General features: G+C 39.8%; 9 protein-coding genes, 1 long non-coding RNA gene, 5 other non-coding genes and 6 pseudogenes across 65 annotated transcripts; 12 read left to right on the forward strand and 9 right to left on the reverse strand.

Moving 5' to 3' along the window:
* Positions 1–9,187: 9,187 nt before the first annotated feature.
* On the reverse strand, positions 9,188–72,007 carry LOC109675434 (large ribosomal subunit protein uL16-like; annotated as a pseudogene).
* A 33,009-nt stretch (positions 72,008–105,016) lies between these two features.
* On the forward strand, positions 105,017–206,884 carry Rps6ka3 (ribosomal protein S6 kinase A3). Of its 13 annotated transcripts, none has more exons than XM_074062779.1 (26): positions 105,017–105,369; positions 123,699–123,792; positions 124,402–124,443; positions 124,699–124,799; positions 129,812–129,855; positions 130,906–130,962; positions 152,775–152,891; positions 158,384–158,465; positions 166,231–166,311; positions 167,280–167,359; positions 168,052–168,158; positions 172,995–173,032; positions 173,225–173,367; positions 173,969–174,039; positions 182,708–182,796; positions 182,957–183,021; positions 183,193–183,295; positions 183,913–184,037; positions 186,201–186,326; positions 189,487–189,576; positions 191,338–191,496; positions 193,348–193,509; positions 194,534–194,610; positions 194,960–195,077; positions 200,728–200,868; positions 201,659–206,884. In XM_074062779.1, the coding sequence occupies exons 5-26, from the start codon at positions 129,853–129,855 to the stop codon at positions 201,779–201,781; spliced, it is 2,157 nt and encodes a 718-aa protein (XP_073918880.1). In that variant the 5' UTR covers positions 105,017–105,369; positions 123,699–123,792; positions 124,402–124,443; positions 124,699–124,799; positions 129,812–129,852; the 3' UTR covers positions 201,782–206,884. The 13 variants fall into 13 exon arrangements, with proteins under 13 accessions (XP_073918880.1, XP_073918887.1, XP_073918881.1 ...); XM_074062786.1 differs by lacking the exon at positions 129,812–129,855 and adding an exon at positions 130,214–130,234; XM_074062780.1 differs by having other exon boundaries at positions 124,763–124,799.
* Positions 206,885–210,867: 3,983 nt separating this feature from the next.
* Eif1ax (eukaryotic translation initiation factor 1A X-linked) lies at positions 210,868–228,352 on the forward strand. 3 transcript variants are annotated; one of them, XM_020167888.2, is made up of 7 exons: positions 210,876–211,250; positions 215,790–215,873; positions 218,315–218,418; positions 219,651–219,701; positions 222,342–222,423; positions 223,650–223,741; positions 227,979–228,352. In XM_020167888.2, exons 1-7 carry the CDS (start codon positions 211,235–211,237, stop codon positions 227,982–227,984), a joined length of 435 nt encoding a protein of 144 aa, XP_020023477.1. In that variant the 5' UTR covers positions 210,876–211,234; the 3' UTR covers positions 227,985–228,352. The 3 variants fall into 3 exon arrangements, with proteins under 3 accessions (XP_020023478.1, XP_020023479.1, XP_020023477.1); XM_020167889.2 differs by lacking the exon at positions 219,651–219,701 and having other exon boundaries at positions 210,868–211,250; XM_020167890.2 differs by lacking the exon at positions 215,790–215,873 and having other exon boundaries at positions 210,870–211,250.
* An 11,285-nt stretch (positions 228,353–239,637) lies between these two features.
* Positions 239,638–366,622, forward strand: Map7d2 (MAP7 domain containing 2). Of its 10 annotated transcripts, none has more exons than XM_074064463.1 (18): positions 239,638–239,835; positions 300,558–300,635; positions 301,713–301,876; positions 307,590–307,701; positions 308,496–308,594; positions 310,805–310,915; positions 312,757–312,879; positions 318,097–318,257; positions 320,070–320,197; positions 348,438–348,973; positions 349,577–349,709; positions 356,583–356,790; positions 357,664–357,768; positions 359,228–359,284; positions 359,658–359,736; positions 360,198–360,384; positions 362,954–363,229; positions 365,098–366,622. In XM_074064463.1, the coding sequence occupies exons 1-17, from the start codon at positions 239,709–239,711 to the stop codon at positions 363,201–363,203; spliced, it is 2,658 nt and encodes an 885-aa protein (XP_073920564.1). In that variant the 5' UTR covers positions 239,638–239,708; the 3' UTR covers positions 363,204–363,229; positions 365,098–366,622. The 10 variants fall into 10 exon arrangements, with proteins under 10 accessions (XP_073920564.1, XP_073920566.1, XP_073920571.1 ...); XM_074064462.1 differs by lacking the exon at positions 239,638–239,835 and adding an exon at positions 256,605–256,701; XM_074064465.1 differs by lacking the exon at positions 308,496–308,594.
* Positions 242,312–242,424, reverse strand: LOC141420097 (U6 spliceosomal RNA; annotated as a pseudogene).
* Positions 280,006–280,098, reverse strand: LOC141420073 (U6 spliceosomal RNA; annotated as a pseudogene).
* Positions 290,922–292,024, reverse strand: LOC109675771 (calmodulin-1-like). The gene has a single exon (XM_074063974.1). The coding sequence runs from the start codon at positions 291,960–291,962 to the stop codon at positions 291,516–291,518; it is 447 nt and encodes a 148-aa protein (XP_073920075.1). The 5' UTR covers positions 291,963–292,024; the 3' UTR covers positions 290,922–291,515.
* Positions 366,623–376,294: 9,672 nt separating the features above from the next.
* Bclaf3 (BCLAF1 and THRAP3 family member 3) lies at positions 376,295–445,234 on the forward strand. 8 transcript variants are annotated; one of them, XM_074064282.1, is made up of 13 exons: positions 376,295–376,431; positions 393,873–393,947; positions 397,431–398,000; positions 398,373–399,032; positions 406,318–406,493; positions 409,011–409,125; positions 409,855–409,918; positions 413,278–413,393; positions 423,321–423,435; positions 425,071–425,166; positions 430,222–430,377; positions 442,041–442,068; positions 442,796–445,233. In XM_074064282.1, the coding sequence occupies exons 2-12, from the start codon at positions 393,907–393,909 to the stop codon at positions 442,044–442,046; spliced, it is 2,115 nt and encodes a 704-aa protein (XP_073920383.1). In that variant the 5' UTR covers positions 376,295–376,431; positions 393,873–393,906; the 3' UTR covers positions 442,047–442,068; positions 442,796–445,233. The 8 variants fall into 8 exon arrangements, 7 of the variants coding, with proteins under 7 accessions (XP_073920383.1, XP_073920382.1, XP_073920381.1 ...); XM_074064281.1 differs by lacking the exon at positions 442,041–442,068 and having other exon boundaries at positions 442,796–445,231; XM_074064280.1 differs by lacking the exons at positions 442,041–442,068; positions 442,796–445,233 and adding an exon at positions 431,887–442,033.
* Positions 445,235–456,506: 11,272 nt separating this feature from the next.
* Positions 456,507–456,612, reverse strand: LOC141420015 (U6 spliceosomal RNA). Its single transcript, XR_012444722.1, has one exon. It is a non-coding gene; the product is annotated as a U6 spliceosomal RNA (small nuclear RNA).
* A 1,784-nt stretch (positions 456,613–458,396) lies between these two features.
* LOC109683817 (CDKN2A-interacting protein pseudogene) lies at positions 458,397–460,991 on the reverse strand (annotated as a pseudogene).
* Positions 460,992–474,420: 13,429 nt separating this feature from the next.
* Positions 474,421–803,087, forward strand: Sh3kbp1 (SH3 domain containing kinase binding protein 1). 20 transcript variants are annotated; one of them, XM_074063105.1, is made up of 20 exons: positions 474,423–474,816; positions 529,298–529,455; positions 597,869–597,992; positions 634,400–634,503; positions 644,832–644,961; positions 645,491–645,547; positions 653,826–653,900; positions 657,404–657,609; positions 702,116–702,191; positions 713,509–713,603; positions 732,591–732,698; positions 749,125–749,176; positions 752,565–752,645; positions 755,299–755,458; positions 769,467–769,552; positions 787,528–787,637; positions 791,210–791,338; positions 795,902–796,167; positions 799,818–799,881; positions 801,516–803,087. In XM_074063105.1, exons 1-20 carry the CDS (start codon positions 474,813–474,815, stop codon positions 801,555–801,557), a joined length of 2,127 nt encoding a protein of 708 aa, XP_073919206.1. In that variant the 5' UTR covers positions 474,423–474,812; the 3' UTR covers positions 801,558–803,087. The 20 variants fall into 20 exon arrangements, with proteins under 20 accessions (XP_073919212.1, XP_073919215.1, XP_073919206.1 ...); XM_074063111.1 differs by lacking the exon at positions 791,210–791,338 and having other exon boundaries at positions 474,421–474,816; XM_074063107.1 differs by lacking the exon at positions 645,491–645,547.
* On the forward strand, positions 651,894–652,461 carry LOC109689720 (protein S100-A10). Its single transcript, XM_074063123.1, has one exon. The coding sequence runs from the start codon at positions 651,974–651,976 to the stop codon at positions 652,265–652,267; it is 294 nt and encodes a 97-aa protein (XP_073919224.1). The 5' UTR covers positions 651,894–651,973; the 3' UTR covers positions 652,268–652,461.
* Trnaa-agc (transfer RNA alanine (anticodon AGC)) lies at positions 679,476–679,546 on the reverse strand. Its single transcript has one exon. It is a non-coding gene; the product is annotated as a tRNA-Ala (tRNA).
* Positions 712,131–712,275, reverse strand: LOC141420133 (small nucleolar RNA SNORA2/SNORA34 family; annotated as a pseudogene).
* Positions 717,584–717,733, forward strand: LOC141420115 (small nucleolar RNA SNORA57). Its single transcript, XR_012444804.1, has one exon. It is a non-coding gene; the product is annotated as a small nucleolar RNA SNORA57 (small nucleolar RNA).
* Positions 803,088–816,468: 13,381 nt separating the features above from the next.
* On the forward strand, positions 816,469–953,055 carry Map3k15 (mitogen-activated protein kinase kinase kinase 15). Of its 2 annotated transcripts, XM_074063413.1 has the most exons (29): positions 816,469–817,009; positions 842,867–843,006; positions 845,302–845,325; positions 866,161–866,354; positions 869,353–869,521; positions 871,740–871,846; positions 894,595–894,765; positions 900,437–900,549; positions 900,769–900,928; positions 906,010–906,160; positions 907,645–907,752; positions 911,520–911,569; positions 913,497–913,592; positions 920,103–920,190; positions 922,330–922,463; positions 924,985–925,112; positions 925,942–926,072; positions 926,267–926,372; positions 938,563–938,720; positions 941,788–941,971; positions 942,721–942,886; positions 943,297–943,471; positions 944,226–944,411; positions 944,959–945,064; positions 946,503–946,719; positions 949,121–949,233; positions 951,196–951,296; positions 951,370–951,446; positions 952,257–953,055. In XM_074063413.1, exons 1-29 carry the CDS (start codon positions 816,634–816,636, stop codon positions 952,336–952,338), a joined length of 4,011 nt encoding a protein of 1,336 aa, XP_073919514.1. In that variant the 5' UTR covers positions 816,469–816,633; the 3' UTR covers positions 952,339–953,055. The 2 variants fall into 2 exon arrangements, with proteins under 2 accessions (XP_073919514.1, XP_073919513.1); XM_074063412.1 differs by lacking the exons at positions 816,469–817,009; positions 952,257–953,055 and adding an exon at positions 835,303–836,069 and having other exon boundaries at positions 951,196–951,524.
* LOC141420120 (small nucleolar RNA SNORD74) lies at positions 830,090–830,169 on the forward strand. The gene has a single exon (XR_012444809.1). It is a non-coding gene; the product is annotated as a small nucleolar RNA SNORD74 (small nucleolar RNA).
* LOC141420174 (small nucleolar RNA SNORA40) lies at positions 877,757–877,884 on the forward strand. Its single transcript, XR_012444847.1, has one exon. It is a non-coding gene; the product is annotated as a small nucleolar RNA SNORA40 (small nucleolar RNA).
* LOC141419774 (heterogeneous nuclear ribonucleoproteins C1/C2 pseudogene) lies at positions 900,934–905,559 on the forward strand (annotated as a pseudogene).
* Pdha1 (pyruvate dehydrogenase E1 subunit alpha 1) lies at positions 951,054–964,624 on the reverse strand. The gene is made up of 11 exons (XM_074063414.1): positions 964,454–964,624; positions 962,017–962,076; positions 961,304–961,477; positions 960,373–960,499; positions 959,522–959,613; positions 958,698–958,790; positions 957,749–957,904; positions 957,173–957,244; positions 955,228–955,295; positions 953,893–954,001; positions 951,054–953,263 (listed from the first exon to the last, which is right to left on the reverse strand). Exons 1-11 carry the CDS (start codon positions 964,508–964,510, stop codon positions 953,099–953,101), a joined length of 1,173 nt encoding a protein of 390 aa, XP_073919515.1. The 5' UTR covers positions 964,511–964,624; the 3' UTR covers positions 951,054–953,098.
* A 140-nt stretch (positions 964,625–964,764) lies between these two features.
* On the forward strand, positions 964,765–968,123 carry LOC141419775 (uncharacterized). Its single transcript, XR_012444467.1, has 3 exons — positions 964,765–965,013; positions 965,949–966,022; positions 966,565–968,123. It is a non-coding gene; the product is annotated as an uncharacterized lncRNA (long non-coding RNA).
* The last annotated feature ends 70,780 nt before the right edge of the window (positions 968,124–1,038,903 follow it).

Consider the following 1,038,903-nt stretch of genomic DNA (forward strand, 5'->3'; position numbering starts at 1 on the left):
AGTCATACACACAGAATAGAGTCATACTAAATGTTTTGGGTGAATGTTAAATGATTGTTAAAATTGATATTTTCCTGAAACTGAATCTCACAATCACAAAATGAATTTCTGAAACACAATAATAAATCAGAACATTTACCCAAATTTAACTGCAATAAAATTTTTATTATAAAAATTATAGTGGTCAAAAATTTAAAGTCACCATTATGGTATAGTGACAGTCACTAGGGATATTCAAGCAATGCCAACTTTCAGCTGAGGTTGATGAAGGAGATATTTCATGTAACTCATTTTTTTTCTAATAAAATTTCCTCTTATCTTCATGTTCTTTGTACTTTCATTATGTAAGGATTGAGGATGACACATCACATGAGTTTGCAGTATTTTCTTATATTTTTATTTCAGATTTTTAAACTTTTATTGACTAAAAAAAGATATACTGACATCCCTAAAGTTATTGTATTAACACACTCTCTTTTTTGTTCATTAGTAGCATATAATAATTGTACAGGAGGGGTACCTTGTGACATTTACATATGTGCTTACAATATATCTTAATTAAATTCACTCCCTCCATCATTTTCCCTTCCTCTTCTTAGAAAAATTTCAACAGATTTCATTATTCTATTTTCACACACAAATACAAAATACATACACCATATTCACTCTCCTTCACTCCTTATGCCCTCCCCCTCCCACCGGCCTCCACCCCTGGAAAGGACTTGTTTTACCTTTCTGTCCTTCATTTTTTTAAGTGCATATTGAAAGTGCAAGAGGGTTTCTTCTTGGTATTTCAGACAAGTATATATCATGCTTTAATCAGATTGACCCCCCCCATTACTTACTCTTTCTCTATCGCCCGAATCCCCTAGTATTCAACAGCCTAAGTGCATTGTGTCATATTATCTTCATACACAGATGCAATGCTAACAGTCTCTTAATAATCCTACCATCTGTAATTCATTTCTTCATCTACTTTAGAGTACTTAATAATTATAGTACTTAAAGTTAATATATCTTACAACCTTACAATAACAAGTATACATTTATACTTTCCCAGGTGAGTAAACTTTCAATACAAAATACATGCACAAAATGTTCACTTCAAGTTATATCTAGAATGCTTAACCACATTTGAAAGAAAACAATCAAATAATAGTCAAATAAAAACATGATTAATGTTCCATCTTCTTATTTCTGATATAGTTGGATCTTGCTTTTTTTTTTTTTTGAGACAGGGTCTCACTAGGTAGCCCAGGCTGGCCTCAAATTCACAATCCTTGACTCAGCCTCCCAAGTCCTGGATTACAGGCATGGGCCACCACACCTGGTTAGGGTCATAGTTTTCTTTTTTTAATCTAATCTGAAAATGTCTGCATTTCAATTGGAGGTATTTAGACCATTTACATATAATCTTATTATTGATACAGATATATAAATCTACCCTCTCAATATTTGTTTTCTATTTATCTCATCTGCTTTTTTTCCTCTTTTATTCTCCTCTTTTGGATTGATTTTCTAATGATTCCCTTTTACCTCTTTTGTTCAGCTTATTAGCTGAAACTATTTTTGTTATTCTAGTGTTTGCTTTAGGGTTTGATAGTACACCTTCAGATAACACTGTATTTCCATTTCCCCTCTCCTAGCCTTTGGGTCTCAGAATCTATAAGAATTCATATATGCCTTCTGACTGCTTATTTCTTCATTCTTTCTTTATTTTTCACTCAACTTCACCCACCCCAGTTTTCCTACTCTGACCTCATAAGACTAAAAAAAAAAAAATTACCCATGGTAAGCTGACTAATGAACCCTAAACATGTCCACATCCTAATTCCCAGAACCTGGAAATGTTACCTTATATAGCAAAGAGATCTTTGCGGATGTAGCTAAATTAAGGATCTTGAAATGGTGAGATTATTTTGGATTATCCTAAATGTAATCACAAGGGTCCTTTAGGAAGAAGGCAAGAAAGTTAAAGGAAACAGTAGGAACTCTGACAACAAAAACAAGAGGTTGAAGCAACAGGAAGAGATTAGAGTGATGTAAGAAGGGACCTTGAGCCAAGGAATTCAGATGACCTCTAGATTTGAAGGAGGCAAGGAAACAGATCTCCTGAGAAGCATCCAGAAGGAATGCAATCCTGCCAACATCTTGACTAGACCAGTGAGACTGATTCTAGATTTCTGGCCTCTACAGTGGTAAGAAAATTAGTCCTGTTTTACACTACTAAATTTGTGGTTATTTGCTACAACATCAATTAGAAACTAATGCACTCATTAAATTGTAATTTTGAAACATCTACATATCCCTTTGCTCGACCATGCAGAAGCAGAAACTGTCAAGTTAGGAAAAGAGATTAATTCTAGAGCCACTTACGAGTCCCAAAGTTCACTCAGCAAGTCTAGTTCAGCTCCATTTTCTCTCAGCACCACTTTGGAGAGACAGGTCTAGATAAGTTTTTTTGTTTGTTTCTTTTTTGAATTTTTAAAATTGTTGTTCTGTGTAAGGGTACATTGTGGCATTTACAAAAGTTCTTACAATATATCAAATATATCATACCTGAATTTACCCCCTCCACCACTCTCCTTTATCCCTCCCCGACACACACACATACCATTACTGGAATAGTTTCAATAGATTTCATTTTTCCATTACATACATGTGTACACAGTACTTGCACCATATCCACCCTCCCATGCCCTTTCTCACAATCCTCCCCCTTCGCACAGGTACCACCCACCCCCCAGACAGGACCTGTTCTACCCTCCTGTTCCAGATTTTGTAAAAGAAAAGAAAAATGACATTTTTGTTTGTTTAAGACAGCTACAGAGGGAGTTTCCTTGTGACATTTCCAGTATATATGTATTACAACCCAAATTGGTTCACCTCTTTTTTCTTTTTTCTACCTTAGTCCCCTTCTTATGGTTTGAACAGATTTAAAATTTCTATATGCATTCTTGTATAGAGAGTACATCAAGCATAGTTACCTTCTTAACTTCATTTTTTACCCTTCCCCTCTTGTATGTGACAGGTCTTAGCATGACCTGTTTTTCAAATTGCTGTATTTGTATTAGGTCTATATTCCACGTATGACAGAAAACCTTCTAAACCTAGCTAACTTCACGTAAGATGATGTTCTCCAGTTCCATCCATTTACCTGCAAATGACAAAATTTTATTCTTCTTTGTGGTTGAATAAAATTCCATTGTGTATAAATACATTTTCTTAATCAGTAGTGGGACATTTTGGCTGATTCCATAGTTTGGCTATTGTAAATAGTGCTGCAATAAACATAAGTGTGCAGGTGCCTTGTATCCTGATTTACATTCCTTCAGGTACATCCCTAGGAGTGGTATTGCTGGATCATATAGCAGATCTATTTTTGATTTTTTGAGGAATCTCCATTTTGTTTTCTATAGTGGTTATGCATTCCCACCAGCAGTGTACAAGCGTTCCTTTTTCCCCACATCTTCTCCAACATTTGCTGTTGTTTGTGTTCTTGATGACAGACATTGCAACAGGAGTGAGGTGGAATCTTAATATGGTTTTGATTTGCATTTCCTTTATGGCCAGGGATGGTGAGCATTTCTTCATGTTTTTTAGCCATTTGGACTTCTTCCTTTGAAAAAGCTCTATTCAGTTCATTTGCCCATTTCTTCTTTGGGTCATTGATTTTGGAGGAGTTTAGTTTTTTGAGCTCCCTGTATATTCTGGTTATTAATCCCTTGTCAGATAATTCAAGAATCCATAGTAGCCGGGCGCTGGTGGCTCACACCTTTAATCCTAGCTACCAGGAGGAGGCAGAGCTCAGGACAATCACTGTTCAAAGCCAGCCCGGGTAAACAGATTGTGACACCCTATCTCAAAAGTATCTAACAGAAAAAAGGGCTGGCAAAGTGGCTGAAGTGGTAGATCACCTGTCTAGTAAACATGAAGCTCTGCGTTCAAACCTCAGTACCACAAAAAAAAAAAAAAGAATCCATTATGGAGGCTCTTTCTGCATTCTTCTGTTTCAGTTCTCAAGAAAGATAATTAAGTTAAACCAAACCAGTTTATAACTGGTTGCCCTGAAACTTGGGTTCATTCCCAGCCCAATCAGCTGAGGCCAAGGGTTAATTACACAATATAAACATGGCTGCCTGAGCCCTCCCCTTCAGGAAGGGCAATTTCAAAGAAGAATGAGTTTAGTTGCCATCTCTGGGTGGGTCTGACACATATGTGTGAATAAATACAGTATGTAAGAGCAAGACTATACGCCTCTTTCAATAACTTTTCAACAGGTGACTGAGTCTCTGAGGCTTGGGAAAGGATTAATATTTGCAAGGCACCCCTTAGAAGCCAAGAAATTGGGGCAATGACAAGCAACTCTTACCGTAATTACTCACCTTAACTAACCTATAAAGCAGCCTGAAGGTAGAGTGCCAAAAATTATGGGGAGAAATGAGATATAAGCAGAGAAAAATAGAAAATGAAAGAGTAAAGGAGCAACTATTTCTTGAACACCCACTGAAAGCCAAAAAATACACCGGGCACTTATACAGGTTTTCTGGTATGTTTGCTTGACAAGGACAAGAGGGGAGAAGGAAAACCAAGGAGAAAATAAGAAAGGTAATACCAATTTACTCTCCCCAATGGTAAAAGGTGCTGCCCGTTTTCCTCCAGTGTGGATTTATTTGAAAAGAACTCACTATCTTGATATTATCTTTAGAGCGATCTCAGTTATCAGGAAACCTTAGGTGATAAGCAAGTTCTTCCAGTTCTCATCACAAAACTTTTTTTTTAATTTTAATCAGTTCACATGGATGAGTCTCAAGCACTATGCTTAGTGAAAGAAGCCAGACTTAAAGGGCAACAGGCTGTGCTTACACAATCTACATGCCTCTCGTAACGCATAAAACTATATGCATGAAAGGGTGAGTTGTACTGCAAGTTATGCCTCAAAAAACATGTCTTAAATTTTTTTTCCATCAGTTCAGGTTGAAACCTTTTTGTGTGTGTGGTAGTGGGATTTTGGACCCAGGTTTTCATGCTTGTGAGCCAGGCGTTCTGTCACTTGAGCCATGCCCTCAACCTTTTTACTCTGGTTACTTTAGAGATAAGGTCTTGCTTTTTCCCCTGGCTGGCCTGGGCTGTGATCCTCCCACTTATGCTTCCCGCCAGTAGTTGGGATAACAGGTGCATGCCAGCTTTTGCTTTTGAGATGGGATCTGGTGAACATTTTGTCTGGGGTTGGTCTGGAACTGTGAGTCTCCCAATCTCAGCTTCTGGCATAGCTGGAATGATAGGTGTGCACTACCATGCCCAGATATTGATTGAGATGGAATCTCACAAACTTGCCAGGCTGGCCTCGAACCACAATCCTCCCAGTCTCTGCCTCCCAAGTAGCTAGGATTATAGGCGTGAGCCACCAGTGCCCAGCCAGATTGAAAGAAATTTTATTATATACTACCTTGAATCATCTACATGTAAACATAGTCTTACGTTTGTTGATTTGGAATTTGAAAAGACCATGAGTTCTAAAAATTATTCTCTTCTGCACAGAACCGATGCATTCGCCCATACATAAAATGGTCCAAGATCACTGGGCTTTTGTAGTTTTTGTGTCTGCTTCATCATTTTCCCTTCACCTCCCTCCCTCCTATAAGCTGTCAGCAGTGACTCCCTTGTGAATATACTTTGGCAAAAGGACACTTATAACTAACTGGCTGCTTCTAATCTTTTGTAAACTGTTGGGGGTAGGAGTGGGGGCAGATAACCAACCATGTCGATAAGAATCCTGTGTTGTTAAGTACAAATAAATAAGCTCTGAATAAGAGTCTAGCAAGCATTCCTATAATAAAATACATCTGCTTTTGTATAAAAATTAAGTGATATCTAGTTTGGCCACTCAGAGTTCTGTTTTACTTATTTATTAGTCTTCCACTAGGTTCCCAAAAGGTCAGGTGGCTACATCACTGCATTCACTTGAGATGAGTGTTATTATAATATTTTTTCATGCACACAGTTATCCATATATATCTACGCACCAAAACAAAAACCCTGCTTAAGCAACAAGGATAAAAGAAGGGGCCAAAAGAAACCTTCCATTCTGAATAATTCAGGGTAAGTACAGTACAGAATATTATAGAATTTAATAGTCTAGTGACCTTAAAGGGGGAACACACACACACACACACACACACACACACACACACACATACTTCTTAAGTTAGTCTGAGAGGATTTGGGTTCACTGCCTACAGGATAAGGTCATATTTGAGTCAACCAACTGATAATGCCAAGAAAGCATTTTAAGGAAACACAAACAGAAAGGGCTATTTTCTATTTCTTTATTAAACAAGGTGTTTGATTAACCTTTTTTCTAAGATAAGAGAATCAATTACATGAATATCTTGTCATATGTGTATCTGCTCACACTATAACCATTTAAAAACTTCATAAAAACAAGATGATTTCTATACTCACAAGTCTAGATGAAATTTTGTTAATTCATTTGCAGAGGCCATAGTAATAAATGAAATATTTAAAGTAATAGGAAATGGTAGTGAAGCTTCAGAGTTCCAGCACTAAATGGCATTATGACTAGAATATGGAATTTGGAGTCTTGGCTCTCTGCTAAAATCTGTGTGATTGAGTTTGTAGATGACATTAGTTACATTCGTCAGATGTCCTCATTCTGCATCGCTCTCTGCCTGGTAATTGCTGTCATTTTCAGAAAGGCTTTGTAAAAAGGAAGGTATTCATTGCAGATTTATTTTCTTCTATTTTTGAGTTTCTATTTTGTGTCAGGCACTGTTGAAGCATTTTTAATCTTCAAAAGGTTAGGTACTAATATTTTCACCATTTTAAAACTGCAAAAACTAAGGCTCAAAAGGTTTCAGGAGATTTCCCAAATATACAACCCTAGTAAACTGGGAGGTAGTAAATGTGGAGTTAGGGCTTCCCACTAAAGCCCTTGAGCTTACCAACATTACTTTTACTAAATAAAAAGTAGAGTCCTCAATTTCCTTTTAATTATTATAGCAGAGAGTCCACTAAGTCTTTATCCTTGTATATGTTTTAATTAATTCTCCCTCTTATGTCTCTGCTCAACTAAATTATTATTCTCTCATCATTTGATTTTGGCCAACAACGTATTTTTAGTAAACAAGGGCCACAAACCACTGTTTCTAGGAATTTGTAATTCTCTCTATAACGTGCCAAGCTCTTCAGAACTTTCTTTCCATCATGAAAATGTCAGTTTTACCCTTTCCAAGTATAAAGATGGCCACCTCAAGCTTCTCGACTTTGTAAGTCATGCCAAAAGAAAATTGACTCATGCCTCCTACACACACACACACACACACACACACACACACACACACACATCAGTCAAAATAATTATCAAATCTTTTTTTCCCTGTGGTGCTAGAACCCAGGGTCTTGCATATGCCTAGTTGAGATAGGGTCTCACTATGTAGCTCAGGCTAGCCTTGAACTCTTGATCCTCCTGCCTCTGCCTTCTGAGTGCTGGGATCACAGGGGTGCACTGTCATGCTCAACTGTATAAAATCTTAATACGAAAATAAATTTGGCTGTTTTATATGAATAAAAAAACCAAAGTAATAGGAACATTTAATACAATCCCTTTGCTTCATCCTTTTATCCTTTTATCCTTTTTATATCATTTCTTTAAAAAGAGATGCGTGCCTCTTTTTCCAAGTGACCACAGAAAGGTGGAGTTTTAAGGAACCTTTACAGACCAAGAAACAGGCCCAGAGGCTGGCCTCAGCCTCCTCAGTGGATGGGAAAGTGAGCTTCCCCTCCAGTCCTCTTGCTCATGCTACATGCGGCCATGGGCTGGCCTCATTCCCATTTGTTTTCTCCTTATACGTGACTTTCTTCTGTCTCCCTGTCTAACTGCTCAAAGAGAAAACTATGTCTACCACTTCTCTAGCAGAAACATCTTCCAAAGTTCTAAGAGGTTCCCATTTGCTTCTCCTTTATGATACCTAAGCACCGCCCTGCTGGTGTTGACTTTCTGGATCATCAGATAACAAATTGAGTCACTTCTATGTTCATATGACTGGGATATCCAGTTGCTGACTAATGAGAAATTCTATGAAAGCCAGGGAGCAATTCAGGGAGCCAGGGAGCAAGTCAGAGGAGTAGATATTGATTCTTTCGGTACAATTCTGCTTATACCTATCAAGTCAAGACTTCCCACCCACTGCAAAACCTTAGTAGGAAAAGACAGGTAAGAATTGGCTATAGCTCTCATTAGTATTCTTTTGACTGGTACATCTTTTTAAAGTTATATACTGAAATGAAAGAGGGAATGAGAGCAAGGAGAGAAGAGTGAGTAACTTAAGGTAAAAGAGGAAGTTCAAAGTGGAACATCCAGTTCAATTTTTCAACCCTCCCTGATAAAGAATTGGCTCTGTTCCTCTGTCTAAAGCAGTCACAGGGCTCCAAGTAGTTGGCCACCTGTGAACTATTGCCCCATGCTGGGTTTTCATCAGGAAAAATAAACACAGCCAAGTTTCCTCATGTGTAAAATGTAAAACACAATACTACCTCTGAGTGCTGTCAGCATTGTGTGATAGAATAAATGTAAGCATGCCCCAGCCCAGGCCTGGTACACGGAGTGTGCTTCTGGAATGTTAGGGCATGTGGTGGACACAGAGCTCACCACCCAAGCCCCTTTCAGTGTAAAGTTCATTGTCCCAACTTCTGGAGTGCTGTCAGCCCCTCCAGGATACCCTCAGCTCAGAGAGACTCCTGGGCTCCAAAGCACATCCATTCCAGGACCACCCACACCATGGAAAGGCAGGGCTACAAAGCGTAACCATTTATTTAGGCTCAACACAGGACAATTTTTTTGGTTAGATTTACCCCCTCCATCATTTCTCTTTCCCCTATCCCTTCTTAGAAAAATTTCAATGGGTTTCATGGTTCTATTTTCATATATGGATACGAAATACATCACCATATTCACCCTCATTCCCCCTTTCCTTGTGCCCGCCCCCTCCCACTGGTGCCCCCCCTGGAAAAGATTTATTTTTCCTTCCTGCCCTGCATTTTTAAAAAATTAAATGTATATTGATAGTCCAAGGGGGTTTCACCTTGGCACTTCATATCAACAAGGGACAATTTTAATGGGTCATTTTAATCCAATAGCTCCCTGTGAGGTTGGCCTAAACTTTCACTAGCCCCCCTTTTCAGGGGCCACTCCTGCTACCGTCTCCTCCCTTCCACAGGTGTTGGCCCCAAGGGCACACTTAATAAACATCCTGCTCTCTAAACTTTGTCTCTGAGCCTGCTTCTCAGGGAATCCAACCTGCAAAAGGAGAATGTGGAAACAAATAAATAGCTGCAATTTGAGGTTTAAAATCATTTGTAGCTCTAGCTGGAATTAATACAACTCATTCAAACCTATCACTAAAAACTTTATAAGGCACCAGAAATTTAGAGAAACTTTCAAAAACTAACTCAAGTTAGTACTACTTGGAAAATGAAATTAAGAAATTAGATGTTGGGAAAACTGGTTGTTTGGAACAAAAAAAAATCCAGATATAAGCTTTACTTCCTATATCTACCAATTAATTTTCAGATATATTTGAGAGTTAAATGCATCCTTTTTAAATATGGGGAAAGTAAGAAGGAAATAAGGGCATTTAGCTAATTTCTGCCATGTGAGATTTTTAAAATAATTTTCATATAGGTGTTAAATCTCAATTTTTGATATTTTTGAAAAGATTTTAAATTATGAAAATACAAAGAAAAACAAACTCTTCTAACCGCATCAACCCAGAATTAGCCACTTCAATATTAACAAAATTAATGTTTTATAATATTTGCTTCTAGCCATTTGTTAAAATTCACATGCATGATATTTTACCAGCTTGAGTACTTGCATGCAAGTAAGCAGAAGAAGGATTTATGGGTTATTGGATCATTAGCATTTAAAATGAAAGTCTGGAGATGGTCTCATAAGACAGGCAAGTGCAAGGGCAGCTGGAAAACAGGAAACATTCCCAAGTTAAAACACAGGAACAATCTTATTGGGTGCCACCACTGATCCAAAATCCCCTGTACCTTAGACACTCCCAACTCTGGGCTCTCTACACGATGTTTTAGCCATGAGTAATTTTTCAACTCTTCCTGAATCTTGATATCACTCTCTCAAGATTCAAAGTCCATTCAAACAGCCTAAGTAACACTCAAGCTGCCAAGCCTAGTGAGAGGGGATAGCTTATTCTCTTGTAGAAACAATACACTGCCTCCCGCAAAAGACTTACAAAATAGGGGAATGCCCAATATGAAACTCTTTTTCCTCAACCTCAAGTCAAGTCTCCTATATACCACTTTGTGATGCTGAAGCTGAGACTGTAAACCACATTCCTCCTTTACCAACTGGTCCTTGTATTAACTCTGCCAATAGAAGATTCTAGAAGCAAACTGGTAGTCTGGGGAAGAAAGGTCAATTCTTCTATTTACTTTTGTGTTTGGCAGCATTACTTTAGTAATACTTCTTCACTCCAGTACTGGTGATTCACGCCAGTAGTAACAGTAAATTCCAAACTGCAACCTTTCCAATACTCTTAGAACCAGCTCATCATGCTCTCTTTGAGCTCAAAGACACCAGTACCACCAGTCAGCCCTTTCCTTCCTCAGAGGTTCAAGTCCATGACCCATGACACCTCTCTCCCAAGCATTTAACTTTTAAAAATTCCAACCTTTTCCCTTTGTTTTTCCATCCATAGGGGCGGTTGTCCTTAGTGCATCTTTTTGTTTTCAGTTCTCTAGTAACTGACAGTCTTTTTTTGCAGTACCAGGATTTGAACTCAGGGCCTACACCTTGAGCCACTCCACCAGCCCTTTTTTGTGACAGGTTTTTCAAGATAGGGTCTCATGAACTATTTGCCCAAGCTGGCTTTGAACTGTGATCCTCCTGATCTCAGCCTCCTGAGTAGCTAGGATTACAAGTGTGAGCCTAACAATCTTTAAGTTAAATCTCTCAAAATTGTTTGTGTGCTTTCTGTTCCTTGGCTATTTAGTGATTCCCCTAAAAATAGAAACAGCATTTGGAAGCTGAGTTCCCCCCCAAAAAAGATCCCCACAAATGATTAGTGTTACAGCTATTAATCCTGTTTCTTTCATTATACATTGAATATTTGAAATCTATCCATATTGACATATATATAGTGTTTGATTATTTTAACTGCTGCATACTATTTCATTGCATGAACATAATTTGGTTATTGTGGTACGTTTATATAGTTTCACCGTTAAAAGCAATACTGCAATTAAGAGATGAAGGAGAAAACGTTTATGTTAATCTCAATAGTTGCAGAAAATGCATTTGACAAAATTCAATAGCCACTAATGATAAAAATCTCTTAGCAATATAGGCATAGAAAGGAACTTCCCTAACCAAATAAAGGCGATCTCTAAAAAACCCACAGTTCCTGTCATGCTTAGTAGGATTTGGAGTGAGACGAGGACACCTATTCTCACCTCTTCCACTCAACATTGTACTGAAGGCTGTAGCCAGAGAAATAAAGAAAGAAAACACAAACAGATTAGCAAGAAAAAAATCAAAGCTATCTTCATTTACAGATGACATGATCACAGGTATGGAAAATCCTAAGGAATCCGCAGAAAAAGCTGTTAGAGCGAATAAATTAGTTTAAATAAGTTCATAGACTACATGGACAATATACAAAAATTAATTATACTTCTATATGCTAGCAATGAATAATTGGAAATTTAAATTAAAAATCATTATTACCATTTACAATATCCTAAGAGTATGAAATGCTTAAGAATAAATTTAACAAACTCGTGCAATGGATGCACATTGAAAACTATAAAACACTGATGACTAAAATTAAAGATGACCTATATAAATGTGAAAATATACCATACTCATGGATTGGAAGACTCGGTATTGTTAAGATGCAATTCTCCCCATATCAGTCTATGTAATCAATGCAATTTCAGGCAAAATCCTAGCAAGCTTCTTCTTAGAAATTGGCAAGCTGATTCTAAACTTCATGTGGAAATGAAAAAAGGCAGTACAGCTAAACAATCTTGCAAAAGAAGAACTTGTACTACCTAATTTCAGAACTTAATAGAAAGCTATAGCAATCAAGACATAATGGTATTAGGAAAAGGATAGAAACATAAATCGATGTAACAGAATAAAGAATTCAGAAATAGACCACTTGAGTTTTGAAATGAAATGAAAACTGTTACAATCACTTTGGGTTACAGTTTTGCAGTTTCTTGAAGAGTTTGAACATACACTATTCATAACCTAGAAATTTCACTCCTGGGTATTTCCCAAAGAAGATTACCTATAGATGTCCATATCAAGACTTGTACACCAATGTTCATAGCATCATTATTCATAGCAGCCAAAATTTAGAAACAATTTTTTTTCATTTTTCTTTTATTATTCATATGTGCATACAAGGCTTGGTTCATTTCTCCCCCCTGCCCCCACCCCCTCCCTTACCACCCACTCCGCCCCCTCCCTCTCCCCCCACCTCAATACCCAGCAGAAACTATTTTGCCCTTATTTCTAATTTTGTTGTAGAGAGAGTATAAGCAATAATAGGAAGGAACAAGGGTTTTTGCTGGTTGAGATAAGGATAGCTATACAGGGCATTGACTCACATTGATTTCCTGTGCGTGGGTGTTACCTTCTAGGTTAATTCTTTTTGATCTAACCTTTTCTCTAGTACCTGTTCCCCTTTTCCTATTGGCCTCAGTTGCTTTTAAGGTATCTGCTTTAGTTTCTCTGCGTTAAGGGCAACAAATGCTAGCTAGTTTTTTAGGTGTCTTACCTATCCTCACCCCTCCCTTGTGTGCTCTCGCTTTTATCATGTGCTCATAGTCCAATCCCCTTGTTGTGTTTGCCCTTGATCTAATGTCCACCTATGAGGGAGAACATACGATTTTTGGTTTTTTGGTATCTCACTGTTTTAATTTGTACCTTCCTGATAAGTAATGCCATTAAATATCTTTTCACATGTTTATTTGCCATTTAGATTCCTCCTCTGTGATTTGCCTAGCCACATATTTTATTCAATAATATTGTATTATTTATATCTTTCTTATTGATTTGTAAGAGTTGTTTGTTGTAGATATTAATTTTTAATGACTTTTCTTTTGGTGGTGCTGGGGTTTAAACTCAGGGCCTCATGCTTACTAGGCAGGTGCTCTACCAGTTGAGCCATACTACTTGAGCCACTCTGCCAGCCCAAGGTATAATCTTTGTCAGTTATATACATTTTTTGTAGTCCTGAGTTTGAACTCAAGGCCTTGCACTGGCTAGACAGGCACTCTACCACTTAAGCCACGCCTTCAACCTCAATATTCTGAATGCTTTCCACTCATCATATGACTTTCAACATTTTTGTGATATTGTTTGTCAAAAAGACATTTCATATTTTGATACATAAACTTCTCAATTTTCCTTTATGGTTTGAGGTTTTTATATCTTATTGAAAGAAAGAGAGGGAGGAGAGAGAGAAAAAAAAAGAGAAACAATAAAAACAAAGAAAGAAGGGAGGGGGAAGAGAAGGAGGCAGGAAGGAAACCCAAGATCATTCATCCATTTATTCATTGAACAGATGTTCATTGTTTACTGTATTCTTTGTTCTACTATTACTTATAATACTAAAAAAGGCAGACAAAGCTCTAGCCCTGATGGAACTTACACAAATATACAATTTACTTTCAGGGAGTGAAGGTGCTATGAAGAAAAGTAAGCAAGAGTTAGCCGATAGAGAGAGACAAGACAGATACTTTATCTAGGGTAGTCAGATGTTACTCTGAACAGAGTCAAGGACAGAGTCAGGGAGTAAGCCTTGCACATATTAGGGGCAAGAACATTCCAGGTGGAGGGGCAAGCCAGGGAAGAGGCCCTGAGTTAGCAAAAGATAAAAATAAAATGTCTAACATGTTTGAGGAATAACCAGCAAGGAGGCCGGTGGAACTGAAGTCAGTGAGCAGGAGCAAGTAGTAGGCAGCCAAGTGAGAGAGGTAGGCAGGGCAGGAGACTTCTGTGAGCCACTGCAGAAAAGCAGAAAAAGACATCTTATCCTACTTAAAATTTAGAAGGCTCAGTGTGTTTTGCAGGGCATGAGAGGAAACAGGAGCCAGTTGGCAAGGTGACTGTGGTGGCCAGAGAAAAAACAATAGCTGCATGTACTAGATCACCATTGTATATTTCCTTCTTTTTCAGAGAATTGTTTCATTATTGCTACTGATGTTGTTTTAATGTTTAAGACTTCAGCAGAACTTATTTGGAGGTATGATGCAAGGATCTAATCTTTAACTTTTTTTTCCTTATGGAAAGTCACTTGTCCCAACACTACTTATATAGCAGAGTTAGTCTTTTCCTATTGATTTGTGAAACAAGCCATGTTATGTATCAATGGCTCTTCTGGGTGGAGGGACTCTTTATTCTGTTTAATGAATTCATTTGTGTCAATACCATTCTTTTCAAACTGCTGTAATTTTGTAATGTGTCTTGATATCTTAGAACATTAAATCTTCCTAAGTGTTATCGGAGCAAGCTTTCTATTCATCAAATCCCTCCATAAAGTTTAAATTTTTCTCCAAATGGTCCTTCCATGGGTTGTATATTAATTACAATGGATGATGTTGGTGACAATGGATGGTATTCTTAATGTCCAAATATTTTTTTTAAACTCTTATTGAGCATTAAAAAGGCAAAAGAAATTTTTTAAGTGGACAAAGGATATGAACAGACAGTTTTCAGGAGAAACACAAATAACTAATTAGCATATTGAAGTTTTTAGTCTAATTAGCAATCAAAAAATGCAAACAACTCTAAAATAATCATTTTACACCTGCCAGAGAAGAAAAGCTTGTTTAAAATTCTTGTTCTTACTTTGTTTTGAGAATAATACCATATCCCTTGATGAAAGTGTAATTGGTACAACTTGGAGGCAAAGGAATGTAAGAAAAATATTAGTAATTTAGAGAACTGTTCATGACCTGTCTTAAGGTTAACTAAGAAAAAAGTCAAAAGTTGTTCTAAAAAATACTCGTCAAAGAGTCATTTTGGGGGTTGGGTGGTACTGGGGTTTAAACTCAGGGCCTCACATATGCTAGGCTCTACCACTTAAGCCACTCTACCAGCCCTTTTTTCCTGTGTGTGTTGGGTATTTTTGAGACAGTCTTGCAAACTATTTGCCTGGGCTGGCTTCAAACCTTGATCCTCTTGATCTCTGCCTCCTAAGTAGCTAGGGTTACAGGCGTGAGCCACTCATGCCTGGCTAAAGAGTCATTCCTGATAGCAAATACTTGGAAGATTCTAAATGTCTGACGTGAGGGGAAGAGGTAAATAAAGTATAGTATAGCTACATAATGAAATTATATAGCCATCATCATAACCATGGTTAGAAATTCTTACATGGCTGAGAAAAGTGTTCATGGACAGATGTTAAAAGGAGGATGCAAAGCAATACAACTCACATATACAAAAATATATATTTAGACTACAGAATATACATTATAATTTAGCCACATAACCAAATTTATCTCTGGATAGTGGATTACCAGCAATTTTTATTTTTCGTTATAGTCTTCTGTATTTTCTATAAGAAGCATGTATGATCAGGACATGAAAATGTTAAATAAATAATAAATGATCTAAACTGCTATAAGAATCTATAAGTATGAAAGGATGCACCTTGAGTTCTCTGTTCGCTGTTAAATGTTTGTTTTGTTATGTGGAGGAATGGATAGACCTTGTTGCAGATGCACTGTTCTCTGATTGAAAAGTCAAAAGTGTTGGTTGTGACAATTTAGCTCCAAATGAGAAGGGCTCACTTCATTGTCTAAACATCTCTAACAAAAGCAATGTAGCAGTAAGATCTGAAAGCTGAACAACGTCAGGAACCAGGGATCTGTCCAGGTATTTTAAAATACATACGGCTTCTTTACATGGACAGTTCTTCATAGTTCTAAATTATATATGTTCATTAATCCATTCAATGAATTTTTATGTGCATATATGTTGGCACTTTAAGAAAGATGAGTCTGTCGTGATTTGGGCAAAAATAAATGCACTGTTTCTCAGGTTTATGTTGTCACTTGGTCTGGTGTCCAAGCCTAGCATACCCGCGAATATAATCACACCCACAACCTTGCTGGGTACTGTAATTCACTCCTCTCACCCTTGCAGCCAGGAGAGATTTCAGAGTATCCTTTTACACGTATGTGTAACTGCCTACCAAGATATTTTTATCGTATCCTCAAACCCACTCATCTCCTTTTCATTTGCCTTTTCTACTTGCAGTAACTTTGACTCTCTCCTCTTTGTGAAAACAAGGAAGTTCCTTTGATATTTATGTATTTATTTTGCTAGGAAACAAATTGGAATTAAGCCCACATTTCTACGCAGTGTCAATAGAGCTCATAAGGAGACCAGTTTGCCCCTCAGTTTAGGCCTCTTGGTCAAATTTACTCAGCTTGGAAGTCAGCAATCCATCCCACTCACAAGCCCTGGGTTTCTCCAGAGAATAAATAACCTAGGCCTGAGCTCTGTGACTAATCATGTTTGCCTAGCCCTCCCCATTCCCTCATTAAACAGCTTTTAGAATTCAGCTTCCTCTGTCTACCAGTGAGTAAGTGAAATACAGAGACACTCCGTCCCAAACACCAGGCTAATATGGTAGCTTCCTCTTCACTCGCTCCCTGGCAGCACGCACGTGGGTGTGCAGATTGTTAATGTGCTGTGTGTGTCAGCAGATCAGAGTTTGCCCAGCTGAACAGACACCCTGGTATCTGTCTCCATCAGTGGCGTCTACATCTGAATGCAAGTCCTCAGCCAGCAAGTACATAACAAACAAAGCTACGAAGGATTTTTATGCTCACAAAAAAAAATGATAAGGCCACATACACCTAAAGTAACCAAATTCATGAAAATAGGGCTGGGGGTGTGGCTCAGTGGTAGAGCATGTGTCTAACAGGCAGAAGGCCCTGGGTTCAATCTCCAGAGCCAAAAAAAAAAAGACTAGCAGAATAAGACTAGCAGAATAGCTCAATGATAGAACACCTGCCTAGCAAGTATGAAGCCCTGAGTTCAAACCCCAGTACCACACACATACAAAAAAAAAATCCTAAGGACAGAAAATAGAAGGGTGATTGCCAGGAGCTGGGGGAAGGGGGATGGGGAACTGGTGTATGATGGGTACACAGTTTCTGTTTGGGAAGATAAAAAGTTCTCGAGATGGATGGTGGTGATGGTCACGCATCAATGTGAGTGTATTTAACGCCACTGAATGTACAATTATAAATGGTTAAAATGGTAAATTTTGTGTCATGTATACTTTATAACAATTTTTTTTAAAAACCAAGTCGACAGAAGGGGGTAAGTGATGAGGAAAAAGCAGCCGTGTTTCTGTCATGTAATCCAACCCCTGTTATCTAGATGCTGCCCTCTTAACATTCCAGATGGGTGAGCTCTTAGATTTTCAGAGTTCTGCACCAGGTCAACTGGTGAAAGGAAGCTGGAAAGAACAGGACAGAAAAAAGAGTTGGATGTACGGTGTCCAGACAGCCTGCAGAGGAACTGCATTCAAAGGCCACTGAGCTCTAAATTTGTTGCAGGCTCATTTTCTTAGCACTGGCTTCAGAAGTCCTCACAAGACACTCTTTTCTGGACTTCCCCTTGTTTAGGGGTGAGCAACCCCCTGCCCAAGTGAAACCAAATTAATCCGGGTTATTTTCCCAGCAGCTCCACACACTGCCCACCCTTGGTAAAATGTAGCCTTCCCCACTCCCCAACCCTGTCCAGCCCCTTGGACCACCCAGCTGTGCCTACACCTAACCCAAATCTCAGGGAAGAGGGACAGAACGAGTCAATAGCAGGCAGCAGCCAACTCTGCATTTTTCTGAGCTTTTCCCCCACTTCCTAAGTAAAATTCCTAAAGTAAAAACGGAATTTTTGCTGGAACAATTTTCAAGCCGAGCAAATCTGCCACATTCCTTAAACGACAGCTGCGGTAAGTGCAGCTACCGTGCTGTTGTGCAACATTTCGCCAATATTGGCACAACCGAACACATGGATAAAACATGACATGCTTTCTCTGTTTTCCATGTTTTGCCACAAAATTCTGCTCATAAAAGTCTGTGACTCTTCAATGTCTGTCATTTCTGTGGGCTCATCTGAAATTTGGAAAAGGCTCTTTTGGTTAAAATTCCTCCTCTTGTAAGGACCTGAGATACCCTTAGATATTAGACAGCACCTTCCTTTCTTACCTGAACTAATGTTTACCTGTGTATACTGAAGTAGCAACAGCTACTATTTTTATTTTGGATTTTCAGGGGATAATATATCAGGCTGAGGATTTTTTAGATCCCAATTTCTGAGGTAGCTGAAAACCCACCAATCTATAAAAAAAAAAATTCCCTTCAATTAACATTTTACAACTTCCCTGCTCTGTAGAAACAGTACTGGTAACACTTCTCTGAATTTGCAGTCTGTTTAGGTGTAACATCAGTAGAAATTAACAGCAAAGTGTTACTTTAAGTGAACAAAAACAACAAATTTTGAACCTGAATTTGTAATTTATGCAAGATAGGTCTGATACATCAAAAAGGGAAAGCAGTATTCACAAAACCACTCAATATTACAACAATGTCTCTAATTTAATTGGGCTATCTTCAGCCATAGGAAAAACACATTTTCATTTCCATGAAATTGTTTTTTAAATATTCAGAACACCTCTTTGGAGAAAATATTGCTCTTTTAATTAAAGGATTCTAGCAAAGAGAAAACTATGAAGGGAGTCGAAAAGGTTTGTTCAGATTAAAAGCAAATTATCTACAATACCAAGCCAAAATATTTTCCAAAACCAGGTTCTAAGAAGTGAATTACATATTTCAAGGCTCTAAAGGATTATTTCTGATTAAATTCTGTACAAAATAAGTGCCATTTTCATAAAAATGTTTATTCAACAATAAGATTGCCAAACACCAACCAATGTCCATTTACTATAACAAAATTTCAGCACAACAATATTACTGCTTAAATGAGCCTTGCAAAACCCATCTGTAGTATGTGATAACTACAAAACAATGTGAGAGCAGCTTGCTTGGATACAATAGATGTGTTCTTGCAAACGTGAAGGTAATTTAGATTTTTGTAAGATTAAATCATAGCAACTACCCTCACACACACCGCCAAAGGAGCACTCTGGCAAACTCATCAAATGAAGCATCACCGCCTAATTTGTGTGCTTTTTTATTTATCATTTCAGACATCAGGTTTTCCTTGTACTAAACCCCTCAGACCTCTAACATTACCACCTATGAAAAAATTAATGCCCCCTCCAAACACCTGACCACTAAAAATGTGAGACATCCACCTTGGGAAAAAAATCACACTGATATAGACAACTTTATGTAGTCCAATAATTATCAAAAGTTATATTCAAGCTAAATGGCTTGAATGACAATAATCTAAATGGCCATAAATAAGAGACTTGTTACAAAATCTGTGATCTCTTCCTACAATGGGAGCTGTAGAAAAATGAATAAAGATGCTTTTTTCTGTGTACATGTATGGAAAGTCTTCAAATATAGTGGGGGGGAGATGCAGAACACTGGGTATAGAAATCTATTATTTGTATACAGGGAATAGGAGAATGAATATATAAATCTGTATCTACTTGTATATGCATTTCTGGGGAGTACTGGGGTTTCAACTCGGGGCTTTGCACATGTGAAACAGGTGCTCTACCACCTGAGCTACACCCAAACCCTTTGTATATGCATTTTTAAAACTCATACAATTAACAACTGCAGTGACCCATGAAGAGAGGGAAATGGATAGAGAAGGGAGGGAGAAAGGATAGACAGTGGCAGGGTGGGTAGACATGCTAAATGCACGATAGATTGCATGCATGGAAATACTGAATCACATTAACACATGTCATTTTATGCTTTTTTATTTTTTGGACCATATAAGTGTATTAATATTTGAAAAATATATAAATTGTTAAAACTCAGGTCAGATCGAGTGATCCTAAGGCGTATATTTTCAATATATCTGTTCCATCCTTAGCAGTCTTTTTTTCAGCTTCCTGTTGTAGAGCCGTCTCCTTTGCCCAAAAACAGAGCCTGAGAGAGGGACTTGGATGCTCATGACTGACAGAAGGAATGCTCTCAGGAGAAACCCATTCTGGTGTTATGGAGTGGAAGGAGCAGGATGAGGCAGGAAGTTGGGCAAGAATGTGATCTCAGGAAAGTACAGCCTTGGGCTCGGGAGCATACATCATACCACATACGGGTACACGATGGAATAATACTTTTTAAAAAGAATAAAATCCGTAATTTTAAGCAAAGTGAATGTAACTAAAGATATAACTTAGAATGTAACTTAGATAAAGATAACTAATGTTATCTTGAGTGAAACAAGCCAGACACAGAAAGACAAATGCCCATGTTCTCACTAATTTAAGGAAACCTATAAGTCAACCTTGCAGAAGTATGAAAGGGAACAGTGGTCACTAGAGACAGAAAAGGGCAAGGGAGGGAGTAGAAAGAAATTGAGACTTTTAGGGACTGGCAAGGATGCTGGGGTGAGGGGAAGGAGAAGGGGTAGAGAGTAGAAGAGTGAATAGACATGATTAATGGATGGTGTACGCCTGTATGGAAATAGCAGCGAATCCCATTAATTTGTAAAATCAATATGTGTCATAATTATAATTTTTTAAAATTTTAAAGAGTAAAGGGCCAACTGCCTATCACCTCTTAGACAATATTAGTTCTTGTTCAACCAAGGTCAAGTCTCCAGATGAGGGGCAGCTGTGAGCAGTTAGAAACTATGATTAATTTTATGTGTTAATTTGACTGAGCCAGAAAGGCCCAGATAGATAGCTGGTTAAACATTATTTCTGGGTGTGTCTATGAGGGTGTTTCCAGAAGAGATTAGTATTTCAATCAGTGGACTGAGCAAAGCAGATGGCCTTGTCATCCGGGCATCATTCAATCCATCGAGGACCTGAATAGAAGGAAATGTGGGCAAAGGTTGAATTCATTCTCTACCCAACTGTTTGAGCTGGGACATCAATCTTCTGCCTTCAGGATTCCTGGTTCCTCAAACCTTTTGACTCAGACGAGAATCTTAGGCCTTTGAACAATACTGTCTTTCCTGGGTCTCCAGCTTGCAGAAGGCAGCCCTCAGCCAGTTCCTTATACTAAATCTAACTCTGTGTGTGTGAACGGGGTGTGTGTGTATCTGTTTGTCTGTAGAACCCTGAATTATATAGCAGCTGGGCTGGGGGAAGAATGCACAACCTTGAGTGTACATCAGAATCACATGGAGTGCTTCTTATGCAGGATCACTGTGCCCCAGTCCCAGTTTCTGGGTCAGTAAGTGGTTGAGAAATACAATAACTTGTATTTCTAATTAGCTTTCATGTAACGTTAGGCTGCTGGTCCCAGGACCACACTTCGAGAGTCACTTCCCTACAGTTGTGCCTCTCCTCTTCCTCTGCAGTCAATCTCAGTACCCTTCCCCTCCCTTTTTGGTGGTGGTTCTGGGGATTGAACTCAGGGTCTCAAGCTTGCCGGCCAAGCACTTGAGCCACACCTCCAGCTAATTCCAGTACCCTCTTAACTTCCTCGAATTCTCTCCTCAATGTACTACTTCCTTTCTGTTCCTATTTCTAACACTCCAGTTCAGGTCATTATTCCATGAGACCTCAATTAAAAAGAGCAGGACCATTTGTGAATTGCCTTTATTGGCTGTGTACATTGATTAAAACCACACAGCAGGAACTAGGAATGTAGCTCAGTAATAGAGTGCTTGGGTTCTATCCCCAGCATCACACACACACACACACACACACACACACAAGACAGGGTAGTTGTTCAACTCACTTTAATTGTCTGAAATTGCTTCGTGGAGGGCTTGACACATGGTAAAACAGTAAAAGAAATGCTGCTGGTCTAGCCAATGATCCGAATACTAACTTTATCCCTTTCTAGAACTCGTAGAGATCACCTTGCTCAGTAACTCTCATGGGGTACAGAACCCAGCGAGGGTGAATCACTGATGTCCTCCAAGCCTTGCATTTTATAGGTGAGGAGACTGAATGAGGCCTTACCACAGGCATAAGCCATAGAGTAAGGCACAGCCTTCCTTGTCCTGGGAGTGTCCTGGCATGAGATCCAGAATGAAGACCTCAGATTTGGGCTTTTCATAGCCCCAGAGCATCGCAGTGGGCAGTTCACCAACTCTAGCTTTCTAGGCTCCTTGCCCCCAAGAAATGAAGAAACTGATGTTTATTGAACCATGAGTATGTTCAAGATAATGTATCGTGATCTTTTAGTTACATAGCTTGGTGGAACTAGTTTGCTTAGGGACAAAGCTCACATTCAACACTTTTTTCCTTTTTTTCTTTTTCTTTCTTTTCTTTTCTTGGTGGTACTGGGGTTTGAACTCAGGGCTTCGTGCTGGCTAAGCAAGTGCTCTACCACTTGAGCCATGCCTCCAGACCTTTTTGCTCTGGTTATTTTGGAAAAAGGATCTCATTTTATGCCCAGGCCAGCCTGGACTGGGCACCATGCCCAACTTTTCTCCTTTGAGATGGGGTCTTGCAAACTTTTTTGCCTACAGAAAAGTAGGAAGAGCCAGCCACCCTTGTCAGACATGCTTATGGAAACACATGTCCACTTTGGGCAGAGCAAGGGTTCATTTCAGTATCATTAAGCTGCGTAATACATTGAGACAGCTCCTCAGAACTCCTGGACTAGAGACTGGAGGTGCTGTCACGGAGCAGGGAACAACCTCTGAAATTTGGATATCTTTAACAATAATGTTTGCAACAGAAAATGGCACAGTGAGAAGCTCCAAGGTTCAGTCTCTCCATTAAACTCAGGGTGGGGGTGGGGTATCAGAAAACAATTTGAGGACTCTGGAAAGTGATCAGACACAGTAACCAGAGGAGCACTTGATGAAGGGAGACACTGCTGAAGTTCGACAGCTAATAAAATTTGTCAGGTCACAGACTGACCAAAGACAAGGAACAGGAAATTTCAGTGACTAGACCCAAGAAGGACGCCAGATCAAGTCCACTTGTTAAATAATGTAAAATTCATCATGAGTGTGGTTCTCAAAGGCGAGTCCAGGGATCACTAAAGGTCCCAAGACCCTTTTGAGCAGGTTCTGTGAGGTCAAAACTATTGTTTTTATTTATATAACCCACAAAATAATGGCTCTCTGGGGTCATCCATTTTTAAGAGTGTACCGGCGTTGTGAGATAAGAAGCTGTCAACACTGCTGAGCTGTTGCTAGTGTTAATGTTATCGTTGATTGTCTTTGTTTTTATTCTTGTTTTTGACATACAGCCATAACTAGCTAAGAAAGACTAGCCCCAGCCCCGATTCTCCTGTTGTTTCCGGTTTTTGTCCTGCAACATTAAATGAGTCGCACAGCTCAAGTCCCTGTAGAATGAAACTGGCATGAATAGGAGATTAGGAGTTCCATTGTCTCATTTATAAAATTAGCAAAATGAGCCTCTTTCCAGGAAGCAGAGAAGCAGGCAATGAGAGTGAATGAACAGCAAGAATGTCCCTCCCACCCCCTGGTCCTACTCTATCCCAATTCACCCCTGTCCTCTGTTCCTAAGACAGAAACTGAAGAAAAGTCCAAAGTTGAGAGAGAACAAAAGCCAAACCCAAGTGTGACTGGAGTGAGCAAGGTTTGTTCCATCAGTGCCTGCTAATTGGTATTGAAATAAACCATTAAGAAATAAATGAAGGAGTTACACGTTTTAGGGGTTAGTTCTTACCTCCTGCGAACAACAGGTCTAAAGAGCTTTCCAAGTTGTTCAAGCCTAGCAGGATCTACTTTTTTGCTGAAGAATCAGCATTGCACAGGAGGAAGCCATGTGTACATATATCTGAAACTGCTTGGTGCCAGTGAGTTTTGGAAATCAGAAATGGAGAAAAGGTAAGGCCTCTTTTAAAAACAGTTGACATCTGAACAGATTATACACCTGAAGAGCAGAACGAAGTTATGAATATTAATAAAGGGAAACCTAGGACCCAGAACCTAGCATGCTGATCCGAGGGAGATTGGCCAAGGTTGAATAAATTTATTTTTCTTTCTTTCTTTCCTTCCTTTCCTTTCTTTCTTTTTTTCCTTCCTTCCTTCCTTCCTTCCTTTCGAGTCTGGGTTTCTCTATTTTGCCTGAGCTGACCCCAAACTCTGGGTTCAAGCATCCTCCTGCCTTAGCCTTCCAATATGGGATCACAGGTGACTGTCACTAAGCCTCATTTTAATTTTAAACTCTTTTCTGCCTGGTTTCTGTTTTGTATGAGAGGAAGAAAATGAACAAAGGGGAGCTGGGAGGTGAGAGAGCCTCTCCCAGAAAAGAAGGTTCTCTGAAGCCTCAACTATGCTTCTGCTCTCCCTTCCTTCATCTCTGCACCCTCTCTCACCCTCTCAAATAAAGATGCAGCAGTAGTAACAACACTAGCTCCCGTGTACTGGGGCCTTACAGCGCGCATGGCATTGTTCTAAACTCTTTAGATGTAGCGAGTCGTATAATCACCACAAGCCCAAGAGGTGCCACCCTTATCCTCACTCTATAAATAAGGCAACCAAAATACACAAAGGTAATTGTCTAAGGTCTGCGTTTCCAAGCCTAAGAGTTCTAAGGCATGGAAAAAAACACATAGGTTAGGCAGGGTAGATAATACTGGCAGTTTACTACAAGAAAAACTGTGCCACTTGAGCCTAATGCTTTGTGTTTCTTTTTAAATTATTCTTAGTATATTTTAAAATAATTACTATTTCATGTTTTAATAGAAAAGGCCCAAATAAAAAAGGAAATGGTATTTGTCATTTTGCTTTGTGCCACATGTAAAAAGAGCCTAACTGCTGATTGCTCAGTTGCCTCTTCCATAAAATGGGGACAAAAATACCAGTTTCTCAAGGCCACAAAGGATTCAAGGACAAAAACAGAAACAAGCCAGGCACCGGTGGCTCACGCCCGTAATTCTAGCTAATTGAGAGGCAGAGATCAGGAGGATCGTGATTCGAGACCCTATCTTGAAAATATCCAACACACAAAAAAGGGCTGGCAGAGTGGATCAGGTGGTAAGAGTGCCAGCCTAGAAAGCACAGGCTCTGAGTTCAAACCCCAGTACTGCTGAAAAAAAAGTAGAAACAGTGCCTAACACTGCCTAGCACATAATAGGTGCTAATAAATAGCAGTTGCAGTAAGGATTCTCCACCCCTACTTCTCTGTTGTGGTTTAATATGAAGCGTCCCCCCAAAAGTCTCATGTGTTGAAGGGCTTGGTCCCTGGTGCAGCAGTGTTCCGAGGCCGGGCCTTGAAAAGCGACTGGGTCCTGAGGGTACTAACATCATTGGATGGGTTAAAACTCACTGATGAGTTCCTGGCTAAACGGATCGTTAGAAGGTGGGGCCGAAGGGAGGGGGTGGGGGGAAGGGGGAGAAATGACCCAAACATTGTATGCACATATGAATAAGGGAAATTTAAAAGAAAGAATCATAAGCCATATAGAAAAAAGAAGGTGGGGCCTGGTGGAGGAAGTAGGTCACTGAGGGTGTACCTTTGAAGTGTGTCTTGTCCTCAGATCCTCCTCTCTTCCTCTCTGCTTCCCAGCCCACATGAGGTGAGTTCTCTGCTCCACCACACCACACCTTCCACCATAACATTTCAGCCTCGAGCCAGGCCCACAGCAGTGGAGCCAGCAGACCATGAACTGAAGCCTCTGAAACCACCAGCTCAAATGAGTCTCCCCTCCCTTAAGTTCCTTGTCTTAGGTGTTTTGTCACAATGACAAAAAAAAAAAAACCTAACAAATGCACCTTCTGCATGCTTTACTTCCTCTGGGTTGCTTCCATTCCAAGGCAGACAGACAGGTTCCCCTCTGTGGTGGCAAGATGGCTACAGGCAGATTCAAATTTCCACCCATCTCTGAAACTTCAGCAGATAGGCGATTAAGAGTGACAGTCAAAGTGTCAAGTGACATTTGCCACTGTTTCATGAGTGCTAGTAGAAGACATGAGACACGTAGGTCATGTTTTGACTTTTTTTTGTGGCACTGGGGCTTGAACTCAGGGCCTCACACTTGCTAGGCAGGCGCTCTACCACTTGAGCCACTCTGCCAGCCCTTCCTAGGTCATGTTTTTGACACTCTCTTACTCTTGGCAATAGCAATAGCTGGAGTGTTTGCTAATCAGGATTGTGTAAGTACCCCAAACCCAGCTCCCATAGGAAAATACAGAGAGGAACAGGTGACACCTGTACACACAATGGATAACATTCAGGAAAGGAAGCCTGAGCTTAATGAACCTGAATCTTTTATAACAGGCAGAAAGCATGCCTGCCTGTTGGCCCAGAGAGAGATGCTATCTTTATCACACTGGACAGTAAGCAGGCCTATCTTTTACTCTGAAGGAAGACAGGTTATCCTTTCAAGGTTGTGGAATATATAAGCCTTCTTGAAAGGTTAGTTCAGAACAACAGGCATTCAGCTACTTATTTGTATGACATGCAGAAATGCCAAAGACCATGAGGAACTGTGTCCTAATAGAGAATTCCAGAATCCAGTTCCATTGGCTTACCTCTCCCATGCTAACCCCTGAGTCATGTGGTTAGGCCAGGCCTAAGCCATATCCCAGAAACAGAGAGAAGGGCTGGCCTCAGGGCACAAACAGCACATTAACACCTTCCATTTCCAAATGTAAAGAGAGAGGTGAATATCACTCTATGGATACAAATCTGTGAAAACTTTCCCCAATTCAGATGGCAAGCTTCTGTTTTGGCATATGAACCACAAGATTGATACGTAGTGACCAAAACTGAGAACAGCAATACCCAGGAAAAGTTAAAACCAGTGAAGGTGGGACAACACCTTGAAGGCAGTGCCCAATAATTGAGAATTTCTCTAGACAGTCTACTAACTTTTGACTGTAAGATAGTTTGACAAAAGTTATATTGATAAACTGCTAACTTTATGTTTTGACTTGTCAGATTATTCCTTTGTAACTTAATACTTTAGGTCAGTTTGATCTTCGAAGGTCCCAATGGAACAATGACAGTCACTGTGTTGCTCACCCCATATCAAGCTCTTTATTTTTTTAATGCTGTCTTTGACTTTGCCAAGGTAACCATCAAACAAAGCCTGGGTGACTGTATGTCTAGCAAGGATGTTTTGAATGGGATAGAGGCCATGATGGGTGAATTACCCCAAACTTCACAGAAACCTTATCTCATTATGTCAACAGATTTTGTAAAACCAAAAAAAAAAAAAAGGAAAAAAAATCAAAAGACAGGTTTCATACTTAAATTTAAGAAGTATGCTACAAAGGTAAAGAAGTTCCTTCTATTCCAGAAATGGAAGAAAGGGGGATAAAGGAGAATGATGGGGGGGATGAATTCAACTATGACATATTGTAAGAACTTTCTTAAATGTCACAATGTACCCCCAGTATAACAATAATATAATAAAAAAAGAGGAGAGTTTCTTTACTGCAGTACTTTTCAGTGCCTTTAAAACATTAACATACATTATGAATACCTGAGAGATATACAGAATGTGGCATTCTGCTTACTTCCTTGACCTCAGAACCACCCTTTTTTCAAAGAATACCTATTAATAATTCAACAAAACACAATAAACTGAACATTAACAGTCCTTACCAAATCAAGATTTCTCCGCTGAAGACCTAAGGGAAATCTAACCAGAGATGTTTCACTTTGTTATAATTGACAATGCGTACAAGACTAAATTTTTCATCGATTATATAATTCCTAATCCAATTACTAAAATTTTAGTTCAACTCTGAGTTATTTTACTGTGACAGAGAATTTAGGGTTTCAAAATATCTAACTAACTGTGTCAAAATTAAACATGATTACTAGGGACCAAAAGAGACAAAATAAAGTCAAAGCTAGCTAAACACTGGCATTTTCTTCAGGCTAAAATATACTTTTTACATAGTGTGAAGCCGTAAAGCTAGCATTTATGTCAAGCTAGGATTAGTATTATCATACTGCAGATACACCGAAGTGCTTTTAGCAATTTTCAAGGCAGTTTCATATTCCCAACTATAATAGAGTGCCTGAGAGATCACACCCACTTTGCTAAAACCAGAATAATTACGAGAGTAAAAACAACTAAATATCTTTGACGTAGCCCTTTGGCCATCTTGAAATACTATGACATTAAGTTAATACAGTCTGTTGCTCTGAAGAAATGTGGATTCTGTCCTTTTAGCCTGAAACAAAAATTGGTAGCATAAAATTGAGAAGTAAATGAGCCAAGAAAGATGTCCATATTTTTCGTAATAGCCTTGCCCTGGAGAATAAATCCCCCACTGAAAATGTACTTAGCTACAGAAAATGAGCAAATCACAGACTTAGAGATCATTTGGTATTATGCAGACCAAGTTGTGTAATTTATTTTTGAGACTGAGAAGTTTGGCAATTGGAGAAAGATGCCCCAAGGTGGATAATGTCTTATTATACTTAGTGTTTCACATTTCTTGCCAGTCTGAAGCTACTCCAACAGTTGCATGTACTCTTCCCAGACCGGAATTCGGAGCTCACAAAACAGAGGAACACGTAGAAGGGAGGCTCCATCTTCATGTTGGCAACAGCATTGTAGCAATGACAGCCACATGGGATTCCAGGGCAAAGGTGGCCATACCCACTGCCCAATTCCACTGATGTGATGGCACAAGCTTGGGGCGTCCAGTGTTCACTAGTAGCAGGAGTGTCACAGTGAGGTATGACTTTTAGTGAAGTTTTGTCTGAGCTAGGTTCCAACCATCCTGGAGACACTGTGAGCTACATAAAGTTGTCCTTAAACTCTTTCCCACTTAAGGTCATCCAGGGTTCAGTTCACCCTTCAGAGAAAGGGGGTTTGTGAGATGGTCCTATGGGTGATCTCTTTGAGGTGTACTGAACTGATGAGTCCACGGCAGGTATCCGTTCTTGACACAAGCCCCCTCATTAGATTTTAACAATACTTTTGACTTTCTGGGTTGCTTTAGAAATATCACCAAATTTGGTGAGGTATAGTGGCTTACACCTGTAATCCCACCTATCTCGGAGGTGGCTATAAGAGGATCATGGTTGGATGACAGCCTGGGAAAACAGTACTGAGACCCTCAATCCTAAAACAAGCCAGACATGGTGGTGTATGCTTGTCATCCCAGCTACACAGGAGGCAGAGGTAGGAGAATTGTGGTCCAAGGATGGCCCAGGGGAAAGTGTGAGAGCCTGTCTGGAAAACAAACTAAAGCAAAAAGGATGAGGGCATGGCTCAAGTGGTACGGTGCTTGTCTTGCAAGCACGGCCCCTTAGTTGAAACCCAGTATTTCCCCCACCAAAAGGAGCATGACCAAATACTGACTGGTAGAGTGGCTCAGGTGGTAGAAAGACTGCCTAGCAAGCATGAGGCTTTGAGTTCAAGCCCCAGTGCCGCCAAAAAAAAAAAAAAAGACAAATGACCAAATTCTAGAAACACCCTGCTGCACTTTCATATTCTGTCCACAAGAGAGAACGCTAGAAAGGTCTGTGCGGCCAGGCCTGAGAGGACTTTGGGTGTCAGGCATGGGCTTTGAAAGGTTTTGAGGATAGTATGATGACAATTGTGTTTTGGTCACCTAATGAGGTGTAGAATTAACAGAAAGTTGGAGGAATCCTCTCAGTCCGCCTGGAATTACACTTCAGTTGTGTGGACAGCTACCACGGTACTACAAGCACCCCAGTGTCGTACCTCATGACCTTCCATGTCTTTCTGCTTTTTTGCCTCAGGACTTGTTCCAAGGCTTATACCTCAGGCTGTTGACTCATGTAGACCCATCAAGAAGCACAGATGGGGTGAGAGACATAGTAACCATCTCAGAGAAAACACTCAACAAATAGATAATGAAAATGCAGCTATGCACACCATACGGGAGAGACATTTCTGAGGTGCATCCTACATAGCTCCTCAAAGGGTCCCAGAGAAAGCAAATATTACACAGAATCATTATTCAGGTAACAGAAAGGCATTGAGCAGTGCCAGGCAGTACAGCCACAATTTGATGCTACAGTGAGTAAGACATGAGGCAATAAAATATTTAGACCTCCACTGGGTGGGGCTGGGCATGGTGGTACATACCTGCAATCCCAGATACTCAAGAAGTGGAAATCAGGAGGACTGCAATTCAAGACCAGTCCAGGCAAAAAGTTAGTGAGGCCCCATCTCAACCAACAAGCCAGGCATGATGGCACCTGTCTGAAATTCCAGATACAGGGATAAAAGTAGGAGGATCATAGTCCAAAGCTGGTCCACAGTCAAAAACACAAGACCCTATCCTAAAAAACAAATAAATCAAAGAAGGACTGAGGGCATGGCTAAGTGGTAAAGCTCCCGCCTAGCAAGCACAAGGCCCTGAGTTCAAACCTCAGTATCACCAAAAGAAATTTTAAGCGGTTAGACCTCCACTGGAACAATTCAGAGGTATTACTTGGGTGTTGTTCCTAGTCATATAGCCTCCAAGCCAGATTCTCTAGCTTTTATAATGTTTTCTGAGCCATCAACTGCTCTATAATAAACTATCATAGGCCTAAACTACCCCTTATGACAGAGTAGATCTTGACTAGTTACTCCTCAAACCTCTTCTTCCTGGCAGAGGCTGAACTACATTTCCCAGCCTCCCTTGCAGCTGATTATCACCATGTATGCTGAGTTTGGGCAATTACACAAAAGTGGAAGTGATGCACCACTTCCAAATCCAGCCCATAAAAACCTGCCACGCAAAATCCTATAGCCTCTTTCACCTTTGCCTGCTAAATGCAGACACACAGCCTCAAGAGAAAAGGAATGTGGGTCCCAAACATCCAATTTGAGCTTTGTTTTGGTATGAATGTGTCCACAGAATTCGTGTGTTGAAAATTCAATCTCCAATTTGACGGGGTTGGGAGGTGGGGCCTTTGGGGAGGTGCCTAGGTTATGAGGTACCTCATAAATGGAAGAGCTTGCACAGTGGGTTCACTCTGTTCTGCTCTTCCATGTGACATCCAGCTGCAAGGGAGGTCGGGAAATGTAGTTCAGCCTCTGCCAGGAAGAAGTAACTAGCCAAGCTCTACTTTGTCACAAGGAGTAATTTAGGCCCATGATAATTTATTATAGAGCAGTTGATGGCTCAGAAAACATTCAGAAAGTAGCCCCTTGGGCTCGTGGAGTGGCTCAAGCAAGCATGAGGCCCTGAGTTCAAGTCCCAGTACCGCCAAAAAAAAAATTCAGAAAGCAACCCCTCGCCAGATGCTGGTGACTTGATCTTTGGCTTCCCAGCCTCTATATCTGTGAGAAAATAACTTTCTCTTCTTTATAACTTATCCATTCTCCAGTGTTCTGTTATAGCAGCACAGAGTAAGGCAGGCTTCATGGGGGTAAGATATAAGTTTGTACTATGTTTAAGCCATGGAGACATTGGTGTTTTATGTGTAATAGCAGTTAGATGTACCCTAACTGATACAAGTGGATTCTCATACTTACAACAGGACCAATGCAGATGCTGCATGGCAAATTCAGGACACTGAAGATATTTCAGTAAGCTGGAGAATACAGGGCAAATGGGACTGTAGCATTAGATCAGGCTGGAGAGGGACGCAGCGGTCAGATGAAGAAACAAAGCCTCATGGAGTTTTAGTGACTACAAATTCCAGCATCAAACCTCCAGAAAATGTACCCATGAGGTACATAATATTCACATTGCTTTCTCCTAAACTTCTGATTATATTGCTTGGCCAAATAAATTAATAACAGGGTCTTGGAGAAGTTGATATATTTTTAAAAGGAAGACTTAGAAATTTTTTCAAAAAATAGATAAGATCTTTGGAGAAAGAATAAGTTATTTAATGCAAAGGAAAAGAAACCTCCAAGGAAAGTTCTCTGGTGTTGTGAGGCAATGACTAAGCTAGCAGTTATAAAAGGATGTCATGGGGTTCCTTCTCGTGTTTATAGAAGACTAAGAGGCACTAAGTTTGTTTGCTACACCAGGCATTCCAATAGGTACCCAATTGTGAAAGTTGACAGGAACTCAGGAAATCTATGTAAATCGACACAGTCTTATTTCTCCGTGCTCTGGGAGACACATAGGCAGTGCTAAAGAACAGAAAAGGCTGGGTTTGAGCCAAATAAAATCGTGTTGTTTGGAAGCTCTTATCTCTCATAAGCTCAGCATAGATGCCCAGAGTTCCGGTTTTTGATTACAGTGAGTTACTGCATCATCGTTTGGCAAACTCCAGTACCTTCTTCTTGTCTGTTTGAACATAAGCCAAGTTGTCAATGGGAATTTAACAATTGGGAATGAAATGGAGGAAACTAGTAAACTGTAGAAAAATAATAGGCAAGTAGAAAGGAAGACGTACAGAACTTTTGCATAAGGCAAGGGAAGGTTCTGCCACAGTGGAGGAAATTCTATTTAAAGAAATAATTTGAAAAAAAGAAAGGAAGGAAGGAAGGGAGGGAGGGAGGAAGGAAGGAAGGAAAGAAGGAAAGAAGGAAGCAAGGAAGGAAGGAAGGAAGAAGAAATTATTTATAAAAAATTATTTGTATGCAGTAATATTATTGGACATGGGTCACACGCTAAGGGGAGAGCACATACAGGAGGAATAGGGAAAGGTAGGAAACCCAAAACTTGAAAATGTTTGATGTGCTCACTGTAGAGGAACTAATAAAGTAATCTTAAACTGACAAAGGCCACTATGGGAAGGGGAGTAGGAAGTAGTGAAGAGGTCTGGTAGAGATGAACCAATGTGGGTTGCAATACACAAGTGCATGGAAGAAATGCTAGGAATCTGTCTGTATAGCTATCCTTATCTCAAACTAGCAAAAACGCTATGACTTTCTTATTACTATTTATGTCTTCTTTTCAACAAAATTGGAGAAGAGGGCAGAACAGGTTCTGCCTGGAAGCGGGGTGGAGGGTCAGGGGCCCAAACAATGTATACACATATGAATAAATGAATAAATAAACCAAAAAATTATTTGTAAAACAAAAAAAGAAAGTATTTGTAAACTCCTAGCTCTGCCCTTCCTCTTCCCATGAGGGTCTTCCCAGATGGACCCACTGTAATATTTTATCTTACTTGAGTAATAAAGCTGCCATTGCCTTCTCTCTGTTATCACAGGCATCTTCCCCTCTCAGTTCATTCACTGGCTTTCTTAATTGTACTATGACAACACATTTGGAAAATCTCAGCATATGGGTTGAACCAGCAAGTCAAGCCTTTTTATTCTGTGAAACCCTCACAAAACGCCTCCCATTAAACAGTGCTCGCTGAAAATTATACCATTACTAGGATCCCCTTGAGGCAAAGGATATTAGATGTCCTGATGAAAATGGCAGCCATCTTCAAGCTGCTGAGACAACCCTATTATTTTCCCTTTGTGACAGTTCACACTTGCACCAGGATCAATTAAATCCCAAGAGCCACTTCAAGGATTATTTCATGTGGAAGTGTGACTGATTAACCCTACCCTCATATTTTGTCTTGGCAGCCAAAAGTCTGACCTATAGTTCATGGAAAAGCTCATATCTAGTTGATGCCTTGTTTAAGAAATGTAATTAGGATGATTAATTTGGAGAATTTAAGTGAAAAGTATTCATGGGTGGATTGTAGTCACTGCTTTTAAGGTTCAAATCTGCATTTTTTAAAAATCTGAAATCCTTAACTCCCATTTCACTCTAGCTCCCTTCCCTAGGTGTTTTACACGAAGGGCATTGCTGGTCTCGGTGACAGCACCAACTACCCCATGCTTTCCTGCCAAAAGCAGTTTCTGGGTCCTGTCCACACACTCTCTACTCCAATCAGGTGTTTACAACTCAGTGTTCACCTGACATTGGTATTTGCCTTCCTAAAAGTTCTCTGAAGCCCCCTAGCTGGACACAAAAAAGTCAATTACTTTATTTTATTTTATTTATTTTATTGATGGTACTGGGGTTTGAACTCAGGACTTTGTGCTTGCTAGGCCAGCACTTTGCCACTTGAGCTACACCTCCAGCCTCAGAAAAATCATTTTAGAATTCAACTTTGTCCTAATTTGTTCCTCATCATCTCATTCTTTTTGACAATTCTATGGTGTTACAGAGGTTCTAAGAAAATTCTATAAATTGTTTCATTTGCTTCTCTCTATGATCTTTAAGCAGGTGAAGCAAATGTTATTTCCATTTTACTTGTGAGGAAACATATGGAGAGGTCCAGTAATTTGGACAGGGACACATGAATAGGTAATAGAGAAGGAATTACTACTCAGAACTCTTATCACCTAACCCAGTGCTCTGACAAATATTCCCATGTTGGCTTGGCTGTGATATTCTATATGAAAAGTACCCTTGTGACTCCTGATCATTTGAGATTGATGTCTCCTTGGTTCTACCTGTATCACTTCTGATCACCATGTATAAGTATGCAGTGGACGCTATCAGAGCCTTACCTATGTCCCCCTTAGAACTTACTAGTCCTGTACCTGAAGGCCCAATGACTCTCAACTATAAGCTTCTATGACAGTTTGTTTGGGGTTTTCTTTGACTGCTAGTGTCATCTCAATGTGTTTATAGCTAGCTAACTCCTCTTTCCCCAGACACAGCCCTCAAGCAATGATCAATGGAAGCTGGGGAATTCACTCCCCAGCTCCCTTACCTCTTTGGCAGACTGTGAGGCATATTCTATACTGTCTCCCATTGTTCTCCAGATGGATTGAGCCCCAGTTGCCCAAAGCAGTGTTTTGCTCTATAACGGTGCCTCTGTTATCTTCCATTCCTTCTGTGTATTACCTCCTACTTCCCTATCATTGCTTCCTGGTCATCTTTCACATAAACTATTCCCCAACTAAGACACTATGCATATGTTGTACCCTCCTCCCAATTTGACTTCTAGGTTGGCCTCAAACAACTGCTTCTGCTTTGACCACTTTGTCTACTAACTTCTAGATCAATCTTAAACATTCCTAATATCATACATACAGATGCTCTTTTCCCTGCACCCTCAGCCAACAGTGTCTCACACTTCCATCACCAATATCATAGTCCCATAAAGTAATTGGAATTTGTCTGTGTAAATGAATGCTGCCAATCCATATGTAGATGATATGAGCTCCCAGCTTCAGTGTCCAGTACTGACCAACTAAGGTCTCTTGTATCTCAGTTCAGATTCCCCAAAGGATAGTCAGGTTGGTCAGTTCCTGGTCCTGTGACGCAGAAGTTACTCCTGTGGCACTAACATGAAAGTTAGAAGCACCTATCAGCAGGAATTGAGGTTGGAGATGATGGGGTGGCTCTCAAAGACAGGGCTTCTGTTGGCTACCCGTGTTGGAGAACTGCTCTAAACTATTCAAAATTAGGACTTTGGTGTTGATGCTGTGGCCAACAATGAGGAAACTTTATTCCATCCAGTTTTCTCACCACTTTCAGAATTGTAGAATGAAATAAGCGTTTCCCAGAAGTCAGAGAAACCTCAAAATAGTTCTCCTTCTACCCATAATCTTCAACAAGTTTCTGCCCTTGTAAAATGGAAAAAGAAATGCAGGCTTCAGTTCCCTGAAGCAGAGTCTGTTTCAGAATTCCAAATTTCATAGATTCTAGGAAGGTGCCATGTTGTACATACAGTCTCTACACACCCTTGAGAGAGTCTGGTCAGCACCCAATAATCAAACACCACAATGTTTCTGTCACAAACATGAATATTCACACTATGTAAATCCAAAATGAATGTCATAATAGTCCACAGTAGGTTTTGGTATCAAATGATTTTTGTCACAAGTTTCAGGGGAAAAAAACTGTTTTAGAATATTTTCAATCCTGGAATTATAGCTAAGGCGTTATGTTGCCTAGGTGCTTTGACCTGCCTATATCCAAGGTTGCTATGAAGAGACAAAGATATACATTCCAGTAATCTCTGTTGCCGTGTAATTTGTACAATGTATTATGCTGAGCTCTGGTGGATCAGAGATAATAAAATACAACCCTTGTAATACAGGAGCTCACAGTCTGGAGCACTCAGTAGGGAAAACTAGTGAATACAGTTGGTATAACAAGTACTATAACAGACCAGCATGGGAGTTACATTAGCAAACAAAGGAGGATCTCAGAAGAAGAGTAGGTCACTGGATTTTAACTAATGTAGACAGATCTCAACCAGTGTAGACAGATGTTAATTGGTGTAGACAGATCTCAACCTCCTTATTCAATGGCAGCTTCTTACTGCTATCAACTCTAATCCTTGCTGGGGTGTAGCTCAGTGGTAGAACACTTGCACACACAAGGCCCTGGTTCAGTCCCCAGGATCACCAAGGGAAAAAAAAGTATGCATCTCTGATTCTCTATCTCGACCTACACATGGGCCAGAAAAGCCAGAGAACCGATGCCCCAGAAACAATCTTCACCCAAGATAAGGGGAAATGTCCATGGGACAAGGCCAGTTCTACATAGTCCCCATAGGTCCTCAGCAGGCCTGCATCCCAGTTGCACACAATGACAACCTGCTTACTAAACACCCTGTAATGGTCTCATTTTCCCACTCCCCAACTAATACTTTCTGGAACCCCTTCCCAAATAAACTATTTGTACTCAAATCTTTGTCTCAAGGTATTATGGTTAGCTAATGCTGAGTAAAAAATCACCCCAAATCTAGTGGTTCACAGCCATTTAAAGTATTATGGGAGGAGCAAAGAAGTGGATGTAGGTATATTTGAAGGATAACCATGAATTAATGACTATTAAGCTGAATGAGGGGTACATAAGGATTCATTATGCTATGCCCTACCTTTGTGTATGGTTGACATTCTCCAAAAATAAAACATTTTAAATCGAAAGGACAGTTATTATATTGCTTATGATTCTGGGTGTCAGGAATTTGGATAGGGTTCAGTTGAGACTCTCATAACAAATTACCATAGATTTAGTATCTTACACCACAAACACCTATTTTTTGCAGTTTTGGAAGTTGAATATCTGAGATCAGGGTGCCAGCAGTGTCAGGTTCTTGGTGTGGCCCTCTTTTGTGTTTATTTGATGTTCTCACACCATGGAAAGAGCTAGTAAGCTCTGTGGTAGCCTCTGATAAGGGCACTAATGCCGTTCATGAGGGTATGACCTAACACCTCCCCAAAGCTCCATAACCTAACACTATCATATTAGGGGTTATGACTTCAACATATGAATGTAGAGGAATACAAATGCTCAGACCATAACAGACAGTTTGTCGCTGCTTCAAATGATGTCAGCTGAGGTGTCCTACCTGGAGCTGGGGGATCCAAGTTGGCTTCACGGGTGTCTCTGAGGCCTTGGCACTGACTGTTGACTGGGGCATCTCAGTTCTCTTCCATGTCATCTTTCTCTACTCTATGTGACCTCTCTCTCTAGCAAGATAGCCTGGACTTCTTTGGCATTTGGGTTTGGAGCAAAAACAGAACGTGCAAGGCTTTTGTTGTTGTTGTTGTTGTTGTTTGTGGATCTGGGGTTTGAATTCAGGGCTTCATGCTTGCAAAGCAGGTGCTCCATCACTTGAGCCACACCTGAAGTTCATTTTTCTCTGGATCTTTTGAAGATGGGGTCTTTGGGAGGGCCAGTCTCCTGATATCAGGCTCCTGAGTAGCTAGGATTACAACCATGAGCCACCAGAGTCCATTTTTGTGTGTCTGTTTTGTTTTGGTTTGGTTTTTGGTTTTTATTTTGTTTTTTGAGACAGTGTGTCACTATGTAAGCCAGGCTAGCCTCAAACTTGCCATCCCTCCCTAGTGCTGGGATTACAGGTGTATGCCACCACACCCGGCTGCCAGGACTCTTAATATCTAGGTTTTGCAGGACCAGAATACAATTTCCATCACATTCTAAGGTCAAAGCAGTTCTAAGGCTATCCCAGATTTAAGGGATGCAGAAATAGGTTCCACCTCTTGGTGGAAAGATTGGCAAAGTCATATTGCAAAGGGCCATGGGCACAGGGAGGTATGACTGATCACAGATCACTTTTAACAACCTACCCACAGACAGCTTGCTTGTGAGAGAACCCAATTTAAGAAAGCCAGCAAATGACTTCATGAGAGGGTAACCCTTTAGCTAATGCCTAAGGATGGACAGGAACCATAAAGTAGATAGATGAGGTGACTTCTAGGCAGAGGGAGCAACAGGACAGTAGGCAGAGATGCATTGGTGAGTGTGGCACTGGCAGGTAGTCTGTAAGTCTAGAGGGGTCTGTGTATCTAAGGAGAAGAGAGGGAAGGTGATGACAAAGAAGAGGAGAGGAGAGATTACATCTCGAAAGGCACACCCTTAAAGAAGATTAAATTTTATCCTGAAGACAGCTGGTCTACCCTAAAAGATTATATTCATATTAAGAAAAATCACTCTGAAGGCTCTGAAGAGAACAGACTAAAGTAGAATCTTACCTTAAATCAAATAGAGGATGTGAAGGCTCTAAACTTCACAAGTGAAGTATTTTAAGTCGTGACATAAATTATCCTAAAAGTTGTTATTTTTACAATTTAGTGCCCTCCCCTAGTCTCTCCTCCAGCCCAGTCTGGAACCGTTGATGGCAGCAGTGGAATTTGTTTCATTCAGGTACTGGGATTGTGTTGGGCATGAATTGTACATTCATTATGCAGTTTCTGGAACCACTGCCCCTGGAGCCACCCACATGTCCTACCACAGGCCTAAGTGCAGGATTTTGGAGTAGCCATTTCAAGGCTCTGATTACACTATACCCACTGATGGAAACGTTGGTATGAGACCAAGAGGGAGGTGGAAGATGGGGCCACTACTACATTGGGAGAATATACTCGATTCTGACAAGTGAGAAGAAATGGAGAAAGGAAAAACAGAGGAAGAGGTATGGCTGAATGGAGGTCTACTGCACACCCACAAGCACGCCACACATCTTGTCTTATTTGATTCATACAACCACCATGATAATGAAGTAGTGTGATCTTAGGCATAAAGCACACATAAAGGAAGTAGCAGAGCTGAGATTTGAACCCAGAATAGTCTACCACGAAGTGCATGCTGTTAACCACTATAGCTAATGAGAGATTCAGACAGGGCTCTGAAGCTGGAAGGGAAGTAGCAGACATGAATGTATGAAGAAAGAATGGCTGATGGGAAAAGCTGAGGCAGTAGGGATCTTGGAAAAGTTGACTCCAGAGAAGAAGCCTGGGGTCATGCACTGTCATAGACTACCTTTTGCATGAAGATGACAACATACTCAGATATGAATTATTCAACTGTCGTCCTGCAAAACACCAATATTCCTAAGACCCAACACACAGCACTGGTTCCTATTAGTTCTTGCTGAAAGCATTACTGTTCCTTCAATTTTCAATTACTTCCTAGATGATTAATTCTATATTTCCTAATAACTTTTTGAAAAGTGGACACATACAAATGATTTTTCTGTGGTTTTACCTTAACAATACTTGAGGTTTTTAAGCATTACAAACAAAATTTTTTATTACACTGTGCTTCCCTTTTTCTTCTAAAATAAAACATAATGCAGCTGAACCTAAATGAGATCTATTTTAAATTCAGTGGCAATTTTACCTGTATGAATAATAGCTAAATGATGCATTGCCTTGAATGAAACAAGAGCATTTGCTAACTTTAATAATATAAAAAATAATTTTTCGTGTTGATGATATGAATTCTCTAAATAAAACACAGTGTTTTGCATTGTAATATTCTGTGTAAGAGCTGCTTTATAGCTAACATCAATTCTCTAAATATGACTAAACACACAATAGCTTTGCATTTCACTGTTCTTGGGAATGGTTGGTTTATGTCAATGAGAATAAAGGTTATTATTTGATGCAATCTCTGCCTTATCTTTTTACATACTGTTTTTTATTAAATGTTCCCTTCCAGTATCAGAACTGACCTTTTACAGAAATCTTTACTCCAGAGTAGAAATTGTCCTCATAAAGCAAAAGGGATATTAAAAAACACAACTCTTCAGGGTGGATTATTGCATCCAGGTGTCACATTTTGCTGCTTTGGCTAACTTTTTTGCTAATTGATGCTCAAATGTGAACTCATTAAGACAACTGATAGGAAACACAAGTCAGCTAGGTCAATGGAAACCTAGACACATGTCAACAAGCATGGCACACTAATCATAAATTTTCAAAAACAAAACTCAACAAGACAGAGCTTCAAACTCAATCTTTGGCCATATACTCTGAATTTCCTTCCTACCCTCACCCTAAAATGGGTTTACTTGGGGCTAGGAATACATAGCTGAATGGTAGAGTCCTTGCCTGGCACACACAAGGGCCTGGGTTCAATCCCCAGCACTGCAAAGTTAGAATAATAATAAAATAAATGAAATGGGTTTGCTTAGAAATAGAAATGGAGAATGAATGGATTTGTGTTTGTGTTGATTCTATATACTTTTCTCCTCCATCAATCTTCACAAGCCTTCTCTTCTGGTGTGTTTCCATCAGCTTTAGAATGCTCCCAAGTCCTATTCAGCCCTTCTTGCTCTTGGGAAGTAATGAGGTATACTGGCTCATTTTAGAAGAGATAAGAAGACGCTTCTGCACAATGTAAGAAGTGAAAATATTTACAACATTTCTGAAGAAAGAAATCTGGAAAACCAGACTTAGATATTACATTGTAAATATGTTTAGCTAAAAAGAAAGAATAACAGAGTCTGTCCATAGGGGCAAAAAAAGACAGAACTGTCTTGGTAAAAGTTTCTTTCTTTAACTTTCTCAAAATGCAGCTTATGACAATGGTATTAGCGATAAAGAAACTGCAGTGTTTGTAGCAGTGTTGATGACATGTCTATGTGGGGTTTTCCCACCACTGAGTCACCATGTAAATAGCGAATTTCTGCCATGCTTCTTTTTCCATCTTTATCATGAGAGTTAAGCCCTATGTTGACCATCTATGAAATAGCAATGTTTTGATTCTTCAAATGTGCCCAGTCATCTTTGAATCCTCAAACAACTGGAGTCAGAAAGTAATTAAATCTTGGTTTGAACTGTAAATAAAGTACCCTTTCCCAAGCCCACCTAAATATGAGTTATATTTTATAGTGCTTTCAATAGTCTTTGTCTATACAGGCTATGTCTAGTCTTAAAAACGAGACATGTCAGGATCAGTTTATGGGTTGCTAAGCATCTTTCAGTTAATGGTAGTCTCAGCAGCTCTGAAGGGTGATATGGAATTTCACTACTTAAAGTGGTCCACGGACCACAGGTACCAGTATCCCCTGGGAGCTTATTAAAAATGCAGACTCTCTGTTCCGTTCTCAGACCAACTGGATCAGAATCTGCATTTTAACAATATCCCCGGGAGGTTCAATGCATAATAAAGTCTGAAATACTCTGATTTTAAAAAAAGAGAGAGAGCAACTGAGGAAAAAGTTCCCACAAAGACACCGGTGCAATGGGGTCTTTCTGGAGGGGATTCAGTAGCTCAAAAAAGTCCCCAAAAAATGCTCATTTGTAGGCAAATACCTCACATCTCTCAATAGGACTAATAACATTCCACTCCACAATCAGAGATAAGTTTTAAGAAAAAAAGGCTCCTGAGAGAAGAAGGGCACTGACACAGTTCTCAGCCGAATTTTCCTGCTCTCACCCCACGCTTGGATTTTCCCACCACCTCGCCTTGGCTTCCCTTAGAAGGTAAGAATGACTTATGCTGGGTAGAGGAGCAAAGAGCAATGCTCCTCTGTGGCTGCGTATCACTCCGCCCATCCACAACCCTTCTCTGTTGAATTGCAAACCCAAAAGAAGTGGCCTACTGTGGAAGAAATAACATTCCACTTCCTAGGCTTTTTTGTTTCATTGGGCTTTTTTGTGGGAGGGAGTTGTTTTGGTGGGGCTGGGGTTTGAACCCAGGACTTTGTGCTAGCAAAGCAGTCACTCTACCACTTGAGTCACGCCTCCAGCCCATTTTACTCTGGTTATTTTGGAGATGGAGTCTCATGAAGTATTTGCTGGGGCTGGTCTCGAACCTCAGTTCTCTCGTTCTCAATCTCCCAAGTAGCTAGGATTATAGGTATGAGCCACCAGGGCCCTGCTACTTCCTAGTTTTTATAGCCAGATTTTGAATCTCTTCGCCAACATAGAAGGACTGAACATGCTGGCTAAGAGGACAAGTTCTGAGTTCAAGTCCCAGATCCATTACTTACTGTGTGGCCTGAGATAAATACCTTAATTGCTCACTTTCCTCATCTTGTAGACTGCCCATAATCATAGTTCCTGCCTCATGAAGGAATAGCAAGGGAAATATAAAGTATTTCTAGCAATGCTGGCATATAAGTAAGAACTCAAGTAACAGCTGCAATTACAATCATTAGCACTGCTATTATTATTATTAATTTCTGGTTTAACAATAAACTAGCACTCTTTGGGAAGGGTGATTCAACCATTCCATATGCACATCCCCCACCGTTTACCTCCAGTCTGTAATTCTCCATATTATCAGGCAGTGGATCTTTATAAAGACACGGTGACAAACCAAACTTAAATCGAGTTGTAGAATCTTGATGCCAGAACACGCCTCTAATTTGCCAGGACACTAACTCTATTCACGTGGAAATGGTACTCACCCAGCATGACTTAGTGCCTCCACATTGCACAGCCAAACCCTCTTCCCTTTCTAAGTACCCATAAACCACTCAATTTAATAATTCATTCTAGAATTTTGAGTGAATTCAATTTCCAGTTTGAGGTTAGAGTTTTGGGGAAAATTAGGACATTTTCCCTTTCCAGCCTTTGAGCTCTCCTCTTCCCCACAGTTTCTCAGAATTACCAGCAGTGGCTTAGCAATTTTATCTGCATTTGTCTAAATTCTCTCAGCTTGTCATTTCTCTGTGTCATAAAATGTAAATCCATTCATAGCAACTTGTGACTCTCTTATGACGACCTCACCTACCTCTAAGTTCAATTCCTCTTAGCAAAATGCATTCTGACCTTTCTGTACTGTCTCTACTGCCTACTGACAGGACACTATTGGAACCAAGCAGTCAGGCTAATCCCAGCCTTATTTGAGGGGAGCAAAGGATAAATTGAAAAACCTACCTCCAAAAAAGTTAGTTTTGTTTTGCTTTGATTTTTTTTTTTGGTCAAACCTTAATTCATTTTAGATTAAAGTAGCTCTGATGATAGTTTTACAGGTTTTCATTTGTTCTTTTATAAATTGGAGATGTTAAATAGGACTTTGGGCCTAAAGTTGAGAACGGAGCTGTCCAAAGACAGCTATGATCAACTGGAACCAGATACCCCACAAAATGGACCCACTTCTGTCACTGCTCACGCTCAGGGAAAGGGGGGAGCAGGATTCCCTCCAATCCCTATAAACTGAATTCTGGGGAAGGAGGCGCAGAAGTCACAGGGAAGAGCACAGTAAGAGGAGTGGGAGACTCCATCCCCTCCTCATGAAAAAAGGATGATTGCGCCTCCCCTTCCATACCCTTGGCACAGTGAAGCAGCAGTATATAAGGGCTCCACACAGTGTGACTAAGGTCAGGAAGACAAACTAATACACATGTTGGTGAGAATGTGAAGAAATTGGAGCCCTTCCACACTGTTGGTAGAAAATCAAATGGAAAACAGTCCACAGCTCCTCAAAAGGTTAAACAGAAAGTTACCATGTGGTTCAGCAAGTCTACTCCTAGGCATATACCCAAGAGAATTAAAAACATATATTTACACAAAAACATGCACACTACATTCATAATAGCAAAAATGTAGAAGCAAAGGCTTGCGGGACATAGCTCAGTGGTCAAGTGCTTGCCTAGCATGCTCAAGGTCCTGGATTCAATCATGCAAAAAAAAAAAAAAAAACCAGGAACAACTCAAATGTTCATTAGCAGACAAATGAATAGATAAAATGTGTTCTACCCATACAATGGAATATGATCCAGCCACAAAAAGGAATGAAGTAAGATGAATCTTAAAAACATTATGCTAAGTGAAACAAGCCAAGCGTACATGATTTTATTTAGACAAACTATCCAAAATAGGCAAATCCATTGAGACAAAAGGTTAGATTAGCGGTTGTCTAGGGCTGGGTGGAGTAGAAGGTGGAGGACAATGGCTTTTTTGTTGCTTTGTGTTGTGCTTTTTAATTTTTTGAGACAGAGTCTTGCTATGTAGTTCAGGCTAGACTCCAACTCATGACCCTCCTGCCTCAGGCTCCTGAGTGCCAGGATTATAAGCATAGGCCATGTCAGGGTTTCATCACTCTAAAAGTGATGAAAATGTTACTAGAAGTGATTGTGGTGATAGTTACAAAAATCCATAAATGGATTAAAAACCAGTGAATTAAAAGCCACTTTAAACAGGTGAACTGTGTGGTGTGTTACTTATGTCTCAATAAACTCGTCGCAAAATAAGAAGAGGAGAAGTGGGGAAGGACGAGGGAGAAAAAGAAAAAGGGAAATAAGGAAAACTAACATGGCCCCCTTCTCCAGCTGGCTGCTCACTGAGGGTCAGGATCTACAGGCCTGTCCCAGTGCAAATATTAGAGCCTATGAGCAAGTTCTAGGCACTTTGGAGGTTTATGTAACCAGGAAGCCAGTGTCTGCTTCTAGCCTAGAGGTATAGAGCAGGGCAGGGCAAGATATGCTGCAACAGCCCACCGTGGCATGACAGTGAAGAGGGGTGACAGGGGCATGCTTGCACACCACAGTTTGGCAAGGTAACAGTGGACATATTTCCTACAGACCAAGGAGACACTGAAGAAGAAGGTCTCTGGGCTTGAGCAAGCATGGTGACACCTCACTCGAGAGGGTTGCCCACTAGACAAAGGAACATTGTTTTACATTTTACAAACCTCTGACTGTATTCAATCTGTTGCAATATATTGGCTTTATCAAAGAATGTGAAGAATAGCAGATCTCATGCAGATAAGTAGTTGCAAAAAGGAGGAGTATTTTGATAACCTTTTCTTTTAATTTGTAAAGATTCTTCTTTGATACACCAAAACTTGAGATAATTTTGTTAAAGGCTAATTGTTCATGTGGAATCTGAAACCATAACAGTGAACTTTTCATGCTCTCTTACATTAAAATCATTTGGTTGGTCCTGCACCTTGAATGAATCTTTTAAATGGTTTTGTAACCTTGGTAATTTAAAAATATGAGTTCACTGAGTTATGCAGATGCTCCACATGTTGACACATTTCATTATACAATTTCAAAAAAGTCCCATTTGTTAATACCACATTGATCTCACCAGTCAGCTCCCCTGAAAAGTTGCTAAGTTCTGCAAAGCTGCTAAGCTCAGGGTGGAGACCAGTCTCCCCAAAGGTTAGTGTTTGCTTGAAAGCTCAAATTTTAACATTAACAACAAGTATTGTCAACTGTTTTTCTTGAAGTGATAGGCCTTACTTCACTCATTTGCAAGAAAATGGTTGCCAATCACCCTGGAAAAAAATTTGGAGGCTACTTAAAAATCTAAACATTGATCTACCATTTGATCCAGCAATACCACTCTTGGGGATATACCCAAAAGACTGTGACACAGGTTACTCCAGAGGCACCTGCACACCCATGTTTATTGCGGCACTATTCACAATAGCCAAATTATGGAAACAGCCAAGATGCCCCAGCACTGACGAATGGATTAAGAAAATGTGGTATCTATACACAATGGAATTTTATGCAGCCATGAAGAAGACCGAAATGTTATCATTTGCTGGTAAATGGATGGAACTGGAGAACATCATTCTGAGTGAGGTTATCCTGGCCCAAAAGACCAAAAATCGTATGTTCTCCCTCATATGCGGACCAAGGGCAAACACAACAAGGGGATTGGACTTTGAGCACATGATAAAAGCAAGAGCACACAAGGGAGGTGTGAGGATAGGTAAGACACCTAAAAAATTAGCTAGCATTTGTTGCCCTCAACGCAGAGAAACTAAAGCAGATACCTTAAAAGCAACTGAGGCCAATAGGAGAAGGGGACCAGGAACTAGAGAAAAGGTTAGATCAAGAAGAATTAACCTAGAAGGTAACACACATGCACAGGAAATTAATGTGAGTCAACTCCCTGTATAGCTATCCTTATCTCAACTAGCAAAAAGCCTTAGTCCTTCCTATTATTGCTTTTACTATCTCTTCAACAAAATTAGAAATAAGGGCAAAATAGTTTCTGCCGGGTATGGAGGGGGTTGGGAGGAGAGGAAGGAGTTGGAGTGGGTGGTAAGGGAGGGGGTGGGGGCAGGGGGGAGAAATGACCCAAGCATTGTATGCACATATGAATAATAAAAAAAGAAAATGGTTGCCAAATACCCAAGTCTAAATAACCAGAGTTTTTAAATCAAGCATTATGACGTTCCATGAAAATAAGTGGTCAGTTCAGCTCTCAACTCAATCATACACACCATCTTTTGCAAGATGCCCATTATACTTTGGTATGCAGCAGAAGTACTTTATTCATTCTTCTCATTTTTTTCACAAAAAGTAAAAAAGGCATATTCTCAAAGGTTGAGATTTAATACAATTAGTAATTTTTGCTGTTTCATCAAAAACATTCTTAATCAGAATTGGAGTCTGTTGTGGTTTGATTTGTTGCTGAGAGTGCACAGCAATGAAGAACATCATAACTGTACTGGTATATAGTTTGGTGCCACTGCCTTATTTGTGCTAAGACACCAACAGTTTATCCTTCAGTGCCTTTGCACCATCACTACAAATAAGCTAAATGACATTTTAGTATTAACATAAAAGGAGTTTTGATCTCACAGACCAAAGACAAGGGTTCTGAAAACCACTGCCTTAAGGAACTTGCTATGTGCCCCACAAGAAAGCCCACATTTGGAAGGCTGCCACCAGAGGGCACAGAGGCCCATCAGTGTGCAACAAAGAAACCACAATCACTAAGGGAAAGAGTGACAACAGCAGTCCATCAAATGCAGAGACACTTATCCCGTTTCTTCTCTCACTTCCCCACAGCCATCATGCTTACTGAGCCAGATCCTGGCAGAGCAGTTGGATATCCTTTAGAGCTAGACCAAGCCACTCCAACCAAGCTCAACCTTGAGCTTGGGCAAGGAGAGGAAATGAGATTGAGATCAAAGTTAAGATTGAAATTTTTTAAGTGAACTGGACTTCTAATAACCACAAGTGACCAAAAAGTTATAAAATCTACCCAAAATGTTATTAAGAAAACAGGGAGAGTAATAAGAGCACAGTTGGAAGCAGGATTAAAGCTAAATAAAACACTTTCATGTTTGTATTCCCACTGAGTTGAGACTCTTCATTAAACAGTTATGTCTAGGCCCCTTTCCATTTATAATGCATACATATCTGAGCTAATTGAAAAGCTCCCTATGTGACATGCCATGTTTCTTTCCTTCCTTGTCAACATCATATCATTCCCCTATTCAACAAAGTTTGATTGAATGCCTACTGCGCCAGGGACTCTTCAAAGGTCATGGGAAACACCAATGGAAAATACATGGAGATAAATTGGTAGAGCTTATATTTGTAATTGTTACTTTCTAAAGCTTTTTTCTCAGTTAGCCATACAAGCTCGGCTGTAAAGTATACTGGGATCTTGGAGCAACACAGTATAGTTCAGTGGGGCTTAGATAACACTATGAGTGGTCCATAGGCTAGTCCCAAAAAACACAACTAGTAACCCATGTCACAATGTTCCAGGACCTGTCCAGCTGGCTCCAACAGTCAAAGTTATCTGATAATCTACTGGGCAGTTGTCCAAGAGCAGAAGGCTCAGGGCAAGAGCAATAAGAATGGCAGCAAGGGATAGTCCAGATCCTTCAAAGAGGAGGCCTGGGAGGACCTTAGTCACATGAGTTGGTGTTCATTTAGGAACTTTATTAACAGAAATAAAAATCAGCTCACAGGCTGGAATGGACACTCCAGATTGGATTCAAGACAAAGGATAGTTTGATGGGTAGGTGGCTGCTGCCTGCTGAGCATTTTGAGGGTGTGTTCCAGGGCCAGATTAGGACTACGTCAGGCTCTAAACCCTGAAAAGACAAGTAATAAAGAATAAAAATAACACTAAACCAGAAAAATAACTCTAAGAATGTCCCGCACTATTCTGTTTTCCCACGAGGTCTTCTTCAAAATTGTCTCTTAATATCCAGCTCTTTCAATTTAGGGGTGTGTGTGCACACATACGAATACACTATACTGTGTGTGTGCCATTATCTCATTTAGTCTGTTTTAAGGGTTCTCTATACTGGTCTACCCTCAGCCCAGAGAAGAACATCAAAAACGCACAGAGTGACCACTGGTATTCAACTGATTAATCCTGAACAGGCCTTCAATCTTACTATATTCTCAGTCCATTCCTTTGCCTTTTTGCCTCTTTATTTTGGCTCAGCACTTCGAGTTTGTGACCCAAACACCCTACAGCTTAAACACTTGTCAGTCCTATTTCATTCCTGGACTTTTCTTTCTTCTCCCACAGTACTTCTTTGAAGCAGCTCTTTCAGAGATGGTTCCCTTCAATTTTTCTACCTGTCCCCTTCATATACTCTGACTTCCTGGGAAGACCTAGCTGGGCAGGATCTGGTTTTGTACCCCATCCCAACTTGGACACTGTAAAAAATAGCTGGAGTACTTAAATGAAATCCAAATGTACTAGAAAAATGATAAACCAATAAAAAGAATGCTAATATTCTTATAAAAGTCTCAGAGCACAGCTTCTCAAAAATGTCATGTTAGGTGTATTGAATCATCCTAGGGGTTTGTTAAAAGTGCTAATTACTGGGTTCAGCCTCAGACCAATTGTCTAAGTTTGGGATCCTCCAGAAACGGACAAGGATTTGATTGCAGAACGTTGATATAAGAGATAGTCCCAGAAAATGAGACAGGAAAGAGAAACCAGCCAATAGAAGGTGCACTCTCAAGCCAGTTAGGGTAAATTAAGTCGTGTCCCACTGGAAACTTTGAAAACAATATAGTACACACATCTCAGAATCGTGCCACTGAAGAGGAGAGGGATACCAGTTCTTAGATTGGCTTGGATAGCACTTCTCAGTTATTGGTTGAAGTTGCACTGGATGGCATTAATTCCCTGACACTTCTGGCCTGCAAAATAAGAACCTCAGGGGAAAAAAAAAATCAGGTACTGGAAGTTGGAGATGAGGCTGGGATAAGGGCTGTAGAAATGGGAGGGGGGCACATATCATCTACTATACCAACTAAATCAACATGTCAGAGTGGAACTGAAATCTACATTTGAACAAACTTTTCACACTACAGCTAGAGAGCATATAATATTGAGAAAATGAATTATAAGTAGGTTGGATTTCTAATTTCCTAAGGGCTTCTGTGACTAAGAAGGCACCTCCACCCTATCATCCCTCTCCCACCCCCCAAAAAATCTAATTTTGGTAAAGCCTCTTTTTTTATGATGAAAATATAAAACTTGAATCTACCACTCAACTAACTCACCATTATAATCCCTGGGCTTTATTTCCATTTTGTACCAAGGGAGCTATTTTAGACAAACCCTGTGAACTTAAATAGGGAAAGTGACTCATTGGCATGTAAGGTGTTTCATGTTGATGTCGGGATGGAGAAATCAGATGGTGCTAAATGTTCTCTCAGGTCAATACTTGATGACTTCATAGCTTTTGCCAGTGTTCTTAATGGTTCAACATTTAGCACTCAAGTCCGGGAGCTTTTTGCCAGCTCTTTGTGAAGGGGGAAGCCAGGGGAGACGCTATTGAAAGGTTCTTTCAAAAGGTTAGTTAATGTACTAGGGCATGGATTTCATGACACGATCATATAACACTGAGTAGCAGAACGTATAGTGGGTGATCTAAAAATAATCCCTGCTCAGATGGCGATTAACCAAAAGTTGGCCATGAGCTGGGCTTCGGAATGTAAAGCCACCGTCTGAGAGCACAGGTTCCTGGGACCCTGAGTTTCAATAAGGCTGCAGGTTGGAAAGGAATAAAATCAAATTCATGCTATTGCAGTTCTCACTCACTTTCCCTTCCTAGTCTCCATAACCATCCCATGCCCTCTGCCAAAAAATGCTGCCAAGGGCTATGAAAAGGCTGCTCTCATCCTTCTTTGCTACAGTCAAGAGCCATATCAACATTGATGCTAATGAATGCTTATCCATGGTGGATGCCGTGCTCTTTCTGCAATACTACCCAGCCTAGGGACTGAACAGAGACCAAGAGAAAGAAGAGAAGCTAATCCAGGACGTGGAATTGGAGCTTCTCCTAGGAGAACCGGTCAGACATGCTTGGAGAAAACAGAGAAGGTGCATACCTAGAACTGAGTCAGGCAGCCTGAGCTCCGCCCTCTGCCAACATTTTTTTTTATCTCTTTTCTTGCTTGTCTCTCCTCCCTTCCATTGCCTCCCAAGGATGCCTCGATGACACAGGCTAGGTTTTGCTCACTCTTCACTCTTAAATTCTCTCTACCTGGTATACAGTACCAGTGCATTTGAGTTGAGTAAATAAATTAATAATTTTATTTTTTAAAAGAGACTTATAGTGTAGGAAAGTGCTCAACACACACACACACATGATACACACATGTCAAAATGCACAAGAGCCAGCTGGGGGAGCTCACAGTGGCCAATGGGGGAACAGTTTGAGCAGCAATATAATTAAAGTAGGATTGGATTATAACTCACACTATAAAATAAATATCAATGGGTCAATACTGGTATAAACAAACAATAAAATAAATTACAAACCAGGAAGAAGAAACAAATCTCCCATGTGAAGAATTCCAAATAAATCTTGTAGCTACTCCATTCTAAAGGAGGTGGACCATAACTCCCTACTCCTTAAATATGGGCCACACATAGTGATCTCCAAAGAATACAGAATGGAAAGGGATAAAAGAAAGTAGCTTCACGGTGGAGAAAACTGACAAGCTCTGCCTCAGCCAAGTGCTCAAGGTTAACATCTAAAGTCATAAATCATCTTGACAGTGTGTGCCCTTGATGTGTTGTGGTGAAAATAGCGCTTTGGTTCTGTGGTCTTCTTCCCCCAAACTTATAACCTTAATCCAGTCATGAACAAAACATCAGACTAATTCCAGTTGAGGAGTACATGACTAGTACTCCTCAAACCTGTCAAGGTCATCGAAACTAAGAAAAATGTGAGAAACTGTCACAGCTAAATGGAGCCTAAGGAGACACGATAAGTAAATGTAACAATGTATCCTAGATGGGATCCTGAAATACAAAAAAAGACAGAGGAAAAACAAAGGAAATCTTCACAAACTAATCATATGTCAAAATAGGTTCATTAATTGTAACAAATGTGCCATACTAATGTAAGACCATAATAATAGGGGAAGTTGTGTGCTGGGTGGGGAGTAGTGAATGAGGGATATGGAAACTATATGTACTTTTGGCTCAATTTTTCTATAGTATGAATCAATTCTGTAAGTATGAATCAATTCTGAAAAATAAAGTCTATTTCAAAACGGAAGGAAGGAGGGAGGGAGGGAAGGAGGAAAAGGAAACATAGGGTTAACTCTATGCCATAGGTCATGGCTAGGCCTGCTATGGAATACCTATAAGAAAACATTAATGGAAAATTCTTAAGGCCCACTGTCCGGGCACAGATAGGAAGCAATTTCCCCATGATGTCCTAGCAAAAATTTCATTGACCAGATCTGGGCTTTAGCCCTGAGTGAAAGGATGAGTTGTGTTGCAGACCACTGCCTTATTTGGTTGTTATGAGTTGTTTCTGGAGTTTAAAAGGCAATGGGAATTGAAAATTGTGGTACATACCCATAATCTCAGCATTCCAGAGGCTGAGGCAGAAGGATCATGAATTCTAGGCCAGCCTGAACTACATAGTATAGTAAGACCCTGTCTCAAGACAAAAAAAAGGCAATGGGCCCATGACTGTGGGTTCCTCTTTTCTAGGGAATATCTCACTGTCTTCAGGCTGCCAAGATCACTAAGAAAAGTGAGACAGGTGATAGATGCTGCATCTGTCTACATCCCTGAATTTTTATCTGTATCATCTGCATGCCTTATTAGCCACTTTGGGAGAAAACAAAAATAAAAGTAACCTTACTGAGAGTTGAACAGTTGATCCCACCCATCATTACCTCCAGACTAGAACCTGGCCTGGTCTCTCTCTAACAAAGAGCTAGTTTGGGCCTGGGCTTGCCTTGCCTTGCTATCTTCCCATGTCCAGTGAACTAACATCTGTTGAGGGTCTTCTGGATGCTAGCATGCTTTGTGTTAGAGCTACTATTTATGCAGGTGGATTATCTTTCCACTTGGAGTAGGAGTTGAGGTCATACCATTAAGAGCAGATTTGTCCCCATTATAGGCAGAGTAGAGCAAACCCCAAATGATCAAAGCAAATCCCAGGTACCTGGTGGTCTCACAAATTCTCTAATCCACAGTTGTACTTCCTCCTTCCTACCTACATCTACTGCTGACCCATGATTACCAATCTGTTGGAAGGTAAATGCCAGGCCAGTGAAATCCTCACACAGTGGTTAGCATAACTATGGCTGAGAGACAGAAACCCTCAGTTTTGTTCCAGTTCTATCTCTGACTAATTAAAAAACTCTTTAGTGTTCATACTGAAAGACACTCCATAGCTGTAACAGCATAGAAAATGCTGATGGATTGTACATATATTTATAAAAACTAGCATTTATATTGCAGTTTGCAGTGTTCACACAAACCTTATCTCACTGATTTTCAAAAGAAGTCTCCGAAATAACCAGAAGAGTTGTTATTATCTCTGATTTACAGAGGAGGAGGCTAAGGCTCAGAGAAATTAAGCAACTTGTAACTAACAGAGCAAGAAAGGCAGTAGGGGACAGGGAATTTAGCAATTGTCTTCTGACACCTTTAGGAAGCAGAAGAATAAAATTCAATTAATGGTGTTTTTCAGGGTGCCCTTTCTGCTCCTCTTATAAATTCCATCAGTTGGATTGTTTTTTATCTCAAATTCTGACAAATCTACAAAGTGAAGTCATCATTTAAACAGCAAATTTCTTTCTTCTTTTTCTTTATTGGCAGTACTCAGGTTTGAACTCAGGGCCTTGTGCTTGCCAAGCAGGCACTCTACCACTTGAGCCATGCCCCCAACCCTGGAGTCATTATTTAAAAGAATGAAGAAACAGATTCAAAGTTACTTGCCTGATACCATATGGCTAGTATGATTTCAGCAAGCAATAATCCAGATCTAATACAACAACAGAATTTATGTTCTTCCCCTTGTCACCATCCGTTCTAGAGTTACACTGTCCCTGGGTGCCATTGTTCACACCTACAACATGTTAACCATTAGATCTGTCTCTAGCCCAGACTTCTTTCCTGAATACCAGAACATATGCATAACTGCCTTGTTATGCAAGGAAATCTGCACTTGGGTGTCCCATACATACCTCACGACCAACATAGTCTGCACTGACTGAACTCATTACCCATTCTCCAAACCAACTTCCCCTTGGGCACTCCCAATTGTAGTAAATAGCAAGGCAAATTCCTTGTTATTTTAGTAAATAACAAGGAATTCCTGTGACAATCCCCTGTCCAGCCCACGGCCAAATGTTGAGCTTTCTCTTGTCTTTCTACTAAACAGTCTCCAATCCCTCTGTTGCTTCTGTCCCCCAATGACTCACAATCCTTTATCTTCTGCAATAGAGTCCCCATTGAACTCTTTCCTACAAGTGTCAGTCCCATCTTTTCTGCCCAGGCACAAATTCCTTTCTTCCTGACAAAGTGATCCTCCTAGAGTTGGCCCCTGCCTAGCTATCATTCCAGCCTCATTACCCTCAGTTTATCTCTAACACATTGTGTTCCAGCAAATCCAAAGTATGTACAGTCCACAGCCACCTGAATGCCCTGTCCCCACTTCAAGTCTCAGTTCAACAACCACTGTCCCTTCCTCTATGAACCATTCTACTCCCCCACGGAAAGTTGCTTACTGTCTACTTTGCAAGACCCTTATACTTGAACTTGCCCGTTATCACCTTGAATTACAATTCTTTACTCACATGCCTGTCCCCCAGCAACATGCTTAGAGATCCTTGAGAACAAAGATTAGGCTCTACCAATAATTAGATCTGCAGCACATAGCCCAGTGTTCATAAACGTACGTTCAGTGTTCATAAATGTATGTGGATGTATACTGGAATTCATTACCAATGAATATTAGACTTGCTGAAGGAAACAGAGCAAATCTAGTCCACCTAAACCCTAATTTTACAGATAATAATACTGAGGCTCAAGGATGATGTGATTTGCTGAAACTACACAATAACTTGGCAGCGATGATAATAAATAGATCCAAATCTCCTTGTAGATTCAATCCTTTATCAGTTCTCGTTCCATGATTTCTCATTGCCTCTCGAACTCAAAGTATAAAAGCCATTGAGCTTCTCAGTATCTCTGTTTCTACTCATAGACAACGGAAATTACCAATGCCTTCCCTTTCTACAGCATAGGGATTTTATTTAACTACGGTTGAATGCTGTCTGTAAAAATGCTTTGACTTCAAGAGATACACCACAGCTGAGACTCAGCAGCCCACCACTTTGATTTCAACTTCTCAGTTTACTCTCTCACTTCCTCTATTGACTTTTCCTCCCCTGCAGCCTGCAACCCAGCAGAAGCTGGAGGAGAAAGAGATTTGTGATTTCCTTTTCTACTCCAGCTCCACTTAACTGAGAAAGGTATTGTGAATAAAAACAAAGGTTCCTGTACAGCAGCATTAAAAATAAAATGGTCATTGATGGTTGCAAGTTTAGAAAGAGAATAAAAGGAGGTTAAATTTGGAGTCTTGCACTGGAAATAATTATGACACTACTCAGAAACTCCACATATATAAAATAGCCTGCCAACTTTTAAGTCTGACATTCTTTAAAAGGGAGGGCATTGAGGGTTAAAATGAAAGACAACAATGTCATAAAAGACAAAGAAAGGCTGTGGAAATATTCCAGATTTAAGGAGGCTGACATTCAAATGCAATAACTGACCCAGTCTTGGATCTGACATTGGAGAGAAAAGATGCCTAAAAGACATTATTAGGTAGATCGACAAAATTGGAATGAGAACAAAAGACTAAACAAATGTGTGCTAGCAATATTAAGTTGTTCGAAGTTAATAATTCTATTGTGATTAGGTAAGAAACTATCCTTATTCTTAGGAAATGTATTCTGAAGTATTTCAGGATACAGGCCCATAATGTAAGTGTTTATCCTTCAAATGACTCAGCAAAGCACTAATAATACATGGGCATAGAGAAGATAGATAGATAGATGATAGATAGATAGACAGAGAGATAGAAATGAAATAAAATGTTTGCAATAAGTGAATCTAGGTAAAATGTATACAGCTGTTATTTGCACTACTTTTATTCTTACAACCTTTCTGAAAGTTTTAATGTATTTCCAAATGAAAGTATGTTTAAAGCACATCTGAACAAGACTTTACATCTGTGATATTTAACAAGTTAAATTGCTATGTCTCTATCTATCTTCTAGTTCTACCTTAAATAATCATGTCCCTGACACTATACTGAAATCTAAAGGGACTAAAAAGACAAATAGGCATAGGGGGGTTTTGGGGTTTTTTTTTTTTGTCTAAATAGTCTATAGTTAGTTCAGAAGAGAGGACACAAGCACATAAAAAGACAGAAAAAATGATAAATGCTGAATGTCATACAAGAAGTAGTAGCAAAAGAGAAGGCAAAATGGAGTTTCAGGGTTTCACAGAAGAGGCAGAATTTGATTGAGCCCTTTAGTCTAAAAGAAGCAGAAGAGAGGAAAGGGCACTACAAGCAAAGGGCACAGTGAGAGCCAAGTGGCAAGGTGGGAAGGCACACCCTGTGGCGAGCAGTATGATTCCAGAGGTTTCATGGGGGTAGGGTGTCAAAGTTCAGAGTAGGAATGTTGGTTGGGGTCAACGGGAGACACCCGGAAATGTGAAATTAAGGAGCTGGAGGGGAAAAGGAGTTTGGACTTTATTCTAAATGCCAGAGGTCGGCAACCTCTTGGAAGTGTTGATCCCTCTTTCTTCTGCTTCTAGACAACACAGATAAAGCTGGAATAAGTTGTGTCAATGATTATGCGAGAGCAAGAAGTCTCCAATGTTTGACAATCTCTCCTTTCATAGATGTCGCCATTCAGGAATCCATTTGAAAACAGAACTATCTTTTAGAAGCTAATTCGGTACTTATTGCTCACAATTTAGAGCACCTTAGTCAGTTAATCATATGCCTTGCCTTTAACACATAGCCATTTTCAGCTATGTTATCTATCAGCCACACTGAGCAAATAAAAGCTGTCTTTAAAAAAAAAATGAAGATCAAACTCACCCCTTCTATCCTTCCCATTCATCTCCCCTCCTCCCTTCTTAAAGCAATTTCAACAAGTTTCATTGTTCTATTTTCATACATGTGTATAAAATATTTCAACCATATTTGTTCCCCCTTCACTCTCTCCTTTCACCCTTCCACTGGTACCAATGCCAAACAGAACCTGTTTAACGTTCCTGTCATTCGTTTTTAACCATTAGATTGCGTGTGAGAAAAAACCCACTGTATCTCTCTTTCTCAGACTGGCGCATGTCGATTAAAGTGATGATCCTACATTTCATCAATTTTCCTGCAAACAATATAGTTTCATTCTTTTTTATGGATGAATAATGCTACATTGTATCTATATGTACCACAATGTCTTTATCCATTCATCAATTGATGGACATCACAATGAAACAACTAATATATTCATATAACTAATACATACAAATAAAATGTTTTTTTAAAAAAGGATGGAGAGCCCTAACTTGGGGGAGTTGGAAGAGGGACGACAAAGAGGTGAAGTGAAATAGTCAAGGTAATTAATACTGGCTATTGTAATAAAAAAATTCAATGATTTAACTTAGTAAAGGTTTATTTCTTATTCATTCAAGTCACAATCTGGTACAGAAGGAGCAGCTCTCCTGAGTAGGTCTGTTCCAATTAGCAACTTCTATGTCCTGATGTTACTATTAAATGCATGGCATTTGAAATCACCATAGAATAGAAAGATTGAGAGGTGATCACACCAGGAGTTTTGTGACCAGATTCAGAGGTGACATTTATCACTTCTACCAAAGTGTCACAGCCCAGTCACATGGGCTCAACCAGACTTCAAGAGGTACTGGACTAGATAATTGTTCTGTGTGCCCAGAAAGAAAGAATGGAATTGTAAGTATCATGGCTTCTGGGTTCCTCCAAGAACCAACTTGAAACAAGGATATGAATACTAATACCTTAGGTGAGCCATGATCTCAGGGAATACTAAGAGAGCAAGAAAATGAGACAGAGAAGGGAGCAAAGCCAATAGAGAGTGCATTAGTGAGTGTACATTGGGCATCTCATACTCAACCCTAGAGGGAACTTCTGGGATTCTATATAAAACAAGCCTTAAGTTATTCCCCCTGAAAAATGAAGAAACTGAGCTATCTGTCTACGAACTTCTGTCCTTCATTGGCTGAGGGCTGATCCCCAGGAAATTCACTCTCTGACATTTCTGACAAGCAGGTCAAGCATGCTCTGGTGGCCAGAGAAAGTCCTCAGGTAGAGTCACATGTGCTTCCAGGTAAAGCAAGTGGTATGTACCAAATGGTAAGTGCTAAAGGTCTGTGAAAGAGACATCAGCAGCATCTGCTATCGTAAGCACCTACCAGTAGCTTCTAGCCTCTCTCAGCCTTGCAGATAACCCTGATCAAAATGCTCCTTGCAAGCCAGAATGCAGCCTGAGGTCTTAGCTCTGGGGTATGTCCTGGAAGCTCCCCAGATGGATTCAAGGCAGCTTATAGATGAGAATTTGGAAATACCACCCCTTCTTTACTCAAACCACCATCATTTCACTTCAAAACCATTCTAAGGAAACCTTTCTCCAGAAGGCTTCCAAGTTCAGATCTCATGAACTTCCCAAATTCTCAGCTCAGTCATTTGCCAAATATTATATTTCCTTCTTGAAATACTCTTCTTCCTTCTAGGATCCCCTTCTCTCTTTGTACTTTCCCTGATTTCTTGGGTGCTCTTTCTGTGCCTATAACCATGAAGCTCACTCTTTCTTGGAGGCCCACAATTGTTCCTGGGCACCACACCTAGATTTTGTGAAGAAACCAGAAATGGATAGCTACCTGAAGTCATGCATTGAGAAGGATTCAGAGGCTGTATGGTCAATTAGACATGTCTGCCATGGATATTGGCATACAGTGGTATGATGGTTAATATTGATTGTCAACTTGATTGGATCAAGAAACACCTAGGAGATTAGTAAAGCACAGCTCTGGGTATTTTGAGGGCATTTCCAGAGATAATTAGATCATGAGGTTCTCTGACTTAACCAATGGGTTAATCCCTTGATGGATTCTTAATCTGATGGCATTATTGGGAGGTGGTTAAAGGTAGGAAGTGGGGCCTAATTGGAGGATATAGGTCAGCAAGGGTGTGTCCTTTGGGTGCTATATTTTGCCCTGGCCCCTTCCTGTGCCCTCTTCTCTACTTCCAGTCCCCAATGAGGTGAAGAAGCTCCTCTGCCACATTCTCCCACTGCCATAATGTTCTGCCCAAGCAGAACGGGGCTAAGCAACCATGGACTGAAACATCCGAAACCATGAGTCAAAATAAATCCTTCCTCCCTTAAATTGTTTATGCCAGGTATTTTGGCCATGAGTGAGTAAAAGTAACTAATGCAGGTAGGCCGGGTTCAGACATTAATCAGCTCCACCAAGCCTTTTTTTTTTTTTTGATGGATTTTTTTTTAATTTTTATTGTTTATTCATTTATTCATATGTGCATGCATTGTTTGGGCCATCTCTTTCCCCCACACATACACTCCCCTTGCTTCCAGGCAGAACCTGTTCTGCCCTCTTCTCCAATTTTGTTGAAGAAAAAACATAAGAAATAATAAGACATAGTGTTTTTGCTAGCTTGAGTTAAAGATAGCTATACAAAGAGATTCCTATCATTGCTTCCATGCACATGTGTATTACAACCCGAATTGATTCACATCTACCTGACCTCTTCACTACTTCCCAGTCACCTTCCCATAGTGGCTTCTCTCAGCTTAAGATTACTTTATTCACTCCTCTACAGTGGGCACATTAAACACTTTCAAATTTTGGGTTTCCTACCTTTCCCTATTTCTCCCATGTACATTCTCCCCTTAGCGTGTAACCCATGTCCAATGATATTACTGCATTTGTTTTAGGTCTAAAGTCCGCATATGAGGGAGAACATGCGATTTTTGGCCTTCTGAGCCTGGCTGACTTAGCTTAAGATGATGTTCTCCAGTTCCATCCATTTACTTGTGAATGACAAAATTTCATTCTTCTTTATGGCTAAGTAAAATTCCATTGTGTATAGATACCACATTTTCTTGATCCATTCGTCAGTAGTGGGACATCTTGGCTGTTTCCATAACTTGGCTATTGTGAATAGTGCTGCAATAAACAAGGGTGTGCAAGTGCCTCTGGAGTAACCTGTGTTGCATTCCTTTGGGTATATCCCCAAGAGTGGGATTGCTGGATCATATGGCAGATCTATGTTTAGATTTTTAAGAAGCCTCCATATTGTTTTCCAAAGTGGTTGTACCAACTTGCATTCCCACCAGCAGTGGATGAGCATTCCTTTTTCCCCACATCCTCACCAACACCTGTTGGTGGTGGTGTTTTTGATGATGGCTATTCTAATAGGAGTGAGGTGGAATCTTAGTGTGGTTTTGATTTGCATTTCCTTTATGGCCACCACCAACCCTTTTTTGTATTGGGTATTTGCAAGATAGGATCTAGCTAACTGTTTGCCCAGACTGGCTTCGAACGGATATCCTCCTCATCTCTGCCTCCTGAGTACCTAGGATTACAAGCAAAAGCTATGGGCGCCCAGCCTCTGATGTACATCTTACTCATTTCCATCTTCCATGATTTCCTTTGACCATCTCATCCACTCCAAAGGAGTTAACTATCATCTCTGTATAGATAACACCTAAATATATACTTCTATTCAAGACCTTTCTCAGGTGTTCCAAACCCATTTTTTCTGACCCTTTGGGGGGCATGTTAACCTTGATATTTATTTTCTAATTGTACTCTTTCAGAGCATTCTCCATGTCACATGATAGCTTTAGCATCTTTGGAGTGATACCCCAGCTTAAGGTCTTGGCATTATATTCACTTCAATTAATATCTTCTCATCACTTCTCCCTATCACTTGTCATAGAACTTAGCAAATTGTATTAGAATTAGTTGTTCTCTCCTTTGCCCTAAAATAATGTGGATTCTTTGAATAAAAGAACCAGATATAATTCATCTTGCATCTTCAGCTACTAGAACTGTTTCTGGCACAAAGTTAGACTCTGTTTAAACGCCTGAGGAGATATTGACACATATGTAATTTAATGTATAAATTGTATGTGTATTTTGTTCCTCTCTTAAAACTCTGCCATTCTTCCCATCTCTCTCTCTCTCTCTCTCTCTCTCTCTCTCTCTCTCTCTCTCTCTCTCTCTCTCATTTTCTCTGAATGTGTGTGCACCTATATATCCAGAAAAGCCCATAGAGACATAAAGTAGATTGATGACCAGGTTGTTGGGGAAGTGGATGGAGAGTGACTGCTAATGGGTATGGAGTTTCTTTTGGAGATGACAAATGTGTTCTGGAATTGGTGGTGAGGATTATACAGCCTTGTGAATATACTAAAACCCACTGAATTGTAAATCCTAAAATGGTAAATCTGAGAATATGTGAATCACTATCTCAGAATTGACATGAAAGTAATAGCAGTGATTCTATCAGGTCTGTATCCTTTATGTATACTGACTTTCAGATTTTTCTGTGAATGAACATATTTTTATATTAATTTAGGAGGGATAAAAATTCTCCCAAACTACTCTTCTTTAAAAGTTCACCCCTATTCATGGAGTGAAAGCCAAACCCCTCGCCAAGTTACCCAGGCCCTTTCTGAGCAGGCCTCAACCTGCTTTGACAAACACTCACTTTTCGCTTCTCCATTATCCCTGACTTCAGCCACTTCAGAATTCTCCATTTCCTGAATGTGCCCGGGGCTTCCTGTTTCAGAGGATTTGTTCTCTGCCACTCACAGCCTCTCTTTGTGTCTCTCCTATCCAACCTTACCTACAGAAATATATCTAGGGCCACACCAAATCTCACTTCCCCAAAGCTGAACTTGAAATGTCTCTATCTCTTTCTAGCTCTGCTAACACTTTGTTTCGCATGTTTTTACAGCATTAACGCAATATTTATATTGTCAGTTGTGTTTTTCTTATTGGGCTGATTCACCTTTGATTCCTCAAAAATGTATGGCACATGGAATAGATATTCTATAAAACTTTAATTTTGGGGTTAAATTTTTTAAGAATAAAATGCAAATCCACATTTCTTCATTGACTCAGTTGACAAGAACTATGATGTCATACTGTGTGTCGGACAAAGTCCAAGTCAGAAGATTTCCTTGGCTGTCATGGACTTCCTGCTTTTTTTTTTTTAATTCATGTAGGACCTACAAAGAGTGAGCACAATACTTCTCTGTCCCGCAATGACTTTTTACATATGTATATACCCATGTAACGACCAACCACATCAAGACATAGAATATATCCAGCCTCACATGTCTCCCCCCAGTCAATATCCCCCTGCCCAGAGGTAACCACTATTCCAACTCATACCACCATAGATTAGCTTTGCCTGTTTTCCAGTGCCATATAAATGGAATCATATGAATGATATATTCTTTTATTCATCATGATTTCTGTGGTTGTATATAGCAGCAGTTTGTTCTTTTATTTCTATTTAGTATTCTATTGTAGAATATACTGACCAATATTCCACAGTTTACGTATCCATTCTCATTGATGGCCAGCCCAGTTTTTTGACTATTATGAATAAAGCTGCAATAAACATTCATGCATGGCTCTTTTTATCTTTTTTGCAACACTGGAGGTTGAACCCAGAGCCTCACACTTGCTAAACAAGCACTCTACCACCTGAGTTATGCCCCAAGCCCTTTTGTTTTTATTTTGTTTTTGAGATAGGGTCTCACTTATTCAAGTCCTAGGATGACCCTAAATTTGCAATTCTTCTGCTTGCCTACCAAGTAGCTGGGATTACAGGTATGCACCACAACACCCAGCTTTATGCATGACTCTTGACATATATAAGCACTCATTCTTGTATATATATATATATATATATATATACCTTTGGAATGGAATTGCTGGGTCATAAGTGTATTTAGTAGATATTGCCCAAAAACCTACCCAGAAGGGTGGTGACGATTTATACTCTCACCAACAATATATGAAAACAAGCACATAAGAAAAATATCTGATAATAAAAAAATGTGGTATAGAAAATGAAGGTGAGATGATAAGCTACTTTACATTTAGTAGTCAGGCAATCTTCTCTAACAAGGTGAAATTTAAGCTGAGACTTGAATGACAAGAAGCTGGCCATACACTTGTCAGAAGAAGAGCATCTCAGGCCGTTAGTGAAACCACAAAGGCTCTTGGGCAGGAAGTACCTCACCTTGTTTAAGGAACAGAAAGAAGTCTAGTGGCCTTGGAGTAAGTGGAAATGAAGATAGCAAAGAGAAAGTATATTACTGAGCCAGGCGCTATTATAGGTGACTGGAGCTAAATTCCGTAGGAAAATTGTGGGAAGGTATAAGATCCATACTTTCCAATTATTCCACCCAAGAGCTGAGAAATCTGGGGTATTTATGTTCCAACAATCAAAGTCATTGGTTTAAAATTGCTGCTGGTAGATTGGGGGTGGGGATGTTGATTTCCTAGCATTTCTGCGTCTAATAATGTAAGTATTTTCTTCTATCACTAAAATTCAATATCTTCCTCTTTATAGAGACTTTCAACTTCATTCTGTTTTCATTGGTAGTCTTCTTGACCTTCAGCTCCACAACCAACTCCTTGAATTCACCCTTCTCTACCGTCCTAAATACCATCAGCCATTTGACTCACTTTCATTCCCATGGCCAACCTCTCTAGATTAGGGTCACCATTTGTTTTGGCTTTTCTTGAGCTCCTATTCACTAGGCATTCTACCTTGCACAGTGTCTTGCCACTAACAGACTCAGTACATGCATGCAGAAATGACTGTTAGTAAAGGATCCATAACCATGTTGATTTGGAAAGACTTCAGAATGCTTTTAAATTACAATTTGATTCTTACTACTTCCTGAAATCCTCCCAATCTTTAGCTACTTCCTGGATGTTTTGCTGACAACTGAAGTTTCACTTTATATATCTTACTAGTTGTCACATAATTTTGTGTAATAAGACACCACAAGACTCAATGCCTTTAAATGATAAGCATTTATTTAGTTCATAAGTCTGTGGTTTGGCAACTTAGGTTGGTTTCAGATGGGCAGTGCTTCTGATTGCAACTGTACTCACTCATAGGCCTTAGGGTCAGCTGCAGCTCAGCTGATTTAGGATAATCTCAGCTGCATTGACCAGGGTGACTCAACTCTACTCCTTGGGTCGCATCTTCCAGAAGGTTCTCAGCAAAACACAGAAGACAAGCAAGTGAAAACGCTCAAGGCTCTTTGATGCCTACACTAAGAACTAACCCACCATATTCTATTGCCCCAAACAAGTCACAAGGCCAGGCCAGATTCAAGGGGAGGAAAAAGAGACTCTGCCAATTTAGTGACTGAAATTCCAAGGTCACGTGGTAAAGGATGTAGATACAAAAAAAAGTGCACGAAGGTCATTAATGCAATCTATCATACTTTAATATTTGTCTTTTAACTTAGAAGGTTGAGTGTATTTCACATATTATCCCTCAACATAGTGGTTTAAAAAAGAAAGAAAGAAAAGAAGATTGAGTGTATGTTCCCTTCCCCTTTCAGTTTAAAGTTTCTGAACTTTAAAATACCCTAGTATATATTATAAGAAGTACTGCTTTTTTGTCTTAATTATTAGATATTGCTTTGGTTCTCCATTTCTATATATGTAGACTGTAAAGAAATGACTGTAGAAAAGTAGAGTATCACTCATAAATATACCCTGCAGACTTTAAAAATATGATTGCCAGTCACCATCTCAAGACCCATCTTGAACACAAGTTAGATAACATCAACCACAATCTTAAAGTGTATTTACTTTATTTTACATTGAAGAGAAGAATGTTCTTCCTATTATCTGATGTCTTCATTGGAAGAGTAACAGTGCATCATTTATGAAAGGAAACAAAGGGGCCACCACCATTACCACCGTTGCCGTGGTCATGTCATATTAAATTAGGATCGAGTTGGTTATTGAAGCAGCTCTTCAAACAGGGTGTCTCCTCATAAGAAATCTCTGCCAGTTACATCAATAGGAACATTAGGTACAGAATGTCCACTGGAGAAAATGTACAAAATATTCAAGCTGATGAAGAGTCTATGAATCAAATGTCCTGCTGTGCCCTGTTCAACACTATTTCTGTCTTACGTGAGGTGTGTGATCTGAATTTGATTCACTAGCTTTAACACCATTCACCCACCGTGTGGTGCGTGGATGCACCAAGTGGCTTCAATTAGGAACTGAAAATCCACTACAATGCAATGGAAGCAGAACGATTTCAAACAGATAGAACTCATGTGGAGAGGAAGAAGGATGGGAAGGCAATGTGTTCCTAATTTCCTGCTAAGGGAGAAAGAGCAACACAGAATGGTAGTTAAAAAGCCAGGTTACCCAAGAATGGGGACATGACTCAAATGGTAGAGTGACTGCCTAGCAAGTTCAAGGCCCTGAGTACCACAAAAAACCAGACAAACAAAAGAAAGCCAAGTTATCCAAACAGTCTCAGGTTTGACTCTAGGCTATGTGATGTCAGGCAGGTTTCCTCTGTAAACCTCAGTTTCTTTATCTAAAAAATGGGACTACTGTTGAAACAACTTCAATAATTTAATAAGCACTTTGAAGTTAAGCACTCAATGTGAACTATAATTTTTTTTAAACTGTAAAGGAGATAGGATATCATCCAATGCAATCCTCTCATTTAGAAGAAGGGAAACAAAGCAGCAAAGAAGGCTAAAATGTACCCCTGTTTACCCAGCTAGTGGCCGAGTTAGGGCTGAAACCCAAAACTCTCTGATTCCTGTGCCTCTCTGTGCCTCCACCAACACACCCCACCCACCTACCCTCTTCCACAAAGTAGAGCTTCAGTAAATAGCCAGGGGCTTTCCCTTTTCCCCTGGATAATCACATCTCAGGCACTAGGGAAACTGAAAGGTATGGAATTTTCTAATGAGGCACTTGGTGCCTGCTCACTTTAATCCACTGCAAGTGTCTCTGGGAAATAAAATATTGGCAGGTTTGTCCAACAGCTGCTCAGCCTAGAGACCACAGCTTATTTTGGTCCATTTATGTTAACTCATCTGTCTTAAGCTCTTTGTTAGTGACTCACCGCACACTGCTACCAAAAATATACACCAAAACCCAAGAATCATTCATATGAAGGGCAAACCTCTTCCTTAAAATATCACATTTCTTGTCTTGTTTTTATGAAGTTTTTCCTTCCTCCCGCCTCCACATCACATTTTCTTCTCTCCTTTTTTCCTTCTCCATTTTTGACCACCATTGGTGGCACAGAAGGTGCATGGTGTGATCAGAATTCTAGACTGGTCATCAGAAGATGTGGTTCTGGTACTGGGCTGGGATTCTATAGTTGTAAAAACCTAGCAAGTCACAACTGGTGTGCCACTCATATGGCTCCCACCACAGCAATGTGGAGCACTTCCTCATCGCTTTCCCTATAAGGATTCCAAGCTTTAAAGGATTTTCATTTGCCACATAAATTGCCTTTTAAAATTAAAAATTAACACTCATTTTCTATTAATTGCAGGTGGAAGCAATCTAATTAATGTACATTAAATTAATAAACAACAATAAGCAGGAAATGAAAATGCTTAAAGGATTAGATTTATTTACCAAGATGACTGCTGTTTCAAATACCGTGCCCAGACTTATCACAGGAAAATATGCCATCTTTGTTAGACTTAGTGAAATATTGAAATGGTTCATATACCATGCTGCAGATTTAAAAATAGACAGACGTGGGAAGCATACACACCAACTTCAGAATGATGCAAACTTCCAGGAAGGGGAAAAGGAAGGAGATGGGGGAGACATTCTCCAAGTGTATCTGTAATATTTCACTTACTAAGGTCTGGCACAAACACAGGAAATTGTTAGCATGTAAATTCTGAGTGGTTGATATGTGGATGTCAGTTATTAATATTACCCTTTCTTTTTATAGTTAAAATATTTCAAAATTAAATAAATTTAAAACAAGCTTATGAACTGAAACTCTTATATATTGTTGATGGGAGTGTAAAAAGACATAACCACTTTGGAAAAGTTTGAAAGTTTTTTGAAAAGTCAAACCTACACCTCCCATATGACCTAGCAATTCTCTTCTTAGGTACAGACCCAAGACAAATGAATGCCTGAATTCACAAAAAAAGACATGCACCGCATGGAACTACCACAGTGAAACTTCTTTGTAAAATTAATGTACACTAATAAAAAAGAGAAAAAAGATGTGTATAAGAATGTTTATATCAGTTTTATTCATAATAACCACAAATAGGAAAAAACCCAATCAATAGGTGAAGGGATAAAAAAATATGATATTTTTGTACAACAGAACATGACAGCCATAAAAGGGAAAGGATCCCTTTTATCAAACAATATGGATAAATCTTTAAAAAAAAAAGAGAGAGAGAGAACTCCATGCTAAGCCAAAGAAGCCAGTTACAAAAGAATATATACTGTGTGATTCTATTTACATTAAGCTATAAACCAGGCAAAACAAATCCATAGTGATATAAACCAGAACAGCGGCTGCCTGTTGTGGGGTCAGAGTGGAAAGAGGCCAGGGAAATTTCTGGAGTGAGCGACTTATGTTGAGGAAATATCTTGATCAGGATGGCTGGTTACACAGGTGTTTATATTTGTAAAAAAACAGTCTTCAAAATGCATGATTTAGATTTGTGCATTCCATAGTGTCTAGATTTTATCTCATGTAGTATCTTCATGGATTCTCGAGAGATCTGGGGATCTCAGGACAGGAATCCTGCAGTCCTTTTCATCTCTTAACAGCGTAGGAGTTTACTCTGTGCATTGCTTTTCACTCTCATTACAAATGAAGTCTTTCTTTGAGGGTAACTTTCAAAGGCACTGTGATGTAATAGAAAGAATATGGGCTTTAGAAATAGCTAAGGTCCTGGGTTTGAGCTGCTGCTCCCGGGATCACTGGCTGTGTGACTCTGGGCAAGGAAGTGACCTTCTCGAGTTTATTTTCTTAACCTTACACAGGAAAGTACAAGCCTACTTCCCAGGGTTATTTGGAAGATTAAATTAGATCACACAAGCAAAAGTGTGTTTCACACAGCCGGGCTCAGCGCAGATGCTCCATACATTCTGGTTTCCTTTTCTTCCTTCCTTTACTTTTTATAGACCCGCCACAGAACGGAAGCTTGGTATCTCTTCCATCATCACAGTTCAAATCCTGAAGATATAGGAATAGCCTATAGCCTCCTCCTCAAACATAACAAGGAAAAGTGCCACCCTTAGGTCCCTGCAAAGGCACTACTGCTCTGAGCCCTATGATTTCAAGGATCCCTGCTCTGTCCTCCCTCCAGTCACACCCTTCCCCACAGGACAGGAGTCAATGCATCAAGGGCTGTGCCCATCCAGAATCTGTGCCTCAATTAGACTATATGCATTACCCAAATGACCAGCCCTTCCAGGGCCAGCCAGGGCTCCTTGCCATTCATCTTTCCAAGAGCAGACTGTGTCGTGAGCATGTCCATCCCTAGTCCCATAAGGTCATCGAAGAGCAAGTGTACGGATCTATGGTGGACAGAGCCTGGAAAGGCAGACAGAGTGTCCATCCACACTGTGCAAGACCCCTCATGGTAGTGTGAGAATCCTGGGGTGAAAAGAGAAAGGAAGATTGATCTCAGACTAAGCCTAGGAGCCAGGGGCTGGTTTATCCTGTGCCTCCAGATTCGGTACAGTCAGGACCCTAAGGAGGCCAAGAATTCTAAATCTGCACCTGGCTTTCCAGGCTGATATTGAAGTATTTTAGTTAAAGTAGGATACAGAATACGTTTTATAAATTCTAACATTCAAATATAGTGTACCCACTAGAGTATAAATTGCGAACTATCAGAAAATTTTCTGCCTTGTTTACTGGTATAGTCTCAGCATCCAAAATAGTGTCTGCTATATGGGAGGTGCTAAGTATATTATTTCTTCAATTAATGCATGAATGATTTAATGAATTTCAATTCCCATGCCTTCTCTGTTCTGGTCCTAATGCTTCACAACATGAAAAAAAAATTTTCAGACTTTTTAAATAAGCCAACTCACTTGCATTTCACATTTTATTTCACTTTTAGTAAACCTGCTGAAAACAACCCTCCATTCTTCTATTTCTCTTGCTCTATTTTTACCACCATGTCAGTTCTTATTGTGGAAAACTCCACCCCTTTGACATCCCCTACTTCATCTTCATCTATCAACCTTGACCTGCTTCCATCTCCTTCCCTCTTTGGCCTAAAACCACAAGGCCCATAACTTCAACCATTCTTTTGTCAGTCCCCTCACCTTGCTCTTTCACCTAGTGAACCTCCAATTCTGGATCAAGGAATGCTTCCATTTCTACACTTGAGCTACATCACAGGATAATAGATTAACAGAGGTAGCTAAATGATCTAAAAATATAGTCATTTCTTTCCTGGCCAAAACTCTTGCCTACCAACTATTGCACATTCTTTACATGGCTAAAATTAAATATGCAAGTCTTCCATGGCATTTAATTAGCAATCTGGCAGAAAGAAAATGCTGCTCTACTTTCATTCACAAATTTTAGTTTAATTACATGCCATACCCTTTTCCAAGCCAAGATGGTTGGGTTCAAATGTCTGGTTAAGAAAATCTAAGGTAAGTGTTACATCACTTTTGAAAACCCTGAAACTCACATTAACATCTCTCTCTCTCTCTCTCTCTCTCTCTCTCTCTCTCTCTCTCTCTCTCTCTCTCTCTCTCTCCCTCTCCAGTGATGTAGCCTCCTTAGTTCCATTTTGTAATTTCTTTATAGAAATTCCAAATCTCTTTTCAAAAACAGAGCTGGCAATAAAAAGCAGAATACAAATTTCAGTTAGATAAGAGGAGTAAGTTCAAGAGCTCTATTGCACAGCATGGTGAATATAGTTAACACTACATTACATTCTTGAAAAATGCTGAGAATAGATTTAGATATTCTCACCACAAAAATGGTGAGGCAATACTTGTTCAATTATCTCAATTTACCCATTCAACAATGTACATATTTCAAAACATCATATTATGCATGACAAATGTATACAATTTTATTTACACATTTTAAAATTAGAACAAAGCATTAAAAACCTTACCCCAATAGGTAGTAAGTTATAGTTAGGTAGGAGCAAGACATCTCAAGTGTGCTACTGCACAGTAGGGTCATTATAGATAATGAAAATATGCTGTCCTCTTCAAAAACTAGAAGAAGGGGTTCTAAATGTTTGCACCAAAAGGAAATAATAAACCTTTAAGAAAGACATGTTTGCCCTCATCCAGACATTACATAATTTATGCCTGCATCAAACATTACATGGTACCTCACAGATATGTACAATTTTTATGCTTTTATGTACCAGTTAAAAATAAATTTAAACTAAAAAGAATACAATATTGTATATATACTATGATTGCTACTATGTTTAAAAATATTAATGTGTATGGGCAAAGAATAGGAGGCAACAAACAGAAAAGATAGTAGGGGTATTAGGAATTTTATTTCCTTTCACTAACACTCTTAGGTGTTATAGTGTTGTATTTTACAATCAAAAGTGAGGTCAGGACAGGGGAGAGGGAGAGAAGAAAGCCAAATTTACTGCAGAAAGGATGTGATGTCCTTTCAAAGTTCAAATCAGCATTCATTCCATTAACACCTTGTAGCAGCATCTCTCTGACCTTTAACAAATGTCCTAAATAAGTCAAAGGGGTCACAGTAGCTGCACCCTACTCATTACAAATGCCTTATCAACCTCTTTTTTAAATCTCAGAGCATAGAGAATTTGAACCATTTTTGCATGAATCTCAAGAGTCTGAATCACAACACGAGGGAAAAATCACTATAAACTCATGAAAATACAATATTTTAAAGATTATAAATAATAAATGGATTGCTAAAATTATCCCATAATACATACATATTGCTTTTCCAAGGATAAAAACGGAAGCACAGAGCCCAGAGGCTCAATTCTTGTGGGGAGGAAAAGATCTCTGCAAAACTGATATTAAATCTCCTCACATAGAGAAATATCATTTCCTTTAGGTGCAGGTCCATAAAGATCCCAGAGCTTCAGCAAACAAATGAGATAAATAATCCATTTGTGATAGCATTGATTTCATGAGGTTACTTCCTAATCAAGACAAAAATAAACTCTAGACATAAATGCATCTTGCTAGTACTTCTCCACAAATAAAACTACAAACCAATAATTATGTTCATTTCCTTAGCAATGCCTTAATTATTACTCCACATTCTTGCATAGAAAAAAGAGTAAAAAAATAAACAAACAAAATTAAATCAAGAATATTCCACCACCCCAGTAGATCTTTCTTAACGAGTCTACTACTGTCACTTAACCTTTATTTTATTTTGGTACTGAAGATTGTTGAAACCACTGAACTAGCTAGCCACTCCCCCACCAGCCGCTTTTACTGCTATTTAAATTTTGTTTTCAAACTTACATGGTTATTTATCTTAAGGAATTCTTTGAAGGGCAGGAGGACTAAATTGGTACAGTTAAACATCCTGAGCTTTCTAATAAGGATTAATTCAACATTAGTTGAATTATTGATAGGAACCCATCTATGCTAGCATTCGATTTTCTCCAAGAGCAAATTTCCTTTATGTATGCATTCCTTTATTTGTTACCAAAATTTGTTTACAGAAATAACAAAAGGGGATTGAAATAAAAAATGAAGTGCAGCTGGTGCTGGTGGCCACACCTGTAATCCTAGCTATTCAGGAGGCAGAGATCAGGAGGACCATGGTTCGAAACCAACCTGGGCAAATAGTGCTCAAGACCCTATCTGGAAAAAAACCCAGCACAAAGAAAGAGCTGGTGGAGTGGCTCAAGGTGTAGGCCCAGAGTTCAAACCCCAGTACCACAAAAAAATAAAGTGCGTAGATTGCACAGAAACATTTGTAGCAGCAACAAGTGAAAATGACAACCTCTTTGGCAAGATACAGTAATCATTTTCCTTTTAAGTGGACAGGATGATTTACTGTTGCGTGTGATTAAGGAGGGGACAGCACAGTGGGGAGCCCTCAAGTGCAGGGGACCATGATTAGGGATCTATTTAGCCCCACAGCCATCAGGGATGAGCTGCTTCTCAGCTACCCTATCTTCAAATTCATCTGCATTAAACTTGGTAAAGCCCTACTTCTTTGAGATGTGGATCTTCTGGCGGCCAGGGAACTTGAACTTGGTCCTGGGTGGGACCTCAATAACATGTTCCTTATTCTACAGCTTGGTGCAGATGGACACGATTACCTGACCAATGCGAACCCTGGCCACTGTGCCCTGGGGCTTCCCGAAGGCACCCCACATACCTGTCTGGAGCTTGTCAGCCCCGGCACCGGGCAACATCTTGTTGATGCGAATGACGTGGAAAGGGTGCAGTCGAACTCGAATATGAAAGCCATCTTTGTCACAGCTTCTGCCATGTACTTGTTGGAACTAATACGGGCAGCCTCCAGGGCTTCCTAGAAGAGCTGCTGATCTTCATCAGACACCATGTGGCCACAAAGTGGGAGTTCGTCCACTTTCGCCTTTTTCTGCCCCACGTCAAAAATGTGGATCTTGGCATCAGGTACACCTGGGCAAAAGCAAAATTTTGGGTATGGCTTGTTCTTACAATACCGGTGACATGGGGCGGGGCGGCGACTCATGGCGACACCAGGATCTTCCTTGCGGAAGGAAAAGAGGCTGCAATCATTTCATAGGTGGCCTGCCTACACTCCCTGTAAGGCTGCATTATTCCATAATACAGCATGAGCAGAGTGGAGGATGATGTAATCACTCACACTTACACTTTGCGTTGTTTGAGTTCAAGTCAAGGAACTCTATACTATTAACTGTGTTTTATTAAGTAACAATAAAAAGTCCTGGGAGATTCCTTTGTAATTCCCATTTTTAAATAAGAGCCAAAGAAAAAGAATCATTTCTAACAATGCAGGAATTCACTGGCACTTTTACATATACATAACTTTCAAATAAAAGGTAGCTCACACTCCAGGGAGAGAAGCTAGTTCTGGAGGGATAATGACAGTGATTCCTCTATATTTGTGGTGAATTCCTGAGGGCACCAGTGCTCAGTGTGGGCTGAAGGGTAGCTTTTGGGTTCTTGATACTTTAAGGTTTCTGTATTTGGCAGGGTGGGGGATGTTTAAAGGAGAATAACCTAAAGTGCTTTTTCAGAGTTCATCTGAATTATTGAAGACAATGTGTGGAATCTCACAATGAAAGATAAGTCAAGAAAGAAAAAAAGGTTGAGTAATGGGCTATGCCATATTCTATCATGGAGCATCTCCATACGGTATTGGCTTATCACAGAATATTAGCTTTCTGTGATTTTAGATATTATTCTGTATTCCAGGGATTTCCATATCTTGAATAATTTTAAGTTGCTTCTTCCATTTGAGGTCCCTCTGTGTTTTTTTCAATTTGTTGATGTGAGTTGATAAAATAGGCTTAAATCAATGTTGCTCTAAAAGTAAGAAACACTTTGGGTAGCAAGTAATGTCACCAAAATATTTCTATGTTTTTTCTTTTCTATTATCATACGTTAATAGTAGAAGGGGGTTTCATTGTGTCACCACAATATTTCTGTGGGGTTTTTTTTCCCAGTCATGATGGTGAAAAAGAATGAATGGGCAAGAGAGTGAGGAAGAATGAGAAGGATTTTTTTTTAATTCCTTTTACATTTCTCACCAAGTTTTGCTCTTCTGAGATTTGTACTACAATAAGGAAGATGGAGACTAGTCAATGGTTTTCAGATGTGATATACTGAGAACAGATTATCCCTACTTTTTACTGCCTCTTCTGAAAATATTCCACTGTCATCATCCAATGATAGTTCTCCTTAATGATATAATAGATATACTTTCAACTTGGCATTCATTGGACATGGGGATTTACTGTCTCCTAGTAGCCTGCTGAATTCTTTGTTGCTGTTGTTGTTTGTTTGGGCAATATGTTTAGCTGGGATTTTAACTCAGGGCTTTGAGCTTGTCAGGCAGCAGGTGTGCTACCATTTGGGCAACACTGCCAATCCAATTTTTGGGTTTTTTGAGACAGGATCTTGCTATGTAACTCAGGCTAGCCTCAAAGTCGTGATCCTCCTGCCTCAGCCTGACACTGCCATGCCTGCCACTAACTAGCCTGATGAATTCTATGGTAAAGTATCCTAAGGGAAAAATTAGAAGTTGATTGAAATCATAATTTTATATTTTTTTGGCAGTACTTGGGTTTGAACTTAGGACTTCAGGCTTGCTAGGCAGCTGCTCAACTGGATAGGTGCACTATTGTTTGAGTCATGCCTCCATCCCTTTTTGCTTTGGTTATTTTTGAGATAGGTTCTCACTTTTTGTCTAGACTGGCTTGGACTGTGATCATCCTCCTATTTTATGCTTCTGGCTTGTCATGAGGATGACAGGCACACTCCACCATGCTCAACTTTTACTATTGAGATGCGGTCTCTTGAACTTTTTCCCGGAGTGGCTTGGAACCGTAATCTTCCCAATCCCAGCCTCCTGTGCAGCTGGGATGATAGGCGCACACCACTGCACCCAGCTATTGGTTTAGGTGGGGTCTCATGAACTTTTTGCCCAAGCTGACCTTGGACCTTATCCTTCTGATCTCAGCCTTCCAAGTAGATAGGGTTATGAATATGAGCCATTGGTGCCTGGCTGAAATCATAAGTTTAATTGGACTCTTATTCCAAATATACTGAACTGGTTTTCTAATTCATCTTTAAGGTTTCATTAAGTCATTCTTAAGACTTTTGTTTGGTGGGCTGGATGTGTGACTCAGTGATAGAGCACTTGCCTAGCATACATACGGCCCTGGAATCCATCCCCAGCGCCAAAAAAGAAGAAGAAGAAGGAGAGAGAGAGAGAACCTCTTTAGCTGGGCTTGATGGTGTACATCTGTAGTCCCAGCTTGTGGGTAGACTGAGGCAGGAGAATCACTTGAGCCCCACAAGTTGAAAACCAGCCCAGATAACGTAACAAGACCTGGCCTCAAATTATTTTTTTCTGATTGGGTAGAATAATAGTAGAATGGAAGCTTGGAAATCATTAGTCCTACTCTTCTTTATACAGAGGATTAAACAAGCCCAGAGTGAAGAAATGATTTACCAAAGTCATAGAACTAAATAGTAGCAAGAAATCCAGAAACCAGGTACACTCCTATACATGTAGAGTACATACATGTGAACATACAAACTTTAGGCAAGATTGTTATACCATATCTTCTGAACCTCATCTCCTGTGCTCATCTTTTCTTTTCTCCTTAAGAAAAACTAAGGTTTTTCTTCCCATATTTTCCTTCTCAACCCCTTCAGAGTTTACTTGGCCTGGGTCCTAAACTCAGGACATGCTCTTCTGTATTTGGGGTAGCATCTAGTAATATCCTTAAGTCATGTGATAGTGAGTGCTAAGTGGCTTCACACTAAACTTTTCAAACATAAATTATTATAAGTATAAGGCCAAGTTCCATGGGTTAATTTAGGCCATGGATTAAATACTATGATTCATCTTCATCAACCATTAAATTTCCTCAAGAAATTGGTGGTTGTTGTTGTTGTTGTTGTTTTTGTTTTTTGGTGGAACTAGAGTTTGAACTCAGGGCTTCACTCTTACAAAACAGGTGTTCTATAATTTGAGCCAAGAAGTTGGTTGAAGAGTGGTAAGCATCTTTATCCTTTCAGATCCACTCTCTACCCCACTGTCCCTGGTTCTGGGCTCCTGCTGACCTGTATCAACTGCATCAATGGGTTCCCTTGTCTTCTGGCTTCCAGTTGGGTTCCAGGAATGAGGGACAGAAACAGGAGGTCTGACAGCAGAAGGAACATGAGGTTGGAGTAGTGCTTGCTGCAGTTCTATCTCTATAGGCTCTCTGCAGGTTGGCTGAGTCCCTTGGTAGAAGGCCACAGCTACTGGCAGACAACACTCTCCAGGCGGCTTGGGTCCCCAAAGCACTCCCTCTCATTGCCCTTTCAGGCAATGGTTACTATTCCCAGTTTCCCTAATCCCTTCTAATGCTTTTGTAGGTGCTCTCTCTATCAAACCCTCCCAGCTACTCAGTCTGAATGTGCCATCTGTTTCTAACTGACCCTAACTGACATAAATAGGACATTAAATAATATGACTAATTGATTTAAATATGTTTATTTTATCATAAACATGGTTATATTAAAGAGTAGAATACAAAATATGTGTTGTTCTCTGCTAAAGGGCATCTCTGTGGAAAATTTCAGAGCCCATTGGCAAATGTAATTCTCTTTCCTTAGGGAAGATTTATGATCACCATAACTCAATCTGAACTTCTGCATTACTACTTTTTCTGGTCTTTGGCTTGTAGTAAAAGAGAAAAGGGTAAGAAGAAAATATGAAAAGAATTTCATGGCAGGAATTCACCTTATAAAAATGTTTTCAAATTATGCCCTGGGCACAGAATACTCAGTTTCCTTTTTAAAAAAAAATCTGGTGTTCACATCTAATTTTTTTCCTTTTTACATTTCTGCTCACACATACAACTTTATAAAAATGCATAAATGTGATCATATAGTACACATTTGGATTTTTGGTACAGTCTTTTGTTCTTTTCCTGTTCAGTTTGGCTTCCCTCTCCCTATCTCTTGCTTCCGTCTCCCACATATATCCTCCTTCCAAATAACCCATGATAGCAATTTAGTCCTTTATTCATACATATTGTTCTCCAAGCCCAAAGAATTTTATATATACACATATCTGCACATACATACAGAAGGGGTTATTTTGGTCATTGTTTTGGAAAGATGAGATGGTATTATATGTGTTTTCCACATCTTGCTTTTCTCATTCAAAAATACCACCTGGAAGCCAGATGCTAATGGCTCACACCTGTAATTCTCACTACATGGGAGACTGAGATGGGGAGAGTCACAGTTCCAGGCCATCCCGGGCCAAAAAACGTTTGTAAGACCCCTTAAAAACTCAATCGAAAAAGCTGAGCGTGGTGATGTGCACCTGTTATCCCAGCTATGACAGGAAGCATAAAATAGGAAGACTGTAGTCCAGGCCCACCTGGACAAAATGTAAGACTCTATCATCTCAAAACAGAGCAAAAAGGGCTGGCAGAGTGGCTCAAGCTATGGAGAATCTGCCTAGCAAGTGTAGGCCCTGAGTTCTTATATATGTATATATATCATCTGGAAGTTTTCAAGTGCACATTTGTAGCTGACTAAACAATATTTCACTTGGCAAATGTATCATACTTTATTCAGACATTCCATCCTCTACTTATGGGTGTTTTTGGTAATCAGCTCCTACCAATACAAGCAGTGTGTGTGTGTATATGTGTGTGTGTGTTCACAACTGTTAATTAAAAGGGATGACTGTCAAGTGGCATGGATATTTTTAGTTTTAATAGATGCTGCCAAATTGTCTTGCAAAGAGCCATATAGATCAAATTTCCTGCAGCAATGAGTGAGAGTGCCCTTTTTCCTGCGTCCAACCAGCGATAAGTGTTATAGATCCTTTTCAATTTTGTACCTATTTCATGACCAATATCTTTTTCTATTTTGCATCTCTTTTTGCTAAGAGTATCTTTTCCTGTGTTGTCTAGCGTCTGGATTTGCCCTTTGGACCATTTTTCTGTTTGCAGAGAAACTGTGTGTATAAAATAGAAATGTTGAAGGCCCAGGATATATAATTGCAATGCTTTTTACATTTATCTTTCAATTACCTGTTCTACAAAGAACATTACTGAAACATACAAAATGTAAGCTGATCTAGATTTTTAAATGTTTTTCATTTATCTCATAAAAACATGTGTCCTTTGGAAAAAATCAAGTTAATAAATTATTTTCAAGAGTGAATTGTGAAATAATCGCCTCTTTATCTCATTGCCATTTTCATATTGAATTAAAAGTTATTTTAAAAAATATTATGTTTGTCTGCTGTTGCTAATGTTTTTCAAAATATATTGCTTCTCCATTAAGTTTGTGGACTTTTTATATTTTTGGTAAATAAATATACGTCAGCCCAGTTTTGGTTAAGAATGTCTAAACTTCCCTGGCTTCTACATGTAGCTTCCTAACAGAATATTTTGTTTTTGTTTTTTATATTTAAGCATTTAAACTGTCTTAAATTTATTTATTGTCTACAATGGATAAGGTCTGATGTTTTTCTCTTTGTGTCATTAGGTTTGAACTCGGGGCCTTGTGCTTGCTAGTCAAGCACTCTACCACTTGAGTCAAGCCCCCAATCCTTTTCTTTTTAGTTTGTCTTTCAGATAGTGCTTTGAGCTAACTTTACCCTGGCTGGTACTGAACCACAATCCTTCCTACCTCCGTCTCCTGATTAGCTGAGACCACAGACGTGAGCCACCACATCCAGCTTGTTTTTGAGATAGGGTCTTGCTAACTTTTGCCCAGGCTGGCCTCAAACACTGAAACTCCTGTCTCTGCCTCGTGAGTAGCTGGGATTACAGGTGTGAGCCACCATGCGATGCTCTTGTTTTATCTTTTTTTCCCCTGAGGTGATAGTTTTGGAAGGTTTTAATTCCCACATGATAAATACATATCAAAGGAACTCAGTGTGCTCTTTCCATACATGTGTACAGTGTGTGTCAGTCACATCCACCACCCTTCTTCTACCCTCATTCCCACTTACCCCTGGCATCCTTCTCAATCCCTAGTCATCATTCTACTTTCAGGTTGCTTTATTTTATTTTATTTTTTTTAGTTTCCACATGAGAGAGAACATGCAATACTTGTTTTCCTGTGTCTGGCTTAGTTCATTTCATGACGATTCTCAGTTCCATCCATTTTCCTGCAAATGACATGATTTTATTCTTCTTTATGGCTGAATGAATGCTCCTTTGTGAAATATACCATTCATCTGTTTTTGTTTGTTTGTTATGGTACTGGGGTTTGAACTCAGGGCTTCCACCTTGAGCCACTCCACCAGCCCTATTTTTGTGATGAGTTTTTTTGAGATAGGGTCTCACAAACTATTTGCCCAGGCTGGCTTCAAACTGCGATCCCCCTGATCGCTGCCTTCTGAGTAGCTAGGATTATAGGCGTGAGCCACTGGCGCCCAGCTCCATTCATCTGTTTATCCATTCATCTTTGATGGGCACCTAGACTGATTCCATAGCTTAGCTATTGGGAATAGTGCTGCAATGAACATGGGTGTGCAAGTATCTCTAGTGTATGCTGACTTACATTCTTTCAAGTATGTACCCAAGTGGTGCAATTGGATCATGAGCAGTTCTATGTTTAGTTTTTTGAGGCGCCTCCCTACTGTTTTCCATAGTAGCTATACTAATTTACATTCCCACCAACAGTGGATGATTTCTGGTTTTCTCCAGCATTTGTTCTCTTGCTTTTTTGGCAATAGCTAGTCTAACTGGGGTAATGTGGTATCTCATTGTAGTTTTCCTTTGCATTTACCTGATGGCTAATGACATTGAGGTCTTTTCATACATTCATCGGCAGTCTGTATTTCTTCTTTTGAAAAATGCCTATTCAGATCATTTGCCCATTTTTAATTGGATGATTTGATTTTTATTGATAAGTTTTTGAGTTTTATACATATATAATATATATATATATTATATATATATTCTGGATATTAACTCTGTCAAATGAATAGCTAACAGATTTTTCTCCCATTCAATAGGTTACCTCTTCACTCTGTTGATTGTTTCTTTTGCTGTGCAGCAAATTTTATCTTATTGCAGATGCACATGCCACTAAAGCCTGCCCCATGTATATCATAGTCCATCTTCCTTCCACACTTCTATCTTCTCTTTTATAGTGCTTACATTTTCCTCTTAATTCCTTGTCTCTCTCACAATTCTCTATTTTCTCCCCTAATTCCTTATTTCTTCCTCAATTCCTACAGTTCCTTTTCACTCAAGTAGTTCCTTTTCTGTCCCACAATTTTCCTACAATATCTTACCATTCCCACAATTTTCCATGCTCATCCACAATTAGCTGTCTCCAACAATTGTCCATCTTCTTCCATAATCCTTTGTCTTTCCCACAATTCTTCATTTTCTTTCACAATTTTGTGTCTTTCCCATAATGCCCTATCTTCCCATAGTTCTACAGTTTCTCCGAGAATTCCTTGTCTCTAGAACCATTCCTTGTCTGTCCCCCTGACTCTCCCATAATTCTTCATTTTCTCCCACAATCCTTCATCTCACCCACAATTTGCTATTTTTTCACAATTGTTTTCCTACAATTCTCTGAACTCTATCATTAGTCCTCTCACACACAATTTTATCTTGCTCACAATTTTCTGTTGCCAAAATTCTCTATTGTCTTCTACAGTTCTCCACTCTGCACCACAAGTCTCCATTTTCTCCTACAATTCCCTCTGACCCCTACAATTCTCTCTCATACAATTCTCCATTTTATCCAATTCCATATCTTCTCTACAATTCACCACTCTCTTCCACAATTTTTGTTTCCTCCCACCATTTTTTCTCTCTCACACAATTCCATTGTTTCCTAAAATTCCCTGTATCTCCCACAATTTCCTGTCTCTCTCATAATTCTCTTTTCTCAAAATTCACTTTCTCTCACATAATTACTTGTTTTTCCTCCAATTCTGTTCTCTTCCACAATTTTCCATTCCTTCCCACACTTCCCTGTCTCTCCCACAATTGCTTGTCATGTATTAAATTCTTATATATGGTAGAAACTTTTTCCAGACTCTATTTTGTTATGTTGAACTATTTGTCTACTCTTATTTAATCATCATAATGATTGGGCCTTATAATATGTTCACTAATTTCACAAAACACATTGTCCCTTCTAAATCAGAGATTACACATGCCTGTAATCCTAGCACTCAGAAGGCTGAGGTTGAAGGATTGAGAATTCAAGGCCAGCCCAGGCAACATAGTGAGTTCCAGGCCAGCCAGGGCTATGTATCCAAACCCTGCCTCAAAATGAAACACACACACACACACACACATTGTCTCTGCTGTCCTAATATTTTAAAAAAGAAACATTGACTCTTCTCAGACATTCTTTCACCCAAGAAAAAAGAATATTTTATTCAGTTGGTCAAAAAAGACATATCCCCAAAATATCACCTATTAATATTCTAACTAAAATTGATTGAATTAATATAGTAATTTAGAAGGAATCAACTTTTAATTGTGTCCTTCAAGAGTTGTAGAGCCTTTCCATTTGGTCATATCTTGTTTTATGACCTTCAAATCAAATATGAAGCCTTTTCATGAATGTTCTTAACTTTCCTTGCTGTCTTCTGTTAAGTATCTCATGGTTTATTTGTTTTTCCAATATTATCACCATGGCTAGAGGCAGCGGGCAATAGGAACAGTGATAGAAAATGCAGCCTGAGAAGTAGGCTTGGGAAAGATTATATAGTGCCTCACAGGCCTTATCAGTTATATATGGATACATATTACGTCAAAAATAACTTAAAAGATCAATAAACACTTATCTCACAGTCTCTGGATTAAAAATTTTTTATTAGTTTAGTTGAGAAGTTCTGCCTCATTTTTCTCTTGAGATTGCTGTCAAGATGTTAATCAGAGCTGAAGTCATATGAAGGCTTGACTGGGGCTGGAAGACCCACTTCTAAGAATTGCCTATTCACCAGAAACTGCTGTAAATATCTGTGACTTCACACATCCAATGCCAATTCCTACTTTCTGCCTGAAAGAAAACCCTGAAGTGCGTGCATAGCCACTTTTTTCTGACTATATTTCTTTGGCTTCTATGCTAATTTGAAAGACATGTTTTGAACATGAACCCATCTAAATGTCAAAACTTGGCAACAAATGTCACAACCCATGTCCATTTCTAAAGCCTATAAGTACTCTCTTTGGGAAACACAATAGCATAAGATCAAGAGGATGATAAGAAAAGAAACATAAAATTTTAAAGCAGGAAATATGGGGAACCTCCAGATTTTGAGGGGATTTCTTTGAAGAAATACTGTCTGTAGTTCATATTCTATTGCAAATAGAATATTGTAATAGCTCTCATTATGGAGATTTTATTACATATACCTATTTATAAATGGGGAGTCCTCATGGAAATGAAATGGGAAAACACTGGCTGGGGAGAATTACTCCATCCTCCAAGAGCTCAGTCTCTCCTTTCAAAGTTGGGTTACAAGCCTCTTCTCAGGCTGTGACCCTACAATTTCCATACATTATTGTTCCAACTTTTTCTTTTGCCTTTATTACATTTATTGTTATTATAGGAAGTGAAGTGGTCAGCTTCCCATGGACCTTCTCTTGGTCAAACTTACTAGATCTGAGTAATACTTCTGAGCTACAAGCCCGGAGGTAAAGGCAGAAGCCAGAAAGTAGGTGAATAGTGAATGAGGCAAAAGTCAGAAAGGAGGCAATATCTTTGGTGAAAATTAATAAAATTCAAGAAAATCAAAGATCCATCTGGCAGAAAAACTGTCAAGAAAAAAATGGTCAGTTCTATGAGAAGAATATCTACAACCTTCCCACTGCCTACAATTTCATTTTTGAGAAGAATAGTTTGTTGGGATCTACCAAAGCCTGGATACTATATCACTTGTCCATCATCCCATTTCTTCTCTGTGTAATTCCATCCTTATCAGCATACTCTTCTCATCAATAAGAGAGTTTCTGGTATACCAGGAAGGAAGTACCTTGGAGAGAAGACTTTATTGTTTAAGTCACTAGAAAAGTCTGCACCCCACTATAAATAAATAAAAGTTTCATTTTGCTTCACAAACTGGACATCTATAAATTTTATTTTATTGTTTTCTGGGACCTGATTGCTTCCCAGAGCAGGAGGAAATAAACTAGTTCGCTATTGTTTCTTTTCGCTCTCATTTTATATTCAAAAGGAAAATCAATACTCTAATGTTAAATAAAAGCACTTAAAACTTTTTTAAAAATCGTAGCTGAGAGTGGTGGCTCATGCCTAAAATCCCAGCTACTCGGGAATCAGAAATCAGGAGATCACAGTTCAAGCCACCCCAGGCAAAAAATTAACAAAACTTCCATCTCAAGGACAAAGTTGGTTGTGGTGGTGCAAGCTTGGCATCCCAGCTATTTAAGAAGCTTAAGTAGGAGAGTAGGAGGGTCATGGTCCAGGCCAGCCTGGAAAAACATCAGACACTACCTAAAAATTAACTAAACCAAAATAGGGCTGGGGGTGTGGCTCAAGTGGTAGAGAACCTGCCTAGCAAGTAGAAGGCCCTGACTTCAAACCACAGTACTTCAAAAAACAAATAGCAAACAAAAAACCTTTTTAAAAATCTTGACAAATATGATGGGAAAGTCTGAATTGTAGAACACTGCTAATGAAAAGTTCGTTTAATACAACTATGCAATGATTCAAACTGATAGCAGACTTTTATAAATAGGGAACCTGTTGAATTTATTTCATTTAATGGACAATTCATGTCTAATTAGTAAAACTCCATTTGATCATGAGTAATTACACTAATACACTGAGGAGTTCTAGGCCACTAGTGAATCCCCTTGATATTGCAAGGGCAATTTCCAATATACCTGTGTAATTTCAGTAGTATCTTTTCTGTTACAAGTAAAAAACACTGGAATCAATCTTGTTAAAGCAGAAAAAGGAAAATGAGGATTACTCAAAAAAAATCAGATATGTAACTGGTAGAGCCATAAAAACTATTAGAATATCTGAGTGCAGTGGCTTATACCTTCTGCCCCAACTACTCAGGAGACTGAGGCAGGAGGATCACTTAAGCTCATGAGTTCAAGACAAGTCCGAGCAATATAGCAAGACCCTGTCTTAAGAAAAAAAATACTGAATAAGAGTTAATACATTTGGTGGCTTCTCTCATACTTCTTTCTGCTCACTGGCTTTATTCTTCTTTGCTGCAAATTGACTCCCTTCATGTGATGAAAAACATGGATAATGATGGCATTCAGGATACACTACTCCAATGTATAGTACCTTGGCATTTGAGAAAACCACAGAAGCAGGAAGGACACTCTCTGACCTTCTTCTGCCCCTCTCCCCTTAAGCAGGTCATAAAACCTAGAAAGAAATCTCTGGCCTCCCCCATGAAGCAAGTCATAAAAACTTCATTCAAGAGGTGCCCTCCTTATAGGAACTCTATCTCTAAAGACACAGGAACACAGAGAAGACTGGGAACACACGCCTTGCTAAGTCTCGCTTTCCAATTTATTATCATTAGGTCATACTTTTTATCCGATCATATTTCTCCATGACAATCCACTTCTCCATCAAACCTAGCATTAAAATATAAAGGTTGACCTGTTTCTTTGGGGTTTTATTTATTTCCTTATGAATTTTTCCATGTCACATAAAACTTACAAAACTTACATTAACATTTTTCCTATGCTTTTCTCTTGTCAATCTGTCTTTTGTTATAGGAGCCTCAGTCATGAACCTAGCAATGGGTAAGGGAAAGATATTTTTGGTCCCCTATAATAACAACTGCTTCTGAGCTTTTTTTTTTTTTTGCAGTACTGGGATTTGAACTCAGGGCCTACAACTTGAGCCACTCCACCAGCTCTTTTTTGTGATGGGCTTTTTCGACATAGGGTCTTGAGAACTATTTGCCCAGGTTGGCTTCGAACCATGATCCTCCTGATCTCTGCCTACTGAGTAGCTAGAATTACAGGCGTGAGCCACCAGCACCTGGCTGAGTTTTATACCTTACTTTTTCAAGCATTTGAAGGGAGAATGGCCATTTTTCTTCTTTCCAGTTCTAAAAGGTCTTAAGCACAGACTCTGATTGGTTTGGCTTTGGTCAAGTGGTCATCGGATGACCAATCAGTTGCAGCCAGGTATGGCTCATGTTACACCAATATTGTGGTTCCTATGATAACCAAGTCGATGGAAAGGCAGTTTCCAGAATGGAAATACTAAGTAGATAATCCCAATATATGTATGCTGTCTTGTTTATAGGTATTTTCTTGGGATAGATCCATAAATTCCATCAAATTCCCATGGAATCTTGAATTCAAAATACTTAGGAATTACTGCCTTAGTGCAGTTTATGTCCTTAAACATTCTCCTACCCCAGATCAGATAAGATATAGTCTCCTCAATATTTCTTTTTTGTTGTTGGAGCACTGGGGTTTGAATTCAGGGCCTCATGCTTGCTAGGCAGGCACTCTACTTGAGCCACTCTTCAATATTTCTATTCTTAAATTTTCTTAAGGATTGTACAAGATACATACAAGTAATTATTAGAATCCAAACTAACAACTTTATCATTTCAGACACTTTCCATAGTCAGTCTCTCAGCAATGTATAATTGGTAGCATTCAGTTTACTATAATGGGAGTCACCAAATAATGTCTTTGGTTAGAAAAGAATAATCATTACCTGTGTGATCTGTGATGAATGCCTGACAATGATGGTTCCAGGATTTATACCAGTAAGAAATGGAGCATAACATAGTAAGTTCGAGGCTAACCTAGACCCTGCCTAAAAAAACAACCAGAAAAAAAGAAAAAGAAATGGAGTCTAAACTATTTCAGACTGAGAAAGAAAACTCACAAGAGAATTACCTATCCCTATCCATGATTGCTGTCAATATATTTCATCATTAAGGATTTCTCCTAATACCCTCTCCTAAACTTCTTCATAAGGTAATTACTTCTAGAAACTCTCAAGACCTCCTTATCCAGCCCTTATTATGCAGGCTATGCAGGCTATGAAAAGGTATTTGTGAGTAATGAACTTGGCATATAGACTTAATAGGAAGAAGCTATTTTTGTTTACATCGACCTATACTTATGCTTAAAAAATGTTCAAGTTGAGATAGGTCATTTTTTATATGGCTATGCTATATTGACCCGATTTAAAGTTCTCATAAACACAAATTCTTAGCTTTTCAAACATGTAGTTAAGGAATCAGCAAGTATGGAAGAAACAACTCCCTTTTCACCAAATATTTAAGTCAACTCACTAAAAGATTATCTACTTGTAACTGGTGATTTCTGTAATATTATAAGCAATGTCAATGGAAAAATAGGAATCAGATTATGAACTGTTTTAATGGGTATATCATTAAACAGGCAACCAGAGTAGGAAAGAAGAGATCTGAAGTGAACTGAATTTTAGACTTGACTTTACCCTATTCTATTTTTGTGACCTTAGTATGTGACCTTTCTGGTCACCTGCTGTCAAATGAGAGCAGTAAGCTAACTACATAAGCTCCAACTGAACTATCTTCCAGCTCTAACACCCTAAAATCTTATTTCTATCAGTTAGAATTAGATTGGGTAGCAAATAACATGGACTCAAATTATCTGTGGCTTAAACAAGATAAAAACTTATTTCTTTCTCACATAAAAATTGCGAAGTAAGCAATCCAGGGCTAGCCCTGCTTCCCTAAGTCCTCAAGAACCTAAGCCCCTTATATCCTTACAGAATAGCCTTCATCCTCACATTCTAAAATGATGACTAGAGAACCATTCATCACATCTATGCTTTAGGCAACATGATGGAAAAATGCAAAATAAGACAAGAGGCAAAAGGCACACACTAGCTGTCTTTTAAAGATGATTCCTGGAAATTGCTAAGCATCATGTCTGCCAATATCCCCTAGACCTGCAGAGCTGCAGTGGAAACTGGGAAATGTAGTTTTCATTTTGAGTGGCCATGTTCCCAACTAACGATGGAATTAATGGCTATTAGGAGCATCTTGATGTGTGTGCCTATTAAACAATGATATATACACAATCTAAAAGAATCAACACTTCTAACAGGGTGCCGGGAAATCTCATTCAATATTTAGCAGTGAAGATTGGGGGTGTGGCTCAAGTGATAGAGTGCTTGCAAACAAACAAAAATAGCAGTGGAATTACCTTAGTCATAAGGAGTTAAGACCATTTTCATTTCAATTCACTTCAACAAATATTTGATTATTTCCCTTTGCCAATCACTGAACCAGGCTCTGGGGACACAAAAATAAGACAAGCTTAGTCCCTTTTCTCATGACGCTTACATTAGTCCCATGAGAAATGGGAAAGATCAGAAAAAAGTAATAATAAGTGTGATGAAATTGTTGCAAAAGAAAAATAACAGGTTACTCATATCTATGACAATGTATTTGCCAATTCCTTTAGATTCTATGGATTGAAGAACATGAAATCTATTACCCATATTTTATCACAAGAATCAAAAGGACTTTTTTTAGTACATCAATCAGCTCCTTTCCTCTTGTCTTCCTTCCTCCTATTTCTAGCAATTCTGGGAAGTGCTCTGAGTTCACAAATTTCCTGTGGAACTCAAATAAGTTCCACAGCAACTTATAAGTTTTTAGCCTATGCTCATATGAATATCTAAGAATTAGTGTGAAATAGTACCAGAGGAGTTTCTGAATGTGTTTCCTCAAGTTTATAGTCATAGAAGGGAATCAAGCCTGGGAAAAGATTGAATTCAGAACTTTATAATTGAATTCAGAATTTATAATTGATTGAACACTGGGAAAATATATTTTGAGTTCTTCTTTGTTAAATACTATCTGATCAGGAGTTGCTGTTTCTGTTTTTTGCTTTCTTTCATTGTAAATTTTTTGGCAGTACTGGAATTTGAACTCAAGGCATCTCACTTGCTAGGCAGGCTTTCTACCACTTAAGCCATACCTACTGCCCCTCACGATAGTTTTTTGAGACCTCATAAAATGTATATTTTCCATTATTCATTCACTATAAAGCAAGTTGTTTTCCACTTAGAGTATTCACGCAGTGTCACATAAATGTATACATATGTGTACACGAGCATTATGTAGAGTTTCGCAATATCTTCAAAAACAAAACAGGTTTCACAGAATTGTATGTATTGGAAAGTGTATATATACTGGAAAGTGTTAAATACTTATGTATGGGATTTTAATTTTTTGCATGGTGCTGAGGCTCAAACACAGATCCTTGTGCATGCAAGGCAAGACTTTTAACAACCAAGCTAAACCCTTAGCCTGAAATGTAATGTTTTAATAATGAAAGAAGTTTGTTACAATGTTCCTATTACTTCTTTCAGATGGCAATTGGGTTTACTTTAACTCTTTCTTCCTGATGAAGTTGTCAAGGGTCACATAGGTCTAGAAAGCAATAAACCCCAAATAGTGCTAAATAGTATTCCCCCAAAGTTTATACTTGCTTTCCCAGCCTCCCTTGCAGCTAATGTATGGACATATAACCCAGTCCTGGCCAATGGGACATGAGGGGAAATATGTAGGTTGTGAGGCTTGTAAGAGGAATTTTTCTACTGAATTAAGAAAAAATAGACCTATGAGGAGAAATGCTACTCAAGCTACTACTTAAGGTAGCTGAATTATTGTGCATGTTTTGCAACCATGAGAGGATAGCAAGGAGGGCCAAAGAAATTCTCTGAGAATGTCAGGACAGAAAATATAGAATGATCCTGGGCTCCCAGTGACATTGTCAAACCACTGAATTAACTGACCTTGCCATTATCCTATCCCTAGTCCTCTTGCTATATAAAAAAAAGTGCCCTTATTTCTTAAGTTGCTTTTAGTTGGGCATTCGGTTCTTTGCAGTCAAAAATATTCCAATGGAGAAGTCTTTTCCCTGGTACAAAAGGATGATACTTTAGCTCATTTCACATTAGCCTTTGTGCATGACTCTAAAAGCTTAACCGCCAAGATAAAAAAGATGAATAGAATTGAAACTTTGTATGAGAAAGGGAAACTCTTTATATGAAATAACTTGAAGAGAGAAAAAGTTATTCATCTTTGGTCAAATGTACTGTGCAGATAACAATGACATCAATGGTCTTGAATTATTTAATACTTTGTTCCACACTGTCATTTATGAGCAATGTCTTTTGCAGGTCAAGATTAGAAGCATCTTAGCTTTGCATTTAATTTACCTTGGTCACATACTTTTTGATCATATATTTTTCCATGTTGGCTGTGCTTCAATTTCTCTTTTCAGTTTATTGAAATCTTCTGACTTGAACCTGGGCAAAGCACAATAGAATACATGCAAAATGCAAAAAGCAGAGAAAATGGAAATAGGTAAGCAGTCATCCCACATAATCTGCAATTTAAAACATCAACCTAGCGATATAAAGAGTTAATAAAGCTATGTGAAAGAACTAAAAATGACCAGCAAACTATATTCTGTTACACAGAAAAAAAAGTATTTAAAAAAAGTATTTAAAGAGTATTTCTCTCCGAGGTGAAGTGGTTGTAACATTAATGGGCTTGGTGAGTGAGTTTAGATACCGAGTAGAAGCTTGAAATAGTACCAGAAAAAAAAGCACTGTTCATCAGCAAGGACTGAAAAATTAGAAAGAATAAATAAAATGGAGCCAACGAGGAAGAAGAGCTCATAAAAAGCAGTCTATTTAAGGTCCAGGTCTGATATTTGTGTAATTAAAGTGAAACTTTTCCATTTAAAGGGCTGGAATTGTGTTTAAATGGATTTTGATAAAATTCACCATTCAAACTTTATAAGTATGAGCACATAATTGCTACCTATCCATTATACAGAATAAATCCGTAGCAACTCAAGGAAGGAGGGAAAGGAAAAGAGAATAATACAGCATCAAAAATATCATAAAACAACAACTGTGAAGGTAGAGGATATAACGATATGTATTGAAAGCTGTTGAAAAATGGGGGGTGGGAGGTCAAGAGGTAAGGGAGAACAATGGAAGGGGTTGAACAAATCAAAGTAAAATATACTCACAGCAGGGATACATTGAGAAACCCCTTTGGACATTGACTTTGGAATTAAAAATGAAAGGCAGAACTGTAAAATAGGTATGGGGGGGCACAGGTGGTGGGGTGAATGGAGATTAAGGTGAGGGTATATTGCTGATGGACTTCATATACTTACATGAACTAGAAATAAGAAACCTCTTGTAATTGCTTTAAGTGGGGTGGGGAGGGGGTCAAGAGGAAGAGACCTGGGGGTGATCTAACCAACGTATAATATAAGCTTATTTGTAATTGTCACCATGAATCCCCCCATACAGTAAATATATTCTAAAAAAATTTTTTGTAAACAACAGCACAAATAAATAAAGAAATAAAATTTTAAAAAACAAAGAACAGTCAAGAACCCCTTACAATGATGTTGGAAACTGTATTCGCAAAGCTTTTTTAATGACTGATCGTTTTTTTAAAGGCAATGGAACGCTTTTAATGAACTATAATGTAAGAAATCAATCATAATAAAAAATATATATCTCTGGAATTCTGCTGGCTGAATTAGTCGTGACTCACTGGTATGTTTCCAATAACATTTCGGTATATTAGTTGCATGAACATTCAGGCAGTGTTACTTAAATTTACCTCAATTGGAATACTTCAGTAGTTTCTAGCACTTCTAATTAAACAATAAACATTAAGAACCAGGTAAAGAACATTTCATAACATAAATTTAAGTGAGTCAAAGGAATGCAACACAGGCTACTCCAAAGGCACCTGCACACCTATGTTTATTGCAGCGCTACTCACAATAGCCAAGTTATGGAAACAGCCAAGATGCTCCACTACTGACGAATGGATTAAGAAAATGTGGTATCTATACACAATGGAATTTTACTCAGCCATGAAGAAGAATGAAATCTTATCATTTGCAAGTAAATGGATGGAACTGGAGAACATCATTCTGAGTGAGATTAGCTAGGCTCAGAAGACCAAAAATCGTATGTTGTCCCTCATATGCAGACATTAGATCTAGGGCAAATACAGCAATGTTGTTGGACTTGGGTCACATGACAAGGGGAGAACACATACGGGAGGTATGGGGATAGGTAGAAAATCCAAAACATGAAAGCATTTGATGTCCCCACTGCAGAGGAACTAATACAGAAACCTTAAAGTGGGAAGGGGATCAGGAACCAACATAAAGATCAGTCAGAGATGAATCAACTTGGGTTGTAACACATTTGTACATGGAAGCAATGCTAAGAATCTCTCTGTATAGCTATCCTTAACTCAACTAGCAAAAACACTTTGTCTTCCTTATTATGCTTATGTCTTCTCTTAAACAAAATTAGAGATAAGGGCGGAACAGGTTCTGCCTGGAAGCGAGGGGGGGTGGGGGTGGGGGTGATGGGGGTGGGGAGGAGGGAGAAATGACCCAAACAATGTATGCACATGTGAATAAATGAATAAAAATAAATAAATAAATAAATAAATTTAAGTGAGTGAAATATGTTGCATTAATTCCAAAAGAATTTAGCAATAACTTAACAAAGACCATTGTTGGCACTGTTTTTTTATTATTATATAATCTTTTGATTATTATATTATTAGCATATCATAACTGTACGGGGGTACATTGTGACATTTACATACATGCTTTCAATATATTTTTGATTGGCACATGACAATGTAGTTTCAGTACATCATTTTTTTGCCAATTTAAATTTTTTATGATTTTATAGTTCTACAGAGGGTTACATTGTGATATTTATGTATGTACTTAAAAATGTATCTTAGTTTGGCACTGTTTTAATGATAATAATACTCCCCTTTGATAGAAACAAATATTCACTTGGTTACTTATTCATTCACTCAACATCTATATCAGCATTGTTCTGTGCAGAGCCCTATAGTAGGCCATGTAGGAAATACTCAAATGAATCAGGCAGGGACTCTGCCCATTTCTGATTTCATAGTCAATTTTGGAGGATAAAACACACACAAATGACTAAAACATGAGATAAAAAGTGGTAAATGCTAAAAAAGACATGATCATAAAATTCAAGGAGAGTGAGAGTCTACTTCCATCACAGAGATATAGTGAAGGTTTGAATTCATTCCTTCTTTTAAGGAAAATGTCTTGGAAATATCCTTGCCCTCAAAGAAATTACAGCCCAACAGAGAAGAAAGACAATAAGCAAATAAAGATTTGAGAGTGAAATATTCCAGAAAGAGGGAAACAGAAATAAGGCCAACGTGTGAAGACTTTATGGAGAAAAGGAGAGAATGATAGGAGATGAAGTCAAAGGGACAGTAGGGCTCAAATCACGTAAGACCACATGGGACATTGGAAGGAGTTTGGATTTTATACTAAGTGCTTTGGAAAGTACTAAAGAAGAAGGATAACATTACCTGGTCTGCATTTTCAAAAGGTCACTGTGGCTGCTGAATGGAGAATAGAATGTAGGGAAGTAAGAATGGGAGCAGAATCACCTCTTAGGAAACTTCTGAAAGACTCTAGTAACTACTGAAAGATCATAGTGACTTAAATTCCAATGATAGCCAAGGGTCTAGGAAAAAGTGGATAGAGACTAGACTTATTATTGTGAAGCTGGAGCCAAAAGGACTTCCCGATGGATAGTCTGTGAGGTGTAAGGAAAGTACAGAATTAAGATGACTCCTAGATTTTGGTTACACATGTTGGTGACATTTGTTGAAATTGAAAAGGCCTGCAAAGAGAATGGAGTTGAGGGGAGAGATAAACAAGAATTCTAATTTAGCCATCTTAAATTTGAGATGCCTACTAGATACCAAGTGGAGTATCAAGTTGATAAATACACAAATCTGTAGTTCAATGCAGGTATAAGGGCTGGGATATAGATTTGTGAATCATTGATATATACATAGTATTTAAAGCCATGGAGCTGGGGGAGATCAATAGGTAGAAATAGTTGTGTAGAACAAGAGACCTAAAGCCAAGCCCTGGGGCACTTGAAAGATGGATAATATTTTGATAGGCAAAGATGGAAAGGGCATCTACTGGGAAAGAACTGTGTGAGAAAATGCTAGTTAAGGAGAATCATGGAAGGTTTTTAATTTGTGGAATGGTTCTGCCTCTAATAATGTCTTAGGAGCTCCCATGTGTGACCACCCTTCTCTATATAACAACTATAAACATTAGATCCATTTTTTAAAATTCTACCTAAAGGCACTGGAGAATACACAAAACCAGGCAGATGCTGAAGAGGTCAGTGCTTGAAGGAAAACACCAGCTGTTTGTGAGGTTCCCATATTTATTAACTTTTTGGCCTAAAGACAAGTTCCAGTCTTCTCCAAGTAGGGTAGCTAAAAAACAGCAGTCTTACTGGATTGAAGAACCAGAAGGCAAAGTTTAGGAAGGAAAGGAGAAGTCTCTGAAAGGAGAGAGCAAGATATAGGGTACTTTAAATTCTGTGTTTAAACTTTGCCTAAATCTCTGACTGATCCTGGAAACCTATGTACAGGGCTGACTCTGAGAAATCCAGCTAAGGCTAAAAAAAAATCAGGCTAAGACTTCAGCTGCTACCCATCACAAAGGGGACAGAGTTTGGAATTTGAGTCCAGTCAAGTTTATTGCCTGAAAAAACAAACAAAAAGACCAAAACTACTTTGGAGAAACATAACAGAATCCAGAATCCCTGACACATGTCATTTGCAATATCCAGGATATAATCCAAAATTATTGGACATATGAAGAAATAGGAAAACATGCCCCATGCTCAGGAGAAAAGGTAATCAATGGAAAGAATCAATGGAGATGACCCAGATGCAGAATATGCACACAAAAGGAAAGCAATGAATAAAGTTGAGATGTAAACTCATTATTCCATATTTTAGAAGAATGAATCTTAAATCTGTAAATGAGATTAACTTGAGGATGTAAAGGCCAGAGAACAGTAAGGAAGCTATTAATAGGTCAATGGTTCTATAGGTATAAAAAGGAAAGTTGGCAAAAAAGATTCTTTGAAAGATACCATCTGACATGGGTTTTGAGCATGGTTGAGTAAAACAATGGTAGTGCCACCTGTAGAAATAGAAACATCAATGGGGGACATAATGCGTGGATATAGGATGACAAATTCATATTTGGAAACAATGAATTTGAATTGTTAACCTGATATCCAGATGGAGTTCCAAATTAAAGATGGAACTGGGTGAAAGTTCAGAGTCAAGGCTGAAGAGAGTAATTTGGAGTCACTCAATAGAAATCATTGTCCCTGTGAAATTACATTAGATTTCTAAAGGAGAATATGTAAATTTAAAAGATAAGTATGTATTAATTATCTATTGCTGTGTAGCAAATCACAAATGCTTAAAGCAGCAACCACTTATTTGGCTTATAGTCATATGAATTGGAAAATTGGGCTGGATTCAGCTGGCTATTTGCATTGGTCTTCTGTGGGCTCACTCCATGCCTCTGCAGTTAGCTGTCAGGTCAGCTTTGCTGATTTTGGCTGGGTACTCTCAGTTCTTTCAGGTTTCATCTAAGATGGTCCATTGCCATTTCATATGCTCTTTTATCCTTGAATAGTTCTAACCTGGGCATGTTCACTTGGGTTTTAAGAGATCAAGCAGAAGTGTGCAAGACCTATCTAGACTAAACTTGAACCCAGTACCACACTGCTCCCATGACATTCTGTTGGCCAAAGCCAGTCATCAGGCCATCTCAGGTTCAAGGTAATAGGAAAATAAACTCTGTACTTTGATGGGAGAAACTGCAGAGTCACATTGCAAAGGGGTGTGACTACAGGAAAGAAAATGATTTGTGACCATTTTTCAATTTATCATATAACCACGGATGGAACTGTGGATTTGCACACCCATGTTCATAGCAGTATTATTCACAATAACCAAAAGGGGAATCAACCCAATTGTCCATTGACAAATGAATGAATCAACAAAATGTCATTTACATACCCTGCTTATTAGAAAGAATATCGTAAAGGATACAAAAGAATAGCCAGATAAAGAGGCCCATAGAAAATGTCCAGAAGGTTACTGAGTGTAGGAGCTTCTGTCTTTGTGGAGTTGGGGTGCACCATCCTCCAGACACATGGATATGTTCACCAACCTGGAAGCTCTCCAAACCTGATAGCTTAGAAAATTTTAATGGAGGCCTCATCATGCTCAATTATTAACTGAATCTCCAGTCCCTGTCTCTTCCATGGAGGGTGGCAGTCAACTGAAAGCTCCAAGCTTCTAATCATGCTCAGTTTTTCTGGTGACCAGCTCCCTCCAGGAGCCCACCAAGAGTCAACTCGTTAGAACAAATGACACTCCTATCACTCAGGGAATTACAAGGGTTTTAGGAACTGTGTCAGGAACTGAAGGCAGAGACCAGATATATATTTTTATGTTACAACATGCAATGGAATATTATTCAGCCTTAAAAAGGAAGGAAATCCTGTCACATGCTACAATATGGATGAACCTTCAGGACATTAGGTAAGTGAAACAAACCAATAATGAAAAGACAAATAATGTATGATTCTACTTATATGAGGCATCTAAAGTAGACAAATTCATAGAGACAGGAAGTGGGATGGTGGTTACCAGAGGCTGAGACAAGGGGAAAATGAGGAGTTGTTGTTTAATGGGTGCAGAGTTTCAGTTTTGCAAGATGAAAAAGTTCTGGAGATTGATTGCCAACGATGTGAATTACTTACCACTACTAAACTGTGTACTTAAAAATGAATAAGATGGTAAATTTTATATGATGCATTTGTTGCCACAGAAATAAAATATTTAAAAAGACAAAACTTTAGACATGACCTATATTTTGGGGAGATAAGAAAAAGAACCTAAGGAAACAAATTTTGCCAAGTCTGGAACTAATGGAAACCAATTTAGCAAGTGAAATTTGAAAATGGTTCCCTACATTTCTGACTTTGAGGATCACTGTCAAAGGGTTCCAAAAATTTAGTCTTTCCTCAGAGGAAGAAACCAGAGAGCCATCAGCTCATCTGGTTCTCATTTCTCCAAGATTCTAGGGTTCACACCATTTATCTTATTTTCCAGACTTATAATATCCTGGAGGAAATTCCAGCCCCAGACCCACGTTCTTATCTCATTTTCACCAGCCCCATCAATGCAAAGATGCTAAGAGTTTTATTCTGGTTTATGAAAAACCGTCATGGGTTTTAAGCAAGGGATGAACAAGATAAAATTGTCATTTTAGAACACACCCTTTGGCCATAGTGTGGAGAATGGTGAAAGTCAAAAAGACTCCAAAGGACAGGTCTGAGATGGTGCAGGCCTAACTTCAGGCAGGAGTGATAGAGTAGGAGAGAGTTTGACAGAATTCACATTAGAAAATAGAATAGACTTAATCTAGTTGTCAAATAATGTGGACAGTGAGAGGAGAGGAGAGGGAGGAGAGTCGGATGATATGAATAACACTACATTTCTTTCCTGTCTTTGTTTTTTGTTTTGGGGGTTTTTTGGTGCTAGGGATTGAACCCAGGACACTGCACAAGCTAAGTGTACATGCTACTATTGAGATTACCCCCTCCAAGCTCCTGAACCCTGCATTTCTAATTTGGTAAACTAGGTAGGTGCTGATAACATAAACCCCCATGAAAAATTCAGGGAGAGAAATAGAGAAGAGTTGATTTCTAAACTAAAAAGTAAACCTGCCCAAATACAGACCTCCCTCTCAGACAGAAGGAAAGACTTCACAAGCTATAGTATATTTTTTTCACTTCAATCTAATACTGACAGTACTATACCATATGAGGAGAAAGTTTCTCATATAGAGTGGTTTGATTCCAGAGCGCTAAAAGAAGAAACAGGGATTATTTTGTTGACATTAATTGTTTAACCTGAAGAAATTAAATCTAGGCTCTATTCCTAATCCATTTTTAAACATATTACAAATTCTTCTCTATTGTTATTTTCCCTATTGCTTACAGAAATATACCTACTATTTTAGAAAATCCTTAATAGTAGGTGTAGTACATTTAAGAAGTGAAAAATCCGCTAAGATTCCACCTCACCCCTGTTAGAATAGCCATCATCAGCAACACCACCAACAACACGTGTTGGCGAGGATGCGGGGGAAAAGGAACCCTCTTACACTGTTGGTGGGAATGTAGACTAGTACAACCACTCTGGAAAAAAATTTGGAGGCTACTTAAAAAGCTGGACATCGATCTACCATTTGATCCAGCAATACCACTCTTGGGGAGATACCCAAAAGACTGTTACTCCAGAGGCACCTGCACACCCATGTTTATTGCGGCACTATTCACAATAGCCAAGTTATGGAAACAGCCAAGATGCCCCAGCACTGACGAATGGATTAAGAAAATGTGGTATCTATACACAATGGAATTTTATGCAGCCATGAAGAAGAACGAAATGTTATCATTCGCTGGTAATGGATGGAATTGGAGAACATCATTCTGAGTGAGGTTAGCCTGGCTCAAAAAACCAAAAATCGTATGTTCTCCCTCATATGTGGACATTAGATCAAGGGCAAACACAACAAGGGGATTGGACTATGAGCACATGATAAAAGCGAGAGCACACAAGGGAGGGGTGAGGATAGGTAAGACACCTAAAAAACTAGCTAGCATTTGTTGCCCTTAACGCAGAGAAACTAAAGCAGATACCTTAAAGCAACTGAGGCCAATAGGAAAAGGGGAACAGGTACTAGAGAAAAGGTTAGATCAAAAAGAATTAACCTAGAAGGTAACACCCACGCACAGGAAATCAATGTGAGTCAATGCCCTGTATAGCTATCCTTATCTCAACCAGCAAAAACCCTTGTTCCTTCCTATTATTGCTTATACTCTCTCTACAACAAAATTAGAAATAAGGGCAAAATAGTTTCTGCTGGGTATTGAGGGGGGGGAGAGGGAGGGGGCGGAGTGGGTGGTAAGGGAGGGGGTGGAGGCAGGGGGGAGAAATGACCCAAGCTTTGTATGCACATATGAATAATAAAAGAAAAATGAAAAAAAAAAAGATTTTTATGGGGGCTGGGGTGTAGCTCGGTGGTAGAAAGCTTGCCTAGCATTGTGAGGCCAGGTTCTATCCCCAGCAAACCGCCCCCCCACAAACAGATTTTCATGTAATTAGGTTCTATCAACAATAATGATCAAAAGGATTGAAAATAAAATTTAATTTTATTAAAAAAAAAAAGAAGTGAAAAATGCTTTGCAAGTGCATAAGAAAAAAATTGTCACCGTGGTTTTACTAATCTGCTAGGATTGCCATTACAAAGTACCACATACTAGATGGCTTAAAACAACAGAACTTTGCCAGGTGTGGCAGCACATGTGTATAATCTCAGCACTCAAGAGACTGAGGCAGGAGAACAGTGAGTTAGAGGACAGCCTGGGCTACATAGCAAGACCCTATTTCAAATTTTTAAATCCCAGAAATGTATTGTCTCAGTTCTAGAGGCTATAAGTACGAAATCAAGGCAGCAGCAGAACTATGCTGGGGTGTGGGGAGGGGAGGTGGCCCAAATAATATATACACGTAAGTAAATGTAAAAGAGATAAAATAAAATAAAAAGAAGAACTATGCTCCCTCTGAAACCTGTAGGAAATTCTTCCTTGCCTCTTCCTAGTTCCCCTATACTTTTTAGCATCTGGTGGTTTGTTAGCAATCTTTGGCATCCCTTGGCTGGTAGATGATCACTCTAACTTTCCATCATTGCATAGCATTCTCCCTTGTCTCTGTTACATGGCCATCTTCTTATAAGGACACCAGTGATACTGGACTAGGGGCCCACCCTATTCAAGTATTACCTCATTTTAACTAATTGCATCTGCAAAGACACTATTTCCCAGTAAGATCAAATTCTAAAGTACTAGGGATTAGGACTTCAATATGTCTTTCTGGAGGGGGACATAACTCAACCCATACTGTTAAGTAAAGACCTATGATAATCAGGTTTGGTGGTTCATGCCTATAACCCCAGCTACTTAGGAAGCAGAGGTAGGAGGATCACAAGTTCAAGGGCAGTCCAGGTAAAATTAACAAGACCCTATCTCAGAAACAAAATACGAAAGTGCTAGGGGCATGGCAAGAGTGATAAAGCACTTTCTTAGCATGCAGAGTCCCTGGGTTCAATCCCTAGTACCAGAAGAAAAACAAAGACCTAGGTTAAACTATGGAAAAGAAGATTTTCATCAGCATCCTTTCCAAAACTTTTTGTGATTTTGGGGATTGAACCCAGGGCCTTGTGTATATCAGGCAAGCACTCTACCACTGAGTTAAATCTCCAGCCCTCAAAAGCCTTATATTAGCTGAGCACTGGTGACTCACACCTGCAATCCTAGCTACTTGGGAGGCTGAGATGAGGAGGATCACAGTTGGAGGCCAGCCACAGCCAAATATAGTGAGACCCTGTTTTAAAAATAACCACAGAAAAATGGCTAGAGGCATGGCTCAAACATAGAACATCTGCCTAGCAAGTGCAAAGCCCTGAGTTCAAACCCCAGTACCACAAACAAACAAACAAAAAAACCCTATACTTCACTTTGGAAAAAGTGAAATTTATTTTCAATTTTTTTTTCAAAATGACATTTCATTTTTCATTTCACCAGAGTGAAATAAAATAAAGAATGAGAGTGATATGGCATGCAGATATACTTAAGAAATATATTCTTTTAAATATTTGATTTTATTTTAAAATACATTTTTCCATGAATTTTCCTGACTTTTTTGAAAGAATTAATAACAATGAAAATACATTCTTTATCAAATGATACAGTAACTTTTGCTAGCAGTACCTAGTAACATGTAACTATTTAACAGTTTGTACTCAATAGTTCTTACCTGGAGTAATATGTTATTCTTAAGATTACAATGATGACAGAAGAGATTAATACCTGTGCAGCACTTATGATAGTGTCTGACACATAGTAAGTACTCAATAAATGTCTGCTACTATCATCACCACTATAAAAAAGTGGTAAAGTGTCCAAAACTGCCAATGCTACTTCCAATTGGCTTATTCTTACTTAAACATAAACTCACTATTTGTATATGGTTTTATTAAGGTGGAGTTTCTTAAATTTTCAAATAAAGCCATTTAATTTATAGAATTCAACCCTTATTTTGTAGGTTAAAATTAGATATTTTAAAAAGAAAATCTTTAATGTTTGTGCCCCTTAGGATCATGACTTAAAAATGAGCTACTGAAATCATAATCAATGTGTTGTTTAATGAAAATGCACTCTACCTTTATCTATCTATTTTTATCTATCTATCTTTATCTATCTCTATCTATCTATCTATCCATCTAGCATAATCACCAGTTTCTCCAGCAACAGACCTGATCTGACACTTTACTGCTTCACTTACACAGTTTTTGTGTAAAGCTGCAGATTTCCCAAGCATAGATAGAGATTTGGGATTTGGTTAGTGGCCATGAAACAGAGTTCCATTTAATTTACTAAGTGTCACTTTCATTTGAGGTCTAGTTATGGGATGGTCTTAAATTCAAGTCACTTAAAAAGTCAGAATTTTTCTCAAAGTCTCTTTTCTAGCTGCAGACTCAAATCTGCACTCAAACGCGCAAAACACACAACAGCCATGTTCTGAAGCACTAGTTTCATAAAATATTTTTTTCATGGTGACTGGTGGTCTTTGAATTTTTGCTTCAAAATGGTTTGTGGACTGAAAAAAAAATGAGAACCACTGTTCTAACCAACCAAAGCAAATTGATACTTACAAAATAGGAATGTTTATCCTCTGAGGGAATACTTTATACTGCCATTTTTGCTTAATGTTAAAGCAGGCGCTTTTAATATCAGTGTGAACATGAAATTTTAATGTATTATCTCCCTCTTATGAATTAGTGTTTATAAACAAGAACATTGAGAGGGACTTTTCTGTTGTAGTAAAATGAAAACTGAAGGGAAACAGTCGCTTATTAAAACTCTAAGAATGGCTTCTCCGTTCCTCATCAAGTCTCAGAGTCCCATAATTCTTTCCCTTCAAAGGACTCTGAAATAAAATGACACCTCTAAGGATTAAACATTTTGGAAACTAATAAAAGAAGAAAACATTAAAGTATGTCTGACAAAGGCTCCATATTTCCCTCTTCCTCCCATGTTCCCTACATAAGTATGAGTCAGGTAATGTTAACTTTGAATCAGACATTTGTTAGTTTCTTTTGAGCATTATATAAACAAGGTTTTGATCATAGCCTATGAGGCAAATGACCTGTAATCATTTGCATTTCAACACATGTAGCTTGAAAAACAGAACAGTCAGTTACCCTACATGCTCTTTTAATTTGAATTCCACAGAAGTTACTCACAGTATCTTTTGGATGATATAAGAGTGCCCTAAAGAAATAGATAATACTACAATAAAGTGCTCCCATAACAAATGAAAGAGGTAACTTTCAAGAGTAATGTATTTCAATTATGTTTGTGTGAATCCTCCCCTTCTGACGCTGACAAAAATAATTCAGTTATTGAATGCTTTCTATGTGGCAGACCCTATGTTTAATGTTTTACAGATGTTATCTTCATTTAATTTTCCCAACAATCCTATGAGGTGCAATTATCCCTATTTTCAGATGAGGAAAACAAAACCTATTTTATAAATTATTTGTTGGATGCCTACTATATGCAAGTTCCTGTTCTAGGCAAAGTTGAAGCTCAGAGAAATAAAATAACCTAGAACTTTAACACAGGCCTGTTTCTGCTCTTATCACAACCCTCTCCTACCTTAATGGGAAGAATATTAAAGAAACCATTTCATGTATTTGTATCACAAAATGTCTTCACCTTAGTTCCTTATAGATTTTATTATTGTCTTTCATTATATGAAACACTAAAATAATTGAACCTTATATATCTGGAAGGGACCCTAGAAAAGACCCTTACATTTTCAAAATTTTGAATTTTCTCAAATAAAATTTTCAAGTAGATCTTTCATGTTTTTCCTTAAGACACATGTCAATCAGAATGCATGTGTGTACATGAGTGTGTGTGTGTGTGTAAGATCAAAGCCAGGGCCTCACACATGGATGAGGCTACCTGCTAGGCTGGGCTACATCTCAGCCCAGGAAAAATATTCTCACTTTTAAAAATTATCACATTATTGTTGTACTGGGGGTACTTTGTGATATTTAAAAAGTTCTTACAATATATCATAGTTGAATTCACCTCCTCCACCATTCTTCTTTCTCCCCTCTCCACCCATTCCTGGAATAGTTTCAACAGGTCTCATTTTTCCATTTTCATACATAAGAGTCATTTCAAAGAAAAATAATTCACATGCATGAAATGTTAAACTATTGTCTTACATGAGATAAAATAATCCTTAATCTTATCTTTCTTTCTGAAAAGAAACAGTTAAATAGCCTCTAGTGATTACTTTTCTTTTTATGAAAAATCTACTTAAAATGTAAAAGGAAAAGCCTTTTCCTGGAGGTGATGATGATTGTGCTTCATGGGTTTTCTATAGCAGTGACAAATCTGTATGTATAGAGCTGTGAATTTTGAATGTATCTGAGGTAGAGATTGTACCATGAGCCATAGTTAGTCATCTTGCAACTTTTCCAGACTGAGGTAACTCCATTTTTGAACAAATGTAATTTTGTTAAATAAATGCCCATTTAAACTGGAATACAAAAGTTATAATTATAGCAGGAAATTGTTGGGGGGCAGAGGAGGTTAAATCTAGTTGTTCTGTCATACATTAGGAATGATTTCTTGGAAACCCAGCTCAGATTTTCTATTGAGGTTTGCTGTTTCCTCCGCTGTAGTTTCAAGTAATAACTTTTCAATATTTTGGTTCTGGAGACTTGGGATAGGGAGATCAGGAGATGACAAAATCAGCTCTTTCTGCTGATTTTGCACTGAGGCCAAAAAAGGGTAGGAATCTGAAGAGGTCATTTAAAACTTATAGGATTTGTAGGCCTACATAAAAGAATGTCAAAAGATAAGTTCTAGAGCAGGGATGTCTTGGAACTATAGTGTGAATCTTAACAAGTGAGCCACATATGTAAGAATACATTTATAGAAGCTACACGAAAAAGGTTTCCAAAAAGTGATATTGGAGGCCAGATGTGGTGGTGCACATTGGTAATTCCAGAACTGGAGGCAGAGGCAGGAGGATACCAAGTTCAAGGCCATCCTAGGCAACATAGCAAGCCCCTCCTCCCAAAACCAAACAAAAAAAATGAAATTAATTTTAATGAAATATTTTATTTAACCCAACTGATTCAAAATATCATTTCAACATGTAGTGAATATAAAAATTATTAATAAGATACTTTACATTCCTTTTTTTACTGATTCCTTTTTTAACTAAGTCTTTGAGATCTAGTATGTATTAACTTTACACTTAGAGCACGCATCAGTTTCACCCCTCAACCTCATCTTAATGCTCAGTAGCCACATAAGACCTTCCCTGCAGGACGTGATAGAAGGCAACTATCCTTTGAATAGCTACACTTAAAGAGTTCTTTGCTAGGGAACAGAAGTAATCTGCTTATCACTACTATGTTTAAAAATCTTCCAGTCTCATTTGATTTTTCTCACATTCCCCAAGCAAAGAGAGTGGTTGTGCCACTCTTGTACTTAATAGAAGAAATAAAAGAAAAAAAGCCTTTTATCACCCCTTCCCAAAATCACTTTCTTTCCTTTTGGGACAAAAGGAAGACTATTGTTTCTGTAAATCAGTTCAGAAACTGTTGATCCTATATGCAAGACATCTGATACTTTAACAGATTACTGACAGTCTATTTAAGGCTTGATTCCAATTGTGACTTAGTTAACTTTGTTTTTAAAGTTATTCCTTTTGGTTCTCAAGGTAAACAGAAACGAATAAAAGTTAACACTGAAAATTTCATACAATATGCCTTATTTTAAAAAGGTTATTTCATGCTTTTTGTGGAGTAATTAGCGCTGGAGAGTATTAGACACAATAAACGTCTCTTCAAACTATGTATGTTTTTACTAAAGCAAGAATGTTAACTGGAGTAATTGATCACTGGGGAGCTAATTTACTTTAAACCAACCAAACCGACAAACTCCTTTTCGCCACAAGGAGTGGTAAGGTGGCTTGGAAATGTAAGTGAAAGAGAAATCAGAAGTTCTGTGCATAAGTGGAAAACATACACAACTCCTTATCTTCAAACTTCTGCAAGCTCGTTTTATCTTCGGGAATTAAACAGAGAAGGTGCTGCCAAATTAGTTGAGTTTGGGCCCAGGTTGGATTTGCAGCACCTGAATCAAGTATGTTGAGGGAAGTGACAATAGTATGAGCCAAGTGGCCCCATTTGCCCTGCTGCCCCACACCACGCTGAGCCTGCCTAGTTACTGCCCAACCTGAGCTGCCCCCGAGTCCAAGGCTGAGGGCGAGGGCCCGCAGCAAGGATTTCCTTCTGCCATCTAGGTAAACAGTCGCATCCTCCACGGATGGCCACGGGGTTTTCAGGCCTGGAGCGCACTGAGAAAGGCAGCTAAAGAGCCCTACACCTGCCTCTCCAGGCCTGTCAGCACAGACCTGGCCGGCTGGGTGTGGGTCTCTAATCGCATTCTCACACCTGCGTTAGGGAGGCAGGCGAGGGCTCTCCAGGTGTCTGGGTCCCGGTGTGATGAAAGGAAATTGTTAAAAGGCGTGCACAGGGAGCACAGCGGGGGGACGCGCTGTGATAGCCAGGCGTGGGAGGCTCGGGATGCCTCTGCCGAGGCCTCGGGGACTGAGAAGACAGGCTGGCCAGGAGACTTCCCTTTGCAGGGCGATTAGCCAGGGGCTCCAGTAGCTTTCCACTCAGCCCGGCGACTTTTACACATTTCTGCCCAGGCGCGCACAACGCGCCAGGATACCTGGCTCGATGAACGCGGGGGTCGAACCTTTCCAGGATCGACTCCGGACGCCCGGGCCTCTATCTCCAAGCTCTCCTAGTATTCTGAGGCTCGGTCGCCTTCTGAGGATTGGATTTCCTTAACCCAGGGCTTCCCCATCTTGGGCAGGAGGAGGAGTCACAACCCTTCCCTTCCCTTTCTCCTCCGCCCACTATCAGGCCCATTTAAAAAAAAAAAAAACCTTTTATTTAAAGTCAACAGAGGAGGAGGAACCCCGTGCTCCTGCCTACAAGATATCTTTTGCTAACTTCCCCAGTCTCTGCCGAGAAGGGTAACCTTAAGGAACCTCCCGGTTTTCTCCTTCTTGAAGATTTAAGTAGCACGTGTGAGGGGGAACTGGAAGTCTGGGCTGAAACTCGAGGGCTCTACGCACTTGAGGAGGGGTACTGGAGCAGGGTGGGATGCGACTGACAGGAAAAAAAAATCCCAGTATCAAAAATTTAACACAAGAGGATAAACTTGGAGAGCCTTGAATCAAACCGGGATCACAACCTTCACAGGGCTCCCTTGCACGAAGCCTCCGGAGTCCCGGTCGGAGTAGGGGGTGGGAGATCAGGCGAATGATCAGTCTGTGACCGTGGAGAGGGAGAGTCTTGTGTCCCACAGACCAAGCGCGCAAACACGCACCCCTGCAGGAGAAAAGGGCACTTCACGCCTCCGCCCTGGGTCACAGGCATGGGACTGCGTCCCCAGCGCCTTGCCTGTCTTCCTCCCTAGCTGGGCGGGACCACTGTTCTCATTCCCAAGGAGCCTCCGACCTGCTTGGACTCTTGGCAGCTAAAAGGAGCCCACCTCCTCGCCCCTCCTGCGTTTCCCATTTCTTTCCCCCATCTTCAACCGACGCCCCCAGATCTCTTGGGCTCGCCCTTCCTGAAAGTAGGCGAGGCCGCGAAGCTGAGACGAGCAAGGAAGGGGGTGGGAAAAGGGAGGAGCGGAGCGTGGCGGCCCGGGGCGTGTCTTCCGCTAGCCCCGCCCCCGGGTGCGCGCGGCGGTGGCGGCGGCGGCCCAGCCTCGCTCTGAGAGACAGGTATCGCTTAGGCGCCATGTTGTGAGCGGAAGTAGGGGAGCGCGCGGCGGCGGTGGCTGTTCTGCTGGGAGAGGGCGCGGGAACCGGCGCGGGAGGGGGGAGGTGGAGGGAGGCGGAGCTGTAGTCCCGGCGGCGGAAGGAAGAGAGGAAGAAAGGGGCGAGCCCGGGCAGCCGGCGGCGGCGCGAGGCTCTCGCTCGGTGCGCGAGCGTCTGTGTCCAGGCGCTTGGTTTTCGGGCGATCAGGGTCGGCGTCGAGCTCTCTCTGGGGCCGCTGCCGCTGCTGCTGTTCTGCTGGTGCTTGTGCCGCTGCCGTGGGTCTCGGGCGGCGACAGAGCGGGGCCGGCCGCGGGGCGGGCGGGGAGGGAGGAGGTGGTGAAGGCGGCGGGCCGGGGGGGAAGATGCCGCTGGCGCAGCTGGCGGACCCGTGGCAGAAGATGGCTGTGGAGAGCCCGTCCGACAGCACTGAGGTGAGTGCAGCCGGGTGGCTAGGGCCGGCGCGCCCCCTCCCTGCGTCCCTGCCGGCTCGCTCTCCCGGAGGAGCTGCCCATTCCGCCCCTTCTCCTCTGCTCGGGTCTTTCCCCCCCGGTTCAGGATTCCGGTTTGGGTTGTTGGGGTTGGTCTGTTTACCCGTCTATCTATTCCTCCCACTCACACCCTCACCTCCTTCCCTCGCTTTGGGGTCTGCCGGTGTGGTGGCGCGTGGGGTTTGGAGTGGGCGCTGAGGCTTTGCAAGAAGCCGATTTTAATCAAGTTGCGTGGGGGAAGCAGGAGGCTGAGCGGGGGCCGGCAAGGAGTTGGGAAGTTTAGCCCTGCCGGGTCGGGGGCTTCCAGGACCTTGGAGACTTTGGGGGATGAGAGCGGGATATGGGTTAGGGGTTCAACCTGGAGCTGAGACTCCAGTGCGGCCGAGGGAGGAGGTTGCCGAAGTGAGACGCGCGCGCGGGGGCAGGGATAGGGGTGGAGACCCATGGGGGTTTCGAGTACGGGGTGCAGGACTGCCGAGGGTCCCCCACACACACACCAGTAGTCTGCCACAGCGCTTTCTGCTGCTGCAAAGGAAAAAGTGGAAGCCTCAGGTTCTCCACTCCCTACTCCCCATTTCTGAGGTCGCTGAATCCGAGAACCCCGTCCCTGCGAGTTTAACTTGAGTTTCCTGTCCGTGGAGGTGAGCGGGTGATCTTTCAAGGAGATCAGCGGCCGCTGTAAAGGGCTTTCTGGTTTTCCTCGCCCGGGATCTGGTGACCGTCCCCAAGACACCCACCCGAGTGTCAAAAACTCAAACAGTATACCCAAAAGGGACAAAACAGAATTTCCCCGGACACATCACAGCATTGCGCTTTTCGCAGCCGCCCCTGTCCCAGAACCAACTTGGGGTCTGCGAAAATAATCCAGGGTATCGGCGCTCCTCTCCGGAGTGAAAATCAATTCCTGATGGTGGCAAGTCTGTGATTCTTCCTTGTCGACTTTTTGCTGCCTTCTATCCTCACAGCGGACTTCGGGGGATTACAGGCTGATAGGCTGCGTGTGTGTAATAGTTACGGAGTTAGTGACCCCATTTCTGGAAAGCATGACTGAAACGCGGGGGTGGAATGGGGCAGGCTCTGCCCTGCCGGCCTCCAGCCTCCGCAGTGTGAGAGGTGGATAGGGTTACTGGTTACGTCAGTAAAACCAAAGCTCACTTTGCCCTGAGATGCGGGACACTTGCGTTCTCGGGTATGATGGAGGGGGAGGGGGATCAGTTCAAATCGCTTTTTCAGTTTCTCCGAGTCACCTCTACTGCTATATAAAAATATTAACTTGTTCTTCTTAAGGCAGGCAGAGTTGGAATAGTGCTTAGGATTGATTGGTGCTTGATATTTTGCTACTTGGATAATGCTTTTTTAAAACCTAAACTAAATGGTGTTCTTCAATAAGAAAGATATTGATGTGCTACTTTTGAAAAAGGAAAAGCAGGAAAAAAAATCGTATTTTTAAAGACTGGCAGAATTATAAGAATTTCATTTAAAATTGTTAGCTAATACTAATACTGTAAATCTATAAGACTACAAGAAAGTCAAATTTAGAATGTTTAATTATCCATTGAACAGCATGAAAAACGGTGTGCCAGTGGCCTCTCTTCATTTTTTCCTTTAGAAGAATTTTTACATCGAAAATACAGCTTTTTACGATTAATAAAATGTTCTCGAGGTGCTAAACTTGTGAAAGAAATTGAATTAGCTTTGAGCCTGATTTTTAGATACAGACATTAACAATTGCAACTCAAAAGTAGTTCACATTTCTGCTTGGCGTGTATCAATGTGTAGGGGGAAGCCATTTAAATTTCCACTTTATCTTTTTTCTATACAACATGCATTTGAATAAGGAAGGTGCAAAACTATTACTTATTCAGCATCTACTATATGCCAGATAACAGTGCTACTCATGCTATTTGATTTTATCCTTCCTATGATCCCCGTTGTTACAGATTAGGAAACCCAATTTAGTAGTTAAGGGCACAAACATTATAAATAATTAAAGGCAAAGCCATAATTCAAAGCCAGATGAATACAACTCATGTGGTTTTACTTTATGTTAAGGTAGCTGCTTCAAATCTTCTGTGGATAAATTCAGGGTATAAATATACCAGTAGTTAGAAGTCATGTATTTTTCAGAAACAAAGTATTATAAGTGATCACATTTGGTAAAGCCATGCTGTTTGAGTAGCTCATGTTTTCCAAAACCATGCAGATAGGATTCCACAATTTGCCATTTCAAAGAATTTCCTTGCTATTCTGTCATAAGGTTTGTCAAACAGAGCCAGCCCTTTGCCTAAATTTATTAAAATTAAGACTTAACAAATCGCCTTTAGATGTTTTAGTTCCTTTGGTTGTTCAGCTGTTTCAAGTTACTTCTGATACAAGTTGGAAGTATTGAAGCCAGGGAGGGAGGGGTTGAGAGTTTTCACTCATAGGTCCACACTGATAACCATTATTATGCCATCTCCTCCCCCAGTAGATTCAGATCAGGGAACAACTGTGTATTACCAGAGTGAGATCCTGGGTTTTTTAATGGGCATTTCCTTAAGCAAATATGCCAAACTTTTTCTCTCCATACTAAAAGAGTTCAGGGTTGATCTATATAGGCATTTACATTTATGATTTCATCCTTAGTAGACTGTGAACTTTTGAAAGCAGAGATTTTTTTTTCTCTCTCCAAATCTGCAGCATTTAACACAATGCCTGGCACAAACGCATTATGGACTCAATAAATGTCTGCTGAATGAATCACGAAGGTTAGGAATAGGGTGAATACGAATCTTATCTCTGTTCTTATCGTTATAGTCATAGATTGAAATATGAACAATTTTAAAGACCTGAGTGTCTCACTAAAAACACAGGCAGTATCTTCATTCTTTTACACCACTAGCCTTCCTGCGTTAAGACCTCACACAAGTTTCAGGGTGTTCAAAAGAAAAAGAAACAACAACAACAAAAAACCCTTGTGGTTGAACTGAAACATGGGTCAGAACATGATGGGCTAGAACTAGGCCAAATGTTTAAAGAAGCAAATTTAGGATAATAAAGGAAGTACTATGTAAGCAAAGTAAGGGTTGATGCAAGATAAAAAACAAAATCACTTCCTACATGGTCTAGGTAAATTCAGAACGCTCTAATGAATTGTTTAAAGATGCAAGTACATTTTTTGAATAGTTGACTGTTTAGGTGCTGGGTATCAAGGAATTGTGCCTCTTTTTGTTCTACAAATTCCTTGCCACTGTTTTCAGGGACAACATTTACTAGATCATAAGCCTGACAGAGAGTAATACTTTTTCTCAGTTGCAGTGGAATGGGTATAAATGATAGTAAATCTAAACAGTCTTCAAAAATAATAAATTTAAGGAGGTTATTTTTGCTCTATAGAAATATGTTAAATAAAAATAGTCACAATACAATGTATTTACATAATGTAAACTATGTATTTTATACAATGTGTTGCATAAAAATAATCACCTTGACTTCCAATAACAAGTATCTAAAAGGCATTAAAAACTATTAACTCTATAAATAAAAAACTACATAAGTAAAAAATGAGACCCTTGTATTGGAAATCATTTTGAGTGAGTATGCAGCCATTTTTAGTCTCAAAAGATTACATAGTATTCTTTAGTATAATATATAATACAGTACAGAAATTCTGTAATGTTTCTACTGCATCAATATTATATAGGTTTCTTATATTTTATAGGGAAAATGTTCTATTAAACTATAATTATTGATTTCGAAAAAATGTTTTATTAAGTTCCTTTTCCTGTTTCATTTTTACCACTTTTCAGGTTTTTTTCTTTCCCCCAAGTGAAGATCTGAGGAGAGGACAGGTATTGTTACATGTCAACTGTGACACATTGCTGAACACTTCATTGTTTTCAGTGATTGTGATATGGCAGGGTTTTTGCTTTTTTTTTTTTTTTTTAAATCTAGGAAAGTGCATTATTTTGGCAGCTTGATCCTGTACTACTGGGGTAAACCAAAATGTTAAACTTCCTGTTCTCATTTAAATTTTAAGAAAAAGATAAAAATTTTTATCTCAAGTATAACCAGACCTCTTTTTTCTTTAGTACGTTTCTGGAAATCACGTTAAGTATATTTTATTTCATATAAGAAGAATGGCATAATAAAGATGTGCACTCCTGACGAAGGACTTGACATTTGATTAATTATGAAAAGAGTAAAAAAATACATACCAAATCATTTACCCAGAGGTCTGAATTGTAGAATTAAGATTTTTTTTTAATTTTATCATCCACTAAAATAAATCATACCTTTGTCACAGTTAACAAGATTTGCTCTATACTTCCATGGTTAGGGGCATGTGATCTGTCAGGCTGCAAATGATAGGTGAGATCAGAGTGATTCAGTTCACCCAGTGCAGATTAAATGGTTTAGACCCAGTAGTTCAGATTATAATGAAGGTTAGTGGTCTCCCTAAGTAATGCATAAGTATAATAAGTGCTCAGCTGTTTGTGTATTTTGGTGGATAACAAGTTTTAAAGCATTGCAATAGAGTTGTGTACACACAGGCACACACTCACCATTTCCCTAATTCACATAATAGAAAAAAAATGAGTGACTGCATTTTTTTTTTGGCAGTACTGGGGTTTGAACTCAGGGCTTCCTATCATTTGAGCCATACACTCAGCCCAAGTAATTATATTTCAATACCTAGCATTAGATGTCCTCCTCTTTCCACCCATAACTAAGTTTCCACAGGTAACTTAGTTACCTGTGTCATTTATCTGGAACAAATAATAGACCACAGATACTCTGATTTATCTGTTTAATACTAAAAAACATTAAATGCAAAGGAAAAGCAAACCATAACTCTTACTCATTAAGTAAAATGTGCCAATATTTGACAAAAGAAACAAATATATACATATTAGAAAACAAGTTCGGAAGAAAATAAACCCCTATAATCATTTATTGCATTTGGCCTATTTTAAGTGAATATAGTAGTTATTTTTAAGTATTTCAGTTTTACTTATCTCCTTAACATTAGAAAGAACTTTGTAGGATAATTTGGATTAATGTCAAAGTATTAAAGAACTATAAGCTTTGAAGCCATAAAGACCTGTGTTTGAGTTCTGGCTGTTCACTTAACTTTGTAACCTTATGCAAGTTATTTCTTGTCTCTTTAAAATAGAGATGAAATAATATCTATTTCATAGAGTTGTGAGAATTAAGTGAAACAATAATGTACATAGAACACTTGTACACATGATCTAAATGTTGAATAAATAAGTCTTACAATGAATCACTTCTTTTAAAGAACTATCTAAGAAAGTTCTTTGTTTTTTCTCTAGGATATTTTTTTCCAGAATCAAGCAGAGTGATTAAAATGATTTATTTGGTTGATCTGTTTAATCAGAATCATTGTAGAATCTGAATATACTTGCAAGGGTAAGGTGAACAGAAGTTTCTTGATCTACCCTTTATATGTTGTTCCTTTCCCAATACTGTCATTAAAAGGGGAAAAATAAATATTCCTTGTGAAGAATATTTAAGGAAGAAGGAGAAGTGTGTTCACATTTTAACATTGCTCAAATTGGAAGATGTCTTGCAATCTGTGGCATGTCATAGTTTAATTAGCACTGTTTTTTTCCTTAGTGATATTTTACACATGATGGTGTCTTAAATCAATGAAATATGGTACACCCTGTATATCAACCTGTGTCTGTGAAGATATGGCTAAAGTTAATATACAGCACCAATAGGTAGAATTTTCATTTTTTCTAAAAAACAAAAATCAAAACAAAATATGCACACCTTTATATGTTAGGGGCAGTCAGTTCTGTTTATTTCATTTTTAAGGAAATAAACTAATATAACTCCCTGTTGCTATAAATACGTATTTATTTTGGTTATTTGAATATGCCACGAATAACTGGGGTTATCGGTCTAGAAATGTGATAATTTTGATTTTGTCTGTTGGTATTGGTACTTAAGAAACATTAAATACTACATAATATTTTTCAAATAGAGAAGTCTCTGGAGATGTGATATTAAAAGATGTATCTGTGCCCTGACAATTACTTCCCCTCCAAAAAAACCAAGAGAGCATGACATAATCAAATAAGTTTGGGAAATATGGAGTTAAACAAGATTTAAGTAATGTCCTTACTGCATATCTTCTTAGTACTTTTAAGATGATACTGTACACAGCAAATCTGCAAAATGGAGCCCACAGCATTTGAGACTTCTGTGTCAGAACCCCTTCTTCATGAACCATTTACTGACAATCTCAAAAGGACATAAGTACTTTACAGAATACAACTTTGAGAACTCCAATAACTATAATAATAGATAACTTGATCTATTACCTGGAAATGAGCTATTATGTTTAATTGACTATGTTGATGCTTCTTGCTTTAACCACCAAGAGTTTTCATTTCATTTTGAAGTGGAATCTTTCTAAATACGATTGTACAATACTTTCCAACTTAATTAGTGAACTAAAAATTTAAATATAATTTAAGAATTTTAAATAATTTAAACTTTTTAATTTAGTTTTCTGATATTTATTGGCCATATTCTTTAATAACAAGCTAATTACTTCTAAATGGCCCCTACATTGACTTGCTGTGTTATGTCTAATATTCATAGTTTTAAAAAAATTCTCTTATACCATTTTATTCTGTCAGTCTGCCTACCTCTTACCATTCTCTTTTTTTTTAAATTAATTGTTTATTACTTAACAGGTACTAGAGAACAGATAGCTAGGACTTAATAATAATTTGATACAGCCATTTTTATCTTCTGAATATTTGGCCTCATGTTTAAAAAAATTTCACCAAATAATATAAAATAGTGTCTTAACCCTTTTATTAGTCTCTGCTCATCATGTATACACACCTCTGGGGCCAGGAGTATTTATTGGGCACATCACCTAACAATTGGTGATTTTATATTTTGACAGATGATAAAAGAATGGCTCAATTACTGGCATTAGCTGCTCTGCATATATACCTTCCTCTCTTGAATATGACCTAGAAAGTGAATGTGAATTAACTAAAGAACAGGGAGCTGCAAGATGGAATTCTAGCCTACTGCCCCACCTGGAGTTAGTTTTCTACATTGTGACTTGGTTTTTTGTTGTTGTTGTTGCTCTCATGAAATAGTGCTAGTTTCCTCAATTATTAGGTATCCTATGTGTGGATATAAATCCAAAAGCACCTTTAGATTTCTTGTCATTCTATAGTATAAATAGAATCAAAGCCATAGTACATTAAATGGAATTTCCCCACTTGAACTAACATACCCATACTCTCTTACACACTTTAAAAACTAGTTATGTTTTGTCCACCATATACATTGATTTTTATATCATCTTACATATGATTTATCTTTAAATCTGACCTGGTCATCTGGATTTATGTGAGCTTAGCTCTAATCCTTTGGTCTACAAAGCTTGTTATAGAAAACTTAGTTCAGTCATTTGATATGTGTTAGAAGCAGATGTCAAATGATAGCCTGAAGCAAAAGATCATTTTGACATTAACAGATTGAACTGCATCTCGTGTGCAGTAGTTGGAGAGAAATCTTCTAGAAATCTTGTAAAACCTATAGTAAAATCCTCAGCTACCTAAAATGTTATTTCAGTTCTTTACATTTAGGAGGAGAGGCAGCTACCTGAAAACAATATAAAATAATAATTTACTTTTAAAAGCTGGATGAGTGATGTTTAGTACAATATTAATTAGTAGTAGATTCTTGAGCATTTGAAATGTGGCCAGTGTGACTGAAGAACTGAAATTTTTTTCATTCTGGGCGTGGAATCCAGGACCTCAAGTATGCTAGGCAAGTACTTTACCACTCAACCAAGTTCCCAGCCCTGAAATTTTAGTTTAAGTTGAATTTAAATAGTCACCAGTGGCTATTTGATGTCATATTGAATAGGGTAATCCTAGATTGTAGAATTTGTATAAGTTGAAAGCCCCCCCGCTTTTTTTTTTTTAACCTATACTGGTGTTTTTTCAATTCTACTTTACATTTGTATTTTGAAATGAATAGGCTAAAGCTTGATACACTTTTTCAAATGTGTCTTATCTCTTTCCTACCCTGAAGTTTTTGATAAACCCTTTTAGATGGTGGTACACACCCCACAAATAACCATCCTGTTCTTTCTGCTTTACTGGTTTTCCAGTGGTATGTCTTATTCAATTGATGACCCTGAAGCATAGGGGGAATTTAGTTATCAAAAACTGTTGCAAGTATAGGGTCAGGCATAGTGGCTCATGCCTGTAATACCAGCTACTTGAGAGATGGAGATCAGGAAGATCACAGTTTGAGGCCAGCCAGGACAAAAAGTTATGGAGACTCCATCTCAACACACAAGCCAGGTATAGTGTTTCACATCCATGATCTCAGCTATGTAGGAGACATAGCTAGGGGGATCGTGTTTCAAGTCTGGCCTCAAACAGCATAAGACTTTATCTGAAAAATAAAAAACAAAAAGAGCTGGGGGTTTGATTCAAGTGGTATGGTGCTTAGATCCCGTGAGTTCAAACCCCCGTATCCCCAAAACATTTTTAAATTTGCAATTATAAGCTTCCTTTTGTGGTCTAAGCTTGTGAATAGAGATCTAAAGTAACAAGAATAATGTCTCAGGGTAGAAAAATACATAATTTTCTTCTATGTTATTGGATTAAAAAATTACTGCAAGATAATTTTTTTAAATGTTGCATTCTGTTCACTAATATGCTAATTAAAAACTGTAAAAGTAGGTTTATATATCTTAGAATATGAAAGTGTTTAAAAATTTTTTTAGCATACAGTTTTAGAACCAAGAACAATTTAGCCCTATTTATTTATTTATTTATTTATTTATTTATTTATTGTGTTGGTGGTGTTAGATTTGAACTTAGGGTCTTGCACTTGCTAGGCAGACACTCCTTCACTTGAGCTATGCCCTCAGCCCATGGTTGGTTGGTTTTGAAACAGGGTCTTTTTTTTTTTTTGAACAGGGTCTTGTTAATGTAGCTCAGGATATCCTTGAGCTTGCTGTGTAGCCAGGGCTGCCCTTGAACTCACAATCCTCCTGCCTCAGTCTCTGAAGTGTTGGGATGACAGAAAATTTAGTAAAATCAGTATTACTCTCCAAATACAGTGTGTCTTGAGAAAATCCATTTGACATTATATAGAGAAATGCTCTGCTATTGCTAAACAGCTGTCTTAAAAGTGAAACAAAATGTCTTATTTTAAGAAAAAAGGAGAGGCTGCATAGACATTACTTAACAGTGCTCCTTGCACAAGCTCTTAGGTGTATGTTTAAGTAAATGTGCTCTGTTATTTGCACCTTATTAAAATATTTCCTGTTTGTACTTGCATCCCCTTTTCACAAAAATCTATTTGAAGCTGGGTATGGTGGCTCACACCTATAATCCTAGCTATTAGGGAGGCAGAAATCACGAGGATTGTGGTTTGAGGCCAACCTGGGCAAAAAGTTAGCCCCCATCTCAATCAATATTTGGAGTGGTGTAGCGTGCCTGTAATCCCAGCTGTGTGGGAAACATAAATAGAAGGATCACAGTCCAGGCAAAAGTGTGAGCCCTTATCTCAAAAGCAAACCAAAAAGGGCTGAGGGGGCTGGCAGAGTGACTCAAGTGGTAGAGTGGTTCCCTAGCAAGTGTGAGGTCCTGAGTTCAAACCTCAGTACCACAAAAAGTGGGGGGGAGCTGTGGGTGTGATTCAAGTGGTAGAGCACCCGCCTACCAAGCTCGAAACCCTGAGTTCAAATGCCGGTACCACCAAAAGTAAAATTTATCTGATATACTCCTTCAAAGTGCCAGAAAACAGGATCTAGCTCATCTCAAAAACAATTGTCTTGCTATAGTAAAAGAAAAGGAAATTTAAAAGTTACATAGTCATTGGATTTTTTTCTTTAGACTTTTAAGCTGTTAGGTCAAATAGCTCTAATTTTTAAGTTGAAATATAATTTATATACTATAAAATTCACCCTTATAAAGTGTACAATTCATTGGTATTTAATATATTCAGAGAATTGTGCAACCATCACCGCTATCTAATTCTAGGACATTTCCATTACCCCAAGAAGAAATGCTGTACTTTTTAGCAGTCACTCCCTGTTTCCCCCTTCTCCCAGTCTCTGGCAACCACTAATCTTCTTTCTACCTCTGTAGATTTGCGTATTCTGGACATTTCATACTAATGGAATCCTGCAATATGTGGCCTTTGTCTCTGGTGTCTTTTGCCATGATGTATTTAAGGCTCTTCTGTGCTATCAACATGTATTAATGCTTAATTCTTTTTATAGCTAATAATACATTCTATGGATATGCTGCATTTTTGTTTATCCTTTTCTTGGTTGATTGATTTTGAGTTGTTTCTATTTTTTTACTATTATGAATAATGCTAACATGAACATTTGAGTACAAGTTTTTGTATGTTCATGTTTTCAATTCTTTCTTGTACCTAGGAATGGAATTGCTTAGTTATGTTTAATATTTTGAGAAACTGCCATATTTTTCCAACTTAACTGTAGCATTTTCCATTCCTACTAGCAGTGTATGCGAGTCCCAGTTTTTCCACCTCATCCCCAACATGTGTTGCTTTTTCTTTTTACTGTAGTCATTCTAGTGGGTATGAAGTGGTATCTCGTTGTTTTGATTTGCATTTCCCTAATGACTGTGATGTTAAGAATCTTTTCATGTGTTTACTGTCCATTCGTATACATAATTCTTGTATTTAATTTGTTAGTGATTTGGGAACTTAGATGGAGTTTTCTTCTAATAGTGATATTAGAAATTCCTTTATATGTGTATTTCTTCTCAGAAAACTTAAGTTTGATATGTATTTTTAAAGATTTTTTCATTTTTAGATGTGATACAGAGCTTTTCCTAGAACAGTGGTCTTTCAGCAGGTACATAGAGCCCTGGGTTCTATGAATGTGCCTTAGAATGCCTCATCACGAGGGGTACCTCTTCTCTCAGCCAGAGTAGTGTTCCCAGAGGAAAATATAGAGTTAAAGATTAGTTATAGGCAGGAAGCAAAGATGGAGGTAGTAATGGAGTCTCCTCAGCCTTGTTATTATTATTCTGTAGTTTATTAAATAAAAAAATAGTAATTTATTGAAAATCGAAACAACAGATCTAAAGTCTGTGAAATTAAATGTAAATCAATGTAATTGAATTATTTTTAAGAATCCATCTCAAAGTGGGATAGATAAACAGGTGTTTTGTTTGAAGAAGTAAGTGTGCAAACAAGATTCCACTTGCCTTCTTTCCTTCAAGTTCCTGGTGGCTACTGGTAAAACTCAAGAGGAATAACTCACAATGGATTTTGATATCAATGAAGGACATTGCTTAAAGAGAGAAATGTCATAAGCAAGTTAAAAGTAAGATTTGCCTTGAATTAATAAAGAGGAACTTACAAATTAGTTTTAAAATGATCTTTCTCCTCCTGGCCCTTTTGAGTATGTAGAGTACTAGGCAATAATTAGTAGAATTATTTCCTTTGGAATATTATAATCTGAAAATACCAGGTTGTCCAGACAGAGAGCCAAATAACATGAAACAAGGTAAATTAGGAATAATAAAAAACATATAATTGAATTTTGAGAGGGAAATGATCTATAATGTTGCAAATTTTTCATAGTGCATTTTAACTACAATGTGGAAAACAAGAATGTAAGTGTCATTTTCAATTTAAAAATCACAACTTCAGGTCTGCCAAGATGGAGGAACCCTATTCCTCTAGATCCTCCCTCTCACCTTAAAAGACTCAGACATAATAGAACAGATAAGCACAGGCACTTAACCATGAAGAAGAGGGGAGACTGCCTGTGGACCTTGGGACTCAAGAAATAACACAAGTATTGAGTTCCCTGGGTTCTCTTGTTGCTTCCTATACATACTAGACAGGGTGCTATAAAAACAACAGGAACAGAAAGAGCTCCAAGAAATTCCCATTCATTTTAGTCAAATAACTGGGGAAAGAATATTCACCCTACTCTAGCCAAACACCCACTCTACCCCATTCAATAAGTTAGTGCTCTGACTCCCCAACCCAATGGTGTTGGCGGCTGGAGAAAGGAACCTAATCATTCATTCCCTGCCTAGCAAAATCTGGCAGCTCTTTGGTTCCCCCTGCTGGTTTTGGCTGACTGGGCAAGGAGCTGATGATCTCTTAATACTCTGACCCCTGTCAAAAGAGGTTGTGCTCTCCCCAGGGTACTGTTGCAGAATCCAGCAGCAAGTTGAGCCTCCAAGCCAACCCCCACACTAATGAGACTTAATGAGGTGGTATGAAGCAGGGATACTCCATACTAAGCCTCTACCCTCACCCAACATCAAGTTGGAGGTAGGATACTAATCACTGCTTCCTACCTTCACTGAAGTCAGTGGGGCCCAGGGGACAGCTGAGCCTCCACCCCCATCTGTCAGGAGATGGAACTAGTTGGCACTTCACTCCCCCTTCTCTCCTTCCCTTTGTTAGTCCCCCAAAATCAGGGCCCTTTGGGAAGCCCGGCTTTTGATTCTGTCGTGCACCAACAAAGAAGTATGAGTCATTCATCTTTCTCCTTCCCTGTCATGAGTAGGGCCCAGGGGGAGCAGAACTTGCATCCTACTCAGAAAGAACTAGGGAATACAGGTTGGCGCTCCACTCTCTGGGACCAGGAGTAGTGCTGAGCTTCTGTCTCACCCTACAACAAAGCATTTGAGTCATTGTGCCCCTTTTACCTGGATGGTCTTAATGGAACCCAAAGAGGTACTGAACATACACACTCACTCTGTCCTCATACTGCACCTCAACAGGAGGATACCCTGCCAAAAAAGATTAATGGACATAAGTCACTTATACCAAAAACCAGGAAAATAGGAGAGAGAAAAGACAGTTAGCAGACACCAACACTGATAATTCAAATGTTGAAATTATCTGACCAGGATTTTAAAGCAGCAATTGTTAAAAAAAAAAAAAAACCTTAAGTGAACCATCATAAACACACTTAAAACAAATGAAATGTGTCTCAGAAAAGTAGAAGAAACAAATGGACATTTAGAACTGAAAATAAAATGACTGAAATAAGCTGAGTCGATAGAAGAACGGAGATGACTGAAAACTGTATAATGTTGAAGATAGAGCGATAGAAAATATCTGACCCAAACAACAGAAAAAAATACATTGAGGGAAAAAGTGAACAGAACTTTAAGGGGTCTGGGGTTAACAAAATGCTTAGATTTCATGTCATCATAAGTCTCAAAGAAGAAAATGGACCTAAAGAAATTTAATGACTAAAATGTCCCCAAATGTGGCAAAAGACACAATCCTACAGATTACAGAAGCTAAATGAACTCCAAACATGATAATTCCAAAGTAATCCACTCCCAGACTCAACAAAATCAAATTTCTAGGATTTGGTATTGTTTAGTGGGTATAGGATTTCAGTTTTGTATGATTGGTTGCACAACAGTGTGAATATACTTAATGTTAAGCTGTACACTTAAAATTATTAGGATGATAAATTTATATATTACAATTTAAGTTTTTAATCAAATTTTTGAAAATTAAAGATGATCTTTAAAGCAGCTAGTGAGAAATGAGCAGCTACCTATAGGGAGTGACTTACATGACAACAGATTTCCCATATGAATCTCTGGAAGCACACCTTTTATAAGCTCTCCCCCAAAAAAGAACTGTTAACCCAGAATTCTATACCCAGTGAAAATATCCTTCAGGCATGAGGGTGAAATCAAAGCAGTCTCATGAAAACTAAGAATTTGTCAGTAGCAGACCCTGAAAGAATGGCTAAAGGTAGTTCTTCAGACTGAAAGGAAATGATAAAGGGAAGCTTAAAACACCAAGAACAAAGAATGACATGAATTTACAATTTCTCCCAGAAGATAGAAGGGGAGGGAGACTACTTCACAATTATGAGATCAGTTAAATGCCAAAACCCAAAGACAGTGCAGAAAGTATAGAACAGCATCCCTCAAGAACATAAGTACAGAATCCCCAACAAAATATTAGCCAAAAAAAAAAGAAAAGCTGCAGCAACATACATATAAGAATTATATACCACAATCAAGCAAGTTTTATTCCAAAGTGAGACAGTATTCAAGAATCATTCAGGGTAGTGCAGCATAATAAAAGGTTGAAGAAGAAAAATCATATATTAGTGTAGAAATGCATTTGGCTAAATTAAACATTTGAAAAACTCAGCAAACTAGAAAGAGGAACTTTTGCAACTTGGTAAGAATGACAAAAACAGCTGGTGGGATGGCTCACGTGGTAGAGTGCCTGCCTTGCAAGCATGAGGTCCTGATTTCAAACCCCAGTGCTGCCAAAAAAAAATGTAAGAGTGACAAAAATCCCACAGATATCATAGTGGTGAAAAACAATGCTTATCTCTTAAGAGCAGGAATAAGGTAAAGATGTCCACTCTCACAGCTGCTATTCAGCGTAGGCCTGGAAGTTCTTACCAGCATAATAGGCAAGAAAAGGGAATAAAAGGTATGCATTTTTTTCTATTAGGATATATTAGTTGTACAAAGGGGTTTTAGTTTATGACATTTCTGTACATGCATACAGTGTACTTTGATTTGCCCCAATTGCTCTTTTCTTGTCTCCCTTTCACCCCTTTTAGCCAATTATAATAGATTTCACTATTCTGTCTTCATACATGCATACAAAGTACTTCGATCATAATCCCCCCATAGCCTTTCTTTTTGCCGCCCCCCCATACTGGTGGTTCTCTCCAACTAGTCTTTTTATGGATAAAGAAACCACAACTCAAAGAGGCTTAGGGGCTTGCCCACAGTCTTCAAATCTACGCTGGCTAAGGTTCTATAGAACTCATGGATTATAAATACCAGAAAAACGTGACTTTTCCAGGGTCATACCAGTTTCTAGAAATTTAGTAGCAAAACATGTTTACTTTTTTGAGGAGTTGATGTGATTCAAAATGTATACAATCAGTGATATGTGAGAAAAATAAACTATAACTTTCAGAACATGTTGTATTAAAGAAAAACTGGTTTTCCCCACTTCTGTTATGAAATTTTATGAAGAGATAAATGAGCATAGGTAGATCCCTGCATGTCAACTCTAATGATGATGTAACAGCATTTCTAAGTACAAATAGTAGGAACGCTGGATTTGGACTTTGGTTCAGTTATTTTTTTTTCTGCAAACTAAATAGCTCAGTGATCTTGGATAAATGGTTAACGCTTAACTTTTTTTTTTTATCTCTGCCATGCATAACTATACACCTCATGATTTATTAGTAATTATTTAGGATTAAAAGAATATGTGTATCATGGCTCACACTATAATTTGAAAAATAGTAAATAAATGACAATTGTTACTGATTTCCTTGACCCAGTAATTATTTAGAAGAATATTAATTTCTTAGTGAGTGCTTTGTTTCCTTACTGAATTTTTTTTATCATGACCAGAAAATAAGTGTTATTTCTGCTTTTAAGAATTTTAGATTTACTTTATAGCTGGTCAGGTTTTATAACTTTTTCATAGATGCCTGAAAAGAACCCATAGTCTTAACATTATAAAATTCAATATTTGCCTATAAATATAAATTATTTAAAGTGATTTGTCCTTATTTTGTTCATTATGCAAGTTGATATTGGTATGCTAAAATTTTCACATCCACTTTGTTTCCATTTATTTCATGTTATAGCCCTAAAGCATCTGCTTTTGTGTTTTGAGGTTTGTTTAGTCTGTGACCAAATGTTTGGTACTATTATATATAAGCATTTGCTATTTTTGATGACTTCTATGTTTAAAATACAACATATGCTAATTGTAAAAGATCTAAAAAACTATGAAGCATTATTATTAAAAGATTTTATATGATCAAAAGTAGGGATTTTAGATTTAGATTTGAGTTTAAATGTGGACTGTACTTGTTAGCCTCGGGCAGAATATTAGACTTTTCCATGTAGTCAATAACTATTGAGCACCTACTTTATGCCAGGCATTTTGCCAGGGGCTGGGAATGAACTACTTAAAACTATTGATATACCCATCTTGGCTTAATTTCCTCATTTATAAACTGGTGATAATACCTCACAAAGTTGTTAAAAGCATCAAAGATAATTAATAGTGCTTAGTATTTGCCTGGTGAGTAAAAATTCAATAAATGATACCAATTTTATTGCTGTGCATATTAAATACTAATTATAACTTTAAAGAAAATGACCTTTTTGATCAGCTTAAGGTTTTTTCCTTTTTTTTTGGCATTAATGTTGCAAACGCTTTCTTTTTTAAAATTAGTGTATACTAATTATACAAAACAATGAGTTTTATATTTTCTTTTTACTGTTCTATACTTACCCCTTTTGTTGGGATTTTTTTTTAGGTGGTACGGGGGTTTGAACTCAAGACCTTGCACTTGCTAGGCAAGCACTCTGCCACTTGACCCACATCTCTAGCCCTTTTTGCTTCGGAAATCTATTTTCGAGATAGAGTCTCATGTTTTTGCCTGGAACAGGCTTGGGCCACAATCCTTCTTACCTACATCCTCTCACATAGCTGGGACCACAGGCATGCCAAGATGCCCAGTTTATATGTTGAGATCAGGTCTCCTTACAACTACCATCCTTCTGATCGTCACCTCTGACAGTAGTGGGGATTATAGGTGTGAGTCATCACACACGCACACACACACACACCCCGCCTAGGTTTCTTTTTATAGCAGTAAATAATTGCTTTTTATACTTTTTAAAAATAAAACCCAATTTTTAAAGTTTTTATTGTGAAACATTTCAAATACATACTAGAGCAGTAAGAATGTGTAATGAACTACTATGTTCCTATAACCCAATTTCAAGGGTTATGAACAACTAACCATTTTATCCCTATTTCCTCTTCCCTTCCCACCCACTCCCTTTTTCTCCCCAGCTCCAGCAGGTTATCTTGAAGTTAATCGTAGATACATAAGTCCAGATGTAAATATTTACATTTGTATTTCTTAAAAGAGAAAGACCTTTTAGAATACATTAACTGTCATTCATAAAAACAATTCTGTAATGGTATCAACTACCTTGTAAATTATTCTTAGATACTTTAAACTTCACTTTTATTTATTTATTTATTTGCAGCACTAAGGTTTGAACTCAGGGCCTCATGCTTGCTAGGTAGGCACTCTACCACTCGAGCCACTCCGCCAGCCCTTTACTTTTTTTTTTGATTCTCCTACCGCTGCCTCCCTTGAAACTGGGATTGCAGGCATGTACCACCACACCCAACTTGTTCTTTGAGACAGGGTCTTGTTAACTTTTTGTAGCTGGTATTACAGATATAAGCCACTTTACCCAGCTGAACTTTACATTCCTTACTTTATTACTTTTAGTGTGGTTTCTGTCGTTTTATGTATTCTTTCCTTGTGGGTTTTTTTCTCCTGTTGTATGGATTATTTTGTTTGAGGAGGTTGTGAAATATAGAAGAAAGAATTATGGAGCTGGAAAGACCTGGGTTTGAATTCTGCTTATGATGGTCACTAACTTTGCTGAGCCTTGGTTTCCTCCACTGTAAAGGGTAATTGTCCTTACTTCATGTTCTTAGGGTTGAATATGATGCCTGCATAAAGTACTATCAATAGTATCAGCAATTTAATATCTTTAGTGATTTGGACTGTAATAAACATCTATTCTTGATTATTATATGGTTTTCAAAATATTCCAAAATTTATTAGATAATCACTAAAAATAGTGGTTGCTAAATAACCTTTTAGGAAAGATAGAGAATTTAGAATCTTTCCTTCTCCTACCACCTCTTTTGTTTTGAGTCCATATTTAGCCTTGAGGTTACAAATCTTACCTTTGTAAAGTGCCTCTTCTTTTACATTGTTTAAATGCTTATATTGATTATTCTTCATTATTGACCCTTTTCCTTTAGTGGGATATCTTATTCAATTATTTCTAGATACTAAGTAGGCGTCAGTATACTCCCAGTTCTTTCCTACTTCAATATTCTTGAGCTTTTTAAATTCTCTTCTGATGGTCTAGAATGTACCTTTGGACAATTCATTTTTAAAAGATACACTATCAGGATGGTGATATTTCATAAGACTTTGCAGATCTAAGAGTAATTTCCTGTGACCTTTGTATATGAAAAACTAGGGTGAGGTATAAAATTCTTAGATCTTAACTTTTTCCCTTTCGACTCTCTGTAGGTCATTACTTCATTGTCTTCTGGCATTTTATTATTGTAGAGGAGAAATCTGAGGTCAAATCTGGTTTAGTTCCTTTGAAATAACCTATTTTTTTCTGCTTGTATGCTTGTAGGATTATATCTTTATCCTTGAAATTTAAAAACATTTGCCAGGACATGTCTTGGTGTTGATGATCTCTGTTGAACCTTCTCAGTCTACAGTCTCAGGTATTTTTTTTTCAGAACTGGAAAGTTTTCTTATGCTTTTGATTGATTAAACTGCTCTATTTTTTTTCTTTAGGAACATTTGTTATTCATAGATTATTTCTGTGTGTGTCTTCCATAGTTTATTTTTAATCTTTTTTTTTCATTTACTCAAGTTTGTCCTCTGTGGCATGGATTCTGTTTTCTTCAGTGTTTGTTCTAATACTTGCTATTCACAATACAGACTTAATTTTGGCTACTGTGTTTTCATTTATTCTTATCTCAACATTTCTTGTTTCATAAACAGAAATCCCCTTAGAGGTACACGTCAAAAAAAACAGGAGGTGGGTTCAGGCCAAAAATTTATTTTCTGAGGCCACCACAACAGGACCAGAAAAAAAAAAAACTGAAGTTTCAGAAAGGGTCCTTATAACTTTAAAAATATAGATAGAACCAGAGATCATTCCTACCCTAGTCTAGAAAATAGAACAGTCTTGGGTACTATTAGGTCTTTAGTAACTAGAGAGTTAACAAAGCAGGCATAAGGGCACTGTAACTAGAAATAAGCTGATTTTTCTAATTCCGTTTATTGTTTTTTTCTCTTTATAAAAATAATATATAACAAATGCATAGATTTTGGAAAGAGAGTACAAAGAAGAAAATCCTATGGCTCAGGTAACTACTGATAAGATTTTATATGTTTTGCCAGTTACATGCACCCATGTTGGGAGGGAGGGTGCAAAATTGGGGTCATACTTACAGTTTTATATCCTTTTTAATTTATTATATTGGAAGCATTTTAGCATCATTAATTTTTTTGTTGAGGCCCTGATTTTAACCATTGCATAGTATTCCTACATATGAATAGATGTATTATGATTTATTTAACCAGTCCCCTGTTGGTCATTTAGATTGTTTTCTATTTTTCAGTATAATGAGTATGATGAATATCACTGTACATAAGTCTTTATGCACATCTCTGATATTTCCTTAGGATAAATGAGGAGCTGATTCTTAATCCTGTCACATTGGTAAGGATTATATACATTCCTTATTAAGAATATAAAATGCTTGTTTCTTACTGTTTCAATGTGATTGCATAGAAGATTTTTTGGATTCTAAACAAGACAATGGTATCTTAACCAAAGTTAGAGAGAGGTTTCTAATGCCTCATACTCAGCACCTTCATGATGGAACTCCCATTGGCATATACTTAGGCAGGAAAACCATATATCAGGGAGTTTGGAAGGCAGATATGCTTGTGGAAACTTGAGGGCGTTTTAAAAGAAGTGTGATCCTTGCTCATTCCTACAACCTGGGTCTCCATATTAACACACTATGGCTCTGGACCCTTTCTTTTCCTTCTCCCTTCCTGTTATTTCAGACTGTTATTCTCTGTGAGGAATCCTTTTATCCCAATGTTCATATGTACATTTCATTTCTAGATAACAGAATGTCAGTACTTGGTATGTCCTATAAAGGTAAACATCAGATTTTATCAATCACAGATCATTTCTTAGCCCTAATATACTTGCACATATGATCTCCTGTTGGACTCAAAGAATTTTTAACTTATTTTTTATTTTTTCAGAGGTATCAGACAACAGCTTGGGAATCTGCATTGTAACATGCCTTTATAAACAAAGCAGTCTGCATAATAGGGTTGCTTTAAATGAACTTTTTAATTAAGAAAATATTCTTATTTGAAACATGTCAGCATTTCCCTTAACACACTTGGGAATGTCCTCAGATCGTAATTACTGATTGAATTGTTCTTCTCTAAACTTAGAAGTTTAAGTGATAATTTTATACAACATTGAAAGTTATTTTGAAAACAATTCCTGCTGGAACCAAGTGAACAGTCTCGTTTATCTGATTTTTCTGATGAGACTCATATTGTAGGTTATTCCAGTTTGTAACTTTTTATACATTTCAGACTAACAAAACAAAGCATGATTAGTGTTTCCTAACCTTTTCCAGTATTTCACATCATATTTGCTTATGTACAGTCTGCCAAGCTCAACATGTTTTCTGGCTGATGGCATAAGATGAGAGAAGATTAATGCATTTACCTCACCTTTTAACAATTTTTTGTCCATATTCATTCTTTAGCCAAATTGTATAGAAATGTAGAACACATATGATTGAATTCTTTTACCCTGCTTGGCAGGAAACTGACTGCAGTAAGATAAAACGGACATCTTTCTAATACTTCTTTGTTGCATTACATCTTTAGAATTTATCTATAAAAATGTAAACATTACACAGTCAATTGAAGCAAAAGAGGAGCATTTACTGTCCCTTGTAGATACTTCTAATTACAACATTTCTGTAAGATAATAATTTTACACGTTATGAATGGAGAACCTGAGGCTTAAAATGTTAAATAACTTACCCAAATTCAGATAACTTTACCAGTAAGTGACAAAGCTGGAGTTTAAACCTAGTACTGGCCAGCTTCAGAATACATGGGTTTTTTTTTTTCTGTTTTTTCCTTAAAATTAGAGAAATAGATTTTCTAGTTTAATAGGTACTATTCCTTGAACTTCATGAACCATAGAAAGTACATACAGAGTCAAACTGCTGATCCTTTTAACCTGATCTCTAGTGAAAAAACCAGGGGTCATTCTCAAAAGGAAAATTTAAACTTCTTAACTGTAGAAATAACTTTATGCTCATTCATTCCTAATAGATAACTTTTGATTCCTTGTTTTGGTGAAATAATAAAAAAGGTTCACATTGAAATAAAGGTCCTTTTTGACAAGAAAAGTTTTTAAGTTTCTCTGGTACGTAGTATAACATTGGATTTCATATTTTTCTACTTTACAAATTAAGTTCAAGATTTTAAATCTTTGCTAAACACAGGAAGTAGAAATTTTTTAAACAATAGAGAATAAAATACCTTTGAGATCATGTTTTATTTAATCTCTTTCTTATATTACTTTATTTATGTAAGCTATTAGCTGAATAGATCAGAAAAGAAAACAAATACTGTAAAATTTGTGGATGGCATGAAGCTGAAAATAGAGAACAGACTGACAGATGCCAACATCCAATCTATAGACACTAGCAATGGATCAGAGCTGGGAAAAGATGAGTCAAAAATTTGTAATAAGACTTTATTCATGGGACTAAGATTAACAGCAGCTACAAGATAGAGAATGCAGGGCTTAGTTGTAGTGTAAGTACAGAAGACAAGGATGAAATCAACAGAAAATTTTAGAGTCAACAGTGTATTGTGGGCATACCAAAATAATGCATTGATATAAGTTTATTATTTAGGACAAGGGAAATGAAATGCCCTTTACTTTGTACTGGTCATACAAGGGTTGGAATGTTTAATTGCCTGCAATTCCATATACCACTCTTTAAGATGAATCAGAGTGTGCTCAGAAAAAAGATTGATGAGACTCATCTGTCTTAAACATTTGAAGAAATTTGAGTTATCTAAAAAAGATGAGACTCAGGGTGATTTAAAGTTATAGATGTAGATTTACTTTCTATGACTTTGTAGATAGCTAACAGGCAAGTTAGTTTTCATTTATTAGTAATCCTCTCAAAGGGAATTTGTGGCTGAGGAAAGTTACTATGTAATGAAGAATTTTATCTAGCAGCAGTGCTTTTTCTGTAATACTAGTAGGCTAGGACTAGTGAGTCCAAACTGTTGTCCTGATGGTATTCTAGTATAGGTAAGGACAGGGTAGAAAAATTGAAACACATGATGTGTAGTTGGAACAGAAGACTTTTGAGATCCCCTACTGATCCTAATTTTTTTTTTCTAATTCTAAGAACAAAAGAACTTTATAGAATATCATCTTAATAATAGTAATTTGCATTGTTACAGCTCTTTACAGTTTCTAAAATGCTTTCTTATGCGTTATCCCAGTCTTAAGCCAAATAACAGCTGTTTGACTAAACAGGGAAAATATCCCCACTTAGAACATGTAGAGCATTAGGCTAAGAGAAAGTCTGAATTGCCCCAAATTATAAAGCTAAGTGGCAGGCCTATGGCTCCATCTCTGGTCTACCAGTTCCAAGTTCAGTGCTATTTCTTCCGTACCAGTTTGCTTTAAAAGTAAATTATAAATTGTGATGCTTGTTTTACATACATTGAAAATTGCAAGGAGCAGCTAGTCCTCAATTTCAATTCCCATGGAAAATGTACATGTAGCTCAAGTCAGACTGGCACTTCTGAAAACCATATAATGTTGAGCCACTAAGCAGATCTGTGTGTATAACTGCATGTAATTAAGGAGAAAATCTAATTTAAACTAGTAGATGAATGATGGTGCCATTCACTAAGATAGAAAATACAGGAGAGGTAGCAGGTTGGGCCACAGGTGAAGTGATTGAATTTTGGACATAAAAATAATTAATATCGATCATTTACTAAGTGTCAAGTATTGCACTTAGGGTTTTATATCATTTATCTTATTTTGTCTTCACAACAACCCTCTGAAAATAAGACTTTTTAAATCTTTAGTCTCCATATAAAGAAACTAAAAATGTAGTTTAAACAACCTGAGTCTCCATAATTCGTAGTGTAAGAACAGGATTTTAAGGAAGGAAGGAAGGAAGGAAGGAAGAGAAAGGAAGGAAGGAAGGAAGGAAGAGAAAGGAAGGAAGGAAGAGAAAGGAAGGAAGGAAGGAAGGAAGAGAAAGGAAGGAAGGAAGGAAGAGAAAGGAAGGAAGGAAGGAAGGAAGGAAGGAAGGAAGGAAGGAAGGAAGGAAGGAAGGAAGGAAGGAAGGCCATTTAAAACCCTGGCCACAAGCCTGCAGCAGAAATCTTAGAATTTGGGTAAAGAAATGACCTTAGACTGTTTCATTCTGTTGTAAATAAAATCTGGGATTTAATCTTCTCTTATAATACATGGGTCTATCAACAACTGGGCTTTCTATAAATTTTTTTATACAAAAAAATAGTTTTAAGGTTGCTTGCTTTCTGTTTTTTATGCAAATATAAGGCTTTAAGTTAAAAGGTCTTATGAGTTATTTTCAACAAGTAACAAAGAAATATAAAGGTAAAAAAAAAATCTATCTGTTTGACTGCAAAGTCAGTGTTTCTAAGAGCTACTTTAAGGTATCTTTGGGGTGTTTGGATAAAAACAATCAGTAGTCAGTTGAATAAATGGTTGTAGCTTTTAGGAGAAAGGTAGTTTGGATGTCCTTACCATAGAGTGGGCAATATTGTAGCCCCTGAAAGTGTCTTAGGAAAATAAAGATTTAACCTGCCCCCCCCCATATCCTGCATTTGGCACCATTTCTGTGCTTTGTGGTATTGTATAGACAGTCCCTAACCTAGGAACATCTTCTATGAGTGGGTGAAAATGGAAGGTGTCCATTGTTATCGTTCAGTAGACCTGCAAAGATAAAAGGACCATGTTTTATTTGCTTAATGTGGTGATGAAGGGGCTGCCTTCTACTTCCAGTTTATAATGTTCCAAAGATGGTTAGCTTGGATCCTTGTATACTTGTTGCAATAACAAGTTATTAGAGGGATACTCATTTTTTACAATGAGGGAATGAGAGAAGACCCTATGTGTTCCTATGTTTTTGTTTTTGTGTTTTTTGAGATAGGGCCTTGCTGTGTAGCCCAGGATGGCCTTGAACATGCAGTCCTTTTGTCTCAGCTTTCCATCTGCTACAATTACAGGTGTGCACTGCCATGCCTGACATTTTTTAGTTATATAAATGGATTGTAAATATTATAGACACATCATAAAATTCAAATAAGCAATAAGCAAAAAAAGACAAAATTTAAGTTGTGTAAAATTCTACCACTCATAGAGAGCTGCTGTTAACATTTTGCTGTATATCCTTCCAAAGTTTTTCCCATACAAATATATACATTAATACATGTATATATTTGTTTAAAATGGGATCATTACAATTCACATTGTTTTGTAAACTGCTTTTTCACTTACTACACGTAACTGTCTTTCCATGTCAATAAATTTACATCTTTATCATCATTTTTAATGACCACATAGTATTCCATCATATGGATGTACCATAATATATTTAACTAGTTCTCTATTGTTAGGAATTTAGGTTTCCGATTTGGAGTTCTTTTGGGAAAAAATTATGGTGAGCATTCTTGTATATACATCTTTGTATGCTTGTCCATTTTAAAAACAGAAGTAGAATTGATGGGACATTTCAAAATTTTATGTGTTGTGGTGGGGGTTTTTTTGGGGGGAGGGGGTTGGAAATACAGACTCAGGTTGTCTTCCTGAAAGGTTGTGCTGATTTGTACTTTCTCCAGCAGTAAATCTAGGGTGCTCTTTTTTCCCCATGCCCATGTTATCACTTAATGTTAACAATTACTTTATTTTTGTAAACCATTATCAACTTGAAAGGCAAAAGGTATCTTTAGGTTAAATGCATTTCTGTGATTGGTACTAAGGCTGAACTCTTTTTTCCCTTATTGCTCATTTCTGTTGAGGTTCATCGTTTTTTCTTACAGGTTTGTAAAACAAAGCTCTATATGTATCAAGGATACCAACCCTTTGTCATATGTTGCTTTATTTTTTTTTGTAATCAGTTTGTCTTTTATATTTTTTATGTCTGGCAGAAGAAGTTTTAAACTTTTATGGATTCAAATGTCATTTATTGTCTATGATTTTACCCTCCTTCATGATTATTAGTCACTAATATTCTAATATTTATATAATTTTATTTTGACATCTAAATGTTTATTCCATCTGGAATTTATTTTGACATAGTGATTAAGCTTAATTTTCCTTGAAATAATTAATCAGTTCCCCCCCCCGATTAATTATTAATGGAGTTGCCTTTTAGAATGTGTTTTGCACTACATAGTGGTGTTTGGTGAGGCTTAACTAAAACCATTTGTAATGCATTTAACTATTAAAATAAACTTGAGCTCACCTGGAAAGATAATCATTTATTATTTCCCTGGAAAAGTGTTTTAGTAGTTTCAAATAATGAACTTGCATATGAACTTTTGAAGCACAACCTGTTGCAAATACGCAACTGTATTCTTAGATGGTGGTTATACTTCTCTAGAGCCCTTTAAGGGTGAAAATATTCCTGAATGACTTTTTTGTCTGCCTTCATGTAATTTTTAATATGAAAGCTGTTTTGGTAACTTTCTACTTGCTGTGCTTTTCACAGAATGGACAGCAAATTATGGATGAACCTATGGGAGAGGAGGAGATTAATCCACAAACTGTAAGTAAAATACTGTATCACAGAGGATGGAGACAAATCAGATACCATTAAATTACCCTATTTTTAAATCAAGCAAAGTAGTGATTTTATAATATTAGAAACTTGTTGCCATACATGGTGGTTCACACCTGTAATCCTAGCTATGAGGAAGGCAGAGCTCAGGATCATTGCAGTTCGAAGCTAGCCCAGGCAAAAAAAAAGGTTAGCATGACCCACATCTCAACAAACAAGCTAGGAATGGTGGTTCATGTTTGTTATTCCAGCTATGAGAGAGGCATAGGTAGGGGAGATCATGGCCCAAGGCCGGCCCCAGATCAAAAAGTATGGGACACTATCCAAAAAATAACTAAAGCAAAAATGGCTGGAGGTAGGGCTTAAGTGGTAGAGCATCTACCTAGCAAGTGTGAAGCCCTGAGTTCAAACTCCAGTAACATCAAAAAAAAAACTTGTTAATTCTTTCACATTAATTTTACCAAAATGTATTCTTAAATATCCTGTGACCTTTCTGAAAACTGTTTGCTAAGATTGACTTTAAAAGAATGACACAGCTAGTCATGGTGGCACATGCCTATACCCTGTCTCAAAAAATTGTGTGTGTGTGTGTGTGTGTGTGTGTGCGTGCACACACATACATGTATATATTTAAAGGTCATACTTTCCAGAAATATTTAACATAGAAAGGGGACATTAACCATTTCCTAATCTGTTTTTTGTTCACTCCTGAATCCCCAGTGCCTAGAACCTGGTATACCATAGATGCTCATCAAATATTACATAAATAAATTAGTAAATTTTTTCAGTTCTCCCAGGATAGCCATCGTCAGCAGCTCAGTTATAATTTTGTTATTCTATATGTATACATGACAATTATTTATGTTTACAAACTACATATGTTCTACAACTCGTTACTTTCACGAACTATAGAAATGATCCCTGAAAGTATAGTCTTTCGTTACTTTCACTAATGTGAGCATCTTTTCTTTAACAATTTGTATAGATCTAACTTTTTTAAATGGTTACACAGTATTCTATTTTAGGCATATCTTACATTTAATGTAATTTTCCCCTATTTTTGTGAACTTATGTTCTAGTAGAATATAAACTTGCAATATGAACTTGGAAAAAAGGGCAGTTACCAATTTGCCCTCCAAAGAGATTATAAAAATTTCAGCTTATGAGAGTATCTGTTTGACCATTCCCTATTCAACACTGGATATTATCAGAGAACATGTTTTTATTTGAACCACTGTAAACAAATAATACTTTGTCATTTTAATTTACATGTCATTTGATTAGTAGTAAAGTTAAGTATCCACATATTATTGGCCTTTTTATTTTATGTATTGCTCAATTTTTAGTTACTTCTTGTTTCCTTATTGATCTGTACAATTTCTGAATATATTCTGGATAATAACTTCATGTCTCTTTATCTTGGAAATATTTTATCCCATTTTTAAGACATTGATTTTATATCTTGCATTACATATTTATGCAGAAGTTTTCATTTTAAATGCTCACATCTGGCTTCTGGGTTGCATCAGCCTCCTGAGTAGCTGAAACTATTGGTGCACAGTGTCTCACCCTTATTTAGACAACAAGAGAAATGGAGGGGAAAAAAGTAGGAAAGAAATGCCATAAGATACACACTTTCCCATATTTTAATATCAGGTGCTTGTTATTGTCTGTGGTGTGATACATTTTGACAGTATTTTTTCTTTCATAATCATGATCTTAGATTAATTAGGTAGAATAGTGTACCAAAATTTTTTCCCAAATGAGGATGAATCTCTGGATTAAAACATTCCTCTGAAAGCCTATTCATTGGAGAATCAAGCAAAGCTTTAGTCTCAAGAAGGTTCAATTTTATGAAATATCAAAACACTAGGACTAAAGGGAAATACTAAAAGTTTTTTTTTCCAAATGGAATCTCTCTATGTTGTCTAACCAGGCGGACGTAAAACTCATTATTCTCCTACCTTAGCTTCCAGAGTAGCTAGGATTACAGCTATGGATCACTAGGATGGGCTTCTAAAAGTCTTTTTAGAGATTTTAAAAATCATATTACAGGATTGAATATGAGAATAGTATCGAATTTTTCAACATTGGAAGTTACAAGACAAAGATCAGTGCCTTTAAAATGCTTAGTGAAATGATTTTCAACCAAGATATTTTCAGACATTACCTATTTTAGGAAGTTGCTGGAAAATAAGCTCTGTTAATACTAGAATTGTTAAGTAAGGAAAGAGTCATGGTATTCAGGAAACAAGGGATCCAGCACTACAAGCCTGATGAAGAAAATTCCTTCCCATTATGACAATAAAGGAAGCCTCAGACTAGTTCATTCAGTAGGCTTAAAGAGTACTTAATCCAGACTGAAGCAGGCAGATAGATGGTTCCAAAAATGCTGTCTCCAGAGAAGGAAGGGAGTCTGGTGGCAGAAGTAATGAATTGTCCAGTATTTTGAGTATTGAAAATTCACTTGAAAGGCTAGTGCAGGATGGAAAGAATTTGAAATCAGTACATGGAAAACAAATTTTAAAACAAAGCAACTGTAATGTAAACTTAAGGAAAAAAAGTTGTGCCCAAGAAATGTAGCTAGAGTACTAAGCAATGAATATTGAATGTTTGCATAGTCAAAATAGTTGTAAAGACTCTTACTTAGCACTTGGAGATAGAAGTGCTAAGTAAGAGAATGCCTAAAGGTAGTATCTGATGAGAAAGTAATATCGGGTTACTATTTAATATCACAGGGAATGATGGAAATTGCTGAAAGGGTACTGTCTTGACTCTTGACATCCTTAGTCATCAAAGAATAAAAGCAGTTTCATGTTTAGTAGGGAAATAATTCTCTTAATAGTTCTTGCAATACCATCAAAAGATCCTTCTGAGGAGTAAGAATCAAAGGAAATAAATAAGTACCTAGCACAAAGTAAGAGTCTAGTAAGTGTTAATTTTCCTGTCCTTTTCCTTCCAGAGAGGCTGGTCCTACTTTCTCAGACTATACACCAGAGATAAAGTATACCTCTTAGGAATTAGGGTGGTAACCAGTAATTTTTTGACTGATAATAGGCCTGACCTCAGGCAAAATTGTAAAATGAGTTGACATCTATCATTTATTCATTGATTTATCTATTCAGTCATTCATTTATATAAGAGGCAGCGTCTAACACATTCCCCATGCTAGCCTGGGATTCCTGGACTCAAGCAATTCTCATGTCTCAGCCTCCTGATTATCTGGGACTGTAGGTACACATGACTGTCATTTATTTCTAATGACCATGCATATATGAATTGCTCATAACATCAACTTTGTAAAAATCATATTACTACAAAACAATTATCAACCCAGTCTTCATAACTTATAGTCATGTGCATAATTGTTGAGAATTAGAAAAAGCCTATTAAAAGTAGTTAGTGTAGGTTGAGCATCTCTAATTTGAAAATTCAAAATCCAAAATGCTCCAAAATCTGAAACTGCTTTAATGGCTGACATGATGCCATAGTAGAATATTCCAAGCTGGGCACTTGTGGCTCATGTCCATGATCCTAACTACTAGCTACTTGGGAGGCTGGCTCGGGAGGATTGAGACTTGGGGTAAGCCAGGACAAATAGTTCTTGAGACACCATCTCCAAAGTAACCAGAGAAAAATGAACTGGAGCTGTGGCTCAAGTGGTAGAGTGCCTGCTTTGCAAGCACAAAACCCAAAGTCAAACCCAGTCCCACCAAAAAAAAAAATGACAAGTAGAAAATTCCACACCTGATCTGATGTGACAGATTGCAGTCAAAATACAGGCTTACAGCCCCGCATGGTGGTGAGCTCCGGTAATCCCAGCTGTGGAGAGGTGTAGGTAAGAGGATCCCTATCTGAGGCTGACCATGGGCAAAAATCTTGAGACCCTATCTGAAAAAATGACTAAAGTAAGTTGTATGTTGTTGTATATGTCTATAATCCCAGCTACTCAGTAGGTGTAGGCACGAGGATCACAAGTTCAAGGCCAGCCTGAGCAAAGGTAGTGGTGAGACCCTGTCTCAAAAACAAAATAGGAATGGGCACTGTGGCTCAGGCCTGTAATCCTAGCTACTCAAGAGGATCACAGTTCAAGGCAAGCCTGGGTAAAAAGTTCACAAGACCTAGCTCAATCAATAAAAGCTGGGTGTAGTGACACACATCTATCATCCTAGCTACTCTGGAAGCATAAATAGGAGAATCATAGTCCAAGCTAACTACTTGAAAAATAGAGCAAAAAGGGCTTAGGGGTATGGCTCATGTGGAGAGCCTAACAAGTTCAAAGCCCTGAGTTCAAACCCTAGTACTCTCCCTCCCCCAAAATGTGCAGGCTTACTAAAAATACTGTATAAAATTACCTTCACACTATGTGTATAAGGTGTATATGAAACATAAATGAATTTCACGTTTAGATGTGGGTCCCATCCCCAAGATACTGCATTATGCATTTGAAATTTCTTCACTATTTTTTTTATCCAAAATCTGAAACACTTAAGGTCCCAAGCATTTTGGATAAGTGATATTCAACTTGTATTGATAAAAATGGTTTAAAAGATAAAGTGAAAATTAATTGTAGATGACCTTAAACACCAGGTTGAGAAACGATACCTATGTGACGGGCACAAGTAGGAGTGAGTGCCCTGTTCTTTTCAAGTCCTCTGAAGTCATGTTGAGGGCATTAGCAGTAGTTTCTTCTATCTTCCGCTCATATCATTATTCTTGCTACTCTTCATTCAGTAACCATGAGACTTCAGTGATGTGTATGATAGCCTTCATAATATTCAGGGAATTTTACCTGCTGGTTTTTATTCCATTCACTTAAAGGTTCCCTCAGGCTGCTTCAAAACTTGCATTTGCATATCCAAAATAATGTTCATAACCATGAATTAGTTCAGGACACACTTGCACACCTTTGGTAATTGTGGTTCAAACAGAAATAAACTACAAAAAAGAGAAGCCCTACAAACACAACAAGGGGATTGGACTTTGATCACATGATAAAAGTGAGAGCACACAAGGAAGGTATGAGGATAGGTAAGACACCTAAAAAATTAGCTAGCATTTGTTGCCCTTAACGCAGAGAAACTAAAGCAGATACCTTAAAAGCAACTGAGGCCAATAGGAAAAGGGGACCAGGAACTAGAGAAAAGGTTAGTTCAAGAAGAATTAACCTAGAAGGTAACACACATGCACAGGAAATCAATGCGAGTCAACTCCCTGTATAGCCATCCTTATCTCAACTAGCAAAAACCCTTGTTCCTTCCTATTATTGCTTATACTCTCTCTTCAACAAAACTAGAGATAAGGACAAAATAGTTTCTGCCGGGTATCGAGGGAGTGGGGGGAGAGGGAGGGGGCAGGGGGAGGTAAGGGAGGGGGTGGGAAAAGGGAAAAATGACCCAAGCCTTGTATGTACATATGAATTAAAAAATAAATAACAAAAAAAAGAAGCCCTAGCAGAGTAAACAATAGGCACTGAATTACCCACTCAACATAGGAAAATACAGTAACATGCTCATTGACAAGAAAAATACATGGTGTGGTTCATTAATAACAATTGTTCTAATTCTCATTGGCTGAAAATGTATTTTAGCACTCAACTTGGGGAATATAATCTAATAGATTTAAATATATATCACACAGGAAAATATTTCTGATGCAGAGCATTATAATTAACATTGCATGGGGGCATTTAATAGGATAAGTGCATACCAGGCAAAATTTCTAAACACTTCAGGCTCCCCTATGCTAATTTTTTACTTTCTTTCAAGGCTGTTTTTTCACTTCCTACTGTTTCTTTCCTCCACCCATAAGAACTTGCCTCTCTTATATGACATCTCTGATCCAAAATCACTTCTCTTTTGTTCTAGTTTCATCACAATACTCATTCCTGTATTTTGAGTGATGTCATCCATATTTAAGGAAAGCAAAGTGACTTAATTATGTTCAAGTATGAATGGTTAGCTGAGTCAACCTGAAATACTGACATAAAGTTGCAATCCATTTACCTAAATGAATATTTTAACTATTTTAGACAAGCATGACTAAGTAAAAAGAACTTCAGACTAAGCAGGAAGAAAATGTGTGGACAGGGAAAGAAGAGATACTCTGCAACCTACTAAAAGATTCCAACCCAGGGCAATGCTACTGCTGCCTTCACCCTTTCTTTATGCTCATGGGAAAGCCTGAGAGTGAAACATAGTATGCTTCCCATCAACACAGGGCCTTAGAAGCAAGCCCTCTCAGTGCTTGAGGAAGCCATTACTATTTGGTTCAAATCATCTTCATGAAACTCATTTACTATTCCTGATTTAAAACCTTAGCCCCTTAGCACTTTATGGCATTAGCTATTGATACACATGTGCTAGAAAATAACTCTTGTACTTGGAAATCCTTAGATATTGAACTCTTTAGTGTCCAAAAAATTTGGGTGATCCATAATAAAAAAGTTATAATCAAAGGAATCAGTTAAGAACATACTAATTTTTTTTTAAAAATTTTGGCGGTACTGGACCTCGAACTCAGGATCTCACACTTGCTGGGTAGGCGCTCTACCACTTAAGCCATTCCACCAGCCCCAAGAACATGTTGGTTTTAAGTTTTTATCATAAGGAGTTGATTTTTTTCCCAGAAGGATTCAACTATCATAGGATCATGAAGATGATTGATAATTGGAGTTGACTGTTTAGAGTTCTGATGAAAAGTATAGAAAGTTTTTTGAAATTCTGCCATGGACCCTCTCCTGAGCCCTCTTTCTTCCAGGTGCTACAAAAAGTTTCACTCCTAATTCTTTTTTTCACCTCTTGGTCAGCCACTGGCCATTCTCACGCCCCCTTCTTCCCTAGATTGAATTGCATGATTATGCTTGCATCAGTATCCCACCACTTCCAGTTTCAAACCTTAGTTTCTTCATGTGTTAAGCACTGTGCTTAGAATATAATAGTATTTTAAATATTATTGTTAGTTATACCTGAAAGTAAACTTTATTGACAAATGAGAGAATTCAAAGAAAGCAACTAAAGGTTCAGTGAAAGAAGAAAAAAACCTAAAAAAAAGCAAGAGGAAGGAATTCAATATAAATTCAAAATTAGTGAATTAGAAAATGGGAAAAATGAAAGCAAATGCACATTAGGAAAGCAAAACAGAATATAGCCATAGATAGGAAAGAAATTACAACATAGCAACTGAAATATTTACAGATGAAATGATATAATGTCTGGGGTTTACAGGAGTAGGGGGAAATTGAATATATGAAACAGGATTGATCATGATTTAAAAATTATTAAAGCTGATGGCCACATGAGAGTTTGCTGTACTAGTCTAGCTGTTTCTGAGTATGGTAGAAATTTTCCTTAAGTTTAATTTCAAAAACTTAATAGAATACTGTGTAATGGTATACTAATATGATAGTCTTGCTGAAATAACATGGTTTTAAAGGAAAATGTTAATTACATCATTTGAGAATGGAGAGAAAACTCAGCATATTAATAGCCATGGTAGAAATTTCAGTCATTAGCAAATGAGCACTACCACTCCTCCCCCACCTTAACTGCAGTGCAGGCCCCAATGATTTAAAGTTAGCATAACCTTGAAAATGAAAGTTGGTACAGTGCTAATTTAACTTATGAATATAAATGCAAAAATCCTAAAGAAAAATTTATATATCAAGTGCAGAATTTTATTAAAATGATGGATTTTTTCCCAGAAATACAAGCATAGGAAATGTATTCATCCAAGTTATCGAATCAGTAGGTCAAAGGAGGAAAAAACTTGGTGACCATATTAATAATGAAAACTTCTTTTAGTAAGGAGAAAATACTCTGCCCTTAACATAGTATGTCTTTAACCAAATATTTTTATCTGAGTGCTTTAGTGAGTCTATACCCCAAGTCAGGATCAAAGTAGCATTTGTTAGGGCTTTCTTTAAGCTCCACAGACTGAGGAGTTTGGGTTTTATTTTGTGTTTTTCTTCTTTTTGGAGAGATGGTCTTGCTATACAGCCCAGACTGGCCTAGAACCCCTGATCCTCCTGGCTCTGCCTCCCAAGTGCTGAGACTTGCAGATGTGAGCTGCCATGCCTGGTTCTGATTTCTGTTTTAGGATTATTCAGTATGCTGCAAAGAGAAAGGACCACACAGGGAAATTTGAAGCAGGAAAACCATATTTTTGACAATGCAATCTTTTAGAAAAAGAATTGATGGACTGGGGTTTGAACTCAGGGCTTCATGCTTAGTAGGCAGGCCTGCTAGTGTTTGAGCCACGCTTCCAACCCCTTTTGCTCTGGTTTTGGAGATAGGGTCTTGCATTTTACCCAGGCCAGCCTGGACTATGAGCCTCCTATTTTAGGCTTCCCGTAGTCACTGGGATGACAGGCATGCACCACTGTAACCCAGCTATTTGTTGAGATGGGGGGGGGTCTCACAAACTTTTTGCCTAAGCTTGCCTCCAACCATGATCCTCCCTATCTCAGCCTCCCAAGTAGCTGGGATTTATAGGCATGAGCCATCAGCTCCCATCTGGAAATTATTTCTACGTAAGTTTGAATGCACACAAAAGACGGGGCATCACAGTGGTATAGAAGATCAAATTAGTATAGTAGAATTTTCAGAAGTCATTAATAATACATTGAACATTATTTAATAATAGATTAGGGATCAGCAAACTACACCCACCTGCACCTGTTTTTGTAAACAAAGTTTTATTGAAACACATTCTCACCTGTTTTTTTTCCTACTGCATTGGCGAGTTGACAGAAACCATATGTCCTATAAAACTGAAAAGACTTATTATCTGGCTCTTTACAGATAAAGTGATACTATGAGTAGTTTGGTCCCAGTGTGTACATGTATGTATAGAAAAAACTTGAGAGAAAATCTCCAAATAGTGATTTTTTTTTTGGCAGTGCTGGGGCTCGAACCCAAGGACTGTGCATACTAGTCAAGCACTCTTCCTCTGAGGTGCATCCCCATCTCCCAAATAGTGATTTTATCCTTTCTGTTTATCTCTGTTATCTAAGCTTTCTATAATGGACAAGCATTATTTTTATGTTACTTTTTAAATAAGAAGGTAAATGATAAACCAGTAAGGTAAAAATGAAGAAAAATTAGCTGAAAATAAAATAAATTTTAAGAAATTTAAATTAGAGGTGGAATAAAGTGTGAACAAGAATATCTGGTTTCATGTCACAACCACACAAAGTAGCATCCATTTCAGATTTCAGCATATGATACTTATTCAGGCAGCCATTATTTGAATTCTTAGTATTTGCTTTGGTGATACTAAGGTAAGTATAAGGCCCATTCTCTAGATTGATCTGGTTGGGACAAACGCCATATGCCATAAGGGATGCGCCAAAGCACATTAAGAACTCATGGTTAGGAGGTAATCACCTCAATAAGCAATTGCTCAGTGACGTGTAATGTAATTATAAGTAATTCCAGTCACATGAGCTAGTCTTGTAACTTTGACTTTGTTCTTGGTGCCTTTTGATATAAAGAAATTTTGTCTTAGTTTTTTTGGTGGTGCTGGGGTTTGAACTAAGGGCCTAGTACTTGCCTAGGCAGGAACTCTACCATGTCAGCCATGCTGCCAGCCCTTTTTACTTTAGCTATTTTTTGGGTAGGGTGTTGCTATTATTCCCTGGACCGGCCTAGACAGCTATCCTCCTGTTAACACTTCCTGCATAACTGGCATGTCAGGTGTGTACCACCACAGTGGGGGCCTCACTGTTTGCCTGGGCTAGCCTTAAACCACCATCCTCCTGTTCAGCTAGGATTATAAGAGTGAGCCACCATGCCCAGCATAACGAAGATTTTTGTTGTTGGGGGTTTTTTTTGGCAGGGGGACTGTTAATGGGGTTTAAATTCAGGACCTTGTGATTAGTAGGCAGATGCTTTAACATTTGAGCCAGACCCCCAGACCAAGTTTTTTAATGTTACAATCAAATCTACATCACTATTTTCCTGTATGGCCTCTACATTTTCCAAACAGGTAGGAATATGTCCTGAAGTCACTCTGTGATATAAAGTGCTGCATTTTCTTTTCTTTTGTTTTTGTCTTTGATGTAGCAGTACCACACTGTTTGAATTAAGGTATCATTTCAACTCAGGAAGACTTATTTCAGATTATGTTGTCTGAAATAATGCTTTCATTTTCTTAGTGCTAATATTAAAAATCACAGACAGCAAATGAGAATTATTAACCTGAAGACTAGGAGTAATTCAATCCAATTTCAACTAATTCTTTAAGAAAGGTTATTTAGTTATTCCTATTCAAAAGTATTACTTGAATAAAGTTGATGACTGCTCTGTATAGAAGCACTCCTCCTTTAATCAGTTATGCATTAAAGATGTTTGCTTCTGCTTAACATAATCTGAAGAACCACCTCATGTTCAGATTGCAGTTCTATGTTAGGTAGTTGTCCTAACCTTGTTGCCCTTTTGGAGTACTGTAAGTAGGCCTGAGTTAATTCATTTTGGGAGATTGGAAAGTTCTGTTCTGGTGAAAAACTTTCTAAGTGTTTTCATTGTTGAAAAGTTGAGGTATACAGGGTAGGGTTCCAGTGGCTCACTCTTGTAATCCTAGCTACTAAAGGAGGCAGAGATCAGGAGGATCACAGTTCATGGCCAGCTGGGTCAAAAAGTGAAGATCTCAAATACCCAACACAAACAGAGGGCTGGCAGAGTGGCTCAAGTGGTAGAGCACCTGCCTAGCAAGCTTGAGGCCCTGAGATCAAACCCTAGTATCTCCAAAAAACAAAAAAAAAAGAAAGAAAAATTGAGGCATACATTTTTAATTGAAAGAAGTATGCAATTGTCAGAGTTCTATCTTATATTTTTAAGTTGATTTTAATATACTTGCATAGGATAATTTTTAATTAAAGAGTTTTTTAGTCATTCACTTCCCTGAGGTCACTGACTTTAAAAAATGGATATATCAAGAAGAGCCCTGGCTTTTCATATAGTATCCATAGCATATAATGGACGCACTACTGTTTGATCAATTGATGACTGCTGAACTGAGCTCTGTCACCAAATATGTGTCCACCTAACCACAGTTTCTTCTTCCAGAAAATGAATTTATTGTTCTTAGTGTTTCTGTTCCCCTTTCCTTTTCCTTTCTTTGTGCTGAAGATTGAAGCCAGGGCCTCACACATGCTAAATGTGCACTTTACCACTGAGCTACACTCTCAGCCTCATGTTCTTGTTGTTTTCTAATCTCTTCGAATTTCACAGTTTCAGTGATTTTATTAAACTGTTAACTTCTTATAGGCTATGTAGATTAACACTTGAGGTTTTTGTTGGTTCTACATAGATTAAGTCTACATTAAGTAGAGCATTTTCTCACAGCTCTTAAAGCTGCTGCTCCTTTGAATATTTTGCTTAAGTGCCACTATTATGATGATCACGTTCAGAGTTTTGGAAGGTCTATGTTCATAGACCTATCTTATTACCCCGCCACACCACTCTTGGTGCATATATTGGAAGGAGTGTAAATCAATATACAAGAGAGATACCTGCATGCCCATGTTTATTGTGGCTTTGTTCACAATAGTCAAACAGCTGAAGTACCCAACAACCAATGGATAGATGAAGAAAATGTGTGTGTGTGTGTGTGTGTCACACACATATATACCTATATACCATATATATACACACACACACACATACACATATGCATATACATACCATGGTATATTACTCAGCCATAAGGAAAAGTGAAATTATGTCATTTGCAAGAGAATGGATGGAACCAAAGATCATCATGTTGAGTGAGATAAACCAAGCTCAAAGAGCCAAAAATTGCTTGTTTTCCCTCATTTGTATAATCTAGACCTAAGATGATGATGATGATGATGATGATGATGATGATGATGGGGCATGAATGTAAAAGAAGGGCCATCTGGGGAGATCAGAAGACGGAGGAAGGAAACGATACTGAGGGGTGAAGAGGATGGAAGTACTTTACACATATACATGTGAAGACAACATAATGAAACCCACCAAACACTTTGAAAAGTGGGGGAGGAGGGAGGAAGAGGAAAGGAAATATAAGGGAGAGGGTGATTTTCTTCAAAGTACACTGTACCCATTTATGGACTTATCACAACGAAACCCCTCGTACTATCAATGTATGCTAATTAAAAAGTAAATTTTTTAATATAGGGATAAAATAGAAGCTTTATACTTTTATAGGAAATAGAAAATAATTATTAACAGTGAATCCCCTCATATTACTATATGGTAATTCAAAATAAAATAAAAAACATATTTTCCAAAGCAAAAGTGCCTTAAAAGAACTGAGGGAAGGGGACATGGCTCAAGTTTTGAGTTCAAAACTGCTGAGAGAGGGTGGGGGAAAGGGAGAGAACTTCTGTAAGTTATTAGTGGGATATGAATGGGATAAGAAACTATGTTAGTTTGACCCCTTTTTGAGGTTGGCTTCTAATTTAGATTATATCAACTAAGAATTGAGTTTTAGCTATGGGCCTTGAAGTCTTCAACTTGGTTGATAATGGATATTTATAACCAATATAAATTTAAATATAATTTACTTTAAGATGGAAAGAATTTGTCCTTAAATCACAATTTAAAAGGCTTTTTGCATGTGGTCTTTATTTTCCATCCATGATTAAGAACCACTTCCCTGTAGACAGAGAACACTCAAGGCATGTCTATATAACCCTTAAATTGTCTTAAGGCCATGTCTTGAGTATGTACATAAATATTACAAGGGGTAAAATTCCATATGTGCATCAGCAACTTTTATTATTTTAATAGTGGTGACTAGTTTCAGTTGCCTTAAAGTGTCATATAGTTAAGAAATACTGGCATTTCTCAGGATTCTAAAATAATTACAGTCATTTTACTGGTTGTGAAAATTGTCTGGACTTCTGGGAACCAGGAGAAAAGAACCTTTTAACAGGATTTGGTTATCAGCAAATCTGTTTTGGTTTCCTGTTCTGGCTTCCCTACCTATCAGTTACACTACTGCCACTGTCGGCAGGTTTCTCCTTTCTTTTACCACAGGAAAACTGTCAGGCCTCTTTTCCTAGCATTCTCAGGACCCGCCTGACAGGAAATTTTCTAATTGCCGGAACAGCTGGTAGGAGAAAACTTTTCGGGGGCTTGGTCTTCCCTTTCTGACTTAAGTTTTACTGTCAGAGATTCGTTTATCATCAACATGGTTTCGTAACCATGCTTAAATTTTTGTCTTTTCGTGTTCGCTCTATACAGGTAAGCTTTGTTCAACTTCTTTTAAAGAATATATTTTAGTTGAAGCTAACTATAATTATCCTAATTAAATAGTTTCATTTTATAGATTGTTTTAAGAAAGTTTTCTTCAAAATTCAAAACCAGTTTTGATAGAACTTTCAAAAAATATTTTTGCTAAAAAGTGAGCTACTTAGGTATATTATATATTTAAACTCTGCTATTTTGCTAACATATTTAGATCTTTGTGCTAGTGTTTATAATTTTATATAATAAAACAAATTACTGAGTATTAAACTAGGAATGGACAGAATCACAAACTTGCTAACATTTTGAAGATTATTACATAAGAAATACTTTGGCAGGTGGGAGAGTGTTACTTTAAGCAGGCAAGAACTTAAAATCAGATTTTTGTTGAAATTAGTTCCTGTAAAAACTTGAAAGTTTTCAAGCAGGTCTACATTTAAGTAACCTTGAGCAATCAATTTTAGGCACAATTTTCAAAGAATCATTTGGTCAAAATGGACTTTAGCAAATAATATTTTGCATTTTATTTAATCTGCCAAAGTCAACCTGAGAATTGTGCTATCTGCTCTTTAGAGAGAATTAAATTTGCTGATTGGGATTCTCAAATTGGGACAAAATTACCCTGCAGAGTGTTTGAAAATGTTAGCCTAGAGAACCAGCAGTGCTGTTTTCTTAAACATGTAAGAACAGGCTTATGACATTCTCTTAAAGAATTTGGGTAAATGTAAAGTGCTGAGCATATTTATCATTCCATTAGCAAATGAAGTAAATTGAATTTAACCAAATTGTAGTCTAGAATAAATGAAAATGTAGTTTCTCAACATGGCATGAATAACCAGCCTAATTTTGTCACAACAAAGTTATTTTTGTGGATCTTGACCATGTAAAAAAATGAAAACTCTATATTTTTCAGATTAGAAACTGTCTATTAAAGAACTACAGGTATCCATGTAGAAAGTAATACTTTAATTAGTTAACAGTTTCTTTCTTTTTCTTTCTTTCTTTTTTTTTTGTAGTTCTGGGGCTACACCTTGAGCCACTCCATCAACCTTTTTTTTTGTAATGGGATTTTACCTGGGCTGGCTTCAAACCCCGATCTTTCTGATCTCTGAGAAGCTAGGTGTGAGACATTGGCGCTCTGCTGTAAGGTCTTCTTTATGTTAGCCCAAAAAATGGTTATATATCCATGAGTAGAAAATGTTTTTTATTGACTTTACCAAGAAACATTTAAATATTTTACTTCAAGCTTAAATAATGTTTTCTGGCATTTAAAACAATTTAGAAAATACAAATGCCTCAAGAACATACTTCCTGACTCAAGGGAGGGGAGGAAAAGGAAATTATGTATACAAGGCAGGGCATGATGCCAAATGTTGAATCATTCTTTAAAATTAGTTAATATCACCCAGTTTGTTTTCTTAATGTTAGCATATTACACTATTAAGTTTTTTATAACTCAAGCAGACACATTACTTTCAGTTCCTTTTTTAATCCTTTTTACAGTTTAGGATCAAAGTTATATTTTCCCATCGCAACTTGTAATAAGACCTTTGCTTATCAAATAAGCATAGGCTTTGTAAAAAGAACAGTATTGAATTGGTAACTATGTTTTAAATGCATTAAGTAAGGTTTTTTGTTTTGGTTTGGTTTTTTGGCAGCTCTGGTTTTTTCAGTGAGATTGGAGTTTCAGCTCTACTGCTTGAGCCACACCTCCAGTCCATTTTGCTGTGGTTATTTTGGAGATAGTATTTCATGAACTCTTTGCCTGGGCTGGTCTTGAAATGTAATCCTCCCGATCTCAGTCTCCCTAGTAGCTAGGATTACAAGCATGAGCCACTGAATAGACAGGTATCCATGTATCCCTTAAAATACAGTTGTGCCAAAAAATGTAAAGATAGATATGTGAGCTTCATAAAGCAATTATGATGTATATAGCTGTCCTCAATTATATTGACAATTTTTTCATAAAATTACAGCTGCTTCATCATGTATTTACATGCAAAACACTTTTACCAACTGTCAAATTGTAGTTTTGTGTAACAGATTTATTTCAGTAACAGATGATTAGTGACATAAAATGTTTGTCACATGCACATGTCTGTTCTTGGTTTACTGGTGTCTCAGAAATTTGATAATCCTCTCTGTATCCATCTTACTGGATTCCAGATGGTGAGCTAGAAGAACACATTGTTTCTTTTCTACCTGTTGGCTCATGATTCACCCCAGCATTAGTATTCTGTCCTAGTTGAACCATAGATCATAGATCACTTCATAACCTCATAACTTGGTGGCCTTAAGCACAATCTAGGCATTGAGATACCAACCAGGAATATTCTACCTGTATTCATTAATTCATATTCTCTCTCTCTCTCTCTCTCTCTCTCTCTCTCTCTCTCTCTCTCTCTCTCTCTCACACACACACACACACACACACACACCTTTGCGTATATATAAAGTAGATAAGAGTTATGAAAACTCTTAAAAAGTACACTAAGAAAAGAGAACTTGAAAGTTGTTTTAAAATAAGATTTACCAAAATAAAAAGTTCAGTATGAGGGTGGGCAGAGACAAAATAGGAGGAAAAAGATAAGTGGCATAAAGGATTCAGTTTTAGACATACAATATCCAACTAACAGAGAAGTTGCAAAAAGAGAATGAAAAAATTCATGGAAGGAAATTATCCAAGAAATGTTATAATTCCCCACAGAGATTGAAGAATTCAAGTCTTCAGATGATAAAAGTTCACCAAGCATCTAGCATTCTGATGTAAAGAAGACCCTTATTTATCTGCTTAGTGTGGAGTTTCAGAATAAACAATAACAATAACAAGCTTAAAAAAATAGTTGTCTACCAAAAAAGTGTGATCAGGCTAGCATCGCCAATCTTATGGGCAACACTATATGCTAGAGGGCAATAAACCAATGCCATCAAAGTTATGAAGCAAGATTATTTTTATTCTAAAATTTGATACCAACCCAAACTATAATGTGAAAACAAAGGCATTTATAGATATGCAACATTCAGAAAGTTTTCTTTAATATCACCTTTCTTGGGAAGTTATAAAGGGGTAATCTAAAACAGAAAAATAGGAAATGGAAAATAATAGATTTAGTCAGAGAAGCACTAAAAATCTATCTCAAGATAATAGCTGTGCAGCAAGCCCAGAGAACCACCAATCCTGATGGAAGGGTAGAAAAGGGCTCTCAGAAGCATGAGAAATACGGTTTAAGGGCTAAAAAGATTAAGAATAGTGGTCACTTATCTTTCCCCCTCAAAAATGGTGGAGGGCTGTCAGAAACAAGAAAAATAGAAAACCGCATATAAGAAGTTCATAGTCCAAGGCTGGAGGTATGGCTCAAGCAGTAGATCCCCTGCCTTGCAGGTACAAAGTCCTGAGTTCAAATCTCAGTACTGCCAAGAAAGAAAAGATGGTCCAAATAGGAATCAAAATTTTTTGTGAATTTAAGCATTGCATAGGGTGGTGTTTTTTAATGTGCCCTAGGATTGGCCTGGGAATCATTGCTGTGGCCCATACAAAAGGAAATTTAGTATATCACCTACCCTGCATTCGAACAATGCATTGTCCTGGTAATGTGAATTCTGTTGTATAGGCATTCATCTTTGAGATCAGGCTATGAAGAGAGCATGGAGGACTTGGTTGAGGTTGAAGGACAGAACATGATTTTTCTTTTTGTTGTTGCTGAGACAAGGTCTCACTATACAGTTCAGGCTGGTCTCTAACCTCCCAAGTATTAGACTTACCAGCCTGTGTCACCTCACCTGGCTCAGAGCATTAGTTTCTTTAATTGCCTTAACATTAATAAAAATATAAAATGTAGCTAGCAGCAGTTGGGGGGAAATTTGAGAAAAAATGTATGAGTACTATTAGCCTCCTTGTTCAAAGTGAGGAGTTAGGATTTTGTTCAAAAACTAGGAGAAAAGATAAGGGGTTTATGTGAAAGTAATACAATTATCAAACAGTGGGGAGGAAAGTAAGCCCTTCATATTTCTTACTTTTAAGTTAGTAGACTTTGTTTTAAAGTTAATAAGTTATCAAAGTAAATGCAAAACTAATTCCTTTAAAAATCTAGGCAATGGCAGGGCGCTCGCTGGTGGCTCATGCCTGTAATCCTAGCTACTTAGGAGGCAGAGATCAGGAAGATTCTGGTTCGAAGCCAGCCCTGGGCAAAACAGTTTGAGAGACTCCTATCTAGGTAAAACCCATCACAAAAAAAGGGCTGGCAAGCCAGGCACTGGTGACTTATGCCTGTAATCCTAGCTACTCAGGAGGCAGAGATCAGGAGGATGGCGATTTGAAGCCAGCCTAGGGAAATAGTTCCACGAGACCCTATTCGAAAAACCCTTCACCAAAATAGGGCTGGTGGAATGGCTCAAGGTGAAGGTCCTGAGTTCAAGCCCCACTACTGCAAAAGGGTGGGGGGGGCTGGCAGAACAGTAGAGCACTTGCCTAGCAAGCATGAGGCCCTGAATTCAAACCCTAGTGCCACCAAAAAAAATTTAGGCAATGGATAAAAAGAGACTTGCTTTTCAGTATAAGCTATTCTGCCACTCTTTGTTACCCATGTCTGTGTGTTACTTTAACTTTAAAAACAGAAAGTTTAGAGAACAAGAAGTAACCCAGGCTGAAAAAAGGTCATGGGTAAGGAATGTTGGAAGACAATAACCTGAGAAGTAGGTTGAGACTGTATTGTAGAGGGCCTCAAATGGCAATATGAAGCAGTGTGTTTGGAGGTAAGCTTTTTTTTGGTGGTACTGGGGTTTGAACTCAGTGCCTCACACTTAGCTAGCTAAGTGCTCTACCACACCTAGCTCCACAGCCTGAAGCAGCATGTTTAATTTGGGAAAATTTGGAGGAGTTTTTGAACTGGTTAAATGAGTGGAGATGTATACTTTTAGAAAATTAATTTGTTGAGAAGATGAACTGGAGTAGACACAGGCAGTAAGTGGTATGAGGAACTAGTTTCAGTTTGTACACAAAAGGTAATGAAGGCTTATAGCTGAGTGATACCATTGGAAACAGAAAAAGAATGAAAGGTATTCCCAGTACCGTGCTTGATACATCATTGGTGTTTTTAGTATGTGCTTATTGAATGAAGGGATCAAAGGGAGAGTGCATTTTTTTAGTAACTTAATTGACATGGGAGGAAAAGAAGGGTAGTCATCAAAATTGACAATAGTCACTGTTATTTATTTTGAGATCTATGGCCTAATTGTACCTTGCACTGTGTAAGAGTAGGACTTGATCCTGTATGCCTGATACATTGTACAAAATGTTTATAATTCAGGGGCTGGTCTTCGTTGCTTATGTTTCATCTATTTGTGACAGATGATTGTAGGAGGTATTTACTATGAAATATAAGGTGAAAAATATCGTAACCTGAGAAATCATATCCTACTTACCCAAGAAAGAAAAATTTTAAAACATAAAACATAACAGAGTATAGTTCTCTATGGCCTCATGATTTAAGGGCACAAATGGCTGCTAGATTTCGGTTAAGCTTTTGAACAGTTAGTTTTTTCCCATAGGAAGGAAGCATATGCTAGAATCTAACCCATAAACTTGGCCCCATGAGTCAAGTCTATAATCCATTAGTGCAATGTGATGACACTTTGGGTATAGAACAGAAAGAGGAGAACTTCTTTATATGTATATAATGTATAAAACACTAAGTATACAAACATTAGGTATATGCTAAATTGGGGAGGAGTGCATACTGGACCTTGAACTCAGAGCCTTGCACTTGCTAGGCAGATGTTCTACCACTTGAGCCACAACCCCCAGCCCTTTTTGCTTTATTTATTTTTCATATAGGGTCTCTCACTTTCTACCCATGCTGACCTGGACTGTAATCCTCTTATTTCTGCCTCCTAAGTAGCTGGAATTACAGACATGAAGCCACTGTGCCCACTAGGTTAATTATTATTATTATTTTTACTGTTAAGGATTTGCCATCAAAAGTTCAAGCACCACTGCTCTAATCAACCGAGCTAACTAAACTAAGAGATAAAAGACTAGTTACAAAAACCTGGGGCATGAGTATATAGATTCCTCTCATTGATCTTGATAGGAAACCACCAAGAGTCTCCAATAGCCTTAGAGTGGTATAATGGGCCTTGTTTTAGAAGTCAGAGGAATGGAATTGAGGCCCAAGTCTGCCAAGTTCTGACTTTTGATCTTTAGCCTTCACTTAATCTCTTTAAGGTTCAGGCTGTACTATTCAAATCATTTTGCCTTTAAAGATCTGTCAGATTCATAGTGGTAAATATGCAGAGTACATAAGAATTCTGAAATGTTTTTGCCTGCCCTGGGATCTGCTCCTTCGTTTTACCATCAGCTTTCATAAACATTAGTCTGAGGTCAAAGTTTTGTTGTGAAAAAGCACCTAACACAGGCTTGGTATGATGGAGGTACTTAAGTATTTGCTGGATTTTAATCTAAATCCTTCCTAATTCCACATATACTTTGTTCTTTGAAAGGTTTTTAAAATACTGTTTGGTAATTTACTTCCTGCCTTTCCTACTGGAGATGCTAATAGGTATTACTTAAACCCTTGATCTCATTTAAACAGAAGGGTATAGAAGGGGTTAGCATTTTAGAATCAGATAATGCTTAGTTCTACTTTAATACTTGCTATGCAGGGTTGTTGTGAGAATTAAAGAGGATAATGCATGTGAAATTACAAAATAAAGGAATAAAGGACCAGTATTATGAGATTGTTTTGTTATTGTTGCCTAAGTTCCAAGAAAGTCTGAAATGATTAAGCTGTGTAAGTAGTAGGATAACCTACAAACTATGATCTTTGTCTTAGAAAATAAAATGGTGGATTAATATTCCTTTTTATCCTCTTAAGGAGCTTTTTCCTTTTGCTACTCATTTTCAGATGCTGCCACATTAGACTATCCTGGTATATCTTTTTGAGAAATATTTGTAATTCTTTGTATTGTCAATACTTAGGGCCTCGTGCTTGCTAGGCAGGCTCTCTACCACTCAAGTCATTCCACAAGCCCTGTATTGCCAATATTTTAAGGGTATCTGAGAAAATGTTCATTGAGCTTGAGCATTTGTGTGGAATACTATAGTAATAAAACTAATGAGGATGGGCATGGTGGTACAGATCTGTAATCCCAGCACTCAGGAGGCTGAGGCAGGAGGATCACAAGTCTGAGGACAGCCTGAGCTGCATAGTGAGTTCAAGGACAGCCTGAGCCATATATAGCAAGACCCCATCTCAAAAAAAGAATTATTTATGTTTGTATAACACATTTAGATTTTTCTAATAGTACCTAGAAAAAAATAACATTATAGTCCACAAAGCAGAAATGGTCTTTGGTGTGCATATGTTTCTGATTTTGTTATGTTTTGTTTTATGTGTCATTTGGGGCTATAATATACAGTATTGTCTTGATCAAACCAGATATCCTCAATTTGTTGATCTCAACACAAATAAGTAGTCTAAATCCTATATATATATTTATATATATTTTCTCCTCTTCTGACACCTTCCCTCAGATATACTGAAGTGTTCGCTGTCTTTAAAAATCCTTCCTTAGAAGGAAGACTTTTCACTCTTTCATTATGCAAGGTAGTCATTTTTCCCAGGTCTAATCTCTATCCAAATGCTAACCTTTCTGAATTTGTGATTTAGAGTTGTTTCTTTTCTTTCCTCTCAGATCCCAGGTTATTCTAGAAACAGAAAGTAACTGAGGTATTTCAAACAAAAAACTTGAGTATTTTTTTTTTGTGGTCCTGGAGTTTGAACTCAGGACCTAGCATTTGCTGGGAAAGCACTGTACCACTTTAACCCTGTCCCCAGCCCTTTTTGCTTTAGCTTGTTTTTCAAATAGAGTTACATGCTTTTGCACAAGCCAGTCTCGGTCAGCAGTCCTACTTCTGCCAGCTGGGATTGCATACCCAGCCTTTCTTTTTTTTTTTTTTCGAGATAAGGTCTCACTAACTTTTGCCCGGTCCTCTATCTGTTCCTCACAGTTTTTCATCTTCCATGTAGCTGGGATTACAGATATGATCGATCCACCACAGCTGGCCAAAATTTGCATACTTTCTTAAATAGCTGTATTAGGGCAGAACTCTGCATGTTTACCATAGAATATTTTTCAACCCTTCTTCTCAATAATAAAAAAGGGTTTTGTATATAGCATTTGTTCCATCTAATGTAGCCACATGCCCAGAGGTACAGTATGTCACTGTGGTGTTCTTTTTTTCAGACTTCATCACACCCTCTGTCTCCCCCCTTGAAACTATTCTAATTATCTCCAATACAGAAAATGAAGACATGGAAATGCTTAGCTAATATATAGAAGCTAATATGGTCTACCTAGTGGGCTGGTATAATCTTGTCTGTAATATTTAACTTGAAAGTGTAGTTGTTTGGCATCTGTTTTCTATTCACTTGGGAGGTCAGTAAAGGGTAGTTTTTGTATGTTAATTTGAGGGTTTCTAATATCTTACACCAAATTAAGATTACTTGATTTCTATTGGAAGAAAGTAGCTCTAACTGTTTTCTCCCCTTACATTTACTTCCACAGGAAGAAGGCAGCATCAAAGAAATTGCAATCACACATCATGTAAAGGAAGGACATGAAAAGGCTGATCCTTCCCAGTTTGAACTTTTAAAAGTATTAGGGCAAGGATCATTTGGAAAGGTAAATCATGATTTTTGCTTTTGAAAAAGTTCATAGATGTTTCATAGAAGTAGAAAGTAAGATAGTAGTCACTAAAGGCTAAGAAGGGTAAGGAGGGAAGGATACAAGGAGGTTGAATAATGGGTACCAAATACAATATAGTATAAATAAGATCTAATATAATTGTTTTTGAAGACATTGTCTCACTATGTGACCCAGGGTGGCCCCAAACGCACACTCTTTCTACCTCAGCCTCCAGAGTGCTGGGATTACAGGCATGTACTGCCACACCAAGCTATAAGTATTTAAGGAGAAGGAAATGCTAATTATTGCAATTCCATTGTTAAACGTTGTATATATGTATCTTTTTTCACACTGCACACCATAAAGATGTAGAATTATAATGTATCAATTAAACTAAGAAGAGGTAGGATGTAAGGTTTAGGTTACAAAGGTATAAGGAATGAAAATTTAAAAGATCGTGTAATGAAAAAAATTGATTTTTGGAATTTATGTATATTTCATCACATGGCAAAACAGAAATATTCTATGAGATGCTACCAGTCTCCCTACCAGCAGTGTTTTCTGTGGTTTTTACATTTCTCACTATCACTAAGTGTGGAAAAATGAATTAAGTTATTCAAAAGTACATCGGAAACTGTAGTAAATTGGCAGTATTTACTTCATACTCATTTTATCTTTACACAAGACCTTTACAGTCATGCTTCTTAAATTATTAAAATTCAAAAAATATTTCCTTCATATACTGACATCTTTTTCAGTCTGTGTGGCTTGGAAAGTGATACATTTTAAAACTAAAGGAGGCCAGATGCTGGTGGCTCACACCTGTAATCCTAGACACTCAGGAGGCAGAGATCAGGAGGATTAGTTTGAGACCAGCCCAGGCAAATAGTTCACTAGTCCCTATCTCCAAACTATTGAACACAGGACTGGTGGAATGGTCAGGTTGTAGAGTGCTTGAGGAGCATGCATGAGGCTGAATTCAAACCCTAGTACTGCCAAAAAATAAAAATAAAAACTAATGCAAAGTTTGCATTCTATTCCATAACACCCATGGGTTTTGGTTTTCTTGTTTTAGATGCGTGCGTTCATTTGTTTGTCTTACTGTGTAGCCCAGACTGGCCTGAAACTTGTGATCCTCTTGCTTCAGCCTCCTGAATGCTGGTGTTACAAGTGTGTGCCGCTATACCTAGCTATCTGTGTTTGTCTTTTAATATCAAAAATGTTTCCTAAAGCCACCAAGTAATTGCTCCAGAAGATGAAAAATCTTCATGACTTTTCTTCAAATAGCCCTTGTCCCCATCAGGGGCACTTTTTATACTTCATTTTGAGACATATAATATAATTACTACAACTTGGTCTTTCTAGACCTGTTCTTAGCAAGAGGAAAATTCTGAGATTGCAATTGACTTTATAGTAATTTCTTAGTGCTTCTCCGTAAGGAAACATTTGAAAATGTCATGCTTTGCAAGCTTCAAAAAGCACCAATTTAGTTCTCTTGTGTATTTTAGAGGGACTATTTAGCAATTCTTGGCTAACATAGGTAATTTGTTATACTCATTAACCTATTTAAAACTCAAAGCATGCTTTTAATCCAAATATAGACTAAGTAGCCAACAGAGTATAATGGTTGCAAGTTTAAGCTCTAGGTCAGCCAGACTTGAATTCACTTTTTTTTCTTCTACTTACTGTGTGTTCTTGAACAAGTTACTTAACCCCTTGAAGCCCCATTTTCCTTTTCTAACCAGTGATTAAATATTGAAGTTCCTTCAGGTTTGATCCTAAGCTGCTATCTCCTTATACCCCCTAATAATTGACTTTTTCTGTGCTCTATCTTAATTGTAATGCATATAACAGATCCCATTTAAATTGTTTCTCTAATCTCTGAATTTATTTATGTACAGCTGGTTACTTTTTTCCATTTGTATGTCTCAAAGGTACTTAAAACTTACTTATGCCTAAGACCAAATTCATGATCTTCTCCTACTCCTAAACTTACCCTGTTTCATTTTTCTGTGTCACTATGAATGGCATCCAGTTAAGTAAGCCAAAAACTTGAAAGGCATTCTTAACATTTCTTGAAGCCCCTCTGCATGCACATGCGGGCGCACGCACACACACATGCACACACTCACACGCACACATACACACACTGTGGCTAATTTGGTCTGTCACCAAGTCCTGTTGATTTAGTAAAGATTTCTCAAATCATGCCAATCCTCTCCTCTACTACCATCTCTCCAGAATACGCTACCACAGTCTCTCCCTGGCGTGTTGAAGGAGTCTCCTAACTAGGTCTTCCTAAGTTTATTCTTGCCTCAATGTATTATTTACATGTCAGCCAGCATGAACTAATCTTAAACTGTATCCCCTTAACCCTTCAGTAGCTTCCCTTTGCTTTTACAATAAGGACAAATTCTTAAAATAGCTGAGGGGCCCCTAAATCTCACACCCAGCTACCTTTGAAATATCAGTTTTATGTACTTTTCACTGTCTGTGTTCTGGCCACATTAGCCTGTTTTGGACCTTCAATATACCACATTCCATCCCACTAGAAAGTCTTTCCTCCTCCTGTTCTCTGCCTAAAATATACTGCCCAGCTCCACCCTTTCCTCAGTTGGTTAGCTCCTCTTGTGCCTGTGATCTCAAAGAAGGCTTCCCTGCTATCCTGCCTAGGTCATAGTCCCCTGATACACTCTCTCAACATTATATATTATATATATTATATATTATATTATAATTATATTATATATTATATTATAATTATATTATATATTATATGCCTCAGCTTCATGGCACTTACCACAATTCCCATGAAGAAAATTGCAGTTTTTCATCTGTAACATTATTTATTGTTGCTCCCCCACTAGACTATATATTCCATTAGTGCGGGGGTCATGATAATTCTGAAAAGAATTAATGAGTGAATAATATCCCAACCTCATTGGGTAGTGGTGAGAATTAAATTATATTAAGGCCAAATGCATAACAACTGGCATTAAATTGTATTATTATGCCAGTCGGTAAACCCAAAAAGATTTTTACACATTAGATTTCAGGGAACAGAATATTTAAGTTCCTAGGAATTAGCATGCTTGTCTCTTTATTTCTTTAAAATTAATTTAAATACCTTACTATAAATAGCAAACATTAAAAATAGGGTGTCTCCTTTCTTACTCATCCTTAAAGGCCAATGTAAGCCACGGAAACAGGGATGACCTGTCAGAGCCTAGAATAGCTTCATGGGGGAGTGAGAAAGGTCAGAAATGCTGTGGTGGTGGAAGGTCAGATGGCAGCTGGGACTCCTGCTGTTCCCACTGAGCATTAGTTCCCAAAGTAAGCAATTAAAGAGCACCATGAACAAAAGCCCAGGACTAGATGGTTGACCCAGATCTTGTCCCAATACCTCCATTGTGACACCAGGAAAATTGTTCTAACTTCTCTAAGCCCTAATTTGAGCAGCTATAAAATAGCATTGTTTAGTAGATCTGCCTCCCGAAATTGTCTTGATGCTGTATTACAGATGCTTGTGAAAGTATTGTGTCAGCTAAGAAGTGCTGCAAAGTATTTATGAAGGTGCTTTCAAAGAACTACTGAAGAAAGTTTGAAATCCACAAGAATTTTTCTCATGGAATGGAACAAAGAAGCTTGATTGGGGAATCTTAAAGGATGAATCAATATCAGATAAATCCTAGTTATCTCCACCTGTTAAAGTTTATTTCTCTTCAAAAATATTAATAATCTATGATTACTTTTAATATTTGAACAGAAATCTACCTTAGAACCATCAAATTCAGAATACTTTTCTCTCCCTAGGTTATAGCTCCCCATAACTGGCTGAAAGTAGCTAAAGGGTGAGGCTTGGTAAAGGTGGGGAGGACAAAATAGGAGAGCAATACATGCTGCCTCAACATTTCTGTTTGAGTTTTGGTGCTTTTCACTTGATCTATCACCTTGGCACCACTTCTTAAAACAAGGGAATTCTTTCTTGCCCTAGAATCAATTCAGTAAATCATACTGTGATTTTATGCTAATAGCCTGTTGTGGTAAGTCAGATAAATGAGAACTGACTCTAAAAATAATTCTTGATTATAATTGAGTCTCTTCCCACCTGTGGCAGCTCAGGTAGGGAAGGTGAGTTGAAATTGAGGTCCATTTAACGGGTCTGTTTAAAGGTTTGATGGAAAAGATTGTGAATGTAATAGCCAAAATGAGTAGAAGGATTTATTGGTAGTTTTATGTTAGCCATGTTATAGTATGACTATGAATTATTTATAGCAGGCTTTTGTGTGTGTGTGTGTGTAAGTCCCACACTGTGTTTTGAAAGCAGCCCAAAATATTTGACAAATAAAGATGTTCAATAATAAACCTAGGAATAGTGTTCTTCGTATTTAGGTATATGTGATGATTTGGTTGTAAAAAGGTAGGGAGGTGGAGTCACATTAAATATTTGTGACTTGGGTTTTCCAATATAAGTGGGTTTGTTTTGTTTCAGGTTTTGACATTACTGGAGATTGAGCTCAGGACCTTTTGCTTGCTAGGCAAATGCTCTACCATTTGCGCCACAGCCCTTTTTGCTTTAGGTATTTTTCTTCATAGCATATCACTTATGATTTGGGCAGCCTGGATGGCAATCCCCCTATTTATGCTTCCTTGTAGTTGGGACAAAAGGCACATACCACTGCATCTAGCTTTTTTTTTTTTTTTTTTGCCCCAGGCTGACCTTAAACCATGATCCTCCTGACCTTCACCTCCCATGTAGCTAGGATTACATACTTCAGCCACCACACCTGGCAAGTGTTTTAAATTATTGTGCCCAGCAATGAGACTTATGTGCGGTTCTCATGTACAGAAAAGTCCCTTCATCAGTGAATAATTGTGTCAGCATAAAATTGTCAAGTAGAATCCCAATACGAATTTTGATGTGGAAGGCTGGGGGCATGACTCATGTGGTAGAGCACCTGCCTAGCAAAGTTTCAAGGCCCTGAGTTTGCATCCCAGTACCATAAGAAGAAAATAAGAATTTTGATGTGGGCCAAGGCTATTGCTCAGTGGTAGAGCAGTTGCCTACCTTGAGTGAGGCCTTAGGTTCCATTCCCAGCACAGAAAAAAATGATGGATGCAGTAGAATTTTTGTTATGTTAAAAGCAGAGCTATCACCACCTATGATGTCATTTGAACATGTAGGGCTTTGTTCTAACTACTATACACATAATTTAAAGCCTTTTCTTTCTTACTGTATTATATGCTCCTTGGAAACTGACAACAAAATGAAACAGTATTTGCTTACATTAGCACCCCAAGTTATAACTACTGTGTATAACTACTCTTTCTGATGGAAACATTTTAGATAAAATTGATCTACAGCATATGAGGATATACTGTATATATACATGTAACAATAAACTTCGTTATGACAGGGGTCTTATTTTAACAAAAGAATACAGTTTGTGATGCTTTGTAACATTTATTTTTCTCTTATTTAAATACAGGTTTTCTTAGTTAAAAAAATCTCAGGCTCTGATGCTAGGCAGCTTTACGCCATGAAGGTATTGAAAAAGGCCACGCTGAAAGGTAAGTCTGCTGCTATTGGTAATGGTCACATACTTTAAAAAAGCTGAGAGGTCTCTATAGAGTTTATGTGACTCTGAGGGCACTTACTTACATTCTGAATTGGTTCCTGTTACAGGTTTTTAATTTAGGCTGATTTTTAGGGAATTTTTCCTACTGCATCAAGAATCATATGACTAGTGAGATCAATAATTGCCACATTACCAAGAAGTACAAATCCATCTTGGACTTTAGGCAAGTAGAAGTTGAGAAGATTAAAGCTGGATTTGATTAATGTCAAATCTACATTAATTTCAAACCAAAATTTAAACTAATTTAAAGTCAAATTGATTTTGAATTAATATAATTATTTTAGCGTTTTGAAATTTTTACTGATGCAAGGTAGCTTTTATCCTAAAGGATTTTATTATGAGTCTGCAATTTTGAAAACTCTAATACACAATTTGGCTCTTATAGGCAAAAAGTCATTTAGAAGATATTATACATAAGTTTTAAAATACTTAAATTTTCCTTTTATTTAGTAGTATTGATTGTTTTGCCACATAATCCCTAGATGTTTTATATATTGATTCCTAGTATCATTTTTAATCTTTAATTTTCATGTTGTTTATAAAGCTTTAAAATATTCATAAAGGAATATTTGTAAGAATTATTTACTCAGGGCCTCACACTTGCTAGGCAGGCACTCTACCAGTTGAGCCTCTCCACCAGCCCTTTTTGTGTTGGATATTTTTGAGATAGGGTCTTACTTTCATTTTGCCCAGGCTGGCTCTGAACCGTGATCCTCCTGATCTCTGACTCCTGAGTAGCTAGGATTACAGGCATGAGCCACCAGCACCTGGTAAAAAGGAGGTATTTTTAGATTGTGAATCAATCCAGTACTTGTAATTTTACAACCCATTAAATCTATGAACCTATGAGTTAATCCAATGAATTGCTGAGGAAGAAGGAAAAGCTCTTCCTTACAGCAGAATTCCAACAAATAAACGTGAAAAGAATAATGGAGTTAGTTGATAAGAAATACCATTACAACCTCCATGTAAAGGACTTCAGTGTAAAGTTTACACAAGGAGGCAGACAAAATAATCTTTAAGAAATGTTTGATTTTGCTGAAAATCAAATGTGTATTACAATAATGAGTTATCACTTCATATGGTGGCAGCATAAATTAGCAGTTTTGCAATAAGCACAAAAAGCCATTTTTTTTCTTTTATTATTCATATGTGCATACAAGGCTTGGGTCATTTCTCCCCCCTGCCCCCACCCCCTCCCTTACCACCCACTCCACCCCCTCCCTCTCCCCCCCACCCCCTCAATACCCAGCAGAAACTATTTTGCCCTTATTTCTAATTTTGTTGTAGAGAGAGTATAAGCAATAATAGGAAGGAACAAGGGTTTTTTCTGGTTGAGATAAGGATAGCTATACAGGGAGTTGACTCACATTGATTTCCTTCTAGGTTAATTCTTTTTGATCTAACCTTTTCTCTAGTTCCTGTTCCCCTTTTCCTATTGGCCTCAGTTGCTTTTAAGGTATCTGACAAAAAGCCATTATTAATGCTACTAATTTTAAGCCTGAGGAAACAACCTCAAAAAAAATTCATATGATTGAAAATTCTCATTGCAACATTATTTACAATAGTAAAAATGTACAGATCACATATACGCTTTAAAAATCGAAGAATGTTTAGAAAATTATGGTGTGCCACTTAATAGGATATTATTAAATGAAGTATTTTAAATATAATTTTAAAATTACCTCAATGAAAATATGTAGCTGAAAAATTAAATTTGGCTACTACAAGTAGGTAAAATTATAAATATAAGCTCTGAAAATATGAATGGGAAGATAAACTATAAAACATATATTTGACTTACTGAAATTGTAGGCTATTAGATAATTTTGAATGTGGGTGTTTTGAGACAAGGTCTTGATATATAGTGCAGGCTGGCCTCTTAACTTGCTGCAATCCTCCCTAGCGCTGGGATCACAGGCATGTGACAACACACCCAGCTATGAGTGTGTTCTTAAATGCAGTTTTTATTTTTAGCAAAGTAACATTTGTACAGAGCCTTATCATGTAAGACATCAGTGCTTTACCCACCTTTCTGCCTATCCTAGTCTGGACCCCACAGAGACAATGACTTTCATGTGTTTAAATGTTGCTTCTGCAGTTTACCTTCATATTCCACACTCCTGTATTGCAGTTCTTTGATGGTTTTCATTTGGAGACAGTCTGCTGACTTCCTAACACAGAAGGTTGGGATTTAGTTCTTTCATACTGCCACTCACCCGCAGTTTCCCTTTTCACATTTTCTCCATAATGTTTTCATTATTATTGCTTAATAAAAATTGTTCCTAGCTGAACAAAATAGTATACTGGAGCCACATTTCCTTCATATCTTTGCTATATTCTCTTTTCCTGAGTTCTTTACCCTTTTTTCAGTTTACTTTTTAGTTTTAGTCAAAGACATCTTTTAGTAGCTACCTCAAAAAAGGGCAAATACATGGGTCAAATTTTTGTGGCCTCGCATGTCTGAAAATGTCTTTATTCTACCTCCTCACCTAATTTGTAGTTTGGCCAGGCTTATAATGCTAGATCACAAATAATTTTCCCTCATATATTTGAAGACATTGTTTCCATTGTCTTCTAGTTTACTTTGGTGCAATGAAGTTTATTGGCCATTCTGTTTACCAGTCCTTTGTCTGTACATGGATTTTCTACCTTGGAAGTCTTTAGAATCTATTATTTATCTCTGGTGTCCTGAAATTTATATGCTAGGATTCTTTAGTATGCATTGTAAAAGTTCATCACACCAAATATGGGGAGCTCTCTTTTAATATAGAAACTCATTTCTTCAGTTTTGTGAAGATTTTTGTCATTCTCCATTCTGTGCCTGCTACTCTTTATATATGTTGTACCTCCTGCATTATTCCTTAATTCTTTTTAGTTTGTTCCTCTTCTATTTTTCCATATTTGTGTTTCTTTTCTATTTTCCAGGAAATTTCATCAACTTTCTTTTTTTTAATTTTTTTATTGTTTTATTATTCATATGTGCATACAAGGCTTGGGTCATTTCTCCCCCCTGCCCCCACCCCCTCCCTTTCCACCCACCCTGCCCCCTCCCTCTCCCCACCACCCCCTCGATACCCGGCAGAAACTATTTTGCCCTTATCTCTAATTTTGTTGAAGAGAGAGTATAAGCAATAATAGGAAGGAACAAGGTTTTTGCTAGTTGAGATAAGGATAGCTATACAGGGAGTTGACTCACATTACTTTCCTGTGCATGTGTGTTACCTTCTAGGTTAATTCTTTTTGATCTAACCTTTTCTCTAGTTCCTGGTCCCCTTCTCCTATTGGCCTCAGTTGCTTTTAAGGTATCTGCTTTAGTTTCTCTGCGTTAAGGGCATCAAATGCTAGCTAATTTTTTAGGTGTCTTACCTATCCTCACTCCTCCCTTGTGTGCTCACGCTTTTATCATGTGCTCAAAGTCCAATCCCCTTGTTCATCAACTATCTTTCAACTCTTCTATTGAGCTTTTTTTTCTCCTTTTTTTGGGGGTGGGTGGGGGGCACAGTTTTAGGACTGGGTTTTGAACTCAGGGTTCTGTGCTTGCATAGCAGACACTCTACCACTTGAGCCATACCTCCAGTCCTATTTCTATCATTTTTAATTTCCTCAATTTTCCTTGCTCTCTGATTATTCTATTTTTTACAGCTTTTCATTATGAAACTGTCAATAATAACAAAATATAGTGAACCCTCATATGCCCTTATCTCTGATTCCACATTTGTCAACTCATGGTTGATCTTTTTCATGTATGTTCTCCCCTTCTCTTGATATTTTGAATCAAATTCCAGACATTGTATAATTTCTTCTATAAATATTTTAGCATATATCTCTAAAAGATAATACCCCCTTAAAGAAATGATACAGCTCTGTTATTATACCTAATAAATTAACATATCTAATGTCAATTTTCTAGTTGTTCCTACTCGTATAATTCATTTTATTTTAAGCAATTTGTTATAATCAGGATCCATTCATATAAGGTCTATACTTTGCAATCGATTGATATCTCTAAGGTTTTTCACCTGTGAGCTCTGCCTCCATTTCTTATTTTTTCCTTGTAGTTTATTTGTTGAAAATACTTGTTTCTTCTCCCTTCCATTCCCTTTTAAAGATTTTCTTTTGGAGCATATGGGACTTGAACTCAGGACTTCATACTTGCTAGGCAGGCGCTGTACTGCTTGAGCCATGCTTCCAGCCTTTTTGCTCTGGTTATTTTGAAGATAGGGACTCTTTTTTTTGTGTGTGCAGGCCATCCTGGACCAGAATTACCCTGTTTTATGCCTTTTTCTCTTGTTTCATGGATGTCAAATCATCCTCACTAGTTTTGAACTGTTGTTTATTGTCTCTGTTTCCTTTTAGTTTTTTCCATTTCTTTTGTTGTTTCATGTTTATAGCCTTCCCTCTAATGCTTGGGGATCCTTTGCTAGCTTTTCCTTGCTTAAGAGTGATGTACTGCCAGGTGCCTGTGGCTCACTTGTGTAATCCTGGCTACTCAGGAGACAGAGATCAGAAGGGTCTCAGTTCGAAGCCAGCCTGGGCAAATAGTTCTCAAGATCCTATCGAAAAAAAAAAATTTACAAAAAAGGGCTGGTGGAGTGACTCAAGGTGTACACCCTGAGCTCAAGCCTCAGTACCGCAAAAAAAAAAAAAAAAAAAAACAAAAAAAAGTGATACACTAAAAGCTGATTGGAAAGGGTACCAGGCTTAAAATCTAAACCTATCCTTCCTTTCTCTAATCTGCTGTGCTAATTAGCATTTACCCATCTTCTGCTATTGTTTTCTCTTCTGTTCTTTGTCCTTCTTGTGAGTTTATGCATATAGTAATCCCCCCTTATCCAGATTTGCTTTTCACAGTTTAGTCATTTATAGTCAGTAATTCCCTGAAAATACTAAATAGAAAATTCCAGAAATAAACAATTGTAAAGTTTTAAATTGCGCATCATTCTAGGTAGTATCATGAAATCTTACTTTATCCCACCTAGACATGAACCATCTCTTTGTCCAACATACCCATATACAGTACCCACTGCCCATTAGTCAGTTGTAGCCACCTTGGATAATAGATGGTTACTGCAGCAATTGTGTTCACGCAACCATTATTTTACTTAATAATGACTCCAAAGCACAAAATTAATAGTTCTATTAATTCAGACATGTCAAACAGAAGTCATAAAGTGCTTCCTTTAAGTAAAAGAAGGTATTGAGAGAAAGACCCTGAGAACATGTTCACATAACTTTGATCACAGCATATTGTTATAATTGTTCTATTTTAATATTTTTGTTAATCACTTTGCCTAATTTATAAATTAAACTTTGTGATAGGTATGTAAGTATAGAAAGAACCATGGTAAATATAGGGTTTGGTATTATTCATGGTTTCAGGCATCTAGCGGGTTCTTAGAACATATCCCTTGGAGATAAAATGGTACTGCTATAATTTTTTCCTGTTAATGTCTTTTCAATGAGATTTTAAAAGAAGAAAGAGTAAGATGTCCATGTTTACCCAGAAATATTTTTTAATTTTAAAGTTCCTATTACTGTGTAAGTGGGGTCAAATAGAAGTCAATGGCATTTAGTCAAGTTAGTGGGTAATTTTGTCCTATTAAACTGGTCTGTCAGCCTAAAAAAAATTTGTAAACCATTTGCTTAAAACAGCTGGAAACATAAACAGCCTATCAAGTCAAGGAGGGCTTAAATCTAATAACTATGTCAAAGGAATCTAGTTGTGTTGCCAGCTTGAATAAGCATTAACAAATTCCATTTCAGTGTTTAGAAGTTGACTGCTAAAACATGCCTTCTGGGGACTATTTGGGAAGGGGAAGGGGACCAGCAGGAGGGGGGAGGGAGACAAGAGAGAGTAATAGAGCATGAATTCATTAACATACTTTTGTATACATGTGTGGAAATGTCATAACACATTATTTTGTACAATTAATATACACTAAGAAAAAATATAACATGCCTTCTTCTGAGCTAGTGTATATTAATCAAAATTCCTGATTGTAGGATGATTCATATTTATTACTAACTAGGTTTTTACATAAGAAAAAAGAAACTTGATTAGAGTTATTATATAGTCCTATTTCACACAAAATAAAGGAATTCTTTAATGAGCACTCATTGATTTCAGCTAAACATTTCTTATCCAAGTTACTTTTAAGGAAATATGGTGATGAATTTCTTTCATCTGCTAGATATAATAAGGAAGACACCAAAGTTGTGATAGGGCAAAATAATAAAATAAAATAGTAATACTGAATTTGCTATACTAGCTGGAAAATTCAATCAGACATCAGCAATTGATTTGTATTCCTGACTTCCCTATTTTCAGTGAATTGGCACCAAAATCTAGTTGGGGATAAGAATCTGGTAGAGTAGGGAACATAGTATACTTTTTCAGCTTGTTTATTTTCCCCAGAGGCCTTATTTCTATATTGAAGATAAAACCAACTCATCTGTTCTTTTTCCCCACTCCCCCCAAAAATTCTTTCTCTTTCTGTCCTCACCACTAACACAACCAGAGTATTTTTTCAGAATGTTTTCTAATAATTGTCTCATTCCCACTAGATTATGAACCTCTTGAATATTATTTGTATTTGTATTGATAGTGCCTAGCAGGTAGACTCTGCTGGTAGAGAACTTTGCCCACAAGGTCAAACATAAATTCATCCAGGCATTCCAACTTGTCAAGAATCTGGATCCTCCATACTTCACCTCTCCAGTAGTAAACCTCAGTTTCCACCTGATTTGGCTCCTTCCTGTTCATTACTTATGCTTCTTTACTTGTCTTTACTTGTGTTTATTCTCCATACGTTGGTATCTTCTAGGCCCTCTCTTTCCGATCCTAAATTCTACTGGAAAATTCACACAGCTTGGACCCTAACTTTGCCTCTTTACATTAGCCTTCCTATGCAGGTAAAACCAGCCTTGACCTTCTCTGAATTCCGGCACTATTCATTGCTGGTAATAAGTTGCTTTACCCCTTAATCATATTCATAGTAGTACTTTTGGATATAATAATGACAGCTAATGTTTAGTTGAATATTTCCATACCAGGCTCTAGTTACACCCTTATGTCAACTCTTCAAAGATATAATGGTATTACCCTCATCTTATAACTGAGGTTCAGAGTTTAAATAAGTAACTTACTTAAAATTGCACAGAGCTGAATCCAAATCTTTCTGTCTAGCTCCAAAAATCTTTGCTCTTTCAGCTGTACTGCAGTGTTTCTTTTCTCCCCCTCCTTCTCTCAAAATAGACCTTTTGGGAATATATCCATCCTTCACTGTGCTGCCACATTTTAATGTATGTATGTTGAATTGAGGTGATAGTAGAACTATTGAAACCTATTCCAGTTTTTGTGTTTTAATATTTCATTGTGATACCTTGTTTTTTATGGTATTTTTGCCATTTTCCACAACTTTGTTTAAAGTATTTGTAAATTTGACACTAAAGCCAATACCTAATTTGTTTTCTGTATTTAATTTTTACTTTAAGCACAGATTTTATAAATAGGCACAATTTCTTTTGATTATATGATACAGTAAAATGTTATAAATTTTGTGAATTTAAGAGTAATAAAATTAATGTTTTTATAATACATAAGCAAAATTTTATTTAAAGAAGGCACTAAAAATAATTTTTAACATTATCTTTGAGAGATAATTGCAATGTAGCATATGTGCAATCTTTTATAGTTCGAGACCGTGTCCGGACAAAAATGGAACGTGATATCTTGGTAGAAGTTAATCATCCTTTTATTGTAAAATTGCATTATGGTAAGTTTTAAACCATTTCCCACCTTATCCCCTTACCTCGATCCTCCATCACCTGAATATATTCACCTGTATTAATGTATATGAACACATTTTTATATATTTGTATGTGTTTATAGGTACATATAGTAAAGTCAAGGAAATTAAAGTTACTTCCTAAATGTTAGAAGCTTTTGTTTTGTTTAAATGTTATAAAGTTAGTTTCTGAGTAGTAGCCATGAAAATAGGTTAATTTTTGCTTTTATTATAGTAACGTACAAGCACTTTAGAGTCCATATGTGTTAGTCCAACCTGAAGTCAAAAAGATTCCTAAAACTTTTACCACTTCAGAGCCATGTGCTTTTTCTCAGTGGGTAAAGACATAATGATTCTTACTACGTATAATTAAATGTAACCAACCCACCCACATGGCATGGTTTTTTGTATTTTATCTCATGGTTAAATATGGCTTTTTCTGTTGCGGGTTTTTCTTAAAACATATTAGAACTACCGTTTTCCTAAAAGATCCTTGCCCATATAAAATCCACTGCTTCTATAATAAGAAACACTGCATTTGACATTTCCACATGGAAACTAAGAGAAATCAGTGTTTTCTTCTAAGTTAAAATAACTTCTAGCTGGGCACTGGTGCCTCACGCCTGTAATCCCAGCTACTTGGGAGGCTGAGATCAGGACGATCGAGGTTTGAGGTCAGTCCGGGCAAATAGTTCACGAGACCCCCATCTCTAAAACAACCAGAGTAAACATGAGCTGGAGGTATGGCTCAAGTGGTAGAACACCTGTTTTGCAAGTGCAAAGCCTGAGTTCAAACCCCAGTCCCACCAAAAAAAAAAAATAACTGAATAAGTTTAGATCATGGTATAATTGTTAATTTTCTAAAAGTAGTATTCATTTGTGAATGAAATAAACTAATCTAAACCTAAAAAATAAACTATAGTGGATTAAATAGGAATTTTCATTTCTTCATTCAGCTTTTCAAACTGAAGGGAAGTTGTATCTTATTTTGGATTTTCTCAGGGGAGGAGATTTGTTTACACGCTTATCCAAAGAGGTATGTAACTAATGTCTATTTTTAATCTATTTATACTTATCTTGTTAAACTAAAGCTTTGTTATATTTTAAAATTATGCTTATCATACTTTATCTAATGGCACAAGATTCTTAACATTGAAAAACTGAGCCAACGTTTTCTTTTTCTGCCTTTTGAATTTACAGTGAAAGCAGAGAGCTGGCTGATGGAGTGACTCACATGCTAGAGTACCTACCTAGCAAGTGTGAGGCCCTGAGTCCAAACTTTAGTGCCACCAAAAAGAAAAAAAAAATACCAAAAAACTGAAAGCAGGACTTTCAATTGACAAAGTATCTTTGTCTTAAGATAACTTTGTTTTTTTATAGTTTTATAAGTTTTTATAGTTTCTTTTCAGAGGCAATAATAAATTAAAAAGGTATCCTTAATCAATTATTAGTGGCAATTTAGCATGTTTTTTAAAAGATCACTTTTCATTTCTAAAATGGTGCTGTGGTAGAACAAAAATGGTACAACCTGAATATAGTTATTACTTAAAATATATGTGATTGTGCTTGACTGATTAGATTATTTTGCAAATTTCTTTCATGAGTAAGTTGTGAATAAAGCTAATTAGCAGACTTAAAATTCTTTAAATATTTAAAGTCTTAAGTGAGACCTAAAAATCGTATATACAATAAGAAAATAAATACAGAAAACTTTTTTTTTTCTTTTAGGTGATGTTCACAGAAGAAGATGTCAAATTCTACTTGGCTGAACTTGCACTTGCTTTAGACCATCTACATAGCCTGGGAATAATCTATAGAGACTTAAAACCAGAAAAGTAAGGAATAATGCTACTAAGTTAAATATGATATAATTATTAAGGTGGTCATAAAAAATAAAGTGACCTTATAGAACTCCCAAGCATTACATTAGAGTACTTGTGCTTCACATCTCTGCTAATACTGTATATTACTTTTTATTTTTTAATTTTTTTGGGGGGGTATGGGGCAGCCCTAGGATTTTAAGTCAGGGCCTCATGCTTGCTAGGCAGGCACTCTTACCGCCTGAGTTGCTCTACCAGTGCTTTTTTGTGATGGTTTTTTTTTGAGATAGGGTCTTGTGTACTCTTTGCCCAGGACTGGCTTTGAACCTGGATCTTCCTGTTCTCTCTCTGCCTCCTGAGTAGCTAGGATTGCAGGTGTGAGCCATGGACACCCAACCTGTGTATACTTTTTAAATCTTGGTTAATCAATATTGTCTTGTTCTTCTTTGCATTCTTTAATTTTTTTAGCATTGTAAGAACTTTATTTTATTTTTTAATCGTTTTTACATTTACTTACATATGTATACATTGTTTGTGACACCTCCACCCAACCCCCCCACCCCCACTTCCAGGCAGAACCTGTTGCATTGTTTTATTTTTTAATAAGGGTTGAAGTCTGTTTGTTAATTGATAATTTGTTTTTTTTGTGTGAGTATTCTGTTCATGACTTTGTTCATTTTTCTTTTAGAATGTCATTTTTCCCATTGATTTATAGGAGAACTTTACAAATTAAGAATTTTTACCCTTTATCCAGGTGCAATTTCATGTGCCAATGCTCCTATCTACTTGAGAGGCCAAGGCAAGATGATCACTTAAGCTCAAGTTCAAGACCAACCTTGGCAATATAGCAAGACCCTCTCTCAAAAAGAAAAAGAGAGGGCTGATAGAATGGCTCAAACAGTAAGAGCACCTGCATAGCAAGCATGGGGCCCTGAGTTCAAACCCCAGTGCAGCCAAAAAAAAAAAAAGAATCTTAACCACTAGACATGTTACAAATATGTTTTTTGACCCTATCTTTTAATTTAAATTTTATTTATGTTTTTTGGGGCAGTCGTTGATACTGTGGTTTGAACTCAGGGTCTTGTACTTGCTATGCAGGTGCTCTACCACTTAAGCCATGCCTCTAACCCCTATTTCTGTTATTTTAATGTACACACATTTTTCTCAGATCAACCAATCTTTTATGAAATCTTGACTTACTCCTTTTTTTTGGACTGGGTTTGAACTTAGGACTTCCTGCTTGCAAAGCAGGTACTCTACTCCTTGAGCCACACCTCAAGTCCATTTCGCTCTGGTTATTTTGGACATAGGGTCTCGAGAACTATTTGCCTGAGGTTGGTCTCAAACCACAATCCTTCTGATCTCAGCCTCCCACATAGCTAGGATTACAGGTTTAGTAAACAACCAGTGCCCAGCCCTATTCTTAGAAAAGATTTTCCCCAATCCCATTAACAGCTATTTTTCCTAAAATTTTATAGTTTCTTTCTTTACTTAGAACTCTATCTAGAAATTTTTTCTTTATGAGGAATAGTATAGAGCTAACCTTTTCTCCCAAACACCATTTCTTGAAAGTTTTGTTCTTATAATTTCACATTTCAAATGTGAGTTGACCACATTTTTCATAGCTCTTACAGTAGCAATCATCAACAAGCTGATATTACTTAAATAATGCATAGTTTTGTGTTTTAATTTGTCCATGTTTACCATCTACCACTGTGTAAGGAAGGGTTTTTGTTTTTTCCAAGGGTATAAGCAAAAATCTTATTCTATCAAGAATATTTTGGGACAGTTTTATTGAGTTATAATTCACATACCATAGTTTAAATCTATTCATTTAAACTATACAGTTCAGCCAGGCACAGTGGTACACACCTGTAGCCCCAGCATCCAGGATGCTGAAGCAGGAGAATCACTTGAACCCTAGAATTTGAAAGTAGCCTGGGTAGCATAGCACGACCCTGTCTCAAAAAAAAAAAAAAAAGTATACGATTCATTGGTTTTTAATTTGTTAACAGAATTGTGCAACCATTATCTTTATCAAGTATATTGAGTGTTAAGTTACTTTAAAATGGTATGTGCAAGGACTGAGGATATAAGTCAGTGATAGAGTGCTTACACCCAGCATGTACAAAGCTTTGGATTCAGTCTTCAGCACCACATAACGAAACAAGAGTTATGTGCAAAATGTAAATGTTTATGTTGTGACAGAAAATAGAGGAAATCCTCCTTTAGAACCCTTTTAAGTGATCATTTAGAAATTATTATGCTTTTATATTTTACTTTTTTCATATCATTTGGTTTTGAGCCATATGAAATCATATGGTTCTATTTCTAAAATAAATTACTGAGTTTTGTCATTTTCCCAACTTCTAACTACTGTAACACAAAATATAGTTACTTAGGAATAAATATTCAAGTGTATAGTCTATCAACATAAGATTATACAGTCATAGAAGTTAGTGTTTTTTACTATTCAGTTGGATATATTTATTATAGACCATTATATTAGCATTGGTCTTATAATTACATAGGCCCTGTTTCAAGGTTTGAATAAGATCAAATGTACATAAAATTGCTTATAGTGAGATCTTTCACATAGGTGTCTAGATGTTGCAACTGAATTGAAATAACACTTAATTGCTAAGGTTTCCAAGTAAAATAACATCATAAAGAACTTGTGAGAAATTCAGATTTTTGAACCAAATGTTTTATGAGCTGATGGAGGCTGTCTAGATTGTTTTAAACTAGAACTCTATTATAATAATATGTTTAAAATAATTAGGACTGGACATGTGGTACAAGCAGTAGAAACCAAAGCTTTGTGAGACCACAAAGCCCTGAGTCAAAGCCCCATATTTTCTTTTTTGTTTTACTAAGATGACTGGAGGTTTGAGATTTGTTTTTAGAACTGTCTTTCTTATATATTAGAAGCCAGGATGATTTCCACCACCCCGTTATTGTTTTATTCCCTAAATGTGTTAGTGGTCTGCTTCATAATCAAGATTAACTTTTTCATAACAAGTATCTTGTTATGAAAGAGACTTGAAAAATATGTCCCCCACTAAGTTACTCGCAGTGGTGAAGGTTGTTTGAATTGATATATAAGAAGGTTGGTGATATTTTGTCATAGTAAAATTTTAATGCATAATTAACTTGCATGCTTTCAGTTAGAATTAAGAGTAAAGTAATGCCTATATTGTGGGATAGCTTTAAATATAAGCGAAACTACTTATTACTTGACCTTTCTAGTCAGCATACTAAAATGCCTATCCAGAAATAGTTAGGGGCTTATAGCTTGGTATGTAGTTCTTTCTGTAGCCCCATACCTAATGGTATTACTCTCCACTGAAGTACCTTCTCAAGCCAGAAACCTAAGTGTCATTTTCCAATTCTTCTTTGTTTTTACCCAAAGAGCTCATCAAATGCCCTTCATTTTCTCTGAATTTTTTCCCCAAATCATGGTCTTGTTATCTCCACTATCTCTACTCTCTGTGGTGTATACCTTTTATGTTTTCCATTGTCCTTGTGAAGAAGCACAAACTATTTGAAATGCCTTGTAGGCCTTTTGTAGACTTGTCTCATCATTCAAGTAACGTTTCTTATTTGTCTTTGCTCGGCAGACAGTGAGCAACAAAAATGAATAAGGTCAAAACCTCTAGGGGCTCCCAGAAAAAGCACTCGAGAATGTGTACAGTGAAGGGATAGGTCAGTGAAAAACAAGGAAATGTACAGAAAGTAGTGGGTTCAAAAGAGGATTGTGTAGGTTGTGTCAGGAAAAAAAAACTAACTCAAAGAATGTTTGAGTTAGATACCTTAAAATTACCAAAAAGATGACTTTTAACTAAAATATGTAGACCCTCTGTCTATTATGCAAGCACTGGGAGATTTAGTCAGGCCAAACTGGAACAGAGTAACTTGGAAAAATATAGCTTGCTTGTTTACTGCTTTTTTTGGCAGTGGGGGAGACTTGGATTTGCATTCAGGGCTTCCCACTTGCAAAGCAGGCACTCTACTGCTTGAGCCATACCTCCGGCCTGTTTTGGTCTGGTTATTTTGGAGATGGAGTCTCAAGAACTATTTGCCTGGGCTAGCCGCAAATTGTGATCCTCCTGCTCTCAGCCTCCCAAGTGGCTAAGATAACAGACATGAGCCACTGGTGCCCAAGGTGCTTGTTTGATTCTTTTCCTAATAATTTTCAGTTTTCTTTAGGTCTTCTGTACAAGTTGATGGCTTTGCCTTTGGGATCTTTTATAAATTTTATTAAAATATAATTTTTCCTCTTTACCTTTACCTTCTTATTCACAGTCTAAAGAAACACTTTAGAATAAATGTATCATTCTGATGCTTAAGAAAGTAATTTTAGGAGGCCAGCCATAGTGGTGCACGACTGTAATCCCAGCCACTCAGGAGACAGAGATTGGGAGTATAATGTTTCAAGGCCAGTCAGGGCAGAAAATTAACAAGACTCCCATCTTTATAAACAAGCTGGGCATGGTGGACTGTCTCTGTAATCCCAGCTATGCAGGAGACATAGGTACAAGGATCGCTGTCCAAGGCTAACTCTGGTCAAAAACACAAGACCATATTTGAAAAATAGCTCTGGGGACATGATTCAAGTGGTAGAGTGCCTGCCTAGCAAGCACTGAGGCCCTGAGTTCAAAATCCAGTACCGCCAAAAACAAAGCAAAACAAAAAACAGCTAAAACCAAAAGGGACTAGGATGTGGCTCAAGTGGGAAGTCCTGAGTTCAAACTCCAGTTACCTCCCCCCACCACAAAGTAATTTCAGTTGTATCTTTTGTAAATCTCTATTTAGTGGTTTAAAAGATTTTCTGACTTTACTTTCTTTCAGCATACTTCTTGATGAAGAAGGTCATATCAAGTTGACAGGTAAAAATCTTCATTTTCTTAAAATATTCTCTCCTCTGTAGATTTCCTTTAAGGTTGATTATGCTGCAAATAATGAGTAACACGTTATGTTAAAATTTGGGTTAGAATTTCTAATGTAAAATTGGAATTCAAAGTTTACAATTTGTGCAAATTATTATGGGATATTTAGGAAATCCATACTTATTTTGGCAGATTTTGGCCTGAGTAAAGAGTCTATTGACCATGAAAAGAAGGCATATTCTTTTTGTGGAACTGTGGAATATATGGCTCCAGAAGTAGTTAATCGTAGAGGACATACTCAGAGTGCTGACTGGTGGTCTTTTGGTGTGTTAATGGTAAGGTTTGGATTTTTGTTTTTATAGGGGGGTAGGAGTTGTTATTTTGCTTATTAAATGAGAATTAGAAACTAGTGTTTTTTATCGTCTGTATTTCATAATATACGTAATAAATAGGCAAGAAAAATGATTGCCTCCAGTATGGCAGGACTGTGGAACCCATTAGTTGCTTCCATCTCATCCTAATTTTAAAAGGCAGAAATTTATTTCCTTAGATTTCATGTTAATACTAACAATCTAAAGCATTAATGACTTTTATTCTTTGTGAAAACCTGGTCCACAAATCTATTATTAAGTGGCCCTTTAAAAAAAAAGGTTCACTTAGAGCTGGAGGCATGGCTCAAATGGTAGAGCCTAGCAAACACAATCCCCAGTACTGCCAAAAAAAAGAAAGAAAAGAAAAATAAATAAAATTAATGTTATTAATTTCTGCAGAATTATTATATAACTCAATTATTTTTATAAGAATTGAGGGATAACTTTTTATAGGTAGCAGCTTTAGAAGATCTGGTTGTAATTAAGATGATGCTTATTTTTACCTTCTGGCCTTGAGATTTTCTACTTACTAGCTAATACCTATGGTTATTTTACCTTTCTGTAGTTTGAAATGCTCACTGGTACACTACCTTTCCAAGGAAAAGATCGAAAAGAAACAATGACTATGATTCTTAAGTAAGTACTTCCCAATGAAGATGCCTTGGTAAAATTTTAAAATAAATACTTCAAACTAATAAATGAGGTTTTAGAGTACCAGATAAAAGAAATATCTGAGAAATTCATCAATATTACATGGTTTAACTATAAATAAATTACACAGATTTAGAATGCTCATATCATCTTCATGTGATTGGTACAAGATCAAAAGCTATAACTTTGAGATTTGAGATATGACAAGTATGCCAATTATTCCACTTCTGTCTGCATTGGTAAATCAACCAAACAAAGTTAGGTATACAGCTTAAAAAAGAAGAAATAAAGTAGCCATTTCTTAGATAAAATGTGTCAGTAGTAAATATAGTCTGCATATAAATTCTTAGAGTTAAGACATCAGGAAAGTTGCTGGTCACAAGGTCAATAAATACAGATCTGTTTCATGTAAATCTATTTCGTACTGTATACTAACAACAGAAAGTGAAAATTTGAAAAGTGAATACTGTTCACAATAATATAAAAATTATCAAATTCCTAGGGATAAATCTAGCAAAAGTTATGCAAGACCTTTATGCGGAAAACTAGAAATTTTATTTAAAGAAAAATTTTAAAAGCTAAAATAACTTGAAAGGATAAACAATTTCCACATTATGACCGACCCACTGTTGTAAAGATATGGTTCTATAAACCAGCGTTATCCAATAGAATATAATGTGAGCCATATACATAATTTTATGTTTTCTAGTATGTACATTTGAAAAAGCAAAAAGAAATAATTAGTTACAATAATACATTTTATTTAAGTCAGTGTCCAAGATGTTAACATTTCAAAAGGTAACTATCATTTAAAAATAATGAAGATACTGTAAATTATTTTTTTCAGATTCATTTGGAATTCAGCATGTGTTTTTAAGTGCTTAGTGGCCATACATATCCAGATTGTATCAAGAACTCCATTCAGAGCCGGGGTGGGGGCGGGGGCAGTAACTTGCACCTATAATCCTAGCTACTCAGAAGACAGAGATCAGGAGGCTCAAGGTTCAGTGCCATTCCCAGGCAAACAGTTCCTAAGACCCTAGGGCTAAAAGATTGGTTCAAGCAGTAAGAGCACCTGCCTACAAAGTGTGAGGCCTTGAGTTCAAACCCCAGTGCCACCAAAAACAAAAAACTCCATTCAGGCTGGGTGCGGTGGCTCACACCTGTAATCTCGTAGCTATTTGTGAGGCTGAAATAGGAGTATCACAGTTCGAGGCCAGCCCAGGCAAATAGTTTGCAAAAATCTCGTCTCCAAAATAAGCAGAACAAAGTGGAATGTAGATGTGGCTCAAGCGATAAAGCACCTGCTGTGCAAGTGCAAAGACCTAAGTTCAAACCTGTCCCACCAAAAAAAAAAAAAGATCAGGAGACTTAGGAAACTCACAAAAGAAGATATTCAATGGCCAATAAATTTACTGCAAACATACTCAACCCCATTACTCAAAAAATGAAAATTGCCTGGTGAGGTGGTACACACCTGTACTCCCACCTACTTGGAAGGCTGAGGCAAGAAGATCCCTTGAGCCTAGAAGTTGGGGTCAGTCTGGACAACATAGTGAGATTCCATCTCTTAAAAAAACAAAAATACAAATTAAAAATCCAATTAACTACTACTGCATACCTACTAGAATAGCCAAAGTAGAGAAAAAAAAGTGAACATTTAGGAGACACTGCTTGTAAAGATGATAATCACTGTGCTTTTGGCAGATTTTGTACTCAGCTTAGTCTGCCCCTCAGGCAGACTACAGGCTCTGACACAAATGGTGTGGGGGTCTCTCATGTAAAGATTAATTCATCACAAATTTACCAGCTGAAGAGTTGAAGATAAAGTGTTTCGGCCTTCACCTGCAGGTCCTGATAAATATAGTGAAGATCTTCAGCATCCTCAAACTGCACATTGTTGCCTGAAGAGAAAGTACGAAAAAAAGTCCACATTGAGTGCAAGACACAATAAAGATGCTTAGATTTAAAAAGAAAAACATATACCTCTCAAATTCACAAAAGTATTCCTGCAGTGAATGCGTAATTGAAAGGGGTTAAATATTTAATAAGAATCAAGCCTCTGAAGTTGCTGCAAGGACTTCCAACAGTGAACATGTCTGACATGCCTCACAAGTACTAGGAAATTAACAGTGGCATTGACAACATGTGGAGCAGGAAGCAGTTAAGTCCTAATGCACAGCAGCTTCAGATAAGAAAATACAAGGCCAGACTCTGGTGGCTCACAGCTGTAATTCTAGCTACTTAGGAGGCAGAGATCAGGAGGATAACGGTTCAAAACCAGCCCAAGCAGATAGTTCGAGAAGACCATGTCTCAAAAATACCCAATACAAAAAAAGGGTTGGAGACATGGACAAGTGGTAGAGCGCCTGCCTAGTAAGCATGAGGCCCTGAGTTCAAACCCCAGTACTGAAAAAAATGCAAATTGTTTTTATTTCAAATTGGTGAGAATATATTTTAAATCTCATTCCAAAAAATAAAGACATCTAAAAATACAAATTTTGCTGGTGGGATATGTACCAGAACAGCTTTCCTACTATAAATACTTACACAACCACTTCAGAAGGTAGTTTTTGTCCTTATTGTCTAATGACAAATACATGTTTACTTTCATACATTTATCCTATGCATGTGCTTAGTTTATATGTATCAAGATACTCCCATCAAGAAAAAAACTACAAAGCCATTCATAATAGCATTATTGATAGCAATAAAAGCTGGATTATTAGAATATATTAATTACTTATGGTATATTAATAAAGACGAATACAGTACAAATTGTATTTATAACCTATAAATATTTTAGGTTTTGCAGGCCACACTATAAAATCATAAAATCTCATTATTGTTTTTTTAAGACAGGATCTCACTATGTAGCCCAAGCTAGCCTCGAAGTTACAGTCCTCCTGCGTTAACCTCTCAAGTGCTAGAATTACATGCATGTACCTTGATGCCCATCTAAAACAGTTCTTAACAGCCATATAAAAACAGATCCGAGGCTTTGGCCCATGGAAATAGTGTGCCATAGAGCAAAGAAAATAAACAAACCACAATTACATGCAACAACTTGGGTAATCTTGAAAGAAGTTGAGCAAAGAAAGTTCAGGCACAAAAGAATAAATATTATATGATTCTATTTATAAAGTTTACAAAACAGGCAAAACTAAAGCATATTTTTAGGGCACATATTTAGATGGTGAAAACCAGAGGCAAAATAAGGAAAGTGATTACATTGGCTGAAGGGCTCTAGGAATGTTGTATTTCATGGCCAGGCAACTATTCACTTTCTGGTGAATCACTGAGCTGTGTACTTTGGGTGATTATTTTGTTTTGAAGTTAAAGAATGTGTACTACATAAAAGTTTAAATGTTCACTGAAATTTCAGCAATGACCCTTGGCTGCTTTGTCCTTCTTTAAACTAAGATACTCTAGTGTTGGGAAAAAAAAAACTTTCTTTAATTTGGCCTGCCTTCCTTTCCAGTTACTGCCCCTTACTGCATCCTTTCAATACAACACCTTTAAAGAGTAGTCTATACTTTCTCTTACTTTTTTTTTTTGCTTCTTTGATTCCACATTTATCCCCACCACTCTACTGAAACTGCTTTCACTATTGTTGTCATTGGTCTTATGGCTAAAACCTATGGCAGGTTGTCAGAAAGGTGACACTGCCATTCATTCACACAGTTCATTCAACAGGTAATTATATTTTTACTAAGAAGAATGAGGATGCAGTGTAAACAAGACTAAGAACATCTTTAGTGACCTCACAGAACTTGCATTCTAGTGGAGAAATGAGGAATTAATTTTTAAACAAATAAATATAATAATTTCAGGTAGTGAAGCTATAGGGATAATAGCCCAGGATACTCTACTTTGATAATGACCCCTTAATGTGTGAAAAAAGGAGGCCGGAACCATTTCAGAAGAGGCAGCTAAGGATGGTCTCTATAAGGAATGTTTGACACAGGTGGTTGCTCCCCACCACACACGCCACTCAATTTTCCTAATTTCACTTGCTTCTCCTACCTCTCTAACCATTCCTCTTCTGTTCTGTTTGTTTTGAATCAGGGTCTCAGTATAGCCCAGGCTGGCCTCCACTGAAAATCCTCCTGCCTCAACTTCCCAAGTGTTAAGATTACAGGTACATGCCCACCATGGTCTCTTTTGCTTGCTCATTGCTCTTCTGCCTGTTTTTCTTTTTTAATTATAAAAATTTTCAAATATAAAATCTTTTTCATTTATTTATTTTGGCAGTACTGGGGATTTATCTCACTCAGGCATTCTACCACTTGAGCCATGCCCCCAGCCCTCTTTTTTTCTTAAATGAAACATTTTAAACATGTCAGACATGTCATTTCTTACCTACTTAATTCAGTTTGCCTTGCCAAAAATATGGATATTTTCTTATATCAAACAAAACTAATAATAATACCTAGGTATTATCTAATACCAATCCTTAACTAAATTTTTCAGATTTTCTCTGTCTTTACAATTGGATTCAAACAAGTCTGCACATTCCACTTGGTTGTATTTCTTAAGACTTTATTAATCTTACAGTCTACCTCTATTTTTCTCCTGCCATTTACTTGTTAGAAAACAAGTTAATTGTTAATTCTGCTTTCTGAATTCAACTCGTGGAAGAAACTGCCTGTCAGTATCTGAAATAAAGAGCATAAGTCAGTGCAGTGGCTCATGGCTGTGATCCTAGCTACATGGGAGGCTGAGATTGAGAGGATCATGGTTCAAAGCCGCCCTGGGCAAATAGTTCAAGGAGAACTCATCTCCAAAATAACCAGAGCAAAAATGGACTGGAGGTGTGGTTCAAATGGTGAAGAGCCTGCTTTGCAAGTGCAAAGCCCTGAATTCAAACCCCAATCCCAAACACAAAAAAAAAATATGAAGGATTATATTGATATAATTATATTGCATAAAGGAGAGTGATGCTGGTCTGATAGAGTCTCTACAGAGTAGAACACTGGCTGCCGTTTAGTTGGTTTTTGATTTCTTTTGGAGTACTAGCATTTTAGCTCAGGGCTTCACACTGCTAGGCAGGTGCTTTGCTGCTGAATCCACATCTCCAGCCCTCTTTGGTTTTTTGAAACAGGATCTTGCCCTGTGACTCAAGCTAGTCTTGAACATTCAATCCTCCTGCCTCAGCCTCCTAAGTGGTGAGATTATAGTTGTATACCACCTCATCCGGCTACACTGATGTTATATAGGTTTTGAAGAAATGGTGGAATTCAAGAAGCAGATTTTTAGATCCATTAGTGGGTTGATATCATTTGCAAGAGTACAATCACTTGGGTGGACAGTTGATAAGTTGGTACTCAGGTGTGTTTATTTGAGTAAGGCTATTCCTGTTTGGCTGATTTTCAGAGACAAAGAACATCTAATGATCAGTTGGCTTGGAAGTATTCACCAGGGAAGTCATCATTGATAATTAAATGGATTTAAAACCTACTGAAAGGATTTAAAACTAGTTCTGTGGTTTTTCTTGTTACTATAATTATATAACAATTAGTCTTTTCCTAGGACTCTGCAAACTTTTATTTTCCTTGTGATATTAACTTGTTCTTCTGTCCTGTTTTTGTTGAAATTTTTTTTGTTTGGGACTTGGGTTTGAATCAGGACTTTGAGCGTGCAAAGCAGGTACTCTGCCGCTTGAGCCACACCTTCAGTCCTGTTTAAACTTTTTTGACAAGATTATTTCATAGGTCATACTGTGTGTTCTCTGTTGTGTTAAGTCTGGTAACTTAATGATACCTGGTTGCTGCCATGGTAAAGTTCCCTGTCAGGCTTTGTCTGATGGGTTAATCCATTGATAATCATTACTTGAAAGAATAGTCTTTTTTTTTCTTGATGTTGGGGATTGAGCTCAAGGCATTTTTTTCATGCTAACCATGAATTCTGCCACTGAGCTATACTCCCCAACCCCATATTCATTATTTATAATGCCCAAATTGTTCTTTCTCCGACCACCTTTTAAATGCTCTTCTCCCCCTAGTGTTCCATCACTGATGTGGTTTTTTCTCCCCTCTGTACTCACTTCCCTGACTGACCTTGGTTTTTCCTATAACAACTGTCTCAACATTTACTTACTTACTTACTTACTTACTTACTTACTTATTTATTTTGGCGGGACTGGGGTTCAAACTCAGGGCTTCACACTTGCAAAGCAGACACTCCACTGCTTAAGCCATACCTCCAGTCCATGACTCTCAACATTTTAATTATCCCCAAATCATTCATTCTTACATCAATTTACCAGGCATCAGACCTGTATTTCCATTTACTTACCTGCATGATTTTCCCAAAACATGTAGTACACATGACTTCATTTCTTTAAACTGTTTGTTCTTTTTTCCTGTTCTTGTATTCTCAATTCCCATTTCCATGCATCCTCTTTCCCATGCCTGAACCCCGGATGCCTTCTTCCCTTTTACATATCTTGGCATTCTCCTAATTTTATGTCAGAACTACTTCATTTTCCAGCTCTTCCTCTACATCACATTGCTTACAGTGCTCAGGCCATAAGGGCATCTTACTGACACTAACCGACACTAATGGCCCACACTCCTAAGTAAAATGCGTACAATCTATCGCTCTTTCTACCCCAGATTGTTCTGTTACTCCCCTTGGAGTTATCATCTTGAAAATGAGTCTTATTATGCTAATCCACCATTTCAGTATCTACCTCTGCTACATCCCTGTTACCGAATACGTCAGTGCTTTCCCAGTTTTCTTCAACAGAGCCCTAATTTTACAACATGGTAATAGGTATTCTTTGGGGCTGGAGGATTGCCTCAAGTGGTATATCTGAATAACAAGTGCAAGATCCTGAGTTTAAACCCCAGTACCACAAAAAAAGGTATTCTCTGAAAAAAGAGATGCTAGAAACATGTTTAGTAAACATTTCTTTGTATTTCTAAGTCTTTTATATGCAGTGTATTTTATTCTGTATCTCAAACAGGAGGATGTTAATTAATAATATTCTATAAACTCACTGCATCATGTAGTCTTTATTGTTACTACTATGTATCTAGTGGGATTTAACGTTATTCAATAGCATTTTGAGAGCCACTGGCCAAATGAGTCAGTTTAATCCAAATTCAGCCTTAAGATTGCTTTCAAGGCCTTTCACATTGTCCCATATTAAATTTGATACCCACTACTGTTCCCTTAACACTCTTTCCAAATGTCCTTCTGGATTTGTCTCAATGTATTAGGGTTATCTATATCCATCTTCCCCCTGACCACGGGGGTTATCTATAGCTCTACACCCACCACACTAAGCAGTGTCTAGCACATAATAACTCAGCAGCAACTCACTAAATAATAAGTGGATCTATTTCTGAAATAAGAATTTCTCTGCTAGCCATTTTCTCCAGCTCTATTATTATTGTCATGCTTACAGGATCATTGGTTTCTTTAATTTGTAGGTTAGAAAAAAGAATAAAATTATACACTATAGTTGAAGTAGACCTTAAGTTTATCCAGACCAGTGGATTTCAGACTATGTGCAACAGAGACCTTGGTGTTCTACAAACCTCTTTCCCATAAGTTTTCCTTCCCTGCAGAGGCCATTAGAGGGATTGAGAAGGAGGAAAGTGGCATATGAAGCACAAACTGTCTTAATAAATTTTAATATTGGGCTTCTTACATTTCCTTTGAAAAGGAATTCTAACCCACGCACAGGAAATCAATGTGAGTCAATGCCCTGTATAGCTATCCTTATCTCAACCAGCAAAAACCCTTGTCCCTTCCTGTTATTGCTTATAATCTCTCTACAACAAAATTAGAAATAAGGGCAAAATAGTTTCTGCTGGGTATTGAGGGAGGGGGCAGAGGGGGTGGGGGCAGGGGGGAGAAATGAACCAAGCCTTGTATGCACATATGAATAATAAAAGAAAAATGAAAAAAAAAAACAAAGGGAATGAAGAAGAAATGACCCAAGCCTTATATGCACATATGAATAATAAAACAATAAAAAAAAAAAAAGAAAAGGAATTCTAAGACTACAGTTTGGGAGCCACTGGTCTAGAATCTAGTCCATTCACTTGTAAAGAAGTAGTAACAGGCAGAAAGGGGTTGATTTTTTTTCCAGGTTCACAGAGTTCTTAGTAATGGCCAGAATTAACACTCAGATTATATTATTCTCAAGTAGTGCTCTTTGTAAAATTATGAAAAATGGGAAAGCCCTTTAGAAGATTATGGACTAACATTCTATTATGTGTTCACATGAAAATTTGTTCATGTCATTCATAGCAGCCTTATTTATAATAACCCAAATTGGACACAATCCACATGTTCTTCAGGAAGTAAGTAAACTGGCATATCCATACAGGAGCTTATTTACGCACATGATAGAACTGAAAACACACAGACATATAAGTCCAAGTAAAACTGGAGCCACTGGATGAGATCAGTGGATTATTTCAAAGCCAGTATCCCAGTTGTGATATTATACTATTGTTCTATAAGGTGTTATCATTAGGGAATTTGGGTAAAGAATACAGGGGTCTATGTGTTGATATCATACTATAATTCTATAAGATTCTACAAGTACTTCAAAATAAAAGGGTTAGCTTTTTAAAAATTCAAAATAAAGATGCCTTCAAAAAATAAAATGTTATTATGTGCATTTATTGCTTAGAGCCAAACTTGGGATGCCACAGTTTTTGAGTCCTGAAGCCCAGAGTCTTTTACGAATGCTTTTCAAACGAAATCCTGCGAACAGATTAGGTAAAGATTTTAATTTATTTCTTTATTTATTTATTTGTTGGAGTTTGGAGGGGGAGGTTTATATCTGTTTTTATGGTGGGTTTTGGACACATTAATTAAAGGCAAAGACGGAACAATATTATTTATTCTTGAAATAAAACTACCAATAAATTTTTGATAGGTGCAGGACCAGATGGAGTTGAAGAAATTAAAAGACATTTATTTTTCTCAACAATAGACTGGAATGTAAGTATAGATTTAAAACTTGCTTGAGGGCTAGGGTTGTAGCTTAGTAGTAGAGCATTTGCCTAGCATGTATAAAGTCCTGGGTTCTAGTTCCAGCAACACAAAAAAGAATTTGCTTAATAGCTATGGATATAGATATATAGTAATTAATACATTTCTGTTTTCTTACAGAAACTGTATAGAAGAGAAATTCACCCACCTTTTAAACCTGCAACAGGCAGGCCTGAAGATACATTTTATTTTGATCCTGAGTTTACTGCAAAAACTCCCAAAGGTAAAGAAAAAAATATGGCAGCTGAAATATAAGACAGTAGAAAATACTTTTTCTTGTTCAATCAGAAAGTCTTTTCCAGAGTAACTCGTTATACTAACCTTGAATCTCCTAAATTTGCTATATATCAACCTTGTATCTCTTCTCTAATTAGTAGGTAAAGCATTGGTAGGCCTTCATGTAGAGCTGCACCATATGGTAACCAGTAGCCACATGTGGCTAAATTCAAATTAATTGAAATTTAGTTTCTCAGTCACACCAGGCACATTTCAGATGCTCAGTAGCTACATGTGGCTCCTGGCTACCATTGGACATCACAGGTAAAGAAAATTTCCACCATTCCTGGAAGGTCAATGGGTTGGCACTAATTTCAAATGCCATTAATTCAGTAATTCACTTACTGACTATATGCTGCAAATTAGCTGTTTTCTAGGCTTTGAGAAAGTAGGTTCTTAGGGTGGTGATAGTGAAAAAGTAAGTGATCAAGACAGATCTGATACCGTGCCTCACTGAGGTATCCTGGACAGTAAGATGTGCATACTGGGTGCCTGAGAAGAGCTCCACTTTTCCCCCTAATAACCTTTAAAGGAATCTTCTTAGTATTTCTTTATTCTTTTCAGATTCACCCGGCATTCCACCTAGTGCTAATGCACATCAGCTTTTTCGGGGGTTTAGTTTTGTTGCTATTACCTCAGATGATGAGAGCCAAGCTATGCAGACAGTTGGTGTGCATTCAATTGTTCAGGTGAGTGGATGTCTCAAAAACTTCAACTTTGAAATGTTATTAGATATATCTCATGAATAATAAAATTTGATTTTATGTGCTGACTTTAAGCAAGCAGGTTAGTATACATTTTATATCATCAACATTACTCTTAGAAATTCCTTTCAGATGTCATTGAAAAGGTTGCATGAACCAAAATCTTAGATATCTATGTGACTTGAAAGCAGAATTCTAAGAAACTGAGACAAATATAACCATCTTGTCTGTCCCCTCTCCAAGGACTGTCTCAAAATATTTGTTAAGCCTAGTGTGTTCTTCCATACCCTGCCTTTGTCAGATCAGCTCTGATGGACTGAGGTCTCCTGGTTCCTTAATGCTTTAGAACAGGGGTCAGCAGACTTTCTCTGTAAAGGGTCAGAAAAAAAATGTTTGAGGCTTTATGCACTATATGTTTTGTCCTGTGACTATTTGTCTGTGCTATCATGGTACAAAAGCAGCTATTATGCTGAGCATGGTAGTATACATCTGTAATTCCAGCACTTGGGATGTGGAGGCAGGAAAATTGTGAGTTTTTGGCCAGCCTGAGCTATGTAGCAAGATCCTGTTTGAAAAAAAAATTTTTAAAGAAGGGCTGGAGGTATGGCTCAAGTGGTAGAGCACTTGTTTAGCAAGACGAGGGGCCTGTAGGCTAAATGTTGCTAAAAGGAACACAACTAGTACAAACCATTAGATTTCTTTCTTCCAAACCTAGATAGATAAATTTATTTCACTCTGATGTGACCACTGCACATTGTATACATGTGTCGAAATGTCACATTGTACATCATAAATATAGACAATTACTATGTGTCAGTTAAAAATATTTTAGGGCCTGGTGGTATAGCTCAGTGGTGGTAACTTAAGTGCTAGTGCCCTTGCCTAGCATGCATGAGATCCTGGGTTTGATCTCCAGAACTGCAAAAAATGAAAGAAATGTACAAAATTACTTTTTTAAAAAAATCATCGAGGGGACTAGATCTATCTTCTAAAGAATTAGATTGTTTTTAGGGTATCATTAATGCTTGAATTTGCTTGATGATGAGCTGCTTTTTTGGTAAAGTATTTTTTGTTTCTATTTGTTTGTTGTTTTTGTTCTTGCAGTGCTGGGGATCAAACCCAGGTCTAAGTCCTCAGGAATGCTAATCAAGCTCTCTACCACTGATCTATACCCCCAGCCCTGCTGTAAAGTTTTTGCATGAGTCAGTCATCTTATTTTCTGTTTTCTAGAAAACCAGTTTAAACACTAGTTTTTAAATAAAGGTTATGTTGGCAATAGTCTATCCTGTTTACCATGCAAACACATGAATTTATGACAAGTTTTAAATTTTAACTTCTGTACCTAACATAGAAACCACAAACATATATTTTATAGCATTCATGTTTTGCCCTTTACAAAGGTTATATAGGCATAGTCTCATATCAGTATAGCCAAGGGCAGCACAAAGTTACCTCTGCCTATTTATGCAAATAGTAATTTGCTGTTCATCATCTATCATATGTTATTAGTCCCTAACTCATAAACAGCTTTAGCAGAAGTTGTATAAAGTTACAACTTCAGGGTGAAGAAAGAAAGACGTGGCTACTAAAAGACCAAGATGATAACAGGTGTCACTTGTAAATACATTGTTTTTATTTAATCCTCATCATTACCCATTGAGAAAACATAGGTTCAAGGTTACATGGTCCTTAAGTGGTACATCAGATGTTCTATTTCTTTTTTTTTATTATTATTTTATTATTCATATGTGCATACAAGGCTGATGTTCTATTTCTGAATCCTCCTAAATCTTCTGTACCAGACATTTCAAATCTCTTCATTTGCAGAGGTGCTTCTAACGCCTATAGCTGGCTGACAAAAATATAGTCTCCTTATTGAGTAGCTCTGCTTTTTCTTTTATACATATTCAGTTTTTCCTTATTAACATAAGCTTTTTTAAAAGACATCTTGCTATACATATCCACTTGTAGAATAGGTGCTGTTAAGAATCATTATTTTAGTTTTGCTGATAGCCATTACATTGATAATTAACATCAGCAGTGCATGCTGAGTAATATCTTCCCATATTATGAAATGCACTAAAGGTCTTAGAGAACTCTTTATCATGTTATATTTTTTAATATTTTTATCAATTTATAACTTTGTAGCAGTTGCACAGAAACAGTATTCAGTTTACTGATGGATATGAAGTAAAAGAAGATATTGGCGTTGGCTCGTACTCTGTTTGCAAGAGATGTATACATAAAGCCACAAACATGGAGTTTGCAGTGAAGGTAATTATTTTTAGATTTAAAATGCAACCCTAACAGTTTTATTCATATATGTCAGTTTTAGTTAAAAATTACTCTCTTCTAAACCGGGTGCATGTGCAATGGTATGTGCCTGTAATCCCAGCTACTTGGGAGACTGAGACAGGAGGATCATGAGTTCGAGGATGGCATCGGCAATATGCTGATACCCTATCTCAAGAAAAAAAGATACACTTTTCTCTTTGGCAAAATTTCCTTTTGTTATAAAAATTAAGATAAATTTAAATATCTGGGCTAGTGATCTTCAGTTATCTTAATTGGGAACCATGGATACCCCAAGGTGAAAGGTAAGGTGGTCATTCATCCAGTTTGCCCAGGGAGTACCAGTTTATACCTCACATGATTTTGAATAGCACTCTTTTTACTCTCAAAACTCTCCATTTTTGTGGTCAGGTTGTCAGGGAATTCCTCAGAATTGTTCCAAGTTTTATGTATTTACATTTTTCTGACAAAAATGTCTACATCGTTCTTTACATCTAAAGAGATCTGTGAACAAATAAAAGAATAAGAACCATGATCATGAAAGTTATTAGTAATTTTAATTTCACCAGGTGTCTTAAAACAGAATTTTCTAAGCCTTTTTTCTGTGATCAATTTTGAATTTCAAACTCTTATCTCTAGATGATTAAACACTATACTCAAAGTCTCTGCCTTCTTTATTGTATTTGTTGTTGTTTGTCAATACTGGAGTTTTGAACTCAGGATCTCACACTTGCTAGGCAGGTACTCTACCACTTGAGCCATGCCCCCAGCCCTTTTTTGCTTTAGTTATTTCTCAGGTAGGGTCTCACATATTTGTCCAGGCTGAACTCAGACCTTAGTCCTCCTATTTACACCTCCCAAATAGCTGGGATTATAAGCATGTGCTATCATACCTGAGGTGGGGGGTCTCACTAATTTTTTGTCTAGATTGCTCTCAAACTACACTCCTCCTGATCTCCACCTCCTGAGTAGCTGGTGTTACAGGTATGAGCCACGAGCCACTGCTCCCAGCTAATTCTTTGCCTTTTCACCACTTAGAATAATAATCTCTGCTGTCCCACCTCAAGAAATTCAAGTAATGTCTACAGCTTCCAATTTGTCTCAAAACTTGGTACTTATTTGTAAGTATGGGTACTTTTTAGTTAGCCAGAGATCAACATTATTATTATTACTAGTCATAACTTAGATCCCTTAAAGAGTTGTCAGGGGGTTAGGGTATAGCTCAGTGGCAGAGTGCTTGCCTAGCCTGTATGAGGTCCTGGTTTTCATCACTAGCACTGCCACCCCTCACAAAAAAACGTTTTACCTAAGCATGGTTGTACATGCCTGTAATCTTAGCTCTCAGGAGGCTGAAGTAGGAAGATCGTGAGTTTGAGGCCAGCCTGGGCTACATACCAAAACCCTACCTCAACACCAAAAAAATCAGTGTCTAGAAGGCTTTCTGTCGGATATAAGGATGGATGGCTCGTAGAAATACATTTAACTTCCTAGTCTCCTGTTCGTTGCTGTTACTGAAATCTGGAGTATATAGACATTTCTAAATTGAACATAAGAGAAGAAGAATAATATACTTGTTAAGCGGTTTTAAGGATGTATTTTGTTTGCCTCTTAACACGTTAGAAAATGCAGAAATGTCCGGGCGTCAGAGGCTCACTCCTGTAATCCCAGCTGCTCGGGAAACAGAGACCAGGATGATTGTAGTTTGAAGCCAGCCCAGGCAAATAGTTCAAGAGGCTCTATTTTAAAAATACCCAACACAAAACAGAGCTGGCAGAGTGGCTCAAGTGGTAAAGCACCTGCCTAGCTAGTGTGAGGCCCTGAGTTCAAACTCCAGTACATTAAAAAAAAAAACACGTAGAAATGTCCTGAGGCCCCCTTTGAATTACAGAAACGAGGAACAGTATGCCCAGAGCCTTGAGAATGTCTCCTAGCTATTTGTGACTTAAATTAGATTAATAAACTCAATTCTAACACATCTGTATTCTTTTGAAATCTGAGGTGCACAAATACAGATACAATGTAAGTTGGGCTCAGAAGAACAGAGAATGTTGCTAAAATAACATCTCTTAGCTTGTTCTGGTTTTCATGAAACTAGTACCATGTCATCTCTCTTGAACAAGTATCCCTTTCTATACACCTTTCTTTTTAATAATCCATTTGCCCAGTTCCACACTATCATTTGCAGTTGATTACATTGAGTATCTATAATCTCTGTCTTCTCTGTTCTCCAAATACAGAACTGTTTTACAACTAAATCCATTTCAGAAAGAAAATTGGATTCCTACTGAGTGTTAAGCTCTTTCTTAGGTTGTTGGAGTAATTGGATTTTTATTTCATGTATTAAGTACTAACCTGTTTTAAAATTTAAAATATACAAAGAATACAAAGGCCATAAAATTTGTTTCAGACTTTGAGTGAATTGAAAGTCAAATTTATATTTTTTTAAATATATTACTTTAACAGATTAAAACATTAAGAGAAATATTTTTAGGAAGCAAATGACTTTAATAAAAGGGTTAGAAAGCTATGTTAATACTTTAAAAGGCTTTATTGTAATAATACTTAATGAAGTAAAATTCTAGGTATTGTTTTTTATGTAGCTTTCTGGTTAATTTCAAAAATATACTTGTTTTACTTAATTAATTCGTTTTTATAAGTAGCTTACAACTAATGGGATATTCCATTAAAGTACTTTTAAGTAAAGTTAATTCAATAAATAGATGCTAGTAGTGGTGTTACAGGGACATTTCGCTCTTAACAGTCTGTATTGATAGGGGAAATGATGCTATGATGCTGATTTGAGTTCCCAGATGTTTAAGGTGTTCAAGAATGGAAGAAAAGATGTGTTAACTGTGTTCTTAGTTATCTTTTCTAAGTCCTACACTTGCTGCAAACTTACATTGGAGAGACCTGGTGGGAACGTGACTCATAGTTTAGAATTTTCAGGCTTGCCATCTACATCAAGACTAGCTTTCTAATTAAGCAGTCTGACCAAGGAGTTGAATAAATGTGATTGGTATATGGCATACATACACACACATATGTATATGTATGCACGTATTAGATAATACCTAAAGTCTGTGACTATAAACATTTAAAGTTGACGTTCATGAGATTTTTGTGATAAATACTTGCCTTTTAGATTATTGATAAAAGCAAGCGAGACCCAACAGAAGAAATTGAAATTCTTCTTCGTTACGGACAGCATCCAAATATTATTACTCTAAAAGATGTAAGTAAATTCTTTAACAAGGCTCATTTGAATAGGTTGTCTAACTCACATTTGGGATATTTTCAAATATGTAATAGACAAAGATCATCAGTAATAGTAAGTTTAGAAAGTAGATTTGTGAATGATGTTTATGGCATCATTCCATTTATAAAGAAAAATATATTAGTTTTCACTTTTGTTTAAAAGTATTTTAACATTATTGCTTTTAATATCTCAATTTACTTGAACGTACACACAAATGTCCAGCATTAATACTATTATTAATTAATACTCAAATTTGATCAGTCCCTCTGCAAGCTCATCAAACTATCTTCCAGAGAGAAGATAGTTACTACCAGAGACAGCTAATGCTCATAACTAGCCATGTTACTTCCCTGCCTACAGTTAAAACTCCCTAACCCCTTAAACCCCTGCCGCCCTCTGTAGCAGTTTTCACACTTCCTCACACACCCTATGCACTAGCCATGCTGTAGTATGTACAATTTTTTGAGCACACCTCATTTTCTTATATTGCCTTGTCTTTGAATTTATGGTTCCCTCAGTTGGGAACACCATTTCCCTTATTCTTTACCTGGCTAAGTACCACACATTTAAGACTTTGTTAAGGGACTGCTTTCTCCAGGAAGTCTACCAACCCTGCCCATCACCACTTCCAGGACAAGGGGTCATCCCTTTACCTGGGCTGTCAGATACTCTGCTACTTATGTTTTCCGTGGCTTTATCAGTGCTCATTGTTAGATGAAGAATATTAACATAGTCACATTATGTGAATTCTCATAACGTGAAGCTGTTCAACTTAAGTGACTTTCATTAATATAATCTCCAAGAATCCATCTAGGAAAATTAAAAAGGAAATCTAGAAAACACTTTCTCTCAGCCTAGCCTTGGACGCTTTCTAAACTGCCATTATATAAATACATATATACATATGTATATATATTTAATATACATCTTTGCTCCTTCCTTCCTTTCAAATTCCAAAGTCTCTGAAATTTTTCTCAAATTTGTATTATAGCATCTCCAAAACTTCTTTCACTTTTATGTATATATCTGTCTGTACTAAAGTAAAAAATTTAAGAGTAGGTACTTCATTTTCTCTATATTTGGGGCCCTAGCACCTATATAGTACCTTGTATCTCTTGTGAAACTAAATAAAGGTTTCCAGTTACTCTATGGTAAAGTTTAATAAAGGGGTTATTTCAGTTAGGGATTTCCTGAGCTTTCTGTTTTTACATTAGGAGTTTGCTGGTATGTTTCTCTGTGGTTGTATGGAATTTATCTTTACTACTTAGTCTTCCTATGTAATTCTTGGCTACAACTTCTCTTTCCATTCAGTCAAAATCAGAATATTTCATTTGTTCTGTATATATAAAAGCAAAAGTTCTGCCTCTGCAGAAATTCTTGGAAAACCACTGGAGTGTGTCGTACTATTCTTAGCTGTCATCAGTAGATGAGAGATCCAGAAGAGAAGCCCTAACAACATAACTTCAACATCCCTTCATATATGATGCTCGTAGTTGTTTTAATTTTCATGAATGAAATTACAGGATGCTTTTTTGACATTCAGTCCTAACAATTCCTGTTTTAATATTCTTAGATGTATAAGATTGTTTGCAAATTTTTACCCTCCATTGGTTGTGACAAGGAACTTTTCTTGAATATACAGTGACTTTTAAATTCTCTTTAATATGTTAAACTTTGTTTAGGAGCACAGATAAAGCTTCAGATAATATTTTTATGTTTTGATGTTGAATTTTGTAGGTGTATGATGATGGAAAATATGTGTATGTAGTAACAGAACTTATGAAAGGAGGTGAATTGCTGGATAAAATTCTTAGACAGAAATTTTTCTCTGAACGAGAAGCCAGTGCTGTCCTGTTTACTATAACCAAAACTGTTGAATATCTTCATGCACAAGGGGTAAGTCTTTTTAAGAGTATTTATATGTGCATGCACACACATACACACCTTTTTTCTTTCTTGAGCTAAAAGTGCAAATATGGAATTTACTTCTACATGTAATAGACAATAACTACAAATAGCTTTCTTTTCCTGTGGGTCTTCCTCTACATAAACTTCCCATTGAGTTTGAAGTGTTGCTTTGAAATACTAGCTTATATTACGTTCTTTTGCTTTCTAAGAAAAAGTGAGTGTGATCTTCTGACTTGGAAAGCAGTACTATTTCTGCTGTGTAACTCTGTATCATTGAAAAACAGGCTCACTTCAAGTTAGAAGCAGAACCAGGAAATCCTAGTTTATATTCACATATAAAAGAAAATCCTTAAAACTGGTGAGGCCAAGTAGTCACCTGACTTCTGGCTGTATACAGAGTTTTAGTAAATGGCAAGGGAAAAGGGAGAAAGTAAGGGGAGCAGGGATAAAAGGAGAACAGCAGAGGAGTGAAGAAGGATAGACAGCACGGAAAAGGAGTCTTTGCTCCCATTTCCTGCATGGGGAAAGGAAATGTTTCTCTCTTTTCCCCCTCCCATACTTTATCCTGTTATACTAAAATAAATCTTTGCTAAAATTAAAAAAAAAAAAAAAGGAGAAACCATCGCTTTTTTTTTTTACATTTTTAGTTGACAAAAAATGGTATATATTTATGGTATGTGACATATTTTGGTGTATGTACACAAAAGATAACTACTTTTTTGAGATAAGGTCTTTCTATATATTGTAAGCTGGCCTTTTATCTTATTGTCCTCCTGCCTCTACCTCCCAAGTGCTGGGATTACAGGAATGCACCACCATGACTGGCTAAAAGACTACTTCTTAAGGAGTTCATTTTCAATGCATTCTACTTAATTTTGTCTGTCTTTGCCCTTAAACTAACAAGTGGAACATATTAATTTGAGAGCTTCTTAACTGTTATTTTGTCAAGATTTCCCTAGTATTGTACATTGAATTTAGTAGAACTCAATATTTTCCCTGAAGAATTTGACTTTGCAGTCATCTAGGTATTCCATGTTCTTTTCCTAGTGTCTTATTGGTAATTATTTAGTAAAATAGTAAAAAGAAGTAATGTTCTAGATGTTAGAAACTAAAAATTGGTTCATTAATTCAAATATAGACTCAGAATTTGGTAATGGAAGAAACAACTTAAGTCTAAAAAGGCATGTCAGAGAAGTGTATGATAAAAGTATCCAAGTAGGTTGTTAAAGAAGGAAAATAATACAAAATTCTCAAGAAAAGGTGTTTTTGCATACTTGATATCTTTACTTGTATATCAAAGACAATACTTAAAATTGGGTTTGGGATTTTTTTTCCCTTGTACGTCTGAAGGCCATACAAGTTCCATTTTATTTGTCAACATGTATTTGTCTCGTACACATTATTCCCTCTGTTTTAGGATGATGTTTTCCCATTGTTTTTATGGCATGGTTATTCTGTTCTGCAAGTCTTAGGTCAGATGTCATCCTCTTTAGAGTCCCTATTTAAGTAACCTCTGCAGCTATGCCCCATCTGTGAGATCTGTTCTCTGCCTTTCCCACTACCATAGAGGTTCAGGATCTCATGATCCTCCACATTTTTTGCAGCCCCTTACAGAATGCCATGGTACATGGTAGACACTCAGTAAATACTTTTCCTTCTTGTCCTTGCCCCAGGTCTAAGTTAGAGAGTTATGCTTACATTATCAGCATTTTATAATGTTGGGATAATTTAAAGGTCAGTAATCACCTTGTTACGTGCATTGTTTGACAGTTGTGAATAAAGAACTTTCAGTAAGGAAATGTATTGTTAATGTAACTCTTTAATTTGTATTTCAATTAGGTGGTACACAGAGACTTGAAACCTAGCAACATTCTTTATGTCGATGAATCTGGTAATCCAGAGTCTATTCGAATTTGCGATTTTGGCTTTGCAAAACAGCTGAGAGCAGAAAACGGTCTTCTCATGACGCCTTGTTATACTGCAAATTTTGTTGCACCAGAGGTAATTGCAAGAGGGTTCACTTGCAGTATTTTGATATATATAAGAACTTACTTGCTGTGTTTACTATGGAATAGTTAATAATTGTTTAATTGAAGACTTACTGAATAAACAATTAAGATAAAAATGCCAGTCCTTTATTTCCGTGTTTAATGCTTCAGTAGCATCTGATTGCTTGTGGGAGAAAAATCTAAATTCTTAATAAGATATTATAAAAGCTCTTCACTCTCTAATATTGCCTACCTGAAGTTCTGACTGTTTTAAACTCTTTGCCTATCACTAAGGCTGCTCTGCCTGCTTATTTCTATGCTCTGCCCTCCCCCCTACCTCTTCTCTTTGCCTATTGAATTCTATAGAAGCAATCTGCCCTCTAACCTTTTCTGTCTTCCCATATCAAGAATAAATTGGAGGGCTGGGGTGTGGCTCAAATGATAGAGCACTTGCCTAGCAAATTCGAAGCCCTGAGTTCAAACCCCCCCACACAAACAGAAAAAAAGAAAGAATAAATTGGCACTGAGGGGTATAGCTTAGTGGTGGAATAATTGCCTGGCTAGCAGGAAACCCTGGGTTTGATCCCCAGTTCCACAAAAATGAATAAATTGCTTCCTCAACTTTATACGCATATCACTTCAGACATGACTTTGGTATAATATTTATCATGTTGAATTGTTAACAATTTATATGTTTATTTCCCCTGTCAGATTTGATATTTTTAATGAAATAGATCTTTTGTATTTGTTGTAGCTTGTGCCCAATAACAGTTGGTGAATATTAAATGCTTGAGTAAATCAAATTTTATATATGTAGTGTTTTGCACTATTTCATTTGTATATCTTCAGTTTGTTCTATATTCTTCTATGTATATGCTTTAAATATTCATTCAAATACCAAACATAAATTTATATATATGAATTATTAATAGTAGAATGTTCTAAAATAAGATTAAAATATTGCCTTAAGTTCACAAAGCATCTTCATACATATAAAAAACAGTAGTGTGATAATACTGATCTTTAAATTTTTTTAGGTTTTAAAACGACAAGGCTATGATGCTGCTTGTGATATATGGAGTCTTGGTGTCCTCCTCTATACAATGCTTACTGGGTGAGTATGTGCCATATGTTAGAAGCATTTATTAATCAGTATTTTTGCTTAAATTAATGTGGGTTTCCATACCATTTTTATACTCTTATTATGTCATAAGCAAACACTATTTTTAGTATTTTATTCTAAAATGTGTCATAGCTTAAGATATTTATAATATAGTAAATCTAATATTTTATAGTCTATACTTTGGCCTATGGAGCTTCATTTTATTGATTTTTATTTCATTTTGGTAGATTTCAGTAAAGTATTAATTACTCAGTATTTTGGAAACTGCAACTAAATATAAAGATTACTAACCAAAAAACGAAATTTTATTCAATAATATTTTAATTTTATTATAAATTAGTTACACTCCCTTTGCAAATGGTCCTGATGATACACCTGAGGAAATATTGGCACGAATAGGTAGCGGAAAATTTTCACTCAGCGGTGGTTACTGGAATTCTGTTTCAGATACAGCAAAGGTAAGTGTAGCTTCCTATTATAAGCTGTTTTTATTTTGTTTTGTATTTAGTGCTGGGGATTGATCCAGGGCTTGGAGCATGCTAAGCCTGCTCTCTACCACAGAGCTACATCCCCAGCCCTATTATAAGCTTTTGTTTATTTTTGTTTTCTCGTAGTGCTGGGGATTGAACCCAGGGCCTTTCACATGCTAGGCAAGCACTTTACCCAGCCCCTATTACAAACTTGTGAGAAAATAATTTATTATAATCCATAGCGAGAAGATATACCATTATTTAGAAACTTTTGCTTACAAAGTAGTGTGTTGAAGTGATGTTACCAAATAACTTGAACTGCAAAATGGTTTCTTTTTCTTTCTTTCTTTCTTTTTGGAGGTCCTAGGGGTTGAACTCAGGGCCTCACACTTGTTGAACTGCAAAATGGACTATTTATTTTGTTTCTTTCCCAGAAGATATTGATTTTTTCCCAGAAGATATTGATTTGTTTTTTGTTGTTGTGGGACTGGGGTTTGAACTCAGGGCTTCACACTTGCAAAGCAGGTGCTCTACCACTTGAGCTACACATCCAGTCTATTTTGCTTTGGTTATTTTGGAGATGGAGTGTTGAGAACTATTTGCCTGGGCCTGGCCTTGAGCCTCCCGAGTAGCTAGGATTACAGGTGTGAGCCACTGGTGCTCAACTTGATTTGGCCTTATTATCTGTACATCTAAAACTTGGGATATGATGAATAATAATGGTGGTGGTCCATGATTTGTTTGTCTACTATATGCATCACTCAGCATTTTACCTAAATTATCTCATGTAATCCTCATAACAACTCGTACAGTGGTATCTGCAATTTACAGAAGGAAACCAAGAACTAGAGTTTTAGTGTGAAGTTGTCTATGGTTACACACCAGGTACATGAGGTCACTTTCAGCTGTCTCATTACATATGCCTTATTTCCTAGAATAATTACACCATGTTCTAGTTTTGTTTCATGTTATGAAGAAATAGATCTCATCTTTTGCACAATAAACAGTGGCACAGTTTTCTAGCCTCTGCTTGAAATTGTTGGAAAAAGCACCCCCTAGATCTGTCATCCCTAGAATAGCACTGACTTGCTTTCTAACTTTCTCTTCTTTGACTTAATTCATAGAAAATTCATATTTAAAAAAATGCTTTTCCACTTCAAAATAAGAAAAACAGAGTAGATGAAGAAATGTTGTCAAAGGTGCTCACTGATTTTTCCGAGAAATGGAAGCTTGAGTTAGATGATGATTTGTATAAGTAAATAGAGCACATCAAAAATTTATGTAAGTTCTTTTGGTGTAGAGCATGAAGCCTCGGTTAACTAGTTTAATGTCAGTATAGATAATATTTGGTTTTTTTAACTGCATTTAAAATAAAATGTTAGGTTGAGGGTATACTTCAGTGACAGAGCATGTACTTAATATGCATGAGACCAGTCCCCAGTACCAAAAAACATTCGCGAGACCCTTATCTCCAAAATAACCAGAATAAAGTAGACTGGAGGTATGACTCAACCAATAGAGTGCCTGCTTTGCAAACGCAAAGCTCTGAGTTCAAACCCCAGTCCCACCAAAAAAAAAAAAAGTTAATCTTTACCTTTTTTTCCTGACAGTTTCTTGGAACAGGTACTTCATTTTTCAGGGTACCTATTTCCTTTCTGATTCCCTTAATTGAGCACCTACAATATATTTAATAAACAAAAGCCCTGGAGATAGAATTCCTGACTTCAAGGAACTTACAATCTAAGAGACAGCCAAAAATGCACAGTACCATGTCATTTGTGCTGCCACAGTGGTTCACTTTTTGTGCTAAAAGAAGTTTACAGAAGCCAAGCACTGGTGACTCATGCTTATAATCATAGCAGCTTGGGAGGCCGAGATCCTGAGGATTGCAGTTCAAGGCCAGCCCATCTCCAAAATAACCAGAGTAAAAATGGACTGGAGGTGTGACTCAAGCAGTAAGTAGAGCCCCTGCTTTGTAAGTGCAAAGCCCTGAGTTCAATCTCCAGTCCCACAAAAAAAAATTCACAGATGATGATGCTTGATTAGAAGAATTGCCACCAGTCTCATCATTTGATATTACTACTACAGTGTACACAAGAGAGGGTATAGGCTGGAGTTCAAACCCCACTATATGTGAGAGAGAGAAAGAGAGAGAGGCTGATGAATTCAGATTGTGAAAAGCTTTGTAGCTCATGCTCAGGATCATGGGTTTACTATGGGTATTATGAAAATGTTAAAAAATGTTAATCAGTACAATGATCAGATTTTCCTTTTAGCGCTACATTGAGCAGTAGTTCTTATCCATGGAGTCTGCCACAATATCAAGTAACACTACCAATAATGAAGTATCAGAACTTAAACATTACTTGCCTTTTTTTGAGCTAGTTGAGATTATCTCTGTAATTTTGTCCTCATTCAGTTTCACACAAATAGAACACAAAAAATTACATCCAACTAACATCCTATCTTATAAATTCCATACTATTACCAGTAATTTTTGCTGAAGTGCACAGTTAAGACTTGCCATTGCAAGCACGATTACCCACAAAATGAAAGGAAGAGCTCTATCAATTTGGATGTGTCTCTTCAAGAGCAAGTTGCATATGTGAATATTGTCTGTCTTTTGGGCCATACATGTCCTATGTGGACTTGAGAAGAACAGAAACCTAGCATTTCTTTACTGAGTTTACATTCAAAGGACTGTGTTACCATCTTACGTTGTTTCATTCAGTCTTTTGTTGTTGTTGTTGTTCTCTTTTTTTGGCAGTAGTGGGGTTTGAACTCAGCTTCGTACTTGCTAGACACTTGAGCCACACCTTTAGCCCTTCCTTCAGTCTTGACCTACATTGTTACAGTCAGTCCTCACTGACCTAATATCAGGGACATCACTTAAAAGGTTTCGCATATTTCAGTTCATGAATGATGAGGGCCTAAACTTGAGCTGTTGTAGTAGAATTTGAGCCAAATGGAAGAGAAATTTAAGAGACAGACAGAGTTAGTAGTTTATTGGACATAAATGAGGGAGAAGCAAGTATCAAGCATGAAGTTCACATTTTTACCGTGGGTGAATGTAGGAGAGTCTCCAAGGTAATACCAAGATTTGGGACACCTAAGAAGCTTTGAGAGGAGCAACTGCTACAGATTTGGACATAATGAATTTGAAGTGCTTATGTAATAAAGAAATGTATGACAATTAGCAGCTGGCCATATTTGTGGTGTAAGTCTTGGAAAGAAGTCTGTGGTGGAGCATAAGTGAAGAGTTGGCATCATTTGAAGTAGCTAAAGCAGTGACTGAATGAGATTATCTGTGCAGAGTGGTAAGAAAGTCAAGGAAAGACTTCTAGGAAAGTGCCACCATTTAAAGAGAAAGCTGAAACCGGAAAGTATAGATTAGTGGTAGAATGCTTGCCAAGCATGCATAAGGCCCTGGATTCTAACCCCAGCACCACAAAACAGGGAAGGAGGGAGGGAGAGAGGGAAGGAAGAAAAAGGCCAGCTGAAGAGAGAAGTAGTCATTGAAGGAGTAGGAGGAGGAAAAAAAGAAGTTTGAAATGACTTGACCAAAAATCATATACACAGATTTGATTAAAATTATAAAAGAAAAAAAAATCGAAAAACCAAATAACATAAAAAGAATAAAAAACAGTTTTTGTTTGTTCCTGGCAGTTTTGCAATTTTATTTATTTTAAGTACTTTGACTCACTTTCAGAATTTGATAGGGGAGGTCCTTTATTCTTTCTTCACTTTTTATTTTTTCCCATCTCTTTTTTTCTTTTTAATTATTTAAATTTTTTTGGCATTAATGGGAATTGAACTCAGGGTCTCGTTCATAGTAGGCAGGTACTCTACAATTTGAGCCATACCTCCAGCACTTGTTATGTTGGTTTGTTTTTTGTTTTTTTTGTGGAACTGGGGTTTGAACTCAGAGCTTCACACTTACAAAGCAGTCACTCTACTGCTTGAGCCATACCTCCTGTCCATTTTGCTCTGGTTACTTTGGAGATGGGGTCTCCTGAACTAGAACTATTTGCCTGAGATAGCCTCAAACCACAATCCTCTAATCTCAGCCTCCCTAGTAGCTAGGATTACGGCAGTGAGCCACTGGTGCCCAACCATGTTGGTTATTTTTGAGATAGGGTCTTGTTTTATGCCCAAATGGGCCTGGACCATGTTTCTCCTATTTATGCTTTCCCCGCATAGCTGGGAATAACAAGCTCGTGCCATTGCACCCAGCCATTAGCTGAGATGGAGGGTCTTTCATACTTTTTGCCCAGGCTGTCCTCGAACCATGATCCCCTCAATCTCCACCCCCTGAATAGCTAAGATTATAGGCTTGGGCCACTGCACCCAGTTTGTTTATTTATTTATTTAGAGACAGAGTTTCACTATGTTGCCTAGACTGGTCTTGAATGCCTGGCCTCAAGCAATCCTCCATGTGTACTGGAACCCATGTACACAGCACAGTGTCTGACTCACTTTTTTCTTTTTTTTGCATTTCTGGGGTTCAAACTCAGGGCCTCATGCTTACTAGAAAGGTGCTCTACCACTTGAGCCACTCCACCAGCCCTCCAGTTAGTTTCTTAACTGTGATGTGTTCTCTTTTACCTGAGGCCTTTCCTCTAAATGCACTCCTTTCTGTCTACCTGAAATGTTCTTTTTCTCCCTTCCCTTCTCTAATCCAGCTCCCGCTTATTCTTCTGGTCTCACCTCCTCTTAGGAAGTCACTTCTGTGCTGGGAGATTGGCTCAGGATGTAGAGCTCCTGCCTTGCAAGTGTGAGGCCCTGAGTTCAAACCCCAGTTCCACAAAAAAAAAATTTTAAGTCACTTCTAAGCCATCCTGCCCAGTGTAAGTCAGGTGTCTTCTTTATGTTCCTCTAGCTACACTTTGTACTTGTCCATCTCAACAAAGACCTTATTTGCTTTGTAATTGATTCTTTATTTTTCCTCCCTTACTCAATTTAAGCTTCATGAGACAAGAGTTCTTCTCTGGGTTTATAAATGACAATTAAATTATCATTTTAAAGGTGTAAAACCACGTAGCTATGATAGGAATCTATCCCTGTCTTTATGTTTTTATTTTATTCATTCATTCATGATATAACTGGAGTTTGAACTCAAGGCCCCACACATGCTAGCCAAGCTCTACCACTTGAGCCTCACCTCCAGCCCTATGAAACAAATCTATATTCTATACATAGGAAGCTATTTAGATAGACAGTGATAACAATGACTACCTTTGGAAGAGTAGGATTGTGTGCATTTTTCATATTTTCATTTTTCTGTATTTCCTGATTTACCTATAATGCCCATGAGTTGCTTTTTTTTTTTTTAGAAAGGAGAAATTGGAGTATATTTTTCCCCAAATTATTATATTAAATTGCTTTGAGCCCAAAGGGGTACTGTCAGGAAAGAATAGTGGCATAAAAGCTAAGGAAGAGTTAGAGATGTGACTCAAGCAGTATAATACCTGCCTCACAAGCACAAAGTCCTGAGCTCAAACCCCAGTACTCCCAATGGATAAGTAAATGTTTTTTAAAAAAAAAAAAGCTAAGGAAGAACACCTACCAATATCAAGTGCCATAGAAATAAAAGCCAAAAAACAAGGATTAAACTCATTTATTCTTCTTCACCTGACAGGACCTGGTGTCAAAGATGCTTCATGTAGACCCTCATCAGAGACTGACTGCTGCTCTTGTGCTCAGACATCCTTGGATTGTCCATTGGGACCAACTGCCACAGTATCAACTAAACAGACAGGATGCACCACATCTAGTAAAGGTGAGCACTTTATGGTCTCTGTTTTCTATGTCTTCCAGTTGACACTCCGAGAACCCCTGTCCATGCCCCCAGCGCCTTTCCCTTTCAGTCTGCATCCAGTTCTAGTATGGAATTCTCTTATATGGGTGACATAGAAAAGAAAAAAAGTCAAGCATACCAAAATGTCTGTAATGAAATTAATTTAGGGAAATTTTTTAATTTATGTCTGTCTACATAAGTAGTTATTCATCAGCAAGGCATGGCTCAAACAGTAGAGTGCCTGCCTAGCAGGCTCAAAACCCTGATCAACCCGCACTACCACCAAAAAAAACTAAAAACCTGCTCATTCACTACCAGTAAGGACAGATAAGCTTGTGGATTTTCTAACTGAAAGAACATGTCTTGCAGCCTCTCATAGTTTAATCCTTTAGGATTGCAAAGACAAATACCCTAAGAAAAGTGAGGACGGCTTGTTTTGAGCCCATCCCTGTCCTCTCTTGTACATAATTTCAATGTACTACATTGGCTTCAGTTTGTTTTTTTTGTGGTACTGTGGTTTGAACTCAGGGCCTCACACTTGCTAGGCAGGCACTCTGCCCCTTGAGCCACTCCACCAGTAGCTTCAGTTTTAGTTAAATGTGAGGATTTGACCAGTATGGTCATTTTCATTATGAACCTAATAAAATCTGTATACATTTGCATATGAAAAACTATGTGCAAAACCCCATATCACCAAAAAATTATGTAAAAACACCTTTATTTTGTAATCCATGTACATGTGATTTTTGTTACCTTTCTTTCCATTTTTTAGGGTGCCATGGCAGCTACATACTCTGCTTTAAACCGTAATCAGTCACCAGTTTTGGAACCAGTAGGCCGCTCTACTCTTGCTCAGCGGAGAGGTATTAAAAAAATCACCTCAACAGCCCTGTGAAGTGACCTCAGTGAGATATTTGGTACCATGATGTAAGCTGATAGCACAAGTTCTGGCGACAGGTAGCACATATCTGAGAGACACCTGCAAGCACACACTGTCCCAGCTGGTACCCATAATGCTGCTGCTCCTGCTGCTGCTCCTGCTTTCCGTCTCTTCTCGCTTTAAATGATTGTTAGCAAGGTAGATTTTTCCTGGAGCTCCAGATGAAATGAAAATGGAAACATGACGAAGATATATTCACTGAATCAACAAGAAAAATAATGAACATACAAATACCACCTAAAAATACACTGAATAAAGTACTCTACACCACATAGCATTATTTTTATAGGAAATATTTCATGTCCCTTAAATATTCTTTGTTAGTTATAGGGATGGACAGTTTATGTTAAGCACTTAGCTTAAACAATCCGTTTATATTAGCACTGTACCCCTTGTGCCATCCAACATTTTGTATGTTTTTGTAAACAGTTCATATACAGTACATTTCTGTACTGCTTTCTTTAATGTATACATGCCTTGTTTAACTTGGAATCTATTATTAAACAATTGACTATTAAATCTGGTTAAATAGTTCACCTGGATTAACAGTATTGTTGGACAGCCATAAAAATGGCCAGATTGTGGAACAGCTATTGAATGTAGTACTTTCAAAATGTACATACCTTTCCCTGTTTCTGTTTCACTGGTTTGTTTCTTAAAGTCAGGTGCTCTGTCAGACTAACCTAGAGAGCTGTTATGGTAGAGAAAGTTGTCTTGTGTGGCATGAAATCAAGAATACGCCTATGAAGTTAGTCCATATACTTTGCAACTCCTTAAGGCTCTTTTATCCTTAATTAAGGAAGTAGTCCTTGCACTTTTAATCCTACATAGTATCCATACTTATTATTTGGCACATCGTTTGGGATTTTCCAAGATACATCAAAGGTCTTTAAGAGTCATGGGTGAAGGAAAATTTAGCAACCAGTAATTGAAGTCCTATTGGATATTTCATGTTTAAATAGATATTCTATACCAGACACTAATTTGAATGTAATAAAGGCCACGGGCCTCTATATGAAACTGGATTTAAACTTTCTTATTCTAGGGAATAAAACATTCTTGATCAAACAGTATCTGTTCTAAACTGAAAACATTGCTAAGGTAGGCATTGAGTGTTTTCTGAATCTCTCCTGATGATTTATAGCCATGTTTCCTTTAAATTCAGAAATGATTAGTTTTCATAATAGCCCTTGGCTATACTTGCTGTATTCATGATTTACATCTAATTTACTATTTTCCACAATTTTATTTGACAAAAGAAACATTGGTACACATCATTACCTGTAAATTTGCCAGGCTACCTAGCATACATCAATATGTATTGTGAAAAATGAGCAAAGAAAAGTGATTTAACATTACTTCATAATGTCCCCAAATAGATCTAAGTCATGTACTAAGCCATTTTATATCAGAAATCTCTGCCAGAATATTTAAATCTTCCCCTAAGAATACTAAGCCAAGCCAAGAGAGTGTGCTTTGTCCAAATGTCATAGAAATCACTTGTCATTCTTTAATTTCCTCTCTGTGCTATTAAAGAGAAAAATCTATAACATCCCTTTTCCCAAGTAATAAAAATTGCATAAAAATCAAATGTAAATTTATCTTCTAAGTGAAAAGTATATAGAAGGAGGGGTATCAGAAGATGTAGATAAGGTTTTTTTTTAAACGCTTTAGTATATGGATACTATTAAAAGCTGCTTTCCATTGACTGGAAAGCTTGCTGTTTTTCTGCTCCTCAATATTTCAAACCATGGTCTTCCCAAATTCTTGTCACTTTTTTAAATGTTAATGTAACTCTTGAGCAGAAAATGGATATATTTTCAGGTTTTTGACAACAATGCTATTCCGTAATTGCTGTATTGTCCATCACAGTCTCTTAGAACTTATAGTTCTAAGTTAAGTAAACATATGACTCCTTATAAATTACCAAGTCAAATTTTTGTATATTGTACGTAAAGAACCTGAGACCCAAATCAAAGACTAGAATCCCTAAATTCTGTTTAGTTCCTTTTTCCTCATAACACCAGGCTGCCTTTTTCCTTCATATCACACCTGACCAGTAGCAGAATTCAAAAACCATATATTCGTAAGGGTCAGTCCTCTACTATCAAATGATGCCAAGTTTATTTCTTTCAAGGATAATTGCCTTCTTTATCTAGTCAAACTGCCAGTTTTATTGGAAAAAAGCAAGTTATATATTCACAAAACTGAAGACTTTCTGCCTAAAAAATTAAAAGCAGTTTATGAACATAAATTATTTCATCTGTGGTTCTGGTGTTCCCATTGCCTTTGGGCAGTCTTGACTACCAATGTGGTCTAAATGTAATGGTTGTGCTGGGTGAGCCTTTCCATCAACTTCTCAAAGTCCAATTATTCCAGGCCTCTATAGTTGTGGTACCAGGTCCCTGAAGTCTTCTGCCCTTCACCAGTTGCTGCCAATTGCTGGGTCTTCTTCCACAAATAGTCCAGTCTTTCACAGTGAAAGAAGGAACTAAAGTATCAGGACTCCTTGCATACTTTCTCTTAGTTTATAATATAAAATAATACCCAAAGTAATAGAATTACCTTTAAACAATTGCAAGTACATACTTGAAAGTATGAATATACTACCATGTGCTTTTGTATCTTCCCTTTCAAGTGATGATATTGAATTAAGGTAAGTTTTTTTTGTCCTTGCTCTTTATGAATCATTTCAGTTCCTCGTTTATAGATATATCTCTAAGTACATTGGCCCCTTGACTTAGGGCTGGAGGAGTGGCTCAAGTGTTAGAGCACCTGCCTAACAAGCGTGAGGCCCTAAGTGTAAACCCCATTGCTGCCAAAAAAAAATATGAGATGGACCCTTGACTTTTAACAGATTTGATATGGATGAATTTATTCACAAGAAACTCCAGAAGTCTAAAGATGTAATAATTTTTTGGCAAGGCCCAAAGTGGAGATGATGTGAGGCGGGTGTGTGGGAAGTCACTTTGAATGTTTGGAGGGAGGATGTGGTGTGTACATGATAAAGTTTGCACATGTCACTGTCCACTTAACTGTGCCCTGAACTCTCAACATTGAAAAGATTGAACAGGAGGTTAGTTAGTGCAAAAGCTTCAAGAGAAGGCAAAATGTGTTTGGTAGGAAAGAAACTAGGGTAGGCCCAGCCTAGGACAAGAGATGGCAGAAAAGCATTCAAGATGTGGGGGCTTAATCACCATGGAGTCCAGCAGTACACATCCCAATATGACTTTTAGTCTCTACTCTCTGCCCTTTAGATATGACCTAAATTTTTTCAGCTTGCTTCATTTTGTAGAATAAAATTATCTTACGGTGGTATTAAGCATTTGAGACTTACAAGGGTTTTAGGACTGATAGCTCAGGAATGTAAGGTCAAAAAAAGTCTTTTCTATGATTCACAAATATGATGGATTTCATGGCTGATCTTGGTGCTTAATCCAGGAGGCTCCAGTCTAGTGCTAGAGATCTGTCCCTCTGAAAAGTCCAACTCCCTATGACTAAACTGGATATATGCTTTGAGCCTTATTTAATTCACAGATAAGTTGACTTAACTTAGTATTTTTATTTCAATTAATGAAAGCAGTCCTCTTTTCAACCCCAGGTTGCTTACATTTTGCTGGTCTCCCCCAAGTGACCATTGGTGGAGACCAAATAATGAAGGAATGAATTCACTTTCTTGAGACTGTTATTCTACAGAGCCACACTTAACCACTTTTTCCAGTGAAGAAACTACACAGTGATAATACCCAAGTATGGATGGCCAAGAAGAGTTTGTATCTACAGTGTGTTTTGTGTATTTTTGACACTGCTGTATTCTGTGTGATCAAGTGATTTGTAACTGGTTCCAATGTGACTGAGTGTTCTCAATTATAGTAACTAAGTCAACTTAATTTTCTTAAGCCTGGTATTACTACTATTGGTCTCACATTTACCACTTTGATTCCAGTCTTTTAACTGTTCATAACAGGGCATACCAAGGGTTGGGATGAGAGCTTACTTCCTACCTCTTGAGGCACTTTCCTCATTATTTTGCCATATAACCTTGAACTGCATGATAAGCTGTTTAAATGTCCATGACTTATCCCAGAACAACTAGCAAAGTATGTGATATTTTGAATAGAGATTAGTGGAAAGGAATATTTAGAGACTTAAGTTAAGAGGTATAAACCTCAAGAAAATGTCTTTAGAGCACATGCCATTCGAGTACAGTATATGTAAATGTACATGAGAGGTCACTATAATAGTTATCTCTAAGTAGCTTAGTTCAATATCTAATGGAAGTGAACACCTTTACTCCTATTATCACTATAGTACTGAATGAACTGTATACTGGGGTTTTCAAACAAGTATTTAAAATAGAACTTTTAAATTCAAAGCAAGGGCATAAGGATAAAGATTTTGGTTTGTGTTTCTGTAAGTGTAGTATACCATCTAAAGCTTTGGGTTTTTTAATTTAAAAAAGGCTTCAAGGTATTGCCATTTGTTAGTATTCTTAATGATTATTGGTGATGACTTTGTAACACTTAAAATTATATACATGTATTAGTTTATCTTAATTCTTGCCCTAAATAAAAGGGAAGGTAGACACCTAAGGGATGTAATTATTTTGCATTTTGGCCATGAGTGGGAATGGGGTGGGTATCTACTTAAAGCAGTTTTTTTTTTAAAAATCACAAATATTTTTCTACTATTATATATGATCTTACTTTATATTAGTTTCTCTAATAAGGCATGCCAGAAGCCCAAGGTACCATATCACGAGTTCTTATGTATTGTACCTTTTATTGGTGGTTAAATCGCATCAGATGCTTGGCACTGCCGCCACAATTATGAAAATGCTTGTAAAGGATCAAATTATCACTGAATACTTTAAATTGTTTTACTTAAGAGTCTAATCTGGGAAGTTTGCAAATCATACTATTAATGTGTAATCTAAGCTCTTTCAGATGTATCCATGAATAATCCTGGAACAATATTGCTTGTATTCCTGTCATAGAACAGGTTTTGTAATCTTTAAAAGAAATGAAAATTTATATAATAAAGTTTCAAATAAACGCATATGCGTCCCTTTCATTAGATTATTTTGATCTGTGATGATTCTATCCAAAGCATATTTGTGGAAATCATACTGATAGGATTTAAAACAGGAATATTTCTGACTTAATATGAAATGTAAGATATTTTTCTGTGTATCTTGCAGAAAGGATTTGTCTAATCAGACTCACATAAGTTATACAATCTTACCCAGTTTCAAACTTGTTTAATAATTGAAAATTTACAAGTTGATCACCAGACACAGATGGAACATTCTTTTCTTGGAGAAGTCTGAAACTACCAGACTCATCTACCAAAATGCCCCCTTCTCCCTCATTACAGTGTATTTTGGATTCCAAATTAAAGGGCAAGTTTCCTTCTGAGGTGTTATGTATGCAGAGATATTGTTCAAATAAAGAGGGTCATTTGGTTTTGCATCTTCCCCCTTTTATTATTTATTAGTTACACAATTTAAATGATGAGCTCTATTCTCCAGCAGCTATGCTGGAAATTTAAGGTCATTGATTGCTAGTCATTGTTAGAGAAGGAATATATTATAGGATTGAAGTTAGCCCTCCTCAAACGTGGATCCTCCTAATCCCTGTTTCCTGAGTAGCTGGAATTATATGCACCACCATGCCCATCTGGCTCACCGTAAAGACCTTACCTTCAAATACTGGCATTACCCAACTGGAGGTCAGGACTTCAACATAGGAGTTTAGGAAAGACAATACAGGCAATAAGAGCTGGTTTGGAGACTGTCTACTTGGATTAGTTGGTGTGTTCTGAATACAATGGTGAGGACCTATGGAGTGGCTCAAGTGGTACAGCACCTTCCTAGCAAATGTGAGGCCCTGAATTCAAATTCCAGTGGCACAAAAGAAAAAACAATGAGGAAAGCCCAGCACAATAGCTTACATCTGTAATCTCAGCTACTTAGAAGTTGGAAATGGAAGGATCATGGTTCCAGGTCAACCCAGGCAAAAAGTTAGCAGGCAGGATCCTATCTCAATAAAAAGCTGAGTGCAGTGGTACATACCTGTGGTCCCCAGCTACATGGGAGGCTGGAGGTTGAAGGACCATGGTCTTGTTACCAGGCTAAGTGGTCTAAAAAGACGCTAACCTAAAAGATCCCAAGGTCTTGTGTCACCTGAACAGAAAACTGAAGAGAGACACAAATTGCAAAACCTTATTGAAAGAAAGAGTAAGAGAAAACACCACAGAAGAAAAAGTGGCGGGCCCTCGCCAGGTGGCACAGAAGCATTGATTTTTTTAAGCCCAATTTACAAATTGTAAAGTGGGAAAAATCTGAGCAGAGCTTAGGGAGGGGCTGGGGTGGCTAGCAGGTTTACTTAACACAGCCTTATCACATAACAAAGAGTATTCTGCACATGTGCTTATGCTAATTTTTAGGTCTTTAATTGTATGTATGAGATGTGGCCAATATTCATGAGGTCTTAAGTAAGAGGACTTGGCCTGGGAAGCTCAATTAGGGTCAAGCCTTTTTTAACAAGCAAGGAAGACTCAAAGGCACCTCTTCTGGACACTATCTTGCAATGATACTTAACAACCACCAGGATATTTTCAACTTAAAGAGGATTTATTGTTCTAGAGATGGTTCGGGGCTGTGCTGGGTGCCTGTTAGCTTTGTTTGCTTAAGAGAAGAGAGCCCCTGGTAAATTATTTTCCCTGCCTGCTAACCTACCTCAGTATGAGGCTAGCCCAATGCAAAAACGTGAGACCCTACCTGAAAAATGCTATAAAGAAAAAAGTGCTGGTGGAGTGGCTCAAGTGGGAGACTACCTGCCTAGCAAGTGTGAGGCCTTGAGTTCAAGACCTAGTACCATCAAAAGGAAAAAAAGAATAGGATGGCAAGTGTTGAGGTCTTCTTGGCATTATACTGAAACAATGTAAGAATGTATTTGTTTTATATCATCTTTGTAACAAAATTACTTTAAATTTCCTGGCTTAAAACATTGAAAACTTAGTACTGCATGCCTGTAGTCCCAGCATTCAGCAGGCCAAGGCAGGAGGATCACGAGTTTTTGGCTAGCCTGGGCTACATCGCAAGACCCTGTCAAAGGGAGGAACAGAGGACGGGAAGGATGGAGGTTAGAAGTCTTTCTTGCCTTTTCCAGTTTTCTAGAGTAATTGACTCACAGCCCCTTTCCTCCATCTTCAAAAGTAATAATAAGGCTGGGGATGTAGCTCAGTGGTAGAGCAATTCACTAGCATGCAGGAGGTGCTGGGTTTAATCCCCAGTATTACAAGAATAAAATGAAAAACAAAACAGCCACAGTGATCTAGTCCTCCTCATGTATCTCTGACCCCTCTCTTTTGTCTCTTCCGCTTCTTTAAGGACTCTCATGATGAGATTTGGTCTACCCAGGCTATCCCATTTTTTTAAATACTCTTACTGAGATATAATTCACATACCATAAACTCCATCTATTTAAAGTCTATAGTGCACTGCTTTTCATACATGTACAGTTGTGATCATTATCATAATCTAATTTTAAAACATAATCATCTCCAAAAGAAACCTTGTATCCTATTCCAAGCCACCATTGTCTTTTGCTTAGACAATTGTAATCAACTGGTGATCTCTGTGTCTACCTTTGCTCACTACAGTCTATTAACATACAAGTCAAAATGATCTGTTTAAAACCTACCAAGGAGCTGGGTGCTGGTAGCTCATGCCTGTAATCCTATCTACTCAGAAAGCAGAGATTCCAAGCCAGCATAGTGAAACTCTGTCTTAAAAAAAAAAAGTATAATCTGCAAATTATCGCAGATGGAAAGAGAAACCCAGAACTTTGAGTCCCCATCACCTTTCTATTGCCTTCTGAGAAGTGCATCTGTTGTTAAAGTTTCTCAGACTCAGCTCTATTGAAATTGGGGGGGGGGCAGAGATAATCCTTTGCTGGGGTCTAGGTTGTATTGTGGTCTGTAGGATTTTAACAGCACCTCTGGCCTCTACCCATGAGATGCAAGCATCACTGCCTTCCTCTCCAACTTGTGACAACCAGAAATGTCTCCAGGCATTCCCTCATACCCCCAATAGAGAACAACTGTGTTAGGTGATTATACTTTTATTTCTCCGTCATTTATGTCCATTTCCGTAGGGAGACAATGTTAAACATCTAATGTTTACGAAATGTAACATTTCAAATAAGTTTATCTTGTAGCAAAGGTATTTTTTCCACCACAGCCAGCTGGATTTTTTTTGGTAGTTCATCCCACGGACTGGGTGGCTTAAATAACTTTCTGTCAGCTCTGAAGGCCAGAAATCTGAGCTCAAGGTGTGGGCTGAGTTATTTTCTTCTTTGGCCTCTCTCTGTGGCTTGAAGATGACCAAGTTCCTGCTCACATGGTGTTCTCCCTTTATGTCTGTGTCCTAATACCTTTTTTTTATAAGGACACCAGTCAGACTGGGTTAGAGCCCGGCATAAGGACCCCATTTCAAAAATCACGGTCCAAATACGGTCATAAGCTGAGTTACTGAGGGTTAGAACTTCAACTTAAGACTTTTAGGAGGACACAATTCAGGCCCTAACACCGAACTTTTTTCTGCCCTTCCTTTTTCTTTTTTTTTTTTTTTGGTTGTATGTATTGACCACCTATTATGTGCCAGACATTCTGCTAAGTGCTGGTAGAAGCAACAGATGTACTCTCTGCCTGCTAAGATTTACAGTGAGGTAGGGAAGACAGATTGTTTTTTAAAGTATCGTCTAAATATTCAGCTTTGGTAATGGATGACAGGAAGACCTTCCCCTTCCTACAGGCCCCCAGCCTGGCTGGGCGGGTGAAAAGGCCACGTTTAAACTCAGCTAACTCCGGGGTTAATGAGTCAGCAACTTGTGAAACCGGGAGCCTCACGGATTGGCTACTGAGCAGCTGACACTGCCCTCCGCCCTCCGCTCTCCGCTCCTCCGCCGTCCACTGTGACGCGGAACTCCGCCCACTTCCCTCCGCGACTCCTCCTCCCAGCTCTGGGCTCTCGGCCCCGCCCTCTGGGCGCTTTCCCGCGACCTGGAACGCCCGCCCTCTCCTCCCTGCTCCTCTCCCTCGGCTCTAACAATAAGGTTCCATCACGCCGCAGGGCCGGAGGAGGGCGGACCCAGCCCGCGGTGAGAGGAGGAGAAAAGCAAGGCAAGCAGCAGCGACGCCATTTGCTGCTGTGGAGCGTGGGCGCGGGCGGATCTCGGAAGAACCGGGTCGCGAGATAATCGTGCACGCTGCTCGGCCTCGACGCTCTCTTCAGCTCGCGTGCCCCATAGTGTCGCCCCTGTAGTCCCTCAGAGGAATCATCTCCCCCCACGCCGCAGCCACCCGGGAAGAAGTCGGAGACACCGCAAGGCCGCCGTCACCACCATGCCCAAGAATAAAGGTAGTACTGCCCGGACCTCCGGACCAAGCCTTTGCTTGCCCGGTTTCCCATGCTCCACCAGCGGCTTCTGGGTCACCCAGGCCACAGTGACTTTCCTGCCTTCTATCCCCGCCTGCCTGTGGCGGGAGGCGGGTAGCGGGGGGTTCAGCATGCGGGTCTGAGCTCGGGAGAGGTACAAGGAAGTTACTCCGGTTTTCCCGTTTGGTCACGTTGGGGTGGAGCCGACGCCATTTTTGTGGGGCCTCCTGTGGGAGAATGTGAATTTTTGCTACTGCTTCGCGCCACACTGACCGCGGTGTGGTAGGGACAGATGGAGAGACCTCCCTCGGGGCCTAGTGGCCCCTTTGGCCTTTCCTAGCCTGGGGAGTTAAACCATGGGAGCGACTCTGAAGTTCAAAAGCAAAGCTTGATTGATGCCTGCTTTCGTGCCCATCTGGCACTCCCTCATGGGGTTCTTCTTGGACAGTTGTTGGGTATTGTTTAGACTACTCTCTCTCCCTTAAAAGCAGCGGGTGATACCTTGATGGATTTCATCTCTAGAGATTCACTTTGCTCCATCTCTTTACAGGGTTTAATTTATTTTTTTTTCTCAGAAGACTTGATCCTTATTTAGCCAAGTTCGATACTTTTTCTTGAGATCATGTCTGTATTGTGATGGGAATAGAGACCTTTATGTTCTCTTAATTGTAGGGCTAAACGTTCACAAATTATCAAACTTGAGGGTAAGTTTATTTAGGATTTCCAAAATGGAAGGTATAATGTAAGTAAAAGAACACACCCAAGGAAATTTTTTTTTATAGACTTCGTGTTTCTGTGATTTTTATTAGCCTTAGAATTTCTCAAAGTTGGGTAAGTAGAAATCGGGTGAACTCTGTATTTTTTGTACAGGAGAGAGGAGCATATTACACACCTATAAGAAATCTCCTTTGATTATTCATCCTTAAGGCATTCTCCCAGACCCAGACTTACTACTGTTCTCTTTACTACTTGATATTCGGCTGTATTTACTCGTTGTAGCTGTCGCTACTCACAGGGTATTTGGTACCAGGGTACACAATTTGGTGAAGTCCTCCCAGGGCACTCCACTTTACTGCCCTCAGAAACGAAGCTTGCAAGGATTTTTGCTAATTTTGGGAAAGGTGGGCCATAGTATTTTAACAGTCTTAAATTTTTTTTTAGCTGTAGAATCCTTTATTCTGAGATGGAGCTGGATCACTTCAATAAGTATCTTGTTCTTACCTTTATTTCTAGTTATGAGATTTCCAATCCCCTGACTGGGCTGTAAACTCTGAAGGACAGGAATAGTATCTGTCTTAATCACAATGGATTGCTAGCACTTGGCACTTAAAAGATGCTCAATAAATATCTGTTGGCCTAAGTCACCTCCCTTCTCTTGACTCCACTCCTAGGTGAATAATAGGTTCCCCTGTGGTTCTAAGGATACAGCACTTCTGCACTAAATCCTATCTAGTTCACTAGTCTTGTTAAGAAAGAGCCAGTCTGAAAAATTTCTCCCAAACACCTCTCTTTGGTTTAAAGAAGGTATTTGAGAATTTTGATTTGGTTTAGAGACTGGCTATTCTTTCAGAAAGAAAAGGGGGTTAAAAAGTTACTATGTTTATTCTACTTTGTCCTACACTTAGGCCTGATCTCATTCTGTTTAAAGAGAATTTTGAAAGGACATTTTGTAGCAATAAAATAGAAAAGGGAATAATCAAGGTATGGTTAATTTTGCCAAGTTGACAAGAATTGAATCTTTTTTTATAAATAACGTGAGGCATACAAAAAATATATGTGATAGTGGCATGTGTAATGATAGAGGTACTTTTCTGTCTAGGAAATTAACTTTCTTATGCTGTAAGAATGCGTCAAATACTAAGGACTCAGGTGGATCAGGAAATTTTACAGAGGCCCACCTAACAGCAGCAGAGCAAAGTGAGACAGCCCCAGGAGAGTAAGTGAACTGATTCAAGAAGTTGGCTGATGGAGTGGCTCAAGCAGTAGAGTGTCTGCCTATCAGGCATGAGGTCCTGAGTTCAAACTCCAGTGCTGCCAAAAACAAAGAGTCTGTCGTTGCAGGGAGTGATTCCATTTGAATTGTGAACTTTTTGTTACTTGTAAGTTCTTCCCATGAGTTTCTTAGCATCACTACCACTTGAGACTTTCTCCTACCTTTTGGCTGCCAATGTGGTTAGGTTTTGGAATGGGAAGAAAATGCTGTGGTTAAGTAATCTAATGTGGGAGCTAGTATTAAGTATGACTGTGGACGCCCCTGCTCACTGATTATGATCTTAGGTGAGTTCTCTGAGCTTCAGTGAATTTATTAGTAAACTGGAAGTGAGTGCTTGTTACCTACTTCATAAGATAATTGTAACATGTAAATTTGTGGCATTATTGCACAGTGAGTTAAGAGTATGGTTACTAAAGTCATATAACAAACAAGGATGCTAAGGACCAGTTTTTTGTAAAAGCAGGTAAATTGACTTTTAAATAAAATTGAGCTTGATGACATGCTCATTCACTGGAGACGTTGAGCCATTAGAAATATGAGACCAATACTAAGTGAAATCATGCAGGAAGATGTAAAATTACTAACATGGAAGTGATAGGAAAAAAATTAACACAAAATGGTGAGCAGAAAGTGGGTTAAAGTATGAAGAACAAAGGCGGGGGGCAGGGAGAGAAATACAGATTTAAAGGACACCAATGAGAAAGAATTCTAGGGACTGGAGTGTGTGACTCAAAAGTGGTAAAGCACTTATCTAGTGAGAGGCCCTCTCAGTTCAAACCTCAGTGCAGCCCAAATGGCAGAAATAGAGGTATTTGGATCTTCTGTTCTTACACCCTCATTTTAGAGGCTAGAACTGATAATCCAGGTGGGCTTGTAGGAAAAACCCAGGCATCCTTCTACTCTTCCTCTTCACATCTGTCAAATTCTCTTGTTTTCCTCTTACTAGTCTCTTGTTCATGTGCTCTTGGCTAGGCATGCTTTGTTCCACCTGCAGTAAAGACCGTCCATGTTAACAGTTTTTCCATTCAGAGAATTATGTCACATCTCTGCCTTTTTTAAAAGAAGAATATTTATCTAATATTTGGTGGTACTGGAGTTTGAACTTGGGGCATTGAGCTTACTAGGCAAGTGCCCTACCTCTTGAGCCAGACCCTTAGCCTTTAAAGAAATTTTTCTCATTTATTTAGGTAGTAGTGGGGCTTGAACTCAGGACCCCACATTTGCTAGGCAGGCACTCTACCACTTGAGCTGTTCCACCAGCCCACTTTTGTGGTGAGTATTATCAAGATTGGGTCTTGCTGGCTTTGAACTGCAATCCTCCTGAGCTCTGCCTCCTGAGTAGCTGAGATTACAGGTGTGAGCCACCAAAACTTTGGGTAATAAATATATCCATCTGAATCAAACTTAAGAGTATAAGAGGTGAAATCTTAGTTCTTCTCACAAGTGGGCACTGTTAATCTTTTGTAACTGTCCTCCTGAGATAATGTACATAGTAACAAAAACCAATACTTCCTTTTTTATACCTCTGGTAGTTGATTTTTTTGGTTTGGGTCTTTTTTTTTTTTTTTTGGTGGGATTAGGGTTTGAACTCAGCTTCATGCTTGTGAAGGAGAGTGCTGCTGCTTTGATTATTTTGGAGAAGGGGGTCTCTGGCTGGCCTCGAACCTCAATCTTAGGATTTCAGCCTCCAAAGTATGTTAGGATTATGGATGTGAGCCAGCCTTGCTTTTTTAACTTCAAACATGTAGTGTATATATAAATTTCAGACTCTTGTGTTGCTAGAATTGTGCTTCCCTATACTACCACAAAATCCATACTCCGTTCCTCAGTAGTTATAACTTCCCTCTGTCCCCCTACCATCTCCTACTTGCACTCCTTTCATGAGGGGTCAGGTGTAAGAGGCCATTTTTAGAAAACTCATCAAGACCCAGTGTAGTTTACATTCTGGAATGGGAACAAAATGCTCAGGACAGGTACTCAATGTGGAAACTAGAAGCAAAAAAGGATTAAGGGTGAATCTGGGTACCCTCACTCATTGAATACAATCTTACATGAGTCAAATTATTAAACTTTTCTGAGCTTTAGTGAACTTATTGATAAACTGGGAATAAATGGATAGTACTGTTGCATAGTAAAGAGCACAATCATTGTAGTCATAGAACAGAAATAAGGATGTCAGTTAAGGACCAGTTTTGTAAAAGAAAGTAAATTGAGGGATTTTTTTTTTTTTGTATTTCACTTTATTTAAAGTTTAGAAAGAGTTGTCTAGCATATGCAGAATTGATCCCTAAGAAAGTAAATTGAGTTTTGGATAGAGAATCAAAATATCTACTATTAGAAAAATCCTCCAAGGAAATTCCAGGCAATGTGAGGAGGGTGGTATGGTAATATGATTAACTAAATTAGATGATTTTTTTAATTTCAGTGATTTTTTTTTTAAAATAGCTTCATAAGCTTTAGTTTAGTGTAGTTTCTTCATGTAGTGTTTTGCAGATAACTGAAGTCTTTCTTTTTTAAAAAACCATTAGGTAAAGGAGGTAAAAATAGACGTAGAGGTAAGAATGAAAATGAATCTGAGAAAAGAGAGCTGGTGTTCAAGGAGGATGGGCAAGGTAAGCCATTTTATAAGTTGGGGTATTTAGTAATTTGGTTGTTGTTTGTTACTGGGGATGGAACGCAGGGCTTTGTGTATGCTAAGCAAGCACAGACAGCGCTGAACTACTTCACAAGCACTTGTGATTTTTTTGAGGCAGGTTGTCACTGTAGTTCATGCTTGTTTTGAATTCTTGGTAGCCCAGGTTTCCTCTGCCACCCAAGTACTTTACAGCTTTCTTTTCAGTGTATTTCCTGAACTATGCAGTCTGCATTGAGGATCCAAGACATTTCTGTAAACATACAGGCTTGCTTTCGTATGAATGCTTGTGTTGTCACTAAGAATGTAAGCGAAAGCTATGGTTGACAATTCATGATTTAATGGGCCTTTTTGACAGTAAATGGTGCTACATAGTATGTTCAGTAGACCATGGATATTTGAAAGATGAACCCTAGACTATTACAGGTTTTTTCATTCACTAGTACCATTAGCATATGATTTCATAGAACGCATAAAATAAAACTGAACTGAGCAATTGACTGACCTTTCTAGACCTAAACAATTTTTAATGCCAGACCAAGATACATAACACTAATAAAACAAATTCTGACTGAATCACTTGCTTTTTTTCCCCATTTATTTGGCAGTACTGGGATTTCAACTCAGGGCCTCATGCTTTCTAGGCAAGTGCTCTACCACTTGAGCCACTCCACTAGCCCTTTTTGGTGTTGGGTATATTCGAGATAGATTCTTGCAAACTATTTGCTTGGGCTGGCCTCAAACCTTAATCCTCCTGACCTCTGCCTCCTGAGTAGATATTTTCCCCTTTTTTTTGAGACAGGGTTCTACTGTGTAGCTCAGGGTGGCCTTGAACTTGCCATCCTACCTCATGATGCCTCCAGGGTACTAGAATTATAGGTAGGTGCCACCCTGCCCAGCTTCCCATATTTTTATTTTGAGTAATTTCAAACATACAGAAAAGTTGCAGTGTGATAATTCCTTCATGCACACACACGTGTGTATAGAAACCTGATTTTTCTGAACCATTTGAAATTTAGTTGAAGACACGCTGTTGTCTAGCAGATAGTCTATATTCAAATTTCTCTAGTTGTCCCAATAGTTTCTAGCACTTTTTTTGTGATTTTTTTTTTTTTGAGATATTTGCCCAAGCTGGCTTCGAACTGAGATCCTTCTGATCTCTGCCTCCTAAGTAACTAGGGTTACTGGTGTGAGCCACTGGCACCCAGCTATCTAGCACTTTTGACAAAGAACTATTTTCTTTTTAATGGTACTGGGGATTGATCTCAGGGCCTTGAGCTTGCTAAGAAAGTGCTCTACCACTTGAGTCATGCCCCAGTCATTTTTGATTCTCTTTTTATAGAACTTTTGGTGAATATATTCATGTGAGGAACAATTTTGCTTTTTCTTCCCCCTTTATCATTTTGCCATGCTAGGGATCAAACCCAAGGTCTCATGCATGCTAGGTAAGCATCTCCAGCCCTTATGCAAATATGTAAGCTGCTAAAAATGAAACGTGTCTTTCTACATGTGAACTGTGCAGTTAAGCCTTTCAAAAATACGTCTGTGTGTTTACAAGTTATGGAGATCCTCTTTGGGGGTCATTCTTATAAGTAAACTAAAGGGTCTAAGTGATGTATGTGCCCCTGAGTACTGCTTTCACCCTCAGGTCTCAAAATCTCCTTCTCAGAGTATTGGCAGTGAAATTGGGTAGCTTCCTCCCTGCCATTTTTAAAAAGTCATGCCTGCAATCCTAGCAACTCAGGAGGCAGAGATCAGGAGGATGGCGGTTCAAAGCCAGCCCAGGCAAATAGTTCCGGGAGACCCTATCTCATAAAAAACCCATTAAAAAAAGGTCCGGTGTTGTGGCTCAAGGTGTAGAATCCAAACTCAAGTCCCAGTTCCACAAAAAAAAATTGACATTTTACTTGGGAACATCTTTCTGGCTTTCTAAGAACTCTAGAATATCAGGATATTCTAACTTAACAAAGACATCATTAACATTTAAATTACTTGTACTAAAAATTCCACAAGATTTGCCTTTAAGTTCTGAGGGAGAGGAGAGCAAAATTTGGTAAGGATTTGAACTTGAGAGATTGATGAGGTATAGTGTACATTTTGGAACAAGCCACCTTTGATCTCCAAAAATGGAGCAGATAGTCATGAAGACAGTAATCAGTCTGCTTACTCAAAATGAGTACATAATTAAAGCATGTTTAATAGCAGACACAGGTTGTTATAGAAATGGCATTACAGAGTCTTGGTTCTGCCTTGACCATTAACTAGCTTGGTGTTTAATTCCCTTGTATTTATTTATACTTCATGTATTTATTCTCAGCCAGTACAACTTTGTTCTTATCAATTTTGTGTGGGCTTTTAAAGTTGCTTTTATCAAAAATTGGGCAATATTTTATACCCTCTTCTTCCCCCTCCCTCCTCCAGAATATGCTCAGGTAATCAAAATGTTGGGGAATGGCCGATTAGAAGCAATGTGTTTCGATGGTGTAAAGAGGTTATGTCACATCAGAGGGAAATTGAGAAAAAAGGTAAGTGTGGGGATTTGTATTTATTTTATTCTGTATAAAATTAGCTGGAGCTGGGAGGGCGGGTGCCTCTACAGGAGGGTGTATATGGTGCTAGGGTGAAGCTCATGGCCTCTCAGTGGTAAGCATACCATGGACTATGTCATTCCCAGCCCCCCTCCACAGGTTTTGTTTTGTTTTTTCACTGTACCTTGGTTTGAACTCAGGGCCTCACGCTTGGTAGGCAGGCACTGTACCACTTGAGCCACTCCACCAGCCCTTTTTGTGTTGGACATTTTTGAGGTAGGGTCTAGCTTTTTGCCCAGGCTGGCCTTGAACTGCCATCCTCCTGATCTCTGCCTCCTGAGTAGGTAGGATTGTAGGTGTGAGCCACTGGCACTTGGTTCCTGTGCAGTTTTTATGGGGCCAAGAATTTACCTGTGAAGTGAAGCAGCAAGACCTTAATAGTAAACTTACATAGATTTCATCAGTTATAGAATTGTTTATATTACTATATATACATGAAAATATAACATTGAAACCTGTTAAAATTGTTTTTAAAGGGGGCAGGGGGAATGAGAGGGGGTGAATTTAATTGGGGTATGTTGTATGTGTATATGTTATGGGAAATACCACAATGAAACCCCTTTGTACAACTAATATATCCTGTTTTAAGTCTTAAGGAAACTTAAAGGGGCTGGTAGGTGACCCTTGTTTGGGTTCTGGGTTGGGGATTGGAAGGATATCTATAAAGGGAAAGGTATTAAGTACATTTGAATATGAATCAAATTGGTTAAAAGTCTCAACTCTGGGGCTGGAGGTATAGCTCTATGACAGAGCCTATTTAGCATGTCCATAAATGAATAAGTAAATAAACAAGCAGACAAATAAAATGTCCCAACTCTGATTTTATAATGCCTTTTTAAATTCTGTAATGTTAATCCTTCTGTTCTCAAAATAAAGGGGTCTTTGAAGCCGTGTATATGTGAGTGAGTACAAAACAGGAAGAGAGAGGAGATACAGCCATAATTTTCTATTCCTGTATAATAACCACATAGAGTGGTTTGCCATCTCTATCTCTTAATTTCTACATTACTTATTTTTTTTATTTTGGCAGTACTTGAACTCAGATACCACCTAAACCAAGTCCTCAGCCCTCAAATCTCTTAGTTTCTACACAAATCATTATTTCTCTGGAATTTCTTGATTCTTCATTTTTATTTTAAATACAATATGCAGTGGCTTTTGTTTTGTAGGTTTGGATAAATACATCTGATATCATATTGGTTGGTCTCCGAGACTATCAGGTAAAAATTGCATGGGAATTTTTTGTTATTTACTTGCTTAAATTTGATGAGCCTGTTTTTTGGCAGTTGAAAAAGTCAGTACTGTTCTGGAAGCTTGAGGCTCTGGAGGTCTTAGCAGGGCAGGTCTGCCCCTCTTCACCACCACTGGCTTTTAGCTGCTCACAGGATGGTGCTGGCTCTGCAGATGGCAGTCATGCGCAGATCTAGGTGATACTTGTCCTTGCGGATCTTGTGCATGATGCTGCTGATGGTGGCCCGAGCATTGTGGTGGTCTGCATGTAGGAGGTGGCTGGCTTTGGTTGGCTGGATCTCTGCTTCATGACCACCATGACACCTTTGCCGGTGGCGGGCTGCACACCCACGTTCTTGTGGTCAGCCATTTGTAGTGGAAGGAGTTGCAGAACAGGTTATTGACTTGCTTATTCTTCTTGATGAGGAAGCTAGAGCAATTCCGCATGACCATCCATTGTATATGCGTGGACGTGGCGGCGTGATGAGCCATTTCTTAAGAGACAGTTTTAGGCATTGTGCTAGGTATTGAAGGGATTATGGTTTCCAGATGCCAGTCCATGTAGTCAGCATGTAAAGTTTTTCTAAAGCAAAATGACCCCTCTTTAAGTATTTTCAAAGTCCTACCTTTTTTCGAATGAGAGATATTATATAATGATTTTACTCTTTTTTTAGCTGGCAAAAGAAAAATATAGCCTTATATTAGACCCCTTCTCCCCCTTTTTTTAAATTTATGGGTCTTTAAAAGTCTGGGAACCATTATTGTAAGAGATAAAGCTGAATGAGTCAAGCTTCCATCCCACAAATGGCATATAGCCTGGTATGGAAGACAGTAATATGGGCATAGGAGCTATTATGAGATGTACACGCTGTGACAGAAGTATGTGCTCTAAATTTAGATGATCACATGGGAAACAGAATGGGAGTTGCCCTTCGTGATCACAGCCTTGACTATATACCCATCAAGGGTCTAGGGGACCCATTTGATTTCTAACTATTGGAACCCATCCCCATTTGCTAATGTCTCTTTTTGTAGCTTTGATTATATTTTGATTTTTTAAAAATAGTAATGCAGAATAAAAAGTTAAAATCTTCAATTTTTTTTGGTGGTGCTTTAGTTTGAACTTGAGGGCTCATGCTTGCTAGGCAGGTGCTATAACACTTGAGCCATACTGCCAGCCCTTTTTTGTGTTGGGTATTTTCAAGGCAGGGTCTCTTGAGTTATTTGCCTAGGCTGGCTTTGAATCTCAATCCTCTTGATCTCTGCCTCCCAAAATTTTAACTTACAATCATTAGGTTCTCAGCCATGGTAGTCTTGCTTTATCGGGGGCAATGGCAGTGTCTGGAAACTTGTCACAACTGGGGATTGGGCTTGCTGGCATGTAGAGTAGGTGGAGGCCACCAGTGATGCATACCACAACAAACTATCTGACTGAAGCCAGGTGCCAGTGGCTCATGCCTGTAATCCTAGTTACTTGAGAAACTGAGGGTCACAGTTTGAGGACAGCTAGGGCAAATAGTTGGCAAGACTCCATCTCCAAAATAACCAGAGTAAAATGGACTGGAGGTGTGGCTCAAGCGGTAGAGCACTTGATTTGTAAACATATAGTCCTGAGTTCAAACTTTGGTCCCACCAAAAAAAAAAATACGTGTGTGTGTGTGTGTGTGTGTGTGTGTGTGTGTATCCAACTGAAAATAATCATTAGTGCTTTTGTTGAAAAAACCTGCTTTAAATTCACAAACCATTTTTATATCCATTTTCTCCTTTTGATCTTAATAGTGTCCCCAGGAGTAGGAAAAATAATTAATTCCCTATTAAACAGAAAGGACACTAGGGTTCCAAAAGAAGTAACATTCTGACTGTAATCTCCCATGATCCTTCTTCTATCCATCTGCCACCTACAGGGTGGTGCAGAGATCAGTAGCATCAGTTTTCTGGGAGCATGGTAGAAATCCAGGTTCTTGAACCCTGCCTCAGACCTACTCAATCTGTTATGCATCTTAAGGTCCCCATGGGTTTCTGAAACTGAAAAGTGCTGGTTTGAATGACAATGCTCTCGCTCTCTTAACTGAGTCCAGTTCTATTCATATGGGAAAGTGTAAATATTTTAAGGCAGTATTTCTCCCAGACACTACATCAGAAGCATCAAAAATTCTTTTAGACATACAAATTGATGGACTTCACAGCTATGAATCCCTCTCTTCAAGAAATGGAAAACTCTAGGAGACTGATTGATACATGCCCTAAGTAGCACAGATATAAGAAAAGGTATATTTAATTTCCTTGGGTCTTGAATCGCAGTGTTTGATCACTCTGCAAATTTTGGTCCATGGGAACTTGTGTCTTTAAAAAGACTTCTTACTGAAGGGTGATAGTAAATAATCTAAAAGATTCTGTTCTTATTAAAGTAAAATCTGTACAGTTGTTTCCTAAACTTGTTAACCCTTATTCAATCATGCGTGTAAGCCTTTTCCTTCTGGGTTAAACTCAGGTATGTTTTTCCCAGGGTAGGAGAAAAGTTTAAAATTTAAAGTGAGATTTAATATTTTCATTCAATTTGAAAGTTATTTGTGAAATAAAAGTATTTTGATATAATCATTTCTAAAAGCTACTACTTGTTTCTATTTCAGGATAACAAAGCTGATGTAATTTTAAAATACAATGCAGATGAAGCGAGAAGTCTAAAGGCGTATGGCGAGCTTCCAGAACATGGTAATGACTGAGTTATACTGTCTTACGGTGTTTAGGTTATCTGTTGGTGTTTAGGTAGAGGAACTTTTGTAGAATTTTGTGGATTTTTCCTGTTCACTTTTGTGTTTACATGATTAGATTTAAGTATGCCTGCCTATATTTCGTAATACTACATATTATAAGAAAGAATTTGCTGGAATTCTGCTCTTGATAAATTAAGCTTTCAGGGAGGAGTTACACTTTAGTAGTCCTGTCAAAGGAATGATTTTATTTATTGTAGAATTTCTTTTTAAAATAAAAAGAGAGTGTTCAATATTAGAACACTTGCCTAACATGCCTAAGGCCCTGGGTTCCATCCCCAGCACTCCAGAAAGTGTTCATCTGATAAGTATGAAGTAAGGACAATAATTAGGTACTGTTGATTTTTATTAAAACATCAGTTTTTAATCCATTCTATCCTTGTATCTATCCTTGTATCAGTGTCCTGTAGAATTTTTTAAAGCCAGTATTTGTTGTCTCCCTCCCCAATACAAATGCAGATGACTTAAAAACTAAATCTTTCATAACCTAATCAAAAGAGAAAGTATGCTTTATATGCTGTTTTGTAAGCCAACATTTTTCACTAGGCAGTTATTTTTATTTTGGCTTCATTATATTTGATTATGATATCATGACATGTAATTATGAAAATCCTGCTAAAATTATTTACTTGACATTTGTGCTCCAGGAAATGCTGATTTAGCTGTAAATAGGATAGAGTGTCCAGGTTCATTTTCATTGTTTAAGGATAAACATGATTTACCAAATCTTTCTGATTGATAAGTCTATCTGATAGTTAACCACCTGTTCTTATTTCAAGAAAATAAAGTCCTTAGTGTATGCTGTGCTCAAACCTCCTTTGAACTGTACCTGGAAATTATAAAAAACTTAAGAATTAATGAATTAGAATATGCCTTGCTAAAAATACCCTTGTGAACAAAAGAAAATTATAACAAGTACTCTTACCTTAACAAAGCAGTGACCTTGCAGGGAATTTTGTATAATCTTTTGCTCTGTATAGCAGGGTTGATAGGTGGATGTTTGGAAGGCTTATAATGAAAACATTGATTTAATTAAATTTCAAGGTTGGCTTGTGAGAGTCTCCTTTCATACTTCAAAGTTTTATATCAGACCCACTTTAGTGGGCCCTTACTTCTTTTACTAACATTTTCACTACATCAAGAGTGTATTTGTTATTGTGTCTTTAGCTAAAATCAATGAAACAGATACATTTGGTCCTGGAGATGATGATGAAATTCAGTTTGATGACATTGGAGATGATGATGAAGACATTGATGATGTAAGTAGATGCATCCTTGCATTTTCTGATTGCTGTTTGAGTTACAGAGAAGCCAGTCCTTTGTCCTAAGTTCCTTTAATGCTAGGGATGTGGAACACTTAAGGGTATTTTAGGGGCTCAAGTGGTAGATCGCCTGCCTAGCAAGTAGGAGGCCCTGAGCTCAAATTCAAGTACCACAAAAATATTTTTGGAGGGGGGAAAAAAGAAAATGGGTAACTTTTTGGAAAGAGGATCAGGGAGAGGTGGGAGGGGGAATAAGAGCGGAGTAGATCAAGTGATAGAGCTGCCTGCCTAGGAAGCATGAGGCTGTGCGCTCAAACTCCAGTACCAACAAATAAAAGAGAGAGAAAGGATAATAGGTGAATGAATATGAACAAAATATGTTAATCACGTATGAAATTACTGCAATGAAACCCACTATTTTGTGCAATTAAGAGTATATTTTGAGGTTTAGCCATGATTTATTTATTTTTTTATTTTTTTTTTTTTGGTGGTGCAAAATAGACTTTTATTTCTTAGAATTTCCTTTTCAGATACCATAAATCCAGTTAGAACTACAATGGATCTCACTCTGTTCTTTTTTTTTTCATTTTTCTTTTATTATTCATATGTGCATACAAGGCTTGGTTCATTTCTCCCCCCTGCCCCCACCCCCTCCCTTACCACCCACTCCACCCCCTCCCGCTCCCCCCCTCAATACCCCGCAGAAACTATTTTGCCCTTATCTCTAATTTTGTTGTAGAGAGAGTATAAGCAATAATAGGAAGGAACAAGGGGTTTTGCTGGTTGAGATAAGGATAGCTATACAGGGCATTGACTCACATTGATTTCCTGTGCGTGGGTGTTACCTTCTAGGTTGATTCTTTTTGATCTAACCTTTTCTCTAGTTCCTGGTCCCCTTTTCCTATTGGCCTCAGTTGCTTTAAGGTATCTGCTTTAGTTTCTCTGCATTAAGGGCAACAAATGCTAGCTAGTTTTTTAGGTGTCTTACCTATCCTCACCCCTCCCTTGTGTGCTCTCGCTTTTATCATGTGCTCATAGTCCAATCCCCTTGTTGTGTTTGCCCTTGATCTAATGTCCACATATGAGGGAGAACATACGATTTTTGGTCTTTTGAGCCAGGCTAACCTCACTCAGAATGATGTTCTCCAATTCCATCCATTTACCAGCGAATGATAACATTTCGTTCTTCTTCATGGCTGCATAAAATTCCATTGTGTATAGATACCACATTTTCTTAATCCATTCGTCAGTGGTGGGGCATCTTGGCTGTTTCCATAACTTGGCTATTGTGAATAGTGCTGCAATAAACATGGGTGTGCAGGTGCCTCTGGAGTAACAGTCTTTTGGGTATATCCCCAAGAGTGGTATTGCTGGATCAAATGGTAGATCGATGTCCAGCTTTTTAAGTAGCCTCCAAATTTTTTTCCAGAGTGGTTGTACTAGTCTACATTCCCACCAACAGTGTAAGAGGGTTCCTTTTTCCCCGCATCCTCGCCAACACCTGTTGTTGGTGGTGTTGCTGATGATGGCTATTCTAACAGGGGTGAGGTGGAATCTTAGTGTGGTTTTAATTTGCATTTCCTTTATTGCTAGAGATGGTGAGCATTTTTTCATGTGTTTTCTGGCCATTTGAATTTCTTCTTTTGAGAAAGTTCTGTTTAGTTCACGTGCCCATTTCTTTATTGGTTCATTAGTTTTGGGAGAATTTAGTTTTTTAAGTTCCCTGTATATTCTGGTTATCAGTCCTTTGTCTGATGTATAATTGGCAAATATTTTCTCCCACTCGTGGGTGTTCTCTTCAGTTTAGAGACCATTTCTTTTGATGAACAGAAGCTTTTTAGTTTTATGAGGTCCCATTTATCTATGCTATCTCTTAGTTTTAGCCATGATTTAGAAGACAACCAGTCAAGCTATTATTTATGCTTTGGGAATTCTTAGAATCTGCTTCACATACTGGGCAAGGGGAGATGATTTTGTGGTGTTTGTTTTGGCAGTACTGGGGATTGAATTCACACTTGCTAGGCAGGCACTCTAGGCCCAGACTGGCCTTGAGCTCAGTGATCCTCCTGCCTAACCCTCTTGAGTGCTGGAATTACAGGCATACACAATCATGCTCAACTTTATTTTGGCAATATAGATTTTAGGTACTATAATCAATAAATTGTTTAATTAGGAATATTCTAAACTGGTGGCTCACTCTTATAATCCTGTCCACTTGGGAGGATCAAGGTTCAAGGCCAGCAGGAGGAAATAATTGTTTGAGAAACCCCATCTCCAAAATAACCAGAGCAAAAATGGGGTGTAGGTGTGGCTCAAACAGTAGAGTGCATGCTTTGCAAGTGTGAAGCCCTGAGTTCAAACTCCAGTCCCACCAAAAAAAAAAAGTAATGTAGGACTGACTGGCAGTGTAATTCAGTAGTAGAGTGCCTGCCTAGCATGTGCAAGGGCCCTGGGTTCCATCCTCTGCACCACAAAAAAAAAGAAAGAAATTTAGTAGAAAATGTGCCTTCTAAGTGAAGTATTGGTATGTTAAAGAATAGTTTTGTGGCTGGACATCGATGGCTTATGCCTGTAATCCTAGCTACTCAGGAGGCAGAGATCAGGAGGATCACAATTTGAGGCCAGCCCAGGCAAATAATTTGTGAAACCCTATCTCAAAAATACCAGCATTGGGGCTGGAGGTATGGCTCAAGCAGTAGAACACCTGCCTAACAAGTGTGAAGTGGCTGGCATCGTGGCTTAAGTAGGAGAGAGCCAACAGAGCAAGCATGAGGCCCGTAGTTCAAACCCCCAGTACCACCAAAAAAAACATATATATATATATATATATATATATATATATATATATTTATCATTGATTAATGGTTTTGTAATTTACTCTTATCTGGTTTGGGTTCACTTTTTCAACTATTCTTACTTAAAATGTTCAGAAAACACCTGTGTATTATAAATCCAAAAATAATAATGTTTGATTTGATTCAAAGGTATAATTTCACAATACTTACAGTACTTGTTCCTCACCAAGATTATGGAATAGAAATACCAGAGCTTTGAAGGCCAGTCTTAAGGAAATTTGATTGAGGTACCACAATTAATACCACCACTTAACACTTTTCTTGTTTTGTTTTGTTTTGGGGGGGCAGTATTGGGGTTTGAACTGAGGACCTTGTGTTTGCTCCATAAGTGCTCTGTCTCTTGAGCCATACCTCCAGCCCTTAACACTTTTTATGGTCACCTCAAGGGATTGATACAAGGCACACATGCACATACACACACACGAATATCAAAATCTGCAAATTCTCAAGTCTCATACGTACATCCTCCCATGTATTTTAAATCACATCTCAATTACTTATTAATACCTAATACAATGTAGATGTTAATTAGTTGTCATCCTATATTGTTTTAGGAACTACTAATGAGGGAAAAAGTGTGCAAGTTGAGTAAAGGCATAATTTTTAAACTATTTTGTCTGGTTGGTTGGATCTCTGGATCTGGATCCTGTGGTTACTTGATTTATCACATGTCTCTTCCTAAATTTATCCTTCAGTCCATCTTACATTTTGATGCATCTTCAAAATACTTAGAATACTCATACCATAAATCAGAGTACATGCCCAGTGTGCATGTGCATTGATGTGTTGTGTACATTTAAATGTTACATACATTTTTAAACATAGAAAATGAAAAAGGAAATGAGAAGTAAACAATTGTGTTTTTTGTTTTGTTTTGTTTTGTTTTAATATACCACCCTTTGGAGATTTTGAACCAAAAGGATTTTTTTGTTGTTGTTCTTGGTGTTTTTTCTTACTGAACTTATTACTTTGACAATATAGTTAAAAGTTATAGTCTGCAGATAAAGGTGTGATCCAAACATTTTGACAGCTGTGCTGAGGTTGGAACCTAACTGCAGAACATGCACGAATATGAAGCCACATTGTCTAGTTCTTAAAGAGATTATGCACTTTCATGCCTGCTTCCACTTCCAAAATCATTAGCACAAAAGGAAGGAAGGAGACACTATTACCAGTAGTGTTCTGCCATAGCACAGCACAAAGGAGACCAAATTTACTGACAGGCCACAACCAAGAAAAACCTGGAAGGTTGAATTTCCTCTTCAAACTGGGTTTATTTCCCAGATAGCGTAAGGCAATGAAAGTTTCCCTTAGTGTAGTAAACTGTTGTGATATAAGCATTCTTTTTTGTTTTGACCTGATGTTCTTTTGCCTTTCAGATCTAAATTGAAATCAGCATTTTACATTCCACTTTTTCTGAAGATTGTCCTACAGTTTGGATTCCGGACATAACCCTCAAAGAAGAATCAGTTCTCATTAGCATGATTGTAATTCTTAAGGCAGACTGACTTGTTATTAAGGTTGTTTCTTTAAAAACTGATAGTGCTGAATATCTCAAGTAAAATGTTGAGCCCACTTTGTTCTTTTGATGTAAAGGAGCTTATGGATAGAAGACCACACTTAATTTTTTAAAAAGAAAAAAGGCGCATTACTGCCTTTCTACTTTGACCACTTCAGTAAATAATGGATGTCTCAAATAAAACATTTGCCTCATACTCATTGTGGATTATGATTAAAGCCTGCTTTTAACTGGCCTGTTGATTATAGAGTCTTTCTGTATATTTCAGTTACTTAGATACTCGCCTAGAGATTTCGATATAATTTGAAGGAGGCAGAAATCTGTATTTGAAGTCCAACACAGTAGGTCTGTTTTTCATATTAAGTAGCATGTGGCAGTTTTATAATAATTTTGATGATGTCATTCTTTCCATGATCTTGTTTTGCCATCATAGACATGTTTGGGGAGAAAAAGACTTTTCCAAAATTCAGTTTTCAAAATGTGGGTTTTAATATCAATTTTAAATTTGTAGAATTAGTAGTTGTAGATATTGAACACTAGGTGGCACTCAGTTAGCCTGTCAGAAGTAATTGCTGAGGTTTTTTTTCCCCTCCAATGGCATGCATAGGAAATTTCCCAAACAAGAAAAGATTATTTCGATCATGTGTGTGTAGATTGTTTTTACAGAACAAAAAGATTATGTTTAAAGTGTTAGTTTGTTTTCAGAAATCATGTACATGTAAGCTACAATTTTGAGTGCTTTATAAACACTTAAAATGTATATATAAATGAAGATTTAAATTCATAATAACTTGTAAAAATTAAGCCTTTTTCAGTCTATACCTAAGCTGGGGACAGAGGAGGGAATAATAGACTTAATGAAAAGACGATCTCCTAGTTCCAAATGTAAAACCTATAGCTGAGCAATACAATAAAGTGTCATGCTGCAGAGTATATTATACCAGACCTCATATTAAGGATGTATTTTATTATGTGGACAGCTTTTTTGGAGTGGAGTGTTTTTGCTTATATTGAGAGTTTAGATTTACCCTTCCTTATTTAGTTTTTAGTTATTAACTCCTACTAAATGAAATTAGGATTGGGCTAGTCAGATGTCACTGGCCACATTGAAATCATGCAGTTTTAAAATGAAATCAATCATATAGCTATGGAACTTGTATTCTGTTGTTCTCTAGAGAACATGGCTCCAAAAAACAAAGTAGATCTTTAATCTCATTCTTAACTGAGTTCCTTTTCTAACTGTAAATTCTGAATTCAAAATCTGAGGTACTATAAAGCAATCTTAAAATAGAGTATAACATTGTGGTTCGGATTTCTTTATGGAGTTTGTACCTTCAGGTGGAAGGCATCTGAGATCAAGGACTGAGTTTTAATACCAAAAGAAGCCAGCCTTGAAGAGTTCATCTAGCCCTTGTCTTCATGAGGAATCTAAATCTAAGTTAGGCTTCTATACCTAAAAGTGTTGCTAAATTTGCACTGTGTAGAGATCCTTCCACGTTATTTTACTATGAATATTTGCACTCTGCATATGTGATACAAATCTGGTTAGGATAGTGCTACTCACAAATTAGGTTTTTTTTTCAAGTTATGCTCCTCAAACAAATGTGGTTTGTTTAAAGAGTTTCTAAAAATTACAACTGTGACCCCAATTCTTTCATGTCTGGGTAGTGACAGTCTAATCTAGCGCTAGTGTTTCCTGGAAAATCTGGAATCGTGATTAAAATAGTTCAGGTAAGGTTGTAGCACATAACACAATGTTACATGGAAGAATTCTTTGATTAACTTGTATTTGATGTGAAAATTGTAGTTTCATTAATTTGGTTATATTTCAAATAAGTGGTCTTCAAGGGAAAAAATTTTTTTGGTTATTCTCTTTGATTTCCATAATATATTGCTATAGACAATGCCCAGAAAGAAAATGTTTGGAATCTAACAGTAATGCTTCTTCCTGCTAAGATGGTGTTATAGTTATTACTAATATATTTGACAGGATCACAAAAAGCCCTAGGTTCAATCCCCAGCACCACATAAACAGAACAAACTTGATAGGATTGCATTTTTCATGCTTTTTATTCCAGTTAGAGTATAAACATTTGTGTTACTAAAGTGGGTAAATAACCAAACCAAGCATTCATTTTAAAAGATTTGCTGGACTGGAAGAGTGGCTCAAGTGGTATAGAGCCTGCCTAGCAAGTGTGAGGCCCTGAGTTTAAACCTCAGTGCCCCCGGAAAAAAAAAAAAATACTCGCCAGGGGCTGGTGGAGTGGCTCAAGTGGTAGAGCGCCTGCCTAGCAAGCATCAGACCCTGAGTTAAAACCCCAGTACCACAAAAAAAGTTGCCAATATTTAGCTTGTTGAATCTTTTTTCAAAACGCCCAGCTTTTAAAGAGACCATTTTAGGAGCTTGGAAATGCCTGATGGACATTTTTATATACATTGAACACTACTCATTGATTTGCTGATCACATCTATGGAATTGTGGCTATAAGTAGTTGCTGATGTGTAATTTAACTTAATTTTGTATAATACATAAACATTAAATTACCGTGCTAATACCTTTAATAGGTATAAACTCCTGTCGATTTTGACTGCGGGGTAACCAAGTAATCAAATAGATAAAAGCATGTTTTGAACAAAATACCTAGCTAGATTTCTACTCCATTTGTATTGTATACAGATTTAATGACTTCCAGTATTGACAGTTAAAGTAATGGGTGAGATTGAGGTTATGTTACCTGTCATAAAGATTAAAAGAATTTGTGTTGGTATGAGATGTTTAAATTTATCCTGCTTATAAGAGTAAGTTTCACTTAGACTGTTAGGATTCCCCTGAATTTTTGTGTACTACTTTTGTGGTTTGGGTTTACCTTAAGCCATCCTTCTTTCTGCCTTTGCTTTTTTCTTCCTATTCAGAAAAGAGCAAAATCTGAATTTTGTCTTAGTACAGTGTGAAAAGACAGCAGACTGAACAATTCAAAGAGTGTATAGAACATACACCACCACCCTCCTCTATGGCCAGGTTAGGAGTCAGTGTGCTAGGAAGGGGAGAGCAGGGACACTGTCCTCTACCAGGTAGCCACCCATACCTCCAGCTGTGTCAGCTTCATGCCCCTCACCTGAAAGGTGGGTATGACAACAGTACCTCTACCCAGAATTGTTGGGAGGATTAGTAATGTAGGTGTTTGTATATGTAACACATTTAGAACAGTGTCTGCCTCTTACTTTGTCCAGGACTGTGAGAAGATGCATGTCTTCTATATTCACTATTTGCCCTTTTGCTTACAGTCGTTTAAGTCCTATGATAGAACATTTATATATATATGTATATGTGTGTGTGTGTATATATACACATATATATATTTGTATTCATATATGGACACTAAAATAATTGCTACCAACCTTATTTAATTAAGCGTAAGGCTCACAGATGGAAGTCTCAAAGTTGCTTGAAGATATTTTATAGAATACCAACTGCTCTATATTTCTTTAGAGAAAGTTTATAGTTGCTAATACTGATGGGTATGGTAATATTTCATCTTAAGTCTTTAATGAATTCTTTTACTCTAGATTCATGACAACTAATTTGTACTGACTAGTTTGACGGTTTCCTTTCCCTTTGTGTGGAATAATGTAAAGAAATCAGATGCAAACTACTGCAATTAGAAAATAAAACGAGAACTGTGAACAATGTATACAAGTGATTCTTTTCAAAGAACATTTTTAACTATTTAAACTTTTGTTCATGGTGATTCTTTTTTGAAACTTTGACTTTTGGAAACTTAATTGTGACATGAGGAAAAGTGTTACACATTTCTTATTTTTGCCAGATTTTGGTTGGTTGATCTGAGTGGGCCCATTGGACCCACTCAGTTGGACTGGGGTTTGAACTCAGGGCTTAACATTTTCAAACCAGGTACTCTACCACTTAAGCCACACCTCCAGTCCATTTTACGCTGGTTATTTTGGAGATCAAAATCTCACAAACTATTTGCCTTGACTGGCATCCAACCTCCATCCTCCTAATCTCAGCCTCCCAAGTAGTTAGGATTGCAGGTGTGAGCCACTTATGCTTGCCTGAAGAAGATATTTTCTAATAATCAGTTTTTTAAGAATGATCTCAAATTGCCAAGTCATATTTAACAGACCTTTTATATTATACAAAGACCTAATTATGCCATCGCTGATGGCTCGCACCTGTAATCCTAGCTACTTGAGAGTCATTGATAAGAGGATTAAGGTTGAAAGCCAGCCCTGGCAAACAGATCACAAGACCCTATCTTGAAAATAACACAAAAAAGCGCTTGCAGCTGTGGAGTGCCTACCCTGGTATTGCCCTCCCCCCCCCCCCGCAAAAAAAAAGAAAATACCAACACAAAAAAGGGCTGGTGGAGCGGCTCAAGTGGTAGAGCATCTGCCTAGCAAGCGTGAAGCCCTGAGTTCAAACTGCCAAAAAAAAATGTTCATTTAACAGGTTCATATGTGAAGTAAATGTACTCTGGCCAACTTGCTCACTTAATTTTTTGTTCTGGAGTTTGAACTCAGCTTCCTTGCTTGATTTGTAGAGGCTCTACTACTTGAATCACATCCCCAACCCAACTTGCTTACTTTTAAAAGGCCAGTCTTTACTCTTCCAATACCCAGCCTGGAAATTTTCTGAATTTGATAGAGGGAAGAACTAAACTCACCAGGTACCGGTGGCTCAATGCCTATAATCCTAGCTACTCAGGAGGCAGAAATCAGGAGAATCACAGTTCAAAGCCAGCCTGGGCAAATAGTTCGAGAGACCCTATCTTGAAAAACTCCTTCACAAAAAAGGGATGGTGGAGTGGCTCAAGGTGTAGGCCCTGAGTGCAATCCCTAGTGCTGCAAAAAAAAAAATTTTCCCTACACAGATGTTTTAGCGATAAGCAGGCAAGCAGTTACGCAGTGGGGACCTGCTGAGAGTCAGCCAATTCCCCAAGGCTGCACCCCATCTCCTAGAGATGTGGATCTGAAGCTTCAAGTTGTTTACCTGTGCTTCTATCCTAAAGTCAGCGTCCCCACAACCCCCTGTTGGGTCGGATTATTTTGCTACAGCAGCTCCCAGAACTCAGGGAAACATGTTAGTGGTTTATTTAAAAGGCTGTTACAGAAAGGACAGGCTTCTGTGTTCTCCAGGAACCCCCTTGTGTTTGGGTATATGAAGCTCTCTGAGCCCTGTACTTTTGGGATCGTTTTGGGGACTTCATTACATAGGCACAATTGATGAAGTCATTGGCCTTTGGTGGTCAGTTTAACCATGACCCCTCTCCTCTCTCCTCTCTTCTCTCCCTAGTCCTCTTTTGGTGTTTCTAGTAACTAGTACTTATCCTGAAGCTATCTAGGAGATACCAACCATCAGTCAAATCAGCATACAAAAACACGTATCTTTGGAAGATTGTAAGGATTTTAGGATTTGCATGCTAGGAAACAGGAATGAAGGCCATTATAGATTCACAATATCACAAAGGTATTTACCAAACAAATTTTCTTTAAAGGTTTTTTTTTTTTGTTTTTTGGTGGGACTGATGTTTGAACTCAGGGCTTTGAGCTTGCAAAGCAGGCACTCTGCTGCTTGAGCCACACCTCCAGTTTTGAAAGTTTTTCTTAAAGAATGACCGAGGCCAGGCGCTCATGTCTCACCTGTAATCCTACCTACGCGGGAGGATTGTGGTTCAAGGCCAGTCGGAGCAAATAGTTCAAGAGACACTTATCTTTAAAACAAATTTTAAAAGGGCTGGTTCAACTGGTAAAGTGCCTGCTTAGCAAGCATGAAACCCTGAATTCAAGCCCCCATATTGTCCAAAAAATAAAAAAAAATCAAAAGGATGACCGTCAGTGCAATAAAAATTGACTACATTTATTTCAGATTTGGAACATTACCTTTGAGTGTACATCTTTAATATTTCATGTGATGGAGTGAGAAGGGTAGAAAGCACTTCTGCATTCTGCAGTACAGCAGTTGTCTCAAGGAAAATGAAAAGCATTTGTATGACCTAGACACTTTCTCATGAAACATCTTTTTTACTGAAAGAACTGACAAAGTAGTTATTAAAATTGGATTTGTGTTTGGCCTTTTGACAAATATGAATAAAATGAGTCAAGTCTGGAACATCAAAACAACTGTGTTGGTTTGCCTATGATAAAACTTGAGCTTTCAGCTGGGTGTTAGTGGCTCACGCCTGTAATCCTAGCTACTCAGAAAGCAGAGATCAGGAGGATGGTGGTTTGAAGCCAGCCCCAGGCAAATAGTTTTCAAGATTCTATCTCAAAACAACCCATAATGAAAAAGGGCTGGAGGAGTGACTCACGTGATAGAGTGCCTGCCTAGCAAGCATGAGAGGTCCTGAGTTCAAACCCTAGTGCTGCCAAAAAAAAGTTAAATTTGACCTTTCAAGCAAAAATTACATTTTAAAAAACTAATGTCAGCTGGTGGAATGGCTCAAGTGGTCGAACATCTGCCTAACAAGCGTGAGGCCCTGTGTTCAAATTCCAGTACCAAAAACAAAACAGAAGCTACTACCGTCAGCTTGACAGCTTCGCAGTAAAGACTTGACTGAAGAAATCAGTAATAAACTTGAGGGGGGCTGCTGTACTGGGGTGGGAACTCAGGCAACCATTCCCACTTGTGTCATGCCCCAGTCCTTTTTGCTTTAGTTTGTTTTCCAGATAGGATCTTGCACTTTTGCCCAGACTGGCAATTCTCCTACCTATACCTCCTGTGTAGCTGAGATTATATATGTGCCCCACCAAACCTGGATTGTTGGTTGAGATGGGGGTCTCACTATTTGCCTGACTGGCTTTTAACCTCTGTCTTTCCAATATCTGCCTTCTTAATAGCTGGGATTCCAGGCATGCACCACCACACCTGGCATAAATGCAAGTTTTTATTGCTATTTTTTTTTGGCAGTATTGGGGCTTGAAATCAGGGCCTCACACATGCAAGGCAGGAACTCTACTACTTGAGCCACTCTGCCATCCCTTTTTTGTGTTGGGTATTTTCGAGTTTTCAAAACTGTTTCCCCAGGCTGGCTTCAAATCACAACCTTCCTGATCTCTGCTTCCTGAGTAGCTAGGATTACAGGGTTAGCACTGGGGTTTTGACCTCTGGCCTTCACGCTTGCTAAGCAGGCACTGTACCATTTAAGCCACTCTGCCAACCCTAAATGCAAATTTTTAACATAGAATGAAGTATCAACATTTGGAAGATTTTCATAGCTCTGCTCAATATTTTTCAAATTTCCCACGTGTACAGCTTTTAAAAGTCCAAAGTTGAAGCTATGACCAATGGACTTTATTTTCCAGTGCAAAGAGGGAACCCAGGGCCTTGTACATGCTAGGCATGAGCCCTGCTACTGACCTACAACCCCAGTGCAAGTAACTTAAGAATTTACCACTTGTCAAGATTCGGTCTAGTATCAAAGAATGTACATAATTTTCTGTACTGGGAGACTGAGGCAAGAAAATCACTTGAGCCTAAGGCATTCAAGGCCAGTCTGGGCAGCATAGAACCCATCTCAAAAAAAAAAAAAAAAAAACCCAGGCTCCCGGTGGCTCACACCTGTAATCCTCTCTACTCAGGATGCAGAGATCAGGAGGATTGTAGTTTGAAGTCAGCCAGGACTAGAAGTTCACAAGACCCTGTCTTGAAAATACTATTCACAAAAGAGGCCTGGTGGAGTGGCTCAAGTGGTACAGCACCTGCCTAGCAAACATGAGGCCCTGAATTCAAACCCAAATGCTGCCCCCTCCCTCCAAAAAAACCTCTTTCTGACTACTTCCAGGGCCACATTTTCTATGTTTAACACAAAAAAAACGTATTGCAACACACTGAACACAAGCAGATAAGAGACTGTTTTCTATTAAACCTGAGAAAGGGATTTGCAAAACTTTGAAACAATGCTATCCCACAGTTTTTTTTGGTGGAACTAGGGTTTGAGCTCTGGGCGAGTGCTAGGCACATGCCCTATCACTTGAGCTACACCTCCCAACTGTCCACTTTTCATTAAAAGTATAGAATTTATGTTTATGCATTGAGTTTATTAAATTAAAAAATATAGTTTTACATTTCTAATGCAGTCAGTAGAAATAACTCACAAGCAAGCTTGCCATTTCAAGGAAAATTAAACAGTATTTGTTGTCCACAACACATTTGCACTTTCAGGTAAAATTAGAACTTGGAAACAAATCTACCACCATCAGCAGATATAAAAGCTCTTTTTTGTGATTCTCAATTCTTAAGTATAAATTAGGGATTGGGGGAGTGGCTCAAGCAGTAGAGTGTGCCTGCTTTGTAAGTATGAAGCCCTGAGTTCAAACACCAGTCCCACAAAATAAGTATAAGTTAGGACTTAGCAAACTTTCTGTAAAGGACCAGATAACAAATGTTTTAGACTTTGCAGGCCATATGGCCTCTGTTACAGCTACTCGATTATGGCATTGTAGCACAAAACAGACACAAGTAAATGTGGCTGTGCTTCAATAAAACTTTATTAACACAAATAGGTAGTGGGCTGTACTGATGCATTGGCCATAGCTTGCTGACCTCTATGAAGGGATTCTGGAACAAGAAAGTTGGAGGACTGTTATGCTAAACATAACAGATTTTAAGATGTCATTCAACTATAAGTATAGATTTTTAGGAACTTAGTGTAATGAGAAAAACTCAAGAAACTATTGAATGCCATTTTTTAAAAAACAAACATAAGTAGCTGGGCACCAGTGGCTTACGCCTGTAATCCCTAGCTACTCAGGAGGCAGAGATCAGGAGGATTGCAGTTCAAAGCCAGCCCCAGGCAAATAGTTTGAAAGACCCTATCTTGAAAATACCCAACACAAAAAAGGGCTGGTGGAGTGTCTCAAGCAGCCTGTGGTAGAGTGCCTGCCTAGCAAGCAGGGGACCCTGAGTTCAAAACCCAGTACCACCAAAAGAAAAAAGCTAGGCGCCAGTGGCTCATGCCTGTAATCCTAGCTACCCAAGAGGCAGAGAATGGACATTGCATAACATAGTGTCATACATCTATGAGTACAATCTAGGTAGGTTTCTTTTTCTTTTTTTGGCGGTATTGGGGTTTGAACTCAGGACTTCGTGGTTGCTAGGCAAGTACTGTATCACTTGAGCCACTCCACTAGCCCTGTTTTTTTGTGTTGGGTGTTTTCCAGATAGGGTCTGGTGAGCTATTTGCCTGGGGCTGGCTTCCAACTGTGATCCTCACGATCTCTGCTCCTGAGTAGCTGGGATTACAGGAGTGAGCCACTGGCACCCAGCTGTTTTGTTTTATTTTGGGTGGTAATAGGGTTTGAACAAAGCACCTTGCATTTGCCTCGTTCTACCACCTGAACCACACCTCCAACCCTTTTTTGCTTCAGTTATTTTTCAAGTCTGTTATTGTCCGGGGCTGACTTGGGACCATGATGTTCCTACCTATGCTCCTCATAGCTGGGATTCTAGGTGGAAGCCAGCACGACAGGCTTCAGCTTCATTCTTTTTTTTTTTTTTTTTTCTGGTGATTCTAGGGTTTGAACTCAGGGTCTCACACTTGCTAAGCAGGTGCTGTAACACTTGAGCCACTCCACTAGCCCTTTTTTGTGTTGGGTATTTTCGAGATAGAGTCTGAGAACTATTTGCCCCAGGCAGGCTTTGAACTGAGATCCTCCTGATCTCTGCCTCCCGAGCAGAGAGAGAAGCTGCTGGCGCCCAGCTTCAGTTTCAGCTTCATTCTTAACCACGTATTCTCTGTCTTCCCCATGATGGGAATAAAAACCTCCAGGCTGGTCACCCTCTAACAGAAAAATGTGCAGCCTGGGGCTACAAAGGGAAGGGTTATCATGTAGAGACTTGAGTAGGCATGGCAAAGATGATGTGTAGGTTCACACATGTTAGGCAAGCACTGTACCATTAAGCTATAGGTTTTGTTGTTGTTTTTTTTTTTTCTGTATTGGGATTTTGAACTCAGAGCCTCAGGCTTACTAGGCAGGTACTGATAACAATTGAGCCACTCTGCCAGCCTTTTTGTTGTGTTGAGCATTTTTAAGATAGGGTCTGGAGGTACTCTGCCTCTCTAGCTAGGATTCCAGGTGTGAGCTGGCACCTGGCCTTTTTTTTTTTTTTCAGCACTGGGATTTGAACTGAGGGCTTTGTGCTTGCTAGACAGGCATATTATGCCGGTCCTCAGCCTTTTTTGCCTTAGTTATTTTTGAGATAAGGTCTCAGGCCCACCCCCCTTTTTTTTTTGCGGTACTGGAGTTTGAACTCAGGACCTACACCTTGAACCACTCCACCAGCCCTTTTTTTGTGATGGGTTTTTTTCAAGATAGCGTCATGGAAACTATTTGCCCAGGCTGGCTTCAAATCGCGATCCTCCTGATCTCTGCCTTCTGAGTAGCTAGGATTACAGCCGTGAGCCACCGGCGCCAGACAGGGTCTCATCTTTTTTGGGCAGGGCATGGCGGATTGGATGACGATCCTCCATATCTCTGCCTCCCTCATAGCTAGGATTACAGGTGTGAGCTGACACGGCCAGCATTCAGTATGTTTCTGAAAAGATCATAAATGTGTGTGTGGCGGGGATAAAAGGATACCCAAGGGAAAAAACCTCCCAACCTTATCCTTCCCTGACTCCCATTCCCAAAGCAACACGTTTAGCATTTTGTTGTGTCTATCTTCCTAAAGCTCTTCCTCGTTTAGATTTCTGAACAGTGCGTGATTTTGCTGAGTGCTAGGGAGTAGCTGGAAGGCAAAGGTAGCGCACCCCCGCCTTTCCTTGAATGCCAACCTGTTATCCATGCGGAAGTCTTGCTCTGGATGATCACATACCTACCTGGGATGAGTGTGGAGGAGAGGTGCTCACTAAAGACTCATATTCAACAATTGCAACTTAATTGTGCTTGGAGGATGAGTTTTATGGCGTCTGCACATGTGGCACTTGCCCAAGTGGCGCCAAGGGCCCTAAGATGATACTGTATCCAGAGCTGGCGTCTATGCACGTGGCACTGGCTCAAACGGCGCCCACCTGAGGACCCAGCGAGGCATGTATTCGGAATGGCAATGCTGAGTTTGCATGCCCAGTGTGTAAAGCACGTGTGTTGTGTACCGTGTTCACACACCATGAAGACGTGTGTATACGCTGTGAGACCCTGCACACTATATATGTACCCGCATTTGTGTGCGTGCAGTGTCTAGGGAAGCCTGTTTCCGCTAGGTGTACTTGTAGCGTGTGCTTGCAGCATGTAATCACTATGAAAACCAGTGCGTGCACAGGTTCCGTGTGTGCGTGCACTGCGTATGTTCAACAGTGCGTAAAGACCCGTGTGCACGCTATGTGAAGACCTGTGCACGTTATGCACACGGCCTTGTGAACCTTTGCACACATTACACTTGCCCATCCCCCGCGTTCGCGCGCGCGCTCTGTGAGAACTGATGCGCATGCGGATGCGCGAGGGTCCTGTACTGCGCGGCGGGCTGGTGTAAGGACCGCGCGCTCGGTGTGAGGACGCGTGCGCATGCGGACGCGCGCGGGTTCAGTGCGGCGCGGCGGACTGGGCAGTGCGCCTGTGCCGGCAGTGCATCCCAATGGAACGCAGCGGCGGTGGCGGCGCGGGGTCCCGGCCTGAGTGGGCTGCACGGGGCACCTCGTCCCAAGGGAAGACAGCCGAGCCGGGTGTGGGGCGGACTTCGACACCGAACCACCGGCCTGCAGGTAGGGCGCTCGGAGTGCGCGGCTGGGCTCCGGACCCCCGGCGGAGCGGGGCGGGCCGCGCCTGGCATTGGTTATAGAGAGGTGGGGGTGGGGGCGGCGGCGCCTCCGAGCTGGGATAAATGCCCTCTCCTGGGTCTTGAGATCAACCGAGCGCTGGGTTCCGAGGCCGCGCCCCTCTGCGGGTGACTAGGTCCCTTTCCAGGGTGGCCTGAGTGAGTGGGTGCGCTTGGGGGTTGGTGTAGGGTGGGTAGCAAGTGTGTTAGAGATGGAGGTGGCGGGGCCCGTGCTTGGGGCTGAGGAGCTTCTGGCAGGTTCGGTTCCTGAGGAGAAGCGGCCGGTGTGGCGGGGAGGCGCTGAGGTGGATGGAGCTGACTCCTGGGGGTCGCCCTACCTAGCGCGTCTGCGCTCCCTTGGTTCTGGCAAACGCGCCCCCGCGGGAGCTACAGCCCGTGGCCAAGGTGGTCCAGGTCTGCGCTACTTGGCGTCGGGGGGCGGGGGGAGCAAAACCGGCGTCTCCACACGCTCGGGGGCCGGGCCGGGACCTAGAGCTCCGCCGTCCAGATGCGCTCGCTCAGGTCCACAGTTCGCTGCCTGGATGACTGAGGCTACAGCAGCTCCCTCTCGCCCGCGAGGCTGCCGCCCTGCGCCCTGGGGGGCTGGCTGCTCAAGGGGGAGATTGGGACATTAGGCAGAATTTGATAAGCAATGCTTGCTTCCTATGATGCTAACCTGGTAAGTTATTGCGAGTAGTGTGGGGGTGGAAGCAACGTGGAAACCGATTTTTTGCTGTTTTTCCTGGCAACACCTTTTTGTAAGTTAATAATATGAGCTATTTTAAAACATTTTTTACTGCAGTTTAACATGCTTACAAAAAAAAAAAACCCGCCCAAATCTTTGTACAGTTTGTGAAATTATCACATAGTGAAGGTAATGACTTTTATGGAAGGTGGACCAAGAAAAAGAAAGAAATCAAAATAATTTTTATTTTTTGGTGTGGGAGCCGTGCCTCAAGTGGTAGAGAACCCAACGCCCTGGGGTTCAAACCCCAGTACCGTGCAAAAAAAAAAAAAAAAAAAAAAAAAAAAGGCCAGGGTCACACTGTGTAGCCCAGTTTGGCCTTGAGCTTTGAACCTCCTGCCATCCCATCCAGCTTGGAAGTGTTCTTTAGAGACTTAATTGAAACATGCTTTTCATTGTGGTAGGGAGAAACTGATTTCTGATTGAATCTCCAGTTGCATCATTCACAGATGGGAGCGGTTGGGGTTTTTGTTGTGCTTTTTTTTTTTTTGGCCAATACGGGGGCTTGAACTCAGGGCCTCACACTTGCTAGGCACACACTCTACCACTTGAGCCACTCCACCCAACCCTTTTGCGTGTTGGTTCTTTCTTTCTTTTATTTATTTATTTTTGGTGGTACTGTGGTTTGAACTCAGAGCCTATTCCTTGAACCACACCACCAGACCATTTTTTATGATGGATTTTTTTTGACCAAGAGCCTTGCTAACTATTTGCCCGGGCTGGCCTTGAACATGTTCCTCTTGATCTCTGAGTGGCTAGGCATGTGAGCCACAGGTGTTTGGCTCAGCAAAACACTATTCTGCCTGTGTTACCTTAACTTTCTCATTGCTGTAAACCGGTGTTCACTGGGTGCCTCCTTGTATGCAGGACTATTTGGTGGCTATTACTGCCACCAAAGCTGAGAAGATTGAGGCCCATAATACCTGGGTGTGAATGCCAGTTTTATCCTTCTTCTGTGTCACTTCAGAAAAGTTTTTTTGTTTACATCTCTGAGCTTTTCTCACCTATAAAATGGGCTCAAGGACAAGAGTGGGAGATGGAGCAGTTAATATCTGTAAAGCAATGCATGACACAAGAAGTACTCAAGTGGATTAGCCATTATTAAGTGTGTACATCTTGTTTATTAGATCGTTGGCCTGAGGGCAATATCTGGGTCTAGGTTATAGGTGCCTTTCTCAGTGCTATTTGGTACAGAGGTTGGCTGCCAACCTACCCTTCCTCAACAGTGTTTGTGCACAGTAACCAATGTTTCCCAATTGCATTATGCTGGGAGCAGCTATGCTGGGTTGAGTGCACAGTAAATACTCACGAGTGTTAGTGGAGAAGTTTGAGATAATGGAACTACAAGTCATGTTTTCTTAGGTCTGTTGTGCTTTCCAGTGCATTCTGAAGGTAAATATTTTACTGAATTGTACTTATTTATCCATCATTCCTGGTAAGTCAAAACTTCAGCATGAGATCTCTGAAATAAAAGGATTTATTTCTCATTACAGACGCTAACCAAAAAGAAAGTTATCCCAGGGCAAGTTCCCTCAGCCATCACCAGCAAGGCTTGGTGGCAGTTGGAAAAAATGTCTTGATTGATCTAAAATACCAGATTATTTTTTTTATGGGACTGGGGTTTGAAATCCAGAACACTTTATAATGAAAATTTGGGAAAAGAATTCTTTGCTTTTTCTTTTTCTTTTTTATTTTTTATATGGAATGCTTCATCCTTGTGCAGGGGCTATGCTAATTTTCTCTACATCATTCCAATCAATTTTAGTACATGTGATGTCGAAGCTAGCATGAGGGAGGACTTTGATATGCAGAAGCTTCTTAATCTGATGCATTGCCATTTTTCAATTCTTTGTTTTATTTTTGAATTATCATACATTAACAGTGTGAGGGGATTTCATCGTGATAATCCCATACATAGGTACAGTGCCATTTGCCAGTTCTTGCTCTTATCTCCTGAGCTAATGGAGTCCTATTCAGAAAGGTATTACCTAAGCTTATCTCTTCAATTGTTCTCCCATAGTAGTTTCAAACTTTCAGGTCTTTTTATTTATTTATTTAAATTGTTTATACACTTATTCATATGTGTACACATTGTTTGTTCACATACTAGGGCCATCTGTCCCCAATCAGGTCTCACATTAAAGTTTTTGACCCATTTAGAATTCATTTTTGTACAGGGTGAGAGACCGTTCAGTTTTCTACAGTGGTTATCCACTTTTTCCAGCACCATTTGTTGAGGAGACTGTCATTTTCTCCAACATATGTTTTTGGTGCCTTTATCAAAAATCAGATGGCTCTGTAGCTGTGTAGACTTATTTCTGGGTCTCCTATTACATTAGTGTGTGTGGGTTTTTTTTGTTTTATTTTGTTTTTTGACAGTACTGGGTTTGAACTCACTGCCTTGTGCTTGCTAGATAGAGACTTTGCTGCGTGAACTACACCCCCAACCCCTTATTCCATTGGTCTATTCCACATGTCTGTTTTTGTGCCAGTACCATGCTATTTTTGTTATAATGGCTCTATAGTATAGTTTGAAGTCAGGTATCCTGATACCTCCAGAATTGCAGGCTCTCTACTATTGAGCCCTATCTCCAGTCCATTTTGCTCTGGTTATTTTGGAGATGGGGGTCTCTTGAACTATTCACTGGGGCTGATCTCAAACCCAGCTTCTTTCCTGATTTCTTCAAAGAACCACTGATCATTGAAAACTCAAAGTATTCAAAGTATATTGTTCAGCCCAGCTGCTTTTTTTTTTTTTTAGCTGTGCTGAGGCTTGAACTCAGGGCCTGTACCATGAGCCACTTCGTGATCCTACTGATCTCTGCCTCCTGAGTAGCTGGGATTACAGGCGTGAGCCACCTGCACCCAGCGTTTGTCTTGCTATTGATTTCTAATTTTATTCCACTGTTGTCTGTTAGCATACAGGAAATAGTGCTGACTTTTTTCTGTTTGTTAAGACTTTTTGGCGGTACTGGGATTTGAACTCAGGACCTCACACTTGCTAGGCAGGAGCTCTTTCTGCTTGAGCCACTCCACCAGCCAGCCAGCCCTTTTTTGTGATGGAGTTTTTCAAGATAGGGTCTTGAAAACTATTTGCCTAGGACTGGCTTTGAACTGTGATCCTCCTGATCTCTGAGGCTTATGAAGAGGTTTTTTTTGTTGTTGTTGTTTTTGGGTTTTTTTACAGTACTGGGGCTTGAACTCAGGGCCTCACGCTTACTAGGCAGGCGCTCTTACCACATGAGCCACTCCACTAGTCTGTTAAGACTTCCTTTATGGTCTAAAATGTGATCTATTTTGAAGAAAGTTCAGTGGACTGCTGAGAAGAATGTATATTTTGCTGCTCTTGAATGGAATACTCTACAAATGTCTGTTAAGTCCATTTGGTCAACAGTGCTGTTTAATTTTGGAATCAGTCTCTCTCTCTCTCTCTCTCTCTCTCTCTCTCTCTCTCTCACTCTCTTTCTCTCATTTGGTGGGACTGGGGTTTGAACTCAGGGCTTCTCATTTGCAAGGTAGGTACTCTTGTGCTTGAGCCACACCTCCAGTCCATTTTGATCTGGTTATTTTGGAGATGGGGTCTTATGAATTATTTGCCTTGGCCTCAAACAATGATCCTCCCAGTCTCAGCCTCCCAAATAGCTAGGACTAATAAGCATGAGTCACTGGCACACAGCTTAATTCTGGGATATCTTTGTTGATTTTTGGGTCTGGATGAGTGAAGTGTAAACCATTCTTTACACTGCCATGGACCTAAAAAACACATGTTTAGTTCACCTAGTGTCCCTTTGTTAGTGGGAAGGACCACTGGATGGCGGGGTGGTGGTGATGGGGTGCATAAAGACATAAACTTGCATTTGGTTTGTGGCTTTTGGATTGTTTAATGATGTCAGTATAGGACCTGGACTTAATAGGACCTGGGATTGTTTAATGATGGCAGTATAAGACCTGGACTTAATAGAACGTTCGGGCAAGACTGCTGAAAGTTTCTGACATCACCAGTTTCTTTTCTGGTGTCCAGACCCTGGTGACACAACAGGTCAAATTCTGTTGTAGGGGAGGGAAAGATAGCTTCCCCCACCCTACTAGGTTCTTTGGCTAGGATAGAATAAGGTTGACATAAAACAGATTATCAGGAGAAAAATCCTACTTAATTATGTATGCATGAAATGTGAGACTTGAAGGAGGACCAGATGATCGAAGCTTTTGTAGCATCCTGAGCTACAGAAAGGAGGAGGGGCTTGGGGTTTCTGGGGGTAGTGGTGGAGACACAAGTTATGGGAGGATGATGGGAGGAAATATACAGAAAGGAGTGTTACCGGCAAATGGCATTTTCAGAAGTTCTTGGTTTTTGCGTTCCAAATAGAAGAATCCCAGCAGGATAGGGTGAGGTAGAATAGCTTTATTGAGGGAAGGGGAGTCACCAGTTCTGCAGGTGAGGGAAGGAAAGAAGAAGGCCAGGGTCTTTTGTAGGTCGTTTTCATACCACCTTGATCTTGGAGGTGGGGAGAGAATACATCATCACCTGACTCCTCTCACCTGTGGGCTAGGGGGAGGAGCTCTTGAGTCAAGGTGAGGTGGGGAGGCAGTCCCAGACTATCCCTAACCTAGCCTGCCCCAGGAAGAGGGGCTTGGGGCTTCTGGAGGTGGTGGTAAAGACACAAGTTATGGGAGGATATGGGGAGAAAATACAGGGTGAATAAAGGTTGGCTTGTTATGCAGATAAAGTCTCTCAGGTAATAAAAATTATCTGGAGTAATCTATATTTTATTAATATAGATTTCATATAGATATAAATTTCTTTTACAAAAGAACAGCTTTCAGAGCTACTCCTGTCTTCAGTCCCTCAGCAGTTTCTCAGAATAACCAACCCAAAATATGCCAAAGAAGTCTATTTTGGAGTGGCATATTCTAGTCTCCTAAATTTATATTTTGGGAGTATGCCTGAGCCCCAACACCATTAAAATTCTGTTTCTGTTTGGGAGGAGGGGGCTGGAAGTTGAACCCAGGGCCTCCTGTATGCTAGATATATACTCTACTACTGAGCTACACCCCCACCCCAGTCATTTCTGTTTCTAACCTTTCTTTGTCTTTTTCAGGTATTCCATCTTCTACAATGGTTAGATTTTCTTTTTGGTGGTATTGGCACTGGGGTTTGGACTCAGGGCATTATGCTTGCTAGGCAGGCACTTTACCACTTGAGCCACTTGCTAGCCCTGTTTTGTGTTGGGTGTTTTCCAGATAGGGTCTTGAAAACTGTTTTGCCCAGACTGACTTCAAACCACAATCTTCCTGATTCTCTGCCTCCTGAGTAGCTAGGATTACAGGCCACCAGCGCCTGGTTAGGTGTTTTTGTTTTTTTAAAGAACATCTTCTGTAGTGATTACATTGACTAACAAAACAGAAGCATTCACAGGTCACAGGGTTGATTTGGGTAGATGAAAGATTGAGATGGATTTTTGGGAGATGTTGGTAAATATCCTAGTGGGCCTTGTTAGGAGGATTTAATGAGATATAGTGTCTGGTGCTTTGATAATGTTGCCTGCTTTTTTTGGGGGGGAGGGAAGGTAGGACATCTGTATTGTGTTAGCTTCGGGTTTGAAATTTTCCCCTCCAGCCTCTTTGGAAAAGAATTACACCAGAAGAAGGAAGAGGAAGTAATTGAGGGTAACTGTCCTTGGGGTGTTGTAGTTTAGGGAGGGATTATTTACTATCTACCACACACCTAAGGTGGCCCCCTTTCCATGTGGTATCCACCCTTTGATCATCTGAGGCCCTGGGTGAACTGGGCCTCTAAGGTCAGCACTTACCTAGTTTTCTGTTGGGAAGTATTTTTTTTCCTTCTTGCCTAGGAACTTCCCCACACACACACTTTTTTTCTTCTTGATGGCACTGTGGTTTGAACTCAGGGCCTCATGTATGCTAGACAGACTTACCACTCCACCAGGCCAGAACTTCCTGTTTTTTAAAAACCTTGTTATTAGTAAAGTTCAAGTTGTGATTTAAGCAAAACAAAACAAAAACCAGGTATGAGTGAGCAGTGTACATACAAAGTAAGGAAACAATAGTCATGCCAAATGCCTGAGATCCCTTGGAGTGTCATGGTCTGTCCCCAGGTTCATAGCTTCTGCCTAGTGCTGGATTGATTCACAATCTAAAAATACCTCCTTTTCTTCTGGGTGCCAAATAGGCTTATGCCTCATAGCTCCAGACAACCTTCGGAATGAGTATTGCTTCTTTGTCATCTCAGCCTCTTCATTTTTACCTTCCCTCTATTTCTGTAATAACAGCTTTACTGAGATAAAATTCATACATGCTTCATCCATTTAAAATGCATATTTCTGTGCTGAGCATGGTGGCACATACACTTGGGAGGCTGAGGCAGAAGGATCTTGAGTTCAAGGCCAGCCTGGGCTAAATAGCAAGACTCTCAAAAATAAATAAAATAGATAAAATGCACAATTCAGGGGTTTTTAGTGTATTCACAGAATAGTGTAGCCATCAGCACAAATCAATTTTAGAATGTTTTCATCACCCCCTCAAAGAAACATCATACTCATTAGTCCTCTTCTCAAATCCACTAATTTACTTTGTCTCTATAGTGTCCTCTAGAGGCTTCTGCCGTGACAGCTTTTGGTGCATACACATATTATGGTCACCTTGAAGTCCATGGGTGGGTTTTCATGTACCAGTGTTTTAGAAGCCATCATTCTGTGTACTTACTATCCTTCAGGTCCAAGACTTACTTTTGCTCTGAGGCCTTGCCTTTTTGTCTTCATTCCTCAGGGCCTGCAAAGCACTGAACCTGAATGCAACCTTCCACAGTAGTCTGCAGGGACATACTGCAAACATGTTAATTTTAGCTCTCCAAATAGTAATGATTGTTGAGTACTTATGTGCCAAGCACCATTACAAGCACTTACTATACATTATTTTTTTACATGATATTCGACCTTTCCCAAGTCATTTATATGATCTAATTTCTAATATTTTATGTACTTCCTTACAGCTATCCTTACTACTGTTTTTATGTTCATTTTAGAGATGTTTCAGATATCTAGTACTCTGTTACAAACCACTCTAGAGCTCACTATTTTCACAATTTTGAGGGATTGGTTGGCTCCGTTGAAAAGTTGTACTGCATTTGGATCAGCTGCCATGGCAGTTAACTGGGAGCTCAGTTGGGCTTGAAATGGCCAAGATGGCATCCATCCATCTACTTAATTTTGCAGTGCTGGGGTTTGAAGTTGGGGCCTCAAACTTGCTAAGCAGATGCTCTACCATTTGAGCCATTCTACCAGCCATTTAGTTAGTTAGTTAGTTAGTTAGTTAGTTAGTTAGTTAGTGGTACTAGGGCTTAAACTCAGGGCCTCACACTTGTTAAGCCAGTGCTATACCACTTGAGTCATGTCCCCAGTCCCTAAGATGGCCTCTTATTGTCTGGATTTCCTAACAGCATGGCAGCTGTACTTTAAGAGTGAGGAAGTGGGCTGTCAGAGTGGCTCAAGTGGTAGAGTGCCTGTCTAGGAAGAGTGAGGCCCTGGCTTCAAACCCCAGTACTCCCCTCCCCACAAAGAAAGAGTGAAGAAGACAGATGGATGCTAATGACTCATACTTGTAATCCTAGTTACTTGGGAGGCTGAGATTGGGAGGCTCATGGTTCAAGGTCAGCCTGGGCAAATAGTTTGCGAGGATCTATCTCCACAAAACTAGAGGAAAATGGACTCGAGGTATAACTCAAGAGGTAGAGTGCCTGATTTACAAGTGCAAAGCTCTGAGTGCAAATTCAGTCCCACCAAAAAAAAAAAGTGAGGAAGTTGGGCTGGAGGCATAGCTGAAGTGGTAGAGCACCTGCCTAGCAAGTGCGAGGCCCTGAATTCAAAAGCCAGTACTGCTGACAAAGAAAGGGAAAAAAAAAGTGAGGAAGTAGAAGGTCTGGGCTTAGAGGTCCCAGAATGTCACTTTTGCTACATTCAGTGGTCAAAGCAAGTCATAAGGCCAGCCCACATTCAAGGGGAGAGGAAATAGATCCCACCTCCTGATGCAAGAAATTATTACTGGTCTTTTTTGAGATTATCTACTGCTACAGGTAAATAAATGGAAATTAAGAATGACCAAGTAATTTGTCCATGGGCACACAGTAAATGGCAAACCAGGCTTTACACCCAAGTGTATTTGACTCCAGAGTTGAACTTTTTTTGAGGGGTGGTACTGGGGGCGTTGAACTGAGGCCCTCCACCACTTGAGCTACATTCCCAATCTTTTTTGCTTTAGTTATTTTTGGTATAAGGTTTTGTTGATGCCCAGGCCAGCCTAGACTCCAATCCTCCTATTTAAGCTTCCCCATGTAGCTGGGATAACAGATGTCTGTCACCACTTGTTTGAGATAGGGTCTTGTGAGCTTTTTGCCTGGTCCTGCCTTGACCCACTATCTTTCTGATCTGCCTCCCCAATAGTTGAGATTATAGGTATGAGCCGCCATACTTGGCCCAGAGTTGAATTTTCTTTCAGTACTGGGGGTTGAACTCAGGGCCTTCACCTTGAGCCACTCCACCAGCCCTTTTTTGTGATTTTTTTTTTCCGAGATAGGGTCTCACAAACTATTTGCCTGGGTTGGCTTCGAACTGTGATCCTCCTGATCTCTGCCTCCTGAGTAGTTAGGATTTACAGGCGTGAGCTCAGAGTTGAATATTTTTAACTTTCATGTCACTGTGCCTTCACAGATAGATGATAGCCCACTCTTTTTGTAAACAGGCTGTGCCTCCCACATCTTCTATACCTCTCTCAAAATCTAGCTCAGATCTATCCACATCTTATAAGGATAAGGATTTTATGTGCTTTCCCCTTAGTACAGAATTGTTTTCTCCCCAAAGATTATGAGGACCTCATCTTTTAGAATCAAAGTAAAACATTATTAACTAAAATGCTTAGAGGAAGAGAAATTCCATTTAACAGAATTTTGTGGTCTGCTTAGGAATTAACCCCCATCCTCTGTACCAGCCTTTATTGTTGACGATCTTTGAGGACAACCTTTATTGGCTTCCCTGACTTAGGAAGCTATATTGGGTGTGATGAGCATTGGAGCTCTTGCTGTACCTTTAGGATCACAGAAGGTTCTAATGCTCTAAACTAGTGTGTCTCAAACTAACTTTGGTAAAGAACTAGTTTTTGATTTTCTTTTTAATTTCCAACTTACTTGACCAATATCTTAGTAAAGCACAACAAAGAAAATTTTCTAAAAAAATGAAAAAGACTGGAGACATGGCTCAAGTGATAGAGTATCTACATCACAAGCACAAATTCTTGAGTTCAAATCCCAGTACCACAAAAAAAAGGACATGGAAAATACAAGTCCCAATTTTATTTATTTATTTATTTGCAGCATTGCAGTTTGAACTCAAGGCTTCATGTTTGCTAAGCAGGCGCTCTACCACTTGAGCCACTGCCAGGCCTCAAGAATATTGTCAGAATGAGTAAAAAGTCAAGATAAAATCAAAGAAAACAATAAATATTAGTGTAAGTCATTGCTGGCAAATACACATATGTAACCTTAAATTTTCTAGTAGGCTCATTAAAGGAGAAAAAGAAAGGAACAGGTGAATTAATATAATTGATTTGAGCTGGAAACCACATGACTCAAGTGGTAGAAACTGCCTAGCAAATGCAAGGCCCTAGGTTCAGACCCTAGTACCACAAAATATTATTTAACCCAATATATCTAAAATACTATCATTTTAACATGTAATTAATATAAGAAGTTTTTAATGCAGTATCTTAACATTCTTTACATCAAGTCTGACATCCGGTGTGTATTTTGCACTTCTACTGTGTCTCTTTTTAAACTAGTCATGCTTCAAATGCTTACTAGCAGATTGTGGCTAGTGGCTACACTTATCTAAGCAGTGACTGCTCTGATCTAAGACATCTCCATCATGGCAGAAAGTTCTATGGTGTAGATTGACCCTCATGGGCTCTAATTGTACTGTGGTATTGAGTGACTACTGTTTTGCCAAGTATGGTATAAAACTGGTGGTGAGTCCAGCTTGGATTTCTTCTGCATAAATGAGGTTCGTGGAAATGGAAAGGCACTTCAATAAAATGCTTTGCTCTATAATAAGACAGAACAGGCCTTGATCCTCAGGCTCTTGAAGGAAAAAGCTGCTTTTACTTCCCACAGCATAGGCAAGGGGAGTGTACTGGGGTATAACTAGTGGGGTTGTCACATAGATTGCTGTCTTGGGGACTGATAGAATGTGGAAATGAGTTTGACTTGATTTCATGGCAGTTGCTAAGCTGTTAATTGAGAGAGCATGGTATTTAAAAACAAAAAAATAAAAAACCTCATGGGCCAGGCACCAGTGTCTCATACCTAGCTACTCAGAAGGCAGAGATCAGGAGAATCATGGTTCTAGGCCAGCCTGGGCAAATAGTTCGAGAGACCCTATCTCAAAAACGCCCAACACAAAAAAGGGCTGGCAGAGTGGTTCAAATGATAGAGCACCTGCCTAGCAAGTGTGAGGCCCAGAGTTCAAACTGCCAAAAAAAAAATCACAATGTGATAAAATTAGAAACAAAAACAAAAAACCCCAAACTATAACCTATGACTGTGAGAAATGAGAACTGTATTAGCCAGTTCTGGATCTCCCAGGTTCTGTGTTGGAGTCTTGTTGAGGAATCCTCCCCATTGCTGGCAAGGGTCTGCTGGGTTGGGATGCCATGGGCTCTGTGAAGTTGGATCTCATCATCTACCTCCAGGGCATTTTTAGTATCTTGTTACAAAAGCCACCTGCTGATTCTGACCAGTCTGTTAAAACAGATGCCTTAATTTTGGGGACCATACTGTTGGGGAGTTCTAGAGGATTCTGGACTGGTTCTGCCTCCCTTGTGAGAGAGCTGGCATTGGGTATAGAGGGGTCTTACTGGGTAAGGCTAGTTACCCAGCATCCACTTCAAGGCCTACAGGACCCTGTCAGACCAAGTTGTCTCTGGAATAGTTAGTATTCTCCTTTGGATACTGAGTCCTTAAGACTTGACTGTTGGAAGCCAGGCACTAGTGCTCCATGTCTGTAATCCTAGCTACTTGGGAGGATGAGATCAGGAGGATCACTGTTTGAGGCCAGCGTAGACAAATAGTTTGCAAGACCCCATTTCCACAATTTCCAGAGAATGTGACAACCTTTATGTAATAAAAATTTGTTTAAAGTTAAAAAAAAATAAACAACCAGAGAAACATGGACTGGAGATGTGTCTCAAGCAGTAGAGCTCTTGCTTTGCAAGCATGAAGTCTTGAGTTCAAACCCCAGTCCCACAATAAAGACAGAAAAGAAAAAAAAAAGACTTGACTGTTGGTTTAGCCAACCAGTGTGGTATCCCAGTTGCTGTGGTAAATAAACTGAATTAACTTGCTTCTCAGCTCCATTTTTCTGTCTCTATCCTTGTTTTTCTTTTTCTCACCCTCTTTCCATGTTTATTTTTGCTGTATTTTATATCAACATAAATGAATACCTGAAATTAATAAATATAGATCGGAAAATGCCCTTGCAACTGGAGTCATTTTCTAGATACCTGAAACCCTTTTTAAAGCAGTGCTGTGTTCCTGTTTCAAAATAATACCTTAATATGTGCCATTAACTAAACCATCAGAATTTTAAACTGGCAAAATAGACTCTTCCTGCTGTGCTTATTTTAAAAACAAGCTCTGCCCCAATGGCATTCCTGGATGTTCTCTTCCTTCAGCTCCTGGGCATGCATTTTCAGTATTCCACTGACCACAGAGGGAAATAGCATTGTATATGGGGAGAGTATCACCTCTTGGCAGGTTTTGCTTTTTTCTGCCTTATTGATTGTATGTATTCAGTTTGCCTGAGCACCATTCAGGGGTGACAATTGGTTGTAAAATACTATGACAACTTTCAGTGGAAGTGTTCCTTGCACTTGGGCAATTTTCCCCCAATGGACGATATGTGTTAGGAGCAGAATTTAACAGTGCTTATTTTCACTAGCTAGATAACAAACATTATTTAAGCAGGTTTAGATACATCTTCAGACCAAAAGCTCTCTTTTAAATTTGCTAATCCTAATTATAGTTTTCTTACTGCAAAACATGTTCCTGCTCTTTTCCCCCCTCCTCACCCACTTAAATTTCCACTTCACTTGATTTTATTTTCATCAGTCACGAGTTGTTGTTTTTCTAAAGCATAATTGCTTCTTATTAATGGTCCATTACTTTCTACATATCCCTAATCTTCTGGGATGCGATTAACCCTTTTTATAGAAGAACAATTATGTGATATAAATGGACTGTTTATACCCTGTTCAGCTTTAATTTCTCTTAGTTATCTTTTAGTTTTACTCAGTTTCAACTGAGGGGCCTAAGGGGACTCAATGTATTTTTACCAAGGAGTGTTGAATGTTTTATATGTACCTAATTTTGTCTTTATTTTTTAAAAGTTAAAGGATTCTTAGCTGGATGCTGGTGGCTCATGCCTATAATCCAAGCTACATGGGAAACTGAGATTGAGAGGATCACTGTTCCAGGCCAGCACAGACAAATAGTTCGAGAGACCCCCATCTCCAAAATAACCAGAACAAAATGGACTGGAGGTGTGGTTCAAGTGGTAGAGCACCTGCTTTGCAAACATGAAGCCCTGAGTTCAAACTCGTCTCCCCAAAATAAGAAAGAAATCAGATTGACTTACAAGGCATTACCAAACCATTAGATGAAACCTTTAGAGTTTGGGTGGTGTAGGGAAAACTTCAGCAGGAAAAGTTTGGCAAGGATAATTGGCAGAGACCTGGACTACAACCACAGGCCAGAGAATCTTACGGCAGTATGTGAGGTTGGTGAAGACATTTGGGGGTAGCAGTACGTGAGGTTGGTGGACATTTGGGGATATTGGGCACCAGAACTTAGTCATGTTCCCTATTCTCTAGGATGTGCTCAGTAAAGTAGGTAAGTCTCAGTTGTAGTTCCAGCTTTCTCTTCACAAACCGCATCTTCAGTTGCTTATCTGTAAATGAAGTGCACTAAGTGATCTTATTTTCCAGCTTTGTGATGCTGTGATTCTCCATGGCCAACCCAGGAGGCAGAGAGAAAGATATGTCTAGTCTTCACTCTTCTTGTTGATGAGATCACCAGCCACATAGGCTTGGAGGCCCCCTTCCTACATTATAGCCAAATCCAGAGGTTCTGCTCCCTGTATCTCATGACACTATATCCCTGGCCAGTGGCTTGAGTCAGATCCTGTCATCTAGGTCCTGACCAGCATTGATAGAGCCTTAGGGGTCTCTGTCCTTTTGTCTAAATCACCTTCCCTGTTATGGATCCACCATATGTCTTGCTTTTAACTTGTTAGATGTCTGCTTAGCTCTTCCTAGAGAGTACAGTCTAAACTGCTGATGACAAAGTGTCCAGGCATGTTGGGACCACTGGCTATTAGTGTCTAGCACAGTTTGCACTCACTTACACCTGACTGACCATGTGCATGCTGTTCCCTTTGCTCAGAATTCCCTTCCTTTCTGTGTCTGCTGTCTTCATCCTTGTTTACCTTGTTCATCCTTCAGTATTTGGCTCACATTTCAACTCTTCTCTGAAGCCTTCCATGATCATACACACTTTTGGTATTTTTTTTCCCTTCTTTATTTTCCATTGCAGCGTTGATTATGCTAGTACGAGTAAACATGTGCCAATAGGTTAGCATTTGGAAGTCAAAGTGCACAAATCTTTTTTTTTTTTTTTTGCATTACTGCCATTTGAACTCAGGGCCTACACCTTGAGCTATTCCACCAGCCCTTTTTTGTGACGGGTTTTTTTCAGATAGGGTCTCATTAACTGTTTGCCCAAGCTGGCCTAGATCCTCTTGATCTCTGCCTCCTGAGTAGCTAGGATTTCAGGTGTGAGCCACCGGTGCCCAGCTGAACGTACACAAATCTTAAATACACAATCTGATGAATTTTTATGATACACCCATGTAACCAACACCTAGATCAAGAAATTAAACATTACCCCTCCCTAGAAGGCTCCCTTATGCCTCCTAATCAGTACCCCCTAAAGGTAATCACTGTTCTCACCTCTTTTCACTATAGATTAGTTTTGCTTGCTTTTCAACTTTATTAAAATAGATCCATATAGTATATACTTTTTTTATTATACTAAAATATATAGAACATAAAATCTACCATTTTATATGATTTTTAAGTGCACTTCAGTGGCATTAAATATGCTTATATGGATTCACTATCCATCTTCAGAACTTTTTCATCAAGTGTGTTTTTTCCCATTCAGTATTATGTATGTAAGGTAAACCTATGGTGTTATAGGCACCAGTGGTTCATTTCTTTTTATTTCTGATTAGCATTATATTGTGCGACTATATTGCAATTTGTTCTATCCATTGTCTTTCTGGTGGGAAGTTGGATTATTTTCAGTTTTTTAAATTTTTTGGCAGTGCTGGGGTTTGAACTGAGGACCTCCCAGTTGCCTAGGAGGTGCTTTACCACTTGAGCCACTCCTCTAGCCCTGTTTTGTGTTGGGTATTTTTGAGATGGGGTCTCGAAAACTATTTGCCCAGGGCTGGCTTCAAACTGTGATCCTCCTGATCTATGCCTCCTGAGTAGCTAGGATTACTGTCATGAGCCACCAGCACCTGCTGTTCTTATTCTTTTGAGTAAAACTGTTATGAATATGATGCTTGTATATATATCTTAGTTCCCATACAGACACATTCAGTTGGGTACATACCTAGGAGTGAAATTGCTGAGTCATATGATAGGCATCTATTCAGCTTCAGCAGATATTGCCAAACCATTTACAAAGTGGCTTATATTCATTTACTATGGTTGCTACAAGAAATTACCACAAACTTAGTGGCTTAAACCAGAATAAATATCTTTTAATTCTGGAGGTCAGAAATCCTAAAATGAAGGTGTCAGCAGAGCCTTTCTGAAGGCTCTAAGGGAGAATCTTTCCTGCATTCTTTGGCTCATTATCCCTTCCTTCCTCTGTTTTTCAGGCTAGTAGCATTAACATCTTTGATTCGCTCTCTTTCCGATCTGCTTCCATTTTCACATACCTTCATTCAGACTCTGCAACTCTTCTACCTCCCTTATGACTACCTTGGACCCACCCAGAATTTCCAGGATCATCTCCCAATCTCAAGAGCCTCAATTACATACGTAAAGCTCTTTTTTCACATAATGTAACATATTCACAGCTTCCTAAGATTAGAAGGTAGACATCTGGGGTGGGGGGCATCGATTTGTCATCACATGGCTGAATCATTTTGTATTTCCAAGAGAAGTCTAATTCTTCCACATCTTTGTCAGCACTGGTATTGTCAGCCTTTTTAATTGTACATTTCTTTTTTTTAATGGTATTGGGATTTGATCTCAGGGCCTCATGCTTGGTGGCCAGGCACTCTACCATTTGAGCCACTCCACCAGCCCAAGCCTTTTTAATTGTAGGTCTTTCCTGGTGGGGAAGTGAAGGCACATCCATGGCTCCCACCTCAGGCAGTGTGTCTTCATTGCTCCTGTGATTGTTTATTGCAACTTACACATTGCACTATAAATACTTGTTTTCATGCCTTTGTCTTGGACAAACTGAACACTGCTTCATGAGGCAGAGTATGTAGTAGCTGATTTAACAAATGCTCCTTGGATGCTAAGAGTGACAAGGTAGTCTTCAGCAGAACAGGGATGTAAATGAAGAGCCAATGCTTACAGTCCTGTCTCTGCTTCAGCACCTGGACCTCAGGTAGGTAGGGTTTCTCCCCAGTAAAAATAGGAGCAGAGCAAAATATATGGCTGTTAGCTTTTGCATACTTGTCTATCCCAAGATAGTTAATCTATAAGTGAGTAATGCCCTAGAGGGAGATTTGGGCCTCAACTCCTAAAGGCGTTGGTTGGAAATGACTTCACTATATATGTAAATGAGGGGAAAATGCAGTTCCGGCAGGCTTCTGGGGAGTCTGATCTTGAACCTTTTGCAGAGACACAAGTTTTCCTTTTGCCAGGACTCAGCTCATGTAGCAACACACTTCTTAGTTGCAGAAGGAAAGAGACTTGAAGGTAAGTAAGTAGTGCTTTCTGGATCTCAGGGAATGACATGTGTGTGGACTTAAACCTGAAAAAATGCTTGAGGAAGGTGAAGACAGAACAGAAGTGAATTTTAGATGACCCTGGTCACAAGGTGGTGGGTGCAGATGTCTTGACACTAGAGAGAGAAACCCAGAAGGTGGAGTTAGAAGACAAAAGGCAGATAGGATTGGGGCTTCCTTTGGGAACATCCTGATATGAGTAGCCACTTTCTGCATTCTGTTTCACTCCCTAGTTTACTTGGTGGGCACAGATCTGGTTTTATGAGGACTATAAGGTTTCAGGGCCTTAGTCTTATCTTTCCAGGTTGCTTGGGTATTGGCAATATTCCTGTGGCTTGGTGTTACTTTGACCCTCTGGGGCGTGGTGTGTGTGTGTGTGTGTGTGTGTGTGTGTGTGTGTGTGTGTGTGTGTGTGTGTGTGTTAATATTTGGAGCAAAAGGGAGTCAGTCTTTGGAGAAAAATATTATATCAGGGTAATAAAATAAGCTGGTGCCAGGTGTACTAGCTTCTGTTTAAAGACATACTGACACTATCACAGCTTTAGTGGTTTAAATAATTACATATGTGCTTCAAAGATTGATCTTAAACAAGCTGACCATGTCAGAGTGGGGGCACACGGGGGCCTTGAGACATGTGGCTGGTACCCATACCACAAGGGCTGTGACAAGCTCAACAGGGATGTGGCTGTGTGTTTATGGAGTTCACATGTCCACTCCTTTCTACTGTATCTGAGTTAGGACAATCAGGTGGCTGCATTTATGCCAAGAACAGCCTCTCTGGGATTTGGACTGGCTTCCTCTTCTCTCCCCATTATCTTAGACCAGAGAGGCTGAGAGACTGGTCTTTTGGAGTTCTGCTCTATGAAATTCAGGCCTGCAGGGGATCACAAGAGAAAATGTAGGATTAGCTGCCCCTTGAAAGAAGTTGGGTCTTTACTTTTTCTAAAACAGATATTAGACCTTAGCTGGACATTTTCTGAGGCTACAGAGGTGCCCCTCACCTCCGAATCAAGGAGTTTTTATGTTGATACATATTTCTCTCCTCTTGGAACACTCTTGTGGGCAGGTAGGACAACCACTTAGCATCTTTTTTTTTTTTTAAACCTCCCAGTCTCCGTAAACACACTGACTGAGACTTTTTGTGGGCTCTACTACTCCCAGTTCCTTATCCACCCCTCCAGTGTGACTTTTTGTTTGATATTTACCCCTGAGACATACTTATTTCTGTGATGTGGCTGTCTCCCTTCCCTAACCATTTTCACAAATGCTCATAATGTAGCCCTTTCGCCTCCTCCTTGGTTAAGAGTTTATAACTTAACACCTTAATCTGATCAGGTACTGGCTTGGCCAGTAAGGTTAGGTTCTTGCCCTATTCTAGCCTCAGTTTCTTTACCTGTAAAATGGGGATAAAATTGAAACTCTTCATGAAGTTGACATGAGTATATGAGATAACGCATGGAAAGTGTTTAGCACAGTGCCTTATACATAGATAGTGCTTCACGAAGTAAGAGATGTGCTTATCTCTGTGTCAAGTACAAGGTTCCAAATTGGATTATATGGACATAAAATAGTTCTTTTTTGATATAGTTAGTATACCTTTATATCAGTATGTTTATATTGATATATAGTCTGCCTCCCAAGTAACTGGTGACCTAGTGAAATGAGTCTGTCTCCTAATTTATCATAATCTAAATAAACACCGAAAAGTACCATAAATGGGAATATAAAAATGGACCATAAAGCTGGGTGCCAGCCTGTAATCCTAACTACTCAGGAGGCAGAGATTAGGAGGATTGCAGTTTGAGGCCACCCCAAGCAAATACTTGGTGAGACCCTCTCTCAAAAATACCCTACACAAAAAAGGGCTGGTGGAGGGGCTCAAGTGGTAGAGCACCTGCCTAGGACTCAAACTGATACTGTGTACCAGTACTGCCAAAGAAAATAAATGGACCATAAGGCCATAGATGACCAAACAGTTCATTCTAGCCGGAAGAATGGATTTTGTGCCTGTATGAGTCCCTCCAGCAGGTAATTTCTTTGGGAGTCAAAGCCATTTACACTTGATTGCTCCATGGTTAGTGGTGCAGCACTGCTGGGAACTCATCATAAGTTACTGTAGGCCCATTTCTTAGACCATGTATTTCGGTTTCTGCACAGGAATGCTATATCTTTCTCTACTACTCAGCTTAATTTATATAGTGAAATGACTAATTGGGGAGGGGCATGGGACTGTGAATTGAACCCAGGGTCTTGGTCTTACATTCTACCACTTGAGCCATGTTCCCAGACCTTTTTGCTTTAGGTTGTTTTCCATATACAATCTTGTGTTTTTGTTGGGGCCTAGCCTCTGACTACCATCCTCCTACCTATGCCTCCCTAGTATCTTGGATTACAGGTGTGCACGACACCTCACTTTTTTGTTGAGATGGAGTCTCACTAACTTTTTGGCCTGGCTGGCCTCACAGTGTGCTCTTTCCAATCTCTGCCTCCCTAGTAGTGGGGATTACAAGTGTCAGCCACCACAACTAGTCTGCAATGTTTGTTTGGGTTTTTTTTTGTGTGTGTGTGGGACTGGGGTTTGAATTCAGGGCTTTGCACTTGCAAAGCAGGCTCTCTACCACTTGAGTCACACCTCTAGTCCATTTTGCTCTGGTTATTTTGGAGACTTGGTCTCATGAACTATTTGCCCTGGCTGGCTTCAAACCAGATCACCCAATCTCAGCCTCCGAAGTAGCTAGGATCACAGGCATGAGCCACCACATTCCATAATGAACCTGAAATTCTTCTTTTTCTTCTTCTTCTTCTTTTTTTTTTTTTGTGGTACTGAGGTTTGAACTCAGGGTCTCATTCTTGTGAAGCACACACTACCAGTTAAGCCACTCTGCCAGCCCTTTTGTATGTTGGTTATTTATTTATTTAATTTTATGGTTTTTCGTGGTACTGGGGTTTGAACTCAGGGCCTTACACTTGTTAGGCAGGTGCCCTACCACTTGAGCCACCCCACCAGCCCTTCTTTGTGTTGAATATTTTGGAGATGAGGTCTTGTGAACTATTTGCCTTGGCCGGCCTCAAACCATGATTTTCCTGATCTCTGCCTCCTGAGTAGCTAGGATTACAGGCGTGAGCCACCGGCTCCTGGCTTGAAGTTTTTTTTTTTTTTTTTCTATTGTACTGGGGCTTGAACTTGGATTCATGCTTCTGAAGCAGGCACTTTACCACCTGAGCTGTTCCACCAGCCCTGAAGTTCTTAAAATATACAATTGTGTCCTGTTCAGGAAGCTGTGTAGTAAGTAGTATTCCTTTTCTTCTTCCTATAAGTATTTTGGAGTCTAGGTCCTATATCTTAGTCCTAAGTGAGCTTTTTCTTCTCATTTTGTGCAGTTAGTTTTTTTCTACAGACACTGAGGAAGAGCCTACATGACACACAGTGATAGATGCTTTGCCCCACACATTGGCCCAACGCTTAAGAGAAAAATCATATGATTCTCTGGAACTGTAGAAACTATACCTGACTTTTGGCAAAAGAAGAGAATTGTATGGCATGCTGGAATTTAGACCCTGTATTGGCCAGTATAATAACGGATGTCACATGTTTTCACTTAATTAACATTAAAAATTCAGTTTCTTGGTTGCGCTAGCTACATTTCAGTTGTTTAATAGCCCATGTGGCTAGTGGCTGCTGTATTGGACAGTGCAGATATAGAACATTCCCATCATTGCAGAAAGTTCTGTAGGACTGTGATGGTCAAGGGGATTGTTGTGCAGTGGAAGGCTACTTAACAGAAAAATGTAGGTGTGCATTCATACTGCTGTGGGTTTGATCCTTATAAACACTAAGTTGAATGTTTAACCATTGAATCTTAAAATGCTTCGGCCTCCTTACATTTGTAAAACAAGAAAAGTATTTATGCTGCTTTATTATCCTGAAACAGATATTGTAGGGAAGTTTACCTTTTTTTATACAAGAACAGTTTATTTCACTTAAAGGAGTTTCAAATTTTATCTTTTCCCTCTCAACATTTGATAATTTTAGTCCATGAAATGAACTGATAGTAGACAAACTAACAGGAGAAAAAACAAACAAAATTAATTATGTGTGTAGATAGGGAGCCATACACAAAGTACAAGGACCAGATGGTTGAAGTTTATATATTTATTATTCTGAGTTACAGGAAGGATTAGAGGCTTGGGGTTTCTGAGAAGTGGCAGCAAGTTATGGGAGGTTGAAGCGAAGAATGCAGGGTGAGCAAAGGTTGTCTTATGCAGATGAACTCTCTCAGGTAATTCTTCCTAGATGTTCCCAGGTCAGTCTTAGGCAGATGGAGAGGGGGACTCAGGAAAGAAAACCTGTGCATCTCTTGCTTAAATTGCTAATGTAGATAAAAGAAAAAAAATTTTACAAAAGGACAGATTTTTCAGAGCTGCTTCTGTCTGAAGTTTCTCTAAATAATCACTTCAAAATAAATCAAAGAAATATATTTGGGGGTACAGTATCAAATATGGATTCTTAGAGGCAAGAGCCCAATTTTTTAAAATTGCTTTTATTGTGACTATATGCAATAAACTATCATTTTACCCATTTAAGTGTACAGTTCAGGGGTATTAAGTACATTCACCATGTGTATAACCATTACTATTGTCTATTTCCAGAACTTTTTTGAGGGGAGAGGGTACTGGAGTTGAACTCAGGGCCTCATGCTTGCTAGGCAGGTGCTCTGCCACTTGAGCCACTTCCCCAGCCCTTTTTTGTGTTGGGTATTTCCAAGATAGGGTTGTGAGAACTATTTGCCCAGGGCTGGCTTTCAAATGTGATCTTCCTGATCTCTGCCTCCCGAGTAGCCAGGATTACAGGTGTGAGCCACCAGCACCTGGCTTCTTCCAAAACTTTTCATCATCCCAAACAGAAACTCAGTATCCATTAGACAGTAACTCCCCACCCCATCTCTCCCTAGTCCCTTGTAACCACTGTTGTACTTTCTGTCTCTGTGCATTTGCCTATTCTACATAACTCATATAAGTGGAGTCATTCAAAATTCACCCATTTGTGGCTGACTTATTTTACAAAGCATAATGTCTTCAAGTTCATCTATGTTGTAGCATGTGTTGGAATTTCACTCCTTTTTAAGGCTGAATAATATTTCATTGTGGGGATATAGCACGTTTTGTTTATTCATCTAACCTTGGACATTTGAGTTCCTTCTCCATTTTCGCTATCATGAACAATGCTGCTGTGAACATGGGTGTGCAGAAACTACTTGGGTTTGTGCTTTCAACTATTTGGTGTATGTACCCAAAAGTAGAATTGCTGGATCACATGGTAATTTTGTCTTTGGACCTGAATGTTAAAAATAGACTTTAGAAATATTGAGATATAACTCACATAACATAAATTTTGCTCTTGTAAAGTATTTAGTTCAGTGGTTTGTGATATATTTATGAGATTATATAATCATTCTCACTAGTCACAGATTTTTATTGGTTCTTAGGAACCAGAGAGAGAGAAGTAGAGAATCTTGAAGGTGGTTTAGATGTCAGGAGGGGAACTTTCAGGATTAGGACAAAACTCTTTTTTAAAAAAGTTATTTGTACCAAATCCTTGAAATGCCACTAGCAAGAATATGCTGCCCACTGTGAGGCTTTCAGACTTGAACTTCAGAAGGCTCCCCTGCTACCTGACATATTTTCAGCTACTCATGAGGCCTTCATTTATGGAACAGGATGTTGAAGAACCTCACAAATGGGTCAGATTCCCCAGCAGTGCTTTGAAAGCATGGCTTATGTCCTTTTTACTTTGCCACATGGCCTTCTCTGGCTTGGAACTTCTGTTTCTTCTCTGGTTCTGATCCCAAATTCTGCAGCTACTTGTATTTCCAAACAGGTTGTTACAATGGAATGTCTTAAGTATTGGATTTTAAGATTCATATTGCTCTGCTTTGAGTAAAGAAAATACTCATTTCCTTTTATTATTACTTGCTGTTCATAGATACCAGGATGCTCTGGCTTTTCCTTGTTTTTATCATGTAGTTGTGTTTTTTGTTGTTGTTGTTGTTTGTTTGTTTTTTGCGGTACTGGGGTTTGAACTCCAGGCTTCATGCTTGCTAGTCAGGCACTCTACTACTTGAGTCACTCCATCAACCCTGTTTTGTGTAGGGTATTTTTGAGATAGGGTGGGCTGTCCTCGAAACATGATCCTCCTGGTCTCTGCCTCCTGAGTAGCTAGAAATATAGGCATAAGCCACTGGCACCCGGCTATTTGGGTAGCCTATTTTGGTATTTGATAGTTGGTCAGCTTTCTTTTCTTTTTTATTTACTTTTATTTTGTGATGCTAGGGGTGGAACCCAGGCCCTTTCACTGTCACTGAGTGACATTGCCAGCCCTCTTTCTTTTTTTAATGTCACACAGTTCACCCATTTAAAATGTACAGTTCAATAGGTTTCTTTTTGTTTAGCATATTCAGATTTGTACAACCATCACACAATCAGTTCTAGAACATTTTAACACCCCCCCAAAAGGAACTCCACAGTCATTAGCAGCCACTCCCTATTTCCCCTCAATCTCTGGCCCTAGGCCACCTGACCACTAATCTACTGTTTGATAGATTTTTGGCCAGTTTTCTAACATCCTTGTTTAAATTTTTTTTTTTGGTTCAGTACTGGGGTTTGAACTTGGCCTACACCTTGAGCCACTCCACCAGCCCTTTTTTGTGATGGGCTTTTTCAAGATAGGGTATCACGTGCTATTTGTCCTGGCTGACTTTGAACCACGATCCTCCTGGTTTCTGCCTTCTGAGTAGCTAGGATTACAGGTGTGTGTTTGTTTTTTGAGGCAGGGTTTCACTGAAGCCCAGGCTGGCCTTGAACTCATAGGGATCCTCCTTGTCTCAGCCTCTCGAAAGTTGGGATCACAGGTGTGCACCACCAAGCCTACTTTTATAACTGATTTTTTTTCTCCTCTAAATTATAATATAAGCCACCACTCTTGTTTTCCTTCCTGTCCCATTCATTTTTCTCCCTGCCCACCCTTTCCCTCTATTATAGCAGGTTAACTATCAGCCTTCCTTAAATAGTTCCCAAACTGGATGTATTGGTGGGTGGGGCACAGTTGTAAGAATTCATTGCAAAAAAGCAGGAATGGACACATAGAACAGTTGAGCCCTGGAATGCCCTTGTAAGTCATGTGCTTTCATTCTGTCACTGTAGTCTGGCTTTCTTTATACTGGCTGGTCTGCAGGGACTACAGACAGAGGTAGGCCAGTAAACAGCTAGGCCAGAAGCTGCTCTGGAATTGATCTGTGACATGGTCTGGGAAGTGATAAACTGTGATTTCAGAATGTGGCTCACATGAGCAAGTGCTGGGACAGAAAACAAATGCCCACCTTCCAGATGTAACTATCTCCAGAATTATAAATTTAGGCACTTTATCCTCTGCTAACAAAAATAATAATATTAGTCAAAGTGCAGTTTCAAAATCTCCAAATACTAATACTTGGCATGAGGAGCACTGTTAGTAGCTATGAGAAAATATTGATTCATTAAAGATTTTTGCTTGCTTTTATAGCCAGATATCTTTGATTTGAGTTCTGACTCTCTGACTCTGCTACTTTTACTACTTATGTGACCTTGACCCAAGTTAATTCACCCCTGTGGAATCCTCTCTTTAGAAGGGGAGAGAAATACATCTGACCTCATAAGGTTCTTGTGAGATTGAAATGCCATGGTATAATATGTGGAAAGCATTTAATAGAGTACCTGGAAAAGAGTAAGGGCTTGATGAATGTTAGTTGTTATAAGAGGCCATATTTTATTGTATGCCTGCTGTATACAAGGCACCAAGTTAGGTTTTGTGAGGTAAACTAAAGCCTCTTAAATGGAATTTGATCTTTGCTTACATTATATAATCATTCCCGGAGCTCAGTAATATTAACAGTAGGAAACAGACTTGACAGCATCCACGTCTTCTGTGTCTCTTTAGAACTATAAGTTTACTAATTAAATCCTCATAAATACGACATTGATTATAGATATCTGCACAGGAAATATTTGGCTATGCTTAGTTTCTTGCTAGGAACTGTAGATGTTGTAATATCTCATGTATAAATTAAAACATTTATCGTGTAATATTGGCCCTGATAGCTTTAATCAAGGCAAACTATCTTGCTCAAAACAAATAGCCTTGCGACCAAAGAGGACCATTTCGGACCTACTTTATAAGTCTGCTAATTATTTTTGTGTTAAAAAGACATCAACAGTATTTGTTCCTGGTCATGATATATATCTATATCTATGTGTCTTATCTATCCATCTATTCTGTTAAATCTCTATATTGTAGGGAATGGAACATGTATCAGCTTTCCCTCTAAGCCACATGTGAGAGAAGCACAATGTACTCTTAGAACAAGATCTGGCCTACCTTTCCTTGTGTTCTAGAGTATGCTTTGGTTGGAAGAAATAGAATAAGCTGTTGTTTGGGGAGGAACTTTGGAGTTTTGTTTTCATTTTTTTGGTGGCACTAGGGTTTGAACTCAGGGCCTCACACTTACTAAGCAGGAGCTCTACTACTTGAGCCACTCCACCAGCCATTTTTTGTGATGGTTTTTTTGAGATAGGGTCTCTCTTAACTGTTTGCCCTGGTCTGGCTTTGAACTGCGATCCTCCTGATCTCTGCTTCCTGAGCAGCTCCCATTACAGGCGTGAGATGCCTGTGCCTGGCTTTCTTCCCTTCCCTTCCCTTCCTTCCCTTCCCTCCCCTCCCCCTTTATCTCTCCTCCTCCTTCCCTCACCCTCTCCCTCTCCCTCCCTCCCTCCTCTTTCTTTCTTTCTTTCTTTTCTTTTTGCAGTACTTGGGTTTGAGCTCAGGGCCCACGCCTTAAGCCACTCCACTAACCCTTTTATGTAATGGGTTTTTTGAGATAGGGTTTTGCGAACTATTTGCCTGGGCTGGCTTTGAACTGTGATCCTCCTCCTGATCTCTGCCTCCTGAGTAGCTAGGATTACAGGTGTGAGCCACTGGCACCAGGCTTTGTTTTATTTCTTAAAACAAAAAAAAAAATGGTGAGCATCTGGTGACACAAGTTCTGTGTCTATTTCAGCCAGGCATGTTCTCTAGACTGTCACAGAGCTGCCTGGTGTGGGCCACAGAAGGTCTAGAGTTGGTTGCCTTCTCAGCTGGCAGGCCTTCAGGGGCCAAGAATAGAAATCATGCCTTAGATGCCTCACAGAGTCATCTTTAGATATTGCTTCAGCCCTTCAATATTTTCTAGGGAAATTTTTTTTCTGGATCTCAGTTTTCAATCAGCAAAATGGAATTAAAACACATTACCAGGTGTGGTGGCACCTATAGTCCTGTCTTCGGAGGCTGAGTCAGGAGGATCCTTTGAGCCCAAGAGTTCAAGAATGGCCTGGATAACATAGGGAGACCCCATCTCAAAATAATGGGAAAAAATTAAAAACCTATTTTCGGGAGTTGTGATTAAGGATTAGAAAAAATATATATCGAAAGCACACAATATGCTGTCTTTCATAGGTCACACTGGTGGGTAGTCATTTTAGGCCTGGAAAAAAATCTGCTGCACTCACTTTGTGACAGCTGCAAATAAGCACAAAAACCAGGCCAGTGAGTTTCCTTTGGTTACAACATTCTCTGGGTTATTTTATCCAGGGAGAAAGAACTGTGATATAAATGATGACACTTACCTATCCCATCCACCTTGTGCCAGACTTCCATCATCAAAGTATTCTTTCCCAGTCAACCTGGAAGTGGCTACAACAGCTTGTGGAGATGATGTTCAAGGCAGTATTGCCAGGTGGTCAGATAGAGCTAGGTTGTCATCCCTGCAGGGGGGATTGTATGCATGAGGTTGCAGTGGGTAGAGATGTTCTGCCCTGTGTACCCTATCCTCCTTGCCAGTGCTTTCTGAATGTCCTGTCTAGACATAAGCTTGGCAGAATAGCAACATGGTAGCAATTGTGTTCTGCTTTTACAGTAGCTTGTTCTAATTGTTATCTGCATTTCCTTCTAGCTTCAGTTTTAGCAGTGTGTCTTCTTGTGTAAAAATTCCAAAAGGTGTGTCTATATGACCTTGACAGAGGCTAAGGGCAGATGCTTAAAAGAAGCTCCCAGTCCATTATGCAAATGTTTATTGAGTGCCTAACATGGGCTAAGCCTGTAATGTGTGATAGATCCGACACATCCCTGGCTCTCCAAGAACTCAGTCTGGTAGAGATAACAAATGGACAAACACCTTCCTTCATTTAGTTCTCCTTCCAGCTTGTGGCAAAGGCAGAACTAACCTTGTTTTACAGAGGAAAAGAGGCCAAAAGAGCTGTTTATCTTACATAGCTAGTGTGGAGCTGGCCTGTTTTTTTAGTTGCATGACAGCCTTTCATTTGAGGACACCCCTTATTGGCTGACAGTAGGACATCCACACAAAAGGATGAACGGTAAGACAGGCTATTGACTGCTTACCCAAAAAACATTCTTTCCTTTTTACAAACTGTAGGAAAGGGTTCTAGTCCCTTATCCCATAACAGTAGACCTAGACTGAGTCACTCCAAGTCTGAGTCATTCTTGGTGAGTCTATTCCCCTTTTCCATGCATTTGCTCTCCTGTTCTTCCTTGCAACCATATGACCCAATACTACCCAAGAAGACTTAAGAGGAAGACCAGTGGGAAGGAAGTCTTTCTGGGACCAAAGAGAAGCCTGAAGAGAAAGCCTTCATTCTCTCTATTTTAGCTCCTACTTTCTTCATTCTGTTTGGTGTGCTCTCTTGAGAATGTGATGCTGAAGCTGTGACAGCCATCTTGCCATCCTGAAGGGAGACAAACTGAGGATGGCCAAGTGGAAAAACAAAAAGAACTTGGGTATTTTGCCTTCCAACCATTGAACCAAGACTTTTCCTAAGTACCTCTTGATAAATGAGATCAGAAATGTCTTTGTGGTTTAAGCTGTGTAAGCCTGGGCTTCTCAAAGTGTGTTCCATGGACACGTAATATCATTACTTGGGAGCCTCTCAGAAATGCAAATTCATGGGGCCTACTCCTGCCCTTGAATTGGGATCTTTGGATGTGGAACCTAGCACTGTTTTTACAAACCCTCAAGGTGAAGCCCTGAAGGTGATTCTGATGCAAACTCAGGTTTGAGAACCATTGGTTAAGCCATTGTGGTTCAGCCAAGAACATTGCTAAACTGATCCCAATAGGATCCATAGAAAGAAGGCTGCCATTTACCAGTTAGTCCTCTATGTCAGGGTGAGGATCAATTTTATCTGTGCTGGCAGCCAAAGATGACAGTGACTGACACATAGTTCCAGTGACTCATGGGGTTTAATGATGCTCTTCCCTGGGGAAAGGGGGAGGCAGTCAAGCTGAAACCAGAATTTTGGACCCCAGGCCCAAACTCCTGGGCTTCCACATCTCAGGTTCAGCCACTCACCCCTGTATGCCAAATAAAGAGATAGTAATGGTGAAGGCAGAGAAAGGAGATTTATTACATGGCCCGGGACTTGCTATGGGAAGAGACAAAGTAAGCACTCAGCCCATCTTTAGCCATCTTTGGGGTACAAATGCAACTGAAAGGCAGTTAGGATGTAGACAGGAGGGACTGACTTAAATGGTAAAGTGCCTGCCTAGCAAGCTCAATGCCCTCAGTTCAAGCCTCAGTACCACCAAAAAAACAAAAACAAAACAACAACAACAACAAAAACCCATGATGTAGACAGGAGGATATTTAAATGATTTATTAATGTGAAATGATTTATTAATGAGCTAAAGATTTAAATAGATAAAGAATTAGAGCAGGAGACAAAAGGTACGTAGTCCCGGTCACAGGTGTGTTCTGGGATCCAGTGTTCAAGCCAGGTCTGGTTAACCATTATCTCAGTCCTTGTTCTTTGAGAATTCCAGAGGAGTTGTTATCACTGTAATCACTTGAGGGGAGCAGTCTGGTTCCCAAGATATGATTCTCCAGGGTGCAGCCTCATCATTATAGGTAATTTTCCTCATTTGGAGGGGCAGTCTGTCCTGCAAGGCTCTGTTGTTTCTTAGTGGTAGTTTCAGCCCCTTGTCATAAAGGTGTTATCGGTCATTCCTGTCCTTCCTTGATTCTGATGTGACTGCAGGAGAGAATGGCTCAGAGCAAAGAACAACAGGTACAAAATGGAACCAGAGAGGTCAAGGTTTTCTTCTGTTTTTTAGTTAATTCATGGGCCCAAGAAAGGAATCAGTGCTTATCAACAAAAGCAGTTTAAGCACCTCTTACAAAACCTGCCTGGGTAGGTATTGAATTGTTTTCCCCGAGGAAAAGAATTCTTTTATCCACTAAGTAGAGGAAGACACCAGACTGAAGGGTCTCACAAATAGGCCGAGATGTCTGAGGTCTTCTGACCTCAGAAGTATTCTTCCTGGGAGTCTTCTTTGGGTTGACGTCTTCACAGAAAGTGATAAACAAGATAAAAGGACAAAGTGGAGCTGAAGTAGCCCAGCTACAACACGGAGGAGGAGGAGGAGGAGGAGGAGGAGGAGGAGGAGGAGGAGGAGGAGGAGGAGGGACTGTGGAGGTGCTTAGAATGCCCCCTCCTGGGATACTGGAATGGAACAGGGATCACTTCCTGGAAGAAGTAGCCACTCATCCATCTGTATCCAAAATATGTGTGTACAAGGTTGAGGGTACTCCCAGTAGAAGGCACAGCTTGTGCAAAGACCTGTAGGTGAGACAGACCTGGGCCCCTTCAAGCAGAAGACAGGTGCTCCACATAGCAGGAGAGTAGTGTCTCCTGGGAAGTGGCCTTGTTCAAGCGCTCAGACCCAGGAAGGAATGCAACTGAAAGGCAGTGAGGATGTAGACAGGAGGGGCTGACTTAAATGATAAAGTGCCTGCCTAGAAGCTCGATGCCCTCAGTTCAAGCCTCAGTACCACCAAAAAATAAAAACAAAACAATAACAAAAAAAAACCCACAATGTAGACAGGAGGATATTTAAATGATTTATTAATGTGAACTGGGCTTTTACTGTCTAATATCTAATGGAAATAATTTATTCACTGCCTTTTATTATGATCTGCTAAATACTGCTTGTCCGAAACAGGCCCTTTCATAAACACTACTTTCATCCTCTGGTCCTATCCTGCCTTGTTCCCTGTATATTTTTTTGTTAAGTAAATATTGATATATACTCAATTCGGTGAGCAGGGGCACTTGTTAACAATTTATTTGGGACCTTCCCCAAGCTACCTTACCTTACGAGGCCTCCCTTTTCTGCTCCTGTGAAGTGTACTAAGAGTATTTCCCTCGTTTAAGTCTTACCTGTCTTAAGAACCCCCTGATTTCATCAGTGACCCACTGTTCATCCAAAACTATATAGTGTTCAGTTTCCATGTATTTGTACAATTGCTGTTATTTCTCTTGCTTTTAATTTCAACTTTCATTTTATCTGATATGGTGCAAGAAATTATTTCAATTTTTTTAATGTGTTAAGACTTGCTTTATGGCAAGCAACTGCGATTAGATGGAATACTCTGTAAGTTCATTTGATTCAAATCTGTTTAACTGTGTTTCTTTGTTGATTCCTTTTGGTCTAACATGATCTGTGTATTAGTGTGAGTGGAGTATTCAGGTCACCCAAATATTCTGTTGGGGCCCATCTCTCCATTTATAATCATGTAGTGTTTGTTTTATAAAACTAAGTACTTTGATGTTTTATAGTTGCAGTTGTTATTATCCTCTCTTTTTGTGTATTACTGGTGATTGAACCCAGGGCCTCCTGCATGCTAGGCAAACACTCTACCACTTTATCTATGCCCCTAGCCATTTTTTTTCTGGAACTGGGCTTAGAACTAAGGGTTTAGTGCTTGCAAAGCAGGCACACTACCACTTGAGCCATACCTCCAGTCCATTTTGCTCTTGAGTTGTTTTGGAGCTGGAGGGAGGGTTCCTGAACTTTTTCTCTGAGCTGACCTTGAACCATGATCCTCCCGACCCTCACCCTCTCAAGTAGCTAGGATTACAAGTGTGAGCCACTGGTACCTGGCTGTATTTTGGTTTTGAGTTAGGGTCTCACTAACACTGCTCATGCTGGCCTGGAAGTTGGAATCCTCCTATCTCTGCCTCCTGAGTAGGTTATCTATCTTTATTCTTTTATTCACTTTATAAATGTAAAGTGACCTACTTTGTCTCTTCTGACTTATTTTGGCTTGATGGCTGCTTTATTAGATATGAGTATGGCTACTCCTGTTTGCTTTTGGATTCCACTTCATTTTCCATCCTTTCACTTTCAGTTTGTGTATGTCTTTGCTAGTAAGGTGAGTTTCTTGCAAGCAGAAAATTATTAGGTATTGTTTTTTAACCCATTCAGCCACTCTGTGTCTTTTTTGGTTTTTTTGGCAGCACTGGGATTTAAATTCAAGGCCTCACACTTGCTAGGCAGACTGCTTATAACTTGAGTCATGAATAGAATATTATGACAAGATCCTCAAGAGAGTCTCATCAAGTTTGCAAAGCAGTGCCCTGGGTGTCATTCCTTTGAAGCATGAGCTTTCCAACTTTTGAACCATTAATATCTCCACAGTTAGAAATACATATTACAAATATCTATGTAGTTGAAGCTGTTTTTTATAAATAGCACCTATTCTTTGTGTATTTGTGCTTGCTTTTTTATTCCTTTCCTTCTCCTCTCCCCATTCTTCCTTTTCTGTACTTCCTATTATAGCTTTCCTGAGGTGTAATTTACATACTGTAGTTTACTCATTTTTAGTGAAAACAGAGTTTATATAGTCATTCAGTTACCTCCTTGGTTAAGCTTCAGAACGCTTCATTATCCCCAAACATTACCTTTTGCCCCTTTATGGCCAATCCTACACTGTTTACAATGCTGGTAGATACCTACAGTTTGCAAAGAGTCCCAGACGTGAATTGGCAGTGGCAATCTTTAGACTTGGCTAAAACTGGCTCCTTTGCTAGGGCAAGGGCCCTGTGACATGACTTTCAAATACAGGAGTGTTTTTACACGGGGAGTTACTTTTAGTATATTTCAGTTGCATAATGTTTCATATACTATGGGGTTCTAACATGTAGAAAATAGTTGTTGAATTCATAAGTTACAGATTCTTAACCCTACAAGTAAAACAAGGGAAAAGACTCTTAACCTTAAACACATAAGTACATTGTTTATTTATTTTTGAGCCTGTACTTGCTGTTTGGTTGTGACTTAGACTGTGACAGTTTGCAGAGAGGTAAAATGATTTTAAATATTTTACTCAGAAGTAGTTACATATGTCTGAAATACTGTAATTTAAAAAATAGAGAGGTCTAACTCTGGAAAAAAATTTGGAGGCTACTTAAAAAGATGGACATCGATCTACCATTTGATCCAGCAATACCACTCTTGGGGATATACCCAAAAGACTGTTACTCCAGAGGCACCTGCACATCCATGTTTATTGCGGCACTATTCACAATAGCCAAGTTATGGAAACAGCCAAGATGTCCCAGCACTGACGAATGGATTAAGAAAATGTGGTATCTATACACAATGGAATTTTATGCAGCCATGAAGAAGAACGAAATGTTATCATTCGCTGGTAAATGGATGGAATTGGAGAACATCATTCTGAGTGAGGTTAGCCTGGCTCAAAAGACCAAAAATCGTATGTTCTCCCTCATATGTGGACATTAGATCAAGGGCAAACACAACAAGGGGATTGGACTATGAGCACATGATAAAAGCGAGAGCACACAAGGGAGGGGTGAGGATAGGTAAGACACCTAAAAAACTAGCTAGCATTTGTTGCCCTTAACGCAGAGAAACTAAAGCAGATACCTTAAAGCAACTGAGGCCAATAGGAAAAGGGGACCAGGAACTAGAGAAAAGGTTAGATCAAAAAGAATTAACCTAGAAGGTAACACCCACGCACAGGAAATCAATGTGAGTCAATGCCCTGTATAGCTATCCTTATCTCAACCAGCAAAACCCCTTGTTCCTTCCTATTATTGCTTATACTCTCTCTACAACAAAATTAGAGATAAGGGCAAAATAGTTTCTGCTGGGTATTGAGGGGGGGAGCGGGAGGGGGTGGAGTGGGTGGTAAGGGAGGGGGTGGGGGGCAGGGGGGAGAAATGAACCAAGCCTTGTATGCACATATGAATAATAAAAGAAAAATGAAAAAAAAAAAAAAAAAAAATAGAGAGGTCTAGATTTGTGAAGTTCTGTTGTTTGAGACTAGTTTTAAAAGTGCTTTCCTTAAAGCAATGCGAGTCAACTCCCTGTATAGCTATCCTTATCTCAACTAGCAAAAACCCTTGTTCCTTCCTATTATTGCTTATACTCTCTCTGCAACAAAATTAGACATAAGGGCAAAATAGTTTCTGCCTAGTAGCGAGTGAGGGGGTGGGGGGGGAGGGAGGGGGAAGGGGAAAGGGGGAGAAATGACCCAAACATTGTATGCACATATGAATAAAAGAAAAAAAGTGCTTTTCTTAAATGAGAAAGTAAGAATCCCAGAGTTTAGTAGGTGTTGTAGGTTTCTGTTGTGAATACAGAATATATTTTTCTCTGCAATCCATGACTTTTAGGCAAGGTCTTGTCCTTCACCTCTAGGCAGCTCCCACACCCAGTCTCTTATTCTGGAGTCAGACTGCCTGAACTTGCATCCTTCCTCTACCATTTATCAGTTCTGTGACCTAAGGCGAGTGTCTATACCCCTCAGTTTCCCCACCTAGAAAATGGAGGTGACAATAATAGTACTTATCTCCTACATTTTTGGTAAAATAAAATGAGTTAAACATGTGAAGCATTTAAGACTGCATCTGTACTGTGCCATCTTTCCCCGGCCAGCCTGGCGGTTTGAGCCTGCCATTGAACTTTGCTCTTGGATGTGGAAAAAAAAAAAGACTGCATCTGACACAATAGATGTTAGTCATTATTATCATATTATTGTTTTTATCATCATTATTTTAACGGGCCATTGGTGAAATCTTTCAGTAAACGATTTTCCAAACAATTAAATCTAATCATCTTTTCCCCCCAAGTCTTCTGAGGCTACTTCCTTATTTCAGCAAATAGTGCCAACTACTGTTCTTCCAGATCTGAGGCCTAAAACCTCAGCTCTCCTTTGACTCTCCTGTCCATCTCTCTTCAGTCACCTGTTTGTGTAACATCTACCTCTCCATGCCAGAATTCATCCTTTGTTTTTCATTCCCATTTTCATAAGGTCTTGTCTGGTTTATTCATTCATTGTGTAGCTGAAATGGGGGCCCAGGGTTTCCATGAGGTTTTCACAGAAGGACAGGATTGGTTGCAGGGTAGACCTCAGCAGTGTGAAGGGGATAGGGCATGGAAAGGACAGTGGAGAGAGGGCTCTGTGCAGGAGTAGGCCACACTGCAGGGCCCCTGTATTTGAAATGACTTTAGCTTTTACATGTTCTCTATGGACACTTTTCTGCATAGAGTCAGGGTTTTAGAGTGAATTGAACTGAATAGTTTCTTATCGGCTTGAATGACTGACTACCTTAAATATTTTGCCCCATATCTGCTACTTATCTTTCTTACGTTTGGTGACCATTTTGGTTGTACATGGTATGTGTAGAATCATCATTCCCTATCCTTAGCAAAGCACTCCAATTTTGAAATAGTAGAAAATGGATACTGTGCTTACTGAAAGCAATTGATGAGCAAAACCTTGAGTTAACTTGGGAACATAGACATCCTTCTTGTTACTTTAAAAAGGGACATAGTAGCTACAGTTGTGAAGCAGCCTTCATTTTACCAATTCTTTGTGGTAAAAACATAATCAAATTATTTTTAATAATCTTAATCAAATACACAAGAGTTCCTTTCAGTGATGATCAAGTAAATTAAATTTTCAAGTGTTTTTATAGGAATCAAAGTTGTTTACCTCCATCTCTCTTCTCCCCTTCTTTCCCAGTGCCCATAGTAAGTAGGCAGGGTATTTGTTATAAGATACCATATGAATTGTTTTCAATTTGTACTAATGTCCTTAGGATGGGTTTTCTTTGCCAGATAGGGCCTGTGAAGGCTGATGAGTGTTTTTGACCTCCCTAGGGTAGCCTGCCGAGGGGATGGCTTCCCCAGTAAGCCTTCTCACTCCAGGTCTATTGCAGATTCCCACTATAGTTTCACTGCACTGCCACTCATGAAAGGGGAATTGGGGAAGTTTGTTCCATAATGATTAGTATAAAACCCTTACCACTATTATTAATGAATTAGCCACAGTCATTCCTAGGAGGAACAATTACAACTACTGATGCTATTGAACACCTATAACAAACTTATTGAGTCTCTACTTTTGAAAAAATGTTTTAAAAGGATGGATATTGCTACAAATTGCTCCAGTTTTTTAAAAATCTGCCCAAATCAGAATTGTGTTTATTCTGTTTATAATTTTCTAGCCCTTTTTTTGTATATTAATGAGGCATGATCCAAGGTATATACACTGTAAAGGAGATTTTTCTGTTACATCCATTATAGCTTACTATAGTAGGCTTTCTGGTTTTTTGTTTTATTTTGTTTTGTTTTTGAAGGGGCTGGGGTTTGAACTCAGGGCCTCATGCTTGCTAGGCAGGTGCTCTACCACTTGAGCCACTCCAGCCTTTTTTTGTGATTTTTTTTTGAGATAGGGGCTCACAAACTATTTGCCTGGGACAGCTTTGAACTGCGATCCTCCTGATCTCTTTGCATTCTGAGTAGCTAGAATTACAGATGTGAGCCTGTAATTAGCACCCCAGCTAATTAATTAATTAATTAATTCGAAGCACCCCAGCTTCTAATTTTGTTTTTGTTTTGCTTTTTGAGACGGGGTCTCAGTATGTTGCCCAGGCTGGTCTTAAGCGCCTGGGCCCAAATAATCCTTCTGCCTCCGCTTCCTTAGTAGCTGAGCCTTAGGCGTATGCCACTACACCTGGTTTTGAAATAGTGACGGGCTTTTGTTTTATTTGAGAGAAGGAGGTTGTGAGTTTTACTTTTCTTTTTTGAGGTGCTGGTTATCAAGCCTAGGGCCTTGTTTATACTAGGCAAGTTCGACCACTGATCTATATACTCAGCACAAACAGCAGGTTTTCTCACCTTTGGCACCACTGGCTTTTGTGGCGGGATGATTCTGTGTTGGGGCACTGATCTAGTCATTGTAGGATGTTTGCCAGCATTCCTGGCCTCTACCGCTAGATGTCCAGGTGTGACAACCCAAAACATTTCTACACATTGTCAAACTCTGAGTAAGGAGGGACAACCACCCTTGGTTGAGAATCACTGTATTAGAGTATAAGTATTGCGAAATATGCTTGTTTTAAAGGCACTGGTCATTTAAAGGACTACTTTTTAGTCAGCTGTAATAGAAATATATGTAGTAACCTTTTAGTGTGGTAGTTTGGCTAATTTTAAATAATTTGGTGAGTCCAAAACCGAATTACTGTGATGGCTCAGCATGCATAAATAACAACATTATATTGTTGTCTTTTGCTGACAGTTTTTGCAGTTGAAAGATAGCATGCAGAATTAGAAAATGCATGTATGATCAACTTGAATCTTCCTACAGTAAAAAGCAAGGAAAAAATAGTGACAGCCACAACATCAGGGCACCCATGTTTATGCATATCTGTAGTGTATAAAAGCATTTTTTTCATGTGTTGTTTTTGAATGACAGGCCTTTTCTGTGGAACAGCCAAAAGAGAGCCTGTACATGTCTGTAAACCTCACCTCTGAAAGCCTCATTGTTTTATTTTTGAGAAATCTTTCTCAGAAATGAATATTAAGGTTCACTTTTTGTTTTTCTCTTGTCAGTATCATAATCTGTAGCCTTACTATTTTCATATTAAACTTTGGTTGCCAGCAATAGTAAGTAGCACTTTAAGATTTAAGATTAACTGATTGTCTGTTTTTCCAAAGAGGAATTTAGCAAGGAAAGTATGGGGAACTGGAGTGGATTGGGTTGGAAGTAAATTTAATCAACAAGCTGTCAGGCTGTTTGGTGTTTTTATTTATTGCATACTGGGGGATTTGAACTCAGAGCTTCACACTTGCTAAGCAGGTTCTTTACCACTTGAGCCACTTCACCATCCCTACAAGGCTATTTAAAACGCCAGCCAAACTGCCCTGAATGACACTATGCTCTGCTTCTGCAGTTTAAGATAAATCTGTGTCAAGAAGCTGTTTATGCCTTGAGACTTCAAAGTGCCCTTGAAGATTTTCCTTGTTTAAGAATTATTTTGTGATTCAGCAGAGGATGCCAGGCACCTAGGTCTGTAGGCCTGGAAAGGGAGTTAATACTGCCGGGTGTGTTTTTCAGAAAGAAGTGGAACAGGTTTGCAGCTCTCAAAATCATACTGAATATGTCTTCAAATTGTTTGTACAAAGAGTGATTTTTTTCTTAGCTTCTTTTATTTCCTCTATGTATTTTGTTTTAAAACTAAGGAAGCCTCTTGGAACTAAGGCCAGCTGGTGGGCCTCAGCACCACACTGACTTGGATTGCATTTCTATAACCTGGTCAGAGGCCTCTCCCTTCACTCCATAGAATTACTGGGATCATCTCTGATGTGGGGCTGAAATTGCTATGAGCTAAGACAGAGGAGGCAGGTCCAGAGGGTAAGTGGTTCACATTAGATGGTTTGAGTTGCTCAGCAGTGGATGATATTCAGATCTCATGCCCAGAGAGAGTTTAGAAGAGGAGCAGTCTACCTGGGAACAAGAGACTATCCTCAGGGAAGGGATCTGAAGACTTCTGCCAACTCTGTAAGAATAAGAATGGAAAGACCAAAGCAACCAAGAGCATGTCAGTGTGCAGAAATGCTAGGAACAAGGATAAAATAAGAAACTTGAGGTAGGAGCTCTTTGGTTGCTCTCAGCTCATCCCACTGTTGAGACTTGGGATCTTAGGGTCATCTGGGTAAGGGGTGGCATGGAGATTGGCTGGAAGGGTTTCCAATGACCCTCTGGGATCCTTGACAATCTTTTTGTTTACATGGTCATTATACATACATGCCACCCTGAAGAGAAATCAAATGGCCATTACTAGGGATACCATAGATAATTTCTCTATCAGCTATGATCTGTAGGAGTCTACTCACAATTTTTAAAGAGGTTCTTGTGCTTTTTTTCTGGAAAAGAAGAAAAAAAAAGCAAATAGTAACAGTCATCTTTCTCTCCTATATCTGTACTCTTTCCAAAATCCCAAGGCCTTTCTGAGTCTTGGATGGTGAATTGGGGTCTGATATTTTCACATGATAACAACCCTTTTTGTGAGCAAGTAGTTTCTAGGATGTGAGCCTAGAACCAGCCTATGTCCCACTGCTGAAGAAGAATACTCAAGGGGTTAGGTTTAGAAACAATGATGCCTGGCATTTATTGAGCAGTGCTGCGTAGCAAGCGGTGTTCTGAGTAGTCATTTTTCTCTCTTCCTTTCCCTTTCTCCCTCCTTCTCTTATTTCCCTTACCTATTAATGTCCCACCCTCCTTCTCTTCACCCTCCTTCTCTCCACCCTCCTTCTCTGTGAGTGGCACGTGATCTCCATGGGATTGGAACCCAGGCCCTCTAGCTCTGGAGTCCTTGCCCCTAGACCCTGTACTGAGCTGTACTTACTGGAGCATGGAAGGATTTTTCAGTGGTCATTCTATCTGCATGATTGGAGTCCTACATCAAGTGAGACTGTAGATGCTCATACTAAAGCTCTGTGTTAGAGCTCCTTCATTTCTAAGACCTGTGACCAAATTTGGCCACCCAGCCCTATAAATTGTGCCTATGGTAGAAACCTCTACACTTGCTTTGCTGTCCATGTTCATTCTTTTATGTGGTGCTAGTCCTAGTGCCTATTTGTATGTGTAACCTCTGATGGGAGGGTTAGAGCTACAGTTTTTTTTATTGTTTTATTATTCATATGTGCATACAATGCTTGGGTCATTTCTACCCCCTGCCTCCACCCCCTCCCTTACCACCCCCTCTGCCCCCTCCCTCTCCTCCCCCTCAATACCCAGCAGAAACTATTTTACCCTTATCTCTAATTTTGTTGAAGAGAGAGTATAAGCAATAATAGGAAGGAAGAAGGGTTTTTGCTGGTTGAGATAAGGATAGCTATACAGGGAGTTGACTCACATTGACTTCCTGTGCATGTGTGTTACCTTCTAGGTTAATTCTTCTTGATCTAACCTTTTCTCTAGTTCCTGGTCCCCTTCTCCTATTGGCCTCAGTTGCTTTTAAGGTATCTGCTTTAGTTTCTCTGCGTTAAGGGCAACAAATGCTAACTAATTTTTTAGGTGTCTTACCTATCCTCACACCTCCCTTGTGTGTAGAGCCCCAATTTATTTTATTTTATTATTCATATGTGCATACAAGGCTTGGGTCATTTCTCCCCCCTGCCTCCACCCCCTCCCTTACCACCCACTCTGCCCCCTCCCTCTCCCCCCACTCCCTCAATACCCAGCAGAAACTATTTTGCCCTTATCTCTAATTTTGTTGTAGAGAGAGTATAAGCAATAATAGGAAGGAACAAGGGTTTTTGCTAGTTGAGATAAGGATAGCTATACAGGGCATTGACTCACATTAATTTCCTGTGCGTGGGTGTTACCTTCTAGGTTAATTCTTTTTGATCTCACCTTTTCTCTAGTTCCTGGTCCCCTTCTCCTATTGGCCTCAGTTGCTTTTAAGGTATCTGCTTTAGTTTCTCTGCATTAAGGACAACAAATGCTAGCTAATTTTTTAGGTGTCTTACCTATCCTCACCCCTCCCTTGTCTGCTCTCGCTTTTATCATGTGCTCAAAGTCCAATCCCATTGTTGTGTTTGCCCTTGATCTAATGTCCACATATGAGGGAGAACATACAATTTTTGGTCTTTTGGGCCGGGTTAACCTCACTCAGAATGATGTTCTCCAATTTCATCCATTTACCAGCGAATGATAACATTTCGTTCTTCTTCACGGCTGCATAAAATTCCATTGTGTATAGATACCACATTTTCTTAATCCATTCGTCAGTGGTGGGGCATCTTGGCTGTTTCCATAACTTGGCTATTGTGAATAGTGCCGCAATAAACATGGGTGTGCAGGTGCCTCTGGAGTAACCTGTGTCACAGTCTTTTGGGTATATCCCCAAGAGTGGTATTGCTGGATCAAATGGTAGATCGATGTCCAGCTTTTTAAGTAGCCTCCAAATTTTTTTCCAGAGTGGTTGTACTAGTCTACATTCCCACCAACAGTGTAAGAGGGTTCCTTTTTCCCCGCATCCTCGCCAACATCTGTTGGTGGTGGTGTTGCTAATGATGGTAGATCCCCAATTTTTAAAAAATATGGAATGCTTCATGAATTTGCGTGTCATCCTTGTGCAGGGGCCATGCTAATCTCAACTTTAGTATATGTGTTGCTGAAGCAAGCACAAGTTCAAATTTTTGTGACTGAAGAACAGACACACAGAAACAATTCTGTGATGACTAGAAGTATGTAGGGCAGGGAAGCATGGAGGTGGAGAAGAAATGATCTGTGGCCACCACGTAGGGAAGAATGCTGGGAGGGCAGATCTCTGAATGCTAGTCACTGATTTACTTGGGGAGCCTCGCTCTTAGCTGTGTATACTTCACTCAAGTAGCAAATCATGCCATGAGTAGCGTACACTGGGCATATTAGCTTCTTTAGAAATTATACATATTTGTATTTCATTTATTGTAGAAACACAGGAATCCAGGTGAATCCTGCCTCCTGAACCAGGAGGCAGAAGTTAAGCTTTCACATCAAAATGCTCAGTAGATACCTAATCAGTTGAGTTTAATGGTTTTAGCTTTTGTCACCTATAGCTACCTTTGAGTTTCTTCATTTCACCTTCTAAGTAAATTATCAACTTGGCAGATCAAGACTTAGAATGGGAACAGTGACCTCTTTAAAATTTTTTTATTATTAGCATATAATAGTTGTGTGGGGATACATTATGATATTTACATACGTGCTTACAATATATCTTAGTTAGATTTACCTCCTCCGTTGTTCTCTCTCTTCCCCCTTACCCCTGAAACTGACCTCTTAGGGAGTTGTGGAGGATTTCCTGGAGGAATTTCCTGGTGTTCTTTGGAAGACTGAAGTGATTCCATGGCCTGGGACTCAGGGCCCAGTGAGCATCTGCTACAACTTGTTTGGCCTATGGGCTGTGTTTGCCATGTATCTATCATTAGGGGAAGGGATCCAACTCCGCATGCTCCTGAGTGCCAAGCATTTTTACAATCCCCTCCCAGCTCTGGGAAGTAGATAGTATGTTCCTGTTTCATAGAACAGGAACTTGAACAATAAGACACTATGGGATTTACCCAAGGTCCTTTGACTTGAGATACAATCAATTGTGCAGGCCATGTGGATGGGGCCAAGAAGCCACTGAAGGGGCCAAGATGGGTTTTGTGTGTGTGTGTGTGTGTGTGTGTGTGTGTGTGTGTGATACTGGGATTTGAACTCAGGGCCTCAGGCCTGCTAGGCAGGTGTTCTACCACTTGAGCCACTCTTCCCCCTTGCCCCCAGTCCTGGGGCTGAGTTTTTTACTTGAATGGGAGTACAGTCCAACACTAGCAGTTTTAATGGCAACTACAGAGAGAGTCAGAGCATTGAACATTTGCAGATTGAATCTGATGTGCCATGGAGACAGAGAAAGGCAGATTAACAGTAACTCTGGGAGATAGAGGTCATCAAGGAGGGTTCTGGACTAAGGAACCAACTTTTTTTTTTTTTTGGAGTCACTGGGGTTTGCACTCAGGGTTTTGTGCTTGCAAAGCAGGTGCTCTACTACTTGAGCCACACCCCCAGCCCATTTTGCTCTGGTAATTTTTGAGATGCCATCTCACAAACTATTTTCTTGAGCTGTCCTGGAACTGCGATCCTCTTGCTCTGAGCCTCCCAAGTAGCTAGGATTATAGTTGTGAGCCATCGGGGCCAGTCAAGAACCAACTTCTCAGACCTCCCATTTCTTGAATTCCACAGTGAAGTTAGAACTTTTTTTTGCTATAGCTCCAGTAAATCCCTGAGCCTTTGCAAAGGTGACTTCTGTTCCAATGCTGGCTCTGGCAAGGGACAGATTTCTTAACCTCTCTTTTGGTGATACTGGAGGGTTGAACTTTGGGCCCTGATTTGACTAGGCAAGTGTTCTACCATTTGAGCTTTGCTCCTCAGCTCTTTCTGCTTTAGTTATTTTTCAGATAGGGTCTTGAGTTAATGGTTGGGGCCAGCTTCTGACCACAGTCTTCCAACCTCTACCTTCCACATAGCTGGGATTGCAGGTATGTATGATTATACCCAACATGTTCTTTGAGATAGGGTCTCACTAATTTTTGCCTGGACTGGTCTTGAACCATGATCCTCCTATCTCTGCCTCCCAGGTAGGTGGAATTACAAGTGTGAGCTACTGTACCCAGCCTCTCTTTGAGTCTCATTTCCTGACCTGTAAAAAGAAGCTGCCTCCCATCTCTTAGAATTACTATGAGCATTAATTAACATTTGTAGACCTTAGTGCCTGGCAAGTAGGTGTAAAATAATGATGTCTTTAGAAAAAGTCTAGTTCACGAATATGTGTACAGTTCTTGAATCTGGGCACAGTTGAATTTTATAACTTGGTTCTTTTGGTTCTGGGGGACTTATTTACCATATTGACTTGCACAGGAATTATCGGGATGGCTGATAATGTGTGTGTGAATATAATTAGGCAGTTTACTGTTGAAAGAACAGCATCATCATATACTGCCTTCATAATTAGTGTTGGTGAAATATCATCCCTCTGCTTTTTTTAGTGAGAAATTACTGCTAAAGAAAGCATCTTTCCTACTGATTTACCAGAAGGTGGGGCATGTGTTTACATGTGTGGACAAAAACAAGGAATGATTGGTAACTTTGCAGATGAGAAATCAAAAGGACATATATCTGTTCCTAATATAATTTTTATGGAGAAAAAATGATTATGGCTGGGCACAGTGGGCTCAAGCCTGTAATCCAAGCTACTCAGAAGGATCGCAGTTCAAGGCCAGCTCAGCAAAAAGTTAGCTAGATCCCATCTTAATAAACAATAACAAGCATGATGGTTCAAGCCTGTTACCCCAGCTATGCGAAAGGCATAGGTAGGAGGATCACTGTGTGACCAGCCCAAGCATAAAATGGGAGAGCCTATCTGAAAAATAGCTAAAAAGCAAAAAGGATGGGGCCATGGCTCAAGTGGTAGGCCCTGAGTTGAAACCCCAGTACCACACATACACACACAAATAATAATGTTTGCTAATAATAATGTTTGCTCTGGTTTTACACTGGCAATGTGGCAATGCATTTTACCTTATCAGGTCTACTGGGAAAGGTAGCCTGATTATTTTTCAGGCATGTGTAGAAGACGTCAGTAGTGGAAGAGGGAGAGGAACCAGAATAAACACATGCACTGGAAAAATAGCTGGATTTGTTGAGCTCCTGCTATGTGCTGGATACAGATAAGCAGAGCCCGCTTCCAGCAGTTTCTGCAGGACTTCATTGTTGTACCCTCTTCCAAGATCCCAATGCAGAGGATTCTGTGGCAGATTGGTGGTGATTGATTATATGACCAGTTTGGGGGTGACCAGTGGGATTCATTCTCATTATTTGATATTAATGTCAAAGTGCTGTGCTCTTGGCATTGTTTGGACTTCACCTAGTTCTACATTTGGGAAAAAATGCCAGTCTTTCTCTCTCTCTCTGTCTTTCTTGCTCTTGCTTGTTTTTGGCAGCACTGGAGTTTGAGCTTAGGGCCTCATACTTGCTAATTAGGCACTCTTACTGCTTCAGCCACTCCTAAGCCCTTTTTTAATGAAGGTTTTTTTCGAGATAGGGTTTTGGCCAGGGCTGAGTTTGAACTCTGATCCTTCTGATCTCTGCCTCCTGAGTAACTAGGATTACAGGCGTGAGCCACTGGTGCCTGACTTATAAACTTTTTTAAAAGATGTGTTTTGATACCTGGGTGTATACACCTTCATTGTAGTATTAAGTGGCTTTTGAACTTAAATGCTACTTCCAGGACTGTGTTACTCAAAAGTATAAATTTATGAAAGTATCATTGGAAGAAACGTTGGAAGTAATGAATTTCTCACCATCAAAGGAAACGTTTAAACCAGTTCAAGAAGATTCTAGCAGGTTAGAAATGGATTCAGATCATTCGTTCTCAAAATGCGGTTTGCAGACCAGCATGAGCATCACTTGAGAACTTATTAGAGGTGCAAATTCTCAGGCCCTCCTAACTCAGAACTACTAAGTCAGAAACTCTGGGTACGGTCCCAGCAAACTGGTTTTTACTTTGTTTACTGCTCTGGGGATCAAGCCATGGCCTTGTGTATGCTAGGCAAATAATGTACTATGGATCTACATTCCTAGTATCCTCCATTTTTTGTTTTGTTTTGACACATAGTCTCCTATGTGGTGCAGACTAACCTTGAACTCAGATGCTCCTGCCTCCAAGTGTTGGGATTACAGGCATGAACCACCACACCTGGTTTGCAATCTGTGTGGTTTTTATATTTGATTTTTGGTGGTTCTGGGGATTGAACTCAGGGCGTTATACTTACTAGGCAAGCACCCTACCAAATGAACCACATTGCCAGTCTTTTTGTTTTTTAGATAGGGTCTCAAGCTTTTGCCTAGGATAGCCTCCAACCTGGATCCTCTGGCTTCCAACTTTGATCTTCCTGTGTCTACCTCCCTAGTGCCTGGTATTACAGACTTGTACCACCACACCCAGCTTGTTTGTTGAAATAGGGTCTCACTAACTTTTGCCGAGGCTGGTGTCAAACCTTCATTCTTCTATTCCAAGTAGCTGGGATTATAGACACGCACCACCACACCTGGCCTACAATCCATTTTTAATTAGCTCTTCATGGAGTTCCGATGCATGCTAAAACTTGAGCACTTACTATATTAGAACTTGCCTCCCAAAAAATTATCAGGAGAATTATTAAGCAGTTACAAGAAATGTATCTTACTAAGATGCAAATTTCAAGTAGAAGCCACCTTTTTCTGCTCTTAGCAGAGAGAAAATTGAATAAACTGACAGGTCTTTGTAACCCTGATTTCCCAAGGTTAGTTCCTGCCTAGGCTTTTGTTTCTAAAATTACATATCCTGGGGCTGAGGGTGTAGCTCCTGGTAAATTTGATTAAAATAAATATCCCAGGTAAATACCAGAATCCCACATGATATTCAAAAAAATAGAATTCGGTAGTCAGAAGAGATTGAAAGCAATTTATATATTTTTACTGGAGTCTTAGAAAAGTGTCAGAAGTTGAGTCTGTTTTGGCATTACTGGGGTTTGAACTTGACTTCGTGCTTGCTAGACAGGTGCTCTATCACTTGAGCCACACCTCCAACCTCACAAGATGAATTCTTAACCTGCAACCCCTGGCTATTCTTCTGGTTCCCAATATGTGCATGTGCATCCATTTGTACGCACTCACACATACACCTGTACCTTCCTAGAGTCTCTTAAAACCCTTTCCTCCCTCAACTCCCAGCCAAAATTCTTCCCAGAGGTAGTCCAACATGGCTTTTGACTCTCTTGTCCCTTATCTCTCACTTCTCTCTTTTACTCTCCACCCTGACTAATATGCAACAGTCCCCCCCCACCACATTTCCAATATCCATTCATCCAAGCTGTCTTCTTGCTTGAAGACAGAGCCCTGGAACTCTTACTAGGTGCATTCCTCATCTGCATATGGAAAACCCAAGAACTGATTCACTGAAGGAGAGTAATAGAGGGGGTTAATCTGATTGTACAATGTATTCATGTGAGAATTACCTACCACTGGCAAACCCTTTTCAGAAATGAATATACTTTAGAGAATGAAGGTCAGAAATGTAAAATATGTCCCGATCAGGGGTGAGTAATAGTGGGAGAGGGGAGGGTAAACAGAGAAGGTAAAGGAGGGCAAATATGGTTGATGTATTTTATATACTTATATGAAAATAACACAATAAACTATGTTGAAGTTATTTTAAGAATGGGGGGAGGAGATGAAGGAGAATGATGGTGGGGTGAACCTAACCAAGGTACATTGTAAACATATATGGAAATATCACAATGAAACCTTCTGTACAACTGATATATGCTAATAAAATGTTTTATAATATAAAACAGAATACTCCCACTTCAAATGACATTGGGTAGGGTCACTTGACTTTTGGGGAGTCTCCATTTCCATAATCTGGAAATATAACCCTTTCACAAATAGTGGCCACTAATGGAAAGTTCTTATGCATCATTTCATGTAATCATCACAACTGTTTATCAAAGTACATTTGTCATCATCAGCAATTTTTTTCATTCCCCTCTTTTTCTTTCTTTTTTTTTTTTTTTGAGGTACTTTTTTGTAATGGGTTTTTTAGAGATAAGGTCTCGCAAACTATTTGCATGGGCTGATTTGGAACCTCAGTCCTGATCTCTGCCTCCTGATTAGCTATGATTATAGGTGTAAGCCACTGGCACCTGGCTCATTCCCCTCTTTTTTTAAACAAACAGTAACAGACTTATTTATTTTTTCATATAACTTGTTCGTGTTCATTTTTGCTCCCCAGCTTTACAAAATATAACAAAGCTCTTTACAAGATACTGTAGAAATATATGACTTTTTGCATACTCAAATGAACCACATTGATTTGCATTTGGAACCAGATATATCACCTGGATATTTGGGAAGAAAAAGAAAAACAACTCACCTGGGAAATTTGAAAGAAGGCTACAAGTAAGAGTAACTAAACTATTTTAAGCCCTGTTGTGGGGCTCTGTAAGGTTTTTAGTTTTATTTTTGCAAATTCTTATTCCAGTATAATGCACATAACATGCCATTTCCAAGTATAAACTTTAGTGGCCTTTAGTAATTTCACAGTGTTGTGCAGCCATCACCACTGTCTAGTATCAGCACATTTTCATCACTCCTAAAAGGAACTGTGAACCCATTAACAGTCCTTCACAAGGTCTCCAATTTCCATTCCTTTTTATGACAAAATGTTATACTAGAACTCTTGGGTGGTGAGGGTCCTTGCTCTGCACTTGGATAGAAATCAAACGTAGGAATGCATGCAAGATCAAAGGAATTTTATTTGCAGAAAAGCAATAGAAAAAGCTGCATGGAGAGGCTTGTAGTGGGACCTGGAATCCAGTAGTCCCTGGCGTCGGGTTGGACGTCAGGCTTTATAGGTTTTTTTGTTGCCGGTGGGAGGAGTATGTTTCAGCACAAAGATTTTGGTGTGAACAGGTGTCTCTTGGGAAGGAGATGGGGGCATTTCCTTTTCTGGCCAATCACCATTTTTGGGGAACACGTGGCTCTCTTGCAGTCTGCCCTTCAAGTCTCGCCCCCCAATGATTACCCTGACTGCCATTAGGAACATGGACAATGAGGTCTATTCGATGAGTACTCACTGCTGAAAGGGGGTAGTGAAGGGGCCCGAGGCATCAGGGCTGACCACAAGAGGGGTTATAGAGGAGACCACAGCAGTAGGTCATCTTCATTTCCATCAGCATCTGTAGTTTGATGGATTCTAGGAGAGAGGAAACAAACTTGATAGGTAAGTTTAGAATGCAAGGTGCAAACACAAGTAAGAGAATAATGGCAGCTATAGGACCCAGAAAGGGTAGGAACCATGTTGTACAAGGGAGCTGGGATTTTATTTGATCCCATACCTGTGTGGATACCTGAGTTTCAAGGGACTGTTCCCGGAGACACTTAGCTTGTTGGAGAATGTAGTTTGTATATTTCTCTATAATGCGTGAAGTATTTATATGGGTAACAGGAAGTATTGGCAGTTGTACATACTCTTCCCTGTATAGGCAAAAGAAAATCTGAGACTATGCAGTGGTCCGTGAGTCTAAGAAAAATCCATTGTTTAAGTCCAAAACTAAAAACACCATAGGACATGTCTGGAGCCAATAGAAATAGTCACTTTGTCTCTATTACAGTAGAAGGCCCTGGCCAAAAATATGAGTTTGTGCCTAGGAGAGCTTTCATGTCAGATAGCCACACTATCTGAAGTGGTTAAAGAACCACTTCTTTAACCCTCTCGGCTTTGATTAATTTTTTTGAGAGGTCTGGCACAAGTGACTTCATTTGAACTTTGATGGCATTCCCCCCTTGTCTCTAAACTGTCTCTGAGCAGTCTCATCTGAAGATTTTTCCGATTGGTCATTTTGATCCTTCCTTGTGAGGATTAGCTTTGTTTTTAAGTGTCCCACGTCAGGGGAGAAGCAACAACCAGGTCAGATGGGAGTCAGTGCCAACTAGACAGACCCCTTTAGCCAAATTTAAGCAACAAAGAGGTTTAAAAGGAGTTGCTCTTAGGCAGTGGCCTTCTAGATGATGACAATACAAAACAAAATCTAAAGCTAAGTTGGTTGAAAGACAGGTACTTGTTAGAGTCATTTTTTTACGGACTTGATTGTAAATATCCCAGAAGGATCAGAACTACAATGACAAAAACGTAAAGGAGCCATGGTTAAAATTCTGATGGACAATTTAGCAATTAAAGAACAACATAATATGTTATTACCATTAACTTTTTTGTTACAGTGTTTACCTAAATTTTATATTTTAGAAGTCCTGATATACTTGGAAGACACAAATATATTTAATATACAGGAGCCAGCAACAGCATCACAGCTGTCTAGAGGTTATACATACATATTCGTTGTTACCCTTGGAGTAAAACCTTAGCTCTCCCAATAGTTGAGGAGGCAGTGTCAGTGACCCCAAATAGCCTAATCACAGGCACATATAAGGTACTAACTGCATTAGTATCACCTATGACAACAGTTGTTTAACCACGGTTATAAGGTCATCTAGAAGATTTTACATAAACCAACTCTTTAATGAATTTAATATTTAGTTATGACTCAGTTATCTCAGTAGTCAAAACCCTGACAAAAATCAGCAGAGAACACAAGTAAATATCCATGAGGACTAAGTATAGAGTTAGGAAACCTGATGGCTGACATTAACGGGCGGCCTATGACATACAGCAGGGTTCTGCTGCCTTGTAGCCAATGAAGCCCACCATAATTAACAGGCTCAATCTGACCATCCCAGGCCAAAAATTTCCTCCACCTGACATGTTGAAGGAGTTGATAATGCATAGCCCAGTGTTTGAAGTTAATGACACACTATCCAGTTATTTTTAGAACTAACTACCTGTTTTGTTGACTCTAATAAAGACTTGAGGTGTCAAGACCTCCAGTGTAGTGCTCTTTTATACATTCTTTTTTTATCCTATCTGGAGGGTATACTTCAGCTTTGTTTTTACTTTGCTTTACATAAGTAGATTTGTACCAATGTACATGTTAGTGCAGGAGCACTCCCTGTGTTTAGCTGCCTGTCGTCTCTCTGTGTCCTAATAAACTTTTGTTTTCCTACTTGACTGTCTTGGTGAATTCTTGGAGCATCAAAGATTCTTGGCAGTTATCTTGATAGAACAAAAACCTTTTCTTTATGAAAGTTTTTTTGGTAAATATTCTCAAGAACAGAACAATATTTTTAAGACAGCCTGTTGTTATAAGCTTATAGAATTTTAGTTTAACCTTAATACATTCAATTTTGACCTTACAAAACCTTTAATGTAACTCTTAGATTTTAGTCAACTTAGTCACTTCTATAAGCATATATAAGCTCTATCTTTTTATCACAACTTACTCTGCACCCCCTGAGGGACCTTGTCCTTACCCTTTTTTTCCCATTTTGAGACAATTTTGAGGACAAACCTTTTTTTTTCAATACCCTCCTATATCCTTTTATATTTTTGTTATTTGTTGAAAATAACTCCTAAAGCCTTTTAACTTAGAGCCTTGTATTTGCCTGAAAAAACCACAACCTTAAAATTATTTTTTTGTATAAAAACAATTTATAGAAAGCCCAGTTGTTGATAGACCCATGTATTATAAGAGAGGATTAAATCCCAGGTTTTATCCACAACAGAATGAAACAGGTCAAGGTTATTTCTTTACCCAAATTCTAAGATTTCTCCTGTAGGCTTATGGCCAGGATTTAAAAACAGCACTTTTTTTTTTTTTTTTTTTTTGCTCTGAGCTAGAGTGTTAACCCCTGAATGCTTGCATCTTAGTGAGACCTGATTGAAATAAGTTTGAAAACTGGTTTTCTTAAAAGTAACAGTAGAACGGAGTAGAAATAACAACTTTTTTACATTAACTCTACAATAAGAACCATGTCAAGATGTTTACATATTTTTATGTAAAAAGCTAAAGCAGTTTACCATAGAGATCTCCAACGTAAACACTCTGGGTTTTTTGTTACCTTATAACTGCCATTTCCTCTTTCCCATTTCTTTAAGTTTTTTTCCCCAGGAGTTAAAGCCTGCAAAGTAGCTAATGACACCACATCTATATAACATTTTCTACAAAGTTTAGATTTTTTTCTCTCCTTTCTGTAGAATAAGTCTAGTTGTAAGGTGATGTTATAGTCAATGCTTTCCCCTTCTGGCCAGCACTCCTGGTCTCCCAAAGGATATTTAGGCCAAGCCTGGGTACAATAGAAAATGACAATCATTTTTCTTAGGCTCTTGGTGTTAGGAGACTGGTCATTCTAAGGAGGGTCTCATGTGACTAGGTGTCCCCAGGGCCAGAGACCTAGTTCCCCCACCAGGAACCATACTTCTTTGGGGAGAAGGCATTCCTTTCTCCTGTCTACTTCCACCATTGCCACCCGTGGCCAGGGTCATGGGGAAGACATTTGGGTCTGCCAGGATTGCAATCACCCTTACCAGCATGACCTTGACCAAGTCTTCACTTATTGATTTTATAACCTTGTATATGTAGCCATTTTCCAGTTATTAAGAGGCTCTAGTTCAACAAGATTCTATTGAAAAGGGTCCCAGGATGGCCAGGAGGGCTAGCATAGATAGGGAAAGAATTCCTTCCCTAAGGGGGAGACCACAGGAACATGTTCTGCCAAGTGCTGTATATAGTGCCCACTGTGTCACTATGTCCTTTTGCATTTCTCTTCCTCTTAGCCAGAAAGCTGGAATTTTAACTCTAAGGGAAAGAAATCCTGCTCCCCTTTGTTCCTGTGGGGAGTCATTAGTCATGCCCCTGAGGGTCCTAAAACATTTGAGTCTGCCTGAAAAGTCAAGCTGTGGGTTGGGCAGAATATTATTTTTTTTCTCCTGGAGTATGGTATTTAATCTATAGAAGATGGTGGCTTTTGTATTCTTTTTTTTTTAATTGGAATTTTTTTATTGGAAAACAAATATACAACTTGGAATGGATTTGAGGCAAATTGTGCCAGAAGCAGATTTTAAGTGGCTAAAACAAAGTTTAAAAAGCAAGTAACAATAAAAGAAAATGTTTCTGGTACAAGACCAGTATTACAAAAAAATAGTGTACAAGTACCTGGATAATATACCCATTTTGCAACAGTGCAACTTTTAAGTACATATTGTTGACTGTCCATAGCCCACACAGAGTTACAACTCCACACTTCAACAACAACATGCTGACAGTTCCTAAAAGAAAACCACTTTAAAAAAGGCATAACCCAGATGTTCCCTCATTTGACCAACTCCATCTAAGTTTATATGTGCAGAAGGGCTTAGATATATCCAGAGTAAGCCACATGCAACATGTTGCTTGATCAATTTTCTAAAATAAGGTTTCAGGACAATGACAGTAAGATAAGGGAAGAAAACATGGAGGAATGAAGTCCTAATTACTATACATGCATATTTTTTGACAGTAGGGGAAACCTTTTACAGATAAGTTACAAACAAAGAAAAGGCAAATAAATAATTTTGTACAAGAAATTTAACACATTCTGTACAATGTCTTCACTTTGCTGTCATCATTTGTACAAACTCTTCATAGTTTACTTGACCATCACCATCAGTATCTGCTTTCCTGTTCATTTCATCAACCTCTTCATCTGTTAACTTCTCTCCAAGGTTTGTCATCACATGGCAAAGCTCTGCTGCACTAATATAACCATTTCCATCCTTATCAAACACACGGAATGCTTCTCTAATTTCTTCTTCACTGTCTGTGTCTTTCATTTTTCTTGCCATCATTGTCAGAAATTCAGGGAAGTCAATTGTGCCATTCCCATCAGCATCTACTTCATTAATCATGTCCTGTAACTCTGCTTCTGTGGGATTCTGCCCAAGAGACCTCATTACAGTTCCCAATTCCTTTGTTATAGTTCCATCACCTTCCTTGTCAAATAGTGAAAAAGCTTCTTTGAATTCTGCAATCTGCTCTTCAGTCAGTTGGTCAGCCATGCTGCAAGCGCTACCAGTTTCCGAGATGCGATCACACAACCACTCAGCTCGCCCGCTCCACTTGGACTCGGCTTTTGTATTCTTGTTAGGGCCATTAAATGTGCCCCTTGCACCAAGAAGTAAAATTGAAAAATGCCTAATACTTTTTTTTTATTTCCCTCCCTTTGCAATGACATGTAAATAGAGGAGCAAGAAGAAGGAGGGTTGTGAGGGATTCTTAGGGAGTGAGCCGACACGTCCCAGCAAAGCCTCACACTCAGCACCTTTAGACTGGCAGTTTGTGCTATTTACATGTAACTGGCTGGCAGGTGCCAGCCCACTGTTGCCTGAGGCGGAAGGGACGGCCACTTATTCTGATCTACTTGGGAAAGAAAAAGGGAAGAAACCGAATGTTGAGAGAAAAGCCTCATTGCACTGAGATTTCAGCTCTGCCCAGGTAGCATTGGCAGTCCAGTATAAGCCCCCAGCCGGCCCCCAATCTCTCGGGTTGCCTGCCTAATAGCTGTAGTGGGCTCAGAGCTTTTCCCCCAGATTCCTGAGGAAGAAGCTCTCCTTAACAGAGAGAGAGAGAGAGAGAAGTTGGCCTGAGAGTTCCACCATAGCTAAGCTGTGAGGGGTTGGGGGGGGCTGTCCTGGAGGGCAGACTCCACTGGAGTGCTGAACGATCATGGCCACTTCGTAGGTAGTCCCCTAAAATTTGGCACAGCCTATACCAATCTCAGGTGAAGAAGGGTCCCTTTGTGGTTGCCAGATGATACACTGGAATTCTTGGGTGGTGAGGGTCCTTGTTCTGCACTTGGATAGAAATCAAAGGCAGGAATGCAAGTAAAGATCAAAGGAATTTTATTTGTAGAGAAGTGATAGAAAAGGCTGCATGGAGAGGGTGCAGTGGGACCGGGAGTCAGGTTGGACATCAGGCCTTATAGATTTTTTGTTGCCGGTGGGAGGAGTATGTTTCAGCATGAAGATTTTAGTGTGAACAGGTGTCTCTTGGGAAGGAGATGGGGCATTTCCTTCCCTGTCTAATCACCACTTTGGGGAACACCTGGACCTCCTGCAGTCTGCCCTTCACAAATAGTATTTCATGATATGAATATATCTGATTTTATTCATCTAGTCAACAGTTCATGACCATTTGGGTTGTTTCTACTTGTGGCTGTTATGACTGATGATATCATAAACATTCATGGTCAAGTTCCCTTCCATTTTATACATGCTAACACTTCATTGAAAGATAGGCACCCAGGGAGCTAATAGCACGGAGGAAAAGAAAGTGAACTAGAGGAGGAAAGAGAAGTTAAAAGTGGTTGTATCAATTGAACTAATCACAACCTTGCAACCAAATCAAACTGGTTCCTTAGCACAGGTCATGTCCGGAGAGGGTATGAGATGCTTGTGGTTTGCAGCAATTCACTGGTAGAAAGAAGGGCAAACAGTTCATCCTATCACTTTCCTTTCATTAGTCAAAATGCATCCTCTGGGACTTAATCCAAAAGATGATTGTTGTTGGTATTATTATGTATATATACTCTATTAGTTCATTTTCACTCCTTTAATGAGATACCTGAGGCAGGCTACTTTATAAAAGAAAAGAGGTTATTTATGGTTTATACTTTTGAAGGTACAGGACCAAGGAGCCACATCTGGTAGTGGTCTTTTTTTTTTTTTCAGTACTGGGGCTTGAACTCAGGGCCTATACCTTGAACCACTCCACTAGCCCTTTTTGTGTTAGGAATTTTCGAGATAGGGTCTTGTGAACTATTTGCTCAGGCTGGCTTCGAAACGTGATTCTCCTGATCTCTGCCTCCTGAGTAGTTAGGATTACAGACATGAGCCAGCAGTGCCCGGCTTGATAATGGCCTTCTTGTGGTCAGAGTCCCAAGGTGGCACAGAGCATCACAGGGCGGGGTAAGAGGCAGGGAGCTTGTGTATATTTTGTCTCTGTGACTCTCCTTTTTTTGTTGTTGTTCTGGGGTTTGAACTCAGGACCTCACACTTACATAGGCAGATACTCTACCACTTAAGTCACACTCCCAGTCCAATTCTTCTCTCTTCTTATAAAACCACTATAATTTAATCATGGGGATTTAACCATAATGACCTTATCTAATCCCAGTCACTTCCTAAAGGCCCTACTTCTAAACACCATAGTTGTATGTAGCACCCCCCCCCATACTTAGGGCTTCATATTTGCTACGCATATGCTCTACCTCTTGAGCCATTCCTCCAGCCCTTTGTGCTCTGGTTATTTGGGGGATAGTGTCTTCAGTTTTTGCCCAGGCCAGTCTGGGCCGTGATCTTCCTATTTTATACTTCTGCAGTTGCTGGGATGACAGGAGTGCACCACCATGCCCATTTTTTCCATTGAGATGGGGTTTTGTGAACTATTTGCCTGGGCTGCCTTGAACTGTGATCCTCCCAATCCACAGGTGTGAGCCACTAATGCCCAGCTAGTTTCTGCACTCTTTCTTAACACCTTGCATTTCAACACGTGAAACCTTGGGACACTTAAGCCATACACAAACCATAGTACACCTTTGTCCTCTGAGTTGCGTTTCGTCACTGCCATGGGGAGCCCCTGTAGGTCTGCTGGTCAGTGGCAAGGTGCTGTGGTCACTTCTTGTCAGTTGGTGTCATTTGTGGGGGCCACTTTGTTGGGCAATGTGGTGGGATCAGCTTCCAAGCTATGGTTACTGAGAAGGCAGCACGAACCATCACTAGGGTAGTTCTGGCTGAGAAGTGAGGCTTGTGACCAAGGGCCAGTGTCCATGAGCAGGTGAGACTGAGCATTCCAGGGTAGTGTGAAAACTGGCTCTCGGGTAGCAGCTCTCAGAAAGTGCTACTGATTTGCTTCCAGTTGTCAGTTGACTGACTTTCTGGTTCTGCTGTTGTGTAACAGACTACCCCAAAACTCAGTGGTGAGCGGTGCTGACTTTTTTTTAGGTTTTTTTGTGTTTCCTGGGCTTAGCTGGAGGTTCTTGCTTGGGGTCTTTCCTGGAGGATCAATGGTGCCTAGGCTGGATCAGTTGGCCATAGCTGTCTGCTCCAACTTTCCCCAGGCCTGCACTTCCCAGAAGACATGTGGCTTGGCCTTCTCACAGCATGATGACAACACAGTGATATATTTCAAGAGGGTCAGTCCCCAAAGCCAGTGTTCCAAGAAAGAGCTGCCACCCCCCTTTTAAATATAGGAAACTAAAGCTTCAAATGCTCGAATAAGGGAGTTGGGTCATATCGAGGCCACAGTGATCATCCTTGTTCTGGTGCTATCTGCCACAGGAGAGTAGGAAATAAGGTAAGGTGTCTTAAGAGCATTACTCAGCATATGTTACCATTCCACCTGTGTGACCTCAGCATTTTTTGAGCACTTACTCTGTGCGAGATACTGTGCCAGGCCCTTTAGGGGATGCAAGAAACAATAGGACACAGGGATGACATCCAGCAGTCTTCTTTTCACAAGTCCTCCAGGTGGTTCTGATGCATGATCCAGTGTGGGTAGCAGTTGGCTAAGAGAGCTCTCAGGTCTGGCTGCACACGAGAATCCTATCAGGAGCTTTTAAGCCACAAGAGTCAAGGCCATGGCTGAGAAAGGAGACCCCAGCACCAATCTGTATGTTTAAAGCTCTACAGGCAATTCCACTGTATAGACAAGATTGAGAAGCTGTGGTCTGGTCTCCATGTGTTTGAACCAGTGACTGCTTGGGTGGGAATGAGTCAGTATCCACAGGGTCACAGAGCAGAGGGTACTTGGCCACTCTTGAAGGGGTCAGGGAGGGCTTCCCAGAGGTGAGTGGTTATCATTGTGGACTTCCTCTTGGATTAGCTCTTCATTACTGGTTTTCTTTTTTTTTTTTTCATGGACATTGCAGTTATGTACATGTGAGTGTGATTGAGAAGATTATTTTAAAGTTCACACATTCAATTAAGTTTTTAAAGTCAAACACAGCTGCCTTCCCTTAAAAACTTCTATATTTCAATAATGGTTCTTACCAGTACCATGAATAATTAACTAATTTCAGCTCATTCATATTCTAGTAGAAGAGTGCTTCAGGCTAATAAAATTCCTTTTAAAATTAGTTTTTGAAAATGTGTTGCTGCAGCCCAAGGATAACAGGAAGTTATTCCAAGCAAGAGCACATCAGCGAAGTATGAGATTTTATGTTGTTCTGTTAACATAAAATAGTTGACTTGCCTACTTGGCACCCCTGTTTTTAATTTCCTATAGTGATGAATTTGCCTAGAGAAAGGCCTCCATTTCAGAGGTGCACATTTACCTGAATGTAATTGCTCTGGGAAGCTCAAGAATGGAGCAGGGATGGCTCTGACTGAGCACTTTTATCCTTCTTCTGAGTAGGGCACCTCAACTAGGCTGTGCCTTGCTTACTCTTTATGTTTGGGTCCCTCTCAGGGATTCCCCCTTGGGCTGCTTTGTTTGTTTTCTTTATAATTAAACTTTTCTATTTTGAGGTCACTGTTGACTCACATGCAGTTATGAAAAATAATTAGAGATCCTGCGTGCCCTATATCTAGTTTCCCCCAGTGCCAATACCTTGTTTAAAAAAATACCCTATAGTACAGTATTGCAATCAAGATAGAGAACTTTTAATCATCACAGAACCCCTGCTGATGCCTTTTATAGCTGCCCACTTCCTCTTATCCTTGCCCCCTCAACCCCTGGTGAGCACAGTTCTGTTCTCCATCTGTATTCATGGGGTTCCAAGATAAAACTGGCCCCCTAGTTAAAAAAGAGAAGCAATAATTGTATACATATAAGGCATATGGGATGAAGGATGTTTGGGTAGGAAAACTAAAACTTTAGGATATTTAGCTGGTAGAGTGGCTCAAGAGGTAGAGTGCCTGCCTAGCAAGCATGAGGCCCTTAGTTCAAACCCTAGTACCTGCAAAAAATGCAGAAGGATTTCAGGTAATATGAAAGGATTCCTTTTGCAGTTGAATTCAGCATTAACCTTTGAGTATGTTAGATCTTTGGAAGGTGTCTCCTAGTGTTAGTTTTCAAATTGTGTACCGTGATTCCTCTGGTTTAAATCTGGCCATGTTGTGGTATAACTGTTCAAGTGTATGACTATCTAGTTTATGCTGAACCCCTCCTTGCCTTTGGGATGAACCCAGGGGCCTCTTGTCAGCCTCTGGAAGGTGGAGGCTGGAGATGGGAGTTAATTATTTGGCTCTTTTTCAAATGGTTGTTCTTGGGACATTTGCTGAACAGTTAAATAGGAGTGATGGGTGCTGTTTGGAGGAAGGGAAGAGGCCCCATTTTAGCCTTACTCATCCAGCAAAAGTGAACCCTGGTTTAACTCAGCTCTTCCTTTTCCACATTTGCCCTAGAGTACCTATACTTGAAGGGAAAGAATTGCAGAAGTGAGCTGCCAGGTTTCTCATTCAGTACTGTATAGTATGGTAGCCACCAGCACATGTGGCTATTTTGAGTGCCTGAAATGTGCCCAGTGTGACTAAGGAACTAAATGTGTATTTTAATCTTGGTTATTTTGCATTTAAATAGCCATGTATAGTTTGTGGTTGCCAAATGGACAGCCCAGAGATTCCATGTTCCCATGTTGGGCTGTTTGAGTCAGTAGGGCAAAGCTGAATTGCTTGCCATAAGCAAGAAGAGATAGTTATCTCCTGGATCCTCTAGGCAGTCATCACATCTTTGCCCAGATGGGCTAGTGCTTGGCTCCCAGTCTTTCTTACTTCTTTAATGAGTTAGACTTGCACTTCTGCTCTCCAGATTTGCAGATTAATTCTTGGAATCAGGATAAGCCTATGTGCATCACTGGGTTACAGCACAAAAATCAAGGTGTTACATTTTCCCCTTTGAAAAAAAAATGGTTAATTGAGAGTGTGAGTGTTGGAGTCAGGTTCTTGTGTTAGAAACTGGCCTCTCCACTTCTGACAATGCAACCTGGGACAAATTAATCAACCTCTCTGTGCCTCTGTTTCTGCACCAGTAAAGATGAGGCTTATTAATAGTACTTCTGTCATCATAGGGTGGTTGGGCACAGTAAATCCAACCTGTACACTTGGACCATAGTAACTGCTTGATTGTCACTTCCTGTGATGATATTATGATAATGCTGGTAATGATGACCACAAGCATGATAACGATTTTCTGGAAATGATTTGAAAGTGTGACTCTTACATGTGTCCTCAAGGGGGCAGCCTAAGACCACACATCTCTGGAACAAGCAGCCTTTCTGTAATGCCTCCTGGTGATGTGGGCAGTTTCAACTGTGATCGGTCCTTTGTTTCAACTCTCATTTTTTTCCCATTTTGCACTGATTGAAGAACACTTTAAGAAATTCTCAGGCTTGCTTTAGATACAGGGTAGCAGGCCCATTAAAAACAAGTCTGTGGCATGGGGAGCTGCACCACACAGGGCCTAGCGCACCCAAACAGTCACTGTGCCGCGTCACTAATTTAAAGGAAAAAATGTCTGGCATGGACACAGTGCAAACCAGGGCTCAGGACCAGCTCAGGTGGGCAGTTGGTGTGGATGCTGACGGAAGCACCTCAGGCATCCTAGACTTTTTAACTTTTTACACAGAACAAATTCTTTTTTGAGGGGAGGTGGTACCTGGGTTTGAACTCAGGACCTTGTGCTTGCTGGGTAGGAGCTCTACCACTTGTGCCATGTCCTAGCTCTTTAGTTATTTTTCAAATAGGATCTCACATTTATTCCTGGGCCAGAATGGATTGCAGTCCTCCTATTTCTGCTTCCCAAGTAGCTGGCATGACAGGTGAGTGCCACCATACTTGGCTTCTGTGTTGAGATAGGGTCTCACTAACTTTTTGCCCTGGCTGGCCTCGAACCTCAGTCCTCCCAATCTCCCATCTCCCAAATAGCTAGGACTACAGGAGTGAGCCACTGTGCCTAGTTTCACTAGATTCTTACTAATGAAACTCCTGAAGTAGAGATTAGAAACTGAAAATGTTCAGAGTTTTTCCCTCTACTTCCCTGCCACTAATTTCATGCCCACCTTTGGAGCATTGTGTGTGCACCTTGGAGCCATTGGGTAAAGGGCAGAAGCTGGACCTGGGAAGACCTAGAGGTATGTCAGCCACACATGACTCTGAAGCCCTCCAGGAGAGACTGAGTTACAGGGAACTCCTGGGAAAGTAGAATGATAGTAGGACTTCACAAACTGTGAGAACACAGAGCATCTTGGATCTGGGGGTCTTGAAGGTGAGTGGGGTTTAAATATGTGATGGGATAGGAGTTGGGAGTAGAAAAAGGGGCAGAATAAGCCAGAAGGTGTGTGGGAGAAAGGACACTGCTGAAATCAAATTAGGAAGAGTTTAGAGTCACACTATGGGAGGGCCTAGGATAAGCTGAGGAATCGAGTTTTTAAATTAGTGGTGACATTGATATGTTGGTAGCCTCAATAATTAAAGATCAAATGAAAACATGGCGAATGGCACTTGCATTCCAGGATTGGCTTTTCTAGTATTTCTCTCTTGAACATTAATATCCCTGATACATAATCCAGCCTGTAAAATCAAATGCATGTGTGAAGGAATTCTGACAATCTAATGTCTGTCACATTAACCTATATCCTCATTCCCACAGCCTACCCTGAGGGCCAGAATTCTAGGCCTCTCTCCTGGACATCAAGTGGCAAGAGCCTCCCTAGAAGTAGTGCAGGTTGCTATGGCAGCAAGACATACTATGAAGTCAGTGTGATGCTCCCAGAGAAGAAGGCCCAGGCACTGGGAATGTGAATGTGCTTAAACATGTAGCTAATTCTCATGACCAACCAATTGTAACAGAGCATGTTAAATTATTTCCAATCTTAAAACAACCACGAAGATACATTTAATCTTTAATTTAGAAAGCCTTTAAGAGTGCTGCAGGGATTGGGTGGAAATGTGGAGCTCTAAGGATATTTCCTGGACCTTTTTTAGGGGGAGGGGAGAAGCTGTCGTTTGTCCCATCTTACTTGTTAAAGATATTTGAATGACAAGGACACAGAAGTATATTAAATTCTTTTCTTGTTTGTTCTGAGATACTAAGGTTGACATCAGAGCAAACTGGGCAAAACCAAAATCAAACTTGGGCATTGCATTTCACAGGCTCTCCTGAGGAACTCATATGGATCCCTTAGTGGTTGGCTCCTCTCAGAAAGCAAAATGTTCACTATTTGTCAACATATCCAAAAATCTTGTCAGTTTTGGGCTTCTCCTTTCCCTCAGGTGGTCCTGCCTCAAGCCTGGGATCCAGGCTAGAAGAAGCCTGGTTAACTTCCCTGCACACCACCAGGCCTCTCTGATACTTACTGCACTTTCTGACCCTTCCAGGGTCAGGCCTAGGGACAAAAGGTTAGAGAAGAAAGGACTCTGTCCTCCCAGGCTGGTATTGGTGCCACTATCGCACAACTTGTCAGGTACATGTAGAAGCTATGGTTATTGCCCCTTGGTTGTTGGGGCCTGTATGTGGAGTAATAGATTGTATCTTTTTCAGATGACGGTGGATGATGAGTGTGTGTGGCCAGATCCAGGGTGTGTGCCCATGTGTCTCTAGCACTCAGCAGATAGAGAAAGAGTAAAAAACTGAAAGTCATGTTTTATCTCTTGTAGGCATGGATGGATTTTTAAAATCAGATGAGAGACAAAGATTAGCTAAAGAGAGACGAGAAGAAAGAGAAAAATGTCTGGGTAAGTTGTACCTTTGGCTGCTTAAGTTCAAGGAAGTGAAGATGTGGTAGTGTGTTTTCTAAAGGTCCTTTGAAGTTTGTCAACAAATGGGAAGAGAGCTAGGACAGTTGCTTTATGAATGTGAAGAACTGAGGGTGAGCCCACATAGCAACTGACATATTCACAAATATTGCATAGTTCTCTGAACAGTTCACTAATTCACTTAGCAAACAATAAACCTCTCCTGTGTCCTAGGCACTGTACTTGGGGATATGGACATGACGGTGAAGAAAGAGAATCAGTTGCTACCCCTGACCTGAGGGAAGTCTTGATGCCTTCAGGTGTTCACTGTGTGCACTTAACTCAGTTTCTTTATTGGGCATGTAGAAGGGCCATCCTGAGAACTGAGAAAATCAGCACTTAAGTCATTTTCTATAGAACAGGGTACCCAGGTGAGAAAGGCTATCCTACCTTTTGCAAGCTATGGACTTACCACCACAGGGTGCTATGAGGTACATAGGTGGTTTGAAGTAACTGGAGGAGCTTTCACGTAATTCTTGCTTGGCCTCCTCTTGAGCAGTTCAGGTACTGCCTCCTCCAAGGAACTTTCCCCTGGTTTGGCCAGGCGAAATTAAGAGCCCCTTAGTAAATAATGACTTCGTAGGAAGGCCAGTCTTATTTTTTCAGCTCAGTGTCTGGTGCCTGGTACATGCACAATTAACTGCTTTTAAATTAACATACTCTTAGGTTTATCATGTCTCAAGTCAGTGTATGGTTTAGCCATTGTGCCTAAGTTTGTGTTAATGATAGCAGTAATAGTCATAGTTCCCATGTGTAGGGGCACTTACTGTGTTATTTACCATGCATTGTCTCATTCAGTCTTCACTATATTACAATGTAGCAAAAACGACAAGGCAGAGAGAGTACATTGTTAACATCCCCAGGGTCACCCAACTAGTGACAGAAGTGCCAGAACCCTATATCTCAATCAGTGCATACTAGGATTCCACCACATTCTTGCTTCTGTGTTCTTGATCTCTATCCAACCTGTGCAGGGCGCTCTAAGCATGAGACCTCTCTTCTGCTTTCCTTCTTCAGCTGCCCGGGAGCAGCAGATCCTGGAGAAACAACAAAGAGCCAAACTCCAGTATGAAAAGCAAATTGAGGAGCGATGGCGAAAAATGGAAGAGCAACGACAACGGGAGGACCAGAAGAGGGCTGCTGTGGAAGAGAAGAGAAAGCAGAAGCTCCGGGAAGAAGAGGTGAGGTCCCCAGAGCCTCCCACCACAGCCAGCTTGGCAGCTCACACAGAGCCTAGTGTTCAGGGCATCTGGGCATGCTTTTTCCAGCCCTAGGGTATTAGAGAGGTCTGCTCTTGAACCTTCTCCTAGTGGCTCACATTCCCTTCTTACAGCACCATGACACAGTGATCCAGTGGAAGCAGCAATAGCATAGGAACAAAGAAACTTAACCACTCAAGTCAGGTGCTCCTTTGCTGTATGACCTTGGGCAAACTTTGGCCTTGATTTATTTGCTTGTCTCTACAGTGAGTGTCTGGATTTGGTGGTCTTTTAAGGATTCTTGCAGGATAAGGGATGGGTAATAGAGATCTGAGAGGTACAGTTTGGAGTTCATGTTTCCAGGGCAGACACGAAGCCAGACCACTAGCTAAGAGGGTCAAGAATAATGTGATCCTATTACTCAGTGCTGGAAAATTAGCCTACCTTCAAATAAAAAGATGCTAGTGTTTTAAATTTTAATGTAGTTCCTTGCTTTAATCATCCTTTTTTTTCCAGTTACCTTTTCAAAAAGAAATGGAATGCAATTATTCCCTACAGAGTCCTTTATTACTAAACTTTGAAGATGTGTATTTGGTTTATAGATTTTTTAACAAGCATATTTTAAGGATGTGATCATATCCTTATATTGGGTGATGATCATTTTTTATTCATAAGGTATAATGACTCATCTTTTAGTATGAACAATATAGCAGTTTGTTAAACTCCACTATAGTATACAAAGACTTTTGTATAAATTTAGTATTTCTTAAAATCCTGAATGCTTGTTTATCACTGTATATATTTACCACTTCCTCTTTTTTAATTAAAAAAACACATATGAACATGTACACAGGCACATATAATGAGATCCATCTATACCCATGAAGCATCCATTTATGGTGATTTCTTTGTTCTTTTTAGCAAATGATGGCCTAAGCAAGGCTCCTAGCTGTTGTTGATGACTGCAGTCTGACTGCTGTGACTTTATCTGCTCTCAGTTCAAATCTCAACTTTACCACTAAGCAACTGGTAGCCAAGGGCAAGTCACAAAACCCCTCTAACTTTGTCTCCTCAACCCCAAAGATGGTTACAGGAATTAAAGAAGGTGACTTTTACAAAAATGCCCAACAAAGCACCTAGCACAGAATAATCACTTGGAAAAAAGAATAATCACTTGGAAAAGTGAGATTCCCTCCAGTTAGTTCAGCTGACCTTGGCAGAAGCCAGTTCGCATAAAAAGCCACAGTATGAGAGGCTGTTTTGGTAACTTAGGGCAGGTTTCTCCTTTTTCAACTTGTATATTTCTCACCAGTCATTGGATTCTCGTTTTTTCCTTCCCATCCTTTATTATTATTATTACTATTATTTTTGGTGGTACTAGAGTTTGAACTCAAGACCTCACACTTGCTAGGTAGGTGTTTTTCCACTTGAGCCACTCCGCCAGCCCTTTTTTTTGTTGGGTATTTTTGAGATAGGGTCTTGCCAGCTATTTGCCTGGACCAGCCTTGAACCATGATCTTCTTGATCTCTGCCTCCTGAGTAGCTAGGATTACAACGTGAGCCACCAGTGCCCGGCTCCTTCCTCCATTCTTGATGACTTAGAGCTTGTCTCCTTCCTCTCTAGCCTCTCCATTTTGATTCCTGACATTTTGCTGGATTGCTGAATCAAGAGAAAGCTTGTCATTGCTGCTTGCAGGAAGGAGCACTAGGAAGTGTCACATTAAATGCTTGTCATGCTCACTCATCGTACAGTGTCACAAGGGTCCACTTTGGAGGCAATTCCTATGTATAATTTCCCTTTATAGAATGGTATTGCTGGGTGCTTATTAAATTAAGTAGTCAGATGACTCCTCCTTACAGATGAGGGAATATCATGCAAGATGGTTGGCCCTAATACAGCTGAATCTTTAGTAGTTTCATTTCTGGTTAATTTTATTTGGTTCTGTGCATTTTTGCACCCCTAATGTGGTGGGAGCAGGGAGGATGCAGTCTGACCCTTGTCAGCACAAACACAAGTTGAGCTTGCTTTTCTCTTTTCCCTGGACACAGTATGGCACAGCAGGGCAGGGCAATGCGAGGTAGGGCGGAACTGAGAGCTGGGCTTCCCAAGGTTATGTAGCAACCCAAGGAAGCAGAATCCTTCCTCTGCCACCTGCTCCCACCCCCAGGATTCCCAGGAGACCTAGGTGTAGCATAAGGACTTGCCACATGCAGGCTGGCCAGTTAACCACATCAGTGTTGCTGCACTGCCAGTACATGACTTTGTTCACTATTTTTGTGGGTGATCTTTAGGGAAGTGGGATTAGTCTGCACTGTGGAAGACCCTCTCAAAAAGAAGTCCTCTGTAGTCATCCCCATGATTCTTGGAGAGCTCTGTGAACACTGTTTCATGCTTAGTACTTGCTTTTCTTCTTGATGAATTTAAATTCTTTTGGTCACACTGTATCTTTGTCAACTAAGAAGAAACCTCAATGGGAAGATTACTCATCCTGTGCAGGCCATTTTGCTGCCTTTTTTGGTAGGACTGGGGTTCAAACTCGGGGCTTCATGCTTTTAAAGCAGGTGCTCTACCACTTGAGCCACATCTCCAATCCATTTTGGTGTGGTTATTTTGGAGATGGGATCTTGTGAACTATTTGCCTGGGCTGACCTTGAACCATAATCCTCCCAATCTTAGCCTCCCAAGTAGTTAGGATTATAGGCATGAGCCACCAGTGCTTAACTCCATTTTTCTTCTTTAGCCTGTTGGAAAGTGTGTTGCCCAATAAGTCCTACCTGTCTGGGTCCAGTATTTAGGAGATCACAAGAGACCTGTTACCCCTCTCCCCTATGCAGCCCTGCCCTCACTTCATATTCCTATGGTTGCCATGATGTTGCTCTTAGTAAAAAGTCCTTATGTCTGTACCAAGGCAGAAGTAGATGATGTCTCAATACCCCCACACACACACCACATTAGGTATATAAGAAAGGACAGAAGCAAATTACAAAATGATCTGGAAGTGAAACCACTAAAGAGTCAACTGTATCAGGACCAACCATCTGGCATGACACTCCTTCATCTGCAAGGCAGAACCAACAGCCTGGCTTCCAGGAGTCTCAGGAATTGGTAGCGGTTAGGTTACTCAAGCCTGCCCTAGGGAACCAAGGATTCGGTTTAGTGTGTACCTGAGCACCTTACCTTGAAGTCATTCTTTCACTGGAGGCTACCTTCTCTTTAATGTGGGTTCCTATAGCAACATTTGCTTGCCACACAACTACAAAATTCAGCTTCTGGAACAAGTTCCTGTCTCCTGACTGAGTTAGTGCTGGCAATGCAGTGTGTTCACCCATTCTCCTGACTGTTGGCCCAGGAAAGTAGGATTTGAAGAAGGAGCAACTCTATATTTCTTGTGCTAAACATAAAACCAGAAAAGGCCTCTTTCAAAGAGTACCTTCATCTCTTTACATAAGTTTAACACATCTAATTGCTTATATTCTCACTTCTTGGTAGCTAAAAATACTCACCAAGCTAGGTGTCAAACAAGATAGTTCTGAACTCACCTAAACAGAAAACTTACTCAGCTGAAGGCCGGCCACTCTCAGAGGACCTTGGCTGGCAAGGTGCAATGCTCAACACCTGCTCTTCTGGGCCATGTCTGTGGAGAGAAAGGCCCCTATGGATCCCTGATAATGACCATTGAGGACTTGTCCCTGGAATGTCATCCCTGAACACATACAGTAAAAGCAGTGGAAAAGGTACAGTTACTCCCACCCCCTCAGACACACACACACACACACACACACACACACACACACACACACACACACTCTCTCTCTCTCTCTCTCTCTCTCTCTCTCTCTCTCTCTCTCTCTCTCTCTCTCTCTACTTTATGTTAAATCCATATAATGAAATACCACTCATCCCCAGTCTCGGCATCAAATGGTGAATTTCTGTTCCCTCCAAGCTAACTTTTGTCTGGCAGATCACCAGTGTTGGTCATCAGGATTTAATGGCCCAGGGGAGGTGTGACTCAAGCAGTAGTGCCTGCTTTGCAAGCCCTAAGCTCAAATCTCAGTCCCTCTAGAAAAAGAAAATCAATTTAGCCAGATGCTTGTGGCTTATGCCTGTAGTCCTAGCTACTCAGGAGGCAGAGATCAGGAGGATGGATGCTCCAAACCAGCCTGGGCAAATAGTTCGTGAGACCCTATCTGGAAAATATTCAATACAACACAGGGCTGGTGGAGTGGTTCAAGTGGTAAAGCACCTGCCCTAGCAAGTGTGAGGCCCTGAGTTCAAACCCTAATACTGCCAAGGGGAAAAAAATAATTTAATCACTCAGGCCAAGGGTTTATAAGGTTGGGATAGCCAGGAAATACACACTCATGATTGTAGAGTTCCTGGTCCCAAACTAGAGCATGATAAATTGTCAATTCAAGCCTGAGTCTTATAAGAGGTAGAGAAATAGGCCCCTGTCCTCTCACAGGTCCATGGAGAGACTTTTGGTAAAAGTTTCTTAGCAAAGTATCATTCAGAGAAAATTACGCAGAAGAAGCTGAGATGTAGGGAAGCCAAATGCTCATCTTATACCTCTGGTGTAGACAAAGGGATAAAGTCACACACCTCCTAAGTGATCTTTAACTGTATCTAGTAAGTGAAATAAGGATGTTTAAGTCATGGTTACTCAGTTTTTGCTGTCTTGAATTAATTTTGCTTACTCATTTTTATTAAGCCATGAAAAATACTATCTTTGTGTTTTGGAGTCAGATAAGATTAGCCCTGCTACCTCTATGTACTGGCCAGCCTTGCTCCAGTGGAGGCAGGGAGAGGAGCTAGTATTTGCAGTGTCATTGAGGTGGAGGAGGTTGCAGAATTAGAAAGCCTTTGATTTAGTGTCAAGGACAATTTTATGAAAGTAAAAATTTGGTTAATACAAGAGAACATTTTTGATAAATCCTCTCAGGAGAGAAGCCTGATGGTGGTTTTCCTTTTCTGGTTAAAAATTATTTAGTGCCCCCTCCCCCCAACCTACCTAACTCTGAGAATGCATGGATGCTTTATTTTGTGGCCAGAAGGTTCTGTACTCTTGTCTTTTAAATTTTAAACTATGCAATATTATCCCTAGAATATTATTAGCAGAAGAATGTTACAATGTAGAAAACAATTGTTTCTCCTTTAAGAAATTCTAAGGTGAAAATAGGGCTTTGTAAAGTAGGTCTCAAAGTCATGTATCACCCCAAAAAGCTATATTTAAGGCTACAAAAATTCAAATTATATTTTAATTTAAAGTTTCTCAAATCTGAATGTTTTGTGCTTTCAATTAAAAATGGCAAGATTAGTTCTGAACCCAAATTTCAGTTCTCTTATAAAGTGGGGCAAAATGGTGCTCGAAACAGGCCTGAAAGAGTTAATGCTTGTTGGACACTATTCTTAAACAAATCAAGGGCTGGCATAGCAGCAGCTTCTCCCTAGGGACAGGATGGGAGGGAAGAGGAGGAGACAGGACAGGACGCAGTGTTCAGTTGGAGAGCCTGAGCTAGCCTAGCCGCATTGTTTACTCTCTACCCACCCAGAACACACTGGTATGGTGGAGAAAGCACATGTGCCTGGGTTTGGGATGCTGAGCACAGAAAGCTCCATTTAGTGACTCAACTAGTGCAGTGAGGCTGGGTGATTGATCTAGTTCTCTGTTGATATTGGATGCTTTGAACTGGGCAGGAGCGGCTGGAGGCAATGATGCGCCGGTCCATGGAACGCACGCAGCAGCTGGAACTAAAGAAGAAGTGTTCGTGGGGAGGATCAATGGCCTCAGGTCCTGGAGGACGTGATGGTAAGTGCACAGCTGTCCTCGCATTGCAGGGCCCCAGTGGGAGATCATGGGTGTCTGCAGGATCTGGGGGATGCTCTGCACAACTTTACAAGGCCCTCTTTTCAGGTATGATGTTTAAAACTGCTAGCTTTCCTGTGTATACATTTCTCATGAGGGAGAGCTGTATATTATTCTTGTTAGCAAGCAGCAGTTGATGTAATAACTGGGCTTTGAGGGAGAGCAAACAAAAATGAATGCAGAGCTTGGTTAGCCAGATCTAGCAGACAGGTCCAGGAATAGTCTGGTTTTAGGGGAGGGAAATGTAGGAGGCACAGTCGTGGGTCCAGATGTGACTGGGCAAGGCACAGCAGTTACCCTCTAAAAAGGGCTAGGCTTTTTCCTTCCTCATTATGAATTTTTGTTGCTCTTCTGATTTTGTTTCAAGATGACTTATTTCATTATCCAGTTCATACTCATCTTTAAAATTTATATGTGTACTTTAGTGTATGGATTGTTACTAGTCTCAGAGTGACCTTTCCCTCTTCAGTTTCATACTACATTTCAGTGATCTCGGCATTCTATTATGCAGGACTTGTGTACTAGTATTCTGAGAGCAGATGTTGTAGTACTGTTTCTTGATTTTGCTGTATTACGCTTTTAACCTTTAGGCAGTGAATATACTTTAGCCTTTCTTTTTCTGAGAAGTCAACAACTCGTCTGTTACTTTTCTATTTCCCTAAATAGAAACTAAAATACAACAACAAATTGGGACTTGTTTCTTTTACCTCTCTTTGCTCTGGTTTTTTGCTGTGTAGGTGAATCAGAAAATACCCCACCCCCTCCTCTAGGTTTAGCAGCCAGCACCCTCCCTCCGGATGCAGGGACCACTGCCACCGCTGAGGAGTCTACCAATGGTATATCCGAGCATCACCATGCCATAGCATTTTGTGATAATTGTTCGGATCACTCTCTTACATCTCTCTCTCTCTCTCTCTCTCTCTCTCTCTCTCTCTCTCTCTCTCTTTCTCTCTCTCTCTCTCTCTCTGTGTGTGTGTGTGTGTGTGTGTGTGTGTGTGAAGCACTTTCACAGTTGATTTCTTAGTCTGACCTATTATAACTTTTTTAAAGATGTGAATGACATGCCCATATTTCTTTGTTCCTCTATCATCATGGAACTGTGCATGTCTTATAACTTGTATCCTAGAGGCATTTCATCTCAGCTCACTAACTTTTGCCTTAAAAATCTTTTTTTTTTTACATTTAGATCTTTGACAGTCTCATTAATCATCTATTTTAGGCATTAAGTAGGGAGGCATTCCTGTTGCTTCTAGTGAAAAACCAGAATGGGATACTTGGGCTTGGTATTAATGTGATGGATTCTGGGAGAAGTGTTTAAGAGGAGTGACAAGGAGTTTATCATTACTAATGCTGGGAATCCAGAGAATTCAATAACTTGGCTTTGTGCTTGATTTTTATCTCTCTCTAAAAGGCTCTTTGTTTTAGATACAGACCTGGCAAACTCTTATGATCTAGATTAAGGACAGAACTAGCAAAACTGTTCCCATTTAATAACTTTAGAAATTCAACCATCTTTGACTGGCAAAGAAAAAACAATATATAAAGGGGATGCAATATTTATCAGCAATGCAGAAGGTCATATTACCAATAGGAATAAATATCCTTGGTTTCTGGCATTCCTTTGACAAAGAACATCCTTATTGGTGGTGCTTGGTAGCACAGATTTTGCTGCATGAGTTGAGGTACTGGCCTTTCCCCACAGAGAAGTACAAGTATAGTAATCATCTACTGAGAATTAGTATGCAAGGCCAGGTCCAGGGTGAGGTGAGTGACTTAGGCACACAGTTCAAGGGAGGAAGCATAAAACTTAGTAATCAAGATAAAAATAATATTTCAATGCAGTATTTTTAAAGATCAAAATCAATACAAAACAATCCATTATAAATAAAACATTGAACTTTTTTATTTCTTTTTATCTCTCCTTCCCTCCCCCTCCTTTCCTCCCTTCCTCCCTTCCTCCTCCCTCCCCCTCCAGGGCCTACCCATGGCTAGGCAAGCACTCTACCACTGAACTACATCCCTAGCCCAAATATTAAATTTCTAAATTTCTATGCTGAGCCATATTGGAGCCTGAGGCATATGGGGAAAATATGCATCCCTATATATGTGGTTTTATATCATTTCTAATGATTATTTTCCCAGAAAATTAAAGTACTTCAAAAGTAGGAGTGTTAAAACTCAAAACATCATTGAAGTTGAAATATTGTATGTATCCCCAATCCAAATGTTTTATACTTTGACTTTAACTAAAACTATTTAAGATTGTTCAGAAATTGTCAGACATGACAATTCTTTCATTTGAAAACAAGATGAGAGGAGTTGGATTTGAAAATGTTACTGATGAGTTTCCTCATTCTACAGCAGTGGGCACACATTTTTCATTTTGGCCTCAGGCTCCAGCATAGCTTAACAGGGTACTGTCAGCACCTCTCTACTGGCCATAATCATTTAATTTAGAAATTAGTCTGAAATAATGACTGCAATATGAGAATACCAAACTTAGAGTCACATGTTAAAATCCTAACCACAGCTGTTAAAAGCATTTACGAAAGGGCCATGTGACCCCGTCTCTTAATGAGAGGAAAAAAACCAATTGCCTTAAGATCATTCTGTGTTAAATACAGCTCCTTGCATTACAAATTACATCTTTGTTCACCTTGAGCCACAGATTACCTTCAATTTCAGTATACACAGCCTCAGTTACCATAGAATGTTTTCAGGAGTGATTTTTCCTTGGGTCCAGGTTGGTTTTGTTTTTTTGTGGTATGAATGTATATAAAAATCCCTGGACCCAAGAAAATGATGTATGGAGTTAGCATGACTTTAGTTTAACATTTGAGTGAGTAACATTTGAAATTGAAGGAACATGGTGAAGAAATTGCACACCAATGGCTGCTGTAGCCTGGGCATTTCCAGATTAGGATAAGGATATACCATATAATGGAAGCAGAAGTATATGGATGAGGACAGGAAGAACACCGTGGGATATGTATTTCTCAGTCTACAGTGGTTTGAATATCATTGTCTTTAATGCATTTCTCTGCAGCATGTGACAAACTTTCAACATCAACCATGAATTTGCCAAAGCAGACGGAGCCCCCCATGAGTAAACGCCTGTCTTCATCTACCGTGGCAGTATCCTGTTCCCCAGACCGAGGCAAGTGAATGTGTAAACTTGGTCTCTCCAGTTTGCTTTTCTGGTTTGAGCATCTTACCATTGGCCTTTGTAAGAGCTGCCTCTTGAGCCTTTTGCAAATACTGCCATGTTCCTAACCTCCAGGGCCTTGCTAACAGGACTTTGGAAAGTGGTATCGCTTCTTAGGATCAGATCATTGTTGAATAGGGGCAGGAATTGATATTCTACAAGACTGTTCCACTTTCTACAGTGCATGGAGGAGTTTTAAAATTACCTACCTAGTCAGGCATAGGATACAATTGATTAGCCAGAAAGAACAGACTTAATGAGTCAGAATTACCTGGGGGACTTGATATGTGAAAAAATGGGCCTCTGCAGTTGTCCATGGTTTGTAGGCCTGCCCAGTTTCTAGATGAAAACAGAAACACAAAAGTAATAGACAGTCTCTAAAAGAAGAATAAGATAGGAGCCTTTTCCAGCATTGTTTTGAGTTGGGAGATGATATGTATAGGGTATCTGTGTTCTAACAGAGACTCAAATGAGTCATTAAAAACCTGAATTTATGCATTGCAGTGTGTAGGCTAAGAAAGGGAGTGTTCAGTTCTCTATGCATTATATGCATATCCTAGAGCACCACTGAAGGAGCATCAGTTACTAGTGGAGTATTGAACATGTCAAGTCATCATCAAGGGGTGAGCAAAAAGAGTTGTATGACTTGGAAGAGTCCTGTGGGCCTATCTGGTTGTTGTTCACTGGCATTGACCTCACCCTTTCATCCCAGAGACATGGTGTGTGTGTATGTGTGTGTGTTTGAGTGTGTGTCAGTGTTCCTGTGAGTGTCACAGTGCTGCTGATTTCTGGTGCTGTTCATGGGTAAGACCCAGGGACATGGAAGTAAGAGTTGGATGAGAAAATACTTACACACTGTTAACTCTATAGCTGTTCATTAGTGAGTGTATTCTGTATATTTTCAGTAATTCACATGGTTATAGATTGATGTTAAATTCATTTTTGCATTAACATACATTAAGCATATGTTATTATGTGTTATTGATAACTGAATTACCTGCTTATAGTTTATAAATGAAATTTTTTGTGGGACTGAGGTTTGAACTAAGGGTCTTCCGCTTGTAAAGCAGGCACTGTACCGCTTGAGCCATACCTCCAGTCCTAAATTAAAAACTTTTAATCCCCAAACCACTTATTAGTTAATAGACATCCAAAAAATACAAAGTAATTCTTTGTATCCGTGGTTGTATAACATGTTCTAAAAGCATTAAAATATTTTGGTCATTGAATTTTAGATTATGAGTCCAATTGTCTTCTGTTAAAGTTAATAATCAGTTGGCTGTTACTATTTTTGTGCCTTCTCATTTAAATTTTGGCCTTATTTACATGGAAAAAGTGTGAATGGATCGGTTTTTGTACTCTCATAGGATAATATACTTCATTTAAAAATCATATGTGATGAAATATTTCCTAAAAGAGGACCTAAAATGAGTGTTTTGTAGCCATAATCTGTTTTTCAATGTTAGGTCTACCTGGGGAGTAAATGAGTCCATATGAACATCTTGGGAGATGGGCTAAATCTCTTCAAGTGATACAGACCACTATACTGTAATAGTATATTAAATAAACTCTGACATCCCAAGAGAAGCAATGCACTTTCCCAAACTCTGATGCATCATTTGTTTTATTTTCCTGTGACAAACTCCAAAGCTATCCTTTGTTGGAATTATTTTTATTTTCCACATTTGTTCTGCCATCCAAAATTTAATTTGCCTCATGCACTGTGTTGTTTAAACATTTTTTGTTTTATTTTAATTTTGCTTTTTCAATTTTCATTTGATTCCATCCCTCAGCTCATCGCACTCACCTTAGCCCCATGGAAACCTTTCTTGTTATGCGACTGTTGACACCCACACAGGCTTCTTTAGCCAGAAGCAGAAGTGCACTCATGCTTTCTGAGCAGGCCAGTGACTCAGGTAAAAGAGGCCAAGCTGGTGACACCAAGGAAAATGCTCAAGGCAGCGTTGGTCAGCCTTGAATTTATTTCTGAAATTTTTTCTTCCCATTTACTGGCTTTGTGAAATATTTTCATTGGTTAATAACATTTTCTACCCACCAGTGTTTTGCTGTTGCTGTTTCTTTTAAATGTCACAGAGGTAAGTTAATTATTTTATGATCGAGGATGTGCATTAGGGAAAAAATGTACTCGATGAGCTATGGAATTTAGTAGACTTTTCTTAGGAGATGGTTTGGCAAGGTAGCCTGTAGACCACAGTCTCTGGAGTCCCATAACTAGCTCTACCACTTACTAGCTCTTACCATTTTGGGTAAGTTAATTAACTTTTCTAAGCCTCAGTTTGCTTATCTATAAAATTGTCATGAGAGGTGAGTGTACTAGCACATGGCTGCCATCTCAGCTATGCAGGAGGCTGAGGCAGGAGGATTGCAAGTTCAAGGGCACATAGTGAGACCCGAATCTCAAAAAAAAATTAATATTAAATTGTCATGAGAATTAAATGAGATAATGGTATAAATAAGATAGCACAGTGATTGGCATGGAATGAGCTTACCAAATGTCCAGAGCCTTACTTCTCAAAATGTGGTCCATGGACCAGAAATGGTAGCATCACCTGAGAGCTTTGTAAGAAGGCCAACTCTCTGAACCTCCCAGTCCTGCACATTAGACTGACAAATGCTCAAACAGGCCACCAGAGCCTGTCCTTTATCAGATCATCATATCAAGATTAATGAGTGCTGGCATTCTTTGTTTTCAGGTGAGCAATGTCATGTCCATATAAGTCATGTCTGGTCTCCATTTCCAAAATATAGAGTATATTCAGTGAAATAACATATGAATGACATAAAACCTCTTTAAGTATAGCATTCCCATATGACTCAGCAATTTCACTCTTGGTATAGAGGCAAGGAAATTAAAAACATACAGAAACTTGTACACAAATATTGTTAGCATCATTATTCACAGTAGCTACAAAATGAACACAACTCAGATGTCCATCAACTGGTAAGTCGATAAACAAAATGTGGTATATCTGTAAAGTAGAATATTATTTAGCTATAAAAAGAAATGGAATAGCGATAGATGCTACAAGATGGATGAACTTTGAAAACATTCAAAGTAAAACAAGGCAGTCACAAAAGGCCAAAATAACATTGTTTCAGCTTATGTGAAATGTCTGAAATAGGAAAATCCATATGGATAGAAAGTAGATTAATAGTTATCAGGGAGTAAGGGAGGGAAGAAAGGAAAGTGACTGCTTAATGGATAAAGGGTTACTTTGGGGAGTCCTGAAGATGTTTTCAAATTAGACTGTGGTTATGATTGCCCCAACTTATAAATATAATAAAAACCACTAAGTTGGACACTTTCAGAGGGGGATTTTATGGTATATTAATTCTATCTCAAACAAGAAAAAAAAAACCTAGTCCAGCACCGGTGGCTCATGCCTATAATCCTAGCTAGTTGGAATGCTGAGATGGGGAGAATCACGGTTCGAGGCCATCCTGAGAAAATAGTTTGGGAGACTCCATCTCCAAAAAACCAGCAGAACAAAATGAACTGGAGGTGTTGTTCAAGATGGTAGAGTGCCCACTTTGCAAATGCAAAGCTCTGAGTTCAAACCTCAATCCCACCAAAAAAGAAAAAAACCTTAACAAGTAAGAAGTTTCCCCACTTTGAGAATAAGGATTGTTTCGTGGGTCCCTCTAACTAACCCTGAGATCAGTGATTTGTTAGGAGGACTCTTTATGTAGGCATGTACATCTCTATTTATTATGGTAAAAGGATACACAATAAAATCAGCAAAAGGAAAAGCCACATGGGACAAAGTCCAGGGAAAGACCAGGCACAAGCTTCTAGATTACTCTCCAGTGGAGTTCCTCGGGATGTATTTCCCCCAGAAGTGAGCCCTGATGGCACCTATGGAAAGTTGCCATAAAAGGGAAGCTTGTTAGAGACTCTGTGCTTAGGGTTTTTACTGGGTATTGATCATATGCACCCCTTGCCCAGCACACACCAACATTTCACGTTCCCAGGATGAAAGCAGGTGTTCAGCATATACCATGCTGTTTTTACAAACAGTTTAGGTACAATGAAGCACCTATCAGTTAAAGGTGGGAACCTTGGCAAAGTCTAAGTTCCCAGATGGTCAGGTCTGCTGTGTTCATTCTTTTTTTGCATAGTCCACCCCACTGTCCCAGTAGGACCACACAGCAGAATGAGACCACCATGTGGTATTGATCTCATTTATGCCCTTTTTGAGTCCTGGACTTAGCAGTGAAAGCATATCCCATCCCATTAACCATGAAGGTCTGTCTAAGCAGCCAACTGGCTTCTTTCATTAGTTCCTTATGAATTTTCTTCTCCTGGTCCCAGAACAGTTCTGCCCAGTAGTTAAGGCTGACCTGAACAACTTCCAGGACCTAGTCATTGATGTGATAGTCACAAGAAGTACATTACCCAAAGGCTTATATGGTCCCCTCGAGACAAGGAGCTGCAGCTGGTAGGGTATTCAGAATAGGACATGCATTGGTCAGGTGGCCCCCAATATGGCCTCCTACCATGGTGCCTTTTGCCCAATGGTGCTCAGATGGGTGGGAGTAATTCAGTTCAGTCTGTGGTTCCAGTGGGCCTGCCTGAAGCTGTTAGTCCTAAACTGTTCTGTCAGTATCACTGGTTCATCCTGGTGAGTGTGGATGGCATCTGGGGTGTTTTGCAGGGACCATGCAAGTGCTGGGCCACCCCGCTCTGTCAGAATTGCATTGTCACATGCCACTTAGACTCAGCAGTTGGTGCTCACAGCATCTTGCAAAGGCAGTATGGGGAGTTTCCTTCTGGAAGAGATGAGCTTCCAAGAGCAGTGTGGAAAATAAAGATCACAAATGTCTTTGTGAAAATGTCCACTATGCCACCTAGATGCTGGGTTTTGTTATTTTACATCATGTTCCATTCAGCAATCAAAACTTTTAAGTTTTCTTAATTATCCACTCAAATATTTCAAAGAAAGGACAGAAGCATTTTTACAAAAAGGACATTTTATTTAACCTAATCAGAAAAAAATACATCATGTTTATGTTATTAATCAGGACAAAATCCTAATTTTTCAGAAAGAATTCAAGATAGATTTATATCCCCTCCCATCTTTTTTGTCCTGGTCATTTACCCAGAGAGCAGTCTAAAAAAGGCTGATCCCTTTCTTGAAACAGCTACATTTAACAAATTATTTTACTGAGGTATGTATAGTAGGAGATAAGTGAGGGAAGTAGACTCAGGCTCTCAGTCCATTGTTATAAACTGCAGATACTTTAGAAAATCAGACACAAGAAAACATCAGTGACACTTCTCCTAAAGGGAATGAAGTTTGATTTGTCATGGATGAAGGGATCACATTGTGAACCTTTTCCAACCTACAGCTTTTGCAGTGTCATGGGTTAGGAATGTACCTAGGCTGTGCATCAAACATACAGAGCCAAGCAGCAGTTTAATTTTTGGATGGTCCCATCAGAAAACAAACTCTGTCTTGTGGACACTTGTATGTGACCCAGATGGTACAGCAGTATTCAGGATGTTTTCACAGCTTAGAGCCCCATGAAGGGATGGTCTATATTTGTACCAGTCCCTAATCAGTGTTTAACACTCCTCAGTGTTTCTCTATCTGTAACTGCCTCTCTTTTAATGGCTCCCTTTTTCTAGAGGATCCATTAGACAAAAACTATAGCAAAAAAATTCATTAGTTATATGGACTTGTCCTGGTTCCAGTACTCATAAGTTAAGTTCCAGCCTACCCACTGATGACAAAAATAAAACAAAACAACAGGAAAATTGTTTTCCACCTGTACTTGAAGGAGAAAACTAAAATCAAAGGCATCACCTGGGTTTCACTTTTTACCTCACTTTAGATAGCATGAGCAAAAGTCAACTCTCTTAGGAGTTGGAATGATCACCTTCAAATTCTCACAATATGCCACGGCTTGGCTGCTGTTTCATACCATGGATGACTCCTTAGCCAGCCAGATGCCACAAGTTCATCATCCTTCACTCCTTTATCTTGCCTTTTCCCACATTTCAGTGAACCAGGGTCATTCCAGCAATTCCCGTTTCCTTTTTTTCCAGGTGCTCTGCTGCTTGCGCCACACCTCTAAGTCCATTTTGCTCTGGTTATTTTGGAGATGGGATCTTGCAAACTGTTCACCCAGGCTGGCCTCAAACCATGATCCTCTTGATCTCAGCCTCCTAGATAGCTAGGATTACAGACCTGAGCCTCCACACCTGGCCAATTCCCATTTCTGATGCTAATTATGTCTAGGTTCTCTGAGAATACTCCAAGGTTTGGTGATGCACCAGGAAAACTCAGAGACATTGTACATATATATGGAGATGTTAAAACAAAACCCCTTGTACACCTATTATATACTAATAAAAATGTTAAATTTTTTTAAAAAGAGGACTCATAACTCATGGTTATGAGTTATTCCAGTAGAAGGATACACAGCAAAATTAGCAAAGGAAAGGTGCATGGGGAGAAATTTAGGGTCCTCACCTAGTAGAGTTACACAAGATGTGCTTGATCTTCCCAGCAATCAGTTATGACAATACATGTGAAATGTTTCCAACTGAGGAAGCTCTCTAGAGACCTGGTGCTCAAGATTTTTATTAAGAACTGGTTGTGTGGGTATTCCCCTTCCCCCACTCCACCACTGCCCAAGCACACACCCAAATTCCAGAAACCCAGAATGTATTATTTGTATGAGCAGTTTAGGACTCACCTAACTTTACTGAAATCCAGATTCCTAGATACCAGCCAAGGACCAATGTTTCGTCAGGCCTTTCCAAGGACATCAGTCAGTTCTTCTGTGTTAACTCTTTTTGCATAAGGAAATTGAGGTTTAGAGAAGTTAAGTAACTTACCCAAGGTGATCCAGCTATTAGATGGCAATGCAAAGTCTGTCTGGCTTCAAAGTGCAGACTATTAACCTCTGAAATGAACTTGACTTGAGTCTAGGAGCCTTTCTAAGATGGGATTCATTCTGTGTACAATAGAAAAAGAATAGTATTTCAAAAATGTGGATTACCTATGTTACATTATAGTAAAAATGTTCTTCTCAACTTCTTCTCTCCCTTCTTTTTCCATCTGCACTCCCTGTCTTTTTCTGACTATTGTACTGTAACTTTCTAGTATTTCATGTTTGCCCTCGTGTAGCTCCTGCTAGCCCTCTTAAATCTTCATACAAGTCTTCTCCTACCCGAACCACTGAAAAGAAGAAGATTACATCTACATCTGCATCTGGTGTAGGAGATGCTGGGAAGGGAGCCCTGACAGGAGCTGAGACCTGTCTGGTAAGTTTAAACCCACTCACTCACCCCTTCACACTATGGTTTATCTGGTAGTATGACTGCTTCCTGCCCTTACCTGAGGTCTCTGTTCCCGTCACTTTCCAGGGGCTGCTCCAGAGATGGATTTTGTTTAAAATTTTATCCAACCTTTTAAAATTATTTAATTTTTTTCACCTTCCTGAATCTTAGTGCTTGTGGCTTATTTCCAAAGATGTTGCTGTTATGGCCCGCTCTTCAAAGGATAAGAGTCTGAAGGAGTGTTGCAAGTTTCTTCTCCGCTTCTTTAAGGATATCTAGTTCTGGGTCAGTCTTGCCTGTATAGTAACTAGAACTGAGATTCTAGGTCAGTGTTCACCCATAACTGTAGCCTTTAAATACTTTTGCTTTCATACTGACACCATCAGTAAAATAAATGTAAAGCAGTTGCCTCCAATTTGGTATGTTTTATTTAGAAATTAAATATGATTTACTTACATTATCATTTACTACATAACAAAGTACCCCAAACCTTGACAGCTTAAAACAATAAATATTTCTTATCCCATGGGCTCTTCAGGTCAGAAGTTGTCAGTTACTCAATTGAGAGCTGGGTGTTGCTAGTACAGGATCTTTCATGAGGGTGTAGTCAAGACTTTGGCTAGGAGTGCATCATCTGAAATCTTGACTGGTCCTCTTGAATATCCAAATGACTTGGCAGCTGGCTTCTCCCAGAGCAAGTGATCCAAGAAAGAGAGTACAAGAGAGCCCTTTTAATGCCAAATTGTCACTTCTACCATATGCTCTTCATTAAAAGCAAGTTAAGATCAGTCCACAATCGTGAGGAGGAGATTTAAGCTCCACCTGTTGAAGGTGGGAGTGTCAAATGTGGATTTATGCTAAAAGTACCACATTACTGCACTATTTTATTTTTATTTTACTTATTTTTTTTAGTGTGACTGGGGTTTGAACTCAGGGTTTCATGCTTAAAAAGCAGGCGCTCTACCCCTTGAACTACACCTCCAGTCTATTATATTTTTAATTTAATTTATTTATTTGTGTAGTTTGTATTTTTTTTTTAAATATTTTAGTGCTGCTAGGGATCAGACCTAGGACCTTACACATGCTGGTCAAGTATTCTACCATAGAACTTACATGATATCCCAGTCCTGTTAGGTATTTTATAATACCATATTTTCTGATCAAATTCACTGTGGCCCTGAGATTCTTTAAAAGAAAGAAGCGAATGTTTCTGACTCTTAGATTTTGCTATAGGATGGATTATTGTGGAAAGGAGGCTGATATTTGTGAATGTGGGGGCCAAGTGAAGAATTGCTATAGAAGAATGCTCTAAGGAGAAGAGGAAACTAATCCTTGTGGAACCCTTTCTGTAGGCCAGGAACTGGTGTCCATTTCCTCTGCTTTCTACCCAGAGAGGTAAAGAAAAAGATACAGGAGAATGGATGGGTTGCAGTCCCCATTACACTTTGTATGGCATTAGAGTCTATAGCTCACTGTCTTAAATGTCATAACCATATTCTTAATTACCTGTAAGTTTGATAGTAAGTGTATGTTTTTGTACTCTTTCCAGCTCCTGTATATCTAGGACCATAATATGTTTCTGTTGTTAGCTGTTGGTAAGATAACAAGGGGGAGGGGAATCTGTATGTTGAGGCTGAAAACTGTTAATGTTTCTATTGTATGACCTAACTGTGATGACCTCATGGTGCCTCTCTGCAAAGATTCCTGTCACATGAAGCATTATAGCTTTATATTTATCCCTCTTAAAGCTGTATATCACTTCGAAGTAATACCAGTCTTACTCTGTGTCTGCTACAGATGGACAAGGTGAAGAGGGGGCAGCGAGCAACAGCTTCTCTTCCCACTGGGGCCCTTGGGTCCCCACTGAGAAGATGTGAATTTTCTGGAGGCATTTCTAAAAGGTCGTCTTCTCCTGTGATATCCAAGTAAGTGTTTCTCTTCCCTTTGCCAGTCTTGACAGTTAGTGGGGCTTGACACCTTCCATTTTCCGGGCTTTTGCTTCCCCCATTAGGCATGACCAAGCAGAAGGGGTGAGCGGGAGAAATACTGACCTTTAAGGTATCTTTCTCAACTCTGTGTATCTTCTGGAAAGATGATGGGCCGTAAGAGGTTTGTTGCCTGGTAAATACAGGACTCTTATTTGCCAAAATGATACATTTAGCATTTTGCCTTTAGGCTTTGAATTTCATTCTGCTTTTCTGGCATTCCTCTTTCTCATTTGATTACATCTGGATTGAAGAGATTTCAATGTGCTTGAGCATCTGTTCTCCTCATCCTCCCCCACCTCTGCCATCTCAATGTCTATGTCTTAAACAGACAATAATTTGTCAGCTGTGATTAAAAATAAGTTATTTTTATGGTACTGGGGTTTGAACTCAGGGCCTTGCACTTGCCAAGCAGGTGCTCTACCACTTGCTCCACACCCACAGCCCATTTTGCTGTGGGCTGGCTTGCACCTCAGTCTTCCTATTTATGTTTCCTATTTGACTAGGATGACAGGTATGTGCCACTATGTTCGGAATTTTTTGCCATGACTGGCCTCAAACCATGATCCTTCCAATCTCCCATTCCCAAGTAGCTAGGATTATAGGCTTGAGCCACCACACCCAGTAAAAATACATTGGGTTTGTTTGTTTCTTTGTTTATATTTGATCTTAGCTAAAAGGTCAAGACATGATAAAAATATGTTGTGACTTTTTTTTGGGGGGTTGGGCAGTACTGGAGTTTGAACTCAGGGCCTTGTACTTGCTAGGCAGGCACTCTGCCACATGAGCCATGCCTCCAGCCCTTTTGGTTTTTAAACAAAACAAAAGTTTTTGTTAAGAATTTGTTAAACTCAACAATGAAAATATAACTAAAAAACAAATTGACAGTAACTCCTTGTGACCATTGTCTTAGGTCATCAAAATAGTAATTCACAATAACTGACAAGAATGACTCAATAAATAGTTCAATCCAGCAGTACAGTGGAAACATCCATAGCAGTACTAAAAAGAGAAGGAAGTAAGATTTAATTTGGAAAATAGAAAAGTATTTTTTGAGACAGGCTTTTGCTGTGTAGAGCAGACTGACCCTGAACTCTCAGTCCTTCTGCTTTCAGCCTCCCAAGTACTGGGATAGCAGGAGTGTGTCACCACTTCCAGCTCACAGGGAAGTTTTGGCAGTGCTGGAGATTGAACCTGTGGCTTCATGCATGAGAGACAAGTGCTCTACCACTGAGCCACATCCCCAGCCCTCACAGGGAGCTTTTTATATGCAGAGAATTATAGAAGTTTAGTGCTTCAGTTTGGTTTAGAGAACATAGGATAAAATACAAATTTAATGAATACTCTTGGGAATTTGTTTAAAAATACCTCAAGGTAACATCAGCTCATCTTTATTTTTTGGAGGGGCTGGATTTTGAGCTCAGGGCTTTGCACTTGCAAAGCTCCTGCTCTACCACCTGAGCCACACCGCCAGTCCATTTTGCTCTGGCTAATTTGGAGATGGGGGTCTCACAGACTATTTGCCCCAGCTGGCTTTGAACTGTGATCCCCTTGATCTCAGCCTCCCAAGTAGCTAGGATTCTAGGCCTGGGCTACTGGCACCCAGCACCTCTTATTTCTAAAGTGTTGATTTCTAACAATTTTCACTATTATTATTTTTTTCAGAGATCACTATAGTTTTGATAGACCACTGTGGTTTTGATACCTTCTATTGATGGGGCTGTTTCCCATAGCAAATATCCTTCCATAGTGCATCACTGAATCAGTAGCATTTTTAAATTTTTACTCATTTATTTTTTAGTTCATTGCATCCTTTCCATGCTAGTATTGCTTGTCTTTGGTTGTGGTGGTGCAGCCTCTTTAAATTTATTATGTTTTTTGTTATCTTTGTGTGTAGTCTTCATTTCCAATATTTTTTTTAAAGCACCATTATTACTCCTTAAGACATGAGCAAAGATTACCCTCTGCAGAAACTTGGAAACTATATATAGAACTTTATAGAACAAAGGCAACACTTTCACTAAAGCTGACTGCTAACCAGAGAAAGAAGATAGAGCAAGAGAAACTTCAGCTGCCATCTGGGCATTATCTCGTGGTGGTCACAGATTGTAGGCTCTGTATTTGGAAGGTGTGGGTATAGTACAGGAATTCCATTTGTCTACTTAGCTATACCCCTGGCTGAAGTGCATTTGATCAATGTCACTCAGGTTCCTGGTCAGCCAAACTCCAATAGCAAAGAGTTCCAAATTGAGGATGAAGTTTCTCTGGAAATCATTGTTATCAGTGGCAAAGTAGTAGATGTCCTGGAGGCAGTCTCCCATGTTGTCTGGAATCTCTGGGGCTTCATTTGCCAGGCCAACAGCATTCACCATGACCGCACCGGAAGTCATAATAGCACCTTCCTGTGCTATTTTTTTAAAGTTGAAAAACTTGAAGAGGATTGTATTTCTAGAACCATTTTATATTTAAAAAATTAATTAACCTGGTGTTTGAGGCTCATGTATATAATCCCAACTACTTGGGAGGCAGAGATTGAGAGGATTATGGTTTGAAGCCAGCCCTGGCAAAAAGCTAGTGAGACCCTATCTCAACAAACAAGCCAGTCATGGTGGTACATACTGTAATCCCAGTTACATGGCAAGGGTAAGTAGGAGGGTAACTGTCCAAGGCTACATCTCAAGCAAAAATCATAAGACCCTACCTGAAAAATAAGTAAAAAGCATGAAGGGCTGGGAGTGTGGCTCAAGTGTGGGTCCTACATAGCAATCATGAGGCCCTGAGTTCAAACTCTAGAACCACCAAAAAATAAAAATAAAATAATTAAAAAACACATCATCTGGGCTGGCTGAGTGTCTCAGGTGGTAGAGGCCTGCCTAGCAAGTATGAGGTCCTGAGTTCAAACCCCAGTACTGCAAAATAAATAAAAACAAAAATATCTGAGTTTTATAAACACTTTCTCTGTCCAAAGACTTGAGTAAAACCCTAGATTTTATGCAGTTCAATTTAGAGAAAAATTTTTTTCTACTCTGTCTAAAGCAGTAATAGGCACATAGTAGGTACTTTAAGTATTTACAAGATAAATAAGTACAAGTTCCTGTACTAAATGCCTCAGAGAATCCCAAAGTGAGTGAGAAGAGTGTCTATTTTAGGAAACCTCAAGAGAGGTGGAAAGGAGCCATGTCCTCAGTGGAGTATGGTACAGGCTTTAAAATGGCCACCCAACTCAGGACTCAGTTTAGTTGTCACCCTCTCCAGAACCACTCAAACTGAATTCTCTGTGCTCACATAGAATCACATGCATACCTCTATTATTCATTCCTCCCACAAATACCTACAGAGTGCCTGCTCTATACCTAGCACTGTTTTAAGGGCTGAAGATTCAGTGATGAATGTGGCAAAAGGTCCTGTCTTCATCGAACTTACATGACAATATAATATCCGGTAGTAATAAATGCTGTGAAGAAAAATAAACTGAGTCAGATGACAGTGGGTAGTGGAGGGGAGTAGCTAGATGAGGTGGTCAGGAAAGACTTTTCTGGGGAGGTGACATTTATGCAGAGCCCTGCAGGAAATGAGTAGGCCATGATCTGGGCTTCACTGCATTATGTCAGCATTTTATATTTACCTAGCAGTCTCCTGGTCTCCTATTAGACTGCCTTGAGGGTGAGGACTGTCTTGACTTCTTGTTGCACAGCAGGTGCTCAGTATGTGTGTGTCAGTCCATTCGAGTTGCTTGGGACCAGAAGTGTTTCACATTGGAGTTGTTTGGATTTGGGGATGTTTGAATAGACTACCGAGTGAGTATCTCTGATCCAAAGATCTGAAAATCTGAAACTTTTTGAGCATTGACATGATGCTCAAAAAGCTTTAGATTTTGGAGCATTTCAGATTTTCAGACTTGTATGAATAAGTTTATAGGTGTAAGGAGAAGCAAATGTTTCTTGTGTTTTTGTTTTGTTGAGACAGGGCCTCACTATGGAGCTCAGATTGGCCTCAAAGTCATGATCCTCCTCCCTCTACCTCCCAAGTGCTGAGATTACAGACTTATGCCACCATGCCCAGCTTGTTTCTTTCTTGATTTTAAAGTTTTCAGAAAGATGGTTTCCTGCTGGGTGAAAATTAGTGACAAAACTATAGTGGGTATGGACTATCCTGAGAATCATGGGAACTCATGAAAATCCAGTCGAACTATACAGTAGTGGAAAAGAATGGGTTGCAGCTGCCCACAAGCATAGAGCTGGATCTCAAAAGCATACTGTTGAGTAGATAAAACAAATTGTAGAAGAATGTCAGCAGTACGATTCCATTTATTTTGAGTTTTCAGATGTGCAAAGCTAAACAATGTGTTTTTAAGAATACAAATGTCAGGTAGTGGAGTGGTTCAAGTGGTAGAGTGCCTGCCTAGCAAGCATGAGGACTCGAGTTCAAACCCCAGTACCACCAATGAATGAATGAATAAATAAATGAGAATATAAATCTGAGCTGGGCACCTTTTATCCCTGGCTATATGGAAGCCTGATATTGGGGGGGCCAGGATTCCAGACAGCCCAAGAAAAACAAAGTTTGTGAGACTGGATCTCAATGGAAAAAAAACTGGGTGTGGTGGTGCACACCTGTCATCCCAGGAATGGCAGGAAGCATAAAATAGGAGGAACATGGTCTAGGCAAAAAATGAGACCCTATCTCAAAAAAAAAAAAAAAAAACCAGAGCGAAATGGACTGGAGATGTGGCTCAAGTGGTAGAGCACCTGCCTTGGAAGAGCAATGCCCTGAGTTCAAATCTCAGTACCACAAGAAAGAATATAAATGTGGTAAAATTTGTTTTTTAAAAAAATTCATGGTGACAATTGCCTCTTGAGAGGTATAGGGAGAGGATTGGGTCAAGGAGGGCCACAGAGGAGATGCTGGCATAATAATGTCTTTCTTTTGGAGTAGGTGGTGGGTGTGTAGGCATTTGTTATATCGCTTTTATACCTTATACATTTTATAAGTACACATTTTATAAATGTTCTTTTTGCATACTCAATATTGAAGAAAGACAAAAAGATACTTGATATTTAAAATGGTGTCATACAGCAAATAAATCCCATTTAATTATTTTTAAGAGAATGCTCAGGGATTTATTTAAAAAATGAATTGCAATTATAAACAATCTACTATTTATTTCAGAGTTAGATTTAACGTTAATAGATTATTAGCACATGTAATTGTACAAAATAATGGGTTTCACTATATCTTCATACATGTGTATAACATGTATGGTGTGATTTTAATTTTTTTTTATTATCGTATTATTGTTATATTGGGGGTACATTGTGACATTTACAAAAGTTCTTACAATTATCATAGTTGAATTCACCCCCTCCACCATTCTCCTTTGTCCCATCTCCCCCATTCCTAGAATAGTTTCAACACGTCTCATTTTTCCTTTTTCATGCATCTACCCTCCTACCTTTCCTTATATCCCCCACAACCACAGGTACCAACCCCCAGACAGGACCTGTTTTACCTTCCTGTTCTCTGTTTTTTAAAAAAGGCATTTTGTTTGTTTAAGATATCTATACAAGGAACCCATTTATTTTTGACACTCTCCATGCAGAGCAAGTAATGTGATTCTTAAAGCACACTAAAAATGATGTTTTGAAAGGAGGCTTAGTTAGCCCCTTTGAACTCCCATCCAGAAACTTAGACAAGTCATGTGATTAATGATCCATTTTCCTGTGACCTCCTGAGTGCTGGCAGTGCATTGTTGTTCTCCCTAATCTCAGATAAAGTAAGCCACAGTTGGGTGGCTGTGCATATTAATAGCATTGCTTTTTTAAGTGGTCAAGATTGTTTTCATCACATGTATTGTAGAGTGCTTGTGTGGGTTTAGAAAACTAGCTCCAGCAACACTTTGAAAAATATAGATGGAGCATAGCTTTCTTTCTGTAACCTAGAAAGAAAATATCCAGTGTGGCTAAGCCTATCTCTGTCTCTTGAGTATTGATGTTGCATGTACTTCCAGTTTTTTAGTGTGAAATATTCTCTATTATTTTTACATTCTTAGAAATATACTCTAAGTTGCTTTGGTCATTATGATGGGTAATGTGTCAGTTTCCTATTATTGCTATAATAACCCCCCCAAAAAATTAGTGGCCTAGACCAATAATTTATTAATTCTTAGTTCTGTGTCTTGACCTTACTGAGAGAGTCTCCGTCTGTGTCTTTTCTGCAGTTGTACTGTGGGTTGACTTACTCTCACTAGATGGTTCTCACCTAGGATCTTCTGTGCATTTGTGGTTCAGTGTCACCTCAGGCTGTACTTACCTAGGGCTCTGCAACTAGAGGCCCAAAATGGGCATTCAGCTGACTAGAAGTTGATGTTGACTGTTGGCTGGGGGTTCAGTTGGGACTGTCAACCAGAGTGCCTACATGTAGCTTCTCCATATGGCTTAGGCGTCTTACAACATGGTGGCTAGGTTTGAAGAATGGGTGGCTCCGAGGGTGAGCATCTCCCAAGGTACAGAATGTGGAAGCTGTCAGGCCAGTTAAGGATTATGCCCCGAATTGGCCCAGCGTTACTTCTCTGCTTTTGCTGTTGGCCAAAGCATTCTGACACCAATCCAGATTCAATGGATGGGAGAAACAAATTCATAATATTATGTGGATGGGAGATATAATTGTGGCCATCTTTGGAAAACACATCATGCCAGAAATAATCCCTTCCAGAGATAGCTCCAAGCAGGGATCCGGTTTTTCACTTTATCATACACTGGAAATAAATAGATATTCCATATGATGGGAAAAATTAGGATAAGGTGGTCCGAATGTCTCAAAATAAGTGTCTTCTACTTTACTTCAAATCACAGGCCCATGAAGCCAGCCTGGTTCCTTTGGTGACTTAGGACATTTAACTGCTCCTTACCAGGCATCATTCCTATAGGCTTCTCTGGCAGATGTGTGGTGTGCTTATCCCTCCCATGGATAAACAACTACAGTGGATCAGGGCTCCCTGTGCCGGCAATTTAACTGGTATTTTGCCACCACCATTGTTCTTAAAGGCTTATTAAAGCTTTTACATTCTTAATTGAAAATTTTCTTTAAAAGGATAATTAAAAACATTAAGTGATATGCAGTCCTTGTAGGCATACTTATGATTCACCCACTCTATAGTCTTACATTTTTTAGTGTTACCAAAGGCTCACTTGAATTTATACCAATTTTTAAGACTCTTAATTTTGACTCTTTCAGCCTTATAGAATTTCAATACTAGAGCAAAGAGTTCCTGCTTACCTTTCATGCACATTTGCTTCATGATTCCCATCTCCCCATCAGTCTCATTCACAATCTTACATTCATTCTATAGACACACACACCACCATACTACCACCATCACACACATATTTCTCCCAGAATCATTGAGAGTTAAGTTGCAGGCATCATGCCCCTTACCCCTAAAAACAAAGATACTCTTTTATAGGCCTGCAGTATAATTTTGAAAATCAGAAAATTTAACTTCGATAGGATGTTACTTAATTTATAGGCTATATGCAGTTTTTGCCAGTTGTTTCAAGAAGATCCTTATAGTGTTTTCCCCCCAATCCAGGATCCAACTTATAAAGAGTCCCACAATGCATTTGACTGTCTCATCTCTTTGGTCTTCTTTAATGTGGAACAGTTCTTCTACCTTTCTTTTTCATGATCTTGACATTTAAAGCATACAGGCCAGTCATTTTGAAGGCTGGCCTTTAATGTAGATTCCTTGTGGTTAGATTCAGGTTGTGCCTTTAGGACAGAAATCCTATGGTAGGGACATTGAGTCCTTCTCAGTGCCTCATGCCACAATGTCAGTTTGTTTCACTACTTGTGGTGCCAACTTTGGTCACTGGATTAAGGTAGTGTCTACAGGATTTTCTGGTATAAAACTGTTCTTTTTCTCTCTGAGAAGTAATAAACATGAGAATGTTGGCTGTGCTGTGCTGATGAGGCCACAAACCCTTCCCTCCCAGCCAGTGGGCAGGCTCTGCTCACTGTGCTTGCAGTGAAATGGCTTTGGAGAAAATAGAACTAGATTCTAGGATGTGGAGAAAAATAGTCCATTGGGGTTCCACTTTGCAGTCAACTCACATTCAGAAGTGTGACAACTCTCTCTGGAGAATTATTCTTGCCACTCTACTTACAGAGTATTTGTTCATATTTTCTGGCAGTCATGGAACCTTAAAAGGCTATATAATTCTGCCCTGTGGTCCAGGAAGGCCTCCTCTCACCCCAAGCAAACTTTGTGAATCCTATGTTACATATTTTTATTGAGCCTAAGAAAAAGGGGAAGAGCTAAAAAAACAAAAGAAATGAACAAATTGCTTGGATGCCAGCCCTCATACTCTCTTGTATCTCTTTGGAAAAAGTTACTTAAGCTCTCAGATCTTTGGTTTTCTTATCAAAACTGTGGTTAACAGCAATTTCCTACCTACCTCACTGGGTTATTATGGTGATCAGATAGACCTTGATTAAATAGATGAGTAGGTACTTCAAAATAAAGCTCTAAGCTGGGTGTGGTGGTACATGCCTAAATCCCAGCACTTAGTCAGCTGAGGCAGGAGGATCCTGAGTTTGAGACCAGCCTGGGTGAAGCAGCAAGACCCTGTTTGCAAAACCCATAAAAGAAAACATGCTCTACTTTTATAGGGCACCTGGTAGGGTGCTAAGTTCATATAAGCAAGTGGCAAGGCAGGATGAGCTGGAAACTCTAGATAAAATTGGAAACTTCAAAGATTGTATTCTGTGTTTTGGTTGCTTACTGTTAGAAAAAAATCTGACTGGCCTAGGCTTGCCTAATTTGAAAGTCATGTTTGTATGTGGGTGTGGGCTTGTGTGCATATGTGTTTTCTAACTTACTCTGTTTATTGGTCAGGCTGGGGTAGACGAATATAAAGACTTACTGAATTTTATCCCAAATACCCCACCCTTACTGCTCAGGTAGAAGTTATTTTTAAATGTGTGCTAATGAGTGGTTGGCCCAGTTTTACTTAGAATAAGACTTCACAGTCTTAGTGTGATGTGAACCTCCCCGTGACCATTCTGTTGAAGCAAGTTGAAGCAAGACTGTGCACAGCTGTGCAGACTTGAGCCTGTAAGAACCTCCTTCACCAGGCCAGTCAGGCCTTTTTTCCTTAGAATTGTAATCCTGTCCCCTAGTTCCATCCATTAAATGGATCTGACAGAACCATCAGTCTCCTGCCACACTCACTAAAGGTGCAACTTCATCATGCTCCTTTGCCTTCTTTTAGCCATTTAAAACAGACACAGGGGTTGTGTTGCAAATCAGATGATGGCTTTGTGGCTGCTAAGGCTGCAGCCAATTCAGGCCTCTTAACCCATTCTCTCCATTCTAGCTGTAGGAACCCTCATGGTGGGAGTAGTGTCTGCAGAAAAGCTCCTCAGCCATGTACCCATCCACAGGTGGATGTACCAGTGCACTGACCCTCCTATCCCCTGGGGTAGAGCCTACCTCTTTCAGCCCTACTTAGAAAAGTCCAGAATATGGGCTCCCTATAGGTAGGTCCCAGCAAGAGAACCAGAACAAGCAGGGCTATTCATGTTTGACATCTTTGCTCTGTCTCACCAGTGAGAAAACTCATTACCTTACTTCTTGGGGAAAAAGGGAAGGAGGACAAGGAAGAACAGATGCTTTTGTCAGTCCCTCCAGTGCTAGAAATGACTCCTTAATGAGTTAGGAGTGCTTATAGGAGGAGGGAATGTTTCTGTTCACACCATCTACCAAAAGTTAGCAGTCTTTCATATGGCTTCTCCCACCAAATCCCAAATCCATCCCTTGCCCTTACTGTTGTTGGGCCAAGGGTGCATATAGGGCCCACATAATGTTCCAGGGAGCAGATAATATGTTTTGATCTTAGGAAAAGCATTAAATGGAGTCTTTCTCAGACTCCCTTTTGGTGATGAGTAGCTGTGAGCACTGTATTCCTCAACAGGTCACTGTCAGCTTGAGAGGGTGGGGAGAGGCTTGTGGGGATAGGGGAGAGACATCATAAGATCTGCCTGCTTAAGTGTTCTTACAGCCTAGGTGACAGAATGAAAGGAAGGTGTGGCCAAGAAAAGATGTTTTGCCATATATTTGTATATATTCTTTAAATTCAAACACAGGTTTTTGCAGCCCCCTGGAAAACAGTGGAGTACTGTCAGCATGAGAGAGTGAACATGTAATGGGATGTTTTCCCTGTTTACAGTTCATCCTCTTGGTTTGTGTTCTTTTTTTTTGTGGTACTGGGGTTTGAACTCATGGTCTCATGCTTGCTAGTCAGGCACTGTACCACTTGAGCCACACCTCCAGCCCCTGGGTTATTTTTATCTGTGGGAATCATTTGAATTTTCATTTTACCATATCTTGAAATGCTACCAATATCTACTAGCCATTGAATGCTTATCTATGCCAATTTAAAAAAGAATATAATGCAGTTTTGGTAACCTCAAACTCAGGCTTAGCCACCATTGCAACACAAGGAGTAGAGCAGAGTTGTAAGGAGCAGTCAGGTAAATGTAGGCTCAAACCCCAGCTTCATTGCTCAATTAACCATTAAAGCCCTTTATCGTTTCTAAGCTGGGTTTCCTCATCTGTAAAGTGATCATAATAGTACCTGTGTGGTACTGTTTTGTGACAAGTAATACACACACATACATACACAAAAATACTCAGCAGTTACTGTGACTTGGCGTGTGGACAGAACTTAGTAAACATGGACAGTGTTACTGAATGTCTGAGATCTGGATCCAGATTATTGAAAGAGGGACTCTGGTCTGACAGTTCTGTTAGAACATATAAATATTTGTGTGCTGAATCATAGAGGCACTCATCCATTATCTCTTGAGTCAAGGCTCTCAGGAGCCCATAGATGTACCTTGGATCACTGAGGATAGACTACTACTGCTCTGACCAGAGCATCTCCACTCATATCTTGTGTGTGTGTGGAGAGAGAGAAAAAGAGATTGATTGGGAGGGAGAGAGAAAGAGAGTCAGTATCCTTTAGGACTTCTCAGCTGAGGGAAATCTTGTCCCAGAATCAACATTTGCCAATGTTTGGGAACATTTTTAGTTGTCACAATTCATAGAGGAGGCAGTCTGCTACTGGCCTTTAGTTAGGGGAGGCCAAGGATGGTGCTCAATATCCTGCCGTACACAAAATGGCACCCCATGAAACAGAGCAGTCCAGCCCCAAATGTTGGTAATGCCAGGTTGAAAAGCCTATACACATTCAGATGCAAATCATGAGACAGAGGAATTCTGTGTATACTTTTCTTTGATAAAAGAGTCTAGAGGCTGGGGATGTAGCTCGGTGGTAGAATGCTTATGTATAAGGCACTGGATTCCATCTCCAGCACTGCACCAAAAAAAAGTCTTGGGAAAAAAATAGAAAACAGGAGTTATATAGTGCATCTAGAAAGAACCACCTGGTTGCTAGGCTCTCTGAACAATTTCAGCCTTTATGAATTGTGGGAAAACCCATCTGGGGCCTGAACCAGCTGAGCTCAAGGACACAGGAGTAAAATTTCCAAAGAGTACAAGCATCATCCACATAGATGAAGTTTCTTGGGTTATGGGTGACTCTAGGTCTAATAGGGTGATGACACAGGGAATTCAGTTTGGCCAATATAAAGAAATCCTTCCTAGGATTAAGAGTTATCTGGAAACAGACTCTTAGGAGGGAAGGGATGGATGGCCTGCCATGGAAGTTTAATCTAGACTAATTTTACATCAATAAAATGTTTGCTACTAAAACAGCTGGATATTAGAAATTCACATCAGGGCTGGAGGCATGGCTCAAGTGGTAAAGTGTCTGTTTGCAAGCTTGAAGCCCTGAGTTCAAGCCTCCGTCCCACAAAAAAAAAGTATGGAAATTCAGATCATGCTCAAGTATCCATTATATCAAGTTCCCCACCACTGTGTGGTCTTCCTCCTAGCAATGATGGAGAAAAGAAGGTGCTCTCCTGGGTACCATAAGCTACCCTTTTAACATGAGAACTTCACTGGAAAACTGGCTTGCATTTTGTCCAACCCACATACCACTTGAGGGTTGTTTTCCAGCTAAAGATTAAGTTTAATACTGATCTGATCAGATTTCCCCCTTATTATTAGGATCTGATGAAGTAACTCTTTAAGCCTCTGCTGAGAAATACTAGGTCGAGTTGCCATTTATTGCTTTTTTTTTTTTTTTTTTTTTTCAGTCCTGGGGCTTAACTCAGGACCTTCACCTTGAGCCACTCCACCAGCCCTATTTTTGTGAAGGGTTTTTCAAAATAAGGTCTCGTGAACTATTTGCCCAGGCTGGTTTCAAACCACCATCCGCCTCATCTCTGCCTGCTGAGTAGCTAGGATTACAGGCATGAGCCACTGACGCCCGGCTGCCTTTTTTATAGATTAAAAACATTTGGATATTAGCAATTCCATATGTTTCAACCTGCTTCAGGATTGAAACTGACAATTTGTAATTGTGTACAGGTTACTTTTTTTTTATGGTTCTGGAGATTGAACTCAGTCAGGGCTTTATTTATACTTGCGAACCATGCACTCTAATGCTTGAGCCACTCTGCCAGCCCCCTATACAGATTACTTCATACCCTTCCTAGAAGAACTCTGTACAGATGGCTGGAAACCTGGGTAAACTCAGAATCTCAAGCTCAGCTGTTGTGCATGTCTTTGCTACCCAACACTCACCAGGAGCCAAGCCTAGGTTGACAAATGAACAGTTCTAAGACATGCTCCCACATTTTAACAAAGTGGAGTTTCCCTGCTTGGATTGTTTTCACCTTTTACATCTGCTCACTAGGAAAGGAGAGAAAGATTCGTTTAGATCTAAGAAGCTCAAAACACACACACACACACACACACACACACACACAACACACACCCTCTAACCCTACCAGGTCTTGGCTAACTTTGTTCATCAGAATTTAAAAAGCAATGAGGAACACTGAAAACATTGTGCTAAGTGAAATAAGCCAAAAGAACAAATACTGTATGCTTTCACTTAGCTGAAGTACATCAGTGAGTAGTTGCCAAGGGCTTGGGGGGAAAGCAAATGGAGAATTGCTCTCATGAAAATGAATGATGGTAATGGTTGCACAACAATATGATTTTATTTAAAGTCTTGTAAACTATTTGCCCAGGTTGGCCTCGAAACATTATCCTCCTGATTTCTGCCTTCTCAGCAGCTAGGATTATAGGTATAAGCCACTGGCTTCCGGCTATGATGGCATATGTTGTGTTACATATATTTTATCACAATTTTTAAAAAAGGAACGAGCTTCTCCATTGCCATATGCTGAAGGCAAATCCAACCCTGGTGTTTATCGAAAAAGAGTTAGTGAGAAAATGCCTACTATTCCATCTTAGTCTACTTTTTATTATTTTTAAAATTTTTATTTTATTCATATGTGCATATAATGTTTGGGTCATTTCTCCCTGCTTCCCCCACCCCCTCCCTTACCCGCCAGCCCCCTCCCCCCCCCCCGCCCCCTTGCTACCCAGCAGAAACTATTTTGCCCTTATCTCTAATTTTGTTGAAGAGAGAGTATAAGCAATAATAGGAAGGAACAAGCGTTTTTGCTAGTTAAGATAAAGATAGCTATACAGGGAGTTGATTCGCATTGATTTCCTGTGCATGTGTGTTACCTTCTAAGTTAATTATTCTTGAACTAACCTTTTCTCTAGTTCCTAGTCCACTTCTCCTATTGGCCTCAGTCGCTTTAAAGTACCTGCTTTAGTTTCTCTGCATTGAGGGCAACAAATGCTATCTAGTTTTTTAGGTGTCTTACCTATCCTCATACCTCCCTGTGTGCTCTCGCTTTATCATGTGATCGAAGTCCAATCCCCTTGTTGTGTTTGCCCTTGATCTAATGTCCACAAATGAGGGAGAACATAAGATTTTTGGTTTTTTGGGCCAGACTAACCTCACTCAGAATGATGTTCTCCAATTCTATCCATTTACCAGCAAATGATAACATTTTGTTCTTCTTCATGGCTACATAAAATTCCATTGTGTATAAATACCACATTTTCTTAATCCATTCGTCAGTAGTGCGGCATCTTGGCTGTTTCCATAACTTGGCTAAGTTTTGCAATAAACATGGGTGTGCAGGTGCCTCTGGAGTAACCTGTGTCACATTCTTTTGGGTATATCCCCAAGAGTGCTATTGTTGGATCATATGGTAGATCAATGTTTAGCTTTTTAAGTAGCCTCCAAATTTTTTTCCAGAGTGGTTGTACTAGTTTACATTACCACCAACAGTGTAAGAGGGTTCCTTATCCCCCTCCTCGCCAACACCTGTTGTTAGTGGTGTTGCTAATGATGGCTATTCTAACAGGGGTGAGGTGGAATCTTAGTGTGGTTTTAATTTGCATTTCCTTTATTGCAAGAGATGGTGAGCATTTTTTCATGTGTTTTTTGGCCATTTGAATTTCTTCTTTTGAGAAAGTTCTGTTTAGTTCACTTGCCCATTTCTTTATTGGTTCAATAATTTTGGGAGAATTTAGATATTTAAGTTCCCTATATATTCTGGTTATCCGTCCTTTGTCTGATGTGTAGCTGGCAAATATTTTTCCCACTCTGTGGGTGGTCTCTTCAGTTTAGAGACCATTTCTTTTGTTGAGCAGAAGCTTTTTAGTTTTATGAGGTCCCATTTATCTATGCTATCTCTTAGTTGTTGTACTGCTGGGGTTCCATTGAGAAAGTTCTTGCTTATACCTATTAATTTAGAGTATTTCCTACTCTTTCCTCTACCAACTTTAGAGTTTATGGTCTGATATTAAGATCCTTGATCCATTTTGAGTTAATATTGGTATAGGATGATATACATGGATCTAGTTTCAGTTTTTTGCAGACTGCTAACCAGTTTTCCCAGCAGTTTTTGTTGCAGAGGCTGCTATTTCTCCATCATATATTTTTAGCTCCTTTGTCAAAGACAAGTTGGTTATAGTTGTGTGGCTTCCTATCTGGGTCCTCTATTCTGTTCCACTGGTCTTCATGTCTGTTTTTGTGCCAGTACCATGCTGTTTTATTGCCATTGCTTTGTAATATAGTTTGAAGTCAGGTATCGTGATACCTCCAGCATTGTTCTTTTGACTGAGTATTGCCTTGGCTATTCGTGGCCTCTTGTGTTTCCATATAAATTTCACAGTAGATTTTTCAATCTCTTTAATGAATGTCATTGGAATTTTGATGGGAATTGCATTAAACATGTAGATTACTTTAGGGAGTATCGACATTTTTACTATGTTGATTCTACCAATCCATGAGCATGGGAGATCTCTCCACTTTCTATAGTCTTCCTCAATCTCTTTCTTCAGAAGTGTATAGTTTTCCTTGTAGAGGTCTTTCACATCTTTTGTTAGGTTATACCTAGGTATTTGATTTTTTTTGAGGCTATTGTAAATGGAATTGTTTTCATACATTCTTTTTCCGTTTGCTCATTGTTAGTGTATAGAAATGCTAATGATTTTTCTATGTTGATTTTATATCCTGCTACCTCGCTGTAGCTATTGATAATGTCTAGGAGCTTCTGAGTAGAGTCCTTTTATTCCTTCTTCTTGCCTTACTGCTCTGGCTAGGAATTCCAGTACTATGTTGAATAGGAGTGGAGGTAGTGGGTATCCTTGTCTAGTTCCTGATTTTGGAGGGAATGGTTTCAGTTTTTCTCTGTTAAGTATAATGCTGGCTGTAGGTTTGTCATATATAGCTTTTATAATGTTGAGGTACTTTCCTTCTATTCCTAGTTTTCTTAGAGCTTTTATCATGAAATAGTGTTGGATCTTATCAAAGGCTTTTTCTGCATCTATTGAGATGATCAAGTGTTTTTTTATTTGCTTCTGTTAATGTGGTTTATTACGTTGATTGATTTTTGTATGTTGCACCACCCCTGCATTCCTGGGATAAAGCCTACTTGTTTGTGGTGAGTGGTCTTTTTGATGTGTTGTTGAATTCAGTTTGCCATTATTTTGTTGAGGATTTTTGCATCAATGTTCATTAAGGAGATTGGCCTATAGTTCTCCTTTTTGGAGGTGTCTTTGCCTGGTTTTGGGTTAAGTGTAATACTGGCTTCATAAAATGTGTTAGGCAGTTTTCCTTCCCTTTCTATTTCGTGGAACAGTTTAAGGAGGGTTGGTATCAGTTCTTCTTTAAAGGTCTGATAGAATTCAGCAGAGAATCCATCAGGTCCTGGACTTTTCTTTTTGGGGAGACTTGATTGCTGCTTCAATTTCATTTTGTGTTATAGGTCTATTCAGGTGATTAATTTCCTCTTGGTTCAGTTTTGGATGATCATATGTATCTAGAAATCTGTCCATTTCTTTTAGATTTTCAAATTTATTTGAATATAGGTTCTCAAAGTAGTCTCTGATGATTTCCTGGACTTCCATGGTGTTTGTTGTTATCTCCCCTTTTGCATTCCTGATTCTACTAATTTGGGTTTTTTCTCTCCTCATTTTAGTCAGGTTTGCCAGGGGTCTGTCGATCTTGTTTATTTTTTCAAAGAATCAACTTTTTGTTTCATTAATTCTTTGTATGGTTTTTTTGTTTCTATTTCATTGATTTCAGCTCCTATTTTTATTATTTCTCTCCTTCTATTTGTTTTGGAATTTGCTTGTTCTTGTTTTTCTGGGAGTTTGAGATGTATCATTAGGTCATGATTTGGGATCTTCAGTCTTTTTAATATATGCACTCATGGCTATAAACTTTCCTCTCAGGACTGCCTTTGCTGTGTCCCATAGGTTCTGGTAGATTGTGTTTTCATTTTCATTGACTTCCAGGAACTTTTTAATTTCCTCTTTTATTTCATCAATGACCCATTGTTCATTAAGCAATGAGTTATTCAGTTTCCAGCTGTTTGCATGTTTTTTTGTCTTTACTTTTGTTGTTGAGTTCTAGTTTTATTGCATTGTGATCAGATAGAATGCACGGTATAATTTCTATTTTCTTTTATTTGCTGAAGCTTGCTTTGTGCCCTAGGATATGATCTATTTTGGAGAAGGTTCCATGGGCTGCTGAGAAGAATGTATATTGTGTAAAAGTTGGATGAAATGTTCTGTAGACATCAACTAGGTCCATTTGATCTATGATATATTTTAGATCTATGATTTCTTTATTGATTTTTTGTTTGGATGACCTATCTATTGATGATAATGGGGTGTTAAAGTCTCCCACGACCACTGTGTTGGAGTTAATATATGCTTTTAGGTCCTTCAGGGTATGTTTGATGAAATTGGGTGTGTTGACATCTGGTTCATATAGGTTGATAATTGTTATTCCCTTTTGGTCTATTTCCCCTTTCATTAGTATGGAATGTCCTTCTTTATCTCATTTGATCAATGTAGGTTTGAAGTCTACTTTGTCAGAGACAAGTATTGCTACTCCTGCCTGTTTTCGGGGGCCATTGGCTTGGTAAATCTTCTTCCAGCCTTTCATCCTAAGCCTATGCCTATTTCTGTCAGTGAGATGGGTCTCCTGTAAGCAACAAATTGTTGGATCTTTCTTTTTAATCCATTTCGTCAAGCGGTGCCTTTTGATGGGTGAATTAAGTCCGTTAACATTAAGTGTTAGTACTGATAGATATGTAGTGATTCCTGTCATTTAGTTGTCCTAGTTGTTTGAAGGTTTGATTGTGTGTACCTAAGTTGAGGTTACTCTCTACTTTCTTGCTTTTTCTTTTCCTGTAGTTTGGTGCTGCCTGCCCTTTCATGGTTATGTTGGGTTTCACTTTCTGTGTGCAGAATCCCTTGAAGAATCTTCTGTAGCGGTGGCTTTGTGGTCACATATTGTTTTAGTTTCTGCGTATCATGGGAGACCTTTATTGCTCCATCTATTTTGAATGATAGTTTTGGGTAGAGTATCCTGGGGTTGAAGTTATTTTCATTCAGTGCCCAGAAGATCTCACCCCAAGCTCTTCTTGCTTTTAATGTTTCTGTTGAGAATTCTGCTGTGATTTTGATGGGTTTACCTTTCTACTTTACTTGTTTTTTCTCTTTTACAGCCTTCAGTATTCTTTCTTGGGTCCCTGTATTTGTTGTTTTAATGATAATATACCATGGGTTAGTTCTGTTTTGGTCTTGTCTGTTTGGTGTTCTGGATGCCTCTTGCATCTGTATGGGAATAGATTTCTCTAGATTTGGGAAATTTTCTGTAATTATTTTGTGAATATATTAAGCATTTCCTTCGCTTGCACCTCTTCTCCTTCTTTGATGCCCATGGTTTTCAGGTTTGTTCTTTTGATGCAGTCAGTGAGTTTTTGCATTTTCTTTTCACAGGTCTTGAGTTGTTTAATAGTTTTTCGGTTTTTCCTTTAATTACCATTTCATCTTCGAGTTCTGAGATTCTTTCTTCTGTTTGTTCTGTTCTGCTGGATTGGCCTTCCATTTTGTTTTGCAGTTCTGTTTCGTTTTTTTTTCTGAGGTTTTCCATATCCTGAGTTTCTTCCTCTTTAATGTTGTCTATTTTCATCCTGAGTTCATTTATCTGTTTATTAATTGTGTTCTCTGTTTCACTTTGGTGTTTATACTGTGCTTCTATGGTTTCTTTTATTTCTTCTTGTGCTTTTTTCACATTCTCTATTTTTGTTGTCTTGGAATTTCTTGAGTGTCTCCTGTACATCTTGGTTAACCATATCCAGTATCATCCTTGTAAAATTCTCATTGATTACCTGTAGGATTTCTTCTTTTAGATTATTCTTGTGAGCTTCACTGGATTCTTTGGCATAGTTTAGCTTCGTTTTGTTGGAGTCTGGATCTGAGTATCTGTTTTCTTCATTTCCATCTGGTTCCTGTACTAATTTTTTGCTGTGGGGGAACTCGTTTCCCTGTTTTTTCTGTCTCCCCGTCATTGCCCTTGGTGTTGTTATTGTCCCTGTACTGTGTGCAATTAAGTATTTTCTAGCTTGTAATAATAACAATGGTGATATTTAGAATGGAAGGGTGAGAGGAGAGGGAAAGCAAAGAAGTTAACGAAAAAGGGAAAAACAAACAAGTAAAAATAACAAAACAAACAAACAATACTTTCAAAGATATAAACAGGGAGAGGTAGTTTACTAATCAACAGTAAGCTAAACAGGCATTAGAGAGACAGAGGATTGCAAAATTAAAATTAAAATAAAAAAAAATCTCCAAGTTCAAATGTAATAAAGTTTCAGTCTTAATAATTTTGGTATTAGTCCCTCAGCCTCCGATCCTGGAGATGGTGTCTCAGAAGTGGTTCTGTCATTGTCTCATCAAAGGGGAAGAAAACCAAGTAAAACAAAGCAATACCACAAAGTGTCCCAAGTTCAAATGCAATACAGTTTCAGTAAGTTTTCAGCATGCAGGTGTAGTTTGGTTGTTGTCTCATCAAAGGTAGGGAGAGTTAAAAAAGAGTCTGGAGACAGTTCTGTGAATGGCTATATGCGGCTGTGGCTTGCCTGCCTGCTGATGTCAGCTTGCTGTTGCTGGAGGATTTATTTATGCAGATCTCAGTGGTGAGCTTAGCACTCACTTAGTCCTGCAGGCTTTGTTTACTTAGAGTTCTCCTGGGCACGACTGCCCCTGCTGCATGCTTTCTCCTTTCCAAGCACACTGGGGGAATTGACACTGCACCAGCTTTCTCAGGCCAGCGTGTTTATTTACAGTTCACATGGGAAGTGGGCCTTCTCTCCTCTCCTGTGGCATTTTCCTCCCACCACTGCTTTTACAAGCTTTCCCGCTCCTAGTTGCTGGGTGTGTGCCGCTGCTCCTGCCTTCTCCAGCTGGCTTGTTTATTTACATTTCCGTGAGAGAGTTCCCCTCCCCACCTCCGGTACTCATTGCACCCCGCCCTCTTTGCTACGTGTCTATTTTGTTGTTATTGCTTATTATTCAGATTTTTTCTTTTTCCCTGAGTGGGGGCCGGTCTGTCCAGGAGGCTATGCTGATCTGGCCCAGGGTTGTCTTTGGGAGTACTACGTGCCGCTTAGCTCACCTTGTGGTCAAGTGGTCTGGGTCTGGCATCTGAGAGTGCAGGAGTCCTCCTGGTTTCTCCATTTAACATGAAGTGGAGATGCTATGCATGGGCTGGGGGTTTGGAGGAGTCAAAGTTTTGCCTCTTCTCGGTGGTTTTTCCTGTAAGGTGTATTTCCAGTGTCTCTCCAAGATTTTACTTTAGGAGGCATGCTTTCTGCTTCCTCCCTCTAGCTGCCATCTTGGAATCTCCTCTACTTTTTATTACAACAACAAAATACATGAGACTGGGTACTTCCTAAAGAAAAGAGGTTTGTTCTGGCTCAGTTTTGGAGGCAGGGGAATTCAAAAGCATGTTGCCAGCACCTGATGGGCTTCTGGTAAGGAACTCGTGCTGCGTCCTCTCATGGTAGAAAAGCAGAAAGGAAGTGGGCATGTGCGGAAGAGCATATATGTGAGAATGAGCAGGAAGGCTGACTATTTGTTTTTGTGCAGTTCTGGGGTATGAACTCAGGGCCTAAACCTTGAGCCTCTCCGCCAGCCTTTTTTGTGAAGGTTGTATGTGTGTATGTGTATGTGTGAAGGGTTTTTTTGAGATAGGGTCCTCTTGAACTATTCACCCAGGCTGGCTTTGAGCCACGATCCTCCTGATCTCTCCCTCCTGAGTAGCTAGGATTATAGGCGTGAGCCACCAGTGTGCAGCTGAGGCTGACTCTTATTATAACAACTTCTTCTTGTGGTAAATAATCTAGTCCCAAGAGACCTAATCCAGTCTTAGAACTAACTCAGTTTCTCGAGAAAGACATTAATCCATTCATGGAAGTGGTGTCCCCATGACCTAATCACTTCCCACTAGGTCTCACCTCTTAACCATCCCACTATGTCTTAATACATTTATATTGGGGGGCAGTCTTCTAGCACATGAACCTTTGGGAGACAAACCATATCAAAACTATATCACCATCCTTATTTTGTCAAACATAAGTGAGATTAGAATATGGCATCACCAGATGTGTTTCTTAAAATATTTCCCCTTCCACTAGGGCCATCTTATATTCCTGTTCAGGTGAGATAACCTTAGAGATTTTCGGTTGTGTGCTAAGCCCTATGTTTGTCCCTCTGGAAGGATGAAATTATTCAACTTTTTAGAACCAGGTGTCTTAGAAACAGTTCTATGGTCAAGCCCAGTAATCATCTTGTGCCTTGTTTTTTTTTTTCATTTTTCTTTTATTATTCATATGTGCATACAAGGCTTGGTTCATTTCTCCCCCCTGCCCCCACCCCCTCCCTTACCACCCACTCCACCCCCTCCCGCTCCCCCCCTCAATACCCAGCAGAAACTATTTTGCCCTTATCTCTAATTTTGTTGTAGAGAGAGTACAAGCAATAATAGGAAGGAACAAGGGGTTTTGCTGGTTGAGATAAGGATAGCTATACAGGGCATTGACTCACATTAATTTCCTGTGCGTGGGTGTTACCTTCTAGGTTAATTCTTTTTGATCTAACCTTTTCTCTAGTTCCTGGTCCCCTTTTCCTATTGGCCTCAGTTGCTTTAAGGTATCTGCTTTAGTTTCTCTGCATTAAGGGCAACAAATGCTAGCTAGTTTTTTAGGTGTCTTACCCATCCTTACCCCTCCCTTGTGTGCTCTCGCTTTTATCATGTGCTCATAGTCCAATCCCCTTGTTTTGTTTGCCCTTGATCTAATGTCCACATATGAGGGAGAACATACGATTTTTGGTCTTTTGAGCCAGGCTAACCTCACTCAGAATGATGTTCTCCAATTCCATCCATTTACCAGCGAATGATAACATTTCGTTCTTCTTCATGGCTGCATAAAATTCCATTGTGTATAGATACCACATTTTCTTAATCCATTCGTCAGTGCTGGGGCATCTTGGTTGTTTCCATAACTTGGCTATTGTGAATAGTGCCGCAATAAACATGGATGTGCAGGTGCCTCTGGAGTAACAGTCTTTTGGGTATATCCCCAAGAGTGGTATTGCTGGATCAAATGGTAGATCGATGTCCAGCTTTTTAAGTAGCCTCCAAATTTTTTTCCAGAGTGGTTGTACTAGTCTACATTCCCACCAACAGTGTAAGAGGGTTCCTTTTTCCCCGCATCCTCGCCAACACCTGTTGTTGGTGGTGTTGCTGATGATGGCTATTCTAACAGGGGTGAGGTGGAATCTTAGTGTGGTTTTAATTTGCATTTCCTTTATTGCTAGAGATGGTGAGCATTTTTTCATGTGTTTTCTGGCCATTTGAATTTCTTCTTTTGAGAAAGTTCTGTTTAGTTCACATGCCCATTTCTTTATTGGTTCATTAGTTTTGGGAGAATTTAGTTTTTTAAGTTCCCTGTATATTCTGGTTATCAGTCCTTTGTCTGATGTATAATTGGCAAATATTTTCTCCCACTCTGTGGGTGTTCTCTTCAGTTTAGAGATCATTTCTTTTGATGAACAGAAGCTTTTTAGTTTTATGAGGTCCCATTTATCTATGCTATCTCTTAGTTGCTGTGCTGCTGGGGTTTCATTGAGAAAGTTCTTACCTATACCTACTAACTCCAGAGTATTTCCTACTCTTTCTTGTATCAGCTTAAGAGTTTGTGGTCTGATATTAAGATCCTTGATCCATTTTGAGTTAATCTTGGTATAGGGTGATATACATGGATCTAGTTTCAGTTTTTTGCAGACTGCTAACCAGTTTTCCCAGCAGTTTTTGTTGAAGAGGCTGCTATTTCTCCATCGTATATTTTTAGCTCCTTTGTCAAAGATAAGTTGCTCATAGTTGTGTGGCTTCATATCTGGATCCTCTATTCTGTTCCACTGGTCTTCATGTCTGTTTTTGTGCCAGTACCATGCTGTTTTTATTGTTATTGCTTTGTAATATAGTTTGAAGTCAGGTATTGTGATACCTCCTGCATTGTTCTTTTGACTGAGTATTGCCTTGGCTATTCTTGGCCTCTTGTGTTTCCATATAAATTTCACAGTAGATTTTTCAATCTCTTTAATGAATGTCATTGGAATTTTGATGGGAATTGCATTAAACATGTAGATTACTTTAGGGAGTATCGACATTTTTACTATGTTGATTCTACCAATCCATGAGCATGGGAGATCTCTCCACTTTCTATAGTCTTCCTCAATCTCTTTCTTCAGAAGTGTATAGTTTTCCTTGTAGAGGTCTTTCACATCTTTTGTTAGGTTTACACCTAGGTATTTGATTTTTTTTGAGGCTATTGTAAATGGAATTGTTTTCATACATTCTTTTTCCGTTTGCTCATTGTTAGTGTGTAGAAATGCTAATGATTTTTCTATGTTGGTTTTATATCCTGCTACTTTGCTATAGCTATTGATGATGTCTAGAAGCTTCTGAGTAGAGTTTTTTGGGTCTTTAAGGTATAGGATCATGTCGTCTGCAAATAGGGATATTTTGACAGTTTCTTTACCTATTTGTATTCCTTTTATTCCTTCTTCTTGCCTAATTGCTCTGGCTAGGAATTCCAGTACTATGTTGAATAGGAGTGAAGATAGTGGGCATCCTTGTCTGGTTCCTGATTTTAGAGGGAATGGTTTTAATTTTTCTCCGTTAAGTATAATGCTGGCTGTAGGTTTGTCATATATAGCTTTTATAATGTTGAGGAACTTTCCTTCTATTCCTAGTTTTCTTAGAGCTTTTATCATAAAATCATGTTGGATCTTATCAAAGGCTTTTTCTGCATCTATTGAGATGATCAAGTGGTTTTTGTCTTTGCTTCTGTTAATGTGGTTTATTACGTTTATTGATTTTTGTATGTTGAACCACCCCTGCATCCCTGGGATGAAGCCTACCTGGTCGTGGTGAATAATCTTTTTGATGTGTTGCTGAATTCGATTTGCCATTATTTTGTTGAGGATTTTTGCATCAATGTTCATTAAGGAGATTGGCCTATAGTTCTCCTTTTTGTAGGTGTCTTTGCCTGGTTTTGGGATAAGTGTAATACTGGCTTCATAAAATGTGTTTGGCAGTTTTCCTTCCCTTTCTATTTCGTGGAACAGTTTAAGGAGGGTTGGTATCAGTTCTTCTTTAAAGGTCTGATAGAATTCAGCAGAGAATCCATCAGGTCCTGGACTTTTCTTTTTGGGGAGAGTCTTGATTGCTGCTTCAATTTCATTTTGTGTTATAGGTCTATTCAGGTGATTAATTTCCTCTTGGTTCAGTTTTGGATGATCATATGTATCTAGAAATCTGTCCATTTCTTTTAGATTTTCAAATTTATTTGAATATAGGTTCTCAAAGTAGTCTCTGATGATTTCCTGGACTTCCATGGTGTTTGTTGTTATCTCCCTTTTGCATTCCTGATTCTACTAATTTGGGTTTTTTCTCTCCTCATTTTATTCAGGTTTGCCAGGGGTCTGTCGATCTTGTTTATTTTTTCAAAGAACCAACTTTTTGTTTCATTAATTCTTTGTATGGTTTTTATGGTTTCTGTTTCGTTGATTTCAGCTCTTATTTTTATTATTTCTCTCCTTCTATTTGTTTTGGGATTTGCTTGTTCTTGTTTTTCTAGGAGTTTTAGATGTATCATTAAGTCATTGATTTGGGATCTTTCAATCTTTTTAATATATGCACTCATGGCTATAAACTTTCCTCTCAAGACTGCCTTAGCTGTGTCCCATAGGTTCCGGTAGGTTGTGTTTTCATTTTCATTGACTTCTAGGAACTTTTTAATTTCCTCTTTTATTGCATCGATGATCCATTCTTCATTAAGTAATGAGTTATTTAGTTTCCAGCTGTTTGCATGTTTTTTGTCTTTACTTTTGTTGGTGAGTTCTAGTTTTATTGCATTGTGGTCAGATAGTATGCATGGTATTATTTCTATTTTCTTATATTTGCTGAGGCTTGCTTTGTGCCCTAGGATATGATCTATTTTGGAGAAGGTTCCATGGGCTGCTGAGAAGAATGTATATTGTGTAGAGGTTGGATGAAATGTTCTGTAGACATCTACTAGGTCCACTTGATCTATTGCATATTTTAGATCTATGATTTCTTTATTGATTTTTTGTTTGGATGACCTATCTATTGATGATAATGGAGTATTAAAGTCTCCCACAACCACTGTGTTGGCGTTTATATATGCTTTTAGGTCTTTCAGGGTATGTTTGATGAAATTCGGTGCGTACAGATTGATGATTATTATTTCCTTTTGGTCTATTTCCCCTTTTATTAGTATGGAATGTCCTTCTTTATCTCGTTTGATCAATGTAGGTTTGAAGTCTACTTTGTCAGAGATAAGTATTGCTACTCCTGCTTGTTTTCGGGGGCCATTGGCTTGGTAAATCTTCTTCCAGCCTTTCATCCTAAGCATATGCTTATTTCTGTCGGTGAGATGAGTCTCCTGTAAGCAACAAATTGTTGGATCTTCTTTTTTAATCCATTTTGTCAAACGGTGTCTTTTGATGGGTGAATTAAGTCCATTAACATTAAGTGTTAGTACTGATAGGTATGTGGTGATTCCTGCCATTTAGTTATCTAGTTGTTTGAAGGTTTGGTTGTGTGTACCTAACTTGATGTTACTCTCTACTGTCTTGCTTTTTCTTATCCTGTGGTTTGGTGCTGCCTGCCTTTTCATGGTTAAGTTGGGTGTCACTTTCTGTGTGCAGGATCCCTTGCAGAATCTTTTGTAATGGTGGCTTTGTGGTCACATATTGTTTTAGTTTCTGCTTATCATGGAAGACTTTTATTGCTCCATCTATTTTGAATGATAGCTTTGCTGGGTAGAGTATCCTGGGGTTGAAGTTATTTTCATTCAGTGCCCGGAAGATCTCACCCCACGCTCTTCTTGCTTTTAATGTTTCTGTTGAGAAGTCTGCTGTGATTTTGATGGGTTTACCTTTGTATGTTACTTGTTTTTTCTCTCTTGCAGCCTTCAATATTCTTTCCTTAGTTTCTGAACTTGTTGTTTTAATGATGATATGTCGTGGAGTAGTTCTATTTTGATCTGGTCTGTTTGGTGTCCTGGAGGCCTCTTGCATTTGTATGGGAATATCTTTCTCTAGATTTGGGAAATTTTCCGTTATTATTTTGTTGAATATATTACGCATTCCCTTCGCTTGCACCTCTTCTTCTTCTTCGATGCCCATGATTCTCAAGTTTGGTCTTTTGATGGAGTCAGTGAGTTCTTGCATTTTCTTTTCACAGGTCTTGAGTTCTTTAATTAATAGTTCTTCAGTTTTTCCTTTAATTACCATTTCATCTTCAAGTTCTGAGATTCTGTCTTCTGTTTGTTCTATTCTGCTGGATTGGCCTTCCGTTTTGTTTTGCAGTTCTGTTTCGTTCTTTTTTCTGAGGTTTTCCATATCCTGGCTGTTTTCTTCTTTATTGTTGTCTATTTTTGTCCTGAGTTCATTTATCCATTTATTCATTGTGTTCTCTCTTTCACTTTGGTGTTTATACAGTGCTTCTATGGTTTCCTTTATTTCTTCTTTTGCTTTTTCAAATTCTCTATTTTTATTGTCTTGGAATTTCTTGAGTGTCTCCTGTACATTTTGGTTGACCCTATCCAGTATCATCTCTATAAAATTCTCATTGAGTACTTGTAGTATGTCTTCTTTTAAATTATTCTTGTGGGCTTCATTGGGTCCTTTGGCATAGTTTATCTTCATTTTGTTGGAGTCTGGATCTGAGTTGCTGTTCTCTTCATTCCCCTCTGGTTCCTGTACTAATTTTTTGCTGTGGGGAAACTGGTTTCCTTGTTTTTTCTGTCTTCCTGTCATTGTCCTTGGTGTTGTTACTGTCCCTGTACTGTGTGTAATTAAGTATTTTCTAGCTTGTAATAATAACAATGGTAATATTGAGAATGGAAGAGTGAGCTGAGATGGAAAGCAAGAAGTTAAAGAAAAGGGGAAAACAAATATACAGACAAGAGGGAGAAAGCAGAACAAGGTATCAGACTAGAAAGTTTCAAAGGTATAAACAGGGAGTGTTAGTGTACTAATCGACAGTAAGCTGAACAGACAATAGAGTGACAGAGAAAGGATTGAAAATCAAAGATAAAAAAAATAAAAAATAAGTATATGAAAGTAATATCTATTTATAAAAATGAATTAAAATAAAATGGAAAATAGAAAATTAAAAAAAAACAAAAAACCAAAAAACTTCCAAGTTTATATGCAATGCAATTTCAGTCTTAATAATTTGGATGTCCATCTCAATCTCCAGTCCTGGAGTTGGTGCCTCAGATGTTGTTCTGTAGTTGTCTCATCAAAGGGGATGCATAAAGTAGAACAAAACTACACTCACACACACACACAGAAGAAAAAAAAAAAAAAGCCCCACCAAGTGTCTCAAGTTCAAATGCAATACAGTTTCAGTAAGTTTTTCGGCTTGCAGGTGTAATTCGGTTGCTCTCTCATCAAAGGTAGGGAGAAAAAGAAAAAAAAGCGTCTGGAGGCAGTTCTGAGAGTGGTATCTGCAACTGTGGCTTGCCTGCCTGCTGCTCTCAGCCTGTAGCTGGCGGCGTTATTTATGCAGATCTCTGGGGTGAGCTAGCGCTCACCTGGTCCCACAGGCTTTGTTTGCTCAGAGTTCTCCTGTGCGGGGGCCTCTGCTACAGGCTTTCCCCTTTCCAAGCACTGGGAAAGGTGCCACTGTCCGGCGTTGTCAGGCCTGCGTGTTTATTTACAGTTCACGTGGGAAGTGGGTCTTCCCTCCTGTCACAAGCGTCCCCGCTCCTGGTTGCTGAGCGCGCCCCGCTCCCGCCAGAGCCTCTCCGGCCAGCCCGGCTCGTTCATTTACAGTCCCGGGAAGGATTCCCTTCCCCAATCTTCAGCGCTCAGGGCGCCCCACCCTCTTTCCAGCGTGTCTTAACTGTTCTTATTGCTTATTACTCAGTTTCTCTTCTTTTCCCGGGTGGAGGTCAGTCTGTCCAGGGGGCTATGCTGCTCTGGCCCAGGGTTGTCTGTGGGGGAACCGCGGTACCGCGAAGCTCACCTGGTCCGCGTCTTCCCAAGCCGTATGGGCGCCAGCCACTGGCGGCCCCGGGGGCCCTCCTCGGTTCTCCATTTAACGTGAAGTGGAGATTCTCTGCACCGGCTGGAGATGTGGAGGGGTCAAAGTTATGCCTCTTCTCGGTGATTATGCCTGCAAAGTGTGTCTCCAGCATCTCTCCAAGATTTCACTATAGGAGGGTCGCTTTCTGCTTCCTACCTCTAGCCGCCATCTTGGAATTCCCCTTGTTTTTTATTTTCCAGAACAACTTCAAAAGCATATCCTCAGTCTCCAAAGATGGCAAAGCCACCATACTTAGGATCTCCTGTGAAATACCGCTTTCCCCCCATTCCCAGTCAAGAAACACCCAAGAAGAAAGCAGAAAAAGAGAAGAGCAATAAAGAAAGGGAGGGTGCCTCTGGTCAGCGGATCACTGGCCTGGGTAAAGAGGAAATTCCAGAGAAGCACATGGCTGACAAGCAAGCCTCTGACAAGTACGTGGCTGACAAACACGCCACCGAGAAGCAAGCCACTGACAAGCATGCGGATAACAAACACATCACTGAGAAACAAGAGGCTGACAAACGCGCCACCGAGAAGCAAGAGGCTGACAAACGTGCCACCGAGAAGCAAGAGGCTGACAAACGCGCCACCGAGAAGCAAGAGGCTGACAAACGCGCCACCGAGAAGCAAGAGGCTGACAAATGCACCACCGAGAAGCAAGAGGCTGACAAGCATGCCACTGAAAAGCACTCCACCGAGAAGCACACTGGAGGAGGGAAAGCTGAGAGCAGTGCAGGTAGACCTTTGTCAATGCTGCCACTGGGCCTTAGCTTTCTCAAGATGGTTCTCCCTCTGGCCTGATTTACATGCCATTCTGTCCTGTTCAGGGGTTAGAGAGGGATTTTTTCCCTGGGAAAATTCATCTCCTTGGTACTACTTTCTCAGGCATGCTTATTGGCTCCTGAATCTTTGCCCTCGGTCTCCTGGAGGAAGATAACTAGACCCTATTCATAGCTATGGAAGCTCACTGGAGTGCTGAGTAAGAAGGCTGCAGCTAGCCAGCATCTGCACTTCCTGCAAGAGCGGCTCTTCCTTTAGTCCTTAAAGCCTCTGTGCTGCAATGAGGTCACCCAGATGGTGGCTGCATTGGGACTTGCTTGTGGCTCTGTCTATTCTCCTAAGCTGCAAAATGCCATCCACTGGGGGATGAATGTGTCCATGGTCAATGCCAGCCCATCACAGCTTCTCCTGCTCAGTGGCTAATTGTGATACTGTCCTGGTCATGCTTCCCATTACACTGGATTAGATTTTTGTATCCAAGTGGCAGCTGTTCTGTGATTGGAATCATTATGTTCATTTCCCTTGATCTTTTCCCCTTACTGCTTCTTCTGTGATACAGCCTTGGGGAAGCCCACAGCAGGCACCACTGATGCAGGAGAAGCTGCAAAGATTCTGGCTGAAAAGAGACGCCAGGCTCGACTGCAGAAGGAACAAGAAGAGCAAGAACGACTGGAAAAGAAAGAACAGGAGAGGTACGAAGTCCTTAGAATTTCAGTATGTAAAGACTGGGTTGAAAGATTAGTTTGTCTTTCCTTTTATGGTTTTGGTGTTGACAACACCAGAGCAAAAGTATAGGAACCTAGAGTGCCTGGACTATGTGGAAGGTATTTAGGAGACTACATCTTCTACTAGATATAATTAATAGTGATGAAACTTTGCTCTTTTTACTGGACCTGGAAACTCGTAGCTCCTGTATCAAAATGTTGCGGGCAACTTCATTTTCTTCTCTTGGAAATGGAGACCAGGAAGGCTTTGTAGGGCTGTCAGGGAGTTTCAGTTTTGTTTATAGAATGAGAGTCTCTCCCTTGGAAGACAGAAAGTTCTGGATATAGAAATGTTGATCTGTTTCTTAAATTGTTTTCTCTCCTCAATTTGGGGTATGCCAAAGTGAGGGAAAGAGTTGGGCAGAGTCACCTGGGTGAAAGAGAAAGGGGGAACCAATCTAATAGCCCATGAGCAATGAGATAAGGGGAAGTCCTAACTTGGAGCAAGACAAAAGATGTCATCGTAGTGATCCCTAATCATTCAGAAAACACAGTGGAAATGTCCTGGTCCGTTCCCCATCCTGTTTTTAGTAGCTCACCAAATGTTTAAAAAACACTGTGGTGATAGTACCAGGGCACTTCATTATTGAGTCCTGCTTTTTCTGATCTTTGTATTCAGAGGGTATAATAGTTAAAGGACAAGTTCAATTTTATAACTAATTTGATAAAGGTAGGTCTTAGGATAAGCACAAAATATAATCCAGTGCTATTTAGACAATGAACATGATAGGAAGCAAGCAGTGCTGTAGCACATTAAGGCCAGCACCAAATTTAAAATAATAAAAAAATACTTTTGATCATTTAGTGCTAACCTTGGCAAATCTTTGTGGTCTCTGATTACAGGTTTGCTGCTCTGTTTCCTAAAAGGGGTAGGGACATAGGTTTGTGACCCCTTCTCTTTTTTCTCACTCCAGCCTTTTGGTCAATATCAAGAGGTTTTGTTGTTGAGTGGTGAGTTCAGACTGGTTTGCGTGGGCTGTATAGGCTATGTGAAGGGACAGTAACAGGAGGTGATGAATTGTGGAACCTCAAATGGCAGGCCTTGGTAATTGCAGGCTTTGTGCATGCTCTGAACAGGTGAGTGAAATGATTGTTGCTGTGTGCTTAAGAAGAGGAAGTTCTTTACCTTCCACCTACTATGCTTTCTCTCACAATTCTTTCACAGCCAGCTTCTGAAAGAATTGATTTTACTTCCTGTCTTTATTTCCTCCTCAAACTCTTCATACCTCATACACACCATTCCTGTTAGTTGTCAGACTCCTAATTGGTTCTTGATTCACTTTGACCATGTCAAGCTTACCCTTGCTTCCCTGGCTTCTGAATGTTGTTTGTTAAATTCTTTCAAATGGTTTCTTGGACTCCCAGCTCTAAGTCCTTGACCAGCTTCTCACCTCACAAGCTCTCCCTAAACAGTGTTGCTCACTCCTGCTCTGCCATTGTCCCTGCCATACTTCCAGTTTCCTCTGGCTTCAAAAGACTTAGGGCTGGTATTTCATACAACAATTTCATATTGAGGCTTTGGTATGCTAAACAAACTCTGCTCTCAGGTCCCTTCCTGCCTTCATTTTCCCTTTGCCTGATTTTATCATATGTTTCTGAATCTAATTGTAGCTTGTTTCATAAACCTTCCATTCTTTGTGGAATATCAGTGGCACTAGATAACACATGCATACTAAAGACTTCTGCATCTGTGCCTGTGGCCTGGGCTTCGTCCATGGCTGTGCTATCTAGTACTACAGCCTCTCGACACATGTGGCTTCTAAAATGTCAGTTAAGAAAAATTCACTTCCTTAGCCATATTTCAATGCTCAGTAGCTATATGTGATTAGTAGCTATCAGAATAGACAGCATAATTCTGTAGAATGTTTTCCTCATCTCAGAAAGTTCTGTTGAATAGCACTTGTTTAGAACCCAGAGACCATGTTTTCTAACTGCCTTATGTTTTCATTTGGGTGTATATTATATACATCTCAAATTCAGCATTTCCAAAGCAGTTGGTATCTTTCACCCAAACTTTCTGTTCCTTTTATGAGCTCTATACCCGCATCTACCCCAGCACCCAAGTTAGAAATCTAGCCACTCTCAACTCTTTACTTTCCATCCTCCTCCACATCTCATCAGTTATCACTTAAGCCCTCATTTGTTGTTAGGTTAGCATCTCTGTTCTCTCCCTGCCTCTGTTCCCTGACCTAGACTGTGTGGCATCCCAACTGAGCTTTGTGCTCCAGAAGTTGTCCACTGTCCATGCTGTGTCCACAGTGACCTTTCTTAAATACTGTGATTGTCTTGATCCTGTTTTTTAACAAGCTAGTAACTCCCCTGCCCACAGGATCCACGCAAGCCCACCAACAGGCCTTCAGGGCCAGGTCTGAACTAGCCAATCCCTGCCTCTACTTTGTCTCCCTCTAGGCTCCAGCCTGCAACACCCCCTGACATTCCATGCATCTAAAGCTTTACTTTTTCTGTACCTCCACATGGACTCATACTCCTTCTTGCTAGAAATTTTTTCCTTTCTCAAGGTATGGGTCACAGTCACTCCTCTGTGGTCTTTCTGGACCTGTGCTGTGGAGAGAACTGACCTTTCCACTGTTCACCCTCTGAGCTGAGCTGTCAGCTCACCAACACAGCCTCATTTGTTTACAGGCCACTCTTCCCTAGTTAGTATCTTAAAAGGTGGGGGTATAGTCTTGGTTCACTTGCTCCTGGTGCTCATTAATGTACAAGAATGGAAGAGAAAGAGGAAGAGGCCCAATGAAGAAACCATCACAGTAGTCGGATGGGTGATACAAGAGCTAAAGTTTTATGATGAAGGCAGACAAAGGAAAGGCAATCTGTAGACTTGCACAACTCAAAAGAAAGTGTCAGATTTGAAGCTACTAAAGTTTTACTTAGGAGAATAGTATACCCAATAACAGATAATGAAAGGACAGAAGAGTCAGTTTTAAAGGATAAAAAATAGCCATTTGATTTTAGATAAACTAAGGTGCCTACAGAATATGCCAGTGATTGGAAATGGAATTGAAGCCTGAGGCCTAGGTAAAAATGAGACCAATACACTTGACCCAAAATCAATTTTCCTGTCTCTTGCCAGAATGTGAAGCTTTGCACAGTCCCACGTGCGAGGTGAGAAAGGAAAGTACCAGACAGCCTGGGGCTGGAACACAGCGGACACCTCTTGGAATAAGATCATCCTCACATCTGTTTTTTGCTTATTAGAGTTAATAGTTAAAAACCACAGAAATGTGATTGCCAGTTGAGCAAATATAGAGAAAAATAAAGATATTGAGCCAAACTGTGGAAAGCCCAATTATTGTCACCAGCTGGTGAGGGAAACATTATAATCCATGTGGGAGACTCTTCTCAGTGGAAGGGCCGACCAGGAGTTCAGACAACTAGGCCCTAAGAAGAAGAGAAAAAGCTGGTTTAAGCCCAACTATCAGTGACATCAGAGCTCTCCCCAGAAGCACAAAGAATAGGTCTATCTCCTATGTTTGGGGATGGCCCAAGATGTACAGTGGTGTTCTTGGGAGTTGGGGCAAGCAACCGTAAGACATTGGCTCCACTGTGGGGAAGGCAGCAACAGAAACTAGTAAGCAGACGTCTTACTGAGGATTCCAAACCGATTCCATGAAATCACATTAAGAAGCTGAAATAGCTGATGGGGCCCACATCAAAGAATGTTTAAGTAAGGCAGCCCCCATGAGCAGGGTCATATAGCCAGGCTGAAGCTCAGTGTGCGAGTGAGAGCCCCAGGCCTGGAACTGCAGGCAGAGGTCCCCAGGGCCTCTCGGACTTGGATTATTACTGGCTGAACCTCCAGATGGCAGGTGGTTGTGGTGCAAGCTAGTGCAGGCAGGGGTCCTCTGATGTGGGGCAGCAGAGTGGAAGTGGCAGCCAAAGCAGGATGGAGCTAGTACAGCACAGCCTCATGTGGCACAGTCTACAGAGGGCTATGTTGGAGGAAGGTTTAGTGCTGTTGGCACCTATGAGACATGTTGAGGCTAAGGAATACTACTCTTGGGGTTTAGGAGATGAACAGACATTTTGGGAGGGAAATTATTGAGAAGGGTGGAGACATGAAGCATCTAGAAAGGTGAGAGAGTAGAGGCCCTAAATATAAGGTAGTCAGCTGTTGCATGGTCAGAAGTAAAAGACAAGTGGGAGAGGACCAAGGAACGTGGTCATGTAGGCATGTAGAAGACATGTAGAAAGGACTAGCAGGAGGAACATGGAGTTGTGGAAGGGTATGGAATTCATATCACAACTGGTGGCATTTATAATCCTTTTCATCTTAATCAGAGAAAGAAACAGGAAAATTTCTCAACAGTAACGCCATAAAGGAGCAAGTCTAAGAAACTCAGATCTTAGTCCCAGTCTTCTCTGTAAAGTGGTTGAAAACTTTTAAACATATAAGAATAGAAAACAGTGAGGCCCACATACTCACCTACTAGATCAAGCAATTCAAGACTGAGTACATGTCAGTGATGTGAGCAAGTTATGACAGGGTAGGACAGAATGAGGGGATGAGATGTTAGGATTGACAATGGAATATGAAGACCTCACCAATGGCCATTGACTGGGGCAAGGAATGCATCTATTAAATGCTGAATAGTGATGATGACTGTATGGTTTTCTGGTACTTGCTACTGAGTAGGGAAGGAGGGGTGAGCTTGGGGGGATGACAAGAAGAATGGAGAGGGTGGCAGAACTGCCCACAGATCTGATAAATTCTGAAAGGAGCTTAACAACAATGGCAAAGGTGGTCAGCTGGGGGTGGCCTATGGCAAGAGGCCGGTATGGGAAGGATGAAATAATGCTCTCTCTGGTTCCTTAAGCAGGGAGAGAAAGAATGTTCATACTTGGAGATGAATGTGAAGGATCCGGTTTACACAGGGGAAGCCAGGTTTTTGTTTGTTTGTGTGTTTGTTCGTTCAGTTTTGGTGCCAGTTTTTACCTACTTTTGGGGAAGCAAGTATGGTTAAGGGAGGGAATTTTGTCAGTAAAAGGATGGGGTTTCCATGGAGGCATCTGGAAAGGGTGAGCAGAGTCTGATGTTCTGTGGGGAAGAATTAATGTTTTAAATGATAATGAGGATTAGGGAAATTTAGGATCACAAGGATATTACTACAACTACATGTATGTGTGTGTGCATCTGGGTGCCTGGAAGTCCTAAAGGTAAAAACAGAAGAACAGTGGATTTTCAGATCCTGAAGAAGATAACAAGTCCTTTGTCAAGTATCTTGTGCATTAGTTCATACACTGTATCCTTTGTGTTTTAACTTCTCGGGGATTATCACAACTGACTTTTTAAAAAGGGGATAAGAATGAAGCACTGGTCTGATAAATCTTATCAATATGTCTAGTTTCTAGAATCTATTGTACATATTTAATCTTTCATTGAGGAATCTAAGCAGAAGTTTCTTTCTGAGTAGTCCCCATAATGTTCTTCTACAGAATATCTGTTAATAATTTCAATTGTTCCACAATACTTTTAGGCACTACAGCCTCTGCTGGTATAGAGTACATTATTGTGTACTGTTACAGTGTTGAGCTAATGCCTTTAAGCATTTCTTCATCTTTTAAAATATTTTTTTGGTGAGATATAAGCTATTATTAGCCTGCCTGAAGCTGACCATAGGATGGAAGGCTGCTCTTTTTAAGTCCTTGTCTTTTTCTAACAATGTAACAGCACCTCAGTCAATGACAGATGCTTCCAAATGAAGGTAATTTCTAAAAAAAAAAAACATAACAAATTTATAGATGCACTTGAAAGGACACTAGGACTGGAGAGAAGATTCATTTTAAATTTAAAAACTGACATTTGAGAATGTCCCAAGGCCAGACATTCCCATGCGTTATTTCATTTAATTCTCACAGTAATGCCATGGAGCAGTAATATAGCTATTCCCATTTTTAAGATGGACATCAGAAATGTTGAGTGACTTGCCAGGTATCACACAGTGAATAGCACAGAATATAGTTTGGGTCTTGGCCTTATATTATGCTGCCAGTGACTAACCAAGGGAAAGTGATCCACAAGTGAGCAGTAAGAACATTAGAAATGCAAAAGCAAGCTTTTAGACTTTATAGAATTTTCCCTCATGCTTAGAACTCTCTATCATCATAGCATGAACCAGTCATCTGTGGATGAAAATGTCTAAATGCCACTTAATTTTTATATAAGAAAGACTAAAAGTTAAAATAGATTATAAGGATTGCCAAAATGAATGGAAAATAGATGCTTTAATTTCTGTATCAAATGCTAAGTTCCTGTGTAGCATTTTCTTATATTGGCTGCTTCAGAAGTCACATACCAATTAGAACCCAAAGTGAATTTTTTTGAGCTCATGGTCACTGCTCTTCATTTGCTGATGGACACATTTGTGACCATTGCAGCATTTATTGTTTTTTTTTTCTTAGCTTCAGTTGGTTTTAAATATTTATTCTGCTTTTGTTTTAAGAATTGGCATTAAATAAGAATGATGGGACTTGGCTTCCTGTGTCATCATGATCATTTATAGAGTGATGAGGGAGCATCTGTGTCTTCACTGTAGTGGGTGTCACAAATCAATATGTCACTAGTCTGTAGTACAGAATTTAAAGTCAAGCCTGGTTAATAGTTTTTGGTAAGCATATGGACTAGAATGGTTTTCTAGGAAGGAGGGGTCATGAAGTGGATACAAAATCTGATACCTATGTTTGTTAGCATGATAAGCATTGCCCACTACTATCAGCACACAATTCTTTGGTGGTTTGCCTTTTGAGTATGTTCTCTTCTAACGGTCATTATGTTCTCAAAAGGCCGGAGAGAGAGGAATTGAAAAGAAAGGCAGAGGAAGAAAGGCTGTGCCTAGAAGGAGAAGTTTACAAGCAAAAAGAAGAAAAGAAGCAGCTGGAAGAAGAAGAGAAAAGAAAAGCAGGAGAGGAGTCCATGCGAAAGGCTAAGGAGGAGTTGTTGAAAGAAAAGCAAGAAAAAGAAAAGCAAGAAAAAGCCATGATTGAAAAGCAGGTATAGTCGGAATCCTCAAATAGACTTTCCTTGTTTTTCAAGGGCCTTACTTAATATTAGGTAAAAATTCTTTAAATTTCAGTGACTCATAATATTTACTCAAAGTTTTTTCTTAAACTGATTGTGCTAGTTATTAAATATAAGTTACTTCAGACAATCAAAATGAAAGTAGTAATGTTTTCTGTCTGTGAGTTTAGATTTCCCCAAAGGCATACCCTGAGATAAGAATTTGAATGCCAGTAGTTTATTTGGGAGGTGATCAGAAAGCCAGCATAAGTGTATTGATAAACAAGATATTGTGGGCAACTCAGTGTCATTGGGAGTCTCAGAGAGAGGGGATTTTGCTTTAGAATTGTCCTTCTGAGGGATGAAGATACTGGACAGTTTACCTACCAACACTTCCCCTCATTGTGGAAGGTTACACCTTTAAGAATTAACTACTGTCTAGGTGATAAATTCTAAGTAATTTTTATACATTGTCTAGAAATTTCCTGTATTTGTAAAATGTTTCTTAATAAATGTTCCTTATCTCAGAATAAAGAAAAATATTATAGAAAAAAAAAAGAATTAACTCCTGGAAATTTAGGACTATATGTACACTCTCTGGCCAGAGCCTGCTTGCAAACATAGAGAAATCTTGGCCATGTATCGTGTATGAGAACTGTTTGCAGGTGATTTGCATAGTGGACTGAGGGTATGTGAATGAGGCCTAGCCATGTATGTTGTGTCATAAAGCAGGTTGTGTAAATCCACATTGAATATCCACTTTGGGGCACATGATAGAGGAAAGGAACGTGTGCAAAGCCCAGTGAATTACAATAGTGTTTCCTTAGCTTAATAAATCTTATGCTTTGGTTTACTTGTTTCTTTCAGAGAGAAGCAGCAGAAGCAAAGGCTCAGGAGGCAGCTAAACAGATGCGTCTAGAAAGAGAACAGATCATGCTGCAGATTGAGCAGGAGCGACTAGAGAGAAAGAAGGTAAGGGCTGAGGGATCAGGAGGACTTAAGGTGAGGCAAGAACAGAAGTGGATCCAGTTTGGTTCTGCAATGAATGCTCTTAGACTTAACAATTAAGTCAAGTTCATTGATAGTACTGTTTAAATCTTCTGTATCTTTATTAGATGTTTTTCATCTTTTTTTATCAGTTACTGAAGCAGTGTTAAAAAGCTCCATCTGTGATTATTGATTTGTTCATTCTCCTTTCAGTTTTGTTTCTTCTTTTTTAAAAAAACCATACTGAGGATTGAGCTCAGGGCCTCTCACACTTGCTAGGCAGGTGGTCTACCACTTGAGCCACATCCCTAGCCTTCCTTCTAGTTGTCAGTTCTTGTTCTGTGTGTTTTGAAGCCCTATTGTTAGTTGAATATACATTTCAGATGGTTAAACTTTCCTGTTGGATTGACCCCTTTATCATGAAATGCCCTTCTTAATGCTAGTAACAGTCCATAAAGTCTGCTTTGGCAGCCTTTTTATGATTAGTGTCTGCATGGTAAATCTTCTTACGTTGAACTTGTATGTGTCCTTGTAAGAGTATCTCTTGTAAACAGCATATAAAGTAGTAAATCAGGACTTACTATTTTAATTCAGTTTAACAACCTTTGTCTTTCTTTATCTCTCTCTTTCTCTCTGGTGGTACTGGGGTTTTGAACTCAGGGCCTCACACTTGCTAGGCAGATACTCTACCACTTGAGCTATGCCTTCAGCTCTTTTTGCTTTCATTATTTTTTGAACAGGGTCTTGATTTTATGCTTGAGTGGCCTGGACAGCAATTCTCTCATTTTTACCTCCATGTGGCTAGGATAACAGGCATGCACTAGCATGCCCAGCTTTTATTGTTTGAGATGTGCTCTCACTAACTTTTTGCCTCTGCTGGTCTGAAACTATGATTCTCCTGATCTCTCATTTTAGCTTGGATTACAGATGTGAGCCACCAAGCCCAGCAAGTCTTTGTATTCTAATTGGAGTGTTTAGTCCTTTTAAACTTAATGTACCTATGTATCAAGTTGGGTTTAAGGTGGCTGATTTTAAAGGTCTATTCTTATGGTGTCCTAGGCCCAACATAGGTCTTATATTGCTGTAGGTCTACAAACCAGGAGTCCAGCCTGTGGCCTTCCCTCCTAAGCTATACCTCAACTTAACTTTCTATAGGGTGATCCTCTCCAATGGCAGGCAGTGATCTGTTGATATATAGAGAACTTATGGAAAGGAAGGAAAAAGATGGGATATAAATTGAATGGTATTTCTAGATATATACTAGTACACTTCATCTGACCTTGTTTATAGGGCCAGATGTGAACATATGGAAAACCTTTCTATACTTGTTATCCTCTACTGATATTTATCTTTTACAAGTTTTCTGAAGAACCATGAATTTGCATTATAGACCCAACTACTTTGTTATGTTTTTCTATTACTTTATTTTTATTTTGGTTTGCAGAGAATAGATGAAATCATGAAGAGAACAAGGAAGAGTGATGTGTCTCTAGAAGTCAAGGTAATAATCCAGATGACCATTATGTGCTGAATAGAAAAGAGCAGCAGAATACATTCAGTGAAGTTGTAGATCTCAGAGAGAGAAATAGCCAGAAAAAAAATAGATTCATCCTGTTCCTGTAGATGGCTTAGCAGAGCTCTGACTATTCCCTGGTGCTCTTATTTATTTGTTTGTTTGTATGTTTTTATTTATTGATTTTATATTACTGGGATTTGAACTCAGGGCCTCACACTTGATAGGCAGGCACTCTACTGCTTGAGACACTCCACCAACCCTCCCTGGTACCAACCCTCCCTGGTGCTTTTAAAAAGCACTTGTTTTTCTATATAATATCACCCTTACCTCTTTTCATATACCTTCTATTTGTTTTCAGAAAGAAGACCCTAAAGTGGAGATTCAGCCTATCATATATGTGGAAAATAAAACAAAACCAGTTGGCCCCAACAAAATAGGTGAGTGTGAGGTCTAGTGCTTGAGTTCTTTCTTTCAGCAGTGAGAACTAGTAAAGCTTCCCACAGGGGAAAGCACACCTGGGTCCCAACAATGTGGCTGTCAGCAGTTTCACTTCCTGGGGCATCTTTGCGTCACAGAGCCTGTCAGCTCCATTTGGTAAACCACTGACTTCTTTGGTTACCCTAATAATCCATGTTCTCTGCTGGCCCAGGATGCTTTCAAGTGTTATTCAGACTTCACTCTGTTCTTCTACCAAGGCCCTATAGACACTGATAATGTGATTTGTCCTTTCTTCTCTGTATGAAGGTGATTAGATGGGGTTATTGTTGGTTCTATTCACAAAAGATAGTGCATTACTGGTGAACAGAGGATTAAGTTAACTCCCTTGCTTTGTGTTTCCCATTATTTCATTGTTTTGGATATTTTTTTATTTACTTGAGGACTTTGTGTTCTTGATTAGAAATCAATGGATTGAATACCTGCCAAGAAGTGAATGGTGTTGAACATGCTGCCCCAGAAACTTTTCCCCGAGACATTTTCTCTAATGGGCTTAAACCGGTTGGGGGACTTGTTCATCTGGATGCCCTTGATGGGAAATCAAACAGTCTGGATGATTCAACTGAAGAAGTTCAGTCTATGGATGTGAGGTATGTTAAATTTTTTGGCATTTAATCTTTGTCTCTTTTTCAAACACTGCCAGTATTTTAGTTTGTTTCCTCATCAATCAAATTACCTAAAACAGGTTTGATTGACATAGAGAAGCTGTCTGTGGTGTAACACTAGAGTTTTGGGTTGGGCATCTTAGAAGCAGAGCCTAGGACAGGGTTTCTTGCATGGGATTTATTGGGGGAGGATTGTCAGAGAAGTTTTTCTGAAAGAAGGGGAGAGAGGGAACGCACCAAGCAAGGATGTATTCTCAGACAATCCCACAAGAACTATCTGGAGGATGAATTTTCACCATAGAGTTGTCTTATTGAAATAAAGGCAGGCGGCTTTTATACCACTATATTCATTAGTCATTCCCTGTGGAATCACCCCTCCCTCCCAGAATAGGGGATGCAGGACTAATTGTGGCTGTAGAGGCTCCTATCAACTTAACAAATTTGTCCTGGAGAAAGGGTAACAACTGTGAGTCTTTAGCAGCCAGCTCCCTGAGGTTGGCAGATGGGTGTACTTGCTGGTAAAGGGGATCTGGCCCGGTCACTAACAGGGTCCCCTGTCTCTAGAGTTTCATATTTATAAGGACTGGAAGTGTGGCTTAAGCAGTAGAGCTCCTGTTTTGCAAGTGTGAAGAAGCCCTGAGTTCAGATTGCAGTTGTTCCCCTCCACACCCACACACAAAGACAAAAACTTGGGTGCAGAGCCTCATATTTAAGTAAGTTTGTCATTGGAGACTTGATAAAGGAACTAATTTGCTTCCAGATACTAAAAACCTAAGGAATTAATTAATTAGCTAATTAATTAATATGCTTGGCAAATTAATCCTAGACAAAACAACTAATTGGCATGGGATTGAGGCAGAGGCATTGAAGAGAGCACATAGTCTTGAATAGGGCAGTTGGAGTAGGGAGTGGCTCTCTGAGTCAGGATAGTATGACAGTATTTTATAATACTCTACCATAGCGCCAGCCTGCCAGAGCTTACCATTCTCTCCTTATCTATGAGTTTGCTACTTTCTCTGGGGATGCAGGTTGACGTGTGGGGTTCCTATTACACACTGATTATAAATATCCCACTCACCCACACTGCTTGAGCCAGATATGTGAAAACCCAACATCCTACAACAGCCCCATCTCCAATAGAGCAAGTCTGGTATACATTGATAGCAGGGCCACTCAGTCCTTGCCTGGGTCTCCCTTAACCCCAACAACCACCATCATGATAGCCTTCCCTAACTGGTACCGCCCTGCCACCAGCAGAAAACAACTGAAGCAGTCTTAAGGGTTAACACAATATATCCCCACCCCTATGTTAAGCCAGCTGTGCTTATTTTATGTCTTTGGGTGGGGGATGGGAGAGAATAAGACATAGCACCATTGGCCATGGTTCAAGAAAGTGAAGGGGTTTTTTTTTTTTGCACACTGAGTTCTCCCTTAGAGGAGTGATTCATGATGCACCCAAGCTTGTAGTGACATTCTCTTCCCATGCAGATGGAGCAGGGTGTTTCTGCATTTTGCCTGGGCTTCACACACAACAAGAGGTGTTAGGTCAGCAGCTGCCCCTTAACTGGGCTCAAGTGTGAGGGAGGTGGAACATCTGAGCTTCTGCAGTTCAACTGGTTTTTCTAGATTCTTCTGGATTTCCTCAAGGAAGAAAAGAAGAGCCTGGAAATAGCTTTACTCTGGTTATAAGAGACTCCTGGGGACAGTCCCTCAGTTCCAGCCTACCCTTCTTCTGTGCCTGGGTTTACACATTTTTGCTAGGCCCATAGCAGACAACAGCAGTGAAATTCCTTCCACCTCTAAGGAAAGGAGAGAAAAGGAGAAAACAAGGCTTGGTTGGGCACAGCTGGATAAGTCAGGGTGAATTGGAAACCTGGCTTTACAGAGGAGGCAGTGGGTGAGATTTGCTTTGTAGGTACCTAGGTTGGCAGTGGGGTCCTTGTTAATGATACCCTCATCCCCCAGCCTTAACTGAGCATGCACTTAGGGTGGCTCCAAATGAGCTCTTGGCAACATGGGCACATTTGTATACTCACAGGAACCCTAGGAGGAAGAAATCACTGCTCTTCCAATTTTACAGGAGAGGAAACTGAGGCCGGGGCAGGAAAAACAGCTTACCCAGGGCAGACTGCTATAAAGGCAGCCCCAACAGCCCCAGAGTTAATTAGTGCCCTTGCTGACCCGCTTTGAACTTTTAGCATTTGCTTTCTGGTTTTAATGTCCCATCCTGAAAGCTCTGGGAGGGACTTGCTTCTCTGTAGTAAAATGCTGATGCCTGCGGGTGTTTCTTTTGGGCAGTGTGAACTGGGCCTTCACAGCCCTGCCCAGTCTCCTTCCTTTGTTCTCACTACAGTGGCCTTGTGCCCACACCTTCCCTGATTTGAATTCACTTGTATTTTGTACAGTGCGTTACACACAAACTCTGTCTCTAAACCCATCTTCTCTAGAAGAGTAGTAAAAAAAATATTACAAATAGAATGAAGTACTTTAACATATTGTGCTTAGTTCTCATGTTCTTTCTCCTCTTCCTCGTTGTCTTCCTTGTCTTTTCTAGTCCTGTTTCCAAAGAAGAGCTTATCTCCATCCCAGAATTTTCACCAGTGAGTGAAATGATTCCTGGGGTATCTCTGGACCAAAATGGAACTGGTAATGCCCGAGCACTTCAAGATATCTTAGATTTCACTGGTCCCCCCACGTTCCCCAAGAGATCCAGTGAAAATCTCAGCCTAGATGACTGTAACCAAAACCTTATTGAAGGATTTAACAGTCCTGGGCAAGAAACTACTCTGAATACCTTCTGTTGACAAAAAGAACCTCCCTTTAACAAAAGGTACGGTTTTTTGATGATACTCTAAATCCATTAACTCCTTAACTGGGATGTGTAAAGATAGACTATCACTTAGACTCCTGGGTGGCCAATTTTATTTGAAAAAAAATGTAGACATAAATATATTATGGTATATACTGCAGCAGATCCAAGAATTCAGATGGATTTAAAGTAATTCCTTCATATGCAAGCCCCCAGTGCCATGCCCTCCTATGTTACCTCTGCTGTTTTGAGGTTGTGGGTGGAATGCTGACCAAGCATTGACTAAAGGTTTGACAAGTCCATCTCAAGTAGCACCATTTTTCAGAATGCTGCAAGATGGTGCTAGTAAAATGAACTTACCTTTGTTTTTCTCAGTGACATCCCACACACATTCTGTTTAGAATCATTCATATACATTGATGAGTGTTGGGCCACATGATTTTGCTGTTCTGTTGACCCATTCTGGATCATGTTTGAAAAAGTGAGGGAGATTTATGTCCTGAAGGAGGTCTTTTCCCTACTATTGACCCTTTCTTTTTACCAAAGTGCTTCTGCCTTCCTCTCCCCTTCCTTCCCTCCCTCTCCATTGGCCTTGCATACTAACCAAGGCTGAACTATACCTCCAGCCCTTGTCATTTGAGTGAGAATACCTATGAGTTATACCTATGGGTACTCTGCAGTCATGTTTGCTTACATACACATATTTCACATTTTGATTTACTTCAATTTTGGACTTGTTATTGAATAATGAAAACATAATTACAATCTGTCAACAAATCCTTTTGATAGGTTAATAATTCCTGTTGCTCCTATAATTTTAGACTCTTTAGAACATTTTTATGTTCTCAGCATTTTCTGTCACTTTACTTTTTATGATGCTGCACTCCTCTGACAGAAATTTGATGCCTAAAATGACTTAGTCTAAACTTTTTATTTCTCAAATGAGGTAATGGGATGGAGAGACCACATGGTTGAGCTTGCTGTGTTTTGTAAACTTACTTCCACCTGACCTCCAGCTCTTGCATGTAGAAGAATTTTAGAATCACTTTCTCTCAGATCTTGGGAAAGCACCTGCAGTCCTTTGACATGTGGGAAGAAATGCATAACAGGTTGCTTTTACAGTAAACTATATCCCTGGTTTGGAAAAGTAGCTGCTTTCTTGGACACTTAAAACACTAATTCACCTGAGCATTCTGTCCCTGATAGTTGCCTGGCTTAGCATTTATTAAGAGGTTACTTTTGTTGTTAGAATACCTTAACTTAATTAGCTTCCCTTTAGTTACTTACCTCATTGTCCAGTAAGGACCAGAAAAATATACAAAACTTAGAAGAATATTTATGAGCCCTCAGATTTATTGCCTACATCTTTAACAAAAAGAAGTGCAAAGCCCCTGCCCCCCAAAGTGTATATATACACACACACTAGTTCTCAAATCCTTCTCAACTAAAGGTGATAACCACCCCCACTAAGTGCATTTGATTTGGAAATGTGTTGGTGGACTTTGTTGTCACCAAGGCTGAGGATCTTCAGAAGGCAAAACTTTGAGATATTAAACATGTGTAGGTTTGGATACAAGGGCAATCTGGCTGGCTAGGAGGGCATCCCCTTCCTCTCTCACTGTTCTAGTATATGTACCTTCTGAAGCTATGTGCTCACTCTTCCCAGATAAAGAGTACCATTCTTCAGTCAAGGGTAGAAAAAAAATCTGCAGGTTTCAGAAAAGTACCACACAAGGAAAATTTGACCCACCTAGTGGAATAGTCCTGTACAAAATCTGCAATACTTCTGTTGAGAAATGCTGTATGTGGCAATAAAAATGTAATTACCAAGCACAAAATACTTGGTTTCTGTATAGGTCTCAACAGATTTTGTTTTTAAATTGACACAGGTGGTGTTTGGAGTACCCATGAAGTTGCTGGGAGTCCAATCTGAGCTGCTGGCCACCTGAAGAAGCTTCTGTAGCCCTTAACTGCTGGATTCCAAATTATTAGATTGGAATGCAACTATTCCTAGGTAGTATGTCAAAGTCTGGCTTCTTTTGATAGAAACCTTGAGACTTTGGCCTTGTTTGGCTTTAGCAAAGTTTCATTTTAAAGTTCTACATATGAGCTTCAGCTGCTGCTAAAGCACTTCCTATCCTCTATTATCATAGTGATTCTCTCAGTAACCTGAGTAATGTTGGCTTGGAAATTCACTTTATGACCACTCTCATTCCCTGAGTTGGAACACATTTGGATGTATGTCTCTTCCTGTAAAATATTTTAGATGTTTACTCAAACTCTAGCTGAACATGTCCTCAACTTGGGCTGCATATCTCCCTCTTTGTTTAGATGCAGAAGAAATTCAGCAATTTTCTCTCCCTCTAAGGTTTCTCTGGAAAGTAATATCAAGAAGCCTTTTTGTTATTAAGCTTTGCTGTCTGCAAATCCATTACCCCACATTACTCTTTGGGGTTAAAGTAGTAAGTTTGGTTGAATAATGAAGAATTAAACAATGAGTAATGATTTCTGTTTTGTTAGGCATATTCTTGTGTATATGGACAATTTAAATCTAAAGCAAGGACCCTTTTTTGTCACACCTTAAGTTTCCAAACTATAGTCACTCCATATCATCAAGTGACTTTCCAACTGCATGAATCATGTATCTCACATGCAGGTGGTTGTTTTCAAGTTATTACTATTGTTTTTCTATTCCATTTTGGGAGTTTCCTTCATTTACTCCTATGTTTGCCCAACCATGCACAAATAAAAGTCATAGTGCTGTGAAACAAAGGGGCCCCATATTGGTCCCGGTATGTCTCTTTAATAGACTTTAACATAAAAAAATCTGAATGGGGACAATGACACTAGAATGTATATTTCACACATTTTATGCCATATCATACTGTTTTTCTTAATTTCATTTCTTGTGGTAAAATGTGACTTTCAAATTAAAATGACTTTTTCTTCTTTGACACTTTTGTTTGACTTACAACTTAAAGGGTTTGGAAAGATCCATAATTATGAGAGAGATTTACAATCAGGAGCTATAAAGAAGTCTCAATAATATTCTTGTTCATGTGCTTTTATAGCCAGCTACAACTTAAGAATTTATTAGTTAAGGAAACTGTGTATGTTTGTGTATGTGTATATACTAAATAAAATACATGCGACTAATAATGCAGTGCCATTGATCTTGATGAATACCAGGAGAAAATCCCTTTTATGACAAGCACACAGAAAATGATAGCATGATCTGACTTTCAAAAAATGCCTGGCCATCTTTCTTATAGCTTTATTTTGCTAGATGAGTGTTTCATTGTGGTCTGTTACACCTCATAACACCATTGTGACTGTGGTGATGCCTCATTTGCATGATGTATACATTCTGTTTAATGTGAAATACATTTTCATTGAAGAGTCTGATGGCTTGCTAGTATTTTGTTTGTTTCTGTAGCTCAATGAAAAAATGTGCTAAAACCAAAGTAGCTTTTTTAAGCCTGTGAAACCATGTGGGGGAAAACCTCCAGTTCCTGCATGGGTGTCCTTTCCCTATGAGACTCACTAAAAATTCCTCTTTTGTCAGTGGACCAGCTGTGGATATAGGCTTAAGTGATGGCCCATCCCTTGCACATGATGATGCTCTTCTGAACACAGTTAAGTTGCTAGGCTTTCATACAAACACTGATGCCAGTGACCACAGATACACTAAGACATAGTTAGCCTTGATGTAATCTATGAGACTATTTCACATAGCAATTTGGCATTTAAACAAAATTATAGTAGGAATGTTGGCCCTTATTTTCAAGGAAGGTGAAACCCAGACCAGTTTGTTTATATCTAACTTCTGGGCTGCCATCTCTGAAGCTGAGTCAGCACAGCCCTCCCCAGCTCTGCCAACAGCCTCTGACAGAGCATTAGAAGTAGCTTATGTCATATGAGTTCTAACCATGGGGTCTACAGTAGTGGTTAGTCATTCCTAAGAATAATTGCTAGTTTGGGAACATTCTAAATCTTTTATACAGGTTTCCTATTAGTCAAGTGCTTTTATAAACTAAATTTAGAAAGCAAACAAAATCTAAAGAACAAATTGCTACATTGGGGCACAGCACAGGCTGACTTACATCCTCACTCCTCAGCATTGTTCAAGAAGCACAATTATGAAAGAAAGTGAGAACTCTTCAAAACATTAGAAACCAGAAGCCTTTACAGATATTCTTCCCCCCGCCCAGGAAATCCAAAAGAAACAACTGAAAAACTGGTGGAATAATTTCACGGTAGAGAGGCAACTACTAAAGAAAAAACAATGGTTTTCTTATACATTATCAATAAACAGGAAGTAGACCCCTAAAAACTCCATAAATTTCCTAGAAATAACAAACTATATCTAAAAATTGACTGAAGGTTGTTAGAGCAGACAGAAATAGAAAGACCTAAATATATGAAAGTGGCTAATAGTACACTCATATTTGTCCCAAACAGTGAAATTTCATTTGGGCAACTTGAAAATAGAATTGTACAGTTTTTTTTGTGTGTGTGGTACTGGAGTTTGAACTCAGGGCCTACACCTTGAGCCACTCCACCAGCCCTTTTTTGTGGTAGGTTTTTTCGAGATAAGGTCTTGTGAACTGCTTGCCCAGGCTGGCTTGGAACTTTGATCCTCCTGATCTCTGCCTCCTGAGTAGCTAGGATTACAGGTGTGAGCCACCAGCACCCGGCAGAATTGTACAGTTTGTATAAGAAAATAAACACAAAGCTAAGAAGCATGAGTTTTTAAGAAGGGAATATTTCCCCAGCAAATAATAAAATGTGTAAGACTCCTAGAATTAAAAAAGTGTAGACTGAAAGAGCAATAGAGTTTAGAATAGCAATAGAGATCAGAAATACCCAAGATACATAAGAATTTAATGTCTGATGGGGATGGAGGTTTGCTATTTGTACTTGTAGAAAAGCTTAGTGTCTCCTGAGGGCAACTGAGTTTACAATCTATGATAGGGGTGTTGAGTGAAGAATTAAAGGCACAGAAGTCACAGAGGAAATGATAAAGATAGCACAAGAATCCAAAGTGTGAGTACCAATTATGGTTTGAGGTTTAAGTTTAACAAAATTGAGATGCAAGGCTTTGAGATTGATTCTAAGGATCTTGAAGTGCTTTGTGCCCTGGGATATGCCCTGCTCTTAGGAGGTGGAGCGTGACAGAGAGTAGTGGGCCTCTGCTCACTGAGCTTCAGGCTTCTGCTGGAGTGCACCATAATGATGGGCAACATGTTCTGAGTTCCTGCTGTATGTGGAATGCTCCTAAGGCTTCTCCATGCTGTGAAATAGGTACGAGAGAGGAACTTCCCCAAGGACACAGTTGGAACTTGGCAGAGCTGGCTTTGACTCCATCCCCCTGGGGAGGTTGACAGACTATTCTGCCACTGAGAACGGCCAAAATATTTTGCTACTGCTCCTCGTGGCAAAGAGCCAGGACCCCTGTAGAGTATTCTACTTCTGAGTGTGCTTAATAAAAATTTTTAAACAATTCTGCCTTTGTGAGACCTTCAGAAAAAAAGAGCTATAATTCACATACCATAAAACTTACCCTTTTAAAGTATATATAAAGACCTTTAGAACATTCACAAAACTGTGCAGCCATTGCAACTAATTCTAGAACATTTTCATTTGCGTTCGCTTTTTCAAGGGTTTGTTAGCCAAGCACCAGAGTTTGTCTTTATCAGCCATTAGTTCAAGTTCTCAATGTACCTGGAAGCAAGAACATACATTTGAAAATAGTATCCTCTGAGGCAGTTGCTTCCTTTTCTCCTCCTTCAAATACTTCAAATTAGGGTGATATTCATGTAACTTAATGTATGTGGGCTGTTTTGTGGTATTCCACATTTGCTACATAAATAGGAGATCAAATGCTAAGTGGGCTCAATTATCAGGCACCCAGCATTGGCTTCCTACATTGATAAAAGACATGGATTAGGTGAAATTGATTTAAAATGAAGATATGCCTTTAACAGTGACAATGGCATTGAGTGTGGAGTGACCTACAATGTGATTCTACTTGCCCTTATGTTTCTTGGACAGATGGCTCATGTTAACCACCAGAAAGTGTTTCAGTGTCCTCTTCCCTCACCCCAAGGTTCAGGTCACTTGACAAACTAAAGAAATCACCTTCTGCTTAGAGCCTGAAGGCTGCCTTGCAGAAGGCAGTGGGAGCCCAAAAGGCTTCAGGTATTGCACAAGGAGAATTCACAAGATCTTCCTGCTGAGGCTTCCATGCTACAGTTAGAAAATGTCAAAATTCAGTCCTTCACCAAGGGATTGTTGATGTTAGGGGAAGTGTCTAAAGCTTCCAGCTTTCTGGACTTCCAAGAAATTATTAAGGTAAACTATCTCCATCTCACATTATCGCAGGAAATACAGAGTGCAAAGAATAGAGTCCCAAAGCATTGAAGCTGCATAAAATAACTTTTATTTTTATTATATTGTTGTACTGAGGGTACATTGCAACAATTACAAAAGTTGTTACAATATTGTTGAATTCATCCTCTCCATCATTCTCCTTTATCCTTTTCCCTGACATTAAGTAACTTCTTTATAGAACTAGAGCTAGCAGATCTTTGTTGACCATATTTGGATTTTAATCACATTCTCCTAATAATGGATTAAGCATCATCCCTAATCTGAAAATCCAAAATGCTTCAAAGATTTGAAACTTTTTGAACCCCAACATGACACCACAAATGGAGGATTCTACACCTAACCTCATGGGACGACTTGCAGTCATAATGTTGTTTGTCATCATCGTTGTTTAACAGCTGATAATAGTTGATTCTGTGTTGCTTAGTTGAACAGATGCTCAACACAGCACTTTTTCACTCTATCAATGTATGGCATATTTTTGATTGTTAAGTACTTAATATGTGAATTAAGTGTAAGAAAATGGTTACTTTTTTTTTCCGGGACTGGGGCTTGAACTCAGTGCCTACACCTTGAGCCACTCCACCAGCCCTTTTTTGTGATGGGTTTTTTTTCGAGATCGGGTCCTCACAAACCAGGGCTAGCTTTGAGCCACAATCCTCCTGATCTCTGCCATCTGAGTAGCTAGGATTACAGGTGTGAGCTACTGGCACCTGGCTAAGAAAATTGTTGCTTATTGGTAGCATATAAATTCAAAGTCAGGAATGATGATGAAGTCAAACAACTACAGATTATCCACATGGGTGACTGAGATACACCTTTGCTTTCTCATGGTTTCATGCACGCAAACTGTTTCATGCACAAAGTTATTAAAATATTGTATAAAATTACCTTCAGGCTATGCATATAAGCTGAATATGAAGCATAAGTGAGTTTCATGTTTAGATTTTGGTCCCATCCGTGAAATCAGGTAAATAAAAATACCTCCAAATAAAAAAAATTGGAAATCTGAAGCATTTCTGATCCCAAGCATTTTGAATAAGGGATACTCCACATGTAGTGTGTTCAGGCTCATCCCTGAAACAACAGGAAAGTCATCCACACAGAAGTGATAACTATGACAGAGTTCATATCATGCCCAGTAAACAGTAAATGTGCACAAAGCTTGTTGGGTTGATTTCAGTCACCACAGTAGAAATCATAAGTAATGACACAGTGAATCTACTAGTCCCTCTGGGAGGAAATAAATTCCATTTGCTCAGTGGACTTGCCTTCTTAAGGGTTCTCAGAAAACTTTTAAGCCCTGTGTGGCTGGTATGAAGTGTTCAATGTTCATTGATGTTAAGAAATTATCCAGAATGTAAGACAATGCAAAAATTAAAAGATGCTATGTTCTTACCAAGGTTCAGCCATTTGGCTGGCAGAGTGACTCAAGTAGTAGAGCACCTACATAGCAAGCCTGAGGCCGTGAGTCCAAACCCCAGTGCCGCAAAAATAAATTTTAAAAAATGCCATGTTCAGAATATAAGACAAAAAAGATAACTGCAGAACAGGATAACCGCATGCCCTCTCAAAGCCCTGCCAGCACATTGTCTTAAGGCCACCTAAGGGTCCTCTCGAGTCTGAGGATGTGGCTTGGGTGACTGACTAAATGCTGTTAGTTAGGGCCCAGTCTCTGGAGTTAGATATTCTCTTGTAGACACAAAGCTGAAGATGATTTTTTGCCCTAGAGAAAAGATAACCCAAAGGTTAGATTTATTTGTCCATGTAGGACACTAAAGAATTTGTCTCTTAAGTTTGTAATCTTATTCAAGCATTCTCTTTTTTCCACTAAATATCTGCATATATGTGTGTATACAAATACGTGTGCTTGATTCAAACCCCAGGACCACAAAAACAAAACAAACACGTGTGCTTGATAATCAGTCTCACGTTCTCTGAACCAGCTTTATCATTCTGCTCCTTGTTAAGGTAAATACGTTTTTGATATATTCTCGCTATTTACACCAGACTCATGTTTTTAACCTTTGGGAAGTTATACTTTGACAATAAGGAAGACACGTCCTCTGCAAGATTTGGGGATTTTTAAATGTGAAGATCATTCACAATCACCACTAGTATAGTAGATGTTGTGGTGTGCCACCCAGACAGTTCTCCCCTTTAGAACCTCAGGCATTTGTCTTTCCAGATGCTGGAGGTAACAATCCTGCTGGTGGAGTTTCTCTCCAGGAATTTGCTTTTGGCTAAAGAAGCTGCCTCACCAAGGTTAAACCTCCTCATGGGCCAGTACAAAGACCCTTGCCTCTAAGCAGGACAACTCAAAACGAGCTGTCCCAAATTCAGAACTCCTTGTGGGGTCACATGAGGCCTAAGTTCTTCCTCCTGCTTCCTTCATGCCCTCTAAGCACTCTGACTGGCCATAAATTATTCTTTTTTTTAATTTCTTTTATTCATATGTGCATACAATGTTTGGGTCATTTCTCCCCCCTTCCCCGCACCCCCTCCCTCTACCCCCCACCTCCTCGCTACCAGGTTTCATGCTTGCAAAGCAGCATTGTACCACTTGAGCTACACCTCCGGTCCATTTTGCTCTGGTTTTTTTGGAGGTGGTGTCTTGCAAACCCTGGCTGGTACGAGACCCTGGCTGGCCTCGTACCACAATCCTCCTGATGTCAGCCTCACAAGTATCTAGGGTTACAGGCATGAGTCATCAGTGTGGGGCTCTTCCCAGCACTCTGCACACATTTCCTGCATACTAATCGGTCACAAAGTCTTTCCTGGAGAACCCACCTTGAGTCAGCTAGGTATTGTGCTGAGGGCTTTTTATCATTATTCCTTCTTACCCTTCAGAACCACATTTAGGGATAAGCAGGTTTATTACTGTGCTCACTTCACCATCCAGAGACTAAGTTACTTGTCAAAGTATGCACAGCCAAGAAGTGTAGGCCTGTGCTCCCAAATCAAGGTTGCTTTGGAGCCTGAGCTTGCCCTGGCCCACTCCAGCTTAAAGCCTCTGCGTGGGGAAATCAAACCAACCCAAACCTGAAGGCTAGTCTACACAACTCCCAGTTACACCTGCAGATTTCCCAGTCAATCTCAACTAGATTCCCTCACCAAAAGTGTGGCCAACTGCAAATTCTTGAGAATCTTCTGCAGAGGGCATTTAATCCATCTATGTATCACTCAATTTAGCTCCATTTTGGGAGTACATAGTTGGTAATTAGATTTTTTTCCCCCTTATTCAGGAGGCAACCCATTCCATAACTGCTCATTTGTTAATTAACTAGGGATGAATACCTTCTCCATTCTGAGCATTTTGCTAGGGATGGGGATGGAGCAGAGGACAAGACTGCTTATTGTTCTACCCTCCTGAAGTTTATAGTTTTGCAGGGAAGAGAGACAGGAGACAAATTATTTAAGAAAGTATTCAATTGTGATGGCTGTGAAGGTTAAGTCTGTTGTTACTTTCAGATTATTACAGTTGGCAATGAGACATTTGTGAAATTCTTTGATTAATATCTATCTCTCTCACTGTGAGGGATATCTCAGGATAGCAGGACTGCCAGATTATACAGCTATTCAGTAAATATTTGTTACTAAAGGAAATCTATGAATTAAACTCTGTGGCCTCTGATCTTCTTATCTTTCTTCCAGACCCACATTCAATCATAAGATGAAAGTCCCAGGGACTCTGGTTTTTGTATTTGTGATTGAATCTCCAGCACCTACCATAGCACCTGTGACAGTTCTTTGTTGAAATTTATTCTTTGTTGGAATGTTTTTTTTGTTTGTTTTGTGGTACTGGGGTTTGAACTCAGGGCCTACACCTTGAGCCACTCCACAAGCCTTTTTTTTGTGAAGGGTTTTTTTGAGATAGGGTCTCGCGAACTTTTTGCCCAGGCTGGCTTCAAACCGTGATCCTCCTGATCTCTGCCTCCTAAGTAGCTAGGATTGTAGGTATGAGCCACCGGCACCCATCTAGAATGATTTTATTGACAGTAGATACACAAGTTTGGGTGGTTACAAACAGAAAGTGGTTTCAATATTAAGGATATTTATCACACATAATATATAAGCAGCTCCTAAAGCTGAATGATGTCAGGAGTCTGAGGCAGCATCTCCTTGAGCGTCTTGTCTCTGGAGAAGATTGATATGGTTCCAGCATCCCATCTTCACATCATCATAGTCAAAGGCTTGAAGAAGTTCATTGTGGGCCTGCTCCTTGTATTGCTCCCTCCTGTTGCCAAGGAGGAAGCTCATTCCAGAAACTCCCAGCAGATTTCTGGGAGGTTAATAACTGACCAAAGGGAATGAGATTACCCCCAAATATAAAAGAAGTTTTTCCTTTCTCATATGCATTCCAAAACAAATGTGCCTGGTTACAACTTTCCTGTGAGTGCTAATTCAGGGGCCAGGCTCTTTCCATCTTGTAGCACCCTCATCTTCCTATTTTATCATGTTTTCTGCATCAAGCCAACATACATTCACCAGCAAGAATTAGTCCTCTGGCCCTACTTAGGTTCACAGGATGTTGGCTGGTTTGCTTCTTACTAGAGATACTAAAATACTATGGAAAGGTGAGTACATGTAATTTCGTGCATAGTTAGTTGTCTCTGCCAGACCATGACTGACTTAGACCAGAGCTGTCAAATAAGAATATAATGTGAGTCACTTATGTTATTTTCAGTTTTCTAGTAGAGGGCCTGGGAAGGGAGAAGTGCTAAATATTTTGATTGCATTATTATAAAATTCATCATAGGGTTCATTACGTTCTCTTTACCAATCTAAGGGACAGTAGGAATTAGAGACCACAGGATACCTGATAAAGATGAGATTGAACAAAGCAAGTTCATCAGGCAAATGAACATTTTGAGAGCTTAATGACTCAAATTGGTTTTGGAGTTGTGCTAAGGCACAAAAACAGACACTGCTTATGATAAGAACAGATATGTGAACTGAAATTTATTAAGGTTTTGGGAAAAAAGCTTCTGCGAGGTGCTGAACATTTAAATAAGGGGAGCAGCAAACTTAAAAATTTGTAAGAAAATTAAGATCTAAAATAAGGTCTCCCATAAGTTGTTTGTGTCAGATATTCTGTCACTGGTGAGAAGGTTAACTAATATGGTCATATAAAAGGATAACTAAGAGGCAGCAAGGCTCTTCACTGCTATAGGTGTCCATAAATTTGTAATGACATCATTGTTTTATAGTTGTGTGGGATTTTTTCCCCACTCAGCCCTTGGAAACCCAGATGTGGTGAGAAACAATGTAGATAATGGGAATGTTGTCAGGTTGTAGTTTGATGTTAGGATGTGGCAAAAGGCAAGGCAGAGAGGGCTTTACTCACAAGACTGGTTGGAATTAAAGACCATGGTTTTAAGATGAATAGAAGGTTCATGGACCATGAGATCCCCATTGTCTTTTGAACTTTCTTTTTCTTTTTTTATTTGGCAGCACTTGGGTTTGAACTCAAGCCTTGCACTTACGAGGCAGGTGTTCTACCAGTTGAGCCACAGCTCCAGCCCCAAGATCCCCATTATCTTTGAAGAGCGAGTATATTGACACTAAGGGAGAGATAGCACAAGGATGAGGATTGTGCATCCAAATACGTGGGGTTTGAAAATGCAAGATTTTACAGATGGAGCAGTGTAAGAGCGATTAATGTGCAGATTTTCTAGTGCATAAGCCTGGAAATGGATGAACAAAGTCATCTGGGTGAGGAAGTTAAGGAAACATAGTTCAGTAATGCACGTTGGTGTCATTGGGATGATGGTAGTAAACCAGGCAAAGAGGAAAACATAGGAGTCAGTAGGTGACAGTAACAAGTGAGGGTAACAGGTGGTATTACCAGATGGTGTGATTCTGAGAAAGGTATTTTGCAAGGGGGAAAAGCATCCCAAAGTTCTCAAGTGGAGAGGACATACTACTTTTGGGGCTGGTGGATAGAGTATGGAAGGAAAGAAATCAATAGAGTACACATTTTGGGGGTGTAGCTCAGTGGTAGAGTTCTTTCTTAGCATGCGCATGGCCCTGGGTTCTGTTCTGTGCCCAGAACAGACTGGAGAGAGAGGAGAGGAGAAAAGAGAAGAGAAGAAGAGAAAGAGAGGAGAGAGAAGTTGATGTTTTTGTTAGTAAGTCCAGAGGAGAGGTTTTGTTTTCCAGGCATAAGCGTCATTTTAGGCTCTGAGGAATGCTTAAAGGCTAGGTGAATGGTTGCAGATTGAGTAGCCAAGGAGAGAGGCCACACAGGTTCAGGTGGGCTGGTTTGAAAGGGCTTTAAGCTTTAAGGGTCAAGCCAAAGGCTGGAAGGCCCAGACCCAAGTGCTAGACTACCACCTGTCCCTCCTGGTGTGTCCATCTGTACAACGCTGGAAGGCCAAGGGGACCGAGTTTCTGCCCCTGAGTGCTAACTTCCAATCCATGCTCCTCAACTCCCAGGAGTCCAGGACATTGGATGCCTTCCTGCCTTTTCTCATCCTGAGGGCCAGAACAGGCCCCGGTGCTCTAGCAAATCTGGGCGGGCAGGTGGCAAAGGGCAGCTGAGGTGGGAACGACCGGCAGGGGGCGCAGGCGCGCTGGGCGGAGCAGACTGGGCGGGGCATACTCTCCGGGAGAGTAGCTGGGTGGATGGGAGAGTAGGCTCAGGGAGCCGCCCAGACAGTGGGCAGGACCAGGGTGGGGGCGGGGCTAGAGCGTTCCGGAAGGAAGTGGTTCCGGGTCTCGCGGTCCCGCTGAGGTAGCAGCCGAGCAGTTGCTGTGGGAGGCGGCTGCAGAACGCGGGGCGAGGCCTGAGTGGCCGGCGATTGAGGCGGTGGCGGGGACTTCCCGGCCGGGTGAGCGGCCCTGGGGAGCGGGCGGGGCGAGAAGGCCCGGGCCCTCAGGGAAGGTGTGTCCGCCGTCCCTGAGGGGCGGTTCTCGGGGTGACGGGTGGGGCTGTGAGGAAGATGCGGCGTTCTGGCTCGGGTTCTCTGGGGATCGTCCCCCAGCTCCCCTCCGGTCGCTAGGCTAGCGTCTTCCTTCTGAGGCGGCGGCCCAGCTCAGGCTCCTCTGCGTCCCTCGGGCCGTTCGACCGGTGTCTTCCCTCAGTCGCCGCGACCCAGGCACTTGCGACTCCAATCTCCCCCTGTTGTCGGGCAGGCTGCGACCCGTAGGGTTCAGAACATCTGTCATAGGGGCGGAGGGGGATGAGGTGTCCGGGGACAGTGCCCTTGTTCCCAAGGCGGCCCCGGACGCGTCCCAAGGAGCCCCCGCTTTGTCCTCGTGAGACGCTCGTGCCGCGCAGTGGCCTCTTCCCCTCATAGTGTGCAGGAGGAGTAGTGAAGGCTGTTCTTTATCCTTTATCCCAAGGAAAACTTGCCTTTCTTTCTTTTTTTTTCCAAACGTGTACTGAAAATTGGCGCATCTCATGTGTTTCTCTGTGATGTATTTAGGAAACTGGACCACTGACAGGACCGCCCTGTCAGTCAGGAAGAAAAGAAATGGGAACTTGTCCTCCTAAATATTTTCCTCCTGAGGTGCTTTTCAACTACCTCCTAGGTGACCGGTTTTGTTTTCTGGAACAGATCACAAACTGCAGGTAGAAATCAGGGTCTCCCAGGTTTCTGGCTAGACAACCTTTTCAGCATTTTTTCTAAATATGAACAAGTCCAAACGAAAGACTACAATTTCAAAAGGTTTTGCTGTGGGTTCATAATAAGTGCTTTATTTTCATTGATTTTTTGACATCGAGGATCTTGCTGTGTCGCCCAATCAGGTCCCTAACTCCTGGGTTCAAGTGATCCTCTTACTGTGGCTTCCAGAGTGGTGAGATGCTAGGGGCATTGCCCCTTGTGCTTGGTGCACACCTGTAATCCCAGCTAGACACCCGATCTCTGGCCTGTCTCAACTTGGATGAGGAAGCTAGAAGTAGGAGGCCGCCCTGGGCAAAAAGGCAGAAGGTGGGACCTTACCTGAAAAATGCCTAAAGCAAAAAGGCCTAGGGGCATGGCCTAAGTGGTAGAGTGCCTACCTGGCAAGAGTGAAGCCCTGAGTTCAAACAAACTCCAGTGCTGCCAAAAAAGCACAAAGGCAACGAAATTTTCTTTTGAACCCCCCCCCCCAGTTTCACAAAGTCCCTCAAGAAGCCTTTTCTTCTTCGATTTTTTTTTTTCTGGCATGCTAAGCAGGTGCTCTACCACTTGAGCCACTCCACCAGCACTTTTTGCTTTGGTTGTTTTTCAAATAGGGTCTCACATCCATGCCTGCACTGGTATGCACCATTGCATTACTATATTTACGCTTTCCATGTAGCTGGGGTGAGGAGTGCAGGCCAGGGTGCCCAGCTTTTCATTGAGATGGGACCTCAGGAATTTTTTGCCAGAACTGGCCTCAAACCACAGATATCCTGATCTCGGCCTCCTGACTAGCGAGGTTTACAAGTGTGAGTCCCAGAGCCTGGCTTCAGGAAACCTTTAAACATCTTTTTATTTATTTTTTGGCGGTACTGGGGTTTGAACTCAGGGCCTCACAATTGCTAGGCAGGTGCTTTATAACTTGAGCCACTCCATCAGCCCAAAACATCTTATTAGAAACATTTAGTAACTCATTCACATACAAAATTTCTAAAATATACAAACTGACAATGAAAGTACACTCTTACATCATTCCAGGTAAGCACTGTGACTGTGCTTGTACACCCTCTTTTTTTTGTGCAGGGATGAATGTATGAATTTTTCTGAAGTATTTCTTTTTGGTGGCACTGAGATTTGAACTCAGGGCCTTATGCTTGCTAGGTAGGTGGTCTTACCACTTGAGCCACTCTACCAGCCCATGAATTCTCCTTTGTAATCACATTTTATCCAACTACATAGCATGCTGTTCTATGGCTTTAATAGTTTATTTACCTGATTATTCCCAGTTTTTCACTACTTTTTTTTTTTTTTTGCAATACTGGGGCTTGGACTCAGGGCCTTCACCTTGAGCCACTCCACCAGCCCTGTTTTTATGAAGAGTTTTTCGAGACAGGGTCTTGTAGAACTGTTTGCCTAGGCTGGCTTTGAAAGGCAATCCTCCTGATCTCTTCCTCCTGAGTAGCTAGGATTACAGGCATGAGCCACTGGTGCCTGGCATCCAGTTTTTCACTACTTAAACACATTGTTAAATAGATGTAAAGTCTATACATCCGTGTTTATTTCCTTAGTGTATATTCCTAGATGATGGAATTCTTGCGCAGAGTATATATGCATAAATAGTTTTTTTTTAAATGTGAATTGCTGGTTTTTTTCTAGAAAAGATATGCTATTTTGCATTCCTACCAAATATCTATGAGTGTCCATACCCACATCCTAACAAAAGGCAAAATTTAAAGGATTCCTGTGGGAACATTTTTGGCCCATTTTGTTCTCTCCATCTAAGTACAAGTATCCTTCTAATTATCATTTCTTTTCTTTGCTTCATTTATTTATTTTTTTGAGACAGAGTATCTCAAACTGGCCTAAAACTTGCTATGTAGCCCAGGCTCACTTCAAACTCGTGGTTCTCCTACCTTAGCCTGCTGAGTACCAGAATTACAGGTATGTGCCACCATACCCAGCTTTTTTTCATTTATTTATTTGTAGCTCTGGGTTTTGAACTCAGGGCCTCATGTTCGCTAGGCAGGTACTTTACTGCTTGAGCCACTCTGACAGCCCTTCCCTTATTTATTGGTAGCAGTTCAGTTTCTCATCTTTTACTCCACTTTTACTAGTTTAGTAAAGAAAGGTTAGCTAGGAATTTAAAGTCAGCACTTCTTTGAACTCTAGTATATCTTATTACCTGGAACAAACGCTTAACTTTTCTAAGGTACTGTTTCCTCAACTGTGAATGAGGGATTATAATGTGCTTGCCTCATCTTTCTTTCAGGGAGGTTTTAAGGGTCAAATTCGATATTTGTGGAAAGTACATTTAAACATACTTTGTTGCCGGGCACTGGTGGCTCATGCCTGTAATCCTAGCTACTCAGGAGGCAGAGATCAGGAGGATCACGGTTTGAGGCCAGCCCCAGGCAAATAGATCCATGAGACCCTGTCTCGAAAAAGCCCTTCACAAAAAAGGGCTGGTGGAGTGGCTCAAGGTATAGGCCCTGAGTTTAAGCCCTAGTACTGCCAAAAGAAAGAAAGAAAAAATATTTTGTCTTATTGCAATTGTGGCCATCTTGTAAAAATTTCAGAGCACAGAAGCATCTTGAGGGTCATAAATTTCTTTCTTTTCTTTTTGGTGGTATTGAAATTTGAACTCAGGGCTTCATGTTTGCCAGGCAGGAACTCTACCACTTGAGCCACTCCGCCAGCCCTTTTTTGTGTTGGGTATTTCTGAGATGGGGTCTCTCAAACTATTTGCTCGGGGCTGACTTTCAACTATGATCCTTCTGATCTCTGCCTCCTGAGTAGCTAGGATTACAGGTGTGAGCCACAGGTGCCTGGCTTCATAAATTTCTTTTGCTTTTTTTTTTTTTATCGTTTTTACATTTACTCACATGTATACATTGTTTGGGCCATCTCCTCCCTCCCCTCCTCATAAATTTCTTAAAGTGAATTTCTTACATCAAAAGCTGTTTTGAATCCCAGCACTTGGGAGACTGAGGTAGAGGACTGTAAGTTCAAGGCCAGCTTGGGCAATTTAATGAGACCCTGTCTTAAAGCAAAAAAAAGATATTCTGTGATACCTTTTGCCCCCACACTCTTACTCCTTAAGTTTGAAGTATTACACTGCTGCCCTAGATTATATTCAAAGCAGTATCACAGGGCTGGTAGTGTAGCTCAGTTTTAAGATGTGTGTTTAAGCATTCCAGAGGTTCAATCCCCAGCACTACAAAGAAGAGAGAGGAAAACTGTATTATAGTTATGAAATCAGGCAAATGAATGAATCTGCATATGTGTTAAAAGCAAATATTTAAAGATATGATAAAAAGCTAAGGGGACAGATACAAAAAGCTAAATAAAACACAATCCTTGGGTTCATGATAAATAAAACAGCATTTGTGTCCTGCAGGCTACAGACTATCCAGGCAACTAGATAGCGCAAAAGTTCCTTTCCAAACATGACAATTTTAGATGTGATACATGATGTCAGTTGAGTGTGCTAAAGACCAATTTGCTGACTGAGCATGTGAGTAAATGACCAGGCAGTCTTCACAGGGGCATTTTTCTGAAAGTAGGAATTGTAAGGTAGGGAGGAGTTATTATTGGTGTAAGAAAGATCTTGTCATTTTACTTTCAGGTCCTTCACACAAGACAGATAGTTAACTTTTCTGAGGCTTGGTAAAAGGAGTAATTCTACTTCCTCAAGTGCTTGTTGTATTAAATGAGATAGTATTGTATAAGACTTAGTAATTCAGCAAGTACCGGCACTCATATGACCATTCTTATCCACTAAAGATTTAGCTTCTCAGGGAAAGAAAATAAGTCTCTTTGACTTTGTATTCCTTGTCCCTAGCAGTCACTGGCACTTAGTAATGTTTGCTAAATTAACATAGAATGTGACCACTGATAAAAATTCATTTTGCACCAGGGAAGGAGTTAATATGTAAATATGGACTGTTGGGAGAAACTGACTATGATATTTGGAATTAATATTAAGGAATAAAAGGAAACAATTGGATATAGACTCATCTCTACTATGACTGTCATCCTACTTTAGGTCCCTAATACCAGGCAAATAGTCCCTTATCAAGAATGAACCTACCCAAGTTGCTCCCATTTCAAAACCTTCCTAGACCCCCTAACCACCCTGCTGCCACCCAGTTTTTCTCCCCTGCCCAGCCTGAGTGTTTGAAGGAGTTATTAGTACTTGGTTTTCTTAGTCTCCTGACCCACTTAGTCCTCAGGCCATACCCTAACACTTTTCATTCCTTTTATTTGGACTCTATTCAGCATTTTGCCATGGAAGTCTCTATTCTTGAAACCTCCTTTTTCTGTTTTCCAAGTGATCAGCATTAGTATTCTCTTCATTTCAGGTCAGTTGCATGAAACCTCCTTCTTTAGTTTCTAAGATTCTATGTCTTAGGGTTCCTTCTTTCCTCATACAAACTTCCTTCTCAGTTTCTCCTTTGCTAGTTCATCTTCCTCCAAAAATTGATGTTCCTGCAGGTTTGATCCTTCTTGTGCTATACCACGTCTGGGTAACTTGTAGAGCATGGAGGCTTGTCTGGTGTGTGAAGGTTTGGTAGAGTTCCCTGTGAAACCATCTGGGCCTGACACTTTTCCTGGGATATTTCCTTATCTTCCCTTTTTCTTCTCTGGAAATTGGTCTGTTAAAACTTTTGTTTTTGACAGTACTGGAGTTTGAACTCAGGGCCTTACCCTCACTAGATAGGCACTCTACTGCTTGAGCTACTCTGCCAGCCCTAAAACATTCTCATTCTAATAGGATAAAATTTGAAGATCTGTACTTTTATAGCACAGTATACCTTTTATCAGGATTTTCATGTTTGTTTGGTAGATACCTATAAATTAATCTTTCATGATTTAAAAAAAAGTATTTTTTGTGCTACTGGGGGTTGAACTCAGGGCCTATACCTTGAGCCACTCCATCAGCCCCTTTTTTTGTGTAAAGAATTTTTTCGAGATAGGGTCTTGTGGAACTGTTTGCCCAGGGCTGGCTTCGAACCATGATCCTCCTGCTCTCTGCCTCCTAAGTAGCTAGGATTACAGGTGTGAGCCACCGGTGCCCACATGATTTTAAGTGTTTTATTCTATTTCAGTGGTTATTGTCTCCATATCATTTCATATTTTGTATATTTGTGCTTTCTCCCATTTTTCTTAATCAAGAAAAATAGTTACACCAGATAAGGCCAAAAAGAAAAGTAGTATATAGTAGTTATATAGTGTATAACTACTATTTGTTGTTTTTTGAAAACTATAGGACTGGGTGTGGTGGCTCAAGCCGTGATCCTAACTACTTGGGAGGTGGAGATCAGGAGAATCATGGTTCAAGGCCGTCCCAAAAAGTTCTTGAGAGCCCATTTCAACCAATGGCTGGACACGGTGGCGTGTGCCTGTCATTCTAGCTACATGGGGAAGCACAAATAGGAGGATCATAGTCCAGGGCTGCCTAGGCATAAAGCAAAACCCTATCTCAAAAATAACCAAAGCCAAAAGGGCTGGTGGTGTGGTTCAAGTGGTAGAGTGCCTGCCTAGTAAGTACGAGGCCCTGAGTTTCATTCCCATTATTGATAGAGCCCCAAAACAAAAACCCTACAGAATTTTAAGTTAATTAGATATATTTTCAAATTTTCTTCCTCAATTCTCTTCCTCTACTTTTATCTTTATTATTTCCTTCCATGTGCGTTATTTTGGCTTACTTTATTATGTATGTATGTATGTATGTATGTATGTATCATTTTTCTACTGATATGTTTAGTGCAATGAATTTTTGACTGATTAATGCTTTGAATGCATCCCATAGAATATGATAATATAGTTTTTAATTGCCAACTATTTCCTTGAAAAATCTATAATTTCAGCTGTAGAATACCCAGAGGTTGTTTAAGATCAGTGTAACTTTCAGCATCCAAAAAGTGTGTTTCTGTGTCATAGTTAATACTTTGGGGCTTGAATTCAGCTTTGCTGATTCCAGGATTGCCACTCCTACCTCTTTTCATTTACATTTGCATGTTATATTTTGTTCATTCTATATATTTTGTTAAAATTTCTGTTTCTTTCTCTGAATGATACATGTTTTGCTCTTTTATTCGAAAAATTGGACAGGGAATAGGTATTTAGGAAGGTTTGTGTTTTTGTTCTAATGGTTTACCTTTCTACTTACCCCTTTATTAATGCCTTTACTTTTCTGTTTATCTTTGTGTATGAGAGAGAAATGTATTATATCTCATGTTATCAAAGTAGGATAATGATAAGGGACAGTGTCCACTTCCAGCTCCTCCTTACTGAAGATCTGGTGATAACACAGCCTCTGTGGCCAGGAGAAGAATCCATGCTGGCTTCCTTAGGTCTGATTTCCCCCTTTTTCTGATCTACTGGTCACCTTCTTCTTCTGTTTACTCTGATTAGGTATAGTTCTATGATTGGAGTGTAGTTTCTTTAGTTCTGTAGTTGGAGCATGGCTTCTTTGTTTCAAAACCTTTCCTGGGGAGTTTTTACTTTTGTATTTGTAAATGATGAGTTTACATTTAGTGTGGAATCACACAATTTACCTATTTAAAGTGTACTATTCAGTCATTCAGTTATTTAGTATATTCATAGAGTTGTACAATCATCACTATAGTCTAATTTTAGAAGTTTCTTCATCCAAAAATAAACCCACTACCCAATAGCCGTCACTCTCCATACCTCCTTTCCCTTCCCAAACCCAAGAAACCACCAGTCTACTTTCTCTTTCTATGGGTTGGCCTGTTCTGGATATTTCACATAAATGCAATCATACAATATTGTGGTCTTTTGTGAGTGGCTTCCTTCACTTTGTATAATGTTTTGAAGGTTCATGTATGTTGTAGCAGGTATGAGTATTTCATTCCTTCTATAGTCAAGTAATATTCCATTGTATGGGTATACCACACTTTGTTCATTCATTCATTCATCTCTCCATGTGCATTTGAGTTGTTTCTACCTTTTGCCTATTGTGAATATGCTTTTATGAAATTTTAAAGATTTTATGTAGACTCTTGGTTATATACTTGGGAGTAGAATAGTTGGGTCATATGGTAGCTCTATGTTTAACTTTTGGAGGAACTGCTAAACTGTTTTCTGAAATGGCTATACTACTTTACATTTCTATCAGCAGTATACGAGGGGTCTGTTATCTCTGCATCCTTGAAACACTTGTTATATGTCTTTTTGGTCATAGCTGTCTTTGTTAGTGTAAAGTGGAATCCATTATGGTTTTGCTTTGTATTTCCCTAATGACTAGTGATATTATATGCTTACTAGCCATTTTTATATCTTTGGAGAGAGATGTCTATTTATTCCATTTGCCCATTTTGAAACTTGGTTATTTATTGGTTTATTATTGAGTTCTAAGTATTCTTTATGTGTTCTGATAAGATTGGGAGTGTTCAGGTGGTTTGGCTGTAGACATTGTTTATGTATTCTGGATACAATCCTTTATAAGATAAATGATTTATAAAATACTCTTTCTTATTCTTTGGGTTGTCCCTTCCCTTCTCTTTCCCTTCCTTCCCTTCCCTCCCTTTCTTCCCCTCCCTTCCTTTCTTCCCCTCCCTTCCTCCCTTGCTCCTTCCATCTCTCCCTCCCTCCCTCCTTCCCTCTTTGTCTGTACTGGAATTTGAACAAGTTTTCTGCTTGTGAGGTAGGTGCTCTACCATTTGAGCCAGATCTCCAGCTCTCTTTGCTGTGGTTATTTTTGAGATAGGGTCTTGCTTTTTGCCCAGGCCATCCTGGACCATGATCCTCCTATTTTACACTTCCTGGCATTGTGGGGATGACAGACATTTGCCACCGTGCCCAGCTTTTTTCTGTTGAGTTGGTGCCTCACAAAGTTTTTTGACCTGGCCGACCTGGAACCACGATCATCCTGTTGTTCTCAGCTTCTTGCATAATTTGGGATGACAGGCATGTCCCATGAGGTATTAGGTGAAATGGGGTCTTACAAACTCCTTGCTTGGGCTGGCCTTGAACTGCAGTCCTCCTGAGTCCTCCTGATCTTAGCCTCCCAAGTAGCTAGGATTACAAGTGTCAGCCACCAGCACCTGACTTCTTTTTACCTTCTTAGTGAAATCCTTTATAGCACAAACATTGAAAATTTTTTTTTGGCAGTACTGGGGATTGAATTCAGGGCCTTGTCATGCTAGGCAAATGCTTGAGTTATTTTGGTATAATAACATTTAAGTTATTATGGTATAAGATAGGTAGGTATTATATGGTTCTATTTATTCTTTACTTGTGAATATCCAGTTGTCTCAGGACTGTGTGTTGATTTGTTTAACCTTTTTTTGTGGTACAGGGGTTTGAACTCAAGGTCTCACGCTTGCTAGGCAGGTGCTCTACCATTTCAGCTATTCCACCAACCCTTTTTTATCTTGAGTATTTTGAGATAGGGTCTTGCAAGCTATTTGCCCAGGCTGGCCTCCAACCATGATCCTCTTCATCTCTGCCTCCCTAGTAACTAGGATTACAGGAATGAGCCACCAAGTTAGTCACTCTTTTTTGCCTGAAAGTCTTGATGATTTTATCTTTATCTTTGAAATCAAATAGCTTTTACTATGCTGTTTCAGAGTTGGTAAGCTCTTAAATGTCTGGATGCAGTCATTTCAGGTATTTTTCCATTTCTGAAAGGTTTTCTTTTTTTTAAAAAGATGCTGGGGCTTGAACCCAGGGCCTTGTGCATGCTAGACAAGTGGTCTACCTCTGAGCTACATCCACAGCCCTTGGTTTTCTTGAATATTTAAAATATTAGTTCAATTTTATTGTTTGATTTTTCTGTTTCAGGACCTATAATCATACACATATTCCTTCTTTACCTTTCTTCTATTTCTGATACTTTCTCTCTGACCCTGTCTCCCTCTCCACCCTTTCCCAATGTCATTTTTTACTTTTTTGAGGTACTTTATTAAACTTTAATTTGAGTTTCTCTCTTGGATACCTCTTGAATACCTTGTAACTTATTTTTCACTTTTGAGAAAATTTAGAGTTTAGTATTTTTCTCTCATTTTCTCCATATGAGTTCAATTAACTTTTGCCTTCCTTTATTTGATTTTCCTCCTTCCTTCCTTCCTTCTTTCCCCCCTCCTTCCCTCCTTTCCCTCTTTTTTTCTAATACTAGGGACTTCCGCCACTTGAGCTATACCCCAGTACTTTTGATTTTATTTCAGTTTTGAGATTGGATCTTGCTGACTTTGCCTAGGCTGGTCTCAAACTTGTAATCCTACCTCTGCCTCCCAAGTCATTGGGATTATAGGTCTGAGGCATCCGTACCAGCTTTTGTTTCATTTTTTTGAGATGGGGTCTCATTATGTCTATCGTTGACCAGGCTGGTTGTGAACTCCTGGGCTCAAGTGATATTTCCACCTCAGCCTCCAGAGTGCTGAGACTATAGGTGTGAACTACCATGCCAGGCTTGGTCTATGTCTTCAAGGTTTTTTGGGTTTGTTTTTTTTTTTTGGCAGAACTGGGGTTAGAACTCAGGGCTTTGCACTTGCTAGGAAGGTGCTCTTCCACTTAAGCCACACCTCCAGCTCCAAGGTTGTTTTTGTTTTGGGTGATACTGGAGTTTGACCTCAGGGCCTCAATCTTGCTAGGTGGAGCTCTACCACCTGAGCCACTCTGCCAACTCTTTTGCGTGTTGGGTATTTTGGAGATAGAATTTCACGGACTATTTGCCTGGGCTGGCTTCAAACCATGATCCCCCGATCTGTGCCTCCTGAGTAGCTAGAATTATAGGCATGAGCCACCTGCACCTGGCCCAAGGTTGTCTTAAATGGTTTTTAATGTACAGTATTTAATTCCGTTTTGACTACAAACTTACAGTCTTCTGCTTCATGGTTTTTTGGAGAGGAATTTTCCACAGGTGAGAAATTCTTTTTCCATTTTCTTGTCATAGGAACCAACCAACTTTAATTTTTTTGCAAATCTCATGAGAATAAAGTAGTATCTTATTATTCTAATTTTATTTCCTAAATTATTAGTAGGGTCAAGTATCTTTTCATATTTATTGGACATTTGTGATTCCTCTTTGTTGAAAACCAGAAGGATGGCGCCACCATTTACTGAGATGGTACAGAGTATAGGAGGAGCAGATTTTGGAAGGAGGTTAGGAGTTTGTGCTTGGATGTGTTTATAGGATCCAGTAGGCTGTTGTATATTCAAGACTTGAGTATAGAGAATAGATGAGGACTAGAGATACAAATTTGGAGGTTGGTAGTTTATAGAGAGTATTTTAAAGCCATTAGACAGAATGAAAGTGCAGGCAGTGAGAAGTACAAGGACTTGAAGTCACTACAAGAAACTTGGGTTCACTATAAAGAGTCAGGGTGATGAGAGAGGGAGATAAGGTAGAATTGGCAAAAGAGACGAGGAATTCTTATGGAATACTATACCAATAAAGTGTAGTATTCTGGAATACAAATGAAGACAGTGTTTCCAGGAGGAAAGTGTATCAAATGCCACTGGGAGGAGGATGAAGAGGGGAAGGGGGAATTCACTATTGAATTTGACAACATAAATTTCATTAGTATCTTGGCTAGAGGAGCATGGTGCAGTGGCAGGGGTGGTGGTAGAAAGCCAGGTTGGTAAAGGGTCTACCAGAAACGGAAGGAGGAAAAATTGGAGTTAATGACGGTGGCATATAAGCAGCCCTTTTGAATAATTTGCTTGTCAGGTGGTAGCCCCAGGGGGATATGGTTCCAGAGAGAGGGGAATTATGCAAAGTTATATGATGATGGGAAGGCTGTAATGGAGAAGGGAGAGAGATGTTGTAGGAGAAAGGGAGTTGCTGGAGTTCAGTCCTTCAGCTGGGTGAAGGTATGTATCCAGTGCTGTCCTGGTAAGGTTGGTGTTTTCCAGCACCAGCATCCTCTTCAGCATCCTCCTGGGAGTGGATGACCCTGCTGTCTAGGCATCACCTTTTTATGTTCAAGGGCAGGTAGATTCACTCGCTGCTCCTGGTCCTTTACTGTTCACTCACAAGTAGCAATATAATAGAATTTATCTTCTGTTACTGACATCTCCTGTCACAAACCCTACTGGTTTAATGTTTTCTTTCCATCTCTCTTAAAACTCTGGTCTCTTTGATTAATTTGGCTAATAACAAGAAAGTTAGTTGAAATCAGGGGCCAGCAAACTTTTTTTTGCAAAGGGTCAGATAGTAAATAATTTATACTTTTGGGCTAAATAAAATCACTGCTGCTGCTGCTCCCTCCCCCACTGTTTTCCTTCTCCTTTCTTCCTCCTCCTCCTCTTCCTTTTAAAAATTCAAAAACCATTCTTAGTTCAGACTGTACTTTTGAATTAACCCTCCTTTCTTATCCATTAAGCTCCTGAATCAGTACTTTTTGTTTCTAGCTCATGTGTAAATGATCTAAAATTAGATTAGATATTATGGAAATAGTTGTACAACTCTGCAAAAATGCTAAAAACCATTGAATTGCACACTTTAAGCCAGGAAATTATATCTCAATAAAGCTATTTTTCAAAAGAGTTAACTTAGTAATTGCTTAGTGCACATCAGCAGGAAACAAAAAGTACTGGCTAATCTTAATATTAGTCAAAAGAAAATATTTTTAGGAATTCATTTTTTATCACATGCAGTACATCTCACTTGTAAACATTTTCTCCCAAGTGAATTCTATCCCTCCCCCAACCCACTCTACCTAGTAGTTCTATGGTTCCTGAACCAGCAGCATCCACATTACTTGGGAACTAGGGCTGGGGGTGTGGCTCAAATGGTAGAGGACTTGCCTAGCAAGCACGAGTCCCTGAGTTCAAACCCCAGTACTGCCAAAAAGAAAAAAAAGTTTATGTTGTCCACATCATCTTGGAACTTGGTAGGGGCCATAAATCTGTGTTTTAACCAGCTAACCTTCCACATAATTTTAATGCACACTAAAGTTTGAGAACCACTTACTCTAAGGTATATTTCTGTGTGCATTGCTGAGCTGTGGGATGTGGCCATGTTCAAATTTATTGGATACTACCAAACTTCTTCCAAACTGGTTATACTTGTATATAGTCACCTAGCAGTATATGAGAGTTCCTATTGTTCTATATCCTTGCTAACACTCCAAAATATACAACTTAAATTTTTTTGTCAATCTGATGGATGTGAAACAGCTAGATTTTAATTTACATTTCTCAGTTACTAATGATGTTGAACATTTCATGCATTCATAGGTTATTTGAGTTTCATGTTCTGTGATATGCTATTTTGAATCCTTTGCCTATTGAAAGAAATACACTTATATAAATGAATACAATGTGATGAAATAACTGAAAAACAAACCCAGAATTCCCAAGAAGAAATACAGGGGACAAAAAGAAAGTCAGGGGAAGAATCCCAGAGGAGATAATGATCAAACAGTCCCTAAAGAACAGGAATTTGTCAGATAGACTGAGATAAGGCCATCTGTATAGTAGGAACACCACTTACTGATCAGGGAAAGCAAGTAGTTTGATGCGATGGACTAGTAGGATGTGTGGAGGAAAAGAGACACATAGGATAGGAAAAAGATAGAAAGCAACTAGATGTATATATTTTATACATTTGTTTAATCTTTTTTGTTTTTGGTGGGACTGAGATTTAAACTCAGGTCTTTGTGCCTGCAAAGCAGGTGCTCTACCACTTGAGCCAGTCCTCCAGTCCATTTTGCTCTGAATATTTTGGAGATTGGGTCTCACAAACTATTTGCCTCAAACTGCGGCCTTCCCAATCTCAGCCTCCCAAGTAGCTAGAATTACAGGCATGAGCCACTGGTGGCTGGCTTGTTTAATCTTTTGCTGATTGTAGGGCATTTAAGTTACAACCAGTTTGGCTGTTTTTTTCCCTTTTCTATTATAAGCAAAGCTAGCTGTTAGGGCTGGCGGAGTGGCTCAAGTGGTAGAGTAACAGCCTAGCAAGTGTGAGGCCCTGAGTTCAAACCTCAGTACCACCAAAAAATGTATTAAATCATAAACAAAGCTATTAATAAACATCTTAGTATGTACATAGCTGCTTTTTTTCCTCCTTTATGTTATTTTCTTAAAATAATACATTTATCTGAAATTACTAGATTAAAGGAAGGGAGGTATGATTGTTTTCATAATTTCTTATATGTTTCAAGGTTACCCTCCATTAATCACTACAGAAATGCAAATCAAAACCACAATGAGATACCACATCACATTGGTATGTAGGGTGATACTATTGGGAGGTAGTAGAACCTTTTGGAGGTGGTGCCTATTGAGAGGGGCTTAGGTCATTGGGAGGTAAGCCCTGTCCTTTTCCTCTCTCTCTTTTGCTTTGTCACCATGAGGTGAGCAGTTTGCTCCTTCATTGCCATCCAGCATGCCCACCAGAAGCCCAAAGCAATGGGTCTGCATAATCTTGGACTGGAACCTCCAAGACTATGAGCCAAAATGAACTTTTTCTAAGTTAATTATCTCAGGTATTTTCTTACAGTGATAAAAAGTGAATTAACATGGATGGTTATAATAAAAAAGACAGGTAATAACAAATGTTGGTGAGGATGTAGAAAATTGGAACCCTCATACACTGCTGGTAAGAATGTAAAATGGCACAGCTTCTTTGGAAAAGGTTGGCATTTCCCCTAGGTTAAATATAAAGTTACCATATGATCAAACAATTCTACTTTTAGATATATACCCAAGAGAAATAAGAACATATGTCCACAGAAAATCTTATACATGAGTATTTATAGGAGCATTATTCATAATAGTGAAATGGTAGAAACACCCCAAGTATTCATCAAGAGATAAATAAATGAACAAAAGTGGTGTACCTACACAGTGGATATTAGACGACGATAAAAAGAAATGAGGTAGTGACACATGCTATAACTTGGATAAACCTTGGAAGCATCATGCTAAGTAAAAGAAGCCATTCACAAAAGACCACAATATTATGTTTTGACTTACATGAAATATCCAGAATGGACAACTCTATAGAAATGGAAAGTAGATTAGTGGTTACCAGGGGCTAAGTGGAGGAGTGGAGAGGAACTGCTAATAGGGTTTCTTTGGGGGATTAAAATGTTTTGAGATTAGACTGTGGTGATGGTTATATATTCATGTGGATATACTGAACTGTACATTTTAAATGGGTTCATTTTATGTCATGTGAATTATATCTCAATAAATTGTTTTATTTAAATAATGAAATAGTTCTTTTTACCTTCCAGAAAATTTTGCTTTTTCATCATCATCAGCAGTATCTTCTGTTTACAGCAGCCACTCCCATTTTAACTAATATCTGTATGATGACAGTTGTACTTTTTGTATCAATGGAAAAACTACATAGTAATAAGAAAGCTTTTTCCAGCATTTTATATTTTAATAATCACTATAGTATCTTCAGAAGTTTATAATATAGAAGCATATAATATATTAAACATATTCATTCTGTAGTCTATGCATGATGGTTGTATGATTATTCATAGACCCATGGCAACAATTTTGAAAAGCCACCAGGGGTTTGGAACCAGTAAATTGGAGACTATTTAATTATAGTATCAGAACTGAGAAGGACTATTAAGATGTAAATAACAGAAGATTATACCCTAATTATATATTTTAAAAATTCAGTTCCTGAAGGTATCAGTTTCTTTTCAAGACTGAAGAATACTTGAAAAGTCAAGTTTAGAAGTATCTTTTAAATTTTAATTGGTTTAGTGGTATTACTCAGTGGTAGAGCATATGCTTTGCATGCATGAGGCCCTGGGTTCAGTTCCCATAAAAAATATATGTGATATTATTTGTTTTAGTAAAAAATCGGAAACAAACTAAATGTCTGATACTGTTTGTAACTTTTGTAAAGTCTGATGGAAAGTTAGGCAGCAATTGAGTATTACAATTAGGAATTATAAGTTTTGGTGGTTCTGGGGTTTGAGCTCAAAGCCTACACCTTGAGCTATTCTACCAGTCCTTTTTTATGAAGGCATTTTTCAAGATAAGGTCTCACAAATTATTTGCCTGGGCTAGCTTCGAACCCCAGTCCTCCTGATCTCTGCCTCCTGAGTAGCTAGGATTACAGTTGTGAGCCCCTAGTGCCTGACAGGAATTATAATTCTTTTTTTTTCCATTCATCTTTTTATTATCCATGAAGATAGAAAACTGGCTAAAAGTCTGTAAGTTCTCAAATATGAGTTAGGGATAGGATTCAATGGCAAAACATTTGCCTAGCATGCTTGAGACCCTGGGCTTAATCCTCAGCACCAGAAAAAAAAAATCTTAGGAATTATAGTTCTTATAATCAAGCAATTTAAAAAATAGGATATACCATCATGTTTTCCTAAACATTTTGACACTGATGACATGAAATATTGATGTATGTGGCAAAAGATGGGAGAGTAGTAATGACTGTATTGAGATAGAGTAATTCTGGGCAATTTTTTCCTCTTTTTGGCATACTTACTTAGCAATTGGCTGTGTGCCAGACACTACAAAGTTTTTTTATGATTTAATTCAGGAGTTACCAAACTATAGTGCATTTGGCCTGTCAGGTCTATCTTTCTATGGCCCTTGAGCTAAAATGATTTAAAATTTTTATTTTTAGGCTAATTTTTGAAAATATAATATATTTAATCCAATGTACCCACAACAATTATTTTAACATGAAATCAATCTTAAAAATATATTCATAGAAGAATATTTTACATTCTTTTTTGGTACCAAACTTTAAAAATCTTACGTGTTTTTTCATACTTAGATCACATCTCAAAGTGGTCTAATCATGTTTTTACATTTTTTTTTGACAGTACTGGGGTTTTAACTAGGATTTTACCCTTATTAGGCAGGCACTTTACACTTCAGCCACTCCTCTTGCCCTCTTTGCTTTAGGTATTTTTCCTTTTTTTTTGTGGTACTGGGGTTTGAACTTAGGGCCTACACCTTGAGTCACTCTACCAGCCCTTTTTTGTGCTGGGTTTTTTCAAGATAGGGTCTCATGAACTATTTGCTTAGGCTAGCCTTCAACTGAGATCCTCCTATCTCTGACCCATGAGTAGCTAGGATTACAGGCGTGAGCCACCAGCACCAGCTGCTTTAGGTATTTTTCAATTAGAGCCTTATTTATACACAGACTGACATGAACTGTGATCCTCTGGTCTGTTTATATTTCCCGCCTAGTGGGATGACAGGAAAATACCACCACATCCAGCTTTTATTGTTTGAGGCGGGGTTTTCCCTGACTTTTTGCCTAGCTGGACTCAAACTGTAATCCTCCTGGTCTCCACCTCCCAAGTAGCTAGTATTATTACAGGCTGAGTCACCCCACCTTGCTAGACAGTTGATCTGCCACTTAAACCATACCTCTAGCCCTTTACATTTTAAGGGAGTTATTTTTTAAACAAAACAGAAGGGACAGATTTGACAAAAACCTTATATGGCCTGGAAAACCTAAAATAGTTACCATGTGGCCCTGTACAGAAAGTATTTTCTGATCTCTGATTTAATTCATTTTATCCTGATAACATTTTAGTAAGATAGATGCAATTATTAACATCCCCAGTTTACAGATTGGGAGACAGAGGCACAGAGGAAGTTAAGTTACGTTCTTTGGCTGTCATTCACCATAGTTTAGAGCACATTGTACGTTCTTTCTATAAATTTGCTAATATTGTGTTTCTTTACAGAATAAAAAGTGGATAGTGGTGCACGTGCCAAAGGATGGCCCGGTCACGATCTAGATCTCCTAGGTGGAAGCACAGGTGAGCAGTTCTTAGCTTAGCAGAGGAGTAAACTAGGATTTGGGATGTGCTATGACTTTGAACTTCACCATTTCTGGTAAAAATTCTCTTATAATAAGCTCATGGTATTTGGTTATTCACTGTTAAGTGCTTTATCATGCTAAAGGTAGTATTTCTAGATTCCAGGAGCTGATGCTTTACTTTTTCATAGCTGGCAGCTAAAAATAATTTATGATAAAAAGAAACACAGTGACCCTAGCAAGGGGGAGTAGAAACATCTTTGAGAGTTTTTTTTTTAGTACGAGGTTTAGAACTCGTATTTCATTTTGTTTTTTCATAATATACTTAAAGAATTTAAGAGAGAAAATGAGTTTTGTATTTCTTCTTCATTGCAGAATAATAGCTTTGAGTAGCTCAATTGTAGTTCAACTCTCCATTTTTTTCTGGTAGGTACTATCGATAGTATATATGATTAGATTGGAACAGTCCAACCACTTTATCATACATGTGCTACAGCCAGGTTCTGGAGCTACAAAGGGAAACATACCATCTTCTGTGGTCTCAGCAAGCACACGGATTAGCTGGGGAGATTGACCCAATAGCCAACTATGATACATGCTTTGGGACAAAGCATTCTTGGGAGGGAATAATTCTGCTTTGTGGAGAGGAAAAGAGGATACTAAGAAAGTCTTCAAAGAAGAAATGAAAATTTTCACTGCACATTTAAGAAATTAGAATTTCTAAAGTCAGAAAGAGTGAAGAAAGTGTTCTGGTTACAGTGGAGAAGAGAACAGGAACAAAGCTACAGAGGTGTAAATGCCACTAGTATCTTTTAGGACTGAAAAAAAAAAGACCGTAATTATATACACAAAAGGCAGAACAAGATTTTCTTGTTAATATAACTTGGCCACTGTGCTTATTCATTCCGATAGTGCAGTGGCTAATCAATAAGTTCTTCAGTCATTTTCATTTTATAATTCACAAGACCAAGTTGTAATGGAGAAGGAGCTTCAGAAAGAAAAGGGAATATAAACAAGCAAATGATTTTAACATTGACGGTATCTCAGAAGCCATTTTGTTTCATTCTTTGGTATTAGGCTCTGGTGAAGGGCACAAGGGACCCTGTCAAGCTTTAGGGTCTGATTTCTAGATTCCTTCTCAGGTTTCTTTGTCAAGAACTATAAAAGGTCTGATATTTTACCTTGCTTGCTAGCTAACACATTAGCCTGCTACAAGGCATTCCTAGGTCAGAGACAAAGGCCTTCATTTACCATAATATAGCACTAGAGCTTCATATTCCTGTATTCTCCCTGTTCTCTAGGTCCCCAGAGGGTCATCATTGCTCAGTGACTGGTCTGGCCGGGTGGATGATACAAAGCAGTGGGGTTATGTTATGACACAACTGAGGAACCTGAGTTCCCCATGAAGAGTTGCACCTTTACATTGGAGGAGACATTATCTTATTATCCTTTGGCAGCAAACAAATCAGTCCTCTATCCTTGAGGAGATAGAGGCTGTTTGCCTTGGAACAAAAGCTGTCAGTGCCTCCATTCACAAGACATGTAGAACTCAAGAGGCTGTGGAGAATTGTCTCCCAACAGACTCCTTCCATCTTTTTCGTCTCTTTAGGAGAACTGAAATGATAGCAACCATTCCAGAAACTTCCTCTAGAAGAAATGGTTGCTATACAATAAAACTTATTCTATAAAATATAATATCAAAAGAGTTTTTAATGTGAGATAAGGATTAAAGTTAGACCTCAAATATTTCATCCAGTCTGGGAGACCTTTGCCTCTAATTGTCAGCTTTTTTCCTTAGTAGTGAAAGAGATGAATTGTTCCAGGAAGTCCTCAGAGGCTCTAGTTGCTTCTTTTTCTGTGATAAGGTGTAGCCAGCTGGATGGCAGAATTTCTTTTTTATTTTTTGGGTTGTTTTTGTGGTACTGGAGTTTGAACTCAGGGCTTCACACTTGCTCCACCAGTACTCCACCACTTGAGCCACTCCACCAGCCCTCTTTTTTATTTTTTATTAGTGTAAATTAATTGTAGAAAGGGGTTTCATTGTGATATTCCATACATGCATACAATGTACTTTGTGGATGACAGAGTTTCTGCTTCAGCTAAATAATGCTTACTAGTATGTCTAGCTTGGTGATTCCAAGAGGCAGTATTGCCAGGTATAGAATATATGTCCCAGTAGGTATCTGAGGAAGATAGATCTGTCTCCTTTCTTGTATGGAAAACACAGATTTGCTACTAACTCCATGGCAACTTCTGAGAGGGGGTGATAAAAGAAGAACTGCAAGGATAGCTTCCTTATTGATTAGAAGACATTAACCCTCAGGGAAGAGACTGAGGAATTGGACTAGTCAGATGTGAGAAAGGTCCTCAGGTGTAAAACTAAACTTTATTGTGTTCTAGATAGTGGCACTCCTCTCTTTTATCTTTAAAGTCAGGCAACCCAGAATAGTTTCCCTTGATATAGGAGCCTTTCTCCACAGTAGGAATACAAGGTTCCATGTTGGCAGTGCTAACGTACCACCAGAGAAGGTAGATAGAGAAGGCATGTGCTGTCACTAGAGAGCTTTACGGCTGCATTAAAGCATAGTTTCACCAGTTACAAGCTCTATTTAAACAACACATCATTCAGTTGATATGCAAGATAGGAGATATGGGAAAGAAAAACAACTTACCTGTGCTAGAAGTATTTATGGAGGAACTGGGCATAAGATTCAAGTCTTATAACTTTCTCCCCTCCCCCTGCTACCTATTACATATATGTTTATTATTCCTTGATACAGCCTTAGGGAAAAGAATAGACAGTCAATTGGAGAAACTATGGAAGTAGTCTTGGGTCTGATTTACATTGTAGCATCACTGAATCTTAGAATCTAATTTAATTTCAGAGGTCATATTCAGTTTTCCTGACATTCTTCTACATGCTTATTTGTGTTAATCTCCTTCTGCTTGTTTCTTTTTGTTGTTGTTGTTTTGTTTTTTGGGTTTTTTAAAATTGTTTTTTTTGTTTGTTTTGTTTCTCTTCTTTTTTTTCGGTTTATTTTTTTCTCTTTTTTTTCTTTTTTTTTTTTTTGTGCTTGTTTCTTACTTGGCTATTGAGCCTGATGTAAGCTTTTGTTCATTGGCCCATTGAAGTTACTGCATACCCTTTTGCCAGAACTTTGCTATCAGTAGTCTTCCTGAATAGATCCTACTGTATACCTAAGTTAGTTCTCCTCTTACAGGACAGGTATATTCTGTTCAATTTGTTATGCATATGGAATACATCCATTGAAAAGGAAGGAGTATGATTGTTGCATAGGACAATACCAAAATCAGACCCCAAATGTACAATTTGAAATCCACATATAGCAACTTGATTAATTTAGTTTGAGTGGGAGAAACAGTGAGATTCTACGAAATGCAAATGTTCTACATAGGTCATATTAAGACAAACTTAGTGTATTGTTTTAAAATGGACTAAATTTTTCCATGTTTGTTTACATAGGTCTTTATCACCACTACCTAGAAATTTTGAATACTACAATCAAAGAAATTCTCATGAGCATTATGACTGTGACTATAGAAAAGATCTGAAAAGACCCATTGCTTGGAGAATGGACAATGAGAAACATGAACAGAGTAAACCAAGGATTCTCCCTCGTGGAAATCTGTATTATCGATCTTATGAACATAGATCACCTTCCCCAAACATAAGAAACTCTTTAGAAAATTTTTACACATATAAGCCTCACCGAGTATATTCACCTGGAAGAGGGGATGGTAACAGAAGATCTCAGTACATGCCCACATACTCAGAGAGTGTGCCCTACATAGATCATGAGAGAAATTGTTATCCCCACAAAATGCAAGGAGGGTATGTTCCTGATGATCACAGAGTTAGGGGAAGTGGGCGAGGAGGGAAACCACCTGAGAGGTCAGTAGCAGATTCCTTCAGATTTGAAGAAAAGTGGCATGAAGATGAGTTGAGACACCAGAGGATACAAGAAGAAAGATATTCTCAGTCACCTAGAAGAGGCTCAGAAGACTTTGACACAAGGAGCTCTTTTCAGAAGAGGTATAGGAAAACATTAAACCTGGGTAATTTGGTATAAAGCCTCAAGTGAAAAAGTCTGTTTACTTTATGGTTGAAGATACCACCTTGAAAAGCTTTTGTCTCAAAAAATTAAAAGCATTTTAATTTAGTTATGGTCTACTGGTAGTAGTGAAATATTTCTTTTTAGAATAAATCATGTTGATGGCTAGAATATTTTAAAAAGATGGCATTTTTTTTCTTTAGCTACCTTGTGGCTCTATGAATTGTCTTGAGGGATTGTAGGTTATCTTGCCACTGCACTCTAAATTTAAAGCCATGCTGTGCAACATTCTACACATATAAATTCTCACTTTCTTCTCTGTAGCAAGTGTAAACTGCTTTATGTCAACACAGGTATCCTGAGGAGCGTGATTTCAGAAAATATGGACACACATCAAAAAGACCTAACGATGTGGTGAGGTATGAAAACAGAGAGCCTGCCAGGATCCCAAAATGGAAGCCCGAGCATTCTCTTCCACCTTACCAAGAGAAGACAGATCAGTGGAACTTTGGACTTCAAACTCACCGATATGCTGAGAGGGAATACCCAGAGACCAGTTCAGCAACCAAAGTATCCTTCGATTATCGCCACAGACATCATAAGCTTTCAGATAGTGATCAAGACTTTTCTGATGGAAGAATCCAGAAGTACTCAAAAGAAGAAGATAGAAAATACAGTTCTCAAAAAGGCTCTGTAAATAGAGAGTCTGACTGTTTTAATGCTGGAAGAGGGAGAGAAACTGAAGATGAACAAGTCAAAGAACCTTTTAAGCCATCTAAGAAAGACTATGATGCTTATGCTAATTTAAATAAAAATGAATTTGATTTGAAGCCCTATAATGACAAACAGAAGAAAAACATAAAGAAAGGAGAGGATTGCAGAAAAGAGAGCAACTTTGCTGGTAACCAACTTGGTACAAGTCAAAAACCTTCTGATGTGAAACCCTCATTTGTTGATCTTAAGAAGAAATTGCTTACAATTAAAATAGATATGAAGGAAACAGACACATTCAGGTACTTGTTTTTTTCTTTATGATGGTTAATAATGTTTCTGCCACCTTTATTTTAACTTTGGAAATGGAATTTGTAGTGTTATTTATAGAGTCCATTGAGGGGTGGAAGAATCACCTGGATTTTCCCCAAAATACTAGTAATGAGGATGAATCCTGAAATTAGTATAACTTCTTGTCTGCTTGTTTCCACATGGTATATCAAGATGCTTCTTTAGTGCAGGACATTCAATGGAGTTGTTTCTCTTCAGGAACTCATCTGTTTTTATGCTGTTAGTTTTTCCTTATTCAGGGAACATCTGTGTGGAGTTCAAGACCTATTTGCAGTTTCTCAGAGTCTGTGTCCCCTGTTGCCTGACATTCATAGGGTTTTTGAGCAGGTCCTAATTTGGTAGAAGATGAAACTGAGACCCTGGAGATGAAGTAGCTTGTCCATGTCAGTGTGATTGGGGCTCAAATCATGTGTCCCCTTGTGACTCCAGGAGGCAGGTGACTTATGGTGGCTCCCTGTTGCTATCTCAAAATGACTGGACTTAACTGAATACATTCTTCCAGGTAGAGGAAATTAGGCTATATTCTGGCAAGACACTTATTCATAATACATTTGCTTTAGTTCTTTTTTTTTTTTTTTTTGGTGGTATTCGGGCTTGAACTCAGGGCCTTCGCCTTGAGCCACTCCACCAGCCCTATTTTTGTGAAGCATTTTTCCGAGATAGTGTCTTGTGAACTTTTCTTTTTGGCCCGGGCTGGCTTCGAACTGCGATCCTCCTGATCTCTGCCTCCTGAGTAGCTAGGATTATAGGCATGAGCCACTGGTGCCCAGCTTTGCTTTAGCTCTTAATTCTTTTTTTTTTTTAAACAGACTACTGTTGCAATAGGTTATAGTCTCAGCAAGCTCCCATACTTTGTTACATTATGAATATTACCTCCCATTTTGGATTCTGTAAATAATGAGGTGCTGCACTTGGATATGACAGCTAATTCTTTTCATTACCTTAATACACTACTCGTATGTGACTGAAAATGTGATAGGCCATGTTTATTTAGTGCACTCATATTTACACTTGGCTTTTAGTTGTATTTGAATCAAAACCAAGAAAACAAACTCTAAAGGGTAGAATGGGAGTTGGGGAGGGAGATTAACCTGAAGTCCTTTTTTTTTTGAAACAAAATATTTTTTGTTCCTTTTTTAAAGTTAGGCATAGCAGTCTTCTTCCCTAATACTTTCCTTACATTCATTCCACTTGCAGAAAATATTTTGAAATATACATATGTATATTTATATGTGCTTAAGAAGAATTAATAAGTTGTAACACTTTTAAATTAAGTTAGAAATAACAATTTTGAAGGGCTTTATTTTAGTAGATCCCATTCAGATACTTTACAGTTAATTTGAAAATCTGATATGAACAACGGAAGTTTGATCTTTATATGTTACAAAAATGAGCTTTCCAAAATTGAAGTTGCTGTACTTTTATTTTGAATTTATAAATTGTAATTTTGTGAAATCTCATGATCTATCAGTGAGGTTTGGCAGCATACATTTGAATACTTGAGCAGGGCCCATAGGATGGCTTGTATAATAAAGATCCCTGACTGCAAGTCCTCTCTACTCAAAGACCTAAAGACTAAATAACTAAATGAATATATGCATCTTTTCAGTATGATAATCACAGTCAACAAAACTTTCTCTCCAATTATAATTATTGATAAATAAGTTTTAGAAGAGTTTTGTGTATTGGATGTAATTATGTATAGACTGATAAAGAATCCATAAAACAAAGGTAAATTAATGCCCTCAATAGAATTATGTTTTCAACTATTAACCTTAAATTAGATTTTTTTCTTTGCTAAAAAATATTAAAATAATCATAGAGTACAGAAAGAAGTTTATTTGTTGGTTAAAATTTAGAGTTTATCCCCTTTTTTGATAGCACTGGGGTTTGACCTCAGGGCCTCATGCTTGTGAGGCAGGTGTTCTTACCACCGCTTGAGCCACTCCACCTGCCCCCCATCCCCCTTTTTCTGTTGGGTTTTTTGAGATAGGATCAAACTATTTGCCTGGGCTGGCTTAAAACCATGATCCTCCTGATCGCTGCCTTCTAAGTAGCTAGGATTACAGGTGTGAGCCACCAGTGCCTGGCTTATCTACTTTTATTTATTTTTTTGAAAGACTAAGATGGTTAGTTTTATGTATTTGTTTGCTTAGCTTTGGTCAAGTATTGATATTTGTTCTTCTACTTTTCAGTATGGTTGAAAACATAAGGCTATCACCCATTGATTTTTTTTCTAGATTCTTCTTTGTATCTAGAATAGCAGTAGATAGACACTTGAATGTTCGCTGCATAGGTAGTATTTCTGTTAACAAGGACTATCTTCTACTGATTCACTCTGTCAGAAACTTCATTATCAGAGGTACAAGTTACATTTAAGTCATAATTGTGCATATTTCAGAGTGTGAGTTGGAGAATCACAATTTGAAAACTTTCTACTAAGGTTGTTAAGTACCCAAAACATGAATTGTTGTATACATTTATCTGGAAGTCTTGAAGTACATGAGGGGAGTTACTGGTTTAATGTTGGGCTGAGTAGGTGAAAGACTGATCCTAAACTAAGCAGGAAGAGGAATGAAGGAGGAGGTCTGGGAAAGGAGGTAGTACTAGTTTTAGGAGCAGAATAAGTTGGTGCTGATGGACTCAAGTCTCCTTTGATTTCCTGAGATGCAGAAACAAGACACCTGGGATGGGAAAGATTGGCAATCAGAGTTGATGGTGGACTGAGTACATCAGCCATATTTGTATCTAGTCCTTTATTTCCCATTGAAGAGATACAAAGAGAACATCCCTACCTGTATGAGGTCTTTCTCCATTCTGAAAGGAGATGAGGTGGGTGATGGGCTCCAGAGGACATCAAAGTCCTGACACTCTGAGGAACTGGATGCTGCAAGGTAGGGAACAATGTGGAAAACAATAGCTAAGATTAAAGGAAGTTAACCCAATTACCTCAGGGTCACCTATGAAGTAGACTAAGCTGTAGATAGGGATATTTTTGATGCCAAAACCTGCTACCTTGCTGTTACGTAGCATTAAAAAAAGTAAAGCTTTTCCATTCCTAATATTTCTCATGTACATTTTTTTTCGGTGGTACTGGGGTCTGATCTCAGGGTTTCAAGCATGCTAGCCAAGTGCTCTACCACTTGAGCCATGCCCCCAGCCCTTTTTACTTTGGTTATATTTGAGGTAGGGTGTTACATACCCAGGCCAACCTGGACTTTGATCCTTCTATTTACATTTCCCATGTAGCTGGGATGGTAGGTAAGTCCCCCCATATCCAGCTTTTATTAGTTGAGATGGGACCTCACTAACTTTTTGCCTGGGGTTGCCATTGAACTCCTATCCTCCCAATCTCTGCCTCCCAAGTAGTTAGGACTGTAGTTTTGAGCCACTGTACACAGCTTGTGTCTATGTTTTGGCTGTGACCGGCCATGTAAGGTCAGGTGTGGATTTTCTGTTTGTGACATCATTTTGGTACTCAAAACATTTCGAATTTTGGAGCATTGTGGATTTTGGATTTTCTGATTAGTGATGCTGAACCTGTATTAGCTAGTAGGAGAGGCTGGAGAGCTTAGTTTTGGCTGCTAGAGGATTGCCATCTCTGAGGTGGATTAGATGGGTATTGGGGCGGGCAAGGCCCCAGTTAAAAAGGTAATAAGTTGCTAAATTAGGGGAATAGTAACCCTTTTCTCTCAACCCCAAAGTTTCTGAATTTATTCTTAGGAAGACAGAAGCAAATAATTGGGAAAGTGCTTTATGGATTGTAAGGTACTATACAAAATGTTAGTTACTAGTAGGAAGAAACAGAAAGGAAAACTTTAGGTGGGCACAGTGGTGTGCACCTATAGTCCTAGCTACTCAGGAGGCTGAGATAAGAGGATCATGTGAGCCTAGGAGTTCAAGACAGCATAGTAAGACTTCATCCAAAAAAAATTAAAGAAAAACTATATGTGCCATATAGCTTTTGTTATAAGCTTCCCAAGGACAGGGGAACCTGTTGGTTTGGGGTTTTGTCGTTGGATTTTTTTTGTTGTTGTTTTGCCATGCATTGTTTTATTTTTTGAGGAGTATTAAGTAAGTACAATAGCAAATTAAGTTTTGATGTTACTTTTTATGTTTTCTTAGTTATTACGTCCAACACTAAGGGAGAACATCAGAAAAAAAAATAGGGAAAGTGAGGAGAGGGAACAAAGGGACTTGGAAGATTTAATGGTACCATTATTAGAAATAGTATTATAATTCAGGGTTTTTGTCTGTATTTTAATTTTAAAAACTGCTTAAAATGAATTTCAAATGAGAACGTTTGGTGTTTTTCAGCTTAACTATTTGCTTTGGGGGGTATTTCTTGAAGTTATTAACTTATTAATCCATGTCGTAAGAAATAATGAAAAGCAAAAATGTAAAACAAGAGGATTAGATTTACAAATGTAAAGGCTTAGAGTATTTTTCTCAAAAATGATAATTTTAGAAATTTTAAATAAAAATGTTATAGTGAGGGAATTCTAAGATAAATTTTAACTGATGACAAGTTTAAACACTAAAATCTCAGGAGTTAAATATATCTTCAAGGTATACTACAGCACTCCTGTGGATTGAGGGTTGACATGGACTAGGGACAAGAGTTGTGCCACTAATTAGTTTGTTATAAATTATAAGTAAGTTTTAATAATTACCCAGTGAAAATTGGAAATCTTTATTAGCTGATTTCTTCCTGGGATAAATTAAGACTTCAGAACAAACTTACCAACTTATTTCTCCCTGTGGATAGATGATTTTTATAGTTCTATTTAAATATCTTAGTCTTGACCTATAAAATGTTTTTTAAAAAGCTATATTTTTTGGCATAGAACAGGCTTTTTGTAACATTAAACTCCTTTAAACAAAAGCGTATTTGTAATTTTTTGTTAGAGAGGTTGATGTGGACTGTTCTTGCTTTTATCAGTAAGTGTCTCTTAGCTAGTTAACACATACACAGTGGGAAGCTTGGAATAAATTAGGAAGAAAGAGGAAAGATGGGCCTTTTAATGAAAGTCCTCCTAATGAATCAAGAAACCATAGCAGTGGCATCAACCTGCTGCATAATCACTTTTCCATGATTCTGCCTTGGTAGTGAGTTGTCTCTGATTGTGCTGGTCTGAGAGTAGGGAGTGTGGAAAGTCAGATGGCAGCCTTTCCTCTCTGATATAAAAAGGCACTTGCAACCATTTTATTATGAGTTAAATTATTATTTTATTTTGGTGGGACTAGGGTTTGAACTTAGGGCTTTCTGCTTGCAAAGCAGGTACCGCTTGAGCCACGCCTTCAGTACATTTTGCTTTGGTTATTTTGGAGATGGGGGTCTCATGAACTATTTGCCTGAGCTGGCTTCAAACTGAGATCCTCCCGATTTCAGCCTCCCAAGTAGCTAGGATTACAGGCATGCCCAGCTGCAGGAGCTAAGTTTTTTTTTAAGGAGAATTCTAGGTATTTATTAAAAAATCATGTACATGTGGTAACAGTTTTATCTGCAGTAAGAAGTTCTGACAACTAAATTCAGTTTAATCAGCTAAGGAGTTAAATTTTTAAAATAGTATCTGTAGGCCTTCCAGAACCCTAGAATAGTTTTGAATATTTGGCTAAGTGACTTAAATAGGTAAATAAATATGTGCATGTATGTACCTATAACCCAAAACATATCTATCCAATTGCTTTTTGTTATATGATGAGGTATTTATTCCAGCAGTGCTGCTATTATTAAAAACATACTCAGGGCTCTCTTTTGGGTTTATTTTCAGAGCCTGTAACATACTCATAAAGAACTCCAACAGTTATAAATCTCATGTCTTTGGACAATGAACTTGATTTTTAGAAAGAGCCTAAAGGAACTTAGAGCCAAATACAGAGGAATAAGATGGGTGCAAGAGCCAGGCACCCATTATAGGCTCATGCCTATAATCTTAGCTATTTGGGAGACTCAAGTCAGGAGGGTCACAAAGTTCTTCAGACTGAATCTCAATTAGTAGCTGGGTTTGTTGTCATGTGCCTGTCATCCCAATTATGACAGAGGCTGAGATTGGGAGGATCATGGTTCCAGGCCAGCCCAGGCAAAAAAAAAAACAGTTTGTGAGACCCCCATCATAACCAAAAAAAAAGCTGGATGTGGTGGTGTGTGCCTGTTATCCTAGCTAAGGCAGGAAGCTTAAAATAGGATTGCGATTCAGGCTGGTCTAGGCAAAAAGTGAGACCGTATCTCCAATATAACCAGAGGACAAAAGGGCTGGAGGCATGGCTCAAACAGTAGAGCACCTGCCTAGCAAGTGCAAAGTCCTGAGATAAAACCTCAGTACTGCCAACCCCCCCCAAAAAATGGGTGCAAGCTGATCAGTACCACTTTGGGTCCAATGTGAGATATAAATATAAAATCATGAGACATTTCTTTCTGTAATACATAAGCTGCCTCCAAATGAGGAATTTAATAGTAGTTTTAAACCAAGAGCAGTATTCTTGGGATTAGAGTAGTTTTCCACTATGAAACTTGGAAGAATGATGTTCCTTTGAATATTCAGTCTTTCGAATATAAAACAAAACAACCATGACATTTATTGTCTCAGTGTCATTGCACATTCCCCATAGAGCTATTGTAAAGATTAAATGAGATGTTAGTAAACTCTTAAGTCACCATGTTTGATGGTTCATAAGTCCTCAATAATTGTTAGCTAACAACTAAGACTGTTTTCTGAGAGTCCAGTGAAACTTCGTTATTAAATTGATTTCTTAATAGAATCAGTTTTATCATACTATTCCAAGCTTCTCATAACTGATAGAGGTATAAGGACTTTTATGAAGTCAGAGAGGTTCCTATGTTTGATAGCAGCTTTTAAAGTGTGATAGTATTTCAAGATAGTATAATCTTGCTTGATTTGCCATTGGCCATTTAGAAGTAGAAAATAATCTAATTGATTATTTTTTGCATTTTAAATATCTTTAATGCCTTGTCTTTTTGGAGGTAAAAATTCTTTCACTTAGAATTTGGAGCTTTTATTAATAAAGTGGCAAATATTTACTGATCTCTGACTTAAAAGAACTTAGAACCATGCTGTTTTCTCATACTCATTACTTACATGTTTTATAGTATATAACTTAGTGCCTAATTATAAAATAAACATCTTTTAGTTTTATAACTGTCTTAATTTTAAATAAGTTCTTTCCATAGAAAAATAGTTTCAAATTTAGTTAAACATTTGCAAATTATTTTAGGGTTGCTTCTAGCCATTTCACAGAGAGACAAATGTCACATGATTTGGTTGCTGTTGGCAGGAAAATTGAGACCTTTCATCCAGTGTTTGAACATCTTGACTCAACTCAGAATGCTGAACACAAAACTATACGAGAATTTGCTCAGGAAATCATAACAATAATCCATCAAGTTAAAGGTTAGTATATTTTACACATATATTAAGGGCAACACAAAAATAATTTACTGACTGTTCTTTTTCTTTGTGGTTGGGAGGGGATGGTACTGGGATTTGAACTCCAGGCCTCACCATGTCCCTAGCCTTTTTCGTTTTAGTTATTTTTCAGATAGGGTCTTGCACTTTTTGCCCTGGGTTAGCCTTAGACTTCAGTCCTCCTACCTTTGCCTCTCACGTAGCTGGGATTACAGATGTGTACCACCACACCTGGCTTGTTCTTTGAGATGGGATCTCACTAACTTTTTGCTAGGGCTGGCCTCAAATCTCTATCCTCCTATCTCTGCTTCCTAAGTTGCTGGGATTACAGGCCTGAGCCACCATACTGAACCTATATACTGACTTTTCATGAGCTATAGGTAAATACCTGTGATATAGTTTAATAATAATTAATATTTCATTGTAGGTAAATAACGAATTAGGAAATCTGTTGGAGAGAGTATCAGGCATTCATTCAAGCCTAGTTCTTTATGTATATTTTCAATAACTTTGTGCTTCAGCTGCTATTCAATATCATAAGTTAGAAAGGGAGAGAGAGACTGCTGCATAACAGGCATAACTGAGAGAAGTGATAAACAATAACTGATAGCCTAACAGAGAAGAACAAAAACATATGAAACCCAACCAATCTTGAAGTCTAGGTCATTTTGTGATATTCTCTAAGCCTCCTGAGGGCATTACTGGGGACTTTGTAGTATACAGATGCTGCTAAGTGATTAACGAAAGATCCTAGTTTGTTTTGGCATACTTTATGACATCAAAGAGTTGCATAATAAATACTTTAAAGATTTGCATTCAATTGTTTTGGTTTTGCTTCTGGTAAGTTTGCTTTAATTGGAAAATTCAGTGGTGTAGAATAGCTTTCCCCAGTAATACTGCATAAATAAGGCAATTATGAGTATTAGAAACTGGAGGTCTTCAAGAATTTCAAATTTTTAATTTTATATTTCTTCCTACATAATTGTATTAATCTGTTTTATCTTCATAAACATATTTCAAAAATGAGGAATTTTCTCTACATCCCTCATGTAGTTCAGTGATGAAATACTTTCCCAGAATGTGTGAGGCTCTAGGTTTGATCTTCGGCACCGCAAAAATAAATAAAAAATAAAGTATGCAGTTTGTCTGAAACAATTCACCCTCTCAGCACCATCCCCTCTCACCCAAAAGAAGTATGATTATTTGCAGAACGTAAGCTACTGTTGCAGAAAACTCCAGGAGAGTATCCCAGAACAAGAATAATAAGTTTGGGAAAAAAAGAATTGCTTATGTAGCATTCTGGTAGATCAAATGTATTCTCCTTCTGTCTATCCTATTAAAAGCCTATAACATAGCTGATATCAAAATGTCTTCATGAAGGCTGGGCACCAGTGACGCCTGTAAATCCTAGCTACTCAGAAGGCAGAGATCAAGAGGATCTCAGTTCAAAGCCAGCCCAAGGCAAATAGTTCACAAGACCCTATTTCAGAAAAACCCAATAAAAACAGGGCTGGTGGAGTGGTTCAAGTGGTAGAGCACTTGCCTAACAAGCCTAGCAAGCATGATGCCCTGAGTTCAATACTAGTACCACAAAAAAAAAAATGTCTTCATGAAGGCAGAGATAGGAAGACAGCTTATCACATAGAATAACCTGGAACCAGGTGCAATGGCTCAAACCTGTAAACCCACCTACTCAGAAGGTCAAGATCTGGAGGATTATAGCTCAAGGCCAGCCTGGGCAAAAAGTTAACAAGACCCTTCCCCTCTCAATAAGCTAGGTGAGGTGGTACATGCCTGATCCCAGGTATGTGGGTGGCAGAGGTGGGTGGAGCATAGTCCAAAGTTGACTCAGGCAAAAAGTACAAGACCCTATCTGAAAAATAACTAAAGCAAAAGGGCAGGGCGGGGGGGCATGGCTTCTTGTCTTTCAAGAGGGATACTCTGAGTTCAAACCCCAGTACCGCAAAAAAAACAAAGAGTCTTCATGAACTCCAGTTAATGCTAATTAACTAAAGTGGCATAGGCAGGTCTTCTGTGCTATGTAGACATAACTTTTTTTTTTAGACATAACTTTTAACTTTTGTTTAGAATCATTTTGCTGTTTCAGGGTTGTTTGTGGAGGTAGTATTCACTGTTGTTGAACTATAGAGCTCTGCCATCTTTGCTTCCCAGATAGAGTAAGGTCTTACCTTGGAGAAGAAAAGTTCTCACTTTGAGCGTGCCACTGTCTTTTCCCCTGTACAAGTAAGCAGACATGTTAGAAAGGAAGAAAATTCTTGGATTCATAACTCAAGTGTTTTCTAACTCTTGCTTGGGTTTGGAAAAGCAAAGGTTTGGATGAACACTACGAATTAGCCTGCAAAGTTAAATTTCGGTCCCACTTATTTTTCAAGAGAAAACAAATGGGATTTTTTTAACAGTCCCCTCTTCATGTGCTTGTATATAATCTTTTAAGTGGAATCAATTTTACACTGAGATAAAACTGTTTGTTTCCTTTTTCAGCAAATTATTTTCCATCGCCTGACATCACTCTACATGAGCGTTTCTCAAAAATGCAAAAGACACATAATACAGATGTAAATGAAACTAAATTGAATTCAGATCCAGAAATTCACAGGTAAAGATTGATTAGTGTGTTCCCACTTAGCTCATGGAACTAAGCATCAGAATAGATTTGGAAAGATGCTGCTTCCTGAGTTTGCTCACCTGGGCTTGCTGTAGAATCTAGGAGTATATTTTTTACATAAAGGACCTACCCAAACAGGCACTGGGCCAATGTACATCAATGAAATAGATGAAATAGGTCACACTGAAACCATTGACTAGCACTGCTGAAATGTGTAGGACTTTGAAAATATATTTACCTACCTAAATTTGCTCCTGCTGTGTCTATAGTAGTTGCCTCCTGAAGTTATCACTGGAAGAATGAAAGACAGTTGTCAAGCCATTGAAAATCATGGGTTGCTTCATGTGGTCACCAATGGCTGTTCTGAGGGCAGGAGGATGAAAACATGTCCTTCTGCTGGCACTTGTCTGAGCAGTTGGTGCACCCTGTCTTGTGAGCTGAGTTGAATCAATGTTAGAATGCAGTATATCACCAGAACAAATTTGAGGTTACACAGACTAGTGATTTGAGAACCACTAAAACTTTACTGTAATGTGGTTCACAGGATAATAAATATACTGAGAGACTGCCATATAGATGAAAAGCCACCTGGTAGCAGGTTTCTTTTGCTTTCTCCAAGACATACCCGCTGTATTTCAAATTCTATTCTGTAGTAGTAGAATCAGGAAATCAGTGCATAGTGTAATTATTTTAATTATAATATGCCCTTTATTATTTTAGGAGAATAGATATGTCTTTGGCTGATCTTCAAAGTAAACAGACTGTGGTATATGAATCAGATCAGGTAAGTGAATACAATTTTTGATGAGAGATTATCTTATTGTTGGTATACTAATGGGAAAAGGGGTTGGTTATTGAGAGTCAAAAGAAGTGTTAAAATACATAAAGAAGAATAGTTGAGACCCTGGAATTTGAAATTTAAAAAGTTCTCCAAGTTATTCTGATTATTGGCCAGATTGGAGTGAAAATACTGATCAAAGGCAAAAATATTCCTGAAGAGGGACAATTCCTAAGGATAACAGCTTTGTAAAACTGACACAAAATTTCTGCATTTAATATTCATTCCAAAACTCCACAGTGTGAAGCTTGTGCAACAGATGTTCCTACCTATTTTCCAAAGCAATTGTGTGGGAATGTATTTTAAATTGTATGTGGAATGAATGCAAAGGAGCTAAGTCTCATTTGATATAGCCCTTCTATTTACTATAGAATGTGTGAAAGATTCTGTGGAATATGTGCTAGCAAAGTAATAGAAATACTAAATTTCTTTTTTGGGGGGGGGTTGGTACTGAGGCTTGAACTCAGGGCCTTCACCTTGAGCCACTCTACCAGTCCTATTTTCATAAAGGGTCTTTCGAGATAGGGTCTCGCAGAACTATTTGCCTGGGCTGGCTTCGAACCGTGATTCTCCTGATCTCTGCCTCCTGAGTAGCCACCATCACCTTGCAGAAATGCTAAATTTCTTTATAGCAACATTTTGTGTGTGGTTCCCATCCAACAGCTCTCTTCCCACCTACAATTTTTTTTTACTAATTAGAATATCTTGACTAGCCAAGAGGGAATAAAATTAGTTCTTTGTATTAAAATTATGTCAAATTCTAAAGTGACTGCTGATTTATTCATTGAGAATAAAATATAGAGAGGATATTTTAATATATTTCTGATAGAATAATTTTTATTTGTGAAATGATTACAAGTTTTTGGTTAGCAGTCTGCAAAAAACTGAAACTAAATCCATGTATATCACCCTATACCAAGATTAACTCAAAATGGATCAAGGATCTTAATATCAGACCCCAAACTCTTAAGTTGATACAAGAAAGAGTAGGAAATACTCTGGAGTTAGTAGGTATAGGTAAGAACTTTCTCAATGAAACCCCAGCAGCACAGCAACTAAGAGATAGCATAGATAAATGGGACCTCATAAAACTAAAAAGCTTCTGTTCATCAAAAGAAATGGTCTCTAAACTGAAGAGAACACCCACAGAGTGGGAGAAAATATTTGCCAACTATACATCAGACAAAGGACTAATAACCAGAATATACAGGGAACTTAAAAAACTAAATTCTCCCAAAACTAATGAACCAATAAAGAAATGGGCAAGTGAACTAAACAGAACTTTCTCAAAAGAAGAAATTCAAATGGCCAGAAAACACATGAAAAAATGCTCACCATCTCTAGCAATAAAGGAAATGCAAATTAAAACCACGCTAAGATTCCACCTCACCCCTGTTAGAATAGCCATCATCAGCAACACCACCAACAACAGGTGTTGGCGAGGATGCGGGGAAAAAGGAACCCTCTTACACTGTTGGTGGGAATGTAGACTAGTACAACCACTCTGGAAAAAAATTTGGAGGCTACTTAAAAAGCTGGACATCGATCTACCATTTGATCCAGCAATACCACTCTTGGGGATATACCCAAAAGACTGTGATGCAGGTTACTCCAGAGGCACCTGCACACCCATGTTTATTGCGGCACTATTCACAATAGCCAAGTTATGGAAACAGCCAAGATGCCCCACCACTGACGAATGAATTAAGAAAATGTGGTATCTATACACAATGGAATTTTATGCAGCCATGAAGAAGAACGAAATGTTATCATTCGCTGGTAAATGGATGGAATTGGAGAACATCATTCTGAGTGAGGTTAGCCTGGCTCAAAAAACCAAAAATCGTATGTTCTCCCTCATATGCAGACATTAGATCAAGGGCAAACAAAACAAGGGGATTGGACTATGAGCACATGATAAAAGCGAGAGCACACAAGGGAGGGGTGAGGATAGGTAAGACACCTAAAAAACTAGCTAGCATTTGTTGCCCTTAACGCAGAGAAACTAAAGCAGATACCTTAAAGCAACTGAGGCCAATAGGAAAAGGGGAACAGGTACTAGAGAAAAGGTTAGATCAAAAAGAATTAACCTAGAAGGTAACACCCACGCGCAGGAAATCAATGTGAGTCAATGCCCTGTATAGCTATCCTTATCTCAACCAGCAAAAACCCTTGTTCCTTCCTATTATTGCTTATACTCTCTCTACAACAAAATTAGAAATAAGGGCAAAATAGTTTCTGCTGGGTATTGGGGGGGGAGAGAGAGGGGGCGGAGTGGGTGGTAAGGGAGGGGGTGGGGGCAGGGGGGAGAAATGAACCAAGCCTTGTATGCACATATGAATAATAAAAGAAAAATGAAAAAAAAATGATTACAAGTTTTATTATACGTGTAGAGATAGGTTAGTTTATTAAGTGACATTTTCAGAAAATTTCTAACCATTAGAGTATTGCATTCAACTTACAGGAAATTTGAGGACTTTAAAAAATCATCTATAATGTAACCAGTTAATACAAAATATCATTTGATCATTTTTTTTACAGTCTTACGTGTTGTATTTTAACATAGTCACTATTGAAGTATGTGCAGTTTTGTATGCTTTTTTTCTTTTTCTTTATCCATAATAACAGTTCTTTCATGCCAAAGCTCTGAATTCCCCTGACCTTCTATGATTGAAGCTTTTTAAGTTTTTGCTGTACTGGGGTTTGAACTCAGGGCCTACACCTTGAGCCACTCCACCAGCCCTTTTTTGTGAAGGGTTTTTTGAGATAGGGTCTCACAAACTGTTTGCCTGGCTGGCTATGAATTGTGATCCTCCTGATCTCTGCCTCTTGAGTAGCTAGGATTGCAGGCGTGAGCCACCAGCACCCAGCCTTAAATTAGTTTTTTCAAAAAGTTTTTTATATTGACTTCCACATAGTATTTATTAATTTAAATGGTGTACGTTATTATTTTGAGTTATTTAACAAGATTCATTTAATCATTCTTCCCTTTCTGTTTAAATTCTTTTTGCATTTAAATTATTTCCATTTTTCATTTTTTTAAATACATTATTTTGAATATTCTCACCTAGGCAGCCTTTTCTTTGGTATAGAATCTCAAAAGTGGAATTACTGGTTCAATGTTAAGAACTTTTCTGACCGCATTGTTAATTATGTCTCAAAATATTTGTATCACTTTATACTACCATTAGCAAGATGAGTACAAAGTAATTTATTTAGGACTTTTAATTAAGGTTCTTATTAGGTATGGTCTTTGTGCAACTAACAGTAATGTGAATGGTTTGTTTTCTGTCAAAATTCCTCAGACTCTGGCCAAAATAATAGATCCAAATGACCTACGACATGACATTGAAAGAAGGAGAAAAGAACGGTTACAGAATGAAGATGAGCACATTTTTCACATAGCTAGTGCTGCAGAGAGGTAATCAATATATGAAAAACATCCTGTTATCAGAAAGCTTTGTGCTTTAGCATTTTTTTTCAATTTTTGTGTGATAATTTTAGTGTAGAGATTTGATCCTTTAAACCAATTTTATATGTTTAACTGAAATCTATTAAAATGTTTCACAGTTATTCTATGATCATTATGCAGCTTAATTTGAACAACAAAAATTATGGGGTAGGTGAATATTTGAGGTCTTCATAATTCTACAAAGGAGTGTAACAGCTTTCTGAATATTAGCAGGAACTAGGACCAGCAAGTTTATGGACTGTTTGTCTCTAGCTGATTAAAACTTACACATTTTGCCCTTTAGATTCTGAGTTAGTCTGACTAGTACAAAGTTTCCTGAGGTCAGTACAATTTCCTTTCAGGGTTCTTCATGTGTGTCTGTCCATGAAATAGACAGAGGAGTAGAGAATGCAGAGGAGACCTAAGTTTGAATCTCATCTCTTCCCATTTAAACGCTGTTTGAACTTGAACAAATTTGCTGAATCTCTAGAGATTGTCCATCTAAAGTGATGATAAAAACAAACTTACTATATGGGGTAGTTACATGTATTAAACAACTGGCATATTTGTAGTACTTATGCCATGTATGGCAAATAGATCATCATTCAGTCCTCATTTTTCTTTCCCAAACTCATATCTCTTTTTAGGGGCTCTTAGTCATCTAGATTGGCCCCAGTTATCTCTAGTTCTCTAGTGGAACTTGTGGCAACTCTGGGACCCTATGTGATTATGAAGTATAATTGAGTGGGTCAAATTTCTAGTTTGGCCAAGAGTCCTCACACTATTTGAATCTCCCAGAAAATGGAAATACGTGAACAGGAAGGGTCAGTGCTAATTGTTTTTCCATTATCCTTAGTAACAAATTGTTAAAATATTTTACTAGACTTTTGAGTCAAGTCTGCCTTACTAGGTCTTAGTTAAAATACATGGAGCTTATTTAAAACTGGGCTTGATTCTGACAATAAGTTTGGGACTGTTTAAAAGATAGTAAAACTGTGTGTTGTGGTATATGAAATGATTGCATATAAAATAGTAAAAATCTTGCTCCTTGCTGAGTGGAAACCATAGGTCTCTTAATGTGATATGGTTAATGCATGTATAACTGTGCTCTTTAATGACACAAGTTTACTATCTTGTTTTTTTTAAGAAACCAAGTGTACCATGAAACAGGACTTTTCAAATAAATTTAACCTATCGGCATATCATAAAGACTGTATAATGTTTCAGAATATACCTTTACTCTTTGAGATGATTAGAGCTTGAATTACACCTGAGTTCAGTGCTTAGCTTTTAGACTCCTAGCTATGTGACTGATTTGGAGCAAGTTACTTAGTCTCTGTTTCTTTATCTGTGAAATAGGAATAAGACATTTATCTCATATTGGTGGTTAAGATTGAGTAAAGTGATGAATGTAAAGTAGTGTGGCTAATTAGCATTAAATTTATTAATGCTAGCTGTGAGGGCAGTGTTTCAGCATGTAAAGATGTCTTCCTATAAGGTGTCTTTTGCTTGGGCTGTTGGATTTTTTATTGGTATTGAATAGTTGGTATGACATATGGAGTTATGAGTTTTAAAAAATTGCTATTTTATGCAAATTAAAACCACACTAAGATTCCACCTCACCCCTGTTAGAATAGCCATCATTAGCAACACCACTAGCAACAGGTGTTGGTGAGGATGCAGGGAAAAAGGAACCCTCATACACTGTTGGTGGGAATGTAAACTAGTACAACCACTCTGGAAAAAAATTTGGAGGCTACTTAAAAAGCTAGACATTGATCTACCATTTGATCCAGCAATACCACTCTTGGGGATATACCCAAAAGACTGTGATACAGGTTACTCCAGAGGCACCTGCACACCCATGTTTACTGCAGCACTATTCACAATAGCCAAGTTATGGAAACAGCCAAGATGCCCCAGCACTGACGAATGGATTAAGAAAATGTGGTATCTATACACAATGGAATTTTATGCAGCCATGAAGAAGAACGAAATGTTATCATTCGCTGGTAAATGGATGGAATTGGAGAGTATCATTCTGAGTGAGGTTAGCCTGGCCCAACAGACCAAAAATCGTATGTTCTCCCTCATATGCAGACATTAGATCAAGGGCAAACACAACAAGGGGATTGGACTATGAGCACATGATAAAGCGAGAGCACACAAGGGAGGGGTGAGGATAGGTAAGACACCTAAAAAATTAGCTAGCATTTGTTGCCCTTAACGCAGAGAAACTAAAGCAGATACCTTAAAAGCAACTGAGGCCAATAGGAAAAGGGGACCAGGAACTAGAGAAAAGGTTAGATCAAGAAGAATTAACCTAGAAGGCAACACACACACACAGGAAATTAATGTGAGTCAACTCCCTGTGTAGCTATCCTTATCTCAACCAGCAAAAACCCTTGCTCCTTCCTATTATTGCTTATACTCTCTCTTCAACAAAATTAGAGATAAGGGCAAAATAGTTTCTGCTGGGTAGCGAGGGGGTAGGGGGGAAGAGGGAGGGGGCGGTGGGGATAAGGGAGGGGGTGGGGGAAGGGGGGAGAAATGACCCAAACATTGTATGCACATATGAATAAAATAAAATTTTTTAAAAATTGCTATTTTAATTATCATAAAATTCATCTTTTAAAGTAAACACTTTTTAGTACATTCATAGAGTTGTATACCATCATCACTATTCCACACATTTCATCACCCCATAAGCAAACACTGTACCCATTAGCTGTACCCATTTCTCCTTCCCCTGACCCCTAGCAACCACTGTTTTACTTTGTATTCCTGGATTTGCCTATTCTTGACATTTCATATAAATGCAGTCATGTGATATGTGGCTTTCTGTGACTGGTTCTTTCATGTTGCATAATGTTTTCAACATTTATCTCTGTATCATGAAGATTTCTTTTATGGCTGAATAATATTCCATTGTATAGATAAGCCATGTGTTTATCCATTTATCAGTTGAGGAACATTTTAGTTATTTCTGTGTTTTAGCTACTGTGAATAATGTTGCTATGAACATTTGTGTGCAAGTTTTATTTTTTGGTGCGACTTGGATTTGAACAAGTTTTATTTTTTGGTGCGACTTGGATTTGAACTCAGAGCTTCAACCTTGCAAAGCAGGTAATCTACTGCTTGAGCCATGCCTCCAGTACATTTTGTTCTGGTTATTTTGGAGATAGGGTCTCACACACTATTTGTTTGGACTGTCCTCGAACCATGAGCCTCCTGATCTCAACCTCCCAAGTAGCTAGGATTACAGGTATAAGCTACCAGCACTCGGCTTATGTGCAAGTTTTTTGTGGATATGTTTTCATTTCTCTTCAGTATATACCTGCAAGTAGAATTGATGAGTTAGATGGTAACTCTGTGTTTAACTTTTTGAGGAACTGCTACTCGACTGTTTTCCAAAGTGACTGCATCATTTCACATCCCACCAGCAATGTGTGAGGGGTCCAGTTTATCTATGTCCTCACCAACACTCGTCATTGTTTGTGTTTTTTTAATGATACAGAACCTTTGATTTCTTAATTGTCCTAGTTTGATTTCCTTATTAAAATAAAAGACATAAAAAATTTAAAGCAAGGAAAAAGTAAGAAACTCATTTTATTTTATCCTTTTATCTTAGTAATTCAGTTTATCCAAATTAATCTCATTTTTATATAAACCTTTTAAATAAAGACAATGTATAAGTTCCATAGAAATGAAGCATAATGAAAATATAAATCATAATAATAGTGATTTTCCACCCATGTGGTTTCCCTTTAAAAGTTACATGCAAGCTCTGTAGGCTCTGTGTCTATTTCCTGACCATTGTTTTCTCCATACTTTGAGCTTAGTTCACATTTGTTGAGTGAATGAGTGAATGAATGAAGACTTTCCAAAGAAGCAGACAGGGCAGAGGATACTTAAATTATAATGCATCTCTATCTGGATTGCTATTCCCCCAATGCCTTAGGATCCTTCACCAGCAAGGCTAATTCTTGGGGAGTCCATCTAATCTCTAACAGCCAGCTGTTCTTTATTTGTGCCCACTTCCGATCAGTCTCTTACCCTGATGTCTCCATGTCTTCTGACACACTATTTCTCACTTTTCTAATCAGTGGTACTCAGTCCCCTACAATGTAATTGAGATGTTATGTAGGTATAGGCTGTGTGCCCTTAAGTACCTTAAAAATAGTATCAGTGGACTTTGAGAAGACATTAAATTGTCAGGACTTTCTTTTTAACTAGGAGTTTATGGTGAAGCATTATTTATTTCTTTTATTCATATGTGCATACAATGTTTGGGTCATTTCTCCCCCCTTCCCCTCACCCCCTCCCTTTCCCCCACCCCCTCCCTCTCCCCCCCACCCCCTCCCTCTTCCTCCCACCTCCTCGCTACCTGGCAGAAACTATTTTGCCCTTATCTCTAATTTTGTTGAAGAGAGAGTATATGTAATAATAGGAAAGACCAAGGGTTTTTGCTAGTTGAGCTAAGGATAGTTATACAGGGAGTTTACTCGCATTGCTTTTCTGTACATATGTGTTACATTCTAAATTAATTCTTCTCAAACTAACCTTTTCTCTAGTTCCTGGTCCCCTTCTCCTATTGGCCTCTGTCGCTTTAAAGTTTCTGCATTAATTCCTTTTCATTGAGGACATCAAATGCTATCTTGTTTTTTTGGGGAGGTTTCTTGCCTATCCTCATACCTCCCTTGTGTGCTCTCGCTTTATCAGGTGATCAAAGTCCAATCCCCTTGTTGTGTTTGCTCTTGATCTAATGTCTGCATATGAGGGAGAACATACAATGTTTGGTCTTCTGGACCTGGCTAACCTCACTGAGGATGATGTTCTCCAGTTCCATCCATTTACCTGCAAATGATAAGCTTTCATTCTTCTTCATGGCTGAGTAGTATTCCATTATGTATAAATACCACATTTTCTTAATCCATTCATTGATAGTAGGGCATCTTGGCTGTTTCCATAACTTGGCTATTGTGAATAGTGCTGCAATAAACATGGGTGTGCACGTGCCTTTGGAGTAACCTGTGTTGCATTCCTTTGGGTATATCCCCAAGAGTGGTATTGCTGGATCATATGGCAGATCTATGTTTAGATTTTTAAGAAGCCTCCAAATTTTTTTCCACAGTGGTTGTACTAGTTTGCTTTCCCACCAGCAGTGTATAAGGGTTCCTTTTACTCCACATCCTTGCCAACACCTGTTGTTGGTGGTGTTTTTGATGATGGCTATTCTAACAGGGGTGAGGTGGAATCTTAGTGTGGTTTTGATTTGCATTTCCTTAATGGCTAGAGATGGTGAGCATTTTTTCATGTGTTTTTTGGCCATTTGAATTTCTTTTGAGACAGTTCTGTTTAGTTCAGTTGCCCATTTCTTCATTGGTTCATTAATTTCTGGAGTTTAGTTTTTTAAGTTCCTTGTATATTCTGGTTATCAGTCCTTTGTCTGATGTGTAGCTGGCAAATATTTTCTCCCACTCTGTGGGTGGTTTCTTCAGGTTAGAGACCATTTCTTTTGTTGAGCAGAAGCTTTTTAGTGTTATGAAGTCCCATTTATCTATGCTATCTCTTAGTTGCTGTGCTGCTGGGGTTCCATTGAGAAAGTTCTTACCTATACCTACTAATTCCAGAGTATTTCCTACACTTTCCTGTATCAACTTTAGAGTTTGAGGTCTGATATTAAGATCCTTGATCCATTTTGAGTTAATACTGGTGTAGGGTGATATACATGGATCTAGTTTCAGGTTTTTGCAGACTGCTAACCAGTTTTCCAAGCAGTTTTTGTTGAAGAGGCTATCTTTTCTCCATTGTATACTTTTAGCACCTTTGTCAAAGATAAGTTGGTTATAGTTGTGTGGCTTCATGTCCGGATCCTCTATTCTGTTCCACTGGTCTTCATGTCTGTTTTTGTGCCAGTACCATGCTGTTTTTATTGCTATTGCTTTGTAATATGGTTTGAAGTCAGGTATTGATACCTCCAGCATTGTTCTTTTGACTGAGTATTGCCTTGGCTATTCGTGGTCTCTTGTGTTTCCAAATAAATTTAACGGTAGATTTTTCGATCTCTTTAATGAATGTTATTGGGATTTTGATGGGAATGGCATTAAACATGTAGATTGCTTTTGGGAGTATAGACATTTTTACTATGTTGATTCTACCAATCCATGAGCATGGGAGATCTCTCCACTTTCTATAGTCTTCCTCAATCTCTTTCTTCGGGAGTTTATAGTTTTCCTTGTAGAGGTCATTCACATCCTTTGTTAAGTTTACTCCTAGGTATTTGATTGTTTTTGAGGCTATTGTAAATGGAATTGTTTTCATATATTCTTTCTCAGTTTGTTCATTATTAGTGTATAGAAATGCTAATGATTTTTCTATGTTGATTTTATATCCTGCTACCTTGCTGTAGCTATTGATGGTGTCTAGGAGCTTTTGAGTAGAGTTTTTTGGGTCTTTAAGGTATAGTATCATATCGTCTGCAAATAGGGATATTTTGACAGTTTCTTTACCTATTTGTATTCCTTTTATTCCCTCTTCTTGCCTAATTGCTCTGGCTAGGAATTCCAGTACTGTGTTGAATAGGAGTGGAGATAGTGGGCATCCTTGTCTCATTCCTGATTTTAGAATGAATGGTGTCAGTTTTTTACCGTGGGAAAGCATTATTTTTTTTTATTATAACAATCTATAATTCTGTACTTTATGAAGGGTGAACTTCATAAAGGTTTTTTTCATATATATGACATATTTACATGTTAATTTCTTTGTTCTGAGGTTACTATTCTAAGTACTGAAGATACAATGAAAAACTACACAAAACTTTGTCTTCTTGGCACTTGCAACTTAATGATAGGAGAGTGAAAAATAAACAAATACATGTCAGTGGAATGATAGATGAAAATAAGGCAGAAGAGAAAATACAATAGGAAAGAGTGACATGTGCATTATGAGTTTAAATTTTAGCAGGAACACAAATTAAGTTAGTCACAGGGTTACTTTAGGGGATAGTATTTCAAAAGAGGGAATGGTAAATGCAAAGACCTTGAGGCAGGAGCATTGTTGCTCTTGTTTAAGGACTAGAAAAGGAGGCTGGTAGAGTTACAAAATAGTGGAAAAAAAAGAAAGTGATTAAATGAGACCAAATTGTGAAGGACTTTGAATGATTTAAGGACATGAAGACTATATTTTACTCTGAATAAAATTAGGAAACATTTGGAGTTCTAACCAGAGAAGAGATTCAATCTCATTTAAAATTTAAAAGGATCCCTACTGTTGCTGGATAGAGAACAGACTGTAAGATCTAGAAAAAAAAATCCTTTCTCAAGTTTAAAAAAAGATTAGAGATAAGAAATTTACATGATAAGATGGCATGGTTGGGTAGACCCATCAGGGAACCAGACTCCTTGATCTTGCTCCTCCCATATCCTCTACACGTGGTGTCTATTTCATGCTCCAGTGTGGTTGTGCTCTAGCCATCATGTCCTCATTCTAGTCTTTTCTTCAAAAGATTTCCTAAAATTTACACATGATACTTTAACACTTATTGGCCAAAATTTCATCTTATGGCCATAGGGAGGCTGACAAGTAGAATCCTTAATGTGGCTATTTATTTGCCTGGTCAAAAGTCAAGTATGAAAATATTTTTAAAAATTTTATTGTAGTAAAGTATACATAGCATTTATCATTTTAGTTGTTTTAAGTGTACAGTTCATTAGCATTAAGTATATTCATAATGTCATGTAACTATCACAATTATCCATTTCCATAACTGTTTTTCTTCACATACAATTAAACAATAACTCCCTATTCCTCCCTCCCTTACCCCCATGTTAACCTCTTTTCTTTTTATCTCTATAAATTTGCTTATTTTAGGTGCATCATATATGTAGAATCATATGTATGTATTTGTGTTTGGCTTATTTCATTTAGCATAATGTTTTCAGGGTTCATCTATGTTGTATCATATGTCAGGATTTCATTCCTTTTTAAAATTCTTCTTTTTAAGGCTGAATAATATTCTCTATATGGATTTATCACATTTTCTTTATTTTCTGTTCATGGACATTTGTGTTGTTTCTATCTTTTGCTTATTGTTAGTAGTGCTCTTATGAATATTGATGCTATCATCATTTTGATTATAGCCATTCTAGTGGGTATAAACTGCTGTCTCACTTTGGTTTCAATTTGCAATTCCCTAATGAATAATGATAGAGTATCTTTTCATATGCTTATTGGCCACTTGTCTGTCTTCTGTGGAGACATTTCTGTTCAAATCCTTTGCCCATTTTAAAAACAGATTATTGTCCTTTCATTGATGAGGTATAAGAATTCTTTAGGGGGGCAGGAGGGAGAAATGACCCAAGCATTGTATGCACATATGAATTAAAAAAAAAGACAGTTATTTAGTTTATTGAACAATTAAAAAAAAGAATTATTTATATATTCTACATAGTACAGAGGCTGAATATTCCTTATCCAAAATGGCTGGGATCCGATATGGTTCAGATTTCAAGGTTTTTGGAATACTGGAATATTTGCATATATATACTGAGATATCTTGGAGATGAGCTCAAATCTAAACATAAAACTCATTTACATTTCATATACACCTTATACATAGAGCTTGAAGATAATTTTATACAATATTTTTGTGCACCTATGATTTGACTATGTATGAATGGTCACATGAGGTCAGGTATGGAATTTTCCATTTGTGATGTCATGTTAATGTGCAAAAAGTTTCAGATTTTGGAGGATTTCAAATTTTTATATTAGGGATGCTCAACCTGTATTTCCTTATCTGATATATGCTTCATAAAAAGGATTCATAAAATCCCATTGTTTTGTTTATAAGTAGTCATGTATGCTAATAGTAATCATTTGGGATAATATAATAAAGTATAAGAATAAAATATAAGGAACTCTTAATTTCATCAGTTAGAAATGACCACTGTTAACATTTAGCACATTTTCTGTCACTTTTATAAACATATATATTTTAAAATATTTTAAATATAATTTTTATATATCATTTAAATAATTGAAATTATCCTCAATATGTAGCTTTGCACCCTGCTGGTTTGTCTTCTATCGTATCAGGAACTTTTTGACAGGACATGTTTGTTTGTTTTTTTAACATTTCAGAACTACTTCAGGTCAGGTTCCAGGATCTGAGTTGGGGTCACAATGAACCATCCTATAAAGGAATCAGCTGTTCCATTAAACACACAGTAGTATACCAGCAGTTACAAACATAGAGAGATAGGTATCAAGACCCCAAAATGCTGCAGTTGCTCATAGCAGGGGGTACCTAGTCTGCTCTAGAGGGGTTTAAGAAAGCCTTCCTTGGAAGAGATACAAATAGAGCTAAACTTTGAAGTTAATCCAAGTGGAAGGAAATGATCACAGAAGGAATTGCAGGTGCAAAGATGTGGAAGCAAAAGAGATTTTCGGATGTGCTCAGAACCACACATAGTTAAATATACCTGAAGTTTGATATGTGTGTTTAGGAGACTGAAGCAAGGACCAGAGCAAGAAGGACTCTGTAAATTATGATTAGCAGTGTGGATTTTATCCCAGTGCCAATCTTGCCTCGGAAAATACACATTTCACATATCAGTTACAGCCTCCAGGAAACCTATCCTTGGGCCTCAGATTGAGAACTCTGGTACAAGGAATATTGTTTTTCTCCTGTTGTTAAATTCCAATTTAGCTAAATAATGTTTGTTGAAAGATGAGGTTGTTAGCCCTAATAACTACCATTTGTACTTTTAGATCACTGAGGTTTTACTGTCATGCTACTTTGTCTTTGAAGGGATTTTTAATTTTTTCTTGTTTATTTGTTGGACAACAGTAAACTAATAAAAGATTCTTATTTTCTCTTTTCCATTGTATTAGGAATGATCAGTGTTCCAGTTTTTCAAAGGTGAAGAATATTCATGCTGATGGATTCCAAAAACCTCCACATTTTATAAAATCAAATTTTAGAAAATTTATTCAAAAACCTTACATAGTAAGATTAGAGTTTTGAACTTTTTTGTGTGTTCTCCTTAAGTATATCTGTATTTTTCAAAATGTTTGTAACTGTTCATTAAGTACGTGTTGAAAATTCTGTTGAGGCTTAAAGTTATTATGACAGAAGAAATGTTCATCTCATATTTGATTTGGTAGAATTTTATTGGATTTATTATAGTACTAACTTTTTAAAGGATTTTTATAATTTTAATTTTGTATTAGTTCTTTTTTTAATTGTGCTGGGGGTACATTGTGGCATTTACAAACGTTCTTAAAATGTATATAATACTTGAATTCACCCTATCCATCATTCTCTTTTATCCCTCCTCCCCTCATTCTTGGAATAGTTTCAACAGTACTAACTTTCTTACGATGTTTTGAGAACAACTTTATTAATATATAATTTCCAGCCAGGTGCTGGTGGTTCACGCCTATAATCCTAGCTACTCAGGAGGCAGTGATCAGGAGAATCACAGTTTGAAGCCGTCTTGGGCAAATAGTTTGTGAGATCCTATCTTGAAAATACCCAACACAAAAAATAAAGGTCTGGTGGAGTGGCTCAAGTGGTAGAATGTCTGCCTCTACGAGGCCCTGAGTTCAAACCCCAGTGCCAAAAAAAAAAAAAGATATAATTTCCATACTGTCAAATTCACCCGTTTTAGGGCTACAATTTAATGATTTTTTTAGTAAATTTACCAAGATATATAGGCATCACCATAATCTACTTTTAGTATATGTTTATTACCCACTAAGAGCCCTCATGCCAGTTTAAGTATTCCCTGTTCACACCCTCAGCCAACCACTAATCTATTTTCTGTTTTAAATATTTGCCTATAGGGCTCACAAAATACAGCTGACTGTTCTTCCATAATTAATGGCTAGAAAGATAGAAGCCAGAGTCTGTTTTTAGCCTAATTTCAGAAGTAAACATATTGGTATTGTAAGAAGCAAGTTAGTAGGTCTTGCTCACATTCAAAGGGAAGGATCATTGGTAAGGTTCGTTAGCAGCCATGTCAGCAGCTGCTTAATACAGTCCTTCCTCTGGTCAGACGCCACAGAAAGTGGAGTAAGAAGATTGTAAGACTGTTGATTTTAGAAATAGGAAATTCTGTAAAGAATGGATTCTCCATTTTTTTCTATTCCCACTATGGGATTCAGGTTCTTTATAGTTACTTCTCCTGCGAGTTATTTTGTGATACTTTCCATGCCATGGTAGGAGCATCATCTCAAATCAATTAATCTGAGTTAACAAAACCTGCCTCCTGCAGTGTTCAAGATTTGTGTTCTTTTTAGGCAGTAAGAACCCTTTAGCAACTCCTGATAGTAATAGGTTTCTTTCTGTTCTGGATGCCTGAATAAATAAATGTGAGATTTGAAGTTAGTTTTCTAACAGTCAATTGTTGTGCTGTACAGCAGTGTTTGTTTTTTTGTTTGTTTGTTTTTTACATTTCTCACAAACTTAGCCTGGGTCATATGAAAGAAGAAGTATGTGTATGCCTACAGCTAATCTCCCTGCTCCCTGCTTTGTGTTCTTAATCCTTTAATCCCTAAGCATGTATCTTTTTAATGGTGAAACTAGTTTTCAAAATAAGCCTTAAAGTATATTAACTCATACTAATACTCTTTTGTTCAGAATTATACTATGCAAAGAAAAGATATCATTATTCTGAAACAATTTGAACTTGAGGAAAACCATCAAAATACAAGAGACTTTAAAGGACCTTTTAAGGTATTCTAACTTTGGGCTTATGCTTTGGATATAATGTTCTAAGTATTAGTAAACTAAAAGCTGTTTTTGTGGTATTCTTTTAAATAGTGGCTATAAACTAATCTTTCTGTTTCTTATGAGTATTTCTAGTTAATTGTAATCAGTTTAATGATGTCCTATTTCCTCAGAACTTGTCTTTCAAATTTTTTAACCAGTGGAACAAATACATAAAATAAAATATTTTATATAAAAATACATTTTTATATAATAATACATATTTTATATGTATTAATACATATAATAATACATATTTTATATGTATTAATACATATAATAATACATATTTTATATGTATTAATACATATAATAATACTTTTTTTTATATAATAATACATATTTTTTATATAAAAATACATTTACAAATACATAAAACAGATACAAGTGGAGTGATTCTATGTGGGGAGGCGGGCAAGGTCCTAAGACCTCCTGTTAAGCTTGCCCCTTAGCATGTAAGGTATAAATGCAATGCTATAGTGCTTTCTCTACGACTTACAAACCCTGCCCATAGACATACAACTCTCAGAGGCCTTCTGGATCATCATTTTATCATATTCTATTTTTTTGTACATTTATATGTGATGTAAATGATAGTTTTAATCAACCAATATGCTTGCTTATCCAGAACACCTCATTATCCAAACAAATGGATGAAGTGGAAATTATAGTAAAAAGTACTATATTTTGATCTTCGGGCTCTCAAAAGTTGGGGTGCTTTTTAAATCCATTTTGACTGAATTTTTTCTTTATGGCATGTGCTGTTTTCATATTTTCCACTCTATTTTGTCTCTTTCTCCTCCACCCCCCAAAAAGAAAAGGAATAAATTTGAGCTTTTTTCATGAAGGTACTATGCAAGCTTGATAGAGTAGTTAGCTCACTAAGAGGAAGTTAGTATGGCAGAAAGGTAGTATAAACTATCTCAAAACTATAGACTAGGCAGGTAGTTGAGTGATTTTCTGTTAATACCTGGGCTGTTTTTATTTTTATTTTTATTGTTTTATTTTTATATTTTTGGTGTTATAGGCATTTGAATTTGGGACCTCACACTTGCTAGGCAGGTGCTCTACCACTTGAGCCACTCTGCTAGTCCTCTTTGTGTTGGATGTTTTTGAGATAGGGTCTCACTTTTTGCCTGGGCTGGCTTTGAACCATAATACTCCTGATTTTGGCCTCCCAAGTAGCTAGGATTAGAGGTATGAGCCACTGGTACCTGGCAATACCTGGATTGTTAACAGCCAAAATTTCTAGCTATTGAAAGATTCTTTTACTAGGAGTAAAATAATTTGTAGTAATTGCATAGATTTTTATTCAATGGTTTATATACCTAAAAACATACATGACATTAGATTTTCAATAATAGCTATGGTCATAGAATATATAAACATGTTTTATACTATTTTTTCATCTCAAGCAATGAGGCATCAGATCAACTGAAAATGTGATGTCTTTTTCACCTAGAGAACTTTCAGATCTAAGTGCTTTTACTGTGTTGCTCTTCTTACTAGTCAGATATAGTTGATTGTTGCATTTTTCTAAGTTCATCACAAGATCTATAGCCTATTACCCTTCTTAAGGTAAGATTCTTTAGCATTATCGCATAGAAATTTTAAAAAAATGCAATAATTTTTCCTCTTAACCATCAGTTAAAATTGTGTAATGTTATAGGATTTCTTAGAAGTTTTCAATTTTTATAGTAAAATAGTGTGAAGAAATAATCCTTCCTACAAAAAGGAAGTATGTTGTTAAAATTTATTTTTACATGAGTTAGACTATTTCAAAGCCAGGTAGTAATCACCTTATTAAATACATGAGAACGGATTATACCAATCTCAAGTTTAGCTCTGGTACAACAACTTTGTGCAATAATCTTAGTGAAGTTATAGTGTCTCATGATTCTCTTTACCTTAAATTTTCTGTAACTTTAAGAAAATAAGTGGAAAATAAGCTTAGCACAATGCCAGACTTTCTAAACTTAGGTGCTTCTACATGTACGACATCCCCATTTCTAAAATAAGTGTGAAAAGAATAATCTACTTGGTTCTTTTAAGTACTCTGTTGTAATATACCATGTGTACATTTGTTTTGCCAAATTGTCCATGGCCCATTTTCAGTTATTAAGTACTCTGAGGATGGAACTTATAAAGTAAAATAAGATAAACAAAAAACTAAATTTCAGAAAGATTAAAATCCATTCCTAGTGTCCAAATAGTTGAAAATTATTATAGAACCTAAACATTATAAATGTTCTGTCTAGGTATCTAAATAATAAACAGGCCATAATTTTAAAGGTGTAATTTAGTATAACACTTATCATGGCTTTCATTAACTTAGTAGCTTAATATTGGTAATGCTGCACGTCTTGTAGCCAGTTCTCCCTTTTCACAGCCTCACAAGTGTCTCTCTCCTTTTTAAAAAATAGCAGCAGTTCCAGCAATGGCAACTGACTTAACTAAACCCTTCTGGCATTGCCTTAGTTTCTGATTAATCTGAATTTTATTATCAAATGGAAACAAGTAGTGTTTGAAGAGGCCTTTTATTTAATGTAGCAATTATAGTGTTTGTGAAGAATTATATTGACTTTCCTCAAGGCTCTTTGTGTGTTTAACCTTATAATAATTTATTTGGGAGTTATTACTTGTTTAGCACTTCATGTTGAGGGACTCTTATCTCATTGATATCTGTAATGGGCTACATAGGCTTATTTAGACCTTTAACTTTATATATAGTAAATGTGTTCTTGTTTGTTTTATAATTTTAGCTTCAGTTTTAGCCTTAGTTTACAAATAGTAAACTCTTCCCTGTAGGCATTGTAAAGGGGCCCACAATTGACTTCATCCCATTCATTTGGGACCTTGGTCATGTAATAGTTGGAATGTGGCTCAGGGTGTTTTTAATTCAGAGCAAAAAAGGAATTTGATTTAAAGACAAAACCCTCTCCACATGACTTTGTCATCAAACATTTACATATAACTAGATTTCTTTTCTTTTTTGTTTTGTTTTATTTTAAGGCAGAGTCACACTATCTTGCCCAGACTGGCCTCTGACTCCTGGGCTCAAGCAATACTGCCTCAGCCTCCAAAGCAGCATCTGCCACTGTGCATATTTTCTTATTTACTGTGAGCATTTGTTTGAGAAATTGAGAATATGAAATCAAATATTAGCAGAAAATGTTTATCCTTCATAAATATTAATCTTCAAAGAATAAGTATGATTTTATTTAAAAAGAAAACATATTTGGTAATAAATTTCGTATACAGTGGCTGCTGTTTTGAAGGCATAGAGTTTGCAACTTTTATTCTGACCCAATAAATGAACACTGGTCAAGTCCTTACCTTGAATGGTAAAGAGAGATGGAAGAATAGGACTTATGTTTGTGCCAGTAAAGGTAAATCCTGTTTCATGTTCTGCAGGCTTGGAGAACCCTTTTCTTGGATCTTGGTAGGGAATCCTGTTGGCAGAAATCAGAAAGATTAGCTGCCTGTCTGTTGCTAAGACTGGCATCTTTACTAAATTGTCAGCCCCTACAGGAAAAGGGGAGGGTCTGTTTTGTCTTTCCTTTGTACATAGTATTAGGTAAGGGTTTGGTGAAGTAAGTTCAGAAGAATTTTATAGTTAACCACATCTGAGAAAGTGTGTTGGGTCACCAAAGTTCATATCTTTTCTACCATATCATCTGCTGACTTCCTGGAATTAGAATTTCCAGTATTCAGTTTGTGCTGAACTTATTCTGTTACAAGTTTAATTTTGCCTACAGTTTTACTTCATATGGTTTCACATTTTAAAATTTTTTTCCAGTCCTGAGGATTGAACTCAGAACTTCATGCATGCATGTTTCTCTGCCACAGAGCTATACCTCTAACCCTACATGTTTATTTTTCTATAAAAGATTTAGTTAAATGATTTTATGGCAAAATCTCTTTGTAATCAAGAATTTAATATAGACTGTTCCAGTGAGTTAGCAAGTAGCCAAGGTTTTAAGACTTAGTAGGGCTAGAACCCATCTGAGAATACTTGGGCCACTTTTCCCCTCTGTTTTAGATTATTCTAGGAAGATGCATGAAAATGGAGGTGGCCATCAGAAATGTATGGTAGAGGGAGTGAGGGAGGGAAGGTTTGGAGAATTATATGGAAAGGTTTGGAAAAGATTGGTTCATGACTGACAAAATTAAAGACTCTTCCCATCCATAACGTGAAATTACAGGACCAATTTCTTTTATAACCACATGGAAAACACACAAATATTCACTGTCCTCTTATGTCTACTATAATATTAGACAGTATTTAGGCCAGGAATTGGTCTTTATAATTCATATTTGCTATAATGTTTTTTTTTTTCACTACCGGGGTCTGAACTCAGGGCCTCATGCTTGCTAGGATGGTGCTCTATCACTTGAGCCACTCTGCCAACCCTTTTCGGTGTTGGGAATTTTTGCTATAGGGTCTCACTTTTTGCTCAGGCTGGTCTCGAACCACAGTCCTCCTGATCTCTGCCTCCTGAGTAGCTAGGATTGCAGGCATGAGCCACTGGTGCCTGGCACTATAATAGTTTTTTTTTTTTGTGGTAAGAAAAGAAAGATTGATTTGAAGGTATTGATAGGAGTAAAGTTAACAGTTTTCAATTCTTAGATTTTAATAATTTTATGTCTTTTCCCCCACATTAATATTTGATACAATCACTATGAATCAGAAGAATCATTTTAGCTCATTAAAGGTATTGAAAATTGTATCATTCAGCATGATGAATTTCAAGAATTCATTTCATATTCTTTTAACTAACAGTTTTTAAATTGGTTTTTATTTAAAAGAAAGAGTTTTTTAAATTACTACATAAAACAAATTAGCAGCTAGTTTGAGGGAAATATACTTTATTGTCACCATTAACCTAGTCCCTTTTAATATCTGTAGTGCCTAGAATCAAGGGCATCTCTACAGTACTAGGCATTTGTCCATCTGTTATACTAATAAGGTAGACTTGGAAACTGTAGTTTTCACATTTAATTCTTTTTTTTCTTTTACAGAGCAACTTTAGAAGTGGCAGATTCCAACCCCATTGTAAATCAGACCTGGTACAGAAAAGCTTGTACATTCAAGCTAAATATCAGCGTTTACGGTTTGCTGGTCCAAAGGGATTTATCACTAATAAATTCAGAGACAGATTACAGAGGAAAAAAAAGGTTAGTTGGGTTATGATCATTTAAAAATGTCAAGTGATTTTTGAACGCCTGAATTATGTATGTTAATTAGATAAATTGGGTTTTTCATTTTGTTTTAAGAAATAATCTGGATTTTAAAATATTCTATTCTTACTGAATAAAAACTTCAAGGAGTAATGCTTATAGAGATATGAGGCTATTTAATCTTAAAATGCTTTTAAATATTTTACCCCAAACATTTGGAATACAACAATTCTTTTAACTTTTTCTTTTTTTTGCAGTATGGTGGTTTGAACTCAAGGTTTTTCACTTGTGAGTTAGGTGCTCTACCATTTGAGCCATACCTCCAGTTCCCTTTTAACTTTTTATTTTAGTATTTTTGTTTTACATCTAATCATTTAAATGGAAATTTATGTAAAGACTTTCATACTTTTTTTTTTGGTGACACTGTGGGTTGAACTCAGGGTCTCACGCTTGCTAGGCAGGCACTCTTACTGCTTGAGCCACTCCACCAGCCCTTTTTTGTTATGAGAAGAGGTTTTTTTTTGGCAGTACTGGGGTTTGAACTCAGGGCCTCATCCTTGCATTCTACCACTTGAACCACTCTGCCAGCCCTAGGTAAAGACTTTGAATGATATATTTTAGTCTTATACAATGTAAATTGTCTGTGTACCAAAAATATCAAACTGACTTTATATAAAAGATGCATAATCACAAAATACACTAACTTGTCTTTTTCTCCCCATTCATATAGTTTTTAAATTGTGGTACAATATGTATAATGAAAAATTTTCCATTTTTAAGTATGCAATTCAGTGATATTAATTACACCCAAAAAACTAGATAGCATTTGTTGCCCTCAACACAGAGAAACTAAAGCAGATACTTTAAAGCAACTGAGGCCAATAGGAGAAGGGGACCAGGAACCAGAGAAAGGTTAGTTCGAGAAGAATTAACTTAGAAGGTAACACACATGTACAGGAAATTAATGTGAGTCAACTCCCTGTATAGCTTCCTTATCTCAACTAGCAAAAACCCTTGTTCCTTCCTATTATTGCTTATACTCTCTCTTCAACAAAATTAGAGATAAGGGCAAAATAGTTTCTGCTGGGTAGCGAGGGGGTGGGGGGAAGGGGGGAGAAATGACCCAAACATTGTATGCACATATGAATAAAATAAAAAATTTTTTAAAAATTACATTCACAAAGCTTCATTACCACTATATTCTAACTCTTTTAAAAAATTTATCTTTAGCTGACAAGTAAAATTATATATACTTATGGTATATAACATTTTATATACATATATATATACATATACACACAGAGACAACATATATTGTGGAATGGCAAAATGAATGTATTTAGCACATGCATTGCTTTACATACTTTTTGTGGTAAGAACACACATTCCTTCTAACTGATTTTTTTTGTCTACTGACAAACATCTCTCTAGTCTCCAAAATACTATTCCCACAACCCCTGGTAACCATCATTCTACTTTCTTTTTTTTTTTTTTTTTTTTTTTTAGCAGTACTGGGGTTTAAACTCATGGCGAAGCTTGCTAGGCAGGCACTCTACCACTTGAGCCACTCCGCCAGCCCCCTACTTTCTTTCTACTTCTACGAGTTCAACTTTTTTAGATTTCATATATAGGTGAGACCATACAGTATTTGTCTTTCTGTGCCTGGTTATTTCACATAACATAATGTCCTCCAGGTTCATCCACATCATTGCAAATAAAATTTTTTTTAACATCTTTCTTTTTCTATTATCATTTGTTAGTTGTATAGGGGTATTTTATTGTGACATTTATATATGTGTTTATAATGTATCTTAAATTCACCCCCTCCATCTTTCTCTTTGTATACGTAACCATATTCACTCTTCTTCCCCCTTTCCATTTGCCCTGCCCCCTCTCACTGGTACCCACCCTCCGGACCTGTTTTACTTCCCTGTACTTCATTTTTTTAGTTGTATCTTGATTGTTCAAAGGGGTTTTGCCTTGGTATTTCACACATGTATATATCATAGTTTAATCAGATTAACCCTCTCTGTTACTTACTTTTTATCACCCTGGTCTCCTATTATTCAACAGCTGTAAAACATCTTTCTTTTAAAGGGTTTACAGTGCTTCCATGCATTTCCCTTCCTTTAAAAAACCTTAAAATATCTTCCATATATGCCTCCACAGGTTAGAATAGGCATTGCTTAGGTGTTATTAGTTCCTACATTATGGACACTAAGGTACCCATGTCCTGCCCTCCCTTGTCCCAGGAAGAGGGACAGCCCTGTTGAATGATTAACCATGGGCATGGAATCAATAACATATGGGTTTTTAGTAAATTCCCAGTCACTGCCTTATTTCAGACAGATTTAAGCCACTACTTGTATTTCTCTGGGCTTTTTGTTAGTCTCTCAGGAAGTGAAGATTAAAATAGAAAAAGACATTATTGCATGGCTAGCATGATTGTCTGTTTTAGCTTGTAGTGCTGAAGAGCACCACATGTGTCTCCTCTGAGTTGTGAGGTGGGTTGCTGGTAAGGGAGTGCAAAAGAGCAAATAGCAGGATTTCATCTTTTTTTAAGGTGGGATGGTATTCCATTGTGTAAATATACGACATTTTCTTTATCCATTAATGGATACTAAAGTTGATTCCATTATGGTAACTTACAGTCCTGGATTCAAACCCAGGTCTTTACACAAGCCAGCAAGTGCTCTACCACTGGGATAAATCCCCAGCCTCTTCATTCTACTAAATCTGTTTTTGTTTTGTTTTGGTGAGGCTGGGGTTTGAACTTAGGACCTCGCACTTACAAAGCAGGAGCTCTACTGCTTGAGCTACACCTCCAGTCCATTTTCCTCTGGTTATTTTGGAGATGGGATCTCTTGAATTTTTTTTCCTAAGTGGACCTAGAACCACAATCCTCCTAATCTCAGCCTCCCAAGTAGCTAGGATTACAGGCATGAGCCACCAGTGCTCAGCTCCATCATGCTAACTCTAAATGTTAATAAAAATTTTTTTACTTGATAATTTGAATTGCGTACTCTTTAAGTTGTAGGTTGGTTTTATTTAAACTAGCCATGTTAGTATTTGAAAATACATCATAAAATGATATAAAATTAACTTCTTTTTTTGTGGTACTAGGTTTTGAACTCGGGGCCTACATCTTGAGCCACTCGCTAGCCCCCCCCCCTTTTTTTTTTTTTGTGTGTGAAGGGTTTTCAAGATAGGATCTCAGTAACTATTTGCCCAGGCTGGCTGCAAACTGCAATCCTCCTGAGTAGCTGGTATTACAGGCATGAGCCACTGGCTCCAGGCTAAAATTAACCTCTTAATAATTGTATTTTAAATGAGCATCACATCAGTTAAGTGAGGCATGTTTGTCAATTTTTAGATTCATTTTTGTGCATAATTTTTAGGCCATTTTCTTCTGAGAAATGTACTTATCTCTAGTTTTGCTATCAAATAGCCCAACTATAGTTTTATAAATTTATAATCATATATGTTTGCTTAAATATTCATGATTATAAAGCCTTTGCATTGAACTTACTTAATCTTTTTTCAGAAGATGAACCAGTAGAATGAATTTGACAATGGATTATTTTTTAAGTTTTAGAATTGTCTTTGTAACCTTTCCCACCCACGCCCCAGTTTTAATTGAGTACCTTTGAGGAGGATTCTGCTTTCACCAGGCATGTCACTCAGACTTCTAGGAAAGCCATCTCTTTCAAAAACATGAGTGAATTTGGAGTCATTTTAGCCTCTCATACACCTCCCTACTATGAGGCTTGTGTCAGAGCTTAGCTAACGATGCCTTGGGGGGCAAGTTTTTCTTTGCAGCAGATCTTCTAAACATTTGTTCCTGGCCACGGGTGATAACTGGGTGATTCTAAGGGAAGCTAGTCATTGATTGCAACTTGAGGAGTAAGGCTGAGGCAGACCTTCTTGGTTGCAGCATTCGGTTTCTGGTGCATGCTATCTGTTTCTCTTCTGTTAAATTCTATGCTGAACTTTGAGTGTTAGCCTCATTTAACTCCATTTTTATCTCTTTTAGGTGATTTGGAACTCCTGAATGCTTGCTTGACTCCTTCAACCTGTAATTTCTATATGCTTATTTTGCTCCATTTCATGATTCTTTTCTTTGCCTCAGATTGCCCAATTTCTGCTGACCACTGTATTCTACTGCCCACCATAGCAAACAGAAATCAGACTTTAGGCCTTCATCATAAGATGTAAAAAGTGACTCCCAGAAGGAGCTACAACCTGCTATGGGTCTTTAATCTTTAGGCTTAGGCTTTTCATATGATCTATAATGTAGCAGTTGTAGTTAAGGGTCCAGTGTGAATCACAGCCTTGCCTTCCTGTTGCCTTTCACTGCCATCTGAATGCTTTAGAAGTGGTCCCACAACACTGGATCTCCTTTTCAAAAAATCAGTGTACTACTTCTCCAGTGTCTAATAATCTTTTTGTTAGTCCTACTTTTCTGGATGCTACTTGATATATCTTTGTATTATAGATACTTTGACCTGGGCTCTTCCAATCTGGCTACTGTCAGTGCCCGCAAGCAAAGCCATAGCCAGACTTTTCATAGATTTATACTTATAACTCAATAAGTAAAGCACTAAATCAGTTACTCTGCTACTACCACCCTGCTTAACAGTTGGGTTCCACTTTCCTAACCTTTAGAGAAAGGAATGAAGGAAGTATTGCAACTGCTCTTTTTTTGTCAGCATTTGAACTATGGTATGTAAGACTAACTTGGATTTTAAGCTGTCCCAGTAGTATTGTGCTACTCTGAAATCCCATTCCATGTGGAAAAACTGATGACTTGGACCTGCCAGTGCATTTTTACCTGTCTTCATGCCCTAAAGAAAGGAGTGAAGGCCTGAAATCTTTGGTTTATTTTAATGTTGCTTCCCCTTTTCCTTAAATTAAGGACGCTTTTGCTCAAATGGGGTTACTCTATGTGAGGTAACATTTACATCATTTTTTTTGGCAGTGGTGGAGATCAAATTCAGGGCCTCGCTCATGCTAAATAAGCAAGCACTCTACCACTGAGCTATACTTCCAGCCTACATTAACATCACTTTTTGGTGGGTGGGGGGATGTACTGGGTCTTGAACTCAGGGCCTTCACACTTGCCAGGCAGGCACTCTACCACTTGAGCTACTCCACCAGCCCTTTTTTCTATTGGGTATTTTTGAGATAGGGTCAAGCTTTGGTATCAGAGGGAACTTTGAAGGTCCTGCCCTAGAGATACACCTTAACCTAGGTGGCATCTCTATGCATTTTGACTTTTTGCTCTGTTAGTTATTAGGCCACTACCTAGATTAATAAAGGACGAATGATTAATTAATTTATTCTAGGTGCCCTTCAATTAGATATTAACATACTTACTCCCACATACCTCAAAGTTCACCAGGAATGTATAAATTACTCTTGTCTGGATGCCTATATTGAAATGCCTGGGCTGATCATTAATGGCTTGAACATTTTGTGTTCCTCATCTGTAGTACAGTCTTGTTATTGTGCCCTCAGGCTATGTGCTTCCTGTCTCCCGTATAAAATGCCTTGGGGAATGAAGGTAGTGCATCGTAGATGTGCTCCTAATATGTTCTTCTTCTGCTTACCAGAATAATAGTGGCTTCCCTAAAACTGCATTGGCTCCCAGCAGTCTATAAAGTAGTAAGATTCCCAAGCAGGTCAGACACAATGGCTCCTAGCTACTTGGGAAATGAAGATTAAAAGGATTGTGGTTCAAGGGTAGCCTGGGCAAAAAGTTATCAAGACCCCCATCTCAATCAATAAGCTGGTGTGGTGGCTCACATCTGTCATCCCAGCTACACAGGAGGCATAAATAGGAAGATCGTGGTCTAGGCTTGCCTGGGCAAAAAAAAAAGTGAGATCCCATTCGAAAAATAACTAAAACCAAAAGGGCTGGCGGTATGACTCAAGTGGTAGGTTGCCTACTTAGTAAGCATGAGGCCCTGAGTTCAAAGACCTAAAAAAACCCAAAGAATAGCATGAGTGTAAAACAGGGGAACTGTTTGGAGATGGTAATCAGTGGGAAGGAGGAGGGGGGAAAGGAGAGAATGAAGGGGGGTAAATATGATCAAAGTTCTTCATATATGTGTGTGTGTGTACACATATATTTATATATATGTATATGTATGAAAATAGAATAATAAAACCAGTTTAAAATTATCTAGAAAGGGGGAAGGGGAGATAAAAAAGTAGTAAAGTGGATGAATTTTATTAAAGTACATTATATGCATGTATGGAACTATTACAGTGAAACCCATTTGTACAGTTAATAAACACTAATAAAAAAGAAGAAACAGAAAGTTAAAATAAAGTGGGGAAGATAATAAAGAGTAATAGAGGGCTGAATATGATCAAAGTGCATTACATATATGTACAAAAATATCACAATGAAAACCTTCACCTTGTACAGCTAATATAAGCTAATAAAAATAATTTTTAAAAATCCAAGTATGACCAAATTTAAAAAGTAAGCATTTCTACCAGGTGTGGTGGTACACACCTGTAGTACAGCACTCAGGAGGCTAAGGCAGGAGTATTGCAAGTTCAACGCCAGCTTGGGCTACAGAGTGAGTTCCAGGCCTATCTGTGTTACATTATAAGACCCTGTCTCAAAAAAATGTTAACATTTTCTAGTGTAATACTTGTTATTCTCTTTTCTTATTCCTTCTGCTTCCCTTGATTGCCCTTGCCTCTTTCCAAGATTTGTTGATGTCTTCCACCCTGACCAATCCCCATACCTCCAGCTGTTTAGCTGCCTCCCATGGCAGCTATGAACTACCCTCACATGGATATCTAAAACCACCTCAAATTCAGTATATTCAAAGTCAAACATATACTGCAACATTCTACATGCATGGATGACTCTTAAAAATGAGATACTAAGTGACAGCAGCCAGACACAAATGACCACCTATTATGTGATTCCATTTATACAAAATGTCTAGAACAGGCAAAGCCATATATAGATGGAAAGTAGATTTATGACTGCCAGAGTCTGGGGGGGTGTTAGGAGAAAAATTGGGGAGGGGGATGAGATTTTTGCTAATGGATATGGAATTCCTTATTAGAGTGAGAAAATATTCTAAAATTGATTGTCATGATTGGTGGTTACACAACTGAATATTATAAAATGTCACTGAATTATATACTTTAAATAGGTAAACTATATGGAATGTGACTGATATCTCAGTAATGCTATTAAAAATATCAAACTTGCTCTCCTCCCCAGATCACTTATTTCTCCTCGTGGGCAAGAGTTCTTAAAGCTAGCCAAGCCAACCTAAAAACTTGTACTACTAATCAGTCCTCCCAGTTCTCCTTCCAACTTTAACATTTTAAGTCCTATTTCTGTTACTCATTCATAATTTCATTCAGTTCATTCATTTTAATGGCTACATATTATTCTAGTACATTAATGTATTATTTCAATGCTTTGCAAACCTTTTTTCTTACATACTGTAAAATTGTATAAAAGTTATCTACTTTCTTGCATATTTTAGGTTATCTATTTTTTTACCTTGTTATGGTATATTATCAACACTAACAGTCTTAAATAAAGCTGTTACATCATTCTTTTAAATTTCTTCAGTGGAACCTGCAAACCACAGAAATTTGATGACTAGTATCATTCAGTTAAAAAATGCACAAATAGGGTTGGGGGTGAGGCTCAAGTGGTAGAGCACCTGCCCAGTAAGCATGAGGCCCTGAGTTAAAAGCCCAGTACTTTCAGGAAAAAAAAGACTACTAAGATCTTTTAACACTAAAAAAATTTAAGTTGTTCCTTTTTTACCTTAAATTTGGATTTCATTCTGTTTCCCCCACAGAACTTATCTTTCAAAGTATTTTATTGACTACCATATCCAATTTGGCACATAATGTCATTAGATCTCTGTGACTATTAAATATTTCTTCTAGATTGAGTTAATATTATAGTTAAATACCATAAATTTATTTTAAATTTTGGTAAATACTTACTGAACAAAAGAAATTTTATTAGAAATGCATTTCTTAAAACCAAAAAAGAAAAAAAATTATATTTCTATTTTTCAATAGTTCACATAGTCATAAATAAATATTCCTTATTGCTAGCAGAATATATAGTGTTCAAGTATCTATTCAAATTCTATTTTTTATAGCTATAAGAAACCTTGTTTATATGATAATATAGATGCGAATTAAATGACTTCTATAATTGCAATGCCACTTGGTTCTTTACACTCACTTTGAATTATAGGCCAAAAAGTATTTTGAGTGTTCTATCACTAACAGCTTTATTTTTGTCCTTCAGTTTTTGTTTAACAAAGTTAAAGAATTGGAAACCATCTGACTTAAAGTGTAAAACTATGCTTATTTATTAGGGTTGATTCACTTTCTTGACACCATACCAGTATTTCAAAGTGTCCCTTTGGCAGGGGGTGGGTCACCAGGTAGTGCAAAACAATAGTTTCAGGATAAGAAGGTGTATCTTTTTTGTATAATGTGGAAGGCAAGGAAACAGCCTTAACCAATTGTGCAGGCAGAATAATTTTAGAAAGTGAACACTGGGAAATTGAAGATCTAGAAATTAAATTCCTCAAACTATCTGTACCCACATACTCCTTGGAGATCTTTGTATACTCTTAAGGGTATGTGTACCCCAGTTCAATGATCCCTGACTTACCCAAGCCTCTGTTGGTAATTTCAGGGTAGCACATAGGTTTTCATATTTTCAGTAATACCACTTGAGCACATTGACATTGTGGTATCTTGCCATATTGCCCTTTCTACTCCTTTATATATTCTCATCTCCAGTACATGAAAGTGTTTATTTTCTTACACTTTAGTCAGTACTACATACTACCAGTTTTTATTGTTAGTTGTCAGTCTGATAGCAGAAAGTAGTTCATATTTGTCCTTTTTTATTGGTAATGACATAAGTATCTTATGTATGTGTCCACTGACCATTTGTATTTCTTCCTCCAATTTCCTTGTTTCTATACTTTGCCAGTGTTTCAGTTAGGAGATAGTACTTCTTATTGATTTGAGGGAACCCTTGATCTACTGTAGATATTAACCTGTCATACATTTTGCTGGTGTTTATGTGTGTCAGCTGATTATACTAGCTTTTACATAATAGAACTTTTAGATGGTCATGAATCTTCAAATTTCTCCCATATGGCTTCGTATCATGCTATACTTATAGATTTTGTACTGTGTTTCCTTTAAGTGGGTTATTGTTTATTTTTTTAACATATAAATATTTAATCCATTTAGAATTTATTTTATGATATAATATGAAGTTGGGTTCTAATTTTTCTCCAATAGATAGTCACCATTTATTGAATAATTTGTCCTTTTCTTGCTGACTGAAAAAGAAACTGTAAGCTGGGCAACAAGTGTAAAATAGGCCGGCCTGGGCAAAAAGCAAGACCCTATCTACAAAATAACCAGAGCATAAATGGCTGGAGGTGTGGCTCAAGCAGTAGAATGTTTGGTTAGCAAGTGTGAAGCCCTGAGTTCAAACCTAAGTACTGCAAAAAAAAAAAAAAAAAGAAAAGGAAGGAAAGAAATAAAGAAGAGGGAGGGGAGGGAAAGAGAGAGAAAGCCACTGTTACAGTATTCTAGTTCCTTACATATTCCTGGTTTGCATTTGCAAGCTTTGAAACTGTCTTATTTCCTGCCTCCTGTGATTTACTTACTCAGTCTCTTCACTACTAGCACAATTATTGTCCTGGAACACAGATTGTATCAGATCACTCATATGCAAACACTTTTCAAGGGTTCCATTGCCTACCAAAAAAGAGACCAAACTTGTTAGCCAGTTCTAGTCCTAAACTACTTTTCTAGCCACATTGCCCTATGGCTCTCTGCTCTTCAAACATAACATGTGTTTTCATGTATTTATACCTTTGTTCCTGTTGTTCCCTTGGCTAGAATTAGTCTCCATATCTCCGTTTTTTGGAGACAGGATCTTGTTATATAGCCAAGGCTGGACTTGTACTTGGAGATGATTCTGCCTTAGTCTGCTGAGTGCTGGGATTATAGGCATGGCTTGCCACATCTCCCATTCTTTTCTTATCAACTCTCCTTTCCTTTTAAGGCCTACTGTAAATCCTTACCAAGGTCCCCTCTGTATTTTTTCATTTGATCTCTTAATTATTACTGTTTACCTTCTTATTTCCCAAAATAGTTTATCAACTTCTTGAGGGTAAAGAGGGCCTTGTTAGTCCTTTATCTTCCTTTATCATCTTTCATCTAGGCAATCTTTAGAAAATGCTCATTAAATAGAATTGAATCTGATTACAAACACACACACACACACACACACATATCCATATCCTCCAAAAAGTTAGTAAATAAAAACCATTGCATTAGGCAGGGGTCCCCAGGTTTGGTGGTTTGCTAGGAGGACTAAGAGAACTCAGTATCTGGTTGCACTTGTATGAGACTAATTTATTACAATGGAAGGATACAGTAAAATCAGCCAAAGGAAAAGGTGTATGGGGCAGTCTGGAGGAAACCAGGTACAAATTTCCAAGGATCTTCTCCCAGTGGAGTCACAGGACATACTCTATTCACATGTGTTAAGACAGCACATGTGAAATGTTTCCAACCTGTGAACTTCATTGGAGACTCAGTGCCCAGGGTTTTTGCTGGGTGCTTATTATGTAGTAGCCTCTTACCAGGCACACACCAAAATTCTAGTTTTCCAAAAGCAAAGCAAATGTTCAGCATAAACCACATTATCTACATACTTTCAACATTTATCAGTTAATGACAGGAACCTTCCTGAGAGCTAAGTTTCTAGCTGCCAGCCAGAAGCCAACTTTTTAAGCAGGCCTTTCCAAGGACATCAGTCAGAACAGCTGTGTTAAACCATATTTTTGAAGAGCTTAATTTCACAGATGATCACAGCCCCAAGGGAGGAGAAGATCGATATGGTAGGGATGAGTCTGGGATCTATTCTAAGTACTTTCACTAATCGTTTCTTTACAGAGGAGGTAGGTTACAAGTTGAGGCAGGGAGAAGAACAAGACATAGAAAAGGGCTAAAGCTAAAGATTCATGCTTGGCAATATGCTGTGGGGTTAGGGAGAAATGCGAATGTGAAAATAAGAGACAGTCTCAAAATCTGGGGTAAAATATTTACAATTTGATGTGGTAGCAGTGGGATATCTTCCTAGACTGAGAAGGGAGCTTGTATATCTAGTTCAACATTCTGTATAAAATAGGCTTTCAAATTGTTGAAGAGTGGGAAGTGAATTTGAAAGGTGATATTGAAGAAACTATGTTAAGGGTAAAAGTAGTTGAAAATAAATTTCACATTTTATAAACAAGATATTTCTATTGAAATTTTCTTTAGAATTATTGTATTTATAGTTTCCTTTTAAAGTTGTTAGTAGATAACAGATACTTTGTTTGAAGACAAATTTATATGATTTTATATTGTATAATAAGAAATGAAATAGGATACAATGAAGCCTACCTCTATTTAAAGAAATTATGTTAACAAAAATATATGTGTGTGTACTTTGAACAGTTCATTAACCAAAATAAAAAGAATAAGATTTTTCTGTCACCAGTATTTTTGTTTGAATTAAACATTTCCATACTCATATAAATGCCAAAAATAAATCAAAACTTTTAAATTTCTTTCAGTTTTAGTAATGTAAGATCCTAATAAAAGGTAAGGATATGTGTATTAATAAATTTTAATTTTTAATGTCCCTAAAAAACATGTCATTCTACCATTTTTGGTTTTATTAGTTGCATGGTCTTATGTCCAGTTTGTGGTTGGTAATTAACGTTTTGCATAGTATCACAATATAAAATCCACATTCATTACCCTTTAATCAGTCTTACTGTTCTTGTGAATTCCTTTTTGTATATTTATTAAAACTTTATATTTCTTATGTTGTCATTAACTATCTGAAAGCAAGAAAGCTCTTCCCCCTCTAATAGCTTTCGCTGCAGTTATCAGTTATTAGAAGAGTCCATATAGTTTTAGAATTAGAGATACTATATGATGAAAAAGATAAAATATTAGTTTGAGGTTGTGTTTATGTTATGTTAGGCTCTGTACGAGACTAAGGTTTGAGTCTTGAGCTTATGAAAAGGATGCCCCACTGAAACTCAAGTAGCAGAATGCTATTTTCATCACTTTACTAATACCAGTGTTATGTAGTATCATGTGTTTTTTGTCCCACTGACTTATCATTAGATATCTGCTTTGATGTGTTCTGTTGTCACTTTGCATCTTTGGGATTCCACATACCCTATGGGGATCTCAAGGTGCAAGTAGTACTATATAAAGTAAACTGTTTCAAAAATTGCAGTGTGAATAAAACTCTAGCTCAGATGTTACAACTGTCTCTCTTTTTGAAACCTGTATTTCTCTTGTTTTCTCTTTGTAGGAATATGTAAATGTTGCCACAGAAACCTAGTCTGGAATTGTTGCAAATGAAAACGACACTACAAGAGGATAGTTGAGAGCATCTCTTTTTGTCAGGAGTTAGAATTGTCACTAAGGCACTAATACTGTAACTTTAAATAACTTTATTTTTCAGTAGTAGAATGCTGCAACTTTTTTACACCTAACAACTGCTTTTAAATTACATTATTCAATTTAAAAGTTGTATTAACTATAGTTTCTTTTGCAAAAAGTCTCAATAGAATCACTTGAAGGGCATTATTTGTTGATGCATTTTTCTCTGAGCATGGTTTCACTGAGAGACTTTAACCAAGTTATATCCAGACATTTATATGTTGAAAGCTTTGTTTATGTAATAAAAGTATTAGAATTGTATAGTGTCTGTACATGAAAGAACTTTAAACAGTGGCCTTATTATAGTAGCAAATTTTATACTGGGTTTTTTCTTTTTCTGATAACATTTTGGCTTATAACTTGAAGTTTTCTTAAGTTTCTGAAGATCAAGGCCTATATAATTCATACATTTCATAATACAATATAAGAAGGCTAGAGAAAAGGTGCTTCAACTTTTCCATCAGGTAGTTGTGAGTGCAGTTTTTAGTAATACGTTCATTCATTTTTTTCCACAACTATTTGCTCTTTTCCAGTTTCAAGATGCTATTGTGGAAAATATGTAACAATTTTATAATCTATATTCCATCTTATTTTTCCCTCAGGGCAAGCTTGTGCATATCATATTTTTAAAGGCTTTTAAAAATCTGACAGACAAAAATCTCATATTTGAAAATTGTACTTTACTACTACAGCATTATACATTTTGCAAGTACATCTTATAAAGTGTTTATTTTCAATTCAGTTCATATGTATTGCATACCTACTATGTGTAAGATAGAATTGATGGGTTTTAAATGCAGTTTTTAGGTCCTAGTACCTTATTTCTTCATGAATTCTGTGTTCTGCTTAATAGTACATATACATTCCCAGTTAAATTTTTTTGTGAAAAGTTTATTTGTAATAAAATAAAATATTGTTGCTCTTTCTGCTTGAAGAAGCTATTTGTCAATTTGTGAGAACATTATTTTAATTTTCTGTGAGACTTACAGCCTTGAGAAGGAGCTGCCGATGTTTAACACTGGTCAGAGCCTAAGAAGACAGAGCTTTCTAAATCAAAATATGAAGGTTGGTAACAACTTAGTTTTATAACTGTACTATGAAAAATCTAACTACAAACATTTAACTTTTTACATGTGTTGAAAGATGGGACAATCTCTCCCTTAAATGGGTCAGTGCTAAGGGGGACAAGAGCACTTGATTCATTACTAACTGGATAATAAGTTTAGGTAGGTGACCTTTCTTCTCTATAGGTTAGGTTTTTCACACATATTTAATGTTCTGCTTGTGGTAAGCAAGAAATACAAGTACATAGTAGTATGGCAACTTTATGTTGTATAGGTACTTATAAAATCTCTTATGTATTTTGAGGGGGAGCAATACTGGAGCTTAAACTCAGGGCCTGTGCTCGCTAGGCATGCACTCTATTACTTGAGCCACTCCCCCAGCCTTTTTGCTTCAGCTGTTTTTTGAATGGGGTCTTGCACTTATGTCTGGGCTAGCCTGAACCACAGTTCTCCTATTTATACTTCCAATGTAGCTGGGATGACAGGTACATGTCACCATGCCCAACTTTTCTTTATTTTTTGAGATGGGGTTTTACGAAGGTTTTTGCCTGGGCTGACCTCAAACTGTGATCCTCCTAATCTCTGCCTCCCAAGTAGCTAGGATTACAGGCAAGAGCCACTGCGCCTGACCTAATCAGTTCAATTTTAAAATAGTTGATTCCACTTGTTTCCATATTCTAGGAGACAGTTATGAGCCTTGAATATTTAATTATTTGATAGACAGCTATGTATTTCACAGATGCTAAAATTACAGCAATGAACAAGAGGACAGACACATATGGACTCTTGTCTTTATAGTAAAAACAATCCTATAGGAAAAATGGACATTGAACATAGAAATGAAACCCGGTAAACAACATTGATTCTATAGCTCTGTTTTTATGTATTGTTATACCTAAGGATAAGACAGTTGATTTAATGTTACTTATTCCACAACCAATTCCCTATTTAGGCATACTTGGATATACTTTTGGCACTGCCTCAAAATTCAAATCACATTATTTACTAAAGTATCTTTTCAGAAAACATTGTGTGTGTAAGATATAAAGCCTAAAAAGAAATTCTCTGTTTATAATTTAGAGTGTAAAATAAGGACAGGGACCATCAGTCTTGTTTACCATAATATCCCCAGCACCTAACACTGTACTTGACACTTATAGGGACTCATTCAATATTACTTGAATGATGAATGATTAGTGAGTAAAGCAGGTTTATTAGAATCTACATATCTAATTTTCATATGGAAATTGAGCAAAAGCTTATCCATGGCATTTTTAGTTGACTAAAAAGGATCCAAATCCTTTTTTTTTTTTTTGTGGTGGTACTGGGGGTTGAACTCAGGGCCTTGAGCTTATTAGGCAAGTGCTCTACTACTTGAGCCATGCCATGCCCCCAGTCCTTTTGCTTTTAGTTTATTTTTCAGATATGTTCTCATGTTAACTGCCTGAGCTGGCTTCAGAACACAATCCATCTACCTCCTCTTCCTGAGTAGCTGGGATTACAACCATGAACCACCATGCCCAGCCTAGAATCTGAATTATTGAATGCATGAGACTCGAGAGGTTTTATGAGTTTCATACCATTGCTTTCTCCCACTTTTCCCCACTGCATGCTAGCTTCACTGGCACTAGGAAGACAGATAGTGGCACTAGGAAGACAAAGATAGTGAAACCTCATGATTGCTCTGAAGAATCTCAAACTATTGCAGAAGAGATTAACAAAGACAACTGCAGCATAGAATATTAAGTACTATAACAGAAATAAACACAAGAGAATGGGAGAAAAGTTGACATTCTTGGTTGAGTATCCCCTCTTCAAATTTCTTTGCTATTGACTTCAAACCCTCATGTCACCACACCCAAAACTAAGTTGTTTACTTGTAACATATGACTTCCAAGAAATCAGAAGAAATGATAGCCAAACCCCATAAAGCAACAAGATTTCACTTACATCCTATAAGGAAAGTAACCTTGATATGACTAATATTTATGCCTTGTACCTACTTTCCTCCTCTTCTGTCAAACTCACCAACTCTGTTGAGCTCATTGCAGCTCCTTTCTGTTTTGTAGAGTGGATGCTGCCTGGTTCATGAATCATTAATAAAAGCCAATCACATCTTTGTAATTCAGCTTGTTGAAATTTTGTTCTTCAACAAAGTACATAGAATGTTAGAAAAATTCATAATCTCACTGTTCATAAATATTTGCTATAACATTTTGGTATTTTTCAATTAGTCTCTTTCAGGACTTTATATTTTGGTAGTTGACATTCTAGTTTATGTATATTCAGTCTTTGCAGGTACTCACATACCTGTTTAAAACATGTTTTAAGTTTATATGACATTCAGTTGCACCTATTGTAGAGGACAAGGAATAGAATCCCATTCCCAGAAGGCTAAAAATGTCTTATAAAATCCTGAATTATGTTAAGATTTAGCAGATATTTTTGCTGAACACATCATTTAAGATATTAAAAGCCAGATTAAACTTTACAGATAATCTTCTAAAGTAAATATTTTTTGTGGTGCTTGCTATGCAGGCTCTCTATCACTTGAGCCATTCCATGAGCCCTACGGTAAATATTTTTGAACTTAGGGTCTCATACTTGGTAGGCAGGTACTGTACCATTTGAGCCACACCCCCAGGCCTTTTTTGCTTTCGTTATTTTCCCCATAGGATCTTGTGTTTTTGCCTGGATTCAGCCTCAGACTGTGACCCTTCTACCTATGCCTCCAGCATAGCTGGGATTGCGGATATGTACCACCACACCCAGCTTATTTGTTGAGATGGGGTTCTTCCTAATTTTTGGCTTAGACTGGCCTGAAACCGCAATCCTCCATATCCCTACTTCCTGAGTAGCTATGATTACAAATATGAAGCACTGCACCAAGCTCTTGAAGTAAATTCTTACCTCAAATTCTAATCCCTTCTAATGATAGTTAAAGTAATGTTTAGTTAAAAGAAATTGACTTTAATGTTGAGAACTGCTTGTTGATAACAATTTGTGCAAGAGACTGCAGGGAACACAATGCTACTAACTTAATGGTCTCTTAACTGTTGTGAAAAAAAGTTGCCAAAATGTTCCTCAAAAAGCTAAACATAGAATTACCATATGGCCCAACAACTCCTCTCCTCGGTATAGATCCAAAAGAATTAAAAACGGAAACTCAGATACTTGTATAGCAATGTTCACTGCAATGTTATTCACAATAGCCAAAAGGTATAAATAACCCAAATGTCTGTCAGCAGATGAATGGATAAACAAAATGTGGTATACCGTACAATGGAATCTTAATTGGCCAGAAAATAAATGAAGTTCTGCTGCACATTACAAAGTTGAATCTTGAAAAATTATGCTACTGAAATAAAGCCAACCAGAAGTGAACAAATACATGATTCTACTATTGTATGAAATAATTCGAATAGTTTGGAAATCACTGTCTTTATTTTGAAAATATTTCTCCATTGCTTTTGCTCCCACTTTTTATATATGAACTGTTTTTCTCTTTTAACATCTGAAGGATTTAGTATTTTCCATTTTTCTATGATAATTTTGAAATTTATCAGTGACAGGTCCTTTGGGGTACGGGTCTTTTATTCTTTGTACTGAGTTCTTGATGGGCCACTTGCATTTGTCTCTCAATTCTCGGATCATTTCCTCCCCTCTGCCAAATCTGTCTTTTGAAGCACTGCTCACATCTCCCCATCCGTGTGGGGCAGCACTAGGCTATCTGGGCTCTGTTTCACTTGTTTACTCTTCTCATCCCTTTTACTGTTTTCTATGTGTTTTTGTATCTCATAGCTTCTCTCGGCTTCCTTACATCATCTTCTCTCCTGGTCCTCTCTCCATCTCTTCTCTCTTCTGAGGGCTTCTCGCCCATTGTTGCTGAAGTTCCTGGGAGTCCAGTCCTCTGACTCTCTTTTCTCTCACCACTTTAATGAGATGATGATTTCATTTAGATTCTCTGCCTAAGTACTATATGTTTATTAATGTTTTTAAAAAGTTCTCTCTAGCCCTAACCTTTCTCCTTGAACTCTACACACTTTTTTCCATGTTAAGTAGAAAACTCCACCTGAATGTCCTGCAGCTATCCTCAGTGTGAAACTGACTGGATCCTAAAAGTGTTCTTCCTAGAGTTAATCTTAGTTCTTCCTTTAGTTAATCTTAGTTAATGGCTGCCTAATCCACCCAGAAACGCAAAACCTGGCAGTCCTCCCAGATTTTGTTTTTTCTAGTTTTTGAAGAAATCTGTATTTCAATGACTAGCCATATAATTTTTGTAAATATCTCATGTGTACAGAGCAGGTGACGAGCAACATTATCACAACTTTGAGATTAACAAGAGCTCCTAGAGATTAAATGACTTTCTCATGTAACTAATGTGTGAATGACCTGGAAGCCCAGTCTTCAGATTCAGACTTGTCTCTTATGACTATACGAATAAAAGTGCCTGTGTATTAAGCACATACTCTGACAGACAATGCTCTTTTCCTGTAGCTTCCTGATAACTGTTGTATACCTAATCCTTAATACTCAGGTCGTTAGCTTTTCCAACCTGGTCTCACTGGGCTAGCTGACCCAGAGTACCTAAACACACCCCTGCTTAAGACTAAGCTCACTAAATAGCACTGTCTGTCTCCTCCCTTTACCTAGCTCTATACCTGGCTCATAAAACCAGCTCAAAAATTGCTTGCTGAATAACTGAGGGTCTCCACATTAGCCAAAATTTTGTAGTGGTTTCCGGTACCTACAAGGAAAAAAAGTCCAGATACTAACACCTGGCTTATGAACGGGTTTCCTACTTATCCAAGCTGATCTCCTAGTGTCTCTCCAAGGAGCCCTGTTTCATGGGTACCTGAAGATGTGGGGTGAGGCATGAAGGGAACCCCCAGACTCTACACACTCTGGACAAAGTGTTTTATGAGAAGTCTCACTGGATGTCCCCAGTGGGCTTCCTCCAGACTCCAAGCCTTGCGTTACTCATTCTCCTCCCCAGACTCTTACTGACTTGCCACAGGTCCAAGTTCTTCCTATTTTCCCAGATGGACATCTGCACCAGCATTTTGGTTCACTGTTGCCCACTATTAATTGTTAACTTTTGAAGGACATTTTGTAATTCTCCCTCACACTATCAGACTTGAAGGATACTAGCCACAGAGAAGTCCTCAGTAAATGCAATAGACACTACAAGAGGAATGAAATCTAGAGAAGTTAATTTTTTTCCTTAATAGATCAGTATTAAATGAAGGACAGGAAGGTAAAATAGGTCTTTTCAGGGGGTAGATACCAGTGGGAAGGGGGGACCGCTAAGGAAAGGGTGAATGAGGGTGAATATGGTGGGTGTATTTTATATTCGTATAGAAAAAAGAAGAATGCAATCTGTTGAAATACTTCTAAGAAGGGGAAGAGGAAGGAGGACACTGGAGGGGGTAAATATAACTAAGATATATTGAGATATAACTGTAAGCACATTTGTAAATATTACAATGTATCCCCCTGTACAACTGTTACATGCTAATAAAAAATAGATCAATAGTGGGGGGTGGGAAATAGTCCACTGTTTTTAAGAAAACACAGTATGGTTGTATGGTTCAATTATTTTTAATTTCTACTGAAGTTAGAAACAGATGACATCATATATCCCAATCTGTTCATGTATTTGAATCTTTTATTTAGAAATAGTTTCAAACATACAGAAAAGTTCCAAGAATCATACAAGGAACACCCATATACCCTCTACCCAGATACCCAGATTCATATTGAACTATTAAAATTTTCCATTTGCTCTACCTCTTGTTCTCTCTCTCTCTCTCTCTCTCTCTCTCTCTCTCTCTCTCTCTCTCTCTCACTTGTGTATGTGTGTGTCTGGGGGGGAGTGATATTAGAGACTAAGTTTTTTTAACTCAAGTAATTTTTTTATTTCATAATTTTTACATTTACTCACACATGTATACATTGCTTGGTCCACCCACACACACACTTCCAGGCAGAACCTGTTCCGCCCTCTTGTTCTCTGATTTTGTTGGAGAGAAAACATAAGAGATAATAAGAAAGACATAGTGTTTTTGCTAGTTTGAGATAAAGATAGCTATACAGAGAGATTCCTAGTGTTGCTTCCATGCAACACACATTGGTTCATCTCTACCAGACCTTATCACTACTTCCTACTCCCCTTCCCATAGTGGCCTCTGCCAGTTTAAGATTACTATATTCGCTCCTCTACAGTGAGCACATCAACTACATTCAAGTTTTAGGTTTCATCCCCTTCCCCTATTCCTCCTGTGCATGTTCTTCCCTTAGTGTGTAGCCTATGTCCACTATATTACTACATTTGTTTTAGGTCTATAATCTGCATATGAGAGAGAACGTGATTTTTGCCCTTCTGAGCCTGACTAACTTTGCTTAAGATGATGTTCTCTAGTTCCATCCATTTACTGGTGAATGACAAATTTTCATTCTTTGTGGCTGAATAAAATTCCATTGTGTATAAATACCACATTTTCTTAATCCATTTGTCAGTTGTGGGGCATCTTGACTGTTTCCATAGCTTGGCTATTGTAAATAGTGCTACAATAAACATGGGTGTGCACCTCAATGCAGAGAAACTAATGCAGATACTTTAAGGTGACAGAGGCCAATAAGAGAGGGGAACCAGGAACTAGAGAAAAGGTTAGTTTGAGAAGTATTAATTTAAAAGGTAACACACATGCACAGGAAAGCAATGCAAGTCAGCTCCCTGTATAGCTATCCTATCTCAACCAGCAAAAACCCTTGTTCCTTCCTATTATTGCTTATACTCTCTCTACAACAAAATTAGAAATAAGGGCAAAATAGTTTCTGCCTGGTAGCGAGGGGGTGGGAGGGAGGGGGGGCAGGGGGGTAGAAGGGGGGAGAAATGACCCAAACATTGTATGCATATATGAATAAAAGAAAAAAAACATGGATGTGCAGGTGCTTTTGTAATAACTTGAGTCGCATTCCTTCGGGTATATCCCTAGGAGTGGTATTGCTGGATCATATGGCAGATCTATTTTTAGTTTTTTAAGGAGCCTCCATATTGTTTTCCATAGTGGATGTACTAGCTTACATTCCCACCAGCAGTGTATGAGGGTTCCTTTTTCCCTGCATCTTCACCAGCATTTGTTGTTGGTGGTTTTCTATTCTAACAGGAGTGAGGTGGAATCTTAATGTGGTTTTGATTTCAAACACAATAATTTTATTGATTTTTATACCATTCGATCCTAGTTGTGACTGGATTCCTGTTGCTGTCCTTTTTCTTGGTTAAGGTTAGTAACCATAGTTATACCTGTGGCTCTAGATTTCATTCTCTCCATTCTGGACCTCTCTTCTTTCTCTGACATTACTTTGTAGAGACCAAGATTTAGGCTCTAGTGCCCACTGCAGCTGGAAGGTCTTTAGGCCTTTCCAGGAACCATATCTAGGAAATGTGTGCGCGCACACACACACATATACATACGTATGTATTAGAAATTATGAGGTCACATTTATACCTCCTATCCATTTTCATAGGATTCTTCCTTACCTTCTATTTTATGTTTGTATGTCTTTTCTTCCATAGTAAGAACCCTGACTTCCAACAATTCCAAATAATTTCATCATTTACTCAATCACAAAATACATCTCCAATAGTCGGCTTTTTGTCACTATAATAAGATACCTTAGATAATCAACTTTTAAAGAGAAAAGGTTCATTTTGGCTCATAGTTTTGAGGTGCCAGTCCATAATTAGTTAGCCTTATTACTTTTAGGCCTATAGTAAGGCAACACATCATGGCACGAGCATGTGGTAGAATAAAACTGCTAATTACATCATGAGCTAAAAAGCAAAGAGAAATGAAGGGGCTGAGGGTCCCATAAGCCCCTTCAAGGGCACACTCCCAATCACCTGAAGACCTCCCACTAGGCCCATTTTTTTCCCAATCTAATCTATCAAAATGATATGGCAGTGTAGTTTTAATTTACATTTCAATCAGACAATCTTTAATTAGAAATGTTAGAAAAATGCCCAGGTTCCAGGTGTAATTGTCAAGTATTGAGAAACATTTTATAGAATCTCAACTTGGTATTCTCTTGAAAACAGCTTTTTCCCTAGAAAAAAATTGGTACACACCCTACCAAGTGAATTAGGATGATTTAAGAAGTCAATTTGATCTCTTCCTGTTCCTATTTTGGCAGGTAGGGACTGTTTAAAGCTTTCTTGCCCCACCTAATGGGCAAGGAAGGGAATTAAACTGTCTTTTTCGACTGCTGCCTAGAAACCAGAGGACATGCAGCATCCAAGAAGTCATGGTTTCATAGACCTTAGAATAATTGTGAAGAGAACACAATCTGTAGATTTATGGCTTCAACATTCTTCCAGATAATGTATAATCACATTTTAGAGCATCTTTTTAAAGCATGTTAATAAGGCTAGTTAAATATTTTCTTAGCCATGCTAATTGCTACATGTGTAATCTTTGGTGACAGCTGCTGCTGCTGCTGCTGCAGTTGATTTCTAGGTTTTCAGATATTCATTTAAAATATTTATTTACTCTAAACTTCTGAAGAAAGAGATCGAGGAAGACTATAGAAAGTGGAGAGATCTCCCATGCTCATGGATTGGTAGAATCAGCATAGTAAAAATGTCTATACTCCCAAAAGCAATCTACATGTTTAATGCAATTCCCATCAAAATTCCAATGACATTCATTAAAGAGATCGAAAAATCTACCGTGAAATTTATATGGAAACACAAGAGGCCACGAATAGCCAAGGCAATACTCAGTCAAAAGAACAATGCTGGAGGTATCACGATACCCAACTTCAAACTATATTACAAAGCAATAGCAATAAAAGCATGGTACTGGCACAAAAACAGACAAGAAGACCAGTGGAACAGAATAGAGGACCCAGATAGGAAGCCACACAACTATAACCAACTTATCTTTGACAAAGGTGCTAAAAATATACGATGGAGAAAAGACAGCTTCTTCAACAAAAACTGCTGGGAAAACTGGCTAGCAGTCTGCAAAAACCTGAAACTAGATCCATGTATATCACCCTACACCAGTATTAACTCAAAATGGATCAAGGATCTTAATATCAGACCCAAAACTCTAAAGTTGGTACAGGAAAGAGTAGGAAATACTCGAACTAATAGATATAGGCAAGAACTTTCTCAATGGAACCCCAGCAGCTCAGCAGCTAAGAGATGGCATAGATAAGTGGGACTTCATAAAACTAATTTTTAGAAATGGTCTCTAAACTGAAGAGACCACCCACAGAGTGGGAGAAAATATTTGCCAGCTACACTTCAGACAAAGGACAGATAACCAGAATATATAGGGAACTCAAAAAACCAAACTCTCCCAAAATTAATGAACCAATAAAGAAATGGGCAAGTGAACTAAACAGAACTTTCTCAAAGAAGAAATTCAAATGGCCAAAAAACACATGAAAAAATGCTCACCATCTCTAGCCATTAAGGAAATGCAAATCAAAGCCACACTAAGATTCCACCTCACCCCTGTTAGAATAGCCATCATTAGCAACACCACTAACAACAGGTGTTGGTGAGGATGTGGGGATAAGGGAACCCTTTTACACTGCTGGTGGGAATGTAAACTAGTACAACCACTCTGGAAAAAAATTTGGAGGCTTCTTAAAAGTCTAAACATAGATCTATCATATGATCCAGCAATACCACTCTTGGGGATATACCCAAAAGACTGTGACACAGGTTACTCCAGAGGCACCTGCACACCCATGTTTATTGCAGCACTAGTCACAATAGCCAAGTTATGGAAACAGCCAAGATGCCCCACTACTGACAAATGGATTAAGAAAATGTGGTATTTATACACAATGGAATTTTATGCAGCCATGAAGAAGAACGAAATGTTATCATTCACAGGTAAATGGATGGAATTGGAGCACATCATTCTAAGTGAGGTTAGCCTGGCCCAAAAGACCAAAAATCGTATGTTCTCCCTCATATGCGGGCGTTAGATCAAGGGCAAACACAACAAGGGGATTGGACTTTGATCACATGATAGAGCGAGAGCACACAAGGGAGGGGTGAGGATAGGTAAGACACCCAAAAAACTAGATAGCATTTGTTGCCCTCAATGCAGAGAAACCAATGCAGATACTTTAAAGCGACTGAAGCCAATAGGAGAAGGGGACCAGGAACTAGAGAAAAGGTTAGATCAAGAAGAATTAACCTAGAAGGTAACACACACGCACAGGAAATTAATGTGAGTCAACTCCCTGTATAGCCATCCTTATCTCAACTAGCAAAAACCCTTGTTCCTTCCTATTACTGCTTATACTCTCTCTTCAACAAAATTAGAGATAAGGGCAAAATAGTTTCTGCCTGGTAGCGAGTGGGTGGGGGGGTAAGGATGGGGTGGGGGGTAAGGGAGCAAGTGGGGATAGGGGGGAGAAATGACCCAAACATTGTATGCACATATGAATAAAAGAAAAAAATAAAATAAATAAAATAAAATATTTATTTACTAATTTATTTATGCAACATGGAGATAACTCTTTTTCTGGGTATATAAGTAATGGATGCTTGATGGGAAAAAATCCTAGAAAGTATAAAGAAGAAAGTTAAAATTGCCTGTACTACTACTAATACTCAGTGGTAATCATACTCAACGATTTACTCTCAGTGCTTGAAGGCTTTGGGCACATACATACTCACTTTGCATATGCACACCCACATACATTTTTCTTTTTAAAATTTTTATTTTATTTCTATTAACACATATAAATTGTACAAGTTAATGTGATATTTCCATACATGTGTACAGTGTACATTGATCATATCTATCCACCTTTATTCTACTCTCATCACCCCTGACACCCTTCCCAATCCCTAGTAATTATTGTACTGTCAGGTCAACTTTTGCCACCCCACCCACCACACACACACACACACACACACACACACACACACACACGAGAAAACGCCCAATTGTCTTTCTGTGTCTGGCATATTTAGCTTAACATTATGCCCTCTGGTTTCAACAATTTTGCTTAAAATTATGGGATTTCATTCTTCTTTATGGTTGAGTAATACTCCGTTATGTATATGTACCACATTTTCTTTATCCACTCATCAGTTGATGGGCACCTAAGCTGATTCACTATCTTAGCTATTGATAAACATGGGTAGACAGGTGTATCTTTGGCATGCTGACTTTATTTCCTTTAGCTATATACCCAGAAGTGGTAGAGCTGGATCATATGATAGTTTTACTGTTAGATTTTTGGGGAATTTCCGCTGTTTCTCATGGTTTCTGTGCTACTTTACACTCCCACCAACAGTATATGCGAGTCCCTTTTTCTCCAGACACTCAACAACATTTTGAAAAATAAGAGTCATTCTAGTTGGAGTGAAATGGTTCCTCACTGTAGTTTTGGTTTGCGTGTCTCCGATGGCTAATGATATTAAGCATTTTTTCATCTATTTATTGGTCATTTAGATCCCTTCTTTTGAAAAGTGTATGTTCAGATCATTTGCCCATTTTTAGTGGATCACTCTTTTGCTGTTGTTAAGGTTTTTTTTAGTTCTTTATACATGCTGGATATTAATCCTCCCTCAGGTGAATAGCTGGCAAAGAATTTTTTCCATTCTGCAAATTGTCTCTTCACTCTGTTGACTGTTTCCTTTGCAATGCAATACTTTTTAGTTTGATACAATCCCATTTGTCAAGTTTTGCTTTTGTTTCTTATGTTTTTGGAATCCTATCCAGAAAATCATTGCCTATGCTGATATCTTAAAATGGTTCCTCTATGTTATTTATTTATTTATTTATTTTTGCTCTAATAGTTTCAAACGTTCAAGTCTTACCATAAGGTCTTTGATCTATTTTCAACTTTTTTTTTTCATTCACACCCAGTGCTTTATTAAAGATAAATAGTCTCATAAGAGAAGTAAATGTGTCCCCAGGCCAACAGAGAGTGCATGTATGTGTGTGAAAGATTTGTGAGGTCCCTGATCTGTGCTCTGAGGAGTGGTCAGTCAGGCGGGGCCTGGGCCAACCGGTAAGGCAGATGAGGGTCTCTGTCCTGGGGGAATCACTGCTCCTGGGTACCCCAGGAGATATAGTCTGGCCGAGTGGCTGCATGGTACTCATCAATCAATTGCTGCACAATCTCCCTGGACGTGTCCATCTCATCAAAATTGTCCTTGAAGATGTCCTCCTTGCGGAACTGCTCCATGAAGGCCTCTCGTTTCCGCAGCTTGTCAAACTGGCGACAGGTCCGCTCAAAGAGCGAGGTGATACTGGTGTGGTTGGCCATCATGAGCCCACTGACCCGGTGGGCTGAGGGCAGGTAGGGAGACTTCCTGGATAGGGCCACCTGGATGCTGGCTGGGCCCCAAGGGATGAAGTTGGCCAACTTCCGTTCCCGGATCCTCTGCAGGCTCTTGTGGACCTGGGGTACAGAGTGGTGAAGGTTGCTTCTCCTCTACCCTGTGGTCCAGGGGGTAGGGCGAAGGGGCCTAAAAATATGGAACGCTTCACGAATTTGCGTGTCATCCTTGCGCAGGGGCCATGCTAATCTTCTCTGTATCGTTCCAATTTTAGTATATGTGCTGCCGAAGCGAGACCCATAAGGTCTTTGATCTATTTTCAACTTTTTTAATACAGGGTCAGAGATAGAGGTCTAGTTTCAGTCTTCTACATGTGGATATCCAGTCTTCCCAGCACCACTTGTTGAAAAGGCTGTCTTTTCTCCAATGTATGTTTTAGCACCATGGTCAATGATCAGACAGCTAGAGCTGCCTGGGGGTTATTTTTGGGTCCTCTATTCTGTTCCATCAGTCTAGGTGTCTGTTTTTATGCCAATATCATGCCGTTTGGGTTACTATGGCTTTGTAGTATTTCTTGAAATCAGGTATTGTGATGTCTCCAGCTTTGCTCTTTTTGCTCAGGATTGTCTTGGTTATTCAGGGTCTTTTGTGCTTCCATATGAATTTTTGGATTGATTTTTTAAGTTCTGTGAAGAAAGTCATTGGTATTTTGATGGGGATTGCATTGACTCTGTAGTTCATTTTAGGTAGTATGGCCATTTTAACAATATTAATTCTTCCAATTCATGAACATGGGAGGTCTTTCCATCTTCTACTGTCTTCTTCAAGTTCTGCCTTCAGTGTTCTATAATTTTCATTGTAGAGGTTTTTCACCTCCTTAGTTAATTAAATTTATTCCTAGGTATTTTATTTTTGTGAATATTATGAATAGGATTGCATTTATGATTTCTTTCTTAGAAAATTCATTATTGGTGTATAAATAAGCTATTGATTTTTGTATGTTGATTTTGTATCCTACTTTATTGAAATTATTTATCAGTCCTAATAGTCTTTTGGTGGAGTGCAGATTTTTCTATATAAAGAATAATGTCATTAGCAAACACAGATAATTTGACTTCCTTCTTACCTATATTTATGCCTTTTGTTTCTTTCTCTTACCTAATTGCTCTTAATAAAATTTCTAGAACTATATTGACTAATAGCAATAACAGTGGGCAGCCTTATGTTATTCCTGATCTTAGAGGAAATTCTTTCATTTTTCCCTATTCAATATGATGTTGGCTATGAATAAGTCAAATATAGCCTTTATTGTGTTGAGGTATGATTGATCCTTCTGTACCTACCTCATTCGTGCTGGTATATTGGATTTTATCAAATGCTTCTTCTGCATTTATTGGCATGATCATATGATTTTTTTCTTCATTATATTTAGTGATGTATTATATTTATTGATTTGTGTATGTTAATCATCCTTGCATCACTGAAACACACACATTTTTCTTCTCTGTTTCTCTGTTCCTGTCTTTCATAAATATGGGTGTGTGTGTAATATATGTATACATGCTCTGCATATATGCATGCACAATATATAAATATCTGTACACATACATATGTTCATATATACCTAAATGCTTATATTTTTCTACACATTATACACACATTTTTGAGATTAAATATTGAATAGTTGTTAACATATTAATTTGCCTTTGTCACTTAACATATAGTGAGCGTCTTTTTCTACTCATCAAAAATATCTAGTGCTGGTTGTGGTGTAGTTCCAGCTGCTTGGGAGGCTGAAGTTGGAGAATTGTTTGAACTCCTGTGTTTGAGACCAGCCTGGGCAACAGTGAGATTTTGTCTAAAAAAAAAAGCTGTATAGAAAATGTTTAATTGCTACATAATTGCCTTTTTGTGGCTGTGCCTTAAACCTTTTTACTATGAGCATGTGGTAGTTTATGCTTTTCCTTAACAATGTCTAACAAAGATTTTTATGGACTTGACTAATCCATTAGTTAATTTCTACAGGAAGAGTTATTGGGTCATTTTTTTTATAGCTTAAAGCATTTAATATTTAAACAAATCAATCTGTTAATAGTAGTCACAAAATATGCTTAATATAGAAACCCACATTTATGTCTTTAAGAAAAAGTGTAAATTGCATTTTACCTCAAAACATAAATTAACCCGCTTAAACAATTGCCAGCGGTGAAAATCATGGTGAATTTTAAACAACTTCAGAATAAAATAACAATAAGTACTTTATACTGCTTTGTATCTAAAAAATGCTTACAACTTCTAATAAAAATAGTCTGAGGCAACTATTTTTTCTTTTATTCTTTAACAGACTTGTTCAACATTATGGGTAACATTCTTAAAACCTTAAGTTTCACAGACTTTCCAACATTCAAATACTGTGGTCCCCTTTTCTTTGATATGGTTTAATTCAGCTAGAAAAAAAAGCATGGTAGACAACTTAATACATTTTCACCAAATTCAAAGTATTACAAAAATTTTCAGACTCTACAGAACTACACATCGTACCCAATGTATCATTAAAAATAGAAGACAGTACTTTCTTCAGCAAATAAAACAGCATACTAGCATGCTGTTAGTGCATACCTTTTAATGTGTACTGTCAATCATAAATTATTTACAATTTCTACTTTTATGAAGAGAACTAGAATTAAATTTTCTGCAAAACTGGAAAAAAGCAATACAAAATCTGTGAAAGCCTGTGTTTTATAGTGTACAAAAGTAAGCCAGTTTTTTCTCTTCAAATACCAGATACTGTGTGCAGTGCTATTTTGAACATATTATAGTAATTCTTGAGGATGTTTTAATGCTGGAGGCAAGTTTACAGGTCTTGATTCTTCATCAAGGAGTACCAGATCTTCTATCTCACTGCCTCTGTATTTCCTTTTACATATTTTTACCACCACCTTTTTCTTGAGAAATAACTTCAGTGCTTCTCTTGATGCAACTGCTTTTGCATTTTCTTTGCTTTTTCCACATCCAGTGCCCAAATACACAGACTTACACCTTAATTCACAAACAATACTTTCTTGAGAGCTTTTATTTTGAGGCAGATCTGCCAGTTCTTTTAATGGGACGAAAAACACATCCAGTGTTGCTTTCAGAGCCTCGATAGCTGCATTTAGGAGCTCTCCATGATTCACATTGGGACTAAAGCCACCGACTGCTACTAATTTCCATGCCACAGTTTTATACAGTCTATTGAAGAAAGGCTGCTTCTGTTTCACATCTTCATTGGTTAACTTGCAACAAGAGAATTTGACAGAACTCTCACTTGACTGTGACGTACTTTTAGAAGGCAACTGTGAAGTGCTACTCTGAGAACTACTCTTAGCCGCTAGCTGGGACACACTTGCTAAGGAAGTGCTTTTGGAAACCAGAGATCCACTGGTCTGGGAGCTGTTTTTGGAAGCTAACAGTGATGCAGCTACCTGTGAAGTGCTTTTGGAAGTTAGCAATGATGTATTTGTTGAGCTGCTCTTGGGAGTTAGTAATGATGTGCCTGATGAGGAACTGTTTTTAGAAACCGATGATGAAACGCTTGCCTCTGAACTAGTTTTGGAAGTTAACCCACTTGAAGCTGTCTCTGAACTAGGTTTAGAAGATAATAATGGCAACTCTACTTCTGAGCTGCCAGAGGAGCCCAACAAGGGCACCTCAATCTCTGAGCTGCTCTGAGAAGCTGAGACCGAAGAACTTTCCAAAGCACTCTTTTTAGGTGATCCACTTTGCTGTCTGGAATTAGTGGATTGAGTAACATGACTATTCACACTGGATTTCAACAAGGAAGAAACAAGTGATGCTGAACCATGTTTATCTGGAGCTTCTGATTCAGCTTTTCCAGACCCTGCTGTTGTTACCTGAGAGGAAATGCTGCTGCCACTTTGGCTGGAAACAGATCGATCTCCATCACTTGTAGGGCTATTCTGACTGGAGATGCCAGAGCTCCGAGATGAGTTCCCACTACTCTCCGATTTGGTGGATGACCCCGTACATGTTGAACTGTTTTCCTGCTGAGCTGATGTCCGTTCAGTTTTAGCAGAAATTTTTCCATCTCGCTCAACTGCAGAATTGTTTTTTCCTTCTATGATTCGCTTTTTGGATGGCTCTTCTACCCCTTCTTGGCAACCAGTTCGTCTCTTGTTGTATGGATTGGAGCATCTGTCACTTTGATGCCTTCAGCCATACTAAGAATTTTATCCATAACTTTTTGAGGGTACCGGCACCCAAGGAAGACATGGTTGGCCCAGGCCATGGAGAACGACACAAGCTGCTGCAGCTGCCGGTTGCGGGTCCCGCCCTCGGCGTCCCCACCATCCTCCGTCGCGGAGGCAGCGCCGCCCGCGGGGGCCAGGTCCCCGGCATTGCGGAGCAAAAACTCCCAGCGGTGGCGCCAGTGTTTGTCAGTCTCGCCCTCGCAGCGTAGGGCCTCCACCCAGGCGGCCACCCGCGGGTTCTGGCTCAAGTACTCCGACACCTCCTGCGCCATGTTGGGCCTGCAGGACGCGGGGAGTGCGAGCGACGCTGCACCGGGAGAGGCGGGGTGCGCGGGGGCGGGCGGCCCTGTCACTGCGGCCTGCGCCGGGGGCCCTCCAGAGAACGCCCCTCGAGAGGCCCAAACAACAGCGCCCGAGCCGCTGAACCTCCCACTGGGTCATGTTTTTTAATTATTAAATAATGCAGACACATTGTAGTAAGTAGACCCTCTCCCAAGATATCCCAAGGTTCCTAATCCCTGGAACCTTACATGGCAAAGGAACTTTACAGGTGTGATTAAACTAAGCACCACAAGATGGGGCAATTATTCCTTGTCATCATAAGGGTCTTTATAAAAGATATGGTGAGTCAGAAGCTTCACAGAAGGTGATATGACCATGGAAGCAGAGTTTGGAGTGATGTTATTGCTGGCCAGAAAAATCCACGAGCCCAGCCAGATGGACAGCCTCTAGTTTCTAGAAGCTCAGAAGGCCTTTTCTTGGTCTTAGGTGAGAGGTCAGCCCTGCCATCACCTGGATTTCAGTTCAGTGAGACCCATAGTGAGACCCATTTCAGATTTCTGACTTCCCGAACTTCAAGATAATAATTTCATGGGAGGATTTTGGCCACTAAATTTGTTCTAATTGTTCCAGCAGCAATAGAATACTGATAGTTTAAACAAATAAGGCTTATCTCCCTCGGCAAGAGTCACCACTGTTTCTATTTTGTATTCTTCAGTTCTACTTCTGAGGGGGAATGTGTCTATTTCTTGATTTAAGAATTTCAGACACTATTGAGTTCCTCTTGGATATAGACAGATGACAGATAAATTAGATCAATAGATAAGAATTTAGATCGTCTACATTACTCCTTCCAACTTCCAACCCCAAAGTCTCCCAATTTATTACATTTTTGGTTAATCAATGTTAATTGCTTTACATTATACAGCCACATATATATGTGTGTGTGTATTTTGCTGAGATTTTACCCTTTTTTTTTTTAAAAAAATTTACTGTTTTTTCCCTGACTTTAATAATTGTCTTGAATTTTCTTACTTGCTTAGTTTAAGATACTCATCTGCATTTAGCAGCTCCTTTTCCTAAGACTCAGCATTTTCTTTGAAAATTATGTTTTATTTCTAAATAAATTATGTTTGATTTCATTCTGGATATTACTATGTGGCAAATGAGTCAGATACTAAGACTGATCTTTTGAAATTATCTATTATGTTTTATCCAGTTACCTTCTAAGGATATACAATTCAAAAACATCAGAGATGTTGAAACGTTAAAAAAATCCATTAGAACAATTTTAAAAGAGAAATTGGTAGTAATCTAGCTTTCTGTTCTGTAAGAGAAAGTGATTGATAAAATTTTCATATTTTTCTAGAAAAGTTTAAAAAAATGCATGTCATTTGGGAAAAATATCTCATCAGTTTCTTTTGCATATACCAGTGTCAAAAATGAAAACAGAAGGATGGCTGGGTGCTGGTGGCTTGTGCTTGTAATACCAGCTACTCAGAAGGCAGAGATCAGGAGGGTTAAGGTTCAAAGCAAGCCCAGGCAAATAATTCGCAAGACCTTATCTTGAAAAAACCCAACTCAAAAAATGGCTGGTGGAGTGGCTCAAGTGGTAGAGTGCCTGCCTAATAAGCATGAGGCTCTAAGCTCAAACCCCAGTACTGAAAAAAAAAAAAAGGTGTTTTCTAGTCTCTTTGGACAGGGTTTTGTGAAACACTATATGATATTCCAGAAAAAGCAACTGGATTTATAGATCCATTTCAAGATGCAAATTCTTTGCTGCCTTTACACTAAGGAACATATAAGTCAGCCACATATGCTGTATTTATTTTGTTGTTACACATACCTTCAGTTTACTCGGAACTTTCAATTTGCTAAAAAAAAAAAAAAGTACTATTAGCATATAGGAAAACATCCCTTTTAAAAATACATGTGTACCGTGACATATGATTTATGTCAGAAATTGACATAAGATCTTAACTAAGCAACAACATTGAATCACTTTTGTTTATTTTATTTTATTTTTAGTTTACTCATATGTGCATACAAGGCTTGGGTCATTTCTCCCCCCTGCCCCCACCCCCCCCTTACCACCCCCTCCGCCCCCTCCCTCTCCCCCCCACCCCCTCAATACCCAGCAGAAACTATTTTTGCCCTTATTTCTAATTTTGTTGTAGAGAGAGTATAAGCAATAATAGGAAGGAACAAGGGTTTTTGCTGGTTGAGACAAGGATAGCTATACAGGGCATTGACTCACATTGATTTCCTGTGCGTGTGTGTTACCTTCTAGGTTAATTCTTCTCGAACTAACCTTTTCTCTAGTTCCTAGTCCCTTTTTCCTATTGGCCTCAGTTGCTTTAAAGTATCTGCTTTAGTTTCTCTGCATTGAGGGCAACAAATGCTAGCTAATTTTTTAGGTGTCTTACCTATCCTCACCCCTCCCTTGTGTGCTCTCGCTTTTATCATGTGATCAAAGCTCAATCCCCTTGCTGTGTTTGCCCCTGATCTAATGTCCACATATGAGGGAGAACATACGATTTTTGGTCTTTTGGGCCAGGCTAGCCTCACTCAGAATGATGTTCTCCAATTCCATCCATTTACCAGCGAATGATAACATTTCATTCTTCTTCATGGCTGCATAAAATTCCATTGTGTATAGATACCACATTTTCTTAATCCATTCGTCAGTGGTGGGGCATCTTGGCTGTTTCCATAACTTGGCTATTGTGAATAGTGCCACAATAAACATGGGTTGTGCAAGTGCCTCTGGAGTATTGAATCACTTTTCAATGGACAATGTAATAAGGTCCTAGGTTGTCAGTTGTTATCAGGCTAAAAGATGTCTGTTTTAAGATCTACTTGTCACTTTCTCTTTTTGATCTAAACATATAATCTGCCCTGATAAATAACAAGTTATAGTAAGAAGAAAAAGAAAAGAATGAGAGAAAACCCGTATCACTATGTAAAGGAGGCATACTTTGTCATTAAGGAAATAGAAACAGTTCAGCATGCCTGGGGGATATTCCCTTGACGTAAATATCAATCATAATTAGTAAACAGGTATAGCAATAAAAAATTATATAATAGGTTAAAAAGGACCAGAAAAATAACTGAGTTCTGTAAAGGAGATTTTTACTTCTGCATGAAAGGAATTTTCTACTGTTTACTGTCACCCTCTTCATTTTTTTCCTTTGGAAACAGGGTCTCTCTTTGTAGCCCAGGCTGGTCTCAAACTCATGGTCCTCTTGCCTCAGCTTCCTGAATGTTGGAATTACAGGTGTGTATCACTGTGCCTGACAACTGCCACCCTATTTTAAGGGGGAAAAACTCTGATAGTGTCATTTGAGCAGCTTTTGTTGCAGGATACTGAAGGACAGGGAAACGGGACACCAAGGCAGTTCAGCAGGAAGCAATGTTTTATCATGTCAGCACAGACTCAGTGGACTCATGTCCAAAGGCTGAGCCTTGAGAACTAAGGGGTCTCACCTTATAAACCCTTGCAAGCAGGGTACAGAAGCAAGAAGCAAGGTTTAACCCATATATGGTTGCATGCAACTCTACTGGCTACTTCACCCCCTAGTGCTGTGTGACCTTCTTTACGTTTAGATTCTTTAAGTTTTATCTCCCTGCTATGCCATCCTCTCCCCCTGCTACATTATCAGAACACAGACTTGCTTTCTTCTTTTCTGGCCCTCCTCCCTGTTACACTTTTTTTATGTGTGGTGCTGGGGATCAAACCCAGGGCCTTATTCAGGCTAGGCAAGTGCTCTACCACTAGGCTACAATCCCCCAGTTCTTTGTTTGTTTTATTTTGGTGGTACTAGGATTTGAACTCAGGGCCTCTCACTTCCTAGGCAAGGACTCTACCACTTGAGCCAAGCCGTTGCCCCTTAACCCTTGGTTTTCGAGATAGGGTCTTTCTATGTAGCTCAAGCTGGCATTGAACTCAACATCCTTCTGCCTCAGCCTCTTGAAGGCTGAGATTATAGACATGTATCACCACACCTGGCCATAGCAGCCATTTTAAAACCTAAATTATTTAGATTTCTTAGTGTGGCAACAGGGTTGCATGTTTATAATTGAGGCTTGGTAGAAGAGGAACAACATGAGAGGTAGAAGGAAAACCCAACTGTATCTTCCATGGGACATGTACTCTTCCTTGGTGCTAAATCAAATGAATCAAGCCTTTATATAAGCTACTTGAAAATTTGACCTGTTTTATCCCAGGCATTTAAAATACAAATACTAGCAAGTAGTTCTTATATACTGGGATGGAAGCGGGTGAATGAACTTACTTTCCTTTTCTTTTCTTCTCTTTAAAATTTTTATTTATTTTTTGTTTTTCCTTTTCTTATGATTTTTAAAAATACACTGTTGATCTTTCAAAATGGAATAGGTTTTTAAAAAGGATTACCATGAACTTTTTTTATAAGACTTCCTATAATACTTTGTTTGAATGTTAATATTATGTGCTGTCTAAAAAAGTTGTGAACAACCTTATGAATTACTACTAGGTCATCAGGCATACATTAGAGTCTATTAGAATATAATGAAATGTCAGATTGTGGCTATTACTTTGTCTTGGGTCTTTCACAGGATCCACTCCACACTACTTTCCTTTCTGTCGCTCTCATGTATTGTTGGCTTCATTATAATACATTGTCAAGAAAGAAAGGAGAAAGAGAGAGAAAAATGAAGAGAGAAAGAGAAATAAAAAGAGAAAGAGAGAAATAAAAAGAGAAAGAAGGAAAGAAGGGAGGAAGAGAGGAAGGAAAGAAACCTTCTAAGGTTACATACCAGCTTGTACCAAGCCTGAATTAATCTATGCGCAGGCTGGTGGCTGCACTCCTGTGTCCTACTGGCTCAGAAAGTAAAAATGAAAGGTTCCCTACAGTCCCTTCAAAATGACCTTGTGACCTTAAACCTTTTGGAATATTTGCTTGCAAAGTTTTTAATGTCTTTTCTGTTCGAAGGCAATTGTAAGTGTAGGAGATATGTAATGTACAGTCTGTATCTTACCAGTTAGTGTTATCCCATGAGCATTTGATACATATCCAAATTTCACACCAAGAAAAATGCCTTCAAGGATCCATTTTGTTAAGACCATTGAATGGGAATTCTAAACCACGACAGAAAAAGCTGGGTTGTTTTGTCCAATTTCTCATAGTTCCATCATTTCTAATGGAATCAGACACAGTTCACTACATTCCCTGCCTGCCCTCTCTTGGTAAGGGACATTGATTGGACATGACATTTAGCTTCTTTGAACTTGAGTTCCCTCACTTGTTAAAATTGGGGTAAAAACATTTAACTTACACTATTTGCCTGGGCTAACTTGGAACCTCAATCCTCCTGATCTCTGCCTCCTAAGTAGCTAGGATTATAGGTGTGAGCTACCGGCACCCAGCATGGGACTGGGGTTTGAACTCAGGGCTTTGCAATTACAAAGCAGGCACTCTACTGCTTGAGCCACACCTGCAGTCCACTAGTGATTATCTTATGATATCCTTGATGCTCAGAGACACATAATCATTGTGTCAGTAGCCCACTGCCTCCGTTCCAGGGACACAATACTGTAATTTTATGTCACATAGAATCTTTTCACTCTTTTATTTAGGTGCTGAGAAAGGGTCTAGCCCCTATCTGATAGGTTAATTGTGTTGTTTATGGTTATGAGAGACCAAGGCATATATAAAACTTTTCAGAAAATTTAATTCTGAACATACATCAAAGTTTCATTTTAGGGCTGGAGGCATGGCTCAAATGGTAGAGTGCCTGCCTTGCTAGTGTGAGGCCCTGAGTTCAAACCTCACTACCACCAAAAAAGAAAAACAAGTTTCATTTTAAGATTTCTTCTTGGTGAGGATATTTTTTGGGGAAGAAAAATGGTTCAGTGATCATAGTCAGACTGGATATAAGGAACAAGAACGTCTGACCTTAGGTCAGCTGAGAGGGTGGGTGTGCCTGGAAGGAACAGTGTCCTCAAAAAAGGCTTAATCTCATTCAAGAATATCAGAGAATTGCTGAAGTGTTTTTATCAGAAATTCTAATTACTTCTCAGAATAAGGTTATGAAATACAATATTAAAGAACCATTCCAGACAGGTTTAATATTTTATAATCGAATTTCTGAGAAAAGGAAAAGGTGACTTGAAAATCCTCTAAGGAGAAGAGTGCCTCTACCTGAAGTTTCTCACTTTCCATCATTAGAGCATTACAGAGGAGTTACCAGCTCAATAATTACAATGGTAATACATAGAATAATCAAATATCTTAACATTATTACACATTTGAAAAAATGTCTGGAGGAATATCCCATCAAGAGTTAACAGTGATTATCAATTAGCTCTTCAATTATTCGTAGTAGTGAAATTATAGACTATTTCCAATTTTACACTGTGTATCTTTAATATTTTATTTCATTTTGTTTTGCATGGTACTGGGGTTTGAACTCGGCCTATACCTGGAGCCACTCCACCAGCCCTGTTTTGTGTTGGGTATTTCTGAGATAGGGTCTTGAGAACTATTTACCCAGGTTGACTTCGAACCATGATCCTCCTGATCTCTGCCTCCTGAGTAGCTCGGATTACAGGCATGAGCCACTGGCACCTAGCTGTTTTATTTTTTAAATATTGAGCAGGCATTACTTTTATAATGATAGTAAGAAAATATATCTCACAAAACATCTAGTCGGTTTTGGCAGGTCAGGGATGTGTGTCACCAGTAGCTCCTTTGAGCCTAGTTTCATTGCTAAAGAGCAACTGTTTAAGCAGATGACCCAGGCATTCATCTTGGCCCTGAGGAGCTGAGGTACAGCGGTGGTTTTCATGGTTTAGTTGCATCAGAATCCCCTGGAGGGCTGACTGAAACACAGGTCATTGTGTTCCCAGTTGGGCAGGTCTGGGGTGGGGTCTATAATGTATATTTCTAACCAGTTCCCATGTGTTGTTGATGATGCTGGTCTGGGGACACACTTGAGGAGCCTATGTGGCCACAGAAAGAATTCATCAGCAAGGGAATAGAAGCCTAATGTCAGGGTGGACAAGCAAAACAAGGAGGGTGAACTTCCGCTGACTTTCCACTTTTGCCTCTGGCTGGCATCTAGTTATTTTTGAGGAGATGAGCTGCATTTAATAAGAAGTCATGCTATATAAGAGTTGTGCCATATCTTATTAAGTTAGTCCCTGGTTCGGAGATCATTCAATTAAGTCTCATGCCCTCTGGGGCTTGAGAAACCATCTGGGGTTGACTGTGGCTTCTTACCCTTTGCTCAGGCCACCTGATTTGGTGTCTCTGAACCCTAAAATGGTGACATTGAGGGTAATAGGGTACTGGTTATTGTAATACCAATTGCCTGTTTGGGAAGCAGCATGGAGGTATTATTGGAGGAGGTAAAACCCAGGGGAAACCATCTCCATCCAGCCCCATAATCCATCAACCACAAATGTATTCATTTTTTGGTGGCAAAATAATATATAACATAAAATTTACCATTTTAACCATTTTAAGTATACTGTTCAGTAGCATTAAGTACACAGAGTATTTTGCAACCATCACCATGACCCATCTCCACAACTGTTTTATGATTCCATATTGAAACTTTATAACCATTATTACACATATATAGACACATATGTGTAATTCATGTATCACATAACTTGCACATTTTAAAGTATACAATTCAACAGTTTTTAGTATATTCAGAGTTGTGCAACCATCAACATAATCAATTTTAGATCGTTTTTATCATTCCAGAAAGAAACCATTAACTGTCTCTCCCAAATTTCACCAGCTGCTGGAGACCAGTAATCTATTTTCTGTCTTTAGGGATTTGCCTTGTTCTGGACATTTCACATAAGTGGAATCTTACAATAGGTGGCATTTTATTACTGGCTTCTCATTTAGCATCATATTTTCGAGGATCATCTGTGATATAGCTTGAACCAATACTTCATTCACCTTTGTATCCACTCTTGATAAGATTCAAATTTGAACTCACTATCTCCTCTATATCCCCACCTACCAACCAAACTTTCGTCTCCACTTAGTTGATCTCTCCATCTACCCAGCTTCCCAAGCCAGCTAACAAAATATTTCTTTAGAATCTTCCATCTTGCCTCCTTACCAAAGCAGCTGCCTTGCTAGATTCCAACAAATGTACTTTAAACATGGTTCCAGAATACAGTCTCTCCTTTGTCAGGGTAAGGCTATCACATTTCTTGTCTTTAGTATCTCTGGCCTGTTGCTAGTCTTCCACTTCTCACTGACCTGTCTGTGGGAGTCGTGCTCAGTACATAGCTCACCAGTGACGTTCCTTACATCAGTCTGCTTCCCATTGCCTGTAGGGTCTTGTTCACACAGAGACCACTTAAAATCTGAGGTCTGGATGTATGGCCACACTCCAGCTCCTTCCACTTAAGCCTCCTAGAAAACACCATCTAGTCCCCAAACTGTGAGCATTTTTCTTATTTATTTATTTATTTTGGGTGGTACTGGGGTTTCAACTCAGGGCTTCCAACTCAGGGCTTCATGCTTGCTAGGCTCTACCAATTGAGCCATTTGGAACATTTTTACTCCTTCTTCCTTCTGTGTGGAATGCTGTCATGTGTCTCTACCGTCTGGAGACCCAGTTTTAATGGAACCCAGCTTGTGATGGGGCCTTTGAGCTTAACTTCTGAAAGTTCAGGGGAAAAGAGAAGCCATTTTGCGAGTCAATTCCTATTGTTAAATCTTCCTTGCTGATAAGATCAAAAGCCCCCTATTAATTAGTTGTCACTTTAAAAATTGGACTGCTGACATGGTTAATTCCTATGTCAAGCACCAAGTATTCTCTTTAATGTTAACCTTTCTTACAATGCTTATATCACATATATGATCTTATTTGATGTGTGGCATTTTTGGAACCTTTTTTTTTTTGTAGTACTGGGGTTTGAATTCAGTGCAGGTGTTAGGCAGGTGCTCTACCACTTGATCCACACCCTGAACTCTTTTTATGCTTCAATTATCTTTCAAATAGGATGCTCCTGAATTTGTGCCGGGGCCTGCCTAGACCTCAATCCTCCTATGTACTCTTCCCACGTAGCTGGGATAACAGGTGTGCCACCACCCAGTTCTTTTTTTTTTTTTCTTTTTTTTGGTGGCACTGGAGTTTGAACTCAGGACCTCATGCTTGCTAAGCATGTGCTTTTATCACTTGAGCCACTTCACCAACCTACCACCCAGCTTTTGTTGGTTGAGATGTGATCTTGTGAACTTTCTGCCTGGGCTGGTCTTGAGACTCAGTCCTCAAAATCTCTGCCTCCTGAGTAGCTAGGATTATAGATCTGAGCTACTGTGTCCAGCATTTTTTTGTTTTGAAACAGGGTCTCACTATGTAGCTGAGGCCGACCTGGAACTCACTATGTAGCCCAGGCTGACCTTGAACCTTAGCCTCCCCAGGCTAAGACTTGTACACTCCTTGTTTGGAACTTTTTTGATTATGATTTTGATTTGATTTCATTTTAACTGTGAAAATATTTTCCTTACACATGACCCCTTGTAATTTTGGGGTAAGGGTAGTAGGATGGGCAGAAAACGGTAGAATTTGTATTCCTTACTAATCTCCTGGGATTGTTCTCCCAATTTATTATTTTCTTAGACAAAGCAGTGCTGGAGAAAAAAAATGAATAAATGTTCTTAGTAAATTATTCTACATGAGACCTCTTTGTGTACATTTTAGAAACAAGTTGCTATGACTGATTGCCTTTGAAATTGATTACTCAGACATTCTTTAGATTTTTAAACAACACCCCATTCCACACTTACAGCAGTGGGGAAGAGCACATGTCACCTTCTAGTTGCTTCCTTTGTGTTTTCCTTTGGAAAGGAAATTTCTGAAGGAAATCATGGTTTAGCTATTTTATAAATAATCTACTTGTCTGATTTGATTTGTTTCTGGCATCTACCCAGTTCTCTTGGATTTGTTGGAAAGGATTCAATTAAAGTGAAAAAGGGGAAGAAAGTGGGTTATTCTAAGGGAGGCTATCAAGTTGGGTCAGCATAATAGGGAGACATTAATTCTATGGTTTTTGGTCCAGACATATGCTACTTTTAACTCAGCAATCCTCCTATTTGCCCTTCATGAGCTGCTGGGATGACATGGTGGCACCCAGTTATTGGTTGAGATGGGGTCTCACTAACTTTTTGCTGGGGCTGGCCTTGAAATGCAACCCTCCTGATCGCCACCTCCTGAGTAGCTGGGACTATAAGTATAAACTACTGTAACGCCAGGAGACATTTGTTTTTGGGGAAATACTTTGAGGCTATGCAAATAGTGTTTCCCCTTAAATGTTCACCCACTAAGTTGAGAATTTTAGTTGGACTATGCCTACATTAACTATTATCATGGTGTCCTAATGGTGCTTTTCTTTTCATTTCTTTTTCACTTACTCATTGGAATTTCTCTCAAGGAAGACCTGACCCCTTCTCCTGGATTTCTTTCCTTATTTGTGGCTTGAATTGCTCCAGCTTTGGCCTTTGGGAATCCTTTCAGGTTGGATCCTGTGTCCTTTTGGTACATCTGATTATTTTTCTTGAGCATGTCTTTACTTTCCGGCACTGAGATTCTTACATTTTCCCATAAAGTTCATCAAAAGCACTGTGTAATGACTGTCTTTTGTAAAGCACTCAGCATGTAATTTATATTAATGTAAAGATTATATTAAAGGTTATCAAAGCAAAGTATCATTCATTACATGTAAATTACAGATGTCAAGTCCAAGTACTGGGAGAGAGCAAGTATGACAGGCTGTAAGTGCTAGAGAGGTAGAGGCTCAACCACCTTCAATTTTTATCCAAAATGTTACTACCAGTGAACAACATAGGAGTGCCTTTTAAGTCATCTGATATCATTGTCAGTGTGACAGCTCAAATACTTTGCCTTTTCCAAATGCATTATCTATTCTAATAGAAATGGGAGTTCAGTGGGACAAAGATGTGGTATTAAATACAATTGTATTTCTCTGGAAATATTCATGAGATGAATTCACATAATTTCAAATATTGCATTAGCTACTCCGTTAAAATACATTTGTGAGAGGGAGGCAGGATGGGGAATTACACATGTATTCATGTCAGCAGCTGGACTAGAATCTTGATATTAACTTTCCTTGTGTTGGTCAGCAAAAGTTTCTCAAAGGAAAATAGGAACAATTCAGAAGAACTAAACAATAAGTTAAAAAGGAAGATTCATTTGTAATTTAGAAGAACTTAAAATGAAAAAAGATCCATAATGCTTTGAATAGAATTGACACAAGTTGGTTTAGTTAAGGCATTAAAATTAGGGATAACTCAGGAATTTAAAAAAATATTAAGTCTTGCCATCAGTCTTTCTTTTGTGACAAAATGACAAATTTGTCCTTGTGGGAAGCACACCCAGATCAAGAAGGAAAAGGTAGGGTTGGCTGTAGCTCAATGGTAGGGTACTTGCCAAGCATGCACGAGGCCCTAGTTTCAAGCCCCAGCACTGCAAAAAATAAATTAAAAAGAAGCATTCTCTAAGACAGACCAAGACTCAAAACTTCAAGTGATCTTGTCTTCATCTGTGTGAGGCTGGCAAAACAATTCAATAAGAAGACTCTCTTCTCCATGTAGGACAGAGATGAGTAAGATGAAGTAGGGCGTAAGAAAAGCTGCTGATTTCCTTTTTTCTTCCCTCCCTCTCTCCCTCCCCTTCAGAGTTCTATCACCAGTCTGGTGATGTAACTGGCCTAGGCGTACTGGTCTACGAGATGTGCAGGTAAGTCCAGCTATGGTAGGTCTCATCAACAACATCCAATGACTTTTGACTCATTGCTCTGATGAGGCAGTCAGCCTAGAATCTTTAGCATAAGCCTGTCTCAGCTATTTCCATGTTGAAACATGCCCAGTCACTTCCAAGGGCCTGAATGTCTTTGAGAGAGATTAGCAAACAGAACCACATCTGGAATTGGACAAATCCCAGACAGACCAGTTCTTCTAGGTGGGTTCAGTGGGAAAATGTTCCAGTAATGGTGAGTTAAGTCAGACTCTGTTAGTTTCCACATTTATCAACTGTAAAATCGTATCATAAGGCTTCTTTGCCCTGATTAGACCATGATATGCCAAGACAGGCAATGAGTGAGGCACTAGGGTGCCTGGCACAGATATGACCGAATATTCATTCTTGCCTTCAACATGCCAGATTCAAATCTCTAGATTATTTAATCCTTCCTTAGGAGTCTGACATTGATGTCACCACTACTTCAATCTCAGCAGCTATGTGGATAGCCTTCTGTCTTTTGGTTGGTCTCCTGTTTAGATTGTTCTGACACATATCTGATCTCTTGTTGATAAAACCCTTATTCTGAGCTTTTTCTTAAGCTGGTGAGTTATAACATTTTTCTACAGAAATTGTAGGATGTGACCAATTTACACGAGTTGCCCCATCATCATAGATGTGGTATGGAGACCACCCTCCATTGGGTAGGGAGTCTATTGTCACCTTTTGGGTCCACTATCCTTCAGCCTCCTTCATTTTCAGGGGCCAATGATCTAATTTTTCTGTTGTCTTACTTTCTGTCTGCCCGAATGTCTCCCATCAATTTCACTATCTCTTCTCACCACCAGATGGTGGAAAGGGAAAAGGAAATAAAAGGTTGGTAAATGAATATGGTTGCAGGCAGACTATCAATGGCTGAAAGGTGTGGTAGGCCATGAATCCAAAAGGAGCTTGTGGGTTGCCCAGGAATTCCCTCTTTTCATTTTAGTACTCACTCAAGAGTTGGCTATCTACAGCTGGGGAGAAGGAGGGGTCAATATGACACAATGACGCCTGTTGGTGAAGGGAGCCAGTTCTTGTCTCTGGATTCCTGGAACTGTCACATCCTGAGAACATTCTTAAGCAACTGAATTCCACCTGGCCCAGGGAACACTGGTATGGGATTAGGAGGATCCTTGTGAGAGGATCCTTGTGAGAGGCGGTGAGGAGTGGTGCACCCCATGGGCTCTGCTGCTTCCTTCTCTTTCCCCTTCTCCATCCCACCACCTCCTATCTGCTGAACCTGGCCTGCCTGTGTTTCCACGCTGCACAGAAGGAACCTTTTCTCCTTCCTTCCCAACAGCCCCCTCCGTGCAGCCTTATTCTAGATTGCCTCCCCACCCCGGGTCACCTGTTATAACTCAGCAGGTGTTTGTCCCTTCAGCAGCCCATGATTTCCCCTCCCCCAGCTTGTCCTCCATCTCTCATCTCCTCCCCCTCTGGGTCCGCCCCCTTCTCGTCCTTTTCCACGTGCCCGTCAACTCCGACGCCCCCTCCCCCACGGACCCCTATCTCCTTCGGTCTCGAGGAGTCTCGCGGCATTTCCCGGGGCGTTAGCCGAGCCTCCGCGTATAAGGGGCGGCCGCTCGGAGCTGGGGACCTCGGGAGCCCGCGGTGAGGGGGTTGCCTGAGCGCCTCGGCAGCAGGTACGCGCTTGGGAGCCAGGCAGGCTCCGGCCCGAGCCCCGCCCCTCCCCGGCCCCGCCCCCGCCTCCGCCCCCGCCCCCGCCCGGGCCGTGAGTTCCCTGCAGGCGGAGCCGCAGGAGCATCGCAGCTGCGGCGGCGGCGTTGACGAGGAGGAGGGGAGCGCAGGGAGCGCGGTAGCGGCTGCGGGGCGCTTTGCTGGGCGGCGCTTTTTTTTTTTTTTCTTTTTTCGTAATTTCCACTCGCAGAGAGCAGGAAACCCGGCGCAGCCGGGCGCAGCGGGCCGCGATGCAGCAGCAGCAGCAGCAGGAGTCGCCCCGGGGCAGCAGCGACAGCAGCAGCAGAGGCAGCAGCGGGCGGCGCTGAACCCCCCACCGCCGCCACCGAGGAAGAAGCCGGCCCAGCCGCCGCCGCGTCCCGGCGCCCGCGCCCGTATTCAGGCGCCCCGAACCCCACGCCCGCCTCCGCCAACTTTCACGCTGCCTCGGCGGCCCGGCTCGGCTCGGCGCCAATGGGTGAGTAGGGGCCCGCCCGGACCCCGGCGTCCATCTCAGCCTAGGGGCGGCGCGCCCATCCCGGGACCATGGAGCCAGGGAGGGCGCCACGGAGCAGAGTCCGGGCTGGTGGCATCGCGGTGGGCGCTCTCGCGCACCCCTATTTACTCCCACTTGCTTCTGTGTCCCTGTGGAGCCCGCGCGCGCGGCGCCCACGAGAACCCTCGGGGGCCTGAGCAGAAGATCGCGGGGGCTTGCCCGGGGCGGCTGGGTCTGAGGGAGGTGGGGGGGTGTGGTTGGCTTTTTGGGTAGGCGGGGAGAGTTTTATCTTGGCCATTTTCTTACCCTAGCGCACCCTCCCCTGCGCTGCAGATGCAGGTACCTAGACCTGGTGGACTCCGGCCCTGCGCCGGCTCGCGGTGCCCGCCCGGCCCTGCCTGGAGGAAACCTGGAATTTTGGGGTCTGTGGGGTCTGGGTTGCCTTTGCTGGGGGCTGATAGGGTTGAGGGGGCACAGAAAACGCCCCAGTACTGGGCCTGGCGCGCCGTCCCAGGGTCCTGAGCTCTTGATGCGCCTTCCCTTTGCTTCCCCTCTACTACTCCCCACCCCACACACCCTGTGCTCTGGCCCTGACTCCCTCTCTGCTTGTCCTAACCCCCTCTTCACTCCGTGATGCTCAAAGGCTATTTCCCACAACCTCTTGTAAGTCTGCAGGGTGGGGAATTGCAAATGGTGATCCAGTCCTTCATTTACCGAGCAAACATCAGTTTCAAGTAGGCAGCTAACGTTAGTTCCCCTGAGTTCCATTTGGTATAGACCCTGTAGTATGGGAACCACCTTGCTGCCCAGAGGAGCTGGCACTTTATTGGGTAAAGGACTTGTGATTGCCTGGGCCATTAAACGTTTGGTCTACCCAGGTCATGTTCTTGCTGACAGCCAGCCTCTCTTTTTCATGCCTGTCGTTTATTATTTTGGGATATTTCTAGGCCGAGCATAGGAAGCCTGCACATTATAATAAATGATAATAAAGTAAGACTGCTCTGTGTTCAGGTAGGGTTTGGGTACCAGTCAGATGGTGATAGATGAGTAATCACAGGATGCTTACGAAGACCAAAGCACTGGAGGAGGAGAGGTTTAACCCAGTCAATTGTTGATAAGTTAAAATCGTCTTTTGTGGTCATTTGTCAAAATAGTTTTCCAGAGTTGTGGTGGTCTAATCGCCTCTCCGCTTAAATATCCCTTTTTTCATGGTGCCCTTCACTGATCCCTGTACTACTCCCAGTCTAAATTAGTTCCTGTTACTCTTTCTCATACACCTTTTCTTTTTTTTTTCAAAGTGGCACTACATATTATTTAACATTTCTCTCTCCTACTGGAGACTGTGCAGTTTTGGTCAGAACTGTTTCCTTTGGTGCCTGACATGGAGCAGGCCCTAAATAAATATTTGTTGAATGGATGAATAAATGAGGGGTGTGAAATCCTCCTATGCTGTCAAAGAGGTAAGAATTCACTTTTGTCTTGCTTTGGCCCCTGATAATTTACTTCATTGACAAAAGTATATACTTTAAGTCTTATATGTCACTTTAGTAATGGATTGCTTTCTCCTGAGGTAACCAGAAATGTTGTGATAATCACATTTCATTTTAGGTGGGTCACTAAGGGGGTTACACTTAAAACGAGAGAGATTCAAATGTCTTCTCCGGTGGCCAGCCTGTGCTTCCTAGATCTCAATGGGAAGTAGTCAGAGTCTCTAGAAACAGACCTGTTTATCCTTCAGATCTGAACTGTTTTCATTTTTTAGAATATCCTAAGAAAATGAGAGAGTGCTTCTGCAGCTCATAATCTTTTCAAGTTTCAGTTTTTTTTATTGTAACCATACCGAGAGGAGGGGCAGCATTTGATTTTTATTTCAGGAGTTAATGCTTAAAGGTGCTAAGATTAAAATGAATGTTATTTAATTCATGATAATGCTTATGGTGATATTTAAGTGACTTACAGTAGTTTGTAGGTAAAGATCACCTGCTCTTTTCTAAAGCATCTTCAATGGCATATTTGTGCTGTGGCACATTTAACAGCTGATTCTGTAGGTCTTCACATGGAAACACCTAGTAGAGCTAAGGTACCATGTTCATACACAGAGGCACAACCCCTTCCACTGTGATTCTCTGGTTTTCAGAAGATTTATCCTGTTTATCAATTTGATACACTTGTTTTCTTGCCTGGCCTGATAATGATTTTTCTGTTGATGAATAACACAATAAAACTGTATTGTATTAGTCTTTGATCTGAAAAATAACTAAAAACTATCAAAGCCTTGACCCCAAAATGAAGCTGGTTACTTGTGAAATGGCCTCTTACAAAAGCCCATCAGAATGTGCCCTATGAACTTGCTGGGAGAATGCCTATGGTGCCAGACAAAGGAAAAGCCTCTTATAATTAAAGCAGTACAAATATTATGACCCAAATCTGGGAGTAGTGAAGGGTTTGCAAACCCAGCAAACGACTTCTGTTTAAAGACTTCCAGAACAACAATAAAGTTTGGATGGTTTTTTGCAATGTATTGTATCAGTGGCAGACTTGCTTTATGCTAGCTAAACTAAAGCTAAACTGAATATAATGTGATGGGCTCCACAAATAAGTCTTGAGTTAGAAATGGGAGAAAAGGCTCTCACCTTTATAGTGCATGGCCTTTCCCTCCTTTCATCCATCATGGCATGCGCAAAACTTTGTCATTCTGGTTGCACAAACCTTGGTTGTTTCTTCTCTTACCACTTCAGTTCTGTTTGCATTGCTGACATTCTTTCTTCCATGCTTGGGTTTATAATTACTTTAAAGTATGTTGCAGATGTTGGTCACTGTCTGTCAATTTATCCTTCCATCCATTATCTGTTGGCCTCCTGCTGCGTGCCAGGCATTGCTTAGGAACAGGTGACAACACATGCAGACCTGCTAGCTTGGGCAGGGCTTGAGTGCAGTGGCCATGGCAATGTGTAACTAAAAGCTGTGGAAAGGTCTCATGAAAAAAAAGTGGAGAAGGGGAATCTCATGCAGGCTGGAAAATGGTAAAAATGTCTTGGAGAAGATTGTGTTTTGACAGAAATCTGAAGGTTGAGTATGAATCATTGCTGTCCTCCAGTTACCCCGTCTAGGAACACACCTGGAGTTTCTTCTTGTTGCAGGGAGATTGCGCACCATCTGAGAGGGAGGGAGGGAGGCTGACTTAGAGGATTTGCACCTGTGTCAGTTGGTTTTGGGGCGTGTTTAAGGGAGCCAGGTGATGCCCGGGATTGGATGCTGCCAAGGGTACTTCCGTAATTGGATGGTTTTACAAGTGTTCTCCAGAAGCACAAAAAACTGGAGCCAGGCTAAATCTTGGTAAAGAAGCAGCAGACACTAGAATTATCCAGGATTGGGGGCTGTCTGGTGGCATTTGTGGTTTGGATAAGGCTCATGTTTTTTTTCAGTGTTCAGACAGGATTATGGAGTGACTTTGTTTTTGTGTCTTGTTCCATTCTGGTCACAGAGCAGCCTTACCTGATGTTGGTATTCTGAGGAATTGTTTTTGTTCAACATTGCACCCAGGCTGGGCTGTGAGCACCTGGCCAGCTCCCAGACATAGTGAATAGAAGGTGGTGAGTGAGGAGAATGGCTTTCTAGGGTATATTTTGTGGCTACTTCCTTAGTATCAGTCAGCTCTAGTCTTGTACTTTTGTTCAATATGAAACAAAATGGACAAAAGGTATACCAGAAGAACAGGTACAGAGTAACAGAGCAAGCTGTTGAGACCCAGGAAGTTGGGCTCTTCATGGGAAAGATAGAGTGCAGGAAAACACAGAAATCCTTACAGTGTCAGAGGACAGTCCTAAGTCAGGGGTTTTCAGAGTATGGTTCCCCGTGGGACCCCTTGAGAGATACACATTCTCTGGCACTCTCCCAGCAGACCTGCTGAATTAGGAACTCCGGGGTTGGTGCCCAGCAATGTGTATTTTGAGACCTTTAGGCAGTTCTGATGCACAGTGACGTGTAGAACCTTCTTGCCTTACCGATGAGTGCTCCTGGCTCACAGAAGAACTCAAGACACTTTTCATAAATGAGATACTATTATAAGTGACACATAATCTTGGCGAAGAAGAAATGTGGCCCTAGTTCAAAACAAACTTCTCATGGATAGTACAGTGTTGATTTTTTTTTTTCATGAATCCATAAGCCAGACCTCCAACACCTCTGGGCATTAGTAACACTAGTCAGTTCATCTCAGTATTTATCACCTGGACTTTTATCAGAGTGTTCCACAGGCCCTTCCTAACATCTTTTTCCCTCCATCCTCTTATAGAAGGGACTTTACAAATATATTGTTAACATTATTAGTATGTTTTGATATTCATGATTTTCTATACCTGGAATCTATTAGTTTCTGATTGCTGTTGCAACAAACTACCCCAAACTTGGTACCTTGAGACATCACAAGTTTATCATCTGTCTTTGGGCTAAAGCCAAGATGTTAACTAGGGACTGGCGGAGTGGCTCAAGCAGTAGAATGCTTGCTTTGCAAGCATGAAACCCTGAGTTCAAACCCCAGTATCACAAAAAAAATGTCTGCTAGGCTGCATTCTTTCCAGAAATTCTAGGGAAGAATCCCTTCCCTTTCCTTTTCCAGCTTCCAGAGTCTGCTTACCTTCCTCGGCTCTTGACCTCTTTCTCCATCTTCAAAGCTAACAATGGTCAGTAAGGTCTCTCATCCTGATACTGACTCTTCCACCTGTCAGACTCTTGTGATGACATTGGACCACCTGGATAGCTCAGAATAGTCTCCCCACTTAGAAGTCAACTGATTAGCAACCTTAACTTCCTTTTTGCTGTGTAATGTAACAGAGTCACAAGTTATAGGCATTAGGATTTGGACATCAGATCTCCAGCCTGCCTGTCAGCACTGTCCTTTAGTGGACTTGGCTTTTCCTGGATAATTGAGCATTCATAGTCTGCCACCTTTTTCCTCTTTGAGAAGATCCCATCTTTGGTTTAAATTCAGATTGAAAAATCTTATTAATAAATTGCCTGCTGTAATTTGAATGTGCCCCCCAAAAGTTCATGTCTTGGGATTTTTTTTTTCATTTTATTATTCATATGTGCATACAGGGCTTGGGTCATTTCTCCCCCCTGCCCCCACCCCCTCCCTTACCACCCACTCTGCCCCCTCCCTCTCCCCCCCACCCCCTCAATACCCAGCAGAAACTATTTTGCCCTTATTTCTAATTTTGTTGTAGAGAGAGTATAAGCAATAACAGGAAGGAACAAGGGTTTTTGCTGGTTGAGATAAGGATAGCTATACAGGGCATTGACTCACATTGATTTCCTGTGTGCGTGTGCGTTACCTTCTAGGTTAATTCTTTTTGATCTCACTTTTTCTCTAGTTCCTGGTCCCCTTCTCCTGTTGGCCTCAGTTGCTTTTAAGGTATCTGCTTTAGTTTCTCTGCGTTAAGGGCAACAAATGCTAGCTAGTTTTTTAGGTGTCTTACCTATCCTCACCCCTCCCTTGTGTGCTAAAGCTTTTATCATATGCTCAAAGTCCAATCCCATTGTTGTGTTTGCTCTTGATCTAATGTCTGCATATGAGGGAGAACATACGATTTTTGGTCTTTTGGGCCAGGCTAACCTCACTCAGAATGATGTTCTCCAATTCCATCCATTTACCAGCGAATGATAACATTTCGTTCTTCTTCATGCCTGCATAAATTCCATTGTTTATAGATACCACATTTTCTTAATCCACTCGTCAGTAGTGGGGCATCTTGGCTGTTTCCATAACTTGGCTATTGTGAATAGTGCCGCAATAAACATGGATGTGCAGGTGCCTCTGGAGTCACCTGTGTCGCAGTTTTTTGGGTAGATCCCTAGTGTCTTGGGATCTTAATTCTCAACCTCATGTTAATGGTATTTGGATGTGGAGCCTTTGTGAGGTAAGTAGGGTTAGATGATGTCAAGAGGGTGGGGCCTCTGTGATGGCATTAGTGGTTTTATAAGAACAGGAAGAGATCCTAGCTTGCACACTGGCTCTGTCACCCATGTGATGCCCTCTACTATGTTACGAAGCAGTAGGACAACCCTCACCTGGAGCCAAGCAGATGCTGGCACTGTGTTCTTGGTCTTCCCAGCCTCCAAAGGTGTAAACCAAATAAACTCTTATTCTTTATAAGTTACCCAGACTCAGGTATTTTGTTATAGCAACAGAAAGTGGACTGAAGCTCCACCTTAAAGTTATTCTTTGTATTTATTGTTTTTTCTTTTCTTTCCTCCTCACTGCTGTTTCCCGAGGCAGCTCCTCCTCCCTCCCCCACCTTCCCCATTGGGCCTGTCCTGTTCTTCCCAAAACCAGTTCTCTGGTGCTTCCCTGATTGTGTTCATGCTGAGGTAACTCATAAACAATCAGCCCCCTAATCACAAAGCACACTGTCTCAGACAGGCCTCATTGTCTTTGACTTAACTGGCTTTTGAGACTGTGAAGACTGGAACTCTTTCTCAGCTTCAGGGATACCCTATTTACTCCCAGTTTTCTCGACTACTCCCTACTCTGTTTCTAGTTCTTCCTCCCCATCCACCTCTGGGACACTGTTAGTCCTGGTCCTCTTTCTGTGTAAAGCGTGTCCTCAAGTGATCTCAATTACATTTCTCATTCAGGTGTCCTCTACTGATGATGCCCAAATCCCCTTCCCCAGTCTTGGTCTCAGTCCCTAGCTCATTGTGAGCTCCATGAGATTGGGGTCTTCATCCATTTGGTCATTGGCTTCCTCTGCCTGGCACAAGGTAAGCCTAAAATTAATGCTGGTTGATTCTCATTCATAATCTCCTAGCCCACTCCATCCAGGTGTGTTTTAGATACCCTTCACTCGGCATATTGCAAACTAAGCTCAGCATTTCTCCTGTATGATTCCTACCCTTCTCTTTTTTAACCTTCCAGCTCATTAAGGGGTATTGCCACCTTTCCTGCGACTTCATAGGTCTCTCATGTTTGTCTTGCCTCTCGTTCCTTGCCCTCTCCCTCTCTCAGCTGCTTCCAATCTGTAGTCAAGCCCCAAGTGTCTCTGGAATGGGTCCCATCTGCGTACCCTTCTGTGAATTCTTTGGAGCCTGAGTACCTTAGTAAAGTCTTCTCTCATTCCATGCTCGTTTAGGCCTCTGAGCCTCTGCCTAAGCAGCTCCCTTATTAGGAAGTGAATGTCACTCTTCTCTGCCTTGTAGTTTTCCTGTATTGGTTTCCTATTGCTGCTGTAACAAATTACTACAAACCTAGTAGCTGAAAAAACACAAATGTGGTATAATCTTACAGTTCTGGAGGTAGAAGTTCAAAGTGGGTTTTCCTGAGTGCATAACAAGGTGAGGACAAGGCATTCCTTCTGGAGGAGTCCATTTTCTTTCTTTGTCCAGTTTCCAGAGGTTGCAGGTTTGCATTCCCTTGGCTTATGACCACATCACTCCAGCCTCTGCTTCTGTCCTCACGTCTGCTTCTATCTTACTGTGACCTTCCTGCCTCCCTTTGATAAGGATTGTTGTCATATGGCACCAACCTGAATAATCCAGGGTCCCTCTTCCTCTCAAGAGCCTTAACTTAATCATATCCTCAGATTTTCTTCTGCCATATAAGGGAATACACCAACAGATTCTAGGGATTAGGAGGTGGTCATTTTTGAGGGGGCATTGTACAGCCTTCACACCCCTCATGTATCTTGTAAAGCTTGCTCCGAAGGTTCTGTACCTTGTATGCAGTCTGTTAATCTCTGACTGGGGCTCCCCAACTGCACTGCCCCAGCTCATTGCCTGGTGTACAGTAAGTGCCATCTGTTAATGAATGAGTAACCCCATTACCCAAAGACTGTTACAACTTGCTATTCCTGAGACTGTGGGCTGCCAGCAGTTTGTGTGCAGTTCTTTAAAGTCCCCTGGGCAGAGCATGTAGACATGGTCTGTTTGCTGACAGTTCACGGTAGCTTGTGCCACAGAGGATAAGAAGGGTAACACCTCATGTGTCATATGACTTCAACAAAGAACTGCATTTTAAGATATTTTAAGATAGAAATTTTAAGATAGAAAATTCTCTCTGGCTGTGGTTCTCAGCTGGGGATGATTCTCCCCCTCTGTGGGACATTTGCTACTTTCAGGGGACACTTTTGTGACAGCTGGGGAAAGAGGTCAGTCTGCTGGCATCTAGTGGGCACAGGTCAGGGACACTGCTAAATGTCCTACAGTACACAGGAGAGTCCCCAAAGAGTTGTCTGGCCCCAAATGTCAGCCATGCTGAGGTGGAGGCAGCCTACTCTGAGGACACCGCAGAGGCTCACTAACACAGGTGCTTAGAACTCTGCTTCCTTACCTTATCACCTGACTTCATTCTTGAACATAATGTTTTCTTCTACAGCCATAGCCTTCATTTTGTGAATGAATCTAGATTTCACTGGAGAGCAGGACTCTTAGATAGTCTCTTTGACCAGTTTTTTCTTTGAGTAAAAGGTATCTTAACATAACTGCTGCCTCCTCTTCTGTCAACACCTGGGTGTTTACCTAGGGACAGGTGAGGGCTTTGGGGCACAACATTGCCAAGTTTGCTTCTTGCAGTGTTTGACTCCCCTAATGTTTTTGCCTTCTGGTGGGGTGTGCATCTGACAGGTGATTTATCAGTCCCTGGATATGAAGTGCTGAAAGAGTCCTTTATAGTCATGGCCCATGCTGTCAGATGATGGCATCATAGGGGCATAGTGGCACAATCCCTAGCAGCAGTTTTCCAGTGTGGAAGAACCAGCTCTGCCTAGCTTCTAGGTGCTCAGTGAAGGCCAGGCTCTTGTTTCCCTAAGTGAGGCTCTTATTCTAGCCTCTTCCCTCAGGAAGTTCTTTTCAGGTTTCTTTTGGCAGTGCTGGGGTTTGAACTCAGGACTTTGTGCTTGCTAGGCAGGTGTTTTGCTGCTTGAGCCATACCTCCAGCCCTTTTTGCTTTGGTTCTTTTGGAGATATGGTCTCACTTTTAGCCCAGGCCAGCCTGGACTGCGTTCCTGCTGTTGCTGGGATGACAGGCATGGTGTGCCACCACTTCCAGCTCTTTTCTGTTGAGATGAAGTCTCGCTAACTTTTTTGCCTGGCTGGCCTGGAACTGTGATCCTCCCCATCTCAGTCTCCTGCGTAGCATGGGATGACAGGTACACACCCAGCTATTGGTTGAGATGAGGGTCTCACTAACTTTTTGCTCAGGCTGGCCTCAGACTGTGATGCTCCTGATCTCAGCCTCCCAAATAGTTAAGATTATAGGCATGAGCCATGGTGCCCAGCTATTCCCTTAGTAAGTTTTAAAAAGCAGCTTTATTGAGATATCCATATACCGGGCAGTTCACCCATTTAGTGTACAGTTCAGTGATTTTTGGTATATTGCATTATTAATTTTAAAAATTGTAAATCCATATAACAAAATTTGCCACTTAACCATTTTAAGTGTACAGTTCATCAGTGTTAAGTATATTCACAATGTTCTGCCAGCCATCACCACTGTCTAGTTCCAAAACTAGTTTCTAGTGTGAAGATCCAAATTTTTGTCCCCTGGGGACTTTTGGACCTGCCAGCTAATTTGGAGAAAACTTGGAAGCCCAAGGACCCTAATTGAGATTCTAAAGGAATACAAGAAAAGAGGAAGCAAATTTTTTTTGCTGTCTTATCAATGTTTTGACCCATGTTTCCTCAGAAGCACTTCATTTTTCCCTAGTTACATACCTCTTATCCTGTGGAGGAATTTTGAGTTAACCTTGACTTCCTGTGTTAGCTCCTTGGCTATTACAGGGATTCATGAAGAATATTTGACCAGTGGGGTAGCTCAGGTGATTGATTGCTTGCCTTGCAAGCACAAGGCCCTGCGTTCAAACCTTATGCACCAAAAAAAGCACACATATATTAAATATATGGCTGCGTATGGTAGCTCAAATCTGTAATCCTAACTATTTGGGAGGTGAAGATTAGGAGAATTGCTGTTTGAGGCCAGCCTGGACAAAAAAGTTTGCAAGACCTCATCTCAGCCAATGACTGGGCGTGATGGTGCACACCTATTATCCCCAGCTATGTAAGGAACCACAAATAGGAGTGAGGCCAGACCCCAGGCAAAAGGCATGAGACCTTATTCAGAAAATAACAAAGTAAAAAAACGGCTGGAGACATGGTTCAAGTGGTAGAACTAATAAGGGTAAGACCCTGAGTTCAACATCTAGTACTACAAAAACAAAACAAAACACACACACACAAACAAAACAGTTTTGAGTCCCAGGAAAAAACACCAACACCAAATAGATCACACATAGGGTTGATAGTGTCGCCTATCTCTTCTCTTAAATTCCTTCAGGTGGCAAGGCTACACTGGCAACCTGGTTGATTATGAACAGTTGGTTTTCAACTTGATCCTTATTTTAGGAATAGATACCGTATAGCTCGTTCTATAGTTTTTTTTTTTATTAGGGGGCTCTTAAAGCAAATTGTAACTGGTGGATCTTATCTCAGTGATAAATGGTATTTATATTAGTCATAGGAAATAAGCTAATAATAAAAATCCTGTGATATTTATCCTAATGGAACAGTATTCATTTGGAAGGAAAGGTCTTCACTTATTTCCTTCCAGTGAAATGGTGGGGCCACTGCAGGAGGCTGGTCTGTTACTAGGTGTGGGGTACAGTGGCAAGATGAAGTATGATCCAATTCCTACTGCTGGGATGGAGGTGTGACTCAAGTGTAGAGTGTCTGCCTAATAAGCATGAGGCCCTGAGTTCAAACCACTGTGTTGTAAAACAAACAACTCCTCCTTCCTACTGCTGCTTTTTTTCATGACTTGGATTGAATACTAAATATTTCAGTGCTCATTAATTACTCATTTTTCATAACAAATTTAGGTCCTTAAGTACGCTAAAACAGTATGTATGGATGGGTTCGATTACTATCTCCTCACACTTCAACTTTTTACCGGTCAGCATGCAAACACCAACCCTTGTGTGTTTTGCTGTTTTTTTTTTTTTCTGGACTATTCTACATTTGAAAGACTTGGGACCATAGTTTAAGTCTAGTTCTCTGGGGCTGCACCACTTTTATCCATCATCACCTGCCACCTCCCTGTGTACCTCTATTTAGCTTAGTGTCTTGTCTAGTTATTCCAACTAGAGATAGAGGTGCTTAACCTGTGAATAAAAACTGAAAAGGTCTTCTTTACTTTGCTTTTTCTTTTCAGTGGCCAACTTCTTCATGGATCTCCATTTTTTTCAGCAGATTGTTCTGGAAGCTGTCCCCTACCTGAGCATTGTATAGACTAGTTCCTGATATCACTTGACTTGAAAGGATTCATGAATGGCTTTGCGTTTCTAGTTGGATTATTAAAACAAAACAAACAAAAACTACCAAAAACTTGGTGAAAATGGGGCAGTTTTAATCACTTAACCAGCCCCTTTTTCATAGTAAATTATGTTGCCCAGGCTGCTCTTGAACTTCAGGGCTCAAGGGATCCTCTTGCCTCGATCAAATTATTTTTAAAGCTAGTTTTTAGAACAGATTATAAATCCATGAGATTCAAAATTCAAAAGGCCAAAAAGTGCTTGCATTAAAAGCTCTTTTTCCTATTCCTGTCCTTCAGTCTGTAGCAACCTTTCTTGTAGGCTGATACTTTGCTTCTCAAGTTTTCTTTCAGGGAGATCGCATACATATCCTGGCAGGTAGGTGTTTCTGTTATTTTTTTCATCATGGTTAATTGATGTTGGACAGACTTCTCTCACTGGTGATATGCTTCAGAACTCTATGCCTGAGTCCTCCCTATCTGATTGTCTTTTTAATCTTTTTTAAAATTTTTATGCAGGCCAGCGTACTCCGCCCACTGCTATGTCCCCAGCTCCTCCATCCCATTTTAGTGGAGGCACAGGTGTCTTTTGGAAGACTTCTCTAAGAGACTGCAGAGTACCCAAGTCTCAACTGATCTGGGCTCTTAACTGATAGAAACTTTGTCCTGATTCTTAGCCAATCTAGGCCTCAGTTCTTAGTCTGAAAAAAGAGTCCACAGAGGCCTCTCTTGAAACCCAAAGGCACCTGCTGAAGAAGCTGGGTCCTAAGGAGGGCCTGCATCCAGGGGTAGGCCAGCACTGTCCCTCTGGGCCTTCCTCCTTCCTGCTCCTGTCCCCATTCTTTCTGTGCAACTTGTACATGGGGCACACCACAGTTTCAGCCACTTGATTTTTGTCCCAGTTTCAAATTCCTATTCATGAACTGTGAGCCCACTGGAGTCAGTGGCTGCTCGACGTCCACATGGGCAGGTGGAGGGTGCTTGTGGGGCCCTCTTGGGACAGGCACTGTTAAGTAAGGATGCTTACAAGCCATAAGCCAGAGTAGCTGGGAGTGCCATGTGCCATTTTTTCCCTGGATTTCTCTTGACAAATGGCCGGTTGATGTCAGGCAGTATGGCCTCTCCTGTGTTGTAGCCATCAGGGCTGCTCCTTTCACCCTGAGGCCCTTCCGTGAGGCTTCCCTGAGGAAGGAGCACTCATGTTCTGAGTCACGAGGTGGTTTTTACCCTTCCAGATCCCATATTGTGTAACTGAAGTTGGTTTCTCCTTTTGAGTTGGTAGCACTTAAGAAGCGCGCACGTGCCTTTGGGGGCACTTGGATGGGTTGGTGAGAGCACTCTGTCGGGGAGGGTACGGTTGTGACACTGTTTGGCTCTTTTAGGGAACCTGTGGGCTTTAAATGGAGGAAGAGATGAAGACATTGTGAACACAACCACAGCCTGGCAGGTTAACCCCTGAGGCTGAGTTGTGCTTAGGACTTGACCATGGCTCTCTGGTGTCCACTTTGCTTCTCCCTTCTGCCTTCTCTCTTCTTCCTCTCCTTTCTCCATCCACCCCAGCTCTCTCTCCCGCACCCTCCCCTCTCCAATCCCCCTTCCCTCAACCCTTTATCTCCCACAATCCCCCTCTCACACCTTCCATTTTATTCCTATAAACTCTCTCCCACAGAACATTGCCCTGTGCCTCAGCTTCTCAACTGGTAGGACTACCTCTTTTGCTCAGTAAAGAGTACTAGAGTCAACGAAAAGACATTTGTTCTGTGTGGTCTGAAGTCAAGTCAAGTGGCCAAGAGCTAATTTGAAGGGAGCATGCATCCTTTGCCCCTGCGGACTGGGCTCCTGCTATCCTAAAAGGGCAGAAAGAGCCAGGGACAGCACTGGTGTGAGGACGACCTCCCCTGTTCACAGCCAGCCAGTGACCCTGGGGATGGGGCGGGCAGAAAGGCTCCCTGCCACTGAGGGCACCGGGCTTGTAAGCCCTCTGAGAAGGATGTAGAGGGTTTCATCCCTGACGACGGAGTGCGTAGATTCTACGACGGTGTTTCTTATACTAGCTCCAGTATTCTTTAACTTTAAGGAATATTTGTCATAATATTTAGCGGCTTCACTACAAAATTTAGAATATAGAAAGCAGGAAAATTTAAATTGGCCACCTGTACAGTCCTTAACACAACTCCTGTGATTTTATTTTGGTGTATTTCTTGTTAGGCTTTTTACCATATACTTGTGGTTATATGTACATGTCACATATATATTTTTCTTTATTTCACTTCATAGACATCTTCAAATCTAGTGCTTTCAGTAGCTGACTATTTGAATTGTTACATGTTAATTCATGTGACCATTTCCCAGTCATTTGAGTGTTTAGGTTGCTTCCATGATCTTCCTGTAAGTAAGGATGTGATGGGCATATTTTCCCTTTTTATCCCTAGAGGAGATCAAGTGGTAAGCAGGGTGGCATTTTATATCATTTCTTGTATCTGTGGATTCCCAAATGATTTGAAGGGTCCATCATGATGAGAATGAAAATGACTTCAGTCCAGGGAATTATTACCTAGGGACTGGAAGGGGACTTGCCCTCCTGTGTTTGCTTTCAGTTTTAGTTCAAAAAACTATGCTCATATGGCTTAGTATTCCAGGGGGGAGGGGGGAGATCGAGATCCACACCTGTAAAGGAAACTGCATGAGGCTTTCATGTCTCACAGCTCTGACCCTATTTCACTGTACCATTTTGCTGTGATTATCCCTGGTCTTGCATAGTGAAAGGTGAAACCCTTAGAGGTTTGGTTCCTTTCTTCTCTTTCTTTCCCCATTGCCTCCTTTTTTTTTTCTTTCACCACCTGACTAGCATTTGAGGGAACTTCATTTCCTAGAACCAGAGAGAATTGTGTTCTGAAGTGACTTCATATTTGGGTAAAACATGGACTCTAGTTCTGTGCTGACAAAGTAAGAAAGGTCATGGCTACAACAATCCTCTGTATTTTCCAGATTAGATTCATATGATAATCGTCTACTTTCCTAAAAAAATTATGCTTAAGAGTCTGGTGTGGTAGTTTGTGCTTATAATTCCAGTACTCCTGCTGAGGCAGGAGGATCATAAGTTTGAAGCCAGACTGGTCCCCACATAGCAAATTCCAGGCCAGCCTGGGCTATGTAGTGAAATCATGTCTCAAAAAAACTAAAACCAAAAAACAACAACAAAACAACTTATGCTAAACCTCAAAGGGTACGAAGATGGGTGTGTAAAACTTCCAGGATCCAGGCTGGAAGAACTATCTCAAAGCCTTGTATTTTCATTGCATAAGTTTTGTTAATGGGACAGCATTGTGTGTAAGATTTGTTCCTTAGCCACCAAGTATTATATCAAATATCAGCTCATGTACTGGGAAAAAACTTAGTTTAATCAGGGGCAAGTTTCTGTGGAAGTTCTAAAACTTGGGGTAATAGATGTTAGAAAGTATTGGTAGCTATATTAGCTACTGTAGTCCTTCTCCTTATGTTACATCTTGAAATAGTGAACATAACCTTACTTGCATTTGTAGGGCTTGCATTTGTTTGCTCAATACTGCTGTGATTGAAATACCTAGGTGTAAACCTAACAAAAGATGTGAATGACCTCTACAAGGAAAACTATAAACTTCTGAACAAAGAGATTGAGGAAGACTATAGAAAGTGGAGAGATCTCCCATGCTCATGGATTGGTAGAATCAACATAGTAAAAATGTCAATACTCCCAAAAGTAATCTACATGTTGAATGCAATTCCCATCAAAATTCCAAAGACGTTCATTAAAGAGATTGAAAAATCTACTGTGAAATTTACATGGAAACACAAGAGGCCACGAATAGCCAAGGCAATACTCAGTCAAAAGCACAATGCAGGAGGTATCACAATACCTGACTTCAAACTATATTACAAAGCAGTAGCAATAAAAACAGCATGGTACTGGCACAAAAACAGACATGAAGACCAGTGGAACAGAATAGAGGATCCGGATATGAAGCCAAACAACTGTGACCAACTTGTCTTTGACAAAGGAGCTAAAAATATTCAATGGAGAAAAAGCAGCCTCTTCAACAAAAACTGCTGGGAAAACTGGTTAGCAGTCTGCAAAAAAACTGAAACTAGATCCATGTATATCACCCTATACCAAGATTAACTCAAAATGGATCAAGGATCTTAATATCAGACCCCAAACTCTAAAGTTGATACAGGAAAGAGTAGGAAATACTCTGGAGTTAGTAGGTATAGGTAAGAACTTTCTCAACAAAACCCCAGCAGCACAGCAACTAAGAGATAGCATAGATAAATGGGACCTCATAAAGCTAAAAAGCTTCTGTTCATCAAAAGAAATGGTCTCTAAACTGAAGAGAACACCCACAGAGTGGGAGAAAATATTTGCCAACTATACATCAGACAAAGGACTGATAACCAGAATATATAGGAAACTTAAAAAACTAAATTCTCCCAAAACTAATGAACCAATAAAGAAATGGGCAAGTGAATAAACAGAACTTTCTCAAAAGAAGAAATTCAAATGGCCAAAAAACACATGAAAAAATGCTCACCATCTCTAGCAATAAAGGAAATGCAAATTAAAACCACGCTAAGATTCCACCTCACCCCTGTTAGAGTAGCCATCATTAGCAACACCACCACCAACAGGTGTTGGCGAGGATGTGGGGAAAAAGGAACCCTCTTACACTGTTGGTGGGAATGTAGACTAGTACAACCACTCTGGAAAAAAATTTGGAGGCTACTTAAAAAGCTGGACATCGATCTACCATTTGATCCAGCAATACCACTCTTGGGGATATACCCAAAAGACTGTTACTCCAGAGGCACCTGCACATCTATGTTTATTGCGGCACTATTCACAATAGCCAAGTTATGGAAACAGCCAAGATGCCCCACCACTGACGAATGGATTAAGAAAATGTGGTATCTATACACAATGGAATTTTATGCAGCCGTGAAGAAGAACAAAATGTTATCATTTGCTGGTAAATGGATGGAATTGGAGAACATCATTCTGAGTGAGGTTAGCCTGGCCCAAAAGACCAAAAATCGTATGTTCTCCCTCATATGTGGACATTAGATCAGGGGCAAACACAGCAAGGGGATTGAGCTTTGATCACATGATAAAAGCGAGAGCACACAAGGGAGGGGTGAGGATAGGTAAGACACCTAAAAAATTAGCTAGCATTTGTTGCCCTTAACGCTGAGAAACTAAAGCAGATACCTTAAAAGCAACTGAGGCCAATAGGAAAAGGGGAACAGGTACTAGAGAAAAGGTTAGATCAAAAAGAATTAACCTAGAAGGTAACACCCACGCACAAGAAATCAATGTGAGTCAATACCCTGTATAGCTGTCCTTATCTCAACCAGCAAAAACCCTTGTCCCTTCCTGTTATTGCTTATACTCTCTCTACAACAAAATTAGAAATAAGGGCAAAATAGTTTCTGCTGGGTATTGAGGGGGTGGGGGGGAGGGGGAGGGGGAGCGGGCGGAGTGGGTGGTAAGGGAGGGGGTGGGGGCAGGGGGGAGAAATGACCCAAGCCTTGTATGCACATATGAATAATAATGAAAAAAAAGTAAATTCTCCCAAAACTAATGAATCAATAAAGAAATGGGCAAGTGAATAAACAGAACTTTCTCAAAAGAAGAAATTTAAATGGCCAAAAAACACATGAGAAAATGCTCACCATCTCTAGCAATAAAGGAAATGCAAATTAAAACCATGCTAACATTCCACCTCACCCCTGTTAGAATAGCCATCATTAGCAACACCACTAACAACAGGTGTTGGCGAGGACGAGGATGCGGGGGGGAAAAAGGAACCCTCTTACACTGCTGCTGGGAATGTAAACTAGTACAACCACTCTGGAAAAAAATATGGAGGCTACTTAAAAAGCTAAACATTGATCTACCATATGATCCAGCAATACCAGTCTTGGGGATACACCCAAAAGACTGTGACACAGGTTACTTCAGAGGCACCTGCACACCCGTGTTTATTGTGGCACTATTCACAATAGCCAAGTTATGGAAACAGCCAAGATGCCCCAGCACTGACGAATGGATTAAGAAAATGTGGTATTTATACACAATGGAATTTTATGCAGCCATGAAGAAGAACAAAATGTTATCATTCGCTGGTAAATGGATGGAATTGGAGAACATCATTCTGAGTGAGGTTAGCCTGGCCCAAAAGACCAAAAATCGTATGTTCTCCCTCATATGTGGACATTAGATCAAGGGCAAACACAACAATGGGATTGGACTTTGAGCACATGATAAAAGCAAGAGCACACAAGGGAGGTGTGAGGACAGGTAAGACACCTAAAAAATTAGCTAGCATTTGTTGCCCTCAACGCAGAGAAACTAAAGCAGATACCTTAAAAGCAACTGAGGCCAGTAGGAAAAGGGGACCAGGAACTAGAGAAAAGGTTAGATCAAAAAGAATTAACCTAGAAGGTAACACCCACGCACAGGAAATCAATGTGAGTCAACTCCCTGTATAGGTATCCTTACCTCAACCAGCAAAAACCCTTGTTCCTTCCTATTATTGCTTATACTCTCTTTTCAACAAAATTAGAGATAAGGGCAAAATAGTTTCTGCTGGGTATTGAGGGGGTGGGGGGGAGAGGGAGGGGGCGGAGTGGGTGGTAAGGGAGGGGGTGGGGGCAGGGGGGAGAAATGACCTAAGCCTTGTATGCACATATGAATAAAAAAATAATAAAAAAAAATACTGCTGTGATTGAATTTAATCCAGTTCTGCAAGTGTTTATTGAGTGTCTGTTAAGTGTAAGATCTGATAGAGGAACTCAAAGATAGCTCAAGTTTCACTCAATGATACCTGTTACTTATCTTTCATTTCCTTAATTGGGAGGAGATTGTCATGTGGTCATTTCAGGAAGCACATTATGAAATAAGTTAAACCAGAGGTCCTTTGAGCAAATTCTGTTTATGAAAGAAGGAAAGGTGTAGATTTTAGACAAACAATTCAAGTTAGAAGATAGCTTTCTGAGATACAACAAGGTCTGGTTGCTGGGATCACAGAGGTCCTTGACCCAAAAGGGCTCAAGAAAGGAATGAACAAGATAGAACATATGAAAGGACTCACTCACTCACTCAGGAAGGGAATGACAAAACACATATCGAGAGGGCCAGCAGGCTGATGGACCAACTGGCAAAATTTTATTTTTCTCAGCAAGCTTTATACAAAAGAGGAAGAGACTTAAACATCAAAACACTGACCTAGTTACAACCTTTGTGTTTTTGCCACCCTGCATTCTTACTGCCAGTGTCCTTGACTAAGCATAAACTTTTCAGTCAAGGGAAACCACTTAGTGTTCCTTCCCACCATGATAGAGACATGGTGCACCTGTAGATTCCGACATTGTTGGAATGCTGCTAAGCCACAGCGACCTTGTCAGATTGTGGCTTTTGGTTCCCAACATTTCCTCTCTTTTATATTTTTTAATTGAACGTGGTGAAGGTCAGCTTTTAATTTGAAGAGCTGGTTCATGCCAGTTTGGAAGATGACTAGAAGTAAACACAGAATAAGCAAAATCAGAAAAGCCATTCCAAGCGTAATTCAAAATGAGTGTCTTAATATGTTACAGGGTTTAAAACATTTTAAAGTGTCTTAGTAACCGGACAGCCGCATCTGAGGCTAACTGATAGGCAAATCACTGTTTTGTATGTCTAATATTTCTTGATGTAAAACAACTAAATCTAAACTCAGGTTAGTATGAGACCAGACTCCTTTTAGATGCTGCTTAATACATTCCCAGCTCCACTGAGATTCATTATAAGGTTTAGTTGTGACACAAATCCATTGGTAGGAAGAGTGACAGCGCAGGGACACATGAGTTTTTATGGTTTGTACCTCATCCCCAAGCAACACAACTACTGATTCTAAGGCATCAAGTCACGTCTCAATCTTTTTGCCAATGGCTTATTGAGATATTAATGTTAAAGCCACATTTTTACCCAAATGATTAACACAATGAGCTGTTTAGATACTTTTCAACATCAACGAAAACAACCCACAACTTATAAACTCTATTAAATGATTACTCGTAGGAAGCATTTTCACCGGATTTATTATCTCAAATAACATTTGATAAGGCTACAGTGGATGTCACAGCAGAAGCAGTAAGTGACACCAGAGCCAATACTCCAGCAATGATAAAGCCAATGACTCTTTTGTGCCTGGTTAAAGCTTTTTTAATTTCCAGTAACGCCTGTACTCCTGGATTGTCATACCAAGTACCATTTATCTGTACAGGCAATATAACAAAGGCAGGCTGCTTTACTATCAGTATCCTTTTTTGATCTAAAGTTCTTGAGTTATTAATACAATTAATTAAAATACAGTGCTCACAGGTAATGTCATAGTAAGGATAAAGGGTTCTGTTACTACGTTTAGCTATCATGACCTGTTAGTAAAAGATAAGGTGGAGAGATACAAGCAGTTATATTATAATATACAATCTGATAGTGTTGTGTTGATGACACCGTCACAGGACCCATAGCTGCTACCAACCGCCAAATTTCCTTTTGCATCACTCCACAAGACATACCAATATGGGTGAGATCTATCCTGCAGTTGTGACCCAATTCTCATGGATAGACAGACATAGGTTGTCTTTGAGGCCAGTCCCAGAGATGTTCATTTGTCCCGAACCTATCCAAGGGTCGCTTAACAGGTGTTGGGTATACACAATCCAACCAAGGAGGAGTTTCATAAAACTTCTAATCCAGATCAGGACAAGGAGGAAGGCCCCCAGGTGGCCCTTGTTGATCAAGAGAATAATGACTAGGAAAGCCCATCTTAATAATAGTATGCCAGTGTAATTCAGTAAAATCATCTTGTGAGCCCAAGGCACTGGAAATTTGAGTAGTCAGTTGAACATCCAAACATGCAATGCCATCATTCTGGGATAAACACAGAGGAGGAGAAAATGACCTTGCAGAATAATTGAAGGAGGCCCATTGATGAGGAATATGGGAAGAGTCAGAGCCCCCCAATAAGGCAGTATCAGTAGTAGAAATCTTGATGCCAGTGTCATTCCATGACACAGGATGAAGAATAGGAGGATCGGGGAAGTATGTCCAATAAGTTTCTCCAGAAGTCCCACACACCTGACGAGAGTATGGTGACCATGGCCAAAAATAAGGCCTCTGATGTCTGAGGTTGTGATGTATGTCACAGCAACACCTTGCCCTCTGTGGCCAACTTTTTGATTTGACCCCAAGTAGGCAGAGGAGAGGCATGGGTATTATGTGCCACTTTTACTGGACGAGGGGGCAATCTCTGAATTATTTTCATCCTTTTTGCTCCTTGGTTGATCTCGTCCACTGCTTTGGGCATCACCGGAGAGCTCATGATGTCTCACCAATCTTTTTGGAATCCAACGAGGAGAATCAGCATCCCTGGGGAAAATATAAAGAAAGCCTCTACCCCACATTAACACAGGGTCGGGGCCCATCCATTGATTTGTAAGTGGATCCTTCCACATGACCAGAGTATGAGTCTGTTTAGAAGGGCTCCAAAAAATCTTTCAGGCAACTTTTAGATTATAGTCAGCTTTAACTTTATCACTTTGTAACTTGTATTTTAAAACAACTTTTACAAGAATTTTAAATTTAAATAGTTTTTTTTTAATTAGCCTTATTTTTATTATATAGACCCGTATAGAAAGGCAACTTTAAATTGTTTTTATACAATAAGTAACCTATAAAGACACCATTTGTTAATAGATATAATAAATATAATTATTTATATTATTTATATTTATGATTATATATAGATATAATAAGAAAGGAATTGAATGTAAATTACTTGTGACAAAATGAAACAGACTAAGGTTACTGTCCATAAAATATTACCTATAATTTAGTTAGACCTGATTGATATGACCTTTAAAAAATTGTTTTTTCTTTTTTTTTTTCATTTTTCTTTTATTATTCATATGTGCATACAAGGCTTGGTTCATTTCTCCCCCCTGCCCCCACCCTATTTTTTCTTAAAAGTAGCAGCAGAAGAGGTGGGGGAGAGAAGAGAACAGAAGCCTTGTATTTCTTTACATTAATTTTATTATAAGAACCATCTTAAAGATGTTTAAATATGTGCATATGTAAAAAAGTTTTAAATTAGGCATGCCATAAATGTCAGTTTAAGCATGCATAGATTCAAGAGCTCAAGAACATGTAAGAATTAACTAAGTGGCCACAAGTACATTGATAAGTTATTTTTTAAAAAAAACTTTTAGGAGTAGATTGATAAGTGTCCCATTCTGTTCTTTTTAGGACTCATTTTGGGTGGATTGATAGCGGAAGTAAGAGTCAGTATTAGGAATAGTGTTGAGTCAAACCCAGTTTCTAATAAGACTGTTATCATAGCTATTAGATTTTTTGTCTCTAATAAATTAATCATATCATAGACATACACAAAACTTACATGATGAAACTCAAAACAATTATAACAATTTCGAATGTACTCTAGGACATAAGTCAAAAAACATTTAAGCTGACTTTAAGACACTTTGCAACCTCTATTACACAACATTGAACATAAAATTTCTGTCAAGCAAGCCTGCTCCTTACTTACTTGTGGGCCCATTTCTCTCTCGATGTTGCTCCGTATCATGTTTGCGTGCACCTCTGGAACCTTCCTTACCTTAAGCCTCTGTTTGGGTCCCTGTTCAGGCGCCACCTGCCGGGATCGCATTGGTCCTTGACCTGAAAGGGCTCAAGAAAAGAGTGAACAAGACAGGACGTATGAAAGGACTCATTCAGGAAGGGAATGACAAAACACATATCGAGAGGGCCAGCAACCTGATGACCAACTGGCAAAATTTTATTTTTCTCAGCAAGCTTTATACAAAAGAGGAAGAGACTTAAACATCAAAACACTCTGACCTAGTTACAACCTTTCTGTTTTTGTTTTTGAGAATATAGGTTCTCGAAGTAGTCTCTGATGATTTCCTGCACTTCCATGGTGTTTGTTGTTATCTCCCCTTTTGCATACCTAATTCTACTAATTTGGGTTTTTTTTCCTCCTCATTTTAGTCACGTTTGCCAGGGGTCTGTTGATCTTGTTTATTTTTTCAAAGAACCAACTTTTTGTTTCATTAATTCTTTGTATGGTTTTTTTGGTTTCTATTTCGTTGATTTCAGCTCTTATTTTTATTATTTCTCTCCTTCTATTTGTTTTGGGATTTGCTTGTTCTTGTTTTTCTAGGAGTTTGAGATGTATCGTTAGGTCATTGATTTGGGATCTTTCAGTCTTTTTAATATATGCACTCATGGCTATAAACTTTCCTCTCATGACTGCCTTTGCTGTGTCCCATAGGTTCTGGTAGGTTGTGTTTTCATTTTCATTGACTTCCAGGAACTTTTTAATTTCCTCTTTTATTTCATCAATGACCCATTGTTCATTAAGTAATGAGTTATTTAGTTTCCAGCTGTTTGCATGTTTTTTGTCTTTACTTTTGTTGTTTTCTACTTTTACTGCATTGTGATCAGATAGTATGCATGGTATAATTTCTATTTTCTTATATTTGCTAAGGCTTGCTTTGTGCCCTAAGACATGATCTATTTTGGAGAAGGTTCCATGGGCTACTGAGAAGAATGTATATTGTGTAGAAGTTGGATGAAATGTTCTGTAGACATCTACTAGGTCCATTTGATCTATTGTGTATTTTAGATCTTGGATTTCTTTATTGATTTTTTGTTTGGATGACCTATCTATTAATGATAATGGGGTGTTAAAGTCTCCCACAATCACTGTGTTGGAGTTAATATATGCTTTTAGATCTTTCAGGGTATGTTTGATGAAATTGGGTGCATTGACATTGGGTGCATACAGGTTGATAATTGTTATTTCCTTTTGGTCTATTTCCCCTCTTATTAGTATGGAATGTCCTTCTTTATCTCGTTTGATCAATGTAGGTTTGAAGTCTACTTTGTCAGAGATAAGTATTGCTACTCCTGCCTGTTTTCGGGGGCCATTGGCTTGGTAAATCTTCTTCCAGCTTTTCATCCTAAACCTATGCCTATTTCTGTCGGTGAGATGGGTCTCCTGTAAGCAACAAATTGTTGGATCTTCCTTTTTAATCCATTTTGTCAAACAGTGCCTTTTGATGGGTGAATGAAGTCCATTAACATTAAGTGTTAGTACTGATAGGTATGTGGTGATTCCTGTCATTTAGTTGTCTTAGTTGTTTGAAGGTTTGATTGTGTGTACTTAAGTTGAGGTTACTCTCTACTTTCTTGCTTTTTCTTTTCCTGTAGTTTGGTGCTCCCTGCCCTTTCATGGTTATGTTGGGTTTCACTTTCTGTGTGCAGAATCCCTTGAAGAATCTTCTGTTGTGGTGGCTTTGTGATCACATATTGTTTTAGTTTCTGCTTATCATGGAAGACTTTTATTGCTCCATCTATTTTGAATGATAGTTTTGCTGGGTAGAGTATCCTGGGGTTGAAGTTATTTTCATTCAGTGCCCGGAAGATCTCACCCCACGCTCTTCTTGCTTTTAATGTTTCTGTTGAGAAGTCTGCTGTGATTTTGATGGGTTTACCTTTGTATGTTATTTGTTTTTTCTCTCTTACAGCCTTCAATATTCTTTCCCTAGTTTCTGAACTTGTTGTTTTAATGATGATATGTCGTGGGGTAGTTCTATTTTGGTCTGGTCTGTTTGGTGTTCTGGAGGCCTCTTGCATCTGTATGGGAATATATTTCTCTAGATTTGGGAAATTTTCCGTTATTATTTTGTTGAATATATTACGCATTCCCTTTGCTTGCGTCTCTTCTCCTTCTTCGATGCCCATGATTCTCATGTTTGGTCTTTTGATGGAGTCGGTGAGTTCTTGCGTTTTCTTTTCACAGGTCTTGAGTTTTTTAACTAATAGTTCTTCGGTTTTTCCACCATTTCATCTTCGAGTTCTGAGATTCTGTCTTCTGTTTGTTCTATTCTGCTGGATTGGCTTTCCGTTTTGTTTTGCAGTTCTGTTTCGTTCTTTTTTCTGAGGTTTTCCATATCCTGAGTTTCTTCCTCTTTAATGTTGTGTATTTTTGGCCTGAGTTCATTTATCTCTTTATTAATCGTGTTCTCTGTTTCACTTTGGTGTTTATACTGTGCTTCTATGGTTTCTTTTATTTCTTCTTGTGCTTTTTCAAATTCTCTATTTTTATTGTCTTGGAATTTCTTGAGTGTCTCCTGTACATTTTGGTTGACCCTATCCAGTATCATCTCTATAAAATTCTCATTGAGTATCTGTAGTATGTCTTCTTTTAAATTATTCTTGTGGGCTTCATCAGGTTCTTTGGCATAGTTTATCTTCATTTTGTTGGAGTCTGGAAGTGAGTATCTGTTTTCTTCATTTCTCTCTGGTTCCTGTACTAATTTTTTGCTGTGGGGCAACCGATGTCACTGTTTTTTCTGTCTTCTCGTCATTGCCATTGGTGTTGTTATTGTCCCTGTACTGTGTGCAATTAAGTATTTTCTAGCTTGTAATAATAACAATGGTGATGTTTAGAATGGAAGGGTGAGAGGAGATGGAAAACAAAGAAATTAAAGAAAAAGGGAAAAACAAACAAGTAGAAAAAAACAAAACAAAGAGCAAAAAAAAGTTTCAAAGATATAAACAGGGAGAGATAGTGTACTAATCAACAGTAAGTTGAACAGGCATTAGAGAGACAGGATTGAAAATGAAAAATAAAAATAAAATAAAATAAAAAAATGAAAAAAAATCTCCAAGTTCAAATGCAATGAAGTTTCAGTCTTAATAATTTTGGTGTTTGTCCCTCAGACTCCAGTCCTGGAGATGGTGTCTCAGAAGTAGTTCTGTTGTTGTCTCATCGAAGGGGAAAAAAAACTAATAGAAACAAAACAAAACAAAAAAAACCCACAAAGTGTCCCAAGTTCAAATGCAATACTGTTTCGGTAAGTTTTTCAGCATGCAGGTGTAGTTCGGTTGTTGTCTCTTCAAAGGTAGGGAGAGAGAAAAAAAAAAAGTGGGTCTGGAGACAGTTCTGTGAATGGCTATCTGAGGCTGTGGCTCACCTGCCCACTGCTGTCAGCCTGCTGTTGCTGGAGGCTTTATTTATGCAGATCTCTGGGGTGAGCTTAACACTCCCCTGGCCCCTCAGGCTTTGTTTACTCAGAGTTCTCCTGTGCATGAGCCACTGCTACAAGCTTTCCCCTTTCCAAGCACACTGGGGGAGGTGACACTGCACCAGCTTTCTCAGGCCTGCGTGTTTATTTACAGTTCACTTGGGAAGTGGGCCTTCCCCCCTCTCCTGTGGAGTTTTCCTCCCACTGCCACTTTTACAAGCTTTCCCCTTCCTGGTTGCTGGGTGGGTGCTGATGCTCCTGCCTTCTCCAGCTGGCTTGTTGTGAGGGATTTCCCCTCCCCCTACTTCGGCGCTCAGGGCGCCCTGCCCTCTTTGCTACGTGTCTTTTTTGTTGTTATTGCTTATTACTCAGGTTTTTTTTTCTTTTTTCCCCGGGTGGGGGTCGGTCTGTCCAGGGGCCTATGCTGATCTGGCCCAGGGTTGTCTGTGGAAGTACCTTGTACTGCTTAGCTCACCTTGTCTGCGTCTTCCCAAGCCATCTGGGTGCTGCCGTCTGGCAGTGGCGTGGGACCCCTCTTGGTTTCTCCATTTAATGTGAAGTGGAGATGCTATGCGCAGGCTGGAGGTGTGGAGGAGTCAAAGTTTTGCCTCTTCTTGGTGGTTTTTCCTGTAAGGTGTATCTCCAGCATCTCTCCAAGATTTTACTTTAGGAGGCTCACTTTCTGCTTCCTCCCTCTAGCCGCCATCTTGGAATCCCTAAATGAATTTTTTTGTTTTATTTTTTTTGGTAGAACTGGGGTTTGAACTCAGGACTTCATGCTTGTAAAGCAGGCTCTCTAACTCTTGAGCCATGTCTCTAGTCCCTCCCATTTCTTTTTTGTGTTCCAACCTCTGGTAGAATTCTTCCTTCACACAGGTCTCTCGGAGGCCTTTTCACATGGCGCTAGGCATTAAAAACAGTTGTGAAAGCTGAGATGCTATTTGGTTTTATGTGTACAACATCAAGCATCTGTAAAACAGTGTGAATACATTCCCTAGTGTAAGAACTTAAGCAGTGTATGCTTGGGCTTTCTCCTGTCTTTCTCCCTGCTCTGGAGGAAACAACCTCAGAAGTCTGCGTGAAAATCATCTTTCTCTTTTTTTTTTTTTTTTAAGCAGTAGTTTTATCATTTCCATATGTATCTCTTAAAAACATGTTGTCTTGTTTTGCTTGGTTTTAGCTTTACTTTTATGAAACTGAGATTAAAACCATATAGGCTTATGACTTGCTTGTCTGTAATCTTGCAGTTCATTTCTGTTTCCTTTCTGGCGTTCCATTGTTTATATGCCACTGTGTATTTGGCCTTTCTCCTGCCGGTGGACTTTTGCATTGCTTCCACTTTTTTCCTACCACGAAGAGACTTCCTATCATTCTTACAGATGTCTCTGGTTCACTGTGAAATGTATTTTTTTTGGAAGTACTGTGGTTTGAACTCAAGGCCTCATGCTTGCTGGGCAGGTGCTCTACCACTTGAGCCACTCTACTTTTTTTTGTGATGGGTGTTTTCAAGATAGGGTCTCATGAACTATTTGCCTGGTCTGGCTTTGAACTGTAATCTTCCTGATCTCTGCCTCCTGAGTAGCTAGTATTAAGGTGTGAGTCACCAGTGCCTGGTTGAAATGTATTTTTTAAGGGCAAAGAGCAAGGAGTCGTTTTGCTGGGTTTCAAGTCACTAAATTTCGAAGTGTTTGTATCCAGCATATGTTCTAAACGAATGAATGAAGAAGATAACATATTCATGAAAGGAGAGAGTATATGAATATTCAGTTTTAGGAGATAATGCCTAACTGATTTTCAAAATACGTGTTCCCAGAGTGCAAATATTTCTACCACTCCTGTTCTCGATGATATTTGGTATCCTAGATAGATAGAGATAGGCTAAGTGCTGTCAAAAGATCCCAAGATGGGATAGCTGTGTACTTCCTTCTCAAGCTGTTGTCTGCTGCTCACTGAAGTGTTCAGGGTGGCCAAATCACTCTGCTTAGCAGGTCGTTGGGGACCAGGTTCCTTCTGTGTCATTGGTATGGTTGAAGTGGTCTCCCTAGCACCACGCCTACCATCCAACACATGCACCTTCCCTTCATTGTGGAAACTGATTACATCATTCCCAGCCACACCCCCATAGTAAGAAAGTAGCTACAGTCTTGTACCTAGCTACAGGAAGGTCTGTGACAAAGTAATCTCTGGCTGGGCAACCACGTGTCCAACAAAGACTGAGGGTGGGGGAGTATTTTTTTCCACTGTGGCCATAACAAATTACCACAAACTCTGGCTTAAAGAACACAAAATTATCTTACAGATCCAGAGTTTAGAAGCTCACTATAGGGTTGGGAGTGTTGAGCACCTTCTGGAGATGCTATGGGATGATCCTTTTCCTTACCTATTCCAGCTTCTAGTGGCCACCTACATGCCTTGGCTCCTGTCCTCTTCATCACATCATCATTCTGGCTCTCATTCATTACATCTCCTTTTCTGGCTCTTCTGCCTCCTCCTTCCATCATTTAAAGACCTCTGTGATTACATTGGGACCACCCTTAACTTTCAAATGTGCAGAATCCTTTTTGCCATATTAAGTAACATATTTACAGATTCTTGGAATTAGGATGTGTATGTGTATGGGGGAGGTCATTATTCTGAGGGAAGGGTTCTATTTCTGAAAAGAGAAAGGGGAAATGGGTACTAGAGATAATTACCAGTCTCTGCTCTATCATATGACTGCATTTTTGCTAGTTTCAGGGCTGTGAATGTATTTTAAAAGTATTCATAAATCAGAGCTGGCCAGTTTGCTGAAGACAGGATTCTGTTTTATGATACTTTGTGATTCACAGGGTTCAGATGTCTAAATATTTCCAAAAGTAAACCATATTTTTGAGGTCTACATTCTTTCTCACTAGTGACAGTTTCATCCGTCAGTCTTGTCTGCCACATTCCTTCGGTGAAGGGCATTTCCAGTTACTGCTCTACTCATAATTTTCTCAGGGAAGCTAAGAAGCTGCCTTGTTGCTACCATTAAATGACATTGTGTGTATTAAGATCCTGGCACACAGTAGGTATTCAAATATGTTACAAATAAACAAGAAAAACAAAAACCCACACTAACACACTGCAGCCAGAGCCCTCTTGCCTGTAAAGACCCCCTCATCAGACATTTTGTGCACATAGTAGGTTGATCATCCAAACTCCCCTTTCCTTATACCTTTTGCTCCTCCAGCTTGTGTGCTCATCTCTTTTGGGTGTGGGGATGGGCAGAGAGAGTGCATTTTTGGCATATGCTGTGGGGTAAATGTTTGTGCACCCCTAGATTCATTCAACAGTTGAAGCCCTAATGTCCAATGTGGTGTTATTCAGAGACAGTGCCCTGGGAAGTTATTACAGATCCATATTCTTCAAGGTAGCATGTTTTAGAAATCTTTACTTTTTTCTCCTGTCATTAATTGCTTCCTTCTGATAATGGGAAGCAAAGTCAACAGTTTATCAAATTCATGTGCACCCATTTTTATGTGTAAAGACAACTCTGTGGTGATGACTTAGGAGTCTACAGTAGCTAGCAAGGCTCATTTGTCCTTTGCTGGCTCCAGCAGCACCATCTTCGGCACCTTCCCAGGGCCTCCCTGGCTCTGCTGAGTCTGCCTGGTCACTTCCCTCCACGCTATCCTAAGCCCTGTCTGAGGAAATCTTGGATCTCAGCCTGCAGCTGATGAATTCTTGCTTTGGAGGTGGAAGAGAATAGCACGGTTGACTAAAATAATTATGCATGCTACAGTTGCAATTTCACTTTCTTGGGGTTTAATAGTTCCAAAAAGAAGAAATCATCAGTTGGAGCTGAGTTATTGATTTTTGAGGGGGATCAAGAGACATCTTATTTACCTTTTCTTTACTTGGACTGCTGGTAAATGAATGAATATCCAATTTGCTGTAGCCAGACATTGTCCATTTTTTTCCTCCCTACCCTTAACTCAGATGCTTCTAGAAATACATGAGAAGGGTTACTGCTTGAGGAGAAGGCTCGTGTTGGTTCGGGAAGCCCCATCAGGGACTTCAAGGATCCTATAAAATCCTGTTCTGTGAACACTAGTTCCCTTTTCCCCCTGGGCCTAGGTGAAGACCACAGCCTTGTCATCCCTGTGTGTATGCTACACCTGGCATGATGGCTCACCTAGAATGGGCAGCAAAAGAGAAATATTTGTCGAATGAGTGAGAACAACATGAGTCAGAGTCTCATTTCCCCAAACACAGAGCAGAAATTGGCATTTAGTGGTATGCCATATTCACTTATGCGCAAATGCACAGGACACACACTCAGGAGCAACTGGGAAAGTTAGCACTGTCCAAAGTTTTTGTTGGCCCTGTCATGTGGAAATATTTGGAAATACTTTTCTTTTGAAAGACTTAACGAGATAGGTAAAGTGACTAGTGACGTATTCCATAGGAGAATTTTGCCATCACAGTGCCATTTGTGTCCAGACCACTTGTATTGTACACGTGAGAATCTTCCTGTAGTCCTTTATTAGCCATTGACAGAAACTTCTTTCACATTGAACTTGCCAAAAAAAGACCACCCAGGGATTGGCCTCCTGTGAGGTGTTACTTTGTCATTAGGGCAGCTAGTGGGCTAGCTTGGTTTGCTGTCTCCTTCCAAGTTTCCCTGCCATGGCTCCACCACAGAAGAAATCTTCTACTCTTATCTTTCTTAGTTGTGGTCAGCTTGCAGGCTTGCCACACTTCCTCCTGGGTGTGTAATGAAGCCCATGTGTGTGCCCTTGCTTGTGCAGAGTAGATGTGAGATAAGGGAGCCACAGTGCTTATTTCTGTAGGGCTCTCATCCTGCATTTTAAGGAAGTGTTGCTGGCTTCCCCCCTCTGTACATCCTGTAATGAGAACTTTTTGTCTCTTTTCCTCTTGCTGTATTCTAACTTTATTCTGAATTGGTCTGTGTTGTTTGCTTCAGGATTGTTTTCTTCTCCCTAGGGCGTAATTGCTTAGAAAATGCCCTCCTTTCAAAAACCTAAAGTCTTCCATAGTATAAATTGGTAGTGGAAACTCATCCATCATCCGGCTTTAATATTCAAAGTCACTAATGGTGAGAGACTGCAGTGCGATGGCAGGTCCCTTTGGAAGCCCATTGGATTGACTGAGGTGTTGGCTGTCTGCGTTGGTCAGTGTGTGTACATTCATCTGGGGACCACCCCATGTATCACAGATAGTTCAGTCTTTGAATGTTGTCACATTTTGGAGACTTACAGGAGCCATATTCTGCTTCACAGGTAACCAAGACTTGCTAAAAATAGAGCTTAAATGGCCCCACTGTCTTAGGATGGGAAATTCATTGCTGTTTTTAGGCCAGTCTTTGTTGCTCGTACCTACTTTAAAGCACAGGGAATAAGACTCGCTGGGGAAGACCTTTGTCAGTTGGACATTGCTAGAGTTGGAACCTTCACTTCCAGTTAGTTAGAAAGAGAATCCAAATCTATTTAAATAGGAGTGCTGAGCTCCGCGGGCCCCTTCCCCCTGCCCCACTCCCCACCCTGTATTTAAGGAGGATCTGTTTCACTGTGGATTTAGGCTACTCACCACAAGAAGAATGCATAGAAAAGAGCGAATTCTGGCTTTTAGAGTTTGTGGCACCAGTGAAAGGAACAACCAGAACAGATTGCATAAAATGAATTTGAGGCTATTGAAGAACAACACTGAGGCACAGACCTGCTCATGCTGAGCTTTGGGTGGTCTGGGGTGGAAATTGACATCACCGGACTTAGTTGCAAATTGATGCATTAAAATGATAAGAATAGGTTTACCTTCCATTGCTCATTTTGTAAGTAATCTCATTTTACTATCCCTATTCTGGCCCACCTTCGGTTACAGAAATAACTCCGAGTGGGTTTTCTTTTTAAAGATCTGTGTCAAGCAGATACTCATAAAAATGATACAAAGTGTTCTATTTAGAACTTGCCCTGTGACACAAAACCACGTGTATTTTCAGTCATGGGACACTGGTTCTTTTGGAGTTAAGTGCTAAGAGAATGGAGGCCCATAGCAGCTAGCAAAGCTGGGTCTTCAGGAGATACAACCCCAAAAATGCTGCGGACTTTGCATAGACCCTTTTACTTAAGTAAGAATCACTTATTCATTAGGCTCCAGACAAGCTACTGTGGTGTTTGTTTACTAGGTGTGCATGTTTCCTGTTGCTGCCCTAACAAATTACCACAAAATTAGTGGCTCAAAACAATGCAAGTATACTGTTCCTCAGTTCTGTAGGTTAGAAAGAAGTCTGATGTAGGTCTTGCTTGGTTAATATCAAGTTGTCCACAGGGCTGCATTCCTTTCTTAAGCTCTAGGAAAAATCCCATCATGTTTTAGTTTCTAGAGACTGCCCACATTCTTTGGCTCATGGCTTCTTCCTCCATCTTCAAAGTAAGGGAGTCTATTCTGACCCTTTTCAGGGCCCCTCCCCTTACTACTATTAGGAGCCCTTTTGTTTATATTGGGTTCACCGGCATAATCCACCATGATCTCCTGTTTTAAAGTCAGCTGCTGAGCAACCTCAATTCCACTGGTTCCTGGGATTCAGTGGGGGTACATTATTCTGCCTGCCACACCAAAGGACATTGTTTTTCTAGATCTCCACATCAAGTAGGGCCAAAAGCACACTGGTTTTAGTCACAGCCTTCGTGGAGAATAGGTTCCATCTTTGCAGCATTTCAGGAAGTTGAGAAGGAGGCTTCTCTCAGACCAGTGGGCTGTGAAGTTTCTCAGATACCTTGATTCTCTGCAGGGCTGTCCTGGAGTTCTGATGGCCATCGCTGGGACTTAGGGAGGGCTACTCTCTTGGGGCTGCTGGAGCCCAGGGATGGTGTTGAAGGGGAACATGGAGTCAGGATGACTGGTCACAGCTGGGCTGACCAGCCAGAGAGGAATGAGGAAGCAGGGGGATGAGAACAGGAAATGACAGATGAGTCTGCCCCTTGGGAGAAAGAAAATAGAAGATGGGGTTGATTACATCTGGGTCTAAAGAAAATAAAAGTGAGCTTGGGTTTTGTGCTTTGTGATGGATTTCACTGTTGAGACAATGTAGAGACTCTGGGCTGAATACATTTATTTGGCCACTTTTTGGACATCTGGTACACTTTTGCCACTAAAAGCCTGAGGGCTTTAGTGTGACTGCTTGTGTCTCCTGGGGCTTATCACTGTCCAAATAGCTCTCTCCAGAGAGAGCAGCAGCCCAGCTGGTAACCTTGTCCCAGGAGGGCTGCACTCTGGGGAATGGAAACTGATCTGGCACATGTTCAAAGAGCCTATAAATGTGTTTTCAGAATCCCAAGAAATAATCTGTTGTGAACTGACATACACCGATTTCTGCTTTGATTGTCAAAATCTTCTGGGAAATCACAGTTGGGAGCTTTGTGTGCCATTTTCCCCTAGCCCCATGACTGGGAGGTAGTTATGGTGAAGGCAAGTCTCAGCCCCATTTGGCCTCTTCTCAGACACTGGTTAGCAAGCTCTGTGTGGTAGAAAGCCCCCTGCTGGAAAGACTTTCAAGGCAGATGCTAGAGGACTTCATTTAGAGAGGCAGCATTTAGCTAACCCTCAGGGGAGGGGTGGACCCTCCTTTTCTGGCCAACCAGGGGCCCTGTTGACACCGTTATGGGCCCTATTTCTGAAGGGGGTAGATTTCTGGTCTTTCTAGATGCTTCTGTGTGGTTCTTGGAAGGGTCAGGATGGCAACACAGTATTTTCACCAGTACATGGAGCAGTGAGCTGTTGCTCATTTTCATGATGCTAAGTAGTCAAGTCTGGGAAAGAGGACTCTGATTAGTCTGGCAAATGCTGCCCCACCACCCTTGGAGTGTTTGTTTCTGATGTGGGTATTTTAAGTGTGAACTGATCACCTTCAGGGTAAGGATTAAAGCTCATTAATACACAATTATGTATTACGTTGCCTATTTTTTTTTAGCTTGGATTAAATTTTAATTTTTGACCTTTTGTTTTGAACAAACTTTCTTTTTTCTTTTGGCAGTACTGGGGTTTGAACTCTAGGCCTATGCTCGCTAGGCAGGCTCTCTATCACTTGAGCCACTCCACCAGCCCTTGAACAAAGTGTAGACTTAGAAAAGACATAAAGAGTTTCCACATACCCCTCACCCAGCTCCCCTAAGGTTAGCACGTCGCAGTCGTAGTAGCACTGTTATTAGGGCCAGGAAGCCAGTGTTGGCATGGTACTGTTTTCTGTATCGAAGCCCTTCTTACTGTCGCCACTTTTTCCACTAAGGTCCTTTATTTGTTCTAGCATCCCATGTTGTATTTAGTTGTTATCTCTCCCTAGTCTCCTGCAGTCTGTGATAGTTTCTCCACCTTTCCGTGTCTTTCATGACCTTTACTTTTGAAGAATATTGGTCAGTTATTTTGTTGACTTTCCCTCAAATTGGGTTTTCTCATTGGATTGAGATTATACATTTTTAAATTTATGGTAAAATGTACATTGCATAAAGGTTACTACTTTAGCCATTTTGAAGTGGCATCAAGTACATTCACAAGACACATCACCATTTGTGCTTTTTCATCGCCCCAGGCAGCAACTGTATCCATTAAGTAGTTGCTCTCCATGTATTTACCCTCACCCCCCAGGCTCTGGTCACCATCAATCTACTTATATCACTTTTGCCTATTCTAGGTTCCTCACATAGGTAGAATGATACAGTATTTGTCCTTTTGTGTTTGGGTACTTTTACTTAGCTGTCAAGGCTTATCCATGTTTTAGCACGGGATTACAGAAATGTACCACCACACTCACCTTATTTGTTGAGGTGAGGTGTATCGAACATTTTGCACAGACTGGTCTCAAACCACAGTTCTCCAGATCTCTGCCTTCTTGAGTACCTGGGATTACGTTTGTGAGCCACCATGACCAGCCCTAGATTTTTCTTTTTCATAAGGACATAAGTCATCAGATTAAGGCCTACCCTAAAGACCTCATCCTAACTAATTATGTCTGTAATAACCCTATTTCCAAATAAGGCTACATTTGGAGGTACTGGGGGTTCAGACATAAGAATTTTGGGAGAAGACAGTTCAGCCCATAACAACATTGAACACTAATCCAACCAAGATTATGATAAAACCTCAAGCGAGGGTATGCAAGTATGTGCAGGGGGGCAGGGAGGAGATTTCATCTGCCATGTGGGGAAAGCAGAAAAAATGCCTGAGAGAAAAATATCAAGGTGAAGTCACGCCAGCATCTTGCTTGGAGACACAGAAGCAAATACCACAGTCAATTAAAACACGTACACGGTTGGGGGAGGGTGGAAGAATGTTCTTTTCCGTAACACACCTTTGCAGCTACTTGCATGTTTAAGTGGGCGTGCCTCAACTGTGCTGCCTGTACTGAACTACTCTTGCCTTCATTTGAACTGAGAAAAGGAATTGGGGTCTTTTATCGTCATTAAAGGCCACTACTGTCAGGAAGTGAACTCTTGGATTTTCTGGTACTCATTTAGTGTTTTATTCTGAGAGAACCTAATTGAGAGAACTTTTTGCCTCCTCACACAAGATCTGCTTTATCGTAATCAAAAGCAGGGATTTTTGGTGGGGAATGGTGGTGTTATAGTTCACTGCAATTTTGAATTTCTTCAGAAGATGTCTACTTTCTTCCCTGTGTTGCAGTTAACTGATTTTGAAGCGAGCTAGAGGCATATGACAGGATCTGTCACTAACCCACTCTGAAGTTAATTTTATTTCGGTTATAGGTAGTTGTTTCATGTCTGCTTCTGTGAGGAGCGATGGTGATAGATTGCCTTTTTTTTCCGAAATCTTCCCTCTTTCCTGTGCACACCTGTCTTCCTCTATGTTCTTGTGATATGATGGGGAAAATACTGAATGCCCCCCTGGCCACTTCTGTCTGCAGAAAGCCCAAGTTCCCTCTACTGATGGTAAATCTCTTGTGGAATGAGTTCACCTGTTAAGTAGCTGGTAGAATGAATGTATTAGTCCATCTATGGAAATTACTGGAGGAAAAGCTGGCAGAACAGACCAGGAAAGTTCAAAAATATGTTATGGCACACATTCCAATTAAATTGGTACTAGTTATAAATTGTTTGTACCTTCAATGTACACACTGAAATGACAAAAAGCTCGATTTGCAATATGTGGTACAACATTCAGCATAAGTGCTTTATATATATATACTTTCTCTCTCTCTCTCTCTCTCTCTTGTAAACTTAGCACTGTGCCAGGAGGTGGCTGAGAATAAATGAAAAAAAAAATATAATACCTGGTCTCTTCTTTTTTGTGTGTGATGCTGGGGTTGAACTCGGGGCCGTTTGCTTGCTGAGTAGGCACTCTACCACTTGAGTGATGTCCCCAGCCCCGGTCCCTTCTTTTAAGGAATTTGAATCTGATTTGTGGCTACAAGACGTAGAAAATAAACAGTAATAAAAGAGTTAACAATGTAAGACAGGGATTGTTGAATTATGGCCTAAAGGCCAAATCTGGGCTGTTGATTATTTTTGTAAATAAAGTTTATTGGCACACAGCCATGCTCATTTGTTTATATTTATTTTTTATAGCTGCTTATTGCTGTAATAGCAGAGTTGAGTAGCTACAACAGAACATATAGCCCACAGAGTCTAAAATATTTACTGTCTGACTTTTTAGGAAAAAATTTATGAACTCCTGGTTTAAGACAATAATTCTAAAGGCATTGTATTTGATTAGTAGAAGTGAAGTAGGACATTTAGTCACTGCCCTAGTTAATAAGTCTGACAGTGAGATGATGGGTGGCCTGATAAGTGCTTGTTGATCTCATAAAGATGGGGGACATTTTGTGATGTAAAGAATAAGGAATCAGATTTCTTGGATGGAAACATACATGGCACCCTTAAGGGAACAGTGTGGCTGGGTGTAAACACAACGTCTAACTAGCAGCAGGTTGTGGTGGTCTTTGAGTTCCAGGATCAAGATTAGGAACTTTCTGAAAATGTGGTATTACATATATATACACAGGTATTCCATACCTGGTATAGGGTTAGCCCTAGGGGGATGTTAGCATATGTGATGATATATTGCTCAACTCGTTTGCCTCATGTAGTGCTAGTTCTAGGTGTGTTGAAGAAATAGCTGTCATTCCTAGGACACATTTGACCTCAGAATCCTCCAAAGTTTGCTAATGCCAGGAGACTTGTATGGATAGCAGTCCCAGTTGTTGTATGAGAACAACAACATTCTGGAGAGTCTTTTGAGAAGTAAGTCCTGGAAAGGAATGTCACATAGATGAGAGGTGTGTGGGGAAAGGAAGGAGGAGACTCCCTTACCCATCGTTGGTCATTCATTGCGTCTACTTTTTAGGGCTTCTTGCTGTCAGCCAACTTTGTCTGCAAAGTTCCCTGCACACATCTTCACAGGGTGTGCTTCCACCTTCTGGGTCGCCTGTGTTCTGCTGTCTTGACACCCACCAAGCACTGAGCTTCCCACTCTCTCTAAGTCAGTTGCTGGAGGTCGCTGAGCACTGCTGCAAATCGGCATACACCTCTGGGACACACATGCAGTGCCTGCCTCTGGTCCTGTGTTAGGCTGGGAGGAGTGAGTGGTAAGGATATGTCACCAGGCCATTACCCATGCTGCTAGGTCCAGCTGCCTGCCTAACACACACATATACAGACAATACACAAAAGATAATTCCATAGTGCATTTTGCACTAAGTTTATATCAGATTTTTTCCTCCTCAAACCTCTCAGATTCTCTTCTCACACTTGACCCTTAGAACAGATGACCTTGATTCCTGTGCAAAAGAAGGTGTTAGCGCCTGGTATCCCTTCATCTTCATGTCTTTATATCATCATTGTAACAGTGAGCTCCTTTGATCCAGTGTCAGGAAAGGAAATATCCCTCTCTATCCTTTCGTGGCTTCTCTTCTGTGACACACCCCTGACTCGCATTCCAGTTGTCCAGTCTGATGCCCTGTCCCCTCAGACTCTCAATAAACATCTACTGGATCAAAGTGCCATTCTGTCTGAGAAAATGTCAGGGAAAAATTTACAAAGGTGTCAGGTCTGGTTTCATGTTTGAGCCTACTGCCTTTATTCGTGAGCGCACTTTGGTATCTTTATGTTTTTATCTATGCGGCCATGGCATCTGAAGTGTACATCCCAGAAAAATCTTTATTAACTGAAAATATGAGCAGAAATGGGAGTGGGAAGACAGGCACTGCGTCCAGACTAGTTTGACGGCTGGGATATCAGCTCCTCAGCCTTGGACAAGTTATCTGCTCTCTGGGAATCAGAGCCTTCACAAACTGGGACCAACAGTGGGCACCTTACAGAGAGTGTTTGAGTGACTGTTGCTATGTGACTGATCCCTCTCAAACTTAGCCATTTTATGCTCTTAGATTTTGTGGGTTAAGAATTTGGACAATCCCAGCCACTCAGTAGGCAGAACTTGGGAGCATGGAAGTTTGAGGTCATCCCAGGCAAAAAGGTAGCAAGACCCCATCTGGACCAACAAGCCAGGCATAGTGGTGTGCATTTTTGGTCCCAGCTATGAAGGAGGATATAGGAAGGAGGATCATGGTCTGGGGCCAGCCCCAGGCAAAAAGTGAGACCCTATCCAAATGATAACTAAGCAAAAATGGGCTGGGGTGCTGCTCAAGTGGTAGAGTGCTTGTCTACCAAGCTTGAGGCTCTCAGTTCAGTTCTCAGTGCTGCCAAAAAGAAATTGAATAGGACACGGTGGGATGGCTTGTCTCAACTCTACAGTGGGCCTCTGCTAGAAAGTCTCAAAGGTAGAGTGACATGACAACTAGGGGCTGGAATCATCTGAAGGCTCGGTCATCCACATGTCAGACCAAGCTAGTATGACTCAGCATGGCCCCTCAGTGTGACTTGGTGTCCTCACAGCATGGCTGCCTGGAAATGTTCCAGGAAGCGAGGAGGAGGCTGCATAATATAGCCTGGGAATGTTGTAGCCTTGTTGTCCTGCACTTGATGGGTCAGAGAGACCCCAATCATGCCCAGGTTCCAGGGCCTGGAAAGGAGGATTAGCTATTTCCTGTCCATGGCTGGGTCCCATTCTTGAAGAGCGTGAAAATACCGTGTGTCACAGAGAAATGGCACAGTTACATGACACCATGAGGGTAAAGGCACCTGGCTCCTAGATAGAAGAGTGTCTTTGTTCAGCAAATGTTTATGAAGTTCCTATGACATGCTAGGCATTAGGCCAGCACAGTATCTACAGAGGCAAATAAAGCAGCCATGCCTTGTGCCCTCCTGTAACATGCAGGCTAGTGGTGGACATAGCTGTAATGACATGGAATCTTGTTCAGTGACTTCCCCCAGTGAGTAATGGGGGTGGCGGGTGATCTTCCCAGGGCTCACGTAGAGCTCCTTGCTGCTTCCTTTTTGGTAGTAATTCTGTAGAGCTGGAGGTTGGAACCTTGAAGCCTCAGAACTCACCAGGCCACAGGTCTGAAAACACACCCTGACCCTATTTCAGATGTTGACTAATGGTCCTCCTCCTGGAAAGGGTGGAAGAGGGTGTTAGAGGTACATGGTCACCAAGGGGACCATCTTTAACCTGAGCATTCCACCATTCTGATGTGGACCAGGTGATGGGGAGAGAGCATGTCCCCAGTGACCTAAAACCTCCTAATAGGCCCCACCTCTTACAAGATTCCATTACCTCCCAATAGTGCCACATGGGACCAAGCCTTTAGCATTGAGGGACAGTCCATATTTCAGCTATAGCAGTCGGATTTCTGCCTTGTTGGAGCATGCACTTCTTAAGGATAAGGGCTCTAAGCTGAGACTGGTGATACATACCTGTAATCCTAGCACTCTGGAGCTTGAGGCAGGAGGATAATGAGTTTGAGGCTAGCTTGGGCTAAATAGTGACACCTTGCCTCAAAAAAAAAATAAGGGCTCTGTTAAAAACCATAATAATCATGGTGTCACTTTTACACCTAAACCACAGCCTTCCTTTTGCAACATACAACTCTAGAAACCCAAATTCAGAATGCTCACAGAGGTACCCTTGTCCAGGGTCACACCCATAGATGTGATATACAACACACTTGAGTGCTGGTTGCTGATTATTTTTAATATTTTTTTGCAGTACTGGGGCTTGAACTTAGGGCCTCATGCACGCTAGGTAGGTGTGCTACCACTTGAGTCACTCTGCCAGCCCTGCTTATTATTTTTTAAGTAGTTAAAAGTATTATCTTTAAAAAGTAATTAGGAAGCTGGGTGTGGTGGTAATCTCAGCACTCAGGAGGCAAGAGGAAGACAAGTTAAAGGCTAGTCTGGGCTACATAGTGAGTTCAAAGCCAACTTGAGGTACCCATTGAAACCTTGTCACAAAAACCAAGGTGTGGAGATGTAGGTCAGCACAGCATTTGTCTAGCATGTACAGGGCCCTGGGTTCCATCCCCAGTACACACACACACACATGATTAAGCATTGTCCAGCCTCCAAAGACACAGTTGAAGTCTATTAGATCTCTAGGATCTCTTCTGTAATACATCTCTTTCATGAAGGTTGTCATAATTTTAGTTAGTTGATATTTTATATTTATAATTTAGTGAAAATTTACTGTACTAAAAAGGAAGATACTTTTGGATCAATTCTTTGTTTAAAAGTATTTATAGATACCTAGTGCTCTTAATAATGAAATCAAGTATTGAAACACACATACACACTTTTAATATTGTTTTTTCTTTTTTGTGGTACTGGGGATCAAACCCAGGGCCTCATACATGCTAGGCACTTTTAATATCTTGTTGCTTTTAAAAAACTCAACTTCCTTTTCAGGTGTATTGCTGTGCATAGGATGGTTAGCTGAATCACTTGTGAAATAGTGATTACACCAGCTAGAGTTACAGCAGCATTAAGATTTTTCTCTTCATCCTTTAAGTTCCATGAACACACATGTTTAGAACACTTTAACAATCCGGAAGTGTTTCAGCATGTATTTTGTAAAGATAAGTTTTTTTCAAAACTGTAATCATAATAATTTTTAAACCTACGACAACTAATGTTTCCTTATCAGACATCCAGGCCTAAATTCAGTTTTTACACAGTTAAAATCTTTAAGAAGGCACTTAAAGCAGACTTTGGAAGGCCCATACTTTGTGGGCAGTTGGTTATCTAGGAGTCTGTTTTCATTTAGGTTTCTCATCTTACTGCTTTTTCCTTTGTGATTTTTTTTTTGTGTTTTGTGAAGAAATGAAGTCATTTGCCTGTAGCATTGACTATAATCTACATTTTGTTGACTATCCCTTGGGATGCTATTTAACATATTTCTGGGGCTCCTATATCTCTTTTTTTGATAGTGAAGAATGATTTATTAGGAACGTGGAATTATACCTCAAGGGATGTGGTGGGCAGTTTGGGTAAGGACCAGCTGCTAAACAATGACAGTGCACTTCAAGGAGTGAGGCAGGCAGTTCAGGTAAGGATTGATTGCTCAGAAGCTGTTGGGGGTTGGGGTTTTATCCAGTAGGGCGTGGTTATTAGGTGGCGTGAAACTGTGGTCTTCCCCAAATGTGCGAAGCCTGCCTGGCTTGGGTTCCTCGTTGTCATTCTCAGTTGATCCCCTTTGCACTTTCTGTTTGATCCTCTTTGCCTTTCCCGGTTCAACTTGATACAGGGAGTGGGCTCTATAAGGATGTAGGGCTATTATCTTAATCATTGGCCTGGGTGCGGGCCACCTGGAGTTTAAACTGGAATCTTGTAGCCCAGTGCATCTCCTTGTTCCTGTTCATGCCTACCCATTTGCCTATGCTAACCTTTCCCCTTCAAGAGCTCAGGACCCTGAATTCTTTCAGGGATGTGGACTGGACCCCCTGTGTCTCTTGTAAACTGCTAGTAAATGCAGAGGCTTAATCCTATTCAGTTCAGGTTCATTGGCAAGAATGTTTTGCTGCTGATGACACATACTTCTGTCACAAGGCTCTCAATGCCCACTTGATCTTAGCCAAAAGTCCAGGAAGCGATTGGTTGTCTCTCTAATTGTAATGCCAGCCTCTGTTAGTGACAGTTGTGCAGATTCTTGATTACATTAGAAGTTGCAAAGAATTGGTTGTGTATACTACTGTAGAGAGAAATATCTCCTTGTCAGCTATTTGGTAATTCTGAATCCATATAGGAAAGGCAGGGCAAATGTTTGATTTTTTTTCTCTTAATTTGTTAGCTTTCAAAGTAATTAATTGATTTACTAGCATCTTTCATAGGTGACCAATGATTTTTAAATAGTATTACTATGAAACGTATATAACATATGAGATATCAAACTTACTTGATATCCATCTTTCAACCAATTGTGGCTATTCATTGCAGTATTGTATATTGTTCCATTTGTGGTCAGTGGGAACCTCTTTGTGTTTGATTCTGAGTTCTTACATGACCCTCGTCGTCTCTGACAGCCTCCTTGTTTTCTTGGTAGACAGATGGTCCTCGTTTATTATCTTTCCTTCCCTTGACCTGAAGTGTGCCATTTTTCCAAGACTTTCTGGTAGTGAAAAATGGTATTTAGAAATTGAAATGTTATTATTTCTGGAAAAATGCATATATTGCTCTTTTTAGATCATCCCTCTAGAAGTCTTTCGGTGTGGTGCTGTTGGTTGTTTATCTATTTATTTTTATTAGCTTGTGTTTTAGTTTTGGAAATGATTTTATAAATTTTAGACTCTGTTCCAGTTTATTTAGGCCTTATTCTCTCTGTCCAACTTTAAACTATTACCTTCAAAGGAAAGAAAAATGTTGGCATTTAACCACTTCTGCTTTACGTTAGTTTTCTGATACTGTGACAGAGTATTTTCAATGTAGTTGATTAAGAAAACATGCTTGAAATGGATACTTGACTAGCCACTTTCAGCTCAAATTGTTCACATATTAAAAGCACTAACCAAATTGACTGGAAACTGGTGGTAGTTGCTATGTTGATAGATTCACAACTACTGTGTAACACCATTGGTGAGCCTTAAGATGAAACTGTCTCCCTAATGTCCTCCACGTGATGGTGCTGCAAAATGCCAGATGTTATCTCAGGATTAGATGTTAAGGACCTCAAAGTAGTTACGCTTATGACGGTTAGAAATTCTAGACTGCTTTGAAAAACCACAGTTCTGTTATCTTCTGCCATTAGCCTTGTGCATTCATCTCAGATCTTTTCTTGGATTCTCAGCTCTTCATCAAAATCATCCTTGCATTTCTCCATTCAACAGTCAGCATTTCTTGAGTGCCTGATGGGGACAAGTGCTCTGTTAAGTGTTTGAGGAGGGAGATGCATTGGGCAGTGTGCCTTTTCTTTTGGGAGGTCCATAAGCTTCAGTTTTATACCCCCCTTCTACCTTGCAGGGGCTCATGGTGGCAGAATTGTTACAGCTGGGGGGTATGAATGAAGCCTGAAGAGGGATATTAAATCTGCCCAAGGAAGGCAGCAAAGGTCCATTCAGAGTGGTTTCTTTTCACCTTACTGTCTACTTTCTCTCTGATCAGACAGTATATTTCTTGTTCATACAAAGCCATACAGTGACTCAGCCCTTATACCCACTTCCTTTGTGCCTACTGACCACATTTTTCTGTAGAATTGTTCTTAACTTCCCTTCTTTTGATCTGGACCCTGCCTCTCACAGCTGATTCAGCTTAGCTACCCTGAAGCATATCCAAATACAAAGCCAGTTCCCCATCTGTCCCATACTCTCCCCAGTAAAAGCAAGCATTGCATTCTATTACAGCGCTTAAAAAGCATCTTCTACAGCAGGGCACTATGAACTTATTTTGAGTAAAACCCTTTAGATGCATTAACCATAATCCAGTATGTTTCAACCATGTTTGTAGTCTCTGTTGAATAAAATTATTTCATGAAGTGAGAGGGTATTGGGGGGAAGAGGCAATATTTTCCATTTTATTTTGCATAATCTACTGTTAGTGTATAGTATAAGCAGATACTTGACTGTTTCTTTTTCTGTTTTAAAATTTGCATATTCAGGTTGACCCAAAACCTTTTGGATTTTTAATGGCTAATCTTTCTTTTCTTTTTTTTGCAGTACAGGGTTTGAGCTCAAGGCCTTGTACTTGCTGGGCAGGCGCTCTACCACTTGAGTCACACTGCAGCCCTAGAGAGATGTTCATTCCAATTTTTTCTTTGGTGGTACTTGGTTTGAACTCGGGGCCTCTCGCTTGCTAGGTGGGCACTCTACCACTTGAGCCATGCTCCCAGCGGTAATGGTTAATCTTGATTGTCTACTTGATTGGAGCTAGAGGCACCTAGAGATCAGTAAAACACACCTCTAGATGTGTCTGCGAGGGCATTTCCAGAGAGGATTGACTAAGAGGGAAGACCTGCCTTGAATGTGGACAGCACCATCTCAGAGGCTGGGGCCTGGGTGGAATAAAAGGGGAAAAGAAGAGATCCTAGCTCAGACATTCATACTCATTCATTCATATCCTCCTTCTCTCTCTCTCTCTCCCTCACTCTCTTCCCCCCCTTCCCCCTCTCTCCCTCCCTTCCTTCCTTCCTGCCCTAAGGTGAGCTGCTATGTTCTGTCATGCTGCCTTATGCCTTCCCTGCCATGATGGGCTGAAACTATGAGCCAAAGCAAATCCTTCCTCTCATAAGTTGTTTTGGTCAGGTGGTTTGTCACAACAAAAAACTGATTAACACGGGAGGGATCTTCCCCCTGAGAAAGATAGGAGATCACTTTCTTGTCAGGTACCTGTCTTTGGGTGTCCTTGGAGTCTGAGAACTAGGTTGTCATAAAATCAGGAAAATCTCTACTCATCCTTAAGCCATTTTGTTACTTAAAACTGTTAAATGTTTATAGAAAGCAGCATTCATATGCTTTCTTCCTCTTGAATGAAAAGATCATGTCTTCTTTAAGTGGCTAAACTGTTTTGACTAAACTGACATTTTATTAACTTGGTTTCTTTAGAGACTATTTACTTTTCCCTCTATGAGTTTTTTTTTGGGTGGGACTGGGGTTTGAACTCAGGGCTTCATGTTTGCAAAGCAGGCAGTCTACCGCTTGAGTCACCTCTAGCCCCTATCCCCCAAAATTGTTTTTATAGAACCATTTTCTATATTGGCTAAACTAACTATAACCAATTGTCTTTACTCTTTGCTTTATTTATTTATTTATTGGTAGTACTAGAGATTGAACTCAGGGCCTTGTGCTTGCTAGACAAGTGCTCTACCACTTCAGCCATACCCCCAGTCCTTTGGCTTTTAGTTTTTTTTTCCAGATAGGGTCTTATGCTTTTGCCTGTGCTTACCTCAAACCACAATCCTTCTACTTCTACGTCCTGAGTAGCTGGGATTATAGTGGGAACCACCATGCCTGGCTCTTTTCTGCAGACTCATCTGTAGCCATTTTCTCTGTTTTCCTTTTTTACTTAAACAAGTCTTTTCCTGGCCAGTTTATTCTTAGTCCATCTAATGCATCTTCTGAAAAGAGCAGTGGCTGTATTTGCAAGGGTTAATTTTAGTTGGGAAATGTTTAATAACTCATTGTTCCTGCATCCCTTGCACTTGTTTGTTCCCTGTGCTTTGGAATACAGGCTTTGAAAGACCTAAGGTCCCTAGGCCTGTGACCACTTTCCGCTTCAGACCTTGCCCATGTTCTGATCTTTGATTGGATGCCCCTCTGCTGTCATGGTAGAGGTGAGAGTGGAGTTGAGGCTGGTTACAATAGCACTTGAGAGGCTTGATTATACTTATTTTGTGACCAATTGGACATGTTGATCTTTGGCTTTCTCTAGCCTTTGGTTGACACAACAGCTCACTTCATTTCCTTGTGCTGAATGAGAAGGTACGAGTTGGGATTAATGCTGTCTCAGGACACTCCTGTTGTTATATGGTGCATCTGACCACCAACATTTAATGAGTACCTACTATGTGCCAAACACCAGGCAAGGGGTGGGATGCTCAGGTCTGCACTTTAAGGGCTCCCATTCTCTGGAGTGGGCAGGGAGCACATGTGCATGGAAGCCCTCACAGCACCGCGTGATAATGGCCTGTGAGACTAGTGGCTGCCATTGATGGAGCAACTTCTGTCTACAAGAGTTTGCAGGTAGCATCCCTCATTTCTTGCACCAGATCATCATTTCACTTTAGACACAAAGAAAATGGACTCAAGCAAGGTATCTTGCCTCATGTCACAAAGCTAGTAAATGTCTAGGCTGGAATCTACTCCCAGCCCTACCAGGCTTTCTCCTGTTCATGGTGTCCTCTGTAAAGATGCTTAGCTAGAGGTGACAGGTGGGGAGAGATGACCTGGGGTGCTGGAGTTCCTTGGGCTGTCCATCAAAGCAGTGAGTAGCTAGCGTGTCTAAGGCAGACACCTTTCTTTTCCTCTCACACAGTTGAGTTGATTTTTTTATATCTCAGTTTCTCATTTTTCCCCTTTCCTTGCTGATGTCAAGTTCTTTGAGCTGCTCCTGGGCCTGCTGCAGACCTTGCTAAACCCAGCGGGAAGCCATCCTGGCCAATGGCCCACTTCCTCTTGCCCAAGGAGAGAGTTAACACCCAGGGGCTCTTTGTCATTGGAGTTTGAATTCTGAGCCCGCCTTACTTGGAGAAGCTGATGTTCAATTTCTAACCAAGTTAGACCTTGGGAATTATATCCTTATTGGTTTGGTGCCCCTTTTTGGTGTGTTTGTGAAGATACCAAAAGGAGAATGTGGCTGGTGTAGGTTACTGTACTTGGAGATCCTCACAGCACCTGTGCCCTCTTGAGCTGGGAAATCCAGACCCCCACCCAAACCCCCAGCCCTGACACTGGATGGTGAGAACTTGGGGAGAGGTTTTTTTTTTTTTGTCTTTTCTTTTTTGGTGCTGGGATCGAACCCAGGGCCTCACGCATGCTAGGCAAGCGCTGTACCACCGAGCTACATCCCAGCCCAAGGATGGTGAGAACTTGGCCTTCTGCAGACTCATGAAGGAAAGAGTATATTTTTTTTTATAAAGTCTCTGTTAGAGTGTCTGGTTGCAAGTAACAGAAACCAGCTCTCTCTTAATTGAAGAAGGAAAATGATTTATAGGAGGGCTTTGGGGTTTATGGGGTGGAAGGAGAAGCTGAAGAATCATTTCTGGGAAGATGGCAAACAGGCAGGCCTGGGGATCTCTACCTCTTTTGAGAGCCCTAGGGCAGGGGTGGGGGTGGGAGTAGGCATCTACTCTAGCCATTTCCAGTCTTTATCTTGTTGCTATGAGTCACTTGGCTCATGTGCCCCTACATTGGCAGATTGCAGGACATGTTGACAGGCTGTCCCATTAGGCTGTATCTCATGGGGGAGGGGAAGCTCCCCCAAATCATTTTCCCTCCCTGAATATGAAGTGGTCTCTCTCTGGGACACAACCACCTTAATGACAAATGTCTATAATCACAAGTTCCTAAACATACATCATATGCAGACTTTAAATTTTATTTTTAAAAGCTAAATTTAGGTATAAAATTTCACTCATTTTAAGTTTACAATTTAATGTGTTTTTAGTAAATTTACAACCTCGTGCACCTCTTGCCACAGTTTAATATCAAAACATTTTTGTATCCCCAAAGATCCCTTGCACACATTTGCAATCAATTGTTGTTCCCACTCCTATTTTTGTCTCTTTAGATTTGAACTACTTGAGCCCTACCTCCAGTCCATTTTGCTCTGGTTGTTTTGGAGATGGAGATCTCCCAAACTATTTGCTTAGGCTGACCTTGAACTGTGATCCTTCCAATTTTAGCCTCCCAAGTAGCTAGGATTCCAGGTGTGAGCCACCAATGCCCAGCTTGAACATATGTTTTTATATGTTCCTGACTGTTGAAACTTCTGAGTGTTCTGGAAACTCTGCTGTATGGAGTGAGGGGAGAAGCCCCTCCAACGGTGTGAAGTTTGTATCTTGCTGGTCTCTGTTATTTCTTCTCTTTGCTTTAGCTTTTCCCTTCTCTCCTGAGGATTATCATTTGGGAGAGTGGAGTCCTAGTGTTGACTCTGCCATTATTTAGCTATCAGTCTCTCTAAGTCTTAAGTCATGGAACAATACAGATGTCAGTTCTTCATCTGTAAAGTTTAACAAAATGATTTTTTTTGTTGGTTCTGGGGCTTCAACTCAGGGCCTCATGCTTGCTAGGCAGGTGCTCTACCTCTTGAGCTACCCCACCAGCCCCAGAAAATGACTTGACAAGATGATATCCAACATTCTTTCAATTACCAGTAATTAGTAATCATGGTCTCTCTGTCTTTTTTTTGAAGTATTGGGGCTTGAACTCAGGGCCTACACATTGAGTCACTCCACCAGCCCTTTTTTGTGAGGGTTTTTTTCAAGATAGGGTCTTGTGAAGTGTTTGCCCAGGCTGGTTTCAAACCATGACCCTTCTGATCTCTGCCTCCTGAGTAGCTAGGATTACAGGTGTGAGCCACCTGCGTCCGGCTAATCATAGTCTCTTTTGGTGAAATCCTCTTGGGTGAAAAATTGCTTCTTGTTTTTTTTTTTTGCTCTCTCTAATCAGAGGACTGAAACAAAACATTAAAATTAAAAATTTATTTGTCAGAATGCACAAATCAAAAAAGTGTAAAGTGGTGTGTGTAACCTTTCTGCTTCTGAAACGCTTAAAGCGTCACCGAGACGTTTGCAGAAGTGTGTCTGCGTAGAGAATGGGGGAGGTTAATTGGAAACTTGCTTTCTCCTTCATCTGACTGGTTTATTCAAATATTTATTGGGTTAGATAGGGAGCTAGGTGAGGGAAATAGGATCCCGGGGAAGATGAGGGCTTTTCCCACATGGAGCTTGTGGGTTGGTTGGAGTAAGCCAATGTGAAATTGCAGCTTAGTGAGCCTGGCAAGGACAGAGGAAGTAAGTACAATGAGCAAGGCTGGAGGGGGCCTCTGAAATGCCACTGCCATTGCCACTTTGAGAAGTTGGTTGTGAGAAGCTGCCTGGCAGCTGACTTAGCCAACCGACAGTTAAAAACCACCCATTTCATCTTGGGGGAGGAGACATTCAGCAAGTTTGAAGGTGGAGAGAGGAAAGGTTGGAGGGTTTTGCATTTCTAAGCAGATTTCTTATCTCCTCCGCTGTATCTTTTCATAATAGGGGTAACTGTAGTTTTGGTGTTTGCAGACAGACTTGTGGAGGCTGGCTGGCTTTTGGTACACATGCAGCTGGAGGGTGGTATTTTTCTCATGGGCAGACATTCTTAAGTTTTGTAATTTATGCTGTCTTTAAAGATGAGATTTTTGTTTACTGTTGTCCTAATTACACCTCTGATATAGTTTACTTAACTTAATGCTTTAATTTTGTGCTTGTGCCCGGAGGTAGATTCCCAAAGAGTGCCATTTTAAGAGATCTTGGGTAATGTTTTGTCCTCGTGGTAGCTATCTGCAGCTTCCTAAAGGCAAGGAAATGGTTATTAGGGCACAGAATTTCTCATGGGCTCTCATGAATATTTTGGCCTTATTTGTACAATCTGAGGTCTTCGTTGCTTGTTTGCCAAGTATTATTTGAAACCATTGCTGTGCAATAGAAATATAATACAAGGCAAATATGTAATTTTAAATGTTCTAGCAGCCACATTAATAAAACTAAAAATGATTAAATTAATTTGCAGGTATTTATTTAGCCCAAGATATTCAAAGTATTTCATCATGCAATCAGTATAAAAATTATTAATGAACTACTTTGTTATTTTTTTCAGGTAAGTCTTTGAAACTTAGTATGCTTTTATAGCTCCTCTCAATTCAGACTAGCCACTTCAAGTACTCAGTAGCCACACAAAGCTGGTGATAGTGTATTGGACAGAAAAGTCCTAAACCTTTCAAAGGCTTGCAGAGGACATAGTAAAGTGCCCTTAGAGGGGGTAGGAGAGACATAACTCATATCTCATGTTCTAGGTAGGAGCTTTTAACAAAGCTATGCACAAGTTTCCTACCCTTAGAGAAACCTGATATGTAAAATATTCATTTTGACAGGAAAGGTAAAGCAGGAAGTGATTATTCATGTTACAAAAGATTTAACCATGGGATCTTTTAAATAGAAAACTCCCTTAGTGCACTGAAGAATATGACTCAATTTGCAAAAATGTGATCGACACTTGACATTTGAGCAACACCTTTGTTGGGCAGAGAACTATCTGAATATAAAGTGCAAGCTTTGCAATTGGATTATCAAGTCTGCATTGAGCACTAGTGCATGTCACGGATGCTCACAGGGGGCCACAATGAAACTAATGCTGAAAGGCATTTAGAAGTTCACTGGGAGGACACACATGCAGCTGCCACCTCATGGGGAGGCCTAGGGGCTAGAGAAGCCAGGAAGCTGGTAAGGAGGCAAATGGCCTAGCTGGGGCTAGAGACAGGGGAGGGTACATGTGATTACTTAAGTTTAAAGAGAGGGTTAAATTTTCTTTATGTTAGGAGCAATTTTCTTTCTACCAGGAGTTTAAAGAAAGGGTAAATCAGGAAAGACCAGCTACATAGGCTATTGGGACGAAGGCTGGACTGTCATGAGTTGTGCTCAGTTTATCTTTAAGTCTTCAAGCCCTGATCCCCAGCTTTGCTCATAGCAGGCATCCACTAAGGTGTGCCCTTGGACTCACCAAAAGACAGATTGAAGAACAACCAGGATGCACTTCTTTCTGGTTTGCCACACCAAGCGACAGCTGTTTACTTCTTCATAATCCTTTACTTGAAGCAGATTCCACTTGGCCTCCTTCAGGTTTACCTTGGAGAGGTTCACATAGAGATCAGAGAAAATAGAACTTGCTGTATAGGATGGAGGAAGCAAGGCTGTGCTTCCCAAGTCTGTCAGGTTCTGACAGACTTGAAAGTACACCAGTGAGATGGGCCCCTGCCCAGGTGCCTCCTTAGGAGATTTCCCTGTTCTCCCCTTCTTTCCTGCAAACATGCTTGTGGTAGGCTTCCCCCAACTCCACTGACCACACTCTCATGTTGCCCATTGGAAAAACTAAGCTTTCCTCTCCAGGTGCTAATGGGAAAGGCCTTGGGAAGTCTAGGTCAGTGGTCCAAGCCTTTTCTTTCTGGTTTAAGAAAGAATGCTTGGTGTTAAAACAGGTATATATTTTCAGAAATGTGTCACTAGGTGATTTCTTCATTGTGTGAACATCAGAGTATGCTTACATAACTAAGATGGTTATGACATCATTGGGTGATATAATCTTATCAGACCACTGTCATATATAGTCCATCATTGAATGAAATGTTATTATTGGGCACATGACTGTATATTACTGTGTTAATCTAAGATTGAGGTGACTCCAGAGAAGCTCTTAAACCTTTATTAGTATGTTCAGTGAGCCTTGAGAAACCTAAAATTAAATATTGTGTGGCTATAGACAATTGGGGGAAAACAAAGATTTTCTTTGTGGTTCAGGTACATAGTTTTTTAAAATCTTGCTAATCCTGATAACTCAGCATTTGTATCTCAAGCAGGATGTGAGGCAGGATAGCTAGGGCATGGTGATGAGGAAATTAGAAAATATATCAGAAGTGAAACCAGGTTCAGGAGCTGAGACAGAACCAGGAACTAAGGCTGAAAAAGTCACCAGAGCAGCCCTGTGTTCCTTCCATCTCCCTCCCTTCTTTTTAGATGTTAAATGAGATATGCATATGCTGTCCCTAGATGAGTAAGTAATTGAGTCTGAGAATAGAAAGTGCCTGGGTTTTCTAAATGTGTGACCAGGAAGAATACAAAAAAAAAAAAAAATCACAGAGAACAGACTCCTATGTCACAAGACATTTTGATTATAATACAAAAGTCAGACTCTTAGCCTTCATGCTTGTGTGATAATATCAAAACAGAATAATCTGAAAGTTGCTAGGTGATCATACATTCTGGTGACCAGTTTTGAACTGGAAACCCTGGAAATAAAATACCCCTGGGTTGAAGACCACCTTCTGAGCCTTAGCACCCACTGTCATCTTCTCTTTTTTTTGGGGGGGGGTGCCTCAGGGCTTCATGCTTGCCAGAAAGGCACTCTGCCACTTGAGCCATGCCTCTAGCCCTTTATCACTTCAGTTATTTTTCAAATAGGGTCTCATCTTTTTGTTCAGGGCTGGCCTCAGACTGAGATCCTCCTACTTACACCTTCTCTGTAGCTGAGATTATAGGCTTGAGCATAGTGTCCATCCAACAGTTTGTCAGAAGGTGCTAACTTATTCTGTTCTTTCCTTGCAACCTGGTTTGTCTTCCTATGCTAAGAAAATCTCTGCTGGCCTGCTACCTTGTGTGCCTCCTTCACGGATTACTTCAAAATTCCTGGAGTGAGTAGAGTGTTCCCCTCTTCTATTGGGGAAATCTCTTTTCTGAATACACTTCTGGTGACAGGAGAACATCCACATTACACATTGTCTTGATAATTGAGAGTTGTTTGGTCATCTTCTCATAGGATGTGATTGACTTGTCCTTGTATTTGCCTCCAAGAACTGAAGTGGCAGTTCCACGTTTTCTTGTTTGCTTGGCCTCAAATCAAACATTGTCTATAGCTTCTACTTCTTTCACATAATCTTTCAAGCTGCTAATCCATTTAGTGAGGGTGTTTTAGTAAAAAGAGGGTGAGGTCCATAGAGAGGCCTTACCAAGAGGCATCTCAGAGCTGCAGTGTGCCCTCTGGTGCTGGAGTTGGCGCTTGCTCTTGCAGGGCTCTCTGTCCAGTGCTCCTTGGTTCTGCGGTCTCTCAGGCTACTTCCTGTCCCTGGGAGGACCCCTGATTGTCTGACCTAGGGACCAGATGAAGGAGTCAGTATTCTGCAAATAGAATAGTAGGGATGTTGATTTTTCTCTTTTTAAAATTGAAATGAATAGACATTCTTTTTCTCTCATCATCTCAGCAGGTCCCTGAAGAGAGCACTGAGCTTCAGGTTCTTTGATCAGAAATGTGGGCATCATACTATTTAAGTGGAAAATGAGATAATGTAGGAAACAGTGTCTGACACATGAACAGTGGTTACTATAATCTTAGCTTCAATAGATCAATCTCTAGGTGATTTGAAGAAAGCTGGCTTTTTTTTTCCTTTGAGGTGGCAGTCTTGCTATGTTGCCCAAAGTGGTCTTGAACTCATTGACTCAAGCGATCCTCCCGCCTAAGCCTTCTGAGTAACTGGGAATACAGGCATGTACCATTGCACATGGCTGAAAGATGTTTTTCAAACTATCTCATTCCGATTGTTATGCTGGCTCATTTTAACTTTTGGAGAACAGAGGATGGTACAAAAAAATCAGAGTTTCTGCCTGTGTTCTTGTCAAGAACCAGTAGAAATGAGGAGAAAAGTTTGCCTTGTTTTGTGCTCTTACACTCTTTCTTTCCATTTAAAAGTGATAACAGTAGGTCACAACTCAACTTCATCTTGGTAGAGTGAGCCAGCTAATTTTAGAATGAAAAAATGATCTAAGAAAAGGAAATTCCACTTTGAGTTGCTTCTGAACTGGCTGGTTTAGCTGACAACACGAGTGAACAGGCCAGGTGGATAGGATATTCTGAGCAGGAAGTGCTTTATTCCTAATGGACATGCAAAGCCCATGTGGTGGGGATCCACTCACCTACTAGTCTTTTCCCTGGAAACTCAATTGACCTCAGGGTATTGAAAATTTTTACTCATTTGTGCCTTTTGTTTCTTATTTGAGAAATCTTTGCCAAAGCCAAGGTCATTAATGTTTTCTCCTATGCTTTCTTAGATCTAGAAAAGAAGAGTTCCAAGGCTATATACATAGAGCAATGACAGAGGGCAGTGCTAATTACCCTGATTGATCAAGCTCGTGCATGTGTTGAACTATCACACTGTACTCCATTAGTATGTATGGTTATTACATGTTAATAAAAAACTTACCAAAAAGAAAAAAAATTGCAGTTTGAGTTTTTACCTTTGGATCTATAATCCATTTTGAGTTACATTATATATGCTTTGCTTTTTGCAGTACTGGGGGTTGAACTCAGGGCCTCATGCTTACTAGGTAGGTACTCTACCACTTGAGCCACTCCACCAGCCCTATTTTGTGTTGAGTATTTTTGAGATAAGGTCTCTCAAAACTATTAGCCCATGGTTGGCTTCTAACCACTATCCTTTTGATCTCTGCCTGCTGGTGTCACCAGCACCTGGCAGTATATACACACAATATAGAGCTCATTTAACTTTTCTTCTTCCATTATTTTAGCATAATTCTTAAGTTAATTAGCAAATTAGCCACTTGGGGTTTCATCCAATTTTCACCATCCTTGTATTCATTCATTCATCATCCATAGAAAGTTGTAAATGAAAAAGTGAAAGTTGTTGAGATTGGTTTGTATTGAGGTGGGCATGAAGAGCCCAAAGTCTAAATGAATTGTATAATTGATCTGTGGATAGGTTAACTAATCTCTGGATTGGTTAGCTCTGCTAATGTGCATTGGTACTTTGTCAATAAGCCTATACCAAGAATGAGAGAGAATTTCTTTGTCATAGATGGAGAATTCAATATAATATGAATTTTGCTGCTGAAGAACTCATTTGTTGAGAGGGCACTTGTGGTTTTGATGTAGGCAATCTGAGACATTGATTCAACCAGACGGACTTGCTCTACCAGCCATCTTTACATTGTCACTGAGATATGGGTGGTATCTCTGCAGGGTGGGAATTATGGCCCATATTTTGCACAACTGAAGCCCAAGGAGGGTAGCATGACACAGCACTGGCTGGAGGAGGAGGGTGGGATGGACAAGGACCAAACTTAATGTCTGTTGTCTGCCATTTCTGCGCTTGACAAAATGATGCTGGACTCCTCCTGGGTGAGGTAAACATCACTAGGCCCCTGTCAAGTGTGGCTTCCCCTCTGAAGCTCCTGCTGGCCCTGAGACCTGTAGGCCACCCTGTGTCTGACCATGACCAGCACTTCGTGGTTTCTGTGCTACAGGCTTTAGGTTAACCAAAATTGGGTTACTGTGTGTGGCCCTGTTACTCTAAATATTTGTAGAGGGGAAGTCCCTTTAATATGACTTTGTTGGTCTTCCAGGGATGCTGGACCTTAGACTTCTGCAACATCTGACCTAAGTTGCTCTTTTTTCTTTGTCCCTTCCAGTGGAGGCCATAGTGGAGTTTGATTACCAGGCCCAGCACGACGATGAGCTGACAATCAGCGTGGGTGAGGTCATCACCAACATCAGGAAGGAGGATGGAGGCTGGTGGGAGGGACAGATCAACGGCAGGAGAGGTTTGTTCCCTGACAACTTTGTCAGAGTGAGTACAAAGCAAAACCTTTTTCCTGTCTCCTGTCTGGGCTCTGCTGGCCAAAGGCTGTGGGGGCACTTGAGGAGGGATTGCATGGGGCTCTGTTCACAGCTTGGCCTCTGATTGATATCAAGAATCACGTGTGTAGTTTTCCCCTCGATATCTAGGATGCCTGTTTTGAAATGGCTTGTTTAAACACTGGGATAATCTCTTCCCAAACTGTGTATCACTTCTTAGAAAAATGCTGGGAAAATATGAAACTTGTTGAATTGTTTGATTTATGTATTGCTTGCTTTAAGAGTTTAAAAGAACTTTTCCATGCAAAATGGAGGTGAAACTCAGTTTTGAACTCTTACACCAAGTAGCAATTAAATTAAATGCAGAAACTGAATTATGCTGTTTTTCACTTTTGTATTCATATTACCTTTTTTAATAGGAATGATATTAATTTCCTTTACACCTTATATCCATGAAGCATTGAACAAAACCTACTTCTCCAGTAAGGTTTTGAAAATTATGCCCTTTGTACAACTCATCTAGGGCTTAATTACAAAAACACAGCTTATTTTCTTTTAATAAATTATATGCCTGAGAATGTAAATAATTGTTTGAGTTGCTGGGTAAAAAGGGATCACCTAGAGGCTGTTCCTCATGGCATACTAACTAGGTCTGAAAGACCCAATACCACAAACTGCCTATACCACACCAGAGAAGAATGGATTGTTCTTGTATGAAGACCTGCATGCAGGTCCAGACCATACTGAGGAGTGCGTCTTGGTTGTGGGGAGCGGGTAGTTTGGTGAACCTTGGGCCTACAGAAATGGGTGGATCCCCTCAAAGGAGGAGCCCACAGGGGCTGGGTATGAGGGTTTTATTACCAGGGGTGTGTGTGAAGTGCTGTGGACTTCCTGCTCCTGGGCTCTCTACTTCTACACCATAGGAGTCCAAAATGAATAGGAGCGGTAAGGGCCACATCACAGGGAGGGAGTCTTCAGCTCCCCAGATAGGCAGTGCTGAAGGAGCCAAGAGCAGGGTCACCTTCTAGACTCTTCCTTTTTTTTTTTCTTTTTTGGTGGTACTGGGGTTTGAACTCAGGGCCTCATGCTTGCTAGGTACTCTGCTAATCCTGTTTTGTGTTGGGTATTTTTTTGAGATAGGGTCCTGTGGACTATTTGCCCAGGACTGGCTTCAAACTGCGGTCTTCCTGATCTCTGCCTCCCAGTAGAATTACAGATGCGGGCCGTTGGCACTCGGCTTCAGTCTGGTGGGCTGGTGGATGGACACCAGTCCATCCCATTGTTAAGAAGAGACTTGTGCTTTGCCAGGCTTTTAGGTTGTGACTTGTCCCAAATGGCCTTTTGGATTTGTCCTTTTTTTTTATGTACTTAGTTTTTATTGCTGTAATTGTGGATGAAGAGTCTTCAAATCCTTCTTCCCCTACCTCTTTCCCCACCTACTTCTTTTGGAATATGGGTTTTGGGCAGTACTAATAATCCTGAATTTTTAATTTTTTTGGTGGGACTGGGGTTTAAACTCAGGGCTTTGAGCTTACATAGCAGGGGTTCTAATGCTGTGAGCCACACCTCCAGTTCATTTTGCTCTGGCTATTTTGGAGATGGGGCTTTGTGAACAATTTGCCCAGACTGACTTCCAACCATAGTCCTCCCAAGTAGCTGGGATTATAGGCATCATCCGGCCATCCTGAATCTTGAGACTTTATGTAGCTGCCCTATGTGTATGACTGCTGAGGAATCTTGAAGCACAGATCTCAGTCTTCAGGATGATTTGATTAATGAGCCCAGGAATTATCAAAGACTAGTATTTTGGAGGGTTTTTCCATGCTTGGGATTGAACCCAGGGTCTTGTGCATGCTAGCCAGGCACTCTACTACTTAAACTATGCCCTCAAGCCTTTTGTTTTTGAGATAGTCTCAACTGCTCCCTTTGCTTGGGCTAGCCTCAAATTCACCATCCTCCTGTCTCCATCTTCCAGTTAGCTGAGATTACAGGCATGTACCACCATGCCCAGCTAAAGACTAATTCTTTAAAAAATGCAAATAGAGCATGTATCTAAATGTTGTTGAATTCATTTAATTAGAACTAGCAGAGTAATAAAACTGGTTTAGTGAGGGTATGAGAAATTGATTAAAATTCAGTGGAAAAAAGAATGCTCAAATAAGATTATGAAGTTAGATTCAAAATTGGTTCATGTCTTAGAGGACAATAAAACACTAACCTTTGATGTTGTCATTTCTACTAGAAAAGAAAAAAGAACAGCATACCTTGCTGTTTTTCTACATGTTATCCCTTGACTTTCATAGGATTATAAAATGCCCTAATAGTGTTAGTTACATTTCCAGAGGGGCCGATAACCCTCCTGGGAGACTTGTTAGAAAATAGATTAGCATGACATTAAAAGGTCACACAATCATCTCTTTTGCCTAATTTACAAGTTTTGGATATTTTTTCTGAATAGACCATGATAGACTATGATGTGGGGTATAAAAATAAGAAGAACTAGGGTGAAGTCTCAAAGTAATAAAAATCATAGTTGCCCTTTTGGGACTTCGAACTGCTACAAACAGAAAATAGTCACCCACCGAAAGCAGGTATGGCTCTTTCTGTGGATTTAATTACCAGTGTTTTTCTTTGAAAACCTTACTCTGGAAACCAGACTACAGTATGCAATCATTAGTCATGCAAAAGCTTGGTAAACAGCTTTTTCTGGGTTTCCCTGAAGTGGATCCAGCTGCACATTTTTAATGGCCAGTCCAGTGAATTTTGGAAAGAAAACACATCATCACCATGGCTTGGGCTGACATGAATTTGTCTTCTTTTAGAGGGAATGTTTGGTAAAGTGCAACAGGACCCAGGCCCATGGCATTTCAGAGTTCTTAAGTAGATGGTAGAAAGCAGGAAGCTGTGGTGGGTTAAAAGCATGTGCTTGTTGATCTTTAAGTTGATCTGGTAGCGTCTGTGAGGAAGCGAGCTGTTCTCTGGGCCTGTTTGTGTGTGTGGTGGGCAGAAGTGCATCGCACACCGGCCTGCCCTGTGCTGGAGGGTTGAAGCATATTTCCGTGAGTCTCACTTCTTAGGGTGCTCACAGCAGCAGCTCTCGGCTTGCTTTCCCAGTGCCTCCACTTTCCTTTGCTGGGTGTTCTATATTTCTCTTTGGCGTATTCAGAACCGCCTTTTTCATATCTATGTGAAGTGTCTGGTGAACACATTTAATAGGTGAAGCAAAAGGCCAATGCTTTGTATACTTGCACCACTCTGAGATAAAGCTCACAGTTCTATTTTCTTGATTTAGGAGAGAAAGAATCACAAATTGTCTTCAACAAGTGGCATACAATAGAGATTTCCAGTTTGCTGTCCAGTATTCAAAGACTATAACATGGATTTCTTTTCTTTTAGTCAAATTTCACTTTTCTTTACATTTTAACCTAAAGGCCATCAATTTTGTTGATTGTATGATTATTTTCCAGATACTTGTCACTCTTGGAAAGCTAGCAGGAATTTTCCTGGTGCATTTATGATGTGCAGAGCCTCTTCTTGCTCATGACCTTTTGTCACGTGCTTGGGCATTTGAGGGTCTGCTGCACTCATGGAGGAAACATTTACTGGGCGTCTGCTATGTGCTAGGCACCAAAGGATGTCCGCACAAAGGAGATACAGTGGCTGGAATAGCGTATTGTCACAAGTGCAACTTTTTGCATGGGATGAGTTTTAGTACCTGTGACCTGACCTTGGGTCATTCTGTGCTCTGGAGAGCATGTGTTAGACATTGTTCTGTGAAAATGTAGGACAAAGGTGTTCTTCATTAAAGTGCCACTTAGAAGTTTCTAAGTTGCTTCAGCAGGCAACTGTTAGAATGTGCTAAATGAACTCATGGCATTTTGGGCCCTGATTGCTGACTGACTTTATGGAATAATAATGGCTGCATTCTATTCAAGGCTTACTGGTTGCCTGGTGGTATACTTATAATCTGTGTACAATGCCCCAGATTTATCAAGCACTTGCTGTATGCCAGGCAGAAAGGAGGCTAAGTCCTTTATGAAATTTATTTTATTCAATCCTTATACCACACCCTATGACACAGGTACTGTTTTTATCAGGTTTGATTTTTCAGAAGAGGTGATGGAGGCATATCAAGGTTAAAGGACTTACCACTGTCACATAAGCTAGTGAGGAGCACACAGAGCTCTGGAATGCAGAACCTAAGTTCCAGCAGGCAGCATTTTCTGGGTGCCTGAATTGTCCTGAAGGCATTAAACTCCTCCTCCAAGTGTGTAATCAGGTAGAATCAAGATTATTAACTTGGGGCTGGTTGTGGTGGCTGATACTGTAATCCCAGCTAATTGGGAGGCAAAGATTGGGAGGCCTGTGATTTGAGACCAACCCAGGCAAAAACTTAGTGAGACCCCAATCTCAAGCAATAAGCCAGGTATGTGGTGGTGAGTGTTCCAGCTATGTAGGAGGCATAGGTAGGAGGATTGTAGTCTGAAGCCAGCCCTGGCAAAAAGTTAAGACCCTATCTGGAAAAAGATTTGAGGGGGTATGGCTCAATTGGTAGAGCACTTGCATGGCAAGTGCAAGTCCTTGAGTTCAAAATCCTAGTGCTGCCAAAAATAAAAGGTTATTTTCTGAATTTTAGAAATTCACTTCAGAAGTTCACTATTTCAACCCAAAAGGTAGTCTTTGCTTACTTTTATGAGCTTGTGCTGTTTTTCCTACAAATTCTGGAAGTAAGACAATTCGGGAAAACATTTGATTTTTTTGATGGGATTGGGGTTAGAACTCAGAGCTTCCTGCTCTACCGCTTGAGCCACACCCCCAGCCAAAGATTTGATTTTGTATTAATTTGTAAGCAAATGGGTCATTTTGCAGTGTTCAGAGTGTGCTCTTCAGTGGGAGTGTGACTATCTTTTCTGTCAGTGGCAGGTTATCCACACTTGTGACTATCCATTGTTTCCATCCATAGGACTCCTGGTGCAAGCAGTTCTAACTCAAATTATGCTTTCAGCTTTAAACATATCATTTATTTTCAGAGAAAAGTCCTAAAACTAACAACTGGAACCTGTTTGACACTGTTGTAAGAAATATTACTTCAAGTAGGGTCAGGAATAATTAAGGACAAGTGTGTGACCAGTAAGAACCCAAATCATCTGTAATATAACTGTTACAGTACAGGAAGTGTGAGGGGTGTCTTGTGACTCACAGAGTATTGTGACCTCAGTGAATTTTAGTCTCCTGACTGGGTTGATTGTGGTGATTACACATAATGGAATTTTACTTTCTTAATGACAAGATTATCAAATATTAGCTTAGAAAGGGACTTTGAGACCATGTGTTTTTACCCCAGCTTTCTAGCAGGTCAGAGTCTAAGTCATTTAGGATGTTGCTGTGGTCCTTAGTGGATATTTGAACTTGTAAAGTGTGGGGCTCCTACAGAGGACTCCAGACAGTGGATCTCTGACTTGTTTGTGCTCCAGATATGATGCATTGCCAGGATTTGGGGGGTGGGGCCAGGAGATGGGATAACAGCCTTAAAATGGTTTTAAAAACTCAGACAGTTTTGCTGTTCAGTAAAGCTCGGGCATTCATTTTACACAATGGCACTGGTAGGGCAGCGTCGTCATTTGCATCTAATATCTTTTCTCAGGAACATGGGTTAGTAGTCAGTGACCTAGATTTGAAAATATTATAATGTTATTTCTAAAGTACCCTATGCATAAAGTAGCTGGTACTAGTGAGTATCGTAATCATGCTAGAAATTGTATTAAAAAGCAACACAAAGGACACGCACGTCCAGAAGAATGAATACATTCTAATAGCAGAAACTGTGGACCACACACTAATGCTGTTCTACTCCCTTTCCAATGGTAGTGAGGTGAGCAGAATTTCTAGGAATGATCCTCAAGATTCCATTCCCAGATCCCCACAAACTATGAATATGATGAGCCATTATTCCAGTGACTGTGTTTTGGCCTATAACACAGCTGATTTAAAAAGGGAGGTTATCCAGGTGGGCCTAATTTATTATATGGCCCCTTAAGAGCAGAGAACTTTCTCTGCCTAGTAGTACTAGAGGAAGTCAGAGAGATTCAAAGCTTGAGAAGAACTTCCTGCTTTGAAGAAGGGTCACGTGAGAAGGAATACAGGCAACCTATAGGGGCAGAGAACAGACCTTGGCTGGCAGCCAGGAAAGAAATGGAGGCCTCAGATCTTCAGCCACAAGGAACCTGAATGAGCTTAGAAGTGGATTATTTTTTCAAGCTTCCAAATAAAATCCCAGGCTGGTTGACATCTTGATAGTTGGCCTTTGGAGACACTGAGTGATCAAAGAACCTGGTTGAGCATGCCAGGATTTCTGACCTACAGAACTGTGAGATAACACGCTGGTTGTGTTTTAAGCTATTTAGGTGTATGGCTTAAGATACAGATAGCAAATGGCGTGGGGGTATAGCTGTCTTTCCCTGTTGCCAGGTTGTCAATGGAGGCTGAGTGCCGAATCTGAACTTTGGTTCCTCACTCAGTGGCACCAGGCACCCCTCAGCATCTTTCCTTTCGTCTGTTGGTGACTTCCTCTATCACCCCATGAGCAGTATTAGGCAGTTTCCCCTCACCCTCCCATCGCAGAGTGGGGAAGATCTTGAAGAGGAGGGAACTGGACAAATGGATTCATTAAACCTACATAGAAGGTCCCAGTCAAACTTCTGACCCACCCCACATCAATCTGACTATAATTAACATGCTTAAAGGTTTATGAATAGAAACTTAAGTGTGGAATGCTAATCAGGTCTTCATAATAACCTCTAAGTAACGCAAATGAAACAGACCAGCGTGGCACTGCAAGGGCTCTGGATACTAAACTGTCACTGAAACTGCAACACACAAAAGTAGCCCAGGACCGACATGCTTAATCTAGATAGGATGACTGTCTGCTAAAGTTTAAATAAGCCTCAGAGGCTTTGCAACAAAAATAGCCCAAATGCCCAGAGTACAATAAAAAAAGCCACTTTTCATACCAAGAACCAAGAAAACCACAACGTGAATGAGAAATGACAATTGATGTGTACCAACACTGAGAAGACTCAGATGTTGGAATTACTTGACAAAGATTTTAAAGCACCCATCATTAAAATACTTTTACAAGCAATTACAAACACCCTTTAAACAAATGAAAAATTAGATAGAAAATACAAAAAGTGGAAATTATAGAAACAAAACCAAATTTAAAAGCTTATCAGATGAGCTCAATAATAAATTAGAGATGACATAGTAAAAAAAATCGATGAACTTGAAAATTGATCAATAAAACTTACTCATTCTGAATAAGAGACAGAAAATAGTCTAGGAAAAAATGAAGAGAGCCTCAAAGACCTGTAGGACAATAACATGAAATGTAACATTTGTGTCATTGGGTTCAAGAAGCGTATGGGAATAAAAAAGTTCAAATAAATAATGACTGGAAACTCCCCAAATTTGGCAAAAAGCATAAACTTTCAGAATCAAGAAGCTGAGCAAAATATAAACAGGATAAACTCAAATCTATGTCAGGACATACAGTAATCGGCCTTCTTAAAATTAAAGACAAAGAACAGCAAGAGCTAAATAGCACATTACTTACAGGAGAAGAATGATTTGAGTGACAGTAGATTTCTCATAGGAAATCATAGAGTCCAGAAGGAATTGCCCAACATGTTCAAGTGGTAAAAAAAAGAATGGCCAATTCCAAATTATGTATCTGGTGAAACTGTCCTTCAAGAATGAAGAGAAAATGAAATATAAACATTCTTAAATGAAGGAAAACAGAGATTTATCAATAGCAGACCTATCCTTAATTAATGGCTAAAAAAAGTTATCTAAACATGAAGGAAATGATAACAGAAGACCTGGAATTTCAGAAAGGAAACAACAGTGTATAGGTAAAAATAGGGTATATGTAATAGACTTTCTTATTGCTTTTTAAAATCATATTTGATGATTAAGGCAAAAAACTAATATCCAGTGTGTTGTTCAAAATATATAAAGCGAATATATAGGAAAGTATAGCTGGATGTGGTGGCACCCACCTGTAATCCCAGCTATTGGGGAGCCTGAGGCTAGAGGATTATGAATTTGAGCCCAGCCTAGACAACATTGAGAGACCCATCTTAAAAAAATAAAAAAGGGAAAGAAAAGAAAATGATATTTAAGAAGTGGGAAGGGAATAAAGGAACCTAAATGGAAGCAAAATTCTATACTTCACTTGAAGTGGGAAATTGCTGATACCAGTAGTCTGTGATAAGTTACATATGTATATTGTAATATATAAGAAAACTAAAAACTAATAAAAAAGCTACAAAGAGATAAGCTCTATGTATACCCACCAAAGGCCTAGAGGCAAGTTTCATCATCTTGGTGTCCTTGGGGGAGATAAAATCTAAGAAATTCAAGGAGAGTGAAGCTGAAAATATGAATGTCTCCTTGATGGTTGCCACACACGTGTACTAAGATCTCCCTCCCCCTTAATTATTTGCGGAAAGAGATAAATGAAGTCGGCCCGTTTTTGCTCATAGCTGACAACTTTGCTTGTCATGAAGGAATGAGCAGCATTTCATTTATTGTCATCACTTTCTTCTGGGACCACCAGGTTTTTTTTTTTCATGAAGACTGACAAAGAGATGATATGTATCTGGGAGTCTGGGTGCAAACACAAAGTGGGCTTTCTTGAATTTGTAAGCTGAGAAGTTGTCAACCCCAACTACATCCTGCCCTGGGGTTCTGAAGGCAGCTGGTCCCAGATGGAGAGCCTGAGCAACTGTGTGAACCCTGCTCCCCTCATAGCTCCTAAGCTGGGTTCAGTGTGTTGAGATGCCCTGGTGACAATGTCTTCTTAACACTGAACTTTTCTTCTAAGGCCACCCGACCACTGGTCACCAAGAAGGGCTATGAATCCAGTGCAGTTCCACTTGTGGCTGTGTGAGAATCAGTTGCACCACTGGTGGTGGTGCTGCAGCTCTCAGGGAAGCACTTTTCTGGCTGTAAAACAGATCTGAGATGGTGAGTGTAGGTTGCTAGTATCAGCCCAGTGGGGGCCCAGTGAAACCAAAGAGGGACTGCTTTTACATATTATGGGAGAAAATAAAGTAAGATTGTATTTTAAATATTTACCAGATGTACATTGTAGTCTTGGGCATATGAAAATATAATTAGCATTGATGAAGTATTAAAATGTGAGCATATTCTTAGCAGGGGTGTGCATATTTGGATGGTATTTCATTGTCTGCAGGGTCATGAGGTTTGCTTTCTGATCAGCTATGATTCATAGTAAAGAAATGACGGGCGAAAGATACATTACAGCTGTTTAAAACCATCGACGTTATCAGGTGATAACCGCTAAGCTTATAGTCACACTGTAATGTTGGGACCTTCACAGGCACGCTAGGAAAGGAATCAGTTTATTACTGTCACTCTGTAACTGCTGTGGAAGAGCCTGGTTTATAGTCCCCATTCAGTCTTTAACTGTTTCTCCCAGCTGTCAAGTCATGAGTGTGTGCACAATTTCTTTCTCCCCAATCTTTTTTGTTGGCTGTTAACTTTCGTTTGGTAGGTAAGTGCTTTACCACTTAACTACACCCTAACTGCTCTTGCCTGATCTTGAAATAGGAATAATTGCCATCCTGCCTAAGAGAAATACATCCGCCATATGAAAATCGTTTCAGCTATTCTGTGTTAAGTGGGTGATTATGACGTTAGGCTCTTGTGCACATAATGTGAACTTTGAAACAAATTTGGATATGGAGTACATCAGGTTCTTGTGGTTTCAATTGTTGAGAAGTCATTTTTTGTGCTTACTGATATATCTTGTAGGGATTACTCTGTTACTTGGTTCAAAATGTCACATGACAGCTGATCTCTTCGGTGCATAAAATCCAGGCAATTATACTGTGAGTTTCTGCTGTCAGTGGTGGTTAAAAATCTACATACCTCCCTCCTTTTTTAGCCTCTGATTTTTTAATTCAATTTAACTCATCCTTTTATTTTAAAACTTGAATTTGAATGGGTTCCATTGACAGATATTTTAAGGTGGCAATCAAGTCTAGGGTGCTGCCAACTCTAAGCTGAACGCAATCCCCAGCCTTCAAGCTAGATAGGAAATGTAATTTCGGGCCTGTTGCAATGCAGGGATGGAGCTGATTTGTAAACAGCCCTTGTAGCAGCATATAGCACAGTTGACAAGCTGTGGTTCTCAGGCAGGGTAGAGTGTGTTATCTGGCTGTCTAAATGGTGACCCTGATTGCAATTCCACCTGGGGTGCATCTCACAGAGCCACACAATAATTAAAGCCACGGATTCATCATTGGTGGATTCATCCCGTTTTAGTCTCATTACACACAAATGTAGGCCTGTCTTCATTCATTACAATGAGATGAGGATTCACTTTACTAAAATCTGTTTCCTTTTTTCCATTTAGTTAGACAGTACAAATGAATATCAAAGCATATAAATAATTAAAAGGCACACTCTTTGTAATGAAAATTGCCATAGGGCCATTCTTGGCCTGTGGCATGTACTTGTAGTTCTTGACGTGGTCACTCAGGTTTCTTTCAGCCTTGTAACCTCTTGCTTGTCTGTCTCCTGGCAGGGATTGATTGGTAGGTGTGATTCATGTCGACCCATCTCTTCCCAGAGTGGCCAGAATGGTCTTATGGACGTAAGAATGAACGTGTTAAGTATTCATCTGGTTTAATTGAATTTAATATACAATCCTTAAGATTAATTGGAAGTTTTAGAGTTATTAAATGGCCCACTTTGTGATAGCATATAATTTATTTGCTGTTATCTAAGTTAGTGATGTATTTAAGTTAAAAGGGAAAATTCTTTCCCTGAGGTGGATCTTACAAACTTGGTGCCACTCTCATTAACATGTGATTACTTATTGTATTGAATTAGGAATGTGGGTAAGAGGAGGAGTGGCAATCCAAAGGTTTAAGATGTCTAGCTACTAGGTGTTACATAATCCTACTCTGGGATCTGGCACTTGTTGGCTGACTGAGGGTCTGCCTGCACATGCATTCTGAATGCTCGGTTTCCATGAATATTGGCAAGGGCTGAATATCAGTTTAAAGAACAGTCAATCAATTAGCATGTGAGATTTTCACATTATTGATTTATAAACACATGCATTTTAAAATAAATTTGTTCACTTTTAGGACATTAATTTTTCTATTTCAGTTTCTTTTGCTTTTTTGACCCTGAAATATAATAGTTTATTGGGATAATTTTTTTTTTCAGAATAGGTTCTGATGTTGCCAAAAACACTGTCTTCTTTTGAAAATCCAGATAATCTCTATAAATTATAGAACAAGACCTAAGTGTCGCATCCATATTTTAGTCTATTTATATTATAGTACTGTTTTCTCCGTGGCCACCCTCACCTTGATTTTATAATATGATATGTTACTGAACTATTAAAATATAGAAAGAGTGTGAGAATATACCCCACATGTATATTCATCATCTAGTTTTATCAGATCATTTTGTCAAACTTCTAATTCTTTTAGAAATAAATAAGTAGACTTCTAGTTTCAGCTCAGAGATGTAGAGAGCTGCAAACATGTCCCTCCCACGCTTCCAAGAAAAAAATCTGGGCACACTGGAAATTAATAGAGAATTGCATTCAGAACAAATGGCCATTTCAAAATATGGAATGAAGTAGGTACCTTCTGAGACATAGGACAGGACCAGAGCATTGTACACAGGTGCAGAAACCACCAGATGCCATAGGATTAGGTGATTAGGTAGGAAAACTAAGCTAGAAAATGTGACAAATTGCTGTGCTGGCTTGAGAGTGCATTGGTTTCTGGGGGCAGCAGTTGGAGGAGGGACTTCTACCCTTTGCAGGCTGTTTTTCTAGGAGCCCCTCCTGGCTCTTATAGGGAGGATTGGGAAAATTCAGGGAAAGCTCTTGGTGCTGGCTCAGGAGCCATTGAGAAATCTCAGACCCTTTGTCCTTAAGGAGCAAAAGGCTTACCCTGCAGGTGTGAGGGCTCTTGTGAGATACCATTGCAGCTAGGTGAAGGGAACTCACCCAGCACCCACCCTTGCTCTGCTGCCCCATCTCACTTAAAAACAAGTTTTAATGTGCAGGGAGAAGGGCCTCAAGCAGTAGGTAGTCTGAGAACCCTGGTGATAAACCACTGCAGCTGGGGGGGTGGGGTAGGAGAGCTCTAGCTCTGCAGGGGAGGCAGGAACACCTGTGAAAGCTGCAGAGGCCTGTTGTGCACTCCAGGACTGAGACTTATAGTAGAGAACGGTCCCCCCGCATTTCACCCCTCAAGCATATCAGCAAGACTCACAGGGAGGGCTGCAAGAGACAGGCTGGCTTTGGGGAACAGCACCAAGGGAAGCCCGAAAGCCAACAGAGGCAACAAAAGATCACTAGAGGAACTTGGAGTTTCTGATGTCCATAGGAAGAACAAACCTCAACACAGATCAGCTTCTATTCACGTTGACACAAATGCCTACAGTAAAGGCATTATCTACTACCCCATATAAAATGTCCAGCTTGGAGCCACAAATTACAAGCCATAGAGACTGGCAGACTGGCTCAAGTGGTAGAGTGCCTGCCTAGCAATCATGAGGCCCTGAGTTCAAACCCCAGTACCAACAACAACAACAACAAAAAATCACCAAATTACAAGGCATGCCAAAAATGCAAGGAAAAGCAGTCTGAAGAGACAAAGCAATCATTAGGACCAGATGTAGATAAGATATAGCTGCTAGAGCTATCAAACCATACACACATACATTACCTAGCTCTGTCTACTGAGTACCCTTTAGGTACCAGGTGACATTTTGGGTGCCATTTTTGGAACAGGCTCAATAAGATCTGAGCTCTCAGAGGGCTTAAAGTCTAACAGAGGACAGAGAGTGTAACCACAGATGAGCAAAAAAATAATTATAGTGAAATATGCAATGAAGAAGTACAGGAGGGGGAAAGCTTAGAGTAGCTGGTAGAGTGTGGGCTATTTCAGCTGGAGTCATCTGGGAAGACTTCTAGTGGAGGTGATACTACAGCTCATGTGTAAGTGATGAAGAGGGTCCTGCCATTTTTAACAGCCATCCAAGCAGAGAAAGTAAGTGCAAGTGTCATGAGGTGGGAACAAGGTTGGATCCCCTCAGTATAACATTACTGCTTTGGAAGATACAAGTGCTGTGGGCACAAGAGCAACCTTGCAGCTGTGTCACTGTCCTGGCTAACTCAAGGAGGAAGTGATGGGTGGGTTTTCTCTTGCTTACGTTATTCTCTTTTTTAAAGCACATGTAGGATTTACTTCTCTCTTCCCCCATTTTGGGAGGCAAGGAGAATGTATTATACCTTCTTTGTAAGCACTTCGGGACCTGGCACAGGGTGAAAAGAAATGCGGATTTGCAATTGTGAGTAGATACTTATCCAGGAAAATTGTATTGCTCTTCTTTGTAATTGTAAAGAATGTCCATTAGCTCAGCTGCTACTATTACTCTCCATCTCCTACCCCATATAGTGGTTGTTCCTCTTTATAGAGGGAAAAACTGAGTCACAGAGAGGTTAAGTTAACTGACTCGATGGAGGTTACAGATGTATATGGGTCAAACTTAGTATTTGAAGTCTGGTAGCCTGACTTCCCAGGATTGCATTGTAAGCTACCTGGAAGGATAGGTATTCTTAAAAGTGGAAATAAAGAAAACGGAAAAGCAAATGTAGTTGTTAAAGCATTGTTTGGTGAAAAAGCCTAGGGAAATGGATTTAGTAAATACATGTTGAACAATCTAGCACTTGTTCATTTGTCCTGAATGCTTGAAAATAGGGGAACATGGGTAGTTTAAATAGTTGCACTATCCCAATTCCCTCAGCTGTCTTAATACTATGAATGTTATTATATGATATTAATACAGTGACAGCAATGTTCCCTGGCACTTACCTACCCAGAACATTGTGGAACTCAGTTTTTGTGACCTCAATAACTAAGTAATTGGTACCAGTCTGCTGTTTTGTAGACTGTACTTTTTACCTGCTTAAATGCTTTTCATTCTTTTCTGTAGTTAATGTTTATTTTGAGAAGAAATGAAGCATAATGTAAATAGTGATATTAAAGTCACAGTTGGAGAGGGAGAACATTACATTGGATGAAGAGGATGATAAAGGGCTGGGGTGTAGCTCAGTGGTAGAACACATTCTTAGCATGTGTGCAGCCTTGAGTTTGATCCCCAGCACCACAAAAAGAAAGGCAGAAAAATACTTTCCCCATAAGCATCTTTCTTGACACACCAAAGGCTGCTGATACCCAATAATCCTAAATCTGTTGAAGAAAATATAATCTGGGTAGAGTATTCTCCAAGCGGCAATAATAATTGAGTACCTACTGTGTGCATAATTCAGTTATCTGTACCATTCATGGGATTACATGCTAGGAGAGAAAAACAGCAAGCTATTATATAGTATTTTCCATAGACCAGAGAAGTTAAGTAACTTGCCCAGGAGAACACAGATTGTAAATGCCAGATCTGTACTTGAGTGTGTGGGCAGTTTAACTCTGGTCTGTGCCCTTTCACCCCTAATTGTACTGTGGTAGAGCATTGTCTGGGTGGCCTCAGCCATGGTTTAAAGAACACAAACCAGACAGTAATTCATTAGCATTAGGGTACCCAAATCTGTCAGGTTCTTAGAACCTGCTGGAAAACTTGGCTGAGCTCCATGATAGGGTACTTGAGATTTTTTATTTTTAAAAAATTTGCAGCCACATCTCATTTGAAACCACAGCTTCCTGTGAATGCCTTATGATGCTATTTGAAGAAGGGAAATCAGCATATGAATTTTTTAAAAGTTTCCAAGTATATTGATTTTTACAAATGGATACAATTAGTAAGTCTCATTAATTCCAAGAAGTATTTATCCCGGCATGCCTTGGTTCCATGTAGCGCTCCTTAATACTAAAAGATTTTGCAGGTTCTGCTGCCTTAACTCTCTAGGACTTGAGTGTGACTGATGACTTTAAGCACACACAGTAATGCAAATGTTGTTGCCAGCCCAAATGGAAAAACGTATTGCTTTAATTTAAAAAACAGCCCGTGTCTGGGTTTTGACTCCCTTTACGTTTAACCTGACTAGTCATATTTTCTGGGAGGGCAGTTAGGGAGGAAGAAGGATTGGGCCAGGTTGTTGAGCAGTAAGATCCCAGGGGGCTGGGGGTGTCGTTCAGTAGTGGAGTGCTTACCTAGCATGTGTGAGGCCTTGGGTTCCATCCCCAGCAATGCCAAAAAAAAAGTTATCAGAAAAAAAACCTTGCAGCATGCCTTTTGATGATGTCTTTCCACTTGTGAAGGGGAAACAACCCCTCACAAAATTCTGAAACCAGGTGGTGGTGTAGCACATTTGCCAAACTCTAACATGCCCCTTTCCAGAAGATCTTGTTAAATGCAGATTTGGATGGGGGTCTGGGCTGGGGCAGGTAGGTATGGGGACGTTGAGATGTCCCAGTCCTAAAAACTCTTCGGTGATGCTATTTTTAGTATAAAGTACCAGTGACCTTCCAGACCCGCCCTCTAGCCCCATCTGCCATCACCAGAATCACCAGGGGTGGGACTGGAGAAGGTGGATGGTGGTGTAAACACAGCTTCCCTGGGCTGCACCAGATCTCTTGAATTAGAAAGGGCAAAGGTGGGGATGAGGCTGGTAGTTATTTGTGGGGAGAAAAAAGTGACTGAGTCATTTGGTAATAAAGCTCTATCAGCTTTGTTAATTGGGACCAGGGAGGGGAGTAACAACAGCTTGGAAAACTTCACTGTAGGAATCAGATTGAGATGTTTAAAGATAAGCTTTTTGATATCCTAAGTGCTTCCTCTTTGACCTAACTACATGAGAAATCTCACCAGTCAGCCCCCTGGGAAGGGAATTGAGTTCCTTATGATTCTGTCCAGACTGGCTTAAATCAGAGAGCATGGGGAAAAAGTAGTTAATGGTTAGCTTGCTGGCCTGCCTAGCATTAGATAATGTCTGTAAAGACTGGAGGAGTGAGTCCAGGGAAGCCAGGGCCCAAATATGGAAAAGAGAAGTCATGATTATGAGGTAGAAGTTGAAGATTACCATTGTGAATATTTAAAGTGTCAGCTCTTTCCTCTGCTCTTGGGTTTGGGGCTCCATTTTTTTTTTATTATTCATATGTGCATACAAGGCTTGGTTCATTTCTCCCCCCTGCCCCCACCCCCTCCCTTACCACCCACTCCGCCCCCTCCCTCTCCCCCCCCCTCAATACCCAGCAGAAACTATTTTGCCCTTATTTCTAATTTTGTTGTAGAGAGAGTATAAGCAATAATAGGAAGGAACAAGGGTTTTTGCTGGTTGAGATAAGGATAGCTATACAGGGCATTGACTCACATTGATTTCCTGTGCATGGGTGTTACCTTCTAGGTTAATTCTTTTTGATCTAACCTTTTCTCTAGTACCTGTTCTTGGGGCTCCATTCTAGTGGTGCATAGAGAACCAGGACTGGCTGGGAGGTCTTGGGGTTGTTTTTGTTGTGAGGAAGCACAGGTTCCACAGTGGGTCACTCCTTTCACAATAGTTTTTCTTTTTCTTTTTTTTTCGCGGTACTGGGGCTTGAACTCAGGGCCTACACCTTGAGTCACTCCCAGCAGCCCTTTTTTTGTTCAAGATAGGGTCTCATGAACTGTTTGCCTGGGCTGGCTTTGAACCGCGATCCTCCCGATCTCTGCCTCCTGAGTAGCTAGGATTATAGATGTGAGCCACCAGCGCCTGGCTGACATTTCCTTTTTTTTGATAACTGAGACTCCCCAGCAAGTGGCTCTTTAGCATTTCCTAAACCTTACTATTAATCTTTTCCTGAGGTCAAACAGGAAGGTGAGACCCAAGGTGAGGATTGATCTTCCCAGCTTTTGCTCTTCCTGGAATTACCTTGTCCTTGTCTTAACTTGCAGTCTTTCTTCAAAACCAAGTGTTTGTCATTGGTGCATTTGTGATTTTTGTTAGCTCCGGATTCTTACCTTGTGTAAGAATAAGGGAGACGCTACAATCAGGAAAAAATCTTGGACCCTCCCTCTTCTCCTTTTCTGCCACTTATACAGCGTGAGACACACTGTGCATTGTCCCTGGGAACTTCGGCCCCAGGGAGGGTCTGAACAGAGAAGCAGAAGCTCTCTGGGTGATCAGCACAGGGTTTCTGCCAGGGTCCGATTTACATTGTCGTAGGTACTGCAGGATCAGGCTGTGCTCCATGCTGAGCCTGACGTCACTGTAGGACACCTGGTGTGGGCAAGATCAAGAACACCTGGAACCTGCCTCTGGCTCTAAGACTGCCGACCTTGATGACACAAGTGACATGAGAGAGAAATGGGTGGCCTTCCCAAGAGAGAAAGATCAGAACAGTCCAGTGGGCATCTATTGTGTGTCTGCTATGTCCCAGTGCTGTTCTAGGCTTCCAAAGGCAAGCCTGGGGGACGGACAACTGAAAACACAATTTTCCACCCATTGTGGTGTGGGCCCAGTGTGCTAAGGGATCCCAAAGAGAAGGTACTTAAGAGTGTGGGGCAGGCAGGATCAGGTGGAGGATGGGTGAGATCCACCAAAGAATAGGGATCAGTGTGAGCAGAGGCCTGTAGGGGAGGACCAGAGTATCTTGCCAGGGTGTAAGATGGGAAGTGGGAGGGAAGGGGGGTGAGCCAGGAGGTGAGAGGAAGCTTGCATGCCTTTGTAAGGAACTTGGATTCTAAGGGTAATGGGGAACCACTGGAGGAAGGATTTAAGTGGGGGCATGTCACCGTCAGATGTGCATGGAGGAAAAGTTCCTTCACCTGTGATCTCTCCTGACTGAGCACCTGCATCTACGCAGCCTTTTGAAATAGCTTCATGAGATCTGATTTACGCACCATAAAATCCACCCATTCAAAGTGGCCTGTTCACTGGCTTTAGTATAGAGTTGTGCAATGAGAGGGTCACCACAATCTCATTCTCAAATATTTCCATCACCCCCAAAAGATGCCTTGTGTCCATTTGCAGTCCACCATGCCCAGCCCTAGGCAATTGTTCTTCTTTGTAATTTCTCTTTTTCCTTTAACATTAAGGGGAATGTTTTCAGTGAGTGTATTATGTACTTTAAGGAGTCTCTTTGCCAAATTACAAACTCTTGCTCTTGGCACCCCGGCTACTGCCTACCCCAGCCTTGTCAGCATGCTTTAGATTTCACCTAACAAAAACCTGTCTGGGACTGCCTTAAACGCACGTTTGCTTAATTGGGAGGCTAGAGGACGGTGGAACCCAGGGGAAATGTGAGCAGCTCAATGTGACATCAGAAACCTCATTCTTGCCATCTCCTCCATGGCAATGTTCTGGCAGTAACTTCATCCCAGGGATGGCTTCCCTTGGTTGTCAGATGGTTGTAAGATGGCAGCCATATGGCAGTGGGGCCCTTTGCTTTCTGTTCACTGCCTGTATGGGGAAGAGGTCCTTTTCTGCAGGCTAATTGGGTGACCTTGGTTCTCATTGTCCACTCTGAACCAGAGATTGGCTTAGAATTGATAAGGCTGCCCTTTCAGAGCTGGGAATGGGCTCCATAGGGAATAGTGGGCACCTACGACCAGTAGTGGGTCCTGCTAGGGAAGGAGGAAGGGAACTGGCTCTGGTTGGGTCACTGAAGAACCACGTTGGATTGTTTGGCCTTCATTTTGTTTCAGCTTGGAAGCTTTTCCATGTTAAACACAGATAAGGAGGTCCTTTTACTTTGAACTTGTTATCTGTGGACAGGTAGACCCAATCCCAGTTCATCCTGGCTGGGTGATTGATAGTGGATGTGATTAGTGATCTCAATAGGCTGGAGAGTAATAATGGTATGTGAACATTTTTTGAAGCCAACTCTAGCTTCACATCTCTGAAAAGTGTCATAAATACAGATTTTACCAATTCAGGAGTTTCTCACAATGGTCAGAAAGTGAACTGAGTTTTACCTTTGGACAGTTTAATAGTTGGGCATTATTGGAGATGGCGTTAACATTAACACATGGGAAAGATAATTTAAGTCACATTAGAAAAACCTGTTTGCTTTAAGATACGCTATTCCAATAAAATATGGCTAGTAGTAAATAATATAAAATCACTCATATCTAGTTATTGGAATCTCTTCTTGTGAAAAATAAAGTCCTGCTCTGAATATGTCAGTATTCCAGTTATGAGCTTGAAATTACCAAAAATTGACTTTCTTTCAAGTATAATTCACACTTCACTAAGCCAAGTAGACACTTCTGCCCATTATTAGACCTTTATTAAATTCTGCTTTATTTGTAATAAAAATCAAGGTAGGCCTTTGTGTTACAAAGTCATTTATTCGATTATGAGCTGTATTTCAGAGACTATTTCAGGGTGAGGTTTGTCCACATGTTAAGTAATGAGCATTTGCTGGTGCAGCTCTTAATGGTGAGAACGGATGTTGAAGAAAGCAAACACCATATGCCCTTTGTTTCCCGTGCATGTCTCCTTTTGGAGGCCTGGGTGGAGTGTCTCAGCTGTCTCAAATAATCTCCATTTTGCTGTTACTGCAGACTCTGTGGTTCTCTAACTCTCTTCTCTCTGACGTTAATTATAACTTCTTCCTAATTAGGTGACTCTTCCTCCTCTTTGGTTGTAAAGGTTCCACCCTCTCAAGTGCCAGAGGTTGGATTAATTTTGAAAAATGAGTTTCACTTAATTTGCGACAGAAATAAGTGTAAAGACTTAAAAAAAAAAAAGAGCCCCACCAGTGTGAATGTAGTGGGAGGGGCAGAGGGTTGGGTACAGGACAGGATGCTTAGAATCATTCTGCCAAGTGCAGCAGAGAGACTTGCAGTTCTCGGAGAGCACGGAACTCACTCTTGCCTGGAGTTCAGCCAGCCAGCCAGAAAGCACCATTTCGTACTTTACAGAATGGAGCTGCCAGCAGCCAAAGCCCTGAGTGCCGCAGACTTGTCTGAGAGTGTAAGTAGGTCATAGGTATAGTTCGATTGTGGTTATGTCTACATTTTTTTGTAGCCTGTTGCCTGACAACTTCATAGGCCAATAGGGAGACCTGATAGGGAATTTGATTCTGGCTCAGTCCTTCTGAAATGATGACCAACACAGTTTTCCACTTGGACCCAGTTCTTGGTTTTTGTTTGTGGCAAAAGGGACTTTCTTTTTCACAAGCGACCCTCTATGACAGAAGTGACTTCTTTTGGCTGAGTTCCTTTTGTAGCAGCATGTGTAAGGATTTTGAACAGCCCTATCATCTGGTTTGGTCTTTCTTCCCTTCTGTGGCTGCTATCTACAGCCCGATGTGTTTCCCCAAGGGACACTGCACATAGACAGCCCTATCCAGCCAAACCCTGGCAGGGTCCATTTTGGGAGTAAGGAATCCCTGTGGGGGGCTGAGAGCAGGTAACATTTTGAGACAGCCACCAGATTTGAGAGTCTGGAATGAGGCCAGGTACGGAATCCAGCTTTCTTATGGTGGATGGAGGAAAGTCGGGTGGTAAGCATGAGATGGGAGGAGGGATATAAGTCAGTTTGGGGTTTGTCAGGAGCAATCTTCAGTTGCTAGATGCCAATTGAGGTATCAGGCCAGGCTCAAATCTCTACTCAGCTAACTTTATAGCCTTGGGCCACTAACAAAAATCCCTCCAAGTCTCTTTTTCATCTGAAAATCTCAACCATAGCCCTTCATAGGACTGCTGGATTGTTTGAAGTAATGAATGTGAAAGCACTTGGCACTTGGTTGCCTGATTCAACCCCTGTTCTTCTGGGACACATTCACTGTACATGCAAGTAGTGTGGTGGGCTCTGTAAGATGTCACCAGTGTTGCTGTCCTGGCTTGTTTTGGGGCAGCCTTGGAGGCTGCCAAGTTCTCCTGGTTGGTGTCATAGGCTTGATCTTGGGGTTGGCTAGGTGGCCTTGCTTAGCCCATAGCTCCAGGTGGTTGTTTTAGTTTGCAAAGTCCTGGGGAGAAGGGTTAGCGGGTCATGCTTATACTTAAAGAGATGTTGGAGTTAAAGATGCTGGGGCCTTGGGACCTGAGTCAAGATGCTGTGCGTGCAGTTGAGTCCTCGAGAGACAGTGATAATTCTGAAGAGCCATTTTTCGTCAGTTTTAAGTTTAGAAGCTATGAATACCTGTATTCAGCTGGTGAGAGGGAGAAGAAAAAGAAAAGGTAAACCCTGATGAAAACTGCTCAGCAGTCTGTTTCATTTCTGTTGTAGTGCTTTTCCATTGGCTTTTTTCAGTTACCCCTACATAAATCTTGGTGACCTCCAGGCACATTGATCAGTCCCCACTTGCCTTCCCACTAGATTGTGTGTGTGTGTATGAACGGGCACTTTCTAGAATCTGCCTTATTACTTAACTTTACTACTTGCATTGTATTTGCTAACTGTGAGTTAATTGGTAATAATAGTGTTCTCTTGCCAGTCACAAGTTCTCCTTTCTCCCATTGAATTCCTTATGTTTCACCTCATATTTAAGCTGAAGTCATTTGCCTTTAGCTGGCAAGACTCCTCGATGATTATGTATCAGTGAGCTCTAAACGGTGCTGGTTTTTATCCTTTATTTTGGAGACATCGTATCACTTGGATACTTGGTTTGCATGTGATGATTTAAGAGTGGTATTTGTCTTAACCAGCATCAAAGTGATGTATCACAGTGCACTAACCCTCGGAAGTTCTCTTGCTTTTCATTGAAATCCTTTTCCGTGATCAGCTGGACCTTGTATGGCCTGGCGTTTCCCTCCTCATCAGAGTCAACTTCCTACTTGGCCATTACTTTCCACCAAAGAGACTTCTTTCCCTCCCCAGCCCGTACCATGTCCCTCCCTGCCTCTGGGCCTAGGCACTTGTAGTTCTCTCTGCCAGGAATGCCCTTTCCTTGGTGCCTTGCTTGTCTGGCTTTTCCTCCTTTTTCTGGTGTGACTCTCAGCAGCCCTCCTGCGCCATCTTACCTAAAGGGACTTCCTCTGTCATACATTTCCTTTCTTCCTTCTCATCATATCGCCATACTTCTTACAGAGTATCTGTATCACAGCCTGTAAATATTTTGTTGGCTCATCAATTTGTTGGCACTTGCTGTCTCCTCCACTAGGAGTTTCAGCTACAGGAAGGCAGGGGCTTTTTCTCTTTGATTCCCATTGTATCCTCAGCCCCTAATCAGTTCCAGATACATAGTAGATGCTCAGTAAATATTTGTTGCATGAATAGTTGATCTTCGTAATTTAGCCAATGGTTTAAGTAGTTCGTGACTTCAAGGTCATTAAGACAGTCATGTGTTTTCTGGAGAGATCCCCGTCTCGCCAATCTGCATCCATCACAGTGTGGGCACTTTGGGAGCACTCCAGGCCCCAGAGTTCTGTTTCCCTCTCTTTGCAAGCCCCTGGCTGGTATCTGGAGTCACACTCTAACTATTTTAAGCATCATTTTTGTTCTCAAAACGAAAACCACCTGTCTTCAGAGTGATTTGCTTGAAACAAATGCTTATTTTTTTTAACCAAGGCTTGCTTCCCCTTCTGCCTTTCTCCACTTCTTGCCAAGAATAATGGGAAAAACCCTATTATCTTGGAAAGTGGTTTTCCCTCTGGTCAGAATCCAGAACCAGATGATTTATCACCAACTGTGCTGGGGCAATAGCTTTCCCCCATCCCACTGTCTTCTCTCAAATGCTAGTGTTCTCCCTGGGACTTGGATGGGGTCATGTGATGGAGGCTCCGCCTAGGTACTGCCCTTCTCTGTATGTTTCCTTGAAACTTCTTACTAGTGAGGAACCTAGCTCAGGGCACAACATAAATGGCAGCAGGGCTGGAGACAGTGTCTAAGTAGCTCTCTGTGGCAGATCGTTCACTAGCTCATTGAGACCTTCACACCAATTCTGGGGAGTAGATAATGTTGTTTTCAATGTAGAGATGGCAAAATGGAGGTTCACTGAGGTTAGGTGACTTATTCTCAGGCACATAAGTTGTAACCAGCCAGGATTAGAACCCAGGTCTGTTTGGCTTTCAATATATTATCTGTTGGTATATTCAGTGTTTCTTAGGCATTTTTGACCATGTTCTGCAGTTAAAGACAAAAACAAAAACTCTGGAACCCAGCTTGGTGGTACATTCCTATAATCCCACTGCTTGGGAGGCTGAGGAATGAGGATCAAAAGTTTGAGGCCAGCCTAGGATACATGGCAAGTTCCAGGCTAGCCTGGGCCACATAGTAAGACCCTGTCTCAAGTCCCATCCCCATTAAAAAAACCTCCAGCAACCCAGTCCACATGTCTGTGTGTAACTGAAGTAAGTTTTCTGAAACAATGGTTGTACTCAGTGTGTGTGATGCTGTCTTGCGTTTTCTATTCCATTAAAAAAAAAATGATGATCAGGACTGTCTCCTCCTCCTCCTCTTGTTACTCCTTCTCCTCCCCCTTTTTTTTGAGACAGGATCTCATAGCTTAGGCTGACCTTGAACTCTATCCTTCTGCCCCAGCCTCCCAAGTGCTGGGATGACAGGCATGCACCACCACACCCAGCTGCCAGTCAAGCCCTTCTAAACTGATTTTGTGGCCCTCTGATTGGTGGCAGCTCAACTTGACAAACACTTCTGTATTTGATGTGTGAGTTATGCTTGCTTTGTGTAGAGGTTTACATGCTGTGAGTTGCTTTAAAACAATTTTGTGGCAATACAACATACATATATAAAAATGCACAAATGCTTTTGACACACCAAGCACATCTGTGTAGCCAGCACCAGATCAAAACACATGCCACTGCTTCTTAGCCTCTTTCAGTCAAGACGGGCATGGAGCAAAACAGAAGTGGAGAGCCTGTTAATTTGTTCTGAATTATGCACATACAAGTTATTTGATAGACCCTTTCTTTGTGGAGTTCTGTATTTTGCATTTCTGTGATAGTGCCTGGCTGGAGTTTTAGATCTCACAACTGCTGAAAGAGTGGAATGTGGCCTCTCTAATGGCTGTCAGAAATTGGCACAAAAGGAAGGCTGACTGAGAATGCGCATGGTAAAATGTGAACAGGGAGGAGGGGGAGAACACAAGGCTCTTCAGTTGAGTTTGGCTGTGAGAATTTATGGCTATGGTAATGGAGACTAGCTTTATTGAAATGGAGAGGTGGGAAAGAGGAAAGGGGATTTGTGATTAGAGTCCCAAGGCCTTAAAGGTTAATGAACGTCTGTGTAAAATAAGGAACATCCTCCTCTCCTGGTGAGTGTCAAGTTTTTTGTTTTAACCTACTGAATAAAGTGCTGATTTCTTGGCAAAAGATACAGATGCATCTCAATATAAAAGCAAACCAGAGAAACTTTGCTTTCATAATGTATGGGTTCCGTAAGGCAGTCTTGGTGACCCCACTGCACGTAATTCATTGGAACGGGTTGTGCTGTACTGTAACATGTTTTTAAAAATGGATTGCTAGCTGTTCACAGTGGCTAAGTTATGGAATCAGCCTAGGTACTCATCAGCAGATGGATGGGTAAAGAAAATGTGGTATATGTATTATTCAGCCGTAAAGAAAAATGAAAGTATGTCATTTGCGGGAAGATTGCAGTGGGGATCATCACGTTAAGCAAAGTAAACCAGACTCAAAAAGACCAACATCACATTTTTTCGCTCATGTGGAATCTAGATTTTTTTAAAAAGTCATGAAAGGAGAAGGGGGACCATCTAGGAAGAGGAAGGGGACCAGGGAATCTAGATTTTTTTTAAAAAGACATGAAAGTAGAAGGGGTATCATCTGGGAAGAGGAACGGGACCAGCAGGAGGAGATAGGAGGGATAATGGGGGTGAATGTGAGCAAAATACATTATATACATGTATGAAAATATCATAATGAAATCCATTATTTTGTGCTATTAATATGCACAAATAAAAAAACCATTGAATGCTGTTACACAGTTTTATTAATTAGTGCCCTTTGTGAGATTCTTCATGTATAGCTTTTAGTCAAACTGAAATAGCCTTCTGAATTAGGGACTTGGGGATAATAATTACATCCTTTTGTCTTTGTTGAATAGGTAAGCTCTAAGTCATTGTTCATTTTTATAAAGGAGACTTTTAACTGTTACGTGTTTGGCATGAGTTTCCTGGACATTGTTGACTTGTAATGCTGGTTGGTGGGTTTGTGTTTACTCATGCATGTGTCCTGACTGTGTACTTGTAAAAAAAGTCTTGGTAATTGAACAACCACTTTGTGGAACAAAAGGAAGAAGTCCACAGTGGGCAGAGAGTGGCGGTACCTGCTTTTATTTTTTCTGTGCTTAGTGTTGTGCCTGGACACTAAGAACTTCTGAAGGAATGTGGAAGAGAAAGTCCTATAATCATAGCTGGCATCTAATGAGATTGTACTATGTGTTTTTGCCTCTTTCACCTGATTTAGTCATCACAACAGGCCTGTGAGGTGTGTACTGTAATTATCCTTTCTTAAAGAGTGACTTTATGTTTTCTGTTTGCTTGGGGACAGCTCTGGTGAACATCTGTTGTCCTGTCATTAACATTGGTAGTGCCTAGTTTCACTCTCAAATGTCCTGGTTCAGATATGTTCTAGTTTGAATAGACAGATGAGGAAACTGTGGCACAGAGAGGCCACATCACTTTCATTGGTCACCCACCTAAGAAGAGGTAGAGCTGGGGTTCTTAGGAGTCTGATTCCTGTCTTTTAATTTTTTGTCTTTGTCTCTTTGCTTTTGATTCCAGGTCTTGTCATTTAGTCATTGAATTCTGGTGCCTCATAATTTAGGCCAAGGAAGATATATTAAAATACACTTAATGGTTTTCAGGCTTGGTAAAAATCACAGTGAAGTTGGTATCCAAAGTGGGTAACAGTTCAGGGCAGTGGGACTGTGCCAGGCAAAGACACAGTGAAACCCTGAGCGTATTTTCATTGGTAAACCTAGACAGTTAGGGTCTCGGGATGGTAATGCCACTCATGTGTGCATGGTGCTTTATAGTTGACAAAACCTTTTGTCCTGTATTACTGTGCTGAAGCTCCTTGTACACACTGGGTGGTAGGTAGCATGATTCCTAACTTACAGAGGAGGGAGGGAGATCAACGGCATGGCATGCTCACCTGCCTTGCTTTGTACAGCTAGAAAAGAGGTGGGTCCAGATTCAACTCTGGGATTCTGCCTCTCTGGTGCCAGATGTTCTTAGACAGCCCTGGAATGCGCCATTCGTGGAGGACTAATGAGTCACCTGGAGGCTCATTAGCCTGACGCTGGGTCCCTTAACCTCAGCACCATTGACCTTTTAGGCCAGTTCGTTCTATTGAGGGGCCTGCCTGTGCCTTGTAGGATGGTAGCATCTTCCGGATCTCTGGTCTCTAGATACCAGGAGCCCAGACATTACCAAATGCCCCTGATTAGAAGCCACTAGCTTGACATATAGCTGCATTTAAAAGAGGGAAAGGCATCCTTGAAAATGTTAGACCTGCCACCTTTCCCCTCTCCAGTTTCTAAAACATCAAAAGAAGAACCATGAAAAGGTCAGCAAAGGGGCAGAAGAGAGAAAAAGCAACATATTTCATGTTGAATTCTCTTCTGTGGAAGAGCACAGTATCTGCCAAGGAAGGAGAAGATAGCCAGCATTTTTTAAAGCTAAAAAATCACATAGTTGAAAACATTTTTATAGAAAAGTTAAAGATCAACCAAAATATGCACATATAAAATCTCCCATAATCCTACTGTCCAGAGGTAACCACGGTTTATAGTTTAGTGTTATCTCCTAACTTTTTACAATGCATTGATAGGTGTATAACCATTGGTATAATTTTTCAAATAGGTCCACGTTAAAATGATACAGTAACCAGCTTTTTAAGCTTGAATATACCACAAATATATTTCTGTATCTATAATATAGAGTGACACAGTTTTTAATGTCTGCATAATGTTTCATTTTATGGCTGTTCAGTTTACTCACTCGGTCTTCTGTTGAGTACATCCTGGTTTGTTTCCATTTTGTTTTTGCTACTTCACACAAAGCTATGAGTATCTATGTATGTACGTGAGCCCTTCACAACTTTTTTCTCATAGAAATTATAATCATTGTCATTTTTAGCACCCCCCCCAAAGAAAGATACCTATTTCATAATGTTCTGGATGGTATTTGGATTATGTTATATACCTTTGCCTCTTAAAATTATGAAAAATGCATTGTTAAAAATTTGATTTATGCACCAGGTTTGCAGAATGGAGTGTAGAAAGTTCTCGGGTTTCTAATTAAATGATGACTAATAAGAAACCATTTAGCCTTCATACCTTGTTTGTGAAACCCACTCTTAACCATATTGTGCTACTTCCTGAGAAGGAATTAGCCTGGCGACGATTGTAGAGCTTTCCTGTAAGACTCTGCATACTGCTGAGAGAAACTTAAGGCTATATTCTCATGAATTCTCATTGTCCATGGATTTTTCTTAAGTGTTTTAAATTACAAAATTATAAACACAGAGTATAAACATTCAAATGGTACAGAAGAGCTTAAACTTCCCTACCATTCCACCCCTTGGATTTTCATTCTCTAGAATTTTCCTGCTTATATACAAAAAAATTAAAATATAAAATATTTTTTAAAATCCCTGAACTGAGCAACAATATGCAAGGTATGAGCCAACTAGACTTTTTTTTTTTTTTTTTGCTTAATGTATCTTTCTGCTTCAGCACCTTATTCTGTTTAATTGGTACCTGTTTGGGGTTTTAAGCTTTTCCTCTTGCAACAAATCACCCTCTTTGATGTAAGTCTATCCTATAGTGGAGCTGTTTTGTTAAGAGCCCGTGTCTTTAAATTTCGACCAATATTGCTAAATTGCCATTCCACCAACAGGCATTTTTCTTTCCTGACGTTTGTAAATTAGCAACACAAAGATAGAATCTCATGTACATAGTTGGTTAGGGAAGGGACCCTAATTCTCCCTATAGTGACTGTGGTAGGGAATGGAGCCTAGGGTGTGCCCAGGGGTGTGTGTATGTGCTGGTTTTCTTTTGGGATTGACCCAAAACTGGATTTTACTTTGTTTACTCATGGAATAAGAAGTACATGTACAAAGTTGAGAGACAGTACCAATTTCAGTGACATTTGATGACAAATCTCAATTGGAATTGAGATGGTTAGAAATGGACCTTCATTACTAAAGAGGTTGCAATGTTTTCTTCTTAGTGGGTCTGTGAAATAGAAGATATGTCATTGCACATTGTACATTGTCACTCTGTGTCATTGAACATTGTATCAAATGTAACATGTAAATATAATTTAATAAATGTAAATATGGTATAATCATATCATAACCATTATTATTCTCATTATCTCTTCCATAAAAACTTTTCTGCTGTTTCTCCATTCTCTAGCTTTTCTTACTCTTTTGACATTATTTACACTGTCATATAAAAATATTGTTGTTATTGGTCTTGCATTTAGGGGTCTTTTATTGTTTTGTTTCATTTTTGACCAGATTTGTCTCCATAGTCAAAATTTTTTGGTGGTACTGGGGTTTGAACTCAGGGCCTTGGACTTGCCAAGCAGGTACTCTACTACTTGAGCCACCTGCCCCTCCCCACCCAGGTCTTTCTGCTGTAGGCGTGTTTTGTAGAATCTCATGTGTTTGCCTGGGCTGTCCTGGACCACTATCCTCCTACTTATGCTTTCCATGTAGCTGGGATGACAGGTGTGTGCTACCACACCCAACTATTGGTTGAGATGGGTTCTCACAAGCTGTTCACCCGGACTGGCCTCAAACTACAATCCTCCTGATCTCTGCCTCTCAAGTAGCTCGGATTATAGGCATGAGCCACTGGCATCTGGCTGTCATTATCTGATTTTAACAAATACTTGGTTTCTAGTCCTCTCACTCTGGCACATAGGGTTTGGCACACAAGTATTTCGATTAGGTATTCTTCATAGAATTCTTACTTTATGGGGTTCTTGTCCTTGATAAAGTAAGACTCTCTCAGACATGCCTCCCCCAGAATGGCACTCATAAAGGTCTGTGTTGCCTCACTCTTCAGAGTATTGTTTTCCTGCCTAGGGAAGACTCACCAAGGTGCCATCTTTTATTAATTTGGTATTTGAAGTGGTGGAAGATGGTAGATATTTGAAGATGGTTCCTTGAACCCCAGTGGGCATAGAAGCTTCTAGAGCTCCTGCTAACAGTGTGAATGGCCTCTGTTTTGTGGGAGATTTGAGGCTTTGTGATAGACAGTGCAAATGTTTGCTGTACTCTTGGCCAGGAGTTTTTGAGTTGACCTGGAGTGAGCTACCCCAAGGCCGAGACACAAAGAGGAAGCAGGTCTCTGGGAACCTTTCCTATGTCAGTGAGTCTGAAATTGGGTCAACTCTTGGGGTACTCCCTTTTCCAATGTTCTGTAATGGGAGGAGGAGAGGGTTGGGAACCCTGCTCTACGAGGTAGAAGCTGAAACCTGTTTAAGTTTGGCCTTAGTCTGGGTGTTTTTTCTTTCTCTTCTTGCCAACTCTCTGATGGTTTATATTTGGGGTCTGCTGACAGGATGCTTCCTTTTTCTGGTTTCTTTTATTCTCAGCACTGGGATTTGAACTCAGGGCCTCACACTTGCTAGGCAGGCACTCTTCTGCTTGAGCCACTTGGGCATCCTTTGTCAGATGCTTCCTGGTAGATGGCTTAGGACCTGAAGTAAGACTCCTGAAAAATAAAACCCAGGCCAGATGTGCTGGTAATCCCAGCCTCTTGGGAAGCAGAGATAGGGAGGATAGCAGTTTGAGGTCAGCCTAGGGCAAAAAGTTACTAAGCTCCATCTCAACCAATAAGCTGGCCATGATAATGTGTGCCTATAATCTTAGCTATGCAATAGGCATAGATAGGAGAAACATGGTCCAAGGCTGACCCTGGGCAAAAATGTGTGAGACCATATCCAAGTACACTAAACAAAATGGGCTGGGGGCATGGCTCAAGTAATAGAACACCTGCCTACAAGCATGAGGCCCTGAGTTCGAACTCCAGTACCTCCAAAATAAATAAATAGATAGAAAAAGAAAAACCAGAAGTTGTTCAAGTAATGCATTTTACTCAAATGAAGAGGACATTTTAGAGTCAGACTATGTAATCCAAGGACAATGGCCTTTGGGGCCAAATGGTTCTGGGTTGGTGTATGGGCTCTGGGACTTTTCCCTTAAGGAGCTGTTAGGGCTCATTTGTGTTCCTCTGTATTTATATGTTGATGTCCTGGCTGCCAGTACCTTAGAATGTGGCTGCATTTGCAGATAGGGTTTTTAAAAAGGTGATTAAGTTAAAACCGAGTCCTTAGTGAGGACCTGACCCAATATGACTAGTGTCCTTTTGAGCAGAGGAGATTAGCACATGCAAAGGGTCAACCATGTGAGGACACAGTAAGCAGGCAGCCATCTGTGAGCCAATGAGAGAGGCCTAGGAGAAACCAAACCTGCCAGCACTCTGGTTTGGGACTTCTGGTCTCCAGAACTGTGAGGTGATAAGCTTCTGTTATTTAATCATCAGGCTGCAGCATTTTGTTCTGGCCATCTAAGCAGACTCACACAGGGGGGTTAGCTCTTCCCTAAAGAGGACAGCAACACCTGCCTTTTGGAGCCAATGTGGAGAGCAGGCAGTGCCCAGTTGGTCATAGGTGCTTGTGCACAGTCACTTGAAATCGTCATGCAGTCATCGCTCCCCTACCTCACCTAGGTTTTCTGGCTCTGGCCTGGTTTGAGGGTTTTATTTTTCTCTCATGTACTTTCCTTTAAGTTCTTTTCAAATAGAGTTGCAAAGAACTCACGTGATCAGAGAAGGTAAGTATTTCATGGGTTTAGCAAGCATTGAAATATTTTCTTTTTATCTTTTTCTTCTGTTAAAATACTGAGGTTCCAGATAAAATCTTATTTAAGACAAGGATTCTGCTGCTAAAATTGATTGAATGTGACATTTGGTGTGGCGTGAATACTTATTGTACCTAATATCCACTGTATTCGTTTTACCATACTGCTGTGACAAGTACCACAGCCTGAGTGACTTAACCAATGGAACCTTTCCATTGAAGGCTAAGATCAGGGTGAACCAGAAAGAAAGACTGGTTCTTTCTGAACTCTGTAAGGAAGAATATGTTCCTTGCTCTCCCCTAGCTTCTGGTGGTTTTTAGGGCATTCTTTGGCTTGAAGGTACAGCAGCCAGATTTCTACCTTCATCTGCACATGCCATTCTCCCCAGGTGTATGTTTCTATCCGAATTTGCCATTTGGCAAGAATACGTCATATTAAACTAGGGCTTACCTACATGATCTCATCTTAACCTGGCCATCTATAGTGACTCTGTAAGTAACATCGTATTCAAAGGCACTGGCAGTTAGGACTTGAAATCTTTTAGGGGTACAGTTTAACCCGTAACATCAGTTATACTGGGGCCTCATTTGCCATCAGCATACCTCTGCCTGTCACAGGAGGCTTCTCCTACCCAGTCTGCTGCTCCTGCTTGTCATGCAGTTTCCAGCTCAAGTCACCATCTCAAGAGGCCCTCCCTGGCCACTCTCAGTATAGACTGATTGAAGGAATGAAATAAATTGCACAGTAAAATTAAAATGTGATTGGGAATTATGCAGAGCATAATTTATTCTTAAAAGTGTGAGAGAATACCTCCCCCCATATCAGTGTAACTCGTGACTCGTGTTGTTGGCTGTGTCCCCACCACAGATGCTGTTTAAATGCCATTTTGTGCTTGGGAATGAGGTGTCGGGCACCTTCCGTATGCCATCACGTTTCCTGCTCTGTGTAAGCACATGCCCAGAGGAGTCAATTTGTTGGATTTAGATTTTTTTGGCATTGAGTCACAATTTGATTATGATTTTGTAATAATTCACAGAGCAAAACTGGCTAGGATCTTCTCTGAAGGACAATTAGGTCTAGAATCCCAGCTGTGATTCTTGAATAAGAGAGGCATCCACTACTGGTAGTTAGCTTTGTTGAGCACGTTCTTATTGCTACCACTGTGAGGCACTGTGCAGAAAACAAGTAGTAGTACAGGAAGTAGCTGTGACTTCCAGGAAGGCACAATTCACATCAGACAGCTGAAAACTCTACAAGAATACATGCACAGTTGTATGAGAATATGTAGTATAGAAGTGAAGAAGGTGTACTTGCTGTGGGCTCGACTGATCAAGCGAGGCTTTGTGGAAGAGCTTGACTTGCTGGGGCTGCACCAGAGAATCAGATTCTGGAAGAGGAGGGAGAGTATCAGAACATGGTATCATTAATCTGTGTAATAGTCCCACGATACAGTGAGCTACCTTGATTTAACAAAGTTAATTTTGTTCACAAGGTAGGTATGATACAATTTGTTACAGGAAAACATTGGAAATATCCTCTGTAATAAATTATATTACATCTACACTGTGGAATACTCTACAGTCAGAAACAAGAATCCAGATGCTTTTTGCCAAAATATATTGTTAAGTGAGAGAAACAAGGTGCACAATAGTGTGTGTGTGATATGCTAATGTGTGGCATTTGCTTAAAGAAACTGGAAGATGCCCAAGAAACTAGTGACCTAGGGATGGTAGTGATAAATTCCTGCGTGGAAGGAGAGCTAAACTCAAGCTCAACTCGTGTGTGTGTGTGTGTGTGTGTGTGTGTGTGTGTGTGTGTGTGTTTTGACTGTTGTAAATGTATCTATTCAGAAAGTCAAGGAAGGTATGAGGACAATAGTATTTGGTTATATTATAGCAACCTTTAAATTGACTTCATTGTCTTAGGTGCTCTGCTTTGCTCTGACATAATGAATGCACACTAGAATAAACAGCTATCCTGGACAGTTCAGAGATTAGCTCTTACCTTTGCCCAAAGAATGAAATTCCCTTTGTCAGCTGTCCACGTTTATTGGTTATTACTAGCAATGTTTCAAATGTACACTAAGTAGAGAAAGTAGTCAAATTGAAGCCCTTTGTTCCCATCACCCGCCTCCAGCAATTCTCTTGTCTCATTGGTTCTCTTTCTTCCTTATTTTCCCTCTACCCTGACCTCAGTTATTTGGAAGGCAGTGTCTTTCTGGTTGGATTTCAAGTTGAGCCTCCCTTATCTGAAAATCTGAAATCCATAATGCTTCAAAATCAAAAACTTTTTGAGCACTAACATGTCACAAGTGGAAGATTCAATTGATCTCATGTGACAAGTCACAGTCAAAATGCAGCCAGGAGTGGGGAGGGTGAAGGAGGGTGAATATGGTTGATGTGCTTTACATACTTGTATGAAAATAGAACAATGAAACTTGCTGAAATCATTTTAAGTAGGGGAGGAGGAGGGATGAGAGAGAATGATGGTGGGGATGAACCCAACCAAGGTATGTTGTAAGCATATATGGAAATGTCACAATGAACCCCCTGTACAACTGATATATGCTAATAAAATATTATAAAAAGAATAATTAAATTTATGTTACAAATTTTTTAAAATGCAGGTACACTAAAAAATTACCTTGAGGCTATGGGTATAAAGTAGTATATGAAACATAAATGAATTTTGTATTTAGACTTTAGGTCCCACCCCCCAAGATACTTATTTTTTTGTGAATATGCAAATCTGAAACAGTTCTACTTCCAAGCATTTCAGAGAAGGGACACACAACCCTTACTGGCCTCGTGAATCCCACCATGGCTCCAGACACGTAGGCAGATTGGATGCTCAAGGTGGTAAAAGCTTTCTTTAGTGGAACTTGCTTTGTTTTGTTAAGCTCATTTGACTTCACTTAAAAATTTTAAATTGTGGTAAAATACACATAACACAGTTTACCATTGTTACCATTTTAAGTGCACAGTTCAGCACCGTTAAGTACATTTACATTGTTGTGCCTCCAATCTCCAGAACTTTTTCATCTTGCAAAATTGAAATTCTGAGACCAGGCGTGGTGGGTCACATCTGTAATCCTAGCATTTGGGAGGCTGAGGCAGGAGGATCATGAGTTTGAGGCCAGCCTAAACTACAGAGTAAGACCCTGTCTGAATCTCCCACCCCCCAAAAGACTTCTTGAAACTATTCATTAAACAACTTGTTCCCCTTCCCCTGCTCCTAGCAACCACCATCCCACTCTTTGTCTCTGTGAACTTAGCTTCGTTAGGTACCTTATATAAATGGAATCATACAGTATTTATCTTTTTGTGACTGGCCTATTTCATTTAGCATGATGGCCTCCAGGTTCATCTATGTTGTAGCATGAAACAGGATTCCTTCATAATATTTTATTGCACGGATACACCATATCTTGTTTATCTGTTCATCAGTTGATGGACACTTGGGCCAAGTTTACTTGTTGTGCCCTTTTAGAACATACAGGGTTTTATGGTTCATGATAATTCCATGCCACAACTCATCAGAATGCATTAGCTCTAGTTAGAATAATTCTGAGCAGTTTGAGAAATTTTGTACCAAATCCTTTGAGTTGCAGAGACCAGCAAACCTTCCTTTTTACTCTTGAGACCAAGGATAACTTTTCCTTCCACAGCTCTTATATTGAATTTTGCCTCTCCCTGGACTAGATTGTGAACTTAGAAAGACTGGGACAGGGGTGTGTAGTGTCTTCATTTGCCCAGCATCTGGTACTGTGCTGGGTGTAGGGTGGATACTCAGAAAACATTTGTTGTAGGAGCAGGGTTACTTTGGACAAGACACATAACTGTATCTCTCCAATTAAGGGGAGTTGAACCAGATAAATTCTAAGGTACCCTTTGGTTCTAATACTGTTTGGATCCATTATTAAATCTGATGATAAAAATTTTAGTCTCTCTGGAAGACTGGAGAGTATTTGGGTAGACATCTTTTCAGTGCCTCTCAAATTATACCACAGAGGTGATTACCTACAAATACAATCATCTCAGAAGATAGTATTTCTTCAAATAATATTTTAGATTTAGGGCTTCCTCTTTGTGCAGACGCAACATTCTGTGAATGACAGAAACACCACCATCCAAAACTTACTGTAAGTTTACTTGTGGAACACACTTCCTAGATACACATGAATAGAAAACAGACCTCCTCTTGACACCATCATCTTCAGGAGGCATCTCATAGGCAATCTTACTGATACTCTTTCCATAACAATAAGTGAAAGCAATAAGCAACTGAGAAAAATGAAGCTTCTGGAATTAGAGATAAAAATGCTCGTAAGAAAGTATGGAGGGAGATGTGATCTGATTATTGAATCTTGTTGTTTTTCCGAACTTTGTGCCAGTTTGTGCATTTTTATTTTAAGTCTGGTTTCCAAAAGTCTCTTGTTAGTAACCAGAAGGTCATCAAATAATTTATATGGGGTTCATTTTAAGCCCATTTGGGGAACATAGTGGCCTGAATTTTCCAGTAGAAGGAGTTAGTAATTCTGCTGGTCTTTGAATGCCAACAAGGTTCTTTTGGAAATTGAGTTCCCTAATGTCTTGGAAGTAACCCCTGGAAAATTGCAAACAGTGAATTGATTGCATAGTATACTTGGAACAGAAAGTTAAAGCTATGGATACAGCTCATTTCAGTTACAAATGTCTAACCGTAGAAGTTAAATTTATAAAATTAGGTGAAGTTTTTTGTTTTCATGTGCAAGGTATCCCCCCATTTGTTTTCTGTGATGAGTTAATGAATGCAACTAGATACTTAACATGTACTGATCTGATTTTATTCCCCATTTTCAGAGAGTAGTTCAAAACTCTAGGGTCTACTACTCTATACTATCACATTAAGTTCTTTCCAAAGAAAAATTCTTTTACAATGTAGGGTTTGCAACTAGAAAGAGGGCTGCAAGTTGCCTCCAGAGTCAGTGAGCTACAATGGTCTTTCTTGAACTGGAGAAATGTCTCTGTAAGTGGTGGAAGGTGCTGGTAACCAGCATGTTGTCTTGTGTTGTTGAAACAATTAAAAAGAGAGCTGAGATCTGTCTGAAAGAGCCTCACATGGTAGTGGGGCTCCCTGGACATGCAACCCATTAGAATGGTGACAAGACCAGGGCAAAGAGCAGTTGTGTTGTGGGCTGGCATTCTTTCCCATGCCCTTTTAATTGACTCATATTCCTCAGAAAGTCTGTAGGTGTTTCCAGAAGGATCCTGTCTTGAAAAGCATTCCATGGCCTCTCACTTTTTTTTGAGTCTGGATCTTCTTGTGTTGCTTAGGCTGGCCTCAAAATCCTGAACTCAAGTGATCCTCTAGCTTCAGCCTTTTTTGAATAGCTGGGACTATAGATATGCACCACCATGCCCAGTGGGCTTTCTGCCTTTTATGTGTATATATCTCTGTTACACGTGTGTGTGCAAAGCTTTCCTTCTCCTCCACTCCTACCACTGTGGCTAGCCCGTCCCTTATTGTTTTGGGGAGTGACCTGGGATCTGAGTGGAGCTGTGGGTAGAACCAGTCTTGGAGGTCTCATTGGTGGGTAGATTAGTTTCCTGTGACTGCCACAACAAATGACCACAAACTGAGTGGCTAAAAACAACAGAAATTTATTTTCTCACAGGTCCAGAAGCTGAACGTCTAAAACCAGGCTGCCCTCCAACAGTTCCTGGCCTCTCCCAGCTTCTGTTGGCTCTTGGCTTTCCTCGGCTTCCCTGGCTTGTGCTTGCAATACTACAACTCTGCTTCCATCTTTACTTGCTTTCTCTTATGTCTCTCTTCTCCTCTGTGTTTTGAGATTGGATTTAGGAGCCATGATAATTCGGAATGCTCCCTTCATCTTAAGATCCTTAACTTAATTACATCAGCAAAGGCCTTTTCTCTAAATAAGATTTCCGAGAAATAGAATGTTGCCATATCACATACGACTGTGATAGTGCCAATATGGGATTGGGCCTTGAAAAGGAAGCATAGGAAGAGAAATCCTTCACTGGTCACACTTTCAAACAGCCAGTGCTAGTGTTTAGTTATTATCATCATCATCATTATTATTGTGGTAAAATATATGTAACATAAAACTTACCATTCTAACTTTTTTTTTTTTGTGGTACTGGTGCTTGAACTCAGGGCCTACACCTCGAGCCACTCCACCAGCCCTTTTTTTGTGAAGGGTTTTTTCGAGATAGGATCTTGCAGACTATTTGTCCAGGCTGGCTTTGAACTGCAGTCCTCCTGATCTCTTCCTCCTGAGTAGCTAGGATTACAGGTGTGAGCCACTGGCAGCCAGCCATTCTGACTGTTTTTAAGTGAACATGTTTGTGGCAGTAAGTTTATTCATATTGTTGTACAACGTTGCTGGATCATCATCATCATTATTCCCTCAAACCTTTTCAGCTTCCCAAACTGAAACTATGTAACCCTTAAACACTATTTCCCCATTCCCTCTATCCCCAAGTTATTGTTTTAAAATTCTTTCAATTTTGTTAGAAGTGCTATGTGATCACTTAACAACTTTGCCTGGTCATTAAAAAAAGCTTAAAAAGTGACTTTTTAAAGCAAATGTTGCATATATAGCTCACTCGTTTCAATCTATAGTTCTGTAGTTTTTAGTAATTTTAACCAGTTATGCAACCATCACCATAAAATCCTTCATGCCCATTTAGAGTTAATTGTCATTCTTAGCCCAGCCCAGTTGCCTGCAGTCTATTTTTATTGATCTGCCTCTTTTGGATGTTTCAGCTTTAAGTTTTATTTAAATCTTAAAAATACTTTTCTGACTGTAAAATACAGAGAAATACAGTTCATCACCCAAGCCTGTTAGAAACAGGATCTCCAGCCCTGCCATAGACCGGCAGAATCAGAATCTGCATTTGAACAAGATTCCCAGGGAATTCTTATTGGTATTAGACTTATGGGTGCACTTAACACATCTACTATATTGATCCTTTGTCCACTTAATGTATTAGGAGCGTTTCCTTCAAATCATGAAATCTGTTCTGAGAACATTTTAAATCCCATTGTAAGAACATACCACAATTTATTTAATCAGCCACTTCGTGGCAGACATTGGCTTTCATCTTTTTTGCCCTTGAAAATAAAAATATGACGATCATCTCTGTATGTAAATCTTTGTGCATAGTTTGATATCCACCGTGCCAGTAATTCCATTACAGGAATTCTAAAGTAGTAATTACACATGTATGTACTGCTAAAATTTAGAAAGTGCTGATAAATGTCATCGCTGTGGCTAATCATTTAAAGCTCTGTTTTCCTGGGCACTTGACCTAAAGCCGAGCAGATAATGGAAATCTGACCCCAACAGGCAGTTGATAGAGCGTCTAGCTAATTCTCATGTCATCTTCTTGGGCATTGGTTTCATTGTTGAGTGAAACAACAAGGTCTCACTGTGTTGCCCAGGCAGGCTGGCCTCAAACTCTTGGGCTCAAGGGATCCTCCTGCCTCAGCCTCCTGAGTAGCTGCAACTACAGGTGTGTGACACTGCATCTTGCTGCAATAGGGGGCTTTTACTAAGAAGGCATGAGGTGGAAAGGGGCAAAAAGACCTGTGCACAATAACTTTCTCATCTATTCTAATCCTACTGTCACGAAATTTCCACTAGCCAGTACTGCCCTTGAAAGCAGCCATATATGTTACTACTGTTCCTAGAGAGGAAGTCCACGGCAGTCATTGAAGTGATGGCACTTTTCTGGGTGCCACAAACTTTCCTCCTTTTCATGAAAATCATTCCTCTGAAATACTTACCAATCTTTCTTGGGAAGTAAATGAGATTGAGACTTGCACATCCTCACATCTGCCCCATTGCCACACTTGTTAGGTTGAGGAGGAATTGAGTGTGTCCAAGAAGGTGACCTCGAATTTTCCTGTTCCATATTCGGTACCACCATGTTCTTTGAACTTTCCCTTGCTATAATATGTCCTGAAAAGAATGAGCTCTTCTTTTCTCTGGGGAGCAAGTGGGTAGGGAGGAGTAGTGTATGGAAGGGTCCCTGCCTCCATCCACTTCACTGCTCATCCCTGAGGACTCAGATCTGGCCATTTGCTTTCCAGGGTCTTGGGACCTCCTGTAACCTCACTGTATGGGCAGAACTAACACGGCTTGTTAAACCAGGCTGCTTGGCCCCAACCTATGGTTTCTGGTTCAGTAGATTTGCACTGGGACCAGAGACTCTGCCTTTCTTTTTGACAGCACTGGATTTGAACTTAAGGCCTCATGCTTGCCAGGCAAGCACTTTACCACTTGAGCTACTCCATCAGCCCCAGGAATCTACTTTTCTAACAGATTCTCTGGTGCTGCTGCTGGTTTGGAACCCCACTTTGACAACCACTCTATACTGCCCCTTACTGCTGCTCTTCCCTTTCAACTGATTCCAGTAAGTGAAGCAAGGCACTTGCAGCAGCGGTCCTGTCCAGGGACCCCTAGGTGCAGTGTCTTGTGAGGGTGTGTGTTTGCACTGTTGCGGCTTGCTGCGTCTGTGAGGGAGGCTCCCAGATAGGCCTTAAGAGTAAAGGAACAGCAGCGCATTCAAATTAAAGTAGTGCACCCACCCCAGCCGCCATCTGTCATTTCATTTACCTGTGGTCAATATGGTCTGAAAATATTAAATGGAAAATTCCAGAAATAAACAATTTTTTTTCATTTTTCTTTTATTATTCATATGTGCATTCAAGGCTTGGTTCATTTCTCCCCCCTGTCCCCACCCCCTCCCTTACCACCCACTCCACCCCCTCCCGCTCCCCCCCCTCAATACCCAGCAGAAACTATTTTGCCCTTATTTCTAATTTTGTTGTAGAGAGAGTATAAGCAATAATAGGAAGGAACAAGGGTTTTTGCTCGTTGAGATAAGGATAGCTATACAGGGAGTTGACTCACATTGATTTCCTGTGCGTGGGTGTTACCTTCTAGGTTAATTCTTTTTGATCTAACCTTTTCTCTAGTACCTGTTCCCCTTTTCCTATTGGCCTCAGTTGCTTTAAGGTATCTGCTTTAGTTTCTCTGCATTAAGTGCAACAAATGCTAGCTAGTTTTTTAGGTGTCTTACCTATCCTCACCCCTCCCTTGTGTGCTCTCGCTTTTATCATGTGCTCATAGTCCAATCCCCTTGTTGTGTTTGCCCTTGATCTAATGTCCACATATGAGGGAGAACATATGATTTTTGGTTTTTTGAGCCAGGCTAACCTCACTCAGAATGATGTTCTCCAATTCCATCCATTTACCAGCGAATGATAACATTTCGTTCTTCTTCATGGCTGCATAAAATTCCATTGTGTATAGATACCACATTTTCTTAATCCATTCGTCAGTGCTGGGGCATCTTGGCTGTTTCCATAACTTGGCTATTGTGAATAGTGCCGCAATAAACATGGGTGTGCAGGTGCCTCTGGAGTAACAGTCTTTTGGGTATATCCCCAAGAGTGGTATTGCTGGATCAAATGGTAGATCGATTGACAGTTTCTTTACCTATTTGTATTCCTTTTATTCCTTCTTCTTGCCTAATTGCTCTGGCTAGGAATTCCAGTACTATGTTGAATAGGAGTGGAGATAGTGGGCATCCTTGTCTGGTTCCTGATTTTAGAGGGAATGGTTTTAATTTTTCTCCGTTAAGTATAATGCTGGCTGTAGGTTTGTCATATATAGCTTTTATAATGTTGAGGAACTTTCCTTCTATTCCTAGTTTTCTTAGAGCTTTTATCATGAAATGATGTTGGATCTTATCAAAGGCTTTTTCTGCATCTATTGAGATGATCAAGTGGTTTTTGTCTTTGCTTCTGTTAATGTGGTTTATTACGTTTATTGATTTTCGTATGTTGAACCACCCCTGCATCCCTGGGATGAAGCCTACTTGGTCGTGGTGAATAATCGTTTTGATGGATACCACATTTTCTTAATCCATTCGTCAGTGGTGGGGCATCTTGGCTGTTTCCATAACTTGGCTATTGTGAATAGTGCCGCAATAAACATGGATGTGCAGGTGCCTCTGGAGTAACAGTCTTTTGGGTATATCTCCAAGAGTGGTATTGCTGGATCAAATGGTAGATCGATGTCCAGCTTTTTAAGTAGCCTCCAAATTTTTTTCCAGAGTGGTTGTACTAGTCTACATTCCCACCAACAGTGTAAGAGGGTTCCTTTTTCCCCGCATCCTCGCCAACACCTGTTGTTGGTGGTGTTGCTGATGATGGCTATTCTAACAGGGGTGAGGTGGAATCTTAGCGTGGTTTTAATTTGCATTTCCTTTATTGCTAGAGATGGTGAGCATTTTTTCATGTGTTTTCTGGCCATTTGAATTTCTTCTTTTGAGAAAGTTCTGTTTAGTTCACTTGCCCATTTCTTTATTGGTTCATTAGTTTTGGGAGAATTTAGTTTTTTAAGTTCCCTGTATATTCTGGTTATCAGTCCTTTGTCTGATGTATAGTTGGCAAATATTTTCTCCCACTCTGTGGGTGTTCTCTTCAGTTTAGAGACCATTTCTTTTGATGAACAGAAGCTTTTTAGTTTTATGAGGTCCCATTTATCTATGCTATCTCTTAGTTGCTGTGCTGCTGGGGTTTCATTGAGAAAGTTCTTACCTATACCTACTAACTCCAGAGTATTTCCTACTCTTTCTTGTATCAGCTTAAGAGTTTGTGGTCTGATATTAAGATCCTTGATCCATTTTGAGTTAATCTTGGTATAGGGTGATATACCTGGATCTAGTTTCAGTTTTTTGCAGACTGCTAACCAGTTTTCCCAGCAGTTTTTGTTGAAGAGGCTGCTATTTCTCCATCGTATATTTTTAGCTCCTTTGTCAAAGATAAGTTGCTCATAGTTGTGTGGCTTCATATCTGGATCCTCTATTCTGTTCCACTGGTCTTCATGTCTGTTTTTGTGCCAGTACCATGCTGTTTTTATTGTTATTGCTTTGTAATATAGTTTGAAGTCAGGTATTGTGATACCTCCTGCATTGTTCTTTTGACTGAGTATTGCCTTGGCTATTCGTGGCCTCTTGTGTTTCCATATAAATTTCACAGTAGATTTTTCAATCTCTTTAATGAATGTCATTGGAATTTTGATGGGAATTGCATTCAACACGTAGATTACTTTGGGGAGTATCGACATTTTTACTATGTTGATTCTACCAATCCATGAGCATGGGAGATCTCTCCATTTTCTATAGTCTTCCTCAATCTCTTTCTTCAGAAGTGTATAGTTTTCCTTGTAGAGGTCTTTCACATCTTTTGTTAGGTTTACACCTAGGTATTTGATTTTGTTTGAGGCTATTGTAAATGGAATTGTTTTCATTCATTCTTTTTCCGTTTGCTCATTGTTAGTGTATAGAAATGCTAATGATTTTTCTATGTTGATTTTATATCCTGCTACCTTGCTATAGCTATTGATGTCTAGAAGCTTCTGAGTAGAGTTTTTTGGGTCTTTAAGGTATAGGATCATGTCGTCTGCAAATAGGGTTATTTTGACAGTCAGAAATAAACAGTTCATAAGTTTTAAATTACATGCCATGCCATTCTGAGTAGTGTGATGAAATCTTACACCATCCCACTCGATCCTGCTCCATGCTGCCCAGGATTGAATCTTCCCCTTGTCCAGCTTATCCACACTGTATATGCTGCCGCCCGCCCGCCCATTAGACACTTAGTATTGATTATTAGTCACAGTGTTAACTGTCATGCTATCATAGTACTTGTGTTCAATGAACTCTTGCTTTACTTAGTGGCCCCCAAATGTCAAATTTTTCCTGCAGTTTGTTATAATTATGCTATTTTCTTATTAGTTGTTATTGGTATTCTCTAACTGAGCCTAATTTAGGAATTAGACTTTATCATACATACATAGGTATGTATATATAGAAAAAACCACATATATGTAGCATTTGGTTCTATCCATGGTTTCCGGAATCCCCTGAGGGCTTAGGGTGGATCCCTTGCTGATGGGGGGAGAACTACTGTACTTGTAGTGGTGGGGTGAGTTTATTGAGTCATTTAGGAAAACAGAGAACTCAGGAGAAGAACAGAGCCCTAGTTTCCTTGGACTTTGATGACACTCTAGAAAGCTAGCAGGTGTGGGCACTTCTTGGGCCTTGGCTGCTGCTACCTCTTTGTATTTTGGCTCACACAGGGTTGCACTGAAAATTGTGATATTTCAGCCCTGGCTATTTCTGTTGACTTCCTCTCTTTCCCTCTTGTTAGGACAGGGCAGCTTTTCCAGAATGACCCCAGTGGCCCCAGGAGTTGTCCCTGACCCTCCCTCCTGGCTCTGTAGCACATAGCCCTAGCCAGCTGCTGGTGGATCTGCAGTCCTTAGTGAAATGGGGAGTGGGCCATGGTTCTTCCAATTGTGTTTCTGAGGACTTACCTTTTATTTCTATTCCCAAAGACTTAAGGATAACTGATGGTAACTGAAGAGGGTGAGGGGAGATGGAGAGAAACTTGATCCATCTTTGTCTTGCTCGGTGATCTCTCCATGGCTTTTTCAGTCATGGTGATATCTTTGTGCTTTTTCAGTATAGATTTTGGTGGCAGGTGGTTAGTGGTTTGGTGCAGATCAGAGGAACATTAAAATATGCAGATGGTGAGGGTGCTTGTGAAGAGAGGAAATGGCTTAAAGAGCCAGGCTGTCAAAACTAGACTTAGGCTTAATTTCTATTGCCCTTTGGCCCAGTGATATCACTGCCTAGTGAATACCTCATCTCCTCATCCACCCCCACTTGGAGGGGGGGTGTTGCTCCAGGGAGTTGCATCCAGAAGGTAGTATTTTCCTCTTCTTTCATCCCCCCCACCCCCTGCATTTTCTCTTAGGCTCTGCTAGGCCTTTTGAGCAAGAATTCATAGGCCCAGGTCATAAAACTTCTTTTTTTTCTTTTTTTTTTTTTTTTGGTGATGGTGATACTGGGGCTTGAACTCAGGGCCTCATGCTTACTAGGCAGGAGCTCTACCTCTTGAGCCACTCTGCCAGCCCCATAAAACATTTCTGTATTAGATTTCCTTCAACAGTACAGGGCCATTATGGCTTATATGTGTAGATGCTTATAAGCGCGTGTTATTTTGACAGTTCTGGCTTTAGATAATTTTGAAGAAAGTGTCTTCTAAGATTGTTATTTCCTGTAAGCTAACTGAAGCAGCTAAATCCTTTTTGGGGGAATGAATTCTTGGCATGTTGTATCATCCTTTGGGCTCGTCACATTTGTGCTAAATACCAGTGGAGCTCCGTGTGGACGCTGTGGGATAAGAGCACCATCTTATTCTTTCCAGTTCGCAAGAGTTAGATTAGGCTGCAGCACTTGTGAGTAGAATTATTAAATATCGATGGGGTAATATATGTGAAGTAGCTTGCAAGTCTTTCAATATTATGGCGGCTTCAGTGAAAACACAGCTGCTAAGATACTTTCCTAGCTGTAATCGAGAAGGTAATTTTCTGTAAGGCTATTTAAGCCAGATCTTTAGTGCCTTTGGGTCATTAAGAAGCATGAGTAGGAAGAGTCTCTGAAAAAAGATGAATAGACACAGAGCAGAGGAGAGCAGTGTCTATGATGCCGAATGGTAACATTGAGAGCCCAGGTTTTCTGAATAGACCAAGAAAGACTAATTTGTTGTGTGGTTTATTAATGGACTGGAGCTGACAGTGGACTAATACAGTTAACTCTTCCTTTTAGAGCTAATGTCCACATTGAATTTTCCCTAGTAATGAATGATTTAGAGTAAGCAGGCATGTCGGGTTAAGATATAGTGCTAATATTTCATGAGAAACATTGAACAAGCCATGATATTTAAATCAATAGATGGAAATGTGAGGTAAAACTTTCCAGAAAATGCTTATGAGCTAAATAAAAGCAGTTAATTGGAAGAAAATCAAGGCCACCCAGTATTTAGGTTTGTTTAGAAGCCAAGTGACTGGGAGAGAAATTTCTCCAGTTCTGTGATGTTATCAGCTTTCCTGGTGTATTGTGGAGCTGTTGACAGTCGTGTGGCACTTTATTTCCATGAAGCTGATGGGAATGGAGGGGGTGTGGTTGGGCATTGATTGCAGAATTTTTGTACTGTATTCATGAAGACCTGTAGAGAGATTTGCCTCAAGTCAGTTGGACGGCATCTGCTCTCAAGGCTGATAAAAATCCCCTAATGTCAAGCCATAGATGGAGTCTCCACAGACTGTGCTCTGGGACTGGTGACAAATTGTTTGTGAAGATACTCTGTGACACCACTAGAGAGGTTTTTGGGGAGGGCAGTGGGGAAAGCACTGTTGGGTTGTTGCTTTACTTACTGCCCACTTCCTTCGGAAGGCCTGATGGATCTGCATGCAGATGGTTTTGTAGCAGGTCTGGTCACCTTTGTAAAGTAGGAAGGCCCCTGCAATTAATTTCTCCTGGTCACACCTTTTTTGGATTTCTGTATAATTTGAGAACATAGTATCCCACTTTTACCTGCAAGGAATATGTTTCAAGGGCCCCTGGGATGCCTGAAACTGCAGATAGTAGCAAACCCATTCTGTTTTTTCCTATGCATATATACCTATGAAAAGTTCTCATTTAGAAATTGGTCACAGTAAGAGATTAACAACAATAACAATAAAATGAAGGAATTATAACAATATACTGTAATAGAAGTTTTGTAGATGTGGGGTTTCTTTTTCTCTCTCTCTAAAAATATCTTCTTTTACTTTCACATTTTCACTTAAAGTACTTTATTATTTCTTTTTGGCATATCAGAATTGCCAGCATCACCCCTCTTGCACTTTGGGGCCATTATTAAGTAAAATAAGGGTTATTGAACATAAGTACTTTGATATCTCTACAGTCACCTGATAACTGAGCCAGCTATGAAGTGACTAAAGGGCAGGTATTATATACAGTGTGGATACGCTGGACAAAGGGTGATTCATGTCCAAGGCAGGGTGGAGCAGGATGAAGTATGACTGTGCAAGATTTCATCATGCTGTTCATAATAGTGCACATTTTAAATTTTATGTATTGTTTATTTTTAGACTTTTGCATCTAACATTTTTTGGGCCAAAGTTGACCATGGTGAAGAAAGCCTCAAATAAGAGTTTACCATATAGTGTTTTAAATGTAAAGATGAGGACTTATTTCTGTGTGTATTAATAAACTTAGTAAGTCCCCTAAATTTATTGGGAAAGACAATATAGAGTAGAATTTCTTCAGCTGTCTTACAAGTTAACCAGGTGAGCATTGCAGAGTATTACCAAAAGGGTATATCCTGCGATTCATTCTTACTTTCACTTAAATGATTGCTTATAACAAACAGGTAAGATGAAAAGGCAAAGGACACATTAAAGAGTAGAAAATTAAGCACTTTTATTTATATAAAAAAACCCAGGAGGACAAAGATTAAGCCAGTTTCAAGACCTCAAGAAAGACAGTCAAAAGACAGCACAGTTAGGTTGATGGGGAGTTTTTGATCTGTGAGGACAGTTTGACCTTGGTGACAGTGTAGCCACTGAGTTCCCAGGAGTCTGCCCTTTCAAGTCCAGTGACATTTGTGAATGCTGAGGAGCAGCTACTGATTCCGTTTTCTTTGAAAGGGTAGCACTGGGTGACAGGTTGTTCTCTGGACATAAACTGCTCCTTAGAGCCACATGCCTTTCACACAGTGGTGTCATCATCTGGGACCTGGGGACAACATGCTAGTTCAGACCCTGGCTGGTCATTTAGCTTTCCAAAAGTGATTTTTCTGGGGTTGTGTGGGAGAGAGGGAAGTGGGGAGAGGGGAGGCTGAATTGTTTGATAAAATGTGCATTTAAGTTCAGCAGTATGAGCCAACATTGTAAAAGCAGCAAGTACGAGAAGACTGGTAAGTGCGGATGGCTCAGATATGTACATGTTCGTGTGGCTTGACAGTTACACAAAATAAAAATATCCTTCCTGTTCAGTTCGGCTAATTTAAAGTGAGGTAGAATTCTAAGGAGCAGGCTGTGATCTAGGACAAAGGAGCCCTGGAATGAGTGACAGCTTTGGGGAGCTAGATGTGGGAAACGGAATGGAACACAGCTCTTATGGTTACCTGTGGCATGGACTGCCTCAGGGCCCAGGGCATCTCTCTGTTTGTGTCTTTCCTCTTGGTGTATCTATTTCTTTGTGTGTCTGTGTGCCCGTGTGTGTTTCTCTGTGTGCATCTTTGTGTCTGTGCATCAGTGCTTGTTTGTACATGTCTGTATCTATGTGTGCCTTTGTCTCTCTGTGGGTCTGACTTTCTCAATCTCTACAAGTGAGCTTCCACAGGGACTCTTGCCAGGCAGAGTGGAGTGGGCTGGGTCAGTGTCACATCTGATTTCTGATCAGATGAAAATAGGTCTGCCTCAAAGCCCCATGCAGGGAAAATGTTTCCTCATGGTTGTATGACACCTGTCACAGGGGTGGGGGAAGAGGAAGAGAGAGCTGAAATTTTGGAATTGTGTTTAATTGGGACTTAAGTCTTTTACCACACCCGTTGCCCTGACAAACCACCTCACCTGCCTCATTTTGCATTACTTTCATCCTTGCCCATCTCCATGGGATAGTCCCAGAATTCTGAATGCTTTCTTTGATTTTCTGTTGTGCACAATCCTTTCCCCCTGGGACTTTCTATTGCAGCTCCTGCTAATTTCCATGTTCATGTTCAGTGTTGCAAAGAAACAAGGGAGCATTGGTAGTGACCCAGGAAGCTAGAGAAATAGCCCTTATTAGAGCTACAGTTTTCTCCTTGAATTAAAAAAAAATACCACAGGCAGCTTGGGCTCCCCCCCCCCCCCCCCCGCTCCCCTATCGTTAGCTTTCCTTTGACCTTTCTGTCCATTCCCTTGATTTTGAAAGCTTCCTGAAGCTGTTAGAGATAGCTGTTAACTCCCTTTATTGAGAGATTCCTCTTCAACTATTTGAGCTCATTTTTTCTAAAAGCACTCTCAGAAGCTAAAGTGACTCTTATTGTCAGTAATAACTTGAGGTTTCAGAAAGGACATTGTTTGGCCATGTGTGGTAATACACATCTGTAATCCCAACACTCAGGAGGCTGAGGCAGGAAGATCATGAGTTCAAGGTCAGTCTGGGCTACAAAAGGAAACCTCATCTCAAAATAAAGAAATGAAAAGGACATTGTCATTGACAATAATTTAAATAATTTTCCTACAGCTGACAAGGGGATATTTTCTTTATTAAATGATGTACATAGTTCAAATTTGCAAAATGAAGACAGAAACTAGGAATGAAAATAATGTGTCATCCTGCCTCCTAGAGATAACTGTGGTTGAGAATTCACTTTCTAGCCCATTGTTTGTCTATAACATTGGTAGTATTTTGCAAGTTTTTAAAAAGTTGCAAAACCCTCTCCTCAAAGACAAAACAGCTAGAAGCAGAGCTGTGCCCTTGAGGTGAGAGGGTGGAGCCCAGGCTACATGGTGTCAGTGTGTAATCTGCTGTTACTTTCCCCCTAGCCTCAAGGGCTCCTAGGGATTCTGGCCACTCTCAGTGTGAGCTTAGAAAGCACACAGACCCATCTCATAGTGCCTGATTGTAAATATCTTAGATTGCCCTAATTTTCTTATAGTGAAAAAATTGTGGACATCCTTCAACTCCTCCTTTGAACACACCTGCAATTACTTCCCTGGATAGGTGCCCATAAGTAGAGCTACTGGGTTTAGAGTATGAATGTTTTCCTTCTCTTTCCCTCCCTTCTTTTCCTTTTCTTCCTCAAATTTGCATTGCCAGTTGATCTTTCCCAAAATGTGCCAATTCAAGCGCTTACAGTAACATCCTTCATTCCCTGGATAGAATCAGCCTTAAGCATTCAGTGGGTCCTGCAGTACATTTCACTGTTTGAAATTTCCATTGCTGGTTACAGTAAAATTTAAGTATACATTCATATGTATGCTTGCCATATATAGTTCCTTTTTGGTAAATTATTCATAACCTTTGTCCATTTTTAGATCTAGATATTTGTCCATGAATACCAGCATAAGAACCTCTGGTTTATACTACATGAATATAGTTTAAATGATATTTTTAAGAAGGAGCTGATGACACAAAGGGAGAGGTGGGTTGTGTGCAAAAATTCCCAAAGTTCAACATATGAACTTGGAAAGAATATAAATCTGGACTTTGATCTCTGCTTTCGTCTATGGCCATACCATTCTGAATGCACCCAGTTTTGTCTGATCTTGAAAGCTAAGCAGGGCCGGGCCTGGTTAGTACTTAGGGAAGAGGTTTTTTTTTTTTTTTTGTCTTTTCTTTTTTGGTGCTGGGATCGAACCCAGGGCCTCACGCATGCTAGGCAAGCGCTGTACCACCGAGCTACATCCCAGCCCCCTGGTTAGTACTTAGATGGGAGGTCTCTGGTTTTATATTTATATGATATTGGACAGGTTATTTGCCGTTTAGGAATCTGCCATAATTGGTTAGAGAGAAAATCCAGAGTGAAAGCCAATAACTACCTTAAGAATGGAGATTTTTAGGGGTTTTATTCATCTTTGTTATTGTAGAACTCAAACTGGAATGTGAGAGTTCAGTGTTCACACTGTATTAAGCATCTTCTACTTGAGAAAAATATGAAGTGGCCTGTGAATTTGGGCACTTTGTTATGAGTTCAGTCAGTGTTACACATAGGGCACTGTGGTTTTGGGTAGCTGTGCTTAGAACACAGTTAAGACATTCTTCCTTTTTGTTTGTTTGCCAGGTGATGCCAGATCAACAATGCTATTGCTTTGAAAAGGAACAAAAACATGGCCTATTTGAATGAAAATATAATGCAGCTTTTACAATAATGGCATTCAACATAATCTTATAAATATTATGTGTATATATATATATTTTTCAACATAATCTTATAGTTAACAAGAGTTTTTTTTTTCTATTTCCATAAAGGAAACACTATATGGAATAAGAACAGAGATTTTAGTAATTAAAAAATATGTATACATGGGTTGAACTTTGGCATACAGGAACATAAGACATAAAATATTTAGTTCTCTGCCTTTTCAACCTGAATGTCTCCAACAGCCATATCAAGGCTTTTGTGAATGTAGGAAATGCCTAAAATAGTGTGTACTCATGTTGATTCATAAATCAGACCAAGTGATAACTGATCAGAAATGTAGAATTGGAGATCAGTCTCGGACAATTTTGATTTCATTTTAACTTTTTTATTATGAACATCTATTTTATGTTGAAAACTCATCATACCCTGTTTCTTCAAATATAGACACCATGAATAAATATTTTATATCTGTTTCTATTCCATCATGGAGAACACTGTTTGCAAAATACAGGGCTTCACACTTGCTAGGCAAGCGCTTTACTAAGCTGCCTCTCCAGTCTGTGTTATGTAAGATCCAAGAAAAGTGGTAGCTGAAATTATTTGGTGTGCCCAGGAATTTGCATGGGACATGCAATCTGGTAGTGTGGCAGAGTCAGTTATAGGTGGATTTTAGCTTTACCTTAAGTAGTTTTTGGGATTGTGGACAACATGTATTAAATTTGAAATTCTCATTTATAAGTCAACTTGCAAATTGTGAATTAATGATGCTCTTCATTTTGGTTAAACCTCAAATATTGCTGTGTACTTTTTTCCCCTTGAATGTGCCATGGAGCGTTAAGACACTTAAGCAGTACTTAACCTTTTGAAAGTGCCCTCTTATGACTGGTTATAGCTGACTGGCCTAAGTGGGGTAGAGGAACAAGATAGCTAAGGAGGGTAATAAATCCTGTGATTCTGTTCACTTGTGGTTTTGGCCAGGTAGAAATCTCAAACTGCAGCCGATGCATGTGTTTTGTGTGTCTATGTGTTGTGTCTTTGATTGCAGTTGATTGGAAAATTGATACATTATCAACACATGCTCCTAGAGTGACCCCCCCAAACCACTCTGCATTTCCATTTGCCAGGCTCCCCAGTGTGCTCTACGTTCAGAGCACATTAACTTCCAAGTTAAAAAACAAAACAAAACAAAAACACACCAAAACACTGCATGAATCGAAGCTAAGGTACTTGACAGAGTGGGGGCAGGAAGATGGTTTATCATGGGAGGACGAGGGTAAGTTGAGAAATTGTTGTGTAACTCAGCCAGTTAATTATTGCAGCTTCCCAGCATGTGTGAGGAGAAACGCAAATAACTTCAATAGCGATTGCTTTCCCTCATCATTCTGTCCACCTGCTATTTACTGTGAACATTCCAGGGAGGAGAGTGTATCAGAGGCTGGCATAAAAACTCCAAGCATGCTGTGCTTGTCTTTCTGGTACTGTATGGTGAGGGTGGGGCAGGGCTGGTACTAAACTTCTATGTCTGTTTTTAAGCTTGGAGGACAAATTTTATAAATATGAGTTGATGCTGCTTCTTTTGAAAAAAATCCCTTTCTACTCTAAAAATAGTTTGCTGGGAAAAAGTTTGAATTGTTTATTAAACGGAGACTCAGAAATTCAGCTGAGCATGTTTCCTTATAAATAAAGAAATCACCTTGCAGCTACTGTCTGAAAACAGATGTGACTTCTTGGGAAGGACATATGATTTCGGACATTTTAATGCCACTGTAGGAATAAAAGAAAATTTGGGTTTTTCCTTTTGGCGGGGGGAGGAGGGACAGTGCTGGAATCTAACTCAGGGCCTCAAGCATGCTAGGCAAGTGCTCTAACCAGTAAGTTATAGCCTCAGACTTGGAACTTTTCCTTTTGATCTCTTTTTAGACCCTCCACTTATTTCTTTTGACCAAGTTGGTATGTTGACCCTTTGGCAAGATGTTCCCGATTTCTTCTAGGCAGAATGAGTGGCCCTAGATTCTGTTCTTACCAGGACCCTTAGTCATACTGGTCTCTTCTGTAACAATCTGTATTATGGAATAATAATCACTAACATTTACTATGTGCCAGGCACTATGCTAACTCAGTTCACGTGTTATTTTGTTTATCATACCCCTTTGAGTTAGATAATACCATTCTAATTTTAAAGATGATGGCTGTGGAAAAAAAAGATGACTGTGGTAGAATGAACAATGGTCTCCCAGTAGGTCCACATCTTAATCCCCAGAACCTGTGAATACACACGGCAAAACGGACTTCACAGATGTGATGAGTTTAAGGATCTTGAGAAAGAGGGTTCTAAGAGGGAGGCACAGCAGCAACAAAAGTAAAAGGATCCATTAAGTTCTGTCAAAATTAAAAGCCTTTTGCTGGGTGTAGTGGCACACATCTATAATCCCAGCACCTTGAGAGGCAGAAGCAGGAGGATCATGAGTTTGGGGCCAGCCTGGGCTATGTAGTAAGACCCTGTCTCAAGAAGCCTAAACAAGTAAATAAATAAATAAAACAAAGAACGTAATCAGCAGAATGAAAAAGTAACATAGCTTGGGAAAATTTGCAAATGTTTTGCTAAGAGGTTAATATTCAGAATACATAAAGACCACCTACAAGTGATCAACAATAAAAACCAAAACAACCCAATTAAAAGACAGTTCTCCGAAGAAAAGCTATGCAAATGGTAACAGCATGTGAAAAGATGCTCCACATATCTGACCAGGGTTCCCGGAGGAGGTGTCAGCACTCTTGAACTTTCCACCCTCTCTTTTCCCTGTGTTTCCCTCACCCGCAGCTCTGTAGTCTGAGTGGTTTTGATTAGTCAGTCTTCCCTGTTTCAAAACCTATTTTTTCTGTACAGATTGTCCACTTCGGTAGTGGTCTGCCGTACAGCTGGATTCTGTGCAACCTGAGGAAGAGGGACAGAGTTCTAATTGATGGGGAAGACAGCCAAGATGCATTGTTAAAAGGTAGAAAGTAAGAGGCAAAACACCAAGCATTGTATGAGGCCATATGTATTAAAAACATTTGGGAGGCTGAGGCAAGAGGATTGAAATTTCAAGGCCAGCCTAGGTAACATGGTGAGACCCTCCATCTCAAAAATACAAAACAAAACCAACAAAAATCTCCAAAAACAATAGCAACAAAACCAAGTAGTTACACACGTGCATACCCCTTTGAGTGAGATAATACCATTATTATACCAATCATTAATGGTGGCTAGGGGAGGAAAAATGGGACTTCACTGAGGTGGTGTATACTCTTTTATTATTTAATTTGATTTGGTTTTGGAACAAGTATGTATACCTTTAAAAATATTGTTAACTCTCTGGTGTTATATTCATCCACACAGAGTTTCATAGGTCATATAGTGCTCAAAGACTAACTAGCAGACCCTGTGTCCTGTTTTGCTTCTAGGAGTCACTCCTCTTCTGTTCTAGCTGTGGCTCCTAGTACTTGCTGCTGTACTTCTTTTTTTTCCTCTTTATATGTGCATACATTGTTTGGGTCATTTTTCACCCCTGTCCCCCGCCCACTCCCTCTCATTCCCCATCCCCCTCACTTCCAGGCAGAACCTGTTCTGTCCCTTTTCTCCAATTTTGTTGAAGAAAAGACATAAGCAATAATAAGAAAGACAAAGCGTTTTTGCTAGTTGAGATAAGGACAGCTATACAGAGAGATTCCTAGCATTGCTTCCATGCACAACTGTATTACAACCTGAATTGATTCATCTCTACCAGACCTCTTCACCCGGTCACCTTCCCATATTGACCTCTGTCACTTAAGGTTACTGTATTAGTTCCTCTGCAGTGGGGACATCAAATGCTTTCAAGTTTTGGGTTTCCTACCTTTTCCCATTCCTCCCGTATGTGCTCTCCCCTTAGTGTGTGACCCAAGTCAACATTACTGTCTTTGCCCTAGATCTAAAGTCCACATATGAGGGAGAACATATGATTTTTGGTCTTCTGAGCCTGGCTAACCTCGCTCAGAATGATGTTCTCCAGTTCCATTCATTTACTTGTGAATGATAAGATTTCGTTCTTCTTCATGGCTGAGTAAAACTCCATTGTGTATAAATACCATGTTTTCTTAATCCATTTGTCAGTAGTGGGGCATCTTGGCTGTGAATAGTGCTGCAATAAACATGGGTGTGCAGGTGCCTCTCGAGTAACCTGAGTCACTTTCCTTTGGGTACATCCCTAGGAGTGGGATTGCTGGATTATATGGCAGATCTATGTTTAGATTTTTAAGAAGCCTCCATATTGTTTTCCAGAGTGGTTACACTAGCTTGCATTCCCACCAGCAGTGTACGAGGGTTCCTTTTTCCCCACATCCTCGCCAACACCTGTTGTTGGTGGTGTTTTTGATGATAGCTATTCTAACGGGTGAGGTAGAATCTTAGTGTGGTTTTGATTTGCATTTCCTTTATGTCCAGAGATGGTGAGCATTTTTCATGTGTTTTTGGCCATTTGAATTTTTTCTTTTGAAAAAGTTCTGTTTAGTTCAGTTGCCCATTTCTTTTTGGGAGAGTTTAGTTTTTTGAGCTCCCTGTATATTCTGGTTATCAGTCATTTGTCTGATATATATCTGGCAAATGTTTTCTCCCACTCTGTGGGTGGTCTCTTCAGTTTAGAGACCATATCTTTTGTTATGCAGAAGCTTTTTAATTTGATGTAGTCTCATTTGTCCATTCTTTCTCTTAGTTGCTGAGCTGCTAGGGTTCTATTGAGGAAGTCCTTGCCTATACTTATTGCTTCCAGAGTATTCCCTGTTCTTTCCTGTACTAACTTCAGAGTTTTGGGTCTGATATTAAGGTCCTTGACCCATTCTGAGTTGATACAAGTACAGGGTGATAAACATGGATTTAGTTTCAGTTTTTTGCAGGCAGATAACCACTTTCCCCAGCAATATTTGTTGAAGAGGCTGTCTTTTCTCCATCATATGTCTTTGGCGCCTTTGTCAAAAATAAGGTGGCTTCATATCTGGGTCCTCTATTCTGTTCCACTGGTTTTCATGTCTGTTTTTATGCCTGTACCATGCTGTTTTTATTGCTATTGCTTTGTAATATAGTTTGAAGTCGGGTATTGTGATACCGCCAGCATTGCTCTTTTTGCTGAGTATTGCCTTGGCTATTCGCAGTCTCTTGTGTTTCCAAATGAACTGTAGGGTAGATTTTTCAATCTCTGTGATGAATGTCATTGGGATTTTGATGGGAATTGCATTAAACATGTAGATTGCTTTTGGTAGTATAGCCATTTTTACTATGTTGATTCTGCTGCTGTACTTCTGAGTAATACTTACATGCTAGTATATCTTGGTTTGATGATTCTAGACATTATCTTTGAACTATTAATAGTAGTTAAAAATTTTAGTTCACTTTCCCCATACCCTTCCTTCCTATATGCTCATAACTCGGGTTTCGCTATGACCTGTACTTAATGGTTTCATTAATGTAGTAGTGTCGATACTGATTACTGAAGCAAGAATAACTGTAATTAATTTTCTCATATAACTTTTAATTTTCCATAGGGATAATAATTCTCTTTCTTGTTTTTTGACATCCAAATCTTCTCATAATTCGAACTGAACAGGTCTATAAAATAAAATGCCTCTTAATACAAAAATCTCTCTTTTCCTCCTCCATCTTCCTCTCTCCCTCTTTCCCTCTCTCCTGGAAAAATACCAGAGACTCTCAGAGCCTTCCAAGGAACTCCTTCACTCTGAACTGGGTTGCTCTTTCAGGTGCTACTTGGCTGTTAGTCAGGAAATTCTCATCACCTCTCTCATATTGACTGTCCTGGGTCCTGTTTCCTTCTCTTTCTTATTTTATTGACTTAATTTGGGGAGTCGGTCCCCCACCCCACTGTAGCCTCTGAGAGAGAGTGCATGGAAGTAAATTTTTTGAGACTTCTGTGAGACTGACAGCATTAGGAGTTGGCTACTAGGAAAAATTTCCCCTTTAATACTCAGCTGTCCTACAGCAGCTGGGCCATATTTGTTGTCATGTGGGATTCTCCTTCCTGCTGATGGAGCCTGAAAATTCTGGGCCTTCATTTACAAGATCTCATTTGATCTTCAGGATATCTTAATCTTCCATTTTACAACTAACAAAACTGAGTCATGAAGGTTACACTGTCAGAAGTGTACCAGAGCTAGAACTTGAACTGAAGTGTCAGCTGTGCATACCAAGTTGCTGTCTTTCTAATCCCAGCTGCTTCTTACTGGAGAGAGAAATGCCAGTAGTAGGCTCCGAATGGTAAGTGCCAAATGCACAGTCATGGCTGCAGGGTGAGTTTAATTGTAGGTACCCACTCATGTGTGTAGTTTCTGACAACTTCACTAGAAGAATTGTTCAGTCTTACTGACTGTGCACATGTGTGCGTATGCATGTGTGCGAGTGAGAGAGAGAAATTGATTTACAGTTATGCTCCGAGTTCCTTGTGATAATTAAAATGCTCTGCCTATCATTTGCATAAGCTCAGTATGATTATTTTTATTACTGCAGTATTTGGTTTCAAGCAATATAAGAATCTCCCCCATTCCCTTTGTTGTTAAATTCGTCACTGCTTAGGCGTTTGCCACTGGCATTTGATCTGTTAACTGAAGTCATGTGACCACACATAGGGTAATTAGATTAACCTGCCCCTCCTCTCCCCTACTGAAATAATGTAAAATCCAGTATTCTGTTGGCACATACTTTCCTTAGATTAATGGTCTTAGAGTCACTGTGTGGAAATTTGCAGAGCTCCCTACAGCTCTGAGAAATGAAAATGCCCAGCTGTCTAAAAGCTTTAATCAGGAAATGAGCGTGAAATGGCATTGTTTTGTCATGGACGTGGAATAATTTATTCTTGACAGTCGAGTTATGTTGGATGGAAATGTATATAAACATTCTTTCAACAACTAGTAAACAGGTGCTTTTTGGTAAAAATTCAAGAATTTCCTCTACTGGTCAGTGGCTTTCAAATCATTGGCCTTCGCACTGGTCGCTGCTGGAAGTTTAGACTGTAGTCATTTTCCCTGCCTCTCCTCTTTGAAATGGCAGTTTCTAGAGTAAGAGAAGAGCAGCCTTAGGGACATACATGTTGTGTGGGCAGAGTGTCATGTAACTGCTGGGAATAGGGACTCAGGAATAGGACTTCCTGGGGCCAACCCTCACCAGTCACTTCTTGCCTGTGTGTTTGTCTCCTCTTGGGACCCATTTTCTGGATCTGTCAAATAAAGATGATAATGGCTCCTACCTCTTAGTGGGGTGTGAACAGTAAATGTTATTCCAGGTAAATCATTAGAGAAGCACCTCGCTCATAGATACTCTTAAAAACCGTAAGCTAAAAGACCTAGGAAAATGAGGACTACGTTCGATTTCTTTCTGTGTTTAAAAGATCTTAATGCATTTAAGTTTTTTCTATTATATTATTAGTCTTAGAGATAATTGTGACTAAAAATTAACATTGAGTTAGATGCAGGAACTATGGCACACAGTAGGTACTCAAATATTTGTTAAAAGAATGATAGAAGACAGATTAGTGGTACACACTTGTAATCCCAGCACTCCAAAGGTTGGGGTGGGAGGATTGTGAGTTCTGGGCCAGGCTGGGAGAGATCCTGTCTTAACCCACTCCTCCCAGAAACAGAATTAATAGAGTGAAAGATAATGTCTGTCATTCATTGAGTTCCTGGAAAATGAGTGAGCACTGTTTCTCACACAGTACCTGAGGGACCAATGAAAAGGTTTGTACTTACAGCATTGGCAGTGAGAGCCTGGGACCACAGGAGCACAGGCTCGCATCATCAAAGCTGTTAAAAGACAGTGGAAGTGACTGTTGGACCTTGGCCATCACTTCTTCTTCCTCTTTTTCCTCCAAGAGCAAGTTTTTAAACCTTGCATGCAATCAAGCACTTTTTGTGTTTTGGGATACTGCTTCAGGGAGTAGATATGAAGCTATAAGAAACACTAAAATTTTTTTTTTCTAGAAGAGACTTTGATGGGGAAAATGCCCATACCTTAGGGAGCTCAATCTGAGGTCATACAATTAACCTTTTGGAACATAATTAATGAATCCCAAACTGTTTATACTCTGGGCACCTGAGCAAACTGGATTCTACCCACAATAAAACTGTAAGATTTAATATTGCTTCCTTGAAATGTGAGTCAGGTTACTACAAAGGTACCTCCACTCCCATGTTTATTGCAGCACTATTCACAATAGCCAAGTTATGGAAACAGCCAAGATGCCCCAGCACTGACGAATGGATTAAGAAAATGTGGTATCTATACACAATGGAGTTTTATTTAACCACAAAGAAGAATGAAATTTTGTCATTTGCGAGTAAATGGATGGAACCGGAGACCATCATCTTAAGCGAAGTTAGTCAGGCTCAGAAGGCCAAAAATCATATGTTCTCCCTCATATGCAGATTATAGACTGAAAACAAATGCAGTAATATTATTGGACATGGGTCACACATTAAGGGGAGAATGCATACAGGAGGAATAGGAAAAGGGAAGGAAACCTAAAAGTTGAGTGTGGTTGATGTGCTCCCTGTCGAGGAGCGAATATAGTAATCTTAAACTGGCAGAGGCCACTATGGGAAAGGGAGTAGGAAGTAGTGACGAGGTCTGGTAGAGATGAACCAGTGTGGGTTGTAATACACATGTGCATGGAAGCAATGCTAGGGATCTCTCTGTATAGCTATCTTTATCTCAAACTAGCAAAAACGCATATGCTAGCATGCATTCTTATGCTTTTCCACTTATATGTCTTAGTGATTGACCTTACTGGTACATGCAGACTGGTGTCATTCCTGGAGAAAGTTTCATGGCATGAATTTATTGTCACTCATAAATGGCTTTCTACTGCCACATAGTTGTTTTCTCTCAGTCTTTTGCTAATTTAAGCAATGCTGTATCAATTAATTTTGTACATATGGCATTTTGCACATATGCAAGGATATTTCTAGCTTAAATTCCTAGATGTGGAAATACTGAGGCAAAAGGTATAAGCATTTAAATTTTTGATTGATAGTTGCTACATTGCTTCCCACAGAGGTTGTATCAATTTATACATCAGTTTATGCACTCATTAAGAAGTAGATGAGGCACTCTGCACTCTTGTGAATATATTATCAATTTTTTGATTTTTGCCAATCTGACAGATAAAAATATTTCATTATAATTAAAAATAAGTACATCCCTGTCCAGACTGTCCACTTGTAGAGAGTTTTGTACTCGCTGTTCCCCATTTTCTGTATTCTTTGAGTGAATACCAGCTGTGTGCCAGGCTCTGAGCTACGTGCTGTGGAAACAGAGCTAATATTCTGAGAAAGCCAGATTCTAGTGTGAGGACACATGTAAACACTATTGTCTTATAGTAGCTAACTGCTACAATTTGAGATATGAGAAAATAGCCAGAACAATATAGGGTCCTCTGGTATGCTGAGCACTGCACAAGTATTGTTGAATGACTCCCACTGTAATTTGCATTTCTGTTATGAATGCGGTTTAAGCATCTTTTTATGTGTTTTGAGCCATTTGGATTTTTTTCTCTTTTTTGTGAACTGTCCTTTACTATTTTTGTTGGGTTATTGATCTTTTTCCTGATACTCTCTCTATATAACAGGCAACATTCTCCCAGTTTACCTTTCATCATAGTTGCTGAATTTTTTGGTTTTGCTATGTCGTATTCACAGTTTTCTGCCCTTTTTTTTGTGGTACCTGGATTCTGTGTCAAAGTGTCAAATTGTCTTTCTTACTCTGAGATTGTAAAAGAAATTCTTCATGTTCTCTTCTCATGCTTTTAAGGTGTAACTTTAAGGGAATAAATTCATTTGGAATGTCTACTAAAATCAAATTAAGAATTACTGGTTGTTTTAAAAATGGAGGCACTAGCTGAGCACCAGTGGCTCACACCTGTAATCCTACCTACTCAGGAAGCAGAGATCAGGAGGATGTCGGTTTGAAGTCAGCCCGGGCAAATAGTTCACAAGACCCTATCTCAAAAAACCCATCACAAAAAAAACGGGCTGGTGGAGTGGCTCAAGATGTAGGCCCTGAGTTCAAACCCCAGTACAGCAAAATAAATACTATTCTCTAAATAAACAAACTAATCAATAAATAAAAAAGGAGGCACTATGTGAGTGTGCTTACTATTGTTACCTTCTTACCACTCTTAAGCCAGATCTGCATCTTGTTAGAAGTTGAGGGTGATCCAGTGAATTCTAGTTGTGTCTCTGTAAGGGTGACCCAGATCTCATGATGTCACTGTTTTGGGCTGAATTGAACACCCTACTCCATTTGTGGGTAGATCTTTTGCCCATAACATGCTACTTAATTGGCCATTTGGTCATTCACTTGACAAATATTAAGTGTCCTCTAAAGCATGTCCAAACATCTGGTTGATAGTGACAGCTTTTGATCCAGTGGTAATCATCTGGCTGTTTAGCAAGGCGTGAGCAAGCATAAAGGCACCAGCTGTCACACAGGTAATCACGAGTACATCATGAAGCAGCATGACCTTGTGACGCAAGAGTACCCCTTTCACCTTTGCCCAGTATCTGGCGTTTGCTGTGCTTTTGGCTCTATAGATCAAGAGCTTCTTGCTCTTTTTCTCTTGCTCTTGTCATTTTCCTTCCCATGCTATAAGTGATTTTTGGGTAACAACGCTGCAAGTATATATTGCAAATATATGTTGAAGATTGACATAGAAACACAGCAGCAGGGCTGGGGATATAGCTCAGTGGTTAAGTGTTTTCCTAGCATGCACAAGGCCCTGGATTCACTCCCCAGTACTGCAAAAACCAACCAACCAACCAAACCAAACCAAACAAAAAACACAGCAATAGGTGTCCTTGTTATATTTAAAATTTTCCTTGTTAGCTTTGAGCTGAAATGTCATTGATGTGTTTATAATTACATGTCAAAACACTTTTCTAAATGGCAGCATATTTTGTAAGTATGAGAAAGCTGTGGTGGTGTGAGACATCAGTGTGGTTTCACTATGTAATTTTTAGGGGACGTAATGAAATACTTCAAGCATATATCAAATACCAGTGTGCCTACCTTCCTGCCTTATCAAATCCTCATATCTTCCATATTTAATTTGTGTTATATGTATGTAATACATATATGTCTATTATGTACATTTCTCTCTACGGTTTTCTCTAATGATGATGTGTATGTCATGGTTTGTTAGTATGAGCATTTTGTTATGGTAATCAGCTGTGTGTGTCTCACCATGTAGCCGAGGCTAACCTTTAACTTGCAGTCTTCCTGCCTAAGCATCCCTAGTGCGGGATTACAGGCATCCACCATCACACCTGGCAAACATCTGTCTGTCCTTCCTTCCTTCCTTCCTTCCTTCCTTCCTTCCTTCCTTCCTTCCTTCCTTCCTTCCTCCCTCCCTCCCTCCCTTCCTTCCTTCCTTCCTCCCTCCCTCCGTCCCTCCCTCCCTCCCTCCCTTCCTTCCTTCCTTCCTTCCTCCTTCCCCTCCGTCTAGCTATGTATCTAAGAGAAACAGAATCTCCCAGATACAGCAGAAGCTCCCTTTGAACGTTGCTATTGCTCTCAGAATTCTTGTTGTGTCTCCAGGTGTTCTGAGACAGACTAGCCTTTTGTAAAGGGAGCAAAATGCTGGGAAAGCATGCTGGGAACACACTGGCAGGGTGACTACTCTCAGATTTGCCTTTTGTGTGCTAAGGAGGAAGATACACCATTGGGGAGCAAACGTGCTGGTTCTAGGGTTCTGCATCCATTCAACCCCCTCTTCATCAGTAGATTTGGTGTAATGGTTTGTTTTTAGTGATTTCCTTCTGTCTCCAGCCAGTGGTAATTTTGCAAAATGTTTTCCCCTGAACTAGTACAGGGGCACAGCTGTGATCCCATAGCCATAACTGACTCTAAAGGAAGCTTTTCCTCCAGGAAGGAAAAGACCAGGATTGAAGAGAGGCTGACCAATATTCCCTACCCTCCTCCTACTCTGAGCCCTGGAGAGCCTGCCTAGCCTCATTCAGCCCTCGTAATGCAGAGGAAAGTCCAAGGGCCAGCATTCTGAACAGGTCAGGGTGGCACCAAGCTCCCCCTGGTGTCTGTAGCACAGCCTGCTCCATGTGCATGTACTGTTTGTTGGTGGCAGGAGAGAAGGAACTCTTGCAAGAAGGAAAGCAGTCGGGGTAGAGAGTAAGGATCCATTACAGCTGATTGTGTAAATGAGGAGTGATGTATCTTGGCTCACCCACTGACAGTTGCGACCATCCCTTCCCTTAGTGTGGATCCCAGAAAGCTTTCCCCACCTGAGAGGAACATTAAACTATCTAAGCATTCACTTGTCATGTTTCCTATCTTCTAGGACAAATAGCACATTTGGATTTAAAAGAATCTGTCTTTTCTGGTCTGTGTTGTTCTTTTAAATTGAAACAACTTACAGGAAAGTACAGAAATCTTAGAAGTACAGTTCAGTGAAGTTTTTGGTTATGGATCATTTTCGTCTTCTCAGCAGATTCCTTGCTACCTCTCCCCTCCCCTTTAGTATCTCTCCAAAGCTGAGCTTCTGAGATCTCTCACCAGTGACTGGTTTTGCCTGTTGTCGAGCTTCCCACAAATGAACTTGTACAGTGTATAATCTTTTGTGTCTGGTTTCTTTAATTCAGCATTATCACTGTGAGGCTCATTTGTGTTATGTATAGTTTTAATAGGACTTATTATTTAATAATGACAGCAAACAATAGTTTGTAAACTACCCTCCAATGCACTATTTTAACCTGAAGACATCTCTGTGATGGCACATTTAACACCAGATGCCTTTTCAGATGGCCAAAGGACTGTTTAGAGGCTTTAAGTATTGTCCCCAGATTGCACCCCTAATAAATGATGCCAGGGATAGTTCTGGTTGTCTGACTAACAGCATCATTCTCTCTGTCCATCATGAAGCCTGTGCTTTATCCTGTGGCATGGTTGGTGGAAGACACAAATGATAAGAGGAGGTAGGCACCCCTCAAATGGGACTTTCGTTGGTGTTTTTCCCTGTAGTGTTTCGGATGGAGACTGACCAACTGATTCAAAGAAGAGTCAAGTCAGCTAAACCCCAGCACCTGTATACTATGCAGTGGTTGGGGAGAGAGAGGAAACTCACTTGGCTCAGCAGCCAGCCACATCCAGGCAATTCAGCTTATTGGAAAGCAGACTATCCTAGTTAAGCTCTCAGCTGCATACAGGCCATGTGTTGGCCCAGTGAGGTTGGAGGTCCCTAAATGTGTCATGGAGAATTTTTGCTATAGCAACACCATCAGAACTGTTTGGTCTCTCATTGTGGGTAATCCATTTCAGCCCAGTGCCTCAGGGAAGCAGGATTGGTGTGAGGAGGAGTTCTCAAGCATGTTTGCAGTGTCAGTATCTTGTTGGTGGTCATGGTTTTACTGCACATGCCAAATTTCCATTGTTAAGGCATCAGAGTTGAGATAAAGAGAAGCTGGCTTTCTTTTGTCTACTTAAATAGGCTTACTGATAGCCCGTCTCTTCTGTATTGTCTTTAAGCAGTACTATCATTGCTGATTTATACCTGTTGTCATGTATGTATGTATGAATTTCCATAAGCATTCATGATCCACCATTCTGGGCCAGGGGAGGAGGTAGCCTCTACTAGTGGGATAGCAGTGTACTCAAGTTCTTAAGCCCATTTGGGCTTAGTAGACAGGAAGCTGAGATTGAGGGTGGGGACCTAGGAGCACTCAGCAATGGGAAATTCAGACTCCTGCAAACTTGAATCAATACCTCGGAGAGCTCCAGGGTAGCAGCTATATATGGGCAGGCACAAGTTACTCTAGTGTCAAGTCTATCTTTCTCTGCAGGAAGGAGCTCCTTTACGTGGATGATAAGGGACTTCACAAATTTGAGCCTTGATACTCTTGGGTTTATGGGTTAAGTGGTACATTGCTTCCTTTAAGCGTGGAGGAAAGCTATGGTTCCTACTGGAGCCACAGGCAGAATGGTTTCAAGTACTTTCTCCCCCATGGTCATGACATTGGCTCTTCTTGGGAGGTGAGATATAGCAGGACAGCTCTGTCCTGGTCCCATGGCTGGCTCTGCCCCATATTACATTTGTGGCTTCTGTCTACTCTTGTATCCTCTCTGACTGTGTCCCACTATTCTTATGTGTAAAAATATGTCTGGCAAAATCAGGCTCTTTATTGACAGCATGATTGGAAGATGTAAGTGGAAAAATATCTGTGAAAGCACTTTGTAGGTGTCATCGTGTAACATCATACATTTTTAGAACATACTGGTAGGAGCCCATGACATCAGAATTTTATGAAGGTAATGTATTGGCCAACTTGGATTTGCAAAATAACTGGTACCATAGGGGCAGTATGCATGCCAGATATTTTTAGCCAGAAGCACCTACAGGGAATTGTGGCTTCCTGTGATTGGAAAATTTTTTTGAATGAAAGGGCTTAGTCTGTGGTCTTTTGGAAGCAACTGGAGATTTCAGTAGGTAGATGACAGGAACAGACTTTTGTGGTACTGGAGAACGAACCCAGTGTCTCATGCTTCAAGTACTCTATCACTTGAGCCATAACCCTAGCCCTTTTGTTTTTAGCAATGGGGTCTCCCTAACTTTTTTTGCCCTGGATGGTCTTGAACCACAATCCTCCTATCTCTGGCTCCCCAATAGCTGGGGTAACAGGCATGCGCCACCATGCCTGGCTTCAGATGTTTGCTTTAAGAGTGTCCTTGGAGGCATTGTGGAGGCTGAACTGGGAGGGGGGAGACTGAAGTTGGGGAGACATTATCAGAATCCAGGCAGAACTCAAGGGAAGTGTGGTTAAGAGATAAGCTCTGAAGCGATACAGTTGCTAGCTCTCTGTGTCTTGGTGTATTTGTCTGCAATTGGTACTCTTGTGCAGATGACAAACTGCCATCTAGGTGAAGCTCTTAGAGAGGGTTTGGCACGCAGTAATCACTCAAATGTTAGATGCTGTCATGCGGTGGTGTTTCTTCCATTTTATTGTCCCCCTCCCTGTAGATAATGTACTTTGATCAAATTCACTCCCTTTATTACTCTTTCTTATCTCTGCCCTTTAAAACAATTTCAATGGGTTTCATTCTATTTTCATATATGTGCATGCATTTTAAGTACTTCTATGTACAATCAGTGACACTGATCACATTCACAATTTTGTATAATCATTACCACTGTTTCTAAAACCTTTTCATCAACCAAAACAGAAACTCTGTAAGCATTAAACCATTATCTCCCCATTCCCCTCCCCCAACTCTTAGGTGACCTCTAATCTTCTTTCTGAATTTGCCTATTCTAAATATTTCATTTAGGGGAATCATATCTGTCCTTTTGTGTCTGGCTTATTTCCTTTTGCATGTTTTTTAGGATATTCTGTGTTGTAGCATGTATCAAAACCTTATTCCTTTTTGAGGATAAATAATATTTCATTGATTAGATATACTACATCCTGTTTAGCCATTCATCTGATCATAGACATTTGGGTCACTTCTCCCTTTTGGTTATTATTTACAGTAAACACTGGCATGTGTGTATCTGTCTGCATCCCTGCTTTCAGTTCTTTTGAGCATATCTCTAGAAGTAGAATTACTGGGTCATGTGGTAGTTTTGTGTTAACTTCTACAAACTGCTGTACTGTTTTCCACAGAGGCTGCACCATTTTATATCACCCCTAGCAATGTACAAAGTTTCCATTTTCTTAACATTCTTATCAATGCTTGTTGTTTTCCATCTTTTTAAGTTCTAGGTATCTGAGTAGATTTGAAGGTGTATCTCATTGTGTTTTATTTCCATTTCGCTAGCGACTAATGATGTTGAGCATTTGTCATGTGCTTATTGGCTATTAGTGTATTTTCTTTGGAGAAATGTCTATTCAAGTTTTTTGCTTGGTATTTATGTTTTAATAGAGGAGAAGTAGAGAGAGAGAGAGAGAGAGATTGAGGAAGTGGATAAAGCCAGACTGGGCGACTCATTAGATAGGGAGGTTAGTTAATGCTGACTTTCTAGCCTGAGTAAGTGGGTGGATGATGGAGTGTCAAACAAGATGGATTTCCTCCCCTGAGAGAAGGGGCATTTTGGAGGAAGGTGTTGGCTTTTAGGTAGGCCTGCACTGAGCCAGGGTGTTTTCAGGTCACGAGCCTAAAGAATTCACTGCCACATCCATGTACCAGATTGTTTTTTCTGGAAAAAAAAGGACATATTTTAAAGTGTATATCCTTCCTGCTTCCATCTGAGAAGCACCTTACGAACTTTGGTCAATATTGGGCTTCTTTGGTAAATGTGAATGAGCATTGGGGAAACAAAGGAGTCTGGGCTTTCCAGGCCAGCCTTTTTCTGGTGTTGTATCTTAGCCCTGCCTGCTTTTGATCAGATAGGTCCTTCCCAGCCAGCTGCTCATGGTGCTATTCTGAAGCATGGGAACCCAAGCATTCTTGAGAGCCATAGCTTCTGAGGCTTTCTCAAGTGGCTACCCCAGCATCAAAGCCTTTGTCCTGCTCCTCACCCTTCCCCAGCTTCATACAATTAGCGGTTAGTGATAAGCAAACACTGTCCATGTTGTCCCCATGACCCCACTGAATTTCTTAGAATCATTCCTTGGCAAAGTTGGTGATGTGTTACTGAGTCACATTGTGTCTGGGTGGGGAAATTTGTGTTGGCACAGTCATATCCATCTTGGGACAGAAAGTGAGATTTGAGCAACTGTTTTCACCCCAAAGAAGCAACCATTGGGGAAATGAGTGCACTTTGTAGCTTGTTGTCTTTAATTCTACATCCACAGCCTACTGGCAGCCATCATGCAGCTCAGACAGGCATGTGACTCAGGCAGGCAATGTTTGCAGATTGTCCCCTGATGCCATCTGCCTGTGAGACTACAAGAAGCCTCAGCAACTGCTGTTCCAGTAGATGCTGGGGCTGTTGTGATGGGTGTCCATGTACATCCACTCATGCACATACGCCTCTGTTGTGCAGAGGTACTGGTGTTGGCCTGGGGCTGAGCTCTGCCACGTTAGGGCTGTGGGATGCCAGCTGAAACTCTCAGCCCTGCAAAGTACCAACCTTACTTTGCTGGCTTCCTGGGCGGGGGGACCCTGGTGAGGGAGGAGGAGATGGTGAGGCTGCTGTGAACATAGCCAGCAGTTGCAGAATTGGAGATAAGTAACCCACAGTCCAGGGTGTAGAAAGCTAGGGGCAGTGGCAGTGTTTTGACAAGCATTTTTTTCTTTTTTTTTTTTTTTTTTGGTGCTGGGATCGAACCCAGGGCCTCACGCATGCTAGGCAAGTGCTGTACCACCGAGCTACATCCCAGCCCAGGCATTTGTTTTCTTTTCACCTCAACCCTCTGTTTAGGCCTAATTATGGCCCCCCAACCTAATTTGTCACCTTTCTGCTCATTCTATAATAGGAACCTGTCCCCATTTCTTATCCCTGCTCTTTGTAAAGCACACGTCCCTTATCTGTCATCCTTCCTGCCATTCAGCCATGCTTCAGGTGTAGTTCCTAAGCTTACATTTTTTCCTTAGTGTGATCATGGGATCTTTGCTCCTTTGGGAGGAATTCCTGTGTACAGACCTGCACTGTGTGAATTACTATCATTTTACTATTAATTCTTTTGCGAATGATTACATAGCTTATTAAGATAATTTGAAATACAGGTCAAATATCCCTTTGAGACTAGAAATATTTCAAATTTAGATTTTTTAAAAATAATTGACATATTTGCACTTACCTAATGAGATATCTTAGAGATGAGACCCAAACCTGAACACAAAATTCACTTAGGTTTCATATATACCATATATATGTATGTATGTATGTAATTTTATACAGCATTTTTAGTGAGCCTCTGTTTCATAACAGAAACTCATCACATGAGGTCAAGTGTGGAATTTTCCACTTGTGGCATTATGTGCTCAAAAAGTTTTAGACTTTTGAGCATTTCATATTTTGAAGTTTTGGGTTAGGTATGTACAACCTGTAATAAAATCAGCCACTAGATTTAAAAGATCCAGATATTAATGGAGCTTTAATAAGACTCCACTTAGACTGGGGTGAGCAAAATTTTTCTATAAAACGTCAGATATTTTAGGCTTTGGTCTCTGTTGCAGCTACTCAGCTTTGCCTTTCTAGCATCAGTTTAGCCATACAAAATATACACGGATGTGGTCGTGTTCTAATGAACTTTATATACCCAATAGAGGGGTGGGGTGAAGTTGGTTGACCTTTGGCCTCAAATGACAGTCTTCATTGTAGTCTGTCATCCCTAGTTTTTTCTTTGTCAAGAGTTGAAAAGCTGGACGAACTTGATGAATGGAAATGAGTTGAAATCATCTTTTGGGTTTAGTATAATTATGAGCACAGTGGTGATTTGGGAATGTAGTTCTCCACACTTCTGTTGAGAAGAATAGAAATCTGAAGGCTTTTTAAGAGGTGAGTCTGCTTGGCTAAAGCTTGTCGTTGTTCAAAAAGTAGAAGAAGCTGTCATTTAGGGCTGTATGATGACTTTTGCATACCAGTCATTCTCTTGATGGTCACAGGGAATGCCCCCAGTCACATAAGTTCACCTCACCATACTGGGCATCATTCTACATTTTAGGATTGGGTGCTTCTGAAATAAACATAAGGGAAAAAAAGCATAAAACCATAGGAAATGGAATTTGTAAAATACTGTGTTTTGCTGACTCGGCATTATTCTAGTACATTTCCAGAAAGATGAAGCTTAAGATAGTCAAAGAGGTACCCTAAAATCTCAAACTACAATCTCTTTTCCTTTTATGTGTCTCACAGGAAATAAAGAAAGATATGAAGAAAGACCCTCTCTCTAGCAAAGCTCCAGAAAAGCCCATGCACGACGTGTCCAGTGGAAATTCTTTGCTGTCTTCTGAAACAATTTTAAGAACCAATAAGCGAGGTATGGCAAAGAAGAGCACCCCCCTCTCCTCACACAAACAAAGTGAAACTTCTGAATGAACCCTGTCAAATTTTGCATTTCTGAAAAATTGAACAGAGTGTGCCCTTTTGGCTTTCAGTATAAGTTTTGGACGTACACATGACTAGTAACTTTTAGTAGCTATAATGACGGGAACTCATAAAATGTTTTCTCACAATGAGAAAGTTGGCAAAATTTATAAATGATTTTTTCCTAGTGTTTTTAGCTTCCTCTTTCACATCTATTTTTATAGATGAAAGGTGAATTAAGAGAATGGTATGGTGCAGGCTGAGTACCATGCTCTCCTTTTAATTTAAGGCAAACTCTATCAGAGTCTTTCTCTAACTGCCCAGCTCCCAAATACAGACTCCTGCTTCCTTGGGTTTAAGAGGAAGAATGTATGAAGATATAGCTAATGTATCCATCTAACCTGGAAGCCTTTAACCACCTTCTTTTCCCTCTTTTGAGACCTCAAGTAAATTTTACGTATCAGTTTGTTGGAATTTTGCTTTCTCCTCCATCTTTCTCTGGTGATAATTGTTGTTTGAAATGATGTGAGAGAGAATATAAGATTGTGACGATGATTTTACCCAGTTTGGTACTGTGGTCAGTATTTCCTGACCTCAGCATAGCCAGGGCCATGCTTAGCCGAACAGCCTTTAGCTGCTTTTCCTGGGCTTATTAAAGGGAAATGGAGAGCTCTTCAAAAAGAGCAGGAAATGTGTTAGCAGAGGGCTCCATTAACCAGAAGAAAGAAGGCATGTTTACATAACCATGGGGAAGAACAGCCAATCTTTCATAAAATTTAGATAGCATAAGAATTTGCCCAATAAACTGCCCATTGATCATAGCACTTGAAACATTAGCTTTGTGTCTCCCTTCCTTCCTGCTTCTTCCTCTGCCCCTCCAGCTGCCCTGGGCTACATTTCCTTTTTTTGAATTATTCAGATGAAATATTGGCCAGAGGCCCAGGTTGGGTTAGCAGCTTTAGGACTTTCTTTATTTTCCTCCTTCAATTTTAAAATTCCCATCCTACGAAAGCCGGGATTTCCCATTTTAAGAATTTAGCATACATTGCTATAAAACCATAGTCATCCCCCACAGTGCCTCCTGCATTCTTGCAAATAAGATCCCAAACTCCTGAGACCTGTACTCATTGGATTTGAGAGCTGGAGTTCAGGGAGTCTTATGCATTGTCAGGCCTCCCTGGCTGCTCTGAGCTGTCCCTTTCCTCCAGCTCTTCTCAGGTCAGCTGGTTCAGCAATTGCTCACGTGGTAACCAGTAGCAGGGCCTCTCCAGCCAGCCCTATTTTTGTAAAGTCAGTAAGACACTTATGGTAATTAATTAATTTCACAAGAGAAAGAATTAATTAAGGTAAGGAATGAAGGTAATTATCTGGATGAGTTCAATAGAATTACCTGAGAACTTTAAATCAACAAAGGAATAGAACTTTTCAGATATTTGTTTCTTGACACCTGAAAATCTGGCTTTACAGATCCCCTAATGGAATTTCTCATTCACCAGAAAAATGAGCTCAAAGGGCCGGCTTACTCGACTTGCATTCCTTTTTTAAGCCTTCTGCCTTAGGCCTATAGCTGAATTAAGACCTACCTTTTACTCTTAGGTCTTTTATGTACTAAATATACCAGTGGCTGTGAGACCTGTAAATGTGAGGCCCACAGTGACCCATCTTCATTCTGTCCTAGTCTTTATACTGACCTCGTGGGTCACCTGGACCAAACATAAATTTCCAGCTGAAGGGAAGCATTGTGTACTAAAACCCGTGTTGCTGTAGGCCCTCCCCCATCCTGTCAAGCCTAACAGTATTCTACTACTCCTTATAGTAAACAAGTGTGGGGGGGGAGATGGATTGGCCTTGTCAGGCCAGATAAATAGTTCATTGTACTGAGCTCAAAAGCTACATTTTTCCCACCCCAAATCAATGAGAAAAAACAAAACAAAACACTTTTTTCCTCTTAAAACAAGGATCAGAAGCTAAATCTATGGGGGTGATTCTAGTTATAAACACTTCTGTCCAACTAATTTTTAAAGTTTTATGAGTTAAATGACTGAAGTCTACCCCCTCCTTTTGTTTCTATGGAGCTTTGTCCTTAGAAACTTTTATGATTGTTTTCGTCTACTAGTGTCCTTGTAGCTGTTATGGAGGGAGGAAGTTGTCATCAGGGTTTATTGGTTTGTTTTGATTTGCTAATGTGGGATCTTTCTTAGAGTCCACCTTGTAATTCAACCTTGGACCTTGGTGAGAATTTAGCAGAATTAACACAAATTCTTTTCTTCCAACTTTATCAAAGATAGGATGACTCTTTTCTTTGTATGAGCCTTATCATTTGATACAGTCTTAGAATTGGTTTAATAAAGAGTAAATTCTATTTCTATTATGACTCTGAAACTGAACCACTTCATTGGGGCCTGAGTTTGAGACAGATTTAACTGAAGGAGTTTGCCCAACTGTGTCCAGCTGTTCTTGTACTTCAAGGCAGGCCTCACTTTGCAGCAGTTGAGAGGAGGTTGTTGTATCTCACGGTCTGGGATGAGCTCATTCTCCCCAGGTACCTGCAATAAGGGCAGCAGATGCTTAGGGCTTAAAGGAAGCTTGAGAAAAAGAACCACAGAAACATCAGTGGGGGCGCTGATTAGTTTCAGTTTTAACTTTTCCAAATTACTGTAGAGTTGGTTTAGGGAGGTATAGAAATGACTCCATGGGCTTTTCCTTTGAGAAAATTTCAGCCTTGGCTGAAATTCCCAGGGAAAGCAGCTCCTCCCATCTGTCTCTCCCTTGGGGCATTGGAACCTCAGGGGCAGTAGTGCCTGTTTTCACCTGAAGTCACAGTGGAGGAGCTTCGTGCTTGGAATAAGCCTTTCCTGAGGAATAAGAAGGTATTTTTCATTTAAACTTGCACGGTGTATGTTGTATATCCTAAAGTTATTCCAGACTCCAGAAAAGGTAAAAAAATTTCCTTGGAGCTGTTTTTCTTGTGACAGTGACTTATTCTTTTGTTTCTTCTATCATTAAGCCTATATAGGAGAATGATGATCGGTCCTCTTACATTGATGGGTAGAGGACGTTTTTAAATTTTTAAATTTTTTATTGTACTGGGGATTGAACCCAGGGCCTTATGCATACGCTCCTCCACTTGAGCCATGCCCAGGCCTAGAGGAATTTTTGAACAAAGCATTCAAACCAGGAGTTTAGGACCGAAATTTAATAAGATGCAACTTGTAACAGTTACTAGCAAATACCCTAAATATGTTCCTGAAAATGAGCAGTGGATTTTATCCATTTGAGTATAGATTCATTTCTACTTGAATTAAGAAGAAAATAAAAATCGTGTGGTTTCGCCCTTAGAAAGATTTTTCAGACTAACTTTACCCATGTGATTGGTTAAGTATCTAGCTATAGTCAATGCTTCATAGCCTACATGAGGACTAGGTTTTATGTCAGCTCTCTAGCATGCATCGTTAGTAGCTCATGTAGGGAAGATATGTCTCTGCCTCTCTCTGGCCCTCTCTTGCTGCCTGTGATTTTGGACATTGTTCCTTCCTCACTTTTTTTGCTGAATACCAATGAACATTCCATAGCATGTGTTTACTGCATGCCAGCTATGCACCTGGCCCTGTGCCTGGTGCTGGGGCAGACACAAAGACTAGAAAAACAGCAGGCAGTCCTGCCTGCAAGCAGTTCCAATCTGTTGTGTCACATGGGAAATGTTGAGAAAGCACTGTTCATTTCTTGTATCTTTTTAAATAGCAAGGTGGGGGTATGTCTCTTATTTACTATGTCATTCTCAATGTGAAGCCACTCCATGAGTTTCTAGTTGGCTTTATATGTCCTTGTTTCTATTTCCAGTTTATCATGAATTCAGTGTTTGGTAAGTCTCTATTGTATTTTGCACATTTATTATTCTTTGCTATTACTATTATTATTGTTATGCTCTCCTGATATAAAATGTATCTTATATAATCATCTTTTTAAGTCGCTCTGCTACTTTGGCATCTGCCTTCTGAAAGATAAACTGCTTTTACCATCTTTATTTAAGGTTTGTTATGCATTTGCATTTTACTGCCCCTTCCAGAGATTAATGCTGAAAGATGTGACAGCTTTAAAGATGTTATTTGTAACAGGTCTAGCTCTGATGCTGTGAGGTGAGATGTCTGTCTCACATGTGATTCAAGTGAAGATGGGATGAGGGTTGTTCTCTGAACTGGTATGCGGGTCTGACTTTATCAAACATTGCTTTGTGGGTTTGTTTCTGGTGTTTAGTCCTTTTGACAGATTCAACTCAAAAGTCTTCCTTGACAGAGAGACTAATGGCTGCTGTTCTTCTGGTGACACACTGTTGCTTTGAAAGTTAGTGCAGAAGTCCTTCAGAATTCATTTTGCGTGTGGATGGGTGATACATGCCCTCCACCTTAATATGAACTTCGTGCTTGCCACACAGAAGGGCTCTCCAGTTGAGTCTGCTGACCATAGCTGGCTGGAGGATTTAACTTAATTTTACCTTAATGTGTGTCTTTCTTTTCCTAGTCATTCCAGTTCCTAAACAGATCTGACCAAGTGACCTCTCTCCCTGGCCCCTTCTCCGGAAGGAGAAATGTATTTTTCAAGCTTTCATTTCTTTTTCTTTTTCTTTATTTTGGTGGTACTGGTATTCAAACTTGGGGCCTTATACTTTCTAGGCAAGTGCTCTACCATGTGAACCATGTCCCCAGCCCTTTTTGCTTTAGTTATTTTTCAGATAGGGTCTTATGTTTTTCTCTGGGCTGGCCTGCTGTGATATTCCTACCTATGGCCTCCCTCATAGCTAGGAGTACCGGTGTGTACCACCACACCCAGCTTTTTTTGTTGAGATGTGGTCTCACTAATTTTTTTTTGCCTGGGCTGACCTCAAACTATGGTCCTCCTGCTCTCTGCCTCCCAAGTTGCTGAGATTATAGACATGTGCCACCACACCCAGTCCTCAAGATTTTATTTTATTTTATTTGTTAATTTTTGTGGTGCTGGTTTTTGAACTCAAGGCCTACACCTTGAGCCACTCCACCAGCCCTTTTTTGTGAAGGGTTTTTTCAAGATAGGGTCTCCTGAACTATTTGCTTGGGCTGGCTTCAAACCGCGATCCTCCTGATCTCTGCCTCCTGAGTAGATTACAGGCGTGAGACACTGGTGCCTGGCTTGCTTGGCTGTCCAGAATTATATTTCTAAGGTGTATGTTGGATTGGCTCATGAGAATGTGAGTGAGGGTGTGAATGTATGCACGTGTGTGCAGATGTGCACATGCTGACATGGAATGCTCAAAATGGCTCTGAGGCAGTGGTTTGGATCTTGATTGTGGGCTATTTGTTGGAAAGGAAACTATGAGCAAAGGATGGAAAAAAGTGCCTCCTTGATACAGAAAATGTCAACCACTTTGGCTTTCCAGTAGTTGGTTGTTTAAGGTAGGTACAAGATCTGGGGGTTTATTTGCAGAAATGAGATTTTTTTTCTTTCAAATTTCCTATTGGAGAAACAAATGTGAATTTCCCTCTGGTTAAGTAGATATCTGAAAATGTGACATTTTGAGTCGTCAGACTTTTCTCGGAGTTTCCAGTCACCTGTTAGTTTTGCCTCAGGAACTGGCTTTTGTGGACTTGACAGAAAGAGTGTGAGTTAACAGAAGTCATTACTGTCCTGTGGAAGCCCTTTACTGTCACGGAGCTAGTCTTTCCAGGGGAAATGAGAATAAAGCTGGCAACCTGGCAGTGACTGTGTAGGAAGGCTAGTCATTCAATAATACATACATCTGTGTGAATGTGTGTGCATCTATAGACTTTCTTCCAGTGGGTCTTCATTTTCAAAAGCTTGAGTAAAAAATCTTTTAAGAGGCCTTTAAAAATAATATCCCTGACTGCATTTCTGGCAGATTTTGCTTGGAGCCTGTGTTAGGACCAGTGATTGATGTTAGAGTATGTGTTACCCTTGCTTACCCTGTTCTGCCTGTCAAGCCTAGGAATGGGGGTGGTGAAAGGGGTGGAAAGCAGCTCTGGAGGGTGCTGCTGTTGCACATTCTCTGTGTTTTTATGTGTGACTCACTGACAATATTAGTTTTAAAAATATTTTTATTAGCGTATAATAGTTGTATAGGGGATTTCATTGTGATATTTCCTTATATGTTTACAATGTACCTTGGTTAAGTTCACTCCAACCCTCATTCTCCCTCTTACTTAATTTCAATAGGTTTCATCGTTCTGTTTTCATACAAGTGTATAAGGTACATCAGCCATATTCACCCTTCTTCACCCTCCCTCCTCCCAGTAGTACTCACCCCTCACAGGACCTGTTTTATATTCCTGGCTTTTAGATTTTAATTGTATTTCATCATTCATAGGGGTTTAGCTGTGGTATTTTACCCATGAATATGTTGGTTTTCAAATTTTTCTTCTAGTATATTTATCTCTTTTCATTCTGTGTCCTGGCCCCAAGGCATTAATGCTAGAGTAAAGAGTGTCCCATGAAGTAGTCCCATATTTGGACTTCCACCATGCTCCTGTTGGGTTTCCACCCAAGTCCATCCCTATGAAGATCCATGAAGTGGGTTTGAAGTAGTGGCTCCACCTGGTGGCTCTCCTGGGAAACTCTTTCTGCCCACCTCCTTTTTCTTTTTCTTTGGGAGTCTTATTCAAAGATGCCTTTCGTTCCCAGGATTCATTGTTCCCAATTCACGTAATTTCTTATCAGACCCATAGCTTCTCACATTGCACACACATTCCCTTTAGCCCCTTTCCTTTTTTGTCTAAGATTTGCTCACTGAACTCATGATCTTTTCCTGATTCTTGCTCTATCCAGTACTTCCACTGACCAGGATTGTTGATAAGCATTAAAAAATAAAGGGACTCCTGTAGGCACAAGTTAAGGTACAGATATTAATTTGGATGTAATAAAAAATTACACTGAAATCCCTGTAGGTGAGCCAAAGTTTCCTCCGTAATAGCTCCAAGTACTCTTAATTTCTTGTTGAACCTGTGTATCCTCCAAGGAACAATATTTTATTACTGATGTTGTTTTCAGTTGCCAGCAGGTCATGAAAGTAAAAAGCCAACTAATTTTGTAGGCTTTGTTATTGTTTGTAAATTCTCTATGGGCAACCCCTTCTTGCCTGGGTCTAAATGGCCCCTGCTTGGTATGCTATCGAGCGTAAGTATTTTGATAAGTAAAAATGTCTTGTCTTTAATATTGTTATTTTTCAGTGCTTGTTAGTTAGTAACATTGGAGAGGTCTCCTATTTTAGCTATGTGGCTTATTCTGGGAAATTAATCACCATTTATAATTTTGTTTCTATGGGAAAATGCATTTGGAGTTCCAAACACCATGTAGAGCGTAGCACGCTTGTCTAACTTCCTCTTTTGTTTTTTATATTGCCAGCAATAAAGGCTTAGCTAGTTTTTAAAAGTCAGAGTCTGTGTAATTGGGGATGAGTGAGGTTTGCTCATGTTGCACAGAGTTGACAATATATGGTACGGAGTGCTGGAACCGTCTATGTCCATATAGTACACCAGGTTCTGAGGCCAGCATTGGGTTCGTTCACATCGCACCATTGTATGGGTTGCTTTTACAGTGTATCATCCTTACTGTGCTCAAGTTTCCCTGTATAAGGCATGTTGTACAAGGGGGTGCTAGTGTACATTGCCACCTATCAGGGAGGACACCTTGCAATGAGTCTAATGTGTTCAGACAGAGTCTAGTCCAGCATTTCCCAGTGTGTGTTTTGTGGGTTTACAGCTCTGCAAAATGTTCCACAAAAGAGGGCTGGGGAGAGGGAAGGACAGACAGACAAAGAAAAGAAAATTGACCCTCTGGTCATATTTCAGTTGTAGCTGCAGCACAAATACCCTGTTAGAGATTAGCAAGTATATTTGCATATTGCATCCTCTCAGATGTCCCATGATAAGGGACATCTTCCATCATTTTATCTTCCATTATTTTATTCAGCATGAGTTAGGACTCCACTGTGGGATGTGCTGGACTTCAACATGCAGGAAAGGAGCTCCCTAATTCTCTGTAAGATTAAGTGTGTGAATGTTAAAGTGAGAGAGTAGTGATAAGAGAGGTGACTGACATGCTTCTAAAGCCTGTGGCCAGAAAAACGTGAGTCAGATGGTAGTAGGAAGACATTTCCTGGATCCAAAAGCTTTAAGCCAGTCCTTTTGGTAGTTTTTCAAGTGAAAAGCTGAAAGGGAACTTCTTCCCTGATCGTTTCTTGGTTTCTTATTTCTAAGACTGTCTCCCTGGGCATGGAAAATGGGCTGAGGGGGGCCTGACCCAGTGAGCTGTGAGCCTGGTTGTGGGACTTGGATCAGGATGGAACCTGTGATTCTAGGGGTGATTTTTATAATGATGACAGGCTGCACTCAGGCATCGCAGTATGTCCCATCGCCTTCTTTCCCTGCTTTGGTTGAAGCATAGCTGTTCTTGATACCATTAAAACCTTGAATGTACGTAAAGAAGAGCTTTTCAGTCTCTCTGCCTTCCAGCGAAAGAGGCTGCCATTTCCAATTCAGGTAATAAGTCTACATGTGATGCTGTGAGGAAAAACCACAAAGCCTGGCTTTTTAGAGTTCTGGAATCATAGGATTACTTTGGCTGAAGATCCATAGTGTAGGTGCCGCTTACTGACATGCCTCTGCCTGGAAGACCCTGAAGGACATCCCTCAGATCTGAAGAACTGACCTGTGCTAAGCCTCACATAGTAGCCTTCTTTTCCAAAGAGACATTTTTCTGGGAAGAGAGCTGGTAGATTAATAAGAGGTAATTAATTAGGGGTAGATGGATTTAAGTGGTTGGCTGTATTTGTTGCATTGCATGGGGACAACAGTTAGACACTCTGGAAAAGGGTTATTTTCTTCTACTAATGTCTACTGATCTTTGTCCCCTCAATGCCATGTGCACCTTTAGCTTAGTCTTAGGATTCTTGGCACTCTGTGCTGGTGAAGCCTTGGGACTCTTATGCCCCAACAATGAGGACATTTCATGGCCTACCTCCCTAATCCATGGTCAGGCCAACCGGGGCCCAGCTGCAGTGCTAGGTGGGCTGCCCTCATTGTTCCCGCCAGGAAGGGACAGAGAAGAGCCAGCAGCTCCCCTGTATGTACCACTGCATGAGAAAGAGCACTGGTAGGCAACTAGCCTGCTTGTTCCCTTTGCATTCCTTTGGAGACCTGATACACTCAGCAGCAGGGTGTTGTTGCAGGAAGAATGGCAGTCAGGGGCCCCTGACCCCAGTCCTGTGGTACCTCCGAAGTTTCTTTACAACTTGAGAAAGGTTGCATGCTCTGTTTTCCAATTTTCCCAATGGTAAGATAAGATGAGTACTCCCAATAATTCCCTGGACAATTTTGAGGATAAAATAAAGAGAATGGGGTGAGGAGTCACTCACTGAATGTAGTAGTAGTAGTTACTAAAAGTGGTAAACTGCTAGTAGGACCCCAGAGTGCTGGGAAGGAATTGGAGTTGTATGGAAAATAGTGATAAAGTGTTGTTTCCATGAAGCACCCAGTGATCAAATGCTCATGGAACATTCTCCAGTATGGACCAGATGCTGGACTGTAAAAGAAATCTCAATAAACTTGAAAAATTAAAATCATGTATCTTACCCAACCACAATGGAATTAAATCTGAAATCAACAACAGAAGGAAATTGGGGAAATTCACAAATACATGGAGATTAAACAACATACTTCTAAATAACCAATGAGTCAAAGAATTCATAAGGGAAATTATGAAATACTCTGAGATCAATGCAAATGAAAACACAGCATTAAGAAGGTACTTCATGCAGTGAAGGAAGTGCAAGTGCAACATTGCAGCTACAAATACCTATATTCAAAAAGAAGACAGATCTTAAACCAGTACCCTAAATTTCTACTGTAAGAAAGGCCTGCGGGTATGGCTCAGGTGGTAGAGCACCTGCCTGGCAAGCCTAAGGCTGTTAGTTCAAACCCTAGTACTGCCAAAAGAAAAAAGAAGAAGAAGAAACTAGAAAAGAAGAGCAAACTGAACCTAAAGCAAGCAAAAAGAAGAAATAATAAAGATTACAGTGGAAGTAAATGAAACACAGACTAGAGAAACAGTATAGAAAATCAACAAAGCCAAAAGTTGGTTGTTTAAAACGGTCAACAAAATTGATAGACTTTTTTTTTTTTTTTTTTTGCTGTGCTGGGGTTTGAACTCAGGGCCTGCTCCTTGAGCCACTCCACCATCCCTTTTTTGTGATGGGTTTTTCAAGATAGGGTCTCGAAAACTATTTGCCCAGGCTGCCTTTGAAACTCAAGCCTCCTGATCTATGCCCTGTCTAGCTAGGATTATAGGCATGAGCCACCAGTGCCCAGCAAAGTTGATATACTTTAACTTACGCTGATCAAGAGAAAAGGAGAGACTTAAATTACTAATATGAGGAATTAGGTAGGACACATTACTGCCTATCTTAGAGAAACTGAAGAATTATGGGAATACTATGATCAGCTCATACCTTGCTGATAGGAATGTAAAAAGGTACAGCCACATTGGAAAAATATTCTGGCAGTTCCTCAAACTGTTAAATACAGAGTTACTATGTGATCTAGAATTCCACTCTCAAGAGAAATGGGAAGATATATGTCCACATGTAAATTATATATGAATGTTCATATAGCTATTATTCACAATAGCCAAAATGTAGGAACAACCAATTGTCTAGCAACTGATGATCCAATGAACAAAATATGGTCTGTCTGAACAGTGGAATATTATTGGGCCATCAAGAGGAATGAAGTACTGGTACATACAACATGAATGAATCTTAAAACCTGCTAAGTCAAAGAAGTCAGACCACATGTTACATGAGTCTAGGATAAGCAGATCCCTAAAAACAGAAAACTAATTAATGTTTGTCTAGAGCTAGGGGTGGGAGTGGAGAATGAATGCTAGGGTATGAGGTTTCATTTTGGGGTGATGGAAATGTTCCAAAATTAGATGGTGTGATGATTGTACAGTTGTGTGACTGTATAAAAACCATTTAGTTATATGCTTAACGTGGGTGAATTTTATGTTCTGTAAATTATACCTCAATAAGGATTTTTTTAGAAAGAATATCCCAAAAGTGGTTTTGAAATGTAGTGCCTGGCTGTGTCTGTCTATCTGTCTGTCTCTTTCTTTCTCTTTTACCTTCCCTACTGCCCTACTGCTACCCACTCCCCATCTCAGCTGAAGGACAAGATGAGCCGTTTCTTTTATTCAAGTCTTTAAAGTTATATATTTCTCAGTGAAGCTTTATATTTTTATTCAATCAGTTGCCTAGGAGATAGTGAGTCTGAGGGATCAAAATGACACTGTTTTGCTAGGGATGACCTAAATATTAGATAATCGATTTGAGAAGGGTAGAGAACTGGCTGTGGCCTCCTATTGTTCATTTCTTGAGAAAAAATGAGATTGGCTGTAAATCAAAAGCCAAACCTCTTATATTCTGAATTCTGTGCTTCATGGAGCGAGCCTCTGCTGGAAAGGAAAGAATCCACTTATATTTCCAATTTTTCTTGCCATTGTCGGTAACTGTGCTGGCTATTTTTTGCTCATAAATCTTTATCTGCAAAAATGATGATTTCTTTAGGAAAGATTCTTAGATGTGGAATTACCGGACAAACGTGTGTATACATTTCATGAGACTTAGATTCATTATTGTCAAATTGATTTCCTGAAGGCTTGCTGCATTCCACACCACCAGAAGTGCAGAGATGCTTCTTAGTGCTTTAAGCTTGAATTTCTCTGATTAATAGTGTTCGAACATTTTTCTTCTATTGTTTGTTAGTAACCGTTCTTCTTTATTTTAAGGTCTTTATATTTTTCTTACTGAATAGTGGATTATTCTTTTGTCATTCATGGTGCATTTTGCTTCCCTGTGCGATCACTTTTCATCTTGTTTACCATTGATTTTAATGTACAGAAATAGTACATTTTTATGTAGATTAATATATTGATGCTTTGGGGTTTCTCTCAGTTTCTCAGCTAGCCTTTCTTTTCTACTAGCTTCACTTTCTACCTTGCAATTTTAATCTGTGTGGGATTTTGATGTGTAATATGAGTTTATATGCAAATTGATTTTTATTTTGAAATAGCCACTTTTCCAGGGTCCTTTATTGAGTAATCCAGCCCTTCCTCAAGAATTTGTCATACTTCATTTATCATAGAATGTTGTTATATATTTGAATCTTTTTCCCTGTGGACTTTGAAGTCAGTGCCATTCATTTGTCTCACCATTCTTGTACCAATATAGATAAATTTGTGGCTTTATAATATATTTTAATATATAGTATAGCAAGATTTTGTCCTTCCTATTAGAACTCTTCATGTTTTATCTGTTTATTTTAAAATTGTCATCAAGTTTTAAAACAGTCTCATTGGAATTTTGATTTGAATTTCATTAAAATAAGTGAATATAGAATGAATTGAGATTTTTCCAACTTTTTTGCTGACAATTTTTGTATTGTCATACAAATTGTCTTTATATTCCAGCACATAAGATCTCTTCTCCCTCACCACTCCTCCTAAGCATCACAGTGGATGAATCCTTGCAAATTAAAATATCTGTCCCCTCTTGAATTCTAAATAGCTGATTCTAGACATCCAGTGACATGTATTATCCCTCTCTTTAGTCACATGTTGTAGTTTTATTTACAGTCTTACCTATTCTTATTCCTAGATAGATTGTGGTTATTGTTGGCTCCTGTAAATAGGAACTTTCCCCTCATGATTTTTCTTATTGCTGATGTATGGAAGAATTTAATATTTAGTATTTGTCTTATGATAACCCTTTGTGAAGACTCTAAAATGCTCCTCTTTGATACCCAGAGGATTGTTAGTACTTATCAGTTACTAGCTTTCATAAGGTAGATCAGGGGAAATTATGAAATGCTATATTTGAACAGATGGCATTTTAGAAACAAGAATTCCTTAACTTGGATACAACTTTACAGTGAATATGTGTAAAGGAATTATATGTGTATATATGTATGTGTGCATACATATACATATATACACACACACAAACACACATGAGAGGGAGAAGGAGAGAGATTCATTCACTCCTTAGAGTAAGCCCATGAGGGGTGGTAAGAGAAGTGTCATTGTCAATCAGTTTTCAAAGTAAGAAAATAGGTGGGAAAAAGTGAAAAATGATTTTCCTAAGGCACCAACACAAAGTGGATGTGGAAGACCTTTTGGTCCTCTTTATACAAATATGTAAGTAATAGTGTCAGAAAAGCCTCTTTTGGACAATTGTAGTTGCATTCATTCCATTGATGAATTTTTATTCTTCCATAGATTTTGTGTTTAGGTTTTGATTTTATTTATTAGATCATAAGCTCCATGAAGGAGGAAGGTACATGTTATTCCTCTTGGAGCCAACTTTACCTGTTGAATGCATTCAGATACTAACCATTTTGAAAAAAGTTTGCAAGAGGAAAACTGCTAGAGGGAGAACAACCTTATTAAGCTGTATGTTTAAGGAGAAGCTCTTGAAATTCATTGATTCAGATTTGTCTTTGACTTGATCATCTGTTTTTGAAAGTGGACCATGAGAATAAGTACTGCACCTACCTTTAGGCCTGATAACAGGCAGTTGGTTAGTGGAGAGTGAGACGGGGAAACACAGTTCCAAAGGAGGAAATTTGAATTGAACCCTGAGTAATGTAATGGCACGTAGAGTTGTAAGGGTAATTGTACTGGAGGAGAAGGTTCCTGAAGTTTTGACATTTATTTGTATAGGGTGAGGTAAAAGTGGGAGAATGTGTCCAGAGCAAGGGAAGATTTCAACTTCATGTGATCATTTTAATCTGTATTTGATTGTACACCATTCTGTGAGTTTTCTAAATGAAAGTGTGTGGAAGTCAGTTAATTTTATAGGTAGCAATGTGTGTATGCTTCTCTTTTTCTTGGAGTCTGTGGACCAGGCAGCTTTTCTTTGCTTCTGGGCTTCTCCCTCTCTGATACTTGATTTGTTCATCATGACCTTTGCAGGGCAAGGGAGGGAAAGTCAAAATAGTAATCAAGAGGGATAGTTGGATCATGTGATGATGTGTCAGTTTTGCTGTCCAGAAGCCTGGTATTATTAATGATCAGGAATTAGATTAAGATTTCAGTGTAAGTCAACTATATCTGAGAGGGAAAAAAACTTGAAGTTGGCTTGTTAAAGATATAGGGAGGTGGCAACCCTGTAGGGGTGGCTCTAGGAGCCCTGTTTTCTCCTTCCCTTACTCTCTTGTTGCTTCTTTTCCTCTCTGACCCCTTCTTTCTCCCTAGGACCAAGCTAGATAGATTCTCTGATACTGTAATTCCTTGCAAAGGAAATCAAATTTCCAGAAATTTCCCAGGCCATATTATTTAACAGCTTAAAGCAAACAGATGAACACAGCATGCTGCTAATAGTTACATTTTTATTTAAAAATGCTGTTTAGAGGGCTAGCAGAGTGACTCAAGTGGTAGAGTGCCTGCCTAGCAAGCGTGAGGCCCTGAGTTCAAACCCCAGTACTGCAAATAAATAAATAAATAAATAAATAAAGCTGTTTAGTAAAAAATTCTATTTGTTTTATGATTGACTTTTAAAAAGCTTAAAAGCAACTCTTTCATAATATTACTAGGAATAGTTTATTTTTTGATGAAATTAAGCTCATATCATTTAGTTTGACTAAAGCATTGAGATAAAAGGTCAGACACTTGAAGTTGCATACAGAGAAAAACAATCACTCAGTTACTGATATGTTTGACGTGGTGTGAAGAGGGACAAAAAACCAAGATAAGCAAGGAATGGAAATTCTGTGCTTCATGCATATACATCTCACTTAAAAGATAGCTCTTCCCTTCTTGCACTGAACTCTTGTGCAATTCACATTAATGTTTAAGAGACTCCTCCTCCTGGTCTCCCTTCTGCACACTCCCAGCTCATCTCTTCCCTTTATTCCTTCCATCTTCCTCTGACTCCTTCTCTATTTCCTTCTTCCTCATCTCACTCTTTAGTTTCCATCCTCTTCTGGAGAGGGTCCCTTGGGTATGTATATTTGTGCCTGTGGGGATAAGCTGGACCATCGAAATCCAGGGATGACCCACTGAAATCTTTTTAAAATTTACTGTTTATTATTTCTTTGTTTTAAACATTTTTATTACCATATATTAGTTGTACAGAGGGTTTCATTGTGACATTTCCACATATGCTTACAGTGTACCTTGGTTAGGTTCATCCCCTCCATCACTCTCCCTCATCACTCTCCCCTCTTCTTAAAATGATTTTTGACAGGTTTCAGTGTTTTATATTCACACATACATATGAAGTACATTGACCATATTCATCCTGTCTACCCTCTCCACATACCCCCACACCATACCAGTTCCCTCCTCATAATAGGCGTCTTTTACATTTCTGTCTGTTCATTGTTCATAGGGATTTTACTTTGGTATTTCATCTGTGAATATATTATACTTTAATCAGTTTAACCTCCTCTATTAATCTTCCTTTTCCTTTCCCCCCCACCATATTGTTCAACAGCTCCTCTGAAACCATTTGCAGTTTGACTATAAGTCTATTGTTAGAAAGGCTTATGTAGGATGCTATTTCACTTTTCTCATTCCCTGCTGATCCTCTGGTGGAGGTGTTAATAAATTTAGAAATGACTAAACCTAGGCAGCAAGAAGGAAGAGAGGGAGGCAAGCAACAGTGGGGCGGTTCTATAGGCTCAGTCTCTTTCTGTCCACATCTTCATAAATTATGAACTGTATTGATTCATTCACGTTGATATATGAACTCATTCTGCCAAAAGCCTAAGTTGAGGTGGAAAACAGAAAGTGATCATTTATTAGATCTGATGAGTGTCAGCTTTGTACTGAAACAAAACAAAGCAAACAAAAGCGCGCAGACCAGGATGGCCTCCCTTTCAACTCTAAGCTTGTATGGCCACAGACAAATGGGCCTGGGGGTAACCAGCAAGGCTTGGTAACAGCCCTTTTCAGAGACTTAGAACTAGACTTAAGTTCCTTGAGGCTGGAAACCCATTTTCGTTCTTTTGTCTCTCTCCTACTTCAGTGGAGGATGAGTCAGTGTAGGACCTCAGCCCATGCAAGGCCACATGATACATCCATATGTATAATCCTCCCCTTTACCAACTTTTATGGCTTCTGGAAAGTCTTTTCACCTTCATGAGCGCCCATTTCTTCAGCTACAAGTTGAAAGGTTGATGGAGAAGTTTCCAGTAGCTTTTAATCTGGAGACCCTCGCTAGAAGTTTTTGTTCCTATCTTCATTAGAACATGACTAGTTCTTCAGATCAGGGTCAGGGTACTGTTTATCAAACATTTTCGCCTGTGCACCCTCATTTTTGCTTGTTTTGGAGATCCCACTCCTCTCTTTGCAAACACTTCCCAGTGTCCCCAGGAAGAAATATTGATGTTTACTCTCCATGCCATCCACAGCCCATTCTAGTTCCTCCAGCTGACAGACATTTGTTGAATGAAACAGTTTCCCACATGACTTGTCAGAAACTGTTGAAGACCTTTAGAGGATTCTGGTTCTGTGCTGGGAAAATTCAGTGGTGATTTTGTTGAGTAATAAAGTTAAAATAGTGTTTCTGTGTTTGGCAAACCACTCATTGTCACTCTATAGCAATGCAGGTTTCTGTCCGTCTTTACACAGTTTGGTGGCAGAGGGTTGGGCAGGTGGTAAGATGCGTATTCACTTTGCATTCAGCTTATCATTCTTCAGAATTCTGCCTCCTTGGAAGGATTTTCATAGCCTCTCCATGTTTATCGCAGTGGGTGTGGGATAAAATCATTCATGTAAATTGGTTGAATTGCTAGGTGCCAATTCCTTCCCCCATCCTTGTTAGATGATGACTGAAGATTGCTAGCTAAGTGACGTGTTTCTTTGAGCGTGTTTAATATTTCAGAATCTTTTAATAAAGACACATAAAGAATCAAGAAGAAACTGAAGCAGATATTTGTATATCTGTGTTCGGAGCAGCATTATTCACAACAGCCAACAGGCAGAGTCAACCCAAGTGTCCATTTTAGGATGAATACATAAAGTGTGGTATGGTAGTCGGCCTTCAAAAGGAAGGTAGTTCTGATACATGCTACATCATGAATGAATCTTGCAGACATTATGCTAGGTGAAATAAGCCAGCCACAAAAGACAAATACTATTTGATTCTGCTTCTGTGAGGAACCCAGAACAGTCAAATCCACAGAGACATAAAGTGGAATGGTGGTTTCCAGGGGTTTCGATGATGCCAGAATGGGACATTATTGTTTAATGCATTCAGAGTTTCAGTTTGGGAAAGTGAAGAAAGGTCTGGAGATGGATGGTGGTGATGGTTACACATTAATGTGAATGAACTTAATGCCACTAAAATGGATGCTTTAAAGGGTTTAAAATGGTTACTTTTATGTTAATATGTATGTATGTTATGGACATATATAAATAATATTTATATATATACGCCACAATCAAAGGGATCAGTAATACTATGACAAATACACAACACCCTTCTACCCACCCTCAGCTAAGAAATTTTATCAAGTAATAATTATAATTAACATGTAACGTTTATTATCCTACCTCAGTTGCAGTTTTTTTGTGTGTGTATGTGTGCGTTTTGTAGTATTATGGTTTGAATTTGGGGCCTCATAGAGGCGCTCTGCCACTTGAGCCATGCCTCCAGTCCATTTTGCTTTAGTTGTTTTTCCAACAGGGTCTCCTGTTTTTGCCTAGGCCAGCCTGGATTGTTATCCTCCTATTTAGCTGAGTTCACAGGCTCATGCCACTAAGCCCAGCTTATTGGTTGAGATGGGGGGGTCTCACTATTTTTTTTTAACCCCAGCTGGCCTCAAACTGTGATTCTCCTGATCTCTGCCTCCTGGTTAGCTGGGATAACTGATGTGAGCCACTACATCTGGTCATTGTATGTGGTTTTTGAGGATGACTTGTGTAAGAGGATTCTGTGCCTGGAGGGCTTTCCTTCTCATGGTTAGTTTTCTGTGTTTGTATTAGTTAGCTAAAGTAAACATACTACAATAAATAGGAAATTAATAACCTTTTCATGTCCTTTAAAATTAGTGTTTCTAGACAGAACTATTAATAAAATAAAAAATTTCTAGAAACTTTTGTCTACTCTTTGGGCCCTGATGAAGATGGGAAGAAAAGTTACAGGAGATGGCACTTAATTCACCAGGAGTGAAGAGTGATATATTTGCAACCTTCATCTTCCCTGAATGTTGGTTTTAAGCATTTTTTGAGGAACTGCCTCATTAAACATTGTCACATCAGTTACAGGTGCCGAAGTAATGCTGCACAACAAGTAATCACACACCTCAGTGGCACACAACATCGAACTGCTCTGAAAGTCTTGAATCCTCCAGCAGGCTAGCTGGGCACGTTCACACGGTGATTGCCAGAGATGCAGAGAACCACATGCTGCCACTTCCATTTCACGTTGTTTTCCAAAGCAAGTCACGTGGGCTGGGGCTCAACTCTGCCTTTAAAGGAAGTACTACTCTAAGGTCATGTGACAAAGGGCATGGAGTGAGAAGGGGTAAAGAATCAGGGCCTTAATGACCCCAGGTCTTTATGCATAATGTTCTAGGACAACCTTGAGAAGTAGGTAGCATCATGCTTATTTCACAGTTGGGAAAACCAAGGCATAAAGAGGCCACACTGTTAGTGTGCTATACGGTTATGCCTTAGTATCTGTGGGGGAGTGCTTCCGGGACCCCTTCACTTACCAAAATCTGACAATGCTCACGTTCCTTGTACAGAATGGCATAGTATTTGCATATAATGTACACCTGTCGTGTATATATACACTGTATACATAATACAATGCAAATGCTATGCAAATGGTTGTCATACTGTATTGTTTAGGGAATAATGACAGGAAAGACGGTATATGTTCAGTACAGATGCAACTGTTAAAATGTTACAAATGCTTTTGATCTACACTTGGTTAAATCTATAGATAGGGAACCCATAGACATGAAGGGCCAACTGTAGTTTGGGTTTAAACCCATGCCTGTCAAACTTCTTCCTCCATCCTGCTGCTGCTTGATTCTGTGCAGCAGTTTGGATTACTGCCTCTCTCTAGAAACACTGAGTTTGTCCCCCTCACCCTGCTCTTCTCATTTCTCTTATTATATTTTGTTGATTCTTCTTCTCAAACTTCTTAATGTAAGCTGTTTATATGGTCCTGTCTTTGGCATCTTCTATTTTGTCCACTTGCTCTTGGGATCAGTAAATGCCATGAAGGATACACTCCCTCCCCCCAAACCCGACCTCTAGGCTTGGCCCACCTTCCTCGCTTCCCTCACTTCTACTTTCAGACACTGCTGCTTATTGGTCTCTCAGCTATAACTCAGATACCCTGGTTCGCCCTGGCATACATCATAAGGAAATACCTGCCTTGCACAACAGGAAATCCATAGACAGAGCAGGCTTTTGGAGACCCAGGTTTCTACTCTGCCCTGTCTGTCCCTGAGTTGACCTCATGCTGTGGCTAGCAAGTGGAACAATGATTGACTTCCCAGTTTATATCCACTGGGGAAAGGCAAGGGGCTTCTCTTCACTTAGATGTCCCAGAAGACTCACCTGTGTCTTGGGAATCATTTTAACTACTCTGTCATCTTATTCATTTATGTGTCCTTCCTTCCTTCCTTCCTTTCTACCTCCTTCCTCCCTCCTCCTCCCCCTCTCTGTCTCTGTCTCTGCCTCTCTCAGCGCTGGAGATTGAACCCAGGGCCTCAAGCATGCTAGGCAGGTGCTCTATCATGTCCCCAGCCCTTTCCTTTACTTTGGTGATCATTATTAAAGGCCTTTTGTGGGCCAGGCTCTACTATACAGTAATCCACAAGGAGGCCAGCTGAGTTCCTATTCTCAGGAGTCTGGGATTTAAGAATCAAGAAGTCCTTGCAGCATAGGCAGAGTAAAGAGAGCTTTATGCACTGGGTGTACCATCCAGTGGTGGTGGTGGCAATGGGGGCAATCAGGGAACACATGCAGGAGGAGTCACTTCTAAGCTGTTGATTCAACCTTAGCAATATCTCTTGTTCTAACTGCTAAAAAAAGAAATTGTAGCTGGAAATGATGGCTCACACCTGTAATTCTAGGTACTCAGAAGTGGAGATTGGGAGGATTGTAGTTCAAGGCCACCCCAGGGAAAAAGTTCAGAAGACCCCATCCCAACCAAGTAAAAGCTGGGCATAGTGGTACATATCTGTTATCTCAGCTGAGTAGGAAGCGTAAATAAGAGGATTGAAGCCCAGGCCAGCCAAGGCACACACAGATGGGAGACCTTATTTGAAAGATTACAGTGAAAAGGGTTGGGGGCATGGCTCAAGTGATAGAGTGCCTGCCTAGCAAGTGCAAGGCCTTCAGTTCAAATCCCAGTACCGCCAAAAAATAAAATCGTCACTGGTTCCTGATTTGGACCTTTATCACTTCTTCCTGTAGACCAGATAAGCACTCTGTGATCTGTGGGGCTAATCTGGCGTGGTCTGTTTTTATAAATAATACCAGTCACATCCGTTTACTGACTGCTCTGTATGAATACTTTTCATATGAAGAAGTTGGGTAGTGTGGCCCACAAAGCCTCAGTACTCTCTGGCCCCTTATAAAAAACATTTAGACCCTTACAAAAACTCAATTCCTGCCTTCCAGGAAGTTTCATTTTTAAAAAGGAGACTTGATCATTTAAAATATATAGAAAACTTTATAATAAAGCACATTGAAGTAGAGACATTTAAGTACTGAAGAAGTATTTAAATGCTGATAAAATTAGTATTGTTAACTGGGTGCGGGTGGTTCACTCTTAAAATCTTAGCTACTTGGGAGAATTGAGGTTTGAGGCTAGTCTGGGCAAATAGTTCATCTCTAAAATAACCAGAGCAGAATGGATTGGAGGTGTGGCTCAAGTGGTGGAGCGCTTGCTTTGCAAGCGAGAAGCCTTGAGTTCCAAACTCCAGTCCCACCAAAATAATATTTTTGGGAAGGTTAATCCACATTTATTTTTCTCTGCTGTTCCTTTTTTCTCTTTCACAAATGAATCTACATTCCTTTCCTTGCCTCAAGACTTCTAGATTGACACTTTCTAAATGTTCATTTTCTAAATTTACATTCATCATGACACTCGGCTCCCTCCCTCTGAGGGGGAGTAAAGGTGCAGATGAGAAAAATGAAAAGTCTGAATGTGAGATAGCTTTTTAAAATGCACCTTTGAGCCTTTCCTGTATTTAAAAGGAAAGTAGAATTTGTTTAAAGAAATGACAGCAGTCTTTATTTGCTTTGAACAAACAGATAATATGTGCATTAATAACCTATTTGGAAAAAAAGTCTACTTAAAATCCTTCACTTGCAGGTAGCACAGTCCCTTGACCTGCACGGCTCATTCATTCTCTTGCAAGCCTGCCCTGTTCCTGGTGACACCCCCACCCCCAACCCCAGAGGCCTTGGCAGCAAAACCATTTGCAGCCCCTCCAGGAAGCCCAGAGTTCTGAGTGGTTTTGTTGCTCTGACCAGTACACAATCATCTGCTCAGCTAGGAGCTCTGTTGTGTTATTTCGACCTCATTGCTACTTTCTTTTTCTAATTTATTTTCTTTTAGACTCAAAGTTTTCTTAGACTCACCATAACAGTAGCATTCAATCCCTTCCCCCAGTCTCACTTCTTAGGAGAGACCTGCTTCCTGATTATCTCTACAGAGGATCTCCGCATACTTGCATTAGGATGTACCATAAGCAGTTGCAGATATTTAATCAGAAAATGTTAATTGCAAATGATGCAACCTAATCCAAGCACAGAGTGATGCATATGTATTGATGGGGGGGGCGTTGTTTGCTTTTGTGAAACAAGGTATTGCTGTGTAGCTCTCAATCCTCCTGCTTTAGCCTCTTGAGTGCTTGGATTATAGATATGCACCGCCATGCCTGGCACTGGTGTGTTTTTACTTAAAATGCAGGTTGGCTTTTACTGTTTATGCTGTATAGGTTAAAGAGAATCTTAGAAATTTTGATGTATCAGTTCGCTTAGAGCATTTTTTAGTAGTCTGTGTGTAATTAACTAATTAGTTCCCTTAATGTAAAGACATTTAGGATGATTCTGGTTTTTCACTATTCTGAATAATGTAGCAGTGAACATTGCACATATATGTTATGCACATCTTGTGTAAATTATCCTAGTACAACTTCCTGAAAGTAGAATTACGAATTCATGATTTTTATAGTTTTTTCCTGGAAGAACTACCCAGATGTCTGTGGTCTCAACTGGATTTATTGACCTTAGTCCTTCATTCTCTAGTGATGCCACAGAAATAGAACCTAAGTGGAAGGCAGCCCGCCCCTCCAGGCAAATCCTGTGCAGTTACAAACACTTGGCATAAACTTCCCTCCCTTCACGTAACCTGTATGTGTTCTCTGTCCAAGAGACAGTGAGACATGCATTCAATGAATGTGTTTGAAGACCTGTGGGTACACAGAAGCCCTAGTGATTACTTCATTCTGGGGGTCGGGGGAGGACTTGTAGTGCTTTCCAGAGAGTTTCAGTACCTAGAAAAGGGAGAGAAGCATTGGGTTGGGCTGGAAGCGGGGTGATGGTGAGGCCACTGGCAGCTGTTGGCCTGCAAATTAGCTGTGCTGGCCTCCCTGAAAGGGAGCATGGGCATTGAGTTCAGCAGAGCCAAGGCACGAGATGACAGAGCGGGGCTCTCGCCAGCCACTGACCCGAGTAATAAGAGGACACTTGGCAAGCACCTTCGTGAAATCTGTGCCATGTGGCCATTTGTGGATCAGAACTTATGAAGTTGCCTAATGTGGTTCTTTGGTTGTGATAAGCTGCTCCCAAGTCCATGAAACGTTCCAATGAACAGAGTCTAAATGTTATGTTTGCTGCTTTATTTTATACATTTATACAAAATTCCCCCCTTCACCTCTGAGTTTCCTTGGAAACCATAGTCGCAGAGGCAGGCACTAGAGGTTCTTAACTTTTCAATTGCCATGGAACCTACTTGCCAGTCTGGAGAAGCCTATGGACTCCCTTTTTAGAATAGTATTTGTAAATGAGTAAAATAGAATCTGTAAGATTACAAAGGAAATTAACCATATTGAAATAGTTACCAAAATATTACAGAAATGTAAGTATACATATTCTTTATTGATGCATTAAATAGCAAGATTCCTCAGTGGGTCTAAAAGGGATCATGATTTTCAAGTAGAGATGCGCACAGATGAATGGAAAATGTCTATGTAATGGGTGAGAAAATTCACACGTGTTGCTAATAGCATCGTGGTTTGTTGCCTATGTTCGTAGTGGAAATAAAGGCCCCATTATAGCTAGAGAATAGTAACATTGTTTTCTTGCCATCCAGATTTATTTATTGGTACTGGGGATGGAACCCAGGGCCTTGCATATACTAAGCAAGTGCTCTACCACTGACCTGTGCTTCCAACCCCTTTCAAGTTTAGATTCCCTCAGTTGTAGCCACAGATCCCAGTCAAGGACCTCTGCTTAAGAGGTTCATTTCAGCCTTTTAAATACTGAGGAAAAATTGCAGAGATATAAACTCACATTTGCATGGGAGAACACCCATAAGTACCTAAGCTTTCCTCCCTTCTTTGCTTTGATGGGGTTGAGAAAAGAAAATGTATTAAAAATGAGTTGTTTTAAAAATATTTTGACCGTCTGTGACAAAGATCTCTGTCTCTCTCAAGAGAGGGATATGTGGTTTTCTGTCATTCTCTAAATCTTCCATTTCAGTGACCATTTTTTGTACTGATTTTAAAAACTAGGGTACTCTAGATTTGATTATGATGTTTTTCTCCAGATTCTCTGAGAATAGGCAAGAGATATTTATCCTAGATGAGGGTCTTGAGGGGTTTTCTACTGCTGTCACAATTCCTAAAATGTTTATGCTCTCTTTCCCTCCCTCCATTTCCTCCTCCTCTCTTTCCTTCCCCCCCCCACCAGCCTGCCAGTCTGTCTCCCAGTCTCCTCCCTTTCCTTCTTTCCTCCTCTCTTTATCCCCTCATCCTCTCATCTTGCTTCCTCCTTGCCAGCTCCCCTCCATTTAACTGTAAAAGTTAGGGTCTGATATATCCACTTGTCAGCAGCAAAGTTTGAAAATGCCTTTAAATATAGATATGTTCGAGGGAGTATGTTGGAGAGAAGAGAGAAATCTTGTTTATGCTCAATAGATAACTTATATTTAGAATCTTCCTGCAGTTTTTCCTTTGACATTGTGTATTCTCATTTCACTTGAATGACTCTGCATGGAACATTTAAAAGTAGATCAAACAAAACTCTATAAATACATTGAATTCTTTGGGGGCATTTTGCCAGAATCAGTCTTGCTAAAGTAGCGAAGAGCAATGTGCTTTATCTATTGGGTTTTCTCTTCTGAAAATCCAGGCTTCTTCTCCCAGAGAGCTAGCTGCCTGTGTCCTTTGAAATGGCCTGCTGTAAATTGGGTGGTTTGGATTGAGGGGCACAATGAAAGATCAAAATTCAGGCCTGGGAGCAGCCTGAGAAAAGGAGAGAGAATGGAGGTATGTTTAGCAATGTCACTCATTTTGGTTTTTTCAGTGCAAATTTTTTAGTCATTTTGATGAGAAGGGAAAGCTGGTGAAAAGAAAGTTGGTTGAGCTGGTATAAATAATTAACGAATCTGCCTTTTAACAGATTCGTGAGTATTAAAGCCACATGTTAAAAAGGGAGTCAGGTGAAAGTAAGGCCCCCTTTTGTATATGAGAAAACCGAGACCAGGAGACCTGCAGTGGTTGCAGTGCTGGGCCCATTGAGCTCGGTGTCTTCTTTGTCTTGTGAGTGGAGGGTTCTCTTGATGTGCTTTAGTACTTTCGTTGTGAACGACTTAACCATGAGCAGTAAAATCAGAGCTCATGTGTCCTTTCAGAGGGTGAATTCACACTTTTTATAAGATGGCTGTGGTGGAGGACTTTGAGTTTCTCATGCCCGTGACACCAAAATTATAGACATGGCTTCTAAGGAAATACCAGATGACAGTGTTAACATTGAAAATATCTGCATGGAGGAGGTGGCCCAAACAATGTAAACACATGTGATTAAATGTAAAAACAATAAAATAAATTTAAAAAATAAAAAAAAAACCAAAATAATTTGATCAAAAAGTATCTATATGCACCTTCTCTTTGCAGCAAGTCAGTTTATTAAATGGATGGCCCCCTTTTATACTATGTTGGCAGTAAAAATTCAAGTTTTTTTGGTTATATGTTAATCAGCCAACTTTAAGACTCCTTCTAGTGACTTCATTAAACAGGGCATTAGATTCTGAAGTTTCTAGGGCTGAAGAGGGACTAGACCAGGGATTTGTGTTCCTCTTTATTTTTCTACATACATGGTACCTGGAAAGTGGGCATTTTTTAAGAAATGGCCTCATCATAACCATAATAAGACATGTGGGAGTTGATAAATGAGTTGAATTTGTTAAGGTGCTTGAAAGGTGTGCATGAAAAGGACTAAGAGATGTCAGGTTGAAAAGGCAGAGACAGACATAAATTGATGCTTACAGATAATGAAAATACAATGGAGGTGAGGACAGTACTAGAGAGAAGCAGTGGCTGTTAGGGCCACCTGGAAAAGGAGCCCCATGGCTGTGTGTGTGTGTGTTCAAGTGTGAGTGAGTGAGCTCAGAAGATGGATACATCCCCTCCCAACAGAGATGGCTGCCTGGGCTATGTGGGCTGGGTGAGTCAAGCCAGGGAAAATGATCTTGGGTTGGCCTCCTCAAGAGGTGCATAAACATCATCTGACCAGAATACTGACAAGTGTGGGCTGCACATGTGGAGCTGTTTCTCTGGACTCACACTTCCTGCTGTCTTCATGGGTCAAAGCCTCCTTATCATTTGGCCTGTGTAAAGCACCTTGCTGCCTGATTCAATTGCAATTTATTTACTTATGGAATAGGAACTAACTTTATTATTGTCATCTAAGCATGTTCAGAAAGATAAGTTTCATAGTACAAGATAATTATTTTAATAGATGACTGTGATGCTTAAAACGAAACCAATTACAGTGTATTATGTGCTCTTTGTAAAAACAAATTGAAGTGTAGAACCATTTAAATTGGGTGTCTCTCTGTGCCTCCCCAGAAGTATCACTGTCACTTTGAGATGTAGCCTTCCATACCATTTTCTGCGTTTGTACAAACATGCTTATGCGTATGCACACTATTCATTCATGGAATTGTATTATGCCCTCACTTATTAATTGACTATTGATTGGATTCATTTATCAATAAGCATTTGTTGAGTGCATACTCTGTGCTAGGTTCTGGGAGATCAGGAGTGAGTAAAATAGTGACGGTGCTTTTAGAGAGTGTGTATCTTTATAAAATTGGAATCACGTACCCATGATATTTGGTCTTTTATTGTATAATGAACACTTTTTCATATTAAAATGCATAGAGCTACTTGTTGCATTTAATGGCTACTAAAGATAGCATGCTTTATTTAACCCTCCACCTTTCAGTGGACATTTTTATGCATATAGGTCTCTGTGCATATATACATTTGCTGTTAGAAACAATACTGTCCTGAAAAGTCTTACACACATCTCTGACTGCTTAAAATAAATGTTTTCTGATTTTTAAAAGGACCAAACTTAAAATCAAGTATATATGACCTCTTGTTCATATATAGGTCCTGCTCTGTTTATAATGAATAATTATGAGTGGCTGTAAACTTGTAAGAGAAGAGCAGTTAGGAGTAGATCATTATTTAATATTGCAAATGCTTTGTATTACAATTGCTGATGGAGAATGAGGGACCTTTGACACACTGGCAACACTATAGACTCCACCATCTTTCCACTTACAGCATCAATAATTCAAGGTGGCATCGACTTAAAAAAAACATTTATACTAGCATATATTAGTTGCATGGGGGGGGTTCATTGTGATATTTACATACATGCTTACAATTATCTTGATTAGATTCACCCCTTCCATCATTCTCCCTCATCCCCTCCCCCTTTCTTAAAAAGACTTCAACAGGTTTCACTGTTCTATTTTCATGCAAGTGTGTAAAGTCATCGACCATATTCACTCTCCTTTACTCTCTTCATTTACCCTTTCCCCTCCCACTAGTACCCACTCCCAAACAGAACCTGTTTTACATTCCATTCCTTCATTTTTTCAAGTATATATTAATTGGTCAAAGGGTTTTCGCTATGGTATTTCACACATGGATATATTGTACTTTAATCAGATTAGCTCCTTCTATTACACTCTCTTTCCCTATCCATCCAACTTCCTTGTTATCCAGCAGCTTTCAGTGAGTTTCATTATGCCATCTTCATACACAGATGCAATGTATTTCTATATTATTCACTCTATCATTTCCCTTTCCTCTCCCACCTCCACCTAATCCCCTCAAACAGTCCCACTATTATAAACATGTTCTATGTATATATAATCATGTATGTATTTATGCATATGCTTATCTTTTAGGTCTTGCTTCCACATATGAGAGAAAACATGCAAGCTTTGTCCTTCTGAACCTGGCTTACTTAGCTTAACATGATGATCTCCAGGTCCATCCATTTACCTGCAAATGACATAATTTCATTATTCTTTATGGCTGAATAATACCCCCATTGTGTGTATATATACCACCTTTTCTTTTCTTTTTTTTTTTTTTTGTGAATTTTGAAAATCCTGATCGAGTTTTTTTTTATTGTTTTATTATTCATATGTGCATACAAGGCTTGGGTCGTTTCTCCCCCATTGCCCCCACCCCCTCCCTTATCCCCCACTCCACCCCCTCCCTCTCTCCCCTACTCCACCCCCTCCCTCTCTCCCCTACCCCCTCAATACCCAGCAGAAACTATTTTGCCCTTATTTCTAATTTTGTTGTAGAGAGAGTATAAGCCATAATAGGAAGGACCAAGGGTTTTTGCTAGTTGAGATAAGGATAGCTATACAGGGAGTTGACTCACATTGATTTCCTGTGCGTGGGTGTTACCTTCTAGGTTAATTCTTTTTGATCTAACCTTTTCTCTAGTTCCTGGTCCCCTTTTCCTATTGGCCTCAGTTGCTTTTATGGTATCTGCTTTAGTTTCTCTGCGTTAAGGGCAACAAATGCTAGCTAGTTTTTTAGGTGTCTTACCTATCGTCACCCCTCCCTTGTGTGCTCTCGCTTTTATCATGTGCTCAAAGTCCAATCCCATTGTTGTGTTTGCCCTTGATCTAATGTCCACATTTGAGGGAGAACATACGATTTTTGGTCTTTTGGGCCAGGCTAACCTCACTCAGAATGATGTTCTCCAATTCCATCCATTTACCAGCGAATGATAACATTTCGTTCTTCTTCATGGCTGCATAAAATTCCATTGTGTATAGATACCACATGTTCTTAATCCATTCGTCAGTGGTGGGGCATCTTGGCTGTTTCCATAACTTGGCTATTGTGAATAGTGCCGCAATAAACATGGGTGTGCAGGTGCCTCTGGAGTAACCTGTGTCACATTGTTTTGGGTATATCCCCAAGAGTGGTATTGCTGGATCAAATGGTAGATCAATGTTTAGCTTTTTAAGTAGCCTCCAAATTTTTTTCCAGAGTGGTTGTACTAGTTTGAATTCCTACCAACAGTGTAAGAGGGTTCCTTTTCCCCGCATCCTTGCCAACACCTGTTGGTGGTGGTGTTGCTAATGATGGCTATTCTAATGGGTGTACCACCTTTTCTTAATCCATTCTTCAGTCGCAAGGTATCTGGGCTGTTTCCATAACTTGGCTGTTGTGACTAGTGCTGCAGTAAACATGGATGTGTAGAGGTCTCTATTGTATCCTGAATTGCATTCTTTGGGTGGTATTGCTTGATTGTGTGGTAGTTTTATTTATTTTTTATTTTTTAATTTTTTTGAGGAACCTCCATACTGCTTTCCATAGTGGTTGCACTAGTTTACATTCCCAGCAACAGTGTGTACGGGTTCCTTTTTCCCTTCATCCTCACCAGCATTTGTTTTTTAAGAAGACATTTGTAGGTGCCCTGTTTTAACACCATGCTGAGGTTTTACGCCACCCTTCCTGTCCTTTTCTAGTGCCTCACTGACTGCCTGGAGTTTGTAGTCACAAAATCATGATACGTAGAGAGGATGTGGTGTAGGTATTCATTAGTTTATTAATCCACTCATTTCTCAAGAATGGATTAAACATCTACTCAGACACTGAGTTAGGTGCTGGGGATCAAGGACAAGTTAAGAGTCATTTGCCCCCTTTGGGGGCAGTAGACTCACTGTCTGCATTCATGTATATGTATTGGCTGCTCCTTCCCTGGGTATATGATTACTTCTACTGTGTTTTTCAGATTTTCTTTGCCATTGTCTTCTCTTGGATCATTTACCTTCTTCTACACTCTCTCCTCCAAGCTGTCCTTGACACCCTTAACACCAGGTACTTCTCCCTAGATCACTATCCTCCTCACACCTGTTCCATGCTTCCCTAGAGACCTACTCTGGATTCTCATGGCTCATAAAATAAAGTCTTAGCTTGGCATCCATAGTCCCCCTTGGACACTCACTCCCAATCTGCCGCCTTGGTATTATCTTGGGTTGGGTTGTTTCAGGAGATAAATTGAGACCACAATTATCTAACCCATATGCCTTGGATTAAGTTATCCAGCCTTTCTGTGCTTGTCCCTAAGATGGGACCTGCACTCGGAGAGTTTATGCAAGTACTTGAGGGAAGGTGCTTAAGACTTGAGGGCAAGCACAGTCTAGCACATAGGAGATACTTGTTCATTTCTTCATCTTCAACAAGATGAAGTTGACTTTCCTTATGCAGTATTTGACTTTACTTGCCTCTCTCTCCTACCTCCTAGGGCTCAGAGGCACTAATAAATTGATTTCTCTTGGTTCTACATTTTGTCTTGTATTCTGATGAGACTTGTGAGAAAATGAGCAATGGCATAAGCATTGCTGCTTTTCAGATGACCCCTGCCTTTGAAGTAGCAGGGAAATGGATTTCCTCTTTTCCGTCATGCAAAGATGTTGATTATACACATCCCTTTGGGACCCTGTGGTCTCCAGGGACCACACAGTGCCGGTTAGTTTACATACTGTACATTTCCAATACAGCAGTCCAGTTGAGGCCAACAAGGGTTTGTAAAGAAAGACCCAAGAGGTCTCTTTACTTCTGGACTCTGATTGGCTCCTGAAGTGTCCTCTTCTTCCTCTGAGTCTAATGAGTGGCTGTTTCCAGTAGAGTGTTTGATGTAGGGCCTGCAAGCACCTTCTCTTTCCTTCTATACAGAATTCAGTTGATATCCCAAGTAAAATGTATGCATCTCCATACTGATTCAGTTTGGTTTTTATTGCTTTTCCAGTCTAAGATAGGAAACCTGACCTCTTGCACAGATTGAAATTTCCAACGCAAAAACAGTTTCTGCAATAAGCCAGCATGCTGCTCAGTAACATGGAGAGTTCTTACACCCAGCAGTATCTACTCATGTACCATAGCAGAAATCTCCATCTCTCTACCTTCCTTCTTCATCAGAACTTATTTCCAGAGCTTAGAACTACTTAGTACAACTGTTCCAAAGGTCTGTGAAGTAACATCACAGTAGAGCAGCATTCACCTGGGTTAAGTATTAGAATAATATTATCAAAACTTTGTAAGTCTGATTTCTCTCTCTTTGGAAAAGATACTGACATGGTAATGTGGAAACATGGTAATGTAAAAGTTGCATTTAGTTTTGGCCTTGATGCTTTTCTTTGGACAACATATCTGTCTAGATGTCTCTCAACCTTAGCTTAATGTTAGAATCACCTGGGAGTTTTTAAAATCCAGATGTCCACCACTCTGGAAAAAAATTTGGAGGCTACTTAAAAAGCTGGACATCGATCTACCATTTGATCCAGCAATACCACTCTTGGGGATATACCCAAAAGACTGTTACTCCAGAGGCACCTGCACATCCATGTTTATTGCGGCACTATTCACAATAGCCAAGTTATGGAAACAGCCAAGATGCCCCACCACTGACGAATGGATTAAGAACATGTGGTATCTATACACAATGGAATTTTATGCAGCCATGAAGAAGAACGAAATGTTATCATTCGCTGGTAAATGGATGGAATTGGAGAACATCATTCTGAGTGAGGTTAGCCTGGCCAAAAAGACCAAAAATCGTATGTTCTCCCTCATATGTGGACATTAGATCAAGGGCAAACACAACAATGGGATTGGACTATGAGCACATGATAAAAGCGAGAGCACACAAGGGAGGGGTGAGGATAGGTAAGACACCTAAAAAACTAGCTAGCATTTGTTGCCCTTAACGCAGAGAAACTAAAGCAGATACCTTAAAGCAACTGAGGCCAATAGGAAAAGGGGACCAGGTACTAGAGAAAAGGTTAGATCAGAAAGAATCTGATCTAGAAGGTAACACCCACGCACAGGAAATCAATGCGAGTCAACTCCCTGTATACCTATCCTTATCTCAACCAGCAAAAACCCTTGTTCCTTCCTATTATGGCTTATACTCTCTCTACAACAAAATTAGAAATAAGGGCAAAATAGTTTCTGCTGGGTATTGAGGCGGGGAGAGGAAGGGGGTGGAGTGGGTGGTAAGGGAGGGGGTGGGGGCAGGGGGGGAGAAATGAACCAAGCCTTGTATGCACATATGAATAATAAAAGAAAAATGAAAAAAAAAATAAAATAAAATCCAGATGTCCATACTGCATCCCAGACCAATGATGTCTGAATGTGGGGCCCAGGAATTGGTATTTGTTCCCTTTTCCTTTTCAAAGTTTATTCAGATATCCATATGTAGAAGACTGAATCTAGATCCCTGTCTCTCACCCTGTAGCAATATCATCACAAAGTGGATCAAAAACCTATTTAATATAAGGCCTGAAACTTTGAAACAACTACAGGAAGTAGTAGGAAATACACTGGAACATATAGGCATAGAAAATGACCTCCTAAATAGAACTCAAAAGGCTTAGCATCTAAGAGAAAGAATGAACAAATGGGACTGCATCAAACTAAAAAGTTTCTGCACAGCAAAAGAAACAGTTCCTGGACTTAAGAGACTGCCCACAGAATGGAAGAAAATCTTTACCAGTTACTCAACCATAAGATCCTAGGATAAAGGCTGCAAAATATCAGTGTGTGTCTTGTTTCTTGGACTGAGTCATGTGTGCTTTTCAGTTTCTGCAATATCATTGTCAGAGAAGGTTAATGTACTGTATTGTCTCCCTATCAAACTGGCAGTATTTCATTAAGACAGAGGTCAGTAGGCCCAAGTTCCCTGCAGCCATAGGAAATGCAACTCATTTGTGGTTTTTCACTTCCTGATTTCCTCTTTTAACCATGTACCCTGTTAGCCCAGCTAGTCCTTTCTGCAACCTCAAGACAGAGCTGAGTTTCTTCTTAAGAACAGCCAGAGGCATGGGAGGCAGTGTCTCTAGAACTGCATCACCTGGTTGGAAATCCTATACCCTCTACTTACTAGCTGTAAGACCGTTGGTAAAATACTTACATCTCTGTGTCTTGTCAATCTCCTTGTCTATAAAAAGGGGGCCAGTAATCTCTCCCAAAGGTTCAGTGTGCAATGAAATGGGTTAATACAGGCAAAATGCTTAACAATCTCAGGCACTTAATAAGTGCTCAATAAATGTTAGCTGCTGTTCTTTTATTAAATAAAGCTTGTTATGAATGGAAGGTGGCTATGGGCCCTAGTGAGAGAGTTGAGGGTATGCCTGTGTTCCTGCATGAGTGCATGTTCATGCATGTGTTTTTCATGGCCATCGTACTATATAGCTATAACATAGGAATGTATCAAACATGCCTTGTCCTCTTTTTTCCAGTTTCTTTGGTATATCATGTGTGCATACACATCTGCATGTGTGTTATGCATATTCCTTCTTTCAATTATATATAAGGAGTTAAGTGGCCCTGGCTAGGAAACACACATAGTGACACAGTACAGTAGCAATGGTGCTGACCTGAATGAGGAAAAGCATGTATTTTCTCCACTTTCTACTTTTTCTAATTTAGATTTATATTTTTGATCATGGTTAGCAAATATATATAATTAAAAACAAACTTTCAAGACTCAATTTATTCTATAAAAAAAAGTAATGCCAGTAATGATAAAACTGGCATTTATACTAAGAACTCCATTGCCCAGTTCATCTGGACATGAAGGTGGTAGCTCAAACTACCAAATCCTAGCAAGTCAAACATTTTTATCTCTAGTTTATACTAGCTATTAAAAGGAGATGACATTGTTGTCTCCCTATCTCTTTGAGGAAGGCCAAGATGCACTAGTAAACGTCAGTGAAATTCAAGGAGAGGGAAAAATGGCAAATGACAGCCTTAAACTTCCTTATAGAGATAAATATATGCAACTGAAATACAGTTTCTCCCAACTTCGTGCATCCCCCATGCACTGGGGTCAGTAGCTCAGTAGAACTGGCACATAAGTTCAAGTCAGTGCTATGCAGAGCTGAGACCTGGCAAAGAAGCAGTTCTGGAGTTTGAGAGCTCCCTATAATGAGAATCATGGTGAAGACCTGGGTGATATTACAGTGTTGCAAGGAGCGGTTAACATAGATTGCAGAGAATTTGGAACTAGATATGAATTAGATTGGCTTATCCAGGACTAAAGAGAGAGCTGTGACCTCAGGCCAAGGAAATACTGCCGCTTACTAGCTTGGTGGTCTTGGGTAAGTTACTGAGCTCTGGCTTCCTCATTTGCAAAATGGCTGCTCATCCTAGTTCTTTTCTTTTTAATTTATGTGGTTGACAGGATGAGATACAGTGATGGGTTTCAGAAGTGCTTTAGAAATGGTCACAAGCCATCCCAATGTTGGGGGAATAACCGTTTCTGCTCGGGGTCAGGTCAGATGGCCTTTGCCATCAACTGTCTCTGAGTTCTTCTCTTGTGCCCTCCTAGGGATTTTCTTGGTATGTTGGCCATGTGCTTTGTAGGACTTTATGCTACCAGTTAAGTCACCTTTTTAGAGGCTTTTTAAAGAAATATTGACTAGTCTGGCAGAGAGAAATTAGCGAATACATCATTCTTCTGATACCTGGCAGGCCTTTATGGAAGTCCAGTGCAAAGATTTAGTTTGAGAGGAATCTGGTGATTGTGTTTCAGGTGTAGAATCTGTTGAATTAGTGTTTTCTCTAAGAATATCACTCTCGCATTTGCCATTTGAGCAATGTTGGGTTAGATGCTATGTTTTCCGGAGGGATTTTTTTTTTTTTGAGATACGAACTTACATATAAGTTTTATGGCTTTAGCTAACACTAGGTCTTCAGATGTTATTTTTAAGTTACTTTGGTTAGGACTTTGGAGCTTCTGAGGTTGTGAGCATCAGTTTTCAGACATTTGTTATTTTGCTTGTATCATGTTCAGATTTGTGTCTGAGTTCATTTTAACATAACATGTAGAAAATGGAAGCTCTTAAAGAGTCATTTAACTTTATCTTAAGGGGACAGGGTAGGAGAGGGTACCAAGATTGCCTTGTCACCTTGATTTTCTTTGCTAGAATGAGAGCTCTGTATCATTTATCACTCAGAACACTTGATTTTTCCCTCTGTGATGTGATGTCAGGAGTCATGGAGCAGTGTGTGGTGGTGCTCTTTTCTTGTTTGTTTGTTTGCTTGTTTTAACAACATGATCTTGTTATGTAGTCTAGGCTTGCCTGGAATTTATGATCCTTCTGCCTCTGTCTCCTGAGTGTTAGGATTACAGGCATGTACCACCATGCCTAATTTTAGTGTTGTCCTTCTTTGTACTGGAATACCACTCCTCTGGACTTGCTGCCTGGGAGAAGCAAGGTGGAGTGTGTCCTTTGGCCCAGAGAGAGTCAGGCCCTCTTTAGGGTTGCACTACTCAACCTGTTGACAGGCCACATTGCTCACCTGGGATGGGCCTGTGAGCACTACATTTGTTCTTATTAAGATCTGGCAGCTTGTGACTGTGCAAAGGGGTGGAGATCATTTGTGTAGTCACCAAAGATTTGATTAGACAAGATATTGATTCCCAACTGTCCTCTTCCTATGTTCAACCTTGCTCTTATCCTAGCGTGATATAGGCAGAGAAAAATAGAAGACAGAACTAGGCCACTGGCTTTTGAAAAATATTGATCAGGGAGCACATAGATTTAGCGCAGACACCTTCCCTCTACTGTGGTGTAACGCCATGTGGAGAGGTCTTAATGTGCCCTGTGATCCACCCCTCCAAGGACTTCCTTCCTCAGGGAAGATTAGAAAAGAAAATCCCTGGAGGCAGTACCCCAAAAGAATTTCAGCATTTCTAAATGTGTTTCTTTGATGTCATTGATCCCTTTGGTTTTCTAGGCCATATGGTGGCATGGAGTGGTGTGAGGTGGTCAGCTGTGAGCAAGAAGCCTTTGAGCAATGTCTTTTGCAATTCCTAGCTCCCATCCACCTCTCCCTGGCTTTAGCCGCCGTTGCTGCATATCTGTAAATCTGTCTGTCTCTCAACCACAACCCCCACGCATGTTCTTTCTCTTCACAATGCACACGTGTGGTGTGGATGTGCTGTGGACAGTTGAGTCTGTACTTGAACCAGTTATAAGTCAGAGGCTTACAGTTGGGCTATTCTGGGTGAGTGAAACAGTGTAACCTTCAGTGTCCTCTGGTCAAGTGAAGTGTGGCCCTGGCTTTTATCTTGATTTGCTTCAGTTGATTCTGTGTAAGCAGCCAGGGATCCTGTTAATGGATCCTCTGGGACCAAGGGAAGAGAACAGAAGTGGATTTGTTGACCCTCGTGGGACGTTTGAAACGGTATCAAGAACAGGCTAAAATCTAATCAGCTTCCACTTATCAAGCCTGAGTCTCCAGCATGTTGAAATGGTGATGATTAGTAAGAAGGCGGCCGGGACACTTTATCCTTGCCTTTGCACATTTGGGGGAAGTGCCCTCTGCCTTGCTAGCATTAGAAGCAGACCATTTTGTTTCTCTACCACATCACATCAGCTTTCATTAAAAATCAACAGCAAATATAAAGCTCCATCCGTGGAAAACTGTTTAAGGCAACACTGTGCTCCAGTGCTTTGGGGGTGGGGTTTTTGCCTTCTGCACCAATGGATTGGTTTCTCATATCCATGCCTTTCTGACCCAGCAGCTTTCAAAGACCAAGAAGCATTGCTCTGCTTTCTAATGCCCCTCTCTAAGAGACTAGGGCTGTCGTGCCTTTAGCCATGTACCAGAGAGCACATTTGAGATAAGTCAGCTTAATTTGCCTGCATGCCTAGGAAGCCTCTCTTCAAAACCTTAGTTTGGGAGAAAAGCAGTATCTAAATATTTTGCTTTTCCCATCCAGGCGAGCGACGGAGGCGCCGATGCCAGGTGGCATTCAGCTACCTGCCCCAGAATGATGATGAACTTGAGCTGAAAGTCGGGGACATCATAGAGGTAGTAGGAGAGGTAAGCAAGTGGATGGGCAGCTTTCTTGCCTTGTGTGGCTATCTGACTCACCTGTTCACCCAGCCATGAGGAGCTCTTGCTGCAGATGCACAGGCCCACTGGCCTTGACATTGGATGTTAGAACTCAGAGACCCTTGAGACTATCCAGTTGAGTTTTCTCTCTAAGGAAATGGTTTCTCTGTGAGGAATACCTCCACACCAATTGGGGTCAAATGTGGGGCCATTTAAAGCCATTATCTTTCTAACCCTGCACACTAAGTACTAAGTACCTCTGAAATTCCAGCCCAGTGCCACCAGCTTTCTTTTCTGCTTTAATTAATGATAGACTGTGGGTGTCCACAGTGACTAGAAGCTACCAGAACAATGATAAATGATAGATAAATTTGCCATAAATACGTGCTTCATAAAGGGGGAGAAATCTTAACTATGTGAAAATGTTCCACTCTGCTCTTAATGACCCAAACAATGTATGCACATGTGAATAAAAGAATTAAAAAAAAGTCAAATTAAGACAACAGTGAGTTTCTACTTATGAAAAGCTAATAAAATAGTATTTGGTGATAAGATTGTTGGCACAGCTGAGAATAACTGGTGAATTTGTATATCTGTATGATCCGTATATGAGGTTATTTAGCAAGGTATGTCAAGAGCTATAAATATCTGAACAATGCTCTGATTCAGTGATACCATTCCTAAGAATTTATCTGTAGAAAATGATGAACAAACAAAAGAAGAAAATACATGGAAAATATGTTAATTGCAGTAGTGCTTGTGATAATGAAAGAGAATTGTGTTGTATTATCCAGCTAGAAGATTGGGAAGCCATTAAGATGGTATACACAGACCTTTAAGTATATATTTATTATGATGCTTTGCATTATAATTATCTGTTACATTCCAGTAAGCTGAGAGCTTTTCAATGGCACGAACCTGGGTTTTGTCTTTATATTCATGGTACCTGGAATAGTGCTTGAAACCTAATAGGCACCTTGATAAATGCTCACTGAATAAGTAAATGAATAAATGGAAATATGAAAACAGTTTTTTTCAAAATAAATGAACAGATTAGAACACAAAATTGCATAGCTAGGATATAATCATGTAAAATATATCTATATGCATGTGATGGAAGACTGAAAGGGAATAAGAATTGAAAGTGGTCCTGTCACAGTAGATGATTTTTTTTTACTGTTGTCATATTGCTTTAAGAAAACAAATCAAGACAAGGAAATGACTAATACATGTTTGAGAAACATTGCCCACTTTTACCTGCCCGTTACTGCAGGGAAACCAAGTGTGGGTTGCTGAAGGAGAGGAGCCATTGCAGTGCTGTGACTGCACTCACCTAGATGAAGGGAAGCTTTTGCTACCACCTGCAATTCCAGCTCCTTTCCACTCATCCCCAGCTGAATGCTATGCCGCATTCTGGGTTTGCTTCAATAGGAAAAGGAAAAATAGCTAGAGTCTGTGATAATTACATAAAATGTAAAAGCTGGCCTTTTACTCTATATTTTAAAATGATATCAATAATTACTTTCCTGTTGTTCCTATCTATTGTAATATTGTAGCTATTGGGCCATTGTCAGTGTCCCTTTTCTCTGGGAATGAATGTTGTATAAGTGCTGATGGGTAGTCCTTCTCTAATTCCACTGAAGACTAAAAATAAACAACTCCCCCTAAATAAGCAAAAACTTTTAAATCACAGCAACAGATCAAGGTAAGAACATAATAATTTTGTAATATTATCAAATCAATCTACTAATAAAAATGAAACATTGTATATGTACATATTAGGTTATATTGGTGATTGGTTAATAGATTAATTTCTATAGTATTGCAAAGGTGTATACACAAAAATGCACATACATTTTTGGCCCTGATAGACAACTGTTAGAAGGATTTAGAATGTATGGACTAGTTTTTTTTTCTTTTATTATTCATATGTGCATACAAGGCTTGGGTCATTTCTCCCCCCTGCCCCCACCCCCTCCCTTGCCACCCACTCCACCCCCTCCCTCTCCCCCCCACCCCCTCAATACCCAGCAGAAACTATTTTGCCCTTATTTCTAATTTTGTTGTAGAGAGAGTATAAGCAATAATAGGAAGGACCAAGGGTTTTTGCTGGTTGAGATAAGGATAGCTATACAGGGAGTTGACTCACATTAATTTCCTGTGCATGTGTGTTACCTTCTAGGTTAATTCTTTTTGATCTAACCTTTTGGACTAGTTTTTTTGAAAACAGTTGAGTCAAGTGAAGACACCAAAAAAAAGTGATATGTATCTACTCCAATATCTAATTTTAGCTTAAAATATCACAATATATATTAATTTGTCATCTATCAAAACAATATCATGATATAGGGGCAAGGCCTTTTCCCTAAACATGAGTTTGCTGGCTTGAGTTCCTTCCATTGTGCATCCATAGTGTATCCTCTGTGATTCCCATTGGTTCTTTAAAGTGGATTTATAACAACATATTCTTCTATAGCTCTCCATCCCCAATCTTTCTTAGTTTTTTTCCACACTTAATTTGGCAGGTTTTTTTTTAACCTTCACATTGTTACTTATCCCTTCTTGAAACTGCTAACCCTCCTAACATCTATATATATTTGTCCTTTTTAACCAAGCATGTGCTCCCAATAACAAGCAACAGGTTTAAGCATGTTTGGGAAGAAACAACCCTGGTCCTTGGGAAGGTGAACAGCTCTCCTATCTGGCAGGGGCAACTACAGCCTGCAGCCTGTAGCCTCAGGGAAGGAACGGAGAGCGAGGGGCAGTCCTAGACTTGGCAAAGTCGTGGTTGCTTGAGAAAATACCTACCATGCTTCTGCCTCCTTGCTGGAGAGAGGTGGTTCTATTGTGGGAAAAGCCATCATGGCAAACCTAAATGAACTGGGCTACCAATTTGCAAGGACAATAGCAAACTGTGAATTCCTGGATTTATATTTTTAAAGAAGTTGTTGTGAATGCACATTTGGGTCATTTTGGTCCCAAGTGGAGAAGACAGAGAAGTGCTGGCCAGGTCCTAATGAAAGAACAGACATGACATGAGGACAAAGTTACCAGGAGAAACGGCATTTGCAGGCTTCTGGAGGTTCATTTTTTGTTTTTTTTTGTTTGTTTGTTTTTTTGCAGTGCTGGGGTTTGTGATGGGTTTTTTTCTAAATAGGATCTCATGAACTATTCTACCTGGGCTGGCTTCGAACTATGATCCTCCTGATCTCTGCCTCCTGAGTAGCGTGAGCTACCGGCACCTTTGTTTTTGCTTTTGAAGAGTACATTGAAGCTACTGTTTTCTTCTGTCTGTTATCATCTAGAGTTCAGGGAAGGTGCTGCTTTTCTTCCTGTGTTGGATTTGAGTTTGGTCTTAACCAGTCTCTGTGTCAGTGGTGACTTAAGGGATGTTCAGAGATTTTTGCTTTTACATGTTCCTTATGGTTAGTTTTTGAGGTACTTCTCAGTGGTTCCTAGTCAGGTTGGCTGAAGATAGAGGGCTGCAGTCTCTGAGTTAAAACCTAACCTAGCTTTGTGGTTTGTGAAGATGATAACTTAAGTGTTAAAAAAACAACAACAACAAAAAAACCCCCTACATCTGTATCCTCCTCCTTATGCCTGTAGAAAGGAGATTTGTTTACTCAGCTGGAGTTAAATAGGCCTTGAAATGCTTCAAAACTTTCTCAGGAAGATAACCTCTGTTAGTTTGCCCATGGGAAGTCAAGTTCATTAAGAAGCTGATTAATAACTGATCCAGACATGCCTTCATTCTTCCCCATTAAGACACTGCCTTGCTTTAGAGGAACTCCTATCCCTTTTCTAAAAAGTAACAGTAATATAAATTCTGTGTATTGGAATTTGATCATCCAAAGAATTCAAGCTGTTCTACAGTTTTTTTCCTCAAATAACTGAGGTGTGAACACCTTGGATTTCCCAGTGTATAGAGATGGTAACACATTCATGTTATGAAGAGAGAAGCCATATTTAGAAGAGAACACGATTAGATTTGAATCATCAGCACATAAAACAGGCCACAGGCATATAAAAGTAACAGTCACAAGTTTAAATGTATTTATGGTAGATTTGTGAAGCTGTGAAATTTATCAAATATTTGAGTACTTACATTCTGAAAGGAACTGTGTTTATGGAGATACAGAGATTTACTAAGCAGAATGTACATCTTGAGGCAAGCTTGTTCTAGTCAGAGAGGAGAACTAAAACTTCATGGTGTGACTGGAGTGTCAAATGATAGGATTTACAAATGAGCAAGGAATCAAAAGCAGTCCTCATTGAGTGTGAAGAAGATGCCGGAATAGGTGAAATTACAACTGGACACATGAAAGGTGGGTAGTATTTGTATTAATTGTTCAGCAGGCACTGGCTGTACCATGTCGGGTGCTGGGCTGAAGGAGGACAAGAGTGTTAGTACAGCCTTGTTTTGAAGTTGGGGCAACCTGTGAACATTTGGAACAAGTATGGAGTATGTGAAGCAGGTGCTGTTCTCACTGGGAAACAGAGACAGGACAAAACTTGAGGCTTTTGATTCATCCTTCTGGTTTGATTTCCTCTTTATTCTTATTTTCAAGTTGAAGTGATGGCAAACCCTTAGTGGAGTCATTTAGGAATTTGGGGACCAGTAGAATAGTTCATGGCTATTTTGAAGGATGGGACTATCAAACACTACTGAATGATATCTCCAGAAGCCCTATTACCCTATCAGAAACCTCTTCTCTTCTCTTCTTTTCTTTCTTTTGAGACAGAGTCTCACTATGTAGTCAAGGCCTAAAACTTACTGTGTAGGCCAGGCTGGTCTGGAATGCAAGATCCTCTTGTCTCAACCTCCTCAGTTCTGGGATTACAGTTGTACACTATCGTGGCTGGCTCCAGAAACTCTTTGTATTCTGATGAGAATCATGGATATTGATTTGTCTTGTTGGGGAGAATTGTTGAAGCCTTATGTAGAAATTACATGTTTTCTTAAATCATTTCTCTTCCAATTTCTCTGTTGATTTCTCTTTTAAAGTCTCCCTCTCACATGAAATAGGATTATTCTCAAAAGAATGAGAGCAGGGAATAAAAATTACCTCTGTGCATATGGAGTGTTTGAGCCCAGCCAGAAAGAGGTGAACTACACAAGAATTGGGGGGAAATACTGGCCCAGGCATTTAGGACCTAGATAATGCTTGTTTATATTTGACACAACCCGTTTTCCATATCCTGAAGTCAACAGGGTTAGTTATTTAAAGCAACCAAAATAGAAAATAATGTATGTGCTTATGCTTTCAGGAAGTGGCCCTGAAACAATATTGAATAATTGTTTTCCAGAAATACTTTATATTTTTAATACTTTATATTTTTGAAACAGTATTGAAGGAGTTAAACTATGTCTTAGAACATTTATGTGAAATTCTAGAAAGGCAAAACCAATCAAAGGCAATTCATATCAGATTAGTGATTCTCAGGTGTGGAAGGACTGGGAAAGAGCACGAGGGAATTTTCCGGAGTGATGGAAATGTTCTGTTTTTTGATAGAGGTGTGGCATTTAGCCAAAACTGGCCAACTGTACTATTAGGATCTGTACATTTATGGAAGTTATATCTCAATTTTAAATAAACTTTAAAAATGATCTTAATATTTTTATAGTATTTTAATGCTTTTTTTTCCCCAAAAAACCTTCATCTTTTTTCTTTCACAGGTAGGAGAAATGACTAGTACTAAAATTTTCATTTAATTTTTTCTGGAAAAATTTTGAAGATTTTAGGAATGTTAAGGTGTAGGCTTTTCTTTTTACAGTTTGATGCGTCAGTTTTCTTTACGGCAAGAGAACCATTCATGGAACAGTAAAGCTAACTTCATTGGCCCATGTGCCTCTCTTTCATTCTCCCTTGTGTACCCCACACCCACCCTTCCAGTTTGCTGCTAACTGGAGTTTGGGGAACAAAGTAGTCATTGAATGAAAAAAGCTACTGCAGCCCTAAATTGGATTTTTCTCTCTGGCTACTTTTACCCTCGGGTAGACTTTAGACTTGGTACACCTGTTGTTCCATTTTCAGTACAACTAACAGGTTGAAACAAAACAGAAACCCTTCAAGGATGATAAATAAGAACTGTTCAGAATTAGGTAGGGAAATTCTGAACATGGGAAAGCTTATCACCTTTTCATTCCCAGACATCCTCTTTCCTACCTAACAGATGCTGATAATGTTTGTACAATTGAAAACTGTACAAATTTGAAATTCAAATTTCAAATTCGCCAAAAAAGGTTTGTTGAAATTCAAACCTTTGTTTCCTCAACTTCTAGTGGGGTTAAGATCTATAAACCACTTCCCTGGGCTCTGAACCCACTTAGATGCTATTGATTGCAAAGACATGGAAATTGTTGGGCACTGGAATCTAAACTGTTTAAGTGGTTTTACTGGGCCTTTCTCAAACAGCACGAGGTGGCTTCCCTGCTCCCAGCTCTGGGCCATAGGCAGGGTTTGCTCTTGGGGCACAGTCATGGGCCCTAGAACTGGCCAGATTGGTCACAGATGGACACAGGTGGCGTTTGTTCTCAGCCTAGAGCTAAGGCCTATAGAAGACTGTTTATGAATGGGGATGGGGTGGTTGTGGGGAGAAGGTGGGCATTTGTTCCCTTTTATTACTTTCCTGGGGATAGAAGTTGTAAGCCCTTGGTGGCATCCATAATCTCTACTTTATTATAAGGGGTCATATTTCTTTCTTTCTTTAAATACAGAAACAGGATAAGACAGCTTGATTTCTAAGCAGGAATAGTACAGGCTCTGCATGGTCCTCTTTTGCCATGCAAGCTTCTCCAGGATGGAGTCTTTTTATCTGTTTTATTCACCAGCGAATTGTCCCAAGGTCCTGAGGCAGTACAAGATAGATGTTCATTAACTATCAGTGGGATTGGTGGCACTGGGAGGACCACAGAAGCTTGGATGAGTAGAACCAATTAAGAACAGTGGCAAGGCTGTGTATGTAGTTCAATGATAGAGTACTTGCCTTGCATGTACAAAGCCCTGCATTCTGAAACTCCCTCCCTCCCTCCCTCCCTCTCTCTCTCTCTCTCTCTTTTTCCATTCCCCTTTTCCCTCTCTCTCTCTGTTCTCCTCTCCCCTCCCTCCCTGTCTTTTCCCCTCCCTCCCTCCTTCCCACCCCCTTCACACACAGAAAGTAGCAATATAGTTAGGGTCTCTTGGTCCCTTCAAAAAAAACCCTTTTATGGGGGAATCAGGGTTGATAGGCTGCCATGGAGGACTTCTCCCAATGATTTCTCTGTCTTTCATTTGTTCATTCATTTGTTCAGTGCAAGGCACTATGCTTTATTCCTGGAATAAATGGATGAAGGAAGACCATATTCAGGGCTTCAAGAGTCCTTGTCTTTATGTAGAAGTTGAACTAGAGTTTCTCAAAAGAGGGATAGTTTGAGAGTGAGGATCATATCTTTTCTCATATCTTCAGGCTCAATCTTAAGACCAAAGCAGCAGGCTATAGGAAGAAATAGTACAGAAATAGCTCTCATTGGTCCTGGGGTCAGGCCTCCCCACAATGAAGGGCTTACCTTACAAAGAAACACACCTTGTGCTTGTGGGGCCTGTGATGGGAAATGCATCCCCCAGGTGATGAGTGTGATTTTATTGTCTGCCCCTCCATTTGCTGTGTGGTTAATGATAGACCTCTGCCGTTTTCCCATAGGCCTCTCAGACTGTGCTTTGACAGTGATAACAGGCATCTGGGGGCACGGCAAGGTGAAGATACCCCTGTTTTCCCAGCAGGCATCCACTGATCCTACACGTCAGAAGCACTTTCTCCCAGGATCCTGGGCTAGAGCTGCTTATTACCAGGAACAGGAACATTTCAGACATCATCAAACTGAATGCACAGAATTGGTCCAGCTGCCCTGAGCAGTGGGGATTATGCCAGATAGCGCATGTGTGATTCTTTTTTTGTTGTTGTTGTTTATATTAAGAGATATTTTATGTTGATCTCAGTGTTACATATCATATACATTTAATAAAATTTAATGCTTTAGGTTTTTTTTTTGCTAGGATATATTTGTTGTACAGGGGGAATTCATTGTGACAATTCCAAATAGGCTTATATTGTACATTGGTTAGATCACCCCCACTACCTCTCTCAATCGTGGTTCTTGCCCTTAGTTTTCTCCTCTTGCCCTGTGATTCCTGGGAGGAAAAAGGTTATTTTATGGTTCCTTATTTGGGAAAATCACAAAGGACTCCATGCTACAAATTCTGTGACTTTGTACAGAACTTTATAAAGCTCGTAGCAAACCTTTATAATCATCTTAATCCTATAAAAAGCTCCTTGAAAGAATAATGCATATCAGTTGAGTTGGCATAGAAACATGGGACTGCTATTCAGTGGCAATGCTATTAAATGTCACAAGTTGGTATTGAACAGTCATTGGGACACTTGTGCATGCTGTCTGCATTCTTGTCCTAAGATTTTGTGGTCATGCAAATGTAATCACCACTCTGCAAGTCTTCCCCATGAGTTCCCTAACAAATGCTCTAAGCATATTGATCTGGTTGTCTCCATTCCACAGGTTTCATTAGCTCCTCTCCCCTTTCTGGAACGTCCCTGTACCCCCTCCCCAGTCGTAGCTGTTGTTTCTCCTTTCTTAAAGGCCCTTCTTTATTTTGATTTTCATTTCTCAAAGCTTTCCTTCAATATCCCAGATCTCAGTGAGCTCAACTTGGTATAACAATTTTGATTTCTGCTGTCATGGTTTTTTCCTCATCTATTTACCTTGTATTGCTTGTTTTTTAGGCACACCTTTATATCTTGGTAGATTGCTACCTTCTTCAGGAAAAATAAAAACTTGTCTAGTACAGTTCTGTATCCCCAGCACCTAGTAGGGAACCATTATGCATATACTTTTAGCATGGATCAAGCCCAAAGGGGGCTCATTTTGTTAGGAAAAATTGAAATAAGGTCACACAACTGCTAAGTTTCAGGGTAGGCTTTTGATTTTGAATTTTCTTTTTGTTTGAATTATTTTAGCTGTTAAATTGTACTTCTGATTTGGACTGGTAATACATGCACGTACCAAAGGTTCTAGGTCTCTTTCTGTATTCCACATCATACTGGCAATCTAATGCTTGTTCTCAAAATGACCTTGTTTTCCTCCAGAAAGTTGACTCATGCTGTTATGTTAGTGGCACCATCACAAAAATCTTGGGACAGTTTTTTACCTTTTTCTCACTGTCCCAGCTAATTGATTGCTCAAGCCTTCACATCTGAATCTACCTTGATCTCACAGCTTCCCTGATCCAGCCTTCCCTCCCTAACTAGATGCCTGCAGCATCACTGCCCTCCAGACCAACCTTCATCCCCTTCCAGTTCATTCTAGGGTCATCTAGAAACCTATAGGAAATCCTTCTACCTTTGATCGAGTTCTTTGCCAATAGATTCTTAAGTATTTATTCTTTTTTGTAGACTGTAGTTTTGATAGTCTGGGGGAACCATTCACATTTTTTTTTTTTTTTACAGCATTGGAGATCCAGCCCATGGCCTTGCTAATGACAGGCAAACACTCTACTACCGAGCTACATTCTTAGCCCTTAGCTTTCTCCTTTCTTTTTAAAATTTATTTGTACTTTTTTTTTTGCCCTTGATTTTCTTGAGACAGGGTTTCACTTACGTAGACCAGTTTGGCCTTGAACTCACCATCCTTCCACCGCTGCCTCCTAAAGTTCTAGGATTACAGGTGTGAACAGCCATGCCTGGTTCCATTTGCAGTTTTTAAATAATGATTTTAAATGCATAAAATAAAATGCTACAATTATAAAGGGAGCTATTTATTTTGGAGTCGATATCAACCTATTTCAAAAGCAGATTTAGACATATTAATCTTACGTTATTTCTTATTAATATATTAAATAACAGATGTCTTCCAGCAAGGGTAACAATTTATACCAACATTTCAAAGTAACATTGAGCATAAATGATATTTCAAAATAGCTGCAGTATCTGTGATGTGAAATGAAAATAACCATGATTTTTGTTTTTTTGGTGATGAGTCACAGGTACTTGTAATATTGGCGCGTTCCTATATTCATAATCAAAGTAACTACCAAATTTCAGTTAGAGGCTAATGAAAATGAAGTGTTAATTTATATTTGTGGATCCCAGGTTAACCTTCCTTAATCTGAATTCCATGACTGTGTGACCTGCTCTTTGGTTCCCTGGTAACTTTTAAGCTTTGGGTCCACCCTGTATTCCTGTGTGGGCTCCACTCTACACCATACAGATAGGAGACATGTCTAACCTGACCCTGTATCTCTGTTCTTCTCTTTGCATCTGTATAGGTAGAGGAAGGATGGTGGGAAGGTGTTCTCAATGGGAAGACTGGAATGTTTCCTTCCAACTTCATCAAGGAGCTGTCAGGGGACTCGGATGAGCTCGGCATTTCCCAGGATGACCAGCTGTCCAAGTCAAGTAAGGACGTCCACCCCAATGAACAGAAAAAGGAAGGGCAGACCAGTGGGCTCTGCCTCAGCTTCCCTTCTGTACTATGGCCTATACTGAAAGGCTATGACAAATGCTTACAGATCTTAACCCATTGAAGTACAGAAAGTTTATCATTGTAAAGATGTGACCCACAGCCACACCTGTATAGCCACATCTCCATAGGTGACTACCAGCCTCATGCCATGGTAGTATTGTCTCATGGGTGGCCCAAGTAACTATGCTTATATATACTTTTAGAATGTTTTATTATTAGGTTCATAATTATTTTTAAAATGAACCTATGAGATAGTATTTCTCAGTGTCCCTTAAGGAAGTTAGAGAAAAATAACAGTGACAAAAAAAACCATTGGTAGCAATAAGTGCTTTGCACAAGGTAAGTGCATGCCAGTTCCCTTAAAATTATGACAAAACAACTGAGAGGCCAGACCCCACCTTGGGTGAGCATGTGTTTCCTTCTGTGATGGTGAGAACGAACTTCAGGTCTTTCTTTCTCCAGGGCCTGAAGGTCTCCCTCCAGCTTCTCTGCTGCCCTTTCCAGCTCATGGAGCAAAAGGTCAGGACCGGGAAGCTTTGTTCTCCCAGTCACTAACCCACTTTCCCATATGGGCGTCTGTGTTTATCTTGTGCCATGTTGATCCAAGGTCATGGGCGTGAATGTTGTAGGAGGCTCGACTGTGTTATAGTGGTGCGGTACTAACTGGGGTTGCTGACTTTCCTTCCTGACATGAGGAGGACAGCTCAGTGTTGCCCGGATAATTTTTAAATGTCTTTTTCATTTGGAACAATTTGACCTGAGTGATGGTCTTTTGTTGGTTTGGTGCCTTTCTTACGGAAACAGTAACATGATCGGACAAATGCCTGATTTGAAAGTAAAGCTATTTCCAGGGAAGTGCTCAGGTGACCTCCTTTGCCTAGTGTCTCAGCAGTTCTGAATCCTATAACCTGACAGCCATAGAAGTGGCTGTACTGGCTGGTTGGCTCAGTGGCTTTAGCAGGGCCCCTTCCCTCCACTGCCAAAGCCTAGAACTCTACTGCCCCGAACTTCATTCCATCCTAAGGTCTATGATGGGAGGGACTAGGAGGAAATTTTGGAGCAAATGAAGCTCCTGCTGCATTTTCTATTTGGAGGCCCAGGGATTTTCCACTAACATGGTGCAGCTAATGAGTATGTCAGTGGGAGTTGCTGTTGTCTCCCAAATTCACATTAGAATTTTAGCTGCCTGGTATCTTCTTTTGTACACTGGACTAGTGTCATACCTGGTAATTAGGTTCTACAATAACAGTAGTTTACTTCAGGGACATTGTAGATTAAATGTGTTTTATTGGAGGGAGGACCAAATCCGGCCATCATAACTTATTTCCATGAGGAAATGCGTTAATATGAGTTCCAACAGCAGGAATGTCTATAAGCTACCTCACTCATAGAATGCCCCAATAAATGGTAGCTCTCATTGTTAATCAGGATAGACTGTTGGGATATACCAGTTAGTGTTCAGTAGCTCAGAAGCTGTTTGCTCCCTCATTGATACTGTGGCCACTGAAGCATCATGTCTACATTTGGGAATTACTTTGTGATTCATTTGTTGATGTAGAGAAGGAGATCTGGGGAGGTACTGGACAAGCTCTTTGGGAGAGCCTTGACCTCTTGGTGTCCTGTCATCTTAGCTATATGCTCTCAGAGTCAGAAAAAAATGCCTCTCGTAGTTTTGGATCTGTTGAAACAAATTATTCCCGCACATTTCAGGAGAACAACATAGATGGCTGACCCTGCCTGAATTCTGAGCTCAAATCATGTGGTGCTGGAATTCCTGATGCAGGAGGTTTGGGAGGGTGAGTGGAATGGTCTTCCCAATCATCTGGCCTTTCACCTGCCCCCAGCACTCATTCAATTGCTAGCCTTCTATTTCAGGATCAGGAGAGCCCAGTAGTTTCAGCAGCCATGTTTCATTCACGGAATTTGACCATTGTTGAGGGTCTTTTGAGGTCTCTGGAGAGGCATGGTCTCCAAAACAAGGATGGATGGTTCTGATAAAACAACATGGTAAGGTAGGGGCCAGTGGCCCCTGTAATCCAGGGTATTTGGGAGGCTGAGATTAGGAGGATCAGACTTCCAGGCCACCCAGGCAAAAAAGTTTGCGATACTTCAAAATGGGAAAAAACTAGGCATGGTGGTATGCGCCTGTCATCCCAGCCATGGCAGGAAGCTTAGAAGGACCACGATCAGGCCAGTCTGGGCAAAAAAAAAAAAAAAAAAAAAAAAGTGAGACCCCCATTTCCAGAGCAAAACAGATTAGAGGTATGGCTCAAACAGTAGAATGCCTGCTCCACAACCATAAAGCACTGAGTTCAGACCCCAGTACCACCAAAACCCAGCAAACAAAGTAAAACATGGCTTTTGTAATCTTCCTGTATGTAGTTAAGAAAAAGAGGGCCCATCTCTCTGTCTGCCTGTTTGTATCTGTTCATCATCTTCCTTTTTTTCTCTTTCCTTCTTTCTTCCTTCAGTCTTTATTCATTCTGTCTCTTTTGAGCCCCTGTTTGGTACTAAGATGCCTTCAGGCGCACTGAAGATCCAGAAACAGAGCATGCAGAGCCCCTGCCATCAGTAAGCTCACCTTGGCAGAAAGGGGACACACAACTTTCCAGAAGTTCAGGAAAGTGACCTAGAAGCTGGCATCTGAGGAAGAATGGAGTACAAAGGCAGAGAGACCCCATGGCGATGTGGGGTGGTGGTCACAAAGGGCTTCATAAAAGAGCAGATGTGAGAATAACATCTTTGTAACTTGCCAAGTTGAAAACATCCCTTAAAAGAGAGAAGTGACATCTCTCAGTGTTCTGACAGGATTTTCTTTTTTTTTTTCCTTTTTCTTTTATTATTCATATGTGCATACAATGCTTGGTTCATTTCTCCCCCCGACAGGATTTTCAAAACCATTTACATTCTGGATTTGCTTCAGCATGTGCTTATGTGAAAATGTATATAATCAGATCAGATCACCTGCAGAAATCATGGATACTGGTAGGATTTGTTTAAGCAGGACCTTTGGTTTTAGAATAAATCTGCCTATTTTCTACCCTCGGAGAACAGTGGCAGTGCTTTCAACGTGCTTTATTTTTTTTATAAAACGTTTTGTTTTGAGATAATTATAGATTCACAGGAAGTTGTAAAACATAAACACAAAACTGTACAGGGAAGGCTCATGTACTCTTCACCCAGTTTTCCCCAGTGATAATGTCTTGTAATTATAGTAAATGCATATTTATTTCCATCTTACTGCTGAAAAATATAAAATGTAGTTAACACACAAAAGATGTTTAGCTTTTCTCTACTATGAGCTAATATGTACTTAATTTCTTTGTTTGACCAGCCTACTTAATACTCTTTGTAAGCTGCAGTTAGGTTTTCCTCAGAGATTGCTTAATTAATAGATGACTCTGGGGTTAAGTTCAGTTCTGCTGTTTGTACCATATTGGTAAGTTTTAGAGATCACAGTGACATCATATAAATATCGTTTTAATTTAAATGATACCAAACATTAGGTTGAGGGTTTTTTGAAAGACAGATTAAAAATCTGTATCCTGGTATGAAAAGAGCATTGCATACTTCTTTTGTTTCACACATGCACACATACACACCCCTACTTCTATATGTGTACATGGTTATTAGGTGTTTGTATAATTCACATTTTTACTTCAGGAAAGTACTTGAGGAAGTTACTGAATTTTGTGTTCTGATGGATGAATCTGACAGAAGAAACATTAGCATTATATTTATAAAGATATGTGCCAAGACTGCACATATGTTTATATGTGTTTAAACTTATAAGCACATATGTTTATATGTAGGTAGGTAGGTGTTTAATAAATGCTGGATGGATCCTCTATAAGGACATATTTTTATCTTTGAATAGTAGGTAAAAATTGCTAGAACTTGGTTTTTTCTTACTCTGATGTATTTTTACATATGGTTGATCATGAAAACCTCTAAACCTCTATAGCTCTTTGTTCAGGGTAATATAGTCTATTAAAAAAAGAATTTAAAGGAGAATGATGGAGGGGAGTGAGTTTAACTAAGATATATTATAAGCACTTTTGTAAATGTCACAATGTACCCCCAGTGCAACAATAATATAAAAAATAAAAGTTATAACAATTACATTGTTTGATATTTTGATTTAAACATTTTCTCAAAAGAAAATTCATAGTTATGTAGCAGCAGAAACTTTTGCATGTTTAAAATTGAAAATATCTTTACCATTCAGAGAAGATTAAATTTTTTTCCAAAATGAATTTTAAAAACTTTTTGTCAGACAATTTCTAACATACACAAAAGTAAGAATAGTATGATAAACCCCTGTGTACCCATCACCCGGCTTCAGCATTTGTCAACTTATGGCCAGTTTGTTAACATTAGCCTTACTTACTCCTCCCTCATATTATCTTAAAGCAAATCCCAGATATTATATAATTTAATCCATAAATATTTCAGTATGTATTAATGAAAGGATCTCTTGAAATACTATTATCACATGCAAAAAATTGCAGCAGTTCCTTAAAATAATTAAACATGTTGTTAGTGTTCACTTTCCCTTAATAGTCTTGTTTTTTTTGGGGGGGAGCAGTTTGGTAGAGTGAATTTGGATCCAAATAAAGTATATACATTGTGATTGGTTGATATTTCTTAAGTTCCTTTGAATGTGTGGGTTTCTCCTTAACACCTTTTTTCTGTGCAATTTTTTTGCTGAAGGAACTGAGCTCCTTTATCCATTAGTTTCTCACAACCTGGCTTGTGATGATTTCCTCTCTCCTGTGTCATTTAATCTGCATTCCTGTAAATTATTGATTATTAGGTGTTGAGACTTGAGTAGGTAATGTTTTTTATATATATGTGTGTGTGTGTAACTTATTATTTATTGCAAATTTCCCTTGGTGGTGTTGGATGGTTCACTCTTGAGGCTCTTGGTACCTGGCTGTCTTTCTTTTCAATGTTACCAGCCATTGATGGTTATCACTCAGATCCAGTCACTCAGGGATTACAGATTGGTATTAATCACGTTTGTTTTTAAGAATGAAATAGGCTCCCACATACTAAATCAGTAGTCACATGCCACATAAAAAGGTGTTTAGTAAATTAGGTTTTAAAAAAAACATAACATACAAATGATTATATCAGTAGTGCAAGCAGGATCTTAGGATGTTAGGGATAAACAGGAATTTAAAGATCATTTAGCCTGGTGTCAGGAGACAACACTAATGCCCAGTGTAATTATATCTTGAGAGTAATCTGGCTTATGAATGAGAAGGCCAAAATGACATGCAAGCCTTCCACACACACTCCGGTATGGACTCCATTATGCAAACAGGTCACCTTTTCACAGAGCATCTGACAAATTTCAAACCTGAATAAAGTTGAGTTTCTGATCATGATCACAGGAGATGAATTATTAATTGTGTTTTCATTCATAATTGTTTACATGCTACTATTGACTAAATAATGTGAAATGGAGCTGATTGTCAAATGTTAGAGTCATAGAATACCTTAACTCAATAAGATTTATTTGGATTCAGTGGCAAAGAAATCTAGATATGACTTGTCCAATTTCAATTTCATATGTATTTTGCCTCACATTTAAAGCATAAATGTTTCTTCCATATTTAACATTTTGATATTACTTAATTTCAAATAATTCTTCTAATATTAACATTATTCCTGTTTTTTAATCCTATAACTACAGGAACCTTCTCAATTATTTCCCATAATCTTCAGAGGGAGAAAATTTGCATTTTGAATTTGAGTTGGATTTCTCATTTTCCTAATTCCTTTTTTTTTAAGTTTAGGTTTTGGTACTTTAATAACATGTCAAGCTAAGTCAAAGATGAAGATGGATTTTTAAAACCTATGGCACACCATTCCCATGATGCAAAAATATTGTTTCATCAGCTATAAAAACCAAATTGCATAGTGCCCCTAGCCTGTGAAAATAAAAACCAGACTGAGAAATTCCATTCTGTGGTATCACTAGACCTTTTTCTTTTTAATATTTGTTTTATATTTGATGAATGTTCTAGTGGCAATGAAGAACGATTAGCAAATTGATAAAAAACGGTTTTAGGCAAAGTTAGATGCCAGCATCAACATATGGTTTTGTGTTTGCATTTTAAAGTTCTTCCCCTCTATCATGCTTCTGCCTTCAAGAACTAATATTTAATAGTGACAGTGAAGTATTTCTGTCAGTAAGATAAACATCACTCATATTCATGATTGTTTCAATTGCCTCTGTCTTTTGCTCTTCAAATAGAATGCCTATGTAGCCTCAGCATAGACTGTATCTCAGATTGCCTTGCTGCCAGTGGACAGGGGGACCTTGCAGATGGTAGGCTTGCCCATTCAGAGACATCAGGGTCATGTGATTCTCAGTGATTCCCAGTGATTCTCAGACTTGGTCCTGTGGAAGAACACATGGAAGTTCTGTTGTACTTAGAGGAACATCATCAAAATATTGTTTTATCCCCCTTACACTTACCTTTTTCTGACACTGAGAAGACTGCTGCTGGCTCACAAAACAGCTGTGCTCCTTAGTAGTTAAGTTGATTTTATCAATAGCGTAAAAATGTCTCAAATAAAAACCAGCTAAAGTTAATTTGCTCTGCTTTTGTTGTCAGTGTCTAGCTGTGGTTATCTAACGTTTGAAAGACTTTGTTGCTTTTCTAGATTATTCTTACATAGCCAGTGATTTTAATGCCTAAATTTTTGCTCTAATTGAATGCAGCATGCATGTCAAAAAGGGCAGGTTTCAAAATCAAGGGTGTACCACTCTACCAGCAGACATGGAAATTGGAAATACCCAACTCTACTTAATTTCTTTCATATATCAGTTTTCCCATTTTTATATGGAGTGTTTCTAAAAAGTGAAACAGGTCCCAGCTCGCCTAGCATCTGCCGAGCCTCCAGGCCAAGGTTTCAACAGACCTCGCCAACATGCCATCTCAAATGGAACATGCCATGGAAACCATAATGTTTACATTTCACAAATATGCAGGAGATAAAGGCTACTTAATAAAGGAGGACCTGAGGATCCTCATGGATAAGGAGTTCCCTGGATTTTTGGAAAATCAAAAAGACCCTCTGGCTGTGGACAAAATAATGAAAGACCTGGATCAGTGCCGAGATGGCAAAGTGGGCTTCCAGAGCTTCTTTTCACTAATTGCAGGCCTCACCATTGCATGCAATGACTATTTTGTAGTACATATGAAACAGAAGGGAAAGAAGTAAGCAGATTCCCATAATTACTCCTGCCCTAATAAGAGTTCTCCCAGAGGGTCACTTAAGGGCTCTGCCCCACAGCTTCTCCTTGTATCAAGATTTCACAAACAGCCCAGGACCCTTAGGAAATATGCAGATTATATCCAACTCCCATTTGGCAAGCTGAGAAAGAAAAGTTAGTTAAGTGCCACATAAGATTTTGATTTTTTTTAATATTGTTTGCACCCTTTTGCCCTCAATAAATAAAATCCTTTTTTATTCCGAATGTGAAAAAATAAAATAAAATAAAATAAAAAGTGAAACAACTTTCTCCCCTCTCAGTTCTATTCTCTCCTTCTTTGTAAATATAGCCTACCTTTTTCATCCCTCTTACTTATTATGGAGGTATATGACTGGTCTCCAGTTTGAGTTTTTAATTTATAAGCCATAATAGAACTTATTTCTTAGAGTAATTCATTTATTAATAGTTTACCTTTACTAAATCATTTTACCTGTGGTAATACTCGTGTGTGTGTGTGTGTGTGTGTGTGTGTGTGTGTGTGTGTGTGTAGGCGGGTGTGTATTGGTGGTTAGGTGGGAGGGTGTGAGTACACTTAAACTGGGGTAGTGTATATATATTCTGTGTACTTACTCATGGTTCAGAGCTATCTGGGCTTTAGCCATGTGTTCAGTCTTAAAATATTAATGCCATCATTTGTAATAAAAGAATGACACTCGAAGCTGGATGAGTCCTATGTCCTCATGCTTAAGTATATATAGTCTCATGACTAATATGGCAAAACCTCAATTAAGATGTTTTTAAGAAATAGGGTTTTCTGATGTCCTTGGTGTAAGTAGAACCCCTCCTTACGTTGATGTGGATACCACTATTGGTTTTAAGCCTCATTAGTGAAACCTCCCCTCTAGTAAATTAATATATCGCTTTAAGGGTATGGAGGATGACAGATCTTTATTTTGTGGTACTGGGGATCAAACCCAAGTCCTTTGTGCATGCTAGGCAAGTGCTTTACCACTGAGCTGCACCCCAGCTCAACATCTCTTAAGGAGAATTCTGTGTCTTATTTAGAATATTGGGGTTCAAATATCAGTTTTTAACACGTGGGGCTCTAGGGATAGGAGATAAAGGATAAGGGGCCTATATCTGCATTAGGCTTAGGTCATACTCTCTGAAGAGAAGATAGTGCTGTACAATTGAGTTCATGAAGGAATCTGATGAATTGGATTCCCTCTGGTTAATTGAGGTTTGCCTAGTCCTAAATTACAATGTTGAAATGGCTTCCAGTTTTGAACTGGGCTTAATCTATATGCCAGTCATTGGTAGAGATAAGCCCTTTTTGGGTGCTCATTACCATCATGGCTGCATGGGGACTTTGGGCTCATTATGTAACATTCTTAAACTCTGCCTAATGGTCTCTAATTAATTTTGTGGATGAAGTTCTTGGAGCACATTCATTGAAGGCAAGTTCAGTTAAAGACTCTTCCTCTTCCTTCTTTTGCCATCATTTGCTTCTCCCTGCCCCCTCTCTTGTTTTTTTCTCTCCCCTTCTCTTCTCTCATTCACTGTCAGGAAAGACTACCTTTGAAGGGACAATTCTGTACCGAGCTGCACCGGGAAAGACGGAGGGCCACAGACGCTATTACAGTGAGTGACCTTAACAACAGGAGGCAATTGTAAAGATAAGATCTGGGTACTTGTGTTTTTGATGCAGCCACCCTTTCCTGAGCTGCTCATGCTTATGCCAAGTGTCTGTGTGAATTTCTGATCCAAGGACATGGACTTATTTTCCAACAATAAGTGTCATTTCCTTGGTGCGTGCTACAAGAGCATTCCCACCACCAGCCCCTGGCGCTTTCTTGTTTGCTTTCTGCCTCTATCATGTATGTGACATGTGTGCATGAACCATGTGTGCAGAGAAAGGAGCAGTAGCATTTGTCATGGCACATGTATTTGTACCAATATCTCTGGGCTTCTGGGGTGGTGAAAGTTAGCTTCCGGCAGAGACATCAGCCTCTCATAGTTGTTGCTTTCTCTGAGTGGGTCATTCATCATTGTGTGGATCAAAGAAATAAGATTTTTGGCATGAAAGTCTATGCGAGAAATGGTGTTTTGCTTTGCTCATTCAGCTAATCACCACACGGCAGACTTCTTTTGGCAGGATCAATGTGTAGCCTTTGGTGTTACGAAATAAGGCTGCCAAAAGTTGAGGGAGGGGAAGGAGATGAATGAATTATTCTCATGATGTCCTTAGAATGGTTCCTGTTTTATAGTAAGCACTGTGTATGTGTGTGTTAAATTAAAAACAAATGACTCTGATCAGTGACGAAGAGTAGGGTAAATTACACAAAAGTGAACAGTTACAGGACTGGCAAAAGCAAATTTGAGGAGACCTTGTCCTTTTCTCACCTTGAAGGAAGAACATCCACCTTAGTGTGTATATGTACATATCCACATGTACATACATACAGGGATGTGATGAAAGAGAAGGTTCAGACATGAACAGCAGAACTCTGCTTCTCAAAGTGTCTGGGTGAAGTTTATTTTTCTTTCTGTCCCACCATGGACAGATATATGCTCCTACTGCACATAACTCAACAACACGTGCAGCATGCTCCCTTTGCCTTACTGAGGGAGTTTTTGACAGCACCTCCATTGGCCTGTGTCCTGTTCAACTGTACACATCCCCTGGCCACATGTCTGGAAGTCACACCAGTACACATTACTAAAATGCTAAAGTTGTTTCTAAACACACATACTTTTGGCACTTAGTACCAAGAATGAGACCTTCATGAACTGGCCTCAGTTTACAGTCCACTTTCTTGGTTGTACTGCCTGAGAGTGGCATCTGGCATTTTAGCATTTTATGGATAAAACGTGCAATGGGCACCTGTAGCTAAAAGATACAGCACCAAACAGACATGAAAATGAAGTTACATTTCTTCCCTTCCAAAGGAAAGGAATTAGATTTTGACTGACTTCACCAATACAGATATTCAGTTTATATACTTAAAAGTGGCAGAAGCAGGCTGCCAAAATTTTTGGAAGAAAAATCTGCCGTGTGTTTTCTTCCTGGCCATGCTTGTGTGGTTGAATTACCATGCAACTTCTTCCTGTATAATATACAGTATTTCTCACAGTGATTAATGTAAGGTTATTAAGATGAGCCTGAAGGCAGAAGATCCCTAAAGCTGGAAGCTCAGTGATATGAGCATGGCAATGGTAACAATATTGTGGTTCTAGCTAGTGGAGAATGATGGAAGAACCCTTTGAATTCCTCTCTCTGAAGAATTACAACAGACTTTCCCTAATCCATTTGTCCTGCTGCTTCTGGTGGTGGTGGTGGTGGTAGGGAGGAGGGTGGTGATGGTTTCTTTCCACTAACCAATTTATTTCTTCCTCAAATGGTTCTTTCCAAACCTGAAAAGAATATACAAGCCATTCATCACCTAGAAAGAATCCATACGGCAAAATGAGAACATGTTAAAGGAGAAATGACACAATATTTAGACTTTAAAATTACATCTCCTGCAGGGACATTTCCAAAAACAATGAGTAGATAAACACACGAATGGATAGCTAATCCAGGGGGCTTTCAATGTTTGCATACTCAAAATCAGTCCTGTGAATTGCAGCCGACACCCTGGTTATGGGCCGCTCCTCATTGTTCTGTCCTATGTTCTTGCTCACAGATGCTGCACTTTAATTAATTAAAATGTGCGCCAAGGAACTTCCTCCTCCCCCACCCTTTTGGCTTAGAAGTACCATTCATGGAAAAAAGCATGAACAACAAAGGAAGCCATTGTTTTAAGGATTTGATTTTGAAATTTGTTAACAATTTATAATGACCTTTCTATATTTTTATCTGTTTACATTTAAGTTTCTTCCTGAACTGAGACTTCCTTATTTGAATGACTTCAATATTTTATGATATTTTATGTGAGCGATTATTTTTGGTGCATCATTCTTACAGACTAGGAGGCCACCTGACTTGTAGGAAGATGATGGCTAATAGAGAACAAAATTTGGTGGTGTATTTTTATCCCAAGAGCATTGTTATGATCAGGAGATATGTAATAAATGTCCAGGAGCTATCCTCCACATCTAGAGGCTTGAGAGACAATTTAATAACAGTACTTAGTATTCCATAAAATATCCTTTGGATCTTTGATGGCATAATTGATATACTGACCATCAAAGGATAAAGTATACCCTGTAAATAACTAGACACAAATAGGCTCTTCCTTTTAGGAACATAATTGTAGGCAGAGCCTGGGGAAAAAAAAAATCTGGGGAGGTAAGTGTCCATATTGTCTTGTTGATAACGATGTTTTGTCTCCCAACACATGCCACAAGAGGGCAATGGAAGAGAGTATTGTGTCCTCAGGGTTTTTCTTTGGAATGGGATTTACTCTGGAAAGACAATGGTGTTAAATAGGGGAAGACTACCCTTAGACTTGGGGAATTCTGGCCTCTGGGAGGGCAGCTTTTTCTCTCTCTTTAACAAATTCCATCATCTTGCTAGTGAAACCATTTTAATGTCAAGATTGGTTTAATGCATTCCTAGAGAAACATGTCTGCATGCATTTATTCCTTGTGAAGCCATCCAAAGAGATTTAATTCTTTGGCAGTCATAATTTTGTGTGGTTTCTTTAATTGCTAATTTGTTTAAATCACTTTTAGCTTTGCAGTTTCCCTTTAGGAAATGTTACTTTCATTGCTAATTGCTAATTGACATGAGTCAGAGAGATTTGAGGTACAGTATGTGGTACTGACTGGGTGGGGAGGTGAGAGGGGGCAGGGAGGGTTGGTATCACACAGACTACTGCCAGACAAATTTGGATCAGAACCTGGCTCTGGCTGAAGAAGGGTAAAATGTCACATACACAAAGAGATCTGCCTGAAATTAGATTTTCTGAGAAGTTATTTTGATTCACTGCTTAAAATTAAAGGCTGGGGGTGGGAAGATCAAACAAAACTCAGAGCCAGCCAAACTCAGCATATTCAATATACTGAATACAAAATCCCAGTACAATTTATCCCCAACCCGGTAGTACTTTTAGAAGTGAATCCTGGCTGGCTGTGAAGTTCTTCTTCAGGGCTCTGGCTGATTTCTGAGCTCTTTCTCTCCCCATCCCCCCTTTTGACAGGCTTAAGGGAAACCACAGGCTCCGAGAGTGATGGGGGTGACTCAAGCAGTACCAAGTCTGAAGGTGCCAACGGGACAGTGGCAGCTGCAGCCATCCAGCCCAAGAAAGTTAAGGGAGTGGGCTTTGGAGATATTTTCAAAGACAAGCCAATCAAACTAAGACCAAGGTCAATTGAAGTAGAAAATGACTTTCTGCCAGTAGAAAAGGTATGTGTGACAGTTTCTGTTTTATTACAATGTAATGTGGAATTCCAAAAGTACATTGTGGGGTTTGACATCATTCTCTAGTATGCTGCTGCTTTCCTTACTGATTTCCTCTTGTGTTAGCTTTCCATCACTATAATAAAATATGAGATAATTAACTCATGAAAGAAAAGTTATTTTGACTCACAGTTTTGGAGGTTCCAGCCCATGATTGGTTGACCTTACAGCTTTGTGCCTGTAGTGGGACAAAACTGCTCACCTTATGAGCCGGACAGTGGAGAGAGAAGAAAGGACCAGCATCCTAATATCCCCTTCAAGGGCACACCGTCAATAACCAAAGGACCTCTGACAAGGCCCCAACTCTCAGAGGTTCCACTACTTCACAGTAGCACCACTCTGGGGACCAAGTCTTAAACATATGAACGTTTGGAGGAAGCTCAAGATCCAAATCATACCACCTCTCTCGGGACTGTTTCTGAGGATGACTTTTCAAATGACCCAGCACTTCTCCATCTTCTTTCCAGAAAAGCCCCTGATACCTTGACCCAACTCAACAGTGATGCTGATACCTTTCAGATACCCAATAGTCTCTCTCCTCTCCTTGCACATTTCTCTGATGCTTTGTGCTTGGGTTTGTTGATGTAGTCTGCAGTTGAGAAAAGCAATTGTGTAGTTTTTCTCTAAGAGTTAGGTGCAGATGATTTCAAACTGCTGAAAGGAAGTTTCCTATGTGTGTGAATGATGGAGACAGCCTGTGTTCTGACCCCCTGAGTTGTTCCCATCAGGAAGCTGGCAGTTTTCTTCTGCCTCTGGTTCTGGGTTGGTGAGAGCCAAACGGCGTGTTGCTGCTGAGTACACAGTTGCTATGGCAACACACCCAGAGCCATCGTACTTGTGGCTGCTGATGACGTCTACTGTGGTACACTTCTAAGCATCATGGCCTTGCTTAGGAGTTGATAAATACTGTGGAATTTTCCAAATTATAATAAGCTGCACTCGTGCTGTGCTTCAGGAATGTTTGTTAATTTGATTTAGTGCTGAAATTTGTGCTTTGGTGTTTGTGCCAGCAGGTTTGAGGGATGGGGGATAGCAACAGGCTTTCAGTGGCCTTTTAAGTGTTTTTCACTTTTCAGTGATGTGAAATTTTAAAGGTTGCATCATCTTCCACAGCTGCAGAACTTCTACCACCCACCTTGCCCCCAGCAACCTTGCCCCCAGCAACCTTGCCCAGTGTTAGCCTGCATTAGAAACAGATTGTGAAGAGGGAATTTTTTTGACACTTATTCTCTTAGAGATGAATAAGGCAGAAAGGGAAGATACCTAGAAATGAAAGACTGTTTCATGTAAGCTCTTCCTTTGTTGAAGCTTCTCTAAACCAGCATTGTTCTTTTTAGTGATCAATACTTGATGTTTCTCTAGATCAGACAGCTAGTTAGTATCCCAGCTTGTGAACTCACTTTTGTTTCACATGGTCAAATTTGGATTCCTGTAAGTATTTACAAAAGAGCAAGTCCCCATCTTGGGAAGGAACAACGGAGGGAGTTTTTCCTCCATTTGATTCATATATTTGAAATGAACATGACCGTTGACTCAATCAGCAAATAGTTCATTACCTTCATTTGATTTATGATTTTTGGTCCTTTATTTCTTTGTGTAGAAAGATCTTGTGTGTGTGTGTGTATGTGTGTGTGTGTGTGTGTATGTGTGTCTGTGTTGGGGGGGGAGAAGAAATACTTTTATTATTTCAATTAATATTTAACTGCCAATGATACATTAAGTTATTAGTAGCAATGTTGATGTCAAATATAACACTCTCAAGTTTGTTTATTTATTCTTGAGGTGGCATCTTGCTATATCATCCAGGATAGTCTTGAACTCCTGGGCTCAAGTGATCTTACTGCTTCAGCTCCCAAGTACTGAGACTACAGGTGTGCTCCACTATACTCAATAACTCCCAAGTTTACATCTGAGATAATGTCTTCTCTGAACCCGAGAGCTGTGTTTAGCTTCCCACTTCAGTATCTGTACTTGGAGATCTTAAGTTCATATCAGATTGTTCATACCCAAACTCCTCCTCCTTCACCCAAATCTTTTCTTGTCTTGGTTAAAGGCAGTGCTATTCCCCTCTTCTTTCTCAGGACAGAAGTCTTGAGGTTGTCTGTGACTGATCCATCAGGAAGTCCCATCAGCTGTGCCTCCCAAGTATGCCTAGCATTCACCCACATACATCTCATTATCTTACTGCTCCTTAATAGAACTTCTTGATTTCCCTCAGTGATGCACACTATGTACTTGGAACAATGAATGGCACATAGTAGGTGCTCATTAAGTACTTATGGAATGAATAATATTGAAAATTGTATTAACATAGCACTTTTGAGATTACAGATTATAGAATGAGGGGACTGAGGTAGAATAACAGAACAGTTGCATAGTTGAAAATAGAGCACTTTCATGGTTTACTGTATCTTTGTGAAGCAGAAATTTATTGTATTGCTAACGGTGACATAAAACATCAACTTCATCAGAGTTATGCAATCTGTATGTATGTATGTATAGGTGTATATGCACATGTGTGTCCATACTGATTGCTGATTTGTTTACAGACTGAAACTAGCTGCTAGAAGTTTCTTTAACCTACTTCTCAGTGTGAAGTCTCTGGAGAAAACAAACTTTTCAGTCCACTTTACTGGCTGAAGACAAATTTTACAGTATTTAAAGAGATTTGAAACTATTTCTGCCTGTTGTTGGTGCCATGAATAGTTGCATAGATTTATGGATCCATTAAGTTATTGCACAGCCTGGCACGAGAGCTAATAAAAACATATTGTTTTATTAGTGTTCAACCTAGTTCTCATCACTTTTGAGATGGTTTTGTGTCCAAGATTTATGTTTAAGGAAGAAAATTTTCTTTGAGAATGGAAATTACTATTTTGATTTGTGCAGAAGTCCAAATTGGATCTTGTGTGACAGCATTTGGTAGGTGAGGCCCAATCATGTCTCCTGCTTAAGCTGGGACAGGTGACCTTCTGACATGACTGGTTTGATACCTTGATGATGCAAAAAAGGATTCTGACAATTAACAGTCACAAGCCACTTTTCAGATTCATAGCTATTTTGTGCTTATTGCCCAGAGTTGATGATTAGATATTGCATAACATCCTTCTACAAACCATGAATAAATAAATAGTGAGTGTAGGCAGTCGTGCTTTTGTTATACATGTAAGGATGGACCCTGTTTCTGAATAGTTTTAATAGTACCAAGTGGATATGCCTTTGACTCATTTGTGTAATGTACTATTTAACTGAAATATTTACAAATGAAATGATATAATGTCTGGGAATTGCTTCCAGTAGTCTGAAAGATGGAAGAATGGGTGGGACATAGAGACATTGTTGGTCATGAGTTGATAATTGCTGAAACTGAGTGGTGCTTTTATGAGAGTTTGTTACTATGTTAGAAGTTTTCCTTGTGCAAGGTTAAAGAAAAAAAAACGTTGGAGAAAATGTGCCATTTAAACTAAGCTCAGATACAATTATGTGCTATATCAAAATAATGGGAAACACTGTGTAGCTATAAACCAAGTTAAATATCAGAAGAGTAGAGTGACATGGTACCATTATCCTAGCTGGTTGACCTTGGCAAAGTTGGCCTCCACACCACCTAGAAAATGGGAATACTCTCTTTACCTATCTTATCTCTTAGGACTTTTAAAAAAGATGCGCAGCTTATAAACTGCAAATGTGACTCATTTCAATTAGTATTTATGGAGTGTTCACTATATGCTTGGCACTGGGGTTACAGTGGTACGGGAGACCAGTTTACCCCCTGCCTTCACAGTGCTACAGAAGAATAAAGAACAACAACAACAAGAGATATACTATGGGAAATGCTGTGATTAGGCTTAGAACACACTGCTATGCCACAGGAGACCTTGGGCATGACAGGAAGAGGAAAGTTGTTAGGGAAGCTGTGCATACAAACTTCCTAGAGGAAGTGATGTTTAGAATGAGAACCAGTGGTCCAATGGGTGTTTATCATGAAAAGGAGCATAGAGTTATCCCTTTGATAAAAGTGGGAAGAGCAGCATGTGTAAATTCCTGGAAGCAGGAAAGACATAGCACCGATGGTATGTAGAGGCTCCAGCAGGAAATGGGGGAAGATGAAAATGAGGGAAAGAAGCAGGGCTCAGATCCTAAAGAGCCTATGAGATTTGTAAAGGAGTTTAGACTTATCTTGAAGGCACTGGGGAACTAGCAAAAGATTTTAAGCAAGAAAGTGATATGTTCAAAGGTCGTTTAGAGAAAGCATTCCAACTACAGTGTAAGGAGTGGATTATGGAAGATTGGGTGAGTAAAATTCAGAAGAGAGGTAACAGAAATTTATATCAACTCTCCTGCTACAGTTCCCCAACTCCAGTGTAGGTGCTAAATTAGTTAAAAAAGATAGATCAGTGAATGGAGAATCAAAAGCCTATTTTTGCTCAGTTTTTCAGTATGGATAGCTAGTTGATCCAGTGCTGGGTCAACTGGACTGCCTAGACCTATCACTTTTGTCCTAACTTAAGTGGCTGTGTATTTGTGTGTCTATTTCTGGATTTTCTTTTCTGATCTGTTTATTGGTGTGTCCATCCTTGCATCCATTCCTACACTTGATCTTTGTTGTTCTTTAGAATCACATAGGATTTTCTTGGCCCCTTGCACTTTCATTTAAATTTTAGAATCAGTTTGTCAATCCTGCCCATTACCAGCCCTCCAAAATACCTCCTGATATTTTGATTTGGATTGCATTGAGTCTGTAGATACTTTTGGTGAGAACTGATACTCTTCCAATCCATGAATATGACATGTCCCTCTATTTGTGTAGATCTTATTTCACTTTGTGAAAAGTCGTCAAACTATACACTTCAACTTGCATACTTTGTGCACCTCTCTGTACATATCTTAAATTGCAATGTTGCTACTGATGAAGGCAAAATTGGAAGGTATAGATTAGTATGAGAGCCAGATGGGCCTTCCAGCTCATCCCCAGGATTAGACTCATCTATGTAATCTTAGCAACATTGGACTAGCTCAGTCCCAAGTGACTTAGAAGGGCTTGTCCCTTGAGGAACAGCAGAGAATCCCAGCTTCTAAGATGGGGAAAGAGGTGAATTTGTTACATGCCAGTTTGAAGTGTTGTGGGTCAGTGTTGAGGGTCCTTGCCTTTACAGGCCAGAGAACTGGCTTGTAAGGCAGCTGATTGATGAGCCAAAGCGGTATATAAAGTAGGATTTGTTAGCGAGAAAGGAAAGGCTACAGCCAGAGAAGTACAGCGGAGCCTGGAAACCGGTAGCTCGCTGCTCAGATAAAGGCTGGGGTTTTTATGGACTCTTTAATTCTTTTCATTGGCCATGGATTTGCAGGCTTTCTTAGATGAACTGGTCTGTCTGCCCCTTATTGGGGGAAAGGAAACAATCCTGATAAGCATTTTGTTCATCACCCCTGTGGCAGATCTGTCAGACCCTGTATCTCCTCTTCAGGGTACAGAAATGAAGTTTACAACTCCCTCTCAGGGTGCAGGAATGCAGGTTTACAACTTCTTCTCAGTATGCAGGAATGCATATTTCAGGATGCAGGAATGGTAGTGCTCTCCAGGGGGGATGGGATACTCGCTCATCTGCCTTAAGTCTGTAGACCCAACAAATTGAATTGAGTGTGTCCAATTTATTTTTCCTAAATTCCCCTACCAGATAAGTCATTTAACTCTTCCAAAGGAGAGTAAATAAGGGGCACCAAGTACCAGCAGTGTCCAGATGTGTCCACAGAGTGTCCATTTGAAGTTGCTTTACATGGAAGGATGCATCAAGATAAGGGATGCTCTTTCTAACAGCTTGAATTATTGTCATGGAGAGAAATGGATGGTTTGGGGAAATATTTTGAAGGTAGAATTAAGAAGTTTGATAGTATATAGAGAATGAAGAAGGAAGACATAAAAATGATGCCTTGGGCAACTAATTTAAGCAGCTAGGTAGATAGTAGTAACTATTCCCTGGTTAGAAAACAATGGGATGACCCAAACATTGTATGCACATATGAATAAAATAAAAATTAAAAAAAAAAAGAAAGCAGTGGGAGAGGAAGATATTTCAGGAGGAAGGTCGTGGGTTAGACTAACTGGATTTTGAATATTTGTGGAACTATCAAATGGAGGCATCAAGCAGACAGATGGATAAATAAGTCTGGTGATCAGGAGAGAAAGTATAGCTAAAGGTTTGGGAGTCATCAACCTAGACATTGGGTTGGAAGACTATAAGCAAGAAGGCAGCCCACACGGGACCTTTATATCATGAATAAGTCTGGTACCTCTGTGTCCCACCTGTGGACCTAAGGGAGAATTTCCTCATCAGGCTGTTTCCCTGTGGCTCCCAGCCTGGCCCTCCTGTCTTTTTCTAAACTCTTCTCCTTTTTACGAATCACTCAAATGATCACTCTCAACCATAAGCACTTAGGTAAAGGAGTGTTAAGTGCTACATGTCAATAAGGTAAAGCTAGATATATTTTGGTGAGTCCCAGGACCTAACTTGACATGGCTTTATACTAAAATAAACCTGGCTTTGAGTGCCAGCTTATTCCATGCCCAGGCTCACTAGGTACTACTGGTTTTGGTCCCCTTAATTATTGGGGGCCAGTGTTTTTGCCTGGTTAGAAAAGATATTTTGAAATTTTTTTTTTGGCAGTACTGGGGTTTGAACTCAGGACCTCACATTTGCTACGCAGATGCTCTACCGTTTGAGCTACTCCACTAGCCCCTTAGAAAAGATATTTTGAACCTTGATTGTTGGTAGTTTACTGAGTTTCCTACAAAGAAATCCTTCAAGAAGTTTCTTTCCCATGATCTTCCTGTCTTAGTTGATTTCCATTAGTGATTTCTAACATGTCTTTTTTGAAAGGATTTTGTTTTTCTATAAGATGTTCTTTGTGACAGTCTCTTTTTCAACTGCCGTCATCTTGAATCTCATTTGTAGAGTCACAGTCATCCAATATTAATTCCTTTATGCTATCAACATTATAATTTTACTTGCGACAGAGAATCAAATTTAAATTGTATGTAAATAAGAGTCACATGCCAATTGTTTAGTCAGCGAAATTGCAGTGAGAAAATTTTAATATTTTTGTGTATATTAACAGGTAGTCTTTTTATCCATTCTAGTAAAAATGCATTAAGCTGTATATGTAAAGTTAAACATGCAGACACCTATGGTGATGCTCTTAGGGCCTTCAAAGCAAGAGATCTATTTCTCTAATCCTTTGATGACTAGAAATTAACTCTGGGGAGCTCCAGGAGCTCATAATATATTACTTGACTGATAAAACACAACTGGGTCAAAGCCTTGTTGTGATTATGAAACCTAGAGTATTGGACGGCCTTCATTTTGGTTGAAAGATAAGATTATATGACATCTCTCAAGCTATGGGAAAATCCATGGCTTTTAAAATGACCAGATGGTATTAAGATGCCTACTGGTTGTCTGAGCTGAATGAAGCATTTGGGCTTTTCAGACTTGAGTTTATCTCCTCAGTGCATCTCTGCTATGTTTCTTTATTGAGAAAAAGGGGGAGGGGAGGGAAGTTTGGTAGGCAAAGGGAAATAATGTTGCAGGGTTACTCTGTATTATGTTGAGTGGTGTTTACTATTTTAGATATGCTTAACACATACTTTCTGAAACACTCAGCCTAGTGCATTTTTTAAGAAATATTTAATTACAGCCAGGGTGTCACCATGCGTCATAGTCTCAGAAGGCCTTAAATTTGTGTTTTTAGGAGTACAATGGTTGTTAAACATGCAGGCTAGAGAGCTCAGGTTCAGATCTCGGCTGCCTGTTGCTGGGGGGACAAGTTACTTATTCAGTGCTTTAGGTTCCTCATCTTTAAAATTAGGACAACAAGAGGATCTGTCCCATAGGGTCATTGCAAGTAACATGCAAAGTGGTAGAAAAGTGCCTGCTATAAAATAATCACTTGATTAAGGTTGGTTATTATTGTTCTTCTTATCAGAAAGGAGTGCCTATAAATGGCAGGGCCATTTCTAGGATCATTTCTTTAAGTTTTTTCGTACTGGGGTTCATTTCTTTAATTTTTGATTATGGAAAATTTCAAACTCCAAGAAGTACACGTGAATTTTGCTATATCTCTAATAGCTCTTCATTTCATATCACCAAGTCTTAAATGTCAGCCACTAGAATATAAGTGCCATAATTTGGAACCTATCTGTGTTAGTCATCACGGTATTTGTAATTCCTTGAAAATAGTTGTTAAAACTGTCATACATAGTTAGCCTTCAGTAAATGTTTGTGGGCTAGATGACTAAAGATAGTGTTTTGTCCTAATCTAATTGAAATTATAAAGGAAAACTCATTCCTTTTGGGGTCTGCTTATAATCTAGCTGCAGATTGGCTTTTCCATTTATTCACCAATTGGCTCACTTACTCATTTACTGAAGCATTATTGAATTTCTTTTATGGATCAGCAGTGGCAGCTCTGAGATTTCTGTGTGAATGAACTAAGGGGTGGCAATCCATGTGGAAAAGATTGGCTAGATGGCCTGTCTAGATGCTATATTTGCATAACAAGTACAGACTTTTTGCCTGGCAGCTTATTGATTTGGGCGGGGTAGGTCTGGTCTACTTAATTGGAGTGGAGTTAACATGTTATGCCTTGATCAGCCATTTATATACAGACCTCTCAAGAGAATTGAGTATGTATAAAAGTCACTGTAATGCAGGGGACAAGGACTCGCAGAGGTATGTTCAAAGTATCAATGAGAATAGGGAGGAAGGAACTATTAACTTCCCTGGATGTTGAGAAGCAAGGGGTGAGGTGTTTCAGAGATCTTTTTGAGGAAAGCAGTAATTGAACATGTTAGATGATGATTGGAAGTCATAATGCTGATAGTGTGTGTGTGGGAAAGGAGAGAACTTGGTTACATTGAAGGCATGAAGAGGTGGGCTTGGCTGGTGTGCTGAAGCCATGATGATGATGGTGGTGAGGGACAGCTGGAGGGGCGGGGGCACCTCTTCCCAGTCCACTTACAAGCTGTGCTTCTTCTGTGTGGGCTGGCATGTTGGTGGAGGAGTTCAACTGGGCAGTGGCATGATCAGATTTGCACTTTAGAGAGATAACTAGGGAGCTTCCGGGGAATTGTGGACTGGAGATGGGAAAGGAAGTAGCTGGGAGAGTTGCCAGCCTGGGGCGGCGTGGTTGATGACTAATTGGCCAGGCACCAGAAACTTCTAGTAGCTTTTGGAAAGGGGCAGATGGGCCCACCTCATGTATACTCTTTAAGCTGGGCTGCCGTTGCCCGGGTTGGCAGCAGAACTGACAGAAGTGCCAAGTTTCCTTTCAAAGAAAATTCTTTTGTGTATTTTGGGAACAAAAAATCCAGGAGTCAGCATTCTACTATCTTTGTTCATAGATGGGCTAAAGATACAGAAAATTTTGAAAAATTTAAGTTGGAAGGGCATTGTTAAATACATTTATATACATACACATGGATATAATCTTGAATACCTATAAATCACACATGAATTTATTTATAAATACATGTACATTCAGCAGGCTTATCTTCCTAATTAGTTTTTAAATCAACTTTTCATTTTGGAATAATTTTAGATTTATAGAAAGGTGGTGAAGATATTAGAGTTCCCACATAGTCCTCCCCCAGGTTTCACTGCTGTCAACAGCTCATATTAATGTGGTACATTTGTCATAATGATCCATTGTCATATATCATTATTAACTAAAGTCCACACTTTATTCAGATTTCCTTAGCTTTTCCTCCAGTGTTATTGTTGTTGTTCCAGGGTCTCATCCAGAATACTACATTACATTTAGTCACCCCATCTCCTTAGTCTCCTCTTGGCCATAACAGTTTCCTGGACTTTCTGTGTTTTTGATGACCTTGGCAATTTTGAGTTTTGTACAGTGCTCCTCAAATAGGCATTTGTCTTATATTTTCCTCATGATTAAGTTAAAATGATGAGTTTTGGGGAAGACCACAGAGGTGGAATGCCATTCATATCACTTCACATATCAAGGGCACATATTAACAAGATGAGTTTTCATTGTTGATGTTAGTTAACCTTGGTCACCTTGACTGAGGTGGTGTAAGTCGGGTTTCTTGCCTGGAAAGTTGTTCTGGATTTTTTCCCCCTCTTTCCATACTCTGTTGGAAGAAGTCACCCTCTGTACCTTACACTTAAGGAGTAGGGAGTTAGGCTCTCCTTCTTGAAGGGGAATATTTAAATAAATGACTTGGAATTCCTCTCTATAGAAGAGTTGTTTGCTCTTTCATCCTAATTAGGCTTTCAAAAGGTAAAATCATATCTGTCTTCTGGATTCCAAATGCTAATTCTTAATTAATGACAGTACTGGGGTTTGCCTCCTGCGTAGCTAGGATTACAGGCATGAGCCACCAGTGCCAGGCTGTACTGGGGTTTGAAATCAGGGCCACATGCTTGCTAGACAGACACTCTACTGTTTGAGCCATGCTGTCAAGACTTTTTGCTTTGGTAGACCTGGACTGCAGTCCTCATACTGATACTTCTCCACATAGTTGGGAAGACAGACAAGCACCACCACATCCAGCTTTTATTGGTTGAGATGGAGCCTCATGAATTTTTTGCCTGGGCTGGCTTTGAACCATGATCCTTCTAATTTCTGCCTCCCAAGTGGCTAGGATTGCAGGCTTGAGCTACTGCCCCCAGCTCCAAATGCTGATTCTGTAGGCATTGTATCACATTTGTCATTCATCACCTAGTGACATCTCCCACATTAGTTTTATGTGTGTCATATATAAACAGATGGCCTTATTTACTCACGCAGATTGTAAATTTCTTGAGAGCTATGATAGCATCTTATTCAAAGCCCTGTACAGAGATAGACTCGGTACATGCAGTTCCTAAATACTGAATAAGTGATTTTTAAATTAGTTTAATTTAAAATTTTAAATATTAATCATAGTTAATAACTGAAACAGACCACCAAGTGTTAGAATGTAAGAAATGTGGCAAAAAGACATACACTGGGGAAAAAAAATCCTCTTCAACAAAAAGTGCTGTGAAAACTGGGTATCTATATGTAGAAGACTAAAACTAGATCCCTATTTCTTAACCTGAACAAAAAAGCCATTCAAAATGGATCAAAGACCTCAATGTAAGACTGAAAATTTGAAATTACTACAGGAAAACACTTCAAGATACAGGCATAGGCAATGGCTTTCTGAATAGGATGCCAGTAGCTCTGGAAGTAACAGCAAGGATTGACAAATGGGATCGTTCCAAATTAAAAAGCTTCTGCACAGCAAAAGAAACAATTGCCAGAGTGAAGAGACAGGCTACAGAATGGCAGAAAGATTTTAGCAGCTATTCATCTGACAGAAGATTAATATCCAAAATATATAAAGAACTTAAAAATTAAACACCAAGAATAATCCAGTCAATAGATGCACAAATGAACTGAATAGACACTTTTCGAAAGAAGTACAAATGACTAATAAATACATGAAAACATGTTCAACAACCTTAGCCATAAATAAAAACAGAAATAAAAACTAAACTTAGATTATATCTCATCTCAGTCAGAATGGCAATCATCAAGAAAACAAACAACAACAAATGCTGGCAAAGATGTGGGGCAGGTTGCGGGGAACCTTTATACAGTGTTGGTGGGAATGTAAATTAGTGCAGCCACGATGGAAGTCAGTATGGAGGCTCCTCAAAAAACTTAAAATAGAACTGCCATATGATCCTGTTATGCCATTCTTGGGCACTTGTCTGAAGGAATGTAAGTCAACATGTACTAGAGACACCTGCACACTTACAGTGCATTGCAGTACTATTCACAAAGCCAAGCTGTGGAATCAGACTAGGTGCCCATCAACAGATGAATGAATAAAAAGTTGTATATATACACAATGATGTTTTATTTAGTCATAAAATAGAATGAAATTATATCATTTGTAGGAAACTGGATGAAATTGGAGATCATAATATTAAGTGGAATAAGCCAGACTCAGACAAATATCACGTTTTCTCGCATATGTGGAATCTAGATTTAGGGAAAAAAAAGATGTGAAAATAGAAGGGGGACTATTTAGGAAGAGGAAGGGAACCAGTTTGAGGGGGTTTGGGGACAAGAGAGAGTATGGGAATGTATATGATCAAAGTACATTGTATACATGTATGAAAATGTCATAATTATACCCATTATTTTGCACAATATAATAAAATCAGAAATGTGACTTGATGAGGATACTGTTGACTTGGCAACCTGATTTGTGAAGTTGTCCTAAACTTACAGTAGTGGCTAATGTTGTAATTATTATGTGCTCTAGGCCCTTCTGTAAGCACTTCATATACAGTATTTAGTCTTCCAGACAACCCCATAGGTTTATGCCATTATTACCATTGTTTTTCTGTTGCTGTTGTTTGGTGATGCTGAGGCTAGGCAAGCATTCTACCACTAAGCTACACCTCCAGCCCCATTATTCTCATTTTGTAGATAAGTAAAGTTAGATGAACAAAATTCAAGTACGTTGTTCAAGATCACACAACTAAGAAGTGGCTCAGTTGGAATTTTGATCTGGTACTCTGGCTCCAGAGTTGTGAACTTTGAGTCAATGGGGCTCTAAAGTCACTAAAGTGGTAATTAAAATGGTATCTCATTTGGGGGAAAAACACGATTGCCATTTAAACACTTCATTCCAGTCTGTTAGGATACTTCTGATGACATGGCAGCAATCTTGCAGTATTTTTCCTAGGGAAAACATTTCCATAAAGCCACAGCTGTTTTTCCTTCTTTATTTTTTTCATGAATAAATTTTTGTATTATACTTATTTTTATTTCTTTAAAATATAAGCATTTTCACAATTGGCATTTCATATCCAGACCATATTCGTATATCCCTCACTCCCCAGCCATGTGGTCTGTCAAAATATAGTGGGCTTTTTATTTCCCCTCTGGCATTTTTAAACAGCAGTGGTCGCTGAGTTCTGCCAAGTAAACACTCCCTCAGTGTGTTCCTTGTCTGAACGGTCACACCTTTGGGCTCCAGGAGACAACCTAGATTGCTGCTGCAATATAGGCAAGCGAGGAAGACTTCCAGTGAAGCTACCCTAGCCATGAATCGGCCCTGGCTTCCTGAACCATAAACAAATGCAAGCTTTGTTCTCCCCATTCCTCATTTGGTCCCAAGTATGACTCAGGGTTAGGCTGGGTCCTCAGGGCTCTGTGCCTTTGGCTGTTGGAAGGAAGTGGGAGGATTTCAGGGTGGTTCTGGGACCTTTTCAAACTGAAGAGAGGAGGCTGACTGCATCATGGGAGAAGAGGTATTTCTTTCTTTCTTTCTTTCTTTTTTTTTTTTTGCTTTTAGAGATGTAATAAATTACTTTAATTTGTATCTTACCTATACCATTTTCTACCAGAACTTGTACTGGGTTAACATCGGTGGGTTAAAATGATGTACGTGCTATTTGGAATCCCACAGTAGAGGGGGGAGTGTGGATATGCTAAGGAAGAACTTATCAAATGGAAGGGTTATTTTCTGAAGTCAAATGTTGCACTGGAGCTATTTAGCTGTTTTAATCCCCATCCCTGGTCCCCATTGCTTTGGTCAATTTGACCATTACTTTTTACAGATGTTTCCAATTTCTCTGTGCCTCGTTTTTCATGTGCTCATGCTGCAGAGAGTAGTTTAGATGGGCAATTTGCATAAGCAGTAAACTGTTACACCATGTCACAGAGATGTTTAGCAATTACAGATGTTCATGCAGTAAACAAATCCAGCTCGCTTTTCAGGTTAGTTTAGGAGAGACGAGTATGTCCATGTAGAGTGAGCCAGCTGTGGGGCATTTCACTCTTGGGGGCATGAACATTTGGAGTTTTCCTTGTGAATGCAGAAGCTGTGAGTAGTGATTTCTGGGGGCTGTTAAATTGTTTTTTTTTTAAATGGAGATTAAGATATTTGCCTAATTTTGTAGTGTTGACCTTTCATATTCATGTACTCATATGTAATATGAGTAAAATAAAAACACTAAATTATTTGCTTTTCTAAAAGTTTGTTAGTAGTAAGTGGTCATATTTCTGTCTGTGAGTTGTTCATATTTGTCTACCTAAAAGCAGAAGTCTGTCATTTTCCAAACACAAAATAAAATTCCCTAAATAAACCACAGGATAAGTAATGCTCACAATGTGTCATATGTCTTTCATATCCCTGTCTCTCATTGAAAAAAAATTTTAAGAAGAGAGATGAGGTCTATAAAATATGTCTCTTTATGTCTGTTTCTGTTGGCTTTAGCTTGTAATGTTTTCCAAGTTTCAAAAAAGGGAAAATAGTGTGACAAAAAGGAAACACTTTGTTTTTAACACATTATTTTAAGAGTGAGAGAACTTCTTTTTTTTTCTTTTTTTTTATTTTATTACTCATATGTGCATACAACGCTTGGGTCATTTCTTCCCCATGCCCCCACCCCTCCCTTACCACACACTCCTCCCTCTCCCCCCCACCCCCTTGATACCCGGCAGAAACTATTTTGCCCTTATCTCTAGTTTTGTTGAAGAGAGAGTATAAGCAATAATAGGAAGGAACAAGTGTTTTGCTGGTTGAGATAAGGACAGCTATACAGGGAGTTGACTCACATTAATTTCCTCTGTGTGTGTGTTACCTTCTAGGTTAATTCTTTTTGATCTAATCTTTTCTCTAGTTCCTGGTCCCCTTCCCGTATTGGCCTCAGTTGCTTTTAAGGTATCTGCTTTAGTTTCTCTGCGTTAAGGGCAACAAATGCTAGCTAATTCTTGAAAGATTTTTTAATGATGTCTGTTGCTTGCCTGGGAGGAGGATAGAGGCAGATACATGATGGCAGGTAGCATCAGGGGTTGACTAGACTAGAAATAAGTTCATCTGCAATAACTTGAAAGTGTTTTCCTTAGGGAAGAGGGCTAAAATTTGCTGGTCTTACTGCTGGGTGTCACCATTCTGAGTTCAAGTAAGGAGAACTCAGAATTAGGTATTTATGTACATGGATAAGATGACGACTGTTCACTGGGGAAATGGGTGAAAGCATGAAAGATTGTAAGGTGTGAAATGTGGGAAAGTCAGCAGTATCTCCCTCTCTCTGGAGCTTCTCTAGCCCCCTCAGATGAGAACCTCAAGATGGGAAAGAAGGGAGCCCCTGGGGCCCTTACCAGGTCTGCCTTGGCTCTGTTGCCTATAAACTGCTTAGTGTACTATTGAGCTCTCCCTGAGCCCTTTGCTTATTTGTTTCTCAAAAGGGAAGTAGCTATTACTTCTCTCATGACAAAAAGTCTTTGCAATAATTATAATAATAATAATAAAACTTCATAGTTAAGGAATATGAAGAAGTAAACACTACCCTTAGGACTATTAATGAGAACAGCTATCATTAACATTTCATGTAGATCCTCTCAGACTTCTTTTCTGAGCTCAAATATGCATCCAGCAGACCCCTGTCACTGTTCATACAATAATGGGATCATATTATATTAAATGTTTCAACTTTTTAAAACTTAACATATTATTACAGGCCTTCTCTGATTATTTCCTTAAGCTGAGTTTTTAAAAGAGGAATTTCTAGGTTAAAGGTTGACTTAATTTTGATTTGTTTTGTTTTCATAAAATTAACCCAAGTATATGGTAAAAAAAAAATATGCCAATAGACTAAAAGTAAGACTTTCTTAATCCTTGACACTCAGTTTTATTTCCCAATGGAAATTCCCATAAAATCTATCCATGTAGTCTTACAGAAATAAATAATTATTTTTTAGTTGTGGTAAAATATTCATGACATAAAATTTACCATCTTAACTATTTTTAAGCATACAGTTCGTGGCATTAAGTATATTCACATCGTTGTGCAGTCACCATCACTGTTCATCTCTAAAAATTTTTCATCTTGCAAAACTAAAACTCTTTACCCATTAAACATTAACAACCCCCCCCCCCGCAACACTCTCCCCAAGCCCCTGGCAACCACTGTTCTACTTTCTGTCTCTGTGAGTTTAAGGAGGTACTTCACGTGGAATCATACAGATTTGTCCTTTTGTGACTGACTTATTTCATGTACCACAATGTATTCAAGGTTCCCCATGTTGTGGCTTGTGTCAGAATTTCCTTCCTTTTAAGGCTGACTTATAGTTCGTCCCCACCCCCTCTGTATGTGTGTGAACGCACACATACATCACATTTTCTTGGTCCATTTATCTATCAGTTGATGTTTGGGGTGTTTTCCCCTTTTGTCAATTGTGAATAATGCTGCAATGAATGTTGACATAGCAATACCTGTCCTTGCTTTCTTTCCCAGAAGTGAAATTGTTGGATTAGATAGCCATTCTAATTTTAATTTTTTGTGGAACCTTCACATTGTTTTTCACAGTATCTCCATCATATTATATTTCTGCCAATAATGCATAGAGGCTCTAATTTCTCCATATCCTCACCAATACTTGCTATTTTCTGTTTTTTTAAATAGTAGCAATTGTAATGGATGTGAAGTGATATCTTTTTATGGTAGAGTTGGTGTTTAATTAACATGTGTCCATGTTGTCTATCACTAAGGGGAAGGATATCATTCTTTTCATGTTAAGAGTCAAGAATTGGGGAAAAAGTCTCCTGTCTGAGAATCACCATTAACTACCTGAACGGTTGCACTATCCCAGGAGATTACAAATTGCTTAAAGGAAGAATTAGGTCTTTCTTTCCCATAGTCTCTGAAGAAAACATGTGTGGAGTGTTCAGGTATTTGGTTGTTTTCCTGCTTTTCATATAACCCCACTCCCTACCTGAATCTATTCAGGTAGAGTGTGAATTCAAAATAGTTCTTTTGAAAAGACTTTCTCCTGTGTTCTATTGTTAATTCTAAGTGATAGCACTTGATTCTTCTTACATAGTGAGTAAAGCTAGGTTTATGATTGATTTTCTCTTGTTACATTCTACTCTGGAATTGCTTGAAGGTAAGAAATCAGAATCCTTCCTTTTATAAATTATTTGTTGAATTATGTATTTGATTCAATTGATGTTCTTCAGTGGGTTACCCAGAATTATATAAGTATTTAATTGTGGCCCTCCTTTGCTCTTTACTGATACTAGTTATTATTTCACAATATTTATATCCTGGAATTTGCAGATGCTTTTGGTTCTTAAAATTCAAGGTTTTGCAAATTTCTCAGTGTCCATTAAAATGCCTTTGTATCTAGCTTGATTTTTTTCTCTCTCTGATATTCTCACTAGTTGTAAAATGATATTCTAGCCACCTGCATTCAGTGGGATAGGATGAATTTATTGCTATATGAAAAATTCTGACTTTACAACAAGCTGTCCAGCCTACTTTGATTGCGTGGTGGTGTATCTTTTCTCACATTTAAAGAATTTAGATCATAGAGGTCAGTTAGTCAGTCAGCAACTTGTCTTCTACTTCTCTGTGGCATTGGAGCCCATTTAATTGGTACAAGATAACAACCTTGTTCTCAGCTTAGGCTCTTAATATTTTTGGTCATATCCCCAAATAAATGTATATCCATAAATGCTCTAGAAATGAATGGAAGCATGAGCACAATAAGCTCTACCTTTACTTCTAATAAATATTTCTCTTTCCAAACTTGGGCTATAAAATGAACAATCACTGGTTAAGAGTATACTGGAATTGCCTTAAAAGACACCAAAGGCCATCATTAAACTTTCTTGAATGGCCTGTGATTCTGAAGTGTCTCCTCAATTAAACTTATCCCTGAACTCTCAGGAATCAAATAATAGTTTGGAAAAGTGAAGGGAGAAGATCGAGGTCCGTATCACTGGGAGTTGTATTTCTGTTCTGGTCATATAGATGAGGAAGTTCGAAGTGGTAACAATGGATTTACTGCTTCATTTTCTTTTTCTTCTTTCACTGGCTATGCATTTTCACCTGCCAGTGATTTTAATATGTTTTGCTCCATTTGTTTTGGTAGCATTTGCTCAGTCTGTTCTTTTTATTTTGACTTCTTAGGGTTCTAATTTTCTCTTTTCACTAGAAGCAGCTTCTCTGAAACTTGGGTACCTTTTCTAGACTATTAATAAAAGTTGATAATAATTGAAGTAATAATGTCAAAAAATCAAGATTTTTAGATCCTAGAATAGTCCACATTTGTCCTCTTGGTATAATGCTTAGCACTGGGAGAACTAGATGCCTTTTAGTCTTACATATCTAATTGTATACTTAATTTGTTTTGCTTAGAACCTCAAATGGACTCCTCTACATTTAAACTTTGTTAGAAGAAGAGAAAGCAGACTTACTCATAATTTAGAATCCTCTTTTTTCAAGTGATAAGAATATAGATACTGTTGGGTTTCGATTCAGAAGAGGTAGGAATGTTATGAAACTGATAACTATGCTCACACATGGAAGTAATTTGCCCAACCAATGCATATCACAGTATCAATTTGCAACATAGAGGTAAACAGAATGTAATTAATGGGCTGCCTTACTGTGCTTTATAGCAAAGGGTTATAGGATGTCTGTCATTTTGGTGTAATTTTTGTATTCAGCACCCCAGAGTTCACACAACTCCATGTTTTCGTGACCTTGAGTTATAGGTCATTAGGGGAATAAAAAAGCAGTCTGGATAAGAGATGGAAAGAGGTCTTAAGAAAATTAATGTGAAGCAAAAGAGATACGGCTATGTCAGGAAGGAATCACTAAGTTTCCAAGTAGTAAAAATGACTCAATGGGGCCATACAGCAGTACATTTGTATATAGCCCAATCTTGACTTTGGTTTGGCTCAACTCTATGTAAAATGAAAATTCTAGTGGTAGGTGATTGTGAAAGTGAATGGCTAGAAAGAGGCAGCGATATCCTAAGAGGCAATGATGGAAAGCATTGGATGAAGGTAGTCAAGAAACTAGAAACAAGGAGTTGTGGAGAAATGGCAGTCATTGCAACAAAGAGAGATGACTAAACAAAGTCTGTGAGGAAATGAATTGCGATTATACAGGATTTGATGTTCCCACTAATGGTTGAAAAAAAGGAGCCCCATTTAACTTGAGGCATAGTGATCAGTTTGGGAATAAGGGAGAAGTAGCCAATATTGAGGGCTCATAAACTCTTCATTGTCCTGTAGGGGCCAAAATACAGAAATCTTTTGCTGGAAATACCTGTAAATTTGGGAACATGACCAATCTGAAACCCATCTGTCTGAAATAGATGAACTATAATAACTCAGGAGTAACAAATGGTTTATCTATTCCAAAAGTACCATTCCTGGTCTTTGTTCTCCTTTGTCACCATCTTCCATGGATCTGTATTGTGTTTTCTCTGTGTGGAGCCTATAGCAAGTCTCTGTAGAAGGCACAAAGATGGATCGCTGGTCTTGGGACCTTACAAGTTGAGAACATTGAAATGAACATTGTCCATTGTAATAGAAAAGGACAAGGAATTGCTCAAGAAGAGAAAATATATTAGTTAGAATATTTTACTGGGTACGTTGTATTGCCTGCCCCCCCCAAAAAAAGAACAAAATATACCTTACAAATAACAGAACCAGAAAAGATGCCATATAAGAAAGCAGATGAGTAAAATAGATGATTTCATATTTTCTTTTTTTTCAATGAAAATTTTCTTCATCAACATTTCATGTTGGTGTCTTTGGATGTGTAACAGAGGAAGAAGAGAATATTTTAGTACAGAATAATGTGAACATGCAAAATGAGTGACAAAAGATTTACTATTTGTTCCCATGGTAAGGATCTTATTTGCCTAACACTCAGCATCTTAAAGAGAATTTACAGCCTTAAGAGGAGTCTTTCCTTCCTCCTCAAACTTGCTATTAAAATTAAGTTAAAATGAATGAAATGATGAATGAATGTAACAACCAAATACAGACCATATTGAACTTTGACTCCACCAGACCAGAAATTACTCTGCAAAAGGCTCCTTTTTAAAGTGCATTTGCTCAATCCGTCCCCATCCCAAACTGAAATGCTATTTATTTTTTTATCATATTATTGTTGTACTTGAGGTCTGTTGTGAAATTTACAAAAGTGCTTGCAATATATCTTAGTTAAATTCATCCACTCTTATCGTTCTCCTTTATCTCACTTCCTCCTCATTCTTGGAATAGTTTCAACAGGTCTCATTTTTCCATTTTCATACATGAATATATATTTCCACCACATTCACCCTTCTACTTCTTTCCCTTATATCCCCCTCCCCTTACTGGTACCAGCCTCCAGACAGGATCTGTTTTACCTTCTTGTCCTCTGTTTTTGGAAAAAGACATTTTTGTTTAAGATTTCTATACAGGGAGTTTCATTATGACATTTCCATGTACAGTTGTATTGTATCCTGAATTGATTCATCCCCTCCTTTTGTCTCCTTTCTCCCTTAGTCCCCTTCTTATGGTTATTTCAACAGGTTTAAGAATTCTGTATTCATTCTTGTATATGAAGTACATCAACCATATGAAATAACATTTTTAAAAATTAGTCTTTATAAGTTAGCAAAATCAAGGTATGGTCATGTTAAGTGGAGGTGTTAAGAAATGCTAACATGCTAAGAAAGAGCTAAGAAATGAAAACATCTGTGAAATCTGTATAATTTAAAGGTTGTTACATACTGTCAGGTGCCAGTGGCTCATACCTGTAATCCTAGCTACTCAGGAGGCAGAGATCAGGAAAATCACAGTTCGAAGCCAGACACTGTCTCAAAAAACCCTCCACAAAAATAGGGCTGGTGGAGTGGCTCAAGGTGAAGGCCATGAGTTCGAGCCCAGTACCTCAAAAAAAAGTTGTCATATACTTAAATAAATACACCATCTCTATGAGAGGCAGGGAAAAATAGAACCCCCAAATTTGGGAGGCTTGATTTTCATCATTCTTGTTTTTCCTACCATTTGAAAACACATTTGTAATAATTATTTTGATTTGTGTCTGAAAATTTTTTACTTGTGAAGAAAACTGAGGGCAGTGAAGCTATGGACTCTATGAAAATAGACCTCACACCCTGAATCCATACTTCAGAGACCAGAAATGAGGAACTTGTAAGCATTGTCTTTGATCATACATGCAAAACAGTTACAAATAAGCACTTACTGACTTTTTTTTCCTTCTTGACTCTTTTTCAGCCCCTTTCAAGTGTATGAAAAAGGAATTTGTAGGTTTAATCAGAATAGGAAATAGCTTCTTGGCTTTGAAAACATTAGACAAATGTTTCAATGCTTTATTTGGAAAAGCATTAATTGGGAATGACTACATCATGTATTTAGTCACTGAAGATATGCACTGATGAATAACTATAAGTACAGGATGATGATAAATAAGAGAGAGTTCTATATGGGTGGTGTCTTGCAAATTACTATCATGACTCATTTTACATCTGATGTTCTTAACATCCTTACTAATGGCTTGGAAATATAATGACACACAATGCATGTGATTTCTAGTTAGGAGATGTTACAAATCAAATCAGACCTTATAGGCAGACATCAATAATGTGAGAAAGTAGGCCGTAATTTGTAGCTACAATTATGTACTTTATTTTCTTAAAATTTCATTTTTTCTTACTATAAGATAAGTTTTTGAGACACTAGAAAGTAAATAAGAAAGTAAAAAGTACCAATAATTTAATCTCCCTGGGACAACCACTGTTAACATTTTAAAATATTAACTTTCAGTCCTTATGCCATACATTTTTAACTGATTGGGATCATACCACACATATAATTTTTTCCACACACATAATTTTATCTTTCTCATTTAGCATTATATAAAATTTCCCATGTCATCACAAATTTTTTGTAAACATCTCTTTAAAAGGCTATGTGTAAGGCTCAGGGTTTTTTTTTGTGGTGGTGCTGGGGATTGAACCTAGGGCCTTGTGCATGCTAAGCACATGCTGTACCACTGAGCCACACCCCAGCCCTAAGATTCTGTTTTAAGGCTCTAAATACACAGAGGATCTGGAAAAACTGGAATTTGGTGGTCACATTGATTCTCATCAACGTTGTGTTTAAATATCCCCTATTATAACTGAGAACACAACACTTTCTTGACCACATGCAAATAAAAATAACAAAAACAGTTTTGACTTGTGGCCTGCATCATGGTCAGCATTCCACAAAGACTTGTTGAATTTAATATACTCCGTATAGGCTCTGAACAGGATTCCACCTCTCCCTTCCTTGCTGATCTTGAAAGAAGCCTTTGGCCAGAGGCCTGGCCGCTTCCAGGTAGAGGATTGTGAATTCAGCTTTTCACAATCTGAAAAGTAAGTATCTGTGAGTAATATCAATACTGTCTTGAGAAATCTGTACCACATGAGTTTATGGTCTCATTTGGCGCCTGTTTCTTAACTGCCCTGGCAGGAGAATCTGTTTGACCCAGTGATTTAGGATTTCTTCATCCATTGTTGAATGGATGCCAACCTTTGTAAAAGATGGCTTGGGGTAGTTTTCTGTGGTGCTATGTTTGCTCCTAAGTATCAAAATTCCCCATAAAAGGCTTTCTGTTCTCTGACAACAGGCTGTTTTTCCTAGACACATGCTTTGTTGTTTTTCCATCGTTAACAGTAGATAACAGTTTGGGTGCAGGCAGAAGCAGTGGGCACGGGCCTACACTTAAGGGGCTCCTGGGACGGTGGTGGGCCACTCACGCTGTTAGGCACCACCTGAACCGAAGCTTTATTGACCTGAAGGTTCTGTGGTTCTCAGCTCTGTTTGCTTTTCCTCACAGGCAGTGGTTATATGGTGATTGATAGCTGTTGCTTTTCATCCTTTCTCATTTTTCAGATTTATCTCTTTTCATCCACGCACATCTCTGCTGTGTGACTATCTTATAAAAGTTACTTCATGCTCTCCAGTCCTGAAGCAAAGGGAGACCATTAACCTGCTGATTTTAAAAGGTGTTATAATTGAACATTCTTTGTAAGTAGAATTTATAAAGAGGCATTTTTACAATTGATATTTAGTCAGTAAAATGCGATAACAGCGAACACTTGACGTGTCATTTTTCATTTAATTCTCCTACAAAATCTGTGACATAAGTATTATTATCTCCATTTCAGAAGAAGAAACTGAGGTATGGAGAAGTTAAGTAACTTGCCCAAGATCACATAACTAGTAAAGAGACCATTTATTCTTGATACCAACTCACTCTCAGTGCTAAACACTGAAAGGAGGGACAGGTTTGTTTGTTCCATTGTCGTATCTCTAGCACATTGAAAATGCATTGCATACTGTACCTTCTCCATAATTCTCAGTTTTCTCATGTTGACTTTCTGTTGGCCTGAAGCAAATTCTGAACATTTAGCACCTCCCATGTGTAAGGGATCTAGAAGGGTTCAAAGATGATCAGGACAGAGTCCTTGCCCTTCATGCCTTCATTCCAGTTAATGAAACAGACACAGAGAGAAATAGCCAGAAACCCAAGTCCAAAGAGAGAGAGGGCTGCTCTTACACAGAGAGTATTGGCATCTAGGAAGTACCTAGAGTGACACACAATATGGATTTGCTCCCATTGTTGAATATATCCTACTAACTAGTGACTGGAGTACCCTGAGCTTAATTGATCTCTCCTTAGGGATTTCCATTCTTTTATTTTTTTTTGTATGTGGTATTGGAGTTTAAACTCAGGGCCTTGTGCTTGCCAGGCATGTGCCCTACTACTTGAGTCACCTCCCCAGCAATTTTTCCTTTAGTTATTTTTTTGAATAGGGTCTCATAGGTTTTTGTTTGTTTGTTTTGTTGTTGTTTTTGTCCTGGTCAGCCTGGTGCATGATCCTCCTATTTATGCCTCCCATGTAGCCCAGATGCAGGTGCATGCCACCACACCCCGCTTTTATTGGTGGAGATGGGATCTTGGGAACTTTTTGTCCTGGCCATCCTTGAACTGTGATTCTCCTGATCTCTGTCTCCTGAGTAGCTGGGATTACAGGGCTGAGCATGTGCATGACCCTTAGGATCTTGAAACACCTTGGAGTTATCTGTCTAAGTATATCCCAGAAGATGGATCAGATGTGTACCTGACCTTCAGCTGTATTTAGGAAGCTCCTATTTTTAATTAAGTATGTGACCTAAACTCATTATTCTTTCTAAAAAATTTATATAAAAATAATGCTATTATGGCTTCTTAAATAACTTTTGAGGTAATTTTATCTGTCCCTTTTCTATAAATTAGGGGAACTTAGATGATTTTTTAAAGGAATAAGTATTGTTCTTTAGGAGCAGACAATATAAAGTAAATAATGAGTCCTGCTGTACTAAAGCCAACACCACTTAGCATTTGCCAGCTTTAGAGGATGGCTTTATGGAATCAATGGGTTATCTTTTGTAGCAGTAGAAGGGTGTTTAAGATAAGACTGAAGTGAATGAACACAGCAGGCAGGCCTCAGCTGGAAAGCTTCTGGACAGAGATGCGTGTATTCTCTAACTCACCTCATTAGATGCTATCTACACCCTGATTATTTTGTGGTTGAATATTAAGCATTAGGATATCAGGGCCTCATGAGCAAATTTTTGCCATCCCAGTCAACATTTGTAGGCAGAGAGAGACGCTTGCCAGAAAAGTGGAATATGATGCAGCATGGCATAAAATTTATCATCTGAACCATTTTTAAGTGTCCAGTTCATTGGTATTAAGTACATTTTCATTGTTGTGCAACCATCACTACCATCCAGCCAAGAAGGTTTTTTCATCTTGCAAAACTGAAACTATACTCATTAAACACTGACTCATTCCTTCCTATCTCCAGTCCCTGATAACCATACTTTTCATATCTGTTCCTATGAATCTGACTAATCTAGGTACTTTCTTATAAATGTAATTCTATATTATTGTCATCCTTCTATATTTATGGGTGATTGGTTCCAGGACCCACCATGGATACCAAAATCTATGATGCTTATCTCTTATGTAAAATGATGTAGTGTTTGCACACAACCTACATGCATCCTCCCCATACCTTAAGTCGTCTTTACATTATTTAAAATACCTAATACACTGTAAACGCTATAGACTGTATTACCATTGTACAGTATTGCTTAGTAAATAATGACAAGAAAAAAGTCTGTGCATGTTTAGTATGGATATGTTTTCCTGAATATTTTAAATCTGAAACTGATTGAATCCATTGATGTAGAGCCCACAGATATGGAGGGAAGACTGACTGTATTTGTCCTTTTGTGACTGTTTTTTCACCTAGCATAATGTCCTCAAGGTCTTCCATGTTGTAACACGTATCAGAATTTCCTTCCTTTTTAAGCCAATAATATTCCATAGCATGCCCTAAGTTTCCCTTTTTTGGTGGGACTGGAAGGATTTGAACTTAGTGCTTCGCGCTTGCAAAGCAGGCGCTCTACACCTTGAGCCACATCTCCAGTGCTGCCTTAAGCCTTTTAAGTAGTAGTTTTACTTGAAAACAAAACAATAAAACATTATATAACTTCTTTTCTGATTGAAACTATTTCATTTCCCTTCCCTACTCTGAAGGGTAGGAAACTTTCTCTGGAAATTTCTTCCCTTCCTTTTCCCACTGAGATACGGTCTCATTATGTACCCCAGACTGATCCTACCTGAACTCACTATGTCACCCAGGCTGGCCTTGAGCTCATGATGATCCTCCTGCCTTAACCACCCAAGTGCTGGGATTACAGGTGCATACCACCGTACCTGGCTGAAATTTCCCATTTTGTCTTTAGCTCAAGACAGTTTTGGAGACAAACTTGACTAAACACTTTACTTAAGTTTGTCGGATTAGAAAGATGCTTTTTTTGTGTATGTGTAAAGAGCTTCTCATATGTCCATGCTTTAAATTTTCCAGTGGTCAATTGGATTGCTGTTTCATCAGGAAGCTAAATGTTAAACTGTTATAGGAATATTAGTTTTGCACTAAATAATTCTACAACAGCACCAGAGCGCTAAGAAACACATTCCCTGTGAGTTTTCACATTAGGATAAATTCTCCACAATACTTCCCAAAGCCACCAGTCCTATCTTTGACTCACTAATCAGAGTGCAAACTTACTATTGTTTTTTCCACATGGTTAGCACTCCGTAACTCTGTGGCATGCATACATGTAGACTCAAGAGCATAACAAAATTGGGAAATTTTCCATAATATTCAAACCAGTTCATGATCACTGATTCATACCTGTGGTGACTATGGGATGTGGCCAAGCAGGCAGTCTAAATATTTCTCAGACCTATTTTCTACATTCATAGTTTCACTGCCTTAGTCGAATTATTGGGTCAACTTCCCCACTGTCTCCTTGGCTTTCTTGGCTTTCTCATGTCCTTTTCTTTCTTCTTTATTCTCCATCAGTCTTTAAGTCACAAATTGTATCATGTTACACCTCTGCTTTTTTTTTCCCCCATAGTGACCAGTTGCCTTGGAGATAAAGCACAAACCACTGTAACATTGGCTTTTAACTAACCTTGCTGGCCTCTGGATTACACAGCTCTCCCTTTACCAATATTCACCCCCACTATGAATCCCTGCCACTCCTGTGCAGTGTAAGGAAGTCTTTGTTCCCTGCACATGTTCTTTTTTTTTTTTTTTTTTTTTTTTTTTGAGACAGAGTCTTACTATGTAACCCAGGCTGGCCTTGAACTCTTGATCCTCCTGCCTCAGCCACCCACATGTTGCAACTGCAGGTGCGCAGGTGCACACTAACACGCCTAGATCCTGCACACATTCTTACCTCACTTCCATGCTTTTCTTCAGCTAGAATGCACTTTCCACCATTCTCTATTGGGCTAGTTCTTACTCGTCTTTCAGAATTTAACACAAGCCTCATTGCTGCCATCTGCAAGGCTTGTTTCCCATGTGGATTTGTTTATAGCTCCTCTTTTGTCTTTTGCATACACCTTTATTGTGTTTATCCTGTTGCACTGTGCTGCCCTGTCTCTTAACATGAGTCTGTCTCTGCTATTAATTTTGAACTCATTAAAGATCCAGGACTCTGCTCCTCTCATGTTTGTATATGTAGCATCCAGTCTAGAATGGTGAATGAATGAGTCACTGAAGCAAACCCTCATTTTAGAGTATAAAGGAAAACTGAATAAAATATGCTTTGTCCTCAAGTATCTCTTACATGTAAAAACGTCATGAACAAATGTGGGGTGTATGTCAGCAGAAAACATGCTGAATGCTGCTATATTACCTGGCTGGACTTTAGTTGAATCTGTGAGGTGGACTCATATATATTAGGGGAGGAAGTGCCATCCCCAGGTAGAAGGAATAACCTGAACTGTGTTGTGCTTGAATATGGAAACACACTTTAAGTATGGAAAAGATCTTTGTATGTGAATTGATTTCATACAGCTACTCTATGGGAAATTAAGACTTGGTCCATATGTGTATAGCATATTTTTTGTTAAAGAACTAGACAAACCCAAACCAGACCATAATACTTGTATCTACCATGCCATCTTTTCTCTCCCTTACCAACTCTCTTAAGCTCTCCAAATACATCTAAAATGAAGGCATTGTTAATCAAAAGATAAGAAACCAATCCTCCAGTAGAAGGAATGTTTACCATTTCCTTTTATCTGTCATAACAGCAAAATATGGTCTTAAAGTATAATGGTGAATTTTATTTTGCCAGAGTGGTGTATGAAATTGAAATTAGCTTTGGTTTGTTCATCCTCTGTGAATAAGATGGTTCTACAACAAAGAAGCATGCAGGTTCCTCTCTTAGGAACAGTGAAGGGGGAATTTTATGAATAGTATTTTCATATATTGTCAGTGTTTGGAGAGGTGCCTTCTATGATTTTAATATTCTCCACCCCATTAAGCATTTCTTAAGTGAGTCTTGATTCCATCATAGACATTGAGTTCTTCTAGCATGAGTGGAAGTCTCTTCTGAACTTTCAGAAAGTTATTTTGCTTTGACAAAGCAAAAATCTTACCCTTTCTATGACTATGCTGTATGGTTCTTTCCAGTTGTTAAGGACAAGCTTTCTAGAGATGTTAAAAAAAACAACAAAATGAGCCATATGATCAGATCCTGGCAGAAATTAAAGTATATGACAGATAGATAACAGGATTTGGCTCAAACTCTACTGATACACACAAATACACCCATGTGTGTCTTTCTCTCTCCCTCCTCCCCTCCCTCTTCCTCCTCCCTCCTCTCCTCTCCTTCTGTCCCCCTTCTCCCATCTCCTCCCTCTCCCCACTCTCTCCTTTCTCCTGCCTCTCCCCTCTCTCTTCCTCTCTCCCTCCCTCTCCCCTTCCCTCTTTCTCTCCTTTCCCCCTCTCTCTGTAATATACAAATATAAAAACAAACCTCATATATATGTTTCTAGCAGAAACATAGATGCCAAAGTTTTTGTTGAACAGATTAAAAGAGAGAACCATGGAAGACCCGGTGAAAGAATCTAAGATGGGATCACCTTGTTTTTCAAGAACCCATGAGAAAGATGTGAGCGCTTAGGAGATATGCCAAGTTGTAATAATTACAAGTAAACCCTTGAATTTTTCCTGGGCTTTGGGGATTTGCATGAACAGTCATTAAGAAGCAGTATATGTTCTGAGTGCTTTCGTGCAGACATATTAAGGGGTGATGGTGGATTGTGCTTAAAAGTTGAGTCTGCTCAAAAGGCCAGAAATTGCATGTTCTCCCTCATATGCGGATTTTAGACCCAAAACAAATGCAGTGATATTATTGGACATGGGTCACACAATAAGGGGAGAACACACACGGGAGAAATAGGGAAAGGAAAAGAAACTTAAAAGTTGAATGTGGTTGATATGCTCCTTGTTGAGGAGCGAATAAAGAAAGTAATCTTAAATTAGCAGAGGCCATTATGGGAAGGGGGACCAAGAAGTAGTGAAGAGATCTGGTAGAAATGAACCAATGTGGATTGCAATACACAAGTGCATGGAAGCAACGCTAGGAATCTCTCTGTATAGCTGTCTTTATCCCAAACTAGCAACAATGCTATGTCTTTCTTATTATTATGTTTTCTCTTCAACAAAATCAGAGAAGAGGGAGGAGCAGGTTCTGCCTGGAAGCAGGGTGTGTGTATGTGTGGGGGGGAGTGGCACAAACAATGTATACACATGTAAGTAAACATAAAAATGATAAAATGAGAGAAAAAAGTTGAGTCTATGGGAAATCAAATGAACTGGGTGAATCTGAGGGTGGGATCCTTGTCTGGAAAACTATTGAAATAATCCCTGACTTGGTAATAAGGCTGTAGATTGGAGTCAAAGAGGAAGGGATGAATCTGAAAGCAGACCTTTGGTGGTAGATTAGATATGATGCTAATGCCAGGGGCAAAGGGTGAGTAAATGGTATCCCCATGTTTTCTGCTTCACCCATCCACCACTTACTAATCTCTCACTGAGTGGGGATAAGAGGACAATGAACATCCAAGTCCTGCTGTCAAGGAGGGCATAATTCTGAAAAGAAATGGCAAGGAATGTAGTTAAACTGCCAAATGTTGTATATTTGATAAATGCTTCTGAAGCAGTTGTGAATTTGACAAGCTCTTTAACTGTGACTAGGCAAAGAGGTTTGATTTAATTTGAATTCCCTCTATTCAAGACCACCAGGGACACGGGCATCATGAGCAACTCTTTAACTCCAATTACATAATCAGAAAATTACTTAAAGTTGGGTTTGGTTTTTTTTTTTTTTTTTTTGTGCTACTTGGGATTGAACTCAGGGCCTTGCTCTTCCTAGGCAAGTAGAGCCATGCGCCCAGTCTTAAAGTTTATTTTTCCTTATAGCCAAGTTTAAAAATACACCGTGAAGCATATTAATGGTATGAGAGGTGTTTCAAAGGTAAATCCTGTCAGGGGAATGGAACTACAAATGTTGTTTTTCCTTTTATTAGAATATGCCTTTTATTTTTAGAATTTTGAGTTGTATTTTATGTTGGTGTATCTTATGTTGATATCATACAGTTGAAACTGAGCCCACGAAAAATAGGCGAATTGACAATTGCTCATATACACGAAAAGCTTTTCAGTGGGAGCACACAGATGCTCCATTGTAAGGACAGTTCTTTTTTTTTATTCTTATATTATTCATATGTGCATACAAGGCTTGGGTCATTTCTCCCCCCTGCCCCCACCCCCTCCCTTACCACCCACTCCGCCCCCTCCCTCTCCCCCCACCCCCTCAATACCCAGCAGAAACTGTTTTGCCCTTACTCTAATTTTGTTGAAGAGAGAGTATAGGCAATAATAGGAAGGACCAAGGGTTTTTGCTGGTTGAGATAAGGATAGCTATACAGGGAGTTGACTCACATTAATTTCCTATACATGTGTGTTGCCTTCTAGGTTAATTCTTTTTGATCTAACCTTTTCTCTAGTTCCTGGTCCCCTTTTCCTATTGGCCTCAGTTGCTTTTAAGGAATCTGCTTTAGTTTCTCTGCGTTAAGGGCAACAAATGCTAGCTAATTTTTTAGGTGTCTTACCTATCCTCACCCCTCCCTTGTGTGCTCTCGCTTTTATCATGTGCTCAAAGTCCAATCCCATTGTTGTGTTTGCCCTTGATCTAATGTCCACATATGAGGGAGAACATATGATTTTTGGTCTTTTGGGCCAGGCTAACCTCACTCAGAATGATGTTCTCCACTTCCATCCATTTACCAGCGAATGATAACATTTCATTCTTCTTCATGGCTGCATAAAATTGTAAGGACAGTTCTTTGTGCTAGTTCTTTTTTGGATCCAACATGCTCTGCCCCTATAGCTCCTTGCTGCGAGCCAAGACTTTTCATAATGCCATCAGTCCTAGGTGTTCATGCAGAAAGCATGTAAAAATAAATATTAAAAGTTTACAGGGAGTTTCCATTAGCAGTTTGGGAATCTTTTTGGGTTACGGTGGAAAACAACTAAAAAGTTGCCAATGTGGTCATATATAGATACTGTATTGTATCTCCTTCCATCACTGTGTCCTAATACCAAATGTCTCCATGTCCTGTAGATGAGCAAAATGGGGGATAACCATGCTGCATTTGGGCACTCCTTAACACACAACTGTGGAGAATCAGCCCCATGAATTGTTTCAGTGCTTGTGGTGGTACTCAATGTATTCTTGCCTTCTTGTCTGCTTTCCTGCCTCACGTTGAATGGGCATCTAATGAATTTGTTGAGGACAAAAAGGGAAGGAGTACTGTCAGATGCTAATGTTGTAAAAAGGGTACCATTAAGGAGCCACCCTCTATCTTAAATTTTACCAGCTGTTTGAAAGCTCATCTTATGTGTTTGGTTTGGGTGAGTGCATGAGTAAGGTCTACATGTAGCTTCTCAGCCCATCATCTACTTCTCGAATACCTGCCAGAAAGCCTGGCCCATGGACAGGGGGATCTTGCCAGCTGCTAAGATGAAGGGAGCTCCTCCTTCCTTCCCCTAACCATTGAACCAGGCTGCCTTTCACTTGCAAGGGTCCTTTGTGGTGTTTTTTGGAGAGGAGACTTTCAAAGATGGGATTTAAACATTGTCCTATAATTAGAAACTTTTTACCCGCAAATTTACCCTCAAAGGAATTTGCATCTGAATTACAACAAAGTCAAAGGAGTGATTTTTTTTAATTAATTTTTTTTTATTATTCATATGTGCACACAATGCTTGGGTCATTTCTCCCCCCTACCCCCACCCCCTCCCTTACCACCCACTCCGCCCCCTCCCTCTTCCCCCCACCCCCTCCATACCCGGCAGAATCTATTTTGCCCTTATCTCTAATTTTGTTGAAGAAAGAGTATAAACAATAATAGGAAGGACCAAGGGTTTTTGCTGGTTGAGATAAGGATAGCTATACAGGGAGTTGACTCACATTAAATTCCTGTACGTGTGTGTTACCTTCTAGGTTAATTCTTTTTTTTTCTCATTTTTCTTTTATTATTCATATGTGCATACAAGGCTTGGTTCATTTCTCCACCCTGCCCCCACCCCCTCCCTTACCACCCACTCCGCCCCCTCCCTCTCCCCCCCCAATACCCAGCAGAAACTATTTTGCCCTTATTTCTAATTTTGTTGTAGAGAGAGTATAAGCAATAATAGGAAGGAACAAGGGATTTTGCTGGTTGAGATAAGGATAGCTATACAGGGCATTGACTCACATTGATTTCCTGTGCGTGGGTGCTACCTCCTAGGTTAATTCTTTTTGACCTAACCTTTTCTCTAGTTCCTGGTCCCCTTTTCCTATTGGCCTCAGTTGCTTTAAGGTATCTGCTTTAGTTTCTCTGCGTTAAGGGCAACAAATGCTAGCTAGTTTTTTAGGTGTCTTACCTATCCTCACCCCTCCCTTGTGTGCTCTCGCTTTTATCATGTGCTCATAGTCCAATCCCCTTGTTGTGTTTGCCCTTGATCTAATGTCCACATATGAGGGAGAACATACGATTTTTGGTCTTTTGGGCCAGGCTAACCTCACTCAGAATGATGTTCTCCAATTCCATCCATTTACCAGCGAATGATAACATTTCGTTCTTCTTCATGGCTGCATAAAATTCCATTGCGTATAGATACCACATTTTCTTAATCCATTCGTCAGTGGTGGGGCATCTTGGCTGTTTCCATAACTTGGCTATTGTGAATAGTGCCGCAATAAACATGGATGTGCAGGTGCCTCTGGAGTAACAGTCTTTTGGGTATATCCCCAAGAGTGGTATTGCTGGATCAAATGGTAGATCGATGTCCAGCTTTTTAAGTAGCCTCCAAATTTTTTTCCAGAGTGGTTGTACTAGTCTACATTCCCACCAACAGTGTAAGAGGGTTCCTTTTTCCCCGCATCCTCGCCAACACCTGTTGTTGGTGGTGTTGCTGATGATGGCTATTCTAACAGGGGTGAGGTGGAATCTTAGCGTGGTTTTAATTTGCATTTCCTTTATTGCTAGAGATGGTGAGCATTTTTTCATGTGTTTTCTGGCCATTTGAATGTCTTCTTTTGAGAAAGTTCTGTTTAGTTCACGTGCCCATTTCTTTATTGGTTCATTAGTTTTGGGAGAATTTAGTTTTTTAAGTTCCCTATATATTCTGGTTATCAGTCCTTTGTCTGATGTATAGTTGGCAAATATTTTCTCCCACTCTGTGGGTGTTCTCTTCAGTTTAGAGACCATTTCTTTTGATGAACAGAAGCTTTTTAGTTTTATGAGGTCCCATTTATCTATGCTATCTCTTAGTTGCTGTGCTGCTGGGGTTTCATTGAGAAAGTTCTTACCTATACCTACTAACTCCAGAGTATTTCCTACTCTTTCTTGTATCAGCTTAAGAGTTTGTGGTCTGATATTAAGATCCTTGATCCATTTTGAGTTAATCTTGGTATAGGGTGATATACATGGATCTAGTTTCAGTTTTTTGCAGACTGCTAACCAGTTTTCCCAGCAGTTTTTGTTGAAGAGGCTGCTATTTCTCCATCGTATATTTTTAGCTCCTTTGTCAAAGATAAATTGCTTATAGTTGTGTGGCTTCATATCTGGATCCTCTGTTCTGTTCCACTGGTCTTCATGTCTGTTTTTGTGCCAGTACCATGCTGTTTTTATTGTTATTGCTTTGTAATATAGTTTGAAGTCAGGTATTGTGATACCTCCTGCATTGTTCTTTTGACTGAGTATTGCCTTGGCTATTCGTGGCCTCTTGTGTTTCCATATAAATTTCACAGTAGATTTTTCAATCTCTTTAATGAATGTCATTGGAATTTTGATGGGAATTGCATTAAACATGTAGATTACTTTAGGGAGTATCGACATTTTTACTATGTTGATTCTACCAATCCATGAGCATGGGAGATCTCTCCACTTTCTATAGTCTTCCTCAATCTCTTTCTTCAGAAGTGTATAGTTTTCCTTGTAGAGGTCTTTCACATCTTTTGTTAGGTTTACACCTAGGTATTTGATTTTGTTTGAGGCTATTGTAAATGGAATTGTTTTCATACATTCTTTTTCCGTTTGCTCATTGTTAGTGTATAGAAATGCTAATGATTTTTCTATGTTGATTTTATATCCTGCTACCTTGCTATAGCTATTGATGATGTCTAGAAGCTTCTGAGTAGAGTTTTTTGGGTCTTTAAGGTATAGGATCATGTCGTCTGCAAATAGGGATATTTTGACAGTTTCTTTACCTATTTGTATTCCTTTTATTCCTTCTTCTTGCCTAATTGCTCTGGCTAGGAATTCCATTACTATGTTGAATAGGAGTGGAGATAGTGGGCATCCTTGTCTGGTTCCTGATTTTAGATGGAATGGTTTTAATTTTTCTCCGTTAAGTATAATGCTGGCTGTAGGTTTGTCATATATAGCTTTTATAATGTTGAGGAACTTTCCTTCTATTCCTAGTTTTCTTAGAGCTTTTATCATGAAATGATGTTGGATCTTATCAAAGGCTTTTTCTGCGTCTATTGAGATGATCAAGTGGTTTTTGTCTTTGCTTCTGTTAATGTGGTTTATTACGTTTATTGATTTTCGTATGTTGAACCACCTCTGCATCCCTGGGATGAAGCCTACTTGGTCGTGGTGAATAATCTTTTTGATGTGTTGCTGAATTCGGTTTGCCATTATTTTGTTGAGGATTTTTGCATCAATGTTCATTAAGGAGATTGGCCTGTAGTTCTCCTTTTTGGAGGTGTCTTTGCCTGGTTTTGGGATAAGTGTAATACTGGCTTCATAAAATGTGTTTGGCAGTTTTCCTTCCCTTTCTATTTTGTGGAACAGTTTAAGGAGGGTTGGTATCAGTTCTTCTTTAAAGGTCTGATAGAATTCAGCAGAGAATCCATCAGGTCCTGGACTTTTCTTTTAGGGGAGACTCTTGATTGCTGCTTCAATTTCATTTTGTGTTATAGGTCTATTCAGGTGATTAATTTCCTCTTGGTTCACTTTTGGATGATCATATGTATCTAGAAATCTGTCCATTTCTTTAAGATTTTCAAATTTATTTGAATATAGGTTCTCAAAGTAGTCTCTGATGATTTCCTGGACTTCCATGGTGTTTGTTGTTATCTTCCCTTTTGCATTCCTGATTCTACTAATTTGGGTTTTTTCTCTCCTCATTTTAGTCAGGTTTGCCAGGGGTCTATCGATCTTGTTTATTTTTTCAAAGAACCAACTTTTTGTTTCATTAATTCTTTGTATGGTTTTTTTGGTTTCTATTTCGTTATTTCAGCTCTTATTTTTATTATTTCTCTCCTATTTGTTTTGGGATTTGCTTGTTCTTGTTTTTCTAGGAGTTTGAGATGTATCATTAGGTCATTGATTTGGGATCTTTCAATCTTTTTAATATATGCACTCATGGCTATAAACTTTCCTCTCAAGACTGCCTTAGCTGTGTCCCATAGGTTCCGGTAGGTTGTGTTTTCATTTTCATTGACTTCCAGGAACTTTAATTTCCTCTTTTATTGCGTCAATTATCCATTCTTCATTAAGTAATGAGTTATTTAGTTTCCAGCTGTTTGCATGTTTTTTGTCTTTATTTTTGTTGTTGAGATCTACTTTTACTGCATTGTGGTCAGATAGTATGCATGGTATTATTTCTATTTTCTTATATTTGCTGAGGCTTGCTTTGTGCCCTAGGATATGATCTATTTTGGAGAAAGTTCCATGAGCTGCTGAGAAGAATGTATATTGTGTAGAGGTTGGATGAAATGTTCTGTAGACATCTACTAGGTCCACTTGATCTATTGCATATTTTAGATCTTGGATTTCTTTATTGAGTTTTTGTTTGGATGACCTATCTATTGATGATAATGGAGTGTTAAAGTCTCCCACAACCACTGTGTTGGCGTTTATATATGCTTTTAGGTCTTTCAGGGTATGTTTGATGAAATTGGGTGCGTTGACATTGGGTGCGTACAGATTGATGATTATTATTTCCTTTTGGTCTATTTCCCCTTTTATTAGTATGGAATGTCCTTCTTTATCTCATTTGATCAATGTAGGTTTGAAGTCTACTTTGTCAGAGATAAGTATTGCTACTCCTGCCTGTTTTCAGGGGCCATTGGCTTGGTAAATCTTCTTCCAACCTTTCATCCTAAGCATATGCTTATTTCTGTCGGTGAGATGAGTCTCCTGTAAGCAACAAATTGTTGGATCTTCTTTTTTAATCCATTTTGTCAAATGGTGTCTTTTGATGGGTGAATTAAGTCCATTAACATTAAGCGTTAGTACTGATAGGTATGTGGTGATTTCTGCCATTTAGTTGTCTTAGTTGTTTGAAGGTTTGATTGTGTGTACCTAACTTGATGTTACTCTCTACTGTCTTGCTTTTTCTTATCCTGTGGTTTGGTGCTGCCTGCCTTTTCATGGTTAAGTTGGGTGTCACTTTCTGTGTGCAGGATCCCTTGCAGAATCTTTTGTAATGGTGGCTTTGTGGTCACATATTGTTTTAGTTTCTGCTTATGGAAGACTTTTATTGCTCCATCTATTTTGAATGATAGCTTTGCTGGGTTGAGTATCCTGGGGTTGAAGTTATTTTCATTCAGTGCCCGGAAGATCTCACCCCACGCTCTTCTTGCTTTTAATGTTTCTGTTGAGAAGTCTGCTGTGATTTTGATGGGTTTACCTTTGTATGTTACTTGTTTTTTCTCTCTTACAGCCTTCAATATTCTTTCCTTAGTTTCTGAACTTGTTGTTTTAATGATGATATGTCGTGGAGTAGTTCTATTTTGATCTGGTCTGTTTGGTGTCCTGGAGGCCTCTTGCATCTGTATGGGAATATCTTTCTCTAGATTTGGGAAATTTTCCGTTATTATTTTGTTGAATATATTACGCATTCCCTTCGCTTGCACCTCTTCTCCTTCTTCGATGCCCATGATTCTCAAGTTTGGTCTTTTGATGGAGTCAGTGAGTTCTTGCATTTTCTTTTCACAGGTCTTGAGTTGTTTAATTAATAGTTCTTCGGTTTTTCCTTTAATTACCATTTCATCTTCAAGTTCTGAGATTCTGTCTTCTGTTTGTTCTATTCTGCTGGATTGGCCTTCCGTTTTGTTTTGCAGTTCTGTTTCATTCTTTTTTCTGAGGTTTTCCATATCCTGGCAGTTTTCTTCTTTATTTTTGTCTGTTTTTGTCCTGAGTTCATTTATCCATTTATTCATTGTGTTCTCTCTTTCACTTTGGTGTTTATACAGTGCTTCTATGGTTTCCTTTATTTCTTCTTTTGCTTTTTCAAATTCTCTATTTTTATTGTCTTGGAATTTCTTGAGTGTCTCCTGTACATTTTGGTTGACCCTATCCATTATCATCTCTATAAAATTCTCATTGAGTACTTGTAGTATGTCTTCTTTTAAATTACTCTTGTGGGCTTCATTGGGTCCTTTGGCATAGTTTATCTTCATTTTGTTGGAGTCTGGATCTGAGTTTCTGTTCTCTTCATTCCCCTCTGGTTCCTGTACTAATTTTTTGCTGTGGGGCAAGTGGTTTCCCTGTTTTTTCTGTCTTCCCGTCATTGTCCTTGGTGTTGTTACTGTCCCTGTACTGTGTGTAATTAAGTATTTTCTAGCTTGTAATAATAACAATGGTAATATTGAGAATGGAAGAGTGAGCTGAGATGGAAAGCAAGAAGTTAAAGAAAAGGGGAAAACAAATATACAGACAAGAGGGAGAAAGCAGAACAAGGTATCAGACAAGAGAGTTTCAAAGGTATAAACAGGGAGTGTTAGTGTACTAATCAACAGTAAGCTGAACAGACATTAGAGAGACAGAGGATTGAAAATCAAAGATAAAAAAATAAAAAATAAGTAAATGAAAGTAATATCTATATATAAAAATGAATTAAAATAAAATGGAAAATAGAAAATTAAAAAAAAAAAAACCAAAAAACTTCCAAGTTTATATGCAATGCAGTTTCAGTCTTAATAATTTGGGTGTCCGTCTCAATCTCCAGTCCTGGAGTTGGTGCCTCAAATGTTGTTCTGTAGTTGTCTCATCAAAGGGGATGCATAAAGTAGAACAAAACTACACACACACACACACACACACACACACACACACACACACACACACACACAAAAGAAAAAAAAAAGCTCCACCAAGTGTCCCCAGTTCAAATGCAATACAGTTTCAGTAAGTTTTTCAGCTTGCAGGTGTAATTCGGTTGTTCTCTCATCAAAGGTAGGGAGAAAAAGAAAAAAAAGCGTCTGGAGTCAGTTCTGAGAGTGGTATCTGCAACTGTGGCTTGCCTTCCTGCTGCTTTCAGCCTGTAGCTGGCGGCGTTATTTATGCAGATCTCTGGGGTGAGCTAGCACTCACCTGGTCCCACAGGCTTTGTTTGCTCAGAGTTCTCCTGTGCGGGAGCCTCTGCTACCGGCTTTCCCCTTTCCAAGCACTGGGAAAGGTGCCACTGCCCCGCGTTGTCAGGCCTGCGTGTTTATTTACAGTTCACGTGGGAAGTGGGTCTTCCCTCCTCTCACAAGCTTCCCCGCTCCTGGTTGCTGGGCGCGCGCCCCACTCCCGCCAGAGGCTCTCCGGCCGCCCGGCTCGTTTATTTACAGTCCCGGGAAGGTTCCCTTCCCCCAATCTTCAGCGCTCAGGGCGCCCCACCCTCTTTCCAGCGTGTCTTAACTGTTCTTATTGCTTAGTACTCAGTTTCTCTTTTTTCCCCGGGTGGAGGTCAGCCTGTCCAGGGGGCTATGCTGCTCTGGCCCAGGCTTGTCTGTGGGAGAACCGCGGTACCGCAAAGTTCACCTGGTCCGCGTCTTCCCAAGCCGTATGGGCGCCGGCCACTGGCGGCCCCAGGGGCCTCCTCGTTTCTCCGTTTAACTGGAGTGGAGATTCTCTGCACCGGCTGGAGATGTGGAGGAGTCAAAGTTATGCCTCTTCTTGGTGATTATGCCTGCAAAGTGTGTCTCCAGCGTCTCTCCAAGATTTCACTATAGAAGGGTCGCTTTCTGCTTCCTACCTCTAACCGCCATCTTGGAATTCTAGGTTAATTCTTTTTGACCTACCCTTTTCTCTAGTTCCTGGTCCCCTTCTCCTATTGGCCTCAGTTGCTTTTAAGGTATCTGCTTTAGTTTCTCTGCGTTGAGGGCAACAAATGCTAGCTAGTTTTTTAGGTGTCTTACCTATCCTCATAGCTCCCTTGTGTGCTCTCACTTTTCTCATGTGCTCAAAGTCCAATCCCCTTGTTGTGTTTGCCCTTGATCTAATGTCCACATATGAGGGAGAACATCACTCAGAATGATGTTCTCCAGTTCCATCCGTTTACCAGCAAATGATAACATTTCATTCTTCTTCATGGCTGCATAAAATTCCATTGTGTATAGATACCACATTTTCTTAATCCATTCGTCAGTGCTGGGGCATCTTGGCTGTTTCCATAACTTGGCTATTGTGAATAGTGCCGCAATAAACATGGGTGTGCAGGTGCCTCTGGAGTAACCTGTGTCACAGTCTTTTGGGTATATCCCCAAGAGTGGTATTGCTGGATCAAATGGTAGATCATTGTTTAGCTTTTAAGTAGCCTCCAAATTTTTTTCCAGAGTGGTTGTACTAGTTTACATTCCCACCAGCAGTGTAAGAGGGTTTCTTTTTCCCCCCCGCATCCTCACCAACACCTGTTGTTAGTGGTTGCTAATGATGGCTATTCTAACAGGGGTGAGGTGGAATCTTAGTGTGGTTTTAATTTGCATTTCCTTTATTGCTAGAGATGGTGAGCATTTTTTCATGTGTTTTTTGGCCATTTGAATTTCTTCTTTTGAGAAAGTTCTGTTTAGTTCACTTGCCCATTTCTTTATTGTTTCATTAGTTTTGGGAGAATTTAGTTTTTTTAAGCTCACTATGTATTCTGGTTATCAGTCCTTTGTCTGATGTGTAGCTGGCAAATATTTTCTCCCACTCTGTGGGTGTTCTCTTCAATTTAGAGACCATTTATTTTGTTGAGCAGAAGCTCTTTAGTTTTATGAAGTCCCATTTATCTATGCTATCTCTTAGTTGCTGTGCTGTTGAGGTTCCATTGAGAAAGTTCTTACCTATACCTAGTAATTCCAGAGTATTTCCTACTCTTTCCTGTATCAACTTTAGAGTTTGTGGTGTGATATTAAGATTCTTAATCCATTTTGAGTTAATACTGGTATAGGGTGATATACATGGATCTAGTTTCAGTTTTTTGCAGACTGCTAACCAGTTTTCCCAGCAGTTTTTGTTGAAGAGGCTGCTTTTTCTCCATTGTACATTTTTAGCTCCTTTGTCAAAGACAAGTTGGTTACAGTTGTGTGGCTTCATATCTGGGTCCACTGTTCTGTTCCACTGGTCTTCATGTCTGTTTTTGTGCCAGTACCATGCTGTTTTTATTGTTATTGCTTTGTAATATAGTTGAAGTCGTGTATCATGATACCTCCAGCATTGTTCTTTTGACTGAGTATTGCCTTGGCTATTTGTGGCCTCTTGCGTTTCCATATAAATTTAACAGTACATTTTTCGATCTCTTTAATGAATGTCATTGGAATTTTGATGGGAATTGCATTCAACATGTAGATTACTTTAGGGAGTATAGACATTTTTACTATGTTGATTCTACCAATCCATGAGCATGGGAGATCTCTCCGCTTTCTATAGTCTTCCTCAATCTCTTTCTTCAGAAGTTTATAGTTTTCCTTGTAGAGGTCGTTCACATCCTTTGTTAGGTTTACACCTAGGTATTTGATATTTTTTGAGGCCATTGTAAATGGAATTGTTTTCATACATTCTTTTTCAGTTTGCTCATTATCAGTATATAGAAATGCTAATGATTTTGCTATGTTGATTTTATATCCTGCTACCTTGCTGTAGCTATTGATGATGTCTAGAAGCTTCTGAGTAGAGTTTTTTGGGTCTTTAAGGTATGGATCATGTCATCTGCAAATAGGGATATTTTGACAGTTTCTTTACCTCTTTGTATTCCTTTTATTCCTTCTTCTTGCCTAATTGCTCTTGCTAGGAATTCCAGTAGTATGTTGAATAGAAGTGGAGATAGTGGGCATCCTTGTCTGGTTCCTGATTTTAGAGGGAATGGTTTCAGTTTTTCCTCCGTTAAGTATAATGCTGGCTGTAGGTCTGTCATATATAGCTTTTATAATATTGAGGTACTTTCAAAGGAGTGATTTTTAAACTATTGATTTGAGCAGGATTCTGGTCTCACATTCCATAGTCACAAAGAGAACTAGATATGGTCATCATTCCGGAATTGGATTCCCCTGGACTCAAATTCAGTGATTGTCTTTACTGGAAACATTAGTTTCTTCATCTTGGCATGGAAAAGAAAAGGAGTTACTTGTTCCACTAACTGAAGTCATACGGCACTTATCTGTTCTGATGTTGCATTACCATATCTTGTGAACGAGGAGTATTTATGGAACTACCACCATACACTTAAATCTCTGAAGTTTTATTTAGTGTTTTGAGCAAGAGAGGTAAACATAGAGGGCTAATGTTATTAAATGTTCAAAGGAATAGTTTTGTGAAGTGTTTCTTTTTTAAATAAACATAGGTTTTACATGAGGATTGGCATGTGTGAAGATAGAGAAAAGTGATACTAGCCTGGTGATCACTGTCTTGAAGTAGATTCAGAGCAATAGTCTGTGGAGTAGACAGCTCTGTACATCCTTCCATGTGCATATCTACTCCCACACCAAGTAGATCCCACTAACATGGCTGTCTATGTTGGGAAGTTGTTAGGCATCATACAGAAGGAAAGAAGAAATATGCAGCTGAGCTAGGGTGTAGAACTTGAGAGTCTGTTCCTTCCTTCTGAAGGCATGTGGTGAAATGGGCCTGTTTGCTGACCTCTTAAGAGGTGAACTCACTATGCTTGTGCATTTTCAACACAGCCCTTGAGTCCCTGGCTGGTGCTTGTCTTGGATAAAACATCTTCTTTGTGGCACCCAAGATGGTGAAAACTTGCTGTTCTATAGAAGAAGCTGTGATTGGAGATCCTAGATCCTCTGTGGAACCCAATGCAAACCTCGTCTCCTCCTTTGCTGCCTGATAGGTGTGGAGAGATGCATAAATGAGATTCCCTGTTTGTTTGTTTTTTGTCCACTGAGACCTTCCTCATAACCGAACTTCAGTTATACATGACTTAGATGCGTATGTGTAGTTTAGTAGCAATAAATTCCTTTGCCAATGAGAATAGAAAAGATAGATATGTTTCATAGAAAAGGAGAGAAGTGAAAGAGATGTTTTATAAACTTATCTAGGTATCAGAATAGGCACCTGAGTTTTTAATCCAAGAAAAGGTGTTTAATTAAAACTAATGGAATCCCTTCTACATCTAGGTGGATGATTGTCATACTTGAGCATGCGTGAGAACCCCATGGAGGGTGTGTTCCTTCTGAGACTACTGGGCACCATCCCCAGTTTCTGATTGAGAAAGTCTGGGGCAGGGCCTGGGAATATGCTCTGCTAATAGTTCTAGAGAAGACAGAAACACAAGAATACTTCCCATCTCCAGAACACCTACCAGACAAGGCTGAGAAGGGTGGTACTTGCCATTCTCTAGTCTTTCAATCATGTTCCATAAAGAAGGAGGGATTTAAAGTCTATCAGCCCCCAGAAGATGAGTATAAAATTGACTTCACCATCTCCTCTATTGCTGGAATCTACTGAGGCCAGTGCTCTATATTTTCTGAAAGAGTGAGGATAAAACTAAGAGAAAGCATTGCTTTTTCATGTCTTTCTTTTAACTGGTGGTCTTTCTTGATGTCTGCTGTCTTGGACATTCTGGTAAACCAGGCAATCAGCTATGAGGGCATTACTTTCCTTTATTACCAAAGAAGGAGAGTTGTTTCTTCAAAGAAAGGCTTCTGGTTTGAAGCCTAAACCATTGCTTGTCTCATTTGTTTTTCAGGAAAGAAAAAAAAAGACAAGATTGGTAATAGTGTTTGCTCTTGGCTTTCCCAATTCCCTCCTTCCACTGTCAGTGATAACTAAAGTTCTAGTTGTTTTTGTTTTCTTCTCCCTATGTCTTAATAGTAGTGATGCTTTATTCCAGTCCCCAAAAAGGGAAAAACAAAGAGATTGGCAGGGATGCTGTGTAAGTGTGAATAGGAATGTGAGTGAAATGATGCTTTGAGAGTTTCTAGATTTCATTGCTAATACCTGACTTTTCAAGATAATCTTAAGAACATTTCTTCATCAAATTTGACCTTATGGCAGAAGAACATAAAACTTTTTCTCTTCCCTGATGTTTCCTTGGAATCATAAAATGTTATTAGTTTGAGTACTTAACAGTAGTGGGGTGGCATATTATTTGGGGTTTTATTTTTATGCAGTATAGAAAGGCTTGCAGCACTAAATAAAAATGTCACCTTGTAAAACCTAAAGGCTTTCTGTCACAAATGTTTTTAAAAATTCACGAAGGGCTGAAGATTTGATTTCTCTTACCCTCTTTCTGTGATTTATTAGTATTTAGTATTAGTTTCAACATTTGAAGCATGAAGAATGTTTTCAAATTAAAAACTGGTGAATCAGTTTTATTGAAAGAAAAATTCCACCATGCCAGTTTTTAAATTATGCAACTTGTTCTTTTCATATGTTTAAGAGGCAGAGATGTTTGGTTTTCCGAGTGGCAGGCGTTCTCACTGGTGAAGCCCTTTATTGTGGGGGAAGTTGATTTACTCAGCTACTTGGTTGTGACAGCTCTTTTTCTATCACCAGTAAACACTTTCCTCAAGCATGAATCATGGTCACTTGAGTCCAGTGGCAAAGGGGAGGAGTGAAAACAACCCTCAACTCTGGAACCGTTGGGTTGGTTGGTTTGTGTATTTGTTTTTGGTTTTGAGCTCCTGGGTAGCTTGTATTTTAAGAACATCTTTAGGCAGAGACAGTATCTAGCTTCAAATAAGGAAAGGAAATGAAATCAAACCAAACTTACGGTCTTTTTTTTTTTAAGTTAGAGTAGATGGATAGGGTTTGAGGCATTGGATCTTTGCAAGAGTTAAAAGACTGGTGGTAAGGGAGCTGTAGGCCCTCCTTGTTTTCATTTTAAGGCAGATAGACCCATCTGAGAGGACAAGAATATATTTGCTCACACCGCATGAGGTAGGTGGAATCTTGGATGGCGACGAGAAGACATAATAAGTTCCAGTTGCCCTGGGACACCTTGGCTTCTACTTGCCCATCCATCCACCTGTCCTAGCCCTCCTTCCCTGTATTCCTTCCTGTTATTTCTTCCTCCTATTTTCATTCCTCCACTTTGTACCTAGTTTGGAATTCCTCCACTGGGTCAAGTACTGTGCCTCTGTAGATTTAATCAGCTTCTCATAAAGCGAAGGGAACTGTGTCTGTTTTCTGTTCTTTAAATAATAAACCTTTTAAGGCCACCAAGTAAGAAAGAAATAGAAAATACTGAAAACTTTCAAAGATAAAGTCTTTTTTATCTAGTTTCACACCTTGTTTGTCATTGAGGACTGTATCCGTTAGAGTGACAGCCAATACACAGAGCAGTGTGTAAACTGAAGGGTGCGGTATTTAGAACCAGTTTTGAGAATTTCTTCTGTATGATCTTGATTTTGTTCCTTTGTTTAATGAAGAAAATCATCTTGATTTATAAAATAATTTTTTTTTCTCCTTAGACTATTGGGAAGAAGTTACCATCAACTACAGCAACTATAGACCCATCAAAAACAGAAATGGACAGCAGGACAAAGAGTGAGTTTCCCAGTTTGAAAAAATCCTTATGTAATCTTGTTAGCTTTTTCAAAGACATCACAAAAAATTCACATCAGTGTGTTTCATTAGATTCCTGTGAGTAGAAGGGCAACACAAATTAGATTCGCAACCCTTTTTCTCTAGTATGGTAACGTGATTATTTCCTGCCATATATACCTAGGGTTTATCCATTTATACAGAGTATTTTGCACAATTTAGGTGGCATAAAGGTTCTAGAGAATGGCAACTCAGGAGCTTTAGGGATTCACAGACCTTCAGGTCATTCACTTTCAGCCTAGCCACTCAGCCAACATTACCTCCTTGACTTTCTGCCAGCCTCCTCAGTACAATTCTGCTTAAATGCATCCATATGCTTCTGTGACATATGCAGGCAGGAGATTCAGGTCTTTTGGGAAGAATTAGGTGAGAGGATGGAGGAGGTTAGTTGTGTTTTAGAACGTTGTTAGACAAAGAAATATCATATGAGGCAGAAATGTAATTTTAAATTTTCTGGTGGCCACATTAAAAAAGAAAAATAATTGAATTTAATTGTAATGTATTATATTTAACTCAATATATCTAAATATTATCTTTAAACATGCAGTCTATATAAAATTATTAAATGAGGTACTTTTTTCCTTTTTCTGCATGTGACGTCTTTGCAATCCCATGTGTATTTTGCAGCTATGGCACATCTCAATTTGTAGTAGACGCATTTGAGTGCACAGTAGCCACATGTGACTGTTAAGTGACCATATTGGATAATGTAGTTTAAGAGTAATTTGGGGGCCTAAGATGAGCATAGTTGAAAATGCTCAGCTCTCTTAACTGTGTGGGGGAATTCTGGCTGTAGCCCACAACTTGTTCAGTCCTACAAATATCTGTTAACCACATCCATGTATCTGGCTCTCTAAAAGCATCATGATGGGGGAGTGAGTTACTAATGAAGAATAGATTTACAGAGGCTGGGTGAGTGTTTTGTCTTAGTCCTGGGAGAACGAATTCTGTTACTAGTGATGTGACTGACCTTGGATGAATAATTTGATTTCTTGGGCCTTCCTATTCATTGTCTACATGTCTTTAAAGCCAGAGGATTGTACTAGAGAAAAACCCCCAAAACTTCTTCTAGCATCATCATCCTTTGATTCAATTCTATAAGCTTTAGGACTTGGAGAAAGGTTTTTGCAATCAAAGTATTGAGCAGCCAAATGGAAGAAACAAAAGAAAGATGTGAACAATTTGGTAAGAATATAAGAAGATACTTATGTTAATATGCCTATTAGTGGGTAGCAGGTCAGGAAGGAAAATTAGCACTGTCAGTGAAACCTTGAGGGATGTTTGCTGACAGACATTTTTCACGGATACCATGGCAAGAATTTCTGCAGTTTAATCTCACCCTATGTATACTCCCTTTGGCTTTCATTGCCAAGAAGAAGTTCTGGTGTAATTGTTTTCCCACAATTTCCATTTAGTGGCACTAAAAATTCCCCTTCCGTTGGATCATTTCCCACTTCTGGATTTTGATGCCACATCTGTGTTCAGGTGGAAGGTACAGAGTGCTGACCACTATAAGAAATAACCCAGAGCTTGGGATCTGGGCAGTCTCCCTTCTTCCTTCTGAATGAAACTTGCCCAGCAGTACAGTGGAGGGCAGTTCCTCCTGCACAGCTGACTGCTTAGCGTGCTCAGCTACATGCGCACAAGAGAATTCAGTTATGGTGATTCAAAAAATGTTCATGGGGGTTAGTATTTTCTGAATGAATGTAGAACTCAGATGATTGGGATTTATTTAAACAACATCCCACCCCTCAAACAAAAGACTTCTATGATACTGAAATTCTTCAGAAATTCATGCTAGGGAACAGATTGCCATAATTTTCATAACAAGAGGAGAACTGTCTAAATATTCATAATGAAGTGCCTTGAGGTGCCTCCAGCTCATCACATCTGGAGTTTCCTTCTTTCTTATTACAATTGATGCAGATTTGTGGCTCTGTGGAATAGGAAAATAACCCAAAGAAAGGGCTATTTAACATGATTCTGAACTTATAGTTCAGTCTTATAGATTCAGAAGACCAGATGAACAGGTGGGTTTGGAATTTAAAAGTGCTTGATAGAATTTATATAAGGGCACATTAGGTTTCTGAATAAATGATGACTAGCGGGGGTGGTGGTGCAGAGGCTAAGTTTTCCCTGATGAACCTCATTCACTCCATAACTGGATATTCGTACCATCTCTGTGATCAGTCTGTTCAATGACTTGTTTCTTAGGAGTTGTTCAAGATGGTAACACATGGTGCCTTGTTGCTATCATTATTAGATCATTGGCCCCTATAGGTTGAGGACATATCTTCTATTTGATAGCCCCACCTCACAGCTTAGAAAAGTACCATGCACTCAGTGGGCACATAATAAGTGGTGGTTGAACAAATGGAGAGTTACAAATTATTTATGACTTATTAGGCTCTAAATTGGACAGGAGCTTTTTAAAACTATTAGCCACAGGTCCCTTTTCCCAAGCATACAGTCACCAGGAGGAAAAGGACTCTGAGTCTTTGTATTTCTGAGTAGTTAGTAGTGGTTGTCAGTGGTCCTTGGGACTTAACAGACTCTTCTTTAGTCTAAAACCACCAGGGATAAATCTATAGTCGGATGAAGTCAGAGTCAAGTTTATTGACTCATTGCAGTGAGGGAGGTATCACACAAAGTGAAAGAAAAAGAAAAGTGGTTACAGATTTTGGAGAATGGTGGGCTTTAGTGAAATTTCAGTGAAACCAAGTTTTGGTAGGCACAAAGCAAAGCAGGGCTATGTGTCAGGGAGTCATCATCAGTTTTAGGGTGTGAGGTGGACCCAAGTTCAGTTTCTTTCACAGCTACCAGGTTGAGATAGATGTGCAGTGCTACAAGGGGTCTAGAGACCCCTTACTTGAGGCTCTGCACTTGTTTTGGGAATCAAGGGTGCTTCTCTTAGTTCCTTCAAGCAAGATTGCAATATTTCATTCTTACTGATACAGTTTTTCAAGGGCAAATTTTCCAGTAGTGTGTGGTTTTAGGGGACAAACTTTAGTGGGGAGCAAGAAAGCAATGGTCACTGAAGGAAGGGGATTGTTAGACTTTACAGCCGTAGCACATGCTTGAGACAAACTGTTGCCTGTTGACTTTGCAGTCGACCTTACCTGTGTCTGTTCCCCTGCCTGATGAATGGGTGGGCACATTGTTACTGTCTCAGCCCCAGCTCATTGTTGTTTTCTCACCACATACTCAAATAGGAGGAAAAAGAGAGTTGACTCCCTTGTGTTAGGTTTCCTTAGTCTCATAACATACTCATTCTTGGGCCTGGGGATTTAGGCACATCCCCAGATGAACATGAAGCATGTTTCCTTCCCACCCTTTGGTGTCTGTCACACCTGATGTACACTAAAACTTGCATGCTTAGTATCCCAAGAGTCCCCCTCTTCCTAGGAACACATTTCATCAAGTGCCCTCAACGCAGTCCTGCTATCTGGATTCAGAGTGAGGGTCTTCCCTTGAGGATGCCCAGCTACCCAAGGTGCTTAAGATGTGCATTTCAATGCTGTTCTCTTGGAGAAGAAAGATTATATTTTCCTGGTGTGTCATCTTTCTCCCAAAGAGTCTCCAAGCTTCCTGTAATCTGAGCAAAAGAAACTGCCATTGAGAGAAGCAACAATCTGCTGTCTGCTGAACAGGAAGACTTTGCTTCTCAGATTTACAGTTTTTCTTTTGAAAAAAAAAATACTTCTCTTTTTTAAAGTAAATGGTGTTATAATTAATACTTGTAAAATAATTTAAAAGTCTAATTCCTGGCCGGTAACTGAGATTTGGGGTTACAGTCAGCTTCTTCTGAAAGGTAGCTGCAGGGTTGGAGTTGACAAACATGACGTACATCCTGCCTGAACTTAAATGTAGAGTATGTTGGTATTGATATTTGGGCCATATCATTCTTTGTTGGGGAGACTGTCCTGCATGCATTACGGAGCATTTAGCAGCTTCACTGGTCTCTGTCTAGCAGATGCCAGTAGCACCTATCCCCTCTCCCCAGCTGTGACCACCAAAAAGTTTCAAGGTATTGCCAATGTCCACTGGGGTACCTAACCTATCTTAGTCCATTTTGTGTTGCTGTAATGGACTACCACAGACTAGGCAATTTATAAATGATAGAAGTCTATTTGACTCATGGTTCTGAAAGCTGGAAAGTCCAATATTAAGGGGCCACATCTGGTAAGGGTTTTCCCGCTGCATTATGACATGGCAGAAAGTGTCACATGGGCCAGAGAGAACAATATACTGAATTCACAGCCTCAAGACCTTTTGTAATCAGCATTAATCCATTCATGAGGGTAGAGCTCTTGTTACCTTAATACCTCCTATTAGTCCCTATCTCCCAACACTTTTTTTTTAAATTGGGAGTTAAGTTTGCAGCACATGAATTTTGGGGGACACATTCAAACCATAGCAGAGCCCCAGTTTTGAACTATAGTCTGCAAGTAAGGGCAGTGCTGCATCCCTGCTCCCTGCTGTACAGTGGACAGTTATTGCTTATTGAATAAATGAGAAGCTTAGTATTTTTTTCACCTCCTTCCCACTAGCCCCAGATGCTAAGGATTTGGCCTAGAACTAGAGCTCTTGTCTAAATCTAGCATGCCTCACACCCAACCCCAGAACTACCACCACACTGGCCCACCTTCTTAGTTCCCACCGTTACTAGGCTCCTTCCCAGCACTGAATCTTGACTAATGCCCGCTGCTAGACCATAATTTTCACAGCGTGTTCCTAGAGCCAGCAACAGCAAGCATCACCCTGAAACCTTGTTAGAAATGCAAATACTCAGGCCCCACTCCATCCATACCCAATCAGAAGCACTGGGAGTGGGGTCCAGCAATCTGTTTTGCAAGCCCTCCATCTGGTGCTGATGCCCACTCAAGCGTGAGAGCCACAACTGAGACTAGGACTTTTAAAATGTCTGCAATGATGAGAAACACCAGTGTAGATGGATTCCTGGTCTCACCTTCAACTTGAAGATGCAGGTCCCTAGGAAAGGATATAGGAAGATACAGAATCAACAGGTACCCCCACACAATTCTTAACATCAGAAATGGTTGGGAAGCACACCCCAGTCCTGCTCCTCTGGTCAGTGTCCTAGAAAATTGTACAAAGCCCATTGCCTTTTTACTCCTGTAAGACAGAAGTCTGAGTCTGATTTTGGAAGTTATTCTGACATTGTCATGCTTTCAGCTGAATAAATGGCTGTCATCCTCTCCTCACAGTTGCCTTGTTGAAAACAGTATGACCCTAAGCTCCCTGACAGCCAGATGCTAGTCTTTCTTTTATTTGTTGTTCCTAAAACATGATAGAAGTCCACACCCTTGCATACAATTCCAACCTACCAAAAGCTCTGAAAGTGAAAAAGTTGTAGTGTTCATTTGGGTGATAAAACCTGTTCTGGACTGACAAAGACCTGTTTTATAGTATTTATTTATTCCACTTGAATGACTAGTCATCCATTTGCTGTAGAATTTTAATGGTTGGGTTGTAGCCTCAGCCTCCAGTGGGGATAGTACAGTATTACATGGTATATGCAATATATTGCCTTTCTGAAATAGGAGAAATTCTGTTCCAAGGGGTTCTGCTTAGGAATTACAAACCCATAGTGTCTTAGGTAATATTTATCAGTTGAATGGTTTCATAATCAGAATTTCTGATTATGATGTTGGTGAAAATTAACATCACTGAACTTGATACTTTTGTTGTAGTGTCACAAAGGAAAAGAAAACTCTAGTTCTAAGCATGAACTGGTATTTTCTACTGCTTCTAAAGGTTCTGGAAGGCTTCCTACCAGGCTCTGTGGCACATGAGACTATGATCTTTGTATCTGAAAATTGAGTCCAGAGTGTTGTTCTGGATTTAATGTTATTTCTGTATTTGTATGTGTTCAGCTTGCTAATATGCTTATCCTGTTTGTTTCTGCCTTTTTTTTTTAAGATGAGAGCTTTTTTGCTTGTTTGTTTGAAGTTGGTTTGTTTTTTATCAAATAGATTATAAAACCAGCTGACGGGGGGTGGGGGGGGGAGTCATGTGATGTGAGCATGAGTTCAGTTCCATTAAGTCTATTTTTAATGTCATGTAAACTTCTAAAAGTCTAGAAATTGAAATAATTTTGGGAGGTATGTGAATCATGACTGAACTTCTTGGTGATTTTTAACTGAGCAAGTTTATTAAAATTTGAAAGCTAGTAATTAGTACAGGGGGTGTTGATCTGGGAGCTAGTTACATAATGATGTCAGGGTCCTTGAACCTTGTGACATCACACACATGTTTTCCACCCATTTGAATGTGTCTGTATGGTTTATTTTGTTTTGTTTATGGAAAGAGCGAGTCAGTTGTTTTTTTTTTTTTTCAGATTCTTAAAGGACTCTATGACAAAAAAAAAAAAAAAAGCTTAAGAGACGAGTCAGGATTTCAGACTTATGCTAATTCATTTGTATTTTTTAATCTTTCCAAGGAAACAATAGAGACAAAGTCATCTCAATCACTGAGTAAATTGTGCCTTTATGTGTGTATGCATATTCATTCTGACTTGATCTCAGACTAATTAAATCCATCTAATTGATGAATAGGTGGAAAATGCCTGCCTCCAAAAATTAATTTCATTATTTTCCTCTCCATATATGTCTGCTATTCATTTAAGCTTTATAATTGTCTCATGTCCAAAAAGGATTGAGAACTATACTCTTCTTTTAAGGTACATTACCATGTGTCTCTTTTGTGAGCATTCTCCTGCATGTATGTAATTTTACCTTTCTCTGAAACAACACAGCAGTATTCAGTCATAGTGAGCTGATGAATGTATTTGTCTTTTTTTTTTTTGTCATCCTCCTCCTGTAGTCTTTGTCTAGGCATTAGATTGTCAATTCCATGCAAGGACAGGAGGAAATGATTGGACTTACTTGTATATCATAGGCCCAGACCTGAGAACTGGCAATACCTTTTTAATGTGGTGGTTCAGTGAATATTTCAATTGAAACAGGAAACAATATACTCTAAAGTTAAAATCACAGTCTTGAAGCTAATAAGTTTTTCATATACATTTATTTCTGAGTGTCTTAAAACCACTAATACATCCAAATCAGTATAATGTTTTTATTTCCAAATACTGCTGGATTAATGTTCAAATGCCTCATAAGTAAAAATAAATTCTTATTTTCAAATACATCATGATGAATTAAAGGATGAGGCTACTGGCTGCCATGTTTGTTCAGCAGTTGTGGGTGATAGTGCTTGTGACTAGAGTCATAAAGTGTCAGAGCTGGCCAGAACTTAGGTCTAGGCCACTGTGCTACTTGGACTGCCCACAATATCTGTGGCGTGTTTTTTAAGACCCGAGTGAGAGGTGGGACAGCTCTATTCTCCAATCAGAGAATCTGTTTTTTAGTTACTTAAAATTTGACATCTGGAATAAGTTTTCGGTTTGCTAAGAGTGTTCTTCTGAAGTTAACCAAACTCTTCCCTTATTCCTCCTTGCTTAGTTCTTGATTTTTACCACTGAGGGCACTGTGTTCATCCAGAACTACAGTGTGACTGCCTCAGGTCACATGTTCCAGATAGCCCCACTGGGACTGAATCCAGCTCCAAGTGTCCTGTCTCCTGATCCAGAATCCTTTTCTACTTTCTGCTCCTGAAATGTACTACCACTTTATAGGTGTCACTTGAGGATCATCAGGAAATGAGTGAGAGCTCTGTGTGGGGTTCTGGGGATGCACATAGGGTCAAGACATGCAGCAGCAACCAGCTTCATGGAGAGTGGTAGTAGGCAATGGCTATAGCACCAGGATCTTGTCCCTTTATCTGAAATGATGCTTTTCAGATAATTCTGTGTTTAATGCCATTTGAGTGTTCTAAAACTAGATTATGAGGTTAACACAACTGTAAATATTTTCAAACGCATCAGACTGTGCAGTTTAAAAGTGGTACATTTTATGGTATATTAATTAAACCTGTTTTGTGAAATGTTTTTGTAATGCAGGGCCTTCTGCATGCTAGTCAGGTACTCTGCTACTGAGCTACATCCACAGCCCTTACACCTATTTTCCAAAACAACCAGGAGATGCTTACCCTCTTTAGCTTAAAGAGAAACTGTAAGCATAAAGCAAAATGGCCCTACGAAACATTTTAAAGGTATGCTAGTACTTTTTTAGCAATATTTTCCCACTATATTGATTACAAGTCAATTCCATAGTCATTTTTTGACCCTCCTACTATGGGCCATGCCTTGAAATAGCAGTGGGAGAGATGAAGAGAAAGGGAATGATATAGATACATAGGAAGAGGTGAAGTAGGAATGGGGAAGCATATTGTGCCAAGTATTTCAGAGGAAGTAACTAGAAATTTCCTTTCTGTGGGATTGCTTCATGCCAAGATCTCTTCTGCTTTGTAATGAATACTTACCAGATCATAAAGTAGGAGTAAGCAATTGGTTTACTAAGTCCTGTAACAAAAGATCCAGAGACAGGTCCCCTGAAGATGATGAATTTGAAAGACATCTCAACAGTGTCAGGGCTTGGGGTCAAATTCTCTGATTTTCTTGGCTTTCTTCTCAGTTGAAATATGGTTGCAACAGTCCTAAACATTGTCCCATTTTCCAGTGAAGATAAGAAACAATGTTAAAAGCAAAAAGGGAGAGGCAACTATTTTTCTCAAATCTCCTTCTCTTTTAGCCAGGGAACATCTGACAGTCCCCACCCCAGCAGATTTCCTTTCACATTTCATTGGCTGGAAGTAAATCACATGCCCATCCGCAAACCAATCACCAACAAAAGAGAACAAGATTACCTTTTACCTGCCTTGCAGATTTTATTCTTCCCTAGGGCTGCTAAATATAACCCTAAATATAATGCCTGAACAAATTAGGATTCTGTGAACTAGGAAGGGGGCTTTGAATGGCTGCTGGCAAGTTAATCAGCAACAGTAGACCACACTTTATTAACTTTTTTGACTGAAAGGAAGAGAAATATGACCTGTTCTTCTATCTCTGTTGGACATAGATATCTAATATTCTTTGTAAAATGTCTGCATGATTTCCTTCCAAGGAATTATTCTAAAAGCTGGGACTCTGCAGGACAGTTCAATAATACTGTATGAATTCATGTTGTTTTAAGTTTTGAGGTTGGGTAGCCATATTTCACTAGCAAAGTCAATAAGAAAATTGGTAGGGAACTGTCATTATCCAATTAAAAATGATTAACTTTTTCCCTCTCTTTAGAACATTTGACCCATTCACATTTGGGAAGGTTTGCTATTACTAAGTAGAGATGGAACATTGGTAACTATATGGGAACATAGTCTTAATGGAATTTATAACTTATGTCCCTCAGCACAGGTTAGTGAGCAAAAGCCATCAGGGGCCCAGAGTACCTAAGATGGAAGGTTTCTAGGATAGGATATCTTCAAACCACTGGACAGAAAAACGTCTGCACAGAAGTGAAGCAATTTCCTCTCCCCTTCCTTTACCCATCCTATCTCCCTGTCATATCGTAATCTTAGACCATAATGTCTATATTAGGGTTTTTGCTATTGTTGTTTTGTGTTTTTGTGGTACTAGGGTTTGAACTCAGGGCTTACACCTTGATCCACTCCACCAACCCTTTTTTGTGATGGGTTCTTTTGAGATAGGGTCTCATGAATTGTTTCCCCAGGGCTGACTTCAAACAGCGATCCTCCAGATCACTGTCTCCTGAGTAACTAGGATTACAGGCACCAGTGCCCGATTTGTTTTGTTTTGTTTTTGCTACAGCATCTCACTACATAGCACAGGCTGACCTCAAACTTGAGATCCTCCTGCCTCTAGCTCCCGAATGCTGGGATCACAAGCATGTGCCACCACACCTGGCTTGTATTAGAGATTTTTTATTTTATTTCTTTTCCAGATGCTTCTTTCTAATGAATTGATCATTATATTTTCAGAGTTCTGAAATGGCCAGTAGACCATAGAAAGACATTTCTTTAGGCTTCTAGGCTTCTGCTTGAAATGAACCACTTCAGCAAACTGTTGGCCTTGATTTAGGGGCATTAGATTTTTAAATTCCTTTTATTTTGTGTGTCACTCTTTTTGATTGATGATGTTCCTGAACATAAAGAAATGCATATCAGTGGTATAAAGTATAATACAGACAAGATAATTGATACTTATATATCTAGCTCTAGGTTATGATCTGTCTACAACTGGCCTAAGCATTGGGAAATGTCTAGGGATAATATTTTAGACCTGTTGACTTTGATGAAGAATAACAAATACCTGCTGGAGTAGATATTCATTCTTTTGAATTTTTCTTTCTACTTGCCCTGAGTCACAAAAGCCCAGTTTGCTAAGTCTTCATTTCTCAAATACCTTACAAATGTTTTCACTGTCTTCATATCTGGTGCTTTTGGAAAAATAGAGGTAATTTAAAATCTGATATATTCTCAAAAGCATATAATTCAGGATATACTGGAATTGATCTTAAGTGGCCTTAGTATTTTTTCCTTCTTTGGTGAGGGCTGTGTACTTCATTACCAATGAACAGCCCTGTCAATGAATCAGGTTCCCACAGAAAGGACATGGGACATATGTGAACAAGTTCACCCCCTCCCACACACATGTGCATAAAGACTGTTCTGAGGGCTGGTGGTGTAGCTCAAGTGGTGGAGTGCCTGCTTAGCAAGTGTGAGACCCTGAGTTCATACTCCAGTACCACCAAAAAAAAATAAATAAATACAATTAAAATAAGAAGACTGTTCTGTCAGTATCTGTTGGCTGTTTGTAGTTGACATATGTTCACCTGTAAATGCATCACCTCATTACCACAATGAGGTAATTTTTCATTGTTTTATGTACTATGTTGGCTTTTTAATATGTATAAAAACCCTGTTTCTGATTTCCTAATGTGGGGGAAGAAGGCAATGAGAAAAAAAATTGAAGCTGTTCACTTTTGCAGATGTCTATTTATGCATGCACCTAACAAGTATATAAAATGGTACACATCTGTTTTCCTGAGACCAAGAACACCTTTTTACTTTTCTTCCTGATAAAAGCAAAGCAGTTACATTTCATGATGTCACATGATTGGTGAGAGGAAAAATACAGAGTATAAATATGCTGAGCCCACAATGAGTACTCTTAGTTTTCTGAGGGTGACCCTTCCTTTATGCAGTTGTACTATCCTACCTGTTAAGTGTGCCTTTCTCTGAAGTTAATGTGACAGAGAGCTGGATCAGATCATTAGATAAAGCACCTTAAAGGTTGTATTTTGTTTTCTTCTTACAGCTAAGGATTACTGCAAGGTAATATTTCCATATGAGGCACAGAATGATGATGAATTGACCATCAAAGAAGGAGATATAGTGACCCTCATCAATAAGGTAAACAGAGGTTTTCTCTTGCCTTCTAAACTGTGAAGTGCTTTGGGATGTCCATGGGATGGTACAAGCTTTTGCTTTAGCCGCCCCCTCCCCTCTTTTTTGATCAAGTCTTGCTTTGTCTGGAGTGCAGGGTGACTTTGATGCACGCACTATGTGGTCCAGGCTGGCCTTAAACTCGTAATCCTTCTGCCTCCGCCTCTGAAGTACTGGGAATTACAGGCACGTATCATCAGGCAATTCTTGCTTGAGCCCTTGAAAAACCTTGTTTTCATAGTCCTGAACTTGTGAGGAAGAATTTATATCTTCTCTTTTGATTCAAGCTAGGTACAGGTGAATGGACAAACTTGAGGATCAAATAGATTTCTGTTTATATGGGGGTCAGCTGCAGATTGGCATGACCCTGAAGACAACTCTGTCCCAGAAGGAATAACCTGGAAGGCAGCCTGCTTGGCTGCAGGTTCTGCCTTCCACAGCAGGCAGGCTGCAAAGCTCTGTGTCATAAGGGACCCAAGGAGGGGCTTTAAAAAGGCTGATCATGCCTCACGGGCAGCAGGTGCTTAAAGAATGTTTGCTGTGCAGATCAAAGACAGGTAGTGTGTCTGAGAGAATTTTGCTTCTCTTGTTTGTGCTAAAAAGTTTAGATGATTTTCTTATCATTATAGCCAGAGCCCTGTAAACACTAGGAGAGCTATAAAATCTGGGTAAAGAGATGTGGTTTGCCAGGGTCTTGACCGCATACCATTTCTGCTTTCATACAGTGTTACTCACCAGGTCCATAGTTGAAAGTCATATTATTCAAGTGTGCCTAGAACACACAGCCCTTTCGCTGAAGCGCAGGGTTTTATGATGGTAGACTATGATGAGAAGTTGAGCAGTTTTAGATGTGGAAGGCGCTTTTATTCTTGTATCCAGGTGAGTGGTAGGGCACATGTTATTCCCTACACACAAGTCTGACACGCCATGGTCGCCTGAGTTCTCTAAGGGCTGGGAAGCATTGGCAGGCTACAGGAAGCAGGAAAGGGGAGGGAGGAAGAAGGGTGGGGGCGCTCAGGCTACCCCTGCCTTGTATCCAGCCATTCCTGAGAGGGAGGGAACGTTGGTGTTGCCTGCCCTCACCCCAGATTTGTTCATAAAGTAATCAGTAGAATTTACCTTTAAGATTAAAGACAGTTTCCTCTAAGAAAATAGCTTTGGAGAATTGTGTGTTGAAGAGCCTTATTCAAAGAGGCCAGTGAACAAAGGACTCCAGAAGTTAAGTAGCTTGCCAAGCCAGCAGGTATTTTTTAGGGAGAAAACTGACCCTCCCACAGACTCCATATGAAAGTGGTATGCTAAGCGCTGCTACAACATATAGACACCTTTCTGGAATATCAAATTAGCCCTTGTTGTGCACATTGCTCAAGAACTTGTCCATCTTTTTACCTGTGGTATATTCGCCCTTTAAGTTATTCAAGTACAGCTCTGTGGGTGTTGAATGCGGGAGAAGGAAATGAGAGGAGGGGAAAAGTGCTTTCCTTGCTCCTTTCTGCAAGAAATGGCTCTTACCCTTCTTCCCATCCTCTTCCTCCTTACGCCTGACCTCCTTCAGGCCGCACACTGCCTTTCCTATTTTTAATCAGACCTGTAACCAAACAAATGGGATAAGGAAGTTGTTAGATGGGCATGAAGCATAATACAAATAGTTTAATAATTAGCGCTGATAATTGGTTTTAGCAATACAGGGGAAGAGATAAGCCTTCCCTCTTATAATGATAGAGCAACCAGAGAATTAAGTAGCTGCCATTCTTTGCAGTGGGAAAGGACTCACTGTCCTGCTTTTGTTTTACTTTTAGAGGAGGGGCAGACTCTTTTTAATTGAAAAACCAGTGTGTCAACATTATTGTAATAAGGCTTGAGAAGAGAAAAACCACTGTGGTTAGTTTCTTATCTAAACATGGCAATTTCCACCTTAACACATCACACTCAAGTTTTTGCCATTTGAGTACATATCATGATGACACAATCATCTTGATGACCTTGTCCCTAACCTCACAGCTTGAAAGCCACTCTGATAAAAAGAATCTGCTCTTTCTACAGGCCTTGGTCAGAAAGGGAACATCTACCAGTCCCAGCCACACCAAAGGGAGCTATGAACAGGAAAATGTGGCAGGCTACTTTAAAAAGTGTCCCCTGAGGGTTGCTTCCCATTTCTCTGGTTTTGTGAATTAATGTACTTTGAAGTGTTAAGAGCAAGCAGTGTTTCCGGAAGACCTTGGTTCTTGTGCTGTGGCGTGGAAGAATCCAAGCAGAACGCGTGGGTGTGAGTGGGGTTTGTTAAAAGTTAGGGAAAGGGAGACACAAAGGGAGCATGGTGGGCACAAGTGGAGTCTGCTGGCGGAGGCAGGTGCTTCTCTTGTTCAGCTGCTTTGAAAATCCACAGTAACCATGGGGAGGGCAGATTACTGGAGATTCCCACCCAGCAATCAAGGAGTGGGGAAGGGCATGTGCGGTTCCCAGCCAGGTATGGATGGTATGGGCCATCCCAGGGCAACCTACGCGTGAATCTCGAACCTTTCCTACTTCTAGCCTGCCTCAGAAACAGTTTGATATTACAATTTGTAAACTGTGACATTGTCATCTCTGTGTACGTAGTCAAGGGATGGCTTGCATACTGATCCTGCTCCCCAGGCCTACAGTGCACATAGTGTTTTGATACTTGGTGCCCCCTCCATTCTGCCCTGCTTTCATCCCAAGCTGCCTTTCTGTGCCCCTGTCCATTCAGGTCAAGCCCAGGCTTGTGGGCCTGATGAGTAGAGGCTGGGCCTTCTCCACACCTGGTTCAGAGGAGCACCCGGGGTAGTGAAGGGTAGAAGGACATTTGCCCCAGCTCCTCTCCCCCATATACTTCATCCCTAGTACCTTTCCCTTCTTTTCGTCATCTTGTACCAATGTGACCCCTGTGCACCAACCAAACTTTTCAGTAGTTTTTCTTTCTTTTATTGTAAAATCCAGATAGGGAATGCTGACACTGCTTCTCCTAGTCATTCTAGCTGCACTTTGTCTTTCTGGCCTTGGTTCATGTGACTGTATATCCTGCTCATGTGTCCTCATGGGCCTGACCTTGAGCATGCATGTTTCTGATGCCTGGGACACCCTCTGCCTCTCCACTTAGCTGTTTTTTTTTGGGGGGGGAGTTCATAACTAATATGAGAACCAGTCTTAACTCATGCTGCGTGAGCCCATTATAAGGTTGTTGCTTAACAAAAATCTCTTGTGCTCTGTCATTTTGTTTTTATTATTTTATATTATCTGCTAGGAAATTAAGTCTCTTGTCATCCAGTATTGGTACAGATTTTATTTTCGTTGCCATAAATTTCTTGCTTGCCTTGACCTAGCACTTGTATGTTGGAAGCAGCATGTTAATAAGTCATGTAGGCTATCAGCTCAGAGAAACCAAGGTTTGAATCCCAGCTTTACAGTTTCTGTCTCTGTCTTTGGGCATGTGACTTAACCTCTCTGAGCTCAGTTTTCTCAGCCGTAAAATGAGGGCCATTAAGCTGACTTCACAGGGCTGCTGTGAGAATTTACTAAACACATCATGTGGAAAACACCTCTTGCATGAAGGGGTTTGCCAGTGGTATACCCATAATCCCAGGAATTGTCACCTCAACTTTGGCTGCTCTTTCTCAGAAATAGGAATAAAGGGCTGTTGTGTCTGGGCCCACTTTGTTGCTAGGGCTGGACTAGTGTGACATTAAGCAGGTCAAAGTGGTTTAAAAAAATCACCTAAAATAGTTTAAAAATTACAGTGGGTGAGATTTTACCAAGAATCTGGAAAGAAATCATGACATAAATATTTTGTCTGCTGAAAGTAAGAAAAATGGAATCTGAGCCTGTAAAAACCTATTGCCATTATAGAAAATTCTTACCTCTTCCTCTAAGTTAAGGAGTTACCCACAAGTTCATTTAGATAATTATGTTCTATTATAAAATGAATGGACCCTCCTTTTCTTGGAGGGGACTGGGTGTGTGTGGTCCTACTTCCCGTTATGTACAGAGGCAGAAGGAAAGGGCTCCGTTCCTCTTGGTGCCATGTCTTCGGTGCTGGCAGCTTCCCATTCGCCGGTTCTATCCTCAACGCCAAGACACGGGTGTTAAAAAAAATGAATGGTTTCACCATGATTTGGTTAATATGCACTTTGATGTACATATTTATTGCACATATGAGTTGAGGTAAAAGCTCTGAATTCCTGCTCTGTAAATGCAGTTGCATTTGCTGTGAGACTCTCTGTTGGCCCTAAATTCCCCTGATGTTTCTTTTTGTAGTCAGTGAAGGTGGTTTCCTTTGCCCTGCTTTTCTGTGCCATGACAGTAGTCATAGAGCAGGTGTTGCCCTCATTTTCAGCTCTAGATTATCATTTCATGTGCCTTTCTAGAAAATGAGTCAGGCACCTTTGGTGGGTATAAGCCCTCTGCAGTTCCCGAAATAATGTGCAAAGACCTGAACTACTTATGTGTGTCCCTGGAAACAAGGATGAGATGTGGCAACCTGAATGATTTGGTTTTTTAGTTTATTTATAAAGAATTCTTGTGGATTTTGGAACATTTTCACTTGTGCAGAGCACACCTGTGTTTAGCTTTTATTTCCAGCCACTCAAAAATAGCTCCTGCGTGTGTTCCTACCGCCCCCATCCCTGCCTTCCTGATTTGTGCTCAGAGTGTGTTCAGGAAGGTTCAGAAGCCTCTGGATGTGGTTTCTAACTAGAGAAGTTCCCTGGAGAAGGGCAATGCTTATAAAAATGACTTTCTTGGGTAGCTCTGTCTTTGACCCTTAAGCCTACACAAACCCCAGTGTCTTCATTGTGATAAGCCTGTTTGACAGCATCAAGATCAACACTAAAATCATGGATTGGGAGATGGAGAAAAAGGCATACAGACAGATAATATAAACTACCATTGATGTTCATGGAAGGGAACCAGTAGACATCCCCTAAAGAGGGAGTGGACCCAGAGAATCACAAGAAGTATAGTCACCTTTCCTTGGACCATAGGCATTACCCACTGAAGATTACTGGTGGCAGTTTTTATTTGCTCCCTGTCCTCGTCTCATAATGCTCATTCATTCACTGAAAAAGATTTATGGTGTTCCAGGAACTATGCTAGGTGCTAAGGATACAATGATGAACAAAAATTATAAACTGGGAGGTTTGCCTTTCCTTATTTCAGATATTTGGAGCTAGACATGCTGTGGCAGTGGAGTTAGAACATAATATTAACTCATCCAGTTTCATTCATTGCTACCTCAACATGCTGTTCTCCTTCCTTTCCCAGACAATGCCTCAACATTTAACTTACTTAACACTAGTTAGATCTATCTGCAGGACTATGGCATTCCAGTGTGGGCCTCTGGGCACCTGTTAGCAAGAGCACAGGCCCCTTGGCACCATTCCTTTCTTCCCATAAGACTATCAAGAGCTGAGCATCTTACCTCATCCTCACAGCAGGCCTGGGAATTACATGGAGCTACAAGTGTTCTCTCCAGATCACAAAGGAGGAACAGAGGCCTAGAGAATGGAAACAGTTCTCCCAAAGGACTCCTGGGAGATCAGAGACAGAGCTGGGGCAGAGATGTCTCCTGATTCTCTGTCGAATGCTCTGAGAACTTGTGAGCTGGGCAGGGTAGTAACTGTGGGCAGAGTCTGTTTCCTGTGGGGCTGTCAGATACTTGTGGTAGGTGGGGCTTAGTCACTTCCAGAGGTAACTTTTATCCACTGCTTGAAAGTCACCCATCATTGCTGGATGTCCAGCAAGTGTCTGTGGAATTTCCTATTTAAATTAATAACATCATCATTCTTACTTACCAGAACGTTACCATGCCATTTGTTTGGCTCTTGCATTTTGGAATCCTTGTAATGATCTATTAGGGTCCATGACCTTACAATTCAATTGTCACCTCTATAGAAATGACGTAGTAGCCAGTGCAGAGGAATTATTGAGCCTGGCCCAAGACTAACACCAGTTCTTTTTGTGCCTGAAGACCTCCTCCCATTGCTGTTTTCTTCCAATGTCTAGCGTGTTTTGCTATATTCTTTTCTTCTAGGCTTGGGTATCACTTTGCTTTTTGCTTGTGTTACCATGACAAAAAGAAAGGCAAAAGTCCTGAGCTCCTTCCTAAGTCCTTCTATGATGATATGTTCATTTGTTTATTTCCCCTTCCTGCTTCCTTCTCATTAATCTATTAGTTAATTGAAACGTTCATGAGGAAAGTGTTTTTAGATTTCCTTGCTTCCCACCCTACAGGAAGAAAGGTTGCTTCCATGAAGAGAAGTGGTTTTCAGAATCTCAGAAAATATCTTAGCTTGGTATGAGCATCCCAATCAAATACATAGATTGCTGACTTTGGCCCTTTCTCTCTGAATTGCTGAAACTTTTAGCAGAGCTAAAACGCTAGGATTAAATGTGGTTTCAAGGGTGAGGAGTAAATTAGCAGGTGTCACCCTGAAGATGATGACATGCTGACAGCCCCATTAGAAGGACATGTTTTATGAGTGAATGAAGAAGTTAAGCACAAGTCTGGGATCAATTGGGTTTGCACACATTTGAAAAATGTCAGTGCTCAGTAAATGAGTCATTTATGTCATAGAATGTATTTCTTACAGTACGGCCTGTCTTGTTAGACTGCATATGTCCTTACTGGAGATAGAAGTTACATATGGCTCCTCCTCAGAACATGAGAAGCCCAAAGGAATACAGTTTGCTGATGCTTTGTCTTCCTCTTAAAAGTAGCCAGGACGCTGTCTACTTAAATTAGAAGAAGATGGTAAATGTAGGGCTTAGGATGGGAGAAAATGTCTTTTCCGTTTACCAGTAGGCAGTAAACCAATGCCACTGAGAATTGTGATTGCCAGTATTATTGATTTTTCCTTTGCATCATAGAGTTTGTGGTGGGTGGGAATCCCCACGTTAATGTGCCTCTGCAAATTACATGAAGGAGCCTAAAAAGACCTCCTATGTTTGCTAGCCTGATTGTCATATTACTTCTGAGTGCAAGACACTAGCAATCCTCCCAACACCATCTTAAAACTCTTTTCTTCCCCCTGCATCACACAGATAAGACTGCAGGTGTTTTACAAAATAGGGAAACTCCGTGTGTTTTCTGTTTCTCACCTTTCTATTTGTGTTACCCTGAGGGGGGCATTATGAGGTTTAAAAGAGAGGTGTGGCTGAAATGCTTTAGAAACATAAAAGTTATAGTTATTGCTATGATATATTATGATAGGAAGAAGAAAATACAAATGCCTGGTGATTTTTTGGTTCTTTCTCAATATATTGAACCTGTAATCCTAGCACTCAGGAGGCTAAGGCTTATTTTCATCTTTTAGGGTGAAAGCAATTTATTACAGTTCTACAGCCCTTGTAAAGTATCTCAGATCTCTTTACATTCACATTTGCATTTTATTAACATATATAATTTCTGAGATGAAAAGTGGTACAGAATACAGCTTTATTTAAAATTTTTAAAAGTAATGATCTTGGAAAAATTGAGAACAAAATAGATAAATACAACAAAAAAGTTAAAAATTATCCATGACCTCACCACCTTTACTTACCTTTTTTGGTATTTTAACAATTACTCTTCCAGACTTGATCCATATGTGCACATAGTTACAGCTTAAAATAAAAATAGGGTCATATTATTCACACTATTTTGCAACCCTTTTTGTCCAAAGTATATCATGAGTACCTTTGGCAACACGGTTAAATGGCCCCCTAGCCCCTGATTTATGGAGGGAGTACCACTGTCCATCTTAATATTTGGCTTATTTCCACTTTTCTTCCATTTTGGAACATGGTCTTTACCTTTCTCATAAGTCCTTGTGCACACAATCATTTCTGCCACTTCCTACTAGCTGTGTAACCTTGGGCACGTTGCTTATCTCTCTCTGTCTGCCTCAATTCCTATGTCTTTGGAATGGGGGTGATAATAACACTTATCTTTCGGTGTTGTGAAGACTAAATGAATTAAAGTAGATGCTATGCTTTGATTGTAATCTCCAAAGCTCATGTGTGGGAAACTTTATTTCTAATGCAATAATGGTGAGAGGGGAGACCTTTTAAGAGGTGGTTAGGTCATGAGGACTATGCCCTGATAAATGGATTATTGCCAGAGTAGGTTCTTGTTAAAGTGTGAGTTCAGCCTCCTCCTCCTCCTTGTGCATGCTTTCTTGCCTTTCCACGTTCTGCAGTAGATGATGCAGCAAGATTCAGGCCCCTCATCTGGTTTTTTCTTTTTTTTTTTTTTGGTTGAGTCAGAGTCTTACTATGTACCTCGCCTGGCCTTGAACTCATGATCCTCCTACCTTAGCCTCCAGAATGCTGGGATTACAGATATGTGCCACCATGTGCGGCACAAATCTGTTCTTTATAAATTACCCAGTATCAGGTATTCTATTACAGTAGTACAAAACAGGCTAAGACAGTAGGCAAAGCACTTAGAAAGCCTGGCTCATATTAAGTGCTATATAAATGTTAGCAGTTATTATTTCCTGATGATAAATTGCTAAATGTAATGCTGTATCACTGTATTTTTAGGGCATTTAAGAGGTGTTCTGAAAGATTGTGCCGATTTAGTCCTCCCATAGAGTATATGAGAACCTGTTTCCCTATCCTTGTCATACCTGGTTATTATCATTCTTTCTAGTTTCCGCTAATATGATTTAATCTTGATAATGCTGCATTTAAAAATTATTACTGAAATTGAGAATTTTATGCATCATTTTCCAATTGATTTTATAAAAATACCCTATATTCATGCCATTAACCTGTCATTTTTCATATTATAAATATTTTTCTTAGTTTATGACTCATGGAATATTTAAGAAAAGTCATTAAAACAAATACCTTCTAGACATAAATTTTCCTATATAGCTCAGTAAAATTCATCTTTTAAAGAATAGTTTTACTTTTTATGCTTTAGCCCTAGTTAGAGAGGGTAGCTGGCTATTAAATGTTTTCCTTTTCTGCCTTCCTCAGGGCTTTCAGAGGTTATATTTAAAGCTTCTGTCCTTTCAATATTTTTGAAAGCATTCAGAGAGCCCCTGAGGTTCTGCATGGATGCCTATGAGGATCCTCATATCCTAGACCAGGACCTGGCAAACTTCTTTTGTAAAGGACCAGAAAGCAAATAAATACTTTAGGCTTTGTGGGCCATATAGTCTCTGTCACAACTAATACTCTGCCATCGTAGAGGGAGAACAGCCTTAGAAATAAATGAGTGGGCATGGTTGAGTTTCAACAAAACTTTATGGACACTTAAATTTTAATATCATGTAATTTTCATATTCTATAAAATACTATTCTTTTTTATTTTTTTAAACTACCTAAAAATGTAAAAACAAAAACAAAAAACTGTCCTTAGCTCTTGATCCATATGCTGTAATTTGCTGACCCCTGAAATGGAATATCTGGAAATAGACTCATAAGATCCTGCCAATTAATTTTCAACATAAGTTCAAAGACAGTTTAAAAGAGAAAGGATAATCTTTTCAAGAAATTGTGTTGGCACAATTGAATACGCATAGGCAAAAATGAACGCCAATCTAAACCTAACACATTATGCAAGAATTAACTGAAAACACACCATAAATCTACATGTAAAACACAAACATAAAAGATTATTTATGAAAATATAGAAAAAAAAGAATTGTTAGACATGAAACCAAAAGCACAGTCCATAAAAGAAAACAAATGAGCTGGGTATGGTGGTGCATGCCTGTAATCCCAGCACTGGGGAGGCAGAGGCAGGAAGATTTTGAGTTTGAGGCCAGCCCGGGCTACATAAAGAGACACTATCTCAAAAGCTCAAAAAACAAAAGCAAAATAAAAAATAAAACAAAAACATAGAAAAAAACATTGAATTGGACTTCAGCAAAATTAAAAACTTTTACTGTGCAATGACACTGTTACAAGAACATTGTTGGCTTTCTGTTTTTCCACAAGGCCATCTGAGCCCCAGTGTTTACGTATTGAAGATATGCGATTTCCTGAATTTCAGGGACCTTAGTTTTGTTCTGAGTCTTCCTGTATGGGGACCTTTCCCTTCCCCTGTGCCTTTCTACCACTGACCTGGCCTGGACTCAGCTGAGCAGCACAAGGTCTGGATTTGGCCTGAAACTTGTATTTTTCACTCATTGCACTGACCTAGAAGCTAAATCGGCTAAGTATAGATGAAAAGGCCCCAAACAAAATATTTGGCCTACAAATACATTTTCCTAATAGAAAAAAACTTCTTTAAAGGTATGTAGATTTGCCCTGGTTGAAGAGTAAGAATAGAAGATAGGAATTTACTAACAGCTGCTGTAGCTGTCTTGGGTGCTCTTGACCTTCAAAATGAGCAAGACTGTGCCCTTCTCCTCTTATTCTTTCCCAGTCCTTACTTATAAAATGAAGATTACTACCTCCTTCCCCTTTACTGCCTTCTTTGCATCTCTCAGAGGCGGTATAGGAGCTGAGATAATCAAAGTATAAAGAAAGATGCTCAACAAATTGCCACTGTCTTTATCAATGAATCAACATTATTTTCTGCCATATCTGCTGTCGTTTTAATGGAAGAGGAGCATGTATTTGGCCATAGAGTTCATTTCGTTCTCTAAATGGAAATGGAAATGAAGCTCAGTTACGGGATGCGCATCCTTGAGAAGTCAGCTGTGCATTCCGCATGTGCCGCATAAAACTGAAGTTGCTGTTAGAAGCAGCTTTTGAGATTTAACATGCAGTGGTCCCTTCAATGGAAATGACTAAGCAAGTACAAAACTGGGGAGTTTCCACGAAAATATATTTTTATATAAGTTCAAATACAGAAAGATGTGAAAATACCACCTTAATGATTTGTATTTCGTGTATGACTTATTCACGTGCCCTCATATATAGGTAATGTTTCTTGTCATGCTTAAAGCCAGATTTCAAGGACACAGGAAAGGCCCTGTCTATGTAACTATCTCCTTTTCCCATGATTGCTGGTTTTTTTAAAGTAGATTTATGGATGCAGGAAGTCTTTCATTCTGCTATTTACAAAAAATGCTAAAACATAACCATTTTCTGAGAAGACTTAAGGTTGTATATGCCACAAATGAAATCAAGAAGTAATTCTTGAATTCTTGATTCTGGTATTTTGTTGGGTTCAAGCCATACAGCCATGTCCCCTAACTCCAGGAGGTACACAATATGAATAGTGACCCTGAAGTTGGGCCAATATGACAACCTCCATTGGGTACTTGTCTCTACAGAGGCTACAGACAGAAGGATCTTTTTCTGAGCGGGAGACTGGCTGTGATCACAGAGGCCTTCAGGGTTTCTGCCCTTGGTTATCATCTACTAAAATCCTCCTGGGTTTTCCTGGTTCTGGCCTGCAACAGTCTTCCTGCCTGTGAAAGCTCTATTCTCTATCTGGGGACTGAGATTTGGTTTGAGCTTTTTTTTTCTCTCATTTTGTAGAGACATTTGGATTCAAAGATTACTTCTATAGCATTTCCTATCCCATGTGCTATGTATGAGCTGGTTGTAGGAGTGTAGGAGTGTAGGAAAGTGATCATTCCAGGGATGATGGCTTCCGACAACCTTTGACCTTTAACTTATGTCATAAAAATACTATCATTTTATATGTGTGTCATTATCTGCAAAAGATTGGATGGCATGTATTTATCTTTCATATGAAGATGTTTAATAATGGCTCTACTTTACCTTAGGATAAACACCTTCCTCATTAAAGAAAGGTACATATGCTCGCAAAGGAAACTCCAGGATGATTAAAAACTCTTATATGTATCTTCATTTCAGTCATTCTTTCCCTAGGACTTCTAAAGTGTATGAAGCAGCTGTTTTTAGGCATTGGACAATACATAGCAGAGGGACATGGTTTTGGAGAGAAGGGAAGCATAAAAGTGAGTTTCATATCAACCCTGTTTTTTTTTTGCCTGGGTTGTAGCACAGGGCAATGGAACCCAAACAAAGAGCAGTAGATTCATGGGATAGAAGAAATAGAAATTGTAATTAGGCTGCTAAGGTGACTCAATGTACAGGTCAGGGAACTTCAGAGGAGTGAGCTTACAAAGAAAGCATTCCAGAAATCTGTAGAAGGGTCCCTTTAGTCTTTGGCCAGATACTATGCTGGGCATCAGTAGGGCAAGACGCCTCTAAACATGGCAGAAAATAGGGACCTGTAGGGTTATGAGCTGAGTGGATATCTCAGAAATCACCAGTGATGGGAGATGCTGGAGTTCTGGCCAAGCAGAGTAGAAAATGAGGGGTGCTGAACACACCAGCATCCAGTTGAGAACCCAAGGAAGCCAGACTTAGGAATAGTGCTACCCTGGGCCCACCCTAACAAAGCCTAAGAACCAAGCCTTGACAGGTCAAGCTGATCTGCAAGTAATTTTTCCATCATAGCAAAACTCAATACTCCTGCAAGGAAGTCTATGAAATCCGATCTCTCAACAGTGTAACCACGCACAGTTTTTGAGAGCATGTAATCACAAATGGTATGAAGAAGCAGGTATGGTATGGATAACTTGTAAAAGATATGGGGACACTTGTGAGTACAGTTCTCAGGCCTCAGTACATGCTTCCATTAATACTGGCATGGCCAATAGGAAGTTTGCTTACTGCTTTTTATTTGTTGTCCGTGCAGTTACATGATATATAAAATGAAAAAAAATCAGAAGTTCATATAGAAAAGCATATAAATTGGTGTCCAATAAGAAGCCAGGAGGTTTTACAAGTGGATGAACTCTGAATCTTGACTTCCTGGTATCATAAAACAGTAAATGACAGCCTAAGCCTTGGGGATACCTGCATATTGCTATTTGGAATGTGGCATTTTGTTGAGTATACTTGCCCCTAGGACTGTGTGTTCCTGGGCCTCCCCCATTAACTGTGATCTGAAGTCATTTCTTCTGATACTGAAATAGACTGTAGTTCTTTTTCCTTGTTACCTCATACACCATGCTGTGGATGAGCCTGCTTTAGTAACTGACTTATGGGGATGCTGGAAATTTTGAGTAGCATTCCCAGCTATACCGTGTAATTGCATCTCTTGGGGAGGTGTTAACAAGCAGAAACAGAGCGGAGTGCTACTGGGCTTTGGCTTCCATAGAGCTTTTGCTCAACACCCCCAAGCTCCATGCAGAAGACATTCATTAGTAAATATGGATGTGTGAGGCCCCCTCGGGACACTGTGAGGCTCACATAATAGCCACACTGAAATTGTTCAGCACTCCCTTTCTTCTTGAATGATATCTCAGACATCAGGGAAGGTCATGAAAATAGCCATACCTGGGTAACTTCTAGGAAATGGGTGCTACGGGGTGTAGGGACAGCCACCAGAAGTGACTGAGCAGAGTATGTTTTTCTTTGGACCAGGCAATGAACCCACTTTTATCTTTTCATATTTTGGCTTGATATATCCATTTCTATGCTGCACGTTCCTCTGTTTGTCTTTGAACTCAAAGAAGACATTTATAATTTCTGAGAAAATGTGACCTACCTTTTGGAATACTTCTTAAGTTTTTATCACAATTAAAGGCAAATAATAAGATGTACAGATAAGCAGGCAACCTAAGTGTATAGGTGAAGCTTGCTTTGTGAAGCTAATCTATGCTTGCCTCCTCCTTATTCAGCTTCACCTCACTTTTGCTGCTTGAAAACAGAGATGCAGAGTAACAGTGAGGGAATTTGGGGCCATCCATCTACTCATTCATTTGGCCAACATTTACTCAGAATTGGTATGTGCCTGGCACTGTACTAGGTTTTCACTGTTATAAAGGTGTGGGGATAGATCCCAACTTTCAAGGAATTTACCCCTTAACAGCACTGATTTCCTGCACCCCTCCCCTTAAAATTTTGATTTAATCAGTGGTGTGTAACGTAGGCATTGGGCTCTTTAAGAAATTCCCAGGTGATTCTACACGTGCAGCCAGATTTGAGAGCCATTCGTGTAATATATCACTTTGCCCTTTGGGCAAAACAGCCCAAGCTGAGGTGGCAGTTCATTCTTCTAAGCAGTTTATAAGCCAGGCGGCAAATTTGTCTGTTCTTGAGATTTGATGTGCCTGGCTTAAAGATGACACATCAGTCACAGTGGTGACTCCTCATGTCGCCTTTACTGTGCCAACAGGTTGTCTGTTAAGGAGTTGTTCTCAGCCGGTACTAGGCTCTATAGCTTTGTGGAGCACTGGAGAACTTCCACCTGGTTACCCAGGCCTGTGCTGGCAGGATCTGATGAACCGAGGCGCAATGTTGAAGTCTGGGCACAGCCTCCTTTTTCAGACACACTCCAAGACCTTGGCTTCCCTCCTTTTCCCCCTCCCCAAGCATGTGAGCTCCTTCTAAGGATTAGAATTGGCTCACCTCAGACAGAAGGGAGTAAAAGTGGCACAACAGTTCCTCAAAGTGGTGCTGGGTCACATGATAAATGCATGGGAGTTTAATTAGGAAGCTTTCCAAAATAAAAACAAAAAGCTTTTCTGGCCACATTATCACTCAGGTATCCAGGCCAGTCTATAGAATCCCAATAATGACAATAACAACAACTAGTAATTGTGCTCATCTTTACACCTAGAAAAGATTTTCTTGTGTAGCAAGAAACAGATTCGGAGAGTTTACATCCTTAGGACCACATGGCTCATGTTTGTTCTCTTCCTGTTTTTCTCTTGAGTTCTGCTTGACACTGTCAGTCAGGAAAAATAAGCAAGGGATACCTTTTGTCATAGTGAGTTCTTCCTTATCAGCAGTATGCCCGCAGAAAGCAGATAGCCTGGGATAGTGCAGAATGTAGATAGTGAACTATAGCACACCTAAGGCTGTGTTGATTCCTTACAAGGAAAATCATTTTATGAGGAAGAGTGTCCTATCTTATTCTAATATCTGCCTGCTGGTGAGGTATAAAGAAACCATCTTGGCCATTTTGAGGGCTTGATCATGGAAAACTGAACATTCTGTGTTGGAAATGTACTTTCTCTCCATACCTTGATAAGGCCAAGGTCTCCTTTCCTCTGCTTTCATGCCAGTAGAGCTTATTTCTAAACTTTTTTTTTCTGGAATTCTTCCTCTACATGCTGTTCTTTAATTTGCTTCCATCTCCTGCTTTATTCACAGGTGATCCTCTCACCTGCCTGCATTGTCCTTTCTCATCCTTATTAGAATCTAAAAATAATACTAGCCTATCATCTTGGGCTCTGCCTATGGCTCTGGTGTAGTTATTAACAGTGTCCCAGGTTTGGAAATAAATTACAGTATTTTGGCCACACCACCTTTCTCTTCAGTGGTTAGCTACGGGTATCTTCCCCTGATTCTTGCCTTGGGGCCTTGGGGATATCCACTTCTACCCTGATGATATTCTAACCTCATTGACCACCTATTCCTACATTCTGCCTCTATTCTTCAGATTCCATCTTACCTCATGCCTTATGGCACTGTTCAGTAGACATTGGTTGGAGGCTTTTTCACTAAACTTCAGTTCTTGAATGTTCTGTTCTCTGACCCTGCCCTTAACCTTCTCATTGCTTCAGCTCTTACCTTGGTTTTCTCCCTCCAGGGCTTCTCTTGGTCCCACTCATTTTTTAAAAATCCAGCCAGCACTCCTGACTGTTTCCATGCTATTTTGATTCACTGCATCTGCTTCGCCCATAAGGCTCTGAGCTTGGGAGCCTCATGAGGGCATTGATGATGGTTCTTTCCCCTAGATTCCTCCCCATCCTGCATCTGTTAGGCCCTCAAGAAATAAATTGAATCTGCTGCTATTTTACGCTTCTAAAAGTACAGTCCTCACATGAATAATTCTCTTTTCATCGCTGCCGTCAAAAACCTAGCTCTTTTCTGTGATTTGTTGAAGAAGACTTGTTTTCACTTTTCACTTTTCATTTTGCTGTTGATATTATTCCTGTTTCTCTTAAATTAGCTTCTATTGCTGTGGAAAATGCGTTGGTTCTCTGTAAATCTCTATCCCACTCTAGGCATCCTGACTCTGCACCTGGTTTCTGTCTTGCAACAGCCTCCCTCTTAGTATTCTCAACACACTGGCAGTTTTCTTTTACTATGCTTATGTCATCCATGGGCCTGGGTTTATTCAGAACAATTAGACATACTGTGTTCTCCCTTTGTGCTTTCCCTCTCTTGCTTTGAAATATACAATGATTAGCACTGTTAGTGTTTTCCTTAAGGAGCAGAGTATAGATGACCTGTCCAAGCCAGTCATTACCAATGGGAGATATGAAAATATAATGTCATTATGCACTGTTTTCCCCTATAGGCAGGCGTGAGTTCTCGAGTGATTCTGGATAAGCTTTTGCTTATTAAAATTTTCCTTATTTTCTCATAAATAAAGCAAAATGGTTGTTGGGTTATTATCTGCATAAGGGTAAGGTAAAACATGTTTTGCACCATTTAGAAACTTTGGAAGGAATGTAGCACTAAACAATATTTGCATGCCTTTTGTGGGTATACTTCTGTATCAGATAATACAAAAGTGAATGTGGAGGGAAGTCCAGTCTTCACAGAAGCAAATTCTTCACGTATGCGAAGATTTAAGATTATTTGAGTAGCTGTTAATGGTTCCCTCTTCTTTCGGTACCAGAACACCGGGTTGATACCTGCTACCCAAAAGGACCCTGCAGAATATTGTGTATCTGTCTTTCACATACATCTCTAAGCTCCCAGGAAGCAGGGACCAAGAGTCTGCATGTTTAACTTCCAGTACCTATAGAACTTAAATGTATTTTGCGGTTAATAGATGCTTGTTAAATTGAGTATCATGAAGTATGATTTAGCGCAGTATTGAGTGTTGGAGAAAAGATAAGGCAGTCACCATACTCACTTTCTTAAAAGTGAATTCCAAGTTGGGCTTTGAACTTAAGGACATATGCAGGAAGAGAGGAGAAAAAAATGTGCCAGGAATCTTCTTGGAAGCAGAACCTTCTGGATTGAAGGACTTCATTTCTAAGAATTGGCAAGGGGAGGGGGTGGTAAAGAAATTCTACTCCCTCCCTCCTTTGTAAGTTTTCTAGTATTGTTGATGACGTTTATAACAACCTCAGAAGCCATCTAATCCTACCACCACCACCTCTGTTTGTGAATCATTCTTTAGGAATTAATGCTAGATTATTTGGGAGGTGATATGACAGGCAGGACCATACTATTTACCCAGATTTATTGTAATTTTTCCAGAAAGATAAGTGTTCTCTTGTGTTGCAAGTCTTTTGAACCCTTATTTTATTCTGGGTAACTCTTAACTTGTTGCTCCAAGTTGTTGTTCATGTTTTTTTTTGTTGTTTGTTTGTTTTGATTTGGTTTTTTTTTTTTTTTTTTTTTTGGTTAAGACTGGAATTTACAGTCTGTGACTAAGGACCAGTCTCCAAAATCTGCATTCTCTTCTAAAGGGTCAGGTTTTATCCTTGTAACAAATACCACTGTGTAAGAAAAAGGTGGCGATCCTTCACTTCTCACGTGAGGTGGGCCTTGATGCTAACTTATATAGAATCCTTATGGGTTCAGATAGGTAGAGGCCATCTTGTCCTGCAGCAATCCAAGTATTAGACTGCAGGGGATTGCAGATCTCAGGGCTAGAAAGAGTCTTCATTGATTCCACGGATATTTATCATATGAGGCATTGCGCAAAGGGTCGGGCTTAATGGTGAAAAATCCATTGTGTAATTCACCTGATTGGTAAGGCATAAGTGAGCCACATAAGCCATGGCCCTCCTGGGGCCTACATCTGATGCTTGAACTCTTCTGGCCTCTTCCCCAACCACATCAGTGTTGTAGAGGATCATAGAGTCTCTTCATGGGCCCTAAACATGATCTCCTCTCTTGATCATCTTCTTGCTTTGTATATAACTTTTAAAGTCCTCTGCATTGCCAACATTTTTTTGGAAAGCCTTCACTCATTTTGGGCTTCAGTTAGAAATTTTTGGGTCACAAGTCTGAGTATCAGGTTTTAACTCAAGACTACCATACTTGACAGTGGTGTGTGTATTGTATATTCACTGGGAAGGAAGAGATGCCAAAGGGAGGAACTTTACAGTTGACCAGGTGAGTTCTGGATTGAGTATAGAAGTGGAATTGGACCCAAAGGACAAATATAAGATATATTAGAATGAATCGGACTTCTGACCTATTAAAAAGGGGATTTTGTGCTCAGAACTACGGGGCCATTTGGCTTAGGATGGAAGGTTGGAAAAGGCTATGTTCTTGCCAGTCTTGCTCATTTTTTCCCTAGCACCTGTTTCAGTGCCTCACACAGAGTAGATGCTGAAGAAGCATTTGATGAATGAATAGACAGAATGAAGATTATTCAAAGGGAAGCAGATTTGATCTGGAGGAATGACTAAGTTTCTTCATTTTTAGTAAGCAAATTGAACTCTGTAAGGTACAGGAGGGGCTTCTCATTGTGACAGCTATGCCCCCATCAACATCAAAAGGAGAAGGTGAAGGAGTTAATGAGCTTGTGTAAAGTATGTTTTTTTCTTATGCTTAACTGACTGTTGCAAAGCCCTTTTTAATTTTGACAGGCTTTATGGAAGGTTAACCAAAGAGGACATTTGTGCATGTGATATTTTCTAAGCCACCTTTGCAGTTAATGAAATACTTTTATTTCAGTAAAATTAAAATGAAGAAAACACATATCCTCTCATCTTTAAGGAAGTAAAAAAAGAAGACTGTATTGATGCAGGGCATCTAAAAGCAGCATTGGGTTTTGAGTACCAGCAGGCAGCTCTGGCACTTTTAAGCACTTGTTCTTCCCCCTGACTTTGGAGTCCATGCTAACATTTTTTTTTTGTCTTTTCTTTTTTGGTGCTGGGATCGAACCCAGGGCCTCACGCATGCTAGATAAGCGCTGTACCACCGAGCTACATCCCAGCCCATGCTAACTTTGTAACTACTGTCATATTGATACCGGCCTCATGGAAAGGGCAGGTGCTGTCCCCATTTCTCACTTTCCTACTCTCCTATTTTTAGGACTGCATTGATGTAGGCTGGTGGGAAGGAGAGCTCAATGGCAGACGAGGAGTGTTCCCTGATAACTTCGTGAAGTTACTTCCACCGGACTTTGACAAAGAAGGGAATGTAAGTCTCCATGGATTTCATCTCAGTATCCCACATGTTGCCAGAATTATGGCTTCCGTGATGGGACTTGGAGTGGGGAATGGGGGAAGTTTGGTGTAATGCTGAAGAGCACTGGCATTTGAATGTTTGGTGGGCCTGGGTTCTGAACCCTTGGCTGCCCATACCGTAACATACCATGATAGAACTCATCTGCCAGCTGGCAGCAGTGATCCCTATTCTAGGGTTGCACATATAAATAAGATAATGTGTCTGAGGTACTTGGTGTAGTACCTAGTACACCTGAGTGCTCAAATAAACTGTGAGAACCCTGGGTGCTCTGTTTGGAAAGCAGACTGCCTGCATTCTACGTAGCACGGTCTTTCGGGGTGGTGAAGTAGCCAGTATTGTGGAAGTTGCTGAAAAGCACATGAGACTGAGCATACAGAGCTAGGTCTACTAGTCTTACTCGACACACCTCTCATCCATGCTGTCTCTTTCTTTGTGAGAACCCATTTGATGATGCCACTATCTTGATGAACCAGTGCAGTTTGTTTACCTCACTCCATATGTACTGTTTCTCTGCCAGTGATGTAGCAAGAAGTGTGAAAAGGTGGAAACACTTTACAGTGTTAAGGGGATAGCAATTTCATCTTATTCATCCTGTTCTGTACCTCAGGGCTCTTTGCTCAGGCTTCTTTTATATGACTTCTGCCCACCTTTCCTGACCTGGGCCCTTTTCATGCCCATGGGAGTTCTGTTAATGAACTGTGCTAAACCCAACCTTGACACATCTCCATTCCAGTAGAGCTGAGGTACAAGAAGGATGTGTAGGATACTGGTAGATTGGTTACAAATGATGCTAAACTAAACTAGTGGTGCTTGCACTGCTTAGATGAATGAATTAATTATTTAAGAAGCTAGATAGTATTGGCATCTGCTGAAATTATGCCCTGTAGGTCATTAGTTGGATTGGATGTCCAAGGCCACAATTTTTAGGCTTTTTGATAGCTTGGTTTCTTGTATTATTTAGGTGAAGAATGTTTTGTGTACACCCATTATTTTCTCTTGGGTTTTATACAATATGGGTTCTGCTTCCTGATATTTTCTAGGTCCTTGTTACTTACAGTGTGGTCCATGGACCAGCAACATCACCATCACCTGGGAGCTTGTTAGAAATGCTCAGACGCTACCCTAGATCTGATTCATTAGAATCTGTATTTTTTTTATTATTTTATTATAAATATGTGCATACAAGGCTTGGGTCATTTCTCCCCCCTGCCCCCACCCCCTCCCTTACCACCCACTCTGCCCCTGCCCTCTCCCCCCAACCCCCTCAATACCCAGCAAAAACTATTTTGCCCTTATTTCTAATTTGTTGTAGAGAAAGTATAAGCAATAATAGAAAGGAACAAGGGTTTTTGCTGGTTGAGATAAGGTTAGCTATACAGGGAGTTGACTCACATTAATTTCCTGTGCGGGTGTGTTACCTTCTAGGTTAGTTCTTTTTGATCTAACCTTTTCTCCAGTTCCTGGTCCCCTTCTCCTATCAGGCTCAGTTGCTTTTACGGTATCTGCTTTAGTTTCTCAGCGTTAAGGGCAACAAATGCTAGCTAATTTTTTAGGTGTCTTACCTATCCTCACCCCTCCCTTGTGTGCTCTCGCTTTTATCATGTGCTCAAAGTCCAATCCCCTTGTTGTGTTTGCCCTTGATCTAATGTCCACATATGAGGGAGAACATACGATTTTTGGTCTTTTGGGCCAGGCTAACCTCACTTAGAATGATGCTCTCCAATTCCATCCATTTACCAGCGAATGATAACATTTCGTTCTTCTTCATGGCTGCATAAAATTCCATTGTGTATAGATACCACATTTTCTTAATCCATTCGTCAGTGGTGGGGCATCTTGGCTGTTTCCATAACTTGGCTATTGTGAATAGTGCCGCAATAAACATGGGTGTGCAGGTGCCTCTGCAGTAACCTGTGTCATTTTGTTTTCGGTATATCCCCAAGAGTGTATTGCTGGATCAAATGGTAGATCAATGTCTAGCTTTTTAAGTAGCCTCCAAATTTTTTTCCAGAGTGGTTGTACTAGTCTACATTCCCACCAACAGTGTAAGAGGGTTCCTTTTTCCCCGCATCCTCGCCAACACCTATTGTTCGTGGTGTTGCTAATGATGGATATTCTAACAGGGGTGAGGTGGAATCTTAGTGTGGCTTTGATTTGCATTTCCTTAATGGCTAGAGATGGTGAGCATTTTTTCATGTGTTTTTTGGCCATTTGAATTTCTTCTTTTGAGAAAGTTCTGTTTAGTTCACTTGCCCATTCCTTTATTGGTTCATTAGTTTTGGGAGAATTTAGTTTTTTAAGTTCCCTATATATTCTGGTTATCAGTTCTTTGTCTGATGTGTAGCTGGCAAATATTTTCTCCCACTCTGTGTGTGTTCTCTTCAGTTTAGAGACCATTTCTTTTGATGAACAGAGGCTTTTTAGTTTTACTAGGTCCCATTTATCTATGCTGTCTCTTAGTTTCTGTGCTGCTGGGGTTTCATTGAGAAAGTTCTTGCCTATACCTACTAACTCCAGAGTATTTCCTACTCTTTCCTGTATCAACTTTAGAGTTTGTGGTCTGATGTTAAGATCCTTGATCCATTTTGAGTTAATCTTGGTATAGGGTGATATACATGGATCTAGTTTCAGTTTTTTGCAGACTGCTAACCAGTTTTCCCAGCAGTTTTTGTTGAAGAGGCTGCTATTTCTCCATCGTATATTTTTAGCTCCTTTGTCAAAGACAAGTTGGTTATAGATGTGTGGCTTCATATCTGGGTCCTCTATTCTGTTCCACTGGTCTTCATATCTGTTTTTGTGCCAGTACCGTGCTGTTTTTATCGTTATTGCTTTGTAATATAGTTTGAAGTTGGTTATCATGATACCTCCAGCATTGTTCTTTTGACTGAGTATTGCCTTGGCTATTCGTGGCTTCTTGTGTTTCCATATAAATTTCACAGTAGATTTTTCAATCTCTTTAATGAATGTCATTGGAAGTTTGATAGGAATTGCATTCAACATGTAGATTACTTTTGGGAGTATCGACATTTTTACTATGTTGATTCTACCAATCCATGAGCATGAGAGATCTCTCCACTTTCTATAGTCTTCCTCAGTCTCTTTCTTCAGAAGTTTATAGTTTTCCTTGTAGAGGTCTTTCACATCTTTTGTTAGGTTTACACCTAGGTATTTGATTTTTTTTGAGGCTATTGTAAATGGAATTGTTTTCATACATTCTTTTTCCGTTTGCTCATTGTTAGTGTATAGAAATGCTAATGATTTTTCCATGTTGATTTTATATCCTGCTACCTTGCTGTAGCTATTGATGATGTCTAGGAGCTTCTGAGTTGAGTTTTTTGGGTCTTTAAGGTATAGGATCATGTCGTCTGCAAATAGGGATATTTTGACAGTTTCTTTACCTATTTGTATTCCTTTTATTCCTTCTTCTTGCCTAATTGCTCTGGCTAGGAATTCTAGTACTATGTTGAATAGGAGTGGAGATAGTGGGCATCCTTGTCTGGTTCCTGATTTTAGGAGAAATGGTTTCAGTTTTTCCTCCGTTAAGTATAATGCTGGCTGTAGGTTTGTCATATATAGCTTTTATAATATTGAGGTACTTTTCTTCTATTCCTAGTTTTCTTAGAGCTTTTTTCATGAAGTGGTGTTGGATCTTATCAAAGGCTTTTTCTGCATCTATTGAGATGATCAAGTGGTTTTTGTCTTTGCTTCTGTTAATGTGGTTTATTACGTTTATTGATTTTCGTATGTTGAACCACCTCTGCATCCCTGGGATGAAGCCTACTTGGTCGTGGTGAATAATCTTTTTGATGTGTTGTTGAATTCGGTTTGCCATTATTTTGTTGAGGATTTTTGCGTCAATGTTCATTAAGGAGATTGGTCTATAGTTCTCCTTTTTGGAGGTGTCTTTGCCTGGTTTTGGGATAAGTGTAATACTGGCTTCATAAAATGTGTTTGGCAGTTTTCCTTCCCTTTCTATTTCGTGGAACAGTTTAAGGAGGGTTGGTGTCAGTTCTTCTTTAAAGGTCTGATAGAATTCAGCAGAGAATCCATCAGGTCCTGGACTTTTCTTTTTGGGGAGACTCTTGATTGCTGCTTCAATTTCATTTTGTGTTGTAGATCTATTCAGGTGATTAATTTCCTCTTGGTTCAGTTTTTGATGATCATATGTATCTAGAAATCTGTCCATTTCTTTAAGATTTTCAAATTTATTTGAATATAGGTTCTCGAAGTAGTCTCTGATGATTTCGTAGACTTCCTTGGTGTTTGTTGTTATCTCCCCTTTTGCATTCCTGAGAATCTGTATTTTTTTAAAGATACATATTGCTATGTAGCCCAGTTTAACCTTCAACTAACTTAACTATGTAGCCCAGGCTGGCCTTGAATTCATGGTTCCTCTACCTCAGCTTCTCTTTTGGTGGTTTACTGAGGCTTGAACTCAGGGTCTTGTGCTTGCTGGGCAGGTGCTCTACCACTTGACCCACGCCTCCAGTCTCAGCTTCTCAAATACTGGGGTTAGAGGCATGCACCACCACATGCAGCTTAGAGTCCGGATTTTGTTTTGTTTTGATTTTAGAATCTGCATGTGAGCAAGATGCCCAGGTGATCTGTTTGCATATTACAGTTTGGGAAATGCAGGTATCTAAGTGATGATAGCCCCACCTCCATTCCCCTCCATGTTTTAGGAGGGAAGTAAATTCACAAAACAAAGAATAGCTTGTCATTCAATATCGAAATTTTCCACCAAGCAAAACTACATAAAATAGTTTTACTAAGGACTATAGTAATGGGGGATTGTCAGTTAACAGAAAGTCAGTCACTGAGAAAAATGGATCCTAAACACTTAGTGATGACTGAATAAGACATGTTTTGAAACAATAGGAGAGAGGCATCAGTATAGTGGTTGTGACTATAGGTTTGCAGCATCAGATAGACCTAGGTTTGAATTTTTCCTCTGTCACTTGTTCTGTAGCCAAGACTGAGTATCTCTGAGCCTCGGTGTTGTTATCCATACAATTGTGAGAATTGTGTTGAACAATTGAGAAGGTTAACTGACATGGTGCACATGAATTCCTTAGCACAGTGTCTGGTAAATGCCCTGTGCAGGTTACTAGTACCACCAGTATAATTATTGGTAATGCAAGAGTAAGAAAAGGCTCCAATCACAATTGTGAAGTAATGTTAGAAGGCTGTCTCTGGCTCTTTTTGCTTTGGTTGATCAGATCAACCCAGTTGTCTTGGTGGCTTAGGTAGTTTCCTTGGGAATCCATTGCAGCTTGAATGCCTAGCCATTAAGATATCCAGTGATATGTAAAACACATTTGTAGAGCCAAGCATAGTCTTCATGCTGCTTCTAATATTTTTACTGGATCTGTTTGATTTTCATGAATTCATTCATTCATTCATTTATTGAGTCATTTCTCTGAACAGCCATCCCGGTGGTTGATTGGAAATGAAGTATACACAAAATTGCTACCCTTGTGAGCTTAGAGTTGGCCAACAAGTCCAGTGGTCAAGGCCATAGGGGCCTGCCAGACCTTTCTGAAATGATACTCAATATGGGTGGGCTTGTAGAAGTGGAAGAGAGAGGCCATCCAGACTGCCACAGCAAACTTCTTGCCAATCTTTGAGAGGCTTGTAAAAAAAAAAAGCTGGTTATATCCTAAAGCATTGGGACCCGAAACCTTTCTGGTGACTCCCCTATCTTTGACCAAGGAATGTTGGTAATCATGCTGTCCTGCTAGATGTTTGTTGCCATATTGGTTCTGATTTATCGAAAGATAAAATTGTGTATATTTATTGTATTCAACATGTTTTCAAGTGCAGTTGGCCTTCTGAATGCAACCAAACATGATCAAGAATTTAATCTGTGCTAAGGATGTACATACTTTTTAAATTGTTATTCCCTAAAAATACAGTATGACAACAAGTGGTAAGTGATGTAGAGATGATTTAAGGTATGGAGGAGGATGTACTTAGGTTTTGTGCAATTACTATACCATTTTACATAAGGGACTTGAGCATCAGTGGATTTTGGTAGCCTCAGGGGATCCTGTGGATCCCCCCCCAGATTCTAAGAGATGCCTATGCATGTATATTGTGGAATGACTAAGTGTAACTAAGTACCTGTCATACATATTATTATTATTATTTTTTTTTTTTGGTGGTACTGGAGTTTGAACTCTGGGCCTTGTGCTTTTTTTTATGGTGAAAAGAAGTGTGATTTTAAAGACTAAAGTAAAATCTAGACCATTTTTTTCCCTGAGACAGTGTCTCCCAGGGTAGCCCATGCTGACCTCAAACTTACAGCCCTCGTGCCTCTGACTTACAAATTCTGGGATTATAGATGTGAACCACCAGGCCTGGCTAGACCATTCTTTTAGTAAGTGGACAAAGCTTGCAGTTGCTTCTGTTGTGGCCCCCTCTGTTTTAGTTCCTGAGCCTTACTTTAGTGGAGCAATAAATTCACTCAGGTGAGACAGACTCCGTAGTGTACTTTTCTAGAAAGTCTGTGTTACATAAGGTGTTAAGGGAAGCACTTCCACAGGAAAGTGAAGTTGCCAGTGCTGAGTGGAGTCGGTGTGGCTTGCTCATTGGGGCATGCATGCTTTTAGAGCCCCAATGGCATCTCTGCAACCCCAGATAAGCAGCTACCATCTCTTTGATAAGTCTTTTAACCTTGTCCCTATGAAGCAGAAAATCCAATTTTAGAGAGACAATAGTCATACCTGTCAGATAAAGTAATACCTACAGCTGAAAAGTGATTACATAATGTGACATTTGGGTTTCAGAAAATTCAAAGTGTAACATCCTTTCTCTTCCCTACTGGTCTATAACCCAGCGAAGCTTTGCACTGGTTGTCATGCCAGCCTTTAGTACTGCACCCAAGCATTGGTGAGTTGACGGCAATGTGGCTGGGGATGGAGTTGCCATTTGCTGAGTTGACAGTATAAAGACGATTAGAATCATTAACACAAATGCACTGTGCGAATGACAGAGTCAGAAACATTCTGTCACCAGTTTTAGCAGATGTCATGTTGTCTTGCCAGTGTCTGGGGCTGCAGTCACTCACCCAGAAAGGAGGACAGTCTATGATGATTAGGGTAGACAGAAGCAAATGGCATTTCTTCAACAGCAGGCCTCTTGACTCAGCAGGTAACTCTAGAGCATGCTGATGAGGCTGGCATATTTTCTGTGGGGCATGGATTCAGATGGCCACTACCAGGCCTTTTGGAATTCCTGGTGGTCTTTTTTGCTGAGTGTACGGCAGATTCTCTCTCTCTCTGGGGTGACAAATCTTTAGGGCTTTTTCTTAAGCTATTCCAAGAGAGCACTCGTTGATCTCTTGGTGTATGTTTTAGAGCAATTATGTAAGCTATTTATGAGATAACCTAGATTCAGTGGCTGTCTGTTTATTTTATTTTGAGCCTTCATAGTAAAATTAAACATCAGAATGGAAAGAGTAAATATTCTGAGAGCCCTAATGCAGCAAGGTGAATGCCCTGTCGTTGTTAGAGAAGGGCAACAGGGAACTTGGGACTCTCAAGAATAGCAGAAACCACTTCTCACTGTTATTAGAAAAAGGCAAAAATTAGAATAGGTCTTCTGAAAGATACTGTTTCTGAAATAGTGTTTCAAGAAAGTCTCAGGCTGTGGTTCTCGTAAGAGAAACAGGTCAAATCACCAGAAGCAGCCTTACTGTTCAAATGTGCACTGGTTGAGAGGGCTTTTGGAAGTTTGTGCTGTGTCAGAAATGGGCATTGCTAAGGTTCCCTGAGGTGGTTCCCGAGTGAGTGTGCCCCAGTGGAGTATCTGCCTCTCAACTGCTGGCAGGGACTTGGAAACCTGCCCTGAAGGTGTCCCTGCAACTGTGCCACAGGCTCGCCTTTGCCAACGTAGACCTGCCCAACCCATAGGCTGCCAGTTTACTAATCATAACGAGAACTGAGCGGTCAGCCAGTCTGGAATGCATGAGTGAGCCTCCCCTGAGCATTTGCCCCATGGGCCTGACTCCTTCGGAGCCAGCATTTACCAAAACCCACATTTATCCAGCAGGCCAAGGAATCCAAATGAGGGGAGACCCTCTTTACATACCAGAGGGAAGGTTTGCCAGGGCAGCCATATGTTGCGTTCAGCTAAGCCCAGATAATGCTTGCAAGAGCACTGCACTGTTGGCTTTAGCAGCTCTGCTTTTCTCCATATTCATGACCGACCAGACTCTTCCTATTCTTAGTTATCTCCAGACATATCATGATACAGTCAACTAGATTTCCCACTTTCTCAGTTACAGTTCTGTACCAGCCCAGCCTCTCTTATTTTTTGTGGAACAGGGTCTCACCATGTAGCCTCAGCTGGCCTTGGACTCACAATCCTCTTGTCTCAACCTCCTGAGTGCTGAGATTATAGGCTTGTACCACCATGCTTGACCCAACACAGCCTCTTTTTTTTTTTTTTTACTTTTATTTTTTTTAATTTAATTTTTTTTTTCATTTTTCTTTTATTATTCATATGTGCATACAAGGCTTGGTTCATTTCTCCCCCCTGCCCCCACCCCCTCCCTTACCACCCACTCCGCCCCCTCCCTCTTCCCCCCCTCAATACCCAGCAGAAACTATTTTGCCCTTATTTCTAATTTTGTTGTAGAGAGAGTATAAATAATAGGAAGGAACAAGGGGTTTTGCTGGTTGAGATAAGGATAGCTATACAGGGCATTGACTCACATTGATTTCCTGTGCGTGGGTGTTACCTTCTAGGTTAATTCTTTTTGATCTAACCTTTTCTCTAGTACCTGTTCCCCTTTTCCTATTGGCCTCAGTTGCTTTAAGGTATCTGCTTTAGTTTCTCTGCGTTAAGGGCAACAAATGCTAGCTAATTTTTTAGGTGTCTTACCTATCCTCACCCCTCCCTTGTGTGCTCTCGCTTTTATCATGTGATCAAAGTCCAATCCCCTTGTTGTGTTTGCCCTTGATCTAATGTCCACATATGAGGGAGAATATACGATTTTTGGTCTTTTGGGCCAGGCTAACCTCACTCAGAATGATATTCTCCAATTCCATCCATTTACCAGCGAATGATAACATTTCGTTCTTCTTCATGGCTGCATAAAATTCCATTGTGTATAGATACCACATGTTCTTAATCCATTCGTCAGTGGTGGGGCATCTTGGCTGTTTCCATAACTTGGCTATTGTAAATAGTGCTGCAATAAACATGGGTGTGCAGGTGCCTCTGGAGTAGCCTGTGTCACATTCTTTTCGGTATATCCCCAAGAGTGGTATTGCTGGATCAAATGGTAGATCCATGTCTAGCTTTTTAAGTAGCCTCCAAATTTTTTTCCAGAGTGGTTGTACTAGTCTACATTCCCACCAACAGTGTAAGAGGGTTCCTTTTTCCCCGCATCCTCGCCAACACCTGTTGTTGGTGGTGTTGCTGATGATGGCTAGTCTAACAGGGGTGAGGTGGAATCTTAGCGTGGTTTTAATTTGCATTTCCTTCAACACAGCCTCTTAAGATTGTTCTAGATCACTCAGCAGAAGTTTTGCAGGTTTCTTATCATTACAACAAAAGTATCGCTTGCTCGATTCCCACAATAGCTAGTCTACTACAGGTAAGTTTTGCTGTTTTAACTTTGACTATCCTCTCTTTACCAAGTTCTTTGGAGGTCCCTTACTTCAGCCCCCATTTTCTGACAACCTAGCTTATAAATCTGTTCTTAACCCAAACTTTCTTTGTTCCTAGTCATGTCCTTTAGCCTTTTGAGATATCCTGTAGTTCTTTCTAATTTCTAAAGATGCCCAATAAATTATTTATAAAAGAAATATGTGCTTCCAATAAGCCTTAGAAAAACAGTTCAAACACAGTATCATCTATCTTGTACATTTCGTTTTCTGAATGGTCTCACATGCAGAGAAATGGGCTTATCTAGGCACTAATGTCACCCAGGTATAACTTATTGACACAGCCCTCGTGGACTTCCTGTAGTCCACCCAGATGGTGTTGCCTGTCCTTTATGCAGTGGTATTTGTAGCCTGGGCTTTGCCAGTTGAGCATCTTACTCAGTATACTTTTGCCTGTAGTGCTTATCTCTCAGAGCTCAATCCGAACCTAATCTCTTGGACAGCAGAGCCCATGTCCCAAGCTTCTCCTTCATGCAGCCTAACTGCCTGCATAGTAAATATCTGCATCCAAGACACCCCTTGTTCTTTGGGCCAGGTATACTACTTCTTCCTCCTAACCCCCCTCGAGTGCTTGTTGCTCCCTCTTGTACTAGTATAAAAGAGGAGGAAAGGCTGGATTCCTGTCAGATCTCTCTTCCCAGACAAAGTGGGACCAGGTTCTTCTGTCTGGATATGGGATATGTAACTGAGGCATCACCTCCATGATGGTGTGAAGGAGCAAGTCCAGAGTGAACTGAGAGAGCCTGTCAGGGAGAAACTGAAAGCCAAAGCCTAGCTAACCATCCAGAAGGACATCAGTTTGGATGGGCCCAGCCAAGAGGGTGACTATGGATATAGAGTTATGAGGCTATAGTCTGCGGGGAAACTAGAAAGAGACCCATCCAAGAGCAGGCTACACAGTGGCTCCTGGGGCTCTCCTATGCAGTTGACAAGGCACGCAGTTGCTGAGACTCTGAAGGGTACAGAGGGCAGTTACAGATTTGTCACTGCCCAAAGCATAGCCCCAGCTGCACGTTCAAAAGTGTGGCTTAGTCCTCTAGAGGCATGGGGAAAGGACAGGGCAGAGTGCCTCCCCATTTATTTCTAGAACTTTGAGGCATCTCTTAGTCAGGAATTGTCACATTTGTGTACCCTCTTCAGCCTCCATAGAACTTAGGTAGATTCATGGAGGGCCTTCCCGAGGTTCATTGTTCAAAATCAAGCTGAGATTTACTTCTAGAACATTACCATATTCCCCTAACAAAGTCCCTCCCCACTATGATTTGAATATGGCTCATCCCCACTCAGTTTCATGTTGGGGCTTGGTCCCCAGTGTAACAGTGTTAGAGGGTAGGACGTGCAAAAAGTAGTTAGGGCATGGGGACACCGCCCTCATGAATAGATTAATGTATTTCTGGAGAGACCAAGTTAATTCCCTGGGGAGAGTAGGTTGCAAGCCTAGCACCTTCCCTTGGTCCCTCTTGTACATGTGCTCCTTCTGCCTGCATCCACATCCCCTTCCACTTCCTGCCATGAGTTGAAGCAGCATGAATCCCTCACCAGAAGCTAAGTAGGTATCGGCACTATGTCCTTGGACTTCCAGAACCATGAGCCAAAATAAGCCTCTTTTGTTTATAAATTACTCAATCTTAGATATTCTGTTATAGCAACATCAAATGGACTAAGACATCCCTTAAAGTGAACCTAGCCATCAGGGTACACTCCTCTGGTTATTTTTAGCAAAGCACATCTTGGGAACCAGAGCTACGAAGGTAAATTAGTTCATGAGGTAAAGCAGCAGTTCAGAATTGCTGCTAGGGCAAGTGTTGAGTCAGCTGAAAAGCTCTTTTGCTTAGGACTAGCCAGTCTTGCCAAACAAAGGGCAGAATCAGTTCTGAAATTCTTTAGCAGGAAGCAAGTTTGCTTCCTGCTATCCTTACTCTGGAACATTCAGATCTGTTTCCTTCCAGGTAGTATAGTGGTAAAGATCAAATCTCTCTGACCTGTCCTTTGAGGGATGATGTAGATGTCTCCATCCACACCAGCAACTCCACACACAGGTAGATGCAGACACACATGTGTGCATACACGCACACACGCACACTTAGGTGTATGTGCCCTGCATATACAAAGACTATGGAAGGCATTTGATTCTCACAGAAATCAGGAAGTGTTGGCTCTTTGATTTTGTTACTGACATTTTTGTGTTGGCTCTTTTTAAAATGAATTCCCATAGTCTGGATATTGAGAGATGGTCCCCCTCTGGCTACTGAGGAGCTGTTGTCACCGCCCTTCTGGGCCTCACTTTGGCAACCGGAAAGGGGACTATTCTGATACCTGGGGCTCTAACATTCATCACTTTATTTAACACATATCTATGAACTGAGTGAGCTAAAACCTCCTGAGTTTGAAGCTGGAGCAGTTTCATTTTCACTATGGAGGGAGGAACAAAGGCCATTAAAAACTCAGGACTTCAAACTCTTGCCTGCCTTGAAGGATGTTTCTGTCTGTACACCTATAGGAGCTCATTAATGTCTCATGTCTGTTAAGCTGCACGGAGGACACCTTGTCCTATGCCTTTTCTGTAGGATCACTAGTCCAATTTCCTTTATTCAGCCAGTTGGACATTTTGAGAAAAATCAACTCAACAATCTCATGTCTTTTTCTTTGTGAATCATGAACTCCTGTGATGATTTTTTTTTCTTTTTTGATGGCAGTAGGGTTTGAACTCAGGGTCTCACACTTGGTAGGCAGGTGCTCTGCGACATGAACAATGCCTCCAGCCCTTTTTGCTTTAGTTATTTTTCATATAGGCTCCCATGTTTTTATCTGGGGCAAGTCTTTGACCCCAATCCTCGTACATATGCCTCCTGTGTAGCTGGGATCACAGGTGCATGCTACCATGTTGGCTTCTGGTTGATACCGGGCCTTGCTAACTTTTTGCCTGAGCTGGCCTTGAACTGCCATCCTCCTAATCTTCACCTCTCAAGTAGCTGGAATTACAGGCATGAGCCATTACACCCAACTCTGTGGCTAATTTTTTACAGCCACATTTTTCCTAGAGATTTATCTGGTCTGCCTTTTCAGTTCTGACCATCCTAGCTTATTGTTACATTTAAAAAAAAAAAAAGTAGATCAGGCACTGGTGGCTCATACCTATAGTCTAGCTGTTCTGGAGGCAGAGATAGGGTGGTTCACAGTTCAAGGCCAGCCCAGGCAAACAGTTAGCAAGACCCCATCTCAACCAATAGCTGGATGTGGTTGTGCATACCTGTCATCCCAGTTACAGAGGGAAGTGTAAAATAGGAAGATCATGGTCTAAGTCAGCCCAGGCAAAAAGTGAGACCCTATCTCCAAAATAACCAGAGCAAAAAGGGCTGGAGGCCTGGCTCTAGCTGTAGAGCACCTGTCCAGCAAGCATAAGCCCTGAGATTAAACTCCAGTACCACCAAAATTAAGAAAAAAAAGTAGGCCCTGTGCAGTTCTTCATTAATCTTTTGCGGGGACAGTCTGGAGCTGCATGGACCCTTGCCCCTGATTTTTGTTTAGAATTTAGATATCTTATTTGGAAACGTGCTCTTTTCTCATCTGAGGACACATGATGGCTTAAGTTTGGTAGAACCAGAGAAAAGTGAGGTCAGTCAAGGAACAAAAAAAGCAAACCATCTGTAAGCCCTCTTTGCTGGAGATCTTTGGCCAGTGTTGATCCAGTGTGGTAGATTGCTCACAGACTGTCCCTTCCTTTCAAAGGCATGCCCCATCTGCCTCCATGACAGCCACAGCTCCCAACACAAGTGTACACCTCTGCTTCCTCTCTTTGTGGTGTTCACACATATTTGTTAGTGCAGCATTTTGCATCTCCTCCCCACCCCCACCTTCCTCCTCCTTTTCCTTCTTTTCCCTTTCCTTCTTGCCCACCCCTGCTCTGCCCTGTCACACTAAGAAGGAAACACACAGTCATGGGTGTATATACTCACAGATCATCACTTTACATTTATTTCTTTTTCTTCTTGTTTTGTTTTTTGAGACGGTCTGACTATGTAGTTCAGACTAGCCTCAAACTCACAATCCTTCTGCTTCCATCTCCCAAGTGCTGGCCTTGCAGGCTTGCACCACCTTGTCTAGCCCAAATTTATTTCTTTTCATTCTTTTTCTGTAGATGTTATAGCAATGTTTTCTTCTTCCAACTTCTAACATATTACAGTTGCCTGTGTTTTTATGAACTCCCTGTGTGTGGTGTTACGGCTGTGCGATGGTTTGTCTTGTGGATGTTCTGTGGCAGGATGGACCCTTCACAGTGCTGAAGAGCACTCTCTGGCCTTGAGTCCCAGCCTAGTTCACCCCCTGCCTCATTAGATAGCTTGGTGACCTTGGGAAGTGACTTTATCTCTCAAAGCCTCGATTACTTCAACAGCAGAATGGGCATATAAATATCATTACCTCATTGAGTTGTCACAAGGATCACACAAGTCAAAGCTTACTATCTCTTCCTCCCAAAGAGGGAGATAACATTAATTGCAATTTATAGGTGAGAAGGATCAGTTAGGTGATGTCACTTGCCCAGTGTCCATGGCTAATAATGGTGATTTGTCATATGTTCTCCCTCATATGTGGACATTAGATCAAGGGCAAACACAACAAGGGGATTGGACTATGAGCACATGATAAAAGCGAGAGCACACAAGGGAGGGGTGAGGATAGGTAAGACACCTAAAAAACTAGCTAGCATTTGTTGCCCTTAATGCAGAGAAACTAAAGCAGATACCTTAAAGCAACTGAGGCCAATAGGAAAAGGGGACCAGGAACTAGAGAAAAGGTTAGATCAAAAAGAATTAACCTAGAAGGTAACACCCACGCACAGGAAATCAATGTGAGTCAATGCCCTGTATAGCTATCCTTATCTCAACCAGCAAAACACCTTGTTCCTTCCTATTATTGCTTATACTCTCTCTACAACAAAATTAGAAATAAGGGCAAAATAGTTTCTGCTGGGTATTGGGGGGGGGAGCGGGAGGGGGTGGATGGTAAGGGAGGGGGTGGGGGCAGGGGGGAGAAATGAACCAAGCCTTGTATGCACATATGAATAATAAAAGAAAAATGAAAAAAAAAAAAAAGAATTAACCTAGAAGGTAACACACATGCACAGGAAAAAAAAATAATAATGGTGATTTGTAGTGGCAGTCAGATTTTGAAACCCCACCTCCTGCCCATCATGCTATAGTGTTTACTCAAAGTAATGTGACTGGATCATCCAATTGTGAAGAACAGGACTGGAAAGTTATTGAATCCAGAACCTTCTGGGTCCAACATTGTCTGGATTTTATTTGAAACCATTTCTGCTTGCTGCCCAGTGGCATCACGCCCTGGTGAGTTGGGACTGTGACTGGGTATGTGCCTTTGCTGGTCCCTGTGGTAATACCACAGTAGTATACTTTTGGAGAACAGAAGATACTCCAATGGAGCTTGCTTGCTTTTTTCTCTTTTTTTTTGGTGATGGTGGTACTAGGGTTTGAATTCAGAGCCTCACGCTTGCTAGGCAGGTGTTCTACCACTTGAGCCACTCCACCAGCCCTCCAGCCCTCTCTTGTGATGTTTTTTTATTTTATTTTATTTATTTATTTATTTATTTATTTATTTATTTATTTATTTATTTATTTATTTATTTATTTATTTAAGATAGGGTCTTGGGAACTATTTGCCCTTGGCTGGCTTCGAACCTCCTGATCTCTGCCTCCTGAGTAGCTAGGATTACAGGTGTGAGTCACAGGCACCCGGCTTCCATAGCGCTTTCTTAAACTCAGGTATACGATGCCAAGAGAGGGTAAGGAGTAGTGTCTGCAGTGACATGGATCATATGCGACAACCCTCCCCATGCCCATCCTTCCATAATGCTTGTGACAGTGACATGGTTCTCTCCTTGCCCTTTGCCCCACTTTGCCCTTAACATGGCTGTACAAGATGGTGCTCTGGCTGGATTCTCCAGCCACTCATTTGCCCAGTCCAGCTTGCTCATCTCCCTCCCACAGTCAATTCTGGGTGACAAGGACAATGGCTGGTAACTTTGGATGAATGCCATTGATTGCATTACTGTTTCCATTACCTACAGAGTGACAAAAAAAAAAAAAAACAAATAGCAGCTGATTTGCAGAAAAGAAAAGAAAACCCTCCATTCCAGTTTATTACATGTGACAGTGTCAACTGATCTGTGGGTGACTTCACAAATGGCCTGCCGGCCTCAGCATAGAAAAGGACAGAGGCTGACAACCTGACTAGCTTAGTGAACCCTCAGCCTGCATTTTATTAAATGTCCCACATCCATAGAAGATTGGATTCTAAGTCTTCACAGTAACTCTTGTCGAATTGCTTGGTTATTCAGCAGATTAAATCTTAATTGCAAATGCAGTTTCAGCGTAGGAGTACCATTGTGCTTGCTGGTTTCAGGCCATTTTTGCTGAGCCGCACTTTTCCAGAAGGCTGTTACAAATTTAGAAAGGGGGAAATGGCATTTCATTTTCGATCAGAGTTTTGTTTTACCGACTGGATTTATTTTAGTGTTTGTTTGGAGGTGCCAAAAGCTGATCTCCCTAGAGAGAAAATTGCTCAATTTTTTGGAGAGGTTCTCTAAATTGTCCACACTGCACATGGAAAACAATGTCTGTGGTCCTTCTCTGAGATTGACAGCTTGCCAACAGTTTCATGTGGTATAATTTTGATTAATTTTTCAGAGACCCAAGAAACCACCGCCTCCGTCCGCTCCTGTCATCAAACAAGGGGCAGGTAATGTACTTTTCAGTTTCATCAAGTAAAATGTTCTTTCTTTTGCATATATTCAAATTGTCCTTGGTAGAGCTTAAGATTCCTGAATTCAAATGCCACAGATTGCCAAATTGGGACCTTATGATTTAGTCTCAGCAGGCAGATTTTAAACATACAGCTGCTTTTCCTAAAAACAAACAACAGAAAAACATATCACTAAAATGTGTCCCTGATACAGTGCAAAAACTGGGGCTCTCAATAAGAATGGTCAGAAAGCATTTTAAAATAAACCAGTTTTGTTTGTTTCATTTTTAACAAAGTGCTTTTGAGGAGAGAAGAAGCTGACATCCTGCTTCACCTATACTGGCTCAAAGGTCAGTTTAGGGCAGATTGTTTCTCATGAGCCATACTGTTGTTTTGTGTGTACAGTGTTCCTGGGTTTCAATGCCTGTCCAGTGTGGTCAAACAAAATTTGCACTTCATTTACCCCTCAACAAAAGATGTTTTCCCAGCTATCAATACTTTTCCTCCTGATTCCTTCTTAATCTTGAAGAATCCAGTTGACTTTTTTTGTATAGTTCAGATATTAAGGTTGAACAGTATAGGAAGAATGGATGTGATTGGGTATTTAGTAACTCATTGCACACTGGATTGTCTTAAAGATGATGATTCAGATTTCTCAATAGAACTTCTCTTTATAATTGTATGGGGAGAAATTCCTCCTTGAATAACTACTTAAGTAGCATTTTAAAAAGCAACAACTAAGGTGGGGAGGGGGAGAGAGGACAAAAGAGGGTAAGGGGGAAGTGAATATGATCAAAGTATATTATATATATATGTATGAAAATGTCATAATGAAATCCATGATTTTGTACAATTAAAATATACTAATAAGCTAGGTGTCAGTGGCTCACACCTGTAATACTACCTACTTGGGAGGTTAAGATCAGGAGGATTGTGGTTTGAGGCCATCTCATTCAAATAGTTTGTGAGACTCCATCTCTGAAATAATCAGAGCAAAATAGACTGGAGATGGGGCTCAATCAGTAGAGTGCCTGCTTTGTGAGCATGAAGCCCTGAGTTCAAACCCCAGTCCCATTAAAAAATATATATATATGTGTATATATATATATATATATATATACACATACACACACACAAATAAAAATTTTAAAGCAACAATTAAAACAGAAGAAAACTAAGGGGGTTTTATTTCTACACATTCACATTATCCTATTTCTATACCACTTAAAGTATGAACAGATTTCCATATTGGTTTGTTCATAAATTTATTAACAAAAGATTTTTGAGTTTTTTTTGGCTCACCAATTTGGGGAAAAAATCAGTTTGGCTCCACATTTCTTCCTAATTCCCTTGGGTATAGTTGAGAATTGAAGAGATTAAGCCCTAAAATGGGGTGTTAATTGCATCTCCTACTCTGCCCCCATCCCTGTTGGCATTGAGCAGTTTCACTTTGCCACCTAGTGGTTCTGGCTATATCAATATTTTATTGTGCTGAGATTAAAGCAGGCTATGTGATATTCTCTCTGAAGACCCCTTTCCCTCTAGGCCTTTGTAACTAGTTGGAGTCCAAGAAGATGAATCAAGCAGCCCAAGGGTCTGGAAGTCTAGAGTATAGTAATAGGATAGGATTCTTTTGTGTGTGTGTGTGGTACTGGGATTTGAACTCAGGTCCCTGTGCTTGTTAGGCATGCTACCACTTACTTGAGCCACTCCCCCAGCCCTAGGATAGGATTCTTCAAGATGGTCAAATTGTCACTTGTTTCTGTGTCTCTAGGAATAATACTGAATGTCTTCATTATCATTAGGAGACTACCTGGTAGTATGGTAGGCAAATTCTTATCCTTTTGAAACAATTTTACCAATGTTTGTGATGGGTTTTTGCCAGGCAAGACAAGGTGGCATTTGCTTGGATGAATAAATTCTGCTGCTCATTTATCCTGCTGAAGGATCTTGGGAACTGCTTTGTGGTGAGGAGGTAGATTTTTCCCCATCATCAACTTTCCTTTACCAAAAAAACCCCCCAAAAAACCCAGATGTGTAACTGCTATAAATCAGATATGGTACAGTGTTTGATTTGCAGTGAGTCATTAACGGGATTAAGGATGAAGTATGTGTTCGGTGGAATTTTGAAAAATTCTTTTTGCACCTAAGTCTGTGTAATTGATATTTGAATACCAAGCACCCATTTTGGGGGCCGGTCTTGTGAAGAGTTTATCAAACACTCAACCAAGCCTGTAAACAAGAGGGTACTTTTGATTGATTTGTGCTTTAGCTATTTCCAAAGTGATCTAACATGCCTGAGGCCAGTGGCACCAATAAGGACCTCAAGTGAGGGAGTAGCTGTAGTCCACATGGGTAAAGATGAAATTCTATGTGGTACATTTGGGGAAAGTAATACTTGAGAGATTCAGGCACAAGCAGAAAGGATTTAGGGAGAACCACTGTAAAATATCAGCATTTCCCTCAACTTAAAATTGTGTTCCAGGTACTGTTGTTGCATTACAAACCACTCCAAATTTAGTGGCATAAAATAATGATCACCATGCTCACAGATTGTGTAGGTCAAGAACATGAACAGGATTTGACCAGGATGGCTGGTTTCTGCTCCATCAAGTCTGAGACCTTGGCTGGGAAAACTGGACTAGCTGAGGCCAGTGGACCCACCTCTGAGATGGCTGCTTCACTCACACACCGGGCTCCCTGTGGCAGGGGTGCCTAGGAGACTGGGCTCAGCTGGAACTATAGGCCAGAGTGTCTACACATGGCTTTTCCAGGGTAGTTGACTTCTTACATGGAAGTTCAGTATTCCAAGAAATGAAGTGTAAGCTACATGGCCTCTTAAACTTGGAAGTTACACAGCATTACTTTAGCCACTTGACAAAGCAGTTACAAACGTGGTCACATTCTAGGCAAAGAAATATAGATTATAACTCTCAATGGGAGGGGTATCATACGATTCCAAGCCATATTTTAAAACTACTACAAGATGGAAACCAGATCCATATGAAACTCCCTTTTGTTTGTGAAGCATAATATCCAGTAACCCTTTATTTTGATGAATGACTTGTTTATTTCAACACATTCGCCATCCCACTCATTGATATCCTGTGACTATTTGTATATCTAAGGAAGCCAGGTTTAAAATATCAGAAAGTATTAGTGATGTTCTTATGAATTAAGGCTGTATAGGCAAGCAAACTTAGTGACACAGGCCGAAAATGACTTCTGCTCTGTTCTTAGGCAACTCGGAGTAGCCATATAACACTAGCACATAGCAGGAAAAAAGTTATTGCCTTGCTGTGCCTGATAAATATTTAAATGCTAGTGTGGCAGATAAATGAATAAAGAAAACATCTTCAGATCACTGTTATCCTTTCCCTCCTAGGTACCACGGAGAGAAAACATGAAATTAAAAAGATACCTCCCGAAAGACCAGAAACTCTTCCAAACAGAACAGAAGAGAAAGGTATGAAATCAATTCTTCCTTGGCACTTCTAGAACTTCTATCATGGCACTAATCCAGATTACCCACAGGATTTGCTTTTTCTTTAGAATATGGTGATTGTGAGTTTGTTTTGATTGCTTCTAGACATCCCATTTCTAAAGAAGTAGAGAGGGTGATGTGGCACTTTTTGGGGGGCCATATTTTCTCATCGAATGAAAACCAACCAGCCCACTAACTTAACACATAGTGGCTCTTCAGTGACATCTCTGCATCACCACCTTACCTATACCCTGAAGCCAGTGGACTGTTAAGTTCCTTGAGGGCCTGAAATGTATCTGATAATTTCCCCTGCTCCTGCCCTTCCCCTGTCCTAGTGCCCTGGGTGCTCATTCACTATTGATGGATGAACTTATCTTAGCAAAATTCCCATCCAGAAAAATAAAACCCACTCCCTCAGTCACTGCTGGGCCCTTGGCTTTCTAACACTGTCCTTGGTCAATAAAATTGGAGGGGAGGAGGAGGAGCTCGGTACTCAGTGTCTCTGAAGTTGGTCAGAAGTATCATTAGCAGGGAAGTGGCTTAACACTTTACAAATGTGTTTGATTCCCACCATTGGACTGTCTATCCCAAAGAAATCTGCAGGCTGTGAAAGGACAAAGGTGCCTAAAATTTGATTGATCACACAGTTTATGGGAAACTTGCTATGTTATTATTATGAACAGGAGGCCAAGCAAATTCCATTTTAAAAAGCAGTTATTTTGAAGTCACAAGAGAAATGCTGAATTAATGAATATAATTATTTAGAGATGCTCCTTGGTGGTCTCATGAAACTTTACTGTGAAATTTAGTATTTCATACCATCCTACTAAAAGTTTTGCTAACATTCAAGCTATTAAGAATCTTTACCTCTTTCCTTACAGTGACCAGGTAAAATTTGAGTTATGAAAGCTCATTGTGAAGGCCACATCTGTGTCACAGATCAGAAAAGAATAGCCATTTAGTGCATGCCCTATCAACAGCTCTTTGATAAAAACCTGTGTTGTGAAATAACCAAACACCATCTCCTGTCCTCATGGAGGACGCATGACTAATGTCAGGGTACCAGCCAACTCTGTGATAAGGACACTTCCTGCACTGGTCTGATGTGTGAACAGGCACTTTCCTTAGGTGGCCAAGTGGCCATATACCCCTGCTTCTTCCCCTTCTACAAGTCCTTGTTCTATATCACAATGGGTCAAGGAGGCAGAAGCCCTGATTAGAAGCAACAGGGAAGCCAGGGAACCAGTCCTGCCCTGAAACTTGTCCCTGTGAGGTCAGCACAAGTGCTCCCTCCCATTTATCCTGCAGGCTGCCTGCCAGGGGTTCCTATTCTTGTCCTGGTCCTGTTGCCCAGCAGAAGTCACCTCTGCTTAGCATTGCATCTGAGCCCTGTCCCCTCTAGCCTCAGCATAACAGAAAATGAGTTCTCAACACTCCCAGTTGGAGCGTGTTTCCCCACAGAAACATGTCAGGGATGAGCACAAGAATAGTTGCATAATACCTGATAGTGTTTCTAAAGTTTTTGCCAATCAGTCTGGGCCCCCAAATGACATAAAGTCTGTGTCTCCAGGTAAAAGGTCCTCTGAGGGCCACTGTACAAGTGAACAAAGGAAGCTTATCTGTACTGCAATGGGCAACTCTCTGAAGTCCCATCTTTATTTAGAATGTTGTGGATGTATGCTTTCTGCATCATACATGGGGCAAGGCTAGTTAGGAAGAGAAAACTTGAAGCTGTCACTGGACACTGCCCACTTTGGCTACCAGATCTGGCTTCAACTTTATCCTAATAGCTCTTGTCTCCAGAAAGCCTTAGAAACCAAATACCTAAGAAGTCTCGGTTTGCCTTCCAAGTTCAAATTGTGCACAAAGAGAATCCTGAACGAATTATTTCCTGAATTATTCCCCGTTTTATGGACTTATACCCTTTTCAGAGGCTAACCTGAGAGGTGTCAGGCCTGTTCCCACCCTACACCCAGCAGCAGCTCCTTTGGGCCATTTGTCAAATCCATCAACCATCTGCTGAGCATAGCCTTGTGCCAGTACTGCATAGGATGTTAGGGAGATGAACAGAAGTGAGCCCTGTCCTTAGAGGCTAGGAGCCTGTGGCTGTGCTGAGTATGCACATGCCCAGCAAGTGGCCTGTGTGTAAAGGCTTCCCTCTAATGCTCAGTTGAGGGAAGAAGTGTACCTGTGAGCGTGGGTCTAGCTATTGAGAAGGGAGTATGGTCATGTCACATTTCAGCCAGGCTTTTAAGAGAGAGTTGGAGCTTGCTGAGAGGGGCAGCAGCCAAAACGGCACTCTAGGCAGAGGATCCAGCCTAAGCAAAAGCCTGGGGGAAAGGGAACAGGGAGCTGTAGCACCACAAGTTTTTCTAACTTGACAAGGAATAAGTGATGCTCTTTGCTACCAACTTCACCTTTAAAAATGGCATCAGTGCGGGGCTGGTGGAGTAGCTCAAGCAGTAAGAGCACCTGCCTAACAAGCATGAGGCCCTGAGTTCAAACCCTAGTGCTGCCAAAAAAATGGCATCAGTGATTTTTTTTAAAGCAGGAAATAAGCTGTCTGCATCTAAGTACTGTCATTTATACTAGGTCTATCTGTTTTCTTTATGCTTCTTCAAACAATGACTTAAAGAAAGACCAGAGAGAGAGCCAAAACTGGATTTACAGAAGTCCTCTGTTCCTGCCATTCCACCAAAAAAGCCTCGGCCACCTAAGACCAATTCTCTCAACAGACCTGGCGCACTGCCCCCGAGAAGGCCGGAGCGACCAGTGGGTCCACTGACGCATACCAGGTAGTGCTTTGCTCTCACGATGGGTAGGAACAGACATGGGGCTGACACAGGGCACAGAACAGGCGTTTGAATGCTGCAGACCTCAAGAGAGAGGGAGGGAGAGGGAAGGAGAAAGAGGGATCAAGTTTCCCTTTTCTACCTTCTAGCAAAATTGTCTGAAGATGCCTCCTACTTCTACTCAGGACAGAAGTAGGTGCAAGGTTGTGGGGGAGGGGAAGAGGTGCAGTGTGACTTTCAGGATCAGTACATGAGGATTGGGCAGCCAGCATCGAGGCCCTGTACTCACACCAGGCATGTTCCTGTTAGAGCAAGGCTAGCAGCCTTGCTGCCTGGAGATGTGGGTGGCACATCCATCTTCTTCTCCTGGGTGTCCTGCTGGCCTTGGTTATGCACAGTTCACTTTCAGCTGTGTCCCCTGACCCTCTTGCTGTTCTGTGGGTTCTCATTCCATACCCCTATCTCCTTTGCTCCTCACTGTACAACCTGTCATGGAACCCAGGAGCTGGCATGGCAGAGATTTTCCTAGTGTGTGTGTCTCTGAACTCTAAGACCCTCATAAGTTTCAGATCAACCTGGCAAAATGAAAATTTCTCTTTTGTAATTTCTTTTTTTATTATTGTTGTACTGGGGGTACATTGTGACATTTACAAAAGTTCTTCCAATATATCATAGTTGAATTCACCCCCTCCATCATTCCCCTTTATCCCCTCTTCCCCCCATTCCTGGAATAGTTTCAACAGGTCTCATTTTTCCATTTACTGGCTGGCTGGGTACATGTTTCATTAATGTGAAGTCAGAGTTAATTTCAGAAATTACTGCATTTCAGAGCTGAGAAACCCACCAAAGAGTAAGGAACTATTCTCTCTACAAATTCTTTGCCAGAACTTTCTGCCATTGCATGTATGTATTTTATGTGTTGGTAGAGCAAGTCAGTAACCCAGAAGTCTTCATGTGTACCTGTCAATGTACTGGATTTTTTTCTTGTAAGCTAAGTTTGCATAGTGAGAGTTGTGTGAGGTTTTGAACTCTTGTGTTCAAATCAGACAGGCCTCTGGGCTCAAATCTCAGCCCACCTCCTAGGAGTGTGAGCTTTGGCAAGTTGCTGTCCTTCTCACTTTACTTTCTCCATCTGTAAATTGAGGATGTTAATAGAATGCACCCAAGTGATTCCCAAACATGTAGCCCATGCTTGTAAGTCAATGATATTTTCATTGTTGCTTGTCAAACTGCACAAACTGCAGTAAGAGAAGAAGAGTGTTTACTTAAAATTTTTTTTGAGGTACTGGGGTCTGAACTCAGGGCCTTGCACTTGATAGCCAGGCATTCTACCACTTGAGCCACAGCTCCCAGCCCTTAAACTTTTTAAATTGTGGTAAAGTACATGTAGCATGCAATTTACCATCTTAGCCCTTTTAAGTGCATGTTCAAGTACATTCACATTGTACAACCATTTTATCCTGTAAAAACCACATCTCTGTACCCATTAAGCAGCAACTGTCCCATTTCACCCTTCCCACATCCCTGGCAGCCAGTATTCTACTTCCTGTCTATGAATTTGAAATCTAGGTCCCTCATATAAGTGGAACCAGACAGTATTTCTCTTTTTAAGACTGACTTATTTCACTCAGCAACATGTCCTGAGTGTTCCTTTGTGTTGTAAGTTTGCTCATTTACTTTTAACAACAACTAAAACATACCCCCACTGCCCAAATATGGAGGCAGTACATGAAATGAATGATTGAGAGATGTCAGGATCTCTCAACCAAGGCTGATGGATACCTACATGCCTGTGTAGGGGAGACCTGCTGCCAAGCCGAACTCAGAGCTATGGTCATTTCACATGTGTAAGCCCATGTGAATAACAGCTGATTCACCTGTCATTCCACAGGTGTCTACCAAAGTCCAATCCAACAGTTGCTTCTTGGAGTGGCTCTTGAGGAAGTGAGTGGGACTGCAGCCCCTGTTGAGCTAGTGAGCCCCCCACACCCCACACCCTCTTCTGGTAGTAGAAGGCTTTTTGCACATGCACATGATGAGGCCACTTGATAGCCCCAATAACTTGAGCATCAGCCACATCAGTGATCCAGAAGCTAGCACATCAGAAGAAAAAGATTCTGTAAACCTAAATACCTCTGAAAAGAATATGGACTCTTTAAACAGGAACACATCATTCTATAGCTGGCAAAAGGAGAGCTGAAACCACATGCTACCAAATTCTGTTAGTCTCCAGGGGTTTCGCCCATTTCAGTGTAACAGTTTCTCAAATACTCCCTGCTGCTCTTTCTAGTGATCTAATGGAAAAAGAAGTGGAATTATCACTACTTCCTTGTATCCCAGAGTTTCCCTCAGCCCTCTGGTTCATCGAATGGGGCGTCTTTGCAAGCCAGGGAGAAGCGTGTCACCCCAGCTGCACTTTTAGCCCACAGAGGTCCTGTTTGCCTCCTGCCTCTGCAGAGCCTTCTCTGCTTCCAGTTCTCCTCACATCCACTTGTCAGGAGAGTGGGTTGCCAAGGAGGATGCACCCCAGGACTCCATACAGAAGCCAGTGGGAGATGTAACTTCTTAATGTTACCTGTGTCATCTGAGCAGCCATGGAGAAGGTGGCCAGTCCCCAACCTCCACTCACCCTATAGCTACCCAGTTTCTAAGACACTCTTTGTAGAAGGATAGGAGAAGGAAGAAAGGCCTTGAGACTCCTGCTCAACCCACTGAAGGGAGGGCATTGCCCGTTCTTACCCAGTGGCGCTCAGACTTGAGCTGGCCTCAAAATCATCTAGAGATCTGTTCAAAGCAGATCAATGGGCCCCACCCCTACAATTGTGACTCAGTAGGTTTGTGGTGGACCTGGGAATTTGTATTCCTCTTAAGTTCCCTGGGTGCTGCTGCTACTAGAGTCCACACTTTGAGATTCTCTAGATTCTCCTATGTTGGTGATGGTGCTTGCTCCTCCTTCCCTGGCTGCCTCTCATGCCCTGATTTCCATACCAGTCAGCACTCTCAACTCTGGAAGCTTCCCTTTTCTCTCATTATTGCTCTCTCCTCCAAATGCCTGACTCCCATGTTTAGCCTAGTGCTGGGCCCCATGCTTTGCCACTTGGGATGCGCACACCCCCGGACTCCTTTACCAGATTTAAAGCAGATCAAAAATGTGTTTTGTCATCTCCACATGCCTTATAGTGTCGAGCATATGGTAGTGGCTCATTTAACAAACACTGTTGGATGCCATGGTTCCTTCAAGGGGGAGGTGCCAGTGCTTATATTTTGTTCCATTTTGCCTCCTCTATCTTCCTTCCCAGCCCTGATATAAGCTCTTTAGTATGTGTGTCTCACATTCTAAGTAGCCTAGTGTGCCATGGATTTTAATAGACAAAAATTTTTTAAGGATCAAAGAAAGGGTTATTGTTCCTCACTATGTAATGCACATTACATTTTTTGCTAAGCAGTTACATTGGACAATCAACACATATATTGGTTTATGGGCATATTTTATTTTTGTTAAATTAGTTGAGAGAGGAATGTTAACTGAATTCAAAGAGTTTTGTGTCAGTGCACCTCTAGAGAAAAGGCATTGGGTGCTGCATGAACCCAGATCTTCACCCAGATTTACCTGGCTGAACAGCCAGCCAGATAAGAGAACAAAAGGACACACTGGGGCTGGAGGTGTGGCTCAAGTGGTGGAGCTCCTGCCTAGCAAGCATGAGGCCCTGAGTTCAAAAAAAAAAAGGACACACTGGCAGCTCTTTCTGGGAACTAGGCATTGCAGCTCCAACTGATGTGTCTGGGCTCAAGCTTCTCAGCAACTGGGAATTTTGCTGCCACCTGATGCTTTCAGAAAGATTGATTTCTTTCTCTTTAAAGAGGAACTAGCATCTCTGAGAAAGGGGGAGTATGTAAGTTTAGGAAGAGCATGGTCTTAACAAAAATGGATCATGGGCTAGGCACTGTTGTGGGTCTTAGTAAGGGTGGGATCAGGTATTCCCATTCAGTTTTCAGAAATTATATCTAGGGAGACCACAAAGACACCACAAACAGTTTGTGTCCAATCTGAGTAAGTGGAAGCATACAGTAAGGACCTGACAGTGATTGCTCTTTTCCTCAGGTAATAACATCCTTGAGCACTAGTAAGAATGTTCCTCCAGTTTCTAGAAAGTAAGTTAATATGAAATTTTAAGAGAAAAAACACCTCAAAAATTTTTGTTGGCATTGATTTTAAACTTCAGTGATGACTGCCAAACACGGTGGTTTTCTATAATCCCAATCCTCAGGAGGATGAGGTGGGAGGAGTACAAGTTTGAGGCCAGCCAGGGCTACATAATGAGACCCTGTGTCAAAAAACAACTACTAAAAATTCAATGAAGCCAGGCACTGGTGGCTCACTTCTGTAATCCTAGGTACTTGGGAGGCTGAGATCGGAAGGGTTGTGATTCAAGGCCAGCCAGGACACATAGTTCACAAGACCATCCCAACTAATAGCTGAATACAGTGGCACACACCTGTCATCCCAGGCTACACAGGAGGCTGAGATCAGGGAGATCATGGTTCCAGACCAGCCCGGGTGGGTGGGAGAAAGTTCATGAGCTTCCCATCTCAGTGGAAAAAAGCTGGGTATGGTAGCTGGCACCTGACGTCCCAGCTGTGACAGGAAGTTTAAAGTAGGAGAATTGTGGTCCAGGTTGCCCTGAGCCAAAATCAAGACCCTATCTCCAAAATAACCAGAGTAAAGAAGGCTAGAGGTGTGGCTTAATCAATAGAACACTTGCTTAGCGAGTGCAAAGCCCTGAGTTCAAACCCCAGTACTACAAAAAAAAATTCTATGATGATAGGCGATTCCCCCAATCCATAAGTACTTCCATCGTTATAGTCTGGGCCCTAGGGATATCTTGGTTATTATTCACAGTAGGCTAAGGTGACCCAGCCCACCATAAAACTGAGGCACTGTCTCCACATGCCTTCTGGTGTCAAACATATGGTAGTGGCTCATTTAATAAACACTTGTTGGATGCCATGGTTCCTTCAAGAGAGTGGTGCCAGTGCTTATATTTTGTTTCATTTTGCCGCCTCTTATCTTCCTTCCCAGCCCCTGTACAAGCTCTTTAGCAGGTGTGTCTTACATTCTAAGTAGCCTAGTGTGGCAAGAATTTCAACAGATGAAAACATTTACAGATCAAAGAAAGGCTTTGGGGTACAAAGAGCATTCTAACTACCCTATTTTTATACTTGAGAAGATGAAGGCTCAAAAATATAAAGCTTACCCTCTTCTTTTGACAGTTGAACAAAAGCATATTTCAAATAACTGCCTATACCTGCATCTTCTTTTAAAGATATGTATATGCACAGACATGAATGTGTGTTTAGTAGTTTATATTACTGGCTTAATAAAATGGGTTCAGAAACCTGTGTGGGAAGAGGTTCTAAGATGTTGGAGAAGGGTCTAAAGGAGGGAAAAAAAGGAAAACCTAAGGAAATGGTGGAGAAAAGCAGGTTGATGTCAGCTCTATAAATTGCTTGCAGTTAGAGATAGCAAACCAGAAATCTGAAGGGTAGAGCAGTTATGTGCCCTCAAAAGAAAATAAACCTGCTAGGGGATGATAATTAATAAACCAAAACAGATTTTTTAATCCTCTCCAATTCAGCCAGCCCAAGTCATAATCATTTTTCTCTTTCCTCCCAAAGAATTGTGAAACTGGGCAGGACCTTTACCCTGAGTTGGTGGGGAGCGTTGCCTGTTGTCTTCTACAAGCTCATGTGCTCTGAGTAGAGAGGGGTAGGTGACTGGCAGGGACTGGCATGCAGAGTTGTAACTAATAGAAAGGGGGATGAAGTGGAAGTAATTGATGGCTTGAAGGTGACCGGGAGCAGTTGGTGTTTAGAGCCTTAGAGGTGGGGCTATTCTGGAGATGAGCCTTTCCACAGTACATAGGGCCATAGATGTGGGTGACTGAAGGTGAATGAATGAGTGTCATAAGGGTTGAAGTGATTGGGGAAGGAAGGGCACTATTGGGGTAGATCATCCCCATAGCCATCAGAGAGGCTCAGGAAGATGGCAAGAGCAGGAGAGGAAGAAGGCCAATGTTCTTCAAGCTAGAATCCTCCCACATGGGTGTGTGTGTTCTGGGAGCTAGTGACAGTCTATGATAAGAAGGGTTCAACAGTGTGTTAGCAGGCAGTGTGGACCTTAAAGGAGGAGGGGGATTTGAAGATGGGCGGAAGATGTGAGCTTGATATTATCGTTGTAGGGCTGCAGACAGAGTGGACTGGATTCATCCTGTGTCAGGCAGAGACAAGTTAACAGCCTTCATTTTGGCTGGTGGCTGAGTGTATCTGTCAGGGTTGAAGTGGGTCATTCAGTAAGGAGGTCTGGAATATGGAGAAGTTGGTTACCAAGGCTCAAATCTCATCTCAAAGTCCATTGACTTTGGATGTGGATGTGGAGAAGCTGGGTAGTTCTTTCCCTGCTTTTTAAAAAATACATGTTTATTTCTGGCTTATTCAATTCCAATTCTCTATGTCTTTCTTATACCAGAGTCATGCTACTTTGATTACTATTACTTTGTCATACATTTTTAAATTATCGTATTATTGTTGCACTGGGGGTACATTGTGACATTTGCAAAAGTGCTTACAATATATCTTCATTAAATTCACACATGCCATTGTTCTTTTTCATCCCCTCCTCCATTCTTAGAATAGTTTCAACAGGTCTCATTTTTCTATTTTCATACGTGAGTACATAATTTTCCACCATATTCACCCTCCTACACGCTTTCGCTACATCCTCCACTCTCCCACTGGTGCCAAACCCCAGACAGGACCTGTTTTACCTTCCTGTGCTCCGCTTTTGAAAAAAAGACATTTTTGTTTGTATAAGATAGCTATACAGGGAGTTTCCTTGTGACATATCCATGTATATATGAAACTTGAATTGGTTCATCCTCTCCATTTTTCTCCTTTCTACATTAGTCCTCTTCTTCTGATGATTTCAACAGGTTTAAAAATTCTATATTCGTTCTTATATAGAAAGTACATCAACCATATTCAGCTTCTTTACTTCTTTTATCTTCCCTCTCCCATTAGGGTCCTCTCCTTAGTGTGACTTGTTTTTCATTCTTGTCCTTTGTTGTTTAGATGTCTATTTGTTGTTCAGTGGGATTTTTGCTTTGGTATTATACCTGTGTATGCATTGTGCTTAATTCAATATAACTCCTCTCCACTGCACTTCCTCGCCCTTTTCCCCCTGTCCTGTGCTCTTTAACAGTTTTCAGCGAGTTTCTATGTGTCTTGTTCCTACACAGATGTGATATACTTTATTATTCACTATCTTTCCTTCTTTTCCTCCTCCCTTGGTCTCCTTACCAATACCACTTGTGTGTAAATATTCTTTATTTATTTCTATGTATATGTATATATATATGTATATATGTGTGTGTGTGTGTGTATATATATGTATATGTGTGTGTGTGTGTATATATATATATATAAATAAAATATTCCTGCCCCACTACTTTTATAGTCAGACATGAGGTCTGAGATGTTAGAGCTGGCAGCCAGGAGAGCCAGGGAGGAGCAATCACCTGCATTGGCCTTGCATCTTCAGGTATAACATTGGTCTGAGACCTCAGAGGTGATCAGTGAGGCCTCGTGGTTTCACGTTAGAAAGGAGTGATAAGTAAGGTTGCGGAGTTGGAGAAAGAAGACATTCAGGTAGCTTCTCTGTAATCTGACATTTGAAACCTACCATTTTCAATATGAGTTGGCAGCTCTCGGGGGCATGAAAGGTGATTAAAAAAAATAGAGGAGGCACAGCATGTGCCTCAGTGGTTGCCTGCACATGAGCAATGGGGCTTTTCTGTTTCTTTTCCTTTCCTTTTTTCCCAGCTTCCCCCGACCTCTATAAAAATTTTAAGATATCTATAGGCCAAACATTTACTTGATGTTATATAGCCTTTTGGGAGGGGCTGCCACAAGGGTCCCCAAATGGACTCTGAACCTTGTTCAGTAGGAATTGATGAAACTGTTCCTTTTCCCTTCACCCCCACTTACCTCCAAAGGTTTGTAGGTTCTTGGTGTTTTTTTTGTTGCTGCTGTTAGTGTTACTGCAAATTTGCTTGCTTGCTTTGGCTTCCTGTGCACTTCAACACCTTTGTCATGCCACATGTCTTGGCTTAACTGTCTCAACTTGGGCTAAATTGGGCCATGCCACTGGCTGAGTTCATGTTCTCAAGGGATGTACACCATGAACCTTCTGTGTCCCTGTCTTAGATCTCAGGTCTAAGTGACAAAAGCAGGCCCCTCTAGATATAAGCTTTTTGTTTATTATTAACACTTCTTAACTTGGGGAGCAAAAAACAGTTTATGCAGTTGGCAGTGAGCTGGGGTGACACAGGCTGCCTGACATCCTTGATGACTCACTGTCCCCATGGCCAGATCTCCAGCCTGGAAGACCAGGAGGCTGAATAATAAAGGAGCTTGGAGAAATATTCAAGATCTTGGACTTTGCAATTAAACTTCCTGGGCTCAAAGCTACATCCTGCCAATTTACTGTTTTTGTGATCATTTATTGGCAAGCAACTTACCCCACTGAGCCTCACTTTCCTTCCCTATGTAAGGAAAGTCCGGGTTTCACAGGTACAGTTCCACAAGAAGCAAACTCTGAGCCAGAAGAGTGTGAAGATTTGTGCTAGGGTTCCATAACCAAGAAGAAAGAAAGAACCAGGATTGAGCAGAGGGAGAAATCGAGTTGTGATGCTGGCTCAAAAAGCATCTGCCAAATCTCTGAGGAGCTTTGGAGCTAAAATGGCCCATCTGAGTTGCTCCATGTTGCACTGAAATGGCTGAGAGTTTCCTACCATGCGGTGTGGGCACTCCCTGGAGCGGGAGCACATTGGCCAAGGAAGCTCTCTGCAGTCAAGTCCGTCCCAGAGGGAGGGGATATCAGTGAGAAGCTGCCTGGTGACAGCATTCCCAGAAGGGGGGGTTGAAGAGCCCGTCACTGAAAGGGAGTCAGGGCATAGTGGATACCTCCAGGGATGATTGTGGGGATGAATATCCTACACATGAAGGATGCAGGCATTCACAAGCACTAGCTGCTCTTGTTCTTTTCATGCGATGTTAGTCTCTATTTCTCTCTGCTTGGGTCCTTGGACTGCTCAGTCCCTTCTCTGTTATTTAGTTTCCCTCTGCAATAAAGCAAGGAGACTCTTAATTTCTAGTCGCCTGTCCAAGTCACATGTTTTAAGTGTCTATAATTAAAACTGATAAGAAAATACTTTTAATTTCAAAATAAAAAGTGAGCTAGGGCAACCTTGTTCTGAAATCTCTGAATAGATGGTCTCTGAATACAGGACGCTGGCCTTCTTCATATGTTCTCCTTTTATTTAATATCTGTGGACACAGAAACTCACCAGAAAAAAAAAAAAACACTTGCAAGAGCTGGTAAAGGGTAGAAGGATGGGCTTTTGCCTTTTTCTTGGAGTTCAGTAGTATCCTCTTTCCCAAAAGGGGACCTTTGGGCAGACTGGGGGAGAATGGAGATCATTGAGGGCTGCACTGCATCCTCATTGGGTATCAACCACTCCAGACACATGTTTCCACGAATTTCAGAAGTTCTGGGATTTTTCAGAACTGAAATTCATTAGCATTGTTGTAAAGAGGCTATAAATATAGTGAAAGGCATTTACAAATAGACATTGTAAAGTGCTTACACACCCACAGTCTGAACACTGTCAAAACACCAGCTGCAGCTTCCTTACTTGGAAGGATCAGAACTTTTAAAAACTACACCTACTGTGTTTTCAAAATAGGCTTGCTTCTGGCCCTAGATAGAAGAGCATTTCAACTGAAGCCCATGTCTGGCTTGTGGCATGAAGGATCGGGGATCTGTTAGAGATTAGCAGATCCCAGTCTCCTTCCTGGCAAGATGTAGCTGGTGCTTTAGAATCTGGGGAGAAGTGGCTCAGGGATTGTTAGTTCCCATTTCCTCAGGATTGACCCTCACAAGTCAGGGTATCAGACCATCTGTACAGAGCCTGCAGGTGAATCCCAGAGATGTGAAACTCCCCTGAATCAGAAGCCCCTCCCTGGCAAGGGTTCACCATGGGTCACATGAAATGCCAATTGAGGGGCAGCCACTTTGACCATAGCATAGTAGTTTGCTAGTACAGTAGTTTTTCCTTTTTATCCAGTGCCGTCAGAACAGAGCTCCCCAAATTAGGGATACAGCCTCTAGTAGCTATAAGCATTTGCATGATATTCTTTATAATTCTAACAGATATAAAGACAAAATGCCCTTACAGCAGCAGTTTTCCATTGGTAGTTACTGTGCTGGAATGTTTTTAGTTTCTTAGGATTTTTCAAAGAGTTGTAGAAGCTAGAAGTCAATGATCAAGTTGTTGGCAGGATTGGTTTCTTCTGAGACACTCTCCTTGGCTTGCAGATGGCCACCTTCTGTGTCCTAACCAGATCTTTTCACCAAGTGTGATACTCAGCTAGAGTTGTGTCCAAACTCCTCTTTTTATAAGGACACTAGATTGGATTAGGGCCCATCCTAGGAGCCTTATTTTAATGTAAATATTAAATAGGCCCTATTTCCAAATACAGTCACATTCTGAGGTACTGTATTATTCAGGGAATAATGGCAAGAAAAAAGTTTGCATATGTTCAGTACAGATACAATTTTTGCCCTGAATATTTTCTCTTCTTTTTGTTTTTTAAAATATACTTTTAATTGATATGCAGCAATTATACATATTGGCAGGGTGCAGTATGACATTTCAGTACATGTATACAATGTGTAATAATCAGATCAGGGTAATTGCCACACTTATCATGTCAGATATTTATCACTTCTTTGTGTTGGGAATATTCAAAATCCTATTAGCTATTTTTGAAGCTTTCAATTAATTATTGTCAGCCATAGTTATCCTGCCATACTATAGAACACTAGAGGTCATTCCTCTTATCCGACTGCACCCCTGGACACGATAATCATCCTCTCGCCACCCCTCCCTCCTCCATACCCCTCATAGGCTCTGGTGACCATTATTCTATTCTATACTTCTTTGAGATCACCCTTTTGTCTTTTTTTTTCTTTTTCTTTTTTTTCCCCAGATGTACTGGGGCTTGAACTCAGTGCCTCACACTTGCTAGGCATGTGCTGTACTGCTTAAACCACTCTACCAGCCCAAGAACAACTGTTTGGTTTCCACATATAAGTGAAAAAATTGTATTTGTCTTTCTGTGCCTGATTTATTTCACATAACATAATGTCCACCAGTTTCATCCATGTTGCTGCAAAACACAGAATCAATCTTGCTCTCGCTCTCACTCATTCACTTGTTTATTGAGGTGTTGGGGATGGAACCCGGGCCTTGTGCATGCTAGGCAAGTGGTCTACCACTAAGCTACACCACCCCACATTCCCAGTCCTTCAGTCTTTTTATGACTAATATTCCACTGTGTATATATGCCACATTTCAGTTATCCATTCACAAAGGTTGATTCCATATCTTGGCTATTGTGAATGGTGTTAATAAACATGGCAGTGCAGATGTCTCTTCAACATACTGATTTCAGTTCTTTTGGCTACATACTCAGGATTGGGGCAGCTGGATCACATGGTAGTTCTATTTTGAGTTTTTTGGGGTTTTTTTGGAAATCTCCATACTGTTTATAAAAGCTCCTATTTCTCCATATCCTTACCAGCATTAAAAAAATTTTGTCTTTGATAATAAACATTCTAGGACTGGTGGAGTGGTTCAAGTGCTAGAGTGCCTGCCTAGCAAGCATGAGGCCCAGTGCCACCAAAAAAATAACATCATAGGCATTCTAAGAGGTGTGAGGTTATACCCATTGTAGTTTGATCTGCATTTCTGCCTTTGGTGATGTAGACCATTTTTGTATACCCCTTGGTATCTATTCAGGTCATTCGCCCCTCTTTAATTGCATTATTTGTGTTTTTGCTGTTGAGTTGTACAATCCAAGATTGGTTGACTTCACAGATATGGAGCCCATGGATATGGAACCCATGAATATGGAGGGCTGACTGTATCTTCAAATTAGCAGATACTGGGGCCCTGACAATAAAATATTTTGAAATCAATTTCTTCTGTTCCATCACTCTAGTTGGCTCAGGATCTGCCTGAGGTAGTGGCCCTGAAGGGCCTAAGCTTTGGTCACCAGGCAAGGGATAGGGAGTCTGTGACAGAACCCTGCCTTGGGAGCCAAAGCCTTAGGAAGTTGAGTGGGTGAGGCAAGAATAAAGACCCTTCTGTGAAGCCCACACTTTTTCTCCTTCCAAGTTCAATAGATCATGCTCTGCCTGAACTTCTATTTCAGCCTACCTCTGAAAGGCCCAGCAAGTTCCATAATGCACATTCTAGAACAGCTTCAAACTGCATTACTCTTAGTGGAGGTCAAGCATTACACCCTGGCTTCTTACCTCTGTCCTTTGATTGAGGGTGCTCGTGGTTAAGAGTCAGGGGTATTCATTTGGGAACTGAAAGAGACCTCTATCCATGGGTCCTTCTCCACAATTACAAGGTCATGCAAGGTGCCCTGTATACTCCTACCATCCCCTCTTCTGGAGGGAGAAGCTCAGAAGTTGCCCTATCAACTACTTCATTTAGATGCTACTGCATCACCTTCTGCACCCTCCAGGTTTACAGATTTCCCACTGCACCCTTCCCTCTACCCCTGCTGTCTCCAGGACAAACTCAACCTTGTTGCATCTGCCCAGCAGAGCCTGGCCCTTCCTAACCTTGCCAGCTTGTCTCCTTTTGCTTTTCTCTGGGGACATTTGGCTTTAGCCATGGGACTCCTGGCCACATGGGTACCCTCACCCACACTTGGGTCCTTTCTCAGTCCTGCCTCTTATGAATATGTCCTCTTCCTTTCCCTCTAAAGCCTAACTGTAATGCTCCCTCTTCTGTGTGCCCTTTACTCTCTGCCATGAAAATCCCTGTGCTAACCCAGGACTGATATATGCTCTAAGCTTGTGTGGCCCAGGCCTTGTGGGCCTGTACTTGTCTGTGTCTCTCTCCCATTTAGACTACCTGCCTTGGCCTTCTCTGTACCCCCAGCATCATAGGTGTTTAATAAGTGGGGAGTAAATCTGTTACTTGTTGTATAATTCAACTTCAGGCAGTGGTGACCTTCAGGAGCTGTGAGGTGGACTATTTCTGTTGCTTAGCCAGCAACAACTGCTCAGTGTCTCCCTCTTGTTTTCGCTTTATGGGCAAGGATCTGCCCTTGGATATTATTCAGGGAGCATCACCCCAGCAGGGTCAAAGACCTACCCTTCTGGAGGAATTTGGAGGATCCTTGTGCTAGTGTGTGAAGAGGCTACATTTCTCTCATCATCTTGGAGTCCCTTCCCCATCCCGAATGTACACTTCTTCCAGCCCAGATATAGAGGGAAGTCATTCGTGTCCTGATGGGTGTGGAGGCACCCACCCAGGAACTATCTAATTTTACAGACCTATGCCCCAGTGCCAGCTTTCGGGCTGCCAGATCTCAACTTGACACTTTGTGCCTGTCAACAGCCTGTCTGATGCCTCATTCCCAAGCCAGAGAACCTTTTTCTCAAGGTTAAAAGTAGCTAGCCTTTGACAAACAGCATTGGCTAAATTCTATGTTCCTTAAAAGGGAAGCTCCCAGTTTGCCAGTGCTTATTTGGCAATGGGTAGGAGCAGGCGTACGTTGCACCCTCTGTACCCAGCTGGAGGTTTTGTGGCTGGAAAGGTACTGGTGAACAGTCATTATTAAAACAGCCATCTTTGAAAGTATGTGCAGAAGAGGGGGGCATCCAGTCTGCTGGCCAGTTTGTACCACTGCTCATGTGGCTAGACAGCTCATTGGCTCCCGCTGGTTCTCTCTGGCTCCTTCACAGGCAGCAGTGCCACTCGTCCCATGCACAGCACCCTCCTTAATGTGTGTGTACAGCAAAAAAGCTGACAGAATGACAAGGACACACACCAATTATTTAATGTCTGGACTTGTGTTTTTAATGTAGGGGTGATGGTCCAAAGATTGACTTGGCGGGCAGTACGCTATCTGGCATCTTGGACAAGGATCTCTCAGACCGCAACAATGACATTGGTGAGTAAGGACATTGTTCTTTTTTCTTTTGCAGAGTTAGAAAAGTACTGCAGAGTCCAGCTTGTCCCATAAAGCAGTGTGCTGAGTACTCACATGACCATTGAAATGATAGGCTGCCGTCCCTTAACTTGGTATTAGGTGTCACGGTTTTAAAGAAGGGAAGTGATGTGGTTTCCATAGGAAAACAGAATGCCTGGGATTTTACCCTCTCTGGCCTCATCAGAATTTCTTGCAAGGTCTAAGAGAAAGGAATGGTGAAGGAGCCCTTTTGTAAAAGTAGCACTTAGGTTTATATTTTGTGTGCTTAACCTAAAAAGGTCAATGGGTGCAAGTGCAAAATGTCAGGGTTCACTGTAGATGCAACACTAAGTGTTTTGCTTTTGAGTTTAAAATGAGCTTTGGTATGGTAATTACCACTTAGTACAGAACATGAGTGAGTTTTCCCAAGGTCAGGACACCACTATGTGATAAATGAGAAAGGGGGCTAAAGTTACTCTAGGTAAACAAAAGTCAAAAGTGCTTTTGGGGGTATGTGTGGGTGAATGTGAGGCCTGCCGGTCTGACCTGGATGATAGCCCTTGTATAGAAAGTGCAGATTCAAGAGCTAATTTTTTTTAAGCTTCACATCTTTTGTTTGTAACTATTGTCATAAAGTCGCATTCTCATAGCCTATATATTATAGGCTATTTCAATTACTATTTGAAATTTTCCTTATTTTAAGTGAACTTTTTATTGTGAGGTCATTGTAGATCCACAGTTTTAAGAAATTATACAGAGAGCTCTGTATCCCCTTTATGCAGCCCCCTCCCTGCCCCATGGTACCATCTCATAGAACTACAGTGTGGTAGCACAATAGGACATGAACACCAGTACAGTCCACCAGGCTTATTCACAGTAGTCTAGTTATACTAATGCCTATGTGTATTGAGTCCTCTGCAATTTTATCATATATATATATATATATATATATATATGATGTATATACACAAAGGTGTGTTTGTGTATACACCTTTGAATTAAAATATAGAACATCTCCATCACCAGTAGGATTCCTTGTATTGCTCATTTATAACCATACCCACCTCCCTCCTGCCATCCCCCCACCTCTGACAGTGAATGTCAGGGATTGATTTGACATGGAAGATAGATTTCCAGCATCATCTGTCTTTGGCTACTCAATTTAGGAACAAATGGCCAACAGTTGGTAGGCTTTATAAAAGCACTAGAGTGCCTAACATGGGCTTTCTTCTTGCCTGGTGTAACCTCCCAGTTTGTCGTTTTCTTCTGAATCTGCTAATAGAATTTCATCTTTACAAACTGCTGATCTGCAGTTTCTGGCTTTACCTCATGAAGGTTTGTGGGTAGCGTGTGTGGTTGTGATTGTAAATACCAAAAGTACTTGCCCTGTTTCCAGGAGCTGCTTGCATCCTCCGCCAGCCTTCAAGAAGCCCAGTTAGGAAGCATAACCTGACAGCTTGGGCTGATGCAATAACAGCAGCAAGTCTGGCCTGCTGTGGCTTTTGATCTGGTTAAGGGGCAGGGAAGAGCAGAGCAGTGAGCGGCTGTGAATGAAAGGCGCTCATCAGAATAAGTTCCGGTTCTGCCACTGTGACTCAGTATCTGCGTTCCAGTTTAGTCCAGGGTGACTGGATAGTGGGGTGTTAGTAAAGGCCATGTGGGGTCTCCCACAGGAAGGGAGGTATTTGCCCTCCTCCACAATACACAGAGCCATATGTCTTGTTTTTTTTTTTAAGGGCATTGGCCTTTGACCCTTGCTCTCCTTGGGTCTGGGGACGTCTAGGATGGCTTTTGCCAAAATATGAACAGCATGTTTTTCAGTCTGACAAGCTAGTTTGAAAATATTGGGGTACTTATGGTGGGGGAGGAAATTCTACAGAAGCTTTTCGTACTGTAGAAAGTAATCACCAGTTGTACGTATTCGGAAGCTAGAAAGGTGATTTGGTTCTCTCATTTTGCCAAGAAGGCATTATTCCCGAAGATTATAATTCCCTGAGTTAATTTAACATAATATATACATGTAATTTGCATTGTAAGAAATGATGATCGGCAGCTATGTAATCAACCAATAAATACTTGAGTACCTACTGTCCAAATGCAAGGCTGCCTAAATATACAGGCCTGTTTCTATGGGCATTAGATCTGTTTGGGCCACTAAAACAGCAAATTAAAAGTGAGATAACACTGAAGGTCTGCATAAGTAACAAGGGAGAGGTAGAAGGTGGATTTACTGGTGCAGGGGACGAGGACACTGGGGCACAGTGCTGGCACCTGCATACACCCCTCTGGCTGCTGTAGGATGTTTGTGCTGGGAAGGAGGAGAGTGTCCTGGACATGTAAGTAGGCAGCAGGTTGAATTTGAGGGAGATGAACTTGTAATTTATTCTATAGGCTGTAGGAGCTATTGATGGTTGATATTGAAGTAATGTGATCAGGTCTAAAAACTAGGATAATAAATGATGAAGAACTTTGAAGCCTCAATCAGATGAAGGGAAGCTAGGTATCAAGTAGTCAGGTTTTTTTTTGATAGCTGGGGTGAAAGATAGAAGGAACCAGAACTCATCTGCTTACAGAAGAATTGGGAAAGAAAGGATGGATGTGGAAACAGCAATACGGGAGAATTGCTAGACCTTCATAATAGATTGGATGTGGGAGCAGGGAAAAAGAATGACTGTTAGTTGTGAGGTTTGTGTAGTTAAGTAGGCAGGGTAAAAATGACATGGGTAGAAATGAGCATGTCAGGAGCAGGAGCTAATTTTGGGGGAAATGTGATGGATTTAATTAAGTGTGCCTTTTTTTGGGGTGGTGGGGCTGGGATTTGAACTCAGGGCTTCTCACTTGTAATGTAGGCGCTCTACCACTTGAACCACACCTCCAATCCATTTTGTTTGGTTATTTTGGAAATAGTGTCTAGAAAACTATTTGCCCAGGCTGGCCTTGAACCACGATCCTCCCAGTCTCAGCCTCCCGAGATTACAGATGTGAGCTACCAGTGCCTTGCTTAATTATGTTGACTTTGAGATTTGGCCAGGCACCCGATCTTAGTGCTGAAAGGAGTCTAAAAGTGGCGGTCTAAAGCTCCAGTGCCTGGCAGGGATTCAGGGCAGAGATAGGAGGTTCTTGTCAGGGGTGGAAAAGAAGATAGTACTGGTGTCTTCAACCCTGGCTTTCAGTGCTGAATCTGCTGCTTCCAGCCTGGCTGGCCCTGCATAACTCGCACGGACTCCGACACTCTGCCTCTTTACCTGCAAATGCTCACATCTTGGTCAACTTTCTCACCTGGTCTTCCAGAATTATGTCAAAAAATTGGAGGGCTGCAGAAAGATAGAAATGCTTATTATCAATGTTGTTTGCTTAGAAGTGAATGCCAGGTAGATAAATGGGACTTCATAAAACTAAAAAGCTTCTGCTCAACAAAAGAAATGCTCTCTAAACTGAAGAGACCACCCACAGAGTGGGAGAAAATATTTGCCAGCTATACATCAAAGGACTGATAACCAGAATATATAGGGAACTTAAAAAACTAAATTCTCCCAAAACTAATGAACCAATAAAGAAATGGGCAAGTGAACTAAACAGAACTTTCTCAAAAGAAGAAATTCAAATGGCCAAAAAACACAAGAAAAAATGCTTCCCATCTCTAGCAATAAAGGAAATGCAAATTAAAACCACACTAAGATTCCACCTCACCCCTGTTAGAATAGCCATCATTAGCAACACCACCAACAACAGGTGTTGGCGAGGATGCGGGGAAAAAGGAACCCTCTTACACTGCTGCTGGGAATGTAAACTAGTACAACCACTCTGGAAAAAAGTTTGGAGGCTACTTAAAAAGCTAAATGATCAGCAATACCACTCTTGGGGATATACCGAAAAGACTGTGACACAGGTTACTCCAGAGGCACCTGCACACCCATGTTTATTGCAGCACAATTCACAATAGCCAAGGTTATGGAAACAGCCAAGATGCCCCACCACTGACGAATGGATTAAGAAAATGTGGTATCTATACACAATGGAATTTTATGCAGCCATGAAGAAGAATGAAATGTTATCATTCGCTGGTAAATGGATGGAACTGGAGAACATCATTCTGAGTGAGGTTAGCCTGGCCCAAAAGACCAAAAATCGTATGTTCTCCCTCATATGTGGACATTAGATCAAGGGCAAACACAACAAGGGGATTGAACTTTGATTACAAGATAAAAGTGAGAGCACACAAGGGAGATATGAGGATAGGTAAGACACCTAAAAAACTAGATAGCATTTGTTGCCCTCAACGCAGAGAAACTAAAGCAGATACTTTAAAGCAACTGAGGCCAATAGGAAAAGGGGACCAGAAACTAGAGAAAAGGTGAGATCAAAAAGAATTAACCTAGAAGGTAACACACATGCACAGGAAATTAATGTGAGTCAACTCCCTGTATAGCTATCCTTATCTCAACTAGCAAAACCCCGTGTTCCTTCCTATTATTGCTTATACTCTCTCTTCAACAAAATTAGAGATAAGGGCAAAATAGTTTCTGCCGGGTATCGAGGGGGTGGTGGGGAGAGGGAGGGTGTAGGGTGGGTGGTAAGGGAGGGGGTGGGGGGGAGAGGGAGGGGGCAGGGTAGGTGGTAAGGGAGGGGGTGGCGGCAGGGGGGAGAAATGACCCAAGCATTGTATGCACATATGAATAATATAAATAAATAAAAGAAGTGAGTGCTGGGTCAGGAAGATAAAGTCCTTACCATTAAAAAAAAAAGAAGGGAAAGATGAATCTTGAGCTGAAGACCAATGTCCCCATAGCATCTACATTTAAGAGAAAAGCAGGATCTTGCAACATCACAGGGGCCTAGAGAGGAACAGATTTTAAGCAGAATGTCTTTATACCCAAAAGCAGAGATGTTTTTTGTAGGTGGATTGGTCAAGGACAAAAGGACATTGCAGAGGGATTGGCTGTCTTTGGGGGCTGCTTTTATAGCATTTGTTCATTGCTTTGGATCAAGGAGGAAATTATTTGTACCAGAATGTTTTGCTAGTGGTTCAGACAATTGAAGCTGTCCAAATGTGGGTTGCAGTGAATAGCACAATACAGCCTTGAAAGCCATTAGAAACCGTCAGTGTTAGCTATAAATAAATTTGTGTTCCCTCTTAATAAAGCTGTAATTTAGAATTATTATTATATTAAATTAGAGAACATGGGTTTTTCAGATCTCGTGTGGGCAGCTACCAGCATCTGTTAGCCAGCAGTAATTTAGAATGGAATCAATTGGTCCAAAACTAAGTTGTTGGTGTCAGATTGAAAGATTGTTTGTATCAAACTACACGGCCATATTTCAAGTAACATAAGAGAAACCATGGAGGAGTTCCTTGCACATGAAGAGAAGAAATGAATAGGCTTGCACGTGAATAGAAAGGAAAATTAAATTGTCCACTTTTCTCTTGCTGACAGAAGAATCTCTGTTGCGACTGAATGGGAGATTATGGGCCGCAAAGTCAAGTGCCATAACATTTACTTTTATTGTGTCATATATTGTAGTTTCCACTGCACGGTGGGATTTATTGTTCGACTTCAGTACTGCTGAGAGATTTTCAATTCCCTTCCCACTAAACAACCTCGCAACAGGCCTCCAGATGGGAAGCAGGCTGTGAACTAAGCCACCTAGTTTGAACTAATTGACTTAGAGAAAGCCCTTCTCATTCTTCCTCAGTTGCTTGGCATCTTTGTTTGAGATGTTGTTTTTCTCCATTCTTGTCAAGTCACTACAAACTTTTCCCATTTCTGCCTCTTTACCTCCTCTTCACTTGAGGAAGGTGAAGATTTCCCCTCATCTTCAACTTGAGTCACAAGCACACTTGACACAGTGGTCAATTTGGGGGCCAAGAGTTTCTACCTTCAAAGTTGGGAGATTTAGGGCATGGGCATGGTTCAGAAGGTATGAAGGCTAACTTCAACTTGTTCTCTCATGGGTACCTGGTGACCATGGTTCATTTGAATCAGGAAATGTAAAAGTATTCCCCTGCACCCTAGGAAAACTATTAGGATAAAATTTGGGGAGCAACTGGAAAGGTTCTAGAACTCGATTGTAAATTTACTAAAAAGTATTAAGTTGTATACTTTAAGTGGGTGAATTTTGTGGAATATAAATTATATCTCAGTAAAGCTGTTAAAAAGAACAAAAATAGAAAATTTCCTAATGCATTGAGGTCCCAATGTTAACAAATTATCTAAATACCACTCATCTGTAAGTGTTGTTAGACTGCCCCCTCTGGCCCACTTCGTAAAATAATTGTGATTAGGTAGAGCAGTACCATTATACTGGTGTTTCTAAGTTTTGTGTAAACCAATCTTTTATACATAGAATTATGTTTTAGGCATATTAAGAAAGCGCTCTAAAAGCTCATAAAGGGGTCATTTTGGGATGCAAATCATTCCCCCTGGGGTGTTAAATATGTGTATTGTTTTACAATTTACTTAAACTGAGGCCCACTGGGATAGTGATACATAACTGATTACAGCTGTGGCAGTAAAGGAATCCCAAAGTGTTCACAGGGCTTAGGAGTGTTTTCTAAGCACATTTGGAGGTAAAGTGTGCTTTAACAGTCTTCGATTCCTCTTTGGGGTACAGTTGTAGATGGTTGCCTCTGAAAGCTGTAACTGTGTGTAATAGCCTAGTGCTACAGTCATTCCTCCAGTATAATGGAGAGCTTGGCCTCCCTTTCTTGGCCTCCCCTCTCCCAGCATCTCCATTTTCTAGTATTGAAATAATAGCCGTTGGAGCAAGTAAGAGGAAGGGAAGAAGGAATTAATATTCACTAGGTGCTTGCTAGGTGTTTTGTACATTTTTCTCATCACCAGTAGCCTGTGAAGGAGGGACATAATGACTTGTGTTTTTAGAGTGAAGGGACAGGGAATAAAGAAATTCTGGTAACTTGGTAAGGTTAACTAGCTAGAAGGAAGCACAGCTGGAATTGAACCTATTGGAAGTCCAAACTTCCAATGCAAAAACTTGGTCTACATCAGTGGTTCTCAGCTGTTCTCCACAAGGGGTATTTGGTAACGATGTATGGAAACATTTTTGTTTGTCATTTTATGGGAGTAGGGATACTACTGGCTTTTAGCAAGTAGAGGCCAGGGATGCTGTTAAACATCCTACAATGTATAGGAAGGCCCCATAAACAACAAAGAATGGCCCAGCCCCAAATGTCAATATCACAGAGATGAAGAAATCCTGGTCTGAAGAATCTAATGGTCAATTGAGAAGAGGTAGACTGAGGATGCACCCCTCCCACCTCAAGCACAGCCTTGTGTTCCTTGGGGGGACCTCATTTCCTAAGAAAACCTAATAAAACCTAGGTCGAAAATAATTTCAGTGCTTTTGGAAAACAATGACTTTCACATACACAAAGTAAGTATATTTGAAGTGATTGATTTAAACATTGACCCAAAGACATGCCCATGACCTTGAAGAGAGAGCTCTTATTCAAACTTATGGCAAATTGCTTGCCCTGGAAAAAAATGTATAATTTGAGCCTAATTTTCACATAGAAAATTTCATCCATATTAGAGATTAGATATTCTCTAGTGATTTAATACCTGATATTTAAATATATATTAAATAAAGTGACAGCAAACGTGAAATTTGATTGATACTAAATTCTAAATCTGTGTAGTAAAAGCTGTGTGTGTATGTATGTATATATAGCAATTTAATAGTGAACACTTATACAAAATTTATGTTACAGTGAGAACAAAGCTCCATAAATAAGTGATTAAATTCTCACTATATTTTGTAATTTCTACATTTTACTACCAGAAATCATTTCTAGGGGGTTGTTGGACAGATTTTGAGGGAAGACTTAGATTCTCTGGCTTTGAACTGTTGGTTTTTCTGTCCTGTTTATTTTGTTAAATTAGAAAAGTTTGTATTAAATGTGTCATTTTGAAGCTAGACAGTTGGTTATTGGTCCTTGCAGCATTACAGGCTATCAAGCAGTTCCTCAGGTTTCATAGGACATACTGCATCCTGGACAAAGAACCCCATGAGTGACATTTGGAGTGGATAGCTGAGTGTGTGTGTATCTTTGAGTAAACAGACAGCCATGACTTCCAGCTCTCATGGGGTTAGTTGCTCAGACATGAGCACTTTCATATGAGAGGCATACCTTGCTCCCACAGACCATGTCTCTTTACCAGTGACCTTCAGGCAGTGTTTGGGACAGAGGTGTGGTTGGTATTAGCCAAGCTGAGGAATGGCAGGTGCAGTTGTTGCTGTGACACCATCAAGTCTGTATGGGACAGTATGGGTGCACAAGTATAGACATATGCAGCTCTGGCTCCTATTCGGGGGTACAAGTCATGATTGAACTTAAATTTATGTCAGTGCTTTATGTCAGAAGCACTTTGTATTTCTCAAATGTGGTGACAAAAAGCAAAGAGGTTGTTCTAAGGGTTAGATACTATTCAACAGAAGCGAAACAGGCCACGTTTCTGCTTAATTGCTTACTAACCCACATAGCCCTCTGAGCATTTTTGTTTCTTCTGGGTACTTGTTGACATTCATTTAATTGAGAAGAAGGTTTGTGTATGGCCCTCTCCCTGGAGCACCATGAGGCCTCCCCTGATTCCCACCCCTCAGGGCTCACAGTGTAGGTCTGCCACCGAGTAAATCAGGTCAAGCCAGCCACCAGTACTCATTTCCCAGTCATATAGGAAATGGGCTGATGCGAGAGCCTCATCTTGGTCCTTTGAAAGGCCTGATCCTGGTTGTTAGCTGAGGAGTTCCTCTTGCAGACCTTCACAGTTAGATGTGTTGGTTCTCACCAGGACCCATGTGTTCACTCCACCTGTGCACCAACCACAGAGCATTCCTGACCTTGGCAGCCCATTGCATTGGCTGGGTTTGTGCTGAGTTATGGGGGGTGCTCCACAAACCTCTTTTACCCCATCCTATCGCATGAGTGCGATAGCAATAAATGCTCAGTGTGCCAGTTGGAAACGCTTCATGAAAGCTATAGAAACACAGGAGGAGGTCAAACAAATCAAAGTGGTGAGCCCATGACAAATGTTGCCTAACCTCCTCGGAGCAATGTTTGGTGATGTGAATTATTCCAAAACAGAGAGTAAATAGCACTTGGTGTGAACAGTGTCATCTTGCCAAGCTGTCTCCACCTGTCAGCCTGCAATAGGGAATACAGTGGACTGAGGAGGGTGACAAGATGTTTGGTGGTATGGAGAGCATCAGTTCAGATGGCTTTTGGCTTGGAGAAGGTCATGGTGTCTAGTAGCCATTGTAGACTTACGGCCAGCCTCAGAAAAGCTCACCTGTGTGCAGAGGTGCCCTATATTCCCCTGATATTTTGGTCTCTGTCTTTATGGACAGGGCTTTCACATCCAGCTTGATGGCTCAAGTAGCTTTACCTTTGCTATATGCAGAGACCCTTTCAGCCATGAGAGTTTAAATCTGGAGGTAAACTCATAGATTCAAAGTAGTCATTTACAACAAAGAAACCTTTGCTACATCCACTGAGGCTTTCAAAGCTGCAAATGAATGTGGAAGCAAGAAGGGAACAGGTGATACTCAGCTCTCAGATTGCATGTGGCATTTTTTTGTCTTGGGATGCTCCCCACCCTCTGTCCATTGACTGTAGGCTTGTGGATTGGCAAAGCCAGGCTCTGGCTTCCATTTTGTTTGCACATATCTGGAGGGGTATACAACCTGCCAGTAACTCATCCTCAGGCACTCTTGTCATACTAAAATAATATGGACAAACTATACTTTATTAAGTTTATTATTTTATTATCACTTTATTAAATAGCTTGTCAGAATCCTTCTCTAGCCATGAACTCCTGGTACAGTATGGAAACCTTGGTACTTAGTATAGTATGGAAACCTTGGTCAAGGTTAGCAGCTTGCTAGTTTGGTTCATGAAATGAGAAAAGTGACTAGCAGCTGGGGAATGGGGTTGGTGGGCCCCATTAAAAGGTAATTGGATCTAGTGGTGACAGGCTAAGGATGAGGTAGAAGAGGCAGAAGAAGCCACTTTAATTCCTTTGCAGTAGCCTACAGTGACACTCCTTTTACCTCCCCAGGCCGGAGACATTCCTCCCTGAGGTTCGTGCTCTTTGAGATTTCACAGATCATTTACACAAAAGCTTTCATTTTGGAAGTTGCTCATTTTTATTTCACTATTTAAACACATTAAAAAAAAACAAATGCCATCTCCTACTGTTAGAAAGGTAATAATCTCCATGTTTAAAAATTGAACAGATTTAGCTTAGTGGGAAACTCCCCATGGTGGCCTTTTTCTCAGTGGTTTATGGACTGGTGATAACTTTGGTGTGGTCACATACCATCTCTTGGGACAGTGTTTGAAAACCCCAGATTCAGGTCATATCTGCAGAAATGGAAGGTGGTGGGAGAAGAGAAATGTGGGAGCATTCGAAAGGTCCCAGAGGGAGTCAGGTGTTGAAGTGTCAGGTTTCAGGTGAAACCTAGTGTACTATGAGTAGCTTGACCTTTAAAACCGTTTATTAGCATAAATTGTGACAATTCCATAGATGTGTATAGTGTACTTTGACTTTTTTGATAGACAGCATTAGTTGTAATTTTTTTACTTTTGGTGAGACTGGGGCTTGTACTTAGGGCTTCACACTTACAAAGCTGGCACTCTACCACTTAAGCCACTCCTCCAGTCCATTTTGCTCTGGTGGTTTTGGAGATGGGATCTTGCAAACTATTTTCCTAGGCTGGCCTCAAACTGCAGTGCTCCCAATCTCAGCTCCCCAAGTAGCTACAGTTACAGGTATGAGCCACCAACACTTGAACTTTACTTGTAATTTTTTGTATTAGTCATGGAGAAGCTGGAGATGTAGCTGAGTGGTAGAAGTACTTGCCTAGTGTGGGCAAGGACTTGGGTTCAATCCCCAGTGCCATACAAAAAAGTCTGTTGAATCAGTCATGAAAGATCAGATTTTTAAGGGCACTTTAAATACTTTGCACCCCAATCCTCTTTCTTTCCCTGAGTTTCACACCTGGGAAAAAATATCTCATCTAGTTACCAAGGCTAGTATATAAGAGCCAACCAGCCCCTCCTAACAGTTTGGAGGGCTCCCTTTCCTCCTCTAGTTTGGTACTTAGCCTGATTCTGGTTCCTTGTAATTCTGGACATTATGATACTTTTTCACACACACATACACATTAATGTTTTATGTTAGGAGTGTCTGTTGCCCTTTTATCTAAAGGTTGTCAAATAAGGTGAAATGACTCATGTATTTCTTTCTCCAGAAGGAAACATGCCCTCTGGCCGGCTGCTCTTCCCTGAAGCAGGCCATGGGGCATACCATCATGCCTCTCTGGGTCTTGGTTATTTCATTTGTTTGCTTTTGCAGTGGTGGGGATTGGACACAGGACCTTGTAATGCTAGGTATGCGCTCTACCACTGAGTTTTATCACCAGCCTTGGGACTTGGTTTTTCTTCTGTCAACCTGGTGCTTGGGTAAAATGACTGTAAGGGGCCCACGCCAACTTCAGGGTCTGTTTCTTTCACTCTGTTTCTTTTACCTGAGTTTTCTAGACATGGAAAAAACTTGGTAGCCTCTGAATCCTGTTTAAAATTAAGTAACTTACTCTTGCAGTTTGTTGTTATCTCAGTTTCTTTAGTTCTTTTAGTTCCTGTAACCTAAATTGATAATATGGGCTTTGCTATGGTCTAAATGAAGGTTTTCTTTGGCTTACTCATTTTTGCTTATGAAACATTTGCTGACCATATGGAAGTTTGAGTAATTGTTAATGAGTATGAGCATAACTTTTTGTAATGTCTTTAAAATTATTCATTCACATTTTAAAAATATTTTGATCTTTTAAAAATGAAAATTCTACAGAGAAATGTAAATAGTTAGGATGCTGGTCATTCTATTGAATAGCACGGTAATTAAAAAAACTATCACCCATTCTCAAATCCTGTAACTCCATTAATGGTGCGTGAAAATAAATTCTACCTGTGCGATGTGAAATCGTTTTCACATAATCTCTGATTTATAGGAGAATAACTCTGAATCTGATGGCTCAGATTATTCTCTCATTTTTTATGATGACAAAATTGAAGCCCAGAAAGGTCTTTTGTTAATCTGTTCAATAATCATTTATTGGACACTCACCACCAGAAATGATGTTAGGCCTGAGAAAACAGAGATAAAAACCACTTCTTTCCTGGCTGGTGGGTGAGACAGATATGTCAATAAGGAATGTCAATACAGGGTGCTGAAAGCTGAGATCAGGGTGATGGGTGAGTGGGAGAGCACCCCACCCAGGCCTTGTGGTGTAGTCTAGCATCTTGTAAGAGGTCCAAGTTGTGGTGCTGAGCCTCTGTGGCATGGAAGGAGTTAGCTAGAGGGACATACTCAGATAGGCACTTGGCATACCTCTCTCTGGTGGCAGCACGTGGAGTGGTAAGGGCTCAAAGTGAGAAATATGTTACTGAGGTTTCATGGGAACAATTGTGGCTGCCTTGCTTATCTGAGATGGGGATGTGCAGAAGAAAGAATGGCTGCCCGAGAAATTGGAAGGGAATGATGTTGCCAAGCTCCAAATGTAGCAAGCTCCCTTCTAAGGCTCTTTTTCAAGTCCAGAGCAGAGAGTAATGATGAGTAAACGGAACCATTTAAGAACTCCCAACAGTTCTATTGGTGACAGCTGGCCCGTCTCAGACTTTTAACTGTTTCTCCTCTGTTTTTTCAGTAGATGTGCATTAGGTCACCTGTGGTCACTGGTGCCATGCCTCTCATGCATGGAAAATGAGGCTACATTTTCTAATTGAACTGCGTAGGGTGTGACTGAAGCTCATGGAAAATGGGCAATTCCTTGTGCCACGAAGCATCAAGGGCCCTTTCCAAGCTGACTCCATCCCGTCCAACATGAATTATTCTTGTGTCTGCAGAGTGCTTGTCTTCCAACTGTCACAAAAGCCAAGAGCCTCTCGTCCTTATGAATCTTTAAAGAATCAGCACAGCTTTTGCCAGTTTAATAGTTTTACTACCTTATGGACATTAAAACCTTTTTCTATTAGGAACACTTCCCAGCCAGACTGAGAAAGCTTATATCAAGTTTCAGCTTGATTCATTTTAAAACCACCATGAAAATTGGGCCATTTTCTTTGTACCACAATGGGTTAGTCATGGAAGTTTTTCCTCAGTCACAGTCACCATGGCCACAGTCATGAGGAGCATGCTCTGAACCACTAAAAACTTACATGACAGTATTGAAGAGTTTGTCTCCACTGTCAGAAACTGAGACACACTTCAGACTGAGAAGTGTGTCTCAGTTCTCAGTCTGGAAAACTACCAGGGTAACCTGAGGTTCCTTTTTCAGCAAGTGACCTCATCCTTGGTCTGTCTTTTTCTTTATGGCAGTTTGGTTTGGTTACTGTTTCCAAAAAGTACTCTTTACAATCTAAAACTGTAAAAAGTTAAACTTGGCTAAATGCACATTAAGAGGCTAGGAGTGGTTTTCCCTGAGGGACTCCGACCCTCCTCTTAACTCATGAGTGACAGGAATGAGGCAGTCTTCTCTGCCATCTGTCGTGGAGATGCTTGTTGAGTGTGGCCAGGCTCCAATGTGCATAGGTCTTTTGAGTACAAACCTTGGCCAATACAGCAGAGTGGGCCAGCCAAGCTTCCTCTGCCAACATGGCACACAATGCTGCCGTTGGCCCTGCAACTGCCACCTCATGTCCCACTAGGAACCACCTCTCTAAGCTGCACTCCAGGAAGTAAGAGCTTTTCCTTGAGATTATTCAGTGATTTGCTCGTTCTTTCCTTGCTTGACAGAATATCAAGCCTGTTTTTCCCAGGAATGTGCTAGACTTTGAGCACACAAAGATAAGTTCCTGCCCTCCTGAAACTCTCAGCCTAAGTGCAGGTGACAGACACCATGCCTCTGAGTCAATCCAAAAGCTTGGCTGGCCCACTCTGCTGTATTGGCCTGTCGCCAGTCACTCAAGCATTTGGCCTCCACCTTAATCAAGTGCTTCAGCGCCCCTGTTGCCACCCAGTTCAGGCCAGCATTCCTAGCCTGTCATTGGCAGACTGACCACACTGATGGGATGTATCCCCACAACTTGTCCCACAGGCCCTACAACTCCGTGGGAACAGCCCAGAACACCCCACCATTCACCTAGAGGCCTCTGTTCTTCGCTCTTCCACTGGATCCAGTCCTTCCTCTTCCTTCCCCCGAGACCCCAGACTCTGCCCATGCCCAGGCTGCACCCAGTCCCTGGGTGGCGTCAGGGGATGAGGTTTCATTTTCTGTTTTAATTGTCCTGGTGAGTCTGCTGTGCGGTCACGGTGGAGAACCAGAGTTAATTAGTCCTTAATTGTTCTTTAATCATACCCTGCTCAGAGTTTGCCTGCAGTTTCTTGGACTGGATATGGATATAGGTGTCCAGCTCAGCCTCAGGAGCTCCCTTCCAAGGCTCTTGGCAAGGCCTGTTTGTTGGAGCTTTTAAGTCTCCTCTTCCACCTCCTCCCCTAGCTGGCTGGCCATTCAATATCTGCTCCTCAGCTTTCTGTCCCCTCCTATTCCCCAGGCTTCCTCTGCCCTTCATTGTGCCTCCTTCTCTCCCCACCCAGCTCACCCCCACCAGCAAACAAGCCTGTCTTGGGTCTTATTCCATTTTTCCAGAGCAGTTGAGGATATGCATGGATAACCTGCTAAACTCATTGCATGTAGAGTGCGTGCAAGGATTTTGTGCAGCACTTTCTATAGCAGAAAAAAATAAGAGGAGGGGGAATGATTTGGAGACTTATTATCCAAAAGGGGATTGGCTAAATAAAAGATGAATTGTAGTGCCATTGATGATTATACAAAATATTTATGAAGAGTTTTGAGGCTGGGAGTAACCTATGCTCCTCCCAGCTACTCGGGAGGCAGAGATCAAAAGGATAGCAGTTTGAGGCCACTAGAGCTAAAAGTTAGTGAGATCCCATCTCAGCCAATAATCTGGGTGTGGTGGCACAAGCCTGTTGCCGTCCAGGTCATTCCAGGGGAAAAAAAACTAAAGCAAAAAAAAAAAAACTAAAGCAGAAAAGGGCTGGGACTATGGCTCAAGAGGTAGAGCACCTACCTAAGCAAGTATGAAGCCCTGAGTTCAAACCCCAGGACCGCCCAAAAATGTTTCAGAGATGTGGCATATAGTGTTAAGTGAAATAATCAGAAAACAGTATCACATATAATGTGAGCTCTAATATCTACTTTTTTTTTTTTTTTTGGCAGTACTGGGGTTACACCTGGAGTCACTCCACCAGCCTTTTTTTGTGAAAGGTTTTTTTCAAAACAGGGTCTCATGAACTGTTTGCCTGGGCTAACTTCAAACTGTGATCTCTCCTGATCTCTGCCTCCTGAGTAGCTAGGATTATAGGCATGAGCCACTGGTGCCTGGCTCTACTTTTTTAAAAGCCTAGAGGAAAATATACTGAAATACTAACTGGTTTTCCAGATGTGGTAAAATTATAGTTGACTTTCTTTTTCTGTTACAATTTCACATTTTTAAAAATGCATTGAATATGTATTATTTTTGTAATCAAAGAAAAGCTCATTTTCAAAGATTGAGGGGATGTTAATGTCAGATAGTGACTTTTACATCAATTCAACTTGATGCAAATGGGGAATTTCTATTCCAGACAAAGTGGAGTTGATAGAGTCCTGAGGTAGAGTCAGGAAGAGAACCTTTTAGGAAAATAAGATTCTCTAAAGTGATGGCCCCTGAGAGGGCCCAGTCCAGTAAGCCGGCACTGGAGAGGTACATTCCAGCAGTGGGAATCTTTGCCCTCCCCTAGTCCTGGGTCCTCCTGGCTCCCTGCTGAACCAACGGACGAGGCCTATTTTGAGCTCCCTCAGGTACTAGATGCTGGTTGGCTCCTGCTTGGCCTCAGAGCTTCACTGATATCTCTCTTTGTTCCATCTTTGCAGATGGTTAACCTTTGATTATATTTGCTTTGCCTTGATAAGAGGAATTAATTGAATAATTACTCATTCACCAATGTGCTAGGATAATGGCACTTAACATAATCCAAGGTATAATTTCGTGGTTTCTTCTGACCAGTGACTTGTGCTCAGTCAAAACCAAGCACCACAGTCCACTAAAGGAAATAGAACAATTTGCAGATAGCACATGCCTGTTCATTAATAGAATAAAGCTGTCACATAGCAAGACCACTACTCATAACCATCGACCCAAGTGTTCTCCCCAAAATAAGGGAGGACCAACCATAATTTATTTTTAACTTCTATGTCCTGAACTGGCATATTTTGAGTTATGGCAATTAGGATGGTTTCAGTTATAAATACAGAATATCTGATTAAAACTGGCTGAAATAACAGGGGTTTGCTAATTTCTTATGGCAAGAAGTCTAGGTAGTAGATCATTCCAGCATTGGTGGGCAGCTCACTGGGGTTGTCAGACATCCAAGCTCTTTCTATTTCTCTGTTCTTCCGTCTTCAAGCTCTCTGAGAGCCTTTGCCATGACTCTCTTCATGGTCCTAAATTGGCTGCCACAACTCCAAACATTCTATTTTTACCCAATAGCTTCCAAAGCAGGAAAGAAGAGGGACAGCACCTCCCTCAACCAGAAAGAAAACCTCTTTCCCATAGGCTCTAAGTGACCCAAATTGGGAAACACAGCTTCCTGTAAACCAGTCACAGGCAAACTTTAGCCGAGGACTGGATACACTGTCCTGAGACAAAACTGGGGATGTGTTAGAAGGGAGAATGGAAATGGTTTGGGAAGGCAGCACCTGTCAGCATTTAAGACACTGTTTACTTATCAGAAGGAAGTGATGTTGCCCTTGTCAGAAGCAGTAATGGTGCTCAGGGTTGGCCCTCTCAGCCAGCCATTGCTTTGAGCACCCTACATCCATCCACACTTGGTCCCCAGAACTCTGTAGAAGTGAGTAACCCATGGCTTGACCATTCATTGAGGAGGGTGACAAAGCAAAGACAGAGGCCTTTCTTTGGTCACATGTCAGACACATGAATGATTTCACGTTCCCCTGAGCACCTGTTGCTGTGATGTAAGCTCTCTGAGGCAGGGCTTATTCCTTTATGTTTTCTGGTTTAGTCTCAGTATCTAGTGCTCTGTGTGACACAGAGTAGTCACTCAACAACAGTGGAGCGAATGAATGAAGATAATGTCTCCATTGGATGAGAGTAGGTCTGGGCTGGGTGAGTTATGTGGAAAAGTGTGGCCCCCTTCTCTAGGGTGTTTAGTCTAACATTAGGGTAACAGTTGATGGCTAGATTATTGTGGTATGAGCAAAGGAGGAGACAGCCCTCTTGGATTTTTCCCCCTCTTTGGTGGGATCAGGATTTAAACTCAGGACTTTGTGCTTGCAAAGCAGGTGCTATACTGCTTGAGCCACACGTCCAGTCCATTTTTTCTCTGGTTATTTTGGAGGTGGAGGGTCTTGCAAACTATTTGCCCAGACTGGCCTCAGCTTTGGTCCTCCTGATCTCAGCCTCCCATATAGCTAGGATTACAGGTCTGAGCCACCAGCTTTTAGAATCAACAGCCGAGCAATATTCTCTTGCCCATGGCTATTAGACCTTGTGACAATTGCTTTTTGTGTTGAGACTGCAAGAATGTTCAGTCTTCTAAGGCAGACTTGGATTTGTGAAAGAAAGAAGATTCCTTCTTTAATCTTCTTTGTGTAGCTTTTTAGAGATTTATGGATGTAATTGTTAAATGGAAAACGAAAAGTCATGTTTCTCTCTCTTTCTTGGTAGCATGTTAATCTGGGAAGGAAATAATTATCTCATTCACTTTGAATTGCCTATATTGTTTGACCCAAGGGTATAAATGAACATAATCCAGACAGAAAGGGTGATCGTTAAGGAAAAGAAGTACTTGTAACACATTGTAAGAACCTTTTCTCACTCCTATTTTTGTTCTTAAAAATGTGTTTTGTTTTTGTTTTAGACCTAGAAGGTTTTGACTCCGTGGTATCATCTACTGAGAAACTTAGTCATCCAACTACAAGCAGACCAAAAGCTACTGGGAGGCGGCCTCCATCCCAGTCACTCACATCTGTAAGTGTCTCCTCAGTGTCTCTTTTCTTTTCTACAGCTGAAAAGTAAGAAGGATTTGAGATTCTGTCTAAGGACTCTTCTGCAAGTGACTGATTGGAGACACCATGGAAGAGGGATGCTGTCAGATATACTGCCAACTAAAAGAGATTGGAGAGTCTTCTTGAATCAAGCAGTATTTCTTTATACTTGTTCTTAGTGTTTCAGCCAGAAAGCTGGTACTCCCTGTTCCCACCTTCTTTCTCTCTCCTCCTAGACCAAATTCTTGTTTGAACCTGAAATGAAATTGCTAAGAAAAAATGTCGTGTTTTAAGGTGGGAAAAGAGTGCAAGACTAGTTTGGTCTATAAATAAGAGAATGCTTTATTAAAAAAAAAATCTTCCACTATACAGCACTAGGCAGTGGCCTTTATCTCCCAAAACCCCATCATCTGCACCCGTCCATGGAACCCCACGCAGACCTTCAGGAGATTGTTTTTAACCTTATGAGGCAGCTGGTCACAGAGAAGACACCAGTCAGAACACTCATGATAACCTGTAGAAGTTTTGTGTTTGGGTAATTTTGAATAACTTATTATTACAAACCTGTTACACATTTATTGTACCAAATCTGAAGGATACAATGCATAAAGAAGAAAGGTACCTGCAATTCTTCCCTAGAGCAAAGAACCATTAGTCTCTTGCTATATATCCATAGCTTTAAATGGTTCTATTTGTATGTACAAAATCATTTCTTCAAAAATGGCATCACATGATACAGTGTTTCAAACTTGCTTTTCTCCTAACTTATACTGCACACCTTTCTCCCCAATCACTATCCATCCTTCCAGAACAACTCATTTAATGGCTGCCTATTATTCTAAGTGAGTATGTGAATGTATCTAACCAGTGTACTATTTTGGATATTTATGCTGTTTCTAGTTCTTCATCATAAACAACATTCAAGTGAATGTCACTGTAAAACAATCTTGATGCTCCAAAATTATTCACTTAGGTACAAACTTTCTGAATGTGGGTCAAAAGGAAATGTGTTTTATTTTTTGCCATAAGTTGCAAACTTACCCTCCACAAAGGTTAAATTTACCTTCCTGAAGCTGTGTGTGCGTGTTTGTCGTTCATTTGCTCTACCTATCTACCTACCTACTTACCTACCTACCTACCTACCTACTTGCCTACTTACCACATTGCTTTTTCCTTGCAGCTCTGACACCTATAACCTCCACTCAGATGCACTAAGGAAATAACCTTTTGCAGGTTTCCCAGGACACTTTCTCTTTTCACCTCATTACTAATCCCACCTGAACTGTTGTCTTTTAGAAAAAAAGAATGCCACTTCCTTTGAGCCTCTTCTCTCATATCTACGGAGTCTGGAAATGTGGCTTGAATTGCCCTCTATTTTCTTTGTCTGAAACAGACCTAAGTTTGTGTTGACTCCTTTGAGAGAAAGTCTTAGAAAAAGTGGCTGCTTTTTTCACTTTTCTATAGAGTTCTTTAGCAGCCCTGCCTTCTTTCCCCTCTCCGTCCCCATACCCCACCCCAGCATGCACATATGTACACAACCTATCTGATTGCTTCTGAGCATCTCTGCATTTTGATTTCTCAGTCCTTCCTCTCTCATCTTCTCTATAAATCCTTCATCATTTTGTTTTCCCTCCAAGTTCTCCTCTGCTTGTTAAGATCTAGAGAGCCTTATGGCTTCCAGAATTAAATTCAGAGGTTCAAATTACCATATCCCTTGGTCCATGCATCCCTTGTCTAGGAGTTTGTGTGTATTTTGGGGACCAAGTAAAGGCATCTCATTTTTACCCTGCTTTTACACTACACAGTTGTTTATTCACTCATTTAACAAATATTTAGACATCTATCTCCTGTGGACTGGACGCTGTGCCAGGTACCAGGGATATAGCTGGGAATGCGAAGTACATGATCACTGCCTGCAGGAAGTTTATGGTACAGTAACAGGAAGTGATTTTATCTGCAGCTTTACAACAACAGGATATGTTGGTGCTTTCATGAAGTATGATAGCCATACTGTCTTCCCTTCATTCCTATCCATCCCATTTGGATGTGTACATTGAATTCCTGTTTACTCCTCTTGCATTTAGCACCTGTGGGGTTTTCATGGCAAATGGGATTAGTGGATAAGAACATACTCCTAAAAGGCTACTGGGGGAATGATTGAGGAAACACCAGTTATGATTCCCCAGCCTGGGGCCATCCATTCTAATTGAAGCTATTTAGGTGTATAGAAGTCAAAGAGCAAACTTTGATTGACAGCTCATGCAACATAGGTTGTATAGGAAGAAATAGGATTTTTGAATTAAAAAATCTAAAAATGAAAGGATCTGGGCATTGCATAGTGGTTAAGCAGTTAAGCCTAGATTAATAAGAAAGCTTGGTGGGGGGTGTTATTTTAGGTAATGGGATTTTCAGATTAAATGAAGATTAACAAATGAGACATTTCAAGCAGAATTTTTCTTAAAATTCCCTAAAACATACTAGTGTTCAGCCTTAGTAAATAAAATAAAGAGATGAAAACAATGTGGTTATAATTTTTCCATAATGATATCAAATGGTAATTTTTAAAAAGGATTGTGTTCTTACCACAGGGGTAGAGAGATGAGGTTGAATATGAGCTCACTCCATCGTATTTCTTGAAGATTCATTAGAAAAAAGATTCCTTGCTAAGGGAACTTTTATTTTCATTTGCTTTGTTCTCAAATAGGGAAGTTCGAGCTCTGGGATCATTTCTGAACAAGTGAATTCTGGTGAATTGGTCCCCATTCATGCAGTTTTTTGATGTTCAGAATGATGTTCACAATGAGACAGAAAGGGCAGGGGTGTTGTCCCATATTTTACCCAAAGATGCTGCCACTCCATAAATATACTTTAGCAAATACAGACTCTGAAATGGATGTTGACTGTGCACAGAAATGAGGACAGAGATTTAACAGCAGGTACCAAAAGAGAGATGAATTTGTTGTGCTAGAAGGCAGGTTGTGCTCTTAGGCAGCGGATATGCTTGTCACTGGACCTCAGGCCTGATGGTCCCTTGTCTCTAGGAATGGTCTCCTCTCAGATGCATCCTTTAAGACACTTCATTCAGGGTGCATAGATTTCATGATCCTGGAGAAGGGTCAAGGAAAAGGATGAGGATGAGGATAACAGGCAGCCTCCTGTTGACTATGGGTTCTTCCTCACCACACTGGTAACCCCACAAGGGCAGAGACCATGTAGGGCACATCATCATTAAGTGTGCAGTACTAAGCTCAGTAGTGAATGTTTAGAGAAAGGAGGGGTGATGGATATGCTTGTGTGGATGAAGTTATGGATTCCCATTGGGGGAAAGACCCCTGGTTTAGGAAACTTTACATCTTGGTCCCAGTCCTGTCACTAACCAGCTTTATGTCTATCTCTAGTACATGGATCTCACTTTTTGCCTCACAGGGCTATAGTGAAGAGAGAGACAAAATAGAAGCATCAGGTGCAGTGAAAAGCAAGCAGCACCATATTAATGAAAGCTGTGTCAGCTGAAGTATGATTCTGACGAAAGCATTTTCTTTTGGCTTTATCCAGTCCTCCCTTTCAAGCCCCGATATCTTTGACTCCCCAAGTCCCGAAGAAGATAAAGAGGAACACATTTCGCTTGTGCACAGAGGAGTAGACGTGTCAAAGAAGACTTCAAAGACTGTTACCATATCCCAAGTGAGTGACCAGCCAGGGCGAGGTATCCCTGCCCGTCCATGTATGTGCTGCATTAATGAGAGGTTATAAACCAGACAAGGATAAACAGACAACACAGGTGTTTGTCATTCTTCTGTGACAGTGATTACTTTAGTCATCAAAATCCCGGAGGCATGTTGCAGTCTCCAGAGGCAGGCAGGGCCCCTGGGCTGCAAGTTCAGTTGTTTATTTCCCATGGCTCTTGTGGTTGCATCTCCTCTTCATGCCATCATACACACGCCCACATGCCCTTGCACACCACCAGCGCAACCAAAACAATTTAAAAGGCTTTGGAGTATCTAGAGAGTCTACATTAAATGTGTTAAATGCTGTGCCCTCTGTTCACAGATCTTATCTTTTATGTTCAAAGCTGGCAAAAATTGGACTGGAGGCATGGCTCAAGTGGTAGAGCACCTCCCTCGCAAGTGCAATACCCTGAATTCAAGCCCTAATACTGCCAAAAAAAAAAAAACTGGCCAAAATTATTGGTAGCTGGGCACAGTGGCTCTTGCCTATAACTCTAGCTACTTAGGAGGTAGAGATCAAGATTATTATCTAGGCCAGCCCTGGCATAAACCCCACCACCAAAAAAATCATTGTTGGAAGATCATTAATATAAATAACCAATACGATCTCCCAAGGAAAAATTTATTTGGATTCATATTCTAGGATAAATTTATAATCTAAAGTATTTTAATTTCATTGCATGCTCAGGGAATGCTATATCTATTTTATGTGGACTTGGGGTTTGAACTCGGGGCTTGGTGCTTGCAAAGCAGGTGCTCTGCCACTTGAACCACCCCTTCAGTCCATTTTGCTCTGATTATTTTGGAGATGCAGTCCCTCAAACTATTTGCCCAGCCTGGTCTCAAACCACAATCCTCTCCAGATCTCCGACTCATAAGTAGCTAGGATTATAGGCATAAGCAACTGGTGCTATGCTAGTTTACATTGTTGTTTGTGAGAAACAAAGAAAACATTGTTGTTAGGCACACCTGTAGTCCAGCTACCATGTAGGCTGAAGTAGAAGGATCTCTTGAGCCTAGGAGTTCAAGACCAGCCTACCTAATATAATGAGATCCCCATCTCAAAAAAGGAAGGAAGAGGCTAAGGATGTAGCTGAGTGCTAAAGTACTTACCTAGCATGCACTAAAAAACAAAAACATTGCTTAGCTACTTCATGCAAGGTTTCTTTTGCTGTTGCTGTGGTTTGAACCTTAGGGCCTTATGCTTGCTAGGCAAGTGCTCTACCACTTGAGCCATGCCCCCAATGTTTTCCGCTTTAGTTATTTTTCACATAGGGTCTTACACTTTTGCCTACGCCAGCCTTGTACCATTATCCTCCTACCTCTGCCTCCCAAATAGCTGGAATTATAGGTGTGTACCCCTATACCCAGCTACATAAAACTTTTGAAGCGTAAGCACCCTGTAAAAATTCTGTTCTCCCTATAAAATCCTGTTTTCTCAAACTAAGAAAGCCCAGTCGGTTAGGATTATTTTCTTGGAGCGTTAGCAATTTTTTCTGTCTAAAAGCAGAAAACTAGTCAATTTGAAGCAGAAATTACTATAAAGAAGTCAGAGATCAGGTGGGATTTTCCTTCTAATAGATTTAAGAATTTGCATGTATAGGTTTTCTCAAAAATCTGATACAATAAGCAAAACATGATCCTATAAAACAGATCAATTTAATTATCCACAAAACCAAAGCATTACTGAAATTGGATTTAGAATTTTATTTTTTCTGTCCCTTTCTCTGACATCCCTGGGGTGTCTCTACAGTGACATCTGCTGGTGGACTGTGGCTTTCGTGTTTTTAATTTGCACAATTCTAATTCCATTAGCCTATTCACTTCCCTGGAGTTGTCAGGTTGTGTTTTTCATTGCCTCTAGAAATTCTACTTGAGCTAATTTGATCAGAGAGGTGGTGACCTTTACTTTATGAGGGATTTTAAAAGTACTTATTAACTGAAATGGGCTGGGAGAGCTAGCCATACAGGCATTCCAAAACGAAGCATTGATTCGAGAAGCATCTGGAAGTCCATCAGTGTTAAGGGCATCAGTAGGTCATGAGTGGCCTGAAAGGATGAAGGACAGGAAATGGAAGAAGGCATGAGCCCAGGAGTACATAATCAGCAAAGAAAATAACAGGAGAGCACAAATCTTCAGACTCGGGCAGCCACAGTCACAGTGCTGTCTGAGAATTGGCTGATGGGGAGGGGTTGAATTCCCAGTTCTGCATGTGACTAGCAAGGAGAAGTGGAGAGTCATTCAACCAGCTCTCAAAGCCTCAGTTTCCTGCTTGGTAAAATGCGTGTGCCAGTTGATCCCTGTTTAAATTGTAGAGCTGACGTCCAGTATGCAATCAAAGCTCCATAAATGTCAATTCCTCCTCACTCATACTGTAACGTCTACTAACAACAAAGCCTGGCTGGCGGAGCGCTCTCCCTGGCAGCAGAGAGCGCTTTTCCTCAATGGTAACTTGGCAGAGAAAAGGCGAGCAGAGAGGCTGGGAATGATGGCCCATCTGCTTTTGGCTCCCTCTGCCCAGTCTCTGCCTCTAGCACAGCCTGAATCCAGACTCTACCTCCTCACTGCTGTGCCAGCCAACCCCCTTCTTGGCGCCTGCCCTGGGATGGCCGGCTGAGCACGCCTGCTGCTGGAGGGAGTCCCATGGCTGTAGTGCCAAGCTTCACTATCAGCCTCAGCTTCAGTCCTGTCACGCCCTCACCTCTCAAAGTCCCATCCCACTACTATGCCTTCTCCCCAACTGCCTATCAACTCACTTTCCTTTCCAGGTGTCTCCTCTCTGGGCTTTCCAGGTACCCCTCTTCCCTCCCACCCCAGACTGTCCCACACCCAAGTGTCCTCCTGGCTTCCTCAGGACACTTCTCCATCAAGCCTCTCCTGCCTCTCTCCTCCATCTTCAGCCTGGCTTTCCGCTGTTTTTTCCCACTAGCATTTCCGGCAGCTCAGGGTCTCACCCATCTCTATAAGCAAACAAAGCCCTTGATGCTTTCTTCTCCTAAGGCTTCTGCATGAGTTCATAATCTCTCCCCATCTTCTGCCAAGGTTTGGGGAAAAAGGCACATCCTCTGCTTGGCAGCTGTACCCTCACTTCCCCTTCAGAACCTGATCTGCTGCCATTGGGTTTCTGTCTCTCTTCCACCACCAAATGAGCTCTCCTCTTTTCCTCTCAGTATCCTTAATCCACTTACCCAAAATTTTTTTTCCTCCTAGAAACTTCTTTAGGGAGCTTCTATAAGCCAGGCTCCTCTACTGGTCTTGCTTCATCTCCTCTCTAGCTATTCTTTCCCTATTGTCAAGGGCTCTCTCTCCCTTCTCTCCTGGCCTCTTCAATGTGGGACTTCCCCACATTGGGCCTCTTCTCCTCTCATGCTATCTTATCTGCCCCCATGGCTTCTACTTTCTTTGGCCCAACTCACTCTTTAGTCACTGGCTCTGCCCCTCAGCCATCCCTCAAGCTCCTAAAATTCAGTATGTCTAAAGCTAAAATTATCTGGGCCTTCAACCTGTCCTTCTTCCCATGAAAGGTGCAACCTCCATGCCTGGTTCTTACCTCTCCAACCATGGCCCTTGATCTTTATTCCCTGTTTGACCCTCTACAGCCTGTCTAAGACCTTATCTTCTTGGTCATGGGCTATCTGTTCTGTGAGGGCAGACTCCATCAGTCTCACCCACTCCCCACCACAGCACCAGGGACGATGCCTGGTGCTGTTTGTTAGATGTGCTTACTCTTAACCACATCTCTCAAAATCACCTATCTTCTTGGCCACTGCTAAGGTCACACCCTCACTGTTTCTAGCCAACATTGTATGAGAGTCTCCCAGCAGTTCTATTTCCAGGGCATGCCATCATTTCAACCTGCCCCGTCTCCCTTCCCAGCCTTACTCTCCTTCACTAGCTCTCTCCTGTCCACTCTGATCTTCTAGCCACATTTCCCACTAATGTGTTTTGCTTTCTGGTCTCTAGGCTTTGGGGCCTTCCTTCCTCCTACAACTGCTTTCCCCAAAAATCTCTCCTTTCCTCTGACCCCCTTCAAGATAGGATTGTTAGCAGCTCTTTCCCACTGCTTTCCTTCCAGTACTTTTGCCTCTTTGATGTGTTTCCAGGGCTCTCTGTATTTCCTCTCTCTCGTGCAGTCTTCTTCGTCTGCTGCAATGTGTTGGTTTGTCTGTCAGTCTGCACCCCACTGGGTTCTGAACATCTAGGGGCCAGGAGACTGTCTTGCTCACTTCAGAGTTTGTGGTGCCCAGCAAGCAGTTGGGCATCTCTATGTGTATATGAAACTAGCCAGGGATTGTCCAGAAAGAAGATCAAATTAAAAATACCTACGGGCAGCACTGGGTGCAAGTATGCTTGCACCAAGTTGGCCCTTGTTGGCTTCTGGATGAAGGAATAAGTGAGTGTGGAGTCTGTGGAGAGAGGTAGGGATGGGATATTGAAGAAGGATATGACTCACCAGGACTGGGAGGTGCCATGCCTGGATCCCTGGCTCTGAAGCCTCTCCACTTTCCCTCATCACAGGTGTCTGACAACAAGGCGTCCCTGCCACCCAAGCCGGGGACTATGGCAGCAGGCAGTGGTCCAGCCTCTCTGTCTTCAGTGGCGTCCTCCCCCTTGTCATCCTCTTTGGGAACAGCTGCACACAGAGCCAATTCCCCATCTCTGTTCAGCATGGAAGGCAAACCAAAGATGGAGCCTATGACCAGCAACCAAGCAGCTGTGGAGGAGCTAAGGACACAGGTCCGTGAGCTGAGGAGCATCATCGAGACCATGAAGGACCAGCAGAAGTGAGTGCCCAGGGACCACATGCAATTGCCTTCAGGTGGCTCTGAACTAGGGCAGGGCCTGGTTAGCAAGCCTGGGTTCTACTCTGCCCCAGAGAGTGGACCAGGCTTCTCCACTGGTAGTGGGAGCAGATGTGGACCTCATGAAGCTTAATTTATACTTGAATCATGCTCTATTTTTAGCCTCTGCTTACTGTGTGCAGGAAGAGCACAGGCTGGTTGTGGGGTGTACGGGAATGAGTCAGTTGCAAAGACCAACACTTTCAGAAAGCTGCTAAAGAGAAAATTCTTGATATCCCCTATAAAGTACAGTATTTCTGCATCAGTCAGCTTTTTGTCACTGTGGGAAAATACTTGAGAAAATCATCTTATAAGAAGGAAAGGTTTATTTTGGGTCATGGTTTTCGTCTCTGATCATTTATCTCCATTGCCTTTGGGCCTGTGGCAAGGCAGCAGGGAGCATGTGGTAGAGGAAACTGCTTACCTTGTGTCCCAGCCAGGAAGCAAGGTGAGACAGGACGGTCTGGGGTCCCAATATTTCTTTAAAGGGAACAGTCCCAATGACCTAACTTCCTTCTACTAGGCCCCACCTTCTAAATATCCACCATCTCCCAGTAGCACCACAGGCTGGAGGCCAACCCTTTGTTCCTTTGGGGGAACATTCAAGATCCAAACTATAGTAGTACATATGCCCCTTTTTTCTGAGACAGTGTCTCACTTTATAGCCCAGGTAGGCCTTGAACTCACAATCCTCTTGCCTCCTGTGTGCTATATTCATATCCCACTTTTGTTTTGTTTTGTTTTTTGTTTTTTGTTTTTTTGGTAGTACTGGGGATTGAACTCGTGGCATCCTGCTTGCTAAGTAAGCATTCTACTACTTGAGCCATGCCTACCACTTCTTAAATAAGCCCAATTGTCAGTTTTTCCTCTAGCATCAGGAAAACTGTGACTTCTTCACTTAGCTGCCAGATGAAACAGTTCTCTTGCATTGAAGGACCATAATGTATGAAGACGTATTGAATCTTTAAACTCAAGACTTTACCCTCAGCAAGATGTTCTTACCATGAGACTCAGGGGGCTTTCTGTATGCATGCCTGCACACATGCTGTCATCCTCAGGGAGCACTTGAATGGGGAGAAATACCTGTGAGCAAAAATAAGTATCATATATAGCTATCACTCGGGATGCTCTTTGCAATGAGAAAGCTGGTAGAAGATTAGATGTAGACAGCACTTATCTAAAGAAACTCAGGCTTGGAGAGTTTAGAGATCAGCTAGCTCCTTCTGGAGGGAACCTTTCTTAAGAGGAGGCATCTCAAGGTCACATTTCTCAAGGGGGATTTTGAAAGATGGTCTGGAATTGCCCAGAGCACTCTGGCAGAGGGGACAAGCTCACACACTCAGAGGACACAGAACAGCCTGGTGGGACTGCGCCTCCCCAGGCATCTGGCCACCTTGGAGCCAAGTAGGGTGGGGGTGGGAGATGTGGCTGAAGACCTGTGGTCACACCTTGTGGAGGGAGTCTGGGGTTACTGGCAGAAGCCTTGTTACCTGCCTCCCCCTACAGGGCTAGAGGGCCCTGAAGTGATTACAGTTAGAGACTTTGGTGGATAATTTTGTTAAGCAAAGTTCATTTCTTCTCTGAAGGACCCTTTAAAGCCTTCACCATATTTTGGGAGGATGCAGAAGATAGTATATGCAGTTTCCCAAATATACTTAATCATAGAACCCTTTTTGTCCAGAGCATCCTGAGATAAGGGTTCCGTGGAACTAACTTTGAGTAAAGTAGATCTAAGTAATTTATGTTTCATTCAGGCTGGGTAGTGTCAGGCAAAGTTGAGGCTTCTTGTACTAACTTCCTGACTAGGAGAGACAAATATGCAAAATTGGCAGAATGGTACTCCTTGAAAGGGTCTTCCTGGGGCCAGCCAGGCTGCCTCTAACTCCTCAAAGTCCCCAGCTCCTATCTGACTCTGAAGGCTACAGGTTTGGGGACGCAAAAGCCTCATCCTTGTCCACCCAGCATGGATCCCTTGCCTAGAGTGTGACTTCATGGCCTCAGGACATCCCAGAGCACTGATTCTCAGCCTTCTGAACAGGGCCATTGAGTCAGACTTGCCTGGATCCAGGGCTTTGGCCGTTTGTACCCTCCGAGAGGTACCTGGAAACTACCAACATGTCTGACATGGCCTGAGCTCCCCTATGAGTGCAGAGCCACCTGGGCTTTGAACCCTGTGAATAGCAGGCCAGAATGGTCCTTCCCCAGCCAATACCTTCTTGAATCAACACCTTACAATGTCCCTTCTACCATGGCCTGCCTCTGGCCCTCATGCCTAGGGTAAGTGAGTCCCCATTAGTTTGCTCTCTTAGCTCTTGGCGTCACTTTCCCTTTTAGTATTCAAGTCAAGTCTATGCCAACACTTACCCTCATCTCCAAACTTGCTTGTGCTCAGAGGCAAGTCCCCCTCCGTCTATGCCCTGACTTTCCCTACTAACCCCACATCTTCCTTCCTCCTTCCTCCTTATAGACTTATGCCCATTTTTAGTAGTTCAAGGCTTAGAGACTTTCTTTGGACCACCTTCCCCAACCGACTTCCTGTACCCAGACCCCTCAAGGCTTTTCTTGCTATAGTCTTCCTGGGCCTGGGCCATTGGTTTAGGATCTCACCTTCCACTTCTTTCCTAAACTCTATGTAGTGTGCATTGAGACACAGGTGCATAATGTGTGCTTCAGTAAATACGGGAATGAATCACAGCTGGTTATTCTCAGATAACCCAACATATTGACAGCAGTGCTGGAGCACTGGCCCAAGTACAAGTGGCCATCATGGTGCTCATCTGAAGTGAGCAAATACATGCACTATCACTGCTACCATATTTCCTGTGCTATTTCATTTTCCAATCAGCCCAGTTCGTACAAATGTACATGTGCAATGCAGCATTTGATACCTTAAAATGGAATGCAGCTCTCAGACCAGTGTTTAAGTTGTTGCAGCATCCTAAGTACAGTGCCCTGACTTGTCAGGATGATTAGCTTTGCCCCACTTTGTTATTTAAGTTGGAAAGGGTAGCAGGCTGTGGGTCCCAACTCATGGCTGTTTCCTCTCAGACTTCATCACTAGGTTCAGATCTTAAAATTTGCAGGATTTTGTGAGAATTGGTGAAAACATACCAGTGACCTTTTTATTAATTTACATTCTGTAGAAAATGAAGTATATATGGAGTGGTAAAAGTGTCTGCAATGAAAATTATAATCTAAGTACATTTGAAGACCAGTGAACCTGTTACACAAGAGTAGAAGGAAGATGACAGAATATGAGCCTTGGTGCCTGGAGTCCAGTCATTGGGCAAGTCAAGCCACCACTTTGGGACTCAATTTCCTTATCTTCTCTTTTTGGGATAAATTTGGACTAAGGAACTCAAGGGTCATTTCAAGACCTACAATTTGATGGCTACATATTTTGGTGGCTCCCAAATAATGGCAAGCCCTTCTGTTTGATATAAATCTTAAGTAATAACATTGTCAGGAAAGTATGTTTGGTCCACATTTTCTTTGTAAAAGGGTCAGATGGATTTTGTAGTGATAATAGGTTTCTTACCTCTTCATGGGAAACTCTGGGTTTTTGTTTGATTCTATTGCCCTTTGCTTTTCAGACGAGAGATTAAGCAGTTACTGTCAGAGTTGGATGAAGAGAAGAAAATCCGGCTTCGGTTGCAGGTAGGTCCCTCAGGGTCCTGCTGCCCATTAGGCCTGGGCTGGCTCAGTTTAGGTTGAAGGCACAGACAGGGCTTTATTTTGAAAATAAATGATTGTTGCTTCTCTTCATATTTAAATAGGATTTCTGTGACAATTTTCTATAGGCTTACTACCCATCCTTTCTTAGAATCAGAAAGCCTGGGTGCAGGGGAAGATTAGTAAACATGTCCCCAGTTGGCTTCTCATTTGGAATTTAGTTTAAGCATCTCCTCTACAAAAAGGTCTCTTCAGTTTCCAGGAGGCCTCATTATAGTAACTGCCAGAGGGCATGGTGTTGGGGAGGCCCTGTTGCCTAGGTAGTTTCTGTCACATGATCTTTGGGACTCTACAGACCACACCTGGTGTTTGCTCTTCATCTCTTTACTTCTCCCTAATGGCTATGTCAGTCCCACCAGAGCATCTGAGCACCCTTCCTCCCTCCCACCCACCCATCCTTTTTCCTTTTTCTTTTCTTACTCATATGTGCATACAAGGCTTGGGTCATTTCTCCCCCTGCCCCCACCCCCTCCCTTACCACCCACTCCGCCCCCTCCCTCTCCCCCCACCCCCTCAATACCCAGCAGAAACTATTTTGCCCTTATCTCTAATTTTGTTGTAGAGAGAGTATAAGCAATAATAGAAAGGAACAAGGGTTTTTGCTGGTTGAGATAAGGATAGCTATACAGGGCATTGACTCACATTGATTTCCTGTGCATGTGTGTTACCTTCTAGGTTAATTCTTTTTGATCTAACCTTTTCTCTAGTTCCTGGTCCCCTTTTCCTATTGGCCTCAGTTGCTTTAAGGTATCTGCTTTAGTTTCTCTGCATTAAGGGCAACAAATGCTAGCTAGTTTTTTAGGTGTCTTATCTATCCTCACCCCTCCCTTGTGTGCTCTCGCTTTTATCATGTGCTCAAAGTCCAATCCCCTTGTTGTGTTTGCCCTTGATCTAATGTCCACCTATGAGGGAGAACATACGATTTTTGGTCTTTTGGGCCAGGCTAACCTCACTCAGAATGATGTTCTCCAGTTCCATCCATTTACCAGCAAATGATAACATTTCGTTCTTCTTCATGGCTGCATAAAATTCCATTGTGTATAGATACCACATTTTCTTAATCCATTCGTCAGCCACCCACCCATCCTTTCATCCAACTCTCCCATGACCAAATGACCAGAGGTTGGCTTTCAATTTTCATCTAGTTGGTGCCTCCATGGTAGTGATTGGGATAGATACTGCTCTCTATCACTTCTGAGGTACTGACACACACCCTGCTGGGCCAACTGCAGCTGCCTTCCCATACCGTCAAGATGGTCCAGTATGTCAGGACAGCTAGGAAATTGGAATCGTTCTGCTCTTGGCAAACTTTGGACCCTCGTAGGCCTGAGAATTAAAATGTCGGCCATTTCCTAGTATGTTGTGCCTATGTGTCTGTTCTTTAGGTTCATGTAATCCCTGGCATTGTTACTGATTTTTCATTCAGATGTCATTCCATCTGTTTCACCTCTAAAATTGCCAGGTTGTGTATTTTCTTTCTACTGAGCAGGTTGATTATCTTTCAGCTTCTATAAAACCAGTTAATACATTCTGATTTTGTCCATTTTTTCCCTTTATAGATGGAAGTGAATGACATAAAGAAAGCTCTTCAATCAAAATGAATACTTGATAATTGAGATGTTGCATTATTCATCCAGAGTCCAAGACTCAAATTTTCTGCCCCAGCCAAAATAATCTTGTGCCAAAAGAATAAAGGTTTGCCTCAACATGTCCCTGTTTGAAAGATTAGCACAAAAGTCTTGATAGCACAACACAAATTCCATCCAAGAGGAGAATCTTCCCCATGGTGTTAGTCCTGGGTCTGGCACTGGTTGTGACTTAGAGCAAATTGTGCTAAAAGCTTTTCTACCTTGAGATCTCATGCGAAACAAAAACTCAGGCAGTTTAGTCCATAGTGGTACTATTTTGATGATATTTTCCATTAATAAAATGTAATTTCAGATTATTCGTTTACAAGCTTTATAATTTTATGATTTTTTAATTGTGTTTTGTCACAGATGCCCCAAGTGTTTGTACTACACCTAGTCAGAAGCGAGCATCTTGTTCTTTTGCTTCAGGCAGAAAGCTGCCTCACTTTGTGTTCCTCTTTAGAATTCTATTACATATGCAATTTTAGGTCCAACCTGTCCCTTCCCCTGCCAGCAGACCCCACCGCCGTAAGAGAAATTTTAGCTTATATATGATGGTATATTTACAAAAAGAAAATCTGGTATTTGCAATGATCTGTGCCTTCTTTTTACCACCCTCTTGATTGGAGCTTTTGTGATGCAGCTACCATGATTCAAAAAATAAATAAATAAAAATCAGCCACTTACCCAAGTCCACTAGAGGCCACTGTCTTCACAGCTTCTCTCACCCTAGCCAAAGGTCCTAAGTGGAGACAGCTGAGAAGTAGGACATGGTCTGTGGTACCAGCTGTGACTTTTCAGTTTCTCCCACTTTTAGGTTGTTCATGAAACTAGAAATGTCATCCCTGCTTGATTTTTCATCAGCCAAGTTAAACCCCTGCTTCCTGTCCTTTGCACCTTTTGCGTGAACAGAATATGCATTATTAAAGCAAAAATAAATAAAAGTAAAATGCAAATGAAAACAAGGGGGGGAAGTTGTATTATTTCCTGCACTTGGGTTATCGGTGTGTGTTACTGTTTAAACTGTATTCACATAATGTCATTTGCCTTGCTCACTTGTAATCCCTTCCTCAGGTCCAGGAGAATGGGGGGAAGGTCTTGTTGAAGTGCACTCATTGGATCTTTCTTGCATTTATGGAATTGCTTTTTTCTTCTCAAGGAAACTGATGTTTGCTTGTCTGCTTTATCTTTGTAGCATATGGAACAGTTCAGCCTTAGACTATGTAACTGTTTTCTCATCCTTAGCTGAAAATAAGGGGCATACTGTACTGCAAGATTGTTCAGGGGTAAAAGGTGGCCCCCAAAGATGTTTGATGTGTTTCTAAACAGCCGCTTTGTCTATTTCCTGCATTTTATAGTGCAACTCCGAAACATAAATAGATTTGCACAACCACAAAGAATGAGAATTGATAACACTGAAGGAATGATGCAAAAAAAAAAAATCACCCCATGTTATTCATCATTGAAAATATAACAAACAAATGTCTCTTCCTTTGTCTTCCTCTCTCCCTTCCCCTGCCTTGCTCTTGGCCTGCAGATTCATCTTTTCTGCTTGGGGCTGTTACTTCCCTCTCCATATTTATAGAACCCCAAAGCCCTAGTCTTCCTGGATGGGGACACAGTTACGGGAGGGAAGTGTGTAAAGGAACCATGTACCTTTCATTTCCCATGGCTGCTACCCGTGGTCTCAGTGTGCTTGGGGCCAGAGCACCACGTTTCTAAGGCAGCATAAACTATTTCTGTACCCCCTGACTGTTCTAAGCATTTCTGCATTAAACTTGAAGACTTCAGAGATTTCCCACCTAGTATATAACAATGAGGATGAGATTCTTTGAATTTTTCATTTACTCATCAAGAAAATCCCTACTGATAGAGCTTTATATGATGTGTGTCCACAGTAGAATTGTTACCAATTAAATGGAGAGATTGGGGCACCTTCATGGGGCACTGGCAACATGGAACATAGAGAGTCAATGTCTTCCCCTCATAGAGGCCATTGGCTTTCTTCATATAAAGAGAGGGAGAAGCAATGGTAGAAAAAGAAGTTGGCATATCCAGCTTCATTACTGCCCATTGGGATAACCAGCAAGAGGATTCTGCATCATGGAACTGGATGAGCCACTGCCCAAACAGCCACCATCTTTACTCTTGACAAAATGGAACCACCAAGAACATTGAAAAGCTTGGGAATATTACTTTTGAAAAAAAATTCTTTGGCATTCAGCATGGACTCAACCAGGCATCTATGGAAATTATTTTTTTGCTTCATTTTCTAAAGTTGTATTTAGAAAAGTCTTAAGTATTGTGCTTTGTAAAAGAAGATGATTAAAATGAAATTTTGTGAAAATATTTTTGTTCAAAGTTGTCATGGTCCAAGAGGAATGATTTCTTGGAATATAAACCCTTTTTCTCTATTTTACACAACTTAATTTCTCATAGAGAAATGTCCTTAAAAGACATAAAATAACCCATTAAAACCCGTGCCTGTGGATTCCATTTTTTAAATTGTTCAGTTTTACATTCCTATCTAAGCAAAAATGCTAGTTAGGTATAAATACCTTTTTAGTGTAAAAACCATTAAATTATCATTATTCAAATAATTGTGTAAAGCCACTTTTATTCATCCACAGTCCTCAAGGCAGCACATTCAAGTACGTGATGTTTTCTCCCATAAGAACATCCTGTATCTGCCACCACCCGTGTGTCTCTTGTTAGTAATGGTGGGGTTTTATTTCCTTTCATAAGCAGCATCTTGATGAGAAAACTGCAGGGTGTGTAATTCATTACCCATACTTGCCATGGTCTGTATAAAAATAATCCCACAAAGGCTTTTGTGTTACAACCTGAGGTCATCATCACCGTCCCTCTTTTTCTTAAAAATTGTATTAGTCTTTAGTTCTCTAGTTATTTTTTGCACAAATTAATGTCAAAATGTTTCACTACCAAGAGAGCTTGGCGTAAAGCTTTTCCCTTTGCTTTTGTACAAATGAGAAGCAGTACAAAACGACGCATGCATAGGTGATAGGTGTTAAGCGTGGCTGGTTGTGGCATCTAACAGAGGGAAGCCTGGGTGCTTAAGATCTGGTCGACAGACAACGATGCTGGTCCTAAACTTAGCTTGGCAAGGGCCAAGGCAAAGAAAACTTTCTCATCCAGAAATAAATGTCAGTGGTGTAAGGACCGATAGAGGACGATGTCTCTTAGGGAGATGAACCTTTGCTGTCATTCCTAGTCCTGTCCCTAGGGTCACCAAGGCTTCCTTCCCGTGGTGCTGAGGTGGCTGTCAATGCTAACAAGAACCCATGAAGAAGGTGCAGGCCCTCGAGAGGGGTTTTATTTCTTGCCATTTTACTTGATCCCAAATTGAAGTGGTCATGGGGACAGCCCTTCCTGCAAACAGCAGTGTATGCTCATCGTGTTTGTCAACTTGGAATTCTTAATAAAATGAGCTATTCCTTTTTCTTGTTGGAGCAATAGGTGATAACTTATTTCAACAAAACGATACAAGGTGAACTAGTAGCGTAGCTCACAGCTAGAATTTTCTGAGGAAACTTATCAATTAAATGGAGAGATTGGGGCAAACCAGTTCACGGGCAACAAGTTTGATTAAATTATGCATATAAAACAATGTCATTTTAAGTCTTAAATACTTCTATCTCCTACTTACTCCTATAGAATGTTCCTGATGCTACAGGAAACTAAGGTTTGTTGGCAGGCTTTGAGCTCTTTGATAGGAAGGTGCTTTGGAAATGCAAATTTTCATTGTAGTTTCTGTTAATTAAATAAGTTTTAAGGGATTTACAAACCAGTTTTCAAACCAATCAAGCTGATAAAAACCATCCTGAAACCAAACACAAAAACCATGAAGGACTCATTAATATTTCCAGGGTTATGCCCCTGAAGAAAAAAATGTCTTAGGAGGAATGGAACCGATTCTTTTCAAGTTTCATGATTATGTAAGAGCTCTGCTCATTGAATGCTCAGGCGAGACAGATGAATAGGGATTGGACAGGTGTGTGAAGTGCCCACCCATCCCCCTGCCTTGGTCCCAGGAGGTGCTTGGAAAATGTTTTTTGTTCTCCATCAGGATGATCTCCTTGGAGAAAGTAAATCTGGAACATGTAGAAGGACCTGGCTTTAGAGAGGGAGAAATCTCAAAAGGGAGCTTCCAGCCTGGAGGTAGAATGGACTACTTACATAGAAATTCATCTAGTGCTGAGAATCTGGGATGGGATGAGGAGGAAGATGGAGCAGTTGGAGCTGAGGGTGTTCATGCTCGTGATAATATAGGACACCTGACACTTTGGTGCTGGGCCTCACATACTGAGATTTACTAATCTTCCCCCCCTCCTTTTTTTGGTGTTACTGGGGTTTGAACTCGGCCTAGCATTTGCTAAAGAAGGGGCTTGAGCCACGTCCCCAGACCTTTTCCGTCTTGTGTTTTTGCCTGGAGCTGACCCCAAGCTCTGATCCTCCTACCTATGCCTCCCACGGAGTTGGAACCACAGGTACACATAACTTATTGAGATAGAGGTCTCAATAACTTTTTTGCCAGGGCTGGCCTTGAACCGTAATCCTCCCGATTACTTCCCAAATAGCTAGGATTACGGGCATGCACCACCACCACACTTAGCCCTTGAGTCTTTCTTTCTTTTTTTTTTCCTTTATTATTCATATGTGCATACAAGGCTCGGGTCATTTCTCCCCCCTGCCCCCACCCCCTCCCTTACCACCCACTCCGCCCCCTCCCTCTCCCCCCAACCCCCTCAATACCCAGCAGAAACTATTTTGCCCTTATTTCTAATTTTGTTGGAGAGTATAAGCAATAATAGGAAGGAACAAGGGTTTTTGCTGGTTGAGATAAGGATAGCTATACAGAGCATTGACTCACATTGATTTCCTGTGGGTGTGTGTTACCTTCTAGGTTAATTCTTTTTGATCTAACCTTTTCTCTAGTTCCTGGTCCCCTTTTCCTATTGGCCTCAGTTGCTTTTAAGGTATCTGCTTTAGTTTCTCTGCGTTGAGGGCAACAAATGCTAGCTAGTTTTTTAGGTGTCTTATCTATCCTCATATCTCCCTTGTGTGCTCTCGCTTTTATCATGTGCTCAAAGTCCAATCCCCTTGTTGTGTTTGCCCTTGATCTAATGTCCCCATATGAGGGAGAACATACGATTTTTGGTCTTTTGGGCCAGGCTAACCTCACTCAGAATGATGTTCTCCAATTCCATCCATTTACCAGCGAATGATAGCATTTCGTTCTTCTTCATGGCTGCATAAAATTCCATTGTGTATAGATACCACATTTTCTTAATCCATTCATCAGTGGTGGGGCATCTTGGCTGTTTCCGTAACTTGGCTATTGTGAATAGTGCCGCAATAAACGTGGGTGTGCAGGTGCCTCTGGAGTAACCTGTGTCACATTCTTTTGGGTATATCCCCAAGAGTGGTATTGCTGGATCAAATGGTAGATCAATGTCTAGCTTTTTAAGTAGCCTCCAAATTTTTTTCCAGAGTGGTTGTACTAGTTTACATTCCCACCAACAGTGTAAGAGGGTTCCTTTTTCCCCGCATCCCCGCCAACACCTGTTGGTGGTGGTGTTGCTAATGATGGCTACTCTAACAGGGGTGAGGTGGAATCTTAGCGTGGTTTTAATTTGCATTTCCTTTTTAAAAAGCTTAGAGGTCCAGAGTGATGACTAAATGTAGATCAGACATTGAGTTTTTTAAATGACCTTTTTTCTGATTATGAAGCTAATATGTTATGCCCAAAGTAGAAAATAAAAAAAAAAGAAGGCAAAAATGATCATAATCTTAGTCAGAAACTGCCTTTAATTATTTTGCTCTCTTAATAACCAAGGTGTTTCTGTGTATATAGATTTATTTTTATACCTAATATTTCATTAATTTTTTCAGAACCTTAATTCACAGTGGCTGCATAGCAGTCCGTTTACAGATATGCGGGAGGTATTGAAGCAGTCTTTCACTGAACACACAGAGAGTGCTTCTGATATGCTGTGACAGGTGCTAGTGTGACGTAACAAGGAAGTCTCTACCATCCGGGGCTCAGAGTGTAATAAGAAGTAGATAAATAAACAAGCACATCGTTGTAAATATGAAAACATTCCAGAGGGCGCTGGAATCACAGGAGAGGTTTCCAATGGAGCTGTGGGGGTGGGAAGGTCAAGGAACAAAGGGCATTTTTCATTAACTTCAAAGTTTTTTTTTTTTTTTATAAAAATGTTGCTAGGCACCAGTGGCTCATGCCTGTAATCCTAGCTACTCAGGAGGCAGAGATTGGGAGGATCGCAGTTTGTGAGACCCTATCTAGAAAATACCCAACACAAGAAAGGGCTGGCAGAGTGGCTCAAGTGGTAGAGCACCTGCCTAGCAAGCATAAGGCCTTGAGTTCAAACCCCAGCCCCTCCAAAATAAATAAAGCTGTCATGAATATCCTTTGACATGAATCTGTGCTTATATTTCAATTTGTCCTTAAAATAATTCCTAGAAGTGTATCAGGATGAATTGCCTGAGATTTTTAGCGAAAATCTTTGTCCAGTTGTAAACATGGCTGAATTCATATTTACATACAGAGTGACTAACCACCCACTTTAAAGTTGTATCTGTCTAAACCTCAATGGGTATCAAAACTGGATCTCTTATGTCCGGTTGCTGCTCAAATGTCACCTCCTCAGAGAGGCCTTTCCTAACCCCCTAAATAAAAGAGCAACTTTTACCCTGATCCACCACTGACTCCCCATACCAACATGCTGCTTCATTTATTCTTATTCTGTCTCTCTGTCCCTCCTGTTTGCTGTCTCTCCTCACTAGAATGAAACACCATGAGGACAGGTGACTTTCTTCACTGCTGTATCCCCAGCACCTAACACAGTGACAGTAATCACGTGATGCATATTTGAGTAGATAAATGGGTAACTGGGACTTATGCCAAATGGCATTCATTGTATAAATTTGAGCAGCCCAGTTTTATCTTTACTAAATGTCCAGCACAAAACTGAAGCATTAGCAACGATCCTCGACAAAGGAAACAAACATGAAAAAAACCTTCAGTCACTTTACTTGCACTTGAGTCTCCACTAACACCTGACCCTAAGGAATTGGCTTCTGGCATCACTGTGGTTTTTGAAGAGAGGTGCATGTGGTCTGTACATCGTTATCTCAAAGACTCATCCGCTATTGGAAAACTGGCTGTCTCTATTTTAAAACAAAGTTTTTTTCTTCTTGTATTCATTCTGGAAAAAATTCTTTGCTGACACTTCTATTGATGTCAGCTGAGACCCTAATAATTGCTGCCTCTCATGGCCGACCATCTGTCCTCAAAGTGATGGGTAAGTGAACATGCAAATGAGCCCTGGGCTCTGACATGCCACAGAGCAGTGGTTCTTGGAGGGGGATTCCTGGAGGGGCAACATTAGTATCACCACTGGAGAACTTCGTAGAAGTAAAAATTAGTTGGCCCTGCCCCAGACCTACTAAATCAGAGACTTTGCAGAAGGACTGGGTCATCTGTGTTTCAATAAGTCCCCCCAGTGATTCTACAACTCAAGTTTGAGGACCACTGTCACGAGGGAATCAACTCCCAGTAAGTTATGTGTAGAATAACCCAATCTTTTCCAGATTTGACAAGATATACTATCCATAAACTATGCCATCCTCTCTCAGGTGGAAACTTATGAAACTGACATTTTTGCAGGTCCAGTATAGTTGAGTAGGGCTTCCAATTTCAGCTCTGCGATGTGGAGGGCTGCAAGGGATGCCTTTCCATGCATAAAACAAAAAAATCTGGACATACTAGAAATTATAAGAGAACCGAGTTTGCAGAGCAAATGGTCATTTCAAAATCTGGAGGTACTGCTTGTGAGACATAAGATCTCACATTTGCTTACAGGGACAGAAGTCATCGGATGCCATCAGAACCTAGAAAATGTGACAAATTGCTGTGCTGGCTTGAGAGTGCAAAATTTCTGGGGGCAGCAGTTGGGGGAAGGACTTCAACACCTTTGCAGGCTGTTTTTCTAGGAGCCCCTCCTGGCTCTCATAGGGAGGATTGGGAAAATTCAGGGAAAGCTCTTGGTGCTGGCTCAGGAGCCATTGAGAAATCTCAGACCCTTCGTCCTTAAGGAGCAAAAGGCTTACCCTGCAGGTGTGAGGGCTCTTGTGAGATACCATTGCAGCTAGGTGAAGGGAACTCACCCAGCACCCACCCTTGCTCTGCTGCCCCATCTCACTTAAAAACAAGTTTTAATTTGTAGGAAGAAGACCTCACATCTATGGGATGAAACACTGGTGGGTACCCACTTCAGCTTGGGGGAGGAAATGGGGACATCTACCCCTGGAGGAGGGACAGAAACACCTGTGAAGATGACACTCCTCAGATGTAAGTCCAGTAGGCACTCCAGACACAGAAGCTTAGATTATTAGAGAATCCACCCCGCCACCCACGTCCCACCAGCATGCTAACAAGCCCCCAGGAATAACAGCATGGGCAACAGCAAGTGACTTAACTTTGGGGAGCAGCACAAAGGTAAGTCCTCAAAGCAGAGAACGAAGACAAGTGAAGGAAAATGAAGTTTCTCATGTCTGTAGGAAAACAAATGTCAGCGCAGCCCAACTCCTGGCTAGATTAAGTCCCACACTAAAGGTCTGCTTATCTCAGTATCTGCTGCTGTATATAAAATGTCCAGCTTTCAACAAAAAATTACAAGACATGCCAAAAGGGAAGAAATTGCACAACTATTGAAAGCATCAGAGGGAATTTAAAATAGTTATATGTTAAAGACTTGTGGGAAAAGTAGCCATCATGTAAGATCAGATAGGTAATTTCAACAGAGATGGAAACTATAAGAATCAAATGGCTAGAAATCATAAACAGAGAAATGAAAAATACCTTTGAGTTTATCAATAGACTTGAATATTTGTATTGGATAAATAGCAAAACTGTTAAAAAGAAAGGCACAAGTCACCAAATCAAGAATGAAACAGGATAGCACTACAGACTGTCCAGCCACAGAAAGATAATGGGAGCTCTATGATTATAAATTCAACATTTTAGAAAAATTGGACCAATTCCTTGAAAACCAAAAATTACTCATACTCAGCTAACATACGATAGAAACTCTACATCATTTTCTAACCATTGGAAAAAATTGAACGTGTAACTAAAAGGCCCTCCAAAAGAAATCTCTGGGTCCAAGTGGTCTCAATGGGTAATTCTACCAAACATTTGAAGAAGTAACATCAATTTTACGCAACCCCTTCCACAAAATAGAAGAGGACAGAATACCTCTGAAGCCACTTTATAAAACTGGTATTACTAGATGCACAAGCAAAGGCAGTACAAAAATGAAAACAAAACTTCAGAACCTAGAAACAGAATTCTCATGAACCTAAGATGCAAAAATCTTTAAAAAATATTAGCAATTAGGGCTGGGCAGAGTGGCTCAAGTGGTAGAGCACCTGTGTAGCAAGTGTGAGGCCTTGAGTTGAAACCCCAGTACAAAAAAATTAGCAATCAAATTCAGCAAGGTATAAAAAGAACTGTAAAACACAACCAAGTGGGATTTATTCCAAGTATGCAAGTTTGGTCCAACATTTGGAAATCGATCAATGCACTCTACCATATCAACAGGCTAATGAGGAAAATTCCTATGACCATGTCATAAAATACCTGAACAAATCTAATACCCAGGAACAATGAAAATGCCTAGCAAACTAGGAGTAGAGGGAAACTTCTTTAACTTGAAAGGCACCCACAAAAACTTATTAATAATCATACTCAGGGTTAAAGACCTGAATTCCCTACTAAGACCAGGAACAAGGTAAGGATGCCCACCTTCACTAGTCTTTCAACATAGTTCTGCAAATTCTAGCCACAGTGATAAAGCAAGAAAAAGAAATAGAAGACATACAGATTGGAAAGAAGAAATAAAACTGTTCTTATTTACAGGTTGCATGATTATCTACATTTAAAATCGCAAGAAAGCAAAACAAATTTTCCTGAACTAGTGAGATCAGTGAGGTTGTGTAACACAAAGTTAATACACAGAAAGTTGCATTTCCACATAGTAACAATGACCGTGAGGAGCCAAGACTGAACACTATACCATTTACAGTCACTCCAAAGAAAATGAAATACTTGAATACAAGCTTAACATGTACAGTATCTGCTGTTGAAAATTAGAAATTCTAATGATGGAAATCACATAAGGTGTAAATAAAAGACGAGGCATACCATGTTCTAATTTGGAAGATTTAATGTAATAACGATGTTAATTCTCAGTCAGGCATGGTGGTGCATGTCTGTAATCCCAGCACTTGGGATGCAGAAGCAGGAAGTTTGTGAGACTCGCCTGAGCTATATGGCAAGACCCTGTCTGATGACACCAAAATAATGACAATGATGATGATAATTTTCTCCGTATTGATCTATAGGCTTACTAGAATTCCTATCAAAATTGTAGCAAGTTTTTTGTAGACACAGACAAACCCATTCTGAACTTTGCATGGAAAAACACAGGTCTTAATATACCTAAAACAATCTTGGAAAGGGAGACTAAAGGAGGACTCACTCTCGCTCATATTAAGGGCTACTATATAGTTTCAGTAATGAGGACAGTGCAGTGTTCTATGGGGATAGGCACATAAGTCGGTGGGATAGAGCAGAGAACCCAGAAATAGACTCCCACACATAGGCACAACTGATTTTTGACAAAGGGGCAAAAGCAACTCAATAAGGGAAGGTTAGCCTGTTCACCCAATGGTGCTGGATGAAGAAACTGAGCATCCATATGGAAATAAAATGACCTTCAATCTAAACTTTACAATTCATATAAAATATCTTGATGGACTTAAATGTAAAATGTGACTACAGAACTTAAAAAAAAAAGGGAGAAAATCTTCAGGCCCCAGGGCTAGGCCGAGTTCTTTATATTGGAACTAAAAGCACAATCCATAAATAGCAAAATTGATCATCTGGACCTCATCAAGATTAAAAATTTGGCTGGGTACTGGTGGCTCATGCCTGTAATCCTAGCTATTAGGAGGCAGAGATCAGGAGGATTGCAATTTGAGGCCAGTCCGAAGAAATAGTTTGTGAGACTCAATCTCCAAAATAACCAGAGCAAAATGGACTGGAGTATGGTGCAAGTGGTACAGCACCTGCATAGCAAGTGCGAAGCCCTGAGTTCAAACCCCAATCCCACCAAACATAAAAAGGGCTAAAAACTTTTGCTCTGTGAAAGATCCTGTTAGAGGATGAAAACAAGCTACACACTTGGAGAAAATAATTGCAATCACATATTCATCAAAGAACTAGAATCTAGAATATATAAAGTATATTCAAACTCAACAATTAAAAAATCCACTTAGAAAATGGACACAAGATATGAACAAATATTTCACCAAAGATGGCATATAGATGGCAAAGAAGCACATGGATAGATGGTCAACCTCACTAGCCATTGGGAAAATGCAAGTCAAACCACAACAGGACATCCCTACACATCTATCAGAATGACTTTGTGATATGGGAAAACCAGGTCACACGCATTGTGAGTGGGACCATAAAATGGAATAGCCTCTGTGGAAAACGACTGGATGGTTTCATAAAAAATTAAACACACAATTACCATATGGTCCAGGATTTTTATTCCTGGGCCTGAAAAATGCAAACTCGTGTTCATACAAAACCCTGTAATGAAAGTTCATAGCCGCTTTCTTCATTACAGTCTAAGACTGAAAACAACCCACATAGCCTTCAAATGGTGGCTGTGAAGGAAACGGCGGTACGCCCACATCACGGAACGGACTGCTGGTACCGAATCAGCACATGCTGATGCGCGAATCGGGAAAGTAGGTAGGAATTGTGTATTCCTACCACGAAATTATGCTCAGTTAAAAAGATCCCTGAACATTTCATACTCTACGATTCCATTTCCCTAACACTGTTGAAAAGACAAAATTATAGAAATGGAGAACAGATTGGTGCTTAGGGATGAGGGTGCAGAGAGAGATTGTAGTAGCTTTCAAAGGCTAACAGGAAGGATCCTGGTGGCAATGGAGCTGTTTCCTATTTTGATTACATCAATGTCAATATCCTGGTTTAGATCAGGTTTAAAAAGATGTTACGGTTGGGGGAAGCTGGGTCACACACTAGCTCTCTGTATGATTTCTTACAACTGCATATAAATCTACAATTATCTCAAAATAAAGTTGAATTAAAAAAGTCTTATATATGCAAAACGGCAATAGAGACAAACAGGGAATCCTCTAGAAGAGAATCATCAGGGCAGAGAGTAACCTGGAAGTAATGTCCTGGAGAAAGGACCCCAGGGTCTGCAATCCCTGGAAAAAAGAGACCCTCTCGGGGAAAGTACTTGGAGAGTTGCCACGAGGAAGAGGATTAAATTAGAAGCCACAGGGAGAAGGTACAAAGAAAAGACCTCATTTACATATCTGGAAGACATATAATGATACCTCTGCATTAGAGTAAAAGAGGTTTCCAGGACATGCAAGACAAGGGTAAGAAAGGAACAACTGTTCAACTAAACAGAAAAGACTAATCCAGCATTTTGCAATTTTCTCCTCCAAGGGACTAAGAGGAGCTTGTGGCCATTGAGAAGGTGCTTGCTTCAGGTGTGCGAATTGCTGGACACAACGAGACAGTGGGCTGTGTGTGCCACAGGTGCTCGTTAGCTTGGGCAAATGCTGGCTTCTTTGCTCAGCAGGGTTTGTATTTGAGGGAAGATATTCCAGCCATAATTCACAAGCCCTGCACGTCTCACTCAATCAGCAGGGCCCCAGATAGTGCTGAGAGGAACTGGGAAGATTGCAGTGAAGTCAACAGCAAGACCCTGGCAAGAGGTTTCCAAGTGGGCATCTTTGCCCTTTGAAAGACTGTGCCAGTCACTCTAGTAATTTCAGATGAACAGGCTCATTAAGAAAATTACTGCTATTATGCATTACAGGATTATAAAGAACACGGGTCCTTTTATAGCATCATGAGAAAAAAGTCTTAGTACAGAAATACTGAGAGCTGTCCCAGCTCTGGTCTGTGTGTGTTCTCATAGATTTCCTCTGAGCCTGTTTTCCACTGCCACTCATGAAGCTCCTGATTTCTGTCAGGGATGCAGCTAAGGCAGGATTTCTTCAAGGATTTACATGGGCACTTTCTGCTGTCTTTTTTTTTTTTTGGGAGGGGGTGGACCCCGGGCTGTATTGTTACTGAAATGTGAAGAGAAGCTGGAGTGTTGTTTCAGCAGTTAAATCCTGTTCTGCCTGTGTGAAAATGACAAATGACATCATCAAGAAAGTGAGATAAGGGACTCATATCCACAATAGGTAAAGAACTCTTACCACTCAATATTAAAATGGCAAATACCCAGTTAAAAGTGGGCAAAGGACCCAAAGAAGTTACACAAATGGTGAGTAAGTACATAACAAGATGCTCACCATCCTTAGCCCTCAGGGAAATGCAAATTCAAATCACAGTGAGATACGACGTCACACCACTGGGATGGCCGTAATCAAAAAAATGATAATGAGCGTTGGTGACAATGTGGAGAAACTGGGACCCTCATAGGTTGCTGGTGGGAATGCCAGATGGTGCCAGCCACTTTGGAAAACAGTGGCAGTTTCTCCAAAGGTTAAACGTAGATTCACCATGCAATCCAGAAATCCCCTCCTAGGTGTATACCCAAGGCAAATGCAAATCCACATCCACACTTCGTATAATTCTATTTATATATGAAATGCCGAGAACAGACAACGCTATAGGGACAGGAAGTAGATTGGTGGTTGCCTAGGGCTGGGGATATTTTTTGGGGGGGTCGGTGGAGAGTGATTTCTAGTGGTTATTGGGTTTGGGGGTGTGTGTGTGAAAATGTTCTAAAATCATGGTGATGTCTACACAAGTCTGTGACTATAAAACAAAACAAAACAACACAAATAAACACAAAAACCAAAAAAACATTGAAGCTGAGCATCTGTGGCCTGTAATTATAGCTGCTTGGGAGGCTGGGATTAGAAGGATCACAGTTGGAGCCCATCACTTGCAAATAATTTGCAAGGTCCCATTTGCGAATTAACCAGAGCAAAATGGACCAGGCGTATGGCTTAAGTGATAGAGTGCCTGCTTTGCAAGTGCAAAGCCCTGAGTTCAAATCCCAGTCCCACCATAAAACAAGAAGGAAAACAAACACATATTCAGTGGATATGCTAAATGAGTGAATTAGATGGTGTGTGTTTTATAAATCAAAGCTGTTATTAAAAACTCAGTGACAATGCCCAGTGCATCCTATCTTTTTAAATACAATTTAAGATTTGACACTAACATGGTGAGGAGTGCAGCATGCGCAGTGAGGGCCCCTTTGGGTTCTCAGAACTTCATAGGTCAGGCACTGAACTTGGAGTCTATTTCCCAAGCAAACAAGGTTTGTTGCTGGTGCCTCCGGTGCCTTGTCAAGGTCACAGTGAAAGTCAGGACAAGCCGGGCAGCTGAGGATGAAGAGTACAAAACCAGGCCTGTGCACATCCCCACACTGAGTTCAAACTGCTTCTGTGCTTAGTTTGGAATTGAATATTTGCATCCAATCGGTGATATGCGAGAGTCTGTACCCTGCTTGAAAATACTTCAACTTGCTTTGAGAAAAATTGGGGCTCCTGAGGGTGGTCAGACTGGGACGATGGGTGGGAAACGAGTCCTGGAATCCTTGACTCGGCCAGTGTCCCTGCTCTGGCGCTGCCGGGGGGAGGCGGCAGGGGGCGCCCTTCCGGCTGCTGCCCCGTCGCCCGCCCCGCCGCCCCCTCCGCTCGCCCTGACGTCCCAGCCCCCGCCTCTTCTCGCGGGCCTTCAAAGGGCGCTCGGGGCCTGAGCCTTAGTACGCCGCGGAGGGCCCTGCTGTCACCTGCCCGCCTCAGGGCCACCCGTGCGACAGAGGTCCCCGGGCTCTCAGGTGCAGGTGCTGGGACTGCGCGGCCGCCGCAACTTGTGGCCCGCAACAGGTCGCAGCCGCCGACTACACCGCGCGACCACATGGAGAGCGGCGGCGGGACGTCCCTGGCCGAGGAACCCGGAGCGGCAGGCGAGTCACCTCAGTGCCAATTGCCGCCTGGGGGAGAGGCCGCGACGGGGCTGGCGGAGCCCGACGGGGCGACAGCGGACGCCGCAGGAGGCAGCTGCGGCGAGGGCGAAGGCGAGGGTGAGGGCGGGAACCGGCCGCGGCGGGCTCTGCGGGCAGTATACGTGCGCAACGAGAGCTCCCAGGGCAGCCCGGCCGGCGGCCCTGAGGCGGGAGCCCTGAAGTGCCTGTTTCGGGCGTGCGAGGCTGAGGGTGCTCACCTCACCTCCGTGCCCTTTGGGGAGCTTGACTTCGGGGAGACGGCGGTGCTCGACGCCTTCTACGATGCAGGTGAGGGCAGGTGCCCACTTCATCCCCAGCCCACTCCTGCTTTCCTATTCCTCTCACAACCCATGACACTCCTGCCCCCCTTCCCCTAAACTCTCCTCTTGTCCCCTCCCCATCCTCCCACCTTCTGACACTTAGGACACTACCGCCCCGCCTTTTGGAGAAGGTAGTAGGTGACATGGTGCCTTTTTACAGATAAGAAAATAGAGGCCACTGGCATTTAGACCAGTTTGTTCCTCAGTCTTTTAAAAGATCCGATTAGCCAGGCATAATGGTGCACATCCCTAATCCCGGCTATTTGGCAGGCAGAGGGAGGCAGACATCAAGAGGGAACCTGGTTCAAGGCCAGCCAGGGCAAAATGTTAGTAAGACCCCTTGTCAACCAAGCTGGGCATAGTGGGCACGCCTGTGATCCAGGGTACTGGGAGGCATAGGTAGGAAGATCATGGTCAGAGGGCTGCCTGAAAAATAACTAATGCAAAAAGTGGTAGAGCAACTGCCTAGGAAGTGTGAGGCCCCTGGTTCAAACCCCAGTAGTGCCAAAACCAAGTAACAATAAAAATACCGGTAGCCCAAGAAACACACTATAGGCCAGACAATGCTGAGGGCTCTCCTCAACCCCTTCTCAAACTTTTACTTTCTCACTTCTGCCCATCGTTACTGGCATGGGTCCCAGCACAGGCTATGTGAGACTCACCTTGGGAGCTGTTAAAATGCTCCTTGCCCACCCCAGACCAATGATATCCATATTGAGGCCTTGAGAGTAAGTAAGGGTCCAGTGCTTCCCACACAATTCCATTCTGCAGCCAAAAGTGACAATCAGTGGCTTACAAGCGCACGTGCATGTGTGCGGCCTCTTAAAATAGCCCAGTGTTCTTTTGTACACTTTAATTCCACTGACAGTGGAGTGTGAGCTACCACCGTGCGACAGGTGGATTTGATCACGTGATGTGCAAGTACTCAGGGATTCAAGGTCTCCATCGCCTCCAGTGTACTACGAAAATCCACTTTCAAGTCACTACCTTTGTGCTGGCCAGAGTTTCTGCAGGTGTGGAATGAATTGTTGCTTGGCTATTTTCCTTACCTCAAGTCTTTGGCACTTGGGTGACATTCTTAAGCAGTATATGTGAGACAGTAATTACCTAGGAATCCTTGTGCCTTAGTTTCTCCACTGGCCAAAAGGGATAGCAATGCATGCCTTAAACCTCAAAGCATATGAGAAGAGAAATGCGTTGCTGGCCTGGCATGCTGTCATCATGAGCTAGGCTTATTACTTTTTTTTTTCTTTTATAGTGCTAGGGTTGGAACCCAGGACCTTTGCATGCTAGGCAAGTGCTCTACCACTGAGCCACACATTCTGGCCACTACAATTCCTTGTTTACTGGAGGCAGCTGGATCTGGCTGTTTTACAGAGCAAATTCCTGTCGTCCCCCCACAGATGGAAGAGGGCGGGGTGTCAGGCTTGTTCAAACAAGTGGCAGCTGGGCCATTGAGAACCTCTCTTGACATTGCTGACCGGGTTGAGTATTTTCTTGAGCACCACATCTTTTCAGAAAAGTTCAGGGGCCCATTTCACCTAGAACCACTTGGTTTGCTCAACCTTTCCTTCTGCTCCCAATTGGAATTTGAACACTCTTCTCTCAATGGTTAAATGTCCCTTTTGCCATGAGGCACAACTCTGTCCTCTGCCTGCTGGTGTCAACTCTGACAAATTTGTGTGCAGTGGCTTCGCTTTTCTGGGCTGGTGTGTGTGTATACATGTATGTATGCAGCAACATGTACGTGTGTAGTAAGTCTTCACCTGCTGCCAAGGGCCCTTCTGACCAGCTGGGTATGACCATACAGCCGTGAATTCCAGAGCTCCTGAACAAGCACGTACCACCTTTGCTTACTATGGGTCCAGATTGCCTCAAATCTTGACAATACCCTAAACTCCCTTTACTTAACCTTGTCCGCGTTTTGAATAAATCACTTCTCAATACACCGTAATTAAAATTATTTCCATAGGCTTGCAAAAGGATGGACACAGTAAATGGGTTTCTGGATTAAACAGATGACCTCCCCACCCCTACCCTCTCCTGGCTTCCTAATCTCTACTCTCACAGCTTTTTTTGGCATTTCCTCCAAAAATAGAGAAATCTGTCACTTGACTATTTTGTAAAATATCTATAATATCCTGCGTGGTAGCCTGAAGCCCCATGTGGCTATTTACAGTTAATTAGTTAAAATGTAATAAAATAAAATAGTAGGATTAGCTATATTCCAAGTGCTCAGAAGAGAGCTAGCCCCTGTACTGGAAAGGAAAGACACAGGTTTTCCTCAGTACAGAAGGTCTCATTGACAATGCAGTACTTGAAAAGGCCGGTGGTGGAGGGCAGCGATTCAGCAGCCCCCTGTGTGTTTTAGGGAAATCTTAGACTCTGAGAGGCACTTCCTATTTCCTGTCCTCATAGCAAGTCCAGGTTGGATTTGTGGCATCTTTCCCTGTCTTTGAATATACTGTTTTATGTGGGTTTGTGTGGATCTGAATCTGAGGTTCTGTGTCACCAGGACGGAGTGATTGGTTAAACTTTGAGAAGGGCAGGCCTTTGACACAAACAAAAAGAATTGGACACTGTTGGGAAAGAAAACTACCCTGGGCCACAAGGGACACAATACATACATTGGATTTTAGTTTTTAAATTGTGGTGAGATGTATATGACAAAATTTACCATTTTAATCTTTCATTTCTTTGGTTTTTTTTTTTTTTAAGACACAGTCTCCCTACATAGCCCAGGGTGGGCTTAAACTCACGGTCCTCCCACATCAGCCCTGCCCATTTTAGCCATTAATTATACCTACATTGTTATGTAGCCATCACCAATATCTATCACCAGAACTTTTATTAAGATTTTAGTGGGGTGAGGTGGCTCATGCCTGTAATCCTAGTTACTAAAGAGGCAGAATCTCTGCCTCCATGAGGATAATGGTGTGAAGCCAGCCTGGGCAAATAATTTTCAAGAGCCTATCTTGAAAATACCAACACCAAAAAGGGCTGGCAGAGTGTCTCAAGTGGTAGAGCACCCACCTGCCTAGCAAGTGTGAAGCCCTGAGTTCAAGCCCCAGTACCACCAAAAAAAAAAGAAAAAGAGAAAAAAGCTGGTCATGATGGCATGCCTGTCATCCTAGTTCTGCAGGAAGTGTAAATAGGAGGCTCGAGGTCCAGGCCAGCCTGGACATAAACACAATACCCTATTTGGAAAAGAGCAAAAACAAAAAGGTTGTAGAGCCCTGTCACACCTCAGTTCTGCCAAAAAAAAAAAGATTTTGTTTTTCAGAACACGCTGAGGTCCACAGTAAAACTGGAGTAATGTACAGAGATTTCCCTCAGCCCTGACCCCCACAAGCTCCTGATCAACATCCCCCACCAGAATAGTATGCTTGTTCCAATTGATGACCCTATAATACATTGTATGTCACAATCCCCCCCAAGTCCTTAATTTACACTAGAATTCACCCTCAGTGTTGTACATTCTGTGTGTTTAGACAAATGAGCAAAAACATGTATCCATGTTTATCTTATGCAGAGTATGATAAAATTCTCTGTGCTCTGCCTACTGAACTATTTGAGTTTTCTTATTCCAAATCAAAACTCTGTACCCATTAAACAGTAAGTCCCCATTTTCACTCTCCCCCAGCCCTTGTTAACCCCCATTCTGCTTTCTATATCTCTAAATTTGCCTATTCTAACTAGTTTGAGTGGACTCACGCAGTACTTCTTTATTTGTGTCTGGCTTACTTTACTTAGCACAATATTAGTCTTTTAAGATTCACCCATGTTGTAGCATGTATAAGAATTTAGTTCCTTTTTGAGGCTAATAACTGTCTTACCTATACACCATGTTGTTTATCCATTCATCCATCCCTGAGCCATTACGTTGTTTCCACCTTTACTATTATGAAGAACCCTGCTTTGAATATGAATTACAAATATATATTTGAGTTCTTCCTTGTACTTCTTTGGGGTATATACCTAGAACTGGAATTGCTAGGTCATATGATAATTCTGTGTTTGATTTTTTTGGAGAAAAATTCCATTTAGTTTTAGCAGAATTGGTGGTCATCTCTGTGTGCCTTTAGCCCATAGAAATGTCACTTTTCTTTTTATTTATTTATTTTAATTTTTTTCTCATTTTTCTTTTATTATTCATATGTGCATACAAGGCTTGGTCCATTTCTCCCCCCTGCCCCCACCCCCTCCCTTACCACCCACTCCACCCCCTCTCGCTCCCCGCCTCAATACCCAGCAGAAACTATTTTGCCCTTATCTCTAATTTTGTTGTAGAGAGAGTATAAGCAATAATAGGAAGGAACAAGGGGTTTTGCTGATCGAGATAAGGATAGCTATACAGGGCATTGACTCACATTGATTTCTGTGCGTGGGTGTTACCTTCTAGGTTAATTCTTTTTGATCTAACCTTTTCTCTAGTTCCTGGTCCCCTTTTCCTATTGGCCTCAGTTGCTTTAAGGTATCTACTTTAGTTTCTCTGCATTAAGGGCAACAAATGCTAGCTAGTTTTTTAGGTGTCTTACCTATCCTCACCCCTCCCTTGTGTGCTCTCGCTTTTATCATGTGATCAAAGTCCAATCCCCTTGTTGTGTTTGCCCTTGATCTAATGTCCACCTATGAGGGAGAACATACGATTTTTGGTCTTTTGGGCCAGGCTAACCTCACTCAGAATGATGTTCTCCAATTCCATCCATTTACCAGCGAATGATAACATTTCGTTCTTCTTCATGGCTGCATAAAATTCCATTGTGTATAGATACCACATTTTCTTAATCCATTCGTCAGTGCTGGGGCATCTTGGCTGTTTCCATAACTTGGCTATTGTGAATAGTGCCGCAATAAACATGGATGTGCAGGTGCCTCTGGAGTAACAGTCTTTTGGGTATATCCCCAAGAGTGGTATTGCTGGATCAAATGGTAGATCGATGTCCAGCTTTTTAAGTAGCCTCCAAATTTTTTTCCAGAGTGGTTGTACTAGTCTACATTCCCACCAACAGTGTAAGAGGGTTCCTTTTTCCCCGCATCCTCGCCAACACCTGTTGTTGGTGGTGTGGCTGATGATGGCTATTCTAACAGGGGTGAGGTGGAATCTTAGTGTGGTTTTAATTTGCATTTCCTTTATTGCTAGAGATGGTGAGCATTTTTTCATGTGTTTTCTGGCCATTTGAATTTCTTCTTTTGAGAAAGTTCTGTTTAGTTCACGTGCCCATTTCTTTATTGGTTCATTAGTTTTGGGAGAATTTAGTTTTTTAAGTTCCCTGTATATTCTGGTTATCAGTCCTTTGTCTGATGTATAATTGGCAAATATTTTCTCCCACTCTGTGGGTGTTCTCTTCAGTTTAGAGACCATTTCTTTTGATGAACAGAAGCTTTTTAGTTTTATGAGGTCCCATTTATCTATGCTATCTCTTAGTTGCTGTGCTGCTGGGGTTTCATTGAGAAAGTTCTTACCTATACCTACTAACTCCAGAGTATTTCCTACTCTTTCTTGTATCAGCTTAAGAGTTTGGGGTCTGATATTAAGATCCTTGATCCATTTTGAGTTAATCTTGGTATAGGGTGATATACATGGATCTAGTTTCAGTTTTTTGCAGACTGCTAACCAGTTTTCCCAGCAGTTTTTGTTGAAGAGGCTGCTATTTCTCCATCGTATATTTTTAGCTCCTTTGTCAAAGATGAGTTGCTCATAGTTGTGTGGCTTCATATCTGGATCCTCTATTCTGTTCCACTGGTCTTCATGTCTGTTTTTGTGCCAGTACCATGCTGTTTTTATTGTTATTGCTTTGTAATATAGTTTGAAGTCAGGTATTGTGATACCTCCTGCATTGTTCTTTTGACTGAGTATTGCCTTGGCTATTCGTGGCCTCTTGTGTTTCCATATAAATTTAACAGTAGATTTTTCAATCTCTTTAATGAATGTCATTAGAATTTTGATGGGAATTGCATTAAACATGTAGATTACTTTGGGGAGTATCGACATTTTTACTATGTTGATTCTACCAATCCATGAGCATGGGAGATCTCTCCACTTTCTATAGTCTTCCTCAATCTCTTTCTTCAGAAGTGTATAGTTTTCCTTGTAGAGGTCTTTCACATCTTTTGTTAGGTTTACACCTAGGTATTTGATTTTGTTTGAGGCTATTGTAAATGGAATTGTTTTCATACATTCTTTTTCCGTTTGCTCATTGTTAGTGTATAGAAATGCTAATGATTTTTCTATGTTGATTTTATATCCTGCTACTTTGCTATAGCTATTGATGATGTCTAGAAGCTTCTGAGTAGAGTGTTTTGGGTCTTTAAGGTATAGGATCATGTCGTCTGCAAATAGGGATATTTTGACAGTTTCTTTACCTATTTGTATTCCTTTTATTCCTTCTTCTTGCCTAATTGCTCTGGCTAGGAATTCCAGTACTATGTTGAATAGGAGTGGAGATAGTGGGCATCCTTGTCTGGTTCCTGATTTTAGAGGGAATGGTTTTAATTTTTCTCCGTTAAGTATAATGCTGGCTGTAGGTTTGTCATATATAGCTTTTATAATGTTGAGGAACTTTCCTTCTATTCCTAGTTTTCTTAGAGCTTTTATCATGAAATGATGTTGGATCTTATCAAAGGCTTTTTCTGCATCTATTGAGATGATCAAGTGGTTTTTGTCTTTGCTTCTGTTAATGTGGTTTATTAGGTTTATTGATTTTCGTATGTTGAACCACCCCTGCATCCCTGGGATGAAGCCTACCTGGTCGTGGTGAATAATCTTTTTGATGTGTTGCTGAATTCAATTTGCCATTATTTTGTTGAGGATTTTTGCATCAATGTTCATTAAGGAGATTGGCCTATAGTTCTCCTTTTTGGAGGTGTCTTTGCCTGGTTTTGGGATAAGTGTAATACTGGCTTCATAAAATGTGTTTGGCAGTTTCCCTTCCCTTTCTATTTCATGGAACAGTTTAAGGAGGGTTGGTATCAGTTCTTCTTTAAAGGTCTGATAGAATTCAGCAGAGAATCCATCAGGTCCTGGACTTTTCTTTTTGGGGAGACTCTTGATTGCTGCTTCAATTTCATTTTGTGTTATAGGTCTATTCAGGTGATTAATTTCCTCTTGGTTCAGTTTTGGATGATCATATGTATCTAGAAATCTGTCCATTTCTCTTAGATTTTCAAATTTATTTGAATATAGGTTCTCAAAGTAGTCTCTGATGATTTCCTGGACTTCCATGGTGTTTGTTGTTATCTCCCCTTTTGCATTCCTAATTCTACTAATTTGGGTTTTTTCTCTCCTCATTTTAGTCAGGTTTGCCAGGGGTCTATCGATCTTGTTTATTTTTTCAAAGAACCAACTTTTTGTTTCATTAATTCTTTGTATGGTTTTTTTGGTTTCTATTTCGTTGGTTTCAGCTCTTATTTTTATTATTTCTCTCCTTCTATTTGTTTTGGGATTTGCTTGTTCTTGTTTTCCTAGGAGTTTGAGATGTATCATTAGGTCATTGATTTGGGATCTTTCAATCTTTTTAATATATGCACTCATGGCTATAAACTTTCCTCTCAAGACTGCCTTAGCTGTGTCCCATAGGTTCCGGTAGGTTGTGTTTTCATTTTCATTGACTTCTAGGAACTTTTTAATTTCCTCTTTTATTGCGTCGATGATCCATTCTTCATTAAGTAATGAGTTATTTAGTTTCCAGCTGTTTGCATGTTTTTTGTCTTTACTTTTGTTGTTGAGTTCTACTTTTACTGCATTGTGGTCAGATAGTATGCATGGTATTATTTCTATTTTCTTATATTTGCTGAGGCTTGCTTTGTGCCCTAGGATATGATCTATTTTGGAGAAGGTTCCATGGGCTGCTGAGAAGAATGTATATTGTGTAGAGGTTGGATGAAATGTTCTGTAGACATCTACTAGGTCCACTTGATCTATTGCATATTTTAGATCTTGGATTTCTTTATTGAGTTTTTTTTTTTTTTTAATGTTTTTTTTTTTTTCATTTTTCTTTTATTATTCATATGTGCATACAAGTCTTGGTTCATTTCTCCCCCCTGCCCCCACCCCCTCCCTTACCACCCACTCCACCCCCTCCTGCTCCCCCCCCTCAATACCCAGCAGAAACTATTTTGCCCTTATCTCTAATTTTGTTGTAGAGAGAGTATAAGCAATAATAGGAAGGAACAAGGGGTTTTGCTGGTTGAGATAAGGATAGCTATACAGGGCATTGACTCACATTGATTTCCTGTGTGTGGGTGTTACCTTCTAGGTTAATTCTTTTTTATCTAACCTTTTCTCTAGTTCCTGGTCCCCTTTTCCTGTTGGCCTCAGTTGCTTTAAGGTATCTGCTTTAGTTTCTCTGCATTAAGCGCAACAAATGCTAGCTAGTTTTTTAGGTGTCTTACCTATCCTCACCCCTCCCTTATGTGCTCTCGCTTTTATCATGTGCTCATAGTCCAATCCCCTTGTTGTGTTTGCCCTTTATCTAATGTCCACATATGAGGGAGAACATACGATTTTTGGTCTTTTGGGCCAGGCTAACCTCACTCAGAATGATGTTCTCCAATTCCATCCATTTACCAGCGAATGATAACATTTCGTTCTTCTTCATGGCTGCATAAAATTCCATTGTGTATAGATACCACATTTTCTTAATCCATTCGTCAGTGCTGGGGCATCTTGGCTGTTTCCATAACTTGGCTATTGTGAATAGTGCCGCAATAAACGTGGATGTGCAGGTGCCTCTGGAGTAACAGTCTTTTGGGTATATCCCCAAGAGTGGTATTGCTGGATCAAATGGTAGATCGATGTCCAGCTTTTTTTTTTTGTTTGTTTGGATGACCTATCTATTGATGATAATGGAGTGTTAAAGTCTCCCACAACCACTGTGTTGGCGTTTATATATGCTTTTAGGTCTTTCAGGGTATGTTTGATGAAATTAGGTGCGTTGACATTGGGTGCGTACAGATTGATGATTATTATTTCCTTTTGGTCTATTTCCCCTTTTATTAGTATGGAATGTCCTTCTTTATCTCGTTTGATCAATGTAGGTTTGAAGTCTACTTTGTCAGAGATAAGTATTGCTACTCCTGCCTGTTTTCGGGGGCCATTGGCTTGGTAAATCTTCTTCCAGCCTTTCATCCTAAGCATATGCTTATTTCTGTCGGTGAGATGAGTCTCCTGTAAGCAAGAAATTGTTGGATCTTCTTTTTTAATCCATTTTGTCAAATGGTGTCTTTTGATGGGTGAATTAAGTCCATTAACATTAAGCGTTAGTACTGATAGGTATGTGGTGATTTCTGCCATTTAGTTGTCTTAGTTGTTTGAAGGTTTGATTGTGTGTACCTAACTTGATGTTACTCTCTACTGTCTTGCTTTTTCTTATCCTGTGGTTTGGTGCTGCCTGCCTTTTCATGGTTAAGTTGGGTGTCACTTTCTGTGTGCAGGATCCCTTGCAGAATCTTTTGTAATGGTGGCTTTGTGGTCACATATTGTTTTAGTTTCTGCTTATCATGGAAGACTTTTATTGCTCCATCTATTTTGAATGATAGCTTTGCTGGGTAGAGTATCCTGGGGTTGAAGTTATTTTCATTCAGTGCCCGGAAGATCTCACCCCACGCTCTTCTTGCTTTTAATGTTTCTGTTGAGAAGTCTGCTGTGATTTTGATGGGTTTACCTTTGTATGTTACTTGTTTTTTCTCTCTTACAGCCTTCAATATTCTTTCCTTAGTTTCTGAACTTGTTGTTTTAATGATGATATGTCGTGGAGTAGTTCTATTTTGATCTGGTCTGTTTGGTGTCCTGGAGGCCTCTTGCATCTGTATGGGAATATCTTTCTCTAGATTTGGGAAATTTTCCGTTATTATTTTGTTGAATATATTACGCATTCCCTTCGCTTGCACCTCTTCTCCTTCTTCGATGCCCATGATTCTCAAGTTTGGTCTTTTGATGGAGTCAGTGAGTTCTTGCATTTTCTTTTCACAGGTCTTGAGTTGTTTAATTAATAGTTCTTCGGTTTTTCCTTTAATTACCATTTCATCTTCAAGTTCTGAGATTCTGTCTTCTGTTTGTTCTATTCTGCTGGATTGGCCTTCCGTTTTGTTTTGCAGTTCTGTTTCGTTCTTTTTTCTGAGGTTTTCCATATCCTGGCTGTTTTCTTCTTTATTGTTGTCTATTTTTGTCCTGAGTTCATTTATCCATTTATTCATTGTGTTCTCTCTTTCACTTTGGTGTTTATACAGTGCTTCTATGGTTTCCTTTATTTCTTCTTTTGCTTTTTCAAATTCTCTATTTTTATTGTCTTGGAATTTCTTGAGTGTCTCCTGTACATTTTGGTTGACCCTATCCAGTATCATCTCTATAAAATTCTCATTGAGTACTTGTAGTATATCTTCTTTTAAATTATTCTTGTGGGCTTCATTGGGTCCTTTGGCATAGTTTATCTTCATTTTGTTGGAGTCTGGATCTGAGCTTCTGTTCTCTTCTTTCCCCTCTGGTTCCTGTACTAATTTTTTGCTGTGGGGAAACTGGTTTCCTTGTTTTTTCTGTCTTCCTGTCATTGTGCTTGGTGTTGTTACTGTCCCTGTACTGTGTGTAATTAAGTATTTTCTAGCTTGTAATAATAACAATGGTAATATTGAGAATGGAAGAGTGAGCTGAGATGGAAAGCAAGAAGTTAAAGAAAAGGGGAAAACAAATATACATACAAGAGGGAGAAAGCAGAACAAGGTATCAGACAAGAGAGTTTCAAAGGTATAAACAGGGAGTGTTAGTGTAGTAATCGACAGTAAGCTGAACAGACAATAGAGAGACAGAGAGAGGATTGAAAATCAAAGATAAAAAAAATAAAAAATAAGTATATGAAAGTAATATCTATATATAAGAATGAATTAAAATAAAATGGAAAATAGAAAATTAAAAAAAAAAAAAACCAAAAAACTTCCAAGTTTATATGCAATGCAATTTCAGTCTTAATAATTTGGATGTCCGTCTCAATCTCCAGTCCTGGAGTTGGTGCCTCAGATGTTGTTCTGTAGTTGTCTCATCAAAGGGGATGCATAAAGTAGAACAAAACTACACTCACACACACACAGATGAAAAAAAAAAAAAACCCACCAAGTGTCCCCAGTTCAAATGCAATACAGTTTCAGTAAGTTTTTCGGCTTGCAGGTGTAATTCGGTTGTTCTCTCATCAAAGGTAGGGAGAAAAAGAAAAAAAAGCGTCTGGAGACAGTTCTGAGAGTGGTATCTGCAACTGTGACTTGCCTGCCTGCTGCTCTCAGCCTGTAGCTGGCGGTGTTATTTATGCAGATCTCTGGGGTGAGCTAGCGCTCACCTGGTCCCACAGGCTTTGTTTGCTCAGAGTTCTCCTGTGCGGGGGCCTCTGCTACAGGCTTTCCCCTTTCCAAGCACTGGGAAAGGTGACACTCTCCCGCGTTGTCAGGCCTGCGTGTTTATTTACAGTTCACGTGGGAAGTGGGTTTTCCCTCCTCTCACCAGCTTCCCCGCTCCTGGTTGCTGGGCGCGCCCAGCTCCCACCAGAGGCTCTCCGGCTGCCCGGCTTGTTTATTTACAGTCCCGGGAAGGGTTCCCTTCCCCCAATCTTCAGCGCTCAGGGTGCCCCACCCTCTTTCCAGCGTCTTAACTGTTCTTATTGCTTAGTACTCAGTTTCTCTTTTTTCCCTGGGTGGAGGTCAGTCTGTCCAGGGGGCTATGCTGCTCCGGCCCAGGCTTGTCTGTGGGGCTACCGCGGTACCGCGAAGCTCACCTGGTCCGCGTCTTCCCAAGCCGTATGGGCGCTGGCCACTGGCGGCCCCTGGGGCCTCCTCGTTTCTCAGTTTAACGTGAAGTGGAGATTCTCTGCACCGGCTGGAGGTGTGGAGCGGTCAAAGTTATGCCTTTTCTCGGTGATTATGCCTGCAAAGTGTGTCTCCAGCGTCTCTCCAAGATTTCACTATAGGAGGGTCACTTTCTGCTTCCTACCTCTAGCCGCCATCTTGGAATTCCAGAAATGTCACTTTTCAAAAAAAAAAATTTAGTATCTACCATCTCCAAAGATTGGAGTCCTGAATTCAGCAGAACTATCAATTCAACAAGTGTCAATTGCCAGGTTACTTCCAGTATTTGGAGAACAAAACATGTCCTTTTGTTCTCCTAAGAGAAATTCCTTCTTCTGGAAATGCCTTAACTCCTTTGGTTTCATTGCCCATCTCTTCTTTGCTTTAACAGAATTTGTTGTTAGGACTTCAACTGATGCACTGTGTGTTTAAGCTAACCTGTCTTTAGATACTCTACTGCAGGTTGTCTCCCTCCTGCAGCCTCTCCCTTCTTTGTGAGCACATTAACAGAGACATCCTGCAGGAAGGAAACCTGTGTTACTTTATTTCAGGCTTTCCAACCATTTTGACCAGGGAGACTTTCTTCTCCCTGGACGCTGCATGGAGTACACTTACTGCAGTAGCAAATGTTAAAATGAGATTGGGACTGTTAGAATACAATCATTATCTGCTGGGTGCACACCGTATTATTAATGTAGGCTTATTCTCCAGTTAGCTTAGTGCTTAGTTAATGACCAATCTAAGTGAGGACCTCCACCTAGATGCTAATTCAAAGCTTTCTTGAGTTACCTATTAACTGCTCAAATGACAAGAACAGTCCCTTTAATTAAGCCCTGACTCTAGCTTTCTGAGGCACACATAATCTTTCCATACCTGTCATGCCTGGCTTTGCCTAACTTCTCTCCTAACTTCTTTGCCTAAGACCTCATGTAACTGTTATTGTCTTGACTCAGGGGCCTTGCTTCTGATTTCTTTCTTCAGTTATGTTTACAGTGATTTTAAAAGTTGTTAAGTATTACTGCTTATACTAGGGAATTCTTAACACTTCTTGAACATTGGTGAAAAAGACCAAGGCTAGGACTTCAATCTCCACATTAGCTTTCTGGCTTTCCTCTATCCTGCTACCCTTTTCTGCCTGGTTTGCACAAGGGTCATATGGGGGATAGGAATTGTGGTGAAGAAAGCTTGGTGACTACCAAGAGTTACATTTCTAAGTTGTTGTAGGCCCTACCTATGATGAAGCCTGTGTTGGTAGGGACATCTGACAGTGATGATGAATGCCAACGCCTCTCTAAGTTGTTGTAGGAAAGGCGGGAGACTACATTTCCCAGCACTCTTTGAGAGTAGAAGGGTCACAGAACTACTTACCAACTGAGCATAGGATAAATGTTGTCTGTGACTTCCTTGCCCAAGTGCTGGTGTATCTAGTAGGCCTCCCCATATTCTTTTATCCAGGTCCATGGTCTCCATGGCAACCTTGGAGGCTCCATGTAGAAGATGGTGGTAGTATAAAATAGAAGGTGCCTGAATCCCTTTGTCACTCTTTGGAGGACAGCTGTGGGAGCAGGAACATCCACTCTAGATTTTGCATAAGTAAGAGAGAGGCTTTTATTTGTCAGAGATTGAGATTTTGGGATTCTTTGTTATGGTGGTAAGAGAGTACAGTTTAGGTTATGAAAATCTAGCACAAGTGCTAGAAAGTTGTCCCCTAGGCCTGACCAAGTGAGTCAGGCCACAGATCATTGCTGTGCATATTATTGCTAGTCGTGGGGCTCCACACTGTTCTGCTGTGGGCTAAGAAAACAGAAACGAGATGCTTGGAGCATCAGCAGCAATGGGAGGGGAGACATTTTACCTCACTTCACATGTTCATCATTTTGGAGGCTAGGTGAAAATTTCCTTTAGTATGAAATGATACTGTAATGATTCTGGTAGATTTTAGCCAACAGCGGTGTTGGATAGGATGTGTTGTGGTTTAAAAGAAGGCTGGCTCTACTTCTCTTTGTTGTCCTTTCTGGGGCTTATGTCTAGCTTCTTCCTCTGTGGTATTACTCCTGGATTCTTGATTGGCTCGATGTGGCAAAGAGTGTTTTCCAAACATATGTCCTCAGCCATGCTTCCTAGTATCACTTGGACTCTTGTGACCAGTGCTGGCCAATATGGATGTGAGCAGCAGCAATGAGTATCATTTGGGGCTGTGGAAGTTCACTGGATCTTTTTTTTTTTTTTTTGCATCTGTCTTTGCCCCTCTCATGGCACACTTGAAGATCACATGTTCAAGGTGACACTTTAAGCCACTGCATTTGGAGGGGGGTTGTTTCTTATGGCAGCATGCCCTAACTTATCCTGAATAATATAGTTTTCTGTGTCTTCTGCTTGACTTGTCTAAATGTATCCCTTCGTCCCGCTTCCTCCATGGGCTCAGTCCACACGTACATTGGCTCCTACACAAGAAGGAGCCTGCCAAACACCTTATGACTTCTTTATTGGATACTCTCTCCTCATCTTTCTGGAAAGTGAGTATGTTCAGAGGATGATGTCCCTGTAGGACACCTGGGTTTGAAGGTTGTGGAATGATGAAGCAGGTAGCCCCTGATTCAGCACCTGTATTTTGTGTGGCATCTGTGCATAGATTTGGTCTTGTTAATGTTTCCCAGGCTGGCCTCGAACTGGAGCTCCTCCTGCTTTCACCTCCTGAGTAGTTGGGGTTATAGGAATGCATCATCTTAAGAGTCAGTCTTGACCCCAGCCCCTCCCTCATTGCCAGCTCCATTTAATTACTTTCAAAATGGATCTCAAATCTGCCTACTTGCTATGTATCCTGTTATCATCTTGGTCCAAGGTTTGCTTCTTTCATCTGGGTTACTGCCAACAGCTTTTTAAAGCTGGGCCAGTCTCAGTGTGTTCAAATCCATGTTGTTTGCTGAGAAGCCACTGTACCCTGGCCACCTTCTTCATCCTGCAGTCTTTCTCTGGCCAAATACCTGTCCATACGTCACAAAGAAATTTAAGAAGCCTTCCTGGACTCCTCTCCTTTTCCCTTCTGCCTTTTGCCCGCTGAGGGGTTCTTTCCTAGCAGGTAGCACAATTGCTACTAAATAATTATTGATTTAATAATTGATTTTCTACCAGACAGTGAACTCTTCAGTGGCAGGGAGTCAGGTGCAGCTGTCTTTGCTACTGTTTAAGTGATTCCTGTAAATGTCACCTTTTAAGCATAACCATTGGTGGGCACAGATGACACTTGGCTTCTCCTGTTGAGTTAAGCAAAACTTGTTAGGAGCTCTCAAAAGAAACTCAGAATGTAGTTTCCTGTGGTAACATGTTGAGAATGGTGGCCAGATGTAGATACAATGTACTGTGAGTTTATTAAGAAATAAGATATGTCACTGGACATACTGGAATGGAAACAGTGGCTTCAGTTGTGTGCTGGAAATACCGGTCTTTTTGGTTTTGCTTATTCACTGTATTATTTTCTATAATATATGATTTTATTTTAAACAAAATAAGAGAATAAAGATGGGATTATAACTGAATCCTTCTTGATGCCTCCTTCCTTGCTGGAGAGAGTTGCCTGGTGTGCAGCAATGATTTCACCCCTCCACAGGCACCAGGCCACATGAGTACCTGCCCAGATCTCAGCTGTCCTCTGCTGGACCTGGCTACTGGCATACCCATGGGGTTCCTTTCTTAAGCCACCTTTGTCTCCGTGCTACTGTTTCTACTACTCACTCAGCATTGGGCCTGGAGCTTTCCTCAACTCTTAGACATGTGGACCAATTTAATGAAAGAAGCCTTTGGACTGCAGTATTTAATTGAGCATTGCTGTTCACCTTGAATGTACTTTAGGATAGATATTTGTGAGCTGGTTCACTACCTTACTGGGTGTGTATTATTTGTTACTAGAACAGAATGTATTATTTTCAGTTCCCAACAGTGAGCTTACAAACATAGTTTTAGAATATATGCCATAAACTTTTTTTAATGCCTTTTATGTATCAGGCTTTGGGATATAGGTTCTATTAAAATCCTAGCCAAATAATATATTTGGGGTAGGAAGGAACGTCTACAGAGTAGGCTGGAAAAATTCATGTTTCCCAATATCTTGTTTAGGGTTTGAGCTATTGGGTGTGATGGGACTTGGCAGAAATGCCTGGTGGTTGGGGTGTGTGTGAGGGGAGGGTGTTTGGGGGGGGATTGTAGAGCAGAATGGAGTTCAGTTGTGTGCCTTGGCAGGAAGTAGAGCTTATTTGGGAATTGGGGGTTTGGGGGCGGGCAGCCCAGGGTCAGGCAGAACTGGACACATGGGAGTGGAGGGAAAGGGAAGGTACATTTGATGTAGGTACCTTTTTCTCCTCCCTCTTAAATTTTTTTTATTGTGGAAAATTTCAAACATGCACATTACCCAGCTTAAATAATTATTAACATGCTGCCATTCTTATCTCTTCTCCCTTATCCATTTCCCCATCCCCGGATTGACTATTATCACGCTTTTCAAACATTTTTAATGTAAAATATATGTAACTGAAATGCACAGATCTCAACTGTACAACTTTGAAAAATGATTAACCCTGTGTAACCTAAACCCTATCCCAATATGTATAGATGGTTTGCATCTTCATTCACTCAGCATGTTTTTGAGATTCACCTTTATTATTGCATGTATTGATAGTTTGGTTTTTTTGATGCTAAGTACTATTCCATCATAAGAATTTACTACAGAGTTTAGCCATTCTCCTATAAGCAGACAACATTGGGGTTGCTTCCAGTTTGTGACTTCTAGGAGCATTTATATGTAAGTCTTTTGTGGACCAATTTTCTTATTCCTCTTGGGAGTGGAATGGTGCATATTAAACTATGTAAGAAACTTTCAATCCTTAATCTAAAATGGTTGTACCATTTTATGTTCCTACTGTCAGTGCATCACTGTTCTACTGGCTTCATATCCTCATCAGTATTTTGTATTATTGAGCTTTTGAATTTTAGCCATTGTAGTGGGGAGTATAGAGGTCTTTCATTATGGTTTAAATTTGCCCTTTCTTGATGATTGGTTTCTCTTCTTTTATCATTTTTACATTTACTTACATGTGTATACATTGTTTGTGCCACCTCCCCTCCTTGATGATTGGTGATGCTGAATATTTTCCATGTGTGGTTTGACATTGTAAATATCTTCCATTGTAAGATGTCCATTCAAGTCATTTACCCATCTAATTGGGTGTTTGTCACCTTATTATTGACTTAGCGTGCGCTCGCTCATATATATATATATATATATATATATAGAGAGAGAGAGAGAGAGAGAGAGAGAGAGCTATATATACTATTCTAATAATAAAGTTAATTTAACTATTATCATTTTAGTATAAACAGTATAAAAGTACTAGTGATATGTTTTACACTCTCTTTTTCTACTGAGTTTTTAAAATCGAGTGTGTGTTTTAGACTTACAGTGCCTCTCAATCTCTCAATACAGGCCACCCACATTTGAAGTGATGAGTAGTGGTGTGCAGCTAGCATCTCTCTAGCAGGTGTGAATTATAGCTATGTCTGATAAAACTTACACATTGAATTTTTTCAGTGAGTTTATTTAATGTAAAACTATTTTTCCTCCAGTGAATTTATCAGAAAAATTTCAATTTATGTGTTAGAAAACCAGTAAGTGATCTTTCTTTTTCCTTTGTATTTTTTAAAAATTTCTCTCTTTTTTTTTAATTGTTAGGCTGGAGGTACGTTGTGGCATTTAAAAAGTTCTTACAATATATCATAGCTGAATTCACTTCCTCCACTATTCTCCTTTATCTCCTTCCTCCCATTCCTGGAATAGTTTTAACAGGCTTCATTTTTCCATTTTCATATATGAGCAAAATCTTTTCTACTGACAGAACACTTTTTTTTGGCAGCACTGGAGTTTGAACTCAGGGCCTCACACTTGCTAGGCCAGTACTCTTACTGCTTGAGAGACTCCACCAGCCCTGTCTTTTGGATTTAAGTATTTTGTCAGAAATATTGTCGTGACCACTTGCTCCCGTAGTGTGACTTGCTTATTCATCTACTTATTGGCGACTTCTGATGAGCAGAAGGCTTTCTTTTTGCAGTCTAATTTAGGATCTTAATTTTGTTTCATGTTTTTGCTTTTTGGTGGTACTGGGATTTGAACTGAGGGTCTTGTACTTTCTGGGCAGGCATCTACCACTTGAACCAAGTCCCCAGACCCTAGAATATTAATCTTTTATGGTTGCCTATGTGTCTTCCCTAAGTCATCTTCCAGGTTGTGATGGTACAGATACTCTTGTATGTGTTCTTCTGAATGCTTTATAGTTTCAGATTTTACATTTACACCTGTGACTCAAACTTATGACTCAAAGTTTGACACTGATGACTTTTGATAATCTGAGCCTGACACCTTGCCTCAAACATGCAGGGAGGCTAGTCTTGGCCCAGGATGAGTACAGCAGGCACTTGGCATCTGGACAGTAGGACCATGACTGTCTCTTTTTCTTCTCATCATCCAAGAAAGTGCAGGTTATCCTTTAGGCCCATGGCCTGTCTGCCTTCTGGAGCAAAAACTTCCCAAACAGACCAACATGTGTTCTATCAGTGTGTCCCACCAGCCTGGCAATATAAGTGGTGCAGGAAAAAGGATATTGGTTTTGTGCACCAGAGTTTCAATGTCTACCCTATTGTCTGTTGGCGTATGACCCTGGATAACTTAATATCTCTGAATCTCATTAAGATAAACATCTTTGTAGAGATTCAAGCTGTGTCTTGAATTGGGTAAGTGCTCAATAAATGCCAGTTCCCTCTATACCACTCCCCTCTGCCCCCATCAGTAAACATACCCGAACCTCAGTTTCTAGAATGAAATGTGCTTGGTGTAGTAAAGACTCGGGGCTCAAATCCCTTAGATAGTCATCATGTGGTGTGGTCACATTATACTTGGGCAGTTTTTAAGAAAGGTTTCCAAAGTTTGGAGGTTGGAGAGAGATTTCATCCTAATTCCATTCCTTGTTCTGTGCTGAAGAATGGGTGAGGAAAAGCCATAAAATCCTATTTTCACTGTCCCCTTGTGTTTGTCTTTTTATTGAGGTATAACACATGGACACACAGAGAGAGAGAGAGAGAGAGAGAATTTTGACTGTACTCAAAGGACTACCTAAGAAAAAGGAAATTGGACATGAAAAAAAGTGAAATTTGAATAGGTAAGGACAAAGAAAGATGGTCTCATATACAGCAGTGAGTCACCACCATCAAACAAATTCACTTCCCTCCACAGGCTGTGGGGACAGGTTCTGATAAGGAAATGTAAGGCACAGAATGGGTGAAATCAGCAATCATACAAAAGTCCTGATGGTTATTGATGATCTTTAAGGAGCAGTTGATTTTTGGCAGGAAAAAGAAAGAGGTCTTATTGTTGAAGTACATATAAAAACCATGGGTCCTCTTGTGTTGACTGATGTTCACTTTAATGAGACAATTAGAGAGCAACTTAAATACAGGGGCCATTTCCTGTGATTTTTGTTGCTGTAAGAGAAGAGCTCACTGGTACCCTTTTCATGGTGCGTGATGCGTGGTAGCAGTACATCGAACCCTGCTTGACTTTAAAATCATGCATATGTGATGTCTGACACAGACCTTTTGAAAGAGAAGGTTATCTGCTCAGAAAAGGCTTCTAAGAAATATGTCTCAAAAAATTTTGCTGAAGAGACTCATGTCAGAATGATCCCTTTGTGAAGCAGTAGAAGAAAGCTGAAGAGGAACCTTCAAGTGGTAAAGATGACAATATTGAGGTTTGTTAAAAGGCTGCCAGGGAAGCCAGACTTGGAACCATGGCACTGATACCATTTAGCCTGGTGAATGCAACCTAGCTTACAGTATAATTTGGCCCACTTTTTCTTCATTGTTAACTGGAAGAGCAACATGTGTATGCAAAAAGATAAAAGTGCCTTAAACCATGCTATTGTGTGCTTTACAGTATACTGTGAGTGGTCTGACATTAGGCCCAGTGAGTCCTTTCACCTTAGTGAACAAGCATAGTTTGGCCTTGGTCTTCCTACTTTTATGCCTCTCACATATGTGGGATTATAGACTTGAAATGGTCCCACTAACTTTTTGCCTGGGCTATCCTTGAACTGTGATCTTCCTGATCTCTACCTCCTCAGTAGCTTGTATTGCAAATGTGCCCCACCACACCAGGCCTGCAAAATAAGATTTAATGACACTTCACAATATTCTTTCCATTGGCCTGACCTGAAGTATGTTGGAAATGAGCAGCAATGATGAAATCAGATCTAAATTATAGTTAGTTGACATATCTTCTGTCTAGTAAATCTGGGCTTTTTATTTTTAGGGAGTTTTTAGGTGGCCAATGTTGCCATAAGTCCAATCACATTTTTAAAATGTCTTTGGCAGGAAACTTATTTTAAAATCTAGCTCTTTTCATGTAGAGAAAACCAGTCTTATTTATATTCATTATTTCTTTCTTTTTGATGGGAAGAAGATAGGCTTACAGACAACCTGGAACATATTTAAAGACTGGAATGAACCAGCACGATTACAGATTTTACCATGTGGTAAATCATTTGCTATCATATCATTTCATTGACTAATGTTACATTGCAGAAATCCACTACTTTTAAACCACACTAAAAATTACAGTTTTATTCTTACCTATAAAACATTTAACAAAAATTATGTTTAAACTAGTGTTCAAAAGTTTTTAATGAACTAAAATCCTATGTATTTCATTTTTCTTATTTCATATTAGCATGTTTTGAGAGTCTTAAGATTGAGAAATTATTTGAGGGGTTTACTTCAATGATAAATTCAGACATTTTTCTGCTAAGTGTAGATTTTAGCTGGAGCTTTGGCTTTTCGCAGTCTCTGATGGGGTACAACTTCTTAAAGTTTGTTAAACCATGCTAAGTAGTGGGGGGTGGGGAGAAGGAGGGTTTGTCTGCCTCTTGGTCAAGGAAGATGAGTTGTGCTTTACAAGCTCCCCTCCCCTACACTGGTCTGCCGCACCTAGGAACTAACTGTAAAGTGATGGTTGCTGGAGCACCAGGGTGCATTTGGGAATGAAAACCTGAATTTTTAGCTCTTCCTCTTTCTTTTTTTTTTTTAAATCTGTGATCTGTTTAGTTAAGATTTAGCATGATGTGTAAATTGTTTTGCTCACAGGTGGCTCGATTTTGGGGAGTCAGGAAAATAGTAAGCTTATTCTGTGCACTGGGGAGCCTGGGACTTGGGGGTCAGAAAAGGTGAGTTAGAGCCCTGCCTCTGTCCTGCCCTAGCTGAGTGACCTTGAGCGAGTCTGTTAACCTGTTTGTGCTTCATTTCCTCACCTGCAAAGTGAAGCCAGCACTTGCCCTGCCTGCTTCCTAGCGTCTCTTTTGAAATTCAGCTGAGATGTCTGGAGGGATTTTGTACAAGGCAAAGCATCTGAACGTCGTGATTAGTAAAGCTTTCAGAAAGTTGGTGGCCTTCTTAGGAGAACAAACCTCAATCCACCATATTATAAAAAATTCCAGTCAAGTGTTTTACCAGAATTAACATTTAGAAATCCAATGCTAAGGTAGTTTGTAAACTCTAAAAATAAGCCAGTTGAGTGTTGTTTGGGTATAAATCCTTGAAGTGAACTCAGTCTACTAGCCTGACAAATATCTGGCAAAAATTTCACTTTGAATTTTGAGACCGTTCCATTGTTTCCTATTAAATGTGAATTGATCAGAATTTTTGTTTTGTTCTTTTGAGACACGATATTGCTATGTATCTCAAGCTTGCCTCTGAACTAACTGTGTAGTCCAGGATGACCTTGAACTCATGATCCTCCTGCCTCAGCCTCCCAAGTCTGAATTATTTTTGAGTAGAGGTATTTACCTGTCCTGTTTTAATTGGTACTGGGAAACCTCTATCCCAGCCCTGAGTGGAGCCACAGAAGAGCTTCTTTCTGAGGTCGTGAGGCCCGGCCGAGAATGTTGAGAGAGCACAGAAAAGAAGGCATTTGTGTCACCAGACAAAAACTTGAATCTACTTAACAACAAGTTACTCTACCAAGTAAAGTAATGCCTTCAGAAATGGTTCATGTGACTTGGAGGCTGCTGTCTTTCATCCCTGTGCTCTGCCCTTTCCTACCACTATCCTTTTTCTTCTTCCATTTGCTTCTTTTCCTTTCTTAACTAATGATAGGAGTTACCATGGCCTTGGAGTTGACATCTATGCCACCACTTTTTAATAGCATCACTATGAAATACTTAATTTTTAATTTGGGTAGCTAATAGAATCCAGGGAATAATCATGTAGGCAGAATGTCTAATTTTCTCAGTTGCAGTGTTATTTTTGACTCCGAGCAAATGTCTACTGTCTATGTGGAGCAGAATTATCCATTTGAGATAAATTGACCCTGCTGAGTTGCAAAGTGTTTCCTTAGCATATACATTTGTCCTTTCATTAGCAATAACCTCTAATGGGTGGATTTGAGTATGATAGTCTTCTTTGTAAAACCTCTCATGATTATTTTAAAGTACTTTTAGGTGAGACATTGATACTATTGTGAATTTTTTCCTTTGAGTTCTCATTTGTCACTGATACATCCTGAAATGTTTGAGAAGAAAATTATATAGTGTCTGATATTTGCTTCGAAATAATATCAAGGGCATGGGTGGCAGTGGAGATAAAGCAGGTTATGAGATTATAATCCTTGAGGTGAGGGGCATGGGAGTTTCATATACTATTCTGCCTATTTTTATGTATATTTGTAGTTCTTCATAATAAAAGTTAAAACCCTACCATAAGTTTCCCATTGCCTCAAGGTAGAATTCAGCCCTCTTGAGATCTCCAGAACTCTTTAACACCTGGTACCCAGAACTGGTGTTCTGGCTACAGAATTAACATTCATACACCATCTTGCCTCTGGCCCTTTGCCCTTGCTTTCTTGCCTTTCTGCTGTATTCTTCCCTTTGCATCCCACCATCCTCACTCCAATTTTCCTGCCTAAGTCTCATGGATCCTCTGGTAGCAGACGACATTACTTCCTCCAGGTCTTCACTGATTGCTTTCCACATAAGTGTGGTTGGAGATTCCTAGGGAGCACCTCTATCATTGTTGTTTCCTTCACTTTAGCCATAGCCCTCCTCACAGTGACTCTGCTTTCCGCCAGTTACGTGCATGGCTTTTTTTTTTTTTCTGAGTAAAAGGATTATGTACCATTCACACGTCTATCTTTGGTGCCCAATACAATGCTTGTCATACAGCAGGCAATCCATACATAAAAGAATAAAAGGCCCACCTCGGGACTTAGTGACACTTAGCCTCAAGTCCTTTAGTGTCTTTGCACAGAACCAGGGGTACCTGGAGCTGAATGTGGCTTCTACCTGTTGCTTCGCTTTTCATGCCTACATACTTCATACCCACAATTCTCTATTCTTTCATTGATATATTCGTGGACATTCTGTAGATCACAGCAGTACAAGCATAAGTTTGGACACACATTCCTGGATCTCTATATGGCACATGTGGGGAAATGCCCATCAAACATGAAGCACTTATATCCCCTTGAAAATGATAAGTTTTGAAATGGCATCCAATATTACTAGGCAAATTTCAGCATGTTTACTACTGATGCAATAAGTTGCTCCTCTGTTTTGAATAGGTCTCTACTACATGGCACAACTTCAGGGGGCATTTTTTATTGTCAAGTTGATGATGGACATGTGAACCAGGAGCTATGACACAAGAATATTTATTGTAGCAGCTTGAAATAAGGTAAAATTTCCATAGACAATGTATAAAGAAATTGTGATCTAGTTGTCATAACCTGGAATTCTATACAGAAGTGAAAATGTAGAAACTGGAGCTAGACATACAAATTGGTTGAATCCTACCAAAAAATAACAAGTCAAAGAATATAGAAAATTATATAAAATTCAAAGACATGCAAAATTAGACAACATACAGCTTAGGAATTTATACATATATTATGTTTGTGTGTTTCTGCACGTTGTCTTACACTGTTCAGGTTGTTATGACAGAATACCAGAGCCTGGATGGCCTATAAACAGCAGAAGTGTATTTCTCACAGTTGTGGAGGCTAGGTACCAGCAGATTCAGTGTCTGATATGGGATTGCTTCATAGATGAGACTTTTCCCTGTGTCCTCACATGATGGGAAAAGTCAACTTTTTAGAGCCTCTTTTTATAAGGATACTAACTCTATTCATGAGGGTTCAGCCCTCATGACCTTATCATATCCCAAAGGTGCCATTTCTAAATGCTATTCCATTGGAAGTTAGATTTTAACATGTGGATTTTGCGGGGACATAAATGTTCAGTTTATAGCATACACATACGTGCGAGGAAATGATAAATGCATAGGTGGAGGTAGTTTTCTTTCACTAGGAAGTCACACGGAGCTCTGACAGCACAGGTAAGGCTGTGTGATGGGTTCGCATGGTGGGTGTGTGGGTTTTCATTTCATTATACTTCATAAATATACTAGATATATTATTTAGATATGTGATATGTTTCATAAGAATAACATTGAAAATAAATCCTTTGGCAAATTCTAAGTGAGACTACATTCCCAGCACTTTTTTTTTTCTTTTATTATTCATATGTGCATACAAGGCTTGGTTCATTTCTCCCCCCTGCCCCCACCCCCTCCCTTACCACCCACTCCAGCCCCCTCCCTCTCCCCCCCACCCCCTCAATACCCAGCAGAAACTATTTTGCCCTTATCTCTAATTTTGTTGTAGAGAGAGTATAAGCAATAATAGGAAGGAACAAGGGGTTTTGCTGGTTGAGATAAGGATAGCTATACAGGGCATTGACTCACATTGATTTCCTGTGCATGGGTGTTACCTTCTAGGTTAATTCTTTTTGATCTAACCTTTTCTCTAGTTCCTGGTCCCCTTTTCCTATTGGCCTCAGTTGCTTTAAGGTATCTGCTTTAGTTTCTCTGCATTAAGGGCAACAAATGCTAGCTAGTTTTTTAAGTGTCTTACCTATCCTCACCCCTCCCTTGTGTGCTAAAGCTTTTATCATGTGCTCATAGTCCAATCCCCTTGTTGTGTTTGCCCTTGATCTAATGTCCACATATGAGGGAGAACATACAATTTTTGGTCTTTTGGGCCAGGCTAACCTCACTCAGAATGATGTTCTCCAATTCCATCCATTTACCAGCGAATGATAACATTTCGTTCTTGTTCATGGCTGCATAGAATTCCATTGTGTATAGATACCACATTTTCTTAATCCATTCGTCAGTGGTGGGGCATCTTGGCTGTTTCCATAACTTGGCTATTGTGAATAGTGCCGCAATAAACATGAATGTGCAGGTGCCTCTGGAGTAACAGTCTTTTGGGTATATCCCCAAGAGTGGTATTGCTGGATCAAATGGTAGATCGATGTCCAGCTTTTTAAGTAGCCTCCAAATTTTTTTCCAGAGTGGTTGTACTAGTCTGCATTCCCACCAACAGTGTAAGAGGGTTCCTTTTTCCCCGCATCCTCGCCAACACCTGTTGTTGGTGGTGTTGCTGATGATGGCTATTCTAACAGGGGTGAGGTGGAATCCCAGCACTTTTTGTTTATAAAATTCTTATTGCTTTTCTTCCATAGTTCATGGAGGTAATCCTTTTTTTTTTTTTTTGGTAGCACTGGGGTTTGAACTCAGGGCCTCATGCTTGCTAGGCAGGCACTTTACCACTTGAGCCACTCCACCAGCCCTTTTTTTTATAATGGACTATTTTGAGATAGGGTCTCATGTACTATTTGCCAGGGGCTGGCTTCTACCCACAATCCTGATCTCTGCCTCCTGAGTAGCTAGGATTACAGGTGTGAGCCACCTGGCCATAAGAGTAATCATTCCTCATTTCTACCTTATAAAAAAAAGATGATGGTACAAATATAAATTGCTATAGCTTCTTGTGGGTGATCAGCAGCAAGCAGACTGAGTAGACAGATCATCACTACCCAAACCCCTGGCCTCTCCTTGTTCATTTCAGATGTTGCCATCGTGGACATGAGTGACATCTCCAGACAGCCATCCCTCTTCTACCATCTTGGAGTCCGTGAAAGCTTTGACATGGCCAATAATGTGATTCTGTACTATGACACTGATGCTGACACTGCTCTGTCATTGAAGGTAAAGGGCATTGTTCACCTTCTCCTGAATATTTCATTTTAGAAAAACAGAATTATATGACAGGCTGAGATGTATATAGCACAGGAGTTTGGAAAAAAATAGTGAAGAATTGTTTATGCAGTTCTCTTCTTCCCACCAGAGATTCTAGCTCCCACAGATGGCTTCCTGGCTGTTGCATGAACATCCTTGCTACATTGTGCTTTTGCAGGCAACCTGAGGACGTCAGGTTTATTAGACAAGCTAATTGATACAAACACACCGTTCTGAACTTCACTTCATGGGCAATTTGATCCAAACCTCCACAGTATAAAAATCAGTTCTTAACTTATGATATGAAGACGTTTCAGAGTTACCAACATGAGCAGAAATTTTTAGTATAGACATAGTATTTATTTTCCTACAGTCAGAAAGCAAAGCAAAACTGAAAATTTGTGTGTTCCTGCACTACTCAGTAATTATTGAGAATTTCTGAAAGGTATTTTTACAAGCTTAATACAAGATGCTTTGGATAACACAGTACTTTTAAGCACATTTATATTTGTAAAATGGAAAATGTCTAATGTGTAATTCTAAAATTTACTTAATATTAATATTGTTGAATATCTTAGTATTAGGGAATCCTGGTCTATGTTAAATCATTTTAGGAATAATAGATTAATTTTTTTACAGCAATGCTTCTCAACCTTGACTGCACTTTAAGTCATCCCAGATCAATTGTGTCATAATCTCTGAGGGTGGGGCCCAGGAATGGGGATTTTTTTTTAAACTTCCAAATGTCCAATCAGGAGTGGGAATCTGTGGTTTAGAGTTAGCCTCCACAGCTATCATTTGAAAATGTCCAGTCCTCTCAGGACTAAAACTCAATGGTATATAATAGTACAATTTTATGCCAAAGTTGGACGTTTGTGTTTCTTGAGATTTAATATTAACCAGATTTTTCTGGGTTCTGTAATGATTTGAGATTATTTCCTGGTAGAAAACCACATGCTTTAGATACATAACCTGTATGTGAAAAACTTCACATATACTTTGCGTAGTCGTGTGCTCTGTAATTATAGCTCAGTACTGTATTTTAAGAAGTCATTCATATGACAGTGAAAAAAGAAACTGTTTTGTTAGTATAGTTTACATTGTAGTTTCCCAAAGACTATAAACCAGTCTAAAGCACTTCAGATATTTAAATTTTAACTTCTTTTACTGTTTTTTCACTGAAGTAGTTATGCTTAGAAATAGTTATATTTGTGAAATATGAAAGCATAGATTATTAACCTGCATTTTCATGAGAAATATGAAGTTAGAATATATTTTTCCTGATTCAATACAGTTTTTCCTCAACCATGCCTTAGCAAAGCCTTCTAGAAAGTCCTCTGACCTAGATAAATTTTAAATTTTAGTTTTTTTATAGTGCTGGGGATTGAAAAGTTTTAAAATTCTTAATGATACAAATATTTCCTAAAATGGAAGTGGCTAGTCAGTTATATCTAACATGAGAAGAAGCAGTTTGCACTTGTTATCAGAAAATAGAAATGTCAGAATATAGAAAACATGTTTTATAGGGAAGCTATTTAATTATGTTTTCTTTTGTCAGAAGTGTCAGTTTCCAGTGTAGAAATGCTAGTCAAGGACTGCATAGCTATCACGCTAAATTAACCGATTAAAATTGTTGTCGTTGCACTTGGAACATGCCTAGACAGTTCTAGTGGGGTGTCAGGAATACTTCCAGCAACTCCCCTTCTGAAAAAAGGCTGGTTGTGGTATGGCCTGCAGCCTTCACATTGATCTGTTCAGGCAATTGTTCTAAATGTGAGCACAGCACAGTACTTGCTAGGTGCTTTCTTATTCTCACTGATACTCTTCTCTGGGAAGGTGAGAGACAGTGGGCACTCAGCTCAGTACCCCAAAGTTGAATCTCAGAATATCTTGGGCAAAGGCATTGGCACTGCTATGAGGAAATCCTTATAAGCACAGATGTACCCCAATAGTTCTGAAGGTAACCAGTCACATGATCAGTTTCCTCAGGATTTGAATTTTACGATTTCCAGAGGCTCATCCTATTTGTAGCTTCAGAGAGGATTCAAATGATTAGTTCTTGCTCCAAGGTGGTTGCTAGTTGATGGGAAGGGGGAGGGGTGCTGACTAATGCTTATGGGAATTAACTGTTTATAAAAACTAGGACCAGGATGTGTCTCAAGCAGTAGAATGCCTGCCTAGGAAGTATTGAGGTCCTGAATTCAAATCCTAGTACTGCCAGAAAAACAAAATATAACTATATTCATCTTTTCTTTTTCTTTTCAGGATATGGTAGCTCAAAAAAACACAGTAAGTATTAAAATTTTAATTTTTAGCCTTATAAATGTAAATTAGCAAAATGCTTGCATAAATATCACAGGTAGCAAGGTGGTTTTTAATCATGCCTGTTGGTTGTGCTTCTAAGGACAGTTAGAAACTGTCTGTCCCTTAACCCACAAGCTAGCTCAAGCTCCACTAAGCCATTGAGGGTGTGGGACAGCAGGCAAGGTCAGACAAGTATATGTTCTTTTTTTTTTTGCTTCTGTGCTGGGGATAGAACCCAGAGCCTTGCTCATGCTAGGCAAGCACTCTACCACTGAGCTACATCCCTAACTCTAAGTGTGTGTTCTTCATTACTCACTAGAGCTTTGAGCTTGGACCCATCTGGGTGTTTCCTTCTGAGGTATGGTCTCTGTTCCCATGCACCACCAAGAGTCTTTTTGCTGGGACCAGTACACTCCCATACTTGCCCACTAGCGTTTCCCTGATGATGGAGGAACAGTTAATTCGGGTCTGGACCTGAAGTTCGGTATCACAAGCTGAAAAGAAGTGGAGTTGAATTCCAGTTCCTTCTGTCCCTTCCTTATGTACTCCTGTTCTTTCTAGATCTTGGGTTTTCAGATTACCTCCTTTATGGAGAAATGGTTGGGGGGACATCTGAAGAAGATTAGGTCCAAGGCCCAAGAGGTGCAGCTATAGTCTATCTTTGTTTCTAAGTCACATTGGGCAGTTGTTCCACTCCTGTCTGGGCTACATCAGTTAAAATGAGAAATGTTAGACTCTGTTGTGTTGTTGTGGATGCCTTCCAGCATCTAACATCTGTGGTTCTGTTTTTATTGCACAAACAAGAAGTTGCAACTTAGATTTAATGCAAGAAATGCCTATGAAACACTTATTTCTTGAAACAAGTGCTATGTTAAATCAAGGAGCAAGAGAGACAATTTGTTTTCTTTTCCCTTTCCTGCCTTCTGCATGTATCTGCACTTAGAAATATTCTTGTCTTCCTGGAGACTTGGTGTTATAATTAGCACTAAGTAATGTTATGGCACTGAGTAGCAAATTCTGTAATAATTCTATGTATTCTCTCTTATGGCACATTGTCCCTCCTCCTAAACACCCAGGAATTCCTTTAATATTCATAGTGATTCTAAGCATACCTTGGCACAATTCTTCCTAGGTGTGTGTTTGTTCATTTACTTATTAGGAATGAGTTTATTCTGTAGGATCTGGCAGTAGTTGACATTACAATAGAATTCAGCAATCATGCTTGACAAGGTGTGAGAGATTAGAGCATTCAGAAGAACTAAGAAAAGGCTCTGAGATGATACAAAGTATGGAAGATAGCACCAACTAGGAAAGGCTCAAGGGAAATAATCCTGGGAGGTATTATTCATGGTCATCCCCCAACGTTGTCCTCTTTCTGGAAGTAAGGAGACAGTTACTTTTTCTGCTCCAGATGGGATGGAAGTAGGGCAAACAGAAGAATGGTTTGCATCAGCAGAGTGGACAGATTGCAACTAATGGTGATTAAACATTAAAACAGAATGTCAAAGCAAATTGGTTGACTTTTAAGGAGAGTTTGCTCAGTTGTCTCCTTGTATATGGATTGGGGTAACATTAAAATTAGAGGCCTAGATTGTATGAGTTCCGAGGTTTAGAGAGAAGTGAATAGAATTGTTGGTTTGTGATCATTTTGGAAAGAATAAACACACACACACACACACACACACACACACACACACACACTGTAGTCATAGTGAACTCTAAAGTGAGTCAGGGGTACAGATTAAACACTATGCCCTGAACATGCAACCATATATTTTATGTCTGCTGTCTTTCACTTGGTATGAAGTTCATCCATGATGTAACATGTATCAGTCATTTATCCTTTTTTGTTGACTGGCATTCTACTATATGGATATTCCACTTTATAGTTATCCATTCTCCAACAATGGACATTTAGATTGTTTTCACTTTTTGGCCACTATGAATAATGCTGCTGTATCAACATTTAAATACAAGTCTTTATGTAGATGTTTTCATTCTTAGGAATGGAATTACTACATTATATGGTAAATGTAAGTTAACGTCTTAGGAAACTACCAAAATGATTCCCAAGTGGCTGTGCTTGTCTTACATTTATAGCACTGAGAGGTCTAATTTCTTTACAATCCTCACCAATTCTTGGTATTGTCTGTCTTTTTATTATAGCTATTCTAGTGAGTCTGAAGTGATATCTTAATGTGGTTTTAATTGCATTTCCCTAATGACTAGTGATGGTGACTGTCTTTTTAAGTTCATATTAGCTATTCATAGTCTTCTTTGGTGAGATTTCTATTCAAATATTTCTAATTTTAGTTGAGTTATAAGAATTCTTTATATAAGCTGGAAACAAGGCCCTTATCAGAGGCTTTATCAGTTACTTCTTTTCTAATTCTTAGCTCAACTCAAAATCAGGGAATATTGCTCCTTTGTTTTCTTTTAGTTTCAGCTCTTACATGTAGGTCTCTGATCCATTTTGAGTTAACTTTTGTATCTGGTGTGAGGTAGGTATCCAAGTTCATTCTTTTGCATGTGGGTATCCAGTTGTCCCAGCACCATTTTTCTGAGAAGACTATCTTTTCCCCCATTGAATTGTCTTGGCACCCTGTCAAAATTAACTGAACATATAGGTAAAGACTTTATTCTAGACTCTCAGTTCTATTCCATTGGTCTGTATTGTCTGTCCTTATGTGTCACTGTTTTAATTACTAGCCTTGTAGTCATTTTTTCAGTTGGGAAGTCTGAGTTCTCCAAAGTTGGAGAGTTCTTTTTCAACATAGTCTTGGCCATTTGGGGCACTTTGAAATTCCACATGAATTTGAGGATCAACTTTTCTATTTCTGTAAAAAAGACCACTGACAGGTATTGCATTGTATCTGTCAATTGTTTATTGCTCTCATAACAATATTAAGTCTTCCAGTCTGTGAACATGGGATTAAACATAGGTTTTCTTTAATTTCTGTTAACAGTGTTTTGTAGTTTTCAGCAAACAAGCCTTTCACCTCCTTGATTTAAATTAATTTCTGGGTATTTTATTCTTTTGAGTACTCTTGTGTATGGAACTGTTCTATAATTTCCTTTTCAGGACTGATTTTTAGAAATACCTTTCACAAAAGTCTTTTTTTTGACATCACATTTTAGTTCATGATTCAGTATTTGATTGAGTTAAAAAATATAATTCAGTTTTTGATCAGAATTTTAAGAAAATAACTTCTTGCTTTTCCTGTGTTATTTTTATCCATTTTAATTCTTATGTTATTTTCTGTTGCTTTGGAGATAACAAAGCTGGCCACTCTTAGCAATTTTGTCTATTTAGAAAACATGGTTATATGACGATAGACCAATGTTACACCTTTATGAAAGCAAAAGAGTGAAATGTAGTCAATCCTGAGGCTATTTTATCTGTTAAACCTTTGAACTTCCTGGTGCTTTGTGACTAGTATATAGTCCATAGGTATTCTGTAACTTCCTTTGTTTTAATTTTCCTTTGTGTGAATAACCATACCTTTTAACTTATGACATATCTTGCAGGTTGATTTCCCCTGGAAGCATAGTTAGAGACTGAGTTTAAGGCCCAGGAGGTTTATTAAGAAATACGCTTGGGATTGACACTGGGAAAGAGGAGGGAATGAAGCAGGACTGGGCAGAGGGAGAAAGGGAGCTGCAATGCAGACCCAGTGACAGCTGTGGCTAACTCAGTAGGGAGGGAGGTATGGAGCTAGAATGGCCCTTCTGAGCTGCACTGAGTTGGGATGAGATGGCCAGGTTTTTATGTCCCCACATCCATCCATCATCAAGAATGTAACCTTGGACGAGGTGCTTCCTGCAACAGAAGCAGTTCTGGGAGAGCCTGACAGCAGGGACTGACAGCTGAAGCACTTCCAGCAGCTGAGGCAACATATCCTCCCTTTGAAGGGGATCTGGGTAGCACACCTGAGTGTCTACCACATTACAGTCATGTCATTTGAAAAATGCATAAGTCATATATACCCCAATACTAAGAAATGTATCTCCAAGGCTGATAGGTACAGAAATATTTTTCCCAATTAAGGTGGTGGTAGTAGTGGGGGAGGGGTGTTTACCTGAAAACTATTCATACCTTGCCAGAGAAGAAAGATGGAGACATATACTGTGCCTGTACTCTAGGAGAATTACTAGGAGTTGTTCTACCCAATACTCACAGAAGGAATTGTGGAAGGATCGCTTCTCGGCCTTTTGGCTAAGATCAAGTATAGGAATTGTGGAAGGAGCACTAGACCTTATTTTCATTTGACATGTCCTAAAGCCAGAGTTCACAGTTTTTTTTTTAAAAGAGAGAAATTTCTAAGCTCTGATCACATTATTAAAAGTACCTTATTAAAAACCATTTTATTAAAAACTAATCTGGTTCTTGACCTCTGGACTAGGTGATTTTTTTTCTGGAAAGGCAATGAGATTTATGAGAAACTCGTTGTTCCCATTTAAATGGTTATCTTTGTAATCCCAATAAATTAGAAATTCTTTGAGAAACAGATACTGGCAATATTGGGGACATTGTCTTCAATACTAGAAGTCTTCCCCCTGATTTATGAGCATGGCTAGGCCCTAAGTTCAAAGATCACAGAATTTCTCCTGGTATTTCCCTTTTGCCTTCCTCACTTATAAAGTTTGCTATGGCTTGGAATCCAAAATTATCAAACATAATACAGAGCATTTAGGAATATTTTGGTAGGACAGTTACATTTCTTTTCTCTTTTCATGTCCTTTGGGTTTTCTGAGGTCAAAATCATGATTTTTTTACCACTTTTTATTAGCAAGACTCAATTTCAAACAAGAAGGCTATATTGTGTATTAGATGGAGAGGGAGAATTTTCTTTTATATGAAGAACATGAATGATGTAAAAATCTGCCCTTTGAGTATTTCCTTGATTTGTATGTCTGTTTTCTATCATTTCTACCTCACCTTACATTCTCTATTAAAGTCTTTTTGTCTTTTCCCTACATTCCTGTGATCATGCTCCTGTTTGTTCTCATAAGTTGGAGTACTTGGGAGGTACAAACCATAAAACTTTTCTCTATATCACTTGACTATCAAAGAGGTAATGTCAGATGTCACAGTGCCAATGTCAGAACCATGTGATCAGTACTAAATTCTGCCTGCCAACTGAATAAGTCTTTGGAAGCTAGAACAGTCACCTATTTTCTTTAAAACAAGACATAATTCACATACCATAAAACTTACCATTTCCCCACCCATGCTGGGCATTTTATTTAGCTTTTTAATTTAAGGATATTTCAGAATTGAACTGAAGCGACAGTGAGTGACAAGATTCCTGGGAAGGGAGATGAAAGATCTGAGATTTGTCTGGCTCAACAGTCATCTGTGACCAAGTTGATTAATATTCCAGGGTCTTAGTTTCTGCCTCTATAAAATGAGACAATGAATGGGATGACTTCTGAGATTTGTACCAACTCTGACATAATTATGTGACTTTATGATAGCTGGGCAGTTGTTGGAACAAAGTGGGTCAACTATGGCAACAACTCAGTTAGAACTTGATGGCAGGTTTCCAGTAGGGACTTGTACATTTACTTTGAAGTGGCACAATGGCCCAGTTCTCATGTAGAAATTGTTTACATCTTCTGTGTATATATTCCTCCTATGACCAGAGACATATAGAAAAATAACAACATGGAATGCTCGTTGCATTTAAAAACCAAAAAGGAACCTGTATTTTCCTGGACATGCATGTGTGATTTTTAAAATTTTTCCCCTAAAATGGCTAGATAAAAATGACAGCATAAACCTTGTAATCATTCTTTTTGGAGCGGTGTCAACTTGAATTTTTTTCCTTAATAAGTTGATTTTGTCATATATGATCACGTTAAATATATTTTTTAAAGTATTTTGGACTAGAGGTATAGATCAATTGGCAGAGTGCCTACCTACCAAGCACAAGACCCTTAGTTCAAATTCTAATACTGCCCCAAAAAAGTATTTCCCTTCATTAGCTTGCTAATTTTTCTGGTAAACAGTCTTTTGGGTTTTTTCAGTTTTGATTTTCACTAAGAATTTGTGGCCCATTTGTATCACAAAATACAAGCTAGTCCTACATTCTGCCAGGAGTAAAGATACGCATTTATTCTTAGAGCTGGCATCATGCCTTAAGTGATAGAGCACCTGCCTGGCAAGGTCAAGGCCCTCAGTTCAATCCCCAGTACCACCAAAGAAAGAAAAAAAAAGATAAGCATTCTTCTGCAAGTGTTCAGAACTCAGTTCATCTTGAGTGGTACAGAACTACTGTCCTTCTGCCTTTAATGTTTCTTTCCTTTTGATTAGGCCATGTGTTGACTAATTAAATGTTTGTATCAGTATATAAAAATTTACTCTGGGAAGGTCAGCTGAAAGTCTCATTATGAAGTCAGCTGAGATAAGCCCTTACATATAGTATTTGCTCCAAATAATTAATTCATAAACCCTATACTGCTATTAACTAGCTTTGCCACCTGCTGCTAGCCATAAATAAAAGTAAATGCTGGTAAAATGAGGCCCTTTGGCTTGTATTTCCATCCTGGTCGTCTTGGACCTTTGGCCCCCTTGCATGGAACACCTGCAGCAGAGCAGAACCAGCTGAAGATTAATCTTAGGTATCCTTGGTTAGTGGCCATGATTAAACCAAACAGACAAGTGAGAGGGGCCCCAACATGCTCTGCTTTCCTGGAAATACAGGCAACTGTTTGTGGGTGGGAAGTGCCCTGTACTTACAGAAAGCTTTACATGTGAATCTCACTGGAGGAGCAGTGACATTTTAGCACCACAACTAGGACATTCTTGTGTTGTGTCTGCAAAGAGTTTTAAGTGACAGTTATTAGCATTTGCGGGGCCAGGATCCCTTTATTAGTCTGGAGGAGTCTAAGGATTATTGTCTTGAGAATATGTTTTAATATGCTTAAAGAAATGGTCTCTACAAAAACCACTTGATCATCTCAATAGATGCAGAAAAAGCCTTTGATAAGATCCAACATCATTTCATGATAAAAGCTCTAAGAAAACTAGGAATAGAAGGAAAGTTCCTCAACATTATAAAAGCTATATATGACAAACCTACAGCCAGCATTATACTTAACGGAGAAAAACTGAAACCTTTCCCTCTAAAATCAGGAACCAGACAAGGATGCCCACTATCTCCACTCCTATTCAACATACTACTGGAATTCCTAGCCAGAGCAATTAGGCAAGAAGAAGGAATAAAAGGAATACAAATAGGTAAAGAAACTGTCAAAATATCCCTATTTGCAGACGACATGATCCTATACCTTAAAAACCCAAAAAACTCTATTCAGAAGCTTCTAGACATCATCAATAGCTATAGCAAGGTAGCAGGATATAAAATCAACATAGCAAAATCATTAGCATTTCTATACACTAACAATGAGCAAACGGAAAAAGAATGTATGAAAACAATTCCATTTACAATAGCCTCAAAAAAAATCAAATACCTAGGTGTAAACCTAACAAAAGATGTGAAAGACCTCTACAAGGAAAACTATACACTTGTGAAGAAAGAGATTGAGGAAGACTATAGAAAGTGGAGAGATCTCCCATGCTCATGGATTGGTAGAATCAACATAGTAAAAATGTCGATACTCCCTAAAGTAATCTACATGTTTAATGCAATTCCCATCAAAATTCCAATGACATTCATTAAAGAGATTGAAAAATCTACTGTTAAATTAATATGGAAACACAAGAGGCCACGAATAGCCAAGGCAATACTCAGTCAAAAGAACAATGCAGGAGGTATCACAATACCTGACTTCAAACTATATTACAAAGCAATAACAATAAAAACAGCATGGTACTGGCACAAAAACAGATATGAAGACCAGTGGAACAGAATAGAGGACCCAGATATGAAGCCACACAACTATAAGCAACTTATCTTTGACAAAGGAGCTAAAAATATATGATGGAGAAATAGCAGCCTCTTCAACAAAAACTGCTGGGAAAACTGGTTAGCAGTCTGCAAAAAACTGAAACTAGATCCATGTATATCACCCTATACCAAGATTAACTCAAAATGGATCAAGGATCTTAATATCAGACCCCAAACTCTAAAGTTGATACAGGAAAGAGTAGGAAATACTCTGGAGTTAGTAGGTATAGGTAAGAACTTTCTCAATGAAACCCCAGCAGCACAGCAACTAAGAGATAGCATAGATAAATGGGACCTCATAAAACTAAAAAGCTTCTGTTCATCAAAAGAAATGGTCTGTAAACTGAAGAGAACACCCACAGAGTGGGAGAAAATATTTGCCAACTATACATCAGACAAAGAACTGATAACCAGAATATATAGGGAACTTAAAAAACTAAATTCTCCCAAAACTAATGAACCAATAAAGAAATGGGCAAGTGAACTAAACAGAACTTTCTCAAAAGAAGAAATTCGAATGGCCAAAAAACACATGAAAAAATGCTCACCATCTCTAGCAATAAAGGAAATGCAAATTAAAACCACACTGATTCTACCTCACCCCTGTTAGAATAGCCATCATTAGCAACACCACGAACAATAGGTGTTGGCGAGGATGCGGGGAAAAAGGAACCCTCTTACACTGTTGGTGGGAATGTAAACTAGTACAACCACTCTGGGAAAAAAATTTGGAGGCTACTCAAAAAGCTAAACATTGATCTACCATTTGATCCAGCAATCCCACTCTTGGGGATATACCCAAAAGACTGTGACACAGGTTACTCCAGAGGCACCTGCACACCCATGTTTATTGCGGCACTATTCACAATAGCCAAGTTATGGAAACAGCCAAGATGCCCCACCACTGACGAATGGATTAAGAAAATGTGGTATCTATACACAATGGAATTCTATGCAGCCATGAACAAGAACGAAATGTTATCATTCGCTGGTAAATGGATAGAATTGGAGAACATCATTCTGAGTGAGGTTAGCCTGGCCAAAAGACCAAAAATCGTATGTTCTCCCTCATATGTGGACATTAGATCAAGGGCAAACACAACAAGGGGATTGGACTATGAGCACATGATAAAAGCTTTAGCACACAAGGGAGGGGTGAGGATAGATAAGACACCTAAAAAACTAGCTAGCATTTGTTGCCCTTAACGCAGAGAAACTAAAGCAGATACCTTAAAGCAACTGAGGCCAATAGGAAAAGGGGAACAGGTACTAGAGAAAAGGTTAGATCAAAAAGAATTAACCTAGAAGGGAACACAGAAGCACAGGAAATCAATGTATAGCTATCCTTATCTCAACCAGCAAAAACCCTTGTTCCTTCCTATTATTGATTATACTCTCTCTTCAACAAAATTAGAAATAAGGGCAAAATAGTTTCTGCTGGGTATTGGGGTGGGGAGAGGGAGGGTGCGGAGTGGGTGGTAAGGGAGGGGGTGGGGGCAGGGGGGAGAAATGAACCAAGCCTTGTATGCACATATGAATAATAAAAGAAAAAAAAAAAAAGAAATGGTCTGTAAACTGAAGAGAACACCCACAGAGTGGGAGAAAATATTTGCCAGCTACACATCAGACAAAGGACTGATAACCAGAATATATAGGGAACTTAAAAAACTAAATTCTCCCAAAACTAATGAACCAATAAAGAAATGGGCAAGTGAACTAAACAGAACTTTCTCAAAAGAAGAAATTCGAATGGCCAAAAAACACATGAAAAAATGCTCACCATCTCTAGCAATAAAGGAAATGCAAATTAAAACCACACTGATTCTACCTCACCCCTGTTAGAATAGCCATCGTTAGCAACACCACGAACAATAGGTGTTGGCGAGGATGCGGGGGAAAAAGGAACCCTCTTACACTGTTGGTGGGAATGTAAACTAGTACAACCACTCTGGGAAAAAAATTTGGAGGCTACTCAAAAAGCTAAACATTGATCTACCATTTGATCCAGCAATCCCACTCTTGGGGATATACCCAAAAGAATGTGACACAGGTTACTCCAGAGGCACCTGCACACCCATGTTTATTGCGGCACTATTCACAATAGCCAAGTTATGGAAACAGTCAAGATGCCCCACTACTGACGAATGGATTAAGAAAATGTGGTATCTATACACAATGGAATTCTATGCAGCCATGAAGAAGAACGAAATGTTATCATTCGCTGGTAAATGGATGGAATTGGAGAACATCATTCTGAGTGAGGTTAGCCTGGCTCAAAAGACCAAAAATCGTATGTTCTCCCTCACATGTGGACATTAGATCAAGGGCAAACACAACAATGGGATTGGACTTTGAGCACATGATAAAAGCTAGAGCACACAAGGAAGGGGTGAGGATAGGTAAGAGACCTAAAAAAATTAGCTAGCATTTGTTGCCCTTAACGCAGAGAAAGTAAAGCAGATACCTTAAAAGCAACTGAGGCCAATAGGAAAAGGGGACCAGGAACTAGAGAAAAGGTGAGATCAAAAAGAATTAACCTAGAAGGTAACACCCACGCACAGGAAATTAATGTGAATCAACTCCCTGTATAGCTATCCTTATCTCAACCAACAAAAACCCTTGTTCCTTCCTATTATTGCTTATACTCTCTCTACAACAAAATTAGAAATAAGGGCAAAATAGTTTCTGCTGGGTATTGAGGGGGTGGGGGGGGAGAGGGAGGGGACAGAGTGGGTGGTAAGGGAGGGGGTGGGGGCAGGGGGGAGAAATGACCCAAGCCTTGTATGTACATATGAATAATAAAAGAAAAAAAATATGCTTAAATACATACAAAGTGTTACAGGAAGACCAAGCATATTGGCAAAGAGTTATCAAACTATTTTTAAAAGTTGTACTACTTCACGAATATCTTAAATAATAAGATTAAACAGCAGTTCTAAAAAGTTATAATTTTGGAGTAGTGATGGGCATAAAAGTTATTTTGAGATGTCCACAGAAACTGTATTGGGATACAAAAAAGTCTATGATTTCCATTAGTCACAAAGTCTCTGGTCTTGCTAATGCTGCTAGGATATGTTACCTACATTCCTAATTGAAAGAAGTGTTATGTTTCAATTGAAGATGCATGATAACAAAGACAGAATTTTTTTCAAGGTCACAGACCCCCAAAAATTAGTGGACAACAAGTTCAGAACTCTTAGTCTAGCTTGGAACTAACTGCAAATAGCTAGTATTTGTCGGCTGCTCACTATGTGTAAAGCACTTCACAAAAACGACCATATTTAAGTCTGTACCACCTGTCAAAGTTGATACTATTATTGTCCCCATTCTAAAAATGAGCAAACTGAATTTTAGATAGATGAGTACATTTTTTCAGGGTCATCCATGTAGGTTGAGGTGGAGCTGGGACTCAGTTCTTGGCCATTTGAATTCTTCGCCACATTGATGTGCTCAAGTTGAGGTGAGACTGATGTCCTGTTTCAGTATTAATAAGATATTTCTTGATCACCTGTGTTCATGAATGGGAAAAAAATTACCCAGTGCAGCTGAGAGGGTGATGAAACTGGCATGCCCTCATGTTCATCTTTTATTGATGACTTGGCTATACACATCAAGAGCCTTAAACTTGTTCTTGTAATTTCACTTCTTTGAAGATATCTTTAGGAAAAGACCATAATAAAAAGATACCATATGCAGAGATGTTCGTCTCAAAGTGATACTTTTAAATTTTCAAGGGAAACAAAATACAGTAAAAAGAGGATGGGTAGGTACATATATTTATTAGGCACTGCATTAGGCAGGCATTAAATAGAATGACATTTAAGACATGTAATTAAACTTTTGTAATGAGTGCTTATGAAAAACACCTGTTATTTAATCCTACTGATTACATCGGACAATTTGGTAGATTGTAGATGGTAGTAGTTCTGGAAAATTCCAATTGCTATGTTAAGAACTAAAAATTTAGAGGACAGATTTCTCTCCTTCCTACTTCCAGAGTGTCAGAGACCAATGACTTTTACTCTTCCCCCTGACCTCACTTTCTGTATCAGAATCATCCTTTTGGAAATATTTGGAGAGTGTTTAGAATAAGAGTTTACATATTAATGTGGCCATAAAATTGGTTCTAATGTCTCTGTATGGAGGAAACTAAGCTGCCTGTGTTAAATTTGTTTTAATGAGCTGGATTCTTGAGATGTTCCCATTTATAAATGTAACAATTAGAAATAACTGATCCTAGTTCACTATTGAACATGTGTTATGCTAATCATTGTTTTTCTTTTTAATTTCTGTCTCTCCACCAACAAAAGTCTGAATGTTTTAGATCATTTGAAGATGTTTGTGCCTATTCTTCCTCTTTGTAAGAACAAAAGTACTGCACTCAAAAGCCTGTGCTTTCATTTGGAGTCTGTGAATTGCTTTGTAAAATGCAGTCATTAGTCCCAATTTCTTTCTGTCAGATTTCTTAAAGTTTTATACAGTTTCTGAAAGATTTTGTCAAAGGAATTATTTTTACCTTTCCAAGTCAACAGATTCCTGTTTTCTCCTTAGTCCTGTTTATTAAACTCACTCAGCTGGTCTCAGAGTTCATGCGTTTCCTCTCTTCCTCCTCATTTTTCTCTAACTGTAGCTAACCATTTACTCCTCTCCTGACTGCAGGGAAGCCTTCATCTGTCTCCACTGCTACTGCTCTGTCTTGAAAAGAACTTGTCACCGCACATATCATACTTGTCAAAATCCTGTTTTTCTTACCTTGTTATTCAGGGTTTAGGCAGGACTAGGGTAAAGCTTACTCTTGTGCTATTTGGGAAGACCAGGTTTGCTAAAGCAAAAATGTTTGTTTTCGGAACAATTATAAGACATAACAATTCAATACAAATAGGTTAGATTCTTACGCCTTCAATTTATCTACCTGATACAGAGGTTTGGGATTATTTATCTGTAATGTTTATAAATACTTTTGTTTTAAGTGTGTGTGTGTGTGTGTGTGTGTGTGTGTGTGTGTGTGTGTGTGAGGCGGGGAGGGAGAGAGGAGTGGGAAGTGTTATATTTATCTTTTTATTTACCATTTCTGGTTCTTTGAAATTTTTCCTGTGGATTCAAGTAATCATTTGGTATTACATCCTTATTCCTTGTTACCACCTGTATCCTTTTTGTTTTATTGTCAAATAGATTACATTTGACACATTTGATAATATACATGATTTTCAGGATTTGATTTTTAGATCAAAAGAAAAGGTGAAGAAATTTGCAATAATCATACCATCTTTTGTAATTGCCTACACACCTTCCTTTCATTCTTTGTTTTTATCTTATGAATTTAAATTACTGTCTGGTGTCACTTGCTTTGAGACTGAAGAACTTCCTTCAAGCATTTTTATAAGATAGTTCTGCTAGCATAAACCTGTCTCCATTTTTGTTTATGTGAAAAAGTATTTTATCCACCTTCATTTAAAAAAAATTTATTATTTATAATTTTTATTATGTTTTTAAATTTTATTCATATGTGCATACAATGTTTGGGTCATTTCTCCCCCATTCCCCCTGCCCCCTCTCTTACCCCCCCCAACCCCTCGCTACCTGGAAGAAACTATTTTGCCCTTATCTTTAATTTTGTTGAAGAGAGAGTATAAGCAATAATAGGAAGGAACAAGGGCTTTTGCTGGTTGAGATAAGGATAGCTATACAGGGAGTTGACATGCATTGATTTCCTGTGCATGTGTGTTACCTTCTAAGTTAATTCTTCTCGAACTAACCTTTTCTCTAGTTCCTGGTCCCCTTCTCCTATTGTCCTCAGTTGCTTTAAAATATTTGCATTAGTTTCTCTGCATTGAGGGCAACAAATGCTAGCTAGTTTTTTAGGTGTCTTACCTATCCTCATACCTCCCTTGTGTGCTCTCGCTTTATCATGTGCTCACAGTCCAATCCCCTTATTATGTTTGCCCTTGATCTAATGTCCACATATGAGGAAGAACATACGATTTTTGGTCTATTGGGCCAGGCCATCCTCACTCAGAATAATGTTCTCCAGTTCCATCCATTTACTGCGAATGATAACATTTCATTCTTCTTCGTGGCTGCGTAAAATTCCATTGTGTATAAATACCACATTTTCTTAATCCATTCGTCAGTGGTGGGGCATCTTGGCTGTTTCCATAACTTGGCTATTGTGAATGGTGCTGCAATAAACATGGGTGTGCAGGTGCCTCTGGAGTAACCTGTGTCACATTCTTTTGAGTATATCCCCAAGAGTGGTATTGCTGGATCATATGGTAGATCTATGTTTAGATTTTTAAGTAGCCTCCAAATTTTTTTCCAGAGTGGTTGTACTAGTTTACATTCCCACCAGTAGTGTAAGAGGGTTCCTTTTTTTCCCCCGCATCCTTGCCAACACCTGTTGTTAGTGGTGTTGCTAGTGATGGCTATTCTAACAAGGGTGAGGTGGAATCTTAGTGTGGTTTTAATTTGCATTTCCTTTATGGCTAGGGATGGTGAGCATTTTCTCATATGTTTTTTGGCCATTTGAATTTCTTCTTTTGAGAAAGTTCTGTTTAGTTCACTTGCCCATTTCTTTATTGGTTCATTAATTTTGGGAGAATTTAGTTTTTTGAGTTCTCTATATATTCTGGTTATCAGTCCTTTGTCTGATGTGTAGCTGGGAAATATTTTCTCCCATTCTGTGGGTGTTCTCTTCAGTTTAGAGACCATTTCTTTTGTTGAGCAGAAGTTTTTTAGTTTTATGAAGTCCCATTTATCTGTGCTATCTCTTAGTTGCTGAGCTACTGGGGTTCCATTGAGAAAGTTCTTGCCTATACCTATTAGTTCCAAAGTATTTCCTACTCTTTCCTGTACTGACTTTAGAGTTTGGGGTCTGATATTAAGATCCTTGATCCATTTTGAGTTAATATTGGTATAGGGTGATATACATGGATCTAGTTTCAGTTTTTTGCAGACTGTTAACCAGTTTTCCCAGCAGTTTTTTGTTGAAGAGGCTGTCTTTTCTCCATCGTATATTTTTAATACCTTTGTCAAAGATAAGTTGGTTATAGTTGTGTGGCTTCATATCTGGGTCCTCTATTCTGTTCCACTGGTCTTCATGTCTGTTTTTGTGCCAGTACCATGCTGTTTTTATTGCTATTGCTTTGTAATATAGTTTGAAGTTGGGTATTGTAATACCTCCATCGTTGTTTTTTTTACTGAGTATTGCCTTGGCTATTCGTGGCCTCTTGTGTTTCCATATAAATTTAATGGTAGATTTTTCAATCTCATTGGGATTTTGATGGGAATTGCTTTAAACATGTAGATTACTTTTGGGAGTACAGACATTTTTACTATGTTGATTCTACCAATCCATGAGCATGGGAGATCTCTCCACTTTCTATAGTCTTCCTCAATCTCTTTCTTCAGAAGTTTATAGTTTTCCTTGTAGAGATTGTTCACATCCTTTGTTAAGTTTACACCTAGGTATTTGATTTTTTTGAGGCTATTGTAAATGGAATTGTTTTCATATATTCTTTCTCAGTTTGTTCATTATTAATGTATAGAAATGCTAATGATTTTTCTATGTTGATTTTATATCCTGCTACCTTGCTATAGCTGTTGATGGTATCTAGGAGCTTCTGAGTAGAGTTTTTTGGGTCTTTAAGGTATAGGATCATATCGTCTGAAAATAGGGCTATTTTGACAGTTTCTTTACCTATTTATATTCCTTTTATTCCTTCTTCTTGTCTAATTGCTCTGGCTAGGAATTCCAGTACTATGTTGAATAGGAGTGGAGATAGTGGGCATCCTTGTCTGGTTCCTGATTTTAGAGGGAATGGTTTCAGGTTTGTCATATATAGGTTTTATAATGTTGAGATACTTTCCTTCTATTCCTAGTTTTCTTAGAGCCTTTATCATGAAATGTCCACCTTCATTTTTTGAAAGATAGTTTTGGTGGGTAGAGATTTCTGGTTGACTTTTTTTTTCAGTTCTGGGGATGGAATCCATGGCCTTGTGCATGGTAGTCAAGAGGTCTTCCACTGAACTACATACATCCCCAGTCTCCTTGGTTATTTTGAGACAAGGTAGCCATGTAGCTCAGGTGGGCCTCAAAATGGAAATCCTCCTGGCTCAGCCTCCTGAATGTTGGTATTAGACTTCCATACTCAGCACACTTGGTTGACTTTTTTCCAGCACTTTGAATATGTCATCCTATGATGGTCATTGTTTCTGATGAAAAGTAGATGTTACTCTTATTGAAGTTCCTTTGTATATGACAAGACATTTTTTCTTGTTGCTTTCAGTATTTTCTCTTTGTCTTTTAGAATTTTGACTATGATATGTCTGAGTGTGGACCTCTTTGTCTTTGTTCTGCTTGAAGTTCATTTAGCTTCTTAGATATGTAGAGTTAATATTTTTCATAAAATTTTGGAAGTTTTCAACAATTATTTTTTGAGCATTTTTCTCTTTTCTCTACTTCTGGGACTCCTATTATGTGTTTTATATATTGATGTATTTAATGGTGTCCCACACTTCCTTAAGGCTCTGTTCATTTGCTTCATTATTTTTTCTCTGTTCTTCAGGTTACATAATCTCTATTGATCTATCTTTAGGTTTGCTGATTCTTTTTTCTGCCATTCAAATATATTGATCTCCTTCAGTGACATTTTCATTTTGGTTATTGTACTTGTCAACTCCAGAATTCTCATTTGGTTCTTTTTTTCTGATAATTTTACTTTATTGATGTTCTCTGAGACATTGTCATCATGCCTTCCTGTAATTCTTTAGTTCTTTGAACATATTTGAATATTTGTAATAGCTGCTTTCAAGTTTTTGCTAAGCTCAACTGTTACTGTTGCCTCCTGTTTTTCTGTATATGGATTCCCCTCTTATTTCTTTGTATATTTTGTATTTTTTGCTGAAAACTGAACATTTTAGGTAGTATATTGTTGCAGCTCTGAATATTGATCTCTTTCCCATTTCTGGGGCATGTTGTTTGTATTGTTCACTTATTTATTTGCTTTGTGACTTGGTCGTATTAGTTCAGTGAACTCTTGTGTCTCTGCAGTGGCCAGCCTCTGATATGACTCTTTAAGGGCCTTGCCTCAGGTATGTGCACAGTTACTATGACCCCTCTATCCTCACTCAGGGATGACAGTGGTTATAGCCAGGCTCTCTTTGACTGTTTTTCCTTTTGATCTCCTTGTTAAGTTTCTGACAAATTTTTCTGTATTGATATTGTACCCAGTTTTTAGTCTTCCTTGTTAGCTGATTGGTCTGCCATGCTTTGGTTCTTTTTTTTTTTTTTCGATGATTTCCTGAGATATAAGTTGTTCCATGGTCTGATATAATTACAGTCAGGCTCCTTTGTGGTAGTGGTCTTTTAAGTCCAGTCCTTGAGCCTTGCTCTGACCTCAGGAAACTACTTTTAGCTTTCTTTTCTCTAGCTCTCCCTGAAAAATGTATAACTGGTCTGCCTCTCATTTATTGCCATCATGGAGCTGCCCACCTTCTCTCAACTGCTTGCTACTAAAATCTCCATTTAAAAAAAATAGTGCCATAGACATGCTGTGTTCCACAGAAAATCAGCTCCCTTAGTGAGAGCCATAGAACTGTCTATTCTTACAGCCTGCATCTCCTCCAGGGACCACTTTGGACCACTGCTCTGGAGCTGCAGTGGAGACAATGCTTCTCTTAGGGTGATACTGTTCTGTGAGTGGGGCACCAAAGAGAAGTGGCAGCCCCTGGTCTTTTCAGTTTGCCTTTTTTGGTATGGAACCTTCACCCTATGAGTGAGCAGTGGCAACAGCAATCAGAGCCCAGTGTTCTTGGCCTGTCTTTGTCTATGGTAGAGTTTCTGCCCTAAGTAAGACTGGGAGGAGAAGAGAAGTGTTGGTCCTTTTTTTTTTTTTTTTTGGCAGTACTGGGGTTTGAACTCAGGGCCTACACCTTGAGTCACTCCACTAGCCCTTTTTTGTGATTTTTTTTTTGAGATAGGGTCTTGTTAACTATTTGCCCAAGCTGGCTTTGAACCACAATTCTCCTGATCTCTGCCTCCTGAGTGACTAGGATTACAGGCATGAGCCACTGGCACCCAGCCTCTTGGTCCTTTTTGACCACACTTGTCTGGAATAGAGCCTCTACAACACATGAGAATGGTGGTGGCCTGGTTTTCCCAAAGAGCAAATGTCAATGGGGGGGGGGGAGGCAAAGGGAGTGCCCGTCTTGTTGGACCCACCCAGAGTAGAACTGTCACTTGGAGATGGGCACAGAGGAAGAGCAGGTTAGGGCTTAAATGCCATAGAATTTCACCATTCTTACAAAGATTTATTAAATTTTCTTGAATATACTTTTTCTCTAGTTGTTATATGTCCTTATGATAATTTATGAAGACTTTAACTGTTTTTACCCATCATGTTAATTTTCTGGGAATAAGATCTGAGGAGCTCCTCACACCTCCAATCCAGCTCTAACTTTTTGAAAATTAGCTATAATTCTTCAAAGATATTTTGCCTTCTAGATATCACCAATCCACACAACCATTTCCTTTCTCTTGTTCTGAAATAGGAAGGTTTTTACATAGACTCAACCAATTTCAAACACAAGAAAAAACATTTTAACTTCTGAATGTTTAAATGGCATTTTATTTAATTTAATTTAGCAACATAGCTTTCCTGACGTGGATAAGGGAGAATTTGTCTCTAACATACCAAAATCCTAGCTTGCTAGGCAATTTGAGTCTCTTTGAGAAATTCAAAGTGTTACAGGGAGGAGTAGGGTGTTTGTTCCTCTGATGCAGGCAATTCCTAGTGATTATATAGAAGTAGATGTGCCACTTTCCCCAGTTATCATCTATAAACCCAAATTTTTGCCCCTTTTATTTATAACACTGGCATTTGTGTTTTGAGGGCTTTAATGCCAATAGTTGGTATGCACAGGGATGTTATCCAGATGCAGTTTTGCAGGAGGGTAAAACTATTTTCGTAGATAATTGAAAATCAGGAAATAGTCTAAGAAAAATGTTGACCCGTTACCTGTTTTTGTATGGGATGTGAGCTAAGAGGGTTTTTTTTTAAATATTTAAGTGATTAGCAATATGAAAAGAAGATAACTTTAGGACACATAAAAATATGAAATTCAAATTTGTGTCATGTATACATTTTTTATTGGCACACGGCCACACTCATGTGATTGCATGTAGTCTCTGCTATACCAGCAGAGTAGAGTAGCTGCAAGACACTGTGAGGTCTGCAAAGCCAAAAATATTGACCATTAGGCCTTTTAGAAAAAGTTAGCTCACCTGGTCTAAAATATGTTTTAGTGGGGCAGCAGTGGTAATTCCTCTTAATGAAATATTTTAGGGTTCAAAATGTTTCATAGGCTACAGATGCCTAACAAGATACAAAATATAGAGTTTGGGGATAATTATTTATATTTTAAGATAGAAATAAGAATACAACCTATCTTTGTGTAAGCAGATCTTACTCAAAAGGAAAATGTCTTTCAAATGTATTTCATATATGCATTTGAAACTAGTTTTTCCATGTCGTAAATTTTCCCAAGTTTTATTTATTCTGGTATCTTGACATTCTGACAATTTTCTCTGCAATTCATGAATTTCTTTTTAATTTAGGTGACTTATCCCTAATTTGATGTCTCATTTTTAGAGAAAGCATACTTTGTGAGGTTTTGTCTGCAGTATATAAAACCTTCTGGATACCTCCACTGGTTCTGTTTTTTAAAAAATGGAACAATTCAGATGAATTACTTCTGGTGTCATAGTCTTTAAAACAAAGTGGATGAATAGGAGTTTAAAAATCTGAAATTTTTCTTCTACAAAATTAGAGAACAGGAAGGTGGAACAGGTTCTGCAGCGGGTAGAGGGGGAAAGGGGTAGGAGGATGAATACGGTGCAAATAATGTGTACATGTGTATATAAATGCAAAAATGACACCTGTTGAAACTGTTCCAGGAATTAAGGGGAGGGAAGATGAAGGAGACCGGTAGAGGGGTTGAATTCAAGTATGATATATTTGATATATTGTAAGAATCTTTGTAAATGCCACAATGTACCCCCACCCAGAATAACAATAAAGGTAAAAAAATAATAAAAGCACAGGGAAAAAAATAAAAGTCTGAAATTTTAATCTAGTTGGTTTTTATAACCAAAAGATCGGTTATAAGAATTCCACATAAAGAATATATTTTTAGCCTCCAAATGTGCTAAAACTTGAGTGTTTAGGGAATGTCCTTTAAAGGTAATGTTTATGTTTTACAGAGGATCATGATTCATAGTCAAACAACAATTATTCCTTAGATCAAAGGTAGTTTTACCTGAATATTACTTAAGGATGCAAAAATAATTTCAATACATATATTTTTTTCCCAAAAAATCTCTGAGAGGGCTAGGAATGTAGCTCATTGGTAGAATGCTTGCCTAGCATGGACAAGGCCCTGGGTTCCATCACCAGCACTGCAAAAAAATATTTATGCATCCTACAAAACAATTTCTACTCAAAAAAGATCACCTGTATTAAATTATCAAATAATATTCCTTATTTCTGAAAGAAAAACATTATGATACATTACAGTCCTTGGTTATCAAGGGGTTCACATTCCCTGTGGTTTGGGGGGCATGTAATGAATTGATGTGATTTCTGAGACTTAAAGTTCTAACATTTTTGCCAATTAAGTTCAGAGGCATATGCAGGTCAGTTCAGTATTTGAAACCAATTTTTTGACATTTATGTGGTAGAGTTTTTGAAATTGAGTGGTTTCCTGTTTTGTGCCTAAGAGATTCATAGTAATATTGCACAAGGTGTTGTTGATGCTCAGGCATCTTCTTCCCTGTCCTGCCAGGTCCCACCTGCCAAAAGTTACAGCCATATCAGTTACTTTCTGGAATGTTTTTGTTTCTTATTTCCAGGCATCCAGCGGAAATTATTATTTCATCCCCTACGTTGTGACACCGTGCGCTGATTATTTTTGCTGCGAGAGTGATGCCCAAAGGCGAGCTTCAGAGTATATGCAGCCCAACTGGGATACCATCCTGGGCCCACTATGCATGCCCCTGGTGGACAGATTCATTAGCCTCCTTAAGGACATCCACGTGACTTCATGGTAATTTCCATCAGCCACCAACAACCCTGGGAGTTTTCCAGAAATTTCCCTTCACTTTCAGGGATGACCAGGATGCCCAGAGAATGGGAAACATTGGCCAATAATTTAAAAAATCATCCTGGAATCCATTATTGTCCCTTTAGTGTCTCACTAAATTGAGACACTGAGGTGAAGCCAAAAGAGAATAGAAATAGAGTTAGGGGTCAGAATTGGGCTTGTGTCTGTCTCTGATTCCTTGTGTGACCTTAATGTATAACTCCTCTTCTCTGTGGCTGTTTTCTCCTCTAGAAAATAAGTTAAGTCAGTGATTGTTTAAAATGATATCTTTCAACTCAGATTCTGTGTTTTAAGATCATTTCTGACCATGACTTTACACTGTCTCAGTTAAGTTCTTGTGCTATGAGAGCTTGCATGCGTCGAGTCAAGCTGCAGCCATCCTGACCTCAGGATGTCCTGTGACATGTTCTCTTTAGATTTACATCAGAGGTTGTATGAAATGCTCACAGGTGGACAATTTTGAATGGAGATCCTGACTTAGATGATTCCTAGCCAGACGGCCTTAGAAAAGTCACTTCCCCTCTTTGAGCCTCAGTGCTTAAGAAACTGTACCTTCAATGTTCTTATTCTGAAAGTTGAAGGCAGAAAAATTATTCTTCTTAACCAAGGGATCCAGTTGTTTGCTTGCAGCCAACTTAAAGGATTTATTCCTGTAAGTTGTGTCACAAGAAGGATTTGTCCTTCCAAAACAAATGAAAATCCGAAGGACTGGCAAAGCTGACTTGAAATGTCAAGGACCTCATGTCATGCTTTGGCTCAAATCATGGCACCCTGAACTGTGGAGGGTTACTATTGAAGTACTGGCATGAGTTTCATACTTGCTAACAGTCTGCTCTCCTTTTCTATTCTGCCACCTCTTCTCTGGATGCAGACTTTCTTCTAAGACTTTAGTGGGAAAGAAGACAGGAAACCTAGACATGTGTGACCACATACAAGCCAATGCAGAAAGCAAACAGGGAAATTTTTATGGCACATTCCTGGAAAATGTTACTCAGTCACACCTCACTAACTATTGTTTTATTGCAAAACCAAACATTTTAGTGAAGTTTTTGGATAAAGCTCTCCTGATACCATATTTTCAGGTCTGACAAGGGGTAGGTAGCTTGAATCTCCCAGACAAATCATGCAAGAATGGTGTTCAAGTTTGCTTCTCATTCAGTGCATCTGTGTATTGGGAGGAAAACAACTTTTTTGATTTGGTTTAATTTCCAGGGGCTTAAATTACCTATTAGTGGATTCCACGCCATGAATGGCAGGGTAAATTGTATCTATATTTGAAAACATTTACCTCAGGGATGGCAAGTAAGCTTTTAGCCCAAGTGCTAACTGGCAGATTTATAAAAGTCTATCTTGAGTCCTGTGCTGAAAATTGTTTTGAAGCCATTTCCAAGTTCACATTGATTTGCATCTTCCCTGGTTACCAGGGGCAGAAATGACTACATTTTTATTACATATCTGATGTTCCCAACCCATAATCACGACAGTGTTTTATTTACTTAAAGATTTGTTTATTATATTTCTTTACTTATTAAAATATTTTTTCAGAATTACCCTTGAAAACAAGACTAAAATATAACTTTTTATTCATCAGGCTGCACTAAAAACACTTTAATAGCTTTGATGCCTTTAGAGCCTGCCAAATGGGCAATGGCTGCCACCCAACTTAATGACTCATTCAATTAATGACAGAATTTTAAAAACTAACAGAGATGGCTAATTTGCTCATCATTGAGGGTAATAGCTATTAACAAATAAGGAAATAAAAATGAAAATAATTCACTTGGATATTTTTATATCAGAACTCTTTCTGTGGGATGTCATTTCATTCTTTAAATGTTAATTGAGGTCTTACAATAAGCATTGAATCAGGCTATATGCTGTATGCACATTTATGTGGCATAGTTTTATAATTATTCAGAGAAAGCACCATTTGTTCTTATTCTATCTCATGTGTTGTTTCTCTTTCTCAAGAGACAATTATTTAATTTAGCTTACTCTTCCTTAATGAGCAGCTTAAAATTTTACTCTCTACAGTTAGATCATTTCAGCCTCTTGATGGGTTGGTAGTATTACTGCTTGGTAATGCCCAGTCTCTACTTAAAATTACTCACAATAGACAAGATACTTAAATCAGTCTATAGTTGTTGTAAGTCAGCCTCTGTACAACCAAATAAGGTCATTTTTCAATGTTTAAACCAACTACCAGCTACTAGTGTTGGCTCCATGAGACGCTATGGTAACATTCCAGAGTGGATTTAAACTGTTTTAAATGTTTTTACATATCCTCGTTACTATCTAGATGCCCACATGAAGGAAATTTTATATTAGTAAAACACTTTGGCAGCTGAATATGATGAGCATGAAGGGGTGAAAGGTAAGGTTTTCTGTAAGTCTTCTGGCATGGTTTTTGTGCATGCCATTTTGGATTGCTCAGGGACACAACACCAGTTTCCAACTCTCCTTTAACTGGGGACACCTTTGTGATTACTAAAGGGGGACAGAGATGAGAGTAATTTTAAAATGAATTTGCCTGTTTCATAGCTTTTGGAGCTTTTTTGATTTTGTGATTTTGTGATTATCTGTTATTACTGTGGAAAATATTCAAGTAATGTACCTTCTTGTCTTTGATATGCTTAAAAATGCTAAAAAAAGAGTGGGTTGGATAGAATGTCCTGCATATCATTTGAATACTTCAGCTCTGAAAATATTTTTAAGGTTGTAATGAACTGATTTTTATTTGTTATCATTTACTGGTCCATCTCTGCAACATGTGAACAAATTGAAGTGTCTCACATTTGCTGGTGCAAGGAGGCTTGGGTCTAGCCAAGATCTCTGTGTGTTAGTCTAAGTCATGTCAATGAGAACCATGTTTGTTTGAGCACAAAGAAGATTCCCAGAGGCATGTAGATATGACTGAAGGTTTTTGTGGTTTTCTTTCCAGTACTTATTACAAAGAAACCTTGTTAAATGACATCCGGAAAGCCAGAGAGAAATACCAGGGTGATGAACTGGCGAAGGAGCTGGCTCGGATCAAACTTCGCATGGATAACATCGAGGTTCTAACCTCAGACATCATTATTAACTTACTCCTTTCCTACCGTGACATCCAGGTATGAAATGTGCCCACCTGAACCTGGCATATACTGAATATTTCCTTGGCTTGAGGAACTCCTTACATGAAGTACTCAGTACTCTTACACTAGGTGTATGGTAGATAGCTTTGGTATATAAATAGGTATGTGGCCTGGTCATAGGCTATCCAGTTTATCTCTTCAATAAGAGTTTTAGGGAATATTTTGTCATATTTGGACTAGTATGACCACTCCAATAAATCACATGTATAGGACTGTTTAGAATAAGTAACTAAGAATTTAATCAATTTATATATACTTTATGCTAGGCATTGTTCCAAGCCTTTTGCAAATCCTAATTCATTTAGTCCTCTTAACATCCGTATAGTGCAGTTTTATTCTGATTATCCCCATTTTACCAATGAGAAAAATGAGGCACAGAAAAATTAAGAAATTTGCTGGAAGTCATAGAGCAGTTGGTGAGGTCAGGATTCAGACTGAGGCCGACTAGCTCTGTTGTGCTTGTTCTTATTTCCTCTGCTACTTCTCTTAGGGCCTTTTCACTTCCTTCTTTGTTTACCACCACTCATCAGGACACAGGAGGAGTAGCAGAGGCATGTCCAGGACCCAGGGAATGCAGATGCTTATTCTAAGACAAGCATTAGAAGCTACTGGAAAGTTCTTAAGATAGGGCTTGTGGAATGTAATACCATGTAGGAATTTGAGAATTTTTCCTCCAAGTTTAATGCCAGTGAGCCATTTCTAAGGATATCTGGCCTCTCCTCTGGAGGCACAAAGCATAATAATGTACCTTATAGAATCCTCCAAAGCCACTTTGAAGGTTGTTGACCACAGTTATTGAAATCTAAATGGAGGAGGCATCCATTTATGACCCAGACAGGGTCATCCACTAAGGAATTCATGCCCCTAATGACAAACAAATACAGCTAACTTATATTAATAGCAGGTAGTATTAGGGATTATGATAATTATTACATCATGCCCCACGTGGCAAGAGCATGGGGTTGAGCTTTCTTGAAGTCTTTCTTTCCTGGAGCTGCTGGCTTCCTCTTGTTCTTTCCTTCATGTATCCCTTCATTTCTTTATTTTATTTGGTAGTACTGGTGTTTGAACTCAAGGCCTAATGCTTGCTAGCATGAGTTTACTTGAGTCACCTTCAGCCCTTTTTGCTTTAGTTTTTTTTTTCAGATAGTGTCCTGGCCTTGGACTGTGATCCTTCTATCTGCACCTCCCAAGTAGCTGAAATTATTGGTGTGAGCCATGGCATCAAGCCCCTTTGTTTCTTAACCTTCCATTGGTGAGCCCCTTAAGTTCAAAGGGGAGCTGGGAAGTTCCTAGGATAAATTGACTTCTCTTTTTGGGGGGCAGCAGCATCAAGGTCCAGAGCCACAAGGTAGGCATGGGATTTTAGTAGGAAGCCTTCCTCTGCTGACTGTGGCTGGCAGCTAGTTGGCCAATACCAATGATTCTAAGCCTGGCTGAAAGGGTAACTGGTGGCACAGCTAAGAGGGAACCCAGTCAAGATACACATTATAGCAGTTTTCCATGGGTAATTATGCAGCATTTAGAGCAGTAGTTCTCAGCCTGGGATTATTTGGCAGCATCTGGAGACATTTCAGTTGTCAAAACTGAGGGTATATGTTGGGGTGCTGCTGGCTTCTAGTGAATTGAGACCATGGGTGCTACTACCTATCCTATGGTGCACAGGGCAGCATTCTACAAGGGAGAATGTTCTGGGCCCTGAAACGTGAATAGTGCTCAGGTTGGAAAGTCCTGGTTTAGATTAATTCAATTGATTCTGGCAAAATAGGAAAGACTAGGATGGTTTCTTCATTTACGTGGGAAATAGACTTTAAGTTTTCTTGTGTGCATATATCCAGCTCATTTTAATACAGAGCTCTGCTGCTTATATTAACCCTCTTATTCTCCAAACACAGTGTCTTTTCCTGACTGCTGACCTCATTTGCTTTCTTTTGTTGCCTTTGTATTTAATTTTCCCTTGATTCTTTGGGCCCTCCAATAGCAAGAATTCCTTCTCTGTTCTCCTTTCTCACATCTGTTTTGTTTTCTAATTTTATTTTCTGTTCTAGTAAAGTCTACAACTAATTTCACTAAATACTCTCTGTAAGGAAAGGCTTGTTTTTCAATTTGGAGGCTGTCTCACATGTGTAACTATTCAGAAAAATCTGTAAAGGGCTGTGTTTCCTCTCCTTACCCTGGGACTTCTTGCCAACAGGACTATGATGCAATGGTGAAGCTGGTAGAAACACTGGAGATGCTGCCTACATGTGATTTGGCTGATCAGCATAATATTAAATTCCACTATGCATTTGCACTGAATAGGTAAGAATAATTATGTATAGGGTTTTGAAACATGCCATCTGTTGAATTCTGCTTCTTTTTTTTGCTCAACATTCATCAACTATGAGCAGGTCATATGCTGAATGCCAAGGTTATAAAGGTGAGCAAGACACAGTCTTTGTCTCTGGGATTTTGTCTTTAGAACATACATTCTAGCTGTAAGATCAGACCCATAAATACATCCTGATAGTTCAGGGTGATAAATGGTTTAATGAAAGTTTGTCTAAAATGATAGGGAAATATAGTAGAAGGAGGAAGTCTTTCTGTTTGGGGGTTTTAGAGAAGCTTCTCTGGTGTTTTCTTAGTAAGAAATTCTTAGTAAGAATTTACTAAATTCTTAGTAGTTCTTACTAAGAATTGCATAATGGATGGGAGAAGGTGGTAAAATGACATTCTTCTTGACCAGAGTGTGAGCATAAAATTCTTTGTGTGCAAGGTACATTCAGGAAACATCCAGTGCACCCAACACACAGGATGCAGGTGAAATAGAGGCAGGCAAAGAGGCTAAGCATGGAAGATTGGGATCATGTCTTAAAAGGACTTTGCATACATGAATAAGGAGTTGTTAGTATTTTGTAGATTGTAGGGGACTAGTTCAAGCAGCAAGATCATTTTATCATTTTATGATAGAGAAAGAGGGTGTTTATGTACTAGTAAAATCTGAACACGGGATTTCAAAGTATTGAGTTAAGTAGTATGTGTGAAACTTGGAAATTCCTGCCTAGAGACTACAAGCCTCAAAAGCTTAAGTGGTAGAGATATTATTAGTTAAGATGCTATGACAAAGAGCCTACAAATGCAGTGATTTTAATAAGATTAAAAATTCCCTTTTGCCTAGCAGGCTAGAGGTGAGTGGACAAGGCTAGTGACACAGCACTGCTCCAAAAATTGTTTTGGGACTTAGCATCTAATAATTTACAGCTTTTACATCCCCTAAGAGTGTTGGCCTCATCTTCATAGTTGAACCTAGGTCACTGATGTTCTGTTCTAGCCTATGGAGCTGGATTGGGGGTGGGAGAGGAAGCCCAGGGCAAGCAATTTCCTTTAAAGCAAGTTATAGCTTCTACCCCATTTCATTGATGAGAACTCAGTTACATGACTCCATCTGGTTACAAGGGAAGCTGAGAAATATAGTCTCTCCCTGGGTGGCCATGTGCCCATCCAGACTTGACTAGTATGGATTTGGGAGATAATTAGGAGTCTGCCCCATCAACCTCACAAAACCCTAGGTGCATAAATGTCTTAGTTTACTGTTTTCCTTCCTCCAACATATAAGAAGAGGAGCAGCATTAGGTGAGTATCATGAGAACCAGACACATTCCCTCTTGTCCCCTACTTGAGCTGGGAATTAGTTGTGTTGAATCATACATCAAAGTACTCTAGGAAGACAGCCAAACTTGACTTGAGAGGCAGAGGATTGTTGTACCTCCTCCTCACCCTTCTATGGCTGAGGGAACCAATAAAGTGAGGTTGAGAGTGAATGGAGTTAGAGGACTCCTACAGCTGATTTCCCCGTTTCAGAAGCTCTGCTTTGCTTCAGCAGCTGGATTAGGCTACCGGTTTGTTGACCTGCCTCTGGCAGCATCTGCAGAACAGCTGCAATAAAGGAGCTCATGGCTTTGGGAATCTTGTAACACTTATAAAGACACATCAAGGTAAAACTTGCAGACAGTGAAGTGCATAGATCTTAAGAATATAATTTGATAAGTTTGATAAATGAACATACATATGCAAACATCAACTCCATCAAAACAGAAGACATTTTCATCACTCCAGAAGTCCCTTGTGCCACTTTGTAGGCAGCCCTTACCACTCCATAGGGAACCACTGTTGCATCCTCTGTCTTCATAGATTGGTTTTGCTTGTCCTTGAACTTAGATAAGTGGAATCACACATTATGCCCTCTTTTATGTCTGGCTCCTTGCATTCAATGTCATGTTCATGAGATTCACATATGCTGCTGTGTGTATCAGTAGATCACTCTTATTGCTATGGAGTATTATGTTATATGGATATGCCACAATTTACCCATTCATTTTACTCATGATAGACCTGATTATTTCCAGTTTGGACATACTAAGAACCATACTTTTATGAACATTTTTGTACATATATTTACACATTTCTGTTGGACATATCACATGTGCATAGAGTAGACACTAGCAACAATCATGAGATTTTGATTCATTTGGGGGATGAGGCTTTATGGTCTCTATGAAGATGTGTCTACTCTCTCCCCAGTGGCCTTTAAACTCAGCATCCCAAGGTGGGGAGCATCTTCAAGAATGAAGGCAAGTCTTCGTTAAGTGTGAAAAAGGAAAGTCTTGTAACTCTGTTCCTCTAGCATAGTAGGCCCCATTTTTTGTTATATTTGATTAATTTTTTTTCAGTGTTGCAGATCAAATCAAGGGCTTCATACATGCTAGGCAAACACTTTGTCACTGAGCCACATCCACAGCCCTTGATTCTTGATTTATAATGAGCAAATTCATTATCACTTGTGAGGTTCTTAGGAGAATGCCTGCTACACTAAGTGCTATAAATAATCAGAATAAAAACCCACAGCCATGTAAGTTGTTCATCATCATGTCTTTTTCCCAGAAAGAGTAGAGGTAACTGTTGTCAAACAGATAATAAAACAATTAATTAGCATTTTCTCAAAAGAATATAACAGTAAAACAGGGCTTGACATGGAAAAATGGTATTTAAGAGGAATGGATGTGGCAGGATGAGGTGACCCTGAGACAAGTACATTTCCAATTTGGAAGCAGAATGGGCAGGATTATATGACAAAGAGTCATCTTTCCCTTTACCTTCTAGTCTGATTGTCACCTGTTAGATAGTGGCCCTATCTTGTAGGCCAGGCAGGGTCCTCAATGCTAAGAACCCCTTTTTCCCCAACAAACGAGCAGTTTTCTATAGAATTGCTTCATTTATGCATGCAATCTAATCTTGAATTTCACATAAATATGCTTTAGGCTCAACTTGACTGGCCAGTTGTCAGCATTGTTTCAGTAGGATTTGGTATTGTGTGCAGTTTTGAGGATGTTTGTGGTGCTACTTTGTACCTGTAAGGGGAAAGTAGTGATGGACAAAAATGAGTTTTCCTGTATTATAGTTGACCTTTAAACCTTAGGAAGTGGAATAAATCATGGCCATAAATTAGCTACTAAAGGTTGGCAAGGAATGAACGCCATAACGTTTGACCCTCAGAGGACAAGGGCTCCCTATCAGTGGGAAAGCTGGTTTGAGCCAGCCACCTTTTTCCTGGTATCTTCCACTTCACTGCATTCAGAAGCCCATTCAGATGACTTCAAGTTTCCACTGAGCAGTTTAACTGCTGGCCTCTCAATGGCATAGGTTCCTTTATGGGCATTTTTAATTTGCTGTTGCTTTTATAGAGGAGACTTTATTACATACACTAATGCAGGCAGAATATTCTAACCAGGGATCCAGCCGGTGGTCAGAAAGATGATTCTGTTCGTCAGTGTTTCATTGCTGTGATTTTTACCTGAGAGAAACAATTTAAAAGAGAGGATTTATTTTGGTTCATGGTTCCAGAGGTTTTAGTCCATAGTCTTTGGCTCTGTTGCTTCTGGGCCTGTGTGTAGTTAGGCAGGGATGCATGTGGTAGAGCAAAGCAGCTCATTTCATGGCAGACAGGAGGCAAAGAGAGAGGAAAAGGCAGGAAACAAGATACATCTTCCCATGGCATGTCTCTAGTGATCTATTTCTTCCAATGAGGTTTCACCTCTTACTTTTTTACCAGCTCCCAATAATATGCTATCATATTCTGAATCCATCAAGGCGTTGATTAGGTCAGAGCCCTCTGGATCCAATCACTTCCCCAAAGCCCATCAATTGGCAACCAAGTTCCTAATGCATGTGCCTGAGGAGGACATTTCATATTTAAACTATAACACTCTGCCCTTGGCCCCCAAAAGGCTCATGTCCATCTCATAATGTAAAATGTCTTCAGTCCATCTCCAAGAGTCCCCATAGTCTTAACAGTTCCAGCATTGCTTAAAAGTCTAAGGTCAAAGTCTCTTTTGAGACTCAAGGCAAACTCTTAACTAAGTCCCCTTCCCCCCATAAAATTCAAAAAGCAAATTATATACTTCCAACATACAGAGGCACAGAGAAGCATTTCCATTCCAAAAGGGAGAAATTGGGGTTATAGAAAGGAGGAATGGGAACAAACCAATACTGAAACCCATCAGGCAGACATTAAATTTTGTAGATTCATGTCTGGCATCCATCGCATATGGTGTCATGATGTGAGCTCCGATGGGCTTAGACAGCACTTGTGGCCTCACTGGTTTTAGCACACATGATCTTGTTAATTGGGAGATCATGTAGGCTTACTGCCTACAGCTTTCATTGGCAGACATTCAACACTTTTGACATCTCTAACTTTCTGGGGTCTCCATTGTGTCTTCAGCTTCACTTTCACAGCTTCATGCATTGCCCTCTCAGTGGATACCTGCAGGGATCTTAACCCCACACATATTGTTTGGCTTCCCAGGGCTTCCTTTGAAATCTGGGCGGAAGTGTCCATGACCCTGTAACTCTTGCATTCTTTTTCCTGCAAAACCAGCATCATGTGGCAGACACCAAGATCTGCCACAGTGTCTGGGCCCCCTTAGATCTCGGCTGCATTGGCCTCTGAGTTCCTGAATGAATGAATGCAAGGAAACACTTCCCTATAGGGCCCTTTGCCTCTTAAAGCAAAGTTTTTCAAATGAGTTAACCTTTATACTCTTGAGCCCACCAGTGGGTGTGGTCTGACCAATTCCTGAGATGCCTTCAAGCAATCTTTTTTTTTTTAGTGGTGGTATCAGAGTTTGAACTCAGAACCTTGTGCTTGCCAAGCAAGTACTCTAACACTTGAGCCATGCCACTAGACCTTTTTGCTTTACATATTTTATGAGTAGAGTATCATATTTGTGCCCAAGATGGCCTGAAGCATGATCTTCCTATTTATGCTTCCTTATGTACCTGGGATAACAGCAGGCACATGCCACCACATCCAGCTTTTATTGATTGAGATGGGAATCTTACAAACTTTTTGTTCAGGCTAGCCTCATCCTTCCAATCTCTGCCTCCAAGTAGCTAGGATTATAGACTTGAGCTACTACACCTTGTCTCCTCAATGCATCTTTCTGATTTTCTTGATGCAGAGTACTTGGCTTCTCTTTAATGGTCCCAGTCTCTTCAGCAGTCATACTTTCCATGGCTCCAACTTTGCCCACTTTTCTAGGAATACTGCAAGTTTTTCCAACCTTTCTACTCTTTTTTTTTCTTTCTCATAATTCTCACTGTAAACTTGGCTAAAAGCAGCCAACAAAATAAATGCCAGAGCCTGAACACTAGGATTCCTTGAAATTTCCTCTGCAAGTTAATTAATCCCTCACCTTAAAATTCAGCTTCCTACAGAGTTTCAGGATGTGGACAAAATGTTCTTTGCCATGATATAACATGAATGGCCTCTAGTCCAGTTCTCAATAGTGTCTTCCTTCCCATCTGAAACCTCATGAGCACAGTCTTTACTGTCCACATTCCTATCAGCATTCTGAGCTCCAGCCAGAATTGCCCACTAAGCTCTGCTTTCAGCATTCTAGCTTCTCTAACCCTTAACTCTAAATTTTTCCAAACTCTTCCCACAACCACTTCCAGAGGCTCAGACTACAATCCAACTCCTGGCAACAATATCTGTATTGGTCAGGGTTCTTTAAAGAGACAACACCAGTAGAATATATACATACCTAATTAAAAAAGGTATATTTTAGATTGGCTTATATAATTGGAGGCTGGATAGTCCAGCAGTGGCCATCAGCACACTGGAGAGCCAGAGAACCCGGTACCTGCTCAGTCCAAGAAACTGGAAGCTATAGCACTTGTATGTGTTTTTGTTTAACTTGTGGACAAAAACTGGAGGACAAGTGCAAATAATAAATCCTCTTTTGCAACCCAGAACTCATTGTTCAGTATGAATTTTGATACATATCAGAAGGAATATGATACCAAAAGAAAAAAAAGCTGGAAGCTTCAGAACAATGAGGACCAGTGATACAGCTCTAGTTTGAGACTAAAGGCCTAGAAGCTCCCTGGAGAGTCCAAGTTGAAAAGCTGAAAAAGCTGGAGTCTGCTGTCCAAGGGCAATAGCAGCAGAAATAGACCCATTCACTTAGGAAAGATGGAGCTCACACACACTGGCTGGTGGCTTCTTTTTCCACTTTTATTCCATCTGGGCCCTCAGCTAATTGGCTGGTGCTGCCCATATTCAGGGCAGATCTTTTCCCCTCAGTTGCTGTATCACATGTCAGTTGTCTCTGTAAATACCCTCATAGATACACCAGAAGTGTGCTTTACTCATTCCCTAGGCATCTCTCCATCCATTCAAGTTGACAATCAAGATTAACTATCACAATGATCCAGAAGAAGAAGATCAGAATCAAAGTCTTAGGTTTAAAACAAATCAAAATTTGCCTGTTGCAAAAAGGGCATGTATTCATATTCTACTTCCTGCATCTTTGGATCAAGACCACCAATGTGGGCAGAACTTACCTCACTGAATTACTCAGCACCTGGAGGGATAACTGAATGGAGGGCACAGTCATTGGAATGTGTCAGTCATCAAATAGGGATACAAGCAGGGTGTGGTGGCTCACGCCTCTAATCCTAGCTACTCAGGAGGCAGAGATCAGAAGAATTGTGGTTTGAAGCCAGCCTGGGCAAATAGTTCATGAGACCCTATCTTGAAAAACAAAAAATCCCAAAAAAAAGGGTTGGTGGAGTGGCTCAAGGTAGGCCCTGAGATCAAACCCAGTACTGTAAAAAAAAGAAAAGAAAAGGGAGAGGGGATGTGATAGAGGAAGATGCTCTGTGGACCCTGAATATTGAGGGAGCAGGAATAACAGATGAAAGTAACTGAATCCAGCACCCACCAGAGGGGCTCCATGCTTGTTCCAGAACCTTCAGACCCTATAACCTTAGCTTCTGGGTTCCCCAGTAGGGTCATTGCTTGGGTAAGGGGACACTTTTCCTAGAAACACAATGTGAGCTTGTCACCTCTATAATAGTCATCAGCATCCTCTTCTCTCTTCTGTTTATATTCAGTGGTTTACCATCTTTTTTCTATGGTTATATAAATAGCCATTCCATATTACATGTTTGTATCAAGTAGAAAAATGATGCCATCTTCCTATTATTATAGTGTATTGTCTCTAGGTACTAAAAGCATATTGCAAAAGGAGGACATGTATTTATTTGCGCTTTCCTGCCAGTGAAGAGAACTGAAAAATCTGTTAACTTAGAATCATGTAGTGCAAACTCTTTATTTTAGAGAGGATGAGGAAAGAAGTAAAAGTAGGGACCCAAAATAGAACAGCTGGCCGGTTAGAGACCTGGGACCAGAACACCCTAATTTTAGCACAGTATGCTACATGTGCCAGGACCACCAAAACAAGCCATGGGCTTCCACTGGAAATTATCTGACCGTTTCTTTATATATCCTGGTTTGGCATAAGCAATGAGAGTACTCAACAATAGCTGGATATTGAAGCTGCTTTGATGGCCCATAGTTTTGGTTTGGTTCTTTTTTGTGTGTGATTTTTTCCCCCCCTAAGACAGGGTCTCACAAACTCCTTACCCAGGGCTGGCTTCTAACCATGATCCTCCTGATCGCTGCCTCCTGAGTAGCTTAGTATTAGAGATGTGAGCCACCAGTGCCTGGATTGATTTGGTTCTTGTGATAAAAGCACACAACATAAAATTTGCTATCTTAACTGTCTTTAAGCTTGTGGTTCTGTATCTATCATGCAGTTCTTTCTTCCCCCCTCTCAAGTCCCTAGTAACCACTGTTCTTTCTGTCTCTGTGAATTTGACTACTTTAGCTACCTCATATAAGTGGCATAATATAGTATTTGTCTTTTGTGCCTGCCTTATTTGACTTAGCACAATGCCCACAAGATTCATCCATGTTGTAGTATACATCAGAATTTTCTTTCTTTTAAAGCCTGAATAATATTCCATTGTGTGCATAGATCATATTTTGTCTATATAATCATACATCAATGGACATTTAGTTTGCTTTTCCCTCTTGGCGATTGTGAATAGTGCTGCTATGAACATGGGTGTGCAAATATCTCTTTGAGACCCTGCTTTCAATTCTTGTGGCTATGAACCCAGAAATGGGATTGCTGCATCAGATTGTAGTTCTAGTTTTGATTTTTTGAGGAACCAACCTCCACACCATTTTCCATAGTTGCCAGACTACTTTTATTCCTATCAGCATTGTACAATTTCTCAGTCCAGTCCTTGTGAGCATATATTTCCTAGGCATCCTAACACATGTATGATGATATTATTTCCTTATAATTTCAATTTATATTTCTGTGATGCTTAGTGATATTGAGCATCTTTTCATATGCCTGTGGACTGATTGTATGTCATCTGTGGAGAAAGGTCTAGTCAAGTCCTTTGCCTATTTTTAATCAAGTTGTGTGATTTTTTGTTTAGGAATTCTGTATATCCTGGATATTAACTTCTGTTCAGATATATGGTATGCAAATATTTTCTCCTGTTCTGTAGGTTACCTTTTTATACTGTTTAATGCATACTTTATCTATTATCTATCTGTCTATCTGTCTATCTATCCATCTATCTATGCATCCATCCATCTATTTATTTGGCACACGTTCTCTTTATGTCACTCAGGTTGGCCTGAAACTATGTAACCCAGGCTTGCTTCAAACTCATTATCCTCCTGTCTGCCTCCTGAGTGCTGAGATTACGGGTATGAGTCACCAAGCCTGACTGGTTATGTCCCTTGATACTCAAAAGTTTTGGTGTGTTGCCTGTGATTTTAGTGTCCATTAAATTATTGCCATATATATGTTTTATAGCAAAAATCTAGTTGCATTATTTCCTGCATTATCTTGTCATCTTAACAGCAGCATTTCCTAGAGCAATGAGCTTTTTTTCAGCCTACCATGCCACCCTTTTTGGCCTCCTTCCTCCTTTGGTTCCCTCCTTTTTTGTCCTTTTTTTTTTCATGCTTTTTTTTTTCGTGGTGGTGCTGGGTTTTGAACTCAGGGATTCACACTTGCAAAGCAGGCTCTCTACATCTAGAGCCACATTTCCAGCCCTGTCCTTCTTTCTTTATTTACTGGAATCATGTATGTGGCAGCAGAAGAGTCATATGTAAAAGAGAAGAGAGCTCATGAAGGGTAACTAAAGTTAGTAGGCGATTTAAAAAATATTATCACATGTATGTCTTACACAGACATACCTGAACTTGAACTTACACAGATAAGCAAACTTGTTCTCTTCAAACTAATTGTACTGCAATAATTTGCATTTATTTTGACAATGCTGCCATTATTCAGAATATTTCAGTGTCAGTTTAGATGGTATTGGTTTAAGAGCCAAATTACAAGGCACATAGAAAACTAATATCATTCCAGTTGGTTTTGCAGACAGACAGATCTGAGCTTGAATTGCAGCACTTATACTTTAGTGTTATGGCCATAGTTAAGCCACTTAACTTCACAGAACATTACTTTCTTTATCTACCAAATAAGATACCAATATCTACCATATGGTGAGTACAGATTGAGTATCCCTTATCCAAAATGTTTGGGACCAGAAGTATTTCCAATTTCAATTTTTTTTATTTTGGAATATTTGCACTTATTTTACCAGTTGAGGACCTCCCATCCAATTAAGAAAACTGAACTCCAGAATGCCCCAATATGATACTCAAAGAATTTCAGGTTTTGGTATATTTCATTTTTTGGACTTTTGGATGAGGGAAACTCAACCTCGACTACTTGGAGTACTCATGGCACAAAGCAGGTGCTTAACTAAGGCTGTTCCTATTACTTTATAGTTTGATCGCTCATTTTTTTGCCAGGTTGGAAGGATAACTTTTGGTCATCTCTAAATATCCAAACTACTAACAAAATACAGACATTGCTACCACAGAAGGTATTTATCATAACATACCTTTGGCTCTGGACAAAATTCATTACGAGAAGTTTATGAATGTGTTGTTGGCACCGGAACACTGTTGGAAGAAATATGTGCCCTCTGAGATGACTACCTTGAATGGAACATGTCTATTTGAGTGCTGATCTTTGTAGGAAAAAGGAATCGTGTGTTTGGTGGTTTCACAGTTAATGATGTTACAGCATGTTTCTCAGCCGTGGCACTGTTGACATTTGGAGCTAGATAATTTCCTGTGCTAGCAGCTGTCCCTGGTCTCTACCTACTAGATGCCAATGGCATCCTACTCCCTCAGGTGTAACAATTTAAAATGTCTCCACATATTGATAATGTCCCACAGGGGACAAGATTGCTGCTAGTTGAGATCATTGCTCTAGAGGGAGGTTTTGTCTATGGCCATACCACCCTGAACATGCCCGATCTCATCTGATCTTGGAAGCTAAGCAGAGTCGGGCCTGGTTAGTACTTGGATGGGAGGGAGGTTTTGCAGGGTATGGGAAGAGCACACACTTTGAGATTTGAATTGCTTACTAGCAATATGATGTTGACAAGGCAATTAAACTGAATTCTGAGTTTGCTCCTCTGTAAGTTGGGATGGTGATGCTTATAGTGTGGATTAAATAAGATATACCATAGGCAAATGACCTGCCTAGTCCCTGGCAGCTGGAAAACGGTTCATAAAATTTGGGTCGCTTATGCATTTATCCCCCATTTACATTTCTTAATTCAAATTGGGTGCAAACTGAGTGTTACACAAAAAGATTGCAGAGTCAACATGGCACGTGCCAAGTGATTTAGTAGCTTAGTCTGTAGGAATTATAGTTTAAAGTAGGCAAGAAAAACTATCTGTAACCTTGTCAAAAAGTTACTCATAGATCTTAAGAAAGTACTGCTTATCCACAGAACATTTAACTTTAGAATAGTTTGAGAAATATTTCAAAATCACTCTGCTGTTTATAACTCACAAAGCCATGGACTGGATTGCTATGAAACAAATAAGGATAATAGGAATTAATGAGGGAGTCTAAGAATTAAATAAGTAAAATTTTTTAGCATAGTACCTAGTGCATAGAATATGCTGGATAAGTGTTAATTGCCCTTCTATTTCCCTAAAGAGAATCCTAACCACCAATGTTAGGTCATTTTTAATGATTATCAGAACCTAAAACAATGTTGTGGCCAACTTTTCTGTCAGCCTAAGAAAATACAAGACTGAAAGAATTAGATACAATTAGTAAAGGACTTTTTGTTTTGGGTGTAAAGAGAATTTATTAAAAGTTAAGGAAAAGGAATACAAAGGGAAGAGTGGTGGGGCCCAGGTGGAAGCCCGAAGCTCAGAGCGTGTTTCTCCCTTCAGGTACTTTTTTTTAAAAAAAATTTTATTTTATTTTTTTTCTTTTATTCATATGTGCATACAATGTTTGGGTCATTTCTTCCCCCCTTCCCCCCACCCCCACCCTTCTTCCCCCCACCCCCTCCCTCTCCCCCCCATCTCCTCACTACCTGGCAGAAACTAATTTGCCCTTATCTCTGATTTTGTTGTAGAGAGAGTATAAGCAATAATAGGAGGGACCAAGGGTTTTTGCTAGTTGAGATAAGGATAGCTATACAGGGAGTTGACTCTCATTGCTTTCCTGTACATGTGTGTTACTTTCTAAGTTAATTCTTCTCGAACTAACCTTTTCTCTAGTTCCTGGTCCCCTTCTCCTGTTGGCCTCTGTCTAGTAAAGGACTTTTGAAGAGGAACTTCCCCCAACTTGAAATCATTTCCAACAATGAGATTTAAAAATATGGTATCTTATGTTTATATATTTTTCTTATGTATTTTTAAAATGCTTCCTCCAATGGCTTAAGGTATTTTTCCCCTATAACATTAAAGTCAGATATAGGACTTTGCTTTAACATGTCTGTTATCTTTGTACCTGAACATCCAGAAAATTCCAGTGACAACAGCCTTATCAGTCACTCATTTGATTAATGTTTTAAAGCTCATGGTAGCAAGTATTGCAGTTACCAGCTTCAGATACCATTTGAGGACCAGGAAATTATTTGTAATACATTTTAACACAGAGACTAAATCATTAATTATTAACCGCTGCTGAGGAAAATCCTCACCAATGTAGGTTGCTAACCAAGTCCTCCACCTGGCACTCTGAATAAAGAGCACGTGAACATTCCCTGTCATTTGTAAATCACAGTTGCTGTGTTGAGTCTGGAAGGCCAAACTGTAAGTCCAGGAGATGGTAAACTTGGGAAAGCTGCCTTATCATCATCTGCCAGAAGACTCCAAACAAGCGAAAAAAGCCTCAATTCCTTTTTGGAAAACTTTACTGAGAATTTCCTATAGATTTAGCCTTCTATGCCTTCCAGTGTATAGTGGGAGATTTCACATGCTTTCATGCCTGTCACCATTGCCCTTGGATTAGGGCATTGATCAGGAAGAAGCAGGGAAGCAGCCTTTTAGATTTCCCAATACAAATTTCTGAAGGGACACAAGGGCCACCAAATCAACCCTATGTAAATCCAGGGATGGCAATTTACATTATATTTCATCTAAAATATTATCAATAAGTTTATTTCAGGCAAGGTTTCCTGAAGATTCAGAAGAGTTGTTTGAGTATGTGTGTATGAATACTTTGCAGTGTGTCACAGCCCTTATTTAATATAGAGAGGACACTTTTATACCCATGTTGAAGGACTTGTAAAGAAAGGCATTTATGTGACGGGGAATTATTGATTTGAGAGTTGGGTGGATTGTATTCTATCTATGCTTTGCTATGGCCTTGCTGAGTATCTGTGGGCAAGTCACTTGACTTCCCAGATATTAGGGGGTGGACATGGTGAAGACTGGAAATAAAAAGGAGTGTGGTATGTGGGTATGTTTGTATGTGTGAGTAATTTTTGGTTGTACTCAAGGTGCCTGATTGTAAGATTATCCAGCACCACCCCAGGTATTTCAGTGATTGATGCTTGACAAGATGAGAGGGTAAGGTAAGCTCTGACTATAATGATCAGTTCAGCCTGGAAGAAGGAACCGCTTAGTATAGGGAGAAATAGATGGCTAAGGAGAGAGGTTAGGCCCAGTGGTTGAGGACTTTAACTGATAAGCTAAGGAATTTGGATTTTGTTCTATAGACACTAGGGGGTTACTGAAGGTTATATAAGCAGAGGACAAACATGAGCCAGGTCTCAACTCTAACACTATCTTCATGGCCTTGGCCTCTTAAGCACCAAACTTTTCTGGACCCTGTTGTTCTCTTTAAAACAAAGGGAGTCAGTTGGACCATATAATCTTAAATACTGTTTTCCTTTTAAAAGTTCTGCAAGTGTATAACTTGAAACAATATTTTATTAGTTAAACGATAGTAGACAAACTCATTGAGAACTTGCCTTTATACTGAATCCTTTATTCTGCAGCAATCTCAATCCTATTACAGATGTAATCTCAATTATATCACCATTCCAGGGAGAGTAAGGCGTATACCATCTGTTTTCAATTGCTTTCTAGTAACACATTGTATTAAATAATATTTTGATTAAGCAATGAAGATTTTGTCAGGAGAACACAGGCTAACTGAATGTCATAATTTATTTCAAATTTTCTTCAAAATATTTGCCCTCTGTCTGGTTTTAAAAACAATTTGAGGATGGTATTTTTACCATGAACTTTTCTTACTAAGAACTTTTATGTACTTGTAGAATCATAGTCTAGGTTCTCCCCAGAAGCAACCCCTGAGATCAGAATTTGGGGGCAAATAGTTTATTTGGGAGGTGATCCTAGGACCCTTCAGAAGGGAAAGGGAGGATGTGAGACAGGGAAAGGCTATAGAGTTATATGTTAAGCAGATTGGCTCTGTGGGGAAACTAAGGCTCTCTTCTATGTATAACATGCCTCAGAGTTGTCCACCCAAGGGGAGAGGAAGCTGGGGACTTACTCGTTAACTCCTATCCAGCACAAATCTCAGGCTACTGGAGGGCGGCAAATAGTGGCAGCAGTACTAGAACCCATCAAACCTGTATGTACGAGTGAGTGACAGTGGGATATGTGCAGAACTCTGAATGTCTGCTACCCGTACTGTTGCTGTTGGAGCTGATGTTTTACATCTTTAAGGCATTCTTTTTACTCATCAATCAATTTCTATAGAATAGTAATTTCTGATGAACTTCTAAGTCCTTTCTGTTTGGTGCAGAATTGTAGGAATAACTTCATTTTAGTTTTTCACAGTGCTTTTGACTGACGAAGACATCAAAAACCATCTGGAATTAATCTTTGATGAGATATTTTACAAGAAATCTTGATGTTTACTAAAGATTTTTATTTGCTGGTATATAGTATTTATACAGAAGTGTTTTTAAGCTGGGTATCATGGCATGCATCTGTAGCCACAGCTATTCAGGAGGCTGAGGCAGGAGGATCACTTGAGCCCAGGAACTTGAGACAAGCTGGGCAACACAGAAAAAAACCCATCCCCTCAAAGTTTTTATTTCTTTTAAATCAATGTTTGAGTGTCCAATGAATTAAGTGGCCAGAAAATTTTGTGGCTTATCTCTGGATCATATACACATACATTGGGGTTCTACTCAGAGCAGGCTGGGAAAATCATTACAGAGAGAACATTCCCCCATGATTCCTGCTTTATGAACAGATGGAGAATCTTGGCTCTGTCATTGATCCAAAGGAAATATCAATGCTAACCCCCAGAAGACCTGTATGAGATGAGAAAATCCTTATTAAGAATTACCTGTTACCTATACTTTTAGCAATGAATTAGAGTAGGTCTCATATAATGATCTCAGATAATGTACACTAAATGTTAACAGCAATGCCATTTTTGTAGTTTTAAGAATCGTTGCCTGGCAAGTCAAATGAAAGAAAGTTGTGACCAGCAGCCAGCCTTTTGGAGGATTATTAACTGGGCACCAGAAGTGCCCAGAAAAGGACTTGAGAAACATGGAGGAACCAATTATTCATTTGCTGGTTTTCACATGTGTTTGGGGGTGTGAGGAAGACCCTGTGGGTGGAGTGTGCCTATGAGGAACTAGCTGTTCCTTGGGTATTTGAGGAGAGACATTTTTGAAGGAGCTAGATTCTGGAAAGCCATTTGAAGTAAAACATGAAACTTGAGAAGAGCTTCAGAGTTCTTCTGGGTAGGTATCCCTTGGTAGGTAGAGCTTTTGAGAAACTTTGCAGACAGTAATAGAGGGGGTGAATATGATCAAAGTCTATTAAATGTATACATGGAACTATCACAATGAAATCCTATTGTACAATTAACATACATTAATAGGAAAAAGAAAATCTTTGAAGAAGAGGAATAGAAATGACTCTGGCATGGCACTACCTTCTGCTCTGGTCCTGCTCCTTTTGGTTCAGTGCTCTCTAGCTGCCTCACCTCCCTTCAGTCTGAGGAGCAACAGGCTATTGGCACCTATGGTTGTTTGCATATGCTGTTTGCTCTGCCATGAATCCTTTTACCCTATTGTTCACCTGACTGACTGGGATAATCCTTCATGGTCTAGTTTAAGTGAAATTTTCCAAGACATGTTACAATAGTAAAGAATACCAATTCTGAAAATGATATTCCTGTTGTAATTCATTCTCCTAGTATTCACATTTCTGTGTTTACCTATTTAATACCTATCTTTCCCTCCTACCAGGCTGTAAATCTCAGGTGGGCCAGACCCATGGTATATAGTAGGCCATAATGTAGCCAATGCATAGTACAACTGACGACTACAGTGAAGGTGATCAATAAGTGCTTGGTTTTGTTTTTTTTTATTTTTATTTTATTCATATGTGCATACAATGTTTGGGTCATTTCTTCCCCCTTCCCCCCACTCCCGCCCTTACCTACCCACCCCCCCCCGCTCCCTCCCTTACTCCCCCTTACCCCTCGATACCTGGCAGAAACTATTTTGCCCTTATCTCTAGTTTTGTTGAAGAGAGAGTATAAGCAATAATAGAAAGGAACAAGGGTTTTTGCTAGTTGAGATAAGGATAACTATACAGGGAGTTGACTCACATTGATTTCCTGTGCATGTGTGTTACCTTCTAGGTTAATTCTTCTTGATCTAACATTTTCTCTAGTTCCTGGTCCCCTTCTCCTATTGGCCTCAGTTGCTTTAAAGTGTCTGCTTTAGTTTCTCTGCATTGAGGGCAACAAATGCTAGCTAATTTTTTAGGTGTCTTATCTATCCTCACCCCTCCCTTGTGTGCTAAAGCTTTTATCATGTGCTCAAGGTCCAATCCCCTTGTTGTGTTTGCCATTGATCTAATGTCTGCATATGAGGGAGAACATACAATTTTTGGTCTTTTGGGCCAGGCTAACCTCACTCAAAGTGATGTTCTCCATTTCCATCCATTTACCAGCGAGTGATAATGTTTCATTCTTCTTCATGGCTGCATAAAATTCCACTGTGTATAAATACCACATTTTCTTAATCTATTCGTCAGTAGTGGGGCATCTTGGCTGTTTCCATAACTTGGCTATTGTGAATAGTGCTGCAATAAACATGGGTGTGCAGGTGCCTCTGGAGTAACCTGTGTCACAGTCTTTTGGGTATATCCCCAAGAGTGGTATTACTGGATCAAATGGTAGATCCATGTCTAGCTTTTTAAGTAGCCTCCAAATTTTTTTCCAGAGTGGTTGTACTAGTCTACATTCCCACCAACAGTGTAAGAGGGTTCCTTTTTTCCCCGCATCCTCGCCAACACCTGTTGTTAGTGGTGTTTCTATTGATGGCTATTCTAACAGGGGTGAGGTGGAATCTTAGTGTGGTTTTAATTTGCATTTCCTTTATTGCTAGAGATGGTGAGCATTTTTTCATGTGTTTTTTGGCCATTTGAATTTCTTCTTTTGAGAAAGTTCTGTTTCGTTCACTTGCCCATTTCTTTATTGGTTCATAAATTTTGGGAGAATTTAGTTTTTTAAGTTCCCTATATATTCTGGTTATCAGGCCTTTGTCTGATGTGTAGCTGGCAAATATTTTCTCCCTCTCTGTGGGTGTTCTCTTCAGTTTAGAGACCATTTCTTTTGTTGAGCAGAAGCTTTTTAGTTTTTTGAGGTCCCATTTGTCTATGCTCTTTCTTAGTTGCTGTGCTGCTGGGATTCCATTGAGAAAGTTCTTGCCTATACCTGTTAACTCCAGAGTATTTCCTACTCTTTCCTGTACCAACTTTAGAGGTTGTGGTCTGATATTAAGATCCTTGATCCATTTTGAGTTAATATTGGTATAGGGTGGTAAACATGAATCTAGTTTCAGTTTTTTGCAGACTGCTAGCCAGTTTTCCCAGCAGTTTTTGTTGAAGAGGCTGCTTTTTCTCCATCGTATATTTTTAGCGCCTTTGTCAAAGACAAGTTGGTTATAGTTGTGTGGCTTCCTATCTGGGTCCTCTATTCTGTTCCACTGGTCTTCATGTCTGTTTTTGTGCCAGTACCGTGCTGTTTTTATTGTTATTGCTTTGTAATATAGTTTGAAGTCAGGTATCGTGATACCTCCAGCATTGTTCTTTTGACTGGGTATTGCCTTGGCTATTCGTGGCCTCTTGTGTTTCCATATAAATTTAACGGTAGATTTTTCAATCTCTTTAATGAATGTCATTGGAATTTTGATGGGAATTGCATTCAACATGTAGATTACTTTTGGGAGTATCGACATTTTTACTATGTTGATTCTACCAATCCATGAGCATGGGAGATCTCTCCACTTTCTATAGTCTTCCTCAATCTCTTTCTTCAGAAGTTTATAGTTTTCCTTGTAGAGGTTGTTCACATCCTTTGTTAAGTTTACACCTAGGTATTTGATTTTTTTTTGAGGCTATTGTAAATGGAATTGCTTTCATACATTCTTTTTCAGTTTGCTCATTGTTAGTGTATAGAAATGCTAATGATTTTTCGTTTTTTTATTTTTTTTTCTTTATTTTTTTCTCCCCCCTGCCCCCACCCCCTCCCTTACCACCCACTCCACCCCCTCCCGCTCCCCCCCTCAATACCCAGCAGAAACTATTTTGCCCTTATCTCTAATTTTGTTGTAGAGAGAGTATAAGCAATAATAGGAAGGAACAAGGGGCTTTGCTGGTTGAGGTAAGGATAGCTATACAGGGCATTGACTCACATTGATTTCCTGTGCGTGGGTGTTACCTTCTAGGTTAATTCTTTTTGATCTAACCTTTTCTCTAGTTCCTGGTCCCCTTTTGCTAATGATTTTTCTATGTTGATTTTATATCCTGCTACCTTGCTGTGGCTATTGATGGTGTCTAGGAGCTTCTGAGTAGAATTTTTTGGGTCTTTAAGGTATAGGATCATGTCGTCTGCAAATAGGGATATTTTGACAGTTTCTTCACCTATTTGTATTCCTTTTATTCCTTCTTCTTGCCCAATTGCTCTGGCTAGGAATTCCAGTACTATGTTGAATAGGAGTGGAGATAGTGGGCATCCTTGTCTGGTTCCTGATTTTAGAGGGAATGGTTTCAGTTTTTCTCTGTTTAGTATAATGCTGGCTGTAGGTTTGTCATATATAGGTTTTATAATGTTGAGATACTTTCCTTCTATTCCTAGTTTTCTTAGAGCTTTTATCATGAAATGGTGTTGGATCTTATCAAAGGCTTTTTCTGCATCTATTGAGATGATCAAGTGGTTTTTGTCTTTGCTTCTGTTAATGTGGTTTATTACGTTGATTGATTTTCATATGTTGAACCACCCCTGCATCCCTGGGATGAAGCCTCCTTTGTCGTGGTGAATGTTCTTTTTGATGTGTTGTTGAATCCGGTTTGCCATTATTTTATTGAGGATTTTTGCATCAATGTTCATTAAGGAGATTGGTCTATAGTTCTCCTTTTTGGAGGTGTCTTTGCCTGGTTTTGGGATAAGTGTAATACTGGCTTCATAAAATGTGTTAGGCAGTTTTCCTTCCCTTTCTATTTCATGGAACAGTTTAAGGAGGGTTGGTGTCAGTTCTTCTTTAAAGGTCTGATAGAATTCAGCAGAGAATCCATCAGGTCCTGGACTTTTTTGGGGGGGGAGACTCTTGATTGCTGCTCCAATTTCATTTTGTGTTATAGATCTATTCAGGTGATTAATATTCTCTTGGTTCAGTTTTGGATGATCATATGTATCTAGAAATCTGTCCATTTCTTTAAGATTTTCGAATTTATTTGAATATAGGTTCTCAAAGTAGTCTCTGATGATTTCCTGGACTTCCATGGTGTTTGTTTTTATCTTCTGTTTTGCATTCCTGATTCTGCTAATTTGGGTTTTAATAAGTGCTTGTTGAATAGGCAAATGAATGAATGAGTAATCAACTGTGGTATGGAGTTAGAAGAGATCCATATATAATGTGTGTTTGAGTGCAACGGTTAATTTCAGGGTTGACAATAAAATGCAAATACAGTGTTTTTTCTTTATATGTGAGTCTATGCATAAAATAAATGTATCTCAGTCATATATATTCAATGTTTACAGTAAAACATAAATATAAAAAATGTAAAAGCAATTATTGGTAATAACTACTATCCAAAGTATGACCCAAAGCAGGGGATTAGGAAAAATAGAGATCTGCATAGGCTAAGGTAAGGGTCAGTGGTGATGGAAGTCTAGGACCTCAGGTATCTGCCAAAAGGGGGATTTGATACAGATTCAGAAGGTAATAGGTTTTTCTGACCAAGGAACCCCATGCTTTCTTAGTGTTGTTGACTTGTGTATTATTCAGGGCAAGGTAACTGCTATAACAAAAAGCCCCACAAAATCAGAAACTTACCATAATGGATGTTTATTTTCACTCATACAATATCCAAATGTGGGTGTATCCCGGCTGGGCAGTTCTTTGGGTTATTTTGGACAGCCCAGTCTCTTTTCATCTTTTTTTTGGTGGGGGGTGGCACTGTGGTTTAAACTCAGGGCTTCATGCTTGCTAGACAAGTGCTCTTCCTGCTTGAGCCACTGTGCCAGTCCTCTTTCCATCTTGAGGCTCTGCCCCTTCATAGATCCTCGGATCTACTATCAGCTGAATGATAAGAAAAGGGAGAACATAGTGCATTGCAAGGGCAATTTGTATATGGGTTTCATAATAGCTCTATTGAAATATAATGCACATACCATACAAGTCAGCCATTTCAAATGGCCAACTCAGCTAGCGATGTAGCTCAGTGGTACAGTGCTTGTCTAAAATGACTCACCACTTTGTGAGGGAACATGCTATGTAAATACATGGGGGAATAGAATTCTAGGTAAAGTGATATGCACATGGAGCAGAAAGAGGCTCGTGCCACTGGGGCAGAGTAGGGAAAGGGAGAGTAGGGTGGTAAGAAATGAGGTTGAAGAATAACTGGGCACCAGAGCTTGCAAAGCCTTATACACCATTAAAAATTAATTTTTGTTCTGAGCTAGGAGACCCTGGAGAGTTTTCAGAAGAGGAGTGACCTGACCTGACTTGTAGAGCAGCAGGATCTGTATTTGTAACAGATTATAGAGATGTAAGGGGTGGAAGTAAGAAATGACATTGGCTTGGACCACGTTGGTGGACCAATTTCAGAGATGGTTTAAAATAAGAGCCAGTAACATCTACTGAGTAAATAAAGTGTATTAGGGGAAATTAAGCATGACTCTAAAGTTTTGGGACTGAATAACAGGAAGAATGGACTGGCCATTAAATAAGATGGGGAAGACTATTGAGAAGAACAGTTTGATAAGGTGACCAAGTGTTCAAGTTTGGATGTGTTGAGTTTGAAGTATTAGACATGCAAAGGAGATGCTGAGAAAGCAGTTGGGTGTGTAAGTCTGGAGTGTAAGGGAGAGGCTTAGACCAGAAATAGGAATTTGGGGTCATCAGAATATAAATGGTTTGAAAAATCATGACACTAGATGGTACCATCAAGGGATCTGTGCAATTACCAGTAAAGAGGAAAGATCCAAGGGTTGTGTCTGAGGATGCTTCAATGTTAAAAGAACAGAGAGATGAATAGAAACCAGAAAATTGGACTACCATAGAAAGTAAATCAGGCAAGTGTGGTGGCCTGTAAATCGAATGAAGATAGTCCAAGAAGAAAGGAGTACACAAGTGTACCTGTAGGTCAAATGCATAGGTCAAGCAGGACAAGGACTGAGCATGGCTCAGTGGCTTTAGCAATGATGCAGACCTACTGAGTCAGAATGTGCAGGATAAGAAGCAGGGTTGTCTTTAGTCTTCTCTCCAGAGGTTCACATTTAATTAGTCTAGGGTGCTCTCTAGACCCCAGGGCTTTTAAAGCTCCCTAGGTGATTCTACTATGTAAACCCACTGGCATCACTTTCTCTTCAATGTGACATGGCCTTATTGCCAGAAACAGATGCTGCTGACTGATCAAACACAGGGGTTTTTACCTACAGGCTTGTTCTTGGATACCTTGGGATCTGACAGTGATAAGCAGATCCTAAAGCTGATTATTAACCACTCTAGAGATATTAGCACCTGTCTTAAAGTGGCTTTTAAGCTGAAAATCTCTTTGCTTTTCATTTTTTTCACGTGCTTGATTTTTGTTTTGTTTTATGTATACTCAAAAGACCTTTTGTTTTGAGTAACAAGGGTAAGTTTCAAGTTAATGAAAAACTTTAAGGGAAATCTTGATGTAACTGCCCCCTCAATAAACAACAACAACAAAAAAAACCCCTGAACTCACATCAATAATTAAGCATTTAAGTGAGTTAAGTACATTTTTTGCAGAATCATGAATATTTCACACCTCAAAGTTAGCTAGTAACAGGTTTAGAAATTTTGTACCTCATTAAAGTTTTAATCTTTTTGTATTCTCGCCACAGACATTAGAAGTCATTTAAATGCTTTCGTAAATTTGAGTTGGATTGGTATCTGTTAGCTGTTTAAAAATTAAAGAATACCACAGGTAGCGTGTGCAAAAAGATATTTGGTTTGCAGGCTTGCAAGATCCCTGATGCACTTTCCACCAGCTGGAGAGCCAGGAAAACCAGTGGTCCAATTCAGTCTGAGTCCAAAGACCTGAGAACTGGGGGGTGCTGCTGGAATGAGTCTTAGAGACTGAAAGCCTGGGACCCGCAGCTCCAATGTCTGAGGACAGGAGAGTGGGAGAGAGAAAGAATATAAATAAAATTATTATGTGGTCATTTTGCTTCACCCCACTCCTTCATACTCCAGTACTCTTTTCTTACGAGTCAAAGATGTACCATTTTACCCAACATGTCTCTCTAAAAGTTAAGGATACTTTTATAAAACAATCATGGCTATGTTATCAAACCCAAATTTCTCAATGTCAGTGTTCATGTTTTCCTGGTTTTTAAATTTTTTTCTTGTCTGAATTATGATCCAAACAGAGTCCATACATTGCATTTGGTTGCTATCATTCTTAAGTCTTTTTTGTTACATTGCTTTCCCCTTCTTGTCTTATTTATCTTTTCCTTATGATTCATTTGTTCACAATAGAATCAGGCAGAGACCGAGTGTACTTGTACAAGATTTCCTGGTGCAGATCTTAAGCACTTGTTACATTTGAAAATAAAAAAGGAGGCCTGGGGGCCTGACTCAAGTAGTATGGTGCCTGCCTAGCAAGTGTGAGGCCCTGAGTTCAAATCCCAGTATTGCCAAAGGAAAAAAACCCCAAAACCTTATTTAAAAGATATTTTCCCATTAAAGTGCAGTATCCTCACAACCAGTCTTTCAACAGAATGAATGCACATATATTCCTTATTTATGATCTAATAACATGTACCTTCCAGGAGAAACAGTGCAGGTGACCGTGAGAAAGCTCTTCAGGTCATGCTCCAGGTTGTACAGAGCTGTGACCACCCAGCCCCTGACATGTTCTGCCTGTGTGGAAGGATCTACAAGGACATCTTTCTGGATTCAGACTGTGAAGACGATGCCAGCCGAGACAGTGCCATTGAGTGGTAAATAGCACATACAGCTCTGCGGAGAACAGAATGTGTGTGCCTGTCTGCTAGCAGTGAAAAATTGCAATAAATGTGGTCCAGGAATTTCCAGATTCCCTCTTCTGAGAGAAAGCCATGAGAAACATTGTTTTCCCATTTATGAGGTAGGAAGGAGGCTCAGCACACTCCTTCTTCACTACCCCTTCCAGAATCTTGTCAACCACCATTGGAGTATTTTCTTCCCAGTAAGCCCTTCCTTCCTTCCTTCCTTCCTTCCTTCCTTCCTTCCTTCCTTCCTTCCTTCCTTCCTTCCTTCCTTCCTTCCTTCCTTCCTTCCTTCCTTCCTTCCTTCCCTCCCTCCCTCCCTCCCTCCCTCCCTCCCTCCTTCCCCCCTTCCCTCCTTCCCTCCCTCCCTCCCTCCCTTGTTTATTGAGGGCTTATTTTATACCAGAGAATTTTCTAGATGGGTGGATGCAGACTCAACAGATATGAGTCCCTGCCCTCAGGGACCCTGCATTGCTAGTGAGGAAAGTAATTCAAGCAAATAAAGCAAAATGTGTGGTAGGATTACAGCTAATGGGAAAAAGTTAAGCAGAGCAGGGGAAAGAAGGGCTGGGAAGGTGGTCTGCAGTTTTAAAAAGTGTGCTTAGTGAAGGTGAATAAATATGTGAAGGTGGTGAGGAAGTGGGCTTTGCAGATTATTCTGTGAAGACTTCAAGGAGGAAACATGGTAGACACACTCAAGGATGGTGAGGAGTAGGCAAAGGAAGAGCAGCATGACACAGGAGAGAAGGAAGATCCTTTTACTCTTAAGTGGGAAGGGACACTGGAGGTTTCTGAGAAGACTGACAGGATCTGATACGCATTTTTTTTTTGGCAATATGGGGATTTGAACTAGACCTTGTGCTCAGGCACCCTGCAACTCAAGCCATGCGCCCCTCCCAGCCTTCTAACATTCATTTTTACAGGAGTATTCTCACCATTATGAAGAGAATGTATTTTAGGAGGTGTTTCAGTTTTGGCTTGTTGCATAACAACCATGCAAGTTAGTGGCTTTAAGCAACAGCAATTTATGGTTTCTCATGATCCTAGTTCCTCTGCTGGCTTTGCCTGGGCTCACTCCTAAAGTTGCTGTCAGCCAGTGGGTCAGGAAGATCTAGAAGATCCAAGATGGTCCCACACACATTTGGCAGCTGGTGTTGATTGCTGGTAGTGTGCTTCAGTTCTTCGCCATGTCGCTCTAATCCTGGCAGACCAGCTTTCTTACCTGGTAAACAGCATTCTAAGAGTAAAGGTGGGAGCTGCAAGGTCTTTTGGGATTTAGGCTCAGGAACTCATGTGAAGTCAAGTCTGCCACATGCTATTGATCAGAGCAGGACACTTGACCTGCCCAAATCAAAAGGATGGAGAAATGCACTCTATTTCTCTATGGGAAGATCTGCAAAGTTGTATTGAAAAGGGAGGAATTTTTGGTCAATTAAGCAGTCTACCATAGGGGCAAGGACAGAAGCAGGGAACAGGAAACTATTGCAGTAGTAATTTAGGGGAGAACTTATGGCAAGTTGAACCAGGGTAGTAGTGATGAAAATGATGAGATATATATTGATTAAGTAAATGATATATTCTGAAGATGGAGCCAACAACTCACATCATCCATTTCCATCAGAAGAGCTCTTGACATTGTTGTTTTGCTCTAATTTAATTCTGTTTGTATTCCCTCCTTTTCCCTTTCTGTCCTTCCTTCTCCCCCTCCTTCCATAATGTGGGAGGCTCTGTCCTCTGCCACCTTCTCTCCATTCACACATACTTCTGGCAATCCCAGCCACTCCCATGCCATGGGACCCTTAACTGGAGACCCAACCTCTTTCCTGAGCTGTGGCCTAATATTACCCTCTTTTTACCTACCTGTTCTGCCTCAAGATGGTGTTAGTATTTAAGAGTCACCATGTTGAAGGTTGAAGTCATTCCTCCTCTCCACAAGGTATGGCTTCCAGTGTTTTGCTAACTACCATTTTTTACCCACCCAGACGTAAATATTTGATTAATGCTTGATTCCTCTAACTCACTCACCTATCTTTCTATATAGTCAGTTCCCACTTCCAGCCCTTTTGTGAGTCTTCCCTTATTCCTTTCTAATCCTTTCCCATGACCCTCCCCAAGTCACTGCCATTTTTTTTTACCAGGAATGTTCTAACACTATTCCACATAGACACTTGCTTGGTGTCTCTTCAGTCCATCCTTCATAGATTTATAGCTTATTCCTCCTAAAGTTAAGAACCCCACCATGGAGCCCCATTCCCTATTATATAAAAATTCAGACTCTTAGATAACCATCCTAAATGCCCTGGAAACTTTCTCCAGCCCACTTCCAGCCCTGTTTTCCGCTACTGATTTGTGTTCGACTGAGCTGAAGTTCCTTAGTTGCTTTCCAAGTTCCCATCTTTGCTTTTGACATTTTTTGTTCTAGGGGTTCCTTTTCCACATCACTGCTGTTATTACACTTCTAAACATATTCATGCCATATCGCCAGTCTCTAGAGGCCCTCTAGATTTGGAGTTGTGTGGTTTTAGGATACTTCTCACATTCTTTCTTATATTTTCACTAGTTGTGTATGGATCTGATCCCCTACTTCATAGTGTAGGTTCTTAGAAGGCAGGGACCTTTTTAATTCTCATTTAATCCCTAGAAGTACCTAATGCACTGTATGATACAGAAGAATCACACAGGATTTTGAAGTGAAGTTAATGTTTGATAGAGCTAAAACAGTAAGTTGTGTTCCCATTTTTGGTGGCTAAGAATTCAACTCCCACGTCAGGAAATCACTGCCCATGACTCCTTCACGAAAGTCATAGAAGTTTGTCTCTACCCACTACAAAGGTAGTGGCAGTAGGTACGGAAGCAAATGCAGCTTAGTCTCTGATCATGGCAAATGCAGCTTAGTCTCTGATCATGGCAAATGCAGCTTAGTCTCTGATCATGGCACATTTGCCATGATCAGATGACACCCTCCAGATCGTCTAACCCAGACCCTCAAGTATGGATATGGACCATGTGGCCCAGGTGGGTGGCTGGTCCAGGGTCACAGGGATGGTTGATAGCAAATCTGGGACTGTAATCTAACTAGAATTCAAATCATCTTTGCTCAAGTGCCCAAGTGAGTCCTGTGTGACTTATCTTTTGTGTGTGTGTGTGTGTGTGTGTGTGTGTGTGTGTGTGTGTGTGTGTGAGATACTAGGGTTTGAACTCAGGAATTCACACTTGTGAGTCAGGCACTCTACCACTTGAGCCACACCTCCACCCTGTGTGATTTATGAAGAAGGAACCTCTCTGCTCTCAGTGTAACTCTTTCTTGTTAAAAAATTCCAATGGGATACGGGACTTAAGTTCTCAGAACATACAGGGTAGGGGAGGAAGGTTGGAATTTTGTTAACTAGTGTCCTCTGGTCTGTCTAATGGTACTCGTATTAGGCTCCAAGGTTCATAAAGCCACATTTTAGCTGACTTAAATAACTCCTCCCTTCAACAATTAATATTTTATTGTTGAATTCTCTTGTCACAGGAGTGGTAAAATTATTTCTGATTTACAAGTTCTTGGTATTTACTGTGCCACTTAAAGACATTGTGTTAGCATTTCATTGATTGAATCATTTTCCCTGATCATTATAGTCATACTTGCTCATGGAAGAGAAAGAAACTTTACTGTTGTGCTGGGAGTTCATTGTAGCACTTACAAATGTTCTTACAGTATATCAAATATATCATACTTGAATTTACCTCCTCCACCATTCTCCTTTATCCCCTCTGCTCCCCATTCTTAGAATAGTTTCAACAGGTATCATTTTTCCATTTACCTACATGTATACACAGTATTTGCACCACATTCACCCTCTTAACACCCTTTTCCCACATCCTCCCCCCTCCCACTGGCACCAACTCCCCAGACAGGACATGTTCTGCCCTCCTGTTCTCTGATTTTGTAAAAGAAAAAAAATGACATTTTTTTTGTTTAAGAGAACTAGACAGGGAGTTTCCTTGTGATTTTCCCTGTATATATGTATTACAACCTGAATTGGTTTATCTCCTCTTTTTTTCTCCTTTCTACCTTAGTCCTCTTCTTATGGTGAATTCAACAGGTTTAAAAATTCTATATTCATTCTTGTATAGGAAGTGCATCAACCATATTCACCTTCTTAACTTCCTTCTTTTACCCTCCCTCTTTATATAGAAAAGAATTAAGAGAGTTAAAATGGAATTGCTAATCTTTTTCATATAAAAATAACATTCCTAGTTTTTAGGGGAAGGTTGTTTGTTTATTTTGACGTAGGGTCTCACTGTGTAGCTCAGGCTTGTCTCAAATTTGCTGTGTACCTCAGGCTGGCCTGGAACTCATGATCCTCCTGCCTCAGCCTCCTGAGTGCTGGGATTACAGGTATAAACCACCACACCTAACCTACAAGTTTTATATCTTGTTCCTTATCCCAATGTGGTTTATCCCTACCTCCTTCCTCTCTTTATACCACTGACCAGATAACTATTTGAGATCTGAGATTCTAGCATTATGGCTTCATACATGAAGAAATGGATTTCATGTTATGATATAAGCAAACAAATGGCGTGAGAGAAATAGCCTATGATTGCTGCCATTTCTATGTAATTAAAACATTCTCAATGTACAACTGGCGTCTAACTTTAAAAATGAGATTTGGTCATCAAATTGTGGATCATCTTATAATCTTATGATATATTTTAAATTTCTGTGCTTTAATATGATTTCCCTATTTATATGCTCATTATGGCTTTTATAATAAAAAAATAAACCTTAGTTTAAGAAAATGTGGTATTTATACACAATGGCATTTTATTCAGCCACAAAGAAGAATGAAGTTTTGTCATTCGCAAGTAAATGGATGGAGTTGGAGAATATCATCTTAAGTGAAGTTAGCCACATGTTCTCCCTCATACGTGGATTATAGACCTAAAACAAATGCAGTAATATTATTATACATGGGTCACACTCTAAGGGGAGACTGTGCACAGGAGGAATAGGAAGGAAACCTAAAACTTGAATGTGGTTGATGTGCCTACTGTAGAGGAGTGAATATAGTAATCTTAAGCTGGCAGGAGCCACTATGGGAAGGTGGCCAGGAAGTAGTGAAGAGGTCTGGTAGAGATGAACCAATGTGGGTTGCAATACACAAGTGCATGGAAGCAATGCTAGGAATCTCTCTGTATAGCTATCTTTATCTCAAACTAGCAGAAATGCTGTCTTTCTTATTATCTCTTATGCTTTCTCTTCAACAAAATTGGAGAACAAGAAGGTGGAACAGGTTCTGCCCAAAAGTAGGGGAGGATGGGGGAAGGCAAATAATGTATACACATGTGAGTAAATGTAAAAACGATAAAATTTAAAAAATAAAAAAAGAAGAAAACAAAAAATCAGCCTTAGGAAGAAAAAAATAAAACTCTCTAGTATAAGTTACTATATTTCTATTACAACATAATAACTCAAAATAATCTCAAATAACTCAGTTATTTGAGAGTCGCATGTAGCTGTTCATCAAGCTAAGAGAAGGAACTGTAAAACAATAAATTAGAGGCATAAATATGTTAATGAGAAGGTAGTTTGTACCATTATCTACACATTTTTGTTCTAGTGTAATGTAAGAATTTGGTGGTTCTATAATTATAGGTATCGCAAAGGGTTTGAACTCCAGTCATCGCTTTATTCAGGAATTAACCTTGCAGTTTTGCTGATAGTTGCTGGACAACAGTTTGAAACATCCATGGAACTAAGGAAAATAGGTAAAGCTGTTTATTATTGCAGATGTTGCTGCTTTGGTTAAAGCTTAGCATTAAAAATTATGTTTAAATAACTAGTGTTGTTTTTCAAAAGGAATAATCAGTTGCTTTCTGACAGCAGCCAAAATAAAATGCCTGCTTGTCCTTTACCTAAAGGCTTACATGGTATGACAGAAGCTAGAAAGATCTTTCATGCATCTATCCAAAATTCAAATTCTTAAGGTGTCCGGCTGAACAGTTTGTTGGGAAGAAAAGGGAGCTTGGAAAAAATGAACAATTACTGGGATGTGGGTCAGTTCTTCACTGTCAGCATGTTGGCCAGTGACATCGGGAAGGCCGTCCAGGCAGCAGAAAGGTTGTTCAAACTGAAACCTCCAGTCTGGTAAGTCTCATCTGTGCCGTGTGATTGCCCATCTCCATACTTGACCTTGTTCTGAAATGTCTCCCTGCAAGACAAAAGGTGCAAATGTACAAAAGAGTGACAACTGCTGTGTTTCTCCTTCTGAATTCATGAAAGCAGTTAGGGCAAACTGAGGGCTCATTGCTTTTACATGAAGGGAGGGAAAGACAGACAGACAGACACATGCACACGCAGAATACTATCCCTGCATGCTCTCTCCCTTGGATTACATTCTCAGTCCTAATAATTTCTTCTAGGTCCTCAGGAGCAAAACACTTTCATACTGGTGTGTATTATGCATTTGTAAGAAAGCATGTGGTAAAGCTTAAAAAACCACACCAAAAAAATGATGTTCATCACAAATGCTGGGACTAAAAGGCCAATAATAAAGTGTGGTTGATAAAATGACAATACCGCAATAGCCCTAGGTTAGCCCATTATGCGGCCATGTTAGGTGTACAGCAAAAGATACTTAAAGACATGGAAGTGTGTTCATGGTTTATTGTCACAAAAAAGCCAGTTGAAGGGCTTATTTTTCTTTACTGGTGGTTCTAAGTCTTTCTAATACACCTGAATCACCTGTGTTGATTAAAACACAATTTCTGGGGCTACTCTTGGGTGTCTAGTTTAGTAAGTCTAATGTAGAGCATGAGAATTTGCATTTACAAATTATAAGCTGCTGCTGCTGGTCTGGCAATCACACTTTGAGAACCACTTTTCTATATGATTTATGTGTTTGGTACATGACTCCTAGGGAAAGGTCTGGGAGGAATGGGCACTACCTGACTTCACCAAAGATGTGAATCTCTATGGGAATTGATTATCTTACTGATTGCTTCCATCTCATAACAGATGTTCAGTAGAAAGTTGCATAATGAATAAATGATGAATTAGGATGTTTTCTAAAATACTGACAGTGGTTATCTCAGGTAGACAGCCTTATTAGAATATGTTAATCTTTTCCCCGCTTATCTCTATTTTCTGATTTTTCTAAAATACACATGGATTGAGTTTTCCTTATCCAGAGGCTTAGGATCAGATTCAGATTGTGGACTTTGTGAATTTTGGAATATTTGTATAAACTTTATCACTTGAACATCACTAACTAAGATCTGAAATACTTAAAAATCAAAAACTTTGTGAATGCTCAAACAATTTGGGGTTCTGGAGCATTTCAGGTTTCTGGTTCTTACCCTATACTTGCATAATTTTAAAAATTTTACTTTTTTGGTGGTACTCAGGGCTCATGCTGCTAGGTATGCATGCCCCCAGCCTTTTTTGATTTGATTAATTTTGAGATAGGGTCTCACATTTATACCTGGGCCTGCCTATGCTGTGATCCTCCAATTTATGCTTCCTATGTAGCTGGAGCGACAGGTGTATGCCACCATGCCAAGCTTTTTATTGGTTGAAATGGGGGTCTCATGAACTTTTTGCCTGGCTGGCTTCAACCCACAATCATCCTGATCTCCACTTCCAGAGTATCTAAGATTACAGGCATGAGCCATCTTTCCCGGCCTAAAAATTTACTTTTAATGATTTGTGTTCATCTACCATTTCTTATTTCCCAGTTCAGTTGGCCAGTTGCATTCCCAGGAGAAGGAATCCCTTCAGTCATATCTAGTTTGACCCCATCTCTTCTCAATCTGAAGGACCTTAAATTTGGCTCCCAAACCATATCTACCTCCTGGAAATTCTCTGAGGCTGAGAAAACATAGCTAGGCTGGGCCTCTAGCCCTCCTGGAATGGCTAGCTGTGTACAGGATCCATACTTAAGGTGCATTGCTGCATCTGAACTAGGTGGCACTGACTCCAGGGAGAAGAGCCCTCAAGGGTCAGATCCACTGTCATTGTATCAGCACCTGGGCTGACTTACAGTGTTGTTACTTATTGTCAGGAGTCCCCAAGACCTACCCTGAGGTTCATGATTTGCTAGAAAGACTCAGAGACCTCAGACGCACTGTTATACTTATAGTTATTATTTATTACAACAAAAGGATACAGATTAAATAAACATCAGCAAAGGACACATAGGGCAGAGCTTGATATCCCATTGTCATCTCCCAGTGGACTCATACAGACAGTGCTTCATTCTCCTAGCAGCATTTTGTGGCATGAAGTGTTGCCGGCCAGGAAAGCTCACTGAGCCTTGATGTCCAGAGGTTTTTATTGGGGGTGAATCATGTGAACATAGAGTGTTTGCAGGGCTGATCTTAATACATTCATCTCCAGCCTCTTCAGAGGTCAAACTGATGTAATGCATAGTCCAAAGCCTCCACCATGAGTCATATTGTTAGCATAAACTGTCCAGCATGGCCCAAGGACACTAGTAAACAAAGACAATCTTAGCAGGCAGGATGTTCCAAGGGCTTAGAGACAATGTCTCAGTATCCAGTCAAGGGCCAGACCTTTCTTTGAAGTATGTGTAGCATTTGGGCCATCAAAGCCTGGTAAATATCAACCAAGTCAGCTACCTTCCCAAGATTACTTTATCCTCAAAGACAAAAGTAATGCTAAGATGCTTTCAGCTGAACCCATCTCCATTTAGTGCCAGAGAGATGTGACCACCACTGCCTATTAACTATATTTTAAAAAGTTCAATTTGGCCATTTTGTGAAGAAACACAACACTGAACGGTTGTGTCCACGTTGTCAACCTCGAGCAACAGTCAGCTTCTCCACCTAGAATCTGGGAGTAGAAGGTTCACGATCAAATCTCTGCTCCCTCTCCTTCCTGTGAGATTTTTTTGATCTTCAGCTATACTTTTCAGCTTTGTGAGGAACTTGTCATCAAACACAATGGCTAGCAATGTTACCAACAAGACAGATCCTCGCTCCATGAACTCCTGTGTATTCATTGGAAATCTCAACACTCTTGTAGTCAAGAAGTCTGACTGGAAGCAGTCTTCTCCAAGTATGGCAAAATTGTGGGTTGCTCTGTTCATGGGGCTTTGATTTCATCGAGTATATTAATGAGAGAAATGCCCAGGCTGCTGTAGCAAGAGAAGATGGCAGAATGATTGCTGTCCATGTTTTAGATATTAACCTGGCTTCTGAGCCAAAAGTGAATGGAGGAAAAGCAGGTGTGAAACGATCTGCAGCGGAGATGTATGGATCCTCATTTGAATTGGATTATGACTTTCAAAGGGATTATTGTGACAGGATGTACAGTCGTCATGCCATCACATATCAGGAAACACCTCAAGAAGGGGCAAAAGTGGCTTCAATTCTAAGAGTGTTCAGCAGGGATCTTCTTCCAAGTCTGGAAAGTTGAAAGGAGATGACCTGCAGGCCAGCTGATCCAGATAAAGCAAAACTTGGATTCTCTACTGGAAAGGCTGGAAAAAATTGAGACGGAACAGCATAAACAAGCAGTAGAGGTGAAAAATGAAAAGTCAGAACAGGAACAGAGCAGCAGCTCTCAGAAGAAAGATGAGACTAATGTGAAGGTGGAGTCCAAGGGGGTGCAGATGACTGTGCTGAGGAGGGGGACCTACTGGACGCTGATGGTAATGAAGATGGAGGAAGACCAGCTGGATTTGATCAAGAATATGAAAAAGAGGCTGAAGAAGGAGAGGATGACTTGGTGGGGTTTAGAACTCTTACCCACCATTTCTTTACCTAGGAACTTGTCTAAGATCAAAATTTCACCAGATCCTCTCCCCTAGTATCTTCGGCACATGCTCTGTTCTTCCTTATCCTTCCCGAGTCAATTTGTATTGCTCTGTGCCTAGTTCCATTTTCACTTCCTTTGGTGCTCCTAGTAGTTTTGTTAAGTCTCTCCCTGCAATTATTGCTTTTAATTTTGATACCTCTTTATGACTTAACAGTAAAAAGAATGTATGGTTTCTATCAACTGTCTCCAAAATAACCTCTTGATGTGCAGGCAGCACAGTTCTTTCCATTCATACCCGATTTCAGTAGTTGCTTCCCTAACTGCAAAGGCACTCTCATTTAGTCCTAGCACCTGAGAGCAGCTTTGACTCGGAGGTATGTGTGTTATACCCCACATAAGTACTGCATAGGGCTGTTCAACACAATTGTAATGATGTATTTTTGTGAATGAGCGTTGGCATGCATCCTTCAGATTATAGTGTTATAGTCTTAATATTGTTTTCTAAAGTTGATACTGTCGGTTATTTTTGTGAACAGCCTGATGTTTGGGGACTTTTTTTTTTCTCAAAATAAGCCCTTATTAAACCAGAGGGGGAGAAAGAAGTTCAATTTGCTTAAAGGCAGCAAAGGTGTGGGCAGAGTCAAGACTTCACAAACCAAATACCTTGTCAGATTCTAATTTAAAAAAATAAATAAAAGACAGTAAGTTTCAAATTAGTGATGGCTAGGAATAAAAGGGGAGAGGATGGGAGGAAAGTCAGCATGACTCTAGGAGCAGCATGAGGGGGCCTGTGCTGATAGGAATGTTCTCTACCCTGACTACATCAATGGTAACATCATGGTTGTGATGGTATACTGTAGATGTAAGATGTTGTCATCACAGTAAACTGTCAAGGATATGCGTTCTTTCTGTATTATTTTGTACAACTTCATGTAACTTTAAAATGCCTCCAAACAAAAAGTTTAATTAAAAATAAAAAGATAGTAGATTTGAAATACTGTCATTTTAAAATTGCTTTTACTTTCAAGCTACTTGCTTTTGTTATTAAAAAGTTACCACATGCTTTCCTGTCACTATGATTTTAGATGCTGTGTTCTAAAACTGAGGTTTAATCCAGTGTTAGTAAAAACAAAAAAGTATGTTTTATGATTTTGTTGCACTTAACTTATTTTGCCTACTGTTTGAATTTCTTTTAATTAGTTATGTGGCTACCAAATGATTGTTTATGAAGCACTCATGATATAATATGGTTTTAAGCAAATAAAGCTTTAGGAAGTTTCTTTTAAAGGGAGTAGAATTGAATTCAGTTTCTTTCTTTTTTGACAGACTTGAGATTTGAACTCAGAGCTTTGCACTTGCTAGGCAGACGCTCTACTGCTTAAGACACCCCTCCAGTGCATGAATTCAGTTTCTTTAGGAATCTAACATAGAGTTTGTGATTTTTCCAGGTACCTGAGATCATTAGTTCAGAACTTGTTATTAATTCAGCGCTACAAGAAACCCATTACCGAACATTCACCCAGGCAGGAACGGCTTAACTTCTGGTTAGATATAATTTTTGAAGCAACAAATGGAGTTTCTAATGGACTCAGATTTCCAGTAAGCTATGCTAAATCTGGTTTGTTTGTTTGTTTGACTGTTTTTGCAGTGCTGGGGATCAAACCCAGGCCCTTGCACATACTAGGCAAGTGCTCTGCCACTGAGCTACATCCCCAGCCCCCAATTCTTTAAGGTAAACAAAAGAAACTAGAGATTAGTGCTATCAAATTATTAAATGCTTTCAAAGGAAGAAAATTGTAATTTATAATGTTAGGATAACCATCAATCCTCTGTGGAATCAGCAAGTCATTGATAAATTCCTAGGGGAAAAAGTTGGCCATATCTTCTCAAATAGAGTGAGTTTGTCCTCCACGGAGCATTTGGCAATATCTGAAGACATTTTCAGTTGTCACAACTGTGGAAGGAAGTGGTGCTACTGGCCACCAGTAGGATAGAGACTGGAGAGGCTGGTAAATATCTCAGAATGCATAGCACAGCCCCACACAATAAAGAATTATGCAGCCCAAATTGTCAATAGGGCCAAGGTAGAGAAACCCTTCTTTAAAAATGCAGTACTAATAGTGAAAACATGAAATCTAATACTATCTCCTGTTAAGCTTTGGCTTGCCTCTAGTACCACTAGTCAATATTTAAAACTTTATACAAAAAGAATTGCTTTTAGCTTGTCATTGAGTTTTTGGTTCAATGCTGTGACCATCTTATAATGTGTTATTAATAAGATAGCTGAGTGTCCTGGAAATTAAACTTCAGTAATTGTGTTTAATATTTATGCCATGAGATTTTATGGACATACAGTTTTCAAGAATTTCATTAAACATCCAATAAAAGAGTTGTTGGAAATGATAATTATTTTGTTCTTGTGTTAATACATTTTAGAATTTTCTTTTAATTGTGAAATATTTCAAGCCTGAAAGGTACAAACCAGTAACGAAACACACACCTGTGTAAGCTCTACTCAGGTTTAGCAGTCTTAAATGTGTTGCTTTATTTGCTTTGGAGATTTATTCCCTTCCTCCCACCTCTCTACCTGTCCCCTTTTCTCTTTCTTTCATCCTCCACCTCCTCCTCTTCCTCCCTTCCTCTCTCTTACTGATGGACATACCACTAATTTTTTATCTCCTTACATGTTCACTCACATGTTACCTGCTGGCCATCAGATCTATTTCCTTATTTCTCTCAAAAATTGTAACCTCCACTTTTCTTTTGTCACCTCTGCAGGCAAGCTTTTCTTGGTCACCCTGTCTGAAAAAGTATCCCATCTCTCTTCTGTCTTATTCTCTTCAGAGTGTTACATAACATTGGGTTACACATCCCTGTCTATTTGCTGCTCCATTTGCCCCATTGGAGCACAGCCCTCCCTGTGGGCAGGCACTTATGTGTCCTGCTGTAGTCCCGGCTCCTAGAGCCATGCTTGTCATATTTGGTCCTTGATGAGTGTTTGTTAACAATCTTCCCACATCCTCACTGGGCAAGGTTACCTGTTTTAGATCTCAATGTGTTACATGAATCTGTTCTTATTTTAGGTTCTAGTAATAGAACCGACCAAAGTCTACCAGCCTTCTTATGTTTCTATCAACAATGAAGCCGAGGAGAGAATGGTTTCTTTATGGCATGTCTCACCCACGGAAATGGTAAGGGGAAAAGTCATGAACAGTTCTTTCATCCGTATTATTTAATCAAAGATTCAATTTGTAAACAGGAGAGTCCATGTGGTAGGATTGGGAAGAAAGGGACCCATGCTTAACTTCTGAATTATGAGACTTTGTAAGAAGGTTATAATCACAGATGTGTGTGTGTGTGTGTACATGGGGGGCTATGTGTCTGTGTATGTTGGTAGATAAGTAGGTCTTTGTATGTTTATATATACTATATATTTATATTTGCATATATAATAAGTAATATATATATGTAACAAGTACAGTTTTATTTTTTAAAAGTTAAACCATGAGGAATTAGAAAGTGCCTCCATATTTCTCAAACCTTATCCTCATTTTCCATCCCCATCCCTAGTGATTTGATGGATATCCTTTCTCTAAACTCATTTGTACATACACAGTGTACAAGCATTATACACATTTATATAGAGAGATTTAGCATTACAGTGTGACATACAGTATGTGTGTATTATTTTACAATGTATTTTTAACTCATTCATGTATCATGGTTGGTTTTTCACATAGCCCACACTGATCCACTTGACTTTAAAATGTCATATCCCCTATTTCCATATCATCTGGTATATTTCCTGGTCTAGATGACCTTGCTTTTTTTTGAGATAGGGTTTTGAGGCCAGACTGGTCTCAAACTTATGATCCTTTTGTCTCAACCTCCCGAGTGTTGGGATTACAGTGTGTGCCACTATGCATGACTATTTCACTTCTCTCTTAACGATGCATACTGAGGTCCCCCATTTTTCACTCTTGCCAATGCATTCTGGTGATGATTCCATACTAGGAGCAGAGATTTCTAGAAATGGGCTTTCTGGAATCAAGGTTACATATGTTCAAAACTTTGGTTACTATCAAATTTAGACCATTCCAGTTTGTACTTCTACCAGCAATACAAGAGACAAGCGATTATAATTGCCCATTAAAAGAGATTATAGAAATGCTGGTCTGGGGCTGATATTCTGTAGTAGTAGCAGTATTTCATTTCCTTATCTAAAGTACTTCATCAGTTTTTTTCTCTCATAAATTTTACAGTAATAACGAAACATACCACCTTTGACAAGTTCATTAGATAAACTTATTTGCTATTCATGTATTTCTATGGAGGATGGGGAGACTTCTGCCAATAACTTGGCAAAGGAAGATTATTTTTCTTCCTGGAAGCAAGAGTGTGAACTATTATGTAACAATCAGTTATAAATAAGCAATATCTTCACAAATAAAATGAGGCATCACAGAATAAGCAGAGACTCAAATCCATATTAGAAACTTCTTATCAGATATAGTCATGATATCTGAAGTGAAGGCTGGTAACCTTTGTCCAATATTCAACATTGGATCAGTATTCTTAGCATTGAGAATCGAGTCAGCAGCCATTCGTGAGGATGGCTACCTTGATGTACCTGTGTATTTTTCTTCCAAATGTGTACATTAAATAGGTGAGTGCAAAAGAGAGAAATTCAAGCTATAATAAAGTATATACACGAAATTCATACAGATATATCTCATTTGAAGTATTCACATTTTTTATTTAATTTGTCTCTCTTTTTTTTTTTTTAGCAGTATGCAGTTTGACTCAGGGCCTTAAGCTTGCTAAGCAGGCACTCTACCACTTGAGCCATGCCCCTAGCCCTTTTTGTTTTTGCTGTTTTTTGAATACTGTCTCACATTCATGCTGACTGGACTGTGATCATCCTATTTAGACTTCCCATGTAGCTGGGGTGACTGGTGCACACCACCATGCCCATTTTTTTTAGCTTGAGATAGGATCTTGCTAACTTTTTGCCTCAGGTGGCCTCAAACCGTGATCCTCCCAGTCTCTGCCTCCCAGTTATCTAGGATTACAGGTGTGAGCCTCTGCACCTGGCTAACTTGATGGATTTTGACAAGGTAAACAGTAGCCAGTGCAGGTCAAGGAACAGGACATCAGTAGATCCTGCTCCTATTCTTTTGCTAGCCCTTCAAGTGCCACCTCCATGAAGCACCCTGTCCTCAGTTTGGAAATCTCCATACCAGATACCAACCATGTTTGTTTTCTTTGCATCATTAATGTCACTGTAATGCAAGAGAATTTTCAAAATTTGGATCTGTAATCTATTTCATTGATATAGGTGCAAAATATCTCATATTTTGACAAGTAGTTAAAGAAAAAACTAATGCTATTAAAGTGATGCATCATACCTTTAAAGCAAAATGTTTTTGATCTCATGAACTTCTACCAACTTGGCCCGCCTCATTTGAATTCTATAATGGTTGCTGGTTCTTCATAGAAATTTCCATTGGTACATATATCACTAGTTGCAATTTTTTTACTTTGTTTATAATCTGTGATAAGAAATGGGAAAGAACTATATACATAGCAAATGCTAGTTTTCCTTGACTGATAAAATGTTTTGCACAAGTGCCCATCGTTGTCAGAGGAAACATCTCAAAGAAAAATAAATTGACTTTTTCTTTGAGTGGAATCCTTTGTGTTTGCTTTCACTTAACAATTTTGAAATTCTGCAGATTGTGAAAAGCAAGCAGATTTGTCTAGAGTGAAATGACATTCTTTCTTCACGGATGCATTTTTTTTCTTGGTGGGAAGAGAACACACATATGCAAGCATACAACTTCATGTAACATCACTGTAAAATGAGATTAAGTTCTTGGTTTATGAGTCAAGGACTTAGGAACTCATTGGCAGTAAGGAGGCAGTACTATACTGGGAAATGTTGAACAACCAATTAATTCCCTGGGGTTGCAGGCTGGTTTGCAGTGTTTGCTGATTTCTGTGATGTAAATACACTCGATGACCAATTTCAAACAACCTCAGGCAAACCGAATGTTATTTAAAATTATTTTCTACAGTTGTGATGTATTGGTGTTGTAGCATTTGGATTTTCAGGAACTGGATTTCAGACATTCCTTCTGAGACTTAGCTCTGTGCAAAGTTTAATAGCAGGGAATGGTGGTAGATGGAGGGCACAGTTGGATTTAAAAAATTGCATCTTTGTACACATTGAAACCCCAGTTAGTTTTTCTATTAGTCATAGTAGAACAGCTGCTAAAACTAACAGCCCCTTGTCTCAACATCTTAACATTATAAAAGTTTTTCTATGCCTCATGTCATATCAGGGTTGGTACTAGCCCCTATTTTGTCTTGTAATGGCTGGGGGAAGGAAGAAAAGTTAGAAGATTACCATAGAGGTTTTAATGGGCATGCCTAAAGATGGTGAACATCACTTTTGCTCACATCCCATTAGTCAGAATTCTGTCACATGGTCCTATCTAACTGCAAAGGAAGCTGGGGAATATAGTTTTGCCATGTGCCCAGGGAGAAAATGAAATGCAGATTAATGAATGCTATCAGTCTTGCTTCTTCAAACATTTTACAAGTCACTCACCGTAGGTGGTCTTGTTCCTAAATCTGTTTTAGGGTTTGCCTATTATGTTGACAGAAGAGGAAAGACAGTACTCAGTGTGTGTTTATTGTATGCTTATTATTTCTATCTCAAATTATTATTTCAAACTTCTCTTGTTTACTCCAAACTGGATTAGAGATACAAATGAATTTTTATAATAGATTAGAAAGTGTTTGGGGGGTTCCAAGTTATGCAAAGTATATTGTTCTAACCCCTAATAATTATTGAAAATAAAATAGCAGAAATGATTGACTAGAGAATGAAACCAAAAAGATGATCCTTTATTGGAAAAATCAAGCTACTGACTTCTGTCTTTGATACTTGCAGAAACAAATTCATGAATGGAATTTTACAGCCTCTTCTATTAAGGGAATAAGGTAAGAGAATAAGAGAAATGTAATTTATTTTAATACAAATAATGAAGATGTTTTATGCACCTTAGTGTTTCTGCTTATTCATAAGATATGATATTAGTATTTTTAATAGAACCTGAAAGACTATTTTCCATTTGTTGCCCCGCCTGAGGTTCCCAATGTGCTGCTACTCAGAGCTTCTTGGCTCATTATATTGTAGAGTAGCTTTTCTCCTATTAGCAGAAGAAGCTCTCAGATCTCAAGCTTTAAAAAAGTAATAAAATTATAGCTGTAGACCAAGAAAATGTATCTTCTTTGAACCAGAAATGTTCAAGTGGTCAGAGACCCCAATAGCTGAAGCTAGGAATTATTTGCTAATGGAAGGTGGGTGGGACCTCCTGGACAAAGCAATGGAGCCACAGGTGTTGTTTTTAGGGAGGGAGGAAAGGAGGTGAAGTAGTCCTAGAAGCGTGGTACTTGCTTTTTGGATCAGGAATGGTGACCATTTGTGGCTTTTGCACAAAGTGCTAACTTTGAAGTGCTGACACACTTCAGCTGTACTCCTCACTCTGCCAGCATGTCCAAGGGTGGAGATGGCTCTGAATTAAATGTGAGTTCTAATAAGTCCTTGCTGTGTGACATTGAGAAATCATGTAGCACCCTCATTAGGTCTTAGTTTTTTTCTCTAGAACTAGAACTTTCTTCCCCTTCTCTGAATCTAAGACTGTTTTAGGCCACTGAACATTCACTCAGACATAGGGAGGGAAATAATTTAAGTACAGAGCAGTTAATTTGGATAATATTGCCCAGAAAAATAAGATATTCCAAAAATGTTAAACAATTTCAAAAATGTATTGTTCTAATGCGAAGTTATACAAGAATATGTAGTCAAGGACCTCTGTTAGTTCTTCTTCATAGAGACACCTCCAGGTGCCATTTCGACCATCGATTGGGATTTGCATAGGAACTGAGGTGACTCAGACCTCAGGACTCACACAACATGAAGGGCATACTTTGGGTCCTGTGGTAGTTCCTTTACAGATTGGTTTTCAAAACTGGCTCATGTATAACCTAATTTCAGTTTGTTCTTAATCACCCTGGATTGTTGCTGTTTAAACACATTATTTGTCTTGTCATGTATTGCATGAAGAATGTTCTCAAAAGTTTTAGGTTTCAGGAAGAAATGATGTAGAAGGAGCCAGATAAAGTGGCTTCATTTGCTTAAATAACTAACTATAGATGGTAATCTAGCTTAATTGTCCATAGTGCCACCTGGAAGAATGAAGACAATTGCAGAGGTTTTGGCCCAGTGTGGGTGATGAACTTTCTAATAGTGAGCTATGTCAGCAGATGGAATGTGGTGACTTTCTGTCACTAGATATGTTTAGGCAAGCTGAATATTGCTTGTTTGAGGCTCTTTAAAGTTAGGTCGAGACACTGGGGAGGAAATGGACAAGATGCTATTTAAAGGCTTTTCTTGAGCTAAGATGCAGTGCTTATTGCTCTTTACCTTGTGTGATCACAAGTACTGTGTTCTGATACTTTCCAAGTATAGAAATTCCATTGATAGCAAACTAAATTACTTCACAAATACTTCACCTGTCTTTTTTGGCATATATGTGAGATTGTAAACGCTAGAGGACAGAGACCATATTTGATATCCTTTTCTGTTATCCATGTGCTTTGCTTAGCATTGAATATGCAGGAAGCTTTTGATACACATTAGTTAAAGACTGTTGATTAGTACAAACACAAACATAAGCAAGATAAATGTCTCTGGTGTTTAAATTTCATAGGGAAATAAAAGGCAACTTGTGGGGATATTTGTTAAAAGATTAATGAATCAGGAATTTGTAAAATGAAAGAAAAATCTGTTACTAGATTTTCTATAACATTGAAAATGGATATCATATCTTATGTATAAGCATTCTTATGTTTTCAAATTTTACAGCCTATCCAAGTTTGATGAACGATGTTGTTTTCTTTATGTCCATGATAATTCTGATGACTTTCAAATCTACTTTTCCACTGAAGACCAGTGTAGTAGGTGAGTTATAGCTGATTCAGGTATTTGCAATCTATTTGTGTCATGTCATTTTTATAGGGTCTTTGTTGTGAAAAATATTTATTTGCTTTACTATCTTTCTTGAAATTTTAACTTAATAGAAAATGATTTTTATAGCTTTGAGCTATAATCCACATACCTCACAACCATTTAAAGTATATAACAATGCCCTTTAGTAAACTTACAGAATTTTGCCACCATCACCACAATCTAATTTTAGAATATTTCATCACCCCTAAAGGAAACCCAGTATCCATTAGCATTCACTCCCCATTTTCTCCCAACCTCACCCTCCATGACTCCAGCCCTAATGCAACCACTAATCTACTTTCTATACATTTGCCTGTTTGGGACATTTCATATACGTGCAGTTTATACAGTATGTGGTCTTTTGTGACTAGCTTCTTCTACTTAGCACAGTGTTCTCAAGGTTCATCCATGGAGTATCATGTATTAGTACCTTACTGCTTTTGTGGCTGAATGATTTTCCATTATAGTATGCCACATTCAGCTGTTCATCACTTGGTAGGTATTTTGGATGCTTTTATTTTTTGTCTATTGTGAATTTTGCCTCTATGAACATTCATAAGTAAGTTTTTATTTTTCTTATCAAAATGCTGGATCTTATGGTAACTATGTTAACCTTTTGAGAAGCTGTCAGACTATTTATTAGCAATGTGTAAGTTCCAATTTCACTGCCTCCTTCCCAACAATTATTATTGTCTGTCCTTTTGATTATAGTCACCTAGTGTGTATGAAATGAAATCTCATTGTGGTTTTGATTTGCATTTACCTAGTGACTAGAATTCTGAGCATCTTTGCCATTATTGGCTATTTAAATATCTTTTTTGAAGAAATGTCTATTCAAATCCTTTGCCAAATTAAAAACAATTTGCACTTTTTATTTTGAAAAATGTTTGTAGCTTCAGGAAAGCTTTGAAAAAACAGGAAAAAAAACAGTACAAAGAATTTCCATGTATGTTTTACCCAGATTTCCCATGTCAGCTCTTTACATTTGTTTTACATTCTGACTATATGCATATGGCATTTTTTTCTGAACTGTTTAAGAGTAAGTTGTAGATATAATGCTGCATTACCTCTAAATACTTAACGTATATTTCCTAAAAATGAGGAATGTTCACTTATGTAATTATAGCAGTTAACTAATGAAGAATTAAGATTGATATGGTGCATGGTAGTATAATCTAAAAACCATATTCAAATATTGTCTCCCCCAATTCCTATACAAAAGCAAAACAAAGTTTTTGGGGTTTTTTTTTTGGTTTGGTTTGGTTTGGTTCATAGTCTAGTCCAGGATCACATTTGCTATTTGCCCTCTCTGTATAATCTCCTTTCATCTGGGAGAGGCCACTATCAGTCTTCGTCTTTCTTAATACTTCGAAGGAGTGCAGGTAATATGTGTTATGTAGTCCTTTTATTTGGGTTTGTTTTCTTTTTCCTTATGGTTATACTAAGTTATGTACTTTGGAAAGGAACACCACAGAAGTAGCATTGCGTCTTTCTCAGTACCTCATGTCAGGGTCCACTCAGTATCTTTGTGTCATTCCTCGTGATGTTAACTTGGATCAGCTGGTGAAAGTGGTGTTTGCCAGATTTCTCCAAACTTTGCCCATTTTACTTAGACTATTTGTCTTTTTAAAATTTTTTTATTTTATTCATATGTGCATACAATGTTTGGGTCATTTCTCCCCCCTTCCCCCTGCCCCCACCCTTACCCCCCCTTCCTTACCTCCCCTTACCCCTCACTACCCAGCAGAAACTATTTTGCCCTTATCTCTAATTTTGTTGAAGAGAGAGTATAAGCAATAATAGGAAGGAACAAGGGTTTTTGCTAGTTGAGATAAGGATAGCTATACAGGGCATTGACTCACATTGATTTCCTGTGCGTGTGTGTTACCTTCTAGGTTAATTCTTTTTGATCTAACCTTTTCTCTAGTTCCTGGTCCCCTTCTCCTATTGGCTTCAGTTGCTTTAAAGTATCTGCTTTAGTTTCTCTGCGTTGAGGGCAACAAATGCTATCTAGTTTTTTGAGTGTCTTACCTATCCTCATACCTTCCTTGTGTGTTCTCACTTTATCATGTGCTCAAAGTCCAATCCCCTTGTTGTGTTTGCCGTTGATCTAATGTCCGCATATGAGGGAGAACATAATGTTATCTTCTTCATGGCTGAGTAAAATTCCATTGTGTATAAATACCACATTTTCTTAATCCATTCATCAGTAGTGGGGCATCTTGGCTGTTTCCATAACTTGGCTATTGTGAATAGTGCCACAATAAACATGGGTGTGCAGGTGCCTCTGGAGTAACCTGTGTCACATTCTTTTGGGTATATCTATTTGTCTTTTTGTATTATCACATTTCGAGAGTTCTTTATATATTCTCCATACAAGTTTTTTTATTATGATGTTCATTTTATCCATTTTTTTCTTTTGTCATTTGTGCTTTTGGTTCATATTTAAGAAGACTTTGCCTAATCTTATATGTTCTATGGTTTTTATGTTTTAGTCTAAGAATTTTATAGTTTTGGCTCTTCTATTTAGTTTTGTGGTTTACTTTTAATTCATTATTAATAAAATGTGAGGTAGGTTTCTAACTTCATTCTTTTGCATGTGAATATGTGGATTGTCCCAGCACTATTTGTGGAAAAGACTATTCTTTCTCCCATTGAATAGTCTTGGCACTCTTTCAAAATCAGCTGATCATAAATTTAAAAGTAAAAGGTTATTTCTGGACTCTGAATTCTATCCCACTGATCTATATGTCCATCCTTTTGCAAGTTCTACACTTCATTATTGTGGCTTTGTAGGAAGCTGTAAAATCAGGAAATAGCAATCATCCAATGTTGTTCATTTTTTACAAGATGGTTTTGGTTATTGTGGGTATTTGCATTTCCATGTGAATTTTAGGAACAGTTTGTCAATTTATGAAAAAAAGGGCAGCTAGAATTTTAACAGGAAATACGTTGGATATATAGATCAATTTGGGGAGCATTACTATATTATTAGGTTGTCTTCCAATCCATGAACATAAGGTGCCTTTCTATTTATTTAGGTTTCCTTTCATTTCTTTCGGCAGTGCTTTGTACTTTCAGTGTACCCATATTGTATTTCTTTTGTCTAATATATACCTGTTTTATTCTTTTGGTGCTATTATAAGTGGAACCATTTTCTTAATTGGATTTTTGGATTGCTCATTCATTAATAACGTTTAGAAATGCACTTGATCTTTGTATATTGGTTTTGTGACCTGCAAGCTTGTTGAACTTGTTTATTCATTCTCATAGTTTTTGTTGAATTGCTTATGGTTTTCCATTTATAAGATCATGACATCTGAAGACATAGTATGAATTCTTCCTTTCCAACCTAAATTCACTTATTTATTTTTCTTGTCTAAATACCCTGGCTAGAATTCCCACTATAGTGTGGAGTGGAACTAGTGCTAATAAACATCCTTGTTTTACCTCTGATCTTAAGGAGAAAGCAGCCAGTATTTCTTCATTAAATGTGATGTTAGCAGCCAGGTTTTCATAGGCAGCTTTTATCAGGATGAAGAAGTTTCTTATATTCCTAGTCGGAGTGTTTGTATCATAATTTCAGGAAATTTTAAACCAGTGTGCCTAAGGCAATCATTATCACAACATATTTAGAGATCAGACTAATTCTCAGACTATGGAGCCCTTAAATTACAGCCTTCAATTTAGAATAGGAAAAATGCTGTCAATTATTAGGTAAAATATCCTTTAAATACAAAGTTACCCTTTTTTAGTACTTGGTACCTTTTGTTATACATTTTAATAATTTTTATTTGAGGTGTATCATACATACAAGTAAAGTGCGTGAAACATGTGAAGTACACTTAAGTAGACATCTAGATAATTTTTACATGTATCTGCACCTCCCAGATCAACCCCCAGGATTGTGCCTTATGCATCATCCCAGTTGTTAAACACCCTCCATTGATATCTATTTTGATTTCTATCACCATGGTACTTTTGTCTGTTCTTCACCTTCAAATAATTACAATTAAATAGTTTGTATTCTTTTGATGTTCTTTTTTTCCCTTAAAATAATAACTGCAAGATTCAGCTGTGCTATGTGTATCTGTTCATCCTTCTTACTTCTTGTGGTGGTGAATTGTATGAACATATAATTCATTTGTTGTCCTATTGATGAACATTTGGATTATTTCCAGTTTGGGGGTAGTATAAATAAAACTGCTATGAACATTCTTATACATGTTTTTCAGTGAACATATATGCACTGATTTCTGTTGAATACATGCCTAGGAGTGGATTGCTCTGTTATAGGGAAGGTTTGTATTTAGCTTTGGTTGATAACTGCCAGTAGTTTTCCAAAGGGGTCTCGTGAATTTTCACTTCTACCAGCAACGTATAAGAGGTCCAGTTGCTTGATGTGCTTGATATGTATTCTAGTGAGTACATATCATGTGTTTATTAAGAAGCCTATCAGGTTTCTTACAGTTCAAATACTGGAAGAAGAAAAAGTGGGATGGCTTAGTTAGAAAAAAAATTTTTAATATTTTGTGGAAATCATCCTGAACTGTACATAATTCTTCCCTGCCATCTTAAGAGAGAATTCTGAGTAAAAATTGTCTACTATGTCAAAATCACTTGTATGCAAATAAGCAACTACACATGACTAAGAAGGGACTCATGTGAGTTAGCATTTGTGAAAAGGATTTATGGGTAATCGTTGATGTTAGGTTTAATCATTGTTAACAGAGTGATGCGGGCATCTTACGCATTTCCTCCTCAGGGAATGGTCCCACTATCCTTAGCACTGATTAGATCATCACTGGAACACTGGTCTCAGAGTTATACTTGAAGAGTTATACAGGGACATGTTTGAAGAATGATGTGTTAGTGGAGCAACTCACAAATGAGCCCTGAGGGAAACGAGGGAGCAAGAAGGAAAGACATAGGGGCATGATAAAAATATGTTCATTTCTTTTTTTTTTATTCATTTTTTATTATTCATATGTGCATACAATGCTTGGGTCATTTCTCCCCCCTGCCCCCACCCCCTCCCTTACCACCCACTCCACCCCCTCCCTCTCCCCCCCACCCCCTCTATACCCAGCAGAAACTATTTTGCCCTTATCTCTAATTTTGTTGAAGAGAGAGTATAAGCAATAATAGGAAGGAACAAGGGTTTTTGCTAGTTGAGATAAGGATAGCTATACAGGGAGTTGACTCACATTAATTTCCTGTGCATGTGTGTTACCTTCTAGGTTAATTCTTCTTGATCTAACCTTTTCTCTAGTTTTTGGTCCCCTTCTCCTATTGGCCTCAGTTGCTTTTAAGATATTTGCTTTAGTTTCTCTGCGTTGAGGGCAACAAATGCTAGCTAATTTTTTAGGTGTCTTACCTATCCTCGTATCTCCCTTGTGTATTCTCACTTTTATCTTGTGATCAAAGTTCAATCCCCTTGTTGTGTTTGCCCTTGATCTAATGTCCGCATATAAGGGAGAACATGTGATTTTTGGTCTTTTGGACCAGGCTTACCTCACTCAGAATGATGTTCTCCAATTCCATCCATTTACCAGCAAGTGATAACATTTCGTTCTTCTTCATGGCTGCATAAAATTCCGTTGTGTATAGATAAGTATGTTCAGTTCTACTGGGTCCTATTATTTACTGAAAGAACAAATAAAAAAGAAAGAAATGGGAAAAATACAGAAAATTGTATATATGTGTAGGGTACCATGTGGTATTTCACTACATATATGCATTATGTAGTGTTCAAATTAGAGTAAATGTATCTGTCTCCTAAGTGGTTATCATTTCTTTATGGTGGAAACATTCAAAATCCATTTTTCTAACATTTCAAAGAAATGTACAGTACATTATCAATATTTATAGTCATCCTCCTGAATGTAGAACACAAGAACTTCTTTATCCTATCTTAACTATAGCTTAGTATCATCAACTTTTCCCATCCCTCCCTCCCCATACTCACTGACTCCAGCTTTTGCTAACCTCCACTCTACTCTCAACTAAAATCAGTCTGTCAAAGAGACATCTTCACGCCTATGTTTATTGTAGCAATATTCACAATAGCCAAGAAATAAAAGCAATTAAAGTGTCCATCCACTGATGAATGCATAAAGAAATTGTGCTACATATACACAGAAGGGAAAACATTTCTCATAAGAGTTCTCCAAGGCATTAGCTGCCTTTGTGAGTAACTCTGTTGGTAGAGTGATCAGGCATCAATTGACCAGCCAGTTGGTGGAAATATTGTCTAGAGAGGATTCTTCAAGTATCCTATGGATATTAGACTAGATTAGATAACCAGTAAAGTACCATAGCAAATCAGGAGTGGGTTGATTGCTCTGTGACTTGTAAGTTTGGTTTATGTATAAGTACAGGTTAATGTAATAAGGCTAAGTTAAAAGTAAAGAGCAGGAGTGATCCTGATGGGCAGTATCTTTGCAACGTTTGCTCTTCTAGGTTTTGCTCTTTGGTCAAAGAGATGCTAACCAACGGAGTGGGCAATACTGTAGAGCTAGAGGGAGAGGTCGATGGAGACACCCTAGAGGTAAGTCACAAAGGCGTAGAACTTGGAAAAAGTTCTTTACTATGCTTTTTCTTTTCTTCTCGGTACTGGGGTTTGAACTGAGGGCCTCGCACTTGCTAGGCAGGTGCTCTACCACTTGAGCCACTCCACCAGCCCTTTACTGTGCTTTTAATGCTTAAAGAAAATGTCTCAATTTTCATGTGAAAATTCTCTATTGAGTGTATTTAAAAGTACTTTTGAACCAGCCAACTATCACTGTCCTTGGTACTCAGAGATTAAGTTTAATGTGTCTCTGTAGACAACTGTTACGACCTTGGAATTCTCTTAGCATGTTTAAGAAAAATTTTGGCCACAGACTAGACTCAAACTTCCTTTTGGGCACAACCTATGAATAGTTTTTTTTCTAAGCTAATCAGTACTATTTATGAGACTCCTAGAGAAATAGCTGGCCAGCTGGAAACATGACTTCAGTTAGATCTGCTTATATATCATATACTAAGTATAACAAAATTTTAAAAATTTAAATCATTTTCAAGAAAGCCAGATCATCATAAACTCTATTGGACTGCACAGTTGTAGTCCTCAGTTACTACAGAACTTCACATATGTTTAACTTTTTCACAGTTATTCAGATTTGCCACTCATTGAGGTTCTCTCAGTGATTATAAGTTAATAAGATTTTATTATACTTTCAAGTTAGACTGAAATGAATCCCTTGAGGTTTCTTTTAGGAACTATAAAAGGGCCAGGCAGAAGGACTCAAGCCTTTAATCTTAGCTAATTGGGAGGCTGAGATTGGGAGGACTGTGGTACAGGGCCAGCCTGGGCAAAAAAGTTTGTGCGATCCCATCTCAACCAAAAGCTAGGTGCAGTGGCACACGCCTGTTATCTCAGCTACAGCAGGAAGCTTAAAATAGGAGGATCACCATCCAGGATTGCTGACCTAGGCAAAAAGTGAGACCTTATCTCAAAATAACCAGAACAAAAAGGGCTGGAGGCATGGGTTAAGAGGGAGAGCACCTGCCTAGCAAGCACAAAGCCCTGAGTTAAACCCCAGTACTGCAAAAAAGGGGGAGGATATCACAGCAATTAACTTTAATAATTGAGTCAGGTACTAGAATTAGTAGCTTAGAATCAAAGTTTATTGTAGAAATGAACTTGAGTGATGCACTCTGAAGGCAAAAGACATGGGCAGAGAAGGGTGTGAGATAAAAGTTGTGGAGCAGGCTGGTTTCTAGTTAAATCAGTGATGTCTGCTTTAGTAATTTTAATTGTCTTCATCTTAATTGTCATGAACATCCCTAGAAGTAGATGGGAAAGGAAACACGCACACTGTTCTGTGTATAAAGTGCACTTCTGTAAGTAGACACAGTGGCACATGCAACACATCAGAAATATACATTACTTTCTCACTGCTTTAAATAAGTGTTGCTCAGCCTACACGAACCTTTGTTTTCATCATTGAGAGGAATCAACTCTAATGCAGCTGTGTGGGCTTGCCATTTTTCTTCTTCTTTTGCTTTTTCTTTTGTTTCTTGAGACAGGGTCTTTCTATGTAGCTCAGGTTGGCCTTGAACTCATGAAGTTCCTGCCTCAGCCTTCTTAGTACTCAGATTACAGGCGTGTGGAACCACTCAACTATGACAGTTTTTAATGATCAGATTGGGGGAACAAAATAGCAATACAAGTTACAAATTGAATCATTGCAGTATATGCTAGAATGTGTGACTGGAAGCAGGAAAGCCCAGCATGTCTATGCTATATTAAGACACTTTTAACTCTTACTGACCTTCAATTCTTTCCTGGTCTATTAAAAGAGATTTGTTTCCTGACAAGTTGATAAGGGATCATGCAGGAAGACACCATTTTGGTGCACTTAAATGCTTAGAAGCAGTTTTAAATTGGCAGCATTCTATTGATGAAAAATCTCCAAAAGATGAGACATACTTTTATTTTCTTGGATTCTATTTTATAAGGTCATGCTATAAATCTATGAACAACTGAGAATCATTGTTAAAGTACATAATTTATGAACTGTGACTTTCCTGGCACTTAAATAATGATTATAATTTTTTAAAATTACTACACAACTAGTGGGCTTTTGGGAAGCTTTTCCACTGTCAGTTGTGCATTTTTTGTCCTATTGTTTTCCTTCTTCAGTATGAGTATGACCATGATGCAAACGGGGAGAGGGTTGTCTTGGGGAAAGGCACCTATGGGATTGTGTATGCTGGCCGAGATCTGAGCAATCAAGTACGAATAGCCATCAAAGAAATCCCAGAGAGAGATATTAGGTAAGTTGGGACAGGCTTCTACATTCTGCTTTTGCCATCCTAACACCCCCCGATCCTGGGCCCACCACTTAGGATGCAGAGATTTAAGGATTGAATCTGTGTTGATACAATGATGTGGCCGCTTCTGTTGTCCCAAAATATGATAATTCTCTTATAAGAAAAGTGATCTGCTTTTGTTCTCTGCGTATTATAAATAGATTGAGAAAACAGAACTTAGTAGGGGTCTATGAATTACAGAGGGCCATATTTCAAAACAAACAAACAAACAAACTGTATTTCCACCCATGACTGTGTTGGAAGTTTTAATGTACTTGTTTGAAAATGTTTTAAAATATGACTGAGTGCTTTTTTTTCTTTTTCTCTGTGCTGAGGATCGAACACAGGGCCTTGAGCATACTAGGCAAGGGCTCTACCACTGAGCAACACACCAGCCCTGACTGAGTGCTTTTAAATTCAGATTGTAACAATTGAATGGCTATGATTTGCTTGGATTGTCATTAAGGAAATTAAATGCAATTTTTAAAATCAGAGTTTTGCAATACAGACTTTTTTTTACTACTCTGCCCTTCAACCTCACCCATCATCAGCATTGCTAACCTATTTAACATTTTTAATCTTATTAAATATTGACTTCTTTGTGAACTTATATCCCATCTCAATCTAAACAAAAGCACAGCAGTATTTACTGTTGATTGATTCTGTAGAGAAGGTGCATATGCGGTCATGGCCACAGCATGTCAGCCACAGCCGCACCGTTGCCTCCAGCACTGGGTGCTTATGGATATATGCACACATCCCTTCATCTAGGTGACCATTGATTGAGTAGAGAGGAGTTACAGGTGATTTCTCTCAGCTATATGACTATTCACTCATGAGTATGTGAACTGTAAGACGATGTAGTAATGAACTAGTCCAATTTGTTCATGTTACTAATATGTAAGCCAAAATTAAATGACTTTTCCCAAGGACATGCAGAAATAAGACTAGGATATTAGTGTCTTGAGTTTCTCATCCAATATTCTGTCTCTTATTCTTGTGATAGATAAGATATTGTAGTTGTATAGATTTGGAGAAATTCCTGGCTTGTACCACCTCCTTCAGTTAGTAGCACTAGCTGTTCCAACTTTTCATTGTCCATAATGGTTCCTGGGATTTTAGAACTAGAAGGGGCTTTTGAGACCATTTTGGCTAACTTCCTAAATTTGCCAGTGAATTTAGGATAATTGGGCACCTTTTTTCCTCCAAGAACTAAAAGGTGACTAGGATACTATCCAAATCCTAGGGTGCTACCAGTTTGGTGCCCGTGAGTGACAGTGGCAAGTACCATAATGGAAGGTTACATAGAGTGGTGGTTTTTTTGTTGTTGTTTTGTTTTGTTTTAACACAGAGGAGTACTGACTTTTCCTGGGTGAATGGTGGCAAGTTTGAGAAAATATATCATCTTTAGTCTGTTCTTTGAGGGATGAATTTGGCAAAAAAGGAAGTCTCTCTGAGGGAAGAACAGAGCTGTTTGAAACAAAGTGTATTCAGAGAACAACAAATCTCTGATATGGTTTGACTGTAGTATGTGGAGTAGTGGAGGACTCCTGAGGCAAAAAAAAATTTTTCTTAAAGGGATCGTCTGGCCTCATTTTGAAGGTCCTTGTGTGCCACATTAAGCAATATGGTCTTTATGTGGAATTTATGGAGGGAAGTGGCACAGGGAAGTGTGTGGTTTAAAACGAGGTCATCCCCTGAGATGGGGCATGAACTAACAAATTCAGAGACTGTGGCTGGGCAGTTCATTGGGTCTGGGGTTAATCTGTAGAGTAAGAATAGAAAGCAACCCAGGACAGAATCTTCCAGAACACTGTCCTCCATGGGAGACAGAAAAGAGGGAATGTTGAGAGAGGTGAAAAATGAAGAGTTCAAGCTCTAACAGTAACGATAGTAATAATAGCTGTCATTAATTGAGCACTTAGCACACACCCAGCATTCCACTGGTACCTGGGAAACTTGAAGAGCTTCGGCCCCCAGCATCCCTACACAGATTATCATTCTTTCATCTGGAGTGCTTGGGACCAGAAGTGCTCTGGATTTTGGATTTTTTCAGATTTTGGAATATTTGCAGATATGTAATGAGGCATATTGGGGATGGAACCCTATTCTAAACACAAATTTCATTTATGTTTTACATATGCCTTATAGACCTAACCTGAAGGTCATTTTTATATATATAATACTTTAGTGCACCTGCGTTTTGATTGTGACCCACTGCACAAGGTCAGGTGTGGAATTTCCTACTTATGGCATCATGTTAACATTCAAAAGTTTCGGATTTTGGATTTTTGGATTAGGGATGCTCAGCCTGTGTCCCCTATTTTACAGATGGGAAGCTGAGTAGGTTCACAGGAGCCAAGGAGAGAGATTTTCCAGAAGGAAGGGATGGCCAAACAGTAGGGCGGATACTGGTGAGGTGCCATGAGGGCCCAGAGCCCCTGGGATTTGGCAGGTGATACTGGGTTTGTTTTTTCCACAATAGGTACTCTCAGCCTCTGCATGAGGAGATAGCGCTGCACAAGTACCTCAAGCACCGCAATATTGTCCAGTACCTGGGCTCTGTTTCGGAGGACGGCTACATTAAGATATTTATGGAGCAGGTGCCTGGAGGTGAGTAATTGCTGTCTTCTGGTTTCGCATTCTGAAAATCACTCTTGAAAGTGCAGTACGGGCATCATTGCCTTGCCATTTAAAATGACAGACCTTTTAGAGGTTCTCAAAAGAGTTGGATGCGAACCTTCCAAATGTCACAGATACCGTGTGTTTCTGGTTTGTTTATACAACCCACAAATACTCATTGACTACTAAGTGCCAGCATTAGAGACAAAAAGAAAGCCTTGATGTCTTTGCAGTGTAGGAGTTAAAGGTGTTTTGGAAAAGGGTGAAGAAGAGGAGACACGGGTTTTAAAAGTAACATTGCAAAATAACATATAATGAAATCAAATACCAGTGCTTTATCCACAAAATGCCCACCCATAGGCAATACAGAATATAAAAGGCAAGCCTTTCTTGGATCTAAAGCCCACTGTCTGGTTTGAATGGATCTAGTGTCTACAAGCTGTGTGACCTCAGGAAAATTATTTTACTTCTATGTACCCTCAGTTTTCTGGTTAAGTAAATGAACTGCAAAATTGGAGTAAAAATAATTACTATGATAATTGGAATAATAATTATTAGAATAATAACTATCTTAGTGGGTCATTGGGAGGGTTAAATGAGGTAACACATATACAGATCTTAAAACAGTGTCTGGCAGGGAGCAACAGCCCAGGAAGTAAGTGTTCATTGAAATAACAAAATTTGTAAAATTTGAAGTAATTATTATTATCTGAATACAAATGTTGGGTTGAAAATATCACTTCACCTTACTTCCCTGAACTCCTATAATCGAATGTCTGTCATTCTGGTGAGGTTATTTTGTGTGTGTGTCCATTTCTAGGAAGCCTGTCTGCTCTCTTGCGATCCAAATGGGGGCCCATGAAGGAGCCCACTATTAAGTTTTACACCAAACAGATCCTGGAAGGCCTGAAGTATCTCCATGAAAATCAGATAGTGCACAGAGACATAAAGGTATTGGGGTCTCTTAAGTCACTGAGGTGGCATTTTTCTCATATTGGTCATAAAAGCTGAATGACCTTTTCACAGAGGGTGGTGATTTAGCAAGATGGCTTCCCAAGTGCCAAGTTCACTCTTCCTTGAGACGGTTCTCAAGATCTCAAACTTAAATCCACCATTAAATACTCAGTGCTGTTCTTTTTCTGAAGGGTGATAATGTTCTGGTAAATACCTACAGTGGAGTGGTGAAAATCTCTGATTTTGGAACCTCAAAACGCCTCGCAGGAGTGAACCCATGCACGGAGACCTTTACAGGTAAGCAGAGCAGAGCTGATCATGTGGCAGTCACGTTGGAGTTAAGCTTTCCACACAAGCTGCAGTCATTCAAGAGTTACTTACCGGGTACCTTATCAGCACACAGTAGCAGTGGATACTTGATGTGGAAGATGTACTGTCCCTGGCCTCAAATTGTTTTAACTTTGTCATAGTGATGTACTTAGCCAGCTTCTTGCATACCAAGATTGCCCTGCTTTCTTGTTGGCCTCTCAGGAGTTGCATGGGCAGAAGGCTCTGATGTGGTCTCCTAAGGGGTCTCACCCAGTCAGCAAAAGGGCCTATCCTTACAGTTGGTAGCACATTAGTGAAAATCATGGGTATTTCGGAGGAACTTATTAGGGCATTTTATCGGTCAACCAGAGAAATAGCCTGTTACCTTGGTGAATTCTGGCACCTTGTATTTTGATATGATTATGTTTTCGAGGGAGGGTGATTCTTCTGTGGAAATGGGACATCTTAGGTGGTTTATGACAAACAGCATTTTCTTGTCCACATGTCCATGACAGAACAGTTTAAATGCTGAGAGGGACTGAATTTGAAGGGTGATAAAAAAAAATCACCAGGCAGCTTTCCATTTCCCAGACTAATAGGTAGAAGGCTGCTCAAAGCTGCCTGTGCTTCTCGAAAATTCCTACTCTGGTAAAAGTTCTGACCCCAGGAAGGAAGAAGTTATTTTTAATAAGTAAAAGTTATGGTCCCTTAAGGAGTAAACTAAAGATCACAAAGCTCTTGCTTGGTAGATTTATTAAATCGCTGTCATAGTCCTATAGCTCTGAAATAAGCTGTAGAAGGCTGCTCTTTATCCCTGAAGTGGCCAAAGCTGTAGAATGGACAGCTTGGGCCTTATTTTTGGTGAATACTGTCTCAGTTTTGTAGAACCTTTCTTCAACAAGAGAGTTGTGTGTGTCAGCTGCTGGACGCCCACAGTGGATACACACTCCCCATTGAAAGGGAATTTTAATGCACCAAAAATGACTTTTTAGTTGTGAGGCAAGAGGAGGTAAGTATGTCTCAAAAATGGGAAAATTCTACACCAGGGATCCATCAGAATCTCCCACAGAAAGAGTGTGTTAAATCTTCATGTATCATTTTTGGTATAATATGCAAATACGTATATGTATAGATGAGTATGTATATAGGACTAGCCCTTTTTTTCTCTTGGCATTTTACATCCCTAATCGAAAATGACTTATACCCTTCTCTTTGGAAGCCACCAATTAGTTTGGCAATACATAGCAAGAAAGGCTTTGAAATAACAAGGAATTATTTCAAAAGCATAAAGCCCCCAACAGTTTATTTCATAATTAGCATCCCCAAGGAGAAAAAAAATCACTAAGAAAACACATGTATAATTCATTATTGCATATCACATTTCCCAAGTAATTAGTTTGAGAAGGCATAATTTTGCATTGCAAAATAATGCAGGGGTGTTTGGGGGATAATAAAGAAGGGGTCTCATTTTGGTTAGGAAATACCCTTGCATGTAATTACTCTTTGCAAAACAGAGCAGTTCTGTATAGAAGTCTTAGCTGGTTGGTGCAGAACTCTGGGTCAGGTGGATATGGTGGAGCTTTTCCCCATAAGATGCTCTGAAGCCATCTGTGCCTTGGCAGAAGAACCAAAGCCTCAGGGCAACTGCTTGGCCTGGCTCCTTCCCCTCCCGAGTTCCTGTGAAGAGCTTTTACCATAGGTGTAATAAGCTGACTGGAACAAGGTGGGATTTTTTGTTTGTTGTTTGTTTGTGGGGTGCTGGGAATAACTTAGGAACTCATGCATACTAAGCAAGTGCTCTACCACTGAGCCATACCTCCAGCCCTTTTGTTCTTGTTGTGGTAGTTTAAACATCTTTATTGAAGTATAATATAAGTGTCATTAAAGCACTCATTTGAAATGCACAATTCAATGGTTTCTGGTAAATTACTGAATTACTTCCACCACCCATTTGTGGAACATTTCTATCACCCCCAAAAGATCCCTGTGTCCCCGTTGCAGTCAGTCCCTCTTCCCAACCCAGCCAATTTCGGGACTGACTTTCTATGTGGATAGATTTGTGTATTTGGGGTGTTTCACACACATGGAATATTGCAATATGTGTTTTTTTTCCATACAGCTTCCTTTACTTAGCATGATGTTTTCAAGACTGATCCGTGCTATGGCACATAGTAGCCCTCCACTCCTCTTCAGCTGAATAGCCTTTCATGGTGTAGTTCTGCTATGGTCATTCACATAAGAACCTTTGTGTGGACATATGTTTTCATTGCTCTTGCATTGATACCTAGGAATAGAACTCAGGACAGGAACTCTGTTCTGGTCTATGGCTGTAAACATCCTTGATTCAAGGATGGGCAGGTTCAAATCCTGACTCAACCGTTTGTTGGCTGTGTATCCTTGGACATGTGACTTACCTTATATGTGCCTCTGTTTTTTTCATAAGTAAAATGGAAATGCTCATAGTAGCTACCTCATAGGGTTTTTAAGGACTAAAAAGGCTAATATTGATAAAGTGTTTGACTGGTACATGCATCATGAAATTGAAGTATTTGCTAATTAAATAAATATAATAAATACTAATTTGTACTTAGAAGTCACAGGCTATTAGAGCTGAAAGGATCCTTTGAGAGAATTGTGTTTCCACATGTAACTAATGTGTTGAACCTGTGAGACTCAAAGGTTGTCATCAGAAATCATCTCCCACTGCCCCTTTATATCTGCCCAGGGCAGCAGGCCTTTCCCATGACTTTTCCAGCCACCCTGTATGACAAAGAGAGTTGTAATGACACTTGAAGGAGCAAACAGGCTGAACTGGGTAATGAAGCAGGTATGGGCTCATATACTATATATTCATCAGCATTCTGGTCCTTGTTTGTGGCGTTGACTCCTCATGCCTCTCCCTGCCAACTGCAGGGGCAGGCAGCAACCTCTGCAGGTGTCAGTTTCTCCTCCCTCACCTCTTTCTTATTCATCAGTTTCAGGAAGGTGAGGAAAGTGTTGTAAGCTAGTTTTGTGTGCTCTGGGCCTGGCTGCTATTTCCTGTTAATGTCTCTTGCAGAATCCCTGTGAATGTGACCCCCATGTCATGAGGGCCAGTTTTTTTGGCTGACTTCCTCCTACCCCTCCCCAGCCATATACCAATCAGATCATATACACCTCTCTTCCTCTTCTCATGGAAGGGTTCAGGCCCTGGAAGAGTGAGTGCCTTTCAGCAGTATTCCTTTGAAAAAGATCTGAAACCAGTATTTCTACACAGCTTGTCCCATACATGGTTGCATACTATTTCATTGGCCATTTTAACCTCTGGGGCAAGGTGACCCTTCTCTGGTCTTGCCCCAGGTGCTACATGACATTCCTCAAATCTCTCATTATCTCTCATTATCTCCCTAGTTGTCTCTCATTATCTGCCTTCCCCCTTCCAGCCTTCCTGCCACATTCCCCCCTTTGATGCTCAGACCCACTTCTGGGTCAAATCTTGATCTTGTATTTTCACAGCGTTATTACGTGAGCAGCTGTCTTCCTGGTACATATACTTATCATTTGACATATAAGTTTTCTCCCAAGCTAGGCCTCTGCAGGTGTTTCCAATACCCTGAGGTCGATAGATGGAGTTTTTAGTTATTATGGCGCACACATCAAAGTATTTAGATGTTGGCCTTTTGGGGTTGTAAACCTGTGTCTGGCTAATAAGCTCCCTAGTGCTGGTAAAGTTTCAGACCTCTAGCCATTGCTCTCAGGGGTGATAGATGGGGTTAAAACAGATATACTGACCACTGAGTAGGTGGTATGGTTATAGATACATTACCCAACAACTGTGCCTGCACAAGAATAATAAGTATGGAAAACCAGAGTTTTGGTAACAACACTTCCCGCTCAGGTAGTGCATATACATGAGTCACAGTCCAAGACCCAGGTAGAGAGGTGACCAAGATTAGCAAGAAGAAAACACAGAAGGGACTAATCCTCAAAAGTGAGATGGCCAACTCCTCAAGCTTCAATTTTGCGTAGACTAGTCAGCTTCTGGAGTGAGTAGAGCAGGGCTGATGTCTCATTGTTCATGGTCTCCTGTTGTCTTCTGGGAAGCAGAGTCCTGCCAGGGAAGGGTGAGGGCATTCCAGAGGGTGATCTTGCACGATGAGGCTGGGTCAGGAATGCACTCCCATTTGAGGGAAGCTGGCTTTACTCAGCTGTGATGGATCCAGGGAATAATCTCTGCTACCTTAACTGCAGTGGGGGTGGATACAATAATGACAAAAGGGCCCCTCCAATTGGGCTTTAGTGGTTGAATATTCCATTTCTTTACCGAAACAGCATCCCCTGGTTTATAAAGGTGTGTGGGAGTTGACAGGCTAACATGGAGTCTCTCTCTTACCCAGTCAATTGATTTTTGAGAGTGTCAACTTGAGGGCCTGCATCTGCTGTCTCAGGGTGAGGTCACCTATTTCCTTAAGGTCCCCTTGCAGGCCCTTGACTAAAGGGGGTGGGCACCCAAAAAGAATTTCAAAAGAGGAGAGACCCATCCACTTGGTGGTTCTAGATCTAATCCTGAGCAAGGCTTTGGGCTGCAACTGATCCCATTGTAGGTGGGTCTCCTAGCATAGTTTTCCCAGTTGCAATTTTAGAGTCCTGTTCATATGTTCTACTTTCCCTGAGCTCTGGGGGACAGTAGGCTGTGTGCAGTTTCCAAGTTATTCCTAAGCCCTTAACCACCAACTGTATTACCTCAGCCACAAAGACCGGCCCATTGTCCAATCCAATAGACACAGGTATTCTGAACCAAGGGATGATTTCTTTTAACAGGCATCTGGCCACTTCCCGGGCTTTCTCAGTCTGAATAGGGAAGGCTTCCACCAATCCTGAGAAGGTGCAGACAAACACCAGCAAATATTTACATCCTCTGGCCCATGGCATCTCAGCAAAGTCCACAATCAGGTTTTCAAAAGGAGTTCTTCCAACACTTGGCACTTGGGGTGGTGCTTTTGGCCCTTGTCAGGGATTGTTGTTGGCACACATACTGCACCTTTCACATACTGTCTTACTTAAGCTGGAGAGCTTGGAGACATAAAAATGCTGGGTCAAGGTGGTCTCGAGAGCTGTTCGCCTTGAGTGAGTTCCTTCATGGAACTGCTTGACGAATGTAGGAGCCAGTGACTCTGGGATTCCAATACAGCTGTTGGCAAATTTCCACTATCTGCCTGGCAGAAAATTTCCCTCCTCAGTCTTAAACCAAGCCTGTTCTTGTGGTGTGTACCATGGGTCCCATTCAGATAAAGGGCACAGGAACAAGGAAGCGGTCAATGAGGGCTCAGGTTTATCCTCCTGTGAGGGCTGCTTACTTGGCTTCCCTATTAGCTTTCAGTTTCCCCAAACAGCTGCTGTCTCCCGCTTCTGATGCCTTTGGCAGTGCATGACCACTACTTGCTTCTAGAAATTCCATAATTTCTTCTCCATACTTAACATTTTTTCCTCCCAAGTTAATGAGCCCCCTTTCTGTATATTGGGCTCCATGGATGTAAAGACATATTTAGAGTCTGTATAGATATTTACCCACACTCCTGCAGCAAGCTGGAGCACCTGCATGAGAGCAATGAGCTCAGCTTTTTGTGCAGAGGTCCCAACTGGCAGCAGACATGCTTCAGTGACAGTCTACTGCATATCTGCATATCTGGCAAAACATGTGCTGTCCTGGACAAAGCTGCTGTCATCTGTGAAATACTCAGCATCTGAATGACTGATAGGCTGATCAGTGAAGTGTGGCCGGCTGGAGAACACCTCATCCATAACCACTAAACATTTATTCTCCAAGGGGCTTGAATCAACCAGCAATAGGGTGGCCGGGTTTAGAGTCTTAACAACTTCTAGTCGGATATGTGGGTTTTCACATAACATGCTTTGATATCTGACCATTCAGGAGTTTGTCAGCCAATAATTTCCATAAGAGTCAAAACAGAGTGGGGAACTCAGATTGTGAGTTCTTGTCCCAAAGTAAGTTTGTCTGCTTCAGTTACCAAGATGGCAGTGGCCACTAGGGCACACAGGCAGGGTGGCCAGCCTCAGGAAACTGCATCAAGTTGCTTTGATAAATAGGCCACCAGGAGGTGCTAGGAACCTAACAGCTGGATCAAGACTCCTACAGCTGTCCCAGTCTCTTGTGTACATATAGGAAGAAGGGCTTCATCACATCTGGCAAGCCCAGAGCAGGGGTGTTTGGGAGTGCCCTCTTAAATCTTTTCAAAGACCTTTTCTTGCTCCTTTTCCTATATCATGGGTTTCCGTCCTCCCCCACTTTGTGGCTTCATAAAGGGGTTTTGCCAAGAGAGAGAAATTGGGAATCCAGATCCAGCAGAAACCTGCAGCCCCTAATCTTGTCAACAGGTCTTGGGGGTCAGAATGGAACAGATGGCCTGTTTCCTCTCAGGGCCCAGTCTACATTGTCCTTGTGACAGGTGAAACCCGAGGTATTTGACAGTATCCTGTGAAATCTGAGGATTCTTTCGGGAAACCTTATATCCTGCCTTCTACAAAGGGGAGAGAAGGAGGCGAGTTCCATCCATACAATCCTCCTGGGTTGGTCCAGCCAAGAGAAGGTCATCTGCATACTGGAGGAATGAGCAGCCATGCTATTTGGCTGAGAAAGCCTTTAGGTCAGATGCCAAGGCAGTTCCAAAGATAGTGGGATAGTTTTTGAAGACTTGAACTGAGTCCAAGTCAATTTTTCCTTCTCTCCAGTACTAGAACTTTCTCATTGGAAGGCAAAGATGGGTTGGCTCTGTGGGGCCAGGCGGATGCAAAAATATGCATCCTTAAGGTCCAAGAAGGTAAAGAACTTTGCCTCAGCTGGGATAAGGCCCAAAAGCATGTATGGGTTTGAGACCACAGGGTGTAAAGTAACAGTTGCTGAGTTGACTTCACAGAGGTCCTGAACTGACCTAAATTCTTCAGTCCCTGGTTTTTGGACAGGTAGTAAGGGAGTGTTCCAGGGAGACTGACAAGGCCAAAGGATCCCATACTTTAGGAGTCTATCAAGATGCTTTTTGATCCCAATTTGGGCTTTGTAAGGAATGTGGTATTGCCTCTGGCTAACAGGAATGGCTCCCAGCTTTTATTCTACCACCACTGGAGGTATGTTCTGAGCCAGTCCTGGGGGGTTGTCCTCAGCCCATACTCCTGGAATGTTAAAGAGAATCTCAGGAATCTCTTTCTTAGAGGCACAGAGTTGCCATTCTTCCTCCTATACAACTGTGAGAGTTAGAATCTTGGCTTCAGGCCCTCTCAGCTTTAAGGCTGTCATGCCATCAGTCAAAAGTTATCTGTGCCCTTAGTTTGCACAACAAGACTCTGCCCATCAAGGCCACAGGGCAATCAGGAAGGTAGAGGAACTCATGCTTTCCAAGATTGCATTTTCTGGATATGAGGAAGGGGCAGCGAGTTTCATCTCTCGTGGCCCCGACAATGGTTGCATGTGTCTGTGAGAGAGGGCCCACAGGTTGGGTTACAACTGGATGGGTCTTGCCAGTGTCCACCAGTAGGTCAATGGGATGCCCTCCCATCTTCATTTGGACCATAGGCTCCTGGGGGCCCAGTAGAATGGAGCCCGGTCCATCCTAGTCCTCCTCATAATCCTCAAAAGTGGCCAGCCCAAAGTCATGGGGACAACATATTGGGGCTGAGGATGTAACTCAGTGGTAGAGAGCTTGCCTATCATGTCCTGGAGCCTGGGTTCCATCCCCAGCTTTGCAAAAAAAAATCATTTCAATTTCACATAGTGTCTAAGGTTGGAAATTCAGGAGAAGCTGGCTGGGCAGGTCTGGCTTAGAGCCTCCTATGAGGTTGTTACTCAGGTGTCTCTGCTGGGAGTTATCAGACTCCCCTTCTACCTCCTAAGGCAGGCCTAAATTCGAACCCAGCTTCTTACCACTATGATGAGCAGGGCTCCCGAGTTGGTTCCTGAGCTTTTCCAGGTTCCTTTGTGTGATTGAAACTCACCTCCTCAGTTTGCCAGGAGAGAGGCTCCCTCCCCTTGGATCTGGTGGTGCCTGGCAGGGGCGGCCCTCCTGGTGGGCTAAGGACACTGAGCCGGCAACAAGGAGACGAAAACATCATCCTCCAAATCCCAGACTGAGTCCCCAGAAATGTAGGAAGGCTCAGATAGATAGGGCACCAAAGCTTTTGGGAAGCAAGTTTTCAGCAACTCAGCAAATTCACATCCAGAGGCTGAGCCCCCAAGAACAAAGGGGGCTTTCCTTATATACCATTTAGAGCAGGTTACAGAAATGGGGGGTACAGCTTGTCCCATACATGGTCACATACTATTTCATTGGCCATTTTAACCTCTGGGGCAGGTGACCCTTCTGTGATCTTACCTCTGGTGCTATGTGACATTCCTCAAATCTGTTTTTTGTTTTTCACTGTTTCACTCATTATCTCCCTCATGGTCTCTCATTGTCTCCCTTCCCTCTCCCTGCCTTCCTGCCATATCTTCAGCAGTACTTCTTGATCTATTACATAAATGAGTGATGTCATAGTGTGTAGTTCTGAGCTTGGAGGCAAGAGACCTGTGTTCTAGCTTCAGTAATCCTTCAGTTTGTCTAAACATCAGTTTCCTCATGCATAAAATGAGAATATCAGTAGATAGTGCCTCCTGTGCCCAACTTTACAGAGTTGTGAAAGTCAGATGGACAATACATGGAGATACTTTATAAGCCATCAAGTGCTGACCAAAGTCATAGGGACTAGCCTCCAGGATACTCCCTACCTCCTGATATTCTTACCTTTGTCTAAACCCCACCTGTTGAATGTGGATTGAATTCAGTGACTCATTTCTAGTGAATTTAATTCATGGAAGTGACAGTGTGTGGCCTAAGACCAGGTCCTAAAAGGCAGAGTGGCATCTCTCTTTCTCTCTCGGGTCACTTTCTCTGAGGGAAGCCATGTCTTGGCAGCCTTATGGAGGATTCCACTTGGCAAGAAATTGAAGCCTCCTACTAACCCCAACCATACAAGATGAACTTGAAAGCTGATCCAGCAGCCTCAGTCTAGCCTTCAGTTGATGCAGCCCCAGCTTACATCTTGACTGCAGCCTCATAGGAGGCTCTGAGCCAGACCTGTCCAGCCAGCTTCTCCTGGATTTCCAACCTTAGACACTATGTGAAATTGAAATGATTTTTTTTCGCAATACTGGGGATGGAACCCAGGCTCCAGGACATGCTAGGCAAGTCCTCTACCACTGAGTTACATCCTCAGCCCCAATATGTTGTTTGCTGCTAAATTTGGGAATACTTTATTATACAGCAATAAATAATATGGATATCATTGCTAGATACTCACTTTTAGAGCAATGTTCACTATGGCCCCATATAAAGAAAATCTTCAAATTTAGCATTAAGAAGACTAAATAAGCTGGGTGCTGGTGGCTCATGCCTATAATCCTAGCTACTCAGGATGCAGCGATCAGGAGGATCAAGGTTCAAAGCCAGCCTTGGCAAATAGTTTGTGAGACCCAATCTTGAAAATACCCAACGTAAAAAAATAAAACAACAGGGCTAGTAGAGTGTCTCAAGTGGTAGAGTGCCTGCCTAGCAAACTCTAGGCCTGAGTTCAAACTCTAGTATCACCAAAAAAAAAAAAAAAGACTAAATAAATAGGTCCCAATTATGAAATAGTTATACTAAGGTGACAGTTATTTGACCAGGGTCAAGTAGCCATTGCTGTTTGCCTTAGTACTATTTTCTACTACTAGATAATGTTGTAAATGTATTCTTTTGCTCTTTTGGGAACTTTTAGTAATTGTAATAGTGAGGATCCAGGCAGGAAAAAGCAGAAACTACTGCAGTCATTTTTACAGAAAGAATTTAATAGAAAGAACTTTTTATTTCTGAGTACTGAACCTGAAAAGACAGAGAGGAGGTGCTGAGGTTTCAGGAAGTAGCCTATACCCCTAGAGTTTGGGGGAGAGGTGCAGACGGGAGGGTAACATTAGAGGAGGGATTGTCACCAGGCTGGAGCAAGTACCTGTGAGGGGCAAGATAAAGCTGGTTCTGGGAGTGTAGAATGTCAAAAGGCTGGAGACTGGAGCCAACTGAGGGTCCAGAGTGTAGCTTGCTGACAGGAACGAGGAGCAAATAGGGAGGAGCAAGAACCCCTATGTCTTCCAGGGTGTCTCTAGCACCACCTAGTTGCAGAGCCTACTGGAACTGCAGGCAAAGCAGAAATGGGGTTTCTAGAGTCTCAGACCCAACATTCCAGACAGCTGGAAGATGTTAGATTAACAGCAGTGTCAAATCTTTCCTAAATTAATTAATTTGTTAGAAGGCACATTCCCTGCCAACACTTCTCCTGTTATTCACAGCAGCAACAACCTGTAGAGGATATTGTATCACCGGAAGTTCCCTTCCGGGGGCTTTGGGATTTCCTCACAGTGCATCAAGTGCAAGTACTACACACCTCCATCTTGCCCAACTTTGCAACTGACTGAACACTTCCTCAATAGGTTTAAGCTTGAAAACCAAAGCAATCATTTGTGTCCCTCTGATCTGTTGTGTTAAAACAGCCTGATTCACATTTAACTTTATATCAGTTAAAATGAAATAAAATTAAAATAATTTAAATTTCCTTTCCTTGGTCTCAGTAGCCACATTTCAACAGCTCTGTAGTCATATGTGGTTAATGGCTACTACTATATTGAACTCTACAGAATACATTTCCATCTTTACAGAACATTCTATTTGTCACAGCTGTCCCAGAGTCTTTCAAATGTTCATAGGAAAGAAAAATGCTAATAAGACATTCGTTCCTCAAGAGAAAGATGTAGTGGTAGCTTCTCTCAACTTCTTTTTAAACTGATGAGTCCTTTGTTTTTATTGATTAAAACTCAGGAAACCTGCTTTGGTTGTGTGATCCTGAGAAGTGCCCTTTCATTTTTCTGGACATCAGTGTTGTATTCATGATGAAGGTCTTTTGTGAGTTTACTGTTTTATTCGAAACCTCTTTGCCATTTCTCTTTTCCTCCTTTCAAGGAAGGCCAAAGGTTTTATTCCCAGAAACCTTGATTGACCCCCCTGACACCGTGTCTTTCCCTTTTAATAATCCCTTTGGCTTTCTGCTGCCTTATCTCTCACCTCCTTCCCTGTGGCAGCCTCTACTGGCCCGTGACCGACAGGACAAAGTCCAAAGCCAGAGCCTTCAGAACACACAGCTCACCCTTTGGACTGTGTCCTTGCCACTCTCCTTAATTCTTTCTGTACCTGGCCCAGGTCAACAAACATCACTTGTTCCATGGACCCCATACTTCACAGTCATGTGCTTTGTTCAAGCTCTTCCCTGCACCTGGATGTCCTCCTATCCCTTTATCTGTCTTTGACCATCACAGCAGAAACCTACTTCACTGACAGCACCATCTGCTGCCCCTTTAGATCATGTTGGTGGCCAGGTCATGCTTTCTGTAGGCTCCTCCCTGCCAATGACTGAGCCTGGCAAGGGTACTAGAACCAGTGTGGCACTCTTCCAGTAGGTACATTTTAGCCAGGAACTCTCAGAACAGTGCCATCAGAGACACTTTCTACCCCATTCTTCACCACCTCCCTTCCCAGAGTTAGACCTACATTGCAGTCTGACACTCTCCCTGCCCCCCTCACCTTTGTCTTTCATAGACCTCCCCAATAAATCTCTTGTATGTCTAATTTTGTCTTGGCATTTACCTCTCAGAGACCAAAGGTGACACAGCCATAGATTTTCCTGATTTAGAACAGGCAGAATTGATCACTTTTCCATCTATATTCTGTAGCCTTCTGTGTGTGCCTCTGTTTTAGCACTGACCACATTTTATCATCACTGCTGCCACCATTGTGTCTGTCTCCTCCACTCTGCAGCTCCTCATGACCAGGCTGTTTCTCACATTCCAGTTTCCTTGTATTCGGCACGTACTAAAATGCACTTACAGAATTGGGCCTTTTTATCCTTTGAAGGGCTATGCGACCCTCTCTCAATGTGATCAGTATTAAAGGAAAGAGTGTTGCATGTCTCTGGTCAAAAAATGATGCATCCATATTATTTATGTATGGGGCAAGGCTCCATATACCATTAATGAGGCAGTTAAGTCCACATACTTGTATACTTAATGTTCTGCTTAGTTTGTAAGCAATATGGCACCCCAATCTTTGTTCATTTGTTTTCTATATAGGCACTCTGCAGTACATGGCACCTGAGATTATAGATCAAGGACCTCGAGGGTATGGTGCCCCAGCTGATATCTGGTCCCTGGGCTGTACCATCATTGAGATGGCCACCAGTAGGCCTCCATTCCATGAACTCGGCGAGCCACAAGCAGCAATGTTCAAAGTAAGATGTATTTGGTTGTTTAGGTAGTTTAGATGTTGGGTAGGACAGAAAGAACTCAGAAGTATGAGTGCAACATGTTCAGTTGGCTCTGATAACTCTGTGCTCTTGGGGCTTTGGCTGTTCTCAGCGTGAAGACAAAGGTGCCCTGCAGAAGGTTCTCACATAAGCAGCCAGGGTAGCTTGAAAGCCAAGAACTCAAGTCAACAAAAGTCTTCCAACCCCTGAAATCCTAACAGACCCCTAACGCAAAGACTGGAAGACAGCAATGACCTTCCTTATCACATCAGTGGTCCATATCCATGATGGACCAAATTGGGGCCATTGAAGATTGTACCTACAGCTTTCATCACAGGCCCTGGAATAAATAGCAACTGGTGCAGAGAAAAGAATGGGGTCCACCTGAGAGCCATGGCTGGCTGCTTTCTGATCTGTTGACTTCCTGTGAAATTCGGGAAACCCAGCTAAATGAAGCTATGACTTTCTTAATTCATTCATAGGGCATAAGCGATTCCCCTGTCCTCTTTCTGTCTCCTATTTTTGGTTAGCTAATTAGCTGTACAAATAAATTCTCTGAAAATATATTAACTTTCTTGGGTGGCATATGAAGTCAGTTTTTATTGCCAACAAAAAAGTTAATATTAAATAATGCCCCCCATGTTGTTTCTGGGGTCCTGGAATCCTTCACAAAAATTTCAAGAAACTTCTGAGTGGTGTCTGAAACAAAGGGAATTGTTCTTACCTAAGGTGGACTATTATGGGTTTGTGTCACCCAAAATATGTGGAAGCCCTACCCCTTATATTTGGAAATAAGGTCTTTACAGAGAAAATATAGTTAAAATGGGGTCAGTGGAGTGGCTGTGATATAGTATGAAAACTGTCCTTATAAAAAGGGGATATATCTGGACATAGAGATCCCAGCTACATGCTGGGTGCCAGTAGTGCATGCTTATAACCCTAACTACTTGGGAGGTTGAGATCAGGACAATCACAGGTCGAGGCCAGCTCAGGCAAATAGTTCACAAGACCCCATCTCCAAAATAACCACAGCAAAAAAGGAGTGGAGGTGTGGCTCAAGCAGTAGAGTGCCTGCTTTTGCAAGCACAAACCCCTGAGTTCAAACCCCAGTCCCACTATATATATATATGTATCTCCTAACTACTTGAGAGGCTGAAAGCAGGAGGATCACAAGTTCAAGGCCAGCCTGGGCAATTTAGTGAGACCCTGTCTGAAATAAAGTCACTTAAACAAAACACAGAGGTAGACATGCACAGAGAAGACTATGTGAAAATACCCAAGGAGAATGCCACATGAAGGCAAGGGGTTGGGGTGAGAGCCAGGGAACAGCAGAGATGGCTCAGAAACCAGCAGAAACATAGAGGCAAGGGAGGATTCCTCACACACATCAGAGGAAGTCTGGCCCTCTCAACACTTTGACCTCAGACTTCCAGCCTCCAGAACCATGAGACAATACATTTCTGTTGTTTAAGCCCCCCATTCTGTGGTATTTTGTTACATCAGCCATAGCTGACTGACACAGGAGCAACGACACAACACCCTTAAAAGTGATGTACTTGCAGGGTGCCACTTCTGCTCTTTTCTTTCTAAGAGCCAGAGAGGAAACCACTGCTTTCCACTTTAGATTCGTGTCCTGGATTTTTGTCTCTGTGCACCCTAGAGCTGTTGGGCACTGCTGATGTCTTTCCCCACCACTGAGGCATCAGGTACCACCTGTAATGTGCCCTGCATTTCAAATGCTGGTGATTGGATTCTGTCCAGCATTAGTGTTCCGTCCTGGTCATGATCAGTGCTTGGGAATGAGACGTGTCCACTTTATCTAGGGTCTTTGGAGGGGTAAAGTTGAGAGGCCTTGCAGCCCCAGATCTCACACAGTGGGGTATGCAAGGCCAAGCCAGGCCCTGGGATTGCTGAGCAGCTGGTGATGAATGTGGATCTGGAAGATAAAATGCTTTCCAACCTCTGGATTGTGGGATGGTCTTGGAAAAGATACAGAGAAGGACATGATCTTTAAGATAACAGTACCTAAAAAGACTAGTGAGCCACTCCCCCCACCTTGTTGGGAACAATTATGCAGGAAGGGGTTACATTTGTCTAGAAACATTCCCATGCCTTGGTAAAACATGACATCTGGGAACTGACTCTTGCTCCCCTATGGGTCACAGGGATGGAGAGCCTTTAGCAGGACAGGGTTTAACTGGCCAGAAGCAGGAGCCAAAGTAGCCGTTCTAGCAAGTTCTAACAGGAAAGTGCAGCACCTTCTTTCAGCTGCTGTGTTCTGTGGGGAGGAAGCCAGAGGTCGCTGTGGGTGATGACACTCTTGTCCGTGAGATAGCAGCCTCTAGTTGTGACCACTTGTGATTTAGAGCTAGAGGCTGGTGGTCTGGCCTGTGGATGCATAGAAATTGAGAGGAATATGTGGGGTCTTTTGGGGACTTTGTGTCAGGGACCAAGCAGCAGATGTCTTTCTGTATCCAGCTTAAGACTCTCCTGCCCTAGGCTGTGGCCCAACTCCCTTTCAGTTCTGTCCTGCATGTATCATACCACTGCAGTCCTCTGCGGGTTTAAAACAATGACTACCATTCCTCACAGTTTGGCCCTTCAGTGGTCTTGCCTGGGCTCACTTCTGGGTGCATCCAGGTGGTGGCTTAGCTGGGCCAGGATCGTCCGGCACTCCTTCATGTATGAGGGTGCAGCAGGGAGGGCTGGGCTGCTGTCGCCACACAGTCATCCATCCCAACTCCCTTAGTACTGCATGGTGGTCTCGGGGCTCCAAGAGGACTAGAACAGCAGCTACAAGGCGTCTTAAGGCCTGGGCTTTGAAAGCAAAGTCACAAAAGGCCAGCCAAGATTCCCAGAGGGGGAAATAGACTCCGCCTGTGGAATGGGAGGTGCAGGAACATCACATTGCAAAGGGGTGCAGACACAGGTTAATGTCATGTTGCAGCCCCTTATGGAATGGCAGGTGTTGGAGCTCTCTCTATGGAAAACATGTGCATCTGTCATCATCCATGGCCCATTGACATATCAGTTACCTCTTCCTCCAATGCAGGTGGGGATGTTTAAGATCCACCCTGAGATTCCAGAAGTCCTTTCAGCTGAGGCCAGAGCTTTCCTCTTATCCTGTTTTGAGCCTGATCCTCACAAACGGGTCACCGCTGCTGACCTACTCAAAGAGGGTTTCTTAAGGCAGGTGAACAAAGGCAAGAAGAACCGGATTGCTTTCAAGCCATCAGGTGAGACCTACCTGTTCAGCTGGGGGATGCCCTAGGCTTCTGTGTTGCTCCCAGAGAGCCCTAGAGCCCCAGATTGCTGAGCTTAACACACTGGGCCCATTTATGTGAAGAGTGGCAGGACTGGTGAAGTAGGTTGGGGGAGGGTCAAAGTCCATCCAATAAATGTCCCTCCATCTTCCAACAGGCACAGGGAACCTTGCAGGTGATATGACTCTCTCCCCTACCTTGCCACTTTGTTAAAGGCCTTTTTGGGGGGAATGTGAAGAGGAAGAAGGTGAGGGGTCCCCTGGATGAGGTTTTGCATCTCCCCACGGGCAGAGCATGGTACTTTGTTTTTGGAGCCTGGCCTGCCATTCTGGGCTGATCCTGGCCCTTATTAAAGGATATGTTAGGGAGGTTTGCCTGTGGTGATTATCCTGCAGGCCATCAAAGCCCAGTGACACCTTTGGAGCAGTAAGTCCTAATTGGCAATGAGATAAGAGCAGCCTCTGAAAAGGAAGCTGTTTATCCTCTCCATGGCAGGGATGGGGTCAGAAGCCACAGCAGTGTGACTCTGCAACTTGCTTCTCAGAGCAGCACCATATCTGTGTTTCCCACGGGGCCCATCCCCGGCCTACATTTCCACCAGGATCCTATGTGGGTGACCATTTACACCACCCGGTTAGAGCAGCACAGGCTTCTCAAGACCCTGGGTGTGTGCCTAGGCCCTCTCTGAGCCTCCCACACCCTGTCTGGCTATCTTTCCACAGAGGGTGTCCGGGGTGCTACCAGTGCCCTGGCTTTGCCCTCGCCAGGGGAGCCTATGGGTAGCAGCAGCAGTGAGCATGGCTCCATCTCCCCAGACTCTGATGCCCAACCCGACACATTCTTTGAGAAGACCCAGTCATCCAGGCACCAGCTCAGCCACCTTCTCAGGTACTGCCTGTGTCCATTGTCCTGCTGTGGTCCTGTGAGGGGTGCAGAATCCTGCTGGGTCACAGCCAGGTGACTTGGGAAGGGCTTTTGCTTCCTTTCTGCAGGGCAGCAGGGTGACCTGAGATGACCAAGGACATTTTCTTCACTCACTGTCTCTTCTGCTTTTCTGTCCTTTCTCCTCTCATATCACCCCTCTTATTCCTCCCTTCCCTACCCCCCAAATTCCCCTTCCATCTCATCCCCTCACCCTCCCTGATTGTCCCCCTTCTCTCCCTTCCCCTCCTCACATCTTTTCCTTTCCCTCCCCCAACATGGGTGCCATGGGGGAGGCAAGAGAGGGAAGAAAGGGATGCATCTTGGTTCCCCAGTCCCCAGACACACACAGGGATTGTCACATGTATTGTCCGCAGCGTTCCAGATGAGAATTCAGCCTTGGAAGATAGGAGCACAGCCTCATCCCCAGAGGACAGGGACCCAGGCCTCTTCCTGCTGCGCAAGGACAGTGAGCGCCGGGCCATCCTGTACAAAATCCTTTGGGAAGAGCAGAACGAGGTGGCTTCCAACTTGCAGGAGTGTGTGGCTCAGGTATAGGCCTAACGCCTACTAATCCCACCCCCTTTGCCTGCATCCATGTTTCATCAGGCCTACAGGGAACACAGGTTCCATGTGCTCTGGAATATTTGCACAGCTACAATTATTACACTAAGTATTTCGCAACATCTTTCCCTTCCTCAACAAAACAAAAGACAAGACAGAAAAACTGCCAATGTGTGAATTTGCAGAGCCCTGCAGTGCTTCCAGCATTTATGGGGTGGTGCTGCCTCCTGGTGGAAAACAGGCCATAAGGCAACAGAAAGCCCAGGAAACTAAAGGACTCCCACCCGACTTCTGGCCTCCTCTCACCTTTTCTCAGCTTTGAGCCCTGGGGCTGTAGGACAGGCCAGAGCTGCCCTCAGAAGCTGGGAGCACAGCCATTTCAGGGAGAATGGTTATGAAGGACATTTGAGTTTTAACTAGCACATAGTAGTGGCAAATTGGTCCCCTTTCCTTGTTTTGGATGGGGAAGGTCCTTTTTGGAGAGGCCACTGCCCCACTATGAACCATGCCTTCTGATGAGGGCTGATGAGGGTCTTAGTGCTGAGGGTGTGTGGCCATCAGGGAGAAGGGACCAGAAGACTGTAACAGGAAGAACATGGAGGGAATTCCAGGAACAGAGACACAATCCCATTAGCAAGTGGACAGTGTAGTTTCTTATAATACATTTTCCATTTTCTATGTCCGTCTCTGGCTCATTTGATGAAAATGATGTGTGCGTGCATGTGTGCATGTGTGTTTTCAGAGTTCAGAAGAGTTGCATCTCTCAGTTGGCCACATCAAACAAATCATTGGGATCCTGAGGGACTTCATCCGCTCTCCAGAGCCCAGAGTGATGGCGTCCACAATATCAAAGCTAAAGGTAGACCTGGATTTTGACAGCTCATCCATCAATCAGATTCACTTGGTCCTGTTTGGATTCCAGGATGCTGTAAGTGCTCTATCTGGCCTGAGAGAACATGCTAGATCAGAATTCACTCACTGTCTTCTCCACTAGCTCTATTTCTTCTCATCTGTTTACACCTGAATCCTCAATTTCAGTAGCTCCTTCTCTAAACACTGAGCATATAGGTATATAGGAATCACACCTGGGTGAATGGGCCAGTTACATTTGGCAAAAAGAGCATGAGCAGTGTAGGATTTGGGAACAGGTGGCATCTGCCAGCACAGTAGGTGTGCATTTGAGTCCATACAGATGTGAGTTCCTCCAGGCACAAGGTCATGTCTAGTTCATCCTTGAGTAAACAACGAAGAGGCCCAGTGAGGCTGATCCCAGTGCTGTGCCCAGACTTTGAGTCAGCCTAGAGGAAAACTTGTTCAGAAGAAATACATCAGGCAGAAATCCAGGGCAGCATGGCTAGCAGTCTCAGAGCAGAAGCAAATTAGAATGGGGAAAGAGCAGAAGCAAATTAGAATGGGGAAGAACTCATAGTTCTTAAGAATGTAACAATAGAAATCTGGACCTTTGTGCTTTTTAGGTAAATAAGATTTTGAGGAGTCACTTAATTAGGCCCCACTGGATGTTTGCAATGGACAGCCTCATCCGCAGAGCAGTGCAGGCTGCAGTCACCATTCTCATCCCAGGTAAGTGTCCTCTTGTGGTCAAGGTCAGCTTCAGGGCTGTGGAAAACGCCAGAAATATCCTCTGCACTCAACAATTGTCTGGGGCTGAATGTCTGTGATAAGAACATCTCATGGTACCCCTGGGCGTGATAGTGAAGGCTGCATCCAGACTAAACTTCCGATCTAAAAAGGGAGTGCTGAGCTCAAGGGTAGGGGTCCTCCAATACTCAGGTACCCACTTCAGGGTGCACACTCACCAATGCTTACCAGATAGTTGCTCATTAAATGGCTGTTTCCTCTCAGAATCAACCTGTGGTAGCTACAGGAACCTTGGGCAAGTGGCTCATGCCTGTAATCACAGCTACTCAGTGGGCAGAGATTGGGAAGATCATGGTTTGAGGCCAGCCAGGGCAAAAAGTTAATGAGATCCCATCTCAGCAAATAAACTGCGCATAGTGGTGTACACTGTAATCCCAGCTATGCAGGAGCCCATAGGTAGGAGGATCCTGGACTGAGGCTGGCCCCAGGGCAAAAACACAATAACCTACCAGAAAAAATAACCAAAGCAAAAAAGGGCCAGGTGCTGGTGGCTCACGCCTGTAATCCTAGCTACTCAGGAGGCAGAGTCAGGAGGCAGAGATGAGGACTGCAGCTCGAAGCCAGTCCTGGCAAATAGTTTGCGAGACCCTATCTCAAGAAAAAAAAAGAAAAAGCCCGTCACAAAAAGGGCTGGTAGAGTGGCTCAAGGTGCAGGCCCTGAATTTGAGCCCCTATACCCTCCCCCCCAAAAAAAGGTCTAGGGTCATGGCTCAAGTGGTATAGCACCTGTCTAGCAAGCATGATGCTTACCCTGATTTCAAAACCCAAGTACCACCAAAATAAAAACCAAAAACAAAACTTGGGCTTTTTACCTGTATGTGTGCACTGGGGATCAAACTCAGAGCCTTATGTGTGCTGAGCACACCCTCTACCTCTGAGCTCTGTTCCCAGTCCCAACCTTGGGCTTTTGTATTTTCTTTTTGAAACGTTAGCGGCTTAATAACAAAACTGCTTCTGTGACAAGGTCCTCCTTCCTGTGAAGGGAGGCTTTCGAACGATCTGCTGACATTGCCCCTTCCTCTCTTTTTACTGGACCCTGGCTGTTCCTCTTCCACCTGCTCTCCTGAGTGCTTCTTGTGGCAGACACCAAGCAGAGGCAGGTTGTACGTTTGTAATCCACTCTTGGCTGACTTTTGTCTTTAATTTTCAGTTTCTTCATGTGTAAACTGGGGATGATCATCATTATATTGCAGAGAACCAAATGAAATAATTTCCTTTTATAGTCAGTAGTCCCTGATGGAGCATGGCACTGGTCAGGCCAGCCTCTGAACTGCCTAGTTTGCTGGCAGATTTGCTGGCACAGGACATGAGCCATGCCAGGCCTTGTTGCAATGCTATTTCATTGTCTGTGATTTTGCAGAGCTCCGAGCCCACTTTGAGCCTGCCTCTGAGACTGAAGGGGTAGATAAGGACACGGATGAAGTGGAAGGGGACTATTCCCTAGCAGACTTGCCCAGCAGTGGAGCACACATGACACCTGGAGGGAGCAGACCTGGTTCGGTGGTTGCCCAGGTGGCCCAGCACCCCCAGCAGCACCTGAGCCTTCAGCTGAGCAAGCTCAGGCAGGAGAGCAACAGGTGAGGACCTTCTGGGCCCTTCACTTGGAGAAAGGATGGGGAGGATGACCATCCATTTGGTTGAGAACCTCACCCAGGTCTCAGAAAAGAAATTATCTTTGCCATCAATGAACTGGGCACGGGTGTATTGGCAGCTTTATATGAAGGGTAGTGGAATGCCTTTACCTTTTTTTGGCAGTGCTGGGGTTTGAACTCAGGGCCTCACACTTGCTAGGCAAGCACTCTTACCACTTAAACCACTCCACCAGCCTGCCTTTACCTTTTTTATGTTAGGAATCAGAGAGGTGCCAAGGCCACACAGAAATAAATCTGCCATATTAAAGGCAGCAGCATCTGAGTTGTGTCTTTGCCAAGATGGGGCCCCTGGCATGGCATGTGGCCTAGCAGGCTCAGCAGTGGAAAGCTGTCGCCTGCCCCTGTAGAAGTAGCAGTTTGAGGGTCACTTAGCACTTTGTGTGTGGCCATGTAGCCCACAGCCCTGACCTCAAGGAAGTATGCTTTTTCATCATGGCTTCCTGATGGTTTGTCATGATCCCTAGGAAGGCATTAACGAACTGCCTTCCTAACCAGGGGAGCCTGGCGCCAACATGATGTTCCCCCAAGTGCACCAATCTGTTTTGTCCATTTCTGGGCATGTAGTAGGCATTTGTTAATTTGATTCTGGCTGTGGAGAATCACATTATCAATGAGCTTTGAAAAACTATAATTCATAGGTATAGCAAAGTAGTTGGTGCTTGTTCCAAATGTTGTATTACTGCTTTCTGATCATTGGTAATGCTGACTCTTACTTAATAGAGAACTAAGGTGCCAGTTACACATATTTTGGAGGAAAAGTTGTATACACCCTTAGTGATCTCTAAAGTTTAATTTTATGCAGATCTAACCATTTCTTTTAAAAGACTTGGGATTTTAAGTTACAAATTTTTGAGCATTTTAAAAAGACGACAAACATGAAAGTTAGCACTAAAACTTGGCATTCCTTCAAAACTTCTTCCCAGTAATCACCCAACACATATAATGTTATGTGGATTCAAAGGTCTTTCCTGTCCGCTGTTTCGTCATTGTTATTTTCTAGTCTCAGTAGTTGGTTAAACACCAGTCAGCACATTAATGCAAATGGGTAACTAATAAACATGCAGCCTCCCTCTCCTTGTGGTGGAGGACGACTTGGCTGTGTGGTAGGTGGGCAGAGATTAGATGGCCCTTACTGGACAGAATGTGAGAGGGATAATTGGTTTAACATGAGCAACAGGCCTGAGAACTCTTTTCTTTCCACTGAATGGGCACACTCTCTTGAGATACAAAACTAAACGCAGGCAGGCAAGGGGTGGGAAAAGATTTCTTACTTGTTGAACACCAGTGTTCTCATCTGTTTATTTATTATTGCTATAACTTCTCAGGGCAAGTTCAATAAGTAACTTTAGTAATTTAAAGCTTAGGAATTATACTTCCTAGTTCACCAGCACAGATAATATAAATGATAAAAGGGGCATGCAATAAAAACAAACTAGTCTTGTATATTAGGTACATAAGCTAACAAACAAAAAAGGTAGACGTGGCTCTGATTTACCAAGCCTGTCCCTGCCCCCAGGTGTACTACCCAAGCTGGGGGAGGGGGGCACCGCATGAGATGACCCAGGAGTTTGAGGCTTAACTGAGCCTAGAGCTACTGTCTTCTCCCAGTGAGACCATGAGCAAGATTGGGCATCAGGAGACTGTTCTGATGGGAAGAGCCCAGCCTGTATTACTCTGGATGAATTATTTAAAACTCAGGGCCTGAGTTATCTAAGCTCTAAAACTGGGCTTGGAAGAAAATGGTGTTTACTTCTTAGAAGTGTTGTAAGGCTTAAATGACTTAATTCTGTGGAAAGTATTGAACACAGTCATGGACTCTGTTAGAATATTCAGTGACTATTAGCATTTCTTCCATGCAACAGCAGTGCTCCCTTGTCCCTCCTTGGTCTCAGCTGTTAGCTTAGAGGCAGTCCCCTTGGTTTAGCTCCCTCTGGGAAGAGGAAGGAGGGAATCTCTAGGATCTCTTTAATATAAGGGAACTAATCTCACCTCACATCCCTGAAGCCTCAACCTTGTATCACTTTGGGAGTTAGGATTTCAGCTAGTGATTTTCAGGGGGACACATTCATTTACTACATTGCAAAAATATACTCTCTGAGCACTGGTCTTTGTTGCCAAGGGAAGGAAAAACATGAGGCAGGTTCCCCTATATGGGCTCAAACCTGATTCACAGAACTCTGAAGCAACATGCTCGCTTCCCTTTGTGGGCTCACTGTTAGGATTGTGCCCTTTTTTTTCAATCTCGAATATTCAGCAAATGTTGGAATTGAACTGGGTGGTGGTGGGCTCCCTCTGAATGACTGTTTTTTTTTTAAATAAAATACAGACTTTTGGAACACTTAGTTCAAAAAGAAAGAGAGTACCAGAACCTTCTACGGCTAACTCTACAACAGAAAACTCAAGAACTGTATCACCTTCAGTTACAATTCAAACCTAATGGTGAGTCATTTTCTACTTGTTCTGACTTAAGTGTGTTTATGTGTGAAAGAGGGACTAACTACTTAAAATCTGGGTAATAGTCTAGTAAGTGTTGAAGAAATAGTTGAGGTTATCATCTGTTAAAACAGGACTCTGGACTACTACTCAGTAATAAAAAGGAATTATTGATACAGCAGCAACATGGATAAATTGGGAAATGCAGTGTGCTTAGTGAAAGAACCAGATTCAAGGGGACTAAAGGAGACCAGTGGGAGGGGGAGTAAGTGTGGGTAATGGGGGAGGAAGAGTTTAAATATGGTCAAACTACTTTATATACGTGCATGAAGATGTCAGAGTGAGACCATTATCTTGAACACGTAACACAAAGTAATTTTTTAAAAAAAGACTACACTGGGCTGGGGGTGTAACTGTAGTGCTAGAGCGCTTACCTAGCATGCTTGAGGCCCTGGGTTCAATCGCCAGCACAGCGAAAGAAAACCAAACCCTATACTATGATTCCATTCACATGGTACTCTGCAAGAGACAAAACTATAGGGCCAGAATAGGTAGGGGGGGGACAAATTATAAAAGGAAACATGAGAACCTTTTAGAATAACATATGTCTGTATCTTCATTGTGGTGGTGTATGACTGTGTGTCAACAATATACCTATAAAGAGTCAGGCGTGTGGCACATCCCTTGTAATTCCAGCACTCAGGAGGCTGATGCAAAAGGATGGTGAGTTTAAGGTCAGCCTGCGCTATATAGAGCAACCCTGTCTCCCCCCTCCCCCGCAAAAAAACAACCCACCCCCAACATATATGCATACTACACACCTAAAAAGGGTGGTGACTGCCTAAATTATACCTTAGTAGACCTTTCTCAATGTGTTCCACTTAGAAAATTTATGCAGCCATGAAGAAGAACGAAATGTTATCATTCGCTGGTAAATGGATGGAATTGGAGAACATCATTCTGAGTGAGGTTAGCCTGGCCCAAAAGACCAAAAATCATATGTTCTCCCTCATATGCGGACATTAGATCAAGGGCAAACACAACAAGGGGATTGGACTATGAGCACATGATAAAAGCGAGAGCACACAAGGGAGGGGTGAGGATGGGTAAGACACCTAAAAAACTAGCTAGCATTTGTTGCCCTTAACGCAGAGAAACTAAAGCAGATACCTTAAAGCAACTGAGGCCAATAGGAAAAGGGGAACAGGTACTAGAGAAAAGGTTAGATCAAAAAGAATTAACCTAGAAGGTAACACCCACGCACAGGAAATCAATGTGAGTCAATGCCCTGTATAGCTGTCCTTATCTCAACCAGCAAAATCCCTTGTTCCTTCTATTATTGCCTATACTCTCTCTTCAACAAAATTAGAAATAAGGGCAAAATAGTTTCTGCTGGGTATTGAGGGGGGGAGGGGGGAGGGGGTGGTAAGGGAGGGGGGTGGGGGCAGGGGGGAGAAGTGAACCAAGCCTTGTATGCACATATGAATAATAAAAGAAAAATGAAAAAAAAAATGATTGCTCTAAAAAAAAAAACAAAAGCAAGTATTAAGATTCCAAAATAAATTTTCTGCTGTAGAAGTCAAAAAAAAAAAAGAAAAGGGCTTCCTCTTGGAATGTAGAATGGATACAAAATCTTAATACTACTACCCCTTTCTCACGTGATTTCCAATGCAGTTAGGGATACACACCCTAAGAAAAGGCTTTTTAAGGATGGGAGTAAGCATTTAAAATGAGACCAATAACATGTTAAATGTACTTAGGAAAGGTATAGGTCAGGATGGTTTTACTCTCTGGAAAACAAACCCAAGAATTACGAATTATATGTATTAAAGCAGCTGAACGATAAAAGTTTAATCCATCTCCTTTTCGCATCACAGTTACATTCTGAATAGTTGATTAACCTTGTTATTTTTGAACTGTTTTATGGTTACACGTTGCTATACAACAGAAAATTTCTAATCACTGCAGGTATTACAGAGAACCCAGAAACCCCTCCTGGACAGGGAACAGATAAAGAGCTTATAGATTGGTTGCAACTACAAGGAGCAGATGCAAATACAATTAAAAAGGTAAATATAATCAAAATTATTCCTATATTGTTTAAAAGCTGCTTGTCTCTTACATGTTGAACCTTTGTTTCAGATTGTTGAAGAGGATTATACACTATCTGATATTCTTAATGATATCACTAAGGAAGACCTGAGATACCTTAGGCTACGGTAAGATCTTTAAGACAATTTCTGTAATGGAGCTTTCTTTTTTGTGTGAATATGCTTTAAAATGAAGTAGAAAACAAAGTGGTGGTACCTTCCCTCTCTCCTTGAAATTAAAGGAGTTAGCCTCCCTCCAAAATCTGGAGTTTTGCCAGGTTCAAGTTGGGGGAAAAAGCCAATGTGTAGCAGAAAGTGAGGCATGAGGTGCCAGTGTGCTAGACTTAACCTCTTCATGGAAGGGAGCCTGCACTTATTTGCAGGGCATTTTAAATAGCCCTCCACACAGCCACCAGCACTCTATGCACCATGTTCTACAACTGCTGGGGCAAGTAGCACATTCATATGTGAAAACATACTTTTTCTTTTTTGCCAATACTGGGGGTTGAATTCAGGGTCTCATGCTTGATAGGCAGGAACTCTTATCATTTGAGCTACCCTCCAGCCCTTTTTGCTTTCAGTTATTTTTCTGTTAGGGTCTTGTGGTTTTTTTGCCCAGGACTAGCCCTGGGTGGTGATCCTCCTACCTATGGCCTCCTGCATAGTTGGGACCACAGGCCCACACCACCCTGCCTGGTTCATTGAGATGGGGTCTCACTAACTTTATGACCAGGTAGACTTTGAACTGCAATCTTCCCAATCTCCACCTCCCTAATAGATTATAGGCGTGACCCTCTGTGCCAGGTTAAGAAAAACACTGTTAGAGACTGCATTTCATAAATCTAGAATGATTGATATACTTTTTGCAATAACTCCTGAAGAAGTACTTGAGGTTATTGAATTTTGCTTTTCCTATGATAACTCTTGTTTGTTCCGCAGTGGTGGTGTCCTCTGTAGGCTCTGGCATGCAGTCTCCCAGCACAGAAGACAGGCTCAGGAGTCCTCAGCCACTGCAGACTAGGCATAATCACAGTCAGCTAAACCCAAGGACAGAGCAAGCATGCCCTAACATGTTTGTTTGTGGTTAAAGGTTTTGTTCATGTATACACAATTCTAAGTTTACACAAGACCCTGTTCATTTAACTATTTTAGAACTGTAGTAAACCAAGAGGATTTTAAAATAGTAGGCTGGGAGTCACTGTTCTAACTAGCATAGTTAAGTTGGAAAGGTAAAACTGATACAAATGTCTGATAAATATAACTTAAGAAAGTAACTTTATGTTGACAGTGTAAATGAAGAAAACTAAGTTATTTTGCCTTTGAAATGACTGTGAAGTTGTCTTATGTAAATATCCCTTGCGTGATTATAAAATAAATATTGTGTCTTGTTATGGAGAAACTACTGGGGTGTCTGCTGTCCTAACTGTATGGGTTGCGTTAACCCCCAGCATGTCTCTGAGGGCACAGCAAAGATTCTTCAAAAAAAAGAACAGGCATACAAGGAATTGTTCTTCTGTTTAGTAACTGAACAACTAAATCTAACACAATCTTATAATATTCACACGAAATATTTAAGCACCCAGAAACATCTTCTAATGCAACACTGTACAAAATGCATGCAATTATTCTGTCATTAATTTACATGCCAGCCTTAATGAAACTTTCCAAGACTGCTCGTTTTCTGGGTATTATTCCTTATTAGTCTTCCTTAAAGTTGAGAATACAGAGTTCCTTACAGTTGCTGACAAAAAGCCCATCCATTTCATGTAGTGTCTGTCCCATTAACTGACTGACTTAAACTTGATCCACTGGTTGGCACCACGCACTTCAAAGGGTGGATCGCTGCTGTAGATGTGATAGCCTAGTTCCTCCAACGGTGGCTCAGGATCAGCTGTGGCAAACTGGGCGGCATCCTCAATTTCTTTCCTCACTTCAACATCGATTTCCTGAACATCAGAAGAATATTTTTGAATCAAAAGCAGCTTCAGTACCAACTAGAGTTCTACTAAGAACTTGTTGCTAGTGTCACTTGGACTCTTCTATTAGAAGTACCAAACCACTAATTTAGATTTTATTTTTTTTGGCAGTATTGGCATTTGAACTCGGGGATTTGCTCTTGCTAGGCGGGTGTGCTACCTCTTGAGCCATGCCTCCAGCCCAAAGATTTTGTTTTTTAAATAAATGACAAAAATAGCTATATAAGAAAATGCTCTAGGAATAATAAATGAATTATAAATCAAAAGTACATATTTAGGAAAACTGGGAGGAGGCTTAAAGACATTACCCAATCTGATTAATGTCCTGTGATAATGCACACTTTCCTATTGACTCAGGTAGTTCACAGCTCACCAAGTTTTAATAAATAGCAGTATAACAATTCTAAGAACTTAAAAGAATAGCCCTGTAAGATTTCTGAATTAATGCCCTATCACATCACTTTTTGGGCTTGGACAAACTCATCCATACCTCTGTTGCCATGCAGGGGTGGCAGTATTTTGTGAGGGAGAAAACCTGATTGCTGAGGGAGAAGAACCAGTCTTTAATACCAGACTTATACCACCAACAGCAATTGTACCTTTAGTTCTTCAACACTTGCAAGATTGCTGTTCACCATTCTATCCTTGAGAAGCATAATAGGGTCACTCTTACTTCTTACTTCCTGAATTTCTTCTCGTGTACGGTAACTATGAGGAGAGAGAGATAGTGATAGGTAAGAGCAGCTCCTGTGGGGCAAGCACAGCTCCTGTGGGGCAAACAGCTTAGTGAAGTACAGCAGTATGTTTCTGAAAGGAAGGGGGACGTCAATACTGATGTTACTGTGGAAATAGCAGGGGTACACTTTCAAAACACAAAAAGGCAGTCTAACTGCCTATAAGAGCAGAACACTGTACACTGTAACTCAGAGGACTTCTCTGGCATTCTGACACCAGGGGCCAAGTTTTGGTTTGCTTCTTCAATCTGGAAGTAAGGTATAAAGGAAGTGTCACATATCCCACCCCTTTGGGCTCCTAATATTTTACATGAGTAGGGGGGCAGCAGTGATAATTAATCAGAACACCAAGCAGAAAATACACGTGCCTTGCCTTTCTCTCCAATAACCCAAAGAAGTATGGCCAGCAAAAACTTGGGACACCAGGTTTTCTGATTACTTGATTCTATAACATATCTTTTCCTGACATTACATTGGAAACAACACTGAAAAGGACTCTACCATTTTTAAAGGTAGAATTACACAAAGTGCCTTTTCCCGCCTAAATTGCTAAATTACATTTTCCCTTTGAAGTCCATTCTACAAAGGGTTGATTACTTTAACTAAGTTGACTTTTCAGTTGTGTGAAACCTGTAACTGCAGAATTATATGCTGTAGCTAAGTGAGAAAAGAAAACCCACCTCTAGTGTCACCTAGCTCTTTTGATTGATATATTTCAACTTACTGAACATCTTGTGCACCAGTTAAGTCTCACTCCCCACCAGCCAGAGTATTCCCAAATCCCAAGCCTTGAGCACAGTATGTCATGTATGAATTTGGGGTAATACCTAAATATGCCCTCAAATGTGCTATTCCCATCATCAGACTTGTTTGATATCAATTTCCCTCTGCAATTTAGTTACATAATGTTCTTTTCAAAAGTACTGTTCATGCTAACACAAACTATATATTATGGCTTTTTTTTCAAAAAAGCTTTCAATTTTTTGGTTCCTAATAAATTGGTTGCAATTTATTGAAAGCATGGCTTTCAGATTAAGACTCAAATAACTACTTGATGCCAACAAAGCTAATTTGATTAATGAAGTGAACTTGTATTTGGCTTCAAAAGCAAATGTTGAAATGCTCTGCCTTTTCGTGTGAGTAGCACCAATCAAAGCCCACCCATTTTGGAAACCACACTCAGATTCCCAATGAATCTACCTGACTCCAGGGTCACTCATACTGTGTCCATGGTAACGGTAAGTCTGCAGCTCCATCAGGATGGGCCCCTAAAACACAAACCATTAAGTGGTTAAGCAAGATGGTGGGAACAGTACACCAACAATCCTCACCCTCAAATGGACTTTCACAGCATCTAGTATATTCTCATCAGATCTTCATGAGTTGAAAAGAATTTATTGGTTGACTGAGTCTTAATATCTACTTATTGCACATTTCATCCTTATTTTTAACAGGAACTTAAAGCAATCTGTCAACAGCTTGTTTTCAATCAAAAAGGCTCTGAGCATGTTAGCCCACTTGATGGACAGTGTTTGGTAGGGGCTGGCAGTCAATCCTGCTTAATCTAGACCTTACTGGTCTGTAAGAGAAAGCAGGCGGGCACCAGTGACCTCTGATACCTAAAGCCTGCAACTCTACTAGGAGTCTGGCCAGTCTGGCTTTGTATCACCAAGTGGCTTGCTCATTTTATACTAGTCCACTTCCAGAAGGCTCTGAATACTGAGGGGAAGAGGTGGATGGAAGAGTTCTGGGTAGTTTGGTATGTAGAAAAAAGGGAGAGGGTAAGAGATGGCTCCAAGTCCAAGCACTTGGTTCTAAGATATGGTAAATATACCCTCAACTGTTCTTTGAGTCAGTTCCCTTGTCTGCAATACCTAATCAGAACTGTGAAGATCACATAACACCAAAAATGTTTAGTGCACTGCCTAATATGTCAATCCCTCAATGATCTCTTGGTTATGTCATCTTGTGACCATTTAGAACCAGTAGGTTAAGCCAGGAATGATAAAGAGATTTCCAGACTCTCCCCTAGTTCTAAAATCAAGCTTTGGTCAGGTTTGGAAAGTGAACACATTCAATAAACTGACTATGTTCCCACCCAGGGTTGGAACCCCCATGTTCTTTTTAGGAAATGGAAGACATGGTGATATCACTCAACCCTAAGGGTTTGACTCCCTTAGTTTTACAGTCCTGGTGTAGAACAATTTATTAGGAGCACCGTTTTCAGACTAAGACTCAACTACTTGATGCCAACAAAACTAATTTGATGAAGGAAGTGAACTTGTATCTGGCTTCAAAAGTAAATGGTGAAATGCTTTACTTTGACTTTTCATGTGAAAAATGTACAGTGGCTGCCCATTGCAGCCAACCTATTGCCTTAGTCCTAGTCCAGTTCATCCTTCTTATCTCTTATTTAACACTACATCTCCTTCTTGGCTTCCTTGTCCTCCTCCTTTCCTGTGGTCTTCACCATTGTGAGCCACACCCAATTGGCATTACTGCCCAGACAAACACGTATGTATGTCATGGAAAGGTAAACCACAGAGGTGTGCTTTCAGGGCTGTGGAACACTGATTTAGGAAGGGTAACTACAAATTTCTCCTAATGCTAATGGTACTTAAACCTCTTTTCAGGCCAATCTCAATGTTCCCCTTTTCTCTCACTGCCATACACTGCAAGACTAAGATTACACATGCTCTTTAATTTGCATAAAATGAACCTATAAAATGCCTAGTATATAAGCAAAGTTCTTTGCTGGGCATTGTAGGGAAGCCCAATCTGGTCACTCAGGGGACTTATGATCAATAGGAGGAGGGACGCATAATTAACCAAACCACAAGAAAAAACAAATTGTCATGATGAAGATAGAGGCAAAGGCTAAGAAAGCACTAGAAGAAAAGATTTACCTCAAATAAGAGGAAATGTGGAATGTTTCCCAGGAGGTAAGCTACCAAGATCATTCTATTCTTAGAAGGAGCCCATTCACCTGACTGGACTCTGCTTCTATCTTATATATTCCTCACTTAGCAGCTACCTCTGGATAGCTACAATAGCCATGTGAGAAGCCTTCTGTAGTTAAGTCAGAAAAATGTCATTAGAAGTCTTTAGTCCTGGGGCCTAAGACAAAGTCTTTGGAGAGGCTTACCTTCCCAGATCTACAATAGGCAGCTGCAAACTTTGTTGCCTCTCGGACACATAAGATATCCATTCCATCTACCTGTTAATAAAGGTGGAAGGGATAGAATATAAATCAAACTCTCAAAACCCACTTTTCCCCCCAGTGCTGGGGACTGAACCCAGGACCTTGAACATGCTTGACTAACACTCTACCACTGAGCAACACCCCAGGCCCTCCCATTTTACTTTACTATTTTTTTTTTGGTAGGACTGGGGTTTGAACTCAAGAGCTTTGTGCTCGCAAAGCAGGCGCTCTACCACATGAGCCACACCTCTAGTCCGTTTTACTCTGGTTATTTTGGAGATGGGGTCTTGTGAACTATTTTGCCTGGGCTGGCCTTGTACCATGATCCTCCTGATCTCAGCCTCACAAGTAGCTAGGATTATAGGCATGAGCCACCAGTGCCCAGTCATTTTACTTTTACATGACTTGTTCATGTGCAATAAACATGAAACTCTTCAATTTCGCTAAGACTGTCAAGAGCATATATGAGGTCATCTACCTGAGAGGGTGTGGCCTTGGCTTTACAACAGGTGTCCTTACCCTCAGCCCAGGAATAAAATCTCCTCTCTTGTAGTAATCGGTGCTGGCCGCTGCTCTCTCAACAGATGTTCCCATTCCATAGCGGTTATTCTCACAGATGAAAATACAAGGTAATTTCCATAGGGCCGCCATATTGTAAGCTTCAAATATCTGACCCTGAAAGTATTTATAAAAATGTCAAGTGGTTTCATTTTGTTTATTTTTCTAGGCTTCACCATCATCTGTAACAGTCATTGTGGTGGCTGACACAGCTTTCATCAAGGCTAGAAAGCCTCATTTTCTAAAACCAAGTTTCTGGTGGTAAGGAAAAGGAGCGTGTGTGTTGGGGTGTCAGGGAGAAGCAGCAGGCATTATATTCTTGCAACTAAGGGAAGTGACAAAGCAAATACCACTACTTGTTTCTTGGGGCCACTAGTACAATACAATACACTGGAAAGAAAATTAACATGTAAAAATGTGTGGCTATCTATTAGTGTATAAGACCCACTGGATAATCAGAGTGAACCTGCATCTGAGAAACAGCATCTAAGACAGGGCCTCAATGAGTGCCTTCTATATACTGGTAATTACTTCGACCAAGACAGGACAAGTGAAGAAATGAGTCAGGATTCAGACACCATTACTGGATTTTGACATTGCCCAGGCATATAACAGAATGAGTCTGTATGTTACAGTATTGATTTATAACTGGTTAAAATTAGAATTATGAAAAAAGGTCATCCACCACAGAGCAGCTGCAAAGCACTAATGTAGAGCAAAGAGCTTCCTCATAGGAATGCACCCCTATAAGGCTCTGGTGAAACATGCCAAGAGGTAAATTTCTAATATGGTCATAAAAACAAATGTTAGCCACGAAATGCTATTTCAACTAATAAGCAATATACTATTTCTTTACAATATCAACCATGACCATGGAAATCAATTGTTATTGGAAATATAAGAGACACACCTGGTTAGCAGCGCCGTCACCATATAACGTCAAACAGACTTCATCTTTTCCATTATACTTGCAGGCCAAAGCAATTCCAGCTCCCAGGGGCACCTAACATTAAGGACAGCCAAGAAATGAACCACAGAAACCCATGAGAGGAGTAATGCTCTAAAATATTAACTTCTGGACAGAATTTGAAGTAGAAATTATACTGCTGCTATGAACTCCTCCTACTTTGACCCTGTCTCTACTCACCCATCCTGTTATTTCAACAAATGAACAAATATTATATGAATAAATGCTATAGTGTTTCAACCAGTGAGCAATGACATTTCTGTACCCAAAGATCCAATTACTAACCCCAAGGAATCAAAAAAAGGAAAATAGGTGTAAACACGTATGATGGAATCATACTGTATTAGATAAAATTGTAATGCTATTAATGCTTCACCACTCACTAACCGGTAGAACAAGAACAACTCCCTACTGATAGAAGTGGGCTTTGGAGAATTCCACTAGGCCTGACACCCTGATCACCTCCATCTTCTAATTTAGCCCAAGTATTAGCACTGCCTAGGAGCAGAGGTAGGGTGAGTTGATGTGATGAAGCAACTTGAATGGATAGCTTCACTGCTATATGCTCTTGCTTACTTATAAAACATAATACCTAAAAGAATAAATTTTAAATTCCTATCCAAATCTATTTAGTGATTTTTCAAATGGTTAAGAAGCAATAGGTCTTTAAAAGTGAACCCAACCCAATTGAAATTCTTGAGAGAAAAGTTCTGTGGAGTGTGAAAGGACCAAATCTATGGAAGCATGCAATACTCATCCTTGACTACCTGAGCTCCAACAATGCCATTGCCCCCATAGAAGTTCTTTGCATACATGTGCATTGATCCTCCCTTCCCTTTAGCACAACCTCCTCTTCGTCCTGGAAATGACAGTGTACACACACATGTGAAAAACCAACCATATGAAGCAAACAAAACCACACCCCAAATGTGTACTCTGAAGCTAATTCAACTAAGAATCTGTCCCTCCATACAAACATATGTTCCTTCTTGTCTCCCTGTCCTTTGATAAGTCAGACTAATCCCAGGTTCCTGACCACTCCAACTGTGCTTGCTCTCTAATCACTTAGTTGCTTTCAAGATATTAAGGTGTACTGGAGGTGTGGTTCAAGCAGCAGGGCCCATGAAGCCCTCTGAGTTCAAACCCCTGTACCCTACCACCAAAAACAAAAACAGAAAGCAAGATGTTAACGTAGAAAGGTCAATTATACACATCTTCTGACTTCTCCCACACTGGTACACTAAACAATTCAAGACTGAAAGGAACAAAGAAAAAGGAAATATTACAAATATTCCTAGAATCTACACTGCATACCACAGAAAACTTCAACTTGATTTCAGTTTATTTTCTATGACTGCCAGATTTCTGCTTGGCATACTTGGAGTGATAACCAACCCTATTCTGACTGTACAGCCCTAACCTTTCAAAAACTTTTTACATAAGGGGTCAGATTACCTCAAAAATGGTCAGTTTACTCAAAAGTACAACAGAGGTACCAGATCACCAAACCTTAGGATTTTTAAAACTCAAACACTAACTCATAAAGGTTATCAACTTAATGGGAACTATTGGAAAACTTAATCGACTCACATCCCCCTCCTGTAAACCCATGGCAAACCTGTTAGCTCTGCAAGAATTTCTCGGACAGAAAGGCCCCGAGTAAAGGTGAAGCCATGAGCCCGGTAGGCTGTGATAAGATGGTCTGTGGGATTTATGCCAGCCTCAAGGCCCACACAGCAGGCTTCCTGTGGTAAAAGGAGAAACCATAAGGCAACATGGTATACACATTTGTGGATTTAAAAGTTTCTATTAGAGCCAATATTATGTAATACATGGGTGAAAAGAACTCATCATTAGTAACCACAGAAAGTGGGTATTTTTCATCAAAAATAGGTTAAGGCTTAAACCAGAAACCAATAACCCACAGATGTGCTGTTTCCTTTAACCTTTACGGTTATTTAAAAAAACAAAACAAAACAAAAACCTGAGTCAGATGTCAACATTAAAATACTGAGGGAATACATGAAAATCAAGATGTCCTGTCTTCTCTTGGAGAAGCAACAGGAAGCCTTAGCCCTATTTCCATATGGCACCAACTGGCTGGAACCAAGTCATGGCATCTCTGTGGGTGAGGCATACTTGACTCTGTCACCATTCTCCATGTTTTGTATGCCTGGTCTTCTTCACTTATTTATTTAACCTAGCTGGCCTCTGTAGGCATTTGAATTTGTACACCTTGGCCTAAATTCATTCGCAAAGGATCAAAGCAAAAAATTAACTTTTCTAAGAATGCATACAGTGCAAATGACTGACTGCGGTGCCAGAAAGTTTTAAGATAGTGAAATTCTAACAGCAGATAAAGAAGGTCAGCAATATTTTTTGTGAACGAACACTTTAACCTAAGCTTTACAGGGGGTTTTGGCATTCTTATTTTTATTCTAAAATACCAGCCTCAAATCCGACAAGACAGGGTGAAAACCAAACCAACTGAGTAGAAACCATACTTAAATACCTAAATAACATGGTTTTATCACAAACCTATCACTCACCTGACCATCACACAGGTGACAGAAACCACGAATAATTTTTTGTTTATACAGCTGATCTGCCTTTAATTCCATTCGGCGCACAGTCTGCATCATCCTATAGTATTTGAGCCCATCCTCCCTAGTAAGCACTGTTGTGACAGGAGGGCCCTCTTCCAGCCGGTGAAGATCACATTTCTGAAATGCAGCAAGGCAGTCATCTTCCAGTTACTACATCACAAACACTGCTGACTCATTCTAAGATCTTACTCTGCTGCAAAATAATATTAAACTTGAAAAACCAGCAAAGCACAACATCAACAGTGCTTCAAAATGCTTCTGATCCCTTAAATATATAATGAGGTGTGGTTTTGGAAGGAAATGTAAGACGATTTTCACTGAAAACTTCAAGAAGTCAACTGAGTTTATAGATTGAAAGATGAATTTTCAAGGAAACATGTAAGAACCTTCTTATTCAGATATTTAGCTGAATCACATCTTAAACTTGGGGGTAAATTTCCATTATTGTTTTAAGCCTCTCCTTTCCCCTGAACTACCAGCAAGCTGCTAAGAAAAACTCTTATTTTTGCTAAACTTCTCTGAGCTTTTGGTTCTAGAACATTTGGAAGAAAATGAAAAAAAAACACCAATATCAAAATGTTCTATTCTAAAAGTAAAACTATGTATCAGATTATACTTGTGGAAAAACTATTAACCTAAAGTAAAATATCTCTTACCTTAATTTCAAATGTAGCATCATTTGCAAAATTACGGGATGCCACTAGTACTCTGCTTGCCTAGAAAGACAAAAATATGCAAATAAATCGTACTTTTTTTTTTAACTACCAGTTATTTTAGAAAGTCATTACTATCATTAATCAATTAGCAGGATGCAGTCATGGAAATTTAACAAGCCCCAACATGTTCGTGTGTTTCTCTCTTCAGTTCTATTCACTATACTGGTATCTTCCTTGTCTTCTAAAATGAATCCATGCTTTGGACAGTTAACACAAATCATATCTCTGTCTGAATGCAAACAGAAAGGTGACAAAAACCAAACCCATCCACTTGATTATTCTCTTTTCAAAGAAATTATAGTGAGAATATAATGAAATTAATGATCAAATCAAAGAAAACTAGATGATCTGTGGGCTTAACTTATCATTCATTTGAACAATTTGAGGTTCACTTTCAAAATTACACTTCAAATAAAACTATCAGTTAATCTCTATTCATGGCAAACTTTACTTTTCTATGACATAAACCTTGGAGGAAAAACCATCTAAAGTACTCAAAGTATGAAATAATACATTAGCGAGAAACATATAAGGTGAAAGCAAAGATATTTAACACAAATAACTTAAAAAGCAATGGGCTTGCTGGGCACCAGTAGCTCATGCCTGTGATCCTAGCTACTTGGAAGGCTGAGATTGAGAGGATCGAGGTTTGAGGTCAACCCAGGCAAACGGTTCCTGAGACCCCCATCTCCAAATAACCAGAGCAAAATGGGCTGGAGGTATGGCTCAAGTGGTAGAGCACCCACCTCGAAAGTGTGAAGCTCTGAGTTCAAACCCCAGTCCCCCCCCTCAAACAAAACAAAACAACCCCCCCCCACAGATTAAAGGATGTTTCTGGATCCCTAATTATTAGTTCTGCCCTCTTATCAACTGTTATCCCAAAGGGGAGGACATGTCTTAAAAGCAGAAACTCTGCTAGAAAGGCTTTTTTTTTCCCTCACTAGCTTCAACTTCTTGAAATCTAAGTTTGACTTCAGTAGCATCTTTGAGATGTTTTTTTCCTTTTTTCTGTTGAAGTGTGAAGCTTCAATAACAAAGCTTCAATTTGTTTTCACTTTTCCTTATAGAATCTCAAAGCTATAAGCAAACTCTACCTTCAGCTAAGAAATTTCTGTACATACCTAAGAAACTATATGTTTAAAAAATGTCTCTATTACTTATATTCAACTAAAAACTGATGTGTGGATTAAATAATACAGAAGAATCTAGCCTAGAGTACAATTTATATTGGATATATCATGCATGTATACAGAAATATGTTAACAGGAAGTGTTGGCTCCCATTATAATTCAAGTGCTAATATGGTTTGTGGTAAATCAATGGGATTCCTAAAGCAGTACACTTCCTACCTTTTGCCAACCTCTGTCCATAATAAGCAGAGTTGCATCAAATCCTAGAGGAATTACTACAAGAATTACAAGTCAAAGCTTAGTGGCAGGTATACCAAGAAACACACTCTCAGTGTGACCAGAGGTCAAAAATGCTAGCTTAGGTATAAGCACATCTAAAACCAGGGCCGTAGGATCGTCTTAGCCTCTAACCTCAACCATCCTAAGATCACTGCTGTTTTCTTTACCTACTTTTACCCTAAGCCTCTGTGGGCTTAAGGGTGAAGGCACTTTCCTCTGGGTTCTGCTTGATCGCTCTTTACCGACTGTCAAGAAAAGTTCAGATGTTGACAGAGGGAGGGGAGGATCCTGACCCCAGCTGAACCCTCCTGAGAGCCCAGCACAGAGGTTCCACAAATGCATACCAAAAGGGCATTCATGATTCGACACATATGGCATCTACTATGGGCCTGGCATTATTTGCAAAGGTTACATATCATTCATTGAGTCTTCACTAACCCTACGAGATGGGTACTCTTATCTCCATTTCAGAGACGAGGAACCTGGATCCTGGAATGTTTAAAGAAAAAAAAAAAAAAACCCAAAACTGGCATTTTTGGGGTTTGCCTAAGGTCACAGGGCTAGTGAATAAAGATGACAGCGTTCGCACTGAGCAATTCAGGGTCCGGATTCCGAAACTTGTACTACTTGTTACAACAGGCTCTAGGTCAACAGTAACCATATCAGGAAGACTAGGAATGAGTAGAGTCAAGGCGAGCCTGGAAACAGCCCAAGGCCTGCCTTTCCGTGGCCCAAAGTCTTCTATCCAGCTCGCCCCGCGCAGGCTGGTGGAAGAGGTGCAGCTGAGCCCCACCCAGGCCTTGAAGGCCTCCCGCTCCTCCCTCGCTGGCGCCACGCCGGCCTTCCCGAGGATAGAGGACCTCGCACCGCATACAGGAAAAAGAAAGGCCGGTGGATTCTCCTGCGCCCCACTTCCGGCGGTGGCCCCTTTGGGCCCCCGCTCGCGCCCCTACCCCGGGCCGTCTCACCGGCTTCTGGGCAGCGCCGAACAACACGCGGGAGACAGCAGCGAGCATCTTCCTCATGGAGCGCTGGCAGTGGCTACGGTAGCGACTCTCAAGCACTCAAAAGGAAATGCCCCGCGTCCCCAACTCTCCTTCAGGTGCCCTGAGCCGACGCCACGCCTTAAACGCAGTGGCGTCACTGCGTTGGAATCCCGTCAAGCACCGCGCCAGTCTCCGGGACCAATCAGGACGATTTCTAGGGCTTTTCCCGCCCACATGAGCACCGGCACAAGCGCGGAAAGTGTTAAGTGTTAGTGCCAGAGAGGGCGGGGTGCGGCTCCTCTAGTCACCATGTGAGGAGACCGGAACTTGAGAGCGCCTGCGTGGGAAAGTGGTCCGATTCCCACCTCCCAAGGCCGTGCCTTTCTTGGGTTCTGCACCGCAGGGTCTGGGAAAGTCGTGCAGGCCCTTCCCGCAGTTAGCCTAGTCCTGCCAGTGGTGCAGCTTTGTAGCCTTGGCTCAGTACACAAAACGATGAAGATCAGCAACAGTGTCCGGCCCAAAAGACATACCATCTGGTTTCTGTAAGTGGTTGTGCTGGAGTGTTACTGGAGGTGTGGCTCAAGCGGTAGAGTGCCAGCTTTGCGAGCACCTGTTTTGCAAGGACAAAACCCTGAGTTCATGCCCAGTCTCACCGAAAAATGAAAATCACATAACAGTTGTAAACTGCTGCCTTTCACTACTTGAGTGAGAATCCCAAAACTGATTCCCCAACTAAATGTTGAGAGTTGGCCATAAAGGAATACATGTTTCGTCTTAGGGCTCGTTTGTTCTTTAAGTTTTTGCATCTTTTGGTTATAGACAACAGATTAGATGTAAGTTGTTCCGTGCATTATACTTGGAGAAAAGTAGACTCTTACATCTCTTGCATGTCATTAATACCCAAATACTAAAGACTTAAGACAAAGAGCCAGGTGCCAGTGGCTCACTCCTGTAATCCTAGCTACTCAGGAGGCAGAGATAAGCATCTCGATTTGAAGCCAACCCTGGGCAAATAGTTTATGAAACTCAATCTCGAAAATACCCAACACAAAACAAGGCTGGTGGAGTGGCCCAAGTGGTAGTACACCCGCCTAGCAAGTGTGAGGCTTTGAGTTCAAACTCCAGCACCACCACTTCCCCCACCAAAAAAAATTAAGATGTAGGACTTAATGAGAACAATGAAAGAGAATGTGTATTTCATTATTTCTCAACGTTTGGACTGCTGTATTAGTCAGAATGGACTAGGTTGTGTTGCACTAACAAATTACCCTCAAATCATTAGGACAGCAGATGTTGATTTTTCCATGTCCAGCATGGATTAGCCAGGGACTCTTTCCATGATGTCACTCAGGAACCCAGGGTAAAGGGTGTCTTATATCTCAATATGTGACCTCCCTGACTAAAGCAAGGAGGACAGAGTACAGAAAAGGTCTCATGATGGCACTCATGCTTCGTCTTAGTTGTCTCCTTTCCATAGTGCACAGTGAACCTGGAAAATGGCAGCTCAGTGAACTACTGTGTCATCCAGGGAGCCATGCCCTCTTCACCAAGGTAGGTCTCTTGGTGGGTGCGTGTGTGGAGGGGGTCTTCTTTGGAACCTCTCTCAGCCCAAGGGGAAGTGGCTGCTTCTGAGATCTGTCATTCCTTTACAGTTCTCTTTATCTCTTCTCCTTCCCCCCCTCAAATGCACTGTTGTTTGAAGGATAAAATAAATGCTGATGTGGTGGATTATACCCACAGAATTAAATAAAAAGCCACAAATTCTTTCCAATTACATAATGGAATAAATAAACGGGGGAAGGAAAGAACAACTTTTCCTTACGGTAGAATGCCAATTAACTGATGTTCTTCTGCTGCAAATAGAAAAGTCACCATTTGGCAAAGACTATAGTCATTGTTGGAGGCAAGAATTATCATCAATAGAGTCTAAAATTGGTGAGTGAAAATATGAAAAACAAGTCATTTGCATAATCTCAAAAATACCTCCGGACAAGAAACTGATTCATTACAAAGGTACAATAACAGCTTTGCAGTGGAGAAACAGGATATCCAATTTTTAATGACTAAATATTTTCTTTGCACTTGTTTTGCAGAAACTGCAAAGCCAGAATTAGAAGTAACTGTGAAAGTGAGGAGGATGATGCAGGATACTGTATCAAGCGGTGACACATCATGGCTGTGGTTAATAGTCATCAACTATGGGCTATAGTAATGTTAAATGTGCTAGAACATTCACAAAGGATCTCTGCATCTGGAGGGGAGGCTAGGGAGATGAAGAAAGAATTGCATAAAGCAGGGATCTGAAGAAGAGAAAGTCTAAAGAAAGAAGGGTTCCTTAATCTTGGGTGAAATTGGACACAAGGGACTTTGCCTTCTAATCCCTGCCTTAAGCACTCACCAGTTTATGGTGCACTTTTCTGAGTGAAGCAGGGGAATTTAGATTAGAGATCTTGTAATGTACCTTTTGATCTTTCCTTTGTAAATCACCCTAAAAGTATTCCATCAAACTGAACTTTAAGGCAAACCATGGTTCTCAATATGCCTTTCATTTTCTCTGGTGGGAGCCACCCCCTAGCCGAAAAATTAAAAATAGAACAATAATATACATATGTCAAAAAGTTGGCAAATATTTGTGATGTGAGATGCCAAACTGGAGGAAGGATTATGGCTAGGGGCTTTTTGACTTTGAAATCATATAAATATTTTACATAACCATAACTCACAATAAAATACAAATCGACATGAAATCCAAAAAAAACCCAATTAAATATTATATCAAATTGTTGGCATAACCCACAGAAAATGATCTCAAGTTAACACCTCAAGAATGTGGCTATGCGTCCTCCGTGGAGTATATCCTCAGGACAAAATGAACTGTCAAAAACCTCTTAAATTGGTTTTAGTGTTCTTATTATTATCATTATTATTTTTGGTGCTGGGATCGAACCCAGGGCCACCCTAGCCCTAGCAGTTACCTGAGACAACATACAGATACACACACAAAGTAAACATATAATTATGTTAATGTTATTAGGAACCAGGATTTTCAGTACAAAATAAAAGAAACAAACAAAAAATATCCAACAAGTCAAAACCCAGTGGTCCTGAATTTGATTTAGAAGTATCATTATAAATTCCTGATTGTTTTCTCCTAAGTGTCTCTCTGGAAAGGCCTGGAAGCAAAGACCAACCCAACAGTAATTATTCTGAAAACTGGTGAAGGAAAAGAATCAAGGATTTGCCCTGCCTTTCCTGTCAAGGTGAACAAATAGTTGATGAAGGACAGTTCTTTCTAAAAACAGTTTCCACCAATAAATAAAGGAAGAATCATAGAATTTTAATACCCTTGTCTTGCGACCATTAAGGAGACCATGCTGTTGAGGATCTTTGTAATGTAGGGTCACATTGAAAATATGCGATTCAGCAAGCATCTGTGCTTTCTGACCAAGAGGAGATGAAGAGGCTTCACCTCTAAGTCAAACAGGGTTCCAGTTGAGCTACTTTTCTTACTGGCTTTCAGGAATGCAATGTCCTGATGAAAAATCCAGGGAAAGTTATAGGACAGATAACCTAGTGGGTTTTTTTTTTGTTTTTTGTTTTTTATTTTTTTTATTATTCATATGTGCATACAATGCTTGGGTCATTTCTACCCCCAGCCCCCACCCCCACCCTTACCACCCACTATGCCCCCTCCCTCTCCCCCCACCCCCTCAATACCCAGCAGAAACTATTTTACCCTTATCTCTAATTTTGTTGTAGAGAGAGTATAAGCAATAATAGGAAGGAACAAGGGTTTTTGCTGGTTGAGATAAGGATAGCTATACAGGGAGTTGACTCACATCGATTTCCTGTGCGTGGGTGTTACCTTCTAGGTTAATTCTTTTTGATCTCACCTTTTCTCTAGTTCCTGGTCCCCTTCTCCTATTGGCCTCAGTTGCTTTTAAGGTATCTGCTTTAGTTTCTCTGCGTTAAGGGCAACAAATGCTAGCTAATTTTTTAGGTGTCTTACCTATCCTCACCCCTCCCTTGTGTGCTCTTGCTTTTATCATGTGCTCATAGTCTAATCCCCTTGTTGTGTTTGCCCTTGATCTAATGTCCACCTATGAGGGAGAACATACGATTTTGGGTCTTTTGGGCCAGGCTAACCTCACTCAGAATGATGTTCTCCAAAAAGACCAAAAATCGTATGTTCTCCCTCATATGCGGACATTAGATCAAGGGCAAACACAACAAGGGGATTGGACTATGAGCACATGATAAAAGCTTTAGCACACAAGGGAGGGGTGAGGATGGGTAAGACACCTAAAAAATTATCTAGCATTTGTTGCCCTTAACTCAGAGAAACTAAAATAGATACCTTAAAAGCAACTGAGGCCAATAGGAGAAGGGGACCAGGAACTAGAGAAAAGGTGAGATCAAAAAGAATTAACCTAGAAGGTAACACACACGCACAGGAAATCGATGTGAGTCAATGCCCTGTATAGCTATCCTTATCTCAACCAGCAAAAACCCTTGTTCCTTCCTATTATTGCCTATACTCTCTCTTCAGCAAAATTAGAGATAAGGGCAGAAGAGTTTCTGCCGGGTAGCGAGGGGGTGGGGGGGAGAGGGAGGGGGTGTAGTGTGTGGTCAGGGAGGGGGTGGGGGCAGGGGGGAGAAATGACCCAAGCCTTGTATGCACATATGAATAATAAAACAATAAAAAAAGCTGAATATAAAAAAAAAAACCCCAAAAACAAAAAAAACTGTCAAAATGCTGTTGAAAGAGAATGACAGAGGGGTGAACTTAGCTAACATATAGTGTGAGCACTTTGGTAAATGTCACTGTGTACCCCCAGTACAATAATGATATAATAAAATATTTTTAAATGATAAAAAAAAGAAGTGTGTGTTTGTTTGATGAGAGATTAGGTTGGGAGAACTGACTGGGAAGGGGAGAAAGATTATGTTTCTGGGATACCCTCCCCTTCCTCACCACTGCTTGGCCACCTCTGTTTTAGCCCTCCATGGGACGTCCTGGAGGGCAAGGACTATGCTGTATGTGGCCTGCATTGCACACTTTGTCATGTCTCATGTGAGACACAGCACGGTGGCATAGGTGGCCAGGCTGCATTAACCTGGCCCACTTCCCAATAGCTCTTTCAGCGTCAGCACAAGCCAAGGGCATTTCCACGTCCTTGCGGTTCACTTGTGGCCCCCAGTTCTGTCCTTGATGATGTGTAGAGGGTTTTGCAGCCTGTCTTACCTCAGGTTCCTTATCTGAGCCACACAACCCAGAAAATCAAGCAAATGGCTCTTTTTTCAATTCTTCCCCAAGAGAACACACAACTCCCATGGTAGCTGCAGAAGACAGAAGTTATGTACAAGAGATGCTTTGGGATACTTGGGGCCTAATCCTCAGAAGGCTGAGATAGGCTCGGGGCAATTGGATTTTCAAATGAGTCACAGCCACAGTGTCTTCCTGAACTTGTGACACTTTAGAGGTGGGAGCAGCTTTAGCAATAGCCAGTTCAGGCCTCTTGTTTAAAATGAACAAACTAGCTGGGACTCGTCACTTATGTCTATAATTCTAGCTACTAGGGAGGCAGGGATCAGGAGGCTTTCAGTTTGAAGCCAGCCCAGAGAAATAGTTCTCAAGACCCTATTTCGAAAATACCCAGCACAAAGAAGGGTTGGCGAAGTGGCTTGCTTAGGCAAGTAGCTTGCCTAGCAAGCATGAGGCCCTGAGTTGAAACCCAAGTATTTCCAGAAAAAAAAAAAAAAGAACGAACTAAGGCCCAGGAATGTCAAGTAACCTGAGATCACACAGCTAGTTGGTGACAGAGCTAAGATTAGAACTCAGACTTCCTGTGTTTAGCCTAAATAATAAAGAGTGAATAAATGTATGAACAAAACTTCATGCTCCCTGGATTTATACTGTCTGCAATTTACTTGAATAGAATTCTGCGTAAAGAGTGCCATCAATGTGTCTGCTAATTAATTTTAATCTTCCACACCTTAGGACAGTCAATTAACTTATGGTTGCCCTAATTAAGGAGCCACACTTCAGGACAAGGCCATTCACATTGGGAAGACCCTAATCAAAAGCCCCTATCACCTATCTAATTTTTTTATTCATTTATTCACATGTGCATACATTGTTTGGGCCATTTCTCCCCCCTGCCTCCCATCCTCACCCCCTTCCCCCTATCCCCCCTCACTTCCAGGCAGAACCTGTTCTGTCCTTCTAATTTTGTTGAAGAGAAGACATAAGCAATAATAAGAAAGAGAAAGCGTTTTTGCTAGTTGAGATAAGAATAGCTATAAAGAGAGATTCCTAGCATTGCTTCCATGTACAAATGTGCTACAACCCAATTTAATTCACCTCTACCTGACCTTTTCACTAGTTCCTAATCCCCTTCTCATATTGACCTCTGTCCCTTTAAGGTTTCTGTGTTAGTTCCTCTGCATGGAGACATCAAACACTTTCATGTTTTGGGTTTCTTACCTATCCCCATACCTTCCTTATGTGCTCTCCCCTTAGCATGTGACCCAAGTCCAACCACATTGCTGTATTTGCCTTAGATCTAAAGACCGCATATGAGGGAGAACATATGTTTTTTGGTCTTCTGAGCCTGGCTAACCCTGCTCAGGATGATGTTCTCCAGTTCCATCCATTTACTTGCAAATGATAAAATTTCATTTTTCTTCATGGCTGCATAAAATTCCATTGTGTATAAATACCACATTTTCTTGGTCCATTCGTCAGTAGTGGAGCATCTTGGCTGTTTCCATAACTTGGCTGTTGTGAATAGCGCTGCAATAAACATGGGTGTGCAGGTGCCTCTGGAGTAACCTGTGTCACAGTCTTTTGTGTATATCCCCAGGAGTGGGATTGCTGGATCATATGGCAGATCTGTGTTTAGATTTTTAAGAAACCTCCATATTGTTTTCCAGAGTGGTAGCACTACCTTGCATTCCCACCACAGTGTACAGGGATTCCTTTTTCCCCACATCCTCGCCAACACCTGTTGTTGGTGGTGTTTTTGATTATGGCTATTCCAAAAGGGGTGAGGTGGAATCTTAGTGTGGTTTTGATTTGCATTTCCTTTATGGCCAGACCCCTATCTAAATTTGCACCAGAAAATGTATTAATTCATATAAGAAGTAAGCGTTAGGAATAATTGTTAGTTGGTAAAATGAGCAGAGTTTAGATATGCAGCTGGTTAGAAGGATTCTGAGCTACCTGGGTCTTTCGTGAACAGAGTAGAACAATCTGGCAAGTCCGAGGTCAAGCACCTTTGGAGTAGTGACCTTGTGCTTGCTGCTTATGTAGCACTGTCATCTGAATGAGTTAGCCTTGGATCAGCTATTCATGTAGAAGCTTGTCACATGCCCATAAGGACAGAAGAGGCCCTTATGAGGCTTATGGGAACAGGAAGTGTGGCAGATTTTGTGCCTGCCTAAGTAAATGGTTTTGGCAGAATTCTGTCTATGACTTCTATTGTAATGTGATAGGTTGTGGTGAAGGAAGGAGATGAAAAGCTTCTGTCTACTTTATTTGTAGGCAGCTACCATATTTATCCAAACAACCTGACTATGTTGAAGAGCCAAATTTATTCATTGTTCCAATGGACATTTTGGGAGTGCTTATTCTAGAATTTGGTGAGACAAAAACAGACAAAAGATCAGTTTGCAAAAACTAATAAAAAAACAAAACAAAACCATAATCAAATCTCTACAGCTCTTTAAAAAGAAACAATTATAGAAATTATACAGAAAAAGCCTGTAATATGTAAAGCTAAAATTTAAGGAGGAAGCACTTAGTGGTTATCAAATGCAGTCCCAGACAAATAGCATTGGCATAAACTGGGACACTTGTTAGAAATGCAAGTCCCTAGTCCCCCTTTCCAAGCCTCCTGAATAAGAAAGTCTTAGTAGGGATCTGCAATCTTTGTTTTAAAGAGCCCTCCACATAATTTGGATGGCAAGTTTGATTTGAGAACTACGACTGTACAGCAAAGAATAATTGCACCAGGTGGCACTGTCTCATTGCATACTATAATGGAAAAACATGTGTTCCACAACTGCTGGATAATTCCACTCTAATACAAGAAATTAAGAAAGTATCTTCTTTAGCCGGGTTGCCCCATGGCTGATGACTGTAATCTTAGCTACTCAGGAGGTAAAGATCAGGAAGATTGCAGTTTGAAGCCAGCCTGGGCAAATAGTCCAGGAGACCATATCTAAAAAAAAGAAAAACCATCACAAAAAAGTACTTGCAGAGTGGTTTAAAAGCAGTAAGAGCACCTGCCTAGCAAGCATGAAGCCCTGAGTTCAAACTCCAGTGCTGCCCCGCCCTGCCAAATTATCTGTTACTACTTGCAGGAAGATTCTAGCAGGTGGCACTCTCTAACCTGAATACAAAGGGTTTTTGACATAGGATGGTTCGATTTATGGCTTTTTGCCTTTACAATGGTAGGAATCCAATAAGCAATCAGTAGAAACAATGCTTCAAATCTTGATCTTTTCCCAAGCTAGTGATATGCTCTCTCATGATGCTGGCCAGTGGCAGCAACCACAGCTTCCAGGCAGCTGTGCGATCACAAGAGGAAGCAACCTATACTCTACGATGTGCTGTGTTGCTAAGCTAGAATATTCAGTCGGTTAGGAGTACTACATGCATTTTCAGCTTATGGCGTGTTTAACTTACAATGTGTGTACTGGTGTGCAGCTACATTGTAAGTCAAGGAGCATCCACAGTAAGAAAAACATGATAGCTCCACGCAGTGGCGTTCTAACCTGAGTAGTAAGAAATGCATGTGTGATATGCAATTACAGTTAAATTTTGCTAGGTGGCAACTCCAATCTCAGTAATAGGGAAAACATGACTGAATTGTGATTGCAAGAACACTCTGCCAGGTGGCACTCTAACCTGAATTATATGGGAAAACTCTGATGTGCAATTGCAGGCAAATTCCATGTTGAAGGCATTATTACTAGATTGATAATTAGAACAGATCTATGTGGAATTGCATGAAATTTATACTGGCTCTATAACCTGATTAATAATAAAAGGATCTGCTCTCCACTTACACAAAATTCTTTTGGCAGTACTGGGACTTGAACTCTGGGTCTCATACTTGCTAGGCAGGTGCTCTACCTCTTAAGCCACTCCACTAGCCCCTTTTGTGTTGGGTATTTTCAAGATAGGGTCTCGTGAACTATTTGCCTGGGCTGACTTTGAACTGTGATCCTTCCGATCTTTGCCTCCCTAGTAGCTAGGATTACAGGCATGAGCCACCAGTCACTAGTGCCTGGTTTACAGGAAAATTTGACAGGGGAGATTCTAACATGTTTTTTAAAATGCCTTGCATTTTACACATTTTTTTACACAAAATTTCCACAGGATAGCACTCTAATATAAGAAATCGAAAAAAATCTGGGCTCTGCAATTACATAAAATTTTCACATGATGGCAATATAACAAAAAAGTTTGAAAAAAGTGCTCAACTGCATCAAAAATCTACACCCTGAGCTTTGTAACAGAAGACATAGATAAACAAGCTTCAATTACATGTTATTTCCATCAGGAGACACTCCAACACAAGAAATAGAAAAAGTCAACTATAGTGTGAAAATTTCATTAGTGACATGCTAACATAAGAAATGAAAAACTTTGCCTGTGTCTGTGAATTTCTTTTGGAATTTAAGCAAAACAATACTACTTAAGGTGATGAAGCACTTTATTTCCTTGGGAAATTAATGTGCAAACTAAAATTCAGTATGTATATTTTCACTACTTCGAACACATCTTTATTAGAATGCTCATTCTTTGTATTTTAATGACTTGTTTGCACGTTCTTACTAACACTAGCAAATCCTCTTGGAAAGAAACAAAAAAACCCCCAATTTTTCAGTCTTCTCAGCCTCTTCTACTATAGCTGGTGCATAATAGGAATTCAAGAAATATTTATTAAATAAGTTAAAGAATAAATAAAACTATTAGGTGTCAGCAAAGATTAAATGAATAAAAGGAAGAAAATGTGAACTAGTAAATATGAATAAAAAACTGTTGTTTTGAGATCTTTCCCAAGGTGTTGTTTTCCTGAACCTTGGACAGGTAGGGGGAAATGTAGAGGAAAATATAATTGAGACTGAAATTTAAATGCCTTAAAATTGATATTTAAAAGTCAATGAATTAAAAGACAAGAAAACTTAGTAAAGTATTAAAACAGGGAAGAAATTCAGTAAGGAAATTAGGTTTGATTGTGATTTCAAAAGCCACTGAAACTATTTCAGTAACTTAACTATTCTGGAACATGATTTTTAATTAAACATCTAAATCACTCAGAGGAGTCTGGGGAAGCTACCTTTAGAGTCCCTCAGAGTTCATCTCAGAAAAGAGCTTTCCACTCTGCTCAAGAGTAGGTTGGATCAGCAGCTGAGGAAAGAGGAGGAGGTGAGGGTCTGTCACATATGAGGCTACCCTTGCCTTTCTGCCACCCGCTGGCTCTTTCTGGTCCTAATTGGCTGTCTCCTATCCTGTCTTCTCACCCATGTAAACTTGCTACATTCAATGGTCACCCACTAGTGTACCCCTCATTACTTCCAGTTCCACAGCCCCAATGCTGTTTTTAAATCAGAAATTTGAATCTTCTGTCCAGCTGGCCTCTTCTCCTGACTTCCCTGAAGCTTATGGTCACACTGCTCCTTTCATTTTATCCTAAACAGATGACTTTAGGCATCACACACTGATGAAGCATTTATTGAAAAGATATGGGGCGCTTGCTCTTGGCGGACTGTGCTTTGCCTGTGGACTGCATCATTTGCCAAGCTGGAAGCTTCTGGGGCTACTTGGTGTTGACTCCCAAGGAAGTTACAAAATGCCCTACTTCCTGGCTGTTAGCCTATTTAAAAATAAAAGTGGGCGTACAAGGCCCTGGCATCCATGGTCTCCGTCATTAGTCACTGTGTCATGCCCTGGAGCTTTAGCTTCTGGCAACCCCCAGAGCTTTGCCAAGCCCCAAGCGTTGCACACTCTTGCCTCTCCTCATCCACAGCTGCCTCATCTCCCCGACACTGCAAGGGCCACACGTGCTTCCAACAAGGATCTGGAATCTTCTTACACATCTGACTGCTCTGTCAGTGTAGCACCTCTCCAATCTTCATGCGCCATCATTGTACTCCTATCACATGGACTTCCATAGAGGTCAAATTGCAGGACTCTCTATTCACACTTGTCTGGCTCCCATCTGCTCCCCCACAGCAGTCAAGGGTATCTTCCAAAAACATAAACTAAATCTTTTCCTTCCCTCACTACATACCTTCTAGCACTTTCTCACTGTAATTAGAGTAAACTCCAAATTTCTTACCAAGATGTCCCCCTCGCTGCACTCAAGGCTGAGCTCATGCCATCAGCTACAGGCAGTCCCTTCTTACCACTGAGCAAATTTGTTCCACATGACTATTTCTCCATGCCATGGAATTATCTTGTTTTGATATATGTGTTTGTGTTTATTGTGGGCATCCCTCACTAGATTGGGTAGGACCCTGAGAGGGTAGACATCTTGACCATGGGACTCACATAGGTATCCCCAGAGCCCGGAACAGGGCTAGGCACACAGTAGGTAGTTGCTCAGTAAGTACATGTCAGTGGAATCTTCACCATTCAGGCTAATCTTGTATCAGAAAACCCTTGGAGAATTTCTTGCACCTGTGTACTATATGTACACGGAACCAGTTATCACTAAAAATTATGGTACTTAGAGGTCTCTGACATGGAACATTTCAAGGGTCCAGTTTACCTCAATCTTTGGGCACTGTGGGGACACATGTGTGTGTGTGAGGACATATGGGAAATGAGTGCCCACCAAGCTGGCATGACCTACTTTGGCTCTTAGAAACTGAACAGGGTAGACTTGCTTCTGTGTCTTTGCTTTTCTTCTGCACACTTGAAGAGGTAGCCTCATCTGCTGGAAGAAATATTACTTTAGGTTAAATGTTGGCATAACATTGGTTTCTTCATTTTTTAAATGTTGGTTTCTTCAAAATGAAATCACACAATTCTGAAACAAATTCTGAATAATCTTTTTTTTTCTGTCCTGAAGAAGAAAATTTATTTGTTCTCGTCTTCATGGTTTAGCTCGAAATGTTCACAAATTCTTTTTATTATCATATATTGGTATTTCAAGGGCATTTCATTGTCATATTTCTATAGGTGCATACACTGTATACTGAACAAGTTCATGCCTTCTGTTACACTCCCTTAACACCTCCTTCCTCCCCCCTTTTTAAGCAGTATTTAGTAGATTTCACTATGCTCTCTTCACATTTGTATGTGTATATATGTATATATATATATGGATAATGAATTTCAATTCTGTTCCAGTATCTTTCCTTACCCTCCTCATGGAGAACCCCCCAGACAGGTCCACTTTATTGTCATGCAATAAGTCAAGAGAAATAAATGAAATGGATTCAACTAGGGAAGGAAGAAGTCAAATTATTTCTATTTGCAGATGATATGATCCTATACTTAAAAGACCCTAAAGATTCCACCAAAACCTCCTAGATCTGATAAGTGCTTTCAGAAATGTAGCAGGATATAAACTCAACATAAAAAACCCAATAGGCTTTCTATATATCAACAATGAACAGACTGAGAAAGTAATTAGGAAGACAATACCATTCACAGTAGCCTCAAAAATACATAGGAATAAACTCAGCTAAGGAGGTGAAAGACCTTTTTAACAAAATCTATAAAACCTTGAAGAAATGGAAAAACCTCCCATGTTCATGGATTGCCAGAATTAATATTGGGAAAATGGCAATGTTACCAAAAGCAATTTATAGATTCAATACAATCCCTATCAAAATCCCTATGTCATTTTTCACAGAAATAGAAAAATCAATCCTAAGAGTCATATAGAAACATAAAAGACCCTGGATAGCAAAAGTGATCCTGAACAGGAACAATGCTGGTGGTATCACAATACCAAACTTCAAATTATGCTATGGAGCCATAGTAACAAAAACAACATGGTACTGGCACAAAAACAGACATGAAGACCAATGGAACAGAAAAGAAGACCCAGAAATAAACTCACATAGCTACAGCCATCTGGTTTTGGCAAAAAAAGTCAAACACACACATTGGAGAAAAAATAGAATCTTTAATAAATGATACCTGGAAAACTGGATACCCATATGTGAAAAACTGAAACTAGATCTTCATCTCTCACCCTATACAAAAATCAGTTCAAAATGGATCAAGGATTTTAATGTAAGACTTGAAACTTTGAAGCTACTACAAGAAAACACTTGAAGATACAGGCATAGGTAATTATTTTCTGAATATGACTCCAATTGCCCAGGAAGTAAGAGCAAGAGTTGACAAATTGGACTGCATCAAATTGAAAAACTTCTGCACGTCAAAGGAAACAAGTACCAGAATCAAGAGACAACCCACAAACTGTGAGAAAATCTTTGCCAGTTATTCATCAGATAAAGGATTAATATCCAAAATATACAAAGAACTCAAAAAATTAAACACCAAAAGAACAAATATTCCAATTAATAAATGGGTAAGTGAATTGAACAGATAGTTCTCAGGAGAGGTATAAATATCTAATAAATACATGTAGAAATGTTCAACGTCCTTAGTCATCAGGGATATGCAAGTCAAAACAACACAAACTTCATGTCACCACAGTCAGAATGGTTAACATCAAGAAGACAAACAACAACACAAATGCTGGTGAGAATGCAGGGGAAAAAGGAAGCCTTATACACTCTAAAGTAGTGCAACCTTTATGGAAATCAGTATGAAGGTTCCTCAAAAAAACTAAAAATTGACTACCTCAAGACCCTCCCTTACCTTGAGCATATATCTGAAGGGACTTAAATCAACATATAAGAGAGTTACCTGTGTACTTATTTTTATCACAGCACTAGTCACGATAGCTAAGCTATGGAATCAACCTAGACTCCCAACAACCGATGAATTTATAAAGAATGTGTGGAGATTATTCATCCATAAAGAAGAGTGAAATTGTGTCATTTACAAGAAAATGGATGGAATTGGAGATCATCATATTGAGTGAGATTAGCCAAGCTCTAAACGACAACTCTCATGTGTTTTTGCTCATATGTAGAATCTACAGTTAAAATGATGATGATAACAATAAAAGGGGACATTCTGAATAGTCTTATTCACTTCATTGCCATTAACTGGTATGTTTTATGATTTTAGATTCTCTTAAACCTGTGGTTCTCAACTGGGAGTGAATTTATACCCAGGAAACATTTGGCAGTGTCTACAAACATTTTCGTCTGTCACCATTTGGGGGAGAAAAAGTGGAATGAGGTCTTAGATGTTGGTTGCTAAACATCCTACAAGGCACAGGATAGCCAGTGAAGAAGTAAGTATTCCCTGTGCTTACATGTGGGATCATGGGTTTGATCAAATTGTTGACTTCTCTATCCTCTTCTTTGTCCCAGGATACTGATTTGCATGAACTGCACTCTGGCTTCCAGTTGGGTTCAACTGGTGGGCAACACCGGCACGAAATGGGACCTAGTAGGTCAGTGTGATTTGCCTCCCCAGCTCCTTCCTGAGAAATCTGCAAATGCTTGGGCAATCCTTTACAAACAAACCCTTTATTTAACATGTCTTTACCTACCCAGTTTGTATGTTCCATCTGTTTCCTGCCAGAACCTTGACAAATACAATTATTTAATACATTTCAGACTCAGACATTCAGCTCAGCACCTATTTATGTTAGAGGCCTTTTGCACAGATATTTGAAATGACATCATGCAAAGACTCCTGTCTGGTACTCTTTTTACTTTCTTGAAGGTCATGTTTTCTTTACCCTCTTTTCACCCTTGTGACCTTCAAACACTCCACCTGGGTTGACTTGCTGAATGTAGCTCCTGAACTCCAAAGGGGTGTGCAACGGGTATGCACCATCAGAATAACTTTCTGTCTTCTGCTCTGTGAACAACAGAGAATGGGAATCTTTTGTTTCTGAATGCCAGGAGGGTGGGCATGGGAGACTGTTTGCTAGTCTTTCAAGTAATTGCAGTTATAAAATTTCTTAGCTTTAAAAACCTGGCAGTGACCTTTAGGTGAGAGCCCATTTGTCTCCAAAGGCATGAGGAAAGGGCTCTGTAGGGAGGGTAAGATTTTCTCCCCTTCTCTCCTGTTCTTTCCTTCCATTCCAAAAAATAGTAGTTTTTATTTAAACATGACACTATAATTCATACAAAGTACACTGTAGGAGATGGTCAGTATTAGAAAAACAACAGTCGATTTTGCTTATTGTTGCTCCACTCCAAAAAAAAATAGGAATGCTTTCCTTCCATGGCCTGTCATCATAGGGCAGGAGAGAGTGGGTAGGATTTTCAGACCCTGAGCATCTGACAGTGCTTTTCCAGATGGCTCTGGCACTCTTAGATGTGTAGGTTACTAATGGCATACTCAGGGTTATATGCTCTTAATCTGCATTGCAGCTCAGAAAATTATTCTTTTCATCCCTAGAGACAGAACAAGGAACATGACACAGGCACTGTCTTTGACAAGATGCTCACATTTCTGGGAAGAGACAGTCATCAATAAATAATTACCCCAAGGTATGAGGAAGCAAGAAGAAGGATCCAGTTCTTCCTGAGATGCACGGGGGAGGCCCACTGAGGAAATAACAACTGTGCTAGGTATTAAAGGAACCATAGACACTTGCAGAGTAGGAAGGAGGAGAAACACCATTCCAGGAAGAGGGTCCAGCATGTTCAAAGGTATGCTGAAGACTGACAAGACATGGGAGGTGCAAAGAATAATAGCTTTCTGTATCTTCAGAGTAGGAGGAGGAGCAGAGTAGGAAAATGGAAGAGATGAGCCTGGAAAAATAGGCCAAGGTCAATTTATGAGGGATTTTCTTATGCCAAGAGATTTTTACTTTGTCCTATAACAATGCAGAACCAATTGGTGGGTTGCATTTTTGTAGTAAAAATAATATCAAAGTTTATTAGGAAAGAAATTTAGTATAACAGGATAAAAGTGGGGAGAAATGGAAAAAAGGAGAGAAGCATTTCCTGCCCCCCATGCCATGCAGGAAATGAAAGTAGAGACTTTAGATCGGAGGATTTTTAAGCTAGGGGTAGCATCACTGGACTTTTCATTTTACCAAGGTTACTTTGATGACGGTATGGAGGGTGGGCTGGAAGGGAGTAAAGGGTGGTGAGTGGTTCATGTGGCTGGGACAAAATTGTACTGAGGCTACTGGGTGGAAGGAGACTGGCTAAAAAAGCAAGAGGAAAAGCCCCTGGGCAGTGGGAGTGGGATGGGAAAGGAGGGCTAGAAGAGTGTGGTTTAAGATAAGTTGCATTTCAAGTTCCTGTGGAACATTCTGATAGAGATGTCCAATATGCAAAAGAACACATCTTCACCAAAGCAGACCCAGATGACTTTGTTAAAATAAGTTGTATTGGTTTTTAAACATATATATATATAATACAGACAAATATACAAAATGCAAAATAGAAAATAATAACTGCAAAAGCCCATTATATACACATAAACATTGTTCATTAATATCATTAATATGGTATATCTTTTCATACCCTTCCCTTTTCTTTTCCTCTTTTTGGAGATCTATGAGTTTGGTTTTTTTTTTTTCAGGGCTGGGGATTAAGCCCAGGGCCTGTGGATACTAGGCAACTACTCTACTACTGGGCCACATCCCCAGCTACTTTTTTGCTTATACGTGTTATAATACTTATAAGTATTTTAAAACTACAGAAATGTGAATGAATTCTTTATTTTAAAAAATGCAGGTTACCACTACTGACGAATGAATCAAGAAAATGTGGTATCTATACACAGTGGAATTTTATGCAGCCATGATTGTTATCATTCGCTGGTAAATGGATGGAATTGGAGAACATCATTCTGAGTGAAGTTAGCCTGGCCCAAAAGACCAAAAGTCATATGTTCTCCCTCATATGTGGACATTAGATCAAGGGCAAACACAACAAGGGGATTGGACTTTGAGCACATGATAAAAGCGAGAGCACACAAAGGAGATATGAGGATAGGTAAGACACCTAAAAAATTAGTTAGCATTTGTTGCCCTCAACGCAGAGAAACTAAAGCAGATACCTTAAAAGCAACTGAGGCCAATAGGAGAAGGGGACCAGGAACTAGAGAAAAGGTTAGATCAAAAAGAATTTACCTAGAAGGTAACACACATGCACAGGAAATTAATGTGAGTCAACTCCCTGTATAGCTATCCTTATCTCAACTAGCAAAAACCCTTGGTCCTTCCTATTATTGCTTATACTTTCTCTTCAACAAAATTAGAGATAAGGGCAAAATAGTTTCTGCCGGGTATCAAGGGGGTGGGGGGGAGAGAGAGGGGGCAGGGGGGTAAGGGGGGGACGGGGGAGAAATGACCCAAACATTGTATGCACATATGAATAATAAATAAATAAATAAATAAATGCAGGTTAAAGTTTCTTTAGAGCAGTGGTCAGCAAAACCTTTTCTGTAAAGGACCAGATAGTGCATATGTTGGCCTTTAGGGCCATGCAGTTTCTATGTCACAACTATTCATCTCTGCCACTGTAGTGTATAAGTGGCTATAAATACTATGTAAATAGTTGGGCATGGCTCCATTCCAAGAAAACCTATTCACAAAAAAAAAAAACAGCTGCCTCGAGCTTAGCCTTAGATCAACAAACTTTAGATATTAAGATGGAGGACTGCTATCTGCCCTTCTCTGGTTGCTTGGTGTATCTGGAAGATCTGTAAATACTAAAAGCTCTCCAACTCTCACATTGTGGTTGTGTTATGGAAGCCACACTTGCAATCTGACCCCTGATGGTGAGGCCACTCTGAAGAGACCCATGCATGTGGATTCTTGCTGGCGCTCTGTTTGGGCATCCAGTCAGTGGCTGTGAGACAGTAGCTACCAGATAAGTAAAGATAAAAAACTCAGAGTTTTATTCAAAATAGTGTATGTGGATACAATAGCTTTGTTTTATTCCTTCTCTTATCCTCTTATCATGTAACATAAGATGTGTTGATTTTATGTCATAGTAAATAAGTATTATTAATTTTACATCACAGTATTTAAATTTGGGGATTCAAGTAAACATCACAGACTTTACCTCGTTTTCTGAGCAAAGGTTTGACAGGGTTTCAGGTGTACATGGGATAATTATTAGGTGGAATGATGAACTATTTGGAGATTAAGTATGGTTTAAAGAGTTGTATATGTGTGCCAAGTTCACAACGGATGGACTTGAGATGGTTGCTTTTATAGTCAATGTGGGCCACTATTTTCAGATATTTGGTTAAGTACTATCCTGGATGTTTCTGTGAGGCTGTTTTGGGACGAGATTTACATTTATGTCAGTGGATTTTGAGTAAAGCAGATTACCCTCCGTAATGTAGGTGGGCCTTATCCAATCCGCTGAAGACCTGAATAAAGCAAAAGATTAACTACCCCCCCAAACAAGAGGGAATATTTTGCCAACAGATGGCCTTCAGATTTGAAGGGCAACGTTGGCTCCTTCCTGGGTCTCTAGGCCACTGGCCAGTCCTGCAGGTTTTGGACTTGCCAGCTTCCATAATCATACCAATAGATCTTAAAATAAATCTCTTTCTATATATAAAGACACATCTTATTGCTTCTCTTTCTCTGAAAAACCTTAATTTATAAGGCAAAAATACTTTGTGTCTTTTAAAAACCAGGTGGATTAGCATTCTTACTTGCAACAGATAAAACTGGACTACTTGCAGTGTAGCACCTCTGGAGTGCAATGTTGGCTATAGATTTATAATGAATTTGTCATATATGGATTTTGATTTCCAAAGACCCAGTTTTTCACCCTTCTGAGTTTTAGTTTATTTCCTCTTTTATTACGCTCAATTTTTCCTGCTTTCTGTTTTCCTTCAGACTTCTTTTCATTTTTTTGTTTCCAGAGTTAAAATGTAGTATACTTTCTATATATTTTAATTTGCAATGCCAGGGATAGACCTCAGGGCCTCATGAATGCTAGTCAAGTACTTTACCAGTCGAGTCAAACCTCAAGACCTTTTTTGCTTTAGTTATTTTTCAAATAGGGTCTCACTTTTGCCCAGACTGACCTAGACTGCAATCTTCCTATCTATGCCTCCAAATAACTGGGATTATAACCAGTACCATCATACCCCACACCAAGTTAATCTATATTGTCATGATATTTGCCCTCTAAATGTCTTTTCAAGGAGAAATGCCTTTAACTATTCTCTTAATTCCCAGAAGTGCATGGTCTTTTCTGGACTGATTGAATTATTTTGAAGCACATTGAACCCATGATCATCTAGGTCAACAAAGGTGGTTGAATAAAATCAACCTCTCATAATAACTTTTAAGTGTACATTTTAATAAATGTAACTTCCTATAATAAACATTCATAGCTCCAGGTTTACAGTTGACAGTCTATAGAACTATTAATGGAAACCTTTCAAAGTTGCAGGAAGCTTTTTTAGGTTTTTGTTGTGTTTTATCTTTTTTGTGGTAGTGGGGATTGAACTCAGGGCCTCATGCTTGCTAGGCAAGCCATCTACCACTTGAGCCACAGCCCTAGTCCTTTTGTTCCAGTTGTTTTTCAGAAAGGGTCTTATACTTTGGCTCTGGCTAGCTATGGACCCTGATCCCCCTACTTCCACCTCCTAAGTAGCTCAGATTCCACCATGGCCAGCTGTTTTATCTTTTTAAGGGAAAATTAATGATGCCAACATGTGGAGTAAGTATAGATTAACACAACTTTTGTGATAATTGCTTTAAAAATATTTGTCCACACATATCTAAATAAAAGATGAGGCCAGGCACTGGTGGCTCATGAGTGTAATCCTTTCTACTTGGGAAGCTGAGATTGGGAGGACTGCAGTTCCAGGCCAGCCTAGGCCAAGAAAAGTTCATGAGACCCCATCTCAGTGGGGGAAAAACTGGGCATGTTGGTGCATGCGTGTCATCCCAGTAATGGCAGGAAGCCAATAGGAGGCTCATGGTCTAGGCCGAAAAAGTGAGACCCTACCTTGAAAATAACCAGAACAAAAAAAGGGCTGGAAGTCTGACTCAAGTAATAGAGCACCTGCCTTAGCAATCATGAAGCCCTGAATTCAAACCACAGTACTAGTAAACAAACAAACAAACAAAAAAACTAAGTAAGTAAATAAAATAAATAAATAAATAAAAGATGATAGTTAATTTGGGGCTTTGCATCTTCAAAACAGCTTCAGAAATTTTCTTTAAGATTTCTGGATGGGGGGGCGGTGTAACTCAAGGTTACAGTGTGTGTTTAACATGTGCAAGGCCCTGGATTTAATTCCCAGCAAAAGGGGAAAAAAATGAAAAACATTTCTGTTAAAATTGTGACATCTTTTTTGGTAGATAATTTAAATGCATTAAAGTGTACACAATCTTAACAGTGCAACTTGGAAGTTGGGAGCTGGTGGCTCATGCCTGTAATCTAAGCTACTTAGGAGGCACAGATCAGGAGGATCATGGTTTCAGGACTCTATCCTGAAAATACCCAATACAAAAAAGGACTGGAGGCAGTGGCTCAAGTGGTAGAGTATCTGCCTAGCCCATGTGAAGTCCTGAGTTCAAATTCCAGTATCCTCAGAAAAAGAGTGCAACTTGGGTGAATTTTTTTGCATGTCTATGCCTGTGGAAGTGCCATTGAAATCAAGATACAGAATTTTTTCAGCATTCCTGAACACTCCCTCATGCCTCTTTCTAGTCAATATGACCCTCCCAGAAGTAACCACTGTTCTGATTTCTTTCACCATAGATCACTTTTGCCTCTTCTATATGCTTTTTCTGTGGCTTCTTTCACTTGATTTAATATCTATGAAATTCATCTATATTAGTGCTTCTTTTTATTAGCATAATTAATTATACAAAAGGGTTTCATTGTGATATTTCCATACATGCATATAATGTACATTGATCAAATCCACCTCCTCTAATATTCTTTCTTATCTCTCCTCTCCCTTTTAAAACAATGTTAATGAAATACTTCAATCATATTTATATGCCCTTTGCTTCTAACTTGGATTTGACCTTGACCAAAATTAAATTGAGTTTGGTTATATCTGCAAATGAGATATGACAGTTACCTCTTAGAGTTTGGGGAAGAATCAAATTTATAGGTAGCTGTATCCATATTAGTTTTGTAATTTGGTAGTAGACTAATAATTGGAAACACTACAGTAAGAGAAGCAAAGCCCACAGTTCTCTGGCTACAAAGCAGTTGTTACCTTGGGAAAGCCTTCTCTTTAGGACACTTGGCATATCCTTTGCTGACAATGTCTCCCCTTTTCTGAGAGAAAAGGCTGTTCACATCAGTTCCCCACCCAGAGTACTACTGAGCCAAGTGGAGACTATTGCTAACATTCAGTCGTCTCACAAGGAAGACATTACTTCCCATAGATTTTTGTGATCTATGTGGTTTGGATCTGCTGAACAAATAGGCTCCCCAAAGCCCTATTCATGCATGTGAACCTGCCCCACCAAATCTTGGGAAAGCCAAACTCGAGCTGAGTGATGCCCTTGGTTCCTGACATCTGGACCTCCTCTCCAGCTCCTGGCTGCCGGGGAGAGCTGCATGCTGGCCCCACATCTGAGACATTAAGGGGCTTAAGCAGCTCCAGAAGGAATCTGCAATTAATTATGCTTCATAGACTGCCATAGTACAAGACCAGCTCTTTTCCGGCACTGGATGAGGCACTGTGTCCGACTTTGGCAGGCTCACCTGACTAAGTAACGCATCCTTTGGGAGAATGGAGAACACCAATGTTGTTTGGAAGAACCTCGCTCTTTGCAGGAGATGAGACCATCACCAGCCAGGACATTTGGCAGGAGAGTCATACCCTCCTGGGCACAATCAGCTCATCTTTTAGTCATCTGCAGTATGGAAAGTCTGGCTGCCTATTGGAAGGGATGGAAGGAGTGATTTTCTTGTGCTCTGTTGAGCTGGGATAGACTTCTTCCATTTCTGTTACACAACAGAATAGCATCTTCCTTTAATAAACCACAGGCCCTATTCCACAGGCTGGGAGCTAGAGGTGCAATTGCATGGTGAGGACTGGCCTTAAGGCAAGATGGGTAGCTACCCACACACATGGCAGAGAGGCTGAGAGCCTAGACCATGGAGTCAAGCTGTCTGGGTTCAAATGCTGGCTCCACCAATTACTTGTAGTGAGACTTCAGGTAGGCAGTTATCAATTCTTCTAAGCTTCATTTCCCATTTATAATGTGGGGATTTTTTACTTAAGTCACAGAGTTGTGAGGACAATAGGAGACAATTGATATAAAGTGCTTAGCTTACCATGCACTTCAAAATATGTTGCCTAATGTAATAGGAATGACTTTCAATCCAAAATTTCAAGCAAGTTTTATTTACTTTAATTTAAAATTCATTTTGGGGCACCCATCTTTCCATGGTGGAGGGAAATTTGAACTCAGGTACTGAGTCTTCTTCATCCCAGAACTGTGTGTTTTATGGTCATTGACCCTTTTCCCATGAGGGACAGGGTCCTAGCTTCCTTACAAGTCCAACACTTCCAAGACACATTTGGGTCATGAGACTCTGGCAGAGCTGGAGCCCTTGTCTATGGGACCCAGTGTCTGTTGTGTACCACGTGGCTAAGCTCTTCAAGGTCTTGCCATCTTTCTGGGACATTGATAAGACAGCAGGGATCATGAGGCTGCAGACTTCCCCTGCCAGAAGGCCATGTAATAGAACATTCTGTTGTATTCTATGAAAACTACAACTGGTTCCAGCAGAGCAAGCCCTCTTATTAAATTCACTAGACCATGCTAACTGAAAACAAGAGATATTTCGCCAATGTTGTGATGAAATGAAACGACTAACAAATCTGTTAGAAATTAAAATTCTGTCATTTTCTTATACACTGCCCAAGGTAGCTATGGTTTTATGTGCAATGCAGGCACAACTTGATTTCATCTGAATGTTATATTTTTATTTTTTAAGTGTCTTATTTGGAAAAATTTAATACCCACAGAAAGGTTACATTTTTGTAACTTTTTGTTCTTAATACAAATAAAAACTTGTATGCTATATACCTGGATTCACATATTGCTAACATTTTGCAGCATTTGCCTTTTCTCTCTTTCTCTCTTTCTCTCTCTCTCTCTCTCTCTCTCTTTAAATATATATATATATATACATATACATATAAATAACATTTAATGAACCATTTGAGAATAAGTTGTAGACATAATGACCTTTCACTTTGAATACCTCAACATATTAATACCTCAACATATTAATACCTCAACAGAATAACTGGTGTGTGTGTGTGTGTGTGTGTGTGTGTGTGTGGAGGGGAGGGGTAGCTGTTTTCCCATCTTTGTCCATCTGGCATCTTTTGAATACCCTTCTTATGTTTTCAGAACTTCCTGGATGGATGCTGACTTTTTAAAGATTGAAATCAAATTTTCTTTCCACAGATCATATGCATCTGGACGAGACTTGGATTTGTGTCAGTAATGCATGGGAGTAGGTGCTCTGAAGACTCTTTTCTGGTGAGGTGGTAGGATGTGCTTCCTTCGTCAGATGTAGCAGAGGCTCAGTTATGAGCATTCAGTCCTCACCATCATTTGTGGGAACTGAAGGATCTGCGCTGAGTTATTAGTACTCTGCTCTTTGCTGGAACTGACCAATGATGATCTGGGCATGGTCACTAGTTTTCTTATGTTTGAGCTTGACTCTGCCATTTCCTCCAGCCCCAACTACTACAGGTTTGTTGAACTTTCTTATTTTTTTTTAAATCTCTATTTGAAAGTCATTTTAAACTTACTGACAAGGTCAGTGCACATTTTCCAAGAAAAAGGATGCAATGATAATAAAATTATCAGTGTCAAGAAATTTAATATTGATTTTGTAAATGTCACAATGTACCTCACCCAGCACAATAAAAAATAAAAAAGAAATTTAATGTTGATATAATATTTTTACTTAACAACCACTTGTGTTTCAACTTTATCAATTGGCCTAACAATGTCCTTTACAGCATTTTTCACCTCTAGTACCAGATCGAGTTTAGGGTCAAGCATTGCATCCAGTTGTCATGTTTCTCAGTTTCTAATCTGGAACCTTTTTAGGAGCAAGATATTTACATGGTCTTCAAGTGTCTCCACAAAGATTGCTTATTAGTTGAAAGGGAGGAAAATAAAACTATGCAGTGAAAAATCTGACAATGCCTTTGCTGGGTGATTGAAATTAATGTTCAAGTGAAAATATGGTCCTCCAAATGTGACACCCGAGAAGGGTCCATCACTTATGTAATACAATCATGGAAAATGCATGACCCTGATCTAGTCATGAGGGAACATGAGGCAAATGCAAAATGGAGAACATTTTATTTATGAACATTGAATGTTATAAAAAACAAAGATTGTGGACATGTTCCTAATATTCTCTAATAAAGTCCTTTTTTGTTGCTTAAGGTGTCCACAGAAGATTTTTCAATCTTCTTTCATAAAATGCAAATGCAATAAGAATAGCTTATACCTTGGCCAATTATTAGTCAGCATCTAAGGATGAATGAGAGTCCCAGATCCTTTCCTATAGGACAAGTACCTGTAAGAAAAAAAATCTGAAAAAGGCTTAAGTTCTTGATGAACCCTATTAGTTACTCTGAATCTTAGTTTAGATACAGATAAAATCAGACTCAGACCAGTATCCAAGAGAGTGGTGCATTAAAAATGAACTTGTGCGTGTATGTAGAGATTGGGGAGGTGGAGAGAATTTGGGGGTTGATGGGAAGCCTTAAAAATTTGCTGATAAAAATAGCTCATTGCCTCCTTGGTCTGCATTAGTCCATGATATGAGCCATGTATCTAGAGTGACTCAGCCTGAGGGGATAGAGCATGGGTTAAGTTGGTTTTGAGGGATTGGATTGTGTATTTGTTAGGGTATAGATTCAGCTACTCGTAAAGTTCTAAAATAAGGATAGCATAAACAAGATGTTATATTTTCTTATGATGGAACAGGCCACTACACCTCAGTGTTGGGGGCCCAGGATCCTTCATTCTTGCCGTTCTGTGACCTCAGAGGTCCAAATGATTTAAGATAGCTCACTATTGCCTTCATAATTCACCCAGCAGGAAGGAAGGCAAGAGAGGTACACAGGCTTTCTCTTTAGGGATATCCCCTAAAATTGCATATATTACTTTTGCTCATTTCCCTTTAGCCAGTGATATGGTTACATTTAGCTGAAAAGGAGACTGGGAAATGTCTTTATTCTGGTCATTCACATGCTTAGCTGAAAATTCTGTACTGGGATGAAAGGAGGAAGAAATACTTAGGGCAAGTAGAAGTTACTGAAACAGACAATCAGAGAGGAGGGTTCATGGGTAAAGAGACAAAATTTGGGAAATTAAAACAAGGTAGGTTAATGGGACACAAAGTGAAGGATGAAGCCACCAAAGACCAAGATCACTAACTGTACCATCTTGTCTCAGCAGTCTAGATAATTCCATTTGCAGATTTAGGACTAGAGGATGATACATATTTTTCATGGGGAAATTTATCCCCTTTCCATTGTTGGGGAAGTGTATAAGTTCATAAAACTATAGCTTGCCACAGAACAATTCAGAGGAGGAGAGAGAGAGAGAGAGAGAGAGAGAGAGAGAGAGAGAGAGAGAGAGAGAGAGAGAGAGAAAGAGAGAGAGAGAGAAAAAAGGAGAGAGAGAGAGAGAGAAAGAATATAAAATACACTACTATATATTGAGGGTTTGAAACACTGACTTTGACAACCATCTGTGGGTGAAAATACCTTTGTGGGAGATTAAGTATAGTGGAAAGGACCCAGAACACCCCAGGAACAAAATATTTGAGAAAAGACACATTGAAGAGGGTAAAAAAAGGTTCACATTACCTGTGCTACCCCTTCCCCTAGATGACACAGCTCAGTGCCAAGAGAGAAACTCTTCTTGATTGTAATTTTTTCCCAAGGAGGAAAATGAGGGTGTAGTGATTGCCCAACAGACCCATTTCTTTCTTGTCCTACCAACATCACTGAAAGGATTGGCACAGTTGAATAATTTGGAGGCATCTAGGAGCAAGGAAAATGGGCAGGTTCTCACAGTAAGTAGTGTGCAGAACTCAACAAAGGACCACGATTTTTGTTGCCCACTTCACAAATTCCTCCAAGAGGCTCACCTATGAGCTTTAGAGGAAGCATCACCTGTGGACCTTCCCTACATATACCCCTAGCCCTGCGTAGCCCTTCTCCCCATAGCTAACGTCCCCCACACACCCTCAAAGATGGTACACGTTTCTATGGATTGTGTACAAGCACACACAGATAGCCAGCTGAACTTTGTGAGATTGGGGTAAAAGGCACTTATGCTTGAATACTTCATAGTATTACCTTAGGGGAATAAATGAGAGGCTCATAGCACCTGGCCTTGCATTGTGGGAATGGCAGAAGACATACAATGCTCAAATCCTCTCCCACTCCAAGAAGAGTGAAGTGGGTACATCCATCGGAAAGTTCTGCGAAACACTCAGTATCCCTGGCCAAGCTGACTAGGCCTTTCAGTAAAGAATGGAAGAGATGATTTCTTCCAGTGAAAAGACAGTGACACAAGACTTCAATGTACATGAAAAATAGGAAGGAAAAAGAAATAACCCATTAAAGGAACACAAAAATTTTCTTGTGACCAAACACAAATAAATGGAGATGTATGAATTACATGATAAAGAATTCAAAATTGTTTTAAGACAGCTCAGTGAGCTACAAGAGAACACAAATGGGAAACTCAATGAAATCAGGAAAATAGTAATGAACAAAATAAAAGTTCAATAAAGAGGGAAACCATATAAAACAAACCAAATTTAGGCTGCTGAACAATACAATGAATGAAATGAAAAAATGCAACAGACAGCTTCAACAGCAAACTCAATTAAACAGAAAAAATAATCTGAAAACTTGAAGACAGGCCATTCAAAATTATCCAGTCAGAGGAGAAAAGAATGAAAAGAATGAAGAAAGTATTTATGGATATTATCAACTGAATTAATAAACCCAGAGGGAAAAAAGAAAGGGGTAGCAGCAAAAGCTTAATTAAAGAAATAATAGCTGAAAACTCCTCAAATCTTGGGAAGGATATGAAATTCCATGTTCTTGAAGGTAAATAAGTACAGCTGTTCTAGAAAATGGTATGAAAATTCCTCAAAAGCTAAAAGAAGAACTAACAGATCATCCAGAAATCCACTTCTGTGTTGTGAAGGAAATGAAATTAGCATCTTAAAGAGACATCTGCTTTATAATGTACATTACAGTGCTATTCACAATAGTTGAGCTATGGAAACAACCTAAGTGTCCATCAGTGGATGAATGGGCAAAGAAAATGTGACACACACACACACACACACACACACACACACAATTGTATGCATACACAATGGAATATTACTCAGGCTCAGAAAAGGAAATCTTGCCATCTGCAGCAACATGGATGAAAGCAAAGGACATTATGCTAGCACATAAAGACAAATATTGCACAATCTTGCTAATATGTGGAATTTAAAAATGTGAAACTTACAAAACAAAGAGAAGAATGGTGGTTGCCAGAGGGTGCGTTTGATGAGAGAAATGAGGAACCATTAGTCTAAGGGTGCAGAGTTTCAGTTTTTCAGGATGAGTAAGTTCATGGTGATTATAGTAATACTGTTTTGATCCTCAGTAGTGGGGAAGATATTCACCAATATTCTTCAGATTTCTCTTGGTAGAAAGCCATCATCATTTCTTGCTTAGACTACTTCTATTGTGTCTCTGCTTTAGCCCTTGTAACCTTGTCATGCATTCGCCCCACAGCCACCAGAATGATCTGTTTACGTTCACTCATCTCATTCATCTGACTAAAATACTTCACTACTTTATCCTCCCCCTTAGAATGAAACCCAATTCCTTCCCATGTCTATAAGGCCTAGCATGCTCTGACCCTAATCTAATGTGCCTGTGATCCCTCATCTTGCTCCAGATCAGCTACATTAGCCTTCCTGCTGTTTTTTCAATACATCAAGGTTATTCTCACTCAGGGCCTTTGCACTTGCTACCCCCTTGGCCAGGAATATTCTTCAGATATTCTCTTGGCTTGCTTCCCAACTCGATTTTGACATTTGCTCAAACGTCACCTCTTTAGGGAGGCTTTTTCTGGCCATACCATCCATCCACCTACTCCATCTACTTCCTATCTTTTCATCATGGCACTTATCAAACCCTGGAATGTTATGCCCACTTGCTTTTTTCACTTGTTTCTCTCTCCAATTGCAGTAAGGGGCGGGGGCATCTCCAGTCATGTTTACACCACATTCCTGGCATCCAGCACAGGATATACTAGGCTCTCAATAAATATTTGTTGAAATGAGAAATCCTTGGATCTACCTAGATGGAAAACCAGTCTTATAGACAGACGGCTTTGGTCTCTTACACCTGCCCTTCCAGCCCTGCCAGAAATTAGAAACTTACAGCAAATTCTGATGAGTTTGTGGTTAACTCAAACTTTTTTGTTGCTAGTGGGATTTGAACTTAGGGCCTCATGCTTGCTAGGCAGGTACTCTATCACTAGAGCTACCACTCCAGATTAGTTATTTATTCAGATAGGGCCTCATGCTTTTTGCCTAAGTCACTCACATATAGTTGGGCTCACAGATGTGTGTACAACCAGCCAGACTTGTTGGTTGAGGGTGGGGTCTCTCTAATTTTTTTTTTTTTTGCCAGGGATGACTTCAAATTGAAATCCTCCAGATCTGTGCTTCCCAAATAGCTGGGATTATAGGCATGTGCCACCACACCCTGCTCAAGTCTCTCTTTTTTTGACATAATTTCAAAGTATAATTTAAATTTTTTAGCAAAACCAAGAGCTACATTATTATGTAGTTTGTCTGTATTGAACAGACACATACACGTTAACAATAGTTAACAGTAAATATAGATACAATTAACAATATTCAGCACTTATCTATGTTCATGCTTTAATTTTAAAATTTGTTAATTTGAATGTTTTTACAATTAAAATAATTGAAGTTGGTACAGCTTGGCTTCTTACTTTATATATAATAGCTGTAAAATTTAAGCATGCTTAGGAAATGAATGCTTTACTTATTAAAGGAGCCTAATGACTTATGTAGATATAACCATCATAATGTAAGTACCTTGTGAATTTAAATGTAAACAAGAGAGTAATTCTTACAGCCCTTAACTGTTCTTCTCAATTGTGTTTTGATGATACAAACAGTACTTTCCATTTTCTCTGTGAGAGTTACTTATTTTGCTGTTTAAGAAGACTGCTATACAGAGAAGCAATATACTCCCCCTACAGGACCAGGCTCCCCTCATCCAAGGGGCACAACCTTCCATGTGTCACAGGGAGGCTTTATTCTAATGTGCACAGGACAGTCAGGCATAATGAACCCTTATTCATCTTTCTTGGCCTTTCACAGTCATTTTGTGCTGTTTTCTCTGGTTCATTAATAAACTGAATCTACCCTTGAGAGAGAGAGAGAGAGAGACCAAGATGGTGGATAGCGAGATCAAGGAACATTGATCTGCACAATTTCAGACAAATACTTCAGATTTTCATGGTAGCAAGGAACAGGTAACCTTGCTTTTTCTGCTGACTAAGATACCGCCAACACATAGGGGGCACATAATATTCAATGGCAAATGCTTAAATCAGCTTTTTATAGTGCATAACAGCTGGGCGCTGGGACAGACAGCCACAGGCTCGCTGTTCTTTTGGTGTGCTGGCTGGGAAGCCACTTTTCCCCCTTTTTTTTCTCTGTAAACTTTCCCACAAAATAGAAAAGGAAGGATCACTGCCAAACTCATTCTAGGAAGCCAGTATTACACTCATTCTGAAACCAGACAAGGACACAATTGATTGAATTACAGGTCAATCTCTTTAGTGAACGTAGATGCAAAAATCCTCAATAAAATAATGGCAAACCAAATTCCACAGTCTATCAAAAATATTATACACCATGACCAAGTTGGTTTCATTCCAGGGATGCAGGGATGGTTCAACCTATGCAAATCATTAAATGAAATACATCATATTAACAGAAACAAAGACAAAAACCACTTGATCATCTCAATAGATGCAGAAAAACCTTCAATAAAATTCAACATCCTTTCATGGTAAAAGCTTTGATGAAAGCAGGAATAGAAGGAATTACCTCAACATAATAAAGATTATGTATGACAAACCTATAGTCAACATCATCCTTAATGGGGAAAAACTGAAACCATTTCCCCTAAAGTCAGGAATGAGGCAAAGGTACCCACTCTTCCCACTCCTATTCAACATAGTCCTGGAATTCCTAGCCAGAGCAATAAGACAGGAAGGAGAAGAAGAAATAAAAGAATTACAAATAGGTAAGTAAGAAGGCAAGCTACCCTATTTGCAGACGACATGATCTTATACCTAAAAGACAAAAAAAAAAAAACTCTACCAAAAATCTCCTAGACACCATAAACAACTTCAAAAAAGTAGCAGGATACAAAATCAATTTATAAAAATCAGTAGCCTTTCTATGCACCAGTAATGAACAAATTGAGAAAGAATATAGGAAAATAATTCCATTTATAATACCCCCCAAAATCAAATACCTAAGACTAAACTTAACGAATAATGTGAATGACCTCTACAGGAAAACTACTTTTGAAGAAATCATTGAAGAAAGAAATCACAGAAGACTACAGAAGGTGAAAAGTTCTCCCATGCTCATGGATTGGTAGAATCAACACAGAAAAAATGCCTATACTACCAAAAGCAATCTACATATTCAACACAATTACCAACAAAATCCCAATGACATTCATCACAGAGATTGAAAAATCAACACTAAAGTTCATTTGGAAGCACAAAAGACCATGAATAGCCAAGGCAACACTGAGCAAAAAGAACAATACCCGACTTGAAACTATGCTACAAAGCCATGGCAAGAGAAACAGCATGGAACTGGCACAATAAACAGATATGAAGACCAATGGAACAGAATAGAAGACCCAGGTATGAATCCATGCAGTTACATCCAATTAATTTGTGAGAAAGGTACCAAAAACATATGACGAAGAAAAGACAGCCTTTTCAATAAATGTTGCTATGAAAACTGGATACCTGCCTGCAGAAAACTTAAACTAGATCACTCTGTACAAGTATCAAATCAAAGTGGATCAAAGACCTTGATATCAGACCTGAAACCTTGAAGTTAGTACAGGAAAGAACAGGGAATATACTGAAAGCGATAGGCATAGGCAAGGACTTCCTCAGTAGAGCTCAAATGGCTCAGCAACTAAGAGAAAGGATAGACAAATGGGACTACATGAAATTAAGAAGCTTCTGCACAACAGAAGAAATCGTTTCTAAATTGAAAAGGCCACCCACAGAATGGGAGAAAATCTTTGCTAGCTATACATCAGACAAGAGACTGATAACCAGAATATATAGGGAGCTCAAAAAACTAAACTCCTCCCAAATCAATGACCCAATAAAGAAATGGGCAAATGAACTGAACAGAGCCTTTTCAAAGGAAGAAGTTCAAATGGTTAAAAAACACATGAAAAAATGTTCACCATCCCTGGCCATAATGGAAACACAAATCAATATCACATTAAGATTCCTCTTCACTCCTGTTAGAATAGCTACCATCAAGAACACAAACAACAACAAATGTTGGTGAGGATGCAGGAAAAAGGAACCCTCATGCACTGCTGGAGGGAATGTAAGCTAGTACTACCACTATGGAAAACAATATGGAGGCTCCTTTAAAAACTAAAAATAGATCTGCCATATGATCTAGCAGTACCACTCCTAGGAATATACCCAAAGGAATGTGAGTCAGGTTACTACAAAAGTGCCTGCACATTCATGTTTATTGCAGCACTATTCATAATAGCTAAGCTAGGGAAGCAACCAAGATGCCCACTACCGATGAATGGATTGAGAAAATGTGGTATTTATATACAATGGAATTTCAGTCAGCCACAAAGAAGATTGAAACTGTCATTCACAGGTAAATGGATGGAACTGGAGAACATCATCTTAAGTGAAGTTAGCCAGGCTAAGAAGGCCAAAAGCTGCATGTTCTCCCTCATATGGGGAATATAGAGCTAATACAAATACAGCAATATTATGAAACGCTGGTCACACTAAGGGGAGGTCACCCACCAGAAGAGTAGTGTAAAAGAAGAAAACTAAGGGCTCGAATATGGTTGATATACTCTCTGTACAGGAATGAATATAGAAATCTTAAACCAGCTGAAATCACAATAAGAAAGGGACTAAGGTAGAATGAAGAAAATTAGAGGAGATAAACCAATTGAGGTTATAATACATATATGCATGGAAATATCACTAGGAAACTCCCTGTGTAGTTACCTTTATTTCAAGCAAGCAAAAAAGGTTTTTCTTTTCATCTTTTATCTTTTTTCTTCTACAAAATCAGAGAAAAAGAGGGTCCTGCCCAAGAGGGGGTAGGGGTTGGCACTCGTGGGAGGGGCTAGTTGGTGGGGAAAGGGGGCAGGTGAGTGAATATGGTACAAAAAATGTGTACACATGTATGTAAATGCAAAAACAATGCCTGTTGAAAGTATTCCAAGAATTGGGGGGGGGATGAAGGAGAGAGGTCAAGGGGGCAAATTCAGGTATGATATATTTGATACATTGTAAGAACTTTTGTAAGTGCCACAATGTACCCCCACCCAGCACAAAAATAAAGGAAAAAAAAGATTACTATACTTAAATTAGTTTATAAGCCATACCAACCAGAAACCATATTGTCATTAACATCTCTGAATGGAGGGATGCTTTGAAGGATGCTTTCAAATTTAGGTGGGTATACAAAATGGAATTCCTCTGTTCTCTGAGGTTTCCCATTTCTGTAGTGCTACTAATGTGAGATAATAGTTTTTCTAGAAGGCAGTGGGAGTTTCTGTGTTTGTCAGAAAAAAGCCAACTTCTCCCCCCTCAACCCAACAAATCAACCAACAAAACCCTGAGAAGCCTACACCAACTTTGCTCATGGTGCCCATACTTTTTGAAGAAGCAGGATGAGACAATGAAAATGACAAGTCCTTGCTTTGCCTTCCACCCAACCCACCTTTGGGTGTCCCTCAGCCCATCTCTCACTTTGAAAGGCTCATTCCCCACAACCTGTGCTGGAAGAACACTGAGAATACTCATGACTCCCTTTGTCAGGTGAAATTGCTTGTATTTTGGCAATGATATCATAGTAAAGCTAAAAATTTCTCTTTATGAAAATGATCACATGGAGTTGAAGTGGGTGCAAACGCCAATGTGAGGAAGAAACCAATTGATAAGTGATTTTCCTGTGGATTCATGCATGTATCCGAAGAATGGTACATTAGTGGAACAGGCACAGAATGGTGAATTTACTGGTTGGTTCAACAATGAAATCCTCTGGAGGAAGTTAGAGAGCTTTGAAAAAGTTCATTCTGCTTTAAGGTGGCTGGTCTTAACCCTGGGGAACATAGGGGTTCCTTACTCTAAGGGCATCTCATGTTCCTTGGGATGGCAGTGTAGTTTGAATATCTTCTGCTTTCTCTCCAGATCCATTCTCCATCCTCTCCTCTGCTCTATGCTTAAGGAGGCTGTCCTGTACAGTTGGTATCACCAGACTCCCTTGCCCTCCCTCTTCTGCTGGTTAGATTTGGCCAATATGAGGTAGTAGAAGAAAGTTGAGGGGCAGAGGAAAGTGAAGTCAGGCGATTTATTCTCTAAATTCTCTGCTTTGTAGGTCAACATGGTTTGTTGGTTTGTTTGGTTCAAGAAACAACCCCCATAAGATGGCTGCCTCCATATCACCTCTTCTGAGTTCTGGTTATCACTCTTTGCTTTGCCTTTCCAGGCTAAGGACTGGTATTAGATTCCTGCTGCAACTTGTTCTATACTCTCCTTTGGGACTTCCCTAAACTCTGACAACCCCTCTGTAAATCATCCATTCCTTAAACTTTCTGCAGTTTATCCTAATTGACTATTCCATTTGTTTCTAGCTGGAACCTCATTGGTGGGTGTTGGGTGGGTAGTGGATGAGATGATTGGCTTGTCTCTGTGGGGTCCAAAGCAAGTACTGGACAGCAAAGACCAAGCTTGCCAATTTGTCAAATCAACTTGGATGTGGCCACTCTTTAGACTACTGCATATTATGCTTTAAAAGAGAAAACAGTACACAGGAAGCATTACGCTCCTTTTCCCCTCTCTGACTATTTCAGTTAATAGGCCTGTGGATTAGTCACTTTGCTAATGAGTAGTTTTACCCTGGCTTCAGTGAACTAGGCCAAAGAAGGGCCCTGCAAACTCTTGGAAATCCTCCTGAAAAGCCCTTGTTTGTGTTGACCCAACAGCAGAGAAGTGAGACCTGCCAGGGACCAATATATCGTAACTATATTTGGAAATTTAATTGTCTTTCTAAAAGTCTCAAGTGAGAAAAGTGAAGAATTTTTATAGTAATAGATTCCAGATAGTACATCCCAAGGCCTAATGTTCTTTTTCATAGATTTTTATAGTCTAGAAATGCAAGCAAAAAAAAAGACATCAGTGCATCTCAATCAGGGGTGGTTGTGTCCCCCAGGGGACATTTGGCAATGTCTGGAGACATTGTGGCAGTCACAACTGGAATGAAAATTCTACCGGCTTCTAGTGGGTAGGGATGCTGCTAAAAACCTCACAATATGTGGCATAGCCCCTCCCTTGTCTGTGGACAAAGAATTATCTGGCCCAAATGCCAATAGTGCTGAGATCAAGAAACCTTTCTCATTATGAAATTATAGCTCTATTAGTGAGGAAATTGGTGTTAAATAATGTTTATAACTTTGAAATTTTAAAACCACACTCCAATTAACTTAGGTATCCCTAGTTTCTTGATGTCACTATAAATCACTCACTAAACATTAGTTTTGTGGCATTTTGAAAATGGCAAGTTTATTGGAGTAATCAGTGTTTTTCAAAATAGAAACCAGGCTAGTTGGTCAGATGGAATTAAATCATTTTGGAACACATGGAGTCTTTTAAAAATTTGCCTCTCTAATCAAAAGCATTTTCCCTTCAGATTGTGGTTTCAACTAAAGAGATACCCAGCCCAAAAGGAAGTGATCTTAGGTTCAGAGTGGAGAGTAAGACGAGAGTGGTGTAATTAGTATCTTAGCCAGACTCTAGATGAGAATCTAGTGCTATTTGGGAAAGATTTTACCAGACACAAAGACATCAAATGTCCTATCTCCTTTCCACCCAAAATAGTTCTGGCTTGAACATGAGGTCCTCAGGTGTCTTTCAGAAAGGAGGAAAAAAATCTGTTCTGGGAATTAACTACTGGATCCCCACCCCCAACTATTGAGGTTTGCTGGTGAAAGAAGAAGCCAAGAGATTGTATTATTTATCATGTTTGTCACTAAGGAACATGGCATGCTTGTAAAACTCCCTTTGGTGAAGACTTACTCTATGCTGGAGAAGCAGATTCAGGAGGAATCAAAGAACAATTAAGACCTCTGAAAACCTTTTATGGCAGAGAAAAACCAGCCTGGTATTAAAATTAATGAAGATGCTGGAAAAGAATACATGAAATCTCTGTAAGGATGGAGATAGAGAAACTATTTTAAGGTCAATCTCTAAGAAGATGAAGAAAACAAATGTGGCCAGGTAGAAGGAAATGCCAATTTTTCCAAATTAATTATCCCAAGGGAAGAGTACATTTCTTGGAAAAACTTATCCTATGCAAATCTGCAGCTCCAAATACTGGTCTTCTGAGTCTATTAGAAGAATTTGTTCAAGGGCCTCACCAGTATAGGAATTGGAAAAAGCACTTGATTGTCTGATGAAATTTCTGTTCCTCTCCAAAGGAACATTCCCAGAAGCAGGAATTGGTCTGCCCAGGCTGACAATGCTAAAATGAAGAGCTCAGATAGGCTTGAGCTACAGGAATTTAACCAGGTTGTCCAAGTAATGGCTAAATTGTGGACAAAACTTTCTGCCAAAGTTATGCAACTTGGCTTTTTTGAGAATTATCCAAGGCTAGGTGAGGGTATGGGGAAGTGCATGACTATCACAGTGGACTCCCACTTTCTGGCCTGCTAGAGATGGGTTCTCCAACCGACACTTTGAGAACATTTTTATTTTCAAGCCAATGAGGTTCCATGAGAATACAGTGGGGGAGTTGGGGTCAGCATATACCAGCATATAATACGGACAATACAGAACCAAAAATGCTAGTGATCCTTATTATGGAACCTACTTTCTGAGGACAAACTAATCAATGGTTTCTCCTAATCACTAACATGAAAGCAATAGATAGGATTAAGATAACAGAAAGCATTAAAGTCGTATTTGAAAGCAAGAGAGTAAAATCAAGAAGAAAAAAAGAATTTAATATGGTAGAAAAATTCTAACAAGAATTAGCAAGAAAGTAAAGATGGTTGTGCCCTGAGGGAATAATGAACAAGAACACATAACACTTATTTACCTCTTACCATGTGCCAGAGATTGCTAGGTGCTTTTAAGAATGTTGTATTGAGTCTTCCCCACAGCTCTCTGAGGTACGTTCCATTACCTCCTTTTTTGTAAGTGAGGATGTGAATGCAAAGACTTTAAGTAACATGCTCACGTGTCCATAGCTACAATGCAGAGCTGGAATTTGAATCTATCTGCTTGATTCCGAAGTCTAAGCTATTAAACACTATAATCTGCTGGCATGAGATTTCTGGCTCTGTGGTGGAATAGGATGCCCCAAGGGACTAGCTGAAGTTTCATTACTTGGGTTTTTAGACTGAGCAACATATTAGTATGTGTGTCATAGGAAGTAGTGTCTAATGGCTCAAGGGTGGGTTAAAACCAGATCTGGAACTTCCATTGTTGAACTTTAAGGACTCCTAATGGACAGTGTTAGCCATATTAGTAGAGTCTATTGCATTTTTCACTGTTCCCTCATGCACATTTTCTCATAGGATCCTCACTGAAATCTTGTGAGTTAGGCAGGCAGGCCACATATGACAATGCCCCTTCTTAAGATGTGATGGGCAGTCCCACCAGAAATAAAAGCATTGCCAAGTTACTTATCATTGAAAATATGTGGGAGGAGGGAAAAATGTGATTCCAAAAACATTGCTTATTTCAATCCTAAGCAGTTCATAGGAGTTTATAATTTATTTCCATAACAGTGTGATTGCTTCCTTTTCAACAAGGCTTTGACTCACTCAGAGGAATGTATTCCATTACATGTCTGCTGGCTTCAGGCTTTATGTAGAGCCAGTGGGTTGCCATGACAACTGGGACTAACAAAATACAAACCAAAACTCTTTCAATACCAGTCACCAACTTGCTTCTAACAGTCCATCTCAGAACTGTGGGAGCTGATGGTGTTTCTGAAGTAGTATATATTTATATTCTCATCCATTTAGGGGATTCCTCTTTCTAGTTTGAAAGTAATCTTAAGACATTTGCTTTGGGTTCAAGGGAAACTTGAACTTAAGGGTTTTTTTTGATCTCTATGGCTAAAGAGTGTTTAGAAAGCAGTTCTTCAGCCATGTCATTCTATTCTTTAAAAGCTTACATTTCTCGTACCAAATAAAGAGGTAATGTACCAAACTTTACACATAGACCACACCCATCAGCATTACCTAAGCACCTAACTTATCAGAAAATGTTTCTTCACAACACCAAAAGGATATAGGATAATATGTTTGAGTTTTGAAAAACAAGATAATTTCTAAGATATCATAAAGCCTCACTGGTTATGGCTAAGTGGAAGAGAGGCAGGAAAGGTTTATTTGAAATATTGTTTTCTAAGTTGTGGGGAATATCTTTTTCTTTTCTCAGTATCCATGCCCAAATCTTCTGATAGCAACCTCTCTTTGGGGAAGCACCCTCTCCTCCACCCTCTATTATGAAATTCAGGTGCAGTTGACCACACCCCAGTTCCAGGGATGGGCATGTGATGCAAGTCTGGCCAACCAGAGCATTGGATCCCAGTGGATATGGAGGACTGGTTGAAAGCCAGGCCAATCTGGGCCAGTGAGATTCAATTCCACGATTTTCCTTGGAGGTCTTGAGAAGGAAGAATGCTCTGCTGGGGTTGCTGAACAGTCTTGTGAAAGCCTGGAACTACAGTCAGTCATCTTGCTATCATGGAGGAGATGATTGGCCAGAGAATGTAGTTCACTTAGAGGGGAAATGGAAGAAATATGGAAAGAACAGAAATAATTACTGATAATATTGTTTGTGCCCCTAGATCCAGCCTTGCCTGAAGTTCTGTCTCTGAACTTTTCAGTTATTTGGTTTAATTAATTCCTTTTCTCCTTAGCTGTAGTTCAACGGGATTTATTTGTAACCAAAGCATTCATGATATATAGAAAATATACCTATATCATTTTAAATAAGCCTAATAATTATATTTAATTTGAAAATTAGAAGAGATCTTTAGGGATCCTGTTTCAGTGAGTAGATAATTACAGTATCTAATAAGTATATGAATTTCCTGTAATTGAGCCCTTGGGGAAAGTTTATTCCTTTAAACAGTTTAGAGATCTACCCTTGCAATCTTATTTATGATTTTAATTTGTCTTCCTAAGAAATAGTTTGCTCAGAAAGAATAAATTTTGACTCTTGTATTAACTAAAACATGCCCATGGGATTTTACTATAGAAGAACTCATCCTGGCAAATAATTGGGCATGCTGATACCCTGGTTACAGACAATCCTGAGCTTCCAACACAAAAAGTAAAAAGTACTATTTTTTAATATGCAGTTTCAAGCTATGATTACACTTAATAACTTTTTGCTCCATAAGTCATTGCATAGGGGCTTGGAAAATTATAAAATATTTGAAGGTCCAGCCCAAAAAGACCTTAATGACATTATGATTGCTATTTTATTTTAAATCTCCAGGAACTTTACAAATTTTCCTACCGGTTAGCATCTTAGGGGGCTAATATATTTACTTTAGTAAATGCTCTGGAGTATTAATAGAATGCTAAATGTTACATTGTAACAGGGATTCACAACCTTGGCTGCCAATAAGAATCACCTGGGGAGCTTTTCAAACCTGCTAATGGCAGGATCCTACCCTAAGCCAATTCAATCAGAATTTTTGGAGTGGGGTCCTGGCTTTGGTGGTTTTAAAAGCTCCCCAGGTGATTTTAATGTCCAGACAGGGCTGAGAACAACTGCATTATTGGAAATATTGACTAGAATCTATGATTTGATTGAGTAAGGAATCATTTAGTAAACAATCTTTTAAAGCACTATTCATTTCTCAAAATAGAATATTTTCCATAAAATTATATATACATATGCATATACAATATATGAAGTCAATTATACATATTTTAGCAACTCCAATGCCTTTGAGTACACTGAGGTAACTTTTATTAAATCTGACCCCTCAAAAAGTTTCCTTTCTTTTTAAAAAATGAGTGTGTAGAGAGAGAGAGAGAGAGAGAGAAAGGGAGAGAGGGAGAGAGAAAGAGAGAGAGAGAGAGAGAGAGAGAGAGAGAGAGAGAGAGAGAGAGAGAGAGAGAGAGAGAAAGGGAGAGAGGGAGAGAGAAAGAGAGAGAGAGAGAGAGAGAGAGAGAGAGAGAGGCATGGGGATGGAACACAAGGCCTTGCCCATGCTGGGCAAGTACCGTACTATTGGGCTACACCCTGAGCCCTCAAAATTTCCTTTCAAATGATGCATAAGAGACTGGCTATCTGCCATGTGGTGGAACACCATGCTTTCTTTAAGGTGAATTATCTCCAGTACGACCATTGAATATTATCTATTGGAAGGCTTTATATAGTTCTGCAGTTGTTTCTTTGTTAGCTTTCTTCAACAAGAGTGCTTCTACTTTTCCAACTTAGGTTAGTGTTTATACTTAGAGGAAGATTTATGATTATTGTTATAGCTGATAGTAAGTTTTTCTTAGTTCTTAATAGTACATAAAAGCTAAAAAGGCCCAAAGAAACTTTTTAGTAAGATCTTGAGATAAAAATGACAGGATGAAACCAATCATATAATTTCTTTCTCTTAATACAAACAAGAGGAAGTTAAAAATTAGCAAAATACAAATAACTACCATAAAAAAAAGAAGTTTGACCTTGTGCTGAAAAAATAAAAAAATAAAAATAATGGTGGCCCCAGGAAGAGTTGGTTAAGTTGGCTCTTATTCTAGGCTCAGTGGTGTGCTGGGCTGGTTCACGCTGGATTGTAAGAACCAATAGTCCAATTGTCAAGGATCTTTCAGGCCAGTTCAAAAAGTAGCAATTATTAGAAATAAGTTATATTTAAAACAAATGTAGTAAATTCTCAAAAATCATCATTTGATATTTGTTTTACTTCATTTTAATATTTGTTGATACTCTTGAGGTCATTTACATCTACTAAAACTATATGGAGGAAATACTGTATAATGATGAGTTACACTATACAATAATGCATGTTCCAATCCCACATTCAGTAACAAGCATCACATTGGCAGCTTGAAATTGGCTATGGTGGGAATATTTATTGGCATTCTTTATACATTAGGGATTATTTTTGAGAGATTGATGTTAAATATTTATAACCATACTGCTACTTATCCCTCATCTTTCACTCCCTTTCCTCAACCTATGGTCAGTTACCTGAAGTTGTACTGGGTGAGAAAAAAGTGAGTGAACAGCAACAACAACAAAAAACCCTCCAAATTCTCACCAGTAACTCTTCTCTTGAGAAGAAGTGAATTGATGAGGAAAGTAAGGGACCCTAGGAAAAGCCCTGAGAAAAATAAAATCTTGAGTGTGACGCTAACTGTGGATTCATACAAAATTGGTGGCATAAATAACAACATTTTAGGAATAGAATATGCCCCCAAGTATGATGTATGAACTTCCAGTGTAGGACCAAGAAGAAATTTTGTAAAGAGGATACACAACTCTATCTCTCCTGACCTCTACCCCGTTGACCATATCATCAGTGTAAAAACCCCCACTTAGACCTTAAACTCAAACTCTGAGAGAAAGACAAATAAATTTAAGGCAAGTTAGAAGAGGGTAGAGAATTCACCCACACCATGTCAGAACAAAAACAAAAGGTCCAGAAAGCTGTCAACATTGACAATGAGAAAATAAAAGTAAGACGAAAAACAAGATACATACTGAAATAACAGATGTACCTAAAAAGGGAGATATTAGAGTAAACAAAATAAATCAAGTACCAAAGCAATACTGTTAGAGCTTGAATAAATTAATTTGAAGCAGCAATAAGAATGAGCAAAAGCTATAATACCAAATTAGTGATAGAGAAAAAGCTTGAGGTTAAATAGTCAGAGCAGAGGGAAAAGACCAATGTTAAAATTTTAAAATATTAGTAACTAAATATAATTGGGTAGCATCTCAACGATGGGATCAGAATTAACATTACAAATGAGGGTCAGATGGACATGAAACCCTGAGATGGACACAATACTCATATACTATTCTGGCTGAGAATATATAACTGGGATCTAAGGAACATTCTATTTAAAAAAAGAAAAAAGCCTGTATTCTTTTAAAATATCACTGTTGTAAGAGATAAATGCTGAGGAAATGATTCATATTAAAGAGGACTAAAGAACATGACAACTTAATGTAATACATAAACTTCTAGAAGATCCTGCATCACAGGGAAAATGCTAAAAATATTATTGGGTTAAATGACAAAAGTGGAATATGCAAAGAAGATTAATTATTATTAACATTATGTTTACTGAGATTTTATAATTGTGCTATAGATCTAAAGGATATTCTCTATCCTAAGAAACAGATATGGAACTATTAAGTAATTGAATTTCAATAAAACATCCAGGCAGGATAAACCAAAGAGGAAAACAGTCAAATGAGTGGTCTGATTCCTCTCTACAGTTATATCTAGCCCAGAAGGGAATGGAGCAATATCTTCAGTGTTCTTAGCAAAATAAAGTGTGATATATGCATTTTATACTCAGCCAAGTTTTCCTTTATATCAATTTAGAAGGTTGGGTTATAGCTCAGTGATAAAGAGTGCTTACCTGGCACTCTTTCAATCCCCAGCACTGCAAAAAATAAATAAAATAAAATAAGACTTCTATATAAAGAAGAACATTGAACAACAGTATAAGATTTCAACCCAGATATGATTCTTGGATGAACTAGAACTGATACTTCAAGGTTCCAGATTGTGACAACTTTAAAATGTTTGACTAGCAAGGTTGTAGGGTAAAGATCAATATACAAAAATTAAGTTTATTCTTATACACATGGAATGAACAATCCAAAATTGAAATTAAGAAAAAGTCCATTTATAATGGCATTGAAATAATAACATACTCAGGAGGAATAAATTTAACCAAAGGAGTACAAAACATATACTCTGTACAAACATTGTTGAAAGAAAATGAAAAGGCCTAAATAACTAGAAAGATACCTCATGTTCATGGTCCAGAAGAATTAATATTGTTAAAATGGTAATACTCCCCAAGCTGGTCTACAGATTTAATGTAATCCCTATCAAAATCCTAGCTGGCTTCTTTGCAAGAAAGAAATACGCTAACCTTAAAATTCACATGGAAATTCAAGGGACCCAGAATAATCAAAGCAATCTTGAAAAGAAAAACGAATTTGGGGGGAGTCACATTTCCAAATTTCAAAACCTACTACAAGGCTATAGCAATCAAGACAGCATGGTACTGGTATAAGAACAGATATACAGATCAATGGGATAAAATTGAGAGTCTAAAATAAGTCACATTTACAGTTAATTAATTTTCAATAATGGTGCCAAAATAACTCAAAGGGGAGAGAGTTGTTTTTTCAGCAAGTAGGACTGGATAACTGGATTGACTCAAAATAGATCAAAGACAAAAATATTAAACTCTTAGAAGAAAACAAGCCTGAATCTTTGTGACTTTTATGATATGACACCAAAAGTACAAGCAATAAAAGAAAAAATAAATATATTTTATTCCATCAAAATTTAAGACTTTTTTTTACTTCAAAGAACAGCATCAAGACAGTGAAAAGGTATCCCACAGAGTGGGAGAACATTTTGCAAGTCACATATCCCTCTGATAAAGGGTTCTTTTGAGACAGGGTCTTGCTATGTTGCCCAGGCTGGTCTCAAATTCCTGGACTCAAGCTACCTTCCTGTTTCAGCCTCCTGAGGAGCTGGCACTACAGGTGTGCCCCACTGGACCTGGCAAGGGTTCATATATAGAATGTATAAAGAACCCAACAACAAAAACTAAATTAAAATTTGTGTATCTCAAAAGAGATATACAAATTGCCAGTAAGCACATGAAAAGATGCTCAAAATTAACTTCCAAGGGAACATGAACCAAAATTGCAATGAGATACCATTTCACATCTGTTTGGATGGCTAGAATCAAAAAAGCCAGACCATAACAAGTGCTGGTGAGAATGTGGAGGTATTAGACCCTCATACAATTCTGATGGGGATATAAAATGATGAAACTGCTTTGAAAAGTGATGTTAGTATTTCTTCAAGGATTACATACAGATTTATCATAAGACCTAGAAATTTCACTCCTATGCATATACCATGAGAATTAAAAACACATCCATACAAAAACGTGTACATCAATGCATGAATAGCAGCATTATTCATGACAGCTAAAAGGTAGAAACAGCCCAAATGTCATAAAGTGTAGTACAGTCATGGAATGTCACATTATTTGGCAATAAAATGAAGTGCTGATATGTGCATTATGCTCAGTCACGAAAGGCCATAGATTCCATTTACATAAAATGTCCAAAACAGGCAAATTTACAGAAACAGAAAGTACAGTAATGGTTGCTTAGGGCTGGGAGAAAATGAGGAATGACTACTAATGGATATGAGGGTTTCCTTTCTGGGTGATGAAAATGTTCTAAAATTGAGGTGGTGTTGGCATAACTATGACTATACTAAAAATCACTGGATTGTATGTTTTACATGGGCCAATTGTCTGTTATGTGAGTTATATCTCAGTAAAATCTTTTAAAGTGTTTGAACAAAGGTGGGATTTAACTAGCAGAAGAAAAACCTGTCAACCTATATCAGATTTGAATTTAGAATCATCCCACGTTAGCTCAAATGGAGATAAGGAATGGCAATTAATCCAGACAGTCATTCTCTTAGGAAGATCCTTATTGTGTTACAATGTGGCAAGCACTGAGCCGGGTGCTGAAGATAGTGAAAAATAAAGCAGGTTGCCATACTCATGGTACTAAGGGTGTTCTAGAAAAACATAAATTAAAGAATTAATTACACAATTGAGGAGATGATCTAGGAGAAAAGTGCATACAGCAGGACAAAGTATAATGAAGGATCCTAATGTAAACTAGGAAGGGAGGGAAGGCTTCACTGAGGAAGCGGAGTTTAAATTGAGCTTTTTTAAGATTATTAAGAATAAAGTAGGAGAAGACTGGATGTGATGTAGAGAGGATTCCACAGAGGGAACTGGGCCTCCTTTGCCAATGAACCAGAGGACAGTGAAAAATGATGGGCAGCGTGGAGGAACTGGAGGGGCTGGCAGGACCTGGAAGGCCTCATTAGCCATGCTAAGAATTTGATCATTATTTCAAACCATGGAGAGTGGTTGACAGATTTTGAGAAGGAGAGTTTCTGACTGACATTGCCAGTGTGTTTTTCGTTGGTCAGTGTTCTGTCACTTTGACGAAATACCTGGTATAAAATCACAGGAAGAAATGATTGTTTTGACTCACAGTTTTAGAGGCTTCAGTCCATTGTCACTTGAGCTCTATTGCCTTTGGGCCAGTGATGAGGCAGTACATTGTGGCAGGAGCATGTGGTGGAGCAAAGCTGCTCACCTCATGGTAGCCAGAAAGCAAAACCAAAACCAAAAACACCAGGATGAGGCTAGTGTCCCAATATCCCCCTCAATGGCACATCTTCAATGACCTAACTTCTTTCCATTAGGCCCCACCTCCTAAAGATTCTACCACTTTTTAATAGTGCCATAGTCTAGGATTCCAAGCCTTCAATACATGGGCCTTGGGGCCCATTAGAGATCTAAACTATAGCACGTTGCTATTAAACCTCCCAATGAATTACACAAAAAATGAAACTACCAGACTATGCCAGTAGGGAGGATGCAGCTCCCCCCACTTCTTACCAAACCTTCTAGTATATGGTTCTTATATTTTGGTCCCTGGAAAACAGTTTATGCAATTACCAGATGAGAAAGGGAGGGGAGATTGTACAGGAGAGCCCTTAGGAAATACAGCTGGGCTACATGAGCTTTGGTGAGCTCAGCAACATCCATCACAGCACACTGGTCTTTAAGCTGCAGATGTATGTTGGAGAATGAGCTCATTCCGTGGGACTCTAGGGCCTTGTTATTTATAGCTGTAATGCTGAAACTGACACCATGGGCACTTTATAAAATATGGGTGGAGTAGCCCATGGCCTCTGTCATGTATTGCCTGGGCTATGATCTGGTATTCTCAATTAAGTACAGGTGAAAACAGATGGAAAATAAATTATCTTAGAATTCTCAGTGTGTTTTCATTAACTTAGTATCTGAGCATCTGTTGGAAAATTTGTTCTGAGAATAGCATCAAGGAACTGATCGACACAGTGGATAGTGGCCAACTGAGACCTCTGAGAGATGCCTGCTCTGTTGGCCAAGGATTGCTTTGCCAGAGTTTTCAAGGCTATGGGGCTGCCTTGACAACACTAAATCAAACAAGATACTGAAGTTCTTTAAATTTACCATAAGTCATAAGTTACAGTTACTTTTAAATCTGGATTGTTGGGATATGTGTTCTCTGGCTTATTTTTTCCTTGGCTGAGTGTGATGGTGGGAATGTCTTCTGTGCTGTTAATAGACATTCAAGGGTATCTTTTTGTTTCTCTTACTCTTGATCTTCCCATCTTTTTAAATTTTCATTTTTACTATGATCCTCCTTGTTTCTCAATCTCTTTTCTTTGAGTGACCTGTTAGAATTTTGAGCTGCCATCTACCATGGTTGGGGGTGGATATGGTTAATTTTTTAAAAAAAAAATTCAATTCTACTATATGCAAGGAATGCATGCTCACCTCAGTGCAGCACTTGACTCTGTCAGCCATACTACTTTTTCTTTTGGCTTCTCTAATACCCATCATTTCTGCTTCCCTTCTGTCATGGTTACTGTGATTTATACCTCAACATTCATTCAAAGCCAAATATAGTCTATGTGAATTATGATAGTTATATTTCTCTTGACAATGAATGATTATTTTAAGAACTTCTATAGTCAGTTTCCCTACAGCCTGAGGAAGAAACCAAGACTATTCTGGACAAGTTTGAAGCTAAGTAAATTCAGAGCCCGTACTAGTGAACTTCTTATTGGGTAACACATAATTAGTGTTCTAATTGTTTAAGCTGGTGTGAGCTAAGGTATTGTGACTTGCATCTAAATGCAATATGATAATGTTCTTTCTTAGTTCTCTGACCCTTGCTCTTCAGGTTCCTTTATCGGTTTTACTCTTTTCCATCTTAGGTTTTGTTCTTGGTTCTCTTTTCATACTCTTCTATCTCAATGAGTGAACATATTCATTCTTCTTGCTTCAACTAATGCTTATATGATGATTTCTAGATCTAAATTCCAGTTTAATCTCTTTTCCAAGTTCCATATTTAGAATTTTTTGCTACTTTGGGTCAAGAATGCAATCAACATTGACCATACATCATAATCACTTGTAAAGTTTTAAAAAAAATCATACATATACAGTCCCTATCCCTGGAATTCTGGTCCATTAGATTTAGAGCAAGACCCAAACTTCTGTGTGTTTTTAAAACTTCACAGGTGATTTTTAGCACATTAACCAGGGTTTGGGCCTGGGGACACCTCTTCCTGCATATCTCATGTTATTCAAACTTGTCATGTCTAAAACTGAACTCTCACATACCCACCCTATTCTCTGCATCCCTCAAATGCTCCCTTTCTTCTTGTAGACAAAAAAGAGTCAGATGCAGCATATCCCCCTCAATAATCTCACAATCTACTTGGATAGGCTGGGAATAGGTAGTGAGGAAATACATAGTGTATAATTTCTTGAGATTTCCTAGGTCTCACCTGCCTATGGGTAAATGTAGAAGCCAGAAAGATAGTAAACATATACATTTTACTATTTCCCTTCCTGCTGACGTAGAACTTCTAGCCCAGTTCTACCCAATAGAACTTTCTGGATGTTGGAAATGAATATCTGTGCTATTCAGTGCAGAAACCACTAGCCACATGTTTCTTTTGAGCATTTGTAATGTGGCTGGTACTACTTAAGAATGGGATTTTTACTGTTAGTTAATTTTAATAGACACATGTTATCGGCTACCATAATAGGTAACTCAGTTAAACCTTGCAAATCCTACTTGGTTACACCTGGGAATCTTTATGAACTTAAATACAAGAAAATTACCATTTCTACCAAATACTACTTTTGCTCCACAAGCAATCCCTTTGTGGTTTTGACCATGGGTCACAGGAAGGGACATATTTTACACATGTATTTTTATATATACACATATACCCACACATACATACATGCATCTCTCTCTCTCTCTCTCTCTCTCTCTCTCTCTCTCTCTCTCTATATATATATATATATATATATATATATATATATATATATATATATATATATATATAAATCTATACCTATAAGCTTGCTACTTGTGAGGAACTCTGATTTTTAATCCTATTACAGTCTATTAAAAACTGCCATCCATGAGCAACCAAATTAATTCCATGATCTGTTAATGCATCATGCCCCACAATTTGGCAAGCACTACCCCAAGGAGTTATCTTGTCCCACTTTCCACTTGTGGCATTGAAGTCTTTGTTGGGTTCCACCACTAGCTGGCCAGGGCTATTCCAGGCTCATCACAGTTCTTCTGTAGCACCAGAGTTGTGGTCTGCATTGAATAAGGGGGAGGGAGATGCCTGGCTCTCCTTTGTGTTTTAGTCTTTCAGAAAGCTTCCTAAGTGTGCTGATATCTGAGTCCTTTACAGGTTCTCAGTGAAACAGCTCTCTTGGCTTCCATTTATTATCCTCCAGCTTACAAATCTGAGTTTCCATTGGAGGCTCAGAGCTAAGAAAATCGAGTGTCAATCATGTCAATCATGTTGTGTTCATAATCGCTTCTCATTCTTTAGCTCTTGTATTGCCTCTTCTCCTGATGACAAAAGTTCCCATTGGGTCAGGCCCTTTGTGTCTGGAATTAAGTTCTTTCTCAGAAGACTCCTTAGCCCACGTTTCAGCCATGCTGTGGGTCCAACTCTCACTTCATCAAACTTGCAGAAGTTTCCTCAGACTCAAGGAACTTGATGGGCATTATAAAAGAAGCATGCTGTGCAACCCTGGCTGAATTTGTTCTGTGAAGAGCTGAGGGAACTTCAGAAAGAGACAGAGATGAGATGACAAGGAGGAGGTAGCAGGCGAGTTAGTCTCAAAGGGTAAGTAGGAGCTTGCAGGAAGTCAGGAGACCTGCCATAACGCCTTTCCCAGGTTCCCCAAGTTGACTCAGCAGCTTTGCTTTTCTGCTTCCCTAACATTTTGTTCACACCTCCCCTAGACTTCTCACATCTTAGAAACAACATACACACCATAGACAGAAGCATGAGGTCTAACTCAATGCTAATGGAAAGCCAACGAAGGATTTGAGGCAGGACTATGAACTAATTTGCATTTTAGAATAGATGATGAACTGAAGGATGTTCAAGACCAGAGGTTACTGCAGAATCCAAGTGAGAGGTGATAGTGGCTGGGAGACACCAGACTTCACCTAGTTGGGACACAGTGGTAGAATTCTCTGGACCACACCTAAGTGCTACATAAGTATATCAAATACCTGGGAGGAAGAAAGACAAAAAACAAGATGGAGGGTGGAAGCTCTAAAAAGGGACAGTAGACAATAAAGGTAAACCTATGCCAGCTCTGGATGAGTGTAAAGACTGAAGTGGATTCCCATGAGGGAATAGCACTCTTCAGAGGCTCCAGGTCAACCCCATGTCCTCCTCTATCTATGTGCCCTAGAGAATATGGATAGACTGATTCTTCTGGAGACTTCCAAGGTAGATTTAAGATAATCAATGGCAATCTCAAACCATCCCAGGATTCCTACACAAACACTGGCTTTTGACCTGTAGCAGTGAGGTAGAGCAAATCTCTCAAGAGATTCAGTAATGAACCACATCCTTTAAACCCAGGAAGGTCAGCAGCCAAGCTCATCTCCTGCAAGTGGAGCCCAGAATAATGTTGGGCTCCTGTTCCAATCCAGATCCAAATCTCAATCAAGTGTGTAGGCAAGGAATGGAAAAGATTTGAGGACTAAATTGGTCTTTCAGATTGTCTAATATGGATCCCTGACTGAACTTTCAAGAAAATCAGACTATAAGCTTAGAGCAATCATTTATTTCCTTTCTGCTGCTTTCTCCCAGTTTTCCACAGAAATCTGTGATGAAGGGATGATTGATGTTCTGCTTCCTGTGAGTATTCATGTTCTCACCTCTCAGTAAGATCTCCTGAGGATACGAGAAGTGAGGAAAACCTAGGAGGAAGAGGTGTGGACCAAGTCAGAGCTATTTTTAGGGACTGACTGAATTCTGAAGGCACTTTGGGAGGCTGCCAGGCACCCTCACTGGTACAGCTCATTCCAAATTCAAAGTACCTGAAAAACACTGTGGCCATGAGACTCTGAGGTCCTGCAGGCAGCCGGAAGCCCGAGCATGGGTTGCCAACGCATAGAAGAAAAGTTGTGGCCCCAAGGCTGACTCTGGAAGAGCACACTGAAGAAACATTCTTGCTTTTGCTTTCCTTCACTTTTCAAAACTTGATTTCAAGCCAATCTTGGACATTTGGAAGCAGCTCAACTAGGGGGGACAGGAACGTTGGCTTCATAGTCTGATAGCACTTGACTTTGCAGCTGCACGGCCCTCAGAGCACAGGTGTACATCTGACTGACTGGTGCTCATTTTTCTAGCTTGATGCAATGAACTCAGGGTGTGGGGACTCTGCCTCACTCCCCTTTTTTCTCCCCCCACTCCCAAACTCTGGATTTCAGTTAACTGTGCACAACAGCCACACAAGGAGACAGGCTTCATACTGTTGTTGATTTGCTTTTTAAACAACTCGGGTCCCTTTTAGAAGTTTGCCACCAAAAAGCAGGGAGAAAGGCAGGACAAACGTTTGAAAAATCTTTCAGCACCTTCATTGATCCAAATTTTAGTGTGATTTGGCAGGGTAATATATTCTAGTGTTTTAACTTGCACAGAATTGCCAGCTTAGCTATTGTTTGAGTTATACAATTATTAATGAAATGTGGAAAAAAGGGCGGTAACTGAGAAGCCAGCTGCAATGTCTAGACATGAGGGTGGGGGTGGGGAGGTGGAGCGCCAAAGGAGACAACGCAGACTTTCCTTGATCTTGGTTTTCCTCAGACTCAGTTTTTCTGTCATGGCATGGCAACACGTGGGCCAAGATATTGATGGGTGAGAGATAATGTTTTGGTGAAAATGAAAAATTCAGTTTTAGGTTATATGCTGGAGTGTGTTAAAAAAGAAAATGCTAGTGAATAATATTGAAATACATTGTATCTGTGTATGAAGATGGCATAGCAAATACTGAAAGCTGTAGAATAATAAGGGTAGGGAGGATAGAGAGAGAGAGCAATAGAGTTGCTTAATCTAATTAAAGTACAATATACTCATGCGTGGACTACATGGCGAACCCCCGCTTGAACAATGAATATACACTTAAAAAATGAAGAACAGGACAGTAAAGAAGGTCCTGTTCAGGTGTGAGTACCAGTGGTGGTGGGGGGGAGGGTAAACGGGGAGGGTGAAGGAGAGTGAATATGGTTGGTGTACTTTGTATCCATATATGAAAATAGAACAACGAGACCTGATGAAATTGTTTTAAGAAGTGGGGAGGAGGAGGAATCATGGAGGGGGTGAATCTAATCACGGTACATTGTAAGCACATATATAAATGTCACAACGAAACCCCCTGTACAACTAACACAAGCTACTAAAAATGTAAAAAGAAAAAGAAACGGAAAGGTGCTATCAGGTCACTTAGCCTGTAGTGTAAACACACGCACATATGAATACACACATGGGATTTGCAATCTTCTGTCTTGTCATATGCAGGGTGCATGTAGTAGCATGCAGGGTTAGAGGGTAAATATGCCCACCGACTCATGAGAACCCAGAAGCAGATAGTATACAAGATTATGAAGTAATTTTCACTCTTGATATGTTGGTGTCTCCACTGCCCAGCAAATTCCCTTCAGATCCCACCATGGGAGAAGAAGCCTGAGCGAAGGAAGTAGACAAACTTTTACATAAGGGTTTGGGGTGAGACTCCCATAGGCAAAAATAAAAAAAAGCAACCACTTATGTTGTACGTTTAGTTGCTTTTGGTGTGAGTATACATATGTGAATTATGTGTAACACTACATATAGTGGATAATTATGTACATGTATGTACATAATTATGTAATTACATATATTGCATCTTATTTGCATAAATGTAAATTAAATGTGAAATTGAGGCAGGCTAAAACTTGGGAAAGTTCGGACTCGTAGAAAAATATTACATCTCAGATTAACCATGCTTTGGCCCAGGGACCACCCTCACCTGGCAAGGAACCGTCCACGCCTCTCCCCACTCATTGATTATTGGATGGGAATCACCTGGTTCCTTCCTTCTCCTAGATTAGCATACGTTTTAAAAGCACCTAGAAAAGAGAAGCATGTTCTCTCAGCCTTCAGATTCCACCTGGACCTCCCCTTTGTATTTCCCATCCCTAACTTTTAACAAACTTCATTGATACCCACGTGTCCTGTCATGGATTCTTCCACATGGGACAAAGAATTTTGAAGTCTTCTGATCACAAACTCCACCGTCAGCCAACAACAAAATGTCTAGAAGACTGATTTTCATGCATGCTAGGAAAGGTTTTCCATTGCTTTTATTCTAAGCAAGTTTGTGAACATGTCCCCTCCCCAGTCTCCTAGTCCACCAGGGCTCTCTTTCCAGACAGACCCATTACAGAAGCAAGCAGCACAACTGCATTCTCAAAGATTAGACTCTGTCCAGCAGCATGGAAGAGGAAGCAGATCTTGATCTGTCCTATACCCAGGCCTGGTCACAGTAGCTTAAAGTCAGTATCATTTCATTCCTTTAGGTAAAAGAACAGTTATTCAGGGAGGGACACCCATAAGTAGAATGGTTCTGAGGAAATGGGACACAAGAGAGTAAATTTCTACAGTGCCTGGGCTAGGCACTGTTGCCCACAATTGGTAGATGTCACAGAGAATAACCCTGGGCAGTGGGGGAAGTAGAGGCAGCAGGAGTAGCCTAGAAACCTGGAATAGAGGAAGGAGGTGTGGGAATCAAAAAGGACCCCGGAGAGAAAAAAGGTGAATCTGCAGTATTTTGGAAGTAGAAAAAACGTTTGAGATATTTCAGTCTAATTCCTTTATATTAAAGGATCAGAGAGGTAAACTCATTTATCCAAAGTCACAAAGTATGTAATAATGATCTGGAATTAGAATTCAGATCTCCTGTTTCAATCCTGACAGGTTTCCCACTGTGATGAAGTATTAACTACACTATTTTAATGGGTTTCACTACTCTATCTTTATACATGCATGTGAAGAACTCGGATCATATTCACTCAGACTTCCTATTTTCTAGCACGGACGTGTTGTTTTCAAAACCATGTGTCTATATCTTTTCTGTTATTTCAACAGCTTTGAGGCTGGAAGGGAGAGACTGGCACAGGGGTTCAGTCTACCATCTTGGTCTAATCATTGCAAGTCTGATAAAGAATCATTTCCTTGCCCTTGAGGGGTCCAGAAAACTGAATTCAATTGATCTGACATAGACCATGGTAAAGTCTGTGGTCTTTACATACGGGACCAAACGACCCATTCTTGGGTCCTTGACCGTCTACCAAGGTAGACATAGTAACAGCTATCACCATCTAAGGCTGTCTTCCAGAGATAATTGCTAACCCCACTAGAAACTTTTATAGAGATATTCTTGTAGGGCAGTGAGCCACCAGATCTGCCTTCCATCCATTGCTGTGGTGGATATGAAAAGATAATGTGACTGGAAACAGTGATCCAGAAAAACTGCATGCTAGGATTCTGGGCTACATAACCTTAATCTTCCTTAATAATCCCACAGGAGCTAATTTTATATCTAAAAACGGTTAGGATTTTGAGTGAAATATATACTTCTCTTCATTTTTCTCCTCAGCCTCCTGCACCTGAAAAACCTTGAGGCATTCAGCCCATCATAGGAGACAGATCCTTGGTTTGTCTTAATCTCTGGGCCACAGGGCAGATACTGCTAGACACCTACCCAATGATTGTTTTATATGACACAGATTTTGTTCTGGAAGGAATGTACCTAGCAACAGATACCCTTCTAGATTGCCCTGCAACTAGGTAAGGCCAGGTAATACATTCAAGCTGATGAGAATTAAGCAGATGCCAGCAAGAGGTTTCTGGGAATGTCTTTATTTTTCTGATATGGATGTTATCCTCACTTCCTGGTCTCACTGACTGGAATGCATCCATTAGGTTGGCAGTGGAGAAGCCATCAAGAATCTGTTGGGTAAGAAGCATAGTATGGAAACCACGCTCTAAGGATGATGGTGTTGTAAGGAGCCTGGGATGTTGCTTGTAGGTTGGGCTGTCAACCTCCGGATTCCTTCAACATGAGAGATAGAAATCCCTACTGGATAAGTCACTACAGTCAGGTAGATGACACTAAAAACAATCTTAACCAATATTATTCAGTCAATTTACCTATAAATTGGCTATTGATTAGCTATCTACTATGCTATATCACAGAGGTATTGAAAGTTACATGCATTCAGGCTGGTGGAGTGGCTCAAGTGATAGAGGGCCTGCCTAGCAAGCGTGAGGCCCTAAGATCAAATCCCAGTGCCACCAAAAAAAAAAAACAGTAGAAAATTACATGCCTTCACTTTATTGAGTCATAAACATACTTTGTCCATAATAAGAGGCATTAAAATATTTCAGTTATTCCAAAATTATAATACATGTTAAAGAAAACTTGCCAGCCTTGGAGGAAAGTTTTGATGTAGTTGTCATTATCTATGCTATGTACAGAAATGATCTCTTTATGTAAATGCTACTTTGGTGGAATATGCCTCTGTAATATCACACATAGTTGAATTTTCACTTAAATTTGATTCCCTGGTTGTCATGGAAATACTTTTAAAAAAGATGACATTATGATGCATTTTTGAAATGAATTCATTTAAAAAACAAATGATGAAAGTTCAAGTTTAAATGAATAAGAAATGCAGATAAAACTCTAGTATCCTTTGATAACCAACCAATTGCAAAGTTTAGTGAGCAGTCTCAACTTTAATGGGATATAAAAAGGAAAGAGTTTTATTTTTGTAGTAATTCAATGCACTGTTGATTCCACCTTTTATCACAGGGTAGCAGGGGCTCTTAATAATATCTCAGTTGGATTCCAGAACTGTCCAGTAAGTTTTAGTTATAAAACTGTCACCTTCCATTTACTCAGACCTAGTTCTGTTTTTTTGCTTTTTAAAATTTATTTGATAACTAATGAATTATACATGGATTCTTTTTTTGGTGTGTTATTTAATTTTATTTTGATATTTTTATTGTTTTGCTGGATGGGGGTACATTGTAGCATTTACAAAATTTCTTACAATATATCAAATATATCATACTCGAATTTATCCCTTCCACTGCTCTCCTTTATCCTCCCTCCCCCATTCCTAGAATAGTTTCAACAGTTCCCATTTTTGCATTTATATACATGTGTACCCAGTATTTGTACCATATTTACCCTTCTACACCCTTTCCCTACCTCCCACCTCCCACTGGTACTGACCCCACATCATGGGCAGGACCTGTTCTGCCCCCCTGTTCTCTGATTTTGTAGAAGAAAAAAAGAAAAAAAAGAAAAAGATGACATTTTTGCTTGTTTAAGATAGCTATGCAGGGAGTTTCCTTGTGACATTTCCATGTATATATGTATTATCACCCCAATTGGTTCATTTCCTCTATTTTTTTTCATTCTACCTTAGTCCCTTTCTTATGGTGATTTCAACAAGTTTAAAAATTCTATATTCATTCTTGTATAGAGAGTCCATCAACCATATTCACCTTCTTAGTTTCCTTCTTTTACCCTGCCCCTCTTGTATGTGACCTCCCCTTAGCGTGGACTGTTTTTCATAATATTGCTGTATTAGTATTAGGTCTATATTCCACATATGAGAGAGAACATGTGGCCTTTGGCCTTCTGAACCTAGCTAATTTCACTTAAGATGATGTTCTCCAGTTCCACCCATTTACCTTCAAGTGACAAATTTTTATTCCTCTTTGTGGCAAAAAAAAATTCCATTGTATATAAATTACATGGAGTCATTTTTAAGCCATTTAGTTACTTTGTGAAATTATTCCCATATCCTTTGTCCCTTTCTCTTAATTTTGATCTGTTTTGTTTGCCTTTGGAAATTTTTTCTTTTTTTATTATATTATTGTTGTACTGGGGGTACATTGTGACATTTACAAAAGTTCTTACAATATATCACATGGTTGAATTCACCCTTTCCACCGTTCAGCCCTGTTGACTTAATATTATAAAGCCATTTCCCTCCTCTTCACCTCCAACCTCCACCTGCCTTTGTGGTTCTAGGCAGGGTTTGAAGTGTGCATACCTGCATGTGTAAACCTGCTTTGTTCTCTCGACCCTTGCCTCTTCCTCTATGTGAATGCTCACCCCCTCAGTTGGGTGGAGCTCTCCAAGGCCTGAGCATATTCTCAGGTACTCTGGTACCCTCCACTTGGTATTCCTATGATAGAAACATCTCCCAAGCCCCACAGAGTCAGAGTTCCCAGCTAGCTAACACCTCTCACTCTTATCTCCCTTCTACATCTCACGACCCTGGGACCCATAGACGTGGGTAGGATCCATCTTCCATTTCTCTCAGAGACTGCAGTCCAGTGGGAGTGGTTCCTATTCCCTTCTGCCTAGCAGTACTACCTGTCATCTCTTCTCCATGCTACATTTGCTGCAGTGGTGCCAAGTGGGGTTTCCAAGCCTGCTAGGGAAGATTCAGACTAGAGAATGATACATCAAGCTCTCTGCTTTTTACAGACATTTTAACTTGACAAGCCATTTGCTTATTTTCCTCACCCCTTTCTTGGCTAACAAGAACCTCTCCATCTCACCAGCACTATGCTCACTGCATGCTCTTCCCATACCCAGCATTATGTTAAGAAAGGTTCAAACAGTTTGGTTTTCCCCAGGAAGCAAGGGTGTACTCGACCTCGCCTTGGATAATTCAGTAATTGTGCTCCCAACACTGAACTCTTCATTTTAACAATGGGAGAGCTGAAAAGGACATCAATCAAGGCATTTGCTAAGCTCTCCCAAATGATGTTGCCCGGATCACGAGCACGGGCTGGAAGAGCAGCAGGTCCCCAGGATGTGTCTGGGACCAAAGGATAGTCGGAGGAATCTATAACTCCAAATGTGAAAAGGGTTGAGTTCGAACTTTGATATGGAAAAACAAAGTAGCTTGTAATTGTATGGGTAGATGTGTGCTATTTCCATTGGAAATTTTTATCATATCTTTATTAGACATACTTCCTCTTGCAAAGAGCCTATTCATGTCTTTTGCCCATTTTTTGAGGAGTTGTGTTTTTCTTTCTTTTTCTTGTGGTACTGGCGTTTGAACTCAGGGCCTACACCTTGAGCCACTCCACCAGCCCTTTTTTGTAATAGGTTATTTTCAAGATAGGATCTTGTGAACTATTTCCTGGGCTGGCTCCTAACCGTAATCCTCCTGATCTCTGCCTTCTGAGTAGCTAGGATTACAGGCGTGAGCCACCGGCGCCTTGCGCTGTCTTATAAAAAAAGAAAATTCCTTTCTTAGTAATTGATAAAACAAGTGAACATTCATATAAACATAAAAAAATTCACAGTAGTTAACAAACCCACAAAACTTAGTTTCACAAAGACTATATTAAAATTTAAATATACTTAGGGATAGTTTGCATATTTATGACACGGTTTCTTCCTTTCTAAGAACATGATATATCTTCTTTACTTACATAGATATTATGCGTATTTTCTTGATAATTTCATTCCTAGTTTGTGCGACACTTGTTGCTTTTGTACATGTGATTATTTCTTTTGTTTAACTTCTTTTTCTGTGGCGTTGGTGTTGGAATACAGGGCTTTGGGCATGCTAGACAGTTGTTCTACCAGTAGGCTACATCCTCAGTCCATTTTGTCTTTGGGCGTATGATTTCTGCTTATTAAACTTTATCCAGCTACTTTACTGAATTCTGTTAATAGTTGTAAAAGTTTTCCAGTGTATTCTATTGATAGTTTACCTCTTCCTTTTTAATTTTTTAAATCTCATCTGAAAATTTTATTTTCTTTCCAATTTTTATACATCCATTTTCTTCCTCTTTCTGATTGAGCTCATTAGTACCTCAAATACAATGTCAAATAGTGGTGATTTTTCTCCCTCTTGGTCTTGACTTTAGTGGGAAAAATTCTAGTGCTTTTCTATCAAGCAATATATTGCCTTTTGGCCAAAGATAGCTGTGTTTGTGTGTGTCTCTCTCTGTGTGTGTTTATACATATGTTAAAAGAATCTGTATCTTTCTGTTTCATTATGTGTATTTTTAAAACTCAAAAACAGTGGTTAATTTCTTTTTTTATTTTTAGCAGTACTGGGGGGGCGTTGAATACAAGGCCTCATGCTAAGTGGGTGCTCTACCACTTGAATCACTCTGACAGACCTTTTTGTGTTGGTCATTTTCAAGATATGCCAGAGCTGACCTGGACTGTGATCCTCCTATTTGTGCTTCTCAAAGTAACTGGGATGACTGACACAAACCACCATACCCAGCCGTAGGTTGATTGAGATGGGATCTTGTGAACTTTTTGTCTGGGATGACCTTGAACCATGATCCCTCCAATTTCCACCTCCCAAATAGCTAGGATTATAGGCTGGAGCCATCATGGCAGGCAACAGTGGTTAATTTCTGCCAAGTAATTTTTTAGGGTTTATAGAGAGGATTAGCTCATCTCCCCCAGGTCTATTAGTATGAAGAATATTTAAAGTATACTAATATTGAATTTTCCTTAATCCTAAATAAATTATACTTAGTCAAGTGGTATTAGTTTATTTAATATGCTAATTATATTTGATGAATATTTTATTTAGAAATTTTATTTCCAAACACATAATTGAGAATGGACTATAGTACTGCATGTGCACAATATTTATCAAATTTTAGTATTGGTGCTGATTTTTATTTTTCTATAGTCTCCTTAGTATTGAACTTTTCAGATTTTTAAAAAAGAGTTGGTATAATTACTCCCCTCTATTTTTTCAGTTTAATTGAAGTGTAATGATGTACAAATAAACTGCACATATTGTGAAAGTATAATTTGATGTATTTTAACATATATATATATACACACACACATCTATGAAACTATCAGCACAATTGAAATATATCTTCATGATCCTTTGTGATTTCTACCTTTCCCTCTCCCCCTCCACCTACCCACAACCATGTAGAACTTCTTGGTGCTTCTCTCCACTACTTAGTACTTTGTATTTTCTAGAATTTCATAGAAGTGGAATCTTTTGTCTGGATACTTTCACTGAGCAGAACAAATATTTTGAGATTTGTCTGTGTTGTGTGTATCAATAGTTTCATCTTCTTGGTTGCTGAGTAATATTCTATAACTTGTCTATCCATTTACCTGCTGTGGGACATTTGGGCTATTTCCAGTTTGGAGCTATTATGAACATTATTGTTCTAGTTTTTGTGTAGACATATGCTTTCATTTCTACTTAGGAGTAGAGTTTATGTGTGCTTTTCTTGGTCTTAAATTCTCACACCATTTTTCATTCTCACCAGCACTATGAGGTTTCCTGGTGCTGCACATCCTTACCAACACTTCTCTTAGAATTTATCTGTTCTAATACAAATATATATGTGCAGTGGTGTTATAAACTGAATTGTATCTTCTCTGCAAAAAAAATGTTCTGTGGTTCTAACAGCCAGTACCTTAGAATGTGCTCATGTTTGAAGACAGTTATTTATGGGTGCTTAAGTTAAAATGAGACCATTAGGGTAGTCCTTAATCTGATTTGCCTGGTGACTTTATTTTTTATTGTTGTGCTGGGGATACATTGTGACATTTATAAAATTTCTTACAACATATCAAATATATCATACTTGAGCTCACCCCCTCCAGCATTCTCCTTTATCCCCTCTTTCCCCCATTCCTGGAATAGTTTCAACAGGTCTTACTTTTCCATTTAAATACATGTGTACACATATGTACATGGAAGCAAAACTAGGAATCTCCCTATATTGCTATCCTTAACTCAACTAGCAAAAACCCCTGGTCCTCCTTATTAATATTTATACTCTCTCTTCAACAAAATTAGAGATAAGGGCAAAACAGTATCTGCTTGGAAGCAAGGGCGTGGGGGTGAGAGGAAGGGGGTGTGGGGAAGGGGGGAGAAATGACCCAATCATTGTATGCACATATGAATAAAGGAAGTAAAAAAATACATGTGTACACAGTATTTGTACCACATTCACCCTCCTACAACCTTTCCCCACATTCTCCTCCCTTCTACTGTACCAACCCCCCAGACAGGACCTGTTCTGCTCTCCTGTTCTACAATTTTGTAAAAGAAAAAATGACACTTTTGTTTGTTTAAGATAGTCATATGGGGAGTTTCCTTGTGGCATGTCCTTGTGTATATGTATTATAACCCAAATTGGTTCATCCCCTCTATTTTTCTCCTTTCTACCTTAGTCCCTTTCTTATGGTGGTTTCAACAGGTTTAAAAATTCTTCTATATTCACTCTTGTATAGGAAGTACATCAACCATATTCATCTCCTTTATTTCCTTCTTTTACCCTATCCCTCTCTTATGTGACCACCCTGTAGCATGACCTGTTTTTCATAATATTGCTTGTATTAGTATTAGGTCTATATTCCACATATGAGAGAAAACATGCAATTTTTGGCCTTCTGAACCTGGTTAACTTCACTTAAGATGACTTTCGCCAGTTCCATCCATTTACCTGCAATTGACAAAATTTCACTCTTCTTTGTGGCTGAATAAAATTTTGTTGTCTATAAATACCACATTTTTTAATCCATTCATCAGTACTGGGGCACCTTGGCTGTTTCCATAGCAGTTGTGAATAATGCTTCAATAAACATGAGTGTGCAGGTGTCTTTATTATATACACTCCTTCAGGTATATCCCTAGGAGAGGAATGGCTAGATCTTGTAGAAGTTATATTTTTAGTTTTTCAGGAGCCTCCATACTGCTTTCCATAGTAGTTATACTAATTTACACTCCCATGCCTGGTGGCTTTAGAAGGGGAAAATTGGTACCTCTTTTGAAAATCAATTGGTGGTGTACATGTGTCTCAATTTCTGGACTCTGTTCTGCTTCACTCATCTAAAAGTATATCTTTGCAACACTATCACAGCCTTCCTTTAACTTTATAATAAATCTGGAAATCAGGTAGTGTAAGTCCTCCAGCTTCATTCTTTTTTTTCACAATGGTTTTGGGTATTCTAGGTCATTTGCGTTTCCATATAAATTTTAGAATTAGCTTGTCAACTTCTTCTTGTGCTTACATTTTGATTGAGATTATCCTTAATCTTTAAGTGAATTTGGAAGGAACTAACATCCTATCAATAATGAGTCTTCTGATGCACAAAGTATATCTCCTCATTTATTCAAGTCTTTTATTCCTCTCAGAAATGTTTTGTAATTTTTACTATGCAAGATTTACACATTTTTGTCAAATTTATCTCTACGTATTTCATGCTATTGCAAATGGTATCTTTTAAACATCATCAGTTTTTGAGGGTTTGCTGTTAGTATATAGAAATACGATGAGTTGACTTAATTATCATTTCTAGTTTAATTTTTTGTAGCTCTCCTACATAGATGACATTAGTTTTTTTTTCCAATCTGTAGAACTTTTATTTCTTTTCATTGCTTTAATTTTTTTTTATTTTTCTTTTATTATTCATATGTGCATACAAGGCTTGGTTCATTTCTCCCCCCTGCCCCCACAACCTCCCTTACCACCCACTCCCCCTCCTCCTTCTCCCCCCCCAATACCCAGCAGAAACTATTTTGCCCTTATTTCTAATTTTGTTGTAGAGAGAGTATAAGCAATAATAGGAAGGAACAAGGGGTTTTGCTGGTTGAGATAAGGATAGCTATACAGGGCATTGACTCACATTAATTTCCTGTGCGTGTGTGTTACCTTCTAGGTTAATTCTTTTCGATCTAACCTTTTCTCTAGTACCTGTTCCCCTTTTCCTATTGGCCTCAGTTGCTTTAAGGTATCGGCTTTAGTTTCTCTGCGTTAAGGGCAACAAATGCTAGCTAGTTTTTTAGGTGTCTTACCTATCCTCACCCCTTCCTTGTGTGCTCTCGCTTTTATCATGTGCTCATAGTCCAATCCCCTTGTTGTGTTTGCCCTTGATCTAATGTCCACATATGAGGGAGAACATACGATTTTTGGTCTTTTGGGCCAGGCTAACCTCACTCAGAATGATGTTCTCCAATTCCATCCATTTACCAGCGAATGATAACATTTCGTTCTTCTTCATGGCTGCATAAAATTCCATTGTGTATAGATATCACATTTTCTTAATCCATTCGTCAGTGGTGGGGCATCTTGGCTGTTTCCATAACTTGGCTATTGTGAATAGTGCCGCAATAAACATGGATGTGCAGGTGCCTCTGGAGTAACAGTCTTTTGGGTATATCCCCAAGAGTGGTATTGCTGGATCAAATGGTAGATCGATGTCCAGCTTTTTAAGTAGCCTCCAAATTTTTTTCCAGAGTGGTTGTACTAGTTTACATTCCCACCAACAGTGTAAGAGGGTTCCTTATTCCCCGCATCCTCGCCAACACCTGTTGTTGGTGGTGTTGCTGATGATGGCTATTCTAACAGGGGTGAGGTGGAATCTTAGCGTGGTTTTAATTTGCATTTCCTTTATTGCTAGAGATGGTGAGCATTTTTTCATGTGTTTTCTGGCCATTTGAATTTCTTCTTTTGAGAAAGTTCTGTTTAGTTCACTGCCCATTTCTTTATTGGTTCATTAGTTTTGAGAGAATTTAGTTTTTTAAGTTCCCTGTATATTCTGGTTATCAGTCCTTTGTCTGATGTATAGCTGGCAAATATTTTCTCCCACTCTGGTGTTCTCTTCAGTTTAGAGACCATTTCTTTTGATGAACAGAAGCTTTTTAGTTTTATGAGGTCCCATTTATCTATGCTATCTCTTAGTTGCTGTGCTGCTGGGGTTTCATTGAGAAAGTTCTTACCTATACTTACTAACTCCAGAGTATTTCCTACTCTTTCTTGTATCAACTTTAGAGTTTGGGGTCTGATATTAAGATCCTTGATCCATTTTGAGTTAATCTTGGTGTAGGGTGATATACATGGATCTAGTTTCAGTTTTTTGCAGACTGCTAACCAGTTTTCCCAGCAGTTTTTGTTGAAGAGGCTGCTATTTCTCCATCGTATATTTTTAGCTCCTTTGTCAAAAATAAGTTGCTTATAGTTGTGTGGCTTCATATCTGGATCCTCTATTCTGTTCCACTGGTCTTCATGTCTGTTTTTGTGCCAGTACCATGCTGTTTTTATTGTTATTGCTTTGTAATATAGTTTGAAGTCAGGTATTGTGATACCTCCTGCATTGTTCTTTTGACTGAGTATTGCCTTGGCTATTCGTGGCCTCTTGTGTTTCCATATAAATTTAACAGTAGATTTTTCAATCTCTTTAATGAATGTCATTGGAATTTTGATGGGAATTGCATTCAACATGTAGATTACTTTAGGGAGTATAGACATTTTTACTATGTTGATTCTACCAATCCATGAGCATGGGAGATCTCTCCACTTTCTATAGTCTTCCTCAATCTCTTTCTTCACAAGTGTATAGTTTTCCTTGTAGAGGTCTTTCACATCTTTTGTTAGGTTTACACCTAGGTATTTGATTTTGTTTGAGGCTATTGTAAATGGAATTGTTTTCATACATTCTTTTTCCGTTTGCTCATTGTTAGTGTATAGAAATGCTAATGATTTTTCTATGTTGATTTTATATCCTGCTACCTTGCTATAGCTATTGATGATGTCTAGAAGCTTCTGAATAGAGTTTTTTGGGTCTTTAAGGTATAGGATCATGTCGTCTGCAAATAGGGATATTTTGACAGTTTCTTTACCTATTTGTATTCCTTTTATTCCTTCTTCTTGCCTAATTGCTCTGGCTAGGAATTCCAGTACTATGTAGAACTTTTATTTCTTTTCATTGCTTTAATGTGCTGGTTAGGACATCTAGTACAATGTTGAATAAGAGTGGTAAGTGGGGACATCCTTATCTTTTTATAGCTTTATAAAGAATGCATTCAGTCTTTCATCATTAAGTCAAATACTGTATGTTTTTGCAGATGTCCATTATCAGGCTTAGTATGGTCAACCCATTCTTACTTTGCTGAGGGTTTTTATCATTAATGCATTCAGAATTTTGTCAAAAACGTTTTTCTTCTTAGTATCTTTTGAGAGTGTTTTGTTTTGTTTTGTGGTATTGGGATCAAACCCAGGGCCTTGTGCATGATAGGCAAGCATTCTTTCACTAAACTATATCTCCAGCCCTGAGAGATTCTTTTTAAATTGTATATATGATGAATTATAATTATTTGATTTTCAAATGTTAAGCCAATTGCTTTCTTGAGATAAATCTCACTTTCACCATGTTTTCTATATTATTGGATTCAACTTGTTCAAATTTTATGTTTTTGCAGAAAAAAACTTTCAACAAAATTCAACATCATTTCATGATAAATGCTCTGATGAAACTAGGAATAGAAGGAGTGTACCTCAACATTATAAGGGCTATATATGACAAACCTATAGCCAACATCATTACTAAATGGGGAAAAACTATTTCCTCTAAAGTCAGGAATAAGACAAGGGTGTCCACTCTCTCCACTCTTATTAAACACAGTCTTGGGATTCCTAGCCAGAGCAATAAGGCAGGAAGAAGAAATAAATAGAATACAAATTAGAAAGAAAGTAGTCAAACTATCCATTTTTGCAGATGACATGATCTTACACAAGGCAATACTGAGCAAAAAAGCAACACTGGAGGTATCACAATATCTGACTTCAAACATACTACAGAGCCATAGTAATAAAAACAGCATGGTACTGGCACAAAAACAGACATGAAGATTAGTGGAACAGAAGACTCAGATATGAATCGATACAGCTATGTCCACATTTTGACAAAGGCGACAAAAACATATGAAGGTGAAAAGACAGGCTCTTCAACAAATGTTGCTGGGAAAACTGGGTATCTACATGCAGAAAATTGAAACTAGATCCATGTCTGTCACCCTGTACAAGTATTAACTCAACGTGGATAAAGTACCTTAATATCAGACCTGAAACTTTGAAGCTAGTGCAAGGAAAGAGCCGGGAATACACTGGAATTAATAGGCATAGGCAAGCCCTTCAAAAATAGAACTCGAATGATTCAGCAACTAAGAGAAAGAATTGGCAAATGGGACTACATGAAATTAAAAAGCTTCCGCACAACAAAAGATGAGACTGCCCACAGAATGGGAGTAAATGTTTGCCAACTATACATCTGACAAGAGATTAACAACCAGAAAATACAGGGAGCTCAAAAAAAAAAAAAACTCCCCAAAACTCAATGACCCAATGAAGAAATGGGCGAAAGAACTGAACAGTTTTCCTTGTAGAGCTTTTTCAAAAGAAGAAGCCCAAATGGCTAAAAAAACACATGAAGAAATGCTAACATCTCTGATGATAAAGGAAATGCAAATTAAATGATGTTAAGATTCCACCTCACTCTGTTAGAACCACTACCATCGAGAACACAAATAATAATAAATGTTGGTAAGGATGTGGATAAAAAGGAACCCTCATACAATGCTGGTGGGAATGTAAGCTAGTACAACCACTATGGAAAACAGTATGGAGACTCCTTAAAAAATGAAACATAGATCTGCCATATGATCCAGCAATCCCATTCCTAGAGATATACCTGAAGGAATGTAAGTCAGATTACAACAAAGGCACCTGCACACCCATGTTTGTTGCAGCACTATTCACAATAGGTAAGCTATAGAAACAGCCAAGATGCCCCACTACTGATGAATGGATTGAGAAAATGTACTGTTTATACACAATGGAATTTTATTCAACAACAAAGAAGAATGAAATATTGTCAGTTGCAGGTAAATGGATGGAACTGGAGAACATCATCTTAAGTGAAGTTAGCGAGGTTCAGAAGGCCAAAAGTGCATGTTTTCTCTCATATGTGGAATATAGACCTAATATAAATACAACAATATTATGAAAATCAGGCTACACTAAGGGACGGTCCCATATAAGAGGGGTAGGATAAATGAAGGAAGTTAAGAAGGTGAATATGGTTGATGCAATTTCTATATAAGGATGAATATAGAATTTTTAAACCTGCTGAAATCACCATAAGAAAAGGACTAAGGTAAAAGGAAGAAAAATACAGATGAACCAAATCAGGCGATAATACACACACACACACACACACACACACACACACACACACACGGAAGTGCCACAAGGAAACTCCCTGTGAAACTATCTTAAACAAGCAGAAATGTCATTTTTTTATTTTACAAAATCAGAGAACAGAGGTTGCAGAACAGGTCTTGCCTGGGGGGAAGGGGGAGTTTGGTAGCAGTGGAAAGGGAGAGGAGGTAGGGAAAGGGTGGGGAGGGTGAATATGGTGCAAATACTGTGTACACACATATGTAAATGGAAAAATGAAACTATTCCAGGAATGGAGGAAGGGAGAATAAAGGAGTATGATGGTGGGGGTGAATTCAAGTATGACATATTTGAAAAAGTGTAAGAACTTTTGTAAATGACACAATGTACCTCTACCCAGCACAACAATTAAAAAAAAAACCAAATTTTAAGTTTAGTGTCTATATTCATACATTGATTTATTTCCTTTTGTAATGATTTTGTGTGATTTGGGTCTCTGGATAATGCTGGTCTCACAGAATAAGTTTAAAAAACTCGTAAAAAACTTTAAATAGTGCTCTAAAGTTTGGACTTCCTTTTATGGGTAAGGGAAGAAGTACAGGCCATTGTTACTAAAGAATTCTGAAATTTTCTTTCCAAAAGATGTCATATAAATATAGAATGACAGTAAAAAATAAATCCTTGAAATCATGGACATCTTTTGCACTAAGTGAAAGGGCCATGTCAATGTAGTTAGCCAGTAAGTGCAGACATAATGGATTCCACTCCCTGGGAGACTTTCATCTTCTACATTTGTCTCTTAGGAAAGCCTAGGTCCATTTTTTCTTTTCCTGAACACTTCATTTTTCTTCTTCAAATAGCAACTTCTGTTTTATAGATTACTCTTGTTCTAGTCTTCATTTTGGCTTTATGAAATGAACATCTGGAATTTTTCTGAACTGTTATATTCTTGAAATAAAATTCTATTAAAAAAGATTTGTTGTGGTTCAAAGGCTAATTTATCATTTTCTTTTGAGTTGGTAGGGATACTTATCATTGTCATATGTAAATTTAAGATTTCAATTCCAGTTTAAGCCCTTCAACTGGCAAATATAATGTTGTTAACACAAAATTCATCAAGTATGCCAAAATACTTTCTTGACTGGAGCATTAAATTGGATGGGTATTACCATCATTTTCAAAGTGAACTATTGGGAAAAATATTAGTCCACCTAGAAATGAAAATTCCTTAAAAGTTCCATCTGCTATTAAAATGCCGAAAATGCTTGCTTCTGATCTAATATGAAATTTTGCCAAACTACATTTGGTTCCTAGGGTTAACAAGTATTTCATGGGAAAGTCTCATTCTTCTATGTTATGTGTTTCACAAAGAGCCCGATACACAAGAGGACCCAATTATTAATTCTCACCTTTTACTGTATGGGGGGTAAAAACTCACTTTAATGTCCAAATGTGTCCTTGAAAGTTATATATTTAGTAGTCATTTTATCTGATTCAAAAGTGAGATATACAGTACTACCCCTTATCTGCAGAGGATATGTTCTAAGACCCCAAGTGGATGCCTGAAATTCCAGGTAGTATGTATTCCAGGTAGTATGTCGTATATAGGTATGCTACATGTGCATACCTATATAAAGTTTAATTAATAAATTAGGAGGGGGTGAATTCAACTATGATACATTGAAAGAACTTTTGTAAATGTTGAAATGTATCCCTAGTACAGTAATACAATAATATGATAGTTAAAAAAGGAAAAGAAAAAATAAACTGGGTTAAATTATGAAAAATTATAAGTTAGGCATGGTAAAAGATTAACAATAAGTAATAATAAAATAGAACAATTATAACAATATGTTGTAATAAAAGTTTTATGGGTATGTTTTCTCTCTCTCTCAACTGCCATGAGACAGGTAGGGTGTATCTTATGAATATACTGGATAGAGGGATGATATACATTTTAGGCAGGACAGATTGGGATAGCATGACACTTTGTTATGCTACTCAGAATGGCAATTAAAAACATATGAATTCTTTATTTCTGGAATCTACCATTAATATTTTCAGACCAAGTTGACTGAGTTGAGTAAAACCTAGTATAACTGATGGGTCACAGATAGATATGTGTGCAAAAACAGGTTTCTGAAGTGATTGTATCTTTCTACATTCCCACTAGTGGCTATGAGAGTTTCAATTGCTCCAGTCTTGCCAACACTTAGCATTGTCAGTTATTGTTATTTTAGCTATTCTAGAACGTTCCTAGCAGGTTTGGTTTTTGCTTTTTGGTGGCACTGGAGATCAAACCCACTTATGCCACCAGTCCTCTTAGCAGATAGTGACACAAAGGATATCCAAATAAATGTTCTGTGAGTTGAGCAAAAATATCATGCTTTCAATTCTGTTTTTTCAAAGTTTCTCCATGTTTTCGGTAGTACTGGGGTTTCAACTCAGGGCTTCTTGCTTGCTAGGCAGATGCTACCACTTGAGCCAAGCCTCCAGCCCTTAAGCTTCTCTAAAAGAAGGAATTGTCTTTTTTGAGAAAGGCCTTTGATAAACTGCTTTGGGTGGACAGAGAAGCCCTAAAGCATAGCCATAGTGCCAACATAGTAAATTGCCCTATGTTAGAAAGGAAAACACATTCAGGACTGTAGTGAGAACATGAATGAGAGAAAATAGAAAGAGACAGGAAATATGAACAAGCCTGAAGTCCTAGGCAATAGAAATGACTAAGAGACTTTCTTAGGAACAAGGACATTTAATATTACCTTGTCAGTGATCTTCTGTGTAGTATTCTGTATGAGCTAGATCTAGTCACCCCCAGGTGTCACAAGGGTTTCATCTTGGGAGCCCAGTGTAGCCAGGACTTAACTAGCTTACTCTATTGCCCCAGCGTAATTAGTAATAATGTCACCTTTCACTCTTAAAAGTGTCCTGGTTTGAACACTAAACTAATATAATCATTATAACTCAGAAGTTTCAAGCTTGGCTACATATTTAAATCACCTGGGGACTTTAAAAAAAATCCTGATGCCTGGATCCAATCCTCAGAGATTCTGATTCACTTGTCTTCTGCTTGGGCTCTGGAAATGGTGAAAGTCCCCAAATGATTCTAAAGGGATGTCAAGGTTGAGAATCACTGCTCTAGCTCTAAGACATGGAAATAGGGTCAAGGAGTAGAAACTACACTTTTGGCAAAAACAATTAAATATGCATTAGCATGAAGAGGTGTTACTTTGTTTTTATAAAGTTCATAGTAACATTTTGTATCTGATAGAAAGAAATATTGTAAAATCTAATCTTGTACTCCAGCAAAATATTTAAATATCATCTCCTAATGCACCAGTGTCTTCAAACTCTGTCAAAGACCTGGCATCTCCCAAGTCCAAGTACTTAGAGCCAGACACTATAAATATTTAAGGTGATAAATGGCCAGCATAAAAAACGAAGTGAAACAAGGATTGTTTCTTGCAGAAGTCCACTTCTGAAATAAAACATTGACATGTATTATGATCTTAAGTACCAATATATTTGATTGCAGTGAGGACAGAAAGTGCAGGAACACCCAGAGAAAGTCATGATCACTACATTATATTGGAGATACACCCTTACATTCTTTTTCCTTTCTCTTTTGTACACACACACACACACACACACACACATTACATAGGGAGGTACATATATATTTGAATCATACTGCACATGTGTATAATTTACTTCTTAGCTAAAAACATTTTGAATATTTTAAACCAAATTCTTTAAAAATTCTAGCCAAAAATTCTAATGGCTAGATATATTTTTAGATGGGTTATTGCTAGTTTTTTAAATACTGTAAACAATGCTGTGGTATATACTTCTTCGTACAAAAGTATACATCTTTCTGCTTGCTGATGGCTTTATTAGAGTAAATTTCAAAAAATGGGATTCCTAGATGAAAGGTAATATGTGTGTTTAAGTTTTGATATTCTATTGCCAAGTAGCAGAAAGGCTATTCCACTTCCTACCTGAAATGTCTGGGGTTCATTTTGTGTTCTTACTACTAATGGATATTACCATTTTTAAAAATACAGGATTTTTGAGTTGTGTACTTCTAAACAGATATGTAAGCTGAAAAAAACTAGAATATGGCATTGTTATGGAACAACAGTGACACATATGAGAAAGGCACAAAGTCTTCAATATTCACAGCATTAAAATTGCATTCTTTTATGTCTGTGATCTGCTCATTGAAGGCCTTAAAGGTGGAATTTAGTTAAATTAGATACAATTCTTGGGCATAACTTTTAGATTATATTTTATAAATCTATTTTGATAAGTAAATTATCAAACCCACCAACATAGACCTCAATATGTTGGTAAAGTAGTCAATAAGTTCTTCATTCGTGGCCTTTCCTAATTTTTTCACTCAGAATTACATTTTTTAAAAAATATAATTAGACAATAGCCAGTCACTACTTTCACTGAGATCTGGAAGCTGCTTTCAAAGACCTTTCGCTTACCAAAAAAGTGGTCATCTTACAGTTTGACTGGTAGAGGAATCTTGGCTGGTTACCACAGGAAACATTCACATTGTGGAAAGGATCTGATGGAAGAAAGGAAAAGAAGTTACAGTTAATCATGGGGCACATGAGTCAGCTTCACTTTAAGGATTTTCTCTGAAATGGAGAATTCAAAAAACACGGGAAGCCCTAAGGATAGGGAAGGAGAAAGCTAATCGTAGTCAGAATAATTTTCTTCGAAGAAAAATAATTCCTTTCTATATGAACTGCTATAAAAATGTGAATGTTGAAATTAGTATGCATTCAAGAATGTTCTTTTCACTCCCAGATGCTCTTCTGGATAAATGCAAAAATAGGTGTGTATCTGGAGAAGCTTGGAGGGACTCAGAATTTGATATTTGGACAGACCACAGAAGAATGATTCAGATGTGATATATCAATATTTCTCCTGAGATTATGGAAGTTCTCTATGAAGGAATGATTTGTTTTTATTTAATGCTACAAATGAATATGTTAGTGGTTAGGTAATCAAAATGGGGTTTGAGTTTCCTTTCTTCAGTTTGCCATTAGCTTTTTTGGTGGCCTTGGGCAACTAATCTTTGCCTTTTAAAAAGTTTTGTCAAAATGCTAAAACAAAAATAATTGAGTGGACAAGGAGACATTTAAGAATACTTTAGTGGTAGAAGGACATGTCTGATACACCAAATAGTTGAAAATTTGCTTACTCAAAACATCTGATGATTGACTCTCAAAATGAGAAAAAAAATTCTGCTTTTATACTTGAAAAAGCTTTATTCCATACCCTGGCTAAAGCAATTTAATACCATTTCTTAAGACTATAAAAGCTGCTGTATTTATTGAATGGCTTCTGACACCTATTTTTAACATATGATGAGTGCTGTTCTTGGCATACCCTCAGCAGTGTCCCTAGTGAATGGTCTGCCAGAGTAATTTGAGAGTAAATATTTTGAGGTATTATTATTCCCAAAGGTTTTTATTTACTAGGTGCTTATACATAGTACTATTTTAAGGCCAAGTAAACGTTGCTTTTGACTTCATAATTAGAACCCAATTATAATGGTATAGTTTGTGTGGGGGATAAGAACCAAAATTTGTCTTGCACAGAAATTAATCCATAACATACTTTCTCCATGTGGCTATTGTGTTCAAAGGTACATGATTCAACTCTAAGTAAAATCCCACAGTTCTGCACAAACAGCATTAATGACAGACTAGGCATTGGGTTAGCTGTTTCTCATTTGTTATCTCATTTAATATGTATGCTACTCTGCAAAGTAGGTGTTGTTATTCCCGTATAATACATGAGCAGACTCAGGCCACAAAGCAAGTAATTGATCTCAGGTCCCTTAAGTGCTGGGGCAAGGAAGTGAATTGAACTCCATAGCTCACACTCTCAGTTGTGTTCTGTGTTCTTTCCCCAGTGTACCATGAAATATACAAAGACCTTGGATCACAGTGAACTAACTGTCCTGCTTTTCAAACTGGGAGCAGTATTCTTTCACTGCTGCTGTACTCTTGTCCTTGCTGAAGGCATTAACCAACTGCCAAGAATAAGCAGAATCTAAACAGAGGGCTGGTGGAATGGCTCAAGTGGTAAAGTGTCTGCCTAGCAAGCATGAGGCCTGGAGTTCAAACCCTAGTACTGCCAAACAAAAGCAAAAAAATCCCCCCAACAAAAACAAGAACAAAAGACCTAAACGGAGTGTGATCAGTGAATGAATTATTTCCTATTAGGCCCTATAGTGACAAACTAATACTGCTCTCCAAAGATATTCAAATTTCTGGAGCTTTCTGGAGCCTATAAATATGTTACACTACATGGTAAAGGGGATTTAAGGTTGAGATGGAATTAAGATTGCCAGCCAGCTGGCTTTAAAATGGGGAAATCATCTTGGATTATCTGGTGAGCCCAAATATTATCACATGGGTCCTTAAATGTGGAAGAGAGTGAGTCAGAAGAGGAGGTCAGAATGATGTGACATGAGAAGGATTTAGACAGTCATTGCCAACTTTGAAGATAGAGGAAGAGAAATAAGCCAAGGAATACTGGCAGCCCACAGAAGATGGAGAAGGCAAAGAAAAAGAGTCTTCCCTGGAGTCTCCAGCAGAAAAACTCTCCCAACACCTTGATTCTAACCTAGAGAGACACATTTCAGATTTCTGACTTCTAGAATGTTCATACAAAGAATCTGTATTGTTTTAAGCCACTAAATTTGTGGTTATTTGTTAAAAAAGTGATAGGAAACTAATGTAGTCCCTTCATCCATAAAGTTTTTTTTTAACCTGGTATCAGCAACAATGACTTTCAAATCTGGCTTGTCAACTGTTTTTGTAAATAAAGTTTTATTGGAGCACAGTCATGCTCACTTGTTCATATATTGTCCATGGCTGCTACAGTGCAGTTGATGGGCTTGCAAAGCCTAAACTATTAACTGTCTGGCTCTTTATGGAACGTTGGGTGACCTCCTAGCCTATGTTATAGTTGTAAGGACAAGAGCAGAACTAGGGATGCATTTTTTTCTTTTCTTTTTTTTCAGTACTAAGGGTTGAACTCAGAGTCTCCTGCTTGCTAAGCAGGTGCTTTACCATTTGAGCCACTCTGCCAGCCCTTTCTGTGTCAGTTATTTTTGAGACAGGATCTCAGTTTATGCTCAGGACAGCCTGGACCATGATCCTCCTGTTTGTGTTTCCCATGTAGCTAAGATGACAGGTGTGCACCACTGTGTCCAAGCATTGGTTGAGATGGGGTCTCATGAACATTTTGCCCCAGCTGGCCTTGAACTACAGTCTTGCTATTCTATCTCTGTCTCCTGAGTAGCTAGAATAACAGTAGGGCATTACACTTGACTTAAGGATGCAAATTTAAAGTAAAAAATATACAGAATTTTTTGAGAAAAATAAATACTTCCACTTTTTTTGTTATTGGTCTACAGTTTCTATGAATAGAGAATGTAACAAAATTAGTTCAGGTAAATAGAAAGCCCTGATCAATTTCATGCTAGTTAGCTGAAATTCCAGCATGTTTTATAGGATAGAAAGGTTAAATTGATTGGGTGTGAAGTTAAGAAATAAAAACTTTGTGATAGAGGATATTTGTGTTGTTCAAGTAGGTAAGAATTTAATTTTAATTTTTATTCGTACCCAAAAAAGCCACCAGAATAATTTCCAGTTTTTTACAGATTATTTTTCCATTCTTTCCATAAGTCCCTCCTTTCTGCTCTCAGCTGGGGAACTCCTGGAACTGGCAATGTGTGCAGTCCAAGAGGAAGCCAGGCCAATGTGCTGCTCTGCCCTGCATCAGTCAGCCAGCTACTCCCAATTAGCTTTAGCTGGGCCACTTTCTATTTGGGTCAACTCACTTCTGAAATGGGTGACAGAGGTAGACACTACTGGAATACTGTCTTCCACTTGAACTTGATTATAGGGTAGCATTTTCATTTATCTTTGGCAATAGCACTTTTATGGTAACTAAAATTGTAGAGTATTATTTTGGAAAGTCTCATTTTTTTACTAAGCATCTTTTTATTATCTTTGGTCATGGGCCCCAACTTTTGTTCTGAATGTTGTTAAAAATATGTTTTCTTAAAATGTTTAAGCTTTTTTTTTGGTGGTATTGGGGTTTGAACTGAGGGCTTTGAGTTTGCAAGGCATAGCACCTCTACCACTTGAGCCACACCTGCACCCCTTTTTGCTCTGGTTACTTGACGTAGAGTCTTGCTTTTTGCCCAGGCTGGCTTGGACCATGATTCTCCTATTTTACACTTCTTGCTGTAGCTGGGGTGGCAGGCATATGCCATCATGCCCAGCCTTTTCTGTTGAGATAGGGTCTCATGAGCTTTTTGCCTGAGCTGGCCTCAAACTGTGATCCTCCCAGTCTCAGCTTCTTGTGTAGCTGGGATGAAAGGTGTGCACCACTGCAGCCAGATATTTGTTGAGATTAGGTCTTCTAACTATTTGCCTGGCTGGCCTTGAACCATGATCCTCTGGATCTCTGCCTCCCAAGTAGCTAGGATTACAGGTGTGAGCCAGTGGCACCGGATGTTTAAGCTTTTTATTATGGAAAACATTTTTTATAAAAGTAAATAGAATATTACAATGAACTCCTTAGGATCCTTCACTTGATTCAATCCTCTACACCTGCTCACTTCCTCCTCACCTAAATTTTTTGAAGCAAATCTTGACTATAATACT

Source organism: Castor canadensis, chromosome X (assembly GCF_047511655.1).
Source record: "Castor canadensis chromosome X, mCasCan1.hap1v2, whole genome shotgun sequence".
NCBI lineage: Eukaryota > Metazoa > Chordata > Mammalia > Rodentia > Castoridae > Castor > Castor canadensis.

Excerpts from the sequence above, each read along its gene's own strand:
- Bclaf3 (XM_074064280.1), top strand. The coding sequence starts at position 393,907 with ATGGCCCGGTCACGATCTAGATCTCCTAGGTGGAAGCACAG. Across the intron at positions 398,001-398,372 it reads AGGAGCTCTTTTCAGAAGAG|GTATCCTGAGGAGCGTGATT; the intron begins GTATAGGAAAAC and ends ATGTCAACACAG. Across the intron at positions 409,126-409,854 it reads TCAGATCCAGAAATTCACAG|GAGAATAGATATGTCTTTGG; the intron begins GTAAAGATTGAT and ends TTATTATTTTAG.
- Rps6ka3 (XM_020167887.2), top strand. The coding sequence starts at position 105,301 with ATGCCGCTGGCGCAGCTGGCGGACCCGTGGCAGAAGATGGCTGTGGAG. Across the intron at positions 167,360-168,051 it reads TTACACGCTTATCCAAAGAG|GTGATGTTCACAGAAGAAGA; the intron begins GTATGTAACTAA and ends TTTTTCTTTTAG. Across the intron at positions 191,497-193,347 it reads AATATCTTCATGCACAAGGG|GTGGTACACAGAGACTTGAA; the intron begins GTAAGTCTTTTT and ends TATTTCAATTAG.
- Map7d2 (XM_074064463.1), top strand. The coding sequence starts at position 239,709 with ATGGAACGCAGCGGCGGTGGCGGCGCGGGGTCCCGGCCTGAGTGGGCT. Across the intron at positions 348,974-349,576 it reads GAAAGCTGAGAGCAGTGCAG|CCTTGGGGAAGCCCACAGCA; the intron begins GTAGACCTTTGT and ends TCTGTGATACAG. Across the intron at positions 360,385-362,953 it reads GTTCAGTCTATGGATGTGAG|TCCTGTTTCCAAAGAAGAGC; the intron begins GTATGTTAAATT and ends TGTCTTTTCTAG.
- LOC109689720 (XM_074063123.1), top strand. The coding sequence starts at position 651,974 with ATGCCATCTCAAATGGAACATGCCATGGAAACCATAATGTTTACATTT.
- Sh3kbp1 (XM_074063105.1), top strand. Across the intron at positions 529,456-597,868 it reads TCCCTGACAACTTTGTCAGA|GAAATAAAGAAAGATATGAA; the intron begins GTGAGTACAAAG and ends TGTGTCTCACAG. Across the intron at positions 645,548-653,825 it reads TCCAGCTCATGGAGCAAAAG|GAAAGACTACCTTTGAAGGG; the intron begins GTCAGGACCGGG and ends ATTCACTGTCAG.
- Eif1ax (XM_020167888.2), top strand. Across the intron at positions 215,874-218,314 it reads GTTCAAGGAGGATGGGCAAG|AATATGCTCAGGTAATCAAA; the intron begins GTAAGCCATTTT and ends TCCCTCCTCCAG. Across the intron at positions 218,419-219,650 it reads GAGGGAAATTGAGAAAAAAG|GTTTGGATAAATACATCTGA; the intron begins GTAAGTGTGGGG and ends TTTGTTTTGTAG.
- Pdha1 (XM_074063414.1), bottom strand. The coding sequence starts at position 964,510 with ATGAGGAAGATGCTCGCTGCTGTCTCCCGCGTGTTGTTCGGCGCTGCC. Across the intron at positions 961,478-962,016 it reads ATGCTACATTTGAAATTAAG|AAATGTGATCTTCACCGGCT; the intron begins GTAAGAGATATT and ends GCTGCATTTCAG. Across the intron at positions 957,245-957,748 it reads ATTTTATTCCTGGGCTGAGG|GTAGATGGAATGGATATCTT; the intron begins GTAAGGACACCT and ends CTTTATTAACAG.
- Map3k15 (XM_074063413.1), top strand. The coding sequence starts at position 816,634 with ATGGAGAGCGGCGGCGGGACGTCCCTGGCCGAGGAACCCGGAGCGGCA. Across the intron at positions 942,887-943,296 it reads CAGCTCAGCCACCTTCTCAG|CGTTCCAGATGAGAATTCAG; the intron begins GTACTGCCTGTG and ends TATTGTCCGCAG. Across the intron at positions 949,234-951,195 it reads GTTACAATTCAAACCTAATG|GTATTACAGAGAACCCAGAA; the intron begins GTGAGTCATTTT and ends TAATCACTGCAG.
- LOC109675771 (XM_074063974.1), bottom strand. The coding sequence starts at position 291,962 with ATGGCTGACCAACTGACTGAAGAGCAGATTGCAGAATTCAAAGAAGCT.